At 37.9% G+C, this 1,153,433-nt stretch overlaps 6 protein-coding genes, 1 long non-coding RNA gene, 1 other non-coding gene and 5 pseudogenes across 26 annotated transcripts; 7 read left to right on the top strand and 6 right to left on the bottom strand.

Annotated features, from left to right (window-relative positions):
• Positions 1 to 5,019: 5,019 nt before the first annotated feature.
• On the bottom strand, positions 5,020 to 5,514 carry LOC119516741 (peptidyl-prolyl cis-trans isomerase A-like). Its single transcript, XM_037813186.1, has one exon. It carries the CDS (start codon positions 5,512 to 5,514, stop codon positions 5,020 to 5,022), a length of 495 nt encoding a protein of 164 aa, XP_037669114.1.
• Positions 5,515 to 9,687: 4,173 nt separating this feature from the next.
• LOC119516453 (D-3-phosphoglycerate dehydrogenase-like) lies at positions 9,688 to 10,248 on the top strand. The gene has a single exon (XM_037812781.1). The coding sequence runs from the start codon at positions 9,688 to 9,690 to the stop codon at positions 10,246 to 10,248; it is 561 nt and encodes a 186-aa protein (XP_037668709.1).
• Positions 10,249 to 131,274: 121,026 nt separating this feature from the next.
• On the top strand, positions 131,275 to 145,720 carry LOC119516942. 2 transcript variants are annotated; one of them, XR_005213412.1, is made up of 5 exons: positions 131,275 to 131,338; positions 131,728 to 131,776; positions 132,146 to 132,394; positions 143,721 to 143,838; positions 144,724 to 145,720. It is a non-coding gene; the product is annotated as an uncharacterized LOC119516942 (long non-coding RNA). The 2 variants fall into 2 exon arrangements; XR_005213413.1 differs by having other exon boundaries at positions 131,305 to 131,338; positions 132,152 to 132,394.
• Positions 145,721 to 165,557: 19,837 nt separating this feature from the next.
• On the top strand, positions 165,558 to 166,188 carry LOC119516750 (annotated as a pseudogene).
• Positions 166,189 to 174,031: 7,843 nt separating this feature from the next.
• Positions 174,032 to 174,230, bottom strand: LOC119517016. Its single transcript, XR_005213444.1, has one exon. It is a non-coding gene; the product is annotated as a U2 spliceosomal RNA (small nuclear RNA).
• Positions 174,231 to 228,932: 54,702 nt separating this feature from the next.
• On the top strand, positions 228,933 to 530,828 carry KIF13B (kinesin family member 13B). Of its 5 annotated transcripts, XM_037813373.1 has the most exons (41): positions 228,933 to 229,052; positions 257,699 to 257,792; positions 309,374 to 309,386; positions 314,225 to 314,285; positions 322,883 to 322,975; positions 323,951 to 324,131; positions 327,164 to 327,251; positions 329,914 to 330,048; positions 331,961 to 332,073; positions 333,249 to 333,360; positions 338,296 to 338,508; positions 341,003 to 341,113; positions 346,116 to 346,250; positions 359,201 to 359,331; positions 362,643 to 362,729; positions 364,325 to 364,512; positions 365,806 to 366,016; positions 366,899 to 367,061; positions 411,782 to 411,928; positions 414,080 to 414,229; positions 414,541 to 414,669; positions 419,327 to 419,497; positions 429,020 to 429,177; positions 429,767 to 429,899; positions 434,892 to 435,038; positions 435,612 to 435,641; positions 437,136 to 437,235; positions 437,830 to 437,956; positions 439,501 to 439,556; positions 441,152 to 441,276; positions 443,570 to 443,746; positions 446,213 to 446,305; positions 449,566 to 449,718; positions 450,533 to 450,610; positions 451,620 to 451,673; positions 470,216 to 470,236; positions 477,698 to 477,809; positions 498,568 to 498,701; positions 520,728 to 520,790; positions 523,745 to 524,768; positions 529,288 to 530,828. In XM_037813373.1, the coding sequence occupies exons 1-41, from the start codon at positions 228,998 to 229,000 to the stop codon at positions 529,572 to 529,574; spliced, it is 5,853 nt and encodes a 1,950-aa protein (XP_037669301.1). In that variant the 5' UTR covers positions 228,933 to 228,997; the 3' UTR covers positions 529,575 to 530,828. The 5 variants fall into 5 exon arrangements, 3 of the variants coding, with proteins under 3 accessions (XP_037669301.1, XP_037669302.1, XP_037669303.1); XR_005213386.1 differs by lacking the exons at positions 523,745 to 524,768; positions 529,288 to 530,828 and adding an exon at positions 479,382 to 479,608; XM_037813374.1 differs by lacking the exon at positions 470,216 to 470,236.
• Positions 456,021 to 458,788, top strand: LOC119516864 (annotated as a pseudogene).
• A 5,203-nt stretch (positions 530,829 to 536,031) lies between the features above and the next one.
• Positions 536,032 to 798,464, bottom strand: HMBOX1 (homeobox containing 1). 7 transcript variants are annotated; one of them, XM_037813411.1, is made up of 14 exons: positions 798,180 to 798,464; positions 763,459 to 763,589; positions 761,634 to 761,704; positions 696,579 to 696,658; positions 692,032 to 692,508; positions 684,053 to 684,138; positions 621,849 to 621,959; positions 610,554 to 610,707; positions 554,671 to 554,753; positions 552,992 to 553,087; positions 552,045 to 552,139; positions 551,737 to 551,808; positions 547,471 to 549,992; positions 536,032 to 544,078 (listed from the first exon to the last, which is right to left on the bottom strand). In XM_037813411.1, exons 4-13 carry the CDS (start codon positions 696,599 to 696,601, stop codon positions 549,855 to 549,857), a joined length of 1,335 nt encoding a protein of 444 aa, XP_037669339.1. In that variant the 5' UTR covers positions 696,602 to 696,658; positions 761,634 to 761,704; positions 763,459 to 763,589; positions 798,180 to 798,464; the 3' UTR covers positions 536,032 to 544,078; positions 547,471 to 549,854. The 7 variants fall into 7 exon arrangements, with proteins under 7 accessions (XP_037669339.1, XP_037669333.1, XP_037669334.1 ...); XM_037813405.1 differs by lacking the exon at positions 551,737 to 551,808; XM_037813406.1 differs by lacking the exon at positions 551,737 to 551,808 and having other exon boundaries at positions 552,045 to 552,136.
• Positions 798,465 to 798,708: 244 nt separating this feature from the next.
• INTS9 (integrator complex subunit 9) lies at positions 798,709 to 931,557 on the top strand. 4 transcript variants are annotated; one of them, XM_037813161.1, is made up of 18 exons: positions 798,709 to 798,994; positions 847,451 to 847,578; positions 860,174 to 860,234; positions 863,270 to 863,332; positions 871,398 to 871,537; positions 873,542 to 873,628; positions 887,812 to 887,932; positions 888,721 to 888,855; positions 901,753 to 901,864; positions 905,839 to 906,019; positions 908,866 to 908,926; positions 911,420 to 911,591; positions 913,599 to 913,723; positions 916,520 to 916,687; positions 922,498 to 922,596; positions 923,748 to 923,885; positions 925,807 to 925,938; positions 929,211 to 931,557. In XM_037813161.1, the coding sequence occupies exons 1-18, from the start codon at positions 798,986 to 798,988 to the stop codon at positions 929,214 to 929,216; spliced, it is 1,938 nt and encodes a 645-aa protein (XP_037669089.1). In that variant the 5' UTR covers positions 798,709 to 798,985; the 3' UTR covers positions 929,217 to 931,557. The 4 variants fall into 4 exon arrangements, with proteins under 4 accessions (XP_037669089.1, XP_037669090.1, XP_037669091.1 ...); XM_037813162.1 differs by having other exon boundaries at positions 927,835 to 931,557; XM_037813163.1 differs by lacking the exon at positions 925,807 to 925,938.
• LOC119516960 lies at positions 816,350 to 821,607 on the top strand (annotated as a pseudogene).
• On the bottom strand, positions 916,976 to 1,116,100 carry EXTL3 (exostosin like glycosyltransferase 3). Of its 5 annotated transcripts, XR_005213359.1 has the most exons (11): positions 1,022,985 to 1,023,208; positions 1,000,744 to 1,000,837; positions 996,507 to 999,133; positions 980,327 to 980,454; positions 965,369 to 965,513; positions 953,931 to 954,059; positions 944,865 to 945,080; positions 929,796 to 929,852; positions 929,109 to 929,268; positions 923,044 to 923,139; positions 916,976 to 917,970 (listed from the first exon to the last, which is right to left on the bottom strand). XR_005213359.1 is itself a non-coding variant. In XM_037813158.1 (8 exons), exons 3-7 carry the CDS (start codon positions 998,652 to 998,654, stop codon positions 944,871 to 944,873), a joined length of 2,760 nt encoding a protein of 919 aa, XP_037669086.1. In that variant the 5' UTR covers positions 998,655 to 999,133; positions 1,000,744 to 1,000,837; positions 1,022,985 to 1,023,208; the 3' UTR covers positions 937,579 to 941,772; positions 944,865 to 944,870. The 5 variants fall into 5 exon arrangements, 3 of the variants coding, with proteins under 3 accessions (XP_037669086.1, XP_037669087.1, XP_037669085.1); XR_005213358.1 differs by lacking the exon at positions 916,976 to 917,970 and having other exon boundaries at positions 922,137 to 923,139; XM_037813158.1 differs by lacking the exons at positions 916,976 to 917,970; positions 923,044 to 923,139; positions 929,109 to 929,268; positions 929,796 to 929,852 and adding an exon at positions 937,579 to 941,772.
• LOC119516723 lies at positions 1,063,134 to 1,064,198 on the bottom strand (annotated as a pseudogene).
• A 1,915-nt stretch (positions 1,116,101 to 1,118,015) lies between the features above and the next one.
• Positions 1,118,016 to 1,118,716, bottom strand: LOC119516452 (annotated as a pseudogene).
• Positions 1,118,717 to 1,153,433: the final 34,717 nt, after the last annotated feature.

Raw genomic sequence — 1,153,433 nt, 5'->3', positions numbered from 1 at the left:
TCTTGACCAATGCCTTATGAGAAACTGCTTAAGGAAATTAAACCATAAACAAGCTTTCAACATGACTTCTAAACCCACTGCCATGTGTGAGGGGATCACACTGTCATTCCGAAAACAATTCCCCATTATCTTGCTTACACTGTTCAGCATGTGTGGCAATAGTTCTAATGAATTCAGAGGCTAAAGACTACGTGAGGGGCAACATGGTAGGTTATTTGGCAAAATCTTTGATGGGCATCAACTCTTTCTTGAGAAGTAACAGCAAGATCTTGGTCAAATGCCCACAAGTATTCTGCAGTCTTATCCTAGAAGTCTTTCAAGATTATCATAGTCTTGTAATGATTGAAAGTGTTGCTGGGCTCATCTCAAACCTTTGAAGGAAGCAGTAGATCCTTCTCTGGCCATGGAAGAAGCACAAATGGACTCTTCTGGAATTTCTATATCCTGCACATGTGATAGCATGGTGATGGTCTCCAAAGGTGATAGTCCCTTGCTTATTAAATAGTCTTGCCTAAATAAAGGGAGAGGAGAGTACTGTATGGCAAGGGTCACTATTATTCCTTATGTGTGGTTTTGTTCTTTTTGATTTCCTGATTCACTTATTACCATGGTGATGTCTGTTTTCCAAAGCTAAATTAGCCCAGGGATGATCAGTGATCAATTCACATTAACATTATTTCTGCCTCTTAATCCTATCCTTTGCTATAAAACCTCCAATGCCTCTCAAACCTTCCCATTATTTCCAGAAATTGCCATGAGGTATCATATATGCTAATGAATGAATTCTCCCAATACCAATGCAATATCTACAATTTTCATGCTTTTTTGATCCAGCCCTGTAGCCATATCAGCTACCTAGACTCACTGCTCATAAACCTGTAGGAAGCTGATGTTTCTCTACTGCCTTTTCTCCCAGGGCACTAAGGGAGCATGAATGGCCTGATCATCAAGTTTACTGTCTGTCCCCTGAAGCTCTTAAATTCCTGTCCCATCTCTGCCACTGGTCTTACCATGTTCTGGAATGTAGTATTATGCCACAGAAGATACAAGGAAGACATTACTTTTGGTTTCTTGCTTCAGCCCCCTCTCTTCATAGGACTCAGAGTTCATAGGAGCTGAGCTAGAAGCTCACTCTGAAAAGTAGGTTCCACACTGTATTAAGAAGCACCCCCACACTCAGAAGACTAAAGTATTGATCTAAGGCCCAACCAGTGTGCCTGCTTCCCTCTTCTCTCAGGAAGAGCTCCTTCTCAAGAAGGTATGAGGAAATTACACACCTGGTCTTCTAACAGGCCCACTCCACCAGGCTTCTGGATATGCCCAGGTGTGTCTGCTTCCCGGGGTGGACTCAGTTTAGCCTCAGACCACATACTCCACAGCACCTTGATTCAGAGTGAGAGTAGCCACTCCTGTAGCTATAAAGAAGTATTTTACTGAAGGTCCACTGTCCCATGAAAGCCCATTGTCTCCTGCTAGTATTTCCATGCAGGAATCCCTTCCCAGCATTTCTTGTGTTTTTTTCCCCCAATCCTGAGAAAAATCAGTGAAGAAATCAAGAAAATGGGAAAACATAATTCTCCTGTGACAATTAATGCTTAACAATCAACATACAGATGGTAGTGATGCAAAGGAATCCACTGATACCAAGTTAATAGCCAGAATAGGAAATGCTAACAAGTGGAGTCCATGATAAAGTTGACATTTCCAGGAACAGGGACAGGAGCATGTGGGAGAGAAGGTGTCACACTCATCATCAGTCTTGCTTACTGCTTAAGTGCCCTGCTTAAGTGTGTGCTCCTGGGGCCAGTCTGCTGCTAATGGTAAATCATTCTTGCAAATAAAATAAATAGTACTAAGTTTGTTCACATACAATACAGTACACAAATCGTATGAGCGGTAGTCAAAGAAATAGCAAGTTTTACAAGCAAAATAAGCCCTTAAATTGGCAATGGCAAGACATGATTCTGTGTATTGCTGTTATTTAATAGGAGATCCAAATGTTACATTATTTGAATAACCAATACTGTTTACTGGCGATTTCCAGTGTTTGAATATTCTCTATAGACTATAGTTTGTTTTATTTTTAAATTGCATATTTTATTCAAAGAAATCCAATGTACTTCTGAAACATAAAACATATTTTAATGTATCCATGTGAATATAAATACTAATAGTTTAAAATTTAAATGAACTTGTTTTTCATATTCGTTTTTTAATGCAATTTTATTGAGATATATTCACACAGCATAGAAACCATCCAAAGTATACAATCACTAGTTCACAGTATCATCACATGGTTGTGCATACAGCCTCATGATCAAACTTACTCCAGAAAAGAAATAAAAGTGAAAAAGGAAACCCTAATCCTCCCATACTCCTTATTCTCCCATATGATTGACTGATGGTGCTGGTATAGTATATTTGTCACTGTTGATGAAAGAGTATTAAAATATTGCTGTTAACTATAGTCCATAGTTTCCATAGGTACATTTTTCCCATATACCCCTCTATTATTAACTCCTTATTAAACTATGGTTTTTTAAATAAATATTTTACCAGAAAAAAATGCAAGGTGAAGAAGATGTGAATCTTGTTGTAGAATGCTCCAACATGAGATTAGAAACTGAACTAGAATCTGAATTAGCAAAAACAACATTGATCTCAATAGCAAAATGAAAAGTGGGGAAAGCACACATTTTTTTATCATTAAAAAAGGAAATGAGTTTAAATGAAGCAACACAAACCCCAACATCCAACCTGAAGATGCTTGTGGATGCACTCTTAACAATTCTACCAATGTCAACATAAAATGAAAGAAATTTTTCTGCATCTGTAATATTTTTCATGAAATAGAAATCAAAACTATTGAATAGGACAATTAACATTTAGTGTGTTTCTAAATTTCCATTTTAAATTGGCAACTTTTAACTATTAAATATCTGTGGCATCTTTCAAACTTACAAATGATTTTTATTTGGCATTTATTTGGTGTTAATGTCCCCTTCTTTTAGTGTCTTATATTAGCAAATGTTTATATCAGATATCATTTTTACATGTTATTGAGAAAATATAACCTTTTCACAATAAATTAGCTAATAATCATAAACCAGGCATTTATAACATTTTGTTCTTTACAGAAAAACTTTGTATAACTGTATCACAGAAAAATGATTCATTATTCATTATTATGGTCATTCATTATTTTATTTTTAAACACAAATAAAGTATTATATAAAAAAAAAAAACAGGATAAGTTATAGTTTCAGCAATTCCTGGGAACTCCCAGGGATTTTAATTTCTCAGTTTTGATTCCTGAAGATTAATATGTCATGAATTTGGAAATACTATTTCCTGCCCATTTATTAATACCATGCAAAACATCGGAAAGCTTGCACAAAACTCTAACTCATATGGTTCAGGTAAACTGCATTTGCATGTGGGTAAATAAATAAATAGACCCTGGTCTTACTACACACTACATATCTGATGTATTCACTGGAATTGAGAAATTACTTTCTGAAAACTAGAATTTGCAGAAAATTCTTTCAAGTATTCAAATATTAGTGCTAGTTAGTAATTTAACAAATAATTAGTCAGACATTATATTTCAACATTTGAGACTTTGAAAGAGTTAAAGTTTTCTGATGACTTTTTTTTTAATAAGCAGTTTCATTCATGGATGTCCTCCATGATGTGAGGGTCTCACTGATAATAATGAAATCTGCAAGCAAGAGAGGACATATTCTTATCACAGATAAAGGTTATAGCTTAAGAAATAATCGTATTCAAACTTCTAAACATATTTGCTCATAAAAACAAAAAAATTTAATTTTTGGATTAAAATTAACTTAATGAACTCACATCACTCAGGATGGTACTACTGAGTCAGTATAGCTCAATGTTCACTGCAGCTTGTCGTGATTTTGCTGTGCCCCTCCCCCATTGGTAATAACTTGAGATAAATGATTAAATGCTCTATAACAAACATTGAAGAATAATATTTCTCTTATGCTGTTATTCAAATATATTGTTACCTCTCTAATTAGGGCAAAACTTCTACAATGGGTAAAATTTTGCTTTAGCCCAGTTTCCCTAGAAAATAGAGCCTGGGGCAAGGACTGAGTCCTAATCCTTCATTTGGCAGGTGCAATCCCAGAGCAATAAGAGTGAGAGAAAAGGAAAATGAGGTTGGAAGGGATAAGAAGCACTGCAAGATACTGTGTTATAATACTGGCTGCTGCTTTACAGGAAACTGTGAAGAAACAAAGCTGATGCCCCCACGTGGCCCCAGAGGACATCTCTAGACTGGTATACAGAGAAACTGCGGCTTGGGACTGGCTCTGGGAGGAAGGATGGAGAGGGAATTTATATATCCTACTCTTTGCCATCTCCTATTTCCATTGGTCAAAGTTTGCCCCAGTGGGGAGTTAACACCTCAGCATATCTGAGTTGCATCATCTGGCCTCTTTAGCTGCCACTCCAGAAGGCAGATCCCACGTCCCACTATGTGGCATTTCATCCAAGTCCTAAAGTAGTTGGAGAAGCCATAAACTCAGGGTTGATGACCAGGTGATCTGACTATGAAGAAGACCTCAGTGACCTGTGACCAACAGGCGGTGCAACAACGCTGGCCCAAGCAAAAGCAAAAGGTCAGAGCAGTGGTTGAAACAGAACAAGGAGCTAAGGATCTGGGAGGTGACAGCATCCAGAGAATCTTAGAAGGAATAAAAGATGTACCTGATACCAGTATTTCACATCAGAGTTTCAAATTTTGTTTTTGATAGGGACAGATCAGTAATCATCCGAACCAAATCACACCATGAATACCTTTTTTTATTTTTTTTTTTGGTTAAGCTTTTATTTCATAATAATAAACTTAACTCTGCAATCCAGCTAGACTTGGAATAGGGAGGATAATGTAGAACCCAAAGAACTGCAGCTGGAGCACAAAAATGATAGGATAATGTGAGCTACAGAAGGAATGGTCTGGTGGTTAAGACAAAACACAAATCAAATTTATTAGACTTGTCCACAGTCGACAATGGTGATCTTCTTGCTGGTCTTGCCATTCCTGGACCCAAAGTGCTCCATGGCTTCCACAATGTCCATGACCTCTTTCGCCTTGCCAAAGATCACGGGCCTGCCATCCAACCACTCAGTCTTAGTAGTGCAGATGGAAAACTGGGAACAGTTTGTATTGGGTCCAGCATTGGCCATGGACAACAGGCCAGGATCTGTATGCTTCAAGACGAACTTCTCATCACCAAACTTCTCCCTGTAGATGGACTTGTCACCAGTGTTGTTATGGAGTATGAAGTCACCACCCTGGCACATAAACCCAGGAATAATTCTGTGAAAACAGGAACCCTTATAACCAAATCCATTCTCCCCAGTGCTCAGAGCAGGAAGATTTTCTGCTGTCTTTGGAACTTTGTCTGCAAACAGCTCAAAGGAGACGCAGCCCAAGGGCTTGCTGTCAACGGCCATGTTGAAGAACATGGCGGGGTTGACCATGGCTGCAGGCAGAGAACTGCAAGGCCATGACTTCCTTTCTAGCTTGCCACTCATTCATGTCCCCTTGAGGTCAACTCCTATAGCAGCCAAATTATTAACTCTCTGAATCTTCTAAAATTAATGGGCTTTCTTAATTTTTTTAATCAAAATGATAGTCTCCAATAAAGCATTAGATGCATTTGCTAGTAGAAGGCAGCAATATATTCAAATAGGCACTATATGTTTTAATGAATAATTTATGTATTATACTGCTATTTGCTCTACAATTATCTTACTCTGACTTGCTGTGACATAGCAACAATGATTAATGCATTAGTTCACTGATTATTGAGATTGTGGAGCAACTTCAATCAAGTCAATAAAAGAAATGAAAAAAATAATAGAAATTATTAGAGTTCTTAGAATCCACAGTGAAGGCTAATGATACCAGAAAGGGGAAAAAAAGATACTAGAAAAGAAAAATGACTGAAATACCAAACACTTACATGGCTATGATTAATGTCAAGTTGTGTACAACTATTGGTTTCTTCCATTTCAATGCTGCTTTGGGGATAGGAAAAAATAATAATGTAAATTGAACAAAATACATTTAAAATGATCAAACATGGGAGACCAAAAAAAGCTACCATGTAGTAAATAAGAAAATAGCAAACCAAAGCACTGTTTTATTTTTATGTTTTGTTGGACCATTTAAAAATGTCCCACAGACACTACTTAATTGGATTCATTTACATCATAGCAAGATAAGTGTTGTTTTATGTTGATTTAAGTTATTTCTTCTTTCCTTTTCCCCTTCCTCTAGCCATCTCTTCTTTTGGGCAGTCCTGTACTATTTTTGTCATGTCTTATGTTTTACATCCTCTTAGTTCCATTTTATTATTTTTCCATTTGGAAAAGTTATTTTGAATCAAATCAACAATCATTTGAATGAGGGAAAAGATAAAGTCAATTCTTGCCCTCAAGGTATTTACTATCTAAAATGAATCAGCAACTAGAAGTTAGTGGCCAAATCTATTTAGCTCGCTTACAATTCCTTCTAATAGAGTACTCTGTGCAGGATATCAAATGTAAAGTAATGTTGACCCCTCCTCACAGCAACCCACCCCCTCACCTTGAAAAGCTGTCCTTCAACAGTAAAATGGATAAATAGATTGTGGTATATTCATGCAATGGGAAACTATAAAGCAATAAGAATGAACAACCTACAGCTACACTCAACAACATGGATGAATATCATAAACATAATGCTGAACCAAAGAAGCCAGACATTAAAAGGTCCATACTGTATAATTCCATCCGTACAATGCACAAAGCAGTCAGAACTAAGCTCTGCTGTTACACGCCAGGAAAGAGGAGGCCAGGAGAAGTATTGGGTGGTTAGGAGCATGTGGGGGGCTTCTGGGCTGCTGACAATATTGTGCCCCTCGGTCTGAGAGCTGGTTGAACCAGTGTGTTCAGTTTGCCAAACTTCATTGAGCCGTACACTTAGAACACGCGTGCTTTTCTCTACGTATATTATACTTCAACACAAAGTTTAAAATATATAATGAAAGCATGCCTGCCCACCAATACAAAGTTTTTCTAATATTGATAATAATTTAGTTCCCAGTTTTCCTGATTTTTAAAGAAATAGATTTAAAAAAAAAAAAATGCCTCTTCATGACAAACCTCAGAGAGGCATTACTTTGTTCAAAATGCTTAAACGGGACTCCATAGCTAAATCCTCTTCACATCTGGGCTGGAAGAGGAGATTGTGCACATAACTAATTTGATTTTGTATCCTTCGCATATTCCAAATGATGGACTAAAAGCCACAGGAAATTAGAGTAAAATAACAAAAACTGTTGAGTCAACTTTTAGAGGCAGCTAAGGGTGTGGAGCTACAAGAACTCCAATTAGGATACTAGCTGAATGAAGTAAATGTGTTTTTAAATGATTTCTATTTGATGGTGAAAAAAAATGTTCTTTAAAAAACACTCACGTAGTCTATTCATAAAGCAAAGAGATATCTAATATCTAATGGATGCACCACTAAGTGGGAAATGAACTTGTGAATACAAAAAGACAACTAGGTACCTTAACACATCTACACAAAAGAAATATACATGGAGTCAACTGCACCAATTTTTTTTTAAAAAAAAAAAGTCCCCTTAAGGAACAACACAAGCAAAGGGGAAATCAATTAGATTTTACAAAATAGAAGAGTGGTTCTATAATTTGATATCTGTATCTAACTGGTAGAATTGAAAGTCCTTTCACTTTCCTTCCACATCTATCTATAGCATATTGTATTTAAAAACAGTCCCACAGGTACAAAATAAAACAACACAATAATAATCATAATAACAATAATGGTGTATTATATCAACAAAAAACAAGCATCTTAAAACCTGGTTAGATACATATTAAATCATCGCATGACCCATATAAAATGAATCCATCTATCTTTGATTTCAAGAAAGGACTTATGAAAATGGTTCAGAGTATAAAATTATGGAAAACATTACAGCACATCAAAGCAAAGCAAGTTTAATTAGGCTTAGTTTGATAATTACTGAAAACAAAGAACCTGCCTCACAGCATGGCTGATGTAAAATCCAGCAGTTAAGTCCAGTTGATCCAAATTAAAACCGTCCTATCTACCATCCCACATGAATCCTTTTATCTGAAGGCTACAGAGAACAAAGAATTATAATTCAGAATTGCAGAGGGCCAGTCATTTTTCATCAAGGTTTGCTTTGGCTAAAGCCTAATTCTATACATTTCATTTCTCTGTTTTTAAAATGCAGTACAAAAGCACTTTGAGTTAAAACTCAAGAGACTAACCAATACCAGCAAAAGCCAATATTCCTTCAGCATATGTGGATCCATAGAATTAATTTCTTCTCTTTCCCATATGAGAGTCATAGGGGAACAAATTTGTAGTCCTGAAGCCAAATTCTTCTCTGAATCATTGATTCCTTAGATGGGAAATGTAGAAACTGACTTCTTAGGAGAATTACAAAATTTAAATAGATTAGGAACATGATGAGATTAATTGGGGCAAAGTGTTACTGTTATGCTAATTTTTCAGGATGGAAATCTATAACAGTGAATCAGGAAACTAGAAAGGAAGTCATAGATGGAGATGGAATGCTTTTCAAATCTACCTTCCTTCCTCCCATTCTGTGTCCACTGCCCAGTTCAAGCCCTCATCATCTCTCACCAGGACCCTCACACCTGGGTTCCTGACAACAGGCCCCTCTACCCACCCACTTTCAACACTCACCCGAATTACTGTTCTAACAAATATATATGATCATGTTGTCTGCCCGCATATAAAATTCCACGGAAATTTTTTCAATTCAATACTCACATGAAAAACATTCAACTTCACTAATAAAAAATTACTAATTAAAACAGCAATTAAATATCATTTTTGCTTATCAAATGGACCTAAAGGTAGAACAAAAAATGATTAGTACTGACAAGAGAGTTATGAAAGAGGCACTTTTATAAATACTTTCAATGAAAGCAACAATTAGTATAACTTTTTTGAAAATCATTTTGGCCAAACGATATCAGGAGCATAAAAACGTCATACACATTGACCCTACTTCTAAGAATTTATCCTAAAAAATAATCAAGGATAGGAGCACAGATTTACGCAGAACATTCATGGCATAAAATTGCTGCCCTTAACATAAATAATTTAAAGGTCAAACAACTAAAAAGAAAAAAAGGTGGCTGTAAGTCCATCCCAGGGCAGACTGGACACCCCAGGGCAAAGTTCTGAAGATAAGAAACTCTACAGCTAGCACCAGCTGTGCATGCATTGACTAGTCTCTAGAGGAAGAAAGGATGAAGCTTTTGGTTAAGGTCTTAGATATGGGAATAGATGAGGAAGGACCAAGTCATCCCAATATGCAACACCCTGCAAAGTTGATGATACTGCATTCAAAAAATATATTGACTTTTTAATGACACATATACATGATAAGGACTTCAAGTAATATAGAAAATACAAAAATAAAGTAAAAACTTAACCGAAATTCCACCACAGGAAATAAATGATTATTAATATTAAAGAAAATATGAGCTTTCCAGTTACACGGGCCCCCAGCCAGAACTGCAGTTCTTGGCTTAGGTGCTTCTGTCGAGCTAGAGCAGCAGATTCCAAGGTCGGCTCCAGCAATGGCCTTTGCAAATCTACAGAAAGTGCTTATCAGTGACAGCCTGGATCCTTGTTGCTGGAAGATCCTGCAAGATGGAGGGCTGCAGGTGGCGGAGAAGCAGAACCTGAGTGAAAAAGAGCTGACAGCCGAGCTGCAGGACTGCGAGGGCCTTATCATCTGCTCAGCCACCAAGACAACTGCTGATGTCATCAACATGGCAGAGAAGCTGCAGGTGGTCGGCAGGGCTGGCACAGGTGTGGACAACGTGGATCTGGAGGCTGCAACTAGGAAGGGAGTCCTGGTCATGAACACCTCCAATGGAAACAGCCTCAGCGCTGCTGAGCTCACCTGTGGGATGATCATGTGCCTGGCCACGCAGATCCCCCAGGCAACAGCTTCCAGGAAGGATGGCAGATGGGAGCAAAAAAAGTTCATGGGGACAGAGCTGAGCGGAAAGACCCTGGGAATTCTTGGGCTGGGCAGAATTGGGAGAGAAGTGGCCACCCTGATACAATCCTTTGGGATGAAGGGTCTTATCCTGTTCCCTGGGCTGTCACTCAGACTGTTCATCCATAATTAGGCTATTAACATCTGACCATTTCCAGGATATCATGGTTCCAGAGTGTATCAGTTTGTATATATTATGTTCCCCAGAAAAAGCCATGTTCTTTGACACAATCTTGTGGGGGCAGACATACTAGTGTTGATTAAATCGGAACGTTTGGATGGAACGTTTCCATGGAGATGTGCCCCACCCAACTGTGGGTGATAACTCTGATTGGATAATTTCCATGGAAGAAAGGTGGTCCTTGTTTTAAAGTGGCAGAGTTTGTCAAAATTGAGTCCTAGTGTTGGATGGAAGGAAGAATTTGAGAGCGACAAACTGGGAAACTTGACTCATGAGATTTCAAAACTAAAAGCTATGGATATAGCATGGCTTCTCCTTGTAGCTTATAGTAAAATGTGAGCAGAGAGAGATAAACTTAAAACTGAACTCTTGGGTTCAAATAAACCACCAGAAGCTGATTTGGAAAATTCCAGGCTTCCAGGGGGTGGAACCCCAGAAGCTATAGCCCAATGTGAGGATTTAACCAAACATGGAACCCGACCGCCATTTCAGTACAAGCCAAGATTGGAAAAGGAGTTATCCAGAAAAGATTTGTGGAAAGTCCTGTCATCTGATGGCTTTGACCCCTGTGTGCTTCATGCAAAGCCAACAAAATTTCTGTGAGATCTTTATAAACGGAGGAGACAGACAAGGAACAATTTGAAGGAAAAATTTCTTCAAAGACAAAGCCATGGAGGTTGAGGTCTGGAGTCAAGTGGTCTCGGGCTGGGAGCTCCTTTAGTTTTTTGGCCAAATCTTCCATCCATCTTATTTTCTTCCCCCATTTTCTGGGATTCTCAAAAAAGAAAAAGTAACTCACTTTCTTTCATCAGGTTCTAGTACATGATGAGAATCTCTTTCCCACCTATCATGACAGAATCAAATCTATGGTATTGATGGTAAGGGGGTTGGGGAGAGGAAAAGTGAGCTGGCTTAGACACGGGGATGGGATACTTCAATTAAAATGCCCCTTGTTTTAATTCACCCGTGTCTTCTGAAAACTAATTTCACTAAGAACCCTGTAACCAGTCAGAATAACTGCAGTTTTGAGCCAGACTTGGAGATTGCCCAGCAGATCTCCTGGGATTCCAGCTCCTCTCTCTACCAAGCTCAGCCTGCTAAATGTAAATGGCACAGGAAGAATCCCAACTTTCTTTGGGCCTCAGTTTCCCCTCCCCTCCATGAAATGGAAAGAATATTACTTTTTCTTGCTTGTCCAGCCCTTGCTGGACATGAAGTATAGTCATTGTTGTTGTATTGGGTGATGTGTGCAGAATTGCAGGAGCTCATGCCTACAAGAGAATAACGGAGAAAGTGGAGGAGAGGGTCAGAAGGAGCAATTATTTGGTGTAGATCCACCCCTCTATGCCTTCCTCTCCTCAACTCCCACGTTTCTGATTTGTTGAGTCCTTCATACCACCCATAATGCTTTGCATTGGTGCAGTCTGGGAAGAGAGTATATGGTCTCACAAGTTGCTGTTGTTGTTGTTGTTTGCATGCTTTCTTAATAAACAATAAAAAGGAATGCTACAGTTTAAAAAAAAAAAAGAACATGATTCCAGACAGCTCTCTACACATATATAAAGACAGGATAGAAGCAATACTTTGATTAAAATAAGATCACAAATATGGCTTCTGTTTTTATTAAAAATATTAATTTAATTTCACTTTAATTTAATGGAAGGAAAAGAAAATAAAGTGAAACTAAAGGAACTGATAAAGTCTAGATAAATTTTTTCACCACTAGAAATAATATTTCAGAAATGATCCCTCCAAGGTTAAGAAAAAAGAGGTCAGAGGCATTTCAAAAACATCAATTTACTTTATATCTTTAATGAAAGATAATGAGATTAGCACTCTGATATTTCCTCTCACTTCTTTTTGTTAGCTATATTATTCTATTTTCCATGGGAGGTATACATTATACCTAATATTTACATTCAGTTCAGTCACTGTAATTCTCAAAGTTGTTTGGTCTTACCTCTATATTTAAATTTATTGTTTGGGGAAACACAAATATGATAAAAACTATTTTTTAAAATTCAAGGAGGAGAGAACAGAAGAAAATGATGGCATACAGAGGAGTGGAAGTTACTTAGTCCCCCTGGAGCAACTAATAGATAACCAGGAACAACTAGTAAATGATCTGGAATAACTGCTGGGGGACAACAGTGACTGTCCACACATTGTACACCAACTTAGACTGAGAGGAATGCCTGAGATCACAGCGTGGAATCTGTGAGTAGAAACTGTGGAACTGAGCCAGGAGCCCCCTCCCTGCATGGCAGCCCAAACTGCAAAGCCTCACTGTGATAGAGAGCAGCACTCTCTGAAGAAGCAAATATACCTCAGTCCAGCTCCAAATGGAGTTTTAATTGGAAAATGTGGACTGCTCAATGCAAGCTACAAATCCCCAACAAGCAGACAGAGGCTTTTAGTGATGACTCACGTTGAAGAGCCAAGGGACTTCTCTGTCCCAGGAGGGGGAGCCCAAAGGACCGGGTGCTATCTCTATACAATGGGTGAAACTGGGAACCATGGACTGGCCCTGAAAGAAGCCTTTCTGTCCCTTTTTTTCTCTCTCAACCTGAGTAGCTCAGTGAAGAAAGCTTCAGGCATTTTCAGTTTCCAGCTCTCTGCAGGGGAGAAAGCTTCAGCCATTTTCAGTTCACAGCTCTCTGACCCAGACAAGGGTAGAGACAGCAGAATCAGAGAGATAAAAAACCTATTTAAATGCAAATGGTAATACCCTAGGGGAGTGTATCTTCCCTAAGAGGAAGGAGAATGGTGCCCAGCTCTACTACCGCCCTTCCATTCAGAACCAGACCCCAGAGCCTGGGGGAAAACAGCCAAAACAGAAACTAAGGAGGCCACGCCTCCTTACACTAATCAGGAGCTACAGGCTGACAGGAGCAACCTGCTGAGCAGTTTAGGAAAATCACAGCAGCTTGAGGCCTCACAGGGTGTATCAATCTTCTAAGACAAACCCTCAGGGAAACCTGATACTGAATATTGCCCTCTTCCAGGACCTGAGCCCGGTCTGGTCTGGGAAAACCTGAATGGGGTAAACAAGGAAACTAGATGCCTAGACAACAGAAAACAACCACCTACACTAAGAAAAATGAAGTTATGGCCCAGTCAAAGGAACAAACTTACACCTCAACTGAGATACAGGAATTTAAATAACTAATGCAAACTCAATTCAAAAAGTTTAGGGAAGATATGGCAAAAGAGATGAAGGCTAAAAGAAAACACTGGATGTATATAAGGTAGAAATCGAAACCTCTAAAAAACAACTGGCAGAATCTATGGAAATGAAAGGCACAACACAAGAGATGAAAGACACAATGGAGACATACAACAGCAGATTTCAAGAGGCAGAAGAAAACACTCAGGAACTGGAGAACAAGACACCTGAAAGCCTACATACAAAAGAACAGATAGGGAAAAGAATGGAAAAATATTAGCAAGGTTTCAGGGAATTCAATGACAACATGAAATGCATGACTGTACATGTCATGGGTGTCCCAGAAGGAGAAGAGAAGGGAAAGGGGGCAGAAGCAATACAACAGGAAATAATCAATGAAAATTTCCCATCTCTTATGAAAGACATAAAATTATGGATCCAAGAGTCACAGCATACCCCAAACAGAATAGATCTGAATAGGCCTATGCCAAGACACTCACTAGTCAGATTATCGAACATCAAACACAAAGAGAGAATCCTGAAAGCAACAAGAGAAAAGTGATCCATCACATACAAAGGAAGCTTGATAAGACTATTTGCGGATTTCTCAGCAGAAACCATGGAGGCAAAAAGGAAGTGGGGTGATACATTTAAGATACTGAAAGAGAAAAACCACCAACCAAGAATCCTATATCTAGCAAAACTGTCCTTCAAATATGAGAGAGAGTTTAAGATATTCTCTCACAACAGACAATGACAGAGTTTGTGAACAAGACACCTGCTCTACAGGAAATACTAAAGGGAGCACTACAGACAGATAGGAAAAGACAGGAGTGAGAGGTCTGGAACACAATTTTGGGTGATGGTAGCACAGCAATGTAAGTACACTGAACAAAGATGACTGTGAGTATGGTTGAAAGAGGAAGGTTAGGAGCATGTGGGACACCAGAAGGAAAGAGGAAAGATAAAGACTGGGACTGTATAACTCAGTGAAACCTAGAGTGCTCAACAATTATGATAAAATGTACAAATATGTTTTTTCATGAGGGAGAACAAATGAATGTCAACCTTGCAAAGTGTTAAAAATAGGGAGGTATTGGGGGAAAAGTACAATCAATGCAAAGTAGAAAAAAAATTCAAGGGAATGCTAAAAACAAAATTCAAGCATCCTTTCTTCTCTTTGAGGAAGGGATAAGGAGGGACAGATAAATAACCTCAATTATGTTGGGTAATGTGTTCACAGTTATTTGTGTATTTACCTCCAGTCTGTTTTCTATACACACATTTACAAAATTGGAATTATATCAAATTCAAAACTGGATACTTTTCATATCTTCAAAATGCTGAGAAAAAAAAACTGTCAACCTAGAACTACATACCAGCAAAACTATCTTTCAAGAATGAAAGTGAAATAAAAACATTTTCGTATAAACAAAACTGAGATACTTTATAGCAGCAGTTCTTCACTAAAGGGACTTCTAAAATAAGTATTTTGGGAAGAAGGAAAATAACCCTAAATTTCCCATCTTATTCTATGAAGGCTAGTATAACCTTGATACCTTCATTGGATTAGGACAAAATTAAAAAGAAAACTATAGGCCAATATGACTCATGACCATAGATGCAAACATCCTGAAGAAAATGTTAGCGAACCAAATTCAGTTTATAAAAAAGATCACAAATCATGACCAAGTTGGTTTATCCAAAGGAGGTAAACATGTTTAATAAAGGCAAATCAATAAACATAAACCTCCACAATAAGTAATTAAAAGATAAAAATCACAATCACCTCATGGATGCAGAAAAATAATTTGATAAAATTTAATATTCATATATCCAGCCACTTACTACCTCTCTAACTCTATCTCCTACTACTTTTTACCCTGATCATTCAGTTTCAGGTACACTGGTCTCCTTGCTGTTTCTTAAATCCGCTTACCTATTTCCACCTCAGACTTTGTACCTAATATTGCCTCTGCCTAGAATGCTTTCCCTACAAATACTTGCACAGCTTGCTCCCTTGCCTCCTTCAAGTATAAGCTCAAATATCATCTTTTCATTTCTACAGCAAAATGAGAAAAAAACAGAAGGCAAAGGTGATTGGATTAGAAGAACCAGTTTCCTTTTTTCAAAGATGATATGATTATCTACCTACAAAATCCCTCAAAGGTATAGATTACTAGAATTAATGAGAGTGATAGAATATAAGACTAATGTAAAAATCAATTGCATTTTGTATATCAACAGAGGAGATTTAAGAATACTGTTAACATCAGTAACAAAAAATAATGTGTTCTAGTTTGCTAATGCTGCCTGAATGCAAAACACCAGAAATGGATTGGCTTTTATAAAAGGGGGTTTATTTTGTTACACAGTTACAGTCTTAAGGCCATAAAATGTCCAAGGTAATGCCATTAACAATCGGGTACTTTCAACTGGAGGATGGCCAATGGTGTCCGGAAAACCTCTGTTAGCTGCGAAGACATGTGGCCGGCATCTGCTCCAAAACCTCAAAAAAGGTTTCAATATGGCTTTCTCCCAGGACATTCCTCTCTAGGCTTCAGCTCCTCAAAAATGTCACTCTTAGTTGCTCTTGGTGCGTTTACCCTGTCTTAGCTTCTCCAGAGCAAAAGTCTGCTTTCAAAGGTCATCTCCAAAATGTTTCTGTAAGTTGAAGCTCCTCTCTCAGTTCCATTGCATTCTTCAAAGTGTCCCTCTTAGCTGTAGCAAGTTTGCTCCTTCTGTCTGAGTTTATATAGTGCTCCAGTAATTTAATTCAGACCCACCATGAATGGGTGGGGCAACACTTCCATGGAAATTATCCAACCAAAAGTCTTGTCCGCGGTTGATTGAATCACATCTCCAGGGAAACACTCAAAGGATTCCAAAATCTAATCAACACTAATATGTCTGCCCAGACAAGATTGCATTAAAGATAATGGCATTTTGGGGGACATAATACATCGAACTGGCACATAATGTGTCTATGAAAATATCTATCAAAAGACGTATAAAAGTTTTATAGGGAAAAGAATAACTTAATGGAAATACATTAACTAGATACAAAGACATACCATATTTATAGTTAGGAAGATGCAATGTCTCAAAGCTGTGTATCAAATTTAAATACAGATTCGATGCAATGCCAATCAGAACCTCAAAAAAGCTTTTTGATATACTTGACAACCTGATTCCAAAATTTATATGGAAGAGCAGAGTCCTAAAAACTAAACAAGAGACACTCTTGAAGATGAGTAAAATAAAGCCCCGGCACCAATAATATTGTCAATAATAACAAAGCTATAGTAATTAAAAGTGTGATATTGACATGGTATAGAAATCTGAAAAACAATATTTTAAAACAAGGCCACTAACAAACCATTATTTTATATGGATATTTAAAATATGATGGAGTTGATATTATAGATCAACAGAAGAAAACACAGGACTCAACAATAATGGTGTGAATATGGAAAAAAAATATCATTGATTCTCTATCACACATACCATATGAACCATTCCTGATGGTTTAAGCACTTATATGAGAGATGTAAATAATGCTTTAGAGGAAAATATGGGAGACTATTTTTATCAACTTTGGGGTGGGAAAGACAAACAAAATGTAGAAGTGATATCATCAACTGTTGACATAAGACATCCCCTGAAAAAAAGCCTCCAGAGATTTAGTGAATAAAAGGACAAATCCCACATGGTTAGAACTCTGAAGAATGGTAGAGACAGGAGAAGGGCTCCACAAATGCTGAATTGAAGAAGCAGACAAATTCCAGGTAGAATTCCATCCTGGACCACCGGTCAGTTCCCATTCCCCTCCCCCCTCACTTGGTCCCACGCAGTTTGGGAGTCACGCAGAGGCAGCATGGCCCAGAACCCCGCCACTGCTGACAGAAACTGTAGAGTGACTCACTGCAGCAAGTTAGATCCCATGCATACCCAGGCAGGGCCACAGAGACCCAGGGTAGAAGACAAGCTGCTGACAAGTGCTGCATACAAAAGGGCCCCAAAGAGGGGGGGAGGGAGAGAAGGAAGGAAGGAAGGAAGGAAGGAAGGAAGGAAGGAAGGAAGGAATACAAAGAATGACAAGAACTGTTGTGCCTTCACTCAATCCAGTTTCAGTTGACTGGATATCTAAAGGGAAAACACCTTTTTCAGAAGTGAACCATCTTTCTGGATTGACTCTAACTGGCTCCCCAGGGCAGGATACCCTAACAGGGAAGAAGCAAGAGGGAGAAAATCCTCCCAGACAAAAAAGGGGGAAGGGAGTTTAAAATGAACTGCTATAAGATAGGATGGGTCCCAAAACTGAAAAGTGTAAGGAAAATGGTACACTGAGTGAGGGAGAAAATTTAAACAAACCATAGGACCTGGGGAGGAAATTCTGCACAAAACAAACAGAAAAGATCAAGATTCTCAGAGAAGGAACAGAGGAAAGGAAGCTCTCCCCTGGAAGTGAAACAATTGCATAAAAAATGCCATTGTAAAAATTTCCCTTCATATCCTTGGCAAGCATCAGATGAAGAGGAACTGAGAAAATCTGAAGTTAAATATGGGTTATTCTAAAGGTCTAGAATAAGTTAGACCAAACATCAAAGAAGAGCTTTAACACAAAGCCAACCAACAATGAAATCATAGAGAAGAGGCAGAAATGGGCCTTCATGGTTAACTCATCTAGAGAAACAGATGCCTAGACAACTAGCAAAAAATTATTAGCCATATTAAGAAACAGGAAGATATGGCTCAGTCAAGGGAACAAATTAAAACTTCAGAAGAGGACTCAGAAGAAGATGGTGGCATAGAGAGAAGTGGAAGCTAGTTAGTCCCCCTGGAACAACTAACAAACAACCAGGAACAACTAGTAAATAATCTGGAATAACTGCAGGGGGATAAACATGACTGTCAACTCATCATACACCAGCCTGAATTGGGAGGAATGCCTGATATCGCAGCATAAAATCTGTAAGTAACAACTGCGGACCCAAGCCGAGAGCCCCTTCCCCATGGCAGCCCAAACTGCAAAGCCTCGCTGTAATAAAGAGCAGCACTCTCTGAACAAGCAAATATACCTCAGCCCAGCTCCAACTGAGGTTTTAATTAACAGACATGGACTGCTCAATACAAGCTACAAATCCCCAACAAGCAGAGGTTTCTGGTGACAACTGACCTTGGAGAGACTGAGGACCTCTCCGAGAGGGAAGGGGAGCCCAGAGGAACAGGTGCTAACTCAGGGTGGCCACAGACTGGCCCCGAAGCCGGGCTTTCTGTCCCTTTTACAGCTCAGTGGAGAAAGCCTCAGCTATTTTCAATTCCTGGCTCTCTGACCCAGACAAGGGTGGAGATAGCAGAGTCAGAGAGACTATTCAAATGCAAATGATACCTCCCCAGGGGGTGTATCTTCCTTAAAACGAAAGAGGTGGGGCCCAGCTCTACTACCGGCCTTCCATTCAGAACCAGACCCCAGAGCCTGGGGGAAAACAGCCATGGGCCACACCTCCTTACCTCGGTCTGGAGCTACAGGCTGTCAGGCACCACCTGCTGGGCAGAAAAGCACAGTGACTTGAGGCCTCACAAGGTATATCAATCTTCTAAGATACCCTCAGGGAAACCAGATACTATTGCCTCCTTCCAAGACCTGAGACCATTCTGGTCTTGGAAAACCTGATTGGGGTAACCAAGGAAACCAGATGCCTAGACAATAGAAAACAACAAACTACACTAAGAAAAATAAAGTTATGGCCCAGTCAAAGGAACAAACTTACACCTCAACTGAGATACAGGAATTTAAACAATTAATGCAAACTCAATTCAAAAAGTTTAGGGAAGATATGGCAAAAGAGATGAAGGCTAAAAGAAAACACTGGATGTATATAAGGTAGAAATCGAAACCTCTAAAAAACAACTGGCAGAATCTATGGAAATGAAAGGCACAACACAAGAGATGAAAGACACAATGGAGACATACAACAGCAGATCTCAAGAGACAGAAGAAAATGCTCAGGAACTGGAGAACAAGACACCTGAAAGCCTATGCACAAAAGAACAGATAGGAAAAAGAATGGAAAAATATGAGCTACGTCTCCAGGAACTGAATGACAACACGAAACTCAGAAATGTATGTGTCATGGGTGCCCCAGAAGGAGAAGAGAAGGGAAAGGGGCAGAAGCAATAAAAGACAAAATAATCAATGAAAATTTCCCATCTTTTATGAAAGACATAAAATTATGGGTCCAAGAGTCACAGCGTACCCCAAACAGAATAGAGATGAATAGGCCTATGCCAAGACACTTACTAATCAGATTATCAAATGTCAAAGATAAAAAGAGAATCCTGAAAGCAGCAAGAGAAAAGTGATCCATCACATACAAAGGAAGTTTGATAAGACTATGTGTGGATTTCTCAGCAGAAACCATGGAGGCAAGAAAGAAGTGGGGTGATATATTTAAGATATTGAAAGAGAAAAACCACCAACCAAGAATCCCATATCCAGCAAAACTGTCTTTCAAATATGATGGAGAGTTTAAAATATTCTCTGGCAAAAGACAATGACAGAGTTTGTGAACAAGATACCTGCTCTACAGGAAATACTAAAGGGAGCACTACAGACAGAAAGGAAAAGACAGGAGTAAGAGGTCGGGAACACAATTTTGAGAGATAGTAGCACAGCAGTATAAGTACACTGAACAAAGATGACTGTGAGTATGGTTGAAAAAGGAAGGTTAGGAGCATGTGGGACACCAGAAGGAAAGAGGAAAGATAAAGACTGGGACTGTATAACTCAGCAAAACCTAGGGTGCTCAACAATTGTGATAAGAAGTACAAATATGTTTTTACATGACGTAGAACAAATGAATATCAAATTGCATGGTGTTAAAAATAGGGTGGGATTGGGGGGAAAATACAATCAATGCAAACTATAGACTATAATTAACAGAAACATTTATTATGCTTCCTTTAATATAACAAAATTAATACCAAAGCTAAATGCACATGGTGGGGCACGGGGGAAGGGTGTGGGGACTCTTGGCATTGTTGATGTTGTCTGACTCTTCATTCTACTTTACTTTAATGCTATCATTCCTTTTGTTGCTTCCTAGCTGTCATGTTTTGTTTTGTTTTTAACTCTTTCTTTTTCTTTTTCTTTTGTCTCTCTCCCTTCTTTGACTCTTCCTGCTTCTTTGTGGAAGAACTGGAGATATCCTTATATAGATAATGGTGATGGTGGTGAATACATAAATACGTGACTATACAGGGAACCATTCATTGTTTACTTATGACGGAATGTTTGGTGTGTGAACAAAACCATCTTTAAAAAAAGGGTTGATGAAGAAAACTTGAAGGCACTATACTGAGTGAAATAAGTCAAGACACATAAGGACAAATATTGCAGGCTCTCACTGATATGAACTAATTATAATATGTAAACTCATAGGCATGAAATATAAGTTACCAGGATATAGAATGAGGCTAAAGAATGCAGAGCGGTTGCTTAGTATGAGCAGAATGTTCAACTAGGGTGAACTTAAACATTTAGAAATGGACAGAGGTGATGGTAGCACATTGTGAGAATAACTAACAGTGCTGAATGGTATGTGAATGTGGTGGAAAGGGTAAGCTCAGAGTCATGTATGTCACCAGAAGGGAAGTTGGAGGTTAAAAGATGGGAATGTATAAAACAGTGAATCTCGTGATGGACAATGTCCATGATTGACTGTACAAATACCAGAAATCTCTCTCATGAACTAGAACAAATGTATGAAACTATAACTAGAAGTTAATAATAGGGGGGCACATAGGAAAAAAAATATGCCTATTGCAAACCATATACTACAGTTAGCAGTATTTTAATATTCTTTCATCAACAGTAACAAATGTATTATACCAATACTATGAATCAATAATGGAGGGGGGTGGTTAGGGGTATGGGAGGATTTGAGTTTCCTTTTTTTGTCTTTCTTTTCTGGAGTAATGAAAATGTTCTAAAAATTGAAAAAAAATTAATTGTGGTGATGGATGCACAGCTGCATGATGGTACCATGGGCAACTGATAATACACTTTGGATCTTTGGATATTTGTATGGTATGTGAACAATCTCAATAAAAAATAATAATAATAAATTTAAAAATTAAAACTTAAAAAAAAAACTTCAGATGAGACTCAGAAGTTGGCAAAACTCCTCAAAGATGTTCAAATAAATCTCCTAAATCAATTCAAGGAGATGAAGTCAAATGTGCATAAAGAGATAAGGATATTAAGAAGACTATGTGTGAGCATAAATAAGAATTTGAAAGTATAAAAATAAACAGAGTAGAAACTACAGGGATGAAAAACACAATAGTAGAGATTAAAAATACACTAGAGGGTGTGGGTTCTGGCTCCAGGGGGTGCGAATCTCCCTGGCAATGTGGGATGTGACTCCCCGGGGATGGATCTGGACCTGACATCGTGGACTTGGAATGTCTTCTTGGCCAAAAGGGTGATGAAATGTGAAGTGGAGTGGAGTTTCAGTGGCTGGGAGATTCCAGGTGGCATTGGGGGAGCCACTCTGGTGGGCATTCTTATGCACCGTATGGATGACCCTTTCTGGGTTTTGGTGCTTTGGAATAGCTGGAGGTAGGTGCCTGGAACCGTCAGGCTGCGGCCTGGTGGCCTTGACTCTTGAAGACAACTGTGTGGCAGTATGGCTTATAGAGGGTGGCAATGCCATTGTGGGAGCCTCATGGATCGCACTGCCTTAGTCCAGTGTATGGATGGATGAGTGGAGGGGTGGGGACAAAAGACTGGATGAGGGGTAGAGTGGGAGGGGGGGATGATCTGGGTGTTCCTTTTTACTTTTATTTTTGTTCTTGTTTTCACTTTTTCTGGTACAGGGAAGGTGTTCAGAGGATAGACTGGGGTGATTAATGCACAACTATGTGATGGTGCTGTGAGCAGCTGATTGGGCACTTTGGGTGATTGTATGGTGTGTGAGTGTATCTCAACGGAATTGAATTTTTAAAAAATACACTACAAGCATTCAACAAAAGATTTAAACAGGAAGAAGAAAAAATCAGTGAACTGGAAGACTGGACAATTGAAATCATACAGTCAAAAGAACAGACAGAGAACCTAAGATGGTGGCTAGGTGAGACAGGGCAAAAAAACACATATGTGAAAAATACTAGATAAAACCCAGACAATGACCCAGAACATCAGTTCCAGCGATGCACCAGACGGACAAGGTCTGCTAAATCCACAGGGACCACGCATTTGGTGAAACCAGGAGTCTGCGTTCTGAAATGAGTGAGTGAGCTGGCTGAAAGTTTGGTGGCCATGCTGCAGTGTGGGGAAACCCTGGGTTGGTGTTTGGAGATGTACTAATTCTTTAAAAAAACAAAACAAAAAAACCGGGAGCAGCTGAGAACCACACAGTAAAGCGCGGTGGGAGCAGGCCTTGCAAAACCCTCGGTATCTGGCATGGAGGATAGCCCTTCCTGCACCCGCTGCTGATTGTCTTGGAGCCAGGGGGGCAGAGGGGAGCCAAAAGAAGAAAGAAACCACTCCCCTTGCAGCCATCTTCTCGACGGGCTGGGGACACTCCTGCCCAGGGCCAGAGCCACAGCCCAGAGCCACGCCAAGGGTCTCAGTGTGACAGGGAGTGTTTCCCACAGCATGCACACACACCGCAGTATTGGCCGTGGACAGTGGCCTTTAGTGCACCCACAGCTGGTTGTCCCGGAGCTGGGAAGGCGGAGCTGTGTGAAGGTGGGGAAAGTAACACACCCCATTCAGCCATCTTTGCGGCAGGCTGGGAATGCCCCTGCATGGCCTGGCGGCCCAGGGCTTCCCTAGAGGGCCAGCGCACACTTGTGACGTGGCACAGCCTTCCCTCAGCAGAGGTCCTAGAAGAGCACGACTGGGAAGGGAGACCCGCTTGGAAATCCCAGGGATTATCTGGCGGAGACAATCTGTGGCGAGACTGAAATGAAGGTTTAGACTCTTACAGCAGCCTTGGATCTCCGGGAACACCTGGGAGGTTTGATTATTAAAGCTACCCTGCCTCCCTAACCACTCAGACACACGCCCCACATTCAGGGCAGACAGCACCAACAACACACCCAAACTTAGTGCACCAATTGAACCCCACAAGAATCAGACCCCCACACACCACAAAGACAAAGTTGGGAAGAACTGACTTGAGGGGAATAGGTGACTCACAGACGCCATCTGCTGGTTAATTAGAGAAAGTGTACATCTGACAAATTAGAGACTGGAGTTTTTCATATCCTGAAAGAACTCTATCAAGTAAAGCAAATGCCAAGAGGACAAAAACAACAGAAAATTTTAAAGCATATGATAAAACCAGATGATATGGAGAACCCAAACCCAAATACCCACATCAAAAGATCAGAGGAAACATAGTACTTGGAGCAATTAATCAAAGAACTAAAGACAAACAAGGAGAGCATGGCACAGGATATAAAGGACATGAAGAAGACCCTAGAAGAGCATAAAGAAGAAATTGCAAGAGTAAATAAAAAAATAGAAGATCTTTTGGAAATAAAAGAAACTGCTGACCAAATTAAAAAGACTCTGGATACTCATAACACAAGACTAGAGGAAGCTGAACAACAACTCAGCATCCTAGAGGACCACAGAATGGAAAATGAAGGAACAAAAGAAAGAATGGGGAAAAAATTGAAATGGATCTCAGGGATATGACAGATAAAATAAAACGTCCAAATTTAAGACTCATTGATCTCAGGGATATGACAGATAAAATAAAACGTCCAAATTTAAGACTCATTGATGTCCCAGAAGGGGAAGAGAAGGGTAAAGGTCTAGAAAGAGTATTCAAAGAAATTGTTGGGGAAAACTTCCCAAACCTTCTACACAACATAAATATACAAAGCACAAATGCCCAGCAAACTCCAAATAGAATAAATCCAAATAAACCCACTCCAAGACATATTCTGATCAGACTCTCAAATACTGAAGAGAAGGAGCAAGTTCTGAAAGCAGCAAGAGAAAAGCAATTCACCACATACAAAGGAAACAACATAAGACTAAGTAGTGACTACTCAGCGGCCACCATGGAGGCGAGAAGGCAGTGGCATGACATATTTAAAATTCTGAGAGAGAAAAATTTCCAACCAAGAATACTTTATCTAGCAAAACTCACCTTCAAATTTGAGGGAGAGATTAAATTTTTCACAGACAAACAAATGATGAGAGATTTTGCTGATAAAAGACCTGCCCTACTTCAGATACTAAAGGAGCCCCACCAACAGAGAAACAAAGAAAGGAGAAAGAGATATAGAGAAATGTAACAGACATATATAGAACATTACATTCCAAATCACCAGGACACACGTTCTTCTCTAGTGATCACAGATCTTTCTCCAGAATAGACCATATGCTGGGACATATAACATGCCTCAATAAATTTAAAAAAAAATTGAATTTATTCAAAGCACATTCTCTGACCACAATGGAATACAAATAGAAGTCAATAACCATCAGAGACTTAGAAAATTCACAAACACCTGGAGGTTAAAAACGAGGGGGAGATGAAAACATTCCCAGATAATCAAAAGCTGAGGGATTTCATCACCAGTAGATCAGTCCTATAAGAAATGCAAAAGGGAATTGTGCAAGCTGAAAGGAAGGGACACTAAACAACTGACTGAAACCACATGAAGAAATAAAGATTTACAGTAAAGATCACATGGTAAATACAAATACCAATACTACTGTATTTTTTATTTGTAACTCCACTATTTACTTCCTACAGGATCTAAAATACATAAACTGTAACCATTTTTTAAAAAAAGAAGAGAAAAGAATAGAAAAAAATTGAGCAGCGTCTCAGGGATTTGAGTGAAAGCACAAAGCACACAAACAAATGCATCATCGGTGTCCCAAAAGAAGAAGACAAGGAAAAGGGGGTAGGAAAAATATGGAAATAATGGCCAAAAACTTCCCAACTTTTAAGAAAGACATAAATATACATATCCAAGAAGCTCAATATACTCTAAACAAAATAAATCCAACTGTGGTGCCCAGCCCTCCACCAATGGCGCAGGCCAAGTGCCCCAGGCTGCGGAAATGGTGGCGGAATGCCCCTGCACAGCCCAGCGGCCCAGGGCTACCCTGGAGGCTGGCATGCAGTTGTGACGTGGCACAGCCTCCCCTCAGCAGAGGTCCTGGAAGAGCACAGCAGGGACAGGGGACCTGCTCGGAAAACCCAGGGATCCTACACCAATATCAAGGACTTGTGGGTCAGCAGCAGAGAAAATCTGTGGCAAGCCTGAAATGAAGACTTGGACTCTTGTAACAGCCTTAAATCTGTGGGAACACCTGGGAGGTTTGATTATTAAAGCTGCCCTGCCTCCCTAACCACCCAGACACACACCCCACATTCAGGGCAGACAGCACCAACAACATACCCAAACTAGGTGCACCAACTGAACCCCACAAGAATCAGATCCCCACACACCACAAAGACAAAGTCAGGGAGAACTGACTTGAGGGGAATAGGTGACTTGCGGATGCCTTCTGCTGGCTAGTTAGAGAAAGTTTAGAGATTGGTATTTTTCTATATCCAGAAAGAACCCTATCAAGTAAAGCAAATCCCTAGAGGCCAAAAACAACAGAAAATCTGAAAGCATATGATAAAACCAGACGATATGGAGAACCCAAACCCAAACACCCAAATCAAAAGATCAGAAGAGACACAGTACTTGGTGCAATTAATCAAAGACATAAAATCACACAATGAGAGCATGGCACAGGACATAAAGGACATGAAGAACAGCATGGCACAGGATATAAAGGACATAAAGAAGACCTTAGAAGAGCATAAAGAAGAAATTGCAAGAGTAAATAAAAAAACAGAAGATCTTATGCAAATAAAAGAAACTGTTGGCCAAACTAAAAAGACTCTGGATACTCATAATACAAGATTAGAGGAAGTTGAACAATGACCCAGAGTCCTTGGGACCACAGAACAGAAAATGAAAGAACAAAAGAAATAATGGGGAAAAAAAATCAAAAACATCGAAACAGATCTCAGGGATATGATAGATAAAATAAAACATCCAAACTTAAGACTCATTGGTGTCCCAGAAGGGGAAGAGAAAGGTAAAGGTCTAGAAAGAGTATTCAAAGAAATTGTTGGGGAAAACTTCCCAAACCTCCTACATAATATAAATGCACAAAGCATAAATGTCCAGTGAACTCCAAATAGAATAAATCCAAATAAACCCACTCCAAGACATATTCTGATCAGACTCTCAAATACTGAAGAGAAGGAGCAAGTTCTGAAAGCAGCAAGAGAAAAGCAATTCACCACATACAAAGGAAACAACATAAGACTAAGTAGTGACTACTCAGCAGCCACCATGGACGCAAGAAGGCAGTGGCATGACATATTCAAAATTCTGAGAGAGAAAAATTTCCAACCAAGAATACTTTATCCAGCAAAGCTCTCCCTCAAATTTGAGGGAGACCTTAAATTTTTCACAGACAAACAAATGCTGAGAGATTTTGCTGATAAAAGACCTGCCCTACTTCAGATACTAAAGGGAACCCTACCGACAGAGAAACAAAGAAAGGAGAGACAGATATGGAGAATTTTAACAGACATATATAGAACATTACATCCCGAATCACCAGGACACACATTTTTCTCTAGTGATCATGGATCTTTCTCCAGAATAGACCATATGCTGTGGCATAAAACAAGCCTCAATAAATTAAAAAAAAAAAGAAAAAGAAAACTGAATATATTCAAAGCACATTCTCTGACCACAATGGAATACAAATAGAAGTTAATAATTTTTGATTTGTAAATCCACTATTTACTTCCTACAGGATGTAAAATACATAAACTCTAATGACAAATCAGTGGTTTTGAACTCAGTGTAAAATATGTAAGTTTTGACAAGAACTATATAAAGGTGGGGGAATCGAGGAGTAGAGGAATATAGTTTACCTGTGCTATTGAAGTTAAGTTGGTATCAAAGAAAAACAAGATTGTTATGGATTTAAGAGGTTAAATTTAAGCCCCACAGTAAACACAAAGAAATTATCAGAGAATATGACCATAGAGATGAAAAGTCGAGTATGGGTTACCAGAAGTGGCGGAAGGGGCAATGGGGAGTTAAGAAATGAGTGTAGGGTTGCTGTTTGGGGTGAAGGGAAATTTCTAGTAATGGATGGTGGGAAGGTGATAGTATTACAACATTCTAAATGTGATTAATCCCACTAATGGAAGGCTAGGGAGGGGGTGGAATGGGAAGATTTAGGCAATATTATGTTTCCACAATTGAAAAAAAAAGAAAAAAGAAAAAGACAGTCTAAATAGGCAAGGACAATTAAATGCCAAGGATTAGCCTGGATGGGATCTGAGGATGGAGGAAAGGAGACTCAAAGGGCCATAGTGGGGACTCCTTTGTATCAATGTTGAATTTCTTGAACTTCTTAGCTGCGCTTAATGGGATGGCATAAAAGAACGTTCTTGTTCATAGGGATTATATAGGTGAATCATATTGTTCAAGGATGTGTGCAGCTTTCTCTCATACGTTCAGAAGACAGAGCAATAGATGATGGATGATAGATAAGGAGGGAGGGAGGGAAAGAAAGAAAGAAATGGTGTGACAGGATGTTAAAGTTGGTGGATTGGGGTATTGGGGGAGGGGGGGGGTCAGAATACGCTGGAGTTCTGTGTATGGGTTTTGTATTGTTTTTGCAACTGTTCCTGTAAGTTTGAATTTATTTCAAAATAAAATTTAAAAAAAAAAAGAAAATAAATAAATAAATCCTAATAGGCTTACACCAAGACACATACTAATCAGAATGGCCAATTGCCAAAGATAAAGAGAGAATTCTGAGAGCAGCAAGAGAAAAGAGATGCATCACATACAAGGGATCCCAATAAGACTAAATGCCAATTTCTCATCAAAGCCAGGGAGGTGAGAAGGCAGTGGTATGACATATTTAAGGTACTTAAAGAGAAAAAGTGCCAGCCAAAAATTCTTTATCCAGCAAAACTGTCCTTCAAAGTGAGGGAGAGTTTGAAATATTCACAGAAACTGAGAGAGTTCATCAATAAGAGACCTGCCATACAAGAATTATTAAGGTTATTTTGCAGGTTGAAAGAAAAAGACAGGAGACAGTGGCTTGGAGTAGTGTGAAAAAATGAAGATCATCAGTAAGGGTAATCAAAACGGTAAAAATAAAACCTAATAGTACTGTATCCTCAATATACAACTCTACTATTTAATTCATGTAAGAATAAGAATATAATTGAATGAGAAAAAGGCATATTTCCTGATAATGGATGTGCAAAATATAAAGTGGTAAAGTGGGACAAAAACAACATAAAGACAGGAAACAGAGGGATATGAGAGCAGAGATCATGTCTGCTATTGAAGCTAAGTTGATATCTTCGCAAATTAGTAGGCTGTGTAATAAAAAACCTAGGGTAACCAAAAAGAAAGTATTTTCAAAATATACAGAAACAGAAATGAGGAAAGGATCAGTCAGATGCATCACAAAAAATCAACTATACAGAAAAGAAGGTTTCAATAAAAGAAAAGAGAGACCAATTTCCTTTGATATATAACAACCAAAGGAAAAAATGGCTGATATAACTAAAGCTGTTCCAAGAGACAAAGGACACTGTGTATTAATAAAAGGGACAATATACCAAGGAGAAATAACAATCATAAACATTTTATTCACCTAACCAGGGTGCCCCAAAATACATGAGGTAAACACTGGCAAAACTGAAGGGAGAATTATAGACACCTCTATAATAATAGTTGGAGATTTCAATACACCACTGTTATCAATAGATAGAACATCTAGACAAAAGACCAATAAGGAAAAAGAGAACTTAAGTAATATGGTAAATGAACTAGACCTAACAGATATATACAGAACATCCCAGCAAAACAACAGGATATCCATTCTTCTCAAGCGCACATGGATCTTTCTCTAGGACAGACCACATGTTGGGTCACAAAACAAAGTCTCAACAAATTCAGAAGACTGAAATTATACAAAGCGTCTTATCTGACCATAATGCAATGAAGCTGGAAATCAATAATAGTCAGAAAACTGGAAAATCCACAAATACATGGAAGTTAAATAATACTCTCTTAAACAATCAGTGGGTCAAGAAGAAACTGCAAGGGAAATCAGTAAATATCTTGAGATGAATGAAAATGAGAACACAACATATCAAAACCTATGGGATGTAGCAAAGGCAGTGCTGACAAGGAAATTTATAGCCCTAAACACATTAAAAAAGAAGAAAGGCTAAAATCAAAGACCTAACTGCATACTTGGAGGAACTAGAAAAAGAACAGAAAACTAACCCCAAAACAAGCAGAAGAAAAGAAATATAAAAAGATTACAGCAGAAATAAGTGAAGTTGAGAATTTAAAAACAATAGAAAGAATTAACAAAAACAAAAGTTGGTTCTTTGAAAAGATTAATAAAATTGACAAACACTTAACTAGACTGACAAAGGAAAAAAGAGAGAAGATGCAAATAAATAAAATCAATAATGAGAAAAGAGACATTACTGCTGATGCTACAGAAATAAAAATAATCATAAGAGGACACTATAAGCTCATTCTATCAGGCCAACATCACCCTAATACCAAAGCCAGATTAAGACACTACAGAAAAGGAAATTAGACCAATTTCTCTTATGACTAGAGATGCAAAAATCCTCAAAAAATACTTGCAAATCAAATCCAACAGTACATCAAAAGAATTATACACCATGATCAAGTGGGTTTTATCACATGTATGCAAGGGAGGTTCAACATATGAAAATCAATTAACATAACACATCACATCAGCAAAACAAAGGGAAAAAACATGAGCATCTCAATTGATGCATAAAAGGCATTTGACAAAATCCAACACCATTTTTTCTTGATAAAAACACTTCAAAAGATAGGAATAGAAGGAAACTTCCTCAACATGATAAAGGGTATATATGAAAAACCCACTGCTAACATCATACTCAATAGTGAAAGATTGAAAGCTTTCCCTCCAAGATCTGGAACAAGACCAGGATTCCCACTATCAGCACTGTTACTCAATATTGTACTGGAAATTCTAGTTAAAGCAATTACGCAGAAAAAGAAATAAAAGGCATTCACATTGGAAAGGAAGAAGTAAAACTTTTACTATTTGTAGATGACATAATCCTATATAGAAATTCCCCCAAAAAATTGACAACAAAGCTTCTAGAGCTAATAAATGAATTCAGCAAAGCAGTGGAGTACAAATCAACATCCCCAAATCAGTAGTGTTTCTATAGACTGTAATGAGAAGTCTGAGGAGGAAATCAAGAAAAATATTCCATTCACAATAACAACTAAAAGAATCAAATATCTAGGAATAAATGTATCCAAGGAGGTAAAGGACTTATATGCAGAAAATGACAAAACTTTGCTAAAAGAAATTTTTAAAAGCCCTAAATAAATGGAAGGACATTCCATGTTCATGGATTGGAAGACTAAAAATCACTAAGATGTCAATTTGATGCAAAATAATTTACAGAATCAATGCAATCCCAATCAAAATTCCAATATCTTTCTTTGCAGAAATGGAAAAGCCAATTATTAAATTTATTTGGAAAGGTAAGGTACTCCGAATAGCCAAAAATATCTTGAAAAAGAAGAACAAAGTTGAAGGACTCACATTTCCTAACTTTAAAGCATATTACAAAGCTGCAGTGGTCCAACCAGCATGGTACCAACACAAGGATATACATATCAACCAATGGAATTGAATTGAGAGTTCAGAAATAGACCCTTACACCTATGGCCAACTGATTTTTGACAAGTCTGCCAAGTCCACTCAACTGGGAAAGAACAGTGTCTTCCACAATGGTACGAAGTCTTCTCAACAACTGGTGTTCAGAGAACTGGAAATCCATATGTGAAAGAATGAAAGAGGAACCCTAAATCACACCAAATACAAAAATTAACTTCAAATGGATCAAAGACCTAATATAAGAGCCAAGACTATAAAACTCCTAGGAATAAATGTAGGAAGCATATTCAGGATCTTGTTTAGGTAATGATTTCTTAGACTTTACAAAGCACAAGCAACAAAAGAAAATGGGACTTCCTCAAAATTAAAACTTTTGTGCATCAAAAGACTTTGTCACGAAAGTGAAAAGACAATCCAGTCAAATGGGAAAAAATATTTGAAAACCACATATCCAATAAGGGTGTAATATCCAGAATATATAAAGAAATTCTACAACTCAACAATAAAAAGACAAGCAACCCAGTTTAAAAATGGGCAAAAGACTTGAACAGATATTTCTCCAAAGAGTAAAAAGCACATGAAAAGATGCTCAACATCACTAGCTATTAGGGAAATGCATATCAAAACCACAATGAGCACCACCCCTCAACCCCCTCCACCCCAAGACTCTCTGCAGCAGGAGGAGCTGCTGCCAGAGCCAATGCAACCATGGCTGAGAACCCCGGCTTGGAGAACCATGGCATCAAGAATAAGGGCTACTATGTGGAGACAACGTGAAGACACAGAAATGAAGTGACAGTTGGAACTGTGGAAGCTTTCTGTTGACATATAACATGCATGCAAAAATATTTCACACATATTAAGTGAACTACTTGATAAGTTTTCACAAAGTGAACACATCTGTGTAACCAGCTCCTGGATCAAGAAAGAGAACATTATCTGTACCCCAGAGCCCCCTCTCAATTACCATTATCCTGACTTCTAACACCATAGATTAGTTCTGACTATTTTGAACTTTTCATAAATAGAATGTGGTGTGGGGAAAAAAAACTACAATGAGCTATCATTTCACATCCACTAGAATGGCTACTACTAAAAAAAAAAAAACAGAAAATGACAAGTGCTGAAGAGGATGTGAACAAATAGGAACCCTCATTCATTGCTGGTGGGGATATAAAATGATGCAGCTGCTGTGGAAAATGGTTTGGCAGTTCCTCAAGAAGCTAAATATGGAATTACCATATTACCCAGCAATCCCACTACTAGCTATATACTCAGAAGAAGTGAAAGCAGGGACTTGAACAGATATTTGCACACGATGTTCACAGCGGCATTGTTCACAATCTCCAAAAGATGGAACCACCCAAGTGTCCATCAACTGATGAAAGGATAAACAAAATGTGGTATATACATACCATGGAATATTATTCAGCTGTAAAAAGGAATGAAGTGGACAAGGCAAAGAGCCGTCACCCAGACCTGGCACCAGCCAGTACAGAGAGAAAGGCCTTTCCTACCCCAACATCCCTGGAGAGAGGCGCTCACAGGGGCTCCGTAGTGGGCGCCATGAGGTTCGTTTGGCCACCCACCCTCACAGGAAGGGAGTGGGATTCTCTGCTCAAACGCCTCAGGGCATAGACCGTGTGGCTCCACGGAGTTACCCGAGCCGCAGAACCACCCCATCTCGCCAGGTCGAGGCCCAGGACTCACCCGGGGCTGGACATCCGCCTCTGGGGACCCTCCGGCCGTGGGCCGCCCCACCTCCTTCGAGGACTTGTGGACGTGGGCGCTGAAGCACGGGGCCTCGTCCAAGGCGCTGCTCCAGCCCGGGCTGCAGCTTTACAGCTCTCCCGGCCCCGCCACAGGGACCACGGCCCTTCTCCGCCCCCGGCCACCAGGCCGCTCCCCCTAGGTCCTCTTGGGCTTGGACCCGGGTCGCTGCTTCGCTGCCGGCCTCGCCCGGCCACGGAAGGCGGCTTCTTCTCAGCTTTTATCGGTTTCTGAGGCTGAAATCCCACCTCAAAGTTACCCCGCGAGAGCTCGTCCGAGACCATGTCTGACTAGGACCTGGGCGAGCAGGGGATGTGTTGACGTGGGTGGCTGCTGGCTTCTCTTTCCCTTGAAAGAAAGGGACCTGGGTTACACGCGAGCCAGTGCAGTTTCTGTCTACTTGGGCAAACCCATCGTCAGTGTCCAAGGAGACGCTGCTCGCACCCACTGTGGGGACGCGGGGCTCTTGGCGACCCAGGATGGCCCAGAACGAGCCACTTCTGCTCGAGACAGGGCACCAAGGGTGCTCAGGGCTACCCCGGGCGCCTGCCGCCTGCAGGAGAAGTCCTTGGATCCCACTCCCAACCTGGGGTGTTACCTCTGGGCTGAGTTGAAAGTGGCATTAAGTGTCTATTTTTTTTTAATGTTTTCACCTTGCTGTAGTAGAAGAAAAAATGAAACCCTGCCTTGGAAAAATGATCAACGGAAGTGATGGGATTTTTTTTTTTTTTTTGTCTTTGAAATTTTCCTTTTGTTTGCTTGGTTTTTAAATTTTATTTATTTATTTTTAATTGTGGTAAAATAGGCATAAAATAAAAATCATGTTAACCAAAAAAAAAAAAAAGAATGAAGTCCTGATACATGAGACAACATGGATGACCCTTGAGGACATTCTGCTGAATGAAACAAGTCAGACACAAAAGGACAAATATTGTATGCTCTCACTGATATGAACTAATTCTAATAAGCAAATGCATAGAGTCAGAATCTAGAATATAGGTTACCAGGAGATAGATTGGGTAGAGAATGTGGAGTTGATGCTTAATTTGTACAGAATTTCTGTTTGGGTTGATTATTGATTCTGGTGGTGTATATTACTAGAATGAAAGAAGATAAAACATGGGACTATGTAACAGTGAACCTTGTTGTGGACGATGGACTGGGGTTAATAGGACAAGTATAAGAATGTTCCTTCATGAACTGTAACAAATGTACAACACTATTACAAGGTGTTAACAGTAGAGTGGTAAATGTGAAAAAAACACAGCAAACATAAGCTATGAAAAAAAAAGAATAGCTGAAAAAAAAAAGGAATAGCTTAATAGAAAAAAAAAGGGGGGGGGGGCATAGAGTGTTCACTGCTATATTCCCAGCACATAGACTAGTGCTTCACACATTAATTTGTTGAATAAATGATGTGCCCCAAAAGGGAACTGGTATGTTTTATTCGACATATATCCTTGAGATTTAACACACTGCTTGGCACAGAATATGCACATAATAAATATTTGTTTTTATTGTTTTCTCTAGCTGCTACAACTGTTAAAGAAACCAGACTCATCAGGCTCTAATCTTTTCATGGTTTCATTCTTTTTGATAAGTGGTTTGTGATAAACATAGGGACTAACTCCACCGTATTTGACCTCACATTCATTTTGATTTAAAAAAAAAAGGGACCTGATCAACACAGCACTTGCTTAAAGGAAGTCTCAGATTAGTTTCAGTGAGTTTATGAGTTTACACAGTCTACACAGTCAGTGATTGGGGGTGAAGCTCTGATGTTGAATCAAGCTAAGAAATACAATTGATCATCCTAGGCTACAAATTTCATTTGCAAATTCAATTGAAGCATAAGTGGAATGGGATCATGTCACTCGTTCTCCTAAAAGGGAAGATTTCTAGAATAGGAAAATGTGTGTGTGTTGGCCTGGTCAATGAGAGATGGGCTGTGAATGCAGGTTCCTAGGAACACTCCTTAAAGGGAGAGAGAAGACTTAGGAAGAGAGTATTTCTAAGCAAGATATTTTTATCTTTTGATCCATTTCTCCACCCCTCCTTTCCTACACCAATTCAACCAAATGGTTGTAGTATTGTTAACAAAGAAATAAATATAATTTTAATCCAGATTTCAACTATTCTTTCAGTCAGAATATTTCCTTTCTTCCTTTTGCAATTGTCATCTAAGTTTCTTTTCCCACTCCAAAATTGTGCCTTTTAGACTGGCAGGACTTCAAATGGTATTAATCATAATTTCTAATTATTTAAACTATTTCAGTGATTAATGAGAGATTCTTCTGTGTTATAGAATACTGTTGAACAATGGGGTCCTTTCACAATCTCACTGGCCAGTTTCAATTTAGTTAGGAAAAAAATCACAAAAGCAAAAATATAAATTTTGAGAAACTACCTTTTTTAATAGACAAATACTAGCTTCTGTTTCCTATCAGCAGTAGAGGAAAGATTTCGCTGTAAACCTGAAAGAATATTTCCTTATAAAATAATGAGAACTTTTCCTTTCTGAGCTTCAGAACTTTGGAATAATGAGATACTTTCACTTTTCCTTTCTAACTTGATTCTAGAACCAAGAGTTTCTTCCATGGATTTGTTAATTCCCAAACCCCATGATCACAGTCCATATTTATTTAAAATTATTATTCTTAATAAAAATAATAAAATTAATGACATTGGTACTCTATGAGTGAGATAAATCTGAATTAAGTTAAAGTCCACCTTGCTTGAGACCTGCTATTCAAATCAAAACCACCTTGGGCTGGAGGTGCTTCTGTTGGAACCAGGTGTCAGAGGAAACACATAAGGAGCTCCCTCAATGGAAGTTGAAAGTTGATTCTCAAACTCCATGTGCACATATAGGTGAGGAAATAGGTAACTATTCAAGAAGTCCAAACAAGTGTTCACTGTTGTTTTTCTAGTCAAACTTACATATTTTTATTGAATATCCAGATGGCAGCGTCAATTTTCCATTTTCATTTTGTGTCTGCTTCTTTTAATGTTGTTCTTGTGATGTGAAATCAAATAGAGTAATTGTGCTGGTTGGGAAAAACAAGAAAATACAAGTAATGATTGATTAATTTGACTATATTAAAATCAAAGAAAACCATAAAGTAAATGAAAAAGAGAAACCACAAACTAGGAGAAAATGTTTGCGATACAAATAATAGAGAAGGGATTGCTATCTAGAATAAAGAAATTCTACAAATCCAGGAAAAGACAAACAGCTCACTAGACAAAAGAACAGAATACATAAAATGGAATTTCACAAAAAAGGAAACAAAAGACCAATAAACACGAAAAGATGCTCAACTTCATTAATAATTGGGGAAATGCATATTAAAACCACAAGATATCATTTTCAGCTAGTAGAATGGCAAAAATTAAGAATCCAATATCTAGTGTTGATGAAAATGTGTGGAAAAAGAACTCTTATGCATTATCAATGTGAGGTGTAAATTGTTACAACCGTTTTGTAAAAAATTGGCATTGTCACATAAAGTTGAATATGTTCGTACCCTATGACCCAGCAATCTCACTCCTGGGTATATAACCTAGAGAAACTCTTTTCCATGGGCTTTTGCCCAGAACTATTTATAACAGCAATAATTAGAAACAGTTCAAATGCCCATCAATATTAAATAAATTATGATACAGTCATACAATGAAATATTCTCTCCTAAAAATTATGCTCTAAAACAGGCAAAACTAACCAATATATTTAAGTTTTTCTTGTATTATATCTTCAAGTATTTTTTCTGCTCCATTTGTTGGATTTTCTTCTTTAGAGTCATCAATCATGCTTACCAGGAGTGTCTGTTCATCCTCTAATCTATTAGCTTCTCTCTACTTGCCTCAACTTCTGCCTTTTTCTTCTGCGTGCACTATGATTAACTTGGGGGTTTTCCTCTGTATCAGTATTTCTGACTTATCAATTCGATTCTGTTTATTGATTTTATTTATTTACTTATTTTGTCATGATGATATTTTACTCTTCATTTTGTTTTCTCAGTTCCTATAACTCTCCATCTCATACTGTTGTTTTTAATCTTTCTTTGAGCTCTTCTTTTATTGAAGTCATATTCTTAAATTTGTCTATAATGTGAGGCATTCTTGTGAAATTTCTTTCTGTTCTTTGGGTTTTATGAGCTGTTTTCTTCATCTTTTTTTTGTTGTTGTTGTTATAATGCTACATTGTTTTCTTTTTAGTATATTTGCCATTTCTTTTTATCCTTCTCATGCTAACACAGACTTCTCCATACTCTCCAATTTCTTTAGAGAGCATTTTTCTTGACTCCTTTCCCAAGTGTCTCTACCTGAATGTGTTTGTTTATTTTCCCCTGCCAGCCACAGTCTGAGGGCTATTTTGTGATCTGCCTACATTTCTATAACTTGAGGGTGAGAGGCGTAGTGAATCTGTTCCTACTCTAACTAATTTAGAGGTGAATCTTTCCAACAATGTCGTTCCACTAGTGTAAAAGTTAGGCCTACTTGCCCACTTCCTTCTTATCTCCATTTTCCTGATCTCAGCAATAGAAAACATATAAGGCAAACTTCAATTAGATTCTCTCCAGATTTGGGGGTGTATTTCAGTTTATAGTACCACTTTCAAGAAGATGTATAGTGAGTCAGGGTTGCCAGAATCTTCTCCCTTCACAGCATTTTGACATTTGCAATATTGGCTGGTAGCCTTTTTCTTGTTTAAATGCTGCTTGTAATTTTTTAACTATTGCTTTGTTTTATTTTGATTGTACTTTTTTTATGTTGTGGTTCATTTCATTAGGTATCATGGGAAAGGGAAATCCTCTCATCCAGTTTCAATTTGCCTTCTTTACCTAGATGCTTTTCATAATTCCCAATATTAAAATTTTGATGCTGGGTTATGCATCTCTAAAACCTGCTATATTAATTAGTGTTTCTAGCCCAAGACACTCCTTTTATAAGGGACAAAGACAGGCATTTTTCTCCATCAAACATTGCCAGGATTGAGACCAAAATAAAATCAGAGATGAGAAAAGAGATGCCTATTTAAGTCCATTCTTAATACAACAAAATAAAATAAGCATGGGTATTGTAGGACTCCAAAGTAGTAAATGTTGCCTGCAAAGTTTTCTGAGGAGTCCACACAATCCACTTTATAATGGCTCTTAAGGATCATTATTTAGAGTTCTCTGTTAATCTGGCTCAATTTTAACAGTCCCTGAATTATAAATATCTGGAATTACAATTTGCAGAATCAGTCAATCAGTTGGTATGTACTGAGTACCTACTATGTGTTCAACTCTGTACCAAGTACTATGGGAGACAAATGAAAAGTATTAAATAGTCTCTACCCTCAAAGAACTTAACTGCTTGGGAGATAATAGGTTCACCCAAAACAGTGATAGAACACGTCAAAACAGAAATAAATGCTCTACTCTGGGCTCAGACTCAGTCTAAGGGTTTGATTAGACTGATTAAATCAACTGGGAAGGCCCCAAGAGGTCATTTTGTCCAACTTCTTGCACTGAAGCACTCATAATAAATGCCTATTTGTTGAGCTGCCATTAACTGATAACTGCAAATGACACTTTAAAAATGGGAAATTATCGAGCTCTTTGCGTGTAAAAGGTTTTTTGAACTACCTATTAGTCAACCAGTTTTCCCTCAGAAGCACATGAAACTGTCATTTTGAGTCACACAGGGTCAGTCAAGGGCTCATCGAGGCTACCCTGGCTCAGAGTGACAAGAGCCACTGGACATCGAGCAAGAGGTTGGGAGGCGCCCACCCCCGCCACTATTCTGGTTTCCCGAAAAGTTAATATGTACCTGTCATCCGTGAATCGAAGCCAATATTTTTCAATGTACACTTCAGCTTGGGTGGCAAGTTAATACAAAAGGAAGTACAAAATCTGCTCTGGGTTCAGAATCCAGTGCCACCATTTTGTAGCTCTGTGGCCTTGCCTGGGGGGGTTTCTCATCTGCAAAATAGAGATAAGCAGAGCTACCTAAGGGGGGGTTCTGAGAAACTCACATGGACAGTGGGCACGCAGCAGGGCTCAGAAACTGTTGGTGCCCTCCTCCTCTTTACCTAAGACGTTCTCGACATTTATGGCCTTAGCAGGGCCCCTAAAGTTTAGTGTGCTAGGATTTCATTTTTTCTCTGTTCACCAGAACTTTGATGTGTCCAGGATAGTGCAGCTGTTTAAAGAGTGGGAGAGACTAATGAGATTGATGAGGGCTGAAGAAAGAATATAAAAAACCTAAAGCTGAATCTTAACATATACGTAGGCTTTGGGAGGGTGGAGAAAAGTGGGAAGGGCATGGTGGAGGTGGAGCCACGTGAGTGAAGTCCTGGACGTGGGAATGATTAAGGCATTTCGTGTTTCTGGGAAACTACCAACCTGACCCTTGCAAAAAAGAAGATAAAGGAAGAAATATTTGTAGAGAACCTGCAATGAGCCAAGTACCTTTCTGGGCACTTTTAAACAAATCATTGCCTTTAATTCTCCTAATGACCTATTAAATAGATTCATTTATCCATTCCACAATTATTTATTGAGTTGTTGTTACTTTGTTTGGAAGGAGTTAGGAAAAGTTAAGAAACTTGCTAGATGTCATGCAGCCGACACCTGGTAGAGCTAGAATTTGCACCCAGAGCTGTATGCACCAAATTTGTGTTTTGCCCGCTACAGGCTGCTACCTCTAGGGGGATAAGCAGTTAATAGATAATTAGAGTGAAGGTATGTTATAGAGGCCTGAAAACTGGGATGAGTTTAAAATTGTTACTTTGGGCAGTTAGAAGACATTGAAATGTCCAGATAAATAAAAGTTGATTATTCTATTGCCCTGTTAATTGAATTCTGTATACATAGGCCAGGTATATCATTTGTCAGTGATTAAATAAATGGTAAAATATAGTTTTGTTAATCCAGATTAAATCCAACCAAAGGCAGTATGTGATCCTGCACTGGATCCTGGACTGGCAGGAAAAAAAAAGCCTCACAAAGGACATCATTGGATCAGTTGATGAAATTGGAATATGGATGGTACATTAGATAAAAAGATTCAATCAATTTTAAATTTACTGAGAATATCCTTATTCTTAGGAAATATACCAATATTAAAGGGTAAAGTTCTATGATATATGCTACTCACTCTCAAATGGTTCAGAAAAAAATTATAAATATACATATACATATACATATACATACATATATATATATATATATATATATATACACACATACATATATACACATGCTTGTGTGTGTGTGGAAAGAGAGAGAATGATAAAGACAATAAGGTAAAATGTTAACCATAAATATATCTGGATAAAATATATTCAGGTATTCTTTATACTATTCCTATTCTTTCAAGTGTTCTGTAAATTTGAAGTTATTTCCAAATATAAAGTTCAAAAAAATACGATATTTGTGGTCACTTTTATTTTTAAGATTTGAGAATTAGTGCCTTGGTCATATGGTTAAGGTCTAATGACAAATTAGTTTTTTAAATAAAAATATAGTATGATACTTTTTCTTTAAAAAAATAAATTTATCCAAATTGTAGGAAAAAGGGAATTTATTTAATGTGTTCTAGACCTCTTAACAAATTTTCTCATTTAATCCTCATACCAACCCTTCAAGGTGGACTTTATCCCCATTTTGCAAATGAGGGGAAACCAAGGCTCAAAAAACTCAAGCAAAGTTCCTAAGTTAAGTGGTAGAAGCAGGATTTGAATCCAGGTCTGAGTAATATTTATGGTGTCAAATCACATGTTCATCACTAAATATTTAAATGGTATGAAAATGTCACAATCATCTAATATAGATATGTAAAATAAGAATACATTCATATAAAACATATTACATTTGTTATTAAATAAATGCTGGTTAATGTCAGTCCTTTTGGGTGAGAACTGGCAAGTGGGAATCAGCATTCTAAAAGCAGAGTTTGGATTATGTTTCGCTAAATGCACTGCATTGCACATGTCCCTGTAGAGGCTTTGATGAATGGGGTAAATCATCAACTAAATAACCAAACTCAAAAGCAGAGAGGAGGAGACACAGCGCCTACTGGACAGGACTTCACCTGACCTCAACTCCAGTTAGATCCCTATCTTCACCCTACACATCCACACACACACCCCACACATGAGACTACACATAGTCCCTTACACCCTATCCATCCAAACACTCCCAACTTGGGACTCGGTCAATACCGGTTACCACAGAGGGACTGCAGCAGCTCAGCCGAGGGTGAGACAGGGCTACCAGTGTCCCAACTCTACAAGTTCATGCCTCCACAGGTAATTTTTCCCAACAATGCACTTCACTGATTTGATTTCCTTAGTCACGTCCTCTATTGTGATTCAAAACAGACTCAAATGAGATAAAACCAGGTAAGAACGTGTTCGGGGATCATATAGAACAGAACTGAATATAACAAGATGTGTCAATTATCCTAGACTTGTTCATCTTTTTCCTGCCATGGTGGCATTTGAAATTTTTCTCTTTTTCATTTAGATTCCAATCTCTGAGCTTCCCTTTACTTTCTTCCAGCTTCTAAATCAAACAGATTTTTCTCAGCAAAATAACCCTTCAGTTACTACCAGGAACAGCCTGGCATGTGGGCCACAACAGATGTACAAGACAAGCTCTACAGGCATTTTAAAGGGTTCAATGTCAAGATAAAATGTATCGAATGCAGCATTTTCTCTCAAGTGCAATTTATCATCCCTTAGATGTTGAAGTCCTTATAAATATTAGATTTCCCTTTTTCAAAGCCCTGTTTGTTATTTTACCCTTGGTTCAGGACAAGCTTTGAAATTAGATTGACTCATTTCATTTCTGCTTGTAAATTCACTTTCTTTACTTCCCATTCTAATTTTTTTTCCCTTTGCCTTGAAATTCAATTTATATTCTAACACTTTGAAAAACAATGTCAATTATAATTTGGCACTTTTGTGGAAGCTGTTTTCTCCAAAATGCCTTTTAGTACATCCACATCAATGAAGTGACTATTGGTGGACCCACATCCTAAGAAAACTGATAGTGACTACAAAGTCACCCAGGTGTGACAATATCTCTGATGTCATGAAGCCTTTGCTGTGACTGAGCACAGAGACCCAGTTGCTTCTAGAATTATTAAGTCCAATGATCATAGAACATTAGAGCTCAAAGCTGTCTGTGCCAGCCAACTGGATGGTGACAAGACTGGGGAAAGGAGTAGTCACAGAGCACGATTCCATAGAATGATTATTGGGTCCTGATCCACAGAGGATGCCAGGTCATGTCACAGTAGCATGTCTGAACAGGTTGACAAAGCCAGGTCCTCCTGGGGTAACAATTGGAAATACCAATACATAACCAATGGATATCAAAAATTAGGGGAAGATGCAGTGGATCAGAAAAGCAAGCTAGACTGTAGGTGAGGCAAATTCAGGAAGTGGGCCAACATCCTCTGCTGGTTCCATTGTGCTGGAAGGGGCAGAATTCAGAGACCCTCTGCCCAACACCTATGCTGAACAAGGACCAGAAACATGCAGCTTCTCTGTCGATCTTTCTGTATTTTCTCCAACAGAAATTAATCACTCACTTCCCAATACTGCCACAGCACTTTGTTGCCTTATTTACAGCACTTGAAATAATGGATGTGGAAGTGCTTTGTAAACTGAAAAGCCCTGTACAAATGTCAGATGTTCAGGGTTTAGCAGGGGAGCAATAGATAATACATCGATTCTATTCCTGAGTCAGGAACCAACTGACACAGGAGTCAGCCAGACGGAAATCAACATGTCAGCCTTATTACCGAAAACAGCTGGCTTAAATGCACAGATGAACTTCTTAGCACTTCACCCCAGAATTAAACTTATTCACTCAGTCAGGGCAGATTGCAGGCATGCTGGGGACAGGCTGGCTCCAAAGGTGCCCCAGCAAATCAGATGAGTCACTCCTCCTCCCCTGGCCTGAATGAGAGGAGCAGAGAGAGGTCAGAAGTATTACTCAAGGTCCCTCCACACTGACGCTCAAAGAGAGGAGAGCAGAAACCCTATACAAGATGAAGGACTTTCCATGCTTTATGTTTCAGCCAGTTATGTATATTTGGAAGGCTTTATGCCAGATGCTGGGAATATAAAAATAAATGAGATTTCAGGATGCTTGTAATCTAGTAGATAGTAATAACAATTTGATGTGATAGCCAAATAAGCATTAGCAAGGGTGGACGGAGTTCATTCTGCCTGGGAGAGTTAGAGAAGGTTTCATAGAGCAGGTGATAATTGAGTTGGCTCTTGGAGTATGTATAAGAGCCCACCAGATGGAGGAAAAAAGAAAGGGAATTATTTCCCAGCAAAGAAAGCAACAGAGAATAGACAGGAAAGCTCAAACCCCTTTACGGAATGAAATGAGATACAAATAAATGAACATACAAAGGAATTTGTGAGCACAGAGCTACATTCATATCTTACTTTTCTGAACACCAAGGTTGAAGGTAAAATTCAGATTAACATCCATGTTTTTTATCACAAGAAAAAACAGAATCCTTTTCATTTCTAATCCTATTGATCATGAGTAATTAAAGTTTTTGGAATTTCCTTTTCTTTCTTTTTTAAAAGGAAGTTTAAAACCTGTCTTGGAGAAGATACAGCCTTTATGAACCCATAGACAAAGATGGTTCAGTATTAGAGATCTTTACCAGAAGGCTCCGTTCAAAAGACAATAGAAAATAAAAAGGAATACCATTATTGACTCATGTCTCTTGGGACATTAAAGGGGAATGTAATCTATAGCAGCACAATAAAATCACCTTTCTTACTTCATTCATTTCCCTCATACATGAAATCTGTTCATAATTTCTCTCCTTAATAGGCCCTCTCCAAAACAAATAAAATCCTCCTCAGGTAGGGAAGGAAACACTTCCACCGTAATTGTTTATGTCCTAACGTATATATTTGCAATATATATACATACATATAAGATATATAGGTAAAAATATAAATACCTATTTAATTTATAGAGAATTTATTGGTCATTCAAGGATAAACTCCATATCTCCATATTTCCCACTGCTCCCCATGCAATGAAAAGCAAAACATGTTGGCTGGTTCCTTCATGTTTAAATCTTTAGTATCCTTTTACGTGCACTTGGCAGGATTTTGTTTTTGAGCAGCTTCTTCCATCTTAGAGAATGGAATTGCATTCTCTGAATTCTCTCAAATAAGCTTTCCCAAAGTCTGAGGACAGTCTTTGCCTATAAACTTTAAGATGTCAGAGTCACTTTCTCTACATGTTCCCATCACTTCTACTTCATCAGCCACTTTTCCCAATTCTGACGGCCCTCCGGGGCATGTGCCCTTCACCAGCCTTTCTGTCCTCTTCCCAGTCCCAGTCCCTATGTGACCTTGCTAATCTGTTCAGGGGTGAGCTGTGAAACCTAATGACTCAGCCGGCTTCACACCAGCATTCTCAACAACACACACCAATCAGAACTCTTGACCAGAATATTCCCAAATGTCTGCTTGTCCCTTCCCTCCACAGGGCTGTACTTCTTTGCCCTGGAGCCAATTGTTCTGGCATGGAGAACTGAAATGCTCAGGAAAAAAATATATCTGTAATAAAAGGCTGAGGAGTTATACTGAATATAGTCAAAGATAATACAAAAAATAATTAAGGGTCTGTGCTGGTTTGGATGTATTATGTCCCCCAAAATGCCATGTTCTTTGATGCAATCTTGTGGGGGCAGATGTATTAGTGTTGATTAGGTTGGAACCTTTGGATTGGGTTGTTTCCATGGAGATGTGACCCACCCAACTAAAGGTGATAACTCTGACTGGATTATTTCCATGGAGGTGTGCTCCCCCTCCCCCACAATTCAGTGTGGGTCTTAATTAAATTACTGGAGCCCTATAAGAGTACAGACAGAAGGAGCTCGGTGCTGCAGCCAAGAGAGACACTTTGAAGAACATACAGGAGCTGAGAGTGGAGCTGGAACACAACCTGGGATCAGCAGACACCAGCCACATGACTTCCCAGCTAACAGAGGTTTTCTGGATGCCATTGTCCTTCCTTCAGTGAAGGTATACTTGTGTTGATGCCTTCATTTGGATATTTTCATGGCCTTCAGGCTGTAGATTTGTAACCAAATAAATCCCCTTTATAAATGCCAATCCATTTCTGATATTTTGCATAATGGCAGCATTAGCAAACTGGAACAGGGTCTAAGTTGACAAGTGACTAAACAAACAATTCACCAAAATTAAATATAAATGATTAAATTCTCATCCTCAGGTAATCAAAGCAATACAAACTGAAACAATTATAAGATAAAACTTGATAACAAAGATATTTAAAAGGTAATACCCAATGTTTTTAAACATTTGGAGAACAGATATTCTCACACATTTCTGATAAATTGGCATAAGCTTTGTTGAAAGCAATTTCCAAGTATATGCTTACAATTTTAAGATTCTATCATAAGGAAAAAATTGGAATAAAAATTTAAACACAAGGATACTCCTCATTATTTGTATTACTCAACATTATTTGTATTAGAAAAAAAATTAGAAATATCCTTAATGTCCATTCACAGACAAATGGTTAAATAAATGATTGTGATACTGGTAAAGATTTTAATGCATTAAATAAAATATAGGTACACATGGAAATATAAGTAGATATGCATGGAGAAAAGCATGAAAAAGAATGAAAGAAAATACACTAAAATATTAACAGTGATTGCGTTTAAATGATGGGACTATGAGTAATTTTTATCTTACCTCAACTTTTCTGTTTTTCAGATTTTCTTGTTTTCAGGTTTTCTTGAATAAGAATGGGTTTTACCTATAGTGAGGGGAAAATTTTCTTTTAAGATATTTGATTTGAAAATCCAGGGTCCTGGTTTCTAGTTCAAGTTCTGCCATTGTGCTTTGGATAAATCATTTCATCTCTCTGAACCTATCTGCAGGTATAGTGGCTTTGTGATGTGTCAACTTGAGTAGACTGAACTGTTCCTAAAAAGTCCTTTCCCTGGAAGTTTCTAGTTGGGCTGGATCCCTGAGATATGGAGGGTGGAAGTAGAGCAGCAGCTGTATGGTTTCTGTGCTCAGGAGCTCAGTGCAGGAGCAGCAGGGAGCTCACACACATTGTCCCTTACCTGCTGGCTCACCTGGCTGGCATGGGACAGCAGTCAGTCCTGATGTTGTTCCATCTTCTCTCAGATTCTTGTTCAGCTTCCCCAAGTCCTGGACCAGGTAAAGGTTTAGATCTGTGATGAAGAGTGCCAGCCTCTCCTGCAGGGCACCCACATCATCAAAGTCACAGGCAACAAGAACTGACACAGGTTTCGGTTCATCTTCATAGGCTCCGGCTTGTGCTTCCAGATTCTTCCTTGTCCTGACTCTCCCTGCTTTACGTTTATCTTACCTGCCCACCCTGCAGAATTCAAACTCCAGGATCAAACCCATAGTCAACAGCCAGATAGAGACATTTTAATCACATCTCACAGTTGTGTAAGGTTAAATCATATATATCCACATACATACATTCACACATACATACATATATCTGAGTGTTCATGCTTCCCTGATTGAACCCTTAGTGATACGGGAAAGTAAGAGGTGGGAATTTATCTATTATAGTCCAAGGTTCCTTCCAGTCCTAAACTTAGATGATTCTAAAGAAAACCAATTGAGAATCCAAGGAGTTGTCTTCTCTACACAAAATTGACATCAGCATAAAGATGAACAGTCCAGGGTGATGAGGTACCAAGTACATGCAGGTATCTCCTCTCATCTAAAGGTCCCATGACAAAGACTGTAAAAGAATTTAAAATGTATAAATCCACCAGAACCAAGAGAATGGGAGGAGACCCATAGTAGGTAAGGAATTTTAATAAATTGCTAGAAGACAGAAATCAGATGGAAGAATGGTGACTAATGAAAGAAACAAAAGAAGCAAATGAAGGTGTCCTTGAGAACTGAAAAAGTTCTTGACTAGATTGAAATGGTAAATGCCACAGGGCACAGGTATGAGAGGTGCTGAAAACAAAGGACAAATTGAAGTCCTGCATGTTGAATATGGAGACAGACCAACCCCCAAACCTTCTCTACTATAATGAGTAGAACTGCCACAACCAGGCACTTCTCCCTGGCCAAAAATTGGGAGTTTTTCGCAATTTCTTAAAAAAAAAAAAAAAAGTTTCTCAACTTTAAAAGCTATCTGGGAGAAATTAGGGCACTAGTAAGCAGTATTGCCACAGAGTCCTCCATTTAATTCCGTGTAGATGCCTGTTTCAGTTTGCTAATGCTGCCTTTTCCTAAAACACCAGAAATGGATCGGCTTTTATAAAGGGGATTTATTTGGTTACAAAGTTACATTCTTAAGGCCATAATGTGTCCAAGGTAAGTCATCAACAATCGGATACCTTCACTGGAGGACAGCCATGGTGTCCAGAAATCCTCTGTTAGCTGGGAAGGCATGGGGCTGGCATCTGCTCCAGAGTTCTGGTTTCAAAATGGCTTTCTCCCAGGACGTTCTTCTCTAGGCTGCAGCTCCTCCAAATGTCACTCTTAGTTGCTCTTGGGGCGTTTGTCCTCTCCTCGCTTCTCAGGAGCAAAAGTGTGCTTTCAAAGGTCATCTCCAAAATGTGTCTGTCTCAGCTGCAGCTCCTCTCTCAGCTCCTGTGCATTATTCAAAGCGTCTCTCTTGGCTGTAGCATGCTCACTCCTTCTGTCTGAGCTTATACAGTGCTCTAGTAAACTAATCAAGGCCCATGCTGAATGGGCAGGGCCACACCTCCATGGAAATGATCTAATCAGAATTATCACCTACAGTTGGGTGGGTTGCATCTCCATAGAAACTCTCAATCAAAGAATTACAATCTAACCAACACTAATATGTCTGCCCACACAAGATTGCATCAAAGATAATGGAATTTTGGGAAACATAATACATTCAAAAAAGGAGACATGGCTCCAGGACACCAGCTCCAACTCCAACCCAGGAAAGCAAGGAGTAGAAATCTACATTAGACCAGAATGACAGAGAGTTCTGGTAATTAATAATAAAAATAACCAAATAAAAGTAGGATTAATAGTTTGAAAAAAATGAGGCTATGATAAAGTAGTGGAGATTAAAAAAAAAAGAACAATCTGAACTGTTAGGCACAAGCTCCACTGAGTAGCAAAGTAGCGATGTCGTCAGACCCGCAGAGTATAAATCCGAGTGTAGTACTTTGCACATCAGTGAACAATATTCACATGATCATGATAATGTAAACAATGTTTACTGATTTCAAGCTTATAGAATCAACATATAAAGAAATGATGGAAAAATCAACAATGGTGACAGAATACAATGTAGCTGCTGAACAATCACGAGGCTATGAATGAAAAGGCACAGCTGACAGATTGGGAAGTGGGAGGAAATGAGGAGAGGTAGAAGGAAAGATGAGAGCACAAGTGTCCTCATCTTACAAAGTAAAGAGTCAAGATACAGTTGATGGAATAAGAAATGAAGGATGTGTTATCTGGAGCTGCAGAAGTGACCCAGGGAAGAAGAAACCAAGAATGTTGTAACTCTATTGGGCCAGACAGGATATGAGTGAGCAGATCCTCCTCGATCAAGGATAAGAAGTGACGATGACGTAAGCCTGGAGATACCTTAAGAAGAGCTTACCTGAGAGTGAAACCAACATAGAGCAACCAGGATTAGGAGACAGAGAAAAGAACAATCTAGATCTGATGATATTGTTAAAGCACCTTAGTCAAGATGAATGTGGAACTGGATTTTTAACGTAAGCCAGTAAAGTCTGTTTTTGAGTGGGATTTCTGCCACTAGTCATTAAAAAATGTCCAATACCCATCAACTGTCCCTCTCTCCCAACTCCATCCCCACCCCCTGTTGAAGTCTTTGTTTTCCTGTCTTTATAACCCTGCATTGTCAGATGCCTTGTGTTGTGTATTACATAACAAGTTGAAAGTTCCTAGCTATGAGAATTGAGTAGAATTATTTTTAGTTGATAAGTGCATGTTTATCTAGCAATACTGTCTTTAAAAATAAGGAGGTACTATTGATTTGAAGAGACTGGATTGGGTGCCTAAGTTGAATATCTGGGTTTGGGACCTCTCAAGAATATTCTTGGTTGACCCCAAAGTTCTGCCTGATGAGTAGAATGCATGGCGGTCTTTTTTCATCCTCAATATCATAGAGTCATGGATTACCAAAATGGAAAGGATTTTAGGCATCATCTTCTCTAACATCCTAATTTCTACATGTGAGAAACTGGAACCCTGAGAGGTGAAATAGTTTAATCAGAGGACACACTGAGAGTTAATGGCAGAACCAGAATTGGAATCTGGGTTTTTCCAGGCTGGCAGTCCCCTTGATCTTTTGGTAGCAGTCTTTGAGGATTTGGGGGGACAGGGCAGGGAGGAGAACCATAGCAAAATGGTAACATCAAAACTGCAAAGTCAAGTAAGTAACATAACAGGATACAAAGGTACCTGGGAAGACACTGACTGGCCATGGGGCCTCCCTGCCCGATGTTTGCCCTGACTGGGGTCAGCTCTTTAGGGGATTCTGAGGCCCTTCTGAAGCTAAGATTCTGGACTTCGGAGACCAAGACATCTGAGACAGGAAAAGCTTTTCTGCCTCCTCTAGGTGTGTAGGGTATGTGCTGGGACGCTAGCAGCCTGCTTCACTGAGTGATAAAGGACACCCTTCTGGCCTGCAGGCTCCTGGCACAGGTTTTATTATCAAACCTAATAAATAGGAAATTATGGTCTTGTTATAAATGTTATATAATAGCATTAAAGAACCATGTAAAGGAGAAAAAAGAACTAACCTTCATCTCACTACCCTCACACAATAACTGATTTCCCTTTCGCTTATTCTCTTCTGGCTTTTGTCCATGTGCACATATAATTTTGCTTGGTGTAATCAGAAGGAGCATACAATTTTGTATTAAAGCAATAAAGTTTTAATGATATATAGATATACAAGGCAAATAGCTATAAAGCAAAATTTATTCAGGCTTGTAGGGGAAAAAAATCCATTTTAAAGGGGAGACTATAGGATAATAGCACATATTAGAGCAGTACATTTGGGAGAGTGCTTATAAAGATTTTAATAAAATTCCTCTCTTTCCTTTTTATATTGTTCCTTAACCAAGTCATGATGAAATAAATGTAATATATATTCAGCCTATATTTGTACCATTTGATTTTTAAAACAATCATGGTTGAAGAGGAAAAAAAATCTTAGATCTTAGCGATAAAAGATACCTTAAGAGATATTACTTCCAACCCTGTGAGAGGCAAATTGCCCATAGCTTTTGGAATTGTGTGAGGCCCAGTTTTTGTATCTCTCTGTCTTGCCATGCAGATTCAGCTAAGTGCAAGCAATATGCTAACAAGTCTTAATTTATTATTTACTATGAGTCTAGTGCTGGGCATTATTAGGTTCACAAAATGGTAAACCCTTTGCCCACAAGGTTCTTAACAATCTCCTTGAAAATTTGAGGCAAAAATACATTAAACTGTCAGTGAATGACTTGAGATATATATTTAATTGTTATTCTGCTATACATTCTTCCATAGAATATATACCCCATATCTTCATTTCCTAGGGCTTCCATAAAAATGTACCACATACTATGTGGCTTGCAACATTAGAAATGTATTGTCTCACAGTTCTGGGAGATAGCAGTCCAAAATCAAGGTGTTCCTAGGACCATGCTCCATCTGAACCCTGTAGGGGAGAATCCTTGCTTGCCTTTCTAACTTCTGGTGTTTGCCAGCCATCCTTGGGGTCTTTTGGCTTGTACATGCATCACCCCAATCTCTGCCTCCTTCATCTTCACATGGCCTTCTCCCAGTGTCTTTCTGTGTCTACTCTCCTTTAACACCAGTCATGTAGGATCAAGGGCCCACCCTGTTCTAGGATGACCTCATTTTAGCTGAATTAATTCCATCTGCAGTGACCCTGTTTCCAAATAAGATCATATTCACAAGCACCTAGGGTTAGGGCTTAATCATGGCTTTGGGGGATTTACAATTCAACCCATAACACCCTATGAGGCAGGACTTTGTTTCGCTTGCTCCCACATCATTTATCCCTCCAACAGTGCCTGAGCAGTGAGGTTTTCACCCTAGTAACTAATCCCGTTTCCTGTTCAGTCATCGTAAGGTTGCAACCCAGCATCCTGGCAGCTTTCCTGTCCACACCCTGGTTCTAGACTGCCTTTTTCATCTCTATATCTCAAATAATGTAAGTCAGATCTTACTATTTGGCAACATGGGCAATCTTTGTATTTCTCATAATTATTCCACATAGATACGGTAATGAGAAGGCTAATGGAATCACTTTGGCTCACCTCCTAATTCCATAAATTTTAGGCACCAATGGCTCCTGTCCTGGCAACAGCGTATCCATCAAGATAAGTCAATGCACTCTCACTGAAACAAACGGAAAGGTATTTGTTACAGGGAATTTCATGGTTCACAGTATCACTTGGAGATCATCAGAGAGGGATGCAAGCCACACTATCTTCTACATTGAAATAGGGAAATGCACCAAAATTAAGGTGTTTTTGTACTTATTTTAGTTAGAGCAATTAATTTTCTTAGTCAACAAACATTTATTGAGCCTCTGCTATGAATAAGGCACTGTGCTAGGGGCTGGGAATACCAAGATGATGAAGACCTTGGTGTTGCAACCCATCCTGGCAGCTTTCTGGTCCCCACCCCCAAGGAACTCCCAGTGTAGTGGATAAAACAAATTGATAGGCCAGTGGTAACAACATGGAGAAAGAGTTTCTAGTGGAGACTTGCACGAAGTGCTAGGGAATCCCAGATGGAGCTTTATGCACAGCCTCTGGATTCCTCTTCTCTGAGAGAATAAACCAGGGCTCCACTGCTTCTGTTCATGGAGTCCCTGTTTTCTCCAGTGTATTTTCTCTAAATGAGCTCTGCTATCAAGTTCTAGGCAATCGAACTTAGAAATTGCTTGAAACCTGGCTGAGTTTCTTCAAGTCTATTTGTTGTTATTTTAACAAGAATTGATGTGGCTTTCCTCAACCAAAACTCTTGTAAGCAAATATTAATACAGCTTTATCAAGCATGTATTTATGTGTATATTTATGGTTAGATCTGGGTATACATGTTCCTACATAAACCTATATTTGTTCCCCTGAAGGTTTTTGGAGAGACGACACTCCATAAATGTGTGCCTTTATGCATGATCCTTTAGTTTTCCTGACATTTGTAAAAATACATTAATGTGGATGAAATCTCAACGAACATGTCCTTATCTGTTAAATGATGCCCTGTGTGATCTCTGAAATTCGTTCCTGCCCCAGAATCCCATGATGCTGTGCAGCTACCTCTTGCCTTCCCTGACAGGCTGAGGCTCCAGCTTTTGTTACTGCCTGGAGGCCCTGGGAGCACAGCCCACAGTCTCTTCCCTTGGCTGGTCATCACAGCCCAAACCCAGGCTCACTTTCTGAGGAAAACAGCAACTACCTCCCCACGGGCAGAAAGGATCAATAAACAGGGCAACAGTATTATTTTAAGCTCAAGCAAGCGCTAACTCTCAGGCTAGATGCAGAATCCAGCTTTGGAGGCTGCTCCCGCCAGGCTTTGCATAACCCGATTAAATCCCTCCAATCCCAGGCTGGGTGCTTTCTCATCAGGGATGCTTCTGTCTCTGCACAGACACCAGCAAATCCTTGCTCAGAATTCTCTAGCTCCTCAGGAAGTCTGCTTCCTCCAAAGCCCTCTCCTCAACTCAACCCATTTTCTCTTCTCTGTCCTATTCCGCAGCACTGGTCCCTGGTTTCTCTTAATTCTTTGTACTAAGAACACGATTAGCAGAAGACCTCTCTTCAGGAAAGCAAAGAGACCTCTTGCATTTCTTCAAGGTTCACATGGACACATTAGCTACCAGTGATTAAAGGAAATTGTTGATTCACCCATATACTAAACACCCCAAGGACACAGGAGAATACAACAGAGGAGGTTTGCTGCTTCCTCTGAGATCAGCAGAGAGAAAATGGGTACAGATGAAGATATTTGCCCTGGTGAGGGAGGAGGGTAGGGATTGAATGGATATCATCAGTGTTCGGAGCACTGAGGTGGGTACCCAGAGAGGTCTCTGGGATGAATGTATCACATCCCTCTCCTGAAGAGCTTTTCTAAGTAGAGAGGGACACGGGTGCAGGAGCCTAAACTGTAATTTGCATAAAGCACCCTAGGAAAAAATGCCACATGCAGCATACCAGAGAAATTTCAAGAAAGTAGTCATTAATTCTGTCTTGGGGAGAATCAAGGTAGACATGCAAGGGGAAATAGAATTTGAAGACTTTTTATACTTTAAAGTTACATCAAATGTGGTAACGATCCTTTGCATTTTTGCTGTAGGTTATGGTTCACAGAGTGCCTTCTCTGCCTTTATTTCATTCAACTCATTCATGTATTTATTTGTACACTTACACACTGATGAGCCTACTGTGTGCTAGGCACCACTATGGCTATAAATATGGGAAAAACAGTCCTGGACTCAAAAAGTTCACCTTCTGTTAGGACAGCAAGGCAGGCAAACAAATAATTGGCAAAGTCTGAGTCCTAAAGTGGAAGTTCAGATTTTTAGAGTGGCAAAAGGGAGCATAGAGTGTACACTGGGGTGTGGGTGACAAAAAAATGGGGGACAGAATTAAGACTAGAAATGATGGGGGTGCTGGAGATGAGCTGAGTGAGCTGGGGTGTGACAAAAATGAGACGGGAAGGCGCATTCTTGTAAAGGCAGGGGCGGAGCAGAGTTAGGGGAAGTACTGGAGGAAGTAGGGGGACAGAAGAACTTAAGATACAAGCAGATTCCAGATCAGCCTTGTGAACCAACAGTCCTGGGGTATGTAGAGCAGGTTAGAAGGGGTATCAGAATTACTTGAAGAGCTTCTTCAAAATACACACATCCTATTTCCCCTTCCCCCAGATCCAAATATTTCTGAGAAGCAGGTGTCCTGCTCACAAACTTTTTTTTGGAATTAAGAAAGAAATTGAACTCTCTTCCCCCAGGCCATTCTGATTTCTTTTCCGCACTGCCCTTCCATTTACTCATCCCCTAGGTTAAGTTAACTGTTGAAATTAATTTCAGTATGTCTCCCTCTCTCCCTAAATTCTCTTAGTCTCTTCTGACTTACTTCTGGTTAGGGTTAACTTTCTTGGGCCCCGGGCTACCTACATGCAGCCTGAAGCTTTGGGGTCAGCTCTCTCTTTCGCATCTCCTGTTCAGCAGAGCAGTTAGCTTGGCCTTTTGTATGCCTCACCCTTGTTGGATCCTCTGGCCCTGATCCTTGGCCCGTCCAGATCCGTGATCTCCACCAAGCCCTGTTTATGCCCCAATAAATCAATCTCTTGACTACCTGACTCAAGAGCACGTGTTAGCTTATTCTCCCCACTGGTCCCAGCCAGGCCTATGTGTTGCTATGTCCGCCTGTCCCAATATGCCAGACGGATACACCCCTAGGCTCCCCTGCTACTCACAGAGCCAGTAGCCCTTTCCCAGGTGGAAAAGGGAAATCTTTCCAAACATAGGAAACAGCATGTGCAAAGGCACAGGTCATAAAAGAATATGCTGCTCAAGAAACTATAAGAAATGTGGTATGGCTGCAGCATGAGGTATATGGGCAAGGAGTAAAGAAAAAGAGGCTAGTAGACTCAAGTGGATCAAACTCGCAAAGGACCTTAGATACACAAGATTTTTCCATGGAATATAAAACACTTCACATATTTGATAGCTTTGGGGGTCATGGGTCAGCTTTTTAATCTCTAAAGTGTCAGACTTCTGCATTCTTAGAAAGTTTCTCGGTAATAAAAATGTTATTTCAAAAATTAAGTTGGGTCTGAATAATTGAGAGGTCAAACTAGTGACTATCTAGTGAACTAACAAATGACGCTCAGGAGTGTTAAGGAAGCTGGATTTGAAATATATTAAAGAAGCAAAATCAGTAGGATTATAGAATGAAGGGGGGCGTCGGTAGTATGTTAGCTAAGGATATTTCTGTTTGCCGAGGCATTCAACTGAAACTGGTGTAAATAATAAAGGAAACTGGTTGGCTCATGTAACTGTAAGAGTCCAGCAGTAATTGGGCTTCAGAAATGCTTCAATCAGAGAGACCCTGTTCCTCTAGATTTGTCCGGCTCCTCTCTCCTCAGTGAAAGGGATGTTTCCTCACACTGGAAGCAAAATGGGTTGAGCTTGTATAGACCGCATATATGCAAACCACCTCATTCAAAACATATAAGAGCTTTAGGTTTCCTTCCTCCAATCATCATACAAAAAGTTCTGCAATTTTTGCATCAACTTGAAGCAACCTATGGGCCAGGGAAATGCGACATGCTGAAGGGATTGAGCTTCTGAGCCAGTCTCTGTGGCAAAAGGGATGGAATTATGCTGGTTAACAGAACTAATCAGAGCTCATTGCTCGGGCTAGGGCCAGGGTAAATTCTGACCTAACGGGAGAAGAGTGATTTCCCTAAAGGAAAATCTGGGTGCTGTGGTCAATAGGAGAGGAAAGGAGTGAATGCTGGGCAAGAAACTAATTCTTGTCCATTAGAAAGGGTGAGGAAGAAGGAAGAACCAAGGACAAGCACAACAATATTTCTCACTTGCATGATTGTGAGGATGTTGACGCCCTTGACAGAGACTGGAAATACAAGAGAAGAAGCAAATTCGAGGGCAGAGCAGAGAGGTGAGGGGGACATAATGAATTTGCAGTTGAGTTTGAAGTGATTAAAAGACATACAGATGGAGATGTTTGATGGTCAATTCTGAATCTTTCCGGTAACCCCGCACAAGTGAAACCACAAATAAGTGGTCCCACTGTTTCTCGCCACACTATGCCCTGTCTCTTTAGAGTTTTTAAATAATCCACTGTTATTGATTAGGCATTAGTGATTCCCACTGACCCTACATAAGTATTTCCTCTTTCTCTTTGGTATTACAACCTACAAATAGCTGGAAATGGGGTTGAGCAGGTGCAGATCAGAAAACAGAACATTCCTCTTAATGTGAGAAATTAATTTGTGGCTCTAATTAACTGAAACTCTAAATGAAAAAAAAAAATCTACATTCTCCAGGCACTCAAAATAGAACACAGGCTTTATCTGAATAAAGAAAATAATCTGTCAGGGAAAAAAAAAGGACTTATGCTGGTAAAATGTCAATCTTACCACATTGTCAAGGAAAAGCAAGTTAATTACATTCAGATCTACACAGAGTCATTTTTGAGTGGTGTGCACATGAGCCTAAAGATCTAGGATTTCAGAATTGACAAGATACTTTAAACAAAGGCAATGGAGAAAGAGCAAAGTTAATGGAGGGGGGAAGCATGATTTGGGAGTCAGAGGTTTTAAGTCCTAGTCCCAGCTCTGCCGTGAAATTGCTCTACGATCTTGGTCAAGTCATATACCCTCTCTAGGCCGTAGTTCTGTCGTCTGTAACAGAGGGTATTGAAATGTAAATGTTCTCAAGTTGCCTCTCACATCTCTAAAAACGTCAGAAAAAATTGAATCTAGATCATTTCTCCCAAAATACTTGTTTTGTTTTATAGAACACACACTTATTGATTGTTTCTATATCCCTGTGAGGTATAGGAGGAGATGACCTGGAATTTTCCTATTCACAGATGTCAAAACCAAGGCTAAGGGAAAGGCCCCATCCAAAGTGATCCAGAAAACCAGTGGTGACTCAGAGCTTTATGGACTAGAACCATATTGCCTCCCAGAGGCTAGACCCCTGAGCCATCGACTGAGAATAAAAGGCAGTAAGCTCTAACACCATGGAAAATAAACCAACCTTTATCCACCTTCCCTTTGCCTGGCCCACCCACATCAAAGAAAAGAAAAGAAAAGAATTTGGAGAGAAGAGTAATTTTAAACCTCTCCATACATTGCCAGCTTCCGAGGGCAATAAACACAGAGGGGAACAGGCTATCACAAAGCATCCCTGCTGAAGGCACATGCTTCCCTAGCTGAGCACGAGCTCTGCACCCGGTCATGTAAACGAGGCATTGGGAGGGAAGATTTAGGCAACTCAAAAGACTAATTGCTTTAATAAGCTTTAAGGGTTGTACCTCAAGAGGCAGCTGCCAACCTGCAACAAGCTGCAGATATTCTTTGGCTGCTCTCCATTATAATTGCAAATGGCCCCTCCCCAGTTTCCAACGTTAGCCTGGTGATGACTAGCCTAGCTCCCTTTGGAAAAACATTTTCCTAAGTCTTCTCTCTTCTTGATTTTCTTTCTTTCTTCTGTCTTTATTCAGAGTGAAGCCATTTGAGGAACTCAGTCCTTAGTACAGTGTATGTCTCCCCACTCGTGTGTTTTATCTCCTGAGACCTTTAGGAACATCAAGAAAGAGCTGGGGAGGGGGAAACAGAAAAAGAATGGTAGAATGCAGAAATTTATCCAGGTAGTAAACTGAAAAGAAATTATCTTTTCCATAAACAATAGCGGAATAGTATGCAGCCCACTAGAGTGGAGCGGAGTCCGGAAAACTCTAGGCTAAGTCTGTTTTCCATAAGAGCAACACACAGGACCAGAATTTTGCCTTCAGAAGTCAGAAGGCTCCAGCTGGTTTCCGAATCAGTCTCCAAGGACACCTGAAGAGGTTCCCTAACACAGGGCATAATGAGACAACAAAAAGAAATGAATGGATCTATATTGTAGTATGAAAACGGCATACAGTTTATTATACAGTTAACTTAAACATAATTATGTAAACAACCTCAATAAGAAATATACAGCAGGGTTCTGATATGAGCTTCCAATCTCCCTTCATCAAGGTCCTGGTGAAAACCCTTAGTCAGCCATACCGGGGAACTGCCTTTGTTTGATCCTGTATGGATTTATTTTCTTCTCACATTTTATCCAGGTTCTGCAGATCCTCTTTGTCCCAAGCTGTTCTTGTTCTGTGCCATTTTGTGCTGGCATGGTTACTTCTTGATATCTGAGTTATTATTACTAATTTCAGAAAATATCTCTCCTTTGGCCTCAGATTTTAAAAAAGATTTTCACCTATTACAGTTAAAGAAGACTACTTGCCTGCTTGCTCGCTTTCAGGGCTCTTTGTGGAGAGAGGGGATTGGCTTTTTCTCCTGCACGACTGTGACTTTCTGTTTTTCTCTGCATACCTCTGCCTGAAATCTCTGTGTCTCCCAAAATTCTAGGGGAGGGGTGAGAACTTATAAACTTGCTCCTTTTGACAGGGATAGTAATTTGCAGATTCAATTCAAAATAGCAATTGTTTCCCTTCCCCACTACTGTAGAAACATGGATAACTTGCTTCCTCTAACACAGACTCCTTAGCTGCAGCAGCCCTACGTTTGATTATTTAACCATTTCACATCCTCTGTGGTTTTAGAACAAACTCAGAATATTCTGACATATTTTGCCAAATTTGTCTCTGACCAATGTGAGTTCTCCTTTCATTCTGACTTTGGTAAAACACTGCATAATTGCATTGAAGACTAAATTAAGACCCCAAAACTTTCAAAGATATATGATCCTAAATAGAATCGTATTTTTACCTTAATACACCTTTAACTCTCAGGGATTAGTTGACAGTCAATTACCATAGGCAAAATCTATACTTGGCAATCCAATGTATTTAAATGACAGAATCTGTGCCGCCAGGATATTTTGCACCTGACTCGGTTTAGATCTAGATCTAAGCAAACTGACTACAATCCTCTATGGAATGTTTGGACTCAGAAGCTATAAAACAATATTAATATGCAGTATACAAACTTAAAACAGTTGTCTCTACGAGTCAACACTCAATATTTGTTCTCAGCTAAAAAACAGTTTAAAATCCATTTCCAAGTAAGAATTTTTTATATTCCCAAAATGCTTGGCTCTGTGGTTGAAATGATTTCCAGATGAGCTGAATTAGTTGCAATATGCTCTTAACATTACATACATATATCCAGAATATCTAGGCATCATGATGTGATATCTAATCACAAAAGTGTCAAAGTTCTGAGCAACAAATAAATCACCAATGTGTTTTCTTGGCTTTCTGGACAAATGGCATGGAAAAGAGTACTCCACAACAAACCACACCTGAACACTGTTCTTTGATTTGTCCCTACAGCTAGTGACCTAGAAGCAGTGTTTTTCACCAGTCTGCCTCTCCGTCTACCAAATGCTCTCCAAACCCTCATCACAAGGTCCAGTTTGGTTATGTCCTGCTTAATGAACTGAATAGGAGTGAGGAAATGTTTTCCATCAGAGGCCAATAACTAAAACAAATAATATATCTATAATATTTTTTTCATTTCTAAAGACAGATCCTCTAAAGACTTTGTTTGACCTGTTTTATGAAAACCGTATGAAATAGCAACCTCAAATAAGGTAAAAATTCATCATCAAATAGGCATTGAAATTAAAATAAATCTTAAAAGGAAACAAATGAAATCCTAAATAAAAAATAAGTTTTTTTAGCAGTTTTATTCACACACCATACAACCCATCCAAAGTGTACAATCAATGGCTCTCAGTATAATCACAGAGTTATGCATTCACCACCACAATCAATGAGAGAACATTCTTATTTCTCCAGAAGAAAACAAAATGAAAATCCCATACCTCTTATAACCCCCTATTATTGATGCCTTTGTTACAATTGTTGAAAGAATATTACAATGTCACTGTTAACTATGTAGTCCTTAGTTTGTATTAATAGTATTTTTCCCATATACCACCCTATTAACATCTTGTACTATAAATTGTTCTAGTTCATGTAAGAACTTTCTTATATTTGTACAATTAACCACAGTCATCGTCCACTATAGGTTTCTCTACGTTATACAGTCCCATGTTTTATCCTCTAGCTTTCCTTCTAGTGACATACATGACACTAGCCTTCCCCTTTCAACCATACTCACACTCAGCATTCTTAATTACACTTACAATATTGTGCTACCATCACATAGTGTTGTGCTATCCAAAAAATAGATCTTTTAATAGCCCTTTGTTTCCCAGTAACTTTGCAGTGACTCTGAATTTGATTCCTTTTCTCGTATCTAACTCTGTCTCCAGAAGGCAGTGTGATATGGCAAAAAATAATGGGAATGAGGCCTTTAAAGCCTGAGAGATGGATCTGAATCATAGCCTGCCATATATAGACTATGTAGCTCTGGATCTCTCTGGAACCCAGCTGTCTATCTTCAAAATAGGGATGATAGTGCAGGCCCCTATACCGCAAGGTTGTGATAAACATTAGAAAATACATGTGAACAGCATTTGATGTAGTGTCTGGCATATAGTTGGTGCTCAATAAATTATGATAATAATCATGATGTCTGCATCCCAAACATCATGGCACATACCACACGCCGATGTCACCCAGCTCCAAGGTCATTGCACCTCCATTACTATTCTTCAATGAAAGGTGTTCTGCTCACAGTCACAGGTAAGTAGGATATAGAATTTTACCCAGATCCTTTCTCCATACACTATTTCAGATTTTATCACTGTGGAAAAGTAGGAAAATAACACAAACACAGTAAGAATTTCTTCGTCAGTGAACACCACATCAGGCGTCCACACTGAGGTTTAGATATGACATATGGTTACCTGTCTTGGGCTTATTGCATAACCATTATCCAGAGACAGAGCCCAGGCCAGAGGAGTGCTTGATGTTTTTCCTCAGTGCTGTGGTTCTCTTATTCCTATCCATTTTCTACTCTTCTCTTTCCTTTCATATAGAATGTTTTAACTGAAATATGAACATTAAAAGAACAGTTAAGTTTTTCTTTAATACAATTTATTCTTCTTCATAGGGGATGATTATGCCTAATCAGAGAGACTTTAACAAATACGATATGTTCTATTGTCCAGATTTGGCATCTTCATCCCTTAGTATTGGTACAAAGAGTAAGGGACACCAATGCATGCTTACAACAGACACCTTAGTTGAGTTCTCTTCCTGCCCTACCCTGTCCCTTCTCAGAGATTCTTCTTCTGAGATTCCCTTTGAGTAAGCAATGACAAGTGACCTCATCCCCTCAACCACAACTTATTGGACCAAAGATGAGCACTTGATCCAAGCTGGGCCAATCAGATTCTCCCTTCCAAGAAGTGGTCATTGAAACCCCAAAAATTCTAACCAGTAGATTTTGAGTTCCTAAACTGGGACATGGTCAAGAATGGGTAGACCATGTTGGGTCCATATAGAAATAGAACTGAGAATTGTAGTCTGCAGACGGGAAAAAAAAATGAAGTAGATACCCAGAGAGAAGCAGAATGAGACCATGCATGGGTGAGAAGGAGACAGAGAGGAGGGGAAAGAGAGAGAAAGGGAGAACTGGCCTTCCTAAGGGCTTTCCAATCGCTGGTCCGAGCTCTTCTTGAGACCCAGCTGTGCTCTCTGCCTTTGGATTCTTTGAGAGACACCTTATCCTTCTAGCAGCTTTCTCTTTTTGCTTAAGCTAACTTGAATGGGTTTTATGCCTTAAAAACAACTAGTCTCTGAGATAATGCTTCTCATCTTAGTCACTCACCTAATTGGGTGATGCCATCACCCTTGCTACCAGCAATCACAATGGAAGCCTCTCCCCCTGAATGCAGGGAATTGGGAAGAAGTACTCCATAGAGATCAGATCCAAATGCTAGAAGAATATCTTAATTATTTGTAGTAGTGTCTCTTAGCTCAGTGTTGAGCTCATAAACGTTTACCAACCAAATCACTGGAAAACAAACAAATACAACCTTGGTTTGAAGACTTTGATACTTTCTGTGGTATAACTACTTCTACCAGGGCTAATTCCAGGTGTTAAGAAACCTAGCCTAAGTTTTCTGACTTAGAAGCACTCCCTGGCTCCCTTTTATTATTTGGTTCTTGTTACCTTATTCTTGTTTTAATGGTTTAGAGTTTTATTAGCTCTATATCTTTTATTCTCAACCAATTTAATCTCTTTTGGAGAAGGCATGGTGAAATCATTTTAAAAATATTTCTTTATTTCTCTCCAAGACCAATGGTTTCATGCTCTCTCAAACACTAAGAGAAATATAATAATAATAATACTTCATACTTGCGCAGCAATTTAGAGTTTCTAAATTACCACAATGGCACGTAATAGCGGTAAGACCACATGAGCTTTGCCATCAGACTGACCTGCTTTTTTAATCAAAGCATAAAGGATGTGTTTGTAAATGTTAGGTTTGCTTTCACATATACTGAATCATGTGTTCCAAATATCCATCCAAGCTGAATGTTGGTTATATACATGACAATCAGAATCAGTAAAGGTCACAACTTTTCTGGAGCTCAGCCATCCCTTTTTTAAAAGGCAAAGTTGACCCCTAGCTGAGCTTGGGTAGCTTTTGGAAACCTCAAGAGCTCCATATCAGAGACCAGAAAGAAAGTTAGAGAACCAATGCCTCATTTCTTGTGTTCTGCTTTTAACTAACTGAGTTGTGGTCTTTAGTTGTGCTCATAACAACACAAATGAGACAAAAACTCAATAGAAGTCCTTCTATAGATGTCCACAAAAGTATATCACTCAATCAACAGCTGGAGAAGAAAAGAATGCTTTTTACCAGTTAGCAATGGAGGTTTCTAAATGATTCCCCTGTTAGATTTTAACTTCAGCTCAGTTTCCAGTTTTGCCTTTCCAACGATTTGATAAAAATCTGCTTTAGTTTGCTAAAGCTGACGAAATGCAATATACCAGAAGTGAGTTGGCTTTTACAATGAGGATTTATTAGCTTACAAGTTTACAGTTCTGAGACCATGAAAATGTCCAAATCAAGGCATCAACAGGTGATGCTTTCTCCCTGAAGACTGGCTATGCTGATCTGGGACTCCTCTGTCACATGGGAAGACACATGGCAACATCTGCTGGTTTTTCCCTTCTCTCCCAGGTTTCAATACTTCCAGTTTCTGGCTTCAGTGGCTTCCTTTCTGTTTCTGTGATTCCTCTCTGTTTTCTGCATGTCCTTCTTTCTTGCATTCTCTGGTTTTTCTCTCTCAGCTTCTTTGTGTGCTTCTCTGAATTTCATCTCTTAATCCCCCAGTAAGAGGATTAAGACCCACCTGGGGCAATCATCAACTGAAATAACCTAATCACAAGGTACCACCCACAATAGGTCTACTCCCACAGGAATGAATCAGCATTAAGAATATGACCGTTTCTGAGGTACATACAGCTTCAAACCATCACACAAACCTTAGAGCAACTGAATCAACTTGACCATCCTCCCCTCACCTCTCCTCACTCCCACTACCTCCATAATTCCCTCACCCCTGGTTTGTAAGAAACTCAAATATCCCCAGGCCTTAAGGAACCAAGGAGGTAACTTTAACATGAGTAAATAGCTCCTCAAATTCTACGTGGAGAGCTCTCCAATCTAGACTGATTCCGTCTTGCAGGTTCTTGAGTATACTAGGTCTTGCACTTTAGATAATAGGTTTTCAAATTTTTAGCAATAGATCTCTTTAAATGAAATCTCACATGAAACTTCTAAAACAGGTAAAAAGTAGAGCTTCTCCTCAACACCTTTTAAGTTTTTCATTTTTCAGATATCAAAAAATATATTTTAATTAGATATTGAAACTGTTTCAGTTGCAGTGAGGGCTCCCGGCAGACTCCCCGACTCCCTTACTTACTGAGAACACCTTGAAACATCTCTGGGAAACTGGGCTCCTTGGGGCACAGTTTGAAAACCATTAGGAAGCTCTCTCTTTGCTTGTGTGTAGGATCAGTCAAAGTGGATTGAGATCGGGGCAGGGGGGGGGCAGAAAAACCAGTTAGGAGTTTCCTGCAATTGCTCGAACAAGAGATAATAAAGACCTGAACAAGCCTAGGAGACATTTCAGGGATAAAGTCACCAGGACTGAGCAACCGATTGGATGTGAGAGTCACAAGAGAGGATAAAGATTGCTCTGATTTTTCAAGCTTCTGTGACTGAGAAAATTAAGGTGATATTAGTAGAAATGGCTCTCTGAAGGAGAGGGAAATACTTCATTTGGTTGGAGGCATGCTGTGTATATTGTTTGGAATAGTCCGGCTTCTTTAAAGCATCCCGGGAGCACTTACCTATCCCAGAGAGAGGAGGTCCCATAGCAAACCAGGAGCAAGCAATGACCCCATTACACTTCTGGGGCAAGAACCGACAAGACACAAAGCACAAGAATATAAGCCTGTTTCAAGGGAATGGGATTTCAGGCTGTAAGGTCTTACCCGAAAGCCAAAGACAAATGGTCAAGGTCACTCTTCCAAATTAAAATGTTTTCTCTCTCCAGGCTCTGCCCTTCCGAGGGCATGGGCTGGCAGCATTACCGTCATCCTGAATGCTGTCAGATCGGATAGGCAACAAATGTTTACTGAGGGCCTGCTCTGCTGGGGCTAGCCTGGAGAGTGAAATTACTGGCTCCCCTCAGGATTCAACCAGCTTAAGCGCACAGATGGGGCTACCCACCCACTGATTGTGCTCCAGAGTGAGTTCATTTGTTTATCTCTGTGGAGTGGTCCACAAATAGTGGCTGCATGCAGTTCTGACCAGGGACTCTGTACTCCATGACCCAGGCTAGATGCACTTGGCCATCACAGTTAGAAAGCTCTCATAGAAAGGCCTTCCAGTGCCAATCTTCTTTCTCCCTCTGTTTGCCACTGGATCACCAGAGAAGGCAGATGGCACACTGCAAACACATTCAGAAACAAGGCAAATGTGAATCATGTTGATAATGGAAATCCAACACTGGACACACCACCACGTGGAACTATCTCCTGCTGTGGGACCAGTGAGGGGAAATGGGAGACAAATCTTAGCTCAAGGCAAGAAAGAACTTCCTAAAAACTTAAGAGTGTAACCTAGAAAGGCTGCCTGTGTAGGTTTGAATCCCTCCTCCATCAGTTACTAGCTATGAAGCCTCTCTCTGCCTCAATTTCCACACTTCTAAAATGAGAATAGTGTAAGACCTTCGAAAGGTGAGTATAAGCATAAAGAGAGAATAAGCCCATAGAGAATTCAGCACAGTAGCTACCACGTAGTAAGCACCAAATAAATGTTAATTATTACTAAATCCCACCCACGAAGGAATAGGCTGCCTCAGGGTTAAGAGGTGCCCTCTCACAAGCTTTTTCACTCAGGCTTGGACACCATTGTCAAGAATACTGTAGAGGGGATTTCAGCATGGATAGGAAGAGGGATCAGTTTTGCTTGCTCTAAAGTCATTTTACTGCTGAGAGCCTGAAATACGGAGCCAGCAACATCACTTCTTCATGGGTGTCTATATCACCCCATGTTCACTTGGCCAACATTCATGGGACGTCTACTGTGCCCAAAGCATCATGCATTAAGTATCAAAAGTGGAGGCTTGTTTACATCCAGCCACTGTGGCCACAGCTGTAGCAAGGAGGACCGAGCCAGGCGGTGACAGCAGGGATGACCCCAGGGTGGGACACAGAACAGGTCACATGTAGTAATCAAACTAGGACGTGTTTTCTCTTTCTGCCTTTGGGATTATCTAAGGAATTGGAAGGTCTTTAAATCACTGCCAGCTGCTTATCATGACCCCAAACCTGCTACTGAAAAAGACTTGCCAAGCATGATGTTGCTTATCAAAACAAGGTAAAAAAAATTTTTTTATTTCAATTTTGACTCTATTTTCTAATCAAAAAATACAGAATCCCAGGAGAAAAATCAGCTCTCATTTTTCTCTTTCTGCCTGCCTCTCTCTCCCCTCTCCACCTCCCCATCCTGTCTCCCCCTGCCTCCTTCTGTCTCCCTCAGTCTCCCTCTGTCTCACTCTCTCCCTCCCTCTCTTTCCCTCTCTTTCCACCCCCTTCAGCTTTTATCATTTTAAACTGTGTGCATGCCATTCTTCAGGGGATTGAAGTCAAATTTAGTCTTCTGCAATTGTTATTACCTACCCCTTGGCTTATGAGATGCATTTGCCTGCATTTGTAATGCATCAATAACTTCCACTCTCCTCCACTTGTAAACAATGCATTACATTAAATAGCCTGTGTCTAGCCTTGTATTGAAACAGGCCATAAAGTAGGACTTTCAGTTCTTGGTTTTTACTGATTCCTAAACCTGCCAGTTACATGCCTGTCTGCCCCACTGAACATTCTCTCTGAAGCTGAGAATGCACAAAGCCCTCGTTCACCGTTCCTCCTGTCTCCATCACTGCTGCCGGCTGTCAGTTTCACACCACCAAGCAGATTGTAATTGGCAGTATAAGGTGCAGAAATAGGCAATGGTTTGAATATGTGGTTCTCAACACACACACACACACACACACACACACACACACACACACACACACAGTTTTTTTGGCTTACAACCTTCTGCAAATTTGGGGACTTGCTATGTGAAAGCTTCTAACCAGAATCCACAAGGGCTGCCCTCATTTTCTAGTACATGGACTGGAAGCAAAGAAAGGAAACACAATGCAATCAACACCTAGCACTGCTCTAAGCCAGTGCAGGGCCTGCTGGGTCCTGGATGGATGTTGCTTTGGGAACTTGCCTGCTGAGAGCTGGCCCTTGTTCTTTATTGGGAGGGCAGCATCCCTGGGATACCGGATCTGACAGCTTCCCAAGAGTCACGATTGCCCTGCTCAGCCTTGAGTGATCTCCAGGATCAAGGAACAGAACTTCCCCTGTAAAAGGAAACTAGATCACAGAACTGTGGGTAATCTTTGTGCACCTTTCCCTTCCATGAAATGAAAACTTAATATCGATTTCAGCACTCAGCATATTCCAACATCTACCATTTTTATACAAATTCACACCCAAGTTAATAAGATCACCTAGAGCAGGGTTTCTCAACCTTGGTAACTGTTGACATTTTAGACCAGATCATTCTTTGTGTGGGGAGCTGTCCTATGCCTTGCAGGATGTTTAGCAGATCCCTGGCCTCTACCTACTCAATGCCAGCAGCACCTCCCCCAGAATCGTGACAATCAAAAATGTCTCCAGACATTGCCAAATGGCCCCTGCAGGGCAAAATTGAAAACCACAATAACTTGGAGTTATATTTAGTCCTATGATGTTTGCCCATAGTTACAGGAGTTCAGATCTAATAAGAACCAGAGAGCTCCTCTACTCCAGTGGTTCTCAAAAATATGGCCCCTGGACCAGCTGCATCAGCATCACTTGGGAACTTGTTAGAAATGTAAATTACGCCAGCCCACCCCAGGTATACCGAATCAGAAACTCTGGGGGTGGGCCCCAGCAACCTGGTTTTTAATAAGCCCTTTAGGTGATTCTGATGCAAGTTAAAGTTTAAGAACTACTGTACTATCCCAATAATCACCTTTAATAGGTAGAAAATCTGAGATCCAGAGAGGTGAAGTGACTGCCCCAAAGTCACACAGCTATTTAGTGACACAGACCAAAGCACTAAGTCCCTCTCATGTAACCATCCTGGGCAGGTTCTCCCCTATATTCTTCAGCCTGCTGCTTGCTCTACCTCCCTAATTATTCCTCTTGCCACTTTTCTGAATGGCACTGTTCTTTGTGCTTGTTTTCCTGATTCTTTACTCCTTTCAAGATATTGACAGGATTGTCCACTAATAGGGTGACACTGAGTCTAACAATCTTTCTGCTTATGCTCCATGCCTGCTGGCGGTGGGACATGTCAGTGCATACAGTATTTTGTGTGGGTGGTATCTGTGTGTATCTACATGTGTGCATCTCTATGAATGCAGCTATGAGTACGTGTGTGGGGGGGGGGAGGGAACAAGGAGGAAGGGGCAGAGGTTGTTACCATAGAGAGGCCACGCTGCTGCTCTCTCAAGCTCACATCTCCTAACACAATACCAGTAAACTGTGACAGCCACTGGCAGCTAGTCCCTTAGTTTGAGGTCCAGTGGCAGATGCAAATTTTGTGATGCAGATTTCAGGCAGGCAGAAACTGATATGGTCCTTCTCTTAGATAGGGTGACTAGGAAAATGCAACTCTTGGGGCTTTCCAGAAACCCACATTAATCCAGGTTCGATAGAGTGACTATTTTGACTAAAATTCAAACAGCCTTTGTGATTACCCACCCCACCCCTAGCCAGGACTGATCAGTTATTAAATTAAAAACAGTTATTTTCACAGGCCCTGCTTTCTCCAAGTCTATAGTGCTCTAGTGATGGCGTGCCATAATCCTTGGGGCTCCTTTGCTTGTAGATGCATCTTGACTCCATCACGTAATGATATCTTTTTCTTCTTCTCTGGCTTATCCTCACCATCTGAATTTCTTCTCTTATAAGGACTTCAGCCATATTGGACTAAGGCCCACCTTGATTCAATCTGGCCTCATCCAAATAGGGTCTTCGAAGGTCCTATTTACAAACGAGTCCACACTCATAGGACTTGAGCATGTCTTTGTGGGGGACATTCAATCTACTGCAGGAAGCAAAATGACCTTGGCTGGAAGGTCACAACAGAGCTCAGGAAAGAACCCAGGAGTCCCAACTTTGGTCCACATGGTTATGTCCACACATAGGCAAAATAGGCTCTTCTTTGACAAATGCCTTGGAACGGGAGGAGGCCATTCCTTGGCTTTGGGTTCTAGTAGCAACTTTGAAAAGCCAGGAAGCAGAGGCCAGAGGAGAGCACAGGCCATACTTCCCAGCCCTCAGTCCAGCATCTGAGATGTCTGTGAACTCCTAGAACCTGGAGAATCCCAGCCCCAGGTGAGGATTACTCAGCAGATCTGAGGGGAGAGGCCAGTGCAGTCCCAGATTAAATGGCTCTTCTGAAACCTGAGAAATTGGACACTATGAAATTGCATTTTTTTTATTTAAAAATGGTAGCACTTTGACAAGTGCCTATGGTTCAACCTAACAGCATTCATCAATCTCCCAATAGGTGTCCTTTGAGCACCCACTACACCCACAGGCCTCAGTGCCCTCCTGGAGAGAGGTGAGGGAGCAGGAGAGAGAAGACTTCAAAGAACTTACCATCTAACCCAAGACTCAGAAAATTAGAAGTTGTTCTTGTCTTATTCCTTCCCAAATCAGAAATATCAGAATGCAGCTTTTCATTTCTTCTAGAGCTGATTGTCCTTATGAAGTTTCCTTATCATAAGAAATTATTTCTTGATTTATTAAAAAAAGCAGAAAACCGTGGTTCCTGTTGATAATCAGCATTTATCATGTTTTGTTTATTTTTAAATTATTTATATTTCTAAGAGTCGTAAAGCAGCTATAAGAAAAATATCCCAAGGATCATCTAGCAGTAGACTGCCAAATCTCACTTCCTCTGAAAGGAATGGGCCCCTTGCAGGATTAAAGGAAAACTAGTGGGAGTAAATCTGCAGCAGTGCAACTTGGAGTGTGGTCCATGAGCTAGTGGCAATCAGCAAACTGTGTTTCCCCATTCATGACAAGTACAGAAATTGAGAGTAATCATTTAAAAAACATTTATAGCAATTTGACATGGTAATTTTATTTCTGTTGACCCTAATACTAAAAAGGGAGGATGAATTTAGTATGTTTTTTATTTTATTTTTCTAATTATTCAATTTTATTATATTTTACAAAATTATTGGTCCTCAATGGATTGGAAATTAAAAAAAAAAAAAGTTTCTTCACCATAGATATTTGAGAGCTGATCTACAGGGAGGTAGACATCAGCTTAATGTAAACAATGATAATGAACATTTCATAATGTTTATTATGTGCCAGGTCCTGTTATAAATTCTTATAAACATAAATTCATTAACTTCTCACATCAACTATAAAGTAGGAACTATTATTTCCTGATTTTACACATGAGGAAACTGAGGCCCAGAGAAGTTAAATTACTCTCCCAGGGTTGCACCAATGGTAAATGGTAGGGCTGAGATGTCAGTCTATGCAGTTTGGCTCTTGAGTCCATGCTACTAACCTCCATCATGGGACTCCACAATAAAATATGAAGCAACTTGATTCATATGTAAGCAGTAAAATATACAGAAAATCAAGGAATGATTAACACCAAAACTCCAGAAAGGGGATGCCTTTGGGAGGAAGTAAGTCAGGGAATATAACTGGGAGGGGCACTCTCTGGGTTTCAAAGTTCTGATCAAGTTCTGTCTTAACCTGGTGAGAAATATACATGAGTGCTCATTCCATTATTATTCTTAAACTGTACACAACACAATTTATATGCTCCTTTGTGCATGTGACACGTTTCACAGTCTAAAAATAATTTTTAAAGGAGTAACTGGAGCTGTGAAACAATGACATCTGCGGTCTGTGGAGAGGTTAAGCAGCTCCCCCCAGCAGGGTAGACAAATACAGCCATTCTCCCCCGTCAGGCACATGGCAGGTGGGAGGTCAGAAAAGGACCTCTAAGTTTCCTTCTGCTCTTAAGATTCTAAGATACTTCATGAGGTCACATTCTAGATTCATGGGAGGGAGGAAGCCCACCTTTCCTGAGAATTTAAAACAAGACCTTAAAAATTGATGCAGAGAACCTAAGATGGCAGCTAGAAGAGAGAGGGCAACTGTGGTTGGCATTTGGAGTCAGACTAGTTCCTTTTTAAAAAAACCCAAAAGTGGCTGCAGATAGGGCAGCGAGAACCACACAGTGAAGCGCAGCAGGAACCGGCTGTGTGAACGCCACAATATCTGGCATGGAAGATAGCCTTTCGCGCACCTGCTGCTAATCCTCTCAGAACGAGGAAGGCAGAGGTGAACCAAAAGGGGAAAAAAACCACGCCCCTTGCAGCCACCTTCCCAGTGGGCTGGGAACACTCCTGCCTGGCGCTGGAGCCACAGCCCAGAGCCACACCAAAAAACCCAGTGTGACAGGAAGTGTTTCCAGCAACACACATACATGCCTCAATATCAGGCGTGGACAATAGCCTTTCATGCACCTGCAGCTAATTGTCCTGGAGCTGGGAAGGCAGAGCTGCGTGAAAACGGGGAAATTAACACACCCCATTCAGCCATCTTTACAGCAGGCTGGGAACGCCCCTACATGGCCGAGTGGCCCAGAACTTCCCCTTGAGGGACGGCGCACACTTGTGACATAGCACAACCTTCCCTCAGCAGAGGCCTTAGAACCATCATTATGTTGCATACAAGAGACTCATCTTAGACACAGGGACACAAAGAAATTGAAAGTGAAAGGATGGAAAAAATAGTTCATGCAAGCTACAGCCAAAAGAAAGCAGGTGTAGCAATATTAATCTCAGATAAAATAGACTTTAAATGCAAGGATGTTATGAGAGACGAAGAAGGCCACTACATACAAATGAAAGGGACAATTCAACAAGAAGAAATAACAGTCATAAATGTTTATGCACCCAATCATGGTGCCACAAAATACATGAGACAAACACTGGCAAAACTAAAGGATGCAATGGATGTTTCCACAATAATTGTGCGAGCCTTCAACACATCACTCTCTCCTATAGATAGATCAACCATACAGATGACCAGTAAGGTAATTGAAAACCTAAACAATCTGATAAATGAATTTGATTTAACGGTCATATATAAAACATCACAACCCAAATCACCAGGATACACATTCTTCTCTAGTGATCACGGAACTTTCTCCAGAATAGATCATATGCTGGGACATAAAACAAGCCTCAATAAATTTTAAAAAATTGAAATTATTCAAAGCACATTCTCTGACCACAATGGAATACAATTAGAAGTCAATAGCCATCAGAGACTTAGAAAATTCACAAACACCTGGAGGTTAAACAACACGCTCCTAAAATAAATGGTTTATAATATAGAATGTAGGGGAACTAGCAATAGAGAGCAATGAATGAAGAGGGAACGATAACCCGATAAGAACAGATAAGCTATCATGGGTAAATTTAACATTCTGGGAATGCCCAGGAATGACTAAGGTTTGTTAATTTCTGATGGGTATGGTAGGAACAAGTTCACAGAAATGTTGCTTTATTAGGTTATTTTCTTGGGGTAGAGTAGGACATGTTGGAAGTAAAGTAGTTATTTTAGGTTAGTTGTCTTTTTCTTACTCCCTTGTTATGGTTTGTTTGAAATGTTTTTTTATTGTATATCATTTAAAAAAAATTTTTTTACATAGTTAATTTAAAAAAAGAGTTAATTAAGAGTTAATGACAATCAATGCAATATATGATACTGGAGTGGATCTAAGAATGGAGGAGAAAAGCTCAAAGGGGGCATAAGGAAAAATTGGAATATAGAATTTAAGCTTTATATCCATATTAATTTTCTTGAATTAATGGCAGTTAAGTTAATGACATAAGTGAATATCCTTGTTTGTAGGAAATGTACATGGAAGTGTTATGAGTTCAAGGAGTATGATATATGCAACCTGCTCTCAAATGTTCAGAAGATGATAAATGGGTAGATAGATAATTGACAGAAAGATAATAGATAAAGTTGAAAGAAAGAAAGAGAGAGGAGGGAGGGAGGGAGAGAGGGAGAGAGGAAGGAAGGAAGGAAGAAGGGAGGGAAGGAGGGAAGGAGGAAGGAAGGAAGGAAAGAAAGAGAAAGAAAGGTACTGCAAAGGTAGCAAAACGTAAAATTGGTAGATACAGATGTCTGGGGATGGGGGCGTGTTGGAGTTCTCTGTATGGGGTTTGTATTGTATTTGCAACTGTCCTATATGTTTGAAATTATTTCAAAATTAAAATTAAAATTAAAATAGTAATAATAAAAATTGATGCAGAATTAACATTTAAGGCTTATGGAAACACCACACTTGAGAAAATATGCAAGAGTGCAATTCACAGTGAGTATTAAGGAACTCCTTGCTAAATTCTAAGAGCTTCCACTGTATGTGATTTATACATTAATACTGATGTGGAGAATGTGGGGCAGGGGTACTTCAGTACACAGGTGAAACTACTTGCCTCAGAAGAGACTGAGGTAAAATGTGTTTGCACTAAAAAAAAAGAATTCTTCTTTGACATGTGTAGGGCTGATGTTGCTAAAGAAAGTCTGGGCTTGGACATTTGGAACAATTTGGGGGTGTTCCAACAATGGCCGTATGAGATGAAGACATGGAGCCCTAATCACCAGGGAAGCGGGGTAGGTGTGCAAGGCAATTCAACAAACGTTTACTAAGAGGCTGAAGACTCCTCACACCAAAATGACTGAATCAGAATCTTCTGAGAGCAGAGCCCAGAAATCTGCATCTCAACACACTGCATCCTGCACCCTCTGATTCTGATACTGGTATTCCTGGGATAAAGAATAAAGCTTTTGTAAATCCAGAAACCTAGGTCAAATCTAGTATCTGCCACTTGCTAGTTGTATGACCCCAAGCAAGTTATTTAACCTCATGGTTTTCAATAGTCTCATCTGTAAAACTGGATGAAAATATTACTTACCTCACAGAATTACTGGGGGGATTTAATTACAGGTTATATATAAAATACTCGACACATAGTAAGTGCTCAAAAATGTGAGCTATGTTCATTTACTAATATGTATGAAGGTGAATAAATTATAAGGTAGTGAGGACAGGGCACAGGGAAAAATACAAAAAGAACAAAACAGCTTCCTGCCTTTGAGGAAATTATATCTCGAGGGGGTTGCATTTAAAGCTTTCCTGTAAACCTGGTAGTACCACTAGAAAATTCCCAATTTTTTTCTAGGGTAATGAAGGATTACTAGCCTGAATTAAACCACTTAAAAACCCTTGATCTTATTGAGAAGAGACCTTCACAAAGTGGAGGTGGGAAACTTGTTGGGAATGAGCATGAGCCAAAAATCCAACTTTCCTATGAACCAAAACTAGGGGCCATGACTTTAAACTATCAATTAACAAAAAGTTTAACAATGCTGTTAGCAACTGTCAATGGGTCTCCTTCAAATCCCCCTTTAGGGTGTGGAGGCTCCAAGGACCCGGCTGATCTATCTCCACTACATGAGGAGTGGGGACACCTTCCCAGACTCCTTCTGACACAGTTGGACCAGACCCTTGTGGAGCCCATCCCCTCTGAAGGGAAAATAGATGCCCTATAAAAAGCACCTCTGATTCCTCAAGGTTCTATGACAGTTTTGTAAGTACCATAGTCAATTCTCTGTGCTAAGGGAGGAATGTCAGTAGCAGCTTTATTTCAAAATAACTAATCCAGAAATCATATCTGCGTTCATAGACTGCACAATACTTCAAACAAATTCCTCCAAAAACTGACCCAAGGAAAGATAAAATATTCTACCTTTGCCCTGACCTGAACGTCCCTACACCTGTGTCCATTCTAGAGCTGAACAATGAACAACTTGGGGGTTGATATAAAGCAGTCCAAACCATATTTTGTCTCTCTCTGATTCAAACCTGGTTGAGGTTGACAAGCAAGGGCTATAATTCAAAAGGTCCTTAGTAAAATTTCAGACTGCAAAGAAACATAACTTTAAGGAGAGCTAGTGAATAAGTTCAAGCACTTGATCACCTTTGCCTATTATGTCAATAAGAAACTTAAAGCAAGATGTTTCCTAGGAGGAACAATAGTTGGGTAACCCACCATCAGATAACTGACAACTAATTATTAGGGGAGTTACGAGTGTGGGTTATGATGCATAACTTGGTACAGTGATTCTCAGTGAATGTCCTGGGTCGTTCTTTTAAAACATGAATATCAGGCCCCACACCAGACCAATTAAATCAGAATTCCTAGAGATAGGGCCTGGAAATCAGCATATTTTAAAGGTCTCAAAATTTTCCTAACAGGCAACTTGCATTGAGAAATCCTTCCTTAGAGAGTATAGTTACCTAAAGAAGTAAATTCTACTCTTAAGATAGTTTGACTTTTTCTCTTAAGCACCAGAAGAATCATGATGATTAATTAACATTTTCCAAACAACAGTGATGGATTAAGAGAGGCTAAAGTTTGGGCCATGGAATTGTGGATCAGACTCATATCCCCAGGTAGAAGATTGAAGATGGATTTTGGGAAGGAGGGCTTGGCAGGCAGCAATCAGAGACAGACTGGCCTTGGTTGCACAAACCCCATGGAATGAGCAAAAAGACAAAACTACAAGCTCATTTCTACATTCACTCAAATATTTACTGTGCAGACACAAGATTCTGGGATTAAGAGAACGTGGTTGATGCCCCACAGGAACTGACAGTCTGGTGGAGAGAAAGAAATGCAAACAGAAGTTTCCAGCAATATTACGATATGTAATTGAGATACAATAAGTAATTGAGGTATTTGGGAAGCACAAGGAGGCAGCACAGAGGCCTCAAGGTGACAAGTAAGGACTCCTGGGGAAGGTAATGTATGAGCTGAGTCTAGAAAATTGGGTGGGAGTCTTCTAAGTCAATGGGGACTATAACTATCCAAAGGTAAGGAAGAGTGTGACCTGTTCTGCACCTAGCACAAGTGACAGGTGTTGCTGGAAAGGTAGGCAAGAGGCTGATTATAAAAACTTAAAGACTATGGTATGCCATACTAAACCTTGGAGTTAACCTTAGAGGTTATGTGGGTTATTGATTTTAAATGGGAGAGTGACATGATCAGATTCACATTTAGAATGATCACTCAAGCAGTTGTATAAAGCCTTGCTACTCAAAGTGTGGGCCACAAACCGGCATCATGAGCATCACACAAGAATTTGTTAGAAATAAAAAAATTTCTCAGGCCCCATCACAAATGTACTAAATCAAAATCTGCATTTTAACAAGATCCCAGATGCTTCACATAAACATTAAAGTTTGAGATACAAGGTAAAGGAGGAGAAATTTTCATCAGAAAGAGAAGTGAGACTTTCGGAAGACAAGCTAGGAGGCTATGACAATAACTTGTTAAACCATTCCTTTACAAAGTTCTTTAACAACAACCCATGGATACATGACTCCATGTATGTACAGAATGCATCTACATGCCTCCAAAAGATCTAATTGATAAATGAAACATTCAAACAACACTTGAAGAAATAAGCTGAGCTTTCTTCTCAAATTAGCTTCACTTTCCACAAGCTTAGCCAGAATCCTAAAGACACAGCCACAGCATAATGAGAACCACAGGTCATGTGCACTGAAATATACAGTAATATCTACAGTGGAATTTCAGATACACTCTCAGCCAAAGAGAGGAGAGATCCTTCTGTCTGGTTTTGATGATGAGTACAAACATGAGACCATAGTCTTCCACTCTGTTTCCTAGAATACCACATGTGAAATGAGGGCTGCCTTGGAGGTAGGGACCCAGACTAAAATCAGTTATGAACTTTACAGTTGCTAGTTGTGTATATGAGAGAGAAGGAGAGGGAGAGAGAGAGAAAGAGAGAGAGAGAGGGAGAGAGAGATCTGGAAAGAGAGATGGAAGAGGCTGTGTGTCTTGGAGGGGGAGGTCTTTAGTGGAGAAAATCCCCTTTCTTTGATCATGGGCAGTGGTAACTTAATGTTAACTGATTATCTTAACTTTAAGTTCCAAAAGGAGAGATCCTTCTGGGATGGACTTCTTAGAACACCTTCACAGAAAAGATAGAGCTTGAATAAGAAAAAGAAAGTTGGGGAAATTCTGGTAATTTGGAAAGGGAGGTAGAAAAATGTGAACAGAGTTAAATCCAGAGGCATTTCCATTTAAGACTCTTTTTAAATTACCAAACCCAAGTCATGGGCTTGATAGGAAAACACAACCATAGTTAAATCCAGAGGCATGTTTATTTAAGACTTTCTCTTTATTTTTTTTATTCATTTTATTGAGATATATTCACATACCATGCAGTCATACAAAACAAAGCGTACACTCAATTGTTTACAGTACCATTATATAGTTGTGCATTCATCACCAAAATTAATCTTTGACATTTTCACCACCATACACACAAGAACAATAGGAATAAAAATTAAAGTGAAAAAGAACAATTAAAGCAAAAAAGAACACTGGGTGCCTTTTTTTTTTTGCCTCCATTTTTCTACTCATCCATCCATACACTGGACAAAGGGGAGTGTGGTCCATATGGCTTTCCCAGTCACATTGTCACCCCTCATAAGCTACATTTTTATAAAATCATCTTCAACATTCATGGGTTCTGGGTTGTAGTTTGATAGTTTCAGGTATCCACCACCAGCTACCCCAATTCTTTAGAACCTAAAAAGGGTTGTCTAAACTGTGCGTAAGAGTGCCCACCACAGTGACCTCTCGCCTCCTTCTGGAATCTCTCTGCCACTGAAGCTTATTTCATTTCCTTTCACTTCCCCCTTTTGGTCAAGAAGATGTTCTCCATCCCACAATGCCGGGTCTAGATTCCTCCCCGGGAGTCATATTCCACATTGCCAGGGAGATTCACTCCCCTGGTTGTCAGATCCCACGTAGTGGGGAGGGCAGTGATTTCACCTGCCAAGTTGGCTTAGCTATAGAGAGAGGGCGACAAAGAGGCATTCAGGAGATGGCTTTTAGGCACAATTACAGGGAGGCCTAGCCTCTCCTTTGCAGCAACAGTAAGACTTTCTCTTTAAATCACCAAGCCCAAGTCATGGACTGCCAAGCAAAGGTATACATGCACCCAAAATCATGGCATGGTATTCCAAGAAGGGACCCAGAGTGAGGAGATAAGAACCAAGTAAACTCTACTCCTCATAACCATCTAGGGCCATCACATCCTGCTCAGTACTCATTTGTTCCATAAAGTAGAATAGCCCCTTCCAAACTGGGGCCACCCTGAGGCACTTTTTTTTTTTTTTTTCAGAAAATGGCCCATCTCCAGAAGTGAATCTTGAAGAATTTGAAAGATGGAATGTGGTTTCCGAGGTAAGAAGTGAGGGTTTTAAAAAGACAAACAAGCAATTAGTCTATAAATATCCATAAATAAACACAAGTGCACCTCATCTTTAACAATCAATGTATTATTGAATTGTGTGTACAAATTGGACTGGGGTTAAATGAAACCTATTTTAAGCCGGTTCTGGGAATTTGCTATTTCAAGGAATCCTTTGTAAAGTGGATAATCACCCACTAATGAAGCTTTTGTTAAATATGAAGGTCTACAAAGCTGAAGTTCTCCAACAGGCTGTAATTGGACAATCAACCCCATAGATAACTAGCTAAATATAACTTGTCTGTGTGCCAGAGAACCAAGCTTTTCAGAGAGTGTCCCATGGTTAGGGACCCCACCCTAAATGGAAGAGAGTCCTACCCTTGGGAAAAGAGAATAGGCAGGAAAAAAAAAAAAAAAAAACATAGATTGGTGACTAGAAGAAAGTGTAGGGTGAAGGGGTTAAATGAAGCAGGTATGGGTTGGTAAGTAAAGAGCAGATTGATTAGTGGACAACACATAGGGGTGGACAGAAGAGAAGATGAATGATCACAAACTACTGGAAGGTTGTACTTAAATCATGACTAAATGCTTCATTGCTCATCTCTAATCTCAGAATTTTTAAAATACTGTTAATTCAATTGACTGTGGGGCATCTGTGAATTTTGAACTAGCTACAGAGACGTTTTGGTTGAAAGCAATGCAATATGCAAGTAATTTAGGGTTTAATTGAGTGATCTTGGTTAGCTTAACCCTGAGTGCCAAAAGGAGAGATTCTTCTGTGATGGACTTCTTAGAACACCTTCACAGAAAAGACAGAGCATGAATAAGACACAGAAAGATGGGGAAATTTTGGTAATTTGAAAAAGGAGTTAGAAAAATGTGACCAGAGTTAAACCCAGAGGTATGTCCATTTAAAACTCTCTTTTTAAATTACCAAGCCCAAGTCATAGATTTCCAAATAAATGTAGATAATGCAGCCATAAGCATAGCATGGTATTCCAAGAAGGGGCCTAGTGAGATGAGGGCCAAGCAAACTTTACTTACCAAAACCATCTAGGACTATCACATCCTTCTCAGGACCTCAATCTTTCCATAAAGTATAATACACCTTCCTACATCCCACAGCTGAAGTGAGAATGAAATTTTCATTCACTAAGCAAATATTTATTAAGGCACTAATAATATGGAAAGGTTTGAGACTTACTCTTTTGCCTTTAAAAGGCAAGCAAAGATTGGGAGAAATGCTAGAAACAGTTCTGCAGGTCAAAGAAAATCTAAACATCAGGAAGCAGATCTCAGTTTAAATAAGTTGGATGTGAGAAAAAAATCTATTTGATACGAGGACTACTAAACATTGCAGTGGGCTTCTCCTAAGGTTATGGAAATACGGGTATTTCCAAGGGGAGCATCCTCGGTGATGTGTGATTTAGAGAATGGGATAAACAGTGGGGAGCTTCCTTAGGGACAGGTGGACTCCACTGGAAGTCTTTAAGGCTGTCAGCCGCACAGCCCCAACCGCTACATCCGCCCCCTTTCCTTTCCCCAAATCCTATGGAGGAGAGAGCCTGGGAGACCTTAGTGTGGATGATGGAGGAGTACCGGACCAGAGAATAAAAAGGGAAATTAAGGGACAAAAAAAAGTCCAAGAGATGGGTCCATGAAAAGGTCAGAAAGGGGGGTAAGTAAGGTCAAAAGAAGCTACATTTAGATTTCAACCAAGATCAGTACCAGCTTTTTCTCAAAAGCTTTTAAGGCTTCATGTAACGTAGCAACCGACCTGTTTTTTTTCTTGTTTTTGTTTTTACCTGTGTCAGTTTCTCAGTAGTTACTGTCAGCAAAAATGCTTAGGATTGTGCACTTATTGAGGGATAGGAGGCACAGAATAAAATTTATGTGTTATGTCCTGTTTGGAAAGTCTGACAAGACAGGACAGGAAAAAAAATGAGCAAACAGTCCAATCCTCAAGGTCCTCAGAAGAAAAATCAAGGCCTGAAAGTTGCCCCTGAGATCCAGAAGTTCTCTCATGAGAGTATATAGTAGGAGAAGACCCCTTGTGAAGCATTTCCTTGAGATTCTTCAGGGAAAGAGCATACAATTACCTGCACTGAAAGGTTTTATTCTTCACTTGCCTGAAAATCAGAGCCAAACCAGGTGATTTGTCTTCACAGATTCCCACCACTGTGTCCCACATTTCTCAGCCCAGAACTAAAGGTGCTAAGAAACAATTCAGGATCTCTTAAAGCTGACTCGGGGCTCCCTTGAGAATCCTAACCCTCCATGCCCACCCACCAAGCTCTTCATAGGGAACTCCTGCTCTTTCCTCTTAGTGAATATTTTGAAAGGTCACACAGCCCATATGTTCTCCCAGTTGTCAGGAGTGACTCTCACTAGAGCGCCAGAGAGAATCGTATTCCATTCTGAGAATATATCTCTATCTCTATCTCTGTCTGTCTCTCTGTCTCTGTCTGTCTGTCTCTCTCTCTCTCATACACACACACACACACACACACACACAAACACACACACACACACGACTTGACCTCTCCTTGTGGCTACCATGGATATTAGTCAGCAGGAGTTTGTAGGGGCAGCTCCCAGGTTCCTCAATAGCTGGGTGGCATAACATACATATCAGCACCGCTAGGAGAACCACTCATTTCAGGACCTCCATGGAGCTTTTCCTAGAGATTTTTTCAAAACTCTTAGTCACGTGAGGAAAGCAAACTTCCTAATTGCCCGTTCCGCCATCTCCTGCACTCTGCCCTGAGACAGAGCAAAGAAGTTCTGTGATCCTTTCTTGCCTTAAAGAGGGCTCTCACAGCTCCTCCCATGGAGGAGGAATGAGCCATTTGGAGGCAGTGGTTATTTGTTCTGGTTTGGAGCCTCAATAATGCCACCAGGAATCCCAGGTTTTTCTCTTTCCATTCTGCCATCTTTAACTTGTTGGTTTTTTGTCACCTAATGGCCTCAGGCTGGCTGCCCTTGCTCCAGATATCACATCCACATTCAAGAAAGCTGGAAGGGAAAAGGAAAATAACTCCAGCATCATCTGTCATTTTATGAGGAAAACGAGATTTTCCTGAAACATCCAGAGATTTCCAATTAGGTCTCAAGGGAGCTATCTACACTCACTGGGATATCCAGAAGGAATGTATCTATCCTGGACTTCCCAGTGAGGAGAAAATGGTAGTTCTTGTCTTTGCAGAAATCCAGCTCCATGCTACCCTTCCATGCAGTGATACAAGTGTCCACAGGGCCCTTCCTAGGCAAAAAAGTGTTCTTAATGAAGACACGTATCTGAAAAACCTGTTTGCTATTATTTCAAAAAGAATGAACAGGGGAAAATGCAGAGGTGTTGGGCTTCCTCACCTGGATTGTTGCTGATGTTCTCACAAACATTGAGGACTGACAGTTTGATGTGCCAAGCCCTCTATCACAGGAGTTGCCCTTATGATGCTCATTACTGCAAAGGAGAGGCTAAATCTGCTTACAATTGTGCCTAAGAGTCTTCCCCGGGTACCTCTTTGTTGCTCAGATGTGGCCCTCTCTCTCTAGCTAAGCCACCTTGGCAGGTGAACTCACTGCCCTCCCCCTTACGTGGGACCTGACTCCCAGAGGTGTAAATCTTCCTGGCTAAGCAGGATATGACTCCCAGGGATGAATCTGGACCCAGCATCGTGGAATTGAGAACATCTTCTTGACCAAAAGAAGGAAGCAAAATGAAACAAAATAAAGTTTCAGTGGTTGAGAGATTTCAAATGGAGTCAAGAGGTCACTCTGGTGGACATTCTTACGCACTACATAGATAACACTTTTGAAGTTTTAATGTATTGGAATAGCTAGAAGTAAATACCCGAAACTACCAAACTCCAACCCAGTAGCCTTGACTCTTGAAGATAATTGTATAGCAATGCAGCTTACAAGGGGTTGATTGTGAAAGCCTTGTGGATCGCACTCCCTCTACCCAGTGTATGGATGGATGAGTAGAAAAATGGGGACAAAAACTAAATGAAAAATACGGTGGGGAGGGATGATTTGGGTGTTCTTTTTACTTTTATTTTTTATTCCTTTTATCACTTTTTCTGGTATAGGAAAATGTTCAAAAAATAGCTTAGGGTTATATATACACAACTATATGATGGTACTGTGAACAATTGATTGTACACTTCGGATGATTGTATGGTATGTGAATATATCTCAATAAAAATGAATTTTTAAAAAAAAGAACAAAGCTTTTAAACTCAGTATTGGACATTTATCCAGCGTCAACTTTTTACTAGGCACAGAGAAACTTAGAAGAAGAGAAAAGATAGAGAAGAAATTAACATTAGTTGAGCACCAACCTTGCATCAAGCCCATTGTAGGAGCTTTTTAATGGTTATCACAGTAGATAATGACGTGATAATGATCATAATAGCTAATATATTTTGAGTGCTTAGTAGGTGCCAGATACTGTTCTAAGCATTTTGCATGTATTGTCTCATTGAGATAATGTGCTGAGAGGTCTTTTAATTTTTATTTCTCCCTAATCACCCTAGGTTCTATTTCCTGAGTTTCCTACCTGCTGTGTGCACCTCAGAGCCTATCTTTGGTCTCTGTCCATAAAGGAAAGTGATTCTGGGAAACAGAAGAGTTTGGTGGAACTCCCAATAAGCTAAGAGCCCCCAGGGTGGTGTGGGTCAGTGCTTTGACCCGAATGGAGAGCAGGGAAGAACAGTTCCCCAGAGAATGAATGCATTAAGGAAGTGACATCTCTTAGGAAGTGATCCATCACCTGTGACATTTAAAATGGACCTGGGGAGAGTTGGAGGATAGGGACAGACACAAAGGACCTCCCTGACTAACGCCCAGAAAAGTGAAACTGGATGAGCTCCTTACAGTGCTTTTCTCTCTGACTCTCTGGCTTCCACCCTACAGACCCAGAGGCCCCTTCCAGAAACCAGGTGGTGAGCTCAGCCCAGCTCAAGGCAAAGACTCCAAGTTTTAAGCCCAATTAGATTCTCCATTTGCTTCTTGACCCTTGATCTCTTAAGTAGTGTCTACACAACCCCAAGACAACTTATCAATTGAATCAGAAAATTCAGCTAGTCATTTACCTAGAGGTTTGAGCTCCAAATCTTTGGACCAGTTTGAAAGGATGCTTTTATTGGATTGATTAAATTGACCAAATGTTTTCCCTTCATGTTGGCGTGACCCTGGGTCCATAGCTGGTTTCAGCACTGGAGCCTGAGGGCAGGGATGAATGAGGAATGAATGTGCATTTTTTAAACCCAGAATTCTTTTTACTGCACTTTGCTTTAATAAATTAAGGCGAGCACATTAGGTTACTATGAGCCAAATCTATGGAAAGAGACTCTTCTTTGTTGATCACTCTTCTTTAGTAACAACTATGGGCACTTTACAGTTTACAAGGCACTTCCACATGTATTGTTTCATCAAATTCAGGATCAGTGCAAAAGAAGATACTATTTTTCTTATTTCACAGTCATGAATCAGTTTTCCCTCTCCCTTAAGGATCCCCTCCCTCTGGTATAACCTAAATAAAACTCAGCCTTCTTGTGCCTACAATCAAAAGAAAACAAATCCAGCTGCATAAAAGACCTTACAAAAACTTGCAGTCAAGATGATGTACAAATTGGTGTACCTCTCTGCTCCAACACATAGCAATGATAGATAACATATTTTTGAAAAAACATTTAAACACGTACAGTTTTGCTCAAAAACCAGATAGATATTTCCATATACCAAAAATGGAACAAAAAAGCAAAGGGATGAGGGTGAGAAGGGTTGGCTGCATGGCCTGCCAGGCCCTGGGTCCAGAAGCAGGCGGTGTCAGCTGGGAATTCAGCTCCTGTAGACAGCAGGTACTAAATATGTTCTTAGTGAAACTGAAGACCACACCTGGATTTATCCTTGAAGCCACAAGCAGGGTGATCCCCCTCCACCTCTTTCCCATCCTCTGCCGCCTTGCCCTTAAAAAGAGGCTTTAAAAACTGGTGCTCGATGTGGCCCTGTCTCTCTAGCTAAGCCAACTTGAAAGGTGAAATCACTGCCCTCCCCGCTACGTGGGATCAGACATCCAGGGGAGTGAATCTCCCTGGCAACGTGGAATACGACTCCCGGGGAGGAATGTAGACCTGGCATCGTGGGACGGAAAACATCTTCTTGACCAAAAGGGGGATGTGAAAGGAAATGAAATAAGCTTCAGTGGCAGAGAGATTCCAAAAGGAGCCGAGAGTTCACTCTGGTGGGCACTCTTATGCACACTTTAGACAACCCTTTTTAGGTTCTAAAGAATTGGGGTAGCTGGTGGTGGATACCTGAAACTATCAAACTACAACCCAGAACCCATGAATCTCGAAGACAGTTGTATAAAAATGTAGCTTATGAGGGGTGACAATGGGATTGGGAAAGCCATAAGGACCACACTCCACTTTGTCTAGTTTATGGATGGATGAGTAGAAAAATAGGGGAAGGAAACAAACAGACAAAGGTACCCAGTGTTCTTTTTTACTTCAATTGCTCTTTTTCACTCTAATTATTATTCTTGTTATTTTTGTGTGTGTGCTAATGAAGGTGCCAGGGATTGATTTGGGTGATGAATGTACCACCATGTAATGGTACTGTAAACAATCGAAAGTACGATTTGTTTTGTATGACTGCGTGGTATGTGAATGTATCTCAATGAAATGAAGATAAAAAAAAAAAAAAAAAAAAGGAATAGGCAATACTAAGTGTTGGAAAGGAAGTGGAGATACTGGAACCCATATACATTGCTGGTGGGAGTCAAAATGATACAGCCTTTTTGGCAGCACAACTCAGTAAATCTACTAGAAATCATTATATTGTAATGTTATCACTCTGTCATCAGATTGTCTCAATGGGTGAATTTTTAGGTCTGTAAATTATACCTCAATAAAGCTGTTTTTTAAAAAAGTGTCCTTGCTCAGACAATGCTCACCCTAGCTGTGGCCAATTATTTAGATCTGACAAAAAACAACAATAGGTTATTAAATATACATGGGGGTACAAATAGGGTTGAGAGGACATTTTGGAGGTTATTCTTATGCATTATATAGATATCCCTTTTTAGTTTTTAGTGTATTGGAATAGCTAGAAGGAAATACCTAAAACTGTTGAACTACAACCCAGTAGCCTTTATTCTTGAAGACGGTTATATAACTATAGAGCTTACATGACATGACTGCGTGATTGTGAAAACTTCGTGGCTCCCATTCCCTTTACACAGTGTGTGGACAGAGATGAATAGAAAAATGAGGACAAAAAGTAAATGAATAATTGGAAGGGATGGGGAGTACGGGATGTTTTGGGTGTTTTGTTTTGTTTTGTTTGCTTTAACTTTTATTCTTATTCTTTTTTGTGTGTGGTAATGAGAATGTTCAAAAATAGATTGTGGTGATGAATGCACAACTCTATAATGGTACTGTGAACAACTGATTGTACACCGTGGATGATTGTATGGTATGTGAATGTATCTCAATAAAATTCAATTTAAAAAATAAAAAAATAAAAAAAATAAAAAACTGGTGCTCATCGTGGGATGGAGAACATCTTCTTGACCAAAAGGGGGATGTGAAAGGAAATGAAATAAGCTTCAGTGGCAGAGAGATTCCAAAACGAGCCGAGAGATCACTCTGGTGGGCACTCTTACGCACACTTTAGACAACCTTTTTTAGGTTCTAAAGAATTGGGGTAGCTGGTGGTGGATACCTGAAACTATTAAACTACAACCCAGAACCCATGAATCTCGAAGACAGTTGTATAAAAATGTAGCTTATGAGGGGTGACAGTGGGATTGGGAATGCCATAAGGACCAAACTCCACTTTGTCTAGTTTATGGATGGATGTGTAGAAAAGTAGGGGAAGCAAACAAACAGACAAAGGTACCCAGTGTTCTTTTTTACTTCAATTGCTCTTTTTCACTCTAAATATTATTCTTGTTATTTTTGTGTGTGTGCTAATGAAGGTGTCAGGGATTGATTTAGGTGATGAATGTACAACTATGTAATGGTACTGTAAACAATCGAAAGTACAATCTGTTTTGTATGACTGCGTGGTATGTGAATATATCTCAATAAAATGATGATTAAAAAAAAAAAAAAAAAAAAAAAAAAGCAGTCTGATGTTGCATAATTAGTCGTAATGTTGCCCAAAGGTCCTTTTTCAATGAATAAACAACCATTAGTAGAGTTTATAACTAAATGAACCTATGTTTTAGAACTGCCTTCATATTGTTATGAAGAGTCAATATGTTATCATTGACACAATACATGGCATATACACAAGAGGGATCAAATAAAGATTAACTTAAAAAAAAAAAAAAAAAAAAAAAAAAAAAAAAAAAAAAAAAAAACTGGTGCTCTCTGCTCCCTGAGGCTGTGGCTTATTCCAAGCTGAGGGTCCAGACTGGGGACCTGGGGCTGCAGGAAGATCCAGATGTGGACTCACGACCAGGAACTCACCAAGCCAACCACTGGCTGGGTCATATGTTGCTTAGAGACAAATAAGATAGGACTTCTCTGATGTCTTTGCCATCTCCTCCTCCTCTTCCCAATCACTAAATAATGCATGCTCTAGGGCTCTGTCCTCAGCCCCTTCTGGCTCTATCTACATGCACTCCCCGGTGACATTCCTATAGCCTGATGTTTCCTAAATTTATGCTTGTGGCCTTCATCTCTCCCCTTTTACTCTAGGCTCATATAAATAAATTCCATCGGGGCAGACACTCTTATCTTAATTCATCTGTCCCTCACAGTACCTAGGGCAAAACCATACACACTGCAGCGCTCAGTAACAGGTGCTACATTAAGTTCTCCTCTAGGTTATGCAACCTAGAAATTCAGTAAACATTCCTTAGGCCTGGAATTTCACTCTCAGGATACTCAAGGATGAATCGCCCTCATGCCATCCCAAGAGAGTCCATCCATCTTTGCTCCCACATGAATGGGAGACTATCTCCCTGCCACACTTCCTTCAACATTGACCAAAACCCCATCATTAACCTACAGTTGGGAAAATTGGGATTTTCAGATCCTTCACTGCGGGAAACCAAAACAGAAGAAGTTATTCAGCTCAATCAGAATGATATCTGGAATGGAAGCAAGGGGATCCTGGGATGAAATGTAAGGAGAGCTCTCCAATACTCTGCAGGGACAGTTAATATAAATTATAACTGACACAGGATACCAAAGTGGTAGGAAGCCTCTAAAATTAACCCCCAATAATCTTCCCAGTATTCACACACTTGCATAACCCCTCCATTGGGGTGAATTTATTGACTCATTTCTAACAAACAGAATATGGCAGAAGGGATGGGACGTCACTTTCATGATTTGGTTATAAAAAGACTATGGCTTCCTTTCCGGGGCTGTCTCTCACTCTCTCTACAGTAAGCTAGTTGTCATGTCATGACACAGCCTCATGGAGAGGTTCAGGTGGCAAGAACCTGAGGCCTGTAAAGAGCCACATGAGTGAGCTTGGAAGGGGCACCTCCCTGGCTGAGCCTTGAGGTCTAGCCAACTACCAACTTAGAAACTGTGAGATAATAAATGTTTGCTGTTTTAGCTGCTACATTTGGGAGTAATTTGTAATGTGGCAACAGATAACTAATACACCAGTTTTGACATCTATTGACCCCACAAGCTCTGAATCCCTATTTAGATGTCTTCCACATTTGCTTAGGTGTTACACACATTCAGTTCAATTGTTACACACATGTGGATATTTCAAATACATTTGGATGCTAAATACAGCTACTCATATACAAAATATTCATTTAGATGTGCACTCAAGATCTCAGATGCTGTTTTACCCCAGATTCCCTAGAAAACAGAGACTGAAGCAAATCTTATGTGCCAGTGCATTACTGGTAATACAATCCCAGGGCCGCAACAGTGAGTGGGGAAGGGAAGTGACACAGGGAAAGACAGAAACAAATACAAGGTGGTATGTTACTAAGCTGGCTACAGCTTCATGAAAAAACAGCCAATGGCTTAGTCACACAGGAAGACTCCAGAGAAGCCATATGGAACTACTGTGACTTGAACAGTCCAAGAGAAGGGGAAAAGATGAGTCACTTATTTGCTGGCTCTTCCCTGTTGCCTATCTCTCTTTGGTCAAAGTTTGTCCCACAGGACATTAAAACCCCTACGCTTTCAGGTTGTATCAATCATGTTGTGCCGGTTTGAATGTATTGTGTCCCCCAAATGCCATTATCTTTGTGGTCTTGTGGGACAGACGTTTTGGTGCTGGTTAGATTTGCTTGGAATGTGCCCCACCCAGCTGTGGGTGGTGACTTTGGTGGGATACTCCCATGGAGGTGTGACCCCACCCATTCAGGGTGGGCCTGGATCAGTGGAGCCATATAAAACATGCTGACTCAAAGAGACTGAACAGAGTGCAGCTGTGAGTGATGTTTTGAAGAAGAGCAAGCTTGCTAGAGAGGAATGTCCTGGGAGAAAGCCATTTTGAAACCAGAACTTTGGAGCAGATGCCAGCCACGTGCCTTCCCAGCTAACAGAGGTTTTCCGGACGCCATTGGCCATCCTCCAGTGAAGGTACTTGATTACTGATGTGTTACCTTGGACACTTTATGGCCTTAAGACTGTAACTGTATAGCCAAATAAACCCCCTTTTTATAAAAGCCAGTCCATCTCTGGTGTTTTGCATTCTGCAGCATTAGCAAACTAGGATACATGTCCCTCCAGACAACCACTGGGGAAACCAAGTCCCATGTCCCAGGGCCTGGAGCTTCCTCTGAGACCAGCCCTGAAGGGGTCAAAGCTTCTGGAGGATTGGTCAGGTCACTCCTAGGCACTGGAGCTGTTGTGGCTACCCCCAGAGCAGACGTTGTGGACACCCTGCCAAAGTTTCTGGCCCTCACCCCAGGGGATACCAAGACAGATGGCAGTATCAGGAGATGAGGTGACAGAAGAAGCAGATGGGTTCTTCATTGAGCAGGCAGCCAAGAACTAGAGGGTAGGTGAGGCTGAGCAAATCAGAGAGGAGTATAAACTCGGTCTGGAACAGATGTACACACAGATGAAAACCCACTCATTGGGACGCTACTTTTGTATGTAAATTACATATACATATACATATACGTATACACATACATATATGTATACATATACATTTAGGTGTTACATGTATCAACTAAGACTTTATTATTTGTCCCCTAAACACATGGATGAGCCACTCTATAGAGAAGGCTTATAAGAGGGATTTTGCAGCTCTTGACGGCTATATTTCACCGAGGCACCTGTATTCCTCAGGAGAAATTCACTTTCCTGGAACCTTAATATTGTTTAATTCCATTCCCTGATCTCATATCATGATGTCACCAATTTGTCTCCTCTTTCAGAAAATACAGAAAGATAGGCTGACTCAGGATGTGATTGTAATGGAAATCTGAATCAATCCTACAGGGGCTTCAGAGTGGAGATAGACCTTCAGAGTTGCCCCAAAATGAGGCAAGGGGATAAGCATTTGTCTTCCTGTATAACCCAGTCATTGGCAGGCCACCCCCTGAAAGGGATGTGACCTTGGATGAGGCAGTTTCTTGCTGCCGAGAGCATATCCCAGCAAGGGATGCAGCTCTGAGCTATTTCCAGCCAATATTCCCAGTAACTGGGAGCTGGATGTATAGGGGGTCTGGGTGGAACAAGACAGAATCCATTACAGTTGGCTACTGTCTTGACTAAACGTCTCATGTTAAGAGCTGCAACTTAATCTAACTCAGGTTTTCCTTCAAAATTGAATACGCTGATTAACCTTAGACCTTTCCCAGAGTAAAAATACTTCCAATCAGCCATCATCAAAGAATCCCAAGAGATGTTTAAAATGATGACATAATGTTTCTTTCTGGGCCCAAATGACTTCCTGATTCACCAGAGTTACAGGGAGAGGAGCCAGGCTACTGCTAAGCCCAAATTCCTGGAACTTTTCCTTTACAAATACTCTGAAATACAGATTTGACTTTCTTTTTTTTACACATATTTTTTCCTTATTAGAGATGCTGTGGGTTTACAGAACATTCAGTAAAATACAGAATCTCCATATACCACCCTATTATTAACAGCTTGCTTTGGTGTGGTACATTCGTTACAATTGATGAAAGCACATTTTTATAATTGTACTATTAAATATAGTCCGTGGTTTAACTTAGGATTCACTGTGTAGTGTAGTTCCACAGATTTTTTTATTCTGTTACCATATATACAATCTAACATACCCCCTTTTAATCATATTCAGGTATATATTTCAGTGCTGTTAATTATGGTCCAAATGTTCTGTGACCATCACCACCATCCGTTACCAAAACATTACCATCATTCCTGTACGTTTGAAGCCTTAACTTCTGTTCTGGTTTGCTAGACCTGCCATTATGCAAAATACCGGAAATGGATTGGCTTTTATAAAGGGGATTTATTAGGCTACAAATTTGCAGTTCTAAGGCCAAGTGTGCAAACTAAGGCATCAACAAGAGGATACCTTCACTGAAGAAAGGCCAATGGCGTCTGGAATACCTCTGTCAGCTGGGAAGGCACATGGCTGGCTTCTGCTTGTCCTTTGCTCCTGGGTTGCATTTCAAAATGACTTTCTCCAAAATGTCTCTGGGCATCTATCTCTCTTAGCTTCTCTCAGCTCTCTGCTTGGCTCTTGTTTCTCTCTAAGCATCTGGGAGTCCTCTCTTAGCTTCTCTGGGGCAAACTCTGGGCTTCATTTCTTAGCTTAGCATCTCCAAATGTCCTTCTGTCTGCATCTTAAGTGTCTGGATTTGTGTCAGCTCTTAGCTTCTCCTGGGGGCAAACTCTGGATTACATATCTTAGCTTCTCTCTAAAATGTCTCTCTCAGCTTCTCCGAGCTCCTTCTTTCTGTGAGCTCTCTTAAAGGACTCCAATGATCTAACCAAGACCCACCCTGAATGGGCAGGGTAACACCTCCATGGAAATGATCTAATCAAAAGGTCTCACCTACTGTTGAGGGTGGTCACATCTCCATGGAAATAACCTAATCAAAAGGTCCCAACCTAATCAAAAGACTGATAAGTCTGCCCCCACAAGATTACATTAAAGAACATGGCTTTTGTGGAGACATAACGGATTCAAACCAGCACAACTTCCCATTCCCTATCTCCACCCCATCCCCTGGTAACCTATATTCTAGATTCTGGCTCAATGAGTTTGCTTATGCCAAGTATTTCAAATCAGTGAGATCATACAATATTTGTCCTTTTGTGTCTGGCTTATTTCACTCAACCTAAAGTCTCCAAGTTTCATTCATGTTGTCACATGTATCAGAACTTCATTCCTTTTTACAATTGAATAATATTCCATTGTGTGTGTGTATTTATGTGTGTGTGTATATATATATACACACACACAATGTACTATTAAATATAGTCCATTGTCTAACTTAGGATTCACTGTTTATGTAGTGTAGTTCCACAGATTTTTTTTTTTCTGTTACCATATATACATTTTATTTATCCATTCATTGGTTGATGGACACTTGGGTAGCTAATCTTCTGGCGATTGTGAATAATGCTGCTATGAACATTTGTGGGCAAATATCTGTTCAAGTCCCTGCTTTCAATTCTTATGGGCATGTACCTAGTAGTAGGATTGCTGGGTCATGTGGTAGTTCTATACTTGGCTTCCTGAGGAACCGCCAAACTGTCTTCCACAGCAGCTACACCACTTTACACTGCCACCAGCAATGAATGAATGTACTTATTTCTCTGCCATCCTCTCCAACATGTGTTATTTTCCATTTTTCTAATAGTAGCCATTATAATGGGTATGAAATGGTGTCTCACTATAGTTTTTATTTGCATTTCCCTGATTGCTAATGATGTTGAGCATCTTTTCATGTACTTTCTAGCCGTTTGTATAGCTTCTTTGGAAAGACGTTTATTCAAGTCCTTTGCCCGTTTTTTATTGAGTTGTAGGATTTCTTTACATATTCCGGACATTAAACCCTTATCAGATACGTGGTTTCCAAATATTTTTTTCCCAATGACTGGGTTGTCTTTTCACTTTTGTGACAAAGTCCTTTGGTGAACAGAAGTTTCTAATTTTGAGGAGGTCCCATTTATCTAGTTTTTCTTTCATTGCTTGTGCTTTGGGATAAAGTCTAAGGAACCATTGTCTATCACAAGATCTTAAAGCTAGTTCCCTGCATTTTCTTCTAGGAGTTTTAGAATCCTGGCTCTTATATTTAGGTCTTTGATCCATTTGGAGTTAATTTTTGTGTATGTGAGATAGAGGTCCTCTTTCATTCTTTTGCATATGGATATCCAGTTCTTCCAGTACCATTTGCTGAAGAGACTCTTCTTTCCCAATTGATTGGACTTGGCAGCTTTGTCAAAAATCAATTGGCCAAAGATGTGAGGATCTATTTCTAAGCTCTCAATTCAATTCCTCTGATCTCTGTTTCTGTCCTTGTGCCAATACCATGCTGTTTTGATTACTGTGGCTTTGTACTAAGTTTTAACAACAAGCAGTGTGAGTCCTCTAACTTCATTCTTTTTTAAGATAGCTTTAGCTATTTGGGCTCCTTATCCTTCCTTATAAAATTGATGATTGGCTTTTCCATTCCTGCAAAGAAGGTTACTGGAATTTTTATTAGGATTGCATTGAAACAGATTCAGCTTTCTTAATCACCATGCCTGGGTTTAGTTGCCCCTCCTGAATCAAGGGAGCAAACCCAGCTATTTTCTCTAGGCCAAGAAACTCTGCTGTCTTAGTTTGCTACAGCTACCACAACAAAGTAACACAAATTGCATGGCTTAAAACAACAGGAATTTATTGCCTTGCAGTTCTGGAGACTGGAAGTCCAAACCAGGGTGTTGACAAGGTCATGCTTCCTCTGAAGTCTGGGGCTTGCCAGCAATCCATGGCACTATTGGCTTGTGGCATAACTCAATCTCTCCCACAGTCACATGACCATCTTCTCTCTCTGTGTCCAAATTTCCTCCCCTTACAAGGATACCAGTCATATTGGATTCGGGTGGGCCTCATCTTACCTAATAACATCTTCTAAGATCCTATTTCCAAGTAGGGTCACTTTCACAGGACCAACAATTAGGACTTGAACATATCATTTTGGAAGTCACAATTAATTCCATAATGCCTGCCTTGTTGCTGCCTAGATCTTAAGAAACTAGTAAGAGAAAATGCCCTCACTCCTGGGTCAGAAAATCCTAGAATGCACCACCTGCCCCACCCCCAAGTGTAGCCCAACTCCTCTATCCACTACTCCTCACCTCACTCTTCTGCTTGCTCCTCCAGTCCCTGCTGGCACGAAGGCTGCAGGTCCCTGTCACTGCACCCAGAGTACTCAAACCTGCTCACCTGCCTGGCCCCCAGGACTTCCCTGTTCCCCTAAGCCAGTGCTTGTCAAGGTGCAAATCTGCATGCTTGGGGTTGGGCACAGTGGGGAACAGGTCTCTATCCTGGCTTTGAGAGCAGCTGTTTTGTTTTTTTTTGTTTTGTCACTGCTGCTGCTGCTTTTAATCTATTTTATACGCCAAGTCTTTAACGTAAGATGTTTTCTGAAGAAAGGTCCAGAAAATAAATTTGAAAATCTCTCTTCTGGTTCAATAGTCAAGTGTTTAGCAAAGACCACATCAAATAGACCCCAGTTTTAGCAACTCTTTAATACTTGCTAATTTCCCATGTTAACTAGGAAAATGTGGGCTGTATGTAGCCTTTAACAGGATCTAGCTGGCATTACATAACAATTATTTCTGTTGGGTTCCCTTTAGAGTCACCTGCTATTGTGGCAAGCAAAATTTGCTTGCCATCTACATTTATAGTATAAACTTTTCATTTGAAATGAATAGGTTTCAGATCTTTAAGTGAATTAATTTTCTAAAATCTATTAAGTTAACAATAGAGCAGGCTCACATAGTCATGGCAGAAAACATGAAGGTGCAGGGATGGATGCCATCCTCTGCAGGGCAGTTATCTCTTGCTGGGCACTCCCTCTGTGACCCTGCAGCACGACCATCCAAATAAAGTGCAGCAACAGTGAGAGTTCTCTAACCTTATTGTGCATAAGAACCAGAGGACCTAATTCAATCTGTTGGAAATGGAGCCCAGGAATCTGCATTCTTAACAGGTGCCTTGGGTTTTTCTGATGCCTGAGTATCTCCTTTGAAGGATTCCCAATTCTCCAGGAGTTCTGTGAGTATGTCTTATGTTCTGGTTTGCTACAGCTGCCAGAATACAAAATACCAGAAATGGATTGGCTTTTACAATAGGAGTTTATTAGTTCACAAATTCACAGTTCTAAAGCCATGGAAAATGCCCCAACTAAGGCATCAACAGGATGATGCCTTCTCTGAAGAAAGGCTGTTGGCATCTGGGGTTCCTCTGTCACATGGGAAGGTACATCGCTGGCTCTGCTGAAACTTCTCTGTTGGGTTTAGCTTCTGGTTTCAGTGGCTTTCTCCAAAATATCTCTGGGCTTCTGTCTTAGCTTCTCTCTCTCAGCTCCTGTGTGCCCTTGCTTGTTTCTCCCAGGGCATTACCCTCTAAGTGTCTGGGGGTCCTCTCTTAACTTCTCCAGGGAAAACTCTGGATTTCATCTCTTAACTTCTTTCCTGGTTCTAGTTTCAATGGATGTCTCCCAAAACGTCTCTGAGCATTTTCTCTCTAAGTGTCTTGGTCTGTGTCAGCTCTGAGCTTTCTCTCTCTCTCTCCCTGAGCTCTCTTAAGGACTCCACTAAACTGAATTTAAGACCCACCTTGAATTGGTGGGGTCAAATCTCCATGGAAATAATTTAATCAAAATTTCCCACCCACAATAGATCTGCCTCCACAAGAGTGGATTAAAAGAACATAGTCTTTTATGGGGTACATCACAGATTCAAACCAGCACATCTTATTCAAAATTGTGACCCCAGTACTTAGCTGTGATTAGCACATAGTCAGCCCTCAAATATTTGCAGAATACAGTCTGGAGGAGAGGACAGAAATTACATGAAATCAGAAATGCCAAGCTGGGAGAGGCCTTTCCATTTTACAAAACAGAAAACTAAAGCTCAGAGAGGTTGAATTCCTTGTGTATGGCCCTTGGCTAGTGAAAGGCAGAGCCAGGACTGAGACCAAACATCTGGGCTCCAGCTTCTGAGTTCTTTCCCTTACAGCTCTAGCCCACTGCCTCCCACGGTTGGAGCAGGTATTGACAAGAACTTAGAAGACCATGGTCACATATTCAATTAGTTAGATTCACTATTCCACAGCCTAATTTAAGAGTAAAATTTTGCAAAAGCATAAGGGAGGTTAAGAAAGAGAGCCTAGGTGGGCCTGCACAGCTGGAGAAAAAAGAACAAGCATATCCCCTAGTTGAAGGAGTCAGTAGCAGCTTCTTCAAATGCAGGTGCCAGGGATTGAACACAGCCTGGAACCAAATGAATTGAATGCCTTGCTGACATAAAGAAGTTACACCTTCCCCCAAAATTTAGAGAATGTGAAGTTCTGTATAGCCATCTTTATGCAACCCTATAACCTACTGTTTTGCTGCAATACAGGATTCCATTAAACACATCCCTGGAAGACAGGTTAGTACCCTAGTTAGCTTGTGGGCTCTAGAGTAGACACCTAGGTTCAAATCCTGACTCTGCTTTTATCTCTATAATCTTAGTCAATTTACTCAACATTCTCTGTACCTTCACTATAAAATCAGGATAGTAGTTCCTATTTCATAGGGGTACTCCTTTGTCAAAGATTGGAACCGTGCTTAACATGTCATAAGCATTCAATAAGTGTAATCAGCTATTTCACATTTTGTCAATAATCACCAATCAAGCACCTTTGTTGGGTACCATGAGAGATACAGAGATGCCCTAGAGGTACACAGGTCCAAAAGAGGAGATGCAAAATATACAAAAAATAACTATAATTCAAGGAAAGATAGTAAGGGTCATCAGGGTTGTGCACCTAAATAGCTAGCTACCATTTAGGGAGCATCTAGCTCTGAAGTAGATAGTCATTCCCATTTGATGAGCAATAGAACTAAGGCATCAATAGGTTACTTCACTTGCCCATAATCGCATAGACAGTAACAGAGCCAAAGTCCAAAGTCAGGCTTCTCTTATCACAAAGCCTGCGCTCTTAACATACACATTACTGACAAAATGCCATATTGTGGGCACAATATGTGATGGATTTTAAAAAACTGTGTTAATAAACCAGCATTCTTTGGTGTTAACCTTACCAAACCCAATAAATTTCTACTATCAGTGCCAAACAGCATTCATTTAATTAATTACTTAATTAGTAATGGATTAATTAATGCATTAATAAGCATACCATTAGGCTGGAAATGCTCCACAGGCACAATCCTGTGCATAAGACACTGCCTGGATTATTATATGTATTTGATAAATATTTGTTAAATAAATAAATTTTGTAATGGTTTGTACTCATTTTTGTGTCCAAATGTTTTTCATATTTTTATTATTGCTGTTAGTATTTGGTGTAACCGGGTTCCTGGCCTCATAAAAACTATGATCTCCCTATATTAAAGGAAACCTGTCCCCCATCAGTTGAAAACCAGGGATCACGTGAGAAACTTTATCTGTTGTGCAACTCTAGAAGCTAGAAAACACCTAGTCCAGGGAGGAAATGATGGAAAGACTTTAAATGGGGCAGGAATGAGTGTGGGGAGGAGGCTGATGGACTCTGAAGAGACAAAAAAAATTCTACAGCAAGGAATACTCTGGTAGCCTAAATAAGAAAATTTGACTGGGAATTGGAGATGGAGTCACCTATTGGAAAATAAATTAGAAGAACATGTATGAAACCACCAACCCACTTTTCCTATTCTATGATCTTTAGTCAACACAGCATAATGCAGCTTATGTTCCTATCAGCTGGTACACTGACATGAGAAACTATAATAAACAGTTAATTCTAACAAATCCTACTCTGAAAGATGGCCTGGCTTCCCCTCACTTGCAAGGAAAGATACAGACTCTGCACAATGAGGGTTGGAATGGGCTGGAGGAGGCCACCCATGGCTGTGAGCATGAAACAAAGGGTTACTAAGGTTCCCATCCTCAACGAAGAAGGGTCTCCAGCAACAAAGCATGGGTGGTGGGGGCGAAGGGAAAAGCAGGCCTGAAGTGAAGTGCCCACAACAGTGGTCAGAGAAGTCAGAGCAATCAAGATCAGGAGGCAGAATTGGGGGAGTCCCTGATGTTCCAGTCAATGAAAGCGGAGACTTCGAGGCGTCCAGTGGTCTGCCAAGGTCGTCAAAGGGGGCAACCCTCCCAGACACAAGGCTAATCCACCCAGGTGCAATAAGTCACACGGCACATCAGGAGAGCTAAGTGGAATTTCTTGTATTTGACTTTTTATCACTCAGAGTGCTGACAGGAAATGGATGGCAACTCAAGTCAGTAAAAGAGGAGGGGTAAGAGACCACTTATAAAGGAGTGGGCAGGATTAGAAGAAACTAATGAGGGGTGGTGCAGCACCCCAGGGCTGGCAACCTCGGGGACCCATTCCTACACCTGAGCCAGAAGGAACAAGGGGTGGTGTTGGCTGCCCGAACTTGGAGAAAGTAGCTAAATGTGAGGCGCTTCCTGACAACAGCTCTGGCTTTTGGTAAAGGGTCATGGTCGGGCGGCAGCATGGGAAGGAGCCAGGGGAGTAAATACCCTCCACTCCTCCTGGTGGCACCTCCCGCTGACCAACTCTAATCGGAAGCCAGAGGCAAGGGTGACCTTGAGGCACAAAGCAAGTGAAGGATGGAGAGCACATTGGGAAGGGGGTGGGGTAGTGGATGTGACAGAAGCCCACACAGCCCCCAATATACTCCCTTCCCTTTCCATCCATCGTATGAATCATCTCAAAGGGTTTCCGTGATCTTTGACTTCCAATGGCAAGGGAGAATGTGGTCAAGGTATTCTTCTGTTTACCTGTAGCTCGCTGTGGCCCTCAACCAAAGGAGGCTGACTCTATACACCTCTTCATCCAGGTTCCAGTAACTGCTCTCTCCCTGTGTGCCATCAGATTATCATATTATCCCTGTGGCTGCCCTATAGTCACCCACCCCTTTGCACATAGTTCTTTTTTAAAAGTTCTCTTCGACGTATCACATTTTGGGTGTTCCACCTTTTTTTTTTTTTAACTCAGTTTTATTGAGATATATTCACATACCATACAAGCATCCATGGTGTACAATCAACTGTTGACAGTATCTTCATATAGTTTTGCTTTCATCACCCCAATCTATTTTTGAACATTTTCCTTACACCAGCAAGAATAAGAATAAGAATGACAAAAGTAAAAAAGAACTCCCAAATCATTCCCCCCCTCCCACCCTATTTTTCATTTAGTTTTTGTCCCCATTTTTCTACTCATCCATCCATACACTAGATAAAGGGTGTGTGATCCACAAGGTTTTCACAATCACACTATCACCCCTTGTAAGCTACACTGTTATACAATCATCTTCAAGAGTCCAGGCTACTGGGTTGGGGTTTGATAGTTTCAGGTATTTACTTCTGCTATTCCAATACATTAAAACCTAAGAAGAGTTATCTATACAGTGCGTAAGAATGTCCATCAGAGTGACCTCTTACTCCATTTGGAATCTCTCAGCCAGTGAAACTTTATTTCATTTCATTTCACATCCCCCTTTTCGTCAAGAAGATGTTCTCAATTCCACGATGCCGGGTTCAGATTCATCCCCAGGAGTCATATCCTATGTTGCCAGGGAGATTTACATTGGGTGTTCCATCTTTTACTTTTTGGGACCCTGATCAATTCACTGCATAAGAATGATTTTTATTATAATGCAATATTTTTCTACTGTAATGCATCTTTAATTTTTCAATGATTAATAAGAAACTATCATTTGTTTACCAGAAATCCATTTTGTATTTCACATACCCTGTTGGAATACATACATTTCATTACATAAGGAATACCTGGGCAAAAGACAGTCCAACATAATTATTTTAGTATACAAATGGGAAACCGTGAGCCAGAGAGAGGCTTCCTTCCTCCAAGATCTTGTGACTTGAACACTGGCCAGCTCCTAGTTTGGTTTAAATTCATATGCAAGTAATGAAAGGAAACTGATCATTTAGCTTAACTAGTCAGCAAAATATGCATTGAGGGGATGTTAATCTGAACAAGGCTAGAATTCTAATCGTGACTTTTCCTCCTTAAAAAAAAAAATGCCATGGCTCCTCATTGCATATAAAATAAAGCCTTAAGCACAAACTTCAAAGCCCTACAAGATCTGACTCCAACCTGAATTTGCAGTGTCAGCGCCTGCTCTCTCTCTCCCCTTACCTCTGAATGAATCTCCAGCCCAGCTACCTCAGACCACAACAACACTGTTTCTTTACGTAGCCTGGTCTTTGCCTCTTTATGCCCATGTACTCCCTCTGTCTGAAATATGCTTTCATCTCTAGCTGTCAAAATCCTACTCCACTTCCAAAGATGTGTTCTCAAATCTTCAGAGCAGCTCAATTTTTAATAGCCACAAACTGGAAAGAACCAAAAGGTCCATCCACAGGTGAATGGCTAAACAAATTGTGGTATACCCATACAAAGTAATTATACCTAGGCACAAAAAAGAACACACTATTAATCTATGCAACAACATGGATGAAGTCAAAATCATTATGCTGAGTAAAAGAAGCCAGACAAAAAGAAAGAGTACATACTGTATGATTCCATTTATATAAAATTCTAGAAAATGTAAACTAATTTATTGTGGCAGAAAGGAGATCAATGGTTGCCTGGGGATGAGGGTGGAAGGGAGGGATTCCCAAGGATCTCAGACTTTTGGGAATGATGAAAATGCATATTATTCTGATTGTGATGTTGATTTCACTGGTGTGTATGTATTTCAAAACTCATAAAACTGTACACTTTAAATATGTGCAGTTTATTGTATACCAATTGTATCCCAATAAAGTTGTAAAAAAATATATAAACGAAGTTAAATCACTAACTGGCAAAACCATTAGCAGCAAGCCAATAAAGGGATATTATACTATACTAAATGCCCCCAACAAATCAATAAAAATAGAAATAAAGCAATGGAAAATGGGTACAGAACACAAGGAGGTAACAGGAACAAATACGCTTGAATAGAATGTTCTATCTGAACAGAATGTAGAAATACACCCTATTGCTCTGTCCAACTGCTACCACACTGCCACCATGGACAGCCCATAAAGGGGGCCAGGGTCACCAAGGTGCTGGCAGGGCCGGCTGGCAGGGACAGGTGTGTCGAGTTCACGGATGAAGCCAGCCACTCTGTCATTCACAAGGTGAAAGGCCCCGTGTGCAAGTGTGACCTGCTCACTCTGTTGGAGTCTGAATGAGAAGCTGGAGGGGGTTTGCCCTGAGCCAACAGATCCTGGATATCAGGGTCGACCAGCTGGCCCTGGGGGTGATGTGCAACTGTAAAATAAAGTGTTATGGTTGTATGTAAAAAAATAACAAGAAAAGAAAGATCCCTACTCACTGAGGGGGGCCTGGAGGGAGTGCACCCTCTGTCATGGTCATGGATGAGGAGAGGGTCCTTTATGCGAGGGTGGGGCGGGTGTACCTCTCTCAAGCACCCAAACCACATCCTCAGCCCTCACCTTCCACCCTCTGGGCTCTGCATCCTGGGTACCACCTGGCACCTCAGGTCACCAGGTTCTATGTGTGAAACTGACACCACATCCTGCTTGGACACGTGTCCTGGCCCCATCACCTTTTCAGTCTCATGGTGAGTAGGAACACCAACACATCTCAATCTCAGTTGCCTTCAGATTCGCCCAACACGGAGAAGGGGTTGGCGCAATTCTCAGGTCACGGCTGCCTCCGTGACCGTGTTTATCACAGTCTCGTTCTGTTACAGTGAGGGACATACGGATCTCTCTCCCCCATAGGAAAGCACTAACTTCTTGAGGCCAAAGGGCCAGTTCTGTCCATTTCTACCCCTCACGCCCACCCTCGCCCCAGAACCGAGCACAGGGTCCCTGTCCTACCACCAGAATAACCTCTTGAGTTTTATCTTGGCGTTTACCAAAGCACTTTCACAGCCTTTTTTTTTTTTTTTTTTAATTCAACTCTCCCAAGAACCCTGAGATATTATCATTATTTGTATTGTCATCCTTATTCTTAATTTGATGACAGACACAGGAGCTTGGCGGGTGCCTTTCCTCAAGGTCGCCCGGTTAATCTGGGAGGGAACCTGAGGCGCCCGCCTTCTGCCTCCACACCCACGTTTCCCACGGTGCTCCGACCGCTCTGAAGCTGAGATCCGAACCCAATGGCTGCGGCGGATGGAGCCGAGACCCGAGAGGAACACGAAGGGGGCGCCAGCCGTGTGCGCTGCCTGCCTGAGGTTTTTTGTTGTTGCTTCTTCCTCCTCCTGCCTCCCTCTGCCACGCAGTTCCGCTCCGTTTGCCCGCAGCGGACTGAAACTGACAGGCGAGCGGGAGAAGCCGAGCAGAGCAGGCGAGGGAGGAGGGGCCCGGCGCCCAGCGCGGGAAGGGAGGAGGGTGACAGCCGAGAAGGAGCAGGGACGGGAAAATCCCAGGTGACCGTGGGAGACATCAGGGACGAAGCAGGAACGTAAGAAGAGGAAACAAAGAAGAGAGAAAAGTTGGAAAACCAAGGAGCCCCAAAACGTGCATAAGCCTGTATGAAAGAAAAAGAGTGAACAGATAATGATTCCGTTATTAATTATTAACAAATAAGTAGCACTAATGAATAGCATCGCTAAAAGACATTTCGTGAATATTAATATGTAGTTACATTCTAAATGAGGGCTCTGTTCTCCCCTTGGCCAAAGTCCTTCCAATCTTTGTTCAAAAGCCACCTATTTTCGTTAACAACCCCATCCCCATCAAAATCCCTGACTTCCCTTATCATGCTCGGTATCTCCCACAGTCCTTATCATCTAATAGGACACTATTAACAGAAGATTTTTACATTTATTTTATTGTCTGCCTCCCTGTACTTTATAAAAGCATGGATCTTTGTGTGTTTTACACATGATAAGAACAAATATCTAATACTTCCTAGGTGCTCAATAAATATTCATTGAAAAAATAAAATGATAATAAATATGAAAGGGAGAGAGGTTTCCTTCAATGCACCACTGCCCACTTTCGATAGAATTCCTCTCTCCAGCCAGCCCGTTCTCTGCTGAAACCTTGTTCAGCCATGAGTTATGCCTTTTGCTTTAAGCAAGCTTCTAGCAACAGAGGCTGAGACTGAGCATCCCCAGCACAGAGCTCCTGGCTGCTACCCCCTGGCATCTGAAATCCTGGGCTGCATCTTGCTACAGAAGCACAGAATCAGAGTTGAAAGAGTGAAGGAGTCCAACTGTCTCATTTTACAGAAGTGGGCTTTGGGACCCAGTAAGGTGGAGTGATTTTCCCAAACGTACAAAATGAGCTCCTACCTTCCACAGGGACTTTGTGGCCAGTGGTCCAGCCGTTGGCAAAATTCTGGGAAGTGGAAGATGTAATGGGGACCAGCAGCCTTCGTCTTCTATGCTCTTACCCTCCCTCACCCTGGTGTGGGTCTTTCCTTTCCCAGCCTTCCCAGAGCCATGAGGTCCTCAGTTATTCAGTCAATGGTTTGCATTTGGCCTAGCAGAGAAAAACCCTTATTTGGATTATTTAAGTAGAGGAAGCTCTAGCAATGGATTTTGGTCTTCTGGGAGCTGAGTGGGAAGACTTGTTGCAGAAGCAGGTAATCTTGTCTAAACGTGTCCCAGTTTGCCAGGGCTGCTATCACAAATACCTCAGACTGGTGGGCTTCAACTACAGGAATTTATTCTCTTGCAGTTTTAGAGGCTAGAAGTCCAAAATCAAGGTACTATCAGGACCATGCTTTCTCCTTCTGACTCCTACAGACTGTGTCCAAATTTCCTCTGCTTATAAAGGTTCCTTAATACAGACCAAGGCCTACCTGATTCAATTTGGCCTCACCCTAACTAACAGCATCTTCAAAGATCCTATTTACAAATGGGTTAGCATCCATGCCATGGCACCAGGAATTAGGATTGAGCATTTTTTTGTGGGGGACATGATTCAATCCATAACAAAACTTTTTTTTTTTTTCAAAAGAGCTTTCAACATTTTTTAACCCTCCTGACAAAGCAGATGTCCAAATCCAGTGAGAGGAGGAGATGACTGGTCCAGGGTCTGTCAGTAAGTAAGAGCTGTAGGAAACTGGGATTTCTGATTCTTGCCTCTCTGCTTGAAAATTTCTCTTCTCTGCAGGGAAGAGCCACATACACTAGGAAGGTTTCAGACAGGTGTTCCCTAGATCCTCCCAGATCTAAGTAAGCCCGAGATATGGAAGCTTGTTCTCAGGCCTACTCTTCCAAATGGATGAGAACTTGGAGCAAGCGATAAGAAACCCAATCCTTGAAACAGATTACAATGACTTCTATTTCTTGAGCTGCTATGTGCCAAGCACTTCCAATTTTTCATCCTCTGGTGTAATCCACACAACAATCCTGCAATGTAGGCTCAGAGAGGTTCAGTAACATGCCAAATGTCATACAGCTACTAACTATCAGAGCTGGGATTCAAATTGAGCATTGCCTGATGCTAAAAGCCCATGATATTTCCCTTTTCTTCCTGAAGTTCTAGCCCCGGTAGATAAGGTCAGGTTGGAGAGAAGAGCCAGCTTCCCGTTTGCCTTCAGGATGATGACTGCTATCGCCACAGGTAACTTTCCATCCCACATTTCAAAGTTAGGTTTTCCACAGCTGATGTTACCATGGCATTAAGGGCTCTTGTCACCATCTGAAAACCCAGAAGAGGAAAATAAGAGGATCTGGCCTTTGATTCAAGAGGTGACCAGTTCTTTTAAAAGATAAACTCAATATGGCCTTTGAATCAGGATTAGAAATTGGAGACAGATAATGGCACTTGTAGGTCTTACAGTTATTTAGCGCCTTGCTTCAAGATGTTCAGTTCACTTTGCAGACATGATCTCATTCCTCTTTCCAGGATCTTAGTGGGAGTCTGGAGGAGAGACGGAGACAGTTCTCTATAGGGGCAGACTAGGGGCGAGGTGCACCGCGGCCCCACCCAGAGGTCTAAACCTGCTCCCTCTTCTCTCCTCTGCTGATTGGCATGAAAGATAAGGATGTCACACTCCTGGAACCATTACATGGAAACGGAAATTTACGTGAATGCAATGATTTCTCCCACCGAGTTTTAAAGATCAAGAAAAATATATGCTGCAAGATTTGAGGCTCGGATTTGTCGCTAAGAGGGACATTACGTCCCAAGCTCTGTCCCCCCAACTCACCACCCAGCTGCTGTCTTCTAGAGGAGCAGCTCTCCTTCAAAATAACCCTTTCCTGCCACCCCGTGAGGAGCAATTCAATCCTACCTGTAGTATGCTTAGAGTATGCTTGGGTCTTTCATGGTTTTTTTTTTTTCCATGACTTGGCTTGCTCTTTGAATATTGGTATAGTAGAAAGAAAACATTCTTTAGAATCATACAGACTTGGGTTTAAAGGTCAGCTCCTCCTCCATTGAATACTATGTAATTTTAGGCAACCTACTTAATATTCCTTCAGTCTCAGGACTGAGAACAGGGCTGGACAGGCCCATTCAAAGTCCAACCCTCTGATTCCCTGCCTTAGTTTAATTAAAATAACATATTGTAATATTCCTAGTCCTTACTTTATGCTTCAGTATTCTAGTGTTTGCATTTCTAATGTCTTTAACATTCAGTTTTGAATTCTACATCTCAAATTCACCAAGCTTTTATAGTTAGAAACTGTGGTTTAAGTCTTATTGACCTGTTCTCAATACAGAAAGATCTGTTTGGAATTCTACGATAGGAGCACATACAATTTGCAACTCAGCTAAAGCTCTCACTGACAAGAGGAGAAGAGTCAAAGGTCTTGCTCTTGAGGCGTGCTCTTTAGAAACCAACTTTCCAGTGTGGAGATGAGCAAAGGATAAGTGTTGTTTATTTAGCAATCTCTGAATCAGTACTCCAAAGCTCTCAGTCCAAACTACAAAGGAAAATTTTTTTGAAATTTCTAACAGTCCTAACTCGGGTAGCATATAAACAGAGAAGAGAAAAATGGCATAGGAGTGCAATTCTAGAAGTTTCTAGCCCAGTCAATATATTCAGAAATTGAATGCAATATCTATTATTCAATAAGAATTCATCCAAGAATTTATCCACATATTTATCTACATATTTTAGATTAAACTCTCTACTTATCTGACTTGTCAGGATCATTCTCAAAGTCAGTGGGGCTTGGGGAGCTAAGTAATATTTAATAATTTGGACCTATAAGATTTCACACCCTACAAATCCTTCAGTTTCCAATATGCCTGAGTTAAAATCCTTAGGTAAAGTTCTGGAGGGCTTGGAGGAGAATGGGAAATGACTGCTAATGGGTTCCAGATTCTTTTTGTTGTTGTTGTTGTTATTTATTTTTATTAGAGCAGTTGTAGGTTTATAGAAACAGCATGCAGGAAATACAGAGACTCCCCGTCTCGCTCACACAAAGTTTCGAGTTTTCTTTTTGGAGTGATGAAGATGTTCTAAAATTGATTATGCTGATGGTTGCACAACTCTGAGTATACTGAAAAGCTATTGGATTATACACTTTAAATAGGTGGATTTTATGGTATTTATATCTTGATAAAGCTATTAAAAATTTCCAGGCAATCTCATTCTCAGTTTCATTATTACCAATTGGAGATAATATCATAAAATGCTTTTGTGAAGACTGAGCTACTGTAATAAAATGCCTAGAACTGGCTTATAGAAGATGCTCAAGTATTAGAATCTGTTATTGGCAGAGTAGCAGTAGTAATGGTAATTTTGACAGTGATGGTAGTTAAATTATCTCCAAATCTTCCATAAAGTTTCTTAATCCATCATAATCCCAAGTTTCCTTTCTTCTCTAGATTATCATACTTTATTAATAACTATATTAATTTGAAATTTTGAAAAGTTACCTACCTATTTGTGATAACTCTTCTATTGTTCAGAACAATTATTCATATCTTCTATTCACCTACTTTTATACTCAAAAGTAACTTTTTTACTTGTTTATATCATCTTTCAACTAGGCTATGAGCCACTCAAGGACAGAGAAACTATCTCAGGGCCCCCCTCACAAAAACTTCCACTTTGGAGGCTCTCAGTATAATTTCTTGACTGGATTTTTATTATTACAACTGTTGTGAGTGTGAAATTAATCTTCATACAGCTTCTTTTGTCCCTCAGTTCCCCATCTGCCCTTTCTTTTCTAATTCCCATCAAGTAGCCAATGAATCATCTATCTACAAGTGTGAAGAATCAAGCACTCTCTAAACATGGTTTCCTCTGCTTTCCTCTGCCTCTGTGAGTCAGATAACACACCAGAGCCTAGAGAAGGAAATTATTGTTCCAGCTTACAGGACATTAGTTGGAAAGCCCTGCATAGAAGAGTATTCACTATCCCCTCTCCATTTGTTCCTTTGAGGAAGATCAGTAAATATCAACCCCAGGGACCCTTTATATACAGAATTTTGGGCCCCAAAACTGGCTTCCAAGGGGTAAATGGTCTTCTTACTTGGCAAATATCTCCTTCCCTTGTAGAGCCCTTGTGCTTTGCAACTAAAGAACTTCCTTTCTACCAAAACAAAGAAAACTACACAAATCAAGCAATGAGGTTAGCAAATGAGACTTGGCACCTAAAGGAAATGAAACAAGTTATGATTAAGAATGAATCGAAATACCTAACAAAATAGAATCCACAAACTAGCAGAATATGTCTTCTAACTACTGCCACCTAATGTCATCTGGCATACATGGCTAAGCATGGAAGGAGTGATGAAAATGCTGTTGGTTTAAAAAGATCGGTAGATTAATTTGGGAGTACTATTTGTAGGGCCAAATAGCAGGTCAAATATGGATTGTATCTTTGATAAATGACTTAGACCCATCTTCTGACCAATGACTGAGTGAATTAGAATGAATGCTTTTAGCTGCAAGTAACAAAAACCCCTGTTCAATCAATAAAGAACTTTATTATCTCACATAACAGAAAGGCCAGACAAAATTCAGGTTTCAAAATTAATTGATTCAGTGGCTTGACACTGTCAACAAAGACCCAGATTTTTTTTTCCTCTCTCTGCCTTGTCATCCTCAGTGTTGGCTTTAATATTAGGTTGGTAGTAAATTGGAAGCAACAGTTCTAAGCATCTTATCCTGACACTCCATCATCTCTTAGGGGTAAGGAAGCCTTTCCCAGAGACCTCTCAGCACAAATCACTGGAAAAGGGAAGAGGAATGCCCTTTCCCCAATCAGACCCTCTGAGAGCTAGGGATAAGGTCAGCTTTCCACAAGGCACGTGGCTGCAATGGGTATGGACGATACAAGAACAAAACTGGGGATGTGTTAGGAAAGAAAAGAAAAATGGAGGCTATGCAGGCAACCAAGAATGTCCATTACACAAACCATCCTAGGCCATAACAGGGTGACTGGAGAGGGGCTAAATGCCTGTATGAGCATTTTGACAGGAATTGCATTATTCACAGACTTAGTGATGATAAGGCTTACAGGACCCCACCCCTCCCTTAGAGGAAATATAAAGCAGATTTCCTTAAGAATGCTAAAGGAAGGTCAAATCATCCAAAAGATGTGGCAGCAATGAGTGGAAGTGACATGAAGGTAACTGAGGGATGAAGGGAAGCATGTGGATAATTACTAATAAAAACCCATGGGCTTTGGCAAAGTTGTGAGCAGTCTAGGTGACCATGGGAAATGATGGTGGGGTGAAGATGTGTCACTAGCTATTCCCAACAGCACTAGACTGCCTGATAAATTAAGGGTGTCAGTATGAGTCTTCTCTGACTTATTAAGTTAATGGAAGAAAAAAATTTTTTCAGATATGGAAAAGACCAAAGAAAGCCAAGTTCATAGGTGTGCCAGTTTGAATGTATTATGTCCCCCAGAAAAAGCCATATTCTTTCATGCAATCTTGTGGGGCAGACAGAATAGTGGGGATTAAGTTGGAACGTTTGAATTAGGTTGTTTGCATGGAGATGTGCCCCACCCAACTGTAGATGATAGGATATTTCCATGGAGGCGTGGCCCCACCCATTCAGGGTGGGCCTTGATCAGTGGAGCCATATAAACATGCTGACTCAAAGAGATGGAAGTGAGTGCAGCTGGGAGTGATGTTTTGAAGAGGAGCAAGCTTGCTAGAGAGGAACGTCCTGGGAGAAAGCCGTTTTGAGGCCGGAGCTTTGGAGCAGATGCCAGCTGTCTTCCTAGCTAGCAGAGGTTTTCCGGACACCACTGGCCGTCCTCCAGTGAAGGTACCCGATTGCTGGTGTGTTACCTTGGATGCTTTGTGGCCTTAAGACTGTAACTGTGTAGCAAAATAAACCCCCATTTTATAAAAGCCAATCCATCTCTGGTGTTTTGCATTCTGCAGCATTAGCAAACTAAGACAATAGGCAACAGCCAACTCAAAGCAGGATCACAAGTTTTCCTTTGAATTGGCCTGCATCATGGTCTGCACACTCTATGATGGGCATAATTTGACACTTCCATAGCCCACAATGACTAGGAAACCAGAAATGCCAATTCCTTCTGATCAGAGATTATAGAATCTGTTACTACTGATTTTTGTTTGATACTCTGCAGTTAACAAAACAATTTCCTATAAATGATCTCATTAATTTTTACATAAGATAGATACTGTTATTATTATACCCATTTTGCAGTTGAAACTCAAAGTTAAGTGACGTGCTCAAAATTATACGGTTGGTGAAGAATTCAAACTACATATAACCTGGAGCAGACTCTCATAGAGGTAGAGTATCAATTCATCTTTTATAGCAAAATTTGTGACACTCCCAAGTCCCTGGAGATTCTCAGAGATTATCTTCCACCTTGGTTTGAAGTTGAGCCCGAAATTCCCACCAGTGAGATCATTCACATTGATCTAAGGCACCCTGACTCCAGAAGATCCCTGCCAAAAGGTCTGTGTACTGCCTGGGAAAGTGGAAATGAAATAGGTATCCAATTCTCTGACAATTATACTTCAGTATCTGTTCTAATATGCTAATGCTGCTGTTATGCAAAATACCAGAAATGGATTGGCTTTTATAAAGGGGATTTATTTGGTTACAAATTTACAGTCTGCCCTATAATTGTGCCTAAGAGCCTCCTCCTGAATGCCTCTTTGTTGCTCAGACGTGGCCCTCTCTCTCTAGCTAAGCCAACTTGGCAGGTGAAATCACTGCCCTCCCCACTACGTGGGATCAGACACCAAGGGAAGTGAATCTCCCTGGCAACATGGAATATGACTCCTGGGGAGGAATCTAGACCCAGCATCATGGGATGGAGAACATCTTCTTGACCAAAGGAAATGAAATGAGCTTCAGTGGCAGAGAGATTCCAAAAGGAACCGAGAGTCACTCTGGTGGGCACACTTACACACAATATAGACAACACCTTTTAGGTTCTAGTGAATTGGGGTAGCTGGCGGTAGATACCTGAAACTATCAAACTACAACCCAGAACCCATGTGTTTTAGTTTGCTAATGCTGCAGAATGCAGAACACCAGAGATGGATTGGCTTTTATAAAAAGGGGGTATATTTGGCTACACAATTACAGTCTTAAGGCCATAAAGTGTCCAAGGTAACACATCAGCAATTGGGTACCTTCACTGGAGGATGGCCAATGGCGTCCGGAAAACCTCTGTTAACTGGGAAGGCACGTAGCTGGTGTCTGCTCCAAAGTTCTGGTTTCAAAATGGCTTTCTCCCAGGATGTTCCTCTCTAGCAAGCTTGCTCCTCTTCAAAACATCACTCACAGCTGCACTGAGTTCCTTCTCTTTGAGTAGCTCATTTATATGGCTCCACTGATCAAGGCCCACCCTGAATGGGTGGGGCCACGCCTCCGTGGAAATATCCCATCAGTTATCATCTACAGTTGGGTGGGGCACATCTCCATGAAAACAACCTAATCCAAACGTTCCAACTTAATCCCCACTATTATGTCTGCCCCACAAAATTGCATCAAAGAATATGGCTTTTTCTGGGGGACATAATACATTCAAACTGGCACACCATGAATCTTGAAGACGATTGTATAAAAATGTAGCTTATGAGGGGTGACAATGTGATTGGGAAAGCCATATGGACCACACTCCCCTTTGTCTAGTTTATGGATGGATGAGTAGAAAAATGGGAGAAGGAAAAAAACAAACAAAGGCACCCAGTGTTCTTTTTTATTTTAATGCTCTTTTTTACTTTAATTATTGTTCTTGGTATTTGTGTGTGTGTGGTAATGAAGGTGTCAGGGATTGATTTTGGTGATGAATGCACAACTATGTAATGGTACTGTGAACAATCGAATGTACAATTTGTTTTGTATGACTGCTTGGTATGTGAATATATCTCAATAAAATGAGTTTTTAAAAAAAGTATGTGAAATCATAAACAAAAATAAATTTACAGTCTGAAGTCCATGAAAATGTCCAAATTAAGGCATCAACATGAGTATACATTCACCTAAGGAAGGCCAATGGTGTCCAGAAAACCTCTATTAGCTGGGAAGGCATGTGGCTGGCATCTGCTGATTCCAGGTTATATTCCAGCTCCTCTCTCAGATTCTGTGCATTCTTCAAAATGTTGCTCTTGGGGCATTTTGTCCTCTCTTAGCTTCTCCGGAGCAAACACTGAGCTAGCATCTCCAAAGTGTCAGCAAAAGTCTGCTTTCAGCAGCCATCTCCAAAATGTCTCTCTAAGCTGCTCTGAGGTCCTTCTGTTTGTGAGCTCTTTTATAGGACTCCAGTGATTAAGTCAAGACCCACCCTGAATGGGCGGGGTCCATATCTCCATGGAAATAATTTAATCAAACATTTCACCTGCAGTTGATTGAGTCACATCTCCACAGAAACACTCAATCAAAGGATTCCAACCTAATCAACACTAACACGTCTGCCCCCACAAGATTGCATTAAAGAATATGGCTTTTTCTGGGAGACATAATATATTATGCTTTCCCTGAAACCCAGGTCAATTTAGCCAACTCTTACATGGGAAACAGAGAGCCAGGAATCTAAAGAAAGAAAGATCATACCTAGGGGACTAAAAGGGATGAAATTAGTTGTGGGGAAAGGGGAAAGAGACGTCACAAGATTCAGTCCTCTTTCTGATAGAATGGGACAGACAAGTGCTTCTAGTAGCTGGAAAAAGAAAAGGGAACCTTGAAGTCCAAAGAATATACTTAAAGGGGAAATGATTCCTAGCCTGGAGTAAAACCCAATGGAATCTGAGTTACGCCCTGGAAACTGAGCCTTCCGTAAGACCCCAGGCTCCAATCTCCAGCACAACTTGCCAAGGACACTGAATCAAACATCCACGTCTCCCCCAGTGTAAACAACGACAGACAAGAGGCTCCAACTCAGTTTCAAAGGAGGAGCGGGAACACCCTCGAGTCGCTGTCTTAGGTGCTGAAGTAGCACAGCCTGGTGCCCTAAACGTGCAGGGGCGGCAAAGATGTTTCCAGGCTGCTCCAGCCTCTACTTCTAAGTTAGCTTCAAAGTCATGGCAGCTCTCAACCCTGCAATTCAGACGCTTATGGTTCAGAACTGGGACAAAGTGCCTTAAATCCCCACCTCTACTCCCATCACTCCCACCAGCTCCTTAAAGTCACAAGTTGTAAGGAGGGGACTTTTGAGGCTTCAAAACCTGCATACCAGCCAAGCTGCCAGATCAGTCATTTGCCACTAAGATCCCAAGAATCCACTTTTTGTGTCCCACTTCCCCTTTCTGTGGCTTTTCCTTCCCCTGTCTCAAGTGCAGCTTTCCTGTACTTGCCCACAACCCAAGTCTACTCCTGGAAGAGTATCTGGGAAAAGTCTTTTATAAACCAGTGTGAATTTAAGTCAGTGTGAGACTTCATCTGAAACTTTATGTTTCAAAGGTTATACTGCCATTTAAGAATCCAGGACATTATCAAACAGGTTGGGTGAGGTGTTTGGGAGGCATGGGAAGGGAGAAGATTTCTTGGGGCCTATAAAATCACACCCATAGGCAGCTTCCTATTGTATCCCCACATAACCAGTCCTACTATCATCACACAATGAGAAAGGTTTTAGTATTATAGGAAAAAACACACTGAACTTATTTACAAACTGAGAATATTTAGTCATTCAAGTGAAATACAAGGGTGATCAAGACCCAGGCTTTATTCTAAAGGCCTCCACAATCTAGTTGGGGAGGCAGATGACATACTTAAAATTAATATTTTATATACTAAGATATGAGGAGGGTCTAGGCATAGATATTGAAAAGGAGTTTATTAGGTTAATAAGCATTGAAAAGAAAAAAAGTACAGACTTTGAGATTAACAGACCTGGGTTCCATTCTTTATTCTGCCAATTATGGTGTGATCTTAGGAAAGTCATTTAATTTTTCTTTCCTCATTGATAAAATGAGGATAATAATAATATCTGCCTTACTGGGTTATCTTAAAGATTAATTGAGATAGTATGGAAACATATATTATACACTTAGCACACGTGTAAGTTCCATGAAGACAAGAGTTGGGTCCTTTCTAGCTAGTTACAGCATATGATGCTCCTAGAGATAACTGTTAAGAGCATTCTGATTCTAAAAGAGCTCTGACTTGAGGAAGAAAAAGCACAATCTTTATCCTCAGTGCCAGTGCTGCCCAAGCCACCCCTGGGGTGCAGGGCTGAGAGGTGCAATGGAAAAAAAGAGGGCTTTCACAGGAGGAGTTGGCCTAAAATGTTAGCTCCAGATGGAATTTCAGCTGGAAGCATACAGCAGCAGCTGAGCTCAAAGAAATTAGTGAGGTTTTCTGGACCTACTCTCTGGCTGGTGGATAGGATGTGTCAGAGAGGAATAGAGGACAGGTGGTGCAGGCAGAAGGGAAAGGAGATAGAATGAGTCAAAGCAAAAGACAGGTCATGATGTAGGGTCACATTCCAAATCATTTGCTTGGGTGGAAATTTTTAACTAATACAACTGCCACTCGTTATCACTCTATCTTCGTGAGGAGATACTTTTTAGAAAGAAGATACCATAGATTATTTAAATGAGAAAAGACCTTTTAAATTATCTAATACAAAATCTTCATTTTCCAGATAGGATTAGGGCCAAGAGAAGAGAAGTTTAAAGTAAAAAAAAGCTAGTTCCTAAAAAAAAAAAAAAAAATAGAACAAGGATTCAAGTCTTCTGATTGCCAGATCAAGTTTGCTTCTCATTACTTGATAATTGAAGTAAGGGGAAGTTTGAGGTGCTATGACAAATAAACCCAACACTGCAGAGACTCCGATAATAAAGAAACTTTCTCCCCATTCATTTTTTGGTCATGATATGAGTAACTTGAGTTGTATTCCCCAGGAAATAGATTGACAAGGACATTTGCATGCCAGAGGTTTACTGGGGAGTGCTTTCTGGCACAATATCTGTAAAGAAATGAGGAAAGCAGGACTCCGCAGAGGCATTGTTGCAATTGTAACAGAGGCTTTACCCAATACCATGGGGAGCTCTATAGCTGGGATAGCCTCCCATCAGAATAGTCCAAAACTGAGGCCTTGGAACTGGCCTTTTTGATTCATCATTGACCAGTCATTGGATATGGGTTGCCCTCAGAGAGAGAGAGAACTTCAGGTGAGGTGGCTCCCTTTGGCCTGGAGCAATTCCTGAAGAAAAATTCAAATGTGAACCATCACCAGACAAAACTGGGAGAATGAGTGTCTCAGGCCAAAGGGGGAGACCTAAATAGCCCCATACAGTCTCCACTATAGTAGTCCAGGTTTTGGGTGGGCCATCCCTTAAATAACTGTCCATCATCCACATGACCAAAACTGACTCACCATCATGTCTGGGTCCATTTATGTCATGGAAAGAAGAAAGAGTGCATGGTGGAGATGCACCAGTATCTTAAGTAAAGGACTTGGGAGTGGCTCACATTCCATTGCAAGAGCTCAGTAATATGGCCACACCTAATTGCAATGGAAGCTGGGAACTGTAATCTTGCTGTGCAGCCATATGCCCAGCTACAATTCTGTTACTGTGAGACAACAAAAATTTTAAGAAAGAAGGTACTAAACTGCCCTTCATTTTTTAATGAATATATGTTTTAAATTATCTCTTGGTGTTTTATCCCTCCCTTTGGTGCTGGATAATACATGCTCCTTTGGCTTCTTCTACCCTGTTATTCTTCCTAAAGCCAAACATTATTCCAGAGAAATTCACTTCCTCCAAGACAACAGTCAAGCCAGGCTGCCCAATGAATAGTAGTCTTTCTGACCTGCACCTGGAGTGACCCAGATAACTACTAAAGAGGCTTTCAGGGACTATCACTCTATTCTAGAAAAAACCTGAGTTCTAGAGTTCCTCCATACCCAATATAATCTGAAGGGCACAGTGACTTAGAGTCTTTGCCCCTCCCTATGTATATCATCCCATATAAGCTACAGAAATTTCCCCTATGCAGTTTTGCCTAAGTCATAACTTGCAATACCCCATTTCCCTCTCCCAAAGTCTGGCTGATCATAAGCAGTCCTCCCTTCTGGTCCAATGCCCAGTATGACACGACCCCAACTTGTTTCATATCAGAACTCTGTAATCTAAGTGGTCTTTAAGAACTGAAATTTTCAGGATCCATAGAAGGATTTCTAAGTATTCTGTGCAAAATCCTAGAACTGTACTGTGCCGGTTTGAATGTATTATGTCCCCCAGAAAAAGCCATATTCTTTGGTGCAATCTTGTGGGGCAGACAGAATAGTGGGGATTAAGTTGGAACGTTTGAATTAGGTTGTTTGCATGGAGATGTGCCCCACCCAGCTGTGGGTGGTGACTTCGGTGGGATACTCCTATGGAGGTGTGACCCCACCCATTCAGGGTGGGCCTTGATCAGTGGAGCCATATAAAACATGCTGACTCAAAGAGACTGATGGAGTACAGCTGTGAGTGATGTTATTTGAAGAGGAGCAAGCTTGCTAGAGAGGAATGTCCTGGGAGAAAGCCATTTTGAAACCAGAACTTTGGAGCAGACGCCAGCCATGTGCCTTCCCAGCTAACAGAGGTTTTCCGGGCACCATTTGCCATCCTCCAGTGAAGGTACCTGATTACTGATGTGTTACCTTGGACACTTTATGGCCTTAAGACTGTAACTGTATAGCCAAATAAACCCCCTTTTTATAAAAGCCTGTCCATCTCTGGTGTTTTGCATTCTGCAGCATTAGCAAACTGAAACATGTACTGATCATCCTAGTTCTCTACAATGCAACAAAGCCTTCTAAAGTTACAAGAGAGAAAACTTTCTCATTAGCACTATTTATAATCCTACAGCCACACTAAACCCACAAAGTCTTCCTTCTTATAGAGCATTCTCTTTGGCTTACAATTCAAAGACTGATGAATTGGGATCTTTGCTCAAGATGCTTCTTACAGTCATGCAGAGAGCATGGCTGGAAGTGAGAAAGGTCTAAGTGTGACCATAAAACTTGCCCAACCACAAAATAGGAATAATAGGTTTATTCTTATTGGGAGGACCAATTTATCCTCGTTGATAAAGTGTTCAGAATTCCTTAGACTTTTGCATGAGTATACCTCTGTTTTGAAGACATTCTCCTCTGAATAAGCATCATCACCACTGCTTTCATTTAGTCAGTTCTTTGCAGTTTACAAAACATATTTATATCCATTAGCTCAGGGGGTTCCAAAACTGGGCGCAGGAACAACTCTCAGGGGATATGCAGAACCATCCGTTGAAGCGCAAGAAGAAAATATTAGAGCCTCTATTTTATCTTAAAAACCAGAAAAAAGTTAAGCTTTATTAATATTTAATATATGGATTAGCACGATGTCTTCTTTTTGTCCATGTGTCAAAAGCCTAGGTGTCACTTACAGGAAACCTGTTATCTTGAGGGAAGAATGAGAGTTCCACAAAGTGAACAGGTTAAATGGAGCTCCCAATTACATTATCTAGTTTGAATTCAACCAACCCCTCACAAAGTGGATAGTTGGCTTAAAAAGATTCCTGCACCCCCAAATTGAAAATAATGCTAATAATACAAGCAACAACAAGAGATGGCAGAGCTGACACTTCTACTCCTAAAAAGGGTGCTTTGATTTAAGTTTTTGATCCTTTTTGAGTAATGATCCAACTTCTTCATTCTTTTGCATGTGACTAGTTAACCCAGCACTGCTTGTTGAAAGCTGTTCTTCCCCACTAAATGGTCATGGCATCCCTGTCAAAATCAGTCGATCAAAGACAATGGGTGTATTTCTTGATTCTTGGTTCTATTCCGTTGATCTGTGTGTCTGTCCTTGTGCCAGTATCATGTTGTCTTGATTACTGTTGCTTTGAAATTGTTTTGAAATTGGGAAATGTGAGTCTTCCAAATTTTTTCTTCTTTTTTTTCAGGATTGTTTTGGCTATTTTGGGGTCCACTGAAATTCCATGTGAATTTTAGAATCAACTTATCAGTTTCCACAAAGAAGCCAGCTGGCATTCTGGTAGGGATTGCATGGAAAATGTAGATCCATTTGGGGAGTATTGCTATCTTAGCAACATTAAGTGTTCTGATTCATCAACATGAGGTGTTCTTACATTTATTTAGATCTTTAATTTATTTCAACCATTTTTTGGAGTTTTCAGAGTATAAGTTTTACACTACTTTTGTTAAATTCATTCCTATGTAATTTATTCTTTTTGATGCTATTGTGAATAGAATTGTTTTCTTAATTTCATTTTTGGGCATGTATAGAAATTCATTGCTATGTATAGAAATACAATAGACTTTTGTGTATTGGTCATGTGTCCTAAAACCTTGTTTAACTCATTTATTGTTTCTATTAGTTTTTTAGTGGATTTTCTGCATGCAAGATAAACCCATCTGTGAATAAATACTTTTACTTCTTCCTTTCTAAAAAAAAAAAAAAAGAGTGCTTTGCAGCCACATTACAAGATCAAAATCATTGTGGCTTATTCAGATACCAGAAGATAGTGAAAAAAATTTTTGAAATTATGACAAATGTTTAAAATATGATTTAACATCCACTATCTTTAATAAAGCATCATCTTAAATTATGACTTGAAATATTATTTAATGATTTACTGTAATATATAATTTGTAAATATATGAATATACTTACATTGGGGGTGCATTGTCAGATAAGTTTTTACTGATGGGGAACATACTCAAAACATTTGGTGACCATTGTCATAAGTCATTTAAATGATTCTTCGTGATCACCAAGTGAGTTGTGTTATTTTGCAGATAAGAAAACCAAAACTCAGGGTGGGAAAAATCCAGAGACCATCAGCTATAAGAATTATGTGGAAGAAAAGACTGGCTAGCAATAACACCAGCACCCCAAAAGCCGAGTGAGCAATTCAGAGGACAATCGTGGAAATAAAAAAGTGAACTCCACCCTGCAGAGACGATGAGTCCCACACTCTGCTGTCTTCTATTCCCAAGAGGTTATGCCAGGAAAGCATAATATGCCACAAAGAACATCTCATTCCATCTGGCTGAATGATGTCTCCCCAAACCCTGTAAGCACTCAAAAATATTACCCCTTAAGGAAAATACCAGGCATTTGCTTCAAAGACTCTGTCACCATTGCCATCAGCAAACACTAACGTCACCTTAGTGTGTAGGTCCGGAGCGGGAAGCTACATCACAATCCTAGATGATTAAATCTGAGTGCATGAGAGGGGCCTGATATTGGCAAAAGCCAAGGTTTTTCAAAGCCATCCCTTTGGGGACTGTAATGCTTAAAAGAAATTTTCTCCTACCACTAATACTCACTGGGTGGAAATAGCCCTCGGAAGAATGGAAACCCATTTCCCTCTGCAGCAATCCAATGTGCCTCCAAAAACCCCGAAATGTGCTGTGCTCAGCATTTTTGTGCTGATGCAGCATCCATGGGAGAAAAGGCAAGGGCAGCCGCGGCAGCCGCGGCAGCAGTTGCTCGTGGGGTGGAGGGGTGGGGGTTGGGGGCTGGAATCAGATTGCACAATTTCTACCTCATTTGGCAGCAGGAGCACCTAATCACAAGGAGGATGAAGTTCTAGTCCAGAAGCAGCTGGGCTATGTCACTCTAAAGGTGGTGAGTAAAACAGCTATTCACTGGGACATTCAATTGTTGTGCTATTTCCGAGTGAAGGTTGTGGTTCTGGGAGGGTGTGTGTCTGTGTGTGTGTGTGTGTCTGTGTGTGTGTGTCTATGTGTGTGATTGTACACATGTATGGGCACTTATATTTTCATTAAGCAGAAATACTTGGAAAGCTGTGGGTAGAATAAATAGATAGAACATAGAGCTTTGAACCGGAAGACATCAGAGAAATCATGCATTCCAACACCCTCATTTCACAACTGAGGATCCTGAGGTCAGAGAAGTGAAGTCCTTGGCCTGAGGTTACAAAGCTAACAAGTGGCCAGGTCTAAAACCAGTGTCCTGATCTTCCTATTACTCTGTGCATGGACAAGATGACTGCCTTTCTGTCAAATGACCTGTATCCCAGGGAATTAGACTGAAACCACAGCACCAGCATCACTGGGACACATCTTGACGTTTCCAGTAAACACGGGATGCCATTTCTTACTAATTGCAACCTGGGGCACAGTAACAAAACAATAGCACGTGTTTGCTTTAAATTGCTCCAGTCCTAATGGCCACCTCCTCCCCCAAGGTTATGCTTCAGGTCACATTGAAAACAAAGTGCTACAGCACTAGCAAATCTTCCCAGCACAGTCGATTGGGCTGTTGATAGGACTGGAGATCGTGGTTCATCAATGAAATCCCCCATTTCTTGGAACAAATATTTGCTGAATGCCATCCTTATGCCAGGCATTGTGCAAGCCACCATCGCGTTCTTTACCTCACTTAACTCTCACACAGCTTCACAAGGTACTATTATCCACATCCAACAAGTAAGAAAACCAAAGCTAGATAAGGTGTTTTGGTTTTTTTAATGCAATTTTTGGTATTTTAAAAATTCCTAGTTTTCCCAAGAATCATACCTTTTAAAAGAGTTATTTTCTGTGATTCTCCTTACCATAATGCCCATTACCCCTGAAATAGTAGGAGATGTTGTTCTCTCATTTAAACAAAAAGCAATTATCTGTAACATTCTGGATCAAGTGCATAGTCAAGCAGGGAAAATGACATTGAACATTCACAGACCTTGACTTTAAATTAGGCATTGTTTGGATCTTTGAGGTTTTCTCAGGTTTTTCCTCCTACATTTTTAGGTTCTGTTTCCAGTTAAGATTGCACAACATGCTTAGGAACACTGACTTTTTAATTCAACTCTGCCCCTAATTGTGTGACCTTGAATAAGTTTATAAATGAGAAGATAGAAAGTGAGACTGAACTTTGCTTATTTCAGTCTCACTTTCTGTCTTCTCATTTATAAACTGACAAGTAAGACCGAATGATCTCTCTTCTCCCTTTTAGCATGGAAATGTTTATGTATATATTCATTTATCCAAGCATTTCTTGAGTTCTCAGGACATGCCAGAAGTAGTGCTGATGGTGGAAGGAATTTTAGAGATCATCTCCTCCCTGCCACATCTTGCAAGGCTGGAGAAGTTATTTGCCGACAGTTATAGTTCCAGCATCGCCCAGCCGTGACGCTGTCCAACATGCTTTCCATGAACTTTCCATCCCTTACTCTGCACCGCTCTCCAAATTCTAACCTATCTGAATTTTCTTTTTCCTTGCTCTTTTCTATAATAGCATGTATTGGTCACTTAATCCATAAAACACAGTGCCAGGCCCTGTGCTCAGCAGATTTCATGCATTACAATCATCTAATCCTGACAGTTCTCTGATTCAGTGCATTCAATTTATGTACGAAGAAACTGGGCAACTTAACCCAAAGTGCAATTAAAAAGTAGCGGAGAACTTAGGCCCCGGTACACCCAACTCCAAAACTCCTAACTGTTCTTCATCCATCGCTACCATAGATGGGATTCAGAAATAGAGGGGATGCCTTCACGTAACCTAGCGCTAATGGAACGTGCTCCTTCTGCTTTCTTCTCCATGGAGGGTTTAGGTGACCTTTTTCTGTGTTTTTAAGTTTTTTAGTCACAAAATCATGCCCAGACACCAGGAAAAGTCTTCTTTGTGTTGAAGGTCAGCAGTAGCCTATTCTAAATTACCCCCAGATTCCAGTGTCTGGAAGAGTCCAAAATCACTTCCGCCTTCTTTCTCCCATTTCTTTCCCTGCCTCGAAGTACCTATCTGTAAGCACCTCCTCTGTCCACACGTTCAATTCAAATATCAGGTACCCATTTTGCACAAGGTCCTAGTTTACCTGCTGTTGGGGAGCAGAGATAAGAAAGATATAGTTTCATTCTGCAAAGAATTTACAACCTAGCAAAAGGGGCAAAATGCACAAACAACGAAAGAAAAGAAAATCATTCAATGAAATTACCAAGCACGTATGCTAGCTGTGAAGGTGAGAGAAATGAACGAAACCCTGTTTCTGTCCAATACAAAGATAGCACAGATTCAGCAAGAATGGTCTTCAGAGGAGAGAGACTAGGTTCTGCTGAGAGAGAAAGATTTTTGCAGTGGAGAGATGTTTCCTTCATTAACAAAATAGCCATGGACCTATTCCAGGCGGTATTAGGGTCTAAATCTTGCCATCCCTCCCCCCTTTTCTTTCCTGTTTATTTTTCCCTTCTCCTTTAAGCTACTCTGTTTTTCTTTATTTAATGTCTTCAGTTGGATACTTTAATTATTAATCTCTGGACTTTCTTTGTTACTAATATAAGCCTTTAAGGCTATAAGTTCTCCTCTAAATATTACTATAGCTGCATGACACAAATTTTCATATGTATTATTTTAATTAATTAACAATTTACAATATTTCTTCTTGAACCAATGAGTTATTTAGAATTGCCTTTTTTTCCCCAATAATATGGGAGGAAGAAGGTGATATCATATAGTATTTATTGAAACTTCATTTTTGGGCTAGTACATGGTGAAGTTTTATAAATGTCCTTTGTATGCTCAAAAAGAATGTGATTTTTCTAATTATCAATAGAGTGTCTGAGCTTGTCCATTAGAGCAAGTATGATAGTTATGTTGTTCAAATCTACTATATGTTTTCCACTTATTTTAAATCCACTTGATTTAAATCTCTTACTATCAATGTCAACTTGTCATTTTCTCCCTAAATTGCTTTATTTTTTGCTTTTCTATTTTGAAACTATGTTTCCAGGGGCATACAAGATTCGATTTATTCTTCCACTTAATTGATCTTTTTTATATTGTCCTTTATGTAAAGACCATCTTTATCACCAGTAATGCCTTTTGTCTTCAAGTCTACTTTATCTGACATTAATATCCACATCACCTTTCGTTTGCTTGATATTTACGTCATTACTTTTCTCAAAATTTTCCTTTCAGCCTTTTTGTTTCCTCACATTTTTCATGTGTCTCTTGTAAGCAGAATATAGCTGGATTTTATTGCTGGCCCAGTTATACTTATTTCCATCAACTCCTACTATGCAAATTTAAAATGTATATATATAATTTTCAGGTATTTATTTCCAGGAGTTTTTCAGGTTTTTTATCAACTGAAATAGAGGATTTTGGACCCTATTTTTTTTAAGAAAATTTCTAAGAATGCTTTTTACATTCTGTCCCTTAAGATGTTAAAAATTGGCCCTTTCTCACATTCAGTCTGGGTTGTTCCATCACACGGAACTTTAAGACTCAGATCTACAAAAGAACGAGTTACTTAGGCCATTGGAGAACTTGATTACAATCTACTTCTTCTGCTAAACTGATACCCATAAAGAATTGGGAGCTTCTCTGTGGGCTTTCATCAAAAGGAAAGCCAATTATACTAACAACCTTTCTTTGCCAGTAGCAACATGGCTGGGCTTTTTTTTTTTTTTTTTTTTTTGGTAAAGAAAAGGTTTTCAGCTAATTTTTTAAAGCACTTACTTTACAAGGCATTATGTTAAGTGTTTTTATGCATTATTTCATTTAATCCTGGCAATAATTCTATGAGATAGATATCACTATTATCCCTCTAAAAGGGGACCTCTAAAAGCTTGGGGTTCTTTCAGGGTTGGGCTCAGGCCCCATGAGAAAGCAAGTCAACTGACTATACTTATATTATTCAAATTTCCCCAACATAAAATTCTACTTCTTCTCATCTGGACCCTCCCCTGATTTCCTACACAGTTGTGGAGCAGTTTGTCCTTTATTTCTAGCCACCTAATAACTAGTGACCTTGGGCAAATTACTTCACTTCTCTGAGCCTCAATTTCCTTGTCTCCTACCTCTAAGATTCTCTGGCATTTCTGAGCAATCAACACAGAATTGTCAGGGACCAAGACTGCTGTTTGGCTAGGGCAGGGAATATCCCCCCTTGCTCAAGCTCCATTTCTGTGGGAGCTTCTGAAAACCTCAGGACTCAAAACCTTTCCCCCAGAACTCTGGAGGAGTCCATTGTTTTATTGCTCCCTATTTCATCACGTGCTGTTTTTACAGTACTTGTTCAGTGAAGTTGTGAGTCAACTATGGGATGCAACATAAAATAATCCTTCCTCTGGGCTCCCCTTCTGCTCAGACTGGGGCCAGCCATGGCCCATACAGAGCCTGGGAGAACAGCACGAAGCACAGTTTACCTGCACTGCTTCCCTGCCCATCTTTGTCTGGGCCAGAGGAGGGAATGACAAGGAGCAGTGGTCCTCAGTGCTCATTCTGGCCCATCTTTTAGAGAGAAGGCAGAAAAGCAGGAAAATGCAAAACTGGCATTTACTGAGTGTTTTCTCAGTAAATGATAGCCCTCTCATATCCCCATATTACACATGGAAAACCAACCCAATGTCACCAAGTAAGTAGGTAGTGGAGCACAGGTCTGTCTTTGCTCCGAGACCCAGGGTTTTGCTCCTATACAGTGGATCTTCTATGGTGGAAGAGAACAAGGACCCATGCAAAATCAGCACAATTCAGATGGGCCAGGAAGGCATCTTCTGTCTTCCCAAACAACCATCCCTCGTCTGCTTAGGAGTCCCAAAATGTTGTTAATTGATATGCAAGTGTTTTTAAAATTTTCTTAAAAAAAATAAACATAGTGAGGTGCCAGTTACTGAGTTCCGATCTTTTCCTGCAAGCAGATTTGATGAGGTTTCAGGAGGAGCCTTATCAAGACAGAGCAGGTAACAGAACAAAGAAATGTTAGAGCTCTAAGTGGAAAGAATCGCCATGCCCTCCATTTACCAGCAAGGGAGGAGTAAAGCTCAGAGAAGAAAAATGACTTGTCCAAGATCATTGTTTGTAGCAAACCGAGAACTAGAACGCAGGCCCCCTGACTCCCAGACAGTAAGACAACATTTTGCAGGCATGTTTGTTCCTATATTAGACAGGGAACTCTCTTGGTAATATCATGGCTGTTGACATATGACTAGTAAAGAATTTGGAATGAAATGCCATCTTTTTCTGTCCCTAGAGCAGCTCAGTGATTTTTAAATATATGTTAAACAGAGAAACAAATCCCATAAAAACTAAATCTCCAGCATTCCTTTTTTATTCCCGCCTACCTCTTTTTCTATCACTTGCTTCAGTCCACTGTTTTCTTTTCTGTTGTTTAGTATCAGCTCTCAGGGTACCTGATCATCCACCAAAAACCGGGAGCATCTCTGCCAAGCAGGGATCCTGCCTCATCAGCCCTGCCTTAAGGGAGACCTGAAGCAGAGTATCATCCAGAACAAAATGGAGGTATCCTTACCTTGATTTACAGGCTGTCACCCCAAGAAGCATTCTGCTCCCAAATGGACTGCTAAGTCCTTCTCTCTTTCCCAATACCCCACCCCCATCCCACCCCAGGTGGTGAAACACTGGGACAGTTAAGATGCTGTTTAAATGCAAAATGTTATTATCACTATATATCATTCTAGGTCTACGAAGATGTCAGGATGATTGAAGCCAACATTTTTATTATTTAGGGTACAGTATACTAAGTTTATGTTGATTACTCTAAGTATCATCTTTGAAAGATAACTAGCATTAAAGTGTTGATAATGTTCCACTTTTGCAATCATATTTGCATAGTGTACAACAGAGTTTAGCAGAAAAAATTATCTTAAGTGGTGTTTTTCATCTGCTCTGTCAGTCTCACTGCTTGCTCCAACCCAGTACATGAGGCAGGACAAATGCTTATAATTTTCTTTACATCAGCTTTACATTCTGTAATGTTATTCTTGTTCCTTTCGGGAAGCCTGCATTTCTAATGGAAAAATCAGAGTCTTTGGAGAGGGTCATAACATAAGCTTACACGCTTGAGAAAGTCGTTTAACTGCTCAGCGAAGCAGTTACCTCTTCTGTAAAATGGGGTTAGAGTGGCTGTGAGATTGTTCGTAATATACGAAAAGTTCTTACCTAGCACATAGCTGGCATGCAGTGACCTCCTTTGTTTTAAATACGGTGTTTAAAATGGCTATTAAATACAGTTTGAAATTAAAGATTGAAAGTAAGCTAACATTCCCTGCACTGTATTTCTAGTTGATGATTCATCATCTCCCAGCAAAGTTATGTATGCAGATAATCTGTTTGAAGCTACTCAACACAGAAGGGACACTGATTTTATTTCACGAACAATAGTTAAATGTCTCCTGAGTGTCAGCTACTGGGAAATAAATATTCTAGATTTCATCTATTCATTCATTCATTACAAACAAGCTATCCTCCAAACGACCCCCTCGTTCTTCCCTTTTCCCCTTTGTTTTTTTTTTTTTTTTACACTCCCCCAGGCCTACTACACTCTTTTTGCCCAATTGGATGCTATTTTTCATTTCATCTTGTCACCACCTAATGCCCAAGTTTATTTAAATCATCCTCAGACATAATCCTACATGATATGAATCACATTTGGTTTTTTTCCCCCCTGACTTGTCAGCTGTCTCATTTATGATTGACAAGATTTTCATTTCAGCAATTTCTACTAATTCTGCTTCAAATCTGTATATTTAATGAACATACCAATTGGCACCTCATAATTAGTCAGGACAATTTTTTAAAGTGTAATGCACCGATTTTATAATTTATAGTACATGGTAGCGGCCTCTAAATGAAATTCAAAGGAAGCTTTTTCCTATTTGCATTAAAACACTATCTGGCATGTAAATACTAACATTATATCCTCTCCATAGTCTCATCCTTTACGCATATGGACACTGTTTTCACGCTCCCGTCAGACGCATAAACACAAACAAGGCTTTTCTCTTTGTAATGATATGTTGAATTGTATATCTCTGCGTAAAAAAGATGAAAAGAAAAATAGATAAGTTTGCCTGCACTTAAAAAAAAAAAAACAACAGCCCCAATTCTCCAGTGCAAACACAATCTGACACATGCTAAAAATTGCCTGAAGCAATGGTGAGTTATAGTTCTTCTCCCTGGGGCAGATAATTCATTAGGAAATAGCCTATGCCCTATGTAGCAATAGAACAAAAATATTTACTTGTGGTAATATCAGATTATAAGGGTAACAGGGTTTCTTTCTGAACCAGGGCGGCGGGGAATACTGCAGTAGATCCCCATCATAAGCATTGCAAATGAATCATTAGCCATTAGCCTTCCTGCTGTAATCTAGGTCAGGATGGAAGCTAAAAGAGAGGGCTTTTAAATCTGTTCTTGGGTTCAGGTTGACTCTGCTTATGTGAAGGCACACTGTGCAGACAGTATGTTATGGTGGAGCATTCTAAGGGAATAGAAAAATGCTTTCACCTGATATGGGGACCTTTTCCTGACCCAGAGAGTAATCAAGAATAAAGAGGATTGTACTTATAGATGAATGTCATTTAAATAAATCCACACACACACACACACATACATACATACACGTTCAACTTTTCTCTAATTTCTCTAAGCTTTCAGTGTTCAACTTTTCGGCCCCTGAACGGTGTCTGCCAGATAGATTTTTAAAGGGAGACAATATCTCCCAGACTCAGAAACGTGGATTTTTTTTTAAACAATAGACTTATACACTATTCATGTTGCAAGGGACGTTAGGAGTCATCTAATCCAAGAGATCTCACACTGAAGAGGATATGGAACAAGGAGAGTGACTGACTTGTCCAAGGTCATATAAGTCTCCTATACCATGCTACAGTCTAATTTTCTTTTGTTTTTTTATGATCCCTTTTCTGTACAATATGAATAATTTATTAAATAACACAGAAACAAAACAAATTGACTGCCACCTGATAAACTGAATTTGTCTAAGGGAGACACTTACTTCCCCTAAAATGATTACAAAAGGACACTATGTTTCCCTTAAAACCTCCTGGCCTGGTTTTAATGGGATTTTTTTTTTCTAGACATCTTATGGCATTTAATTTACTTGGCCAATGACTCTGAAACTTTTGTGTGGGTCTTCCTGTCCCACTGGGTCCACAAGAGGATGGCAGAGTAGGTTTTCCTAAATATGTTCTGAAATATTGCTAAAACTAGAGATATTTAAATAGAAAAAATTGAAGTTTAAAATTAAATCCAAAGTGATTAACATGGGAAATTTTATGTTACCAAATTTTTTTTTAAATCAAGCTAAGCACTAAATGAGCTTGTTAGGGTCAGTTGTTTATTTTTATTTATCAAAATCATAAGAAAAAAATCACAAAAAACTTAAAATTCAAATGATATGAGAAAAATATGCAGGCAAATGAAGAGAACTAAATTTTGTTCTTAACCTTCCCACTAAATTTGCTACAAACCATCCACCTGCCATCTAGAAGCAATTTTCCCATCTCTCCACACCTCATTTTCCTCTTTTATAGAATTAAGAGAGTGGACCAAATGACCTCCAGGGTTCAATCTTGCTTTGTTAGCTGTATCATTGAAATAGCATCTCCAAAATAGTTTTGCTTATTTTTTGACAGCCACAAGATCTGCTGAACTGTCTGTAGCTATTTCCAAAGATCTGAACTGACACTAAGGAAACACTGGGTATCTGCTAAATCTATGTAAAGCTTTCAAATGAGATAGTTTCACTATTGAAATAATTTCCCAAAATAATGTTGACTGACTTTGGACTAAGAACTTATGTATCGAACCATCTTACCAGTATTTTCCCCCATTTCACTTTCCAGATTGATTTGTGAGGTTTCTCTCTTGTTCAGGCCTGAGGAAGACTACAAGTATGCCAGAGTGTGTGTGTGCACGAACAGATAAGTAAGGATGAGGCTGGTTCTTATCTAGCATGTACATTTCACTAGGAACAGGGTTTTGTATTCCATTTTTCTGGCCACCACAACTGAAGGGTAATAGAATATTCTATTTCGGGACACCTTTTAAAACTAGGAGCCGGTTAAAAGTACTGCAGAGCGTTATTTTGATTGCTGCCACAGAATGAATCACTCCTCCTGAATGCAAACATGAGCAAAGAATGCGTTAGAGGATACGCCATCATATTAAAAATTAAATCTGACTGCATTTCATAATGGGCTTTCCTTTCTAAAGTACGGTTTCATCTTCTCACCATGGAAATTGCAGTCTGATGGCTGTTCTTTATGGTTCACGCTGAGACATCAGCTGAGGTCAGAACCCTAGTTTTTCTGAACAGGGAACCACAAATTTCACTGGCACACGGTACACATGACAAATAATATATTTCTTTCCAATCTCCTGTGTCTTCAGTTTGCCTAAGGTCATGCTTGTGGTAAGCTAAAGAGAGTTTATTTCTCCAGTCTTCCTACCTTCCTTTGGTGGGACCAGCAGGAGGCAAGCCGTTGATAAAGAATTCAAAAGTGCACCTCTTTTGATTTTTGTTGTTGTCTTTATTTTAACCTCCAAGAAGACAGAGATTTAACTCAGTCTTCACCCCAGGCTAAGCTAATACTTAGGTCATGTCTGAGCTCTCTGGGGATCCCCCGCTTTATACTATCCGAGGGGCAATGGTGTCTTTTCACGTGGAGCAGCACAGCTGTCCAGCCATATGGGCCCCAAACAGCCCAGTCAATCCGATTTGGGGAGATTTTACAATGTAATTTCTCAACGTGTTAGTATTGGGGGTGAGTTTGATCAGAAGCATAGACAGCTCTTAAGCCCAAGGGTTTAGGTTTTAAGAAGACATCACAAATGTCCCAGCATCTGATCAGACTGGTTAAAACAGATATGAGATCTGGACTGGGGGGAGGGGAAAGGACTCCTGACCCCCTTGACGGAGAAAGGCCCAGGGGTATGCTTCAACTATTAATTCAGTATCAGCTGCTCCCCTCACCCCCCACCCCCACCCCCATTTTTTTTTTTTTTAACCCGGGGCTCATCGTTTAAGGCGTTCCCACCCAGGCCAGCCGAGCCTGTTACTAAACCGTCGCCCAGCTCCCCTCCTCCGTGCCGCAAGATGAGAGAGCAAATATCCTGCATTGCAGCAACAGCGCAGGAAGACTGCATTGAAACCATCCTCAAGCTAAACAAAACCAGGCCTTTAAGGAAAGAAAGGAAAAAGAAAAAAAAAAGGAAAGGCAACCGCGGTTTGTCCTGCTGTCCTTCAGTTCAGTTAAGACAAACTGAAACTCTTGTCACCTCCCCTTCCATATCGAATGGGTTCGGGAACTAGGTGCTAAGTAAATTTTTAGTGATTAGAAAACAAATAGTCCTGAATCTAAAACCCTTATCAAAATGGTGGAAGTCGTGAACCAAGCCATTACCAATGTAGTTTTTCCATCAGAAAAGTATTTTAGTTTGAGGGAAACATTATCAGAATGGTAAGTTTTCCCCGGAAATGTATCCCCAAATGATGGTTTTCCCCAACTAGCTGCATCATCAGAACTTGAAATCAATTGCAGGGATTTTTTAATCTTCGTTTCTTTTCGTCCTTTCTCTCTCTCTTTCTCAGTTTGTTTGTTTAATTTAAACCAAAGCTTTCCGCTCCTTAGAATTTACAAAACCGCTTATTTTCTAAGCTTCTAGTGGTGCGTTGTTGGAGAGGGAAAGCCAGTGCGAGAGGTTTTTGAGATCGCTATTCTTCTTCTCTTGGGGCAAACATCCAATAATTTACAAGAACCGAAATGGTCTTGAACCGAGCAGGGCAGCGCCCGGGGTCAGCGCGGTCTCTGGGAATAAATTCATTCGGACAATTCCCGCTCCGTGTGCGCCGCATTGCCGCGATCCCGCAGGACCACTCGCTGCCGCCTTGCTCCGGCCGTTTGATTTTAGAAGGCTGCTTTTTAGCTGTCCAGAGCTTTTTCTCTCCATCTCTGAATCCAGAGCCGCCCAAGAAACACTTCGTGTGTGTGTGTGTGTGTGTGTGTGTGTGTGTGTGTGTGTGTGTGTGTGTTAAGTCATCAAAGAAGAAAAGCCGGAGTAGGAGAAGCAGATGGGCCCTGTGTGTGCGTAAAGGGCCCAGGTTGGGGCTGACTCCCACGGCTTCTGCACTGACCCTTCGGAAAGACTGAAGCTTTCTCATTCCAGGCGCTGGATTTTTGTTTGGGGAAGGGAGGTGGTCTTTGGGTTTTCTTGTGGGCAAATTCATTCTGAGTCCTTCCTTGAGGCCAAGTTAACCCGGTGCCCCGGAAAAACAAACAAACACGACCACAACCACCACAACAAAAGGCGCCTGCTAGAAGCGACTCTAAATGTACGCGGGAAGAGTGGCGGCGGGACGTGGAGACGCACTTCTGTGCCTCTGTAATCTCGCGCGTCCATCTGGCCCCAGGCGGGCGCGGGGGCGAGGGGCACGGGCGGGGCGCGCGCCCGTATCCAGAGGCGCGGGAACGCGCGCCCGCTCTCCTTCAGATTCACCTTGACTGTAGGGGGCCGGGGAATGGGTATATCGTCTCCCCCGAACTCTTCTCCCCACCCCCAGCCGCTATCTCCCCAGATTACAGCATGGGGCGGGGGATGGGGGGAGTGATGGCTGCAAATGAGCTCCGGGTCGCCGCAGCGACCGGGCAGCCGCGCGCTCTCTCCGCAGTGATGTCAACCGCATCCGCCGCAGCGCCCCCGCCCCCACCAGGGCCTGGGCTGCGCCCAGCTCGCGGAAATCTCAGCCCCGCGCCTCCGGCCGGGGTACGAGAAGCAGAGGGCGTGCCCCGTTCTCCCTGTGCCCCTCACTCCATTTGCAAATGCCGGAGAGAAAGGGAGTGGACAACCAGCGGTTCCATGGCAACTAGGGCGGAGGAAGGGGAGAAGGGAGGGAGCGGCCGGTGGATCCAGGTTTAGGTTTGAAGCCCAGGCCTGTGAAAGCAGCCTTCCGGGAACCGGTGGGGCCAGGGTTGCGTTAAGGGGCGAAAGGCATGGACCACTGCAGATGCCGCGTGTGTGGGCACGGTGAAAGCGCGCCCTGCTCCCAGGACAGAAATGGATAAACGGAAATGTGGGGGTGCGAATCACCTTTGCTTTGCCGCTCTTCCGAGCGCTCCCACTTCTCACTTTCCCCAAATCCGCATTTTCCTTGGCACTGCTCTTCCTGAGCAAGAAGGAGAGGGAGGTACCCGGGGGCAGTGAGAATGACGTGTGCTGGTGCAGAGAGGGGGTGGGGGGCTGCGGGCCGGGCTCTGTGGACAGGCTCCTAATCCTCTTGTTTTCGGTACAGTCAGCAGATGTGGCTTCTTTTAGCTGAATAATCCGTTAAAGGAATAATAATTTTTTTAAAAGGAGATCTACCTCACCTAAAGAGGACAGTGAACGAGATTAGGGCTTGGTAAGGATAAATTAAAAGGCTCCAAATTCCCTCTGTCCCTCTCTGCCTTCCTCTCCACCCACCCACCCCCCATCCCCCTCTCTCCCTCCTCCTTCTTCCCCATCCCCTGCAATCCGCACTCGACGCGAGTTCACGCTAAGGGTTGGATTTCCTGGCTGAACCGCAACTTGCGCTGCGCGTTATTATTATTCATCTGACGGTGCTGCCTCCACAACCTTTGCCTCCTGCGCTCCCTTCCTTTCCCCCGGCCGCCGCCGCCAGCAGTGCAGTCCCTCCTGCACGCATGCTCTGGTTCACCAAAGGGAGATGCTGAATTTTTTATCACGTTCATGACCATCATCATGATGCTGCTTATCATGGGTATCATTTCCTCCTGCCAGGTGGAGCGACCACCAGCGTTTTCTCGCCGCCCGCCCCTTACCCCAGCGAAGGAAGCAATTCGGGCTTGACCCTGACGGCCGCTCGCTAGATTCAGGTTTCCTTCGCCTCTCCACCTCCCATCCTTGTTCATCTGCATGTGTATTATCTTGATCGTTTTTATTCCAGCAGATCAATTGCCTTTCGTTGGTCTGGCTGAAACTCTGAGGACTGAGACCAGTCTCTAAAAAAAAGAACAAAACGATGAAGACCTTGTGTGGACACCCGGACTAAGCACCTTGGGCTGGGCGAGCAGGGAAGCAAGGGAGCGCAGGCTCCGGAACACAAGTCACTCCGCCTCCGAAGGGCACCCGCGCGGCGTGCTGACCTCTAAGGGTATTCGGGACTTAATTTTATTTATCCTTTTGGCATGCTTTATCAATGTCATTGTCGGGAGGGTTTATTTTTTTTTTCCGGGAAGGGAAGCTGCATCGTGGGAGATCCAGGTGGTTTTAACTTGGCGTTCCTGCTCCCCTGCCTCTCCTCCGAGGTGAGTGGGATGGGCCAGCTGGAGGGGATTGCGGTTGAGACGGTTGTTTTGGAGGGTTTGGTTTGGTTTGTTTGTTTGTTTAATGATTTTGTGGGATTTTTTTTTGTTTTTGTTTGTTTGTTTGCTCGGGTTGATAGGATGACAGGATGAGTTTTGCTGAGGATGAGAATATGGGTCCCTGTGGATCCGGAGAGTGGTCCCTGAGAAATTGAGGGGTCCATGTACATGCATAAGAAGGCGACAGAATTTGTGTGTAAACAGAGTGGAGAGAGAGAGGAGGATATGGAGGGAAGGGGCTTAAAATAATGTCTTATTGTCCGTTTGGCTTTGAGTACTCTAATCTTCTGTCCCTCTTCCCCTCCCTTTTTTTTTTTGACCCGGGGATCCAGCCACATTATACAAGAGTGACCTTTTAAATCTACGCCCACTCTTTACCAGGTAAAGCCCATTGACAGTGGGGTGGGGGGCGAGTAGAGAGTGGTAGGGGTGTTCCGAAGTCATATATATATTTTCTCTCTCTGTGTGTCTGTCTCTCTCTCTCTCCTCCCTCCTTCCTTCCCTCCCCCCAGTCTCCCCCGCTACCCCTCCCTCACTCTCCCCTTCTCTCTTTCTCTTCCTCCCTCCCACCTCCCTCCCTCCCTGCTGCATTTTGCATGAGCTATCTAGGTCATTAGCATTTTAGCGTATGCAAGACTTGACAAAGCTGGTGAGGGGCCAGATGGGCCTCGCTCTTATGTTGTTTTTTTTTTTCTTTTTTCCTTTTTTTTTTTTCCTTTCCTTTTTCCCCGTCACCACTTGGGACCTGAGCTAAAGGACTGCAGCAGGCGAGTTCCGGAAGGCTGATTCCCCAGATCCCGGGCCCGGACAGCCGCCGTTCGCCCCTTGCGGCACGCCCGGCCAGGCTGCGCCTGGACTCAGCTGTTTAGGTGAAGGCGGCGGCCGCGCGCCCTGCCCTGACAGCCGCCGCCAAGCCCCTGCTGCCCTCCTCGTTCCTTACCCTCTTCTTCCCCCTCCTTGCCCCCCTCCGTTTCCTGGGCTGAGCTGGGGGCGAAATGGGTGAGTAGGGTTTGCTGCGCTGGGGCGAGGTGGGGTTGGTGGTGTTTTTTCATTGTCTGGAGCTGCAGGGAAGGCAAGGCGCGGAGAGAGGGGCAAGGGTACTTCGGGTAATTAACACGCGGGAGGAACCCCTCCGTCCCCCACTTCCACCCACACCCCCCAACACTCCACCCCCTCCGCTTTGCAGGAAAAAGCCTGGATGCGAAAGGATGGGGGAGAACAAAGAGCCTTTGGAAGACGTTGCTGTTATCTCATTGTCTGTGTGATTGGGGGAGCTGCGGTAGGGAGGATGCTGTGGTCCTTTTCTCTCTGCACTCCTCCCACCCCCATCCCTCCCCCCGCTGTCAGTGCGCACGCACACGCAAGGCTTTTTATTTATTTTTCCCTTTTTCTCATTCCATCTTCTCCCCCCCTTCCTTTCTTTCCACTTTCCTTCCTTCCTCCTTTCCTCCCTCTTTTCCTTCCTCAGGAGACAGGCCTCTCTCTCCGTGTTCACAGCGGACCTTGATTTAAATGTCCATACAATTAAGGCACGCGGTGAATGCCAAGAATGGGGCTGGCTGAGCACCGTCTGTCCGCGAGGGCCCGCCAAGGAAGGAGCGACGGAGCCGAGGCGCCCTCCGCAGAGTTCAGCGCTGCGGCTCCGGGACGGGAGGGGTCTCGGGCTCCCGCTGGCCGGGCTGTACGGAATCTGAGCCCTTGGGGAGGGGAGGTGTGTAACTCATAAAAGACAGGGGCTCAGAGATGCAAACATGGAGACTTGGGGAGAAAAACAGAAGCTGATTCTGTGATGGAAGCACAGATCTGTGTATGCACAGATGCGTGGGGGGGGTTAGGGGGGTGTTGTCTGTGAGCACATGGAGGAGTGCTTCTGTGTGCACTCTGGGCTCGGGGTGCATCATATGTGGGTCGGTCCCTTCCTCCGTGGCTGTGTTTTTGTTCTGGGTTTAGCTTTTGGTTTGCCCTTTAAAAATAATCTGGCATTTAAAAGACTGGCCGACTGCGCCGGGGCCTGGACTGCGGATGTATTGTGTTGGACTTGAGGGCTGGGGATAGCCGATGGAAGGGAGAGGGTAGCTGTTTGCCACCCTTTGCAATAGAGCTGTAGGCACCTGATGGGCTTAAGGGAGTCATTGGGCTATGTGGGGAAGAAGGTACAAGCTCCTGGAGGGCTCACCAGCTCTTTCAAGGCTGAAGGCAAGGCCACGGCTCTAAGGAACGCCTCACTTCCTCATTGCGGCTGTTATTGCAGTTTCAGGCAGAGATCCAGGAGATGCAGAGGAAGGGAGAGGCGCAATAGCCTGTGTGTACTGGAGGGAGGGATGCACCCTCCCTTCAGAAGGAAAAACAGAATGTGCACAGGGCGGGGGGTCTGGTGAAAGCCTATTATGAAAGAGGCAGTCAGGGACTGGAAAGGATTAAACCTCCCTCATCTTGAACAACCTGTGCCCCAAATCATGCCTTCCCTCTCATCACCAGACCTAGCACAGCAGCTGGTCCTAGAAAACCCCCTCTTACTGCAGATCCTGTCCCATCTCCTGCTCTGTCACAACCCCCAAGCTGCAGTGGATGGTGGCAAGACCTAAACTCATTCATTTCCAGGTGGAAAAATGGAGGAGGGGCAGGTCCCTGAAGTAGATAGAGACGAAGCAGGAGAGAAAGGAGGCCAGGCACCAGATCTTCCTACCCAGGAAGGCTGTTGTATCCCTTCCCCCACCCAAACAGAGGCCTGTATTTGCAAGTCCAAGGCCATAGGTGTGTTTAGGAGTGTGTAGTGAAGGGTCTGTAGTCCCAGTTTAATTTGATTCCTGACACAATAATCAAGGGCCTAAAAAGTCTCAGTTGCAGCTTACTCAGGACCTCTTGCCTCTCCAAAGCCTCAGTCTAGCCCACTAAATAAGTATTCAGTGATACCATGAATCAATACCCTGTACCCACTCTCCTCTCTAACCTCATTTCCTCACAGATATTTATTGGGTACCTCCTATGTGCCAATTATTGTGAAATTATTATATTTTAGGTTCTTCATTTGCCCTCCTAAGAGGGTGTTTGAAGGCAGAAAGGCTGAGGTTACATGTGCTGCACCCCGCCTAGCCACTCCCAGAACCTCTTCTGGGTCTGCTGAAATATACCATGACTTGCTTACCCTTGCAGAAAAAAGGGTGCAGTATACATCATGCAAACTGCAGGCATTATGCTCCCCCTCAGGTCCAAGAAGGCATAACTGGCTGTAGAACAGAAAGGGAAAGCAGCTTCTCTCACTCCTGAGCCTTAGCAAAGGTTGTCCTAAGAGGCACCGGCAGTCATTGCCTCCAAAATATACCTCCCTTGAAAATAGGGTCCTCCTGATGTTCATAAAATGGAAAGCAGTCAAGGTACTGTGCCTCACTGGGATGTAAAACCCTTTACCTCTCCCCTCTCTCTTCAATTGAGAAGGGTTCTCTGAGGTTCTTTTAGGTATGGTTTAAGCCTCTGATGACCAAACCCATTGCCCCACATTGTCCACATTAGTGAGCCTCTTCTCAGTAATTGCTTTCCCTTAATTCCTTCAGACATTGATGTACCCTTTGCTGATGTGCCCTCCATGTGCCCTCCGGTGAAATTTCCAGATGCCTCCCGGAGTAATGCCCCTTTTAAGTGGAAACCTAGCACACTTCTCCCTGAGAGCTTAAACCACAGGCACCATAGACAAGGCCTGTAAGGAGAATTCATGATGGGAGGGGCGTTGTTTTTTTGTTTTTGTTTTTGTTTTGTTTTTTTTTTAATTACTTATGTAAACTCTTGTTCCAGAAAGCTTTACGTGTGGCAGTGTTCTGGGTTTGCGGGGTCTGTGTGCATCAGTGTGGGTATTTTCCTGTGTTCACAAGGTCTCATTACAAAATGTGTTTTCATGTGGGGCTTTAATAGCTGAAAATGGCAAAAAGATGTATGGCCCACGCCCCTTGTGAAATTTTGAGGCTCCTTCTTTGCTCACCAAGGTACATGGGGTGATGGTCAGCCCTAACTTTTCCCCTTCCTCTCTATTTGGGTCCTATATATGCTCAGCAGTATTTATGCAAGAAAACTTCTTACAGATTTCTGCTCCTTCAAAGCCTTTCCTTAACTCTCAACATCATCTGCTCCCCTATCCATCTATTTAATCCCCTGTAAATACATTCTACGGCTTAAATGAAGGAAAAATATTTTTAATGTTATTTGATTTTATCTCAATTTTATTATAATTGTTAATAAATATTTTGAAGGAAATATAAATAAAGTGAATGAGTTGAAGGAAGTGCTGACTGAATAGTTAAGAAGATTCCCATCGGTTTGCATACACCACCGTCGTTATAGTCATCATATTTCTTGAACTCCTACCAAGCTCATAAATTTTTAAGGTTATTGTACCTGATACTTTAAGATAGATTTAGAAATGTTTCAAAGGAAAAAATTGATAATATTCTTATTCCCCCTGCCAGAGATGGCCCAAATCTCTGTTTAAATGGAAAAGAAACTGATCCTTTAACAGAGGCAAAGGTAAACTCATTTTAAGTTCCTTCTATTACCAAAGTGGGGGAGGGGAGCTTTTGTTGATGCATGAAGAGCCTTAGCCTGAGAAATAAGTGTTTGGGGGAGGGGTATGATCTCAGCAGACATATGCCCATAAATACACATATATGCATACATTTTCTCACATAACCATATCCATGGCTAATATTTATAGGAAGACATTTAACCACAAAAAACATCCATCCATCCATCCATACTGTCTCCAAAGAGAAATGATTTTCTCTTTCCCTCTATTGAACTTACATAATACTCCTCCCCACCCCACCCCACCCCTTTTTTTTCTAACCTTAGAATAGAGTCCTCTGGGGGCAGCTGCAAAGCGTTCTCCCTGGGACAGATGGAGCCTCCCCTTCCTCATCGACTCTGTGGGTGGTTTTAGAGCCTCATGAGTCAACATGGGCTGACTGAGGGGTTGTGCTGGCTGTATGTGTTTGAGGTTTGACTGGCTGACTCACGGAGATGAGTATGTCAATAATAACAACGATGAGAATCGTGATATCTAATAAAGATTTTTTTTCTTCCAAATCCCATCTACAATTCTTTCATTGGGTTTTTTTTGCCAAACTCCTAGTCAATTTTAAATTTTACTTCAGTTAAAAAAAAAAAAGAAGAAAACATAATTGCATCTACGTAGAACTAGAATAAGGAAAAGCACTTCAAATGAGATATATTGGAGGCAATATGCACTGTTTTGTGCTACAGTTTGCGGGTCTGTGCCAGAGCCGGAGTGAAGATCTGCAAGCACCAAATTTAGATGACCTGAAAAAAAACAGGCCTTATTGAGCGAGAAATGTTCCAGGTCAAAAATGAAGTACCAGCAACTCTCAGTGGGTTCGTCTTCTCATTTTCTTATCCTTTCTCCCTTTAAATGGAAAGGTTCCCAAGAAATGAGGGCCTGGGTCACGACTACAGACACCCCCAAAATAAACTTCGAGAATAAATAGGTGCTTTCTCCTCTCAAAATCAAAGTGTGAAAGGGGGTTATTTTAAATTAAAATCCAATCTATGTGTTGCCTGAACATAGAAAATATTGTGACCTAGGGCCTAGGAGGCAATATTTTTGCTGGAAGTTCATTTTTCTACTTCGTGAAACGTTTTCAAGACAGTTCTTCACCAAGAGGCGGGCGAGTCTGTCCGTCTTTGCCCCGTGCGGCGGCTCTGCGAGGTCGGCCTCCGCGCGGTGGCCCCGCGCTTTCCCCGCTGCAGCGAACCCTCATCCACGGCTTCCTAGTGACCAGTTTTCCAATGCGAATGAAGATTTTTCTTTTATCTTTTCTTATAATGCACCCGAGACATCTCAATTGAGCAAGACGAGGATTAACAAGCGCTGGTTTTCTTTTTTCTTTTTGCTCCCGTTTCCCCGGCTTTTTTTTTTCCCCCCGAATCACGAAGATTTGGGGCCCCTAAAACTTGGGGTCGGAGGATGGATGGGGATTCCGCAATTCCCAGAGCTTTGGACTAATCCGAGGGGCCGGTAGAGACGAGATTAGTTTTCAGTCCAATTCCAGGATGCGCCACAGGCCGAGGTCCACAGGTGCTGCGTGTCCCCGGCGGGCGCGAGGCCCGGGAGGCGCAGGGCTCAGGCGCCGTGGCGGGACCACCAACCCGCGCTGGATGGTTCCACTTGCTTCCCTTTTCCGCCCACCTCCGTTCCCTCAGTTTCGCTCTAGCGTCTTGTGGACACTCGACGGCCAGAGTCAGAAATTATTACCGAAGCGGGGGTAGGAATGGGGGCCGAGTCAGGGCGGCGTCTTCAGCTCCGAAGGACAGGACTTGCCAAATCAAACGACTTCTCAGAAGGAAATGTCATCTCCCCTCACCATCCCCGCGCCCTCCGAGCCGCAGGCCTTGGGCCTAGACTCCCAGCCCTTCCCCGAGGGCTCACCGCGCGCTTCCTTTGCGTGAGGAGGGCCAGGAGCTCGGTTCACGTCGGTCCCTCGGTCCCCAGCATCCTCTCCCCTCATCCTCCTCCCGCCTTCTTTCCGTCCACTCCCAGACCCCCCGCCTAGACGACCTCGTCCCGCGCCCTGGAAACCCTGGGGCCTTAGAGTGTGCGGGAAAGAGAAGCAGGCGAGCGCAGCAGGAAGGAGAAGGACGGCTAGGTTGGGAGAGGAACCTGCCGTGGAAAAATCACTTCTCGGCCCCTCCCTTGGCTCTCCATCAGCAGAGAGCTGGTGAAAGAGCTTTAGGGGTGGGTTTTTTTGGGGGGGAAAGGGAGAATTTTCGCCTCAGTCCATCCTCGTGACTCTTTTTACGCCGGCCCAGCCAACCCAACTCAGTCCCCACCATGCCTGTTTCCAGGAGCGGGGCATCTCCCAGCAACTTCACTGACCCTCGGCGACAGGGCCTCACTATCCCCCAACGCCCTCCCTCCCCCACCCTCACAACACCCGCTGAAGAAGCCACACACACCCACAAAATCCTGAACCCAGAAGAAAAACAACACATTTCTCCTTCAGCCTTAGCGCTAGTCTCAGATCCTGCCAGAGGGAATGGAGCCGCTTGGAAACTGGTTTGAATGAGAGAGGCAGAGATGCTTTTCCTGTCTTCTTGAACCACCAAGCCTCAGTCCCTTCTAAGGCAGAAAGAGATGCAGCCATTCCCATCGACAGGGCATGCTCTCTTTTTAAAAATGATCTGAAATGTCTTCCTTTTCCTCCTGTTTTGGGCCCTCCTCATTCCAGCCCAGGGTGCGAAGAGAAGAAGACTCCTTTGGGTTAACAGGCATTGCCCGGAAATAACCTTCAGAGCCTGGGTCTCAAGGTCATGTGCCTGAGAACAGGAGGCCCAGTTAGCCTGCAAAGGCCCAGAAAGTGCCTGACAAAGATTGTACCCCCCAAAGCTTCTGACACACAGGCAGGGGCACCTAGACTTCATGGGGGATGGGGGGTGGGGGTGGGGGGTGGGGAAGGCGTAGCTTCATCCCCCTCCCACTCTTACACAGATTGATGTGGCAATATTTATCCCCATTTAATTGAGACACTGGTTTAATTTCAGATTGTTTCAGCTTAGGGCCCAGTGGGGTTTTCTGCAGTTCTTTTCCCCAATGCCTCTACAGAAACTAATTGCTGTTAATATCCAATTTTGGCTTTATTATTCGTTAGCCAATTATGTATCCCATAGCCCAGGCCCCTTGCTGCTCACTGCCTCTGCTGGAATCAGTGAACGCTATGCCTGGCTGTTGCTTTTTTTCCTTTGCCTATTCAAACTCTCTCCCCTACCCCAGATGATTTATTTGGCACATCAGTCATTTTGTTTGTTTCTTAGCCCAGCACTAGCCAAGTTGGGGGAGATTTCTTTAAGGCTTTTTCCCCTTTTGAAGGAAATGTCTTCTTTGCAGTTGAAGGAAATAATTTCCTTTTTTTAAAAAAAGAAAATTCGCGTTTTCTCACTCACTCTTTACTCCCTCTGAGCTTTCTTTTCCTGCAGCCGTTTTTGTAGTAGCATTTTTTCCGTCAAAAGAAAGGGCAGCATCGCGGGATCCGGGCTCCCCTCCCCCCTGCCCACTCTCCTCCTCACCTCCCTGGTATAATCCGAGCACACCACCTTAAACCCACTACACGGACGGAGCACCATGGACTCACACGGAGCACCTGACGGCATCATTCCACATTTCTAGGAGGGAAACTCGAAAAAAGCTATTTGGGAAAGGCACCATGTTCAGAGATCATGAGGGGAGGGAAGCTCTCACCTCCTCCCCCACAGATGCCCGGGAAACTGCTCCTGCCTCTCACCACATGCTCTTTCCTGCTTTTCCTTTCGGCCATGCAGAGCTGACGCAACTGGGGGCAAAAGCTTTTTTTTTTTTTTTTTAAAAAAAAAGATATTCTTTTGCTCGTCTTATTTGTGTGCTCTGGGTTCACTGATATATGGAAGCAAGAACTTCCCATTACTGGTCCACCGGAAACAGGAAAATAAAAGTAAAGATCATAACGACAGCAGGAAGATCCTTCTTTGAGTGCTTCCCCTCCTTCCCTCATTTTCGAAACAATCCTTTAGATGCTGTAATGTACCCTTACATCTATGTCTAGCAGTTCTATAGCAACCTGCACAGTGTCAGCATCAGAATCGAATGGAAAGAAAACAAAACAGAGCAGCTGGCTTCAGCTGAGGCCTCCCATTGCCGGCTGGAAGCTTGGGCCCATTCTGATGAAGCCAGGCTGGAGGCTTTCATGATGGCCTGGGAATCCTGTGGTCAGATTTTTCGTAGGGGGGAGTGGGTGGTGAGTGTTGGGTAAGTTGGGACATTGTTAAGAAGGTGCCTTACACATAAGGCTCAATAAATACCATCCAAATTGGATGTAATTAAATTAGCAGCAGCTGTTCTTCTGCTTTTCCTGCAGAAAAGCTACAATTATGCATTAAGGCCTCTTGGGCAACAGATGAGTGGCATCATAGGGAAGGAAGGAGCTTAAAAATGTTTCTGGTTCATCCCAACTCCTCTCCTCATCCGCTACTTAAATTATCCCAGACATGTGGAGTTTTATTTTCAAATAGGTCACTCGTGGTAAAGAGAGTACAAAACCATGCCCAGCCCTAGATGTAATTTCTAAGAATGAAAAACTCTTCTTTAGAACCCTGCCATCTTCCTTCCTTTTACTTTCTAGTGGCCCTTATTCTCAAATTTCCCCCTTCCCCACCTCCAATTTACATCTCATTCAAAGTCTTCCCCACTGGGGTATGTCCTAAATGTCATAATCATAATAATCATCAACTTCTGTTTCCTTCTACTCTTCCTCTCCCCAGCCCCTTAAAGACGTCTGTGTTCTCGGAAGTTCAAGAGGGGTTAAGAGAAAAACAGTAAGGCTAAACCATTTCACACTAATATGTGAATTGCTTTAAACAGACTCTTAACTTTCCCAGAGATATTTACATTTTAGAAGAATCATTTACATAACAAGTGAAATTCTGAAGGAGTTTCTTGTAAAGGCACCTAGAGGAGGGAAGTCAGAATGCATCAACTTCTCCACTTTTTATGTGAGGATAGCGTCATCACCCTTCCATTCCAAACACAACACTAGCTATCCTTTCAAGCACATACATATGACATAGTTTAAAAGGAAACACATTAACAGAATCCAAAATTAATTCTCTGCCTCTCCAAGCTCTTACATTATACAAGTACCAATTGAAGGCAAATAGAAGCATCCTGAGCCTTTAAAAGAGATACCTGTGATTTTTGCATGATAAATAAGTATCACTGTAGGTTAAAGCCACCATGTTTTAGCAAATTTGAAGGTAGCCCTTTCACGTTACTTTGCATAATTGTGAACTCTGATTTCATGGTTTCAACGAAGGATATTTAATTAATCCTTTGACTATATACTGGACTATGTGATACACAAAGTACCCAATTCACCGCAGCTACCCAAAGTAGACTCAGGTCTAGCCCCAGGCAAAAATAGGAATGGGACAAAGCTTGACTTTGGCACTTTCCAGGGTTGAATTTGTTCACACTTCTCTCTTCAGTCAGCTCTTCCATTGTCTAACCAGAACCCTCCCATCGTAACATTCCAATCAAAGTTTGCCTGTCCTGTGTCTCACCCCCACAGTCACCTATGTTTCAAACAATTGCAAAGCCAGGACTCGTGAGCAAGTTGTTGTAGGGCAAGAAGCAAAACATGTTATTAGGTTTTTAGTGCAAGTGCAGCAAATACAGAAACTGCCTGCACAGATCCCCACCAGCCTCTTGGAAAATTTTGACTTGGAAAATGTCAAATGTCCTCCTCTTCTTTCCATTCTCCCCCTTCTACCTCAGTATCTTGCCACCTCCATGTGGACAATTAATAGCAACAGCAGAAGATGAAAGGCTACTAGCGTGATCTTTCTCCAAGCCCAAAGTGCATCCCTATTGTGTTTAAGCCTGTCTTATCCAATTCCTGAGTCACTCATCATACTATTGACTAAAAACTATCCAAGACAGCATTTGAAACAGCTTGGAAAATTATTTAATGTGGTCCCAAGGCCTCTCAGAAGCCTGGAGGGACTTGGTCTCTTCCATTTTTTTTTTTTTTGAAGCTTCTAGAATATCAAAAATTAATAAATATCAAAGCAGGGTCACAAAAATTATAGTACATGTCTTTGTTTATATTTAATTAATATATATTTATTTGATTAATATCTTCTTTCAATTGTGTCAGTGTACCTATGCTGTATATATAGCATCCTCCCAAAATATTTTAAAAAGTCTAAATATGAGGCCCTTTGTGATTCTGACACCCAGGCAAAAGGCTCTGTGTGCTCAGGCCTCCAGCCCTGAAGAAAATCTAGCATGGTAGCTAAAACTGGAAGTGGGATTATCAGATTACCTCTGTTTGATTCTTGGCTCCATCACTAGACTATGTGACATTGGATAAGTTACTAAAATGCTCTGAGCATCCTCTATGGAAGGGTGATGATAATAATGGCATCTACTTCATAGAGTTGCTACCAGGATTACATGAAATAATACATGTAAAAATATTCAGCATAGCACAAGGCACTATTCAATAGAAATAGAATGCAAGCCATACATGGAATTTTTAATTTTCTAGTAGGCACATTTATAAAAGTAAAAAGAAACACGTGCAATTAATTTTAATAATACATTTTACTTTACCCACTATACCCAAAATATTTCAATTTCCACATGCAATCAATATAAAAATTATTGAGATATTTACCATTGTTTTAAGTCATACTAAATCCTCAAAATCTGATGTATATTCTACATTTACAGCACATCTCAATTCTGATACTAAGCTTTCATCAGCAATACTTGATTTGCATTTAGATTTCATAAAATTTATAGTCAAAAAAGTAAATTCACATACTCAAGTTACTTCCAACCATTCTTTAAAATTTCCAAATAACTGAATACAGTATCTGTTTTTACATTTAAATTAAGAATTAAAAAGTCAGTTCCAAAGCTCATCACTGCAAAGGAGAGGCTAAAACTGCTTATAATTGTGCCTAAGAGTCTCCCCCTGAGTGCCTCTCTGTTGCTCAGATGTGGCCCTCTCTCTCTAGCTAAGCCACCTCGGCAGGTGAACTCACTGCCCTCCCCCCTACGTGGAATCTGACTCCCAGGGGTGTAAATCTCCCTGGTAATGCAGGATATGACTTCAGGGGATGAATCTGGACCCGACATCGTGGGATTGAGAACATCTTCTTGACCAAAAAGGGGTGGGCATTCTTATGCACTATATAGATAGCCCTTTTTAGGTTTTAATGCACTGGAATAGCTAGAAGTAAATACCTGAAACTATCAATCTGCAACCCAGTAGCCTTGACTCTTGAAGACAATTGTATAGCAATGTAGCTTACAAGGGGTGACAGTGTGATTATGAAAACTTTATGGATCACACTCCCTTTATTCAGTGTATGGCTGGATGAGTAGAAAAATGGGGACAAAAACTAAATGAAAAATAAGGTGGGAGGGGGGTTGTTTTGGATGTTCTTTACTTTCATTTTTTATTCTTATTTTCACTTTTTCTGGTACAGGGGAAATGTTCAAAAAATAGATTGGGGTGATGAATGCACAACTATATGATGGTACTGTGAACAACTGATTGTACACTTTGGATGATTGTATGGTATGTGAATATATCTCAATAAAATTGAATTTTTAAAAAAAGTCAGTTCCTTGGTTGCAGTAGCTGCATTTCAATGCTCAGAGGTTACATGTGGTTGATGGTTACTGTACAGACAGCAGGTTTTAACCTGATACCTAGCATGGAGTAAGTGCTCAGTAAATGTTCACTGACCATTTCTCTCTCTGGGCTCCATCCCTCCTCAGACACAGGAACAACTCCTTCTCTTCCTTCGGATTCCAAATTGGAAGCCAGGGCTGTCATTTGCTCCGTGCACGGCCTGCAAGATGAGTCCTGGCTCAGCATCTCCAAGGCCTCCTCCAGGTACAATTTCACAATCACTGATGTGGCCATTTGCCAGGAGCATCTTCCTAACATTCCCCACTCTAATTCTAGGAAGTCTTTAGGAACCTCCAGGCTTATTTTGCTATGTGTATGTGTGTAAGGAGTGGGGATAACAAGGCTTTTGTGGAAAGTTATTCTTGGAAACAATAACATCTGTGCAGCAGAAATAACAGGATTGATATGGTCATAGTAGTGACTGTTGTTTGTTCCAATACAAAGACCAAATTGTGTATGAAAGAAACAGATTTGAGTGTGGGACATAGTATTTAATTTCATTCTGTGCTAATTTCTCTTACTGTTAATTACAAACCTTCTCAGCCACCCCTGTATTCACTTTTTCAACAAATATTTATTGAAACCTCATGTTTCAAATGCTTAGGTGGACCAAGAGAGATATGTGGCTAAATAAGACTCACTCCTGGCCCTCAATGAGCTCACAGTTCAGTAGAGAAGATAAGACAAATACATAAACAAGTATGACAAAGCAAAATATGACCAGTGCCATATAAGAGAGACAGTAAAAATGCAAAAGAGTTCCAGTGAAAGAGAAACATATTCCAACAAGAGGATGAGGGAGACTTCAAGAGGCAGGTGGGATTTGGAGTGGGGTGGGGTGGAAGATTAGCAGGATCACCATCACAGAGGTGAGAAAGTTTTGCTGAACTGAGAATAGGTATAATGACAACACAGCAGAAAAAAGTTTGGGGCCAGATCACATGCAGGAAAAGAGCTGCCCTAGATGAGCTGATCTTGTAAACTACTGTGGGGCCCCAGATTTCCACCCCAAGTTTCATTCTAGTGGATACAGACTTCATTTTCCCAGTGGAGTAGAACTCATAGCTATTGGACTTTCTATACTTCCAGGGCTTGGAAGACTTCTTGGAAACACTATTTACTTTGCTGGAATCATGGGAAACATGTTCAGTTTGCTCTCTGAGATGACTGTGCTTTGCCTTTGATGGGATCTCTGGAAGGAGGTACATGGAATGCCTTGAAACCAAAGCACTGTCCCCAAGAGTGAAACCTGTGAGCCTCCACCTTCCACAGCTTCACCTACCTGTGAACTCTGACATCACTTTTGCAGATTCTGATGCAATCTTGACATATGGAGGGGCACCAGGAGGCCCTTACCCACCAGTGGATGAAGACATGCTATCCTAAATTTATATCAGGTTGTGCCCTGGTCACCTGCATGTACACTGATTATCATGTATATCCCTATTACCTGGTTGTATTTGCTCATACCTTCAAACTCTTCTTCTTTGTTTGGGTCTCTGAAATTTTCCTCCATCTTGCATGCCTCCAGCTCCTGGGAACTAGGATTAACCTCCAGAAGACTCCTATTCCAAATCTGATGAACCGCTTGAAATAACAGTACTTTCACATACCTGATTCTAAGTTCTAACATATTATTCAGAACTCTTGTGATTGCAAATGACAGAAACCTTATCTGAACCAGCTTAAATGCTAAGAGGAATGTGTTGTCTCATGCAACTCTGTATTAGAATCTAGCTATGCATCAGAGACTCAGACATCTTTGTTTGATTCTCTTGTCTCTGCTCCCCTCTGCACACATTTAATTTTTCTCTCTTTCTGCAAACTGGCTTCTGCTTCTTATGTCCAACAGCAAGAAACATAGCCGTTGATATTTCCCAGGATTTATATTTTATAGCCCAGCTTAGGTCAGATGCTCAACCCTGGGAAAATCACTTTGATCAAAGGAATGAATACCCCAAATGATCAAGTTTGAGTTTGATGTTGTGATGGTTAAGTTCATGTGTCAACATGGCCATGTTATGGTGTCCAATTGTTTGATCAAGCAAACACTGGCCTGTTTGTTACTGTGAGGCTATTTCATAGATTTAAGTCACTAGTAAGTTGATTGCACCTATGGCTTATTACATCTACAACCAACTGAAGAGATTGTCTTCAACAATGAAAGAAGTCTCATCCAATCATTTGAAGACTTTAAAAGGAGAAGTGATGATTTCAGCAGTCAAAAGGGAGAATTTCCATCTCTACTTCACCCAGCCAGCTTCTCCCGGAGAATTCATAGAAAACCTTCATGGGAGTTCTGAGATTATGGCCTGTACTATGGAATTTGGACTTGCCCATCCCAACAGTTATGTGAGCCAATTCCTATAAAATATAATATTTACATTATATATATATATATACATACATATATATATATATATATATATATCACACAAACACACACACATACATAAATATATCTCCTGTCAGTTCTGTTTCCTAGAGAACCCTGATTAATACAGGTGTATGCATAGAGTGCCCATGGGAACTGTGGATAGGAGGGAGGGGCACTCATCCAGAAAAAGGTGCTGGCCAGGGAATACCTTCACAAACACCACTATCCTATGAATGGGACCCCTGGAGTTGTACAATGCATGAGCTGTGTGATGGAGGTCCTGGTAGAATATTTTATTTCTGGACTCAAACCCATGAGATTAGCATCTTTTTCCCACATCCTCCCTTCTCAGAAGACATCTACAACTGAGTCCTTCATGTCCTCTTGAATCCTGTGTCTTGAAAGGCCTGACCATTTCTCCTAAGGCTGTTGCCAACGTCCCAGCATGTTTTATAGTCCAACTTTTGTTTATGACAAAGGCTAGCTGTAGAGACCACAAATTGTTATACTACTTTTTACCAACTGTATAACATTTGGTGCTTTTCACCACCCCACACTGCTTCTGTCTTACCATACTGCTTCTTTCCCTAGTGAGTCACCAATGTTTCTTCTTTCATTCCTAGAAAAGAAAAAAGGGAAAAAAAAAAAAAAAAAAAAAAAAAAAGAATACCAGAAATGTCTATACTCTCCTCTCCAAGGAGTTCCTAGACAAAGAGCAATTTTGGACCTAAAAGAAATCCCTATGGGGGAAGACTGATCCCAAATCTCACTAATACCCTATTTAATTCTTCCTTGTGGGACAGTTATTGAATTACTGACACACACATGCCCAAATCGTCTGTTTTCCATTGTCTCATATTAATAAAGTTTCCAGATCTGAAAGTCTCCGAGACCCTAACCCTAATCCAATTAAACCCAGATAAAGCAACTCGACTTAAGAATGACGGAGAGGTGAAGAGGTTAATAGCAGACAGAAACTCCACTGACAAGCTAAATTAGCCTTGCCCACCTCAGGAGAAAAGTTAAAAGTAGATTACTAAGACTGCTCTTGGTGATTAACATTTGTTCAAAATTCTAAGTAGCTGATTTTTTTTTCTCCAAGTTAAATGTTAACCTGCAGAAAGAGGGACAGTAACTGTCAGGAGAGGAATGTGAAGAAGAAAACAGAAAGACCAACCAGTTGGGCTGATGTCTTCTTCCCAAGGCAGTCAGACCAAGAATGCTGAGGATCAATCCCCCATTCACCAACTCTGTCTCTCAGGTAGGAAAGATGGAAATTTTTTGTATCTCCATTCAGAGAGAAGCTGTGTTCTGGGGTAAGAATGGAAGGAGGGAGGCAGCAGCCAAAACCTGATCTTGGGGAGTGTTCTAGTTTGCTAATGCTGCCAGAATGTAAAACACCAGAAATGGATTGGCTTTTATAAAGAGGTATATTTGGTTACACAGTTACAGTCTTAATGCCATAAAGTGTCCAAGGTAAGGCATCAACAGTCAGGTACCTTCACTAGAGGATGGCCAATGGTGTCTGGAAACTTCTGTTAACTGGGAGGGCACATGGCTGGCATCTGCTCCAAAGTTCTGGTTTTAAAATGGCTTTCTCCCAGGACGTTCTTCTCTAGGCTGCAATTCCTCAAAAATGTCACTCTTAGTTGCTCTTGGGGTGTTTGTCTTCTCTTAGCTTCTCCAGAGCAAGAGTCTGCTTTCAACAGCCATCTTCAAACTGTCTCTCATCTGCAGCTACTCTCTCAGCTTCTGTGCGTTCTTCAAAGTGTCCATCTTGGCTGCAGTAAGCTCGCTCCTTCTGTCTGAGCTTACATAGTGCTCCAGTAATCGAGGCCCAAGCAGAATGGGTGTGGCCAGGCCTCCATGGAAATTATCTCATCAGAATTATCACCTACAGTTGGGTGGGTCACATCTCCATGGAAACACACAAAGGATTCCAATTTAATCAGCACTAAAATGTCTGCCCCACAACATTGCATCAAAGAATATGGCTTTTTCTGGGGGACATAATACATTCAAACTGGCACAGGGAGCCAGGTCAGGAATTACCTGGAGGCCCCCCAGGGTTGGGCCCTTTGTCAATCTGTCTATGGGGTAGATTTGTTCGGATGCAACAAGTACCTAACACTATGGAAAAATGCTATCTCTACCCAATGTTTTGTGGCACTTTGGGGCAAATAAACATCCTGGCTTTCTTTAATATCCTTTGGTAGAGGCTTCATTTACCACGATTTAGAGTAGAAAGATCATGTGAATGTATGAGAATGTGTGTGTGTGATTATTTGTAAGTTATGCTAATAGGGATGTCAGTGTGGACAGAAATCCGTTCCTTCAACACATAGTGAGGGCTTACAACATTAAGGCACTAATCTAGGCATTGGGGAGGAAACGATGAAAATTTTGACATGGATCACACCTTTTAGGAACTTATAATACAGGAAAGAAATGACTTATACAAATGACTTAAAACATAGTAGAGTGATAACTAGCATAGAGAGAGATGTTGAAAGGTCATGTGGTTTCAGATGAGACTTCAGAGAAGAAGCGGCAGTGAGCTGAGCTTTAAGGGAGAGATGAATTTCAATATGAAAAGAAGAGGGCGAAGGACATTAGAGACAGAAGGGAGAACATGAAAGGACCAAAGGCAGTGGCATTTCCATAGGTATGCACAGATTCCTGGAACAAAGGGTTCAGGAAGGAAAATAAGGTTAGAAAGCCGGTAAAGCCTTGACAATGGCAGACCTTAAATGCTGGACTAAAGAGTTTTTTATTTTATTTTCTAAGGCAGCATATCCAGCCTCTCCATAGTGTATTCCACAGCATACTAGTTCCATGAGATGCTCTGAAAAATGAGAGGAAGGGAGACATAGTCAAATAAGTTTGAGAAACAATACACAGTCTCTAAAGGCAGTTTACAGTGCACATCAACTTATCAATGGTAAGTCCTGACACAAAGAAACCTGCCTTTTTTTAACTTGGTGTCGCCCAAACTTGTTTGATCATGCTCCCCTTGGATTCTCATGCAACCTATTAATATTTTCCAAAAATGATGCTCCACACATTTTGAGAAACACCTCTGTAGGATGAGGGAGCTGCTGGAGATTTTTGAGCAGGAGTTCTTACATGATCAGTTTTGCTTTTGAAAGGTTTATCAGACAAGCAGGTTGATAAATGGATGGAAGGAGGTAGAGACAGATGAGTACAGCTGTAGATGGATACATCATTAAGGATGAGACACATGACCGATTACTATAAATTCATGTGCTGATCTCAGTTTGAAAAAGTATTAGAGACACCATACAGCCTTTTCAAGAAGAAGCCCCAGTACTGAGGTTAAATGCCAAAAATCTTCAGAATCCCTTCTCCCCCAGATTTTGACTCATCCTATTCTGAAGCACAACATGACCCTCCACAGGTCCATCCCACCTGTGTTAGTCAAGGGCTGTGCACCCTACAGAGGCAGATGAAGTGGTGTGTTGGAGCCAGCTTGCACCAGCTCGAGAGAGTGATACAGGAATGTTGCAAGAACCATTGATAGAAATCTGCCATGGTAGCTGCATATAAGGGAATCAGCAAATGCTACAAATCAGAGCTCTTGTTTTTGGAGATTTGTTTTATCAACACACCATTGAGCAGATGCCAAGACAGGACTGAACACATAAGGATTATATTAGGGGAAACACCTTGTGTGAGGAAAAAATGGGAAGGTCAGTCAGGAAAGCTAGGAGAGCCATGTCAAGCACCAAAGCAAGTCTGACCCCAACTGAGAGAAGGAGACAGAGAAGGGAAGTTGAGTGGAAGTGTCCTAGATGTTCATGCAGTCTAAGAAATGTTCAGCAAGGCTAATGGAATCCTCAAGCCAAAGTTAGCACTCAGTGGATGTCACCCAAGAACTGGCCTGTCTTAGCACACATGCAGTGCTCAGTCATTGACAGGGAGCAGCCTGTGGGAAGTTTGTGGCCTTGGTGCAAACGTGGTCATGGATTTTAGAGCACAGCAGCTGGGGCCTTTGGTCATTTACACCTCCTGTAGTCAGAAATCTGTGAGGCACATTCTTATTACCACCACCACAGTCCACCCCCTTGCACCATGCTGATCTACGTCTCTACACAGGTTCAGGAAGCCCTACTGAGGGGAAGCTCAGAAGAGGGATAAACCACAGCCCCCATCTGTGCTCTTGGTGCAACTTGTAGCATCTTCATCCCTCCATCACTATTCATTCTAAATTTCCCTTACTCAGCCTTTGCAGGGGTTGGCAGTTTACCTGATGGTTGACTTAATCCATAATCCTTAATTCCTGAAGGTTCTAAACGTTTGAGAAATACAACCTTCTCATTTTGGGGTGGCTGCACATGTCTATTCATAGTTACGATGGAGCCAGGGAATATCAGGAGACAAGCCAAGTGGATTACCCGAGTTCAACATGTGTTCCTCCTTGCTCCCATTATGTAAAAGCACTCCCACCTCCTAGTTAAGGGCAAATAACCCCTGTCAATATGATGACTCTTTTCTCCTACAGGATCCCTCTGCACAAGGAGTCCAAAGTGCCCCAACGACAACCTTAACTTGTAGTTCAGTGGGACTCTTGCTATGCCTCCTGACAAGGGTGTGCCCTCTTTGGGGATCAGAATCTCCAACCATGCACAGCCCAGAATTGCTGGAATAGGAAGGCCAAAACCCTCCATGGGTCATTGAGAGTGGTAAGTGGGGTCATTTCTGCTTCTACCCCTTGGTTTCCAGATTCAAGCATCCTTCCTTTAGGAGTCATGGTGCCATGTATAGGCCTCTGCACTCTGAAATATGGCAAGCCTTCCTTTCAATGTATTTCTTCTGAGCTGGCACTTCAGTTGCACCTTTAGAAGGCCATTCCAGCATTGGAATGAGTCCAGCTGCCTCAGGATGGTGTGATACATGATGCAAATAGTGAATCCCTTGGTCATGGGCCCACTCCTGAACCTCCTTAACTGTGAGATGGGTCCCTTAATTGAATGCTAAGGTATACGAGATTCCAGGCCTGTGGATCAAGCATTCCATAAGTTCCTAGATAGTGGTGCTGGCTGAGACTCTGTGGGCAGAAAAGGAAAACCCATATCCAGAACAAGTGTCTACCCTGTGAGGATGAACCACTGGCCCTCAGGGTGGAAAGGGTTCCAGGTGGTCAACTTGCTGCCTTGAGAAACAGTGCTGTATCAGGGGCTCTGTTGCTGATATTCAGAGACAGCAGTAGCTAGATTGGCCTTGGTCAATGAGAGTCCATGCCATTTTACCCATAGATAGCTTCCATATCTGCCACCTTAGCCACTCTATTAATATGCCTATTGTGCTGGTTCTGAGAAGACCTATGACAAAGGCTGCTAAAATCAATTGGTCAAGTCATTTTGTCCGGTTGATTGATCAGTACCTCTTCCATGATGAATGCTGTCTGGTGGACATTAGAGTGCGCTACAAAATTCTTCATACTTTGTTCCCATTCCCATATGTAAATCCACATGGTTAGATTCCAACTTCTGGCCCCTTCTTCTTCCACATAAAAGGATGGCCAGGTGCTGCTCACAGCTCTGTCCATTAGGAAGACTTTCTTTCTACAATGAGTTTCATGACCTTCCCTGAATATAACTGTAGTGAAACTACCATCCATTTTTGGTTTGCTCCTACAAATCAAGCTGATCTGCTTGTTAACCAAGCTTGGCATTTTTCCTCCTCTTTCAGCTGTATGGGATCCTGCATGCAGCCATAGATCTAAACTGGAGGAGGGGCCATGGTGCAACTGCAATGGGTAACATGGTAATCTGTGCTACCTGCTCATGTGGCTTACTCATCAGGCAATCTGGTCCAACTCAAATTCAATCTAGGATGTATCATTTCCATTTTATGATGACTGAAACTGTCCAACTTATAACCTTTCAGTTCTGAGAGTACCCAGCTCAATAGGCAGTTCTGAACACATGGTCACTGGGTATCTCACAGTCAAGTGTTCCATCCCTGGCAGAGCCCAGTAATATGCCAAAAGCCGATTCTCAAAGGGCGTATTAATCTCTGAGGAAGATTGCATGGCACGGCCTTGCTCCAAAATCCCAGGGGCGTGCATTGTGATTCCCCCACTGGTGCCTGCCATAAACTCCATAATGCCTCTTCCCACTACTGATACCTCCAACACCATAGGATCTGCCAGATTGTAAGTGACGGGGAAATTGCACAGTAACCTGGACTTTCTGGAACACCCTTTCCTGCTCTGAGCCCCATTCGAAGCTGACAGTGTTCCCCAGTATATGAGCCTGAGCAATATTCCTGGGTATGGAATATATTGTCTCCAGAATCCAAAGGAACCTAGCAGGTACTGTGCTTCCTTCTTTGTGGTAGGGGATGCACAATGCAACAATTTGCCTTTTACTTTGAAGGAATACCCCTGCTCCTTAGACTCCTAAAAACTTCACTGAAGTAACAGATCCCTGAATCTTCATAAGATTTACTTGCCACCCACTGGAGTGCATATCTTACCCAGGCCTCCAGCATACTGGCCACTCCTTGCTTGTCCTGACCAATCAGCAGGATGTCATCAATCTAATGATGTAATCCAGAGCTCTTTGGACTATATTATGACAGAGGACAGAAGAGTTACTATAGACCTAAGACAAACTGTAGATGAATATTTTTGCCCGCTCCACAAGAATGCAAACTGTTTCTCACCCTCTATTTTACTTGGAATGGAAAAGAATGCATTTGCCAAATCTGTGGTCACAGACATGTATTTGGGGCTTTATTAATATGATCTAATGATGATCCCATGTTTAAAATAGTAGCTGCAATTGCGACTCCTACTTGGTTTACATCTGCAGTAGTCAACAGTCATTCTCCAGGATCCAACCAGTTTTTGCAGAATCCAATTAGATGGACCACTACCCGTACTCCTTTAGGTACTTAATGGTGGTGAATTTTCTCCATCTCCCCCTCCCTCAGGATATGATATTGTTTTTTATTTACTCTCTTTGATTGGGTTTAGGGAGGGGGGGGGCAGTCAGTTTCAGAGGTTTCCATTTGGCCTTCCCCAGTACAGTAGCTTTATACCTCACAGACCATGACCTGAGGTGGAAGTTTCTCCCCATCCAAATATATCAGTTCCAATTGTACACTTAGGGACTAAGAAAAGGACCATTGGGTGGGTCTACAGACCTGGTATACCCACTGTGAGCTGCACTTTAGTCAGGAGTCCTTTTATTACCTGGTCCCCCAAAGCCCCCCGTTGCCCCTTAACAAGAAGATGTAATGACACCTTGGGTCTCCAGATATTCAATGTCATCACAGATCCCGGTCCAATGGTCCTTTTCCCAGTGTACAGTCACCCAAGCTAATGGCCTTAGATCCCTCTGGGGAAGTGCTTGGAGAATCATCAGAGTTATGCCATAATTTTTAAGTTCCCTCCCTCTAGTGATCCAGCCACCTCTTCAGTCAATGGATTCCTGATCTGATAATCGGATCAGATCTAAGAACTGAAAAAGGGATCTTGAACTTTTATTGGAGTGACTGCCCTTAGCCTACTGTACCTCTATTATTGCTTTATTTTTATTATAGATGTTAAGAAACCCTATTTTGCCCCTAGGGACACTAAGCTCTATTAACCATCTCCACAACTCCCAGGCAAGTCCCCTTGGCTGTCCCTCCAGTCTTGCTGGTCTTTACAGTAAGTGTGGCCTCCTGGCCTCAGGTGGTTAAGTGCCACTGGCCTGTATCACTTCAGGGCTCCATCATCCCCACGGAGGTTAATGAGCTCAGCTCTGTGACAACTTCTACTCCCGGCCCAGGCCTGTAGAGAAGAGCCACCACTGAACTTCTTAGTGCATTCTTGATCCTTTGTGAATGCCTATGGGTGCTCTTATGGAACATAATTCTCTGGTACTCTTCTTCTGGCCTTATGTAATATCTTCACTCCAGTATGTCCACTTCCCTCTTCTTCTTTATGCTACCTTCTACCATCTTCAGAGCAACTCAGGTATTTTCCACTTAGTTTGGTGCCTGTTATTGTTTTTTCCAGGTTTCTAAGAGCCAGTCCAGCAAGCAGAACATTTTCCCCCATCCTTTCCCCCAGCAAGCTAGGGTATTAAATATCACATTCTAAGAAAGTGCCCCAAGTCAACATATTCTAGCTTATCCAGCCTTATATTCGAGCTGTGCCCTAAAATCCAATCCTGGGAGTACTCCCCTAGCTCCTGTTAGTAAATGCCATCTACTTTTTGCAGTTCTTTAGGTGTAGGGTCTTCCCCTCACCTGGCTTAGCCCATCTCAAGCCAGGTTGTGCTGGGATTCAACCCTAGTTATCATCCTGGCAGCCAGGAGAGAAAGTAAGGGCAGTACTTAGGGGAGTACCTGGTTCCTAGTAGAGGAGAGGTTTCTGTAGCATCTTCTAACATGACATAAACACTGGCTTTTACTAGGGAAGGGTGTGCTGCCTCTGCAAGCTCATAGGGTCCAGGGGAAGTTGTAAAGTCAACATCTTCATGTGCATCCATCTAGATGCTCCTGTCCCATGTTTATGGTTACATATTTTCCCCACCAGGGCCCTGTCCTTTGCATATCAGACCTGCCTTAGCTAAGTAGTCAAACATCTCTGGAACTCTGTGACTCTCACAGTTGGATCTTCAGCCTGCCACTCAATTGTGTCTGTCTTTCCCTTACTGATGATAAGAGCTTCTTTGTGAACTTCCGCCAAGACTTCCTGGCTCTTGGGCTTAGTCATTAATTGTTAACAGCCCTCAGTCTCTCGTTATCCTTTTGCAGGGCATCAGTTTAGTTTAGCAGTAACCAGCCAACCCCACTGTCTTTTTAGATATTTTTCCTCCCTCCCTTTATCTTTCATATGCCTGCATCATCTCATCTGCCACAGCATTTCCCTCCACCAGGACATTTTCCCAGGTTGCTACTAGTGTGAAATCTTTAGCAAGTGAACCACCTCATGGTGCCAGGGACTATCGATGCCCCACTTATTGTTCAGTATGCCATCCTTTTCATAAATTGGGTGGTAGGTGATACAGTCTCAAATCCCCATCTTATCCTGTTTTGTCAGGCCACTCTTGGTACCACTTACGTTAGTCCATGTTCTCCAAGAAGCAAGTGCCAAAAAAGGATTGAGCATACAAGGATTTTATTAGGCATTAAATGCTTTTGTGAGATAAAATGGGGAGAGAACCAAAGAGGCTGGCAAAGCCAAGCCAGAATGCAAAGCAAGTCTGACCCCGAGTAAAGGAGAGAGGGAGGGGAGGTTGGATGGAAGAGTCCTAGACTGCCGGGAATTCTAAGGATTTTCAGCAAGACTGCTAGGGAGTCCTAGTGTCCTAGTGTCCTTGCCACCCATCATCATTGGCTGGGAGCAACAGGTGGGAAGCACAGCCTCAGAGCAAGTGCTACTGTGGGTTTCAGAGCAAAGCATCTGGTGCCCTTAGTCAATGATGACCCCTGTAGTCAGAGGTCTGCCAGGCACAGTCTCCTGCCACCACACCACCCTCCAACACTTCCAGGCCATCTCTTGACTCCAGTTGGGCAGAAGGAAAAAAAGTTACACTCAACAAAAAAATAAGCATATAGCATTTTTTAATCTTTGGGTGCTGACCTGAATGTCCACTTTTGCCCATAAATAGCAAAGAAAAACTTTCTTATCACTTCATAATATCTGGCATATTGTTTCATGTTTTTTGTGACTTTCTCCTACAAGTTAAAAATGACACTGATGGCAGCAAATGAGGTGTAGGATGCCAAAGGCCATCTTCACGTAAAGGCCTTTTTCACATTTTGTACAGTATCTCATCAATACTTTCCTTCTGGGAAGCTCATAACCAAGAAGTATTCACAAGGATTCACCATTGCTATGATGTTTTATTATGATCCTGATATGAGGCTAATCTCTGTGCGTGAAGGTTAAATGGTCAATAAAGGCTCATCCCTGCAATACCTCTAGAAGGAAAGGAGCAAGCAGGTGGATCATGTTACTTTAAGCAGAGAGCAGAAACTCTAGTCCACGGAAGCAGAGCCACCACTGTCCACGGACGATCTGCTGCAGGACAGAGTGCTCCTGACTCCCACAGGTACTACACAGCTACAGTGGCAAGTCCAGACCTGCGCCTTTGGCTGTTTATTTCTATACATGGATTTTCTTTTCTTTTATATCTTATCCCAGATACTCCTGACACTAGTCAAAATCAATTCCTAGTCATCAAGGGCAGAGCCCTATAAACAACTTTGGTCTAAACTCATATAAAATACAGGAAGAAAATTTACATATAATATATTCAAGATTGTCAGTTCAGCATTTATTGAGCTCCTTCTGCATGCCAAGCCTATGGCATTAAATCCTGGGTTACAGAGATAATAAGACACAAGCTCTACTTTCTAGAAGCTCACAATCCGTTCTTTCACAACCCTCACACTCCTCATTGCATTTGGAGTGCCAGTGTCTAAATTATTCACAGAGGATAAAATGGTCTATTTTTGTGTAATTCCTATAACACTTCATGGTGACTGCTTCCATTTTTAAAATAGCCTCCAGTGTGACTATTAATCAGAATATCATTTAAATATAATATCTGTCAGGATGACATTCGTTTCTATTCCACAATAATGTCACCACCGTTGAGTTCCTGAACAGTGGAACGCTTACAGTTATGGAAGAACTCTGGGTAATGAGCTTCCAGAGGGCAGGGCTGTGTCTTTTGCTTTTCCAACCCTGAGCAACCCTGGGATTGTTCCTGACACCTAATAGAGTCCAGCAAATGTTTGTTGAATTGATTTTCAAATTCATACATCCCATGCGTGACTCTGTTGTGGAGGTACATGGTTCTTCTTTGTGACGTCAAGTTTCAAGGTTAGAAAAACTTCCAAGATGTCTTAATATTTCTTAGCAACCCATTATGCCTAAAATATATTTATATCTTTGTCCTCTAGCATCTCTTGGGTTAATAAATTTCATAATTTTATTACTCAATATGTGAAAGAGCTACATAGCTTTATTAGTCTAAATCTACTTCTATTAAAGGTTGAGAGCGGCCCCCTTTTGGATTGAGTAAAACTCAATGTAAATGTTGCCTTGACCATTTCTACTTTTCTCTAGCACTAACATCCTGTGTTTTTTTAATTTTTTAACTTAAATTTTTAGTTAACTGTAGGTTCACGAGCAGTTATAAGAAATAACACAGAGTGATCCCACGTACCCTTCACCCAATCTCCCACTAGTGGTAACATTTTGCATAACTGTAGTATAAAATCACAACTGGGAAATTGGCATTGATACAATTCACAGACCTTATTCAGATTTCACCAGTTTTAGATACATGCATTTCATATAGTTCTGGTAGATTTGTGTAACCACCACCACCAATCAAGCTACAGGATAGCCATCACCAAAAGAACCCCTTGTACCACCTGTGAGCTTTTACAGCCACACCCACCTCTCTTCCCGCTCCTCTATAAGCCCTGGCAACAACTCGCCTGTTCTCTATCTCTAAAATTTTGTCATTTCAAGAATGTTATATAAATGGAATCATACAGTATATAACCTCTTGAGATTTGCTCTTTTTAATTAGCATAATTCCCTTGAGAGCCATCCAAATAGTTGCATGTATGAGCAGTCTCTTTCTCTTTATTACTGAGTAGTATTCCATTGAATGGACATACCACATTTGTTGAACCATTTACCCACTGTGCCAGTTTGGATGTATTATCTTCCCCAAAACACCACGTTCTTTGATGCAATCTTTGGGGGCAGACTATTAGTGTTGATTAGGTTGGAATCCTTTGACTGAGTGTTTCCAAGGAGATGTGACCCACCCAACTATGAATAATACATTTGATTAGATTATTTCCATGGAGGTGTGGCCCCGCCCATTCAGGTTGGGTCTTGATTAGTTAACTTAGCCCTGTAAAAGCTCACAAACAGAAGAACCTCAGAGCAGCATGAGTGACATTTTGAAGAGCAGCTGAGAGACACAGTTTGAAGATAAGATGGCCACTGAAAACTGATGCCAACATTTTGGAGAATGCCATTTTGAAATGTAACCTGGGAGCAAGAAGACGCCAGCCACGTGCTTTCCCAGCTAACAAAGGTTTTCCAGAGGCCAATGGCCTTTCTCCGGTGAAGGTACCCTATTGATGCCTTACTTTGGACACTTTTATGGCCTTAAGACTGTAATTTTGTAACCAAATAAACCCCCTTTTAAGAAGCCAATCTATTTCTGGTGTTTTGCAAAAGGCAGCATTAGCAAACCAAAACGCCCACTAAATGATATTTGGATTGTTTCCAGTTTGTGGCTAGGCCTATTTGATTTTATAAAAGAGAAAAATAAATAAGCATATCATCCAACAGCTTTACCATATTTAAAAACCTTACTACTTTTAGTTTCCTTCCCCATCCCCATCCTTGACTATTCCTTTAATTTTTGAAGTAGTCTTCTCCAGGCCTAGCATATTTTTCTGAGGTTTATTGACCAAAACTCCATATAGAATTCAGATTCAAAAAACACTAGTTTTATATGATAGTTGATAATGTTTTCTCTTATTTTTCTAATACCTTTCTTGATTGAGCTCAATATCTAGTCAACTTTTTTGGCTACTTTAAGCTGATGAGCTCAGGGAATAGTCTAATATTCAGTAAAGATAAATGTTTAGCCCTACAGGCTGTAAATAGAGTTGAATTTCTCAACACATCATCTTTCATGTACCCACACTGAAAATCAGCTGCCTCTTTTCTGCAGCCCACAGAATCTGGAAAGAGCTTCTTTTATCTTATGACTTTTAGTTTGAGTTTTCACTACCTGAAAAGTCCAATGCCATCTGCAAACTTGGAGACTACACCATGCTCCCCCTCCTCCCTACGCTTGTATACAGATCCAGGGCTGCAAGCCAGCTTTTCTCAATTTCCTGTCACTGTGTCTCTTGCAAATGAGAGTCTTATCTATAACTGCTTTCTGTTCATCAGAAGAAAGGGATTCATTTGGCTTTCCAAAACCCTGTACTCTAGGAAATTAGCATCTTTTCTGTCGTAGGCTGAAGAAGAAAAAGACCAATAAGCTACACCAGTGGTTCCCAAGCCTGACTGTACATCAAACCCTGGCCTCATCTCTGATGTCTTCTATTGGGGAAAATCCAGGGCATGAATGTGTTGTTTCTTTTTATGTCTGGGAAAGATTAATTCTCTAATACAAAATAAGAAACAATGCCCATTATTGTTAAACAGTCTTTAATGCGTCTTTAATTACATTTTTTACAGGTTTATACTATACAATAATTAATGTCTCCTCAAACAAGTTACTTTATGTACTAATACTCTGAAGCAAATGGTATAATTGACCAGGTGTCCAAAGAAATCACCCTAATACAGCAGTGTTTTAATTCACCATGTGACCTTGAGAAAATAGTACTCATTGTTTTCATCTATACATGAGTGTTTTTCAAAATGTCCCAGGACTTAACTAAATTATAGTAAACTCATACACTGGAATACTATGGAACCATTAAAAAAAAAAACTGAGGAAAGCTCTTTATGTGCTGATAAGGGAAAAACCCCAAGATAGAGTGTTACATGAATACAGCTGGTATAAGTCAGTATGCTACCATTTGTGTAAGGGATAATACTATATATTTGTGTTTGCTTATATATGAAGTATCTCTGGAAAGACTGACAAGGCACTGGCAAGAATGGCTGCCTCTGGGGGGGTTGAAGTTGAAGTCCCAGAGTTGGAGTGCAACTTTTCACTATGTACCTTTTAAAATCTATTGAGTACTAAACCAGGTTAATAGAACACCTATGTCAAAAAATTAAATTAAAAATAAAAATGAAACAAAGATTCTGATACACAAACCAGGATTTAGAACCATGTGCAACACAGTCATGTGTTGGTGTTGAAAACAGCAAGCCCAATTACACATTTACCTTTTTTCTCTTGGGAAAGGCTAGTGTTCCCTTTCAGGGAACATTTCTCACCCTCCAGAAGACTCCTGCATGCCTCCTTTCAATAAGTAACTCCTCTCCAGAGGTAACTAGTATTCTAACTTCTATCATTATTGCCTCTTCTGGAGCTTCATATAAATGGAATGCAATATGAGCCCTTTTGCATCGGCTTCTTTCATTCAACATTATGCCTGTGACATTTATCCATCTTGCTGCATGTGGCAGTAATTTTTTGTGTTTTGTTTGTTTGTTTGTTTGTTTTATTGCTGAGTACTATCACCTTGTATGAATACACTACAATTTACTTATCCATTCTCCTACTGAGGGACATTTTCTTTATTTGCAGTTTGGGGCTAATATGAATAAAGCGATTTGAACATTCTTGTACCTGTCTTTCAGACATATGCACTCCTATTTCTTGGATATTATTACATCTCCTTAACTGCATTCCTCCCTTGTGTGATTAATTGCTTAGTATGTCTCTTCCCTGTTGGATTGTAAGCTCCATAAGGGTAGGGCAGGATATGTGACTGCTCACTGGGACCTCTCCTGAATAAAAGAGCGAATCCTCTTTCTACGCTTTTCAACTTTTCCCTGTATTTTAGCCTGGATTAAGAAGCTGATGCCTGGAGGTATGGCAGCCATCTTCTGATAATGAGAACAAAAGCAAAAGAAAGGCGGAAAAGGAATCTCTGAGGAATGTAGGTCTTCAAGGATGTGGTGGAGCCCAGCACGGGCCCTGGACTGCCCTGGATTTGGGTTTGGGGTAAGGGTTGAGGTTACTGTTAGGTTTAGGGTTATAGATAGGGATAGCCACAGTTTTATGGATAGGGAGATGGTAATGTTATGGTTAAGGTAAGGGTTACGGAAAGGGATAGGTTTAGGGTTTAGTGTTATTGTTAGGCTTAGGGTTAAGGATAGGGAAAGGGATAAGGATAGGGATAGGGTTAGCGTTAGGTTAGAGTTAGGGATAGGAACGGGATAGGGATAGGGTTATAGATAGGGATAAGGTTAGGGTTAGGGTTAGGATTAGGGACAGGATTTGGGTTAGGGTTAGGTTTACGGTTAGGTTTAGGTTTACACATCCATATAACACATCCCAAGACTTATCCCTATCCCTAACCCTATCCCTAACCGTAATCCTTCAGGCAGGTATGAGGGAGAACAAGAATAATATGGAAAGAGAGGCCCAAGGTGGAGCAGATATGAGCGATGGAGAAGGTCCCGGTTCCTTTCTGAGATCCGGGTACACCCCTGCCCTCAGGTCTTGTAAGGCATCTTGTGTCATCTAATAAGTCTTTCTTTGCTTGAGCGAGCACTACTGCATTCCTGATATTGCAACCAGGGTTCAACTAACTCAGGACTTCAACACTATATTATCACTGATGTTCACAATTTTGTCTCTAACTCAACAAGAAAAGGTTAAAATGTGTTTGATAATTTCAAATTTTTAGAAGTAGGAGAGGCATTATACTGTAGCAGCAATAACATCAGCTTTGGAGTTGGACAAAATTGGATCCAAATCCCTATTCTGGCACTCACCCAACATGTGACTTTAGCCAAGTTATGTAAATTCTGAGCTTCCGTTTTCTCACTGGCTAAATGGTGATAATGTAACACCTACGTTGTGGGGTTGTTAAGGGCTAATGCAATAATGTAAGTAAAGGGCTGACAAATAATTTGTATTTAATAATACTAGGGATTTGTTGAGAGAAGGTGAAGAAGTATATTAGTATATATAATATATATATTCGTATATACTAGAAAGATTTAGCTTGAAAGTGGTTTTTCTATTTAATAAGATTAGATTATCATCTCCCTTTTTCTGAGGGAGGGAAAGGGAAATACTTTATTTCCTAATGATGCCAGATGGTAGACCATCTATGTACAGTAGTCCAAACTTGAGGTTCCATGAACACTATTTTTGAGTGTCAGTAAACCATCAGAAAAAAACTGTGCTAACTAAATGATTATTCCCAAAGTAAGATTTTTTAAATTTATGGGTGCTGTATAAAGAGACTGGCAGCCCAAGGCTGCTCAGAGTTTCACTTGCCAGAGTTTGGGCACTACTCGGCTGTCTCTGAACACCAGATGACTTCACAGACACACGCCGCCTGTGTGCGTTTAAGCCCCAGAGGCTTCGTGCACTCTCGGGGCTAGGAAACCGCATCCCTGGGTCTGGTCTTCATCATGGACGACCATAACGTAAAATACAAGGCAGCACTTGACAATCAAACAAATCCAGATGGACAGCTCTCCCAGAGCCAACTCTATACCCAGGACACAGATTTCTAGAGGAAAATCCAGCCAAGGCAGATACGAAAACAATCCAGGGAACAAAAAGTCTCAGTCACTATAAAGTCATTAATCACTGCTGCTCGGAATTGAGCAGCGCATGCGCGTGGTGAAGGCGGGCACGCGGGTGGGGGAGGGCCGTGAGCTAGCTGCCAGAGCCCAGGAATTGTGAGGGGTGAGTGGAGGTCAGCAGAAGACAGAGCCACGGCGAGAAGGGTGTGTTCCCCTAACAGCACACTCCAGTTTATCTCTATTCCTCTGCAAAGTGTGAGAGCCTGGCCTCACACATATCCAAGGCCCTACTATGTGCCCAGTCCTGTAGTGTGGGCCATTACTACATGTGCCAGACATGACACATCAAGGAAGTGGACCATCCCGGATGCTGCACTCTCCCCAGATACACTGCAGCTCTGGCGTCTCCTCTCAGCATTGCAGGCCAGGCCCTCAGCTTGGCCAGAGCCTCCAAAGTGGCCAAGCCCTAAGGGGGCCCCTCAGGGGCTGACCTGTGCTAACCAAACCTGTAAGAAACTCTTTGACAAACCATATGCCTGTTGATTGACTTTTATTAGAAGTGTTTTCGTTTTCTAGGGCTGCTGTAACAAAGTATCACAAAACTGAGTGATTTACAGTATCGCAAAGTTTTCTCTCACAGCTCTAGAGGCTGGACGTTAGAAACCAAGGTGTCAATGCAGAGCCCCCCTGAGGAGCTGGGGGAGAATGCAGGGTATTGGGCTTCTCCACCCTGATGGTTGCTGATGTGCTCACAGACATTGGGGACTGGCGGTTTGATGGGCTGAGCCCTCTATCACAGAACTTGCCCTCGGGAAGACTGTTACTGCAAAGGAGAGGCTAGGCCTGCTTATAATTGTGCCTAAATGTCTCCTCCTGAATGCCTCTTTGTTGTTCAGATGTGGCCCTCTCTCTCTAGCTAAGCCAACTTGGCAGGTGAAATCACTGCCCTCCCCCCTACGTGGGATCTGACGCCCGGGGAGTGAATCTCCCTGGCAACGTGGAATATGACTCCCGGGGAGGAATCTAGACCCGGCATTGTGGGATGGAGAACATCTTCTTGACCAAAAGGGGGATGTGAAAGGAAATGAAATAAGTTTCAGTGGCAGGGAAATTCCAAACAGAGCCGAGAGGTCACTCTGGTGGACATTCTTACACACAATATAGATAACCCTTTTTAGGTTCTAATGAATTGGAATAGCTAGCAGTAAATACCTGAAACTATCAAACTATAATCCAGAACCCTTAAATCTTGAAGACAGTGGTATAACAATGTAGCTTATGAGGGGTGACAATGTGATTGGGAAAGCCATGTGGCTCACACTCCCCTTTGTCCAATGTGTGGATGGATGAGTGGAAAAATGGGGGCAAAAAAAAAAAAAAAAAGAAACCAAGGTGTCAGTAGAGCCATGTTTTTTTCGAAGGCTCTGGAGTTGGAACCCTTCCTTGCCTCACCCCAGCTTCTGGTAAGGTAGCTGCATCACACCAGTCTCTGCTTCCATCTTTACATGGCCTCCTTCCCTGTGGGCCTCAGTCTGTCTCTTCTCCTTTTCTTAGAAGGACACCAGTCACATTGGATTAGGGCCCACCCTAATCCAGTGTGACCTCATTTTAACATCTGTGAAGACCCTACTTCCAAACAAGGTCACAGTCACTGATACCAGGGGTTAGGATTTCAACATATCTTTTTGGGAGACACAATTCAACCCACACCAAGTACGTACCCTCATTGAGGCTACCCTTGCTTGGTAACACCCCTTGCCCCAACTCTTCCTCATTCCTATCTTCCCCCAATGTATATTTACTCTATGTCCATGTCTTCCAGGGCCTTTCCTTTGAGGCTAAACAATCTGATAAACTGTTAACAAATGATAATGGGTAGTAAAGGGTAGGCTATTTCTTTCCTAATAACAATAATAAGAGTTAGCATTTATTGAGTAATTATTATGTGCCAGGCATTTTGGTAAGTGCTTTACATACACTGTCTCATATAATTCTCACACAACCCTATGCAGTGGGTACCAATATTATCCCAAGTTTTACAAATGAAGACATGGAGGCTCAGAGCGATTAAATGTCCCGGGTTGGTGTCCCTAGGAAGCAGAGTTTAGTGCTTAGTGCAGGAAGTTTATTAGGGTGTGCCCTTGGGATCAACACCTGCAGAAGAGAGGGGATGGAAACAGGAGTGGGCAGAGGGAGAAGGTGAGTGTGATGCAACCTGAGGAGAGCCTCAGCCAATCCCATGGAGAGCTCCGAACTAGAATGGCCTTTCAGGGTATATAAAATTGGGCCTGGATAGAAAGTGGGCCTTTATACTGCCTCTCCATCTGAAAGGTGCAACCTTGGGGTGGGGGGGTCAGCACTACAGCTGAGGCACCCTCTGAAGGGGATGACAGCTGGAGGCAGTCTGCTGGCCACACACCCACAGCTGGGGCAAGGAGTCCCTCATTGCTAGGGAGCTGGACAGAGCATCACCGTGGCCTCAATTTTAAGGTGGTCGCACAACTATTGAGAGGTGGGGACCTATTTAAGAACAGAAGTCTCTCTGATCCCAGATCCTTCCGATTAACCACCTTTCTATATGCCTCCCACAACCCTGTAAATTTAATGTTGAACATTCAAGTCTCAAAAGGTGATTTTCTTCTCTTGTGTACTTTGCCTGCAAATGGATATCGTCCCCCAAGGAGGTGGGCTCCTTGGTTACATTTATGATTCTTGCCTAGGGGAAGAGGACCTGGTGTCTGTCTACAGAAGAACGGTGGCTCCAGTGTTGCCAAAATCCTGAGCCCTCAGCCTGGAGTAAAATCAGCAGATATATGTGTCTGCTTGTAACATGCTTGGCACCACTTCAGCCTCACAACCAAACACACACACACACCAGAGCAGAACTAAACCAAGCATTTCAGCAGTCTCACTTCATCCTATGTCCCCAGAACAATACCTATCCATTTCCTTTTTTAAAAGTTAACTTTTGAGATCTTTTTTAATTTGCTCCTTCCTATCAGAGCCCTTAGAGTAAACAAGAATGAGTCAAACAATGAGGGAAAAGTCACATATCGATTTTGCAAAAATGACACATTATCTGTAAAAATTTCGAACCATGTATTTTCCTTAATTGCCCAAAATGACGCCACCCAGGAGCAACCATTGTGAACATTTTGAGCCTGCCTAGAAAGCTCTGTGCATAAAACAGACTGAGGCGCAGCCGCGCAGCTGGAGCTGGAGGCGCGTGGGCCGGAGACGCCGCAGACCCGGAACCGGAGCTGCTCGGAGGCGGTGAATAACAGCTCTTCGAGTCTGCGAGAGAAAATGGCCTCCAATAAAACTACACTGCAAAAAATGGGAAAGAAGCAGAATGGAAAAAGTAAAACAGCTGAAGAGGCAGAGCCTGAAGAATCTGTGGTGGAAAAAGTACTGGATCCACGTGTAGCGAATGGGAAAGCGGAGTATTCCCTGAAATGGAAGGGATTTACAGATTCCAATTCTTGGAAGCCTGAAGAAAATTTAGATAGCCCAGAGTTAATGGAAGCATTTCTTAATTCTCAAAAAGCTGGTAAAGAAAAAGACGGTACCAAAAAAAAAAAAAAAATCTTTATCTGACAGTGACTCTGATGACAGCAAATCAAAGAAGAAAAGAGATGCTGCTGACAAACCAAGAGACCTTGCTAGAGGTCTTGATCCTGAAGGCATAATTGGTGCCACAGACAGCAGTGGGGAATTAATGTTTCATGAAATGGAAAGATTCAGATGAGGCAGACTTGGCGCACTGGCAGAAGAGGCAAACATGAAGTGTTCTCAAATTTGTGATTACCTTGTATATTTAGAATGGAATGTATGGTGTGTGAATATATCTCAATAAAATTGCGTTTTAAAAATTGTAATTGTTTTTTATAAAGAGAAACTAACTTGGCATTCTTGTCCAGAAGATGAAGTTCAATAATTGTTTGCATTGATATATGTGTGTGTGTGTGTGTGTGTGTGTGTGTGTGTAATCTGGGTCTTGTTTTTTTTAATTTATTATGTGAAGAAAAAAATCAAGTTTGATATCTTTGTTTTGAAGTAGTAGCATGTTGGGGGTAGCTGTAAGGGTTTTTGTTTTTTGCATCAACATCACCGTTACTTTGAACAAATAAAAGCTTCCTGTAGTTGCTTCATTTATCCGAAAAGAACATTTGATGCCATGGTGTATTATTTCTTTTGCATTCAAGAACAGCTTTTCTAAATGTGGGGAAAATTTTCCATATTCATTACTGAATCAGAACTTGTGTTTAACCCGTAGATGTCTAAGGAGCATTCTGACAATTCTGGGGTTTTTCGTTTATTTGTTTGTGTATGTGTATATATAAATACATATATCATTTTTATTTTATTTTAAAATTATTATTACTTTTTACACTCACCAAAAATAAAAACATTCAAAACAAAAACGGCATTTCACAACCATGGATAAATCCGCAGTGCTTCTGGGATGCCACCATTCTGAGCAAACCAAAAAACCACTTCAAGTTAAACTGAAGATTTTCCTGAAGTCATGAGCTTTCAAATCAAATAGATGATTCAGTAATTAATTGGACAATTTAAAGCAGCCAGATCAAAACCCAGGTCTGTATCTATAGTCTTGTAAATGGAGAATATTTGCAAAACTCTGAAAGGAAAATCTACCACAACCAACAATCTCCCCACCCAGATGAGAAAACAAGGTAAATACTGTTGTGTTTTCATTAGCCAAGCAAGGCTTAGTTAAACAGGCATTTAAAGATTCCTTCTAGAGAGCCATTCCTTTATGGAAAGTTGAAATCCCTGTGCTGTATTGACTAAAAAGGTCACAATTCATGGAAACCTAACCAAATGGTTAGAGATGTTGCAGTTTAGGACATGTTGGCATAAATGGGTAAACAGACTTTTGTAATCTAAATTACTGAACTGCAGTTTTTTTCTTTACCCCCAATGCATTCCTTACATGGAGGCTGAAATCTTCAGTATTCGAGTTACTGGTTCAGCAGAAGCCAGGAAAAACAATGACTCCGTAATAATCAGAATGTTATCCAAATATTGTATACTTTATTGTAAATACTGGTGAACAGTGGTCTATAAATAGTTTTATATTCTTTTTAAAAAACAGACTGAAATATGTGTATTCAACTTTACATAAATGGGAATGTGCTATCCCGTGTGATCTCTTTGCATGCCTCCAGCTTTTCACACGTGACCATGTGAGTACATGCAGGTGATCCCAGAGATATGGACAGAATTGGGGAGGGGGGTGGGCTATTGTAAAGGTTTGGGATCTTATCCTAAATATAAGGAGAAGACATTGAAGGATTGCAAAATTCAATTTATTTTTTAAGTTTATTCTGACTATGGGTTGCGACATAAGTGTTCATTTCTTTTACTCAGTCAAAATTTGCATCTAAGTGATATTTCCATGGGGTTCAACCTCAATCATCGAGAGAGGCAAGTGTCAGCAGATTCCACTCAGTCCAAGCCTATACATAGGCTACTTCAATTAGAATCTATTAATCATCGGAGAAAGAGCCATCAAACATAAAGTATTTCCCATCTTTACAAAATGTATCTTTCTGATTTCCAGAAATAATAAATGATTATGATGGAAAGCACAAAAAAAAACTTTTAAAAAAGAAAATTGGAACTCACTTGTCATCACTTGTAATTCCACCCACAGATAATCACTAATATTACCATTTCCCCTTATATCCCACTCATTGTTTTTTCCAGGAATATTTTTTGTTGTTCTACAACAAGAACAATCAAATTGTACAAACTGTTTTGCATTTTAATATATTTCCAACATCTTTTTAGATCATTAAATATTCTCCTATGACCTCATTTGCCTAGTATCCCTCACGTGGTCCTGTCATTTTCTAAACTAGTCCCCAACTGGTGGCAATTTAGGTTGTTTCAAATGATTTGCTATTATAAACCATACTGTGATGGACATCCTTGTCAGCAAATACTTGCATGCATTACTATTCTAAGACTTTATAGGCCCATCTATTCTTGCTTTGGGAAACCCTATCTTACCTCATTTCAAACATTGTAAAATGCACCTTGAGCTCACTTTAAACATAATTTTTGCTGTTAAAAATGCAAAGGATTTTTATAATTTTGCTTTTGAAATTATTTAGCTCTGAGGCTCCATTTAATGTGGCTATGACTTCTCAGCAATCATTTAGGCATGTGCCAGAAGTCCTGTGAAGTGAGAAAATCAAACCAATAGATAATTTGCAAATATAATGAAATTTTATGAGCACTAAATTTAATAATTCATCGAATTCACATAAAAGTACACTTCATAAATATTTAACTAAACCTCTGTTAATTTAACTTTTTTTATTTTGGAGTTATATTTTTTTCCAGGTCTCACACAATTTTTTAAGGTTCCCTAGAAGCTCACAGCCTTCAGGCAGTGTAACCGTAGAGCCTAATCGATAAAGAGACCTTGCAAATATTCCTAAAAGGGATCATTCATATAGAAAGCATTTTAAAATAAAGCATGGCCACTACCAGTCTCTTAATAGACTGTAAAATGCTTCTCCCTCCCCTCTTTTGCCTCCCCTCCATGCCTATAAGTTTAGTATTGACTTCCTATAGGTCAATGGGTGTCACTGGGAGAAATGAGAGGAAGAAAGCCATATTGCTTCTCAGGGGTTGGTTCCACACAATAGTCTCTTTCTATTTTCTGGTGGAGAGGTCATCTGGGTCAGCCCACACATTGGCATATGAACTTGTTCTTGCTGAATGAGTTTGTTGAGATGGATGTGCTAATTTATGTGCATGGACACGTGTCAACAGGGCTCTGAAGATGTGACACTACATCTCTGACAGTGATGAAGGCACATGCCACCAGAAAAACCTTACTTCTGGGCTCTGTATCCTCACTGAGATTCCGCCCAGCATTGCCTTCTGCGTCCAGGGACGCTTGTTTTTCCACTCGTGTTCTTATGAGACTAAGGGACCTTCACTCAAAAAGCAACTGGCAGAGAAGACTGGAGGAAAGAAACCCGCCCCCCTTCCAGCCATCTGGGATTAGGCAGCCTTTAGCAGGCAGCCCCCAGATACACCACGGCAGGATTTCTCAAACCATCTCCAAATGTCAAGTGGAGGAATGAATTACAGATCATCAATAAGTGCTTTTTTTTTCTTTAAAGAGACATTTTAGGAAGAGGAAAAACTCTCCTTCCGAGTCACTGCTGGCCGTTATCATTCCCTTCTCACTCACATTTTTCAATCCCCTTCATTCCTTCTTTGGGATTTTTCTTTAAAAATCTTGAAACTATTTCCTCTTCCAGAAATACCTCTCCTTTCATTTCACACTGAATGCTCTTTTGACTTTAGCCCCTTATCTCCAGGGCTTCTTCCTTAGCTCTTCACTTCAGCTTTGTTTTCTCTATCAACAATTTCCCTCTGAGTTTATTAACAATGCATTCCCTTCTTATTTTATTTTATTTTATTAACATAAAAGTAATTACATGAATCCAGCATGGCTTGGTATTTAGCTATAATCAAGTGCTCCAACCACCCACCCCACTACCACTGTCACCATCAGTCATTCATTCCACACATTTACCAGATTCCCACTATGTACAAGGAACTATGATAGGAATTGCATAAGATAAGAAGAAATGGGTGTAAATTGGAGCAGATAGGATTTTATTAAATAAAATTAATGTAATAACAACTTATGACTTCGCCAGTGTTTTCACAAGCATCATCTCACTTACTTTATGACAACTCCAGGAAGTTGCTGCGGTATTATCCCCATTTTGAACTGACGCTCAGCGATTTACCCAGGACCACAGAGCCAAAAAGTAGGTGTGCTCTAAACATCTTCTGTTTGCCCCTCCAGACACACTCCCACCCTTCTCCACCCTGTTCTGTGTCACAGAAAGCCCACCTTCACGGACAACCAACGGGGTCCTGTCCCCTCTGGCTTTGGTTAATTTTCGCCAGTGGGAAGCCTGGCGAGGGATAAAACGGAGGGGAGACAGTGAGGTCAGGATGTTTTTATTCCGATTCTCTCCTTGTAATCCCCTCAGGTGGCTGCAGACCTCCACCAAAGGTCATCGCCCTTCTCAAGGCTGCCTGTTCTACATACTCTCCTTCCGGGTTCTGGTAACTTCTTTCCCTCAAGCTTAGGGGCGTTAATAGTCCCACCGCTGCTAGCCCCATGCTCCTCCACCAATCCTCGTGGCTCCCCTATACCTATCCACATTTTCAAAATCAGTCCCTTTGAAATAAATCCCTCTCAAGTTATCTTAATCTGAGAGAGAAAAGGAGAAAGAGAGCCAAAGTGGCAAATGCTAACTTTCTTTCACTTTTCTGAATTATCTTGGAGTGGTTATGTTGTTATCTGACCGATGCAGTAGCTGAGCCAATCCAAACCGAGATTGTGTGAACCTAGACTCACTCCTGCACCCTGGGAACCCTCAGTGCCAAGCACACTTTTCCATGACCCCATGCATTTCTCCATAAAAGAATGGGACTGCCTGTGGAGCAGGCAGGGTCCAGGCAAAATTCTGATCATCTCCCTAATTAGATAATGAGCCTCCAGCCTAAATTCCCAGCCCAGAACAGGATAATCATTGGTAATTACTTGTAAAATGCTTATGTTGTTTTGATCAATTGTATAATGACAGTAACTCAACTCTGAAGAGTATGTTTTGAACTCTTAGAGCCTTATGGCTTTAAATTTAACATTTCACATTATATACATATTTTTGTAGCAGAAAAGTATGATAAGGATAATCAATAAAGAATCTGCCAGCATAAAAAATGTGTTACATTAGGATAAAATTTTGTTCAGGAAGTAGAATGTAATTTTAAGTTTTAGGGAGAAACAGAATTACATGAAATTTCCAACTATTAAAGAAGCTTTGGTCACTTAATTTTTAAGTGAACTATGATGGATATTGAATCACTATGATATTTATATTCCAAAGGATATATTTTTAAAATTATGTAACAATGGAATATTATTCAGCCATAAAGAGGAGAGAAGTTCTGATACATTCAAGAACATGGATGAATCTCGAAGACATCATGTTGCATGAAAAAAGCCAGACACAAAAGGACAAATATTATATGATCTCACTGATATGAAATATTTAGAATAAGCAAATTCATAGAGTCACAAACTAGAATACAGGTTATCAGGCATGCCGGTTTGGATATATTACGTTGCCCCAAAAGCCATGTTTTAATCCAATCTTGTGGGATATTTGGATTAGGTTGTTTCCATGGAGATGTGATTCACCCAGTTGTAGGTGATACTTTTGATTAGATCATTTCCATGGAGGTGTGACCCTGTCCATTACAGGGTGGATCTTGATTAGTATACTGGGGTCCTTTTAAAGAGCCTCCCCAGACCCAGATGCTTGCTGACGCGTTGAGATGCTAACTCAGAGTTTACTCCAGAGAAGCTAAGAGAGGACCCCAATACACAGATGCGCAGAAGCTGAAGAAGCTAAGAGAGACTTTTGGAGAGACACTTACAGATACTTAGAGATGCTTGGAGATGCAGACAGAAGGATGCTTAGAGAGAATCGCCCTGGGAGAAAGTAGCAAAAACACACAGGAGCTGAGAGGAGCCCAGAGACATTTTGGAGAAAGACATTTTGAAACACAACCTGGGAGCGAAGGAACAGTAGATGCCAGCCACGTGCCTTCCCAGCTGACAGAGGTGTTCCGGACGCCAACGGCCATTCTTCAGTGAGGGTATCCTCTGGTTGATGCCTTACTTTGGACACTTCTATGGTTTTTAGGACTGTAAATTTATAACCAAATAAACCCTCTTTATAAAAGCCAATCCATTTCTGGTATTTTGCATAAAGGCAGCATTAGCAAACCGGAACATCAGGGGTTGGGGTGGGAGTAGGAAACGGGGAATTAATGCTTAATTGGGATAGAGTTTCTGATTGGATGGGAAAGTTTTGGTAATGGATGGTGGTGATGGTATTGGTGGGACCCTAACTGGCAGGTTTACCCATCCTTAGGAAACAGTGTCCTTCTACAGCTCAGGTTAAGGCTATCCTTAAGTAACTAAAGTCAGACCTGGCAGAGTCAGAAAGAAAGAAAGGATTCTGTCACCACATATTTTTTTCCTTTCTCTCTGTCCATTGGTTTACGCTCCTCCCTCCCACAGGCGATCCCAGAAGCGCTTAGGTTGGCCATTTAATAACACTATTTTCATTTGCGTGGATGACTTGCTATTTATGTCTAATTACCACGTGGCACAATAGCAACACATACTTTGCTAAGAGGATGGGCTGACTTTATGGTGGATTTTATTACCAAACCCTGCATGAGTGTATTTAGTCTTCACAGTCTGTGACTCAAGTAGCATTGCTGTCTACTCACAGCTTAAAATGCCTAGGAGGAGCTTGGCTTATATAAGGACCTGAATCCTTGAGTTATTGAGCACTTACTATGCGCCACTTGCTATGAGCAGTTTCACTGTGCTAAGCCTTCCACATGCCTTATGCCATTTAATTGTCATAAAAAGTTCTATGACACAGGTGCTACTGTCATCCCCATTTTACAGATAAGAAAAGTAAGGCATAGAGCAGTAATGTCACTTTCTCAAGATCATAAAGCCAGGCAGTGTGACCAGATTGGCAACAACAGGTGATAAAGGCATTGGATGGTGTTTTAATACATGACACTTAGGAAAGGTTAAGTAGTTATCAGTAAAAGGGCATGTTTTAGTGAAATTGAAGTGTCAGTTTAGACCAACGATAGGTGGAGGCTAAAATTATTTATCTCATCAACCAGACCATAAGCCACTCTGGAGGAAGGGACCCTGCCACACATTTCCTTTATCCTAGCACTTAGCATAATTCATATGCATAATGGTTTCTGCAGCTCTTGAAATTATGACAAATTCAATTGATATCCCTAATCCAGTCCACATGAAAATAATCCTCTCCTTCTCATCATACCACCATCCACCCACTACTCACTGGTCATCTAATTTAAGTGAATCCCACTGCTGAAACACCTCCAATCCATCACCTCTTCTCCATCCTCACTGCCACTGCCACACCAGGTCCTGACCCTCTCTTGCCTGGATGAAAGTAGCACACCCTTCTCTGCCTAGGAATCTCCTACAGAGTCTCCAAATCCAAGTCTTCTTTGACCCTCCAGACAGTCACTCTCTCTCAACAGGGTTTATTCATTGTTTAATAATTATCTATAAATATTTTATGGTCTCCAATTAGACTGCAATTTTTTTTCATATTTCCATCCCTTGTATCTAGCAGAGAATCTGAAGCACAACAAACATCAATAAGTGTTTGTTAAATTAATGAACTCATAAAAGCCTTTTTTGAAATATCTTAAAAATCAAATGTAAAAAAAGCAAAGTGTAAAATATTCAATCAATAGAGATAGTATAAAGTAAACAGAACTCTTCCTTCCTACCCCTGGTTCTCCCAAAGATGATATCTGTGTATATTTTTTAATTTACAAAAAACGGGTTTATCCTGTATATGCATCTGCAGCTTGCTTTTGTTGTGTGTGTCTGGGAGGCATACCCCATGGAATTTGTCCCATTCTTTTAAACAGCTGCATAGTATTCTACCACATGTATATATTTCACTAGATCCCCATCAATGGACATTTTGGTATTTTTCAGTTATTTGCTATAACAATGTTCCAGTAAACTTTTCTTGAAGTCCTTTGTAAAATTAAATTTTATTTATTTTTTAAAGAATGAATGTGTGTGTGTGTATGTGTGTGCGTGTGTATTTTTTTTTATGCCCCTGAGAGGGTGTAGCGTTCCTGGAGGCACTGCAATACCGGGTCGATGCGTGGATGCATGGAGTGGACGGAGCAAGCTCCTATCCCATCTCTCTGCTCAAAAAATCCATTTAATATATTGTCCTTGGATAGAGGACATATCAGATATTAAACTGATAAGAACAGATACTACACTTGTTCTTAGCCAAAAGGCTGAGAAGCAATTATATTTATTTTTTAACTAGTGAATGTAAATCATTCACATGATTCAAAATTCAAATGTACAAAAAGTTATCCAGTTTCAAAATCTCCCTTTCTTTTCCTATAAGTTCCACCCCACCCATCCCACACAGCCCCCAGTCATCCAATTTCCCTTGTGGAGACAACTCATGCCACCACTTTCTTATCTGTCTTTATATTGACATTCTTTTGAGAGAATGCCCCAGGATGAAATTTCTGGTACCTAAATTGTTGGATCAAAGGGTATGTGCTGTTTTTTCATTGGTATTGCTAACTTGCTCTCCAAAAAGACATACTGATATAATTAGTCATTAGTAAATATTAATTTACTAATTAGCGATACTAATTTACATTCCTACCAACAGCAAACAATATTTATTTCCCCACACCCTGGCCAACACTGACTATTTTCAAACATTTAAATATTTGCCAATCTGATAGGTAATAAAGAATAGCTTATTACTTTGATTTGAAGATGAATTGCTTTTCATATGCTTATTGTTGTTTGAATTTCTTTTTCTGTAAACTGCCCATTCAGGTCCTTTGCCCATTTTTCTATTGGGTTGTTCATATTTTTCTTATCAATTTGTAAAATTTTCTGGCATAACATTTACAAATATTTCCCTCCTAATACATTTGTAATTGAAACCACATAAATCGTCATTTAACTGTTTTATTCATGAGTGTCACTTCTGTCTTCCCAGCCAAATTGTAAATTCTTTGAAAACGGGAACAAAGCATCTACTCTGGTCCTAGGTTATGGCTGTGTTTGGCAAACACCGGTTGTTCAGCCTCGTCCTTCACCCTGGGCATCTGACACGGTCTGGGACCCTCTGGGGACAAATTGCATCTTCTGTAGCTACAGAAGAAGATGAGATTTTCCTTCCTGGGTCAGACCCTTGATCGATCCAGTCTAGCTTCCTATCTGACAGTGGCAACAAGAAACATGTTGAAGAGAATCCAATTACCCTCCTTGACATCTGTTCAAAAGTTTAGGAAGTTATCTTATGTATGGCTGTTTGAGATCTATCTTCCATTCGTTCATCTAAACCCTTCCTGAACCTACTAATATCTCAGCACAGAGTCCCACCGCAGGCACAACAGGTAATGCGTTCTTTTGTTTATAATGCAATATATCAACTTCTGGGTCAGAAGGGCAGCATTATAGGTGAGCACACGTAATGCTCCCTGCTTTTTTTTTTTTTTTTGGTTCATATTTATTGAGATATATTCACATACCATGCAGTCATACAAAACAAAGTGTATGTTTACAGTATCATTATATAGTTGTGCATTCATCATCAAAATTAATTTTTCACATTTTCATTACCACACACACAAAAATAAGAATAAAAATTAAAGTGCAAAAGAACAATTAAAGTAAAAAAGAACACTGGGTGCCTTTTTAAAAATTTTTTTTTTCTTCCCCCATTTTTTACTCATCCATCCATAAACGAGACAAAGGGGAGTGTGGTCCTTATGGCTTTCCCAATCCCATTGTCACCCCTCATAAGCTACATTTTTATACAATCGTCTTCAAGATTCATGGGTTCTGGGTTGTAGTTTGATAGTTTCAGGTATCTACCGCCAGTTACCTCAATTCATTACAACCTAAAAAGGATTGTCTATATTGTGCGTAAGAGTGCCCACCAGAGTGACCTCTCGGCTCATTTGGAATCTCTCTGCCACTGAAGCTTATTTCATTTCCTTTCACGTCCCCGTTTTGGTCAAGAAGATGTTCTCCATCCCACAATGCCGGGTCTAGATTCCTCCCCAGGAGTCATATTCCACGTTGCCAGGGAGATTCATTCCCCTGGGTGTCTGATCCCACGTAGTGGGGAGGGCAGTGATTTCACCTGCTGAGTTGGCTTAGCTAGAGAGAGAGGGCCACATCTGAGCAACCAAGAGGCATTCAGGAGGAGGCTCTTAGGCACAATTATAGGGAGGCCTAGCCTCTCTTTTGCAGCAACAGTCTTCCCAAGGGCAAGTCCTGTGGTAGAGGGTTCAGCCCATCAAACCACCGGACCCCTATGTCTGTGAGCACATCAGCAACCATCGAGGTGGGGAAGCCCAACACCCCTGCATTCGGCACCAGCTCCTCAAGGGGGCTCTGCACGCTTTTTTCATTGCCTGATTTGTTTGGCTTTATTTTTTTAATACAATTTTATTGAGATATATTCACACACATACAAACCATCCAAACTATACAATCACTGGCTCACAGTATCATCACATAGTTGTGCACACAATTCCATGATCAATTTTAGAACATTTTCATTACTCCAGAAGAGAAATAAAATTAAAAAGAAAATCCAAATCCTCCCATACCCCTGCTTTTTTAATATGTTGAAAACATTAACACAAAGTTTCTTTTATTATTTCCAAAAACTTTTTGAACTTTTCTTTGAAACATATCTACAGAAAAAGACAAAAATATAAATATACAGCTTAATAAATAATTTTCTAGGGAAAAGCTATGCAATCACACCAGGTCAAGGAAAAACACTGCCAGGCCCCAGAAACACTCTTTGTGTCCTTTTCCCACAAAGGAAGGGTAAATATATCCTGACTTTTCCAATAATCACGTTCTTGTTTTCTTTGTGTTCCATCATATATGGATACATCCCTAAATGCTGTGTTTTAGTTTGGCTGTTTTTGAACTTTATGTAAATGAACTAATACTGGGTATATTTTTTTATCTTGTTTCTTTCCCTCACCATTAAATTTGGGGGATTCATCCATGTTTATTGAGTATAGTTCTAGTTTGTTCATTTTCTTTCTTGACAGACTTCCATCATATCACCATACCACACTTCAATTATACATTCTATCAGTTATGTAAATTTGAGTTGTTTTTACTTTCAGGTATTATGATTAATGCTGCTATGAACATTTATATAAAAGTTTTTATGTGGATATATGTTTTCATTTGCCTTGGGTATACACCTTGGAGTGGAATTGCAGGGTCATATGGTAACTCTATGTCAAATCATTTAGGAACTTCCAGTCTGCTTTCTAAACAGCCTGCAGCATTTTGCATTGTCGTGGTGTATGAGGGTTTCAATTACACCAGCACTTGTTATAATCTGTCCTTTGGTTACAGCCATCCTAATGGGTAAGAAATGGTAGCTCCTTGTGGTTTTTTTCCCCTTTTGTTAGAGAAGTTGTGGGTTTACAAAACAATCATGCATGAAATACAGGATCCCCACATCTGACTCACCAGCGACAACTTGTATTGGTATGAAACATTTGTTGCAATTGATGATAGCACATTTTAATACTTGTACTATTAATTAAAGTCCAGGGTTTAACTTAGGGCTCACTGTTGGTGTAGTGCTGTTCCATGGATTTTTAAAAAAATTTTATTCTGTTACCATATACACAATTTAACATTTCCCTTTTTAATCATATTCAGATTTATATTTCAGTGCTGTTCATTGCATTCACGATGTGCTACTATCACCACCATCCATTTCCAAACATTTCCATCATTCCAAATAGGAATCTTGTACCTTTTAAGCCTTAACTTACCATTCCCTATCCCCACCTATATTCTAGATTCTGACTCTATGAGTTTGCTTATTCTAGTTGTTTCTGTAAGTGAGATCATACAGTATACGTCCTTTTGGGTTTGGCTTATTTCATTCAACATGATGTCTTCAATATTCTTCCATGTTGTGGTGTATACCAGGACTCCATTCCTTTTTGCAGCTGAATAGTATCCCATTGTATATATACACCATATTTTCTTTATCCATTCATTGGTTGATGGACACTTGGATTGCTTCCATCTTTTGGCAATTATGAATGCTTCTATGAAAACTGGTATGCTAATATCTATTTGAGTTCCTGCTTTCAATTATTTAGGATATACACCTAGTGGTGGGATTGCGGGTCATATGGTAGTTCTATAATTAGCTTTCTGAGGAAATGCCAAGCTGTCTTCCACAGCAGCTGCACCATTTTACATTGCCACCAGCAATTAACCCATTTTAAGTGTTCAGTTCAAAGATTCTTAGCACATTTACTGAGTTTTGCAACCATAACCACAATCCTGTTTTAGAACTCATATCCAGTTTTGGTAAGTTTTTTTTTTTTTTCGAGGAATTTGTCCATTTCAGCTAAATTTTTTGGCATAAAAGTTGTTCATAATACCTTACTATTATATTGTTAATTTTACAATATCAAATTTATGTCCCTTTTTCCAATCCTGAATTTTTTGTTACCGTCTTCCTTTCTTTCCTGATCAGTCCTACCAAAGGTTTGTCAGCTTTATTAATCTTTTTTTGAAGACTCAATTTCTGGCTGTATGGAAACCTCTCTTTTGTGGATCTGTTTTCTATTCTTAATTCTTGCTCTTATCATAATTTTCCTTCTTTTTACTTTCTATGGCTTATTTTTAATATTCTTTTCTAATTGGTTAAGATGGATGTTTAGCTAATTCCATTGTACCAAAATTTGCTTATCCTCTCTTCAGCTGAAGGTGGATACTTGGGTTCTTTCTAGTTTTTGGTGGATAGGGACAAAGCTGTTATCAACATTTGCCTTTGTTTTTGTTGTTTTTTTATTATTGAGCATTTAATATGTGCCAGGGGACTCTTCTAAGTATGTTATTTATTTATTTTAAAACAGCTTTATTGAGGAGACTCGGGCAAGATGGTGGCATAGAGAGGAGTGGAAGCTAAGTAGTCCCCCTGGAACAACTACAAAAAACCAGAAACAACTAGTAAATAATCCAGAATAACTGCGGGGGGACTAACGAGACCATCCATTCATCATACACCAGCCTGAATTGGGAGGAATGCCCGAGAACACAGCATAAAATCTATAAGTAAAACCTGCGGAACCAGGTCGGGAGACCCCCTCCCCCACAGCCCGAGCTGCAGAGCCGCGTGGTGCCACAGAGACGCTCTCTCCCAGCAAGCAAATACAGCTCAGCTGAGCTCCAACTGGGGTTTTAAGTAGCGAGTGTGAACTGCTCACTACAGGTACACAGCCCCAAAAAACAGACAGAGGCTTTGGGTGACGACTGACCTGGGAGAGCCGGAGGGTTGCCTTGGACTGGGTCTGAAGGGGACTATCTGTTTCTTTTCGGCTCAGTGGAGAAAGCCCCAGTCATTTTCAGTTTCCAGGGTTGTGACTCTGGGAAGGGTGGAGACACCACAAGCAGAGAGCGAGACCATTGAAATGCTAATGACCTCCACCTGAGGGGTCTGTCTTCTCTAGGAGGAAAGGGGTGGGGCCCTTTCCATTCAGAACCAGACCCCAGAGCCTGGGGGAACACAGCCATACCTCCTCACACCAGTCAAGAATTATAGGCTAACAGGCATCACCTGCTGGGCAGAAAAGCACAGTGACCCAAGGCATCAAAGGGTGGAGCAATTTTCTAAGACACACCCACAGGGAAACCAGATACTGAATATTTCTTCCCTCTGGGACCTGAGCCTGTTCTGGTCTGGGAAAACCTGATTTGGATAACCAAGGAAACCATGCCTAGACAACAGAAAATTACAACCTACACTAAGAAAAACAAAGTTATGGCCCAGTCAAAGGAACAAACGTACACTTCAACTGAGATACAGGAATTTAAACAACCAATGCTAAATCAATTCAAAAAGTTTAGAGAAGATATTGCAAAAGAGATAGAGGCTGTAAAGGAAGCACTGGGCATGTATACGGCAGAAATCAAAAGTTCAAAAAACCTACTAGCAGAATCTATGGAAATGAAAGGCACAACACAAGAGATGAAAGACACAATGGAAACATACAACAGCAGATCTCAAGAGGCAGAAAACACTCAGGAACTGGAGAACAAAACACCTGAAAGCCTACACACAAAGGAGCAGATGGAGAAAAGAATGAAAAAATATGAGCAAAATCTCCAGGAACTCAAGGATGAAACAAAGTACAATAAAGTATGTATCATTGGTGTCCCAGAAGGAGAAGAGAAGGGAAAGGGGGCAGAAGCAATAATAGAGGAAATAATTAATGAAAATTTCCCATCTCTTATGAAAGACATAAAATTACAGATCCAAGAAGCGCAGCGTACTCCAAACAGAAGAGATATGAAGAGGCCTACGCCAAGACACTTAATAATCAGATTATCAAATGTCAAAGACAAAGAGAGAATCCTGAAAGCAGCAAGAGAAAAGCAATCCATTACATACAAAGGAAGCTTAATAAGACTATGTGCGGATCTCTCAGCAGAAACCATGGAGGCAAGAAGGAAGTGGTGTGATATATTTAAGATGCTGAAAGAGAAAAACCAGCAACCAAGAATCCTGTATCCAGCAAAGCTGTCCTTCAAATATGAGGGAGAGCTCAAAATATTTTCTGACAAACAGACAATGAGAGACTTTGTGAACAAGACACCTGCCCTACAGGAAATACTAAAGGGAGCACTACAGGGTGATAGAAGACAGGAGTGTGTGGTTTGGAACACAATTTTGGGAGATGGTAGCACAACAATGTAAGTACACTGAACAAAGGTAACTATGAATACGGTTGAGAGAGGAAGATGGGGAGCATGTGAGACACCACAAGAAAGTAGGAAAGATAACAACTGGGACTGTGTAACTTGGTGAAATCTAGAGTATTCAACAATGGTGATAAAATATACAAATATGTTGTTTTACGAGGGAGAACAAGCAAATGTCAACCTTGCAAGGTGTTAAAAATGGGGAGGCACTGGGGGAGGGATGCAATCAGCATAAACTAGAGACTGTAACTAATAGAATCATTGTATTATGCTTCCTTTAATATAACAAAGGTGATATACCAAGGTGAATGCAGATAAGAGGGGGGGATAGGGGAGGCATGTTAGACACTTGACATTGGTGGTATTGTCTGATTCTTTATTCTACTTTGATTTAAGGTTATTTTTCCTTTTGCTGCTTCCTAGCTGTCATTTTTTTGTTTCCTCTTTCTTTTGCCTCTCTACCTTCTATGATTCTCCCTCCTGCCTTGTGGAAGAAATGTAGATGCTCTTGCTTAGTATGAGCAGAATGTTCAATTAGGATGAACTTAAATGTTTGGAAATGAACAGGGGTGTTGGTAGCAAGATGTGAGAATAACTAACAGTGCCAAATGGTGTGTGAATGAGGTGGAAAGGGGAAGCTCAGAGTCATATATGTCACCAGACGGAAAGTTGGAGGTCAAAAGATGGAAATGTATAAAACTGAATCCTGTGGTGGGCAATGTCCATGATCAACTGTACAAATACTAGAAATCACTTCATGAACCAGAACAAATGTATGACAATACAATTAGAAGTTAATAATAGAGGGGCATATAGGGAAGAACTATATACCTATTACAAACTACATACTACAGTTAGTAGTATTTCAACATTTTTTCATAAACTAACCAACGTACTATATCAATACTAGGAGTCAACAATTGAGGGGGGTTGGTTAGGGATAGGGGAGGTTTAGAGTTTCCTTTTCTTTTTTTCTCTTTTCATCTTTCACTTTATTTCTTGTCTGGAGTAATGAAAAGTTTCTAAAAATTGAACAAAAATTAAGTGTGATGGATGCACAGCTGTATGAGGGTACCCAGGGGCAAGTGATTGTACACTTTGGATCTTTGGATAATTGTATGGTATCTGAACAATCTCAATAAAAATGAAAAAAAAAAACAGCTTTATTGAGATATAAATTAAATACCATACAATTCACTCATTTAAAGCATACTATTCAATAGCTTTTTGGTATATTCACAAATATGTGCAACCATCAACACTATTAATTTTAGAATTTTTTCATCACCTCAAAAAGAAACCCTATACCTTCTAGATATCACTCCCTTGTCATTCTCCCCCTCCCCCCAGCCCTAAGCAACCACTCATCTACTTTTTGTTTCTCTAGATTTCCCTATTCTGGACTTTGATATGAATGGCATCACGTAGTATATGATCTTTTGTGATTGGCTTCTTTCACTTATCATACTGTTTTCAAGGCTTTTCCATGTTGCAACATGTATTAGTATCTCATTCCTTTTTTTATGCCTGAATAATACTGTATGGATATACAACATTTTGTTTATGCCATTTGTCAATTATGGACATTTATGCTGTTTCCACTTTGGACTATTATCAATAATGCTGCTTAAACATTCTATAAACTATAAACAAGTTTCCATGTGGGCATATGTTTTAATTTCTCTTGGGTATGCACCTAGAAGTACAATTGCGAGGTCATATGTTAACTCTATGTTTACTCGTTTGAGAAACTTCCAGGTTGTTTTCTACAGTAGCAGTACCATTTTACATTCCCACCAGCAGTGTATGAGGGTTTTCATTTCTCTGCATCCACCCCAACTCTTTTTGTTATCTGACTTTTTGATTCTAGCCATCTTTGTGGGTGTGAAGGGATATCACATGTTGGTTTTGATTTGCATTTCCCTGGTGACTAATTATGTGAAGCATCTTTTCATGTGCTTATTGGCCATTTGTATATCTTCTTTTAGAAATGTCTATTCAGAACAGCAGACAATCCAAGACTTCTATTTCTATTCAGAAATGCCTATTGTCAGAATGGCAGACAAGCAAGACTTCCAACCTAACCCTGAGTAACCTGTAGACATATTTGATGCACATGATGTTCACTCAGTGAGAGTCATAAAAAGACTAAGGGGAATTGTTTGCACTGCTAGAAAATTGTTAGTTTTCCAATGGCAACAACCCATTCATAAGAGTGTTTTAGCCCACCAGGCTAGACTGGGGCCAAATGCTGTGGGTGGTAGAGCTGATATCTGATGCACATCCCTTTAGAGCATAATAAAGCAGGTACCACAGGTGCTTTGCTTTATCCTCTGTGCCAGTTTGAATGTATTATGCCCCCTCAAACACCATTATCTTTGATGTAATCTTGTGTGGGCAGATCTATCAGTGTTAATTAGATTGTAATTCTTTGAGTGTTTCCATAGAGATGCGCCCCACCCAACTGTGGGTGATGACTCTGATTGGATAATTTCCATGGAGGTGTTGACACCGCCCATTCAGGGTGGGTCTGAATTAAATTTCTGGAGCACTATATAAGATCAAACAGAAGGAATTCAGTGCAGCCGAGAGTGGCATTTTGAAGAGGAGCTACAGCCAAAAAGGGACACTTTGAAGAATGCACAGAAGCTGAGAGAGTACCTGCAGCTGAGAGACAGTTTGAAGACCCATTGAAAGCAGACTCTTGCTCCAGAGAAGCTAAGAGAGGACAAATGCTCCAAGAGCAACTAAGAGTGACATTTTGAAGAGGAGCTGCAGCCTAGAGAGGAACGTCCTGGGAGAAAGCCATTTTGAAACCAGAACTTGGAGCAGACACCAGCCATTATCCTTCCCAGCTAACAGAGGTTTTCCAGACATCATTGGCCATCCTCCAGTGAAGGTACCCGATTGCTGATGTATTATCCTGGACAGTTTATGGCCTTCAGACTGTTACTTTGTAACCAAATAAACCCCCTTTTGTAAAAGCCAATCCATCTCTGATGTTTTGCATTCTGGCAGCACTAGCAAACTAGAACATCCTCCTAAAACAAAAGGTGAGCCAGGCAGCTCAGAGCAGCAGTGCGGTGCTGGCATATTGTCTTCAATAGACAAGGGTGAGCGTGCACTCTGCAGTCTTCCTTCACAGAGGCGTTAACTTAGAAGCAAGCTGACAGGTCACAGGAAAAGACTCAGTGACACTGTCCTTCCCTTTGGTGATAGTATACAATTTTCACATTTTATTTGCTCCTGAGATGCAGTCTCCATAAAATCAAGCTCTTCCAGGGTAGCCCTCTGCTAATGCAAAGGTGACTCTAGTTTATGTGAAGCACTAGAGCTTCCTCCTCCGATGTTCTGCACTCCAGTTACTTAGCTTTCCCTTCAGAATACATGTGGAAAGAAAGAAATAAAGAATAGCGAGCACTCGTTTTTCCCCTGTGGTACCTTGAACAAATTGTTTATTCCCAGATTGTACTATTTTTTCTAAGAAGGTAGAGAGGGTGGGGAGGAAAGCACTCAACTTTGTATGACTGTTGCCCTCTTTCTTTGCTGTGCGCTGGGAAGTTTGTAGTTGGTGGCCTTTTGTCTTTCTGTCTTTAGGACAGTAAGAATCTCACTCGCTCTCCTCTATTCAGTTGGCTTCTGCATCTGCACCACGGAGCCACTCCACAGGGCTGCCCAGGGGCAAGCAACTCCACCAGCTTTGCTGAGGTTTCCTCACCAGGCGTCTGCCTGAGGGGAAAGAAAGTTCTCTTGGGCATTACTGCTTTTGCTCAGACTTGGCAACTGACAGACATTTTCTTCTAAGAGTTTTATAGTTTTTACTATTACATTTAGAAATTTGATCAATTTTGAGTTAATTTTTGTACATGGTGTGAGGTAAGGGTCCAACTTTCAATTCTTTTGTGTATGGCTATTCAGTTGTCCCAGCACCAGTTGTTGCAAAGACTATTCTTTTCCCTGTTGAATGATCTTGGCACCTTTGTTGAAAATAAGTTGACCCACATACAGGTTTTTGTGTAAACAAAATTCTCATACCTCTTGGGAATGGGATTGCTGGGTCAGATGGTAAATGCATGTTCAACTTAAAAGAAACTGCCAGCTGTTTTCCAAATTGGTGGGATTTTGCATTGCCACCAGCAAGGGACAATTTGTTACAACAGAAATAAGAGACTAATATACTATACTTTTATGCATACTTTCCTTATTTTATGCTTTAGAAATGTCTCTTATAAATAGCATGCCAATTACTTTAGCTTTTTCTTAATACAGTCTGACAATCTTTGATTTTTAACTGAGGTAGTAATCCACTTAAATTTAATGCAATTGCTCATACATCTGGGTTTAAATCGACATATATTTTTGCATTTTCTAATTGTCCCGTCTGTTCTCTGTTTCTTTTTCTCCCTTTTATTCCTCTTTTGACTTCATTATGTTTTATCATTCTGTTTTTTCCCTGTCTGTCGATTTGTGTTATATATACTGATTTAATTCTTTTAATGGTAACCTAGAAATAAAATACCAAATTCTAAAGTTAGTCAATATTATATCCTTGTCCTGAACAATTAAAAGTCTTTACGGCACTTTAACTCTATTTATCCACCTCCAAGATATTTCCTATTATTGTTGTATATTTTAATTCTACTTTAGACCTCACTACTATTGTTTTATCTAATCTAAATTTCATTTAGATTTTATTAACATATTTGCCACTTTCCTTTTCTTTATTCTTTTTTTCCATTCGATTCACTTTATTTCTGTTTGAAATATAGCCTTTAGAATTTGTGTTTTTGAGTTTCTACACATACAAAACTCTGATTTTTTTGTCTGTCTGAAAAATATCTAGTTTACTCTCATTCATGAAATATTCTTTATTGTATATAATGGGCATTACTTTCTTTTAATGAATTGATTATTTTATTCCTTTGTCTTCTGACTTCCCATTGTTGTTTGTGAGAAGTCAGCTTTGGTCTTGCTGCCACACCTTTGAAGAACTGTTTTTTTCTTTGGTTGTTTTTAAGGTTTTCTTCATTTTCTTGGTGTTCTAAGCTTCACTGTGATCTCTGTATGGGCTTTTTTGTTTTTATCCAGTTTGTGGTTCTTGAATTTTGACATCTGTGGGTTGGTGTCTTTCATCTTTCTAGGAACTTTCTAGCCATTCTCTCTTCAATATTGCTGCTGCCCCATTTTCTCTCCTTTCCTTATGGAACTTTGATTAAACATATGTTAGACCTTTGCACTCTGTCTCTTAACCTTTTTTTACCTGTATATTCTATCCTTTTGTTTCTCTTTGGATAATTTTTCAGAACTATCTTCAAGTGATTAAGTCTCTCTTCAGCTGTATCTAACTTGGTGGTGGGCCTATCCATTGAGATTTTAATTTCAGTTATTATAGGTTTTACTTCAAGGACTTCTATTTGGCTCTGTTCCTATTAATTTGGTTGTTATTGTTTACTTCCATTTCCCTATAGACATGTTCAAGCTTACCTTTTATTTATTTAAAAATAGTAAGCATAGTTTTTGTTTTAATCAATGCCTGACAGTTCCAATATCTTAAGTCTTTGCAGCTTTGTCCTGTTGTTTCTTCTGATTTTCTGTTATGGTTTCATGCTTCTGGTGCATTTCTTACTTTGGTGTGCTGCTACTGTACTAAAAACAATTATTTATAGGAAGCACTTGGGGCATTAGGTGAAGCTTCTTTTTTCCAGGTAGGATTTACATTTGCTCCTGACTTGTGTTGAGACACTACTAGACCAGGGACTGCTTGAAGTTTCTGGACCACCCAGATAATGTAAACCTAGCTACAAATTCCATTGAGGACCAGTTCACCCTTACCTGAGGATATGGCCCTTTTGAGTTTCTGATAATAGCCATCATTCAACTACCCTTCCCTGGGAACTTTTCTTCTTGAAGTACCTGAAAGCATGTAGTCTTCCATGTGGATAAATACATAGCTTTCAAAAAAAGGATGACAATATCAGTGGCTGAGAGATTCCAAATGGAGTCGAGAGGTCACTCTGGTAGACATTCTTATGCACTATATAAATAACACCTCTTAGGCTTTAATGTATTGGAATAGCTAGAAGTAAATATCTGAAACTACCAAATTCCAACCCAGCAGTCTGGACTCCTGAAGACAATTATATAATAATGTAGATTACAAGGGGTGACAGTGTGATTGTGAAGTCCTTGTGGATCACACCCCCTTTATCTAGTGTACGGATGAATGGAGGAATGGGGATAAAAACTAAAGGACAAATGGGGTGGGATGGGGGGATGATTTGGGTGTTCTTTTTTCACTTTTATTTTTTATTCTTGTTCTGGTTCTTTCTGATGTAAGGAAAATGTTCAGAGATAGATTGTGGCAATGAACGCATAACTGTGTTATCATACTGTGGACAGTGGATTATATATCATGGATGATTGTATGGTGTGTGAATGTATTTCAATAAAACTGAATTTAATTAAAAAAAAAAAAAAAAAAAAGATTGACTGGGGGATCACCTCTTCCAGGAAGCTCTCTCTAACTGCTGCATCACTCTGCTTGTATCCTACTCTTGTTTCTCAAACTTAACACTTACCATGCTGTGTTGAAATGATACGTTTTTTATTTTCTCTCTATTTAGACAGAGTTTATTGACCATGTTTTGCTTGTGTGTGTGTAAAATATAATCTACATTGGACCTTGAAAAAAAAAAAAAAAAGGATGACAATAATGTCCAGGTTCTCTCTTTTTAATAATGTTCCCTATGACGTCAAGAAATTTGTAGCCCTTTTAAGTCAAAGCAACATATTATGTCATTTTTCTTGGGAAACAGTTTATAATACCAAAAAGTATATTATTCAAGAAATATTTAGTAAGTGTCTGTCTAATACATATCAGGCACTACATTTCCTGGAACACAATCATGAGAAATACAGAAACAACTCTCCAAAGATCACTTAATTTCTTTCCTGGATATAACTGGTGTCTGTCTCAGTTTGCTAAAGCTGCTGAAATGCAATATACCAGAAATGGGTTGGTTTTTACAAAGTGGGTTTGTTAGCTCACAATTTTGCAATTCTAAGTCTGTGAAAATGTCCAAATTAAGGCATCAACAAGAGGATACCATGCCAGTTCGATGTAATTATGTCCCCCAAAATGCCATTATCTTTGATGCAATCTTGTGTGGGCAGACATATTAGTGTTGATTAAATTTTGGAATCCTTTGGGTGTTTCCATGGAGATGTGATTCAACCAACTGTGGACAAGACCCTTGGTTGGATAATTTCCACGGAGGTGTTGCCCCACCAATTCAGGGTGGGTCTGAATTAAATTACTGGAGCACTATATAAGCTCAGACAGAAGGAGCAAGCTTGCTATAGCCAAGAGGGACACTTTGAAGAATGCATGGAAGCTGAGAGAGGAGCTGAAGCTTACAGAGACATTTTGGAGATGGCTTTGAAAGCAGACTTTTGCTCTGGAGAAGCTAAGAGAGGACAAATGCCCCAAGAGCAATAAAGAGTGGCATTTTTGAGGAACTGCAGCCTAGAGAGGAATGTCCTGGGAGAAAGCCATTTTGAAACCAGAACTTTGGAGCAGATGCCAGCCATGTGCCTTCCCAGCTAATAGACATTTTCTAGACACCATTGGCCATCTTCCACTGAAGGTACCTGATTGTTGATGTGTTTCCTTGGACACTTTATGGCCTTAAGACTGTAACTGTGTAACCAAATAAACCCTTTTTATAAAAGCCAATCCATCTCTGATGTTTTGCATCCTAGCAGCATTAGCAAATTAGAACAGATACCTTCTCTGAAGAAAGCCTGCTGGCATCTGCGGCACCTCTGTCACATGAGAAGGCATATGGCCAGTATCTGTTGATCCCTCTTTCCCAGGTTTCATTGCTTTCAGCTTCTGTCGTCAGTGGCTCTTTAGGTTTCTCTCTCTCTCTCTCTCTCTCTCTCTCTCTCTCTCCCCCCCCTCCCTCCCTCTCATCTTTCTGGCTTTTTTCTGGCCCTTATCTCTCATAAAAGACTCCAGTAAAGGATTAAGACCCACCTTGAATTGGTTGGGTCACATCTCAATTGAAACAGCCTAATCAAAAGGTCCCACCCACAATATATCTGCACCCACAAGAATGGATTAAAAGAACATGGTTCTTTTGTGGGGTACATAACAACTTCAAACTAGCACAGTGACTTAAGTTTATTTTATCATTTTGATTAATAACTTTTAAGGGTAAAAAAGTCATGTTTCTGTTACTTTCTATGGACTCTTATTCCTCAGAGAACTCAAAGTCTATCTGGGGAGAAAATATGGAATGACTTGGCTAATTCATTTCTGCAGTCTTTTATATGGAAGGCCTTCTACAGGAAATAAATGGTAACTAATAGTTATTGAGTTCTTAATCACTATGTGCCCAGTACTCTACAATTAATTCTAACCTCAAACCTATGACATAGGCATTACTAGCTCCACTTTACAACTGAAGAAACTGAGATACAAAGGGATTCCCTTTCCTGAAGTCAAAATATGATAGACAGCCTCAAAAATGGCTCCCAAGGATCCTGCCTCCTGATATCACACACTTGGATTACCCCTTCCCTTGAGTGGAGCTGAAACTACTGACTCACCTCTAATGAACAGAATACAGCCAAGTTGGTGGGATATCACTTCTGAGACTAGGTTACAAAAGATTGTAACTTTCATCTTGTGCTTTCTCATGTGCATGCGCTCACTCGTGCTCTCACTCTCGCTCTTCTCACTCGCTTGCAACCTACCATGTTCTGAGCTGCTCTATGAAGAGGTTCATGTGCCAAGGGTGAACTCCATCCAACATCCAGCAAGGAAACTGAAGCCTTCAGTCCAGAAGCCCAGGAGAAACTGAATTGTGCCAACCACCACGTGAGGGAGCATGGGGGCAGATCCTCCCCCAGCCAAGCCATCACGTGACCTCGGCTCCAGCTGACACCTCTTGAGAGACCGTGAGCTGGAAAACCCAGGTAAGTCAATGCCAGATTCCTGACCAACAGAAACTGAGATAATAAATGTTGTTTTAAGCCATTCAGTTTTGGAGTAATGTGTTACACAACAAAAGATAACTGAAGCACAGAGCTAATACAAGGCAACCTGATATTTGAAGGGCCCCTCTGAGCCTACAGTCTTCCTGGACATTGTTAGGTGCTAAAAAATAACCAAATCTACAGGGGAGGTAGCATTAAATGGAAATTTCATAAAGAGCCCACACGCTATAAATCATACAAAATTAGAGCCAAATTTGTTCTTAAAGTTCACGTAATCCAATGCTCTCACTTTACAGTTGAGGAAATTTAGGGATTGAGAGACTTCCCCAGGGTCATGTGGCCCTTTGTGATAGGGCCGGGTCTGGGAGCCGGTTTGTTTCCCCATTCTGCAGTCATGACACTGCTTTATCTTCTCTTCCCTTGCTCTTTAAGGTAGGGAAAAGGACTCTCTGGGGTTTTTCTCACTGATGTGTTTTATACAAATGGCATGCCTGTTTGTTTAGTTTGTAGCAATGAATTCTTGTTGTAAGGGTAGAGGACCAAGGATAGGTGGTCCTTGAGGGCCACGATGAAGAGAAATTGCTCAGTGTTCCATCATCCCCTTTGTTCTTTATCTCCTCCCCCAGCAGCAAGAAATGAACACGGAATGAATTACGTAGGCACCCTGGATAATGGGTTAACACGGTGCTTTATGAATAAGAATCAGAGGCACCAGGAAATTGTAATTAGGCCACACACAGGAAACAGGGAAGAAGCTAGATACAAAGGAACAAGAAAACTGCAGATATTTTGCAGCTCCTAGGATGTGGTAGGTGTTCCAAGTTAATAAAAAAGTCCAGGGTCCTGAGAAATCCTCAGAAGGAAAAACAGAGCACTCTTCACAGAATGCATTCAAAATCAACTTACCATGCAACTCCTCTGTTCTCCTCCAGCCTTGTCCATAGGCTGCAGTGTTACATACGTCCACTAGAGGTCAGCACCTACCACTCTCTAAAGCTGGGTTTCCACCCTTTTCATCTCAAGACTCTCCAGTTTGAGATATTTTGCCAAACAAACCGATTTTATTAAGAAATAACTTGGCTTAACAATGTTTATCTACACAAGACACAAGTAATAGCTACCATGATTTCTGATTACTCTGAAATAACCAATATTCTAAAACTCCAACAATATTTTAATTAGCTTTCTCACAAGAAAATGTATAATATCCACTGGAGTTTTAAAGTGCTGTAAATTAAAAAGAAAGAAAGAAGGAAAGAAAGGAGAGGGGAGGAAGGAAAAGAAGGAAGGAAAAAAAGAGAGAAAGAAAGCAAGTGCACACTTTAAAGTAAGACAGGCACGTGTTCAGAATGCTACGTCCTTCCTAAGATCTTCCTAATCCTTCCTTGGGAAGGGGGAGGACTAAATATGTGCTGAAGAAATTTTCTAGCTTGGGCAACCTCCTAATCACATTTCCTGGCAATTGGCGGTTGTTATTGATGTTGGTGTTGAATTTAGGGCTGCAAATGCAGGTCAATTTGGGAAGGAAACATTAGGTCAATTTGAGATAAGATGAACTTAATATCCTGGCCTTGACCAGGTTGTACTCTGCCTGAAGCCAAGGACTCTTTAGTTTACATCTTTTTTTTTTCCTTTTAAATTCAGTATCACTACAGAGATTGGCAAACAGTATAAATGGGTTTATAATAACGTGCTAAAAATCGGGACGTGCTGATAAGCCACCTAATGAAAAAAAAGAACAATTTTCCAGAATTTATGACTCTCGGGGTACATGTGGAAATGGCAATATACACCCATGGTTTAGATATATAGTACACATTTAATGCTCAGGTTAAGGCTTTAACAGTTGACAGAATTCAGGGGATGTGAAAAAGAAGACTGTGGGCTGCGGCTGTAGTAAAAACTATTGGTCACAAGGTGTCGCTGTTGCCTTGGCGTCCACCTTTCAGACCGCATCATTGTGAACTTCAGTCCTTGAGTTTATGTTTGCCTCAACTGTGAGACTAAAGGGCCCCAGATTCACTTTAATTAAGAAATCTGAGAAGGAAAAATTGGATGAACAGAAAGAAAACTCAGCCATACCCTCAACCACCTTTGTGTTCAACTGAGACTTGCTCTGATTTGATGGTGGGGTGGGGGGTGGATTTTTTTTACAGAAGCTTATTTCCTATTATTGGCAATATTATCCAGTTAGAATGCTAAGTATATTCTGTGCAGCCTCTATTCGGTGTCTGTCTCTATACTGTCAGGTCATCAGTAGACACCGGCCAAGCCCTCACCCCTTGTGGAAGAGACAGAGAAATGAGGGTTGAAGGTAGAATATGTAGTGGGGGGTGGGGGGGATGCCAAGACCACTCAGCCTCCAGGGAGAGTTACCAGAGGGGAGTTAAGGGTCTGTCTTTCATCCAGCCGCTACCCTGTTTTCAAGGAACTCAAAGCAGGGAAAGTTACCAGCTATAGCTCAAATGCAGCTGAATGGCATGACTCACCATCCTCTGGACACATGGTCCATTTCATTTCTACCCTGGGTCCTGTTGTGTTTAATCGTCCCAATAGCCCTGCAGCAGATTGAACCCCACATACACATGTTCTTAATCTTAATCTGTGTCCATGTGGGTGTGAGCCCATCATAAATAGGGACTCTTGAAGATGTTATTTTTAATTAAGGTGTGGCCCAACTGAATGAGGGTGGGTCTTAATCCAGATTATTAGAGACCTTATTAGGGGAACCCAGAAGTCACAGAAGTGAAAAAGGAGAGGACATCACCCTGTGATGGAAAGCAGACGTGCAAGCCAAGGAACCCCAAAGACTGCGGCACGCTGGCGCTAGAACGCTGCTGACCCGGGAGTAAGCGAGCCTTCTAAATTACAAAATCAGGAGACAATAAATTCCCATTGTTTAAGACAACCCATTGTGTGGTATTCATCACAGCAGCCTGGCCAACTAAGCTGAGCCTCAAGAAGAAGCTATTCATAGCTATTCATAGCTCCATTTTTACAGATGAGAAAAACTGACGTTAACTATCTTGACTAAGGAAACAGAGCTGGGAAGGGGTGTGCCTGGGATTTAAATGCAACCTCCTTACTCTAAAAGAATGTTCTTCAGCTCTACATCCTTTCCCACAAACTTCAGAGAAGGGAGGGTGGGGGGACCTTCACTGGAAGGGAGATTCTTGGTGAGTATCTGAGAGGCAGCGCCACAGTGATACGGTGGTAGTTGGAATTTTTTATTATAAGTTACTATGACTCTAAGGGGGTTAAAAACACAGTGGTTAAAAACACAGACTCTGGACCAGACTGTTTGAATCTCAGCTCTGTCACTTACTAATATATAAATGTGGGCAAGTTACCTAACCTCTGTCTGCCTCAGTTATTCATCTGTTGGGGATAATAATAGCAACTATCATAGGGTTGCTGTGAAAAGTGAAAGATGTATTGCTAAAGCACCTCATCCTGTGCTTAGCACACTGGGAGCACTGTATAGGTGTTTACTATTGTTACCGTTGGATGGGTCTAAATAATCACACTCCTAAGTAAAAATGAAGTCAGAGAAAGCTTTAAATCTGCCAAACATATATTTGAACTTACTTTCTATAGTTTCTCTGCATAAACCAAGACTTCTCTATCCTATGGACCTGTGGGCCTATGCTTTGATGTGGTTTTAATGAAAATTGTTCAGTTCAATTCAGCACATACATTGAATAATTCACAGACAAAGCCACTGGTCCCCACCCTGCAGAAGAGTATTTTTTTTTTTTTTAATGGAAGCATTTTCTGGGGTCTAGAATAAAAGGAAAACATTAAATAGTAGGGTAAAGGCCATTCCAATCAGTGGACTCATCCAGTGGCTACTGGATAAGCAAGTATATGTATAAGCAGAATCTGTAGCAAGAAATGAGGGATGACAAATGAAACACTTGTTTTGAACAGATATTGGGTAAAAGAAAGATGGTTCCAGACTCTGTGTGCCGGGCACCTCTGGGCCTGCTGTTTGTGGACAAAAGGACAATGATGAAACCCTATCAAATAAGAGGAGAAGCCAAGAGACTATCAAGGAAAGAGAGAAGAGCTCCTACACACTGAGCATCCCACCACCCAAAAAATGTTGACAGCCCCCTCCCAAAAATGCGCATGTGGTTAAAAAAAAAAACTTACAAAGTATAAAATAAAAGTACCAGTTTTTTTTTCCCTGCCAAGCTCTCTCCCTAAAATTACCTGCTATTAACAGATTTTTTTTTTTTGGTGTATCTTTTTAGAAAACAATATTTATGTGTAACCAGTTTATGTGTATTGTTTTAGCATTTGTATAAAAATATTACACATGTTGTTACTGCCTTAGAAAGTTTTTTTTATTGTTTGGGTTTGGTTTGGTTTGGTTTGGTTTGGTTTGGTTTGGTTTGATTTTAACCCAGAAGAGAAGAGAAAGTAGCAAGAAAAGAGCATGAGAAATTAATGTCAGGAAAGGGCAGAGAGTTCTATTAATATAAATGCTGTTCAAATGTTTCTACTAAATTTTTTTTACCCAGTATTTTCCAGAACATCCCTTGAGCAATTGAAGGTGTCAGCACCTGTAGTTGGAGCTGAAGATGGCAAAGATTAAGATCTCCAGGAACTTCAAAATTTTCATTAACACATCAGACAAAAAAGCATTCTCAGCAATATCAAGTCTCTCATCATTTACAGAGGATGAGAAAAGAAAAACTGCTCACTTTATTTGCTTCAGTGGGCCACTTGCCACGTTTCCCACTCTTCTTGTGACGATAATATGAGAGAAGGAATTATTTTGGACTGTTTTATTCATATCTGGATCATCAATGTTTTCAGAAGAAAATTTTCAAACGTGCTTTTACTTTTTCATCCTTTGAACGAAGCATTTTCTTTTCTGCAAGAAGTAGCAGCTATTTCAATAAGGTTTCCCTGATGCTCCTTATTTCATCTTGTCTGTTCACGGAGTAACTTTGCCACCATAAAAATCCTCTTCCAGTGCAAATGTAACCATTTCTAAAAGAAAATCCTATAGAAGATTTATAGCTAAAGTTGCCAGGCATCTGCCTGACGTGCATCACCAAGTTCCATTATTTGGGAATAATCACTAAATAGGTGAATGTATTCAATATACTATATTTGTTTTTCATGACTCCCGTACCTACATCAAGGAAATTTATTCCTCTCAAAAGTTATAATTCTATTTTTTTCTCCCTCATTTTTAGAACCACACATTCAGGATAATCTTTGTCTATTCAGTTATAAAGAACATTTCATTCAACATTCATTTCACGGAGCAGCTACTATGCCTCTAGCCCTGAAAATATAAGGATGAGAAGTCAGTCTCTGCCCTCAAGGGGGCGCTGTCAACTGAAAAAAAAAAAAAAAAAAAAAAAAAAAAAAGCCTGCTCCTCTGTATCCCCATCTCGGTATCTGGTACCTCCATGTTGCTCAAGCCAGAAACCTAGGAGTCACCTCTGAAGTCTCTCTTTCCCTTTATGCCACATCCAGCTCATCGCTAGGTCTTATTAGCTCTACTTTCAAAATATATCCCAGGTGTGACCAGCTCTCACCGGGGCTATCCCTGCCAGGTAGTCCGGGACACATCATCTCTCCGTGCGTTCCTGCGCTGGCTTCCTAACTGGGCTCCTCCACTCTTGGCTTTCAACAGTCTCTCTCCCACACAGCAGCTGCAGACCCCCTAAGAAACAAAAACGAGCCCATGTCCCAGCACTCCCTCACCCACAGTGGCCTCTTTGCTGAACACCTCAAGCACATTACCTCTCAGAGCCTTGCCACTTCCGGTATTCTAGTTCCCCTGGATTTGTACATGGCTTACTCCCTCACTTCACTCAGACTGTACTCCACTAATATTTCCAGGTGGCTTTCCCTGAAAATATCTCCTCAGAACTAGCATGTCCCACATCATTCTCTACCCCTGTGCCCTGCGTTATTTTTCTTCAAGCCTGACATTATGCTATATGTTTATTTGTTCCGGGTCTTTGTTCTTGGCCATAAGGTCAGCTCCAGGAGGGAGCTGACTGCTCTATCCCCAGCCTTTAAATGGTGCCTGGCACATAATAGACACATTCAATATATAATGGTTGTTTGATTGAATGAATTAATAAATGCAACAGACTTCTCAGCTTTCTATATATATATGAGCTCTTGGCTTTGAATGAGCAGCCCACGTCACAGTTAAGTCAAATTAGACAGCAGGGGGCTTTGTTTGACTCAAGCTACAGTCCAGCCAAGACACCGTCTCTGGTCCCAACTGCAGGAAATGAATGGACAGGTAAATCCTGTCAAGGCCTCACAGGTTGCCTCTCAAAGACAAAGAGATCAACCTTTAAAGAAGCCCTGCACCCTTTTCCAGTGCTACCAAATAACATCCTACTTTTTCTCCAAAAATGTATCCATATTTACACAGTTCCAATTACCACTACAAATGCTAAGATAAGAAGTTGGGAGTTCCCCTCATCCCTACCCCCTACAAAACTGGATTATCTGCCCTTCCAGCTTTAAAAAACTGTGGTAGATAAAACATTCTGGAGAGAAAATTGTTTGATCTCTTTAAGGAGTGTTGAAGACATTTTGACAATCATTTCAGTAAAGAAGGGGAGTCGTGGGTAAAGGGCTTTTAAAGGGTAAAGATGAGCCATTTCATCTAGAAGTGTTTGCTAATGGAGGGGTTCCATAGGAAACTGTTTCTGGAGCCAGGAGAGGTCAAGGAAGAGGTTAGCGCTAAGCTTTTGATTAAGGGAACATATGGTGCATTTGAGGAACACATGGTGCATTTGAGGAACACATGGTGCATTTGAGGCTGACATCACAGCTGAGGAAGGGAAGAGCCTGGGGATATTGCTGAAGAGCAGCTGAGTCCTGGGGCTCACTTCCACTGGGCTCTACAAGGTTCTGAGAACTGCCTGAGGCAAAAGTGCTCCCGGCAAAAAGGGACAAAATGATAGGGGCAGGGTTAATACCTCCCTTAGAGAGGGAGAGATTAGGAACAGAGAATCATCACTAAATGACCTCCAATCCTTTCCATCAAAGAATCTCCAAAGGGGGGATGCAATAAAATAAGAAGTAAGATAAGTAATATGAAAGAAAGTTTTGTTTTTGCTTTTTATTTTAACCTATGTTTATTTTGCATTTAAGCTACCCATCTAGAGCATTTCCTGGGTGGCTTTGTCCCAGGCAAAGGTGCAGAGACACAGGCCTATAGGGGCCACACCAACATATATATATATATACATATATATATATATATGTATATATATATATTTCCATTTGCCACCATATATATATATATATATATATATATATATATATATGTATGTATATATATTTCCATGTGCAATCAATTAAAAATACTATTATTACAAAAATAGTGTATGTGCATGGTAGAAAATTAGAAAATACAGGCGAACAAAAATAAAAAATAAAATCTTCACATTGCCACCACCAGAGACCCCGTAAGTTAATTCTGTAGTGCATTATGCTTAACTTTCTTTAGACATGCACATATACACATATGTGGGGAGATATATATATATATATTTTTTTTAACCAGTTTTTTTCACACACCATACAATCCATCCAAAGTGTATAATCAATGGCTCTCAGTAAAATCACAGGGTTGTGCATTCATCACCACAATTTGAGAACATTTTCATTGCTCCAAAAAGAAAAATCCCATGCCCCTTACACCCCCCTATTATTGAGCCTTAGCATTGGTCTGGTACCTTTCTTACAATTGGTTGAAAGAATATTACAGTATTACTGTTAACTATAGTCCATAGTTTGCATTGGTTGTATTTTTTCCCATATACCACCCTATCATTAACACCTTGTAATAGTAATGTACATTTGTTCTAGGTCATGGAAGAACAATAAAAAAACAGGGAGGTTTTGAACCTTAGCCTAAGGGCCACTGTGCAAGGTGCTCTACATGTGCTATCATAGTACATCCTCACACCAGTCCCATGAGGTTGGTATTTTTATTTCCATTTTGCAGGTGAAGAAACTAATGTTCAGTTTATTTAACTTGCCCAACGTCACCCAGCTAAAAGGGGTGGAAGTGGGACTCAAACCCAGGTCTGTCTGATTCCAAGGGAATGGTCCAACTTTTGGTAAAAGGAAAATAAATTATGGAATACCTTGGAGTTATGGTTCCTAGTCTTATTTTGAATCACAGACCTCTTTGAGGGCAGGAGTTTTTCTTTGTTGTTTTGGTTTTTTGGTTTGTTTTTTTTTTTTTTTTTTTTTTTTTTTTGGCTTAAAACAACCAACATTTATTGTCTTACAGCTCTGGAGGCCAGAAGTCTGAAATCAAGGTGTGGGCAGGACCATGCTCCCTCTTGAGGCTCTACAGGAGGATCCTTCCTTGCTCCTTCCAGCTTCTGGTGGTCTGGGTGCTCCTTGGCTGTGGCTGCATCACCCCAATCTTTGCCTTATTACATGGCCTCCTTCCCTCTTCTTTTTTTTTTTAAATTCAGTTTTGTTGAGATATATTCACATACCATACAGTCATCTATGGTGTACAATCAACTGTTTACAGTACCATCATATAGTCGTGCATTCATCATCCCAACCTATTTTTGAATATTTTCCTTACACCAGAAAGAATGAGAATAAGAATAAAAAATAAAAATAAAAAGAACATCCAAATCATCCCCCCCATCCTACCCTATTTTTCATTTAGTTTTTGTCCCCATTTGTCTACTCATCCATCTGTACACTGGATAGAGGGAGTGTGATCCACAAGGTTTTCACAATCACACTGTCACTCCTTATAAGCTACATTGTTATACAATCGTCTTCAAGAGTCAAGGCTACTGGGTTGGAGTTTGGTAGTTTCAGGTATTTACTTTTAGCTATTCGTAATACATTAAAACATAAAAAGTGTTAACCTATATAGTGCATAAGAATGTCCACCAGAGTGACCTCTTGACTCCATTTGAAATCTCTCAGCCACTGAAGCTTTATTTTGTTTCATTTTGCATCCCCCTTTTGGTCAAGAAGATGTTCTCAATCCCATGATGTCAGATCCAGATTCATCCCCAAGAGTCATATCCTGCATTGCCAGGGAGATTTACACTCCTGGGAGTCAGGTCCCATGTAGCAGGGAGGGCAGTGAATTCACTCACTGAGTTGGCTTAGCTAGAGAGAGAGGCCACAACTGAGCAACAAAGAGGCACCCAGGGGAGACTCTTAGGCACAATTATAAGCAGGTTTAGCCTCTCCTTTGCAGTAACAAGCTTCATAGGGGCAAGTCCCAAGAGAGAGGGCTCAGCATGTCAAGCCGTCAGTGAGGGCAGGAGTTTTTAACCTAGGAGTCCATGGATGGCTTCCGGGGCTGCTTCTCACATCACTACTGAAACTATATCCAAAATCTACTTTGCATATGCATTTTTCTGAAGAGAAAATCCATAGCTTTCATTCAATTACCTAAGGATCTCTGCCCCTCAAAAAATTATAAGCACTGTTCTAGGGGATCAAGAACCCATGCAGTAGGGAGCAGAGGGAGGGAAACAAGAGCTTTGTCTCAAGAAAAGGTTTAGATTACACAGAAGACAATTGGGAAATACAGATGCCAGTTGATAAGCCACTAAGATCTGAGAAGGTATATATCCAAATGGCATCAGCATCCTCTGGAGTGGACATTTGTCACATTTGTGGCCCTCCAGCCTCTTTTGCACAGCCTTCCTGTATTCTGGGAGTTTCTCATGTTGTGAGTCCACCTCCCTTTCCGAGTGTGTCTTCCTGCTAGGGCTCAGGCATATGACTCAGGCTCTGCAAATCAGATGCATCTTTACCAGACTGGGGCTGAGGAGGTACTGATCCAAGAAGGAAGGAAAGAGAACTTGCTTTCTTTTCTTGGGGGGTGGGAAGTGGGGGATACAGGAAGGATTGAGAGGGTAGTAGCAGTAACTACACTGTAGAACTTGAAGAGTGCAGAAGCGGCAGTTGTGTCAAGTGTAGACAATAGCCTGCAGTGATCACAGCAAAGGGGTTCTGCGGCATGGTTTGGACAGTGCTTCTGGAAGCTGAGCCACGAGCTGGGTTCTCTAGCTCTCCCAATGAAGCGACCCAATACCCTTTTAATAAACTTTTGTGCTTAGTTCGGCCCAAGTTGGCCTCTATATCTTGTAATTAAGACCCCTAAATGACGTACCCACATTTATTGAGTGTGGTGTAGAAATTAAAATTACAGAGTTTGGGGTTGGGCAAGATGGCGGCATAGAGAGGAATGGAAGCTAAGTAGACCCCTGGAACAACTACAAAAAACCAGAAACAACTAGTAAATAATCCAGAATAACTGTGGGGGGACAAACGAGACCATCCACTCATCATTCACCAACCTGAATTGGGAGGAATGCCCGAGAACACAGCATAAAATCTGTAAGTAAAACCTGCGGAACCAGGTTGGGAGACCCCCTCCCCCATAGCCTGAGCTGCGGAGCTGCGGAGCCACATGGTGCCACAGAGAAGCTCTCTCCCAGCAAGCGAATACAGCTCAGCTGAGCTCCAACTGGGGTTTTAAGTAGCGAATGTGAACTGCTCACTACAGGTACGCAGCCCCAAAAAACAGACAGAGGCTTTGGGTGACGACTGACTTGGGAGAGCTGGAGGGTCACCTTGGACTGGTCTGAAGGGGACTATCTGTTTCTTTTTTGGCTCAGTGGAGAAAGCCCCAGTCATTTTCAGTTTCCAGGGCTGTGACTCCAGGAAGGGTGGAGACAGCACAAGCAGAGAGCGAGACCATTGAAATGCTAATGACCTCCACCTGGGGGGTCTGTCTTCTTTAGGAGGAAAGGGGTAGGGCCCTTTCCATTCAGAACCAGACCCCAGAGCCTGGGGGAACACGGCCATACCTCCTCACACCAGTCAAGAATTATAGGCTAACAGGCGTCACCTGCTGGGCAGAAAAGCACAGTGACCCGAGGCATCAAAGGGTGGAGCAATTTTCTAAGACACACCCCCAGGGAAACCAGATACTGAATATTTCTTCCCTCTGGGACCTGAGCCTGTTCTGGTCTGAGAAAACCCGATTTGGATAACCAAGGAAACAATGCCTAGACAACAGAAAATTACAACCTACACTAAGAAAAACAAAGTTATGGCCCAGTCAAAGGAACAAACGTACATTTCAACTGAGATACAGGAATTTAAACAACTAATGCTAAATCAATTCAAAAAGTTTAGAGAAGATATTGCAAAAGAGATAGAGGCTGTAAAGGAAGAACTGGACATGTATACGGCAGAAATCAAAAGTTCAAAAAAACCTACTAGTAGAATCTATGGAAATGAAAGGCACAACACAAGAGATGAAAGACACAATGGAAACATACAACAGCAGATCTCAAGAGGCAGAAGAAAACACTCAGGAACTGGAGAACAAAACACCTGAAAGCCTACACACAAAGGAGCAGATGGAGAAAAGAATGAAAAAATATGAGCAACGTCTCCAGGAACTCAAGGATGAAACAAAGTACAATAATGTACGTATCATTGGTGTCCCAGAAGGAGAAGAGAAGGGAAAGGGGGCAGAAGCAATAATAGAGGAAATAATTAATGAAAATTTCCCATCTCTTATGAAAGACATAAAATTACAGATCCAAGAAGCGCAGCGTACTCCAAACAGAAGAGATATGAAGAGGCCTACGCCAAGACACTTAATAATCAGATTATCAAATGTCAAAGACAAAGAGAGAATCCTGAAAGCAGCAAGAGAAAAGCAATCCATTACATACAAAGGAAGCTTAATAAGACTATGTGCGGATCTCTCAGCAGAAACCATGGAGGCAAGAAGGAAGTGGTGTGATATATTTAAGATGCTGAAAGAGAAAAACCAGCAACCAAGAATCCTGTATCCAGCAAAGCTGTCCTTCAAATATGAGGGAGATCTCAAAATATTTTCTGACAAACAGACAATGAGAGACTTTGTGAACAAGACACCTGCCCTACAGGAAATACTAAAGGGAGCACTACAGGGTGATAGAAGACAGGAGTGTGTGGTTTGGAACACAATTTTGGGAGATGGGAGCACAACAATGTAAGTACACTGAACAAAGGTAACTATGAATACGGTTGAGAGAGAAAGATGGGGAGCATGTGAGACACCACAAGAAAGGAGGAAAGATAACGACTGGGACTGTGCAACTTGGTGAAATCTAGAGTATTCAACAATTGTGATAAAATGTACAAATATGTTCTTTTATGAGGGAGAACAAGCAAATGTCAACCTTGCAAGGTGTTAAAAATGGGGAGGCATTGGGGGAGGGATGCAATCAGCATAAACTAGAGACTGTAACTAATAGAATCATTGTATTATGCTTCCTTTAATGTAACAAAGGTGATATACCAAGGTGGATGCAGATAAGAGGGGTGATAGGGGAGGCATGTTAGACACTTGACATTGGTGGTATTGTCTGATTCTTTATTCTACTTTGATTTAAGGTTATTTTTCCTTTTGCTGCTTCCTAGCTGTCATTTTTTTTGTTTCCTCTTTCTTTTGCCTCTCTACCTTCTTTGACTCTCCCTCCTGCCTTGTGGAAGAAATGTAGATGCTCTTGCTTAGTATGAGCAGAATGTTCAATTAGGATGAACTTAAATGTTTGGAAATGAACAGGGGTGTTGGTAGCAAGATGTGAGAATAACTAACAGCGCCGAATGGTGTGTGAATGAGGTGGAAAGGGGAAGCTCAGAGTCATATATGTCACCAGACGGAAAGTTGGAAGTCAAAAGATGGAACTGTATAAAACTGAATCCTATGGTGGGCAATGTCCATGATCAACTGTACAAATACTAGAAATCACTTCATGAACCAGAACAAATGTATGACAATACAATTAGAAGTTAATAATAGAGGGGCATATAGGGAAGAACTATATACCTATTATAAACTATATACTACAGTTAGTAATATTTCAACATTTTTTCATAAACAGTAACAAATATACTATATCAATACTAGGAGTCAACAATTGAGGGGGGTTGGTTAGGGATAGGGGAGGTTTAGAGTTTCCTTTTCTTTTTTTCTTTTCTCATCTTTCACTTTATTTCTTGTCTGGAGTAATGCAAAGTTTCTAAAAATTGAACAAAAATTAAGTGTGATGGATGCACAGCTGTATTGAGGGTACCCAGGGGCAAGTGATTGTACACTTTGGATCTTTGGATAATTGTATGGTATCTGAACAATCTCAATAAAAATGGAAAAAAAAATTAAAAAAAAAAAAGCAAAAAAAAAAAAATTACAGAGTTTGAGGCATGGATTCACATATCTAATCCACAGGGAACCTGTTCATAAGAGATTTGAACCAGCTCTAGAAAGTGTGTCAAGAAGAAAAGAAATGCAGTCTAGATCTGCTCATTGCTTTTGCAGACAAGCTCATACGATGACTGATATTTTTTCATAGCTGTATATTTTTTAAAGGGCTGATGAAGAAGTAAAAGAAATAGATTGTAAAGTTACAAAATGAAAGGTAAAAGTAAAAGTCAGTCTAGCATTTAGTTTTTAATTAATGGTCTGAAGGGAATTGGATATTTAAAAACTTGAAAAATAAAGGAAGTAGAAACAATTCTGTGTTTGCAAGATGGCAGAGTGATAAAATCCAGGGTTCCTTCCCGCAAAGGCAAAATTGAAAAAAAAAAAAACAGCGGATCCTGGCAGAACTGACTTTCTCAGAGCTCTGGGAAAGAGTTAAAGGATTGCAGTAACTGGGCAAGTGCCAAATCAAGAAAAAGGCAACTTGAAAGTGGTAAGAAAACCTTGTGGCACCTTTACTGGCCCTTCCCCCAGCCCTTTCCTGACTGTGTGTGGTGCCAGATCACACTCTCAGTGTGGGCACCATGTCCTGGGTTCCAGAGCACACAGGGTAACCTTTATGTGCATATTGGGGCACATGTATGTCTGTATCAATATGTCGGGCAGCTGCCTGAAGGACTGATCCAGGACACTTTTTTGTGGTTTATGGGTCCCAGAACTTGCTTTTAGGTAGAAGTGGCTGACAAGACAGCTAAAACACCATAAGAAAACTATCAAACCACAATGGCCTGGAGCAAAGGATTAGCCCCTGAGACAATAGTACCTGGAAACAAGAGGAAAGGCTGCAGATTTCTTGGGAATTGGGTGCATTCAGAGTATCCATATTATAGGGAGATTTAATATGGCCACACATGCATGCCCAGTGCAAGATGTGCACTCAGAAAAGACCTGAGAGGATCCTATGCTTTTGCCTTGGGCTATTCTTTAGGTTTTCTATAAGGCAGGCTAAGTGCTGAACAAAAGCACCAGCACAAAGCCAATATGCAAAGACTGGGAAAGGTGTTTTCTTTCCTTGTATGTTGTTGTTGTCAGCTCCTAGAATTCAATGAAATCTCTGTCATAACCCTAGCTGAATACAAGCTTAAGGAACTGAGACTTCAGTAACTACACAGTCAGGGGATACAGTCTTCGCATGCATTTTAGCAGCCTTTTCACAAGAGCCAAAAGGGTAGAAGAAACCCAAGTATTCATCAACCAATGAACAGATAAACAAAATGTGGTATATATATACAATGGAATATTATTCAACCATAAAAAGGAATGAAGTTCTGATACATGGAACAACATGGATGAATCTTGAAGACATCGTGTTGAATGAAATAAGCCAGACACAAAAGGTCAAATATTGTATTTCACTTATATGAAATACCTAAAATAAGCAAATTTATAGAGACAGAAAGTAGATTACAAGTTACCAGGGGCTGGGGGTAGGGGGTAGGGAGGAGGAGAAGGAAATGGGAGAGTTACTGCTAAATGGCTACAGAGTTTCTGTTTGAGGTGGTGAAAATGTTTTAGGAATCATTGGTAGTTATGGTAGCACAAAATGGTGAATGTAATTAATATCATATAATTGTACACATTAAGTTAAGTATAATGGGAAATTTTGTATTGTTTACATTACCACAATAAGAATTAAAAATTTAAAAACTTATTCTGTGAAAAAATTGGAAATCATTATTAGAAAAACAATAAAATTGATAGTTGCTCCTGATACTTGTTTTTGTTGTTGTTGTTGTTATTGTTAGGCTATGCATAATTTCAGGCAATAATATGGATGGTTTTGCACAAAAAAACTTTTTTTAAGGCTATTTGGACTAACACCACCAACAAAAGTCTTTTATTTGAGGGTTGGCTTCATGCTTTTCAAAATGTGTCCACATATATCATCCCATTTCATTTTAACAACAGCCTCTAGGCTGACCTCCTAAAATAGCTCTGAAAATGCCACTGATAGTAGAGTGACTAGAAATGATAAAAGAGGTACCATTTTATACCTTAGATGTCTATTTTAGTCACAATAAAACAGAAGAAAATAAGACACAAGGCATTCTTATAAAATTCCACCTGCCTAGGTTACTGAAAATAAAATTTTCAGCAATCTGGAAGGGGCAACTTGTAAGAAAAGGTATCTGAAGAATGATTGGAAAATGCCAGAATGGATACTTTCACTGGAGGAAAGAAAGAAATAATATATGTTTAAAAAAAATCACAAGGAATGTACTAATTGACTAGTAATTAAGGACCTGATGAGAACTGCATAATTTAAATTGTTGTAGGAGATGTGAGAATGTGGGCAAAACTAAAATAGGATGCTTCAGCTATACACCTAGGTATTGGTCCAAGTCGTGGGCTAGGTTCTCCTCTGCTCTGGCCCAGGGGTGATTGATTCACAGAGACAAAGACTACAATGTTGAGTTGGGGTCTGGCCACCCCCAACCGGGTCCTTGAGAGTCATATAGACTGTCCTTGTCCCCCACCCCCAGTTGAGTCCCATTTTACCTGGAGAGAGGTCGCCTTGCCCTCAGCCAAATGCAGAAAGTACTTGGTTAGAGGATGAAGGTCAGGATCACCCAAGGAAGCTAGACTTCCTCTAACTAATCCTGCTTCTTTAGGACCTAAAGGATTCGGCTCTTTGGGCCAACTAAGCTCACCAGGATAAAAGACCTCTGTTAGCTGAAGTGCACAAAAGCAAGGATGAAGTTTTCCATCCTCTTCACACACTCTGTATGTCTTCCTTTCCTGGTGGGAAGGTGGTCTTTTAACATAAAACACATAATTCAAATTATTTCATGAAAGTTGGTTAATTTTAGCAAGGAAATGGTTTGTTTCTCTTGTAGATGTTCAACTTTGAAAAAGTTGAAAGTCAGAAACTGCCCACTATTGAGGGCTGTACAACAGCACCTCTGCATGACCCTAAACTTCAACAGTCCTTGGGATGGGACTCATAGCTGGGATGAAGTCGGGACCTGTGGGGAATGACAGAGGAGTAAAAAGTTTAGGGGAGTGTGGAGAACAGAAGCAGAGACAGACAAACAAGAAAAAATTTCAGACACCAGTCTAGAAGCCTGAAAGGTGATATGATGAGAAAAGAGCAGAAGTGTTTTGGCCTAATTTAGATATTCTGCTATTTGTGATCTGCTAATAATAATACTTCCTCCCTTTCAGCAGAATTGGACTGTATCTTTCATTCATTGCAGAGCTTCATGGGTGATTTGTAAACATTTCCTTGGTGTTCTCCTTGGTCTTTGGCCCTGACTTCCTGCAACTTTGTGGACCCTGGTTTATCCAGCGTCGGGACCCTCCTGCACTCAGTCTGCTGGGTGGTCTGACTGCTCTACCTGCCTGCAGAAGTGATGACTCTCACCTGCTGACTCTTTGTTCCCTGAGTCCTCTCCAGGCTGCCCTACCTGTGGCTCCTCCATCCTGGGCCAGCCCAAGATTGACCACCACCTAACACTCAACCACACTGGCCCTGACCAGGTCCATTTCATTTCGAATCCAGACCCTCTACCTAGTTTGGAGGATTCCTGGAATTACTTTGCTTTCAAATGAGAAATAGGTCAGGAGTTCCTGAGACCCAGTTGCAGAAGATTGGGGAGATCAGAAAGTTAAGAGTATAGAGAGGAAGTGGTTAGGAAATTATACGTGGAGGAAACCACTAATCCTGGCCTCCTCTTCAAAGAGGAGAGAGGTAATAAGTACCATAGCCCTAATGCCTATGGTAAAGGGAGAATGGTGACACATACGACAGCATGAAAGCGTCGTCAAGACTGCAGTCAGGACGGTGGAATATATAATAGGAATAAAGAACAAATAAACAACAGGCATAAAGAATGTCAGTTTGGAAAGGGAAACTGTTTACCCGGAAAGTAGGTTTTTGCTAAGGAATGTAGTATTTATGGCCGTTTTAATCCAAAAAGAAATCTGCTTTCAGAGATGGGAGATTTTGAATAGATATAGAGAATCAATATTTCCTATGAAAATAATTTATATAACTCAAAAAACATGTGGAATTTCCTTCCCAGGACAGTATACATATATACTAAAAAGAACTACACTGGAAAAAAAAGGGGGCGGGATAGTTTGTTTGGCAGTTCCTCAAAAAGTTAAATATAGAATTACCACATGAATTAGCAGTCGGCTCTTAGACAGATACCCCAAAGGATTGAAAACAAGGACTCAAACACGTACTTGTATGCAATGTTCACAGCAGCATTATTCACTATAGCCAAAAGGTGGAAACAATCCAAATGTCTACCAATTGATGAATGTATAAATAAAGTGCGGTATGTACACTCAGTGGAGTACTATTTGGCCATTAGAAAGAATGAAGTTCTGAGACACGCTATAACCCTGAAAGCATTATACTGAGTGAAAGAAGTCAGGCACAAAAGGACAAATATTGTATGATTCCATTGATATGAAATATCGAGAACAGGCAAATTCTTAGTGAGAGAAGGTAGATTAGAGGTTACCAGAGACTGGGGGGAGAGGCAAATGGTGATGATACTTGGGTACAGAGTTTCTGTTTGAAGTGATGAAAAATACTGGCAATAGTGGTGAAGGTTACACAACATTGTGAATGTAATTAATGCCAGTAAATAATGTGCTTTTAAAAACAACAACCTAGACACAGCTTCTCTTGAAAGTCCCTTTCCACAGCAGGACTTTTGGGTTGTAGAATGAATTTGAGCTCTCAAGAGCATCACTTCTGGAACTAGGCAGAACAGCAAGTGGTTAAGTCTCCTTATAGGCCAAGGTATAAAGTCCTATTAAAAAAAGAAAAAAAAAAAAAACTCTTTTTAAAGTAAAAATTACCCAAGAGAGCTCAGTCACAAGAGGTATAACTCAGTCAGTTGAATGGGAAGCCAGTTTTCAAGGCAGAAGTCATAAAATATTCATAGATGAGATGAATGCCTCTGAATTGTTGTACTTCAGAGCCAAATAGCAACATTAGCTTTTGGAAATGTGCTATTTTAAGAGTAATTTCTGTTCAGACACAGGCCCCTTTTGTAGAAGGAAGGTCTCATGTGAAGCTGGTGCTTTCCTGTCCTCTGACTTCCAAATCAGATGGTCAGTTAGCTGAGCCTGCAAGATCATCCACCTGCCAATTGATCCAGGGAGGAATTGTGAATGCAAGAGTTTTCTTGGATGACCAAGATCTCACAGCAAAGTCCATTTGTGGAGTTTCTGAGATTCCATTACTGCAACAGTTGTTCAACTGAGCCTGCAAAGGGGCTGGGGATTTCCACCCTGTTGGTGTTGATAATGACATAATTCTGGATCCAAGTAGTATTCTGCCTCTCGGCAGACACACACCAGGTTCTAGATTGTATCATTCTATCCCTCACTATTGTATGATGAAGCTTCTCAGTTGCAAAGCGAAACTTTATTCCCTGAAAGACTAAACCAGGATGCTGAAAACTCAGCCTCTTTCAGATGCTAGGTCCCTTGAAATTAACCTTCACCTTCCCAGGGATTGGTTTCTCCTCAATGAGTTCTAGCTTATAAACATTACCAAAGGTTAAAAAAATACTGATGGCTGTCATTAAACTAAATGAGATAAAGCAAGTGAAAATGCCTAGAATAGAGTCTGGTTCTGAATTGCTTTGGTGCTTAGGAAAATCTTTTCCATCTTTCATTTGCTCTATATGTAGCTTAGAAAATCAGATGAACTGCAAACTCTTTAAAGTTAGTTCTATACCTTGAGCTTAATTCAAGGTACTAAAAAATTGTCTATTTATAATTGTAAAGTGTTCAGCAGTGATTATGGGCGATACTCAGGTAACAGTATAAAAGGGTGCTAATTTGTGTTCCCTTTTTCAGCACTCACTTTTAGGCTTTATCGTGAGCATTACTGCCTGTCTCCTGAGAAAGCCATGCTTGAAGCTGTTGTGCTTTGAGCGAGCCTTAGCTTGCATATGTGAGATCCTCAGCCTTCCGTTCTTACCACTGATTATTCTATTGCTTGCCAAGTATCCAGTCACATGACTCTCAAGTCAACACCCCCGTTCTTGATCGGAGTCCTGAGCTCCACTTGTATTCTAAATATTAGTTCCATGTTTCCACATTGATGCCCTGCCATTATCTCAAACTCAAATTGCCTAAAAACAAATTGATCATCTTCTCAGAGCAATCTATCCCCCGTTGACTCACTCCTTATGCCAGTGTCATTCTCCTGATAAAGCAAAGTACCACTGATTTCCATTGATTTCTTCATCTCCCGGTGGCTAAATCCTTGAGAATCTTCCTCTCTAGTTGCTCTCTGTAGACCCTGAAGAACAGGACTAGGTGAGGCAAGCAAGCACCCGGCTGAAGCAAACCAGGCACCAAGAGCATAACATTTAAGGAGGCACTCATTCTCTCAGGGTCATACAAGTGCAGGGCCAGCCCAGAGAGTGGGCCCTCCTTGAATTTTGCATCCTACGCACCATCTTTCTTGCCTCACCTTAGGCCCACCCTATTGACCCTTACTTTCCATTCCCACAGCCACAATCCAGGCTCCTGACCTGATCGGTACAATGACTTAATAATCGGACTCCTCATTTCATACCTTTTTTTCTCTTTTAAGTCCAAGGGCCAACTCTACTGCTGCTATCTAATTCCATCATTTTTGGAATCCCTCCCCTCTAGGCAGAATTAACTGGCCTCCTTTGTGTTCCCATAACACTATTAAAGCACTTATCATCCAGAATTGTGGTTATTTCTTGACATGTCTATATCTTGAAGGCAAGAACTGGGACATCCATCTTTGCATTTTCCACATGTAATACAGTTATTAAGTGAAAGAAAGTGCAAAAGAAGGTTATGCATGGTGTTTTTGAAGTCAGACTGTGTGGGTTCAAATCCTGTCTGTCCTTTACTCACTTGTGACCTTGGGCAAGTCATTTAACCTCTCTCACCCTTAGATTCTCCATCTATAAAATGGAGAAAATAAAAATACCTACCTTATAGGACTGCTGGCAGGATTGAAAAAGACTGTCAAGGTACTTGCCTTGATAAATGCTAACTCTGTTTTTAATAAATGTTTGCTGAACTAAACTGACTCTATTCTATATGTTAGTGCCCAATTACTCTCCCTACGTTACCACTTTTATCGTATCACTTCCCTGATCAAAATCCTTCAGGGAGTAAGGTATTGCTTTGCCTCTACAGTATTTTAAAAACACCTATTCCCCACTTGACCTGTAACACTTTTGACCTTTAAGGAAACTACTCTTAATTGCTGCTTCTTTGCTCTTGATTTTTCCTAAGGAATATTGGGACAAAGAAAAAGAATGTATTTATTATAATTTGGGAAAAAATTTTCTTATTGTTTGAATAGTGAAAAAAACACATTATTTTTGTAAAGCTTGTTTTGTAATTACTAACTGTTTACAAGAAAATGAATCTATTAGAATTAACTTTTTAGGGAGCACTTCTGAAAATATACCTGTGTAACCCAGTGGTTTGAAGTCCTGGCTGCTCCTTAAAATCACTTGGGGACTTTTAAAAACATATCAAGGCCTGAGTCCAACCCCCATAAATTCCAAGTTAATTGGTCTGGGTGTGGCTGGATGCTGGAATTTCTCTTTTAGGTGCTCCCCAGGTGAGTCTAATGTGCAGGCAGTACTGAGAGGCAGTGTTGTCACTTCTGCTTGCTCATTCCCGGTAGAATTTTCTTGCCAGCTCACCTGCAACCACCAGTTGTTAGGTTCCTGCTCCTCAGCCAGCTGCTTTTGTTCCCAATTTGTCTGGTATAGGGCCAACTCACACTCATTTCTGTCCTGAAGAATTTATAAAAGAAGTACCTTCTGCTACAAACAAGTCTTGTCTCAAAATCAGGTCATAAACACGTTGACTCACCCTCATAACTTCCTGAATTCTTGCTTATGTTTTACTGATAACACGCTGGCCGGAGAACCAGTTTTTTATTTGCAGTGACTTAGCCACCCCTTGGCTAAGGTTGCAATTTCACGTTCTCTGGGCTTCCTGATGGTCCCAGACAGCAGTAAGTTGATTCCTTCTTTGGCTCTTGGTTCCTGTTACCTGCTTTTCACCTTACTAGATTTTAGCCTTCTGAGCTCTTACATCCTTTAGTTTCCATCTTGCAATTAGAACTGTAGCCCCTACCGTTGGTGCCTTGTAGGTCACCAGTTTCCACTTACTTTTCTGATAGAGCTGGGGGATAAATTGAACACTGAACAAAGAACAGAGAAATCTGGAATGTGAATTATGAGAAGGAGGGGGGGGGGATCTTTGGGGTAAGGGGGGTTCTTTGGGGTGATCTAACACAATTTACCTTTTCTTTTGTGTCTTAGCAACCAGAGGATCATGCATAGGACACCCCAGTAGACTGTGCAACCACCAAAATCTTTCCCATTTTAATATCATGGTTTCTGCTCCTTATTTATTCCCTCTTCCTGTCTTGCTTTTCTACTTTTTATCACATATGGCACCTGGGGCCCAAATAGGAAACTAGGATTACTTTCCAAAGTCAAACCAACAAATGTTGGATGATTCAATATTTATATAGGTCATTAAGGTAATGTTTCTGGTACACTCTGGGAGGGCCTTGCTCTTTAATTAAAGCCCCTACAATAGAATTGAGATTGGTTATTTTCTTCCCTTTTGCTTTGGGTCATGCTAGTTTAACTGGTGCAGGCAGGACTAAGACACAAGTCACATTTTAGGAGGAGTGACTGCTACTTATCATCTCAGCTCACTTCAGGCACCTGTGTTCCTTCTGTACTTCTCAGCTGAGATCCACCTAGTTTCACAACTCTAGCATGGCATCTGAAGAGTCTTTCAAAAATTTTTTTATTGTAGCAATATATATTAATTGTTATATATATAACAAAATTTGCCATTTCAACCATTTTTAAGTGTAAAATACAGTGGCATTAACACATTCACAATGTTATGCAACTATCAGTACCATCCATTAGAAAAGCTTTCTCATCACCCTAAAAAGAAACTCTGTGCCCACTGACCAATAACTCCCCGTTCTCCCCTTCCACCAGCCCCTGGTCATCTCTAATCCACTTTCTATATCAATGAATTTTTTCTATTCTAACTATTTTGTTTAAGTAGAATCATACAGTATATGTCCTTTTGTGTCTGGCTTATTTCACTTAGCATAATGTTTTCAAGGTTTGTGCCAGTTTGAATGCATTATGTCCCCCAAAACACCATTATCTTGATGCAATCTTGTGGGGCAGACATATTAGTGGGGATTAAGTTGGAACGTTTGGATTAGATTGTTTGCATGGAAATGTGCCCCACCCAACTGTGGGTGATAACTCTAATTGGATAATTTCCATGGAAGTGTTACTCCACCCATTGAGAGTGGGTCTAAATTAAATCACTGGAGCCATATAAATGAGCTGACAAACACAAGGAACTCAGTGCAGCAGAGTGACATTTTGAAGAGCTTGCTACAGCCAAGAGGGACACTTTGAAGAATGTGCAGGAGTTGAGAGAGGAGCTACAGATGAGAAACAGTTTGAAGACGGCCATTGAAAGCAGACTCTTGCTCTGGAGAAGCTACTAGAGGACAAATGCCCCAAGAGCAACTAAGAGTGACATTTTTGAGGAACTGCATGCAACCTAGAGAGGAACGTCCTGGGAGAAAGCCATTTTGAAACCAGAACTATGGAACAGACACCAGCCATGTGCCTTCCCAGCTAACAGAGGTTTTCTGGACGCCATTTGCCATCCTCCAGTGAAGGCACCCAATTGTCAATGCATTACCTTGGACACTTTATGACCTTAAGACTATATCTGTGTAGCCAAAGAAACCCACTTTTATAAAAGCCAATCCATCTCTGGTGGTTTGCATTCTGGCAGCATTAGCAAACTAGAACAAGGTTCATCTGTGAAACTAAGAATGGATGTTAGTATGTGTTCTAGTTTGCTAATGCTGCCAGAATGCAAAACACCAGAAATGGATAGGCTTTTATAAAAGGGTTTATTTGGTTACTAGGTTACAGTCTTAAGGCCATAAAGTATCCAAGGTAAGTCATCAACAATCTGGCACCTTCACTGGAGGATGGCCAATGGTGCCTGGAAAACCTCTCTTAGCTGGGAAGGCACGTGGCTGGTGTCTGCTCCAAATTTCTGGTTTCAAAATGGCTTTCTCCCAGGATGTTCCTCTCTAGGCTTCAGCTCCTCAAAATGTCACTCTTTGTTGCTCTTGGGGTGTTTGTCCTCTCTTAGCTTCTCCAGAGCACAAGTCTGCTTTCAAAGGCTGTCTCCAAAATGTCTCAGTAAGCTGAAGCTCCTCTCTCAGTTCCAGTGAATTCTTCAAAGTGTCCCTCTTGGCTGTAGTCCCTCTTCAAAATGTCACTCTCAGCTGCGCTCAGTTCCTTGTGTGTGTCAGCTCATTTATATGGCTCCAGTGATTTAATTTAGACCCACCCTTGAATGGGTAGGGTAACACCTCCATGGAAATTATCCAATCAGAGTCATCACCCACAGTTGGGTGGGGTGCATCTCCATGGAAACACTCAAAGAATTACAATCTAATCAACACTGGTACTTCTGCCCACCCAAGATTACATCAAAGATAATGGAGTTTTGGGAGACATAATACATTCAAACCTGCACAGAATTTTAGCATATAAACAGGGTTTATTACTCAAGACAACTAAAATAAACAGGGTTTATTACTCAAGACAACTAAAAGATTCATCAAGAATGTGACTTCATGCTATAAATGAAAATTTATACATTTATAAATGTAATTTACTCTATGGTTAAACAAAATTATATAAGTATAACTAATACAGAGTAGTGCTCTGATATTAAGACCTCCTTCCCTTTATCTCTGTATCTATATGAGTTTCTTTGCTGAGTCTCCCTTTTTTCCATGTATCAGCATCACATATTAGTCTGCTGTAGAAGAGTCATTTCCTCATATTATGGCCCTCATTACTAATTCCAGAAATTCATATTTATGGTTGGCAATTGTTCAACATTCATACAGTATTAAGATCATCATAAAAATGTGACAATTATGGAAAATTTAGAAGACAGGAAAAGTACAAGAAAAAATTAAAATTGACCATAATCTTCCCACTAAAATGCAATATTCTGGTATATTACTTTCCAGTTTCTCTTTTTTTTTATTGCATATATATGTAGGTGTGTATACATACATATATATGATAAAAGTGGGATCATTCTGTAAACTGCATATTTGTTAATATTAGATTGTATTTTCCATGCATTAAATATTCCTCAAAAACATGAATTTTAATGACTTCCTTTAATGACTGCATCCCATTTTAAAAAATACATGTCACAGTTTAACTATCTCCCTATTTTTGAAAGTTTAAACTATTTTCAAATTTTGAATATTTTAAATAAAACTCATTTGACGATCCATAACCAAAAATGTTTGTGATCTTCACTGATTACTTCCTTGAGATAAATTTCCTAAGACATGAAATTACTGGTTCAAAGATATAAACATGTTTAAGACTCTTGAAATTCATGCCCTAGTTCCTTGTTGGACCTTCTACTAACCTTCCAAAAATATTTGAAAGTGCCCCTTTCTCTGAGACTGCCTGGATTTGATTGTAGCTCTGAAAGTTCCACATTCCGGAAAACCCCTCCACTGGACACAAAAAGTCCCAGTTTTCAGCAAAGGGCATGGAAGATTGGGGAAAAAGTACCACCCTCATATGGTGGCCAAAAAATAAGGGTTGAGAGCAACACTGTTTTTAGGGTGACATGGATAAGGCATAATTATCTGCCTTTTGTGGCCACTGACCGCTCATGTTGCCTACCAAGATTTGTGGTCCAGATGACAGATCTTCCGTTGTTGCATCACTGCTGGTGATGCGATTTAAGTGTGTAATTTAAATGCATTGGAATCTTGAGCATTAACAGTCTGTCCTTGACTTTCCTGTGGATTAATTGTTGTACTTTGCATGGAGATAGCAGCAGCTTAATTTTTAACATTGTGAATATTGCAATCATGTTTTCTAAGAGTTCAGATAATGAATGTAAGGACAATTAGAATGCCCATGCAAGCATAAGCCAGACGTCACTGAAAGAAAAGGCCAAATGACCATATTATCTTAATGACAGATTACAAGGACACGTCACTGATTAGAGAGGTAAATAACCAAAACAGAGAAGGCTACACAATAGGCAGAAAAGAATTTGAAATTGGACATAATGGAGAAGGGGGTGTAAAAGCAGATATGAAGAATAAATCTCACAAGTCCAGAGTGGACAGGCAATTATTTCCAAATTGATCAAAAGTTTTTTTTTTGTCTCCCATAAAGACACCAGTGAAAAGTAGTTGCTGCTGACTTGCCTTGGGCATGCCACACTAACCACTGTGCATTATCATAGTGTTCCCTTTATGAAACTGAGTAAAGCTACATTTCCTGATGCAGGGGTTGAAAGTTAAATGTGCGACTGGAGAACAAAAGGGGCAATTGTGATAACAAATGTAGTGGTCCCTTAGAGTGTAGAGCTAATTCTGTCAGATCTTGCCAACGATCATGCTTTCTATAATATATATTTCAGAATATATAGTCTATAGCATAGAACAGAGTACAGCAACAATGACAAAAATGTTCCCTATAGCGCTTAGGTATTTGCTTTGAAAAATGGAGTTTCAAATCCTCCTCTAGATTTCTATGATTTTAATGCAACTGCAGAAAGCATAAAACAAAAGATTGTTGATATCCAAATAAAACTAGACTTTGTTCATCTAGCAGCACAGCCAGCAGATAGTACAACTGTCAATTTGGGGAAATTCCATTCACTTTATAAACTTCTTACCAAAGATGGTAACAAGATCTTTTTTGCTAAGTGTCCTGCATACCTTGGGCATCACATTGCTAAAAAAAAAGGGGGGTGTGTGTGTGTGTGACTTGCTCACCTGTGAGATCGCGGTTTTCATAATGAAAGTTTTAGTCACTTTTCTGTTTTGTCAAAATTGTCGAATCACTAAATGAGACTTTATAGATATGGAAGGAGACAGCATGTAGGGTTGCACCTACATGGTAGCTGCCATTGCTGCTGGCTGTAGAAACCATGTTAAATTGTTACTCTGTGTCCTTTTTTTGATAGGACTTCTCTGAAATGCCTGTGGAAAATGCTGTATGACTGGGACAAGAAGAGTATCCTTTTCTAATTTGAAAATACTTGGGGAATGAGAATGGAAAATAGGATTACAATAAAACAGAAATTTATATGCTGTTTCTCCACAACTGATGATTTTTGAAGACACCATTAGGAAGCTACAAAAGGATGAACTGACCTTCCTTGAGTTAAGTTGTTTGATGTTACGTGTAGGTTGTGACAAAAACTCATATAGCACTTTTGGAAATGACTGCTTCAGAACTCAAAAAATGTCACCAGAAAAGGGCAGCCAAGTTAAACAGGACTTTCTCATTTCTTTACTAAAACTGTAATTTATTTGGAATCCAACTTTAATTTTACGAGTTCAGATTACATTTGGGCTTTAAAACCATATTCCCTGAAAGAGATTGAATTTATGATGACATTCAGTGTCCTTGAGAATGTTTACAAATGGATACTTTAGACACGAACAGTCTATATAATGAATTTATAGATGTAAAGGACCTGGTTGACCATCAGCTAATCTCCCAAAAGAAGCCTGCAGATAGAAAGCGGATGGACATTTTTGGATGGCTGGAAACTAATTCCTACAAGTCGAAAAACCTGCTATTACTAGTAAGTAGAATCCTAAGTATTTCATGTTCAAGATATTTATCTTGATGTCACCATACTGAACTGACACCAGGCGTCCAGGCAATGATGCATTGGTAAGAGATCTGCCTGCATTGTTTTACTACTACATAAAAGAAAATAAGGATTGTCCAAAAGTCTGCAGGCTTTTCAGAGAAGTGTTATTGGAAGAGGACACAGAAAGAGTGAAAATGTCCTACTGCATCATAACAGAAATAGGCCATCGCTATTTTTTAAATTAAGTATCTGTTCAGTTAGCCTTAATATTTATGTTCTAAAAAAGTATTACATTTGTATGTTTTAAGAATATGCAACAATATAGCCTATTTAAATATCCAATAAAGAATTAAAAAGAAAGTTAAAATAAATTTCTTCATCAGAGAACCAAAAGAAATATTATAAGAATATTGTTAAAATTTTCTTACGCATTATTTTAATTTGTTCTGTTATTAACTACTACTAATTATACCTGTTATTTAATCTTATTGTTGTTTCATTTAAATAATAGCATTTATGTAACTGAAAGGTAAGTGATATAGAATAATATATAATTTGAAATAAACACCTATTTCACATATTTTTTTGTTAAAGTAATAACACATACATGTATAACTATTATATATTATATTATTTTCATGTTTTTTTGGTCTGATACGACTGAGTCCCAGGTTGGCTCTCTAAGAAGTTGGTCACCTCACTCCCAATAAAAATTCGGCATTAACTTTGTGTTAAGTATGGCAACTTGTTAAATGAGAAAATGTCTGTTAAATGTGCATGTCTTTAATTACTAGGGAGCCCAGACATTTTTCACATGTTCATTGGCCTCTATTTCTTTCTTTGGAAATAGCCTGTTTGTAACCTTTGTCAGAATTTCTATTGAACTCTTTTGGTCTTTTTCTTTTTGATTTGTAAGACTGCTTTAGGACTATACCATGTGTCTATCATATAGTGCAAAAATTTCCCAATTTGTTTCTTCCTCTTTTCATTTATGTTGGTTTTTTGGTTTTCGTTTTGTTTTGTTTTGAACATCCATTAGAAGTCTTTGTTTTCTGAACTACCTGCTTTTAATTGTTCTTTAAAGAGGCAGTTTTGAGAAGGGTTAAAGTTAAGGCTCTGGAGTCATACAGATCCAAATTTGAGACCTGGCTCCATTTATATGGATTTTGAGCAAGTTTTTCAAGGTCCTTAGTCTTGTTAGAATCTGTCATAGCCTGTTCCTATCACTGATGACTTCTTTCTTTACTTGAGACCGACCAGCTAAATATTCACCTATATTTTTTACAGTATTTCAAGTTTTTACTTATAACTCTTTAATTTGTCTAGAATGTATTTTGGTGAATGATGACTGTCGTGAAGGAGGTTTTGCTCCCCTCCCATCGATTATGCAAAAGTGTGAGACAGGCTGCAGCTGTCACCCCTGTTCCGGGTCTAGTTCAGCTGCTTCTGAGTCATGCTGTGGCACTGGGAGGGTTTTACAGCTTCTGGCTTTTTAGTAGGTAGAAATAGCTTCCAGATTGGGTCTCAGCTTCTTGGCATAGAAAAATGAACCCTGTGAGACTTCCTGGGTGTTGCTGTGAAAGAACCCCCTGGCTGCAGCTGGCTTGGTTGTCTGTTTAACCACTTCATGCCCGGTGTCCAGAATATTGTACCCACACATGGCATCCATCCGGGCCTGTGACATTTTCTCAGCCCATCTCTTCCCTCCACTATCAGGATTTTGGCAGCCCCACCCTCACCCTTCCTGCCTCAGTGACTGTGTCTAGATCTGAATTGGAGATGACTCAGAATTGTCCTCTCTCTCCTCCTAGTCTCAGGCCTGCACCTCCACCCACCTGCAGCTGCAGTGTGCAACCAGGTCTCTAGAAAAACACCTGCCCAGTGTCAAAGAAGGAATTCTAAGGATAGTTCCTTCCATTTTAGCAGCATAATTATCTTCGAACACATGCTAACCTTCAGGAAATGTAGAGAGTATTCCATATACTTTTCAATTCCTGATTAAGCAAGCACCTTGCATCAATTACATAGTCAGCAAAACATTGGTTAGATTAAATTATATTTGATGTCAAATACAAATAATTAAAAAAAGGAAGGAGAGTGTCTTTCACGGTAGGGATTCCTCCCTGGGCATATTTCTGCTAGGTTTCTTTTCTTCAATTCTAACTTGATCCAGTAATTCTCAGAGGTTTTTCCTCCTCAAGATAGCCTTCCTTGTGGAAAAAAGTGGTTGTTTTTCCTTAGGCTAGGAGCCCTGGGCAAAATAGTTTACCTTCAGTTTACCCCACCCTTTCTCCTGTGGTTTCAATAAATCTCTTTAAATTCTAAATCAGATTTGTTGAAGGACTAGAGAAACCTCTGAGCTTAAGGGAGTAGCCTACAACTGCAGGTTATTTTGACTAATATGATCCCTCAGGCGGTGGGTCCCCAGGCAGTCGAGGCAGTTTGTCCTACAGCCCATGAATATTTTATAGGTGTCCTTTTGTGTTCACTAATGGGGACTGAACTGTACAATCTGCCTTGAATATTACCAAAAGAATGCCCTCTGCAGCCCTCTGTCCCTGAATGATTTATGGAGATGAACTAGACCTATCGCAGATTCATTATTTATGTTGTTCTTTAGAGACACTTTTGAACAAAGGAGGAAATAAATTTCTGTTCAGTCAGATAGTGGACATTTGGGGGCAGTTTAGTGTGAAATCTGTGCACTTGTATCTATATTTCTGACTGAAATAGAGTTCTAGGTCTTCAAGGACCAGAAAGGGACTCAATTTTCTTCAGTAAAGAGGGCAAAGTGATAGTCTAAAGAACTTCTACCCTACTATCCAGGCCTATGTTATTCCTTAATTTCTTGTCACTCTTGATTATCGGCAAAAATAATTAACTACTAGCTCTTCTTTTGCCTCCGGACTCTTCCATATCTGTCTTTTTAATTTAAACATCACATTTCAGTCACCTAGCCTCTATTAAGTCTGCTGTGTGCTCTTCACTTGTGAGCAATACTGATGAAAAGACGTCATCACCTTTGCTATTGAGACATTCTCAATCTAATTAGAGAAGATCCTGCATGCATTATTCAAGTCAGCTTGTAATCGTAGGCTAGTATGAAACAGTGCTAGAAAAGTTTCCAGAAGCAAAACAATATGCATAGGTTTAGCAGAGTATGGCTTCCAGGAGAAAACAGGTCTTAAATGATTAGATTTTAATTGCCAGAATAGAAGGGAGAGCATTCTGGGGTAAGGCAGCAATTTGAACATGAGTAACCAGTATGATAGAGACTGTACCACAAGAGGGAAGAGAAAGGTGGTGAGGGGGGATGTAAGGAAATGTCCCCTTCCATACTAAAACCCAGGGCTGTAAGATGATTATGAGGAAATGACTCTCCTGGAACAGAACCCAGTGACCTCAGATCTACATTCTCATTTGAGTGTAGATGGTCTTTCCCCAATTTCCACAGCCTTTACCACACTGGCCTCAGAGGGAGACTTCTTCCCTTTTATTTATTTATTTGTTTTTTTTTAATGCATTTTTTATTGTGAACTTTAACATGTATACATAACAGTGATAACTTTCAAAGTATGATTTAACAAGTAGACAACAAATTTCAAAGAATGTTGTGGGTCACAGATCCACAACCTCAGCTATTTCCGTTATTGTAAAAATATGACGTACATACAGAAAGGTGTTAACTTGAGATGTACAGCTCAACAAGCAGTTGCATAGGCAATTTCAAAAATTGTTATGGGTTACAGTTCCACAGTTTCAGTTCTTTCCTTGTTATGCAATATAGGGTATATACAGAAAGGTGAAGACTTTGAAAGCACAATTCAACGAGTAGCTATAGAGCAAATTTCAAACGGTTATAGGTTACAGTTCCACCATGTCATTTACCTCCTTCTGGCTATTTCAATACCCCAACATCTAAATATATATATAAGTTTCAGTATTCATAGACCTTTGTTAAATCTTATCTTGTCTGGACTTATTCCCCTTTAAAGCCCTGTCCTAAGTATAAGCAAAAGTACCTTCCTTTGGTTCCTCTTGGAATAGGTCAAACAAAACATAATTTTAAGAAGAGTTTACTAAACATAAAGGGACAACAAAACTGAAACTAATACAGAAGTAATCTCGATTTCAAGGTACACCCTGCTCTGTGGGGCTTGTAAACCCTACTGCATTCCAAATACAATCCCAGGGAAAGAGGCATTGCCTAGCACATTTCAGGAAATGTCTTTAAATTTCCAACAACCAAGAGGACCCTTCTAAAACTTCTTAATCCCTTTGAAATACAAGCCAATACAATTCTGCTTCCTAAGCATTACCTTCTTCATGTTGAATGGCTTTTCCCTTCAGGTGATACTTGACCTCATACCTACAGGGGTGTGGCTTTATCCTTTCAGGAGAGACACAATCCGATAACCACAAAGTGAAACACACCTACAGAAAGGAGCAACGTCTTCAGCCCAGAGGTATCTTGTAGAGGGGCCTTGCTGAGGCTTAGAAAAGGAGAAGGATTGAAGACTTAGAAAAGGAGGTGGCAATGGGAATGCAACAAACGGATGCAAGAGATGTGAATTTGATGTAAAGAAACCCTTATGAGAGTTTGCAAGTTATGTCCCTGAGGTCACTCTCTGATGCAGACAAGTGTCTCTCCTGTCTTCTTTCTTTGATGCCTACTTACTCTATCATTTCTTAGCCGCCTACTCCATCTCTTGCCCCCACCCCCCTTCCAAGCTCTGCAATTGTAAGGAGTATCCCTAGCTTCCAAGTCATCTCCTAGGCAAACACTCTGAACCTCCTTCTTTTGTGAAGACATTCCCTTTAAAGGGGATTTCCACATAATACTGAGAAACAAAGATGCCAGGAAAACAACAACCTGAAGAAGTTATAAATTTTCCAAACCTCTTGGTCCCTAAGAACAATCTACTATGTCTTTTTTATCTTTGTATCCCAAGCACATGGTAGGGGCTCAATTTGTTGTTTAAAGCAATATATAAAAGAAGGGAAACAAAGTTATGTCATAGAAGCCAAGGGTATAAAAAACTTCAAGGAGGGCATAGTTAACACCACCAAATATCACAGAGAAGGCAAGTAAAATAAGAAAGGAAAAGCACCCTACTGGATTTGCAATTAGAAGGCTGATGGTACACTTTGCTAGGACAGTTTTATTGGAGGGGTAAGAGTGGGTGAAAGCATGATTGAATTAAGAGTGGGTTTGCTAATGACAGGTAACAGGTGAGGAAGGGAAGCTAGAAAGTGTAAACTATTATTAGGGGGAGCTTGGAGGAAGGTTGTCCTTGTTTTGTTTTGTTTCTCTGAGATTTCTTTTTTTTATCCTTGCTTTTCTGTGTGAGATTCTCCTGAGGAAAAGGGACTAGTGGAGAAGGAAAGGTCGAATTGGTTAGACAGGGAATGACCAACAGAACAATATTGCTGAGATGAGATGAAACAGTGTGGAAGAGAAGCCTTATCCTTGAGCTGAACATACACACCTACCTCTGCAACTGGAGAGGAGGAGAAGGTGCTAGATACCACCGTGGGAAAATTGTGGGTATGAGAAGTTTACAGGATTTTCACCTGCAAGCCTTGATATTTGCAGTGCTGTGGGAGCAGGATGATACGGGAGAGAGGGTGGCTGTGTTGGATTTGGGGCTTGAAGAGAGTGGTAAAGATGGTTTATAAAGGCCCTAGGAGGAAGGAACAGGAGAGGGAGCTGACCAGGAAAAAAGTTTCAAATGCTACTGAGAGCCACACTGAGAAGGAAAACCACAGATCCGTAAGGGCACCAATGTGCATGAATGTATAATTTCCTTCCACAGGGCTCCTTGCCCAGTATAGGAGCATGAGAGAAGGGAAACTGATTATCTAAGTTTAGGGGTTCATAGAGCATGAGTGATGTTGATGAAACTGTCAAGAGGGATGTTTAGGCTGCATATGTAAGAAAATGAACACCTGAGGGGTGCTCGAGTGGGAGAAAAGGGGGAAGTTGAGGACCTGGAAACCTAAGAAGAGCACACTGGGGCTTGGGAGTAGGCGAGTGAGTCAGCATGGATACCAGGTTGAGGTTATGAATGAGAGTTGTTGAATCTCATGGGTGGTAACAGTCTTAGATATTGGGAAGTCCAGGTGTGGCCCTTCAGTGGGTGGTGGATAAGAAGTATCAGTAAGGGCTGTGGGACTCCACACAGCACTAGACATTACATAAAGAGGCAGAGTGGGGTGGTGGTGATGCTTCTAACAGCCTGCCCTGCCCAAGATCCCACAGGGAGACCCAGGATTTGCATTCAGGTTCCTTTGACTCAGAACCAGTGTGCACATTAATTTGCCTCATTGAATCTCAGTTTCCTTATCTGTCAATGGCTATGACAATAGCACCAATCTTGTGGTGGTGTTGTAAGAATTAAATGAGATCAAATATGTGAAGTTGCTGAACATAATGCCTGCCATATAATAAATACTCAATAAATAATTGCTATGAAATGATGATTGCTATTATTTATATCTAGCCTTCTACTGGGAATTTACAATGTAGGACAGACAATGTTAACATGAAAAATATGTATGGCCTTTTTTGTGGAAAGAGCATATATTTTGGAGTCAAACAAATTTGAATTCCAACTCTACCACTTATTAGCTATGTGACTTGAGGCAAACCATTTAATCTGTCTGAGATTAATCACCACTTGGATTTATATCTTCATTCCCCAAAATATATTGCATGCCTACTAAGTATCAGGCACTGTGCTAAGTGCTAAGAGATAAAGAGATTTAAAAAGGACACTTTGTGCTCAAAGAGCTCATGGTATAGCTGGGGAAACAGATGAAGACAATTACAATTGGGAAAACTAAGAGATCTGGCAAGGTTAAGGCTAACCAGAAGTCTGCGGCAAGCAGGTAAATCCTGATTTAAACTAGCAAGAAGTAGCTTATTTTGACGAAGCACTTAGAACGTTTCCTTCATTTTTAAGGACAAAAAAAAAAAAAAAAATTTAGTGCACAGTTTCCACTTTTTGCAAGAATAGGGTTTTAGAAACTATTTTGAAAAGCAGAATGGTGAAAATGAGATCTTTAATTTCTATTTCCTGAACAATTTGCATATACACTCTTTCCATCGTGAGAGATTGTAGAGTAGGGTCAGATCACAGTAGCACAATTGCACCTTGAGGAAGCTGCTTGTGTGCTTGTGTGCTTGTGTGCTTGTAATGTTGGGATAACAATAGAAATGTAGAGTTAGTATGAGGATTAAAGGAGTTAATGAATGGAAAAAGTTTATGGCAATGCCTGGGGCATAGTAAGTGTTCAACGCATGTCAGCTATCCTTATTATATAAGTGATGATGATATAAAGATAGAGAAAATGTCTTCCTCAGCTGATGCAGGGAAAAGCAGGATCAAAGTTACAAAAGGTAAGCTAGAAATTAGTTTTAGAATGAGTAGAATTGTAAAATGTCAGGGAGAAACAGGAGAACCCTGTTATCAACACAGTTAAAATTGAACCTCGAACAGGCCTATCACAACGCCTTGAATTTAGCACCCACACAATAAATATTTGTTGCTTCTTGAATACTTGCTTTATGAAACGAAGGCACAGGTAAGTACCTTAAGTACTACGTCTTTTCGCTCTTTTTTTTTTTTCTTAAATAGTTGGAAAGAGAGAAACCCTTGACTTTTCCTCTCCCTTGTTGGAGCCTGTATCAAAACCCTCAACTTGTAGACGACACAGTTCTCCAGTTTCACTTGGTACAAAAGCCCCTGAAGCTCCTGGGCGGCAGGTTTAAACTTGTGTCGCACTCACTCCTTTCTCTCTCACCTATTTTAGGAAGATTTGCCATGGGAAGATAAGGACATTTATAATCTTAGGCTCTCTTCTCTAAGAATCCTCTTTCCCCACCTTCACAGCAGAAGTCAAGAGATTAGCATGAGTAAAAGTTGAAAGGGAGAAGAACCCACAGAAGTTTTTCCTTACAGTCCCTTGGGAAGCTACTATCATTTTTCTTCTCATTGGATGCTTCAAGGACAATATAAATGGTTTTGGAACTTTAGAGAAAGCCCTCACTTCTTCCCTACTATAACCTCCTTAGGAGTTTTCTCCTCTCTTAAACTGCAGCTTAAATTGAAATACAATGGTTCCCTTAGAAACTGCTGCAGCCTTTACTTTTTCTGCCTGCCTAGACTGTTTATAAAGCTAAATTCAAGCTATCATCAGCATATGCCTTTTAAAAACAAAATTTACCACGTTATGAAAGAGATAAAACCCAGGAACATTGTTATTTGTTGTAACTAGAGTGTGGTGAGGTGATTATTAGGAAATACGTTTCAGTACAGGATACCCAACTCTGGTAATCAGTCCTGGGGCCGCAACGGAAGTTTCTTCAATGCTAAATGAACGCAAAAGGGCAGTAATGAGATTTTTTCATCAAGACAAACTATTTCCCTGAAACAGGATGTGCTTTATGACCATTCTTCTTTTGAGGAATGATAGTGACAGTAGGTAGCCATCATGTGCATTTGCTATCTTTAAAGAATTTACCTGGTAAAATTCAAAAGCTGGGGACCCTAAGGTAGTTCTCCATTCTTTGTTTATTTTATTGGGCTATGGAAATCAAAAGATCTACTACATTAACCTACTGCTTCTCCTGCTGACAAGGCCCTCCTAAACCTCTGAAGAAATGACTCTAAGAAAGAAATTCCTTTTCTTTAATAGAAGGATTTATGAGGTAGCTTTTTGGGGGCTTTTGTTTTTAAACTTTTTGTCATAGTAACCGATATAGAGCACAAAATTTCCCTTTTAACTGCATCCAAGTGTACAATTCAGTAGTTGTAATTATTTCACAATATTGTTATCACCACCGACATCCATTATGCCTTTCTTCATGACCTCAAACAAAAACCATGTACCCATTCAGCCTCTTCCCACTATGCCCTGCCCCGATCCCCCAACCTATAAACCACAATCTGTCTCTATAAAGTGTGCTTCTTCTAAATATTTCATATAAGGGAGATCATACAATATTATCTTTTTGTATCTGGCTTATTTCACTAAATACGATGTCTTCAAAGTTCACCCATGTTGCAGCATGCATCAGAACTTGGTTCCTTTTCATGGCTGAATTCTATTGTAGGCATATACCACATTTTGTTTATCCATTTATCAGTTGATTGACACTTCGGCTGTTTCCCCTTTTTGGCTATTGTGAATAATGCCGCTACAAACGTTGGTGTACAAATAGCTGTTCAAGTACCTGCTTTCAATTCTTCAGGGTATGTACCAAGAAATAAGATTGCTGTGTCATATGGTAATTCCGTTTTTGATTTTTTAAGGAAATGCCAAACTGATTTACATAGTGTCTGCACCACTCTAAAGTGCCATCTGCAATCTATAAGGGTTCCTATTTCTCCATATCTTAATCAATACATTATTATTTTCTGTTTTTTAAACAATAGCCATCCTAATGGGTGTGAAGTATTATCTCATGGTTTTGATTTGCATTTCCCTGATTATGTATGATGTTGAACATCTTTTCATGTGCTTATTGGCCATTTGTATATCTTCTTTAGAGAAATGTCTCTTCCAGTCCTTTGCCCCCTTTTTGATTGGGTTTTCTTTTTGTTGTTCAGCTGTAGGAACTCTTCATATGTTTTGGATATTAAGCCCTTAAAAGATGTATGGTATGCAATTATTTTCTCCCATTTTGTTGGTTGTCTTTTTGCTTTCTTGGTAGTATCATTTGATGAACAAAAGATTTTAATTTCAACAAAGTCCATTTTATCTATTTTCTCTTTTGCTGCTTGTGCTTTTTGTGTCTTATGTAAGAAATCACTACCAAATCCAAGGTTATGAAGGTTCCCCTTATGTTTTCTTCTAGGAGTTTTATGGTATTAGCTCTTATATTTAGATCCTTGACACATTAGAGTTATGGTGCAAAGTAGGGTCTAACATCATTCATTTGCATGTGGATATCCTATCCAGTTTTCCCAACACCGTTTGTTGAAGAGATCATTCTTTCCCCAATTAATGTACTTGGCACAGCCTTGTCAAAAATCAGTTGGCTATAGAGGTGTGGGTTTATTTCTGAACTCTCAATTCTATTCCTTGGTTTATGTGTCTGTCTTTATGCCAGCACCACACTGTCTTGATTACTGTGGCTTTGTGTTAAGTTTTGAAATTAAGAAAGTGTGAGACTTCCAACTTTGTTCTTCTTTTTCAATACTGATTTGGCAACTTGAGCCCCCTTGTAATTTCATATGAATTTGAGGAATGGCTTTGCCATTTCTGCCAAAAGGCTGCTAGGATTTTGATAGGTAGTGCAATGAATCTGTAGATAGCTTTGAATAACAGTTATATCTTAATAATGGTAAGTCTTCCCTATCCATAAACACTGGATATCTTGTCATTCATTTAGATCTTCTTTTATTTTTTTCAGCAATGTTTTGAAGATTTCAGTGGACAAGTCCTTTACCTGCTTACTTAAATTTATGCCTAGGAATTTTATTCTTTTATAAGCTATTGGAATGGGGTTGTTTTTTTTTTTTAATTTCCATTTCAGAATATTCTCCAGTGGTATATAGAAACACAGCTGATTTTCACATGTTGATCTTAGAGTGTGCAACTTTGTTGAATTTGTTTATTAGTTCTAACAGTTTTCTTGTGGATTCTTTGGGGTCTTCTATATAAAGGACTATGCCATCTGTGAAAAGAGATAATTTTACTTCCAATTTGGATGCCTTTTATTTCTTTTTCTCACTTAATTATTCTGGCAAGGACTTCCAGAACAATGATGAATAGCAGTGGAGAAAATGGGTATCCTGTCTCATTCGTGATCTAAGGGGGGAAGCCTTTCAGTCTTTCACTGTTGAGTATAAGGTTAGCTGTGGATTTTGACCTTTTTGACCACTCTGCTTGTACTGAAGGTCTTTCAACAATAAGATGGTTGGTAAAAGGGAATGTCTTGCCAGCATTCCATATTTACTCATCTATACAATGGTTCTGAGTTCTAGACTGTCATTTAAACACATCTAAGAGGGGGTTACAAATTCATGAGTGTAAAGCAGATTGGATAGGGACTATGGCAAAATGGAGAGACTTCCCTCTTCTAAACGTGGCCACTACTACTCAGTTCCAATCCACTATTACCAATCTATAATGTCGGCCCAGCATTGCATGAATAAATCTGATGTTTGAGTGTTGGCCATATAGAATATGTTTGCAGGCCAGATCTCTTCCACGGGCACCAATTAGCGTCTTTACTAGGAATTAATAAAGAGCTATTTTCAGCGTGGCTTCATGTATACATTCATTAATCCATTCATTCATAAATAAATGTTTATTGGGTCTCTATTGCATGCTATGATATACATGTATATAAATCTTATAAATAAGTTATGGTTTAAAAAATACATGATAGGAGAGAAATGTAAATAGTTGTAGCATAAATGCTCTAACAGAGCAAAATTAATGAATGAATTTACTGATTATGCCCTATGTGCCACCAGGCAGTTTTTCAAAAACTTTCCATGCATCAACTCATTGAAGCCTCATAATAATCCTATAAAGTAGGTACTATTATTGCCTCTATTTTACATATGAGAAGAGCTTGCCAGCGGTCACACAGCTGGGAAGTGCTGGGTTGAGATTTTAACTTAGACTAGTTTTATTGCCCAAGGTAATGACTCAAAGGGGTAGCCATATAGTTAACCTGTGGGTTTAAGAAGACTTCCAGAAGAGGTGATTTTTAGACTTGTCTTGAAGGATGAGTTCGGTAAACAACGCTGGGAGGGGAATTAATTCAAAGGAAATTGTGCCTGGGATCAAACTCTAAGATTGGCAGGAAATGAGTATGAAGTGGTAGCAGGGTCTCCAATGCCATTTATTCAACTGTTTATAGATGAGATATCAGTTCAGTTTATATCTGAATACGAATTGCGAGAATTAAGAATGGTACGGAAAGGGAAAGGCATTTACAAAAGCCCCAACTTCTGATTACAAGTTACAGAGGCAAGAGGCTCCTTGAATTTTCCCGCCCAACCCCCTTCGCCCTGCCTACGACGACCCTCAGGCACTACAAGTCCCATGATGCAGCAGAGGCGCGGCCCCATGCGCCCCGCCCCGGGGAAGGCCCCACCCCCCGGACCGGGCCCCGCCTCTCTTGGCCCCTCCCGCCGGAGCCCCCTCCCGCCGGGTCAGCTCGGTAGAGTTGTCCCGGTGGCCGCGGCAGACGGAAGCCGAGCGAGAACTTCGGCGGCGGCGGGGATGGGGGACTCCAAAGTGAAAGTGGCGGTCCGGATCCGGCCCATGAACCGAAGAGGTGAGAGCCGAGCCTCCCGGGGCCGGCCGTGGCTGAGGCGGCAGGTGCCTGGTGCGCCCTTCCCCTGAGCCGCTGTGTGGGGTCCGGCTGGCCCCGCCCCTGGAGTCTGCGTTGGGGTGAGAGGGAGGCCTGGGTACCTCGAAACCTGGTCCCCCTTCCCTCCCCGGCCTGCGCGGGCCCCATCCTGGGACGCCCCTCCCCACTCCCTGCCACCCGGTCCGGCCGCCTCGGGCCCCACGTCCCGGGCCCGGCCGCCCTTCCCTCTGCCCCTTCCGCCGGCCCGCTCCGCCCCCGGCGCCCTTTCGCCCTCTCGGCTCCCCCTGCCCTTCTAGGAGGGCGCCCGTGTCCTTCGCCCTGTGATCGCTTCCTCTTTCCCCACCCTTCTGTCCCCTCGCCTTGTCCCTCTCTCGGTCCCCACTCCTCCCCACCCCCGTCTTTTTCCTCACCAGCTGTCAGAGCGGCCCCCGCCCCTTGGATCCTTGCACCTTCCTGCCTGCGAGGGGACCCCCAGGTCTGAGACTGAGTCTCCCCCAACAAATGCACTTTTGTGACCCGTGGCAGGAAAAATGGCAGAGAATTTCGTTTACTCTTTCTCAGAAAGTACTCAAGTGCAAGAATGTTTCAACTTGGTTTTCCATTTCATGTTCCTTTAACCTGGACAGTGAAAAAGAGTTGTAAATACTTTAATACTTTGGGGTTGGGGAAAGGATGCCTTTTTTTTGGCTAAGAAGTTTTTGTTTTTGCTTGAAGTCATATTCATCATCTCTCAACAATAAATAGTTTTAGTGCCAAGATTCTTGTGAAATTGTATCTTTCAAACATTCTCTTAATTCTGTAGGGAGGGTAGAGACAGTAGATAAATCAAGTACATTTTAAATCATCTTTAAACAGCCAAATGGAGTGGAAAGAACCCCAAGAAGTCAAAATGGGTGGGCTGGGTCTTGGCTTCCATGCTTATCTAGCAATGTGACTGGGCGTTACTTTAAATGAGGTAGTATACAAGGTATTATTGAGATCACTGTAATAGTTTCAGGAGATGATTTCACAATTGATGTCTTTAAACATTTTTAATTTTTATAGTGATAACATATGCAACGTGAAATTTCCCATTTTAATCACTTTCATACAATTGATAGAATTTTAATCAGAATCATTAAGTGCCAGGTTCATTTCCTAAGCTGCTTTTGCAGCTTCTTTATTCATAACCAAGTGTTGTTTTATGTCTATTTAGAAATTATAGGTTTTCCAGTTTTCCTTTTCTTAGCTGTCTTTTGTATATATTAAAATATACAGATCTACCAGTTGACATATGTGCTGAGTTAATCTTCTATTGGAGTTGGTTTTTGCTCCCGTCCTGCTGTTTCTGAAATGCTAGTTCTGCTTACCTCTGTCAGGTGATGTGGAAGAGCTTTTCCCTAAGCAAAATTACTAAGTTCTCAACCAGTACACGTTTTGAGTCTTCATTCTACCTCACTAGTTCCAGGCTTGCACTAAATTAAATAGCTTTGATGAACTCGGAAAGTTTTCAAAAGCTTCTTGTTTTAAATATTCAGCCATCTATATTTCATTTCAGTTCAAATTTATTACCATCACAGTGATTAAAAACAAACAAACCACAATTGTCTGGGAATTGATACTGAAATGTTGATTTCAGCACATCCTTATACTTCCCTTTTCAAAAAACAACTAGGAAATGTTGGGGCTAAAAGGAGGCAACTAACCAACCACCACAAAGATATATCAGATAATTAGAATCCTTCCCCCTTCCCTCTCCTCTTTCCCTATCTTGCTTTCATCTTTTTGAGGGGAATTAGTATCCTTATTTATACATTGCCATTGATAAGTTTGTAGTAATTGTCAGTATCAGAGTTTTGCAGAATGCATAAATTAATAATATTAGCTAGGGAGTGGATGTTAGCTGTTTCTGGGGGTGAAACTCATTTTAAAATTAATGTTTACACATTAAACCTGTAAGCAAGGTTTACAGATTTCCATTACCCCATAAGCAAGTGTATTATTTTCGGTAAAAACTGCTTCCTCATTTCATTTAGTGCCATCTCTTACCTAGTCTTTTTTTTTTTAATCTTCATTTTATTGAGATATATTCACATACCACGCAGTCATACAAAACAAATCGTACTTTCGATTGTTCCCAGTACCATTACATAGTTGTACATTCATCACCAAAAACAATCCCTGACACCTTCATTAGCACACACACAAAAATAACAAGAATAATAATTAGAGTGAAAAAGAGCAATTGAAGTAAAAAAGAACACTGGGTACCTTTGTCTGTTTGTTTGTTTCCTTCCCCTATTTTTCTACTCATCCATCCATAAACTAGACAAACTGGAGTGTGGTCCTTATGGCTTTCCCAATCCCATTGTCACCCCTCATAAGCTACATTTTTATACAATTGTCTTCGAGATTCATGGGTTCTGGGTTGTAGTTTGATAGTTTCAGGTATCCACCACCAGCTACCCCAATTCTTTAGAACCTAAAAAGGGTTGTCTAAAGTATGCGTAAGAGTGCCCACCAGAGTGACCTCTCGGCTCCTTTTGGAATCTCTCTGCTACTGAAGCTTATTTCATTTCCTTTCACATCCCCCTTTTGGTCAAGAAGTTGTTCTCCGTCCCACGATGCCGGGTCTGCATTCCTCCCTGGGAGTCATATTCCACGTTGCCAGGGAGATTCACTCCCCTGGGTGTCTGATCCCACGTAGGGGGGAGGGCAGTGATTTCACCTTTCAAGTTGGCTTAGCTAGAGAGACAGGGCCACATCTGAGCAACAAAGAGGCATTCAGGAGGAGGCTCTTAGGCACAACCATAGGGAGGCCTAGCCTTTCCTTTGCAGCAACCGTCTTCCCAAGAGTAAAACCTGTGGTAGAGGGCTCAACCCATCAAACCACCAGTCCCCTATGTCTGTGTCTTACCTAGTCTTGTATTTCCTGAGGTGCACATGGACTTCTTTGCTTAAAAAGATAATTTTAAGTGACTACCATAGGTTACTAAAATTAGTTCTGTTTCTGTTTTGTCATAAAGTAGTTTGTCTAGGGGTTATTTTGGAGTACAATAATGCTGGAATTCCAAAGTCAGTGTTTTTTTGACCTATCCAGATGTGTTAAAAAAGGCTGAAACAAAACCATATTCCTTTCCAGTAATTTTGGAAATAACCATATTACTTTTAACAGTTATTACTTCTGGGAAAATTAGTATATTAAGTAATAGTATATCATTATGACAAAGAGTAAGCTGTCAAGTCCTAATTGTGATCTTAGCATGTTAGTACAGGAACAACCTTGAACACTTCACAAATGCGAACGAAATGAGAATGGATTACTGTGACGTAGTTTTATTACAGACTTTGGTTTTCAGAATCACTTCAGCTATCTTTTGAGCAAAATCTCATATTTGGATATATCTTCTTTGTGAGAAGTGTGTGGTATACTATTAAATTCTTCATGTGATTCAGTGCCTAATTGTTCGTAGGTATTTTTAGTGTTAAGGTGGTTGATGGGTTTACTGCTTAACATTTATCATGTAAGTAAGAATGTTTCAGTACTTTTGCTAAATTATAAATGGGTTTGGAAACTTAGTTATTTGAATATTAAGTATTGAGTTCTAATTCAGCAAGAGCTATAATGGCTAATATATATGCTTTTGGTAGGAGTATTTTTCTGGTTAGATATTTTAACATTGTAATACCAGTAAAAAACAAACAAACAAACAAAAACCCCCACATCTTTCTATCCAAACAGATCAAACTTATTTTCATATTTCCATTCTAGTTTGCTTTCACATACATATGTAATTTTACTTAATTTTAATATTATACCTTTGTTTTTGCTTTTCTTCATCTGGAATATTAGTTTAAACAGCTAAAAAAGGGAAACTTGTTTTGTCATGAGATCTTGAAGTTCTCTTTGTAGATATTGTTTGTTTTTTGGTGTTATCTTTCAGACTCTTACAACAAATCAGGTAACTTTTGTTGTGTTCTTCCATATACTGGAAAGAATACCTATTCATGCATTATTAACCAACCTAATTATTAAATGAACTGAAAGTTTTGCAAGCATAATTGACAGTTCTAGTTAGATAGTGACACTGTCCTTTTCAGGAATTTGATGTTTTATAATTTTAGGTAGTTTGAAAAGTATTTAATAGATAAATGAACATTTATTGAGTGCCTATTAGGTATCTAGCTCATATTAGATAGTATGAGATCTTATTGCCTTTACTCAAGTTGCTTCCCATGTTTAAATATGTATAAGGTTATTTACCAAAATAAACAAATCTGTATAAAAAAATCTAGGGAAAATACCTTTTGCTACCTACCTAGCCTAAATAGTGGTGGAATCAGAATTTGTCAGAATTTAGCTAGGGGGAACAGTGAACTGGATTATTGCAGGTGTTGGGAGCATGGAAGGGAAATTTACTTCAATAGGTATTTATCAAGAACTTTGTGCATTTTACAGTACTTGATGCAGTGAAAGACACAAAGAAGTATGTGACAATGTCTAGTAGATTAAGAAAATCATGTTTTAGTATCTCAGTGGAAAGATATTATGTAGACATTAAAAATGATGATCAAGACTAACGATAAGAGTTTTTAATGTTTGTAGAAAAAGCAGAATGTAAAACTGTGTGTAACTGTGTGATTGAATGTACCATTATACTATTACTAAGTGAAAATGTATACAGAAATGGGCAAGAGCTAGAAAGTAATGTGAAAAAATGAAAATGATTGTTCTTAGCGAATTTTATTTCTTAAACAATTTCTCTTCCTGTTGTGTAGTATGATATTTAATTTTTTTAAAGGATATTTTATGGGTCATGCACATGAGGAAATGACTGTGAGAAGATAAGATTAAATGGTAAACAATGATAGCAGAATGCTAGTTGTTAAGTGCCAGATAAGTGATATGGAAATATAGGAATTTAGAGGAATCAAAGATCCTTAGAAGTCTGGTGATTAGGAAAGTCTTTACTGAGGAGGGAGAACTTTGGCTAGACTTTGGGGGAGGAAGCTTATGATTTGATTGGGTGATGGTGAGGGAAAGAGAGAACTTGATTATTGGAGGAGGAAGTATGGCCAGAGAGCAAAGGCAGAGAGAAGGATGAGCAAGGCAAGTTTTAGGGCAGAGACAAGATTAGCCTGCCAGAAAGGAGTATTCTGTGAGGTTGACTGGAGAAGGATGAAATTAGAAAGGTAGGACCAAATTGCAGGGAGCCCTGAACTCTAGTTGGGCCCAGAAGTCTGGGTTTTGGGTGGTTGCTACAAGTGGTCTGTTTAACTCTTTAGAACTTTGTGTGGGTGTTAGACACGATCATGAAGGAAAAAGATCGCCTGATCTCAAGGTAAGAATGAAAGCCTAGGTGGATGATTGATTTGGGGCATAGGTGGGCAGTATTTAAAAGTGCATGGCGAAAATGAAACCATGTGAATTGGACAGCATAAGGAGGCCAGTCAAAACCAAGTAAGCAGTCCTGAATCAAAAGGCAAGGTAAAACCCAGGACATGGTGGCTTAGGAGACCCTGGCAGTCTGTGAAGAAATAGGTGATCCTTAGGAAATGAAGGGGTAGGATAAGACAGGAGAATAGGTTGCAAAGAGGAAGTTGTTTTTGACACTGAGGTCATTGGTGGTTCTTAGCCTTCTCAACGATATAACTGAGAGATGTTGGAGCAATGGATGATTGTGGATGGAAATTTCTGACAGTATTTTCTAAAACAGAAGATGCTTGTTTTACTAGCATCTGCCTAATATGCTAATGGTGAATGAGACAAACATTTCTCACACAACATTCTTTTGTTTCTTCTGTCAACCCAGTGACTGAAATTTTGGTTTATATACCTCGAGCCAGAGGCTTTTGGAGAACAGGTTACAAGTTTATGAATATAAAATAAACACTTGTTCAAATTGGCATGAACTCTAACCCCCTCATCCCCATAAAACCATGACTAATGTCTAACTTTTCCAATTCTTAAGTTCTGAGGATAGAAGCAACCACTGAAAAACTGTTAGTTAAGTAGATGAATTGAGGCATTTTATTCCATGGAAATGGATTTATTATTGATTGCTCTGTGCTGCTAATCAGATTCACCTTGTGTCTAACAGAGTGTGTTCTTAAAAAATTTTGGCAAAGATTAGTGGTGTAATCTATGGCTGTGGAAGTATGCAAAACTAACTGTTTCATGGGACACAAACCCATAACTTAATTAATATTGAGCTTTTACTTTTGGAAGCTGTAGATATCTTGAAAACATGATATTAATTAGTTCATTCAGTTCAACAATTGTTTATTGAAAAAAAAACAGCCACTTTTTGAGAGCTTTCTATTTGTGAGCTAGAATTCAGTGCTTTTTTGTACATTATCTAAATTTATTCTTCAGACAGAACTTTGAAAGGTAGTTGTAGAATTTCTACTTAACAGAATCTTAGGTTAAATAACTTTCTCAGAGTTACAAAACCAGTAATTTGGATCCTGGATTTCACTTAGTTTTGTCTGATTTTGAAGCCTGTGCTTTACTACTGTATTGGACATGATGATTTTTTTTTTTTTTTCACCACAATCACATGATCATCTCTCTTTTTTTTTTAATTCAGTTTTAATGAAACATATTCACATACCATACAATCATCCATGGTATACAATCAACTGGTCACACTACGATCTTATAGTTATGCATTCATCACCACAATCTTATTTCTGAACATTTTCCTTACATCAGAAAGAATCAGAATAAGAATAAAAAATAAAAGTAACAAAAGAACACCCAAACCATCCCCCCATCCCACCCTATTTGTCATTTAGTTTTTATCCCCATTTTTCTACTCATCCATCCATACACTAGATAAAGAGAGTGTGATCCACAAGGTTTTCACAATCACACTGTCACCCCTTGTAACCTACATTATTATATAATCGTCTTCAGGAGTCCAGACTACTGGGTTGGAGTTTGGAAGTCTCAGGTATTTACTTCTAGCTATTCCAATTGATTAAAACCTAAGAGGTGTTATTTATATAGCACATAAGAATGTCCATCAGAATGACCTCTTGACTCCATTTGAGATCTCTCAGCCGCTGAAACTATGTTGTCTCATTCTCCATGCCCCTTTTGGTCAAGAAGATATTCTCAATCCCATGATGCCAGGTCCAGATTCATCCCCGGGAGTCATATCCTGCTTTGCCAGGGAGATTTACACCCCGGGAGTTGGGTCCCACGTAGTGGGGAGGGCAGTGAGTTCACCTGCCAAGGTGGTTCAGTTAGAGAGAGAGAGGGCCACATCTGAGCAACAAAGGGGTACTCAGAGGGAGACTCTTAGGCACAATTATATGCAAATTTAGCTTCTCCTTTGCAGTAATGAGCTTCATAAGGGCAAGTCCCACGATCGAGGCTCGACACATCAAACCTCCAGTCCCAATGTTTGTGACAACATCAACACCAGTCCAGGTGAGGAAGTCCAATACTTCTGCACCTTCCCCCAGCTCCTCCGGGTGGGGTGGGGGGAGAGGCTGTAAATATATTTTTTATTATCTGCCCAAATTACTTTGGGATGTGTCACTATTTCACTCTAACCTATACTAACCTACCATATCTCACTTCCTATTCAAAGTTCCATGTAATTGTGGTGTTTGAACAACCTGACTGTAGAGTTATACTATTTGGAAAATATGGATCCTGCAACAAATAGACATCTCTTCCTTTGGTCTCACATGGAAGTTGAAGTTTTAAAACACAGTCAGTTTCGACCTTTACCCTTTGGCCCAGTTTGCCCTAGTCTTAACCAGATCTGCTTCATTCATGTCACTAATTGAAGTCTGGGCTCTTTTTCAGCTTTTTTTTAACAGATGCTGTATGCACTAATACTGACATTCATATCTGCTGAGCTCTAGCTCTGAGTTTCAGGTGTCTCAGAGATACGCACTGTTCCAGAGACCAATGAGGTTGTACACTAAGGGATCAGCATCTCAGAGTTTAGAGATAGGCATTACAATTCAGGAATAGAGTTGACAGCTGTAAAAGCTTACAATCTAGGGCTTATTACAATAATCATGTCCACATTAGGCTATGTTCTAAGATTAAATTCTGAGTTTGCACATTGTAGTTAGTCCATATTGGTGAGGCATTATAGTGTTTGCCTTTATTTCTGGTGTACTTCACTCAAATACTGTGTACAGGATCCATTCACCTCATTGTGTGTCTCACAGCTTCACTCCTTCTCGTAGTTGCTCAATATTCCATTGTATGCATATGCCACAGTTCACCATTCTGTTCCTCAGTGTATGTACCCTTAGGTCACCTCCACCCATTGCAAATCATGATTACTGTCTCCATGAACAACAGTTTGCAAATGTCCATTCATGTCTCTGCTCTCTGATCTTCAAATGACATACCCCATAATGAGGTTGCAGGACCTTATGGTCCCCACATACTTAACTTTTTTGTGGAACCACCACACTGACCTTCAGAAAGGCTACACCATTCTACCCGCTCATCAACAGTAGATAGGTACATCCCTCTCACCATGTTTTCTCCAACACTTTTACTCCTATATATAGATTTTCCTACAATTTTATAGAGTTATATTCACTTACCATATATTTATCCACAGTGTACAATCAGTTGTTCATGGAATCATCATAAAGTTGTGCATTTATCCCCACAACACATGATGATTTTTTAAAGGGACCTTGCAATCTTGAGATTACATAGTTTTCAAAGATTTGAAACTATACACTTAAAACACAGTTCAAGATCTTTGACCAAAGGAGCTTATAGTCTTGTTGGTAATAAGAGATACACAGATGAGTTAATTGTAATAATGTGTACACAATGCAGTGAAGACAGGTGCGTTATGAATTTAGGGAGTCAGACATCATATTGAGTGAAACAAGCCAGACACAAAATGACAAATATTGTATGATCTCATGAAATACTTAGAAGAAGTAAATTTCTGGAGACATAGTAGATTATAGGTAATCAGGGGCCTAGGGGAAGGAGAGGATGAAACGGATTTATGGGTGCAGAGTTTCTCTTTGAGGGGATGAAAAACTAGCATTAATGCATATTGGTGATTGTAGCACAAAATTGTGAATATAATTGATACAACTGAATCATACACTTGAAAATGGTTAGAATGGGAACTTCTGAGTTGTATAGGTGTTACTACAATAAAATTTTAAAAAAATGAAGGAATAGAACAGCTTGGGTTAGTATTCAGAGGATGTTTTAAAAAGTGGGTGGGACTTGAGAATGATGAGGAATGAATTGAAAACATGGCAGATGGGGTGCACAACACAAATTGTGGGAACTAGCAAAACATGGATGAGGGAATTAGCAAGACATTTTCAAAGAACAGTAAGGATGTTACCTATAAAAATTCAGACTGCAGAAAGGAGACATTGTCCTTATTGCTAACAGTTATTGAGAGGTTACTGTGTGCTGACATGTTCCCAAGCGCTGAAATGGATAATTTTGATTAATCCTCACAGCAACTCTAGGAAGCATTTATGTGATAGCTATATCTTACAAATGAGCAAACTGAAACTTAGACAAGCTGAACAACTTGCCCAAGGTCCATAACTAGCAAGTGAAGAAATTGGGGTTTGTAGCTTAGGGAGTTCAACTCCAGAGCCTGAGCCCTTAATCAAATTCGGTGTTTTATTGGAAAAGGTAGAAGAGTAAATGGAGTGAGGGATGAGATGTGTGATGAAAGTTGGCCTTACTGAAGTGGGGAGGTTTGTGGGGAAGAGGGATAGGAAGTTAGATAGGTGAGGTGCAGGTAGACTCAGAAGGGTCTTGAACACTGTTTGAGGAACGCAGTGATGAAAAGTTTTTGAATAGAGTAGTGGCTCTGTTAAAGTGATGTTTTAGGAAGATAAATTCATCTTCTGTATGTCTTTGCACTACTTATAAGCTAATAAGTTAACCTGTTACTACTTCATGGATGGTGGCAGAAGACATGGGACTTTTGGGTCAGAGAATTTTGTTACTCATTGTATGGCAAGCTGCATGAGCATTCGTTCAGCTCCCTTGCCCTCCAAGTCTCACAGGGGTGATGTGTAGGAGTCCAGATGAATGCTATGCCTGTAGTAAGTTAGTGTTGCATCTGAGGAAAACAGTACTTAGGGGATCTATCACTTTTATGTTAAGCAGTAAGCAAGTCGGCTCTTTCTCCCCTCAAGGTTGCTGACTGCAAACACATTCCAGAGAAATGGGTTGGGTAAAGAGACCGCATTTAGGGCCTTGCGTTTTGGATATACCCAACAAGAATATGTCAAGTTAGTATGAAAATAATAGAATTTTAGGAAATATAGGAAGACTACAAAGTTTCTGATATAGATGACTAGGCAAAAGCTGGTGCCATAAGCTGAGATCAGAAGTCCAGGAGAAGGAAGTTTTGGGGTGGAGGTGTGGGAAATGAATTCCACTCTTAGATACTCATTTAGAAAATACTTGATCTAAAATGGACATTCTTGGACAGTGTTTAGGGAGTGCTAGTTATGTGCCACATTCCATGCTAGTTGTTGCTCTTACAACTATGAATATGATATAGTGTGTGCCCGTAAGAAACTGAAGTTGAGTTTGAGGTGTCTGGAATGCAGTCACGTGGCTGGATCCAGAAGGCTGTTGTGTATATGTGTCTACATAAATATATGTAGATTTGGCAGTCATTAATATAGGTAGAAGATAGCTAAAACTGTAAGAATTGAGCAATGAGAAAAGCAGAGGGCCAAGAACTGAATCCTGGAGTACACTAAATTAAGGGGAGTGTGAATGTGAAGGAAGAGGTATCAGAGACTAAGATGGGAGATGTAAGGAGAATCAAATCAAAGTAACGTTATGGAAGCCCAGGGAGTAAAAAGTGTCAAAGAATGAATGGTCAGTAGTCAGCTATCACACAAATGGCTAGTGTGATAATACTGAGTTGTATCTAGTAGATTTGGCATCATGGTGGTCAGTGGTAATTTTCAGAATAATAATTTCAGTTGAATGAATGAGTTAGTGTTAGGGTGTGGATATGGAGGCAGTGAGTATACATGAAGACTCAAGAAGCTCCATGTAGAGAGGAAGGGTAAAGAATGGTATTTAGAGGTGTAGCTAAGACCAAGCGACCAAGCTATTAAAAAAATATCTTGAGATATTTGAACCTAGTGGAGAGAAAGAGTCAACAGAGAGGGAAATTGTTGCAATCTGGAAAGAAGAGGATAATTATATAATGGGAAAGTTCTGGAGGAGATTGGGTGAGATAAGATCATGAGACATTTGGAGGGGTTGACCTTTAACAGGTGAAAGGTCTTAAAGATGTTAAACAAGTAGTGGATAGGAGGAGGTGAGGAAGGTTAAATAGTTCATACCAGATGGGCTTCATTTTCTTGATGAAGTAGAATATGAGGTTTTTAATTGAGAGTAAGGAGAATGGGCTGAGCTGTGATCTTCAGAGTAGTGAGTGTTTAGAAATATGGTTGAAAAGACTATATTTCTTACCTATTGACAGCAGTGGGGTCATTTCTTATAAGTTTTCTTTCTGTTTTTTAATTGAGATGTAATTCACATAGCAAAAGTATACAATTAAGTGGCTTTTAATATAACCACATAGTTGTTCAACCATCCCCACTCTAATTCCAGAACATTTTGATCACCCTGAAGAGAAACCCTATACCCATTAGCACACTCCATTCTTCCCTCACCCCAGCCGGACAACCAGTAATCTACTTTTTGTTTCTATGGATTTGCCTGTTCTAGACATTTCATATAAATGGAATCATGCAATGTATTGGCCATTTGTGTCTGGCTTCTTTCCCTTAGCATAATGTTTTCAAGGTTAATCCACCTTGTGTTATGTATTAGTACTTTTTATAGCTGAATAATATTTCATTAAATGGGTATGCCACATTTGGTTTATTCATTCATCAGTTGGTGGACATTTGGGTTCTTTCCACTTTCGGGCTATTATGAATAATGCTGTTATGAACATTCATGTCCATGTGTTTTCTTGGATATATGTTTTCATTTCTATTTGGTGTATACCTGGGAGTGGAATTGCTGGGTAATATAATAACTCTATGTTTAACTTTTGAGGAACTGCCAGTGTTTTCTAAACTGCTGCCCCATATTACATTTCCACCAGCAATATATGAGGTTTTTCCACATCTTTGCCAACCCTTGTTGTTGTCCATCTTGTACATCTCCATTTGTATTTCCCTGATGACTAATGAGACTGAGGATCTTTTCATGTGCTTAATGACCATTTATATATCTTTGGAGAAATAAATATTCAAATTTTTTGCCTATTTTTACAATTGGGATATTTGTCCGTTTATCTTCAAATTTTAAGAGTTCTTGATGTATTCTGGATACTAGTCCCTTATGGGATAAATGATTTGCAAATATTTTCTCCCATTCTGTGGTTTTTTTGCCTTCTTGATGGTGTCCTTCGAAGTGCATATGTTTTTTTAATTTTGATGAAATCCATTGTTTTAATTTCCTAGGCTGCTCCAGAAAATACCATGAAATGTGTTGGCTTAACAATGGGAATTTATTAGCTTATCGTTTTTCTTAATACAATTTTATTGAGTTTTATTCACATACCATACAGTCATCCAAAGTGTACAGTCAGTTGTTGACAGTATCATCACATAGTTGTGCATTCATCACCACAATTTTTTGAACATTTTCATTACTACAAAAAATAGGAATAAAAATAAAAATAAAAGTAAAAAAGAACACCCAAAACATCTCATACTCCTTTCCCCCCGCTATTAATCATTTACTTTATGTCCCCCTTTTATCTACTCATTTGTCCATTCAGTGGATAAAGGGAGTGTGAGTCACAAGGTTTTCACAATCACACAGTCACACTGTACAAACTATATAGTTAAACGATCATCTTCAAGAATCAAAGATACTGGATTGCAGTTCAACAGTTTCAGGTATTTCCTTCTAGCTATTCTAGTATACTAAAAACTAAAAAAGGATATCTATATAATGCATAAGAATAACCTCCAGAATGATTTCTCGACTCCATTTGAGTTCTCTTAGCCACTAAAACTTTATTTTGTTTAATTTCTCTTCCCTCTTTTGGTCAGGAAGACTGTCTCAATCCCACGATGCCGGGTCTAGGCCCATCCCCAGAAGTCATGTCCTATGTTGCTAGGGAGATTTATACCCCTGGCATGTCCCATGTAGGGGGGAGGGCAGTGAGTTTACCAGCCTAGTGGGTTTAGAGAGAGACAGGCCACATCAGAGCAAAAAAAAGAGAGTCTCTGGGGGTGACTCTTAGGCACCATTATAAGTAGGCTTAGCCTCTCCTTTGCAGTAACAGGCTTCATAAGGGTAAGCCCCAAGATCAAGGACTTGGCCTACTACAATGGTATTCCACAATGCTTGCAAAAATATCAGGAATTCCCCAGGTGGGGAAGTTTAATGCTTCCACATTTTTTTCCCTAGGCCCTCAAGGGGGCTTTGCAAATACTTTTTTTCTCTGCCCAAATTACTCTGGGAGGTATTGCAGTTTCACGCTACCTGTACAAACCAACCAGATCTTGCCCCCTATTCAAGGTTCCATGTCATTATGGTGTTTGAATAGACTGACCATACAAGTTAAATTATATAGTGTGCTACAGAAAGTATAGATTTTGCATGTAATAAACATCTCTTCCTTTGGTCTCCCATAGAAGCTGAGGTTCTGAAACACAGTCAATTTCATCCTTTCCCTTTAGTCTGGTTTACCTTAGTTCTAATCAAGTCCGTTTCTTTCGTATCTCTCATTGAAGTCTGATCTCTTTTTCAGCTTTTTTGACATTTACTGAATGGGGTGATGCTAACATTCATAGCTGCTGAACTCTGGCTCAGAGTCTCAGATGTCACAGATACCTGAAGTTATAGGGACTGACCAGGTTATACACAAACAGCTTAGCATCTCAGAATTTAGAGATAACTATTACAACTCATGAATAGATGTGACTGCTGTAAGAGCTTACAATCTAGGAACCTTTACCACAAGACTTCTCCTGATAACCTGTGCTCTCAGCCTCAATTCTCAGAGTTTGCACATGATAGTTAGTCCATATTATTGAAGTGTTGTAATGTTTGTCTTTTCGATTCTGGCTTGTTTCACTCAACATACTGTCCTAGGTGCATACCTCAAAACTTCATTTCTTCTTGTCACCACTTGGTATTCCATCATATTTTTATACCACAGTTCATCATTCTGTTTATCAGTCATTGTACCCATAGGCCATTTCCATCCATTGTGAATTGTGGATATGGCTGCCATGAACACTCATGTCCCTGCTCTCAGATCTTCCAAGTATATATCCGATAATGTGGTTGCAGGACCATATGGCAACCCCATAGTTAGCTTCCTGTGGAACCACCATACTGCCCTCTAGCTGGGCTGCACCATTCTACATCCTTACCAACAGGGAATAGGTACATCCCTCTCTCCATGTTTTCTCCAATACTTGTATCCTTCTGTTTATTTTTTTAACAGTTTTATTCACACATCATAGAATCTGCCCTAAGTAAACAATCAGTGATTCCCAGTATAATCAGATAATTATGCATTCACCACCACAATCTATATGAGGACATTTCCATCTCTTCCCCAAAGAAAGAGGAAAAGGAGACAAAAAAATGAAGGATAAAAATACGAAAGATACAATAAAAATAAAAATAAAATGCAGTGCAAAGGTCAGACAATATCAATACCATCAAGAATCCCACATCACTCCCTTATATCCCCCTCTTACAGACATTTAACTTTGGTATATTGCCTTTGTTACAATTAATGGAAACATCTATCAATGTTACCATTAACTATAGACTCTAGTTTGCATTGATTATATTTTTTCCCCTCTACCATCCCATTTTCAACACCTCTATGGAAATTATCCAATCAGAATCATTACCCACAGTTGGGTGGGGTGCATCTGCATGGAAACACTCAAAGAATTACAATCTAATTAACACTGATCGGTCTGCCCACACAAGATTACATTAAAGATAATGGTGTTTAGGGGGACATAAATACATTCAGCCTGTCGCAATGTTAAAAAAAAAAAGTCCAAGGAACCCCAAAGATTACCAGCCAGCCAGAAGTTACTGACCCTGGGAAGAAGCAAGTCTTCTAGCCTCTGAAACTGCAAGCCAATAAATTCCTGTAGATATGCCATTCCACTGAATGCTATTTGTTTTAGCAGTTGGGAAAGTAAAACAGCCATATTCCTTGTTCTGTGAATAAGAATGTTACTTTCCAATTGGGAAAACAAGTCCTTCATACATGAAATGTTAGTGATGAATATGTTATTTATGTGAGCATGCATAGACATTTAAAAATATTGGCCATGTGATGGCAAATTAGTTGAAAATAGGACCATACATACATGCAATGTTTGTAATTTAACTTGAAAGTGAATCTTACACATTATTTATTATCTTCTTTTTAAAAATGGACTCTAGTAAATTTAAGAGTAAGTTATAAAAAAAAGAGTAAGCTATAAGTAACTTTTTAGGGATGTGACTAATAGGTAAAATGAGGTACATCTATATTTCTGAGTAGTACATTCAGTTTGAAAATAATTATTTGCTTTCTTGAGGATTTGAAAAGCAGATTACTTAATGGGCAATTCAGAATAATGTCATTCACTGTGAGACTGATGCATTTCCCCAGATGAGCGTGAGTTATGTGTAGGGAGTCTCGCAGGCCCTGCCCAATTATACTATGTTGTCATCAGGGAGAGAGCTATAGCTGATCTGTACATTGCAGAAAGACTTGTCACTTTTACAGGGTGACTAATTTGCTCACTGAATAAATTGAGTTGTCAGCTATTGATATTTTAGTATTTATCTTGAGGAAATTTGACCTGGAAAGGATGCTATTTGGCAAATATTATGGGATCTTTATTGTTACTGGAGAACATTTCTTTTTTTCTTTTTAGGATTGATGGATACATCAAAACCAAGGTTGTGGGTGATGCACTTCTACACTTAACATTCATGGTTCTGAGTACTGTAAAGCTTGATTAGTCATGACAGACTGACATTTCTTCTTTGATTACTCTGGTGTTTTACTGGTTTTCAGACATAATACTAATTAAATCCCAATCTCATTATTTTAGGCTCTACTGTCAGTAAGCTATTGTCCATATGCTACTTACTATAATAATGATGAGCATATAGTACTATTTTTATAGAGGTAGTGCATAGCAGCTCGGTTCAAATCTTTTTAATCTGAGTATTGTAACGAACCAAGAGAAAAGTGTTTATCTTTTGGGCTTTTTGATAGGTGTTTCTTTTCCAGGTTAAATTTAAGGCTTAAATTTGTTACCGCTATTTAATCACTGCTTTGCTTTCTGAGCATTATAGAGCAGGAGTTTTCCAGTGGAGAGTGTGTCAGTTTTAGAATTTTGTGACAACATAATTACTTCTATAAACTAGTAACATTTGATGGTACACTAACTATAGAATTTTAAACTAAAATACTTCTCATACACATAAGAGAGAGATTGCTCTATGTATTAGTTAGGGTTCTCTAGGGAAACAGAACCAACAAGAGCTGTCTATTAATATAAGATTTTATAAAAGTGTCCCAGGCAACTGTGGGGATGCATGAGTCCAAATTCTGTAGGGCAGCCAGTGAACTGGCAATTCTGATGTAGGTGTTCAATGAACTCCTCAGGAGAGGCTGGCTAGCCAAAGAAGAAGTGAAGGTCCTCTCTTTTCTCCCTTAAATCTTCAACTGATTGGATTAAATCCAGCTGATTGAATTCTCTCATTGCAGAAGACATGCCCTTCATTGATGTAATCAACCACAGACACAGTCAATTGACTGATGATTTAATAAATCAGCCTTCTGGTTTATTAACCAGCCACAAATGTCCTTGCAGTGATGATTAGGCCAGTGCTTGTTTGACCAGACACCTGAGCACCATCATCTGGCCAAGCTGGCACATAAACCTAACCATCACACCCTGTGAGGGAGGCAGAGATGCAAACCAAATAACTCCAAGGGCTGGGACAAGCCAGCAGAACTCTACTGACCAGGGAGAAGGAATGGTCTTGCCAGTGCCTTGATTTTGAACTTCTAGCCTCTGAAACTTCGAGATAATAAATGCTTTTTATATATCTGACTCTTAAATTCTCTTCAAATCTCACTACTTTTATTTGTTTGGCTGTACTTCATAGATGTGCCTCCCATAGTCTAAATAGTCTTGTGAACAGCTTTCTCTTTTTCCCCACCCTGAAATTTTATTGAGATATATTCACCTACCATACAGCCATTGACAGTGTACAGTTGTTCACAGTATCATCATATAGTTGTGCATTCATCACCACAATCAGCCCTTGAACACATTCGTTACTCAAAAAAAAAAATAAATAAATAAAAATAAGAATAAAAATAAAAGTAAAAAAGAATACCCAAAACATCCCATATCCCCCATCCCCTCCTATTATTCATTTACTTTTTGTCTTCCATTTTTCTACTCATCTGTCCATACAGTGGATAAAGGGAGTGGGAGCCACAAGGTTTTCACAATCACATGGTCACACTGAATAAGCTATATAGTTATATGTGTGTCAAGAATCAAGGGTACTAGATTGCAGTTCCACTTTTTCAGGTATTTCCCTCTAGCTATTCTAATACACTAAAAACTACAAAGGGATATCTATATAATGCATAAGAATAACCTCCAGAATGACCTCTTGACTCCATTTGAAATCTCCCAGCCACTGAAACTTTATTTTGTTTAATTTCTCTTCTCCTTTTTGGTCCAGAAGTCTTTCTCGATTCCACATTTCCAGGTCCAGGATCATCCCTGGGAGTCATGACCCACACTACCAGGGAGATTTACACCCCTGGGAGTCATGTCCCACATAGAGGGGAAGGCAGCAAGTCTACCTGCCAAGTTGGCTTAGAGAGACAGGCCACATCTGAGCAACCAAACAGTTTCTCTGGGGGTGACTGTTAGGCACAGTTATAAGCCAGTTTAACCTCTCCTTTGCAACAACAAGCTTCATATGAGTAAGACCCAAGATGGAGGGCTCAGCCTACTAAATTCATAGTCACCAATGCTTGCGAAAATATCAGGAATTCCCCAGATGGTTAAGTGTAATATTTCCACATTTTTTCCCCAGTTCCTCAAGGAGGCTTTGCAAATACTTTTTTATTCTCTGCCCAAATTACTCCGGTATGTTTCAGGGCTTCACACTGACCTGTACAAATCAACCAGGTCTCACTCCCTGTTCAAGGTTCCATGTAGTTATGGTAGTTGAATAAACTGACCATTTAAGTTAAATTATATAGTGTGGTAACAGAAATACAGATTTTCCACCAAATATCTCTTCATTGGGTCTTACACAGAAGTTGAAGTTTTAAAACACAGTCAATATCATGCTTTAGTCTTATTTACCTTAGTCCTAACCAAGTCCATTTCGTTCATATTTCTAATAGGTCTGATCTCTTTTAGCTTCTTTGACATTTGCTGTATGGGTTAATGCTGACATTCATAGCTGCTGAACTCTGGCTCTGAGTCTCAGGTGTCGCACAGATACCCAAAGCTACAGGGACCGACCAGGTTATACACAAACAGCTCAGCATCTCAGAATTTAGAAATAACCGTTACAACTCAGAAATAGATTTAACTGCTGTAAGAGTTTACAGTCTAGGAACCTTTACTATAAGCCTTCCACTGATACCCTATGCTCTCAGATTCAATTCTCAGAGTTTGCACATTATAGTTAGTCCATTATTAGTGAGCCATATAATGTTTGTTTCATTTCTGGTTTATTTCATTCAACATATTGTCTTCGAGGTCCATTCACCTAGCTGCATGCCTCACAACTTCATTCCTTTTTGTAGCAGCTCAGTATTCCATTGTATGTACACACCACGGTTTGCCATTCTGTTCATCAGTTGTTGTACCCTTAGGCCACCTCTATATATTGCAAATATGAATACTTCTGCCATAAACACCAGTATGCAAATGTCTATTCTTGTTCCTGCTCTCAGTTCTTGCAGGTATACCCAATAACGGGGTTACGGGAACATATGACAACCCCATGCTAGCTTCCTGTGGAACCACCACATTGCCCTCCAGATGGGCTACACCATTCTACTTCTCCACCAACAATGATTAGGTACTTCCCTCTCTCCATTTTATTTTCTCCAGCACTTGTATCCCTCTGTTGATTTTTAAAAAGGTTTTATTCACACACCATACATTCCATCCTAAGTAAACAATCAATGGTTCCTGGTATAATCACATGGTTATTGTTCACCACCACTATCTATATGAGAACATTTCCATTTCTTCCGCAAAGAAAGAGGAAGGGGAGAAAAAGAAAACAGAGAAAAAGAAAAAGAAAAAAAAGTGCCCTTATATCCCTGTCTTAGTGACATTTAGCTTTGGTATATTGCCTTTGTTACGATTAATGGAAGCATATTACAATGCTACTATTAACCGTAGACTCTTGTTTGCATTGATTGTGTTTTCCCCCCAATACCATCCCATTTTCAACACCTTGCAAAGTTGACATTCATTTATTCTCCCTCATGTAAAAACATTCTTATATTGGTACACTTAATATCATTGAACACTCGAGGCTTCAGTAAGTTATACAGTCTCAGCCTTTATCTTCTTTCTTTCCTTCTGGTGTCATACATGCCCCTGGCTTCCCTCTTTCAACTGTCCTCACAGTCATCTTTGTTGAAGGTACTTACAATATTGTGCTACCATCACACAATATTGTGCTATCCATTTTGGATCCGTACACTCAATCCTTTTGAACATTCTATACTCCTTCAGCATCAAATGCCCAATCTCTATCCTCTTTTGCCTCCTGGTTACCTGTGTTCTCAGATTTAAGGCTCAAAGTTTGCTCATTAATGTTAGTTCATGTTCGTGAGACCATACAGTTTTTGTTCTTTGTTTCTGGCTAATTTCTCTCAACATAATGTCCTCAGGGTTCATCCATGTTGTTTTTTGCTCCATTACTTTATCCTGTCTTCCAGCTGTATAATATCCCATCGTATGTAGATACCACAGTTTGTTTATCCACTTGTCCATTGATGGACATTTGGGCTGTTTCCTTCTCTTGGCAATCATGAATAATGCTCCTATAAACTTTGGTTTACAAATGTCCATTTGTGTCCCTTCTTTCAGTTCCTCCGAGTATATACCTAGTAATGGGATTGCTAGATCATATGGCAATTCTATACTAAGCTTCCCAAGGAACCACCACACTGCCTTAAAGAGCGGCTGCATCATTCTACATTCCGCTAACAGTAAATAAGTGTGCCTCTTTCTCCACATCCTCTCCAGCACTTGTAATTTTCTGTTTCTTTGATAATGGCCATTCTGGTAGATGTGAGATGATATCTCATTGTGGTTTTGATTTGCCTTTCCCTAATAGCTAGTGAAGTTGAGCATCTTTTCATATGTTTTTGAGCCATTTGCAATTTCTCCTCAGAAAAGTGTCTGTGTCTGTCCTTTTTTAAAATTGTGTTGTCTTTTTGTTGTTAAGTTGTAGGATCTCTTTATATATTTTGGTATTAAGCCCTTATCTGATATGTGGTTTCCAAATATTGTCTCTGATTGTGTAGCCTGCCTTTTTTACTTTTCTGACAAAGTCCTTTGATGCACAAAAGTGTTCAATTTTGAGGAGATCCCATTTATCTATTTCTTCTTTCATGGCTCATGCCTTGGGTGTAAGGTCTAGGAAACCACCTCCTGTTACAGTATCTTTAAAATATTTCCCTACATTTTCTTCTAAAAGTTTTATGGTCTTAGCTCTAATGATTAGGTCTTTGATCCATTTCGAGTTAATTTTTTATTAAGCTATGAGATAGGAGGCCTCTTTCAGTCTTTTGGATATAGATATCCAGTTCTCCAAACACCATTTATGGAAGAGCTTAATATCTATCCACCAATCAAGAGGGCGGTGAGGGTAGTAGGAATTTTGTTTGATAATGTAAACTGAGCTAATGAAATTGCGAATATAGATGTTTATATTTTAAAGGCTGCTTTTAATGGCTGTTACACATAAGGAACAGTTGTAAGAGTTACAGGCTTTAGGACAAAATGAGTTTAGTTTAGATGCATTGGTTATTAGGTGATCTTTTGTTTTATCCAGGGGTTTGCAGGGATTGGTTCTTTAATCATGCTGTTTAATGTTTCCAAGTTGTTAGTTGCATCTGACAAGTCATAAGGGAGGTGGGTGGAGGCTGCCAAGAGGACAGGGAAAAAGCAAACAAATATTGAAGGAAATGTTTGGATCTTTTCCCAATTCAAAACCGTTTGAAATGAAGGTAAAGCACTATTGTGAGGAAAACACATTCTAGGCATGCATTCTAGGTATGTATTTCTGCATATAGAACTACACATGCAGTTCCTCTGCCTAGAGCAAATTTTCTATCAAGAAACTAAAGAGTTTTCCAGAGAGTTTTAATGCATTTGTGCATAATATAGATTTGACTGTAAGAGTGCAGTCAATATAATATGGTCAGATACCAGTAAGCGTAGTGTTACCAAAGTATGATTGTGAAGTTTCTTTGAGCTTTAGGCTTAAGGAAGGGAGGAAGTAAAATTCCATGTTTGAAAAGCTTCTGCAGTGTGACTGGTATTTTTTTGCAGCATTTCTGTGATACTCTAAAGTGGATTTAAATGCAAAGCATTAGAAATGGACTTTAAAACTTGTTGATCACAGAACATTTGTCTTTTTGGAGTTAGTCTTACACAATTAGATAAAACAGCTGTAAAGTTTTCTTTTTGATTTTCTTTGCCTGAAAAACGTATTGACTAAGGAAAGACCAGTAACTTCAGTAACTTGTACTTCTAGAATATCTTTAAGAATAAACACAGAATAACTAAAATAATAAAAATTAAGTTGTAGCAGGCACAGGGAGGGTAGTTTGGTTTCTGGGTTATTGTTTTCCTTTTTGCATTTGTCTTCATTATATAAGTTAAACTGAGAAAAGTTTTTACTTTTCCTGTGATGAAAATGGCATTTGACCAAGGTTCTTTCAGATACAAATAGCTTAAGCATACTGCAGCTCCTTTCCTTAGAGGTTATCTTTTGTTCATGGAGATATGGCAAACAGAAACAGTTTCATACTTTTGGTCACAAAAAAATGAAAATACGGGAACATAAACATAACATGATGTGTACTGTCTTATTTTAACAGCTTTATTAAGATGTAATTCATATACGAAACAATTCATCCAGTTCAGTGTTTTTTATTATGCTCACAGAGTTGTGCAATTGTCGGTACAGTCAATTATAGAACATTTTCATCATCCCAAAAGTAACCCCATATCCATTAACAGTCACATCCTATTTCAACTCACCAGCCTTGGGCAACCATTATTTACTTTCTGTATCTATAGATTTGCCTAATCTGGACATTTCAAATAAATAGAAAAATTCAATATGTGACCTTTTCTGACTGGCTTCTTTCCTTAGTTTCACATGTTTTCAAGGTTCATCCATGTTGTAATATGTATCAGTACTTCATTTATATTTATTGCCAAATAACACATATCATTTTATTACTGAGTCTAAGAGTTCTCTCTATATTTTTGCATATGGTATAGGAAGAGATTCAATTTCATTCTTCTGTATGTGGCTATCCAGTTATCCCAGTACCATTTGTTGAAAAGACTGTTCTTTCCCCATTGAATTGTATTGGCATCCTTGACTAATATCAATTGACTGTAAGTGTCATAATTTATTTCTAAACTCTTAAAATTGATTCTATTGATCTATATATCTATTCTTTTATCAGAATGAACAGTCTTGATTAACGTAGCTTTGTAGTAAGTGTTCCAATTGGGATGTGTGATTCCTGTGACTTTGGTCCTTTTATTCCAGATTGTTATGGCCATTCTGGGTGCCTTGCATCTCCATATGAATTTTATGATTAGCTTATTACTTTTTTTTGCAATAACAGTAACAACAACAATAAAACCCAGCTGGGATTTTGACAGAGATTGTGTTGAATCTGTAGATCAATTTGGGGGAGGATTGTTATCTTTACAGAATTAAGTCTTTCAATTCATGAATATAAGATGTCCATTTTCACAAGGTCTTTAATTTTTCAACAGTCTTGTAAGTTTCAGTACATGTATTGCGCTTCTTTTGTTAAATTTATCCCTAAGTATTTTATTAACTTTTATGCTATTGTAAATGGAATTGCTTTTTAATTTCATTTTTGGATTGTTCATTGCAAGTATATAGAAATGCAATTGTTTTTTATATAAGGAGTTTGTATCCTGCATCCTTGTTGAACTTGTTTATTTTAGTGGTTTTTTAGTGGTTTCCTTAGGATTTTCTGTATACAAGATTATGTCATTTGTAATTAGAGATAGTTTTATTTTCCTTTCCAATCTGGATGCCTTTATTTTCTTTTTCTTGCCTGATTGCCCTGACTAGAACCTCCAGTACCATGTTGAATAGAAGTGTTGAGAGTGGGCATCCTTGTGTTATTCCTGATCTTAGGAAGAAAGCTTCTATTCTTTCACTACTAAGCATGATGTTAGTTGTGGGTTTTTGTATGATCTTCATCTGGGTAGGTAGTTTCCTTCTATTAATAGTTTGTTAAGTGTTTTTATCATGAATGTGTGTTGGAGTTTTTCAAATGCTTTTTCTGAAATAAATTACTTTTTTTCTTTTAACTTTTTCTTTTGAAATAATTTTAAACTTGCAGGACAGTTGTAAAAATAACACAAACACTGTACAGAGAACTCCAATATATCCTCTACACTGATAACCAGACCTACCAATTTTAGTATTTTGCCACCTTTGCCATATCATTCTATTTGTTATAATCTGTATCTATCTATCCATCCTTCCATCCATTTCTGAACATTTGAGAGCAGGTGTCACATGTAATACTCCTTCAACACATAATGCTTCCGTGAACATTTCCTATGAAAAAGGATATTCACTTATGTATTAGTTAGGGTTCTCTAGGGAAACAGAATCAATGAGAGGTGTCTCTGACTATCAGATTTGTAAAAGTGACTCACGTAACTGTGAGTATGCATGAGTCCAAATTCTGTAGAGCAGTCAGCAAACTGTCAACTCCAAGGAGATGTCTAATGAACTCCTCAGGAAACGAACTTGCAAGTTCGACAAACTCCTCAGGAAACGCTTCACTGGGCAACCGAAGAAGAAGGGAAGGTCCTCTATCTTGCTTAGAAGTCTTCAAATGATTAACTGGATTAAATCCAGCCAATTGCATTCTCTCATTGTGGAAGACACCGTTTGGTAAGTCATCAGTCACAGCTGCAGTCAATTGACTGATGATTTAATAAACCAGCCTGTTGGTTTATTAACCAGCCACAAACATCCTTGCAGCAATTGTTAGGCCAGTGTTTGACCAGGCAGCTGGGTACTATCACCTGGCCAAGTTGACACATGAACCTAACCATCACAACTTATATAATCACTTTATGTGCAGTTTTCAAGTTCAAGAAATTTAGCATTGATATAAAGCTTACATTCTATATTCCATTTTTTCTTACGTCCCAGTGATGTCTTTTCTATTTTTAAAATGGATTTATTATTTTTTAATATACATACATATATATATATTTAATGTGATTTTGTTGAGATATAGTCACACACCATACAATCCATCCAAAGTATATAATCAGTGGCTCACAGTATCATCACATAGTGTTGCATTTATCACCACAATCAATTTTAGAACATTTTCATTACTTCCCCCCCAAAAAAACCAATAAAAATATATATGCAAACCCAAAACATCCCACCCCCCATCCCATCCCACCCCCCACCCACCCCATTGTTGACCCTTAGTATCGGTGTGGTACATTTGTTACTGCTGATGAAAGAATATTAAGATATTACTGTTAATTACAGTTCATAATCTGCAATAGGTACATTTTCCCCATATACCATTCCATTATTAATTCCTTGTAATAGTGTTATATATTTGTTCTGGTTCATGAAATAAGTTTATTATATTTGTACTGTTAATCACAGTCATCATCCACCACAAGATTCACTGTGTTATACATTCCCATGTTTTTAGCCTCAGCTTTCCTTCTGGTGACATAGATGACTCTAAACTGACCCCTTTCAACCACATTCACACACAGTTCAGCACTATTTATTGTATTCACAGTAATGTGCTACTATCACCTCCAAACATTTAAGTTCAACTTAGTTAAAAATTCTGCACATATTAAGTAATCACTCCCCATTCTCTGGCCTCATTCTATATCCTGGTAACCTGTATTCTAGATTTTATGTCTTTGAGTTTACATATTATAATTAGTTCACAGTATTTGTCATTTTGTGTCTGACATATTTCACTCAACATAATATCCTCAAGGTTCATGCATATTGTCATGTGCTTCAGGACTTCATGCCTTCTTACTGCTGAATAATATTCCATTGCATGTATGTACCACAGTTTGTTTATCCATTCGTCAATTGATGGACATTTAGTTTGTTTCCATCTTTTGGCAATTGTGAATGATGCTGCTATGAACACTGGTGTGCATATGTGTGTTTGTGTCCTTGCTTTCAGATATTCTGGGTTTATAAATTACTTTTTAAAAAAACTTTATTTTGAAATATGTTCAAATATACAGGACAATTGCAAAAATAATGCAAACCCCATACAGAGAACTACAACCCTTCCCACTAAATACCTAGATCTACCAATTTTAACTTTTTAACACATTTGCCATTTCTTTCTTTCTTTCTTTCTTTCTTTCTTTATCTGTCTGTCAGTCCATTTTCTGGACACTTGAGTGTAGGTTGTATACATGATGTTCTCTGAACACTTAATATTGCCATGTACATTTCCTAAGAGCAACGATATTCACTCTGTAACCACCTTAAGTGCAGTTATCAAGTTCAAGAACTTTAACATTGATATAAAGCTTACAGTCTAAATTCCAATTTTTTCATATGTACCCATAATGTTCCTTTGAGCCTTTTCTCCTCCCTTGCTAGATCCCATCTAGGATCATGTATTGCATTTAACGGTCATTGTCTCTAGTTGTTCTTTTTTTTTTAATTGTGGGAACATGTATACAATATAAGCTTCCTGTCTTTACTACTCCCAAGCATAGAATGCTGTTGGATTAATCACATTAACAATATTGCAGTCTCCCCCGGCAGAAATCCCACACCCTAAATTATGCATAACTGCCCATTCCCCCTGGCCCCAGCAACTCTAATTTCTATCTTTATGAGCTTGCATATTCTCTGATATTTTCTTTGTAGTTATCATGGGACTTAAATTTAATATCCCAGCTCTATAACAGTCTCATATGCTTTGATAAGCAACTTCAATAGTGTGCACAAAGTATGGTCTTTACCCCTCTGTTCCCTCACCTTTATGTAGTTCTTGTCACAGACGGAATGTTTATATATTGAGTCCAAAACCATTGATTTATCATTACATTCTATGCACTTGCCTTTTAGATCCTGTAGGAAGAAACAAGTGGAGTTATAAACCAGAAATAGACATAGTACTGGTATTTATATTTACTCATGTCATTACCCTCACTGGAGATCTTTATTTCTTCAAGTGGCTTCCATGTGTTGTCTATTGTCCTTTCCTTTCAATTGCAGAGCTCTCTTTAGCATCTCTTATAGGACTTGTTTAGTGGTGACACATTCCCTCAGCTTTTGTTTATCTGGGAATGTCTTGATCCCTTCCTCATTTTTGAAAGACAGTTTTGCCAAATGTAGAATTCTTGGTTGGCAATTTTTTGCTTTCAGCACTTTAAATATGTCATCCCACTGTCTTTTTATTATTATTAATTTAATTTTAATTTTTAAAAATTCATTATTTATGTTTATTTTATTACTAATTTTATTTTTTAATTTATTATTTTTGTATTAAAGAATTTGTAGGTTTACAAAACAATCATGCATAAAATACAGAGTTCCCACATACCACCCTATCCCACTGCCTTTATGCCTCCATGGTTTCCGAAGAGAAATTGGCATTTAATCTTACTGAGGCTCCCTTTTATGTGACACCTTGCTTCTCTCTTGAGGCTTTCAGAATTCTCTTCTTATCTTGGCATTCAACAATTTGACTATAATGTGCTGTGATGTGGGCCTATTTGGATTTATCCTGTTTGGAGTTTATTGAGCATGTTGGATGTGTATATTCATGTCTTTTGTTAAATTTGGGAAGTTTTCAGCCATTATTTCTTTGAATATTCTCTCTGCCTCTTTCTCTCTTTCTTCTCTTTCTGGGACTCCCACAATGCATATATTAGTATGCTTGTGGAGTCCTATAGATTCCTCAGGCTCTGTTCACTTTTCTTCATTCTTCTTTCTGCTCCTCCAACTGAATGATTTCATTGTCTTATCTTCAAGTTCCCTGATTTTTTCTCTTCAGTTCTAACCTGTTGTTGACTCCTCTAGGCAATTTTTGTTACTGCGGTCTGCAGCTTTGTTGGGGTCCTTTCATAATTTCCATTTCTCTATTGATAATCTTTTTGTATTCATCTGTCATTTTCCTGATTCCTTTAGTTCTTTTTCCATGTTTTCCTTTAGCCCTTTCAGCATATTTAGGGCCATTTTTAACAAGTCTTTGCTGGTATGTCCAGATCTAGTCTCATTGTTGATGGTTTCTAATACTTTAACTTTCTCCTTTGCTTGTGCCATTGCTTCCTGTTTCTTTGTATGTTTTGTAACCTTTTGTTGGAATCTGGACGTTTTGATATTTTGTGTTACTGCTGATATTTAAGATTTTCTCCATGTATTCTTTAAGCTTGTATCCAGCTAGTTTTGTGATCTTGAGTTTTCCTTGAATTCCTGGAGCTAGCAAACGAGAGGGAAAAAAGAGAACACCTTTCTCAGGCTTTGCAGTTTGACCTGTGGGAGTTTTCTCCTTCGGGGCTTATTCACACAATGGGTTTTATGCGAATAGCTCAAGCCCAAAGCTGTAGAGACCTCTCTGATCCTTTCTGTGCATGTGTTCTTGTCTGGGGCATGTGCATGTAGCCCCAGGAATTCCTCCTATAATTACTGGGTTACAGATGTCCCCTCTTCCCTGGGAAACAGTTTCCTCACAGTTCCTGGCACTGCATTGCATGTCCTACAGCCAGAAATCTCTTGCCCCAGGCAGTCAAGACCAGGCAGCATGCCTTGACTGCTCTCCCACAGCGTTTTGTAGGAGAGCTTTCTGAGTTGCCTTCCACAGAGAGGATAAGTTGTGGGATGGCGAGTCCTTCAGGCCACCTCCAGACAGATTGGGCTAGACATACATGGTCTCAGCATGTGCATGAGACTACCGTGCTCCCTTTGGAACTGGGGCCTGGCATCCATACTGGGAGTGTGGGCTGCTCAGGGCTGAACTGGTGATGGATGGTGAGGGGCCAGCCAGGGTGCCACAAGATTCTACCACTTTTGAGAAGCCTTTGTCTTGATTTGGTGCTTACCCTGTTACTGCAGGCCTTTAACTGTTTTCTGGAGCCCTGAGAACTGTTTCTCCCAGTTCCTGCTGGTTGTTCAAAGTTTTTTTGGGGGGGTTTCAGTAGGGGGAAGGACAGAGCTCTGAAGCATTTCACTCTGCCATCTTGATTGCTGAAATAAATTACTTTTAAAAATGACTGTATTTTCTTGTTTTTTTAATCCACAGAAATTGATTTGCATACCAAATGTGTGGTGGATGTAGATGCAAACAAGGTTATTCTTTATCCGGTAAATGCTAATCTTTCCAAAGGAGATGCCAGGTAAGATAAGAAACAATATTGTGATTAATGTATTTTTAAATGACTGAAAGCTGCATTGGTTGCTCAGTTGAGTTCTACTTAACAAATGCTAATCGAATGCTTACTATGTGATTGAGAGAATAACCAGGAAGTGGAGACATATTGCTGTCTTTGTATCTGTACTTAAATTGTAGAGATGAGCTCTATAACATGGAATAATGAAGCGCCAGAATGAGCATTATAGATAGCAATTGCATTAGAAGCTCAGAGGAGAGAGTGAAGTGATTGAGGAAGGCTTCTTGAAGGCATTGGCTAGAGGATTAGGTAAGATGTAAGTTAGGGTGAAGTAGAACAGAAGTTCTCCTTATGGCAATGGGAATGTTTATCCTATGAATGTCCCTCCTTTGTATATTGGGAGCACATAACTTGTTCTAAGTTCACAGATCCACAGCTAAAGGAAAATTATGCCTTAGGACTGGCCACGCCTATAATTGATTTTGATGGGATCTTGTACTTAACTATTGTTACTGAAATGATTTAAGTTTTTGTGATATTGTGATGAAATGAATGTATTTTGTACTTGGAAAGATAATGTCATTTTGGGGTCCAGGGGGTGGAATGTGCCAGTTTGAATGTATTGTGTCCCCCAAATGCCATTATCTTTGATGTAGTCTTGTGGGGCAGACGGTTTGGTGCTGATTAGATTTGCTTGGAATGTGCCCCACCCAGCTGTGGGTGATGACTCTGATGAGATATTTCCATGGAGGCATGGCCCCACCCATTCAGGGTGGGACTTGATCAGTGGAGCCATATAAATAAGCTGACTCAAAGAGAAGGAACTCAGTGCAGCTGTGAGTGACATTTTGAAGGGGAGCAAGCTTGCTGGAGAGGAACGTTGTGGGAGAAAGCCATTTTGAAACCAGAACTTTGGAGAAGACGCCAGCCATGTGCCTTCCCAGCTGACAGAGGTTTTCCGGATGCCATTGGCCATCCTCCAGTGAAGGTACCCGATTACTGATGTGTTATCTTGGACACTTTATGGCCTTAAGACTGTAACTGTGTAGCCAAATAAACACCCTTTTTATAAAAGCCAGTCTGTCTCTGGTGTTTTGCATTCCGCAGCATTAGCAAACTAGAACAGATTATTCCTTGGTTGTGTGGCTTTTCCTTCTGCCAATTTAAATCCTGTCAATCAGAGCCTTTTTCAAGTATTAACTGCAGCCCCCATGATTCATATCCTTGGCTTGTTAATTGTAGCTTTGCAGTAGATTTTCAGGTTCTTGAGGGTAGGGACTCTGTCAGGGACCGAGGTGGAATACTTGTTCATCATTTCTAAAGATAACTTCTGAGTGACAGTATGAACAATAAGGGAAGAGAAGAAATTGTAAAGAAAGTGGACTTGGGGGGTAGTAAAGAGATTAATTTGGTTGGGTTTGTTTTTCTCGGTAAGTAGAAGGAAATTAATTTGATCAAAGTGGAATTTGGTTAAAGATTATAGAAGTCCAATGATATAATATGTTGACTTCGTTGGAAAATGAGGGAAAATATGAAGGAAAGCACAAACTAAAAACTATTTTATATAATGAAAGCAGACAAGGATATTTGGCCTATATTTTTTGTGGCTAGGATATAATCCTTGACAGTTTTGAGTATTCTGATTAAAGAAGTTGATTAGGAAAAGTTATCAGTTGGCATTGTAGGGAATGGATCAAAGTGGAGAAAGAATGGTGTTTTATAGGTTAGAGAGACAGTGCCTGGCATGATGCTTTTCAAAGTAGATACTTCATAAATATTTATAGAGACAATGTTGTACATGGAAATATACACAGAAAGTAATCCATAAGTTTGTTTTGAGTTGAGTTGAAAAGAGCACTCGATTTGCAGTTAGAAAATCTGATACTGAATCCTTACTTAACTGTGTGATCATAGTTATTTTTAACTTCTTTGAGTTTCATCTATATGATGCCTTCCTTATTTATCTCACAAAGGTTTTTTCAAATATCAAGTTGTGAAAGTGCTTTGTAAAGTGTTCTTACAAAGTTTGGAGATATTTCTTAAGCATCTCTAGGATATGGGGACTATTGGATATGCTCTTAGTTCATCTTTAAGTTATAGATGTGTCAAAAATGATGCTGGGGTTTTGAGCCTGGCTAATGTAATGAATTATTTTCCTGAGTATTGATTGAAAACATTAATTTGGGGGGCTGTTTATTGCTTTTAGAATGTTCAGTCTGGAGATTATTGCTCTGTCTGACAATGCAGACAACTCTGAACAAAGTTGGAAGCAATATCTTATGGTTGAAAGAGTGGCTTTAAATGGTGATTGACTTGTATTTAAATTCTGACTTTGCTGCTTGCAAGCAGGGGTACCTATCTGTTTTCCTTATTTATAAAGTGTTTTAGTTTTCTATTGCTGCATAACAAATTACCCCTCAAACTTAGTGGCTTAAAACAGTAGTCATTTATTATGTCATGGTTTCTGTGGGTGAGGAATTCAGACAGGGTACAGTGGAGATGGCTTGTTTGTGCCCCATGATGTCTAGGGTCTAGCTGGAAGACTTGAAGGTAGTGGGCTGGGGTTATCTGAAGACTCATTCACCCACATCGGATAGTTGATGCTGGCTGTTGGCTGGAGGCTTTGCTGGGGCTGTGAGAAGAACACCCATTCAAAATCTGGTGGCTGGATTTCTAGGGAAAGCATCCTGAGTGAGAGAGAAAGGTAGGCAGAAGTAGTATTGCTTTTTATGACCTAACCTTGGAAGCATGTAGCATCACTGCCATTGCATGTTTTGGTCAATGCTGGTGTAAAGCAATACAGAATTTCTATAGGAGGAAGTATAGACTCATTGCTCAATGGAGGAACATTGGTGTTGTATTATAAGAAAAGCACTTGGTATGAGACATGTATTGTTGTGATCATTTTTGGAAAATACAGTCTACCACAAGTGGATATCTGTAATAAGATTCGTCTGAGAATAAAATGAAGACATAGAAGCTTAAAAAAAAATGTTCTTTCCCTTTGAGATCTTCAAGTCTCAGAGATTTGTGAAAGATTAAATAGCACTGTTTGGTTCCACTGAATATCTTGGCTGGCTCTTTTTTCCCATATGCTGAAAATAAAAATTAATTTGTAAAAAACAAATTGTAATGTCTGATATAAAATTTTTGAAAAATGACAATTTCCAATAAGGGCAATATGTGATTTTTTTTCTTGATGAAGTAAAGTTAACAAGCATAGTTTTTAAAAAACCTACCTTTTTAATTGAGGTATGTAACTTGCATACAGAGATTTGTATAGCTTGATGGATTTTCATAAATGCCTGTAACTGATTATGAGATAAAGAAACAGAACATTACTAGCACCCCAGAAGACTATTTCATAAGAAGCACATTTTCTTTTAATGTAAAATGAAGGTGGAAAGAGAAAATAGAAATTTGGGAATGTAGAAGTCCAATGGTAGAATATGGTGACTTTGTTAAATCTGAGGAAAAACAGAAAAGAAGCACAAATGAAAAACTATTTTATAAAATATTAAGTAAATTACCTTCTAGTTTGTAGAATAAACTAATCCAGAAATAAATTATGGTTTTAGAGGATCTGTGTTTGTAACTAGAGTGCAGGGATTTGAAATTAACATGAAAGTAACTTGAGTCAGTTTAAATCACTAGTTAAAAAGACTCAATCTAATTTTTTTTCCATTAAAAGCCACAATATATTTGCTTTTTATAACATCCAATCTAGTCATCTGAAAATGTAAGTAATTTTATGTATGTAATGCAAAACCCAAGTTACTATGCTTTGAAAATGAACATTATACAATTTTAAACAATAGGTTGTATATTTTTCTGATTAATTTTGCATTAACTTCATAATGATTTGTTTTATATATTTATTAAAATGAATTAAAGCCATAGTTGAATAGGTAAACCATTTCCAACTTAACACCTTAAAAAATTTGCGAAACATTTTGCCGGGCTGTATATATATATTTCCAAAACTTTTTTTGGAAAATAAGACATTAAAAATTTTAAAAATCGTAAGTACAAGGCCAACAAGAGGTAAAGAACCACTGACTTTGGAGCCAGACTACCTGGAAAGGATTATCAGTTCCACCACTCTAAGTATGTGACTTTGGGCAAATTACTTAATTTTCCTCTGCTTCAGTTTCCTCATCTGTAAAGTGGAGATAATAATAAAGTAGTACCTGCCTTATGGGTTGTTACAAGGATTACGTTAGTTAAGATATGTAAAATGGTAGTCTCTGGTGAAAATAAACACTATATAAATGCTAGCTGTTTTTTTTAATGCAGTTTTATTGAGATATATTCATATAGCATACAAACCATCCAAAGTGTACAATCACTGGCTCACAGTATCATCACATAGTTGTGCATTCATCACCACTATCAATTTTAGAACATTTTCATTGCTCCAGAAAATAAATAAAAGTATTACTGTTATTGTCATTTTTATAGTTTGCTAATGCTTCCAGAATGCAAAACACCAGAAATGGATTGGCTTTTATAAAAGGGGGTTTATTTGGTTACACAGTTACAGTCTTAAGGCCATAAAGTGTCCAAGGTAACGCATCAACAATCGGGTACCTTCACTGGAAGATGGCCAGTGGCGTCTGGAAAACCTCTATTAGCTGGGAAGGCACGTGGCTGGCTTCTGCTCCAAGTTCTGGTTTCAAAATGGCTTTCTCCCAGGATGTTACTCTCTAGGCTTTCAGCTCCTCAAAAATGTCACTCTTAGTTGCTCTTGGGGCATTTGTCCTCTCTGAGCTTCTCCGGAGCAAAAGTCTGCTTTCAAAGGCCATCTCCAATATGACTCTGTAAGCTGAAGCTCCTCTCTCAGTTCCAGTGCATTCTTCAAAGTGTCCCTTTTGGCTGTAACTCCTCTTCAAAATGTCACTCTCAGCTGCACTGAGTTCCTTCTGTTTGTCAGCTCATTTATATGGCTCCAGTGATTTAATTTAGACCCCCCTGAATGGGTGGGGTAATACCTCCACGGAAATTATCCAGTCAGAGTTGTCACCCACAGTTGGGTGGGGCGCATCTCCATGGAAACATTCAAAGAATTACAGTCTAATCACACTGACACATTTGCCCACACAAGATTACATCAAAGAAAATGACGTTTTGGGGGACATAATACATTCAAACCAGCACAGTCATTATGGCCTATTCTTTTTTTTTTTTATATTGATTTTATTGATACATATTCACATACCACGCAGTCATACAAAACAAATCATATGTTCAGTTGTTCACAGTACCATTATATATTGTACATTCATCACCAAAATCAATCCCTGACACCTTCATTTCCACACACGCAAAAATAACAAGAATAATAATTAAAGTGAAAAAGAGCAATTAAAGTAAAAAAGAACACTGGGTGTATGGCCTATTCTTAAATATAGTCCATGGCGTCTTTAGTGATCTATATTGTAACTCAAAAAGATAGTAGGTGCTTTTTTTAAAACCAAATCATAATAATATCAATACCCGATTATACATACCTATCAAGAAATTGCCTACCTCTATAAAAATTTCAGCTTTTGTAAGGTCAGAAACTTTAATTTTATCCAGTTTGCCCAAAGGTGATCAGTCTCTCTTAGGGAATAACAAAATCCATCAACCAAATGTATGAGAGATCACACTGCTAATTTCATTAGTTTACAATGAACAAAATATTAATCTGTGCAATCTGGGCCTCTATTTCTTAATATCAAGTAACTGGGGAAACCAAATGAAAACATTGCTTGTATAATAGGGTAAGAATAAAAGGAAATTTTATCAAATGTGGAAGTTTAATGATGAACTCTTCCTGTTCCACAGTACTCTACTCTGGTGACTGAAATACTTGTTATCTAACAGGGAAGTATTTTTCTTATATGTATCGTATTGGAGACCCACTGACAGATTTTACCTATTTATTTTCCATGCAGAGACACACTGGTTTTAGTACTAGTACAATTAAGTATACAACTAAGTTTTTTTTTTTTTTTTTTTTGGAATTACTTCTTACTCTGAATCAATTTAGTTTTTTAGATTGGTCCTTGGGGTTTTCTAAGTCTTCATCAGTAACATATTTACAAATCAAATAGTAGGTGATTAAATTTCATAATCTGTTCTTAGTGTGGCTTTTAATGCAATATGGAACACCTTACAAGTCTATTATGCAAGCAGTTACTATAAAACCATGATGGAGAACAGACTAACATCTTTAGGCTGTATTTTATTTGACTTATAACTTAAAACTTATTAAAATTTTATCCTATCATAAAATGTTAATGCTAGTGCTTATTACTGTGGGAGGGCAAAAATAGTTTCTAGGCTAAGTTTTATCTTCTACTTTTTGCCTCTTTTCTTTACCCACCAAAAAAACTTAACTCCAGCTAAAAAGTTGATACACCTGAAATGCTATTTTAAAAGAGATTAAGTTCTCTTGTACTTCTTAGCTGCGCTTAATGGAATTACATAAAAGAATGTTCTTGTTCATGGGAAGTGTATACGTGAATTATAGTGTATATTCAAGGATGTGTGCAGCTAACTCTCATATGTTCAGAAGACAGAGCGATAGATGATAGATAGGGAGGGAGGGAAAAAATTAGCAATGTGACAGTATGTTAAAGTTGGTGGATTGAGCTATCGGGGGAGGGGGGTCAGGGTATGATGGAATTCTGTGTATGGGGCTAGTATTGCTTTTGCAACTGTTCATATAACTTTGAATTTATATCAAAATAAAAAAAGAGATTAAGGTGTTTTCTCATGGAGAGTGATAGTCTCTAATTTATGAGTCAGTTGTGTTCTAACAGTTGTATTGGTTAGTTTGGAAATTAGAAAGCATTTTTCTTTTGGAACTATTGTTCTTTTGAGTAAAAATGATGTTTCATGAAAAAAAGTGACTGTGTTAGTTTATAACCCAAACAACTGCACAAGTGTTTTTCCTTAAGAAAAGCACTTTTGGTTATATGTTAGTATGCAGCAGAAGCACCTCATACTTGCCATTTCATCACGCAGAGTTTTACTGACTTATGTGCATTAATCTTGTATCCCGCTACTTTGCTAAATTGGTTTATTAGCTCTAGTAGCTGTATCGTCGATTTCTCAGGGTTTTCTAGATATAAGATCATATCATCTGCAAACAATGACAGTTTTAAACTTCTTCTTTTCCAATTTGGATGCCTTTTATTTCTTTGTCTTGCCGGATTGCCCTGGCTAGCACTTCCAGCACAATGTTGAATAACAGTGGTGACAGCGGGCATCCTTGTCTTGTTCCTGATCTTAGAGGGAAGGCTTTCAGTCTCTCACCGTTGAGTACTACGCTGGCTGTGGGTTTTTCATATATGCTCTTTATCATGTTGAGGAAGTTTCCTTCAATTCCTACCTTTTGAAGTGTTTTTATCAAAAACGGATGTTGGATTTTGTCAAATGCTTTTTCAGCATCTCTTGAGATGATCAGTTGATTTTTCCCTTTTGACTTGTTAATGTGTTGTAATACATTGATTGATTTTCTTATGTTGAACCATCCTTGCATGCCTGGAATGAACCCCACTTGGTCATGGTGTATGATTTTTTTAATGTGTCTTTGGATTCGATTTGCAAGTATTTTGTTGAGGATTTTTGCATCTATATTCATTAGGGAGATTGGCCGGTAGTTTTCCTTTTTTGTAGCATCTTTGCCTGGTTTTGGTATTAGATTGATGTTAGCTTCATAGAATGAGTTAGGTAGTGTTCCATTTTTTTCAATGTTTTGAAAGAGTTTGAGTAAGATTGGTGTCAGTTCTTTCTGGAAAGTTTGGTAGAATTCCCCTGTGAAGCCATCTGGCCCTGGGCATTTATTTGTGGTAAGATTTTTGATGACTGATTGGATCTCTTTGCTTGTGATGGTTTGGTTGAGGTCTTCTATTTCTTCTTTGGTCAGTCTAGGTTGTTCATATGTTTCCAGGAAATTGTCCATTTCCTCCACATTATCCAGTTTGTTGCCATACAGTTGTTCATAGTATCCTCTTATAATTTTTTAAATTTCTTCAGGATCTGCAGTTCTGTCACCTTTTTCATTCATTGTTTTGTTTATATGGGTCTTCTCTCTTTTTGATTTTGTCAGTCTATCTAGGGGCTTGTCAATCTTGTTGATCTTCTCAAAGAACCAACTTTTGGTGATATTTATCCTCTCTATTGTTTTTTTGTTCTCTATGTCATTTATTTCTGCTTTAATCCTTGTTATTTCTTTTCTTGTACTTGGTTTAGGATTGGTTTGCTGTTCATTTTCTAGCTTCTTCAGTTGATCCATTAGTTCTTTGATTTTGGCTCTTTCTTCCTTTTTAATATATGCGTTTAGTGCTATAAATTTCCCCCTTAGCACTGCTTTTGCTGCATCCCATAGGTTTTGGTATGTTGTGTTCTCATTTTCATTCGTCTCTATATATTTAGCAATTTCTCTTGCTATTTCTTCTTTAACCCACTGATTGGTTAGGAGTGTGTTGTTTAACCTCCAGGTATTTGTGAATTTTCTAAGTCTCTGATGGTTATTGACTTCTAATTGTATTCCATTGTGGTCAGAGAATGTGCTTTGAATAATTTCAATCTTTTTAAATTTATTGAGGCTTGTTTTATGTCCCAGCATATGATCTATTCTGGAGAAAGTTCCATGAGCACTAGAAAAGTATGTGTATCCTGGTGATTTGGGGTGTAATGTCCTGTATATGTCTGTTAAATCTAATTCATTTATCAGATTGTTTAGGTTTTCAATTTCCTTATTGGTCTTCTGTCTGGTTGATCTATCTATAGGAGAGAGTGATGTGTTGAAGTCTCCCACAATTATTGTGGAAACATCAATTGCTTCCTTTAGTTTTGCCAGTGTTTCTCTCATGTATTTTGTGGCACCTTGATTGGGTGCATAGACATTTACGATTGTTATTTCTTCTTGTTGAATTTCCCCTTTTATTAGTATGTAGTGGCCTTCTTTGTCTCTCAAAACATCCCTGCATTTGAAGTCTATTTTATCTGAGATTAATATTGCTACACCTACTTTCTTTTGGCTGTAGCTTGCATGAAATATTTTTTTCCATCCTTTCACTTTCAGTTTCTTTGTGTCCCTGTGTCTAAGATGAGTCTCTTGTATGCAACATATTGATGGTTCATTTTTTTTGATCCATTCTGCGAATCTATATCTTTTAATTGGGGAGTTTAATCCATTTACAGTCAGCGTTATAACCGTGAAGGCATTTCTTGAATCAGCCATCTTATCCTTTGGTTTATGTTTGTCATATTTTTCCCCTCTGTCTATTAATATCCTTTATTGTACCCATACCGAATCTCTTTAGTACTGAACCTTTCTCCAAGTCTCTCTGTCCTTTCTTTGTTTTTCTGTCTGTAGGGCTCCCTTGAGTATCTCCAGTAGGGCAGGTCTCTTGTTAGCAAATTCTCTCAGCATTTGTTTGTCTGTGAGAAATTTAAGCTCTCCCTCAAATTTGAAGGAGAGCTTTGCTGGATAAAGTATTCTTGGCTGGAAATTTTTCTCACTCAGAATTTTAAATATATCGTGCCACTGCCTTCTCTCCTCCATGGTGGCTGCTGAGTAGTCACTACTTAGTCTTATGCTGTTTCCTTTGTATGTGGTGAATTGCTTTTCTCTTGCTGCTTTCAGAACTTGCTCCTTCTCTTCTGTGTTTGACAGTGTGATCAGAATATGTCTCGGAGTGGGTTTATTTGGATTTATTCTATTTGGTGTTCGCTGAGCATTTATGATTTGTGTATTTATGTTGTTTAGAAGATTTGGGAAGTTTTCCCCAACAATTTCTTTGAATACTCTTCCTAGACCTTTACCCTTTTCTTCCCCTTTTGGAACACTAATGAGTCTTATATTCAGACGTTTCATATTATCTATCATATCCCTGAGGTCCGTTTCGATTTTTTCAATTTTTTTCCCCATTCTTTCTTTTATGCTTTCATTTTCCATTCTGTCATCTTCGAGGTCACTGATTCATTGTTCAACTTCCTCTAGTCTTGTACTATGAGTGTCCAGAATCTTTTTAATTTGGTCAACAGTTTCTTTAATTTCCATAAGATCATCCATTTTTTTATTTAGTCTTGCAATGTCTTCTTTATTCTCTTCTAGGGTCTTCTTGATCTCCTTTGTATCCCGTACTATGGTCTCATTGTTCTTCTTTAGTTCTTTGAGTAGCTGCTCTAGGTGCTGTGTCTCTTCTGATCTTTTGATTTGGGTGCTTGGGCTTGGGTTGTCCATATCGTCTGGTTTTTTCATATGCTTTAGAATTTTCTGTTGTTTTTGGCCTCTTGGCATTTGCTGAACTTGATAGGGTTCTTTTAGGATTTGTAGACCAATTGAAGTCCTTATCTCTAATTTTTCAGATCTACAGCTTCGTGGAGTACACTTTCTCTAACTAACCAGCGGGTGGCGTCCACGAGCCACCTGTTCTCCACAAGCCAGTTCTCCCCTGCTTAGCCTTTTTGGTGAGTGGGGGAGTGAGTCTTGTGGGGTCCAATTGGTGTACCAAGCTTGCGTGTGTAGTTGGTGTTGCCTGCCCTGTATATGGGGCGTGTTTCTGGGCAGTCAGGGAGGGGGGGTGGCTCTAACAATCAAATCTCCCTGGTGATCCTAGAGTTTTAAAGCTGCTGCAATAGTCTAATCCTTCAGTTCAGTCCTGTCAGAGTTTGTCTCTGCCACTGACCCACAAGTCCTTGGTATTGGCGTATGGCTCCTGAGACTTGCAAGTGGGCCCCTCTTCCAGGCTGTGCACCCCGGGTCCTCTGTTGAGGGATGACTGTTATATGTCACAGGTGAGTGTTGTCCCCCCAGGGAAGTTCTGGGCTGCTGGGCTGTGTAGGGAGGCTCCCAGTCTGCTGAAATGATGGCTGAATGGGGCTTTGTTAATTCACACTGCTCCACCTTCCCAACTCTGGGACAATCAGCTGAGGTTGCAGGGAAGACTAATGTCCACACCCAGTTTTGTGGTGTGTGCCTGTTATTTGAAGCGCTTCCGTCACACTGGGTTGTCTGGGGCAGCTCTGGGCTGTGGGGCTGGGGACGAGCAGGAGTGTTTCCTGTCCACCAGGATGATGGCTGTGAGCAGACACCCCCCTTTTCTTGGGAAGTTGTGGTGTTTAGTGAATTTTCTCAGCCACTGGATTATTGCCTTTTGTCTCAGAGCTCTCTTAGTTCTGCTCTTGTCTTGACTTGCCCAAATTGCAAGTCTTTGAAGCTTTCTGTATTGGACTTCTTAGAGTAGTTGTTTTAGAAAAAGAAAAAAGGATTAAAAAAAAGGGCCCTTCTCAGAGATCTAATGGGTTATTGAAATGCTAAGAGACAAAGCAATTAGGGCCATTAAGGAAAGGTCCACAGGGCAGAGAGATCAGCTTTTCTTCAGGATTTGCATATGAGCCTCAGGGCCTGAGCTCTGCCCTTCCCCTTTCTATGTTCACCAGAACTCCAAAAATCCTCCGCTTTTATTTTGGAGTTTTTCGTGTTGTTTTTTTCTATGCCTGTCTCCTCTCTGCTGGGCTGGCTGCTCTCAGATTCTCTGGTGTCTGGTCACAGTCTATCTGTGGTTGGAGTTTGGATCAGTAGAATGAGTTTCCGATAAGGGCTGCCACTGCAGTTCTCCCTTCTCCTTCCCGGAGCTGACAGCCCCTCCTCCCACAGGACTGAGCCTGGCAGGGAGGGGCGCGGGTCCCCAGGCCACAAAAACTTACAGATTTCGCTGATCTCAGCAGTTCCACGCTTTCATGAGTGTTATATGAAGTATGCCCAAAGTCAGATTGCTCTGTGGTGTCCAGTCCACGCAGTTCCTGGCTTTCTACCTACTTTCCTGGAGGAGTAACTAAAGCATACAGCTCACCAGTCCGCCATCTTGCCCCGCCTCCAGAGTTTTAAAAAGATATGTACTCAGGGGCTGAAATTTAATAAAATAAATAACCCTTACTGCTTCATTGAAGACATTAAGTGGAAAAAAGCTTTTTTTCTTTTCTTTTTCTTTCTGCAAGAGTGGTGCTGAAGAATACAATGACTATTAGTATATTTTGGTGTCATTATGCTAAGGTGCCAGCAGTTTTTTTAATTCATCATTGCTTTTGCACCTTGGCACAAATGTCAACCAAGTAAAAAAAGGCAAATAATGTCTTAGTATTATTATGAAAATGGTTTTGACTTCTTCTAAGACCTCCCTGAAAAACTGTTGGGTACCTCCTGAGGTCTTCAGACCACAATTTGAGAACTGCTGCTTTAGGGATTTAATCTAATTCACAAGTTCTTAGAAGCAAATGGATGTCTCAGGTTTTTTTTTTGTTTGTTTTAATGGAATATAATATACATATCATGAAATTTATCTCTTTAAGGTGTACAATTTAATGGTTTTTAGTATATTTATAGAGTTGTGCAAATGCATCACCGTTATTAATTTTAGAACATTTTCTGTGAATATAGATTTGAGATTTGCCTATTTTGGACTTTTTGTGTAAATGATATTATACAATATTGGTCTTCTGTACCTGATTTCTTTCACTTAGTGTAGTGTTTTCAAGTTCATCCATTTTGTTGCATTTATCAGTATTTCATTCATTTTTATGGCTGAATATTATTCCATTTTTTTATCCATTGATCAGTTGATGCACCTTTGAGTTGTTCCCATTTGCTGGCTATTTTGAATAATGTTTGCTGTGAACATTTGTATACAGTCTTTGTTTGGACATATGCTTTCATTTCACTGAGATAGATACCTAGGAGTGGAATTGTTGAGTTATATGGTAACGCTACTTAACATTTTGAGGAACTGCGCAACTGTTTTCCAAAGTGGCTGCACCATTTTACATTCCTACCAGCAGTGCAAGAGGGTTCCAACTTCTTTGGCGTATTTTTAAAGAACTCTTATTTACTGTAAGGAAAATGGTGGTGATTCTGGCTAATTGGAGAGTACGTACCCTGCCTGAAGGCATTCACATTACAAAAAAAAAGGAAAACAAAGCAAAACACTATGCTATCCAAACAAAATGCATCCTTGCCAGATTCAGCTCTTGGCTACTGATTTGGAACTTCAGGTTCTAGTACCCTAGATTCTAGTGTACTCTTCCATTGAGCAATACTTCCTTGTAAAACAGGTTTTAAAAAATTGAGCAAATTAAAAAAAAATATAATGCACAAAAAGGTTTAAAGAGTAATAAACATTTTTTTTCTTTCACTTAGTTTAAGGAATCAATTACTAGTACAGTTTACAGTGAACCTCCTTGTAATTTTAGCCACTTCTCTTTCCACTAGTTAACCACTTTCCTGAATTTGGTTTTTAACTTTCCCTTGTATTTCTTTAAATTTTTGCTGTATATGTTTGTACATTTTACCATGCTATATGTACATAAATATCTTTTTCTAGTAAGAGATTAGATGACTGTGTGACTCAGAAAATGTTGACTACTCATCAAGTATAGTGCATGTTTTTTAAAGGCAAGGGAAAAAAATGTTAAAAAGAGCCAGAGTTAATGTAAGAAGATTACCTTGGGAAGAAGAGTTAAAAGTTGTACTTTAATCCGCTCCTCTTTTTTACCTCTTCAAAAACAAAGCCAAAAGTTTTTTGTTTTTTCCCTCAACTAAAGTTTGTGGTGAATTCCAAGAGTAATTGGCAGTGAAAACAGTTTTAGTGTACCTCTCTCTTTTTGAAGACTGAAACGTTGAGCAATGCCTTTTCAGAGGTGCTGCTTTAAACCCAAACGGATACCTGAAAAGGAAAGAAACTCTAAATGTAAATTCCACTTCTCAGTCCCTTTTTCAGTTAATCCATTTTCTTCTTTAGCTCTCTGTTTTATATATTTCAAGCAATACACACACACACACACACACACACACACACACACACACACACACAACACCTGGAGTGTTAATAATACGTTACCTTGTAGTGTTCATAGTTCACAGAAACTTGGAATTTCTGTTATAATTCTTTCTTTATCACCCTTCTCCCCAGATGTAAGTTTTCAAGGCCATAGCGAATTTTCTGAAGTAGAACGCATTTGGAGATTTAGACTTCAAGATCTTTATTAATTAACCTGAACACTGATTTCTGTGGTATCTTGTGAGATGACCTGTTCTTTAGTACATTTGGGGGAGACTTTCTAATATGTATGGAAATAACTGTAGTTGGCATAGATAAGCAAAATTTTTTCTTGTTTCACAGTAAAAATATCAGGCTTCTCTTCCTTTCCCCATTTGGTTATGCTTAATCTAATGATTAGTTGATAGTGATAGTTCTGATGCTGGTCTAATGAGAAGAATGTTTAAGATGTTGATTTAAATAAGCAGCAAAGTCATTAAAAATCTTTTTGTTTCTTCTGATTTTTTTTAATAGACATCAGTTAATCAAGATCATTAGATAATTAATGAGTACCTAGTATGAGCAATGAGCACCGACACCTTTTTTGGGAGGGGGGACAGAGTACTCTGATCCCAGTAGATGTACAAATTGGAGCACTTAAAATACACAATATAAACAGACTTAAGTGTGATTGATCCACATACATGCATTTCTCTTGCAAAATGTACTATTGAGCAGAGCTACTGAGGGAAGGATCTTATGGCAATAACTGCTTTGAAATAACTGAAGTCATTTTCAGACTAATTTCTGGTTAGTGAAAGGCATCATTAGTTTATATTAAATAATGACTTTAAAAATTTCTGTGCTGGTATGTGGATGCTAATTTAAATAAAGATTTTAATTGAAGGAAGTCATACAAAATGTAATTATGGTATACACAATAGACCTGTTTGTTCTCTCTGCTGTGAAATGACTTGAGTGAGGCAGTACTTCTGCCCAAATGGAATCTACTTCTCTGGAGAATAGTATATTGGATATTTTAATTTCATAAAGAGGCTATTTCTAGGGGAGCCTGTCAACCCTGATTATGTCAAAGTAAGGTAGAGAGAGCTTTGTTCTATATACTCAGAAGTTGCTCCCCCCGCCCCACCTTTTTAAAAAACTTCCATGACCATTGAGTACAAAGCATTTACTACTTTTGAATATATTTGTGGATACGAATCAGGAGACTTTTAAAAACTAAAAAGATAATAAGATTTGTATGGTTGGATACATAAGAGTGCATATCATCACTTAATTAATGCTAACAGATAATAAATGTCAATAAATACAGAACTTTGCAGAGTTTACTGTCAAAAACTAGTAGGTTGTTAAAATGAACTGTTTGGCAGCTTATTAGTAAACCTGTCTGAACAAAAATTACAATAGAATGCTATTATAGAACTTAAGATATTTTAGCTTTTATCACTGGATATATAACTGTTACTTTGTAAATGCTTTTATAGGTGCAGCAATAAGGAGGAATATACATTTTTTTTTTTAATACAGGGAAAGAGAATCTTTACCACAAGTCTTGAAATACTGCTTAGATTTCAAAATAATGTTTGATATAATGAAGACTCAGGCTTATGCATTTATGGTTAGTTACTAGGTCAAGTAAGTTATAGGTAATAGGAATGAAATGTTTGAATTTCCCAGAATTCAGGATTCCATATAAAATTATCGGATAGTGTTATGATTTACTATTTTAGGATATCTAATTGTGATAACGTTTTGACAACTACCAAGTCACCTTATTGAAACATTTTTATTTTGCTTCATTCTTTATTTGTTTGGCAATATATATATTTTTAGGGCTCTTTGTCTCAATTTTCAGGGTTGTAGTTATTGCTAATATATACCAGATACTGTATAAAAATCTAGATTTCTGTTTTGGAGATGGAAGTGGCAGTATTCAATGAGGAAATGTGACATGAGGAACCAATTCAACCCCCAAAAGTTGCCTTATCACAATACCTTAGGTCTTTTATAATCCATTCAACAGTTATTGATTGAACATCAATTATGTGCCATGTATCAAGCTAAGAGTTAGAATAATTGTTGTTACTCCTTAGATCCATTAAGTTGTTGTGTTAATCATTTTTAGCAGTGTCTCTCTCTCTATATAAAACAACCAAAAGAAGCAAAAAAACCTGAAAAGTAGAAAGATAAGTTCAATTATTCTCTTGTTACCTTTGAAAGGTTAGATTTTGCAAACTAAATTTGTAATGATTCTGTTGTTTAATTTTGAGCATTGTGTATTTTGTTATGACAGTGGTATTTTCTTCCATTCTGTAGGTTTTCTTTTCATTTTTGTCATAATGTTCTTTGATGTAGAAAAGTTTTAAAATTTGATGAGGTCCAATTTATTTTTCCTTTTGTTGCTTGTGCTTTTTGTGTAAAGTCTAAGAATTCGTTGCCTAATACAAGGTCCTGAAGATAATCCCTTATGTTTTCTTCTAGGAGTTTTATAGTTTTAGTTCTTATATTTAGGTCTTTGATCCATTTTGAGTTAATTTTTGCATGTGGTGTGAGTTAGGGGTTCACTTTCATTATTTTGCATGTGGATATCCAGTTTTCCCAGCACCATTTGTTGAAGAGTCTATTCTTATCCCATTAAGTCGACTTAACACCCTTGTGAAAAATCTGTTGCCATAGATGTGAGAGTTTAGTTCTGAACTCTCTCAATTTGATTCCATTGGTCTGTATATCTGTCCTGTGCCAGCATCATACTGTTTTGATTATTGTGGCTTTGTAATAAGTTTTAAGATAGGAAAGTGTCAGTCCTTCAGTGTTGTTCTTTGTTTTCAAGGTGATTTTGTCTATTTGGGCCCCTTGCCCTCTCGTAAATTTGATGATTGGCTTTTCCATTTCTTTGAAGGAGGTTGTTGGAATTTTGATTGAGATTGCTTTGAATCTGTAAATTGTTTTGGGGAGTATTGACATCTGAACAATGTTAAGTCTTCCAATCCATGAACATGGGATATCTTTCCATTTACTTAGGTCTTTAGTTTCTTTCAGCAGTGATTTGTAGTTTTCTTCTACATCTCTGGTTAAGTTTATTCCCAGCTATTTTATTCTTTTAGTTGCTATTGTAAAGGGCATTGTTTTCTTGATTTTCTTTTTGGATTGTTCATTGATAGTGTGTAGAAACACGAAAGGATTTTTTTTGTGTTGATCTCGTACTCTGCCGCTTTGCTGAATTCATTTATTTGTTCTATTAGCTTTCTTATAGATTCTTCTGGATTTTCTTAAATATTGGATCTTTTCATCTGCAAATAGTGATAGTTTTACTTCTTCTTTTCCAATTTGGATGCCTTTTATTTGTTTTTCTTACCTAAACATTCTGACAAGATCTTCCAGTTCAATGTTTAATAGCAGAGATGAAAGCAGGCATCCTTGTCTTGTTCCTGATCTTAGGGGAAAAACTTTAGTCTTTCACCATTTTGTATGATGTTAACTGTAGATTTTTATTATTTTCAAGCAAATCCCATTTTAGCAATAATATTTCAATAGTCTTTATTATTTTTAGTGTAAGCACAAGACCACTATCACAATTTAAAAATTAATAATAGTTATATAATAGCATCTCACATTTTAACCAGTGTTCAAATGTCCAATTGTCTCATAATTTTTCCCCCAAAGGTTGTTTTGACTTAGGATCCAAAAATAGTATACTCACCAAAATTTTAGAACATAATCATTTCCTCCCTTATAAGCAATATCATATAAAGGGATAGATTTTCTCTAGGTACCTGGAAAAGCCTATTTAAAACATGATATTCCTGAACTGTATAGCACTACTGACCTACAACATTTTGAGCAAATCATTCTGTGAATTCACAGTTCCAACTTAGAAATTTAACCATCTTCTGTACTTGTGGGAAGGTTGGACAGAGATTTCCCAGTTCTGATTGTTCTCTTGTTAGAGAAACTTTGTGGGGTAAGCAGTGGGAAGAAGATGTGAACAACTGAGATGGTATGGCTCTCTAGAATTTTGGTGCAATGTGGGATTTTTTAGGGGGCTTTCAAATGTGGTTCAAGTGCTGGAGGGGTGAGAAAATGGGTAGTTGTAGAGAAGAGTGGAGTTTCTTGGAAACCGAAACTTTGAGGGACAGACAGCCTGGAAAAGAGGGTGCTGTGCCACAGGTTCCTGAAGCCTTTTCTTCTCCATTGCTTGTTTTCAATAGAGGAGCAAGGAGGGATTTTTTCCCTTCCTTTCTCCATTTTGATTTACTCTACCTTTTATTATTGGACTACTGGGAGGATAGTTAAAGGTATGGGTGGAAAAGAGGTAAGAGTCTGGACTTTGGAATTTTTGCTGTGGTGAGGTAGAAAGAGAGGTAGGCATTATAGAGAGAAACTCCCAGCAGCACTTACAAGGGAAGGGGGGTTCCTGGGCCAGTTTCTTAACCTTTCAAATGTGCAGCTGTATAATCAGGATGCCCTTATCTTTTATTCTCTAGTAGCAACTTGTCTCCCCAGTTAGTTTTTAGATCTCTGTGGTTTATGGATTGAATTCTGTCTTTCAAATTAATTATCCTTATACTTTACAAAAGAATTGACAAGCAGTTTGTCTTTTGTAACCCCAGTTAGTATCTTAGCATAGGGATAAGCAAACAGGTGCTCAAGAAATACTTTTAGATCGAAAAACATCATGTATATTGTTCTGTTACCTAAGAGGAGAGTAGAATGTCCTCAGCATACACCTCATAAAATTTCTTTATGATCTTAACTGGGATACGCTATAAAAGTCTGGAAGAGTATATTGGAAGAATACAAGATTAGATGTAATTTTAACTATAGTACTGATTGTTGGAGGGACTTTATCCTACATTTACAGCGCTTAAGGGTGAACTAGAGTTGATGGCTCTCTTTTGATTCCTGCTGTACCTTTCAGAAATGAGCTTCTCTGGTGTGAGACCCCCAGCCCTATCACAGGAGGAATTCACCATGTTTACCAGGATATTAGAGAGGACTGAAAAGATAGGAAAGGGGTATATATTGAAATTGATTCTGAAAAGAGTGAGAAACCCTTTGTCCAATAAAAATTCTGCCTAAGTCAACAAGATGGAATTATTTGATTATAAATTTGTATGTCAAAAGATTTACAGTAATTTTAGAAACTTTTAAAAATATCCCTAAGTAAAAAGATAAATACTTGTTTTAGATATCATTAGAATATAGTCACTGTAAAGGGAAAAAGGATGGCAAGTCTAACTTTTATTTGTGCTGAAAAGTTGAGTAATTCAAATCTCTTTGAATTTGTTCTGTATAAAAAGTTTTGAGTGGAGTTCTTTGTTTTGTAAGCTAGACTGTTTATAGCAATTTTATGCAATAATACATATATGTCTAAGTCTTAATTAAGGCAAACCTGCTTTTTCTGTTTGTTTTTTAGTTGACATAAGCATCTACAGAATTATCAAGGATTGTGAAAATAAATTTACTCCATGAAATGACAACCATTATAAGAATCTGTACATAGTAGCTGCAATTTTTTTTTTCTTTTTCAGCTTTTTTTTTTTTTTTTAACAGTGGCTGTATGCACTAATACTGACATTCATATCTGCCGAGCTCTAGCTCTGAGTTTCAGGTGTCTCAGAGATATGCATTGTTCCAGAGACCAATCAGGTTATACGCTAGGGGATCAGCATCTCAAAGTTTAGAGATAGGCATTACAATTCAGGGATAGAGTTAATTGCTCTTCATTATTTTATTATTTTATTAGATTTTCATGTTTCTCTGCATAGAGTATTGGATGACTTGGTGTTTTGGTCACATGGACAAATTAACTTCCTTGTTCGACTTTGCTCTTGTCAGATATTACCACAACAGAAACCCTTGTGTGTAAACAAAATATTTACCTGCTCAGTTATTACTCCTACTTAGTCATCAGGACAGTCGTGGCTAACCTTGTAGTTGGCTGTCTTCTTTGGGAGGGTTGGAAGCTGCATATGATGGGAGGAGCCAAACATATACACATTTGGTACTATTTCCTCTTAGTCACTTTAATTAAGTTATGTATGTAGTTCAGGAAAACCCTATTGTTTGAAAATCTCTTCTGTGAAAATTAATTAGGATTGAACCCATATACTAGCCTTTATCCACTCACATCAGGAAAGATGCTTAAAAGTAGTTCACTGGGGAATATGACTCCTGGGGAGGAATGTAGACCCGGCATCATGGGATGGAGAACATCTTCTTGACCAAAAGGGGGATGTGAAAGGAAATGAAATAAGCTTCAGTGGCAGAGAGATTCCAAAAGGAGCCGAGAGGTCACTCTGGTGGGCACTCTTATGCACAATTTAGACAACCCTTTTTAGGTTCTAAAGAATTGGGGTAGCTGGTGGTAGATACCTGAAACTATCAAACTACAACCCAGAACCCATGAATCTCGAAGACAATTGTATAAAAATGTAGCTTATGAGGGGTGACAATGGGATTGGGAAAGCCATAAGGACCACACTCCCCTTTGTCTAGTTTATGGATGGATGAGTAGAAAAATAGGGGAAGGAAACAAACAGACAAAGGTACCCAGTGTTCTTTTTTACTTCAATTGCTCTTTTTCACTCTAATTATTATTCTTGTTATTTTTGTGTGTGTGCTAATGAAGGTGTCAGGGATTGATTTAGGTGATGAATGTACAACTATGTAATGGTACTGTGAACAATCGAATGTACGATTTGTTTTGTATGACTGCATGGTGTGTGAATATATCTCAATAAAATGAAGATTAAAAAAAAAAAAGTAGTTCACTGGGACAGATACTGGTCCGAGATTAAATCATACCCTGGCATTGAACTAGACTTTGTGCCTTGCCATTTACATAAGCTTCACTTAACTTTGCAGACTGTGATTTTATCTTTATCTCTTTTATCAGACACCTCTTATGTGCCGTTTCAGATCCGCTTGGCATCACCTCTTTATAGAGCCTTTGATCACTTTCCAACTCTGGCTGCTACCATAGTGACCTATTCAGTTTGAACTCCAACTTCATGTGGACATAATCTGACACTTTTTTCATGCCTCACTCCCCCTTTCCCTCCTCCCTTGTATTTTATTTCCTAATAAGCTTTAGACTTTGCTTTCTGAGGAATGCACACTTAAACATCCTTTTTGTGATCTCTTGGTCTGTATACTGATGAATTCTCTTGCTCATGTGTTAAACTAGCTCTCAGTTGATCCGACTTGTGCACTGATAATAAAGACCTGAAATTACAAATTTGGGAGGGGATAGGTCTGTTCTTTATAGAGTGGGTTAATTTTTTTTAAATCAGTCTCATAAGCATTAGAAAGGATCTATATTGAGGTGCTACAATTAGAAATTAACCATTAACCTTGCTTGTGGGCATAGGAAAAATTAGAGAGTGCTTGAAGGGTATTAGACAGACATGGGTTTGAATTCTGGGTCTTCCATTTATCAACTGTGTGAATCTGGAAAATTACATAACTTCCCTGAGCTTCAGTTTTCTTTTCTGTAACATGGTGGTAATAACATGAATCTTACAAGATTGTTTTTGGCATCAATGAGTTATTTATGTAAAATGCCTGGCATATGGTAGGTATTTAGTAGATGGAGGCTGCCATTATTCCTTTTTTTTTTCTGATCAACTTCCTTTACAAATAATTCAAATATGTCTCAGTGTTCAAACAACACTGGCATGTGCTAGTACCCAGTAAATTGACTGGATTAGACATGCAGTAAACTATAATATGTTTCTATTAACAAATGATATTTTTGCTATTAATTGGCAATAATTACAACTGACTTAAGCTGTAGATGTAAGTATAGTTTCTTAACCCTGGGAAGAGCAACTGCAAGATGTTTATTTCAGGAATTGTGGGTTTCCTTTGAAGAGCATCAATTTGCATAATATTGCCCTGAGTTTGCTCATTTTGAGCAAAGAAGTATTATTGTAGAAAAGGGAGCTCAGTGCTCATGGTTTTTGAACACTTAGAAAGATGTAAATAATGTAGGGGCAGGCGGTACAGAGTTCTTGAAAATACCAGAGTGAATAGAGAATTTTGTTTGAATTCTTTGTAAGGGCTTTACCTACAAGTTCTCATGAAATCCTCACAATAGATAGAGGCACCACTATTATCTCATGATTCAAGAGGGCAATGAGGTACAAAGACATTTCATGATTTCCCAAGATCACACAGTGGTAGAGCAGGAATTTGAACTCCGATCTGTCTGTACTCATCTGTCCAAATTCACGTGAGCTCACTGGTTTTCATTGCCTTCTAAGATTTTACGGAAGAGATTCTCCTTGATCTTTAATGATTTGGAAAAATGCAATTGGTTTAATTCAGATTAGGACAAAACTAAAGCCATTCACCATTTACTGGTTGGTTATCGAATACATGTGACCCTGGCAAGGTGCCTGGTATGGGAAGGAGAAATATGATACACATGCTCTTTCTTTTTAAGGAATTCATTTTCTGGAGTTAGGGTGACCCATACACAGCTAAGTTTATTACATTCATGATTCATTCAACAACTATTTATTGAGTGCCTTCTCTGTAAGTTAGGATGGTATTGACACTAAGAAAACAGTGATGAACAAAAGTCAATTTAGTCCCAACCTTCATGGAGCATATTAGGCCAGCAGGGCTGTTATGACCTGATCTAAGCCATTTTGTTCTTTTTTAACTTACTGGGTTCTTTTAGGTCAGATATTAGTAACCTATTACAATTAGAGTTGAGGGCTTTTAGGCCCTTCCCCACAACCACGCTACCAAGGGGTGTGTTACAATGAAAGCTAGTCTTAGACTGAATTCTGCCACATATTTATTAGCAAGCAGATATGATATTAGTCATACAAGCTGTTTTGTAAGCTCAAGGAAGTCACAGCTCTCTGGCAAGCACCTTACTGGAAGGTTTCACTTGAGACAAGTATGACCGGGTTCAAGTACTCTTCCAGTCAAAATTATGTGACAGAATCTGAATTAAGCCCTGCCCAAGAACACAAGTCCCAAGACTATAGGATGCTAGGTTTGCTAGAGTGTTATACTTTGTTCTCTCAAGAATCGAGGTACCTGTGTTATATTTCTAGCTGGTCTATATATTTTAACACTGCTCATTTCACCAGTGAAAATTCTTTTCTAACATTCCCTGTGCTGATCAACAAACTCTCTAGTATAGAAACTACTTCTAGAGCAGGAATTCTTAACCTGTTGAACACTTTGGCAGTTGGGTAAAGTCAGGGAACCCTGTCTCAGAATAATATTTTAAAGCATAAATTGCACAGGATTATAAATGAAACCAAATACATTGAAGTATAGTTATCAAGATATTAAAAAAAATTGTGGTGGAGTAATATATGCTTCTTTATTATTGTATTAAGACTCAGTGTTGGGAATAATTGCTTTAATTTCAAAGTCATGGTAACTAAGAAGTTAGGATTTAACAAATGGTTATGATTACTGAATCATTATATAAATATTTCTTTTTACTTTCTAGTATATTAGAATAGCCGGAGGGAAATACCTGAAATTTCTGAACTGTAATCCAGCTGCCTTGCTCTCTGATAATGATTGTATAACTAAAAAGCCTTTATCTTGTGATTGTAAAAACCTTGTGACTGATCCCCACTTCTACCACCTTATCCTGTTTTTCATATTTAGTCTTATGATTACTAATGGCCGCCCCTAATGTTTATTAATGAAGGGCCACGAGTAAGTCCAGAACTATATCGCCCCAATTCCAAAGCTATCTTGCTAGAGGGTGCTGAATCTGACCAAAACTGACCTGCCTGACATGTGCAGTAGTTTAAACTTTAACCTGTACCTCATTATAATACTATAAATCACTCCTGTCATCATATTAAGGCTGCCATTTTCTTACATATGTTCTGTGGCTAACCATGTAATCAGTCTGTGCACACTTGATAATTAGAGCACCTCTAACCTTGTCATCTCAAAGCCATTGTGCTCTTTATTCTAAAACCTGCCCATCTTTTGATACTATAAAACTATTAGAGTTACTGTAATTTGGGGAGACAGATTTTTAGGTCGATAGGCTGTCTGATCTTCTGATTTCTCTCTTTGAAACCCTGGTATCTTAGGAATTGGTTATTTGGGTGTATTGGGCAGAGAACCCCACCACTTTTGTTTCGATATTATAGTAACGAATGTAATGATATTTTAAGATATTTGCAACAATTGTAATGTGATATGAAGGTATCCATGATTTCTATTGATGACAAAGTCACAGGTACTGCTAATATTGTGTTTTATTACCTACATTCATAATTGAAGGAATCGCGAAATTTCAGTTAGAGGTTAGTGAAAAATAAAGGTGTAATTTTTTTTCCCTACCTAGGTTCACAGAACCCGCATGAATTCTAAGAACCCCTAGAGTGTGTATTCCTGATTAGAGTCTTTCATATGCTATCTAATCAACCTTGTAAAGTGTATTTGTGATTAGGGTATTAACTGCTAACTGCTTATTCCTAGGTATATATTAAAACTAATGCCTGCATTTATATTACAGTTTGTAGAGTTATAATTTAGTGGGGATGATGAGAAGACTACAAATAATGAATACAAACAGTGTGCAAAAAGTTCAATAGGAGAGCTACAAAGTGCTATGGGATTATGTTTAAGTATTTTAAAATAAAAACATTATGATATTCTGGGGATATGGACTAACATGGGTACAATGATGTATGCTATAGCTGTTAGAAAAAGTAGGGGGAAAATGAAAATTGTAAATTCTGTAATCCTTTCTTTAAGGTTGAGAAATACATCTCAGGAAAATAAATGATTAGGATTTTGTTTTCTGTAGCTCAGAAATAAGGTTATTTCAGATCTAGAGAATAGTATGGCAGTGGGGGTGGGAGTGGTGGGAGTGGTGGAAGGTAGAAAAGCAGAATGGAGCCATGCATGAAGTATGTGAAGATTTGGAAGGTTTTTCAGCATGTGAGTGACATATTAATTCAGCCATTGTCACAAGCACTTTACACATACAAATTTGTTTAGTCTTCACAACCACCCTATTATTTGTATTTTGCAGATAGAGAACAAGTATAGAGAGGTACTTGCCCAGAGTCAGAACTAGGTCTTTCTGGCTTCCCTGGATTCAAAGCTGCTCAATACAGGATTACAGAGATGACAGTATGGAGGATAGATTAGGTGGGAGAAGAATGGAGAGGAAAATCAGGTTAGAGACTGTTAAAATGATACTCGCAAGAGATGGTAAAGGTAGCCTGAACTTTGAGCATTAGGAATAGGTAAATTGCTTCTATTTTCAATTCTGGAAATCTAAATTTGATAACTGTACTTAACAAGCTAAACTGAAACAGAAGCTATTTATTAAGAAACCATAGTTTAAATCAGACCATTAATTTATCAATATGAAAGTGAAAAATAAAAATATGAAAGTGGAAAATGGGGCCACAGAGGAGAACATATTTGAGAGACTATGGAGGATGAAAATTTTAACATTTAATCTTGACTAACCTAAAAATCCTTATTGCTTTATGGTAGATTAAAAAACAAACAAAAATTCTGACCAGATGTATCAGGGAGATTGAAATCAAGAGGCTTATCCCTGGGTCCTGTGAAAGTGGTTAAAAGAGCCAGAATGATTATGTAGGTGAAACTAAAGGAAAGGACATAGAGCCTTTCTAAGACCTACTAGTCCATAGACTCTTAGTTTGTCAAATGAATGAACTCCGGTGATGTGACTACAGGCCAGGAGCTGAGTCTGGACTCTGTCAATAAAAAGCTTTGTGACCTTGGGCTAAGTGGACTTAACTTCTCTGTAAATGCTGAATTTGGGTTAGGTACGTTTTATGAGCTCGCAGTTAGCTCCAGCAATCTAAAATTCCATCCATAATGTAGAGAACTGTGGGCCCTCATTATTTTTCTGACAGGCAGAAGTGTAAATTCAAATGATTTTTAAGTTCTCTTGAATCTGGTTGTTAGAGAGCTCCTCACTATACTGTCAGAAGAGCCTCTTTTCCTGGGCCTAGAATACAGGATTTACTGGGGCGTAGGCTGTATTTTATGTCAAAGATGAATCAATCCTGCTGTAGATCCTGAATGCATTGTTAGTTTGTCCTTGACCTAAAACTTTTCCTCCCTTGTCTCATTTCAGTTCTCTCAAATTAATTGCTAGAAAATGAGCAAGATTTTGAATTCATTTGCTGAGATACCACATAAATATCTTTTAAGCCTGTAAGTAAGCTTAGCCACTATACAGTGCAACATTTGGAAACCATGCCGTTGGGGTTACTATCTAGTTAAGTGACTAAGGTAGTGCTTAGTGTAAACATTAACTGGTGATTACAGTGAAATACTGCCCCTGATGAATATACTTCAGTCAGGGAGAGGTATTTATTTGTAACACAGATATTGATTCAGCCAAGTACATGATATTTAAAACTGGCTGGTAAAAATTTTTACTCAGAAATGTTGGACTTAATGCTATTTTGTGGATGTTGTCTAGTTTGAGAAAATAAACAAGGTGGTTGTCATATTAACAGACAAATGTTATGATTTAGACTGTGGTTTTCATATTGTAGATTTCCAGGTTGGAAAATGGAAGCAATTTTTTTCTTCTGTTATTAATACTCATCTCTAGGATAATTCATTAATTGGAAGGAAAAGTACTTTCAAACAGCCAAAGCAGGAGAACTGGAGTTGGCTTTTAGGATTCAGTAGCTAAATGCACAGATAAAATTGTCATTTCTTTCAGATTTTTGTTGTACCTTATTCAGTAAAGATTCAATAATGTGGTTAAAACCTATTTAATGAAATCGTATTATTAAATATTTATTTCAATTACAGTCAATCCTTACTTTATTTCAATCTATAAAATATATAATATTTTCTATCACCTATTAATAAAAAGTAAAATTATATACCAACTGCTAGGCTTCTTTAGAGTTTTGTACATTTTCCTCTGTCATTAGCTATATAGGAAAATCTATTTTTGCTGTTTAACGAAATTAGTGGAGTTATTTCTTATTTAATTATTCTCAAAACTCCGTATACTAGTGTTAAATACATATAACATATTAACCGAAGGACACCATATCTTTATCATATTCCTTGCTTTGTAAATAGTTTTTAGTTTTAGCTACACATTAAATTTTATTATTGTAAATTAATGGGTAGTAGAATAATGATTTATCTTGTCTTTTAGTTGTTTTAAATTAATTATATATTCAGAATTTAGAGATATAGAATTTAAATCCTCACCTAGCTACTTTTAGTAACCTGACTTAAAAAATATATCCCATAATATATTTATCCTTGAAATGGGACTTAAAACATGTATTTGAATATAATAAATGAGAGGTCAGGTGGTTTTGTGCAGAAAATAAATTTGATTTGGCTTATTTCTTTAATAAGAACTGGCTTTTCTAGTTACAGTATATGGGAAACTTTTCCACAAATTTAGTCACCTAATCTGCAGCTTCAAGGTTTTGAGGAAAATATATTTACAGCATGTCATAATTTGAAATTATTTTGTCAAATAATTTTTTTCATCAAAGGTATGATGAAATTAACAAGATTTGATTTTCCTAGTCCTTTCTGAGAATAACAAGTTAAACAAAATGCTACTAAGTAAAATAGTAGCAGGTGTAATTCATTTGAAAAGTTATGATTAAGTCTTTGGTATATGTCTGAGAAATTGAGAAAATGAATGACTCTTATGACCTGGGTCACAATGCCTTTCCAACTCAGGTAATTTCCAATTCTTTCCTTTCAGGAGACCTATTTGATTTATTAGCTGTTAGATCATAGATTTGTACGCATATTTTTACAGAGAAGGTGAGTAATAAAATGGTTTTATATTAGGATAAAATTCTGTGGGGAAAGTGAAATGGAAGTATGAGTTTATGGAAGAAAAATAAAGGTGAATTTATTATTAAAAAAAATTTTTTTTTTTCATTCATTTTGAGTATCAAAAATAAAATCCTGCAAAATACCCAAATTTTATGGCATTTGGATACCAGTGGATATATTTAAAAGAATTTTATTTTAAAATGCCATATTCCAGGTTGTCCCTCTGTCTCAAGATGGAAAAATGAGAGGCTTCAGGGCTCCAGCCCCCCTCCCCCCAATGGAAGCTTTGAAAAACCAGCAAGAACTGACAAAAATATCTTTCTTAAAGCTCCAGAAAACAGTTTAAGGCTTACAGTAACAGGGTGAATGCAAACTCAAGAAAAAGATTACTTAACAATGGTATGATTCTGTGGTGTCCTGGCTAGGCCCTCTGCCTCTTCACTAGCTCGGCTTGGAGCCAGTCTGTGCTCCCAGTGTGGATCCCTGGCCCTGGTTTTTTCAGGAGCAGAGTGTAAACCTCATGCATATTTGAGAGCATGTATATCTTGCACAGTCTGACTTGAGGGACTGAACAGGCTCATCATACCAGAATTTGTCCTGTTTGTGTAGAAGACAGATCACAGAGGTCTCCCACAGAACCCTGTGAGAGAGCAGTCAAGTCATGACTGCCTGTAGGATTTACAGTGCAGTGTCCAGGACCGCGAGGAAAGGAAAGAGGGAACATTTGTAACGGGTAAATGGGGAAATTCTTAGGGCCACATGTGCATGCCCAAGACAAGGTTCATTTGCAGGAAGGATCTGGGGAACCACTGTGCTTTGACTTGAAGCTATTCTCTAAACTCATTTTTGATAAACCTGAAGGAGAACACTCATGCAGGTCAACCTGCAAAAAGGCTGGGAAAAAGGTTTTCTTTCTTTCTTTCTATTCATTCATTCATTCATTCGGTTATTTATTTATTTATTTATTTATTTTTAATTATTATTATTTTTTAGCTCCTATCCTTCAAGGAAAGCTCTGTCATAACACTAGCTGGATACAGGCTTAAGGAAAAGATACCTCAGGGACTGAATTCTAGTGATAACACATTAAAATATCAAAATGTCCAGGTTTCAACAAAGATTACGAAACATACAAAGAAATGGGAAGTGATGGCCCAGGCAAAGGAGAATATTAAAGTATTAAAGATCATCATCAAGGAGGACCAGACCTGGGACATACCAGACAAACACTTAAAAAAATGGTCCTAAATATGCTTATTTTAGTTTCCTAGGCTGCTTAGCAAATACCATGCAAAAGAATGGCTTAAACAATGGGAATTTATATTCGCTCAGCTTTTGAGGCTAAGAGAAATCCAAATCAAGTTATCATTAAAGCGATGCTTTTTCTCCCAAGACTAGCTTTCGGGGGCTGGCTGCTGCTGATCTTGGTCCTTAGCTTGTCACGTGTTAAGGCACATGGCGGTGCCTCCTGGTCTTTCCTTCTCTTCTGGGTTCGATGTTCAGTTTCTGGCTGCTTCTTCTGTGGCTTTTTCTCTTCACATCTGACTTTCATTCCACTTATAAAGGACTAAAGTAATAGGATTAAGACAATCCTGGTTGAGGTGGGCCACATCTTTTTTTTTTTTTTCCCCTATGAAGGTTTAGTCTCTCTGGGAAAACACCAAGAAAACTGGTACCAGATTGGTAATAAAATGAAAGCTGAGCTGCAATGGTATTATTCAGACTGTAGATTGCATTCCATTAATGGACTGTGATACTATTATTTTTTTATCATTTTTTATTGTAGAATATAACATATCTACATAGAAGTGATAACTTTCCAAGTGAAGTTTAACAAGTAGAGAGCAAATTTCAAAGAATATTATAGGTTACAATTCCATAGTTTCACTTATTTCCTTATTGTGAAATATATATACAAAAGAGATAGTATCTTTCAAAGTATGCTTTAGCAAGTAGTTATATAGGAAATTTCCAAAGTTGTTATGAGTTATAGTACCATAGTTTCAGTTATTTCCTGATTGTGAAATATAACGTATATACAAAAAGGTTATAGCTTTCTAATTACAATTTAACAAGTAACTATAGAACAAATTTCAAAGGATGCTATGTGTTACAGTTCCACCATTTCAGTTATTTCCTTCTAACTATTCTAATACTGCAGCAACTAATAAAAAGAAAATGATATAAAGATTCAATATTCGAGATTCTGGGAAGATGGTGGCATAGAAAGAAGTGGAAGACTTAGTCTCCCCAGAACAATTCATAAATGAAGAAAAAAACAGTAAACAACCTGGAATAACAGTGGGGAGACAAACGTGACTGTACACTCAACATCCACTGACATGAATTGGGAGGAATGCCCGAGATCACAGCATAAAATCTGTGAGTAAAACTGCGGACCCGTGCTGAGAGCCGAGAACCTAGAGCCAAGAGCCCCTCCCTCACAGAAGCTGCGCCGTGCACTTTCTCAGCCCAGCTCCAAGTGAGGTTTTAATATTAACTGCTCAATACAGACAGCAAATCCTCAACAAGCAGACAGAAGCTTTTGGTGAGAATCGGGGGACATATTTGTCTCAGGATAGGGAGCCCAGAGGATCGGGTGCTATATCTGGCTGATGGGTGAACCTGGGAGTTTTTCTGTCTCTTGTTCTCTCTCTGGGGAGAAAACCTCAGCTGTTCTCAGGCCACAAGGCGTTGCAATAAAGACAGCCTCAGACATTCTGCATTCTGAAATTAGCTGAGAGCCCCGCGGCACAGCCCAGCGGCCCAGGGCTTCCCTTGAGGGACGGCGCACACTGATGACATAGCATGGCATTCCCTTGGCTGAGGGAGGATCGCGGCTGGGAGGGGGGATCCGCTCGGAGAACCCAGGGGCGCTACGTCAAGTCCGGTGGTTTGTGGGTCAGCGAGAGAGAAGGTCTGGGGCTAAACTGAAATGAAGGCTTAGACTCTTGTGGCGGCCTTGAATCTCCTGGAACCTGGGAGATTTGAACAGTAGAACTGCCCTTCCTCCCTGGCCACCCATACACACGCCCCACATTCAGGGTGGACGTCTCCAGCAACACACCCAAACTGAGTTCTCCAACTGAACACACAAGAATCATTTCCCCACACATTGTGGAAAAAAGTTTGAGAACTGACTTGAGGGATATAGGTGACTCACAGATGCCATCTGCTGGTTAGTTAGAGAAAGTGTACGTCACCAAACTGTGTCTCTGAAAAATTAGATTGATATCCTTTTTTTTTTGATACAACTTGAAAGAACCCTATCAAGCAAAACAAATGCCAAGAGGCCAAAAACAACAGAAAATCTTAATGCATATGATAAAACCAGACGATATGGAGAATCCAACTCCAAACACACAAATCAAGATTTCGGAAGAAACATTATATCTCGCACAATTAATCAAAGAACTACAATCGAAGAATGCAAACATGGCAAAGGATTTAAAGGACATCAAGAGGACCATGGCCCAGGATATAAGTGCCATAAAGAAGACTCTAGAAGAGCATAAAGAAGACATTGCAAGAGTAAATAAAAAAATAGAAGGTCTTATGGAAATAAAAGAAACTGTTGGCCAAATTAAAAAGACTCTGGATATTCACAATACAAGACTAGAGGAAGCTGAACAACATCTCAGTGTCCTAGAAATCCACAGAAAAGAAAATGAAAGAACAAAAGAAAGAATGGAGAAAAAAATTAAAAAAATTGCAATGGATCTCAGGGATACGATAGATAAAATAAAACGTCCAAACTTAAGACTCATTGGTGTCCCAGAAGGGGGAGAGAAGGATAAAGGTCTAGAAAGAGTATTCAAAGAAATTGTTGGGGAAAACTTCCCCAACATTATACACAATATAAATACACAAAGCATAAATGCCCAGCGAACTCCAAATAGAATAAATCCAAATAAACCCACCCCAAGACATATTCTGATCAGACTGTCAAATACTGAAGAGAAGGAGCAAGTTCTGAAAGCAGCAAGAGAAAAGCAATTCACCACATACAAAGGAAACAACATAAGACTAAGTAGTGACTACTCAGTGGCCACTATGGAGGTGAGAACACAGTGGCATGGCATATTCAAAATTCCAAGAGAGAAAAATTTCCAGCCAAGAATACTTTATCCAGCAAAACTCTCCTTCAAATGTGAGGGAGGGCTTAAATTTTTCACAGACAAACAAATGCTGAGAGACTTTGCCAATAAAAGACCTGCCCTACTTCAGATTCTAAAGGAAGCCCTACCAACAGAGAGACAAAGAAAGGAGAAAGAGATATAGAGAATTTTAACAGACATACATAGTAACTTACATCCCAAATCACCAAGACACTCATTTTTCTCTAGTGATCACGGATCTTTCTCCAGAAGGGACCATAAGCTGGGACATAAAACAAGCCTCCAGAAATTAAAAAAAAAAAAATTTTTGAATATACTCAAAGAACATTCTCCAAACACAATGGAATACAAATAGAAGTCAATAATTTTTGAACTGTAACTCCATTATTTACTTCCTACATGATAAAAAATGCACAAACTCTAAGGACAAATCAGTGGTTTTGAAGTCAATGTAAAATATGTAATTTTTGACACCTCTATAAAGGTGGGGGACTGAAGGAGTATAGGAACATAGTTTATGTGCCCTATTGAAGTGAAAGTGGTATCAAAGGAAAATAAGATTGATAGGGATTTAAGAGGTTAATTTTAAGCCCCACAGTAAACACAAAGAAATTATCAGAGAATATAACCATAGAGATGAAAAGTAGAGTTTGGGTTAAGAGAAATGGGGGAAGGGGCAATGGGGAGTCAAGAAAGGAGTGTAGGGTTGCTGTTTGAGGTGAAGGGAAATTTCTAGTAATGGATGGTGGGAAAGAGCATAACATCATTCTAAATGTGATTAATCCCACTAATGGAAGGCTAGGGAGGGGGTGGAATGGGAAGATTTAGGCTGTATATATGTTTCCACAATTGAGAAAAGAAAAAACAAAAAAGACAGTCTAACTAGACAACAACTGAATGCTAAGGATGAATTTGGATGGGATTGGAGGGTGGAGGACAGGTGGCTCGAAGGGACACAGTTGAGACATAAGGAAAAGGAAATATAGAATGTAAGCATTGTATCATTGTTGAATCTCTTATACTTCTTAGCTGCGCTTAATGAAATTACGTAAAAGAATGTTCTTGTTCATGGGAAGTACATATGTGAATTATAGTGTATGTTCAAGGATGTGTGCAGCTAACTCTCATATGTTCAGAAGACAGAGCAATAGATGATGGATGATAGATAGGGAGGGAGGGAGGGAGGGAAAGAAATAGTGATGTGACAGCATGTTAAAGTTGGATTGAGCTATTGGGGAAGGGGGGTCAGGGTATGATGGAATTCTGTGTATGGGGCTAGTATTGTTTTTGCAACTATTCATGTAACTTTGAACTTATTTCAAAATAAAAAAATATTAAATGAAAAAAAAGATTCAATATTCATATTCTTTGTTAATTTCCATCTTGTCTGTTGCTACTCTTTCCTCTAGTTTAATCACTTTCCCTATCTTAAGGGATGTCTAGGCAGTGGCCACCCTAAGTCGTTCATGTTAAAAAAGGGTGTCAACTTTATGAGAAGAGGGGACACATCTTACTTGAAGAGACTATTGCCTCTGGGTTTTGGAACTTAGCTGGCATAGGAGTTCTCTGAAGAATTTAACTTTAAATTCTTAAGAATAAACTTAGTGAGTGAAAGAATAAACTTAGTAAAACCTTTATAGAGTCTCAGATAGGGATCTGGGTATTCTTTAAGATTTTTGGGACTACTGTTGGCTTGGACTTATCACACTGTGGTCATTTGACATATCTAGGTGAAGCTTGCATAGGAGTAACCTCCAGGACAGCCTCTTGACTCTATTTGAAGTCTCTTAGCCACTGAAACCTTATTTTGTTGCCTTTCTTTGCTCCATTTTGGTAAAAAGGCATTCTCAATCCCTCGACGCCAGGGTCAGGCTCATTTGCAGAATCTGTGTCCCACGTCACCAGGAAGGCTCATTCATCTGGGGGGTCCTGTTCCGTGTTGGGGGGAGGGTGATTAATTTATTTGCAGAGTTAGGCTTAGAGAGAGAAAGTCCACATTTGAGCAACAAAAGAGGTTCTCTGGAGGTGACTCCCAGGCATAATTATGAGAGGACATAGCTTCCCCTTTATAACCATAAGTTTCACCTGAGCAAGCCTCAGGATTGCGTGCTTGACTTATAAAGTAGGGAGTTTCTGAGTTTACAAAGCATATGTTATGTCCGCAATCCATCCATATCTCACATTAGCATCACTTAGTTGTACAATCCTCATCATTCACTGTTGTAAACAATTCTCATGACCCAGAACATCTTGTAGCTCTTGTCAGCCCTCAATTATTTATCCTCAGTATTTGTGTAGTGCTGGCATGGTATTCCTATTAATTATAGTCCCTAGTATGCAATATGTCGATTTTTCCATATACTCTTCTGTTGTCAACTCTCTGTGCTTGAGTCATGCCTTAGAAGTATATCATGCAAGCCCCTGTCTATATTTGTGGTGCTCATCTGTGGGAAACATGCCTTTAAACAACCCCTTTCAATCCTATTTGCCTTCAGTACAGCTCTGATACTTATAATGCCATTGACAAACAATAGTCACCCCTATCCATTGCCTTACTTTTGAATTCACCATCCTTAACATATCTGAACATATTAACCTATCAATCCCCCTCACTAGCCACTGTTTATCACTAGGTCCCCAATATTGTATATTATAAGACATTGATTTTACATTGTTCAGAGTTCATGGAAGTGGTAACATACAAATATCTTTCCTTTTGTGTCTGACTTAATTCACTCAGAATTATATCTTCAGGGTTCATCCATGTTGCCATATGTTTCAGGACCTTATTCCTTCTTATTGCTGCATAGTATTCCATTATATGTGTATACAACATTTTGTTTATCCACTCTCTCTGCTGAAGGACACTTGGATTGTTTCCTCTCTTGGCAGTTGTGAACAACGCTGCTATGAACATTGGTGTGGGTGGACCACATCTTAACTGAAGTAACCCGAATCAAAAGGTCCTACTTACAATGGGTTCACACTCACAAGGATTAAGTTTATGAGCATGATTTTTCTGGGGTAAATACAGCTCCAAACCACTACAATCCTCAAAGAGGTAAAGGAAAATGTGGACAGAGAACTAAAGGAAAGTAAGAAAATGATATATGAACTCAAATAGAATATCTATAGAGAGATGGAAATTATGGAAAGGAACCAAACAGAGCTGAAGTAAAAATAAGAAAAAATTGCCTAGAGGGGTTCAACAGCAGATTGGAGTTGGCAAAAGAAAGATTCATTGAACTTGATGATAAGACATTGAACTTATTCAGTCTGAGAAGCAGAAAGAAGAAATGATGAAGAGACGTGAACAGAGCCTAAGGAAACTGTGGGACACCATTGTGCATACCAATAATATACATGCTGTGCGAGCCAAAGGGTGATGAAAGAGAGAAAGGGACAGACAGAATATTCAAAGAAAATGGCTGAAAACTTCCCAAGCTTAACGAAAGACGTGAAGATATATATATCCAGGATGCTCAATGAACTCTAAACAGGATAAATTCAAATAGGTTCACACTACGACATATTATAATCAGACTGTCAAATGCCAAGATAAGGAGACCATTCTGAAATATATAAGAGAGAAGCAATGTGTATGTACAAAGGAGTCTCAATGAGATTAAGTGCTATTTTTTTTTGGAAATTATGGAGGCAGAAAGGCAATGGGGTGACATATTTAAAGCGCTGAATGCAAAAAATTGCCAACCAAGAATTCTATATTTGGCAAAATTGTCTTTCAAAAATGAGGGAGTTCATCACCATTAGACCAGCCCTGCAAGAGATGCTAAAGAGAGATCTGGAGGTTGAAAGCAAAGGATAATAGATCAAAGCCGCATGAAGAAATAAAGATCTCCAGTGAGGGTAATGACATTTGTAAATATAAAAGCCAGTACTATTGTGTTTTTGCTGGGTAACTCTAACTTTTTACTTCCTATAGAAACTAAAAGGCAAAACAGATAAAGTGTAATGATAAATCAATGATTTTGAACTCATAATGTATTAATATGTAATTTGTGTCAAGTACTACATAAAAGTGGGCTGATTGAAGGGTGTAAAGGAACATAGTTTGTATATGTTGTTGAAGTGAAGTTAGTATCAAAGTAAATGAAATTGTTGTAGATTTAGGATATTAAATTTAAGCTCCGTGGTAACTACAAAGAAAATATTAAAGAATATTCAAGCTCACAGAGATAGGAGTTAGAGTACAAGTGCCAAGAGCAGGAGGTATGGGGGGTAAATTCATAATGGGCATAACTTTTCTGTTTGGGGAGATGGGAAAGTAATGGGAGGTGGTGAGAATACCATAGCATTAAGAATGAGTTTAATTACATTGAATTGTATGTTTGGGAGTGGTTGAGATGGGAAACTTTAAGATCTATATATATGTTTCCATAATTAAAAAAAAAAACAAAACTAAAGAGACAGATATATGATCCTGGATGGGATCAAATAAGGGAGGAGAAAAGGCTCATAATGTCAAAGGACATTATTTTTATGACATATGAGAAAATTGTAGTATAGACTGTGAGCTTTTTAACAATGCTAAATTTCTTGAATGATAACTGTACTTAAGAGTACATAAGTGAATTTGGTCGTAGGAAATGTACCTGGCATGAAGTGTTCAAGGAGTATCATGTGTATAAGCTATACTCAAGTGTTTTGGAAATGGATTAATAGGATTAATAGAATAGCCATTAGGAAATGGATTAATAGATAGCCAGGCAGATAGATGGCTAGAAAGAATGATATGGCAAATGTGACAAAATGTTAAAATTGGTGGATCTGGGTATCTATGTGTGTGTGTGTGTGGGGGGGGGGGGCAGTGATAGGGGAATGTTGGAGTTCTCTATATGGTTTGTATTATTATTATTATTTTTGATTTTTTAAAATTTTTATTCATTTTTTTAAATTGTGAATTTTAACTTATATACATAACAGTGATAACTTTCAAAGTACAATTTAACAAGTAGTTAGAAAATTTCAAAGAATGTCATGGGTCATAGTTCCACAACTTCAGCTACTTCCGTTATTGTAAAATATAATATACACACAGAAAGGTGCTTTCGATGTACAGCTCAATAAGCAGTTATACAGGTAATTTCAAATATTGTTATGGGGTACAGTTCTAGTTTCACTTCTTTCCTTATGCAATATAATATATACAGAAAGGTAAAGACTTTCAAAGCACAATCCAACAAGTAGCTAAAGAGCAAACTTCAAAAGATGTTATAGGTTACAGTTCCACCATGTTATTTATCTCCTTCCAGTTATTCCAAAACCCCATATCTAAAAAAAAAATATATATATATATATATTTATATGAAGTTTCAGTTTTCATAGACCTTTGTTGAATCTTATCTTGTCTGTTGCTACCCCTTCCTGTCAGTTAATCCCTTACTCCATCTTCAGGGGTGTCTAGGCCATGAGCACCCTAACTTACTCATACTGAAAGATGGGGCTGCATCTGATTGTTGTTCTTCAAAAGGCTGTTGCCTCTGGGTTTTAGGAGGTTTGTATTATTTTTATTTCAAAATAAAAGGTAATAAAACTGCAGTATTCCAGAAATTCTATCCTTTTGTAGGTATCTAAATCTTTGTTTTGAAAAATTTCAAATGTCAACTTAAAAATCTGAAGAGGGTTACAAGGTTTTAAAAAATTCTTTTGGGAACACATGAGCAAAAAATTTTGAAGACTATTTTAGGTAATATGCTTATATATATATTTTAAATTTTATTTTGAAATAAATTCAAACTTACAGGAAAAGTTGCAAAAACAATACAAACCCCATACGCAGAACTCCAGCATACCCCGACCCCCCTCCCCCGATACCCCGATCCACCAACTTTAACATCCTGTCACACCACCATTTCTTTCTTTCCCTCCCTCTCTCCCTCCCTCCCTCCGTATCATCCATCATCTATTGCTCTGTCTTCTGAACTTACAAGAGCAAGCTGAACACATCCTTGAACAAACAATATAATTCACATATACATTTCCCATGAACAAGAACATTCTTTTATGCAATCCCATTAAGCACAGCTAAGAAGTTCAAGAAATTCAACATTGATACAACGCTTACATTCTATATTTCCTTTTTCTTTTCTTATGTCCCATTTTTGTCCCTTTGAGCCTCCTGTCCTCCATCCTCAGATCCCATCCAGGATCATCCTTGGCATTTAATTGTCATCTATTTCGACTTTTTTTTTCCTCAATTGTGGAAACATACATACAGCTGAAATCTTCCCATTCCATCCCCTCCCTAGCATTCCATTAGTGGGATTAATCACATTTAGAATGTTGCCATGCTATCACCTTCCTACCATCCATTTCTAGAAATTTCCCTTCACCCCAAACAGAAACCCTACACTCATTTCTTAACTCCTCATTGCCCCTACCCCCACTTCTCATAACTCATACTCTACTTTTCATCTCTATGGTCATATTCTCTGATACTTTCTTTGTGTTTACCATGGGGCTTAAATTTAACCTCTTAAATCTATAATGATCTTGTTTTTCTTTGATACCAACTTAACTTCAGTAGGACACATAAACTATGTTCCTATACTCCTCCATTCCCCCACCTTGATGTAGTTCTTGTCAAAAATTACATATTTTACATTGAGTCCAAAACCACTGATTTATCATTACAGTTTATGTATTTTAGATCCTGTAGGAAGTAAATAGTGGAGTTACAAATCAAAAATACAGTAGTATTGGTGTTTATATTTACCATGTGATCTTTAGTGGTACCCTTTATTTCTTCATGTAGTTTCAGTCAGTTGTTTAGTGTCCCTTCCTTTCAGCCTGCTCAACTCCCTTTAGCATTTCTTATAGGACTGTTCTACTGGTGGTGAAGTCCCTCAGCTTTTGATTATCCGGGAATGTTTTCATCTCCCCCTCATTTTTACCCTCCAGGTGTTTGTGAATTCTCCTAGTCTCTGATGGTTATTGTCTTCTATTTGTATTCCACTGTGGTCAGAGATTTTAAAATTTATTGAGGCTTGTTTTATGTCCCAGCATATGGTCTATTCTGGAGAAAGATCTGTGATCACTAGAGAAGAATGTATGTCCCAGTGACCTAGGATGTAATATTTTATATATGTCTGTTAAATTTCTCTCTCTCTCTCTCTCCTTTCTTTGTTTCTCTGTCAGTAGGGCTCCCTTTAGTATCTGAAGTAGGGCAGGTCTTTCATTAGCAAAATCTCTCAGCATTTGTTTGTCTGTGAAAAATTTAAGCTCTCCCTAAAATTTGAAGGAGAGTTTTGCTGGATAAAGTATTCTTGGTTGGAATTTTTCTCTCTCAGAATTTTGAATACATCATGCCACTGCCTTCTCGCCTCCGTGGTGGCTGCTGAGTAGTCGCTACTTAGTCTTATGTTGTTTCCTTTGTGTGTGGTGAATTGCTTTTCTCTTGCTGCTTTCAGAACTTGCTCCTTCTCTTCAGTATTTGACAGTCTGATCAGAATTTGTCTTGGAGTGGGTTTATTTGGATTTACTCTATTTGGAGTTCGCTGGACATTTATTCTTTGTGTATTTATATTGTGTAGAAGGTTTGGAAAGTTTTCCCCAACAGTTTCTTTGAATACTCTTTCTAGACCTTTACCCTTCTCTTCCCCTTCTGGGGCACCAATGAGTCTTAAATTTGGATGTTTTATTTTATCTATCATATTCCTGAGATCCGTATCGATTTTTTTGATTTTTTTCCCCATTCTTTCTTTTGTTCTTTCATTTTCCTTTCTGTGGTCCTTGAGGACACAGAGTTGTTGTTCAGCTTCCTCTAATCTTGTATTATGAGTATCCAGAGTCTTTTTAATTTGGCCAACAGTTTCTTCTATTTTTTTATTTACTCTTGCAATTTCTTCTTTATGCTCTTCTAGGGTCTTCTTTATGTCTTTTATATCCTGTGCTATGCTCTTCTTCATGTCCTTTATATCCTGTGCCATGTTCTCGTTGTCTGTCTTTAGTTCTTTGATTAATTGTGCCAAGTACTGTGTCTCTTCTGATCTTTTGATTTGGATGTTTGGAATTGGGTTCCCATATCATCTGGTTTCATCACATGCTTTAAGATTTTCTGTTGTTTTTGGCCTCTTGGCATTTGCTTTACTTGATAGGGTTCTTTGAGGTTATAAAAAATACCAGTTTCTAATTTGTCAGATCTACAGATTGGTGGCGTACACTTTGTTTAATGAGCAGATGGCGTCCGTGAGTCACCTATTCCCCTCAAGTCAGTTCTCCCCAACTTTGTCTTTGTGGTGTGTGGGGATATGATTCTTGTGGGGTTCAATTGGTGCACTAAGTTTGGGTGTGTTGTTGGTGCTGTCCACCCTGAATGTGGGGTGTGTGTCTGGGTGGTTAGGGAGGCAGGGCAGCTTTAATAATCAGACCTCCCAGATGTTCCTGGAGATTTAAGGGTGTTGCAAGAGTCTAAGCCTTCATTTCAGTCTTGCCACAGATTGTCTCTGCCGCTGACCCACAAGTCCTTGGTATTGGCGTAGGGTCCCTGGGATTTCCGAGCGGGTCCTCCTTCTCGGCTGTGCTCTTCCAGGACCTCTGCTGAGGGAAGGTTGTGCCACGTCACAAGTGCATGCTGGCCCTCCAGGGAAGTCCTGGGCCGCTGGGCCATGCAGGGGCGTTCTCAGCCTGATGTAAAGATGGTTGAATGGGGCATGTTAATTTCCCCCTTTTCGCACAGCTCTGCCTTCCCAGCTCTGGGACAGTTAGCTGTGGGTGCACTAAAGGCCACTGTCCATGGCCGATATTGTGGCGTGTGCGTGGTGCTGTGGGAAATACTCCCTGTCACCCTGGGTTTCTTGGCGCGGCTCTGGCTGTGGGTCTGGCCCCGGGCAGAAGGGCCCGCAACCCACCAGGGAGATGGCTGCAAGGGGGGCAGTTTCTTTCTCCTTTTGGCTCCCCTCTGCGTCTCTGGCCCTGAGACAATCAGCAGCGGGTGTGGGAAGGGCTATCCTCCACGCCAGACACCGAGGGGTTGGTACAGCCCGCTCCTGCCGTGCTTCACTGCAGTTCTCCCTGTTGTATCTGTAGCCGCTCCCGGGTTTTTTTTTTTTTAAAGAACTAGTCCATCTCCAAATGCCAACCCACAGTTTCCCCACACCGCAGCACAGCCGCTGGACTTTCAGCTGGCTCACTCACTCATTTCAGAATGCAGACTCCTGGTTTCACCAAATGCACGGCTCCTGTGAATTTAGCAGACCTTGTCCGGCTGGTGCATCGCTGGAACTGGTGTTCTGGGTCACTTTCTGGTTTTTATCTAATATTTTTCACAGAGGTGATGTTTTGCCCTGTCTCACCTAGCCGCCATCTTAGGTTCCTCGATATATTTTGATATATTAAGCTTAAACACATTCATTGAGTCCCTGAAGATTTAGTCCTGAAGATTTAACTCATGTATACTCTAGCTTTTACCTCTTCTATTATTTGATTTTTCTAATATTTTTAGTCCTTTTTTGATCATTTCTGTGGTTCTTTTACTTAACATATTTAAACTTTTTCTTGTTAAATCAATGTTAGAGATTATCTCCTGATGCCTTTCTTACTTATCAAGATGAGGACTCTTACCCTTTCCTTCCTTTTTCACAGCCCACCTTGCTTTATTCATAATTTTACATGATTTTGTTTCTGTCTGTCTATCTCAGTGCTAGACCAAACAGTGTGGTAGAATTGTGAGTTCATTATTACAGCCCGTGGGCTATTTGCTGGAGAGTGTTCAGGTGTAGTGTTTTTTAGAAATTCTCTTTTCTTAAATCCCTTCAATTGTATCAGATTGTGTCACATTTTTGTTTTCTTTATATTTGGACCATGACACTCTTGAATTGTTTTTTGGTTTTGTTGCAGTTTTGTTTATTTTTCTTCTTCTGTCTTTAGCATATTCTTAATTTTTTCCTCTCAAATTCTTAGCCATACCATGCTATTAATTTCCTCCAAAGACCTCTGGGCTTGGAGCCTTCTATCTTCTGGTAGCTCTCTAGATCTGCTAATTGTTGTCTGGGATTCAAGGAAGAATACATTTACATTAACGTTTTCTGGCCCTTCTACAATTTTTAGATTATGGTTTTTTAAGGAAACTGGTAGTACAGGTGTTGACAAAGAATATATGTAGGAAAAATGTCTAGAGATTTGAGGAGAGGTTTATACTAAAAGATATTTTTAGAACAGGATGTAGTCATGGTTAACGTAATTCCTAGTTTCTCTTGAGTAAACATTCACTGAATGCGTCCAATTTGGCAGACTCTGGGCTAAGTTTAGGTTCTGAGGATCTCAAGATGAAGAGCTGGTATGGAGGGAGGGAGGCAGCAGAAGCACCTGTAAGCAGTTGATGCAGTGTAATACATGTTACAAGGTATTCTGGGAACCATAGATTGTCTCCTTAATTGCTCTAATTCTCTTATCCCATCCAATTAGCATGGTGTACCTGTGGTTCATAATGTTCCCAGACACATAGTATTTCAGATAGGAAACAGGTGTGAGAAGTTCAAGGGAAAATCAGTTGATATCCAGAATAAGTAAGGAGACGGGGAGGTGGTATTAGGAAGTGCTATCAAACTCTAGTATTTATTATTAGTGAGCAATAGATCTGATTAACATAGTATATTATAATGAACTATCTTGGGGGTGTTCCTAAAGACTCTCCTACCTCAAAAAAAGCATTCTAATGCAAATGTATTTCCAGCTGATGGAATATGATGGGTAAGATTTTTAAAGATTTTTAAACTGGTTGTCTTAGTGCTTTGTTTGCTCTGGACTGGCTCTTATTCTGGCTTTTTCTCCAAACTAATTTACCAGACAGTAAAACAACAAATTTGCATCATCTTGTCACTAGAGCCATAAGGCTGTTGGGATTTTAGGAAGCCCATACACAATACCCCTTTCTTCTCCACCTCATTTCTGAATTGAGATAGTCACAGGGATCAGTTAGACAGAGAGAGGAAACAAAAATAAAAACACTAATACCTAGTGCTTATTATGTGCCAGTCACTGCACTAATCTTCAGAGCATTCCTTTGAAATAGGCTCTCTTATTATCTACATTTTAGAGATAAGGAGAGCCAAAGCATGGAGAGGTTAGTTGTCCAAGATCACATAGTAAGCATTGGAGCTAGGATTGAAAACCAAGCAATTTGATTCCGGAGCCCAATCTTTTTGCCACTTCGTATTCCTGTGTCTCATTTTACCTGTCTTACTGATAAAGCTGTTTGGAGAAAATGGCTCTAGGTCTCTGGCCAAGTTGGTTTGCTGATACTTCATCCCTGAAATCATTACAGACTTGCACAGTCACAGGCAAGCTGGACAATTGCAGGCCTCCCTTATGGTATGGAAGAGGAGAGCCTGTGTATTCAGTTCCTTCTCTTGAGCATCGCTAAGTTGATAATTCACTCTTCCTTCTCTGAAGACGATAGAGTGAGGAAGCCTAGAGATATCAGTGATATTAAATTAGGTTCTGCCATGTGAAATCATGGGAATAAGGAATAAATATTCCATCTCCAATATTTTTGTTAGGGAGACAAAGTCCTTTTTGGGTGTGAGCAATTATTGGTACACACAGAGGGAAGAGATGGAGAAAGGACTGTCTTCTCCAAAACAAGATTTAAACTAAGAATCTGAAGCTCATATAGCTTCAGTTCTGTGCCACTGCATATACTTATCCACATAGGTTTCCCTAGTATATTGTCCACTTTCTTTTGTTGCCTACTTTATTTGAAATCCAAGGGAAAAAAAAAAAGTTAAATATACACTTACCAACTGACCAAATGGTTCTACTCTTAGGTATCTATCCAAGAGAAATAAAAACAAAGATGTGTTGGTGAATGTTCATACAGCACTATTCATAATAGCCCCAAACTGGAAACAGTCCAGATGCTCAATAACTGATTAATGGATAAATAAAAGGTGGTATGTCCATACAATGGAACACTATTCAGCAGTAAAAAAGGAACAGAGTACTGACAACATGCTGCAATATGGGTGAACCTCAAAAAGGTTGTGTTAAATGAAATAGGTCAGATACAAAAACCCCACATATTATGATTCTGTTTATATGTAATGTCTAGAATAGGTAGAGGACAGAAAGGAGATCAATGGTTGCCTGGGGTTGGGAGCTGGGATTGAATGCAGTTGGGCATGAGGATGCTTTTTGGGATGATGGACAGTTTTATAACTAGAATATTGTGATTGTTGCACAACTGTATACATTTACTAAAAATCACTGAATTTTATACTTAGAATGGGTTGATTTTATGGTAGATAAATTATGCCCCAATAAAGCTGTCATACAAAACAACACAAACATTTATTTAGACTAAGTTAAAACTATTTATACCTTTAAAATCATTGTATTTGTATAGGACCTGGAGGTACTACTCTTAACAAAATGCTAAGGTTGTAACTGGACTCTGCTCCTCAGTGATTTGGTATTTAACTGTACCATCTCAGTAGCCAGTCATGGCCTAATTCACACAAAGTGTAAGAAAACCTGGGGTGCAATTTGAAGACCAACATAGTTCAAAGAATCTTTTTTGCCTAATATAGGGATTTCCTTGGTTTGGGATTCTCTCTGGCTTTTCCTAGTCCAGCTTTTTTTGTTCCCCCAAACAGGAGTTCCCCCAGAGCAGTTTCTCAAAGCTTTGTTCTTAGGCTTTAAAATTTTGCCACTTTTGCTTACTGGCCATACATTAATCCGTAATCCTTTTTCCTTTCTCTACCTTGGCTCGTTTCTTTCTCCTATAAAATGATCAAGGCTTTTATTTATTTTGTTTTTTCTGTTATTCCTTTGCCTATTAAAATAATTACTTACAAGCATGGAAATAAATATATTATGAGAGGGGTTTTGTTTTTTGGAAATAATTTCATGTTTCACTTAGTAGAATAATGATAGACTAACTATATTTGACTCTGTGGGATGTAGCACATAAATCCAAGTAAGTCTTTGGGAGAAGAGAGTGCTATTAATAGACTAATTAACACTGATTTTAAAGAATACAAATTCAAGTTTGATATGGAAGTTTAAGTAAAAATATTTGGTTCATCTGGTCATATTTATCTTTGTGAAGATTTCTAAGTGTTTTCCAAATACCTTGTTTCTAATTGCTTTGTTCTCTGATAAACATTTAGCATCGTTTTAATATTTTATGATTTTTCTTAGCACATTGTCTCCAAGGTGCACAAATTTATGCTTGGGATTATGAAATTTCTTTTAATGAAGAATAAGAGTGTTGTGATTCATTACTGATATACATAATGACTTTGAAATGGAGAGATGACTATATTTGTTCCTTGTATTTTTTGCCCTTTTAGTAGCACCCAGCAGTTTGAATGCAGGCTTTAGAGTCAGGCAAATCCCAGTTTGAATCCTAATTCTACCCCAACTAACTGTGTTAATTTTTAAGCACTAACTAACTCAGGTGTAAAATGAGGATAGTACTTACCTTTAGAGTTACTATGTTAGATATGAGTATAAAGCACTTAATAAGATAGTGCTTGGTGCTCAGTTACTATTCCAAAAATACAATTCTATGTGAAGTCTATATCTAAGTAATTCTGAGTTAGAATAGTCCAAATCTAATGAGAAACTGCCCCACCATTTATTGGTGTGAATGAGACATTGGAAATTCCTCTGGGAAATTTACTTGTGGATCAGTTTGATCTTTTCGAGACTTTTTTTTTTTTAATTCAGTTTTGTTGAGATATATTCACATACCATACAGTCATCCATGGTGTACAATCTGCTGTTCACAGTACCATAGTATAGTTGTGCATTCATCACCCCAATCTATTTTTGAACATTTTCCTTACACCAGAAAGAATCAGAATAAGAATAAAAACTAAAAGTAAAAAAGAACATCCAAGTCATCCCCCCATCCCACCCTATTTTTCATTTAGTTTTTGTACCCATTTTTCTACTCATCCATCCATATACTGGATAAAGGGAGTGATCCACAAGATTTTCACAGTCACACTGTCACCCCTTGTAATCTACATTATTATACAATCGTCTTCAAGAGTCAAGGTTGGAGTTTGGTAGTTTCAGGTATTTACTTCTAGCTATTCCAGTACATTAAAACCTAAAAGTGTTACCTATATAGTAAGAATGTCCACCAGAGTGACCTCTTGACTCCATTTGAAATCTCTCAGCCACTGAAGCTTTATTTAGCTTCATTTCGCATCCCCCCTTTTGGTCAAGAAGATGTTCTCAATCCCACAATGCTGGATCTAGATTCATCCCCAGGATTCATATCCTGCGTTGCCAGGGATACTTACACCCCTGGGAGTCAGGTCCCAAGTAGGGGGGAGGGCAGTGAGATCACCTGCTGAGGTGGCTTAGAGAGAGAGGGCCACATCTGAGCAACAAAAAGGCACCCAGGGGAGATTCTTAGGCACAATTATAAACAGGTTTAGCCTCTCCTTTGCAGTAACAAGTTTCATAGAAGCAAGCCCCAAGACAGAGGGCTCAGCATATCAAGCCATCAGATCCCAATGTTTGTGAGAACATCAGCAACAATCCAGTTGAGGAAGTCCAACACCTCTGCATTCTTCCCCAGCTCCTCGGGGGGCCCTGAATATATATTTTTATTCTCTGCCAAAATTACTTTGAAATGTGTTACTGTTTCACTCTAACCTATACAGACCTACCATATCTTACTTCCTATTCAAAGTTCCATGTAATTGTGGTGTTTGAACAAACTGACTGTAGAAGTTATATTGTTTAGAAAACATAGATCCTACACTAAATAAACATCTGAGACTTGTTTTTAAGCTTTGGTAGGCTGGGGCTAGAGTACCCTTTATTTGAGGGCTACTTTAGACCCTACTCCTTAGGTGTGGCCTTTCTGGATTCTTTACTAAATCTCAGGAGTGTGTTAAGTAGATCTTTTCACTGTGGATGGTTGGTACTCAGGTACTTGAACTCTGGGAATTGGTCAGCAAATACCTACTTCTCCAGAAGTTGTTTTTTTCCCTGGTAATTTTTCCAGCCTCTTGGAGTCTCATCCTTTGCATGTGCAATTTAATATTCAGCCAGTCAGATATTCTAAGTCCTTACATTAAAAAAAATAGTTAATGCACATACAAAATGGTGGACTACCAGTTTGGAAAGAGTTACACATGTTACCATTGCAATTTCTAATTCTGTCTGCAACATTCCCATCATTCTCTCCCTAAATAATTCCACTGATGAGGAGCTGGCTATGTCTTAAGATAGTACTAATACTAATTATTTAAAAAAATTCTTATATTAAAGAGAGATCTCCCTTCCTGTATCATTCACTGGTAGGGTCTACTAATTTTAGCCCTCTGAAGTGATCTAGAAGCTTTTTTCCCCGTAACACATGTGAGTTCTCTCAACTCTGAAGAAGTCAACCATGTTTTCCTTTAGTCTTTCTTGTTTCAGGCTACTTATTTCCAGTTCTCTGGTTTATTCTTTCAGTGGTAGAGTTTTCAAATTCCTATTCCTCCTGAATGCTGTTCTCCAAAAAATACTCCACTTTATCAATGATACTGTTAAAATTTATTCTTTAAAATTGAGTAGACTATTCCAGATGTCAAGGAAACAATGAATGGGGTTTTTAGTGATATTTGTACTTCTTACAGAGAGTTGGTTAGGTGAGCAAAGATTGATCAGCTTCTATTGTGACTCTAGTCAGTGTATAAATTTTTAGCCGGGTCCACTTTATTCCTGATATGGAAGCAAATGGGGAAGCAGATGACAAAGGGTAAATAATGATCATTATACAAATCATTGGTTGTTGGTACTGCCAGCTAAGTCGGAAAAAACAACATCATTATGTAGTATGGCTATATCAGAATAAACTCTTTGTGATTTATACATCCTTTATAAAGAAGGTTGGAGTGGGGTCCTGTTAAAACAGAGACTCCAAACAATATTTCTAATTGTGAAGATTTCAGAAACTTGGTTGTTGACAGCAATAATTGATTTATAATAATTCATTCTACTAGCATTGTTTTTTTGTTTTAAACATACATGATACTGTGTGGACTCAATATTTATTTTTGAACCCTATGTAGATTTTATTTTCATCAGAAGTATTAATGGTCAGAAGTATTAATAAAATGTTGCAAAGATCACCAACTTATATAAAATCATCACTAAATTTCTTCATATCCTGGCATTCTAGAGATTAGGAATATAATTCAACTGATTTTTATGCTGTGATTTATTACTTAATGGGAAGTAAGCACAAGCCCCTAAGTCAAGTCAGTACGTAGGACGAAGAAATTAGCTTGTTCATAGACAACAGGGTTTTATTCAATAATATGCAAACCATATCATTCATTATTTCCCAAGCTCTCTTCTTCCTATAAAGCTCATCTAATTTCTTTGATGATCCTCCTGGGTGATTAACATTTTCAGAAGCTAGAAAAAAATCACCATTTAGGAAACAATTGTAATTGTTGCAGGGAAGAATCATGAATGGATGCCACACTTAGTGTGTGACTGCATAATGAGAAAGTGGGATTTACAGAGTCTCCAACTCCTCCCTCCTGAAATTTACTAATTACAAAGGGAACGATAGTATTTTTACAGTGGAGGAACCTAGTAGACACTACTTTAATCACATGACCAGAATGAATATCGTCAATAATGGATGGACATCATATGCCTCCTGATAATGATGCCCTCAGAAAGGCACAACTTTACATATATTATGCTTGCCGAAAAGGTATAACCTTAATTTAGCCATGAGGAAATATGAGACAAACCCAAATTGAGGGTCATTCTACAAAATAACTGCCATTATTCTTCAAAAGTGTCAATGTCATAAGAGACAAAGAAAAGACTGAAGAGGTGCCCCAGATTGGAGGAGACATGCAACTACAGGCAATGTGTGATCCAGGGTTGGATCCTAGTCCAGAAAAAGGACATTAGTAGGACAATTGATGAAATTTGAATAAAATCATCTGTAACTTATTTAGTAAGTTTTATGTTGGTGTTCATTTCTTGGTTTTGATCATTCTAAATATGGTTATATATGATATAAACATTTGGGGAAGCTGGGTGAAGGGTACTGTTTTTGGAACATTTTTTGTGAGTCCGAAAGTATTTTGAAATGAAAAATTAAACAACTAAAGAGTAATTAAACTTTTAGCTGAGAAACTAAGACTTTAGTACTTGCACTTTGTGACATCTCTTGATTGATCAGGAGCTGATTTTCTTTGCTTCCTGAATCTCTACTGTCATCTGGATAGTGGATGCTTCTAAATAAGGGATCTTTGGATAAGTGAGGCACTGCCATATTCAATTCCAACTACACTTTGAAAAGGTTTTACGTAATTAATTAATTTACTTACTTATTTTTGTATAGAGCTATAATTACATCTTTGGGTTTCCCAAGGCTCATCTGGTTATTTGAGCTTTATGTTTGTAGCCACCAGACTCTTTGACTGGAAACTTAGCTCTGTAATTAATTTACTGATTTGTTTTGGCTTTTATTACTATGATCTAAATTCAGGATTGTCCTATGGATTCTTCTGCTGTGTCATGTATTATTGAATTTCATTTTTGGTGGTTTTTCTCTTAGGAAGAGCTATTTTGTTTGTTTGTTTTTTAATTAGAGAAGTTGTAGGTAAAGAAAAACTATGCATAAAACACGTAGTTCCCATATATCACCCTATCATTAACACCTTGCATTGGTGTGGTACATTTGTTATAATTCATGAAAGAATATTTTCATAGCTGTACTATTTAGTCCATCATTTATGTTAGAGTTCATATTGTAGTCCTATGTTTTTTTTTTAAATTTATTCCAGTAACATGTATACAACCTAAAATTTCTTCTTTTCACCACATTCAAATAGGTAATTCAGTGCTCTTAATTGCATTTACAATGTTGTCCTACCATCACCACCGTCCATTACCAAAACTTTTCCATCAACCCAAGTAGAAGCTCTGTGCAGTTTAAGCATTAACTCCCCATTTATACTTCATATAAAATGTTTTATTTTAACATGAAATAATCTAAACATCTTATTTTTCTCTCAAAAGACAATCTGGAATTTTGTAAATACAGTGAATTAGTAAACTTGAGTGGAACAAACATCCAAATGGAAACCTTTTATGGGGTAATAACATTAGGAAATGTTTCTTTTAGCAAAAGCAGTTGTTAATGTATGACTCATAGATTCTTAAGTCTAGAAGAAACTTGAAGAGATTGTTTTGACCAGTGTGGGTTAAGGAAAGGGCATGGACTTTGGTGTCAGAAGACCTAATTTTCAATTCCAGATCCATTACTGCTTAGCCTTGTGTCTTGGAGAGGTCACTTAACTTTTCTGAGCCATGTTTCGCATCTCTAAAACTAGAATAACAGTATAAAAAGGCAGAGAGCTTTGGGAAATAACTTGGAAACACTTTAGGTTAAAGGTGATAGAATGACATTTTGCAAAGTTATTTTGAGAATTAAGTAACATGCCATCTACCTGGCCTATTATGGGCATTTCATGCATACTGTTTCTTTTCTTACCTCCCGCTAGATTTAAGTCATGTGAAATTGACAAGAATCTGTTTTGCTTATAAAACCTTATAAAAAGATGTTCTCCTACATCGGTAACCTCTACCAGTATTTCACAACCCTTTTTTGTCAGGAAGCTTTTCTATATCACTTATTCCTAAGAAAATATTTTCTTTTTATTAGCCATGCTGAATATTACCCCAGAATCTATTAGTGCCACTCATTTGTGAGACTTTCCTTGGAGTTTTGGTGGTCTAATCTGAATTTGAAACAAATAAATTTATTGAATTTATTTTAGAAGAAAATATTACGAGAAAAAGGAATAAGATGTGTGAATGATTAGAAGAAAGCATTTCAGTTTGCAGTTTTCTTTCAAGTTTCGGGCTTGCTTTGGAACATTCATCCTTTAAAAAGGAACAAGTTAGTGTTCCTATTTTACTCTAGTTTCAAAAGTACTTTCCTTTATTGTTAAATTTCCTGATTTTGATATTGTACTGTGGTCATTAAAGTGAATATCTTTGTTTTTAGGAAATATACACTGAAATATTTTGGATAAGAGGGGCATGAGGTCTGTAGCTTATTCTCATGGTTCAGAAAAATAATTTAAAAGTTATGTGTATATATATACATATATATACACATATATAGAGAGAGAATATGATAAAGCAGTTGTGGTAATATTAATGATTAATTTGAGTTGAGGGTCTATGGGAGTTCTTTGTGCTTTTCTTTCAATTTTTCTCTATGTTTGAAACTATCTTAAAATAATATTGATATACACTGAGTTATATTCTTGTGCCCTCAGGTAAGATGATGGGAGGATGGAGGCAGAAGCAGCTAGATAAGTTAGAAGAATAAGTAATAATTCACTGGCAAGAAATATGTAGTTGTTCCTTTAATTTAACCTTTTCGCTGCAAGGACAGAATTCATTTTTTATAGAGGGGCCTGAATAGATAGAGTAAGCTGCTGCTTACTTGAAATCACAATAAATAGTAAAGTTTTTTTGATATTTATACGACATATTCAAGGATAAGAAAAATACCTAAAGCAGAAAATAATAGGACTTCAAAAATGATCCAGTGCTCAGATAGCCTTCTACCTGAGTAACACAAATTAATTTTCTGTAAGTTAGTACTTTAGCATACTATTAATAGACATGAATTTATCCTTCATTTTAAATTACTTTTTGGTCTCAAAGGGAATATTTTGTATTCTTATTGAAAACTTACATAAGATTTATTATCATTTTACCCTTTCAAAAGTGTTCTAAATTAAAAATTTTCCCCCTCCTCTCTTTTCTTTCATGTCAATGATAACATCTCTTGGGAATTCAGGGGCCAGCCAAAGGTAAGAGATCTGGATTTTTATCTGATGTTTGTAAGAATTTTATGTGCGTGGTTTTGGAGTACCTGTATTTTTCTTCTCTAAGATGAAAATATTTTTGTCAGTTTTATAAAATTAATGCAAGCTGTCAGCCTACTCAAAAATGCAAGCCATTTATTGGCATATGAGAGAGAGGAGATTTTTGGAAAAGCTGTATTTGTACTTTGACCAATGTTGGCCAATGTCTTAGCAACTGCAACAGATTCCTTTTGTGCTCTGCTGTTCAGCGTTGATTGGTCAAAACTGGTAGTTCCAAACAGTGGTTAAAACTGTGCCAGGCAGACTCATCCACATTGCTCCCAAGACAGCTGGGAATGCCTTTTCAGGCCAAAAGAAACCTGCTCTGGCCCACAGCTTCCTCAAGGGAATATGTTCTTAAAATTTGAGCCCAGATTCTAAAGAAACTTATGTGGGGTGGGTCAGCTCCTGTATTTCTTAGCGAATTTATAGGTGTGCTGAAGAGGGCACAAGGACTTGATTTTTGAATTGATCATCCTCTGAAGGACTTGGAAATTTGAAATTTTTCTTAACAGTCTTGAGGTTTTATGTTTTGTTCTTTTGTTTGTTTTTGTTTTAGTGTCTGTGGTTGATTTCTAAATCCAGTCTCTATTTGGGACTCTGGATATTTTTTTCTTAATAGTTGAATATGGCACTGATTTCTTTATATAGATACAACTAATTTTATTAGTTTCACTTAAGCATTTCTATGAAAAGATGCTGTATTTTTGTTTCCTTATTTTTTTTGATGGAGCGGAGGTCGTAGATTGAAGTAAAGGTGTGAGGAAACAATTATATGACTATTTAAAACTATCCATGCTTTATTTAATTTAACTGTGTCTTAATGTTTAAAGAAAATGTTGTGTTGACATAAAAAATACGGAAGGATAAATACCACATTGTTAACATACTGATTACCTACAGAGAGAGGTATGCTTGGTGTATTGGAAGACTTCCATTTTTTTTTACTTTATGCTTCTGTGCTATTTGAATTGTTACAGTGAATATGCAGTATTCCTCTGTTAATCAAAAAGGTTTTAAACATTTTACATTTTATTTTAAAGAAAAAATATTTATTCAAAAATAAAAGACTTGTCTGCTTTAGGAAACCTTTGGCTGGAAGATAGTCATAGTAATTTACAAAATTGCCAAAACTTGAAAAGGTTCTTTCAGTGTTTAAGAAATAAGAGCTAAATATTCATTAATTCCCCACTTTGTGCCAGTCTGTAGCACTTGCAAAGAATTAGGGTATAAAGCTAATATGGCAAAATGTGAGGATCATGGTTCAAGTTCCAGCTCTTCCTTCTCCTAGCTACAAGTTTCCTAACTTTTTAATGCCTCAGTTTCCTTAAACAGTGCTTTGCACATAGTTGTAGCTATTGTTATGGTTCTTTGGGTGATAGTTTCTCCACTGGAATTAAGAATACAAAATGTGGTTGTTAAGGAAATCTCTAATTTAAAAAAAGTGAAAAGAAAAGCATAATACTAACGGAAAGAGAAATGCAAGTCAGAGTTTGCTCTCTGAGAAGTGTACACATATGGTGATGGAACTTTTTTTTTTTTTAATTCAGTTTTATTGAAATATATTCACAAACCATACAGTCATCCATGGTATACAATCAACTGTTCACAGTATGATCATATAGTTATGCGTTCATCACCACAATCTATTTCTGAACATTTTCCTTACATCAGAAAAAATCAGAATAAGAATAAAAAATAAAAGTGAAAAGAGAATACCCAAACCATCCCCCCATCCCACCCTATTTGTCATTTAGTTTTTACTCCCATTTTTCTAATGATTTTTTTTCAATTTTTTAACTTTGTTTATCAAAAAATTAAAAACAAACAGGCAAACAACAACCAAAAAAACCCCACAACATTTCAAACAAAGCAATGGATTAAGGAAAACAAATAACCTAAAATAACTACTTTGCTTCCAATATGTTCCTACCATACCCCAAGAAAATTAATAAACCATGTCCAAACAGAGGAGTAAGAAAAACACATAATCTAAAATAACTACATTGCTTCCAACATGTTCCTACGATACCCCAAGAAAATTAACAACCCCTAAGAAAACAAAGGAATAAGAGAAAAAAAAAACCTAAAATAACTCTCTTGCTTCCAACATGATCTTACTATATCCAAGAAAGTTTACAAACCATAATCATTCCTGAGCATTCCCATAACATTGAGATTACCCTCCATAGTTTATCTGTTCTTATTAGATTATCATTCCCCCTCCACTAATTGGTATCTCTAGGTCCCCTACATTCTACAGTATAAAACATTGTACATTTTTCACAGAATTCACATTAGTGGTAACATACAATATCTCTCTTTTTGTGCCTGGCTTATTTTGCTCAGCATTATGTCTTTTTTTTTTTTTTTTTTTTTTTTAATCTTCATTTTATTGAGATATATTCATATACCACGCAGTCATACAAAACAAATCGTACTTTCGATTGTTCACAGTACCATTACATAGTTGTACATTCAGGTGATGGAACTTTTGAAGTGCGAACTAGGCTTATAAGAAAAGAATCAGAATGATTTCTCCTTAGCCTTGTTAAGAACAGAATTAAATGAAATTTTAAGACATGAGAATTGAAAATTTATTATAAGAGATGAGAGTTGGAAGCTAAAGCAGAGGAAACTTAATTTGAGCTTTACGTTTTATTTCATTTTATCCTGCTGCACATGGTTAGTGTCTTCAGGGCTCATCCACGTTGTAGCATGTGTCAGCACTTCATTTCTTTTTATGGTTGAATACTATTCCATTACACACACATACACACACACACACACCCCACATTTTGTTTATCCATTCATCTGCTAGTGGACGATTGGGTTGATTCCACCTTTTGGCTATTGTGAATAATGTGCTGAGAATATCGGTATGCAAATATCTGTTCAAGTCTTTAAATGTATTTTTAACCAGTCTCTCTGTTGATTGCCCCCAGGATCCACTCCAGCTCTTTGAGTTGTCCTTCTGATATATGCTTACCAGCAATCTCCTGCAGTGTTTTGGCCTGTAGTTCCCCCCAATCCCATCTATCCCATCCTTCTACCCATCTGTCTCATCACAACTATTTTTCAGGGATTTCTCAGTTTCTGATCCAATTACAAGCAAGCAATCTTGCTTTCCCAAACTTGCTCTCCCTTCCCCTCTTCATCTCTCCACTCTCTGCCTTTCCTCCTCCCCTATCATTTTGAATTAATTCCAGGTGAGAGGGAGAGATAATTTACCATCTTAATCTGATTTGTCTTCTTAAAAAATTAACTTTTAGACTTCCGGTCCAGATGACTTTGCAAGTTCATATGGAAACATTCTCGTGGCAACTCCAAACTTACAAAAGGGATAGAGAAAACAGTTTAAAATATTAAAATCCTGCCATCATACTAAAAACAAAACAAAACAAAATATTCAACTTCAAGGACCATCAGAATGCTGGGACTGAAGCAGCATGCTTACTAGGCTTTGGGAGTAGGCATGGGTTCTCTGAGGTGATTGGAAGTTCAGCTCTTGTAGATAAATGAGGGCATTTATGTATGGTTGGGGACTGTAGCTAAGCTTGCTTTGTGAAAATGGTTTTGGGTGGAACTCCTCCATAAATGAAGGCTTAGTAAAAGGGTATTAACTGCCAACATTGTCCTAATATCTGTGTTAACAGGAGGGGGCAGAAACATTGGCCTTGGGAAGACCAAAATCTGGGCAACATACTAATCATGTAAAGGTGTCCATAGGGAGAGGTGGGTGGGGGGGAAGCAGTTACATAAACCATAAAATACAAACTTTCAATTAAGATGAACTTGCAAACTGACATATAAGGGCACAGGGAGAAAACCAATATCAGAAATCACAGCAAAAAAATCCCAAGTGTGGGAGAGGGTGATAAAATGTAAACTGAAATGAATTATTAAAAATTGCATTTAAAACCCTAAAGAGACAAAAGAAATAGAACCATGCATAGCAAAAATAAGAAATTATGAACTTGTAAAACAAACAGGTGGTTATAACTAATAGAAAGCCAGCAAATTAAAGACAGTTAATGAAAAAAACTTTAAAATTACAAAAGAAATAAGTGTGTTTTAGAAAGTAGTGATAAGGCAAAGAACAAAACAGAAATCATCTGTAATATCCCCCCAGGTTATTGGTAGCATTAACCAATATCAGTATTTTTAAGGTATAATCTTCCTACTTTTTATGCATTTATATTTTTTGGTACAAATAAGGGATTGTACTTCCAGATTTTCATAACTTTTTCATTAACATATATGAACATTTTCTTGTCAGTAGTTCTTCAACACTAAATCTATTCAGTATTGTACACATAGGTGTGTTATTATTTATTTAAGCAATTTTCAACATTGCTGTAGTAACCAATTGAAATTTTTTTCTTTTAAAAAAATCTGTTTTTTTTTAAATTATAAAAGTAAATCATAAATGTAAAAATACAGAAAACACACTAACGCAAAAAGAAGAAAACAATGATCACTAATATTACCATGGAAAAATAAACACTTTATAACCTTTTTGTCATTTGACATTGTGGTTAGTTTTCGAACATAAATCTGTAACATAAATATCTAAACATAAATCTGTACCATTGAAAGTGTGCTTCATTGTCCATTGTAAAACTAGGTAATTAATTTTCATAATCAATAATTTAATCCCTATTATAAGAGTAAGTTTTAATTTCTTTGTCATGAACACTGTTATCTATGTTTTGATATTGTTATAACATTATAAATAATGTTATGCCTTTGTTCTTAATACAGTTATTTTCATTTTTCAACAGGTGTTTGCTTATGATCATTGTTTTTGGTCTATGGATGAATCTGTCAGAGAAAAGTATGCAGGTAACAGAGAACAGCACTCTATTAACTACTGATAATATAGAAAAATGTTTTAATTTTTTTCATGAACTATCATAGTATTATTTTGTGTAACTTTAAAAACTATACAACTTCCCCCAATCTTTGCTTTAGAATTTTGACATTGACTGGGAAATGGGGGAGTCACAATATGCTGTTCTCAGTATAATATGATAAAGTTATATTAATAGGGTACATGGTTGAGGTGACCTTACACACATACATTCCAAGATCTTACATGAAACCAGTAGCACACAATAGCTGCTTTGATTCCCTTAGCTGTATGTGATGTGGTCTAGAGAAGCAGACATTTTATTTAGTAAAACTGAAAATAAAACTAAGACATAAATTCATATGAGACCTTCAGAGTTGTCCAAAACAATTCCTCCAGCTTTCAACCCAAAAGAATTAATCCAGCAGTATCATTTATAGATGCATTAATATACAAGAATAATTTCCCAATTATAAAGGGAGTCATTAAGCCCTTGGTGTTCTTTGAAAGTGGAATTAGTTTGGCTGTTCAGTCACAAGCCTACAGAAAAGCAGAAACAAAAAGGAACGGAAATACAAACATAAAGTGATTGGTTATTACTTTTTTTAAAAAACTTTATCAAGAAATAAAAAAAAAAACAATAAAAAAGCAACATTTCAAACAAAACCAAAACAAAAGAATAAGAAAAAACAAATAACCTAAAATAACTACATTGCTTCCGACATATTCCTACCCTACCCCAAGAAAATAACCAAACTATAACCAAACCAAGGAATAAGATATTACCTCTTTTTAAAGGAATTAATATAAACTGGCTAGAAACCCCCTACTAGATAGAACTAAAGTAGTGGTTAATAGACATAGCATAGCCACTAACCAAGATGCAGTTTATCATAAATCAATCTTAAATGAAGAAGTCAATAAATATGGATGACAATAAATATGACCACTTTACTTTTCACTATTTAGTTTCTTTAAATTGTAAAGTTATCAATGTTGAAAGGTACATAGACCCATAGATTTATACATCTACTTTTTTTTTTGAGCAACATATTGCTAAGATTCTTTCAGTAATTTTTTTTCCTCCTCATCTTAATATGATCACAGGATCCCTCTGAATGTATTTTATTTAATGTAAAAATTATTAATAAACTCTGGCTTCCTTGAAAACATTCTGTCCTTGCTTAAAAAAAGTGATTAAAAACAGTACTGGATATGAATCACTTCTGAAAAATGTAGTGAGTGAGAAACAAACATTCAACCAAGGTGACTTTTCCTTGGAAAGTCCTGCGAAAACAAATTTTATCAACAGCTACTTATTTCGATAGAAGTTTCATTTATAAATAGCAACCATGACTTTGCCTACAAAACTACAGACTGTCACATTTACATGTTTAGAACTCAAATATTTTAAGATCATTTGAGGAGATCATTTAAGGAGAAAAGGGAATATTAGAGTTTAATCTCAGCTCTACTCGTGACTTGGAGAAAATCACATAACCTTTCAGAATCAGATTTCTCTCTTTAATGGAGAGGAATATGCAATATTCTCTTTAAATTTTCTTTTTGCTCTGGAACTCTATTCTGTTATTCCCCTAAGTGATGACTGTCTCAAGCCCCCTTTTACCACAAGTTTTAGACTACAATGTCAGTCTTTTATTTCCTTTCTTCCTGACTACTTATGACACCTGTTTCTAAGCAATGCCTCTTAAATATTGAGTGTCATATTGTTTTGGTTTCTATCATGAGGAAGAATAGTACTACAGCTGTTTCAAAAAGTTAAGGTTCATATGCATGATATTTCTGTAAACCTATAACTTCTCTAACAATAAAAATTAATAAAAATAATGTTAACTATTGATGAATCTAGAGAAATGGTATATAGTAGTTTCTTGTTATATTCTTACAAATTTACTGTAAGTTTGAAATCATTTTAAAACAAAAGAATAAAAATATATGTGGGGGAATGGGGATTAGATGGGGATTTAGGTGACATTGACCATGAGGTGATCATTACTGAAGCTGGTAATGTGTTCATGGAGATACATTATTTAGTCTTTTTTGAATATGTTTGAATTTGCCATAATAAAAAGCTTCTAAAAAAAAAAAAGGTAAACGTTCACGTGGCCTAGCTGGCCCTGTTACGAGTTTAAGGACTGCCCAATATCAGAAGTACGATTGGTAGTTCTGGTAAATTAGCTAGGAAGTGAGACATAATTGAATAATAGTATCCAGTTCTTTATGTTATATTTGAGACACAAGGAGGTTGAATAACTTGCCAATGTCACATTTGATTATTGTCATTTCTAATTTGGTTTGTGGAGGAGTATTTAGCCCTGTTATTTATGTCCATATTTGGAAGTGAAAAGAAACGCGCAAGTTCTTCCTCCCTTCCCTAGCTGGAATGAATTGTAGACCCCTTAAGTAGAAAAAATCTTTGAGGAGAAGGAGGGGTGGGGATTGGTATATATGATTGTTTTCAACTTTAGTACCCTCAGAATAAAAGCATTAGCTAAGTGGTTTATAGTTAAATTCAGATCCACTTAGGTCTCAAGTATAAATTTCAGATATTTATAACCATTGATTGTAAGTAAGTAGCTCATTAGCTTTCCTCATTGTAGGAGATTCTTGATCAGTGTTTCATTGAAGTTGATATTATAAAGAAATTTTTACTCATTTCCCATCCTATGATAACTAGAAATAACCTGAAGAATGGAAGCTATCATGAAGTTTAAAAGTTTTGCTTGGAGATAAAGGAGGTGATTGTATATGTTTTTAAAGCAGTTTTATTGAGGCATATTCACATACCATATAACCCATCCAAAGTGTACAATCAGTGGCTTTTTATTTTTATAGAGTTGTGCATTTGTCACCACATTCAATTTTAGAACATTTTCATTACTCCAAAAGCAAAAATTCCATACCATCCATTCATCACTGCTCAATCTATTACTCCCCATCCCTACATAACTACTAATGTATTTCTGTCTCTGTAGATTTATTTATATTTACATTTCATATAAATGGAATCATACAATAAGTAGTTCTTTGTGTCTGGTTTCTTTCACTTAGCATAATTTTTTTAAAATTATTATTATTATTTTAATTAGAGAAATTGTAGCTTTACAGAAAAGTCATGTAAAAACTGCAGCATTCCCTTATGATCCCCTGTTGTTGCCACTTTGCATTAGTGTGGTACCTTTGTTACAATTGATGAAAGAATATTAAAATAGTACTGTTACTTATAGTCCATAGTTTACATTAGGTGTATTTTTCCCCATATACTATCCTATTATTAACATTTTGTATTAGTCGTTTGTTTGTTATAGTTCATGAAAGAACATTCCTACACTTGTGCTATTAACCTCAGTCCATCATCCAGAACGGGAGTCACTGTGTTATACAGTCCTATGTTTTATCTTCTAACTTTCATTCTAGTAAAATACACTACCCAGAACTTCCTCTTTCAACCAACCGTATTGACATGCAAAATTTTGTGTTGTTAATTACACTCACAATAATGTGCTATACCATCACCATCATTCTTCTCCAAACCTTTACAATCAACCTAAATACAAATTCTGTACAAATTGAGCATCAGCTCTCCATTCTCTACCCCTAATCTAACGCTTGGTAACATATATTCTAGATTCTAACACTATGGGTTTGCTTATTACAATTAGTTCATGTCAGTGAGATCATACAATATTTGTCCTTTATGCCTGTCTTATTTCACTCAGCATTTCATCCTCATTATTGCATTTATCAGGACTTCACTCATTTTTACATTGAATAATATTCAATTGTATGTATGTACTACATTTTATTTATCAGTTCATCAGTTCATGCACACTTGGGTTGCTTCCATCTTTTGGCAGTTGTGAACAAAGCCGCTGTGAACATTGGTGTGCAAATATCTGTTGGAGTCCCTGCTTTCAATTCTTTTGGATATATACTTAGTAGCAAGATTGCTGGGCCATATGATAATTCTATATTTAACTTCCTGAGGAACTGCCAAACTGTCTTCTACAGTGACTGCACCATTTTACATTTCCACCAGCAAAGAATGATGTTCCTATTTCTCCACATCCTCTCCAACACTTGTAATTTTCTGTTTTTTTTTTTTTTGTTTTTTTTTTTTTAAAGTAACCAGTCCAGTTGGTGTGAAATGATGTCTCATTGTGGTTTTTACTTGCATTTCCCTAATGGCTAGTGATATTGAGCTTTTTAGTCATTTGTATATCCTCTTTGGAGAAATGTCAACTCAAGTCTTTTGCCCGTTTTTAAATTGGGTTGCTTGTCTTTTTTTTTTTTTTTAATCTTCATTTTATTGAGATATATTCACATACCACGCAGTCATACAAAACAAATCGTACTTTCGATTGTTTACAGTACCATTACGTAGTTGTACATTCATCACCTAAATCAATCCCTGACACCTTCATTAGCACACACACAAAAATAACAAGAATAATAATTAGAGTGAAAAAGAGCAATTGAAGTAAAAAAGAACACTGGGTACCTTTGTCTGTTTGTTTCCTTCCCCTATTTTTCTACTCATCCATCCATAAACTAGACAAAGTGGAGTGTGGTCCTTATGGCTTTCCCAATCCCATCGTCACCCCTCATAAGCTACATTTTTATACAACTGTCTTCGAGATTCATGGGTTCTGGGTTGTAGTTTGATAGTTTCAGGTATCCACCACCAGCTACCCCAATTCTTTGGAACCTAAAAAGGGTTGTCTAAAGTGTGCATAAGAGTGCCCACCAGAGTGACCTCTCAGCTCGTTTTGGAATCTCTCTGCCACTGAAGCTTATTTCATTTCCTTTCACATCCCCCTTTTGGTCAAGAAGATGTTCTCCGTCCCACGATGCCGGGTCTACATTCTTCCCCGGGAGTCATATTCCACGTTGCCAGGGAGATTCACTCCCCTGGGTGTCTGATCCCACGTAGAGGGGAGGGCAGTGATTTCACCTTTCAAGTTGGCTTAGCCAGAGAGAGAGGGCCACATCTGAGCAACAAAAAGGCATTCGGGAGGAGGCTCTTAGGCACAACCATAGGGAGGCCTAGCCTCTCCTTTGCAGCAACCGTCTTCCCAAGGGTAAAACTTATGGTAGAGGGCTCAACCCATCAAACCACCAGTCCCCTATGTCTGTGGTCATGTTAGCAACCATCGAGGTGGGGTAGGCCAATACCCCTGCATTCTCCACAGGCTCCTCAAGGGGGCACTACATCTTTTTTTTTTTTTTTTTTTGGTTGTCTTTTTATTGTAGAGTTCTAGGATTTCTTTTTGTATTCTGGATATTAAACCTGTATTGGATATGTAGTTTCCAAATATTGTCTCCTATTGAGTAGATTGTTTTTTTTCTTTTGTGACAAAGTTCTTTGATGCACAAAGTTTTTACTTTTGAGGAGGTCCCATTTATCTATTTTTTCTTTTGTTGTTTGTGCTAAGAAACCATTTCTTAACACAAGATCTGAATGCATCCCTACATTTTCTTCTAGCAGTTTAATAGTCCTGGCTCTTATATTTAGGTCTTTGATCTATTTGGAGTTAATTTTTGTATATGGTGTGAGATAGAGGTCCTCTTTCATTCTTTTGCACATGGATATCTTGTTCTCCCAGCACCATATCTTGAAGAGACTATTCTTTCCCAGTCGAGTGGACTTGTCAGCCTTGTCAAAACTCAATTGGCCATAGGTTTGAGGGTCTATTTCTGACCTCTCAATTCAATTCCATTTGTTGATATAGCTATTCTTATGCCAGTACCATGCTCTGTTGACCACTATAACTTTGTAAAATGCTTTAAAGTCAGGAAGTGTGAGTTCTCCAACTTGGTTGTTCTTTTTCAAGTTGTTTTTGGCTATTTGGGACCCCTTACCTTCAAAATAAATTTGATAATTGGCTTTTCCATTTCTACAAAGCAGGCTGTTGGAATTTTGATTGGAATTGCATTGAATCTGTGTATTATTTTGGGTAGTATTGATACCTTAATAATATTTAGTCTTCCAATCCATGAACATGGAATGTCCTTCCATTTATTTAGCTCTTGTTTGATTACTTTTAGCAATGTTTTGTAGTTTTCTGTGTACAAATCCTTCAAATCCTTTGTGAAATTTATTCCTAGATATTTGATTCTTTTAGTTGCTATTGTAAATGGAATTTTTTTCTTGATTTCCTCATCACCTTGCTCATTACTAGTGTGTAGAAACACTACTGATTTTTTTTTTTAAACTTTTTGTTTTGAAATAATTTCAAACTTACAGGGACATCCAAACATAATATACAAATAATACAGAGAATTCCAGTATACCCTCTCCCAGATACCTAGATTTTCCACCTTTTAACATTTTACCACATTTGTTGTATCTTTCTGTCTGTCTGTCAATTTAATCTATCATCTATTTTTTTAAAATTCAGTTTTATTGAGAAATATTTGCATACCATACAGTCATCCATGGTGTACAATCAGCTGTTCACAGTACCATCTTATAGTTGTGCATTCATCACTCCAATGTATTTTTTTGAACATTTTCCTTTCACCAGAAAGAATCAGAATCAGAATAAAAAACAAACAAAAAAAACAAAAACATCCAGACCTTCCCCCATCCCAGCCTATTTTTCATTTAGGTTTTGCCCCCATTTTTCTGCTCATCTACACACTGGATAAAGGGAGTGCGATCCACAGGGTTTTCACAGTCACACGGTCACCCATTGTAAGCTACATTGTTATACAATCGTCTTTAAGAGTCAAGGCTACTGGGTTGGAGTTTAGTAGTTTCAGGTATTTACTTCTAGCTATTCCAATATATTAAAACCTAAAGACTGCTATGTATATAGTACGTAAGAATGTCCACCAGAGTAACCTCTCGACTCTATTTGAAATCTCTCAGCCACTGAAGCTCCATTTCGTTTCATTTCACATCCCCCTTTTGGTCAAGAAGATGTTCTCAATCCCATGATGCCAGGTCCAGATTCATCCCCAGGAGTCATATCCTGCATTGCCAGGGAGATTTACACCCCTGGAAGTCAGGTCCCACATAGGGGGGAGGGCAGTAAGGTCACCCACCAAGGTGGCTTAGTTAGATAGAGAGGGCCACATCTGAGCAACAAAGAGGCAATCGGGGGAGACTCTTAGGCACAATTATAAGCAGGTTTAGGCTCTCCTTGCAGCAACAAGCTTCATAGGGGCCAGTCCCAAGACAGAGGGCTCAGCACATCAAGCTGTCAGTCCCCAATGTTTGGAAACACTACTGATTTTTGCATGTTGGTCTTATACCCCACCACTTTGCTGAATTCTTTTATTAGCTGGAATAGCTTTGTTGTTGATTTTTCACAACTTTTTCTATATAGAATCATGTCACCTGCAAATAGTGAAAGTGTTACTTGTTCCTTTTGAAAAAATTTGTTCCAAATTCTGTCTCTCCTCTGAAGTTTTACTTTGTCTTCTTGACTGAGCCATATTTTCCTGTTTCATAGTATGACTTGTAATTTTTTGCTGATGTCTAGGCATCTGATTATCTTGATGAGTTTACTCTGAAGGTCAGTTTCTCTCTCTTGCTTAGTATTTTATAGTTGATTGACTTTGTGTTAAGGCTCTTCTTTGACACTTGGTCTTATTCTAGACCTTTAGAATAGCCTGTGTTTAACTGTAAGATTTTCTCAGCTCTTCTTCAACTGATTTTTGCCCTGGATATGCAGTGCAGTTTTTAAGGTTACACTTTTTGTTGCAATGTTTCACCTGCAGGAGAGAACTTCCTTTCTTCCTGTTCCTTGTCTGGGAATCTTGATCTGTTCAGTTTATTTTTATGTAGACTTTTCTCCTCAGCTCCTGTGATTTTTTTACATTCTCTCTCTTACTCAGTGCCCCATTTTCTTTATACTTCAGTTCTTGGACCTAACCTGTCTTAGAGCAGTTAGGTTTTTTTTTTTTCTGTGAGTCTTTTCTGCCTCTGGTTTCTTCCCTGTTAGGGTATCTCAGTCTGAGGGTCAGCTGGGGTGAATCCAGAAGGATGGGTCACTTCAGAAAAGTCTGATTTGCATCTAGGTGTCCAGCCGTCCGAACTGGTTTGAGTGAGGGCACATCAATTCTTACCCACCCTTCCATCGTTGTCTCTTTTTTCCCTCCTTTGGGGGACCTTTTGTATGCCGCTCTCTGTAGCGACTTGTCTTCACACTTGGTCCCTGTAGATTTAGGTCCCTGTGCCTGAATATTGCTACTGTGAGTCTTCTGTCTTCAGTGTGTGGTGGGAGGAGCTGGGCCGTGCTGCCTCTTTGTGACTCCCAAGCTGGCTGGATGGAGTGAGGCGGGGGGAGTGGGCACTGACCTGTGTCTGGGATGGAATTCTCCTGAGATTTTTCTGTTTTTTTTTTGTTCAGTATTTGTGAAATCCTTCTCTGGTCTTTGCCATTTTCCAGAGTTCAAAGCAAGTGGAGTTTGTCCTTTTATTCGCTAAATCTCTAGGGCAGCTTTTTCAGGGGATGTCTTACGTCTCTACATTGATGGTGATTGTACACTTTGAGTTTTTTCTTTTTTTCCCTCCATTGTTCATGTGGCATTTTGGTTTAAAACATCCTTTCTCTTTCAGGTCAAGATGATATTTTCAAGTGCCTTGGGGAGAATATCCTTCAGAATGCTTTTGATGGCTACAATGCATGTATCTTTGCCTATGGACAGACTGGTAATACTAAAATTATATGAAAAAAATGTAAAAATATCATTCAATGAATCATGTAGTAGTTATAAGAACATGAACCCTGGAGCCAGCATATTCCAATTCCAGTCCTGGTCCTACCACTTATTACTTTTGAAACTTGGGGAAATTGCTTAACTTCTCTGCACCTCAGTTTCTATATCTTTAAAATATGGAGAATAGTAGACATTCCTTAATATTGTTGTCTTAATGAGTTAACGTGAAAACTTCTAGAAAAGTTTATAGGAAGTATTATCAATTTTAGATAATATGATAATCATATAGTATTAAGTGGCCAAAGCTGGAATTTGTATTAATTATTAAAAGCATGTTTGCAAAATGACTGCTACTAAAAAGGGGAAAATGAATTGTGTCTAAGTGTGTGGTTATTGTCTCTGTGTTATAGGATTATGGGAGATTCAGTTTTTTTTTTTTTTTTTTCCCTTGTATTTTCTGAATTTTCTTTAATGAATATGTGTTTCTGCTACAATGAGGAAAGTAATTTTATATCAGAAAAAGAAGATTATTCTCTGGTTTCTCCAGTATGGTCAAAGGATTTTAAGCTAATTTGCTCTGGGGCCTATAGGACTAACTGACATTTTTTGAGCTATGGTTAGTGGTTGTATGCGAGCAAAATGATATTGATCATGTGGATTTAACCAGTTAATTTTTGGAAACTTCTTAAAACTCATTATTTTTCAGTTGTTTTAGGGCAAGTTTTTAAAAAAGTATGAATATCAGTAAAGAAGATTTTTCCCCCTTTCTAGAGGGATGTGTATTTTTTATTTTCATATGTCCAATAGGAAAATTTCTGTATTATTCTCAATATTATATTTGGGTATATTTCTTATTCTATTTTGGACATTTTGCTAAGTGCTAGCAATTTATTATGAGCAATGAAAGGAGGATTATGTATTTAACTCTCCAAAGAGACAACAGTAACTATGAATATCCATTTTTTAGGATCTGGAAAATCTTATACCATGATGGGCACAGCTGATCAGCCTGGATTAATCCCAAGACTTTGCAGTGGCCTCTTTGAACGAACTCAGAAAGAAGAAAATGAAGAGCAGAGTTTTAAAGTAGAAGTTTCCTATATGGAAATTTATAATGAAAAAGTTAGAGACCTTCTTGATCCCAAAGGGTAAAAGACTTTGAGACTTGAGACTTTAGTATTACAATATTATGGACTAAAGCAGACTTGGTTAATTGGCTTAAGTGACATTTTTTATTGTGCTCTAATAGGGAATCATCTAGTTATAGTCTTTGGGATTTAATTATAGTTACATCGAATGGCTTCTTTCAGTCAATTCTGCGCTTTTTAAATTAGAGCTGAGATGTAATTCGAACTTTACCATCTGCAATTTGTTGACAGTCTTTAGTAATTTCTTACATGTTTCTCTTGTGTATAATTTAGTTATTAACAGCAAGAGCTTTGGATTCACATAGCTCTGGATCAGGTCCTCTACTTGTTACCTGTTGAGCAAGTTCCCCACACTTTCTAGGCTTAAGTTGTACAAAGGAGAATGGATAATATTATATAATATTTCAGAGGGTTGTTGTGAAGATAGATGAGATGATATATTTGAGAAGTTAGAACTTGTTACTGGCATATAATAAGTGCTCAGTAAGGATTAGCTGTTGTTGTTGTATCCTCTATTAAGGTTCTTGAGAATTTTTGTAGTGTTTCTGAAGAGTCAAAGTAAATTGATTATAAACTGTAAAGGATATCTCCTTCAGCCAAGGTCGATTTGAATGAACTTCATTTTTAAAATTTAATTACTATTTTTATTAATTTCACATCTACTTTGTGTAGAAATGTAATTAAGTTTTGTTACTCAGGAGATAACGTAACATATATTATCTGTAGGAAAAAGGGAAAAAATGAAAGGGAAAAAAGTTAGAATATATCCTTGGGTCAGAATTAATTAAAATATTTTTGTTTTACATCTACTTGACCTACAATTACATGGTAGTAAGTGAAGTTTTTAGTGGTTGATCCTATGGTACCATGAGATTCTAAATCCTTAGAAAATATTAAGTTATGGTCTTTATGCTGGAGGACAGCAAACATATTTTTAAAAATTAAGTTTTATTAAGATGTAGTCACATATTGTACAGTCATCTGTGGTGTACAGTCAGCTGTTCATAGTACCATCATATAGTTGTGCATTCATCACCGCAGTCTTTTTTTTTTAACCAGAAAAAGTAAAAATAAGAATAAAAAATAAAAGTAAAAAAGAACACCCAAATCATCCCCCCCCCCCCATTTTTCATTTAGTTTTTGTCCCCATTTTTCTATTCATCCATCCATACACTAGATAAAGGGAGTGTGATCCACAGGGCTTTCACAATCACACTGTCAGCTCTTGTAAGCTACATTGTTAGACAATCGTCTTCAAGAGTCAAGTCAACCAGGTTGCAGTTTGATAGTTTCAGGTATTTACTTCTAGCTATTCCAGAACATTAAAACCTAAAAAGGATTATCTATATAGTGCATAAGAGTGCCCACCCGAGTGCCATTTGGAGTTTCTCAGCCACTGAAACTTAATTTTGTTTCATTTCACATCCCCCATTTGGTTAAGAAGATGTTCTCAGTCCCACGATGTCAGGTTCAGCTTCATTCTTGGGATTCATATTCTGAGTTGCCAGGGAGATTTATACCCCTGGGAGCCAAGTCCCATGTGGGGGCAGGGAGGGCAGTGAGTTCTGCTGAATTGGGTTAGCTGGAGAGAGAGGGCCACATGTGAGCAACAGAGGTACTCAGGGGGAGACTCTTAGGCACAGTTATAAGCAGGTTTAGCCTCACCTTTGCAGTAACAAGCTCCATGAGGGCAAGGACAGTAAACATTTTAGATTTAAGAATCATTCCCTCACTCCCTAACTTTGCTGGTTACATGAAAGGTTATTCCTTAACTATTCTTTATTATCTTATTATCAGTGTCTCTGTTTTCTTTATTGTGAATAATAGCTATTGGGTCTGAAGTCATTTTCTGTGTTAGTTGCTTATTTCACATATTTTTCACCACCATTTCTTCCTTTATCCTTCTGACTTTTTTTTTTTAATAGCACTCTTTCTCCAGATGACACAGGCCAACATGTTAGAGTTCAGAATCACCTAATTCTCCTTTGTTTTAACTTAGTAGGCGAGTCTTGCATTCATTGGTTCTTACATGACAGTAATTATGCTAGGAACTGCAAAGCCCAAACTTAATAAGACACTGGTTCTGCTCTTATGGAACCCAAAGTCGAGGATTAGGAGAACTTGAGACAAGAGAGGTGGGCAAGAACATATCATAAAGGAACATGTATTTCAAGCTGAGAAGTTTGGACCTGATTTTATAGGTAATAGAGAATCATCAAAGAATTTTAAGCATTATATTTCATTTTATTTTCTATTTATTTAAAAATAAGATTTTCTGGAGTTCAAAATTAATGGTAGAAAATATGGATTAGCAAAAGAGCAAAAATAAAAATCACCCCTGATCTCCCCTTCAACAAATGTTGTTTGATTTCTATCGTTAAATATGCTATATGCTCTAGGTTTTGGACAGATGCCCTTTATTGGGTTTATCAGTTTGCTAGAGGTTTGTTGTTGTTGTTGTTTTTTTAATCATGGATGAATATTGAATTTTATTGAATCTTTTTTTTGCATTTGTTGGAATGATCGTGTATTTTGCTTTTTTCCTTTAGTCTGTCAGGGTGGTAAAATGCATAAATCTTTTTTCCAAAATTAACCTTGCAGCCTTGAAATAAGTCCAACTTTGTGTTTTGTTTTTAAATTGTCAGTAGATTCAATTGTCTTTTGTTTAGGATTTTGCATCTTTATTCATGATTGAGATTGCTCTGTAATTTTCCTTTCTTGCACAATTAACATTTATTGGCTTTCTGCTCCCTGTACCACATTCTGTGATATGACATTTAGATTGTTTGTATTTATTTGACTCTGAATTCCTTGTGGTAGTAAATATTCATCCCACAGTGTACCCTTTTGAGTGATGTGGTATTTTACCACATGGTAAATTTTTTATTTTTTTTACCAGTCAAGACTTTAAATTTTGGAATCAAGTTGGTTGGTTTTATGTATTTAAGATATTTGTTTAATTCAGTGTATATATTTATGGAGCATGTTTGAGCCCTTTTAAAAATAGGTTATTGTTTGTTTTTAATGAGCAGAAGTCGGCAAACTTTAAAAGTCAGGGAGCATAATGTGCTGGGACCATATGTGGATGGACTTTCTAAACTGGCTGTCACAAGCTACAAGGTAAAAACATCCTTTATGTGAAGTACTTAAATTTACTATAACAAATATTTTGTTGTTTAATTTGTGAGTTTTTTAAATTAAAAAATTTATAAGAGTACCACTTAATATATCACTTTTAAAATATCTTTAACTTAAAAAGTTGTGAATTCCTGTTAGGATATTTTGAGAGAAGATGTACTGATTTTCTAGGCATACTTATTTTCCAGTATAAGGCACATTTTTTTTCCTTCATGTTTTCTGATCTCTAAAAGTGTTATATGCCTTATAATTGCATGTTGCAATTATAAAGTGGCAGCATTATTGTTCCCTTTTTTGGTCACTGATTTAATGAAATGCAATATATGAGTTGAGTATTTGGAACTCAAAGCTTGTTTGTAATTTGACAGGATCACTCAATGGCCTTTGTTTAGTTCTCTTCATTTTCACACTTCACAGTTTTGATTTGTGTGCATCCTTCAGGCTTTGCATATTGGGAAATGGGGGGTAGGGTGAAACACTGTGTTATGATATGCATTGAATTAAGAGTCAGAGAATGTTAATCCTCTCGTTATGTGTATGACTCTGGATGATTTATTCTACCTTACCAAGCATCTTTGTCCTAAATTTTAAAATGGACATGAATTTTATTGTCTTGACTGACTCATGACATAGATTCATTTGTTCCTTTGTTCATTAATTAATTCTGTCATTTGATCAATGACTCCTTCATTCTGTAAACATTTATTGAATGTCTGCCATGTGCAAGGCACTGTACATGGGCTATAAAATCTGAATGAGATGGTCCATTTTCTCAGGATGCTTACAGATATTATAAAACAACATGGCAAGTGCAGTGATAGATGTATGTTCAATTTCCATGGTAGCTGAGAGGAATGGTAACTGGATAAAAGAGGCAACTAACTTAAATGGATATGTAGTTGCCTGGGAATGATGGTATCCAGGAAGGCTTCCTGGAGGAGATTGAATGAGATAATGCACATGAAAATTCTTTGAAAACTCTAGAGTACTGATATAAATATCAGGTATTTTTATTTTAATGATGGTTATTTGAGAGCTTATTTCTGCAACATTGGAGAGAGTTCAAGATTTTGAGGTCTCAGAGACATTGGAAAGCATAAAAAGGCATTTTACTTGTTTAAAAACTTAAAAAGGTTCAACATAGAATTTATAGATGAGAGTAGATTAGAGACTAATGTATAAATGTAGGCAAAACAGGATGAAGCTTTTAGTTAAACCTCGGGATTATCAGATTTAATGGATCTAAACTGGATTTGGAATGGATCTAGAAAATTGTGAATTTAACTTTTGTTGTTTTTCCTTTAATGGTATTCTTTCCCATTTATACAGCAAAATAGAAGTCAGTGATTTTTCAGTGTTTTCACATATTTGTGTCAGTTAGGATTATCTTTGGTTACAAATAACAGAAAAAATATAACAGGATGTGAATTCTTTGAAACATGGATTAATGCCTGTTTTGTTTATAGTAAGTCCTCAGTGCCTAGAAAGTACTTGGCATGTAGTAGGTGTTCTCAATATATATTGAGATATATATTAAATACATATCCATACACACACACAACATACACCCCTATATATCAGGACCAGTATGTTGTCTCCAGAAAAGTTATTAGGGACCTAGATTACTTGTAACTCTCCACTTAGCCAGTCCTGGGGTAATGTCCTTATTCTCAAAGTTCAAGATGGCTCTTGGAGTCAAAGTGTGATAGCATGCCTACCCTGTTTTAAGAATTCCTAGGTGGAGTGCATTATACTTTACATCTCATTGGCTGAAACTTAGTCACATGGCCAGACTGAGCTGCAAGAAAATCGAGGAAATGTAGTCTTCTAGCTCTGCAGCAATGGGCTCAGCTAAAGATTGGAGTTCTTTTACTGGAAAGAACAGGAGACTGGTTAAAAGGAGACAACTAATAGTCTTTCACCTTGAACGATGTGAACAAGTCATCTTTCTTGTTCTTCATTAAAAATCTTTGTGAGGTAGATGATGTTATAGTTCTATATTTTATGTATGAAGCTAAATTTCAGATTGGTTAAAAGTACCTGTTTTAGAGCTTGCAACATGTTTTTTTAAAGTAGAAGTCCTATGATCTTTCCATTGTATAAGCTATCTCTTTTTTGGCAGTAATAGAAACCAAGCAGTAAATGTATGCATACAATTAGTCTTTTTACTATTCTTATTAAAAAAATAAGGTCTGATAAAATATATACCAAAATGGTAGTTGGTGATTGGTCTGGATTATGGTATTACGTTATGATTTTTGTATTTTTTCATCTAACTTTTTAAACAAATTTGTATTGCTTCTGTAATTAAAAGTAGTATTTTAAGTTTTTTTTTCAAATATCTAAATTAGGTAAGAATTGGTGTGGCATATTTGTCCATCTTGTATGACTGAAAGTGTAGCTTTTAAATTTTTTTTTTGTTGATTCTGAGTCAAAGCTGATGGACACTACTTTCTTCAGCACCTTCAGAAAATATTGCATTTCATCTGAGTTCTCAGAGGCAGTATTGGTATTGTACTCTGTGAGACTTAATGTTCATTGAAAAACAAAATGTAAACTGCAAATGTGTTTGATTAAACAGTGAAACTTTTAATGTTTATTAAACAAATAATGAAATGTGTGTCTATGAATTGTTTCCACTTAGGATATAGAATCTTTGATGTCTGAGGGTAATAAATCTCGTACAGTTGCTGCAACCAACATGAATGAGGAGAGTAGTCGATCCCATGCAGTCTTCAAAATCACTCTCACACATACTTTATATGATGTGCAGTCAGGGGTAAGTGTTCAGATGACCTTATTTTAATTCCTAATTATCTTTTTTCTCTTCAGTTATTAGATGAATTAAAGTCCTATCCAGACGTGCATAAATTAGGACTTTAAGAGATAGAAGCCACTACAGGTAAATAGAAAAGGATTTAATGTAGGGATTTAGCTGATTACAAAGTTGTTGGGAATACCAGAGGAAGAGTGGGTTCTAAACTGAATCTCTAAGAATAATTCCCAGAACAACACAGATCTGATTCATGAGGACTGTTTCTTCTTCTGGAGTCCCCACTAGAGCGGTGAATTCAAGGCACACCACATAGCTGTAATCCAGGAATCAGAGATCAAGAAGGTGCTGCTGCTGCTGCGGCTGTGCTTAGTAACTCATGGGAAGCTGGAGAATGTATGCTGGAACACTCTTAAAGTAAAATCTTGTATTTCCATGATCCTATATGCCAGCATTGAAAAAAAAAAGGTATAAGGGAATGGCCTTTGTTTTACTTCTATTTTCCAAATCTTAAGCAAGTGCATCTGATTAGCAAAGCCTAAGTCACATCTTCAACACTAGCTGGATGGGGGTCTGAGATATGTAGATTTAATTCTCTAACTTCTCCAGCTAAAGGAAGATGCAACAGGAGTTAAGCAAGCTGATGATCCATGGTCTCTACTACAGCATTTTTTCAGCTTTAAAATGTGAAGGCTAACTGCATAAACTAATGTTTGTATTCTAGCAGATTTAGTGGAGATTTTTTTGGAATGTTACCTCTCCTAAATAGTTAAGTATTAGGAGGAATAAATGGCACTAGGAAAATTGTACTATAAAATTGCTGGATTTGTGGAATACTATAGGGAGTATTTGGTTTTGAATGTTGTGAAGGATAAACAGAGGAAGAGAGATATCTGCTTCTACCACAACAAAAACTTCTCCATTGACTCATACATTTGTATTTTCTCTCATAATTTTTATGTGGATTTTTATAAATTTTATTTTGAGGCATTCCCCTCAGTGAATCAGTTTTACTCTGACAAAAGTGTTATATTTTTGCATAAGATTTTCATTTGTTAAAAGCTTATTTATTCTCCTTTTACCATCACAGCAAGATTGTTGTTACAATATGTCCTTTGTTTCCTATTTCCTTTTCAGCATAAAACAAAAAACATATTGAAGACTTTTTTTTTTTAAACCAAAAGTAACTTTTGATTTGGGAGACTGACTGACTCTCTTTTTGTTAGCAACATGTTGATGTCATATATTTTACAGGGAAGCTTTAAAGAATGATCCAGTCTACAGTTTTTAGCATTGGTTTATCCATTTCCTGGATTGTTACTGAAGTATATAAAATATCTGTTTTGTGTCTATGATTTGATAATAGTACATTTTTGATAAAGGAAAATATTAGCATTTTCCAGATTTTGTGTGTATGTGTGCCTTACCTAGGAAAACGGTATAAATCTAGTATCTGAAATTATGAAGCAATATGACATAATTATGAAATAAAGGACGATATGAATAATTGCATATGAGTAATATGAAAAAGTTTAGAAAGTGTCTTTTGATTTATTGAAGGATTCTCCTATTGTATAAAAGTCAGATTAGTTTGTTTACATCATTAAAAATTGTATTTTACCTCAGGGTTATTGTTAAACATTCATGAAATTCTTAAAAGCATAGTTGAAATCATTAAAATTTATATCTTTAAGTACTTTTGTATACTTCTCTATGAAAATTTTTTTGGGTTCCCTTCAAATTGTCCTATTTTGGGGACACTTTTTCTGAGACTAATTACTTCCAGTCTGTTTCAATTAGTAAATAACAGTAAGTAACTCTTTAATAAAGGATATAGATAATAAACTCATTTGGTAGAGATGGTATCGCTTTCTGTATTCTTTAGCTGTGTTTGAGTACTTATGAATTTGCTTTCTAGACATCTGGAGAGAAAGTGGGCAAACTGAGCTTGGTTGACTTAGCTGGCAGTGAAAGAGCAACAAAAACTGGGGCTGCAGGCGACAGGCTGAAGGAAGGGAGCAACATCAACAAGTAAGCTTTTCAGAAGCTTAGTTTTATTGCTTTATTGATTTAAAAAACATATTAGGGGACTTCTGTTATTTTAAAAATGATAAGATTCTAGAAAATATTAAGGCTGTAATAAATAAATAGTTTAGAATTTTTCTCTAGTATTTTTTAAGGACCAGAGCCCATTTTCTCTTTTGCTGAGATGTCTGATGGGGCAGAAGACCATAGCCTTAGTCGAGTCAGAGTTTCTAAAACAGTGGCACTGTTAGGTTTGGGATGGGATACATGCTTTGTCATTAGCGGCTGTCCCGTGCATTGTAAGGTGTTTAGCATCATCCCTTGCTTCTAACCACTAGATGCTGGTAGTACTCCCCACCTCTGCCTCCCAGTTGTGACAACCAAAACTATCTCTGGACATTGCCAACTGTTCTCTTTGGGGCACAGTCACCCTCCAGTTGAGAACCACTGGTTTAAATTATCAGAATCTACCTATTGATTTTGACCTGTGTGTCATTGTCTGAACAAACAACAGCATGCCTACTAGACTCATCATTGGGCTTTCCCTTTTATAACTGTTATTGTTCTTATCTATTACCCAGTAGAACTTGATGAAGTAATATTTTTTTTCACCAATTCTTCTGTAATTATATTTTCTCCCTCTTGGCAAATTGTTCGCTCCTCGTGGGAAGGAATCTTTCTATCCTTGAGCCCCCAGAAGGACACATAACAAGTCATCAGTGACTAACTGGAGATTATAGAACACAGTTATCCAGATGCCAGTATTGAATGGTTGTTGTCTGTATATCCATCCATCCATCCACCCATCCATCCGTCCATCCATTCCATCCATCCATCCATCCATCCATCCATCCATCCTTTACTATATTTTAATTAATTGTATTGTGTTTGTGGCTTCCTTTCTGAAAGATATATAGTGTTGTGTAATTATCTTTACCTGAAGATTTACAGCTTGTATTTTTATCTATAAAAAAAAATTGGGCTAAACAATTTTATTGCCTAAAGTAGTAGCAGGCTAACAGGTATTTAGAGTTTATGGGTTTTTAAACTGAGCAGCATCACAGTGACAACACTGCTGCTCACATGCAGTTACAAAAGAAATCTTGTTCAGTCTTTGGGCTAAAATGTGATGTTTGAGATATTCAGTTTTTATGATTCTTACAATTTGTTTTACCATTCAGGTCCCTCACAACTCTCGGTCTGGTTATCTCAGCCCTAGCAGATCAGGGTGCTGGCAAAAACAAGAATAAATTTGTTCCATATCGTGACTCAGTTCTCACTTGGCTGCTCAAAGTAAGTTTTATTTTTCCTGGCATATTTTTGGTGGATGGTAAATGGGAAGAATAAAAGAATGAACTATTAATCCCTCCAAATTATCATTTCCTCCATCAGTGTCCAGATTTATAATCACTAAATTCTTCCATGGTAGTCAGAATTCTTATGGCCTTTAGTCCTGATAAGGCAGTGTGTTATATTGGACATTGAAATGGGAATTAGAGGATATATGTTCTATTGACAGTTTAACTCCCTATAGAAATATCAACCTAGAACAAAATATTTTACTTGTCTAATTCTTTTCCATTCTAATTTTTAAGATGGTGAAATAGTTTTATGTGCCATGTGTATGTCATAAGGTGGTTTAAACTTGTGCTGGCTTATTTTCTCATTTGTCAAGAATTTATTGCACACTCGTTATTCACTGTGCTAAGGGTTGTGAATATAAAGATGAGTTAAACACAGGCTCTGGAGTAGCTTAGTAGAGGACACAACTTTTGATAGTCCAGGACATGTTTAGAGAATAGTGCTTGCAAACGGAAGTAGGGTTTTTTGCTAGTTTCTATACCTGCTCAATGGATAACTAGTATGCAGCTGTGTTTTCTAAAACTCTGCACACCGTTTGAGCATGCTTTGTTAAGTGAAAACATTCTTTATATAAATGTCAGCAAGGTCTGAGAAAAGGTAGTATTAAAATTGCATAAATTTCCCACAGTAGAAAATCAGTTAGATTACTTTCTTTGGGCAAAATGCAATAAAATTAGAAATTTAAAACAAAAGGCGAAACAAGCAACTGTTGGTAATTAAAAACCACCTGTTAATAATCCTTGAATTAAGAGGTATTACAAAACATTTTACTACCAAGGAAATAATTGTACTGATTTGTTCATGTGTCAATAATTAACCTCAAAATTCAATTGTTTAATTTCCAAAAGAAATCTGTTTAGGTACTTCTTCTTCAAACTTTCCACTGAAACATTTCCTGATCATATGTGATTATGCCCTTATTGTGCCTGGTTTAATACTTAGAATATTCCTTTTCCTTATTGTTTCAATGCTGCTACTTCAGTCCATGTAAACTAACAATAGGAAATAACTTTTATTACTTTAATTGATAATAGTTAAAATGGCCTAGGTAATTATTGAGTGGCCCTTCTGTGGGTTAGAGGCCAGGAGAAACCTGTTTGAAGAAAATCAGGTACCACTCTAAGTGCTTCAGTATTTTATCTCATTAAATCCTCAGAAGATAAGTGGTGATATCTCCATTTTACAGATGAGGCAACAGGCTACAGAAGTAGTAAATGGCAGACTCAAGATTGAAATTCAGGGCAGACTTCACTGCCCATCTTCCTTTGCTTGGGCTATGCTGTTCTTATCAAAAGTTACTTTTTATTAGAAGGAGAATCACTTGTCTTTTACCAAAATTTGATAAAAATAAAGAAAAAAAAAAACCTGTTGATAATACTTGAACGTGAAGAACAAAGCTAAAAACTTTAAAAAAGCTTATTTTATCTTCTGTTTAGTTAAATTAGTTTATAATTGTAACTTCTATGTGTTAATTTTTAGGTTAAAAATGAATCAAGTATTTGTTGGGTTTTTGTCATTTTTTCCTTAAAAACTTGTATAAATTTGTTTACATTATTTTTTACTTTTGCCGCAAGATCATAAGTAAAGGCATTTTTGCAAAACATATTCCAGCTTTGAACAGATTTCCCAATGGCTTCTCTGAATCCATTGATCATTCTCCTTTGAAAGTGGCTTGGATGTCCTTGCTCCTTTTTCCTTTCTTAATTCTTAGTTAGTCCAACGCTCTCTGAACCTCATTTGTCTTTGGTATGATTCTAGCATTCTTCAAGGTAACTTTCATTGAATTCATGAAATTGCTTATCTTATGTAGGGTTTGCCATTTCTTTCTACAGTTATTTTGCAGTGTATTTGCATTATAATTCTGTTGTGCTCTTAATGTTTACAAAATCTGATAATCAGAGAAAGTTTGACTACTGTTGTTTATTTGGTCAGGGATAGATGCGAGTGCTTTCCTCTTAGCATTGTTGTTACTCATTTGGTATGTGGTCAGTGTAGAACCATTTCATATTAATGATGCCTTTTGCTTCTCTGTGTAACCTTCTAAATGTGGACCTCTTTATTTATATCAAGTAACTGCTGGTAACAGATGCCCAGAGAATAATTTTTTTTTTTTTTTTTTTAAAATTCATCCACTTCTTTGAATTCTTACTGCTACTTTTATGATACCCACTGTAACTGTGTTTTGGATGACTGGATCAACATCTCCCTCTAGCCTCTCTCAGTATAATCCATTCTCCACAGTTTGGTTGCAGCATCTTTCTAAATGAAAACTTTTAAGCTTAAATCTTTTCATAAATCTGCATAGGCTCTCAGATAAAGTCCAAATTCTTTAATGGCTTGTGACTTGCAAGGTCCTTATTAATCTGATCCCTCCTTACTTCTCATCGTTTATCTTTTCCTTCTCGGCATTATAAATTCTAGCTAAATGATGAGTGCTGTCTTCTAAGACTTTACTCTTATTCTGTTTAGAACATTCATCCCCCTCTTGTCAGTCTCTCCTGCCTCCCTCCCCTCATCCCTATACTTGGGTGAGGCTTATTCTTATTCGTCTTAAGGTCTCAAATGACACTTTTTCTGGGCATCTTACCTAACCTTCCAAGACTTGGCTTTCTGCCCTTTTGTGTTTTCCCTAATCATATTGTAATTATTCCTATTTTAGTTCTTATATATTATATAGTGTTCCAATTTCCTATTGGCTCACTAGCATAGATGGTAAACTCGATGAAAAGGTGAATGAATGAATAATTTCAGCTCTCCTCTGAACTTGTGTTATAACCTTTGGTAAGTCTGTTAGTCATCCTGAGTCTCAATTTCTTGTCTATAAAATGAAATAATTTGATTAGATGACTTCAAAGTGTTCTTTCAGTTTTAAAAATTCCTGACTTCCAAAATTTAATTTCTTTCCTATGTCCAATTAATTTGCTGTTGCTACATTAGAAACAAAGCTTGTCTAATTTGCTTAATTACACAACTAAAGAATAAACAAGACGCTTTATACTTTCTCCTTGAATGAGTGCCGGTTCTTTTGTTGCTATTTCCTTTTTGCTAATGGCATGAGGCCATTTTTGAATATAAGCATGTTGTTACTCCATGAATAAGGGCTTTTAAAATATCAAGTATTTGTTGTTTGCCAGCTTTCCTCTTCTCAGCATAAATTGAAGCACAGTATTCACACTTTTCTCCTTTGGTCATTATTGTTAGAGATCCACTGTCACCCAATAACATTTGCTGTTAATGTGGGCTAACAGAATGCAGCAGTTTTTTAAACAGCAGCACTCCACCACGGTGCTGCTAGTGAGTCGAACTGTAGTCTGAGTTGATTTAATTCTCACAATCTTTATAAATAACATTTAAATTTCTTAATGTGTTTGGGACTCTTTGACAATTTTCTGTATGTTGCTAAAAGCCAGGGCAATGTGAGGTCAGAGATGAGAGAAGCAAGCAATCATAAAAGCTTCTCAGAAATGGCTTTTGCTTCCTAAAGCTCCAATTAGTTTTATTTCCTTTCTTTTTATGCATTAAACTGTTTTCTCTTCAAAGATATAATTAAATTAACTATAGTCTCTGTGGAAAACCAAGTTTTTAGTAATATTTAAATAAGCGGATGTATTACTACCTTACAGTTTCTGTAGGTATGGATTCTTGGTGCAGCTTAACTGGGAGATGCTGGCCAGGGCTGCAGATCCATATCAAGGGTGGATCAGCTCAATCATGTATACTGGCCTCAGAAAATCCTTCCAGGCTCACTCATGTGGCTCTTCATAGGCTTCAGAATATCTGCTACCAGTCTCACTCATGTGGGTCTCTTCATAGGGCCACCTAACCTCATGGTAGCCTGTTTCTTCTAAAAGTGATGTACCATTGTATCTGTTGTATTCTGTTTGTTAGAAGGGAATCAGTAGATCCTGCCCACACTCAAGGGAAGGGAGTGATGCATGGGTGTGAACACCCAGAGGTAGGGATTGTTGGGGGCCATCTTAGTGACTGCCTACCATAGAGGGATTATATATAGTCTTGCCTTATATGATGGGGTAGAGTGGGATAGATTTGATTTTCCAAGGCTTCTGTAAGTCTAGTTTTGTACTTCTGAGTTATGTTTTTTTTTTTTTTTTGATATTCCAAAGTGAAAGTATTTTTTCCAGTTTGTTCTAAAGAGCCCATTTCACTGTACTTAATCAGTTTTAGTATAATGAAGATGGGTATCTTTTTTCAATACCAGTTTCTGAAATGTAGAAGTTGTAGAGAACATGAAACCTCCAATTTAGTAGTTTTTAAAGTGCTATCAGAGGGAATAAAATAAAATACTTTCAACATGTCTTTTGTTTCATAAGATTATAATTTGTACTTCAGGTTTTAGAAATTTCCAAGGTATTTGATACTTTTAGCAGTAGCACTTTCTGTGCCATTGCTTAGGGGTCACAGAGACTCCAGGTACAGAAACTGTGTAGTAGAGGAAATTGTAGGTAATCACTACTCAACTAGATATTAAAAAATATCACATTTATTCAATTTTTCTAAGGAAGATTTTTTAGGAACTTAAGAAATCATCCTTCTTTATTCTGAGTAGTGTGCTTATTACTTATGATATCATGTTGCCTGTTAAAAGAGGACAGATTGACTTAGAATTAATTTTATTAAACTGAAATAAATGTAGGCCCCGTCCTTTCTCAAAAACCCAGAGTTCCCATTTTTAAAAAAGTAGCTTAACAAAGAGGAAACGGCATGGACCAGGAGTCAGTATAATCTGCATTTTTGTCATAAAATATGTGTTTGAGCTTGCTAAATTATTTCACTGTTTCTGGCAAACTTTCTCATGAGTTTATCTTCTAACTCTAAAATGCTACTCAACTTTTTTTTCTCCTATAGGATAGTCTTGGGGGTAACAGCAAGACAGCTATGGTAGCTACTGTGAGTCCAGCAGCTGATAACTATGATGAAACCCTTTCAACTCTGCGGTATGCAGATCGAGCCAAGAACATTGTTAATCATGCTGTGGTAAATGAGGATCCTAATGCACGGATTATCCGGGATCTCCGGGAAGAAGTAGAAAAACTCCGAGATCAACTAACCAAAGCTGAGGTATAACACACAGCAGAGTAATGATTATAGGAAAATCTAGTAAAGCTTGAACTTGAATTTTTTTCTTCTTTGCCTCAAGTAATGAGTATGCCACTTAGAATTTTTGAATTTTCTGTAGGAAGAGAAATTTGAGATGAGTAATAATAAGGGAAGATAGAGGGATTGTCATCTTTAAAATTTAGAGAGCTTATACAAGTGTTAAAGGAGTGACTAGGAGGAGAGAATAAAGGGGATTGAGAAAAACATTTCTGTGTACAATATAGGCAGCAAGAGAGGAGAGTAATAATAGAAAGAGAGAGGAGCTCAAAACAAAGTGTGTATAATTTAATTTTAATGCAGAAAATGGTGGAGAGTAGTCACAGAAAAGATGGAAGAGGAAGCAAAGAGATTTTTGTCCTGTTTTTTAGTTGTTAATATGTAGAAGTCAGAAGGAAAATCTTGCAGACCTCAATAATCTAGCTTTCCCCTGTTGTGTGTTAATTATGCTTGTAGAAAAAAATATTTTATAGAAGTGCTTGTCTATTTAGTGGTATTCTATTTCAGCTATGTTTCTTTTAATCTATATTGTTTATTTTCTGTTACTGAATTTGAAAACTTACATAATTCTAATCTACAACAAGTGATCATCTTGTCAGAAGCAGAAACGAAGTACCAGATTCAGGATTCCTCCATTCATTAGCAATTCTGCTACCACAATTACCCAGCACTATGGGACTTTTCCTGGGGCTGGGACTATAGTCCCATTAAAATTTCATGAATACATGGTCAAGACAGTTACCTTGATTGTGTTATCAGATTTTTTGCTAAAAATGAGAGAACTTATGAATTTATAGACCACTCAATTAACAGATATTTAGAAAGCACTCTCTGTGTGCCATACATTTGGCTTGTAGTTTAGTACAAGACTATTGGGCAGTTTCTGATTCAAAAGAAAGATTTACTTGCAGATGCCTTATTTAGGAAAAAACAACTTTATTATTATAGAAATATTCAACCACGTACAAAAGTAGAGAAACTAATATGATGAATGTCTGTGATGAACCCCATTACTCAAGCTTTCACAATTATCAACATTAGGCAAACTCTTGCTTCATCTCTACCATTCTACTCCATTTCTGTGCAGCCTCTCCTCCCAACCCACAGATACTTTTCAAGTAAATTTCAGACATCTTGAGATGCCTTATTTCTAAATATCATTTTTCCTGGTCACACAAGTGTTTTCTGCAGCCAGATCTATTTCTCTTTGGTTATTTAAGAAGTCTTTATTTCCTTAGCAGGGTGGGTAAAAGCACAGGCTTTGAATCACAGACTGAGGTTTAAATCCTAGCTCTACCTCTTAATGAGAGCAGGCTTCTTAATCTCCATAAGCCTCATTTGAGAATAGTAACTATTTATCTAACAGGTTAAAGAATATATGGGATAATATGTGTCTAGCACATATCGAATGCTTGATAAAACAGACATGACTCATCAATGATGTGTTAATAATTTACTGTGTCTTTTCTCCATCTAAAATCTTTGTATTTTAGGAGACATGTTTAATCTCATCTCCTCTGTGAAACTTTTCCTATTCATTTATTCCATTCACTTAGTCCATACTAAGTGAATTCCTGTTCACTTAGCCTGTAGCAATTATCAATAGTTTAGCTTTCTTCTACTTAAAATCAGTACCATAATTAGGCATATATATTCTTATATTTCCTATTTTAAACAATTTCAGATATACAATTCAGTGGCATTAATAACATTCACAGTGTGCTACCATCACTGCCATTCACTACCAAAACTTTTCCGTCATCCCAAGTGGAGACTCTGTACTCATTAAGCAGTAACTCCTCCTCTCCCCTCCCCCCACCCCTGGTAACCTGTACTCTTCTTTCTATCTCTATGATTTGCATATTCCAGTTATTTCATATAAGTGAGTTCATGTAATATTTGTCCTTTTGTGTCTGGCTCATTATACTCAACATGTTATATTCAGAGTTCACCCATGGTGTAGCAAGAATCAGAACTTCATTCCTTTTTTATACCTGAATAGTATTTTATTGTACATATACACCACATTTTGTTTATGCATTCCTCCATTGAGGAAATCATGAATTTCTTGGATTTCTTCCACTTTTTGGCTATTGTGTATAATGCTGCTATGAACATTGGTGAACAAATATTTGTCCTAAGCCCTGCTTTCAGTTCTTTTAGGAATGTACCTAGAAGTGAGACTGCCAGATCATATAGTAATTCTATACTTAACTTTCCGTGGAACTGCCAAATTGTATTCTACACTGGATAAATGTAATGAGTTTGTGGTACTCGCAACAGTCTAAGTGCCATAAAGCAATGAGAGTCTATTTTTATGTCTTAGGTCTATTAAAAATTTCAGTGTGCTATAGAGCTGAGATGAGATAGATTATTACTTTTGTCCTTTTAGGTTAAGCTAATTCTTTTTTCAGGGTATCACACAGACATTTCATTGAAGTAAACATTTTGCTTGCAGGCAATGAAGTCTCCAGAGCTAAAAGAGCGGCTGGAAGAATCAGAGAAGCTAATCCAGGAAATGACTGTGACCTGGGAAGAGAAATTAAGAAAAACTGAGGAGATTGCACAGGTTTGCATTTCCTGATTTAAGAGATATAAACCTCATGGCAGTTTGTGCAACTGGACTCAGAGGATGTTTCTCGTTCCTTTTTGATTTTTAACTTTGCAGATAACAAATCTAACACTATTAATAGGAATCCAGAGTCCTCAAAGTCTATGCTTTACAAAATTTATTTGAAGGATAATGAAGATATGAATATAATTACTGTACAGTTGATTTTTCAGTATGTAAGAAATACTTAAGTTTTTAGTGTCAGAGTAATCTTAATCTTTTTTTGCTTTAATGAAATAGCTAGTTTGTAGCCTCTGGAATTGAATACCCAATTCTCTGCTTTACAGATACTTAAGAGTTTGGGTAAAGAACTTACCCAAACTTCAAAATTATTATTAGTAGATATTAGACTATGGGTTCCTTGCTTCTTTTAAGTAGTTAGATTTTCTTCCTTATGACAACTCAGGAAAACTAATATAAAATATCTACATTTTCACTTTATGCCTTTAGCAGCTGTTAATGATCATTTTCTAGATTCAGTATTTCTTTCATATTCATTATTTCATTATTCATTAAATTTTATAGCAGATTTATCTTAATGTCCCAAGTTACGCTGATGCTCAAGTAAAATCAGTAGTTATTTTTCATATGAACTATTCTCGAAATTGTACATTTCAATACCCTATCCTTCCCAGACCCCTCATTCAATATTCTGTCCCTCCCAGCCCTCAGGCTTAGGTGTGTCTGAGCTTTTTTCCTTCTCTCATTGAAACAGACCTGGTCTGTTGATCTTTCACCTCTTGTTAATACCCAGAAAAACCCTTTGTCTTCCAGTGTGTGAAAAGTGAAAGCTGTCTTTAGAGCAGCGTTTCTTAAAATGTATTTCTTGTAGTACAACCACAAAATGTTTTCTGGTGGGAGTGTAGTTCTGTGGTCAGAGAAGTTTGGGAAATTCTGAGTAAACTGTTACATGAATTTCTCTTTTGAAGGACTTTTCACACCCTTTTGGGGAGTCTGTTCCAGGTCAGTCAGACTCTCTATAAGTCCTTCATACTTCACAGCATCTCCCTCTAGTATGGCAACCTGCAGAGATCCCTCCTGCCAGTGAATTCCTGGGGGATGTGTCTGCACCTTTCTGACCCTTAAATCATGTAATAATCGATATTGTTTATGTTTGGGTTTATATTTTAATTCCCTAGTAGGTTTGAAGGTTCTCAGGAAAAGCCCATAATTTACAGTTTTTTAAAGTATGTGCTCAGCAGTATTTTTGAATAAATGACAAGTTGACTAATTTCTAAATCTAGAGCCATATCTACTATACCAAGTTGTCTCTTATTCTTACCTTACGTTCTCTTTAAGAAGTACACACTTAAGGGAAATCAAAACCTTGAGATAGATCAGAGGTTGGCTATGCTTTGGGCCAAACCCAAATTCATTGTTTTTATAAATAAAGTTTTATTGGAACATTGCTGTGCTCATTTGTTTATTGTCTAAGGCTGCTTTTGCACTGCAACAGCAGGGTTGAATAGCTTTGAAAGAGACCGCATGACCCACAGTCTCCTGTGTTTACCATCTGATCTTTTATGGAAAAAGTTAATGGACTCTTGACAACAGAAACAATATTTGGTGAAATCAATAAACATAACAAAATTTTATCATATAATTTTTATTTTGTGAACTGATCCCTTTTTATTCCTAAATATTGTAAATGTGTAGATTTGTAGACAGTTTAACAGGTTCAGAGTTTTTGGTGGCGAATGTAACAATGATAGTTTTCCACTATTATGCCTTTTTTGATTTAAACAAAAATTTCATCGTGTTTTTACCATTACAAAATCTCAAATGACAGAAACACACATGGGGAAGTAGAGTAAAATAATAGTTTATTAACAGTACTAATTTAGAGAACTATTCACTTATATTCCTGCTTCTGGTAGAGATTTGCTTAATGATCTTGGACAAATCTATTTTCAGTAATATTCATGCCACATTCAATAATTATTATTGGTTAAGAGTCAGAAAGTCATTATTGTGGTTTGGGGGTAGTTGGAAGTAAGATTAATAAGATTGGGCATCCTATAAAGGGCTTTGAACATCTAATCAATATGTTTAGGTTTTACTGGTTTGTGCAAGAAAGATTTTAGTTTATTAATTTATCATTTAATACATTTGTTGAGCACTTACTATATGCCAGATATGATTTAAGTATTTTATATACATTATCTTATTATAATCCTGTCCTTTCCCTTACTCTGTCTTTACCAGAATGGTTTTAACATGTTTTAGTCATATTCTGTTTTTAGGCTTGCTTTTGCCTTTATACAATTAAAATTTTGCCTCTAGATGACAATAACCAAATTTCTTAATCTTTTAATTAAGAATTAATTCTTAATAATTAATTCTTCATAGTAGGAATTAGTTAAGTCATATTAAGACTAGGTAGAAAAATATTTTATTACTAATGTAGGAAGTGTTTTCTTATAGAAAATGTAGAAAGATTATTATGAAGAAAATTTAAATTAACTGTTATCTCATTGTGTTGAAATCCTTGTTGTTTCTTCCAGATTTTCAGTACACAAATTATCATACTAATTTATGCCCTGCCTTTTTCATTGAGTATTATTTTATGAGCATCTTCCCATGCCATTTGTAGTCTATAGAAATAGGATGTTGTAGCAAATGTTACTTGTCATTATGGGAATAATTCTTTAATTAGTTACCAAAAATCCTTATGTAAAAGGACCTGTGTCTCGGAAGGGATTAGAATTGCTTTCCTCATTTTATGAACATGGTTTATGTATCAAAGAACAATCATTTCTTAGGATTGAGTGCTGAAAATTCTAACATCTAGTGTTAAACTATTCAAAACATCTGAAAGACCCTGTAGTTCTTTCATTAAAAGAGAGACTTGATTGAAAGACCCAGGACCAGAATATCTCTTTCCTTGCTTTTGTAGTTGTGTACTTCTAGGTGGTATGTATTGATTAAGTTGCAGTGGACACATAAATTAGGATGGTATGCTTAGACGTAGCAAAATTCTGAGGCTTTATTTATTTATTTTTTAATCTGCAGATTTTATTGAGATATATCCGCATACCATATATTCCATCCAGAGTATACAATCAGTGTCTCACAGTACCATTACCTAGCTGTGCAATCATCATCACACTCAATTTTAGACAATTTTCATTGCTCCAAAAAGAAAAATATCAGATAGCCACAAAAAAAGAAAACCTAAACATCCCATATCCTTTATCCCCCTCTATTATTGACCCCTAGTATTGGTGTGGTATACCTGTTACTGATGATGAAAGGCTGTTAAGATTTTACTGTTAACTATAGCTCATAGCTTTCAATAGGTAATTTTCCCCCATATACACTCTGTTATTAACTCTTTGTACAAGTGTTGTACATTTGTACTAGATCATGCAAGAACTTACATTTATAGTGTTAATCGGTAACATACATGACTCTAAACAATCCCTTTCAACCAAATTCACCTGCAGTACAGCACTATTACTTATAATGGCATTGATGAGCCACCCTCACCTCTATCCATTTAAGTTCAACCTTGTTAAAAATTCTGTACATGTTAGGTAACCGCTCCCTCTTCTCTAGCTTTTGACTATCTCTAGGTACCTTATATTCTGTGTTTTTATACTCTGAGTTTACATATTCTATTTATTTCATATTAGTGAAATCATACAATATCTGTCCTTTTGTGTCTGACTTATTTCACTCAGCATTTTGTCCTCAAAGTTCATCTATGTTGTTGTATGCTTCAGGACCTCATTCCTTCTTATTGCTGTATAATATTCCATTGTATGTATATCCCACATTTTGTTTATCCACTCATCTGTTGATGGACACTTGGATTGTTTCCATCTTTTGGCAATTGTGAATAATACCGCTATGAACATTGGTGTGCAAATGTCTGTTTGTATCCCTGCTTTCGGATTTTCTGGGTATATACCTAGTAGTGAAATTGACAGGTCATAGGGTAACTCAGTATTTAGTTTTACATGGGCTAGCAGGACCCATGCTGGTGTGTACCTGTGGGTGAGGCTTTATTTTAATTATATTGCAAACTTGATGTGACCCTATTTGAATGACTTAATTAACTACAGTAATCTATCTGTCTTGCCTTTCTCCAGAATCAAAGGTCCTTGGTGACTGACGCATTACTACTTGCTCTTTATATATAGTCAAAGCACCCTGCACTCCCCTGATTTATATACCTTAATCATTGAACATTGAATTGCTCCATGTATTCTCTTAATACATGCATTCATATGTCTATGAGGCACATAGGCATAAAAAAGAAAGGCTTATATTCATATAGAAATATTGCTTGGATGCAAATGTAAGTTTTATTTTGATTAATTCAGAACACCAATTTATTTTGGTGCTCATTGTGTTTGGTGATGAAATATGACAGTGAATAAGATGGAATCCATGCCCTCAAATTGTTTCTAGTCTGGTGTGATGGAAAATGGTCAAACAAACCAAGTGTGATAACAAATATGCTTCAGATAGGAGGAATAGATGTGTAAAATCCCTTAATCTAACAGGGCATTCTTGGCACTTTTAGGGACTTTGGAAGATGTTCCATATGACTGCATTTCAGATTTGAAAGTAGGAGGGCAGAAATTGACAATGGAGTTATATGGGCCAGATCGAAGGGTCTCACAAACTTTGTTAAGGAATTGGACTTTGATCCTGACTCAGGGAGTCACTGAATTCAAGATGTTAAATTTTTTTCAAGAATGAAACTCCAGAACTCAATAGTATACTTGGTTGCTTTTTGTAATGTCCTTTATTTTTCAAAATATAAAAGTTTTGATTATAAAGAAATAATTATATAGTTTGGAAAAGAGAAAAATGTAATAATCTATAATGCAATATCTAAGGGTAATGTATTTGAATTGTAAAGTTATTTAATAATTATTCTAATGTAAGGTGTTTTACATCTTGCTGCCTCAATAGCCATGGCATTAATCCTTCTCTAATATATTTACAGGAGCGACAGAAACAGCTCGAGAGCCTTGGAATATCTCTTCAGTCTTCTGGAATCAAAGTTGGGGATAATAAATGTTTCCTGGTTAATCTGAATGCTGATCCTGCTCTCAATGAACTTCTTGTTTACTATTTAAAGGTGAAGTAATATACTTTGCTAATAGTTTCCTGCCATAAAATAGAATAGTACTTTGTGGTATTTTTTTAAACTTGGGGAACCATACTTATTCACAAAACAGAGTTAGCAAGTTGTTTTTGTTTGAATAAGCTAGACTATAGAAAATCTTGAATTTCTGGGGTAAGTTTTCTGTTTTTAGTTTTTGAGTCATGTCATTAAACCTAGTTTATAAAAATGATAAATTCTCATATTATTTCCAAAATGTAATTAACTTAGCTACCATTATTTAATGATATTTATACCAGAGAATCAAATAGATAACTTCAAAGCTTAATGGACGACTCATAAAAACTAAATGATTCATTTAGTCTGTAGACTGAAGTGTTTGTGGTTTACATGAAGCATATATGTTTATGGGAGGAAATATTTAAAGAAAGTAAAGTTCCTAGGATGACCTGATTTGAAATTTGTGTTTCCAGTGACCCTTAGGAAAACAGAAAAGTCTGGATCATCAACCACCAACAAAAGGGAAAGTAGGGCAGTTAGAGATTGAGAGGGTCACTGTATGGAATGGAAATAAGACAAATACTGGTGTACTTGGAACTCTGTAAATTATGAGACATATCAGGAAGTCAGGAGACAACTGTAGAATGAGCATGAAGTCATGCCATAAATTATGAGTAGTGCTCCAAAGTTGCCTCTGCCAAGCACAGAACATGAATTCATTATGTAATGGACTATTATATAATTAAAATATTTATAATTATATTATTAACCCAACATCAGTGGGTTAATAACTATTGGGAGGCAGTGTTTTCCCTCATAATAGGAGCTATATATGTGAGTTTAACTAAGGTGACTTAGGAATGTAAAGATAATAAGCCAATGAAATTGGAAACATATAAGATTAGAGAATTATATGATTTCATTTCTAAAAAGATTGAAGCATTCATCACACACTGGTCAGTTTCCCAGTTTTTTGGAAGATATCCTGGATTAATTGTTTTGTGTTATTTTGATAAGGTCCCTTTATTAATCAGTTTCTTTTACCATGTTTGCTTACATTGTGAGTTACATTTACTTTTGATACATTCCATCGTGTGTGTGTATAAGGTATTGTGGTATAGTGGGAGCAACACTGGAAAAGTGTTTCTAGTTTAGTATCACTACTTGACAGATGTTCAATCTTGGTCAAGTTCTTTGCCTCCTTTAATCTATAGTTTCTTCCTCTCTAAATAGGAGTTATTTTTGTCTGGCTACCTCACAGGATTCCTGTGAAGATTAAATGAGATTAGATATATGAAAGCACTTTATAAACAGAAGCACTATACAAACATAATATTCCACATACCCCTTTCTCATTTGATACTTTGCAGTACCTTGTATGTGTACCATCCTTGTCTATTAAAAAAATGATGTATTATAACATCGTTTAGTGTGCTTCAAAATAATGTTGGCAGCATTTCATGTTAGAATATCAGCTGTAGATATCCATATGTGTAGGACAGATGTACTATTAGAATAGGACTCAAATATTTTGCTCTTTTTATTTCTCAGAAGTATGAATTCTTTTTCTTCCTGATGTCATGTAGTTCAAATTGGAACACACAAAAGAATTAAAAACTCTGATTCATATTTGTTCCTTCACTAAAAAATTAAACAAAGAAACTGTTTATAAGCACTTTGGAGAGTAGTCAAAATATTTCTGGTCATCTTGGTGGAGGTGCTTGGATTCTGTTTCAGACTGTGTGGTCAACCCTGTTTTGGCAGAGTCTGAGGCAGTGTGTTGATTTCTTGACGGCTCAGACTAACCCCAAGTGTAGATATTCATGACAAAGCACATTCAAAAGGGTGATCTCAGTCCAAGAACAGTTTTTGCTTTAGTAAAGTGATACCATGATGTGGGATGGAGGAATTTAGAGGCAGAGCATTTTTTTTATTTCTTTGCCTTTACATTCTCAAATCAATTCAGATGCTAGGCAGATGACTAACCATCTTTGGTTGACCTTAGCAACCCCGTCTGCAAAATCAGGGGACTGGATTAAATATCTCTAAAGTTCTTCTAACTCTAGATTGTATGGTTCTATGTTCTTCCAGAATAGAATCCTCCATTTATTTTTTCTGTCTAAAACTGTCAGAAGCAAGGTATTGTGGCCAAGTCATAGAATATAACTTACAAGATAACTTTGGATCTAGTTTACAAATACAGGTAGTTCTTGCTTTACAGGTTTCTGATAAGCACAAATTTCAGTTAGTCAGAAAACCCATGTCCTGCAACACAATTCAAATTTCCGAGATCTTTTATTGTGAGTGATGTAAGCTTTGCTGCTAGTTCTTCAGTCCACTACTCAATGCATAATTAACAAATGCTCATCAACATTAGTGTCTAGTCACGTGACTTCTTTCAAAATCTATCATGATTGGTCATTGTACATCTGTTATTCAGTTCACCTGCAGACAAACAAAGCATATAGTTGTAATGCCTTCTTATCTGTCTTCCAGTAATAAAGTCACGTAACATTTTGCAAAAATGACTATTGAAAGTGGTAACTGACCAACAAAAATGGAAGTACAGAAAAGGAATGAAAAGTGATAACACCAGTAGTGAAATTTGAATAGAAAACGATAGAGTTAGGGTTCATTGACCATGGAAATGGTGACACTGCTGGTAAGATTCCAGATATGTAGCCAGAGGCACTTAGTGAAGGTGAACTTAAATTGACACAAATAAGGAAAGTGGTTGAAGATGTCTCATAAGAAGTGACACCAGAAAAAACTTCTCATTAAGGCATCAAATGGAGATATTTCACAACATTGGAAGCACAAGGATAAAATGCTGGAAACTTAGAAAGAAGCCTGACTATTCACCAAGGCATGGAAAAGATGCTCAACCCATATTGTAAATTATATGTTGAGAAGAAAGCAGGCATTATTCACACTACTCTGGAGATTTTATAAAGAAATAAAAGACTTTAATTTTCAGTGATTCTAATGTTTTAAATTATTATTATTAATTTACTATTATAGTACTATTAGTTTTATTATTTTTTCATTGCCCTCTACATATGTAACAGTAGGAGAGTTCTTCATGTGTTGACAAACATTTTTAAAGTTCTTTGAATAATCATCATTTTTTCCATTGATTATTAAAAAATACCTTCAACTTGCATGGTCATTTTTATAGTCCTGTACTATCATGCAAAGTGAGGAGGTGTTCCTGTAGATTTATACCAGCAAGAGCCAACCTTATAGCCACCTTGAAAGCATTATGCTAGTGATGTACTTTTCTTGTAAAAAAAAGAAAATTGTATAAAAATAGGTTAAAAAAAAAGAGAGAGGGATTAGCCCCCAAATTCTAACACTCAGAGATGTCCACAATTAATATTTTTATCTGTTTTCTCTGACTTTATTCCTATATGAATGTGTTTGGATATTTACAGATACATATATGTTTTTTATTTATGAGCTCATAGCATGATAGATTCTAATGACACCTTTGAATTATCCACCAGATCTTTCAGGAGAGCCATCTGGCTTCTGCAGTTCTGGATCAGTCATTTTTCACAGATCAGCTCCTAATGGCTGAGAAAGCATGGGTGATCCTCAAGGATGTGGAGGAAATTATACATATTGTTCCAGTTTGCTAATGCTGCTGTGCAAAATACCAGAAATGGATTGGCTTTTATAAAGAGGGTTTATTTGGTTACAAATTTGCAGTCCTAAGGTCATAAAAGTGGCCAAACTAAGGCATCAATAAGAGGATACCTTCACTGGTGAAACGCCAGTAGTGTCTGGAACAACTCTGTTAGCTGGGAAGGCATGTGGCTAGTGTCTGCTGGTCCTGTGCTCCTAGGTTGTGTTTCAAAATGGCTTTCTCCAAAATGTCTCTGGGCTTCTGTCTTTGCTCCCCTCTTTCAGCTCCTGTACGCCCTTGCTTTTTTCTCCCAAGTCATTTCTTCAAGCATCTGGGGTTCCTCTCTTAGCTTCTCCAGGGCAAATTCTTTGCTTCATCTCTTAGCTTAGCATCTCCAAATGTCCTTCTGTCCACATCTCCAAGCATCTCCAAGTGTAAACAAGCATCTGTGTTAGCTCTTGAGCTCTCTTAAAGACTCCAGCAAACTAATCAAGACCTACCCTGAATGGGTGGGGTCCACACCTCCATGGAAATGATCTAATCAAAGGTCTCCCACAGTTGAGTGGGTCATGTCTCCATGGAAACATTCAATCAAAAGGTTCCAACCCAATCAGAAGACTAAGTCTGCCCCACAAGATTGCCTTAAAGAACATGGCTTTTGTGGGGGGCATAATAGATTCAAACTAGCATTCATATAAACATGTGATAAGAATTGAAGCACATATCTATCTTGTAGCATGGCTCCAACTGAAAGTAAATTTCTTTGCCAGTATTTACAGTTACTGACTGAGGTAGACATGAATGGCATGGATAGCAGCTATTTAGTGTTTCTGGATTATTGGGCTAGTGTTCAGGGAACCAAGATGAATAAGACCATAGTATTGGCACTGCAGAAGTTCTTGATGAGCAGCAATTTGGCTCATCTAGTATAGTATTCAAAAATTTAAAAGAAAGTTTCTTTTCCTTCATTCCTCACCTCCATTTAGAAAGGTATCTTCAGAGTCTTGATTCTGTGATTATTTAGATATGTAAAGAGGTAATTGCCCCTGGAACTTTGCTTACCTTTTCCCTCTTTTCCCGAAGAAATTAAGTGTCTGAAAATACTGATAGGCAGACCCACATAGGCTGTACTGATGTGCTACTTTTCCTGCTTTTAGGATAGGAGAAGAGCCACCCTGTGAAATATGTGACTTGTAAATGCGCACTGTTTCTGCCTTTGTCTCTTTCTCTCCCTCTTTCTTTTAGGGCTTAGCTGATCAAAGTATTCTCAAAAGAGCCACATAAATAGTTGATTTAGAAAGGAGAGAAGTCACGATAAATTCCTAGAGTGGTTAACTAATCGCTGGCAATGAAATGAAATCTAAATGGATGAAGAAAGGTGATAAAGCTATTCCTATCCTTTATTTCTGAGATTTTTATATATTTATATTTGCTAAAATTTTCCCTAAAAGTAATACACTTTAGAATCATTATACTCATCTATCACCAAAATAAACTGAGAAACCGTCCCTAATTAACCTTGTCTTATTTTGATTACCTTGTACTTTCACAGCATTTAGGTACTCATTCGGTAGATAATCTTCTGCTGACCCATTATAAGTTTTTTTCTCCCTTTTCTTTTTTTTAATAATTCAATTTTATTGAGATATATTCACATACCATACAGTCATACAAAGCATACGATCAAATTATTCACAGTACAACCATATAGTTGTGTCCATTACCAAAATTAATTTTTGAACTTTTTCATTACTACACATGAAAGTAATAAGAACAAAAATTAAAGTGAAAAAGAACAATTAAAAAAGAACACTGGGTGCTTTTTTTTTTTTTCCCCCGTTTTTCTTTTCTTTTTTTTTTCAAGATATCCAAATTACGTTTTATTAATAAAACAAGTAAAAACTGATTTATCAGTCTTCACACAGAACTGCAGAAGAGGCTGAAAAACAAGGCCTTGTTTTCAAAACAAAATGCATCAAATGCAAGGGCTTCGGGGCTATTGTTTAATTAACTAGGACTGTCGTTATTTCTTTCCCATATACAAAATCCAAAGCCTGCAAATCAAGGCTTTGACATTCCTAGAGATCACTTGTAATGATCCTGTTTTAGAAATATCCACCTGCAAACATTTACAGTGGATGACAGTTGACTTTACCTCCTAACTTTTGCTGCAAGTCAGCACTTCCCTTAGCCCCATTCTAAGCACTGATAATTTCATAATTCTGTCTTTTTAAATGAATACTGTTTTTTCTTTTCCTTGATTTCCTTTAGTTATATACATTCCTGATCATCTGAATATTTATTTTCCTTATAAAAATGTATCATCACAATAAAGAGATGTTTGAGGTTGCTTCAGTGTTCCTTTGCTTGTTTTTCTTTTTTCCAGCTTTTCTTCAGTTGTCCTAAATATGACTAACCTTGTTTTATGAATACATTTGACACTGCCACCAAGTCAGGTTTAGAAACTGCCCATACAGTAAAGCATTTATAAACTTCTCTCCAAAATAAAAAAAAAGGGGTGGGTGGGGTGAGGTGGGGGCTCTAGGTACTGGTGCTGCTGCTGGTTTTAAACTGTACCTCCCCAATAATAATCTCTTGTGAAAGTTCTGCAGGACACCAGGCAGATGAAGCAAGCTTAACCTTGTTGTTCCGTTGGTGGACGGAAAATTTCTTGTTTCAGGCTTCCTTGTGGAAGACAAAACACTGTGTTGTCACCCACCACTAAAATCTGTATATAGTATAGTGTGACCTACAGACGTAATTCTTGTCACCTTTCCTGCAATCCGTTGTGCAGCATCTGCATGTCTTCACAGAGGAGGGCGATGTTCAGAATAAGTAGAGGAAAGTTATTCTGTGCATAGTTTCATTTCATTAATGCTTTTTTGTTATAAGGCACTGCTTCTCTCAGGTAAGGCTTAAAAAGGGTCATGATTGTGCTTAATCATTAAAGGGAAAAAGAAAATTAGTTAACAAAAGACTATTGCACTATACGTATAGAAATACAAGAAAATAATAAGAGAAGAAATCACTTAAAAGTGGACTTGAGAGATCTGTACAGTAAGAAAAGCTTTGGGGTATTTCACTGCATGTTTGTACAGACAATGCATGCTGCTTTCTTTTTCATCTTGAGACTCTACTGGCTTCATAGAGTGGAGATGTCTTCAGGGAAGACAAAGACAAGGCCAAGAGTACCCCAGATTTGTGAAGTTCTTCCCCTGTTCATGGGCACTATGTGGCAGCAAGCTGTTTAATTACACCTTGTTCCTTTTCTTTGTGTATGTAGTGTTTCACTGAAAGCTTTAAAAATAAAAAAAAAACCTGTTGCTCTCTTCCTTCCTCCTGCCAAAATCCAGTAGTGACACGAGGGGTGAAAGGTACTGGGAGCCCCCAAGCACTAGGCTGTTGAGAATGATCCAAGGCAGGACACTAGTAACACTGTACATGGCCAGGCAGCAGGTGCTGAGCCCTTCAGCTGATGGCCTTTCATGTGATGGATCTCAATGCCTATGACAGGATCCTGAGGTATTCTGAGCTCTGGGTTGCCCCCGTTCTACTCCTCCATCCATACACTGGACAAAAGGGAGTGTGATCCACATGGCTTTTCCAATTCCATTGTCACCCCTCATAAGCTACATTTTTATGCAATCCTCTTCAAGATTGAAGGGTTTTGGGTTGTAGTTTGATGGTTTCAGGTATTTACTGCTAGCTATTCCAATTCATTAAAACCTAAAAGGGGTTGTCTATATTGTGTGTAAGAGTGCCCACCAGAGTGATCTCTCGGCTCTTTTTGGAATCTCTCAGCCACTGAAGCTTGTTTCATTTCCTTTCACATCCCCCTTTTGGTCAAGAAGATGTTCTCCATCCCACGATGCTGGGTCCAGATTCCTCCCCGGGAGTCATATTCCACATTGCCAGGGGGATTTACACCCCTGGGTGTCAGATCCCACGTAGAGGGGAGGGCAGTAACACTAAGTTTTTGTTTTGTTTTTTTTTTTTCTTTCATTTTTATTGAGATTGTTCAGATACCATACAATTATCCAAAGATCCAAAGTGTACAGTCACTTGCCCCTGGGTACCCTCATACAGCTGTGCATCCATCACACTTAATTTTTGTTCAATTTTTAGAAACTTTTCATTACTCCAGACAAGAAATAAAGTGAAAGATGAAAAAAGAAAAAAAAGGAAAGGAAACTCTAATCTTCCCCTATCCCTAACCAACCCCTCTCAATTGTTGACTTGTAGTGTTGGTATAGTACATTTGTTACTGTTTATGAAAAAAATGTTGAAATACTATTAACTGTAGTATATAGTTTGTAATAGGTATATAGTTCTTCCCTATATGCCCCTCTGTTATTAACTTCTAATTGTATTGTCATACATTTGTTCTGGTTCATGGAAGCAATTTCTAGTATTTGTACAGTTGATCATGGACATTGCCCACCATAGGACTCAGTTTTACACATTCCCATCTTTCGACCTCCAGATTTCCTTCTGGTGACATATATGACTCTGAGCTTCCCCTTTCCACCTCATTCACACACCATTCGGCGCTGTTAGTTATTCTCACATCTTGCTACCAACACCCCTGTTCATTTCCAAACATTTAAGTTCATCCTAATTGATACTCATACTAAGCAACCACTCCCTATTCTTAAGCCTTGTCCTATATCTTGGTACCTTATATTTCATGTCTATGAGTTTACGTATTATAATTAGTTCCTATTAGTGAGACCCTGCAATAATTGTCCTTATGTGTCTGGCTTATTTCACTCAGTATATTGCCCTCGAAGTTTTGTCATCAACCCATTTTTTTTTAAATATGGTTTTGTTCACTCACCATACATTCCATCCCAAATAAATAATCGATGGTTCTCTGCATGGTCATACATTTATGTGTTCACCACCTTCACCACTATCTATATAAGGGCATCTACATTTCTTCCACAAGGCAGGAGGGAGAGTCAAAGAAGGTAGAGAAGCAAAAGAAAGAGTCAAAAAAAATGACAGCTAGGAAGCAGCAAAAGGAAAAATAACCTTAAATCAAAGTAGAATAAAGAATCAGACAGTACCACCAATGTCAAGTGTCTAACATGCCTCCCCTATCCCCCCTTGTTATCTGCATTTGCCTTGGTATATCACCTTTGTTACATTAAAGGAAGCATAATACAATGATTCTATTAGTTACAGTCTCTAGTTTATGCTGATTGCATCCCTCCCCCAATGCCTCCCCATTTTTAACACCTTGCAAGGTTGACATTTGCTTGTTCTCCCTTGTAAAAGAACATGTTTGTACATTTCATCACAATTGTTGAATACTCTAGATTTCAGCAAGTTACACAGTCCCAGTCTTTATCTTTCCTCCTTTCTTGTGGTGTCTCACATGCTCCCCACCTTCCTCTCTCAACCGTATTCATAGTTACCTTTGTTCAGTGTACTTACATTGTTGTGCTACCATCTCCCCAAATTGTGTTCCAAACCACGCACTCCTGTCTTCTATCACCCGGTAGTGCTCCCTTTAGTATTTCCTGTAGGGCAGGTGTCTTGTTCACAAAGTCTCTCATTGTCTGTTTGTCAGAAAATATTTTGAGCTCTCCCTCATATTTGAAGGACAGCTTTGCTGGATATAGGATTCTTGGTTGGCAGTTTTTCTCTTTCAGTATCTTAAATATATCACACCACTTCTTCTTGCCTCCATGGTTTCTGCTGAGAGATCTGCACATAGTCTTAAGCTTCCTTTGTATGTAATGGATTGCTTTTCTCTTGCTGCTTTCAGGATTCTCTCTTTGTCTTTGACATTTGATAATCTGATTATTAAGTGTCTTGGCATAGGCCTATTCATATCTCTTCTGTTTGGAGTACACTGTGCTTCTTGGATCTGTAATTTTATGTCTTTCATAAGAGATAGGAAATTTTCATTAATTATTTCCTCTATTATTGCTTCTGCCCCCTTTCCCTTCCCTTCTCCTTCTGGGACAGCAATGATATGTACATTGTAATGTCTTGTCTCTCTGATGTTTTTTTTAAAATTCAGTTTTATTGAGATATATTCACATACCATACGGTCATCCATGGTGTACAGTCAGCTGTTCACAGCACCATCATATAGTTGTACATTCATCACCCCCAACTCTGATGATTTTTAAGTGAGTCTGTCAACAGACTTTTAGCATCCCTTATGTATTGTGTACTTGTCTTGTTGCTTAAAAAGGTGTAAAAGTACTGTATAAGTTGCTACCTAAGGGAGGGGGGATAACATTTGTTAAATAGCATATTGTGGTACTGACTCTTAAGTGTGATCAGGGTTCAGAAGAGGGAATTAGTGTTGGTTAACTGTGAGAAAGAGCTTCATATAGAAGATGAAGAAGTTTAGGAACAGGTCTTGAACGATATTGTAGAATTCAGATGAAGGAAAGAGAGCATTCAGGCAAAGAGGACAAGAGCGTGGACAAAGATGTGGGAATGAATTTGTATGCAATCTAGGAGTGTGGTAGTAAGAGTTGGTTCTACACTGAAATTCCAGTCTGGGGTATACTTCAAGGCTTTTCTCTGCCTCCATTCCCCAAAGACAAAAAGGATTCCAAAGGGACAATTAGTATTCCCTGCTAGGATTTCTCATGGGAAGAAGAAAGGGATTATATGCAGAACGGGCCTAGAGCAAATGCTTCTGAGATTTTTTTCTTCTTTTGGTGATCTTAGACCTTTTTTCTTTTTGAACTCCTTTGGACCCTCTTGGAACTTCTCTCCATCTTGCTGTTGGTATTATAAGACAGAGGAGGAAGATTCTAGATTGGAATGGAGGCAGGCATAGAATAGATTCTTTAGCCCTGCTTGTGAACTTCACAAAATGATTGATTGCAGTTTATACCAGCTTAGCCCTGTTCTCAGGTTAGGAAGCTATGATATTAGCCAGGAAGTTTCAGCTAATAGGGAGGAATAGATATTTGCCTGGAATGTTCTGGGTTATATATACCCTTTGAGGATCTAGCAGGATATCATGAGGCAGTTGTGGATCCCAGCTCTTGTCTTCCTTGGAAATATCACTGCAGTATAGTTGAGATATATATATATATTATATTTGAGGGTGGAAGACAGTAAACCTTCAGAAAAGGGGAAATAAAAGTTCTAGAGAGGAAGAGGCTTTCTTTATGGCATTGAGATCCCAGAAGAGGTGGGAAGAATTGGAACCCAGAATACCTTAAGAATAGTTACCGACAAAGACCAGGAAAGAATTGTGTCCATTTGGGTCTGAAGGGAATGATTGTTCATTTCTTTTTCCTTCATATTTATTTGCTACCTTCAGTGTGCCAGGCCTGTGCTGGGAATACAGTGGGGAACAAGGCAGGGTAGTTTTCTACTTTTGTGGAGATTCTATTCTAGTTGTAGAGGTGGACAGTAAACCTACACTTAGTGTTATATAAGAAATCAAAATAGGAGATTATGACATTGAGTGGGTGGCTATTTCAGATTATGAATTCTGGAAAGCAGAGATAAAAATGATAAATAACTACCAATATCAAGATAAGAGAAATAACATTTCAGACAGAGGAAATAGTAAAAGGCACTGTTATAGAAAAAAAGCTCTTTGTGGCCAAAGAACAGATAAAAAGCTGATGTGGATGAGCATGCTCCATGAATAGGAGAGTGGTAGGAGCTAGAATAAGAGAAGTAGGTGAGAGCCAGATCACAGTTGTTTTTGTAAGCCTGAGTACAAATTTGAACTTATTAGAAGTTCAAAGGGAAGACACTAGAGGGTTTAAAATAGGGAAAAATCACCTGATCTGTTTCTTATTTTATAAAGATACCTGAGTGCTATGGTGGGGATGAATTGTAGTCTTGGGGAAATGGAAGTGGAAAAATAGGAGGAGGCTCCTCATTCACCTAACTAAGAGACAATGATAGGTGATATTTGGCTGTTGTAGTGGAGGTGGGGAAAAATGAACCAATTCTTGATATGTTTTGGAAGTAGAATCTAAAAAATTTATTGATTGATATGTGAGTGGAAGGAGCCGATGAGGGAAAGAGAGAGGACTTTTATTGAGTAACTGGATGGTGGTGGTGCTATTATTATGTAGCAGGGAATAGAACTTTTTTGAAGGATGAGGGTCCACTGCAAAAGTTCTGATTTGGCTTTGTTGTGAAATGTTTTTAGATACCCAAAGAGTGCCATGTAGGCTAAATAGGCAAGAAATAATGGTAACTGAGACTAGGGTGGTGTAGTAGAGGTAGGAAAAAGTAGAACTCAAGCCTGTAGTTCCCAGCTGGTGAGAGACCTTTAGTTTATACAGAGATAGTATTTAAAACCATAGGATGGGATAAGATCATCTAGGTTTGGTGTTGGCACATTAGGCTGCACAGGCCAAATCTAGCTCCCTGCCTGTTTCTGTATGAAAAATCCAAAGAAGAATATTATTTTGGACATGTGAAAATTATATGAAATTCAAATTTCAGAGTTCATAATAAAGTTTCATTAGAATGTAGCCACATTCATTCATTTATATTTTGTCTTGCTGCTTCTGCACTACAGTGGTGGCAGAATTGAGTAGTTGTGTATAGCCCTGAGAGCCTAAAATACTTACTATCCGACCCTTGATCTAGGTCTGTTAAAAGAGAAGGTAGCCTAGGAACACCTCCCAGGGCATTTCAGCATTTAAAAAATCATGTCTGGGCAGTCAAATACTGAAGGTACACAAGAGTGAGCTCAATTTTTATGGTCTCAGCTTCTCTATTAAGGGTGGGTGAGTTACCTGTTAAGTGTGAGGGTGGTGACTGGGGCTTTGGGAATAGAGTAGTTGGGAACATAAAGAAAAAAGAACATATCTGTTTTATCTTTTATGACTTGTTTTAGGAAGACCATGAGATTCATAAAATAATTTTAGTCTTTTTAAAACTCTCATTTTTATATAACTAGCCCTTATCTTTGCAATTGACTCATCTTGATTGAGACCAGGTAAGTGGTAAATACTTCAGTAACTAACTTTAATATTCATGCCAGTATATTCTTACATCATTGATACATGACTCGTGCACTGAGGGTGGTATAAAATATTTGGAATCAAGGTTGCCATGGAAAATAATGAATGTAGTATAGACATGAATATAAAATTATAATCTAAATTTATAAGACATAACTCAATTCAGTGGATTATTCCTCATAAGGAAGCATAACTTGCAGAATGAATTTCAGACAAAGTCCATGGGAGTCCCTCTACACTCCAATTTGCTTTAAAAATATTTTGGCTAAGCTGATGGATCAATGTAAAAGGGCTCAGAGTAGATGATTTCAGTTTGGGTACATGTAAGACTACAATATTAACCAATGAATTTGATTCTTTCTTAGGAACATACATTGATAGGGTCAGCAAATTCCCAAGATATCCAACTATGTGGAATGGGAATTCTTCCTGAACATTGTATTATAGATATCACATCAGAAGGCCAGGTTGTGCTGACTCCTCAGAAGAACACCAGGTAATGTACTTTAATTAGTGTTAATGACACTAATGTTTAAGAGTAAGGAAGTACAGTAGTGGCAGGTGGTATAAGAGACATTAGCCCTTCATTTGCTTTTATTTTTAAGTTCATTTAATTAATACATCCATTTAGTTACCAAGCCCTTTATATCTAACTTTTTAGTATCTCCTAAACCTGTCCTTTACTCTCTATACCTACTACCATGGATCTCATCAAATCTTGATTGGAACTCCTATCAGCACCCTGGTCTTCCTCCTGGTTCATTTAACACACAGCCAGATGTCTTTTTCCTGGCTCAGAATCCCTAAATGATCTTTGTAAAAAATGATCAACTGATATCCCTTCCTCCACTACTAGACCTTTTTTAAAGGATTAAATCCACATCTTTTAGTAAGGCACACAGGCTCTCTCATTTATTTTACCTCTATTTACTTCTCCAACCTTGTCTCTCACCACTCCCTTACATCCCTCTTTGTATCTCCTGTTTCTTTGCATCTCCCATTCCTTTGGCCTGCTTACTTCTGTTTGACCTTCAAAGTTAAATTCTGGCATTATCTACCGTGTGGTCTACATTAAGTGCTCCTGGTGTATATTCTCAGTGCTCCTTAGGCTTCTCATTGTTTTAACACTTCATATTGCATTCTTATAGGCTCTTACCCTTTGTTACTCCACTATGAACTCCTTGAGGGCAAGGACCTTTTTTTTTTTCTACCTTTCTATCCCTAGCTTGTCCATGAGCACTTGAGGAGTATGTATATCCTGATGTTTTGGGGTACAGTGATCTTACCTATGTCTGTTAGGTCTATGTCATTTATCATATTATTTGGTTTCTCTATTTCCTTATTGATCTGGAATGGGTCTATTCGGATTTATTCTATTTGGAGTACATTGGGCTTCTCTGATTTGCATATTTATGTCTTCTGTGAGGGTTGGGAAATTTTCCACAATTATCAACTCAAATATTCTTATAGATATAACATCTATTTCCTAGATGTTCTATCTATTGAAGAGAGTGGTGTGTTGAAGTTCCCACTATTATTGTTGTGACAACTATTATTTTCTTCAGTTTTGCCAGTGCTTGCCTCATATACTTTGGGGTGCCTTGATTTAAACAAGTGATATTTGTCCTTTTATTTACTAAATCTCTGGGGAGGCTTTTTTAGTGGATGTCTTATGTCACCATGTTGATGACATCACTATGTACTCATTTTGTACATGAAATTTTTGTATCTTTATTTTATCATGTTATTTTTTTAAATGCATTTTTTATTGTGAGCTTTAACATACATACATAACAGTGACAAATTTCAAAGTACAATTTAACAAGTGGTTAGAGGGCAAATTTCAAAGAATGTCATGGGTCACGGTTCCACAATTTCAGCTATTTCCATCATTGTAAAATATAACATACATACAGAAAGGTGTTAACTTTCGATGTACAGCTTAACAAGCAATTATATAGGTAATTAAAAAAATTATGGGTTACAGTTCCACAGTTTCAGTTCTTTCCTTATTATACAATATAGGGTATATACAGAAAGGTAAGACGACTTTCAAAGCACAATTTAACGAGTAGCTATAGAGCAAATTTCAAAGGATGTTAAAGGTTACAGTGTTACATGAAATTTTTAAAATGCGGTTAATTCAATAATTTTTACTAGTACATCAAATATATTCTTCATTGAGACTATTTTTTTTTCCCTGCTTTTTATAGAGTGAGTACATGGCGGTAAATAATCCAATGACCACTAGTAATGTTTGGTGCCATGCATTGATTTGTTCTAAGCACCTGCAGTTTTAGACACCATTGCTTTTGCACCATCAGTACAAATGCCAATCTAGTGGAAAGGGGCAGGTGACCTGTTAGTGTTATTATGAAAATGTTTTTGATCTTGGGGATCTTAACTTGGACAGCATTTTGAGAAATGTTTTAATGTACTAATTGCAGCTTAGTTCCTATGGCTTCGGAAATAAACATTTATATGTGTTTTTACCTTTACTAAACTCATTGTATTTAAGGAATTTGTGATCATAAAGGCTAAAATCTGCTAATTTTAGTTATCTTTTATCAACAAATTAATCATTACCATATATTTTGAGCATATTCTTAGAATAATCAGATTATAGGAATGTTAAGATCATTTAACTTTAGTATTTAAAAACCCACCTGATGAATGAATTCTAGATAGGGTGTGAGATATTGTGTGTATGCATATATATAAACAATAATGAACCATAAGAAAGCCAGGTAAGTACATGTAAGTTTAAAGAAAGTAAGATGCTATAGGCTGCAGTGATCAGCATGCTTTACAGAGGAAACTTCTCCAACTGGGTTTTGAGAAGTGAGTGAGATTGAAAGGATAGAGAGGAGGGAGAACCTTATTCCAGGTTGCAGGACTGGTATGAGCCTGGGTTTGGAGAAATAGTCCATCATACTTAGTGTACAGAAAAGAAACCATTTTTTTTGCTGGAGTTGAGAGTTGGCTAGAGTTGGGAAGGGAGATAAAGAAGGATTCCATGTGTAAGGCCTTTAACATCAAGTTAAGGAGTTTGAACTTTATCCTTTATCTTAGTGAATGAGTCATTTATCAGGAGAAAGGCATGTTGACAGTGATATTCCAGGAATATTATTTGTATAGTGGTATGCATAATTTTCTATTTATTTCCTTTCCCTTCAAATTCTTCCCTTTCTTAATGCCATTCTACCTATCATTTCTACAATTATATTCAAGATGAGCAGTCAAGTAGAACTGATAAATCTTCTATATTGATAGGTTCTGGATGTTGTGTTGTATAGGAAGCTATAGGAAGAATTTAATATAGACCTCTTTTTTCATTGCTGATAATCTGTAGATATTTCTAGAGTTTTGTTGGTTGATTGGCTATTTTTATTCATTTAGGTTGGGAACATTTGTTTTACTTGCGACATGTACTGCGTCCTGCTTTTTATTGTTGTCTATAATGGTTCCATAACTCTTTAATATGCTATGTAACAAATTTAGAACTTTGAAAAATGGAGTATATTGATGTTTAACACTTATTACCATAAACATGTTATGTTATGTTATATAATATTTGGAACTTTGAAAAACGGAGGATACTAATTTATTATATTTAATACTATAAGCATTTTAAGTAAGTCAGCAAAGAAGTAAATGCAAATTATAAAATTCACCAAGGACAGCTTTTAATTTGGGGAGTTGTTCACTTCTGTTTATCTTTGTAACATAATTTCAGTAGTATTGGATAATTAAAGCTAAAGGCATGATAATCATTATTCATATGTATTTCATCTTTTCTCCCTACAGAACATTTGTAAATGGCTCTTCTGTCTCCAGTTCTATACAGCTACACCATGGGGACAGGATTTTATGGGGGAATAACCACTTCTTCAGGTATGACATTGTTCATGGCTCCCAAGAAAGGGGATTATTTAAGATTATAATCTGAAATAGAAGAACGATATTTTATAAACTAACCCTAAATCCACATAAAAATTATGTATTATTTTTCATATATACATTTATTCACTATATGTATATTTATGTACTATATTTATATTTATTTGATATATATAATATTTGTAAATAAAAGGTTTGAGCTCTCAAGATATATGAACAGTACATTCATAAAAAACACTGAGTTCACCTACATGTTTTCTATTTCCCCATGGAAGGTACTTGTCTTGGCAACTGAAAAAGCATCTTTCATTGATTTTTGTTCTGAGATGCTAATCTCTTATTTGTTTAATTTTACTGAAAAATAGTAGTGATTTTAGTTTCTTTATCCATAGAGTAAGGTTGGTGTTACATTTAGGAATGCTTTCAGCTTAAATGAGTGGCAAACTTGACTGTAATGGCTTAAACAGTTAGTTTTTCTTACAAAAAAAGAAATCAGAAAAAAGACAGTTGTTGGCATTGGTTAAGCCTCTCAGAAATATCCTATTCTGATGTTTTGTGATGGCCATGGCTTTTTCCTTTTGGTCTAAAATGGCCACTCTGGTCTAGCTGTCAAAGCCAAATTTAGGCAGATAAGTTAAAAAAAAAAAAAAAAAAAAAAGAGGGAGAAATGTGATAGTACTAGCCCTGACTGTCCTTTTGATCAGAAATGGCAGAATTTTTTCCAGAGTCCCCACCAGACTCATTTGTCTCATTTGCAAATGCTTAATTTGCCTCTTAAGCTTCAAGGGAGGATAAAGAAGAATATATTACCTGGGGCTGCACACTTTGTTTCCCAAACAAAATGGGTATGTTGGCAAGGAATGGGAGCTGGATATTGTATAAAATTAAAATCTTGGTCTGTTCCTCTTCCTGTCACTGGACATTGTGATTCAGATATCTAATTGATTCTTCTTACAGCTAACGGATAGCTTTTGCTTGTAGGCCAGTTGATATTTTGACTATTGATAAAAGGATAGAGGGATACAAAGTATGTGGGAAATTTTGTTTCCTTTTTCTCTTTCTCAAACTTAATTAATTGCTTGACTTTTTATTCAAAACATTTGTAGTTTGGGTTAAGTTTACCTTTCCAGGTTTTGATGTTCAAATTTTGCATACTCACCATTTGTTCCATTCATAATTTCTCCAGACAGACACTTTGAGCTTTTCCATTTCTCTGTCTTTTCTCATGCTGTTCCCTCTCTCCTAATGCCCTAATTTATGCTATTTTTTTTTTTTTTTTTAAGGTCGGCTCAAATACTTTCCTACTCTATCATACCCTCCTTTATTACTCTGGTCAGAAGTGGATCCCAACTTTTCTTTAGCATCTAGCTTGTAAGAGTCATGTGTCCTTATATTATACTTTCGGTTGTGTGTGTGTATGTGTTTTATTTCTACTACTAGAATATAAACTTTCTCAGTTCAATAATTGCCTTGTATTTGCATGGTATCCCCCTTGACATCTAGCAAATACCAATATTTTGCTAATGGAATGAATAAATGCAAATCTTCATTTTAAAAATAATATTTTTTCTTTTTTTTTTTCCTCTAAGACTCAATTTGCCAAAAAAGAAAAAGAAGATAGAAAGAGATGAGGAACAAGACAACTCCATGAAGAATGATAACAGTTCAGAGCAGCTGGATGTAGATGGAGATTCCTCCAGTGAGGTATCCAGTGAAATTAACTTCAATTACGAATATGCACAGATGGAAGTTACTATGAAGGCTCTTGGGAATAATGGTGAGCATATCTGTTGTGAGTTTCAGAATCTTCTCAAATTGGTGGAGTGTTAGAAATGTTTGATAAAGAGACCTTTTAAATGTTCAAAAGAAAGAAAGTCTTATCTTGCTGTTTTCTATATTCTATTTTTTTTTTTTTACCTTTGGCTTTAATAATTTATTATATTTATAAAATCTCTCTGCCTTGATATATGCTCAAATCACTGCAAACCTTGTTCTGTTGATACAATTTCACAAGTTTGAAACTTAATGGCCACCAGCTTACTATTATTGTAATGTAGTTCTGGAGCATCAGCCATATCTTAGATTATGTTTAGAGCATTAAATAGACCTGCTTTTTCTGTATTTTAGTTTGAAATATATCCAACTGAGAATAGATAACAAACATAAGAAATTGAGAGTATGGAAAGCTCAAAAGTTTATTCCAAATTGTTTTTAAGAATCTTGTGATATTAAGATGATGCTTTAATAGGAAAATCTGTGTTTAACACTATTTGACCTATTTTCACAGATTTCATAGGATTTTAACTAGATATTCTGTTTTGTACTCTTATATGAATTCCGCCCCCCTTTTTTTCCCGAGATGTGGGTAGGACAACATTTTTATATTTTTATCTCTTGGTATTTGAGAAAATTCAGATTTACCAATGTAAAATATTTAGAAATCAGATATAGACAACACGACAAAAGCTTGCATCCATGTTCACTCTGATTTTGGAGATATTTCATAATGTGTATTTTTAAATAGCCAAATAATTCTCTTGAAAGTGAACTGGTAAGGCTGACTTAAATTTTTCTTTACTACATTGAACTCCTTTGATGTATTGAGTTGTTCTCTAATTTATTCTAATTTTAATATGAAAAATTTTAGAAATACAGACACATAAATACCTAGATGCTTGTTGCCACCTAGATTCAATAATTGTCAACACTTCTCTATATTTCTTTTATTTCTTTACCTGAATCTTTATGCTCATTTAATTTATTTGCTGATTGATTTAAAAATAGATTACATATGTAATACACTTCCCTTCTAAATGCTTCAACATTTATCTATTAAGGTAAGGCCATAAGCATAATAGCATTATCACATCTATTCAAATTAATAATTTCATAAAATTATCTAATAGTCTCTATTTAAATTTCCTCAATTCCATATTAAAGTTTCAGAATTCAGAAATATTTTTCCAGTTTTTAACTAACTTAACAATATAGAATAACCTTTGACATATATTGTGTTTAGTGTTTACCTTTTGTTCACTATTTCCCTTCTTGAAAAAAAAAACTTGTTTAGATCCAATGCAGTCAATATTGAACAGCCTAGAACAGCAGCATGAAGAGGAAAAACGGTCTGCATTAGAGCGCCAGAGGCTTATGTACGAACATGAATTGGAGCAGCTACGAAGAAGGCTGTCTCCTGAGAAACAAAACTACCGTAGCATGGACAGGTTTTCTTTCCACTCACCCAGTGCTCAACAACGTTTAAGACAGTGGGCTGAGGAAAGGTAGGTGGTACATAGGAGTTTTATTACATTTATAGGATGTCTTCATCATCTTCAGTCCACCTAGGTAAGATACAGATTAGAAACATTTAGATACCATTTTGAAAAGGAATTATTTTTAAATGGAGTGTTTATAGCCATGAACCACTTGGCATTATCCTGCCCCCTCCTCCCATTTTTTGAAAAAATGGTTAGTGGCCAATTTATATTGATTTATTCAAAATTTCATATGTTAGGAGCTGTGCAATTTTCAGTTTATTTTAGCTTTTCAATTTGAATAAACAAGTATTTGACCTTAGATGTTATATTTTATCATATTATACCTTAGGTTCTGAAGCTTGGGTAGATGCTTTTTTAAAAAGGATAAAAAAGAAAGTTTGTTTTCTGGACTGATTAGCTGAGGTAGGTAAAAGAATGGTGCTGTTGAGCTTCAAGTTTGATCTCTGTATAGGGTAATTAGCACTGCACTAAATGTCTTACACCATAGTTACAGACTCTACTTAACTAACTTCTTGCTAGTTTGGTGTGCAGATAGGCAGCATCTGTATCACCCGGATATAGATAGAAATGCAGAATCTCAGGTACCACCCCAGATCTACTAAGTCAAAATCTTTAGTTTAACAAGATCCCTGTATGATTTGTATGCACAGTCAGATTAAGCACTGTCCTAATCTAAGGCCATCTTGTTATGGAAATGTACATCAGTGCTTATTAATGTAACCCAGGTACTTGTGCATACATAGATCATTGTTAGTAATACATTTCTCTGTGTACAAAAAACAATTTTAAATATTGGTTTGCATTTTGGCACTGACATATTACATACTATAGTAATATTCTCATATTCTGCTTTGCATGTTATCTATCCCTACCTCTCTTAAAAAGAGAAGCAACACTGAATAACAGCTTGATGAGGCTGAGGGAACAAATTGTTAAAGCCAATTTGTTGGTGAGAGAAGCTAGTTACATTGCAGAAGAACTGGATAAACGAACAGAATATAAAGTTACGCTACAGATTCCGGCCTCCAGCCTTGATGCCAACAGGAAGGTGAGGTTGCATTAATTAAAAAAAAAAAAAAAAATCATTGGATAAAATTGCTTCATATTGTGGTGGTGTTATTTAAACACCAGTGGTTGCCTAATATCCCTATCTATACCTTCCTCTTTCTAGGCTCTTCTGTGCTTGTCCTCCTCTCTCGAGTAGAATTTACTTCATTTTTATTCTCTGCCTTTGTGTGTATATATTCTTTATCAAATAGGAACATGCTGCTCACCTCCCTTCCATTCTCCTGCTCTGCCATTTCATTTCATTCAACTCTCTTTGCTCAATTCTGTTTAAATTATTTCCGAGAAGTCTTTCTTGATTAATCTCAATGTGGATTTTTTCCTCTTTATTCTGTTACCACTTTGTAACTCTGCCCCACTCCCAATACACAGACCTTTAGGTGCTCATTTTATTTATATCTGTTGTTTTCTACTTGATAATAGATTGCTTTGTAAAACTGTTCATCATTTGTTTCATGTGGATTTTCAAGAGCACAGCTCTCTTTTTATATAATGCAGTAAGCATAATAAAATGTAAGGGGAAAGCCTCATCAGAATTTTACTATGCTTACCATTCAGTTTTTTTTTTTTTTTTTAAATTGAACAGTTATGAGCAAATTGGGATAAATTTCCACCTAACTTTTTTTTTTTTAAATTAAATTCAGTTTTATTGAAATACATTCACACACCATGCAGTCATCCATGGTATACAATCAACTGTCCACAGTATGATAACATAGTTATGCGTTCATCACCACAATCTATCTCTGAACATTTTCCTTACATCAGAAAGAACCAGAACAAGAATAAAAAATAAAAGTGAAAAAAGAACACCCAAATCACCCCATTTGTCCTTTAGTTTTTTTTTTTTTTTTGATTTTTTTTTTTTTCATTTTTATTGAGATTGTTCAGATACCATACAATTATCCAAAGATCCAAAGTGTACAATCACTTGCCCCTGGGTACCCTCATACAGCTGTGCATCTATCACAATTAATTTTTGTTCAATTTTTAGAAACTTTTCATTACCCCAGACAAGAAATAAAGTGAAAGATGAAAAAAGAAAAAAAGAAAAGGAAACTCTAATCCTCCCCTATCCCTAACCAACCCCCCTCAATTGTTGACTCCTAGTATTCATATAGTACATTTGTTACTGTTTATGAAAAAATGTTGAAATACTACTAACTATAGTATATAGTTTGTAATAGGTATACAGTTCTTCCCTATATGCCCCTCTATTATTAACTTCTAATTGTATTGTCATACATTTGTTCTGGTTCATGAAGTGATTTCTAGTATTTGTACGGTTGATCATGGACATTGCCCACCATAGGATTCAGTTTTATACATTCCCATCTTTTGACCTCCAACTTTCCTTCTGGTGACATATATGACTCTGAGCTTCCCCTTTCCACCTCATTCACACACCATTCGGCGCTGTTAGTTATTCTCACATCTTGCTACCAACACCCCAGTTCATTTCCAAACATTTAAGTTCATCCTAATTGAACATTCTGCTCATACTTAGCAACCACTCCCCATTCTTAAGCCTCGTCCTATATCTTGGTACCTTATATTTCATGTCTATGAGTTTACATATTGTAATTAGTTCCTATCAGTGAGACCCTGCAATAATTGTCCTAATGTGTCTGGCTTATTTCACTCAGTATATTGCCCTCGAGGTTTTGTCATCAACCCATTTTTTTTAATATGGTTTTGTTCACTCACCATACATTCCATCCCAAGTAAATAATCGATGGTTTTCTGCATGGTCATACACTTATGTGTTCACCACTTTCACCACTATCTATGTAAGAGCATCTACATTTCTTCCACAAGGCAGGAGGGAGAGTCAAAGAAGGTAGAGAGGCAAAAGAAAGAGGAAAAAAAAATGACAGCTAGGAAGCAGCAAAAGGAAAAATAACCTTAAATCAAAGTAGAATAAAGAATCAGACAGTACCACCAATGTCAAGTGTCTAACATGCCTCCCCTATCCCCCCCTCTTATCTGCATTCACCTTGGTATATCACCTTTGTTATATTAAAGGAAGCATAATACAATGATTCTATTAGTTACAGTCTCTAGTTTATGCTGATTGCATCCCTCCCCCAATGCCTCCCCATTTTTAACACCTTGCAAGGTTGACATTTGCTTGTTCTCCCTCGTAAAAGAATGTATTTGTACATTTTATCACAATTGTTGAACACTCTAGATTTCACCAAGTTACACAGTCCCAGTTGTTATCTTTCCTCCTTTCTTGTGGTGTCTCACATGCTCCCCATCTTCCTCTCTCAACCGTATTCATAGTTACCTTTGTTCAGTGTACTTCCATTGTTGTGCTACCATCTCCCAAAATTGTGTTCCAAACCACACTCTCCTGTCTTTTATCACCCTGTAGTGCTCCCTTTAGTATTTCCTGTAGGGCAGGTGTCTTGTTCACAAAGTCTCTCATTGTCTGTTTGTCAGAAAATATTTTGAGCTCTCCCTCATATTTGAAGGACAGCTTTGCTGGATACAGGATTCTTGGTTGGTGGTTTTTCTCTTTCAGTATCTTAAATATATCACACCACTTCCTTCTTGCCTCCATGGTTTCTGCTGAGAGATCCGCACATAGTCTTATGAAGCTTCCTTTGTATGTAATGGATTGCTTTTCTCTTGCTGCTTTCAGGATTCTCTCTGTCTATGACATTTGATAATCTGATTATTAAGTGTCTTGGCATAGGCCTATTCATATCTCTTCTGTTCGGAGTACGCTGCGCTTCTTGGATCTGTAATTTTATGTCTTTCATAAGAGATGGGAAATTTTCATTAATTATTTCCTCTATTATTGCTTCTGCCCCCTTTCCCTTCTCTTCTCCTTCTGGGACACCAATGATAAGTACATTATTGTACTTTGTTTCATCCTTGAGTTCCCGGAGACGTTGCTCATATTTTTTCATTCTTTTCTCCATCTGCTCCTTTGCGTGTAGGCTTTCAGGTGTTTTGTTCTCCAGTTCCTGAGTGTTTTCTTCTGCCTCTTGAGATCTGCTGTTGTATGTTTCTATTGTGTCTTTCATCTCTTCTGTTGTGCCTTTCATTTCCATAGATTCCACTAGTTGTTTTTTTGAACTTTTGATTTCTGCCGTATATATGCCCAGTGTTTCCTTTACAGCCTCTATCTCTTTTGCAATATCTTCTCTAAACTTTTTGAATTGATTTAGCATTAGTTGTTTAAATTCCTGTATCTCAGTTGAAGTGTACGTTTGTTCCTTTGGGCCATAACTTTGTTTTTCTTAGTGTAGGTTGTAATTTTCTGTTGTCTAGGCATGGTTTCCTTGGTTATCCAAATCAGGTTTTCCCAGACCAGAACAGGCTCAGGTCCCAGAGGGAAGAAATATTCAGTATCTGGTTTCCCTGAGGGTGTGTCTTAGAAAATTGCTCCACCCTTTGATGCCTCAGGTCACTGTGCTTTTCTGCCCAGCAGGTGATGCCTGTTAGCCTATAATTCTTGACTGGTGTGAGGAGGTATGGCCGTGTTCCCCCAGGCTCTGGGGTCTGGTTCTGAATGGAAAGAGCCCCACCCCTTTCCTCCTAGAGAAGACAGACCCCTCAGGTGGAGGTCGTTAGCATTTCAATGGTCTCTCTCTCTCTGCTTGTGCTGTCTCCACCCTTCCCGGAGTCACAGCCCTGGAAACTGAAAATGACTGGGGCTTTCTCCACTGAGCCAAAAAAGAAACAGATAGTCCTGTTCAGACATAGTCCAAGGTGACCCTCCAGCTCTCCCAGGTCAGTTGTCACCCAAAGCCTCTGTCTGTTTTTGGGGCTGCATACCTGTAGTGAGCAGTTCACACTTGCTACTTAAAACCCCAGTTGGAGCTCAGCTGAGCTGTATTCACTTGCTGGGAGAGAGCTTCTCTCTGGCACCATGTGGCTCCGCAGCTGGGGCTATGGGGGAGAGGGGCTGTCCTTTAGTTTTTATCCCCATTTTTCTACTCATCCATACACTAGATAAAGGGGGTGTGATCCACAAGGTCTTCACAATTACACTGTCACCCCTTGTAATCTACATTATTCTATAATTGTCTTCAGGAGTCCAGACTGCTGGGTTGGAGTTTGGTAGTTTCAGGTATTTACTTCTAGCTATTCCAATACATTAAAACCTAAGAGGTGTTATCTATATAGTGCATAAGAATGTCCACCAGAGTGACCTCTCGACTCTATTTGAAATCTCTCAGCGACTGAAACTATTTCGTGTCATTTTGCATACCCCTTTTGGTCAAGAAGATACTCTCAGTCCCACGATGCCGGGTCCACATTCATTCCTGGGAGTCATATTCTGCATTGCCAGGGAGATTTACAACCCTGGGAGTCAGGTCCCACATAGGGGGGAGGGCAGCGAGTTCACCTGTCGAGGTGGCTCAGTTAGAGAGAGAGAGGGTCACATCTGAGCAACAAAGAGGTACTCAGGGGGAGACTCTTAGGCACAATTATATGCAAGTTTAGCTTCCCCTTTGCAGTAACAAGCTTCATAAGGGCATGTCCCATGCTCGAGGGCTCAGCACATCAAACCTCCAGTCCCAATGTTTGTGACAACATCAACACCAGTCCAGGTGAAGAAGTCCAATACTTCCGCACCTTCCCCCAGATCCTCAGGGCTGGGGAGGGGAGGCTGTAAATATATTTTTTATTATCTGCCCAAATTACTCTGGTATGTGTCACTATTTCACTCCAGCCTATACTAACTTACTGTATCTCACTTCCTATTCAAAGTTCCATGCAATTGTGGTATTTGAACAAATCGACTGTAGAGTTGTACCATTTAGAAAATTTAGATCCTGTACCAAATAGGTATCTATTCCCTTGGTCTCATATGGAAGTTGAAGTTTTAAAACACAGTCAGTTTCAACCTTTACCCTTTGGCCTGGCTTGCCCTGGTCTTAACCAGACCTGCTTCATTCATATCACTAATTGAAGTCTGGGCTCTTTTTCAGCTTTTTTTTTTTTTTAAACAGTGGCTGTATGCACTAATACTGACATTCATATCTGCCGAGCTCTAGCTCTGAGTTTCAGGTGTCTCAGAGATATGCATTGTTCCAGAGACCAATCAGGTTATACGCCAAGGTTTCAGCATCTTGAAGTTTAGAAATAGGCATTACAATTCAGGGATAGAGTTAACTGCTGTAAGAGCTTACAATCTAGGGACTATTACAGTAATTATGTCCACGTTAGGCTATGTTCTAAGATTCAAGTCTGAGTTTACACATTGTAGTTAGTCCATATTGGTGAGGCATTAAAGTGTTTGCCTTTATTTCTGGTGTACTTCACTCAAATACTGTGTACAGGATCCATTCACCTCGTTGTGTGTCTCACAGCTTCACTCCTTGTAGTTGCTCAATGTTCCACTGTCTGCGTACACCAAAGTACACCATTCCATTCTTCAGTCAATGTACCCTTAGGTCATCTGCACCCTTTGCAAATCATGATTACTGCCTCCATGAATACCAGTTTGCAAATGTCCATTCATGTCTCTCCTCTCAGATCTTCAAATGACATACCTCATAATGAGGTTGCAGGACCTTTTGGTCCCCACATACTTAACTTTTTGTGGAACAACCACACTGACCTTCAGAAAGGCTACACCATTCTACCTGCTCATCAACAGTAGGTAGGTACATACCTCTCACCATGTTTTCTCCAACACTTTTACTCCTCTATATATATTTCCTACAATTTTATAGAGTTATATTCACATGCCATACATTTATCTACAGTGTACAATCAGTTGTTCATGGTATCATCATAAAGTTGTACATTTATCACCACAATCAGCACTTGAACATATTGATTACTACAAGAAAATTTTTTTTTTTTTAGCAATAAGAAAAAAAAATGATAAAAAGAAAAATAACATGTCATACAATACAATGTAATAGTAAGGACAGCAAATAATACCACTACCAAGAATCTCATATTCCTCCCCTATAGCCCCCTCTCATATATATTTAGCATTGGCATATTGCCTTTGTTACATTTAATGGAGGTTTATTACAATGTTACTGTTGACCATAGACTCCAGTTTGCTTTGATTATGTTTTTTCTTGAATACCATCCCTCTTTCAACTCGCTACATGGTTGACATTTATTTGCTTTCCCACATGCAAAAACATTTTTATATTTGTATATTTAGTAACAGTCATTGGCCACTCCAGTTTTTGCCACGTTATGCAGTCCCAGTCTTTATCATCTAACTTTACCTCTGGTGTCATACATTCTCCTATCCCACCTCTTTCAGCTTTACTCACAGACATCTTTGTTCAGTGTACTTACAATACTGTGCTACCATGACACAGTATTATGCTATCTATTTCTGGATCTATGCAATCAATCCTAAACATTCTGTAGTCCTTCAGCATCAAATGGCTGATCTCTGCCCTTTTTCTATCTCCTGGTCGCCTGTGTTGTCAGCTTTTAACTCCCAAAGTTTGTTCATTAATGTCTGTTCATATTAGTGAGACCATACAGAGTTTGTCCTTTTGTTTCTGGCTAATTTTACTCAACATAATGTCCTCAAGGTTCATCCACATTATTACATGATCCATTTCTTCTTTCTGTCTTACAGCTGCATAATATTCCATCATGTGTATATACCACAGTTTGTTTATCCACTCATCCATTGATGGACATTTGGGCTGTTTCCATCTCTTGGCAATTGTAAATAATGCTGCAATAAACATTGGTTTACAAGTGTCTGTTTGTGTCTTAAGTTTCAGTTCCTTTGAATATATACCTAGCAATGGAATAGCTGGGTCATATGGCAAATCTATATTTAGCTTCCTGAGGAACCTCCACACTGTCTTCCAGAGTGGTTGCACCATTCTACATTCCCACCAACAATGAATAAGTGTGCCTCTTTCTCCACATCCTCTCCAGCACTTGTCATTTTCTGTTTTTTGGATAATGGTCATTCTGGTAGGTGTGAGATGATATCCCATTGTGGTTTTGATTTGCATTTCCTTAATAGCCAGTGAAGTTGAACATTTTTTCATATGTTTTTGAGCCATTTGTATTTCCTCTTCAGAGAAATGTCTGTTCATGTCTTTTGCCCATTTTTTAATTGGGTTGTTTGTCTTTCTGTTATTGAGATGCAGGATTCCTTTATATATTCAGGATATTTAACCCTTATCTGATAGGTGGTTTCCAAATAATCATCTCCCATTGTGTAGGTTGCCTTTTTACTTTTCTGACAAAGTCCTTTGATGTACAAAAGTGTTTAATTTTGAGGAGATCCCATTTGTCTGTTCGTTCTTTGGTTGCTCACGCCTTGGGTGTGAGGTCTAAGAAACCACCTCCTATCACAAGATCTTTAAGATATTGCCCTACATTTTCATCTAAGAGTTTTATGGTCTTGGTGCTAATGTTTAGGTCTTTGATCCACTTTGAGTTAATTTTTGTATAAGGTGTGAGATGGGCATCCTCTTTCATTCTTTTGGAAATGGATATCCAGTTCTCCAAACACCATTTATTGAACAGGCTGTTCTGTCCCAGTTGCTTTGGCTTCACTGCCTTATCAAAGATCAGTTGTCCATAGATGCGAGGGTCTACTTCTGAACACTCAGTTCGATTCCATTGGTCAGTATATCTGTCCTTATACCAGTACCATGCTGTTTTGAGCACTGTAGCTTTGTAATATGCTTCAAAGTCAGGTAATGTGAGACCTCCCACTTCATTCCTCTGTCTCAAGATATTTTTGGCTATTCGGGGCACCTTACCCTTCCAAATAAATTTAGTTATTGGTTTTTCTATTTCTGTAAAGTAAGTTGTTGGGATTTGAATTGGTATTGCATTGAATCTGTAAATCAGTTTAGGTAAAATTGCCATCTTAACTATATTTAGTCTTCCAATCCATGAACATGGTATGTTCTTCCATTTTTTCAGGTCTTGTTCAATTTCTTTTAGCAGTTTCTTATAGTTTTCTATGTAAAGGTCTTTTGTGTCCTTGGTTAAGTTTATTCCTAAATACTTGATTCTTTTGGTTGCTATTGTAAATGGGATTTTTTTCTTGATTTCCTCCTCTTGTTGCACATTACTTGTGTATAGGAACACTACAGATTTTTGCATGTTGATCTTGTAGCCTGCTACTTCGCTGTATTCATTGACTAGTTCTAGTAGCTTTGCTGTAGATTTTTCTGGATTTCCTGCATATAGAATCATGTCATCTGCAAATAGTGAAAGTTTTACTTCTTCCTCTCCAATTTGGATGCCTTTTATTTCTTTTTCTTGTCTAATTGCTCTAGCTAGAACTTCCAGCACAATGTTGAATAACAGTGGTGATAGTGGGCATCCCTGTCTTGTTCCTGATCTTAGAGGAAAAGCTTTCAGTCTCTTCCCATTGAGTGTGATGTTAGCTGTGGGTTTTTCATATATTACCTTTATCATATTGAAAAAGTTCCCTTCTATTCCTATCCTTTGAAGTGTTTTCATCAGGAAGGGTTGTTGAATTTTGTCAAATGCGTTTTCTGCATCAATCGAGATGATCATGTGGTTCATCTGCTTTGATTTATTGATGTGGTGTATTACATTAATTGATTTTCTTGTGTTGAACCAGCCTTGCATACCTGGAATAAATCCCATCTGGTCGTGGTGTATAATTCTTTTAATGCGCTGCTGGATTCGATTTGCGAGTATTTTGTTGAGGATTTTTGCGTCTATATTCATTAAAGAAATTAGTCTATAATTTTCTTTTTTTGTAGTATCTTTGTCTGGTTTTGGTATTAGGGTGATGTTGGCTTCATAGAAAGAGTTAGGTAGCTTTCTCTCTTCTTCAGTGTTTTTGAAGAGTTTGAGCAGGATTGGTACTAATTCTTTCTTGAATGCTTGGTAGAATTCACATGTGAAACCATCTGGTCCTGGGCTTTTCCTTTTTGGGAGCTTTTTGATGACTGACTCAATCTCTTTACTTGTGATTGGTTTGTTGAGGTCATCTATTTCTTCTTGAGTTAATGTTGGTCATTTATGCTTTTCTAAGAAGTTGTCCATTTCATCTAAGTTGTCTAGTTTATTAGCATATAGTTGCTCATAGTATCTTCTCATTATCTCCTTAATTTCTGCAGGGTCGGTAGTTATATTTCCTTTCCCATTTCTGATTGCATTTATTTGCAGCTGCTCTCTCTTTTTTTTTTTGTTAGCCTAGCCAGTGGCCCATCAATTTTATTGATTTTCTCAGAGAACCAAGTTCTGGTTTTGTTGGTTCTCTCTATTGTTTTCCTGTTCTCAGTTGCATTTATTTCTGCTCTAATCTTTGTTATTTCTTCCCTTCTGCTTGCTTTGGGGTTAGTTTGCTGTTCTTTCTGTAATTCCTCCGGATGAACAGTTAACTCTTCAATTTTTGCTCTCTCTTCTCTTTTAATATAGGGATTTAGGGCAATAAATTTCCCTCTCAGCACCGCCTTTGCTGCATCCCATAAGTTTTGATAAGTTGTGTTTTCATTGTCATTTGCCTCAAGGTATTTACTAATTTCTCTTGTAATTTCTTCCTTTACCCACTGGTTTTCTAAGAGGGTGTTGTTTAGCCTCCATATGTTTGTGAATTTTACAACCTTCTGCCTTTTATTTATTTCTAACTTCATTCCATTGTGGTCTGAGAAAGTGTTTTGTATAACATCAATATTTTTAAATTTGTTGAGACTTGCTTTGTGACCCAACATGTGGTGTATCCTAGAGAATGTTCCATGAGCTCTTGAGAAAAAAGTGTATCCTGCTGTTGTTGGATGTAGTGTTCTATAAATATCTTTCAAGTCTAGTTCATTTATGATACAATTCAACATCTCTGTTTCTTTAGTGATCCTCTGTCTAGATGTTCTATCCATTGATGAGAGTGGTGTATTGAAGTCTCCAACTATTATTGTAGAGGTATCTATTTCTCCTTTCAGTTATCGCAGTGTTTGCCTCATGAATTTTGGGGCATTCTGTCTTGGTCTATAAATATTTATGATTGTTATGTTTTCTTGATGAATTGACCCTTTTATTAATATATAGTGTCCTTCTTTGTCTCTTTTAATTGTTATACTTTTGAAGTCTAGCTTGTCTGATATTAATATAGCTACTCCCGCTTTTTTCTGGTTGTTGTTTGCATGAAATATCTTTTTCCAACCTTTCACTTTCAGTCTATTTTTGTCCTTGTGTCTAAAGTGAGTTTCTTGTAGACAGCATATAGATGGGTCCTGTTTTTTAATCCATTCTGCCAGTCTGTGTCTTTTTATTGGGGAGTCTAATCCATTTATGTTTAGTGTTATTACTGTAAGGGCAGTACTTTCTACTACCATTTTGTTTTTTGGAATTTGTATGTCATATCTTATTTTTTCCTCTCTCTCCTTTTACCTTTCCTGATAATCTTCATTTCTGCACTCTTCTCCAACTCTCTCTCTCCTGTCTTTTCCTATCAGCCTGTAGCACTCCCTTTAGTATTTATTTCTTGTAGTGCCGGTCTCTTATTCACAAACTCTCTCAGTGTCTGTTTGTCTGAAAATGTTTTAATCTCTCCCTCATTTTTGGAGGAAAGTTTTGCCGGATATAGAATTCTTGGTTGGCAGTTTTTCTCTTTCAGTATCTTAAATATATCATGCCACTGTCTTCTTGCCTCCATGGTTTCTGCGGAGAAATCTGTACATGGTCTTATCGACTTTCCCTTGTATGTGATGAATCGCTTTTCTCTTGCTGCTTTCAGAATCCTCTCTTTGTCTTTGACATTGGGCAATCTGATCAGTAAGTGTCTTGGAGTAGGTTTATTGGGATCTATTCTATTTGGGGTACGTTGTACTTCTTGAATCTCTAATTTTCTGTCTTTTATAAGAGTTGGGAAATTTTCAGTGAATATGTCTTCTATTACTCTTTCTGCCCACTTTCCCCTCTCTTCTCCTTCTGGGATACCCATAACACGTATATTTGTGCGTTTCATGTTGTCACTCATCTCTCTAAGACCCTGCTCATGTTTTTCCATTTTTTTTCACCATCTGTTCTTTTGTGTGTATGAATTCGAATGACCTGTCTTCCAGTTCACTGATCCTTTCTTCTGCCTGTTCAGATCTACCGTTGTGCCCCTCCATTGTGTTTTTCATCTCCTCCATTGTGGCCTTCATTCCCATGAGTTCTGCCATTTGTTTTTTTAAGTTTATGAATTCTTCTTTATGGTCATCTAGTGTCTTCTTTATATCTTTCAGCTGTTTTGTTATATCTTCCTTCATTTCATCGAATTTATTTAGGATTAGTTGCCTCCAGCCCTGTATCTCAGCTGAGCTATTAGTTTGTTCCTTTGGCTGTTCCATGTTCTTGTGTTTCCTGGTATGGCTTGTTATCTTAAGTTGTGTAGGCATCTGATTTTCTTGATTAGTTTATTTTGGAGCTTGTTTTCTCTCTTTTACCTAGTGATTTTCTTGTTGGTTGGCTTTGTTCTCTGGTCTCCGTTATTCAGTTCAACTTATTCTAGACCTCTAACTTAGGTTCTATTTAGTTGATAAGAATTTTTCCCCTCTTGTTTTTTCTGCTTCTTGCTCTGCCTCTATGTAACCTTTTTGTGAGTGGGTCTCCTCAGATATGGTTGACCCTAGTCAGATTTTCCCAGTCTAGTGAGGCCCAGGTCTCATTGGGAGGGTATGGAGTTTTCCTGAGAATGAGACCCTCCTGTGAGTCCTTTAGAATTGGTGCTTTTCCTCTCCTGTCCAGCAGGTGGTGCTTGCCAGCTCCCCCACCAGTGTAAGGAGGTATGTAGACTTTAGTTTTCCTGGTGACTCTGATCCTGTCGGGGGCGTGGCTGACTGAAGCCGGAATCTGAATTCCAGCTCCTGGGGTCTGAGTTCCCAAAAGGAGGACTGCCAGTTGAGCTGGACCTCCTTGCACTCTCCCAGTCCTCAGAACTCCAGTTGTCTCTTGGGCACTATTCCCTTCTCCCCTCTCATCTTTGGGGCATCTCCAGGTAGATTCCTTGGTCAGCCTGAGTTGCCAATTAAAGACCGGGGTGGAGACCTTCAATAGTAAATACGAAACTGAAAGACACTGTGGGTACTCTGTCTCCCCCCAAGCCCAGCCTAGTCCCTCAACCTGGGCTTTCCAATAGAAAATAACCACATATGTTACTTTTAGATTGAAAAAAAAAAAAAAAAACAGAAAAGAAAAACAAGAAAAAGAAAAAGAAAAAAAAAAAAAGAGTCCCTTTTAGAAGTCTTTCCCCAGCCTGGAAGTTTTGTCAGTGTCAGAATAGAGCATTTAAAGATATGCTTTGGGCTATAGTCTGATAATTACTCTCCAACAGCTTCAGTTCCACCCCTGCCGGGGGTTATTGAAATGCAAAAAGATAAGGGATCAGTGAGAAGCCAGAAGGGACAAAATGTAGGGGGAAAAAAAATGGCTTTTTTGGAGTCTGGGAATGGGTGCCCGCTTTTACGTGCCCCCACTTCTCAGAGCCCAGCCCTTCTTTAGCACCCCAGCTCCCAAAATTAATTAATTCTGCAGTTGAGGCTGGGTTGAGCCCCCCTTCTTGCCCTCAGCAGACTGCTGTTTTTTGTGTTTTTTTTTTCTCCCTTTTGGGAAGCCAGCAGCAAGACAGTCTTTGAGATCTGGGTGGGGAGGGGCGCCAGACCCGTGGTCCGGGGAACTTACAGTGTTCACTGCTATCTCAGCTTTTCCTCCAATTCCAAACTTGCGTCCAATGTGTGACTGGTTACTGGAGACCCCGAAAACACTGTTTCATATAGTTCTTGGGTAATTGCCAGCTGCTCTAGGCGAGAGACGAAATTCTGCACCTCACCACTCCGCCATCTTGCCCCGCCCCGCCCACCATTCAGTTTTAATTTTTGAGATTCATTTTTAGTTGTCGTTCACATTCTTGTGTAAGTTTTTGATGTATTAGGTAGACTTTTGTATTCAAATGACAGGTTTTTTTGAGGATCCTTGTATTTTGTTTCTCCTGCAGTATTGGACAGAGCAGTGTTATATTTTAGTCTGAGAGCAGGGATCACATTTTTCTTTCTCCTATGACATTATATTATCTAGCTCAAAGTTTGTATAGGGTATATATATGGCAAATATGATGAGTAATAAAGATATTGTGAACATGATATGATCATTACTTTAAGGAAAATTATATTTTGATATATACTCCATGTACACTTTGAAAGATTTTTACCCACTTACAACTTTATTTTTTTGGCTTGTTGGTGTTTGTAGGACAAATCCTGGGTGCACTGGGACTTGTAGGTGAAAAACAGTGGAGGAAATTCAATTGTGGGCAGAAGGTGCAGGGCTCAGCTTCTTTTAGGAAACTGAGAAGAGCTAAGTCTTCTTTCATTCTTAGAGAGTTTGAGGTAGAAAAAAAAAACCCAGAAACTTGAGCATTTTTACCCATAAAACAGAATGAAATCCTTTTCTCAATATCCTCTTTGGACTTTGTTGGGAAGGAGTGGCTCTGACTCAGTACAGCCATGCCAACACTTGGAAGCTAACACTAGCCATAACTCAAGTCACTTTGGACATGCCTTTCCTCTCATGCACCTAATAAATATTTTATTGTTTATTGGGGACTGTCCCTATTTCTGCTAGGGATGACTAACATTTGCTGGAACTGAAGCAGCCATTTTTACCAGACAGCTTTTAATTCACTTTACTTTTGTTGCTTTAAATGGATTCAAATTTTCAGATTTCTGCCAGAGAGAGGATCTGGACAATGAAATATTTCCTAATCGAACTTACTAATTTTCTTTCATAGATCATGCTTTTGGTGTTTATCTTAGTTTCCCAGCTGTTAAACAAATACCATATTATGGTTTGGCTTAAACAAAGGGAATTTTTCGATCACAGTTTTGAGTCTAGGGAAGTCCAAAAAGAAAGAATCAACAATGCAATGCTTTCTTCCTGAAGACTCCCTGAAGACTGTGGCATTCTGGGGCTGACTGCCAACAGTCTTTGGTCCTTGGCTTTTCTGTCATATGATAATGTGCATGGCAGTGCCTTCTCCTTTCTCTTCCAGGTCCCACTGACTTCTGGCTTGCTTTCTGTGGCATTCTTTATAAGACCTCCTGTGATAGGATTAAGAAGCATCCTGATTCAGTTGGCCACACCTTAACTAAAAATAATACCTCCAGCTGGTCCTGTTTACAGTCCAAATAGATGGATTATGATTCAGAATATGTTTTTTTCCAGTTTACTACAGTATTATTTCTAAAAAGTCATTGCCAAACCTAAGATCACTTAGATTTTCTCCTGTGATACATTTTATAAGTTTTATAGTTACATGTTTTACTTTTAGGTCTGTGATCCATTTTGAGTTAATTTTTGTGCAAGGTGTAAAGTCTGTGTCCAGATGCTGCTGCTGCTCCTTCTTTTCATGTTCATTGAGTTTTTGGATATATGGTATTCTGGCATCATTTGTAGAAAAGACTATTAACCTTTCTTCATTGAATTGCCTTTGTTCCCTTGTCAAAGATCAGTTAACTGTATTTGTGTGGGTCTATTTTTGGGCTCTCTCTTCTGTTCCTTGATCTATTTGTATGTTCTTTTGCCAATATCATACTGCCTTGACCACTGTAGCTTTATAGTACATAATGAAGTAGGGTAGTGTCAGCCCTCTGATTTTATTCTTCAGTATTGTACCGGCTATTCTGGCTCTTTTGCCTTTCTAAATAAACTTTAGAATCCAATTGTCAGTTTCCACAAAATAACTTGCTGGGATTTTCATTGGGGTAGCATTGCATCTATAGAACTAGTTTTGAACCCATGACATTTTTATAACATTGAGTCTTCCTATCTAAGACCATAAAGTATCTCTATTTTGTTAGATCTCCTTTGATTTCTTTCATAATTTTATAATTTTCCTCATATAAATATTAAGCATATTTTGTTAGATTTATACCTAAGCATTTCATTTTTTTTTTTTAGAAACTAATATGTTTCTGATATAAAATTCTAGTTGATTGTTGGTGGTATGAACAATTAGGGAGCAAATAGGGAAGCAATTTTTTTTTTTTTTTAAGTTTAGTTTTATTAAAATATATTCACATACCATACAGTCATCCATGGTATACAATCAGCTGTTCATAGTATGATCATATAGTTATCCATTCATCACCACACTCTATTTCTGAACATTTTCCTTACATCACAAAGAATCAGAATAAGAATAAAAAATTAAAGTAAAAAAAGAACACCCAAACCATCCCCCCATCCCACCCTATCTGTCATTTAGTTTTTTTTTGTTTTTTTTTTATCTTCATTTTATTGAGATATATTCACATACCACGCAGTCATACAAAACAAATCGTACTTTCGATTGTTTACAGTACCATTACATAGTTGTACATTCATCACCTAAATCAATCCCTGACACCTTCATTAGCACACACACAAAAATAACAAGAATAATAATTAGAGTGAAAAAGAGCAATTGAAGTAAAAAAGAACACTGGGTACCTTTGTCTGTTTGTTTCCTTCCCCTATTTTTCTACTCATCCATCCATAAACTAGACAAAGTGGAGTGTGGTCCTTATGGTTTTCCCAATCCCATTGTCACCCCTCATAAGCTACATTTTTATACAACTGTCTTCGAGATTCATGGGTTCTGGGTTGTAGTTTGATAGTTTCAGGTATCCACCACCAGCTACCCCAATTCTTTAGAACCTAAAAAGGGTTGTCTAAAGTGTGCGTAAGAGTGCCCACCAGAGTGACCTCTCGGCTCCTTTTGGAATCTCTCTGCCACTGAAGCTTATTTCATTTCCTTTCACATCCCCCTTTTGGTCAAGAAGATGTTCTCCGTCCCACGATGCCAGGTCTACATTCCTCCCCGGGAGTCATATTCCACGTTGCCAGGGAGATTCACTCCCCTGGGTGTCTGATCCCACGTAGGGGGGAGGGCAGTGATTTCACCTTTCAGGTTGGCTTAGCCAGAGAGAGAGGGCCACATCTGAGCAACAAAGAGGCATTCGGGAGGACGCTCTTAGGCACAATTATAGGGAGGCCTAGCCTCTCCTTTGCAGCAACCGTCTTCCCAAGGGTAAAACCTATGGTAGAGGGCTCAACCCATCAAACCACCAGTCCCCTATGTCTGTGGTCATGTTAGCAACCATGGAGGTGGGGTAGGCAAATACCCCTGCATTCTCCACAGGCTCCTCAAGGGGGCACTACATCTTTTTTTTTCCTTGTTTTTCTTTTTTTTTTTTTTAACTTTCCCCTCTTTTTTAAATCAACTGTATGAAAAAAAAGTTAAAAAGAAAACAGACATACAATAAAAGAACATTTCAAAGAGACCATAACAAGGGAGTAAGAAAAAGACAACTAACCTAAGATAACTGCTTAACTTCCAACATGTTCCTACTTTACCCCAAAAAAGTTACATAATATAGCAACATTTCTGTGAACTTGTTCCTACTATATCCATCAGAAATTAACAGACCATAGTCATTCCTGGGCATCCCCAGAACGTTAAATAGCTTATCTGTTCTTCTTGGATTATTGTTCCCCCTTCCTTAATTGTTCTCTATTGCTAGTTCCCCTACATTCTACATTATAAACCATTTGTTTTACATTTTTCAAAGATCACATTAGTGGTAGCATATAATATTTCTCTTTTTGTGCCTGGCTTATTTCGCTCAGCATTATGTCTTCAAGGTTCATCCATGTTGTCATATGTTTCACGAGATCGTTCCTTCTTACTGCCGCGTAGTATTCCATCGTGTGTATATACCACATTTTATTTATCTACTCATCTGTTGAAGGACATTTGGGTTGTTTCCATCTCTTGGCAATTGTGAATAATGCTGCTACGAACATTGGCGTGCAGATATCTGTTCATGTCACTGCTTTCCGATCTTCCGGGTATATACCGAGAAGTGCAATCGCTGGATCGAATGGTAACTCTATATCTAGTTTTCTAAGGAACTGCCAGACTGACTTCCAGAGTGGCTGAACCATTATACAGTCCCACCAACAATGAATAAGCGTTCCAATTTCTCCACATCCCCTCCAGCATTTGTAGTTTCCTGTTTGTTTAATGGCAGCCATTCTAATCGGTGTTAGATGGTATCTCATTGTGGTCTTAATTTGCATCTCTCTAATAGCTAGTGAAGCTGAACATTTTTTCATGTGTTTCTTGGCCATTTGTATTTCCTCTTCAGAGAACTGTCTTTTCATATCTTTTGCCCATTTTATAATTGGGCCGACTGTACTATTGTCATTGAGTTGTAGGATTTCTTTATATATGCAAGATATCAGTCTTTTGTCAGATACATGGTTTCCAAAAAATTTTTCCCATTGAGTTGGCTGCCTCTTTACCTTTTTGAGAAATTCCTTTGAGGTGCAGAAACTTCTAAGCTTGAGGAGTTCCCATTTATCTATTTTTTCTTTTGTTGCTTGTGATTTGGGTGTAAAGTCTAGGAAGTGGCCGCCTAATACAAGGTCTTGAAGATGTTTTCCTACATTATCTTCTAGGAGTTTTATGGTACTTTCTTTTATATTGAGATCTTTGGTCCATTTTGAGTTAATTTTTGTGTAGGGGGTGAGGTAGGGGTCCTCTTTCATTCTTTTGGATATGGATATCCAACTCTCCCAGCCTCATTTGTTGAGAAGACCATTATGACTCAGTTCAGTGACTTTGGGGGCCTTATCAAAGATCAGTCGGCCATAGATCTGAGGGTCTATCTCCGAATTCTCAATTCGATTCCATTGATCTATATGTCTATCTTTGTGCCAGTACTATGCTGTTTTGGCAACTGTGGCTTTATAGTAAGCTTCAAAGTCTGGGAGTGTAAGTCCTCCCACTTCGTTTTTCTTTTTTAGAGTGTCTTTAGCAATTTGAGGCATCTTCCCTTTCCAAATAAATTTGATAACTAGCTTTTCCAAGTCTGCAAAGTAGGTTGTTGGAATTTTGATTGGGATTGCATTGAATCTGTAGATGAGTTTGGGTAGAATTGACATCTTAATGACATTTAGTCTTCCTATCCATGAACATGGAATATTTTTCCATCTTTTAAGGTCCCCTTCTATTTCTTTTAGTAGAGTTATGTAGTTTTCTTTGTATAGGTCTTTTACATCTTTGGTTAAGTTGATTCCTAGGTACTTGATTTTTTTAGTTGCTGTTGAAAATGGTATCTTTTTCTTGAGTGTCTCTTCAGTTTGTTCATTTCTAGCATATAGAAACATTACTGACTTATGTGCATTAATCTTGTATCCCGCTACTTTGCTAAATTTGTTTATTAGCTCTAGTAGCTGTATCGTCGATTTCTCAGGGTTTTCTAGATATAAGATCATATCATCTGCAAACAATGACAGTTTTACTTCTTCTTTTCCAATTTGGATGCCTTTTATTTCTTTGTCTTGCCGGATTGCCCTGGCTAGCACTTCCAGCACAATGTTGAATAACAGTGGTGACAGCGGGCATCCTTGTCTTGTTCCTGATCTTAGAGGGAAGGCTTTCAGTCTCTCACCGTTGAGTACTACGCTGGCTGTGGGTTTTTCATATATGCTCTTTATCATGTTGAGGAAGTTTCCTTCAAATCCTACCTTTTGAAGTGTTTTTATCAAAAACGGATGTTGGATTTTGTCAAATGCTTTTTCAGCATCTCTTGAGATGATCAGTTGATTTTTCCCTTTTGACTTGTTAATGTGTTGTAATACATTGATTGATTTTCTTATGTTGAACCATCCTTGCATGCCTGGAATGAACCCCACTTGGTCATGGTGTATGATTTTTTTAATGTGTCTTTGGATTCGATTTGCAAGTATTTTGTTGAGGATTTTTGCATCTATATTCATTAGGGAGATTGGCCGGTAGTTTTCCTTTTTTGTAGCATCTTTGCCTGGTTTTGGTATTAGATTGATGTTAGCTTCATAAAATGAGTTAGGTAGCGTTCCATTTTTTTCAATGTTTTGAAAGAGTTTGAGTAAGATTGGTGTCAGTTCTTTCTGGAAAGTTTGGTAGAATTCCCCTGTGAAGCCATCTGGCCCTGGGCATTTATTTGTGGGAAGATTTTTGATGACTGATTGGATCTCTTTGCTTGTGATGGGTTGGTTGAGGTCTTCTGTTTCTTCTCTGGTCAGTCTAGGTTGTTCATATGTTTCCAGGAAATTGTCCATTTCCTCTACATTATGCAGTTTGTTGCCATACAGTTGTTCATAGTATCCTCTTATAATTTTTTTAATTTCTTCAGAATCTGCAATTATGTCACCTTTTCCATTCATTATTTTGTTTATATGGGTCTTCTCTCTTTTTGGTTTTGTCAGTCTAGCTAGGGGCTTGTCAATCTTGTTGATCTTCTCAAAGAACCAACTTTTGGTGATATTTATCCTCTCTATTGTTTTTTTGTTCTCTATGTCATTAATTTCTGCTTTAATCCTTGTTATTTCTTTTCTTGTACTTGGTTTAGGATTGGTTTGCTGTTCATTTTCTAGCTTCTTCAGTTGATCCATTAGTTCTTTGATTTTGGCTCTTTCTTCCTTTTTAATATATGCGTTTAGTGCTATAAATTTCCCCCTTAGCACTGCTTTTGCTGCATCCCATAGGTTTTGGTATGTTGTGTTCTCATTTTCATTCGTCTCTATATATTTAGCAATTTCTCTTGCTATTTCTTCTTTAACCCACTGATTGTTTAGGAGTGTGTTGTTTAACCTCCAGGTATTTGTGAATTTTCTAAGTGTCTGATGGTTATTGACTACTAATTGTATTCCATTGTGGTCAGAGAATGTGCTTTGAATAATTTCAATCTTTTTAAATTTATTGAGGCTTGTTTTATGTCCCAGCATATGATCTATTCTGGAGAAAGTTCCATGAGCACTAGAAAAGTATGTGTATCCTGGTGATTTGGGATGTATTGTCCTGTATATGTCTGGTAAATCTAATTCATTTATCAGATTGTTTAGGTTTTCAATTTCCTTATTGGTCTTCTGTCTGGTTGATCTATCTATAGGAGAGAGTGATGTATTGAAGTCTCCCACAATTATTGTGGAAACATCCATTGCTTCTTTTAGTTTTGCCAGTGTTTCTCTCATGTATTTTGTGGCACCTTGATTGGGTGCATAGTTATTGTTATTTCTTCTTGCTGAATTGCCCCTTTTATTAGTATGTAGTGGCCTTCTTTGTCTCTCAAAACATCCCTGCATTTGAAGTCTATTTTATCTGAGATTAATATTGCTACACCTGCTTTCTTTTGGCTGTAGCTTGCATGAAATATTTTTTTCCATCCTTTCACTTTCAGTTTCTTTGTGTCCCTGTGTCTAAGATGAGTCTCTTGTATGCAACATATTGATGGTTCATTTTTTTTTGATCCATTCTGTGAATCTATATCTTTTAATTGGGGAGTTTAATCCATTTACATTCAACGTTATAACCGTGAAGGCATTTCTTGAACCAGCCTTCTTATCCTTTGGTTTATGTTTGTCATATTTTTCCCCTCTGTCTATTAATATCCTTTATTGTACCCATACCAAATCTCTTTAGTACTGAACCTTTCTCCAAGTCTCTCTGTCTTTCTTTGTTTCTCTGTGTGTAGGGCTCCCTTTAGTATCTCCAGTAGGGCAGGTCTCTTTTTAGCAAATTCTCTCAGCATTTGTTTGTCTGTGAAAAATTTAAGCTCTCCCTCAAATTTGAAGGAGAGCTTTGCTGGATAAAGTATTCTTGGCTGGAAATTTTTCTCACTCTGAATTTTAAATATATCGTGCCACTGCCTTCTCGCCTCCATGGTGGCTGCTGAGTAGTCACTACTTAGTCTTATGCTGTTTCCTTTGTATGTGGTGAATTGCTTTTCTCTTGCTGCTTTCAGAACTTGCTCCTTCTCTTCTGTGTTTGACAGTGTGATCAGAATATGTCTCGGAGTGGGTTTATTTGGATTTATTCTATTTGGAGTTCGCTGAGCATTTATGATTTGTGTATTTATGTTGTTTAGAAGATTTGGGAAGTTTTCCCCAACAATTTCTTTGAATACTGTTCCTAGACCTTTACCCTTTTCTTCTCCTTCTGGAACACCAATGAGTCTTATATTTGGACGTTTCATATCATCTATCATATCCCTGAGGTCCCTTTCGATTTTTTCAATTTTTTTCCCCATTCTTTCTTTTATGCTTTCATTTTCCATTCTATCATCTTCCAGGTCACTGATTCGTTGTTCAACTTCCTCTAGTCTTGTACTATGAGTGTCCAGAATCTTTTTAATTTGGTCAACAGTTTCTTTAATTTCCATAAAATCATCCATTTTTTTATTTAGTCTTGCAATGTCTTCTTTATGCTCTTCTAGGGTCTTCTTGATCTCCTTTGTATCCAGTACTATGGTGTCATTGTTCATCTTTAGTTCTTTGAGTAGCTGCTCTAGGTGCTGTGTCTCTTTTGGTCTTTTGATTTGGGTGCTTGGGCTTGGGTTATCCATATCGTCTGGTTTTTTCATATGCTTTATAATTTTCTGTTGTTTTTGGCCTCGTGGCATTTGCTGAACTTGATAGGGTTCTTTGAGGATTTGTAGACCAATTGAAGTCCTTATGTCTAATTTATCAGATCTACAGGTTCGTGGAGTACACTTTAACTAACCAGCAGGTGGCGTCCACGAGCCACCTGTTCTCCACAAGCCAGTTCTCCCCTGCTTAGCCTTTTTGGTGAGTGGGGGAGTGAGTCTTGTGGCGTCCAATTGGTGTACCAAGCTTGCGTGTGTAGTTGGTGTTGCCCACCCTGTATATGGGGCGTGTTTCTGGGCAGTCAGGGAGGGGGGGTGGCCCTAACAATCAAATCTCCCTGGTGATCCTAGAGTTTTAAAGCTGCTGCAATAGTCTAATCCTTCAGTTCAGTCCTGCCACAGTTTGTCTCTGCCACTGACCCACAAGTCCTTGGTATTGGTGTATGGCTCCTGAGACTTGCAAGTGGGCCCCTCTTCCAGGCTGTGCACCCCGGGTCCTCTGTTGAGGGATGACTGTGCTATGTCACAGGTGAGTGCCACCCCAGGGCAGTTCTGGGCTGCTGGGCTGTGTAGGGAGGCTCCCAGTCTGCTGAAATGATGGCTTAATGGGGCTTTGTTAATTCACACTGCTCCACCTTCCCAACTCTGGGACAATCAGCTGAGGTTGCAGGGAAGCCTAATGTCCATGTCCAGTTTTGTGGTGTGTGCCTGTTATTTTAAGCACTTCCGTCACACTGGGTTGTGTGGGGCAGCTCTGGGCTATGGGGCTAGCGATGGGCAGGAGTGTTTCCTGTCCACCAGGATGATGGCTGTGAGCGGACACCCCCCTTTTCTTGGGAAGTTGTGGTGTTTAGTGAATTTTCTCAGCCACTGGATTATTGCCGTTTGTCTCAGAGCTCTCTTAGTTCTGCTCTTGACTTGACGTGCCCAAATTGCAATTCTTTGAAGCTTTCTGTATTGGGCTTCTTAGAGTAATTGTTTTAGAAAAAGAAAAAAGGATTAAAAAAAAAAGGTCCCTCCTCAGAGATCTAATGGGTTATTGAAATGGTAAGAGACAAAGCAACCAGGGCCATTAAGGAAAGGTCCACAGGGCAGAGAGATCAGCTTTTCTTCGGGATTTGCATATGTGCCTCAGGGCCTGAGCTCTGCCCTTCCCCTTTCTATGTTCACCAGAACTCCAAAAATCCTCTGCTTTTATTTTGGAGTTTTTCGTGTTGTTTTTTTTTTCTATGCCTGTCTCCTCTCTGCTCGCTGGCTGCTCTCAGATTCACTGGTGTCTGGTCTCAGTCTATCTATGGTTGGAGTTTGAATCAGTAGAATGAGTTTCCGATAAGGGCTGCCACTGCAGTTCTCCCTTCTCCTTCCCGGAGCTGACAACCCCTCCTCCCACGGGACTGAGCCTGGCAGGGTGGGGCGCGGGTCCCCTGGCCGCAAAAACTTACAGATTTCGCTGATCTCAGCAGTTCCACGTTTTCGTGAGTGTTGTATGAATTATGCCCAAAGTCAGATTGCTCTGTGGTGTCCAGTCCACTCAGTTCCTGGCTTTCTACCTACTTTCCTGGAGGAGTAACTAAAACATCTTTTTGTATATTAACCTTGTATCTTGCAACCTTGTTATAATTATTTAGTAGTTCTAGGAGTTTTTTTGTTGATTCTCTGGGATTTTCTATATAGACATTCATCATCTGCGAATAAAAATACTTTTATTTCTTCCTTCTTATACTTCTTTTATACCTTTCTTGTTTTATTGCATTAGCTAGGACTTCTAGTACAATGTGGAGTAGGAGTGGTGAGAGGGAGCATTACTTTCTTGTTCCTGATCTTAGGAAGGACAGCATCGAGTTTCTCACCATTAAGTATGATGTTGGCATAAATTTTTTTAGATGTTCATTATCAAGTTGAGGAAATTCCCCTCTATTCTTAGTTTGCTGAGATAGGAGGAGCATTTTTGTTTTCTACTTTGTGGTTTGAAATTTAAAAATTTTTTTCTACATTAAATACACATTGATTTTATAAGCTGGAAAAATGTCAGTGAATACCTGTTTTTTTTTTTTTTTTCTTTTCTGTTTATACAGGGGATACTTTATTCCATATGTCTCAAAATGCAACCAAGTAGTAAATTTACAGGAAGCATTTCATGGTTGCTAAATATAGAACAGGATTTCATTTTTGCAGATAGATTAATATGCTGATTTTATCTAAAATAATATCTAAATGGCTGTAATTTTACAATTTCTCTTCCTTCTTCACCTGCATCAATAGCCCTTTCTTCCCTTTTCTGGAATTTGTAGGCCCTTCATGTTCACGGCTGTAGGCTGAATTCTATTTGTATGAACTGAATCAGAAAGCACAGGGCCAAAAAAATCTATTTGTAAGAATTGGAAGGGGAAGTGCAAGGGCTATATAAATATATGGTATAATTGATTTTTTTTTTGAAACAAAGTTGTTTTTTATTTTTGGTATCTGGCCACAATGTAAACTATAAATAGCACATTTTTTGCTGTCTATGAAATAGATGCATTGGTCATCACAGTCCAAATCAAAAGCATAAATAATTCTAGCTCATGGCATCTGTTGTGCTCTGAAATGGTTTTGATGAAGACTTTTTTTTTTTTTAAATGCCGTTTTATTAAGGTATATTCACACTCCATATAATCCATCCAAAGTATACAGTCAGTAGTTCACAGTATCATCATATAGTTGTGCATTCATTGCCACTATCAAATTTAGAACATTTTCATTATTCCAAAAAAAGGAAAAAATAAAAATAAAAAAGAACAAACCATCCCATACCCCTTATCCCTTCCTATTATTTATATATTTTTGGTAATTATTTTATTACTCATCTGCCTTTACACTGGGTAAAGGGAGAGTCAGTCACAAGGTTTTCACAATCACATGGTCATATGGTAAAAGCTGTATAGTTATATAGTTATCATCAAGAATCAAGTCTACTGGATTACAGTTCAACAGATTCAGGTATTTCCTTCTAGCTATTCTAGAAACTAAAAAGGAATATGTATATAATATGTAAGAATAAACTTGAGAATGACCTCTCAACTCTATTTGTAATTTCTCAGCCACTGAAACTTCATTTTGTTTCATTTCTTTTCCCCCTTTTGGTCATGAAGGCATTTTCAGTCCCACAATGCCAGGGCCAGGCTCATCCCTGAGAGACATGTCACACATTGCCAGGGAGACCCACCCCCCGGGAGTTGTGTCCCACGTTGCCAGGGAGGCTTACACTCCTGGGAGTTATGTCCTCCGTAAGGGGGAGGGTAGTGAGTTTATTTGCAGAGCTGGCTGAGAGAAAGAGGCCACATCTGAATGACAAAAGAGGTTCTCTGGGGGTGACTCTTAGGCATAATTGTAAGTAGATTTAGCTTCTCCTTTGCAGGAGTGAGTTTCATAAGTATAAGCCCCAAGATCAAGGGCTTGACTTATTAAGTTGGGAGTCCCTAATGCTTGTGAGAATATCAGGAATACCCCAGGTGACATGTAATATTTTGACATTTTCCCACATTTCCTCAGGGGGACTTTGCAAATACTTTTTTTTGTTTTTTTTTAATGCGATAGCTTTTTTTTTTTTTTGCTTTATCAAAAAAAAAAAAAAAAAGCACAATTCAAACAAAACAAAGGAATAAGAAAAACAAATAACCTAAAATAACTATATTTTTATTTTCTGCCCAAAATACTGTGGGGTGCATCAGGGTGTCACATTGACCTGTACAGAATAACGAGATCTCATTCCCAATTCCAGGTTACATGTAACCATGTTGTTTAAGTAAACTGACCAAACAGGTTATATTAGAAAGTGCTGCAGAGAGTATAAATTTTATACCAAATAAATATCTCTTAAATAACAGTCAAAACTCAGGAATAGCTGTGACTGCTGTAAGAGCTTACAATCTATTCACCTTTACAACAAGCCTTATTGAACACTCTGCACTTCTGCATTGTCGATTACCCAATCTCTGTCCACGTTCTCTCCCTTGACACCTATGCTCTGGAATTCAATTCTCAGCATTTACTCATTATAGTTAGTTTATATTAGTAAGGCCTTACAAAATTTATCCTTTTCTTTTTGGCTTATTTCATGCAACATAATGTCCTCAAGGTTCATTCACTTAGTTGCATGCCTCTCGACTTCATTCCTTCCTGCAGCCATTCTATATTCTGATAAATGTTTATACCACAGTTCGCCTTTTTGTTCACCCATTGATGTACCCTTAGGCTGCCTCCGTTCATTGTAAATTGTACATACTGCTGCCATAAACACCAGTGTGCAAATGCCTATTCATGTCCCTGCTTTCAGTTCTTCCAAGTACACACCACATAATGGGGTTGCAGGATCTTATGGCAGCCCCATACTTTGCCTTCTGTGGAACCACCACACTGCCCTCCAGGGGGGCTGCACCATTCTGCTTCCCTACCCAAAGTTAATAGGTATATCTCTCTTTCCACATCTTCTCCATCACTTGTATTTTTCTGTTTATTTTTCAAGCATTTTTATTCACACATCATGTAGTACATCCTAGGTGAATAATCCATAGCCCCCAGTATAATCACAGTTATGCTTTCACCACCACAATTTGTATGAGAACATTTACATTTCTTCTGCAAAAAAAAGAAGAGGAGGAAAAAAAATAAAAATAAAATGAAATAAAGGACAAACAACAAAAGAAAACAAGAATTCCATACCTTTCCATTATCTACCCCACTGTTGTCATTTAGCTTTGGTGTGTTGCCTTTGTTACAGTTAATGGAAGAATATTACAATGTTATTGTTAATTGTAGACCCTAGTTTGCATTGATTGTATTTTTTCCCATATGCCATCCCATTTTCAACACTTTGCAATGCTCATATTCACTTGTTCTCCCTTGTGTGAAATCTTTCTTATATTTGTACATTTAATCACCATTATTGTCCACTCTAGTTTTTGCTAAGTTATATAGTCCCAATTTCATCCTCTATCTTTTCTTCTGGTGTCATACATGCCTCTAGCCTTCCTCTTTCAACTATGCTCAGAGTCACCTTTGTTCATTATACTTACCATATTGCGCTGCCATCACGTAATATTGTGGTATCCATTTCTGGATCTTTACAGTCAATCCTATTGAGCATTCTGTTACTCCTTCAGTATCAAGTGCCCAGTCTGTACCCTCTTTCTATCTCCTGATAACCTGTGTTCTTAACTTGATCTGTTAGGGTTTCCTCATTATAGTTAGTTCATATAAGTGACATCATATAATATGTCTTTTTTTGTTTCTGGCTAATTTCACTCAACATAATGTCTTCAAGGTTCGACCACGTTGTTGCATGTGTTGTGACTTTATTCTGTCTTAGAGCTGCTTAATATTCCATTGTATATATATATATATATGCCACAGTTTGTTTATCCACTCGTCCCTTGATGGACATTTGGGCTGTTTCCTTCTCTTGGCAATTGTGAATAATGCTGCTATAAACATTGGTTTACAAATGTCCATTTGTGTCCTTGACTTCAGTTCCTCTGAGTATATACTTAGTAATGGGATTTCTGAATCATATGGCAATTCTATATTTGGCATCCTGAGCAACTGCCAAACTGCTTTTCAGAGTGGTTGTACCACTCTACATTTCCACCAACAGTGAATAAGTGTGCCTCTTTCTCCACATCCTCTCCAGCACTTGTAATTTTCTGGGTTTTTTTTTGATAATGGCCGTTCTAGTAGGCGTGAGATGACATCTCATTGTGGTTTTGATTTGCATTTCCCTAATAACTAGTGAATTTGAGCATCCTTTCATATGTTTTTGAGCCATTTGTATTTCCTCTTTGGGAAAGTATCTGTCTGTGTCTTTTGTCCATTTTTAAATTGTGTTTGTCTTTTTGTTGTTGAGTTGTAGGATTTCCTTGTATATTCTGGATATTAAATGCTTATCTGATATGTGGTTTCCAAATTTGTCTCCCATTGCATAGGCTGCCATTTTACTTTCCTGACAAAGTTCTTTGATGTGCAAAAGTTTTCAATTTTGGGGAGATCTCATTTATCTATTTCTTCTTTCATTGCTTGCGCTTTGGGTGTAAGGTCTAGGAGACTGCCTACTATCACAATATCTTTAAAATATTTCCCTACATTTTCTTCTATTAATTTTACAGTCTTAGCTCTAATGTTTAGGTCTTTGACCCATTTTGAGTTAATTTTTGTATAAGGTATCAGATAGTGGTCCTCTTTCATTCTTTTGGATATGGAAAACCAATTCTCAAAGCACCATTTGTTGAAGAGACTACTCTGTCCCCGTTGAGTCAATTTGACCATCTTATCAAAGATCTATTGTCCATAGATGAGAGGGTCTATTTTTGAACACTCAATTCCATTCCATTGGTAAATATACCTGTCTTTATGCTAGTACCACGCTGTTTTGACCACTATGGCTTTGTAATATGCTTTAAAGTCAGGTAGTGTGAGACATCTCACTTCATTTTTCTTTCTTAGGGTATTTTTAGCTATTTGAGGCACCCTGCCCTTCCAAATAAATTTGACTTATTGGTTTTTCTGTTTCTGCAAAGCAATTTGTTGGGATTTTAATTGGTACTGCACTGAATCTGTAAATCGATTTGGGTAGAATTGATATGTTAACTATATTTAGTCTTCTAATCCATGAACATGGTATGTTCTTCCATTTATTTAAGTCTTCTTTGATTTCTTTTAGCAATTTTTTGTAGTTTTCTGTATATAGGCCTTTTATGTCCATGGGTAAATTTATTCCTAAATATTTTATTCTTTTGGTTCCTATTGTAAATGGAATTATTTTTCTTGATCTCCTCAGATTGTTCCTTACGAGTGTATAGAACCATTACTGATTTTGCACACTGATTTTGTATCCTGCCACTTTGCTGTAGTCATTTATTAGCTCTAGTAGCTTTACTGTAGATTTTTTCAGAATTTTCTACATATAGGATCATGTTACGTGCAAACAGTGAAAGTTTTACTTGTTCTTTTCCAATTTCAATGCCTTTTATTTCTTTTTCTTGCCTAATTACTCTAGCTTGAACTTCCAAAACAATATTGAAAAATAGTGTTGACAGTGGACATCCTTGTCTTGTTTTTGATCCCAGAAGGAAGGCTTTCAGTCTTTCCCCGTTGAGTATGATGTTAGCTATGGGTTTTTCGTATATTCTCTTTATCATGTTAAGGAAATTTCCTTCTATTCCTATCCTTTGAAGTATTTTCATCAAGAAAAGATGCTGAATTTTGTCTAATGCCTTTTCTGAATCAATTAATATGAACATGTTGTTTTTCCTCTTTAATTTGAATTGATGTGGTGTATTACATTAATTGATTTTCTTCTGTTGAACCACCACCCTTGCATACCAGGAATAAAACCCACTTGGTCATGGTGTATAATTCTTTTAATGTGCTGCTGGATTAAATTTACAAGTATTTTGTTGAGCACTTTTATATCTATATTCATTAAAGAGATTGGTTTGTAATTTTCTTTTACTGTAGTAGCTTTGGTTTTGGTATTAGGGTCATGTTGGATTCATAGAATGAATTAGGTAGCTTTCCCTCATCTTCCATGTTTTTGAAGAGTTTGAGCAGAATTGATACTGACTCTTTCTTCAATGCTTGGTAGAATACACATGTGAAGCCTTCTGGTCCTGGACTTTTCTTTTTTGGGAATTTTTTGATGACTGATTCAATCTCTTGTGATTAGTTTGAGGTCTTCTATTTCTTCTTGAGTCAATGTTGGTTGTTCATGCTTTTCTAGGAAGTTGTCCATTTTGTCTAAGTTGTGTAGTTTGTTAGCATATAGGTGTATATAGTATCTTCTCATTATCTCCTTTATTTGTGCGGGGTCAATAGTTTTGTCCCCCTTTTCATTTCTGATTTTATTTATTTGCATCCTCTCTTTTTTCTTTGTCATCCTAGCTATGGGTATATTGATTTTGTTGATTTTCTCGAAGAACCAACTTCTGGTTTTGTTGATTTTCTCTGTTGTTTTCATGTTCTCAATTTCATTTCTTTCTGCCCTAATTTTGGTGATTTCTTTCCTTCTATTTGCATTGTGGTTAGTTTGTTGTACTTGCTCTAGTTCCTGCAGCTGAGCAACTAATTCCTTGATTTTTGCTCTTTCTTCTTTGTTAAGATAGACATTTAAGGCAATAAATTTCCCTTTCAGCACTGCTTTTGCTGTATCCCATAAATTTTTTTATGTTGTGCTCTCATTTTCATTTGCCTTGAGATATTCTTGATTTCTCTTGTCATTTCTTCCTTGACCCACTGGTTAAGAGTTTGTTGTTTAGCCTCCATGTATTTGTGAATTTTCCAGCATTCCACCTGTTATTGATTTCTAACTTCATACCACTATGATCTGAAAAAATATTTTGTATAATTTAGATCTTTTTAAATTTATTGAGACCTGCTTTGTCACCTCCCATGTGGTCTGTCCTGGAGAATGATCCATGACCACTTGAGAAAAAATGTATATCCTGTTCTTGTTGGATGCAATATTCTGTAAATGTCTGTTAAGTCTGGTTCATGTCTCATATTATTCAAAAATCTATTTCCTTATTGATCTCTGTCTAGATGTTCTAACTATGATGAGAGTGGCGTATTGAAATCTATTGTGGTATTGTTTCCTTCTGCCTTCAATTTTGTCAGGGTTTGCCCCATGTGCGTAGATATTTATGATTGTTGTTTTCTTGATGGATTGTCCCTTTTATTAATACATAGTGTCCTTCTTTGTCTTTTTTGATATGTTTTACATTCGAAGTCAATTCATCTGATATTGGTTTAGCTACCCCTGCTCTTTTCTGGTTGTTGTTTGTGTGAAATATCTTTTTCTGACCTTTCACTTTCAACCTGTTTTTGTCCTTGAATTTTTTTTGTTCATTTTTTTTTATTGAGGTTATTCACATACCATACAATTATTCAAAGATCCAAAGTGTACAATCATATAGCCCACAGTACCATCATACAGCTGTGCATCCATCACCACAGTTTTTAGAACATTTTCATTACTGCAGAAAAGAAACAAAGACAAAAAAAGGAAACTCAAATCCTCCCATACCCCTAACTACCCCCCTCCATTATTGATTAATGGTATTGGTATAGTACATTTGTTATTGTTGATGAAAGAATATTAAAATACTACTAACTGTAGTATATAGTTTGCAATAAGTATATTTTTTTCCTATATGCCTCTCTATGATTAGCTTCTAGTTATAGTGTCATACACTTGTTCTGGTTCATGAAAGAGATTTCTAATGTTTGTACAGTTTATCGTGGACATTGCCCCCACAAGATTCACTGTTTTTTACATTCCCATCTTTTAACCTCCAGCTTCCCTTCTGGTGACATACATGACTCTGAGCTTCCCCTTTCCACTACATTCACACAGCATTCAGCACTGTTAGTTATTCTCACAATGTGCTACAGTCATCTCTATCCATTTCCAAACATTTAAATTCAACCTACTCATAATAAGCTACAGCTCCCCACTCTTTAGCCTTGTTCTGTATCCTGGTAACCTATATTTCACGTCTTTGAGTTTACATATTATAATTAGTTCATATCAGTGAGACCCTGCAATATTAGTTCTTATGTGTCTGTCTTATTTCACTCAATATAGTGCCCTCAAGGTTTCTTCATCAACCCGTTTTTTTTAAGACAGTTTTGTTCACACACCATACATTCCATCTGTAATAAACAATTGATGGTTCTCTGTGTAGTCACATATTTAAGTATTCACCACCATCACCACTATCTATATAAGGGCATCTCCATTTCTTCTACAAAGAAGGAGGAAGAGTCAAAGAAGGTAGAGAGACAAAAGAAAGAGAAAAAAGAAAGAAAAAAAGAAAAAAAAATGACATCTAGGAAGCAACAAAAGGAAAGATAGCATTAAAGTAGAATAAAGAGTCAGACAACATCACCAATGCCAAGAGTCCCATACCCCTCCTTTATGTCTGCCTCTTATATGCATTTAGCTTTGGTATATTGCCTTTGTTACATTAAAGGAAGCATAATACAATGTTTCTGTTAATTGTAGTCTCTAGTTTGCATGGATTGTATTTTTCCCCCAATCCTACCCTATTTTTAACACCTTGCAAGGTTGACATTCATTTGTTCTCCCTCATGAAAAAACATATTTTTACATTTTATCACAATTGTTGGGAATTCTAGGTTTCACTGAGTTATACAGTCCCAGTCTTTATCTTTCTTCTCTCCTTCTGGTGTCCCACATAATCCTAACCTTCCTCTTTCAACTATACTCACAGTCATCTTTGTTCAGTGTACTTACATTGCTGTGCTTCCATCACCCAAAATTGTGTTCCAAACCTCTCACTCATGTCTTTAACTATAGTGCTCCCTTTAGTATTTCCTGTAAAGCAGTATCTTGTTCACAAACTCTGTCATTGTCTGTTTGTCAAAGAGTATTTTAAACTCTCCCTCATATTTGAAGGACAGTTTTGCCAGATACAGGATTCTTGGTTGGCAGTTTTCTCTCTTTTTTATATGTATCACACCACTTCCTTCTTACCCACATGGTTTCTACTGAGAAATCAGCACATCGTCTTATCAAGCTTCCTTTGTAGGTGATGGATTGCTTTTCTTTTGCTGCTTTCAGGATTCTCTCTTTATCTTCGACATTTGATAATCTGATTATTAAGTATCTTGGCATAGGCCTATACAGATCTTTTCTGTTTGGGATGTGCTGTGCTTCTTGGATCTGTAATTTTATGTCTTTCCTAAGAGATGGGAAATTTTCATTGATTATTTCCTCTATTATTTCTTCTGCCCCCTTTCCCTTCTCCTTCTGGGACACTTGTGACACGTACATTCCTGCATTTCATGTTGTCATTCGGTTCCCTGAGAGGTTGTTCATATTTTTCCATTCTTTTCCCTATCTTTTCTTTTGTATGTAGGCTTTCAGGTATCTTGTTCTCCAGTTTCTGAGTGTTTTATTCTGCCTCTTGAGATCTGCTGTTGTATGTCTCCATTGTGTCTTTCATCTCTTGTGTTGTGCCTTTCATATCCATTGATTCTGCCAGTTGTTTTTGCAAACTTTTGATTTCTACCTTATGTACGCCGTGTTTTCATAATACGCTTCATCTCTTTTGCCATATCTTCCCTAAACTTTTGAATCGGTTTACATTAGTTGTTTCAAAATTCCTGTATCTCAGTTGAAGTGTAAGTTTGTTCTTTTGACTGGGCCATAATTTTGTTTTTCTTAGTGTAGGTTGTAGTTTTCTGTCATCTAGGTGTCTGGTTTCCTTGGTTATCCCAATAAGGTTTTCCCAGATCAGAACAGGCTCAGGTTCCAGAAGGGGACAATATTCAATATCAGGTTTCTCTGAGGGTGTGTCTTAGAAGGTTAACACATCCTGTGAGGCCTTAAGCCACTGTGCTTTTCCTAACCTGCCCAGCAAGTGGTGCCTGTCAGCCTGTCCTCCTGATTGGTGTAAGGAGGTGTGGCCTGCTTAGTTTCTCTTTTGGCTGTTTTCCCTCAGGCTCTGGGGTCTGGTTCTGAATGGAAGGTGGGTAGTGGAGCTGGACAATATCTCCTTCCTCTTAGAGAAGATACACCCCCTAGGGAGATATTGTCTGCATTTAAATAGGTTCTTTGTCTCTCTGACTCTGCTATCTCCATCCTTCTCTGGGTCAGAGCACTGAGAACTGAAAATGGCCGAGGCCTTCTCCACCGAGTCACTCAGGTTGAGAGAGAGAAAAAGGGCCAGAAAGCCCCTTTCAGGCCAGTCCCAGCCCCCCCAGTTTCACCTGTCAGCCAGAGATAGCACACCTGGTCCTCTGGACTGCCCCTCCTGGGACAGAGAAGTCTTCTTGCTCTTCAAGGTCAGTCATCACTAAAAGCCTCTGTTTGTTTATTGGGGATTTGTGGCTTGTATTGAGCAGTTTGTTAATTAAACCCCAGTTGGAGCTGGACTGAGGTATATTCGCTTGTTCAGAGAGTGCTTTTTCTATCACAGCCATGTTTTGCAGTTTGGGCTTCCATGGGGGGAGGGGACTCCCAGCTCAGGTCAGCAGTTTTTATGCTGTGATCTCAGGCATTCCTCCCAATCTAGGTTGGTATAAGATGTGTGGACAGTCACGGTTGTCCCCCAGCAGTTATTCCAGATTATTTACTAGCTCTTCCTGGTTGTTTATTATTTGTTCCAGGGGTACTAACTAACTTGCACTCCTCTCTATGCCACCATCTTCTTCATATAGCTTTCATTTTAGAAAGAATTTATTCCTGGGTGTAGTTATCAGCTCCTGCAGAAGAGTGTGGAATATTGAGGTAGCAAACGCTTGCCCGCCAGCAACAAGTCAGGAAGCATCCTGCAGCTGGGGCAGCAGCTCCCCTGAGTGGGCGAAGACTGGAAGATGCGCGAGTCCAGGCTGAATTTTAAGTTTCAAATCCATCTGCATCTTGGAGAGCCGGAGGGTTGCCTTGGACTAGGTCTGAAGGGGACTGTCTGTTTCCCTTTCAGCTCAGTGGAGAAAACCCCAGCCATTTTCAGTTCCCAGTGCTGTGAGTCCTGTCCTTGCATCTTTTTTTTAAATTTTTTTAAATTTTTTTTTATTTTGAAAAAAATTCAAAGTTATAGGAACAGTTGCAAAAACAATACAAACCCATACACAGAACTCCAGCATACCCTGACCCCCCTCCCCTGAGACCCCAGTCCACCAACTTTAACATGCTGTCACACTGGTATTTCTTTCCCTTCCTCCTTCCCTCCCTCCCTATCATCCGTTATCTATTGCTCTGTCTTCTGAACGTATGCGAGCTAGCTGCACCCATCCTTGAACAAACATTATAATTCACGTATACAATTCCCATGAACAAGAACCTTCTTTTATGCAATCCCATTAAATGCAGCTAAGAAGTACTAGAGATTCAACATTGATACAAAGCATACATTCTATATTTCCTTTTTTTTTTTTTCCCCTGTGTCTCAACTGTGTCCCTTTGAGCCTCCTGTTCTCCATCCTCAGATCCCATCCAGGGTCATCCTTGGCATTCAATTGTCATCTTAGACTGTCCTTTTTTTTTTTTTTTTTTTCCTCAATTGTGGAAACGTATATACAGCCTAAATCTTCCCATTCTACCCCCTCCCTAGCCTTCCGTTAGTGGAATTAATCACATTTAGAATGTTGTAATGCTATCTCTTTCCCACCATCCATTACTCAAAATTTCACTTTGCCTCAAACAGCAACCCTACACTCATTTCTTAACTCCCCATTGCCCCTTCCCCCATTTCTCTTAACCCGTACTCTACTTTTCATCTCTGTGGTCATATTCTCTGATAATTTCTTTGTGTTTACTGTGGGGCTTAAAATTAAACTCTTAAATCCATAACAATCTTGTTTTTCTTTGATACCAACTTAACTTCAATAGGACACGTAAACTATGCTCCTATACTCCTCCATTCCCCCATCTTTATATAGTATTTGTCAAAACTTACATATTTTACATTGAGTTCAAAACCACTGATTTGTCATTAGAGTTTGTGTATTTTATATCATGTAGGAAGTAAATAGTGGAGTTACAATTCACAAATTATTGACTTCTATTTGTATTCCATTGTGGTCTCAGAATGTGCTTTGAGTATATCCAATTTTTTTTTTTAATTTATTGAGGCTTGTTTTATGTACCAGCATATTAGTCCATTCTGGAGAAAGATCCATGATTACTAGAGAAAAATGAGTTTCTTGGTAATTTGGGATGTAAGGTTCTATATATGTCTGTTAAAATTCTCTATATTTCTTTCTCCTTTCTTTGTTTCTCTGTCGGTAGGGCTCCCTTTAGTATCTGAAGTAGCAAAATCTCTCACCATTTGTTTGTGAAAAATTTAAGCTCTCCCTCAAATTTTTTTTTTTCATTTTTATTGAGATTGTTCAGATACCATACAATTATCCAAAGATCCAAAGTATACAATCACTTGCCCCTGGGTACCCTCATACAGCTGTGCATCCATCACACTTAATTTTTGTTCAATTTTTAGTAACGTTTCATTACTCCAGACAAGAAATAAAGTGAAAGATGAAAAAAGAAAAAAAGAAAACTCTAATCCTCCCCTATCCCTAACCAAACCCCCTCAATTGTTGACTCGTAGTATTGATATAGTACATTTGTTACTGTTTATGGAAAAATGTTGAAATACTACTAACTGTAGTATATAGTTTGTAATAGGTATATAGTTCTTCCCTATATGCCCCTCTATTATTAACTTCTAATTGTATTGTCATACATTTGTTCTGGTTCATGGAAGCAATTTCTAGTATTTGTACAGTTGATCATGGACATTGCCCACCATAGGATTCAGTTTTACACATTCCCATCTTTCGACCTCCGGATTTCCTTCTGGTGACATATATGACTCTGAGCTTCCCCTTTCCACCTCATTCACATACCATTCGGCGCTGTTAGTTATTCTCACATCTTGCTACCAACACCCCTGTTCATTTCCAAACATTTAAGTTCATCCTAATTGATACTCATACTAAGCAACCACTCCCCATTCTTAAGCCTCATCCTATATCTTGGTACCTTATATTTCATGTCTGTGAGTTTACGTATTATAATTAGTTCCTATTAGTGAGACCCTGCAATAATTGTCCTTATGTGTCTGGCTTATTTCACTCAGTATATTGCCCTCGAGGTTTTGTCATCAACCCATTTTTTTTTAAATATGGTTTTGTTCACTCACTGTACATTCCATCCCAAATAAATAATCGATGGTTCTCTGCATGGTCGTACATTTATGTGTTCACCACCTTCACCACTATCTGTATAAGGGCATCTACATTTCTTCCACAAGGCAGGAGGGAGAGTCAAAGGAGGCAGAGAGGCAAAAGAAAGAGGAAAAAAAAAGATGACAGCTAGGAAGCAGCAAAAGGAAAAATAACCGTAAATCAAAGTAGAATAAAGAATCAGACAGTACCACTAATGTCAAGTGTCTAATATGCCTCCCCTATCCCCCCTCTTATCTGCTTTAACTTGGTATATCACCTTTGTTACATTAAAGGAAGCATAATACAGTGATTCTATTAGTTACAGTCTCTAGTTTATGCTGATTGCATCCCTCCCCCAATGCCTCCCCATTTTTAACACCTTGCAAGGTTGACATTTGCTTGTTCACCCTCGTAAAAGAACATATTTGTACATTTCATCACAATTGTTGAATACTCTAGATTTCAGCAAGTTACACAGTCCCAGTCTTTATCTTTCCTCCTTTCTTGTGGTGTCTCACATGCTCCCCACCTTCCTCTCTCAACCGTATTCATAGTTACCTTTGTTCAGTGTACTTACATTGTTGTGCTACCATCTCCCAAAATTGTGTTCCAAACCATGCACTCCTGTCTTCTATCACCCGGTAGTGCTCCCTTTAGTATTTCCTGTAGGACGGGTGTCTTGTTCATGAAGTCTCTCATTGTCTGTTTGTCAGAAAATATTTTGAGCTCTCCCTCGTATTTGAAGGACAGCTTTGCTGGATATAGGATTCTTGGTTGGCAGTTTTTCTCTTTCAGTATCTTAAATATATCACACCACTTCCTTCTTGCCTCCATGGTTTCTGCTGAGAGATCTGCACATAGTCTTATTAAGCTTCCTTTGTATGTAATGGATTGGTTTTCTCTTGCTGCTTTCAGGATTCTCTCTTTGTCTTTGACATTTGATAATCTGATTATTAAGTGTCTTGGCGTAGGCCTATTCATATCTCTTCTGTTTGGAGTATGCTGCGCTTCTTGGATCTGTAATTTTATGTCTTTCATAAGAGATGGGAAATATTCATTAATTATTTCCTCTATTATTGTTTCCGCCCCCTTTCCCTTCTCTTCTCCTTCTGGGACACCAATGATACGTACATTATTGTACTTTGTTTCATCCTTGAGTTCCTGGAGACGTTGCTCATATTTTTTCATTCTTTTCTCCATCTGCTCCTTTGCGTTAGGCTTTCAGATGTTTTGTTCTCCAGTTCCTGAGTGTTTTCTTCTGCCTCTTGAGATCTGCTGTTGTGTGTTTCCACTGTGTCTTTCATCTCTTGTGTTGTGCCCTTTATTTCCATAGATTCTGCTAGTTGTTTTTTTGAACTTTTGATTTCTGCCGTATATATGCCCAGTGTTTCCTTTACAGCCTCTATCTCTTTTGCAATATCTTCTCTAAACTTTTTGAATTGATTTCGCATTAGTTGTTTAAATTTCTGTATCTCAGTTGAAGTGTACGTTTGTTCCTTTGACTGGGCCATAACTGTTTTTCTTAGTGTAGGTTGTAATTTTCTGTTGTCTAGGCATGGTTTCCTTCGTTATCCCAATCAGGTTTTCCCAGACCAGAACAGGCTCAGGTCCCAGAGGGAAGAAATATTCAGTATCTGGTTTCCCTGCGGGTGTGTCTTAGAAAATTGCTCCACCCTGTAGATGCCTCAGGTCACTGTGCTTTTCTGCCTAGCTGGTGATGCCTGTTAGCCTATAATTCTTGACTGGTGTGAGGAGGTATGGCTGTGTTCCCCCACCCCTTTCCTCCTAGAGAAGACAGACCCCCCAGGTGGAGGTCATTAGCATTTCAGTTGTCTCGCTCTCTGCTTGTGCTGTCTCCACCCTTCCCCGAGTCACAGCCCTGGAAACTGAAAATCACTGGGGCCTTCTCCACTGAGCCGAAAAAGAAACAGATAGCCCCCTTCAGACCCAGTCCAAGGCGACCCTCTGGCTCTCCAAGGTCAGTCGTTACCCAAAGCCTCTGTCTGTTTTTTGGGGATGCGTACCTGTAGTGAGCAGTTCATACTCGCTACTTAAAACCCCAGTTGGAGCTCAGCTGAGCTATATTCGCTTGCTGGGAGAGAGCTTCTCTCTGGCACCACGAGGCTTTGCAGCTAGGGCTATGGGGGAGGGGGTCTCACGACTTGGATCTTCAGGTTTTACTTACAGATTTTATGCTGTGTTCTCAGGCATTCCTCCCAATTCAGGTTGGTGTATGATGAGTGGATGGTCTCGTTTGTCCCCCCGCAGTTATTCTGGATTATTTCCTAGTTGTTTCTGGTTTTTTGTAGTTGTTGCAGGGGGCTACTTAGCTTCCACGCCTCTCTATGCCGCCATCTTGCCCCGCCTCCTCTCCCTCAAATTTGAAGGAGAGTTTTGCTGGGTAAAGTATTCTTGGCTGGAAATTTTTCTCTCTCAGTATTTTAAATATGTCATGCCACTGCCTTGTCACCTCCATGGTGGCCTCTGAGTAGTCACAACTTAGTCTTATGTTGTTTCCTTTGTATGTGGTGAATTGCTTTTCTCTTGCTGCTTTCAGAACTTGCTCCTTCTCTTCAGTATTTGAGAGTCTGATCAGAATATGTCTCACAGTGGGTTTATTTGGATGTATTCTATTTGGAGTTCGCTGGGCATTTCTGCTTTGTGTATTTATATTGTGTACAATGTTGGGGAAGTTTTCCCCAACAATTTCTTTGAATACTCTTTCCAGACCTTTACCCTTCTCTTCCCCTTCTGGGACACCAGTGAGTCTTAAGTTTGGATGTTTTATTTTATCTGTCATATCCCTGAGATCCATTTTGATTTTTCCTATTTTTTTCTCCATTCTTTCTTTTGTTCTTTCATTTTCTGTTTTGTGGACTTCTAGGACACTGAGTCATTGTTCAACTTCCTCTAATCTTGCATTGTAAGTATCCAGAGTCTTTTTAATTTGGCCAACAGTTTCTTTTATTTCCATAAGTTCTTCTGTTTTTTTATTTACTCTTGTAATGTCTGCTTTATGCTCTTCTAGGGTCTTCTTTATGTCCCTTATATCCTGTTCCATGGTCTTCTTTGTGTCCTTTATATCCTTTGCCATGTTTTCGTTCCTCGATTGTAGTTCTTCAATTAATTGTGCCAAGTACTGTGTCTCTTCTGATATTTTGATTTGGGTCTTTGGGATTGTGTTCTCCATATCAACTTGTTTTATCATACGCATTAGGATTTTCTGTTGTTTTTGGCCTCTTGGCATTTGTTTTGCTTGATAAGTTTCTTTCAAGTTTGTAAAAAAAATACCAATCTGATTTTTCAGAAATACAAGTTGGTGGCGTACACTTTCTCTAACTAACCAGCAGATGGCGTCTGCAAGTCACCTATACCCCTCAAGTCAGTTCTCAACTTTATTCTTGTGGTGTGTGGGGAAATGATTCTTGTGGGGTTCAGTTGGTGAACTCAGTTTGGGTGTGTTGCTGGAGCTGTCCGTTCTGAATGTGGGGTGTGTGTCCCAGTGGCTAGGGAGGCAGGGCAACTTTAATATTCAAACCTCCCAGGTGTTCCTGGAGATTCAAGGCTGTTGTAAGAGTTTAAGCCTTCATGTCAGTTCTGCTCCCGATCCTCTCTGATGCTGACTCACAAACCACTGGCCTTGACGTAGCGTCCCTGGGTTTTCTGAGCGGGCCCCCCTTCTCAGCTGTGATCTTCCAGGACCTCTGCTGAGGGAATGCTATGCTACATCAAAAGTGCGTGCCATCCCTCAAGGGAAGCCCCAGGCTGCCGGGCCGTGCAGGGGCGCTCTCAGCCTGATGCAAAGATGGCTGAACGGGGCATCTCCACCCCTCCCCTCTCCTCTCACAGTTCCTCCTTCCCAGCTCAGGGACAACTGGCGGTGCTCTGGGCCGTGGCCACGGCCCCTGGCAGGAGTGTCTCCAGCCTGCCGTGGAGCAGCTGCAGGCAGCGGGGTTTCTTTCTCCTTCCGGCTCCCCCCTCCGCTCCCCTGGCCTTGAGGGAATCTGCAGCGGTCTATCCTCCACGCCAGACACCGAGAGGCCAGCTTAGACTGCTTCTGCCGTGCTTCCACTGCGTGGTTTTCACCGTTGCAAATGCAGTCACTCCTGGGTTTTTCCCTTTTTTTCCTTTTTTTTTTTTTGAAAGAACCAGTCCATCTCCAAATGCCAACCCCTGGCTTCTCCACACTGCAGCGTGGCTGTGGGTCTTTAGCTGGCTTACTCACTCGTTTCAGAATGCAGACTCCCGTTTTCACCAAATGTACAGCCCCTGTGGTTCTAGCAGACGTTGTTTAGCTGGTGCATCACTGAAACCTGTATTCTGGGTCACCTTCTGGTTTTTATCTAGTATTTTTCACAGAGGTGTTATTTTGCCCTGTCTCACCTAGCTGCCATCTTAGGTTCTCCCTGTCCTTGCATCGTAAGTTTGTCTCTTGTAGACAGCATATAGATGGATTGTGTTTTGTTTTTTTTTTTTCCATTCTGCCAATCTTTGTCTTTTGATTGGTAGTTTAATCCGTTAACATTTAATAGTAAAGGGAGTACTTTCTTCAACCATTTTTTCTTTTGGATTTTGTATGTCATATATTATTTTTTTTCTTTTCTTTTCTGTTTTTTTTCCTTTTAGTTACCGTTACTGCAATCTTCATTTCTACAGTCTTCTCCAAACCTCGCTCTCCTGTCTTTTCCTGTTTGCCTTTAGTATTCCCTTTAGTATTTCTTATAGAAATACTAAAAAAAAAAAAGGTCTCCTTTTCACAAACTGTGTCTGTGTATATGTGTAAGTATTTTAAACTCTCCCATCTTTTCAAAGGACTGTTTTGCCAGATATAGAATTATTGATTGGCAGTTTTTTTCTTTTAGTGTCTTATATATATATATATATATATATATATATATCAATCACTGTCTTCTCACCTCCATGGTTTCTGCTGAAAGATCTGAACTTCTTCTTTTTTTTTTTTTAATTTGGAGGGTTTTTTTTTAAATTCAATTTTATTGAGATATATTCACAGAGCATACATATGACACAGTCATACAAAAGCATATAGTCAGTTGTTCATAGTACCATTATATAGTTGTGCCTTCATCACCAAAATTAATTTTGAACATTTTCATTACCACACACACACAAAAATAATAAGAATAAAAATTAAAGTGAAAAAGAACAATTAAAGTAAAAAGGAACACTGGGTGCTGTTTTTTTTTTTTGCCCCCATTTTTCTACTCATCCATCCATACACTGGACAAAGAGGAGTGTGGTCCATATGGCTTTCCCAATCACATTGTCACCCCTCATAGGCTATATTTTTATGCAATCATCTTCAAGATTCAAGGGTTCTGGGTTATAGTTTGATAGGTTCAGGCATTTACTGCTAGCTATTCGAATTCATTAGAACCTAAAAATGTTATCTATATTGTGCGTAAGATTGCCCACCAGAGTGACCTCTCAGCTCCTTTTGGAATCTCTCTGCCACTGAAGCTTATTTCATTTCCTTTCACATCCCCCTTTTGGTCAAGAAGATGTTCTCCATCCCACGATGCTTGTTCTAGATTCCTCCCAGGTAGTCGTATTCCACATTGCCAGGGAGATTTATATCCCTGGCAGATCCCACATAGAGGGGAGAGCAGTGATTTGACCTGCCAAGTTGGCTTAGCTAGAGAGAGAGGGCCATATCTGAGCAACAAGGAAGCACTTATTATTATCAGGCTTCCCTTGTATGTGATGGATAGCTTTTGTCTTGCTGCTTTCAGAATTCTGTCTTTGTGTTTGACATTTACAATCTGATTGTTAAGCATCTTGGAGTATGTTTATTTGGATCAATTGTGTTTGGGAAGTGCTGCGCTTTTGGACCTGTAATTTCTTGTCTTTCATAAGAGTTGGGATATTTTCAATGATTGTTTTCTCCATTATTCTTTCTGCTCCTTTTCCCTTCTCTACTCATTCTGGGACACCCGTAACATGCATATTCATGTGCTTTATGTTGTCATTCAGTTCCCTGACACTCTGCTCATATTTTTCCATTGTTTTCCCTATCTATTCTTTTGTGTGTAGGATTTCAGATGTTCTGTCTTCTAGTTCACTGATCCTTTTTTCTGTGTCTTCAAATCTGCTGTTGTATGTCTCACTGTGTTTTTCATTCCTTTTATTGTGCCTTTCATTCCCATAAGTTCTGCTATTTATTTTTTCAAGCTTTTGTGTTCTTTTGTATGGATAGTCTGTATCTTTTTTATATCCTTCCTCTCTTTTGCCACATTTTCTTTCAGCTCGTTGAATTGGTTTAATATATTGATTTGAATGTATTTAGTTAGTTGTTTCAACTCCTTTATCTCCACTGAGGTGTTTGTTTGTTCCTTTGACTGGACCATATCTTTGTGCTTCCTAATGTGACTTGTGATTTTTTGCTGTCTAGGCATCTGATTTCTTTGATTACTTTATTCTGGAGGTCATTTCCTGTCTTTTTACTAGGATTTTCTTGTTAGTTTTCTTTGTTCTCTATCTGTTCTTTGTCTCTCTTGCCTGCCAGTTGCCACATTGGCTCTGTTCCCCACTCTCCCCCCAAAAAAATCAGGTGCCTACAGTGGGCTGCCTCAAAGATAGGGGTAGACACTGGGCACCCCATCAAGGTCACTATGTGTAGTAAAAGAAATCTGCTGGTTCCCAGCTGTGCTCTGTTTTTCACCGTCCAGCAAGATCTGGGTTTGTTTTAGAGCCTTGTTTTAACAGTTGGGTAGTTCACATTTCTCAGCCGATACAGGGCCAGGTTTCTGTGCAGACGAAGTAGATCAGCTCCAGTGGTCCTGAGATGTAGTCTGGAGAGTCTTTTAAAAGCTCTTCTATTCCCTTGCACTTTCCAGTCTTTTCAATAGATGGCATCGTTCAGTAACTTAATCGTCCTCAGAAGCTGTTTTGTGTTTGAGCACAGATTGGGTCTACAGAGGTGGAGCTGAAACTGTGGGTTTCTGGTGTCCTCACTTTTCCAGTCAAAATCTGGCTTGATGTGGGGCTGTGCCCCCCACTTTACTTGTGGCAGAGGACTCCCCCAGCTTACCCAGTTTTTTGGCTGTCCCCCAGGCAAGGAAATGGCCGCTTGCTGCCGTTTCCCTTGTGTGGGGGTAGGACTTTCAGACCCAGAGCTGGAAACATAGCCTCTGTCCACATTTTTTCAGAGTCTTTGTCCCTCCTCACCTGGGCCTTGAAATATCCTCCCTTGTCTCCCAGATCTTCAAACAGTGAGGGCCTGTCTCACTTGTTTGAGAGATTTTTATGGTCTGTGTGTCCCTTGTGTGAGGGGTCCTGGCTTCTGGTTTTTGCTTTTCCCATGCTGAGGGGGAGGGAAGAGGACCAGCTCGTCCAGGATGGAAGATTCCGCTGTGATATTTTGACATTTGTGGGGTCCTTCTCCAGTTTATATCTTCCTCCAGAGTTCTTCACAATCCTGAATATTCCTTTTTTTTTAATTGAATCTCTGGAGAGAAGTTTTCAGTAGCTATTTATGTCTTCATGTTGATAACTTCACCCCTAGTGAATACCATTTTAATTATAAGTCCAGACTATGTGTCTGTATAAACTACCTGTGGAAACTGGTATCATTGGTTGCCTCCAGATGGGTTAGTGGGAGCGTTTCCGTGGTTCATTCTTTTAAACATTTTGTATTTTGTACAATATTAATACTACCCATTAAAAAAACAGTTAAAAATTCAAAATTTGTAAGGTAAAAGATAATTTCTTAATCATCTATATTAGTTTCCTAGGGCTACCATAATAAATTACCACAAGCTGGGTGGCTTAAAACAAAAGAGATTTATTTTCTCACACTTCTGGAGGCTGCAAGTCTGAAATTAAGTGTTGGCTGGGCCATGCTTCCTCCTAAACATGTAGTGGAGGATCCTTCCTTGCTTCTTCCAGCTTCTGGAAGCCTATGAGTTCTTTGACTGGTGGCACCATAACTCTAATCTCTGCTTCTGTCCTCATATGACCTTTCTTCTCTGTCTCTTCTTTTCATAAAGACACCAGTCGTATTGAATTAAAACCCACCCTAATTCAGTATGACTCCATCTTAACTTGATTACATCTCCAAAGGCCCTCTTTCCAAGTAAGATCACATTCACAGTTATAGAGGTTAGGACTTCAGCACATGTTTTGGAGGGATACAATTCAACCCATAACCCCATCCAACACAGTCAATTTACCCTTGCCATCCAATGCTAATGACTCACTCTTTCTGTCCATTGATATTCTATTCATATGGGGCCCCAAATAAAACATTTTCATTTTGACTTCCCATTAAACATTGTCTGGTCTTTTGTATTTTCAATTTACGTTTGTATCCAACAGGAATTAAAATTTAAATTTAAGCTTATACTTAACTTTATACCTAAACTTAAGTTCATACTTAAATTTAGATTTTGATTGTAGTTGAATATAAAGGCTTTATATTTAATTTGTAAGAATTTTGGTAAGGTTTGTAATGAACAAATTAAGAAATGTTGGCAGTTTCACTCTTCTTTTGATGACATATGATTAGCAGATTTAAGAATGTTCAGGTTTGATTTCCATGATGGATTTCTTTGCTGTTTCACTCAGTCATTCTTACTGTTTGCAGAGAGCCTCTCTTCTTAGTGAACCTGCAATCCAGGTGAGAAGAAAAGGAAAAGGCAAGCAGATTTGGTCTTTGGAAAAACTGGACAACAGGTTGTTGGATATGAGGGACCTTTATCAGGAGTGGAAGGAATGTGAAGAAGATACCCCAGTAAGTTGAGAAAAGTTGTTTACGTGATGATAATAGAAGGAACCAAGCAGGAATGAGCCTACTTATTTCAGGAAAAAGATGTTATTTCAAACCTCTAAATTTTAATAACTTATTTTTCTGGCTTCTTATTTTTTCTTCTCCTAATTTTGAGTTGTTTACATTTCTAGAAGAATTTTCCACTTTAAGATATTTAGGTGAACTTACTTCTTTCCCCATTCTGACTTAGATTGGTGTGCATATCTGTCTCCTCTACAGGACTATGAATTTCTTTAGGATAAAGACCATGCCTTATTATCTTCCCCTTTCTTAATACATTTAACCTTTAAAATATTAAACCTACAGTCTGCGTTTTTTTGAATTTGATCTCAAAGTTAGTGGTACCTTAATATTTACCCTATTGGGAGCATTTTTTTGAAGACCTTTTGATCCTACTTATGCAGGTATTCCTTCCTCAAGGAGCAGGTTTCCTCATTTAGGTCAGACATGTACTTGTACATTTTAAAAACAGAAATGTGTTTGATGTGTCCTTTTACATATTTTCAGTGCTGCTGGTCCTACTGCCACATTGTTGTTTACTTCCTTAACTCTTGTTTTGTAAAAATGTTTATTTTTCCAGATTGTCATGAATAAAAATGTCTTCTTATGGTCAGATAACATTTTTCCTGAATTTTTTTCCATTCTCTTCTGTATTTCTGTCCTACTTCATTTTTTTTTTTTTTTGGTGAGAAGTTGAGTTTATTGTAAATGCATCAACAAGGAACTAGAGGAAAGAGAAACCTCTCAAGCCCAGTTCAAAGTGAGAATTATTTGAGATTTTATAACCTCACACAAAGAAATGGCTAGCAGCCAGAAGAAAGCAGAAAGGAAAAAAATGGAAGACAGAAAGCTGTTTGGTCAACATCTTGTTATCTTCAGGTCCTCCCCTCATTCAGGCTTGTTTTTCAAGGTCCTGATTATGAGACCATATGGTAACATTCCTCATATCTTTTTTTGTTTTAAATCTTCATTTTATTGAGATATATTCACATACCACGCAGTCATACAAAACAAATTGTACATGCGATTGTTCACAGTACCGTTACATAGTTGTACATTCATCACCTAAATCAATCCCTGACACCTTCATTAGCACACACAAAAATAACAAGAATAATAATTAAAGTGAAAAAGAGCAATTGAAGTAAAAAAGAACACTGGGTACCTTTGTCTGTTTGTTTGTTTGTTTCCTTCCCCTATTTTTCTACTCATCCATCCATAAACTAGACAAAGTGGAGTGTGGTCCTTATGGCTTTCCCAATCCAATTGTCACCCCTCATAAGCTACATTTTTATACAATTGTCTTCGAGATTCATGGGTTCTGGGTTGTAGTTTGATAGTTTCAGGTATCCACCACCAGCTACCCCAATTCTTTAGAACCTAAAAAGGGTTGTCTAAATTGTGCGTAAGAGCGCCCACCAGAGTGACCTCTCGGCTCCTTTTGGAATCTCTCTGCCACTGAAGCTTATTTCATTTCCTTTCACATCCCTATTTCATTTTATAAATGTAGTTTATAAATATTGTAGTTTATTTTATAAGTAAAATAAATAAATAAAATAAAGTTTATTTTATAAATAAACTACAATAAAAGCAAATGCACAAAAAGCAAACAGACCACTCCCCCAAAAGGGGTCTCCTTTTATTAACAGCAGCATATCTAATGGTTTGGTAAGAATAAATGGCATAGATATGAACAATTTTCTTTCCTTATAGGAAAATGAAGAGTATATGTACACTCTACTTCTTTCTGTAGTTAATATATATTGTTTCTCTAATTTCTTGGCAAGATTTCCATTTAAAGGGAAACAAATGATAAAAGTAAATGACATATTATTGGGATTGGTCTTGCATAGGCTGAAGATGCTCACCACCATTCTAAATGGGAACGAAGGAGAGAGAGAGAGAGAGTGTGTGTGTGTGTGTGTGTGTGTGTGTGTGTGTTTGGATAGAATAGTGCTATGCTTCAGCAAGAACTTTATTTTAAAGAATACAAAGATCATGATATGGTTATAAAAAATTAAGTTTAGTGCTTTAAAATTAGAGTAAATAAAAAATGGTTGAGTCTGTTTCTTTTAAGTGATTTTCTGAATTTGTACCTTTCAAATTTTGTTAAAGGTAATACGGTCTTACTTCAAGCGTGCTGATCCATTCTATGATGAACAGGAAAATCACAGTCTCATTGGGGTTGCCAATGTCTTCCTTGAGTCCCTTTTCTATGATGTGAAGTTACAGTATGCTGTCCCGATCATCAACCAGAAAGGAGAGGTTGGTTTTCTCTTTATCCCTTGTTTTGTGTAGAGAAGAGTCCAGAAACAGTAGGGTGTGATGGTATTGTTATTGTTAGTAGCAGTAATGATGAATGATATTCATGTGTACTATTAATACCTTGTGTTTACATAGTTCTTTAGGGTGGTTATTCCAAGGAATTTGAGGGAAAGTAAGTGTTAGAACCTAGCCTTCCAAATTCTCATATACCATAAATCTAGTCAGTTGGCTTTAAAACAGAAGGGAGATAATCTCTTGGCAGAAAGAACAAAACTTTGGAAAAAAGTTTCTGCTTTCCCCCATTGTTATAGGTGGCAGGTCGGCTGCATGTAGAAGTGATACGGATCAGTGGTGAAATTGGGGAAAGAATTGCAGGAGGTGATGATGCCACAGATATCTCCTTTGATAAGGAAACCCAGGAGAACAAACTTGTATGCATGGTAAGTCCAGCTTCATTTTAAAGAATCCTATCATACCCACATTTATATTCCCAGCAGCAGGCAGAGTATCTGACAGAAAACACTCAACAAATATCTGATGAATAGAATGCATCGGAAGAGTAGCGGAAAGAAAAGCATTTTGTGTTGGGGAACACAGAAGTAAAGACATATGGATGAAGAGTAACATAGAACATGTGAAAAAACAGTATAAAACGTGGCAGGAGCCCAGGAACAGGGCTGTGATAAAGATCCATTGTCACCAGCTATTAAGAGCCCCAATAAGAGAAGGATGAAACTTATGTGAAAAAAACGTGTTTTTTTTTTTTTTAGAGAAGCCCAGAGAAATAAAGATTCAAAGAATTTTGGAGCCAGATTGCTCAGAGAAGACAGATGGCTTATCCAAGGCTCTGCAGTATACGTCACTGGAAGTGCTAGGAAAAGACCTAATTAATCCATACCTCAGATTTTATGGTGAAATATGGTCTTTAAAATACTAAATATTTATTTAGAGAGAGAGATTTTCAAAATTCAAAAAAGAACACAGTATTTGTTATCTAAATACTCACCATCTTCAACAGCTGTTTCTCTAAGGAACTCTGGTTGCTTTTGTGGGAAATGGCATTTAGAGACCACACCAGAACATGCAAAAGCCGTTTGAGTAAAAAAGAGAGAGGTAAATAAACTGTATGACAATAGGCAAAATATTTGTGGAAAAACAAAATTAACCAATCTATAGACAGTTAAGATATCATTAGTGTTGAATATCAGGGCCATAAAAGAGGCTTAGATTTGCTTTTCTGTAATGAAATAATATGTTTATTAAGATTAATAGTTTAAATTATATTAAGTATAGATAGTATATTTTTAAATCCCAAATAACATCATTGTCTACTGATGCTTCTATGCTCTTCTGTCTTGAGCACCGCTAAGTTGAAGTTCTGTGATATTCTGACATCTTGTGGTGATTTTAGTTTCTGTATGCAAAAACTTCAAAACAAAACCCTATGTCCTCGGTGTCTCCCTGTGTTCTATATATCTAAATATTTCTCTTTCCTGATATTCTTCATTCCTGGCAGACTCATTACTGAGGAGTTGCCTGTTGTGGAGGGTTCAGCATACTAAATCTTGCTTCCTTTTAGGATTTCAACTTTAAAATTGATGTTAGTTTCTACAGAAATATTTTGGCTTTCAGGTGGAAAGTATGTATTGAACATCAACTGGATGCCTGGTACTGTTTTCATTCATTCAGTTTCATTGGTGGGCTCAGTCCTCACACCAACTATCATGAGGTAGCTATTAATATTCCCAGTTCGCATAGGAGGAAGTAGGCCTCCCAGAATTTATTTAAGTAATTTGCTTGAAAACACAAGCTAATAAGTGACAGAGATTTTTTTTAATTAAATTCACTTTTATTGAAATATATTCACGTATCACACAATCATCCATGGTGCACAATCAACTGTTCACACCCCAAGTAGCAGGTGGTTTACAGCTTTTGTCTAGTGCTGCCTGGTATAAGATAAAGATATGGATTAATGGGATACTGTAAGAAGCATACATAGGTTTGTTTTTTAAACAGGAGTTTTAATCGTTCCAGTGGCTGGCAGTCATAGGATTTCCTCTGAAATCAGTCAGGATTTTCCACCACCACACAGCTATGCATTCGTCACCCCAATCCACCCTCGAACATCTTCTCTACACCAGAAAGAATCAGAACAAGAACAAAAAATAAGAGTAAAAAAGAACACCCAAATCATCCCCCCCCACCCTATTTTTCATTTAGTTTTTTGTCTTCATTTTTCTACCCATCCATCCGCACACCAGACAAAGGAAGTGCGACTCACAAGGTTTCCACAATCACACTGTCACCCCCTGCAAGCTACATTGTTATACAATTGTCCCCAAGAGTCCAGGCCACTGGGTTGGAGTTTGATAGTTTCAGGTATTTACTTCCATCCACTCCAACACATCAAAACCTGAGAAGTGCATAAGAATATATAAGAATATATAAGAGTGTCTACCCGAGTGACCTCTCGACTCTATCTGAGATCTCCCAGCCACTGAAACTTCACTTCATTTCACCTCGCATCCCCCTCCTGGTCAAGAAGATGTTCTCAATCCCACGATGCCAGGTCCAGATTCATCCCTGGGAGTCATATCCTATGTTGCCAGGGAGACTTACACCCCTGGGAGTCAGGTCCCACGTAAGGGGGAGGGCAGTGAGTCTACCCGCTGAGGTGGCTTAGCTGGAGAGAGAAGGCCACATTTGAGCAACAAAGAGGCACTCAGGGGGGAGACTCTTAGGCAGAATTACATGCAGGTTTAGCCTCTCCTTTGCAGTAACAAGCCTCATAAGGGCAAGCACCATGATAGAGGGCTCAGCGCGTCAAACTGCCAGTCTTCAGTGTTTGTGAGAACATCAGCCACAATCTAGGGGAGGAAGTCCACCACCTCTGCACTTCCCCCCAGCTCCCCAGGGGGGCTCTGCAGATACATTTTCATTCTCAAGTGGCAGAGATTTAATTTAGATCTATCTAATGCCAAGATCTTCTTATCTCCCCAAATACCACATTGTCTCACCTTAAAGAACACAATAAACACTTTCAACACTTAATGAAAAATTTTAAAATACTGATTGCTCTGTTTGGTTTGTAGGAATAAAATGGGCATTCAGTCCATCTTTCATAGCCTGTCTGGGAATTGCTTATCTTGATGCTTCAAATTCTTGTTGGCGTTGAAGGAAAAAAGGAATAATAATGGGAGTTCCATTTGTTATTTATCCATTATGTGCTTGGTATGAAGGAAAATAAAGTCATCTGCCTTGCATGGTTTTCTATGTCATTAATGCTTTCTGAAACTTTAAGGCTATCATATTTATCAATATATTTCTTATCAGTGAGGATCTGTAAACCTCTCTCAATATAGTAAGGCTTCTGGTGGTTACTTGTGGTTGCTGAGCTACATTAAATTCTGCCATATATTCAAATTTACTTCTGTTAAATGTATTCATTGGAAGTGGTGTAAATCATACAACATGCAGGGAGTGACCAGACGAAGAATATAATAAATAGTTAAAACTTGTTAATTTAAGTCTGCTTTATCATTTATAAATCAGAATTGAGTTTAACTTAAGTTATAATTTAGTTTCCTTCATAGTTGGAGGAGTTTTAGAACATTACCACAGCAAAAGCTCTAACTTAAAAAATCAGCCTGATGCTCCCTGCCAAAAGAATTGTTAAGGATATCTGGCTTCTTTAAAACCTGTTCTTCTGGAGATATCTGTGTCTGATCACTTCATCACAAAAACCCTACAGTCCTCAAGTCCAGAAGACATTTCCTTTAATATGCATCTCTCTAAATCTGCATAGAGAAAGCAGCCACTACATGTTAGTGCACAGAATGTTAAACATTCATCATCTTTATTTAAATTATTCCTCTCTCTGGTCCAGTCTTGCAGATAGCCATAAGCATAAGCCAGATATTCAAATTAAACAAAACTGATGCCTTTAAAGTTCTCCCCCAAATGCACTATTAGCACACAACATTTCTACTTGAAAACTTTTCTCCCCTTTAAATTTCAAATTGCCAAATAAATGTTTTGCCCTTTTCTGAGTATTTGTTCTTTATTGGCACATTCATTGCTTTCATTCTTTATTCAGTGTACTAAACAATCTTGCTCTGTTTTTATGACATATCTATGGTTAGCCAAATTAGTATCATCTAATGGTGTTGATGTTTAGAATTTTATTCTTCTGCCTGTCTTGGTCATTGTATTATTATTTTACCAAGAAACTGTAATTTTTTTTTTTCTTTTGGAAGGCTTGGGTTTTTGGTCTGAGTGATCTGAGAAGCCATTTGAGGAATTTGAGCGGAGGAGTGGCATGATCTGACCTATGTTTTAAAAGAGCCCTCGACTTTTTTTTTTAATTCAATTTTATTGAGATATATTCACATACCATGCAGTCATACAAAGCGTACATTCAGTTAACAGTACCATTATATAGTTGTGCGTTCATCACCAAAATTAATTTTTGAACATTTTCATTACCACACACAAAAATAATAAGAATAAAAATTAAAGTGATAAAGAACAATTAAAGTAAAAAAGAACACTGGGTGCCTTTTTTTTTTTTTGCCCCGTTTTTCTACTCATCCATCCATACACTGGACAAAGGGGAGTGTGGTCCATAGGGCTTTCCCATTTACATTGTCACCCCTCATAAAGCTGCATTTTTATACAATCGTCTTCAAGATTCAGGGGCTCTGTGTTGTAGTTTGATAGTTTCAGGTATTTACTGCTAGCTATTCTAATTCATTAGAACCTAAAAAGGGTTGTCTATGTAGTACGTACGAGTGCCCACCAGAGTGACCTCTTGGCTCCTTTTGGAATCTCTGCCACTGAAGCTTATTTCGTTTCCTTTCACAGCTTCTAAATGCTTTAAAACATCCAACTTTACAGCCAAGGTAGTTGTTACCCTGTGTAAATATGACAGTTCTTACGTCATGTAACAAATGAAGAAATACAGTTCCAGAGTATATGTGATTTCCCCAACATAAACTGTTCACACAGTCAGGATTGCAAAACATCTTTGAGTTAAAGTACTTCTTAGGATTTTCTGATTAAAAAAGTAATAATCAAGCCTTCTTTTGCCTTCAGGTTAAAATACTGCAAGCTACTGGGTTGCCCCAGCATCTCTCCCACTTTGTATTCTGCAAATACAACTTCTGGGATCAACAGGAGCCAGTAACTGTTGCACCTGAAGTAGATACCTCATCTTCCCCTGTCAGCAAGGAGCCCCAGTGCATGGTTGTCTTTGATCATTGCAATGTAAGTTTGTTTTTCAGATTTGGTCAAATTTTAAATTACTCATATAGAAACAAAGCAAAAAATATATATCTTGTTTTTTTGAATAATTTGATATCAACGTATATTTCGGAGCAGAGTTTCTCAAGGTGGGGTTAGTGTCAGTAACTTAAGTGTCAATGCATTTAACTCCTTCAAAATTAAAAGTGAACTTTTGGGTGAATAGATATATATAGTTACTTTTCTTAAAGAGAATCCATATTTTGTATTAGATTCCTGGAGAAACTGTCATCTAAAAATGTTAAGAAACTAGTGTTTTAGAGAAATTAAAGATATAAAACAGAGAAGAACTAACTTTCTTGAGCACCTAATGCTCTGTTAAGCACTGTTAGTCTTTCATTTGCTCTTTACCACTACAGTTGTATCTGATGATAGTGCTTTTTTCAGCTGAAGACAGCAGTTCAAAGAGGGCAGTTTGCCCAAGGTTATATGGCTTGTTACTAGCAAAGCCAGGACTGTCATGTTCTAAAATCTTTTTTTTCTTATTACACTACACTTGATCCATCTCATTTTTTTTCCAAGAGAGAGGACCCTTTCTAATTAGTTTCAAATAGGGAAATACCTTTAGTGTGTTGAAGTTCCTCTGAGGGAGATTCCATGATTTTCTTTCATAAGCTGTTTTAGAGCTTAACTTTTATTATTGCAAAATGCTGTTTTAGATCCCGTTTAAATACATTAGTGCCAGCTCATTTCTCCTAATTTTTTTCTTGTTAAAGATGGACAGTTTTGGAGAATTATTTATAATTAGGTGATTTTTTTTGCAGTGATGATTATTATTTCCTTTCTCTCCTATTATTGGAGATAGTCTCCTAATAGTTGGAAAACATTGTTTTTCCAATACCATGCTAGTTTATTGCATCTAACAACTTTTATATCAAGACATTGTAGATCATTGTTTAATTAATATGATTATTTATACTCTTACAAATCGGTCCCCAAATATTGCTAACAAAATAGAATATGACATTGTCTTTATGTAATAGACTTTCAAGTGAAAAGTTTTAAAAATTCAGAGTTATAATATAATTAGTTTTGGGTTTTATTTCTTTTAAATGCAATTTTATTGAGATATGTTCACACATCATATAGTCCATCCAGAGTATGCAGTGGCTCACAGTACCATCATATAGGGATGCATTCATCACCATAGTCAATTTTAGAACATTTTCATTACTCCAAAAAATAATAATACAAATTAAAAAAATAAAAAAGAACACCCCAAACATCCCATATCTCCTATCTCTCCTAGTATTTATATACATTTTTTGTGGTTATTTTATTGCTCATCTGCTCAAACACTGGATCCAGGGAGTGTCCATTACACAGTCACATGATAAAAGCTATCTAGTTGTCAGTCATCATCAGGAATCAAGGCTATTGTATTATAGTTCAACAGTTTCAGATATTTCCTTATAGCTATTCTAATATACTGGAAAATTATAGAAAGATCTGTATAATGTGTGAAGAATAACGTCCAGAATGACCTCTAGACTCTCTTTGAAATCTTTCAGCCACTGAAACTGTATTTAGTTTCATTTCTTTTACCCCCTTTGGTCAAGAAGGCATTCTTAATCTCACAATGCCAGGGCCGGGCTCATCCCTGGGAGTCATGTCCCACATTGCCAATGAGACTTACACCTGTGGGAGTCACATCCCACATAGCGGGGAGGGTAGTGAGTTAATTTGCAGTGTTGACTTAAAGATACAGGCCACATCTGAGCAACAAAAGAGGTTCTCTGTGTGTTATTCTTAGGCACAGTTATAAGTAGGTGCAGCTTCGCCATTGGAGAGAGAAGTTTCCTAAGGGCAAGATTCTAGATCAAGGGCTTGGCTTATTAAATTGCAAGCCCCTATTGCTTAAGAGAATAGCAGGAATTCCCCAGATGGGGAAGTTTAATTGTTCCACATTTTCCCCCAGTTCCTCAAGGGGACTTTGCAATTACTTTTTTATTTTGTGCCCAAAATATTCTGAGATGTATTGGGTTACTACATTAGCCTGTACAAAATAACAAGATCTCATTCCCTATTCTAGGTTCCATTTAATTATGTTGTTTAAATAAACTGACAGACAGGTTAAATTAGATAGTGTGCGACAGAAAATATAAATTTTGTACCAAATAAACATCTCTTACTTTGGTCTCACACAGAAGTTTGAATTTTAAAATACAGTCCATATCATCCTTTACCCTGTATTCTAATTTACCTTAGTCCTAACCAAGACCATTTCATTCATATTTCTAATTATAGTCTGACCCCTTTTTCAGCTTCTTTAATAGCTGCTGTATGGAGTCATACTGACTTTCAGAGTTGCAGAACTCTAATTCTGAGTCTCAGGTGCCACACAGATAGCCAAACTTCCCGGGAACTACCAGGTTATATACAAAGAGCCCAGTATCTCAGAATTTAGAAATGACAGTTAAAACTCAGGAATACATGTGACTGCTGTAAGAGCTTCCAATCTAGGAACCATTACAGTAAGCCTTATTGAACATTCTGTATTCCTTAGTCATTGATTGCCCAATCTCTACCCCCATTCTATCCCCAGATAACCTATGCTCTTAAATTTAACTCTCAGCATTTGCTCATTATAGTTAGTTTATATTAGTGAGGTCTTACAATGTTTTTCCCTTCATTTTTGGCTTATTTCACTCAACATAATGTCCTCAAGATTCAGTCATCTAGTTGCATGCCTCATGACTTTAGTCCTTCTTGCAGCCGTTCAATATTCCGTTGTATGTATACCCCAGAGTTTGCCCTTCCATTCCATTATGTACATTCCATTAATGTACCCTTAGACCACCTCTATCTGTTTCAAATCGTGAATAATGCTGCCATAAACATCAGTGTGCAAATATCTATTTGTATCCCTGCTTTCAGTTCTTCCAAGTATACATCACATAACAGGGTTGCAGAATCATATGGAAGCCCTACACCCAGCCTCCTGTTGAACTGCCACACTGCCCTCCAGAGGGGCTACACCATTCCACTTCCCAACCAACGGTGAATATGTATATCTGTCTCTCCACAACTTCTCCAGCACTTGTATCTTTATGTTTATTTTTTTATGTTTTTTTATTGAGATTGTTCACATATCATACAATTATCCAAAGATCCAAAGTGTATGATCAATTGCCCATGGTACCATCATACAGCTGTGCATCCATCACCACAATTAGTTTTTTTTTTTTCAATTTTTAGAACATTTTCGTTACTCCAGAAAAGAAATAAAGACAAAAAAAGGAAACTCAAATCCTCTCATACCCCTAATCCATTATTGATCCATAGTTTTGGTATAGTACATTTGTTACTGTTGATGAAAGAATGTTAAAATACTACTAACGGTAGTATATAGTTTGTAATAGGTATATTTTTTTCCTATATGCCCCTCTATTATTAACTTCTAGTTATAATGTCATCTACTTGTTCTGTTTCATGAGAGGGATTTCTAATATTTGTGCAGTTAATCACGGACATTGTCCACTATAAGATTCACTGTTTTATACATTTCCATCTTTTAACCTCCAGCTTTCCTTCTGGTGACATATGTGACTGTGAGCTTTCCCTTTCCACTATGTTCACACACCGTTCAGCACTGTTGTTCTCGCAATATGCTATGATCACCTCTTTCTATTTCCGAACGTTTAAGTTCACCCTAGATGAACATTCTGCTCATAATAAGCAAGTGCTCCATGTTCTTTTGCCTCATTCTATATCCTGGTAACTTATATTTCATGTCTATGAGTCTATATATCATAATTAGGTCATATCAGTGACACCCTTCAATATTTGTCCTTATTTGTCTGTCTTATTTCCCTCAAGATAGTGTATATGTACACTCTACTTCTTTCTGTAGTAAGTGTTAGAACTACAGAAAGTGTTAGAACTACAGAAAGTTAGAACTACAGAAAGTGTTAGAACTACAGAAAGAACATTCTCCAAACACAATGGAATACAAATAGAAGTCAATAATTTTTGAACTATAACTCCACTATTTGCTTCCTATATGATAAAAATACACAAACTCTAAGGACAAATCAGTGGTTTTGAACTCAATGTAAAATATGTAATTTTAGATAACTATATAAAGGTGGGGGAATGAAGGAGTATAGGAACATAGTTTATGTGCTCTATTGAAGTGAAGGTGGTATCAAAGAAAAACAAGATTGATAGGGATTTAAGAGGTTAATTTTAAGCCCCACAGTAAACACAAAGAAATTATCAGAGAATATAACCATAGAGATGAAATTAGAGTTTGGTTTAAGAGAAATGGGGGAAGGGGCAATGGGAAATTAAGAAAGGAGTGTAGGGTTGCTGTTTGAGGTGAAGGGAAATTTCTAGCAATGGATGGTGGGAAAGAGCATAACTTCATTCTAAATGTGATTAATCCCACTAATGGAAGGCTAGGGAGGGAGTGGAATGGGAAGATTTAGGCTGTATATATGTTTCCACAATTGAAAAAAAGAAAAAAAAAAAAAGACAGTCTAACTAGACGACAATAGAATGCTAAGGATGAACTTGGATGGTATTGGAGGGTGGAGGACAGGTGGCTCGAAGGGACACAGTTGAGATATAAGGAAAAGGAAATATAGAATGTAAGCATTGTATCATTGTTGAATCTCATACTTCTTAGCAGTGCTTAATGGAATTACATAAAAGAATGTTCTTGTTCATGGGAAGTACATACATGAATTATAGTGTATGTTCAAGGATGTGTGCAGCTAACTCTCATATGTTCAGAAGACAGAGAAATATATGATGGATGATAGATAGGGAGGAAGGGAGGGAGGGAGGGAAAGAAATAGTGATGTGACAGCATGTTAAAGTTGGTGGATTGAGCTATCGGGGGAGGGGGTCAGGGTATGATGGAATTCTGTGTATGGGTCTAGTATTGTTTTTGCAACTATTCATGTAACTTTGAATTTATTTCAAAATAAAATTAAAAAAATAAAGAATAATAAAAAAAGTAAAAAGGAGAGACAATCAAAACAACAACAAGAATCCCATATCCCTTCCTTATATCCCCCTCTTATTGACATGTAGCTTTGGTATATTTCCTGTTATAAGTAATGGAAGAATATTACACTGCTATTGTTAAGTATAGACCCTGGTTTGCATTGATTGTATTTTTCTTTTCCTATCTGCTTGTACTGCTCCCTTTAGTGTTTTTTGTAGAGTAGATCTCTTGTTCACAAACTCTCTGTCTGTCTAAAAATATTTAAAACTCTCCCTCATTTTTTTTTCTGAATTTTTTTATTAAAGAAGTTTTAGCTTTACAGAAAAATCATGAATAAAATACAGAGTTCTGATAAACCACCCTGTTTTTAACATGTTGCAGTTATTGAAACAACGTTGTTATATTTATACTGTTAACTGTAGTGGATGGTTCACTTTAGTGTTCATTTATGTGGTACGGTCCTATGGATTTGTTTTTATTCTAGTAACATATATTCAATCCATGACTTCCCCTTTTAATCACATTCAAATATATATTTCAGTGCTGATAATTATGTTCACAATGATACACTGCCATCACTACCATCCATTACCACAACTTTTCCGTCATCTGAAATAGAAGCTCTGTAACATTAAAGCATTAACTCCCCATTCCCTACTCCCATCCCAGGTTCTGATAACGTATATTCTAGGTTCTAACTCTATGAATTTGTTTATTCTGTTAATTTCATGTCAATGAGATAATATTTATCCTTTTGTCTCTGGCATATTTCACTCAACATGATGTCTTTGGGGTTCATCCATGTTGTCATAGTACCAGGACTTCATTCCTTCTTTCAGCTGAATAATATTCCATTGTCTGTACATACCACATTTCATTTATCCTTTCATTGGTTGGTGAACATTTGGGCTGCTTCCATCTTTCGGTAATTGTGAATAATGCTAATATGAACATTGGTCTGCAAATATCTGTTCGAATCCCTGCTTTCAGTTCTTTTGGGTATATACCTGGAAGTGGAATTGCCAAATCATATGGTAATTTGTATTTAACTTCCTGAATAACTGCCAAAGTATTTCCCACAGCAGCTGCATCATTTTACATATCTACCATCAATGAATGAATGTTCCTATTTCTCCACATCCTCTCCAACATTTGTTGTTTTCTGGTTTTTAAATCGTAACCATTCTAGTGGTTGTGAAAGGGTATCTCTTTGGTTTTGTTTTGCAGTTCCATAATGGTTAATGATGGTGAGCAACTTTTCATGTGCTTTTTGGCCATTTTATATCTTCTTTGAAGAAAAGTCTATTGGAGACTTTTGCCCATTTTTAAAATTGGGTTGTTGGTCTTTTTGTTATTGAGAAGTAGGATTTCTTTATATATTCTGGATATTAAACCTTTATCAAATATGTGATTTCCAAATATTTTCTCCTATATAGGCTGTCATTTTACTTTTATGACAAAGTCCTGTGATGTGCAAAAGTTTTTAAGTTTGATGAGGTCCCACTTATCTATTTTTTTCTTTTGTTCCTTATGCTTTGGGTGTAAAGTCTAGGAAACCATTGCCTAACACAAGGTCCTGAAGATGTTTCTTGTGTTTTCTTCTAGTTTTATAGTTCTGCTTTTTATATGTAGGTCTCTGATACATTTTGAATTGATTTTTGTGTATGGAAAGGTAAGGGTCCACCTTCATTCTTTTCATATGGGCATCCAGTTTTCCCAGCACCATTTGTTAGAGAGACTGTTCTTTCCCAATTGAGTGGACTTGGCTCCTTGTCAAAAATCAGTTAGCTGTTCGGTACAACTCTACAGTCGATTGGTTCAAACACCACAATTGCATGGAACTTTGAATAGGAAGTGAGATACGGTAGGTTAATATAGGCTGGAGTGAAATAGTGACACATACTAGAGTAATTTGGGCAGATAATAAAAAATATATTTACAGCCTCCCCCTCCCCAGCCCTGAGGATCTGGGGGAAGGTGCAGATGTGTTGGACATCCTCACCTGGACTGGTGTTGATGTTGTCACAAACATTGGGACTGGTGGTTTGATGTGCTGAGCCCTCGATCATGGGACTTGCCCTTATGAAGCTCATTACTGCAAAGGAGAGCCTAAGCTTACATATAATTGTGCCAAAGAGTCTCCCCCTGAGTACCTCTTTGTTGCTCAGATGTGGCCCTCTCTCTCTCTAACTGAGCCACCTCGACAGGTGAACTCGCTGCCCTCCCCGCTACGTGGGACCCAATTCCCAGGGTTGTAAATCTCCCTGGCAATGCAGAATATGACTCCCGGGGATGAATGTGGACCCAGCATCGTGGGACTGAGAGTATCTTCTTGACCAAAAGGGGGATGCAAAATGAGACGAAATAGTTTCAGTGGCTGAGAGATTTCAAATGGAGTCGAGAGGTCACTCTGGTGGACATTCTTATGCGCTATATAGATAACACCTCTTAGGTTTTAATGTATTGGAATAGCTAGAAGTAAATACCTGAAACTACCAAACTCCAACCCAGCAGTCTGGACTCCTGAAGACAGTTATAGAATAATGTAGATTACAAGGGGTGACAGTGTGATTGTGAAGACCTTGTGGGTCACACTCCCTTTATCCAGTGTGTGGATTGATGAGTAGAAAAGTGGGGACAAAAACTAAATGAAAAATATGGTGGGGGGATGATTTGGGTGTTCTTTTTTACTTAAATTTTTTATTCTTATTTTTACCTTTTCTGATATGAAGAAAATGTTCAAAAAAATAGATTGGGGTGATGAATGCACAACTATATGTTGGTAATATGAACAGTTGATTGTGCACCACGGATGATTGTATGATATGTGAATATATCTCAGTAAAACTGAATTTAAAAAAATCAGCTGTAAACGTGCAGGTTGATTTTTGAACTCTCAATTCGATTCCATTGGTCTAAATGTCTGTTGTTGTGCCGGTACCATGCTGTTTTGATTCCTGTGTCCATATAATAAGTTTTAAGATATGGCAAGTGTGAGTCCTCCAACTTCGTTCTTCTTTTTCAAGATCACTTGGCTTTTCAGAGCTGTTTACCCTTCCTTATAAATTTGGTGATTGGCTTATTTTGTCCTTTTCTGTGTACGAGTCCTTTACTGATGTTGTTGGTTACATTTATTCCTAGATATTTGATTCTTTCAGTTGCTATTGTAAATGGTAGTTTTTTCTTCATTTTCCCTTCAGATTGTTTCATTACCAGGGTATAGAAACAGTACTGATTTTTGCATGTTGGCCTTGTATCCCACCACTTTGCTGAATTCATTTATTATCTCTAGTCGCTTTGTTTTGGATTTCTCAGGTTTTCTGTATACAGTATCATGTCATATACAAATAGGGAAAGTTTTAATTCTTCCTTTCCCATTTGTATGTGTTTTATTTCTTTCTCTTGCCTGATGGTTCCAGATAGAATTTCCAGTATAATAATAGTGGTGAAAGTGGGCATGTTTGTTTTCTTTCCCTCATTTTTAAAGGACAGTTTGGCTGAATATAGAAATTTTGGTTTGCAGTTTTTCTCTTTCAGTATCTTAAATATATTATACTACTGCCTTCTTGCCTCCATGATTTCTGTTGAGAAATCTGCACATAGTCTTATTGAGCTTCCCTTATATGTGATGGATTGCTTTTCTCTTGCTGCTTTCAGAATTCTTGCTTTGTTTCTGACATTTGACAATCTGATTAGTGAGTGTCTTGGAGTAGATCTATTCAGATCTATTCTGTTTGGGGTATGCTGTACTTCTTGGACCTGTAATTTTATGTATTTCATAAAAGTTGGGGAATCTTCAATGATTATTTCCTCCATTATTCTTTCTATCCTTTTCCAGTATTCTGAGCTCACCAAACTCCAAAAGACTGTTTTCTTTCTTTCTTTCTGTTTTTTCCCATCAGCCCTCCCTCTTCTCTGTGGAGGAGCTACCTCTGGGTTCCTTTCTTGCTTGCTCTGGATTTATCTGTATCTAGAGCTTGAATTCAGCAGTCTGAATTTGTTAATTAAATCCACAATTGGAGCTTGCTTTAGCTCTCCTTCAATGGAGACTCCTTATCCTGTCCCCTCCCCCACCAATGCCCCAGGGAAGTGACTCCAAAACAGCCTGCTGTGCCAGTGGGGGAGAGGTACCATCCTCCAAGCTTGGGAGACTGACTGACAGTCCTGCACTGTGATCTTGGCCTTCCACCCATTGCAGACTGGTATACGATGTATGTCTGGTCACAGAAGTCCCCCAAACAGGTGTTCCAGAGAGTTTTTGGTTATTTACTAGCTGCCCTAGAGAACAAAGTAAATTCCACACCTCCCTACACCACCATTTTGCCCTGTCTTACATAGTTATTTTTAAAATTAAGAACCTTAGGCCATCTGAATGTTTATAGAGTGTTAAATAGGAGTCCTGTTGTATAACTAAAACATTCTGTTTTCTACTGCTTTTATCCATGGGTAAGTATGTACCTGATGTCAGATATAAGTAGTCATAAGGTTTCCAAAAAGTGTCTTCTCTTCTCTAATTAACTGTTTTCTTTCAGGAGTTTTCTGTTAACGTCACTGAAGACTTTATGGAGCATCTTTCAGAAGGGGCATTGGCAATTGAAGTGTATGGCCATAGGATGAATGACCCTCGGAAAAACCCAACCCTGTGGGATTTGGGAATTATCCAAGCAAAAACACGTAGTCTTAGAGACAGGTGAATTTTAGATATCTATCTGATTCTATTTATAATTAATACAATCTTTAGATATGAAAACTGCCATTTATAAAGTTGACCATTTCCTGAGGACCAATATTCCATAGATAGTTTCCAGTGTATTAATGGCTTGGTTAAGCTTCCTCAGGGGAGTGAACTTTGAAGTGTGATGGAAGGATAATCATTGTAGTTGCTGCTGTACATCTGATTAAAATGTTTAAATTTTTGAGTAATTGCTTTGAAATAGGTTTGTAATTGTTGTATCTTTTTGAAAAAAATGAAGGAGCCATTCCTAGTTATGATGTTAAGCTTTTGTAACTTTGCTTTTAATTAAATATACCTGTAAGTACTTGTATGCTATTCATTGATCATTCTACTGAGTTACTCTGTTTGGAAGTCATTATCATTGTTAATTGTCACATGTAGGGTCCTAAGCTGCCTGTATTGTTTTGTTTAGAGAAATTTTATTCTCTTAGCTATGGTTATTTGCATATATGGTGTTCTAGTAATTGGTTGCCTAAATATAGCACATTATGAAACAGGAATGTATGATATATATGATTTTCCAAGAACTTCACCTGTTTCCTAGATGGAGTGAGGTCACCAGGAAAGTAGAATTCTGGGTTCAAATCCTGGAACAGAATGAGAATGGTGACTACTGCCCTGTAGAAGTGATTTCTGCAAAGGATGTACCAACAGGAGGTATCTTCCAACTCCGCCAGGTAACAAAGTTGCAAATGCTATCGTTATAAATGTTAATATTAAATTCTTTAGCACCATAAAGCTTAATATTGTATTCCTTTTAGCAGAAATGCCAATGATAATGAAATCTAGACTGACCATGTCCATTTTTCTATTAGAATTGTCTCCTATTTCAGGTGTGTTTTCTTTCATTTTCACAAATCTTGCTATTTATAATATTTTAAAACCAGCTCTTATAAGAGTTAAGAAAAAAGATAGGCTTAAAAAAAACAAAACAGAACTGAATTGTAGGGAATAAGAGACACGTATCAAACACTTATAAAGACCGGATGAAGCAATGTGACATGTTAGAAAGAATAGCACTTCAGAATCCAACATGCTTGGGTTCAGTCTGGCTTTGCCTCTGCCCAGCTGTATATCAATGAGTAAGTTAAATAACCCCTCGGAACCTTCACCTATAAAGTGGAGATGATGAGAATACCTATTTCTTAGGATTAGTGTGAAGACTGTGAGATACTGTATGTAAAGCACAGTGTTTGATACACTTTGAAGTGTTAAATGAACAAGTTAAATGTGAATGCATGCCAGAGGTTATGGCAGAAAGAAGATCTGTGAATCATAACTTACCAGTGGCAGGTTGTGATTTATCAGTATCTGCATTGCCAGTTAACAATGAAGGGATGAATCTTGCTTAATACTGTTAAAAGGAATTTGCATATAATATTTGGAAACACACTTTAAGCTATACTTTGCATAAATCTTTTGATTGTTTTCCTATAATAGTAAAATAATAAATCTAGAAAAGGAATGTTGAAAGCATTAAAAGCAAAATATGAGGGTTAAGGCAAGAGAAAGTTTGCTAATTAAGTTTCTGAATGTTTTAGGAGGAGGATAATAAGTACTTGTTCACTGACCACAGAAAATGAAAATCATTTTTTAACAAATTTGTTCTTGTATGTTGGCAAGGAACTAAAAGCTGAAATAGGAACTTAAGGTGGAAAGAATATCTTTTTCTGAACCATTTTAGAGTGAAGTAGGCATCTTTTTTGGACATCTGTTAGAATATATATATATGTAAATATATCTTCTTTGGATGACTCAGAAATTTATCTACTGGAAGGCAAGTCCAGATGATCTATGGTGTAATGTAATTTGAGTTTGTAAGTATATGTCATACTTCTTACAGCCTTTATTGAAAGTGTTCAAATATATGTTGGGCTTATCAGGAAAGGCTTTCTTGAAGATGTGTGTCTTGACGTGGATACTGAAAGAATTATTGCAGGGGCTGGAAGGGTATTTCATATGTAAATGGTAAGAATTAGGAATTAGATTAGTTTGGGTAGAAATTAATGTGTGAAGATCTGGAAAGCAGAAAGAGAAGAACTTGGAGAAGCATGGAATAACTAGTTAATAGAGGGTCTTGAATGCTAGGCTTATTTGGATTTGATATGTTTCAAAATTTGGGGCCTGTTCTTGAACAGCAAAGTAGAAGAAGAAACCTGATTTATTTATTCTACAAGTACTTAATGAGTCATGTTTAATATGATAGGCACTGGATTAAGGGTTAGACCTACAATGGAAGGACATACATGGTTTGTTTGTTTATCTCAGACTTTAGAATCTAGTGGGAAATACTGACTTTAAATAATCCCATAAATAAATGGTAAACATGCAGCTATGATTACTTCTACCAAGTATATTAGATAATGAGCATTTCAATAGGAGATTTGGCTGATCCAAGGGTAAGCTGGAGAGCTTTCCTGAGGGAGTGACAGTGAGCTGACAGATCTGAGCTCTTCTCTCAGATGAATAGGAGTTAACTGGGCAAATTGGGGAGTGACAAGCAAGCCATGCAGAGAGAAGAGCATGTGCAAAGACTCTTGTGGGGAATTTATTAAAGAAGACCTTTGGGGCCTGACTGAGAGAGCACAAGTAAAGGGTAAGGTTTGAGACAAAGCTGATGAGACTGATAAATCATGCAGGCCCTGCATTTCTCTGCTTCTATAGTAGGGAACTCTACTTCTGTTGTGTCTTGCTGGGCCAGCAGCAGGACTCACCCTACAAGAAGAAATAGGAAGAGACCCAGCTGGGACTGCCCCAAACCACCCTACATTGGGCTGGCTGAGATTGTGAAGAAAGAAGCAATAATCATCAGGGTGATCAGTCCAAAGGCATTTATTAGGGTTACTTCATAAAGACAGTTGCAGCTACCTTGTGTTGGACAGCAAGATGGCAAAAAGTTTACTCGACTATGTCTGCATCTGTCACAAATTATATACAGTTGAGGAACAAAGGTAGCTAAGTGCCAGAGGCTTGCATGCAAATATTGGGAGAACATTTTGGTATGCTCTCTTTTCTTAAAACAAGATGTGCTTGGGGTGAGCTGTGCTCAATGTTATAGGAGCCAAAGCTTCCAGGGTGTTATGGAAAAAGATGTTATGGAGGAAGGCAGGAGTGAGGTCAATCCTTGGTCAGGTAGGAGATGCTATATGTATCACACAACTTCTACAGTAGGGAACATATTAGATGGGAACAAAAATGGATATGGGTGAAACAGTAAGAGACTATTATGGCAGAGTAATGATAGTTTGGACTATAGTGGTGGTAGAAGAAGAGATGGAGGAAAATAAATGTTGCAAGATATTTAAGAAGAAGAGCCCATGGGATTAATGATGGATTGGAAATGTGGGAGTGGGGGAAGAGGTATTATGACTCCACAGCTGGGATACCATTCATTGAGATAGCATCACAGGGAGAAGACCAGATTTGAGAAGAATATGAGTTCCATTTTGATCACATTGAATTTTAGGACTAAGTAGAGATAGCTGAGCCTGCAAAACATGTTTGATAATAAGCAGCTAGACAGGAAAGAGGAAAGCCAGGAATGACCTTATGTCAAGGAAGCCTAAGTAATTTTTTTTAAATCTGAAAAGCTGTAAATTTTTAGAAATGCCAGACATACTGTGATATGATACTTCAGAGAGCTGCAGGGTACATTTAGATTTCATCTAGACTTATGACTTGGAAATGGTAATTATGGTTTAAATAATTTGCCAAAGGTTACACAGGTGGTCAGTGACAAAACTGGGATTAGAATTCATGGCCCATGGTGATTAACTGCTATTTGGTTTAGTAATATGAAATTGCTATATCTGTATATTAAAAATGGTCAAATATCAGCAGTTACTAGAGGTTCAATCTAATAGTTTCAGTATACTTTTCAAAACTTTTTTGTGGACCGATAAGCCAGCCCAGGATCCTTTTTCTCCTTTTCTTCCCTCTCCTTCTCTTGAATCCTCCCCTCCAAATCCATACTTGTTACACATTCAAAATAAGAGGACACATTCAAAATAAGAGGTCACTTTTGTCTTAAGCAAAATAAGCAAACAAAAGGTAGCTAATTGAAATGACTAAACTATTGTAGACAATTAAAATGCTTTCTGAGGAACTTTCTGCCCAACCCCCTCCCCCCAAATATCTCATGCATAGTTATTGGAAAAAATAAAAAGACATCTGTATTCCATCTATTCAAATCTAGCTTAATAAGATCAATCTTTGCCTAAGTAATTTTCCTGATATTGCAAAGCTCTTGGGAACTGAAGAGCCAATGGAAGAGGGGAAGAAATTGTAGATTACATTTTATTTTTCAAATTCTATTTTAGGTTCCTACAATTTATGAACCACTTTTGAAGTCAGTAATTTGGGAATACTGGGAACTTTTTAAAAAATATTATTTCATAGTAAATACATAAAAGCCACATAATATTTATTCTGAAAATCTGCTTAAGAAGGGACAGATTCTCTCTGATAAGTTCTTTAATTTGCATTTTTGGCTTAAAAATATTTTTATTTGGCAATAGGAGAGTGATTCCAAGATAGTAGACTTTCTTATTTCTAATTTTGATAGCTTATTTTTTAAAATAGATCATACTATGTATTTTGCATTTGGCAATATCTTTAACTTACATATATTTCTTTCTACAGCAGTATTTTAATAGCTACACAGTATTTCATTATATGTTCCTTAGTTTATTTAAACAGTTGTCAATATAATGCATTTAATTCGTGTCTAATTTTTTTATTCTTTTTATCCAACACAGTTTTATTCACACGCCATAATTTTTTGTTATTCTTAACAGTATTTTAAGATTTCTTAAAGCTGTATCTTTATGGATATGTATGATTATTTATCTAGAACAGATTTTCTAGCAGTTGAATTGCTGGGTGAAAGGATACTTATTTACATTTTTAAGACAAATTGCCCTGTGGGAAAGTTGTACCAACTTATATTTCTACCACAGTGTATATTATGGCCTCTTTCCTAAAGTTCTGACAATATCAGAAATTGCCTTTTTAAAAGATAATTGCTAGTTTAATAAGTGGAAATTAAGTTGTAGCACTACTTTTAATTTGTATTTATTTGGTTACAAGTAAGTTGAACATTTTTTATTGACTGCTTTTTGTATTTCCTTTGTTAGTTAGAATGTTTTCTTTTAATATTTCCTTTTATTGAAAAAATATATAAACTATGTATTTGTTCTGTGTCTTGACAGCTTGCTTAAAAGGTAAATTTTTTTTTGAATAATTTTTCAATTGATATTTTAGCTATGGTGAGTCTCTGAAGTTAAATGTTTTCTCAGCATTAGCCTGTAGGGGTCTCTCTTGACTAAATTTTGGAAATCAAGAAACTGATTTTAGAAAAGCTCTTAAAATGTCCACAAAAGGACAGATATTATATGATTTCACTTGCATGTACTAACTAGATTATGCACATTCATAGAAACAAAGTAGATTATAGATTAACTGGGGGCAGGGATTAGGGTGAGGGAATGGGGAGTTAATGCTTAATGGGCTCAGTTTCTGTTCGAGGTCATTTTGGTAATTGTTGGTGGAAAGGGTAGCACAACACTGTAAATATAATTAATGCCACGGAATTGTATATTTAAAAGTGATTAAAATGGAAAATTTTATGTTGTATATATGTTACCACAATTAACAATATTGTAATACAGGGGCAATCTCGGCGAATTCAAGTTGAAGTGAAGTCTGTACAGGAATCTGGGACTTTACCATTAATGGAAGAATGTATATTGTCTGTTGGCGTTGGATGTATAAAAATTAGGCCTCTCAGATCTCCCAAAACTCATGAGACTTTCCAGGTAAATTTCCATGTCTTGTTGAAAGACAAAACCAGATTAGAGAGTCTTTTGGAACCTTTAGGAAAACTGCCTTCCATGAACAATTCTTTCAATATATCTGTTTTGTTTTCCTTTGATGTCTTTTTAAAGTGTTTTTCGGTTGCATGAAATCACTGTGCCAGACGTGTACATGGCAAGCTAAGAGTTAAAACATCTCGGCCTCCAGGAATTCTACAGTGCCTAATAGTGATTAACCTCCTCAGTATTACCCCACCCCCCTGCGTAAACCCCCTGCTGTCTTGTAAAGACTATTTGTCAGCAGGTGTTTGATTTTCCCTGGTGAGTAGGATTATAAACCCGGCAGGGAAAGTATTGTACAGGTTCCTGAAAAGGTCAAATGAATGTTCTTCACTTTCTATGAGAAGCTCAAGGTTTTACTTCAAGTTCCTGAAAACTATAGAGCCTAGATTGATGGTAGGTGGGAGATGAAATAGTATATTAATTAAATTTGAAAATAGGAAGTAATGGGCAAGACTCAAATTGTATAGTATTGCCTGATTATTTTGGTTCTACATAGTATGTTTTTTCTTTTAGGAGGAAGGGGAGGACATGGATAGCTACCAGGTAATTTAGCACTGTTTGCCTTATAAAATAAGCCTGACTAAAGTATAGATTATTAACATACCTGGATCTTGCTATATACTGTTACTTAATAATTATACAATTAATTTTGATTCAATTATTATTGCTTTTTCTTATATTAAAACAGGGTACAGGACAATAAATATTTCTTCGTAAGGCTATCAACTAAAATCTGTTAGGCGTCAGAAGTTTAGTGTGTCTATCTCCAAAAAGTCATTTGTGACTGTTACCCTTTTCCAAACCTGGAGCTCCCCTATCCAAGTTCCCTTAAGGATCCATTTCTCCAGATCCTCTTCCTTGTAGTTTTTCTCTCCTTTAAGTGGAATCACTCACCTCTTTCCCCTGTTACATTTGGCTCACACTGACCTTAAGTCTAGCCAAGCCCCCTAGGTATTTCCCATATTTTAAGCCAGATCTCCCTTTCCAACTTTCTGGAGTCATACAGTTTCCCCCTCCCCTGTTTCCCTCTTCCATCTGCTGCAAGATTTTATTTCTGTGGAATCTTATCTTGTAAGTATTGGCTCATCCTTTAGGAATCTTTGAATCCTGAAGGTGGTCATCCTGTGTAGTCATTCTTCTGGTTTTGTATCATTCTAATGCAATAAAAATGTCTGCCTTCTTGTAAGTCACTGATAAAAATATTATATCAGGATTAAATATAGAGTCCTGTGGCATAACTATAAAGACTGTTTTTTTGAAATCTTTAAGTTAGAGACTTCTTTTTAAGTTGATATTATTCTATTAATCACTGTTTGGATGTGGTTTTTCAGTCATCTTTGATATCACTTAAGTAAATTCATTGCACATTTATCCATCTTGTACACAAGAATGTCATAAGCAATTTGGTCAAGTACCTTGGTGAAATCCAGATACACTGTATCTGCAGCATTCCACTGATCTACCCAGTCTTATAACTCTATTAAGGAAAGTGAGGTAAGATTGGCATGTGTTCAGATGTTGACAGGTAGAGTTATTGGTTTGTCAGTAATTGTCTTTGTGTCCCCTCCACCCCCAAATAAAAGAAAACAAACAGACAAACAAAAAAAAGGGAGAAAACCATGTACTTTACATTTGGAGACACTAATGAAACATGTTGAAGGCAGTAGGAATGCTTATGATGGTCCTAAGGATGTAATTGAAAGATTATTACTATTTTGATTTTTATCCAGCAGAGAGATCTCTTAGAAGGGCTTAGTTGCAAGTGCTTAGAGTTCTACCTTTTGAGCCATTAGAAATAAAACTGGTCTGGGTAGTAGAGGATACCCTTTTAGAAATAGTCTACCTTAGAAAATAATGCTTCACATTCTGAGAATTTCTGTTCTGAATTATGATTGGAGTCAACTTGTGGTGTTGTTGAAGAAATTATTGTGTAATATGTCATATTTTCATAGCATATTACAGCAAGGTAAGATACAGCATCAATTTGAGATATATAGTTTTGACATTATGTTTATGATTTACCTTTTTTCCTTGCAGGATCGTGATTTAGAGAGACTACGGAGAAAATGGCTGAATGCATTAACAAAACGCCAGGAATATTTGGATCAACAACTACAAAAGCTTGTCAATAAACATGGTAGGAAATATAAGTTGAATCTTCCCTCTCTCTAAATCTGAATAATTAGTTCCCCTTTGGAGCCAAATAAGTTGAGTCAGTTATGTCATTAATGGGGGTGGCAAGAGCATATGAGTGTTAGCCACTCTTTTCTTCATGTCATATTCTTTCCAAAGAACATTTATCCTGCTGTTAAAGTATCTTTGTGTAGGTATCTCCCTCCTCAAATAAAGAAAGAGAAAATAAGTATATCTAGCAAACTTCGTTCTTCAAAAATAACTTAAGGAGGGTGCTAGCATTTCTTGTCCAAAGTGCTTGAGTCTTCTGACTCTGGAACCGATCATTCTTGTACTGTTCCATTTTAGGCCTTCCATGATCTGAAGATGACCTCCCTGAAAGAGTAAACCTCACTTCTCTAGCTTATAGTTAGCTGGAACTTTTTCTTAGAGATTGCGAATAATTTCTGTTATTACTGAAGAGAGTAGTAATGTTTCCAGTGAATCATCATCAATCAACTACTGTATTGCAATATAGGCAAACCCAATCTTTACTTGGGACTAAAGTATAACTAGCAAGTGAGATTTCTGTGTTCTTTTCTCATTCTTGACTTTTTAGATAAAACAGAGGATGATGCTGACCGTGAAGCTCAACTTCTGGAGATGAGGTTGACTCTAACTGAGGAAAGGAATGCAGTAATGGTCCCCTCTGCTGGCAGTGGGATTCCAGGGGCCCCAGCAGAATGGTATGAAAACTTTACTGTGTCTTTTGATTCTAAATGCTAGTAAACTGCCTGCTTTCAATATGTATTTTTTCTGTGGCCTAATTAATGGAAGATATGATATACAATAGCATATGGGTAAAACAGTTGTTTGAATGAGAGGAACTGTCAAATTATTTTCAGGCATTGAATAACTGTGACCCAAAATTGCATCTTATTATATAATATTGTTATGGCCAAAGTAATTAAGATTTCTGAGACTCTAAATCAATATTTAGTACCACTGTACTTAGCATTAAAAAAAGTAGTTAATATGTTAATTACTTCAGTCATTCCCTTAAAAGACTGCTCTGTCATAATAAAATTGCATCTCCAGGAGTTTTTGATTTTGGTACTGGTTTAAATTGTACTGTCAGCAAGTGTTCTGTGCCAGTTTATGGAATGTAAAAAAATGGTAAATTAAGCCCATAGGGTCCTCAAGTATATAATTTTATAAGAAAATAAGTTTAAACAAGGGAACTTCAATTATTATTATTATTATTTTTTAATCTTCATTTTATTGAGATATATTCACATACCACGCAGTCATACAAAACAAATCGTACTTTCGATTGTTTACAGTACCATTACATAGTGGTACATTCATCACCCAAATCAATCCCTGACACCTTCATTAGCACACACACAAAAATAACAAGAATAATAATTAGAGTGAAAAAGAGCAATTGAAGTAAAAAAGAACACTGGGTACCTTTGTCTGTTTGTTTCCTTCCCCTATTTTTCTACTCATCCATCCCTAAACTAGACAAAGTGGAGTGTGGTCCTTATGGCTTTCCCAATCCCATTGTCACCCCTCATAAGCTACATTTTTATACAACTGTCTTCGAGATTCATGGGTTCTGGGTTGTAGTTTGATAGTTTCAGGTATCCACCACCAGCTACCCCAATTCTTTAGAACCTAAAAAGGGTTGTCTAAAGTGTGCATAAGAGTGCCCACCAGAGTGACCTCTCGGCTCCTTTTGGATTCTCTCTGCCACTGAAGCTTATTTCATTTCCTTTCACATCCCCCTTTTGGTCAAGAAGATGTTCTCCGTCCCACGATGCCAGGTCTACATTCCTCCCCGGGAGTCGTATTCCACGTTGCCAGGGAGATTCACTCCCCTGGGTGTCTGATCCCACGTAGGGGGGAGGGCAGTGATTTCACCTTTCAAGTTGGCTTAGCTAGAGAGACAGGGCCACATCTGAGCAACAAAGAGGCACTCGGGAGGAGGCTCTTAGGCACAACCATAAGGGGAACTTCAATTAAAAACAAGTATATGTTTCTTATAAGAATAAGTCCTACTATTAGAGGATATGATAATTAAATATGAAAGCATTGGTAAAAAGAAGAAGCAGTAACAGGTAAGACTTTGTTTCATCTCTAATGTTAAATTATAGTAAAACTAATACCTAGAGTTATTATTGGCTTGACCTGTGATCACTCTGAATACTTTTCAGGGTTGGGTCCTGAAGTACATTTTGCTGTGACATCTGCTTTATTAGAGATGCAATTGTTCTTTATGTTTTAGGACTCCAGTGCCTGGGATGGAAACACACATTCCTGTTATATTCCTTGATTTAAATGGTAAGTTAGGAAGTGTTTTCTGAGAGTTTAACACCTCTGACAAATTTAGTGTCCAAATAATATATAATAATATGTTTTAGTATCCAAATATTATATATGCTTCGGCAATTCTGTAATCCTAAGGTTTGAGTTAATGTTATTTGTGCTCAAGTACTCTGATGCTTCAAAAAGAATGAATTTTTTTGAGTAATATTTTTATAATAATAATAGATATGTTTTAATCATGATGCTTTCTCACTTTTCATTGCTATAACCCACAGTGCTATATGTATGCTTTACATTTAGGATGGTAGTAACAGATGGTATATATTTGGTATGGTATTTAGGATGGTAGTGATGTTTTTGTATACTTAGAATTATCTAATAAATTTTTCATGTTTTCTGTGAGTTCTTGTGACATTCATCCCTGTATTGTCTCTTTTTAAATAACTGTCATTTTTCTGACACTCCCCTACCCTACCCTCCCAGTAAAATGCTTTGGGTCTGGCTGCATTTCACTTATACTCTATCTGGAGGAGAGTAGAATGAGAATCAAAGATAAGTTAAAAGCCAGAGATTAAATTCTTAACACTTCTAAAGGAAAACTTTGTATTGATGTTTTAAAATTTAGTATCCTAAATAGACAAGTGTGGATATGCTAAATATTTTTTTTCTAATGGGTTATGATAACTGAGGTGGTTAGCATCTTATGCTGTTTAGCTTCTTTAGACATGGAAGATTTTTTTATACACCTACAGAGTTAGAGAATAATATTAGCTATTTCCACTGTCCATTTGATGGGGTTGGAGGTTTTTTGTTTGTTTGTTTGTTTTCATGTATTTCAAGTCTACCTTGTTCTCTTGGACCTTGGAGACTGAAGTTGAGTGTCTCTTCTTGTGTTAGGATTCCTAGATGGTGAGGTGCTTCTAAGGGAGATGGGTAAGAAAGTGGAAAAGAATAAACTTGAGGAAGCCCTGGTAGTATGTATATTTGAAGTGATGATCAGGACATTGTACAATTTTGTGCACATTCTTGGTTTACCCAAGTCTGCCTACTAGGAAAGGTACTACTGATACTTACTCACAAGCTTAAGATAGACAAGGAGTTAGGATGTCTAAGGTTGGCTCTGAAAAACCAGAGGCCCATGGGACATCCTTCCAGTTTCTAGCTCGTGTAGCCAATTGATACTTTTGTTGAAGTTAACCTGTCAGATAACAGGAATCGTTCTCTCTTATTTCTCATTTCTTCCCTTACATTTTAAATGGAATAACTAAGAGCAATGCACTAAAGGTAGGGAATTTGGGTTATAATCATATCGTTAACATTTAAGAGCTGTGACCGTGGGTAAACTCTTGAGTATCTTGGCTTTAGTTGCCTTTCATGCAAAATAAGGCATAAAAGCAGGCAATGGGATAAGATAATTTCGTGAGTCACTTTTTATTTCTAACATATGGGAGCTATTTAATGGTTATCATAATTGTCACATAAGATTTCATAGCAAAAAGCAAAGGAAATATGAAGCAAAAGATTTTTAATAATAAGTACATTGAAATTGAGCTGGTCAGGGTTATCTTTTAAAATGATCTTGGTATTTAATGGAGCTTCTTTGCTTTTAGCTGATGATTTCAGCTCTCAGGATAATCTTGATGACCCAGAAGCTGGTGGATGGGATGCTACTCTCACTGGGGAAGAAGAAGAAGAGTTCTTTGAACTGCAAATTGTGAAACAACATGATGGAGAGGTGAGAAAGCATAACTGTGAAAGATCAGATAGAAAGTAGTTTCATTAACCTTTCCATGAACCTTTTGAAACAATCAGCAAGATAATTTCAGTGTTTACATTTCTAAAAAGATACAGAAGAAAGCCTTTCATTGTTACTTCTAGAAAGAATAGAACTTTAACATCAAGTTATATCCATTTAACCTTTTACTTCCTCTTCCCGGTAAAGGATCTGTATTAGTGTTCATAGTTCAAGTCAGCAGTAGTCCATTCCCTAGGACATATGCTTGATTCTGTTACTTAACCGGTGATAAATGGAAGTAAATCTTACCAAAGCACATGGAGGTAAAGTGACTTGAAGTTTGGATTTGCTTTGAAATTTTCTGGTAAATAAATTTTAAAAAGGAAAAAAAAAAAAAGATGAAGGGAGAAAGTATTTACGAGTCACATATCTGATCAGGTTTTAATATGCAGAATATATAAAGAATTGGTACAACTCAACGACAAAAAGACAAACAACCTAATGAAAAAATGGGCAAAGGGCTTGAATAGATAGCTCTCCAAAGAAGACATACAAGAGGCAAATGAGCATATGAAAAGATGCTCAGCATCATTAGGGAAATACAAAACCACAGTGATATATTCCCTTTCTACCTACTAGGATGACTGTAACCCCATAAATGGAAAATAACAAGTGTTGATGAGAATGTGGAGAATTTGGGACTCTCATGTATTGCTGGTGGGAAGGCAAAATGGTGCAGTTGCTATGGAAAACAGTTTGGCGGTTCCCTCAAAAAGTTAAAAAGATAGAATTGCCATATAACCTAACAATTCTGTTATGTATGTACCCCAAAGAATTGAAAGCAAGGACTCAGACAGTTAACTGTATGCCAATATTCATAGCAGCATTATTTCCAGTAGCCAAAATGTGGAAACTACCCAAGTTTCCATCAACAGATGAATGGATAAACAAAATGTGGTATATACTTACAATGGAATGTTATCCATCCATAAAATGGAATGAAATTCTGATGTGCTACAATATGGATGAACCTTGAAAGCATTATACTAAGAAAAACAAGCCAGACACAAAAGGACAAATATTATGTGATTCCACTTATATGAAATATGGAGAATAGGCAAATTCATAGAGTCAGAGAGTAGATTAGAGAGTAGATTATAGGGGAGAGGAAATGGGGAGTTATTTCTTAATTGGTACAGAGTTTCTGTTTGGAGTGATAAAAAAGTTTTGGAAGTAGATGGTGGTGGTTGTACAACACTGTGAATATAGCTAATGCCTCTGACTTGTATACTTACAAATGTCAAAATTTATTATATGTATAATAAATATATACCACAATTAAAAAAATGACTAGATGAAACAAATATGGTAAAATCTTGATAATGGTTGAGTTGGAATAATGGGTATACAGTGAGGGAGGAGTTCATTCTCTCTAGTTTTGAGTATATTTGAAAAATTATTATCAAGATTTTTAAGTAAGGGAAACTAATATAATGCACTGAGGATGTATCCTCACTTAGTGGTATTCCTGACTAAAATACAAAACTTGAATCTAACTATGAGGAAATAACCAAGAAACCCAAATTGAGGTACAGTCTATAAAACAGCAAGTCAATACCCTTTCAATAAATCAGTGTTGAATGATTTAAAAAAATTGGCTGAGGACTATTTTAGATAAAAATAGCTTAAAGGGGCATAGCAATCAATGCAATTTGTGATCATGGGTTAAGATAATTGAAAATATTTTTATATAGATTCTATATTAGATAATAAAATGTATTAATGTTAAATTTCCCAAATATGGTAATTTTTCTATATTGAAGTAAGATGATGTCCTTGCTCTTGGATGATACTTGCTGAACTATTTAGAGATGAAGAGTTAAATGTCTGCAACTTACTCTAAAGTGGTTCAGCAATAATAATAATGTGTGTGTGTATGCGTAGTGGGAAAGAGAGAAGGAAGCAAATGTGGCAAAATGTGAATAATTGGCGAATCCAGCTGAAAGATATGCAGGAGTTTATGTAAATTTGCAACCTTTCTTTATGTTTGAAAAATTTTCAAAATAAAAATAAAGTAAGCAAAGCAAGTAAGGAACATTATTATGTACTTACCAGACTAAGGTGATTGAGGATACATCCTCCTATGATATAGTTTCCTCAGGGCAGTTTTCATGGTTTACTATGTTGCTTGTGACTGGCATCTACCACCTCACCCCAATTTGAGACAGTTTCCTTGAGAGCGTTTTTGATTTTTAAGAGAAGAGGGGAAGTGTACTATTTGTTTTCTCTGTAGGTGAAAGCAGAAGCCTCCTGGGACTATGCAGTACATAATTGCCCTCAGCTAAGTAAAGGCACACCAGCAGATGAGCGCGTGTTTCTCATTGTGCGGGTGACAGTCCAACTCAGCCATCCAGCTGACATGCAGTTGGTGTTACGCAAACGGATTTGTGTCAGTGTTCATGGCCGACAGGTGAGTCATTAATCCTAGTTAAAGCAATAACTTTGATCACAAGTTCAACATGAGGGCAGGGCCATGGAATGAGTGCTCTGGCCTTCTATTCAAATAAGGTCTATGAAGCATTGGTTTTTCTTCTCAAGGTAACCATGCTTGCTTCAGTCTAACATGCCATCTAGACTTCCTCCTATGTGGTATTGTTAGATTGAATCTCTTATGGCAGATTCACAAATTATGGTAGTTCTTTGGGGTGCATAGCCCTGTCAAGGGGAAGTTCACTGTTTTTATTTTTGCCTTTTCTTCTGGATCATACAAGATGAGAAAGTTCATTTACAAATCAGCTGTTTCTCCATTGGTGGTGTGTTTGTTATATCCTTTTCTTTTTATACGTCTCTTTTCTTTTAGAAATTATGGTGAGATTTCAGGTTAGAAAATGATGAACTCAGCCTAAGGAAATCAGCGATAACATCATAGAGGAGAGTAGCATTTGCGCTGGTACTTCAAAGATGAGTGGAGTTTGACAGGCAGAGAAGGATGAGATGGATATTACATGAGAGGAGGAAATAGCATGTGCAGACATAATGAGGAAGGAAAGGAAGGATGTGGCAGGCTTGGGGAACATTGAGAAGCATAGTGTGACAAGGGTGTACTGCATATACCAAGGGACATGGCTGTAAGTATAATTGCAGCTAGATAATATGAAGAAGTTTAGTGGAAAACTTCTAGGTAAGAATTTAAACTATTTCTGTAATTGGTTTTGCAAATATAAGGGTTTGGGAGGTTGATTCTTTTTTACTGTCTTACCTCACTTTTTTGAGACATTCTCAATACACTGACTAAAACCAGTACAGATGAAAATAAATCTCTTTATTGAAAAGAGCAGAGTCATGGTTGATAGAGTCCTAGATGTAATCTCCACACTTAGGAATTAATCTTTAGTTCTAAATGTTACTCTGATATCAATCTTTGAAATGAAGACTGGCAGTAATGCTGTTAAAATTGCAGCTCTTTAGCTTGGCAATCCAACATCAATAAAATCCAGGTCATTGGGTTAGCTATAGATGTATATGGTCTGTCTCCCCTTCACTTTCTCTGTCTCCCCTTTCTCGTAAGTCTGTAAGAGATTGAAGAATACACGCTGCTCATGGGGAGCTTTTTAAGAGTTGTTTTCCATTTTAGAATTAGAGATCTTGGTTGCCCGGCACTGGGAGTTAATCTGGCCCAAATGCTGCTGCAAAAGAAAGTTACCAAGTCCCTACTCTTTTTTTTTTTCTACTTCTTCCATTGCAGGACAAAGGAGTTGCCAAATTTTGCTCCTTGTAGAAATGATTTGGAAGTGTTTTAGGGCATGCCGTTTTCCCACCCATTTCAGATATTTCAGTCCTCAAATTGCTCTTTATGGCAAGAAAAGGAACTCCTTTATGTCTCTTCACTAATTCCTTGCAGATAGAAAACAAGAAAAATAAGATAACAATAGCTTACACACCTCTCCTCACCAGCCGTTAAAAAAAAAAAAAAAAAAAAGAAGCTGTAGCTATGCTTCTGCCCATGTAACTGACAGTGGCTCAGCATTGCAATGCTCAAGTCAAGAGAGGAAAGGGATGAAATAAATGGTATCTTTGTGTTCTGTGAGTCAAAAATCTTTTAAAATATTAACTAAATATAACTAAATAGGATAGAAATTATTGTTAAGTAGGTTTGTGAAATTACGTATTTGTAAGACCGAAGACCTTGAGTTTTCTTTTTTTCTTTGGGTTTTTTCACATACTTCTAACTCCTCTTTTGCATGGAGAAAAAGGTTCAGTGTCATTTTAATATTCTTTCTTCTTATCTGTATTCACCAACTGTATTCTTCCCTCATCTCTGCTCTCTTCAACCTCTACAGGATGTTCAGTCTTAGCAGCATCTTCAAATGACTCATCTATGCATTAATTCAACAGTTCAATTCTTAACTGTGCAAAGAGCGCAGTCAGCATAAACAATGACCATGCACTCTTAAATCATTTGTCATAACGATCCTGCTTTGGTCGAGAATTTAATGCCTGAACTTGTCAATATTCATAGTACAAGATGTCCATCGTGCTGCAAAAAAAAAAAAAAAAAAAAAAAAAAAGTGGAAGAGTCACCAGTCCTTGCTTATATCTTACTTTAGTGTAGAAGGTCATTTTATTGTGTAGACATCAACAGTCTTATTTCTGTAATATTTAAGCGGAGTTTAACTTGATGACTAGTGCCAGTTTTCAGAATTTGGAGGCTGTACTTTTGTATTGGGTATAGGAGCTATCATATACTGCACGCATCTACTAAATTGGTTTTGTGCACTCAGATGAGCTTGCGGAAGCTGTATTTTGTGATTTGGATTTCTCTTATAGTGAAAAGATGCTCTTGCTTTCTGTTGAGTAGAAGGAATGCAACATCTTTTGTGCTCTCTCTTTGTGAATGAGCTGGGAAATCATATCTCCTATTATGTGTTTTTCCTAGGGTTTCGCTCAGAGTCTCCTAAAAAAGATGTCTCATCGAAGTTCTATTCCTGGCTGTGGAGTCACTTTTGAAATTGTCTCCAATATTCCAGAGGTGAAGGATCACATGAAATTTGAGTCTACTAAAAAGAACACTTAAAAAGAGCTAACTCTCAAGAAATATTTATTAAGTGAAAATGTATATTTAGAAATTTACTGTAGATTTTCAGAGTAATTTCTTCCTAATCCCATAATTCATTGATAGTAAAATGTACTGTGGCTTTTAAGTTCTGGTTTTAGTATTTTGTTAAAGAAAAGCTTTTTTTTAAAAAGCAAATCACCACTTTTCATAAAAGAAGAAATAAGATGACAGTGTTGTAACCCGAGAAGTGAGGCAACATAGCACAAAGATTAAGTGCTTCATTATGGAGTCAAATAGATTCTTGGTTTCTGTCACTTATTAGCGAAGCAAACTTGGGTAAGTTACTTTGAGCCTAAATTTTTTCCTTTTTCAAAGGGGGTTTATGATACCTTCCACACAGAGTTGTTTTTAAGGATTAAATGAATGCAGTATGTATGAATTGTTGTACACATACAAAACAATGAATTGTAATTGCTGTTGTTACTATCGTTGTTGCTATTATTTGAGTTTTGAGGGCTTAGTAACTAACATTCCTTTCCTGCTGAGCTAATTGTGATATTCACAAATGTCAAACTGAGCTCAAAATATCCCTCATAGAAGCTTCACGAAGGATATGTCTTAGATGTGCCTCCTGTTATTTAACCCCTGGATTAGATACTTATCCACCAGTCACTGGCACAGCTGGGAAATAGAGGCTTCCTTTGCATGGGGATGCTGCTTCTGCATGGTAAGGGAGAGGTAAAGGTCCTAAGGAGAGGGCTTTGAAAAGAAAAGAACAACAGTTCCTTCTTTCATGCTCACTATATAAAAAAAAAAAGACAAACAAACAAACGAAAAAAGGAGGAGTGAGTGAGAAGTAGAAACTGTACTTTCCTGGGGGAGGGGAAAAGTGGAAATGTGAGACATGGGTGTGAACACTCCTAATCCCAACACCAACACCACCATTGATTCTCTTAGTTTGTGAGCTTGGTGTTTGTTGACTGATTCAGTTGAACATTTGAACAATAGGTGGATAATATATATTTTAATAGAGATCAGTTTTTGGAAAGGTAAAAAGTAAACTATATAATACTTAGTTTTTGTTTCAGTTCTCTTGCATTTTAAAACACTTTTTCCTCTCAAATAATTTCCAATTATAACTAGTTCTTTCCTGAATCCTCAAAGTGTTAGACTTGATATAATAAAAATTAACTATTTAACTATTTGGTTTGGAGCCTGCTGAACATTTAAAATATTAAGCTTGTTTTCAAAATTAGACTAGCTGCAAAATATTGGGTCTGTAATAGATTACTCTGTATTGTTCATTCACTCTTGTTCCTAAGATTTAAAACAAGAATACTTCTCTGTTTAGCCAGAATTACTGTTTATTCTGTGTATCTAAATGTTCTGTATGTTTTCCTACTTTTTAAGGATGGTAACTCTGTAGAATAAATTGTTTAAGTTGCAATTGAAAAACAGTGACAGCTATAATAAACGCTCATCATTTTTTTCTTTTCTCTCTTCTTCCCTTCAGCTCCCTCCCTTCCTTCCTATTTATAGTTTTCTTATCCTCTTTAAAAGTCTTTTTATTCTCCAGGTGATATTCTTTCAAAGGGAAGAAATGTGGGGAAAACATATAGCATCATGTGATTGGATCACCTGTTAATAATTAGCTAAGCAGCCAAGTTGACAAATAGTATTTTCACATGGTTAAGTCCCGCTGATAGACAAAAGGAAAAGTGAAACTTAAAGCCAATAGTGTAAGGACTACACTTGGTAATTTTCTAGTTTATTTTTTATCTAAAAAAAAAAGATCCCTTGACGTATAAGCTAGGTTTTTTCTTATGAGAAAGCCCCAGAAGCTTCTTTATATTCCATTTTACAGAAGTTACTTAGAGAATAATGGCAAAAAGAAGTGGTTGTAAGCCAGAGAGCATCAAGACACAGATTATTTCCTTCTTGTTGTAAAATAAGGATAATGCCCGTTTGTTCCCTTCTGACACCAAAAGTATTTTGGGTTGGGTAGTGAAAAGAACACTGTACTAGGAGTCAGGAGACCTAAGTTCTACTCTTGATTCTTGCTGATTATGTGGCCATCTTCCTTTGCATTCATAAGATGAGGATGATTTCTTCTTTTCAGGGTCCTTACAAGGTTCAAATAAGTTATTGTAGGTGATAACAGTTTTCTGAACTTTAATCCATTTTATGAATTCTTCCATATTTGACCCAAGACTCATTAACATTTTCATTAATATCTTTGAAGTTGGGATGTCTTCTAAATGACGGTATCTTAAGATTAAATTGACAGTTTTTTTTTTTTTTAAATCTTAGTGGTATATAATGTTTTGTCTTGGGACTAATGGCATCTTAAAATACAGTGGAATATGAAAGTATGTTGTTTTTGATATTATTAAAACAAATTTACTAGTAAATAAATTATTTGATTTTCTCTGAGAAAGGTAATTTGTTATGAACTAAGTTTGCTTGAAGTAATCAAATGCATAAATAAAGAACCTCCCTGATATGTGAATATCCTGTTTATACACATGGCCAACCCATGCCAGAGGAGAAGGGATGGGTTCTACCTGAAAGCATAGAGATTTTGCCTAGATACATCTCTTTTTTGTTTATGCTATGGGCCTTTGGTGATACCACTCAGGAGTTGATGGCAGTTTTAGAAACTGCCACATTTTTAGTACGTAGTCCAGGATAGGTTACTTATTAACAGGGATTAGAAGCTAGCCTCTATTATCACTACTATTCTCCATACCTGTACCTACTTCATACTTGGAAGGGGCTAGGGTTGTTTGGATCTCATCTTTATCTAGCTAGCTCTTCTCCCTCTTTTTTGCCCATTCAGAGTTCCAGAGAGGAAATATGTTCCTGAGGCATTGTTATTATGGTGGTTATATTTCTGGTTAGTCTACAAAAGCCTTTCTAACCAATGTTTTTGTTTGCAGTGGAAATATAGTAGAAAACAGTCTTGTTGAGAATGTGTTGTGGTTCACTTATGCTATGCTTAACTAACCTTTTTAAGTAAACCTAGGAACCTAACCACCATTTATACAGTTATTTCTGTGGGAAAATGAATATGGATTCCAAAGAGCTGACTTTAAAATGGTATTTTGGAATACATTCCATTTGTTAGCTCAGAACTATGTGTTTGCGTGTGTGTTCTTGTATAACCAAGAAGCTTTTATAATGATTTCTGCTATAAACTTCTTAATTTCAATGTACAACATTCTATTCTACAGGATGCCCAGGGAGTAGAGGAACGAGAAGCATTAGCAAGAATGGCAGCTAATGTTGAAAACCCAGCTTCTGCTGACTCAGAGGCTTATATCGAAAAATATCTCAGAAGTGTGCTGGCTGTAGAAAACCTTCTTACTTTAGACCGTCTTCGACAGGTCAGCCAATAGAACTGGTGGCAGTAACACTAACCCTACCAAATTCTTTCTTTGGTGTTCTATAATTGCAGTATTGTTACAACTAAGCCTTAAAGAATTTAAGTGGAACACATTAATTTAGATTAAACTTCTTGCCTATAAAATCTTCAAATATACCAAAGCTACAATCGGAAAGTTACTTTTCCCAAGACACTAAATTGTATCTAGTTGCCTTGAGTTAATGGAAGAAAATATTTAATTCTTGCTGGTTAAAGAATTATTTAAAAAATTCCTTGTTATTGGGCAATAACGTTCTGAAAAAATATGCAGAAATGAGGCAGAATAGGTCCTTCTTTGCCTAACCAAACATGCCTGCTACATCCTTAACTTGCATTTCTAGAAGGAGATAATAGGAATGTCAACAGTTAACCAAAGCCTTAGAGAAAACATAAACCTCATCCTCATTTTTCTAGCAGCATTGAGACTTTTTTTCTTTTTAAACCAATGGTACTAATAAAAGTTCTAAGTGAATGGTCTGATTTTCTCTGTCTTTGTGGGATTCCTGAGATTAACTTCCAGCTTCAAGGGGCAGGCAGTGGACAACACAAAATAAGAAAAAAATTATCTAGATAACCTGTCAATACGTAACTAACTTTGAATAATCAAGAGTGTGTATAATTAGTTTATTCTGTCATGTGAAGTAACAGTCATTATTTAAATAATGAGGAAAATATATGCATAGATAGTAGATCAAAGCCTGCTTTACTTAAATAGTATTGCTTTTGGGGTGTGTCTCTAATATTTATTTTTCTTCTGTATATTGTCTTCTTCACAGGAAGTTTCAGTGAAGGAGCAGTTAACAGGAAAAGGGAAGTTAAGTAGGAGAAGTATTAGCTCTCCAAATGTGAACAGAGTGAGTACATAGAATCACACTTCTTTGCACTGCCTGGTGTCTCCTCTCTATCTCCTCTTGTATAACTCTTCCCCATCCTTTAAATTTAATCTTAGATATCATTTCCTTCTCTAAACTGATTTAAGTGTCCCTATTCTCTACCCCTGTAGCATTCTGTGCATACCTCTATCACTGTTCTTACTAATATTTTAGGGAAAGTATCCATTTAGGTATCTTGAAAATGTTTGTTATTTATCTTTATATCTCTTGTGCCTATCAGAGAAGACTGTAGGTGTACAATGAATGCTTGTTGAACTAAAGCATGACTAGCCAAGTGCCTAGGGCAAACCATTTACATGGTCTGGTCTTAATTTAATCATCGAGGAATCTGGGCTAGGAATCACCTGGCCAGGCAGTAGTGTAAGTGAATAAAATCGGTTAGGTTTGTTTCATAATGGTGTCTTAAGTTTGTTATCTTTAAACATTGATACATTTTACATACATATTAAACATATAGAAATAATTCTTTACCAAGAAATTTATTTGTGGCCCTATTAATTTCACTCTCCTTTCTTCACTATCGATAAGGATGTAGAATGAGAAATATCACTCCTTTGTCTTAACTTTACACCAAGAAAAACTGCAGTGCAAGCATTTTAATAAAGAGTAGCTGACCCATAGCCTTAGTGTTGGAGAGATAATAATGAGTGACAGGAAACATATCAAACTGGAGAGTACTTACAGCCTCTGTGTTACCTAGTTCCAGGCAATTGCTGCCAGGCTGGTTATCTTGATTTTACATAAATCTCCATTTAAAAATTGTTGGTAACTTACTCAAATTAAAAAAAAAAAGTGCCCGACAGTGTCCCAAAAACCACTAGTTTGCAACCTTGGTCTAGATAGCCTCTCTGCTACCATCTAACTTTAACATTCTTTTGATTTTGTTTTTCAGAGCCTTGCATTTCCTGGACCATGGATTTATGTGCTTTTACACATAAATGACTAATCCCCCTTTTTATTTCTTCTTTAGTTATCTGGAAGCCGACAAGATCTTACTCCATCATACACTCTAGGCAGCAATAAGGTAAGTGTTTATGTAACTGTTGTATACCAGTTTGAGACCTATGTCACTTTCACTTTTCCTCCTTTCAGATATCACACTTTATTTCTGTATATCAAAATTTCTCTTTTCTGTACTTTGTAAAATTTATAGGAAAGTGTTTATATCTTTTTATCTGCCATTAATTTAAGATATTCCTATCCTTTTTTACCAGAGTTTCTTATGATTGGGACTGAAAAACAGTTTTGTTGCTAAAGTTTGTATTTTTGTCTAAAATATTTTTCGTATTTGTAACAGAAAAGGAACTTCAGATCAGATTTTTAATAGTAAAATATTGATAAAAGATTGAAAACGTACAAAGCTAAGATTGTGCCTAAAAGAATATTACTTGTCAGAAGAAAGAAAAAATAAGGAACAAAAATTTTATTAGCTGGAATTTGTTTGCTTGTTAATATAGTTTTCCCCACTTAACATAGTTTTATGCATAGATAATTCCTTGTTACTTACTTAGCGAGTACTCCTTTAAAGTGTAACTGATGTCACATGCCACAGCTTTGTGCCTGTCATTTTTTGAGTGACCTAGTTACCCTAATATATGTGATAGAGGTTCATATTCTCAGCTGTGTGCAAAATACTCTCTGAATTGCTGTCTTAACCCTTGAGAAGCTTAATAGTGAACAGTGTCAGATGAAATGGTGTGATGTCAGGGATTTGTTTCAAAATAATCTGGGGTTGGGTGGTGGTAGGTGTAAATATAAAACAAGATTGGCTATTTAATGATAATTATAAAAGCTGAATGAGGTTCATTAAACTACTTTCTATTTTTATTATTCTATTCTCTGTTTTTATGTATGTTTGAAATTTTCCATAATAATAACTGATAACAAAAAGAAAAGTGAAGTTGATGAATCAGACTTACTTTTAAGATCTAGACTACTGGTAATTTGCCTGAAAATAATATACTGTTTTTATTTATTTATAAATATGTTTGCAGACCTAGTTTACAGCTCATGAATTCATTGATCACCTACTGTGTCTCTAGAATTTTGTTATGCTTCATTACTTACTCCTGTATACTAGTTCAGTGATAAGTTTGGTTAGCTCTTGATAAGCATACTGTAGGTTCAGTTATCTCTTGCAGCAGTCAAATCTATTCCTGAATTGTAATTGCTATCTCCAAACTCTGAGATGTTGATCCCTTTAGTATATAACCTTATTGGTCTCTGGAACATTGGGTATCTGTGTGACACCTGAAACTCAGAGCTAGAGCTTGGCAGCTCTGAATGTCAGTATTAGCACATATAGCAACTGTTAAAAAATAAAAAGCTGAAAAACAGCCCAAACTTCAATTATAGATATGAATGAAGCAGATCTGGTTAAGACTAGGGCAAATCAGGCCAAAAGGTAAAGGCTGAAACTTGACTGTGTGTTAAAACTTCAACTTCCATGTGAGACCAAGGGAAGAGATGTTTGTTTGTAGGATCCATATTTTCTAAACGATATAACTTCTACAGTCAGTTTGTTCAAATACCACAGTTACATGGAATTTGGAATAGGAGGTGAGATATGGTAGGTCTGTATAGGTTGGAGTGAAATACCAACACATCCCAAAGTAATTTGGGCAGGGAATAAAAATATATATGCGGGGTCCCCCTGAGGAGCTAGGGGAGGATGCAGAGGTGTTGGACTTCCTAACCTGGATAGTTGCTGATGTTCTCACAAACATTGGGGACTGACGGCTTGATATGCTGAGCTCTCTGTCTTGGAGCTTGCCCTTATGAAGCTTGTTACTGCAAAGGAGAGGCTAAACCTGCTTATAATTGTGCCTAAGAGTCTCTTCCTGAGTGCCTCTTTGTTGCTCAGATGTGGCCCTCTCTCTCTAACTAAGCCACCTCAGCAGGTGATCTCACTGCCCTCCCCCTCTACGTGAGCCTTGACTCCCAGGAGTGTAAATCTCCCTGGCAATGCAGAATATGACTCCCGGGGATGAATCTGGATCTGGCATTGTGGGATTGAGAACATCTTCTTGACCAAAAGGGGGATGCGGAATGAAATGAAATAAAGCTTCAGTGGCTGAGAGATTTCAAATGGAGTTGAGAGGTCACTCTGGCGGACATTCTTACGTACTATATAGATAACACTTTTTAGGTTTTAATGTATTGGAATAACTAGAAGTAAATACCTGAAACTACCAAACTCCAACCCAGTAGCCTTGGCTCTTGAAGACGATTGTATAACAATGTAGGTTACAAGGGGTGATAGTGTGATTGTGAAAACCCTGTGGATCGCACTCCCTTTATCTAGTGTATGGATGGATGAGTAGAAAAATGGGGACAAAAACTAAATGAAAAATGGGTTGGGATGGGGGGGGATGATTTGGGTATTCTTTTTTGCTTTTATTTTTTATTCTTATTCTGATTATCTCTGGTGTAAGGAAAGTGTTCAAAAATAGATTGGGGTAATGAATGCACAACTACATGATGATACCATGAACAGTTGATTGTACACCATAGATGATAGTATGGTATGTGAATATATCTCAATAAAACTGAATTTAAAAAAAAATCTAACCCAAATCCTCAATTAAATTACAAGTTCCTTGAAAGAAGAGGCCCAAGTTTCTTCTGCTTTTCTACCTTATCCCAGTTTCCTCATCTTTAAATTGAGAAAATAATACAAAGAAAATTACTGTGTTTCATCCACACCAATTAAATAGGACAAAGGAACATGGATGCTATAATAGAAGTATGTATAGATAGAGTAAGAGCACAAAAGAGGGAGTGGACCCTTTTAGAGGCATTATATGAGTATCCAGACAGACTCCAGAGAGGAGATAATCCTTAATTAAGTTTGATGCTGAAAGATTATTAGTCTACACAAGGCAGGAAGGGAGTAAACGGAACATTTCAGGCAGAAGGAGCAGCGTGAACATTAGGTATGGAGGGGTGAAGAGGGATGGTGTGGCCAATGAGACTACATGCAATATTAGTGAAGTAAAAGGTGCATTTTGGGGGATAGAGCCAAGAGTTAAGGAGTCTTGTTTTTTAAGTCCTACAGTGTACCAAGGAGTAATGAGGAGCTAGGCAGACTCTAAAGAGCTTTAAAACATGTGTGTAACATGGTTAAATTGGAATTCAGATTTTTTTTTTTTTTAACAGTCTACCTAAAACTCAGTCCCTAGCCAGGTATATTGTGTAAAATTACATTAGTATAGTAAAGATATGAATAGTTATCCGTGGAAGAGGTTATTTAATGAATCTAAAAATGTAAAAGTATGATTTTTTTTTTCTTTTTGAATTGGTGGATGGAGGGTGAAGAGACCAGGTAAGAAAAAAGGTTCAGCAGGAGAGGATGGAGAGGAAGAGAGACACAAATATATTAAGGAAATAAAATCTGTAGAATTTAGTGGGCATGAAGAATGAGGTAAGGGAGGGGGCACACTAGTACGATATCTGGGTTTCTGGATGAAAATATAGCTCACTGAGAGATAAACTATAGGAGGAGCAGGATTAAAGAAGAAAATGATGAATTTAAGATATCTGTGCTAGTTCAGTGGTCTTGTGTGCCAAGGTTGAAGCCCGTGATGAAGAAAGATTTGGAGAGCCAGAGGTGATGGTTGAAACAGTGCAAGGGGATTAGATCACAAAGGCAAAGCTGTGATGGAATCATAATATTTAAGGGGAAGTGCAGGAGGAGTAACTGGTAAAAGAGACTGAGAAGGAGTAATCATAGAAGAAAGAAGACCCAGGAGAACAAGTGTTTTATAAAGTGGGGGAGAAGAATATTTTAAGAAGGATATCCTCTAGATTCTTCAGAGTAAGGTGATGACTGAAAAGACTGTTTTGAATGTGACAGTGAATAAGTCAGATTGAAAATTTACCCAGAGATGTAATATTAAAGGAGTTAAGAAAACATTACCAAAAAAAATGTCTGCCTGAGGAGACCTACAAGTTCTATTCAGGGGGCCTGCTGGCCCACCCTGGGAGGGAGGGGCAGTCTCGCTGGGGCAAAGTCAACCAAGGTACCGGGCAGTGCAAAGGGGAAGCCAGAGCCCGCACTCCCAGCCAAAGTGAACTTTAATCAGGGTGGTTGGATGCAGAGCTGGGGCGGCAGGACCTGCTAGAAGTGACCGAAGATGAATCCCCAGCAGCAGCGCATGGCCTCTATAGGGACCGACAAGGAGCTGAGCAACCTGCTGGACTTTAGTGTGATGTTTTCCTCACCTATTAATAGTGGGAAAACCAGACCAACGACACTGCGAAGTAGTCAGTTCAGTGGCTTAGGTATGGATGAATGAGGAGGTACAACATTCTGGGCAGCAAGTAGTCAACCAAGCCCCTCTTATGACGCATCTAGAGTACAAAACACGAGATGAAGCAGTTAAATAACAAAGCAGGACAGGAGGGACAGAGAATTAAAGCTTTTACAGATAGCCCTCATTACAGTGATCACTTGAATGACAGTTGATTAGGGCTCATGAAGGCTTGTCCCCAACACCTTTCAAGAACTCAAATCTGATGAGAAAAACATCAGAGAGAGGCTCATTTTCCCTTTGCAGCAGAGATATGGGATTACTGGGCTGTCAGTCTAGTCTCTTGAAACAAGATCTAGGTTTTGAGAGCCCAGCACAGCTGTCTTCTTCAGGAAAACCTGGGACACCATACAACTCATTCTCTTACACAAGTTCCAGGAGGAGACCCCCCATGACTCTGCAGCACTTGATCGTTTGCAAGCAAAGAAAGTCAGAAAGGTGCCTCTTGGTTTGCCTTCTTCTGTATATGCACCATACCCAAATTCAGGTGACTTCAACTGTGAATCTCCTAGTTACCCATCTTCCAAACCACCAACCAGTATGTTTATTAACACTTTCTTCATACAAGGTGGGACCCACAATTATTCTTACCTTTGGAGTTCATCAAATAGGATGAGCCAGCCTGGTTTTGGTGGAATTCTAGGGACTTCCACTTCCCACATGTCTTAGTCCAATAGTTATGGCAGCCTTCATTCACATGACTGCTTGGGTTATCCTTAACACTCAGTTTTGCCCTCAGACATAAACACAAGTCTTCCACCGATGTCCAGCTTCAGTCGTGGCAGTACCAGCAGTTCAAATTACATGGCTGCCTCACACACTCCTTCCATCAATGGCTCAGACGGCATTCTGGGAACAAGAGGAAATGCTACTGGAAGCTCACAGACATGTGATGCACTTAGAAAGGCGTCAGCATCTATTTATTCTCCTGACCATACCAGCAGTGGTTTTCCTTCAGTTCCATCAACACCAGTTGGATCCCCCGCACCTCTCACAGGTGCTGGTCAGTGGCCTAGACATGGAGGGTTAGCTCCTGCGTCACCAAGCTATGAAAACTCCCTCCACTCCCTGAAAAATTGAGTTGAGCAGCAACTTCACAAGTATTGTAAAATGCAATGTCCTTCTTAAAGGATGTCTGTGAGCAGTCTCAAATGGAGGATCATTTTTAGAGTGGATGATGCTATCCATGTGCTACGAAACCATGCTATGGGTCCTTCTACCAGTTTGCCTGCTGGTCACAGGGATATACACAGTTTATTAGGACCAAAATACACCAATTGGAAGCCTCAATTCAAACTCTGGAGAATACAGGCTTGTTACAAGCAATAGATCAGCTTCAATGGTTGGAACTCATTGGGAAGTCTCTGTCACTCTCAGCGGCAGTCATTCAGTCTTCTTCAGTGCAGTCACTGCTTCAAGTACAGACCTGAATCATAAAACTCAAGAAAATTATGGAGGTGGCTTGCTGAGTCAGTCTGGAACTGTTGTTCCAATGGAAATCAAGACCAAAAACAAAGAGAAGGATGAAAACCTTCATGAACCTCCTTCATCAGATGACGACTTCTCCCAAAAAGATATCACGGTTTCATCTAGAGGCAGAACAAGCAGTACTAATGAAGATGAGGATTTGAACCCAGAACAGAAGATAGAAAGGGAGAAGGAAAGGCAGATGGCTACTAATGCCAGAGAATGCTTGTGCGTGAGAGATATTAATTTGGCATTCAAAGAGCTTGGCTGAATGTGTCACCTTCATTTAAAGAGTGAAAAACCCCAAATGAAACTCCTTATTCTTCATCAGGCCATGGTATTCATCCTTAGTTTAGAACAGCAAGTCAGAGAGAGGAACCTTAACCCCAAAGCAGTCTGCCTTAAGAGAAGGGAAGAAGAAAAAGTTATAGGCAGAGCCATCAATCACACTGCCAGGAACCCTTCCTGTGCTTAGTAAAACCACCAACCCTATGGGTCATATGTGAACATCAGCGAGTTCCTGAGTTATCGGTAGGCTAGACAGAAGAAGATGATCTCTCCTCATGAGGACTTGGACAACTCAGATTGCCTGAAGACACAAACCTGACAGGAGAGAGAAGGAAAAACAAAACACTTGAAGCGAGAAACTCAAAGTGTAATCCTATGATCAAAGCAACTAGTCAACACTTCCATCAGAGGTGAAGATAGGAAGTTCATCCGATAGAACTGCTTGTTACAAGCAGTGTGTTGCTTCTGCACAATTGGAGACTGTCTTGATCTCTTCATTCACCATGGAAGTTGCCTTGTGCCTAAACTGAATTGACAAATGCATTGTAACTACAAATTTAATTTATTGTTATGGAACTGTAAGGTCTGCATATAAAGGGAAAAAGTTAATTTGGAAATCTGATCTATGCAGCTGATGCCAGCATTCGTTAAAGCTGTTCTCTTGCGGAGAACAAAGCAGTGAAAACCATTGGCTCTTAGCATCCCTGGCATGCCTGTTAGTGTCTTAAAAGGGAAAGGAAAAGTCATTTGTTGCCCTCTCTTATCCTTTTCCATATGAATAGTGTTTTCCATGAAACAGGAAAATATTACCTGGTATAGCATTTGTCTTGCTCTCATTTTTTTTCATTCGTTCTTGTTTTTCTCTTTGTGAATGTTATATTTTGTCTTGGAATCTGTATAGTTTATGGTCACAGTCCAGAATCCTCCATGCAACCCTGTGTGCTTTGCACATTTAGCATGCTAATGCTGCCATTACGTAAAATACCAGAAATGGATTGGCTTTTATAAAGGAGGTTTATTTGGTTACAAGTTTACAGTCGAAAGGCCATGAAAATGTCCAAATTAAGGCATCAACACGAGTATACCTTCACTGAAGGAAGGCCAATGGCATCTGGAAAACCTCTGTTTGCTGGGAAGGCATGTGGCTGTTGTCTGCTGATCCCGGATTGTGTTTCAAAATGACATTCTCCAAAATGTTACTCTTGGGGTGTTTTGTCCTCTCGTAGATTCTCCGGAGCAAACTCTGTGCTAGCATCTCCAAAGTGTCAGCAAAAGTCTGCTTTCAACGGCCATCTCCAAAATGTCTGTCTCAGCTGCAGCACTGAGCTCTTTCTGTTTGAGCTCTTATAGGGCTCCAGTGAACTAATCAAGACCCACACTGAATGAGTGGGGCCACACCTCCTTGGAAATAATACAGAGTTATCATCTGCAGTTGGGTGGATCATATCTCCATGGAAACAACCTAATCCAAAGGTTCCAACCTAATCAAGACTAAATACATCTGTCCCCACAATATTGCATTAAATAACTTGGCTTTTTCTAGGGGACATAATATATCCAAACTGGCACAGATTGATAAACAGAGACCATTTGTGACCATAGCCTACTAAGATTTTAGAAGTGGAAATTTTGTCCCCCAGGTTTTCCCCAAAATAAGTATTACTTAATTTTTAATGATAACTAAGTCTTTTCATGCTTCCAGGTGTCATAGTAAAGCTTGTAATAGTGAGAAATGTAAATCACAAGGGAAGAAACTACTTTTTTTTTTTAATCTTCATTTTATTGAGATATATTCACATACCACACAGTCATACAAAACAAATTGTACATTTGATTGTTCACAGTACCATTACATAGTTGTACATTCATCACCTAAATGAATCCCTGACACCTTCATTAGCACACACAAAAATAACAAGAATAATAATTAAAGTGAAAAAGAGCAATTGAAGTAAAAAGGAACACTGGGTACCTTTGTCTGTTTGTTTGTTTGTTTCCTTCCCCTATTTTTCTACTCATCCATCCATAAACTAGACAAAGTGGAGTGTGGTCCTTATGGCTTTCCCAATCCAATTGTCACCCCTCATAAGCTACATTTTTATACAATTGTCTTCGAGATTCATGGGTTCTGGGTTGTAGTTTGATAGTTTCAGGTATCCACCACCAGCTACCCCAATTCTTTGGAACCTAAAAAGGGTTGTCTAAATTGTGCGTAAGAGTGCCCACCAGAGTGCCCTCTCAGCTCCTTTTGGAATCTCTCTGCCACTGAAGCTTATTTCATATCCCTTCACATCCCCCTTTTTTTTTTTTTTAATATTCATTTTATTGAGATATATTCACATACCACGCAGTCATACAAAACAAATCGTACTTTCGATTGTTTACAGTACCATTACATAGTTGTACATTCATCACCTAAATAAATCCCTGACACCTTCATTAGCACACACACAAAAATAACAAGAATAATAATTAGAGTGAAAAAGAGCAATTGAAGGAAAAAAGAACACTGGGTACCTTTGTCTGTTTGTTTCCTTCCCCTATTTTTCTACTCATCCATCCATAAACTAGACAAAGTGGAGTGTGGTCCTTATGGCTTTCCCAATCCAATTGTCACCCCTCATAAGCTACATTTTTATACAACTGTCTTCGAGATTCATGGGTTCTGGGTTGTAGTTTGATAGTTTCAGGTATCCACCACCAGCTACCCCAATTCTTTGTAACCTAAAAAGGGTTGTCTAAAGTGTGCGTAAGAGTACCCACCAAAGTGACCTCTCGGCTCCTTTTGGAATCTCTCTGCCACTGAAGCTTATTTCATTTCCTTTCACATCCCCCTTTTGGTCAAGAAGATGTTCTCCGTCCCACGATGCCGGGTCTACATTCCTCCCCAGGAGTCATATTCCACGTTGCCAGGGAGATTGACTCCCCTGGGTGTCTGATCCCATGTAGCGGGGAGGGCAGTGATTTCACCTTTCAAGTTGGGTTAGGTAGAGTGAGAGGGCCACATGTGAGCAACAAAGAGGCATTCAGGAGGACGCTCTTAGGCACAATTATAGGGAGGCCTAGCCTCTTCTTTGCAGCAACTGTCTTCCCAACGGTAAAACCTATGGTAGAGGGCTCAGCCCATCAAACCACCAGTCCCCTTTGTCTGTGGTCATGTTAACAACCATCGAGGTGGGGTAGGCCAATACCCCTGCATTCTCCACAGGCTCCTCAAGGGGGCTCTGCATATTTTTTTCCTTGTTTTTTTTTTTTTTTTTTTTTCTTAAACTTTCCTTTGTTTTAAAATCAACTGTATGAAAAAAAAATTAAAAAAAAAAAACACAACACATACAATAAAAGAACATTTCAAAGAGACCATAACAAGGGAGTAAGAAAAAGACAACTAACCTAAGATAACTGCTTTACTTCCAACCTGTTCCTACTTTACCCCAAGAAAGTTACATAATATAGCAACGTTTCTGTGAACTTGTTCCTACTATAGCCATCAGAAATTAACAGGCCATAGTCATTCCTGGGCATCCCCAGAACGTTAAATAGCTTATCTGTTCTTCTTGGATTATTGTTCCCCCTTCCTTAATTGCTCTCTATTGCTAGTTCCCCTACATTCTACATTATAAACTATTTGTTTTACATTTTTCAAAGTTAACGTTAGTGGTAGCATATAATATTTCTCTTTTTGTGCCTGGCTTATTTCGCTCAGCATTATGTCTTCAAGGTTCATCCATGTTGTCATATGTTTCACGAGATTGTTCCTTCTTACTGCCGTGTAGTATTCCATCGTGTGTATATACCACATTTTCTTTATCCACTCATCTGTTGAAGGACATTTGGGTTGCTTCCATCTCTTGGCAATTGTGAATAATGCTGCTATGAACATTGGCATGCAGATATCTGTTCGTGTCACTGCTTTCCGTTCTTCCGGATATATACCGAGAAGTGCAATCGCTGGATCGAATGGTAACTCTATATCTAGTTTTCTAAGGAACTGCCAGACTGACTTCCAGAGTGGCTGAACCATTATACAGTCCCACCAACAATGAATAAGAGTTCCAATTTCTCCACAACCCCTCCAGCATTTGTAGTTTCCTGTTTGTTTAATGGCAGCCATTCTAATCGGTGTTAGATGGTATCTCATTGTGGTCTTAATTTGCATCTCTCTAATAGCTAGTGAAGCTGAACATTTTTTCATGTGTTTCTTGGCCATTTGTATTTCCTCTTCAGAGAACTGTCTTTTCATATCTTTTGCCCATTTTATAATTGGGCTGTCTGTACTATTGTCATTGAGTTGTAGGATTTCGTTACATATGCAAGATATCAGTCTTTTGTCAGATACATGGTTTCCAAAAAATTTTTCCCATTGAGTTGGCTGCCTCTTTACCTTTTTGAGAAATTCCTTTGAGGTGCAGAAACTTCTAAGCTTGAGGAGTTCCCATTTATCTATTTTTTCTTTTGTTGCTTGTGCTTTGGGTGTAAAGTCTAGGAAGTGGCCGCCTAATACAAGGTCTTGAAGATGTTTTCCTACATTATCTTCTAGGAGTTTTATGGTGCTTTTTTATTTTTTTTTTAAATCTTCATTTTATTGAGATATATTCACATACCACGCAGTCATACAAAACAATTCGTACATTCGATTGTTCACAGTAGCATCACATAGTTGTACATTCATCACCTAAATCAATCCCTGACACCTTCATTAGCACACACACACAAATAACAAGAATAATAATTAAAGTGAAAAAGAGCAACTGAAGTAAAAAAGAACACTGGGTACCTTTGTCTGTTTGTTTGTTTGTTTGTTTCCTTCCCCTATTTTGTTGTTCCGTTTTGTAGTCCATGGTGCTTTCTTTTATATTGAGATCTTTTGTCCATTTTGAGTTAATTTTTGTGTAGGGTGTGAGATAGGGGTCCTCTTTCATTCTTTTGGATATGGATATCCACCTCTCCCAGCCCCATTTGTTGAAAAGACCATTATGACTCAGTACAGTGACTTTGGGGGCCTCATCAAAGATCAGTCGGATAGATCTGGGGCTCTATCTCCGAATTATCAATTCGATTCCATTGATCTATATGTCTATCTTTGTGCCAGTACCATGCTGTTTTGACAACTGTGGCTTTATAATAAGCTTCAAAGTCAGGGAGTGTAAGTCCTCCCACTTCGTTTTTCATTTTTAGAGTGTCTTTAGCAATTCGAGGCATCTTCCCTTTCCAAATAAATTTGATAACTAGCTTTTCCAAGTCTGCAAAGTAGGTTGTTGGAATTTTGATTGGGATTGCATTGAATCTGTAGATGAGTTTGGGTAGAATTGACATCTTAATGACATTTAGCCTTCCTATCCATGAACATGGAATATTTTTCCATCTTTTAAGGTCCCCTTCTATTTCTTTTAGTAGAGTTATGTAGTTTTCTTTGTATAGGTCTTTTACATCTTTGGTTAAGTTGATTCCTAGGTACTTGATTTTTTTAGTTGCTGTTGAAAATAGTATCTTTTTCTTGAGTGTCTCTTCAGTTTGTTCATTTCTAGCATATAGAAACATTACTGACTTACATGCATTAATCTTGTATCCCGCTACTTTGCTAAATTTGTTTGTTAGCTCTAGTAGCTGTATCATCGATTTCTCAGGGTTTTCCAGATATAAGATCATATCATCTGCAAACAATGACAGTTTTACTTCTTCTTTTCCAGTTTGGATGCCTTTTATTTCTTTGTCTTGCTGGATTGCCCTGGCTAGCACTTCCAGCACAATGTTGAATAACAGTGGTGACAGCGGGCATCCTTGTCTTGTTCCTGATCTTAGAGGGAAGGCTTTCAGTCTCTCACCATTGAGTACTGTGCTGGCTGTGGGTTTTTCATATATGCTCTTTATCATGTTGAGGAAGTTTCCTTCAATTCCTACCTTTTGAAGTGTTTTTATCAAAAAGGGATGTTGGATTTTGTCAAATGCTTTTTCAGCATCTATTGAGATGATCAATTGATTTTTCCCTTTTGACTTGTTAATGTGTTGTAATACATTGATTGTTTTTCTTATGTTGAACCATCCTTGCATGCCTGGAATGAACCCCACTTGGTCATGGTGTATGATTTTTTTAATGTGTCTTTGGATTCGATTTGCAAGTATTTTGTTGAGGATTTTTGCATCTATATTCATTAGGGAGATTGGCCGGTAGTTTTCCTTTTTTGTAACATCTTTGCCTGGTTTTGGTGTTAGATTGATGTTAGCTTCATAAAATGAGTTAGGTAGTGTTCCATTTTCTTCAATGTTTTGAAAGAGTTTGAGTAAGATTGGTGTCAGTTCTTTCTGGAAAGTTTGGTAGAATTCCCCTGTGAAGCCATCTAGCCCTGGGCATTTATTTGTGGGAAGATTTTTGATGACTGATTGGATCTCTTTGCTTGTGATGGGCTGCTTGAGGTCTTCTATTTCTTCTCTGGTCAGTCTAGGTTGTTCATATGTTTCCAGGAAATTGTCCATTTCCTCTACATTATCCAGTTTGTTGCCATACAGTTGTTAATAGTATCCTCTTATAATTTTTTAAATTTCTTCAGGATCTGCAGTTATGTCACCTTTTTCATTCGTTGTTTTGTTTATATGGGTCTTCTCTTTTTGATTTTGTCAGTCTAGCTAGGGGCTTGTCAATCTTGTTGATCTTCTCAAAGAACCAACTTTTGGTGATATTTATCCTCTCTATTGTTTTTTTGTTCTCTATGTCATTTATTTCTGCTTTAATCCTTGTTATTTCTTTTCTTGTACTTGGTTTAGGATTGGTTTGCTGTTCATTTTCTAGCTTCTTCAGTTGATCCATTAGTTCTTTGATTTTGGCTCTTTCTTCCTTTTTAATATATGCGTTTAGTGCTATAAATTTCCCCCTTAGCACTGCTTTTGCTGCATCCCATAGGTTTTGGTATGTTGTGTTCTCATTTTCATTCGTCTCTATATATTTAGCAATTTCTCTTGCTATTTCTTCTTTAACCCACTGATTGTTTAGGAGTGTGTTGTTTAACCTCCAGGTATTTGTGAATTTTCTAAGTCTCTGATGGTTATTGACTTCTAATTGTATTCCATTGTGGTCAGAGAATGTGCTTTGAATAATTTCAATCTTTTTAAATTTATTGAGGCTTGTTTTATGTCCCAGCATATGATCTATTCTGGAGAAAGTTCCATGAGCACTAGAAAAGTATGTGTATCCTGGTGATTTGGGATGTATTGTCCTGTATATGTCTGGTAAATCTAATTCATTTATCAGATTGTTTAGGTTTTCAATTTCCTTATTGGTCTTCTGTCTGGTTGATCTATCTATAGGAGAGAGTGATGTATTGAAGTCTCCCACAATTATTGTGGAAACATCCATTGCTTCTTTTAGTTTTGCCAGTGTTTCTCTCATGTATTTTGTGGCACCTTGATTGGGTGCATAGTTATTGTTATTTCTTCTTGCTGAATTGCCCCTTTTATTAGTATGTAGTGGCCTTCTTTGTCTCTCAAAACATCCCTGCATTTGAAGTCTATTTTATCTGAGATTAATATTGCTACACCTGCTTTCTTTTGGCTGTAGCTTGCATGAAATATTTTTTTCCATCCTTTCACTTTCAGTTTCTTTGTGTCCCTGTGTCTAAGATGAGTCTCTTGTATGCAACATATTGATGGTTCATTTTTTTTGATCCATTCTGCGAATCTATATCTTTTAATTGGGGAGTTTAATCCATTTACATTCAACGTTATAACCGTGAAGGCATTTCTTGAATCAGCCATCTTATCCTTTGGTTTATGTTTGTCATATTTTTCCCCTCTGTCTATTAATATCCTTTATTGTACCCATACCGAATCCCTTTAGTACTGAACCTTTCTCCAAGTCTCTCTGTCCTTTCTTTGTTTCTCTGTCTGTAGGGCTCCCTTGAGTATCTCCAGTAGGGCAGGTCTCTTGTTAGCAAATTCTCTCAGCATTTGTTTGTCTGTGAGAAATTTAAGCTCTCCCTCAAATTTGAAGGAGAGCTCTGCTGGATAAAGTATTCTTGGCTGGAATTTTTTCTCACTCAGAATTTTAAATATATCGTGCCACTGCCTTCTCGCCTCCATGGTGGCTGCTGAGTAGTCACTACTTAGTCTTATGCTGTTTCCTTTGTATGTGGTGAATTGCTTTTCTCTTGCTGCTTTCAGAACTTGCTCCTTCTCTTCTGTGTTTGACAGTGTGATCAGTATATGTCTCGGAGTGGGTTTATTTAGATTTATTCTATTTGGGGTTCGCTGAGCATTTATGATTTGTGTATTTATGTTGTTTAGAAGATTTGGGAAGTTTTCCCCAACAATTTCTTTGAATACTCTTCCTAGACCTTTACCCTTTTCTTCCCCTTCTGGAACACCAATGAGTCTTATATTTGGACGTTTCATATCATCTATCATATCCCTGAGGTCCCTTTCGATTTTTTCAATTTTTTTCCTCATTCTTTCTTTTATGCTTTCATTTTCCATTCTGTCATCTTCCAGGTCACTGATTCGTTGTTCAACTTCCTCTAGTCTTGTACTATGAGTGTCCAGAATCTTTTTAATTTGGTCAACAGTTTCTTTAATTTCCATAAGATCATCCATTTTTTTATTTAGTCTTGCAATGTCTTCTTTATGCTCTTCTAGGGTCTTCTTGATTTCCTTTATCTCCCGTACTATGGTCTCATTGTTCATCTTTAGTTCTTTGAGTAGCTGCTCTGGGTGCTGTGTCTCTTCTGGTATTTTGATTTGGGTGCTTGGGCTTGGGTTATCCATATCGTCTGGTTTTTTCATATGCGTTATAATTTTCTGTTGTTTTTGGCCTCTTGGCATTTGCTTAAGTTGATAGGTTTCTTTTAGGATTTGTAGACCAATTGAAGTCCTTATCTCTAATTTTTCAGATCTACAGCTTCGTGGAGTACACTCTCTCTAACTAACCAGCAGGTGGCGTCCACGAGCCACCTGTTCTCCACAAGCCAGTTCTCCCCTGCTTTGCCTCTGTGGTGAGTGGGGGAGTGAGTCTTGTGGGGTCCAATTGGTGTACCAAGCTTGCGTGTGTAGTTGGTGTTGCCCACCCTGTATATGGGGCGTGTTTCTGGGCGGTCAGGGAGGGGAGGTGGCTCTAACAATCAAATCTCCCTGGTGATCCTGGAGTTTTAAAGCTGCTGCAATAGTCTAATCCTTCAGTTCAGTCCTGCCACAATTTGTCTCTGCCACTGACCCACAAGTCCTTGGTATTGACGTATGGCTCCTGAGACTTGCGAGTAGGTCCCTCTTCCAGGCCGTGCACCCCCTGGTCCTCTCTTGAAGGATGACTGTGCTATTTCACAGATGAGTGCCCCCCCCCAGGGCAGTTCTGGGCTGTTGGGCTGTGTAGGGAGGCTCCCAGTCTGCTGAAATGATGGCTGAATGGGGCTTTGTTAATTCACACTGCTCCACCTTCCCAACTCTGGGACAGTCAGCTGAGGTTGCAGGGAAGGCCAATGTCCACACCCAGTATTATGATGTGTGCCTGTTATTTGAAGCACTTCTGTCACACTGGGTTGTCTGGGGCAGCTCTGGACTATGGGGCTGGCGATGGGCAGGAGTGTTTCCTGTCCACCAGCATGATGGCTGTGAGCAGACACCCCCGTTTTCTTGGGAAGTTGTGGTGTTTAGTGAATTTTATCAGCCACTGGTTTATTGCCTTTTGTCTCAGAGCTCTCTTAGTTCTGCTCTTATCTTGACCTGCCGAAATTGCAAGTCTTTGAGGCTTTCTGTATTGGGCTTCTTAGAGTAATTGTTTTAGAAAAAGAAAAAAGGATTAAAAAAAAAAAAAAAAGAGCCCTCCTCACAGATCTAATGGGTTATTGAAATGCTAAGTGACAAAGCAATTAGGGCCATTAAGGAAAGGTCCACAGGGCTGAGAGATCAGCTTTTCTTCGGGATTTGCATATGAGCCTCAGGGCCTGAGCTCTGCCCTTCCCCTTTCTATGTTCACCAGAACTCCAAAAATCCTCTGCTTTTATTTTGGAGTTTTTCGTGCTGTTTTTTTCTATGCCTGTCTCCTCTCTGCTGGGCTGGCTGCTCTCAGATTCTCTGGTGTCTGGTCTCCGTCTATCTATGGTTGGAGTTTGGATCAGTAGAATGAGTTTCCGATAAGGGCTGCCACTGCAGTTCTCCCTTCTCCTTCCTGGAGCTGAGAGCCCCTCCTCCCACGGGATTGAGCCTGGCAGGGAGGGGTGTGGGTCCCCTGGCCACAAAAACTTACAGATTTCACTGATCTCAGCAGTTCCACGTTTTCATGAGTGTTTTATGAAGTATGCCCAAAGTCAGATTGGTCTGTGGTGTGCAGTCCATGCAGTTCCTGGCTTTCTACCTACTTTCCTGGAGGAGTAACTAAAACATACAGCTCACCAGTCCGCCATCTTGCCCTGCCCAGAAACTGCTTTTTAGAATTTGCTTTGTTTTCCAAGGAGTAAGAACTGCATATAGTACTTGTGACATGTTAGCTGTAAGCAAGCACAAAATACATTTAAAATACAAAGATTTTCAGGCTGTACTTATGGTGGATGGAACAAAACCCAGTAGTCACCAAGGCAGGTAGTGTGATAAATGAACACACCACTTGTAGCTAATTACCTAATGGAATACAAGAGCAATGGTCACTGGTGTTTCCTTGTCTTACCCTTTATTTCTCTGTTATTTGGATGGCTGGTCAGTGAGGAGACATTCAGTGGCTGATTCAGTCAACTGCAAACCATCTGCCCCTGTCCCAGGAAGATGAGCCAGATTAGCATTAAACCGGTACTTGCCAGTCCATCTTAATACTGTATATTAAGGCACCCCTCTGCCTCTAATCCTTAGGAGTTGTTTTGCAAGACATGATAATCACTTTTAACTTCCATGAAATGCCTTCCACGACAACAACCCTGGGAGGGAAAAACCTGCTAAATAAGGTTGTTGTGGCTTAATAATGCTTCACAGCCAGTATCAATAATGGCAGTCAGCACACAGAAGGAAGGACCTAAATCACTTTGTGACTTAAAGGTTTCAGTTAATTTGAAAGAACAAAAATAATTAAGACAGAACTTCAGATCGTCTAAACAGGATGATTCCTAACAGATCAGTTGTTTGTGAACTTAGTGGCTTTTTGGTTACTTAAATTTGCATATATTCTCCAATTACATTGGACTCTATCCATGGTCTTGTTTTTCATTTCAGTGTTAATCGGCTAAACAGAAGTTGTTGCTTACATGATGTGTGAGTGAACATAAGCAGGCCTTTTTTTTTCGGAGCTTGTTGTCTTTTTCAGTATGTCAGACTCTGCAGTTTGCCCAGAAGCTTTCCTTCATAAAATAGAAAGAAAAAAACATTTGGCTTATTTTTCACTGTAGCTAGTCTTTTATACAATAATCTTGTAAGAAGATTTCTTGAATTCTAAATATTACTCTTTCTAGATTTTTGAAATTGAAAAGTTTTCAGTAAAAAGTTTCTTACTTTATTTTATTATATTAGTAGTAATATAATAGTACTTTTATCCCACTCATTAGGAAATATAATAGTACTTTTATCCCACTTATTAGGAAAACCTAATGGCTTAATTACTTCTCCCTGGATCTTTGAACACTGAAGAATGCAGGAAGTCCCCAAAAGAAAAGAAAAAAACAGAACATAAGTCTTTTTGAGATTTCCAAAAATATATTGTACTAAAAATGTAGGGTTATTTACCATAACCTGTTAATTAATATCAGAAATTTACAATAACATTTCAAGACCATATAGGATTCTAGCATACCGTGTAGTACCTATGGAGTATTGTAAGAGCTAATTGTCTGAGTTAAATTGCTTCTCATCTTATTCTCCAGTTTCCATTGTTGGTTCATTGCAGATTTGTATCCTGTATCAAATTCAAGGTATTATTGATAAGACTTTTCAACCAGCAGCAAGAAGTTCAAAATTTTTTCTGACACTGTAACAGAAAACACAATATGTATGTAACATTTAGTAGCATTCCATGTACCATGAAAGAATTCCAGGATATAGTTAGTGATTTAAAACAAGGTACAGAACAGTGTGCTACCATTTGTATTATGGAGTTGGACAAGAGAAAAATGTGTGTAGTTGTATATGGATTTTCCTGTATATACATAAGAGACTCTGTAAGGTTATACAAGGAACTGTTAACATTAGTTATCTGCTGGTGTGAGTGGTAGAAGTATGCTGGAAACTGAGCAGGAAGGATAGAAGTAGGAGGGAGACTTCTCACCATTTTATATTATTTGATTTTTCGACTGTGTGAAAGAAATACCTATTTAAAAAATAAACTAAAATGTAAAAATCCTATTTTCTTCCCTTTTAAGTAATGGTAAAGTCCTTCTCATATGTCGAGTGAGTTGAGAAGATTCCTAGTTGTTTTATCCATGACAGATTGTGTAGAAAATCCTAAAGGAGTGATTACTGAAGAAACTGTGCTTTTGGAAATCTCAAAAAGACTTATGTTCTGTTTTTTTCTTTTCTTTTGGGGACTTCCTGCATTCTTCAGTGTTCAAAGATCCAGGGAGAAGTAAGTAAGCCGTTAGGTTTTCCTAATGAGCGGGATAAAAGTACTATCTTACTACTTAAGACTTCTCATTCTTGTTCTTACCTTGAGAATAAGGTACGTTTTAAAATGTAATTTAAAAATAAGATTACTAAAGGTTACACTGTACTTTCTGGCTCTTACCCTTTTTAAAAAATATTATAGTTTGTTCCATGATAAAATAACTTTTGGTAGTTAGAATATATGATTCCTTTCAAACGTTCCTTGTTATCTGGAGCCAAGACTGTGAAAGTATTAATCTTTCAAAAGGGACCAGGAAGGAAAGCATCTTGCTGAATTTAGAAGGCTCTGAAATGTGAAGAGTAGGAGTTAATTCATATTAAACAGATAATACAAATAATAATTAGGGGCTTATAAGATATCCTTTTCTCATGCATAAGGAAGGGTGAGGGGAAAATACAGCAAAACCACTCTGGACATTCCGTTGACACCACAGATTTGTTGGTCAATAGTCGTGTCTCCGTTTATTTGCATGAAAGTGTTTAATGTACATGAGAGTTGAGTCAGAAATAGAGTTTTAACCTGGACTTAATGATGCTGAAAATGCTGGAAATTTTGTTTTGAAGTAACTAAAAATTATAATTACATTAATTTCAATATACCTTACAAACTTAAAATTATGATGGAATTTTTCTGGGGAAGATGGTTTTTATTTTACAGGTAACAGTTGAAATCAGGGTCTTTCTTCATTTAATTACACTCTTTTAGATGGATGGAAAGGCCACCTGAATATCTGGAAAGTTTTTTAACCAGCATTCTCTCTCAATTCTTCTGAAAATATAGCAGCAATATTGAGATAAAATTCATATACTATACAATTCATCCCATGTAAAGTGTTCAGTGGTTTTTAGTATATTCACAGAGTTGTGCAGCTATCACCACAATCAATTTTAGAACATTTTCATCAAAAACTCTAATATCCATTAGCACTCATTCTCCTTCTCCCCTACTCCCCTCCCTTCCCAGGGCAACAACCACTAATCTACTTTCTGTCTCTATAGATTTGCCTGTTCTCAACATTTCATAGAAATGGAATCACACTACACCTGGTCTTTTGTGATTAGATTCTTTAACTTAGCATAATGTTTTCAAGGTCCATCTATGTTGTATTATGTGTCAGTACTTATTCCTTTTTATTCTTGAATAATATTTCATTGTATGGTTATATCACATTTTATTTATCCATTCATCAGTTGATGGACATTTGGGTTGTTTCCACTTTTTGGCTATTATGAATAAAGCTGCCATGACCATTTGTGTACAAGTTTTGGTGTGGACCTGTGTTTTCACTTCTTGGGTGTATACCTAGGAGTGGAATTGTAGGGTAGCAGTATTGATTTTAAGTTTTAATCTATGTCAGTGGGTTGAAACTTGGCAAATCATCCTTTTTTAACTGGTATGAGTTCATGTATTAGGAGATGAGATATGTGTGTGTGTGTTCATTGTTACACCAAAAAATAAGAACTTTTGCTAAGGATTTAGGCATCTTTGCTTTGTGATTTCAATAACTGGAGACAAATATCTATTTGGTTACAACAGTAAGATTTAATTTAATCTCAGGATGAATTCTGCATCTTAAGAATTTTTTTGGATTTGACCTTTCCTCTTGCTTAACCCCCTTAAACATTCTAAGAATTTAGACTAATTATCCCCAAATACTGAATAATTAGCTTTTTAAAAACTTGTTATTTTAAGATGATTGTAGATTCACAAGAAGTTGCAAAGAGAATCCAGAGAGGTCCCCTGTACCCTTCACTTAGTTTTCCCCATTGGTTACATCTTACATAATTATAGTACAAGGTCAAAACCAAGAATTTGGCATTTATACAATATGTGTGTGTAGCTTTATATCATTTTATCACATGTGCACCTTTGTGTAACTACCACCACAATCAAGACACAGAACTGTTCAATCACTACAAAAATTTCCCTCATACTACCACTTTATAGTCACACACAGCCTCCTTCTGCTCACCATTCCTGATCCCTGTCAACCACTGTTTTCCATCTGTATAATTTGGTCATTTTGACAGTGTTATTATATAAATAGAGTTATATAGCATGTCACTTTTTAAGATTGGCTTTTTAAATTCAGTATAACACCCTCAAGAGCCATTTAAGTTGTGTGCATCAATAATTTGTTCCTTTTTTTGCTGAGTGGTATTCCATCATATGGATACTACAGTTTGTTTAACCGTTCACCCATTGGAGGATATGTGGTTTTTTCCTAGTTTGTGGCTATTACTAATAAAGATGCTATAAACATTTTTGTACAGGTTTTTGCATGATCATAGGCTTTCATTTCTTTGTGGTAAATGCCCCAGGAGTGCCATTGCTGGGTTGTGTGGTAGTTGGATATTTAGTTTTAAAATAAACTACCAAACTGCTTTCCAGAGTGCTGTAGCATTTTACATTCCTACCAGTAATGTTTGAGAGATTTAGTTTCTCCATGTCCTCACCATCATTTGTTTTTGTCACCATTTTTAATTTGAGATATTCTTATAGGTGTGAATCACTTTCTCATTGTAATCATAATTTTCATTTCCCTAATGGCTGGTGATGTTGAACATCTCTTCATGTGCTTATTTGTCATTCATATACCCTCTTTAGTTAAATGTCTCTTCATGTCTTTTGCCTATTTGCTAATTGATTTTTTTAATGTTGAAGTTTAAAAGTTCTTTATATATTCTAGATAGGAGTCCTTTGTTAGATATGTGGTTTGCAGATATTTTCTCCCAGTCTATAGCTTGTCTTTTCATGATCTTAACAGAGTATTTTGCACAATAAAGTTTTTAATTTTGATGAAGGATAATTTATTTATTTCTTTTATGGATTGTGGTTTTGATGTTCTAAGAAACTCTTCACCGAATCCAAGGTCACCTAGATTTTCTCCTATGTTATCTTCTAAAAGTTTTGTAGTTTTATATTTGACATTTAAATCTGTGATCCATTTTGACTTAATTTTTGTTTAGGTCAGGATTCATTTTTTTTGCTAGTGGAAATTTAATTGCTCCAGCAGCATTTGTTGAAAAGGCTACTCTTCCTCCATTGAATTGCATTTGCGCCTTTGTCAAAAATCAGTTGGCCATACTTGTTTGGGCTATGTTTGGGTTCTCTCTTCTTTTCCATTAGTTATATGTCTATTTCTCTGCTACTACTACACAGTCTTGATTACAGAATCAGAATTACAGAATTTGATGTGCTGTGTCTTCCCCAGTGTAATGTTGGAACATTTAAGGCCATTGAAACAATATTTAGAAGCAGGGAGAAGTTACAGGGTTATAGTCTCCCTTTCCCAGATTAATTAGTTGGGAGCAAGAATGACATTTCAAGGTATGGTTTGGGGATAAGGGGGAAGGCAGGATGAAGAATTTGGTAGGATTAGGGCTAATGAGGACAATAAGAGGCGATGGTAAGGGACTTAAAACAAAATCACTGCTTAACCTAATACTACTTTGAATTAGGCCAGCTGTATTTTACATACCCAGATTTATGATGCTTTATATTAAAATTGGAATTGTTTTACTGAGCTCCACCAAGATAGAACTGATGAGCTGATTAATCCTAAAAAAAAAATAAAGAGAATGTGATTATTATTCTAGCTGACTAAATTTGCCTTGGGATTCAAAAGAAATCACTGTGGCAATAAGCCTTTCCATTAAGACTGCAAAATATCCATAATAGCAATGATATTGCTATTTACTGTTACTGTTGTTTCATCATTATTGTAAGCATATTTTTATAGGTATAATGAAAACTTAGTAAGCTTTTCATGACCAGTCTAACAAGATGGACTAATGTTTAGATTCAAGTTCAGAGTTAATTTCTGTGGCTGTGCATTGAGATATTTTGCAATATGAGGAACATAGTCAACATAAAAATATGGTGTTTTTAAAGCTATTTTAGAGGGAATTATAATTTTAATAACAAGTTAGTAATGTAACAGGTTTGCCATCCTCTGATTAAAGAGGAGTTTTTTTTTTAAATTCAGTTTTATTGAGATATAGTCACATACCATACAGTCCAGTCATCCATGGTGTGTAATCAGCTGTTCCCAATACCATCCTATAGTTGTGTATTCATCACCCCAATCAATTTTTGAACATTTTCCTTACACAATAAAGAATAAAAATAAGAATAAAAAATAAAAGTAAAATAAAACACCCAAATCATTCCCCCATCCCACCCTATTTTTGATTTAGTTTTTGTCTCCATTTTTCTACTAATCCATCCATATACTGGATAAAGGGAGTGTGAGCCACAAGGCTTTCACAATTAAAGAGGAGTTTTTGATGAAATTAAAATTAGTCAAAAATATAAACAAATATTCAGTTTCTGTATTCTGTAGTTTGGCTTCATGACTTTCCTGAAAACTGTAATTATTTAATGTACACTGGTACAGGTTGATGTCAAACCTGAGTCATTTCTTCTTTAGCTGGATTAGAAGCCACCAGCCCTCCTCTTTATTTACTTCTTTGTCACTTTCCTGATCAAAAATCAAACTCCTTTTTAGAAAAATCCAACAATTTGTGTCTGGTGGAAGAGGAGTTACAGGAAAACTATAGGTGTGCAAGTGGGACCATATCATGTAATTAAGACTGTTGACAGCCTCATGTGGTTTTGGCTTTTTGACTTTGCCTTTAAGCATGCTGCTAACTACAAAAAATTGTTATATTGAATATGATTTTATTTTTTTAATTAGCCTATTAGAACAAGTAACACCTAAGAATTATTAAGCTAGTTTAGAGATCTAAAACAAAGCCAGAGTTTTCTTTGTCTTCTCCATTGTATCTCCTTGTCATGGCTGATTCTTAAGTGTGATGGACATGCAGAATGTTAGAAGCAGATCAGGGATTTGTCTTTTTAGATTCCAGGTGGTGGTATTTAAATTACTGTGGTAGCAGTAAAAAATAAATAAATAAATAAATAAATAATAATAAATAAATAAAAATGCCATGCTCTTCCACTTTTAAAACTGAGCTCATAAGAGAGCAAAAAGGACCAGTCTCTTGTGAAGTCCTTTTTATTCATAGGCCTGAGTTCGTCTCCCTCCAAAACCCCAGTAATGTTTTACTGGGATGCTTCCTCCCGCCACCCCCAACATTCTGTAAAGGGAGGATAATTCTAGAAGAGCCAAGCATATAAACGTTCCAAGAAAAAGAGTAATTCCTTGATCCTGGAGAAAAGTGTGTACAACCAGACCCTGGTCCATTTCTGGCAAGAGAAAGCACATAGTGCAGGAGGAAAAAAAAGAGTATGGTGAATGAGTTCAGTACAGCCTTTTTCTAGAGATCTGTGGGTGTCAGCTAGACAGAGCAGGGAAGACTGTTGTGCCCAATTTATCATCCACATTTGTTGCTCCCTCTGAAGCAGGTAACGTTTTATCCCAGACAGATCTGAGAAGCTGTGTCTCTCTGTCTCTCAGCAGTGAGAGCTGCAGAGTGTGAATTCCTCATGATTAAGATGATTGTTAAGGTAGATGGATGGAATTGAGATGATTTCTCCATTTTTCATTATCCAAGAGGGCTAGCAATATGGCTAAGGCTAGACTGAAGTATGAAATAAATTCTCTCAAATGTTCTTACTTGAGAAGTTGGAATATATGAGACAGTAAGAGTTATGCTCCTATTGTTATGTGGTAGAAGCATTGTGTGGGAGTGCCTGCGGGGTGGGGGTGGTGGATTACCTGTGAAGTTAGCAAATCCTGGAGTGTGCCTTGGGGAAGAAGTGACACCTACATTACTTGTCACTGGACCATTTTACTCCACATAGCTGAGGTCCTGTCTCCAAATCAGCTACTCAGTTTTCTTCCTAAGGGACGGAGTGCTGTGTCAGCTGCCAAACAAGGAAGAACAGTCTAAAATAGGAGAATAAGTTTATTCTTGAGTTAAGTAAATTGTCTTCAAAACAGCCTTGTTTGAGTTTGACCTTATAAACAAAACTTGGGGCTTTTCTCCTCAGAGCTGTTGTAAAGATTATTGACCTTTGTATTTAGTCACCTGATTGTGATATCCCAGACTATACAAAGCTGCAGCTTCCTAGACAGAACATTGAAACATTAATGAAACGTTAAAGTATGTAAATCAATGTGTGATTCATTGTGACACAACTGATCCTACAGTGAAGCATTTCACAGTTCATTGTTTCCTGTCATCTGTTCACGTCTGTTTTGTTTTCCTTATGCTAAACATCTTACCATTTAAAAAAATGATTATCAAGTGCTGAGAGAGTTCCTAGGGAAAAGTGGCATTCTCTGAGGTAAACAGGATTCAGATCACTTAGGGCTTTTTGATTTTATGATTAGTACTTAGGTTGCTGCTAAAAACAGATAGGTTTCCAGTACATATCTGAAACCTAAGAGACCTTTCCACCTCGATCTGTCTTCAAGAGCAGTGAAGAACTTTCTGTTTCCCATACTGCTTTTAAGGCTATTAGTAACGGAAACTCAAGTTAACAGTTAATGGTCATTCATCTGTGGAACACTTGCTTAAACTAACATTAAATTCTGTTATTTAACTCTAGTGCAAAAGAAGTCAGAGTGAATATTAGAGGATGAAAAGGGAACTTAAAGTATTTAAAAGATTTCCATCTCAACTCTGTTAACAGTTTTTGTTCTTGTAATATTTAGTTGGGGTTTATTTCTTTCCTAGATAGGCCTCATATTAAAAATGCTTTGACAGCATCACTACTTTTATGATTCACCATGAATCTTAGAATGGTGATTTAATCCATTAACTGGAACTGTTCTTGTATTATGCAATGAAATCTTTTAATGTGAATTTACAAAATAAATTGAGAGTACAGTGAAACTTGTTATTTCAGCAATTTCTATGATTATTTGATTTGGCTTTAACTGGAATTTATCTTTAATATCTATTAAACATAAGAGAGATTTCTTAATTTACTATTCACTAGAAATTTTATTTTCTTGAATGTGTTTGAAAATAACCTTACAACAATAGAGTTCCTCTTGGGTTTCAGTTTAGAAGCTTAAGAGGAAAGGGATATCTTGAGGCAAAACAGCAGAAACAGCCTAAGAAGCAGAATATTAGGGAGGATTTCAAAATGGATGTCCTCATTTATATATGTATATATACATATATATATGCATTTTATAGGAGAGGCAACATAATATAGTATAGAGAATGTTAGACTGAACCTCAGGAGACTGTACATTGTCAACTGGAGGGAATATTAAACGTAAAGGATTATTATTATTAGGGAAATTAAAACTATAAACAAGATTGAGTATATGAGGAAGGAAAGGAATTTGAGTAAATCAAACTTAACACATTCTGTAAAGGGAATAAAGTTTTAGTAATATATATAATAGTTTTTAAAAAATAATTAAAAAATAAGATGAAGAAATATAATTTTTTTAAATTGATTAATTTGAAACAGAAATACTCATCTTGTCTTTAATAGTGCCGATGGGAAAGTCAGCAGGATGTATCCCAAACAGGACTTTCCGGAGGGATAGCTTCAGTGCCCCCAACCCTTTCTGGTTGTCTCCAGAATGATCAGTCTCCTGATCCAGGTAAGTTATAATTTCATGTGCCAATCACTCTTCTGAAATTTGAGCATATTTCTGAAATGATTTAATTCAAGATTTCTTGCCAGGTAACCACTATTCTACTAAAGTCCATCTGAATTTTCCTCTTTATTCTCTTAACATATTGAATTACATTTGATTTTTGAATGTTGAGCTTACCTTGCATTGCTGCATCTGTAATTTTTTTTCTTTTCCTCATAATAATATCTTTGTTAGGTTTTGGTGTCATGGTTATGTTGGTGTCACAAAATGACTTGGGAAGTGTTTCCTCATCATTGTTTTTTTCTAAAAGATTGGTATTGCTTTTTCTTTAAAGGTGTGTTAGAATTCACCAGTGTTACTGTGTGGGCATGGAATTTCTTTGTGGGAAGATTTTTAGTTTTGACTTCACTTTTTTTAATATAGGGTGATTCAGATTTTGCATATCTTTCTGAGTCAGTTTGTTTTGTTTTGTTTTGTTTTTTAGGTTTGTTTTTTGCAACTTATGTTTTTCAAGGAATTTTCTTTTTCATTTAAATGAATTTTCATAAACTTCACAGTGTTCTCTTACTATCCTTTTAGTGCTTGTAGATCTGTAGTGATGTGCCCTCTTTTTATTCTAATATGGATAATTTTTGTTTTCCTGTTTTTCTTGGATAGTTTTGTGATGGGTTTATCACTTCTATAATGGACAGAATCAACTATTGGCTTTGTTAATTTTCTTTATTTTCTAATTCTTATATTTCTGTTCTTATTTCTTTCTGCATTTCACAAATTTTGATATGTTTTTCTTTAATTATCTACCTATTTAAAATATTTTCTAGTTGTTCTTTGATTTCTTCTTTTGACCCTTTTGGTTATTGAATAGCGTATTAATTAATTTTCAAACATTTTGGAATTTTTCTAGATGTTATTTTTGATTTCTTATTTAATTTCATGACCAGAGAACAAACTTTCTCTGAAACAAAAATTTCAGTTATTTGAATTTACTTGAGACTTAATTTATGTCCTAGATTGTATTCTATTTTGGTGAACATTCCATGTGTATTTGTAAAGATGGTTTGTCCTGTTTGTGAGCCCAGTGTTCTGTCCTGTCACTTAGGTCAAGATTGTTGCTAGTCTTGTCCAAATCAGCAACATACTGACTGACTGACTTTTTTTTTTTTCTGCCTATTTTATCAATTTTTGAGAGAGGGTGTTAAAATCTCCAAATATATTTTGAAATTTTTATATTTTTTTCCTTTAGTTATTTAAGTTTTTTCCTTCATTTATTTAGAAACTCTTTCATTAGGTATGTATACACATTTAGGATTGTTATGTCTTCCTGATGAAGTAGCCTTCCTATTGTTATGAAATGTCCCTTTTTATCTCTGGTAATACTCTTCTCCTGAAATCTGTGTTGCCAAGTATTAATAGTACTGTGGCAGTTTGAAGCTGTATGCACCACAGAAAAACATGTTCTTAAATTTAATCCATTCCAGTGGGTGAGAACCCATTGTAAATAGGACCTTTTTTTTGAGGCCACTTCAGGTAAGGTGTGACCCACGTCAATAAGGATGGGTCTTAATCCTATTGCAGGAGTCCTTTGTAAGTCGAATGTATTCAGACATGAGAGAGAGAATGTCAGAGGAAGCATCCAGAAGCTGAAATCAGTGGAATCCAGAAGAGAAGGGAGAGACCAGCAGATGCTGCCATGTGGCAGAGGAGCCAAGAATCACCAGCAGGCAGCCCAAGAATGCTGGTCTTTGTGGGAAAAGCTTCACCTTGATGCCACCTTAATTTGGACTTTTTCCCAGCCTCAAGCTGTGAGCAAATAAATTCTCATTGTTTAAGCTGAACCATTTCATGATATTTGCTTAGGCAGCCCGGGGAACTAAAACATCAGCTTTATGAACTTTTATTTGCTTATTGTTTGTGTGGTGTATCTTTTTCTCAGTCTTTTTAATTTTAGCCTATATTTGCCCTTAAATTATAGCTGGTTTCAACTGTGCCGCTATTAACATCACTGTGCTAATGTCTATTTTAATCCCTGTTTTCAATTCCTTTGGGTATATACCTAGTAGATGGATTGCTGGGTCATATGATAATTATATACTTAGCTTCCTTAGAAAGTACCAAAGTGACAATGCTGTGTTACTGTTGCCACCATCCATTACCAAAACTTTTCTATCACCCCAAATAGAAACTGTGTACAATTTAAACATCAACTCTCCAATCCCTACCCCAACCGTGGCCTGTGATAACCTATATATTCCAGTTTTTTATTCTATGAATTTGTTCTAATTATTTTGTATTAGTGAGATCATACAATATTTGTCTTTCTATGTCTGGCTTATTTCACTCAACATGATGTCTTAAAAGTTCATCCATGTTGCTGCATGTATCAGAACTTCATTCCTTTTTATAGCTAAATAATATTGCATTGCAAGTATATATCCAATTTTTTTTTTTTTTTTTTTTTTTTGTCTATTCATCAGTTGATGGACACTTGGATTACTTCCATCCTTTGACAATTGTCAGTAATGCCACTATGGACATCAGTGTGCAAAATCTTTTTGAGTACCTGCTTTCAGTTCTTTTGGGTATATACCTGTATGGGGGATTGTCAGGTCATATGGTAGTTCTATCTTGAGCTTTCTGAGGAACTGCCAAACTGTCTTCCACAGTGGCAGCACCATTTTACATTCCTACCAGCAATGAATGAGTGTTCCTGTTTCTCCACATCCTCTCTAACACTTGTAATTTTCTGTTTTTTTAATAATAACCATTCTAGTGGATGTGAAATGGTATATCATTGTGGTTGTGATTCGCATTTCCCCAATAGCTAATGATGTTGAGCATTTTTCATGTGCTTTTTAGCCATTTTTATATCCTCTTTTGAGAAATGCCATTCAAGTCTGTATTAGTCAGGGTTCTCTAGGGAAACAGAATTGACCATTTTTATAAAATTTTCTCACAATGTGGAGATGCACAAGTCCGAATTCCATAGGGCAGGCTGCAAGCTGGGAACTCAGATGCAGGTTTTCCATGAATTCCCCAGGAGAAGCTGGCTGACTGAAGTAGAGCTGAAAATTCTCTCCTCTGACTGCTGAAATCATCACTTCTCCATTTAAAGCCTTCAGCTCTTTAGATGAGACATCTCTTATTGCTGAAGGCAATCTCCTCAGTTGATTGAGGATGTCATCAGCATAGATGCAATCAAATTAATGATGATTTAAGCCCATGAAATGTCCTCACAGTAAGAATTAGGTCATTGTTTGCTTGACCGTACAGCTGGGCACCATTACCTGGCCAAGGTGACACATGAACTTCTCCATCACGAAATCTTCTGCCCATTTTTTAATTGGGTTGTTTGTCTTTTTGTTGAGTTGTAATATTCTTGATATTAAACTCTTACTGGATATGTGGTTTCCAAATATTTTCTCCCATTAAGTAGGTTGTCTTTTCACTGTTGTGATAAAGTCCTTTGATGTGCAAAGTCCTGTTTATCAATTGTTTTCTTTTGTGGCTTGTGCTTTGGGTGTAAAGACTAAGAAATCATTGCCTAACACAGGATGCTGCAGATGCTTCCCTGTATTTTCTTTTAGGAACTTTATAGTGCTGGTTCTTATAATTAGATCTTTGATCCATTTTGAAGTAATTTTTGTGTATGCTATGAGAGAGATGGTCCCTTTCACTCTTTTGCAAATGGATGTCCAGTTCTCCAGCACCATTTGTTGAAGAGACTATTCTTTTCCAATTGAGTGGTCTTGACAGCCTTGTCAAAAATCAATTGGCCATAGATGGGACCATATTTCTGCACTCTCAGTTTGATTCCACTGGTTTATATGTGTGTCGATGTGCCAGTGCCACACTGTTTTGACCACTGTTGCTTGGCAATAAGCTTTAAGGTATCACGTGTGAGTCCTCCAACTTCATTCTTCTTTTTCAAAATACATTTAGCTATTTGGTGGCCCTTACCCTTCCAAATAAATTTGATAATTGGCTTTTCCATTTCTGAAAAGTAGGCTGTTGGAATTTTGATTGGATTGCATTGAATCTGTAAATCATTTTGGGTAGAATTGATATCATAACAATATTTATTCTCCCAAACCATGAGCATGGGATGTCCTTCCATTTATTTAGATCTTTGATTTCTTATAGCAAAGTTTTATAGTTTTCCATGTATGAGTCCTTTACATCTTTGGTTAAATTTATTCCTAGATATTTGATTCTTTTAGTTGCTATTGTCAATGGAATTTTTTTTTTCTTGGTTTCTTCCTCAGGTTGCACATTGCTAGTGTATAGAAACACTACTGATTTTTGCACATTGATCTTGTACCCCGCCACTTTGCTGAATTTGTTTATTAGCTTTAGAAGCTTTGTTGTGGATTTATTTTGGACTTCCTATATATAGGATCATGTCATCTGTAAATAATGAAAGTTTTACTTCTTCCTTTCCAATTTGGATGCCTTTTATTTCTTTTTCTTGCGTACCTGCTCTGGTTAGAACTTTTCAGAACCAATGTTAAATAACAGTGGTGACAGTGGGCATCCTTTTGTTCCATATCGTAGGGGGAAAGCTTTCAGTCTTTCACCACTGAGTATGATGCTAGCTGTGAGTTCTTCATATATGCCCATTCTCATGGTGAGGAAGTTTCCTTCTATTCCTGTGTTTCTAAGTGTTTTTCTCAAGAAAAGATGCTGGATTTTATCAGATGCCTTTTTGACATCAATTGAGATGATCATGTGTTTTTTCCCTTCATTTTGTTAATGTGGTGTATTATATTAATTGATTTTCCTATGTTGAATCACCCTCACATACCTAAGGCGAGTCTCTTATAAACAACATATAGTTGGATCATGCTTTTTTATCCATTCCACCAATCTCATTCTTTTGATTGGGTAGGTTAATCCACTAATATTCAGTGTTATTACTGTATAGGCAGTACTTACTTCAGCCATTTTGTTCTTTGGTTTTTATACATCGTATCTTTTTTTGTCTCTCTTTTCCTTTATTGCAACCCCCTTTTCTGTATTGTTGATCTTTTGTGATGTGTCTGACTGATTCCTTTCTCATTTTTGTTTCTGTATATTTTTAAAATACTTTCTCTGTAGTTACACTGGAGCTTGTGTTATACAACCTACGTCTATAACCTACTAATTTGGAAAGATACCAACTTAGCTTCAATAGCACACATGATCTCTGCTCCCATATACCTCTGTATTCTACTCTTTATGTTTTCTTTGTCCCATATTACCTTTTTATATATTTGTGTTCATTATCATGCAGTAGGCCTTTTTCTTGTTCAATTGTATTGATTCTTATTTGAATTTAAGATTTGAGTTGGATAGTGAGGTTACAGTATTATAGGGGTTTGCACTTAACCTTTTCATTTCCTTTACTGAAGATCTTCAACTCTTCACAGTACTCCAAGCCACTCTCCTGTCTTTTCCTTTCATCCTGCAGAACTCCCTTTAGTATTTCTTGTAGGGCAGCTCTTTTGTTGGAAAACTCTCTAATTTTTAAAAAATCTGTGAATATTTTAAATTCTCCCTCATTTTTCAAGGACAGTTTTGTTAGGTAAAGAATTTTTGCCTAGCAGGTTTTTTCTTTCAGTACGTTAAATATATCATACAACTGCCTTTTTGCCTCCATGCTTTCTGATGAGAAATAGGGATTTAGTCTTATTGAGGATCCTTTGTTTATGACAAATCACTTTTCTCTTGCTGCTTTCAGAATTTGCTCTTTATCTTTGGGATTTGACATTCTGATTGGTATGTCTTTCAAACTGGGTCTATTAGAATTTATTGTTTTGAGTATGTGAGCTTTTTTTTTTTTTAGGTTTTTAAAGTTTTTTTTTTTTAAATGGAATTCTATTGAGATATAGTCACATACCAAACAGCCATCCAAAGTGTACAATCAGATGTTCACAGTATCATCATATAGTTGTGCATTCATCATCACAATCAATATTTTGAACATTTTCATTAGTCCCCCCAAAATAAAAATAAAAGTAAAAAAGAACACCCAAAACATTTCTTACTCCTCTTTCCCTCTATTATTCATTTACTTTTTGTCCCCTTTTTTTCTACTCATCTGTCCATACATTGGGTAAAGGGAGTGTGAGCCACAAGGTTACAATCACACAGTCACACTGTATAAGCTATATATAGTTAAATGATTGTCTTCAAGAATCAAGGATACTGGATTGCAGTTCAGCAGTTTCAGGTATTTCCTTCTAGCTGTTCTAATACACTAAAAACTAAAAACAGGTATCTATATAATACATAAGAATAACTTCCAGAATGACCTCTGAACTCCATTTGAGATCTCTGAGCCACTGAAACTTTATTTTGCCTAATTTCTCTTCCCCTTTTTGGTCAGGAAGGCTTACTCAATCTCACAATGCCGGGTCATGTCCCATGTTGCCAGGGAGATTTACACCCCTGAGAGTCATGTCCCAAGTATTGGGGAAGGCAGTGAGTTTACCTGCTGAGTGGGCTTAAAGACAGGCTACATCTGAACAACAAAAGAGGCTTCTGGGGATGACTTGTATGCACAATTGTAAGTAGGCTTAGCCTCTCCTTTGTAGTAGCAAGCTTCATAAGGGCAAGCCCCAAGATAGAGGACTTGGCCTACTACAATGGTATTCCGAAATGCTTGTGAAAATATCAGCATTTCCCCAGTGGGAAAGTTTCATGTTTCTGCATTTTCCCCCAGGCCCTCAAGGGGGCTTTGCAAATACCTTTTATTCTCTGCCCAAATTACTAGGGGATGTATCGGGTTTTCTTATTAACCTGTACAGACCAACCAGATCTCACCCCCTATTCAAAGTTCCATGTGATTATGGTATTTGAATAAACTGACCATAGAAGTTAAATTGTATGGCATGCTACAGAAAATGTGGATTTTGTACCAAATAAATATATCTTCCTTTGGTCTCACACAGAATTCGAGGCTTTAAAACACAGTTGATATCATCCATTTCCCTTTAGTCTGGTTTATCTTAGTTCTAATCAAGTCCATTTCGTTCTTATCTCTAATTGAAGTCTGATCTCTTTTTCATCTTCTTTAACATTTGCTGTATGGGGTAATGCTGACATACATAGCTGCTGAAATCTGGCTCTGAGTCTCAGGTGTCACTCAGGTACCCGAAGTTACAGGGACTGACCAGGTTATACACAAACAGCTCATCATCTCAGAATTTAGAGACAACCATTACAACTCATGAATAGATGTGATTGCTGTAAGAGCTTACAATCTAGGACCTTTACCATAAGCCTTTCCCTGAAAACTTGTGCTCTCAGATTAAATTCTCTGAGTTTGTACATTATACCTGGTCCATATTAGTGATAGGTTATGTTTGTCTTTTTGATTCTGGCTTATTTCACTCAACATACTGTCCTCAAGGTCCATTCACCTAGTTGCATACCTCACAACTTCATTTCTTTTTGCCACTGCTCAGTATTCCATTGTATGTATACACCACAGTTCACCATTCTGTTTATCAGTCAATGTACCCTTAGGCCACCCCCATCCATTGCAAATTGTGAATACTGCTGCCATTAACACCAGTGTGCAATGTCCACTCATGTCCCTGCTCTCAGTTCTTCCAAGTATATATCCATATGGACCATATGGTAACCACATAGTTAGCTTCCCATGGAACCAATATACTGTCCTCCAGCTAGGCTGCGCCATTCTACTTCCATACCAATAGGGAATAGGTACATTTCTCTCTCCACATTTTCTCCTGCACTTGTATCTCTCCGTTTATTTTTCTAACAGTTTTATTCACACACCATACAATCCATCTTAAGTAACAATCAGTGATTCTCAGTGTAATCACGAAACTATGCATTCACCACCACAATCTATATGAGGACATTTCCATTTCTTCCCCAAATAAAGAGGAAAAGGAGAAAAAAAAAATGAAGAATAGAAATATGAAAGAGCAGAAAAATAGAAATAAAATACAGTGAAAAGGTCAGAATCCCGTACTCCCCTCTTGTAAACAGTTAGCTTTGGTATGTTGCCTTTGTCACAATTAATGGAAGCATCTTAAAATGTTACTGTTAACTATAAATTCTAGTTTGTGTTGCTTGGGTTTTTCCCCTATACCATGCAATTTTCAGCACCTTGCAATGTTGACATTCATTTATTCTTTCTCATTTAAAAACATTCTTATATTTGTACATTTAACCATCACCATTGACCACTGTAGGTTTCGCTAAGTTATACAATCCCAGTCTTTCTCTTCTTGCTTTCCAGTGTCATATATGCCTTTATCCTTCCTCTTTCAACTGTAGTCACACTCATCTTTGTTCAGAGTATTTAAAATATTGTGTTACTATCACACACTATTATGTTATACATTCTATTTCTGGATCTGTCCAATCAATTCTCTTGAACCTTCTATACTCTTTCAGCATCAAATGCCCGATCTCTGCCTTCTTTTTATCTCCTGATGACCTGTTTTCTCAACTCCCAAATTTTGCTCATCAATGTTAGTCCATTTTAGTGAGACCATGCAGTATCCGTCCTTTTGTATCTGGCTAATTTCACTCAATGTAATGTCTACTGTCTGCCATTTTGTCTTTTGGATTTTATATGTCATATCTTGTTTTATTTTTATTTTTCTCTCTCTCTCTCTCTTTTTACCCTTTCTGATAGTCTTCATTTCTACACTCTTCTCCAAACCTCTCTCTCCTGTTTTTCATCTTTGCCTGTAGTGCTCCCTTTAGTATTTCTTATAGAGCATGTATCTTGTTCAAAGACTCTCTCAGTGTCTGTCTGAAAATGTTTTAAACTCTCCCTCATTTTTTTTTATTGAGATTGTTCACATACCATATAATTATCCAAAGATCCAAAGTGTACAATCAATTTCCCCTGGTACCATCATACAGCTGTGCATCCATCACCACAATTAATTTTTTTTCAATTTTTAGAATATTTTCATTACTCCAGAAAAGAAATAAAGACAAAAAAAGGAAACTCAAATCCGCCTATATCCCAAACCAACCCCCCCTCCATTATTGACTCATAGTACTGGTATAGTACATTTGTTACTGTTGATGAAAGAATGTTAAAATACTACTAACTGTAGTATATAGTTTGCAATAGGTATATATTTTTTCCCTCTATGCCCCTCTATTGTTAATTTCTAGTTATAGTGTCATACATTTGTTCTGGTTCATGAAAGAGATTTCTAATATTTGTACAGTTAATCACGGACATTGCTCATCACAAGGTTCACTGTTGTATACATTCCCATGTTTAAACCTCCAGCTTTCCTTCTGGTGACATATGTCACTCTGAGCATCCCCGTTCCACCACATTCACACACGATTCAACACTGTTATTTATTCTCACAGTATGCTACCATCATCTCTGTCCACTTCCAAACATTTAAGTTCAACCTACTTGAACATTCTGCTCATAATAAGCAACCGCTCCCCATTCTTTAGCCTCGTTATATATCCTGGTAACTTATATTTCATGTCTTGGAGCTTACATATTATAATTAGTTCATATCAGTGAGACCCTGCAATATTTGTCCTTATGTGTCTGACTTATTTCACTCAATATAGTGCCCTCAGGGTTTCTTCATCAACCCATTTTTTTTAAGATGGTTTTCTTCACCAAGCATACATTCCGTCCTAAGTAAACAATTGATGGTTCCCTGTATAGTCACATATTTATGTATTCACCGCCATCATCACTATCTATATAAGGACATCTCCATTTCTTCCACAAAGAAGCAGGAAGAGTCAAAGAATGTAGAAAGACGAAAGAAAAAGAAAAAAGAGAGAGAGAGAAAAAAAATCACAGCTAGGAAACAACAAAAGGAAAGATAGCATTAAACTAAAGTAGAATAAAGAGTAAGACAACATTACCAATGCCAAGAGTCCCATACCCCTCCCTTTTGTCCCCCTCTTATATGCATTTAGCTTTGTTATTGTCTTTGTTACATTAAGGGAAGCATAATACAATGTTACTGTTAACTATAGTCTCTAGTTTGCATTGTTGTATTTTTCCCCCAATCCCACCCTATTTTTAACACCTTGCAAGGTTGACATTCATTTGTTTTCCCTCATGGAAAAACATATTTGTACATTTTATCACAATTATTGGGCCCTCTAGGTTTCACTGAGTTCTACAGTCCTGGTCTTTATCTTTCCTCTTTCTTTCTGGTGTCCCACGTGATCCTAACCTTCCTGTTTCAACCATACTCACAGTCATCTTTGTTCAGTGTACCTACATTGCTGTACTACCATCACCCAAAATTGAGTACCAGCCCTCTCACTCCTGTATTTTCCTGTCTGTCTGTATTGCTCCCTTTAATATTTCCTGTAGAGCAGGTATCTTGTTCACAAACTCCATCATTATCTGTTTGTCAGAGAATATTTTAAACTCTCCCTCATATTTGAAGGACAGTTTTGCTGGATATAGGATTCTTGGTTGTGGTTTTCTCTTTCAGTTTCTTAAATATATCATCTTACTTCCTTCTTGCCTCCATAGTTTCTGCTGAGAAATCCGCACAGTCTTATCAAGCTTCCTGTGTATATGATGGATCGTTTTTCTCTTGCTACTTTCAGGATTCTTTCTTTGTCTTTGACATTTGATAATCTGATTAGTAAGTGTCTTGGCATAGACGTATTGAGATCTATTCTGTTTGGGGTATGCTGTGCTTCTTGGATCTGTAATTTTATGTCTTTTGTAAGAGATGGGAAATTTTTATTGGTTATTTCCTCTATTATTGCTTCTGCCCCTTTTTCCTTCTCTTCTCCTTCTGGGACACCCATGACACATGCATTCATGCATTTCAGATTGTCATTCAGTTCCCTGAGATGTTCCTCATATTTTTCCATTCTTTTCCCTATCTGTTCTTTTGTGTGTAGGATTTCAGGTATCTTGTTCTCCATTTCCTGAGTGTTTTCTTTTGCCTCTTGAGGTCTGCTGTTGTATGTCTCCATTGTGTCTTTTGTCTCTTGTGTTGTGCCTTTCATTTCCATAGATTCTGCCAGTTGTTTTTTTGAACTTTCGATTTCTACCTAATGTATGCCCTGTGTTTTCATTATGCACTTTGTCTCTTTTGCCATATCTTCCCTAATCATTTTGAATTGATTTAGAATTAGTTGTTTCAATTCCTGTATCTCCTTTGAAGTGTAAGTTTGTTCCTTTGACTGGGCCATAACTTCATTTTTCTTAGTGTAGGTTGTAGTTTTCTGTTGTCTAGGCATCTGGTTTCCTTGGTTACCCCAGTCATGTTTTCCCAGACCAGAACAGGCTCAGGGAGCAGAAGGGGAAATATTCATTACCAGGTTTCCCTGAGCGTGTGTCTTAGAAGATCAAAATACCCTGTGAGGCCTTAAGCCACTGTGCTTTTCCTAACCTGCCCAGCAGGTAGCATCTGTTAGCTTGTAGCTCCTGACTGGTGTAAGGTGGTGTGGCCTCCTTAGTTTCTGTTTTGGCTGTTTTCCCCAGGCTCTTGGGTCTGGTTCTGAATGGAAGGCGGGTAGTACAGCTAGGCACTACCTTCTTCCTCTTAGGGAAGATACACCCCCTAGGGAGTTATCATCTGCATTTAAATAGGTTCTTTGTTTCTCTGACTCCGCTCTCTCCACCCTTGTCTGGGTCAGATCCCTGTGAACTGAAAATGGCTGAGGCTTTCTCCACTGAGCTGCTCAGGTTGAGAGAGAGAAAAGGGGGCAGAAAGCCCCCTTTTCAGGGCCAGTCCACAGCCCCCAGTTTCACCTGTTGGCCAGAGATAGCACCCAGTCCTCTGGGCTCCCTGTCCTGGGACAGAGAAGTCCCTTGGCTCTTCAAGGTCAGTTGTCACTAAAAGCCTCTGTCTGCTTTTTGGGGATTTGTAGCTTGCATTGAGTGGTCCATGTTTGCCCATTAAAACCCCAGTTGGAGCTGGACTGAGGTATATTCACTTGTTCAGAGAGTGCTGCTCTCTATCACAGCGAGGCTTTGCAGTTTGTGCTGCCATGGGAGAGGGTGTTCCTGGCTCGGGTCTGCAGTTTCTACTCACAGATTCCATGTGCGATCTCAACCATTTCTCCCAATCTGGGTTGGTGCACGATGTGTGGATTGTCATGGTTGTCCCTCAACAGTTATTCCTGATTGTTTATTAGTTGCTCCAGGGGGATTCTCTCCCTCATTTTTGAAGGACTATTTTGCAGGATGTAGAATTCTTGGTTGACAGTTTTTCTCTTTCAGTATCTTAAATAGATCATACCATTGCCTTCTCACCTCCGTGGTTTCTGCTGAGAAATCTGCACATAGTCCCTTGTATGTGATGGAACATTTTTCTCTTGCTGCTTTCAGAATTTTCTCTTTGTCTTTGACATTTCATAATCTGATTATTAAGTATCTTTGAGTCAGTCTACTGGGATCTGTTCTGTTTGGTGTATGCTATGCTTCTTGGATCTATAATTTTTCATCTTTCATAGGAGATGGGAAATTTTCAGTGATTATTTCTTCCGTTATTGTTTCTGTCCCTTTTCCCCTCTCCTTCTGGGATACCCTTGACACATATATTCATGTGCTTTATGTTGCCATTCAGTTTCCTGAGCCCCTGCTCATATTTTCCATTCTTTTCCCTATCTGTTCTTTTGTGTGTAGCATTTCAGATGCCCTGGTTCTCCAGTTCATGAATCCTTTCTTCTTCCTCTTCGAATCTGTTGTTGTATGTCTCCATTGTGTTTTTTCATCTCTTCTTTTGTGTCTTTCATTTCCATAAGTTCTGCCAGTTGTTTTTTCAAACTTTTGAGTTCTTCTTTATGTTTGTCTAGTGCCATCTTTTTTCCCTAGTGTGATTCATAATTTTTTTGCCATATCTTCCCTCAATTTGTTGATTTGATTTTTCAATTGATTTAGGAGATTTGTTTGATTAGTAATTAGCAGTTTCAATTCCTGTATCTCATTTGAAGTGCAAGTTTGTTCCTTTGGGCCAAATCTTCACTCTTCCTAGTGTGATCTGTTATTTTCTGTTGTCTAGGCATCTGGTTTCCTTCATTACCCAGTCAGGTTTTCCCAGACCAGATGGGCCCTAGACTTTGGAGGAGGCTGTATTCAGTATCAGGTTTCCCTGGGAGTGAGACCCAGATGATTGTAAGACTTTCCTGTGCAGCATCTAGACTTTGTGCTTTTCTTATCCTGCCTAGCAGGAGTCACTTATCAGCCTATGGCTCCCCACTGGCATAAAGAGGTGCATTGTATTTAATTCTCAGTGGAACTTGTCCTGGCCAGAGACCAAGGATGTCTGAAACCAAGTTTAAGGTGTTTCTGTTTTTTTTTTTTTTTTTCCCTTGACCCTAGTCCCTGGGGTCTGAGTTCTCTGAGGGAGGGATGCCACTTGTGCTGGACCCCCCCCCCTCCCTTTTTCTTCTGGAAGATAACCCCTTTAGGAAATTGTCTTCTACTCTTTAGTTTTTCCTTGGACTCTCTAACTTAACTCCACCCTTGCCTGGATCAATGCTGGCAATTGAAAATGCCTGAGGCTTTCCCTAATGAGCTACTTAGAATGAGAGAGAGAAAAAAACAGAATAAAGCAAAAGGTCCCCTTTTCAGGGCCAGTCCCCAGCCCTCCAGTTCAGCAGGTGGGAACCGCACTTGGCACCCAGTTCTGTGTGCCCCTTTTCTTGGGACACAGCCTTTTTCCAGTATTCTAAGTTCAGCAGACTCCAGAAGCTTTTGTTTTTATTTATTTATGTATTTTTTTCCCCCGTCAACCCTGCCTCCTCTCTGCCAGGATAAACCTTTGGCCTTTCCTGCTTCCTCTGGGTTTATCTGTGCTCTTAGCATGTATTCAATAGTCCACATTTGTAAATTAGACTGCAGTTAGAGCTTGGTTGAGCTACATTCCCTTGCTCCTGGTTTCTTTTTCCTGCAGCAAAGTTTTGTAACTCAGCCTGCTGTGCCATTGTGGGAGGGGCACCAGCTCCTTAGTTTGGTAAGCTTTAGTTACAATTCTATGCTGCAATCTTAGCAGTTCCACCCATTCTTGACCGGTGTCGAATGTTGTCCGGTCACCGATGTCCCCCCATCAGTTGTTTCAGACTATTTTCTAGTTGTTCTTGGCTATTTACTAGTTTCTCTAGGGGACTAACTAAATTTCACACCTCCCTATGCTGCCATCTTGCCCTGCCTCCTTTTGTAATAATTTTAAGATTGGGAATTGTGAGTCTTCCAATTTCATTCTTCTTTTTCAAGATGGCTTTGGCTCTTTGGGGACCCTAACTTTCCCATATAAATTTGATGGTTGATTTTTTCATTTTTGCAAAGAAGATTTTTGGAAGTTTGATTGACTGCAGTGAATCTGTAAGTCACTTTTTGGTAGAATTGACATCTTAAGAATATTTAATCATCTAGTCTGAAAACATGGAATGTCCTTCCATTTATTTAGGCCTTCCTTGATTTCTTTAGCAATTTTTGTAGTTTTCTGTGTACAAGTCTTTTACATCCTTAGATTTATTCCTAGATATTTGGTTCATTTGCTTGCTATTGGAAATGGAATTGTTTTCCTTGATTTCTTCTTCTGCTTGTTTATTACTAGTGTGTAGAAACACTAGTGATTTTTGCATGTTGATCTTGTTCTTTGCCACTTTGGTAATCCGTTTACTAGCTCTCATAGCTTTGTTGTAAATTGTTCAGAATTTTCTGTACGTATGATCATGTCATCTGCAAGTAGGGAAAATTTTATTTCTTCCATTCCCATTTGGATACCTTTTATGTTTTCCCCTGCCTGATTGTTCCAGCTAGAATTCTAGTACAGTTTTGAATAACGTTGATTTCTTCTTTGACCCATTAGATTGTTTAAGAGTATATTGTTTAATTGCCACTATTTGTGAAATTTTCATTTCTCCTTTGATTGATTACTAGCTTCATCCCATTGTGATCTGAGAAGATACATTGTATGATCTCAGTATTTTTGAGTTTATTAAGTCTTGTTTTTTGACCTAGCATATAGTCTGTCCTGAACAGTGATCCGAGCACACTAGAGAAGAATGTGTTTTGTGCTGTTGTTGGGTGAAGTATTCTGTATATTTGGGTTAGGTGTAGTTGGTTTAGAGTATTATTCAGGTCCTCCATTTCTTTATTGATCTTCTGTCTAGATTTTATCTATTATTGAAAGTGGTGTATTGAAGCCTACTATTGTTAATTTAGAGTCCTCTGTTTCTCCCTTCAAATCTGTCAGTATTTGCTTCATGTATTTTTTTGGCCCTGCTGTTAGGTGCATATATATTTATAATGTTAATGTTTTCTTGCTTGTGGAATTGACCCCTTTATCAGTATTAATGACCATCTTTTTCCCTTGCAACAGTTTTTGACTTAAAGTCTATTCTCTTATATAGGTATAACCCGGCTCTCTTTTGGTTACTATTTGCATGGTATATTTTTTTCCATCCTTTAACTTTCAGTTTTTTTTATATCTTTGAATTTAAGGTGAATCTTCTGTAAACAGCATATGGTTGTGTCGTAGTTTTTATCCATTCTGCCAATCTCTGCCTTTTGACTGAAGAGTTCAATCCATTTACATTTATAGTAACTACTGATAATGCAGGATTTTCTTTTGCCATTTTGTTATTTAGCCTTTGTACATTTTAAACTTTTTTTGCCCCTTAGTTCTTCCCTTAATATGCCTACTTTCATATTTATTTGTATTTTTGATTTGTACCATATTGAGTCCCTTCTCATTTCCTTCTGAACTTATTTTTCATATATTTTCTTTGTGTTTACCATGAAGTTAAAATGTAACATTCTGAATCTATAACAATCAAATTTGATTTGATAACCAACTGAACTTGACTATATACCCTTCTGACCCCACCCTCCCACTTTTTTGTACTTGTTAAAATTGTTTATTTGTTTTCCTCATATCCTTTAGTTTTTTTCTTGTTTTCCTTTATCACCTTGAACATTTTGAGGATCATTTTTTGAAGTTTTCAGTTGTCTGGGAAGTCCAAACTCTGTTCCTCTTCACTGATTGTATCTGAATTTTTATCTTGTTCCTTTGGATGGACCATCATTTCCTGTTGCTTTGTTTGTCTTGTAATCTTCTTTTTCACACTGTAAACTTTAATAATTTGAAGTGTTAATTCTGTGACTTAGTCCTTGAGGGTGCTGTTCCTTATGTTTGTATTCAGCTAGTGATGAGACAGAGATTTTCTTGAATGCCAGGAACTAATCAAAATAAACCCAAACAAAAAGCATCTTTCATAGTCTTTGCAAATTGGCTCTGTTTTGGCTGGTGGTCTCCTTCAGAGCTTAACCCTCCTATCGAGAAGATTCAGCCTGAGTCAAATGCAAAGTGCTAGTCCTCTCTCTGTTTTCTCTGATCCTGTCAGGAGCTGCGGAGCCCACTTCTTTTCCTGGGTTTGTGCTTGCTAGTGGCCTTAGGACTTCTCTCTGTTTACACTTTACATGAGTTTGAAAGAATGCTCCCCTCTACTCCCTCTGAAATAGATTTTCACCCTCTTCTGGGTGCTCTCCTGTTTAACTTAATGCAGATATCTTTGCCCCATGCTTCTTTGACTGTAATAGCATAAAAGAGATTATATTTGGTGCCTTGTGCATTTCCCTTTGACTGACCACCTCATTTAACCCTGCCCTGGGCATAACCGCAACTAGCAGGCCTACATCTCTGCACAGTTTGGATAATACTCTCTGAATGGGCCTTGGCCGTTGCTGCTGCTTCTGCATACAGTTACTTGCTGCTTTGGCCATGTAATTTACCACCAAGGCCTGGATCTCCATATGGCTTGGGTCATAAGAAGCTGGCCTCAACTTTTCCAAATACCCTTTCCCCTTCTGCCTTTTTGTGCCATGTAGTTTGAAACTTCCAAACCCTAGTATCTGTGTGTGAGAAAGCCCCACCCCTTCTCTGCATCACAGTAAAGGCAAGAGTCTGGGACCCACATGTACCTCTTACCCACACTCCTCCACAGACCCTTACAGGAGCCTATGGCCCCTCTGCTGCCCTTATTCTCCTCTCTCCTCCTTCAGGCTCTTTGGTCTAATAAATCTATCCTTTTATGCATTCTTGGCTGGCTGGCAATCTGTTTGTGCCTTATCACCCAAAAAGCTTTCACATAACATCCAAGACATTGACTTAATCATTTCTTATACTGTCTGCAATGTGCTTGTCTGTCTTTTGTCTTGAAGACAGATTCTGGGAGGGTGAGCCCCTGACAGGTTTCCTTGTTTTTCAGACTTCCTCTCCATAGATTGGCACTGATATACAGACACCCCAGTATGCACCCGTGGGCCACTGTTCCCTCTGTAACAGGGCTAGAGACCCACATTGGGAGTGCAAGGTCGCTCCATCCTTTGCTGTGAAGCAGGCAGGTGATGGGCCAGTAAGGGTTCCAGGAACAGCTTCTTTGAGTTTTGAAGCAGTGTTTTCGTGATTCAGCACTTGCCCAGTTAAAGCAGCCCTTTAACTGTTTTCTGTAGTTTTGAAGATTACTGTCTTTAAGACTCCTCTGCTGCCTGAGGAGGGTTGGAACAGTGGTCTCCCTCAGAGGCGGCCCCTAGCAATCTGAAGTAGCAGATCTAAAGCAGTGATCAGAGATTAGAATTTGAAGGACTAGATCTTTCTTTCCCACCCTGGCACCAAGAAGCTGTGCCAGGAGCCCAGACTACAGTCTCCATTGCTGCCTGCCATGTAACTGGGGGATGGTGAGTGGCAGCTGCAGCAGAGAGAGTGAAATTCACAATAGCAATGTAGGAGCCTCTTCCTGCCACTCTTCCTTGGATGCTGCACAGTTTTCTCTATGCCCCAGAGTTTCAAAATGGTTGATTCAGATAGTTCCTGCTAGTTCAATAGTTGTTTGGGTGGAAGGACTGATTCCTGGAGCTTCCTACTGTGCTATCTTCCACAGTCCCTTCCCTCTAAAATTCACTTTCTTTGTTCACTCTCCAAAGCCTTCAGGTTATTTATTTATTTATTTTTTAACTTGTTCAGAGTTTTATAGTTGTTCTCTCTGGGAGGATTTGTATGTCATGAATTTACTCTGCTGTACCAAAAATGGAATTCTTTAAACTTATCTTAATACTATTCAGCTTGTATTATTTCCTTCAGTTCTTTGGGTATCCTTTATTTGTTAGGTCTCATGGTTTTCCCTCATTATGGATCATTTTCTTGATATGGTTTGCAATTTTTTTCTTTTTAAACTGCCACCATTTCTCCCTGTTTTCCCCCCATTGGAATCCCATCTGTCCCGTAATGTGGCGTATGCCACGGAATACTTTTGTGTTTGCTTCTTCCAGGGCCCAGGAGTTCATTGTTCTGGATCCATTTTCACAGTAATTTCTTGGTTTATAGATTCTCATTCCTTGTGGGTATTTATGGTTTTGATTCCACACACCTAAGCAAAGAGCATGCCTGGGTCTTTAAATTTGCTGGAAAAGATTCTTGCCTCCTTACTCTGCTCATCCTTATCCACTTACATAGAATCCTGGGCTAGTGGGAAGAAGTTTTCTTGGCCCCCTTACCAGTGAGTGATCACACTTTTCAGGGTTCTGGCTTATTGCAAGTGTCTCAGGTCCAGCAGCTAACCTGATGCTAGCCTAAGATTATGTACCCTGCTGTGTCCACCAGAATTTTTTTAGGGTAAACATGGGAACTTACTACTTTTATGTTAAATTTCCTCTTCTTTTATGGCTCTAGAGGATTTTCCTTTCTATCAAACTCAGCTGAATTTGTTTCTTTTCCTTCTTTTGTTATTTTTTATGATAAATTCTATTTTTAGAGCAGTTTCCAGTTGCAGAAAAATTGCGGAGAAAGTTCAGAGTTCTGTATTTTCCCCTCTTGCCCTCTCCCCAAATTTCCCCAAATATTAGCATCTTAAATTAGTGTGGTATACTTGTTACAATTGATGTTACTGTTTCACCTTCTTATATGGTTCTAGGAAATTTTCTTTCTATCAAGCTCAGCTGCTTATTTACTTTTCTCTGTTTGTTGCAGTGGGAGAGAACCCTACTTTAGTTCAGCTTACTGTGTTGCCATGGCTAGAAGTTATGCATTTTATTCAGAGTTTAGAAGCTTTTCCAATTTTTGCCCTTTCTTTCTTTAATACCTCTGCTCCTGCTTTGTTCATATCTGTAGATAGAAAACAACTGATTAGCATTGTACAGTTGTGAAGGTCATGCTCAGTTGTACATTTATTATGTTGTAGCTTATTCTTCTGACTACTGTGTTATTATAATTATTTAATAATGTTAAACTCTGTAAATTTACATATTATCTGGAAATATTTTTAATATATATTTCATGAGGATTTGTTTAAAGCCAAGCTCTTTTTTAATATTCTAATCCCCTCCCTTCTGCCCTTCAGACTTCAAGTTGACTGATATTTATAAAAGCATAGAGAAAACTAAGGTATTTATTTTCTGGAAGAAAGAAAACATCAAATCAGCATCACAATAATCATATTGTAATATTGAAAAGATGACTATTATTATTATTATTATTATTTTGGTTAGAATTCCAGGATTTATACTTATGATGGATCCACAATAGGGGGTTATAGATTCTTAAAGGTTCAGAGGGAAGTGGACTAATATTTATTGAGTGCTTAGTATGTACTTAGGGGTAGGCATGTAATATTTATTTTTACTTGACCTTGATCACATTGTAAACTAAAGCTACTGTTTTGCTAATAAATTTGGGTGACGGTGGGTAGAGGTATGGAGTAGTTGTGTACTTATTCCTTAAGTTGACTTGCTTGTTCTTTTTAAGTGCTATGGGATACAGCGTTTTATCAGTTTTGGCCTAGATTAGATTTTCCTAATGAGTAAATTAGATTTATTCTGGAAGGGGAAACAAATGTCACTATATCATACACATTGTCTGCACCTCTAATCTCAGGCTTTGGTAATTAAGAGTAGGTAAGAACGTAGTTGATATCAGGCATCGTTTTAGTTTCCTAGCTGCCAAAACAAATACCATGCAGTGGGTTGGCTTGAACGATGGGAATTTATTGGCTTGCACTTTTGAGGCTAGGATAAGTCCAAAATCAAGGCATCATCAAGGTTATGCTTTCTCCTAGAAGACTGTGGCATTCTGGGGCTGGCTGCCAGATCCAGTAGTGTCCTTTACTTTTATTTCACATGACAGTGTATGTGGTGGCCTCTCCTAGCTGTACCCTTTTCTTCCAGGTTTCATTGACTTTCAGCTTCTGGTTGCCCCCTTTTGCCTTCTCTTTGTCTCTAGCCTTCCCTATAATGCCTTTAGTAATAGGATTAAGACCCATCCTGACTTAGTTGGGCCACACGCTAACTGAAGTAACTTCATCAAAAGGTCCTAGTTACAAGTGTTCACAGCCACAGAATGTATTAAGATTAAGGAATTAAGGGATACATAGCTCTAAGCCATCACAGGCATCTATCCCTCTCTTGTAAAAACAACTCAAAACTACCCTCTTCGTGAAAGGTCAGTCTTATCATATTCATTCAGTAAATAGTTATGAAAAATTATTGCTGAATATACGTAGTCCCTGATTTCAAAAAGTGTAAAAGTCTAGCTGGAGAGCTGTTCATGTTTGTCATTGGCTATATGATTTAAAGATTAAAATCCAATTTTTACATTATGTTTGAGAATGACTACAATAATACTATGTTTTTCCAATATTATTTTTTTTAGGGATACTTTTTGATTTATAGTGTTAGAGTTGCTTACAAATGGTACTTGGCAAATTTACAAAAAAGACAATGTTTATTTAATTGTTTTTGTTTTATCTTTTTTTTTTTTCCTTTTAACGTTGACAGGACTTAGTAGCTTAGCAGCATCCTACTTGAATCCTGTAAAATCCTTTGTGCCGCAGATGCCAAAGCTGCTTAAGTCACTTTTTCCTATCCGAGATGATAGAAGAGGCAAACAGCCATCTCCTCTTGCACATCAGGTAAAAAAGAATGGAGAGCAACAATGAACATTTTTCTAATATATTGCTGGCAAAATGATGCTCTGTATTGTGCTGAAGCTACAGGGAGAGAGAGCTCAAAAATTGGGGGCCTTAGAACTGGGCTTTTAGATGTAGTAAAAGCTTGTGATAATTTCTCCTCCACTCTTTTTCAGAGATAACAGAGCTGTTTAAACTTATTGACACTCTCAATCTTTTCTGCTTTTAAAGATGCCATGTATGCTACGAATGTGATTTATGGTAATATCACTTAGAGCAACAATAGTAAAATTTATGAAGTGCACTTAGTGTTGTTTGTGTATTGCCAAATAGAAAATGTAATTCTATTTTTAATTCTTGATTTCATTTCTCATCAAAAAACAAATTCATATTGCCACTATCTTCCCCTCTCAACCTCATTTTCCTCTTCCGTGGATTGCTTGTTCTTTCACTTAAGATATTAAAAGTGATCACTTGTCTTATTTCTCTTTTTTTATTAAAAATCTCTACTCAGCCATAGAATAAGTGTTAGGGAAAATGTTAGAGTTTCCCAAACAATCAGTAAGCTGCTCCTATGCAGTAGTGAATGGAACCCTGTTGGAAATGCAATTTCTAGTCCTATATAGGTGTGAACACAGCAGAAAATGATAAATGAGGATTTATTTATACTCATTCAAGAACACAGAGTGCAAGTTCGGCTGTTGAAATAGGTCTTTTGACATCAGCTTCTTTACATTGTCTTAACATTAGAGATGTAGAAATGCAGGTGAGTAGTTGTCTGAGATCTGAACTGTTAGTTTAAATGAATTTTCTTTAAGTTTATGAATGTGTATTTAGAGATGACAGTATTAGTTTGTCAGACTGCTGTGCAGATATATATATAACTTTTCAATCTGGCATTATATAAGCATATACTTAAGCATACATATACACATTAGATAAAAAAAATTAACGATGTAGATTTAGGAAGTGTTTATATTATGTTTAACACAAGAATTATGCCCATAATAGGTACTTGATAATTCAGGGAAAAGAATTCATGGCTCTAAGAGCAAGTCAGATACTTCGTGGGGGCAGGGCAAAAGTGTTTTTTTCCAAATGCTTTATTATTGCATATATTATTCTGTTATAAACTTGTACTGTATCCATTGTTCATGGACTGTTTGTTTTAGAATTATCCATGCAGCTTTTTAAAGCAATATATTCAGTCTGATCTCTTAACCCATACCCAATTTGGGGGTCCTTATAATCTGCATTTGTAAGCACCCAGGGTAGTTCTGATTCATATTAAATTTTGATAACTACTATTGTTCAGTTGCTATTCAGTGAAGGGAGAGTTATCCAGGTTAAAGTAAATTGCAATTTCAATAAAAGTCACTGAATCAGCCTAGTATAGTTACAGTTTTTTTTTTTTAAGCAATTTAGTTTTGATGTAACAGGTCAAATTGCCTGCTGCATGTAAATTATATATACTTTTATTGTTTTGGGAATGAGTGGTTCTTTCTGGTTATGAGAAAAAATAATGAGTTGGAAACAAATTTATTGGTTGAAGAATAACTTTGCAATGTTCATATTAAGAGAGATTATCTTCAAATATTTTGAAGATATTTTAAATGATATTTCCTTATTCACTCAATTTATTTATTTTTTAAAAAATTGAGCATATATGAACAATGGTGGTGGGGAATGTGGCCCATACAAATATGAAAAAATAAATAAGTGAAAATAGAAATATAAAACTGGTCCCTACCTCAACAAACTTGTCTAATGGTCTGCTAGTGGAGCTAAGACATTCTAATTGGTTCTGCAGCCATCACTCCTTTGAAGAACCTTTTTTTTTTTTTTTCAGGGAAGCCAGGGAGCTGTGTCTTGCCTACATTGTCTCTGTCCTTATCATTCTTGACCTTTCAACAACATAATGCTTGAAACACTTTTATTTTTAAGCTTCAGTGTCACTATATTTGTGTGTCTTCCCTTCTACTCATTGCTCATTCCTTCTCAGTTGCCTTTGCTGGACCATTTATTTTATTAAGCCTCTAATATTCATGTGCCTTAAATTTCAATCCTAGGCCCTCTTTTTTCCTACCTAATTCTTTCCATGATTAATCTCTTTCACTTCCATGGTTTTAACTATTTATACATTGTACTGCTCAAATTAATCTCTACAGTCCAGACCTTGTCCCTGAGCTCTGGCCTCAAGTATCTAAATACCCATTCATCTTTTCCATCTAGATGTCTAATAGGCATTCATTCCCACTGCACAAGGCTAAACCATTACTACTGGTTTTTGCTCACAGGTCTGTTTTCCCCCAAAAGACATACAAACATACATGCCTTCCTCATCTCAGCACAAATATCCACCCAGTAGCTTACACTTCATAAACGGTTCATAAGTGAACCATAAATGGTTCGTAAGTAGGTACCACTTCAGTCCATCTCCTTTTTCTTATCTCTGATCCATGCCACCATCATCTCTTGCTTTGACCATTGCAATAGACTACCAGTTGATCTATACGATGCTGTTTTTGTCCATCATTCAAAGTAGCCAAAGTGATCTTTCAAAACTTTACATTAGTCCATGGCTTAAAACCTTTGAATGCTTACCATTGAACTAAAAAAAAAAAAAAAAAAAAAAAAATCTAAATTATTTACCATGGTTTATGGGGTCCTGTGTGATCTGATCCCCTGTCTTTTTTTTTTTTTTTAATTAAATTCAGTTTTATTGAAATACATTCACACACCATACAATCATCCATGGTATACAATCCGCTGTCCACAGTATGATAACATAGTTATGCGTTCATCACCACAATCTATCTCTGAACATTTACCTTACATCAGAAAGAACCAGAACAAGAATAAAAAATAAAAGTGAAAAAAGAACACCCAAATCATCCCCCCATCCCACTCCCTTTGTCCTTTAGTTTTTATCCCCATATTTCTACTCATCCATACACTAGATAAAGGGGGTGTGATCCACAAGGTCTTCACAATCACACTGTCACCCCTTGTAATCTACATTATTCTATAATTGTCTTCAGGAGTCCAGACTGCTGGGTTGGAGTTTGGTAGTTTCAGGTATTTACTTCTAGCTATTCCAATACATTAAAACCTAAGAGGTGTTATCTATATAGTGCATAAGAATGTCCACCAGAGTGACCTCTCGACTCCATTTGAAATCTCTCAGCCACTGAAACTATTTCGTCTCATTTTGCATCCCCCTTTTGGTCAAGAAGAGACTCTCAGTCCCACGATGCCGGGTCCACATTCATCCCCGGGAGTCATATTCTGCATTGCCAGGGAGATTTACACCCCTAGGAGTCGGGTCCCACGTAGGGGGGAGGGCAGCGAGTTCACCTGTCGAGATGGCTCAGTTAGAGAGAGAGAGGGCCACATCTGAGCAACAAAAAGGTACTCAGGGGGAGACTCTTAGGCACCATTACATGCAAGTTTAGACACTCCTTTGTGCTAATGAGCTTCATAAGGTCAAGTTCCATGCTTGAGGGCTCAGCACATCAAACCGCCAGTCCCAATGTTTGTGACAACATCAACACCAGTCCACGTGAGGATGTCCAGCACATCCGCACCTTCCCCCAGATCCTTGGGGCTGGGGAGGGGGAGGCTGTAAATATATTTTTTATTATCTACCCAAATTACTCTGGGGTGTGTCACTATTTCACTCCAGCCTATACTAACCTACCGTATCTCACTTCCTATTCAAAGTTCCATGCAATTGTGGTGTTTGAACAAATCAACTGTAGAGTTGTACCGTTTAGAAAATTTAGATCCTGTACCAAATAGGTATCTATTCCCTTGGTCTCATATGGAAGTTGAAGTTTTAAAACACAATCAGTTTCAACCTTTACCCTTTGGCCTGGCTTGCCCTGGTCTTAACCAGACCTGCTTCATTCATATCACTAATTGAAGTTTGGCCTCTTTTTCAGCTTTTTTTTTTTTTTTTGACAGTGGCCGTATGCACTAATACTGACATTCATATCTGCCGAGCTCTAGCTCTGAGTTTCAGGTGTCTCAGAGATATGCATTGTTCCAGAGACCAATCAGGTTATACGCTAGGGTGATCCCCTGTCTTTTAATCTCTTCTTTGTTCATCATGGAAAGCCATATTGGCCCTCTTTTTATTTCATGAACACAAATGCTCATTTCTGTCTCAAGAATGTTTGCACTTATTCCAAAATCTTTGCATGGCTACTATGTCTCAACTCAATTGTGCTTCCTGAGAGGTCTTTCTTGACCATCTAAACTATAAACAACAGCCGCCACCATACACATATATACCATATTACCATATTTAATCTTTCTGTTGGGAGTTATTATGTTTTTGTGTTTATTGTTTATCTCCTCTGCCAGAATGTAATTCTTCTGGGAAGAAATTCATAGTGCCTGTAACAGTGCTTGGTACATATTAGATACAAAATGTAAATTGGTCAGTTGACCATTAGTGTATGTACAAAGTAAAATATTACATAGTTTGTATATACCAAGTGTCATCCAAATGGTATAAAGGACTATGTTTATAGTTTACAGGTAAGAGAATCACATCTGAATGGGGATTTGAGGTATCAAGACCTATTTATGAACTTCATTTCCCAAGTCTTCTAAAGAACTATTCGTAAAAGAAAGGAAAAACTTTAGCTTATCATTTTGGATTTGGTGGATCAAAGATGCATATGTTCATCTCATTTTTACTGACTTTCTCTGCTAATGCTCTAGGAGAAGTAAACTGTAATATTAAATAACAGTATCAACATAAAGATTTCCCTTACTTGAATCACTTTACATATACTTTAAGTTGTTAAAACAAATGATATTTCATCCTTGAAAGTGGAGCTCTTTAAGCATGCCAGTGGAATTTCAAAATAACAGGAACAAGAAAAAATGCTTTATTGTCTAGACTCCTTTAGTGTTCCAAAAGTTTTTATAGTAAACTTTGCTATAATGGAGTTCCATTCACTTGAAAATCAGATTTGGTACTGTGTCATGAGTCTTCAAGACCTCCCTCAGTATCAATGATTAGCTAGAAGGACTCAGAGAACTCAGAAAAACTGTTATATTCATGATTGTGGTTAGTTACAGGGAAGGAACACAGATTGAAATCAGCAAAGTTGAGAGGCACATAGGGGTGGAGAACAGGAGAGACTGGTGCAAGCTTCTGTCTTTCCTCTCCCAGTGGGGTCATATTGGACAGCACTTACATTGGCTTGCCAACAGTGTGTGACAATACATAGGAAATATTGCTAGCCTGGGAAGCTCACCCAAACCTTGGTGTTCAAATTTTTTTACTGGGGGGTCATTCATGTAGGCATGGAGGGCCTTAGTGACTGACCTTAGTTACTTAATCTCCAGTTTTTTCAGAGATCAAACTGATAAAGTATGGCCCAAAGCTTCTTCCATAGTCACATTGTTTGCATAAACTATCTGGCGTGGCCCAAGGCTATTCCCAGGGTCTTAGGGGTTATCTCCCAGGGAGCCATTTCCAGAGCCAGTACTCTTTTTGGAGTGCAGGATTTGAGCATCCCAAGTCTGCTGAATTAACCCCTTATAGCATGGGTACCTAAAATGTGAGGTTTTTGCTTCTTTTGGTTATCTTTACTATCCCTCTTTGTAAACCCTCCAGTTCCTTTGGGAAAAAGGCCATCTTTTTTCTAACCAATGTTTGCCTCCTATTGTTTTCTTTGCTATTGCTGAGGAGTTAAAGGGGGCAAGGTTTCTTTGTTCTCTTAGAAGTGGTCTTCATCAGACTTAACAGTTATAGATTATTCAACTGTATCTCATATAATAGATGCTTTACCATTCTTCAGTCATCTTGCCGGGGTCCTGCTTATTAAAGCCAGGAGCCCAGAAGTGGCACAGCAGTCCCCAACCCTGAAAGCAGTAGAACCTATTACCTTCCTCACCTAAATAACATACACCTAGCAAAGTGGCGTATGATTGCTTTTTTTTAAAAGGAAGTGGTAGTTCATTGTGTGTCTGGTCAATTAGCATTCTCAGATTATTTTCTTCATTTGTTTGTATTCTTGTTAATGCAGTTCTCTTTTATTGTTATGTTGTCTAATTGATGTTTAAAAATACTTCAACAACTTTAGAGTCATTTCTAAAAATTTTCATCTTGATTTTGTTTTTAGCAGTCCTAAGACATCGAAATAATTTTGAGTATTTTAAAAAAACATGCCTTCGTTTTAGCTGTCACCTTTTTGTATCATTCTTGCTATCATACTTTTTATGGGTATAGTCTCTCTGCACTTGAGGTATAAACAAAATATTGAATGTTACAGGGCCTAAGGCAGAATTCTGTCTTCAAGTCACAGGTGTTGATTAGCATATTTTAGCTATATGTATTTTTCTCTCTTATTACCAAAGAAATTATGGGAGACTTTGTTAGATACATTATAGAAATAAAGTAATACTGTGTCCATGTCTTCCTCCCTATTGCCAATCTACTAAACCTAAAACAAAAATAAATGCTGATCTACATTTCTAGACTACGCTGTTACACTGATGGGCTTTGCCATAGAACTGTGTGAGGTATCTAATGATATGGCTTATTAATAGCTCAAAGAAATAAAAGAATACCCCGAATTTTCCTCTCTGTTTGACTCTGGTTTTATTTGTTGCCTTAGCCTGTAGGTGCAATAATTTCTGTGTCCTAGCCAGATAATCAGTAGAGATACTATAAGCACCATCAGACTAGAAAATTTGTAGGTTTTGAAATGATATCAAAGATGCAACCCAGAAAAATGCAAATCAGTGCATATGCCTGAAAGTAATCTGGATGAACTCTACAGCACAGGAAGGAATGAATATTGACGTTAATTTTACATAGGACTTACAGATAATGAATAGATAGTAATGTTGCTCAAGGTTTATAATGTGAAACAGCTCAAACAAAACAAAACAAAAACCCCAAAATGATTTGGTGACCAGCAGAGGTAGTACAGAATAACCTAACAGAACATAGCACACTCTATTTCCATCCCACTTCCTGTTTTCTCTTTTCATCATTTTTAAAGCTGTTTCTTGCTCTGTTTCCTACCTAACATGATGAACAATATTACAATTACTTCCTTCTTATCTTTCTTTACCAGTTTACTTTGGAAACTTAAACATCCTTGTCTGAAACTAAGTCACAATAATGAAGAAATTCACTCTGATATACCTAAACACATATACACACACACACACCATTCCCCCACCCCCGTCCCTGTTTGGGTCTCTGACATTATTAGATTACATTTAGATTACTGCACTTGGTTCTGGATATAGTACTACTGGAAGTACATTGGCCAATTGGAATTATTTTAGAGAATAGCATCAAAAATGATTTATGAGTAAGGATTACAGGAGTTATTTATAGCTTAAACAAACAATGGCTAAGAGAGCTGACTGTATAAGCATTCAAGGGTTATAAACACCAAAGAAGGTGAAGAAATGTTTAAGTATGGCTTCACTAAAGCAGTGGGATGAAAGCCATAGAATGATAGAAATGAAATCAACCAAAGAGAATGTTAACCACTGTGAATAAGTCAAATGATTTACAGATAGCAGAGTACTGTCTAAAAAAGAAATAGTGGATTTTCTGTCACTTCTGTTTTTAAAAAATAGTAAGTTCTTGAGAATGTAAAAATAACCCATGTATGAACACAGTAGGTCCTATCTCTACTAGCCATTCCTCATATTTTTGTTGTTAGATTAGGTGGAAAAGAGGCAGAAGTTGTGTAATAAAGGAGTGGTTATTATTAAAAGATACTTTTAATCAGTGTCTTTGACATTTTCAAAAGGAATGTTTAATTTCCTCTCTCATGCAAAGATACATGAATATATATATAACCATAGTTAAAGTCCAGTGAAAAGATTAATGTGTATTAACTTGTGCTTTGGAGTTAGCAAGTTCTCAGATCAAGAAGCTATTTATTATTTTCTTGGTATTATATTTTAATACTGTATATCAAATGGACCTGAAAAGATTCAGGGATCTTTTCTTGTAAGATAGAAGTTATTAGTTTATTTTAAAGGCTAAGAAACTAAGATTCTTATTTTTTATGAAACCTTTTGGTTTGAACATGTTCATAAAGACTTGTTTCTAATTTTTATGGTTACTTGATTTTGTTTGTAATTAATTTCTGTCTGAGTTCCAGGAATGCAAAGATACTGCACTGAAGGAGGTGGCAGCTGACAAAATTGCTGTCTTTGACCTTCTGATGCAAGTTTAGTAACTACTCTGGAAAATAATGAACTGCAATTAATGAAGTCTGTACTCATATTCAAGTGTGTTCACAGACAGCACATAAAATAATTGAAAGAACTTCCTGCTTTCTAATTAGTTAGATTGAATTAATTTGGCATAATAGCTTCTTTCATGTGTCTAGAAGTTTGTCTTCAGATGAAGCTATTTATATACTTCAAATTTAGGATCTCTAAATGGCCTCTTTGATTAATCTGGGACTTAAAGAGTTAATAGTCAAATGTCATTGTCACCATCAAAAGCACAGTCACAGTTTCTGGCCTATCTTCATTTTAATGTTTGCCCCTTTTCAGGGTCCTGCATTTTGGTTAGGACTGCCTTATAAACCATATGGGCATTTGTTTCCTATTTCAACATGGCTTCAAGTGAGGTAGGTAGATAAAACCCTGAGTAGCAAGAGCAATACCCTGCACATCTCTGCTACTGATTGAAAAGATGTCACATAGTTATTCCACCCTTCCTTCATATATAAAATGGGGGAAAAAAGACCCATAATTGCTAGTTCTTCTCTTGTATGCAAGGATGCTATTTAGATTAGTCATACTTGGGCTTCCTTGATGAAACAAACCATATACATGCTTATCCTTGTCCTTTGAATAAGTTCTCACCATCTTAACTGACTAAAATAAGAAAGAGGATCTATGCATTCTAGCCTTCAGTTTCCCTTAATCATTCAGATTATTTAAAAAATAATGTGCACAAGCATTTCTTCCTGAAAATTATACCACACATAATAAATATATTTGGATATGGTATGCTACATTCACTTGTACTTGAGTTATGAAAAGAAGTTTGCCCAAGCCTTTTGGTGTACGGACTTTTGTTTTATTTTAATTCAAGGCAAATGATTTTTATTACAGTGCTTTAGTGATAAATTCTTAGGCATTCTTACTATCTGTAGAAGATTCTTATCTCTATTTTAGTTTTCCAAAATTATATAACATTTTGCTGTGTAGCTTTGGCCCAGATATATAGAGATATTTTATTGACATACTTAAAGGGATTAAGTTGACAAAGTTATCTTCAGAATCAAGTATAGTAGTTGACATGGAAAATAATTACTTGAAATTCACTCTGGCAAATAAGAGTTTCTGAGGCAGTACAGAAGTCGACTGAAGAGACTTCAGTCTGCTGATCAGTTTTCAGACTGGCATTGTATTCTTTTAAATGATTTTCTAGACCAGGGGTTTGCTAATTTTTTCTGTAAAGGGCCAGATAGTAAATATTTTAGGCTTTGTGGGCCATCTGATATCTGTCAAAACTATTCAGCTCTACTCTTGTAGCACAGAAGCAACCGTAGATAATACATAAATAAATGAGTGTGGCTGTGTTCCAGTAAAACTTTACTTATGGACCTTGAAATTTGGTTTTCTGTACTTTTTACATCACAAAATTAATTATTTTGATTTTTTTTAAACCATTAAAAATGTAAAAATATTCTTAGCTCTCAGGCCATACTAAATGGGTGACAGGCCAACTTTGGACCTTATTTTAAAAGTTTTTAGATTAACAAATAGTGTATGTTTTAACTAAACTATTTCATTCTTCCTGGACAATTGAAAAAAATAAGGACCATCCTTTTGGGTGAAATGTATATATATATTTTTTTAAAGAATTTTTTTCATATAAACGTTTAAATAAGGTTTAACAATGATCACATGGAAACTTTAAAGTTTTAAATGTTAACTAGCTAGATTCTAAAAATCAGAAACTATCTTTTCTGGCAACTCAGGAAATATTAATGTTTAAAAATTTCTATATATAATAGCTAGAATGTTAGCCTAACATATATATAGTATAGTAAAACAAAGTCTACTTTGATTGTCTTATTCACTTATATCTGATAATACAGTATAGATTCCTTGTTGATAGAAAAAAATGTGTTTTAGTTTTTATGAGATTTACAGTTAAATACAGTTAAATAGGAATATCAACTATTAGACCTTGAGTGCATATTTTTTGGTGAGCATAGGGATTACGTTTGGTTTTGCTCATGCTGTATTCCCATCTTCTGGCACAGTCCTTAGACTACTGTAAGCATCTGATACATATGTGTTGAATGAGTAAATTGATAAAATCTTAGGTTCTTTGTTTGAAAGAAAATAGAATTAAGGTTGCATTTTGGATGGGTTTGGGTCTAATAAGCATGATTAGAAACTTTCCGTTTTCAGATCAGATATAATTATTAACTGTTTAAAAAAAATGTACTTTTATTAAGCCATCCTAGGAATCTTGGAAGACAACATACAAAATTCCAATAATCATGATAACTGTGATGCTTTACAAATTTATGTGTGCTGACTGTGTGCCAGGCACTATATAAGGAATTTTATATGCATTGTCTCAACAACAGTGCCCAGCAGAAATATAATGCAATCCACGTGTATATTTTAAACCTTTCTAATAGCCTTATTCACAAAAGTAAAATGAAACAGGTAGAATTAATTTTAATAACATATTTTATTAACCCAGTATATCCAAAATACTGTCATTTCAATCTCTAATCAACATAAAATATTGTTAATGAGATGCTTTACCTTCTTTTTTCCTTAGTAAGTCTTTGAAATCAGATGTTTACTTTATATTTCTAGCAGATTTTAATTCAGATGCTAAATTTTCATTGGAAATACTTGATCTTTATTTAGATTGTATAAAATTTACAGTTGAAAAAGTAGATCTCCATACTTAAGTTGTTCCAAACACACTTAAAAGTATGCCAGTTTTAAAATTTTCATTTTAATTAATTAAAATTAAGTAAACTAAAAAAAATTCTGTTCCCCAGTCACACCAGCAACATTTTTTTAACTTTATCAAAAAATTAAAAAACAAACAATAAAAAAGACAACACTACAAATAGAACAAAACAAAGGAATAAGAAAAACAAATAACCTAAAATAACTACATTACTTCCAACATGTCCCTACCCTACCCCAAGAAAATTAACAAACCATAACCAAACAAAGAATAAGAAAAACAAATAACCTAAAATAACTACACTGCTTCCAACATGTTCCCCCCAAATTAAGAAACCGTTGTCATTCCTGAGCATTCCTATAACATTAAGATTACCCTCCATAACTTATCTGTTCTTATTAGCTTATCATTCCCCCTTCACTAGTTGCTGTCAATTGACTAGCAATATTTTAAGTGTACAGCAGTCACATGTGGCTATTGGCTTCTGTGTTGGACAGCACAAAGTTGCGATGCTACATGAGACTCAGGTAGACTAAGTATCTTGTTTAAGTCTCAGAACTGAGATTATATTCAGAAAGCAAAATTTAATGCACAAATGTGATCTTAAGAGATTTCAGCTGGATTTGATTAAAAATAAACAAGTGATTATATTTGTAGAATGAACTAATCAGTAAAGAATATGGCAGATGGATTTATTGGCCATATTGTGGTAATACAGTGTGTAGTACTTATGTGTGTTTCCTTTTCCTGCCCATTGCCTTTTTTAAAAATCTATGGGGAATCATTAAAAACTTTAAAGCAGAGGAGTGATATGGTCAGATTTATATTTTGGAAGGCTCATTTTGCCTGCAGTTTGGATGATGGATTTAAGGAAGATAAAACTGGGAATATCTATTCAAGTGGGCATAGAAACCCCATGGAAGATTTTACTATTGGTCAGAAATAGGAATTCACCTTGCCATTTTTGATACGTTAATGTTACTGATTGAAAGGAGCATGTTCAATTGTAAGGGAAGGGTTCAATTGTATGTAGGTAACACAAATATAGGTAACCACAAAAGTTTCTCTGACAGGGACCAGTTGGTAACCAACAACTTCACCAATAAGTTCTCTCCTGTGACTCTCCATTTTCTATTCTTCCAGGCTAATCAATGATATAAAAATATGTTTATATCATTGACTAAGATATTGTTGGGTCTTGATCTTTAGTTAATTGTACATATCTGATTTTATCTATGTGTGTTACTTTTATGAGAATATTTTTAAAGTATAGGAAATACTGTGTCATATATATTACCTCTGCTTATTTTTTTAACTTTTTATTTGAAATAATTTCAAACTTATAGAATAGTTACAAACAAAAAAATACAAATGCCATAAACTCCAGTATACTCCTCCCTCCCAGATACCCAGACCCACCAACTTTAGCGTTTTGCCACATTTGCCATCTCATTCTATTTATCTATCAGTCTGTGAGTCCATCTACCTTTCTATCTGTCTGCCTATCAATCAGTTTTCTGAACACTTGAGTGTAGGTTGTATGTATACATCATATTCCTTAAGCACTTTAATACTGCCATGTATATTTCCAAAAAATAAAGATATTCACTTGTATATGTACCTTAAGTGCAGTTATCAAGTGCAAGTAATTTACTATTGATATAATGCTTACAGTCTCTACTCCAGTCCCAATAATGTCCTTTTGAGCTTTTTCTCCTCCCTTGTTAGATCCTGTCCTGGATCATATATTGCCTTTAACTGTAATTTTCCTTTTAGCTTTCCAACTCAGTCTTTCCCCTCTGGAACAAGGTCAGGGGCCCAGAGGGAGCAATGAGATGTCCTTGGGAGAGGATGAGGGAGGAGCCAGGAAGGGCACCAGGAGCTTCATAAGGGCTCCCTAAAGCTGTGCTTTCTTGACTCAGCATCTGCCCATCAAAAGCAGCTCTTCACCTGTTCTCCGCAGCATTCAGGAAGCCTGTGGTCTTTAAGTCTCCTATACCACTTTTGTCTGGGAGGAGTTGAAACAAGGGCCGCCCTCAGGGCCAGGCCCCTAGCAATCTAAATTAGCTAATCAAAAGCAGTTATCAGTGATGGGGCCAGACACCCCTGAGTCTTGAGGAGCTAGCTAGGTCTTTATGTCCCTCCTTGTCACCAGCATGCTGTACTGGAGGCCAGGTTTGAACCTCACTGCTGCCAGCCATGAAACTGGGAGATGGGCATTGGCAGCCACTGTGTGGAGAGTGCAGTTCACTGTTACGTACCACAGTTTACCAGCTTCTTCCTTCTGTTCTTCCCTAGATGTTACACAGTGTTCTTCTAGACTCTGAAGTTTTGAAATGGTTCTGACTGCTCCTACCCGTCTAATGGTTGTTCTGGTGAAGAAACTGATTCCTGGAGCCCCTACTCCACCATCTTCCCACAGTCCTCTCCTCTAATTACATTTTATGCATTTGCCTTTGGGATCCTGTAGGAAGTAAAAATTGGAGTTACAAACCAAAAATACAATAGTACTGGCATTTACATTTATCCCGTCAGTTACCCTTACAGGAGATCATTATTTCATGCAGCTGTTGTCCTGTCCTTTCAACCTCTTTATCACCTTTGTAGGGCTAGTCTAGTGGTAATGAACAAACTCAGCTTTTGTTTATCTGGGAATGTCTTAATTTCTTCCTTATTTTTTGAAACACAGTTTTTCTGGATATAGAATTCTTGGTGACAGATTTTTGCTGTCAGCACTTTAAATATGTCATCCCATTGCCTTCTTGCTTCCTTGGTTTCTGATGAGCAATCTGTACTTAATCTTTTTGAGGCTCTCTTGAATGTGACACATTATTTCTCTGTTGCAGCTTTCAGAATTCTCTCTTTTTCTTTGACATTTGACAGTTTGATTATAATATGCTATGGCATGGATCTTTTGGGGCTTATCCTGTTTAGAGTTTGTTCAGTGTCTTGGATGTGTATATTTATGACTTTCATTAAATTGGGGAAGTTTTCAGTCATTATTTCTTTGAATATTCTCTATGCCCCTTTCTCTTTTTCTTCTCCTTCTGAGACTCCCACAGTGCGTTTATTGGTGGGCTTGGTGGTGTCCCACGGGTTTTGCAGGCTCCATTCACTCTTTTCATTCTTTCTTCCTTCTCCTCCTCAGAATGGATGATTTCAGACAATTTTCACTGATTGTTTCTTCTGTCAGCTCCAATCTGCTGTTGAATCCCTTAGACAATTTTTAATTTCTGTTACTGTTTGGTTCCTTTTCATAATTTCTGTCTCTATATTGATAGTCTGTGTTGATCTGTCATTTTCTTGATTTCCTTTGGTTTTTTTGTCGATGTTTTCCTTCAGCTCTTTGAGCATATTTAGGACCATTTTTTTGAGTCTTCATTTGATAAGACCCAAGTCTGGTCCTCCTCAATGGTTTCTAATGCTCTAACCTTCTTTTTGGCCTGGGCCATCACTTCCTGTTTCTTTGTATATTCTTTGATCTTTTGTTGAAACTTGGACATGTTGATAATTTAATGTGTTAGCACTAGAATTTAGACTCTGAAGTATCTATTCATTAAGCTTGTATCCAGCTAGTGTTTTGACAGAGCTTTCCTTGAATTCCAGGAGCTAACCAAAAAAAAAAAAAAGGAAAAAAGAAAACACCTTTCCCAGTCTTTGCAGTCAGTTAACCTATGTGAATGCTTTCCTTCAGTGCTTATCCATACACCAAGTTTAACGAATAGCTCGAGGCCAAAGAGTAGAAGCTGCCTGAACTTTTCTATACATGTGTCTTATCTTGGGTGTACATATGTGGCCCTGGGAATGCCCCTGTTTACTTGGAAGCAAATGTACTCTTTTCCCTAGGATACAGTTTCCTCACCATCCTAGGCACCGTCTTGTATATCTTACAGCCAGCAATCCCTTTCTCCAGGCAGCAACTTGAATGCTCTCCCACATCATTCTATGGGAGAGCTCAGTGAGCTGCCTTCTATGCGCATGGCAAGTTCTGGGATGGTGAGACCCTCCAGTCAACCACAGACAGATTAGGCCAGGAATATATGCTCCCATTATGTACATGAGGGTTACACCGTTCCATCTGGAACTGGGATTGGGATTCTATACTGGCAGCACAAACCAACTCTGTGCCGAGCTGATGAGAGGTGAGAGAGGCTAGTCAGGCTCCATGAGATCCTATTGCTTTTAAGTAGTCTTTTTCTTGACTTGGTGCTCTCCTGGTTTCTGCAGTCCTTTAATTGTTTTCTGGAGCGTCAGAAAGATGTTTCTGCTAGTTCTTACTGGTTGTACATAGCTTCTGTGGGGGACAGAGACCTGAAGCAACTCACTGCACTATCTTGATTTTTTTTTTATTCTGGTAAAATATATATAACATAAATAAAATTTGTCATTTTAACCATTCTTAAGTGTGTAATTCAGTGGCATTAATTACAGTCACAATGCTGTACACCCATCACCACTACTGTTTTTGTTTCTTATATTTTTCCCACCTTAGCAGCATGAAAATTAAAGATTGTCTACTGCTTATTTTAAGCAAAAAAAATAAATCTTACGTCTCTTTTTTTAAATTCCTTTAAAAATAATTTCCTATGCATGGATTTAAACCATTGATCAGCATTAAAAAAAAAGGAGAGCGAGAGGATCGTACTAATTTAGGCTATTTTAGAAAATGACATTGAAGAAATTAACAAATTCAGGGTCAGGGCTAATTATTAGGAGAGGTTTATTTTCAAACAAGAAAATGCATCTGAAAATTCAATGTTGGGGAACTTTTTGAACAAAATGATTATTAATTTTTTCCTTCGAACTGTATTCTTCTCCCTATATATCCCTATGCCCAAATTTTGGAATATCTCTTCTTTTCTGAATTTTACATAACTGTGTAGAAGTCAACCTTCTTTGTATCACAATTTAAGTAATTCATTCATTGGCTTATCATATCACTTCTTTAATTCAACCAACATTAAGTTATTATTTTGTGTATACAAATACAGAGACGAATAAAGCATTCCCTTCCAAGACCTTGAAGTTAAGAGACGCTCCCTTTAAACTCATAATGAGGTAAATAGGCTAGTACAGTGTGATGTTTAGATGCTGTAATATATGTATGTCTGGTGTGACACAGTGGAGGGAGTGGGAATTCTACCTGCAATTTCAGGAATATTAGATTGTTCTTAGCTAAGACTGGTATTTGTCAGGTGGAGTATGATTCTCTAGTGAGGAGGAACAGCCTTCCAGAAGAAAGGGTCTGGTGGAAAACAGTGTGTTCAGGGTGTTTTGAGTGGTTTCCTATGACAAACAAGGGAAGGGTGCAAACTCATGGAGAGGTGAGGGTCTAATATGTCAGTCCAAAGAGTTAAAACTTTATTTTTATAGGCAAAAGGCACACCAAAATAACTTTTTTGCAAAGTTATAAAATTTTGAGCTATTAATGTCCTGTACTCCTGGGGCATGTAGAAGCCAGAGTTAAAAAATTACTAGATATGATATGAGAACTGACCATCCCCCTTTCCCTGAAGTATTTCTAAGCAGTTCTCTTGCCTGTAACCTACTTATCTATCAGATTTTGGCAATGCTTAGTAGATAGCATGATTGAGAAGACTGCAGGTTCAGCTGGCACTTGAGAACTTGGTCCTTTTTCTTTTCTGTCCCTAACTCTCTGGGCAACCTGGATGCATTTAACCATTAGGTAAGTGCTCTCTAAGCCTTGGTTTCTCTAGTGTGAAGTGTAGATAATTATACTTATTTTCATTTGTCTCATGGGACGTCTCCTTAATATTTATAGCTGCAAAATACTTGGCAGTCTTTTTTATTAATAGTTACCAGATGTGTCGTAAGGATTAATGAACTTATGATCTGAAATGTTTTGAGCTCTTGAAATAGGAGACAACTGCCTGCATGGGGGATATGTAAAAGAGCATTAAAATGCAAACAATAAACATTGGAAAATGTGAGTTATTATGTGTGAAGGACAAATGGCACATTTAAAAGTTAAGTATACCTTGTAGGTATTTTTGGTATCCTTAATAAGGTTGCTGAATTCATCATAGACCTTTTCCCAATGTAGAAAGCCAGGTACTCCTCACCCCTGCTCACTGCACATGCATATACACAGATAAGCATGAATACACTCGCACTGTTTTTCCTAGGACCATCATCTGCCTTTCTCCTTTTCATTCTTGCTACCTAGGAGTCACCTTTGACTTTCTGTTTTCCCAGCCTGCATAGCCAATTGTTTCCAAGTGTTGAACTCCCTCATATTTCTCAGTTTTAATTTCTATATCCTTTTCCTCTTACCGTCTAAATTCAGGCTCTTATTAGCTCTCCACCGCACCACTGAAGTAACTTTTTAATTGATCTCCCCAAGTTTAGTATCATCCCTTAGTATCTGAGAGCATAGTTCTTATTGCAGCTTCATTCAGTAACTTTTTTTTTAATATTCATTTTATTGAGATATATTCACATACCATGCAGTCATACAAAACAAATCGTACATTCGATTGTTCACAGTACCATTACATAGTTGTACATTCATCATCAAAATCAATCCCCAACACCCTCGTACCCTTGTTACCACACACACAAAAATAACCAGAATAATAATTAAAGTGCAAAAGAGCAACTAAAGTAAAAAAGAACACTGGGCTCCTCTGTCTGTTTGTTTGTTTGTTTGTTTCCTTCCCCACCTTTCCACCTTTCCACTCATTCAGTAACTTTTGATAGCTCTTTATTGCCTGTGAAAATCAACCATAACTTAATAGGGCCTCTTCCACGCGGCCTTAACCTTTCTTCCCTCTACCCACTGTTGGTCAGGCTAGATCACTTTCTCTTCCCCCAGATCTGGAAGACTGACTATAGCTTTTCATGGTTTAGAGATGCAAATAGAGGGAAAACTTCAAATATAAAGAATGGTTCCCCTGCCATTTTACCTTTGTCATGCTACTCTGTATATTTGAAGTCTTCACTTTACTTGCTTCTCTACCCTGTGAAAAGCTACTCACTCGGCAAGGCCCATCTCAAAATAAAATCATCCTCTTACAGATTTTCTAGATATATTCTCTTTATGAGCCTTTCCTCCTCTGAATCCTCTTTGCTTTTGAAACTTCCGTTCTGATATCTGTTATATTCCTTTATGTTTTACAGGTTTATGTCCCTCCCCCAAACTGGATTATTAATCTGTTGAGAGCAAAGCCCATGTCTTCCTAATGTTTGTGTTTCCCACAGAGCTTAGTGCAATGCCCTGTACATGGTGAAGCTTGATAAATCTGTGTTGAACTGAATTTGTACATTGTTTCAGTCAGCCCTCACTTATTGTCTTCACATATGGTATTTATTTTGATGGGTGATTGGATTTTTCCTGTCAATATGTGGAAAAACATCATCTGAACTGATACTTTATCTTTTCTTTTGTAATAGTTTTTATTCTTACCAGATATTAAAAGTTTAGAAATTCCAGCCAGAAAAGATCTTCTACTTGAATGGCATGTACTTAGAATTTTTTTTTTTTATGGAAAAATTGGAAATGTACAAAAGTAGAGACAAAAGTGTAATAAGCCCCTATATACTTGTTCCCTACTTTCAATAAGAATTCACAGTAGATCTTGTATCATCTATACCTCTACTTTCTTTAGCATGTACTTTTTTTTTTTTAACAAGCCAGAATAGTCAATATTTTATTCAGACAAGGCAGATCAGATGATTCTCTGTCATTGTGAATAGCACGCTATATAGCAGTGGAAAATATGAAATATAATGTTTCCAAATATAGTACTCAATGCAAACATATTATGCCATGTAATATGGTATAATTTTAATTAAATAATTATTGATCTCTTGATCAGTGTTTGTCAATGTATACTCCTAGATATATATACAATATAGTGCACAAACAAAATAAAATGGATGGAATTTAGCTAGGACAAATAAGGAAGAAATTAAGCAGCCAAATAATTGGAAATTAGTTATTTCCTTGAACATTCAGCTTATTGTTAACATTAGATAGCTGACAAATTACAAATATCTTCTTCTGTGCTATTGGTAAATAACAGATGAGTAGCTGCTTTACTTTTTTTTTTGTTTTTTAAATTCAGTTTTATTGAAATATATTCACATACCATACAATCATCCATGGTATACAATCAACTGTTCACAGTATGATCATATAGTTATGCGTTCATCACCACAATCTATTTCTGAACGTTTTTCTTACATCAGAAAGAATCAGAAGAAGAATAAAAAATAAAAGTGAAAAAAGAACACCCAAACCATCCCCCCATCCCACCCTATTTGTCATTTAGTTTTTATCCCCATTTTTCTACTCATCCATCCATACACTAGATAAAGGGGGTGTGATCCACAAGATTTTCACAATCACACTGTCACCCCTTGTAATCTACATTATTATATAATTATCTTCAGGAGTCCAGACTGTTGGGTTGGAGTTTGGTAGTTTCAGGTATTTACTTCTAGCTATTCCAATACATTAAAACCTAAGAGGTGTTATCTATATAGTGCATAAGAATGTCCACCGGAGTGACCTCTCAACTCCATTTGAAATCTCTCAGCCACTGAAACTATTTCGTCTCATTTTTTTAGCATGTACTTTTAAAAATGTCCTCTGGAGAAGTATCCACCTCTGATCCTATTAATAGTAACCTCACTTAACCAGAGCTTTGTGTCTGTGAGGCGGCAGTACCGGGCATCCAATGGAGACAGGCACCACAGAAGTTACTAATGCTCGAACATAGCAGTTGATGTGGTGAAAATACTTGAGGTTGTACTCAGGTCCTGTTCAGAACTGATCTAATCTTATTGTAGAGACAATTTTTAGCAATATCAGACATGTTTACTCATCCAGTTTCAATCTGTTCCCTTTTAATTCATTTCAGCAAATATTTATTAAGGAGCTACTGATTTTTTCTACTTATTCTGAGCCATAAAGAAAGTGTAAATTGTGTTTCTATGCTCTATTTAGTGGGGTAGAAATCACATCATTTTAGAAAAGTTTTCATTCTAAGTAGTTACATTTCCATCTGTGGTGAGATTTTTACATTTTTATGCTTTAAAAGGACAAGCATCACCTTAGTGGAAATAATTATTTCCCAGTCTTGTCTGTTTTAAATGTGATTTAACTGAAGAATTTACGTATTTTGGAGTTTGTGCTTTAAAAACATATTTTTCACCTTTCCTAAGAAATAAACTCTGAACACCTTCCCATATATGTGGGGCACTTTAGATACTGTGGGAAAAGAATAAAAATAAAGGTCAGTATCCCCTAATTCAAGGACTGTGTGGTACAACGGGAGAAAGAGGTCTGAAAATAACTCTATCCTCAAGGAATTTACAGTGCAGTAGGGAAACAGAGAACGTAGGTGAGGGAGAATGGGCTAAGTGCTGTAAAAGAGGTAAAAGGAGTAATGGACCATGGGAGTTGAGGGGAGAGAATCTTTTCTGGCTGAGGGATTCAGATAGAGGCTGGAGTGTCTTTTAGTTCAGTTGGCAGTTGGGGGCCTTACTCACTTCCCTTCTCCTTATGACCATTTGCTTTGTCTTTTTTAAAAACCTGTGATCCTAGCTCTCCCTCACCTTAACAACCTCCAGTTATCCCCAGTGTTGCAGGGTCAAGTGTATATTCCCTTAGTTTATTCCCTCGGTCCTTCTATCCTTTTAGCCCAATATTGCATTTCCTATATAATCAACTCTCCTACACTACAATCCTATCATCGTTCCCTTACCATCAGCAGAATTAATCACCTCTAGTACTTTTCTCTCAAAAGCACTCTCAAGCATAGTCGGTTATAACAGTACCATTTACTGGAATGAGAATAGCAGATGTTTGTGAACTCTGGTTAAGTGAGCCATCTTGTTCTGAATGAGCTCCTCTCCCTTAAATTAAAATTTTGATCTTCCCTTTAGGAAGCAAGACTTTGGTAGCCCAGCCTTAGTGCTGGTATAGACGCCTCAGGCATCCAGATGTGGCACAGCCACTGGAACGAACTGGGAGTGTGCAGGGCCAGAAGAAGGGAATGTGAAGGATATGGAATCTAAATCTCTAGGAAATAAAAATTAGATAACAGAGCAGTGACTAGCTGATTCCTTCTCCTTCATAGTTATAAGCCAGCTTCTTTCTCTGACTTCCCTTTTCCTTATTCTGGCTCTAATTAATTTTTCTTCTCCTTTTTTAAAAACATGTTCCTTGAACCATGTGTCCATGAGTAACAACCTTCTCTCTGTTCTTTCTTGTAATGATGTTTGCATCTATTAATTAAGGCTTTTATCACCTCACACCTGCTCTGTTGCTGTACTCTTCTTACTGATTTGTCTGCCTTAGCCTTTAACTATTTCTCTAATCAATTTGCATTCCACTGCCAGATCAGTCTTTCTGCTCTTCTGCTTTCTTTGCCCAGGAACCTTTTGTGACCCCTCATCATTTCCCAAATAGATTAGTTTCAGATACCCAAGACCTCCCATACATTCTTGTATGTTCTCCCTTGTGTTCCAGAATTGTGTGCCAGCCCGGCTGGCTTACTTACTACTCACTTCCTATGACTACACTTCACTAGTCTTCCTTTTGCTTCATTGGTTCTCCCTGGCCATATAAGCCTGTTTGATTCCACCTCCTGCCTGCCTGGAGTCTTTCCTGATCCTTCCTATCTCAATCACTGCTCCCTGTAAAGTCCTGTAACACTTGTGTGTACACCCCTTGATTAATACGCATGTCTGTGAACGGAGAGAGAGCATGAGAGTACATGAAAGTGCACCATATATGTTACTGGTTTTAGCATGTGGTTTCTTTCCCTTGCTAGGGTTGGGCTGGGGAGAGGGTGCATATGTAAGTCCCTTGCTGTGTCCTTATTTCATCTGTTTCCCCATATATTATGGTGCCCCTAGCTTTTCACGTCAAATTGGCAGTAATTTAGCATTCCTGAAAGTTGTAAAAATTTACCTCTGGGTGGGTCTTCCTGATTGTTTCTCTCTCCAGTCTGTTCAGTGAAAATATTCTGTCTTTGCTCTGCTGCTCTCTGTCCCTTACTTTAACTTTGCCATTGTTTTACCTGTTTGCTCACTTGTTTTCTCAGCCAGTGCCCCAAATCATGGTGCAATCGGCCCTCCCGGATGTTGGGGTGACCAGGATGGAGCAGGTAAGTCAGTCTGCCCACTAGTGGTGCCTTTTCTGGTGGCTGCCCCACATACAGTGGGGACCCTGATGCTATTATTGCTTAGTCCACACCTGCAGTTTTTTTATTTTAACATTCTCGTTTTGATAATTAACTATAATGTAGGTCACTGTCTTCTTCCTCTATATTTTCCTTGTTATGCTTTTCTATTTTCAACTTGTTAATCATATGATTGCTAAACTTTTAGGTGCTTGATTGTTAATGTAGTCTGCTGCTTTAATAGCCCACTGCTAGGCAAAGGAGATTTCTATAAACAGAACAATCTCCTTATTTAAATGTTTTGCTTAATTCTCAGTTTTACATTTCATTCTGATTCATGATATCAGTGTGAAAAGACTAATGCTAAGCTGGGGAGAAAATAGTCTCTTATGATCTCCCACAGATCAACAGCACTTCTCATCTTATGAATAGCAAATCTATTTTCTCCCACTGTGCTTTCATTCTCTTAGAAAATGCTATATCTTGATAGGAAAATTTTATTTATTAAAACAACAGCAGAAAAAGGCCAAATAATTTGAAAGAAAATGCAGACTTCTGTGAATTGTACTCATTCCTAAAAGGCCCCTTTCAACCCAGTACATCCTTGGTATTCCCCAGTTTAACTGTACATGGTACACTTGGCACTTGGCTTATCAATCCCCTTCCTTCCCCCCATTAGTGTTTGTTATTTTGCCAAGGTGGCACTTTCATCCTTGAGCCCCAAGGCCAGAGGGACAGAGTAAGTGAAGTCCCTTACTGGTGAGGCTACCCCTAACCCGCCACAGCATCTGCAGCTTGGGCGGCTCTGCTGCGCACTGTGGTGGTGTCCTCAAGTCTGGGCTTTCCCAGAAGACTCTAGAAATGTCTCTCTCAATGATAAGGGTATAATCTAAAGATGGCAAATAGGTTTCAACTCACATACCAACTCCAGTCAAGTGGGAGAGGCTGCCTAGAGTGCTGTGGTGGGAAAGAGTCCAGAGGCTGCACTTGGGCTCAGCAGGAAAGAATGCTGCAGTCAGCTATCGCTTTCTGCTGTCTTTGGTCTGCCCTTTGTTGTCACTGTATATCTGACCTCTAATCCCTGCCCCCCCCCCTCTTACTGGGAGCCATGAATAAATCCTTAACCTCTCTAGGCCACTTTATAAAATGAATATGGTAATCGATACCCCCCACTTCCACCCCCCCACCCCACCCCACATCAAAGGATACATGTGGAAGTAAATGGGACAATACCATGTAAATATAAGGCATTATCACGAGACTGTTAACTCTTCAGGACAAGATCTACTTTGACAATGACTGGGCTTTACCCAGTTTAGGAATATAGAATTTCTGCTGTTTCAGGACCCTATTTATTGCTCAGATTCTGTACTCTTACAGTTTTGCTTATGTATTCTTCCCTGTGGGGTCAGTGATATTAAAAAGAAAACAGAAAAGAATAAATAAAATGTGTACAAGTTGCAAAAGAAAAATGATTGAAGTATCACCTAATCTTTTAGAGTGTATATGCTTGGTGACAGTAATCTATTGGATTTAGTAAATTTTGTAGCCTAGAGATCCATCACAAAAATGGGCTGTTAATCTCAAGAGTTGCAGTAAATTTCATACCCTGAAAGTGTGTCTTGTGGGAAAAGGAGGGCCTCTGGAAACAGGAATATAAATGACAATTCACGTGAAAATGCATGATATATCAAACTGCTGAGTTAGGCCAAGTAACTGTAAGGGACTTATAGATCACAGCTGTTTCCCCGTTCAAATAAATCCTGTATTTCAAATGGAAAATGACCATTCCTGTAATATAAATAATCTTTCCGTAAATATTGGAAAATATTTGTTTTTCTGAACAGCACTCTTTCCACCCTACCTGCCCTTTCTTTTTACCCTGTCATTGTGAATAGTGAAAGGAAAGATCATCTGTCAGCTTCTTAAAATGGCTTAAGTTATAACTGAACGGACACCTTACCAGTACCTCAGACACAGTGGAATTTGGATAAGCTGTGGCTGTCATCATTGCACTGAAATATGGGCTTTGTGTGTATGTCTTCTGCCAGAGTGACTCACAGACTGAGTGATGTCAGAGTGAGAGGCCACCCCAGGCCACTGGGTTCCTTTCCTTACTCACAGTGTCTGCTTCATGGCCTCTGCCTCCCAGGCATCAGAGGTACCCCTGACCTGGGAAATGGAACCAGCCTTAAAAGCATCCTAAATAAAAACGTCTCGCAGAAAGTGCCATGGGCTGCAGGGAGGAGGAACGTGGGAGCCTCTTTCCTTCCCTTTCTACCTGACCTGTAGCCAGGGACATCCCATTCATCAGCCAGCCCGTAGGTCATTTTTTTTTTTTTAAATGTGAGCTGGTAAAGCTATTCTAAAGCATTTTCGAATCCTCCAATGAGGTCATCATTTCAGTTTTGCAGGAGAAAAGTGCTTTTCTGACCCTTTTAAACGATTTTCACAGTCTCCTTGTGAAGATTGTGGTGGGCAGGGGATCTGTGTTTGTTTCCAAGGAGCAAAGTTATTAGCTTGCATGAAGGAAGGCAAGGGGGATAGTGGTGGGTGATGAAGGAATTATGATTTACTGTGCACCTACTATGTGCCACACTCTGTAGATAGGGGCTTTACATTGTCATACCACACCAACCCTATGTGGAAGGTATTAAAATCCCTATTTTATGTAAAGGTGATGAAATGGAAGGGGCAGGGACTATGTCCATTTTGCTCAGCATTTAGGCACTAGGTGTTTATTACATGAAAAGCCAAGGTTACTTAGAAGGAAGTGGTGGCACTGATCCTGGAACCAGATCTGTCTTACCCAAATGCCTTGCTCTTTTCACTGTCAAATCCATGATGTTTCATCTAGCAGCCACAAAGTTTCGGTTCTTTTGGAATGAACACCTAACTTTAAATTCTAAACAGTTATGCTTCCTGTCTTTCCTGCTCAGGTTCATCGAGAGAATGTGGGAATTAGAGAGACATCTGAGGTGACCGTGCAGATTCCCTCTGTGGTGAAAATCTGTGACAAACCAACCAAAGTGCCTACCCAGCAGTCACTTCCTGCAACTATGCAGGCCCAGGAAGTTCAGGAAGGGCTTCCTAGCCCCCTGAGTGAGGCTTCCAGTGGTTACTTTTCCCACAGCGTCTCCACAGCAACTCTCTCTGATGCCCTGATCACTGGCCTTGATACTGCTGCCCAAGCTGGCAGCCAGACCCCCAGCTCCCCTCCTACTCTGCTCTATCAGGCCATCCCTGAGACTGATCTTCCATTTCTAGCTACTGTTTTGTGTGCAGAGAATCATCTTTCTGCCCAGCTGGAGAATCAGACCAGCCTCCCATCACTGTCAGTGCAACCAGTGCAAACTGTTCAGTGCAACAGCATCGGTGTATTAAAGGCCAAGGATTCAGTTTCCTCTGAGAAGCAGAATAAAGATCCGGCAAGTGCTTCCCTTGCCTCTGATACACCAACTTATTTTCCCACTTCTGCCCCCCAAAAGGAATCATCCAGCCAGCAGACTATAGAAGTTTTTTCGACCACTAAGCAGCTCGGAAGACCAAAGGATCAAACGAAGCCAGCCACCAGTGTGGAGCTAGATGTCCCCAAACCGCAGTTGCCTCCTGACCTCCCATCTCAGTTACCTGCTCCAGCATCTCCATTCAGGATCCAGAAGGTGCGAACTTCTGAGCTAAAGTCATTCACTCGCATGCTTGGCGGAGACTCCAGCTGCTCATCTGGTACTGAAGAGGACCAGCTGGGCTCGGGAGGGTCAGGTGACAGCTGCTCCCGGGGACAGGCCCTGGAAAAGCTGGAAGTTGCCTCGGACTCTGAAGAAGCTAGTGAAGTCCCAGAGTGGCTCAAAGAGGGAGAATACGTTAATGTTGGCATGAACAAATTGGGTATTGTGAGATACATTGGGCCAACTGACTTTCAGGAGGGGATGTGGATTGGAGTAGAGCTTGATCTACCATCAGGTAAGTGGTACTTGTTTGGAACAGATGCTTGATATTGGAGCAGACTTAACATTCTACATGTGATCTGTTGGGAAATGTGCTAGACTGGGATTCTAGAGAGCTGCCTTTGTGCCTGACTGCCAATAACTTGCTGTGGGCCCGCGGGCATCACATTTGACCTCTGTGAGCCTCAGTGTCCCTACTTTTCAAAATTAGGAATTTCCACTAGATAAAGAGTTTCCTAAGCTTTTGAAGAGTAAGTTCCCCCTTTTTAACTTCCAGAAAATTTTTCATAAACTGAAGATGATAGTAATTAAAAGCTCTACTATAAATTCGGCAGTGATTTTAAATGCTTATGTTTTTTAGTCAGAGAAGCATCTGCATTTGAAATATAATAGCTATATTTAATGTGTTTGCTCAGCTTACAAACTCTGATGCACATAGGGATGCTCAAATTTCTCAGTTGTTCTGAAGACTTCCCAAGGCTCCTTGGCCCAAAGGTTGGGAACCTCTGGACTAGACAACTTAAGATCCATGGCAGGCTTGTGAGTGTCCCAAGTCTTACTATAGCGTGGCAGATTTTAAAAGCTAATAGGTCATCATATTTAGAAAAATGGAGGGGCCAGGACTTAAGGAAATACTGTCTTTCAGAAGTTTTGTTCATTTGTTTGTTTTAAACAGCTTTACTGAAATATAATTTATAGACTATATCATACACACATACAATTGACTGATTTTTAGTGTATTTATAAAGTTGTGCAACCATCACCATAATCTAATTTTAGAATATTTTCATCACCCTAAAAAAGAAATCTCTTGCCCCTTATCAGGCATTCCCCCTTCCCCTGCCCAACCATTAATCGACTTTCTGTCTCCATAAATTTGCCTATTCTATACATTTCACATAAATGAAATCATATAATACGTCGTCCTTTGTGACTAACTGCTTTGACTAACATAATGGTTTTGAGATTTCATCCAATTTGGAGCATCTATCAGTACTTCATTCCTTTTTTTTTTTTTTAATTTTATTTTGAAATAAATTCAAAGTTATAGTAACAGTTGCAAAAACAATGCAAACCCATACACTGAACTCCAGCGTACCCTGACGCCCCTCCTCCAATACCCCAATCCACCAACTTTAACATGCTGTCATACTGCTATTTCTTTCCCTCCCTCCCTCTCTCCCTCCCTATCTGTCATCCATCATCTATTGCTCTGTCTTCTGAACATACTTCATTCCTTTTTATTGCTAAATAGTTTTACATTGTATGGATATACTACATTTTGTTTATCCATTCTGATGGACATTTGGGTTGTTTCTGCTCTTTGGCTATTTTGAATAATGCTACTGTGAACATTCATGTACAAATTTTTGTGTGGACCCCTGTTTTAATTTCTCTTGAGCATATATCTAAGAGTTACAATTCTATGTTTAACATTTTGAGGAACTGTCACACTGTTTTCCACAGCAGTTGTACAATTTTACATTCCTACCAACAGTGTATGAGGGTTCTGCTTTCTCCACATCCTCACCAATACTTGTTATTGTCCCATCTTTCTTTATGATATCCATCTTAGTAGGTGTGAATTGGTATCCTATAGTGCATGTGTTTTTTTATTAGAGATATTGTAATTTACAGAAAGATCATGCACAAAATACAGAGTTCCTATATACCCACCCCCCTTTTAATGTTTTGCATTAGTTGTTGCCTTTGTTACAATTCATGAGAAAATATTATAATGTACTACTAGCCATAGTCCATACCTTGCATTAGGGTTCACTGTGTTGTACAGTTCTATGGTTGTTCCTTATGAAAGAGGAGCTGTGAAGGAAGATGAAGTTTTACCAGTCATTGTGTAACTAGAACACTTAAGTAATAATCTCAGCCATCTTGTGGACTCAGTGCAGAAGAAGCATCTCTGTAGAAGAGGGTTGGAAGCTGAAGAGATGGACTTATAAGAGGGGTTTGAGTGTGGCCTGGTAATGTTGGTATTGATGAGTGAAGAGATGGAGGTGTATAGTGAGAATGTGGTGAGGAGTTTTCTTGGTCAGAACAGAAAGTGAGTCGGGGGCAAAGCTCTATGAATCTGTACTGTAGTTAGGAGGGAATTGCCTTGATGTGTTGGGAAATCAAGGTCATTGATGACTCCTGAGGCATGTAGCCTAGCTGGATGATACAGTGTGCCAGGCAAGAAGCACCTCAGGTTGAAACTCCATTATCTGAGAGGAAAAACTCATTCAGTAACTGTCTCTTGATATTCAGAAAGATTAAGTTGCTTTTTGGTTGGAATAGGTAGGGCCGAGCATATTGGAATGAGTTTCTCTTCTAGCCCAGAAAAAGGCCTGAGCCTTGAAACTATCAGCAATCCTAAGGGAGGCTGAATGTTCAGATCCATTGCTGCAGACACTTGATCATGAGATACTCTTTTGTCTCTGGGCCGATAAGCTTAGCTATGAAGTCACTCACCGACTTTAAAAATAATTTTGGCAGCAAATATCTTGGATTGCAAGTGGCTCTAGAAGATTAATGTAGCACAGGCTGGAATATTTTTAAAAATCTATTGCTAAGGGGAATTGGGAAAAAAGTTTATAGCTGCAATTGAGCTCAAGAATTAGAGGGGAATAAATAAATTATTGCATCCAACAAATAATTATTAAGCACTTGCGATGTTCCAGTGACTTCTGTAGATTCTGAGGAAACCTTGTTGAGCAAAGCAACATCCCTGACTTCACTGGAATTTTGTTTTAGAGGGGAGAAAATTAAAAAGTAAACAAAAACCAATCAAATAAATACATAAAATTCAGGTAGAAATAAGTGTTATGAAGAAAATAAATTGGGATAAAGGAATAGAGAGGGATGGATATAGGGGATATTTTAAATAATACTCAGGGAAGCACAGACACGTGGTGTAAAGGAGAGAGCCACAGGCATTTGGGGCCAGGGTGGTATCACGCAGAGCAGTGTTCTGGCAAAGTCAGCTTGGGTTTTTGAGGAACAGCAGGAAGGCCCGGCCATGAGGTTGAAGAGGTGAGCAGTGGCCAGATTGCGAACGGTTTTGTGGCAGTGATAAGGAGTTAGACTTTTTTTGTGGAATGTGATAGGAAACCACTTGAGGGTTTTGAGCAGATGAGTGAAGTGATCTGATTTATGTTTAGAAATTTTCACTTCAAAAAAAATATTTTTCACAATAGATTTAGGCAGAAGAATGGAAACAGGAAGTCTTTACAGTGTCCAGGTAAGAGATGATAGTGGTGTAGACTGGGTGATAGCCATGGACATGGTCAGTAGTGGTTAGATTCAGGAAGGAAAAACCACCAGGACTGGTGGGTGGGATGTGGAATGTTAAGAGATAGGGAAGAGTCAAGGATGACACCTAAATTTTGCCTTGAACAGCAGCATAGGTGATGTCATTTACTGGATTGGAAAAGCCTGAAAGAGTAGCAGGTTATGAGGGGCAGGGAATGGGGAAGGATCACGCGTTCTCTTCAGGACAGGAAGAATTTGAGGTGCAGATGAGATATTCAGGTGGAGGTGTTAGAAATACGTAGAGAAGGCAAAGCTGTGGCTTGAGAGGCTTTAGGCTGCACGTAGTGTGTGATGCTGGGTGGGTGAGGCTTGCGCTCTGGGGTGCGTAAGGAGGAGCCCACAGGAGAGTCAAGGAGCAGGGGAGGTGGGTGAGAACCAGGAGCCTGTCCAGGAGTGAAGTCATGAAACTTTGTCAAGGAAGACCGAGAGAGATCATCTGTCAAACATTGCTGAGAGGTGGACCAAGAAGAGGGTAGAAAATAGAATTGGCTTCAACAAATGGAGGTTGATGTTGACCTTGAGAGCAGTGTTGGAGCAACTGGGTCAAAAGCCTTTTTGGAGTGGTTTTAAGAGAAAAGGGCAGGTGAGGAAGTGGAGACAGTAAGTATAGAAAACTCCTGATTATTTTTTTGCCATAAAGATCATGTTCCTCACCTTCCCTCCGCCATGGGAAGTTGACATTTCTGGATCCAGAGGTGGTCTCTTTGTTTTGTCTCCCCTCACATCCCAACCCTCCATACTACCTGAGCCCTTTTTTTTCCATCCTTCAGCTTAAAGCATTTTCTGTTTGGTTTTGCAAAGGAAATTCTTTTTTACCCTGTCTTGACACATCATGAATAATATCTGACTAAGCTTAAAATTTGGCAGTTTTGCCGGTATCTATCTAATAAACTTTGGAGAAATAATCATTCTTCCAACACCGTTCATCCTATGTTTACATTTCAGTTATCTAGATGGAAAATTATCAGTGCTCCCTGTTGACCACTGCTTGCTGCCCCCAGAGAGGGCTCCCCATTGTCCCACCCCGGGTTTACTTGAGGCCAGGGAGCGTGGTCTCTGAGGCACCTGTCCCACGTGCCCCACCTTGCGAGCACCCCGCGGTCAGGCCCGGGGGTGGGTGGGTGATGGCCCCGGAGGGCTGGAATTCGGGGGTGGGGGTAGTGGTTCCTGGAGTGAGGCGGGACCTCAGGGAGCCACCCCTAAGTCGACTTCTTCTCCTTCCCCTCAAGGTAAGAATGACGGCTCCATCGGCGGAAAGCAGTACTTCAAGTGCAACCCCGGCTACGGGCTCCTGGTGAGGCCGGGCCGGGTGCGGAGAGCGGCGGGCGCGGGGCGGCGGCGCAGCGCGGGGCTCCGGCTGCAGGGCGCCGCCGAGGCCCGCAGGAGCGGCACCTTCTCGGGCTCTGCCACCAACCTGGCCTCGCTGACGGCACTGGCCAAGGCCGAGGGCGGAGCAGCTCTGCGGGCTGAGAGGACCCAGAAGAACCCCGAGAACCGGAAATCCTGGGCCAGCTGAGCGGGCCCGCGGGGCCCTGCTGGGGTCGCCGCGCCCTGGCCGCCGGCCTGCTCCCCCGGGCTTCCTCGGCAGACACTAACCAAGAAGGGAAGCCGGGGGCCGCTGCTCAGAACCTTTCCAGTGACGCCCCGGGGAGTTGGCCACAGAGTGGCGGAGTTCCTGGGAGGCGGGGGGCTCCCTTCCCTCTGGGGTGGGAGCGGGGGCGGTGAATGCTTGCTGTAGGCTGCGGGTCTGGGGGTGCCCCGTTTCTCCCAGGACTCCTGACGCGTTTCGTTTCTCTGTTCAGGGAAAGAGGCTTCTCAGCTGCCGCCTCAGGGTAGCAGGGTTGAAGGTCCTCAGAGTCCAGAGAGTTCCCACCCGGGCGGAGCCAGGCTCTGGGGTGCCACGGAGTTCCTTGTCTCCTTCCCGGCCCCTTCATGCTTGTCTGGGAGCTTTCCCCACCTGGGCCTTTTGTTGCTCTGTCCTTTTTTCTATTCTGGTGATCCCGTTAATCTCTTAATTTAAAAATAATCATAACTAGTGTCTCCTTCCTTCCCCCAAAGGCGGGGCCTCCTGCCCTGCCTCTAAGGCTCCCCACCACCCCACCTTCCTTACAGGCCTGGTTGTGGAGCTCCTCCTCATTCCCCGCCCCACACTCGCAATACAGTTCCCATAACTGCCTCTGGCTTCCCTCCTGAGGCTCCTTGCAAACAGAATAATGGCCCTGTGTCCTGAGGCCTGCTGGGCCTGAGCCACCTCCTCTTTACCCATTTCCTTTCAACAGGTTTCTTTGTGGGTGTTTTAACGTCTTTAAACCTGGAAAGTGCACCCCCCCCCCCCCCCGCCATTTATACCCTTAACAGAGTGCTTGGAATTTATTTATTTATATTTATTTTTCAAAATCCAAAATCATTTGCGATCCACAATCGATCCCCGCCTCTGCCTGGGCATGGGTGTCCAGGGCATCCCTTTAGCCAGTTGGGAGCCACCCAGCCTCCTGCTGGAGTTGGAGAGCCCGGGCTGTGGCCAGAGCTGAACAGGGCAAGGGATTTATTTAAGCCCCTCCTTTATTGTTCCTGTAATGCAGATACTCAAGTGGCCTTAAGATGAAAGCAAAAACTTGTAGAATTATGTTGTTTTGTTTCTTTAGTCAGTAACAAAGTAAGTTAGGAGTATCAGTACTTTATTTGGTGCAATTTTGGTTTCTGGGAAGGTCTTGGAGACCATTTTAGCTTCTTGGCAATTCATATCCCCTGACTCCTTTAGCTGATCCTACGGGCCAGAGGGTGGGTGGGTGGGTCTTTGTGGGGCAGAGCTTTTCCACTGTCCCTGTGGCCTTAGTCTTTATCTCTTGGGTTCTTGGAGAACCACACAGCCAGGCCCAACCCTGAGTGGTGCAGGCGAAAGCCTCAAGACACCCCTGGGCATTTGCTTCTCGGCTGGTCTTCTAGTGCTGCTTTCAGTGGGGCAGCGGAAGATCAGCTTCTCAGGAAGGTTGGAAGGGGGTTGATCCCTTTGGAAACGGGAGTGGTTTAGAGCTTGGCATAATGCACAGTTAGGAAAGCAGAGAGCAGCAGGCCTGCAGGGGCTGAAAGAGTCTCCTTTGTAGAAACATAACTTCTGTTTTCAAAAGCAACTGAGGTGCCCAGTGTCCCTGGTGCTGGGTGTCCTGATGCCATGCTGGCTGCCTTCCCTGCCCATTGCCCTGCAAGCCTCTCTGGCCTGCCCAGTGAGCAAGTCCCCCAGAACAAGCCCCCTAGCTGAGACCTGCCTCTGTAGCTCCTGCTTTCCCCAGTGCAGCCAGGACCCAAGGTCACTGGGCCATGGGATCCAAACCTGGGACTCTTGGCAGCCTGTTTATAGTTTGAATAAGATAGGTTCTCATGTTGAAAAGAACACTCTAAACAGCTTTAGTTGGAAAATCTGTGGTTCTTCTAGGGATCTGAAGCGTCTCACAAGTACTCCCAGGTTTTCTGCCTCTCATGGAACTGTGTGGGTCCTGCCAGGATGCTGGTGGAAGAGGAGACGGGTCCTGTGTGTGGCATAGCCTGAGGAGGCCGAGCTGACTGGTCACCTCCTGGGGGCCGCTTGCAGCTCAGATCCAGGAGCTGTCCCCGGTGAAGAAGTTTAAGATTCCTGAATTTCTAGTGGTGCTTGCATGAAAAACTGCCTCCTCCTAACTGCCTTAACAGTCAGCTCTTCGCCAAGTGATTTGCTGCTTCTCTCCTGACCCGTCCGCAGTTTGGTCACAAGTGCTTGAATGTTCTGTACCGATTTTATGTGAATGGTTCATACTGACGCTGGGCCAGGCCATTCCAACTAATCCTCGAGTTTACTGACTTTTGACAAGTTCTCATCCCTGAGAGAGCTGGCCTGCCCCCGGGAGCTCCTGGGGGGAGCATTTGCATGGGATCTGGGGTCAGTTTGGTTTGGGAGAGACAGGCCAACATTTTAACAGCACCGCCTTCTTTATCTTAGCAATATTCATAGTTTTAGAGCTGGAAGAGATTTTCTCACAGTGAAGACGAACCAAGGGAAGCTCATCCGTTTGTCCCAGATTGGGAAGCGCCTGCCTGCCCCACTCAGATGCTCCTGAGAACACTGTGCTCCTCTCCCAGCCTACCTTTCAGACAGCGCCTGGAGGCTCGGGGAAATCAGCTTGGTTTTAGTCACTTAACTCCATGCTCGTGAGCTAGGAGCTGTGGTCCCCAGCCCCAGCCAGGATGGGCCTCAGTGAGGCGGTGTGACCTGTCAGGATGGGGCTGTCCTCAAATGCCTGGACGATGGCCCCAGGGCTCCTCTGCTAGGGGTCCTGTCAGTCCCTGCCTGCTGTGACAGCTCCTTTCTGTTTCCTGCCCTTTGCCTGCAGAGCATTTCTACTTGAGGAGGCCAGTGTCCTTCTGTTTCCTCTAGCCCCATGGGGCAGACAGGAGGGCCCCTTCCTGGTAGTTGACACGGGGTTGGCGAGGGCAAACCCCAGGCCTGTGCGGGTGCCCTTTGGAGGCAGCTTTCATTTTTCCTCCTTCCTGGCCTCAGCTGGCATTTTGGGAACACCTGCTGGGTGTGTGTCACTGAATTAAAGGCTGTCAGTTCTGCTGTGTTTTTCTACTTAACCTTCTTCCCATCAGTTTGCTTTTTAAAATCTGTTTTCAGTTAGAGATTTTCTTCTTGTGTACACCATCTTTAATTTGGCCAATTGAAATAGGTATCAGCACAATCCATTTAACACAACAGCTTTTAATGTCCAGATCCTCAAGCGACCTGCCCTTGGTCTGGAGGTTAGACACCAAGATGTTTGGAGAGAAAATTAAAGTCATTTTAGTATTTATGATTCTTGTTTGTCTATTTAGTGATATGCTTCTTGGAGCCCATCTGCCCAGTAATAAGGTTTAAAAAATAAGTTAATTGGGATGTGGGGTGCCATGTTCTCTTTTTATCATTCAGTTTAATTAAAATTGAATAGAATATAATGGAACTATTGACCTGAACAGATTCTTGTTAGCTGGAGTTCTCAGGAGCAGTGGGAAGGTCCTGAATCATTTTGTTCCAGCCAACCTTTTGTTATCTGAAGCAGTTTTGGGGACCACCTTCTTCCCCCCCCCCCCGCCCACCTTCTCAGGCAGCCCAATCCATGCTTTCCTTTCTCCCTTTGACCTGACTTTTAAAACATTCCCAGTTTCCTCTGCCTGAGATTCTCCCTCATCCTTTCTCCACCGCTTGGACCTTTCTAGCATCTCTACCCCACCTGGTGGGGCACTGTGTCCTTACAGTCTTGTGATGTTCCCTTGGCCTTGGGCTCCAGTTCGCCAATACTCACAAGCAGCCATCCAGGGCTGCTGGGGCCCAGGGCAACTTTGTTCTTAGCTTTCAGCTGTTCCTACAGGGCAAGGCGTTCATGCTCATTGTGTGGAAAAAGTAGTGGTCACCCCCTTTCTGCCTCTATGGGGGCTTCCTTAGAATGAAGTGCCTTTGGGCCTTGTCCTGGTGCTGTGTTGGGAGGAAGCTGCCCTTGTCCGTTTGGTGTTTTTGGTGAGCTGTTACCACAACTAAGGAGGGCCCATGTAGATCCACCCTGTGCTGGGAGGGGCCAGTTATGCCTCCCCACCCCTCCGTTCCTCAGTAGTTGTCAGACGCAGTGCAGTCAAGACTTGCGGACACCCCGGGACATCTGTTAGCCCGTGACCCACGTGGGCCTCGCCTCGCCTCACAGAACTGGGTGGGGTGGGAAGTCAGTCTTGAAGAGATGGAGTAATGCTAGATCTTTGGAGGGGGTACGGTGTTTTTGCTGTCCTGAGCCACCTGTCTTCTTGCACTACAACCTGCACATCCTTCAAGTACCTTAGCCTAAGGCCAGTGTGGAGAGGGCTGCAGTGGGTTGACTGTGATGCACTGCAAGGCTTTCACAGCTTCACTCATGCTACATTCCAGTGTCTTACTGGGGCAATGCAGATGGAGCCCCCTTCTGTCTGATTGGTGATGAGCAATACGTGTTAGAATGAAGCCTGCTCTAGTTTACCTTCTTTTTATCTCTTGCTTTTGGGTGCAGAGTAATGTTACCTTGCAACTGGAAAAGCAGTGACATGCAGTAGACATGGTCACTAAAGCAGTGAGACCAGACACTTTCCAGGATCCCGAATGATTTGGGCAGAAGACAGTCTTGCTGTGAGGGCAGCACAGCCGGGTGGAGATTAGAAGGAGCGAGCTGACAAGTGGGTGTGGCTGGAGCCCAGGGCTTCTGGACAGATGCTGGACTTTGAGTATTTAATGAGAGAACTGAGCTGTTAGGGGCTTGTGATTGTTGAAGACCTTGAAAGGTTTAGAAGGTGTTTGGATACCCCTCTTACTTCATTTTCTCCTTTTGGCTTCAAGTTCCCTGTATGTGAAACAGATGCAGCAGTCCATGGATTTTTAATTCCCTTGCAAAGATTAAGCCTGCTCGCCACTGAGGACTGCCTGCCGCACGCCATGGGGACCAGAATCCCTGGTTCAGTCGGTTCCCAGTGCCTTCTCCTCCAGCAGGCAGTGCCTTAGCCTCCATCCATCTGGCGGTGGTGCCTTACCTGCAGGGGATCTGGGTGTGCAACCCTGGGTTTTCGTCTAAAGACACTGACTTGCTCAATTGTACCCCAAAGCATCCTTCTCTGAGGAAGGTCCATGGTGCCTTCCTGCTGGGCTGAACTGACCTTGCTGGGAGAGTCTTGTGACGTCTTTCCCTGTGTGGATTTTTGTAAAGCTGATGGGTTTCTATTTAAGTAATGATTTTGATTTGGGGTTTATATTGATTTGGTACACATTGAGACTTATAGAAAAAAAATCCAAAGACTTTGTAACAATTGTAAAGATCTTAATTTTATCGTATAATGAACTAAACTGCTGTAATTTTGTATCTCATATGCCTTTCCATCATATAACCAACAGCTTATCAATAAAACCAGATGATTTTCTTGCCCGTGCTTGAGGTTACTCGTTTCTCCTCCCCTACCCCTGTTCTGGCCCAGGGATTTTGGGGCTTCGATGGCTGGGAAGAGGCTGGACAGGTAGGCAGGGCACAAAGGGCACTAGAAATAGCATTGTTGGCCCAAACAATCCAGTATTCCCCCCACGTCCTGCCTGTCCATTTCCTTGGCAGCTTAGACAGGATGTGGGGGTGGCTTAGTTTTGCGTAGTCTTTTCTAATTACGTATAAGAAGAAGAGAAAGAAGGGCCCTTTCCACCTTAGGTTTTCTCTGAAAAGGGGGAAAGCAAATGTATTCCAAAGACTGTTGGTGTGAAGGAAGCTTGGGCACTGTGTTCTTGAGCCCTGTTAAGAATTTGCTCCCAGCCATGGGAAGCCTTTAAAGAAAAAACAAATACCAAAATTGTAGCTTTTTTTGTTTTACTGCCAAAGGTGAAGTGAAGACCAGGATAGATGGCTTTTTTTTGTTTTTCCTATTCTTTTTTAAGAAAATGAGGCTTGGGGTGTGGGCTGGGATGGGAAAGTTAAGATGGATGAAATTTAGCTGTTCAGCATAGTAAAGAAGTAAAAGGACGTTTTCTCAGTGGCTGGAGAAACTGTTAATGATCCTAATGGTTTGAGGATGCAGCCATCTCTTCATGCCCTAGCGTAGAGCGAAGGAAAGCTGGGTAGGCTCCCATCCCTAGTGAGGGACGATACAGTTTGAGGGGCTGGGAAGCTACTGACAGGCTCAGCCTCACCTCTGGTGTAAGAAAGATAACTCAGGATAGGTACATTTAATAGAGCACACATTTGAAAGGAAATAAATGAATGGATTCTGGTGGGTGGGGGATTTTCCTGTGCTCAGGCATTCTGTCTCTTCAGCAGTATTTGACAATTTTCCAATGCCCATGGGTCTGCAGGCTTGCTGATCCTTTTCTAAAGCATAAAAAGTTCAAAACTGAGAATCCTTTCACCTTTTGTTAGTTGCATGGCACCTCCCAAATGACTGTTCTTATTGAAAAAAATTCCAGCCAGTCTTTGTTCAGTTATACATTTTATTCTCTAATAGGTACAATACTAAAATAAACACAAATTAAAAAAAAGTTTTATTAAAACAAAACTGTACAAAAAAGCAGTATACTACATTTTAATTACAGAACAGTCTACTGTCCAAAAGGCACTAATCCAGAATAGGAGATACAATGATACAGGACTCATTTGAACTATTTTAATCGATACAATAGAGCACCTTGTTTCTTTGACCATTTACATCTAGAAACAAGGGCTTTTTGCTACAGTCATAACACATTGTTATAAATATGAGTCCAACAGGTGAAGGTGCAGTATCACTCTCCCTAGAGAAGATTAACATCAGGAGGGACCACATGGGGCTGAGAAGTGGGTGGGAAGCAGCGGGGAGGGGCCTGGGGCTCAGGGCAGCTGGATGCCTTCATCGTGGAAGGGCCTGTGAAGCTTGTCTTTCAGCCTGGCCTCTTGGTGGGTCGGCTGGTTTCTGGCATTATTGGCAGCCACTTTAACCCCCTCTTGTGTTTTAGCACCAGGAAAGTGGGCTCTGAGGTGCTCCAGGTAACTGGGGCTGGAGGTCTGGGTGATGAAGCATCAGCAGCTCAGCAGAGGGGAGGCATTTTGGTAACCTGACCTGAAAAAAGGCAGCAACTACTCTGGTGAGGGAAATGGAGCCCATGGATGGCCAATACGCTGCACACTATGGCCAGAGCAGCGCTACCTGCTGCTTTTGTCCAAACATCTGGCACAGAAATAAGAGGTCCTGTTCCTAAGTTCAGAGATACCCTATGTCCCCATTCTGGTGGACCCAATGGAGACTCATGTAACAGGGATCTGACCATTGACTGTCTTTGTTTTCTTAGAAGTGTTGATTTCTACAAGTGGAATCTGGCTTCCCAGAGGCAAGTCAAAGTGCAGTGGCTGGCTCAAAGTGGGTAAGCCATCTCCTTCCCCCAATCCTACCCCAGGACGGCGAGCAGCTCCTAGCTCAAACACACGCACTACAGGAACTGATCTTGTTCAAATGGTTCTGCTCACTTATCCATGTTCTGTGACCAAGACAACTCTCTAATCCCCATTTCTCATTCTCTAAAGGACTCTGGACATAAGGAAGGGAGATACTGCAGCTTTCAAAACAGTGTCATACACATATAAGACGAAGACAGGCATCTGGATGTTAACAAAAATAAGTAACCAAGAAATATGATTAAACCAAATCTCTTCTCACAGCATCCTATACTACATCCTCCTTCTGCTTAGCAGAAAATTGTACGTACACAAAAATACAAATACACAATTTTGTAGAACAGTCTGATTTTAATATATTTATATATATTTATATTTATATGAGTGGCAGGTTAGTTCATTATATAGAGCTTTTTGCACTTTTGGCTCATATGCAACAAGGCTTATAAATTCAGCTTTAGCTTTCATTCAGGTTTTATAGCTTTTGAACAATTGTTTTCACATTTAAAGCAGCATCCAATTTGCACTAGGAGTCTGTGGTGATTACAGGAAAGGGGGTCAGGAGGTTATTAAGGGACAGGGGAGGTAAGGGCAGGGGAAGATATACATTCCAGTGTGTGTGGCAATGTAAAAAAGATTGTTATGTGGACGAGCGTATACCATGATGACCCCTTGAGGTAGACTGAACACCTTACAGCAGACTCAGACACAGGTGTGACTCGCCCTCAGGGACACATGGTGCACAAGATGGGAGGACAGAGACCAGAGGAGACTCTGAATGGAAACTCAAAGACAAGACACACAAGGCCAAGGTAGGGAGGGATGATGTGTGCCCCCCAAACACATCTGACAGAGATCCCACACAGCCCATCTTAGATACTTGAGTATTTGGTGGATGCTAAATACTTTTAGGCAATCCCAAGGCATCTGGTCCATGGTATCTGATCAAATTATAACTGTTAAACTTGCTTTCCATCTTATAACTTGCACCAGCTAGTTCCCATCACTACAATGAACGGTAAAACCAAAGCTGCACATCGTTGAAACGGAAATAATTCCCCAGCACTCTGTCCTGCTGGAGTGTTCAAGTACATTTAAGTGAAAAGAAACTGGCTTCTTTTCCTGCTTCTAATTGCATTTCCTTGTTGTTTTCCCTAGTTTGCTGCAATCCCACATTCATCTCTTTTCAATTACTACCAGGGTAACTGACAAGCACTGGGTAGAACCTGTACAAAAAATAGCAGCTGGAGAACTGAATGACAATGCACTGCCAAATTGTCTGGTTGATTTACATGCTCCAGAAAAGCCTTATTTTCATTATTACCACAGCAGTATTTCTCCCATTTGATCAACAACCTCTTCTCTTTTAAATCCAAGTCAGAAGAATTCTGCTCACAAATTTGCCCATTTGTGTTAAGTGTGAATGCCCAGAGTTTGGGTTATACATTGTCTCAACAAAAATGCTGGATTATTAATGAAAATAAAGTGCCTGGATATGGATTGTTCCATTTTGCAAAACCTTTTAATGTACCAATAAATCATCTGAGTACTGCTTAGTTACGTGATATGGATAGAGTGCAGTCACAAAATCTGTCACACACCCACTATATAATAAAGGCCCCATATTTAGATCAGACTTAATTACTTTAAAAAAGAAGGAAACAATCTCACACTCACTTTCAAAGATGCACTTTTGATCTTGCTTAACACCCTACCAATGACAGCCTTTCTGGGCCCTCATGAACAGACAGACACCTGATCCCTCAAATCCAGGAAAAGAGGATGAGGGAAGGTAGTCAGGATTCCAGTGATGAACAACTGTAAATGAATCATCATGTTTACTAATTATGATCATTTGACTCTGCCCTCTTGGATCGCGATGCCTTTTCTGAATTCTGCTCTGAGGCTATCTTGCTCTCCTGCCTTCTTCATGCACTAGCTACTGAGATTTAGCTAAGAAATACAAGTCTCCTTCCAAGTTCTCCATGAACCAGGACCATAACCATATGAACAGAAACACCCTTAGAAAGAAACACAGGAAAACAGTGATAACGCCAGCCTGCTGTAGCAATGATGAGATCTCTCCCCTGGCTTGCCCTTGCAGTTGTTCTGCCCGCAGAATGCCAGGAACACTGGAAAGGGGCAGCCACCCTATGTCAGCCGTAAGGGCTAAGGGCAGAATTGAGGAAAGAAGAGGGGACAGGGCACAGGCCAACTCTCTGGCAGGTTCCAGAGGTCTGTAACTTGCTTAGGCACTTAAAAAACAAACAGAAATTTATCCTTGAAAAGTACTGCATACCCAGTGTGACCATGGCCATGGAAGGGAGTCAGCCCATGGGGAATCAGAGAAGGCTGTGGGCTCTTCCAGAGGAGGCAACTATGATATTCTTAGCATCTTCTGACAGAGATAGCTTCCTACCTTGCAGCCTAAGTGAATGTGAAGAAACCGTGACATGATGGCTCAGGGGCCAGGGACGTGAGCCAGCAGAGGCCTTTCTTTTTCCATGTTCTGCAAACTGTTGAAGAAGCTGAATGAGGCAAAAAGTGGGTCTGCCTGCTCTAGACTCACTGTCACAGGGCGCTGGCATGGACTGGTTTTCTAATATCAATGTGAGAGAAACTACTAGGAAAAGAAGGCCCCTTCAAAGAGGAGTGTTCTGGCAAAACCAAAGAGCAATTAGGGAAGTCTTGCCAGAGCTTCCAATGCTTGAAAAAGAAGAGCTCCACCCGCTGCCTCCAAGAACTTTGGTTTTGGTTTAGTAGCGCTCATTTTCAGAGAGGCATGATTAAGGGGTTCACTGACTCTGATATACTGAAATGTGGTTTCTCAAGGTAAATTACAACGAACACTAATGCTTCTCAAAAGAAGCCCACAGCTGAGCTCTCTCTCACCTTCACTCAGTCCAGTCTACTAATGTATGTACTTGCTCCCCTTCCCCTGAATTTGGCATAAAACCAAGAGTTTAATGTAATATTATTGGAGTGGCTGCTGTTTACATTAATATAGCACTAATGTAGTTTTTGTTTTTCAGTTTAATAGCTTCAGTGAATGATGAAATGGAAAAATGACCCTCACAAGTTTATGCTGGGCTCTTAGTTCGAATAAAACAGAAAAGTGAGAGATTTTTGTTCTCAAAGAAAGTCACAAAGCTGAAATTTAGACTTGACCTGGAAGTGATAGGAAGTTGAAAAAGCCATAAAGGGAGGAATAAACCTTGAAACAAAAGTGTCATGTCTTCTTGTATCATGAATATTAGGTTGTGGAATGCATCTGGTTCTTCCTATAGAGGAGCTAGTGTCCCCATTCTAAAATTTCAACGGCAGTCTAACCACCACAAGGATGCAACATCTGAACCAATACCAAAATGGAAGCCATATATGTCTTCTTCCCTTCAAGTTAAGGTGTTTTTTTTTGGGGGGGGGGGAGGGGTGTGTGATAGATAATAAAAAAACTCCATTAGCTGGCTAATGAAAAGAAATGTATTAATTATGGGACCATCAGTGCTAACTAGTCAACATGGTAGATTTTCCAAAGCTGTGGCATAGCTCTTGAAATGGTTTTCACTCTCCTGAGTTTCAAGGATGTCTATGACATAACATAGCAGATCAGAAAAGAGAAACAATGAAAGAACCAACTACAGGATAGCTACTTATTTTCGAGAGGAAAAGAGCCAGAAAGTGGGGAAAGGAGGAAAAAAAGAATTTTAAGTTGGTCAAGTCCATGCCCCTTGCCCAGGGTCACTAAGTCACTAACCCAAATAATGACTATGGAGGGGAAAGCATCAGAAGTTGGAGTGGCTTAGCAAAACACTTCTAAACACTAGCAGATGCCCAAAACTAACAGGCACTAAGAAAATGCCAGAAGAGCTTTCTAGAGAGCGAAAAAAGGAAATGTGAGAGATTTTAACTTTCTCTGCCTTCACCAACTGGTACTGCACCCAGAGTGTTGCTAAAATACTAGTTCCCCTCAGTATATGGACCGTAAGACAGCTATGTATGTTTCTTCCCAGTGAAAGGCAAGGCTTTCACATTTGCCTCCCTGACAGGAGGGGACTGAAGTGCCTCAGGTCGCAGCTGAACAGCCTCACTGAATTCCTGCATCTGTCACCAACACTAACCAAGGAGAAAGACTAACCAGTAGCTTGTTTATTGGATGAGGAAAGTAGATGAGGATATGGAATCTAAGATGACACCGGTCCAGTGTTGGAGGGAACTGGCTGCACGGGAAGACGACAGCAATGCTCAGAAACTGGGGGACCACCCAAGGCTGTCATGGGGAAATGGAACATGCTCACTCAGTGACTTCATTCAGAGAAGTGACAAACAACTTTCGCTGTGTCATCACTCTCCGATCAGTGCCCGGAACCTAGCTGTTGCTCAGTAAATACCAGTCATGATTATTAAGAGCCGTGAATGCTCAGGGAGGTCTGCAGGCCTTTCTCTTTTAGTATTATGATTTAGAATCACAGTGTCTTCATCTAGTTTCTGATAGGAATAATTATGTTTGGTGTTTTCTTCCAAAAAATACATATTTCATGGGTAAATGTTACCTAAATTTTCACTGATTGTGGTGAACTGAGTTGCTTTTTTGTTAGGGGAAGCAATGGGGGCTGCCGGTGGTAAAGAAGTATATAAAGGAGGGTTTTTTGAATCATCAGAGTGGTCTCTGGGAATATTTGGGAAGCTAAATGTCCTTCCAACTCCAGTTATTTTCAAGTAGCATCACCCTTAAGCGGCTGATCATGTTACATTTTAACTGAAGTGATAATTCTATTTTCTTTCAATGTAAGCAGATAATCAATTTTCTATGAAATGTTTTAATGTATGGCTCACAAATCACAGAATTATACTCATCTAGTCAGATCCCAGAATCTCTAATATTAACACATAATCCAAATTCTAATGGAGATATTTTGTTATGTTTTTAGCAGCTGGGAAAATAAGGGATGCCATACTCTTTGGGGTCATAAATCCATAATCATTCTAATTGCCACAAAGACTGGTAGGATCCCAAAGGGAACAGTCTCAGTGACTGCACATATATTAGGAATGCAGGTGTGCAGGGGCCTAAAGTGACTTTTATACCTTAAAGGAAGAGAAGTGCTCAGTAAAAAACCTTTTACAGGTTCATCTTCTTAATCTAGTCTAACTATTACACATTTGAGTAATAACTCAGTTTGGGATTTTGTTATTGCAAGTATTTTGGGAGGAAGAAAATTAAAAAAAAAAAGAAGAAGAAGAAGAAAGAATTTCATGGTGTAAGGACCTTTTCCCAAATTCTATATGTATTTGTGTGTTTGAGGGCAGGTTTGGGGGAGGATAATTATAAAAAGCAGCTTACCTCAGCATTCTCGTAAGACTGAATTTTAACTAGGCATTGAAGCTAGGCTAGGATTCCTCCTAATACGTGGAGGGGGTAAAGGTTTGTAGAAAGGGAAACAGCAAAATACGAAAAAAAGCAAGAGCCGTATTTTGTTTAGTGGCAACTAACCAATCCTGGAGTGTCCGATCCTAGAAAAGAAAAGGGCTCATGGACCCAGGCCCAGCTGGCATAGCCGTGAGCTTCCTGGGAACAGCATGGCTTACGAAGGCCACTGGGCACTGGGATGGGTGCTGATCTTCTGGCAGACTCATTCCTGATCACGTAATTGAATAAGAACTTCCGCAAGTGATGGAAACAAAAATCCCAACATACTCTAGAGGAAGGTGAGGTGGTGAATCAGCAGCTCCCATCCAGTGTGACCCCTCAGGGTGAGAAGAGCAGGCACCGTGGTCGAGGGACCATGTAGGGCATCCATACCACACGAGACCCAATGGGACAGGTAGACGGAAGGAGGAAGGAGCAAAGTGGGAAGGGAGAGAGCATGGATTTCAAAGTGCCAAGGAACCAATCACACTGACATAGTGGAATACGGGGGAAAACTCAGGATAAAAACAGAAGGCGCTAGACATGAGAAAGTTGGTAATTGCTATACAAGAGTGAAGGGAGAAAAGCTGGAGAAAATTCATGTCTTTTCCCATGACTTTAGGACACTGCAAATACCAGCATTCCATTGTGCCATATAGTTGTTTAAAGCTGGTATGCATTGGTTTATTTATGTGTTCACGTCATGTTGTCTGTTCTACATCACAATTCAATGAGGAAAAAACCTATTTAACTTATGTGTAAACTGCCATTTGATAAACACTTTCTTACCATAATATCAAATAATCAAGAAAAAAATCTGAAAATTCTAGGAAGCTCATTAAGTAGTAAATGTTCTTAAGCCAGGGTAACATGATATCTCCTAGCTGGTTAGCAAGTGGGAAGGAGTAATCTGGAAGGCCTTGTCAGTTAGTAGTTGTCCAGTAATAACTCAGTTTGGGATTTTGTCTATGGTTTCTGTCCAAAGATGGAACAGGTTGAAATTGGATGTGAGAGAGGTTTCAAATAATTTAGAAGTCAAATGGGGAACAATAAGCAAAGGCTTCTATTTTGAAGCTGAAATAAATCCAAATCCTTCTCTTTCACTTGGGAGAGAACATGAACACCATGTCATTATTTTAGTTTACTGAGTCGCTGTTCCAAATGTTCTTGGGAGTATTTGTGCTAAAAGGGAACACAGAATGGGAGAGCTGCCATTTTCAGTCACAGAAAGGACAGAAATCCTTTTAATTATGACCATGCCAATCTACATCTTGCTAAAACAGCTAATTATATGTCAGGAGGACACTTGGTCATTCAGAACAATTGTCGTTACTATATTTTTCTATATTCATTCTATGCCACCCCCCTCAATTACCATGGTTACAATTTCAAAAGATTCAGTCAAACCTTCATTTGATCACAGCACATCAATGTGAATTTGAGAGTTAATTATGGCTGTACAGAGCCACTTTTATTAAAAAGAGAGAGAAAATGAAGATGGCATTAAGGGAGCCAGTATCCAAAGAGCTTTTAAGTGGGACCTGCTCAGGGCCATCCTGCCGGCAGTGGGGACAGCACACACCAACCAGCCCACAAACCCACCATACCTGGGGGCTCAGACGCTAACTGTGAGGTTCCAGGGCACATCTGAATGTTGCTCTCCAGACCAGGGCAAATAAATCCAAAAACCTGACAAGTAAAAGGGATGTCAGGGGAGGAAAAAGGCAAAGATTCTTCCTTGTATCCTGTTTGCTGTTAAGGAACTGGCTAATTCGATAAAGGGTTTGAAATGTGTCTGATAAACTGTCAAGTGGTGTACAAATGCTAGTTAGGTGTCACTTGAATCAACTATATTTAGTTCTGCCCCTTGTCTGGCTCAAGTGTCAGAGTCGTTCAGGGACCTGCATACTTTAATCCATAGTCATCAACGACGTCTGTGAGACCCTTGGGTGGTAAGAAGGTGGTGTGACATGCTCGGGTTCACCCAAATTTCCCCTCACTCCAGTCTCTCCTGTATTATTTTCCTTCTTGATTGTGAAAGAAAACCAGTGTTATAGGAAATTGGATTTCTTAGCTTTCTTGTTGCTAATATTTCTCATCCCTACCAAGAAAGAATAATGAAGCTACCATGGAGACTTCTCAATTGACAAACTTTTGAATGTACATCAATATGAACAACATTGCGCTTCAGACCAAAGTGAGTCAACCACTGGCCATCTAGGATGCAAAGAGCAGCTGTGTACCACTTTAAGCTTATAAATAAAGAGAATTAAGAACAGCCTTTCGGAACATAACCTGTTCATGAGAGAGGAATTTCTGTAATCTGAAAACTGACTTTCTGGCTTGATGTATTTAAAGTCTTTCCTATCACCTTAGTATTGGTGATTTTCCTGAGAGTGTTAAGGAAACCTTTCTTCTTAATGATAGTCATCTTCTGAAACAGAGAGTATATGATGAAGGAGATCACAAATTACAGAAAAAAAGAAAGGGCCTACGTTTTGTCCAGCCTGCTACCATGAAATCCTTCTAGTAACAAAGAAGTGTCCATTCATAGTTGCCTCCTCTGGAAAACCTTCCATTCTCATTTTGTGCAATATTTTTAAACTGCATAACTTAGGTATTACTAGGTAATATAAATCAGACAATATGGAAATTAAGAGACAGTAAGAGGGTTTTCAGGGCATGCAGCTCAGTTTGCCAAATTCAATATGGCTGATAACTGATCCCCAAATCCTGAGTAAACATCTTTGCTATTTAAAGAGCACAGAAAAAAGGAATGCTTTATATGTATAATTCCCACCCTTGCCCCACTGCACCTCCCACCCTTCCACCCCCAAAAACATACCACCAGCAGGAGCTGGCCAATGTATCCAACTTTCACTTGGGAAAACTTGACTAATAAATCCGGCTCAGTAAAGCTATAAATGGATTTGGCTGGTCTCAATGTGCCCCCAATGAATACAGTAGTAAAACATTACTAATAACCAGTACAAAATGACATAAACTATCACTACTCTAACACAAGATTTAAATCACAAACAGAGATTAACAGAGAAACCCAACATACAACGTACAGAGTCAGGACTATTCAATGTAGAGTGTTACTGAGAACAAAACCATCAACAACAAGAAAAATTATTGCCTAAGAATTGGTAGAGACTCATTGGGGGAAAAATACTCTGGTTGTTCTATGAACTATGAACAACAAAAAACAATTTTAAAAGGCAGAGTCACAAGTTAAGTGGGAAGACTGCTTTGAACGAAACCTTTCTTAAAACCAAAGAGAGTAAGGACTTGAATTTCACATTTTGAAGACAGGGGTGGGGGACCACTGATAAAAAAGGGATTATATCCACTGTTGTGGGCAGAGATATTGTAGCTGGCTGCAAGACATGACAGAGTGTTTGTGTGAAGAGACGGACTACACCCACCTACTCTGGCTACTATCAAAGATAAAAAATGCCAGCAAAGTCAGTTCAAGATGAGGACTCTGTGCTGAAGCACAGAGGAAATGAAAGGAAGAGCTGTTTCCAGACTGAGGGAATGTGAGTAGAGATTCCTGATTAAATGACAGTCTATTTTTTCTTGGTGCCTGATGGTTGGAATACAAGAGGGAAGTTTCTAAAACCAGTGTTTCCTAAAGACAAAGGCCAAATGGAAAAACAAGTGTATTGGTGAAATCTTCCTGAGTTTTTCCCTCTGAGGTGAAAACCCAGCATAGGCAAATCGATTCTGTAACTATCTGGGCTGCCAGCCATCATACTCCTTCTTGGGAATTTGAGGATAGGATTTGCATACTTCAATATTAGTGAGTTTCTTCCTCACCTAGGTCTTCTTATATGGTCACCCTTACTGAGCTGGGGTGAAAGGTGCCCTAGGTTCTTTCTTCCTGTGAAGGGTCATGGGAATGTGTGGGGGCTGTCCCACTGAATGACAGTGTGTGGGAACTGCACAGAACCCATGGGGAGGTGGAAAGCACTTACACTTAAAGGACTGAGATTGTGAAGGAAAAACCTGCCTTAAGGGGTACTCCAACATTATACGCTTGGCTGAAATAAACCAAGATATCTATTTGGTACTAAATGGCGCCATATGGTCTCAGATAGGTGTGTACTGTATTGCCCTCCTCTGGCCTTCTTCTGATGTTAGGTTTACCAACAGAGATAAACAGAAATCTCACTAGGATAGTCTATCTTTAAAGGCTGGTTTTTTAAAAAGGTGGAAAATCTACCCATCTGACCACAGTAATTCAATTGAAGTATACTTAAAAAAATAAAACCAGATAAATGAATAACTGTTGGCAAGGTTATTCATTTATCAACCTCGCACTTTCACAAATATTCTTCAAACAGGACGAACAACCCCGGGAAAGTCCTTTGAAGTCTGATGAAGTACAGAATGAAGTGAGAGAAGGATAGAGCAAACAAAAAGCATGAAACAGGAATTTTTAAGACCCTGGAAATTTCCTCTTTAGTAATAGAGGAGTTCAGGGTTTCCATTTTAATACACCTCTAAAACATGAAAAAGCTTAAAAAAAAGTCTACCATCTAAAGACATTACAAGTTAGGCAATGATAAGAACTAAGGTGGCCTGTACAAGATGGCAAAATTGAACCTGATGACAAACAGAAAACCAATGGTAGACTTAAATCTAGGTTCAAAAGAAGTAATCCTTAATCTTGGTGAAAATGCAAAAGTTCTATGTAAGGCAGAGGGTTTTAGGAGCAGGTAGCAGTCTTCTCTAATTAAAAGAATTATGGGTGAAATATTCCTTCCTCCTATTCCTACTAACTGAATATGATGCTATTTTATATTGGTAGAACTATTCTTTTGGTTTTACCACAAAATAGGGCCTGGTCCTGCGTTCAGATACTAACTCCCCTTTATTCTGAAGCTTTTTTTCTTCCTTACTGGTCTTTAAAACAATGAAACCTTTTAGCTCTTCTGTGGCAATCACTGTATTTCTTTGAAAACTGCAGCTGTCTTAACAGTTTGAGTCTATTCCTTTAAAAAGACCAGCAAGAACAAATGAGAGTTGCAATCCCATCATAAAGAAGCTATCAATTATAATAAACTACTTACAATAAATCATGGATGTGGCTTGTCTGAGAGTGTTTTCTTTCTCTCTCCCCTTTTCTTTCTGATTCCACCAAGAGTAAGCAGACAAAATTCCACCAAAATGAAGGATACAATATGCCATATTTCTTCTAAGTAAAATAAAATGAAAGAAGGATAATACAATATCCTAATTGAACCAAGAAAGAATATGAGTGGGGGATTCATTCCTGAGAATAACAAATTGCTACTCTTGAATCGAATGGTTCAAGTAATACTGTAAAACAGAAAAGACTGCTCTGTTTTACTTTAATTCTTGGAAGCTGAAAAAGTACATACATTTTCCCCCTGAAATCCATGGACAAGAGCAGGACAAAGCCTTGCCTATAGGTCTTTAATGTCACAGACACATACGAGGTGGCATTTTCACGCCCTCTCAAAGATTCTTCCTCACACTTACGTACGCAAGATCAACAGAAAAGGAGATGATCTAGTTAGTGTGTGCCTTAAGTGGAGTTAGACCAGTTAAAAACTGGCAGATATTCATTATCCACTAATGAGAAAGGGACAAATAAGGAAGGTCAGTAACTCGCTCTCAATGGTTTTAAGTCTAATACACTTGGGGGGAGGGGGAAAAGAGGTGAAGTGGTGAGGAAATGGCACCTTCTTTCTATCTTAAAAACTGTTTTCAGATAATGGGCAAAAAGACAGAGGCTCTGCTTAATAGCCAGCCTCACATTCCCCTTTAAACAAGTTTTTGTTATATACAGAAAGGAGAGATGGAATGAAGCAGAAAATAGACAGCAGTTGTGCCTCTTTTAGATGCACCCTATGCTGCTACATTGAATGCTGTTTCCTCTTACCCGTAGTGACAGTGTGTCATTTAATCGGGATGCCAAGAGATCATTTTCATAAAGGCCAGCAGATGTAATTTTCTTTGATGCATGAATAGTTCATCATTTTGCTACTAGATGACAAGGTGATCACAGGGTGACTTTATAACACAAGTTCACTGTTTGGTATTTTGAGTTCTAAAAATGAAAAAAGGATTTATCAAATATAAATATCTTTAAAAAGTAACAAAAGTGCTACATATGTGATCAAGGAAAAAAATTCCATTAGTTACTGTCACTTAAAGTAGATTAAACTTTACAAATATTACCACATCCATTATCAATATGGCTTCCAATTATTAAATAAATTGCCTGTAGCAATATAGCTTTTCACACCTCTAAGAGGACAGAGTAAAGAGAACACCAAAGCAGTCACATCCCATTGTATACCCACAATGTAAGTGGTAAATGTCCCCTGCTTTTTTCTGCTCCTATTTAGGCATTTGTGATAGTCAAGTCAGCATAATCCCACAATAAAGTCCTCTACCAACCTCTCAGATTGAGGGGGCTGCAGTAATGGATACAGAGACTCTTAAGTTCATTTACTCATTTTTTTACCTTAGTTCTATCCTTGAAAGACTTTTTTTGGTAGTAAAGAAAGGGAACACACACAGGAGGCAAAGCAACTTCTGTGATGACTTCTGGAACTTTTCCAGGCAGGCACTGACACTGTGCCACAAGCAAATAGTGGTTCTGAGAACTGAACTTAGCATCCATTAGACATTCGGCCCGTACTTTTTCCAATGCTCTCAAGCTGTCGTTTTTTTAAAATAACTTGTTTTTTCTTTTCTTTTTTTTTTTTTTAAATCATGGTCCCAAAGGCAGAAGGCAGTATTTTATCTATTAAGTCACACAGCTTACGAGAGGAAAGGATGTCTGGTCAGGCCATGTTAACATCAACCAGAATCTGAGACTGAGTTGTCCCATTGACATTCTTAGCACAGCACCCAAAGAAGTATAATCTAGCCACAGTGTGACTATAATGAGGCACGGCTTATTGCAGCTGAAAATCAATTATTCTTACGCTGAGGTGGGGATTCTAGTGTTCCTTTTACTCTGTAGATACCCCCCAAATGGTGTCTGTCAATCCTGTGCCACGCTACCTCAGCTTGCATCCTATCAATCTTGGGGAAGGAAAAAGGGTTATAGACTAGTGTTACATGAATCTAAAGGTACCCAAGATTTTACACATAGCCTAATATTTGAGAACTGAGGGCTATCTAAATACCTGGAAGCACTTTCTTGGAATGCTAAGACGGAGCAGCAAGATTTTCTAGCCTCAGGGGCTGGGAGAGGAAAGTTTGGTTGGTTGGTTAATTACTGGGAATTAATACTGAGAGAGTATATGCAAAGGCTGAGGGCACCATGCCATCTTCACAGAACAAGACCCTAACGGCTAACTGACATACAAGAAACTGCAAAGTTATACTGTAAGAACACATGTTAAGGACCGAGGAAAAGTCTGCTAAGGTGCTACGTCTAAAACTAAGTTAACGTCTTGTGTTTAACCCTCCCTGATCAGTCATCATCCAGGGCCTCTGTCTTGATTTCGTTGGCTCCTTGTCGGGCCAATGCCAAGATTGTGTGGTTGACTGCTGCCATTTCCACAGCTAATGAGATGGGATCTTGGTGGTCACTATGGCTAGTGCTGTCATCCTAGATGTGCAGAGATAAGAAACAAAACATTATTAATGGATTGGTAAAATTTTCTAGCTCAAAGAAAGGCATGCTGGGGCAAAGGGAGCATAACATTCAAGGGAGGGAACAGTGGGAGAAGCTCTCATGATAGAGCAAAGGTGAACTGTATTTAAGTAGACACTGAATGGATATAGGTCCAGAGACTTACAGTTGACATTCTCATGATTCAGCAAATAAAAAGCAATAATTTGTTTTCTTACCGGGAATTTTACTCATTCTGTCAGAAAGATAAATAATTAAATTGGGAGTGATCAATATAAGCCAACAGTTTGGCTCTTTCAGTTTGAAACAAATGTAGAACTAATCCTTGAAGGCCTTACTAGTGAGCTATTAACTTCTGGATTGGTATAACCAGGTTATTAATGGTATCTCTCTATTGAACCAAGAAAACTAAGCAAAACATAAAATTACAGACCATCTTGCAGACCAAATGGTCACCATCTTACAGACAAAAATGTCTTTTTGCCCCCCTCCCCACCTCAAATTCTCAATTACAACAGGACAAAAGTATAACTACTTGAAGTGAATATAGAAGAACATGTGTAGAATTCTCCTTTGTAAGGCAGCTGTGTAATAAAAGTGACAAATTTTATTTAGCAGGGAGTGTGAAGCTCAATGTGTTAAAAAGTAACACTGTGAAAGGAAACTGGCGTCTCAGGATGTGTCAGGCACTGAAGATGGTGTTACAAATAAGGGGTTAGTTTCTCACCTGTCACATCTTCAGGGGAACTCTACCAAAGAGCATTGAAAAGGGTAACTCCCTTAGGAAAAAAGCATGGGAGGTATTGCCCTTAGGGCATCTGTAAAAAAAAAAAGAGATGGAAATGATCCATCTATGTATGCAGGTTGAAAAATAATAGGAATGTTTCCAATTAGAAAGACTTACAGAACATTCTCTTAAGTGAGAGGTTTGAGCTATACTTTTGAGGGATAAAATTCTGGAAAAAAGGTAACCCTTGGGAAGTACTACCGGTTGATCCTAAAAATTACGTAAATAATTGTAAACTAATGAAGTGAAAGGTATTGGTGTTTCATTATCACTTTCATGGATTAGTCTTCAGAGTTTAAAAAGGGACATAGAACTGCATGCATTCTTGCAGTGCCTGTGGTTCAAGGTGATAAACAGAGGTTATAAAATGGTAGAAGGAAGAAACAGGATAAACTACAGACTGGAACATAGAGGACTATATTTAAGGGCTGGCTGAGGGGTAAGGAAAAGGTATATCTACCATAAGAAGAGCGAAAGTTTTCTGGCTGGGATTTAGGGGAGGAGAACATACATTCTTTTCATATTCCAAATAGAAATGAATTTTAAATCCTATAAAAATTTTATGGGGAAAAAGTTCCCACATTCTTACTTAACTGAAGTATTCCATCCAGTGGCTACAATTAAATACATTTTTTTTCCCCAAGCAATGATGAATAAATCAGGGGGAGATGAGAAGACATGCAGGTATTGCACTCATGAGAGGATGGGTGTGTCAACGTGCCAGACTCTGGAAGAACCACTCATTGTGGCATGAGGGTTCACACTGCAATGGGGCCATAGTGGGTGGGACTTTCCATTGTGTCCTGTATTGGTACATGTTTAGGCATGGATTACAGCTACCCAGTGGCCCTTAAGATTTCTCAAACATTGAGTGTTTGTGTGGTAAATGGTGTAACTTGCTTGTTTGGATCAGTTCCTCCTCTCTTCTTCTACCTTCTCTGCTTCTCTGCCTCCCTCTGAACTTCTTCCCTCCTCCTCCTCCCCATTGCGTACTTGCCAAGTATCCTGTTGTATGACAACAAATCCATGTGGGTGAATAATGATTTCTCACAAATTAAACAGGACAACTGAATCTTATCATATTCCTTTCAAATTACATGAAAATCTAACTAGACACATGAGCAGAGTGGAGGGAAAATAGACTGCTTTCCCTCCCCCACCCATACCAAGCACACCCACAGGGTGAGTTGTCACACCATCCCACCCACTCTGTACCCAAGAACCTCTGCTCAGTTGCTCACCTGCTCTGAGTAGTCATTTCCATCAACGTCATCACTGTTGGAATGGCCTCCTGGACTCTGTACATCTATCCCATGACTCTCCAGGATTGCTGCTTCTTCGAAAAAAGCAAATAGATCCCTAAATTATCTGTTGCATTATTATAATGGCTTAAACACTGAACTGATTTTTCTATTGAGGACATCAGAATGTAATTAAACAGGAATCTAGATTCCTCTACATCATATTCCTTTTAAATTGCAGATGGATGAAATTCAACTGCACATGGGTTAGGGGAGATACACATTTGCCATTTTGGAACCCCTGTTGCTATGTATATTTGAGAAATGGACTGTTAGGTGTTTAATAAATACTGTTAGGCTCTCCTGTCTTGGCCATCTATAAAACATTTGAGAAGTGTAATGATGAACAAGAAGTATGTGTATAAATGAAATGCAATTATAGAAGCTCAAAATCAATCCCCTACCCCAATCTCATCAATTCAGATTTCTTAAATGCTCTTTTTCTACAGCCTTTTACTGTATTCCTTGTCTATTAAGTCTCTTTCATTCCAATTCTATTAATCAGATGATTCCTAATCTCTAACTTGTAACCCAGTAATCATACAGAAGCTTAGGGTATCCTGTTCCCTCTCTTCAAGACTCTCCAAGTACCTGGAATATATACCACAGAAAAATTTGTCAGAGGCTATATCTAATTCTATATTCTGGACATTAAAAACAATGAATTTTATAAATGACAATAATTGTCATTATAATACAAAGAGTGTAAATAATTACTTTGAGTTATTAAAAATAAAGTGAAGAAAAACATAAGAATAATTCTTGTTGGGCTTAAAAGTTAGGGACCATTTAGACCTGCAGTTTCTAAAACTGAAGCCACTCTTAAAAATAAACATGATGTTTGTAACTGCCTCAAAAGGAGAAAGCAACCTATCTTGAAACATTACCGATATTGGCTCTCCTCTTGATCTCCTTCCGTCTGTTAGCAAACCAATTATACACTTTCAGGGAGGTAACTCGTTCCAGATCTGACAGCTTTTTGCCTGTGAACACACAATATCTGGGACTAGTTTTAAGGATAACACTAGAATGAACTAGTTTTAAGGGATAACACATTTTTTAAAAAGTTGCTTTTGATTGCATTTATTGTTAGAGTAACAGTTGAGATGTGGTTGGGGAGGAAGGTGGGATTTTTTTTTTTTTTTTAACATTACCTACTACCATGAACACACTCAAATAATTACTGAATGAATAAACACATAAACGAATACACGAGTAGTAGCTAATAACATAATACGCTTCAATTTAGAAAGCCATACACAATATTAAAGAATCCATTAGGCTAGTCTGCTAGGATGTCAGATCAAAGTCCATGTTATAGTATCATGGAGGCTTCATTTAATCAGCAACATTCTGGATGAATACGGTATTCTATGTCAACTTTCCTCATAACTGAAGTTAACTCACATCTTTAGGGCCTTATGTTAAATAGTTCCCTGCTGTCTTAAATAGAGGATATTACACATGTTTTCTTAAAGACTACAAGTGACTATGGCCATCCATTATCACAACTATGCTGAAATGCACAGCACAATTCAGTTTGCATTTTAAATCTATTATCTCCCTTGCTGTCAAATGTTACTTCTCATTGATAGCACTAAGCTTTCCAATAAATGACCCACTTGTATAATTCTCCTTGCCTCGTCCTTTTCTATTTTCAGCTTTTAATCCACAGTGGGCTGGAAACCAGAAAACAGCATTGTTAGGGGGATGATGATATAGGGCTAAAGTACTTTCCAGGGAGAGTCCAAGTTCCTGGATGGCTGGAGGCCTGGGGCTTCTGGCTCGTGTGAAATAGGCGTACATACTCCTCTCACTTACGTTTATTTGAAGCTGAGTTTGTAGGGTCCAGATTGCTAAAGGTCTAGCTTCTAATTAAGGGAAACCAGTTACTGTTTGTCATAAAAATCTATACTTTTAGTATATAGCTTTTAAGCCAATCAAAATTTAACTGACCAAATGGAGCTGAACTGTATCATCTTAACCGAGAATGGTTTCTAGTAATAAAAACTGGAAAATGCGGAAGACTATTTTAGTACAAGGAAGAAAATACATTTGAATTGTTTAAGTGGCTCTGTTGATTTACATAGGAACAGTAAGGAAAGACTGTGAATTGGAATTGCCCTAAGCTTTTCCTAGATAAGTAAAGTCATCCCAGTGTGGGAAGGAGATAGAAGCCAACTCCAAAAAGAATTCCTTCCCCCAAAACCAATGCAGAATTATACAATTTACAACAAATATAAAACTGTCTCAACCTTTTCATTAACAAACCTTGCTAGAAAAAGAAGTCTACGCATTGCTTGAAAAAATAATTTCTAGGTCTCATATCTTAACGCAGGGTCACTTCCTGGAAGCTTTCCAATGTAAGCAGCACTTGATTTTGTATACCATAACATCCTGGAGAAGTGCTGTTGAGAAGAATGGGGCAATAACCACCTGCAGAAGGATGGCACAGACTGAGCTGAGAGCACCAAGTTGGGAAGAGTAAGACAAGAAATAGGTGTCGTAAATGCTGAACTGTAACTCAGGGCTCCAACACAAAGCAAAGCTGTGCTTGCTGCCTTACCTGGCTTCTGTATAACTGCATTGCAAGCATTTGCAATTTCTTCTCTCTTTGCTTCATCTGGGTATTGATTCTCATTGAAGTAACTGCAGAGGCAACCAATAAAGACACAAAGCTTTTACTTTTTATTTAATGTGCTCTCACTGAATGTGTTCTTTAAGATATAACATTAGAGTGTCTACACTAGTGCTGTACAAAATGGTAGCTACTACTCAGATGTGGCTATTAAATATTTGAAATGTAGCTACTGTAATTTTTAATTTTATTTAATTTTAATTAATTTAAATTTAAATAACTACATACAACGACTGGCTACTGTATTGGATGGCACAGGTCTAGACATTGCTGTGCTTTATTAGAAGATGTCATCGATACAAAAGATACTTTTAATATGTATGTATGACTGAATTCAACACAAGGTTGTGGTATCTGAGGCACCGGTAACAATAGGACCTTTTTTCTTTTTAGTCGTATTGTTTATAGTGGCAAAAAACTAGAAATAACCCAATTGTCCCTCAACGGAATGACAGAACAAATTATGGGACACCTATATTTATACACAGCTATTTAAAAGTGGCTAGGAAAAAAATAAATTAGGGTTCTGTTCATTGACCTGGAGGGATGCTTATGACATATTTCTGAGTGAGAAAAGCGAACTTCAGAAAAATGTGCATGTGAAAATACCATATTGGAATTTAAAATATTCCTATGTGTACATAAGTGTGCACAGATAAAAGCTGAAAGAGTACATATCTGGCTGTTAATTATGGTGAAAGGGGCTTAGTGGAAGGAGATTTAAAACATTTTCTTTATCTTTGTATTTTTTCATATATTAAAAATGCATGTATTACTTTTGCACAATAACACTTCAAAAAAATTAGGTTTACTGAACCTATCCTTAGCATTATCAGACCTGTGAAACTTTATCTGGGAAAAGATTACTTATTAGTGCTACTTTTTCTGTCATCTCTGAGTTTAAACAAAGAAAAGAGACTTTATGCTCTGAACCTGGAAAACTAAGATCAGGAAATGAGCACTTGCCAAATTCTAGCACCAACCATTTCTTCAGGTGCTTCCTTTCCCCTACTATGTCAGGTGGGATATATTATGTCCCCCAAAAGCCATATTCTTTAATGCAGTCTTGTGGGGAAGATGTATTAGTGTTGATTAGGTTAGAATCCTTTGATTGGGTGTTTCCATGGAGGTATGACTCAATCAACTGTGGGCGAAGCATTTGATTAAATTATTTCCATGGAGAGATGGACCCCACCCATTCAGGGTCGGTCTTGATTTATTCAGTGGAGTCCTATAAAAGAGCTCACAAACAGAAAGACCTCAGAGCAGCTGAGAGGGACATTTTGGAGGGAAGCTAAGAGCTGACACTGACACTGACTCTTGGAGATGCTTGGAGATGTTTGAAGATGCTAGCCCAGAGTTTGCTCTGGAGTAGCTAAGAGAGGATCCTGATGCTTAGATACACAGGAGCTGAAGAAGCTAAGTGAGACCCAGAGACATTTGGAGAAAGCCATTTTGAAACGCAACCTGGGAGCAAAGGACTAGCAGATGCCAGCCACATGCCTTTCCATCTGACAGGTGTTCCAGATGCCATCGTCCATTCCTCAGTGAAGGTATCATCTTGTTGATGCCTTAGTTTGGACACTTTTATGGCCTCAGAACTGTAAATTTGTAACTTAATGAATCTCCTTTATAAAAGCCAATCCATTTCTGGTATTTTGCATAATGGCAGCATTAGCAAGCCCGAACGCCTACAATCCTGCCTTTTCTATTCCTTCACCACTCCCATCTGCACTGGTGGAAATGCCACTCAATTGTGAATAAACACTGGAGGCCGACAGCCCTTCTCATGAACCACCTTGACATCTTTGGATACCACCACTCAACTTTCTCACAATCTTTCCATGGAGGGTATTCCCTCATTGTAGCTCCAACTCAAAGCATGGGCCAACACTGAACAGCCTTTCCTTTTCTAAAATGTAAGTCCTATAACTGTATCGTCCTGGATCTACCAACTACCATCTTTAACAATGGTCTCCTATTTTACTCTGTGATTTAAGCAGGTGGATTCTCTTCCACCACTATTTTCTGCTATCATTTTTTGGGTTTCAGTGTTCATACTGAGGATCTTTCCAATCACTGTTTTCATAACTGCTCCACATCCACATTTCTATTGACCTTCATCTTTACTCCACTTCCACTATATATTTGGGCAAAGGCACTTGTAAAATGCAGTAAGATGCATTAACAGAGTACTTGTGGGAGCACACATGAAGGTATGTTCAATGCTGTTTGCAGGAGCCTGGAAAGCCTTCTCAGAGGAAGCGACATCTGAGTTAGCTCTTGAAGATGGGTAAGGGGGTATAAGGCAGAGAAGAAGAAAAGTGTATCAGGCAAAGTGAAAAGCATGCACAAAGGTATAAAGGTAAATATATCATTCTTGAGGATTCTGGGAATAGAGAAGAGCTCAGTGTGGTTAAAACAAAAGGTTCATAAGAAAAAAAAAAGATGAGATATTATTAGCCTGGAAAGTGGGGTGGGGCCAGCTTGTCTGTTCTGTAAGGAGCAAAGACTTCATCCTGAAAGAAATGGGAAGCTGTAGCGGTTTTCAGCCATGCAGAGATATACTCCCACCTGTGCTTTAGATAGACAGCAGCTCTTCATCTTTTAAGTCTTAACCTCTAGAATTCTCCCTCTATGATCTTAAATTCTGAAATAACTCAATCAACTTTCTACTTACCTACTCTTCCTCTTCAAGAGAATTTGTTCTTTACCTTCTTTATAACCTGTAATCCCTTAACCTGCCCCTCAACTTTTTTTTTTAGTCTCAGTTTATCTGTCACTCCTATTCTGACCTCACCAATCATTTCCTTAGCCTGAACTCCAGAGCAAGTCAAATCAACAATATACTTTAGGAGAAACTTAGGTTAGTTTTTCTGTCCTTCCACCAGACCTGTCCAGCCAATCTCATAACCTGTAGAAAGCACCCTCCGTTGTTTTCTTCCATCCCTCATAAAATAGGGCCAATTGATTTCTTGATAAATCCAATGGTTTTCAGCCTTAACTGGGCCCTTATTTCTGCTGGGAATTCTTTAATTTCATTCTAACCAACTGTCTTTCATACTCCCTCTTTTACACTCCATTTACCTGAAACCTCTTCCACTCTCAAGTTCTGAGCCCTCAAAACCCACCAGTTCATTATTTGCAGAGGGCCTTGCCTTCTCTTTCACCAAGATGGAGGCTATGTCATACGAGTTTGCTTAATTTTTAGCTTCTCAACTTCTAAATGTCTCTGAATCATTGCTCATTCATTCCTTCTTCTTATTGCAGAGGAGGAAGCATACTCTTCCTCTTTTTTTAAAAAAATTACATTAAAAAAGGCAATGGTCTGACAATAAAAAAGCTGCTTATGGAATACTGTTAAAACTCTACTTACAGGTGTTAAATCCTTAGAACAAAGGTTTTCCCCAGAAAAAGATTAATGGAAACATCAATTGCTTTTCAGACTTGATATCTGCTGCTTTGAAAGGTAGTTTTACACAAACACTAAATTAAAAACAAACAAACAAACACAACTTTAGGACACAATGAATTGCTTTTATTTTGATATGTATCCACATTTTAGCATTTAGTGGTCCTCAACAGAAAAGTGGGAAAACAAAGCAATTTGTCAGGAAGTCAAGCCCACCAATTTCAGGGGATCTGCCATGCACACCGGGTTCTTAATTCCTGCTGAGGGTCATGAGATGCAGCAGCAGAACAACCAAAGTATGCACCCAATTCAAGGTCCTTTTTGTTCCAGTTGTCAGACTTGAAACCAGACCCAAATGGATCACAAGGATGACCAAATGAAAGCTCTGTTTATTTAAAACTTCTTCAAGTTTTAAAAGCAAAAGAAATTACAAGAAAAGAAAACAATTCATTCAGAGGGATTGTGTGTATCTTCATGTGGCCTTTCTCCAAGTTTAACCACCAAGAACTTTGGGAGGTGGCAGGGCTGAGTAACTCTGGTGACTGTTCTTTTCACCATATCAAAACCAGAGCTAAAAAAATGCAATAGCTGATGATGGCAGCAGAGGGTGGCAGAACTGAGAACCCAATTTTCAGTTCCCATGCTGGTGGAGAATAAAGAAATGTGGTTCCAAAACTAATGAGGGGGGCCAGAGATGCTTTCCAACCTTACCTGATGGCTTCTGGCCAAAAAAGTGTCACAGAAAGTGTTGGGTGGTGATGGCTCAGGAAGGGACTTCAGGAGGAAGAAGGAAAAAGCAGCACCCCTTGATAAAGGTAGTGGGTGAGGATGGGGCAAGATATGGGTAAATCCATGAAAAAATTCCTCACCAAAGGCCAATTTCAGAGAGGAGCAGAGGGGGTTACAACCTACTGCTTGGCCAAAGGTGGTAGTGCAGAGTGGGGAAAGGATGATGGTTTTGAAGGGGATAGTCAATTAAAACTTAAAAAGAAACCAGGGGGTACAGATGAAGCACCCCCACACATACCCAGGAGTGGTCCCATAGGCTGTTATCCTAATAAGCCACCCCAATCTGGATGGCTTTTGCAAGGAGAGAAGGCAGGAGGAAGGCGGGGTGGGGGGTGGGGGTGCAAAGGCAGAGACTCCTGGCCATGTAATGAACAGCATGGTGATTGCATGCTATGTCTTTTCTCAGTTGAGTTAGATGTGCCCCACTGGTTATGATGGGAACCAATTTGTACATACTTTCTTGATCCCAGAAGTTCAACTACGTGGACAGTGGTTACACTTGACAGTATGATTTGTTACAACGCAACTTATATATTTCAAATGAACAAAAATTAGTATCATTTATAGTATCTTAAGATAAAATGCCTTTGAATGGGGGCTTCCTTTCCAGGACTTTTGAGGTCTACAAGACATCTAGAAAATTGACTAAGGTGGAAAATGAAGATTGCTTAAACCGAATGGGGGTGAGGGGAGGGTGTATTGTTTTTCTTTTTAATTCATTGCTATAACACTGTCCCTTAGGTGGCTGAGGGAGTTTCACAAGTTTCTTGAGACATCATTAGGTGCTGAAGCTCTTGCAGGATAACTTTGATGTTATATGAATACGGCCATTTTGCTAGCACTGATATGGCTCTTGGGTCCACCTCTCCATTAGAACTATAACTCCAATAAAATTAATTTTTGTTACAAATCTTACAAGGGGGTGTGTTTCTGGGATTTAGATCCACATTCTATTTCAAGGCTATTTTCATATATTGTTCTTGGAGGCACAATTATCATCCCTGTCCATCTTGTGAGTATCATGTCTTCATCATGTTCTAGACCCCAGTTAACTGTGCCATCTCCTCCTACTCCTTCCTAGTCTTCTTTGAGTTCTTTCAAAAGTCAGAAATTGTGAGGGACTTTTATTACTGAGCCTGTGGTGGCTGACATCTTGAGTCTGCTCTTCCTATTCAAAGTCAACTTCTCCACTTGCGTCTTTGAGCTCATCCCCACTTCCTTCATTACCTCCACTTCCTCTTTTCTCTCTTGTATATCCTTTTCTTTCCCTGTGCCTCACATGCAATTACTCTATAGAATTTATGTTGGATATTTCTTCATTATTAACATCTCTGAAATTAGGATACTTCTTTCAACTGGTGGCACCTTACAATTAAGTAACAGAGATTTTTCTCCCCCACTGGTATGTAAAATAAAGGTATGTTTTACAACCAAGGTCTTCTTAGATTTGATGGAATATGGTAGTTGCCAAGACCTACATGTTTTATTTTAGCAACAGTTCTATGGCTACTGTAACTGACTATGATAAATTTCTACCCAAATTACTGTAATAGTCTTGTGAATGACACTCTCTACCCTCCAATGCCTGACAGTTATCCCTAAGCACATCCAATGCCATTATACTGTTCAGTATCTTCAAAGGTTCATTACATAGGTTTATTATATAGGGGTGTTGAGAGTCCTTCCCCCAAATACCTTTGTACCTTTATTTCCTGCTACTCTTGTATATACATGCTATAGTCTAGGAAAATGAAATAACTTTGTAAACTTCCTGCATCTCTATGTCTTTCTCCTGCCAGTGTATCTTTTTGGCCATGCCCCAACCCAAATCTCCTCTATTTTATAAGGGTATAGCTCAAATACCACCTCTTGGCCAGCTAAATTTTCTTCATCCCACAGCACTTGCTCTGTTCCTCTCTCTTTTTCTTTTTTATTCACTTTAGTATTATTTATTACAGAGAAAACTTGGAAACAACTCAAATGTTACAATAGTAATTATAGAACATCCATATGATAGATTATTACTCAGGTATAAATAACATCATAAAAGAATATTTAATAGGTGAGAAACTTATCCATGAATATCATTAAGCCAAAAAATAAAAAGTATAACAATATGTAAAACATAGTCCCAATTTTATAAAAATAATGTCTTATATGGGAACTCTGTATTTTCTGCATGCTTTTCTGTAAACCTTCAACTACTCTAATAATAAAATAAGCATAACAGCCAGAGAGTGGAAAACATGATATAGTATGTCATATGCACAGTAAAAACCAGGAAAAATAGACATCAAAATTTTAATAATTGCTAATTCTTAGTAATTTTTGGTAAATTTCTGTATTTTTCAAATTTTTAAAAGCAAACATTCATTACTTTTGCCATCGGTAAAAAACACTTAGACAAACAAAACAACATACTGATGTGGATGCCTCTGCCCATCAGTGAACAAAGTTTCTGGAAAACTGTTCTACACACCAGGGATATGCAGTGGCAAAACAAAGTCCCATAGGTTAAAAATTGGGAAAATATACATTAAATACTAACTAAGAAGGAGAACTTCAGGCATATAATGAGGTTTCTCCAACCCTGACACTCTGACCTCACACACGCTACCCTATTGATATATGAGCCCCTCTTTCTTTTTTTTTTTTAGATCTTCATTTTATTGAGACATGTTCACATACCACGCAGTCATACAAAACAAATCGTACATTCAATTGTTCACAGTACCATTACATAGTTGTACATTCATCACCTAAATCAATCCCTGACACCTTCATTAGCACACACACAAAAATAACAATAATAATAATTAAAGTGAAAAAGAGCAATTAAAGTAAAAAAGAACACTGGGTACCTTTGTCTGTTTGTTTGTTTGTTTGTTTGTTTCCTTCCCCTATTTTTCCACTCATCCATCCATAAACTAGACAAAGGGGAGTGCGGTCCTTATGGCTTTCCCAATCCCATTGTCACCCCTCATAAGCTACATTTTTATACAACTGTCTTTGAGATTCATGGGTTCTAGGTTGTAGTTTGATAGTTTCAGGTATCTACCACCAGCTACCCCAATTCTTTAGAAACTAAAAAGGGTTGTCTAAATTGTGTGTAAGAGTGCCCACCAGAGTGACCTCTTGGCTCCTTTTGAAATCTCTCTGCCACTGAAACTTATTTCATTTCCTTTCATTGCTCCCTTTTGGTCAAGATGTTCTGTTCTCCATCCACGATGCCGGGTCTACATTCTTCCCTGGGAGTCATATTCCACGTTGCCAGGGAGATTCACTCCCTTGGGTGTCTGATCCCACGTAGGGGGGAGGGCAGTGATTTCACCTTTCAAGTTGGCTTAGCTAGAGAGAGAGGGCCACATCTGAGCAACAAAGAGGCATTCGGGAGGAGGCTCTTAGGCACAATTATAGGGAGGCCTAGCCTCTCCTTTGCAGCAACCGTCTTCCCAAGGGCAAGTCCTGTGGTAGAGGGCTCAACCCATCAAACCACCAGTCCCCTATGTCTGTGGTCATGTTAGCAACCATCGAGGTGGGGTAGGTCAATATCCCTGCATTCTCCACAGGCTCCTCAAAGGGGCTCTACATATTTTTTTCCTTGTTTTTTTTAAAAAATTTTTTTTTAAATCAACTGTATGAAAAATAAAAAAATAATTTAAACAAATACAATAAAAGAACATTTCAAAGAGACCATAACAAGGGAGTAAGAAAAAGACAATTAACTTAAGATAACTACTTTACTTCCAACATGTTCCTACCCTACCCCAAGAAAGTTATCTAATACAGCAACATTTCTGTGAACTTGTTCCTACTATACCCGTCAGAAATTAACAGATCATAGTCATTCCTGGGCATTCCCAGAACGTTAAATTTACCCATGATAGCTTATCTGTTCTTCTTGGATTATTGTTCCCCCTTCCATAATTGCTCTCTATCGCTAGTTCCCCTACATTCTACATTATAAACCATTTGTTTTACATTTTTCAAAGTTCACATTAGTGGTAGCATATAATATTTCTCTTTTTGTGCCTGGCTTATTTCGCTCAGCATTATGTCTTCAAGGTTCATCCATGCTGTCATATGTTTCATGAGATCGTTCCTTCTTACTGCCGTGTAGTATTCCATCATGTGTATATACCACATTTTATTTAACCACTCATTTGCTGAAGGACATTTGGGTTGTTTCCATCTCTTGGCAGTTGTGAATAATGCTGCTATGAACATTGGCGTGCAGATATCTGTTCGTGTCACTGCTTTCCCATCTTCCGGGTATATACCAAGAAGTGCAATCACTGGATCGAACGGTAACTCTGTATCTAGTTTTCTAAGGAACTGCCAGACTGACTTCCACAGTGGCTGAACCATTATAAAGTCCCACCAACAATGAACAAGATCTCCAATTTCTCCACATCCCCTCCAACATTTGTAGTTTCCTGTTTGTTTAATGGCAGCCATTCTAATTGGTGTGAGATGGTATCTCATTGTGGTCTTAATTTGCATCTCTCTAATAGCTAGTGAAGCTCAACATTTTTTCATGTGTTTCTTGACCATTTGTATTTCCTCTTCAGAGAACTGTCTTTTCATATCTTTTGCCCATTTTATAATTGGGCTGTCTGTACTACTGTCATTGAGTTGTAGGATTTCTTTATATATGCAAGATATCAGTCTTTTGTCAGATACATGGTTTCCAAAAATTTTTTCCCATTGAGTTGGCTGCCTCTTTACCTTTTTGAGAAATTCCTTTGAGGTGCAGAAACTTCTAAGCTTGAGGAGTTCCCGTTTATCTATTTTTGATTTTGCTGCTTGTGCTTTGGGTGTAAAGTCTAGGAAGTGGCCGCCTAATACAAGGTCTTGAAAATGTTTTCCTACATTATCTTCTAGGAGTTTTATGGTACTTTCTTTTATATTGAGATCTTTCATCCATTTGGAGTTAATTTTTGTGTAGGGTGTGAGGTAGGGGTCCTCTTTCATTCTTTTCGATATGGATATCCAACTCTCCCAGCCCCATTTGTTGAAAAGACCATTATGACCCAGTTCAGTGACTTTGGGGGACTTAATCAAAGATCAGTTGGCCATAGATCTGGGGGTCTATCTCCGAATTATCAATTCGATTCCATTGATCTATATGTCTATCTTTGTGCCAGTACCATGCTGTTTTGACAACTGTGGCTTTATAATAAGCTTCAAAGTCAGGGAGTGTAAGTCCTCCCACTTCGTTTTTCTTTTTTAGAGTGTCTTCAGCAATTCGAGGCATCTTCGCTTTCCAAATAAATTTGATAACTAGCTTTCCCAAGTCTGCGAAGTAGGTTGTTGGAATTTTGATTGGGATTGCATTGAATCTGTAGATGAGTTTGGGTAGAATTGACATCTTAATGACATTTAGCCTTCCTATCTACGAACATGGAATATTTTTCCATCTTTTAAGGTCCCCTTCTATTGCTTTTAGTAGAGTTATGTAGTTTTCTTTGTATAGGTCTTTTACATCTTTGGTTACCTTTATTCCTAGGTACTTGATTCTTTTAGTTGCTATTGAAAATGGTATCTTTTTCTTGAGTGTCTCTTCAGTTTGTTCATTTCTAGCATATAGAAACATTACTGACTTATGTGCATTAATCTTGTATCCTGCTACTTTGCTAAATTTGTTTATTAGCTCTAGTAGCTGTATCGTCGATTTCTCAGCGTTTTCCAGATATAAGATCATATCATCTGCAAACAATGACAGTTTTACTTCTTCTTTTGCAATTTGGATGCCTTTTATTTCTTTGTCTTGCCGGATTGCCCTGGCTAGCACTTCCAGCACAATGTTGAATAACAGTGGTGATACCGGACATCCTTGTCTTGTTCCTGATCTTAGAGGGAAGGCTTTCAGTCTCTCACCATTGAGTACTATGCTGGCTGTGGGTTTTTCATATATGCTCTTTATCATATTGAGGAAGTTCCTTCAATTCCTACCTTTTGAAGTGTTTTTATCAAAAAGGGATGTTGGATTTTGTCAAATGCTTTTTCAGCATCTATTGAGATGATCATTTGATTTTTCCCTTTCGAATTGTTAATGTGTTGTAATACATTGATTTTCTTATGTTGAACCATCCTTGCATGCCTGGAATAAACCCCACTTGGTCATGGTGTATGATTTTTTTAATGTGTCTTTGGATTCGATTTGCAAGTATTTTGTTGAGGATTTTTGCATCTATATTCATTAGGGAGATTGGCCGGTAGTTTTCCTTTTTTGTAGCATCTTTGCCTGGTTTTGGTATTAGATTGATGTTAGCTTCATAAAATGAGTTAGGTAGTGTTCCATTTTCTTCAATGTTTTGAAAGAGTTTGAGTAAGACTGGTGTCAGTTCTTTCTGGAAAGTTTGGTAGAATTCCCCTGTGAAGCCATCTGGCCCTGGGCATTTATTTGTGGGGGCTTTTTGATGACTGACTGGATCTCTTTGCTTGTGATGGGTTGGTTGAGGTCTTCTATTTCTTCTCTGGTCAGTCTAGGTTGTTCATATGTTTCCAGGAAATTGTCCGTTTCCACTACATTATCCAGTTTGTTGCCATACAGTTGTTCATAGTATCCTCTTATAATTTTTTTAATTTCTTCGGGATCTGCAGTTATGTCACCTTTTTCATTCGTTATTTTCTTTATATGGGTCTTCTCTCTTTTTGATTTTGTCAGTCTAGCTAGGGGCTTGTCAATCTTGTTGATCTTCTCAAAGAACCAACTTTTGGTGATATTTATCCTCTCTATTGTTTTTTTGTTCTCCATGTCATTTATTTCTGCTTTAATCCTTGTTATTTCTTTTCTTCTACTTGGTTTAGGATTGGTTTGCTGTTCATTTTCTAGCTTCTTCAGTTGATCCATTAGTTCTTTGATTTTGGCTCTTTCTTCCTTTTTAATACATGCGTTTACTGCTATAAATTTCCCCCTCAGTACTGCTTTTGCTGCATCCCATAGGTTTTGGTATGTTGTGTTCTCATTTTCATTCGTCTCTATATATTTAGCAATTTCTCTTGCTATTTCTTTTTTAACCCACTGATTGTTTATGAGTGTGTTGTTTAACCTCCAGGTATTTGTGAATTTTCTAAGTCTCTGATTGTTATTAACTTCTAATTGTATTCCATTGTGGTCAGAGAATGTGCTTTGAATAATTTCAATCTTTTTAAATTTATTGAGGCTTGTTTTATGTCCCAGCATATGATCTATTCTGGAGAAAGTTCCGTGAGCACTAGAGAAGTATGTGTATCCTGGTGATTTGGGATGTAATGTTCTATATATGTCTGTTAAATCTAATTCATTTATCAGATTCTTTAGGTTTTCAATTTCCTTATTGGTTTTCTGTCTGGTTGATCTATCTATAGGAGAGAGTGATGTGTTGAAGTTTCCCATGATTATTGTGGAAACATCAATTGCTTACTTTAGTTTTGCCAGTGTTTGTCTCATGTATTTTGTGGCACCTTGATTGGGTGCATAGACATTAATGATTGTTATTTCTTCTTGTTGAATTGCCCCTTTTATTAGTATGTAGTGGCCTTCTTTGTCTCTCAAAACATCCCTGCATTTGAAGTCTATTTTATCTGAGATTAATATTGCTACACCTGCTTTCTTTTGGCTGTAGCTTGCATGAAATATTTTTTTCCATCCTTTCACTTTCAACTTCTTTGTGTCCCTGTGTCTAAGATGAGTCTCTTGTATGCAACATATTGACGGTTCATTTTTTTTAATCTGTTCTGCAAATCTATATCTTTTAATTGGGGAGTTTAATCCATTTACATTCAACGTTATAACCGTGAAGGCATTTCTTCAATCAGCCATCTTATCCTTTGGTTTATGTTTGTCATATATATTTCCCCCCTCTCTCTATTAATATCCTTTAATGTACCCATACTGAATCTCTTTAGTACTGAACCTTTCTCCATTGAAGAAAATGGAACACTCTCCTTTCTTTGTTTCTCTGTCTGTACGGCTCCCTTTAGTATCACCAGTAGGGTATGTCTTTTGTTAGCAAATTCTCTCAGCATTTGTTTGTCTGTGAAAAATTTAAGCTCTCCCTTAAATCTGAAGGAGAGCTTTGCTGGATAAAGTATTCTTGGTTGGAAATTTTTCTCACTCAGAATTTTAAATATATCATGCCACTGCCTTCTCACCTCCATGGTGGCTGCTGAGTAGTCACTACTTAGTCTTGTGCTGTTTCCTTTGTATGTGGTGAATTGCTTTTCTCTTGCTGCTTTCAGAACTTGCTCCTTCTCTTCCGTGTTTGACAGTGTGATCAGAATATGTCTCAGAGTGGGTTTATTTGGATTTGTCCTATTTGGAGTTCGCTGGGCATTTATGATTTGTGTATTTATGGTGTTCAGAAGATTTGGGAAGTTTCCCCCAACAATTTCTTTGAATACTCTTTCTAGATCTTTACCCTTTTCTTCCCCTTCTGGAACACCAATAAGTCTTATATTCGGACGTTTTATATTTTCTATCATATCCCTGAGGTCCGTTTCGATTTTTTCAATTTTTTTCCCCATTCTTTCTTTTGTGCTTTCATTTTCCATTCTGTCATCTTCCAGGTCACTGATTCGTTGTTCAACTTCCTCTAGTCTTGTACTATGAGTATCCAGAATCTTTTTAATTTGGTCAACAGTTTCTTTAATTTCCATAAGATCATCTATTTATTTAGTCTTGTAATGTCTTCTTTATGCTCTTCTAGGGTCTTCTTGATATCCTTTGCATACCGTACTCTGGTCTCATTGTTCATCTTTAGTTCTTTGATTAGTTGCTCTAGGGACTGTGTCTCTTCTGGTCTTTTGATTTTGGTGCTTGGGCTTGGGCTATCCATATCGTCTGGTTTTTTCATATGCTTTAGAATTTTCCGTTGTTTTTGGCCTCTTGGCATTTGCTGAACTTGACAGGGTTCTTTTAGGATTTGTAGACCAATTGAAGTCCTTATCTCTAATTTATCAGATCTACAGCTTCGTGGAGTACACTTTCTCTAACTAACCAGCAGGTGGCGTCCACGAGCCACCTGTTCTACACAAGCCAGTTCTCCCCTGCTTTGCCTTTGTGGTGAGTGGGGGAGTGAGTCTTGTGGGGTCCAATTGGTGTACCAAGCTTGTGTGTGTAGTTGGTGTTGCCTGCCCTGTATACGGGGCGTGTGTCTGGGCGGTCAGGGAATGGGGGGTGGCTCTAACAATCAAATCTCCCTGGTGTTCCTGGAGTTTTAAAGCTGCTGCAATAGTCTATTCCTTCAGTTCAGTCCTGCCACAGTTTGTCTCTGCCACTGACCCACAAGTCCTTGGTATTGGTGTATGGCTCCTGAGACTTGCGAGTGGGTCCCTCTTCCAGGCCGTGCACCCCCTGGTCCTCTGTTGAGGGATGACTGTGCTACGTCACAGGTGAGTGGCGTCCCCCCAGGGTGGTTCTGGGCTGCTGGGCTGTGTAGGGAGGCTCCCAGTCTGCTGAAATGATGGCTGAATGGGGCTTTCTTAATTCACACTGCTCCACCTTCCCAACTCTGGGACAACCAGCTGAGGGTGCAGGGAAGGCTAATGTCCACACCGAGTTTTGTGGTGTGTGCGCGTTATTTGAAGCACTTCCGTCACACTGGGTTGTCTGGGGCAGTTCTGGGCTATGGGGCTGGCGATGGGCAGGAGTGTTTCCTGTCCACCAGGATGATGGCTGTGAGTGGACACCCCCCTTTTCTTGGGAAGTTGTGGTGTTTAGTGAATTTTCTCAGCCACTGGATTATTGCCTTTTGTCTCAGAGCTCTCTTAGTTCCGCTCTTGTCTTGACCTGCGCAAATTGCAAGTCTTTGAGGCTCTCTGTATTGGGCTTCTTAGAGTAATTGTTTTAGAAAAAGAAAAAAAAAAAGATATATATAAAAAAAAGCCCTCCTCGCAGATCTAATGGGTTATTGAAATGCTAAGAGACAAAGCAATTAGGGCCATTAAGGAAAGATCCAGGGGGCAGAGAGATCAGTTTTTCTTCGGGATTTGCATATGAGCCTCAGGGCCTGAGCTCTGCCCTTCCCCTTTCTATGTTCACCAGAACTCCAAAAATCCTCCACTTTTATTTTGGAGTTTTTCTTGCTGTTTTTTGCTATGCCTGTCTCCTCTCTGCTGGGCTGGCTGCTCTCAGATTCTCTGGTGTCTGGTCTCAGTCTATCTATGGTTGGAGTTTGGATCAGTAGAATGAGTTTCCGATAAGAGCTGCCACTGTAGTTCTCCCTTCTCCTTCCCAGCGCTGATGGCCCCTTCTCCCACGGGACTGAGCCTGGCAGGGAGGGGCGCGGGTCCCCTGGCCGCAAAAACTTACAGATTTTGCTGATCTCAGCAGTTCAACGTGTTCATGAGTGTTGTATGAAGTATGCCCAAAGTCAAATTGCTCTGCGGTGTCCAGTCCACGCAGTTCTTGGCTTTCTACCTACTTTCCTGGAGGAGTAACTAAAACATACAGCTCACCAATCCGCCATCTTGCCCCGCTTCCTCCTCTGTTCCTCTCTTACATCTCTTTCATCTTGTATACTAGTTTATCTATCTATCCATCCATCACCTACTACATTCAAAGCCACTTGAGGGAATAGTGCAAGTCTGCCTCAACCTCGTATACACTCTTCACCGATGAAAGTATTGGTAAGTCAATAATGATGGACAAAGTCACCACCAACTCAGTATATAGACCTCCAAAATAAATGAATTTCACAGTAAATGTATTGTTGACAACTGGGGATATAGTTATTTGCAACAGATTGGGTTTCAAAGGATACATATGAACGTGCAAGAAATGATAACTTCTGGGGAGTGAGAATCCTGGGGGTGGGGGGAAAGACAGGAAATACTGGTGGCAATTAAGATTGGTTTTCAGAATTTAAGACTGATTTTCACATTCTGCTTTCTTTATCTCTCTGTTGAATTTTGAAATGAACATATGCTATTTTTATAAATTTCTTTTCAATAAAAGAATTTTGGGAAAACACTGAAACAGTAAAGAACTAATCTAATGATGCTAATAAATTCCATAAACAATTTTTGTTAGAAAGTATATTTGGAGTAACTAGAAAATATTAGGATGTGATTGTTGTTCTAGTGATTTACACAATAAAGCCAAGCTATTTTTGGAATCTAAATTAGAATTTGCAATTATTCTTGGTATATATGAATTTTTTTATTGAGTTAAAAAGTTTTAAATATTATTTTAATCTATATATTTTTTAGGATCTAACTATATAAGATAAAGACCAGAGTTGAAAAAAAATCAGTAACTTTTTCCAAATCAAAGGATCAAGAAATTAAGAATTCATTGAATATAGTTTTAAATCTTTAAGTTTGGCAATTGAGCCTTTCTTCTTTAGCAAAGACTTATTATTTTTATAATTAAGAAATAAAGACTTATTGAAAATATTGAGTCTCATTAAAATGGGCTTTCACAGCTGGAAGTATGTACACTGGACTTTTTACTGTCATAACATATATACAACATTAAATTTGCTATTTCAACCATTTTTAAGTGTACATTGGACTGTGAGCACTGAAGACATTGAAGTGGAGTCACGGGACTATGTGAGTGTCACTTTCATCTTTTTCTATTTTTGTCATGTTTCAATGTTTAAAAAATATTCAAGATATTTAGTATAATCTAAACTGATAAAATGACATTTAAGATGCCTGATGGTAAATCTTTAAGTTTAAAATGTTATAATTAGGCTTCAAAATTTTTCATTGTAAAGGTCTTAAAGCTTTGTGGGGGAGATAAGACACCCAATATTGATGTAAAAGGATAGAGTTTTTACAAAAGATAAAGGCAGGCCAGGAAACAAAATATTTAACAAACATGTATTTAAGTGATATGTATAAGATAGCGTACTTAAGGAATATATTTAAGTTCAAAATATGGGCCCTGGTCTTAAGAACATATGGTTTAGCTGAGGAGAAAGACATGAAAAAGTTAAAAGGAGTCAATACAACAGTCAAAACAGTAACATAACTGTAGAAAACCAGAATGCATCTAGCTGCTAATTACGCGTTTGGACAATATGTTCACCAAATTCAGAGTAGAGAGGCACCTGTGTGGGCTGGGCTGCTCTGGGAAAGCTCAGTCAATTGGGCAGGGTTCTGAGGCATGGGGAGGGAAGGGCAAAGGAAACCATAAAGACAAAGGTACAAAGGCATAAAAACGTAAGATGTACTTGGAAAAAGGAAAACAAAATGATTAGCCTATAGGGATTATATATAAGGTGATCATACATTCTGGTTTGCCTGGGATAGTGCTGTTATCTTGGATTATTAATCAACCTCCTTTTACTCCCCCAAAGTAATCCATATTGGACAATAAATTACATGGTCATTCTAAGCAAGTGAGCAAGTCCTAAGGAAGTCCATCTCACTTAGTATCTGTTTGATCGATAGATGGCTAAATAAATGAATGCATGAAGGAAACAAAGGTGAAAACACAGAACATGGTGTTTTTTACTGAAACCTAGAATATCTTTTTCAGGAGAAAGACAGTTGGGATCTCACCATATTGTATAATATCTTGTCCAACTATCTTCAATAGTCTTCTAGACTAAGATCCAGCTGAATATAATTACATTAGTATTGTCTTTATGAACTACATATAATTAAAATGGACTATCAATGAAGTTGGAAAACAAGTCTAACAACTTTAATTTTGGACATATTTAATTAATCATTCATTCAGCTGCTAAAAAAAACGTTGACTGAGTTCTAGTTTATACCAGGCAATTGGCTAAATGGTGGCAAAAATAAGCCAGACAAAGTTTCCAATGTAATCACTGGGGGATAAAGATACGTAAACAACACAGTATAAAATATTATAAAATGGACTATATTAGTGGTATGAATACAGTGCAATGGGAGCAGAGAGGAAGAGATATTTGTGAAGAGGGTTGAAGAAAGAGCAAGGAAGGCTGGGAAGGTGGGTAAACTGAAATAATGTGAGGAAAAGAAAACAATGTAAACAATGACAGGAAATCATGAAAGAACTTCAAGTGTTCTGAGAATGGAAGAAGTTCAGTGTGGCTGGAATATATGGTGTATGGGATGGAGTAATAGGGATCAAACTGAAGAAAAAGGCTGGGTCCAGAATTTAAAGGGTATGGTAGAGTTTGGAGTTAATTTTTAGGCAACTGGGAGCAAACATGTTTAAGCAGGGTATTATGTGATCAAACTTGTTTTTGTGGGCCATTACCCTGTTGATACTAGAGGCAGAAGTCAGTTAGACACTCTAGCAATAGCTAAGGAGAGGGAATGAACTAGAATGAGACATGGAGTTAGAGAGGGAAGGTGAGATCAAGAAATATTTTGGAATGGTATAAAACTCATTCAATACAGTCCAACAATAGTACACATTAGTTTTTATTCATTTTCAAGCATTTTAACCATCAGATTAATTAGAAGAAATAGATACTTCTATCATTAGATGGTGGATAAACTGTAGGAGAACTTAACTCTAAAACTCTAAAAGGGACCAATTTCTGAAATGGAACTCTGAAGCTCAACTCTTACTTCTGTCCCATAGAGGAAAGTTTAAAGTCCTAGACATTTTCTAAGACAAAAGAAAGAAACATAAACAGAAATCTACAGGTAGCAATAAAAAAGTGATAAAATAAATCCTAAGGGCACTACAATTTTGTAGACAAAGGACATTGCCATTTGAGTGATCAATGAATATATTCAGAGAGAAATCAAATGATTGTTTTACCAGACAATGACAGCAAAAAATTAAAATGAGAAGTGGCAAAATAATTTACATGAGATGAGAAACCATAAACTAGTAACAAATGGAAATGTCCTTGAAGCACTTTCATTTAAAAAACTGAGTCTATAAAAACTGCAGCCAGAGAATTTCTCCTTTTTTGTCTTGGTGAGCATATAGAAAAGGTACTGACTCACTCTCTCTTCTGTGCCTTTATGTGAACTATCTCTGCTGAAGATATTTTTTTAAACCTCACCATTTTAGTTATCCAAAATAAGGTTTCAGGATTGTCAGACACTGCCCACTACCTACAATTGAGCGTGCAATTCCTCACCACCAAGTAAAATCACTGGGCAGTGGGCAAAAGAGGTCCACTTTTAGAAGACTACTCTTTCAGAAGAAGGAGAGAGGATGACATTAACTAACATACTTTAGAACCTAATTGTCCCATCCTGTATTTGAGAGAATCCATGTCTTAAATGATCCTCAGGAACAAACAAAACAATTAAAATATTTCCTTTCTTTTCTTTTCTTTTTTTTTCTGAAACACAGGGTAAAGACAGAAAATCTTCCCCAAGTAGAGCAATTCTCTTGGTAATCTATAATGGCCTAAAGAACACCTTCAATTCACTTAAAGGCCGAAATAATGATAATCCATATTTAATCCAAAAATGTCAAAGCCCTTCCTAATACTAATCAGACCTTGCAATACCCTCCAAACACTCAGGGCCACAGAGAAACAAGAGAGGCAGAGGCAGAGCCAGATAGCAATTCTGCATATGACTTATCATTCAATGTGGACTCTGGAACAACTAGGGACTTTGAAGATCACTGATGAACATCTTCACTAGAGAAATGGAGACAGTAAGTTAGTATCAGAGCCAAGCCTCCTGACTTTCAGTTCCATTGTCTTTCCACTATCACTTGCTAAGGAAGTCACTGGATAAGCAGAATCACTACAAAAGAATGGGGTGGTCTTAAGAGACAATGTGATTAAATGATCATAGCTTGATAGAGTTTATTTCACTATAGAAATACACCTGCCAAGCAGACTGAAGTCAGGAGATACTTCTGTAAGTAGTCTGTCAGCTGAATCAGGCATTCTCTTCTCTGTAAAGTCTGATCAAACACTATTTGTTTCCAGGCTGATAAAACACATAACATAAAATGGGTTGGTTTAAACCTCAGTAATTCATTGGACCACAGTTTTGAGGCTAGGAGAAGTTCAAAATTGAGGAGTCAGCAAGGTGTTGCTTTCTCTCTGAAGACTGGTATTCTGGGACTGGCTGAAGGCTATCCTTGATCTGTGACTTTTCTATCACATGCCTATATATATACGTGGCAATGTCTTCTTCCTCTTCCATGTTCCACTGACTTCTAGCTTCTGGCTGCTCCCTGTGGCTTTCTCCTTCTGTATCCAATTTCCTTTGCTTATAAGGATTTCAGATAATGGATTGAGGCCCAATCTCATTCGGTTTGGGCACACCTTAACTAATAACATCTCCAAAGGTGTTATTTACAGTTGTAAATCCTATTTACACCCATAGGACCAGTGGTTGATAACTAAACATGCCTTTTTGGGAGGGAAATGATTCAATATCCAACAGCTTGCCCGGTGATCCCAAAAAGACATGTTCTTCCCACATGCAAAATATATTCATTCCATCACAACATCCCAAAGGCGTAATGTCATTTCAGTAACAATGCTAAGTACAAAGTTCCGTCAAAATCAATTATGGGTATGGTCCAACCTGGGGCAAAATTCCCCTCCTTCCACGGACCTATGGAACCTAGAAAACTAGTTATATGTTTCCAAAATACAACAGTGGGACAGGGAAAGGATAAACATTCCCATTCCAGAAGGGAGAAATTGGCAGGAAAACAGGAGTCACGGTTCTCAAACAAGCCCGAAATTCAGCAGGGCAAACTCTATTAGATTTCAAGGTCTGAGGGTCATCTGTGGGTAAATGCTTTGTCTTCTAGACCTGATGGAGAGGAAGGCTCACACTTTTCAAGTGCTAGGGTAGCTGCTATGCTCTCCCTATATGCAAGGGCTTAGACCTCTCCCTCTCCAAGCACAGTAGTGGTAGCCCTGCTCTCCCTGGGAACTGTGGTGTAAGCCCCACCCTCTCCAACCACTGGGGTGACTGAAATCTCCCTGAATGTGGGGGAAAAAGTCTTGACCCCTCCAAGCACTGGGGCAGAAGTCCCATCCCCTCAAAAAACAGAGGTGGGCCCTCTCTTCTGGCCTGAGGAGATCCTTTTGGTGTAGACCTCTGCTTCCATGGTTCTGCCCTTCATGTCATTGTTCCTTCATCTGTCGCTCTGAGTCCAAGTTAGCAATAGTTCTACTCAACACAAATTTTGCAAAAACCTAGTCAACTTTGCTTGCAGTTCAAGCAGGTCCAAACCATCAGATAATATAACTTTCTACAGATCCTTCCCCAAAACTGCATTTCTGATCTTGACTTCTACTGAAATGGTTGACTGGTTCCATGTTCAGGCACAACCTCTTTAACAAAAGGTTCTTCAGTTAAATTCTCACATGGAGCCCTGTTCTGTGGAGACGTACTTCCTGGAACCTCAGGGAAGTCCCTGAAAGAGCCACTCCTGGCCTTAGTCTCAGAGCATGCTATCTGGATAGGCAAAGAATTTTCCAAATTATTAAGTGCCGGTTTCCTCATGCTTAACAGTTCAATCCTCAGTTTATCTCCTTCCTCTCTCATTTCACTATTACATAGCAAGGAGAAACCAGGCTGCACCTTCCCACTGAGCTTGGAAATCTCCTCAGCTAAATCTCCAAGTTCATCGCTGCCAACTTCTGCTTTCCATCCAATATCAGAACTCAATTTGCAAAGTTCTGTTCTACTTTAAAACAAGGATCACCTTTCTTCCAATTTCCAATGACATACTCATCATTTCATTCCAAGGCTTTGCTGGAAGTACTTTTAAGATCCATATTTCTACCAACATTATGTTCATGACAAATTATGTATTCTCTAAGATGATACAAACTTTCCTACAGCTCTCACTCATTTTTGAACCCTCATAATTCTTCCAACCTTTGTTTATTACTAAATTGCAAAGTTATTTCCATATTTTTAGATATTTATAATAGAAGAACCCCACTTTCTAGTACTAAAAACTATTTTAGTTTCCTAGTTGCCAAAATAAATACCATAAAATGGGTTGGCTTCAATAATGGGAATTCATTGGTTCACAATTTTGAGGTCGGAAGAAGTCGAAAATCAAGGTGCCAGCAAGGCGAAGCTTTCTCCCTGAAGACTGTTGTGTCCCGGGACTGGCTGCAGGTGATTCTTGGTCTGTATTCCATTGACTTCCAGTTTCTGGCTGCTCCGCACAGCTTTCTCCTTCTTTGCTTATAAGGACTTTAGTCATATTGGATTAAGGCCCAGCCTCATTCAGTTTGGGCACACCTTACTAACAACATCTTCAAAGTTCCTATTTACAAATGTGTTCACACCCACAGGACCAGGGGTTGGTAACTAAACATACCTTTTGTGGGGGACATGATTCAACACCCAAACACTGAAGAATTTCTAACTTCAAGTCTTTTTCCTTCCATAATCCAAATTGGAATGCTATCTTTTGGGGGGATGCTTTATATTGTCTTTCATTTAACTAATTTTCATAGTATGTTTTCAGTTCAAAGTTGGGCCAGTTTGGATATATTATGTCCGCCAAAAGCCATGTTCTTCAATGCAGTCTTGTGAGGGCAGACATTAAACATCATGGAGATGTGACTAAACCAACTGTGGGTGATACTTTTGATTAAGATTATTTCCATAAGATGTGGACCCCGCCCATTTAGGGTAGGTCTTAATTAAATCACTGGAGTCTTATAAGAGAGCTCACAGACAGAACAGGCTCAGAGCAGCTGAGAGAGACATTTTGCAGAAAGCCATTTTGAAATCAGAACCCAGGGGCAAAGGATCAGCAGACACCAGCCACATGCCTTCTCAGCTAACAGGTTTTCCAGACGCCATCAGTTTTTCTTCAGTGAAGATATCCTTTTGTTGCTGCCTAGTTTGGACACTTTCATGGCCTCAGAACTGTTAAATTTGTGACCTAATGAATCCTCTTTATAAAAGTCAATCCATTTCTGGTATTTTGTATAACGGCAGCATTAACAAACCGGAACAAATGTTTTACTGAAATTTTTAGATGGGCTACTGATTGACAACAAATGGGGCTATGACAACAAATGTGGCTATGAGATTGTCTTATTCATCTGTATCTCCAGCAACCAGTGGAATGTAGGGTTGATTTTTAAAACTCCTAGGAAACTAAGTATTTCTCTTAATACAAAAAGGATTATGGCTATTAAAATATATGCTAAAAGATATGTGATAAAACAATTATGGTAGAGGAATTGTGAGAAGACAGCAGAGTAGGAAGCTCCAGAAATCTATCCGTCCACCAATACAATTACTAAACTGGCAATAACTGTCTGAATTAACTACTTTGTAACTCTGGAATCTAGTAGAATACTTGCAGCATTCAGGAAAGCGCTAGATGAAGAGGCTGACGAATTTTGGTAAATAGGAGTGAATTTCACATTTCTGTAGCGGCTACCATCCTCCACCCCACAAACCTGTGGCAAGCAGCTGGCGAAATGCAGTCCAAGTTCCTGGTGCAGCTTGCTGGTGCCAGGGTAGGTAATATCAACCTTGTGCTACAAAAACCAGAGGTATGTGGTCTGATTGCTCATCATTACATTTGATCACTAGGGGGGTGGGTGGGGAGGTGGGGGTGGGGGCTGCATGGAGGGTGGCCATTGTTTCAACACCATACAGGCAGAAGGGGCAGAGGAGTCCTAAAGACTTGTGCTTCAAGGGACAACAACATGAACATGAAAAGACGAGCCACAGAATGGAAGAAAATCTTTGGAAATCATATACCTTACAAGGATTTAATATCCAGAATATATAAAGTCCTCCTACAGCTCAACAACAAAAGATAAATAACCCAATTAAAAATGGGCAAAATATTTGAACAGACATTTCTCCAAAGAAGATATACAAATGACCAATAAGCACAGATGTTCAACACAATCAGCCATAATGAAAATCAAAACCATGATGAGATACCACTTCCCACTCACTGGGATGGCTATTATTAAAAAAACAGAAAAGAACAAGTGTTGGTGAGGATGTGGAGAAAGACAAGCCCTCATTGATTGCTGGTGGCAATGTAAAATGGTGCCGCTGCTGTGGAAAATAGTTTGATGGTTCTTCAGAAAGTTAAATATATAGTTACTATATGACCCAGCAATTCCACTTTTAGGTATATATGCCAAAGAATTGAAAACAAGGACTCAACAAGTTATCTTTAGGCCAATGTTCATGGCAGCATTGTTCAAAATAGCCAACTGTGGAAGCACAGATAGATGGATAAACAAAATATGGTATATCCATGGAATGGAATACGATTCAGCCATTAAAAGGAATGAGGTTCTGATACATGCTACAACGTCGATGAACTTTGAAGACATGCTGAGTGAAATAAGCTAGATATAAATTGACAAATATTATATGATTCCTCTTATATGAAATATTTAGAATAAGCAAAGTCATAGAAATAGAGAGCAGAATTGTGGTTACCAAGGGCTGGGGGTAGGGAGAAATAGGGAGTTATTGCTTAAGGGTACAAGTTTCTTTTTGGGATGTTAAATTATTCTCTCACAGTTTTGTAGGCTGGAAGTCTGAAATCAAGGTGCTCTTGGGGCCATGCTTCCTCTGAAACCTGTAAGGGAGAATCCTGCCTTGCCTCTTCTAGCTTCTGGTGTTTGCCTGCAATACTTGGCGTTCCTTGGTGTGTAGATGCATCACTGTAATCTCTGCCTCCATCGTGACGTGACTTTCTCTGTGTCTCTAGTCTTCTAGAGAACAATTATAAATTGTGAAAATCACACAACATTATCACTGTCTTAACTGAGCTCTTGCATGATTTATCTTGTGTTGCCATCCTAAATAAACATTTTATTAAACATAGAAAAAAATTGAGTTGAACACTTAAAATGGTCAAAATGATTTTCATATTATGTATATTTTGCCACAATAAAAAAGTAAAAAGAACTATTATAGTAAAATGTTAATGGTAGAACCTTGGTGGTTGGCATATACACATTAATTCTTTCACCTTAGCTGTATATTTACAATCTTTCATAATAAAATGTTGAGGAAAAAATAACTGGCAACATTAATAATAAAATGATAAAATGCTAGCAGTACCTCTATGAAATAATAATCTACATAATAGAGCCCACTATTCCCATTACAATATTTTTAATTTTATAATTTAACATTTTTCTGGAAGTCCTGGTTAGGACAATGAGATATGAAACAGAAATAAGAAACAAATGGAAAAGAGGGCCACAAAATTATCATTTGCATACTATACTACAACAAAATAACCAAAAAATAAATAGAAAATGCCTCAGAAATAATTAGATGGTTGGGCACTACGTAAACAACCCCCAAAATAAAAACTTTCCATGTATGAGTAATAAGCAGTTAGACAATTCAATAGAAAAAAGGCTTCTATTCATGACAGCAACAAAAATAAGAACTAAAAAGGCCCTTATCCTGGCAGGTGTTATGAAATTATAAAGTTCTAATAATCACAACTGTGGTTCAAGAATTGATAAGATAAACAGAAACAGTAAATATAATAACTTTATATGTGTCATGGGTTGAATCATCTTCTCCCAAAAAGATATATTGAAGTCCTAACATCCAGTACTTCAGAATGTAACTTTATTTGGAAATATTGTCATTGCAGATGTAATTAGTTAAGGTAAGGTCATACTGGAGTACGATGGGCGCTTCACCCAACATGACTGGTGCACTATTAAGAAGAAAGAAGACTACAGACACAGAGAAAGTCACGTCACGATGGAGGCAGAGATTATAGTGATGCATCTACACACCAAGGAATGCCAAGTATTGCAGGCAAACACCAGAAGCTAGAAGAGGCAAGGCAAGATTCTCCCTTACAGGTTTCAGAGGAAGCATGGTCCCAAGAGCACCTTGATTTCAGACTTCCAGCCTACAAAACTGTGAGAGAATAAATTTATGCTGCTTCAAATCATCCAAATTGTGGTAGTTGATTACAACAGTCCTAGGAAATTAATACAGATTTTTGTACCAGGAAGTGGGGTGCAGTTATAAGAAATATCTAAAACTGAGGAAGTAGCTTTCAAATTGATAATGGGTAAAGGACGGAAGAATTTTAAGGTGCATGATAGAAAAAGCCTAGACTGACTTGAAGACTGTTTGTAGAAATATGGACTTTAAAGGTGCTGCTGGTGAGGACTTAGATGGAAATGAGGAACATATCACTGGACAGTGGAGAAAAAGCATCCCTTGTTATAAAGTAACAGAGATGGCTTTTTTGTGGAAGGTAGAACTTTAAGTGATGAACTTGATATTTAGTTAAGGAGATTTCCAAGTAAAGAGTGGCAGGTGTGGCCTTGTTCCTCTTTGCTGCCAGAGGAAAGAGAAAAACTGAGGAATTAATTGTTAAGCACCAATGAACCAATACCTGATGATGTGGAAAATTCTCAGCCTATCCAGATAGCATGCTCTGGAAATGGGGTCAAGGGTTTGCCTGGACAATTATTTGCTATAGAGATTAGTCATGTGACTTACTGTGCTGGTTTGGAACCGTTATGTGCCCCAGAAAAGACTATGTTCTTTTAATCCATTCTTGTGGGGCCAGACCTATTGTGGGTGGGACCTTTTGATTAGGCTGTTTCCATGGAGATGTGACCCTGCCCATTCAAGGTGGGTGTTAACCCCCTTGCTGGAGAACTCTATGAAAGGATAAAAGGCAGAGACATTTTGGAGAGAGTTTAGAGAAGCTAAGAGATAAACACTCAGAAACATTTTGGAGAGAGAGAGCCATTTTGAATCCAGAACCCAGAAGAGAAGGGCGAGCAGACGTCACCATGTGCCTTCCCATGTGGATGCCAGCAATGTTTCTCAGAGAAGGTATCCTCCTCTTGATGCCTTAATTTGGACATTTTTATGGCCTTAGAACTGTACATTTATAACCAAATAAATCCCCATTGAAAGAGCCAACCCATTTCTGGTATATTGCATTCTGGCAGCCTTAGCAAACGAAACACTCATGGATCCAATCAACCATCCTGGCAAAAACAATTCCATTTTAGATTGAAGGGAAAGGTGACAGGACTTAATGAAGGAAGGCTATCAGACATCTGGGATTCTACAGGGAGGAAACGGTCCCACAAAATTACTTGGCTATCAACATGTGTTATCTTTCAAGAAAAGGGAAGAATGTCTCTGAGGGTGGCTCAGAGGCCAGCAGAGCTGTGGCTGGCAGCACAGACTTTCAGGGTACAGGCCCAGAGGCTGGAGCCACCAGCAACACATGAGAGTTCCTGTTGCTCCACATCTTTGCCAGCATTTGATGTTGTCAGTGTTTGGGATTTCTGCCATTCTAATAGGTGTGTAGTGGTATCTTATTGTTTTAATTTGCAATTCCCTAATGAAATAGGATGCTGAATTTCTTATCAGAAGCTTATTTGCCATCTTTTCTACATGCTTATTTGCAAATCTTCTTTGGTGAGAAGTCTGTTTGGGTCTTTTGCCCATTTCCTAATTGAGTTTTTGTTTTCTTATTGTTGAGTATTAACAGTTCTTTCTATATTTTAGATACCAGTCCTTTAACAGATATAAGTATTTTGCAAACATTCTCTTCCAGTCTGTGGCTTCTCTTTTCATTCTCTTAACAATGTCTCTCACAGAGCAGAAGTTTTTAATTTTAACGAAGTCCAACTTACCAATTTTTTCTTTCATGGATTGTGCTTTAGGTGTATATTAAAAGTAATCACCAAACCCAAGGTTGCTTAGATTTTCTCCTATGTTATCTTCTAGAAGTTTTATAGTTCTGCATATTACATTTATGTCTATGATCCAATTTGAGTCAGTATTTGTGAAAGACGTAAGTCAATGCTTAGATTCATTTTCTGCACATGGATATCCACTTGTCACAGCACCATTTGTTGAAAAGACTATCCTTTCTCCAATGAATTGCCTTTGCTCTCTCGTCAAAGATAAGTTGACTATATTTGTGTGGATCTATGTCTGGGCTCTCTTCTGTTTCATTGACCTATCTGTCTATTTTTTCACTAATAATACACTGTCTTGATTACTATAGTTTTATACTAAATCTTAAAGTCAGGTAGTGTCAGTTCTCTGACTTTTTCTTCAACATTTTATTGGTTATTGTTGGGGATTTAATCATGTACTCCAGAAAGAAATGTTCAGGTCTTAACCCCTGGTCCTGTGGGGGTGAACCTATTTGTAAATAGGACCTTTGAAGATGTTATTACTAGTTAAGGTGGAGCCAAACTAAGTAAGGGCGTATCTTAATCCAATATGGCTGAAGTTCTTACACGCAAATGAAACTGGACACAGAAGTAGAAGCCAGAAGTCAGTAAAAGCCAGGAATCAGAAGCAGCTAGATGGCAGAAAAAGACAGAGAATGAGGTAGACTATCATATGATGGAGGCTCAGATGCAAGCCAAGGAACAGCAAGGATCATTGGCAAGCCTCCACCAGAACCCTCCAGACTCCAGGAGAAAGCAAAACCTGCCAATACCTTGATGTTGGACTTCTAGTCTCCAAAACTGTAAGACAATAAATGCCTATTGTTTAAGCCAATCCACTGTGCCTTTTATGACACAGCAGCCCAGGAAAATTAAGATAGTTATTTTGGAACTTTGTCTTTCCACATAAATTTTAAAATCTGTTTGTTGATATCCACAAAGTAACTTGCTGGGATTTTGATTGGGACAGTGTTGCATCTATAGATCAAATTGGGAGGAAATGACATTTAAACAGTATTGAGTCTTCCTATACATGAATATAGAATATCTTTCTGTTTACTTGTATGTTCTTTGATTTCTTTCATCAGTTTTGTAGTTTTCCTCATATAGATCTTGTACATATTTTGTTAGATTTATACCAAAGTATTTCATTTCTTTCATTTGTTGCTAATGTAAATGATGTTGTCATTGCTATTTAAAAGGGCAAATTGGGAAGAATTAAAATGTCTAATAAAGTAGTAATGGTTAAACAAAGTATGGTATAGCCAACTGATAAAAAAGAAAGAAGGCACCATTAAAACATCGTGTTCCAAAGGGTATTTAATGCAATGGGACAATATCAGTGAAAAAAAAATCAGGCTGCACATCCATATCTAAGTGTAATTCTAATTATGTTTCATATATATGGGAAGCAGGGGAAGAGAGGTGTGTGGGGGGAGAGAGAGAGGCTAAATGTAAATGTATATTTTTCAGTGGTTATTTATGAATGCAAAGACTGTTTTCTTTATACCCTGTGTTTTCTAGTTTACAATATGCCAATATTAATTTTCTAATAAAAATATTACCCCAAATTAAAATAAATTGGGTTATATAATATTACAAAACAAAACTCTGAATGATTTTAAAGTGCTTTTCAAAACACTTTTTTCTCTTTCGCCATCTCTGTATCAGTCTACAAACTAGCAGCATAACTGGTATGAAGCTAGGCCCTGAACTAGAAATACAGTTGTCAATGTAAACGTCCAATGACAGGGGACTAGGAAATAAATTATAGAATATTCCTAAGACGGATTTAATCATTAAAAATTCTACTTTCAAAGATCATATAAATGATATTAAGTTTAAAACTACATATATAGTACCACTGTGTTTTTTAAAAAATACAGATAGATATATAAACACTCAGAAAAATGACTGAAAAGAAATACACCAACATGTTATCAATGATTATCCCTGGATGGTGGCATTAAGGGTTATTTAAAATTTTTTCTTCATATTTTCTCTTGCATGTCCTCATATTTTCTATAATAAGCATGTCTTAATTTTACAATTTTAAAAAAGCATTAATTGAAAAGTAAGTTTGCTGTCTCAAAGAATGAGCAAAATGGAATTTCAAAAATTATTTGTAGAATGCAAATCTTGGTTTATCTTAATGCCTATTAGGCAATAAACAAATTTCCACTTTAAAAGTTTATATTGCAAATACACTTTAGTAAAACAAACAGAAGATATTCCATATTTCCTATGGTCTGATCTTGTGTACTATGTTCAGATGGTGACTTTCTGTATAATAATTAATATCTTACTATGACTTCCCCTTCTTGAACCTCCAGTTAATTGACATGTTATGTGAACTTTAGAGGGGAGAAAAATCTTATCTCCCGTATTCTAACTACACAGGGAAAAAGCATTTTGGTAGATTTATCCACAAGATGGCAAAGAGACTATTCAATAATTGAGGGGGGGTGTAGGTAGGGAATAGAGTGGAAGAATGGTGATTTGTTGTTAGGATACTTATCTGTGTAGGTGATCTTTAATGTATTTTTTGCAAATAAGAGTTCATTTTTAATTCTACACTTAATAAAAGAAATAATGTCTCTCTACAAATTAGCCTTTTAGAAGGTCTGATTATTAGGAAAATATTAATGAGTTCCATTGCTGAAGAAGCTGTGAGTTCTTATGGCGCTGCAACCTCTAAAAGATATAGAATGGAAAATTCTATGAAAAGAGGAGAGTTTTAAGTGAAAAAAATTATTGACCTCTGAACAGATTAAAGCATTTGGATATAAGTTGAATTTTTTTAATACTAATTCATAAATGTAATGGGATTCCATAACATAGCTCAGTACACATGGCTTTAGATACACTACACAGTAGATCAAAGAATGAAACTTCAAGCTAGAAAGAAACATTGCCGTGTCAGCCTCCTCCTTTTATAGGCAAGGACTTGGACTTTACAGATGAGGAGCCAGAAAGGAGAACAGACTTGCTCACGGTCACATGACCTAGAACTCAGGTTTCCTGACTCAGTTCACTGACCCAAATTCACAGGAACGGTCATTATTCTGCTAGGACACGATATTATTTCAGACTTCATTTAAGAAAATACACAATGAAAATTTCTGTGCCAGTGAATCAAGCAAACAGAGCTCCTGTAAATGTCACAACAGTCCCTGGAATCAACGATATGGCAGCATTAATAAGCCCCAGGACCACAGACTGAAATCTATGGTGGAAGAGTTAGTACCTCCTCAGACACTAGCACAGTACAAAGCTTCCAAACTATTACAGGATGGCAAAATGCCTTTCTTCACTTGCTTAAAAAGAAAAAAACTCATACATGAGAATTATGGATAATATACATGTGCCCTAACAAAATTTTCTTCTCCCAAGGTCCTCTACTGTAAAGATTCTATGTTTAAATGTTTTATTTATTTGCAACATGCTGATTTCTACTAAATCCTAATCGTTATTTGATAAAGACGTTTCAAGAATAACATAGAATTTAGGAGCTGAGTTTTTAGCATATTTTATACTACCACTAAGCCTTAGAAAGAACACAGGCTATTATTTCTCAAGTAACATAAAGCCCTAAATGAATTATTATCAAATTAGAGATTTGGTGTGAATTTTATTACTATCTGACAATTGTGGGGCAAGTTTTCCTTCTAAGATGTATTATCTTTTAGTTATAAGTCTTTTTTATGAAGACCATGAACAGCAGAATGCAGGCAATGTTCTGAAGTTGTCAGACAACAACAGTAAAACTCACAACAAACTCTAACCACCTTAAAAAAAAACAAAAACGAGAAACAAAATTTCACATGAAATATCTCTCTTGACTGAATATTCATTGAAGTCATCAAATATTTGCTCAATCCTTCATTTTATTTTAATAAGGAAGCAAAACATGCATAAGAGGGCAGTGTTTGGTTTTGCTGGTCCATTGATTTACTAGTTTTTTAATGAAACTACCAAATGTGAGAGGAAATTATGTGAAGTTCATATCAGTGGAACAGTGGAAATAGTGGTCTCTTGGAAAGTGAACTGTATCTACCAGTTCACAAATCATTAAGGTATAAATGTTGGTGTGTTCCTTGCTACATCTGCTTCACTCCTGGGGGTAGCAACTGCATCTTCTTCCTGTTTTGTCAGCCTTCACTGGTAGGATGTAGGTTTACGAAAGACACTTGTTAGATGATGTAGAAATAAGTTGCTTACACTTGGTATGTAAGTTGTCCCAAGGCAGAAAGTCAATTTTTAAATATAAAGTTCTGAATTATAAACTGACCACTTACAAACCTAAAACTACTGACTAATGATTTAGTAAAATGTGAAGATCAATGGAACAGGGTTGATAAGGATCAATTTATTGTATCCTGTTTAGTTTTTCTTATGACCAATACATAGTCTGGATCCAAAATGAGACTTGGTCATCCCAGGGATTCAAATAGCAAAATAAGCACAGACAACAGCATAGAATCAGAGGTGCACTGGTCTGGGATGATCCTGATATTTCCCTTAAGGCAGAAGGAGAAACACAGTACCTTGAACGTAGGGGTACTTACTACTTTCTCTAAACCTAGCTTTCTTTTTCCTGTGTTTTAGGTTTTCTACCATTATTAACAGGAGTCAAACTACCCAGGATATAGACAAATGACTCTTCAACTTTCCTTTAAAAAAGCCAAATTAATTCTGATAAAACTTGACAAAACACATGCTATTATGTTAATATTATCACAGGTGAAAAGTTATCTTACCCATCACCTACAAGTTACATAAATTTTTTCAAAGTGTACCAAATAGCAAGTCTGGGGTGTAACTGTTCCAAGGAAGGTATTTTGATGAAAAATCAATGCTACTATTCCCAGTAAATAGATGAAGAGTAAATGATAGTCTCAAATGGTTAGAATGATAGGTTATTCTCATCTTTCAATAGATGAAATGTGGAGGTGAGAACCAATGAAAAACAAAATTTGGATGAGACACTATTATGACTGGGATTTTCTCTGGTACATGTTTTCAAAGGATAGTCTAAAAACCACTCTTAGATGCTTTATACCACTGAAATTACACAGTCCACTCAAGCTTCCTTGATTAAAAGGCATCTGAAAAAGGATATTCTTCCACAGGTTCATATTCTACCATTTTGAGATCTTCAAACATGGAACACATACGTAGATCTTTGTACATGCTATGAATGTTTAGTTTAACAATAATGATTTCTTAATACACTATTAAGAGGGCAAGGACCACTCTGCCTTGTTAATTACTGTATCCCCCAGTGTCTATCACAGCGATTGGTACAAAGTAGTTCAGTAAGTATTTGTTGAATTTTAAAAACAAACAAAAATCAGTAGTTTTCCATGAAAATTTTCAAGTTAGTTTACAAGTTGGTCTCTCTCAGTATTAATGTTGGTAATATGATGACTATAATTCTGCTCCTGAATTATATGTATCATATACATATATGTATCCTATCATATTCATATTATATGAATTATATACTTCCATGGTGACTTGATATATATATAACACCAATATTTACATAATTACCCTTCATTTCCTTATAAACTGCAGTCACAGGAAAGTATGAGGAACATGGGGTCTTCTGTCCTGTTTAAGTGGCTCAGGGACTAGAGAAATGAGAAGAGTGTACCAAATGAAACTGCTGGCAAAGCATCTATATAAGGATGGGGAGAATTTTTTATCTACCTCAAAAACATAATGGTAATTTCTCTTTTGGCTATTTCTGCTTGACCAAAAAGGAATCAGGAAGTATAATTTGCCAATTTTAAAATGCATTTAAGGACAGTTCATCTCCTTACTGGCTATGAGAAATGGATTGGGAAACTTTACCTGTCAATAAGTGGGGAAGTTTTGTTGTTTTTTTCCTCAAATAGTCTAATGGATTGAAATGAGGTCATGTCCAGGCTTCTGCTGTCTTATATAAATGTTAAGAATGTCCTTCTGTTTGAAGAGAGAAAGGAGGTTGTTCATTATGTTCCACCCAAGACATTCCATAAGGAGTATGAACAAGGATAAACTCTTTAAAATTCAACTTCCAGCATCCATTAATTCCAAAATTTATAGTACGTGGTTCCAGAATTTTCTGTCCTAGAGCAGCAATGACATCAGAAGAGAGGGAAAGGAAGATCAGCTAACGGAGGGCTATAGTGATGACAGGACAACCTAAGGGAGGGCAGAGTACATATATTTTAGGTCCTCATTCATGACAAACATTAGATTTTTAAAGGACTCAAATCTGCTCCCATGAAGTGGTTCTGGGGAAGTAAAAACTGGTACAATGGTCAGTCTAAGGAAAAACAACATTGAGGCAGTTGGAAATAATTTTTATGCAGTGTTTGAGTGATTCTGATTGGATCCCTTTTATCATTTAATTAATGAATTACATAATTATTTATCATTGAATTGAACTGAAGGCCTTACAACTTTAACAAAATTACAAAATACTGTATTGCTCTAACACCCTACTCTGGAACCCTATCTAATATGTCTGGTGGGGTGAGGCAGGGATGAAGGGGGATGTAATATTTACTAACTTTGTTAAAATAGTAGGATCATCTTAAATATTCAATTCATTCAAATTCAGGCAACACTTATGAATGTCAGACTGTATGTACAGCACTGTGCTAGCCTATGGACCAGCTGGGTACAACCAAATCCTAGTCTGCAGCATAAAATAACACCAGTGAAATTTTACCAGGTAAAATTTACTTAACAGATGGTGAAATAATTCACTCTGACAAAGACTATTGCTCAAATTTTCTTCCTAATGATGCATCTCTATAATAGAAGTCAGTAGGAAAACCGGATTTTATAACTTTCTAACAATGCACCTTTATAAGAGAAGACAGCAGGGAAAAAATGGATCAAAAGTTTTGTTTTTTTCTAAATGGTAAATTCTTGGAATTTTCAAGATATTTCCTTGAACACACAGAAAAGGGAATTATTATTTAGGTTCTTGTTTTAAAAAGGAAGGCTGGGAAGATTTTTCAAAACATTTTTGATTTTTAAATTCCCAGATGTTTCACAAATATTAACACAAAATCCACCCCTACCCCCTACATAATTTGAGTCAATGGCATAAAAGAACTATTATTATCTCTGTTTCACAGATATAAGGAGAGTAGAACAAGTAATGTAGAAAACTGATTAAGAAAAAAATTTTATTAGACCCACCACACTCGGGTATGAATGCTAATAAAAATGCTGTGCGAAAGACAAATACTGCAGCTGTACCAATCCAAAGTCTTTCTACAGTCTGGTTGCAAGCCACTTATTCAGCTTTATCTCCTGCCTGACTGACCACACAGTCAAGTTATCTAATTTTTCATGCATTGTGCCTTTGCCCATACTGCACCCAGTGCCTTTCTTCTTTGCAACCTATCAAAATCCTACTGCCCTACAAGACCCAGTTCAAATGTCACCTTCTCAGTGTTACCTTTCTGCACTTCACTCTCCCTTATGTTCTTACTGTACTTGGTACCCATCACTTGTGACTTTTTAAACCCATCTCCTCCACTAGACTGAGTTGTACAGGGCTAGAACCTTCTCTCTAAATATGCTTCAGTATTGAGTATAATGCTTGTCACAAAGGTGATGAATGACCTCTTTTGAATAAAGAAACGCTAAGCAGACTTTCTCTGAGGCTTATGAATACACAAAAATGATAACACTTCAGAAAATTCCATTTGAAGAAACCCAGAATTCCTTTTGCAAGTTCTTATTTAATATCTTTGTACTAACTATTTAGTTGTAGCAGGAATATTATCAAACAACCACTAATGTTTGTTATATACCATGCTTAGAACTTTATGAGCCTTGTCTTTTAGTATTAAATTACAACAATCCTACAAGATAAGTATGATTATGATAGCCATTTTATAGCAAACAGTTTGCATGAGGACATATAGTTGGTGAGTAAGTCAGGACTGGAACCACAGTCTTTCTCACTCCAGACTGTATTCTAACCACTTACTGTCATCAGAAACAAACAAATAAAAAGGCAAAAAAGTAACAAAAACATACAAACTATTCAACAATTAAGGCAAACAATTTATTTAAAAGTTTTATCACCTCTTCCAATCTGTAACTACATATATATGGCTTTCTATATTATAATAATGTAATTATTTTCTTTTGTTTAACATTATTTCATTCACAATTTTCCTTGAGAAGCCCTTATCCATCATTTTACCATAGCCTTCCACTTAACAGAGTCATCATCACTGACTTAGTCACTTGCTAAAGAGTTATCATACTTAAATGTAAAGAGGCTGAAAAAAAATTTCATCGAATTTCCTATCCGAACAAAATCACTACCTTGGTCAGAGTATACATGATCTCTTTGATTCTAAATTTGAAGAGCACATTTTCTTCAGCTAGTTTACATAATAGAGAAGAAAATGAAATGTAGGTTTCTTTGTAATTGAGAGGAAAGTTTTAATCTTAGAGATAAACTGAAAAATAAGAGAAGCCAATTTCTTCTAGGCAGTGAGAACATGAATTTTTATTTTTCTCATTTTTTAAGAAAGAAGGAAGTAGTTCTAACTACCTAGACTGATCAATGGTAGAACAATTTCTTTGCATTTTCAGATCACAATGCCCTCAAGATATTTCATTATTATAATATTTAAATACAGATATAGATGACACTAGAATACAAGTTGATTGCTAAACACAAGATACTGAGAAAGATTATGTGGATATACATTAAATATGGTCCTAGAGAACTGCTCTTCTAACAGAACTTAGTTATCATGGAGGTGATTTTGTTCTTTGACATTAGCCTATTGATGCTGTCATGCTAAGCACTGATTATTTCCCAAAGATTTAATTCTAGGGTGGGGAAGATTTTCTTATTGAAGGTGAATGAGCCAAAGGAACACAGAAATTATTTATCTGGGGGTGGGATGGGATAGGGAGGGATATGTTGGAGTTCTCTATATGGAGCTTGTATTAATTTTGTAACTGTCCTGGAAGTCTGAAAGTATTTCAAAATAAAAAGTTAAAAAAGCAAATAAAAAAAGTCTGCTACTGACAACTCTCCATCCAGAGCAGCATGTTTTCAAAAACTTTAACTGATCCCCTGCAATGACTGGGACAGAAATGTAGCGGGGGCATGTAGGTGAATTTGGATAAATCTGAGAATCTTGAACTTATATTCACCTAAAACCTTCCCTTGCTTGAAGACCAGCTATTTTGTACAAGGAAAGTGGGCGGTGATTAACTTGATGGTTTTTAGGTACAGACTATCCCAGGACTGTGGGTGAAATATAAGAGGAATAAACATCACGTAAAATTGAATACAGTGACTGATGAGATTTTATGTTTTCCATATTAGGGAAGAGGATGATAACATAAAGAAGGAGAGTTGCCTATGTTAGACAGAGGGGTGATTTTGTTGTCATTGTTGTTCAGAAAGTTAAATAAAGGTATTTACTGAAAACTACTAAGCATTTTCTTGAAGAATTCAAAAAAATATTTTGAGAGCTTGAAGGACCCTTAAAATTATATAATATTTAATACTGCTTTGAAAATTATAAATTGACCAATTTTCTTTTTAAATGAAATAGAAGCATAATACTTTATTCAATAAGCACAGCAAATACTAAAGCACACACTTCATTTTTACATTATGATCAACTAGGAGGCAACTAACAACAGAAGTGGGCAGGTAGAGGATGGTGCTTAAAAGAAAGGTATGCGAGGGAAGAAAGAAATGGTGCTTAAAAGAAAAGAAAGTGTGAGAGGGAAGAAGATATGGATACAAGTTTTTCTGGCAAAATAGTTTATGGTAGATGAAGAAAAGAAAGAGAGAAAGGAGTTGAGGAAAGAAAAGAAAGATTAATGAGATTTGAGAGAAATGAAAGAGATGAAGAAACACGAAAAGGAGAAATTCAGAGTTAAATTAAATGCAATAAGGACTCTTGTTTTACTCATCTTGGTATCCTAATGCTTAGAATAAAGCTTCACACATAGCAGACATTCAATAAATGTTTATCAAATAAAAATTAAGGAATATAATGATTGAGAAGTTCAACGAGTATACTTTTTAATCATGTTCCATAGGTTCAAATGGCTATGGATTCTAAATAAGCAACTTAGTCTCATTTCTTCTGTAAACTTAACCACATTAATTAACCTCTTTGAACTACAAGTCCTTCATCTGAAAAATGGGTTGAACTAGATGATCTTTAGTGTCTCTTTTATTCTCTGTTGTAATGGTGACCAAATATAGGTAAATGAAATTAAAGCGAGGTTCTTGGCTTAAACCTGGGCTACTCAAACTGAATCAGTGGTCAGTAAATGCAATTTATATATTTTTGTACAAGAGAGGTAAACCAGTCATTTTACTGTTCGCATAATACAAGTTGTCTTCCAAAGGAACATCAGATAGGTGTCAATCTCTAAGAAGAGCACTATTAGGAAAGCATCATAAACATTTCTACTCTAAATGTTTTTCTGGTTAAGTGCAATCTTACTGAAATTAGTAGGGTCTCTTACTCCACAATTTCTGTATGGTATGAATGACACCAAACAAAATAATAGGATATTATGCTAATACAAAAGAATGAAACTGTTAAGGAAAAATGTGATGATTTTCGCATTTTACAAAGTAAAAGGATTTTCTTCAAGACAGAAAATGTTTTTTCAAAAGCAAAAATCCAACTAGGAGTACAAACAGTTATTTCTCCATTTTTTATGGTAATCAAGAAAGTCTCAAACTACATAATCTAAAATAAGAAGAAAAAACATTAAAAGAAAATGTGGGGGGGGCAGAGCAAGATGGAGGTATAGGGAGGTATGGAATTTAGTTAGTCATCTGGAACAACTAGCATATCACCAGGAACAACTAGTAAATAGTCTCGAACAAATGTTGGGGACATCTATGTCTGGTCATACATTGTATACCAGATGAGGTGGAATAGCTGAGATCGCAGGATAAGAACTGTAAGTAAAGTTCCCCACACTGCGGAGCTGGCACCCCTCCCCCACCAGCATGGCAGGCTGAGTTGAAACACTTCCCTGTGGGAAAAAGAAGTGGTCTGCTAGGAGGAAGGGAAGGTAGGTCAGCCAAGCTCCAAGTGCAGTTTTTGTTAATGAATTTGGACTACTGAATACAAGCTTTGGGCACAGATAAAGCTGGAGCAAGCAGAGGTTTCTCCTGGTAGAGAGGAGGTGGGGCTGATGAGAAAAAATACATAAATAAATAAAAACAAAGGCTTTTGGAGTCAGCTAAGCTCAGAATATTGAAAAAGGGCTGTGTACCAAGAAAAGGGGCTCTTAGAACCGGGCACCAACTCTAATTTTTGACTGGTAATGGGGGGGATGGGGATTGGCTCTGAAAAGGGGATTTCTTTCTTGTTTCCTTTTTTTCCTCTCATTCTAAGTAGCTCACTAGAGAAAGCCTCAGGCAGTTTCAGTTGTCAGCACTGACCCAGGCAAGGGTGGGGTTAAGATAGAGAGACAAAGAAGTCAAATGTAGGAGATAAATCCCTAATCGGCCTATTTTCCCTAAGAAGAGGTAGCAGGGCCCAACTCAAGTGCCTGCCCCCCTCAGAGAATTCACACCCTAGGGCCTGGGAAAAAGAAAAAACAAAAAACAAAAAAACAGAAACAGCTTAAGCTTGGCTTCTGACACTCCCAGCCCCTGGCAGACACAGGGTCTAACTGAAAATTAAAGGCACCGCACCTCTTTATGCCGGTGGGGAACTCCAGGTTGACAAGTGTCACCTGCTGGGAAGGATAGGAAAAGTACAGCATCTAGCTAGGGGCCTCACAACCTGCTAGGTCTCATCCTCAGAGAAACCTGACACAGATTACACCCTCCTGAGACCAAGGCCCACCTGGACTGGGAAAATCTGATGGGGGAAATCAAGGAAACCAGATGCCTAGACAACAAAAATTATGAATCAGAGTAGAAAAAATGAAGATATGGCTCAGTCAAAAGAACAAACTCACACTTCAAATGAGATACAGGACTTGAAACAACTAATTAAAGATATTCAAACAAATATGCTAAATCAATTCAAAAATCAAATTAACGAGTTGAGGGAAGATATAGCAGAGAGATGAAGGACACAAAGAAGACATTGGGTGAACATAAGGAAGAACTCGAAAGTTTGAAAAAATAATTGGCAGAACTTAAGGGAATGAAAGGCACCATACAAGAGATGAAAAACACAATGGACACATACAACAGCAGATCTGAAGAGGCAGAAGAAAGAATTCAGGAACTAGAGAACAAGACATCTGAAATCCTACACACAAAAGAACAGATAGAGAAAAGAATGGAAAAATTAGAGCTGGGTCTCAGGGAACTGAATGACAACATGAAGCACATGACTATAGGTGTCATGGGTGTCCCAGAAGGAGATGGGAAGGGAAAAGGGGCAGAAAGAATAATGGAAGAAATAATCACTGAAAATTTCTCATCTCTTATGAAAGATATAAAATTGCAGATCTAAGAAGTGCAGGGCACCCCAAACAGAATAAATCTGAATAGACTTACTCCAAGACATTTAATAATCAGATTTTCAAATATCCAAGACAAAGAGAGAATTCTAAAAGCAGCAAGAGAAAAGCAATCCATCACATACAAAGGAAGCTCAATATGACTATATGCAGATTTCTCAGGAGAAACCATGGAGGCAAGAAAGCAGTGGCAGTATATATTTAAAATATTGAAAGAGAAAAACTGCCACTCAAGAATTCTATATCCAGCAAAACTGTACTTCAAAAATGAAGGAGAGTTTAAAATATTTTCAGACAAACAGAGAGTGAGAGAGTTTGAGAACAAGAGACATGCTCTACAAGAAATAGTAAAGGGAGTACTATCGGCAGATAGGAAAAGAGAAGAGAGAGATGTTTGGAGAAGAGAGTAGAAATGAAGACTATCAGTGACAGTAAAAAGAGAGAGAGAGGGAAAATAAAATAAAGTAAGATAAGCCATAAATTCCAAAAGTCAAAATGGTAGACAGTAGAGATTACACTGAGTGAAATTAGCCAGAAACAAAAGGACAGGTACTCTATGGACTCATTAATATGAACTAACATTGCTGAGCAAAATTTGAGAGTTAAAGTTGAGAACACAAGTTATCAGGAGATAGAAAAAGCTTAGAAATTGGGCATTTGATGCTGAAGGAGTACATAAGGGTAAACAGGATTTGTTGTATTGACCCAGAAATGGATAGCATAATACTGTGTGATGGCAGCACAACACTGTAAGTACTCTAAACAAAGAAGAGTGTGAGTATGGTTGAAAGAGGAAGGCTAGGGGAATGTATGACACCAGAAGGAAAGAGAGAAGATAAAGACTGGGATTGTATAACTTAGTGAAACCTAGAGTAGTCAAAGATGGTGATTAAATGTACAAGTATAAGAATTTTTTAAAAAAGGGAGAACAAATGAATGTCAACATTGCAAGATGTTGTAAATTTGGATGGTACAAGGGAAAAAAATACAATCAATGCAAACTAGAGTCTACAGTTAATGGTAACATTGTAAGATGCTTCCATTAATTATAAAAAAGGCAATATAACAAAGCTAAATGTCTATAAGGGAGTGATCTGGGATGGTGGTGGTGGTGGTGTCTGACCTTTTCATTGTATTTTACTTTATTTTAATTTTTCTTCAATCTTTTATATTTTTAGTCTTCATTCTTCCCTCTTTCTTTGCTGAAGAAATGGAAAATGTCCTCATATAGGTTGTGGAGGTGAATGCATAACTATGTGACTATACTGAGAATCATTGATTGTTTACTTAAAATGGATTGTATGGTGTGAGAACAAAACTGTTTAAAAAATAAAGGGACATAAGTGCTGGAGAAAATGTGGAGACAGGGATGTACCTATTCACTGTTGGTAGGGAAGCAGAATGGTGCAGCCCATCTGGGAGGCAGTGTGGTGGTTCCACAGGAAGCTAACTATGGGGTTGCCATATGGTCCTGCAACCCCATTCTTGGGTATCTATGTGGAAGAACTGAAAGCAAGGACAAGAATGGACATTGCACACTGGTGTTTATGGCAGCACTATTCACAATTCGCAATGGATGGAGGTGACCTAAGGGAAGATCGACCAATGAACAGAATGGTGAACTGTGGAGTATGCATTCAATGGAATACCAAGCAACAGCAAGAAGAAATCAATTTGTGAGGTACGCAACTAGGTGAATGGAACTTGAGGACAATATGTTGAGTGAAATAAGCCAGAATCAAAAAGGTAAACATTTTAACGCCTTACTAATAAGGACTAACTATAATGTGCAAACTCTGAGAACTGAATCTGAGAGCATAGGCTATCAGGGGACATCTTATGGTAAAGTTTCCTAGATTGTAAGATGTTAGAGTAGTCACATCTATTCATGAGTTGTAATGGTTATTTTTAAATTCTGAGATGCTGAGCTGTTTTTTGTATAAACTGGTCAGTCCCTGGAAATTCGGTATCTGCATGACACCTGAGACTCATAGCCAGAGTCTGGCAGCTATGAATGTCAGCATTATCCCAAAAGCAAATGTTACAGACTCTGAAAAAGATATCAGACTTTAACTAGAGATATGAACAAAATGGACTTGATTAGGTCTAAGGCAAACTAGACTAAAGGAAAAAGGATGATTCTGACTGTGTTCTAAAACTTTAACCAAAGGAATTGGTGTTTATTTGGTGGAATAACTATATTTTCTGTAGCATGCTATATAATTTAGCTTGTATGGTCAGTTTATTCAAACACCATAATTACCTGGAACCTTGAATAGGGGGTGAGATCTGGTTGGTTTGTACAGGTTAGCATGAAGCTCTGATGCATCCCAGAGTAATTTGGGCAGAGAATAAAAAGTATTTGCAAAGCTCCCTTGAGGGTTGGGGGAAAAACTGGAAACATTAAACTCCCCACCTGGGGAATTCTTGCAAGCACTGGGGTCTACCTTTGCAATAGGCCAAGCCCTCAATCTTGGGGCTTGCCCTTATGAAGCTTGTTACTGCAAAAGAGAGGCTAAGCACACTTATAATTGTGCCTAAGAGTCACCCCCAGAGAGCCTCTTTTCTTGCTCAGATGTAGCCTCTTTCTAAGCCAACACTGCAGGTAAATTCACTGTCCTCCTCCTTATGTGGGGCATGACTCCCAAGCATGTAAATCTCCCTGGCAATGTGGGACATGACTTCCAGGGATGAGCCGGGACTCAGCATTGTGGGATTGAAAAAGTCTTCTTGACCAAAAGGGGGATGAGAAATGAAACAAAATAAAGTTTCAGTGGCTGAGAGATTTCAAAAGGAGTCAAGAGGTCCTTCTGGAGGTTATTCTTATGCATTTTATAGATATCCCTTTTTAGTTATTAGTGTATTAGAATAGCTTTAAGGAAATATCTGAAACTGTTGAACTGCAATCCAGTATTCTTGATTCTTGAAGATGATTATATAACTATATAGCTTATATGGTGTGACTGTGTGACTGTGAAAACATCGTGGCTCACACTCCCTTTATCCAGTGTATGGACACATGAGTAGAAAAAAGGGGGACAAAAAGTAAATGAATACTAGGTGGGAAAAGGAGCATAGATGTTTTTGGGTGTTCTTTCATACTTTTAAAAAAAATTTTATTCTTATTTTCATATTTATTTCTTGGAGTAATGAAACTGTCAAACAATTCTGGTGATGAATGCGTAACTATACGATGACATTGTGAACAAATAATTGTAGATTTTGGATGATTGTATGGGATGTGAATATATCTCAATAAAATTGCATTAAAAATGTGGCTTCCACCTCGGGAGGTGAACTCACTGCCCCCCTACCTGGGACCTGACTCCCAGGGGTGTACATCTCCCTGGCAATGCAGGATATGACTCTTGGGGATGAATCTGGACGTGGCATCGTGGGATTGAGAACATCTTCTTGACCAAACGGGGGACGTAAAATGAAACGAAATAAAGCTTCAGTGGCTGAGAGATTTTAAATGGAGAAGAGAGGTCACTCTGGTGGACATTCTTACACACTATATAGATAACACTTTTTGGGTTTTAGTATATTGGAATAGCTAGAAGTAAATACCTGAATCTACCAAACTCCAACCCAGTAGCCTTGACTCTTGAAGAAGATTGTAAAACAATGTACCTTACAAGGGGTAACAGTGTGATTGTGAAAACCCTGTGGATCCTACTCCCTTTATCCAGTGTATGGATGGATGAGTAGAAAAATGGGGACAAAACCCAAATGAAAAATAGGGTGGGATGGGGGAGAGGGTGATTTGGGAGTTCTTTTTTTATTTTTATTTTTTATTCTGATTTTGATTCTTTCTGGTGTATGGAAAATGTTCAAAAATAGACTGGGGTGATGAATGCACAACTATAAGATGGCACTGTGAACAGCTGATTGTACACCATGGATGATTGTATCGTATGTGAATATATCTCAATGAAACTGAATAAAAAAATGTGTGGCTTCATGAAATGGGAGCTGATGTGGAGCAGAGTTCCTGGGTTATTTTGTAAACATTTCAAAGTGGTAATTAAAGATAATAAAAGAATAACTGGATGCTGCATCTGAAAACAGGGCAGGGTAATATCATTAGGAGATTGCTATAAAACAACAGAAGAAACAGATCTTCCAGAGCCACTCGAAGCTTGAATTCATGTGACTCTTTGTCTTTATTTTATTTACACAAACAAAAGTATGTACTATTATAATTCAGCATATTTCAGAGTCAGAAGACTAGGAAAAGGGATGTTTCCTGCAGGTCAAGGTTTTGATGACTGGAGAAACAGATGAGGCAAGCTTGCATTGCAATTGTCTGGATCACACCCAGTCTGCAGTTAAATTTAGAATTTAGTTTCTGGAACTATTGGTCTTCTTAACCTTCACAGTTCAAGTATACAATGAAAAAATTAAAAGTAAAAAGGAGAAAGGAAAGAGAATGAAACCAAAGTCCATGTACGGAAAAACTGTCCTGGGAAGAATTCCAAAATACAGTAAAGACCAAGAGAATTAAATTACAGAACCTCAAGCAACTAGAAACACATTTACAAACTGACCTGTGTCTCTCAAGCTAATCTTCCCAGTTTGAATAAACACACTTTTATCAAATGCATTTGTGTACTAGACCCATGTATCTAATTTAGATTACATACATGTCAACAGCAGTGACACAAAATTTAGAGCTATAATTTAATTTTGGTTTGTTATAGTACTGTGGTTGTGATGCTATTTTTGTTCATGAAGAAGCACTTTTACCCTAAAACCGATTTTTAGATGCTTAAAATTTCTGAGAAGAGACACTCTCAAACTGAATTTTTCAATGCTGGTTCCTTGCCAGTTGTGGAGAACATTCCGGGTTAATCTTTTTAAGTTGTTTTGGAAATTGACGAAGGTTAAAACAACAAGAAAAAATGTCTTCCTCATAATTTCTGATAGTTCTGGGCTTTATTAATGATTTTAAGTATTGAGATACTGTTGTTCACTGAAGATGAACATGAAAAGAATCTAAGAGGGACAAAAATGTATTACAAGTATATAATTTCCATAAAAAAATAAAACCTGCAATAGTTTTAATTATACATGCACACAGAGGAATTCATTTTGCCTTCACTTGTCTGGACACACAAAGATATAAAGTCATCATGCAGCCAATTTTATTAAAAATAACAATAAGTAACTTATATACACAAATTTAGGTCCAAAGCTGGTACTCTTAAACATTAAATCCTATTGCTTCTACCTGTCATAGCCAGGTATTCTCACGTTTATTTCTGTATCTAGTGAAAGCTTTTTCTATGTTTTTGCCTCTTTTTCTATCCTGCCTAATGTGGCTAAATGATTTGTAAGGAGATCTGAAGGTTTCTGTCTTACCTTTTCCCCTTGAGACCAGAATAGGAGCAACAGCCAGGTCTCACTCTTTTGTGTCCCAGTCATACAACCCAACACTCAGAGTCAAACTTGTTTCCAAAGCTAAAGGCCCAAATCATTGAAAGATAAATGAGGAGAGAATGTATTAGAAGCCTCGCTCCCAGGCTATAAAGCCTCCTAAACTTCTGACCATAGGGTCTAAAGACTTTTCAGGCCTATTAGATTTATAATCCTTTATTCCTTTATCTTAAAATAGTATCTGTTCTATCCCTAGCACTTTGCCTCAATCCTAGTATCTTCCTGAAAGAATGGACAGAGGGACAGTTAGGTTTGCTGAATAAAAATCACATTTGAGTCTTACATTATTTGAATATGCAGATTTTCAGACCTATATAGCTACAACATAATGACTTTCTCCCCTTGCTAATATGTTAACTATTGGAGTTAAGTCTAGCTCTGTGTGAGCATACAGCAGATGCTTGATAAATAAATGATTGAATTAACAAATATTTGTCAACTGTCTAACTATTTTGTCCATTAAAATCTAGTCAAGTCCTCTTCAAACAACCACAAAAATTTTTTATTATGGAAAATTTCAAACCAACACAAGTATTATAAACCCAAAACCTGTAATATCTATTATCCAGCTTCAATAATTATCAATTGTTTTGCCATTCTTCTTTCATCTTTCCTCAGTTAAAATCTCTATATGCTCTTAGACAAAAAGAAGGTTATAACATGTTAATCTAGTGGCATCACACTCTAGAGTTAACAAAGGGCAAGTCCATATATTAAAACTTTTTGTGTACACTCAAATGAAAGATATAACATACTTCTTATTTAATAAGGAGTACACTAATCTATGATAAGCCTTGTCTAAAGTTCTATATGTGGTGGGGACACTTACTAGGTTTGTGTGGGAAGTTATCCCACTTCTTTCAGCCTTCATTAGAAAAAGGGGAAACTAGTAGCTATTGCTTAGGACTACAGTGAGGATTGAATGATATCATATATGTGAAACTTTTAACAGTGTACTGAATAAATTTTTTTTTAAAAACCACTTTATTGAGATATAGTTCACATATTATAAAATTCACTCATTTAAAGAGTACAATTCAATAGCATTTAGTATATTCACAGAGTTGTGCAACCATCACCGCCATCAATTTAGAACATTCTCGTCACCCCAAAAAGAAACATTTGTTAGCTATCACCATCCAATATCCCCAACCCTCACAGCTCTAGGTAATCACTAATCTACTTTCCGTCTCAATAGATTTGCCTTTTCTGGATATTTCATATAAATGGAATCATACAATATATGGTCCTTTGTAACAATAAATGCTTCTTAAACTGAGTATTTTAAAAGTCAAGTATGAGGTATAGACAATTCAATGAGTTCAGAGAAAGGGAAAAGGGAAAGAAATATATGAGTCTCTTAATTTGTAATAGTTCTTTCCATATGCACACATGCATGCACACACACATATACACCAATATATATGCCAGGGAATATACCTTAATATATCTTAATGAAGTGTTTTGGATATAATAAGAGGCAGGAAAACAAGAGTACATATGTTAAATGCTAGCAGGTGCTAAGGTGGTTTGTGGACATTCTCTTCTGAATTTCTACTTAAAATAGGATCATCATGAGGGGATAAGAATGGGAGAATTGAGAAGACAGAAGAAAGTATGAAATAATCATTTAGGAGAGTGGGAAAGTGAATGAACCAGGGAGTTATAGTATGATTGACAGAATGAACGACCCACTTGAGGGTCATGGTCATGAATTTAAAACGCGATCAGTCAGCAGGGTTTTTAGCTTTTCTCCAGCCATATTTAGCTGAACAAATGTAGGAACAATATAAGCAGAGAGATAAATTTAACCAGGGTTCATAGTGCCTTTACCTGTACCTAATATGGTAATGACTCCTGTATCTCCATTTCTAGAGCCACTGAAATCTCCTAGTAAAGAAATCATGAAATAACTTCACCATCAAGTCTCTAATTAGAAGGAAATTAGATGGAAAAAGATCCAACATTTGATCAATACTGGTTTTGAGGCAGGCATTCTAACAGATGCTTTACATATATTATCTCAAACACTTCTAACTCTTCTCATAATAACCATCCCCATTTTACAGAAAATTGAAATTCTCAAAGGTTAGCATAACGTGAAGCTGAAACTAAATCCAAGCCTTAGGACTCTGAAGACCATTCTCTTTTTACTATATCATGATACTTAATTCTTTTTAGAGAAGTTGAATGCTTTGCCCAAGATCAAACCATTTCTAATGGCATAGACAGAATACTCTTTGACCATCACCATGATAAGCTGTTTTTTACACCTCCTGCTCTGTCTTCCCTACATCCAATCTTTAATTAAGTTAGGTTGTTTTCTACTAAACATTTTTCTGGTATCTATTACCTTCTATCCATTTTCTGCCCTTCTGCTATCACACTATACATTAGGCCCTCATCATTCATACATAGATTATTCTTAACAGCTTCCTAGCTGATATCCATCTATCCTTTCTTCCAGTCCCATTTGCAAAAGGGCTGGTCACTTCCTTTCCCTGAGGCTCTTATAAAACTTTAAAGGATAAAATATGTATAGTACAGAATTATGAAGATTAAATAAGATCATTAAATATGAAGACATTTTACAAACTGTAAAATCCTACTGACATGTTAGCTATCATTACCATATCATACCTTATAAGGGTAGACATTATGACTTACATTTATTTCCCCTTGGTTCTAGGCATCTACTATGTATTCAAATGCATACTTTATTGACTGATTTCTCATCTATCTTCCCTATTCCTACAAATATTATCTAATAGACTAATCTAATCAGGCACAATTGCCTATATAATGCTACATGTTTGATTATAGCATGCATAGTATAACTAAGTCCTGCATAATCAAAACAGAGTTGCTCCTAATGAGAAACCTTATGTTTTATTATGAAAAGAAGTTCTTGATAATCTTCTAAAATTATAATGTCCTTTCTCTGATTCTCTAACTGGTGAACTCTATCCATCTTTGTCAAGATGCATCTTAACTGTCACCACTTTGGTAAAATCATCTTGACTCTTATCTCTATTGTTTGCATCTCATGCTCCCATAATCTTAGTTAACTATTTTCATTGTAGCATTTACTACTCAGTTGCATAATTATTTATGTGTTAGTCTCTCCACAAGTCTGTTAGGGAGCATATTTCAGGTTAACTCAAGAGTTGGTCAGGGAAAGTTTATATAGAAGAACTCCAACTGATTAATGTAGTAGCAATTTAAAAACTGGAATATAACCACTTTACAACAACTTCCAAAAAAACTGATCTACTGAACAATCATTAATGGATAACAGAACAGTGGGTTCTTAATCCTGGCTGAATATTAGAATCCTTGGGAACTTTTCAAATATACCTCTGACTGGACCCATTCCCAGAGATTATGACTCAATTGGTCAGGAGTGAAGCCCTGAAATGGTATTTTTTAAAGCTCCCTAGGAGATACTAATATGCAGCTTGGATTAGGAACCAACGTCCTAGAACTATTAGGTAGATGGTTCATGGGGAACTTTCTAATGAATGGATCAGGATGATAGCACTGAATACACTGCAATTTTTTGTAATTTTACAATTACTAAAAATGGGAACCAGACATTTTGTGCTTCCTTATGTGATGTTACAGGAAGAACAAAACACTACTTGTAGGATATCTCTGCCAAAAGAACTGAACTGGAATCTAATTGATATTCTGCATTTATTAGTCTACAGAAATTGGAAAGGGGATTATGTTAAGAGACACTAGGAGGATGTGACCAATAAAATCCAAAAACAGGAAATACAATGGGAGAAATAACTTGGTCTATTGAATGAAAAAAGTGTATATGTGTGTGTATGCATGTGTGTATATGGAAAGAACTATTACAAATTAAGAGACTCATTATACATACCAACCAAATGCCGTGCACAAATACAATGTTTGATGAATAGGTAAATGAATGAATCAATGAGTGAATGAAAAGTTGCTAACTGGAAGAAAAAAACAATCATTTTTAACAATGATCTAGTAAATTCTTGTTTGAAGAGCAGGGATAGATGTGGAAAAGGATTCAGAAGCATAATTCTGACATGTGAAATCAGTGACATATTTATCTGTTTCTGTTATGGTCTTACAGAAAAGTTTTTAAAGTATTTAATGGCTTAAAGTTTGGTTTATGATTCATATTTCTATTTGCCTGAAGATTTTGCCTGAAGAGAAAAAAAACAACTCATTGTGGGGCAAAATACATCCTTTTTTCTGTTTTTTATGGTTGAGGATGAGATACAGTTGTTCTATATCAGTGCTGTCCAGTAGAATTTTGTTATGATAGAAATGTTCCATATCTGTACTATTCAAAACTATAGTCACTAGCCATGTATGACTACAGGGCACTTGAAATGTGGCCAGTATGAACGAGGAAGTAAATTTTACATTTTATTTAATTTTAGATCATTTACATTTAAATAGTGACATGAGGCTACTGGCTACCACACTGGACAGTGGAGTTCTAAATAATTACGGCTCTTTTCTCTACCTGCAATGTTTCTCTCTCCCCTAGTGACCTACATTTCTCTCCCACCAGGTGACCTAATTAACTCTCACCACACCCTGTATTATAAGATCTCATAATATGAGGTACCTTTCCTTTCATACTTCTTTCACAGTTGCAATTTAACCTTTATTTATGTGAATATTTGATTAACGGTGTCTCTCCAACTTGATTATAAACTAAGTGGGCAGGAATTTTTTAGGCTTTTGCTCACCATTGTATTCCTGGGGTCTACTACAGTTACACTCAAATATTAGTTAGTAAATGTTATTGTTAGATAACAATGTGTAGCTGAGTTTTAGACTTTCATTCTCATGGTTCCAGGTGATTCTGATTCAAAATTTGGATCCTCTTTTAGCACAAAGTTAATATACATAAAAAAGAAAGGAGAATCATACCATGAACCCTCAGGTAAACATCAACAAACAGCAATCATCAATTCATTGATACTGCTCTTGTTTATCCACACTCTGGGCTCTGCCTTTCCATCCTGTGTTATTTTAAAGCAAATTCCAGACATCCTATCATTTCATCATATCATTACCTATTTCAGTCTATATTTTTAGAAGATTAAGAATTCTAATTTTTACAAATGCATCAAAAATATCATAATCATAACTGAAACAAGTATCATCATTTCTCCAGTCAATTGGCTAAAAGATTTTCTAAAGAAAAACTTGGACAGAATGAATTAGGTTCCTAATAAGGTCCACATTGCAACTGGTTGACACGTTTCTTAAAGTCTCTTTTAATCTTTAAGTCCCCTCTCCCTCTTTTTAACTGTTAGCAATTTGTTTACTAAAAAAACTGAGTTATTTGTCCTTTAGAGTCTCTCACATTATGTTTTTTGTTGATTGCATCCCCCTGGTGTTATTTAACAGAACTTAGTTCCATGTATCCTGTAAATCTGTAGTTAGATAAAATGGCTTGATCTGATTCAGCTTCAATTTTGTTCATAAAAATACTCCATTAATGGTGGTATGTATGTCCTTTCAAGAAGCATATCATATCTGGATGTCTGTCTTTGTGGGATGTTAGCAGTTATTAATGATCATTGCCAGATCTATTATTTCATTAAGGGTTTGCAAAATGATGCTATTCTAATTAAATTATTCCTTTTTCATTTAAAAGCTGGAATCCTTTCTTAGAGAGAAACTTTTTGATTACCCTGAAGTAAAGTTCATATATTAAAGGCAGATTAATTCTCAGTTCTTTCCTTGAATCCCTTTTCAAAATACTAGGTCGGTTCTCCAACATTCTCCAGATGAGTCTAATGATTTGTATGTTTGTTTGTTTTTTAAATCATCATATATGCATGGATTTTTAACATAGTCAGTATGCTTGCATCTATTAATATTGGTATTATTATTGATGCTCAAACTGTCACATTCTTTGGACTGTGGGAGTTTCTTCAAGTTAGCTCCTGAGTCCTTTTGTTACCACCCCAGTTACGTGTAATAGTTTTCTTGCTTTCTGGAACAAGACAACCAATCTCATCTGTTTATTTCCTGCCCTGGACCTGGAATCAAACGTTTCTTCAAGGAGCACTGGTTCCTTTTGGAGGGAAATGGTACATATGTCTACAAATTGGGCCTCAGGGATGCTAATATCTATTTGGCTGATCATTGTCTATATGTCTTTTCAGTAGACAGAGCCAGGAAATTCCCCACTCCCAAGGAAAAATAGTGCATGAATTCAGCTTATTTTTATAATTCAAATGTAAGATTCCAGAGTTTCCCCACAAAACTCCAACTGCCTCTTTTCTGGAGAAATTGACAAGCTAATCCTAAAATTCATATGGAAATACAAGATATACTGAATAGCCAAAACAAACCTGAAAAAGAACAACAAAATAGAAGACTTAAACTTCTCAATTTCAAAACTTAAACAATGTTAGTATTTTCAAAACAGTGTGCTACTGTCCTAAGGACAGACATATAAAACAATGGATTAGAATTGAGAGTCCAGGAATAAATGCTCACATTTACATTTGATTTTCACAAGGGTACCAAGACTAATCAATGAGAAAGGAATAGTTTTTTCAACAAGTGGTGCTGTGACAAATGGATAGTAACATGAAAAAAGAGAATGTGGATCCCTACCTCACACCATATAAAAATATTAACTCAAAATGGATCAAAGACCTAAATGTAAGAGCTAAAAGTATAAAACTCTTAGAGGAAAACATAGGAGTAAATCCTGGTGACCTTGGGTTAGGAAAAGGCTTCTTAGATATGACACCAAAAGCACAAAGAAAAAATAAAAAAATTGGACTTCATCAAAATTAAAGAATTTTCTGCTTCAAAGGATACTATCAAGAAAGTAGAAAGACAACACACAGAATGGAAGAAAATATTGCAAATCATGTATCAAATAAGGAACCTGTATCTAGAATATATAAAGATCTCATAGAACTCAATAACAAAAAACCCCACATCATCAATTAAAAAACGGGCAAAGGATCTGAGTCAATATTTTGCTAAAGAATATATACAAACAGCCAATTGGCTTATGAAAAGATGTTCAACATCAGTAGTCATCAGAAAAATGCAAGACAAAATGACAATGAACACAAAAATCAGCTGTGTTTCTATACAACATCAAAAAATATTCTGATACCGAAATTAAAAAAAAAAACTGCATTCACACAATCACTCCTAAAAGAATACAATACCTAGGAATAAATTTAACCAAAGAGCTGAAAGTCTCATACACTGAAAACCATAAAACACTGCTGAAAGAAATTAAAGACCTTAGTAAATAGCAAGATATCCCATGTTATTATGGATAGGAAGGCAATATTATTAAGATTCATTACCACCCAAAGTGATTTACAGCTTTGATGTAATATCTATCAAAATCCCAGTAGCCTTTTTTGCAGAAATAGAAAAGTCAATCCTCAAATTCATATGAAATTGCAAGGAGCCCCAAATAGCCAAATCAATACTGCCAATGAAGAACAATGTTGGAGGTCTCACACTTCTTGATTTCAAAACTTACTACAAAGCCACAGTAATCAAAGCAGTGTGGTACTGTCATAGACATATGGAACAATGGAACAGAATTGAGAGTGCAGAAAGAACTCAGACATCTTTGACCAGCTGATTTTTGACAAGAGTGCCAAGTACATAAATTGGGGAAAGAACAGTCTCTTCAACAGAAGTGCTGTGAAAACTGAATAGCCACATGCAAAAAAAATGAAGTTAGACCCCTACCTCCCACCATATAAAAATTATCTCTAAATGGATCAAGAACTAACAACTAAAACCATAAAATTCCTAGAAGAAAAGATCCAAAATATCCATAAAAGATCCATTATCTCTAAATGGATCAAGAACTAACAACTAAAACCATAAAATTCCTAGAACAAAGTAGGAGAGAACCTCATAACCTTGGATTTTATCAACATTAAAACTTGTGTACATCAAAAGACTAACAAGAAAGTAAAAAGACAACCTACAGAATGGGAAAGAAGAATTGCTAACCATTTATCTGATAAGGGTTTCATATTTAGAATATATAAAGAACTGCTACAACTCAACAACAAAAAGACTAACTCAATTAAAATATGGGCTAAGATCTTGAGTAGACATTTCTCTAAAGAAGATATACAAATGGCCAAAACAGCAAGGGCAAAGATGTTCAACATCATTGATCATCATGGAAATGCAAATCAAAAGCACAATGAGATACCATTTCATACCTACTAGGATGGCTATTCTTAAAAAAAAAGATAGAGAGAAAAAAAAAAAAAAACAACCCGGAAAATAGTAAGTGTTGAAAGAGGACGCAGAGAAATAAGAACACTTACACATTGTTGGTGGCTATATAAAATGGTACAGCCCCTATGGAAAACAGTTTGGCAGATCTTCAGCAAGTTGAAAATAGAATTATTGTATGAACCGGCAATCCTACTTCTTGGCCTATACCCCAAAGAAATGAAAGCATGACTTGAACAGATATTTGTACACCAATGTTTATAGCAGCATTATCCACAATAGCCAAAAGGTGGAAGCAGCACAAGTGGCAATCAACAGATAAATGGATAAATAAAATGTGGTATGTACACAAAACAGAATATTCTGTTGTAAAAAGGATTGAAGTTTCGACGTATGCTACAACATGGATTGACATTAAAGACATTACGCTGAGTGAAATAAGCTAGTCATAAAAAGACAGCTATCGAATGATCTTGCTTATATGAAATGCCTAGAAGAAGTAAATTTTATAGAGACAAATGGTAGATTATAGGTTACCAGGTGCTAGGGTGGGTGGAGGAGAGGAGGGAGTTACTGCTTAATGTTTACAGAGTTTCTGCTTGAGATGATGAAAAATTTGGGGTAATGGATATTGGTGATAGTAGTATAAATACTGTGAATGTAATTAATACTTCTGAATTATACACTTGAAAGTGATTAAAATGGGAAATTCTGAGTTGTATACATGTTACTACAATAAAAAGTTAAAAAAAAAAACATGAGATACAACTTCATATTCACTAGGATTGCTATAAATAAAAGGACAGATAATCTCAAGTGCTGGCAAGAAACTGGAAGCCTTATACACTTCTGGAGGAAATGTAAAATGGTGCAGCTAATTTAGAAAACAGTCTTGGAGTTCCACAAAAGATAAAACATAGTGTTTCCATATGATCCAGTAATTCCATTCCTAAATACTCAAGAGAAATGAAAACATACATCGTCACAAAAACTTGTACACAAATAGCCAAAAAGTGGAAAGACCCCACATGTCCATCAACTAATGAATGGATAAATAAAACATGGAATATCCATGCAATGGTTTATTATTTAGCAACAAAAAGGAATTAAAGGAATGAAGTGCCAATACATGCTACAATGTAGATTGACCTAGAAAACACCATGCTAAGTTAAAGAAGTGAGTTACAAAGACCACATGTTGTATGACTCCATTTATATGAAATGTCCAGAAGAAGTAAATCTATAGTGATAGAAAGTAGATTAGTGGTTACCTAGGTATGGGGTGGGAGTGTGGGAAAGGCGAGTGACTGCTGACGGGCACAAGGGTTTTTGTTGTTTTTCCTGTTCTTAACCTTACTTTATTCACCCATCAAATCTTTTACTTCTTATTGTGGCAACATATATACAACATAAAATTTCCAATTTTAACTACTTTCAAGCATGCAATTTGTTGGCATTAACCACATTTACAATGTTGTGCTACCATCACCAGCATCCGTTATCAAAACTTTTTCATCACCCCAAACAGAAACTCTGCACTCATTAAGCATTGACACCCCCCATAACCTGTAATCTACTTTCTGTCTCCATGAATTTGCATATTCTAGTCATCCCATATAAGTGAAGTTATACAGTATCCGTCATTTTGTGTCTGGCTTAATTCATTCAACAAGATGTCTTCAAGGTTCATACATGTTGTACCACGTTTCAGGACTTCATTCCTTGTTATGGCTGAACAATATTACACCACATGTATATATCACATTTGTTTATCTATTTGTGACTGCTGATGGTCACTTGTGTTGTTTCTACGTTTTGGCCTCTGTGAATAACGCTGCTATGAACATTGGTGAACAACTATCTGTTTGAGTCCCTGCTTTCAATTCTTTTGAGTATACACCTAGAAGTGGTATTGCAGGGTCATAAGGCAAATCTAAAGTTCAACTTTTTGAGGAACTGCCAAACTGTTTCCTACAGAGGCTGCACCATTTTATCTTCCTACCAAGAATGTACGAGGCTAAGGATTTTTTGGGGGTGATAAAAATGTTCTAAAATTGATTGTGGCGATGGGTACACAAGTATGTGAATATACTAAGAATGAGTGAATTTTAAAACTTTAAATAGGTGGACTCAGGTTTCAAGTCTTCTGACTCTGAATGAAATGCTCTGTCCAGTATGCCATTCTACTGGTCAGATCAGATAACTGGAATAATGTAAAGTTGGCTCAATGTAAATATGCATTATGTGTCAGCTTAGAGGTTAAACCTGGTTTTGACATTCTATTTCATATTCTTAATGTATTGAGGAATCTCACTGTGAAAATTCAACTGTTTTTCACCTCTGGGTAATAAAACTGTGAAACACCATTTATGGGTAAAAGATTAAAAGGCTAATTATACTACAGGATCCACAATAAATACATTGAGCATTTCACAATTACAGTTGATTTTTATCATTTCAGATAAGAAAACTGAAGCAAAGGTCAAATCAAGTTAAAAAAGTACTGAATATCTACTATGGATTGGGTATTGGTGCTAGAGTCAGAAGATGAATAGCTTTTCTAAAACATAACAGGAGATCTAAAGTCAACAAATATTTCTCCTAAACTCTCATAAATTACTTAAGCTCTACTAAATTATAAGTAAAATAAATTGATATGCTAACTATAGCTTTACGAATTCTCAATGCTCACTTTTATTTCAATAATATAGCATTTATAATACACCAAAAATACTTTGAGAGATGGGACCTAGATCTGAAACTATTTGTTTGAAAGGAAAACTGTCTAAATCTATCCAAAGTTTACCTCTAAGTTTGGGAGATTCCTCACAGGAAAAGGAGAAACGTACCTTTCCATGACAGCCAGGCATTCCTTTCTCCAGGTAAATCGACTACCCCGTCTTAGTCGGAAGGTGCCAGATGTGGCAGAGACTGGAGGAGGCGTCTGTCTCCATTCCGGGTCTTCTATAGGAATTGGAGCAGGTCTCATACTTAGTGTAGCCCCTGAAATAAGCAAGAAATTTTTAGCAAGTATCTTGCAATTTATTAAAACCAATATGAAAAATTTATCATGAAATCATGCAGTATATCTGAGGTTTATCTTATAACTATTTTTAATCAAAATAAAAATTTAATCCAAATAAAATTTTTAGGCAAAACCTCTTCCTTAAAACACCCATCATTAATAAAATATTTTTAAACATTAGTTTTTCCAGTTTTTTATTTGTCTTTTATCTTTATGTCATTTTTCAAAACAAAGCACTAAATCTATCTCCTTACAGGAATGGGGACGTATGGTCTTTGGCCTAACGACAACCTAATCTCTGAGAAACCTCTCAAAAAATTCCTATATTTGAGTTTTAATGTTTTTGAACAATATATTATATATGTTCCAAACCTTTCAATACCATGCAGAGGACTTTTTGTTCTTGATAAAATGGAGCCCTTAAAGAATGTATACAGGCTTATTAAAATAAGCTTAATTGTTGTAAACTCTTTTACAAAAAATCAAATGCAGCATCAAAATAATATTTGATATGCTTTTAGTCTACTAACTAAATCAGGTCTCCAAGGTCTACTACCTGTTGATTGTATACTATTTTCTATTATCTCTTGAGTATAATAAAATTTCAAAATATATCCAGAATCAGACCAATATTTACTGCTACCACTTTAAAACAGGCAACTCTCAAATCTCACTATTATAACTTCCTGTGGTAGGTTCAAAAAATGGCTCTTCCCAATAAGTCATATCTCCTTGTAATCACGCCCTTGTGTAGTCCCCATTGCCCTTGCATCTTGTCTGGCTTTGTTTTTACACTGACAAAATAACATGAGAAAAGTAATGTGTGACTTTTGAGGACAGGTCATAAAAGCTATGCAGTTTCTGCATAGGTCTCCTGGAATGCTGGCTCTGGAGGAAGCCAGTTGACAAATATGAATTCTGACTAACCTGAGGCCACAATGTTGTAAAGAATTCCAAATAAACCATGGAGTGAAAGATGACCAGCCAGCCCCAGATGCTCCTGCCAACCCAGCCCAGGAACCTGACATTTGAGTAAAAAACCCATCTTGGACATTCCAGCCCCAGCAGATGCCATGTGGAGAACTGCAGAACCCAAATGACAGAGAAACAGGGCCCAGACATACAGTCCTAGTAGACCCATGTGGTAGCCCGTCTCCAAGGAGTCCCTAATGATCCCACATCCTGTATTCACAACCTTGTGTGTCTCTTCCCATATTGTACCGGATTACACACAGAGTGACCAATAGCATACAACAGAAGTGGATGGCATGTCACTTCTGGGATTAGACTATAAAAGACACTATGGCATCTGCCTTCATTGCTCTCTCTCTCAGACCACTCACTCAGAAAACCAGCTGTCATATTGTGAGGACACTCAGACAGCTTATGGCAAGGTGAGGAACTGAGGGCTACCAACATCCATATGAGTGAGCTTGAAGAGGATCGTCCAGCTCTATGACTGCAGCTCTGTGAGACTGAGCCAGAAACCTCCAGCTAAGCCACAGCTGGTTTCCTGAGTGATGAACGTGTTAAGTTGCTAAATTGTGGAGAAACCTGTTACAAAGATTAATACAAACCATCACAACTATTTGCAACTGTTTATTTTCTCCTATTCGCCAACACTAAGTATTGTATTATTCATTATTCATTTTTATATATTTGGCAGGCAAAACATCTTCCTTTTTCATAGGGATTTCACTATAAGAATGAACATCCTTTCCTGTTTATTGATCATTATATATCTTTTCTGTGGATTCATACCTTTTGTTCTTTTTTCTATTGGGTTATTCACCTTACTCTTATTGGTATGTAGAAACCACACCAATTGCTAATCATATAGATTGTAATTTTTTTCCAGTTTGTCATTTGTCTTTTATTGTTTTTTATGGCACACTTTGCAATCTTAATTTTTATGTAGTCATATCTGTCAATCTTTTATGATCTATACGGGTTTTGTATCACTCAGAATATTTTTATAGCTTTCATTTTTGTGTTTAAATTTTAATACATATGTAATTTCTTGATGTGTGTGATGTAAATATTTAATGTTTTCTCAAATGGAACACCAAGAGTATCACCATAAAAAACTTCAGAGATTCATGCCTTAAAACAGGGTAGGCAAAATACAGTCCACTGCCTATTTTTTGTAAATAAAGTTTTACTGGAATACAATCTTGCACATTCATTTACGTTTTGTCTATGGCTGCTTTTACACTATAACAGCAGAGCTGAGTAGTTGTGATAGACACCACATAATCCACAAAGTCTAAAATATTTACGGTGTGGTCCTTTATAGGAAAAGCTTGCTGACCTCTGGCTTAAAAACATTCTTAGAACTCTGAATAGAGAGTGAGATCTGGTGGGTTTGTACTGGTTAGTGTGAAGCGCCGATACATCCCAGAGTAATTTGGGCAGAGAATAAAAGTGCATTAGCAAAGCCCCCTTGAGGGATAGGGGAAAAATGTGGAAATATCAAACTTCCCCACCTGGGGAATTACTGATATTCTCACAAGCACTGAGGACTACCAATTTAGAAGGCTGAGCCCTCGATCTTGGGGCTTGCCCTTATGATGCTTGTTACTGCAAAAGAGAGGCTAAGCCTACTTACAATTATGCCTGAGAGTCACCCCCAGAGAACCTTTGCTGTTACTCAGATGTGGCCTCTCTTTCTAAGCCCACTGAGCAGGTAAACTCACTGCCCTCTCCCCTATGTGGGCCATGACTCCCAGGGGTGTAAATCTCCCTGGCAATGTGGGAGGATGAGCCTGGACCCAGCATCGTGGGATTGAGAAAGTCTTCTTGACCAAAAGGGGGAAGAGAAATGAAAATAAAGTTTCTTGGGTGAGAGAATTCAAATGGAGTTGAGAGATCATTTCTGGAGGTTATTCTTATGCATTATATATTTCTTCTTCATTTTTAGTATACTGGAATAGCCACAAGGAAATACCTGAAACTGTTGAACTGTAACCCAGTAGCTGCCTTCTTTTTTTTAATATGTGAAATTTAACATATATACAGGACAGTGATAATTTTCAAAGTACAATCCAAGAAGTTTAGAGAGCAAATTACAAAGAATATTATGGGTTACGGTTCCACCATTTCCTTCTAGCTATTCTAACACCCTAGCATCTAAATATATATACATATATATACTTTATATTTATATAAAGAATCAGTATTCGTAATCCTTTGTTAAATCCTATCCTGTCTGTCGCTACCCCCACCTTTCGTTTAATCACTTTCTTGATCTTCAGGGGTGTCTAAGTAGTGATTCTTTGAAGAATTGATTCTTGAAGACAATTGTATAATTGTATAGCTTACAGGGTGTGACTGTGTGATTCTGAAAAACCTTGTGGCTCACACTCCCTTTATCCAGTGGATGGCAGATGAGTAGAAAAATGGAGATAAAAATTAAATGAATAACAGGGATGTTTTGGGTGTTCTTTTCTCCTTTTTTAAAAAAATTTTGGAGTAATGAAAATGTTAAAAAATTGATTATGGTGATGAATGCACAACTATATGATGGTAATGTGATTGTGCACGTCATATGACTGTATGATATGTGAAGATATCTCAATAAAAGTCAATAAAAAATCAATTAAAAAAACATTCCTGACCTACTCACTATGAAACAAAACTTAAACCCCTCTTTTGATAGCTCAATAAAGAGGGTTCCATTCTGCCAAAATAATTTGGGAATTAGTTATGGGCCTATTCAAAGTTAACAAGTTCAGACAAATTTAGTAGGAATTAGGGGGCTATAGAGTTTCAAATCTTTGTTTTGGTACTTCTCTGAAAGCAAGCAGGGATTATAGTACCGAAGTAAAATCCTATAAATATTGTTCTACAGTTGGGATCAAAATAGAGCCAAGCTACTATCATGGATGATCAAAACAGAGGTGCAATGGACTGCGTAAGGCTAGATCCTCTCATTCAAGGCCTAGCTCTAGTAAAGGGATAAAGAGTTTCAAGGCTTGAGTCAGTGGAGGGAGGGGAATAAGTCAGTGAATTCCAACTAGAAGGCCACATCTACAAACATGGCATGCATTTGTAGGTAAGTAGGGTGATATATACGTACGAACAGAACAGAGAATACAGAAAATCTTAATTAAGGCAAGTGGTGGAAGGAAATAAGCCAATTGGTAATAACAGTCCTTCCTTGGTATTAAAGGTTATGGGTAATATTATTATGCTTTGCAATATTTTGTATTTTCCAGATTTTCTAAAAGAAGTAAAATTAGATGATATAAAATTGGACATGGAGGAAAAGAGAGAGAGGGAAGGAGGGAAGCAAAGAAGAGAGAAAAGTAAGCGGTGGCCTGGTCACTTTGAAAGAAATCAAGATACTATGCACAGAAGGTAGACACTCAATAATTTCAAACTTGTAAACATACTTAATTTAAAAATAATATCACTTTACTTTTAGAGATTTTTTTTTCTTGCTCCTTTTTCTTCTTCAATGTAGGAGTGGCTAAAAATAGCAAAAGAAGCACTCTGGAAATACTCCAACAAACACAGATTTGTTCTAGAAACTTTAATTCATCTTTCATTAAATAAAGGGGCTTTTGATGTCCATGCTTAATTTACTGCTTACTTCTTTTAAAAAATAGGCATTTTCTTGGTAATGAATTCATAAGAAACAAGACAAAATGTATCTGATTAGTTTCCATCAGCCTTTTTATTAATACACCTTGGCAAGCTTTGGGTTATACTGGAGAATTCTGATGATGGGCCTGTTTATCAGAGAACTACATTATATAAATATCTAATGGGTTATTAGTCAAAGTAATCTAAGTATCTACTCTTGCTTGGTCACTTAAAGAGACCAGAGTGAAGAGGTTGAAAAAGAGAATTTCAATCAAGGCATACAGAGAGAAATGCTTTGAGGCCCAGGAATAGAGGTATAGAATATACAAAAACATTGTTTTGTTTTCTAAATGCTTAAATTTAGAGTACGTTTTTACATTTTTTCTTATTTTGCATATATGTAAAATGATGATACTATTTACATTTCTTCTAAAAAGTTTTCTGTTCAGAAGAGAGAAAAATTTGTGAAATAAAAGAACGACCTACCAATGAAAATCACTGGCATCTCATTTTCTATTTAACTGCTCTCAATAGTAGCAGGTCTGGACTATATCAACCTAGGTTCCGGTTTTTTAAATCTTGAATGCTGTTAACAAAGCAGTTTTTGTAATTCTTTCCTCCCTTTAATTACACTCATATGTATTTTTTAATACATAATACAAATACATTGCACAAAATTTGGAAAGACACAAGTTCTATAAGCAACAGTCTCCCTCCTACTCCTCTACCCCCAGTCACTCAGTTCCCCTCCACAGAGCCATCTACCAGTTCCTAATACAGTCTTCTAGAGATGTTCTATGCATATATAAGCATTTGTATGTGTTATTCCCCCTATAAATTGGTAATATACTATAAAAACCATTTTGTACCTTATGTAATCTAGTTTATATAATTCATTTATAATTCACATAAAGCTGCCTTAAAATGAAAAGCTATACAGCTTCATACTATTCTGTTGTACAAATATACCTTAATTTATTTAACCAATTCTATTCTTATGGACATTTAATCAGGTCTCTACTGGATTTTAATTATTTCTGCAATGAATACTGCAAAGAAGATTCTGATGTACTATAAGCAACTAGTGGTTAGAAAGTGGGTAAGCCATTCTTAAATGCCAATGTAATTTTGGTCTATCTTTTCCAAACATAGTAGCAGACCCAAACTGTCCATGGAATAAGAACAAACAATATCATTCTTGAACTAAAAATCAAGATTTTTTTCGAAGTCAACAAAATGAAAGTACGTTTTATATAGAACAAACTTTATGCCATATTAGCTCTTATAATAAAGGGAGAAATGCAAGGAAACAGTTAAAAAAATTAAATTTCAGGTTTACGAAAAACCATGCAGAAAATACAGAGTTTTCATACCGCCTCTCCATTATTAACAACTTGCATTAGCTTGGTACACTTGTTACAAGTGATGAAAGATTATTATGATTGTACTATTAAGTATAGTACATGATTTACATTAGGGTTCCATGTTTGTGTCATATGGTCCTACTTTTGAAGAAAATTCTACTCTAATAACATATATACAATATAAAACTTTCCCTTTTAACCACTTTCAGATATATAATCCAATGCTATTAATTACATTCACAATGTTGTCCTACCATCACCACCAACCATTACAAAAACTTTTCCATTACCTCAAATAGAAACTGTACTATTTAAGCATTAACTCCCCATTTCCTATCCCCACCTTGGACCCTGCTAACACATACTCTAGTTTCTTACCCTATGTATTTGCATATTCTAATATTTCATATTAGTGTGGTCATAACAGTTTTTGTCCCTTTGTGCTGGCTTATTTCATTCAACATGTCTTCAAGGTTCACCCATGTTGTTGCATGTATCAAAACTTCATTCTTTTTTATGACTGAATAATATTCCATCGTAAGTCTATGCCACATTTTCTTTGTCCATTCCAATTATTCTTGATGCAACAGAAATAATCAACTGACAATTATGGACTTTCCCTCTTATCTTCAGCTATCTTTATATTATGTCCTACATAAAACTCGACTCTAGGAACTCAAAACTATTTTCAAATAAAACATAGGAAGTCTTTTTAAAATAGGACAATTAGTAATGCAAATTCATTGAAAAGCAAATGTATATATTAGGGGAACTTATTCTTGCTATTTTTTGTTACTTCTCTAAATATAATTTTTTTCTTAGGGAATAACTTCTTAAAAAAAGGCAATATCTCCCTAAAGAAAGTAGTTCCTATTTAACAGCTGGATGGAGGCTGTTAGTCTTTTACCATTTTTCCTGTTCTGATGGCCTAGTTCCATCTTTCTCAATCTTACTAATGATGGGTAAACCAAGCTCTGGTTCCAAGATAGACTCAAGTGGGAAATAAGATTAAAAACTAAAATAAAAATGACAACAATGTTTTTTTTCAGCTTTGGAAGAACACCACTACCCCAGTGCTAAAAACTAGATTCCCACAGTATTCTGCAGTCATCAGTGCTGGTCCCCAGCAGCAGTAAAGATACTGGGCCTGAGAGTTGTTACCTTAGTCTTTCCTCTTATTTCTAGTGAATTAATTTTCCTGGTATCCTAGTCTCTGCCTGGGACTGGAGTGCAGCCTGTTGAGACCCTAGTGTGGAAATTTAGCCTCACCAACCATGATTAGATTATGTGCAGGCAACTAGTTCAAATCCAAGAGACAAAAATCTTTCTCCTTATGGAGCTCATGGCTGCCTCCTATATGAAGGCTAATTTGCCTAACATAGTTAAGTAGTGCCTGCTCTCCAAATTCTTCATTATTCTGCCCTGCATATGTTGGAACAAGCAGATTATCTCCCTGGAGGCTCTCTGGTAGCCAACTGTTTATCTTGAATGCGACCAAACTTAAGAAACCCCCGGGCATAGTTCCTTGTTACCTGACTGAAACCTTGCTATCAGCCTAGGCTGTTCTTTTAAGCAGATCAAGTACCAGGTTTTTGTCTCTCTCCATCTGATTTGCTCTGTAGTGAATCATGGGAGAAATGATGTCTTTGGGGAAAACTGCTTAGAGCTGAATTTGAAGTGTTGCTTTAACTATGATGTTTCTTCAAACTGTGCTGTCTCAAACAGCAGCCATTAGCCATATTTGGTTTTTGGGCACTTGAAATGTGGCCGATCTGAAATGAAACGCGGGTTTTAATTGACAACAGACATCAGATTTCCAACATTCTGTACAAAACAGAGAAAAGCATCTCAAAAATGTTTAAAATACTGATTAAATGTTGAAGTGATAATACATATTTGTTAAAATATTAAAATTAATTTCAGAATTTTTTTCTACTTTTGAAAATGTGAGTACTAGAAAATTTTAATTAAATAAGTTGTTTGCATTATATTTCAATAGGACTGTGCCACCTTAGAGTATTTAACTAATAAAAGCACAATGGAGTCATTATTTTACGAGGTTTGCTTGTGTATCTAGATATCATCAGAAAAATAGCTAAAAAATGGAAGCTCCTCTTTGCAGAAAACTGCAAGCATTTAATAAATATTGAAGGAATGATACATTTAGAAAATCACCATTTTGCAATTCCCATTGGAATAACTGACACAGGTAAGGATCATCAATGAATACAAAGATCATTGGTGAAAGCTTGTTGGGTAAGAGGATACTCAACAAGTGTGAAAGTATAGTCTATAGCTTATTTACAAACTGTGAAGATCTGATATTACCACGTTAACAAAATGATCAAACTTAGCATACGATAGTGCTACAGCCTGACATTATGTTCTTCATGATATGTGATAATATAAGGTAAACAATACCTACAAAATATATTTTTCCCAATATTTTGTTATGAAAAATTTCAAAAATGCAGCAAGTTGAAAGAATGTGACAGTGAAAAATAAGTACTCTCCTACCACCTAACATTTTGCTATACTTAATCTATCATGTATCTATTCATCAAGCCATTTTATTTTTTGATGTATTTAAAAGTAAATTACAGTCATTGGTACAGGCCCCCCTGTGCTGGTTTGAATGTTATGTGCCCCAAAAAAGACTATGTTTTTTTAATTCATTCTTGTAGGGGCAGAGTTAATTGTGTGTGGGAACTTTTGGTTAGGCTATTCCAATTGAGATGGACCTAGCCCATTCAAGGTAGGTCTTAATCCTTCAGTGGAGTCCTTTATCAGAGGATAAAAGGTAGGGACATTTTGGAGAAGGCTTAGAAATGCCAAGCAACATTTGGAGACAGCCATTGAAACAAGAACCATGAGAGAAGGACCGGCAGACATTGCCATGTGCCTTCCCCTATGACAGAGAAACCCTGGATGCCAGCAGCCTTTCCTCAGAGAAGTTATCATCCTCTTGTTGATACCTTAATTTGGACATTTGCATGGCCTCAGAATTGTAACTTGTAACTTAATAAATGCCATTGTTAAAAGCCAACCCATTTCTGGTATACTGCATTCTGGGGCAGCTTTAGCAAACTGAAACACTCTTCTAAATAACCCACAAAAAATTCTTGCCTAACTTTCAGTTTAAAGGAAATACAGGGGATAGAGGAATAAGTTAACTGACATTAAAGAGAAATAGTCATGTAAATCCAGAATGTGAAATACTCTGTAAGACATTTGTTGATCAGATGCTTAAAAAAGTTTTGTCATGAAAAAAAAGTTTGAGTGACTATTCTAGATTTAAGAGTCTAAACAGACAATGACAAATTATAATCTGTCAATCTACAAAAGACATTCTTGTAGAGAAATGTGAATATGAACTGGATATTATGGAATCGTTAATTTTCATAGGTGTGATTATGGGACCACAGTTATGTAGGAGAGATTATCTTACTCTTAGGAGATGAATGCTGAAGTATACAGGGGTAAAGTACTAGGGTGTTTATAACTTATTTTCAAATGGCACAGCAAAACAAAAACAAAAATACACAACTAAACATATTTTTAAATTAATCCATTTAATTATTTCATAGAGAAACTAAATATAACAAAATGTTAACAATCATATCTAAGAAAAGGGTAAACAGGCGCTCATTGTACTAGTCTTTTAACTTTTTTGTACATTTGAAAAACCTCAAAATAAAAAGTTGGGGTGTGGGGTAGACTAAAAAACATTTCACTGCAGAGAAGTTGATAAAGTCTGCTCTGTTTTGTCCTGCCTGGATCTTTCAGATTGAAAACATGATCTTTGAAAAAAATTCTTATCACAACAAAAAAGTTTCTATAAACATTCTTTTATTTCCACCTCAGAGGTAATGTTATTATCACATGAAAGTATGCAAAATGCACTATTCCAACTGAGACTTTAGTCTGTAAGCAAAGGCTTTAATGCTGTAGCATTACAGAGGAGAGTTCTATCATAAGTTTAAATTTGAGAGCAGGTTCACTACCACCAGACTGTGTAATGCATAGTTTTAGACAGGCAGTCACTTACTTAAGATTTTATTTTATAAATCACTTTTTAAAAGTATCTTGCAATAGATCTTGCCTATTCCTGGCAACTTCAGACCCAAATGTTTTTGTGATCTTTTTCCTTAAGATTTCATTTTTGCTTTCCAATCTACTATTGCTCTTGAAGTCATAGTGGCATCATGGTACCCTAACAACCAAGGATGCATTACATGGAAATAAAAAGAAAACCATTTGAAGAGATCACTGGATATGGTGCAGACTGAATTAAATAAAAACATTAAATTTATATTACTAATTAAACAAGATTTACAAAAAAGAATTGATATGGAATATGTGTGGACCTATAGTTGATGAAAAGGAAATCAGTCATTGACAAGCTGTCTCTTTCAAACTATGGTTAGAATATCATATAACCTAGAAGCAAAGAGGCACTTTGGAGGAAGGAATGAAAATGACTAGATAATCTTAGACACCAAACTAAAAGTCATTACAATTAAGAATAACTGTAATAACTATAATTATTACAGTTATGAGTACTATGGTGTTTGGAGCTGTATGTACCCCCGAAAAAGATGTTCTTAAACTTAATCCATTCCTGTGACTGTGAACCCATTGTAAGTGGAACCTTCTGATGAGATTACTTCAGTTATAATGTGTGCCCCAATTGAATCACGATGAGTCTTAATCTTATTACTGGAGTCCTTTATAAGCAAAATGAAATTCAGACAGAGAGAAAAAAGATGCAGGAAGCAAGAAGCTGAAGGTCAAGGAAACCTGGAATAGAGGCCAGGAAAGGCTGCCAGGTGCACTGTCATGTGACAGTGAGGCCCAGGACTAACGATCACAAGCAGCCAGCCCCAGAGTGCCATAGTCTTTGGGCAGAAGGCACGGCCTTGATGATGCTTTGATTTGGACTTTTCTTCTAGCCTCAAAACAGTAAGCTAATAAATTCCCATTAATTAGGCCAATCCATTGCATGGTATTTCCTTGAGGAGCCAAGGAAATTCAAACAAGTATTCTCTTGCATAAAGCAACAACAGTAAAGCACATGAAAGTACCCTAGTGAAGCACATGGATTCAATGAAATAATTAATTATATTCAAGTTGTTTCAGATGCAATAAAGTAAGGAAATGATATTTACCAGGATTTGTCTTCTCAAGTTGATACCATCGGTAAAATGCCCTTTTCTTCTGTTCACTCAGGTCTGATCCCTGCTGCAACAGCCAATGAGAGATCCGGCTCTGACTGATACCTATACAGAAAGAGAAATAGCTTTGTGGGGTATTGAAATTAAGGTAAATTTAATCAAGGTTCTGTTGGTTCTAGGTTACTGGGCACTTTATTTTCTGTAAAGAAGCTGCAGCTTGAGTAGACTCCTTAATATTGGGCTTTTTTGTAAAGACTAACTGTACTGGCTAAGATATACTCAAAATATATTAGAAGTCAAAGAATTTCATTAAGCAAGACTTGACTGTGTTCTCAAAAGTTAATCTCAAAATCAGGTCTATGAATATAAAATAAATGAAAAGATTCCTAAATAACAGTTATTTGTCAGAAGTTGATTTATTCTCCTTCAATATCACTCTCGTCCACTATCTCTGCCATTTTAGAAAATTAGAACTTTTACCAGAGACTTAGAAGCAAAAAACCAAGTCAGAAACATTTAGTACTCATTATTTATACTGATAAAATTATTTAAGGGTTGGGAATGAAAAGATCACTGAAAACAATGACTTCAATAAGGTTTTCTGGCTTATTTGTTAATTAATTTAGGCATTTTTTAACCTTGTTACCATTAGTACAGATAATTAAAAATTGGGAAACTTTTAGAGTTTTGCTGCAAAATGATCACTTAAGAAATCTCAAGAGTTAAAGATGTTCTTCCAAAACATATGCTTCCCAGAAAACTGAATAGAATAGAAAGCAATAGTTTTCTGCTGTCACTAAGAAGTTCTTGACAGCAACTCACTAGAACTTCATACCTCAAAGTAAAAAAGCATGTCTCAAACTTACTAGTTTGAGAAATAAACGTTCAGTGTGGTCATTATATCTATTCCAAAAATGAATAATTCAACATGTAACTGGGCAAAGCAAAGAATAACAGGAAAGACATATGTCTTGTATGTCCAAAAGGCACACTGAAAAAGACCATTCAGCCACCATAGAGGGTTAAAAATATCTAAACCCTCCTGAGGAATTACATAAGGCAACTGGATAGTATTGAATACCCCCTGTGCCAACACCTGTTTAAACTGTAATGCACAACAGGAAGAGTGGTTATCATGAAGTAATCATACCCCCTAACAGGAGAAGCAGTAAGAGGTCTGGAGATCACATATAACTCATTAAAAGCAAGCTCCTAGAGCCTCATACACTTTAACAAACCCATTAAAGTCAAATTTGAGGAAATCAGGGAGGGGAACATTAAAAGAAAGGTTGGACTGTGAAGTGAGATTCTCTGACTGGAAACATGTTTCACTTTCAACGGCTGAAATTAAAACAGTTTTCTAAAACTTAAGCAATTATATTCTCAAGCAATTCACACAGTTTTCCAATAGACTGAAGATCTATGTGCTGCAGGTGCTGACAGTTAGCATTGTATGTATGTTCTAAATTATTTGGGAGTAATTAATTCAGCTGGGTTTAGCAATGCTTCCACCAAAAGTCTAGTTTCAAACATTATAGGATTTTTTTGCTATCTCTGAAATAGTGCTTTTAAACCATTTACCACCATGAAATCAAAACTGATTTTCATTTAAGTAAACAAACAATTTTATATGGAGTCTTCATGATGGTACCATACTACCGAAAAACAAAGGACATTTGAGGAAAATCTGTAAAGACAAAAAAAAAAAAAAAATCAGTTCTGCTACTTTCAATATTAAACCTTTCTCACACAGTCAGATCACACAAAGAACAATCCAGAGTCCACTAAATACTACAGCTGTCCAGGCTCTTGCTGTACTATAAAGGAAGAAGGCGGAAAAAGTTAAATGCCTATCAAAAGGAGACATAGTTGAGGAACAACTAGTAAATAGTCTGGAATAACTGTTGGGGGGACATTCACGACTGGACACACATCGTACACCACAATGGACTGAATGGCTGAGATCACAGCATAGAACTGTAAGTAAAGCTCACCAAACTGAGGAGCTGGCGCCCCTCCCCAAATGGCAAGGCAGGCTGAATTGGAAAAGTCCCCTGTGGGGACAAAAGAGGCAGTCTACTAGGTGCAAGGGAAGGTAACTCAATCAAGCTCCAAATGTGGTTGTTTTTTTTTTTTTTTTTTTTTTAATCATCATTTTATTGAGATATATTCATATACCATGCAGTCATACAAAACAAATCGTACTTTCGATTGTTTACAGTACCATTACATAGTTGTACATTCATCACCTAAATCAATCCCTGACACCTTCATCAGCACACACACAAAAATAACAAGAATAATAATTACAGTGAAAAAGAGCAATTGAAGTAAAAAAGAACACTGGGTACCTTTGTCTGTTTGTTTGCTTCCCCTACTTTTCTACACATCCATCCATAAACTAGACAAAGTGGAGTTTGGTCCTTATGGCATTCCCAATCCCATTGTCACCCCTCATAAGCTACATTTTTATACAACTGTCTTCGAGATTCATGGGTTCTGGGTTGTAGTTTAATAGTTTCAGGTATCCACCACCAGCTACCCCAATTCTTTAGAACCTAAAAAAGGTTGTCTAAAGTGTGCGTAAGAGTGCCCACCAGAGTGATCTCTTGGCTCGTTTTGGAATCTCTCTGCCACTGAAGCTTATTTCATTTCCTTTCACATCCCCCTTTTGGTCAAGAAGATGTTCTCCATCCCACGATGCCGGGTCTACATTCCTCCCCGGGAGTCATATTCCACATTGCCAGGGAGATTCACTTCCCTGGGTGTCTGATCCCACGTAGGGGGGAGGGCAGTGATTTCACCTTTCAAGTTGGCTTAGCCAGAGAGAGAGGGCCACATCTGAGCAACAAAGAGGCATTCAGGAGGAGACTCTTAGGCACAAATACAGGGAGGCCTAGCCTCTCCTTTGCAGCAACCATCTTCCCAAGGGTACAACTTATGGTAGAGGGCTCAACCCATCGAACCACCAGTCCCCTATGTCTGTGGTCATGTTAGCAACCATGGAGGTGGGGTAGGCGAATACACCTGCATTCTCCACAGGCTCCTCAAGGGGACACTACATCTTTTTTTTTTTTTTCCTTGTTTGTCATTTTTCTTTCTTTTTTTTTTTTTTTTAACTTTCCCTTCTTTTTTCAATCAACTGTATGAAAAAAAAAGTTAAAAAGAAAACAGACATACAATAAAAGAACATTTCAAAGAGACCATAACAAGGGAGTAAGAAAAAGACAACTAACCTAAGATAACTGCTTAACTTCCAACATGTTCCTACTTTACCCCAAGAAAGTTACATAATATAGCAACATTTCAGTGAACTTGTTCCTACTACATCCATCAGAAATTAACAGACCATAGTCATTTCTGGGCATCCCCAGTACTTTAAATAGCTTATCTGTTCTTCTTGGATTATTGTTCCCCCTTCCTTAATTGCTCTCTACTGCTAGTTCCCCTACATTCTACATTATAAACCATTTGTTTTACATTTTTCAAAGTTCACATTAGTGGTAGCATATAATATTTCTCTTTTTGTGCCTGGCTTATTTCGCTCAGCATTATGTCTTCAAGGTTCATCCATGTTGTCATATGTTTCACCAGATCGTTCCTTCTTACTGCCGCGTAGTATTCCATCGTGTGTATATACCACATTTTATTTATCCACTCATCTGTTGAAGGACATTTGGGTTGTTTCCATCTCTTGGCAATTGTGAATAATGCTGCTATGAACATTGGCGTGCAGATATCTGTTCGTGTCACTGCTTTCCGATCTTCCGGGTACATACCGAGAAGTGCAATCGCTGGATCGAATGGTAGCTCTATATCTAGTTTTCTAAGGAACTGCCAGACTGACTTCCAGAGTGGCTGAACCATTATACAGTCCCACCAACAGTGAATAAGAGTCCCAATTTCTCCACATCCCCTCCAGCATTTGTAGTTTCCTGCTTGTTTAATGGAAGCCATTCTAACCGGTGTTAGATGGTATCTCATTGTGGTCTTAATTTGCATCTCTCTAATAGCTAGTGAAGCTGAACATTTTTTCATGTGTTTCTTGGCCATTTGTATTTCCTCTTCAGAGAACTGTCTTTTCATATCTTTTGCCCATTTTATAATTGGGCTGTCTGTACTATTGTCATTGAGTTGTAGGATTTCTTTGTATATGCAAGATATCAGTCTTTTGTCAGATACATGGTTTCCAAAAATTTTTTCCCATTGAGTTGGCTGCCTCTTTACCTTTTTGAGAAATTCCTTTGAGGTGCAGAAACTTCTAAGCTTGAGGAGTTCCCATTTATCTATTTTCTCTTTTGTTGCTTGTGCTTTGGGTGTAAAGTCTAGGAAGTGGCCTCCTAATACAAGGTCTTGAAGATGTTTTCCTACATTATCTTCTAGGAGTTTTATGGTACTTTCTTTTATATTGAGATCTTTGGTCCATTTTCAGTTAATTTTTGTGTAGGGGGTGAGGTAGGGGTCCTCTTTCATTCTTTTGGATATGGATATCCAACTCTCCCAGCCCCATTTGTTGAAAAGACCATTATGGCTCAGTTTGGTGACTTTGGGGGCCTTATCAAAGATCAGTCGGCCATAGATCTGAGGGTCTATCTCTGAATTCTCAATTCGATTCCATTGATCAATATGTCTATCTTTGTGCCAGTACCATGCTGTTTTCGCAACTGTGGCTTTATAATAAGCTTCAAAGTCAGGGAGTGTAAGTCCTCCCACTTCGTTGTTCTTTTTTAGAGTGTCTTTAGCAATTCGAGGCATCTTCCCTTTCCAAATAAATTTGATAACTAGCTTTTCCAAGTCTGCAAAGTAGGTGTTGGAATTTTGATTGGGATTGCATTGAATCTGTAGATGAGTTTGGGTAGAATTGACATCTTAATGACATTTAGCCTTCCTATCCATGAACATGGAATATTTTTCCATCTTTTAAGGTCCCCTTCTATTTCTTTTAGTAGAGTTATGTAGTTTTCTTTGTATAGGTCTTTTACATCTTTGGTTAAGTTTATTCCTAGGTACTTGATTTTTTTAGTTGCTATTGAAAATGGTATCTTTTTCTTGAGTGTCTCTTCAGTTTGTTCATTTCTAGCATATAGAAACATTACTGACTTATGTGCATTAATCTTGTATCCCACTACTTTGCTAAATTTGTTTATTAGCTCTAGTAGGTGTATCGTTGATTTCTCAGGGTTTTCTAGATATAAGATCATATCATCTGTAAACAATGACAGTTTTACTTCTTCTTTTCCAATTTGGATGCCTTTTATTTCTTTGCCTTGCCGGATTGCCCTGGCTAGCACTTCCAGCACAATGTTGAATAACAGTGGTGACAGCGGGCATCCTTGTCTTGTTCCTGATCTTAGAGGGAAGGCTTTCAGTCTCTCACCATTGAGTACTATGCTGGCTGTGGGTTTTTCATATATGCTCTTTATCATGTTGAGGAAGTTTCCTTCAATTCCTACCTTTTGAAGTGTTTTTATCAAAAAGGGATGTTGGATTTTGTCAAATGCTTTTTCAGCATCTATTGAGATGATCAATTGATTTTTCCCTTTCGAGTTTTTAATGTGTTGTAATACATTGATTGTTTTTCTTATGTTGAACCATCCTTGCATGCCTGGAATGAACCCCACTTGGTCATGGTGTATGATTTTTTTAATGTGTCTTTGGATTCGATTTGCAAGTATTTTGTTGAGGATTTTTGCATCTATATTCATTAGGGAGATTGACCGGTAGTTTTCCTTTTTTGTAGCATCTTTGCCTGGTTTTGGTATTAGATTGATGTTAGCTTCATAAAATGAGTTAGGTAGTGTTCCATTTTCTTCAATGTTTTGAAAGAGTTTGAGTAAGATTGGTGTCATAAGATTGTCATAAGATTGAGTAAGATTGGTGTCATAAGATTGGTGCATCCTATGGGATGCAGCAAAAGCAGTGCTAAGGGGGAAATTTATAGCACTAAACGCATATATTAAAAAGGAAGAAAGAGCCAAAATCAAAGAACTAATGGATCAACTGAAGAAGCTAGAAAATGAACAGCAAACCAATCCTAAACCAAGTACAAGAAAAGAAATAACAAGGATTAAAGCAGAAATAAATGACATAGAGAACAAAAAAAACAATAGAGAGGATAAATATCACCAAAAGTTGGTTCTTTGAGAAGATCAACAAGATTGACAAGCCCCTAGCTAGACTGACAAAATCAAAAAGAGAGAAGACCCATATAAACAAAATAATGAATGGAAAAGGTGACATAACTGCAGATCCTGAAGAAATTAAAAAAATTATAAGAGGATACTATGAACAACTGTATGGCAACAAACTGGATAATGTAAAGGAAATGGACAATTTCCTGGAAACATATGAACAACCTAGACTGACCAGAGAAGAAATAGAAGACCTCAACCAACCCATCACAAGCAAAGAAATCCAATCAGTCATCAAAAACCTTCCCACAAATAAATGCCCAGGGCCAGATGGCTTCACAGGGGAATTCTACCAAACTTTCCAGAAAGAACTGACACCAATCTTACTCAAACTCTTTCAAAACATTGAAGAAAATGGAACACTACCTAACTCATTTTATGAAGCTAACATCAATCTAATACCAAAACCAGGCAAAGATGCTACAAAAAAGGAAAACTACCGGCCAATCTCCCTAATGAATATAGATGCAAAAATCCTCAACAAAATACTTGCAAATCGAATCCAAAGACACATTAAAAAAATCATACACCATGACCAAGTGGGGTTCATTCCAGGCATGCAAGGATGGTTCAACATAAGAAAAACAATCAATGTATTACAACACATTAAAAACTCGAAAGGGAAAAATCAATTGATCATCTCAATAGATGCTGAAAAAGCATTTGACAAAATCCAACATCCCTTTTTGATAAAAACACTTCAAAAGGTAGGAATTGAAGGAAACTTCCTCAACATGATAAAGAGCATATATGAAAAACCCACAGCCAGCATAGTACTCAATGGGTACTGAAAGCCTTCCTCCTAAGATCAGGAACAAGACAAGGATGCCCGCTGTCACCACTGTTACTCAACATTGTGCTGGAAGTGCTAGCCAGGGCAATCCGGCAAGACAAAGAAATAAAAGGCATCCAAATTGGAAAAGAAGAAGTAAAACTGTCATTGTTTGCAGATGATATGATCTTATATCTAGAAAACCCTGAGAAATCGACGACACAGCTACTAGAGCTAATAAACAAATTTAGCAAAGTAGCGGGATACAAGGTTAATGCACATAAGTCAGTAATGTTTCTATATGCTAGAAATGAACAAACTGAAGAGACACTGAAGAAAAAGATACCATTTTCAACAGCAACAAAAAAAATCAAGTACCTAGGAATCAACTTAACCAAAGATGTAAAAGACCTATACAAAGAAAACTACATAACTCTACTAAAAGAAATAGAAGGGGACCTTAAAAGATGGAAAAATATTCCATGTTCATGGATAGGAAGACTAAATGTCATTAAGATGTCAATTCTACCCAAACTCATCTACAGATTCAATGCAATCCCAATCAAAATTCCAACAACCTACTTTGCAGACTTGGAAAAGCTAGTTATCAAATTTCTTTGGAAAGGGAAGATGCCTCAAATTGCTAAAGACACTCTAAAAAAGAAAAACGAAGTGGGAGGACTTACACTCCCTGACTTTGAAGCTTATTATAAAGCCACAGTTGCCAAAACAGCATGGTACTGGCACAAACATAGACATATAGATCAATGGAATCGAATTGAGAAGTCAGAGATAGACCCTCAGATCTATGGCCGACTGATCTTTGATAAGGCCCCCAAAGTCACTGAACTGAGCCATAATGGTCTTTTCAACAAATGGGGCTGGGAGAGTTGGATATCCATATCCAAAAGAATGAAAGAGGACCCCTACCTCACCCCCTACACAAAAATTAACTGAAAATGGACCAAAGATCTCAATATAAAAGAAAGTACCATAAAACTCCTAGAAGATAATGTAGGAAAACATCTTCAAGACCTTGTATTAGGCGGCCACTTCCTAGACTTTACACCCAAAGCACAAGCAACAAAAGAGAAAATAGATAAATGGGAACTCCTCAAGCTTAGAAGTTTCTGCACCTCAAAGGAATTTCTCAAAAAGGTAAAGAGGCAGCCAACTCAATGGGAAAAAATTTTTGGAAACCATGTATCTGACAAAAGACTGATATCTTGCATATATAAAGAAATCCTACAACTCAATGACAATAGTACAGTCGGCCCAATTATAAAATGGGCAAAAGATATGAAAAGACAGTTCTCTGAAGAGGAAATACAAATGGCCAAGAAACACATGAAAAAATGTTCAGCTTCACTAGCTATTAGAGAGATGCAAATTAAGACCACAATGAGATACCATCTAACACCGGTTAGAATGGCTGCCATTAAACAAACAGGAAACTACAAATGCTGGAGGGGATGTGGAGAAATTGGAACTCTTATTCATTGTTGGTGGGACTGTATAATGGTTCAGCCACTCTGGAAGTCAGTCTGGCACTTCCTTAGAAAACTAGATATAGAGTTACCATTCGATCCAGCGATTGCACTTCTCGGTATATACCCGGAAGATCGGAAAGCAGTGACACGAACAGATATCTGCACGCCAATGTTCATAGCAGCATTATTCACAATTGCCAAGAGATGGAAACAACCCAAATGTCCTTCAACAGATGAGTGGATAAATAAAATGTGGTATATACACACGATGGAATACTACGCGGCAGTAAGAAGGAACGATCTGGTGAAACATATGACAACATGGATGAACCTTGAAGATATAATGCTGAGCGAAATAAGCCAGGCACTAAAAGAGAAATATTATATGCTACCACTAATGTGAACTTTGAAGAATGTAAAAAAAATGGTTTATAATGTAGAATGTAGCGGAACTAGCAATAGAGAGCAATTAAGGAAGGGGGAACAATAATCCAAGAAGAACAGATAAGCTATTTAACGTTCTGGGGATGCCCAGGAATGACTATGGTCTGTTAATATCTGATGGATATAGTAGGAACAAGTTCCCAGAAATTTGCTATAGTAGGTAACTTTCTTGGGGTAAAGTAGGAACATGTTGGAAGTTAAGCAGTTATCTTAGGTTAGTTGTCTTTTTCTTACTCCCGTGTTATGGTCTCTTTGAAATGTTCTTTTATTGTATGTTTGTTTTCTTTTTAACTTTTTTTTTCATACAGTTGATTTAAAAAAGAAGGGAAAGGTAAAAAAAAAAAAAAAAAAAGAAAAAGTAAAACAAGGGAAAAAAAAGATGTAGTGCCCCCTTGAGGAGCCTGTGGAGAATGCAGGGGTATTCGCCTACTGCACCTCCATGGTTGCTAACATGACCACAGACATAGGGGACTGGTGGTTTGATGGGTTGAGCCCTCTACCACAGGTTTTACCCTTGGGAAGACGGTTGCTGCAAAGGAGAGGCTAGGCCTCCCTATGGTTGTGCCTAAGAGCCTCCTCCCGAATGCCTCTTTGTTGCTCAGATGTGGCCCTCTCTCTCTGGCTTAGCCAACTTGAAAGGTGAAATCACTGCCCTCCCCCCTACGTGGGATCAGACACCCAGGGGAGTGAATCTCCCTGGCAATGTGGAATATGACTCCCGGGGAGGAATGTAGACCCGGCATCGTGGGACGGAGAACATCTTCTTGACCAAAAGGGGGATGTGAAAGGAAATGAAATAAGCTTCAGTGGCAGAGAGATTCCAAAAGGAGCCGAGAGGTCACTCTGGTGGGCACTCTTACGCACACTTTAGACAACCCTTTTTAGGTTCTAAAGAATTGGGGTAGCTGGTGGTGGATACCTGAAACTATCAAACTACAACCCAGAACCCATGAATCTCGAAGACAGTTGTATAAAAATGTAGCTTATGAGGGGTGACGATGGGATTGGGAAAGCCATAAGGACCACACTCCCCTTTGTCTAGTTTATGGATGGATTAGTAGAAAAATAGGGGAAGGAAACAAACAGACAAAGGTACCCAGTGTTCTTTTTTACTTCAATTGCTCTTTTTCACTCTAATTATTATTCTTGTTATTTTTGTGTGTGTGCTAATGATGGTGTCAGGGATTGATTTGGGTGATGAGTGTACCACTATGTAATGGTACTGTAAACAATCGAAAGTACGATTTGTTTTGTATGACTGCGTGGTATGTGAATATATCTCAATAAAATGAAGATTAAAAAAAAAAAAAGTGAGGGAGAGTTTAAAATATTTGCAGACAAACAGACACTGAGAGAGTTTGTGAACAAGAGACCTGCTTTACAAGAAATACTAAGAGAGCACTACAGGCATATAGGAAAAGACAGGAGAGAGAGGTTTGGAGAAGAGTGTAAATACGAAGATTATTAGTAAGGATAAAAAAACAGAGATAAAGGAAAAATAATAAAATATGACATTTAAAATCCAAAAGACAAAATGGTAGCAGTAGACGTTACATTGAGTGAAATTAGCCAGAAACAAAAGTCTCATTAATATGAACTAACAATAATGTGTGAACCTTGAAAGTTAAAGTTGAGAATAAAGGTTATCAGGAAATAGAAAGAGGGTAGAGATCAGGAATCTGATGCTGAAGGAGTACAGAATACTTAACAGGATTGACTGTATACATCCAGAAACAGCACAATACTGTGTGACGGTAGAACAATATTTTACGTACTCTGAACAAAGATGAGTGTGAGTACAGGTGAAAGAGGAAGGCTAGGGGCATGGATGATACCAGAAAGACAGACAGGATAAAGATTGGGACTGTATAACTTAGTGAAGCCTCGAGTGGTCAATGATAGTGATTAAGTATATTAATAAAAGAATGTTTTTACATGAAGTAGAACAAATGACTGACAACATTGGAAGGTGCTGAAAACCAGATAGTGTAGGGGAAAAAATACAATCAATACAAACTAGAGTCTATAGTTAACAGTAACACTGTAATATGCCTCTATTAATTGTAACAAAGGTAATACATGAAAGCTAAATGTCTATAAGAGGGGGATTAAGGGAGTGGTACAGGATTCTTGGTGGTGGTGGTGGTGGTGTTGCATGACCTTTTCATTGCATTTTTATTTCATTTTTTTCCTCTTTTTTTCTCTTCTTCCTCTTTCAATGCAGAAGAAATGGAAATGTCCTCATACAGATTGTGATGGTAAATGCATAATATTATACCAGGAATCACTGATTGTTTACTTAGAATGGATTGTACAGTGTGTGAACAAAACTGTTTAAAAAATAAGCAGAGATACAAGTGCTGGAGAAAATGTGGAGAGAGGGATGTACCTATTCACTGTTGGTGGGGAAGTAGAATGGTATAGCCCATCTGGAGGGCAGTATTGTAGTTCCACAGGAAACTAAGTATGGGGTTGCCACGTATGGTACTGCCACCCTATTATTTGTTGTATACTGGGAGGAACCGAGAGTGGGGACACAAGTGGATTTTGCACACCGGTGTTTGTGGTGGTAGTATTCATGATTTGCAATGCATGGAGGTGGACTACTGACTGATAAACTGAATGATGAACTGTGGTGTACACATACAATGGAATATTGAGTGGCAGCAAGAAGGAATGAAGTTACGAGGTATGAAATTAGGTGACTGGATCTTGAGGACAGTAGGTTGAGTGAAATAAGCCAGAAATGAAAAGACAAACATTATAATGTCTCACTAATATGGACTAATAATAATGTGAAAACTCTGAGAAGTGAATCTGGGAGCCTGGGTTATCAGGTTAAGGCTTATATAAAGGTTCCTAGATTATAAGCTCTTACAGCAGTCACATCTACTCATGAGTTGTAAGTTATTTCTGAATTCTGAGATGCTGAGCTGTTGATGTGTGACCTCGTCAGTCCCAGGAGCTTCGGGTGTCTGTGTGGCGCCTGGGACTCAGAGCCAGAGTTTGTCAGCTGTGAGTGTCGGCACTGTCCCATGCAGCAACTGTTAACAGGGCTGAAAAGGATATCAGACTTCAATCGGAGATATGAACGAAATGGACTTGGTTGAGATTGGGGTAGATAAGACTAAAGGGTACTGGAAGATATTAAAACTTTGGCTTCTGTGTGGGACCAAAGGTAGAGATGTTTATTTGGTACAAAATCTATATTTTCTGTAGCACACTATATATAATTTAACTTGTATATTCAGTTTACTCTAACACCATAATTACATGGAACCTTGACTAGGGAGCGAGATCTGGTTGGTTTGTACAGGTAGAGTAATCTGGGCAGAGAATATAAAGTATCTGCAAAGCCCCCTTGAGGGCCTGCGGAAAAATGTGAAAATATAAAACTTCCCCAGATGGGGACTTCCTGTTGTTCTTGCAAGCATTAGGGACTACCAGTTTAGTAGGTCAAGCCCTTGATCTTGGGGCTTGCCTTTATGAGGTTTGTTACTGCAAAGGAAAGGCTAAGCCTATTTATATTTATGCCTGTCACCCCCAGAGAACCTCTTTTGTTGCTCAGATGGGGCCTCTCTCTCTAAGCCAATTTGGCAGGTAAACTCACTGCCCTTCTCCCTACTTGGGACATGACTCCCAGGGGTGTGGATCTCCCTGGCAAATGGCACGTGATTCCTGGGGATGAGCTTGGACCCGGAATCATGGGACTGTAGTCTTCTTGACCAAAAGGGGGAAAAGAAATGAAACAAAATAAAATTTCTGGCTGAGAGATTTCAAATGGAGTTGAAAGGTCATTCTGGAGGTAACTCTTATGCATTATATAGATATCCCTTTTTATTTTTTAGTTTATTAGAATAGCTAGAAGGAAACACCTGAAACTGTTGAACTAAATCTAGTATCCTTGATTCTTGAAGACAAATGTATAACTATATAGCTTATATGGTGTGACCGTGTGATTGTGAAAACCCTGTGGTTCACATTGGGAATAATAGGGAAGGAGGAAGAGTATGGGATGTTTTTGGTGTTCTTTTTTAATTTTATTTTTATTCTTATTTTTATTTTTATTTTTTGGAGTAATGAAAATGTTCAAAAATTGTGATGATGAATGCACAACTAAATGATGATACTATGAACTATTGTACACTTTGGGTGATTATATGGTATGTGAATATATTTCAATAAAATTGAATTAAAAATAAATAAATTTTAAAAAGAAAGCAAAAAAATAAAAATAAAAAGGAGATAAGTTAAATTATCACATATTCAAATGACAAAAGTTGGCAGACTGGTGTGTAAATCTTTGCCCCTGATGTTTTTCTGTACCTTCATGACTTGATTCACTAACCCTATTCAAATTATTTTTGAAAATATTTCTCCATTAAAAAGATAGTGACATCTCTTATCTATAAAGTCAAAGCAGAATATAATGGTTACACCGTATTTTATCACATGGCTATATTAAGTTACCAAATGTCTGTCGTATATAGTTATTTACATATTAAAGATATAAACGTATACTCTTAAATATATATAAGCTTACAATTCATCTGTTACTTTAAAAAAGGAGAACGTAATTCTTCACATAAACATAATCTTTTAAAATATTATGGTGTAGTCACAAAATAAAATACTGGAAAGACTTTTTAAATTAATGATTTTAAAAGCCATAGATACCAAATGTTGGCATAGAGGTGGGGTATGTGGAACTCTCTTACTGTTGCTGATGGAAAGGCAACATGGCAGGACCACTTTGGCAAACAAATGCACTGGGTAGTATCTACGAAAGCTGGACATTTGAACACTCTATTATCTAGCATTTCCTTTCCCAGGTATATGGCCAAAAGAAATCTGTACACACTTAATAGAAAGATATTCACAAGACATGTAGCAGAAAGTTCTTATCAATGTTATTCTTAATAGTCCCTAATCTGAAACAACTCAAACTGTGATTATGCATGCTACTATAGAAAATTATACCATAAATAAACTGTTACACAAAACCATATGAATGAATCTCACAAAAATGTTATCCAAAAAGAACTAGACACAAATGGGTGCCACTGTTTGATTCAATTTATATAAAGTTAAAACAGGCACAACTAATCTATATGGATGGAAATCCGAATAGTGTTTATCTATGGGTTGGGGAGAAGAGGTTACTGATTTAAGAGGCAGCATGAGGAAGGCTCATGGGGTGACCAGCATTGCTCTTTACCTTGATCTGGATGGTGGTTATATGGGTGTGTTCACTTTATAGAAACTCATTCAGTTGGGCACTTTTCTGCGTGTATGTTATACTTCAATACAAAAGCCTCCAAAACAAGTTCCAAAAAATTATGTAGTCAAAAAAAAAAAAAAAAGTAAATGGAGATCTATTAATATGGAAAGATGTCCATGATGTAAATGAAAAATATTTCTTATGAATATATATATTTTTGCATAATATGCATTGTTCTGTGTAGTATATAAAAAGTTGATACATAACCAAAGCTACACAACGAATATAGAGTGGAAGACTCTTTCTACATTGTATAGTTCTATCTTGCTTGCAATCTTTCTACAAATATGTATTAATTTAATTTATTTTACTTTTAGCCCCCCCAACACTACATAATTTATCAGCTGCTTTATAAACAACTATATCATTGTAATAAGTTAAATAACATAGAAGTGCAAAAAGAAGTTAAATAACATAGAAGTGCAAAAAGAAGTTAATTTCTGCCTTCCCACTCCAATTCTGTTCCCTGAGGTAAGTAATGTTAACTGTTTATATATGTTCCTCAATTTTCTGTGTTCAGTTATTAACTTAATAAAACAAAGGGAGAAAAAGGTGATAAAACATCTTCCTGTCTAGTGTTTTTGTACGAGGAGGACATAAACCATAAGAGCCTCTCTTCCCTATAAATTTAATCTCAGTTTCCATACAATAAATGTAGAAAACAAAGTAATAAAGCAGGTAATTGTCCCAGAAGTGGCACTATAAAAAAAATAAGTATAATAACATACTTTATAATGATTTTTCTAAGCAGCTGGTTGATAGATAAGATTCCTTTAACTTATCCTGTATTCCCAGATTGCAGAACCAGTTCTGGTTGGTACATGCCTTTAGAATTTTAGTTGAGCTTGGTGTCAAAGCCCCTGCTGCTTCAGCTTCTCTTTACTGTTGGCTTTGGTACTTCTGTACAGAAAACGTCCCTAACCCCTACTCCTTCTACTTCCCACAAGTAATGTGGGAACAAGTAATGTGGGAACTCCTTCTACTTCCCACAAAATGCTCTTCTCCACAAATTTTAGTTTCTCAAAACCTCCTCTTGTCTATTTTTCAGAAGGCAGAAGAGAAGTTTACATATAACCTGCATACATTATAGACTAAAACTAACTAATGATTAATTGCTTTCCAATATGAAAGTAATCACATTTTATTCAAAGAATGAAAAAACCCCATTCACATCATTTTCTGAGCTTCAGCCACATTAGGCTCCTTGTAGTTTTTCAAATGCCTTGCTCCCTTCCACTAGAGGGCTCTCCGCAATAACTCATTCTTGTTAAAGTCCCTCCCTGATGCACAAATTTAAATGTTTCATCTTCTTTAAACTCATCATGGAGTGTGATACTACTGTCTCCACATCATCTCCATCCTTTTTCACACAGCTTCTGGGGCTGTGTGGTCAGGACCTTACATGTTCTTATTTGCCACAGGTCTATCTTTAAGCATCTTCTCTCACATTCTCTCAAAAGAAGACCATATACTTTTCCTTTGGTCATCTCGATAATCAACAATCTTGATTTAAAATATATAAATGCCAATGACTTCCAGAACACCAGTCTGTTCTTTCAAACCATCTACTAGATAGCTTCATGAGAATTTCTCACAGGTGCCGAACACAACATAATAAATTTAATTCATTATCCACTCCTCAAATCTGCTCTTCTTCCTATGCCCCCATCTCAAGTTTATCTTCCACTCTACTGTTTCCCTCAAGTACTTATGCTTACCAAATCAAATTTCTCTTCCTAAAAATCACTTCTTATTCTCTCCAACCCTCACCCCTGCAGTTCAGATTCTCAGCCTCTCTTGCCTGGCCTTTAGCAGTAGCTTTGATGAAAGGAACAAGCCATCTGAGATACACAAAGTACAAAACAACTCATGATTAGGTCTTTTAAAATTAGAGATCATTTTGTATTTGAAAAAGTTACACATCCTTCCTTCAATTTTTACTTGAGAACTGCTCTCATTTCTATAATCTATCTTCCACAGTATGACCAGAGTTATGCTTAAAAATTTTAAGTTAAAACACATGCATGTATTCTCTATAAAAATGTAAGTAATTTACAAATATGGAAAGAAAAAAACCCTTCTTGCATCCCTACCTCTTTTCTTATTTCACCTTATCGAGGTTGTCTATTTGGTAAGAATCCTTCCAGACTCGTTCCTATGCATTTAATACAGAAACGTGTGTGTGTGTGTGTGTGTGTGTGTGTGTGTGTGTGTGTGTATAGTTTTTCAAAATACATCTTTGGGGTTATTCTATACATAATAACTAACTTACTTTTTCACGTAAGATCTTGGAATTTTGTCATGTAGTACATTATAAATATCTTTTTCATTTTAATGGCTACATTTTAATGGCTATACCATAAATACACCATAATTCATTAAAAAATTTATGGTGTTAGAAATTTCAGTTTTACTAATGGTTTACTATTATAAATGATGATGCAATGAACACTCTACGCAGATCTTTGAACACATGAATAAATACTTCATCAGGGAAGATTCACAGGAATGGAAATCTTGATTCATAGAATATGAGCAGCATTTAAATTTGTGATAACACTGCCAAATACCACTGAAGACTATTCAATTTTATACTCTAACCAGTAGTGATGAGAATGTTTCCCTACATTCTCATAATATTATGAAAATTTTTTGAAAGTCTAACTTTTTTTTTGCAAACATAATACATGCTTATTATAAAAAAAATTCTAAGTAATTCAGAGGAAAGAGGAAAAATTAAGAAGCAAAAAAAATACAAATTCTTAGCACTAGAAATATACTCATTCCAATATCAATCCAAGCATATATAAACACAGAATAGACAGAAATAATTATTAAAATGGCATTATACTATAGACAGAATTTAAAAAATTAAAACATTAAATTTAGTTTGACCATAACACAATAAAAAAAAAAAACCTACAATGAAACTGTCAGATCTACTGAAGTTCAGATAAATGTTTCTGTAAGAAGAGCCCTCTAAAGCAAAGAGAAACATGACGAGATTAGGAACATTATTACTTAACTTGTAGGTAGCATCTAATGGCTCTGGGCTAGGAAAGCTGAGGAAATGAGCATAGTGGTAGCTCCAGCCTCCAAGATGGTCATAACTATCTCTACCTCTTGGTATTCCTACTTTTACATATTCCCCTCCTACACTGAATCAGGGTTAGTTTGCACAACCAACTGAATATGGCAGAAATGATGGTATGTGACTTCTGAGGCTAGGTCATAAAACACATTACGGCTTCTGCCATTTGGAATTGGCTTTGGAGAAATTTAGTTACCATGTTGTGAAGACACTCAAGCAGCCCTATAGAGAGATCCCCTAGCAAGAAAATGAAGCCTCCTGCCAAAAACCTTTGACTAACGGTCATGCAAGTAAGTCATGGTGGAAGTGGATTCTATTATTTGAGGAAGTCTTCAGATGACAGCAACCTCATGAGAGACCCTGAACCAGAACCACATAACTAAGCTGCTCCTGGATTCCCGACTCTAGAAACTGAGTGAGATACTAAACATTTATGTTTCAGTTGGTAATGTCTGATAATTTTGAATATAGCAATAGATAATTAATCCATACATACACTAAAGTTTTCTTGTCTCCCATTCTAATTCTAGCCTTTACACCCAACTACTAATGTTTGCAAGGTATTTTTACATAGTCAACATTACATATTGTTCTGGATTCATAAGTCCCAAAGTTGTTTATGCATGGTTCCATACTTAAATGGATTTAAGTTTCACCATAGAGCTTCCCCGTTTTTCCATTCTTAAGATCTGTGTTTATTTTGTTTTGTTAATTGAGGTACATTTGATATTGAGTAAAATGCACCGCTCCTTAATAGCACTTCAATGAATTGTGACAAATGTATACGCCCATATGAACATCACTTAAATCAAGATATAGATTATTCTCAGAACCCTTAAAACACCCCTCCTACCCTTCTGGTCAATACCTAAGTTCTGTATTTTCAATTTAACATGGTTGGCTAGATTTCTTCATCAATCAGCTTTTTCCATAAAGGTTTATTGGTGCTATATTACCCACATCATGTAAGTTTGTATGTTTGTCTCCCATGTTATTGTTTGAGAACAACTCTGCAGGGAAAAAAATTGGGGTCACACTTTCCTTCAATATCTGCTAAACTGGATGGGTATCAGTAGGAATGGCAGAGCCTCTGAAAAGCCACTCGTCTTTAAAAACAATGAGAACACTGTCAAAAATGATCAAAATCAATTTTTTTCAGAACTCAAGAAATTAACCAAAGGACTACAACAATATAAGGAGTGTTTATTCAAGGAAAAAGGCTGAATTTTGTTAAAATCAGCTTTGAGATATTTTAACTTATGCTAGTCCCATACCCATTTTCCCAGCTCCACAGCACACTTGAGATCAACATCCTTACAATTACAGTGAAAAGAAGCAGCCACTGGAGAGTGCAGACTGGGTTTCCAAAAATACCATTCTGGGAGAACTTTCATTATTTGACTTGCCTAGAAATTTCCTGGAAAACCCCATTTGAAAGACTTGTCTTTATTTGACTTGACTCAGATCTCATTCAGTCTGAACAACCTTTTTCCTCGGAGGGCAGAGGGAAGGAGGGGCATAGTTTGTCAAAAATAATCAGTGGCAGATGTTCAACCATGCACTGCCTGTGATGATAACACCTGGGGCAAAAGAAAAGAAGCTGACCAAAAAATTTAAAAGGAAAAGCTGGGGAATATGACATCCATAAGGACATATTCCGTGGACATATCCCTGGGATTCTAGAAGGCCATGCACATATGTAGAGTTGTGTGCTTGCCTAGAGTTACATGCATGCTCAGGAAAGAACTATGAAGGCCCTAAGCTCTCATGTCTGGCTCACCTGGCGACTCTTGCAAATAGAGAGTAAAGACTAAGGAAGTTCCACACTGTGAGCCTGAGCATTGAAGGTGTGTCCCAGTACACACACAGAGATCTTTGGCAAAAGCTGGGAGACTTATTGCTTCAAGGCATTTCAGGAATTTGTTTGATCATTAAGCAAACAATGAAGACAATTCAGTGGCTCCACACAATAAAGAATAATGATTTTTGTGGAGTTAGTTCATGAAAGTCATCGGACAAACAAAAAGCAGCAGCAACAACAACAAACAACATCAACAAATTCAGGAGTGAAGAGGAATCTGATTTCCAAGTTGTCACATTCCACGCTTTAAAAAAAGTCAGTTTTCAAAACAAACAAACATACCACATGAGACCTGTAAAGAAACAAGAAAGTATGGCCCAGTCTTGGGAAAATAAGCAGTCAACAGAAAAGTGTCCCTGAAGAAGAAACTCAAATGTTGAACTAACTAGACCAAGATTTATGTTAGCTATTTTAAAGATATTCAAAGAACTAAAGGAAACCATGTCTAAAGAAATAAAGGAAACCATGTCTAAAAAACTCAAGTTATGAGAACAATGCCTCACCAAACAGGGAATAAAAATACTAAATATAAATTATAAAAAGGAATCAAAGAGAAAACCTGGAGGTGTAAAATCCAATAATAGATAAGGAAAATTCACCTGCAGGCACTTCACAGAGATTTGGGCTGTCATAAGAAACAAAAAGCAACCCTGAAAATAAGGCAATTGAGAGTATCTATTCTGAAGAGAAATTAAAAAGAACAAAGAAAAATGAACAGAGCCTCAGAAACCTTTGAGACACAATCAAGGGAATCCCAGAAGACAGAGAGGGGAAGAAAGAATATTTGAAGAAATAATAGCCGAAAACTTCCCAAATTTGATGAAAAATATCAAACTACACATCCAAGAAAGTAAAAAAAGTTCAAGAAGGGTAAACTCAAAGAAATATTATTAGTGAAGTAATGTTGACAACTAAAGACAAATTTGATGGAAAAATACCATATGATCACCTCAACTGATGCAGAAAAGCCATATAACAGAATCCAGCACTTCTTTTGACAAATACATGTAGAAAATTAGGAATAGAAAGAAATTTCCTAAGGCATCTATCAACCCCTCCCCAGTTAGCATCATATTTGATGATGAAAGATGGAAAGCTTCCTCTCAAAGATCAGATGACCACTGTCACCACTGCCTTTCAAATACTGTATTGTAAGTTCTAGCCAGAGCAATGAAGCAAGAAAAAGAAAACAAGACAAGGATGCCCACTGTCACCACTATTATTTAACTTTCTGCTGGAAGTTCTAGCTAGAGCAATTAGGCAAGAAAAAGAGATAAAAGGCATCCCAACTGGAAAGGGTGGTAGTTTGAAGCTGTTATGTACCCCAGAAAAGTACATATTTTTTCAATCCATTCCTGTGGGTATACACCCATTGTGGGTAGGACCTTTTGATTAGGTTATTTCAATTGAAATGTGACCCACTTCATTCAAGGTGGGTCTTAACCCCCTAACTGGAGTCCTTTATAAAAGGATAAAAGACAGAAAGAGATACAGAAGCTAAGAGATGAAATTAAGAGAAGCTCAAAGAGAAAAGCCCTAGAAAAGCTAAGAGACAAGGACACACCCAGAGAATCTGAGAAAGGAAGCCATTGAAGTCAGAAGCTGAAAGCAATGAAACCCAGGAGAGAAGGATCAGCAAACACTGGCCATGTGCCTTCCCATGTGACAGAGGTGTCTCAGATGCCCGCAAGCCTTTCTTCAGAGAAGCCATCGTCCTGCTGATACCTTAATTTGGACATTTTCACAGCCTTAGATCTGTAAATTTGTAAGCTAATAAATCCCCATTGTAAAAGCCAATCCATTTCTGGGGTATTGCATTCTGGCAGCTTTAGCAAATCGAAACAGAAAGGAAGAAGTAAAACCTTCACTGTTTGCAGATGACATGATCCTATATTAGTCTAGATAGTAACACCATGAGCTTGCTAGTTACACATAGTTCATCTTTTGGCAATTGTGAATAATGCCACTATGAACACTGGTGTGCAAATGTCTGTGCTTCTTTTGAGTATATACCTAGTAGCAGAATTGCCAAATCGTATGGCAGATCCATATTTAGCTTCTTGAGGAACTGCCAAACTGTATTCTACAGTGGCTGTACCACTCTACATTCCCACCAACAGTGAATAAATTGTTCCTATTTTTCCACATCATCTTCAATGCTTGTGAGTTTCTGTTTTTTTTTCTTTCAATAGTGGCCATTCTAGTAGGTGTGAATTGATATCTCACGGTAGTTTTGATGTGCATTCCCTAATAGCTAGTGGAGTTGAACATCTTTTTATGTGCTTTTTAGCCATTTGTATATCTGCTTTGGAAAAATGTCTATACAAGTCTTTTGCCCATTTTTTAAAAAAGCAGTTTTACTGAGATATATTCATATACCATACAATCCATTGTTCATAGTATCATCACATAGTTGTGCATTCATCACCACCATCTATTTTAGAACATTTTCATTACTCCAAAAAAACCCCCCAAAATCTGATACCCTTTTATCCCCACCCCCCACCCCCATTATTGATCCTCGGCATTAGTGTGGTACATATTTTACTGTTGATAAAAAAATTAAAATTTTACTGTTAACTATCATCCACAGTTTGCAGTAGGTGCATTTTCCCCATATACCATTCTATTATTAATTCTTTATAATAGTGACATATATTTGTTCTAGTTCATGAAAGAACATTTTTTATATTTGTACTATTAGTTGCTTTCTTTCTAGTGGCATAGAACTATTAACTATGGCCCATAGCTTGCATTAGGTATATATTTTTCCATATACCACTCTATTATTAACATCTTGAATTAGTGTCATATATTTGTCATAATTTGAACATTCATTCTTGTACTACTAGCCCAGTCCATTATCCATAAAGCGTTCACTGTTATACAGTCCCATGTTTTATCTTCCAACTTTCATTCAAGAAATATACACTATCCAAAACTTCCCCTTTCAACCACAATCACATTCTTAATTCAGTGCTATTAATTACACTAACCATAATGTGCTACCATCATCTCTAGCCAAACATTTAAATTCAACCTAGTTAAAAATTCTGTACACATTAAGCATACACTCACCATTCTCTACCCTCATTCTATCTCCAGCTAACCTATATTCCAGATTTTAACTCTATGGAGTTTACTTATTATAATTAGCTCATCCATTACCAAAACTTTACAATCAACTACATAGAAATTCTGTACAAGGTAAGCATTAACTACTCAGTCCCTACCTGTTACCCAGCCCTTAGTAATCTTTATATTAGATTCTGACTCAATGAGTTTGTTTATTGTAATTATTTCAAATCAGTGAAATTATATAGTTGTCCTTTTATGTCTGGTTTATTTCACTCTACATGAAGTTTTCAAGGTTCATCCATGGTGCATACAGAACTTCATTCCCTTTTAAGACTGAATAATATACCACATTTTGTTTATCCATTCATCTGTTGATGGACACTTGGATTGCTTCCATTTTTTGGCAATTGTGAATAATGCCGCTATGCACATCATTGTACAAGTTATCTGTTTGAATCCTGCTTTCAAAGTTTTGGGTATGTACCAAGAACTGGGATTGATGGGCATACAATAATTCTACACTTAGCTTTTTAAGGAATTGCCAAACTAGCTTCCATAGTGGTTGCACCCTTTTACATTCCCACCGGAAATGAAGGAGACATCCCAATTCTTCACATCCTCTCTATCACTTGTAATTTTCTGTTTTTTTTTTTTTTTTAATAGTAGGCATTCTAGTGGATGTGAAATGGAATCTCATTGTGGTATTGATTTGCATGTCCCTAGGAGCTAATGATGTTGAGAATCTTTCCATGCGCTTTTTAGCCATGTGTATATACTCACTGGAGAAATGTCTATTCAAGTTTTTTGCCCATTTTTATCTGAATTGTTTGTCTTTTCATTCCTCAGTTGTAAGATTTCTTTACATATTCTCCATTTTAATTAAACTATTATCAGATATGTAGTGTCCAAATATTTCCCCCCATAGAGTAGGCTGTCTTTTCACATTCATGATAATATCCTGGGCACAAAACTTTTTAATTTTCATGAGGACCCATATATCCATTTTTTCTTTTGTTGCTTGTGCTTTGGGTGTAAAGTCTAAGAAACCACTGTCTAACACAAGATCCTGAAGATGCTTCCCTTCACATTCTAAGAATTTTATAGTCCTAGCTCTTTTATTTAGGTGTTTGGTCCATGTTGAGTTAATTTTTGTATATGGTGTGAGATAGGGGACCTCCTTCATTCTCTTTCATCCAGTTTCCCCAGCACCATTTGTTGAGATTATTTCCCAGCTGAGTGCACTTGTCAGCCTTGTCAAAAATTAATTGGCCATATATATGAGGGTCTATTTTTGAACTCTCAATCCAATTCCATTGGTCTATGTATCTATCCTTATGCCAGTATCATGCTGTTTTGTCCACTGATGTTTTGCAATGTTTTTTTTTAATGCAGTTTTATTGAGATATATTCACACACCATAAAATCCAACATGGATGAACCTTGAGGACACTATGAGACATTAAGTCTCATCCAATCATATGAAGGAATTAAAGAGAAAAGTGAAAGCAGCCAGAAAGAAGAGCTTCTATCTTTACTTCAGCCAGCCAGCTTCCCCTGGGGAATTCATTGAAACCTTAACGGGAGTTCCCAACTTGAGGCCTGGCCCTACGGAACTCAGACTGGACCATATCCAGAGTTGTGTGAGCCAATTCCTATTGTGTGTGTGTGTGTGTGTGTGTGTGTGTGTGTGTGTGTGTGTGAAGTCATTTCTGTTTCCTTGGGGGGCCCAAATACACCCACTAAATGATTAACTTGAAAATGGTTGAGATGGGAAAGTTTACATTGTAAATATGTTTCCACAATTTCAAAAAAACAGCAACTAAATGGCAAATGAAAATTAAATGCAATACATAATCCTGGATTGGTTCTCATAATGGAGGAGAAAAGGCCCAAAAGGATATTATTGGTACATAAGAAAATATTTGAATTGAATTTTTTATTTTATTGAAAATTTGACTGAATGTAGACGACAGCTTTATATCAATGTTAAAGTTGTTTACAGTTAAAGAACTTCACATATGTAAATATCCTTGTTCTTAGGAAATGTACCTAGAAGTCTTATGTGTTCTAGTAGCATTTTTTTTTTTTTTCACTAATGAAAGATAAAATTTATTGGGACCTTAATGGATTTTTAGGAATTCAAAGATATTAGTAAAGAATGGGTGTCACCAAAAGACCATCAGTTGGCTGCTGCAGGATCACCTCACAGGCATTATTTGCTCTGGTGAATTCACCTTGACCCAGGTTATGGTCTTCAGTCATACAGTTCTACAATTTGATCTTGCCAATGTCTTAGAATTCATCCAACTTCATTAAGTGGAATTATCTTGACTACATCATAAGACTTAAAAATCACAACTTCTGGGTGCAGGAAATCAGAAAAAGCAGGGTGGCATTGTCAATAATATTCATCGTCTTCACTGGGTGAATCATTTCACAAATGCACCAAGGAAATGGAGTCATACTGCAATCTCTCAAAGACTCCGTTGGGAGTTCCTTCTGGATAATTCCACCGTGGAGCGAGAAGGCAGCGCTTTTTTGGAGGCTTGGTTTCCCGCGTGTTTCCAGATGGGAGCGTAGATCTCCCGGAGGCACAAGGTTGGTCCCCCATAAGGATTATAGAACCCGGTGAGCCCTTGCAAGGCCAAGAGACCTGAGCCCAGTAGCATTTTATACACAATCTTCTCTCATTTGATAAAAAAAAAACAAAACAAAACAGACTGATAGATGGACAGATAGATAGACTAGATAGATGGATAGATACAATGATACAGAAAATGTGGCAAAATGCTAAAACTGGTGGATCTGGGTATCTGTGGAGGGGTATATTGGCATCCTCTGTATGGGTTTTAATATTATTTTTTTAATTGTCCCATAAGTTTGAAATTATTTCAAAATAAAAAAGTTTGAGAAGAAGAAATGGATCAAAAACCTATCAGAGATGAGACCATAAAACTCCAAGAAGAAAATGAAAGGAAGCAACTTCAAGATCTTGTGGTAGGTGGGGGTTTCTTGGACTTGACACCCAAAGCACAAACAATGAAACAAAAAACAGACAAATGGAATCTCCTCAAAACTGAATACTTTTGTGCATCAAAGGACTTTGTCAAAAAGGTGAAAAGGTAACCTACTCAATGGGAAAATGTATTTGGAAACCATAAATCCAATAAGGGTTAACATTCAGGATATATGAAGAAATCCTACCAGCCAAAAACAAAAAGATGAATAACCAAATTAAAAAATGGACAAAATACTTGAATAGACATTTTTCCTAAGAGAAAATACAAATGGCTAAAAATCACATAATAAATATGCTCTACATTACTAGGTATCAGGGAAATGCAAATCAAACCCACAATTAGATATCACGTCATATCTACTAAAATGGCCACTATTAAACAAATAGAAAACTACAAGTGTTGGAAAAGATGTGGAGAAATAGGAACACTTATTCACTGTTGGTGGGAATGTAAAATAGTACAGCTACTTTGGAAGACAGTTTGGCAGTTCCTCAGGAAGCTGAGTATAAAACTGCCATATGATCAGGAAATCCCACTGTTAAGTATATACTCAGAAGAACTGAAAGCAGGGACGCAAACAGACTTTTGCCCAATTTACAATTGGCTTGAGTGAGATAGGCATTTCTTTCTTTTGGATATGAATATCCAATTTTCCCAGCACCAATTTGTTGAAAAGACTGCTATGTTCCAGTTGGGTGGACTTGGCAATCTTATCAGAAATCAATTGACCATTGATATGAGAGTCTATTTCTAACTTTCAGTTCATTTCCGTGGTCTATATGTCTATCTTTATGCCAACACCATGCTGTGTTTACCACAGTAGCTTTGTAATATGCTTTAAAGTCAGGAAGTGAGTCCTCCAACTTCATTTTTTTTATTTCTTTTTCTTGCCTAATTGCTCTAGCTAGAACTTGTAGCACAACATTGAATAGCAGCGGTGTTTTAGTTTGCTAAAGTTGCTGAAATGAAGTATACCAGAAATAGGCTGGCTTTTAACAATGGGGATTTATTAGTGTACAAGCTTATGGTTCTGAGGCCATGAATACGTTCAAATCAAGGCATCAACCGGCAATCAGCAAACCTGGGAAACTCTGTCACATAATAAAGCACATGGTGGAGTCTGCTGCTCCTTCTCTCCTGGGTTTCATGGCTTTCAGCTTCTGGCTGCTCTGTGTGTGGATCTCTTTCTGAGCTTCTGTGTCTCTCTGTTTTTCATCCTCTTATAAAGACTTCAGTAAGAGGATTAAGAGCCACCTGTGGCACACCTCAACTCAAATAACCTAATGAAAAGGTCCCACATACAATAGGTTTACACCAGCCAGAACAGATTAGCTTTAAGAACATGATCTTTCGGGGTCCATAAAGCCTCCAAACCATCACAATTGTTGACAGTGGGTATCCTTGTCTTGTTCCTGATTTCAATATGAAGGCTTTCAGTATTTCACCATTGAGTATGATGTTAGCTGTAGCCCCTTTATCGCGTTGAGAAAGTTTCCTCCTTTTCATATCTTTTGAAGCATTTTTATGAAGGATGCAGAATTTTGTCAAATATCTTTTCTGCATCAGTCAAGATGATCACGTGGTTCTTCTTTGCTGTGTTAATGTGCTATATTACATTAATTGATTTTCTCATGTTGAACCACCCTTGCGTAGTTGGGATAAAATCCACTTGATCATGGTGTATAGTTCTTTTAATCTGCAGTTGGATTCGATGTGCAAGTATTTAGTTGAGGATTTCTGCATCTATTTCCTTGAGATAGATTGGTCTGTAATTTTCCTTTCTTGGTGTATCCTCATTTAGCTTTGGTATTAGGGTGATGTTGGCTTCATAGAATGAATTAGGTAGCACTCCCTCCTCTTCAATTTTTTGGAAGAGTTGAGCAGGATTGGTATTAATTCTTCTTGAATGATAGGCAAAATTCCCCTATGAAGCCATCTGTACTGGGCTTTTCTTTATTGGGAGGTTTTTGATGACTATTCCAATCTCTTTACTTGTGATTGGTTTGTTGAGGTCTTCTATTTCTTCTGGTGTCAGAATAGGTTCTTTATGTGTTTCTAGAAAAGTGTCCATTTCATCTAAGTTGTCTAGTTTATTGGTATACAGTTTTTCATAGTATCCTCTTATGATCTTTTGTATTTCATTGGGGTCAGTAGTAATGTCACTTCTTTCCTTTTGGATTTTATTTATTTGCACCTTCTCTCTTTTTGTCTCCGTCAGTATTTTGGTTTGTTAAAGCTGGCAGAATGCAGTATACCAGAAATGGATTGGCTTTTACAATGGGAATTTATTAGCTTACAAGTTACAGTTCTTAAGGCATGAAAATGTCCATCTCAAGGCATCAACAGAATGATACCTGGACTCTGAAGACAGGCCACTGGCATCTGGGGTTCCTCTGTCAAATGGCAAGGCACATGGTGATGTCTTCTGGTCCTTTTCATTGCTTTCAATTTCCGGCTTCAGTGGCTCCCTCTCTCAGCTTCTCTGTGGCTTTTTCTGAGAGCTTCACTTACATATTTTAGCTTCTCTGGGGCTTCTTTGTGCTCTCTGGGCTTTTTCTGTGTGACCTTTATTCTATTATAAAGGACTCCAGGAAGGGGATAAGACCCACCTTGAATGTAGCGGGTCACATCTAATTGAAATAGTCTAATGTAAAGGTCTTACCTACAATAGGCCTACACCCACAGAAATGGATTAAAAGAACATGGATTTTTCTGGGATACATAACAGACTGTAACATAGCTAGCACAGTCAGTCTTATAAAGGGTTAGTCACTTTTATTGATTTTCTCAAAGAATCAACTTTTGGTTTTGTTGATTCTCTCCTGTTTTTTGTTCTCTGTGTTTCATTTTTTTCTGCTCTAATCTTTGTTATTTCTTTCCTTCTGCTTGCTTTGTGATTAGTTTGCCATTCTCAAGGTTCATCCATGTTGTTGCATGCATCAAGACTTCATTCCTTCTTATAGCTGCATAATGTTCTATTATTTGTATATATAACAGTTTGTTTATCCACTCATCAGTTGATGGATACTTGGGCTATTTCCATCTTTTGGCAATTGTGAATAATGCTCCTATGAACATTGGTGTGTGAACGTCTGTTCCCATTCCTGCTTTTAGTTCTTCTGAGTATATACCCAGTAATAGGATTACCAGATCATATGGCAGGTCTATATTAACTTCCCGAGGAACTGCCAAACTGCCTTTCAAAGTGGTTACACTATTCTATGTTCCCAGTATCTTCTTAATATCTCTTTAAGCCATCTCCGTGAATTGATTTAGGAGATTTGTTTGAACATCTTTGATTAGTTGTTCCGAATTCTGTATCTCCTCCAACTTTTTAATTTGCTTCTTTGGGACATATCTTGCTATTTCTTAGTATGGCTTGTAATTTTTGCTGATGTCTGGTCATCAGATTATCTCAGTGAGTTTACTCTGAAGGTTGGATTCTCTTGTCTCTCTCTCTTGTCTTTTTTATTGTTTTTTGGCTTTGTGCTAATGCTTTTCTTTGACACTTTGTTCATCAGTATTACCTAACAAGGGCAGAAAGAACCCATGAAGGGGGTGCACACCAGTTCCACAGGGCCCTGGGGAGAGGGTCAGTAAAGATGCCAAAAAGCCTTTAATTCTGCTCCCCAAGGATGCACTTTCCTTGCCTGCCCAACATATGGCCCTCTTCACCCAAAAGCCTTTTAGATGTTTTCCCAGAGATGTGCTTTCCTCACCTTCCAACAGATGGCACTCTTCTGCAATCTATTTCTCTCAACCCCCAGAAGACAAGTTACTGCTGGGTCTAGACGTGTAGCAGCACCAGGCTGGGTTGGTTGAAACTGCAAGTCCCAGGAGTCCAAATTCACTAGCCAAAAGCTGGAACAGTGCTAGACCGCATCCCGCCCTGTACCTGGGAAAATGGCCCCCTGCCTCCCACCTACCAGGGACTGGACACCCTGAAACTTTCTGCCCTGATAGTGGGGGATGGGAGCCAGGAACTGAAACGGAGAGGAGTTACTCATGATCTTTCATCACAGCTTCTCTGTCTCTACATCCTGCACTTTCCTGGGTGTTTCACAGCACTCCCTCCATCTCCAGAGCCCCAGAACTGTTGTTTCCAATAGTTGCTGCCTGTCCCCTAATGCTTTTCTGGGAGAGAAATGAGCCCAGCCTCTCCCTAATCAACCAGCTTGTTGTCTAACTGGCCAATTGATTTTTGACAAGGGTGTCATGTATAATAATGGGAGAAAGAAGTCTTTTCAACTAATGGTGCATGTAAAACTGGATAATCCATATGCAAAAGTATGAAGGTGGACCCCTACCTCACACCATATAAAAATATCAACTCAAAATGGATCAAAGACCTAAATACAATAACCAAACACTGAAATTCTTAGAAGAAAACATATGGAAGCATCTTTAGGATCTTGTATTAGGAAATGGTTTATTAGACTTTGCCCCAAATCATGAGTAACAAAAGAAAAAACAGATATTTGGGACTTCATCAAAATGAAAAACTTCTGTGCATCATAGGACTTGATCAGGGACATAAAAAGACAATCAAATATCTCCCCTTAAGATTTTTCTTCTAATAATCTTTTAAGTTCTACATTTTAGATTATAGAAAGAGCTGCAATATCTTCAACATGAGAAGCAAAGTTCCTCAGATATGACTACTTTATTTAGTCAGCACATCTCCAACAAAATACATTACCACGCTTTAAAGCTTATAAAAAAAACTCAAAAGTTCCTGATGGTTTCTAAGTACCAAGACTACAAATAGATTTGAATAGCTGAGATAAAAAATAAAGTAAGTAAATTAAAAATTGTTTCATTAATCAATATGTATGTTAGCACCTATTATAGGTACATCATGTGAAATACAGGAAAAATTCAAAAGAACAAAAAGGACTTTACACTGGAATGTAATAATTGTTTGGGGACAAGAATAACATTTTTGAAAATCAGAAAAGAATAGCAAATATTATAATGACAAATGCCATCAGTGATAAAAGGTTCCAAGATGGGAATAACAGTATAGACTGCAGGCAAAGAAGTCTTCACAGAAGAAGTAGGGCTAGATTTGAGACAAATAAGGTAGTAGTATAATAGAGTAGTAAAATACACAGCAGAAACAAAATGAAAGTGATTGATTTACTTCTATGAGGATGCAGTGGGGCAAGCTTTCCCTCATATCTTAACTGTATTGCCAAGATACTATCAGCATTTCATCTACTCTAAAAAGTCAGATTTACATTTGAGATCTCGCTCATCCTTGCCAACTTAGCCACCAGATTTGGTAAACAGTTTGTAATGCTTCTCCCATGTGTCTTTTTCTTTCCATCCTCATACTCATATGCATACAATCATATTCATAGCCCTTATCAAAATAATCCTTAGTCTGTGTAATAGACTCTTAACTGGCCTTTCCAAATCCACCTTTTCTCCACTAAAATTAGACCCCTCATGGATTAATTTTACTAAACAATAGATTAAATAATTTATTTGCTCTGTATACTTTTAATTGCTCTCCCCTGCCTAAAGGCTTTCAAACTCAAACAGTTATGATATTTAAAGTGCTGAAAATCTAGTGCTTACTAAGCTTGTAATATTTACATTCTTTTAATGTTCTACAAAAATCTTCTGCTTCAGGCCAACTAGTCCATTCAAGACTGTATCATACTATTGCCATACTCCCATCTCCGTGTTTTTGATAATCACCATTTCCTCTTGCCCAACCATTTTTCTAGGTCCACCTTGTCAACCAGTGTTCCTTAACTATTCTACACATATTAACCTGTCTTTTCTGGCAATTAGCACTCTATCTGCAATACTTTGTGCTAACTAAACATCATGTTTTCTGTGAATATAACTTGTATCCCTCTTACACACCCAAAAAGCAGTATAGCTTTAAAAATATGTACAGTACATTATAATTACAGGCTATTTTAGGTGAGCATTTATTTCCTGATAACTGTGATTGCATTTAGTCGACTAGCAGGTTTGCTGGACTGAGGTCCTTGATTATTAGATGAAAGGATTTATAATTGCTGAGCTGGACTATATCGGATAACTAAATTTTGGTAAAGTAGGGACAAGATGAACCTATCTGCACCTACGCAGATAGGTCCAGAATAAATAGGATAAATATATTGGTGGCGAGAATCAGTAAAGAGACAAATAGAATATTGTGGAAGTAATATGTGGAAAAAAAAAGTTGGTGCAGTGGGGATGGAAAAAAAGGCAAAAATTCTAGCTTGTTCTTATTTATTAAATTTATTAAGACAAGTATTAAGTTTGTAATGTGTGTGTGATAAAGGCAAAAACTCATTTAAATTAGCAAAAATAACATTTGCGTAATGTTAAAGTTGATTGAAAGCTACATTATCTAGAAAACGGAACACTATGCACCCTTTAAAAACAATGATAATACTTGTTACGTACTGATATGGCTTAATTTCCAAATTTAAAAAGCTAGTTGTAGAACAGGTATATAGCATCCTATCTAACTGGTATAAAAGGAGAAGAGGATTTTGGATATAATTATTTGTTATAAATGCATAACATTGGTCTCTGAAGGAGGATTATGGAGAAAGGACAGAGATAAGAGATTTAGCATACCCTCATGTACTTAAGAAGCTTGAACCATATGAACATATTTTCTACTATAAAAAGAAAATTCATGTCTAAAAACTTGACTATTAAGTGGTCCACAGCTAAAAAAATTAAGGTCAATATTTTTAGTCCCAGGAAGTTTAGCCTCAGAAAAGTTAACTTGGAGAGAAATGAATGGGAAACAACCGCTGGCCAAAAATTAAGCAGCATAATTTAATGATGGTAACAGGAGAAAAACTTCTATGGCACTTACTATGTACCAGAAACTTTATATCAACCAAATCATTCAATATACTCAAGAGCTCTTTTAATTAGGTATTATTATCATCCCCATTTTCCAAAAGAGGAAACTGAGACTTGGGAGGTTCAGTAACTTGCCAAAGTTACATAATTAATAGTGATGGAAATGAGATCATGAGCCCAGTCAGTCCACCCTCAAAGCTATGCTCTTGACAACTGCACATACTGCCTCTACACTGAATTGTGATGCTAAGAACACTTAATATGCAGCCAGACAAAATAGTAATTAGCTGCATGACTATGAGGAAATGACTGATTCTCCTTTAGCCTCAGTTTTCTCATCTGAAACTGAGAAGTTAACACCTGTCTCTCAAACATATAAAACAGTTAGCACAGTATCTAGCACTTAGTAAGTGTTAAATAAATTACAGCTAAAAATAAATACTATCCCAAAAGAGAGGTTTAGCTAACAATGTGCACACTACTGAAAAGCAGAGCCATTAAACATCTATAACTCACTTAGATGGCTATATGCTGTCCTGGAGACATTTAACACAATGGCAAAGTTGGGCTAACGACTGAAAAAAAGGTGGCCAAATTATGGTTTAAGAGATATTGCTCTTAAAATACATTATTACATGTGATAATAATTATTTTAACACATAGCACTTAAACATTTCAAAGATATCCTCTATTTCCTAGAAAAGTCAAGACAGACTGCAATAAATGTCCTTCACGAACTATTTAGCAATGGAAGGGCTTGGATGCAATGACAATCTTTATGTTAAAAACTGCCAAAGGAAGTAAAAAACTCCTATTAAGAGAATGGCATATTCTAGTTCTTAAAATGGCTCAAAACATTAAATGAATGATAAGAATGTTTCTAGAATCTCTCTCCTAAGTTTCTTATCAAGGGCAATGACAATAAGCCAGGAGTAATGTCATATTGGACATGTACTTTAAAATCAATGCAAAACCAAGACGGTGTCCATGCATCTGCTTGGGAGTAGATCTAGATAGGTCAATCTTTCAAAAACTACCACAGAAAGCAAAATCTCACAGCTTAAACAAGTAAAAACTATGTTCTTTACTTGGGACATCATGAGGTCACAGGGGAAGGGCTATTGCTGAATTCAAAATGAATTCTATTTGGTTTGTGGTTTATGATTTTCCTATTTCACGCAATTAGCAAGAGAAAATATTCCTGCCAATGGTAAAATCACGGAGCACAGTGCTGGCATCCTTTGATATATTAAGGACCCAATAATCTTGACACCCTATATTCTATTCTGCTAATATTCAGTACAGGATATAAACCCAGTGGGATTAGATCCAGGCAGTATGTCATGACCAGTATAAGATACTTGTGATACTTAAAAAGTCAGTCTCAAAATAAAGATATATAAGAAAGAAATAACACTAATTCTATACCAACTCTTTCAGCAAATAGAGAAGGGAATACTACCCAATTCATTTTATGAGGCCCCAGAATTTTCAGAATAACAAAACTAGACAAGGACATTACAAGAATAGAAAGGAAAATCAAACAAAACAGACTGCTATCCCTCAGGTACACAGATGCAAAAATTCTTAAACAAATATAAAAAAATGCAATCAAACAACATAGAAAGGTTATTACACATTCTTACTGAATGGATGGGATTTTCCTCAGGAATGCAAAGTTGGTTTAGCATTTGAAAATCAATCAGTCTAACTTACTATATTAATAAGACTAAAAGAAAGAAAAAAACATGATCGTCTCAATAGGTGCAGAAAAGCATTGGACAGAACACTATATCTATTCATGACAAAAACTCTCAGAAATAAAAAATGCAAGGGAACTTCCCTTATAGGCCATTATGATAAAGGGCGTCTTTATGAACAAAACTGCAGCTAAGATCATACTTAATGGGTGAAGACTGAAACCTTGCCCCGTAAGATTGGGAACAGGGCAATAATACGAGAAAAAGAAACAAAAGAATACAGATTAAAAAGGAATAGTAAAGACCATTTTCATTCAAGGATAACATGATTGTCTATGTAGCAAATTCTATGTAAAAACTTACAAAAAAGCTATTAGAAAAAAATGAGTTTAACAAGGCTACAGAATTCAAGGCCAATACACCAAAATCAATTCTATTTTTATATACTAAAAACAAACAATTGAAATAGATATTAAAACTACAATACCATTATAATAAAAAAATTAACATATCTAGAGATGAATTTAAGAATATATCGGAAAGATCTGTACACTGAAAACTACAAACGTGGTTGAAAGGAATTAAAGACAATCTAAACAAATGGAAAGATATACCATGTTAAGGGACTGGAAAACTCAATAGTTAAAATGTCAATTCTCTCCAGACTGACTCATATATTTAACACAATCCCAATTATAAACCCACTACACATATGCCACTTTGAAGAAAGTGACAAGCTGATTATAAAATGTACATGGATATGCAAAAGACCTGGAATGTCAAAAGTGAACTTGAAAAAGTTCAACAAAGTTGGGAGGAATTACACTTTTTTATTTCAAGACTTCCTATAAATCTATAGTAATGTACACAATTTTGTACTGATAGAAGGACAGATATAAAATCAATGGGACTGAATGGAAAACTCAGAAATAGATGCTCGATGGATTTTTGACAATGGTGACAAGGTAAATGTACAGGGAAGACTCGGCTTTTCAACAAATGGTGTTTAATTAGATATTCATAGAAAAAAACCTCAATTCTTATCTCATACATACAAAAATTGATTCTAAATATTAGAGTTGAAACTGTAAAACTCTTAGAAAAAAATGTAGGAGAACATCTTTGAAACTTCAGTCAGATTTTCTTAGGACAAAAAATAGCATGAGCTATAAAGGAAAAAATGATAAATATGATTTCATCAAAAATTAAAAACATTTGTTCTTTAAAAGACAATATTGAGAAAATTAAATGGCAAGCCACAGGCTAGGAGAAAATATCAGCAAAACATATTTAACAACTTGTACCCAGAATATACAATGAACTCTTATAACTCAACAGTAAGACAACCAACCTGATTAAAAAACAATGAGCAAAAGATCTGAACAGACACCTCACCTAAAAAGATACATGACTGCCCAATAAGTACATGAAAAGATGCTCGGCATAATTAGTCTTTACAAAAATTCAAAATAAAACCAGAGTAAGATATCATTATATACGCACTAAATTTGCTAAACTTAAAAAGAATGACAACACCAAGTGCTGAAAAGGACTAAATACCTGAGTACCTCTGCTGAAGAGTAACTGGAAATCTCATGTATTGCTGATGGGAATGCAAAACGGTACAACAACTGGAAAATAGTTTCCAGTTTCTTAAGAAGTTAAACATATACTCCCACCCCAAGGTAATTATCCTTGGGAAAGGAAAACATGTCCATACAAAAACCTGTCGATAAATGTTTATAGTAGCTTAATTCATAATACTCCAAACCAGGAAACCACCTAAAGTATGTTTATCTACTAATTAATGGATAAACTCATTTTGTTATATTCATTCAGTAGTACAGTATTCGACATTTAAAAGTTATGAACTGCTGATACATGTAACAACACTGATCAATCCCAAAGGCATCATGCCAAGTAAAAAAAGCTAGACACAAAAGGCATATATTATGTAATTCCATTTACATGAAATTCAAGAAAAGGCAAAACTATAGTGATAGAACACAGATCAGTGATTGTCAGGGATGGGGGGTGGAGAAAGTGTTTTGACTACAAAGAGGGTTGAGAGAAATTTTTTGAATAATGAAAATGTTCTGTTATCTTGACTGTGGTAATGGTTATAAAACTGCATAAATTTTGTGAAAGTCTGCACTCAAGATGGGTGAATTTTATTTTATGCAAACTATATCTCAATAAAGATGAACAGAAACAAACGAAAAGCCTCACATTTCCCCTGCATACCTCAGATTTTTTTAATTTTTTTAATATTCATTTTATTGAGATATATTCACATTCCATGCAGTCATACAAAACAAATCGTACATTCGATTGTTCACAGTACTATTACATAGTTGTGCATTCACCACCAAAATCAATCCCTGACACCTTCTTACCACACACACAAAAAAAACAAGAATAATAATTAAAGTGAATAAGAGCAATTAAAGTAAAAAAGAACACTGGGTGCCTTTCTTTGTTTGTTTTTTTCCTTCCCCCATTTTTCTACTCATCCATCCATAAACTAAACAAAGGGGAGTGTGGTCCTTATGGCTTTCCCAATCCCATTGTCACCCATTACAAGCTACATTTTTTTTTTTATCTTCATTTTATTGAGATATATTCACATACCACGCAGTCATAAAAAACAAAACGTACTTTCGATTGTTTACAGTACCATTACATAGTTGTACATTCATCACCTAAATCAATCCCTGACACCTTCATTAGCACACACACAAAAATAACAAGAATAATAATCAGAGTGAAAAAGAGCAACTGAAGTAAAAAAGAACACTGAGTACCTTTGTCTGTTTGTTTCCTTCCCTTATTTTTCTACTCATCCATCCATAAACTAGACAAAGTGGAGTGTGGTCCTTATGGCTTTCCCAATCCCCTTGTCACCCCTCATAAGCTACATTTTTATACAACTGTCTTTGAGATTCATGGGTTCTGGGTTGTAGTTTGATAGTTTCAGGTATCCACCACCAGCTACCCCAATTCTTTAGAACCTAAAAAGGGTTGTCTAAAGTGTGCATAAGAGTGCCCACCAGAGTGACCTCTCGGCTCCTTTTGGAATCTCTCTGCCACTGAAGCTTATTTCATTTCCTTTCACATCCCCCTTTTGGTCAAGAAGATGTTCTCCGTCCCACAATGCCGGGTCTACATTCCTACCCGGGAGTCATATTCCACGTTGCCAGGGAGATTCACTCCCCTGGGTGTCTGATCCCACGTAGTGGGGAGGGCAGTGATTTCACCTTTCAAGTTGGCTTAGCCAGAGAGAGAGGGCCACATCTGAGCAACAAAGAGGCATTCGGGAGGAGGCTCTTAGGCATAACCTTAGGGAGGCCTAGCCTCTCCTTTGCAGCAACCGTCTTCCCAAGGGTAAAACCTATGGTAGAGGGCTCAACCCATCAAACCACCAGTCCCCTATGTCTGTGGTCATGTTAGCAACCATGGAGGTGGGGTAGAAGAATACCCCTGCATTCTCCACAGGCTCCTCAAGGGGGCTCTACATCTTTTTTTTTTCCTTGTTTTCCCTTTTTTTTTTTTTACTTTCCCTTCTTTTTTAAATCAACTGTATGAAAAAAAAGTTAAAAAGAAAACAAACATACAATAAAAGAACATTTCAAAGAGACCATAACAAGGGAGTAAGAAAAAGACAACTAACCTAACATAACTGCTTAACTTCCAACATGTTCCTACTTTACCCGAAGAAAGTTACACAATATAGCAACATTTCTGTGAACTTGTTCCTACTATATCCATCAGAAATTAACAGACCATAGTCATTCCTGGGCATCCCCAGAACATTAAATAGCTTATCTGTTCTTCCTGGACCACTGTTCCCCCTTCCTTAATTGCTCTCTATTGCTAGTTCCCCTACATTCTACATTATAAACCATTTGTTTTACATTTTTCAAAGTTCACATTAGTGGTAGCATATAATATTTCTCTTTTTGGGCCTGGCTTATTTCGCTCAGCATTATGTCTTCAAGGTTCATCCATGCTGTCATATGTTTCACGAGATCGTTCCTTCTTACTGCCGCATAGTATTCCATCGTGTGTATATACCACATTTTATTTATCCACTCATCTGTTGAAGGACATTTGGGTTGTTTCCATCTCTTGGCAATTGTGAATAATGCTGCTATAAACATTGGCGTGCAGATATCTGTTCGTGTCTCTGCTTTCCGATCTTCCGGGTATATACCGAGAAGTGCAATCGCTGGATCGAATGGTAACTCTGTATCTAGTTTTCTAAGGAACTGCCAGACTGACTTCCAGAGTGACTGAACCATTATACAGTCCCACCAACAGTGAATAAGAGTTCCAATTTCTCCACATCCCCTCCAGCATTTGTAGTTTCCTGTTTGTTTAATGGCAGCCATTCTAACCGGTGTTAGATGGTATCTCATTGTGGTCTTAATTTGCATCTCTCTAATAGCTAGTGAAGCTGAACATTTTTTCATGTGTTTCTTGGCCATTTGTATTTCCTCTTCAGAGAACTGTCTTTTCATATCTTTTGCCCATTTTATAACTGGGCTGTCTGTACTATTGTCATTGAGTTGTAGGATTTCTTTATATATGCAAGATATCAGTCTTTTGTCAGATACATGGTTTCCAAAAATTTTTTCCCATTGAGTTGGCTGCCTCTTTACCTTTTTGAGAAATTCCTTTGAGGTGCAGAAACTTCTAAGCTTGAGGAGTTCCCATTTATCTATTTTCTCTTTTGTTGCTTGTGCTTTGGGTGTAAAGTCTAGGAAGTGGCCTCCTAATACAAGGTCTTGAAGATGTTTTCCTACATTATCTTCTAGGAGTTTTATGGTACTTTCTTTTATATTGAGATCTTTGGTCCATTTTGAGTTAATTTTTGTGTAGGGGGTGAGGTAGGGGTCCTCTTTCATTCTTTTGGATATGGATATCCAACTCTCCCAGCCCCATTTGTTGAAAAGACCACTATGACTCAGTTCAGTGACTTTGGGGGCCTTATCAAAGATCAGTCGGCCATAGATCTGAGGGTCTATCTCTGAATTCTCAATTCGATTCCATTGATCTATATGTCTATCTTTGTGCCAGTACCATGCTGTTTTGGCAACTGTGGCTTTATAATAAGCTTCAAAGTCAGGGAGTGTAAGTCCTCCCACTTCGTTTTTCTTTTTTAGAGTGTCTTTAGCAATTCGAGGCATCTTCCCTTTCCAAAGAAATTTGATAACTAGCTTTTCCAAGTCTGCAAAGTAGGTTGTTGGAATTTTGATTGGGATTGCATTGAATCTGTAGATGAGTTTGGGTAGAATTGACATCCTAATGACATTTAGTCTTCCTATCCATGAACATGGAATATTTTTCCATCTTTTAATTTCCCCTTCTATTTCTTTTAGTAGAGTTATGTAATTTTCTTTGTATAGGTCTTTTACATCTTTGGTTAAGTTTATTCCTAGGTACTTGATTTTTTTAGTTGCTATTGAAAATGGTATCTTTTTCTTGAGTGTCTCTTCAGTTTGTTCATTTCTAGCATATAGAAACATTACTGACTTATGTGCATTAATCTTGTATCCCACTACTTTGCTAAATTTGTTTATTAGCTCTAGCAGCTGTATCGTTGATTTCTCAGGGCTTTCTAGATATAAGATCATATCATCTGCAAACAATGACAGTTTTACTTCTTCTTTTCCAATTTGGATGCCTTTTATCTCTGTCTTGCCGGATTGCCCTGGCTAGCACTTCCAGCACAATGTTGAATAACAGTGGTGACAGCGGGCATCCTTGTCTTGTTCCTGATCTTAGGCGGAAGGCTTTCAGTCTCTACCCATTGAGTACTATGCTGGCTGTGGGTTTTTCATATATGCTCTTTATCATGTTGAGGAAGTTTCCTTCAATTCCTACCTTTTGAAGTGTTTTTATCAAAAAGGGATGTTGGATTTTGTCAAATGCTTTTTCAGCATCTATTGAGATGATCAATTGATTTTTCCCTTTTGACTTGTTAATGTGTTGTAATACATTGATTGATTTTCTTATGTTGAACCATCCTTGCATGCCTGGAATGAACCCCACTTGGACATGGTGTATGATTTTTTTAATGTGTCTTTGGATTCGATTTGCAAGTATTTTGTTGAGGATTTTTGCATCTATATTCATTAGGGAGATTGACCGGTAGTTTTCCTTTTTTGTAGCATCTTTGCCTGGTTTTGGTATTAGATTGATGTTAGCTTCATAAAATGAGTTAGGTAGTGTTCCATTTTCTTCAATGTTTTGAAAGAGTTTGAGTAAGATTGGTGTCAGTTCTTTCTGGAAAGTTTGGTAGAATTCCCCTGTGAAGCCATCTGGCCCTGGGCATTTATTTGTGGGAAGATTTTTGATGACTGATTGGATCTCTTTGCTTGTGATGGGTTGGTTGAGGTCTTCTATTTCTTCTCTGGTCAGTCTAGGTTGTTCATATGTTTCCAGGAGATTGTCCATTTCCTTTACATTATCCAGTTTGTTGCCATACAGTTGTTCATAGTATCCTCTTATAATTTTTTTAATTTCTTCAGGATCTGCAGTTATGTCACCTTTTCCATTCATTATTTTGTTTATATGGGTCTTCTCTCTTTTTGATTTTGTCAGTCTAGCTACGGGCTTGTCAATCTTGTTGATCTTCTCAAAGAACCAACTTTTGGTGATATTTATCCTCTCTATTGTTTTTTTGTTCTCTATGTCATTTATTTCTGCTTTAATCCTTGTTATTTCTTTTCTTCTACTTGGTTTAGGATTGGTTTGCTGTTCATTTTCTAGCTTCTTCAGTTGATCCATTAGTTCTTTGAGTTTGGCTCTTTCTTCCTTTTTAATATATGCGTTTAGTGCTATAAATTTCCCCCTTAGCACTGCTTTTGCTGCATCCCATAGGTTTTGGTATGTTGTATTCTCATTTTCATTCGTCTCTATATATTTAGCAATTTCTCTTGCTATTTCTTCTTTAACCCACTGATTGCTTAGGAGTGTGTTGTTTAACCTCCAGGTATTTGTGAATTTTCTAAGTCTCTGATGGTTATTGACTTCTAATTGTATTCCATTGTGGTCAGAGAATGTGCTTTGAATAATTTCAATCTTTTTAAATTTATTGAGGCTTGTTTTATGTCCCAGCATATGATCTATTCTGGAGAAAGTTCCATGAGCACTAGAAAAGTAGGTGTATCCTGGTGATTTGGGATGTAATGTCCTGTATATGTCTGTGAAATCTAATTCATTTATCAGATTGTTTAGGTTTTCAATTTCCTTATTGGTCTTCTGTCTGGTTGATCTATCTATAGGAGAGAGTGATGTGTTGAAGTCTCCCACAATTATTGTGGAAACATCAATTGCTTCCTTTAGTTTTGCCAGTGTTTCTCTCATGTATTTTGTGGCACCTTGATTGGGTGCATAGACATTTAGGATTGTTATTTCTTCTTGTTGAATTGCCTCTTTTATTAGTATGTAGTGGCGTTCTTTGTCTCTCAAAACATCCCTGCATTTAAAGTCTATTTTATCTGAGATTAATATTGCTACACCTGCTTTCTTTTGGCTGTAGCTTGCATGAAATATTTTTATCCATCCTTTCACTTTCAATTTCTTTGTGTCCCTGTGTCTAAGATGAGTCTCTTGTATGCAACATATTGATGGTTCATTTTTTTTGATCCATTCTGCGAATCTATATCTTTTAATTGGGGAGTTTAATACATTTACATTCAACATTGTAACCGTGAAGGCATTTCTTGAATCAGCCATCTTATCCTTTGGTTTATGTTTGTCATATTTTTCCCCTCTGTCTATTAATATCCTTTATTGTACCCATACCGAATCTCTTTAGTACTGAACCTTTCTCCAAGTCTCTCTGTCCTTTCTTTGTTTCTCTGTGTGTAGGGCTCCCTTTAGTATCTCCAGTAGGGCAGGTCTCTTGTTAGCAAATTCTCTCAGCATTTGTCTGTGAAAAATTTAAGCTCTCCCTCAAATTTGAAGGAGAGCTTTGCTGGATAAAGTATTCTTGGCTGGAAATTTTTCTCACTCAGAATTTTAAATATATCGTGCCACTGCCTTCTCGCCTCCATGGTGGCTGCTGAGTAGTCACTACTTAGTCTTATGCTGTTTCCTTTGTATGTGGTGAATTGCTTTTCTCTTGCTGCTTTCAGACCTTGCTCCTTCTCTTCTGTGTTTGACAGTGTGATCAGAATATGTCTCGGAGTGGGTTTATTTGGATTTATTCTATTTGGAGTTCGCTGAGCATTTATGATTTGTGTATTTATGTTGTTTAGAAGATTTGGGAAGTTTTCCCCAACAATTTCTTTGAATACTCTTCCTAGACTTTTACCCTTTTCTTCCCCTTCTGGAACACCAATGAGTCTTATATTCGGACGTTTCATATTATCTATCATATCCCTGAGGTCCGTTTCGATTTTTTCAATTTTTTTCCCCATTCTTTCTTTTATGCTTTCATTTTCCATTCTGTCATCTTCTGCATCTCCGCAGTAATATCACCTTTCTCATTCATTATTTTGTTTATATGGGTCTTCTGTCTTTTTGATTTTGTCAGTCTAGCTAGGGGCTTGTCAATCTTGTTGATCTTTTCAAAGAACCAACTTTTGGTGTTATTTATCCTGTTATTGTTTTGTTCTTTATGTCATTTATTTCTGCTTTAATCCTTGTTATTTCTTTTCTTCTACTTGGTTTAAGATTGATTTGCTGTTCATTTTCTAGCTTCTTTAGCTGATCCATTAGTTCTCTGATTTTGGCTCTATCCTCCTTTTGAATATATGTGTTTAGTGCTATAAATTTCCCCCTCACTACTGCTTTTGCTGCATCCTATGGGTTTTGGTATGTTGTGTTCTCATTTTCATTCGTCTCTATATATTTAGCAATTTCTCTTGCTATTTCTTCTTTAACTCACTGATTGTTTAGGAGCGTGTTGTTTAACTTCCAGGTATTTGTGAATTTTCTAAGTCTCTGATGGTTATTGACTTCTAATTACATTCCATTGTGCTTTGAATAATTTCAATTTTTTTATATTTATTGAGGCTTGTTTTACATCCCAGCATATGATCTATTCTGGAGAAAGTTCCATGAGCGCTAAAGAAGAATGTATATCCTGGTGATTTGGGATGTAATGTTCTATATATGTCTGTTAAATCCAATTCATTTATCAGTTTGTTTAGGTTTTCAGTTTCCTTATTGGTCTTCTGTCTGGTTGATCTATCTATAGGAGAGAATGATGTGTTGAAGTTTCCCACAATTATTATGGAAACATCCATTGCTTCCTTTAGTTTTGCCAGTGTTTCTCTCATGTATTTTGTGGCACCTTGATTGGGTGCATAGACATTTACGATTGTTATTTCTACTTGTTGAATTGCCCCTTTTATTAGTATGTAGTGGCCTTGTTTGTCTCTCGTAACATCCTTGCATTTAAAATCTATTTTATCTGAGATTAATATTGCTACACCTGCTTTCTTTTGGCTGTAGCTTGCATGAAATATTTTTTTCCATCCTTTCATTTTCAATTTCTTTGTGTCCCTGTGTCTAAGATGAGTCTCTTGTATGCAACATATTGTCAGTTCATTTTTTTTATCCATTCTGCAAATCTATATCTTTTAATTGGGGAGTTTAATCCATTTACATTCAATGTTATAATCGTGAAGGCATTTCTTGAATCAGCCATTTTATCCTTTGGTTTATGTTTGTCATATATATTTTTTCCCTCTCTCTATTAATATCCTTTAATGTACCCATACTGAATCTCTTTAGTACTGAACCTTTCTCCAAGTCTCTCTCTCCTTTCTTTGTTTTTCTGTCTGTAGGGCTCCCTTTAGTATCTCTAGTAGGGCAGGTCTCTTGTTAGCATATTCTCTAAGCATTTGTTTGTCTGTGAAAAATTTAAACTCTCCCTTAAATTTGAAGGAGAGCTTTGCTGGATAAAGTATCCTTGGTTGGAAATTTTTCTCACTCAGAATTTTAAATATGTCATTTTAAATATGTCATGCCACCACCGTCTCGCCTCCATGGTGGCTGCTGAGTAGTCACTACTTAGTCTTATGCTGTTTCCTTTGTATGTGGTGAATTGCTTTTCTCTTGCTGCTCTCTGAACTTGCTCCTTCTCTTCCGTATTTGACAGTGTGATCAGAATATGTCTTGGAGTGGGTTTATTTGGATTTATTCTATTTGGAGTTCGCTGGGCATTTATAATTTGTGTATTTATGGTGTTTAGAAGATTTGGGAAGTTTTCCCCAACAATTTCTTTGAATACTCTTCCTAGACCTTTACCCTTCTCTTCCCCTTCTGGAACACCAATGAGTCTTATATTTGGACATTTTATATTATCTATCATATACCTGAGGTCCATTTCGATTTTTTTTATTTTTTCCCCCACTCTTTCTTTTGTTCTTTCATTTTCCATTCTGTCATCTTAGAGGTCACTGATTTGTTGTTCAGCTTCCTCCAGTCTCATACTATGAGTATCCGGAATCTTTTTAATTTGGTCAACAGTTTCTTTAATTTCCATAAGATCGTCTATTTTTTTATTTACTTTTGCAATTTCTTCTTTATGCTCTTCTAGGGTCTTCTTGATGTCCTTTATATCCTGTGCCATGCTCTTCTTTATGTCCTTTATATCCTGTGCCATGGTCTCACCATTCATCTTTAGTTCTTCGATTAATTACTCCAGGTGCTGTGTCTCCTCTGATCTTTTGATTTGGGTGCTTGGGCTTGGGTTATCCATATCGTCTGGTTTTGTCATATGCTTTAAAATTTTCTGTAGTTTTTGGCCTCTTGGCATTTGCTTAACTTGATAGTGTTCTTTTAGGATTTGTAGACCATCTGAAATCCTCATCTCTGATTTGTCAGATCTACAGCTTCGTGGAGTACACTTTCTCTAACCAGCAAGTGGCGTCCATGAGCCACCTATTCCCCTCAAGCCAGTTCTCCCCCACTTTGTCTTTATGGTGAGTGGGGGAGTGAATCTTGTGGGGTCCAACTGGTGTACCAAGCTTGCGTGTGTTGTTGGTTTTGCCCACCCTGTAATGGTGGGTGTATCTGGGCGGTCAGGGAGGGGAGGTGGCGCTAACAATCAATTCTCCCTGGTGTTCCTGGAGATTTAAAGTTGTTGCAATAGTCTAATCCTTCAGTTCAGTCCTGCCAGTTTGTCTCTGCCATTGACTCACAAGTCCTTGGTATTGGCGTATGGCCCCTGAGACTTGCGAGTGGGTCCCTATTCCAGGCTGTGCACCCCCAGGTCCTCCTCAGATTTTATTTTATGAGAATCAGATGTTACAACAAAATTTAGCTGAAGTTGACACATGCTGATACTAACAGTTTTCTTACAAACCATAAGAATTTGAAAATTGCTTCAAATTTTTTAGGTATCTCAGATATCAAAGCGTTCAATTGTAGCTGAGTTAACGGAAGCTTCAAGAACTTTATCTAACTAGATCTATTAGTAATTATATATTGTATATACTGGTATAACTTAGTAAAACTAGTACATATTCCTGACAGAACAAATTACATGTAGAAACTGATGTTGAATTTTTGAATTAAGGTCTTTCATTGAGGAAAACTTTAAGAATTAATAGGAAGATTCCCTAATTCATAAAGGACCATATTATAGCTTACAAAAAGTGGTATTTATTCCCTTTAGTCTTCTTCTGCAGGAACTTATTTATAATATGGCCTGAAGACTCTCATGGACTACCACTGACTTTTTAGATTTTGCCCTTTGAATCAGATGTTACAACAAAATTTAGCTGAAGTTGACACATGCTGATACTAACAGTTTTCTTACAAACCATAAGAATTTGAAAATTGCTTCAAATTTTTTAGGTATCTCAGATATCAAAGCGTTCAATTGTAGCTGAGTTAACGGAAGCTTCAAGAACTTTATCTAACTAGATCTATTAGTAATTATATATTGTATATACTGGTATAACTTAGTAAAACTAGTACATATTCCTGACAGAACAAATTACATGTAGAAACTGATGTTGAATTTTTGAATTAAGGTCTTTCATTGAGGAAAACTTTAAGAATTAATAGGAAGATTCCCTAATTCATAAAGGACCATATTATAGCTTACAAAAAGTGGTATTTATTCCCTTTAGTCTTCTTCTGCAGGAACTTATTTATAATATGGCCTGAAGACTCTCATGGACTACCACTGACTTTTTAGATTTTGCCCTTTTACCAGACACAGATACCTCCTGATTTTGTTACTAGGGTATTGACAGCTGAAAAATATGCTTACCCTAGCTGAGCTTAGCAACCTACTCTTTACACTTAGTTCCAGAAGACATTAACCAGACCTTCTCAGTTTTGCTTACAAAAATAAGATACCACAATAGCATTAAGAACACCCTGTGGCCCAGTGAATCAATGACTCTCTTCTCAAAAGACAAGTTTGACATTCTTGAGAATTAATCAAGAAAAAGTGATGAAGACCCTGCACATAAAAGCATGCACTAATCACTGAAACTAAAACAAGACATGTTTGAAACAACACAGAATGAGAAATTGCTCGTGCCCTCCTCACAAAAATCCAGTATCAGCACTGACGTAATGTGCTAACATCTCTAACCCCACCGCCCTTTGTTTAATAAAAACTCATGTGCCAAACAGCCTGGCGCGATCTCCCTTGAGCAAACCAGTGCTTACCCCTTAAGTGTGTACTCTTTTTCTCTTCAATAAACTTACCTCATTTGCTTATACCTGCTTGTCTCATCCTTAAATTCCTCCTCCGGACAAGACATCAAGCCTAAAACAGGGGCTCCCATAACAAAGGAGCTCCAGTAATACTCTCTCATGCGTACCTAACATATCTTCTGCCTGCTTACTCTATGCTGTGCTGTGCCATTAAATTGTTTCTTGAGGCATGGCCAAGAACCTGGAAGCTAAATCTGGTAACAGTATGACCTCTTTTTGTCATCTATCCCTATGTTGTTTTGTTTAATAAAAGGAAAATTAAGTTATGTAGTTAAGAAATATTTCACATAACAGGTATATTATACCTTACGAACAGTTTTTTGTTTTTCTCCACTACCTTAGAAACAAGAATTGGGGAGAAACAAAAATGAAAATCAATGAAGAGGGAAGAACTACATCTGTGTTGAACCTTTGTATGTCACTGTCGAGACTTATGGTTATACAAAATTTTATACTTGAAAACCAACTTTTATAACACAGTAAAAAGGTACATCCTATACATTGCATTTGAGATGATGAAAGCTCTAGGACAACGAATTTCAAGAATCATTGTTTACTAACATAAAAAGTAACCCCTGAAATTATTTTTATTCCAATTTCTCATTTAGTCATCACCAAAGTGGTGAAAATATGGGTATTCAGGTAAAGAGGAGACTGGTTTTTTCCCTATGGGGGAAAAAAGTAATCACATATGTTGTGTTTAAAGAAAATAGTTCACCAACAAATTGAAGAGGAAGATGGAAGCAAAATGAGATAAGAAGTAAGAGTTTTTTGAACCATAGAGTAATATCTGTTCTTATTCTCTAGAGAATATAAGACAAAAGAAAATATCATAATGTACTTTGCAAAAACATTTATAATGTTGGTAAATTAAGTCCATTACAGAGATTTGAAAAGGAACTTTCTCCAAATAGAAACAAAACCACAACTATTTAAATTTGGAAACAATTACATCTCACATGTAGAAACCTGTCCATTTTGTAGATAGATGATAGTCTTCAAATTGGATACCTACATAAAAGCAGTAAAAAGGACTGGGTAGGAATTCTGCTAAATCTTGTTAAGTGAACATGATAATTATACCTGATTTTATTATTATAGGACAATTCCATAGTCAGTGATTTAGATCCTATGAACATTGCTTTTCTAGAGCAGATAAAAACTATATTTGAAAAATCCTGCTAATAAGGGCAGTCATAAGTTTTTGCCCAAAAAGCTATCAATATAAAGAAGATTTTTACATGGTATTTGAACATTAAAGTGTTAAAATTTGGCATATTTAATAATCATGTTGGTTTAAGGACACAAGAAATAACTGTTATTTTCTGTAAAAATACACTTCTTTCTTAAAAACAAAGATCTTCAGTGAGGTTTTTGCCCTAAACCTGACCTTAGAGATGACATCAAAACCTGCCAGTTCAGAGGCAGGGCAAGATGGTGGCATAGAGAGGTGTGGAATTTAGTTACTCCTCTAGAGCAAATAGTAAATAGCCCAGAACAACTAATAAATAGTCTGGAACAACTGTTGGGGGACATCTGTGACTGCCCCCACATCGTATATCAGACTGGAATGGGTGGAATGGCTGAGATCACAGCATAAAAACTGTAAGTAAAATGGTGCTGTTGGTGCCCCTCCCTGACCGGCATGGCAGGCTGAGTTGCAAAACTTCGCTGTAGGTGAAAGCAGCAGTCTCAACGAAGCTCCAATTGCAGTTTTAATTAACAAATTTGGACTACTGAATACAAGTTACAAGCACAGATAAACCCGGAGCAAATAGGAAAGGACACTGAGGTTCCTCCCAGCAGAGAGGAGACAGGGCGGATGGAAAAAAAAATACATAAATAGATGAAAACAGAGGCTTTTGGAGATGGCTGAGCTGAGAATACTGGAAAACGGATGTGTCACCAGAAATGGTGCACAGAGAACCTGACACCAACACCAGCTGACCAGCAAAACTGGGGGGACGGGGACTGGCTCTGAAAAGGGGTTTTTGCTCTTTGTCCTTTTTTTGTGCTCTCATTCTAAGCCACTCATTAGAAAAAGTCTCTAGGCACTTTCAACTGTCAGCGCTGATCCAGGCAAGGGTGGAATTAACAGAGTCAGAGAGACAAAGGAGGAATTCAAAAGTAGAAGATAACTCCCTAAAGGATGTCCTAAGAAAAGGGAAATGGGGCCTAGCTCAAATGGCTTCCCTCTCTCAGATAATTCAGACACCAGGGCCTGGGGGGTGGGAGGTTGGGAAACAGAAACAACTTAAGCTTGGCTTCTGACACCCTCGGGCCCTGGCCAGGACAGGGTCCACTGAGAATCAGAGGGACTGCACCACTTTACACCAATGGGGAGCTGCAGGCTGACAAGTGCCACCTGCGGGACAGGATGGGAAAAGCACTGAGTTTAGAGGCCTCACAGGAAAGTTCGACAACCTGCTCCTAAGGGAAACTTGATACTGCTTACATCTTCATCCTGAAACCTAGGCCCTTCTGGTCCGGGAAAATCTAATTGGGGTAATCATTGAAACCAGATGCCTAGACAAAAAACAATTTATGAGTCACATTAGGAAAAACGAAGATATGGCTCAGTCAAAGGAACAAACTTTCCCTTCAACTGAGATAAAGGAATTGAAACAACTAATTATTAATCAAACAACTGTCTTAAATCAATCCAAAAATCAAATAAGCAAGTTGAGGGAAGATATGCCACAAAAGATGAAGGATATATAGAAGACACTGGGTGAACATAAGGAAGAACTTGAAAGTCTGAAAAAACAATTGGCAGAACTTATGGGAATGAAAGGCACAATACAAGAGATGAAAAACACAATGGAGACATACAACAGCAGATTTCAAGATGCAGAAGAAAAGATTCATGAGCTGGAGGACAGGACATCTGAAATCCTTCACACAATGGAACAGAAAGGGAAAAGAATGGAAAAATATGAGCAGCATCTCAGGGAACTGAATGACAACATGAAGCGCATGAATGTACATATCATAGGTGTCCCAGAAGGACAAGAGGAGGGAAAAGGGGGGGGGAGGGGGGAGTAATGGAGGAAATAATCACTGAAAATTTCCAATCTCTTAAGACATAAAATTACAGCTCTAAGAAGCGCAGCGTACCCCAAACAGAATGGACCAAAATAGACCTGCGCCAAGACACTTAATAACCAGATTATCAAATGTCAAAGACAAAGAGAGAATTCTGAAAGCAATAAGAGAAAAGCGATCCATCACATACAAGGGAAGCTTGATAAGATTATGTGCAGAGTTCTCAGTAGAAACCAAGGAAGCAAGAAGGCAGTGGTATGATATATTTAAGATACTGAAGGAGAAAAACTGCCAACCAAGAATTCTATATATGGCAAAACTGTCCTTCAAAAATGAGGGAGCGTTTAAAATATTTTCAGACAAACAGATACTGAATTTGTGAACAAGATACCTGCTCTACAGGAAATACTAAAGGAAGCACTAATAGGCAGATATGAACAGACAGGAGAGATAAGTTTGGAGTACAATATTGGGAGATGGTAGCACAATATTTTAAGTGAACTGAACAAAGATGACTGTGAGTATGGTTGAAAGAGGAAGATTAGGGGCATGAGGACACCAGAAGGAAAGACAGAAGATAAAGACTGGGACTGTATAACTTAGTGAAAACTAGAGTGGTCCATGATTGTGATTAAATGTACAAATACGTGTTTACATAAGGAGAACAAATGAATGTCAAATCTGCAAGGTGTTAAAAATGCTGGTATTGGGGAAAAAATACAATCAATGCAAACTAGAGTCTACAGTTAACAGTAACATTGTAGTGTACTTCCAGTAAGTGTAACAAAGGTGATATACCAATGCTAAATGTCTATAAGAGGGGAATATAAGGGAGGGATATGGGATTCTTGGCATTGGTGTTATTTTCTGACTTCTTAATTGTATTTTATTTTAATTTTATCTTTTGTTCGTTGCTTTTTAGTTGTCATTTTTTTTCCCTTTCTTTTTCTTTTCTCTTTTTACTTTTTTCGCCTCTTCCTTTCTTTGTGGAAGAAATGGAAAAGTCCTTATATAGCTAGTGCTGGTGAATGCATAACTATGTGATTATACAGGGAAATACTGTTTGTTTACTTAGGATGGAATGTATAGTGTGTGAAATAAACTATCTTAAAAATAAACAGAGGGATACGAATGCTGGAGAAAATGTGGAGAAAGGGATGTACCTAATAACTGTTAGTGGGGAAGCAGAATGGTGCAGCCTATCTGGAGGGCAGTGTGGTGGTTCCACAGAAAGCTAAGCATGCAGTTGCCATATGGTCCTGCAACTTGGTTATTGGGTATATAGTTGGAAGGACTTAAAAGAGGGACTCGAATGGACATTTGTACAGTGGGGTTTATGGTGTCAGTATTCACAATCTGCAGTGGATGGAGGTGGCCAAAGGGTACACCAGCTGATGAACGGAATGGCAAACTGTGGTGTATATATACAATGGAATATTGAGCTACTAAAGAAGGAGTGAAGTTGTGAGGTGAATGGACATTGAGGACAGTATGTTGACTGAAATGAAAAGAAAAACATTGTAATGCCTCACTAATATGGACTAAGTATAATGTGCAAACTCCAAGAATTGAGTCTGAGAGCATAAGTTATCAGAGGAAGGCTTACTATAAAGGTTCTAGATTGTAAGCTCTTACAGCAATTACATCTACTTCTGACCTATAACGGTTATTTCTAAATTCTGAGATGCTGAGTTCTTCATGTATATTCTGGTCAGTCCAACTTTGGGTATCTGTGTGACAACTGAGATTCAGAGCAGAATCTGGCAGCTATGAATGTCAAGCATTACTCCATACAGCAAATGTCAAGGAGTCTGAAAAAAAGAGATCAGACTTCAATTAGAGATATTAACAAAACAGACTTCCTTAGGACTAAAGTAAATCAGGCTAAAGGGTAAAGGATAATATTGACTGTGTTTTAAAATTTCAGCTTCTGTATGAGACCAAAGAAAGCCATTTTATTAGGTGCAAAATCTTTATTTTTTGTAACACACTATATAATTTAACTTGTATGGTCAGTTTATTCAAACATTATTACATGGAATGTTGAGTAGGGAGTGAAATCTGGTTGGTTTCCACAGATTAGGATGAAGCCCCAATACATCCCAGAGTAATTTGGGCAATGAATAAAGATGTATTTGCAAAGCCCTCTTGAGGGACTGGGGGAAAATGTGGGAATATTAAATTTCCCCACCTTGGGAATTAATGAGACTCTCACAAGCACTGGAGACTACTAATTTAGAAAGCTGAGCCCTTCATCTCAGGGCTTGCCCTTAAGAAGCTTGTTACTGCAAAGAAGAGGTTAAGCCTACTTAAAATTGTGCCTAAGAGTCGCCCCAAGAGAACCTCTTGTGTTGCTCAGATGTGGCCTCTCTCTCTAAGCCAACTCTGCAGGTAAACTCACTCCCTTCCCCCCTACAAGGGACATGACTACCAGGGGTATAAATATCCCTGGCAACATGGGATATGACTCCTGGGGATGAGCTTGGCCCTGGCATCATAGGATTGAGAAAGCCTTCTTGGACCAAATTGGGAAAGAGAAAGGAAACAAAATAAAGTTTCAGTGCCTGAGAGATATCAAATAGAGTTGAGAGTTCATTCTGGAGGTTATCCTTATGCATTATATAAATATCCCTTTTTAGTTTTTAGTGTATTGGAATAGCTAGAAGGAAACACCTGAAACTGTTGAACTGCAACCCAGTAGCCTTGACTCTTGAAGACAACTGTATAACTATGTAGCTTACACTGTGTGACCATGTGATTGTGAAAACTTTGTAGCTCCCACTCCCTTTATATAGTGTATGGATAGATGAATAGAAAAATGAGGACAAAAAATAACTAATAATAGGAAGAGATGGAGGTACAGGATGTTTTGGGTGGTTTTTTTTTTTTACTTTACCTTTTATTCTTATTTTTTTTGGGGTGTGGTAATGAAAATATTCAAAAATTGATTGTGGTGATGAATGCACTATATAACGGTACTGCGAACAACTGATTGTACACCATTTTGTACATCATGATTTTATGATACGTGAATATCTCACAAAAACATGAAGTTAAAAAAAACCCTACCAATTCAATAAAATGATAGCTTAGTATATAGTAAATATTAAAGGCAGCTGAAAAGACTAAGTGCCTAGGAGACAAAGGTACGTTCCCAAGAGATGTGTGGAGATTTTAGCATTTAGAAAGGAGAGAGGTGACAGGAACGTGGTCTGCCTCCAAATTAATGTGACAGCAATGTGGTCTGCCTTCTCAAGCAGGCAAGGTTACAGATTCTTCTCAGTTGGTTTGCAAGAGAAAAATGGGGGTCAAGACCAGAACTATATACCAAGTCCATACATCTTATCTTCAGCCAATCTCCTTTTTCCTTCCTCCTCTCTTATATCCCAATACATTGCTGTCCTCTCCTCAAAAATGCCCAGGTTAGAATTATTTAAATGATACACAAAACTCCCTATCTAGTCAGAGTCTCAACCAAATTCCCAAATTCTCCCTTCCTGAATTAAAATATTCATTCCGTTGAGCAGGATTGGCACTAATTCTTTCTTGAATGCTTGGTAGTATTCACATGTGAAGCCATCTGGTCTGGGACTTTTCTTTCTTGGGAACTGAAAGAGACTGACTGATTCAATCTCTTTACTTGTGCTTGGTTTGTTGAGGTCTTCTATTTCTTCTCAAGTCAATAGTGGTTGTCCATGCTTTTCCAGGAAGTTGTCCATTTTGTCTAAGTTGTCTAGTTTGTTGGCATATAGTTGCTCATAGCATCCACTCAGTATCTCTTTTATTTCTGTGGGTTCAGTACTCATGGCCTCCCTCTCATTTCTGATTTTATTTATTGCATCTTCTCTCTTTTTTTCTTTTTCAGCCAAGCTAAGGGTCCATCAATTTTGATTTTCCCAAAGAGCCAACTTTTGGTTTTGCTGATTCTATTGTTTTCATGTTCTCAATTTCATTTATTTCTGCTCTAATCATTGTTATTTATTTTCTTCTGTTTGCTCTGGGGTTAGTTGGCTGTTCTGGGTAGTTAAGTCCTTGATTTTTGCTCTTTCTTCTTTTTTAATAAAGGTATTTAAGGCAATAAATTTCCCTCTCAGCACTGCCTTTGCTGTATCCCATAAGTGTTGATATGTTGTGCTCTCATTTTCATTTGCATCGAGATATTTACTGATTTTTCTTATAATTTCTTCCTTTATCCTCTGGTTGTTTAAGTGTATGTTGTAACTTCCACACATTTGTGAATTTTCCAGCCTTCTGCCTGTTACTGATTTCCAACTCCATTCCATTATGATCAGAGAGAATGCTCTGTATAATTTCAATCTTTTTAAGTTCATTGAGAGCTGCTTTATGACCCAGCATGTTATCTATCCTGGAGAATGATGCATATGCACTTGAGGAAAAAAATGTATATCCTGCTGTTGCAGGTTGAAATGTTCTGTAAATGTCTGTTAAGTCTAGTTCCTTTACCATATTATTCAAGATCTCTGTTAGGTTAGGTTAGGTTCATGTGTTAACATGGCCAGATGATAGTGTCCAGGTGTCTGGTCAACGAAGCATTGGCCTAATCTTTACTGCAAGGAATTTGTGGCTGATTTATTAAATCATCAGTCAATTGACCGCACCTGTGACTGATTACATCAATGAAGGGTGTGACTTCCACAATGAGAGAATTCAATTAGCTGGATTTAATACAATCAGCTGAAGAGTTTTAAGGGAGAAAGAGAGAAAACCTTCATTTCTTTGGCTAGCCAGCGTCTCCTGAAGATTTCATCAAAAACCTTCAGCAGAGTTGCCAGTTCACTCCCTGCCCTACAGAATTTGTACTCGTGCATCCTGCCCTACGGAATTTGGACTCATGCATCCACACAGTTGCATGAGACACTTATAAATCTTATATTTACAGATATCTCATGTTGGCTCTGTTTCCCTAGAGAACTCTAATCCAATTCATCAGGTAGAAAATTCCTTTGTGCATAAGTTAAAAATCGGAGGAAACATTGAGTGGTGGAAGTAGATAAGCAGGGAGGTGGGTTTCAGACTTGGTGATTTATAATGTTCAAATTATAATGTTCAAACTACTTAAACCAAGTTGGTATGAGTCTGAACTTATATTCAATATGCTTCTCAAGTGTTTGAATACTTGAGAGTTTGGGGGAAGTATAACAAAAGCCTGGAGTCTCAAATATTAATTTTATATACCCTTTAAATCCACGCACATCTAGCATACCTGTACCTTTCACTTATGGTCACTTTAGATTTGACATGTACTTAATGGAAAGGAGCTACCTTCCTCTGCCTTATCTTCCAGTGGCAGTGGGGTTATTTTCAGAGCCACATGGAAAGAACAAAGGAATAGAAAAAGGGAGATTGACGAGGAGAGACAGCATCTTAATTAAATTAGATTGTTCTGCATTCATTACCTTTTTCTATTCCAAGAAAAAAATAAGGCACTTACATTACAGTCCCTAAATGTGAATAATTTTTTAAATTTAACTTTAAAAATAAAATAAAAAATTTAAAATTACTTACCATGTCACTACACTAAAAAATAGACTATTAAAATTTTCCAATGTTCTTTCTCAATTCATGTCCATACATATATGTAATTTTTAAAAACATAATTGCCATAAGAACATAGCACAATACCTATCAGAGAGTATCAGGAATTGAAGAAATGTTTATTGAATAAACTGTCACCAAGTTTATCCATTTATCAAATGGCCCCTGTTTTTCTTATCAATTTTCAGGCCAGCTCTTTGGGACTCATACAATTTTCTTTTTTAAATTTCTCTTCTAAAGACAACTTAGCAGGTAGATAGTTAAGAAAAATAAGCCTAAAAGTCTTAAGTATCTTCCAGGTTTTTTGTTTTGAATAAACAAATCAGAAGTAATCTAACAGTTACATTGCCAAAAGCTTTTAAAAAGTATAATGACTCTTTGGTTGGCTTTTATTATCTGAAGTTCTCTGAATGGAGGAGGATCAATATATATGCACCCTTATTATTAAAATTGATATGCAGTGTTTTTACTCTTCACTTTAAAGGTAAATAAGAAAAAAGAAATGATCTGAGTACCTTTGGAACATTTCTAAAACCAGTTCTGAACTTCTCTTTACACAAATTCTGAATTCTGTGAATGAGAATTAGTAGATGTACATATAAGGTATACATCTGTTAAACACACTTAACATTTACAAAGAGAATAGAATTTTACAAGTAGAAAGATACTTAGAAAACATTTTACAACTAGAAAGATAGTAAGAAAACATTTGGTCAAAGCCCTCATTTTATAAACAAGGAAACTGAGGCTCTGGGAACCCAAATGACTTGCCTCATGTCACAAGGCTACTTTTTAGTGGTAGGAGAACTAGAACCTTGGTATTGTGTTGTTTTTCCATTATACTTTTATGATTCACAAAAACATTAAAATTGTGATAAATTCCTTAAATTCAGATATGCTAATTTTCTTCTTCTTCTGTAATTTATAATTTAAGAAGGCATGGATCCAACTAGTTTAGTTCTTTGGCTGATAAGCACTCATTCAAGCACTGCCTATTAACTCATTTATTTTGCTTGCTTGATTTTTTCCCAGAGGTCATTTTTAAAAAAAATATGTTTAGGAATTCTAAAACAGCATAAGAAAATGTTTCACCTTGAAAGTGAATACAGAACATTTGTGTTTAATACCAAAGCAAAGGGTTATGCTCACCACTCCCACCACTGTTAGTGAGAATTCAGAATCTTGGTTGACCCTTTAGAAGTAAAAATCCACTCTTGGTGGGAGCCGCTGTGACTCTGTAAAAGAGGCTACAAATAACATGCTGGGAAATTCAGCAGGCACTATTATAATATCCTGTTTATACTGTCATTTTTCCTATCAATAGGATATTATTTATATAGACCCTACCCATGAAATTCTTGTTTATCTTTTTATAGAAATTCCTCCATATCTATAAAAAGAAAGCTCTGTGTTTGTTTCTGGAGCAAGCACGTTGTTAAAATTTTGCACCCCACTACACTTTTTATTTGGCATTTTCCTTTGTTACATAACACTTGCTCACATTTTTATCTCAAGGATGATTTCTTTTATTATTTGACGTATTAGAGTTGAACTTAATTGACTTAAAAGAATCCATTACAGGACAAGATTCTGAAGCACCACATCACAGACCTTATTTTTGTGTCAGTTTCATCAGACATATATTCCTCTAAGACACACTTGACTAATTTGTTTAAGGATAGAAAAATATGCATATATACTTATCAGGTACCCTAGCAAATGACTTCTAGACACCAAGAAGGCTTCCCTACCAAGGCTCACTCTACTCCAGGTGTGTCAATTATGAGCACCAATACTTATTTTAGTCCCCATTGACTCATCGTTCTCTAGCTAGATTTCTTCTTTAAAATGAGAAGCCCAGGCCCTGAATTTAGCACGATGACTTCAGTAAGTTGAGCAAAAGAACAGCTAAAGCAATCTGGTTATCAATCATCCTCATTCCTCTTCTTTCTTCCCCTGCCTTATATAAATAATTGAATTAAAGAACATAAAATTCATGAAGTGTTTGATGAACAAATGAGTATTTCTGGAGAGGAAGCACAACTGGAAAAATTCACACTGTACAATTTTTCACGTGTATATCTTGGTGTTGGCATCATCAAAAGTTCCTTTAGTTTTTAAGATAGGTAGGTAAACATACAATGTTCACAGTACATACACCATGCTAGACTCTGGGGATGTGTAAGAAAAGGTCACTGACTTTGAAGAACATTACTCTAACATGCATAACTGATATGAACACTGTATCTCTGGGTGTTGAACTAAGTATGACTAATTTCAGAAAAAAAGGGTGCTACGTGTGCTAAAGTGGTCACTGAAGTCCCAGTGACTATAACAATTGAGATAATCTTGATAAACAGGAATTAATAAGGCTGAGAGGAGGAGGACAAAGGCATGCTAGGCACAATCAAAGATTTGGAAGCATCCCAGTGAGCAGAATTCTAGAAATGGAGATTAGTTGAAATCAGCTGAGAATATACTGAATAGAAGATGACAATAAAAAGGAGGCTGGAGTCAGATTATAAGCTTCCCTTTGTAGACCATGGAGAGCCATCAAAAATTTCTGAACAACAACAAGAAAAAAGCTTCTGACAAAGGAATGATAAACTCAAACTTTTGGTTGAGAAATGAATAAGAAGAACAAGTTGGCATGAAGCTGAAGTGGGGGAAGAAGTTTTTAACAGCACCAAATCCTGTGGTTAGGGTAGTAAGTGAGGCCATATTGGCTTTCAAATACCACACACAAAAAATCCCCTGTTTTCTTTAAATGACATGCTCTAAGTAAGAACTTTCACTTTAAAGCCCAATATAAAACTCATTTTGATTAAAGAAATGTAAACATATATAAGGATCATAATTTATTGGGCCTTATATTTTCTGTACTTATCACCTATATTGAATATTATTTTTTAAATCCCCCCAAATTCAATCTAAAATGAATAATGTAATATGTTGATCATATTGCTGATACAAGGTATATTTTAAGTCACTTAAAGAAATTATGTGACAGAATTAACTTACTTCAATTTAAAATACTGAAATTATTTGATATATCATTGAAACTCAAATAACTTGCTTCAGTTATTTATAATTATTAAAATAGAAAAAATATTGAAGCAATGCTGATATTTTATGTATCATCAAATATTTATGTATTGGTTTTATAATTTGCAGTATAGTAGAAAGAATACTAGATTGGAAACCAGCAGAAGTGTCTTGTATCCCCACTTTACCATTAACTACTGGGATCAGAGTTTCTTTTTCTTTTTTAAATACCATGCACTTTTTTTATTTGTAATTTTTTTTTTTTTGTTGGAGAAGTTACAGGATTACAGAAATATCATGCATAAAATATATACAATACAGAGTTCCCATGTACCACCCTATTATTAATACCTTGCATTAGTGAGGTACATTTACATATGCATACATTTCTTTATGTATAAAATGAAAAGAGTTACGTTCAAAGCACTTTTCCTGACTTAAAGCTTACAGGTGGTTAGTTTTATAAGAGAACATAGATGAGCTTTGAGAAAGCAGTTTCAAAAGAGTGGTAGGGCTTGTAGAAGTCAAATTATAACAGTCTTAAGTCAATGCAGGATGAGAGAGGAGAAAATAAAAGAAAGCAGTAGCATACATTACTTTCTCAGGAATTTTTGATGAAAAGGTTAATTTTAAGTAAGGAGAATAGCTCTAGGAGAAGGAGAGTGAATAAAAGGGATGTCCAGGCTGGGAAAACATGAGCATGTCTACAGGCTAAGGAAAATGAGCCTGTGAAGTGGAAAAATTTAAAACACAAAGGGTATAGAGCTAAGTGAGTAGCCTATTAGAAATAAAAGGTAATAATCTTAAACTAAATCTTGAAATGTAAGAAGAGAACTTGGAAGGTGGTAAGTAGAAGATGTAAACTTGAAGGGAAAGAAGTTAGACTTCACAACAGATGAAGAAGAAGACAGGTTGTCTGCTTAGAGTTAGGAAAGTTGGTTCAAAACTCAAAGTGATTAGGGAAAGCTATTCTAGAGAATAGGGGAATAGGAATAAAGATGAATAAAAGGCAGTTCTAAAGAGAGAGAGCATTAATCTGTTTCTAAGCAAAGAGGCTAGAAAAATATCTATACCATTGACAAAAACAACACAGTTGGGAAGGAAAACCAGTTTGGGGAACAAGATATACGTTCAGTTTTAAATACACAGTGTTTGAAATGGTAAGTAGCCTAAGTAAAAGTGTCCTAAAAGAGAACTGGAAGGAAATGTAACACTAGAATACAAGAGTAGTCAGGCTCAGATATGTGACTTTGAGAGTTGTCAAATAGAAGGAACAGCTGGAAGTTTTAATGACGATGATGAAAAATTTCTATAGCCCTAACAGAGTTTATAAAGTGTTTTCACAGGGGAGCTGGGACCATTTCAAGATGAAAGTCAAGGAACTCTCCTCTATAAGGAACAAGCAAATGACTGAGGGCACAGATTTACGAGGCACTTATAAAGTAAATCAGAAGCAGACATAGAATGAGTGGCTAGAGAATAAAAAAGAAGAGAATCAGGAAAAATCAATATGCAGCAGGTACTGGGTAGAAGAGTGGGGAGGTAGGGGTGCTATGTAGTGATAAAAAACAGTAGACATTCAAGTGAAAACGATGGAACAAAAGTGTAAGAAGATCTTCCAAGACCATGATTAAAAATAAAGAAACAGATAAGTTTCAGTGGAGATAAACTCAAAGAAATTCAGGGAAAGATCATCAAAACTATTTTAAAAATTGTAATACTATATTTAATGGTTTAAAAAAAGGTTTTAAAAACTATTACATGTATCCTGGAAAAATCATCACAAACTGTTACCAAAGTCAAAATGGTAAGAATCATGGAAAAGGAGATTAAAACCTATTATGTGTGTGTGTACACATAAATATGTACACACACACACACAAACACTACTGAAAAAAATAGTAGACTCACACCTGAAAAACAAAGTTATGTTCTTTTCTATATTCCAGGAAGATAAAACAAAGAAGGAAATAGACACTAAAATGATAAAGAAGATTGCCATATAAAGATGTCCAAAAACCGGGTAAATGGGTTTAAATACTTCATTCCAAAATACTAGGATAGAATTAACTTTATGGTAGCAAAGGAAGGTCCATGTAATACAACAGATAATAAATGTATCAATATATTTTCAACTCTTGCTTTCAAAAACAGGAAGAAAACATCATGATGACCATTACTGAATGAGTAATATTCCTTTGAAGTTAATATAAGGAAAGCTTAACTACAGTCTCCTAGAATCTCCTGGGCATCTGGTTAAAATGAAAATTCAATTCAGTAGGTTTAGGGTAGTACTCTCTATTTTTACATTTCTAAGAAGTTCTCAGGTGATGCAAATATAGCTGTTCCATGGACATTTTTAGTAACAAAAAGCTATAACATAATTCTCAGTTTCCTTTTTCAAGGCAATGTTTGGTATACCATGCTAACCCATTAGAATATATACAATATATCTAATGCTTTTAGATGTGCCTAAGAAATGCCTTTTTAAGGCATTTTATTATGATTCACATCAATGTTTGATGACTTTCAAAAGCTACTATTTTAAAAGTCATGATTCAAAATTAAGTATATTCAAGATATTCAGAAACACCCCACTCCCCCATTCCAATAAAAAATCAACTTTGTTTTGCTGTTCTGAAACTCTACATTTTTGTCATTTTTTTAAGGCCAGCAATCTATTGCTTCTAATCTCAGGGCTGTAGTAAGAACCTTAAAAAAAATAACACTATATCTTTTTACAGTAGGTTTCAGTAAAACTCGCTTACTTGTCCTTACAGTGCAGTTAGCACTGTAACTTAGTCCTTGAAGATAAAGGTAACAATTTGTTTAAAAATATCCTGCTGAAAAACAACTAAAGATTATAACAATAACAATGAAATTCATACACGGTCCTTATGTTTAAAACTTCTATACAGAAAGATATGCACTTAATTAAAATCTTTTAACAGTTAACAAAGATGTCATAAAAATATACTACTAGTGTGTGTGTGTGTGTGTGTGTACACAAGAACACTTTATTATAAACAACTGGCTGACCTTAGGTTCTTGTGATGAAATTTAAGACTTTTGAAATCTCAAGTTTCAGTTTTAACTAAATTAATGGTCAGCAGCATCCTTTTAGTAAATCAATATGTATTAATGTCTAGAAGACAGAAGTAATGTCTTAAACCTGGCAGGTACTACCAAAGATCAGATCCAACTATTTCATTATAGAGGGGAGAAAATTGAGGCACAGAGGTTAAGCCCAAAGTCACATGGCTTGCTAGTGGCATGTTAAAAAAAAGAAGGGGGTGAGGGGTAAATCAGTTTTTATATCTAACAATGCATCTTAGTCTACAAAATGTAATTGAGAGAGTTTCTGATCTCTCTAATGACCAAGGCATAATTAATTTTTTTTTTAAGGATTCAACAAGTCGTTGAGGTACCAGAAAGGAAAACTACATAGCAAAAAAGACAAATTGAAGAATTTCATAAAAAATGAAATCAGAATAGAGAATGACACATATATCTATCACATAATAGGGATGGGGCTGGAGTGGGGGCTGGGGTGGCAAAGGAATGTGATGGGAAATAAAGAACAAAGAAAAGACAATGCTAATAGCCATTTAACTAATCTTCTCAAAGGTTTGAGGAAAGCTTTCACATACATCAAAGTGGTTAAAAAAACACAACTTCATTTACCTTTATGAATCACCTTTTTACTTGGCAAAATCAGGGATTTTATTTAGAGGACTCCGAAGCTTTTAAAAATATGGTATGTAGATAGCAGTTGGATATGCATGTGTCATAAACAAAGTTACAATTAAAAGAAAATCAGAGAAACCCTTTTTAGGCATAAAATAGGGATTTTTGTGCTTATTACAAATGCTATAAAATTTACTAGTGCAAGTAAAAAAAAAAAAACAAAACAGTCACTGGAGAAGTTCCGTATCAGAGGCAACAGGCATTAAATCACAGGCATACATTATGCCTAAACTGACAGATCTGCACTGCAATGCAGAAATGCAAACAATATTCCAGTCTCTGCACCAGGAGGCAGAGACCAGACATGATTCCAGAATAAAGGGCTCTTCAGCTCTTACCTGTTACCTGTGCAACAACTGCTTGGGAAATCCTCCGATTGGCAAGAAAGGCTTTGATTTCCTCTTTTATCACACTGCTGTCCCTCCTAACAAAAACAGAAGACAAGACCAACAATGTATGTTGAAGACAGAAATCTTCATCTTGGTTAAGAAAGGTGAAACAGAGAAGTTGGAAGAACACAAAGAACTGACATAAAAATCAAAGGTAAACAGACCAAATTTGTGTGACAATAAGATATTAAAACAAATCAAGAAACACCAAATATCCAAATCCTAAAACATCACACCATCAGATGGACGCTTTAGTGAATGCCACAGTAGATGTAAGTCTCATACCAGAAGGATGTTTTAATTGCATGCTGTGTATAATTCACATTAGGAACAAGGCTGCCATATGGTACATACAAAGTTTCATTACTGCGGAATGAATCTATGCTAACACAGACAGAAATCCTAGAAAAATAGAAAGCAACAACAACAAAAATCAGATGTGAGTTGACTGGGTGCACATGTTAACTATGCAACCGCTTAAATAATGTTCATTTTAAAACCTTTGATAAGGGAATAAATAGAAATCATCACTATCATTTTTACAACTGCTAAAATACTACCCATCTTAAGAAAGGCTTTGCCCTTTAACTTGCTTTTTCTATGTAAATAACAAGAAATTAAAACGGGAAGGGTTAAATATAACATTTTAATATTTATTAATTTCTTATTTATAATAAACATAATACTTAACACTTAAAACTGTATTATATTCTGGGCTCCTGGGATTATACATTACAGACCTAATTTTTCCTCCACTAAGATGCCTTCTATAAAACTTTATTTATTTAATAACTCATTAAATTCTCAAAAGACTAGAAATGACACTGAACGGCAAAATTTCTGTTTCTTTACCAGAACAGTGTGAATAAAAAGAGATTACTTAAAATAAATTTTTAAATTATACATAAACCTTTAAAATTGACCAATTTCTTTCTGAAGACTTTATTTTCTAAAAGATTACATAAATAGAGCACTGATTTTTGTTCAAGCTGAAAAGTAATGCAGAATGTACATCTAATTAAGGGGTCAGCAAACTATGGCCAAGCGGCTAATCTGGCCTGCTGGCTGGTTTTGTACAATCTATGAGCTAAGAATGATTTTCACAGATGAACATTTGCAATAGATTTGATGACAGGTGAATCACAATTAAACAAAATATCACCCATCCAAAAATAGATTCCAATCATCTCATTAGCAGCCTTGTTTTACAAAAAATTGTGCTAATTATTAATATGGTATTTTGTCAATAAAAAACTGTGGAAATTTGTTTTCTCTCTTGCATAATATTGTCAATTTCTTGGCCACTCAGCCTAAAATGTTTACTATTTGGTCCTTTACAGAAAAAATCTGCTGCCCCTGATCTAATATATGAAATAAAGGGATCATGAAACTTTTACACAATTTGTAACGAGTCTGTGAATGAATCAGAAAACTCTCTATGATTTCAAGTCTCTTTGGAGATTATCTGGAGAACTAAAGAAAAGTACTCTAGCCAAAAATAATCAGCTGTGATATACCCTAGAATAAGTCTTTAAATCCCTTGGTGAGGAAGTACATTCTGCTGGAGGATTCCATACTCCCTTTTGGGAATTCTGGAAAAAAGCAGAGTGGTGACAGTGGTGACAATTTCCAATTGGAGCTCTATCATATATTCCTAATCTACTGGTTTGAAATTCTATTTAAGAAGAAACCTAAAGGAAGAAAATAAAGTCAGATGCTAATTCAGTATTAAAATTTTCTCATAATGATCTAGATTCTGATCAAGATACTAGCTATATCCCCCTCAAAATGCATGTTTATTTTTGACATAATGCTTTGAAAAATACGCGTCTCATTTTATTTTAAAATTGTATATCTGGAAGAAAAAGGGACAAAAAATACATTTTTAAGTCAAACCAAATAACTAATTATTGCTTAAAATACAGGTAAAGTAGAATAAACAGCTCTCAAATTTCTATCAATAATTAACTAAGCAGGAAATAATCTCAGCTTATCTATTTCAATTGGCTATGGAAATAGAACAATCAGATTATCTGGTTTCTGATACAGCTGCAAAATTAATCTGGAAAAAAATTTTAATAAAGCACTGCATTTGACACCCAGGGAAGTGAATCTCCCTGGCAACGTGGAATATGACTCCCGGGGAGGAATGTAGACCCGGCATCGTGGGATGGAGAACATCTTCTTGACCAAAAGGGGGATGTGAAAGGAAATGAAATAAGCTTCAGTGGCAGAGAGATTCCAAAACGAGCCAAGAGATCACTCTGGTGGGCACTCTTACGCACACTTTAGACAACCTTTTTTAGGTTCTAAAGAATTGGGGTAGCTGGTGGTGGATACCTGAAACTATTAAACTACAACCCAGAACCCATGAATCTCGAAGACAGTTGTATAAAAATGTAGCTTATGAGGGGTGACAGTGGGATTGGGAATGCCATAAGGACCAAACTCCACTTTGTCTAGTTTATGGATGGATGTGTAGAAAAGTAGGGGAAGCAAACAAACAGACAAAGGTACCCAGTGTTCTTTTTTACTTCAATTGCTCTTTTTCACTCTAATTATTATTCTTGTTATTTTTGTGTGTGTGCTAATGAAGGTGTCAGGGATTGATTTAGGTGATGAATGTACAACTATGTAATGGTACTGTAAACAATCGAAAGTACAATTTGTTTTGTATGACTGCGTGGTATGTGAATATATCTCAATAAAATGATGATTAAAAAAAAAAAAATAAAATAAAGCACTGCATTTCAATGTAAGGAATGTTCCAGGAAAACAAAAACTGAGTTTAAGAGAATATTTACTAAGGTTAAATCAGAAATGTGCATTTGTGGTTTTAAAAAAAAAAAAAAAGGATTAAATAGTATTTTGTTGACTACTGACTTAAATTGGAACTTAAACCAATGTATTTTAAAATAAATTCACCTGGAGTAGACAATAAATCATATAGAAGAGATAACACTTAATTATTCCAACAGGGAATTTAGTTTGTGTATTATTCACAGCCTTGCAGTATATTATCAAAGACTGCAGTAAGATAGAAGAAAGCCCAAAAAATCTAGGAAGTCAGCAGCAACTCACTTAACCTCTCATAGACTATATTTTCAGATACTTGGCAAGTTTCTAAGTACCCACAATGAGTTTAACAACAACAACAAAAAAGGCACACTCTTTACTCAACTGCTTTGCCAGAGAGGTTTTTTCAAGCTGAAGAAAAAATGTAAGACTTAAAAAAGGGTGCACCTGGGCAAGTCATTTAGTAAAGTTCAACTTTGGTTTCATCACCCAGTACAATGAGAACACTAAAATCTCATTCACACAGCTTATAAAAATTTTCTCTAAGGACTGAAATTAACTAATAGTATGTGTATGTATGTGTAAATAATATTGTGTATGTATGTGTGTATAATATGGAAAATTTTTCAATGCAGAAGAAATTATTGAAACTGCAAAAGCACTACATAAACATAGACTATTATTTTTATAAAACCTTACAAAAATCCCAGGTAAAGAAAAAACAAATGATTGCTATAACCATGTAAGAGTGAAGTAAATATGTGTTATCAGGTACTAGGAGGCACTGTGGAAAGATTTCAAAGATTTCTATAAAGTCAATTTAGACACAAGTAGTGATGTGTCATTTACTTGGTTTTAGCAGATATTTTCAAAATAAAAACAGCATGCAACTTTCATTGTAACCAATTCTCATGTATTTCAGAGTTGCAATCTGCTGGGTTACTGCTATTATTGAACTTTCATATATGCCTCCTCATTCTCAATCTATTCAGCCCTCTTGTATGACCTGCGTCTCCTACTGTCCACATACCCTGTGAAATCACCAGTTTCTTAGTGCTAAAACTCCTTCCTTTATTCCAGATCTAATTGTCTCATCTTTTCCTACCCCCTATTACTTCCTTCTCTTCATCTGAAATGTGACATCCCCCTTAAAGAGAATGAATCTATGATCTTTCCCTTCTCTTATATAAATCTCACACTCATGATTTCTACTCCTCTCAAATCATATGGAATTAAAGTAGGCAGATCTTTTCTTTGATAGCAAACTTCTAATATAAGCTACAATCCTCTGTTTGCATTTAACCACTAGAAGTCCTTGTCATCTCTTCCTGCTACCTTTTGCAAATCACCATCACAGCTAGAGCCATTTATCTAGGTGATTTCCACCTAGGATTGAAGGTGGAAATTCTTCCTTTCCACCCTTCCCTACCATTATTTTTATAACTTGCTAAACTTTCCATTGTTACATACACACCTTTTTAAAATATCTGGATGAATTAATCAGCAATGCCCCCTTTTTAAGACACAATTTGAATGTCATTTATTCAGAGAAGTTCCTCCTCATCTTTCCAGCTAAAACGGATGTCTTCCATCAATGGATTATTTACACTAGCTCAAAAAGACATTGTTTCCTTTTCTGCAATGGAGGATATTAAGGACTATATTGTGTAAAAGTGGTATGCTACAAGAACTTCCATATATTCTTAGTTATCATCTATACTACACTTTCCTTAGGATCCCTTAAAAGTAGTCATCTGACTCAGACTTCTAGGATAGAGCAATTTCTACCAAGGTAGACTATTTCACAGTTGGAATAATATTATTGCTTATAAATTCTTTCATATTTGAATAAAAATATACTTCCTTTAATTTCTACCCATGGAGATCAAGAATTTTAAAAGATAACTCTAAATGAAAAGCTACCCTATACATATAAAACGACACAGTAACTAGATATTATGACCATATTATCTTATTACCTACAAAACTTAAATATCCTGCCTATGCATGTAAATAACCTATCATTAGGCCTACATATAACCAACGTGGGAGAAAGTCTTGGAACTGTGTACAAAATACTGATACACTCAAAATTTAGTACATGGGTAGTTAAGAATAACATCTTTAATGTTTAGACTGTTATCAATATATATAGTTACAATAAATATATTGTATATATATCTATATATGCAATAGAATAGATACAGATTAGTAGATGTGGACATATTAGCAGACGTATATGCACACATCTCTGTATATACATATATGAAGATGTATTTTATAAAATATATTTAAATGTGATATGGGTCTTCATTTTAGCTCTTAGCTTTAAAGTCCTTCCTAAAATGTTATATTCAACAATTTATGAGTTAAGTTTGTGAATTCAATGGCTTATAAGATTTGAAATAAATGTGTCTTATTGTTGAATGCCCTATAGATTGGGAAATGTGAGCAGCAAGAAGTGACTTATATGTGTGCAAAAGAAGTCAGGAAGGCCACTCAGGTACCCATTCTCCCCATCTACACACCACCAAATCCAATTCTCTATGATATTGCCATAATGCTGAGTGATCAGCAAGAGCAGTATGGCCCCTGAAGTGGGCACAGGATACTCAGAAAGAGGCTCTGCTCAAAAATTTCTCTAAAATTCGACCAAATAAAATTTATTTGGTTAGGAAGTGATTGATTTGAAGTAGCAAATATAATCTGGGAGGGTAAGCCAATTAAGTTATTTAAATTGTGTTTTGAGTTATATTAACTACCTGGCTTAAAATCTTACTTAAATCTATAGACATCAAAAATTTACAGAGGCAGCAGATGCCAGTGACACATCAGTAACAAAGACAGGGGTTAGAATTCATGCAAATCACCTCCATTCTAATACTTAAATTTTCTTGGGGGAAATTATTTAAGTAAATCTTAATTTCTCTGATCAATTTCACAGGATGGTTATGATGATTAAAAGTGAGAAGAAACATTCAATAAACATTCCTCTTCAACCTGGGAAGGACAGGGACATCTGCAATGGTGTGAAAACTGAGAGCTAGGACACAAGGGAGGAGTGAAGGTGTGGGTGAGGGTAAAAAGACAGAAGAACAAAGAGAACCAAAAGGTCCAGTGAGACTCCTAGATGTTTGCAGAACAGTAAGGCAACAATTCTAAAACAGAAGCAGAAAAACGGAAGATAAAGTTTCCTAATTATTAAGTGGCAGGTTGAATGCAAACTGAAATACTGATAATGTATAAAGCAAGTATAGTTTAACACTGAGACTTAAATGTGTGTAACTGTAGGATTTAACTACAAATCCTAGTAGTTGCTAAATGGGTTTTCTGTTTATTTCAAGTACATAGTTGAATAAAAACATTATGCCAACCTATGTGTTAATAGTCAAGTTTATAGACCCTTATTAGACTGGCCAATGTTCTAGAACCTTTTGTTAAAGTTTTTCAAACTTCTTGTTACTCTAACACACATTTGGGAATTAACTGTTATGTCGAAAGTTATTGATTAATAACAAAACAGGTTAGCACCCTAAAAAATAAATTTTGCTGTTGGTATCATCTCTACTCAGCATAATTAAAAACTAATCTTTGTATATTTCAATGACAGAAGTAACTTTATTCTGCCTAAGCGGTTCTCCCTTTTAATCTTGACAATGATATATATGTTACATAACATGTGAAAAGCAACATCTAAACTTTGGCCAGCTGCTTTAACAAGTAAAAAAGAATTGAAAGCCAAATTGGTCTCTCATATTTTTAAGTTTTCAAGGTTGCTTTATGAAAACATTCATTATACGAATTATAATGGAATCTAGATAAAATAGTCCATTTAGCCCAGAATTCCATAAAAGGCAGTTCCACCCTAAAATCAATTTTTCTTTAAAGGATAGCTCACCTTGGTGGTAATATAGAATGGATCTTTCATGTGGCAATATGAAGTCACCAATATACTATCTTCAAGTATTAAAATGTTTAGGAAGAACTAAAACTCAGAATATTATAGGTTTTAATTTTATTTCTGACAAATTCTTTCTATAGCTTCTTTCATCATCTATTGTTAACTAATCTACCTGGAGGCTCTCACTTTTATTATAGTGATAAGCTTCTAAAAACAATGTTTTATCTTCTCTATTCCTAAAGACATATAAAAACTCCCCAATTCCAACCAAATTAAACATAAAATAGTATGGAACTCAAACCTTCCAAAATCTGTATCATCCTTTAATATACTAATCTTATTGCCATAGTCTAGTCCATCTAAAATCATCAGAATAAGTATGACTTGCCTTTTCTCACTTCTACTCTTCTCTTATCTTTAAATACCTTTAAGTAAAGGTATTTCAAAACTGAGGCTATTCGTTAAGGTTTAGGTTAAATTAATCCATTCACTGAACATCTTAATCCCTATCCTGTGTCAAGGATAGTTCTGGATCCCAGAGATACAACAATAAAAAACAGAGATGGTTCCCACCCTCAAAGTGTTCCAGATCAAGTGTGCAACATTTCCTAATGACCTCTGCTTAAAGTAGATTTCTCCTTTCCTAAGTGCTTAAAACTCTAAGTGTTTAGCACTTTTCTTATAAATTACATTAAAATATATGTGATATTTATTGCTAAAATTAGAACTTTAACTTCTGAGGGGCAGAAACTATACCTGTTTTTCACTCTAAGAACAATACTTTTATATAACTGGTGCTCAAAATTATTTTGTTGATTGGAATGCTGGAGAGAAAAATTAAAGGCATACATTTTCTATATCATGATTAAATTATCTTATTTCTCAGAAAAAATACAAATAATTGGATTTAAGGATTAGAATATGACTGCTGGCCAGAAGACAGCAATTACAGCCACAAAGTAAAGGATAACCTTTGATAAACAGAATGGAAAAGACTTATCAAGGAGTAAAGAGGAAGGGCTGAAATTAGAGGAGAGAAAAATCTGAATAAAAACAAAGTTTGAAATTGTTCTCTTTCACCTCCAAAGGGTGGCAGTCGGGGGTAGGATCACAGTTCTTATAGGTAAGTAGCTGAAATACAGCTTATGACTCCAAGCAAAACAAAACAAAATAAAACAAAACCAAGGACATACATATTTTGGGGGACTCTGAAAAAGCAAAGTTAACTGACCTCATTAATTCCTCCACTTTATCATCTACATCTAGGTCCTCTTCTGAGGCTTCAAAACTGTATGATCTCTGACCCATGCTGTTTGCATGATAGCGAGTTGGTGACATCTTTCCATTGGATGTGGATAATCGCTCGTTACTCTCCCTCCCATTTTGATTGGTAGTACAAGGCTGTGGGGAAGTATCATAACTGTTGCTGGGTGATGGGGACATTCCTGAATGCTGGGTCTGTGTGGAGGCTGTTGCGGTAGAGGAAGATGCTGGAACATTGTTGGAACTATTCCCATATGAACTTCCTCCATAGCTGGACCTTCTTCCAAACTTGTCACTATGCTCTTGATCAAGACGGTCCAAAGTTTCCAAGGCATGGAGAATTTCATGTTTAGTCATTCCAGTACGTCGAAGGCGCTGAAGCAGATCTATCTGCTCTATGGTAAATCTGGGTTCATCTGTATAGTGAGACATGGTTTCCAGCAAACTAAGGAAAGAAAAATGATTAAAAAAAAAAAAAAAAAAAAAGAAGTCCCATTATTTACAACAGTTTACATGTCCCATGCTATAATGTCTTTAGCCATGACAAATGGATTGGAACAGATACTGGATTTTTAAACAAGATGGATGTTAGGCATAACATAAAATCCAATTTTACTTTTTCCTCAATTTTGGTAAATATCTGAACCAAAGTTTCAGTGACACCAATAACAAAAACAAACTAGGTAAGTACAGCGCATTAAGCCCAGGCTATGATATTTTCTCCATTTCAAGTTTATTATTCTACATTAGAGCATTAATGGAAAATTGCTTAAAGAAATAGTTTATTTTGCTTTACTAAGTATCAGCAAAGCTTGACCAAGGAACTTTATAATTTCATTTGGTGAAAAAAACATATGCTAAGCTAATAAGCCCAAGCACACACTAATAACCAGCAAAAACACTTATATGGAAAAGTTAAGAAAGATACATAAAAACTTATTAAGCATCATTTTATCTACGAGTTAGCAATTTTATGAGTATTTCATCTGTATAATGCATTCTCTCATAGTTTCCTAAGCAATGGATCTTTCATAGTTGTAGCCAAACTGAGCTATTCATTTTTCTTAGGAAACTTTTCCTACAACATGCTTTCTTTAACTGGCACACAGAAAATGTCTTTATAGATTGAATAACTAAATTAACTTTAAGAGACCTATCACTCATAATTCTCCACCTTCTAGCCAACAGGAATGGCACATGAAGAAGCCAAGCCTTGATTTTGTCAAAATTTTCTAGTTAGATTAAGGGAAGATAGACAGTCACAATTCGTGTTCAGTTGGGGGGAGTTGTTAGTGTGGTATGCTTCTCTTTAGGGGGAAAAAGCTAGTTTGCAGGAGAATAAAGCAGACATACTAAGAGATGTAGAATAATGGGGAAAGCCCTGCAGTGTTCATATCCTTTGGTCTGGTAATTTCTAAGTCCCTTCTACATCCCTGCCTTTTTTTGCTGTCTTGTAATGTGAGAGAATAAACTTCCCTTTATGCTTAAGCTTGTTCAATTTAGATGTTCATTCCATTCACCAAGAGAGGCCCCTAATGTACAGATACAATACCTTAAATAGAAACCACAATTGCTAGAATGGAATATGTGATCACTATAGAGGACCAAATCATGTATGTGACACTGAAGACACAATGTTTTACTGAGAAAATACCATGATTAGAAGCTTTCTTGGATATTGAGAACAATATTCCAGTGTACAATAACATAAACAAAGGCATATATTTTGTCACGCCCAAATTTTATTTCCAATAATTTACCTAGTTCAAGCTCATAACCATGAATTATGGCAATAAATGACCTGGGAAGGTCAACTAAGTCCATGATATCAGTCATTCTTTTATAATAGAAAAAGATAACATGTGATTAGGAACTGAATTAATTTTCTGATGTAGCACAAGGATTGTTCATAGGATAAGGAACTTTTTCACTTTAAATTACTAATCTGAATGCAAACTCAGGCCAACAATAATTGGAAATGATATGAGAAGAAATTCTACACTGCAGTAGCACAGACAATGTTTAAAGCCTAAGGACAATTAACTTTAGGAATTATAGCTTAGTACATAAACTGATGTTCTTAAAAGACCATGCTATGAGACTGTCATAAGTAAACATATCTACAATAAATGTTACTACTACTTTAATATATACCTAAACCCTTCCTGGGTTAGGCATAAAATCTAGGACATTCTTTCTTAAACCAAATTCCACAAACACATAAATGAAAGAAGGTTAGAGCATTCATAAATGATTAACCTTGAAATGAGATGGGCAAAAAATATATTACTACCTTACATGTAAAGAATCAACAGTTAATAAAATTTTACTGAACAGCAAAGCTTTTTCTTCATCTTCACTATTATGCTTTACTTTTTTATCTACAGTGACTAGGCAAAGTAAGTTATTTTAATTTTGCATACATTGTATTACTACATGCTAATTGTGGCAACCTGTGGTGCAGATCTTTGGTGCACAGCAGTCTGCATGACCTAGGCAGCTAAATGTTTAACCTATTGTCTTTCTAAGCCAGTAAAGAAAAAAAAGGGTAAACTGACATTAAAATGAAACTTTATGCAAGCAGGCAGGAAGTGAGAGGCTCTTAGTCTCACAAAAAGAGCAAAATGTAATTAAGTGTTATTCCAGTCCTTCCTGCACCATCCCCCAGGTCAGAGTGACCTGTTCCTGCATCTATGCTCCCCCCCCACCCTTAGGAAGGCCTTTATCTTAAACCCTCATAAAAGGCTTTCTGTCCTTTTTGCATCGCTAGGTCGTCTTCCCTGTGAACGCGATGCCTGCCCGGCCTGAGAGAGCTGCCATGATCTCTCCGTGACTTCTCACCCTGTAAGTAAGCCCTGAATAAAAAGTTCATGTGTCAGAAAATGCTTGTTGTCTTCTTTGGCCTCTGGACTGGCACGGCCCTCTTGGGCTGTGACACTAATACAACACATTCAGAGTTAATCCCCAGAGACTGCTCTTGGGGATTAACAAAAGCCTGTTGGGGTAAGCGTGGGGTAATAGATTACAACAGGGTCCTAAATTGTTTAATTAATGTAAAATAACAAAAAGAGACTAAGCTAAACAATACAGGCCATTAGGAACTGACAGTCTGGCTGGGGCAATATATATGGTTATAGGTTATAGTAGAGTTGTAAATAGTTCAATCCACATAAAATAGTAAGTAAGGAGGCTAAGCTAAAGGGCTGTAAATAGCTTAATTAACATGAGGTAACAAGTAAAAAGCCTAAGCTAAACAAAGGGGACATTAAGGGCTATTAAGAACTGACAAATCGTGCTGGGGCATGTATGATAAAATAAGGGAATGCAAGCGGGGCCAGCCATGAGTTAACACCTGACTGTCCGATTACAAGGTAACGATTATGCAGTTACAAAACAGAACATCAGCATCAAAGAAATTTAAGTGAGTTTCAACCGTTACAGGTGTTCACCTCTAGCTACTTCAAAAGGCTAACATATCATGGCTGTCAGTTATTTGCTAGTTCTCAATAGTTGGTTTCATTTGGAGTAGCCATTACTAACTAAATTATTAATAAGGCAGGAGGACTAAGGACCAAAGAGATGAAGTGCCTTCCCAAGGTTACAGAGCTACTTAGCAGATATTCAGACTATCACTTACATCTTCTCAGATTATTTAAGAGACTTTTCACTACATCATAGTCAAAGAGGAAAAAAAAAACTTTAATGGAAAACCTAAATAATAAGGAAAATCTATATTAATGTCTACTGTCAACAAAATGGAAAAAAAATTTGATAAAAAGTAGACTGAACCAAATTTTAGAAATTGTTATGCTAAAGGCACTCTGCATTAGGCCTAAGGATACACTGAATGATCTAATAGATACTTTATCTTTTTTAATATCTGAAATTCCCGGAATAATTTTATTCAGAGGCTTACTTAATATGCACTGGTGGTTAGAGTTCATATCCTAGCAGGCAAACATTCTCAACATAATACCACAAACTTAACTGGTATTTTTTGCCTGACTCCCAAGAAGGACAGCAACTACAAGTCCAGTTAAGCTAAATTTACATTGTTATCCTCTGTAGGTAAAGGGAAATAGGTAAAGTGTTAGGAGTTGGCACACAAAAGGCAGTATTACGGTAACATGTTTCCAATATTCCACTTTTTACAAGGAATCTATTACTAGCTCTCTTGAATGCTCAGCCATCTATTTCACAAGCTTCTAAGCTATTTAGCAGTTTAAATAATATGTAGAGTAACTTTATGTTCAACTGAAAATTAATATCAGACTTTAAAGCTGAAAACAGAAATGGAAAGAGAAAAGGTTGACAGATTTGAAAATTCACGTCTCACCACATGATTATGACACCTGTTCACCTTAATGTCAAATAGGTACACTATTTGACTCTTTTTCTAAAATTTTTTCAACTCAACAAATGTCTGTTGTCAAAGTTGGATCACAGTCATAATAATTCCTTAATGTTATGAAAATAATTGAGAAGACAAAATTAAGAGAAGAACTAGATACTTACACCACTGGAAAGGAACTCAGCATACTTTACATGAGGTGAATCAATAACTTTTCCAGAGATGATCAGTGTTATTTATCATTCTGTAGAATAAAGACAGAAAATTTAGAAAAACTTATGTGAATCAAGTATTAAAATTTTTAATTATCTAACAAAGATATTGCAGGTAACAATGGTTAATTATTTTGTAATTTTGAAATGAAACATTTGTTTGAATGAAATATTAAAAGATAGAAAAAAAAAAACACTGATAGTTTTCCAACTATTCACTTGGAAAAGTAATTAAAATCATGCACTTGAAGTTTAAAATTTTTTACCAGGCATCCCCATAGGGAAAGAGATTAAACCTGAAATGCAATATATACTACAGTGACTTTTACGATAATTTTTTGATAACATCTATGCATTTACTTAGAACACTATAAACAAAGCACAACCCCCAGGATGACTGTAGCTAAAGGTCTTAACTATGGGGTAAATTCCGGGGTCTAGTTCCAAGTATAATTCTTATTTTATGGCAAGCATGATTTTGGGTAAGCTAACTTTCCTAAGCCTCAATTTCTTCATCTATGAAACAGGTACAAGGGATAATGACTTTAAAGAACTACTAGAGATGTCAAAAAAAATTTTTTAACAAGGATGATGAAGCATTTTGCTACCAAAGTAATAGGGGCTAAATTTTAAAAAGATGAATACCCGTGCTGCATTTAGATTACTAAACACAGTATAACTTACAATGACGTGATTCTAGAGCCTCCATCATCTGATTTGCATTCTACTACTTTATGCATCTCAGGCACTTTGACCCCTTTGAATTCAGACATAGATCTTAAAAAATAAGATCTACTACTATTCACATTTTAGGAGCTAAAGATCATGTATTACTGACTGAACTTGGTTTCAGACCATAATCTATAGAGTCAACTAACTCCATTAACTCTAAGTTAATATTACAAATTAGACAAAAGTTTAAAATGTTGAGTAAAAACATTTTCATATTAAAATATACATTCAGATCTGAATTATATTAAGCTAGACCAAAGTATCTAACACTGACTAGATATATGCGAAATGTAAAAGATAAGGTTAGAAACCTTTCACATTTGCATAACCTAAACTGTAGCTTTAATGAATTTCCTGTTGTAGTTAATTGTCTTGCTGACTTAATGAAATAACTGTCCTAAAAGAGTAGATGTAAGGTACCAAAAAAATATACTGAAAATGTTGCTAATTGCATTTCTTGGCCAAAAAAGCAACACCAAGCTATGAAAATGATTACTGGGCAATACACATTTTTCACTCTACACTCATTCAGTTAACACAGACTGAATACCTACTTGGTCAAGTCTAAGCACAAGCCCATAATATGAGTAAGATATAGTCAAGCATTAAAAAAGCTTATGATATTAAACTGTGGGGGGAGGGTGCAAACAAAACACACACACACACAAACACACACTTTTAATTAAAAGCATAACTGATAAAATACAAAAAGGTCTATGAAAGTAGCAATTTAGAAATTAATTTAGGTTAGCGAGAGCTGGGAAGACTCCTTAGAGTAAGATTTGCGTATAAGATTTGAGTTTTATTAAAGTGACATCAGATCAGATCTAACCTGAAAATTAGAATACGACTTCCACCAAACCATGGTGTAGAGTGAGGAGAGAATCAATGGAGGAAAGATTCCAGGGAGAGAGAACAGTTCAAGGAGATTATGAGGCATGTTTAGAGAATAACAAGTAGATGTGCATTGCTGACCTTTAACCTACTGTGTTTGATAAGTAGAAAGGCCAGAAAGGAAGGCTTCTACAATTAATAGAAGGCCTGCAACTACCTGGCAGTGGATCCTCACCTTTATTCTGGAAAGCATGAATATCAGTGTGCCGGTTTGAATGTATTATGTCCCCCAGAAAAAGCCATATTCTTTGATGCAATCTTGTGGGGGCAGACATATTAGTGGGGATTAAGTTGGAAACTTTGGATTAGGTTGTTTGCATGGAAATGCACCCCACCCAACTGTAGGTGATAACTCTGATGAGATATTTCCATGGAGGTATGGCCCCACCCATTCAGGGTGGGCCTTGATCAGTGGAGCCATATAAATGAGCTGACGGGCAGAGGGAACTCAGTGCAGCTGTGAGTGACATTTTAAAGAGGAGCTACAGCCAAGGGGGACACTTTGAAGAAAGCACAGGAGCTGCAGATGAGAGACAGTTTGAAGAAGGCCATTGAAAGCAGACTCTTGCTCCGGAGAAGCTAAGAGAGGACAAATATCCCAAGTGCAACTAAGAGTGACATTTTTGAGGATCTGCAGCCTAGAGAGGAATGTCCTGGGAGAAAGCCATTTTGAAACCAGAACTTTGGAGCAGACGCCAGCCACGTGCCCTCCCAGCTAACAGAGGTTTTCCAGACACCATTGGCCATCCTCCAGGGAAGGTACCCGATTGTTGATGACTTACACTGGACGCTTTATGGCCTTAAGACTGTAACTTTGTAACCAAATAAATCCCCTTTATAAAATCCAATCCATTTCTGGTGTTTTGCATTCCAGCAGCAGTAGCAAACTAGAGCAATCAGGTTACAATTGAATCAAAGAAACTAAAAGTAATCATCAAAAATCCTCATTTTACAGATGAGGAAACTGAGATTAAGTCATTGATAAAGACCTGTGTAACTTTAAGCCACTGAATTTATGTCAATTATATTTTTTATATAAATTGGCTTAAAATAGTATATGGAAAAAAAATGTTCTAAGAAAAAAGACCAAGAAAGTTAGTTATTTGCTATGCATTCTCTACACTCAGGCTCAATATCACGGGGCTCTCAAAGTTGCGGGTTTTTAAAAATTATTTTTAAAAAGTTTAATAAATAAATAAAAGCGTACATTAAAAGTGTTAGGGATGTATAAGTCCATTTATATGAAATATCCAGAATAGAAAAAGTCACAGAACACAGAGTTGTGGTTGCCAGGGGTTAGGAAAGGGGAAGAGGAAAACTACTTAATGGTAAGTCATCTTTTGAGTGATGGAAATGTTTTGGATCTAGGAACAGCTGGAGGTTGCACAGCATTGTAAATATACTAAATGCCACTGAACTGTTGACTTTAAAACGGTTGCTTTTATGTTATGTGAATTTCACTTCAATAAACTATTTTTAAAAATATCAGGGATCAAATTTTATGGATATTGGATTGCATTTGAGAACACAGCCATAAAAAAATAAGATGCACTTAAAAAAAAAACAAAAGTTGAATGACATGTACAGATGACCGAGAGAAAATAATTCTGTACCATCAAAGATTATAGATACCTGTTCCTGGTTTCTCAGGTAACCAAACTGAGAAAAGTAATTGAGAAAGGGCTCTAAATAATGAAAAAAATAAATCAGAACAAAGACTCAGTGACAAGGAAGAAGAACAGAAAAGGTAAAAAGGTAAGCAATGAAACTTAGAGATTAAATCATATAACATATATTCAGATGATGGACTATCTAGGAATATATAAAGGGTAAATAAGGATGCTTGAAAGAGAAAGAATACATCACAGAGAAATTTTAACAAATTTTTATGTAAGATAGGCTCAACTATCTGATAAAAGTATAAGACACAAAAGGAGATATTGTATGTTATCACTAATGTGAACTCCATGAAAAATGTAAAATAAGTGTCTTTTAAAGTAGAATATAGGGTACCTAGAGATAGAGAGAACCTAGTGAAGGGGGAATGATAATCTAATATGTACAGATATGATAATGAGGGTGAATTTAATGGTATGGAAATGGTCAGGTGTGACTATGGCTTGTTAATGGGATTATAAGTATCAGTGACATATTGAAGGCAAACATGCTCGTAAATGGTCGTTTAAAGGTATGTAACCCACAGAGCAGCACCACAAACCTAAATAACTCTTAGCATTATATACTTATAAGGTACAAAGAGAGTAAACAACAGAGTGGTTGGTATATGGAAGAACTGCACATTACATATTAAAGACTATGTTTACTAGAAATATCTTATCAATACTGCACTAATACTAGGAATGAATAATAAGCAGCTGATAAGAACTCTGAGATGTGTTATGTTATAATAATTGTTTAAAGTTGAGAGTGATGAGGATGTACAACTAAGTGAAGATAATGTAAGAAACTGATCATTTATCTTGGGATAGAATACATATTAAGTGAAATTAGGAACACACTACTTAATAAATCAAGCCCTCATTTTGAGGCTTACTCTTGTGAATCTTACAGCTGTAAATGAAGGCTGAGCCTTGCTATAATTATGCCTAAGAGGCACCTCCAAGGAACCTCTTTTGTTGCTCAGATGTGGCCTTTGTCTCTCTAAGACCAACTCAGCAAATAAATTCATTAACTTTCTTCCCCTCCACCCCCACCCCCCTGAGGGACATGACTTCCAGGGGAGTGAATCTCCCTGGTTACATGGGATATGATGCCCAGGAATGAGCCAAGTCCTGGCAGTGAGGTACTGAAAATGCCTACTTGACCAAAAAGGAGGGGGGGGCGGGGAAGAGAAGAAAAGTAACAAGCTGAGGTCACAGTGGCTGACAGATCCCAAATAGAGTTGAGAGGCTATCCTGGAGGTTTCTCTTATGCAAGCTCCAGCTAGACATCTCAAATACCCACAGTATGCCATGCCCTTACCAAAAGTAGTCCCCAAATACCTAGGTCCCTGAGATTCTATAAAAGATTCACTCATTAAGTTTTATCTCTCAGAAACTTAAATCCACCAGAGTGTTTCTATACCAGACAAGTCCTAAAACCCAGAGGAACCTCTCTTTAAGAACAACAATCAGATGCAGTCCCCTTCCCCAATAATGAGTTTTAACTGATTTTAGAGATACATAATCCAAAAAAATTAGAATCATGCAAAAAATTTCATAACTACTTATAAACTATGAATATTTCCAGGCAATGCTTGGATCAAAGAAAAAATAAAAAGGGAAAATATGTTCTACATAGATAATAAAGACAAAAAAGAGAATCGTTCTTCATAATTAAAAGACATGTAATGCAGCAAAAGGTTGTATTCAAAGATGTATTTATGGCCTAAACAGTTTCAATGTTTATAAAAGACAAGGAAAAAAAATTAGTACTCAAGAAATTAGAAGAAGAACAAAATATACTAAAATATCTATGAAAAAGGAACTAGGAATAATATTTGAAATTAATATATAAAAAGATATTCTAAAAGCACAAATAAGTCCAAAATGACTATTAAATATCACCCAGCCGTCTCTAGTAAAGGAAAGAAAGAAAGGGAGAGTAAGAAAACTCACAAGATTCCAAATGAAAAGTAAAGGAGAGAATTAAAAAAAAAAAAAACAACAACACATTTATAAAATATAAATGTAGCTTACTGGCAATTTGTTTGAAAGCCTAAAACTGGAAAACGATTTTCCAGTAAAACATGACTTCTCAAAATTGCCTAAGAAGAAGAGAAAAATTTGAGTAAAACCAAATACCATGAACTAGAGGTAATAAAAGATCTATTGTAGAAAAAGGGATCAACACCAGATGGGTATTCAGAAGAGAATAATTTAATCTTTAAAAAAAAAAAATAATAATGCTGGCCTTCCAGTCAACCAAGATGGCAGAGTAAGATACTCAGTGTGCAGTTTCCCTACAGATCTTTAAACAAAGCAAAAACTAGCTGAGCCATCTTCCTCAAAACTTAGGAAAACAGTTAAAGGGTTTCAGCAACTGGGCAAATGCCAAATCAAGAAACGGCAGACTTTACAATGGTAGGAGAAGCTTATGGTATGCTTGCCACCATCCTCTAACAGATCCCCAGCAGGGTATGAACTCAGTCTGAGCTGCCACTGTGGGTCTCTGGCCCTGTTCCTGAGTAACTGCTATGCATACATCCTGGGATGCTTCCATGTCCATGACAATCTATCAGGTGGCAGCCTGAAAGGCTGAAGGAGGAAACTCTTTTCCTCCAAAAACTTGTCCTGCAGGCAGAAGCAGTTGCAAATAGTTAAAGCAGTATAAGAAATAATTAAGTCAAAGCAAACTGGGGCAATCACTTGTTTTAAGACATACAATAAGGCACCATGGAGGATGGAAAAGTCTATTTCACAGAGAGTAGAGGGGACATTTGGAACATGCAATTAGGGAAATTCCTAAAGCCATGAGCATCAACTCTGGACAAGAAACAGGCTCAGAAAAGAGGGAGAAGACCCGAACTTTTGTCTCAGGGCTGACTGTCTTGACAGGAGGGATAAACTCTGAAGAAGAGCAACAGCCATGTAGAGCCAATTTGCAAAGACTGAGAAAGGTGTCTTTTGTATTGGTTTGTTTGCTGTTTGTTAGCTTCTGGCACTCAAGAAAATCCATGTCATATCATTACTGGACAGAAACTTAAGGAACCAAGAGCTCAGAGACTAAATATCAGAGTTAACACTTTAAAAATTTTTAAATGTGCAGTGGGCAACAAAATATTACAAGACTAAAAGAGAAACAAGAAGTGATGGCCCATACAAAGAAACAAGTTAAAGATCTAGAAAACATCAATGAAGAAAACAAGACTTGAAAATACTGGAAAAAAAACTAAAAAAAAAAAAAAAAAAGACCTTCAAAACTGTGAAGGAGATAAAGGCAAACAGGAAGGAAAAACTAAACGATATCAGGAAAACAATGAAAGAACAATATGAGAATCTCAAAAAGAGATCTAAATTTTAAAAAGGACCCAAACAGAAATAATGGAATAGAAGACCATTACAACTGAAATGAAAAACTCCCTGAAAAGTTTTAGAAAAAGAAAGAAATCAGTGAACTCAAAGACAAAACAATTGAAACGATCCAAGCTGAGGAATAAATGGAGGGGGGGGGAGGGGTGCACTGAGGAAAATAAGTGAAATGTGAAAAGGGATCCATGGAACAACATCAAGTGTATCAATTTACACAAAACAGGAGTACCAGAAGCAGAAGAAAATGTGAAAATCTGAAGAAATAATGGCATAAAATTCACCGAATTTAATGAAAAACATGAAGACACACATCCAAGAAATCCAAGAAATACTACTTAAGATAAATTTGAACACATCCCCATCAAGATTTGTTATAATCAACCTACTGAATACCAAAGACAAAGAAAAAATTCTGAAAGCTGCAAGAAAGAACCAGCATGTCATATACAAGAGAGTCTCAATGTGACTAAGTGCCAATTCCTCTTTGGAAACTATGGAGGCAAGAAAGAAGGATGAAATATTTGATGTGCTGAAGAAAAACAACTGCCAACCAAGAATTTTATATCCAGCAAGAATGTCTTTCAAAAAATGAGGTAGAGATTAAGACATTAATCCCAGACTGGCATTGTTTCCTAATTTGTCATTAACTGGATTAATTTATTCCAGATGTGCTTGTCAATATTTCCATTACAAAGTGGTTTCCCAAATTCAATACAAGACTCCTATGGAGAAGCCTAACCAGAACATGATACAGGAAAACGGTTAGTTCCCTTGTCCTAGAATTAAAATTCTCCCATTGTCAAATAATTTTTTGCACATATTAAATTGACAGATAACATTTAAGCCTCTTACACATTAAATCAAGAAGTATCAGTTTAACAGCTATGACACAATTGAGTCAGACTTCAGTTAAACTCAGGTTTTTTATTCCCCAGCAAAAGTTTCATTTTTGCTTTTTCTTCTAAGCATGTATTATTATTTGATATATTATATTTATTGTATTTGTCTATTATCTGTGTCCCTATTGTCTATTATTTGTACCTGCTCTTAAAGTATTATCTGTAATATAAAAGGGACTATGGCATTTGTTAAACAAATAGATTGAAAAAGTTAGAACATTCAATATTCTTTATGGCTTCTGGAAAGGAATCTCTAGACTATTATAACTTGTTGCTATATCATATTAGAACTCTATCAAGAAAAGCAATTAATCAGAAGAGTCACATGGCTAGCACATACCCTCTAGAATCTACAATGACAGTCTAATACAGGAATTATAAGTTTGTTTACTTTAACATATGTGGTTTTATGTTCCCCTCAATATGTACCCTTTCTAAAATAATTATATAACTTGATAATAAAAGTACAGATTTCTCTATCATTAATAGTGGATCACTGGCAACCTCTTCTGAACTATGCTATGAAATGTTAGGGAATACCTATCCCTAGATCAGAGCTGAGCCACATATCTGTCTCTATATGTTGCCTCAAATGTACTGACTCCAACCATGAGCACATTCACACCATCATCAGTTTAGATGCTACTTCTGTCATGGCTTTATTATTTCCAAAAGATGTGTTACTAGATAATCTGTGGTTTGATTTGAGATTTTAAAATTCATTTAAATTCAAATCACACCTACAAAGCAGCTACTAATTATAACATACTATTTAGCTATCCATTCTATGAAAGTCTCAGGGTGCTCCACTCCCATGGTGCTGTTACTGTTAAGTTACAACGAACCTACCCCATTCTTATTGGATTAAAGCACAAATATAGCAGGAAGAACTTCTTTCAACATCGAAGTCAGTTTAGGGCAGCTGTTCCCAAACAGAGATGTACATCAGAATTACAATGAAATATTTTAAAAACACAGAATTTCCAGTAAACTCTGGACCTACTGAATCAGATTAACTGGAGGTAGTAGTCCAAAATATTTTTAAGCAGCTCCTGAGTTGATTCTACTTAGAAATTATAGGTTTAGAGGTCAAGAAAATTCTAGCAATGCAATACCATTACTCCCTTTAAACTACATTCAAATATATTTTTGAATGTTGTTAAAAGGTGAAATATAATACCTTGGTATAAAGACAATTCTGAGCACATCTCTAACATCAAAATTATCTCCTACTGTTTCATAATACCAACAATTCCAGTTGAATACTTAAGATAAAAATGAATTTAATTAAACATTTGCAATTGAAAGTAGATTCAACATTGTACTGGAAGTTCTTGCCAGAACAATAGGCAAGAAAAAGAAATAAAAGGCATCCAAATTGGAAAAGAAGAAGTGAAATTTTCCTTATTTGCATATGACATGATCCTATATACAGAAAAGAAAACTAAAAAAATCCACTAGAGTGAAGAAATCAATTCAGCCAAGTGTTGGGGTAGAATATCAACACACCTAAATCAGTAGTGTTTATATACACATGTAATGAACAATCTGAAGAAGAAATCAAGAAAAAAATTCCAATTACAATCACATCTAAAGATAAACAAGGATGTAAAGGATTCATACACAAAAAAACTACAAAATATTGCTAAAGTTACTTAAAAAACGAAATAAATGGAAGGACATTCCGTGTTCATGGATTAGAAGTCTAAATATTGTTAAGATGTCAATTCTACCCAGAGTGTTTTAAAATTCAATGGAATCTCAACCAAAATTCCAAGCCAATCATGAAATTTATATGGAAGGGTAAGGACCCGAATAGCCCAAGGTGTCTTGAAAAAGGTGACTGAAGTTGGAGTATTCACACGTCCCAATCTTAAAACTTATTGGAAAGCCACAGTAATCAAAACAGTGTGATACTGCCACAAGAACAGACATATAGGTCATTGGAATCAAACTGAGAGTTCAGAAATCAACCCTCACATTTATCTGCAAGTATTTTTGACAAGGGGGGCAAAGACCACTCAACTGGGAAAAGAACAGTCCCTTCAACAAACAGTACCAGGAAAACTGGAATTTCATTTGCAAAAGAATGAAGATGAACCCTTACCACATACCATATATAAAAATCCAATCAAAATGGATCAAAGAACTAAATATAAGACCCCAAACTATAAAGCTCCTAGAAAAAAAAAAGGACGGAAGCAACTTCAGGAGCCTTGTTAGGAAATGATTTCTTAGATTTTACAACCAAAGCACAGACAACAACAAAAACATAGATAAATAGGACTGCAACAAAATGTAAAACTTCTGTACATCAAAGGACTTTATCATGAAAATAAAATAACAACTTTATCACCATGGGAGATAACAATTGGAAACCATATATCCAATAACGGTTTAATGAAATACTCCAACTCAACAACAAAAAGACAAATAACCCAATTTATAAATGGGCAAGACTTGAAAAGATTTTCTCCAAAGAAGATATGTAAATGGTCAATAAGTACATGAAAAGATGTTCAACATCATCAGCCAGTAGGGAAATGCAAATCAAAACCTTGACATTCAATTTAACACCCACTAGAAATGCTATTATTTAAAAAATGGAAAATTACAAGTGTTGGAGAGGAGGTAGAGAAATAGGAACACTCATTCACTGCTGATGGGAATGTAAAATGGTGCAGCCACTGTGGCAAACAGTTTGGCCGTTTCTCAGAAAGTTAAGTATAGAATTACTTTATGACCTGGTAATCCCTTTAGTAGGTATATACCCAAAAGAATTGAAAGCAGGGACTCAGATATTTGCACACAATGTTCATAGCAGCATTATTCACAATGCCAAAAGATGGAAGCAATCCAAATGTTCATCAACAAATAAATGGATAAACAAGTGTGATATATATACACAATGGACTATTTTTCAGATGTAAAAAAGGAATGAAGTTCCTGATACCAGACAAATGCATGAACCCTGAGAACATCATGTTGCGTGAAATAAACCAGACTGCAAAAGGACAAATATTATATGACTTCATTCTTATGAAATAATCAGAATAAGCAAATTCATAGAGTCAGAAACTAGAATACAGGTTACCAGGGGCCATGGTGGGGCTAGGGAATGGGGAGTTAATCCTTAAATTTTATAGTTTCTACTTGAGGTGTTGGAAAAGTTTTGGTAATGAATGGTAGTGATGGTAAATGTAACATTGTGAAAATAATTAACAACCTTGAAAAATATATTTAAATGTGGTTAAAAGGGGAAATTTTAGGTTACATGTATGTTACAAAAATAAAAATAAAAATCCATAGCACTTTACAACACAGAGAACCCAATGGTGAATCATGGACTACAGTTAATAGTGCAATTATAAAAATGTTCTTTAACCAATTGCAGCAAATGTGGCACACTAATGCAAGATGTTAATAATAGAGTGATATATGAGAACCCTATTTTATGCATGATTTTTCTATAAACATATAATTTTTCTAAGTAAAAAATCTCGAGAGCAAAAATTTATAATCCTATATTTTGGGAAGCTTCAATATCTATCACCTCCTTTTCCATTTCTCAACCCCAGGAGTTTCTCAGTGCTTAAGAAAGGAAACAATCAAAGATTTGAAGATTTTACAGACAAGATTAGGTAAATCAAAAATCTTATATTAAGCTAGAATTGATGACAACAAGCATGTTTTCCAATCACCTCAGTTGACAGATGAAAATATTTAAATACCAGGAGCCAGAAACCCAGGCTCCCAGGTTAGAGCTCCTATAGCTTCACCATAAATAAAAGTAAACATTTCAGTCAGCTATTGAGAAGCTTGCAGATTATAAATGCACTTAATTAAAATTATTGTTCAAAGTTCAAAATTGTTATAATCCTACCAACAGAATCCCTTCATAAATGGCCCTATATGGGTATTTCTTGAAGAGGGGGAAGAAAGGCACAATGTTTGTTAACATATTTTGGAAAATACCATCTTGAGAAAAACTGTACAATGGGATGATTGTTTGGTATTCCCTTTCCCTACAGAGGTGTCTTTTTATCTTCAATCTTGCAGGACCTGGTATCCATTAGTTTATGCATTCAATACATACTTACTGAGCACCTATTACAAGCTGGGCACTGAAAAATAAAACAACGAATGAACCAAAATCCCAGTCACATGAAGATTACATTCTCGTGGTGAAAGAGGCAAGTTAAAAAAAAAAAACAACAACAGTGAAACATATAGTATTCAGATCATAAGTAAAATAGAGAAAAATAAAGTTGGGAAAGAAGATAGGGGTTGTGAGGTGGGGTTACAATTTTAAATAGGGTGCTCAGAGAAAGTAAAATCTGAATAAAGACTTGAATGAAGTTAGGAAGCAAGCCATGTAGATATGGGGGAGAGAGCATTCACGAGTAAGATCCTAGGGCAGAAATGGCCTATCATGTTCAAAGAATAGCACTGAGGACAATGTGGCTAAAGTTACCTGAACAAGCGGGGAAGTATATGAACATGAGATCAGAGCAGGAAGGACGGAGGGTCATATCAAAGAGGAATCTACATAGGAACATTTCTTTAAACTAGTACAAAATACTTTAGCTAAATAGGGATTAAATAGATAGCCATGCTAGGGACTACCCAACTACATAGAAAATAGCATAAATTGCTAATGGTAGAATTTCTAATATCAGACAAGTCGGTAGAAAAGTTATTTTTGGACAATAACAGCATCCACTAAATTGTACTTCAGAGAGTTATCATCAACTTACTCTTATGACTAGTTTTGAGGTGCCCTCTGTAACTTTATTAGGAGGTTGAGTGCTGAAAAGAGCATAATAAGGCAGTGGACAAGGCAATTCATATGATCTCCATTGCCAAGAAATGGAGAACTTTTACTCCCACATCTCAGGAGGATACGCTAATGACCAATCAGATAACGTTTCACAACCAATAGTCAAAGTCAAACAAATTCCAAAGACCCAATTTATGCTCTACCCAATACTCTAAAGTACTGTAACCATCCTATGGACAACAACAATTTCTTTTATATGTCTGCAGTCCTTACAGTCTACCATGGAAAGAGATTTTAGAGCCTCAAATTTTATATTGCATAACTGAACAGACATAAAAAGGACCTTAAGTCATGAGAAAAGACTCTCTACCTGAGGTGGGGAGAACACAGGTTTCTTACCCTCTTGTCTTTAAAAATCTGGGCAACAGATAACGATACATTTTCATTTTTTATGTTTCTCTAATGTTTCCATGACCTGGCCTTTGATTACATATTCTATTCCACAATCATAAGGATTTATCCTAATTATATCTGTTGAAGTCTCCTTATATTTCAGAACTTGTATTCTGAATTTTTTCCCTCTGATATCTAATGGTAAGCTTCTCCAACTGTAATGACAATTATAAACTATAATGCAACATACAATTATAAATAAATTCTTTATTATAGCTCCCAAAATATAACCAGCTTTCAAGAAGCACCCTATGTACTGTGGACTTATATCTAATTATAGGCGGCAGGCTTCCTTTAATCTTTGGAATAATTTCCAAATTTAAATTAGTTTTGAATTCTTTTATATTTTTGAACAGCATAAAGGACATGCTAAATCTGTACCCATGCTCTTCATTACTTCTACTTTTATCTGAGCTAATCCGCAAATTAAAAATATATATTTAAAAAACTGTCATATATGCTCTTAGGGTGTTTGTCCTCTCTTAGCTTCTCAGGAGCAAGAGTCTGCTTTCAAGGGCCGTCTTCAAACTGTCTCTCATCTGCAGCTACTTGCTCAGCTCCTGTGCATTCTTCGAAGTGTCCCTCTTGGCTGTAGCAAGCTTGCTCCTTCTGTCTGAGCTTATATAGTGCTCTAGTAAACTAATCAAGGCCCATGCTGAATGGGCAGGGCCACATCTCCACAGAAACTATCCAACCAGAGTTATCACCCACAGTTGGGTGGAGCACATCTCCATGGAAACACTCAAAGAATTACAATCTAATCAACACCGATAGGTCTGCCCACACAAGATTACATCAAAGATAATGGTGTTTTGGGGGACATAATACATTCAAACCGGCACAGTATTATTATGTAAAAATAAGAATTCCCAACTCAGTAATATAGGTAATTTTTAAAAACTAAGTATATATTTCACTCTATAAAAATGTTTTGCTAATTTATTGTATTCAGTCATTCAACAATATGAGCACCTATTATGTACCAGACACTAGGATATAGCAGTGAACAAAAGAGACAAAAACTCCTACACTCAAAGCAATTTATTTTATAGGAACACATAAAAAATAAACAAGTAAATATATAATAAGTCAGATGACAAAAGCTGCTACAAAAAACGATAAAGTAGGAGGTAGTTGGGAGGATAAGGATTGTGTTTCCATGGAAGCACAGAATTAAATTCAGTGAAGGCATCACAGAGAAGGTGATACTGTCAAGCTAACAAATGATAAAATCTAAAGAAGGATACTCCAGTTCATGAGATTAAGAGAGTATTTTAAAATGCTTCAGTGAATAAAGGTCATAAATTCAAGTTTCCTAAAATGATCTGTGAGTCGAATTGGTAGTTTGAAATGAAACTTTTTCAGGAAAATCTTATGAAAGGGCAAACTATGCAAAGTTTCTTAGAATTGTATAATCTTTCCTTCTGAATTTACCAGTATGAAACTGTGGAAATGAATTTTAAGTAATAAGATATTTAATCTCAAATGCATGTAAAAAATATAACAAAACTAAGCTGTTCTTTTTGACCCATGCAGGCACTTGCAGATGGATCTCAGAAGGTGAAATGCCGAAGCCTCTCTTGAAGGGGCATGTCAAGGGAAAGTTGGCAAATATAGTCACTTTTATTTCTCATTTTAAGCCTAAACAGAGTAATCTGCTGAATATACTAAAGAAGATTTTTCTGGTGGGTAGAAGATCTATATACCTGAAAATGTTGATTCAGTACCCCTAACCATCTAGATCATAGATTAATTTATACCAAAGAAATTGATAGTTGCACATTGTTGATAATATGGTCCAGACTTCTAAAGACTTTCCAGAGTTAGAAGTTAGACAACAGATAGTGTGAGTTCCTCAGAACAATATAATCACATTCATATAATCCTGTATTAGTGGTATGTAAATCTGAATTACCTGGAAGAGCAAGTCTGCAAGTACTCAACTGTGATCTGAAAGCCAGAGAATTCTCTAGTTGTTGGTTTTAGTTTACCATATAGAGTATAAACTTTTCCAGTTTTGAATTTCAGTTTAAAATGACAACCTTTCAATTTTATATGTTGATGTTATCTAGCAATTAACATTAGTGGCATGAAGTATAAACTCAGAATTTTAATAATGAAATATTCCCTGCCTTTCATACTTGCAAACTGGAACAAATACTAACTTCCTTAATTAACCACTAGAGAATCCTGGCAGTATTATAAAATTCTGAATGGTGCTATTCTCTCAGAAATGTGTTATTTCTGACCTAGTAATATTATCTATTATCTAATATATATCTATATTGGTATTCTGTTTGCTATGTGTTCTCATTTGCTAATGCAGCCAGGATGCAAAACACCAGAAATGGATTGGCTTTTATAAAAGGGAGTTTGTTTGGTTACACAGTTACAGTCTTAAGGCCAATAAGTGTCCAAGGTAATGCATCAACAATCAGGTACCTTCACTGAAGGATGAGTGATAGCATCTGGAAAACCTCTGTTAGTTGAGAAGGCACATGGCTGGTGTCTGCTCCAAGTTCTGGTTTCAAAATGGCTTTCTCCCAGGACATTCCTCCTTAGGCTTTAGCTCCTCAAAAATGTCACTCTCAGTTACTCTTGGGGCATTTATCCTCTCTTAGCTTCTCCAGAGCAAAAGTCTGCTTTCAAAGGCCGTCTCCAAAATGTCTCTGTAAGCTGAAGCTCCTCTCTCTGCTTCTGTGCATCCTTCAAAGTGTCCCTCTTGGCTGTAGCAAGCCCACTCCTTCTGTCTGAGCTTTTATAGGGCTCCAGTGAACTAATCAAGGCCCATGCTGAATGGGTGGGGTAACACCTCCACGGAAACTATCCAATTAGATTCATCACCCACAGTTGGGTGGGGCACATCTCCATGGAAACACTCTAAGAATTACAATCTAATCAACACTGATACATCTGCCCACATAAGATTACATCAAAGATAATGGCATTTTGGGGGACATAATGCATTCAAACCAGCACACTATGTATGCTTCTTTATATTCGTAAATTAAAAATACACTCTAAGAGCCTACAAATGAGCTAAGCAGGCAACTCTCCTAAAAAGTTTTCTCTAAACTGCCTGACTTTACCTCTGTTTCTCATGTCTCACATAGTTCCTTACAGACTGGCTTCTCTGCTGCAAAATGCAAGTATATGATGAGCTAAGTGATGCCAAATATTTCTCCTTAGCAAGTTCTTTTATCTGCAGCCTTCTCTACAGCTAAGCTGCTCCTATCTTACTTTAAGACCTTCTCTTTCTATTGTACTAATGGGATGGTTTCCTAAGTGCCCTCCCTACTTTCACTCATACTTCTTACATATAGTTAACAAAATAACCTCTCTAAAATACAAGACTGGGAACAGGATGGAATAATACAAAGAATAAGAGACTGTTTTGTGTTTGAAAGTACTTGTCAGCTCTTTGATCTTGAATAGATTCTTAATCTTGTTAAGCCTTGGTTTCCTATTCTGTGAATTGTGGACAATGATTCCTATCTCAAAGGGTCATCGTGAAGACTAACTAAGACATGGTAAATAAAGGCTCCTCAACTAGGCACCCAAAAATGCTAGCTCCCTTGTGCCCTTGCAAGTTTTGAACTGTCAATTTTGGAGTATCCCATCCTAGGGCAAAACTTGACTTAAGGAGCATAAAATCACAGAAAACAGTATTTGTATTAGAAAACCAATGTAATGGCCTATATTGAGAAGAACTGTTTTCCAAATAAACTCCCCCACTGGCTAATTGGTGACTATGCAGAAATCCAGAGATGGGTAGGTAGTTCTCAGCCAAGAATTACTTGGACAAGGCATACCTTCCCCCAGAAAGTGCGAGGACATGTTGTTCAAGTTTCTTTCCAAAATTCCATTTTTTATAGTGCCTCTAATCAACCTTTTACTTACTCTAATTATGAATAAATAAACTTGTTATTTGAGAAAAAGCATTAAAGGCAGTAGTTTCCAACCATCTTGTTAGGAATTATTTTTTATCTCCACAAAGCTCTGTGAATCACCTTTGATGGATTTGGGCAGGGAAGACAATGGAAGTCTCTGATAAGAGGGAGGGAAGAGGTGATACTGGCAACTATACACCACTCTACCATGGGAATTTCCATAAAATGGAATAAAGGGAGATACAGTAGTGAAGATCTGCTAGGGAAGAGTTTTCAATCCAATGGGAATCATAATTCAATACTTGAAGACATTGGATCAAGCTATTAATTCCTCTTTCAATACCTCATGGAACAAACCATATTCGAAGATTACCATGACTGAATTCAGACTGAAAAGAACTTTTTTTGCTAAGCTCTATGTTAATATTTATAGACATTCATGATCATGTTCTTCTTGTCCCCTCAAATAACGACCAAAATTGGAAGAAATCTTGGTAGAGATCATGGAGAGGATCATAAAGAATATTAGCAGTTTCTGCTCTGAGTTACTAAAAATCTAATATTTTACCCCACCAAAATAAAAAAAAAAAATGCTTGAATCATAGGATATGGTGAATAAATGAACAGAAATATCATATTATAATCTCATGATTCTGTACATTATGATTGGAAAACATCAAGGATGAAAGAATTCCAAATAAAAGTTTAAGAAGTGAGACAATGATGATATGCAGAACTGAATATTTTTAAATCAGTGGAATATCTAGAGGCAACATCCTGCCAACAGTAGATACGGAAGTGGAGTACATAGGGTGTCAGAGCTAGAGACCAAGGAGCTGCCTCAGTATGTGAAATAGCGGAGGGTATTAACTGGCAGCTTAAAGGGTTGGATCTATCCTGGGGATATATTTTGTTTCCTTCCACAGTATTTAAAAGTTGGAGAACTGCGTATAAATATCCAAACTTTTGTTTTTCTAGAAAAAAAAAATTGCAGGATCAGTCACCACTAAGCTTGTAACCCCTCTAATGCCAACGATTTTTTTTTATGAGACATGCTCTCTCCACCACAGTCACTACCATCTCTAGATACTCAGCTGCCATTTATCACTGTGCTTATTCTATAAGTCTGACCTACTGCAGAGAAATAATTCTTTATACTTACATTTCCATCAAAAGTATGCCGATAAAAACTAAATCTATTTTTTTTTCTTTACATGTGGCCCACTTCCCTTATTTATGTTGTGTGGGAAATGCCTGGGCAAACAACAACAAAAAAATGAGGTGATGACGCTAATTCACTAAAAGGAGAATCTAAAGCATACAAAAGCTAGGAACCAACAAATAAATAAATAAACAAATAAAAATATATTTAAAAGTCCCAGAGTTCAGTAAATGAAAACATAACAGGATTCAAATTACAATGCATATAACCTTTAACCTAGCAATTCCAGTTCTGGGGATTTATCCTACTAATATAGTCACACAAACAAGATAATGTATTGTTCACTGCTATTCTTTGCAACATTATTTGCTACAGCAAAAGATTTAAAAAACCTAAATGTCCACCATTAGGGTACCAGATAAATAAGTTATGGTATAATCATAAACTGCAGCCACCAAAAATCAGAAAATTCTTTATGTGCTAACATGAAACACTCTCCTAGTGAGAAGAATAAGGAACAGTATAGTGTACATATTGTAGCATTTCCAAGGAGGAGAGAGAGAGTGGGGAAAAATATATAAATGGTTATACAGAGATATGTTTATACATGCATAAAATATAGGTAACTGGTACCTATGCAAAAATTATTTTTTTTTAAATATAACAAGTTGGCACAGCTGAGTCCAAATACGAATAAAAATTCAACAACTGTTAGAACTGTTCCATCAGTAATCCCACTAAATTCAACAACTGTTAAAACTGTTGCATCAGTAATCCCACTACATAAATGGTATTTCATCTCGTAGCTCAAGGATGCTGGACATTTCACGGGGAACCCAGCAGGAGTGAGAGGGTGGGTAGAAGGAGAGTGAGATGAAATAAGGACAACGGAAGAAATAACTTGATGTCTTTTTTCATCTGGCTCTTTGAACTGGGTTTGAGCCCAGAAGGAATAAAAGGATAGATTCAAAAGACAAGAAACTTTTTCACAAAGACTGTGAAACTGAGAAAAAACTCTGCTGCTCTGGGACCTGGAGACATAGAGTGTCACAAAGATGGGGAAAAAGGCACTCTAATTGAGCCCTTCATCTTCTGTTATCTTGTAGACTGGCAGTGCTGCAAGCCCAAAACGCTGCACTCCTTGCACTGCCACTAGCCTTCACAGAGGTCCCAGGAGCCATGGCTATGATAGGCACACATTCCAGTGGCTTGAGGGGGATGATCTGCCCCAAGAGGCTTCTGATCCTGAATACATGTTACATCACATTCAAGAACTCCAAGAAATATATACGGGGGCTCTGAAGAGGGCTAAGGGTTTGACTGAGAAGGAAGGAACTAAATTATACTCCATCTCCATCTATAGATGATGTAACCTAGAAACAATTATGCTACAAAAATATAAAGGTAGTAAATAGAGAAGTAAAAGGACAGGAAACAGTATTGTGGCAAGAGCCAGAAGGAAAAGTCGTAGTGAATTTTTTTTTTTTTAACTTGGGCAATTGCTCACTGAACAGGAAGTAGGAGAGAAAAATCCTAAGGATAGCCCAGTAAGAGGTTACTTAAGGCTCTGCTGGGAACCAAAACACTCAGTTATGCAGTACCTACTTTCCAAAGTGAAATCTTTCAACTGTTTTAAAATGATTCTTTTCTGAACCACTGAAAGCAATGAGATCATGTTCTTGACTAAGTGCCAGGATTTTTTCCCCTGCAACCCAGACTGTTGAAGCTAAAAAGAAAAATTAGAGGTATGAAAAAGGTTGAGGGTAGGAAAAATAGGGAACAGAAAACAGAGGCGAAAATATAGATCTATTTTAATAAGTTAGTAGTAGGAAATTATGGAATGAGCAAATAAAGTGCTTTAAAAATCTGAGGACATTTTGGCCTGTTCCAAAAATGCAACAAAATATCTATTCAACCTGTTTCATTGAGGTTTTCATATTCCATTTTATCTAGAGTTAAAGTAACATATACAACCCCTCTATGCTCCACAGCCCAAAAGTAATAGTCATAAGTATATAGATAAGTCATTTGTAAAAGATGGGGATTTTACTAATCCCTTAGAGATTTGCTGGACCATAAAAAGAAAGGAATTTGAAGGCTAGCTTTATGTAATTTTGGTTCATGCTGTCCATACATAGAAAATAAATGGTGTTCACTACCCTAAGCAATGGATAGTGAGATTGATACTCAACAAAAGTGTGGGGTTCTCTACCCTATGGGCTCAAATGACCAATTCCTGAGACAGCACGGTTTCAAAGACGAAGTTTATTGCTAAGTGTGAAGATCAGATGGCCTAGCAGCCTAAAAATCTGTCTCCCTGAGCCTGAGTCTGAGTTCTACGTTTTAATAGATTCAAACAAGGGGAGATGTAGTTGTTACTATTTCAATAACGAGTATAAGTAGAAACAATTTACAAATGTAAAGAAGTGGAGCTATGCTAGAACTAAGCTAACCATTGCAAGAACAAGGCAGTGGTTAGTTCTGAGCTGACTCAAGTTCCTTCATTAACATTAGGGGGTTGCCTTTGTGATTATAAGACTATAAGGAGTACAAGGTGGGGCCAGTCCCCAGGTTTTTACAATTTGCAATTCAAAGGATTTCAGTAATTTCAGGTATTTCCTTTTGGCTGTTCTACAACATACTAGAAAGTAAGAAAAAGGCATCCATATAATGATCTGGTTATCATAATTATTTGTAAAATCTTAATTTCTCACTTACAAAATATAGTTTCTAAGATAAGCAAGCATTCAAATATATAAGAACAAGATATCAAACCCCATCTCAAAATGTAACTCCTATGGTTTATAGAATACATTAACAATAACATGGTCCATGTATTTATTATACTTTGTATCTACACCTTTATCACAGAATTGCAATGAATATAGATAACAAACACTTATAATTTATTACCACAATCCAAAGGATTTATGGTATCCATTTTAAAACAGACACCCAGTTCAAAACCACCAGAAGCAGTTTATACATCTCTTTTTCCATCTCAGCTATACCTCCCTCACTCCCAATCTTACATCCTTCCTCTTGTCTTCTCTCACCCTATCCCAGTGAGATAGTCTGGGTGTAAAAGTTGGCACACCAACAATTAAAATTATGAATACTGTAGGAAGAAGAGAATCTATTTTTCTTTTGAACTCTTCAATACTATTTTCTTATTTCCTATCTTATCTACCTCAATATAAAATGAAGAACACATTTTACTTCAATTGTATTAATTGAATGTAAGTTTGTGATCTATTTTTATATTAAAAGTAGAATGAAGGTAACGTTTTCTATTTTTCTTGCCCTCCAAATCCCTTAATTTGTCTTGTTGAAAGTGGCCATGTTGCTCTTATTTTTTAGCCCTCTCATTCACTGGTACTTTAAAGGAAAAAATTTCTTAACTTCTGCAATAAAGAAAATTCAAATTTATAATGCGTGAATCATAAATGAGTCTCTAGAATCTAACTTTCTGATATTTAAAAACTCACTTTCTCTGTGCCAAAGACAAGGGGATTTGTAAAGCAACAAAGTTTGCCTCATTTGACATGAAATCATTCTCTTTCAAGTTCAAAGTGCCCAATATGTTCCTGGGAACCTCTTAGCTATCTTTCATTACTCACAGTATATAATTACATGTTTTAGAGTACAGGTGATTCCTGCCATGACTACAAAAAGACAGGGAAGAAGTTTCCAGACAAATAGTACACTAGTGACCAATTAACTTTATTATTATTATTATATCTTTTATATTATGCAACGTATAATATGTATTTATAATGCTATCCTATCCAGTAATATAATACTAAATGATATGATTATTCTTTATTATCTCTAGATCTCTACAGAATGCTTTTTTTCAATTGCTCATTAAAGTATGCTGGTAAAAGGAATTGGCCTAGCATACAACTACAAGGCATATACAACGGTAGCATGAGCAGTTCTTTCCTTAAGAGAATATGAAAAAAAAAAAATGTGACTACAGCCGCTTTTGATTTCCTCAGTCAACAAGGATCAGAAGGGCAAACTGTTAAAATGGAATTTATACATCTGTTGAAACATTTAAACATTTTCTCTCCTTAAGAGATAATTAGAGGTGGGTTATGTGAAAAAGAGAGGTCCTTTTTTACTTACATTTTTCAAGGAAGGAAATATTAAGGATCAACTGTATATAATAATAATAATTGACTAAGAATAATAGCACTTTATATTTTAATTTGTTTCACATCTATTTTTTTATTCAATCCTCACTATAATCCTGTAGAGTAGGCACAATTATTACCATTTTACAAAAAAGACAACTGAGATTCAGAGAACATAAAACACTTACAAAGTAACTTAGCAAAAAAGGATCCTTGATTTCAAATGGAGTAGAGAGGTCACTCTGGTGGACATTCTTATGCACTATATAGATAACAACTTTTAGAATTTTAATGTATTGGGATAGCTAGAAGTAAATACCTGAAACTACCAAACTCCAACGCAGCAGTCTGGACTCCTGAAGACGATTATATAATAATGTAGATTACAAGGGGTGACAGTGTGATTGTGAAAACCTTGTGGATCACACCCCCTTTATCTAGTGTATGGATGGATGAGTAGAAAAATGGGGATAAAAAATAAACGACAAATAGGGTGGGATGGGGGGATGGTTTGGGTGTTCTTTTTTCACTTTTATTTTTTATTCTTGTTCTGATTCTCTCTGATGTAAGGAAAATGTTCAGAAATAGACTGCAGTGATGAATGCATAACTATATGATCATACTGTGAACAGTTGATTGTAGACCATGGATGATTGTTTGGTATGTGAATATATTTCAATAGAACTGAACTAAAAAAAAAAAAAAAAGTATTAGAACTTAGAAATGTAAACCTTAATCATTTAAAATAACTCTAGTTATGTGGAGCACTTCATCTTTGAATAAAATACAATGCTTTAAAGTAAAAAATTAAAAAAAAAATAGATTGGGGTGATGAATGCACAACTATATGATGGTACTGTGAACAGTTGATTGTACACCATGGATGACTGTATGGTATGTGAATATATTCAATAAAACTGAATTTAAAATTAAAAAAAATACAGTGAAACAAAAATTGAAAAAAAAAAGACAATCAGTTACTGAGAACAATTGATTGTACACTTTGGATGATTGTATGGTATATGTATATATCTCAATAAAATTGCATTTTAAAAAAAAAAAGGATCCTTGACAAGTGCCAGAGTTAGGATTACACACCAGAGGTTCTCAACTCTAAGCTCATGACTCTCTCTTCTATACTATACTGGAGTGATGAATTGTAAAATAAGGCCTCAAATGCACCCATCTCAGGAAGAATCTCATTTCTTGCTCTTAATAATGTCTTTCAAAGAAGAGAAGTTTTTGATTTTGAAGAAGTGAAATTTATCAATATTCTCTTACGGTTCACGCTATTTTTCCTAGGAAACTTTCTTTTAGCGAAGTCACAAAAATTTTCTTCTAGGTTTCTTCTAAAAGTTTGATAGTCTTAGCTCTCAGGTTTGAGCTATAATCCAAGGAAGTTAATTTCTGCACATGGTATGAGGTAAGGGTCAAGGTTTTCTCCACCCAAATTTGGATATCCAATCCCTCCTTTGATCAATGAACTGCCTTGGCATCTTTGTCTAAAACCAATTGACTGATACAACTGTAGGAAGATGGTAGAATAGAGAACTCCAAGACTCAATTCTTCCACAAGAACAACTATTAAACAGGAAGTGTCTAAGATAAGTATTTTGAAACTTGGGAGGCAAGAACATCACATCCAGGGTAGAACGGGAGGAAGAAGCTGATACATTACGGTAAAGAATACTAAATTGCTCTCTCCTTGCAGCTAGGCTACCTGGGCCCCTCCCCAACCCTCGCTGCTGGCACTATGGGGTCCAATTGCTGGCTAGCTCGCAGATGACAGTGGGGACATAAAAATCCTCTTCCCAAAACCAAGGGTGGGCACAGCTGATCACTGATCGCAGCTTTTGACTAGTGAATTCGTATCACTGGAGATACAGCTCTGAGGGCAGCCACTGTTTCAAACTGCCCAGACGAAGGCTACGGCAGAGGAGACCTGAAGATGGTATGCTTCCTCAGGGTTGCAGGAGACAGTTAAGTTGATGAGCTCCATTTGCTGGGCAGGCCAAGAAGCTCTTGGCACCCTTTGGCTCCAAAGTGCCCTAGGGAGGTAATCAGGATCTGCACCCCTTCTTGGATCCCTGGCCCTGTTTCGGCTGAAAAGATTGGCTTAGGAAGGTCCTTTCCAGCATGCCTCTCCTCCCAGAATTTGCCCTTCAGGCTTAAAGCACCTTAAGCAACCATAAAGGCAGATAATCTGCGACAAGGGCTTGCCTGCTTCAAACACCCAGGAGAGAGAGGTCCAGAAAACACCAACAAAGGAGATTAAGATGTGGACATACTGAACAAAGCCTTTAAAAAAATCATCCTAAAAATGCTCAGAGAAATGAAGGGAAATAAAAAGAAAAAAGTAAAAGATATTGGGAAAACAATGAATGAGCAATATGAGAATCTCAATAAACAGATAGAAATTTTTAAAAAGAACCAAACAGAACTACCGGAGTTGAAGACCACAATAACTGAAATGAAAAATTCCCAGGAGGGTTTCAAGAGCAGATGGGAGGTGGCAGAAGGAACAATCAGTGAAGCAGAAGATAAAACACTTGAAATAAGTCAGGCTCAGAAGCAAAAAGAAAAAGAATTACAAAATGTGAAAACAGCCTAAGAGATCTAGTAAGCCAATAAGAGACACACAATGGAATGAGAAAAATTACTGAGTCTTTCCAAAAGAAATCAGGAATAAAAGGAACAAAGAAGGAATGGGCCAAATTAAAAGGAAAAAAAAAAAAAAAAGGATGCCGGTAGATTTCAACCCAACTGTATCAGTAATTACACTAAAGGTAAATGTTTTAATCCCTTCAGTTAAAGGCAAACATTTTTAGATTAGACGATAAAGTAAGATCCAACTATATGCTGTCTATCAGAAACCCACTTTAAATGTAAAAACACAGGCTAAATGTAAAAAGATGGAAAAGACATACCATGCAAGCACCAATGAAAAGAAAACTGAAGTGAAATTATTAATATCAGAGAAAGTATGCAGAACAAAGAATATTATTTTATGTTGTTTTAGTGGTTGTTATAGGGTTTCCAATATACATTTTAATTTATCATAATCTATTGTCAATTAAAACATCACTTCATACATAATGCAAAAACCTTCCATTTTTCCCTCCCATTATTTTTGCTAACTTTTTCATATGTTTTACTTCTATAAACCCCACAATATACTGTTAATATTTTTGCTTTAAAATGACAATTATATTTTAAGGACATTACAATTATAAAAAAAAAATACTTGTATTTCCCACATAATTAGAATTTCTGGAACTCTTCATTTCTTTGTGTATATACAAATTTCTACCTGTAGTTTTTCTTCTGCCCATATAGCTTCTTTTAACATTTCGTTAAAGTGTAAGTTTGCTAGCAACAAATTATTTCAAGGTTTTTTGTCTGAGTTAGGTTTCACAAACACTTTTAAAAGATATTTTCACTGGGTATAGAATTTCACACCCCACCCCATTCCCCACAAGCACACACTTTGAAGGGGTTGTTCCAATACCTGACATTTACATAGTTTCTGACAGGAAGTGTGCTGTAATTCTTATTTGTATTCCTCAGAATGGAGAATATCATTTTTCCTCACGCTGCTTTTAATTTTTATATCACTGAGTTTCAGCAATTCAATTAGATGTGCCTTGGTGCAATTTTATTTAATTTATACTTTATTCTGTTAGGGGTTCATTTCATGTCTTTGATCTATGGGTTTTTCATGAACTTAAAAAATTTTTGGCCATTATTCTTCATATATATTTTCCATTCCCTACATTTCTCTCCTGAACATATATCAAACTTGTTGAATCTGTGAGTTTACAGTTTTCATCAACATAGAAAATTTTTGCCATTATTTCTCCTAACATTTTTTTCTGTTTTCCCTACCTCCTTTCTTTCTAGGGTTCAATTACACATGTAAGACCTCTTGATGCTGTCTACAGGTAACTGAGGCTTTGTTCATTTTCTTCCAGTCTTTTCTCTTTCTGTGTTTCACTGTGTATAGATATTATGGCTACATTTTCAAATTCACTGATTTTTTTTTTCTGTAGTGTCTTTTTCATTTAGCATATTGAATTGTTCTTCTGGGAAGATTTATGGGGGAAAAAAGGAAAAAAAAAAAACAGAAGAAAGTTCTACATGGGTCTTTTTTCATACCTTTCCATTTCTCTATTCATTAGGTTAATCTGTATTTACCCTCGAGCATATGGAGCATATTTTCAAATAGGGTTAACAATCTTGTCTGCTAAGTACAGCATCTTTGTCATTTCCTATTCTGCTTTTATTTACTACTTTCTTCCCTGGTTACAGATCACATTTTCATGTGTCTTCATATTTTCAGTAATTTTTAATTATATTTCATATCTTATAGCTAACATTGTTGATTACTGGATTTTGTCATGTTCTTTTAAAGGGTATTGGACTTTTTTGAACAGGCAAGTTACTTGTGGATTACTCTGATCCTTTTGAAGCTTGTTTTTAAGATGTTTTAGGGAAACTTTAGAGTTGTGTGCCAGTTTGAATGTATCATGTCCCCCAAAACATCATTATCTTGGATGTAATCTTGTGTGGGCAGACATATCAGTATTGATTAGACTGTAATTCTTTGAGTGTTTCTGTGGAGATGCGCCCCACTCAGCTGTGGGTGATGACTCTGATTGGATAATTTCCATGGAGGTGTTACCCCACCCATTCAGGGTGGGTCTAAATTAAATCACTGGAGCCATATAAATGAGCTGACAAACAGAAGGAACTCAGTGCAGCTGAGAGTGACATTCTGAAGAGGAGCTATAGCTAAGAAGGACACTTTGAAGGATGCACAGAAGATGAGAGAGTAGCTGCAGATGAGAGACAGTTTGAAGATGGCTGTTGAAAGCACACTTTTGCTTTGGAGAAGCTAAGAGAGGACAAATGCCCCAAGGGCAACTAAGAGTGACATTTTTGAGGAGCTGAAGCCTAGAGAGGAACGTCCTAGGAGAAAGCCATTTTGAAACCAGAACTTGGAGCAGACGCAGGCCACATGCCTTCCCAGCTAACAGAGGTTTTCTGGACACCACTGGCCATCTTCCAGTGAAGGTACCTGATTGTTGATGTATTACCTTGGACACTTTGTGGCCTTAAGACTGTAACTGTGTAACCAAATGAACCCCCTTTTATAAAAGCCAATCCATTTCTGGTGTTTTGCATTCCAGCAGCATTAGCAAACTAGAATAAGTTGCCTCTATTTAGGGCTAATTTATCCTTCCTAAGACATGGCCCTTCTGGCATTTCTACCAAATGCCTTTTTATTCAATGAGTCTCCACTTGGGCTGAAGGTAACTAAAACGATTTCCAGCTCTGCCCAGGCTGTGGGGATTATTTGTCTTCAGTTCCCTAGCAGTTGTTCTTTCCTCAGAAGTTGTTGTTAGCCTTGTGGAGTTTACTATGCTTGTACAGACTCGTGTTCAGCAAACCCCCATGCAGATTTCTCAAATTCCTTCTCTGCTTGCCTCCCTTCTTTCCAATACTCTGCCCCACAAATTCTAGCTCTCTCAGCCTCCTTGAATTCTGATCTATTTCCTCTCATGGAGATTGCTGGGCTCTGTTCCCCTCTGTACAGATAGTAACCTGGAAACATTACTATCTCAGGTAGTACGCCGACCATCAGGGCTAAACTGGGTTGTTTCCCTTCTTTCAGGCATCACAATTCTCCTCTACCTGTTGTCAATGTCTGTTCTAGTTTGCTAATGCTGGAGAATGCAAAACACCAGAGATGGACAGGCTTTTATAAAACGGGGGGTTATTTCACTACACAGTTACAGTCTTAAGGCCACAAAGCACCCAAGGTAACACCTCAGCAATCGGGTACCTTCACCGGAGGACAGCCAGTGGTGTCCGGAAAACCTCTGTTAGCTAGGAAGGCAGCTGGCGTCTGCTCCAAAGCTCCAGTCTCAAAACGGCTTTCTCCCAGGACGTTCCTTTCTAGCAAGCTTGCTTCTCTTCAAAACATCACTCCCAGCTGCACTCTCTTTTCTCCCCCCAAGTTAGCTCATTTATATAGCTCCACCGATCAAGGCCCACCCCAAATGGGCAGGGCCATGCATCCATGGGAACATCTCATCAGAATCATCTCCCACAGCTGGGTGGGGCACATTCCAAGCAAATCCAACCAGCAGCAAAAACGTTTGCCCCACACAAGACCACAAAGATAATGGCATTTGGGGAATACAATACACTCAAACCGGCACATTCCACCCCCCTGGACCCCAAAATAACATTATCTTTCCAAATACAAGATATATTCATTCCATCACAATATCACAAAAACTAAATCATTTCAGTAACAAAAGTTAAGTACAAAATCCCATCAAAATCAATTTAGGCTTGGTTAGTCCTAAGGCATAATTCCCCTCTAGCTGTGGATCTGTGAACCTAGAACAAGTTATGTGCTTCCAATATACAAAGGAGAGACATTCATAGGATGAACATTTCCATTGCCATAAGGAGAAACAGTAAGGAAAACAGGGTTAACAGGAGCAAAACAGTTCCTAAAACCCGCAGGACAAACTCCATTAGATTTCGAAGTCTGAGAGTCATTTACCCTTGGGGCTTGAGAGAGCGGGAGCCTAACCCTTCCCAAGGATCCTTTTGGCAGCTGTTTCCTCTCCAAATGCTTGGGTGAGTGCTCCAACATATCCACACATTGGGGAGACCACCTTCTTGGCCCCACCCTCCTCAAACTCCGGGGCAGCTCCCGGATTCCCTTCCATCTCCGGGGCACACGCTCAACCCCTTCAGAACAGTGTGGTGGCAGCCAGGCTCTCCCCAATTCCCTGGGAATGTGCTCCAACCTCTTTGGGACCTGAGGTGGCAAAACTCTTCCAGAACATCGAGGCGGAAGGCCCGCCCTCGACCTCCAGGGCAAACTCACCCTTTCCATGCATGTGGGCTGCTCCGCTCTCCCAGCCCGAGACCTCTTGACTCCAGACCTCAACCTCCATGGCTCTGTCTTTGAAGAAATTTTTCCTTCAGTTTGTTCCTTGTCTGTCTCCTCCAGCCCAGACCGGCAATGGCTCCGTCTATAAAGATCTCGCAAAAATTCTGCTGGCTTTGCATGAAGCATGCAGGGGTCAAAGCCATCAGACAACAGGACTTTCCACAAATCCTTTCTGCTTAACTCCTTATCCAATCTTGGCTTGCACTGAAATGGTGGCTGGCTTCCATGTTTGGTTACATCCTCATGTTGGGCTGTAGCTTCAGGGATTCCACCCCCTGGAAGCTCGTAATTTTCCAAGCAATCAACTTCTGGTTTCTTTGAACCCAAGAGTTCAGTTCAAAGTTTATCTCTCTCTGCTCGCATTTTACTATAAGCTGCAAGGAGAAGCCAGGATATGTCCTCCACACGTAGTCTGGAGATCTCCTCAGCTAAGTATTCCAGGTTGTTGCTTCCAGATTCTTCCTTCCATCTGACACCAGGACTCAATTTTGCCAAATTTTGTGCCACTTTAAAACAAGGATCACCTTTCTTCCAGTTTGCAACAACACATTCATCATTTCTGCTCAAGTCCTCATCAGAAGTATCTTTAGAGTCCATATTTCCACAAACAGTCTCTTTAAAGCAGTTTTGGCCTTTTCTGTCAAGCTCCTCACAACTCTTCCAGAAACTCCCCCTTATCCATTTAAAAAGCCATTCCAACATGTTTGGTATTTGCAAACTCAGCAGCAAAAGCACCCCACTTCTCTCGGTACCAAAATGTGTCTTAGTTTGCTAATGCAGGAGAATGCAAAACACCAGAGATGGACAGGCTTTTATAAAACGGGGGGTTATTTCACTACACAGTTACAGTCTTAAGGCCACAAAGCATCCAAGGTAACACCTCAGTAATCGGGTACCTCCACCGGAGGACAGCCAGTGGTGTCCGGAAAACCTCTGTTAGCTAGGAAGGCAGCTGGCGTCTGCTCCAAAGCTCCAGTCTCAAAACGGCTTTCTCCCAGGACGTTCCTCTCTTGCAAGCTTGCTTCTCTTCAAAACATCACTCCCAGCTGCACTCTCTTTTCTCCCCCCAAGTTAGCTCATTTATATAGCTCCACCGATCAAGGCCCACCCCAAATGGGCGGGGCCACGCCTCCATGGGAACATCTCATCAGAATCATCTCCCACAGCTGGGTGGGGCACATTCCAAGCAAATCCAACCAGCACCAAAAACGTTTGCCCCACACAAGACCACAAAGATAATGGCATTTGGGGAACACAATACACTCAAACCGGCACAATGTCAAAAATCAATTTTCTATATTGCTTGGTTCTTAACTTTTTTTTTTAAGGGGATGAAAATTCCTGTCATTAATTCTTCATAGGTAGAAGGAGAATTTATTTGTTGAATGTGCTCTAAGCTACTAAGTTTTGGGGTGGTCTATTACACAGGAAAGACTAAATGAAACAGCCCTCTTATGGAAATGGGTGCTATGTTGTTTCAAAAACCTAAAACATGTGGCACTGATTTGGGGACGGGGCAGCAGACAAAGGCTGGAAAAGTGGTGAGGGAAATTTTAGAGAATCTTGGAAGACCAGTGAGGCTATAACAGGAGGCTAGAGAAAAGGCAACCCATGTAATGTAGTAATGAACAATTGGCAAAAGTATTATCTACAATAACTTAGATAATAGTTAGAAGACAAAAAAAAAAAAGCACCTAATGAACTGTGGAACTGACTAAAGAGATTGTTGTGTAGAACGCTGAAGGTGTCAATTAGGTCTTTTTTTTTTAACATGTGTATGATAAAATACAAGAAGAATGAAATGAACTAAAGAGAGAACTCTTCATATTCAAGTAGAAATCAGAGCAATTATAAAGGAGTTAGAACTTACTGGTTGCAAAATAAAACTGTTTCTCATTGGCAGTCTCTCCAACCAGCAAGATTCTCAAAGTGAATTAAAACCTGAGAACAAAAATCAAATCCAGGTTGCTACCAATATAAGATGGCCTCAGCATCAAGATCTAACCAATGTGTACCTTATCAACAACTATGATAAGACCTCAAAAAGATTTAAAATACTATCTAAAGGTCCCTTTCAGTTAGACAAAAGAGCTTTTCTAAGAATCTTGAGGGCCTTTTCTTGCAAAAGCCTGACACACAGCTCAAAGATATGGGTTTGGGGAGGCGGGGCAAGATGGCAGACTGGTGAGCTGTATGTTTTAGTTACTCCTCCAGGAAGGTAGGTAGAAATCCAAGAACTGCGTGGACTGGACACCACAGAGCAATCTGACTTTGGGCATACTTCATACAACACTCATGAAAACGTGGAACTGCTGAGATCAGCGAAATCTGTAAGTTTTTGCGGCCAGGGGACCCGCGCCCCTCCCTGCCAGGCTCAGTCCCGGGGGAGGAGGGGCTGTCAGCTCCGGGAAGGAGAAGGCAGCACTGCAGTGGCAGCCCTTATTGGAAACTCATTCTACTGATTCAAACTCCAACCATAGATAGACTGAGACCAGACACCAGAGAATCTGAGAGCAGCCAGCCCAGCAGAGAGGAGACAGGCATAGAAAAAAAACAACACGAAAAACTCCAAAATAAAAGCGGAGGATTTTTGGAGTTCTGGTGAACATAGAAAGGGGAAGGGCCCTGAGGCGCATATGTAAATCCTGAAGAAAAGCTGATCTCTCTGCCCTGTGGACCTTTCCTTAATGGCCCTTGTTGCTTTGTCTCTCAGCATTTCAATAACCCATTAGATCTCTGAGGAGGGCCCATTTTTTTTTTTGTTTTTTTTTTTTTTAATCCTTTTTTCTTTTTCTAAAACAATTACTCTAAGAAGCCCAATACAGAAAGCTTCAAAGACTTTCAATTTGGGCACGTCAAGTCAAGAGCAGAACTAGGAGACCTCTGAGACCAAACGCAATAATCCAGTGGCTGAGAAAATTGACTAAACACCACAACTTCCCAAGAAAAGGGGGGTGTCCGCTCACAGCCACCATCCTGGTGGACAGGAAACACTCCTGCCCATCGCCAGCCCCATAGCCCAGAACTGCCCCAGACAACCCAGTGTGACGGAAGTGCTTCAAATAACAGGCACACACCACAAAACTGGGCGTGGACATTAGCCTTCCCGGCAACCTCACCTGATTGTCCCAGAGTTGGGAAGGTAGAGCAGTGTGAATTAACAAAGCCCCATTCAGCCATCATTTCAGCAGACTGGGAGCCTCCCTACACAGCAGAGCAGCCCAGAACTGCCCTGGGGGGATGGCACTCACCTGTGACATAGCACAGTCATCCCTCAACAGAGGACCAGGGGGTGCACAGCCTGGAACAGGGGCCCACTTGCAAGTCTCAGGAGCCATACGCCAATACCAAAGACTTGTGGGTCAGTGGCAGAGACAAAATGTGGCAGAACTGAACTGAAGGATTAGACTATTGCAACAGCTTTAAAACTCTAGGATCACCAGGGAGATTTGATTGTTAGAGCCACCCCCCCCTCCCTGACTGCCCAGAAACACGCCCCATATACAGGGCAGGCAACACCACCTACACACGCAAGCTTGGTACACCAATTGGACCCCACAAGACTCACTCCCCCACTCACCAAAAAGGCTAAGCAGGGGAGAACTGGCTTGTGGAGAACAGGTGGCTCGTGGACGCCACCTGCTGGTTAGTTAGAGAAAGTGTACTCCACGAAGCTGTAGATCTGATAAATTAGAGATAAGGACTTCAATTGGTCTACAAATCCTAAAAGAACCCTATCAAGTTCAGCAAATGCCACGAGGCCAAAAACAACAGAAAATTATAAAGCATATGAAAAAAACCAGACGATATGGATAACCCAAGCCCAAGCACCCAAATCAAAAGAACAGAAGAGACACAGCACCTAGAGCAGCTACTCAAAGAACTAAAGATGAACAATGAGACCATAGTACGGGAGATAAAGGAAATCAAGAAGACCCTAGAAGAGCATAAAGAAGACATTGCAAGACTGAATAAAAAATGGATGATCTTATGGAAATTAAAGAAACTGTTGACCAAATTAAAAAGATTCTGGACACTCATAGTACAAGACTAGAGGAAGTTGAACAACGAATCAGTGACCTCGAAGATGACAGAATGGAAAATGAAAGCATAAAAGAAAGAATGGGGAAAAAAATTGAAAAAATCGAAATGGACCTCAGGGATATGATAGATAATATGAAATGTCCAAATATAAGACTCATTGGTGTCCCAGAAGGGGAAGAAAAGGGTAAAGGTCTAGGAAGAGTATTCAAAGAAATTGTTGGGGAAAACTTCCCAAATCTTCTAAACAACATAAATACACAAATCATAAATGCTCAGCGAACTCCAAATAGAATAAATCCAAATAAACCCACTCCGAGACATATACTGATCACACTATCAAACACAGAAGAGGAGGAACAAGTTCTCAAAGCAGCAAGAGAAAAGCAATTCACCACATACAAAGGAAACAGCATAAGACTAAGTAGTGACTACTCAGCAGCCACCATGGAGGCTAGAAGGCAGTGGCATGATATATTTAAAATTCTGAGTGAGAAAAATTTCCAGCCAAGAATACTTTATCCAGCAAAGCTCTCCTTCAAATTTGAGGGAGAGCTTAAATTTCTCACAGACAAACAAATGCTGAGAGAATTTGCTAACAAGAGACCTGCCCTACTGGAGATACTCAAGGGAGCCCTACAGACAGAGAAACAAAGAAAGGACAGAGAGACTTGGAGAAAGGTTCAGTACTAAAGAGATTCGGTATGGGTACAATAAAGGATATTAATAGACAGAGGGGAAAAATATGACAAACATAAACCAAAGGATAAGATGGCCGATTCAAGAAATGCCTTCACGGTTATAACGTTGAATGTAAATGGATTAAACTCCCCAATTAAAAGATATAGATTCGCAGAATGGATCAAAAAAAATGAACCATCAATATGTTGCATACAAGAGACTCATCTTAGACACAGTGACACAAAGAAACTGAAAGTGAAAGGATGGAAAAAAATATTTCATGCAAGCTACAGCCAAAAGAAAGCAGGTGTAGCAATATTAATCTCACATAAAATAGACTTCAAATGCAGGGATGTTTTGAGAGACAAAGAAGAGCAATACATACTAATAAAAGGGGCAATTCAGCAAGAAGAAATAACAATCGTAAATGTCTATTCACCCAACCAAGGTGCCACAAAATACATGAGAGAAACACTGGCAAAACTAAAGGAAGCAATTGATGTTTCCACAATAATTGTGGGAGACTTCAACACATCACTCTCTCCTATAGATAGATCAACCAGACAGAAGACCAATAAGGAAATTGAAAACCTAAACAATCTGATAAATGAATTAGATTTAACAGACATATACAGGACATTACATCCCAAATCACCAGGATACACATACTTTTCTAGTTCTCATGGAACTTTCTCCAGAATAGATCATATGCTGGGACATAAAACAAGCCTCAATAAATTTAAAAAGATTGAAATTATTCAAAGCACATTCTCTGATCACAATGGAATACAATTAGAAGTCAATAACCATCAGAGACTTAGAAAATTCACAAATACCTGGAGGTTAAACAACACACTCCTAAACAATCAGTGGGTTAACGAAGAAATAGCAAGAGAAATTGCTAAATATATAGAGACGAATGAAAATGAGAACACAACATACCAAAACCTATGGGATGCAGCAAAAGCAGTGCTAAGGGGGAAATTTATAGCACTAAACGCATACATTAAAAAGGAAGAAAGAACCAAAATCAAAGAACTAATGGATCAACTGAAGAAGCTAGAAAATGAACAGCAAACCAATCCTAAACCAAGTACAAGAAAAGAAATAACAAGGATTAAAGCAGAAATAAATGACATAGAGAACAAAAAAACAATAGAGAGGATAAATATCACCAAAAGTTGGTTCTTTGAGAAGATCAACAAGATTGACAAGCCCCTAGCTAGACTGACAAAATCAAAAAGAGAGAAGACCCATATAAACAAAATAATGAATGAAAAAGGTGACATAACTGCAGATCCTGAAGAAATTAAAAAAATTATAAGAGGATACTATGAACAACTGTATGGCAAGAAACTGGATAATGTAGAGGAAATGGACAATTTCCTGGAAACATATGAACAACCTAGACTGACCAGAGAAGAAATAGAAGACCTCAACCAACCCATCACAAGCAAAGAGATCCAATCAGTCATCAAAAATCTTCCCACAAATAAATGCCCAGGGCCAGATGGCTTCACAGGGGAATTCTACCAAACTTTCCAGAAAGAACTGACACCAATCTTACTCAAACTCTTTCAAAACATTGAAGAAAATGGAACACTACCTAACTCATTTTATGAAGCTAACATCAATCTAATAGCAAAACCAGGCAAAGATGCTACAAAAAAGGAAAACTACCGGCCAATCTCCCTAATGAATATAGATGCAAAAATCCTCAAAAAACTACTTGCAAATCGAATCCAAAGACACATTAAAAAAATCATACACCATGACCAAGTGGGGTTCATTCCAGGCATGCAAGGATGGTTCAACATAAGAAAAACAATCAATGTATTACAACACATTAAAAACTCGAAAGGGAAAAATCAATTGATCATCTCAATAGATGCTGAAAAAGCATTTGACAAAATCCAACATCCCTTTTTGATAAAAACACTTCAAAAGGTAGGAATTGAAGGAAACTTCCTCGACATGATAAAGAGCATATATGAAAAACCCACAGCCAGCATAGTACTCAATGGTGAGAGACTAAAAGCCTTCCCTCTAAGATCAGGAACAAGACAAGGATGCCCGCTGTCACCACTGTTATTCAACATTGTGCTGGAAGTGCTAGCCAGGGTAATCCGGCAAGACAAAGAAATAAAAGGCATCCAAATTGGAAAAGAAGAAGTAAAACTGTCATTGTTTGCAGATGATATGATCTTATATCTAGAAAACCCTGAGAAATCGACGATACAGCTACTAGAGCTAATAAACAAATTTAGCAAAGTAGCGGGATACAAGGTTAATGCACATAAGTCAGTAATGTTTCTATATGCTAGAAATGAACAAACTGAAGAGACACTCAAGAAAAAGATACCATTTTCAATAGCAACTAAAAAAATCAAGTACCTAGGAATAAACTTAAACAAAGATGTAAAAGACCTATACAAAGAAAACTACATAACTCTACTAAAAGAAATAGAAGAGGACCTTAAAAGATGGAAAAATATTCCATGTTCATGGATAGGAAGACTAAATGTCATTAAGATGTCAATTCTACCCAAACTCATCTACAGATTCAATGCAATCCCAATCAAAATTCCAACAACCTACTTTGCAGACTTGGAAAAGCTAGTTATCAAATTTATTTGGAAAGGGAAGATGCCTCGAATTGCTAAAGACACTCTAAAAAAGAAAAACGAAGTGGGAAGACTTACACTCCCTGACTTTGAAGCTTATTAGAAAGCCACAGTTGCCAAAACAGCATGGTACTGGCACAAAGATAGACACATAGATCAATGGAATCGAATTGAGAATTCGGAGACAGACCCTCAGATCTATGGCCGACTGATCTTTGATAAGGCCCCCAAAGTCACTGAACTGAGTCATAATGGTCTTTTCAACAAATGGGGCTGGGAGAGTTGGATATCCATATCCAAAAGAATGAAAGAGGACCCCTACCTCACCCCCTACACAAAAATTAACTCAAAATGGACCAAAGATCTCAATATAAAAGAAAGTACCATAAAACTCCTAGAAGATAATGTAGGAAAACACCTTCAAGACCTTGTATTAGGCGGCCACTTCCTAGACTTTACACCCAAAGCACAAGCAACAAAAGAGAAAATAGATAAATGGGAACTCCTCAAGCTTAGAAGTTTCTGTACCTCAAAGGAATTTCTCAAAAAGGTAAAGAGGCAGCCAACTCAATGGGAAAAAATTTTTGGAAAACATGTATCTGACAAAAGACTGATATCTTGCATATATAAAGAAATCCTACAACTCAATGACAATAGTACAGTCGGCCCAATTATAAAATGGGCAAAAGATATGAAAAGACAGTTCTCTGAAGAGGAAATACAAATGGCCAAGAAACACATGAAAAAATGTTCAGCTTCACTAGCTATTAGAGAGATGCAAATTAAGACCACAATGAGATACCATCTAACACCGGTTAGAATGGCTGCCATTAAACAAACAGGAAACTACAAATGCTGGAGGGGATGTGGAGAAATTGGAACTCTTATTCATTGTTGGTGGGACTGTATAATGGTTCAGCCACTCTGGAAGTCAGTCTGGCAGTTCCTTAGAAAACTAGATATAGAGTTACCATTCGATCCAGCGATCGCACTTCTCGGTATATACCCGGAAGATCGGAAAGCAGTGACACGAACAGATATCTGCACGCCAATGTTCATAGCAGCATTATTCAGAATTGCCAAAAGATGGAAACAACCCAAATGTCCTTCAACAGATGAGTGCATAAATAAAATGTGGTATATACACACGATGGAATACTACGCGGCAGTAAGAAGGAACGATCTCGTGAAACATATGACAACATGGATGAACCTTGAGGACATAATGCTAAGTGAAATAAGCCAGGCACAAAAAGAGAAATATTATATGCTACCACTAATGTGAACTTTGAAAAATGTAAAACAAATGGCTTATAATGTAGAATGTAGGGGAACTAGCAATAGAGAGCAATTAAGGAAGGGGGAACAATAATCCAAGAACAGATAAGCTATTTAACGTTCTGGGGATGCCCAGGAATGACTATGGTGTGTTAATTTCTGATGGATATCGTAGGAGCAAGTTCACAGAAATGTTGCTATATTAGGTAACTTTCTTGGGGTAAAGTAGGAACATGTTGGAAGTTAAGCAGTTATCTTAGGTTAGTTGTCTTTTTCTTACTCCCTTGTTATGGTCTCTTTGAAATGTTCTTTTATTGTATGTTTGTTTTCTTTTTAACTTTTTTTCATACAGTTGATTTAAAAAAGAAGGGAAAGTTAAAAAAAAAAAAAAAAAAAGGAAAAAAAAAAAGATGTAGTGCCCCCTTGAGGAGCCTGTGGAGAATGCAGGGGTATTCGCCTACCCCACCTCCATGGTTGCTAACATGACCACAGACATAGGGGACTGGTGGTTTGATGGGTTGAGCCCTCTACCACAGGTTTTACCCTTGGGAAGACGGTTGCTGCAAAGGAGAGGCTAGGCCTCCCTATGGTTGTGCCTAAGAGCCTCCTCCCGAATGCCTCTTTGTTGCTCAGATGTGGCCCTGTCTCTCTAGCTAAGCCAACTTGAAAGGTGAAATCACTGCCCTCCCCCCTACGTGGGATCAGACACCCAGGGGAGTGAATCTCCCTGGCAACGTGGAATATGACTCCCGGGGAGGAATGTAGACCCGGCATCGTGGGACGGAGAACATCTTTTTGACCAAAAGGGGGATGTGAAAGGAAATTAAATAAGCTTCAGTGGCAGAGAGAATCCAAAAGGAGCCGAGAGGTCACTCTGGTGGGCACTCTTACGCACACTTTAGACAACCCTTTTTAGGTTCTAAAGAATTGGGGTAGCTGGTGGTGGATACCTGAAACTATCAAACTACAACCCAGAACCCATGAATCTCGAAGACAGTTGTATAAAAATGTAGCTTATGAGGTGTGACAATGGGATTGGGAAAGCCATAAGGACCAACTCCACTTTGTCTAGTTTATGGATGGATGAGTAGAAAAATAGGGGAAGGAAAGAAACAGACAAAGGTACCCAGTGTTCTTTTTTACTTCAATTGCTCTTTTTCACTCTAATTATTATTCTTGTTATTCTTGTGTGTGTGCTAATGAAGGTGTCAGGGATTGATTTGGGTGATGAATGTACAACTATGTAATGGTACTGTGAACAATCGAAAGTACGATTTGTTTTGTATGACTGCGTGGTATATGAATATATCTCAATAAAATGAAGATTAAAAAAAAAAAAAAAGACATAATGCTGAGCAAAATAAGCCAGGCACAAAAAGAGAGATATTGTATGTTACCACTAATGTGAATTCTGTGAAAAATGTACAATGTTTTATACTGTAGAATGTAGGGGACCTAGAGATACCAATTAGTGGAGGGGGAATGATAATCTAATAAGAACAGATAAACTATGGAGGGTAATCTCAATGTTATGGGAATGCTCAGGAATGATTATGGTTTGTAAACTTTCTTGGATATAGTAAGATCATGTTGGAAGCAATAGAGTTATTTTAGGTTTTTTTTTTCTCTTATTCCTTTGTTTTCTTAGGGGTTGTTAATTTTCTTGGGGTATGGTAGGAACATGTTGGAAGCAATGTAGTTATTTTAGATTATTTGTTTTTCTTACTCCTGTGTTTGGACATGGTTTATTAATTTTCTTGGGGTATGGTAGGAACATATTGGAAGCAAAGTAGTTATTTTAGGTTATTTGTTTTCCTTAATCCATTGGTTTGTTTGAAATGTGGGGTTTTTTTGGTTGTTGTTTGCCTGTTTGTTTTTAATGTTTTGATAAACAAAGTTAAAAAATTGAAAAAAAATCAGTAGAAAAATGGGAGTAAAAACTAAATGACAAATAGGGTGGGATGGGGGGATGGTTTGGGTAGTCTCTTTTCACTTTTATTTTTTATTCTTATTCTGATTCTTTCTGATGTAAGGAAAATGTTCAGAAATAGATTGTGGTGATGAACGCATAACTATATGATCATACTGTGAACAGTTGATTGTATACCATGGATGACTGTATGGTTTGTGATTATATTTAAATAAAAATTAATTAAAAAAAAAAAAAAAAAACTAAAAAAAAAAAAAAAAAAGATATGGGTTTGGTTTTTGCCTACTAGAATAGACTAAAATATGATACATAGGAATTGCACAAATTATTTAAAGGAGTTGTACCAGCTTGATCAAAAAGAGAAAAAGAGAATTAAAATGCAAAGAGATCTCTTGATCTCCAATGTTCTCTGAGTAGAAAGGAAGTAAGAAACTATCAACTGTAATTATCTCTTAGGGAAAAGGGAGGGTAACTCAGAAGGCAGGGCCACAAAAAAAAAAAAAAAAAAAGCTTAGAGGGCAAAGCCAAGAGCAAGGAAGAATAATGAATTAGGGAACAGGGCCCTAATCAAGACTTTCCTTTCTCCTGGAATAGAGACAACATATAATTGCTATAGACCAGGGATTCCTACATGCCTCCTGCTCCTCTACTTTTAGAATGGGAGTGTCTACTGCAGCTATCCTAAACCTATATCACTATTGTATGTTGGGTGTGTGGGTAAGTAGGGAATGGTAGTCATTTTAGTTCACAGATCTTGGAATTAAGAAGTGTTGCACCAGAGAGACTGAATTCAGTAGCATTATTCACATCTGGACCTAAGGAAGACCATGAGATTTTGGACTTGGAGATTAAGGGTGATAGGGAAGATTTTTGGGAATTTGGGCAGAGGATGAGTGTATTTTGCATGTGGGAGGAATATGAATTGTAGTGCCCAAAGAGTAGACTGTGGTAATTAGTTTTCAAAGATGGTCACAACAATTGCTCCTTTTCAATGTAATCTGGCCCCTCTTGCCATTGAAAGAGAGGACTTGAATATAGCTAGGCTTGTACTTGCCTTTACCAACAGAACACGATGGAAGTGAGGTTAAACAACTTCCAAACCTAAGCCTTGAGCCTCTACTAGCTTTGTTTGCTGCTTTCTTGGAGGGATGTCCTGTGATGACCATGTAAAGAAGACAGTCAAGTTTATTGGAAGTTGATAGGCCATGCAGAGGAGAACCAAGGCACACAAGCCAACAGCTACTACCAACTGTCAGACATGTAGAGGAGGCCATCTTGGATCCTCCAATCCAGCCAATCCTCCACCTACATGGAGCCACATGAGTTAAGACCAGGTAAAACCAACAGAGGAGCAGTCTAGCCAACTCTCAAAATCGTGAGAAAGAATAAAATGTCATTGTTTTAAGCCACTAAGTTTTGGGGTTGCTAGTTATTCGGCAATTAACTCCAACTGCTGAGTACTGATAGGAAAACAGACAAAAAAGTTTTTCTCTTTAAGGAGTTAATGACGGGAAAACATAAAGAGGATTAAAATCAACTGAAATTTTACTAGCCCTATTTTACAAATCCGCAAATTTAAGAAAAGGAGGTGTGGTGGACTGAATGGTGTACACCCCAGTTTGGACATGTTTTTGGTCTTGCTAGCATTCTAGTGGGTGTGAAGCCGTCGTAAATAGGACCTTTTGAAGATGTTATTTTTAGTTAAGGTGTGGCCATGTGAATCAGTATGCCTTTAATTCAGATAACTAGTGTCCTTTATAATCAAAATACAGACATAAAAAGAGGAAGACATGGGAAGCAGCCAGAAGCTGGAAGTCAATGGAACCCGGAAAAGAAAGAGAAAACACTGCCATGTACATTGCCATGGACAGAAAAGCCAAGGACCAAGGATCAGTGGCTGCCAGTCCAAGAATGCCACAAAAAACATCGCCTTGCTGACTCCTCAATTTTGGACTTCTAGCCTGAAATCCATGAGCTAATAAATTCCCACTGTTTGAGCCAACCCATTGTACTGTACTTGTTGTAGCAGCTGGGAAACTAATATACAGGGAAGAAGGTAAAACAACCTAACATAACAGCTTGCTAAAATTTACACTTTCGCTCTACATTTGACATGTCAATCAACGTATGGTAATCTCTGTTCTCTTCAGAAAACAGATTCCAATACATTCTCAGTGGCAGCTAAAGTGATCTTTTAAAACTATAATTCAAATAATGTTATTACTTTGTTCAAAACCCTACAGTGGCTTCCCACGGTATGCAGAATAAAATTTAAATCCCAGATCACGATCTGTATTGCCTTACAAGATTTGGCCTTTGCCTTTCATTCACCATACCCTAGGCATACTGTCTTCTTTTTGATTCTTGAATACCTCAAGTTCAGTCCTATTTTAGAGAATTAAGCTATTCACTCTGCCTAAAACATTCTTTTCACAGCTGGTTTCTTATCATTCAGATGCTAATTCAAATGTCACCTCAGAAAGAGACAGAGAGACAGAGTAACCTTTCTTGACTACACAATTTAAAATACTATAAACTATCATAACCTAACCCTGGCTTATATTCTTCTAGCACTTACCTTCTAGCACTTTACCATGATCTAAAATTATTTACTCATTTATTTGTGTATCTGCTCTCCTAGCTCTATCAAAGTAGGGAGTATCTGAGGCTGTTTCACTATTACATCCCCAGGACCTGAACAGTACGTGGCACATGTTAGTTATGTAAATACTTATTTTCTTAATGAGTGAATTATATATGAAGATAGTATTAGTTTTAGAATCCTATCCTACCCCTGTCCCTGGGAGGGAGATGAGAAAAATCAAGCTCTCATTAATAGAAAACTGTATTTTGAAAGGTATAAGGTTGCTCGATTGTCTAACAATTGTCACACAACTTTAGTATGTGCTAGCACAACTCCCACACTTAAAATTATAGAATAGGGCTGCGTGTAAGCACATAAAACTAGTGATTCCTATGGACAGAGTTCAGACTATGACTTTTCTTCATAGGGAAACTAGAAACAGAATCTAAACCTGAAAGGCAAGTTTTAAGCCTGCCTGGGTAAAATGAGTTAAGACACCCGCAGAGGTCCCTAAGAGTACTACACGACTCCTTAACACTGAGACATAACTTTTGTTGAATGCAGATCGAGTCTGATAATGGCAGCTCTCTTATTTTTAGAGAAGAGAAACTTACGTATGCCCATCAGTCTGGCTAACCCCTGAATACATTCTGACCATTGTTTATAGGATTTCTCCACTGCAGGATTTTTCACCTTTTCAAAAAACATGCTCTCAGGAGCAAGTGAAAGAAAACACAGTTCAAAATGACAAACTACAAGGATATTTATTTATTTCATTTAACAAGAAGTCTGGAAGTAAGGGAGTTTTGGAGTAAGTTAAACTGAGAACACAGATGAGCTCATCAAAGACCTTAATCCTTTTTTTTTCCAGCTCTGCAACTCCCATTGAGAAATGGTGGCTTAAGTGTTTCTAAGCTACAGGTAAGATCATGTGTAGGTTTAACAAACTACACACCAACAAAATGAAGGTTTTGCCAGAAGGAAAAAAAGACAACCACTGGTTAGGCAATCAAACTACTGATATTTTTAAAAATGTTTTCCTGACTACTCCAGCCTTCAGTGACATTGCATGTAAGGCTTACATAATTATGTGGTACTTTAAAATTTTCTCCTGATATAATCAATTATTTTTACTGAACTCTACACTGCATAAATATACCAAAGCAGGTTTACTTACACATATATGAAAATACCACATAAGCAAACATTAAACTAAGATTCGATATTTATATAAAAGGAGATTTTCAAATTTGGTATATATCTTTGTCTATACAGTTGTATGCAAATATTAACCTAAAAGAATGCTTAGAACAATGAAATACTGGAAACAAGCCACATGTCTAAGAGTAGATGACTATTAAACAATCAACAATAGATCACTGTTAAATATACTATTATAAAGTTAGAGAATTCATTAACATATACTCTTAAGAAAAGATGTAAATGCAAAATGATATGAAAAATGCTCACAATGTAATGTTAAATGAAAAGGATACTACAAAACTGTATGTAGCTTCTTGTTTCTTAGAGCATTTGAATGAAGCAACAGAATAATTATGTCACATTTGGTAGCATAATCATTCAAGCATTCAGGTATAACATGTCTTAATTTGACATAAAGGAGGCATCTATAAATCAAGTTCAGATAAAGGTTTGCCTGCTGTAAGTTGATTAATAAATATCAGCAGGAAGAAAAGCTAGAAGGCTACTGTGGCTTCCTGGTTTAGTGCTTGAATGGCAATTTACATTTCGGACCCCTCTGTTTCAACTCTGGTTGGCAATATGAATCCCAAGTAATTTGGAATTATTGAAAAAGTACATATGTGTAATAAACAAAAGACAAAAATCGATTTAGTTAAAGGTCAGTTTTCAGTCAGAGTCATAGTTTTCAGTCAGAGTAACAGATTAAACTTTTTTACATTTACAAATCACTGCTATAATGCTAGATACAAGACTATTAGGAAACTAATCTACACACTTATGTGTAAACTGATTTGGGAATGGGCATATACTTTTTAATTGTGAATGGTCCTTCCAACAATGTGTAAGCCCATTTCACATGAAAATAACACTGCTAATAATAAATTTATCTTTAAAAAAATCCATTAAATTCTGAATGTTTCTTTAAATAATGTCAAATCTTTCAAACAAAAATAGTGAAGAAAGATGGTTCATACCAATCAGAGAGATCACAATTGTACACCACATACTGTGTCTATAGGAAAGATGTGCCTTCATCCATTAATACCAACTAGCTTAGCTAGTTCTTTAAAAAAAAAAAAAAAAATTCCTGATATATTTCTTATTTAAAAACCAGAGTCCAAAACCCTGAAACATTAGAAGTGAAATAAGCTAGACACAGAAAGTCAAATATCACATGATTTCACTTATATGAATTATCTAGAATAAGCAAATTCAGAGACAGAAAGTAGATTACTGGTTACCAGGGGGGAGTTACTGCTTAAAAGGTAAAGAATTTTTCTTTGGGTGATGAAAAAGTGATGAAAAAGTTTGGTAATGGATAGTAGTGATGGTAGCACAACATTTTAAATGTAATCAATGCCACTGAATTGTACACTTAAAAAAGGTTAAAATGGCAAATTTTAAGTGTTAACCATAACAAAAAAAAAAAAAAAAAAAAAAAAAAAAAAAACAGAGTCCAAATGACCAGTGAGTGTGTCTCAAAAGCAAAGCAAAAATTTCAACTTTTTAAGATAGCCTTAAAAGAAAGCTTCGCGGAATAGATTAAATCAGTGGGTCACCTATGAATCCATCTGGTTAAAAACACCTTTTTGTTTATTAAAGTTAGGTGATGGGTACATAAAGGAAAGGTACTTTTCTCCAAAGAAAGCCAGAAACAAGAATCAGAATGAATTCTGTGGGAGGTTTACAATATTACTGGAAAGAAAAGGATCCATTTCATTCCCTCAGGCTCAGCACAGTATGAGCAGGTCAAAGTAACTTTTGTTCCTGTGGAAGGATTTCCACCTGCGCCCAAGCAAACACCAGGAGCATTTATAATCTATGATGGAAAGAGAGGCAGACAGGCTCTGTAATGGTAAGATGCTCTATCTTTTGAGAACATACTGAATATAAGAACACTGTAGAGACAGAAAATTAATTTAAAAACTCTGCTATAAAGACTGGTACATTTCAAAAGTTTTACTTTTTAAGTTTTATAACACTATGTAATATGTTAACTTTTCCATGGGTGAAGGGTCTCCTTTGGGGGTGATGAAAATATTTTGGAACTAGATAGAAGTAATGGTTGCACAACATTGTGAATGTATGAAATGCCACAGAATTTTTAAATGTCCATTTAATTTTACGGGAATTTTACCTCAGTTGAAAAAAAGGCTGTGGAAATTAAGACAACAATGCCTTTAATCCTTTAATTAAAGGTCTGTTCCCAGAATGAAGTTACCTTCGTGCCAATTCACTCTTCCAATGTCTCTCCACCTTCCCAACTATTCTTTGAATAGTCTTCAAAGACTGACACAGTCTTCAAATATTTTGAATATTCTTTATTAATAGTCTTCCACATCTTCCCAATAAGAAATGCAAGACTGCACTCCCACTAACCTTTCTTCCTGGGAAAAATCACTGAATGATCCTTCTTCCTATCTTAAGCTAATACCTATACTCCCTGTCTCACCCCCCTTCATTTGTGCAACACTATTTACTGAAGACCTACTAAGTGCCAAGCACAGCTCTCCATATGGGATACAGAGTGAACAGACAAAATCCCTGTTCCTCTGAAGCTTACCTGTTGGGACTTGGAAGAGGATATAAACAATAAACATACTCAACAAGTAAATGGCATGCAATTTGCTAGAAAACAAGTGCTGTGGGACCAAAAAAAAAAAAAAAAAAAAAAAGACATAGTAAGAAGTTTGTGGGACAGGAGACAACAATGGGTAGCCAAGGTGGGCCTCACAAATTTAATTCTCCAATTCAGATCTCTCTTCTGAGCTCAAGACAAGTATACCCAACTACTCAAACATGTCCAAAAGGAATGCATGAATGGTTCCCCCTCCCCAAATAAATACACCAAACAAAAACTGTCTTTTCAGTTTTCCCTACCTCAGTAAATAGCAGTACCCTCCATCAAAACTGTAAAAACCTGAATCTTGATGTTATCCTTGATATAAGTGATAGTTAATTTAATTTGCCAACCTGGCTAGGTTACAGTGTCCATTTAATTGTCAATCACTGGCCAGCTTGTTACTGTGAGGGTATTTTGTAGATGGGATTTGGATCTATAATTGAGTGCATCTAGAATGAACAAAGGAGATTGCCCTCAGTGATGTGGGTGGTCTCAACTAATCAATAGGAGACTTAAAAGCCTAAAACTGAGGATTTCAGGGATCAGAAGAATTTCTGCCTCAACTTCAGCACTGGCTCTTGCTAGAATTTCCAGATATCCAGTTTCCTCTGGGGATTAAGGACATTAATGCAAGTTTCCAGCCTGAATCCTGCCCTATGACGTTTGGACTTGCTAGCTCACAGGGTTGTGTGAGTCAACTGCTTATAATAATCTCTTTTTATATATGTATGTGGATGCACGTACATGTGTATGTATGTGGATGCATGTACATGTGTATATACTCACACAATCATATATATATGAGATTCTGTTTCTCTGGAGAATCCTTACTAATACAATACCCTACATTCTCACTCCCCATATCCAATTCAAAATTCAGACAATGTAACTTTCTAAATATTTTTGGAATCTGTCCCTTGTCTCTATCAATCAATAGCCATCACCACCACCATCACCACCATCCAAGTGCAGGTTACCATCACCTTTATTTGATCAAACCATATTCACTTTAGCTTCTTCATTTCCCTTCCCACAATCATTCTTTACAGAGCAACCAGAGGGAGATTTTCAAAACGTACCCTTCAACATTCTTAAAATAATTCATACGATTTTACTGTTCTTAGGATAATAATTTCCTTAAATGAGTTGACAAAAGGCCATGGGTGATCTGACTCCATTCAGTATTTCCAGCCTCATTTTGTACCACACACCTCATATTTCTTGACTAATCATACTGGTGGTCTTCTTTTAGATCCTTGTATAGACCATTCTCATTATTTGTAGATTCCATATGTGCAAATTCATCTACTCACTAAAATTCATTTGTAGCTCCAAAATCAATACTCGTGGTGCTTTCACATCCTTTCACAGACACGTGCAGAGGGGCTGACACGCATGTTTTCAGCTGAGATTGAACAAGGCCATGTTTTGCCTTCTTGTTTGCAGCTCTCATATAGTAAACAAGTGTCTTTTTTTGTGTATACTCGGGGTTGTGTTTTTTCACATTATTGTGCTTTTGGTTGGTGTTTTTGCTGCTTAAAATGGCTCCCATGCATAGTGTTCAAGGGTTGGCCAGTGTTCCCAAGCACAAGAAGACTGCGATGTGCCTTTCCAAAAAGATGCATGTGTTAGATAAGCTTCATTCAGGCATGAGTTACAGTACTGTTGGCTGTGAGTTCAATGTTAATGAATCAACAGTATACATTAAGTGAGCAATAGTTCATTATTCACTAATACAGCATTTGCAGAGATTTTCTCTGGAAATTCTTCATTGGACTAGGTCAAACTGCCCTGTTACTGGCATGCATGGCACATGCATTTCTTCTTTATAGTAGTTGTTCCAGCAGGAATTTTATACCTTTTCTGTGTAATGTCTGATTGGAGACTGTCTCTGCCTCATAAATATTGCTACTGAAAAAATTAAAATAGACTGCTGAATTCACAGTAATAAAACCTTATCTTATAATGCCTACTCTAGTCAATTAAGAGTTAAACTGAACTGTTTGTTAAACTAGACCGTAGTAAGTCATAATATGGTTGCTAAAAACACTATAATTTTCCTGCAGAAGTATTCTATCAGACCCAAATTAAAATCCAAATATTAGAAAGGCATTCAATATATTAATCAATTAACCTTCCAAATGACTATGTACATGTGTGTCTCTGTGTGCATATCCCCAACAAGGTCATAAAATTCTTTCATATTTAAAGATAAATTGTTTCACCACATTTTTTAGAATGCAAGTGAAATTAAATTCAGAATCATTTTATTGTAAACGACTAAATCATTATTTTAAAAAGGTTGATGAAATGTTTGGTTTCATTTGAGTAAATAAACTTCATTTTACCCCCAGCAAATAGAGCTTTAACTGTTTCTAACCTTTCATTTATCCTGTCTAAAACTATTAAAATGAAGGTGATCAAAAATAATCATTGAGAAAAGCTATGTTGTTTATTTTTTAAATTATATTTATTTTTGAAATAAAGATTGATGTTTAAGGACCAAATAAAAAAGACTTCCTTGAAATGAAAGATGCCTCTCATCAAAAAGACAAAAAAAGAGGCAACAATGGGGAACAGAATAGAGGATTATAAATAATGAGATTTTCAGAAATAATTGTTAGGGTCACAGGTACTCATTACTTTCACATTCTCAAGGCTGAGTCAATTATTTCTGATAGGGTCAATCTGCTTTACATGTAGTACTGTACTAAGATACATCACATTTTATTTTTACCTATAGACCTCCATTTGCTTTCAAAACATTTTTCTCATTACAGCTAGATAACTGAGAGTAGGTAATAATAAATATACCGTTTGCCAATAAAGGAAAAAAAAAGGATTAAACAGTAACTATATGACTTTCATTTAAAAAGAACAAAACCAGAAGACTAAGAACACCCTGAAAAAAAATGAGTCTTATGTGAAAATCAGTCTGATCAGATAAAAAGCTTAGCTTATTCTTCTACTTTCAGGGTATAATCATTCAGGGACTAAGTTTTTTAGTCACTGATGGAAAGCACCTGAGATAGACCTAGAAAATATGTAAACAAATGGGAAAGGCTGTGTTCCTTTAATACTTTATGTTCAGTGAAATCTGAACTTCATATAATCTTCATGTCACAAAATATTCTTTTGTTGATTTTCATAACTATTTAAAAACATAAAATCATTTTTGGCTTCTGGGCTGTATAAAAACAAGTGGTGAACAAGATCTGGTCATCAGCCACAGTTTATTAACTCCTGGTCTAGGAAAAAAATCACAAATAGGACAGAAGAAATATTCTGCCTCTTAATAATATGGAGTTAATGACTTCATTGAGCTTCACATTCTTCAACTATTAGAAAGAAGAAACAACATATAGTAAAATTAACTCACACTGGATCAATGACCTAAATATAGGAGCTAAAAGCATAAAATGTTTAGAAAAAACCTTGGGAAAATCTTCAGGCCCTTCAACTTGACAATGGACTCTTAGATACGACATCAAAAGCACAAGCACAAAAGAAAAAACAGATAAGATGGACTTCATCATCAAAATTAAAACGTTTTGTTGATCAAAAGACATTAGCAAGAGAATGAAAATGTAACTTACAGAACAGGAAAAAATTTTACAAATCATATATCTGATAAAGGTCTAGTACTCAGAATACATAAAGAACTGTTAAAACTCAATAATAAAAACACCCCAATTTAAATATGGACAAAGGACTTGAGACATTTCACGAAGAATATATACAAATGGTCAACAAGTACGTGAAAAGATGCTCAACATCATTTAGTCATTACGGAAATGCAAATCAAAACAAGATACTACTACACACCCAATATGATGGCTATGTTAAAGAAAAAAAAACCACACAAATAATGTTAGAAGTGCTGGGGATGATGTGGAGAAATTGGAACTCTCGTATAATGTCAAGGGCTCATACTGTGTGATTCCATTTGGACAGAACAGACAAATCCATAGAGACAGAAAGTACATAGTGATTGCAAGGAGGAGGGGAGAATGGAAAATAACAACTTAATGGGTATGGCGTTCCATTCTGGTTAATAAAAATGTTCTGCAAATAGTGGTGATGGTTGCACAACATTGTGAATATATCTAATGCTACCAAATAGTACACTTTAAAGTGGTTAAAATGGTCAATTTTATGTTATGTGCATTTTACCACAATTAATTATTTTTAAGCAAAACCAAAAACACAAAACAAAACAAACAAAAAGAAGATAATGCCTAACTATCTGCAGCCTTTATACATTATTATTCCATGTGTAAAATGAGATCAGATATATAGCATTATTTTATAAACTATAAATCGTAACTATTCTAGGAAATACTTATTACTCCAGAAAAGTGATGTTCCTAACAAAACACACTCTGGATAAATGACGTAAAATAGCTGTAGTTCATAGAATATATTGCAACTCATCTTCAAACCCAAATTTATGGGCTCAAATCCTCCATTATAGATTAATAACAACTTAAGGAAACAACCATGGGAATAATGCCTGGTGAATTATTTTCTTTTGTTTAAATTCAATTTTATTGAGATATATTCACAAACCATACAATCATCAACAGTGTACAATTGTTCACAGTACAATTCATCACAACAATCAATTTTTTAATTTTCATTTCCACATACAAAAAAGGATAAGAATTAAAGTAAAAAAGAACACCCAAAACATACCAGACCACACATCTCTCCCTACTATTCATTTATTTTTGTCCTCATTTTTCTATTCATCTGTCCATACACTGTATAAAGGGAGGGGGAGCCACAAAGTTTTCACAATCACACAATCACACAGTGAAAGCTGTATAATTATACAATCATCTTCAAAAATAAAGGCTACTGGGTTGCATTTCAACAGTTTCAGGTATTTCCCTCCAGCTATTCCAATACACTAAAAAAAAAAAAAAAAAAGGGAGGGGATATCTATATAATACATAAGAATAACCTCCATAATGACCTCTCAATTCTATTTGAGATTTCTCAGCCACTGAAACTGTACTTAATTTCATTTGTTTTCCCCCTTTTAGTCCAAGTAGGCTTTCTCAATCCCACGATGGCCAGGGTCAAGTTCATCCTTCCCCGAGTCATACTGCATGTTGCCAGGGAGACCTACACTCTTGGGAGTCATGTCCCTCGTGGGGGGGGGGGGTAGGGGGCAGTGAGTTTACCTGCAGAGCTGGCATGGAGAGAGGGGCCACATCTGAGCAACAAAAGAGGTTCTCTGAGGGTGACTCTTAAGCACCATTTTAAGTAGGCTTAGCTTCTCCTTTGCAGCAAAAAACTTCATAAGGGCAAGTCCCAAGATTTGAGGGCTTGCCTTCCAAATAGGTAGTCCACAATGCTTGTGAGAATATCATCAATTCTCCAGGTAGGGAAATTTAGTATCTCCACATTTTCCCCAAGTCCCTCAATGGGGCTTGGCAAATACATTTTTATTCTCTGCCCAAATTACTTTGGGATTTATTGGGGCTTCACACTAGCCTGTACAAACCAACCAGATTTCACTCACTATACAATGTTCCATGTAATTATGTTGTTTGAATAAACTGACCATACAAGTTAAATCATACAGTGTGTTACAAACAATATAGATTTTGCACCTAATAAACATCTCTTCCTTTGGTCTCAAATAGAAGTTGAAGTTTTAAAACCACCATCAATATCGTCCTTGATGGTTTAGTTTTATTTACCTTAGTCCTATGCAAGTACATTTCATTCTTACCTCTATTTGAAGTCTGATTTCCTTTTTCAGACTCCTTAACATTGGCTGTATGGGGTAATGCTGATATCCATAGCTGCTGGACTCTGGCTCTGAGTCTCAGGTGTCACACAGATACCCAAAGTTACAGGGATTGATCAGGTTATACACAAAGAGATAACCATTACATTTCAGGAATAGACCTAAGTGCTATAAGAGATTACAATCTAGAAACCTTTACAATAAGCCTTCCCCCGATAACCTATGTATGCTCTCAGGCTCAGGTCTCAGAGTTTGCACATTATAGTTTGTCCATATTAGTGAGGCATTATAATGTTTTTCTTTTCATTTCTGGTTTATTTCACTCAACATACTGTCTTCAATGTCCATTCACCTCACAACTTCACTGCTTCTTGTAGCAGCTCAATACTCCACTTTATGTATACCAAACAGTTCGCCCTTCTGTTCATCAGTCGATGAACCCTTAGGCCACCTCCATCCACTGCAAATCGTTAATATTGACACCATAAACCCCACTATGCAAATGTCCATTCATGTCCCTCTTTTCAGTTTTTCCAAGTATATACCCAATAACTAGGTTGCAGGACCATATGGCAACTCCATGCTTAGCTTCCGTGGAACCACCACACTGCCCTCCCAATAGGCTGCACCATTCAACTTCCCCACCAACAGTTATTAGGTATATCCCTTTCACCACATTTTCTCCAGCACTTGTAACACTGTTTATTTTTTAGATGGTTTTATTCATACACCATACATTCCATCCTAAGTAAACAATCAATGGTTCCCTGTATAATCACGTAGTTATGTATCCAGTACCACTATCTATGTAAGGATATTTCCAGTTCTTCCACAAAGAAAAAGGAAGAGGTGAAAAAAGTAAAAAGACAAAAGAAAAATAAAGAGAAAGGAAAAAAAATGACAACAAAAAAGTAATGAAACAAAAGATAAAATTAAAATAAAATACAACTCAAAAGTCAGACAACAAAACCAATGCCAAGGATCTCATACCCTCCCTTATACTTCCCCCTTATAGGCATTTAGCTTTGGCATATAGCCTTTGTTATAATTAAAGGAAGTATATTACAGTGTTACTGTTAGCTACAGACTCTAGTTTTCATTGATTGTATTTTTATTCCAATACCACCCCCTTTTTAACACCTTGCGAAGTTGACATTCATTTGTTCTCCCTGAAGCAAAAACATATTTCGACTTTTTATCACAATCATTGACTGCTCTAAGTTCCACTAAGTTATAGAGTTCCATTCCATTATCTTCTATCTTTCCTTCCTGGTGTCCTAACCTTCCTTTTTCAACTGTACTCACAGACATCTTTGTTCAGCATACTTACATTATTGTGCTACCATCACCCAAAACTGTGCTCCAAACCTCTCTGTCTTTTCCTATATGTCTGTAGTGCTTCCTTTAGTTTTTCCTTTAGAGTAGGTATCTTGTTCACAAACTATCTCTGTGGCTTTCTGAGAATATTTTAAACTCTCTCTTACATTCGAAGGACAGTTTTGCCAGATATAAAACTCTTGGTTGGCAGTTTTTTCTCTCAGTATCTTAAATATATCATACCACTGCCTTCTCGCCTCCATGGTTTCTACTGAGAAATCTGCACAGTCTTATCGAGCTTTCCTTGTATATGATGAATCACTTTTCCCCATTTCCAGAATTCTCTTTGTCTTTTTGACATTTGATAATCTGATTATTAAGTGTCTTGGCATAAATCTATTCAGATCTATTCTTTTTGGGGTATTCTGCACTTCTTGGATTTGTAATTTTATGTCTTTCATAAGAGATGGGAAATTTTCAGTGATTATTTCCTCCATTATTGCTTCTGCCCCTTTGTTCATCTCTTCTCTGAGACACCCATGATATGTCTATTCATGTGCTTCATGTTGTCATTAAATTCATTGATATGTTGCTCATATTTTCCATTCTTTTCCCTATCTGTTCTTTTGTGTATAGGATTTCAGATGTTCTGTTTTCCAGTTCATGAATCTTTTTTTTCTGCCTCTTCAAATCTGCTGTTGTATGTCTCCACTGTTTTTTATCTCTTGTATTGTGCCTTTCATTCCCATAAGTTCTGCCAATTGTTTGTTCAAACTTTTCAGTTCTTCATTACGTTCACCCAATGTCTTCTTTACATCCTTCATCTCCTTTGTCATATCTTCCTTCAACTCTTTGATTTGATTTGATTTGATTTGTGGATTTAGCATGTTTGCTTGAAGATCTTTAATTGGTTGTTTTAATTCCTGTATCTCAGTTAAGAGTAAGCTTGTTCCTTTGACTGGGCCATATACTCATTTTTGCTAGTGTGATTTGTAATTTTTTGTTATCTAGGCATCTGGTTTCTTTGATTACCCCAATCAGATTTTCCGAGACCACATGGACTCAGGTCTCAGAAGGAATCTATGTTCAGTATCACGTTGCCCTAAGGGTGAGCCCTAGAAGATTGACAGACTTCCTATGAGGCCTCTCAACTCTTGTGCTTTTCCTATCCTGACCAGCAGGTGGTGCTTTTCAGCCCACAGCTCCCCACTGGTGTAAAGAGGTACAGTGTCTTTAGTTCTCAGTGGACCCTGTCCTGGTCAGGTGCCGATGGTGTCAGAAGCCAACCTTACTTTGTTTCTGGCTTTTGTCCCTCCACCCTCCACAGGCCCTGGGGTCTCAATTCTCTGTGGGAGGGCCGCCACTTAAGAAGAGGGGCGGGGCCCTGGAGCTGGGCCCCACTTCTCTTTTCTTAGGGAAGATACACCCTTTAAGGAGTTAACTTCTCCACTTAAAATCCACTTTGTCTCTCCGAATCTGTTAACTTCACCCTTGCCTGGGGTGGGGCTGATGGTTCAAAGTGCCTGAGCTTTCTCTAATGAGCTATTTAGAGAAAAAAAAGTGAAAAGAGAGAAAGTCCTTTTTCAGAGCCAGTCAATCCCCAGTCCCCCAGTTTCACTAGTCAACCGGTGTTGATACCTGGTTCTCTGTGCCCCCTTCCTTGGGATACAGCTGTTTTCCAGTATTCTGAGCTCAGCCATCTCCAAAAGCCTCTGTTTTTATGTATTTACATATTTTTTTTCTGTCAGCCCTGCCTCCTCTCTGCCAGGAGGAACCTCAGGTTTCCTTCCCACTTCATCCAGGTTTATCAGTGCTACGCTTTGCCTTTAGTAGTCCAAATTTGTTAATTAAAACTGCAATTGGAGCTTTGTTACTTCCCTTGTAACCTGTTTCTTTTTTCCACAGGGAAGTGTTTCAGCTCAGCCTGCTGTGCCTTTGGGGGGGAGGCACCAGCTCCACAGTTTGGGGAGCTTTACTTATAATTGTGTGCTGCGTTCTCAGCCATTCCACCCATTCCAGGCTGGTGTACGATATGTGTCCAGTCACAAACATCTCCCAACAGTTTTTCCAGATTATTTACTAGTTGTTCCTGGTTATTTACTAGTTGTTCTAGAGGACTAAATTCCACATCTCTCTATGCCACCATCTTGTCTCCTCCCTGATGATTTCTTAATCAGAGGTCTGAGAACTGCCTGAAATCATATGGAAATTTATGTGTGTGTGTGTGGGGGGGGGTAACTATTACTATGGGCAGGGAATTCATAATTTTTAATTTCAGTGGTACCTAGGTTAACAAAAAATAGTATGTCATGAAAATTCCATTAAAAAAAAGAATGCTATCATTTCTCAAAGCATGGATTTGTCCTTGTCAAGATAAATTTGTTGACAAAAGTAGAACTCAGAAATAAAAGCCCAACAAATAATACTCTATTATTTCAAGGCCAAGCCTAGTCAGGTGAAGAAATATGTGTGAAAAAAATATGTGAGTATATATGTATATACAAATAACTAAGGTTCAGTTTGAACTAACACAAAAAAAGTTCTCATAATAATGAAATTGATAGTATATTCAAGCTCTATACAGATACCACCTAGGATTTTAATTTACAAGTAAATATGACAGGCTTATTAATTTGATGTGACTAATTCTGCCTTATTGATGAATATATTCCAAGCCCCTACCACAGTGCTTGGTGTATAATAGGAACTCCTTAGAGATTAAAGAGCCAAATAAAGGAATTAAGGGATTTTAAAAAGTTAAATTTGATGCAGAGAGGTACAAATTAGTAAAAAGTATCTGGGGCCTGTAAACGATGAACACAAATAAAACATTTAACATATATACATATATTAGATTTGAAACTAGGGCTGCTATATTTATCTGGCCAATGTTACATCCTGGAAGAAATAAAGGAAAAATGCTATATTAGTAACAATAAACAACTGCTCATTCATAATTCAATTTTGTATCAATTTATCTCTAGGTCTAGCTATTGGAAAAACACATGACTGGTTTTGTTTTGTTTTGTTTTACAATATTTAATATTTAAAAGGTCTTTCTGACTAAGGCTTTCTTCCATTTTTACATTCAGGTAATATTAACTTTCTCTTAAACAAAATTCATATTTACAGTTACCTCTGAAATTTTAAAAGGATAAACAAAGCCTAAAATTTTTTACACAGATCTGTGAGTATTTGTTTAACAAAAGAATTTAAAACAGGATTGTTTTATCTTTGCCTGTTCTATCTTAGGGAATTTGCAGCAAAATCTGATTTATGAAAATTCAAATCATATACTACCTTTCAAGGATATGGTTTTTGCTGAAATAAACCTAAAAAGGTGTGTATGTGTGTTACTTTGACATTCAAAATTATAAACCGGGAATACAAATTATGGACATCTTACATCTTTCTTCACCTGTATTTACTACCTGGGTTAATCCTTCACTATAAAAGAACAGTTGGCCATGACATAAACATTGAACAACCAATATTTTCCTAAACTTTCCTCAGCAAAAGAAAAATAACTTATTTCTTTAAAATTTCCTAAGTTTTCAAAATAGAATTGATAATATATAATAATGCTTTAGAACATGCTACAGCGTTTAGATGCCTGCAGAAGAAGCTCCTGCTATTTAAAACTGGATATGACTTTATTATTCTTCATTGAATCCAGGTGCTTAATGACTGATATGTCATAAATGTCATCAGCAGACCTTTTCTTAAAGTATGTTCACTGATGCGCCAAAAAAAAAAAAAAAAAAAAAAGACTATGCTTCTGAATGACCTTGATTGTACTACTTTTAGAAACTTGTGCTCAATGAAAAGTAAGAAGCATTTAAATTTGGTGTGCTGGTGGTAAAATGATGTTTATGTCTCAAATGATGTACAAACATTTCATCGTTTTTTTTGTTTCTTTTTTTTAATAATGAAAGTGGGGCCATCACTAAGAGCTCCCTAGAGACATCATTAGAGATTAAAAAGAAAAGGCAGAAGAGGATTGTGGGAAGTTGGCAGAGTAGGAAGCACCAGAAATCAGACCATTTACCAAAACAACTATTGAACTGGCAGGAGCTGTCTGAATCAACTATTTTGAAACTCTGGAACATAGTAGAACACTGTGCAGCATCCAAGGAAAAGCTGGATGAAGAAGCTGGTAAACTACAGTAAATATCCATGAATTTCCCCCTCCATACAGTGGCTATAACATCAAAACCTAGCAATCCTAGTGGGGAGCAAGAACTAAATTTCCAGAGTTATAGCAATATAATACTCAGAATGTCGAGAAATCAAGAAAAATTTACAAAACACATCAAGAAACAGGAAAGTATGGTTCCTTCACCAAAAAAAAAAAAAAAAAAACAAACAAAAAAAAACTTGCCAGGAACCTTCTCTGAGGAAGCTCATACATTGGAACTCTTGGTCAAGCACTTTAAACCAACAGTCTTAAATTATGTTCAGTGTTATGTCTTAAAACGTAGAATACGGGGTACCTATATAGACAGAACAGACAGAAAGAAGCTAAAGTGGGGGGAGTGGCTACTCAGGGTACAGAACTGTTAACAAGGTTGAACTTAAATGTTCGATAGAGGTAAGGGTAGCTTGTTATTGGAATTATAATAGTGCTGTACTGTAAGTCAATTTGGTTGAAAGGGGTTGTTTAGAGTCATGTATGCCACCAATTAACATTACAGATACAAACAAGTTCTTGCATGAACTAGTACAAATGTATGACACTTGTACAAAGAATTAATAATAGAGTGGCATATGGGGACAAATTACCTATTGCAAGCTACAGACTACAGTTAAAAGTAATATTCTTTCATCAATAATGGGTGGGGAAAGGAATATGGGGTGTTTTCAGTTTTCTTTTTTCTAACTTTCTGATATTTTTCTTTTTGGAGCAATGGTCTAAAATTGAGTGTGACAATGACTGCACAACCAGGTGATGATACTGTGAGACATTAATTGTATACTTTGGTGAGGAATATATGGTATGTGTAGATGTCTCAATAAAATCTACAGATTAAAAAAAAAATGCTATGAAAGTAGCCAAATGAGTGTAAGGGGGAAAAGAAGAAAGTAGAATCACTAACCTCAGAAAATCTGAGAGAAGCTGTTGTTGCTATATAAACCTTTAGTGATATTAGGGATGGTTTTCTTTATTTCTATACCATGTAGAAAAGTAACACACACATAAAAAACTTAAAAAATCAAGTCCTTGAGTATACCGCTATGAGTAGTCTTTTATATTTTGTAAAGAACATGTAAGAACATGCTATACTTTAGTTCTCTTCCTCCACAATTAAAAAGCTAACAGTCTTAAATCCAAAGAACATTCACATAAATTAGATTTGCTTCTATTGACATATTTTTATCTGCTGCAACTATACTAAGGTTAATAGACCTCTTCCTATTATAGTATCTAAACTTTTATTTTTCACTATTTTATAAAGTATAATATACTACAAAATAGTGGAACAACTGCACATTGATATTAAGATAGCAACCATGCTTAAGCAAAATTCTGTTAGCTAAGAAAAGTAGTAATATTGCTCACTAGTTTGTGTTAAAAAATCTAGCATATATAAACCTACTTATAATTGTGCATAAGAGTCACACCCAGAGAACCTCTTTTGTTGCTCAGATGTGGCCTCTCTCTCTAAGCCAACTCTGCAAATAAACTCACTGCCCTTCCCCTTACATGGAACATGACTCCCAGGGGGTGTAAATCTCCCTGGCAACGTGGGATATGACTGCCAGGGATGAGCCTGGATGCAGCATCATGGGATGGAGAAAGCCTTCTTAACCAAAAGGAGACCGAGAAATGAAACAAAATTTCAGTAACAGAGAGATTTCAAATGGAGCTGAGAGGTCATTCTGGAGGTTATTCTTATGCATTATATAGATATCCCTTTTCAGTTTTTAGTGTATTGGAGTAGCTAGAAGGAAATACCTGAAACTGTTAAACTTCAACCCAGTAGTCCTGATTCTTAAAGATGACTGTATAACTATGTAGTTTACACAGTGTGACTCTGTGATTCTGAAAACTTCGTGGCTCACACTCCCCTTATCCAGTATACAGACAGATGAGTAGAAAAATGGGAACAAAAATTAAATGAATAATGGGGGGATGGGAAGTTTTGGGTGTTCTTTTTTACTTTTTTATTCTTGTTTTAATTTTTTTTGGAGCAATAAAATGTTCAAAAATTAATTGTGATGAATACACAACTATATGATGGTACTGTGAACTGATTGTTCAGTTTGGATGACTGTATGGTATGTGAATATATCTCAATAAAACTGAATTTAAAAAATTAAGCAAATAAATGGCAGACTGGCATGTCTCTCAAATTAATGGATCAAATTGTGAAGTATGCAAAAGTCAAATATGTGAAAATCAGGAACTATCTACTGAGCCACAGCACTGAGCAACTGAGTGAGACCACTGATCTATACTGAGTTATTGAGTTTTGAAAAATCAACAAAATGAATGCCTAGTCTTCGGGATTCTAGATAGGAACTGTTCCCAATTTTTGTGAGATTATGTTCTTGCTATTCACCAAACAAGACAAGATTAGTCCCCAGAACTAAAAAAGGATCCAAAAATTTCAAATGTATAGGTAAACCACAGTTGTGTGCCTATAAGCAGAATTCTGAACATACCTAAATTAACACTAAATTATCATACACAAACATAAATCACCACCCTAACCCCAGCGCCCCCAATCAATCAGTGTCTACTAAATGAAAGGCACGGACTTGACAGTATGAGAGATAATCAAACACAAGTCCCTTACCCTAAAGTTAATATAATGTAGTATTTTTTTACTAAAGCATATTCTGAAATTAAACTTAGGACATTCCCAAAATTTCTGAGTATATGTGATTTGCATTATAACTTGAAATTTTTAATTCAGTTCAAACATGTTATAGAGCTAGAAAAGAGGGGGAAGACTCCAACTTCTCAAACATGTTGTGATGGGGATGGTCCTCAACCACCAAACGTCAAAATAAAAATAAAATGAAAGACAGCAGTCTTTCCTAATGAATAGCTTCTATCTCTAGAAAGCCAAAGAAAGAATCTTTACTGAAGTAGTTTGTAATATTACTATTTCTTTGGTGGAATTTCTAATATATACAATAGATTTTACAAAAATGAGGGTGAGTTCATTTACACAAAGTTCTAAGGCCTCTAAGAATAAAAGAAAAAGCAGTTAGCAGGCTCAATGACTGGACTTAGTTAAGTTTTGTGAATTGGGTTTTTCTTTAATTAATGATTTTAAAAGCGAACGATATTGAAGTGTTTTTCAACACCATATTACACTGGTTTTTCTCTTATTTTGACATGTCATGCATGCTCCAAGAGTTGGATAGTTACTTGATTTGCTATGTCCTCTCTCAGGATATCTGATGAAAAAAGCTCAAGCAACAGTCGTTTTTGTTTTGTTTCCTCCTCCTCCTTCACACTGAATCCACTGGGTAAGACAGAACTCTTCAAAGGAACTCTTTCCATCCATGTTGCAAGCAAATAATAAGGACATGTTATAGAGCTACAGAATAATCCTTCCCTGCTATTGCATTGCCTGGATAGCCTAGGAATAAGACTTTCTCTAAGAGTTGCATATCCGGTATAAAATTATCTTAGAGATAACTGATAATGCTTAAGAATTTCATAACTGCAGAGGAAAGAAATAAAAGAAAAATTAAGATGAATTTTAAAAGATTGAAAATGTTCCAGTTGTACGAACTTACTGGTAAAATGTAACTGCTTTATAAAATGATAATTAGCATCTATTGGGGGGCTTCAAGCAGGAATTGTTTCCTTTCTAGACTCGTCTGATTATTGCACCGGAAGCAATTTGTGATAACTTTATCGTTAATGAAATTATTCTTCCACATATCTAACTCATGTAAGTTATTTTTTATTCCCTCATTATCATTTACCATCAATTTTTCCAATGGCTAAAAGTAGGTATTCATGATAATCATAATGTCCATTGAAAAGACAGATCAAAGAGAGAGATATTTCATACAAATCTGAATCACAGCTGCTGAACTGGAGAAGCAAAAATATATCCTTCTCCAATTCAGTCATGCTGATACTCCTAGCTATCCTGTACAAATGCAAAGGCCACAAAAACAGAGGAAAGTTTAACAAACCCTTTCTAAGTGTCAAGAGCTCACCAAAAACTCTTTGTTCTTTTTGTTGGGACATAATAAAATGTGGATTGATAAGAGTATCCTTTTTGCTAATCTTATCCAGAAATCTTTAAAGAATCCCTGTAAAGCTCAATTGTTGAATGTTCCTATTAGGAATCAGTTGCAACCCTCCTCACAAGCACTCCCTAGTCTCCCTTTTACACTAATCAGCTCTAACATAATACATTTCTTAATGATTTCTTTTGTTTATTGCCAGGTCTTCCCCCGAAAGAATGTAAGCTCCATGAGGTCAGAGATTTTTGTCTGTTTCAGTCACTGATATGCTCATTAATGCCTAGCAAACAGTAGGCAATCAATGAATATTTGCTGTCAAATCAATAAACCTTTTTCCTTTGTGTTCATTTAACAGTGATTTGACAAAATGGATGAGCACATTTTCTGTGCTCTGCCTATGCTTTCATTTTTATGCATTTTAAATGAAACGAAGTAATAGCTGCTCCTTCCTCACAGTGTTTTTTTCTGCAGGCAATCTTCGAACCATGACTTTAACTATATATATACAAATAATTAGAATATATAAGCAAGTTAACATTTCTGAATCAGATAAAATCAATGGGCTCTAAACCTGCAAAGCCATCCACTTGATATTGTCTTCTTAGATCTCTCAAAAGCACCTCTCACAATGTTTAAACCTAATGCAGGTTTTCCCTGTTCTATCTCACCTCCAGACAAGCCTGGCCCTCTTTCTGTGTTTTCTAACTCATAAATACCACCACCAACCCAAAGCACAAAGCAGACATTTAAAAGTCAAGGGTGAATCTTGAAGACAATTGTGTGATGGTACAGCTTATGAGGGGTGACAGTGTGATTGGGAAGGCCATGTGGATCATACTCCCCTTTGTCCAGTGTATGGATGGATGAGTGGAAAAGCAGGGGCAAAAAAAAAAAAAACTAAGGGAAGAATGGGGGGACAGTTTGGGTGTTCTGCTTTTACTCTTGTTTTTTTTTAATTCCTGCTTACACTTTTTATGGTACAAGGGAAATGTTGGGAAAAGTTGATTGGGGTGATGAATGAACAGCTATGTGATGGTAGTGTGATCAATGGATTATGTACTTTGGATGATTGTATGGTGTGTGAGTAAATCTTAATAATAATAAAAAAAAAGGTCAAGGGTGACACTTCCCTCTTCTTCACCTTCAAGAACCATTCTACCAAGACAACTCATTGGGGAAAGAATAGTCTCTTCAACAAATAGTGCTGGGTAAAATGACATCCACCTGCAAAAGAATGAATATGGACTCCTACATCACACCATAAACAAAAATTAACTCAAAATGGATCAATGACCTAAATATAAGAGCTAAAGTTATAAAACTCTTAGGAGAAATCAAGAAATTTCTTCAGGATATTGTATTAGGCAATGGATTTTTAGAGTACACTAAAGTATGAGCAACAAGAGAAAAGATAGATAAATTGAACTTTAAAACATTCATGCCTCAAAACACATTATCAAGAGTGGGAAGTCAGCTTACAGAATGGGAGAAAATATTTGGAAACCATATATCTGATACAGGTTTAATATCCAGATTATATAAAGAACTCCTAAAAAACAACAACAAAAAGACAAACAATTCAATTTAAAAATGGCCAAAGGGCTTGGAGACATTTATCCAAGGAAGATACACAAAAGGCAAATAAGGCCAAAAAGATGCTTAGCATTGGGGAAATGCAAATCAAAACCACAATGAGATAACACTTTAAAAACATCCACTAGAAGGGCCATGATTTTTAAAAATGGAAAATAACAAGTGCTGGTGAGAACACAGAGAAATAGAAACCTTAGTACATTGTTGGTGAGAATGTAAAAGGGTGCAGCTGCTTTGGAAAATAGTTTGGTGGTTCCTCAGAAAGTTAACTATAGAATTGCCACATGATCTGGCAATCCCACTTTTAGGTATAATTGAAAGCAGGGATTCAAACAGATATTTGTACACCAATGTGTACAGTCTGTCACCTTGTTTCCACCTTTCCATCTTTCCACCCCTACCATCATTCTAATCCAATCTACTGATACATCTAGCCTGTACTATTGCAATAATTACTTAATGGATCTATGATTCTATTTTGCCCTATCCCCTCCAATTTATTTCTTCCCACTGCAGCGAAAGTGATCTTTTGATTTAAGATCTCATCAGGACAATCTTTACACATGGTTTCCTATTGTAAAATTTAGGATAAGGAAAAAGAAACCTTCATAAAAGAGCCTATAAAGTCTTGAATGATTGATCTAGCGCCTATCTCCCTCTCAAGTCTAATATCATAATTTCCATCATGTTTAATTTCCAGTTTCACCTCCTTTTTTCAATTCCTAGTCCTCAGTATGCTCCCCCAGCTACAGACTTTTTCATTTAGTCTTACTTACCCTCCTTACCTTTCCCATTTTTATGTTACTATTTTTGAGAAACCTTCCCTGACCACACCAAATAGATTAAATTCCTAATTATAGTGCACTATTTACCTTTCTCCATTTTTTAAACAACTTTGAGATATAACTTATACCAGAAATGACCCACTTTAAGAATACAATTCAATGCTTTTATAGTAAATTTACTGAGTTGTGAAAATATCTCCACTAAAAGTAAACATTTCCAACATCCCCAGTAAGACTCCTCTCTGATAGCACATTTACAGTTCCAATTTTATATTTGTTCCTGAGGTTATTTGACTAAAGTCCGTCTCTCCCACTAAACTAGACCACATACTCTATAAGGACAGGGACCATATCTAGGTTTGCTTACCATTTTATCCAGTAAACAGCTGGCACTAAACTATTTGCTAAATGACTGAGGCAACACTTTTACAAATCTACTGAATTCTTTCCCAATTGACAAAAAAAAAAGAGAATAAACTATGCCATTTGTGAACTAAAGATCCAAATAGAGAGACGTAAAAACCAATTTCTAGGTAAATGTCTCAAAATAAACTCTATAACTGTATATTTCATTAATAATATTTAATATTATTTGCACTATTGTTTAGTTAATTCAATTTCCTTTTGCTAATAGAAGGCAAAATATTTTACTAAAGTCCCAGCCAATTCACAAAAAGCAATTAATTATATATAGAATGCTGGTTTCTATAATCAGATACAGTCAATTAACTGGTATTTGAGAGACTATTCAATCATGAATATGTATGAATTTCTCTGCTGATCAAAAAACAGCTTTTATCAATGACTGAAAAGCCAACAGGGTTCAAAGTTTCCTTTTCAAACAAAGAACAGTGAGAGAAACTCTTATATTTGAATCAATAAAATGAAAATTTGCATATTTATGTTGACAAATCCACCATGTTCTAAAATAATCCCAACTTGTGACACTGCAATAAAAACTATGAAGGCCATAAAGACAAAAATAAAATAAAATAAAATAAAGCAGTAGTGCATGAAAACAACCAAAACCACAAACTTTAATAGTAAAAGAATAAAGAAAAACTAAAACACAATTAAACTGTTTACATTTTAATGATCAAATGCAATCAGAAAGTCGAAATACTCAGTATTATAACGTAAACATGCTTTCAACAGTTTATAGACTAGAATCAATGATCATAGCATAGTACTGAAAATTCGATACAAATTTAACTGTAAACTTCAAGATACAGTTTGACTTAAATTATCAAATATTTATGTAAATGACATCCTTTTCCCAGAATGATTTCCAATAAATTTTAATTTTCCAACATTTTCATCACTATTTTTGAATTTGTTGGCAATTATTCAGCATCCATTGTTGCTTTACAGTTTCCTAACAGGTTCTCAGGTCTCCAGCCATGGGATTTGAGCCATACCTCCAGGGGTTGGTCCTTATTAGTTTATGCCAATCAGCTTATCTCATCTTCCTGTTCACAATGACTGGATCCTGGATGGGTACAAAACCCAAAACAAACAATAAACTCATGGAGATATCTGCCAAGGGATTCTGGGAAAGAAGTTTCTCCTTATGTATAAGGGAGCAACAGAAAAGACACTTTCTTCTCTCCTGTTGATATGAACTGGTAAACATAATCTGCCGGACTGCAGGTGGCCAACTTGAGCAAATGGGGAGAGCCAGACTTAAGAGGAAGCAGAAACTCTAAAACTGTGCTGTCTGATATAATAACCACCAGCCATGTGTGGTTACTGAACACTTGAAATGCATCTGGCCCAAATCAAGAAGTGTTGAAAAAATTTTAAAGACTTATCATGAAAAAGAATGTAAATTATCACATTAGTAATTCTCATACTTATTACATGTGAAAATGGCAATATTTTTTACATTCTGGGTTAAGTAAAAGATATTATTAAAATTTCAAGGGAAAATGGTGGAATAAGGAGAAGCAGAACTCACTCCTCCAACAAAACACCTAGGGAACAGGCAGTAACTGTTCAAAGGAGCAGTTCTGAAGCTTGGGAGACCAGGGAAGGACCATTGCAATATACAAGGAAGAGCTGGACAAAGAAACAGAGAAACTGAGGCAAAAAAAAATGTAGAAACTGCAGCAGCAAAAAAATGGAGAAACTGTGGCGGAGAAACCGGGATGCAGTCCCCAGCTCCCGGCACCCATCCTCCGCTCTTAGGCAGGCAGCCTCCGGTTAGCATGGTTTTTGCCCAGCTGGCTTCTGCAGACTAAGAAAGTCAGGGAACTCCTTCCTCCAGGGATAGAGGGAGAAGTAACACAGTTTTGATCCAACTGTTGGCCAGCGAAGTTGACAGATTAGATCCCACAGCCTCAGTCCTTTTCAGGCAGGAGTCTGGAGCACCTGGAGCGCTGTTTTCACCCACAGAAAAACTGGTGAGTTACTCAACTCTGCCATGGCTCCTGGTGCACATCCCCAATCCTCGAGGCCAACAACTTCTGGTCAGCCTGGTTCTCACCCGGATGACTGCTGTGGGCTGGGAGAGTCAGGGAAACCCTTCCCCTGGGAACAGAGAGGGATGCAGCACAGTTCAGATCCCTCTGTTGGCTGGTGGGATTGATCCTCTGGGACCCGCAGCCTTGGTCCTTTCCAGGCAGAAGCCCAGCCAATTGTGGAGCCTCTGATTCCACAGACGGAGAAATCATGGTGAGTGACTCAACATGGTCACTGCTCCCGATGCACCTCCCCCACCCACAAGGTTGGCAGGTTCTGACTGGTCCAAATCTTGCCTGGCTGGCTGCTGCCGGTGGGAAAGTCAGGGAAGCCCTCCCCACAAGATCATAGAGGGACACAGCATAGCTGTGATCCAACTGTTGGCCAGTGAAACTGATCCTCTCAGTCACACAGACCTGGTCCTTTCCAGACAGAAGCCCAGGATGCTTGCAGAGCCATTGTTTCCAAACACAGAGAAATGGTGGTGAGTGACTCAACCCTGCCACAGCTACCAGCACACATCCCCTACACTTGAGGCTGGCAGCTTCTGGTCTGCTCAGTTCTCACCAGAACGGCTGCTGCAGACTGGAAGAGTTGGGGCAGGCATCCCCCCAGGGAACAGAGGTGGAGGTGGCACAGTTCTGAACCAATAGTTGGTCAGAGAAATTAGACCACGGAATCCCACAGCTTTGGGCCTTTCCAGACAGGCACCTGCAGCACCAGGATGCCATTATTTCAACCCACCTCAGAAGCAGAGGGGAACAGGGCTAACAAACAACTTACCTTTGTAGGGTCATGGGAAATAGGTTGTCAAGAGCACCATCTGCTGGGAAGGCTGGGAAAGTGCAGTCTTGGGAAGCTGCTTTCATGACGCTCTCCCCAGGGCTCTGAGTGGGACCCTGACCCTGTTTTGGCTGGGAAATACAAACGAATCAAGTACCAAAGAAGACCTTTAACACAAACCCAAACAACAACAAAATCTTAGACAAGAAAGGGATACCAACTTTCAAAATAATTTTACCAAGATATCACATGCCCAGATAACAGCAAAAAATTATAAGATGCACTAAGAAACAAGAAGATATGGCCAAGACAAATAATCATATTAAAAAGTCAGAAGAGATGCAGAATTTAGAACAACTAATCAAGGATGTTCAAACAAACATCCTAAAATTCAATGAGATGGCTAAAGAGATAAAGGATATTAAGAAGACAGTAGAAGAGCATAAAGAATTTGAAAGAATACACAGAAAAATAACAGATCTTATGGAAATGAAAGACAATGTACATGAAATAAAAAATAAACTAGAGAAATAAAAAGGCAGATTTGAAGAAGCAGAAGAAGGAATCACTGAATTAAAACAGAGCAACCAAACAAAAGAACAAATGGAGAAAAAAAAATGGAAAAATTTGAACAGGGTATCAGAGAAATAACTGATAACACAAGGCACACAAACACACACCAACATAGGTGTCACAGTGGCAGAAGAGTAGGGAATAGGGCCAAGAAAAGTATTTTAGGAAATAATAGCTGAAAATTTACTAACTCTTATAAAAAACATAAATATGCACATCCAAGCAGCTCAATATACTCCAAATAGAATAAATCCAAATAGACCCACTCCAAGACATATGCTAATCAGAGAGTAAAATGCCAAAGAGGAGAGAATTCTGAAAGCAGCAAGAGAAAACCAATTCACCACATACAAGGGAAGCCATATATTACTAAGTGCTGATTTCTCATCAGATAGCATGGAAGGGAGAAGGCAGTGGATGATGTATTTAAGATTCTGAAAGAGGGAACAGTCAGCCAAGAATTCTTTTTCAGGCAGAACTGTCCTTCAAAAATGAGGGAGAGTTTAAAATATTCACAGATAAACAGAAGCTGAAAGAGTTCACAATCAAGAGAACTGCCTACAAGAAATACTAAAGGGAGTTCTGCTGGCTGAAAAATGAAAAAAGACAGGAAAGACGGAGGCTTTGAGGAATGTATGGAAATGAAGATTAGCAATAAGGATAGCTCAAAGGATAAAGAGAAAAAAACTGATCTGACAAATAAAAGCAAAGGATAAAATGGAAGAAGTAAGGACTGCTTTTACAGTACTAACATAGAAAGTTAATGAAATAAACACCCCAAACAAAAGACAGAGATTGGCAGAATGGATTAAAAAAAAAAATATGATCAATCTATATGCTGTTTATAAGAGATTCATTTTAGACCAAAAGACAAAAATAGGTTGAAAGTGAAATGATGGAAAAAGATATTCTATGCAAGCAGTAACCAAAAAACAAAAACAGAAACCTGGGGTAGCTATCAGACAAGATAGACTTTAAATGCCAAAATGTTATAAGAAACAAAGAAGGACACTATATATTAAGAAAAGGGGCAATTCACAAAGAAGAACTGACAATCATAAATATTTATGCACCTAATATTTATGAGGCAAATACTGGCAAAACTAAAGGAAGTAATAGATGCAGCTATAGTAATAGAGGGAGACTTCAACAAACCACTCCCTTCAATAGAAAGAACATATAAACCAAGAATTAATAAGGAAATAGAGAACCTAATAATATAATAAATGAACTAGACCTAGCAAACATATATAAAACACTGCACCTCAAAACAGCATGATATACTTTCTTTTCAAGTGCCCATAGAACATTCTCTAGGACTGACAACATGCTGGGGCACAAACAGATCTTAATAAATTTTAAAAGACTGAATCAATACAAAACAGCTTTTCTGATTATAATGGAATGAAGCTGGAACTAATAATAGCTGTAAAACTGGAAAATTAAAAAATATATGGAGGTTAAAGAACATGCTCTTAAACAATCAGTGTGTTACAGAAGAAACTGCAAGAGAAATCAGTAAATACCTCAAAACAAATGAAAACAAGAACAAAACATATCCAAGCTTACGAGACATAGTGAAGGCAGTGCTGAGAGGGAATTTTATAGCATTGAATGCCTATTTTAAAAAGGAAAAAAGAGATAAAATCAAAGACCTAAACTGAACATCTGGAGAAATTAGAGAAAGAACAGCAAACTAATCCTAAAGCAAGGAGAAGGACAGAAATAACAAAGATTAAAGCAGAACTGAATAGAACAGAAAAAAAAAAGAGAGAGAGAGAGAGAATCAACAAAACCAAAAGTTGGTTCTCTGAGAGGACCAATAAAATCAACAAAACCTTAGCTAGACTGACAAAGAAGAATAGAGAATATGCAAATAAATAAAATCAGAAATGAGAGAGGGGTCATTACCACAGAACCAGAAGAAATAAAAAAGATCATAAGAGGATATTTTGAACAACTGTATGCCAAAAACTAGACAACTTAGATGAAACGGACAATTTTTTAGAAAGACACAAACAACCTACACTAACTACAAGAAATAGAAGATCTCAACAAACGAATCACAAGTAAAGAGACTGAATCAGTTATCAAAATTCTCCCAACAAAGAAAACCCCAGGACCCAATGGCTTCATAGGGGAATTTCACCAAGCATTCCAAGAAGAATTAATATCAATTCTGCTCAAACTCTTCAAGAAATTGAAGAAAAGGGAACACTACCTAACCCATTCTATAAGGCCACCAATCATCCTACTATGAAAGCCAGATCAAGACACAAGAATATAAAACTACAGACTGATCTCTCTAATGAATATAGGAAAAGGCTGTGCTCCCAAGAAAAGAGGACCATAGAGCCAGGTACCAACTCCAGCTCTTGACTGGTGTTCCAGGGAGGCTGGTGACCAGCTCTGAAAACAGGCTATCCCCACCCCCAAACAGCCCGTTAAAGAAAGCAGCAGGCATTCTCTGGTTTCAGCCTTGCCCCAGGCAAGGGTGGAAGTATGGCTGACTGAGAGACAAAGTAATTAATCAGGTGGAGATAGCTCCCCAAAGGGTATACCTTCTCCAAGAAAAGTGAAGGGCAGAGTCCAGCTCAAGTTTGTAGCAGCTCCCATTCAGAGAATTTAGACCCCAGGGGCTGGAATATCAGCAACAATTTCAACCAACAAAAAGCAGAGTCCAGCCTGTCTCAAACCACAACAGTTTCAACATACAAAAAGCAGAACCCAGCCTGTCTCAAATATGTTCCCAACAGGGGTGGAGAGGGGGCTGCTTGACAATCCTGTAACTTTTACACCTAGCACGGAACAGTGGAATGAAGAGCTGCTCCCTGCTACCCGCCCCCAAAAAACAGGGGGTGCAAAGACCAACACAAATGGTGTTATTTAGAGAATTCAGATGCCAGGAGATGAAAACAGAAACAGTTTAAGCCTACCTTCAGAATCAGCCTCTGTCTCAACCACACCCCAGGCAGGGACGAGAGCTGCTGAGAAAATTAAAGGCATAGTACCACTTTACACCTGTGGGGCGCAGAGGACTGAAAAGTGCTATCTTCTGGTTAGGACAGAAAAAGCACAGAATCAAGAGGCTTCACAAGTAAAACTAGCACCCTGCTGGATCTCAGCCCCAAGGAACATTGATAAAGATCTACATTCCTTTGGGAGTTCTGGGCCTCTCTTATCTGGGAAAATCTGACTGTGGTCAATCCTATCTGGGGGAACACTCCACCCAGAGAAAGCGCTTCAGATAAAACCTGCTAGAAGTACCAAATGACTGTTAAAAACATATAGAGGCAAAAAGCAAAACAAAATAAACAGGAGAACAATGTTCCCTGAGGAAGAGGGAAGAGGAAACTTTCTCCTGGGGACAAAACAATTACACAAAAAGAAGGCAATCAAAAAACTTCCATAAAGGCAGGGCAAGATTCAGAAAAGAAAGAGCTTAAAAATTCTGATCAGTTAAACAGAAGCTATGCTAGAGGTCTAGAATTAAGTGGAACTGAATGTCAAAGAACAGTTAGAAAACAAAGCAATCAACAAGAAAACCTTAGATAAAACAGAGAAAACAACCTCCAGAATAAACTAATCAAGAAAACTACATGCCTAGACACCAGAAAAAAAAAAATCACAAGTCATGCTACAAAGCATGAAGATATGGCCCAGTCAAAGGAAAAAACTAAATCTTCAGAAGAGATAAAGGTGTTGAAACAACTAATTAAAGATGTTCAAATAAATCTGCTAAATAAATTCAATGAGTTGAAGGAACATACGGAAGAAGAGTTGAAGATTATAAAGAAGACACTGACACTGGGTGACCATAAAGAAGAACTCAGAAGCTTGGGAAGAAAAAAAAAAAAAAAAAAAAAACTGACGGAACTTATGGGAATGAAAGACTAGAAGAAATGAAAAACACAATGGAGACATACAACAGCAGATTTGAGGAGGCAGATTAAAGAATTAGTGAACTAGAGGACAGACCATCTGAAATACTACACACATAAGAAGAGCTAGAAAAGAATGAAAAAATATGAGGAGGGTCTCAGCCAATTGAATGACAACATGAACTGCATGAATATATGTGTTATGGGTACTTACAAAGGAGAAGAGAAGGGAAAGGGGGCAGAAAGAATAATGGAGGAAATAATCACTGAAAATTTCCCAACTCTTACGAAAGACATCAAATTACAGGTCCAAGAAGCACAGCATACCCCAAACCAGAACAGACCCAAAGAGACCTACTCCAAGACACTTACTAATCAGAATGCCACAATGCCAAAGACAAAGAGAGAATTCTGAAAACAGGAAGGAAATAGCAATTCATCACAAATAAAGGAAGCTCAATAAGATTAACTGCGGATTTCTCAGCAGAAACCATAGAGGAGAGAAGGCAGGGATATGATATATTTAAGATACGGAAACAGAAAATTGCCAACCAAGAATTCTATAGCCAGCAAAACTGTCCTTTAAAAATAAGGGAGACTTTAAAAAATTTACAGATAAACAGACACTGAGAGGGTTCTTGAACAAGAGACCTGCTCGACAGGAAATACCGAAGGGAGTGCTACAGGCTGATAGGAAAAGACAGGAAGAGAGGTTTGGAAGGGAGGGTAGAAATGAAGATTATCAGTAAGGGTAACTAAAAGGGTAAAAGGAGAATAAAATAATAAGATATGACATATAAAATCCAAAAGACAAAATGGTTGAAGAAAGTACTGCCTTTACAGTAATAGCATTAAATTTTAATGGATTAAACTCCCCAATAAAAAGACATAGACTGGCAGAATGGATTAAAAACAGGATACATCTATATGCTGTCTACAAGAGACTCATCTTAGAACAACAGATACAAATAGGTTGAAAGTGAATGGCTGAAAAAAGATACTCCATGTAAATAACCAAAAAACTGCTAGGGCTGCTATACTTACATCAGATAAAATAGACTTTAAATGCAAAATAGTTCTAGGAGACAAAGAAGGACATCATATATTAATAAAATAGGCAATTCACCAAGAAGAAAAAACAATCATAAATATTTATGCACCTAGTCAGAGTGCCCCAAAATATGTAAGGCAAAGATTGGCAAAACTGAAAGGAGAAATAGACATTTTTACAATAATAGGAGACTTCAATACAACACTCTCATTAATAAACAGAACATCTAGACAGAGGAGAAATAAGGAGACAGAGAACGTGCATAATATGATAAATGAGCTATGTCTAACAAATATATATATAGAAGATTGCACCAAAACACAGCAGGAAATACTTCATTATTCTCAAGTGCTCACGGATCATTCTCCAGGACCACATGCTGGGTCACAGAAAAAGGTCTCAAGAAGTTTTAAAAGACTGAAATTATACATACCACATTCTCTGATCATAACGGAATGAAGCTGGAAATCAGTAACACGCACAAAACTGGAAAATTCACAAATATATGGAGGACAAATACACTCTACATCAGTGTGTCAAAGAAGTTACAAATGAAATCAGTAAATATCTGGAGACAAATGAAAATGAGAACACAATATACCAAGACTTATGGGATGCAGTGAAGACAGTGCTGAAAGGGAAATTCATAGCCCTAAATGCCTAAATTAAAAAGGAAGAAAGAGATAAAATCAAAGACCTAACCACACACCTGGAGGAACTAGAACTAGAACAGCAAACTATCACCAAATGAAGCTAGAAAGAAACAAACAGTAGAGCAGAAACAAATGAAATTGAAAATAAAACAAAAAAAAAAATTGAGAAAATAAACAGAAGCAAAAATTGATTCTTTGGGAGCATGAATAAAATTGTCAAACCCTTAGCTAGAATAACAAATAAATAAAGACAGACAATGCAAATAAAATCAGAAATGAGAGGGGGGACATTACTACCGACCCCATGGAAATAAAAAGAATCATAAGAGGACACTATGAACAACTGTATGCCAAGATAACAGACAACCTAGATGAAATGGACAAATTCCTAGAAACACAAGAACAAAGTACACTGATTCTACAAGAAACAGAAGACCCCAACAGACCAATTACAAGCAAAGAGATTGAATCAATCATCAAAAACCTCCCAAGAAAGAAAAGTCAAGGACCAGATAGCTTCACATATGAATTTTACCAAGTATTCAAAAAGGATTAGTACCAATCCTGCTCAAACTCTTCAAAAAAAAATTGAGGAGGTGAAGCTACCTAACTCATTTGATGAAGCAACATCACCCTAATACCAAAGTCAGACAAAGATATTACAAGGAAAGAAAATTACAGACCTATTATCTCTTTAGTGCATATAGATGCAGAATTCAAATCCAGCAGCACATTAAAAGAATTATACACCATGACCAAGTGGGTTTCATTCCAGGTATGCAAATGGCTTAACACAAGAAAATCAATTAATGCAATATACCACATTAAAAAATTGAAAGGCAAAAACCACATAATCATCTCAATTGATGCAGACAAGGCATCTAACAAAATCCAGCATGCTTTCTTAATAAAAACACTTCAAAAGGTAGGAATCAAAGGAAACTTCCTCAACATGATAAAGGACATATATGAGAAACCCACAGCTAACATCATACTCAACTGTGAGAGACTGAAATCTTTCCCTCTAAGATCAAAAACAAGACAAGGATGTCCACTGGCATCACTGTTACACAACACTGTGCTAGATGTTCTAGCTAGAACAATTAGGTAAGAAAAAGAAATAAAAGGCATCCTACACAATAAAACGAGGTATGCCTATATATATCAGGTCAAAAGGACCAAGTTTCTTATCCCTAAAAACAGAGAGTAGTTGAGATGTGTATAGTATACTAAATTTTAGTATACTACAATTTTCCCTTAATAAAATGCATCATATTCTAATTAGGGTGAGAGAAAAGCAGTTTGTATAGCAGACATGGATGTAGGTTTGCTTTATAATACTGGACCTTCAAAGGGCATTTATAAAAATAAAAATTATATAATGAACTCTAAAAAAAAAAAAAAAGGCATCCTAATTGGAAAGGAAGGAGTATAACTTTCACTATTTGCAGAGGACATGATCCTATATTTAGAAAGCCCTCAAAAAAATACAACAAAGTTAATTGAGCTAATACACAAGGTCAGCAAAGTGGCGGGATACAAAATCAACACACAAAAATCAGCAATGTCTATACACATTATGAAGAGTTAATCAAGAAAAAAATTCCATTCAGAATAGCAACTAAAAAAATAAAATATCTAGGAATAAACTTAACTAAGGATGTAAAAGACCTATTCACAGAAAACTACAAAACGTTGCTACAAGAAATCAAAGAAGACCTAAATAAATGGAAAGACATTCCATGTTCATGGACTGAAAGGCTAAAATATCATTAAAATGTTAATTCTGCCCAAGTTTTCTACAGATTCAATGCAATACCAATCAAAATTCCAACGGCCTACTTTGCAGAAATGGAAAAGCTGATTATCAAATTTATTTTGATGGGAAAGAGGCCTCAAATAGCCAAAGACATCTTGAAAAAAGAAGCTATACTGTGGGAAGGCTCACAGTTCCTGACTTTAAAGTACATTATAAAGCCGTAATGTTCAAAAAAACATGGTACTGGCTTAAAGACAGACTATCAATCGATCAATCAATCAATCAGTTGATCAGAAACAGACTCAGATTTATGATCAATTGATTTTTGACAAGGCTCCCAAATTACTCAACTGTGTAAGAACAGTCTCTTCGATAAATGATGCTGGGAGAACTGGATGTCTAAATCCAAAAGAATGAAAGACAACCTCTATCTCACTCCCTATAGAAGAATTAACTCAAAATGGATCAAAGATCTAAGAGCCAGTACCATAAGACTCCTAGAAAAAAAACATAGGAAACATCTTCAAGACCTAGTGACAGGCGGAAGTTTCCTAGACCTTACTCCCAAAGCATGAGCAACAAAAGAAAAAATAAGGTAAATGGGACTTCCTCAAAATTGAATACTTTTGTGCTTTAAAGGACTTTGTCAAAAGGATGGAAAGTCAGCTGACTCAAGGGGAGAAAATATTTGGAAACTTCTACCTGATACGGTTTGATATCTAGAATACATAAAGAAACCCTACAACTCTACAATAAAAAGACAAACAACCCAATTAAAAAATGGGCAAAACACACAAATAGACATTTTTCCAAAGAGGAAATACAAATGGCTAAAAAGCACATGAAAACATGCTCAGCTTCACTAGCTATTAGGGAAATGCAAATAAAAACCACAATGAAATATCATTTCACACTTATCAGAATGGACACTATTAGGAAATTACAAGTATTGGAGAGGATGTGGAGAAAATAGGAACACTTTAGTCAGTGCTGATGGGAATGTAAAATGGTACAGTCACTGTGGAAGACAGTTTGGTGGTTCCTCAGATAGCTAAGTATACAGTTGCCCTACAATCTGGCAATCCCACTACTCGGTATATACCCAGAAGAACTGAAAGCAGGGACGCGATTTGCACACTGATGTTCACAGTGGCATTAGTCACAACTGCCAAAAGGGGGAAACAACCCAAGTGTCCATCAACAGATGAATGAATAAACAAAATGTGGTCTATACATACGATGGAATATTATTCAGCAGTAAGAAGGAATGAAGTCCTGAGGCATGTGACAACATGGATGAACACTGAGGACATGATGTTGAGTGAAATAAGTCAGAACCAAAAAGACAAACATTGTTATGATCTCACTAATATGAGCTAATTATAATATGTAAACTCATAGACACAGAATTTAGAGTATAGGTTACAAGGAGACAGAATGAGGCTAGAGAATGGGGAGCAGTTGCTTAAGATATGCAGAATTTTTAACTAGGTTGAATTTAAACGTGTGGAAATGGATAGAGGTGATGGTAGCACATTATTGTGAGTATAATTAACAGTGCTGAATTGTGTTTGAATGTGGTTGAGAGAAGTTTAGAGTCATATATGTCACCAGAGGGAAAGCCAAAGGTTATAACACAGGACTGTATAATACAGTAAATTTTGTGGTGGACAATGACTGTGATTAAGAGTACAAATATAAAAAAACTGTACAAAACTATTACAAGGAGGTAGTAACAGTAGTATATAGGGAAACATGTACCTATTGCAAACTATGGACTATAGTTAACAGTAATATCTTAATATTCTTCCATCAACAGTAACAAATGTACCACACCAATGTTAGGGGTCAATGATAGGGATGATAAGGGGTATGGGATGTTTGGGGCATTCTTTTTTTTTTTTTTTTGGAGTAATAAAAATGTTCTAAAATTGATTGTGGTGATGAATGAAAAACTATGTGATGACACTGTGAGCCACTGTATAGTTTGGACAGATTGTATGCTGTGTGAATATATCACAATAAAATTGCATTAAAATTAATTTCACCTGGTTCTTTCAACTTTCTCAGTGTGGCTACTAGAATACTTAAATTTAATACCTGACTGACATTATTTTCTATGTAATAGTGCTGCTCTAGCAAGTTGAGAATGCAAAGTAAAACAAAACAAAATGAAATAAATAAAAAATAAAAAGCATTACTGATGATATCTTAGAGTCTCTGGATCAAGTTTTGCCTGAAGCCTGCCGTACGTTTGGATTTTTCAGCTATACAAACCAATGAATGACTTTTATAGTTTGTTTCTGTAGATTTAGTTTGCAGTATTTCTTCTATTGTCATGATTGAAGAAATAAAAATATGTTCCACAGAATTTTCATTTGTAGTTCTTTCACTGTTATTCATATGCACTTATAATATACTCATTGGTTTTTATAAAGCACTTCATTTCTGTTACAGGTATTACGTTTCTAAGTATAAGACAGTTTTTAAACAAAGTAGAATAAATTCTAAGCAATTAATTAAGTTCTCACTGAAGAAAGAGAGAAAAAAGAAATTCTCACTCAATTTAAGACTACATATTCACTTATTAATTCACATGTTTCCTGAGCCCCTTCTTAGGCTAGAGATGTCAGAGATTTAACTGCCACATCAACTGTCATGGTTGCCTATTGGGCTGTGATTCAAGAGATGCTAAGCTACATTAGATAAAAATGTTTGTCAAGATCAAGGAGAAGAGTGAAGGTATGTACCCTGATAATTTGCCTCTCCTGCAAAATAGTGCCTTTTCATAGTTAAAACTGGAAAAAGATTATTTTGATGACTTAATTTTAAAGTTTTAATTAAGTTAAATTTCATACTAACTGCTCATTAACGGATGGGTTATATATTTGGTCCCCAATTACAAGTTCACCTCTAAGTTCCCAAACACAGGTTTTACTGTGTAAGTCCCAACCATTTTCTACTATGCAATTTGATAATTTAGGTATATAAAATTCTAGATCTTTCTAAACAGATTAATTCAGGTATAAGACACTTAGCTCACCTATCTCAAGTGGTCCTGATTTACAAGCAGGCCATATCTCTTAAGAACAGATCAAAGAGCCTCCTATCATTCATTTAGCAAATAGTTACTGAGCATTTACAATATGTCAGGCACTATGCTGGGTGCTCTGGATTATATATATATGTATACACATAATTTTTTAAAAATTTCTGAGCAGGGTTCTTGCAGTTATGGAATTTACAGTTCTAGTGGGAAGAAAAACAAATAATTACAATAAATTGTGATGACCATTATTATAGGGGAACTACAGTGTAATCCAGAAGCATGTAAGAGAGAGAGCTAATTTAGTCTAGGGGATTATATTTAAATTGAGATATGAAAAATTAAAGTTTGAGAATTAGGGAATGGGATTGTGAAGTAAAAGTTGGAGGGAAAAGAATCTTACTTACTTAGGAAGAACAGTATGTGGGATAACTGAGGCAGGAAGTCTGCCCAACCAAGGAACTGAAAGAAGTTCAGTATAGCTGGAATACCAAGGGCAAGAAGTTAAGTAGAAGTAATTGGGTGCAAATATCTTATAAGAGTCTTATAAGCCATATTAAATAGTTTGGACTTTATCCTAAAGGGCAGTGGTTTACCACTGAAAAATTTAGGGAGTAATATTATTCATCTGGCTATCCTGTGGGGAAAGAGGGTAAGACCAGCATCAAAAAGTGCTATTAGGAGGTTTTGCAGTAATCAGTCTAGGCCATCTTTGAAGGCTTAGACCAGGGTGATTGCAAGAAGAAAGAGAGATGGTGAAACTCAAGAAAAAACTTAGAAAACAGAATTCAAGCAGATGTTGCCTGAAGGAGATAAAAGAGTCAAAGATAAACCCCAGGTTTTCAGCTTGAAGAGATGTTTGATTGGTGGTATCATTTCCTGCAATAAGCAACTCTGGAAGAAGAGAAAATCTAAGTGCGGTTTTTTAGAAATGATTTTGAGTTGACTTTGAGACACCCAAGAAGAAATGTGTGATTATATGTAAAACTCTCTGGCACTCAACAGATAGGTCTGGGAGTGAACTGAGGCTATAGAAGAAGATGAGCTTGCCTACGGAGGAAGCACAGATAAGAAGAAAATAGGGCTTGGTGCAGAGCTTTGAAAACACTGATATTTAACGGAGGGCAAGAAGACGACTATGGAAGAAGCTAAGCGAAGGAAATGTTTTAAAAAGGAGGGCTGATCATGATAAAAATTGCATGTGCTTATTGGCCATTCACGTATCTTCTTCGGTGAAATGTCTATTGAAATGTTTGCCCTCTTATTATTGAGTAGTTAGAATTCTTTATATATTCTGGATACAAGTCCTTTATCAGATACATGACATGCAACTCAGCATGATAAAAACTGCTGAGATATAAAACTGTAAGACTGAAATTTGTCTACGGATTTCACCAACATTGTAAAAGCAGTTTTGGAGATCAGTGAAGGTGTATGCCAGATTCTAGTGGGTTGAGGAGTTCAGGAAAGGTCAGGAAACGGAGGTGAGAGTCATCAATATTGTCTGTAGAGGAAAGAGAAATGTGGCAGAATCTGAATGGGAAAGTGAGTTTGAGGGAACTTTTGTTTTCTTTTCATTTTCTTTTTAAGATTGGAAACACGTGAGCTTCTTTAAACACTAATAAGAGATAGTATCTACCTCTCTTTAAAGAGCTTGAAAATACCAGATAATCATTTCCCATTTCCTTTAGAAATAGGAGTAGTGATAGATGCACCTGCCTCAGATTTTAAGTTAGGAATTTGGATTGCAAACAACCAGAAAGAATCCTCTTAAGGAGAGAGAGCAGTCACAGCCAGATTAAATTTCAGGGGCAGCAGCAATAAGAGTCAACTAGCAGCAGCATCTCTCCAGGGCCAACATTATCAAGGAAACAAAAGTAACAGTGTCCTAACCAGACTGTTCCTGTGATATAACCCTGGCTGTGGTTCTAACCAGGGAATAGCCTCCCACACTCTTATCCACTGTCCAAGCCTGGTTCTCTAGTCTTCCAGAAATTCTAGGAGTTTCCTAATATCCATTCAATGAATTTATTTGTTGCCTAGAAAAGCCAACTAAGAAGCCTGACTGCTTGCAGAATTACAATAAATGATAGCTTTTATGTCAATGGCAAAGTGGAAAAACAGCTCCCCCAACACACAACAGGATATCTGGTTTGAAATAGGGACTCGGTCATTTAGCATCACTCACTCAACAAGCAAACTCTAGTATATAAGCAGCTGTCTAAAGTAGAGGCTAAAGAACAGAGTAAGGTACCTGCCACTGACCTCCCATTTCATTAGTCTTGGTGATTCTTTAAAGTGAACACCAATTTTAACAAGAGTTAAAAGGCTTTCACTTCAAAAGAAATAAGAATAAGAAAAGACATGCTGGATTAGGAGAAAATAGTTGCATATCATGTATCTGATAAAGGACTTGTATACAGAATATATAAAGAATTCTAACTACTTAATTAAAAGAGGACAAACAATCCAATAGACATTTCACCAAAGAAGATATGTGAATGGCCAATAAGCACATGCAAAGATTCTCAATGTCACTAGTTATCAGGGTAATGCAAATTAATACCAGAATGCTATTCCACTTCACTCCCATTTAAATGGCTATAATCTAAAAGATAGACAATAACAAGTGTTGAAAAAGATGTGGAGAATGGCAACTCTCTGGCCATCTCATACTTAGCTGGTGGGAATGTAAAACAGTTTGGTAGTTTCTTAAAAAGTTAAACATAAATTTACCATATGGGTGAACAATTTCATTCCTAGGTATCTACCCAAGAGAAGTGAAAACAAGTTCACACACAAACTTGTGTGCACATGTTCACAGCAGCATTACTCATAATATTCCCCCCAAAGTGGAAACAACCCAAATGCCCATCAGCTGGTGAATGGATTACAAAATGTAGTTTGCCATATAACTGAATACTATTCAGCAATAAAAAGGAACAAAATAGTGATATCTGATACAACATGGATGGAACTCAAAAATACTATGCTAAGTCAAAGAAGTCAGACACAAAAGCCCAATTATTAGTAAATGACTCCATTTATATAAAATGTCCAGAAAAGGCAAATCTATAGAGATAGAAAGGGTAAGAGTGGTTGTCTGGGATTGGAGAGTGAGAATAGGAATTAAATGTTAAAGAGCATGAGGGAGATTACAGAGGTGATAAAAAAAATGTTCTAAAACTGGATTGTGGTGATGTCTGCACAAATTAGTAAATTTACTAAAAATCAGTGAACTGTGCAGTTAAAACAGGTGATTTTTATGGTATGTAAATTATGCCTCAATAAAATCGTTTTTTAAAAAAAGCTCCCATGCCTCATTTTTTGGTCTTCATAGGAAGGCAACTCACCACTTTTACAAGTCAGGTACTTGAGTATTGTTTGTAGGAGCAGTGCTTGTTGTGGGTACCAGTGAAACAAGCTTTCCCAGCATAGAAATTATTCCTAATAGACAGCATTTTTAGCATTTACATGTTCTAAGACACTACTTCTCAAAGCGTGATCTGCAGACCAGGGCCTATCCATGGTCTGTTTGTATCTGGTCCAAGACTAGGTGTTCCAGTTTGCTAATGCTGCCGTTTGCAATACTCCAGGATATGGACTGGCTTTTATAAAGCAGGTTTATTTGGTTACAAAGTTACAGTGTTAAGGTCATAAAGTGTCCAAGGTAAGGCATCAATAATCAGGTACCTTCACTGAATGATGGCCATTGGTGTCTGGAAAACCTCTGTTAGCTGGGAAGGCATGTGACTGGTGTCTGCTTGCTCCCAGGTTGTGTTTCAAAATGGCATTCACCAGTGTTGCTCTTGGGGCATTTTGTCCTTTCTTAGCTGCAGGTGCTCTTCAAAATATCACTCTCAGTTGCTCTCCAAATTGTCACTCACAGTTGCTCCAAGTTCCTTCTGTTTGTCAGTTCTTTATATGGTTCCAGTAATTTAATTCAGACCTATCCTGAATAGGTGGGGTAACACCTCCACAGAAATTATCCAATCAAAGGTCTTGTCCACAGTTGATTGAGTCACATCTCCATGAAACAATCAAAGGATTCCAACTTAATCAACCCTAATATGTCTGCCCACACAAGATTGCATCAAAGAACATGCCCTGTGGAGGGGCATAATATATCCACACTGGCACACTAGGTAATTACAAAAATTGAGAATAAATGTTTAGAAACTTTTAATGGCATTTTGACATACTAATTATATCTGTTGAATCTGATAATAAAAAATTGGGGCTGTATCTTATATTTCTTTGGTTATTTTTTTTCCATTTAATTTTCCTAGCACTTCGTATTTATTGCAAATCACAGAAAAATCAGTCAATGATCAGAAATTTTAAAAACAATGTGGTACACCACAGATAATTTGAGAAAACTGTTAGAGAAGGCTTTTCTGCCATCCTACAACTGGCCATCATATAGACTGGCAAGTCAACTATCTTGTCAAGCTGATTGTTTTAAAGCATGCTTTCTAATTACCCAGCTACTCTAAGGCCTTCTGTATAACTGAGATTTTAGTAAATGCTCATCTCTCTGTTTTTGTAACAGATTTTCATGTTTATAATTTAAAAACAAAAATTTGAACTATATATACTCATTAACATCAATTTTCTTCTCCCTTCTTTAATTCAAAAAGTAGGTCTAGGACAGGGCAAGATGATGGCATAGAAAGGTGTGGAATTTAGTTAGTCCCTCAGAACAACAAATAAACAACCAGGAACAAAGAGTAAATAATTTGGAATTACTGCTGGGAACAACCATAACTGTCCACACATTGTACCCCAACCTGGATTGGAAGGAATGGCTGAGATAGCAGGATAAAAATCTGTAAGTAAAAACTGCGGAACCCCACTGGGAATCTCCTCCCTCCACAGCAGGCTGAGTTGCAAAGCCTGGCTGTGGTAGAAAGCAGCAGTCTCCAAGAGAATATAGCTCAGTTGAGCTCCAAATGGGGTTTGAATTAACAAAGGTGGACAGCTGAATACATGCTACAAACCCCCAATGAGCAGACAGAGGCTTTTAGTGACGACTTACCTCAAAGAACCAGAAGAGTCATCCATCCCGGGAGGGGGAGCCCAGGAAAACAGGTGTTACCTCTGGCTGATGAGTGAAACTGAGGGGCCATGTACTGGCTCTAAAAGGGGGTTTTCTGTCCCCTTTTCTCTATCTCAACCTGAGGAGCACAGTGGAGACAACCTCAGCCATTTTCAGTTTGCAGCCTTCTGACCCAGATGGGTGGAGCCCAGAGGGGTGGAGATAACAGAGTCAAAGAGACAATTCATATGCAGATGGTAACTCCCTAGGGGGTGTATCTTCCCTAAGAGTAAGGAGGTGGGGCCCAGCTTTCCCTTCAGAACCAGACCCCAGACCCTGGGGGGAAACAACCAAAACAGAAAGTAAAGAGGCCACACCTCTTTACACCAGTTGGGAACCAAAGGCTCACAGACACCTCCTGCTGGGCAGGTTAGGAAAAGCACAGTGACTAGAGACCTCACAGGAAAGTCTCATTCTTCTAAGATTCACTCTGAATATAACCCCATTCTGAGACCTGAACCCATTCTAGTCTGGCAAAATCTGATTGAGGTAACCAAGGAAACCAGAAGCCTAGACAACAGAAATCTAAAATCTACACCAGGAAAAACGAAGATATAGCCCAGTCAAAGGAACAAACTTACACCTTAATCAAGATACAGCTGAGATATTGTTTCACTTTAATGAAACAATTTATTAAAGATTTTCAAAGAGATATGCCAAATCAAATCAAAACCCAAATCAACAAGTTCAGGGAAGATACAGGAAAAGAGATGAAGGCTATAAAGAAAACACTGGGCATACATAAGGTAGAAATCAAAAGTTTGAAAAAACAACTGGCAGAATCTATGGAAATCAAAGGTACAACACAAGAAATGAAAAACACAATGGAGACATACAACAGCAGATCTCAAGAGGCAGAAGAAAACACTCAGGAATTGGAGAACAAGGCACCTGAAATCCTACACACAAAAGAACAGACAGGGAGAAGAATGGAATAATATGAGCAACGTCTCAGGGAACTGAATGACAACACAAAGCACATGATATACATGTCATGGGTGTCCCAGAAGGAGAAGAGAAGGGAAAAGGGGCAAAAGTAATAACAGAGGAAATAATCAACGAAAATTTCCCATCTCTTATGAAAGATATAAAATTACAAATCCAAGAAGCACAGCATATGCCAAAGAGAATAGATCTGAATATACCTACGCCAAGACACTTAATAATCAGATTTATCAAACATTGAAGACAAAGAGAGAATCCTTAAAGCAGCAAGAGAAAAGTGATCCATCACATACAAAGGAAGCTTGATAAGACTATGTGCGGATTTCTCAGTAGAAACCATGGGGGTAAGAAGGAAGTGGTGTGATATATTTAAGACACTGGAAGAGAAAAACCACCAACCAAGAATCCCATATCCGACAAAACTGTCCTTCAAATATGAGGGAGAGCTTAAAATATTCTCTGACAGACAATGAGAGAGTTTGCGAACAAGATACCTGCACTACAGGAAATAATTAAGGGAGCACTACACACACAGGAAAAGACAGGAGTGAGAGGTCTGGAACACAATTTTGGGTGATAGTAGCATAGCAATGTAAGTACACTGAACAAAGATGACTGTGAGTATTGTTGAAGAGGAAGGTTAGGAGCATGTGGGACACCCCAGGAAGGAAAGAAGAAAGATAAAGACTGGGACTGTATAACTCAGTGAAACCTAGAGTCCTCAACAATTGACAAAATGTACAAATATCTTTTTACATGAGGGATAACGAATGTCAATCTTGCAAGGTGTTAAAAATAGGGTGGTATTGGGGAAAAAAATACAATCAATACAAACTAGAGACTATAGTTAACAGAAACATTGTATTATTATCCCTTTAATGTAATGAAGGCAATATAGTAAAGCTAAATGCCATAAGAGAGGGTTATGGGACTCTTGGCATTGGTGATGTTGTCTGACTCTTTCATTCCACTTTAGTTTAATTCTATTTTTCCTTTTGTTACTTTCAGCTGTCATGTTTTATTTCTTTTTCTTTTGCCTCTCTACCTTCTTTGACTCTTCCTCCTACTTTGTGGAAGAAATGGAGATGTCCTTATATAGATGGTGGTGAATACATAAATATGTGACTATATAGGGAATTTCTGATTGTTTACTTAGTATAGAAAGTATGGTGGGTGAACAAAACCATCTTTTAAAAAAAGGGGGTTGATGAAGAAACCTTGAGGGCACTACACTGAGTGAAATAAGTCAGACACATGAGGACAAATATTGCATGGTCTCACTGACATGAACTAATTATAATATGTAAACACACAGACATGAAATATAACAGGTTATAGAACGAGGCTAAAGAATGGGGAGCAGTTGCTTATTATGAGCAGAATGCTCAACTGGGTTGAACTTAAGTGTTCGGAAATGGACAGAGGTGACGGTAGCACATTATTTTGAGAATAACTAACAGTGCTGAATGGTATGTGAATGTGGTGGAAAGGGAAAGATTAGAGTCACATATGTCAATAAAAGGAAAGTTGGAGGTTAAAAGATGGGAATGTATAAAACAGTGAATCCTGTGGTCGACAATCTCCCTGATTAACTGTACAAATATTACAAATCTCTTTCATGAACTAGAACAAATGTATGACACTATAACTAGATGTTAATAACAGAGGGGTATATGGGGAAAAAAATATACCTATTGCAAACTATGTACTACAGTTAATAGTATTTTAACATTATTTCATCAACAGTAACAAATGTACTATACCAACACTACGAGTCAATAATGGAGTGGGGGTAGTTAGGGGTATGGGAGGAACTGAGTTTTCTTTTTTTGTCCTTTCTTTCCTGGAGTAATCAAAATGTTCTAAAAATTGAGAAAAAAAATTAATTGTGGTGATGGATGTACAGCTGCATGATGCATGGGCAACTGATTGTGCACTTTGGATCTTTGGATAATTTGGATAATTGTATGGTATGCGAACAATCTCAATAAAATTAAATTTTTTAAAAAAAGGAGGTCCGATATTGAATAGAAGTAAACATAGTCTTTGAATTCTGGTAAGTTATGGTCCTAGGGAAGAGCCTGTAAATTGAAACAAGGCACACTAAATTATACCTCCTTTAAAAATAAAAGTAACATAACAAATCAAACAAAATGCTATGTTCATTCTGAAATTAATGCAAAACATTTAAATCAGTACAAACCAGCTATCTACACATTACTCAAAATGATGCTCCAAATGTATGTCAATGAATCAGGCAATCTGATAACCAAGCATTCATATGTTACTTTAGAAATCCCTAGGAAAAGGGCTTTATAATTTAAGGGTTAAAGAACCTTAAGCAAATGGTTGGGAGACCAAGGACAAAAGTAAAATGATAAACAGTTTAAAGATTCCAGAGATGTTGAGCAGCCTGCAGGCCTCATAAGACATTATAAGTACAGAGGTATGCAACAAATCAGTGACTGCGCAAATATTTTTTAAACAACCTGGATGAGATTGATAAAACTGTTTGGATAATGTATTCTTATTAATGAAATAATAATGAAAACGAAGGTGAGTGAACTGAATTACTATTAAAAATCAAGACCTACTTACAAAGGAAGTTATTTTGACAACTCAAATTTCCTAAATGTCCATCACCAATTTGCGGAATTTGAGCAGAATAAATTAGAAAGTTTCAATTGCCTTTGGTAATAGCAAAATGGAGAGAGTACAAAACTAGGAGATAAATAACCTGGGTTCTATCCTGAAAATGGACCTTAGGCAAGAACTTCTTTCTCCTGTCATTTTGCTACTGGACACAAGTGATAAACCAGGTTATTTCTGATCCCTGCTTTTCAAGGATTCTATGTTACAGTTTTTTGATATAAATACTAACAATGCAAAACATCACCACCAAACATGCAATAAGCTGCCTTAAAATATTTGCTGTGCCTCTTCTAAATTGAATCTGTCATATATAGTTCATTTGGAAAATAAACTTTCATTTACCTTTAAAAGAAATTATTTTTTCCAAAAAAAATTATCTTTCTAATAATTCTGATAACATTTTAAATATATTTGACTTAAAATTTACTATCTTGACCAGTTTGGAATTATTAGTTTCATAATCCATTCAAAACCATTATTTTCAAAAAGCTTTTACTAAGAATCTCTACACATTTCTTGCTTGAAAAGATAGAACTGGATAAAGTAAAAAATGTTCATATACTGAGTAGTATACAAATGTAATTGGGAGGTATCACACCTATAATACACACATTTTTTTTGTATTGTGAATTTCATAAATGTAAGCCTGAAGGGAAGGAATGATTAAAAATCAGCATTAACTGAGAGTTAACTCAGTCATGCTGCTCTAAGTAATCTCTTATCTTCCTTTCATCTTACAGTTTTTAAGATAAGGAAATCACCATTAGCAAAAAGCAAAGGGATGAACAGCCAACCTTTTCCCCAACAACTACAGAAATAGTAATTAACAATTTTAACAATCCTTAATCCTCTGTTCTGAGAAAGATTAACCATTTATTCAGGTTAGATTTTCCACTGGTGTTGGTCACTAGATAATTCATTAGGGTATCTATAATGCCAGTTTCTGGACCTCTCTAATTAATCTCTAATTAAGTTCTAAATAATACTGCTTTTATTAGGCAACGAGTCAGCCTACACAAATTCACGTAGTCAAAATTATGCATCTATTCTCAAAACACATATATTCACCAAACTGAAAAAAATGTGCTAGTAATACACAGATTGGAAATGTGTTAGAATCAAGTCTTTCATTAACTACTGAAAATTGAGATGCTAGGTTTAGGTACTTTAAAGAAGTGTAATGCTTTGGTTAAAGGCAGGAGACTGTCTGATGGGGTTTAATACGCATAGGTCCACATAAAGACAATCCAGAAATAAAGGAGACACCATGGAAGTTTGCCTGCTTAAAATACAGAGTTGTTAAATAGGATAAGGCCAGCTGGTAATAACCTCTAAAGCACAAATAAATATGAATACATACATTTCGTGAAATGGTCTAAAACCCATTGAAATAATTTAATAATTTCTAGATAGAAAGGACTTCCTGATTATCCCAAATACCTAAAGATCTCTAAATTTCCTATACCACAGCATGTAAACCTGGAGCAAAATACATTGTTCATGTCAAAGGCCACCGATGGCATCATCTTTCTCTCCTCCCCGATGCCCTCATCAATCCTACTACTTGGGGGCAACACAAAATTCAATTGTAATCTAAAATTATGTTATGTTTTTAGTTTGGTTTTTTTTTTTTGACTTGTTCATTTAAGAAGGTGAACTTACTTTGAGAACAATTCTTTCAACAGCAAAAAAATCCTTCAGTTCCTTGTAACTCAAAGAAGCTCTTAGCCAATCTCCACTTCACTAACTCATCATAATCAACCAATGCTCTCTAGATTCCCCTTTGACTGAAATAAGATGCTAATTAGGCTACTCTCGCATACACTCTACTCTGTGCCAAAGTAAGTAGGTTGGCTTCTTCCCACACTTTATATCAGTTTTTCTTGCTACTGGAATTTAATTACATATTTTCCAATTCTATTTGAAAATGAATGTGAAGAATTGTTCTATGAAAATTAAGTTGAAAATAACAGGTTGAATGTTTTGGTACAATTTTAAATGATTACTTAAAAAGAAAATGCTATTGAACTAGGTGTGGGTGAAACTACTGTGAAAGACTTGGGGAAAATCATATTAATATTTGACTCAGACTGTATTGTAAGTGTCTTTAAGGTCTCCCTCCATTTTGAAGAAACCAAAACTTGAATTCATAAATGAGAAGTATGGATATTGTTTATGCATGAAAATGTGATGTAGGGTGCCCATCTATAGATACATACACCAAGAAAAACACCTTGGCCCTAGATCAGTTTTTCAACTCTAGCACTACTGACATTTAGTACCTGATAATTCTTTGTGTGTATATAGGGAGGGGGCATAGACACAACACAACATTATCCTGTGAACTGAAGGATGTTTAGTATGCTTAGCAGAATCCGTGGCTTTTCTTCTACTTCCTAGATGACAGTGACACCCCACCCCAGTAATGACAATCAAAATTTCTCCAAATGTTGTCACATGTCCCCTGGAGGATAAAATTATCCTGGTAGGGAACCACTGCCCTTAATCAAAATATTGATGAATGCATGTATATTTCTATGTTTTGATTAAAGTAAAATGTTTAAGTAATCAGTTTCCTTAATGATTCATTACTATGGCCAACTTCTTTGGTTGATTAACTGATCAACTACTAGTACAAATTAAGTATTTACGTATATGGCTTTTCTATAGTTGACAGGAAGAAAGGCAAGAAACAATCCCTGAACTGGTAAAATGCCAAATAATATAGCTTTTCTTTATATATGACATATATTTCTTTATATATGACAACTTAAATGTTCATTGTAGGCAAATGGTTAAAGCATATTATGGTTCATTTCATGTATGATATTCAAAAAATTAGGTAGGTCTTTACGTACTGACATGGATGAATGTCCATTGCATATTGCTAAATAAAAAATATAAGTTGCAATATGATACCATTATATGAATATGCATTTGGGAATATGATTTGTGCATGCAAGGAAAAAGATGTGAAAGTAAGCCAAATTGGTAATCGTATTTATCCTTGGCATGGCAGACTGTATTTTCCATATTGGCACAATAGTTCCAACATACATACTATTCTAGAACCACTCCTCCCATCAAGAGGTAGAGTTTGTGTTCCCTACTCTTGAACTTGGGCAGGTCTATGTGACACCTTGACAAATAGAATGCGGAGGAAATAACACTGCCTGACTTACAAGACAGGGTCATTAAAAACAGAAAAGGAAAAAAAAAAAAAAAGATATGCCTGGCTTTCTATCTTGGGACACATGACTTGAGAGCTTTGAGGTACCATATAAAAAGTCTAACTACCTTGAAGCCTCCACATTGGAGAGACCACACAGATACAAAGATACCTAAGGAGCTGTATCTGTTTCAGCCCTCAGTTGTTTGACTCCTCCCAACCCAGGCATCAGACACTTGAGTGAGCTAGCCTTTAGGTGACTCCAGCCCCCAGCATAGTCAGATGGTAACTATATGAGAGATTGCAAGCGAGAACCACCTAGCTGACACTAGTCAACCTCCAGAATCATAAGACATAATGACAAAATGATTATTTTTGCTTTAAGACACTAAATTTTAGGGTGATTTGCTATGATCAGAACACCAGGTAGACTTTTTTTTGAGGGCATGGGGAGTGAGGCAGGAGAGGAGAAGGGACTACTACACTTGTTTTTTTTAATATACATCTTTATTGCTTGGATTCCTGCCAATGTTATAATTTTATAAATACAGTTCTTTAAGTCCCTAGATCTTCTGCTGTCCTGAGAAACAGGGGAAAACCATGAGCTTACTTAGAAGATAATGAACCCCAAATTCCTACCTTATCACTACTTACCTAACATGACCATTCCTCACCATTGTCATTGGTACCAGCATTCCACAGCCAAAAGCATTTGTCAGGAACTTAGGCTTAGCAGTCTATGTAGTACTAATTACTATTTCTGAGGGTATTGGACAGGAGAAATTACTGAAGCAAGAATAACCCATGTACAGTATTGAGAGCAGCAACTCACAGTTGAGTTCTTTTTCTGATCCTATCAAAATCAAACTGTAAGCTTCCTAAAGGTTAGGACCCTTTCTTACTTACATAATATGCATCAAATATGGGTTGGAGGAATGACAATAAATGAACCATGAAAATTAAAACGGAAAAGAATGCAGAGGGTTGCAAGCCAACAGGAGACTCAAGACCCTGAGATTTCAGATAGTAATCCAATTCATACACATGAGATGAAAACTAAAATATTTAAAATGTGACATATCTTAAAAGTAAATACAAAAAAACACAGTAATAACTGAGTATATAAGTGCATACCATATATACAGAGTAAATGACTGGTCCAAATATAATAGGGTTCATTGGAAATTTTTTTTTCAAAGAGAGAATGTTTTAACTGGGCTTTAATAAGAAGGTTTTAACTGGCCAGATAAGGATATCCAAACATATTAAGTGGGAAAGTACCAAGAAATAAAGGCTGAAAACATACAACAGGAACAAAGGAAATTTGCTTGAATGTAAAAGAAAAAACATTTAAGGAATAAGAAAATAAAATGGTAGTAAATGAAGAAAGAAAATGGTAAAAAATCTAAAAGAAGCACAGGGATTAAAAACTGGGATATAGCACAAGTTGAACTAGGGTACTATTAACTTCTTGAATGACTTGATGAAAGATGTTTGATAAAAATTAATCTAACAGTACTGTGCACCATGGAATACAGTAGAGAAGAGGCAGGAAGCCCAGTTTTACTGTTGCAAAGAGCTCAGCAAGAGTGATGAGGATGCTACCAGAGATATAAAAAGGAAGATAATGATCTAAGAGATGTGATGGCGAAAGAATTGGCACAAAATTGATGAATAACATGGGAAGAGGAGAGAAGTACAAAAAGGAATGTACAGAAAGGGTGATTTACAGTTTTTAAAATCTAGGAACTTCAAGACCAGAGGTAATTTTAACAAGAATGAGAAAGGATGATGGAAGGGAGACCTGGACAGAAAGAATTATTTATAGTTAAGAGGAAACAGGTATTTGCATAAAATGCAACTAAAGCCTACAAAAGGAAAACTGAGAAGAAAATAAATAAACAAAAATAAATTAGCGTGAATATATCGCAATAAAAATGAATTTTAAAAAATAAACTAAAAATAAATAAATAAATAGATAGATAGATAAATAAATAAATTAGCCAATAAGGGATTACTTGCAATATATGTGAATTCTAAGGATTAAGAAGTGGAGTAAATACCTTGGAAAAGCAGCCCTGAACAACTAACAATAAGATAATAATTAAGGTGTGCCATCATCTGTGCCAACTGCTACTCTAAGCACTTTATAAATATTGTCTCATATACTGACAACAATCCTATGTTATAGGTACTATTATGTATCCCATATTACAGATGAGAAACAGAGACACAAGGTTTACACAAAATTACAGGGAAAATAGTAGAAGTCAGATTTGCACCTAGATAGTCTGACTCCAAAGTCCATGTTCTCACCCAGCATAATATTCTACGACTAATTAAGACTACAAGAAGAAACATGAGAGATCTAAAAACAAACGGGGGGGGGGGGGAGGATGTTAGGGAGAGTATCGGTTTGTGAGGGCAAAGGTTTAAGGGTTGGCTGACATACCAAAGTGCAAAAGATGAAAAGAAATCTTACTTAAGAGATTCAGAAAACTAGAATAAAGAAAACTTATTAACAAATGGAAAACAAAAGATTGCCTTAAGATTTGGTATGTGAAAACATCAAGTTTAAGAAAATGAACTGACGATATACCTTAAAGGACTAGCTGTTTGGGATATAATACTAACTTTGAAGTATAATATCCAGAAAAATATTCATGTTTATCCAAAAAATATTCATGTTTATCCAAAATATATTCCAGGTCATGATTTAAGCAATCAGAACAATTAGGGCATAAGCAAGTAGAAAGGATAGACATGCAGTATTTAATAGTAGGCAGATACATATCAGGGAGGAAACACTCCAAGTTATAATCAGGTATTTGAGACTACCAAGCATTCTACCTAGAACCACATACATAGTAGGTTCTCAGTAGGTATTTGCTATATCTGTGCACTTTCCAAATCTTCTGTGGACCACATCAACTAGAACTACCTGGGATGCTTATGAAGGATCCACATTCCTGGGCCCCATCTCAGATTTCAGGAATCTGAAGATGGAGCTCAGGAAACAAAAATTTTAATATTTTTTCCAGGTAATTCTTCTTTACAAAAGTTGAGATCCACTGCCTTTCACTGTTGCAGCTTAAGTGCTTAGAACTCTGTGACTATCCAACTGTTTATTGTAATCTGACACAATCTCTTCTAGGTTCTATGGTTGCCTATGCTTAACCTGTGCTTATTTCTAAAACCTCAGTCCTGGTTTGGTAACATAATCAAGACTTAACTTCGGAGTTTTTAGTCCCGAAATCCTATCAACTCCAATAGTGACAGAAAAAAAAAAAGGTTCTAGTTCCTTTCCCCAACATCATGGAGCTTCTGTTAGCCATAACATGGTGCTGACTGGAAAATGGACTGACCCAATGTGTAAATTCTTGTCTCTGTGTCTGTTGAGAAGACCCTCACTATTGGAGTCACTATTGGAATTCCTGTTTACTGCCTCTAGAGTAAAACGGGCACAAATGTACTAACTTTATCTTGACCTAACACAAAGGCTTATCAGGAATGAAAGATATTTTCTAAGGGAATAATTGTCCATATAAAGAATGTTCCAGTCCCTGCAATAGTGAAAGAGTGAGTTCTCAGAAGATGTCTCTTGACCCTGATGATGGGGCAAGTGGTGGTCAAAAGTCTGTCTACTAGATATGAGGGAGAATTGAAAAAGATCTTCTTTATTCAAAAAGGGATGCTCCTTGAGAGCAGCAACTAGAATCCTTAAAGAATGATTTGTAGGTACTTTCCTGCTTTAGAGCTGTGATTCAAATTATACAGATAGCAGTACATCCATGCTTCAAGTGTTACCTCTGATTCTGTTTCCTCAATCCTGGCTAGTTCTGAAGTCCTGTTTTGTCTTCTTTCTGATTTCCCTGTGGTGACTAGCATAAGAAGCCAATGTTAAGTTATACTGGGAGACTTTTGCCACTTCCAAAAATTGTCTGGCCCTTGAAGAAAAGGGTTAAATCCAATTCATATTTGCTTATCCCAGAGTACCTCAACACACTGCTAGAACTGACATGTTTAACTGACTGCTCTATTCAATTCCTACAAGAGAACCCTCCTCAATCTAGAGCACCTAAAAGCATTAGCCTTACATAACAGGTGACTCCCCCTGTGTCCCATCCCCCGAGGGCATGGAATAGGGATAGACATCTAACTCAAGATCATGCAATGCATTCAGATTTCTCCCCAACCAACTGAACTAAAAGAAATACACTGTCACCACAAAAAGGTAAGCTTTAGTTGAAAAGAAAGAACAGTTCAAGTCAGTGCCATGGCAAACCTAATCTACCTGTAAGTCAAAGTTATGGAGAAGCAGAAATTAAGGAAAATTAGGGCAAAGCAAATGGAAGTGGATAGGAGAAGGTGAAAGGGAGATGTAGCAGACGTGGAAGAAGAAGCTAAGACAAGAAATCATACATCCCCAGAATGAGAGGCAGAGAAACTAGCATCGCAGATTCCTAATAGTTCTCCCATTCACACAAGTCTAGTTGTTCTTCATCTCCCCCAAACAGCTGGATCCCTACAACAAATTCTCCCTGTACCCAAACAATACCTGATTAAAGCACTATTTTTTTTAACAATGTATGCCAAGATAAACTTGCAACAGATAAACCCAAGGAGAAAAATGAAATGACAGGTAGCCAAAAAACTAAATATGATCTGACTTATCAGGAAATACCAAGTATTTATCATATTCTTGTCAATGAAACAAAACTTAATTTTTCTTTTCAAAGCAAATCATAGCAGTGCCAACAAATAAGAAATTGTCTCAAACCTGAAATAAGACAAAAATTACATGACCTAATTTTTCTGATCATATATTTGAATAATATTTTCTTAGCCAGTTGGAAGAAAATCTTTGTTGTTTCATGTTTGTAATAATTGTAGTATACTGGATTAACAGCCTCATCTTTGAAGATAGGCATTATAACTTACACAATTGAGAAAGGGGCAACAAAGTATAATCAGACTTGTATCTGGTCTTTAATTTGATGGTTCTTTCTTGTACCTAGACTAACAACAGTATCTAGAACCACTTTTTTTTCTCTAAAGACCCTTTCCCTGAAAACAACATTTGAATTGGCTTTCTTTAAAGCTAGTTCCCTTGCAACAAATCCTAAATAAAACTATTGAGCTCATTATGAGTCGAAAAAGGTGGTTTTAATACTATGTTAGACTAAACTAATTCCAGAATAGCTATAATTTTAGTCAAGTCATACAGATTCCAGCATACTTTCTCTCTCACAAGAAATATATCACTAAGCCTTGAATTTGTTTAAATCTCACACATTTTATTTGCAGAAATTATCAACATTATTAACTTTTGGTAGAAAAGTTTAATGTGAATTCATATTATAATTTATTGAAATAAAGCTTGCCAATTTTAAAATTGTCATAACAAAGTTTAATTGGAACTTTTCATAAAACTTTCAAAGTGTGCCAAAAGAATTTCTGCATTACTACATACAGCAAAAAAGTGAAACTATTGATCTAGCAATTGGTGTCCTTCTCAGTTATACTGACAAAACAACAAAACTTATGAACAAGAGGGGAATTAGTTTATTTTTGTGGTGATGGAATAGTTTTAAAACATTGCAGTGGAGGTTACACAATCTACACATGTGATCAAATGGCACAGAATTACATACACACACATTGTACCAATGTCAATTTACTGGTTTTAATATTGTACTATAGTGACGTAAGATGTAACCATCGGGGAAAACCGAGTGAAAGGTAAAGGGCCCCCTCTACTATATTTGCAACTTCCTGTAAATCTATAATTATTTAAAATAAAGACAAAAACAACTCTTGAGTTAACTTAATGATAAAATATAAATTCCCTGTGTTAAGCAGATTAAGAAACTAAGATATAACTAGATGATAACACAAACTTATAGTCAGTAACAGAGTGAAGACACTTGTTCAGAAAGCTGTCAATAAAACATTCTATTTCAGAAAATGAACTTTATATTGGAAGTAACCAATTAACATGTGGCCATTAAATAATTCCTTTCTCCAGGGAAGAAGAACAAGTCAGTTAATGCCTTTGCTTGAGTTCAAAAGCAAGTGGTAATTTTTTAAAAAATTATTCTACTTTATTTAAAGAAAACCACTTTTTTTTGAGGGAAAAAAAATACCAAAGAAATTTATATTTAACCTTAGATCTATTATCTTTGGAGAAAAATTACATTTTACTGAAAAAACAATGATATAATACTCTAAAAAAATAAGATCATGCTATCTTTTCAAGGAGGCCTTACTCAGACAACAGAGCATGCAGCAAATATTCCTGTCCTGAATGGTTCTAAACTGCTACTATGCAAAACTAAACATCATTTTAGTTTTGGCTCCAGAAAGTCAACTTTCAACCAAATAAGATACTATTCAGAATAACTACTTTCAAGTCCTTCAAAATGAATAATTATGTTCCATCAAGGCAAACCCTAGCAAAACAGGTAGTTGCAACTACAGTCATAGTACAACCTCCTACAAAAATTACATTCTAAAGGTCTGGAATAATTCCTTAGCTACCTTCCTGTTACCTGTGTCCAGTAGTTTTGGATAACATTTATCCTTGTGAGGCTCAGTTTGGTAAAGACAGGACACACTTATCTCCTCCTTTCCTGCATGAGAGCAATGAAAAATAGATTCTTCACTTTTGAAGTCACTAACAAATGCAACCCTCAAATAAATAAGCCTAAAAAGATCAACACTCAACTCTTCTATCCATGCCAAGAGTGTTTGTTTGGCCTACCAGCAGTTTGGCTAAAGCACATGGTATGCGACAGGTAATGGTAAAATATGAGCCAGGAACAGAACATAAAATATATGTATGACATGATAATTATAATAGTAAACACTTATGATATGCCAAAAGCATTCTAAGGACTAAAGCATTCCAAGGGCTCACAATAATCCTATGATGTAGATACTATCTTTTTCCCTATTCAGCACATAAAGAAACTGAGGCACAGACATAACAAATGACTTGCCCAAGATCTCAAAGCCAGTAAGTGGTAGAGCCAGATTTGGACACAGGTGATATGACTCTAAAGTTTGGATTTACCTGAAAATCTGAGGAGCCACTGAGGGTTATAGGCAAAGCAGTATTTTTGCATTTTTATTTTAGCAAAATCCCTCATGTAAGGAGTGTAGAATGACTAAGGAAAAACTCCAAAAGCAAGATTAGTTAAGAGACTAATGTAGTTAAGCCAGAAATGATGGAAGGCCTGAGTTAAAGGAATAGGAATAGAATGAAAAGAAGGGAACCGATACAAAGGATGTAAAATCAACTTGACTTCATGACTGGACAGGGAGAGTGAGAACGATTCCAAGACTTGACTGATTAGGCTCAACCAAACGTCTTCATATTTTAACAATTCTACTACTTTATCAAAATCTTAAAGCAGAGAGTTTCAGTCTTAAGTTATTACCCACAGCACTTGACTTTTCCTCTATGAAAATGTGACTATAAATATTCTTATTCAATCAGCACTCTTGGTTTAAGAAAAACCTAAATGCCCTTTGAATGGATTAGAATTATTTTATCACTTATAGGAGGGGGTTCTCAGGTCATCTGTTTAAGATTAAAAAAGCTAAAATAACTGATCACTTCAAAGCTAAAACTAGACTATTGTTCTTTTTTCTCCTTTGTTTGAAAATGTAAAGAAAAAAAAAAAAAAGACTATAGTTAAAGCCCAAGTCAAGGATCTGAAAACTTCTGCATTAAGATTATAATAACCGTTGAAGGAACATACTGTAACTTCAACCTTAGTACTACTGTGAGGGTGAAACTTTCCTAAAGCCAGGGCCTTCCAGTAACCAGATGCTCTTGGAAAGTGTCCAAGATCATGTTATAGTAAATTTCCAACTTGTTTCATCTAAAAATAAAGGAAAATCAAGTTATCTGAAGCACAGGATTATGTTTAAATAGATTCTAACTATAGTTTTACATCAAATAATTACTCAGAAAAATCTTTATACCTATGATACACACTAAGTCCAATGAGGACTATCTGGGAATAGTTGCACCTAGGTAACTATGTCATATATTTTGAAGAATACTATTTAAAAAAAAATTTCAAGACCCACAGCTTCCACAGTTTTGAGAGAACTACATTTTGGAGAATCTGTTAATACAATGGTTAGAAATGACACTGAAAATCTCCAGTTTTTATAATGTGGAAGCAAGCGATGGTAGTTATCCTTTAGTTTCTAGATTGAGCCACTGTTCAGAGTCTCCAGCTATTTGTGGCACAGATTGTTTTTTATGGGCTGTATGTTTGATAGATATATATCAATTTCATATATAAACAAACATTAAAATGTTTTATATACTATGAGTGCATCTATGAAGTACGTATATGACATTATAGACAAGCTAGCTTTCACTCACAACAATTTTTTTACATATCAAAGATCTACTAAACTGAGAAATAAAAGCCAATAGTTATAGAAAAATCCAGCCAATGGCTAGAATTGCAAAGTGAGCTATAAAACTAATTTTGGAAGCCAAAAACAACCAAGTGAAATAGGTTCACAAAACTAAACCAATGCATTTTCACTCAGCACTTCTAAGAATATTTATAAATTGTCACATTTTAAAATGTTGACTGGTACACCAAAAATGAATTTATGAAAAATGACATCAAAGGAAAAATTTCTAATTCTCAAGAGAAATAATTCAAATTTAAATATCTGCATACAAAAATAATGGAGCAAGAGCTGCAACGAAATAGAAAAAGCAAAGATATTACAAGATACCTGGTAACTCTATGAACATTAAAAAATAAGACGGACTGAATATAACATACAGGATGAATATTCCCAATGTTTTCAACAATTAATGAAACAAGCATTGCCATTCCAATCAATATCTGCCACAAAAATTGTCATACGCTGGTGACTTCTTTTTTATGATGAAACCATGAAAGATTTATTGCAATATATTTTATAACCTAACAATACGGAGGTATTAAGTCTTATTAGCGATGTTTTAACTAAGGGTTTGGCTAATAAAGACAAATTTGTTCATACAGCAATGAAAATGAAGCCTCAATGAAGATATTCAACATAAAGCTGACTCCCAAAGGCAGCCTGATGCACACCTGCAACCACAAATCGTGTTCACTATATGCAGTACACGAACTAGCAACGGATTGGGTTAAAAACTGTTTGGATTTTCAAATTTGCCGTAATACAAACATTTTTAGAAATGATCACATGAAAATAGATGTGCTTTTCACAGTTACAGGATGAAATTTTAAGCTGCCCAGGCACCAATGCCCTGATTTCCAATTTTTTTGTAAACCATATGACTTCCACATGCTGAGCATGTTTTTTGCTTTAACCTACAGTAAAGGCTTTTCATCATTTTAATGCCTTGTGCTTAAAATGCAACAGAATCCCCCCTCAACAAATGTAAGGAATATATGTGGTTTACACAAAATGATTTTATCCAGACTACTCATCAGAATAAGTTTAATGAAAGCTTTTCCCAGCAAGTAACTTTGCATTTCCATAGAATAAAACAAAACAAAACAAAATGAGATAAGGGCAGGTAGAAGAGAACACATTCTGATATTTTTCCAACTCTAACAAACATTTTAGGTTTGTTCCTTAAAATAACTGTTAAACATTTTAAAACTCTGTGGTTATAATATCTTTCAGCAAAAAAACACTCAATTTACGTTGTTACATAGGATTTTTCTCCAGCTTTTGCAAAATAATGTTTCAGATTAAGATAAAAACTTAAAATAAATAATTCTAGAAATCCAAGGTATAAGAAACTAATGACTTGGCTTTGAACCAACATATGCTATATTCAAAATTTGAGATTTAGAAAACATTGATTTTTTTTTTTATTCAGGTCAATCTAAATATATATGCTATCTTGCGATTACAATCAGTTTATCTATGTGAATGAGCAAAAAAAGAAATTTCAAATGAAAGATTATAAAATACACCATAAAATCACATACTAAATCTATGTGATTTCCAGTTTTTTTAGACTGTAAGGTCCCTTACTGATAGATGGTGGTTTCAAGAATTGATAAGTTTGGGCAAAATAGGTAAATTCATTAAATTCCCAACAGTCTAAATAGAAATTATGCCAATTCTCTTAGTTACTTAAAAGTCCATTACACTAAAAAACTGTCACTAAGAGGGGTTACTAATGAACTTACACTTCAGATTTAAGGAAGTACAAAACACATAATCTTAAATCCTCCTGGTATAATGTTATTAAATATTAAAGACTTTGAGAAACAAGTGATGTTGTGATCCTCTTCCCTTTATGAATAGGATTGAAACCAGAAAAAATCAGAATTCAAATTTTCATAATTACTTACTTATACAATTTAAAAATAAGTTCAATACAAAGCACTGCATCCTAATATGATAATTACCTGTGGCATAAATACAAAATAAAAACAAATGCAGAACCTTTTCACCTATAATTTATATTATAATAACCCCCACAAAAAGAACAACCATATTAGCACAAACTAAATAAAAAGGCACAGGAGGCATCATGTCCATCCAGGAAGAGAAATGATGTACCATGCCAAGGAAACAAGGAAAGACAAACAGCCAGATGGAAGGATGGATGGAAGGAAGGAAGGAAGGAAAAGATCTCTACCAGCAAGATTCCACAGAAATGAACTAGTCATATCAGTCTAGTGATAAATGAGGGTTTTTTAAGCTTCAGAGAAAATAAAAACAGCACTTTATACTATCCAACTTTATAAAGGATAGTATCTTTAATACCAACTGCCTTCTCTTCACTCACCCAATGCTTCCTCACTCTTCCATATCAGCTTTCAGGCAAATGCCCGGCAGAACAGGGTGGGGTAAAAAAAAAAATAGAAGCAGCGCCTTTCAGCTGCCCCCCAAATAATTTCCGCCAGTTTTTCCAACCACGAAAATAAGTCGTCTTATCTCAAGATACGCAACAGTCATCCTGTATTTTCAGTAGACACGCTGACACATACAGAATTCAGCACTTCCGACTCCCACCCCACACCCCAAAATCTTAAGTAATTGTTAATCTATTTAACACGAAGACTATGAGATACCTCTACCTACTGTTTCAGGGTGAGGGTGGGTGGAGGACTGCTTTCAAAGTAGCCCCAATAGTGTAACCAGAACACGGTTCCGGAATAAAATATCAACACTTTTGCTTTGCCACCTATTTACCGACTTAAGGATGCAAAAATCCATCTCCAAACCGCATCATCTCTATAGTTCTCCTACCCTGAGTTTGGGGTGGAGATTTGTTTAGGAGAGCGGGTAGAGGCAGGGAGGAGTAATGTGAGTGGGCAATGGGACACAAACGAGTTGCTACCCCGCAACACGTCGCCAGCCCAAACGCCCAGGATCAGGACCTCACGCACGCTTCTGAGTCCAGGCCCAGTAAAAAAACTATGTTTCTAGCTATCTAACTTCTTATCTATAGACATTTATTCAATATAAACATATCACACAAGTACACGTCACACAGTTTAAAACTGTTATACACGCACCAAACAATTCAACATACCTCAAAATCACCTCAGTTTCCCAAACTCCAAACAAGCAGACCCCACCTCCAGGATTCAAACCTTCCGCCCATAGTGTTGGAAACAAGGAGAAAGAGTTGGGGAGCAGCCGACGCCTTTCAGTTACTGCCCCCCACAAAGTGCCCCACCCCACACCCTGCGTCCGGGTAACCCACTCGGAAGCCCCTGCTTCCTTCCTCCTCTCAATCGGGCCCCTTAAGAGATCCTTTAAGCCCATTCACTTTGTCTCCAAAGCCCTTCAAAAAAAAAAAAAAAAAAAAAAAAGTGAAGAGTAAGAAGTGAGGGAAAAGACTTGAGGTAGTCTGGCTTCAAAACCGATCGACTCACCTCAGAATCCTTGCTGACTTCTCTTCGCCCGGCACAGCCCCCTCCCCAACGTCCCAGTACGAAGGGCTGAGGTAGGGAGGAGGGGAAATCAGGAGGAGGAGGGGTGTCTTCCGCGAGGGGCGCCAGTCGGAAGGGGACTGGGGAGGGGTTGAAGCTGGCGCAGGAAGAGGAGAAGGGGGAGGGGAGGCCCCTATCTCTCAGTCTACCCCTGAAAACCTTCCTTGTCTCAGTCACATCAGACTGACTGTCTTTGTCTGGCTGACAACCGCCATATTGATATCAACAGCCCCGCTCCCACCTGCTGCAGCCCCGCGGACCTGGGAGTTGTAGTTCCTGTCTCCCTTGAGTAAAGGCGCAAGACTTGGCAACTAGATGCCCCAGGGAACTACAGCTCCCGGCAAGTACCGCGCCCATCCGCCTTCCCACAGGGAGGAGGGAAAAGGGGGGCCCAGAGTCGTGGAGACTACACATCCCAGAATACCTTGGACCCCAAACCCATATTGGGGACGTGATATCACGCTGGGATGGAGAGAAAGAGAGAGCGAGAAGGTGAAGAGGCAACGGGGATGAATTTGAGCTAAGAGAAGGAGGAGTTTAGAGAGGAAAGGGAAGAAAAGGAAAGATGACCACAGTTCCCGTGATGCTTCTAGGAGTGACTACATTTCCCATGACTCCCTGGGAGAGGGGAGCGTAGGGAAGAAAGACTGCATGTTCCGAGATTCTCCTTGCGGGTCGGTGTTGGGAATTGAACCGGAAGCTGCTTTCTGGGTTTGAGGAGTCGAATATTGAACAACCAGAAGTCCGATATGAAACTGGTGAGTCTCCGCTCCTGGGTCAGATGGCAAAGCTGATGCCATATCATGTTGGACTTCGTCGTTTCCATCTTGGGAAGAGATTCTTCGGGGAGGAGGAGTGGCTTTGAGGGAACTAGAAAGTGGGTTGGACTAAGGAAAGCTGCTTTTTGTTGAGGATGGTTGAATTCCCCTCCACCTCCCTCCACCCCCTTTGCTCCCTCAACTCTCCTTAGAACCCTGAAGAGCTGTCAGATAAGAGGTTGACTCTGTCGCGCGTTTATTCACTTATGAATTAGGATTGGGTTTTACTTAACTTCCACGTGAGTGTTATGATGAGCGCACTGTGACTGCTCAACCCTCACCACATGATTAGTACTTATTTAGCGCTTCTTCCTGCCCTTCTTGAAAAGAAAATATTAGGCAGAACTTACTAAATTTCCTGTCATAGACTTCCAACTGCCCTTATAATTCAGATAAGGACGAGATCAGCGTGTGATCTTGGAGGATTTGAATCTTAAACCCTACATAGAATTTGGATGGGCAAAGAGAAAGTGGGAAGGCATTCATTCCATTCTAGGGCTGTAGGAACTGCACAAGCAAAGGCTACATGGAGCATGCCGGTATACCAGAGGTCCTTGCATCAGAAGCTCAAACACTTGACCTGCAGAAAAGTTTCTCAGACCTTTATTTTGAGCCATTTTAGTCTCATTGTGCATACAAATCTAACAGGTTTGTTTAATTCCAGTTCTACTGGATTAGGAATTGTATAAAAATTAGGAGAGTAGGAAAACAGCTGTGAAATGCTGTTTCTCAACCGCTTAAGAGCCATATTCCAGCACCCAAGTTAATGTCCAGCCTTTCTATAATTTTTATACAAAAACAAAAAGTTTATTTTCTTTTTCCATTAATATAATTATTTGAATATGCTTTTCCAAAGTATCTCTATCCCCCTCCCACCCATGTGATAATCACCATGATACAGGCCTTACTCTGCAAAGTGTCAGCTCTTTGCAGAAAACTCCAATAAAGTATTAAAAGATTCAATTCCGAAACAGTCTTCTCTTAAAACTGTTTATGTGAGGGGAAGAATGCAAGTCAGTAAACCTTGAGAATATCAGCTTTTTTCTGAGTCAGTGTGCTAAATGTTTAAGAATGCAAAATTGAAAGACATAGCCTGTGCCCTAAAGAAGCATGCAGTCTAATAAGAAGATAGAAACTTAAGCCAAAGTTAATAATTCACAGTGTTAATAGTAAAAATAGGGGCATGCTCAAGGTTTGGGGAATTAAGGGGACAAGGACAGTTGACTGGTGAGGTCAGGGGCAGCTTCCTGTAAGGTTATTGGTTCTACTTCCCAAAATGAATTGTTTTTCATTAGTTCCGTTTCTCTTCAATCCCACTACTACTGCCTCTTCTCACTTGACACCTAATTCAACAAGAACTGAACTGATCTCCCTGCATTCATTCTTAACCCTTTGAAATCATTATTTACTCCACATCCTAGTTGTTTTAAAATGCAGAGTTCCATAAAACCCCCCAGTAGCTTCTTTTGCTCATAAGATAAAGTCTTATAATTCTTAATTTAGTTGGTCATGCAGAATACCTCTCCAGGCTCATTCTTGGCCCTCTTCTGTCTTGTTCTCTGTTCCAATTAATTTGCATGTCTTCCAGTTACTTGAACTCATCCTGCTCTTTTTCACTTCTGGGGCTTTAAATATCTTCCATTGCCTGCAACACTTTTTTTTCCTGGCTAATTTCTTCATACATTTCAGGTCTCTTTAAAAAGTACTTCTTCAAGGCTTCCTTGAATTACGTACCCTTGTTGTATACTTCCATGGCATACTTCCTGTTTGTACCACTTATAATTATTAGTCTTATGTCTGTCCTCTATCATGTAGACTGTTAGTATTCCCAGAGTCTGATATAGACTGTGAACCCACTAAATAGTGGTTGAATAAATAATTTCTGAAGGATTATTGAGGTCTGTGACTACTGCTCAGAAAAAGTTAAGGGTGAAGGTAAAAGATTACAGGAAGTAATAACCATTGGAGTAAGTATAATAATAATTGCTACTGTTTTAAAGCAGTTACTGTTTGCCAGGCACTGTGCTAGGTACTTGGTGTATAGCATCCCATTTAATCCTTTGATCTAGGTGGTAGTACTCCCATTTTGCAGATAAAAATATGAGCCTCAGGGAGCTGAAATAAGTGACTCAAAATTATACAGATTATAAGTGATAGAACCAAGATCTGAGCCCACATCTCACTGACTCCAGAATGTTGCTTTATTAGGGTGCGGACTCTAGCACCTTATGCAGTGCTTGGCACAGTGCTAATTATCTCTTAAAGAAATTTTATTCTTGGGTATTTTTTTTTTTAAATCTAACTTTTCATATCACCCTCTTGGTGGCTTTCCATACACTCATACAAAGACAATGGGTTTCATTATAATGTAATCTTTGAATATCTGCTTTTTAGAAAGATACCAACTCAAAGGATTTTAATTCTTATATTTATAATATAATATTTAACTGGAGAAAGTTCATTGGCATTTTCAATTAACCAGCACCATTTTGGAAAGAAGAAAATTAGGAATACATCCTCTAAATTAGCATATTTTAGAGCATGTTCTATTATTCATATAGATTGAGCCTAATATGGTACATCCTTGTGGCCAGTTCAATTCTGGGATAAAAACTAGAATCACCAGAGTCCTTAACAAAAGACCAGTATTTTTTTGTTTCATATTTGAGTAATGATTATTGTGTATACTTAGTGTATCTTTATGCTCTGTAATATAATATATGTAAATTGTCCATTTTTGTGACTATCAAAATTATTTTGTGTTAACTATAAAATAATTCAGCCTGAATTAAAGACCTCTTCAAACTCATTTGAAACTTGGTAATTTGGAGGAGTTAGGAATTGAAATTAAGTATTAACACGTTTTAATATAAACCCCCTTTAAGTCCTAAAATTTGTTTCATTAGCAATGGTTTACTAAATATCTAGGGGTATATCTTTTTTTAAAAAAAATAAAACTCTGTTGCGCTATAAATCACATACCATACAATCGTTTATTTAGTGTGTGCAATTCAGTCGTTTTTAGTATATCACAGAGTTGTGCAAACATCACCATAATCAATTTTAGAACACTTTCGTCAACCCCAGAAGAAACCTTGTACCCTTTGGTTATCACTCGTCCATCACTCTATCCCCCTCAGTCCTAGGCAATCACCAGTCTTTCTATCGCCATAGATTTGCCTGGATATTTCATATATATGGAATTATACAATATGTGGGTTTTTTGTGACTGGCTTTTTCACTTAGCATAATGTTTTCAGGGTTCATCCATGTTATAGCAGATATATTCTTTTAAATTCATGAATAGAATGGAGAAGTTGGCCATATTTTAAAGTTGAACAGCTAGAGCAATTATCCTTTCCTTTAGAAATTGAGTCTGAAAAATCATAGCCAAGAATCTAGTCATTCAAGTAGATGAAGGGTAAAGTACATAAAATAGTAAGAAGCAGTTCAAGAGAACAACATGTGTACCCACTTGCTGTAGATAGCTTCAGAAATGGAGAGACTCCTCTAATTTAATCAGTCCACAAAAATTTGTTATGCAACCACAGTGGACAATTGGCATCCAAAATTTTAAACACTTTACTTTTTAACTATTACAGTTGATCCTGAAGATCTGTGACTTGGGATTATTTGTAATTTTGCTGATGCACAAATTTGAATGTGACTTTAAGTCTAATGGTAATCCTTAGTGAATGAGCCCAATTTATTGCCTCAGAATCCATGGCTCTGTAGTTATTGTTTCTCTCTTCTTAGAAGTCTGAAAGAAAAAACTGTTGTTTAATTTGATGAAATTATATGTTGTAGTTGGATTTACAAATTTTAAAACTCAAGAAGACCATGAGATACAGTCTTCAGTGGTATATGCTCTTTTGTGCATATTGCTGTTTCATTCCTACTGGCTGATGGGGAAGGCTCAAACTTTTAACTCACCATTTCTTTTGGGAAAACAATGGAACAAAGAAATGGATTTATGAACTACTCCCAGTGGAGGACAAATAAAACACCAAGTGAAATTGTAGATTATACAGAATACATTTGCTTAAAAAGGGCAAATCCTGACCCAAGGTCAGTTTAACAAATCATTAGAAAGAAGTGTGGGTAATCCTCACCTGGTATCTGAGTGTGGTGGATTCCTTCTCTTCATTTTATATAATTGCAGAATCCTTTTGGCTTCCTAGAATTTGGATTAAGAAAAGAAAATCTTCTTTGCATGAAGTACAAAATTCACAATTTTAACAGCACTTAATTTACCTATTGCAGTGCAATTGTTAAAATAACCTAATTTCATGATCTTTCTGTTTCTCTTTGCTGGCTAATTAGAGTACCCTCATCTGTCTTTAATATGTAATATCATTTCAGGACTTTGAAAGGTCATGTTTTTATTACAACCTCAACATGATAGGTTTTTTACTTGCATGATTTCCTCAAACTCTGGAAAGTTGTGTGTGACATAAGACCGGGTTATGTAACTATCCAGTAGTACTCTGCAATAAAAAATCAATATTTTACTCTTGGGTGTTCTAAAGTCCTAAATTACTACTTTGAAAACTAAGTCTCTTATATTTACCAAATCAAAAAAAAAAAACAATTTTTTGATAATGATAATTGAATTGAAAGGAAAAAAAATCTGACTTAATCAGCAAAGCATTACTGTTGCCGTAAAAGAACTTGCACATTTATTTTGCAGTTGTTTTGCTCTGAATAGTCAAATCCCTCTGCCATCCATATACTCTTGATCACCAGCAGCATGTATTTGACAGACAGTTGATGCAAGCTGAAAGTGCACCATGGCCAGGAACTCAGTAAAATCTAGCCATTCCAAATGGAAAATTAGCTCCTAGCTTGCTAAACACAACTGAGGTCCAGGCATAAACTGACCTTAGATCTCCCATTATCAGTCATTTAATCAATCATCAAATCTAACCGAACACCTTAGGTCTCTGTGCTTGGTGATGCTCTAGGTATGGAGTATATTGCAGTGAACAAAACAGACTTATTCCTTGTTTTGTGGAATATAAAGGCTAGTGGGTTTGGTTGTCCAATTCCAACAGTATCACAGTGAACATCCTTATATTGAGACATCATTGGGCACTGGCTCAAGTATTCTTTTGAAATGTAATGGTCTAAAATGTATTTAACTGTTTCAAAGAATATGCCGTCTTAAAATTTTAACAGATATGGCCAAATTGCCCACTAGTTTACCATTGTACCAGCAGTGTATGAGGGTACATGTCATTACCCCACCTTTGCCAGGAATGTCATGTATTTCTTTTATTGTTAGTCTTATTAATGTAACTTTCTTCTTTCCTCTGTCCTCCATCCTGTCTTCTACTCCAGGCTTCAACTATATTTAGTAAAACATCCCTACAATAGTGATTATGGATGTGGAGGTTGTACCAGAAAGGGTGGCAAAATTCTTCTGTCAAAAATTTGGTGTCATATGAATCTTTAAAAGGAATTAAAAAAAAAAAAATCTACGGGTGTTGCTTTGAAAATGCTGATGGATGGGGTATAGTAATTAAGATGACAGTATGGTGGAATCAAGCAGAGTGGATAGGCACATGGGCTGAGTGTGGGTAAATGGCAGAGGATATCACCTCCTCCATTCCCTCTATCCTACCCCCCAAAAAGGGGGTAGCTAGTGAAGAATGAAGTTAGAAGTTGACATAGCAGGCAGGGCTAAGAAAGGGGTAGATGACAGAATTTGCAGAGATCATGAGAAAAGGCAAGAATGTGAACAGAAAGGAAATAAAGACTAGTAGAAAACAGTCAGCCCTAAGACACACAGTACAAGACTCAGAACAGTCTGGTGGGAGCTTTTTTGTGAGAAAAACAAAAAGTTTAAATTGTCCCTGATTGGCTTTATATCTGAAGGAAATGCTTTGTAGGACTAAAATATTTAAATTTATTGACAACACAACTGAATGAGCTTTAGCTCTCTCAAAGATAGATAAAATCAGATAGATGATGTTCAAGAAAGGGGTTCTTTGGTAGAATTATTGAACTAACACCTTTTTTGCCCTTAAATTACAGTTTATTTTTCATAACTCGTGTTTATGAAGGGTGGGAGGAGGTGGACAAAATGTCCTGCATAATCCAGAAAATTACTTTGCCTGTAATGTGTCTTTATACATGTTGTATATAAACATGTGATGTTAATTCCCAGCACTTCAAATAAAAGCTGTCTTGTAGATACCTAACCCAAGAGGTACTTGCACAACTCCCTGCTGTCTTTTCCATTCTTAGCTGGGTGGCATCGTTTCTCAGATTTATGACCTACGCAGAAATGCTCTTTTCCTAAATAATGTATTTCTGTCTTACATCGTTCATTAGAATAGAAGACGACGTAATTAAATGTTCTAGTTTGATTGTCTTCCTACGTATATTTTTTTAACACTTTGAAAATATGGGGTAAAAAGCAGTAGTATTAATAATGTAAAGGATAATATTCTAATCATTACCATTTTTGAACGCCCACTCTATATCAGACACTGTGCTAGACACATTACTTACATTATCTTATTTAATCTTCACCAATACTCTGATACTGGACAAAAGTGGTGGATTCTCTGCCTGATGCATATAACAGCCAACCATGACACCAGGGTTTCAAAGAGAGAAAGAGTTTAATGCTAGACACAAAGCAGGAGATCAGACAGCCTATGGGCCTAAAAATCTGTCTCTCTGAGTCTAAGGAATTCAAGGTTTTTATGGATTCAAATAAGGGAAGATGGAGTTGTTGCTATTTCAATAACAAGTATAAGTAGAAACAATTTACAAATGTAAAGTAGTGAAGCTATGCTGGAACTAAGCTAACCATAAGAACAAGTCAATGCTAGTTGTGAGCTGACTCAAGTTCCTTCAAGGGGGTTGCCTTTGTGATTTTAAGACTCTAAAGGTAAAAAAAAACACATATAAAAGGGGTATAAGTGGCAAGATTTTTACAATCACAAATTCACAAGATAAAGGCTATATAATTATACAATCACTGTCCAAGATCAAGGCAACTAGATTACAGTTCAGCAGTTTCAAGCATTTCCTTCTGGCTATTCTAATACACTAGAAAGTAAAAAGAAATATCTATATATTGATTCAGTAATCATAATCATTTCTTAAATTCTAACTTCTTGGTTACAACTCCAGAGAAAAGGTTTTATTATTAAGTCACTTTTATACCTGAGAAACTGAAATGTAGAGAAATTAAGGAATTTGCCCAATGCCACATAGCTAATAAGTCATAGAGTCAAGATGTGAACAGGATGGCCTGAATCCAGAATCCATGCCCTCAACTCAGATGTTACCCATAAATTGAGACCAAGAGTTTCTGTTGATGATACCTTTGCAAAATAGAATGCACAGAAGAAATTTAAGACATTATTACAATATTGTTATGATTGGAGGTTTTTCCAAACATCTTAGCCAGAAATTTTGTACCTTTCCAACAAGTCTCTGTGCGTATGTGTGTGTGTATCTGGATCACATTATTTTACTAAAGTGAATTCCCTAGATGCCTATACTCCTTCAAATGTTACATATATCACTGTGTTATATGACTGTCAGAGCTTTTTTTGTGCTTTTCATAGAGGTAGTGCATATACATTTTTTTTGTTTGTTTAAGCAGTCTGTACATCAAGTTTAAAAAAAAAAAAACACAGTGGAAAAGATTTCCTCCCACTCCTTATCCTGCTCTCTAGGACGACTCTCAGCATATTTTTGTGTATCCTTTAGAGATAAATTCTATGTATTCACACACATGTATACAGTTTTAACCCCTTTTTTATTGTTTACATAATGGTGAGATTCTATCTACACTGGTTTTATAGATTCCTTTTTTTTTTTAACTTAGAAATGTATAGATCATTTCATATCAGCATATCTAGAACTGGTCTCATTTTATAAACAGCTGCATATCCACACCTAATAAAGCAGAATCTGCATTTAACAAGATCCCAGGTCATTTATTTTTGAGTTACTTAATTAATTTAAAACAATGAAATATTTACAGTGCTCCTTTCAAATAATTTAAGAAGTATTTCAGCAGACACTTTCTAGTTTCATTGCGTAAAGGAAGGCTGAAGTTGTTAGGCCTGGAGATAGATTTCCACCTCCCCCACCTACACACAACACACACACACACACACACCCTGATCTTTTGAAAATTGTTACCTAAAGTTTAGGGCACAGTTTTTGTTGCTAATATAAAACATAATCTATGAGATTAATGGCAGTATATCTCAATAAATATGCTAGAAAGAAATCAGCTGCATTGTGTGTTGTTTAGATATACCATAATTTATCTAATCAAGCCTATATTAATGAACAATAGGTTGTTTCCAATCTTTTGCAATTACAAATCATATTTCACAGATATTCTCCTGTGTGAGCATTTGAGGGAGTATATCTGTAGGATAAATTTCTAGTGGTAAAATTGATTGTTCAAAGGATATGTGCATTTTAAATTTGGTTTTATTGCCAAAAATGCTCCCCATAGATGTTTATCAGATTACACTATTGCCAGCAGTGTATTCAAATGCTCACCATTACAGTGTTGTCATCACGCTTGCAGTTTTTTCCCTCACTGGAAAGTGAAAAATATTTCTTTTTTTAATGCAAATTTATTGATATATATTCACATAACATACCATCCTTCAGAGTGTACAATCAATTGTTCATAGTTGTGCATTGATCACCACAATCAATCTTTAAACATTTTCATTACTCCCAAAAAATAAAAATAAAACTAGAATAAAAAAGAACATCCAAAACATTTCATTCCCCTTCTCCCCGCATTGTTCATTTAGTTTTTTTCCCACTCATTCATTGTTTTCTTTAATTTTATCAAAAAATTAAAAAAAAACAAAAAATTTTCAAACAAGACCAAACAGAGGATTAAGAAAAAACAAGTAACCTAAGATAACTGCATTTCTGCAAACTTGTTCCTGCCATATCCCCCAGAAATTAACAAATCATAGTGATTCCTTAGCATTCCCAGAACATTAAGTTTACCCTCCGTAACTTATCTGTTCTTATTAGATTATCGTTTCTCCTTCACTATTTGCTGTCTTTCTCTAGGTCCCCTACATTCTACAGTATAAACCATTTATTTTACATTTTTCACAGTGTTCACATTAATGGTAACATACAAGATTTCTCTTTTTTGTGCCTGGCTTATTTCGCTCAACATTATGTCTTCAAGGTTCATGTTGTCATATATTTAATGACATTGTTCCTTCTTACTGTGGCATAGTATTCCATCATGGGTATATACCACATTTTGTTGATCCACTCATCTGTTGAAGGACATTTGGGTTGTTTCCATCTCTTGGCAATTGTGAATATTGCTACTATGACATTGGTGTGCAGATATCTGTTCATATCACTGCTTTCATCTCTTGCGGGTATATACCGAGAAGTGCAATTGCTGGATCGAAGGGTAACGCTATATCTAGTTTTCTAAGGAACCTCTAGACTGTCTTCCAGAGTGGCTGTACCATTATACAGTCCCACCAACAATGAATAAGAGTTCCAATTTCTCCACATCCTCTCCAGCATTCCTAGTTTCCTGTTTGTTTAATGGCAGCCAATCTAATTGGTGTGAGATGTTATCTCATTGTGGTCTTAATTTGCATCTCCCTAATAGGTAGTGAAGCTGAACATTTTTTCATGTGGTTTTTTTTGGCCATTTGTATTTCCTCTTCAGAGAACTGCCTTTTCATATCTTTTGCCCATTTTATCATTGGGTGGTCTGTACTGTTGTTACTGAGTTGTAGGATTTCTTTATATATGTACGATATCAGTCTTCTGTCAGATACATGGTTTCCAAATATTTTTTCCCACTAAGTTGGCTGCCTCTTCACCTTTCTGACAAATTCCTTAAGGTACAGAAGCTTTTAAGTTTGAGGAGTTCCCTTTTATCTGTTTTTTCTTTTGTTACTTGTGCTTTGGGTGTGAGATCTAGCAAGTCACCTACTAATACAAGATTTTGAAGATGGTTCTCTACATTATCTTCTAGGAGTTTTATGGTACTGTCCCTTATATTGAGGTATTTAATCCATTTTGAGTTAATTTTTGTGTAGGATGTGAGGTAGGGGTCCTCTTTCATTCTTTTGCATATGGATATCCAGGTCTCTCAGCCCCATTTGTCGAGTAGACTGTTATGTCCCAGATCAGGGCCTTATCAAAGATCAGTTGACTGTAGATCTGGGGTCTATCTTCGAATTCTCAATTCGATTCCATTGATCAGTATGTCTGTCTTTGTGCCAGTACCATGCTGTTTTGACTACTGTAGCTTTATAATAAGCTTCAGAGTGTAAATCCTTCCGCTTCGTTTTTCGTTTTTTAGAATGTTTTTAGCAATTCAAGGCAACTTCCCCTTCCATATAAATTTGATAACTGTCTTTTCCAAGTCTGCAATGTAGGTTGTTAGAATTTTGATAGGAATTGCATTGAATCCGTAGATGAGTTTGGGTAGAATTGACATCTTAATGACATCTAGCCTTCCTATCATGAACAACGAATATTTTTCCATCTTTTTAGGTCCCCTTCTATGTCTTTTAGTAAACTTATGTAGTTTTCTATGTATAGGTCTTTTACATCTTTGGTTAAGTTTATTCCCAGGTATTTGATGTTTTTAATTGCTATTGAGGATGGTATCTTTTTCTTGTGTGTCTCTTCAGTTAGGTCATTTCTAGTGTATGGGAACATTACTGACTTATGTGCATTAATCTTGTATCCTGCTACTTGGCTAAATTTGTTTATTACCTCAGGTAGCTGTGTCATGGATTTCTCAGGGTTTTCCAGATATAAGATCATATCTTCTGCAAATAATAACAATTTTCTTCTTCCTTTCCAATTTGAATGCCTTTTATTTCTTTGTCTTGTCGGATTGCTCTGGCTAACACTTCTAGCACAATGTTGAATAACAGTGGTGACAGTGAGCATCCTTGTCTCATTCCTGATCTTAGAGGGAAGGCTTTCAGTCTCTCTCCATTGAGTACTATGCTGGCTGTGGGTTTTTCATATATTCCCTTTATCATATTGAGGAAGTTTCCTTCAATTCCTACCTTTTGAAGTGTTTTTATCAAAAAAGGATGCTGGATTTTGTTGAATGCTTTTTCAGCATCTATTGAGATAGTCGTTTGATTTTTCCCTTTTGATTTGTTAATGTGTTGTAGTACATTGATTGATTTTCTTATGCTGAGCCATCCTTGCATGCCTGGAATGAACCCCACTTGGTCATGGTGTATGATTTTTTTGATGTGTCTTTGGATTCGATTTGCAAGTATTTTGTTGAGAATTTTTACATCTGTATTCATTAGGGAGATTGGCCTGTAGTTTTCCTTTCTTGTAACATTTTTACCTGGTTTTGGTATTAGAGTAATGTTAGCTTCATATGATGAGTTAGGTAGTGTTCCATTTTCTTCAGTGTTTTGAAAGAGTTTAAGTAAGATTGGTGTCAGTTTTTTGGAAAGTTTGGTAGAATTCCCCTGTGAAGCCATCTGGCCCTGGGCATTTATTTGCGGGAAGCTTTTTGATGACTGATTGGATCTCTTTGCTTGTGATTGGTTGGTTGAGGTCTATTTCTTCTGTGGTCAGTCTAGGCTGTTTATGTGTTTCCAAGAAATTGTCCATTTGCTCACATTATCTAGTTTGTTGTTAATATAATTGTTCATAGTATCCTCTTACGATTTTTTAAATTTCTTCAGGATCTCCAGTAATGTCGCCTTTCTCACTTATTATTTTGCTTATTTGGGTCTTTTCTCTTTTAGATTTTGTCAGTCTAGCTAGGGGCTTGTCAACCTTGTTGACCTTCTCAAAGAACCAACTTTTGGTGGTGTTTATTCTCTCTATTGTCTTTTGTTCTCTATATCATTTATTTCTGCTTTAATCTTTTGTTATTTCTTTTCTTCTGCTTGGTTTAGGATTAGTTTGTTCATTTTCTAGCTTCTTCAGTTGTTCCATTAGTTCTTTGATTTCAGCTCTTTCTTCCTTTCTAATTATTCTAGTTTGCTAATGCTGTGGAATGCAAAACACCAGAGATGGATTGGCTTTTATAAAAAGGGGGTTTATTTGGCTACACAGTTACAGTCTTAAGGCCATAAAGTGTCCAAAGTAACACATCAGTAATCGGGTACCTTCACTGGAGGATGGCCAATGGCAGCTGGAAAACCTCTGTTAGCTGGGAAGGCACATGGCTGGCGTCTGCTCCAAAGTTCTGGTTTCAAAATGGCTTTCTCCCTGGATGTTCCTCTGTAGCAAGCTTGCTCCTCTTCAAAACATCACTCACAGCTGCACTGAGTTCATTCTCTTTGAGTCAGCTCATTATATGGCTCCACTGATCAAGGCCCACCCTGAATGGGTGGGGCCATGCCTCCATGGGAATATCTCATCAGAGTCATCACCCGCAGCTGGGTGGGGCACATTCCAAGCAAATCTAATCAGCACCAAAACGTCTGCCCCACAAGACCACATCAAAGACAGTGGCGTTTGGGGGACACAACACATTCAGACCGGCACACTAATGTATGCATTTAAAGCTGTAAATTTCCCCCTCAATACCACCTTTGTTGCATCCCATGAGTTTTGATATGCTGTGTTCTCATTTTCATTCGTCTCTATATTTAGCAGTTTCTCTTGCTATTTCTTCTTTAACCCACTGATTGTTTAGGAGTGTGTTGTTTAACCTCCAGATATTTGTGAATTTTCTAAGTCTCTTACGGTTATTGACTTCTAATTGTATTCCATTGTGATCAGAGAATGTGTTTGAATAATTTCAGTCTTTTTAAATTTATTGAGGCTTGTTTTATGGCCCAGCAAATGGTCTGTTTTGGAGAAAGTTCCATGACCACTAGAGATGAATGTGTAACCTGGTGATTTGGGATGTAGTGTTCTATAAATGTCTGTTAATTCAAACTCATTTATCAGATTGTTTAGGTTTTCAGTTTCCTTATTGTTCCTCTGTCTGGTTGATCTATCTATAGGAGAGAGTGATATGTTGAAGTCTCCCACAATTAGTGTGGAAACATCTATCACTTCCTTCAGTTTTGCCAGTGTTTGTCTCATGTATTTTGGGGCACCTTGATTGGGTACAGAAATATTTATAATTGTTATTTCTTCTTGTTGAATTGTCCCTTTCATTAGTATATAGTGACCTTCTTTGTCTTTTATAACATCTTTGCATTTAAGGTCTCTTTTAGCTGAGATTAATATTGCTACTCCTGCTTTTTTTGGCTATAGCTTGCGTGGAATATTCTTTTCCATCCTTTCACTTTCAGTTTCTTTGTGTCCCTGTGTCTATGATGAGTCTCCTGTAAGCAACATATTGATGGTTCATATTTTTTAATCCATTCTGCCAATCTGTATCTTTTAATTGGGAAGTTTAATCCATTCACATTCAATGTTATTAGTATGAAGGCATTTCTTGAATCAGCCATCCTATCCTTTGGTTTATGTTTGTCAGATATTTTTCCCCCACTCTGTCTTTATTTCCTTTAACATACCCTTACTAAATCTCTTTAGTTCTGAACTCTTCTCCATCTCTCTCTCTTTTCTTTGTTTCTCTGCCATTCGGTCTCCCTTTAGTATCTCAAATAGGGCAGGTCTCTTGTTAGCAAATTCTCTCAGCATTTGTTTGTCTGTGAAGATTTTAAGCTCCTTCTCAAATTTGAAGGAAAGCTTTTCTGGATAAAGAATTCTTGGTTGGCAGTTTTTCCCATTCATAATTTTAAATATGTCATACCACTGCCTTCTTACCTCCATGGTGGCCACTGAGTAGTCACTGCTTAGTCTTATGTTGTTTCCCTTGTATGTGGTGAATTGCTTCTCTCTTGCTGCTTTTAGAACTTGCTCCTTCTCTTTAGCATTTGACAATCTGATCAAAATATGTCTCAGAGTGGGTTTATTTGGATTTATTCTGTTTGGAGTTCGTTGGGCATCAGTGATTTACATATTTATGTTGTTTAGAAGGTTTGGGAAGTTTTCCCCAACAGTTTGTTTGAATACTCTTCCTAGACCTTTACCCTTCTCTTCCTCTTCTGGAACACCAATGATTCTTATTTTTGAGTGCTTTATTTTGTCTGTCATATCCCTGAGATCCATTTCAATTTTTTTTTATTTTTTCTCCATTCTTTCTTTTCTACTTTCACTTTCCATTCTGCATTCTTCAAGTTGGCTCATTCTTTCCTCAGCTTCCTCTAATTGAGTACTGTATGTATCCAGAATCTTTTTAATTTGATCAAGTTTCTTTTATTTCTATAAGATCATCTATTTTTTTTTATTTACTCTTTCAAATTCTTCTTTATGCTCTTCTAAGGTCTTCATGTTCTTTATATCCTGTGCCATGATGTTGTTTGTGATTACTTCTTTGATTAATTGCTCCAAATACTGTATCTCCTCTAATGTTTTGACTTGGGTGTTTGGGTTTGGGTTATCCATCTCTTCTGTTTTTTTCCCTATGCTTTAAAATTTTCTGTTGTTTTTGGCCTCTTGGCATTTGCTTATCTTGCTAAGGTTCTTTTAGGATATGCAGGTTTATTTGAACAATTATGTATAATTTGTCAGAGCGATAGCTTGGTGGAGCGCATTTTCTCTGACTTACCAGCACATGGCACCCCCCCAAGCCACCTATTATCCTCTAGCCAGTTCTCCCCAACTTCGTGTTTGTAATGAGTAGGGGTCTAGATCTTGTGGGGGAGTAATCAGTGCACCAAATTTCTGTGTGTAGTTGGTGCAGCCAGCCCTGAAGGTGGTGGTGGGGGGGTGGGTTCCCTGTGTACTTAGGAAGGGAAGGCGGCTTTAAAACTCAAATCTCCTAGCAGTTCCTAGAGACTTAAAGCTGTTGCACAAGCCCAACCCTTTGGCTTAGACTCCCCACAGTCTCTGTCTGCTGCTGGCCCACAAGTCCCTGGGATTGGTGCATGGTCTTGGGACTTCTGTGTGGGACCCCGCCTCCAATCCACAACATCACAGGCAAGCGGAATCCCCAAAGGAAGCTCTGGGTCACTGCACTATGCAGGGGCGTTCCCAGCCTGCTGAAAAGATGGATGTACGTGGCATGGTCATTTCCCCCTTTTGCAGACCTCCACCTTCCTAGCTCCGGGACAGTTAGCTACGGGTGTGTGAAAGGCTATTGTCCACGCCAGCTACTGAGGCAGGTGCCCAGGGTGTGGAAGGCACACCCCACCGTGCTTGACTGCGCAGCTGTCACTGCTGGAGCTGCAGCTGCTTTGGGGATTTTTTAAATGATCCGTCTCCAAAGACAGACCCCCGGTTTCTCCTGACTGCAGCATGGCTGCCGTCCCCAGTAGCCTCACTCACTCATTTCTGAGCGCAGACTCTTGGTTTCAACAGGTGCACAGTCCCTGTGGATTTAGCTGACCTTGTCCAGCTGGTGTAACTCTGTAACTGGTATTCTGGAGCACTTTCTGTCTTTTATCTAATGTTTTTCATGAAGAAGTTTTTTGCTCTGCCTCTCCTAATCTGCCATTTTGGATCCTCTTTCGAAAAATCATATTTCATTGTAGCTTTAATTTGTTCTCTTATTATGTGTGAGATGTGTGTTCTAGTTTGCTGATGCTGCCATTAAGCAAATACCAGAAATGGGTTGGCTTTTATAAAGGGGGTTTATTTGGTTACACAGTTACACTCTTAAGGCCTTGAAGTGTCCAAGGTAATGCATCAACAATTGGGTACCTTCACTGGAGGATGGCCATTGGTGTCCGGAAAACCTTTGTTAGCTGGGAAGGCACATGGCTGGTGTCTGCTCCAGAGTTCTGGTTTGAAAATGGCTTTCTCCCAGGATGTTCTTCTCTAGGCTGCAGCTTCTCTCCAAAATGTCATTCTCCGTTGCTCTTCGGGCGTTTGTCCTCTCTTAGCTTCTCCAGAGCAAAAGTCGGCTTCCAAAGGCCATCTCCAAAATGTCTCTGTAAACTGCTGCTCCTCTCTCACCTCCTGTGCATTCTTCAAAGTGTCCCTCTTGGCTGTAGCAAGCTCGCTCCTTCTGTCTGAGCTTATATAGTGCTCTAGAAAAGTAATCAAGGCCCATGCTGAATGGGCGGGGCCACACCTCCATGGAAATTATCTAATCAGAGTTATCACCTACAGTTGGGTGGGTCACATCTCCATGGACACACTCAGTCAAAGAATTACAATCTAATCAACACTAATATGTCTGCCTACACAAGATTGCATCAAATATAATGCCATTTTGTGGGGCATAATACAGTCAAACTGGCACAATGTGTAACATCATGTCGTATTATTAAGAGCATTTGTATTTCCATTTCCTTCTCAACTCTCTTCTGTTCCACTTCATCTATTAATATTGCAGTACTAAACTGTTTTACCTTATGTAGCTTTATATTATGTTTTAATATCTGGTAGTACTAGTTCTTACTCATTACCCTTTACCTCCATATTTTCCAGACTGCTCTTAAACATTTATTTTTTCTTATGAATTTTAGAATCAGTTTGTCTGGTTCTCAGTAAAATCCTATTCATATTTTTATTGCTATCAAGTTAAATTTACAAAATTTAAGGAGAGAATTTTTTTCAGTGTATCATTGAGTCTATCCAAGGACAAAGAATGTTTTTACCTTTATTTAAACCTTCTTTTATATCCTTCGGTAGCACCGTAAAACTTTTTCTTTGTATAGCTCTTGACTATATCTGGTTAATTCTTTATCTAAGTATTTTATCATTTTAATTGTTACTGTAATTGGAATATTTTACTCCATAGCTTACAAATAATGAGACTATTTATGTTTTGTATTCTTTATTCAGTCCCTTGTTGAATTCTCTTATTACAATTTTTAACAGTTTTTCCAGTTAATTCTCTTACTTTTTACAGGTGTATAATTTTGCAAATTTTTTTTAACCTCACTTCTCTCTGTGGTGTAATTTCATTGGCTCATACCTCCAGAATAGTTTGCAATAGGGGTGGTGGTAGGCATCTTTGTTCTATTTCTGACACTGGTGGACATACTTCTTTAATTCAACCTGTCACTGTAAAGTTGGCTTTTGAGTTGAAATTTTTGTATATTTTAACTTGCATACTATAGCTAGTTGCTTTCTTGCTCCAAAATCTTCTAGTCATTAGTAAAGTGAGATTCTTTTACATAGACCAACAATAAGTCATTTTCTAAAGGAAAGCTCTATATGTGTTTTATTGTTTGTCTTAGGCTATTAATTATATCTTGTAAGCCATTTTCAGACTTGTGAGATAACAATGGCTTTTATAACTTAAAGTAAATTCTTAGGTGGTACATAACAGAGTCATAGAAGTAAAAGACTTCTATGACCTTAAAAGAAAATTGCAAGGTTTCCTTGGAAAACAGAACAGCCAGGAATAGTTTCTCTGTGCTTCAGAGACAGGCCTGACAAATCCAAGTGTAAACAGATCAGTCTGTTAAAATAAACAAAATTACCACACAAACAAAAAAATCTCCTTAGAAAGGAAAAGGGATTCAGAGCCCTAGGCAGTGGTTTATTTATTTTAAATGGTATTTGATTCAAGCTGTGTAGCTTGAATAGGAAGTAACTTGCTGAACAGAATCTGTAATAGTTCTAGCTAACAGAAGACAAGTAATAACAAAAATCCATTCTTTATCTATACATTTCAACCAGTGTTATCAAATGCCTGTCTTATACAAAACCTGCTTGGTGCTGTGGGACATATTGAAGAGTAATAAAACATAAACCCTACCTATCAATAACTCTGTATTCTGCATATACTCTTTATGTGTATTATTTAACGTATGTAGTTTGGGTGATAGACTTGATAAATTTAATAGTGAGCTATGTAAGAGTAGGATTATAAAAGATGAACTTCCTACAGAAGTAAAATTGGAGCTGGCCTTGAAAAGTACTGTGATTGACAAATGTGTGTAGGAGAAGGAGAGTTGTGTCTATTCCAGAGAGGAGGCTCAGTTAAAGTAAAAGGATTTGGAGAGATGAGGTGTTCACTTTCCGCAATAATATGCATATACGATTTGTTGTGTATTTTTTGCTTTTTAGTGCTTTGTAGCAGTATATGTAAAATGGATACATTGTTGCCCTCTAACATCCTTCTAATTCATTACTTTACAATATCAACCTTTTCCATGTATGTACATTTTATTGCTACAGTAAAACCCTGTAGATGAGGTCAAGAGCAGAGTTGTTTAATGTTTTAAGAGGGACAGCTAGAAAGGTATATTGAAGCCACATCATGGTGGACTTTGATTACAAGACTTACTGCTTTGAACAGTAATAGAATAAGGGTATATTTTTAGAAAAAGTTTCGAGGAAGTTTAAATGCTTGAAGTGAGAATTTTTAAACATCTGGAGCCTTTAAATTCATCCCTTTGGAAATCTAGAATGAAGGAGTTGGGAAAACTGAGTATTAACACACTTAAGAAAAACTTTGGAATTGAAAATCAAAAAATATGACTTTGTTGCAATTATAGAAAATAATTTGAAAAGGGAGGTATAATCAAAACATGAAGAATAAAGAGCTTAGCAATTGTGTCAAAGCAAATGTGAAGCTGTAATTGTCTACCTAGGACAGAATTTCTCTAAGCACTTTACAAAGGAGTTCATAAGCAGTAAAAGAATTCAGAAATACATCAGAAGGTAAAAGGCATCCAGAGAATTAGTGGGGCCATTTGATGAGCACACAATGAGAAAGAAGACTCAAGATAGGAAAAAGGAGAGAACAGAGACCCTCAATTCCTTCATTTTCAACTGTGTTGGAAAGCATTAGGGGAGTCCCATTCCTCCAGCATTGATAAATGCGTAGAATATTTTACGTCACATCACCAGGTCAAATCTAGACCTATTAGAAGATATGATGCTGTCCTCAGAGTTTTTTGTCTTTGTTTTTTGATATAATTTTCATACAGTGAAACTAGCACATATTTCAAGTTTACATACAGCTTGATGAATTTTTACCTATAAATGCCTCCATGTATTCACTATTCAAATTAAAACATAGACCATTGCCATCAACCTTGTTCCTTTCCCAATCAATAACTCCCATCCACCCTATTCTGACTTCTGTCACGATGTATTAGATTTGCTTATTCTTAAACTTCATTTAAATAGAACCATACTGTCTGTTCTCATTAGTATCTGGCTTCTTTAACTCAACATAATGCTGACTTCAAAGTTTTGAAGGATGAAATTGTTGAATTGTTGGCTAAATTATGTCACCCATCTACAAATAGCAACTTGGTAGAGGACTGGCAGACTGTTTGGAATTACCATATATATGTAATTCAACCTGATGAAACCTATTTCTGTGTTGGGCAAGCTGCTGAAATTCAGTGGAATACTGTCAGGCAAAAGCAATATGGTTTCTTTTTAAAGTAAATCAATCTGACTAAAACTTGGTTCTTTAATTCACTTAAATTTTCAGAATTCTTTTCTCAAAATAAGGATAGCATTGTAGTCCAATTGAAACAGACTCAAAAAATTTTTCAGAACATAATTGAAAGGTAAAAAGAAGAAAAAAATTGCCTGTAATTTTACCATCTAGAATAACCATTGTCTAACATTTTGGTGTGCATTAAAAACCTGAAAATTAATTACAAATACAACACTGTTGTGCTGGTTTGGTTATATTCTGTCCCCTAGAAAAGCCATATTCTTTAATGCAATCTTGTGGGGGCAAACTGATTAGTCTGTTGATTAGAGTGGAACCTCTGATTAAATTATTTCCATGGAGATGTGGACCTCACCATTCAGGGTGGGTCTTGATTCACTGGATTACTTAAGAGAGCTCTAGAGCTAGAGCTGACAGAGAGGCTTAGAGATGCTTCAGATGTGGACAGAAGGATGTTTGGAGATGCTAAGCTAAGAGATGAAGCCCAGAGTTTGCCCCAGAGAAGCTAAGGGAAGACAACCAGACACTTAAGAGGGAAACACCCTGGGAGAAAGAACCAAGGGTGCACAGGAGCTGAGAGAGAGGAGGTGAAACACAGTCCAGGACCAGCAGACGCTTTCCACATGCCTTCGCAGCTGACAGAGGTGTTCCGGATGCCTTCGGCGATTCTTCAGTGAAGGTATCCTCTTGTTGATGACTTAGTTTGGAAACTCTTATGGCCTCAGAACTGTAAATTTGTAACTAATAAATCCCCTTTTATTAAAGCCAATCCATTTCTGATATTTTGCATAATAGCAGCATTAGCAAACCAGAACAATTGTAGACCAAAGTACAGTGTATAGGTCAATCATGTATAACCTTTAATGTGATTTCTTTTGGTGGTAATGGAATTTTTGATTTGGAGCATAGATGTATTCCTAATTGCTATGAAAGTTTAGAGCATTACTTATGATTTTAATTTATTATTGTTATTTATACCCTTATTTCTATTTCCCATATTCCTCATTTCCTTTCCTCCTAATGCTGTTACCTTTTTCCTCTCCACTGCCTTTAAAACTTTGTTGCCTATAGAAACCTCCATGGTAATTATCCTTTTTGCCAAAAATGGAAAAATTATTTTCTTGATCATAAAAGAAAATATGGTTAATGTGAAGAAGACAAAAAAAAAGACACGAATAGTACAGAAGTATCTAAAGTAGAAAGTGTAAGTTCCAATATGATCAGCTACCCCTCTCCCCACAGTAAGCACTTTTACCAGTTTGGTGTGTGTGCTTCCAGTCTTTTTTTCCCCTTCAAGTGTGTGTGTGTGTGTGTGTGTGTGTGTGTGTGTGTGTGTGTGTGTGTGTGTGTGTGTAAATGGGGTCATATACATGGATATGTGAACTTTTTTTTCATCATTTATTAAGTGCAGGTGCCAGACAACCAACACTTTTGGCTCCCAGTCCAACCCATACCTATTTTCCCTCCATCACCCTTTACTGTTTGTTATCAGCATTCTCACCCTTCCTGAGCTTCTGTTGGGAAAATTTTGCTTTTTATGACCTCTCTCTGCTTCTTTACTCATTTCCGTAGAAAACCAAGGTAGAGAACAGGATAAGTAGATGATCTTAGCCGTAAGTGTCAGTTACTCAGCTGTGTGTGATATCTAGCTGCTCTCCAACCAGAAAGTGGCTTTTTTGTGTTCACCATGCATGCTACAAATTTTCTGCCCACTTAGAAAATTATCCCTCTATCCAGCTGTGTATCCAGTTTGACAGTGAGTATGACTGGCATATTTAACAGCTCTCCTGCAAGACAGAATCAAGGTAGAAAATGGAAGGAAGTGAAAGATTACCAAATAAAATTGAAATATATTTATAGACTTGTCAGAATGTTGCGGGGCCTGACCCAAAATTCTTAGCAGGAGTAATAGTTCCAAATTAGGCAAATTTAGCTCAAAAGAAGCCAGTAAGTCAGGATGGCATGGTAGAAGGCAAGGATTCTCCACAGATTATACCTCCCCTTCTTCCACACTAAGAATCTTACAGAATTGTTAGGACATCCAGTATCTCCTAATGAGCCACAGTTACTGACGGCAGTGAATATTTATACCTCTCAGTTGTGCTGGGACAGAGAAAAGTTCACAAGCCGTGGAAGAACTAGGTTTCTCATTTTTAAAAGAGATGTTTGGGGGTCAGGGGAGCGGCCTTCAAGTGACAGCAACACACGATGGCAACCACCACAGGCTCGGACAATTAATGAAAACTGAATATACAGCCTTAAAATAGAATGTGGACCTAAATACCCAGAAGCACCCCCCTTTGTAAGATTTGTAACAAAAATTAATATGAATGGAGTTAATAGTTCTAATGGAGTGGTGTACCAGTGTGTATATATTATGTCACCAGAAAAAGCCATGTTCTTTGATGCAATCTTGTGAGGGCAGACATATTAGTGAGGATTAATTTGGAACCTTTGGATTAGGTTGTTTCCATGGAAATGTGCCCTACCTAACTGTGGGTGATAACTCTGATTGGATAGTTTCCATGGAAGTGTGGCCCCGCCCATTCAGTATGGGCCTTGAATTAGTTTACTAGAGCACTAGATAAGCTGAAACAGAAGGAGTGGGCTTGCTACAGCCAAGAGGGACACTTTGAAGAACACACAGAAGCTGAGAGAGTAGGTGCAGTTGAGAGACAGTTTGAAGACTGCCATTGAAAGCAGAATCTTGCTCCAGAGAAGCTAAGAGGGGACAAATGCCCCAAGAGCAACTGAGAGTGACATTTTGAAGAGTAGCTATGGCCTAGAGAGGAACGTCCTAAGAGAAAGCCATTTTGAAACCAGAACTTGGAGCAGATGCCAGCCACGTGCCTTCCCAGCTAACAGAAGTTTTCTGGATGCCATTGGCCATCCCCCAGTGAAGGTACCCGATTGTTGATGCGTTACCTTGGTCACTTTATGGCCTTAAGACTATAGCTGTGTAACCAAATAAACTCTCTTTTATAAAAGCCAATCCGTTTCTGGTGTTTTGCAAAAAGGCAGCATTAGCAAATTAGAACAGATGGTATGCCCAAGAGCCATATCAGTGCTAGCAAAATGGCAGAATTCATATAGCATGAAAGTTGTCCTGCAAGAATTTTGGCACCTAATGATGTCTAAAGAAAATATGAAACTCCCTCAACCGCCTGAAGGACAGTGTTACAGCAGTTGATCAAAAAGAAAAACCACAGGCCCTTCCCCCTGACCCCTGTTCAATTTAAGCAGTCTTCATTTTCCACAGTAGTAAATTTTCTAGATACATCGTGTAGACCTCAAAGTACTGGAAAGGGAGCTCCCATTCAGAGGCATTCTATCTTAAGATACTGTAAATGATACTAATTTTTTGTCCATTTGAAATATGTAAGTTATGCTATAACAAAAAAATAATTAAAAAGGAGAGAGAGAGAAAGATGTTTGGACTAGTTTATCTTAGAATACCTTCCAGCTTATAATTCTTACATTAAATTCAGAAAGTCATTTGTTGTACAGTGCAATGGCACAGACATTCCTTGATGACAGGTTATATAAAAGAGAAGGAGTTTTGGATAACCTAGTGAAATGATGGAAAAATGAGAAACAGCATTTTAGCATTAAAAGAGAGCTTAGACCACCTCGGCAAGTGAACTCACTGCCCTCCCCCCTACATGGGACCTGACTCCCAGGGGTGTAAATCTCCCTGACAATGCAGGATATGACTCCTGGGAATGAATCTGGACCCAGCATCATGGGATTGAGAACATCTTCTTGACCAAAAGGGGGATGTGAAATGAAACGAAATAAAGCTTCAGTGGCTGAGAAATTTCAAATGGAGTCGAGAGGTGACTCTGGTGGACATTCTTACGCCCTATATAGCTAACACTTTTTAGGTTTTAATGTATTGGAATAGCTAGAAGTAAATACCTGAAACTACCAAACTCCAACCCAGTAGCCTTGACTCTTGAAGACGATTGTATAGCAATGTAGATTACAAGGGGTGACAGTATGATTGTGAAAACCTTGTGAATCACACTCCCTTTATCCAGTGTATGGATGGATGAGTAGAAAAAAGGGGACAAAAACTAAATGAAAAATAGGGTGGGATGGGGGGTATGATTTAGGTGTTCTTTTTTATTTTTATTTTTTATTCTTATTCTGATTCTTTCTGGTATAAGGAAAATGTTCAAAAATAGATTGGGGTGATAAATGCACAACTATATGATGGTACTGTGAACAGTTGATTGTACACCATGGATGATTGTATGGTATGTGAATATATCTCGATAAAACTGAATTTTTAAAAAAAAGAGCTTAGAAGTGATCTAATTAAATCTCCTCATTTGGCAGATGGAGAAATTTTAGGCCCAACGAATTTAGGGATTCATTTGAGTTAATACCAACTTAGAAGCAAAGTTTAAACTAAAACTCAGTCTCCTAATTCCTCCTTCAAGTGCTTAAATTATGCATAGGTCAAATGAGCTGTTGGGTGTTGCTGTACGCAGCCCAGATTCCTCTTCAAGACCAAGGCACTCATTTTCCCATCTGCAGTGAGTATAGTTTCATCCTTTTCCAGGAGTTGTCCTTGGCCTACTGAAGGGAGCTCCTTTCTCCAACATTAGGCCTTTAATATCTTAAGACACAGGGGAAGGGGCTTAAAGATCCTTGCCTCAAGAAACCTCCTTCACCAAATATCAGAAGTTTAAATCTGTTTCCCAGGGAACCCAACCTGGTACACACACTGTTTTTCTCAGTAGTCTGTACTAGGCCAAAACTTCTCCTCAGATTTATTATGTTTCTAGATGGAAAGGTGTCTGGAAGCCACTGTCATGTGAAAAATGGATCAAGTACTGGAAAAAAATTGACCTAAAACAGAATGATTAATGAGAGAAACATGATAGCTGTCTTGAGATATTTGAAAAGCTGTCAACGGTATAGATTTATTCTATTTTCTCCAAAGGACAGGGCAGTGACTAGCGGCATTCAACAGGAATAGGTTTAGGCTCATTGTAAAAGAGAGAAACTAGAGCTAAATAACGCCTTTTTAATTTTTGTTATCAGTTGTTAAGTGGCAGCTGTGTTCTAATATTTGTGTTGGTGCTTTGTGTACTTTATTTTATTTAATCTTTACAAAGAAACTTGCAAAGAAATGGTATTACCCCATTGGTGAACTTTTGTTAATTTTTGGTCTTTGGCTGTCTAGCATCTGAATCCCCATCTTATACTGGGTATTTCTCACCTTATTAATCTTGGTCACCATTAGAGAAAATGAAAACGCTGATTATTTAATTTTCCATCCTCCCTTGCAGCTAGGTAGGAGCATGTGACTCAGAGCTGGCCAAAGGACAATAGAATAATGGAGTTGGAACCATCTCATTTATCTGATTCTTCTTCTTACTACCCTACCAATGATAGATTTCTATCTGTAAATGAAATAATTCCACCAATTAAATGATATACTCCTTTGTGCTCATTTGAATGTGCTATGTCCCCCAGAAAAAGCCATATTCTTTGATGCAATCTTGTGGGGGCAGACATATTAGTGGGGATTAAGTTGGAACGTTTGGATTAGGTTGTTTGCTTGGAAATGTGCCCTACCCAACAGTAGGTGATAACTCTGATGAGATATTTCCATGGAAGCATGGCCCCACCCATTCAGGGTGGGCCTTGATCAGTGGAACCATATAAATGAGCTGACAAACAGAAGGAACTCAGTGCAGTGCAGCTGTGAGTGACATTTTGAAGAGGAGCTACAGCCAAGAGGGACACTTTGAAGAAAGCACAGGAGCTGCAGATGAGAGACATTTTGAAGATGGCCATTGAAAGCAGACTCTTGCTCCAGAGAAGCTAAGAGAGGACAAATATCCCAAGTGCAACTAAGAGTGACATTTTTGAGGAACTGCAGCCTAGAGAGGAATGTCCTGGGAGACAGCCATTTTGAAACCAGAACTTTGGAGCAGATGCCAGCCACGTGCCTTCCCAGCTAACGGAAGTTTTCCGGACACCATTGGCCATCCTCCAGTGAAGATACCCGATTGTTGATGACTTACCTTGGACACTTTATGGCCATAAGACTGTAACTGTGTAACCAAATGAACCCCCTTTTATAAAAGCCAATCCGTCTCTTGTGTTTTGCATTCTGGCAGCATTAGCAAACTAGAACATCCTTCCATAGAAAATTCTCAAAGACTAGAGGATTATCTATATCAGGAATATTGTAGAGCAGATTTGCAATAAATTCTAGAAGGCTTGGCTGAGAGATTCCACATGGAATTGAGAGATCACTCTGGTGGGCACTCTTACGCACTATAGGTTTTGATGTGTTGAAGTGGCTAGAAATAGATGCCTGGAGCTGTCAGGCTGCAGCCCAGTGGCCTTGACTCTCAAAGACGTATGTATAACAATGTAGCTTACAAGGGGTGACTGTGATTGTGAAAGCCTTGTAGATTACACTCCCCTTTATCCAGTGAATGGATGGATGAGTAGAAAAATGGGGACAAAAAAACTAAAGGAAAAATAGGGCAGGAGGGGTGGGATGATTTGGGTGTTCTGTTTTTACTGTTAATTTTTATTCTTATTTTCACTTTTTCTAGTACAAGGAAAATGTTAAAAAAAATAGATTGGGGTGATGAACAACTATATGATGGTAATGTGAATAATTGATTGCACACTTTGGATGATTGTGTGGTATGTGAATATATCTCAATAAAATTGAATAAAAAAAATTCTAGAAGCCTTCAAAGCCCTCTTCCTCTTTTAAAGTCAGTTTTATTGAGGTGTAATTTGCAGTTCATTGTGTTTTGACAAACAAATGCAGTCATGTAACTACTACCACAATCAAGATACAGAATGATTTCACTGCCCCTAAAAGTTCCCCTGGACCCATTTGTAATCAATCAGCTTCCCCTACTGCAGTCCCTAGCTACCACCAATCTGATTCCTGTCCCTATAGTTTTGTCTTTTCCAGAATGTGATACAAATGGAATCATACATTATGTAGCCTTTTGTGTCTGGTTTCTTTCACTTGGCATATGCTTTTGATTTTCATTCTTGTTTCTGCATGTCAGTAGTGCATTCTTTTGTATTGTTACCTTGGGCAATGCTTAACCTGCCTTTACAGTTGAGTTGGTCTAAGAGTCTACTTTTATTTTTAGAATTTTCTTTCAAGTGTCAACACTGATGTGTTTAATATAATCATGTTTATATAGCATATCTAGTAGTAATATTTTTATATTATTTGAAAAAATTCTCATAAAATTATAAAGGTTAGCTGAATCTTGTTAAAGAAGTAAAGTGTTTTGTCAGAATTTCATAAGACAAGAAAGCATCCAAGGGTTCATTAGGGATACCCATGTAATTTCAGTAATTTAGTCTAAAAATCTGGGAGTTATCTTTGTTTCTTTCCTTTCCCCCAAGGCCGTGTTTTATTGATTCATCCTTCTTATGAGGTAGTGTTCTCACTTTATTTCCATTTGCATTGCCATGTCAGTTGTTGAAATCTTGTTCATTTTACTTGAAGACAAGCATAATGTCAAAATGAAAATCATTGAAAATCATGGGCCATTATTACTACTAAGCATAGTTCCTTGAAAAGTAACAAATATACCTAGCAAAACATGTAATAACACTAGAAGAATCATCCATTACTATCACTTAGCTTTTATTTGTACCATGAGACTTTTGTAAGATAAGGAAAAGCAGCACTACCAATTTTCACAGTAATAATAAAGATAAAGTTACATAATTCTGATGTTTACGAAAGAAAAGTCTGATAATAAAACAGATGAGACACTCTTGCACTCATTGCCTGCATTAAACATGTTAACATTACATGTTTTTTTTTCCATCTGACCCCACTACCCCATTTTTAAAGGTGTAAGTTATATCTAAAGCGAAGGTCACCAGTCTTTGCTCTTCTGCCCTCTCCAAAGGTCACTGCTACTTTCCCTATGTTGGTGTCTATCATGCTCATGTATATTTTTATGATTTTGGTATATGTTAACGTATGTATATCTTCAGCTTTATTATGTATTGCTGAGTTCTTCTCCAGAGTGGCTATATCAATTTACACTCCATTTTTTACTACGTTCTTTCCAATACTTAGTATCATCAGTCTGTTTAATTTTAGGCAATCTAAGGTTCCTCTATTGTCTTATTTGTTTTTTTCTCTGATTCCAGTGATATTGAGCTTCTTTTCATATGTTTATTGGCCATTCTTGTTTCCTTATTTCTTTTGGGTTTTTAATCTTTTTATTGATGTTGATTTGTATGCATTCTTTATATTGAATTGGTTACCAATTTTATTTTTAATAACATGCATGGAAATATCCCAGTCTACTGGGTTGTGTTTTCATTCTGTTTATAGTTTCTTTTAAAGGTTTACATTTTAAGGCACAGCTGTCAGATTTGTTAATCCTTCTTTTTATGGTTTGTGCTTTTTAGTTGAGGCAGGTTAGACGTAGGAAAAACGTCTTACAGGCCCTGAGGTGCCTTCAGACCCAGTGCAAGGGTGGCATCTGGTGAAAACAGTCAGGTTCCTGAAACCCTAAGCAGTCGAGCAAACCAGGACACCTTGTTCAACTACAGGGCATGGACCAATCACAATAACCCATTTACAGTCCTTAATTTGAATGTCTAAATAGCCAATCGCAATAGTTTACTTACAATCCTTAATTTGAATGTTTACTAACCAATCACAATGTACCAATATCTCTAACCCCACCTCCCTTTGTTTGATCTACTAAAAGCCCATGTGCCATACAACCTAGCGCTGGCCTTTCCCATGAGCACACCCTCACTCATCCCTTGTGTCTATTTTCTTTCTCTCTTCAATAAACTTTTCTCACTTGCTTATACCTGTTTGTCTCGCTTATACCTGTTTGTCTTATCCTTGAATTCCTTCTTGAGACAAGATGGTAAGGCTGAAAGGGAGCTCCAGTAACATCTTCGTTGGTGAAAAGGGAACTCCAGTACCAGATTTGTTAATCTTTCTCTTTATGTTTCTCTTTGTGTTTTTTGTCTCTTGCTTAAGAAATTCTCTTCTATCCCGGAGTGATAAGGTATCACTAAAAGTTTTAAAGTTTTTATATCTAAATATCTTAAGTGTTTAAATTCCCTGGAATTAATTTTCATGTATGGTCTGAAGTAATCTTTTTCCAAATGGGTTGCAAAATTTCCCAGCACCATAATTGACTAATCCATCCTTTGTAATGCAGTCTTTGCCGTATGTCAAGCTCCTAGATATGTGTGTGCCCCTTTTCTGAACTGTTTATTCCTATGCCATTGGTCCATTAGCTCTCAGAGCAACCGTCACACTATTACATCATAGCACATCATAATATGAGATAATGTAAATTGTCTCTAGTTATTTTTCTTCAGTATTTTCTTAGCTGATCTTAGCCTTTGACTCCTCCATGTGATATTTAGAGTGTGCTTAAGTGCATGAAAAATTAGTTTGAAGAGAATTGCTATTTTTTTTGCAACATTTTATTTTCCCTTCCAACGAACATATCTTTAAGTAGTTTTATAATATCTAGGTAAAGATTTTACACATCTTTTCTTATTTTTATCCTTCAAAACTTTTTTTTTTTCCATATAAATGGTCTCATAATTCAATTCCTATTACTTTTCTAATTGTTCATTACCGGTATATAAAAACTCAGTTCATTTTAGTATATTGATTTCTATATCCAGCAACTTCATTTAACTCTCATTAGTTGTAATATTTTGTGTTCAGAATTTCTTTTGATCATCTCATCTGTAAACAATGACTTTTATTTCTCCATTTCTAATCATTTTATCTTTTATTTTTTCTTGTCTTATTGCATTATGTAGACTCTCCAGTATAGTGTTGAATTTAAGCAGTCAGTAGACATCCTTATCTTTTTCTTTCTTTAGAGAAACTGTTTCTCATGTTTCACAATTAATTATGATGTAGGATTTATTTAGAAACTCTGCATTAAATTACAGAAAGATCATTCCATTTCTAGTTTGGTACGAGTTTTTGCCTTGAATGGGTATTGAATTTTTTTCAAATGTATTTTCTGAGGCTTTTGAGCTTTGTTTTCCCCTATATTTATTTATGTGTAAATTATACTAATAGATTTTCTGATGTTGTACCAGGAAGCAAAACCATTAGACGAAAATCAATTTGCTAAAAATATTTTTTTAATTGTATTTGACCCAGAAACAACCAAACTCACTTCTTTGTTCTATTGCTGAAAAGAAATGCAAACAGAACCCCATTTCTCTTTATTCATAGATCTTCAGAGTATATATTTACATATATACATATGTATATATAGAGAAACAGTATTGGGCAAATAGAGAAAGGAAAGGAAGAGGAAAAAAATGATGATGTCATCTACAACTTACTTCATTAACACTATTGCCTATTAAAAAATTTCCTTATGATTCTGTATAATTCTTCCAAACAAGATTGAAGAGCTTTTGGCAGTAACTGAACTTAGAGGTCAGAGGTTACATCACAGATTTAAAGGCAGTTTCAGCAGTAGTTTACCGTGAGAATATCTTAACATTTCTTTTGAATGTAAGGAAAAACCCAACAGAAGAAAACTATTGCTTATGGTGGATTACAGAGCAATTTAATTAATTTAATCTACTTGGGATCATTGCTTTATCTTCCATTAGTCAACTAAGTATCTTTGTTCAGACTAGATTACAAATTCATTCAGCATTTTTGTCAACTCAAGAGTAAGGTCTTTTGGAGTACACCATGTGTTCAAACTTTTTTTTTTAGATCTTTGGCAATTCCTTTCTCGATTTGTGTTGCAATATGTCATGGTAGTTAAGTGTACTGATTCTGGAGCTTACTGCCAGAGTTCAATTCCTGGAACATCCACTTAAAGCGTTGGGACCATGTGTTAGTTTTATAATCACTGCACCTCATTTTCTTCATTAGTATGGGGATAATAGGTTCTTGTGAGGATAAAGCATTAAATATAATGTTCTTATCTAGTACATGGCACCTAATAAACATCATATCATAATACCAATAAAAGTCTGATTTGTATGCTCTCCTATATAGTACAAAATATTCAAGCTGAATAATCACATAAAAAATGATCTCAAGATGAGGACATTTCTTGGGACCTATCCCAACCCTTTCTGCATAGAATTCTCACCGATGACACCCCACAAAAGATGGTCTCACCATCCAGAATTATAAAACAACAGTAACAAAATCCACCATGAGTTAATATCAGGAGGCACAATACACAGAAACTTCCGACTCCCAAGAAATTCAGATAATTGTACAATGTGATAGAGACTCTAAAATTAATATGTTAAAGTGATTGAAGATTATGAAGGGATCAAACCCATAAATAATACAAGATACTATTTTTTTAAAAAGAAAGAGACAACTTTTAGAGATGAAAAACAGACATTGAAAAGAAAATTTCAGTAGATGGTTAAAAGCACATTTGACATCACTAAAGAAAGAATCAGCCATCTGTAAAAGAATTCTGAGGAAAGTACCCAAATGCAATATGCACAACCAGTCAACCAACCAAATAAACAAAAACATGGATATGTGAAGTTTTTGGAAAATTGAGTCACAGGGGATAAAATGAAACAGTACAACATACATTTAGTAGGCGTTCCAGAAATAGAATGGGGGAGAAGCAATATTCAGAGTGATAATGGCTGACTGGTTTTTTTACAGCTGTTTAAAACATGAGCCCTCATCATAGACACTAGGCCAAAAAAATTGAGAGAGAGAAAATGATAGGAAAGGAAAGTCATACCTATGCCCATCTTGGTGAAAGATCAGAACACCAAGGGCAAAGAGAAGATTTTTAAATGAAATCTTTAATGGAACATCAGTTAGACTGCAGCAGATTTTCCATCAGCAATAGTAGACAACAGAAGACAGTGGGATTAATATCTTTAGAATTCTGAGGAAAAGTAATTTGCTACCTTATAATTCCACAGCTATCACTATGAAGTAAAATCAAAGTTAGGAAATTTACAGACCAGTAATTACCAAGAGCTTACCATTAAGTACAATCCCTGTAGAAGGTATACTAAAGTATATACCTGTAGGAGGTATACTAAAGGATATATTAGGGGAAAAACAAGTTAAACCCAAAAAGAAGTTTTACAGGATTGGTGAACAAAGACATTGGTTAAAATATTGGTTAATAATCATTCATTGTAAAAAATAGTGCAACGTAAGTCTTTGACTGTAAGATATGATTGTAAGACATCATTCTTTTATTTACCTAGCATTAAGGGAGAGAAACAACACTGAGAATTAAGCTGTGACACAGTGCTTTAATGATGCCACTGAACAGTGTATTAATCTGTCATACTAGTTTATCTTTCCTTTGAAGTTTCCTTTATCTAGTCCAAAGAATGTGACAGTTGCCTTCATGTGCATTGCTTCAAATGTGATAGGAAATCCTTTTGTACATATCTTGGTTACAAAACATTGCTTCATCAACTGGTGGACAGCTTCCATAATAGTGAACATCAATAAATAACTAAAACTTAAAAATTGAGAAATAACAGTATAACCGTGTATTTAGAAATACAGAGATAACTAGAAGAAACAGCTAGAAGGGAGAGGTTTCTTATAAGCCATTGTGTTTTTTGTTATGAATATATATTAATTTCAGTTGAAATAGGAAGATATGAGACAATTATCACCAAAGAAAAATTGGCTTAGCTGTGTTATTATATAGAATACATTATAAGACGAAGATGGCATAATGATAAAATAAAGTTTACTAGTAGAATTTAATAATTCTGACCTTACATACCTAGCATTATAGCCTCAACATTTATGAGGCAAAGTTTGACAGAATTACAAAGAGAAATTGACACATTTACATAGTGGGATTTGTTCACCTACTTCTCTCCCTGGGCTCAAGTAAGTAAGAATATAGGAGATTTAAATAACATAATAAATTTAATCTATCCTGTACACAACAATTAGAATATATTTTTTCAATTTGCATGCACACCAGACCATTTGTAAAAATTGACTATTTACTTGTACAAGGATACAAAGCTAGCTTCAATAAATACCAAAAAAATTTATGTACAGATTTTGTTCTCTGACTGCAATAAAATTAAAATTTAAGAACCAAAAGATAACTATTATACATTACATAATTTTCATGTTTGGAAACTAAAACACATGCATAAGCACATTTCTGAGTAATTTGTGGCCCAGAGAATAGTTGTATAGTTATTAATATATTATTAACAAAATAAAAATAGTGTATCTAAACTTGTGAAATGCATGCAGACCATCACTTAGAGGGCAATCTGTATACCCTGAATGCATATCTTAATCAGTTGCACATTCAATTGGGGAAGTTAGAGAAATACAGCAGATAAAACTTAAAGAAAACAATAAGAAAATTGAGAGCAGAGATTAAATAGAAATTGAAAAGTAAAACTATACATTTATATTAATGATAATTAAATATTTGGTTATTAACTAAAGTAATAAAACATTTCAAACCATAAAGGAAGACAAAAACAATTAATAGAATAGAAAGCAATATATTGTTCCTGGTTCAGAGGAATGTTTTTATACAGTAAAGATGTCAGTATTAACTAAAGATTAATTAATCTATATATTAATTTAGCATTCCCTAAGTTAATATATGGATTAAACGTAGACTCCATTGTATCCCTGTAGAAATTGATATTTTAGAATTGAAGGCTAGTCGCTAACATATTTGAAAATATTGCAAGTCATTAACTTACAGCATGAGAAGTAAAAATGGAAAAGCAAAATAAAAAGACAATTGGAACAAAAGACAGACTTAAGAAATATATTCAGACTGTTTTAGGACTTTGAGGTGTTAAAAACCAGGAATAACTAAACAAAGGTGAAAGGAATCACCTTTAATGAATTTTACTAGGACACATTTAGGAAAATGGACTTGTGTTTTTGTCCCAATTGTGAATAAGAGATCAATTTAAAAAAAATTCTTATGAAAACAGTATTTTCAGAAATGAGTTTGTTAGCATACATTCTGCAGAAGTGTATCAGTATCAAAAGGATTGCAGCAAGATAGGCAGAACTTGGGTATTTGTTAAAGCTGAGTACTGAATGCATAAAAGTTCATTACAGAAGAAACAACACAGGGGCGGGGCAAGATGGCGGAGTGGTGAGGAGCAGAATTTCGTCTCTCCCCTAGAGCAGCTGGCAGTTACCCAAGAACTATATTAAACAGTGTTTTCGGGGTCTCCGGTGACCAGTCGCACATTGGACTCAAGTTTGGAATTGGAGGAAAAGCTGAGATCGCAGCGAACATTGTAAGTTCCCCGGACCAGGGGTCTGGCGCCCCTCCCCACCCAGACCTCACAGACTGTCTTGCTGCCGGCTCCCTGAAAGGGGGGGAAAAAAAACCAAAAAACAGCAATCTGCTGAGGGCAAGAAGGGAGGCTCAACCCAGCCTCAACTGCAAAACTAATTAACAAATTAATTAACTAACTTTGGGAGCTGGGGTGCTAAAGAAGGGCTGGGCTCCGAGAAGTGGGGGCACGTAAAAGCCGGCACCCATTCCCAGACTCCAAAAAAGCCATTTTTTTTTCCCTTACATTTTGTCCCTTCTGGCTTCTCACTGATCCCTTATCTTTTTGCATTTCAGTAACCCCCGGCAAGGGTGGAACTGAAGCCGTTGGAGAGTAATTATCAGACAATAGCCCAAAGCATATCTTTAAATCCTCTATTCTGACACTGACAAAACTTCCAGGCTGGGGAAAGACATTTAAAAGAGACTTTTTTTTTTTCTTTTTTCTTTTTTCTTTTTTCTTTTTCTTGATTTCTTTTCTATTTTTTTTTTTTTTTAATCTAAAAGTAATATATGTGGTTATTTTCTATCAGAAAGCCCAGGTTGAGGGACTAGGCTGGGCTTGGGGGAGACAGAGTACCCACAGAGTCTTTGAATTCCGTATTCACTACTGAAGGCCTCCAGCCCCGTCTTTAATTGGCAACTCAGGCTGACCAAGGAATCTACCTGGAGAGACCCCAAAGAGGAGAGAGGAGAAGGGAATAGTGCCCCTGAGAAACAACTGGAGGTCTGAGGATTCGGAGAGTGGAGGGAGGCCCAGCTCAACTGGCAGTCCTCCTTCTGGGAATTCAGACCCCAGCGGCTGGAATTCAGATTCCAGCTTCAGTCAGCCACGCCCCCGACAGGATCAGAGTCACCAGGAGAACTAAAGTCTCCACACCTCCTTACACTGGTGGGGGAGCTGCGGGCTGGCCAGCGCCACCTGCTGGACAGGAGAGGAAAAGCACCAATTCTAAAGGCCTCATAGGAGGCTCTCATTCTCAGGAAAACTCCATACCCTCCCAATGAGACCTGGGCTTCACTAGACTGGGAAAATCTGACCAGGGTCGACCATATCTGAGGAGACCCACTCACAAAAAGGTTACATAGAGGCAGAGCAAGAAACAGAAAAAACAAGAGGGGAAAAATTCTGATCAACTAAATAGAACCTAAGTTAGAGGTCTAGAATAAGTTGAACTGAATAACAGAGGCCAGGAAACAAAGCCAACCAACAAGAAAACCACTAGGTAAAAGACAGAAAACAAGCTCCTAAATAAACTAATCAAGACAATCAGATGCCTAGACAACTTAAGATAACAAGCCATACCAGGAAACACGAAAACATGGACCAGCCAAAGGAACAAACTAATAGCTCAGCTGAGACACAGGAGTGGAGGCAACTAATGCTAAATAAATTTGATGAAATGAAGGAAGATATAGCAAAAGAGCTGAAGGATATAAAGAAGACACTGGCTGACCATAAAGAAGAATTCATAAACTTAAAAAAACAAATGGCAGAACTCATGGGAATGAAGGCCACAATGGAGGAGATGAAAAACACAATGGAGGGACACAACAGTAGATTTGAACAGGCAGAAGAAAGGATCAGTGAACTAGAAGACAGGTCATTCGAATTCATACACACAAAAGAACAGATGGTGAAAAAAATGGAAAAATATGAGCAGGGTCTTAGGGAGCTGAGTGACAACATGAAACGCACAAATATACGTGTTATGGGTATCCCAGAAGGAGAAGAGAAGGGAAAAGGGGCAGAAAGAGTAATAGAAGATATATTCACTGAAAATTTCCCAACTCTTATAAAAGACAGAAAATTAGAGATTCAAGAAGTACAACGTACCCCAAATAGAATAGATCCCAATAGACCTACTCCAAGACACTTACTGGTCAGATTGTCCAATGTCAAAGACAAAGAGAGGATTCTGAAAGCAGCAAGAGAAAAGCAATCCATCACATACAAGGGAAAGTCAATAAGACTATGTACAGATTTCTCTGCAGAAACCATGGAGGCAAGAAGACAGTGGCATGATATATTTAAGATACTGAAAGAGAAAAACTGCCAACCAAGAATTCTATATCCAGCAAAACTTTCCTTCAAAAATGAGGGAGAGATTAAAACATTTTCAGACAAACAGACACTGAGAGAGTTTGTGAATAAGAGACCGGCACTACAAGAAATACTAAAGGGAGTGCTACAGGCTGATAGGAAAAGACAGGAGAGAGAGAGTTGGAGAAGAGTGCAGAAATGAAGATTATCAGGAAAGGTAAAAGGAGAGGGAAAAAATAAGATATGACATATAAATTCCAAAAACAAAATGGTAGTAGAAAGTACTGCCCTTACAGTAATAACACTAAATGTAAATGGATTAAACTCCCCAATAAAAAGACACAGACTGGCAGAATGGATTAAAAAACAGGATCCATCTATATGCTGTCTACAAGAAACTCACTTTAGACACAAGGACAAACATAGACTGAAAGTGAAAGGTTGGAAAAAGATATTTCATGCAAACAACAACCAGAAAAAAGCGGGAGTAGCTATATTAATATCAGACAAGTTAGACTTCAAAAGGGAAACAATTAAAAGAGACAAAGAAGGACACTATATATTAATAAAAGGGTCAATTCATCAAGAAAACATAACAGTCATAAATATTTATGCACCGAACCAGAATGCCCCAAAATTCATGACGCAAACACTGTGATCACTGAAAGGAGAAATAGATACCTCTACAATAATAGTTGGAGACTTCAATACACCACTCTCATCAATGGATAGAACATCTAGACAGAGGATCACTAAAGAAACAGAGATGTTGAATTGTATGATAAATGAAATAGACTTGACAGACATTTATAGAACACTACATCCAACAACAGCAGGATACACTTTTTTCTCAAGTGCTCATGGAACATTCTCTAGGATAGACCACATGTTGGGTCACAAAGCAAGTCTCAACAAATTTAAAAATATTGATATTATGCAAAACACTTTCTCAGACCACAATGGAATGAAGTTGGAAATAAATAAAAGGCAGAAGGTCATAAAATTCACAAACATATGGAGGCTAAACAACACCCTCTTAGAAAACCAGTGGGTAAAGGAAGAAATTACAAGAGAAATTAGTAAATACCTCGAAGCAAATGACAATGAAAACACAACTTATCAAAACTTATGGGATGCAGCAAAGGTGGTGCTGAGAGGGAAATTTATTGCCCTAAATGCCTATATTAGAAGAGAGGGCAAAAATTGAAGAGTTAACTACTCACCTGGAGGAATTAGAGAAAGAACAGCAAACTAACCCCAAAGCAAGCAGAAGGGAAGAAATAACAAAGATTAGAGCAGAAATAAATGCAGTTGAGAACAGGAAAACAATAGAGAGAATCAACAAAACCAGAAGTTGGTTCTTTGAGAAAATCAATAAAATCGATGGACCACTGGCTAGGCTAACAAAAAAAAGAGAGAGCAGATGCAAATAAATGCAATCAGAAATGGGAAAGGAAATATAACTACCGACCCTGCAGAAATTAAGGAGATAATGAGAAGATACTATGAGCAACTATATGCTAATAAACTAGACAACTTAGATGAAATGGACAACTTCCTAGAAAAGCATAAACAACCAACATTAACTCAAGAAGAAATAGATGACATCAACAAACCAATCACAAGTAAAGAGATTGAGTTAGTCATCAAGAAGCTCCCAAAAAGGAAAAGCCCAGGACCAGATGGTTTCACATGTGAATTCTACCAAGCATTCAAGAACGAATTAGCACCAATCCTGCTCAATCTCTTCAAAAAAATTGAAGAAGAGGGAAAGCTACATAACTCTTTCTATGAAGCCAACATCACCCTAATACCAAAACCAGGCAAAGATACTACAAAAAAAGAAAATTATAGACCAATTTCTTTAATGAATATAGACGCAAAAATCCTCAACAAAATACTCGCAAATCGAATCCAGCAGCACATTAAAAGAATTATACACCACGACCAGGTAGGATTTATTCCAGGTATGCAAGGCTGGTTCAACACAAGAAAATCAATTAATGTAATACACCACATCAATAAATCAAAGCAGAAGAACCACATGATCATCTCGATTGATGCAGAAAAGGCATTTGACAAAATTCAACATCCTTTCCTGATGAAAACACTTCAAAGGATAGGAATAGAAGGGAACTTTTTCAATATGATAAAGGCAATATATGAAAAACCCACAGCTAACATCACACTCAATGGGGAGAGACTGAAAGCTTTTCCTCTAAGATCAGGAACAAGACAGGGATGCCCACTATCACCATTGCTATTCAACATTGTGCTGGAAGTTCTAGCTAGAGCAATTAGGCAAGAAAAAGAAATAAAAGGCATCCAAATTGGAGAGGAAGAAGTAAAACTTTCACTATTTGCAGATGACATGATTCTGTATGTAGGAAATCCAGAAAAATCTACAGCAAAGCTACTAGAACTAGTCAGTGAATACAGCAAAGTAGCAGGCTACAAGATCAACACGCAAAAATCTGTAGTGTTCCTATACACAAGTAATGTGCAACAAGAGGAGGAAATCAAGAAAAAAATCCCATTTACAATAGCAACCAAAAGAATCAAGTATTTAGGAATAAACTTAACCAAGGACACAAAAGACCTTTACATAGAAAACTATAAGAAACTGCTAAAAGAAATTGAACAAGACCTGAAAAAATGGAAGAACATACCATGTTCATGGATTGGAAGACTAAATATAGTTAAGATGGCAATTTTACCTAAACTGATTTACAGATTCAATGCAATACCAATTCAAATCCCAACAACTTACTTTACAGAAATAGAAAAACCAATAACTAAATTTATTTGGAAGGGTAAGTTGCCCCGAATAGCCAAAAATGTCTTGAGAAAGAGGAGTGAAGTAGGAGGTCTCACACTACCTGACTTTGAAGCATATTACAAAGCTACAGTGCTCAAAACAGCATGGTACTGGCATAAGGACAGATATACTGATCAATGGAATCGAATTGAGTGTTCAGAAGTAGACCCTCACATCTATGGACAACTGATCTTTGATAAGGCAGTGAAGCCGAAGCAACTGGGAAAGAGCAGCCTGTTCAATAAATGGTGTTTGGAGAACTGGATATCCATTTCCAAAAGAATGAAAGAGCATGTCCATCTCACACCTTATTCCAAAATTAACTCAAAGTGGATCAAAGATCTAAACATTAGCACCAAGACCATAAAACTCTTAGAAGAAAATGTAGGGCAGTATCTTAGAGATCTTGTGAAAGGATGTGGTTTCTTAGACTTCACACCCAAGGCACGAGCAACCAAAGAACAAATAGACAAATGGGATCTCCTCAAAATTAAACACTTTTGTACATCAAAGGACTTTGTCAGAAAAGTCAAAAGGCAACCTACACAATGGGAGATGATATTTGGAAACCACATATCAGATAAGGGTTTAATATCCCGAATATATAAAGCAATCCTGCATCTCAATAACAGAAAGACAAACAATCCAATTAAAAAATGGGCAAAAGACATGAACAGACATTTTTCTGAAGAGGAAATACAAATGGCTCAAAAGCATATGAAAAAATGCTCAACTTCACTGGCTATTAAGGAAATGCAAATCAAAACCACAATGAGATACCATCTCACACCTACCAGAATGGCCATTATCCAAAAAACAGAAAATGACAAGTGCTGGAGAGGATGTGGAGAAAGAGGCACACTTATTCATTGTTGGTGGGAATGTAGACTGGTGCAACCACTCTGGAAGACAGTGTGGAGGTTCCTCAGGAAGCTAAATATAGATTTGCCATATGACCCAGCTATTCCATTGCTGGGTATATACTCAGAGGAACTGAAACTCAAGACACAAACAGACATTTGTATACCAATGTTTATTGCAGCATTATTCACAATTGCAAAGAGATGGAAACAGCCCAAATGTCCATCAAAGGACGAGTGGATAAACAAACTGTGGTATATACACATGGTGGAATATTATGCAGCTGTAAGACAGAACAAAGACATGGATCATGTAATAATGTGGATGAACCTTGAGGACATTATGTTGAGTGAAGTTAGCCAGAAACAAAAGGACAGATTCTGTATGGTCTCACTAATATGAACAGACATTAATGAACAAACTTTGGGAGTTAAAAGCTGACAAACAGGCGACCAGGAGATAGAAAGAGGGCAGAGATCAGCCATTTGATGCTGAAGGACTACAGAATGTTTAGGATTGATTGCATAGATCCAGAAATAGATAGCATAATACTGTGTGATGGTAGCACGGTATTGTAAGTACACTGAACAAAGATGTCTGTGAGTAAAGCTGAAAGAGGTGGGATAGGAGAATGTATGACACCAGAGGTAAAGATAGATGATAAAGACCGGGACTGTATAACGTGGCAAAAACTGGAGTGGCCAATGACTGTTACTAAATATACAAATATAAAAATGTTTTTGCATGTGGGAAAGCAAATGAATGTCAACCATGTAGAAATTTGAATAAGGGATGGTATTCAGGAAAAAACATAATCAAAGCAAACTGGAGTCTATGGTCAACAGTAACATTGTAATATACCTCCATTAAATGTAACAAAGGCAATATGCCAATGCTAAATGTATATGAGAGGGGGATATAGGGGAGTAATGTGGGATTCTTGGTAGTGGTGTTGTTTGCTGTCCTTGATAGTGTATTGTATTGTATGACATGTTGTTTTTCTTTTTAACATTTTTTCTTATTGCTGAAAAGAAAGAAAACAATTTTTCTTGTAGTAATCAGTATGTTCAGATGCTGATTGTGGTGATAAATGTACAACTTTATGATGATACCATGAACAACTGATTGTACACTGTGGATAAATGTATGGTATGTGAATATAACTCTATAAAATTGTAGGAAAAAATATATATAGGAGTAAAAGTGTTGGAGAAAGCATGGTGAGAAGGATGATGCCTCACCAGTATGGACTAACTACAATGTGTAAACTCAGAATTGAATCTTAGAACACAGCCTGACGTGGACACAATAATTGTAATAGTCCCTAGATTGTAAGCTCTTACAGCAGTTAACTCTATCCCTGAATTGTAAGGCCTATCTCTAAACTTTGAGATGCTGATCCCCTAGCATATGTTGTTACAAACATTGGGACTGGTGGTTTGATGTGCTGAGCCCTTGAGTATGGGACTTGCCCTTATGAAGCTCATTACCACAAAGGAGAGTCTAAAGTTGTATCTAATGGTGCCTAAGAGTCTCCCCCTGAGTGCCTCTTTGTTGCTCAGATGTGGCCCTCTCTCTCTCTAACTGAGCCATCTCGGCAGGTGAACTCGCTGCCCTCCCCCCTACGTGGGACCTGACTCCCAGGGGTGTAAATCTCCCTGGCAACGCAGATTATGACTCCCGGGGATGAATGCGGACCCGGCATCGTGGGACTGAGAGTATCTTCTTGACCAAAAGGGGGATGCAAAATGACACGAAATAGTTTCAGTGGCTGAGAGATTCCAAATGGAGTCGAGAGGTCACTCTGGTGGACATTCTTATGCACTATATAGATAACACCTCTTAGGCTTTAATGTATTGGAATAGCTAGAAGTAAATACCTGAAACTACCAAACTCCAACCCAGCAGTCTGGACTCCTGAAGACAATTATATAATAATGTAGAGTACAAGGGGTGACAGTGTGATTGTGAAGACCTTGTGGATCACACCCCCTTTATCTAGTGTATGGATGAGTGGAGGAATGGGGACAAAAACTAAAGGACAAATGGGGTGGGATGGGGGGATGATTTGGGTGTTTTTTTTTTCACTTTTATTTTTTATTCTTGTTCTGGTTCTTTCTGATGTAAGGAAAATGTTCAGAGATAGATTGTGGTGATGAACGCATAACTATGTTATCATACTGTGGACAGTGGATTGTATATCATGGATGATTGTATGGTGTGTGAATGTATTTCAATAAAACTGAATTTAATTAAAAAAATAAAAAAGAAAAAAAAGAAACAACAACAACAAAAAAAAGTTCATTACACTGTTTTGCTTATTTTGTATATGTTTAAAATTTTCCATAATTAACTGTAAGACAAAGAAGATTGCGTAATGATAAAGTAAGGTTTTTTTAATGAAAGAATGGGCAAGATATGTGGTGCTAAGTATAATTGATAAAAGTTAATAGAAACACTGCTTATAAATGTTAAACATATATGAGTTCCAAAACCAGATTCCACTCAGTCAGTGGGAAAAAGAGATCAACAGGCACACAAGGAAATCTAGATAGATAGTAAATTGTCACATAGCAAAGCCTGCAGTTACGTTAAGTAGAAATGAAATTAACATAAAAACATTACTCTGTGATTGTTAAGCTAGAAAAAAATAAAAATTATAAAACCTTTGTTGGCTAGAATCTTCACTTCTGCACTCACTAGTGGTGACACTTTCAATTGGGTCTATCTTCCCGGAGGGCAAACTAACAACAGTATTTGTAAAATTGTTCATTCACTTTACCTAGTTTTGTGGGACACACAAACATTTCAGGCATTATTAGTAAATGCCACTGTATAATAGAATTTATTCTATAAAATGCTGTAAATTATCCCCCCTTAATTATTCTGTAACTATAGCAACAGTGAGAACATACTATGTGTTATGAAATTAATTCATTTAATTCACATGGAATTAATTCATTTAGTCCTCACAACAACTCTACGAGGGTTGTAGGTCTATTATTGTATCTTACAGATGAGAGAACTGAGTTTTTACAAGATTAAGTAACTTTCCCTAAGTCACACCTTAATAGCTAACATGACCAGCTTTGAGCCCAGGCAGTCTTATTCCAAACCCTCCCCACCCCCCACCCCCTTGCTTTAAATAATTTCACATGCTACCTCTCAAAACTAAAGCCATTTATCAAGTAGTTGATTTTCCTGTTTAAGGTCATTTAATTACTTCTAGAAAGCTACTATTATGGTTAAAACTGCATTTTGGTCTAGATTCTAGATGGTTTTGACCATAATATTGTGGGAATAAGCAGTGAAACTCATCTGATATATTACTGATGACATTGTAAATAGGTGCAGCCTTTTTTTGGAAAGCATTTTGGCAGCATATTTCAGGAGTCATAGAATGTTCATATTTTCTGACCTAGTTAATGCCACTTCTGGGAATACTCTAAAGAAATAGTCCAATCTGGAAAAAGCCATAAGCACTAAGGTGATGATCACAGCCATGTTTGTAATAGAGCAACTGGAAGCAACCCTCAACGTTCAGCAATGAGTGAAAGATTAAACAAATGATGATGGTAAATATTTACTTAGGCAGCCAATAAAAATAAAGTGCTATGCAACATAGACAAAGAAAACACAGTCATAATGAGTTTTAAAAGCAGGTCATAGAAGGGTATATACACTAGAAGTACAGCTTTTATACATAGCAAAAAGACAGGGATATAAAGATGATAATGAGATTGGTGTGATTGTGGCTAATATTTTTCTTCCCATTTTTCTAACTTTCTTTATAATATAATTATTTCTGATTTTAAAATTAAAATCACATGATTAACATTTTCATGCATTTGTCTCATAACCCTGACTAAATTATAAGTTGCTTTGTGATTGGAGCAGCGTATTGGGAATGTACAGAAAGCATCATTGGAGACAGGCTTCTTTGGGTACTTTGCAGGTTCCTCATTAACTGGTTTTGTGAACCTCAGCAGTCACTCTTTCTGCCTCAATGGAATCTTTGGAGTCGGGGGACCTCGCTGTGTATCTTTGGCACTTCTCAGACAAGACACTTAAACTGTGTAAAGCTCAGCTGTAAAAGTTGGGCTAATGATATCAGGGTCTGGCACTCCTTTAGCAGGTGCCCTGAAAAGGTTTCTTCCATTTGGTTATGGCCTTTACAAAGTGTTCCTCCCTCCCTTTGTCTTTTGATGATAGTGACAAATGTTAAGTCTTTCAGCCAACTTTTCTTTTCCCTGACATCTTTCGAGCAACACCTTTTACAAATTGATCTTCTATCTTCTGGTATACCTTGTTGCCTATAATTTAGAGTTAAGGATGAAGATAAAGAAAATATCTTGTCATTCAGTGTAGCAGGCTAAATTTTTAGTTTTGTTTCTGTCATACTTTTTTCTGATTATAGAGATGTGATTTTATTGTCAAACATGTGGAAAACACAGAAAGCTGAAAGAAAAAAAATGTACCATAATCTCCTCATCCAGAAATAACCATTATGTACATTTCATTTTACCTTCTTCCAGATTTTTCTGAATTCTGATCTTTTTTTTTTAAAGAAATATTGGAGAGCACTTATTAGAACATTTGCTATATTTGGGTCAAGTTTAACATGCTTTGCATTTTGAAATAGTTTATTTTATATATATATATTTTTTTTTAATTGAGATTGTTCACATACCATACAACTATCCAAAGATCCAAAGTGTACAATCAGTTGCCCATGGTACCATCATAGCTGTGCATCCATCACCACAATTAAATTTTTTTCAATTTTTAGAACATTTTCATTCCTCCAGAAAAGAAATAAAGACAAAAAAAGAAAACTCAAATCCTCCCATACCCCTAACCAACCCCTCCTCCATTATTGATTCATAGTTTTGGTATAATGTATTTGTTACTGTTGATGAAAGAACATTAAAATACTACTAACTGTAGCATACAGTTTGCAATAGGTATATATTTTTCCCTATATGCGTCTTTATTATTAACTCCTGGTTATAGTATCATACATATGTTATAGTTCGTGAGAGAGATTTCTCATATTTGTATAGTTAATCATGGACATTGTCCACCACAAGAATCTTTGTTCTATACATTCCCATCTTTTAACCTCCAACTTTCCTTCTGGTGACATACATGATTCTGAGCTTTCCCTTTCCATCACCTTCACACACCTTTCAGCACTGTTAGTTATTCTCACAACTTGCTACCTTCACCCCTGTCTGTTTCCAAATGTTTAAGTTCACCCTGGTTGAACATTCTGCTCATAATAAGCAATCGCTTCCCATTCTTTAGCCTTATTCTGTATCCTGGTAACTTATATTTCGTGTCTATGAGTTTACATATTATAATTAAGTCATATCAGTGAGACCCTGTGTGCCAGTTTGAATGTATTGTGTCCCCCAAACGCCATTATCTTTGATGTAGTCTTGTGGGGCACACGTTTTGGTGCTGATTAGATTTGCCTGGAATGTGCCCCACCCAACTGTGGGTGATGAATCTGATGGGATATTCCCGTGGAGGCATGGCCCCACCCATTCAGGGTGGGTCTTGATCAGTGGAGCCATATAAATGAGCTGGCTCAAACAGAAGGAACTCAGTGCAGCTGTGAGTGACGTTTTGAAGAGGAGCAAGCTTGCTAGAGAGGAACATCCTGGGAGAGAGCCATTTTGAGGCCAGAACTTTGGAGCAGACGCCAGCCACGTGCCTTCCCAGCTAACAGAAGTTTCCCGGACGCCATTGGCCATCCTCCAGTGAAGGTACCCGATTACTGATGTGTTACCTTGGACACTTTATGGCCTTAAGACTGTAACTGTGTAGCCAAATAAACCCCCTTTTTATAAAAGCCAATCCGTCTCTGGTGTTTTGCATTCCGCAGCATTAGCAAACTAGAACACCCTGCAATATTTGTCTTTATGTCTGTCTTATTTCACTCAGTATAGTGCCCTCAAGATTTCTTCATCAGCCCATTTCTTTTAAGATGGTTTTGTTCACACACCATACATTCCATCCTAAGTAAACAATCATTGGTTCCCTGTGTGGTCACATATTTATGTATTCAGCACCATTGCCACTATCTATATAAGGACACCTTCATATCTTCCACAAAGGAGGAAGAGTCAAAGAAGGCATAGAGACAAAAGAAAAAGAAAAGAGGAGAGAGGAAAAACAAAAAACAACAACACAAAACATGACAGCTAGAAAGCCACAAAAGGAGAGATAGCATTAACCTAAAGTAGAGTAAAGAGACAACATCACCAATGCCAGGAATCCCATACCTTTCCCCAACCCACCCCCCACACAGGCATTTAGCTTTGGTATATTGCCGTTGTTACGTTAAAGGAAGCATAATACAGTGTTTCAGTTAATTATAATCTCTAATTTGCATTGATTGTATTTTCCCCCCCGATCCCACCCTATTTTTAACACCTTGCAATGTTGACATTCATTTGTTCTACCTCATGTAAAAACATATTTGTATCTTTTATTACAGTTGTTGAGCACCCTAGGTTTCCCTGAGTTACACAGTCCCAGTCTTTATCCTTTGTCTTTTGTTGCAGTGTCTCACATGGTCCCGACCTTCCTCTTTCAACCATACTCACAGTAATCTTTGTTCAGTGTACTTACATTGCTGTGCTACTATCTCCCAAAATTGTATTCCAAACCTCTCACTCCTGTCTTTTCCTTTCGGTCTGCAGTGCTTCCTTTAGTGTTTCCTATAGAGCAGGTATCTTGTTCACAAACTCTGTCATTGTCTGTTGGTCAGAGAATATTTTAAGCTCTCCCTCATATTTCAAGGATAGTTTTGCTGGATGTAGGATTCTTGGTTGGTGGTTTTTCTCTTTCAGTATCTTAGGTATATCACCCCACTTCCTTCTTGTTTCCATGGTTTCTATTGAGAAATCCACATATAGTCTTTTATCAAGCTTCCTATGTACATGATGGATCGCTTTTCTCTTGCTGCTTTCAGGATTCTCTCTTTATTTTTGACGTTTGATAATCTGATTATTAAGTGTCATGGCATAGTCCTATTCAGATCTATTCTGTTTGGGGTACACTGCGCTTCTTGGATCTGTAATTTTATGTCTTTTATAAGAGATGGGAAATTTTCATTGATAATTTCCTCTTTTATTGCTTCTGCCCCTTTTCCCTTCTCTTCTCCTTCTGGGACACCAATGACACGTACATTCTTGCTTTACATTTTGTCCTTAAGTTCCCCATTCTTTTCTCTGTCTGTTCTTTTGTGTGTAGGCTTTCAGGTGCCTTGTTCTCCAGTTCCTGAGTGCTTTTTTCTGCCTCTTGAGATCTGCTGTTATATGTTTCCATTGTGTCTTTCATCTCTTGTGTTGTGCCTTTCATTTCCATAGATTCTGCCAGTTGGCTTTTTGAATTTTCAATTTCTACCTTATGTACGCCCAGTGTTTTCATTATATGCTTCATCTCCTTTGCCGTATCTTCCTTAAACTTTTTGAATTGACTGAAATAGTTGATTTTCAACAGATTGTTCTTAGAGAGGGATAAAGACCAAGCTAGCAATAGAGAACCAAATGGAGGTTGGAGGTAGGGATATCTGTCTTATTTAATAGGGAAAATTTGCTGTAATTCTGATACCTATTAAGGAATGAATTTATGTAAAGTATAATTACCCAAATCGTGTCTGTTGAACTTTTTTGAAACAGTTAAAATTTTAAATAATTTGTATCATTTATCATTAGTAACCTAACCTGGTGCCTTTTCAGAACATCAATTTTGATTTGGAAAATATAATCATCATACATAAACTTGTAATACAGGAAAATCTTGCAGAATTCCATGATTTCTTGTTTCTTGACCTTATATATTTTTAGGACATGCAGTTTAAAAAAATCATAGGTTCCTGTAATGTCCTCTAGAGAAAAGTGGAAAATTTACCCAGTGGTGGAACCAACTGAGTAACAAAGACCTGGGAAGATTTAGCCTAAGCTGCTGTGGCCTTGTGGGGCCAGGCATTGATGTAGCATTACTCTGACTTGTGCTGTACTGGTACTTAAATCAGAAAGAAAGGATGTATTTGTCGAGGGATTAAGAACATTGATCCCTCCATTTTCTGGGCTTTGCTGTTCAAGGGAGGCCTCTACTGAGTAACTTTAAAAGTGAGGGAAAAGGTGCTTCCCTCTTCATTTCTTTTCTTCAGAGCAACAGAATTATTAAAGGTGACAGGGTACCTGCCATATAAATAATTTTCACTCTGGCCTATCTGTCTTCACCACTACATTGAGGAGAATGTGAGAAATGTTTCAGATCAGTATGCTGTCTTGGCTCATTACACTCCTTTTAATACACTATTATGACTTGTGCCCCCTTTGACTTCTGAGCTCTGCTGCCAGTGGCAAGAGACTTTTGATTGCTCAGTAGATGTCCCACACTCCTGCTTAGTATCTTGACATCACAGAAGTCACTTGTCCTTTTGAGTCATTTCTTCTAACAAGAATGAGCATAAACCTTTACTGGCATTTGTTAATTAACCTCCCCATCCATTTCCAAAGAAAGCATTTGACCTATTTAAAGGAGGAGAAATACAAACCTAGAGTATAATTTGAGGATCCAGCTTAGAATTTAGTTGACTTGCACAGCTTTAAGCAGTACTTGGGTACAGATGGGATACTAGAAATTTGGAGGTATCATGGGAGTAGAGCAGATAATACAGCCTTGAAACCTTCAAATGTCAATAACTGCAGCCCCTCAAAAACTCTACTTTGCTTAAGATATAACTAGGTAGGTACCTTATGAAAAATTAGTATGATCTGAGTTTTTTTAGTATATTGAACTACTAGGGGAAGTGGTACCCTGATCAGTAAAAGAAGAAAGCCCTAGAAAGTTAGCTGTTCTTATGGGAGAAGATTATCAGTTTTACTTAATACATTTTACTTTTTAGGTTGTTTTCTCTAGTCGATTATTGATAAAAGTGGTTTTATTATTTTTCTTTTTTCAGTATTGCCTGACAGGGCATCCAACCTTACCATGCAATGTGCTCAAATTCAAATCAACCACCATCATGTTGGACTGTGGACTGGACATGACTTCCACTCTCAATTTCCTTCCTTTGCCACTTGTTCAAAGGTATGTGGTGTTGCATCCCAAAACAAAATGAGTTGAGTTTGCTGAAAATGGTGCCCATTAGTATGAAGATTATTAGTACCTTGTGTTTTATCATAAATTTATTTTGTTCTCTTAAAAATGTTCTTTATCAAAATAATGTCCTTTGGCTGGGTTAATGGAAAGTGTTCTATTGATTTATTGATTGACTGCTTTATTATAACTTATTCTGAGCTTCTATAAAATGTTCCTGCAACTGCTCAGTGCAAGTGAGGTCATGTATTTTTCATCTCTCTTGCTAATTTATATAAGAGCTGATAAACGGTCAACTGATGAGCCCAAGAATTGAATTTTAGAATCATTTAACTGCTTTTTTCAGGGACTTGACATCATAGAGTCTGACATTTCTTTTTGATAGGTATCTGCATTATTTTCATACTAGTCAATTTTAGATATCATAGAATCATATATGCAGCCAAAGTCCATGTCTTAAAGCAGATACATTACCTCAGGCCTACAACTATTGTTTACTCTTACTAAAACATCATCTTAAGAAATTGGTTTCCCAGCTTGCTGCTTTTAGAAGCAACAATTTATAAGAGAAGTGGTTAACTTTTAGAAGCTAAATATACTCCCAGTAGCAAAAAGGTGATATTCCATATAAAAAGGGACATAGAAAAGCTACCTAAAACAGATTTCAGAGCATAAAAGCATTCCAAGGGTGTAAACCTCTAATGTATCTCAGACACTCCTGAAGACATCACTTTGTGCAGGGATTGTTCATAAAGATAATCCTGTGAACCATCTAGAAAAATTATTATAAAGATCAACTATTGATTTTTCAGAGATAAGGTAAACAATAAGGTGACGGGGATAAGGTCAGAGATAATTCCAGATTACATTTTATGCAAAGCTTGTGGAATTCATTTAAAATTATACCCAGCACTTAGAAATACATTTACCATTGTACAGATAATATCCAAAAGAGTTAAAATAATACATTTATAATAGTTCAGAAATTTTAGGCATCAAATATATTGCTTTACAAAAATAGCTAAGGGTTATTTCTTATTGAAGTAGCCTGTTATTACTGTCTGTTTCCCCCAGAACATTAAAGTATTTGTTCATGTGGTGTTTTTTAAGAATCTACACTGTGCTAGGATCAGGGTTTCAGACGTGAACAAGACAATTTCCTTCCCTCATGGAACTTATAGTCTATCAGAGGAGAAAGACATTACAGAGTTGGAAATTTAATTATACTTGTGATAAGAATATAACCGTATAGTTGTCGAAAATTACTAGAAAAGTAAAATAAAGGATACTGTGAGGGCATACAAAAGGGCCCTAACCTTCTTTGTGGGGGCATGGAGGATTTTCTAGATGATCAAAACCTGAATTGGGCAGACAATCCCAGCTACATATTTTCCCTTACTGTTTATTCTCTTTTTTATCTAATAATTCTATTCTCACAGCCCTGGCTAAGCATTGGAAACCTCTTCCACTCTCTCAATTCTTTTACTCTTGAGAGGGAGGTTCTACTAGTAAGATGATAGCAACCCTCCTAGTTCCATACAAAAAGTCATCTTTTGCTCAGGCTAGAAACCTTGGAGACATACTAGGCTTCTCTCTTTTACACCCTACACCCAATCCATCAGCAAATCCTTTTGGCTCTATATTCACCTGCACTGCTGCCACACGAGTCTAAGCCACCATGATCTGTATTATTACACTAGCCTCGTGAATGGTTTCCCCGTGTCTACTCGTAGCTTTCCATAGACTGTTTTCTGCACAGCAGCAAGATGATCCTTTTGGGACATAAATTCAAATCACTCCCCTAGTCTCAGCCCTCCATTACTTTCCCGTTACACTTCCTAAATTCCAACATTTTACTTCAAGGCCCTACTTAAACTGGCTCCTGACTATTTCTGTCTCATTTCTAATTGTTCCTTTTCTTGTTCATTCCTCTGCATTCACATTAGTCTTCTTGTTATTTCCAAAACTAAATGCCTCAAGGCCTTGTTTCTTCTGCCTCAAAGATTATTTCTCCAGATAGCCTCATGGCTCCTAATTCTGTGCTCTAGTGGCATCTGATCAGCAAGGTCTTCTGTGACCTCCCTTGCCAGAATAATATCCCCTGTCCCTCTAAGTCCCCCTGTCTGCTTAATTTTTTCTTCATAGCACTTAATCATTACCTGACTTTTTTTTAATAAGAAGTTGTAGGTTTACAGAAAAACCATGCATAAATAGAGTTCCCATATACCACCTTGCATTAGTATGGTACATTTGTTACAAGTGATGAAAGAACATTTTTCTAACTGTGCTGTTAACTATAGTTCACGATTTACATTTTGGGTTCCCTGTTTGTGTTGTACAGTCCTATGAGGGTTTTTTAATACACATTTTTTATTGTGAAATTTAACATATATACATAACAGTGATAACTTTAAAAGTATGGTATAACAAGTTGTTAGAGATACAACAAGTAGTTAGAAGCAAACTTCAAAGAATGTTATGGGTTATAGTTCCAGTTTCAGTTCTTTCCTTTTTGTGAAATATAAGATATATACAGAAAGGTGATAACTTTCAAAGTACAATTTAACAAGTAGCTATAGAGCAAATTTCAAAGAATATTGTGGGTTATAGTTCCACCTTTTCAGTTATTTCTTTCTAGCTATTCTAATACCCTAGCATCTAAAAAAAAATCATATAAAGATTCAGTATTCATAATCTTTTGTTTAATCCTTTGTTAAATCGTAGCTTGTCTGTTGCTGCCCTTTCCTCTAATTCAGTCACTTTCTCAATCTTCAGTGGTGTCTAAGCAGAGACCACCCTAACTTGTTCATATTAAAAAGGGGTGTCAACATTATGGGGAAGGGAGCTGCATCTGATTGTTGTTAAAGAGGCTCTTGCCTCTGGGTTTCAGACCTTGTCTGGCGTAGGAACATTCCGGTGGATTTAAGTTTCTGAAAGATAAACTTAATGAGTGAAACTTTTATAGAATCTCAGATAGGGATCTAGGTATTTTGGGACTACTGTTGGTTAGGGCATGGCATAATGTAGTCATTTGGGATATCTAGCTGGAACTCGCATGAGAGAAACCTCCAGGATAGCCTCTTGACTCTATTGAAATCTCTTAGCCACTGTAATCTTTCTTTTCCCCCTTTTGGTCAAGAAGGTATTTTCAATCCCTGGATGCCAGGGTCAGGCTCATTCCTGGGAGTTGGGTCCCACATCACCAGGCAGATTCACTCCCCTGGGAGTCATGTCCCACGTAGTGGGGAGGTCAAAGAATATATTTGTCAATTTGGGCTTAGATAGACAAAGGCCACATATGAACAACAAAAGACATTCTCTGGAGGTGCCTCTTAGGCATAATTAAAGGAAGGCTTAGCCTCCCTTTTACAGCCATAAGTTTCACAAGAGCAAGCTTCAAGAAGTAGGGCTAGACTTATTAAGCATGGGGTTCCTAATTTCGCGTAGCATATATTCTGCCGAAGATAAAGAAGCAGTATCTCACGTTATCTTCACTTAGTTGTATGATCGTCATCACTCTCAATATGTAATGGTAGTTTTTCCATATACCAGTCTGTTGTTAGCTTTTTGTACCAGTGTCATACCTTAGAAGTATTTGATGCAAACACTTATTTATATTTGTAGTGCTACGTTGTAGGTTACATGCCTTTAAACAACCACTTTCGATCGTGTTCGTCTTCAGTGCGGCACTGATGCTTATAATCCCATTAACAAACCATAATCACCCCTGTCCATTCTCACACCTATAAGTTCACCCTCATTATCAAGTCTGTGCATATTAGGTTATCATTTCCTCTTCATTAGCTTCTGTCTGTCTCTAGGTCCCCTATATTCTACATTATAAGACACTGATTTTACATTGTTCAGGGAGTTCATGTTAGTGGTAACGTACAATATCTCTCCTTTTGTGTCTGGATTATTTCACTCAGCATTATGTCTTCAAGGTTCATCCATGTGTCATATGTTACACGACCTCATTCCTTCTTACTGCTGCATAGTATTCCACTGTGTATATATACCACATTTTGTTTATACATTCATCTGTTGAAGGACACTTGGATTGTTTCCATCTCTTGGCAATTGTGAACAGTGCCACTATGAACATCAGTGTGCAAATATCTGTTTGTGTACTGCTTTCATATCTTCTGGGTGTACGTCAAGAAGTGAAATTGTCGGATCATAGGGTAGCTCAGTATTTAGTTTTCTGAGGAACCACCAAACTGTCTTCCACAGTGGCTGTACCATTATACATTCCCACCAGCAATGAATGAGTCCTAGTTTCTCCACATCCTCTCCAGGATTTGTGCTCCCTGTTTATATAACTGCAGCCATTCTGATGTGTGTGAGATGATATCTCGTTGTGGGCTTGATTTGTATTTCCCTAATAGCTAGTGAGTATGAACATTTTGTGTGAGTGTTTTTTAACCATTTGTATTTCCTCTTCAGGGAATTGTCTTTTCATATCTTTTGCGTATTTGGGCTGTTTGTACTATTGCTGTTGAGTTGTAGGATTTCTTTATATATGCAGGATATCAGTCTCTTATCAGATATATGGTTTCCATATATTTTCAACCATTGTGTTGGCTGCTTCTTCACCTTTTTGACAAATTCCTTTGAGGTACAGAAGCTTTTGATTTTGAGGAGCCCCCATTTTTCTATTTTTTCTTTCATTGCTTGTGCTTTGGGTGAAAGATCTAAGACGTGACCTCCTAATACTAGGTCTTGAAGATGTTTCCCTACATTATCTTCTAGGAGTTTTATGGTACTATCTCTTATATTGAGGTCTTTGGTCCACTTTGAGTAAATTTTTCTGTAGGGTGTGAAGTAGGGGTCCTCTTTCATTCTTTTGGATATGAAAATCCAGTTCTCTCAGTCCCATTTATTAAAGAGACTGTTCTGTCCCTTCTCAGTGGATTTGGGGGCCTTATAAAAAATCAGTCGACAGTAGATCTGGGGGTCTATTTCCGAACTCTCGATTCAGTTCCGTTGAATAATATGTGTGTCTTTGTTTCAGTACTACGCTGTTTTGACTATTGTGGCTTTATAGTAAACTTCAAAGTGAGAAAGTGTAAGTCCTCCCACTTTGTTGTTCTTTTATAAAATGCTTTTTAGCAATTCAAGGCACCTGTCTCTTCCAAATAAATTTGATAGCTAGCTTTTCCGAGTCTGCAAAGTATGTTGTTGGAATTTTGATTGGAATTGCATTGAATCTGTAGATCAGTTTGGGTAGAATTGACATCTTAACAGCATTTAGCCTTCCTATCTATGAACACAGAATATTTTTCCACCTCTTTAGGTCCCCTTTTATTTCTTCTAGTAAAGTTATATAGTTTTCTCTGTAGAGGTCTTTTACATCCTTGGTTAAGTTCATTCCTAGGTACTTGGTTTTTTTTAGTTGCTACGAGAATGGAATGTTTTTCTTGAGTGTCTCTTCAGTCAGTTCAGTTCTAGTGTCAAGGAACATTACTGACTTGCACATTAATTTTCTATCCTGCCACTTTGCTGAATTTTTTATTAGCTCAAGTAGCTGTGTAGTTGGTTTCTCAGAATTTTCCAAATACACAATCATATCATCTGCAAATAATGACAGTTTTACTTCTTCCTTTCCAATTATGATGCCTTTTATTTCTTTGTCTTTCCAGATTGCTCTGGCTAGAACTTCTAGCACAATGTTGAACAATAGTTGTGACAGTGGGCGTTCTATTCTTGTTCCCAATCTCAGGGGGAAGGCTTTCAGTCTCTCACTGTTGAGTACTATGCTGGCTGTGGGTTTTTTGTATATGCCCTTTATCATATTGAGAAAATTTCCTTCAATTCCTACCTTTAAAGTGATTTTATTAAAAAAGGATGCTGAATTTTGTCAAATGCTTTTTCAGCATCTATTGAGATGATCATTTGATTTTTCCCTTTCCATTTGTTAATGAGTTATATTACATTGATTGATTTTCTTATGTTGAACCATGCTTGCATGCCTGGGATGAACCCCACTTGGTCGTGGTGTATGATTCTTTTAATGTGTCTTTGGATTCAATTTGCAAGTATTTTGTTGAGAATTTTTGCATCTGTATTCATTAGGGAGATTGGCCTGTGGTTTTCCTTTGTTGTAGCATCTTTATCTGGTTTTGGTATTAGAGTAATATTAGCTTCATAAAATGAGTTAGGTAGTGTACCATTTTGTTCAATTTTTTGAAAGAGTTTGAGCAGGAACGGTGTCAGTTCTTTTGGAAGGTTTGGTAAATTGCCCTTTGAGGCCATCTGGCCCTGGGCTTTTATTTGTAGGAAGCTTTTTGATGACTGATTGGATCTCTTTACTTGTAATTGCTTTGTTGAAGTCTTCTATTTCTTCTTGGGTCAGTCTAGGCTGTTTATGTGTTTCCAAGAAATTATCCACTTCCATTAAATTGTCTAGTTTGTTGGCCTACACTTATTCATAGTATCCTCTTATGATTTTTTGGATTTCTTCGGGATCCACAGTAATGTCCCCCGTCTCATTTATGATTTTTTTTTTTATTTGGGTCTTTTCTCTTTTTGACTTTGTCAGTCTAGCTAAGGGTTTGTCAATCTTGATGATCTCAAAGAACCAACTTTTGGTGTTATTTATTCTCTCTATTGTTTTTTTTGGTCTCCATATCATTTATTTCTGCTTTAATCCTTGTTATTTCTTTTCTTCTACTTGTTTTAGAGTTAGTTTGCTGATCATTCTCTAGCTTCTTCAGGTGTTCCATTAGTTATTTGATTTTAGCTCTTTTTTCCTTTTTAATGTATGCATTTAGAGCTATAAATTTCTTCCTCAGCACTGCCTTTGCTGAGCCTCATAGGTTTTTTTCTTTTTAAATGCAATTTTATTGAGATATATTCACATACCCTAATTATCCAAAGTGTATAATCAGTTGTTCACAGTATCATGATATAGTTGTGGTCCCATAAGTTTTGATATTTTGGTTCTCATTTTCATTTGTCTATAGATATTTACCAATTTCTCTTGTAATTTCTTCTTTGACCCCCTGATTGTTTTTAAGAGTTTATTGTTTAACCTCCATATATATGTGAATGTTCTGTTTCTTTGATAGTTATTGACTTCTAGTTGCATTCCATTTTGGTCAGAGAATTTGGTTTGAATAATTTCAATCTTTTTAGGTTTATTGAGGCTTGTTTTATGCCCCAGCATATGATCTATCCTGGAGAATGTTCTGTGAGTGCTGAAGAATGCATATCCTGGTAATTTGGGATGTAATGCTCTATTTATGTCTATTAAGTCTAAATCATTTACCTTTGCTCCTTTGTATATATGAATATGATTTTTTTTCTGAACCATTTGAAATTAAGATGCAGACGTGATGCTCCTTAACCCCTTGTTTTGGTTTACTAAAAGTCCCGGCATGCAATATACCAGAAATGGGTTGGGTGTTACAATGGGAATTTATTAGCTTACAAATTTACAATTCTAAGGCAATGAAAATGTCCAACTCAAGGCATCAACAGGATGATACCTGTACTCTGAAGACAGGTTGCTGGCAGCTGGAACACTTCTGTCACATGGGAAGCCATATGGCTGGCATCTGCTGGTTCTTGGCTCCTGGTTTTTGTTGCTTTCAGCTTCTGGTTCCAGTGGCTTCCTCTCTGACCTTCTGTGGGTCCTCTCTTAGCTTCTCTGGGGCTTTTCTATGAACTTCTCTTAAATTCATCTCTTCACTTCTGTATGTGTTTTATCCTCTCATAAAGTACTCCAGTAGAAGGATTAAGACTCACCTTGAATGGGATGGGTCATATCTCAGTTGAAATAACCTAAGCAAAAGGCCCCACCCACAACAGGTCTGCACCCACAGGAAAGCATTAAAAGAACATGGGCCTTCCAGATTGATCCTGTGCCAGATAAGCCCTGAAACCTAGAGGTACCAGTCTCTCCAAGAACATCAACCAGTTCATTCTTCTACCCCATAAGGCTAACACCCCTTTCCAGCACAAATATGTTAAAATGGTCATTGCCCAGATGTCCCTGAAGATTGAGAAGGTGTGACTGAGAAATTAGGATTTTACAAATGACTGTGACTACAGTCTCATTACATAGATATTTCTTCTTAGTGCCTAGTGTTTTAGAATAACCAGAAGGAAATACCTGAAGTTGTTAAACTGTAATCCAGTAGTCCTAATCTTTGTTTGAATGGATCTACTTCTGGATGTTTTGTTTTGTTCCACTGATCTATATATCGATCTCTGACAATACTACACTGTCTTAGTTAACGTGCCTTTATTGTAAGTCTTAAAATTGGGTGGAGTGCAATACTAGTGGTGAATAAGAGGGAGGAGTGAGGGGAATGAATGTTTGGGGTCTTTTTTTTTTCTCATTTCTTTTCCTGGATTAATGCAAATGTTCTAAAAATGATCATGGTGATGAAAACACAAATATGTGATGATACTGTGAAATATTGTTTACTTTGGATGGATTGTATGGTATGTGAATATATCTCAATAAAATTACATTAAAAAAAAGAAAGAACATAGCCTTTTCCAGGGTACATAACAGCTTCAAACCACCATACCCCCTAAATACTTGAGTGCATATTTCCTAAGATCAAGGACATTCTTTTACATGACTACATTATAATTAACAAAATACTGTACCAGTATCTAATCTGCATATCCTATTCATCAATTGCCCCTATAAAGCTCTTTATAACAATAAAAACATTATGATGATTTCTAGTCTAGGATGCAATCCAGATCACACATTGCATTTAAGTTGTCATATCTTTAGTCTCTAATCTGGAAGAGTTCCTCAGTCTCTTTTATGACCTACGCATTTTAATAGTACAGGCCAGTTATTGGATAGGTCTTATATTTCCTCATGGTAAGGCTGAGGTTATTATTTTTGGTAGGAATTGGCATAAATGATTTTATATAATATCAGAAGGCATATGATGTCCGTTTTCCCCAGAATCATCTTTCTGAATTGCAGATCTAATCTTGTGTCTCACCTGTTTAAAACTTTCAGTGGTTTTTCATCACTCTTAGGATACATACCATACTCTCACTTTGCCTTCTCTCCAGTATCTTCTTTATACTATGCCTCTTGCTCTTTGTTTTCTTCCAGAGTCTTAGAGAAATCATATTACCCCCTGCTTCAGAGCCATGACTTGTTCCTTCACAGGAGCTTGTGTCTCAAATTCATTTCTGTACAAGACAAACATAAGTGACAGTCAAGTTGAATTGCAGGAGGGGAAGATGGAAGTCTTTGGGACTCTTCTTGAAGTTTTATCTGAATAACCTTTATGTAAGATGTCTTTGTCAAGGAATGATGAGAATAACTGGAAGAAATTATTGCGATTTAAAGCTTTCTTCTTTCTTTATTCTCTCCAAACCCTGTCCCTTGACCTGAATTTTCCCTTGACTCTATTACTATCCACATCTCACCTCAATCATCATATTTCAGGAAAGTCTTTTGCTGCTGAATAGACTAGTCCCTTATTATGTGATGTTTGTCACACTGTCCTATACTGTTTCATCATCTATAATAGCCTGTTCTGTTTATTTGTGTGATTATTTGATTTGTCTATCTTCCCTACCTTCTTGGGAGGGCAAGTGTGTTTTGTTTACAATCTTATCACCAGCCCCTAGCTGAGTGCTTGTTACATAAATAATTATTCATAAACAGATTGAGTGGAGATGAACACCTCATTCCCTTGCAGTACTACACAAATGATGGCACTGTTCCCTCTTTTTGGAAAGACCTCCTCCATCTTCACTTCCTTACTCCTAGTCCCTGTTCTCCCACCCAACCTGTCATAAGTGTACTTTCTGTGTGAACCCATAATGTCTTCTGGTTACCCCTGTCATAGCTCCTATTTTACTCTATTGTAGTTTGCTGTTTACTATCTCCCTATCCTAGATTGCAGACTCCTAAAAGGCAGGAATTGTTTTATTTACTGTCATATCCCAGCACTTTGCACATTTTGCAGTTTAAGCTTTTGATAAATATTGTTTGAATGAATATATGTAGTCATGAGTTTTTCATCATTTTCTGATTATAAAAGTAATACATTTTAAAGTAGGAAATAAGAAAAATTAAAAGTATGAAAAAATCAGTTACATATCATCTTGTTCTTTCTACATTCAGTGTGTTTCTAGGTGCTAGATTCATTTAAAATGCCCTGAATTGCTTATTTCTTTGTTTTTTTGGTTTTGAACCATGGGAATACTGTCTTATCTATTAAAAAAAAATTACCAAAAAATGAGGTCACATATAGATATGTTTTTTAACTGTAAAATATGGCCTTTTTTCACTAAGATATTAAGTAGTGAATACAAAGATATGTTCATCTTTAATCATAATTTTCTAATATCTTCACCTCCAAGATTTTATTAAAATAGCTTTCTGTGAAGAGACCTTTCTGTTTCCTTGTTTATAAAATTTACAGTTTTTGTAGTCAATAAAAGCAAAGTAATAATAGCTTAAAGTTTACTAACTCTTTATGGTTTAATCATTAACTCAGTGGAACTCATTAACCATATATTTTCATCTGTATAGTCAACATCCCTTTGCCATATGGTGGCAGATTTGTATGGCTCGTCATCTTGAGCACTGTTGTTAAAACATGGTATCCTCCTTTGAGTATTCAGCCCCATCTACTAGCAATTTCTCAAATCCAGAATAAGTATGGGTGTTTAATAGAAGGCTTCAGTATTATAGGGTATTTGTCAAGAGTTCAAACCCTACAATACCTAAAATTATTGCTTTTTTAAAAATTATTTTTTGATGAGCAGTGTACCATTTCTAATCATTTTTCGAGGACAAATGAATGAATCAGTCATCTATATTTTGAAGGCTAATTTATGTGTGTCTGATGGGAAACAGAGAGAATGAATATTCTTTGATCCAGTTCTCTTTGTAAATGAAATGAGATATTTATAACCTTGTTTTAGAGAGTTAACATGCAGGAAATGAAAGCAGTAACCACATTGACTTGACATTACACTTTTATTAGAATGCTTGGTTTTTGAAACCAATCTGATAATAAATACATTTTTCAAGAAGTAAGAAGTCTACAAGTGATTAAGAAATGAGATGGGAATTAAAACATCTAGTGGTTATAGGATTTTTTCTCTGAGAAGTTAAAGCAGAAAACTCCCAGAGTAAAAATAAATGCTTACCAGATATAATTTATACCAACCAAATTTGATTCTCCCAGTAGTGATTTTCATTCTCAAATATGAAATTCAAAAATCTCACTTTTTGATTAATAAAGGCAAAATGGAAACAGTTCGTGAATCTTGGTAAAGGTATATAGTTCATTGTACTGTTTTTGCAGCTCTTCTGTGAGTTTGGGATTATTTTAAAATTAAGTTACCTCGCAAATTCTCACTTTTTTTTCCTAAAAAAAGTTACTCAGGTTAACCTTCAATAGAAGATGGACAGTTATTAACATATATATGTTTATTTTTTACTTTTATACCTGCTGCTTAATTACAAAGTCAGAATTTGATAAAATTGCTTTGGGGAGTAGATGAGGCCATACTAATATTTGGTTTCTGGTTATAGAGTCCGTTTAGTCTCATGCACTTTTTTTTTTTTCAATTTTCATAGTGGTTTTATTCACAATTGGCAAAAGATGGAAGCAACTCAAGTGTCCACCAACCAATAAATGGATGAACAAAATATGGCATGCACATACAATGAAACACCACCCAGCCATAAATAGGAATGTCACACCCTTCTTCTGCCCTTTATTTTTACTTTACGTACTTTAATTTTGTAGGGAAGCTCTGAAATCCTTTTGCCATTTCAAGTTGTGTTTCTTCTTACCAACAAATTTTTTTTCTTTATTGAATTATGTGCATTTTCTCTCCATTAGAATTTTTCTGGTCAATTAATAGTGCTGAGGTAAATCCAGAGATTACCAGAAGTGAATGATTTCTGAATCTAGACTTTTTTAATGTAAAGTATATGTACATGAAATTAACTTCACCTTCTAGATACACTCAGGTATTATGGTGTCATTTTGTAACATTTGGGAAATCTGGCTTCAATTTCAGAATTGGAAACTCAGGCCACCAGTGATCAGCTGACTAATATAACCTGTGAATACAGAATATGGATTTCACTAGAATTCAAGTATTTTTAGTCTCAGTGAATTTTGGCCTGCAGATAGTGAGCCTCTTTTATATGGGTGTTCTTGTGAGCACCTAACCTCTCTGAGTCTTGTTTACTAGTTCTACTTTTTGATGATTCTCATTCTGCTCACTCCTCAGAGTCGTTCTCAAATGTAAACACAGAGAAGTTGGAAGCAATGATTGGAAAACTATAAAATGCTCGAGTGTCTCATCTTTCCTTTTTCTTTACTACTGTGAATATAATTCTATTAGTTTTTCCAATTCAGTGCTCAACTATTTGACCTCTTAATATTCCATTGCCACATAATTCTTAAGCTTGATACTACATGGTTATTTTTTATCTTTTTGATTTGTATTTTCGGTGAGCGTTGCTGCCAGTAATTTCAAACTGTTTTTAACTTTATGGAGACAGTACAGTCACCATGAAATCACTGAGAATTATAATTTATTTAGGATAATTTAATCTTTTGTTTTTCAGTCCCAGGCTGTCTAATCTTCCTGGCTGGTCTCTAAAGGATGGAAATGCTTTCTTGGACAAGGTAATGATTAACTGAAGCATATATCTATCTGTACCCAGTGGAAAGCTATCTTGTCATATTGGAGCCACTCTGTAATAAAGTGACTGATGGGCTCATTTTTTTTCACATGTATTCTTCCTGAAAAATCCAAAGATCCATGCTGAAGTCTTTATTGCTTGGTGATCATTGTTTTTAAGATCCTTTTAAGGAATCTCATTGTTCAGATTCATATCCAATTTAGTCATGTATAAAAATCTAGTACTTCTGCAGTAAATACATTTTATCAGCACAGAAAGAAATTGCAGTGAGAGTTTGAAAGGTAATGCTTATTCAGTAGTTCACTCTCATTTTGAGACTGTATGGATTCAATGACTGGAAGGATTAAAGCTTTAAAAAAAAGTTAAAGACTCAAGTATATGAGTTTTAAACTGTTTCTGTCAGGAGTCAGAGCAGGTAGGGCTTTATAAGAAGTTTGGGTTTTATTCTAAGGGTGATGAGAGGCCATAGCCAGTTGAGGGGAGGACATTGTCATCATCTGAGTGGATCACTCTGGCTGCTATATGGAGAACAGACTAAGGAGTGGGATATTTAAGTTTTAAGGCAGTATGCTCTTTGCGGGATGGGGTGGGGTGGGGGGGCAGTGGCACACATGTTCTTATGTACAGTAGAGGGCTTTCCAACTATGATTGATGATTCTATTCCAGCCCTTTTCTGATAACCTAGAATGGGCAATCTTATAGTTTGTGGGAAAAGAACACCATTTTAGGAATTCAGGGTTTGGGATCCTATTATGACTTTCACCACTGTCTAACTAGACCTAAGTAAATGACTTAAATTACATTTCTTTTTTTCAAGGCTGTTAAATTTTTAGCAATAGGTTATCCTCATAGTAATTCCTTCCTCAGATCACTATTTAGATAGTTAACTTATAAATGAAGGATCAAAAATACAAAAAAAAAAATTAAAAGCTATAATCTAGTCAAATTTTATACTAAAAAACTCAGAGGTAAAGGAAGTTTAAACACTGTAAAGCTCATCAGGCTGCTTCTTAGTCCTCTAAATCACTCTTCCTCTCATAAGTTTCACAACTGAAAAAACTGAATAAAGAGTTTAAGATTTATAAAATGATTCGTCTGAACAGGCATTTCCTTCTTGTAAAAGATACTGTTAAATAAAGAGATGCTCTTTTTACAGAATTAATTCCTGTAACTACACCCCAATCTAATGTGCAAGCCAAATGCAATTTGAAACCAGATTTCCCTCATAGCTAACTGCAAAATTATGTGACATTCAGGAACCTGTGCACCTGATTTCAGCCTAACTCTCCTGCTGGCTATAAATCATTGTTCCCTGAGAAGGGCTCAGAAGCATCCCATTACCAGTGTATTGTGAGTGAAATGACTTGCATGTGTATGTGGGAGTATTTCATAAGAAGGGGGTGGTGAATAAAATACAGTGACATTGTAAGTGTTTGGAATGGCAAATATGTTTCTCCAGGCATGAAGGATGAGAGTCTAGAGAAGAGACTATCATATAAGGTAGATATACCCTGATGAAGCGTTATGGGGAAGAAAATTGCATAGCCAGTTTAAGACTAGACAAAGCTTTGAAATTTCCCATGATTTGCCTATATATAATCATTTTTAATCTCATCCTAAGGAAGTTGGGAGTATTCTATTAAACATAATTGCTTACTTGTTTTTAGCTGGCAGGTAAATTATAATGTAAAAGCTATTTTCAGCATTTTTTTGTCTCAGCCTGTCACTGGTTAACAGTACTAATATAAGGAGAGGAATCAGTCGTCAGTGTAAGGCAAGAAGAAATGTTCTATTAAGGTTTGATATGAGACTTGTTAAGAATAGTTAAATTCGAAAGGAAAAGAACTTATAGATAACATCCTATTTTCAGGTAAAAATTGAGAGTAAAATCATTCAGGTTCTGGTTTCATTGTAAAGTCATAGATAGCATTGACTTTGATGGCTCAAAAAAATTCTGAGACTGGTGTTTAAAATGTTAGGGAAGAAAACTCTAGGGGCCTTCTGTAGGCGTTGTAGCAGACAGAACCTGTTGATGGCCCACCCTTATCTCTCAAGCCTTACCACTTCAGTTTTTTCTGTCAGAATTCCAGATAGCCGTATCCTTTTGCCTGAGAGTTTTTCCCTGAAGCTGCACAAAGTATAGGAGTTGATATATAAACATCCAGATTCCTTGTCCCTTGGTAGGACAATTCTGAGGTATATATTTTGTATCATTTCTCGAAGTTTCCCCCTGAGAATAAGTACCAGTTGCCCATAGTGATCCATTATCAGCCATCTTCCTTTCCCTGTATCACTTTCCCATTCTCCTGCTGTTTTTTCAGCACCTCCCATATAAACTACTTGCACTCAAACCCTTTTCTCAGGGGCTGCTTCTGAGGGAACCCAAACTAAGAGATGACTATTCAATATGGCAAGCCATGGGTAGGGTAGGGAGATTATATTCATGGTGGTGCCTACTCTTCACCTCCCTCCATATTTGTCCATTTCTCTCCATTTCTTGGTAGGAGGAAAAGGAGGCTCTTAAGTATTTTTCTGGGGCTATGACTTCTAACCTGACTGCATAATAGAATCAGTGGAGATGCTTGTTACAAATACAGATTCCATGGCCTTATCCCCAGAGATTCTGATCCCTTCAGTCTTACATAGAGCCCAGAACTCTTTACTTTAATCATTGTCCCCAGATAACTCTGATGTTGCTGATGTGGTCTGTATAAATATTTGGAAACCATTTGCTCATGTGTTATGGAAGCAGCATGTGTCCATTCATGACTTTTTCAAAAAGGCAGCAAGAAATGTGGATTCTAGTCCTGAGTCTGCACCAGCTATCATTTTTACCTTCAATAAGACACACAGTCTCCTGAGCATAGACAGGGAACTGTCGGCCTGTTAAATAACTTTTCAGCTTCCCTCTACTCTAACCGTCTGTGATTCTTCATGAAAAGTTTGGTTTTTGGATTAAATTTCTTGGGTGTTATATCTGTTGGATATCTCCTCCTGGTATTTTTCCTTTTCTTTTAGGAGCTAAAGGAGTGCTCGGGTCATGTATTTGTGGATTCTGTTCCTGAATTCTGCTTACCAGAGGTAAGATTAAAGTTAATCTTATTGTAGAAAAAAAGCATATCCTGTAATCTCTCAAAATGAAATCTAGAAATAATTTTAAGGGATTTAGCTTCCTGTGTTCAAATTGAAATGTATCTATTATTCCAGGTACATAGTTATACAGCTAAAATATTATCATTTCAGGGCTTTTATAGTTTCTAAATCATTTAAGTCACTCTTCTTCCTTAGGGCTCCTTGCTTTTTCTATAAATCCCCACTAAAACTTCTACTGAGGTATGGTTTTGAGCTAGGTAAGGATGTAACTCAAGCCTTTTTTTTTTTTTCCCATTATAATGTCAGGGTGCCTAGATCAGACATATCTTTCATAATGTTACTTATAATAGGTAACTGAGAATTCATACTATCAGTGAATGTTAGTAAAGTGTAAAAATTCTTGCTGACTTGACATATATTGAATATTGCTTGAAATTCATGAATTCTGAACTGAGTCATGTATATCTGTCATATACATATTACCATCACAGTAAAACTTGTAAGAGTTTGGAGCCAAGTTCATAGTTTTGAAGAAACTAAAATTAGTTTCCATTAGTTTTAAAGAAAACTAATCTCAGCCTATAAGCCTAATCCCCAAAGTGGTCTACATGGGATTTTCATCAGACAGATGAAGCATGAGGAAGCCAGTGGCCATTCTAGGGCTCGGAGAAAATCAATGAGAAGCTGCCATCCTATTCTTTCCATGTGCCCAGTGGATTACAATGCCTTAGAAAATACTTTCACAATTCAGTGTCAAAGAGAAAAGAAAATTTGAAGTACAGTGTTCTGGTTTGCTAATGCTGCCGGGATGCAAAATACCAGAAATGGATTGGCATTTATAAAATGGAGTTTATTTGGTTGCAAAATTACAGTCTTAAAGCCATAAAGTGTCCAAGGTAGGGGGGTACCTTCACTGAAGGAGGGCCGTTGGTGTCCAGAAAACCTCTATTAGCTTGGAAGGCTCATGGCTGGCATCCACTTGCTCCCAGGTTATGTTTCACAATGGCATTCTCTAAAATGTTGCTCTTGGGGCATTTGTCCTTTCTTAGCTTCTCCAGAGCAAAAGTCTGCTTTCGAAGGCCATCTCCAAAACGTCTCTGTAAGCTGCAGCTCCTCTCTTAGCTCCTGTGCATTCTTCAAAGTGTCCCTCTTGGCTGTAGCAAGCTCGCTCCTTCTGTCTGAGCTTATATAGTGCTCTAGTAAACTAATCAAGGCCCACGTTGAATGGTCAGGGCCACACCTCCATGGAAATTATCCAATCAGAGTTATCACCCACAGTTGGGTGGGTCACATCTCCATGGAAACACTCAAAGACTTACAATCTAATCAACACTAATACCTCTGCCCACACAAGATTACATCAAAGAATATGGCATTTGGGGGGACATAATACATGCAAACTGGCACATATGGTTTCCCTTATTTCTCTCTTCTGCCCTTCCTGTTTCTCTACTTTTTTTGATGCCCTATAGATAAAATTTTTTTAAAGTGTGTATATGTGCCTTTTTGAGGTACCAGAGAGAAGGAGTGAAGGTGGCAGATAAGGGAGGAAGTTTACAGTATAGTAGTAAGAATAAGGATGAAGGTAGAGCTCTCCCTCAATGCTACTAAATTCTTTTTGTCATCCTCATTTGTCCTGTAGGTATTGTGGGACAGTTGCCATCTGTTCAGAGATTCCTAATCCCATGTGCTACATTCATTTTCAGTTTACCACATATGGCATGAACTATTGCAACCTTGAGTTTATGGGCAACAATGTAGAATTTATGAATGGGTGTTCTGACGACTTTCTGACTTGATCCATAGAATACTAAGCTCTTTTTTTTTTTAATTTTATTTTATTTTGAAATAAATTCAAAGTTATAGGAACAGTTGCAAAAACAATACAAACCCCATACACAGAACTCCAGCATACCCTGACCCCCCTCCCCTGATACCCCAATCCACCAACTTTAACATCCTGTCACACTGGTATTTCTTTCTCTCTCTCCCTCCCTCCCTGTCTATCATCCATCATCTATTGCTCTGTCTTCTGAACGTATGAGAGCTAGCTGCACCCATCCTTGAACAAACACTATAATTCACATATACAATTCCCATGAACAAGAACATTCTTTTATGCAATCCCATTAAATGCAGCTAAGAAGTACTAGAGATTCAACATTGATACAAAGCATGCATTCTATATTTCCTTTTTTTGTTTTTCCCCTATGTCTCAACTGTGTCCCTTTGAGCCTCCTGTCCTCCATCCTCAGAACCCATCCAGGGTCATCCTTGGCATTCAATTGTCATCTATTTAGACTGTGGTTTTTTTTTTTTCCCCTCAATTGTGGAAACATATATACAGCCTAAATCTTCCCATTCTACCCCCTCCCTAGCATTCCATTAGTGGGATTAATCACATTTAGAATGTTGTAATGCTGTCTCTTTCCCTCCATCCATTACTAGAAATTTCCCTTTACCTCAAACAGCAACCCTACACTCATTTCTTAACTCCCCATTGCCCCTTCCCCCATTTCTCTTAACCCATACTCTACTTTTCATCTCTGTGGTCATATTCTCTGATAATTGCTTTGTGTTTACTGTGGGGCTTAAAATTAAACTCTTAAATCCATAACAATCTTGTTTTTCTTTGATACCAACTTAACTTCAATAGGACACATAAACTATGCTCATCTACTCCTCCATTCCCCCACCTTTCTATAGTTCTTGTCAAAACTTACATATTTTACATTGAGTTCAAAACCACTGATTTGTCATTAGAGTTTGTGTATTTTAGATCATGTAGGAAGTAAATAGTGGAGTTACAATCCACAAATTATTGACTTCTATTTGTTTTCCATTGTGGTCAGAGAATGTGCTTTGAGTATATCCAATCTTTTTTTTTTTTTTTTTTTAATTTATTGAGGCTTGTTTTATGTACCAGCATATTAGTCCATTCTGGAGAAAAATCCATGATCACTAAAAAAATGAGTTTCTTGGTAATTTGGGATGTAAGGTTCTATATATGTCTGTTAAAATTCTCTATATCTCTTTCTCCTTTCTTTGTTTCTCTGTCAGTGGAGCTTCCTTTAGTATCTGAAGTAGGGCAGGTCTTTTATTAGCAAAATCTCTCAGCATTTGTTTGTGAAAAATTTAAGCTCTCCCTCAAATTTGAAGGAGAGTTTTGCTGGATAAAGTATTCTTGGTTGGAAATTTTTCTCTCTCAGTATTTTAAATATGTCATGCCACTGCCTTCTCGCCTCCATTGTGGCCGCTGAGTAGTCACTACTTAGTCTTATGTTGTTTCCTTTGTATGTGGTGAATTGCTTTTCTCTTGCTGCTGTCAGAACTTGCTCCTTCTCTTCAGTATTTGAGAGTCTGATCAGAATATGTCTCGGAGTGGGTTTATTTGGTTTTATTCTATTTGGAGTTCGCTGGGCATTTATGCTTTGTGTATTTATATTGTGTAGAAGGTTGGGGAATTTTTCCCCAACAATTTCTTTGAATTCTTTTTGTAGACCTTTACCCTTCTGTTCCCTTTCTGGGACACCAGTGAGTCTTAAGTTTGGACGTTTTATTTTATCTATCATATCCCTGAGATCCATTTTGATTTTTTCAATTTTTTTCTCCCTTCTTTCTTTTGTTCTTTTATTTTCTGTTCTGTGGATTTCTAGGACACTGAGTCGTCGTTCAGCTTCCTCTAATCTTGTATTATGAGTATCCAGAGTCTTTTTAATTTGGCCAACAGTTTCTTTTATTTCCATAAGATCTTCTATTTTTTTATTTACTCTTGTAATGTCTTCTTTATGCTCTTCTAGTGTCTTCTTTATGTCCCTTATATCCTGTTCCATGGTCTTCTTCATGTCCTTTATATCCTTTGCCATGTTTTCATTCGTCGATTGTAGTTCTTTGATTAATTGTGCCAAGTACTGTGTCTCTTCTGATATTTTGATTTGGGTCTTTGGGATTGCATTCTCCATATCATCTGGTTTTATCATATGCATTAAGATTTTCTGTTGTTTTTGGCCTCTTGGCATTTGCTTTGCTTGATAGGGTTCTTTCACGTTGTAAAAAAAAAAAAGAATACCAATCTAATTTTTCAGAAATACAAGTTGGTGGTGTATACTTTCTCTGCCTAACCAGCAGATGACGTCTGCGAGTCACCTGTACCCCTCAAGTCAGTTCTCAACTTTGTTCTTGTGGTGTGTGGGGAAATGATTCTTGTGGGGTTCAGTTGGTGAACTCAATTTGGATGTGTTGCTGGAGCCGTCTGCTCTGAATGTGGGGCGTGTGTCCGGGTGGCTAGGGAGGCAGGGCAGCTTTAATATTCAAACCTCCCAGGTGTTTCCGGAGATTCAAGGCTGTTGCAAGAGTCTAAGCCTTCATTTCAGTTCTGCCCCCGATCCTCTCTGATGCTGACCAACAAATCACTGGCCTTGACGTAGCGTCCCTGGGTTTTCCGAGCAGGCCCCCCTTCTCAGCTGTGATCTTCCAGGACCTCTGCTGAGGGAAGGCTATGCTACGTCACAAGTGCACGCCATCCCTGAAGGGAAGCCCCGGGCCACCAGGCCATGCAGGGACGCTCTCAGCCTTATGCAAAGATGGCTGAATGGGGCATCTCCACCCCTCCCCTCTCCTCGCACAGTTCCTCCTTCCCAGCTCCGGGACAACTGGCACTGCTCTGGGCTGTGGGCACAGCCCCGGGCAGGAGTGTCTCCAGCCCGCCAGGGAGCAGCTGCAAGCAGCAGGGTTTCTTTCTCCTTCCGGCTCTCCCCTCCGCTCCCCTGGCCTTGAGGGAATCTGCAGCAGGCTATCCTCCACACCAGACACCGAGAGGCCGGCTCAGACTGCTTCTGCCATGCTTCACTGCACGGTTTTCACCATCGCAAATGCTGCCACTCCTGGGTTTTTTCTTTCTTTTTTTTTTTTTTTTAAAAGAACCAGTCTGTCTCCAAATGCCAACCCCTGGTTTCCCCCTCACTGCAGCGTGGCTGCGGGTCTTTCAGCTGGCTTACTCACTCGTTTCAGAATGCAGACTCCCATTTCCACCAAGTGTACAGCCCCTGTGGTTCTAGCAGACCTTGTCCAGCTGGTGCATCGCTGAAACCGGTATTCTGGGTCACCTTCTGGTTTTTATCTAGTATTTTTCACAGAGGTGTTATTTTGCCCTGTCTCTCCTAGCCACCATCTTAGATTCTCTCGAATACTAAGTTTTTAAACTAGATAGTTATCATTTCACAAGTTCATCTTTTGCTGACAGCTAAAGCTTACTGATGTATTTGGGGTTCTAAAGCCATATATAAGAGTTTTCAAACCACATTTTATGACACCAATTAGTAATAGTCACTGATTTAAGGAAGAGCCCGGTCATTATAGGATTGGGAGAAAATAGGAGAGCAGTAGAAGCAGGAGAGAAGTGACTACAGTCCAGTCACTTAACTGACTTGTGGGTGAGCTAGGCAGACCCAGGACCAGGGTGAAAGAACCAGAACTAATCTCAGTCCTCATGGAATTTATAATCTAGTGTAATTACTTTAAATATCTTTGTATCCCTGTTTTAGTTTCCTTGTTGCTAAAGCAAATACCATGCAATGGGTTGGCTTAAATATCAAGAATTTATTGGCTCATGATTTTGAGGCTAGAAGTCCAAAATCAAGCCATCATCAAGGCAGTGCTTTCTCTTAGAAGGAAGACTGTGGTATTCTGGGGCTGGCTGCCAACAATCCTTAGTCTTGGCTTTTCTGTCACATGGCAATGCACATGACAGCCTCTACCAGCCTCTCCCTTCTCTCCCAGGTTCCGTTGACTTTCAACTGCTGGCTGCTCCCTCTGTGGCTTTTTTTTTTCTCTCTCTCTGACCTTGCCTATAAGGCCTCCAGTAATAAGATTAAGATCCATCTTTGTCCACATCTTATCTGAAGTAACCTCATCAGAAGGTCCTCTTTATAAGGGTTCACATGCACAGGAATGGATTGAGGTTAAGAACATGATTTTCTGGGGATACATAGCTCCAAACCACCGTAATTCCCCACAGGGTTTAGCAGAGTGTCATAAGCACCCATCTATTGTAGTTGTTTTGACCAAATTCAAGGTATATATAGAACCCAAGTATTTTATATAACAGTTTCAGAGTTAAATTTTCTTTATTGGACTCAATTGCATGATAGTTTGTGAGGAAATACATAAATGTATGTAAACATGGTTTGGATGTTAAATTTATTGCTTGAGGGGGGAATGTTTGAGTAGATACTCTTGATATATATCCAGACAGAATGAATGTGTGTGTGTGTGTGTGTGTGTGTGTGTGTGTGTATTTTTTTTTTCCTTTCCATCTGTTCTTACCAAATTTCTCATAATTCTACTCTCTGGACTGGTTCTTCTATATTGAAGAGAAATTTAAAATTTTAAAATACCCAGATACTATATATTTGAGGAAAGGTGGTGATGATTTTCAGATTTATTCTTGCTTAGATTATCATTCCCTTTTTTTTTCTTCTGGATCTATCACTGCTACTCTGTCTTAATTTCCTTATTTGTTTAAAAACAGTTCTAGAGAGGTAGTGGAGAGTAGGACCAGCAGAATATTACATGATTTTTCATCATGATGGTAAGTAAGGATCTTGTCTTGGAAGTGCTGTGTACAATATGGAATTAAGGATGGTATAAATTAGCTATTATTGTCATTAGATATTTTATTCACACAGATTGTTATTGCCCTGGTAGTGAGTATCTTATGACCTCTAATCTACATGCGGTCCTAAGAAGCTGATAATGTCTTGGCAGCTTTATTAAATTATTTTATAGGTGAAGTCATTCAACCAGAAATTACCCACAGCCAAATGGCATACTGCCTCTTACCATTTGCTTATGTCACAGACTTCTTTTTTACTTCTTCTTTGTGAGGGAAATATTAGTTCTCCTACCCATTCTACAATCTAAAACACTTCCTTAACTTTACCTAATGCTTATCCCTTAGTGCACTTTGTAGTTTCTCACAGTTAACTCTTTCATGAGGGAGAACTCAAGTGAATGACATGATGTCTCTGAGCCATAGTGTCTCGCTTTTTCCCACAGAGGGTGCTGCTTATAAAGCTGCATTCCTTCAACACGATGCACTGAGCGGAGATGAGTCACCCAGGAATCATGACCTCAAAGAGATTCAGTTATTGAGGGACAGGTGATACTTTGAGGTGTAATTGTATAAAGGGATAACTGTCATAAAAGGGATATACATAAAGTGATTTTGGAGTTCTGAAGAGGAAGTAGTCTTTCATCTGGGCAAATGAAAAAGGCTTAGTGAAAGTAAAAGAAGTAATATTTGAATTGAGCCTTAAAATACGGGTAGGACTTAACTAAATGGGGAACACATTCTATTCTTATTATTAACTCAGCAGCAAAAGAGTTTTCATAAAATTTACCAAACGTGTAACACTGTTCCTCAACTACTAATATTTTTCCCTTTTTTATATTACTCTATCTTTTCCCTTTTTATATTACCATAATAATGAGATTAAATGGTGGATTTGAGGTTAAACTTAGAATAAAATATAAGAATTTACTTTCAAGACTCCGTGGCAACTTTTTTTTTCTTTCTTTGGCTCTATATCTAGTAGTAATAGTTAAAAGTGGCCTCCCACATTTGACTTTTGAAGAGCTAGTTTGTGCTCTTTCCCATTTCTCATTACACTGAAGCAACGGTGTATTACATTCTAGTATACCTTTATGGCTTATATTGTCTTCTCTTTGCTTCAAGTTACCTGGATGCAGCTGCTAAAGTACTGTTGTCATTTATCCTCTTATGTCTGATTCAGAAGAACTGTGTTCTAGTAAAATCAGGGTACTGCTGGTGGACTGGCTACATTCTCATTGTTAGCAATCCTGTCCTGCAGCTTAATGTCAAATATTTAGGAACTATCCTAAAATGAGAAAATAGAAGTGTTGCAGCAAGTAATCATTATTCTGTAGTACAAAAAATACTTCTCTGCATTCTGACAACATCATTTTTCAGTCACATCATGTTGATCTATGTGTCCTGAACAGATATGTATCATTCCCTCCACTTTCTTTTCAGACCGAGCTAATAGATTTGTCTACAGTAGATGTGATTCTCATCTCTAACTATCACTGCATGATGGCACTGCCCTATATCACTGAGCACACCGGTTTCACAGGCACAGTATATGCTACAGAACCCACCGTTCAGATTGGCAGGTGAGAGTATTTATTCTTAACCTATTAAAATGTGACTGGAAAGCTCCTTTCCTTCAGCGAGGTTAATAGATGTTATGCCAGGAGTGATTATTTCCTTCTGAGCAACTAACTCAAAGATTAGGCATGAGTCTGTTTTGATAAAGAAATGCCCAGTAGGAATTAATGCTGTGAGTAGTCTTTGTTAATCTTTTGTTTTACATAAACTGCAAGAAAGAGCTCTCAGAGATGGCTTCCCTGTGCAGATGATACTAATTAGGGGAGGTAAGGTTTAGGAAGAGGACACAAGATACACAGAAAAGAGCTTCAGGAAAATGAACATGGCATATTTTTAAAAAGAAGAAGAAATTATATTACTTTCCTGCAAAATTCCCCCTCTTTTCATGGTTTATTGGAGACAGCTTGTAGAAAACAGGGCATAAATAATCAGATGGATAAGTCATCTCTACTGTTGTCTGAGTGAAATTCAGGACTCTAAGTAATAAAAACTACAAACTCTTCCTTTCTCTGTTCATACCAAACCTTCATATTACAGCTGGAGAAAAAAAATTATACAAAGAAAATTATGCCACAAAAAAGAATTATTTTAAAGTAAATTAACATGTATGGTACAAGTTAAAACTATCAGGACTCAAAATATGGGATCTAGGAGTTGATATAGTCTCCTAGATTTGGGTTCTATGGTCTTATAGATATGCAATATGATGGAATTAACTAGAAATGAAGCAAAATATTTTCTTGTTTTTATGCCAACCACATGACCTGCAGTGTGTACAGAAAAAGATAAGGGATATAAGGAAGGGCCATTATAGAAATGTGAAACAATTAAGGTGATCAGTTTCAATGAGAGGATAAGCTAAAAACATTAGACTGTTGTCTGAAAAAGTTAAAGCATGAGGATGGTCACATCAGACTGTTCTAATGAAAGTATAGTCAGAATGATAATGAGTTGGATCCCACATCTTAGAATGCTAGAACTAGTATTGATCCTTCATAATTGAAGTAGGAAATGGTATTAGGGCTGAATAAATAAATGGAAAGAAAATTTGTTGTTCAGCGTTCAAATGATATTGAACTAATGGTGTGCCATATCTGTATGTTGATTCTGAGAGTATTTAAGTCAATATGGATTATCTATACTAGATTAAGACAGGGAATTCAAGATATTGAGATTCTGTTTCTAGCTTTTTGGCCGTCATTTAACCCTCATGAATTATAGCAGTTCTCTGTCCCTTGTATCCCCTTATCATGTGTACCATTGATCTGATATAGTGAGGCATTTCTTATATTCTCTCAACTGCTTCTGTGATTAATCTATCTTATGATCTTTGGAGCCTATCTTTTTGCAGGTCCTTCATTTAAGTGTTGTTGTTTTTATTAGAACAAGTGTAAATTCACAGAAAAATCATGCAGAAAGCACAGAGTTCCCATAAACAGCCCCCCCTCCAATTTTCCCTGTTACTAACATTTTGTTACAATTGAGGAAACAATATTATTATATCATTATTCAGTTAAGTATTTAGGATTAGGCCTTAGAGTAATCTTCAACATAGAATTTTGCTAATTTGAAACACCTGTCAAGAACATTTATCAGTGTAAAATGTCCGCTTAATATTTTCCTTAAGAAAACAGCCCCTATCCCTGCTGCCACCAGAAAGAATTAAGTACTTCACAGCCATTTCACCTTTTCTCCTTTTATATTTTCAGTAACATAAAAGCAGAAATTTAGGATGACTGTTAAACCTTAGGTTTATACATTTCAGTGTTTAGAGACAAGAAACATGCCAGGCTTGTTTTAAAGGTGAATTAAATCAGAAATTCAATGAGATGGCTGTTTTTTGCTAAACTTTGTACGAGGCGGTATTCAAGTTTATATGCAGCAGAGAGGAAGATGATGGGGGTGGGGTGGGGCTTATTTCTACTGGCTGCAGTGTTAGAGCATCTTGTTTTTCTAATTTTTTTTTTTTTTTTAATGGATGTTCATTACTTAATTTTGTTTAAACTCAGGCTTCTCATGGAAGAGCTGGTGAATTTCATTGAAAGAGTGCCGAAGGCTCAGTCTGCCTCCTTGTGGAAGAATAAGGATGTGCAGCGGTGAGGAATAGCCCTATCTCTTTCTGTTGACGGTATTATCTTTAGTGGTTTGCAAAACAGCCTAATTTATTTTCTTATTTTATTCTTAAAGACTTATACTGATAGAACTAAATATTTTCTGTTCCCTATTGTATGAAAGGTTTACATTTGATTTAACCAGCATTTGTTGAGAAGCAACTATGTGCTAAGCACTGTGCTGGGTACAGAGGTTTTTAAAACTTAGTAAAGCAATTGGCTTCACCTCTGAGGTGCTTGGGATTTCATGGAAATTCCTATATGGCGTGTATAATAATTCACAGTGCTGGAGGCACTCAGAAAAAGAATAACTTTCTGCTTAAGGAAGCTGAGAAGGACATTCCTTAGGAGATAGCAATTAAGGCGGATATTGGAGAAAGAAAAAGACTTTTCCAGACAAAAAAAAGCGAGGAAGAAGGATTCAGACAGGCATCATAGAACATAGTGTATACAGGGAACAGAGAAGTTCAGTGAAGACTAAGGTGTATGGAATAGAGAGATGAAAGATAAAACTAGAGAAGTAAGTTGGAGTGCGATCATGAAGAATCTTCTCTGTGAAGTTTTTGGAGAGAGTAGGGAATCTGTCAGTGGATTTTTAGAAGGAAGAATGACTTGATCGTATTTATTTTGGGAAAAGTAGCTCTGGAAGAAGCGTGGAGAATGGATGGGAATGCAGAGACTGGTGGGCAAGACCAGCAGTGAGACTGTTTCAGAAGCCCAGTGTAAACAGCAGAGACCTGAACTAAAACAGCAGCAGTCAGCACGAGGAGAAGTCTAGCTTAAAAGAAATTTCTGAGATACAATTGAAAAGAGTTGATAAGAACTATAAAAAGGGCTGAGAAGAAGTATTTAGGAAGGTAAGAAGAGAGCTGAGAGTGTAGTAGCCTGGTAGTCAAGAGAAAAGGAAGTTTCTCAAAAATATGGGATAGTTAGTGGTATCTAATGCTACAGAAATATCGAGTAAGTTGGAGAGGAGACCCTTGGCCATGGAAGTTAAAAAGTCATTAACTATCCCAGAGAGATTAGTTTCAGTTGAGTGCTAGGGTCAAAAGCCATATTGTAAGAGGTGAAGTAAATAGAACTAGAACAGAGGAGGTAAGGAGGTAGCTTGATTCTACTTCCATGCTCTCTTATGTAAATTGGTAACTAAGGACACTGGTCATTCTTAATATACTGGAGTTTCTATAACCCTAGCTGCTGCCGCCTTTACCTCCCAGGCACCACAGTCCTAATCCTCAGGTCCCATCATTGAGAGTCTGAATTAAAAACCAGCCTTCTGACTTCCTAGCTAGAGGATTTTCCATATACTCATACCCAACTGCACTTTTCCCTGGCTATCTTGCCACTGACTCCTTTCCCACCAGATCAGTGATCTGTTAGTCCTCTGGTTATCTAAAGTTTAGAATGTCTCAACTTTTATGGCTCTTTTTTTTCTGCGAGAATATGTATATGTAGCTAGAATATGCTTTGTTTTTATATTATGAATGTTTCAGAGTTGTGAACATATGAGTCTCCTCTATGCATTCCTTTTATATATGTTAGTTACTTTAATTTATGTTGCACCCACTGTGCGCCAGGCACTATTCTGAATGTTTTATTCATTTAATTTATTTAGTACTTTAACAACTCTGTGAGGTATGTAGTGTTATTAATACCATTTTACAGAAGAGAAAATTGGCACAGAGAGGGTAAGTAACTTGCCCAGGGTCACCCAACTAGTAAGTGGCAGGATCTAGATTCAAATGTATACATTTTGGCTAGTCTGCAGAATCCGTGTTCTTAACCCCTATCTATGCTGGGCCTCCTCTTGTGTACATGTCTCTTCAAGCAAGTATGTGAGCCTCCTGCATGTGAGGGGAGGAACAAATATGTTTGTGCACATTTCCTCCTGTGTTTTACAGATCTTCTTCTCTCTGTTTCTTTGTTTGGAAAATGGTATATGTATGGCTTCATATTAGGAAACATTTTCTGGATGTGCATATATCTGGGTCTCATGTGTATATGAATGGCTTTCTTGATCTGCCTGCCCTACTGGCTATAGTACGTGGTCCCTTCCAGTCCTTATTTTGCATTCTTATTTTCAGCTCCCTTTTCTCGAACAGTTTGTTATGCCACCTTCCCCCTTATCTTTTTCTCTCTCATGTGCCCAATGAACTGCATGTGACCCCTGTTCTCTGTGGCTCTCTCCTTAGAAGTCTTCAGACTTTGTTTTCTGTGCCTGTGGAACCATTTTCTGTACCCATGGAACCACGTATGCTTTGGTTTCCCTTGCTTCCTCCTTTTACATTTATAGCCTTTATAGTATTCTGCCACTAATAATTTTGGCACTCCAGAAATAGTGTTCAAAGGTCAGCATTTCCTGACTTCCAAACCCTGGACCAAGTCTCAGGAAGTTCCAAATCCTTATTTTGCTGTTCTGTGACCTCAGGCAAAGTCCTTGGTAGTTTTCCTTTGCCTTCCATTCTTTATAAAATGCAACAAAATTACTAACTCAAAAAAAAAAAAAAACCACGTCATAATGTATTGGGGCAAGGTTGAATAAAACGTGAGGGAAGAGAGGGCTATGGAGGGGGGCCTAAAAGTTATTTCATAAGATGCTAAGGAAATCTCCATTTAAAAGAGGTACTAGTTGAAATAAAGCTTTGAATTTGCTATCTCACCACCTTATGGGCAAAAATTGGAAGCTATTGAAAGCTAGCTTGGTAAAGGAGCAAGGAGAATAACTTGCAGAGTTGGAGAAGAACATATTTCATTCTGATGCCTGGTGAAATATTATGTTTTGGTTTTTGAGACTGAGATGAGCCATAGATATTGTCAGTGAAAGAGGAGAGTCTCATTAAATTAAATTAAAGGAAATACGCTAAACTGTTAGACAAACCAGGAAACTCTGTCCTCTTTTCCTCGTGGATAAGCTCAGCATAAATATATTAGAAATAGTAGAATAATAAGTGGAATGAAATTTCAGAGAGAGAAAGCTACAGCATGAGTTGCCAGAAGCTGAACATCAGTGAAATTACAAAGAGAAAGAAGAGAGTAGGAGACGCCACCACATGCTTTGCCATGTGGCAAGCTAAGGACCAAAGATCGCCAGCAGCCAGCCCCAGAACGCCACAATCTTCAGAGAGAAGGTATAGCCTTAATGATGCCTTGATTTGGACTTTTTCCCAACCTCAAATCATGAGCGAATAAATTTCCATTGTTTAACCTGACCTGTTTCATGGTATTTGCTTGAGCAGCCTAGGAAACTAAAACATTATATGAAAGAATTGAAATTACCTTTAAATTCCGCTCTGTCACAAGTCATTTGATACTTGATGTCCCAAACCTGATGTCCCAAAGTACATGACACACTATATTGAGAAACATTGTTTTTTGCCATCTAGTTCATTGAAATTTTTGCCAAGTGATATTTGCTGTGTGTGATGGTTAAGTTCATGTGTCAATTTGGCTAGGTTATAGTGTCTAGTTGTTTGGTCAAGGAAGCACTGGCCTGATTGTTAATGTGAGGGTATTTCATGGATTGAAATAATCAACAAGTTGATTGCATCTATGACTGATTACATCTACAATCAACTGAGGAGAGAGCCTTCAACAGTGGGAGAAGTCTCATCCAATCAGTTGAAGGCCTTAAAGGGAGATTTTAGTCGTCAGAATGAAGAATTTCCATCTCTACTTCAGCCGGCCAGCTTCTCCTGGGTAATTCATCATTTCCTTCAAAGTCCTCATCAGAAATACCTTGATTGTCTGTATTTCTACTTACAGCCTCTTCAAAGCGATCTAGACTTTCCCTATCAAGCACTTCACAATTCTTCCAGCCTCTACCCGTTACCCAAAGCCATTTCCACATTTTTCGTTATTTATAATAGCAGCACGCCACTTTCTGGTCCAAAAATTGTTTTAGTTTTGTGGCTGCTAAAGCAAATAACATGGGTTGGCTTAAATAACACAAAATTATTGGCTCACAGTTTTGAGGCTAAAAGTCCAAAATCAAGGCCTCATCAAGGCAGTGCTTTTTCCCAGAAGACTGTGGCGTTCTGGGACTGGCTGCTGGCCATCTTTGGTCCTTGGCTTTTCTGTCACATGGCAATGCACATGTTGATGTCTTCTCCTGGTTTCTCTGGGTTCTGCTGATTCCAGCTTCTGTCTGCTCCATAGCTTTCTCTCTGTCCTTGACCTTCCCTATAAGAACTTCAGTAGTAGGATTAAGACCCATCCTGATTCAGCTGTGCTACACCTTGACTGAAATGACCTCATCAAAAGGTCCTATTTATTTTTAAGAGTTCACAACTACAGGAATGGATTAAGTTTAAGAGCATGTTTTTGTTTTTGTTCTTTTTTGGTGGGGGTGGGGGTAGGACATAGCTCCAAACCACCACACTGTGTCTTCCCTTTATTTTTTCTTCGTCCTCCTACCTCTTCCTCCTTCTCTTCCTTTTTCCCCTTCTTTGGTCTTTTGTCTTTGTTCTTTCTTCTTCTTTTCTGTAATTCCTGCATTCTCCTTGTTTAGTTCTTCTGAGGTAGGTGTAAAATATGCAGATGCCTACAGGAATAAAAGAATGAAGTGGGCTTGTGAAAACTGGACTTGTGAGTGCACACACCCCCTAAAGGGGCAGCTGACCTGCAGCTCCAGCGCATTATAGCCATATGGGAGTGTAAGGCCATCATTGCCAAATTTTTCCTTTGTTTTGTTTTTGTTTTTGTCTTTGTTTTTTAGGAAGTTCAGAATCTGGATATTTTAAATATCTTTTTTTCTTGATTTTTAAAAATTGTTCACAAATCAAAAAAAAAAAAAATCCTGTGTGATCCAAGCAAAGCACTATGTAGGCTACATTTGAGGTTTGAGTCCCCAGTTTTGGGTTTATGCTTAGAACTTACACAGGATGTTGATTAATGCCTAGAAGTAGATGTTGATTAATGCCTAGAAATAATACATCCAAGTAGCTTAAAGTTACTAATAAGACCATCAACTAAAAAAATAATAAATTTGTCAAAGTTATCTAACAAAGTCCCTTAAATCATTTGAAGTTAGTTTGAATTAGCATTTGATTTAGTATTAATATGAATACCAAAAAGAAAAAAAAAATATTATCCTTGCTTTTTGGCAGCTGTATCACTTCCTGCTCCAAATGACACTACTCCTTGAGATTTATTTAGAAGTTAGCCATCCTTCTTCCTAATTTTGACATTATAGTTTACTTGTCTTTAAAAAGAGATAGATTTTGAAGAATAGGTAAAGGAGAATCCCTGGCAATATAATTTTTGCATCTCTGACTTTCCCACACTGACTTCAAAATTTTGGTTTTTTAAGGGAAAATATATTAAGAAACTAACTCAGCCTCTAAGTATTTTTTGGTATTGTTAGGTCGGAGTCGTTCAGCAATCCACACAACGCAGCGAGTCATGGTTTAAGTAGAGTTTAAGGTTTATTAGAGGAAGAAAGCAGAAGAAAGCAGGTGGGAGCCAGCAGAAAAGAAAGAAAGAAAAAATGGCTCCAGCTCTCTATCAAAGAGCAGCATTTTTTAAAGGAAAAAAGAAACACATGGGGAGAGAAGGGTGTCCTGTGCTTTGAGTGGGTGAGGGCTTGTCAACTTTTGAGCTGACTGGTTACTAGGGGTTTAACACACTACTCTTCTTTGATGTGCACTGTATCATCTATGTGGAGGAAGCAGGCCTTTTGTCTTGTTTGTAGTCGTTCTTCTTATGGACATATCTGACCTTGCCTTACCCGCCTTTGACACGCCACTGTGGCTGGGACAGCCTTGAACAGCCTTCATTCTTTAGTTTATGGGGCACCTATTTTCTGTGAGATAGGCAGCAGGGCCCCTGGATCAGACATTCCTTCTATATGTTAGACTTTTTTTCTGGGGTCTGACAGGTATGAAGTTGGCATGTTTTTGGTGTAAGGTTAGAAAGCTACAGTCATAATTAGGGATGAATTATTACAGGACAATGTAGTAATCCTCTCACAAGCATTAAGAAATTATAGATTATGGGTGAGTTGTGTCAGTTTTTAGTACTCAGAGCTTAAAATGTGGGTGCATACCTTATAGAAGACATGCAAGAAAACATAAGCATATTGTGGTAGGGCTTTCTCTGTTCTTATACTCCTAGGATATTCATAGAGGAATTTGTCAGGTTTACCTATATGGTAGAAAGCAAATTTATAAAGTAGGGCGTTAGAGGTCATATCGATTGATGTTTGAATTTTGGATCTGCTTCTTAGCAGCTGTGGCATTTTATTTCTTCTGGCCTCAGTTTCCTCATTTATAAAATAGGAATAGTATTAGCAACTGTTGTTGTGAGGATCAGATGAGTAATATGGGTATACAGTATTTAAAACAGTGGCAGGCATGTAGTAGGTGCTCATCAAATGCCAGCATCCTTTCCTCCTTTAATGATATACTTGTTTTACATTACCCCTTTTCACTAACTAGAATGCATCTGCCTTCCACAACCTAATTTATCTTCAGATACTTCATTTCCTGATAAAGGCAAGGCTAAATAATTGACAGAAGAAAAAAGTGTTTCTAATCCCCACTGTTGCTTCTAGTTAGCTCTGCCATTCAGACTCTTTGAGACTCAATTTCCTTTTCTGTAAAATAAGAAAATTGAATTAATTATCTCTAATTTCACTTATGCTACAGTTTTAAAAGATAAGGCAGGTCCTCTATAAAGTGGCAGTACTTTGATGGAGTCATCACAATTTGTTCTTCAGCTTTGCAATTCCAGAAACTTAATTGTTTCATTTTACTCTGAATTGATTAGCTAGCTCCTGAGACACTAAATCATGCTAACCAGGATATTGACTGACAAAAAAAAATTCATTTAATTAATTTTTACTGAGATATCTGCCTGGCTCCAGAACTGGAATGGTTCATCTATCTAAGGCACTCTCTTCTAGTGGGCTAGTCCACTTAAGAGATCAAATTATAGATAAGAGATTTTTTTTTATGCGTATAGAATTAGAGCAAAGACAGATACTCTCAAGAGATGTCTTTGTCATGTTTTGGTAGCATAAGCAATTGCCTTTATCATTTCTAGAGGTAATTTGATCTAAAACAAAAATCAGGGATTATAATCTCGTTTCAGATTAATATTGAAAAATACCTGATTTAGAGGCTTGATTTTTGGTAAATTCCATGTAGATCATCATTCTACTAACACATCCCCACTCTACCCCCTGTGTCTTAAACTCCCTTTGTTGTAATGAGATGAAAAGTACTTTTCTGCTTCTTATTTCTTTGTATTCTGCTCTATAGCCATTTTATTTGTTCATTCATCAAACACTTGGCAAAGAGCCAATCCATTGTTTTATTTATCCACTTTTAAAGTGGTCCTTGTCAACTTAGAAATCTTACTCTTTAACGAAAATACATGATCTTGAGTTGCTTGTTCTACTAGATGGATGGAGGAAGAGGCTACAGCGCTCTGGCATAATGTCAAAGCTCTGTGAAAGAAGTTTATTAGGCACTCACATGTGCTAAGAACAAAACAAAACAATGAAAGTTTTTAGAATGTATTTATAGAACATTTAGGCTCTGAGAACTTGACTTTGATAAACTAGAAAGCCAGAAAAAGCAGACCTAGACCGTGGCTTTCCTTATCCAACTTATCCTAAATCAGTTAGTAATCCTAATGACTTTAATGGCTTTATAAATGTCTCTCTATAATTATGGCCTCAGGTAAGCATATGGAGAGTTTTAGGGGAAGCTGGGTTAGATGGGATGTTAGGATATGGAAGGAAGTAATGACAAAGTTACTAAATATCTAGAAAGAGTGAAAAGGGGTGTTACCAAAAGGACTATGTGGGTATAATTAAGGAATTCAAACTTATTTGTTGGGTAACTATTAAGTGCCTGACACTATGACAGGTTTGTAGAAAAATGACCAAAGATATTTGACACAGTCTCTTTATTGGAGGAGCATATCAAGTAAATATTATGTACTAAGCGGCAAGACTTTTGCTGGGCTTGGCAGATTAGTAGGATTTGAATGGGGAAAGCAGGCCATTCAAGATAAGAATCAGTATGAGCAAAAACATGGCAACGTGGCATGATTGAGAGGGGCCTGACTTGGTTAAATCATCCAGTGTGCCCTGGGGAAGAGAGAAAACAATCGAAAGATAAGTCTTAATGTGGTGCAAAAGAATAATGAAACTTTATTCTTTTGGAAAAGCAGGTAATATATTTGACCAGTCCCTATGTTAAATATTCTGTCTGATAGAAAATTTACCCAAATTACTTGTGTGGAAAATTGTATTCACCAGACATATATAAAAAAGGACACATCTAGGCATTTCTGAATAGAGAAATGACAAATAGGTAGTTTTAGATCTGAAAGGTGTAGTCAATATATAAGGTACCACAATAAGATACTCCAAGAACATGAGTATAAGGGTAAGAAGGGGACTAATATTCACTGAGTATCATATACATTTTTTATTTATATTTATATATTTTATTCATTTGCTGTAGTCCTCACAACAATTTTTGAGGGAGGTATTTTACCCTCAGTTTAGAAGTATGGAAAAAAAGGCTAAGAGGTTAAGTAAATTGTTCAATGTTGCCGCTAAAGCAAGCAAAATCAACATTGGATCTGAATAATAGCTTAGTACAAAATTTCCATACAGTTAGTTAGAGTTTGTAAAAAAAAAATGTCATTGAGAAAAACTGAGAAAAGCCCAAAGTTAGTCAAGGTATTACAACACTGACTCTGTACTAGAACACCACCCCCCAAAATTTATTATTTAATAATAACGCTGGTTCCTCTGGCTCTGGGCACGTCACAAGGCTGTAGTTGTCTCAAGGCTCAGCTGGGAGGTATCCCCTTCTTAACTCACGTGGTTGTTGACAGGTTTCTGTTCTTCATGGGCTGTTGGACTGAAGCCTCCCTCAGGTCCTTGCCCTGTGGACCTCTCCATAGAGCACCTCAAAACATGGCAGCTGGCTTCATCAGAGCAAGCAAACCAAAGGACGAGAGCCCACCAGCAAGAGATAGCAAGATTGTAACCTAATCTCAGAAGGGACAGCATTCCTTCTGTCCTATTCTCTTCATTAGAAGTGTGCTACTAGGTTCAGCCACACCCAAGGGGAGGGGATTATGTGAGGCAGGGATCAGTGGGAGCCATGTCAGAAGCTGTCTACCACAAAACCCTAAACTGAGAAGGTCAGACTCAAAACCAGAGTTGGGAACCTTCTTGGCTTTCCTCTTCTGGCTCTTTGTTCAGTTCCGTCCTAATTGTTTTTCTATACCACATCCCTGTGCTCAGGGGCAGGCAGTCTTCCCAAAGAGTACAATAGGTGTGCACCTGGCCCAGACTGGTGTCAAAAGACCTGAGAAAAAGTAGCAAATGGTCTAGGTTTCAAAGCATTATGAGTGTTTTCCACACAAAATGTGGAAGAAGATGGAGGAGGTAAGTAGATAAGTTATAGACCTTTTAGGCATGAGGGAGCCTGGCACTGGAAAAACTATGTATCTCAATTTGTAGGATATAGGCTGAAGCAAGAGAACCCAGATAAAGAAGGGCCTTACAAAGCCTTACAGCTTTAGATTTTATTCTGAAGAGGGAAAGATGAGGGTGTGTGTGCATGATGAGGTTTACATTTTTAATAGATCATTTAGATTGTTCTATTAAGGCAGGCAAGACTTTAGGTAAAGAAGACTCATGGCTTTTGACATCTCTTTTATTGTCTTCAACCTGTTAAGTTTTTCTTAAATTCAATTTAAGCTCCTTAGGGGCAGAGGCCCTATATTCGGCCTGTTATATGCTATGAACATAGTCAGTGCTAAGTAAATATCTATTGAATAAATATTGAAACATCTAAAACAATTTAATATACATAGGACAGATAGTTGAAATAAGGAAATCTTGTTTCTATTTATACTATTTGGTAAAGAAAAGGTTTATTGCTGTTTGGTAAAGAGAATTGGAACAACTTGATCTATTTGGTATTTTGGCTAAATCTGGATTTGGTGTTTACATTATTATGACTGCATAAATGCAATTCACTGGCATTATTTTTTCTTTCATGTTCAATTTTTTCATTTCTCTTGAGTTAATAATCATCTTGTTTTCTTATTTGCTTAGTTGTCTGTATAGTTACTACTAATTTATCTCTGAACTCTCCCCTGTTTAAGTCTCTCAGTGTGTTCAAGCTCAGTAGGTATTTTGACAACTTCATCTTCTTGAAAAATCCCCTCCAGTCTTTTCTTCCTCCAGTCTGATTTCAGCTGCTCTGTGGGCCTGCTGCACAACTGTCAGCTTAGGATTTTTCTTTGTTATTTTCCTGAAGATTTGTCTGTTTCTTTTGTCGGGTCCTGTGTTTTCTGGATCTTCCTTTTTCTTGTTGTTCATTTTGTAAGACATGTCCTCCCATAATTTCCTGAGAAAGATTGCATGGAAGATAAATTTTCTGAGATCTTGCATTTGCTTTTGTTCTATCATCACATTCTACTAATTGATAGAATTCCAGGTTAGATATAATTGTCTCTTAGAATTTTGAAAGCATTGCTCTATTTTTTTCTAGCTTCCAGAGATATTGTTGAAAATGTCTAGCTCCTTGGTTATGTATCCTTTTTACTCCTTTTGGGGGATTTTTAGAACCTTCTCAGTACAGGACAGTTTTCATTCATTCATGTGCTGAGTACTTAGTGGGCCCTTTCAGTTTAGAACAGGGGTGGCAAACTATAGCCACCTTAGTTTTGTGGGCCAAATCCAATTACCATTGTTTTTGTAAGTAAAGTTTCATTGGAACACAGCCATGCTCATTCATTTACATATTGTTTATGGCATTACAACAATGGAGTTGAATAGTTGTGACAAGGATTGTATATGGCCCTCAAAGTCTAAAATATCTGTGGCCCTTTATAGAAATTATTTGCAGACCCATATGTACAGAATTCTTTTACTTTTTTTTTAATTTTAATTATTATTTTCTCCCCTTATTTTCTGTGTTCTCTCTTTTTGGAACTTTTGTTATTTGAATGTTGACCCCGCCCCAGATTGGTGCTCAGATTTTTTCTTTCGTCTTTTCCAGCTCTTTGTTTTTGTTTGTTCTTTCTTCTCAGAAATTCTCTCAACTCTAGCTCCCAATCTTTCTATTGAGTTTTTCATTTCTGCTATCATATTTCTTATTTTGGCATACATTTTTCTATTTTTTTAAATTAGCCTTTATATTATAATGTAAAACACAGGTAGCAAAAACCACACAAAACTAACATATAGCTTAATTTATTATTATAAAGCAAACACTCTTAGAACCACCATCCAGGTCAAGAAAGAAAAACTCAGAAGCGCCTCCCTGTACCGCAGTCTAATCACAATCCCTTCTGAAATGTATTTCATGGGTTTCAACCCATTACATAATTGTCTTTTTTGCAGTTCAAATTGTCTTATCTTTGAAGAGTAAAAGCCTCTTCATGTAGTCAGCTGAGTCCTTTTATTATCACCTTAGTAGTCTGTGATAGTGTCCTTACAATCCAGTATGGTGAGATGTTTAAGACTCCTGGTATGTTCCCAACCCTAACTGTGAAATCGCACATTTCTCCAAAAAATCCTGGGGAATAGAATTTTAAGATCCTATTCTGGTTTCTAGCAATGCTTATTGCTACTGGATTAGTCCTTGCTTCTAGGCCTTTTCGGAAGACAGAGAATATAATACATTAATTATGATATGTTAATATAATATATATTTTCCCCCATTTTCAAAATAGTTTTACCATATATATAACATAATGCTCTTCCTTTTTAACTTTCATCTAGTCTTACTGCTGCAAGTAACCTAAATACATAATGCATACCGCCAGTCCGTATATTGATGATGCTGTAGTCATTCGGGTAGCCTGAAACTCATTCTTCAATAGATTTCTCAAGAAGGGATTATGAGAACAATATTTCCTGATTTCTTACATGTTGTAACTGTTTGTCTGCTCTTTATCCTTGAAAATCAATTTTGCTAGATGCCAGATACTCACCTTGCATCTTCTTTGAGTATTTTTAGGCATGTTACTTCTCTTTCTTCTAGTATAAAGCCTTGCTGTTGAAAACTCTTTATCTAATTTTCTTTGCCTTGTGATTCATTTCCTTTTTTTGCCTAGACACCCAAAAGTCTGTTTGGTTGTTTTCCATGTAGTCTAGATATTTTCCAAGAACATGTCTGGTGCTAGTTGTTCTGGGTCAGTATTCTCAGGTGTGCAGTGTGTTCTTTCTATATGTAGTTTCTAGTCTCTCTTTCAGTTTAGCAAAGTTTGCTTTTGTTCTCTTCCCTTTTGGGGGTTTCTGTTAGGGAATTCTGTTATCTGTTTGTTGGCTCATCCCTGCCTGTCTTCAATATTTGCCACTTTCTTTCAAATTCTTTTTATCTCTTCTTTTCTTTTTGGTTTTTAATTTGTCCTCCTATTTTTTCTTATGATATTATCTGTTAATGTTTATTCACACTTGTAATTCTGTTAGTTTGGTCTTCATTTATAAAATGTTTTATTTCTAATTATTGAGTTCTGTCACCTCATTTTTTAGCTTCTCTAATTTTTCATTTTTGTTCTTTCATGTCTTGTATAATTAATGTTTTAAGCTTATTTTGTGATTTTGATATCTAAGTTGGCGTTCTTTCATTGTCTATAAGCTGTTATACTTTTAATTTCCAAGAGCTCTTTTTATTCTCTTAATGCCCCCCCCCCCTTTAGTAGCAGTCTCTTCTCATTTCTTAGACATACAGCTTATTTTATCTCTCTAAGGATAGGTAATGATGGTTTGTTTTTAAGTTTTCTTCTACTTGACTAATTTATTTCCTCTCATTTCTCTACTCCCCATTTGTTTTGGCCTTTAATTTTAGAGACTTCTCTCAAATATCTGGTAATCCTTGGGTGTTGGCTCATATTTAAGAGTTGGACAATAAAAAAGATGATTGGAAGCTGTGTGTTTCATGAGTAAGGCTTGTTGAATTCTAGACTTAACTATAAGATAATCTGGTTGGACCACTTCATTGTGGAATCCCCAGTGTCAGTATCTTTTAGTTTTGTTTAGTTTTGTTTTTTTTCTTGAGGCTGATCAAATACTCCAGAGAAAGTTCTTCCAGTCTCCTACCCTGGAAGGGTATAAGCTTGGCTGGCAGTGTTCTGGGAGACATATGAGGAGAAGAAAATGATTGCTTTCAGTATGTAAACTTTTGCTTAAAAAAACTGCCTCCAGTTTATGATTTTCCTAGTGTAGACTCTTACATTTATCTTCTCCAGAGAATAACTTCTCTTTGCATGCCTGGGAAGGGTAGGGGCAATTGCCAAGCTATATCGAATGGCTGAAGAGATCTGGAAAGTTCTGTTTCTTAATCAGTTTGTCAACAAATCATCTTCTTTTCCAGCCCACATTCAACCTCATTTTAGACATAACTGTTGTTTCCAATCCCTGAGTGTTTTGTGGGTTCTTCATAAATTGTTACTTGAACTGAACTTCCTTGGGTCAGCTAAGTTGGTTATCATTTGTCTTTCTATTTTCTAAAATGTTTTTCCTATTGTCTTTTCTCTTGTTCTTTATGTCTCAAGGGTATGTGTGTGTGTGTGTACATGTGTGCATGCACATGTGTGTGAGAATCCCTTTACTGCATTTTGTACAGTGGTTTTTCAGAAAAGGGAACAGAGGCTAATGCATGCATTTAATTCACCAGAAATGGCTTTCCAGGTCTATTCCTGATTCTGTTGGAGCAAATGATAAAATGTTTTTTGATGACACGTTTGTTTATTGTTTGTTTTAAAGGTGCAATAACCTAACTTTTCACCTTAGGACACTGGAGAGAGAAGAGTAAGCTAAACCTAAACTAAGCTGAAGGGAGGATATAATAAAGACTAGAATGGAAATTAATGAAATAGAGAATAGACAAACAGTAGAGAAAATCAATGAAAACAACAGCTGGTTCTTTGAAAAGATCAACAAAAGTGATAAATCTTTACCTAGACTGACCAAGAAAAAGAGAGAATACTCAAATTACTAGAATCAGAAATGAAAGTGGGGACATTACTACCAATCTTACAAAAATTAAAAGGATTATAAAAGAATATTATGAATAAATATGCAGCAAGTTAGGTAAGTTAGATGAAACTGACAAATTTCTAGAAAGAAATGCTCTATAGCATAAAGAAATGTTTACCTACTAATTGACATTGTGATGTATTCACAGGCTACTGCCTTCGCCCCTCAAGGATGCAGTGGAAGTGTCAACCTGGAGAAGATGCTATTCAATGCAAGAGGTGAACTCTGCTCTTAGTAAAATCCAGCTGGTTGGATATTCTCAGAAAATTGTGAGTATTAATATGACTTTAAGTGATTCATGAACGTTTTAAATTCATATTGGTGTTCTTTGGAAGGATCCTATAGTTTCCCTTTTTTATGCCATTCAGTCCCCAAGGTTCTTGTATCTGTAATATGGTAAACAGAGCACTGGCACACTTGCCAGCCAGTAAATTTTGTCATTTTCCTCCATCCCTCTAGGGCTGTGCTCAAAATTTTTTTTCTTAGTGCTCTTTCCCTAACCCTCATTCCCCATCACCAGCTAGCATTCAGCTGGATAGCATGTAATGAATTAGGAGAAAAGCATCTCATCCTATTCACATTAGACCATGGACAAGTAAAGTAGGAGATGGAGAACATAAAAGAGATCAAGAAGCAATCTGGCATGTATAACTTTTGAGGTCTTACTGAGATGCTAAGGATTCCCATTTCTGTTAACTTGTGCTCAGAGCCACTCAGACAGAAAGACCAAGAGCCAAATACCGAACCTGAAATGAAAAAGGAAAATGTAAGCATTTGTCTCTTTGGTCTGTTGGATAAGATATCATCCCTGCCTTTATTGAGTCAGTTCTGATTGCTTGGTGAAATGTGAATGGGCTGAAACTCTCAGATGGTGATAAGTGAAGATTATAGAATTGCTTTCTGTGTCTGCCACATGGTCTTCATCATCTTTGTTTGGCTTATTTTAAAATAATTTCTCTTTCTAAACTGAGAATGATAGTTCTGTTGTTTTTTCCTGCAAATGTATCTGGTATGACTGCTTTGATGAAAGTTCATTCTTTCTTTGGTTCTTTTTTAGGAGCTTTTTGGTGCAGTCCAGGTGACTCCTCTCAGCTCTGGGTATGCCCTTGGTAGCTCCAACTGGATTATTCAGTCCCATTATGAGAAAGTGTCATACGTCTCTGGATCCTCTTTGCTTACCACACATCCCCAGGTAACTATAAATTCTCTTTTAATAGCTGAACTTTTTGGTTATTTAAGCCAAACTCAGAATTTCCAGAGTACAATCAGCTGCTTAAATCTTCCTAATTTTGGTTTCTATAGATACTCTTTATGAAAGACTCTTTATTTAGGATTGCAAGTTCCTCTGTAAGAATGCTGCTGCCTTTAGGGTCACCTCTAGGATTCTTTTTTATCATCTTTTCCAAACACCATAGCTTTATGTGAAATAGAGATGAGCACTCATTTACTCAGTAAATATTTATTATTATTACTAAGAGCCTACTATGTGTCAAGCTATTCTAATTGTTGGGGATTCAGTGTTGACCAATAGGCAAGGCCTTTGCTCCTGGATTTTATGTTCAGTTGGTGTATGGAGAGAGGGTGGTGTACAGAAAATATGCAAATAAATAAATTGAGCAAGGTAATTTCAGATTATGATGTAAGAACTGAAAACACAACAGGGTTATTTATAGAGTGATGGAGACTAGATCAGATGGTCAGGGAAGGCCTCTGAGAAAGTCTCATTTGAACTGAGACCTGAAGAAATGAACCCTATGAAGATGTGAAAGCAAGGCATTTCAAGAGAGAATAGCAGATGAAAGGTTCCTAAAGCAAGAACAAGTTTGGCATGTCTGAAGCGCAGAGAGGGCCATTATGATTGCTACATACGAAATATAGCCAGTAGTGATATCCAAGAGATGAACAGAGGCCAGATCATTTAGAACTTTGTAGACCATGATGAGGAATTTGGATTATATTTTAATGTCTAGAGAGAAGCTATTGGAAAGTTTTTGTTAATTGTTCGTTAAGCAGTCATATTTGGAAAGAAGCTAAGCACTTAAACAGTATTATGAATGTTATAGTTGTTTGTACATTCTTTTACAACTTGTGAAGAATTTATTGTCCATTTCACAAATTCTGGTTCTTTCCATGTTTGTAAAAGGGAGTGGGGGAGATTAGGTAATTAGCTGATGGATTGACGCATGGATCCATAGGTACTTTGGGAAAGTCCATATCCCTTTTTAATATAGGAAAATGAATGACTGCTGTAAGTCTAGAACAATAGAATACTTCTGAGCTGCCACTCTGCATTGTTTTCATACCTTCTTTTATAATTAAGTTTCATCTCAAGGTCTAGAAGGGACAAGCTGCTATTTTTTTCCTATAGTTAGCAGAATTCTGGACCCTTCCCGCTTATTGAAATCAAAAGCCCATCAGTGTCATCTTAATCTACTTCATTGAATCAAACTTTTTTATTGGCAGCTTCTATCATTCCTGATATACTCTTCTGTAAGAGACAGAAAGATTACTTGGCTGCCAGCTCGTTTAATTTGTCCTGCTTAGATCAAAGCCTTTACCGTACTACTGATGTAGCTTCCTGTAAATTATTCTTACAAGCTCCATAAATTTAAAGGGAAAATAAGGTCTTAGAAGTAATGAGCAACATACCTAAATAATTAATTTTAATATCTAGCTGAAAAACTGTGTTTTATATAAAAAAGAAGAAAATTGGATTTTTCTTTACCCAAATAATTGGATTCTATATTTAATTAGCAGAGATAAGAAAAGTTTTCATTTGAGAAAACATTATAGTCTACTTCAGGGGTCATCAAACTGTGAACTATGGCCCAAGTTTGGCCTGCCACCTGTTTTTGTAAATAACACTTTGTTGCAGTACAGTCACACCCAATCGTTTATGACTGCTTTCCTTCGAAAATGGCAGAGATGAGCAGCTTTTTTACAGAAAACGTTTTCCTGACCCTTGATCTACTTGAATGGAGCCCTCACTAGCCAGGAACAATATAGACCTAACAATGTTTACTTATACTTGTCTCTCCATTCTCACTGCTTTGAACTTAATCCAAGCCTTATTATTAGATCACTACATGAAGCTGTCTAGGCCTGGGGTTACCATTTAAATTTTTATCATGGCCATTAAACTATATTGTCTGGGTCTTTTTGTGCCAATTTTGGCAGAAATTTTTCCATTTCAAAATCATGGGCATTGAATTGTTTTATTTGTTTAACTGTCTTGTATCTGTAGTTGTTTTCTATCTTCATTCTAAATTTTATTTTTGTTCTCTCTTTTTTCTTGATCAGATTTACCAGAGAATTTCGTATATTACTGGTTTTCTTCAAAGAACAAGTTTTGCTTTAATTGTTTCTTTATTGTATTTTTATTCTCTATTCTACCCTTCACTTTTTCCTTCCTTACGTCTTTGAGTTTGCTCTCTTGCTCGTCTAATACTTAGCTCATTAGTTTCAGTCTTACTTTGCTTTCCAATAAATGTACTTAAATATGTCAACCCATTGCCTTGCCTCCATGGTTTCCAATGAGAAATCAGCACTTAATCTTATTGAGGCTGTCTTGTTCATGACATGTTTCTTCTTTCTGTGGCTTTCAGAATTCTCTCTTTTTCTTTGGCATTCAACATTTTGATTATAATATGCCACGGTGTTGATATCTTTGGTTTTATCCTGTTTGGAGTTTGTTGAGTATCTTGGATCTGTACATTCATGCCTCTTTCTTTTTTCTCCTTCAGGGACTCCCACAATGCATATACTAGTACACTTGGTTGTGCCCCACAGGTTCCTCAGACTCGGTTTAATTTTCGTCATTATTTCTTCTTTCTGCTCCTCAGACAGATGATTTCAACTGTATTATCTTCAGGTTCACTGATTCTTTTTATTGCCAGCTCCAATCTGCTATTGAACACCTCTAGGGAATTTTAAATTCCTGTTACTGTGGTGTTCAATTCCATTTGGTTCCTCTTCATAATCTCCACCTCTCCATTGATACTCTGTGTTCATCTGTCGTTTCCCTGCTTTCCTTAAGTTCTTGGTCTATGTCTTCCTTTAGCTCCTTGAGCATAGTTCAGACCATTTTTTAAAAGTCTCTGTCTGTTATGTCCCGGGTCTAGTCCTCCTCATCGATGGTTTAGAATGCTTTAATCTGCTTTGCGTAAGCCATCACTTCCTATTTCTTTGTATATTTTGTAATATTTTGTTGAAACCTGGGCATTTTGATATTATAAAGTGTTATTGCTGGAATTAGGCTCTGAGATGTCTGTTCCTTAAGCTTGTATCCAGCTCACTTTATGACAGACTTTTTTTGAATACCAGGATCTAACAACGATAACAACAGGGAAAAAAAAAAAAAGGAAAAAAACAAAACACTTTTCCCAGTCTTTTCAGATTTGCCTGAGTGAGTCCTCTTTTTCAGAGCTTATCCATATAATGACTATAGAGAATAGCTCAAGGCCAAAGCATGGGGGCCTTCCTGATCCTTCCTGTGCATGCTTCTTATCTTGGACCTGCTCATGTGGCCCTAGGAATTTTCCTGTTTACACTGATACAAATGTCCTCTTCTCGAGAAAACAATTTCCTCACAGTCCCCTGCACCGCACTGTATGCCCTACAACCAGCAATCCTTTGCCACAGGTAGCTATGACTTGACTGATTTCTGTGAACTGCCTTCTACACCCAAGGCTAGTTCTGGGGTAGTGAGCCGATGAGAAGTGTCCTGTTTCAGTTCCTCAGGCTGGCACCAGAGAGACTGGGCCAGACATACATGTTCCCAGTATGTATACAAGGGTTACTTTCCAGAACTGGGACTAGGGACCCACACTGGGAGCATGGCCAGCTATGCACTGAGCCAGGGATGGGATGGGGGAGGGGCCAGCAAGGGCACATGAGAGCCTACCACTTTTTTTTCCAAAGTTTGCTTTAGCAAGTGGCCATATAGGAAATTACCAAAGTTGTTATGAGTTATAGCACCATAGTTTCAGTTATTTCTTTATTGTGAAATATAGCATATATACAAAAAGGTGATAGCTTTCAAATTACAATTTAACAACTAGTTATAGAACAAATTTCAAAGGATGCTGTGTATTACAGTTCCACCTTTCAATTCTTTCCTTCTATCTATTCTAATACCCCAGCAACTAAGAAAAAGAAAATTATATAAAGATTCAGTATTCATAATCTTTTGTTAAAATTCCATCTTGTCTGTTGCTCCCCCTTCCTCTAGTTTAATCACTTTCCTGATCTTCAGGGATGTCTAGGCAGTGACCACCCTAAGTTGTTATGTTAAGAAGGGGTGTCAACTTTATGAGAAAGGGGACACATCTGGTTGATGTTCTTGGAGAGGCTATTGCCTCTGGGTTTTGGGACTTAGCTGGCATAGGAGTTCTCTGAAGAATTTAAGTTTCTGAAGAATAAACTTAGTGAGTGAAACCTTTATAAAGTCTCAGATAGGGATCCAGATATCCTTCAAGGTTTTCAGGACTACTGTTGACTTGGGCTTATCGTACTGTGGTCATTTGGTATACTAGGTGAAGCTTGCATAGGAGTAACCTCCAAGACAGCCTCTTGACTCTATTTGAATTCTCTTAGCCACTGAAACCTTATTTTGTTGCCTTTCTTTTCCCTTTTTTGGTCAAAAAGGCATTCTCAGTTTTAATTTAATTTCTCAGATTTGTCATTGCCTTTACTTCCGTGCTATCTTTCAGTTTAGATTCTGGGAGAGAGCCAGCAGCTTGTGTTAATTCGCTAATGTGTCAGGAACTGCAATGGAGTTTTTATTTTGAAATAATATTTGTTTATCTAATTATGTTTCTGGTTAGAAAATTAATTCATGCTCATTGTAATAATTTGGAAAATGTAAAAAATCTCAGAGAAAAAATTTAAATTGTAATAACCTTAACATGAAGACATAACTGTTTACAGCCTGTCTTTCTACTCTTGCTGATGAACTTTCCTTTAGGTCATTAAATATTCTACCACATGAAGCTTCATGTTTGCCTCGTATTCCATCATCATATGGCTATATCATGGCGTTATTTGACTGTTTTCTCACTGTCAAGACACTTAAATTATTTTAAATTTGAAAAAAAATTTTCATGAAACATACCACTCCCAATAGTTGTGAACTCTGCCCAGAAAGAGGGCGTAGAACACAGTATAAAAACAATGACAAAAATAGAACAGAACAAAACAAATAGTAATTGTTGTAAAGAACCCATTAATATATTGGCAATAACTAATCAGTTATTAGAGCCAAAGCTTTTCTGGTCATGGAAATCAAGTTAAAGGATTTGCTTGTGTATCTATATTCTAACTCACTAATTTACTATATTCTAATGTACTAATTTTTATATTACGATGGTTTGAAAAAGCAACCTGATACATTATTTCAAAACTTCCTGGCTATTCTGCCTGACTTCAGGGGTAGGTTTTGAATTTTAGATGTGAAAATCACCAAAAGCTACATATACCTTAACATGGCTATTGCACCAAAAAAAATTTTGATCATTTTTAGAAACTGATCTAGACTGTGACACTGATATCCTAACAAGGATAGGATTTGAAGTTAGAAAATTATCATGTGTGATAGGTATTTTTTATTGTTCCTGTTGGTGGTGGGAGTTTGGTTGGCTTTGGGTTTGATTTGCTTATTGTTTGGATCTGTTCCCTTCCTTCTCCTGACCATGAAACAGACCTGGAGAAGTGTCCTTCCCACCCCTTCAGGCCTCACCACCTGGTTTTGTGGACTCTCCTACACCTTGACCCTGTCCTTTGACAAATTGATAGACCAAGCTCAGCCAATCAACGGGTTATTTCCTTCCCTCTAAATTTTTAGCCATTTAGCAAAGATAGGTGGTTCTCTGATTGGTGAGGCCTGTGGTGGCTGTTAGGGAGAATGAGAGGAGTGATACTTCAAAAACAAGGATTCTATATAGGAACTTCTGCCTTAGAGCAATGGTCTTAAAAAATTTGTGGGTCATAGACCCAGACACCTAATTAAGAGTCTAATGGAATGACTCCAAAATGTATAGCGATAGATAGGTAGGTAGATGCACACTTACACAACATTTTGCATTTATTTGCTGGGACAATGAGTTTATAGAGTCTCCAAAAGTTCATTTTTATTTATCAGATTAAGAATCTGCGGTGTAGAACTCTGGAAAGAATTTTTTTTTAAGAAATAAAATTAAACTTTTTAATTAACTGGAAATTTCTACTCAGTTAAGTCCCTAAAGATCGTGATGTTTTATTCACTTAGACTTACTACAGGAATTCTTTTTTTCACAGAGGGTTGGAAGGGGTTGATAGCGGCTTAAGAGAAAATCTCCTAATATTGACACATTTACTCTGCCTCCCTTCTTCATCCTTATCCCTTTGGAGCACAGGGGAATGCTCCTATTGGTTTGTTTTCCTGAAGTCTTAAAGACTATGGCAGTAATAAATGTATAGTCTTCTCTTAAATCTAAGTAAAATACCTTAAATTTGGATTCCTTGAATCAGGTTTTTAGAACTAAGACAGTTGCTGAGTAGGTTGGTGTTGGTTGGTTCTGTTTTGTTTTTTACATTCCCCTTCTCCCCCCAAATTTCTCTGAATGTTTTATTGTTGCTTATGTAGTGCTTTGCCCTGATCTGGATGCTCTGAGGGGATGGGGTGGCGCGTAGGTGGAGCTGAGCTATAAATGGTTAATTATCAGTTTGGAGAATTGAGCTCAGTAAGCAGGTTTCATGAAGCAAGGAAAAGAGAGATCGGGTGACTTGTCTATTTCCATACTTTCTGTTTTGTCTCTCTTATCTGTTTATACAGCTTTTCTCCTCAGAATATTTCCTACTCTCAAAAATTATGTACACTACTTCATGCATTCATTATTTGTTCACTCATTCACTCCCTCATTTAGTCAGTGATACTTTTTGAGTCCTCCTTTATGCATTGGGGTACACCCGGCTGTAAAGGAAACATAGAATAGTAGATGACATTTACAGAGTTTATAATGGGAGAAAGTCTGTACATATAGAACAAGTGATGAGTGCAGTAAAATTAGAAATTCCCTGAAGTGCTGTGGGATTCAGAAGGTACGTGAGTCCCTTCACCTGGGGAATCAGGGAAGCCCTCGTGGAGGAGAAGAGTTGGAATTGGTCCTTGAAGGCTGGATATAATGTTGTACTGCATAATCCCAGATTTATGTTTTCCTTTCTCTCGTAAAAGAATTATAGATCATTTATTGTTAATTTTTCACTGATTCCTCCTTTTCTGCCTTTAAGCAAATCCAATGGTTTTTAATATGGAAAAAGGTATTCAGATGACTCTGCCTTAATCCTAGACCTGCTATTCTTTTCTCACATTATACAAACTGACATTTCTATCCACTGCTTTTATGAATGTAACCAGCAAATGTACATAGACATTATACTCCATTGTTTTATCTATTACATTTAGAATAAATCCTTTTAGTTATACCAAAATACTTGCAACTTGCTAACACTGGACTTATTATTGCCTCCTTATTCTTTTAAATCATTGCATTTTCCAAATTTCTCTTTGACTACCTCTCTGACTTCAAATTTTGGAGTCATCTTAAAGCCTTGCTTTTGCTTTCTCCATTGTCCTATACATATCCAATCCATTCCCAAAGCCTTTTCATTGTTTTCTATGGTGTTATGTAAATCCACTTCTTCCATCTCTTCAACTGCCATGAAATTATAATTTTTTCTTCATTTATATCTGGGCTTCTATAGAAGTCTTCAGGATGTTATCAGAACCTCTTTCTAATCTCATCCCCCTCCTTCAGCTATCTTGTATAATTATTCTTACCAAAGTGTCAACCTCTGGTTTAGACCCTACCAGTCTGCATAATTCTGATCCCTTTGTTTCTTTACCAATTATACTTTTTCTATTTTTACTGATCTCTTTTCTCAGCTCCCAAATAGACTCTCCATTCTAGCCAAATAAATTCATTTGGTGTCTACAGATTGCCTTCCCCTATCCTTCCCCACCCCCCTGGCCTCCTCCCACACTTGACATGGTTATTCCCGCCTTCCTGACTTATAGTGTACAACTTCCCACTGTGTAATGCTCTCATGTTTCCAGCCAGACTTTGTTCTCTTCGTGCTTTCATTTATTTAGGAAATGATTATTTGTTTAGCAGGCATTTGGCTAGGCAATAGAGATATAAAGTCATTGCTCTCAGGGAGGTTAGAAGTCCTGTGTGGGGTGAAACACAAGTAAATAGGCAATTACAACTCAGTGTGGTTAGTGCTAGGATAGAAAGTATTGAAATCCATGGGTTTCCAAGTAAGAGGGACATTTGCTGTGTTATAGGGGGGTTGGGGTGTGGAAAGTTGTCATAGAGACTTTCCAAAGATAGTGATAACCTGGGCTATCTTAAATTGAGCCTTAAGTTCCTTAGCCAAAAAAGGAAAGAAAACTAACTGAATATCATCTCCCGAAATACTATATATTATTTACCTCACCTGACCACATGCAGGTCTCTAGTCTGCATTCTTCTTGGCATTTCTATACTTAATGTGAATTCCTAAAATTTGCATTATATTTTCTGTGACTTTTTGAAAAATTCTCTTTTTGAGTATACATATATGCTTTCTGTGCAACTAGATTGTAAGCTTTTGGGGCCTAGAGACTGGGTCTTCTATTTCTTATGCCCTGTGGAAAGTATTCAATAAAAGTTAACCATTAGAGAAGCAATACAGTGTCCACAGCATACTTAGGCTTAGGATTTTTCGAAATTTTATTCTACAAGCTTGTGATTGTCAACTTTGTAAAGTATTTGTTAATTCTTGGACAAGATGGATTTTTCTTTTTTGTGTGTTCGAACAGATGGTTCCTACTTGAAACACTGAGTGGTCACTGATACCAGTAATACATACATTTGCCCTTTGATGGTGAAATTGAGATTATGGAGGGATCAGCCTGGTTTGGAGAGTGTCACTAAAAACCTTTTAAGTTTGTTTCTTTACAGTAGTACTAGGGAATCAATGAGAAATGTCTCAGTTATAGGGCTAAAATTACAAATATCTAATAAGACCTAATCCTGATTCCTTGTAACTGTTCTAACTTAGTTTTATTCATATTTTAGTAGTGCCTTTTTTTTGTTTGTTTATGGGAATTTAATTTCAAAGGAAGGCAGTGGTGATGGCCGAGGTTCAGAAATAATGTTTTCATCTAGATTAGTGATTCTTAATACCTTTTTTTTTTAAATTTTATTTTGAAATAAATTCAAACTTACAGGAACAGTTGCAAAAACAGTACAAACCCCATACACAGAACTCCAGCATACCCCGACCCCCCTCCCCCAATACCCCGATCCAGCAACTTTAACATCCTGTCACACCACCATTTCTTTCTTTCCCTCCTTCCCTCCCTCCCTATCATCCATCATCTATTGCTCTGTCTTCTGAACATATGAGAGCAAGCTGTACACATCCTTGAACAAACAATATAATTCACATATACATTTCCCATGAATAAGAACATTCTTTTACGTAATCCCATTAAGCACAGCTAAGAAGTTCAAGAAATTCAACATTGATACGAAGCTTTCATTCTATACTTCCTTTTTTTTCTTTCTTTTGTCCCAATTGTGTCCCTTTGAGCCTCCTGTCCTCCATCCTCAGATCCCATCCAGGATCATCCTTAACATTTAATTGTCATTATCTATTTAGACTGTTTTTTTCCTCAATTGTGGAAATATATATACAGCCTAAATCTTCCCATTCCAACCCCTCCCTAGCATTCCATTAGTGGGATTAATCACATTTAGAATGTTGCAATGCCATCACCTTCCCACCATCCATTACTAGAAATTTCCCTTCACCCTAAACAGAAACCCTACATTCATTTCTTATTAACTCCCCATTGCCCCTTCCCCCACTTCCCGTATCCCATACTCTACTTTTCATCTCTATGGTTATATTCTCTGATACTTTCTTTGTGTGTTTACCATGGGGCTTAAATTTAACCTCTTAAATCTGTAACAATCTTGTTTTTCTTTGATACCAATTTAACTTCAATAGGACACATAAACTATGTTCCTATACTCCTCCATTCCTCCACCTTGATGTAGTTCTTGTCAAAAATTACATATTTTACATTGAGTCCAAAACCACTGATTTATCATTAGTTTGTGTATTTTAGATCCTGTAGAAAGTAAATAGTGGGGTTACAAATCAAAAATACAGTACTATTGGTATTTATATTTAGCATGTGATCTTTACTGGAAATCTTTATTTCTTCATGTGGTTTCAGTCAATTGTTTAGTGTCCCTTCCTTTCAGCCTGCTCAGTTCCCTTTAGCATTTCTTATAGGACTGATCTACTGGTGATGAAGTCACTCAGCTTTGATTATCCAGGAATGTTTTCATCTCCCCCTCATTTTTACTCTCCAGATGTTTGTGAATTTTCTAAGTGTCTGATGGTTATTGACTTCTATTTGTATTCCATTGTGGTCAGAGAATGTGCTTTGAATAAACTCAATTTTTTTTTAAATTTATTGAGGCTTGTTTTATGTCCCAGCATATGGTCTATTCTGGAGAAAGATCCGTGATCAGTAGAGAAAAATGTGTGTCCTGGTGATTTGGGATGTAAGGTTCTATATATGTCTGTTAAATTTCTCTGTATCTCTCTCTCCTTTCTATGTTTCTCTGTCGGTAGGGCTCCCTTTAGTATGTGAAGTAGAGCAGGTCTTTTATTAGCAAAATCTCTCAGCATTTGTTTGTCTGTGAAAAATTTAAGCTCTCCCTCAAATTTGAAGGAGAGTTTTGCTGGATAAAGTATTCTTGGTTGGAAATTTTTCTCTCTCAGAATTTTAAATACATCATGCCACTGCCTTCTCATCTCCATGGTGGCCGCTGAGTAGTCACTACTTAGTCTTATGTTGTTTCCTTTGTATGTGGTGAATTGCTTTTCTTTTGCTGCTTTCAGAACTTGCTCCTTCTTGTCAGTATTTGACAATCTGATCAGAATATGTCTTGGAGTGAGTTTGTTTGGATTTATTCTATTTGGAGTTTGCTGGGCATTTACGCTTTGTGTATTTATATTGTGTAGAAGGTTTGGGAATTTTTCCCCAACAATTTCTTTGAATACTCATTCTAGACCTTTATCCTTCTCTTCCCCTTCTGGGACACGAATGATTCTTAAATTTGGATATTTTATTTTATCACATCCCTGAGATCCAGGTTATTTTAAAAATGATGAAACATATTGCGGGACACTGATTACGTGCTTCAACTTGGCGGGCCTGGGCTGGGGGACCTGATCAGCCCCTGGGGAGGGTGGTGGGCACGGGCGACAGTGCCCTCCGCAGCCCCCCGGGCCTGGGAAAGTGAGGCCGGAGGCAGGCCCCATTTCCTCACCCAAAATAACACTGTTAGGGGAGGCTTGCCGGAGGGAACCGCCCTTTCCCCACCCCCTTATCTTGCCCGGTCACTCCCCGTTGCCAGTGCAACTCCCATTACCACCAGTGCGCATACATTGTTGCCAGACACCGTTACCGGAGCAACTCTCGCCCCTTTTCAATCAACCTCCGCGCCCTCTCAGAACCAATCCAAGCCTTTAACCTCTACAGCTACCCCGCCCTCTAAACACCCGATATAAGCTTGTACTCTCCCCTAATAAAGCTCTTTCTCTCTTGGCTTCTTTACCCTAAAAGAACCGTGTCCCGCCTGTTCCTTTCTCGCCGCCCTCCATACTTTGCACGCCACCCCGCCAGGGACCTGGCCAAGTCCGCCGCCTCGCCCTCGCCTCCAGGAAAGAGCCCCCGCCGCCGGTACCCTCCAAGCAATCCTGAGAGCCTAAGATTTAGCAACCGGCCGCCACCCCCCCCCCCCCGACAAATCAACTGCGACCGCAACATATATATCCATGCTTATGTAAAATGCTAAAGAAAAATACATCAACATGCACATATTCTCAGAGATAACAATCCAGATTGTGAGACTTTACTATACAACTATTTGGAATTTTATTTCTTTATTGTGAAATCAGGATGAAACAGAGAAAACAGGGACAAGGCTTTTAGTAAACTTTATTTCTGGCTTTTTTGTTCTAACATTCCAGTGAGGTTTGTAAATGGAAGTTAGTAAAGAGATGCGTTATCATCTGTAGGCTTTCATTTTTGTTTCATTTAGTTGAATCCTGATTTGTTTCAGAGAAGGTGATTAGTATTTTTTTAAATGCTCTGAAAAAATCAAAATTAAATTCAAATTGTGCCAAGTAAAAATTAAAACAGATTTCTAAGATTAAATAATAGTATAGCATAGGACTTTTATATAGTTCACAAGAACAGAAATCATCCAAGAAAGTTAAGAAATACCCTTATTTTAAAGGAAACTCAGCTGTGAGACTTGACTGAGGTCACACAGCTGGGAATGGAATTGGAACTAGGTTTGCATTTTCTAATTCCTAATCCAGTATTCTTCCTGGCTCCTCTGCCATGAAGACTTAGGGTAATCGCCTAATCTCTTTGACTCTAAATTTCCATATTCTCATAATGCACACTTATTTCATTTACTTCAGAGTTGTTTTGACAATCAAATTATAAAATGCAGTGATTCTCAACATGAGCATCTCCTGGGAACTTGACTAAAATACAAACTGTCTATCTCCACTCCAGAGCTGAATCAGAAACTCTGGCAGTGGGGCCCAACAATGTTTTTTATCAAAACTCCTGGTGATTGTGATACACACTGAAGCCTGAGAACCACTGATTCCATGTGTGAGATAGCATTTAGGAAAAAACAAAGCTTTTTCTTTTCATTGAGGTCAAATTTAGATACAGTGAAACACACAGATCTTAAGTGTACAATTCTATGAATTTTGATATCATGTAATCACTGCCCCAGTCAAGATATAGACTATTTTCTTCACCCCATTAAATTCCCTCATGCCTCCTTCCAGTCAGTTCCCACCCTCCTTAGGCAACTTCTATTAAATAGTATACATTTATTTGAGGAAGAAAGAGGACTTGATGATGGGTTGGTCGTAGAAAAAACAGTATGTATTTTCATTTTCCTTTACTATTTGTAGATAACATATTCTTTTTAAAATTACTAAGCATAGCTGTTTTTTTCAGCCCATGGACCAAGCTTCTCTCAAAAATAGCGATGTTCTCATTCTGACCGGGCTTACCCAGATTCCAACTGCAAACCCAGATGGTATGGTGGGAGAGTTCTGCAGCAACCTGGGTGTGTATCTGTGTCAAATCACAAATTGTATGATACCTTTTGAAGTTATTTCTAGATAACTTGCCCTTACAGTATTTTTGCCCCTTTCCTCCACATTCATACCCTCTGGTACCCCCCCCCCTTTTTTTTAATTTTAAATTCAGGTTTACTGAGATATGTTCATATACGTAGAGTCATCCATGGTGTACAATCAGCTGTTCACAGTACCATCTTATAGTTGTGCATTCATCACCCCAATCTATTTTTGAACATTTTCCTTACACCAGAAAGAATCAGAATCAGAATAAAAAAATAAAAATAAAAAAAGAACACCCAAATCACCCCCCCCCCATCCCACCCTGTTTTTCATTTAGGTTTTATCCCTACTTTTCTACTCATCCATCCATACACTGGATAAAGGGAGTAAGATCCACAAGGTTTTCACAGTCACACTGTCACCCCTGGTAAGCTACATTGTTAAACAATCGTCTTCAAGAGTCAAGGCTACTGGATTGGAGTTTGGTAGTTTCAGGTATTTACTTCTAGCTATTCCAATATATTAAAACCTAAAAAGCGTTATCTATATAGTGCATAAGAATGTCCACCAGAGAGACCTCTCAACTCCATTTGAAATCTCTCAGCCACTGAAACTTTATGTCATTTCATTTCGCATCCCCCTTTTGGTCAAGAAGATGTTCTCAATCCCACGATGCTGGGTCCAGATTCACCCTCAAGAGTCATATTCTGCATTGCCACGGAGATTTATACCCCTAGGAGTCAGGTCCCACGTAGTGGGGGAAGGCAGCGAGATCACCCGCAAGGGTGGCTTAGCTAGAGAGAGAGGGCCACATCTGAGCAACAAAGAGGCACTTAGGGGGAGATTCTTAGGCACAATTATAAGCAGGTTTAGCCTCTCCTTTGCAGTAACAAGCTTCATAGGGGCAAGCCCCAAGACAGAGGGCTCAGCATGTCAAGCCATCAGTCCCCAGTATTTGTGAGAACATCAACAACAATCCAGGTGAGGAAGTCGAACACCTCCACATCCTCCCCCAGCTCTTCAGGGGGACCTCAAATATATATTTTTATTCTCCACCCAAATTATTTTAGGATGTGTTGCTATTTCATTCTAATCTATACAGACCTACCATAGCTCATTTCTATTCAAAGTTCCATGTAATTGTAGTGTTTGAACAAACTGTAGAAGTTATATTGCTTAGAAAATATAGATCCTACACCAAATAAACATCTCTTCCCTTGGTCTCACATGGAAGTTGAAGTTTTAACATACAGTCAGTTTCAGCCTTTACTCTTTGGCCCAGTTTGCCCTGTTCTTAACCAGATCTGCTTTGTTCATGTCTCTAATTGAAGTCTGGGCTCTATTTCAGCTTTTTTTTTTTTTTTTTTTAACAGTTGCTGTATGCATTAATACTGATATTCATATCTGCCGAGCTCTAGCTCTGAATTTCAGGTGTCACACAGATACCCAGTGTTCCAGAGATCAGTCAAGTTATACACTAAGGGATCAACATCTCTGCGTTTGGAGATAGCCATTACAATTCAGGAATAGATTTGACTGCTGTAAGAGCTTGCAATCTAGGGACCATTACAAGAATCATTTCCCTGTTAGGCTGTGCTCTAAGATTCAATTCTGAGTTTACACACTGTAATTAGTCCGTATTGGTGAGACATTATTGTGTTTGCCTTTATTTCTGGTGTACTGCACTCAACACGCTGTCTACAGGATCCATTCACCTCATTGCGTGTCTCACAGCTTCACTCCTCATAGTTGCTCAGTATTCCATTGTATGCATACACCACAGTTCACCATTCTGTTCCTCAGTCAGTGTACTCTTAGGCCACCTCCACCCATTGCAAATCATGAATACTTCCTCCATAAACACTGTGTGCAAGTGTCCATTCATATCTCTGCTCTGGGATCTTCCAAATACATACCCCATAATGAGGTTGTAGGACCTTATGGCCCCACATACTTAGCTTCTTGTGGAGCTACCACAGTGACCTCCAGAAAGGCTACTCCATTCTTCCTCCTCATCAACAGTAAATATGGTACCCCCTTTTAAGGCTTTCTTTTTTTCTATTTACTCCCACTCTTTCCTGCCCATCCTTCAAAGCCTGCTGTCATCAACAAAAGCAAATCTCAAGCAACTTAAGTCAGAAGGTGTAGTAAGAATGATTGTTACAGTGAATTAGAATTTTTAACAATAGATACAACAGATATTCAACATTTTCCCACTTAATTTATATAGAGAATTTTTATTTAAATCCCTTGCTTTTTGATAAGATTTGGTAAGGAGATGGGTGGCCATTGTCAAAGAAAAGGATCACATCTTGATTTGCAAATAATAGCACAGAAAAAATTATGTTTTGAATTCATAATGATACACTGTATAGGTATATTTTATTTTCCCTACTAATATTTTGTTGGTGTAATTTTTAGTTTTTTTAAAGGAAGGCTAAATTGAGAGACTTCTGCTAGCTGGAAGAAATTTATTTTTCTGTGAATACAATTACCAATAAAATCTAGAAATCCTGCCTTTCTTTTAGAAAAGTATAGGTTGGTTACCAAAGAGGAGGTAATGAGCTCAGTGCCTTCACCCTTAGAAGCTTTAACTCTGTTTTCTTAACTCTAGGAAAAAGAAATAGTCATTTTTTTATATTTACATGGAAGGCACTGTCCTTTGAAATTTCACTTAGCTAATTTCTCTTACTCATGCTAATCTTTGCTGATATTACACCAAAGGGAATAGATTCTTACCTTGGGAAAATTGTTGGACTAGTCTCCAGTTGAGTCTTTGGTTTGTTTGTTTGTAATATAGAATCATGGACTCAGAGAACTTTAGGTCTGAAAAGGGACCTTACATCTAACCCACTGTTTCTCAAAGTGGGGTCTATAAACCACCTGCCTTAGGATTAAGTAGTCCACTTACTAAAAATTCAAATTTGGGTCACCACCACAGATCTGGTAAGTCAGAATCTCGGGGCGGGGGCAGGGGGGAGCGGGCAACCCAGAAGAAAAGTTACATTTTCAACAAGTTCCCAAGCAATTTCCAAGCAAACAAAAGCTTGAAAATCAGTGATCTCATTCATTCCTCTCATTTAGCTGCTGAAGAAACTGAGGCCCAACAGGGTTATAGTAGGTTACCTGAGGTCCTGTGGTTTGTGACAAAGCCAGGGCTAGAGCCCAGGCCTCTTGAGCCCTGGCCAGTAATTTCCTTTTTTCCACTGTACCCTCCTCTGGTAATAGCAAGTCAACCAGTATTCAAGTGCATCTGCATGAACCTGTATGTCAGAACTGGGAACTAAGGAGGACATGAGGCATCAAAGACTTCAAGTTCTATACCCAAAACGTCTTTGTATCAGTTTGTTGTGGGAACCAAACAGAAAACAAACCTGAGTAGGCACTTCAGGTTGTTGTTTTTTTAACCAGTCATACATAATTCCTAATAGACTATAACCCATAAATTACAATTCCTTTTTTTGATAAATTATTTTAAGTTTTTAAAGTTTGGAGGATTTTCTTACAGACAAAATATTAGTAAAAGAAAATGCCTCTAAAAAGAGTCAAATGGAAAAACTTGGCCCATTTCCTTATATGTCATTCACCAGTGGTCAGATACTGAGCAGAGACAAATCCAGCCAATGTTTAAGCCTGGAGCTAAACGAAGAGGAGCTTGGAGGTTCTGTTCTGCGATTCAGCTGCCATTGGTAACCTTTAAAACCCAAACTCTTAATTATGTATGCTATTCCCAGGGACTTAGCCATTGATTAAGAAATCAGCTAATTATCAACCTGGATTCCCCCACTTTAGTGCTACTCTTCATAAGAAGCAGATTGTTACACGTGAGAAGTGAATTGTTAAGAACAGAAGTAGGAAAATGAAAGAAATGCTGGTATTATTTTAAAGGTTGTACTCTACCTTTATAAAACTGTTCTTTTGTTTTTTGTCTTTTTCCTTTTGGCTTCAATTTTTCTAGCACTGACAGTTCGAAATGGAGGTAACGTGTTGGTTCCCTGTTACCCTTCTGGAGTGATCTATGACCTCCTGGAATGCCTGTATCAATACATTGACTCAGCCGGCCTCTCCAGTGTCCCTTTCTACTTCATCTCTCCAGTGGCTAACAGTTCACTTGAGTTTTCACAGATTTTTGCTGAGTGGTATGTCACTGTTCCCTATGAGTTCTATTTGATTCAGAGTTCATACATTCAAGCAGTAAGAATAAAAATAGTCCTGTTTTCTCTCATAGTACTATGAAACCTTCATTCTATTGTTTTTCCCTATCTGTGATCTGAAGAGCTTCAATAATGAAAACTGAATCTGTTATATTGTTAAGAGTTTAGAAGGATAGTTATCAAGGAATAAGGTATAATAAAAGGCAAAGGCTTAATTTACCCAGCACCATCAAAATCAATAACAAAAATGTTTTATATTTATCTTCTCAAATGCTGCCCTCTGCCTCTTAGAAAATGAAGTTACATTCTGAACAGTTTTAAAAAATATGTAAGCCCATGCTCACTCATATTGTCCAAAACTTTAAACTTATAAACTAGATTTTTTTCCTCACTTCAGTAGCATATTTATCAAAATCAAATTTTATTGTAGCAGGAAATTGACTAAATCCCAGGATGGGTAAATTATTGAACCATATGATGTCTATTATCATTTTTAGGGTTATCATTATTTAGAAGCATGTTTAAATCTTACTCTCTCCTAGCCAAAAGAAGGGAGAGAAATAACTTTTACAAGTGTGGTAGCCAGAATGGACACAATATTCTGTTTCTAATTAACACAAAGGAATTTGTACATCTTTCTATTTTAACTCCAACATTATGCTGCCCTCCCTCCACCCTCCTTTTTATGGGTTGTGTGTTTTTCATTTTTTTTGGGGGGGGGGGGCGTTGGGAGTACATTTGTTCTTCCCTTCTAACTATGGTCAAGGACTTTTTTCTGTATTTAGACCCAGACAGGCTTCTCCATCCCACATGCATATTATTCATGTTTGTCTGCAGGACTATAGCTTTTTATTGGTACCCACTGGATTTTATCCTTTGCATAGGGCTTTTCCCCCTGGCCACCCCCCCAAATATATAGAAAGGTCATCATGAATAATTAGTAGTCCACCCTAACTATCCTGTGCAGATTAACTAGTATGTTCTAAATTTCTTAATCCAGATCCTCAGTAAAGATATTGGGGGGAAAAAAAAAATTCTAGGACCCTGCCCTGTTGGTACCTGTGGGTGATGTCCTGGCTCTGGATGTGCTCTTCAAATCTGCTGTTCACCCATTACATACTTGCCTTATTGTCAGAGTATCTTATTAGAATTCAAGGACTACTAAAGTAAGAGTAGATTGTTTTTATGTTTCAGTTATTTTAGTTATTTGTTAGTTTCTAATATACAATTAATAGATATTTACTGTAGAAGAAAATAAAATTTACAGAAAACTATTTAAAACCACATAATTCCACTATACAGAAATAAAGTCTCACTGTTGGCATTGTGATATATTTCTTTTTTCTATGTAGAGATCTTGCCAAATATTTTATTTTGAATCCTGCTTCTTAAAAATTTAATATTAGATTAAAGCATTACAAAATCTTCAAGAACATGATTTTTGTATGGCTACATTATGACATCATTTGTACATGGTAAAATTTATTGTTTTATTATTGGACAGATAGGCTCCTCCCAATTTTTTTGCTTTTATGACTAAATCTTCAATAAATGTCATTCTATATATATACGACTACATTTGTTGCTTTAGGTAAATTGCTAAAAGTGGAATTACTGGAACAAAGAGTATAAATATTTTTCATGTTCACTATGTAAATCTAAATTGCTTTCCAGAAAGATTTTTATGTCTTCTGTAAAACATTTATGTCTTCTGTATTCTTTTTTTGCCCATTTCGTTGTTACTTTTCCTTTCTATTTAGATGAACTCTTTATATTTGTGTTAAAGATACTAACCCTTTGTTATATTTCTGCAGGTGTTTTTCCCCATTGGAAACATTTTTGAATTGTCTTTGATTTTTTGTTGTTTTTATTAAATTGACTTGTTATTTTAGAATAGCCATTGATGTACAGAAAAGTAGCAAAGATAGTAGAGAACTCCTATATACCTTTCACTAAATTTTCCCTAATGTTAAACCTTAGAGACCACTGTACAGTAGTCAAAACTAAGGAATTAATATTAGCACCTTACTATTAATTAAACTCCAGTCTTTACTTAGATCTCATCAGTTTTTCTGTTATAGGGTCCAATCTAAGATACTACATTGAATTGAGGTCTTTGATCTTTTTGACAGAAGTCTTTTTTGTTTTCATATATCAAACGTTTTATAGCTCCTTTTGCTGTTCTTTCCCTATTTTGAAACAAATTTTCCACCCTTAAACTGCGTTGAGGGAAACAAAGAGGAGTTGACATCTATTTCTGTTCCCTACACTCTGTTGCCAGTTTACTTTCCTTTTCCTCCATATTATCTCTTATAATTCCTCCAGTCTCCCCTAGGTAAAAAGCTTCAGAACTGTTGGCCTTGTCCATATATTAGTATGTACAATACTGTGGGTACACAAGCTGAGCTACTGACAGCTTCCTGACCTTTCTTGCTTTGGTTTACTAGCAGACCATATATATATATTGGTGGAAAAACTGATAAATTCTGAATGAAGTCTGGGGTTAGTTCATTTTAATATACTAATGTTAATTTCTTCGTTCTGACAATGGAGCCATCGTCATGTAAGATGTTAACATTAGAGGAAACTGGGTGAAGGGTATATGGGAAGAACCTGTACTATATTTATAAATTCTCTGTACATTTAAAATTCTTTCAAAATAAGATTTTTATATCCTGAATACTCTGCAGAAGAAGGCTTTCATTCATAGTGAGATTGGCAGGAAAATTTTAAATGAACAATGTTAAGTATTTGCACTGCTACCACTAGGTGGCAACAGATACTACAGTGAGCCCTACCTAATATCTGATCTTTTTTTTCCTCTTTAAAAGGCTTTGTCACAACAAACAGTCTAAGGTGTATCTCCCAGAACCTCCTTTTCCTCATGCAGAGGTAAGATATTACAGGAGATTATTGGGTCAGATTAGGACAGAACTCAGTAAGTTGATGTGGATGGGGACTTAAGTACATTCAGAAAAATATCCCTAGATAAACTGATACATCCTGTTTCCCATGCAAGATAAAAGTGAAATACTCTAACTCAGAAGTTAGTTGTCATATTATAAAGATTTATTAGTATTTCTTATTATTAACACTTTATATTTACTAATATGTTTATACAGTTCATAGCCTACCTCTATTCTGTTGACTGGGTCAGGAATTTAATTCTACTTTCTACTAACTTTTTTGGTTAACAGATTTAGTTTTTTCCAGTTGTGTCAATCACATATGTAAATTTTTAATAATGAAAATAACATTTAAATTTAAAAAATAGAAAAATTCCCCCTTCCCTCACAGAACTGAGTGTTTTTACATAGCTGTGTACTCAGCTCTGTTTCCATTGCTTTTTACCAAATGATGTATCATTAACATTTCTCTGTGTACTTCATACCACTATTACTTTTGATGGTTAATATTCTAAAGCATATCATATGAACAATGTTTTATGTACTTAACCATTCTCCCACTGTTGGAAGTAGAGTTACTACCAATTTGGGGTATTTAAAAAAAAAGATGTTTAAATTAGTACAGCCACTTTAGAAAACTGTTTGGTGTTATCTGCGAAAGCTGAATGTGTACATACTCTATGCCTCAGCAGTTTTATTCCTAAAGTATATACACAATAGAAATGTATATGTATGTCACAAAAGACATGCACAGAAATGTTCATAGCACTCCTGGTAATAGTGCTGAAATATACCCAAATGCCCATCAACAGTAGAATGGATAAATAAATTGTGGTATATAATAGAATACCATACATCAGCAAGAATGCATGAACTCCAATTATGAATAACATTGTAGATAAATTTCACAAAGATAATGTTGAGTAAAATAAGCCAGATATAAAAGAGTAAGAATGGTGTGGTTTCATTTATATAAAAATTCAAAAACACACAAAAGTAATCTGTGGTATTAAAAGCCAGTTTAGTGTAAGGTTTGGGCCTTAAATCAGAGCAAAGGAAATTCTGTATGGTCAAATATAGTAAGTCAGCTGGAAAGTAGATCTAGTTGGCAAAAAATGAGAAATTTATCATTTCTATGCATTAATTAGTAAAATGATGGGAACTGCAGATAATGCCTAAACAGTGATATATGTGCTATACTTAGAATCCTATTCATCTCCTTTATGTCCATACATACAACAAACTTAGTCCTTTAAGACAGTTGCTCACCCTCTTAACTGGAACGAGAACAGATTGGGCGAGATTGGTAATAAAAAGAATGTTAGTTTTATTTGTGTATGACCTGGAAGGAAAGTGGGAATTAGATGTTTTCTCCATGTTTATCATTCATGTCCCACTCAAGCATATGAGACCTCATTAAGATCTCTAGACTAGTACTGCTGTCTTGCTTATAAAAGCAAGTCTCTCTAGATTAAAGGTTAAATCTTCAAAGGGAAAACAGTTTGGCTTATCTTTGATGACTGTCCCATTCTGGGCACATCCTTACCATTGGGGTGACTTCATTTGGAATTGGAGGAGTTGACTGGGCTTCCTTCTTAAGCATTATGGAATGCTAAAGGATTAAATAGTATGGACCACTTCTTTGTACATTAAACAGCATCTCAAGGCAATGCTCCCTATGTCCTACTTAATGCTTAAGGCTGTGAATTGCCATCTGACCTTTAGATGCTGGGGTTAGGAGGTGGGGGCAGGAACCCAGGCAGAGTTTCTAAGCAGTGTTGTAAGATGCCATCTGTGGTTGTAACAGTGTATGGTGTTTCATTGGGAAAGGCCCAAAGTTGGAAGAATACTGTCAAGTATTGTGCTGGAATGGGGCTTTTTTTTTTTTTTTTTTTTTTTTTTTTCGGTTCCAAACATAACACCTTTGATACAGGTTTGGAGCTGTGCATGGTGTGCTTATTAACATGGCTCTTTGGTCATGAGGACATCAAATCTCCCACATTTCCGAAAGCCAGTTTGGTCTTTGTCTTTAAGTTACCTCAGTAACCCAATAAAGCTATAACTTCTCAAGAGGAGTTCCTGTACAGGTAAACAGCTTTTCTTGTGTGAGGTGTGTATTGTTGCCAGAACTTGGTGATGCACAAGTTATGAAAAATTTCCTTGTAATTCAAACAGTAACTGTTATTGAGGACTTCTGGGACAAGGGCGCTGAATGTCAAGAAGCTATAAAGGAAGAGTCAGGCTAAATCAGCCTATAATGACTTGAATAAAGGTTTCTACTAAGTATGTTAATCTTACCAAAAGGACTTGACTCTCCTATCTGTTCAGAAAGACATTGTTGGTAAAAAAATTTTGTTCTTTGGCAAATTTTAAAGATTCATTTTTTTTTTTAATTCAGCTCTGCTTACCCTCTCATGCTTTGATTCTTCCTTCAGCATAGGCAGGCTAATGTCTCTTCATATATATATATGTATTCTAGCTCATTCAGACCAATAAGCTGAAGCACTATCCCAGCATCCATGGAGACTTCAGCAACGATTTCAGACAGCCGTGTGTGGTGTTCACTGGGCACCCTTCCCTCCGGTTTGGGGATGTGGTGCACTTCATGGAGCTCTGGGGAAAATCTAGTCTCAACACTGTCATATTCACAGGTAATTTAAAACCCTTTTTTTTTTAAATCTTCATTTTATTGAGATATATTCACATACCACGCAGTCATACAAAACAAATCGTACATTCGATTGTTCACAGTACCATTACATAGTTGTACATTCATCACCTAAATCAATCCCTGACACCTTCATTAGCACACACACAAAAATAACAAGAATAATAATTAAAGTGAAAAAGAGCAATTGAAGTAAAAAAGAACACTCGGTACCTTTGTCTGTTTGTTTGTTTCCTTCCCCTTAAAACCCTCTCTTTTACATTGGGGTCATCAGCAAATGCATCTACAAGATTAGAGACACAGGGAAGAATTTTACTGTGAGGCATGAATGTGGATATCATACTGTCATAAATAAGGATAAAGAAACCATAAGGAAAAGAGTAAGAGTAAAGCAAAAGGTGCAGTTAAATAACTGTGTACCAAACAAAGCTCTTATATGTGTGTTTTAAAGATTTTTCCCCTGAGACAGAATTCTACTGAACTGCTTTTTGATAAGATTTTGCAAATTATTTCAAGAACTGCAATAATTCTAGTTAACCAGTCTGGTTTTCTTTTTAGAAGTTATTTACTGAGATGTGTTTTTCTCTGGCTTGTAATTTTTCTTTTGAAGATAATCTCCTCAGGAATAAACAAATCCTTTATAAAATCAAGTAGGGGTTTTACTTAGATAATCACTGTATTATTTTATCAATTTCCAGCCTTCATCAGCCTTGGGTTTTTGAAATCTTATGGCTATGGAGTAAAAAAAAAAAACTTGATTTAAAATCTGGCCCAACTTACTGGCTATAGAACTTAAGCCTAGTTATCTCACCTCTGAGCCTCTCTATACTCATTGTAAAATGGAATTTTTGGTAACTGTATCCTTGAGCTGATTAGTGAACTTAGTGAAATGCAGAATGAAAGCACTTAGATCAGTGCCTGGCACATAAAGGCTGTTGAAAAAGTATTCTTCCCCTTCTCCTTTCTTGTAGTTTTCTGATGACTACTGAGACTTGCATGATGGAAACAGAGAGTCTAGTTATGCCAAAAGCATGAGGGCCACGGACCCTTAGGACCTTCCCTGTGTTCAGCCTAGTTTGTGAGGACTGTCCGTTTATTGACTTGTTGCAGCAAGAGAGATCTCTGAGTGCAGAGCATCTCAGAGGGTGGTAAAAACAACTTCTCATAGGATTTGTGCTTGTGCTTGGTGATTTGGGGGTGGGTTCAAGGAAGTGGGACATTGGTTTGGATTGCGTGCTGTCAGGAAGCAGGAGTATGATTGGGCATCTTAATGATTGTTGTCTGGAAGGCAAGAATGGAACAAGGATAAGATAATGTGTAGCCATTTTGTGGTTTGGACACATGATTATGGAGTGATCTAGTTTTTGTCTTGATCCATCATAGTCACAAGGTGGCCTTGTCTGCTATTCTGTGAAATTGTTTCTTTTTCACAGGAGAACACTATGACCTAGCCACGTGTGCCAGGCCAGGTCATACCAACACCAAGGCCTAGCAGAAGTGCCAAGAGAGCTCCCAGCTGTCAGGACGCTTTTCTCTTTCTCAGACCCCCTATTTACAAAAGCAGATGAAGTCAAGCTGCAAGATGTTTATTAGCTGCCATTCTGTTGTAAAGAAAATCTTTTCCTTCCCCTCCATTTACTTATTTATTCCCTCATTCATCTCATCTCATCCTATCTACTTATGTTGAAAACTTTACATTGATAACCTCTAATTCCAGTTTCGTCCTACAGAGTTCATTCTAGTTCTCCTTTTATTTGTAACTCCGTTTCTCAGACAGTCAGAAATCTGGCTCCTGTTGTCCTCAATATACTTACTTACTTGCTCCATCTTCCTGTATATAACCATCCTCCCAACTTCGCTAACCACCTGTCTGCTTGGCCCTGAGCACTCTGGCCACTTCCTCACTTGGCCTTGACCACATTGGCCACCTCCTTATTTAACAGTTCCTCCATTGCCTGCATTTCAAAATTCATGTTTTGTGCTTTCCTAGAACCTGATTTCTCATACCTGGAAGCACTGGCTCCCTACCAGCCTTTGGCCATGAAATGCATTTACTGCCCCATTGATACACGACTGAATTTCATCCAAGTGTCAAAGCTGCTTAAAGAAGTACAGGTAATGAAAGAAACTATGCTCATGTCTTCACTAAGTCATGTTATCTTTGTGGAGCTTGTATATCTGGTATAAGGCAGAGAGAGGGAATTATAGCTGCATTTGAATTCTTGTCTTTCTCACTTCTCAAATGGCTACAGAATGCTCATTACCCTGAAAACTAAGTAATGATCATTACACTCTGAATGAAGTTTCCATACTAAATAAATCAAAACTGGAAGGAAAGGGAAGCATAAACAGTTTTACTTCTTTTGTGAAGGCCCATCTATATCCAGCAAAAAACAAATTGCTTCACACCCCACTCCCCCTAAAAATTCTAGAAACATGTTCACCAAGCTGAAAGCAGTTTGCTTCAAACATGTACTGGTCCCTTGTTGCATATGTGGGTTAGTACCACAGTGTTGTTTTGCATTTTGTTAGAGGTTCATTTGGGCTTTTTGTTTGTTGTCTTCATTTTCTGCCATAGAAAAAGGGAAGAAGTCACTGGGATAAAGTGATAGATAAAAGGAAGAATACTGTGCACAGGAGAATCTAGAAAGAAAGCAGGGAATAAAAATTTACTTACCAGGTCAAATACTGTATGTGTGGTAGGTTTTTGGTAAATAGTGGGATTGGAATTGTCAAGTGAGACAGTTTAGAAGAGATGAAACTAACCTTTATAGAGAGGAAAATCTCTGATTGTGTTTTCAGGAGCTTAAGTAAGTTCCCTGGTACATCTCTTCACTTAGTGGTTTGGCTAGATATAATTATCTGCATTTCTTGGCCTAGGTAAAAAGTCCTTTTCCCCCTCTTCACAGAATCTTTGAGTTCAGGATGGAGGGTCTATCACAAAACTCAAAGGAAGGGTAACAAAGAAAAAGAGAAAACCAAAGAACCTCAGGACTGCAGGGATAATAGATGATGGTGATCCCTAACCTGCTTGACCAAGAAAAGAATATGGGTCTTCCCTTGGCGTGACTAGAGCAGTTAACCAGTTTTTGGCCTACATAGAATGATTTGATACCCCACTGTGTACTCATCAGCACGCTGGAAGAAACAGTTAAGAGCCTGTTGTTTTTCATTACCCAGTAACTACAAATCCCAATCCCTAAACAAACTTTGTAACTCTTGACACCCTGCTTAATGTACTAATATTTGACACTTGAGGTGTCTGTCTCTACTTTAAGAAAGGAGAATCTAGGGAAAGATCTCAGGCTGTGATTGTGGGGTCAGTGGCTTCAAGACAAGGCTGTAAACTTACTAATTAGGTCGGAAGAAAAGAAGTTTGAGGGAGAGGGAAAGATTCACCCTTAACAGAATGGGTGCTGTTTTAAAGCCAACCAGGTCTGTCTGCTGGAGAAACCCTTATTCTTCAAGGAACTTGAGGCTTGGCCCAAAAACTCTTAAGTAAAATCAGTGACTACACAATGATTCTGTGGTCTGCCAAGATTAATTTTCAGTTGGGTGGTATTTGTCTCAAGTTTACATTGGTTTACTAAATATTTTTTTTTTCTCTCCAGTTAACAAAAAAAGAGACATTTTATTTAAAAGTTCTATCTCTGATTCATTCCATGCTAATGACTGAATAGGGCCCTGCCATTGCCCACTGCTTCAAACCCATTGACATGCAGTCACCAAAAGAATCTCCAAAACCAGAATACCAAACTCACTATACTCGTCAGCCAACAGCTTCTAACAGTACACATATGGTATGTGTTGCAAGAAGACTGTGCCCTCAAGGAACTTAGGACAGGGAGCTTGCATACCTGTTGTGTGCCAATCAGTATACTGTGAAAGGTAAACAGACAAATTATACATGGTCCCTTGTCCTCCCAAAAGTTACAGACAAGGAAAGGATAAAGGAAGTAAACTGACCATTAAAATACATTGAGAAAAGTGAAAACATGAGCTTGCCTAGGATTCTAAGTTATCAGTCGAGCCATCACATACAATTTAGTTCCCACTAATCTGTGAAAGCTCCTCTTTCAAAAGTCACCAAGACCCTCCACATTGCCAAATCCTATAGTAAACTCTTCTCTGTCCTCATCCTTCTTGACCTCTCAGGAGCTTTTGACAGGATTGGGTATTCAAGCCTCAAGATATCTTCGCTTTTCTTCTATGATACTTCACCAGATCTTTTTTTTTAATCCCCTTGCTATCTGTTCCTCTTTTCCCCAACTCGTCAAGTTGGAATTCCCCAGGATAATAGTTGTTCTACTCTAACACTGCCTTGCAGATTTCCTCATGTCTTTTAAATAGCTATACTTTCAACTTAAATTTAATTTTTAACATTAATTAAAATGTAAGTTATAATAATAAAATTATAGCTCTAGATCCAATCTCATTCCCAAATACCACATCTGTATATCCTCCTGCCTATTTGTTATCTCCTCATGGAAATGTAAGAGACATCTCAAATTCAACATGCCTAACACTAGCTTCCTGTTATTTCCCTGACTTTCAGAGAAGACACACGAACATAAAAGCAACTTAAAAATAAATGGAAAAAAAAAAAAAAATGCAAGCTAGGACAGTAATTCCCTCATTCATCAACATGGCTGGCAGTTTAGGGTTTTTCCCTGAAATTTTTATTCAACTTTACCCACACTATACTCAACTCTCCTCTTAACAATTAGTTAGACTTGAGAGGATGAGAGTTCAAAATGGCCTGACAGTTGTAAGCCTGGGCATCTGAAAAGTTAGAATCAGGATAATGAATGGGCCTAGCAAATGCTGACCTTATTCTGCATAGGTTGCTTTACTTCACAGCTTCCTCTTGTTTCTTTTCTTCTCCCTTAACTTCTCCCATTGGTTTCCCAGCCCCTCCATGTGGTGTGTCCTGAGCAGTATACCCAGCCACCCCCAGCCCAGTCACACAGGATGGATCTGATGATTGATTGCCAGCCACCTGCCATGTCCTATCGACGGGCAGAGGTCCTTGCCCTGCCCTTCAAACGCCGGTATGAGAAAATTGAAATCATGCCTGAGGTGAGCTGTTTTCTTTCTCATGGTTAAACTCAGCCTTTACCAGAGGTGGTTTTCTTTTGGGTTTGTGTCAAATACAAATGTACCAAAGAACATGGACCCTTAAGCAAGTAACTAGGAAGAGTGATGGGTTTTCAGGTCCTTTTTTCATTTGCTAGCTCTGTCATTAACTTGCTTGAGGATTGTGGTTTTTCTTGTCCTTCCCAGACCTCATTTATGAGTGAGAATTAAGTTTCACTGAACATCAGAGATAGAAGGAGGAGATAAGAGTAACCAGAAAATAAGGAATGTAAGCTTGTTATAATTTGTACCCTTTTTAGCGTTACTTACAGGTTTTGATCTTTTAAAGTCTACTTTACAGTTGGATAAAACCTTAAGCAGTGTTTCAATAAGGAAAAAAGGAAAAAACATATTGTACTTGTGAACAATTAGGTATATTGTGCTTAAGTGACTGATCTGAAGAGGAAGGCAGCAAGAGAGCCAAATGGCCCATCTCCCACAATTACAGTGTATAAAAATGTAGGAAGCTATTTCTGGCTTCCTTTTGACCCTGAGACAGCTTGAACATGTTTTTAACAATCAGTAAAAAAAAGAGGCAGGAAAACTTATTATTAAAACTGGTCTTCCCAGAATTCTTTTTGAAGTTTGAGGCTCAGAAATATTCAGATCTTGGGTTTGAAGTTTAAATTTCCTGAATGTTGCTCATTTCCATGAACCCTGAGAAGGGTTGGTGGTGGGCTGGTGGACCAAGGCCAGGGACCAGGTTTTTACTCTCCATACAGTGGGGATCCAGTTTCCAGTATATGTAGTCCTTTCCAGAATTAACCTAATTGCATTTTTTTTAATTAAAAGCAGTAGATTAAGGAGATCCAAACCAATCTCAATAATTAGTTTACATAAAATGTATTTACAAACACAAAATAACAAGATTTTTAAAATGCAACCAGTCCAGTTTTTCAAGACACATAAGTCAACAGTCATTCACATTTTATGTTCATTTTTGTTTCACTGGTTCCTTTGGTGGTCGTAACAATATGCATGCTCCCAGCAACCTGTGTGTAACAAGATTGAGTGGAAGCAGAGGTCCCGTATTCACCCAAACCAGAGGGAGGGCAAATGTGGAGATGATGGTACCAGGGTGAGGTATACTTGGCCTCACGGGGGCCTCCCTGAGGAGTTAGAATGATCCACTCTCAGCCATTTGCAGAACTCAAAATCCATTCTTCTGAATATAGTCACTGGTGGCAAATCTTCATCCTTTATGCGCTTCCTTTTTAGGCAGTATCCTATCAAGACCCAAGAGATTCTTTGCACTCTTATTTCAGGTTATCCTTTCTCCATATTTCACTGGTCCAGCCCCTTAGCTTCCCTATTTAATTATAATGAAATTAACCTAATATTTATTGAACCCTTACTATGGGCCATTATCTATAGTAAGCTTTTTACATGGATTATCTCACAATAATCCCTGTGAGATCGGTACTATTATTAGATTTTACATGGTCTCAACTGGCAGTGAAGAGTACAGTCCACCTTTGAAGAACCACCAGTGCATTTCTTCCCCAGAGGTTATTGCTAACAAATGCTACAGATTTTCTTGTTTAACCTAAGTGAGGGTAAAGCCCAAAATTTGATTCATGTTATTGCAGGCTGTAGGCCCCACTGCTTAAAGCCTTCCTATTAAAATCAATCTTTTGGCTCTCAGTGGCAAAAGACAGTGATTCTCAAAGTGTGGTCCCCAGCCAGCAGCATCAACATCACCTGGGAAATTGTTAGTAATGCAAATTCTCAGGCCCAACCTCAGTCCTACTGAATCAGAAACACTCTGGTTGGGGCCCAGCAATTAGTGTGCAGATACACACTAAAATTTGAGAACCACTAATGTAAAATTCCAATGTCATAAATGCCAGTTTTCAAATAGTAGAGGCAAAAGGAAGCCAGAAGATCTGTGTTATCAAAGAAAAAAAAACAAAAATACCTGGCAAATATGGAGAAATAATCTTACTAATAAATTCCTGGGCTTTCCCAGCCCCAGCTTTACCTTAGCTGATACAAGTTAGCTTGTCTTTTTCTGTTTTCACTCTCCAAAACAAAAGAGTAATAAATCTGCCAAGGTGTCAGAGAGGAGATTGACATTTGGGGGAAACACAAGGACACTGTTCTGTCTTGGTTTAAGCCACTCACTCAAATCCAGAATGAGCAGACTAGCAGCTTTGACCCAAGACCCATCAGGCCTCCTCCAGCTTTGGGCACTGCAGGTCTGGGTAACCAGTTCAGTCTTCCTTCGTCTCAGCAGAGGCTCCTTTTGACCACATCTCCCCCCTGAAGCCTTCTGCTGGAAATGTGAAATAATGGCTTATTGCTTTAGTCTTCTAGTTGCCCAAGCCATAAGGCTAATTTTGCCTACAGTTGGAATTTTGTTTTGTTTCAATAACCTGCCATTCATGATGATTTTTTTTTTTTAATTGGGAGAGATGGGAGCAGGTTCCCCACTCCAAGAAGGGCCCAGGTTTTTATTTTGTTGTTTTTAACATAGAAGTGGAGTAACTAGTTATCCCAGCTTCTAGTTGTTAGGAATGTTTAATGTGGTTTTTATGATTCTGCTTTTCATTTTCTATTTTTCTCATCTTTAAAGTGAAAGAGGCTGGCCCAGTTTCTGGATTTTTTTTTTTTTTTTTTTTTTTTTTTTTTGTCTGGTATTCACATTCTAGCTTAGTATTTGATAATGGCTGAGGTGAAGGCCTAGGTTAAATTTCAAAACTTTTTAAGGCAGCAGTTCTTAAAGTTTTTGGCCTCAAGTCTCCTTAAAAATTGAGACTCCCCCTCCCCAAAATTCAGAAACCCAAAGAGCTTTCATTTATGTGAGTTATATCTATTGATATTTTCCATAGTATAAATGAAAGCTAAGGCATTTAAAAATGTTCATTTGTTTAAATAAACCCAACACATGTTAACATAACTGAAGTATCCTTTATGACCCCCCCCCAAAAAAAAAGCGAGAAGGGTGCTGTTTCACATTTGCAAAACTATTTAATGTCTGACTGTAGAAGACAGCTGGATTCTCCTAGCTCCTTCTTCATTCAGTCTGTTGCAATAATACATGTTATGTAGCCTCTGGAAAATTCTACTCTATGCTCATGAGAGAGTGAAATTGAAAAAGGCAAATAACATCATAATATTATTATGACAAGCATACTGACCTCACAGGGCCTCTGAAGGAGTTTTGGGAGCCCCTGTGTCCCTGGACCACACTTGAGCACCACTGCTCTTAAACATCTTTTATTTTTAATGTTCCTCAGTCTTGCTTTTACTTTTACGAAAAAGCACTTTTATATAATATATGGTATACTATGTATATGATACTGTGTACTGTAGCATTTTAAATTGGCCTAAGAGCTGGAAGAAGTCTTTGGGGCCCTTGTATCTAGTTCTGTGACCTAGAAACACAAGTATTTACTCTCTGATGTCTGCTGTTGGCCACAGATTTGTATAACCGCCCAGTAATTCAAAAAAGAAACTGAGACCCTCTCTTGCTGCAGTTTAAATCCAGTTGTTTATACCTCTCTCAGTAAACAATGAAAACGGCTGTTTACCATCTCCCATGTTAATGATGAGTCATAAATGCCCTGGTCACAGAAACAACCCCAAGTAAAAGCCTTTTCTCCAAGGCTCATAAAGCCCAAAATGCTACTGAGCTTCATGGGTCTTTGTTTAATAGTTTGTCCCTTTTGTCCCCAGGAAAAGCCCTTTTTCTCCAGTGGGGTGCCAGAGGGAAGATTTCCTAAAAGGAAGGACCTTAGACATGAAGTTGAAAAGGGAAAGCATAACTCTAAAGGGTTAGAAACAATGTGATCATTCTTGTAGGTCAAGAACACTATTGGAGGACAACACTGTCTGTGGTCCCTTTAGCCCTAGTTTAGACTCCAGGGTATACGGGAGGCACAGTGAAGGGACAGGGGAAGGAATGTCAGTGAGAGCCTTGCCCAGAAAGGGAGATATGGAAATAGTAGGAATCAGCCTAGAACCTGAGCCCACATCTGTGTTCTCAGGGCCCAGCCCTTTGGTGGAGGCTGCTGCCCAGGGTCTTTAAACAGTGGGTGGTGCCGCATAAGCTTTTCTAGCAGCTTTTCACATGCATGTGAATATTTTTCTGGATTTGATTAAATGGGTTTTCCCTCAGGGAAAATGATCAGTTCCAGGAAATAGCATATGGAAGTTTTCATTTTCATCTATCAATAATATTAGTTTATGTATCATCACCTTCCCTTCCTCCTCTCATCCTCCTACAAATGCCAGGCTGAAAACATTGAAACTAAGTTCAACAGCTCTGTCCCTCAGCTTTCTAGATTATTCTGATAGTTTTTTATTGATTCCACTTTGTATGAAGGTAGAGATTTTCATTATTCCAAAGAACAATGTAAAAGAACTAAAAGTATCGGTTTTTGCCTAGAAAATGCATGTAAGATCTTATGACTGCTTTTTATGTTTTGCTACTACTAAAGGATGTTTGTTTGTTTCTCCCCCAAATGGAAAGTGCATCCTCTGCAGCTTCCTTAATTAATGGCATTTTGCATATTAACTATCTTTGTTTTTAAATAAAGATGGCTTGGATAGGTAGGGAGTCTCTATATCTGCTAAACAGAGTGTTTATATGCAGCTAAACCACAGTGTTAGGGCTTCTAATAAGATCATACATTACTACCAATATCTGGGGTAAAGGGAGCCACTGATGTTGCTTAGGAGAAAGGGTACACATCAAACTCAATTTTAGGGGAAGAGTGGCTCCACAGATAAAAGCTATGTACTTTACCCTTAAGAGAATTCAGATTTCTAGGAATTAGAGAACTTAATCCAAATACTGCTGTCCCTCCCTCTCCTGACACAAGACACCTGAGAGGTGACAAGGCTGGAGGAGGAAGCTAGATTATGGAGGGTCTTAAAGGCCAGAATGAAAAGTTTGTAATTCATATATATTCCAAGTAAGGAGGAATCCGTTACAGGTTTTTGAAAGACGCTATAAGAGTTTTAAGAGTTTTCTGGAAGCCACATGAAAAATTTATGTAAGGAACAGAGACTAGAGACAGGTGGACCACTTTAAGGCTGTTGCAGGAGTTCAGATGATGACACGGTGTTGGGATTATTTGTGGGTTAACTAATAAAAAGGAGAAACCAAGTGGGGTCCCAGCATGCAATGACAGTTGGTTGCCCCAGTGACTTCTGCTGCATAACTTTAGGAGTTCTCCATGAAAAGTACCCCAGAAGATACTTTATCACCAGGAAAATTTGAATATGGTTATTTCTCTCTTCCTATTTTCAGTTCAGTTTATCCAATACCACCACCCTCCTTTTCCATGCCTTCTCTTACCTCCTTTTTTTATTGTAATTGATATCTTTTTTCATGTATGTGTGATTTTATTTAAAAAAATATTTTTCCACTTTTCTTATTTAAAGTTATCTGGTCATCTTTAGAGTACATGATATAAAAGTTAAATAGAAAATTAAATCAATAATCATACTCATTAAAGGCTCAGCTTTATGCCACTGCACTTGATAATTACAACAGATTATGTCCTGACCCCAATACGAAGCAGCTGCTGTTTTGCACCAGCCTGGACAGTGGCACGTGCTGTGAGCTTGGTAAATGTGATATGCTGACCTGTGGGTGTCACCTTCTATCCTTGAACTCCACATGCAAGGGTAGAACTGAAACCCAGAGTGGCCTCATAACTCCTGACCTGGATAGCACAGCTGCAGCACCCCTTGGCCCTCAAATGTAGAGGGAGCCTCAATGAAACCCCTCCATTTTCTTTCAGCTTGCAGATTCCCTGGTGCCCATGGAAATTAAGCCTGGCATTTCCTTGGCAACCGTTTCGGCTGTGCTGCATACTAAAGATAACAAGCACGTTCTTCAGGTATCATCTGAGAGGGTGGGCTGGGATTGAATCCATGATGAACCCCCAGGCCTTTGCAAACCAGAATCCCCAAATCCCGAGAAGGGTCATGGCCTTCCAACAAGCTCCCAGGACATTTACTTCCCAGCCTAGCAAAAATTGGATACCAAGCTACTTAACGGACAATGTTTGAAACAAGGAGGGCACTGCATATAAATTCTTGGTACTTATTTCTCTGGACACATGCCTCAAAAAGATGAGAGACTGCTCCTAGAGAGGCAGCCACACATCCTCCTAAGCGCTGTTCACAGCCCTGAAGGAATCAGCATCACTCAAAGCTTTCCCATGCACATTCATTAGACGAGTGTTTATCGAGCAGCCACCCTGAGCACTGGGTATGATAAGGAAGACTTAAAGAGTAGAAAATGCAGTCCCTTCCCTTAAGATACTTACAAATACAAAACCTACCTTGTGAAGCAGGAAAGGCCTTCAAGGTCCTGGTGACCTGGTGAGTAAACGCTGCACACAGGGGGATCCACAGTACTTTGACTTCGCTTCCGTCTCCTTTGGAAAAATTCCATTCAGATTTGCATTGTGTTGCCTTTGTACCCCGTATAACATACTAAGAGCTGCCACTTAAAAACAACTTAGACATGCATTATCTTATTTCATTCACATAAAATTCTATTATAATCACCATTTTTTAGGCCATTTCTCTGACCCTCAGTTTCTTGAAAAACGTTCCACAGCCAGAAAGTAGCAGAGCTAGGATTTTAACCCATATCAGATATGTCTGACCTTATAGCCAGTATCCTTAGCCACTATGCTGTTATTATCCCTGCAGTTGCCAACACAGTTTATTAAGAATTTATTCAGCAAATTGGAATTGACTAGAAATTAAAGGATCTTGATAAAAGGCAGATCTTAGCCAAATAAGATACTGGTCCATGTGATAGAGTTTGCATTAGCTTGTTTGTGTGGCAAAGAACTCCAGATGGAACCCCTAACTAAGGGTGAACCTGAACTCAAGTGCCTGCTGAATTTTCACACCACAGATGACTCAAAGCCAGGCCAGGGCCCATGAGATAGGATAGATGTACTCAGGTACCACCCAACTCAAGTTCTAAATGTGGCCTGCCCTTCATGAGATTCATGTTTTCATTCTGCTCCAGCTTCCTCCAAGGCCCACCCAGCCCACAAGCAGTAAGAAGAGAAAGCGGGTGAGCGATGACATGCCAGACTGCAAGGTTTTGAAGCCTTTGTTGAGTGGCTCCATCCCTGTAGAGCAGTTTGTGCAGACCCTGGAGAAGGTGAGCAAATTTAAGTTTACACTGTCTAAACTGAATATGAGCCATCCTTTCTGTTGTTCAACGTTAACATCCTTGCTTTGAGGAATGATGTTGCTGCTTTTTACTTAGCCTCTGCTTTCGAGTACTGCCCCCACAGCATTTGTTTGGTCCCAGGTCATGCCAGGGAATAGAAGCAGAGAAGAGAGTTATGAAGAGTTGAAAGAGAATGCCCTCCTTCTCCTCATGTCCTCTAATTTCTTCTCTTTACCACCCTTTCCTTCCATCAAGTCCTAAGTAGCTAGCTCCATTTCTTATGGGAAGTAGACTAAGGAAAAGCCTTTCCTGAAAAACATAGAAATAAAGGTTTCTGGGCAGGGATGGGAGAATAAGGATGAAGGACCCATCTCCTCTAGAGCCTTGCTTTTCTACAACAAAACCCCTTCCTGTCAGAGAGCCAGCCTGGCAGTGTCAAAAGAGTACAAGTATCTGGTTTGAAAGTCATTGTTGCTGGATCCCTGGCAGTTTGGGAAATGGGCCCAACAATTCCCGGACATAGTATAAAGAAAGATGAGAAGCAGGCAGTCATCTAGGAGAACACCAGTTTCTCCTTCCTCTCCTTGGCCCTGATGCCTGCTTCTCCCAAAGAAGTAATTTCTCAACAACAATTTTTTTGGAAAAAATCTTTTATTAATGGTCTTTGCAATTTTGGCTTCAGAAACCACTGTTTTAGTATTGGATTATAGAATCCTTGATATGAAGGATTGGCTAAAGATATTATTCATGCTGCTTCTTGCAAGAACTGCAACTTAAGTAATTACAAGAAAGGAGATTTTCCTGTGCAACTATTAGTAACTGCATTTTGTCCAAACTAGGTATCTCAATTACTGTGTTCTTTCAAATCTTAAAAGTAAATGCTTTCTTTTTACTAGGATTTGTTTTTTCTCTTAGTCTTTTTTTTTTCCTCATACAGTATTTCTCCATCAGTTTTTAAATTTTACTTGAAGGTCTTCAACCAAGTTGTTCAACTCTTAGATATTCATACCATGTAATACAGGCATGAACATATTGGCAGCTACCTTCCTTGGGACCTTGTCGTGCTTCTCATCCCTATCAGCAGGTCTCAAGCTTTGCTTATTTTTTAAGAACTTGAGAAAACTTGTTTGCTCATCTAGAAATTGGCCCATGGGACTTGACCTTGAATATTGTCTTCACCATTTCTGCCTGCTCTCCTTACTGCAGGAGTATCAGTAACTGTCAAAAACTACAATTGTGCTTCCTATAACTAAATGTGAAGAATTTCCATAAGGCCAATGTTCTTCACCCATTTTGTGTCCTTTCCAGGCAAATCAGTCTTCATTCTACTTTTTCTCTACATCATGTCTGATTTGTAAGAAACTTCCATAATTAGCATTAGAGATAAATAAAGAAGTATTTGTTCTGCTACTTTATCTCCTTCCGCCTTGAGAGGTATTTGCCAAATCCCAAGGTCAGTGGTATCTTGCTGTGAGGAATGACATTTTCCTGGAGCTCAGAATAGCTGAGACATAGGATGGAACAGGGGTGTGGTACTGAGGCTGATCACAGAAACAAGCTTAGGGTTCCAGACTCCTGAACACAGGTGCTTGGATGTGCTCCTCAACGAACACAAAAGCTTAAGCAGAATGTGGAAATCCTGTCATGTTTTACATGAGATTTTGCATGTTTGAGGGCCTCTATTAAAACTATATAAAACTGGTTGAATCCTGTTGCTGTAGTAGACCCTATTACTAAGTCTGAATACACTGAAGACTTTCAAAAATTCCACTTTCTAGAATGTTCAGTTTAGCCATGCCTCGGAAGTGTTATTTTCAGAACCCTTAGGTGGTAAAATATCATCCTGCCTTCTCAGTCACACCTTGGTTTTCAGAGTACTCATCCTCCGCTTTCTCTTCTGTTGGAGCAGCACGGCTTCAGTGATATTAAGGTGGAAGACACAGCCAAGGGCCATATTGTCCTGCTCCAGGAAGCTGAGACACTCATCCAGATTGAGGACGATTCAACCCACATCATTTGTGACAATGATGAGATGCTCAGGGTACGACTGCGAGACCTTGTCCTCAAATTCTTACAGAAGTTCTAAATGGAATGTCTCCACTTCCCTGAAATCCTACAGCCCTTCACTATGGCTGCCCTACTGAAGCAAGTCAGCTGAAGAAAGGGATAAAAAGCTGTTGGATACATCTTTGTAATGTTCTTTGGCATACATAATGAAGAAGTAGTTCTTAAGGGAAATAATCAGGAGATATGGACAGAATTTCCTGGCACTGTTTCAGGCAAGAACTTTCCCTTTAACTTTAGATTCATTTTCTTTCCAATTCTGGGTCTCCTGAGAAGCCAGGGTGGTAGGACAACAAGCTGAGGACTACCATAAGAGTGACTGACAGAAGCAGCTTTCCAAGAGCTTAATAGTGGAAGGGAAGGTAAAAAGATGACTGACTCATTATCTTATGTAGTGTATATTTGGTTTTCACAGTTTCACAGGCCTGGGGCAAAGGAATGAGTCTTAGTTTTACTTACTTGCCTACAGTGCTACACCTAAAAATAAAAGATGATCCCCCAAAATAGTAAAATTAACTGATCTATCCATATTTTATATTGTGAGCCCACTTTGTTAATAAAACTTATTTTAATATAGGAGTATCTGTGCTCTGTTGATCCTACAATTTTTATAGATCTGGAAAAATACATACAGTACAATATATACTTAGAAAACACCAAAGCAGCAAATTTTAGTTTGGTGTATCAAATCATATGACACAGCATTGTTTGCAAAAAGTCAGATTTAATTCTTCTTAAATAGTATGAAAAGGAGTTTAACTTTATCTGAACTATGTCTGTATGAAAAACTGGCATAGATTAATCAGCCACAACCTTATGGGGGAGGGTCCTGGACAGGTAGCTCAGGCTCTACTAGTTGAGCGTTGCCTGTCATTGCCTTTTCCACAGGCATCTGCAGACCCACTAGTAACCATAGGTTTTAGAGAAAAGTATTTGTTGACAAAAGATTACTGCATTTGAAATAATGCTGCTTCTGAATTATTAAAGCAGATATTTACCAGATTACATCTAATCTAAGATACCATCAATTGTAACATACCAATTTTGCAAGAATTAAAATATGGGGGAGAAAAAAGCACAAGTCTTAGAGTTAGTGAACTGCGGCAGTGGGTCTAGCTCAGCCTACTCTTCTCACAGTATTTTTAGACAGGTTGCATTCAGTCTGTAGTCAGCCCTCCAACTCTGCTAACAATTAACCATCACAAGATGATTTAGTTGTTCAAGAACTATATAAAACTTCAATAGAACTAACTGCTCAAGTTTTTTGAGAGCTGTCAGCTCTCTCTTGGAATGAACATATCAATAGGAATGAGTTCTTTATACTAAAGGAGAAAAAAGGAAACTTCATTTTTGCCATTTCCAAATTCAGATTTAGACACAAGAATGTTTAAACTAGTCTCTTTTTTTTTCCCCAAGATACAGCTCATTCCAATAAAGGGGCCTAGCCTATATCTATGGAATATGTCACTAAAAAAGCCAACTACTGTGGCTCTTGTATTGCCATTACAAGAAATTGATGCCATCACTATGAAAATTCAGTTTTGTTTTTAGGAGAATTATAAATATGCATCAGACATTGGATACTTCCAAATAAAACTTTTGAGAGAATCAAGTTAAATTAGAGCTCAAAAGAAATCAAATGGTTATTTTATTTAAATGCCCTTCCAATTATAAGTAAAGGAATGACTTGGATTTGTCAAAGTTTGATTTATTTTAAAGGACTTGATCAAAGAACCCAAGGTATTTGTCCCTTCAGGCATGGTTACTAAAGGAGCAAAAAGGAGATTACTATAAATTAATCAGTAAACACCTGATAGGCAGGGAATAATTCAGAAATGTTGAAGGTTTTAATCAAGTCATCATTTCCCACTAGTGACAGAAGCAGGAAGAAGCAAAGAATCATTTGAGCAGAGAGAAATTCTAGAGCTGACCTTTCCAAGCATTAGGAGAAGGCAGATACAAATCACTACTTGGAGTTCAGATATTTGGATATCAAACCAGGCTGGTTAGTGGAAGAACCAGAAGAAACGACAGGCTCTGCCCTTTGCCTGCTGTAATACTCCACTGATGGATGGATCCAATTCCAGAACTGCAGCCCAGGACTACTGATAGCATCCTGGTGAAAAGTCTGACATCTTGAAAACTTTCTACTTGAGACAAACAAAATCCTAATGCTTAAACAGTAATTGAAAAACCATTAAGATTAATGCGGAACCTGATTTTGTTTCTATTATTTCTTTAAATCTTTCTATGCAGCAGTATATTAGGATCTATTGTTGTGCAACAATTACCCCAAAACTTCGTGGCTTAGAAAAACAAACATTTGTTAGCTCACAGTTTCTGTGATCCAGGAATCTGGTGTGGCTTGGCTGGGTGCTACTGGTTCAAGGTTGTCTTTCCACAAGGATGCCATCGAGGGGTTGAAAGGAAACTAATGTACAGAATTTAAGCAGCTTTCCCAAAGATAGTGTGGAAGTTAAGTACAGCCTGCCACCTCTCCCTGGGACCCACAGATAAATGCTGTGCTCAGGACTAGATGTGTTAGTTTAGCTCCTAGGATGGGTAAGAATGTGGGCTTACTCCCTTCTTGAGTCACCTTGACATACCACAGCAGACAGTAATCTGCCCACACATTCCTCCCTCTTTTTGCCCTGAGCACATGTAAACATGTCCAGACTAGGGGTGTAAGTTTTATGGCACCTACCACCCCCACTTCTATATCTCTTCCTGGTGGGGAGAGAGTAGTGTCCTTTGTTTTGTGGCAGAAGAAGGGTGTGCACATGACATCCCCCTACCTCTGCTGTAGATTGAATCCCACTGGCCAGGGAGACCAACGCCCACTATTGAAGCTGAACTTGCTGTCTCTTCTCCATGTGAGTGAACACTGATCCGAACACTGATCCAAACACTGATCCATCCAGTGCCTGTATAAGTTGTGCTTTGCTGGCAACCCCAAAATGTGCATACCATGGAGTGGGTTGAGACCCTAGGACTACTGTTCTGGTGGCAGGCACTGGTATGCTCTTGCTACCCCCCACACTGTGAGATTCCTCCCCTGGAGATGGTAATAGATGTCTCTTTCTGACTGATAGTTTGGCACAACGAGCAGGACGCTGACACATAGCCCCTAAGTGGCTTCTGCCTTACCATAAATGTCATATGTGAGTATCTGGGATCAGGAGCTGGCTATTAATGCATTTCTTTTCTTGTAAAGGTATCGACTACTTTGTTTCTCCTTGATCCTTCCAGAGTTGAAGCTTTCTGACCCTTACAGCTGTCGCATAAAGCAGGATTCAGTTGTTTCAAACTGCAATAAAGTAGCAACAGAAATAAGAGTGAAAAAAACTCTAAAAGTATATGATGATATATTAATAACAGCCAAGCAAATTGGTGAGTAGAATGGGGGAGGCTTCTTTTTTCTGGCCCTGAGTCTATTTTTCCCCTACAGCAGCAAGGAGACTTGAGGCTGTCTTACTGTTTCATGCCACACGATGGGAAGGTAGATAACACTTGATGTTTTCAAATTCACTACAGTGGGATTATGGGTAAATAACATTACTCTTCTTTGAACAGGGTATAAATGACCAGCTCTTATTCTGAGGAAGTCTCTACCAAGTCCTGGAAACAGGCAGCACAGAACTAAGCTAAAAATGTCTAATCTTGCTGGAGACTGGAACCAGCATCAGTCATGAGTTTATTCTCTAAATATGAAGCACCACAGTCTCCACTGCTCCTTAGTAGCCCATTAAGGCTTTAAATAACTCATTAAATATTATTTTACATATGTTAAACTTAAGCACATGTTGAATCATAGGACAAAATTGTCTTACTCACATCTTGTTATTGGGCATGTAAAATGTTTCCTGTTTCTCTTCTTTTATTATGAGGCAACTGAAAAAAATGGAGATCAAGCCCCTTGGATAACAAGTCTTGTGTTTGCAGGATTTACCCTTTATCCTTCTCTGGGATAACCCATTTATAAGTCTTCTTGACATAAAACTATGAAATCAATCACAAGTAAAAAGTAACTTTAATTTGTATAACATACAATAAGATCTATTAAACACATTATCAACTGAAATAAAGTTTGGTAACATTTTTTAGGTTTTATAATATAAATCTTTAGTAACTAATTGCAATCTTCACATACTTGAAAAATAATGAACTTTGATTTTACAAAGAAAAGTCTTTTCAATCAGCAATAGGCATTTATTAAGCCCTTGCTATATTCTGTGCCTTGTGCTGTCTCTGATGATTTTAGCTCATCAGAATAACAGACAAAAAAGTTTCTCCCCAACTTCTCACAATTGTAAGAAAGCAACTTTGCTCCAGGACCACGAGCACTCCAAGGACAGGATCTGTGTCCCCCATGAGGCTTGGCACATAGTTAGCACGATGGGGAGTGGGGGTCGAAAATTTCATGAATATATAAGATTAACAGGCCTAATCGACATTTCCTGGGGGTTAACATTTTAACTTAAGTTTTCTAAACATGAGAACCTATACTTAAGTGTAGCACACCCTATGCAAATGAAATAGCTGCCATTCAGCCCCGCTCTAAAATGACTACTTGACTCAGTTAAGGGCTTACTGATGATACGGATCAAGGGTTAGCAAACTGGCCAACAGGCTAAATCTGGCCCACAGACTAAGAAAAGTTTAAAAAAAAATACATGAGTCAGAAATCATGTATTTGACCCACAAAGCTATCTGGCCCTTTACCAAAATAGTTTGTCAATTCTGCTCAAGTGTGTAAATTTTATTAAACACTTTAATGATACTTAATTCAAATAAAGGTTAAATAGCTGTATGGCTGTGTAAGCTCTCCCTTGCAGATAAACTGAACTATGCAAAAAGACAAAAATTAAAAAACTAATAATTTTTTTTTAAGCCTGATGGCACTAGAGACAGTAAAGAAAAAAGCAGCCAAATTCTAAGTAAGATTCAACACTTGAAAGAAAGGAATAGAAGATGGGTTTCCATCTTTATGGCTTTTACCCTGAGGGCAGACCAAAGTCAGCACTGTGTGATGCATCTAAAACTTGGATAAAAATCTGCATTTTCTGAATAACCAGAGAACGTAGTGCAGGGTAACCACAGCTGCTATGAAGTGAGAGAAATATCCCAGAAGAGAGGGGCAGAGAGCCAAAGCCCCAAATTATATAAACTGCCCAGATCCCTGACAGCTCCCTGAAATATTCATGCATGGAGCAGAATATAATGAAAAGGCAGAGACCGTCAGAATGGATAAAATTTATCAAAAAAAAAATGAACTATATGCTGCCTACAAGAGATGCACATTAAATATAAGGACACAAATAGGTTGAAAGTAAATGGATGCAAAAAGATATACCATGTGAAAAGCATATATAGGAGAGCTGGCATGGCCGTATTAATATCTGATGATAAACTAGAGAAAGATTACTAGGTGTGCTGATTTGTATATATTACATACCCCAGAAGAAGCTATATTCCTTAATGCAGTCTTGTGGGGGGCAGATGTATTAAGAATTGATTAGGTTGGAACCTTTTAATTGTTTCCATGGAGATGTAACCCACCCAACTGTGAATGACACCTTTGGTTAGGGTGTGACCTCTGATTGAATGTTTCCATGGAGGTGGCCCCGCCCATTCAGCATTGATTAGTTCACTGAAGCCCTATAAAAGCTCAGACAGAATTTGAAGGCGGCTGTTGGAAGCTGACACTGACATTTTGGAGAACACCTTTCTGAAATGCAACCTGGGAGCCAGCAGACACCAGCCACGTGCCTTCCCAGCTAACAGAGGTTTATGGACACCATCAGCCATCTTTCAATGAAGGTATCCTGTTGCCTTGGACACTTTATGGCCTTAAGGCTGCAACTTTGTAACCAAATAAACCCTCTTTATAAAAGTCAATCCATTTCTGGTGTTTTGCATTCCAGCAGCATTAGCAAACCGGAACACTAGGGATAAGGAATAACATTTTATAATGATAAAAAAGGATGCATTCATGAAGAAGACAATGCAACCATAATTGTGTATATGTATCTAATAAGAGCTTCAAAATAAATGAAAAACTGAGGGAATGAAAGGAAGAAATAATTTTATAAATGTCAGATTTTATCATCCTACTCTTAGAAATTATCAAAACTAGCTAAAAAAAATCAATAAATTCATAGATGATCTAAACATGATCTATCAGCTACCTTAACCTACTTGACACTTTGAGAGCAATATATCCTACAACTGTAGAATATACATTTTTTTCTAATGCACATGATATATTTTATATGAAAGCTGTGTGCTAGGTGATAAAACAAGCCTCAAATATCAATATATTTAAAGGCACTGAAATCATATAGAAGATGTTCTCTCACCACAATGGAATTAATTAAATTAGAACCCAATAACAATAAGATGTTTAAGAAAACACCTAATATTTGGAAATTAACCAACACACTTTAAAAATAACTCATGAATTAAAAGAAATCAAAAGAGAAATTATAAAATATTTTGAATTGAGTGATAAAAATGTAACTCAAGATTTGTGGATTCTTCTAAAACATTGCTAAAAAAGGGATTTTATAGTTTTTAAATGCTTATATTAGAAAAGAAGAAAGGTCTAAGTTCAATGACCTAAGTTTTCACCTTAAGAAACTATAAAAAGAGCAAAGCAAACCCAAATAAAGTAAAAGGAAAAAAACAATAAGAATAATAGCAGAAATGAACAAAACAGAAAACAAATAATAGGGGAAATTAGCAAAGCCAAAAGCTGATTCTTTGAAAAGATCAACAAAATTGATACACACCTCAGGAGATGGATATTAAAAAAAGAACACAGATTACCCACATCAAGAATGAAAAAGCAGTTATCACTACAGAGCCTACAGATATTGAAAACATAAAAAGAAAATACTGCAAACAGCTTTATGCCAACAAAGCATTTCCTTAAACACAATGGATAATTTCCTCTAAACACAGAAAACTGTCAAAGCTCATGGAAGAAGAAAGTTATAACCTGAATAACCCAAATTCAAAACTCTTCCCACAGGAAAACTCCAAGCCCAAGTGGTTTCCCTGGGGAATTCTATCAACCATTTAAAGAAGAACTAACACTAATCTTACCTAATATTCATCAAGAAATAGAGGAGGAAGGAGTACTTTCCAACTCCTTTTATGAGACCAGCATAACCCTAATACCAAAGACAATATTAAAAACAAAAAAAGGTAAATATCCCTTGTAAACCAGATGCAAAAACACTTAAAATACTAGCAAAGTGAAACCAGTTAATACACAGAAAAGATAATATATCAAAACCAAGTAGGGGAGGAGGAGGAGCTAAGATGGCGGCATAGAGAGGTGTGGAATTTAGTTAGTCCCCTGGAACAACTAATAAGCAACCAGGAACAACTAGTAAATAATCTGGAACAACTGCTGGGGAACAACCATGACTGTCCACTCATCATACACCAACCTGGACTGGGTGGAAAGGTGAGGTCGCAGCATAAAATCTAGTAAAAACTGCAGAACCGCACCAAGAGCCCCCTCCCCCCACAGCAGGCTGAGCTGCAGGACCTCACTGTGGGAGAAGGCACCAGTCCCTGTCAGTAGCAAGCAAATACAGCTCAACCTAGCTACAATGGGGGTTTTAATTAACTAATGTGGACTGCTGAATACAAGCTACAAACACAGACAAGCAGCAAAGTACCTTGAGGTTGCTCCCAGTGGAGAGGAGGTGGGGCTGATGGAGAGGAAAAAAATTAATTAAAAACCAGAAAAAAAAATAGAGACTTTTAGAGACTGACCTTAGAGAGCTGGAAAGCACCTGTGCCCCAGGAAGGGAAGCCCAGAAGACCAGGTGCTCTATCTAACCGAAAGGGCAAAATTGGGGGGCCATGGACTGGCTCTGAAGAGGAGCTTTCTTTCCCTTTTTCTTTCTCTCAGCCATTTTCAGTTCACAGGGCCCTGACCCAGACAGGGGTGGAGTTGGCAGAGTCAAAGAGACAAAGATATTATTGAAATGCAGAAGATAGCTCCCTAGGGGGTGTATCTTCCCTAAGAGTCAAGAGGTGGGCCCAGCTCAAGGGCCTGCCCTCCCCTCAGAACTCAGACCCTAGGGCCTGGGGGAAAACAGTCAAAACAAAAACAACCTAAGTTAAGAATTAAAGAGGCCAACCTCCTTACACTAGTCAGCAGCGACAAGCCAACAGGCACCAACCTGCTGGGCAGGTTAGGAAAACCACAGCTACTAGAGACCTCATAGGAAAGTCTGTCAATTTCTAAGACACACCCTCAGGGAGACCTGAAACTGAATATAACCCCATTCTGAGACATGAACCCATTCTGGTCTGGGAAAATCTGATTGGGATAACTGGGTAAGCCAGATGCCTTGACAACAGAGGACTACAAACGACAGTAGGAAGAGTGGATCAAGATACAGTTGAGATATTGTTTCACTTCAATGAAACAGTCAATTAAAGATTTCCAAAGAAACATGTTAAATCAGAAATGAAATCAATGAGTTCAGGGAAGATATGGAAAAAGAGATAAAGGATATAAAGAGAACACTGGGCGAACATAAGGTAGAAATAGAAAGTTTGAAAAAACTACAGGCAGAATCTATGGAAATGAAAGGCACAACACAAGAGATGAAAAACACAGTGGAGACAAACAACAGCAGAGTTCAAGAGGCAGAAGAAAACACTCAGGAACTGGAGAACAAGACACCTGAAATCCTACACACAAAAGAACAGATAGGAAAAAGAATGGAAAAATATGAGCAACGGCTCAGGAAACTGAATAACAACATGAAGCATATGAATGTACACCATTCGTGGGTATCCCAGAAGGAGAAGAGAAGGGAAAGGGGACAGAAGCAATAATAAAGGAAATAATCAATGAAAATTTCCCATCTCTTATTAAGGACATAAAATTACAGACCCAAGAAGCACAGCACAGCATACCCCAAACAGGATATGAATAGACCTACACCAAGACACTTAATAATCAGATTATCAAATTTCAAAGACAAAGAGAGAATCCTGAAAACAGCAAGAGAAAAACTATCCATCACATACAAAGGAAGCTTGATAAGACTATGTGCAGATTTCTCAATAGAAACCACAGAGGCAAGAAGGAAGTGGTGTGATATTTTTAAGATACTGAAAGAGAAAAAAAACCACCAACCAAGAATCCTATATCCAGCAAAACTGCCTTCAAATATGAGGGAGAGCTTAAAATACTCTCTGACAAAGAGACAATGACAGAGTTTGTGAACAAGATACCTGCTCTACAGGAAATACTAAAGGGAGCACTACAAACAGAAAGGAAAAGACAGGTGAGAGGCTTGGAACACAATTTTGGGTCATGGTAGCAAAGCAATGTGGGTACACTGAACAAAGATGACTGTGAGTATGGTTGAAAGAGGAAGGTTAGGAGCATGTGGGACACCAGAAGGAAAGAGGAAAGATAAAGACTGGGACTGTCTGTATAACTCAGTGAAACCTAGGGTGCTCAACTATTGTGATAAAATGTACAAACATGTTTTTACAAGAGGGAGAACAAATGAGTGTCAATCTTGCAAGGTGTTAAAAATAGGGTGGTATTGGGGGAAAAATACAATCAATGCAAACTAGAGACTAGAGTTAATAGAAACATTGTACTGTGCTTCCCTCACTGTAACAAAGGCAATATACCAAAGCTAAATGCCTATAAGAGAGGGGTATGGGACTCTTGGCATTGGTGATATTGTGTCTTTTATTGTGCTTTAGTTTAATTCTATCTTTCCTTTTGTTGCTTTTTAGCCATCATTTTTTTATCTTTTTCTTTTTGTTTTGTGGCTCTACCTTCTTTGACTCTTCCTCCTCCTTTGTGGAAGAAACGGAGATGTCCTTATATAGACAGTGGTGATGGCAGTGAATGCATAAATACGTGATTATACAGGGAACCATCGATGGTTTACTAATGACAGAATGTATGATGGGTGAACAAAAACATCTTAAAAACAAAAAACAAACCAAAAAAATGGGATGATGATGAAACCCTGAGGGCCCTATATTGAGTGAAATAAGTCAGACACAAAATGACAAATACTGTGTGGTCTCACTGATACGACCTAATTATAATATGTAGACTCATAGACATGAAATTTTAAGTTACCAGGATATAGAATGAGGATAAAGAAAGGGGGGGCAGTTGCATATAATGAACAGAATGTTTAACTAGGTTGAACTTAAGTGTTTGGAAATGGACAGAGGTGACAGTAGCATGTTATTGTGAGAATAACAGTGCTGAATGGTATGTGAATGTGGTGGAAAGGGGAAGCTTAGAGTCATGTACATCACTAGAAGGAAAGTTGAAGGTTAAATATAGGAATGTATAAAACACTGAATCTTGTGGTGGACAATGTGATTAATTGTACAAATATTAGAAATCTATTTCATGAACTAGGACAAATGTATAACACTATAACTAGAAGTTAATAATAGAGGGGTATATAGGGAAAAATATACCTATTGCAAACTATGTACTACAGTTAGTAGTATTTTACCATTCTTTCATCAACAGTAACAGATGTACTATACCAATACCATGAGTCTGTAATGGAGGGGGTGGGGTTAGGGTATGGGAGGATTTGCATTTTCTTTATTGTTTTTATTTCTTTTCTGTTTGATTGTACCATGGGCAATTGATTGTGCACATTGGATGATTGTATGGTATGTGAATAATCTCAATAAAATTGGATTAAAAAAAAAACAAAACCAAGTAGGGTTTATTCCCAGAATGTACAGATAATTAAACATTTGAAAAACCAACCAATAATTCAATATAATAGCAAAATAAAGGAGGAAAACCATATGATCATTTCAATAGATACAGAAAAAGCATTTGACAAAATTCAACATCCAATTGTCTAAAAATTCAGCAGGGTAGGAACAGAAGGGAACTTCCTTAATCTAATAAAGGGCATCTACAAAAAACCTACAGCTATGTGAAATAGTAAAGCTTTTCCTCAAAGAGCAAGAACAAGGCAAGGATGCTTCTCCACACTTCTATTCAACATTGTACCAGAAGTCCTAGTCACTGCAATAAGGTAAGAAAAAAGGAAAAAAGCATAAAGCTGGGAAAGAAATAAAACCTTCTATCTGCAGATGGCAAGACTGTTTATAGAAAAATCCTAAGAAATATACAAAACAACTACTAGTGTAAGTGAAATTAGCAAGATTGCAAAATACAAGGTTAATTACAAATATCAACTCTTGTTTTATATTCTAGCAATAAGTAATTGGAAAATAAAATTTTTTAAAAAGCAATTCCATTCACATCAAAACACATAAAATATTTAGGAATAATTTTATCAAAAGATGCGTAAGGTTTCTACACTAAAAATTTCAGAACACTGTTGATAGAAATTAAAGAACACCTAAATAAATGTAAAGCTATATTATGCCCATGGATTAGAAGACTCAATATTGTGAACATGTTGACTTTCCCAATGAGCTACAGATTCAATGCAATCCCAGTAAGAATCCCAGTAGGTGTTTTAAAAATAAACTGAAAAACTGATTCTGAAGTTTAGATAGAAATACAAAGCAATGATGATTCCCAAAGCAATCTTGAAAAAGATGAACAGAGTTAGTGGACTTACACTACTTTATTTCAAGACTAACTATAAAACTACATTTAATCTTAACAATATGGTACTGGCACAAGGATTGACAAATCAGTATAACAGAGCTCAGAAACAGAATCACACTTACACAGTCATTAGATTGTCAACAAAAGCTTCAAAGCAAATAGGGAAAGGAGTCTTTTAACAAGTGGTGCTAAAATTACTAGTTATCCATATGGGGAGAAAAAAAAAAAAGAACCCTGACCCCTATCACACACCATACACAAATATTGAGATGGATCACAGACCTACATGTAAAACTAAACACCACAAATCCTTTCATGGAAAACAGGAAAATATCTTCATGACTTGGGACAGGCACAGGTTTCTTAGGTTACAGAAAGTAATAACCCAAAGAAAATTATAAATTAGACCTTATCAAAATTAAAAGCTTGCATTCATCAGAAGATTCCATAAAGAAAATAGATATGCAAGCCATAAAGTTGGGGGGGAAATACTCACAAAACATGTATCTGACAAAGGACTAATATCCAGAATTAAGAATTCTGTAACTCAACAACAAAAAGACAACCCAGGATTTTAAAAGCAGCCAAAAGATTTGTACAAACACTTCACAAAGGAAATAGTCAATCCTCATTATTCACAGACTACGCATTTGTGAATTTGCCTACTCACTAAAGTTTATTTGTAACCTCCAAATCCATACTCATAATACTTGCATGGTCATTCATGGACATATGCAGTGGACAAAAATGTGAGCCACTAAACACATTTCCAGCTGAAGTTGAACAAGATGACACTCTGCCTTGTTTCAGTGAGCTCATTACTATAAACAAGTGTCTATCATGGTACATTTAGGTCTTTATATTTTTTGTTTTGTGTTGGTGATTTAAAATGGCCCCCAAGCAGAGAGCTGAAGTGCTGCATCCCTTAGCACAAGAAGGCTAAAATATATATATATTTTAAATAAGGTGTCTTTAAACAGAAACACACATAAAACAAGATTGTATACTGATCAGTTGATGAAAATGTGACCAAAGGCTTGCAGAAACCTAACCCTCTATTTCCCCTAGGAACAGTGATTTGGTATTCACTAATTCAGTGTTCGCAGCAACTTTATAGAACATAACTACCACAAATAATGAGAATCGACTGTATATATAAATTGCATAAGCATATGGAAAAGCACTTAACATCATTAGTCATCAGGGAAATGCAAATTAAAACCACAAGATACCATTACACATCCACCAGAATGGCTAAAATGAAAAAGACTGACCCCACCATACATTTGTGAGGATGTGGAACAACAGAACATTTATATTATTGGTGGGAGTACAAAACAGTACAATCACTTTGGAGAAATGTCTGGCATTTTCTTATAAAACTAAACATAGATATATACCTATCATATCACCTAACAATTCCTCTCCTGTGTGGAAATAAGAAATAAAAATTTATGTCCACAAAGACTTGAAAAAGAATATCTATAGCAGCTTTATGCATAAAAACCCAAAACTGTGACAAAGCCCAGGTGCCTATCAATAGACTGGACAAATTTTGTTATATACATACAAGGGAATACTATTCAGCAATAAAAAGGAACAATTACTAATACATGCTACAACAATGTATGAATTTCAAAAACATTATGCTGAGTTTCTAGAAGCTTTACACAAAAGAGTAAAAATTGTATTATACCATTTATATGAAATTCTAGACCAAGGAAAACTAATCCAAAGTAGAAAAAAATTAAAAGTTATCTCTGAAGGGTGGAAGTGGGGATTAGTGAAGGAGTGTAAGGGAACTTTCTGGGTTGGCGGTAATGGGCCATATCTTGATAGAGGTTTGGGTTATACAGGTGTATGCATGTCAAAAGTCAAGAATGTACAGTTAAATTTTACATTAAAAAATACAGAAATAAATTTTGACTTCTACTTAATGATATGCATGCTTATGCATGCTTATGTATTTAGAAGGAGGTTTATTCATGTAATTTACTTTGAAATGCACCCAAAATAGGGTGGATAAAAGGATAGATAGAGGGATGAATAGATGGAGAGCTATAATGAAAGTATAGTAAAATGTTAATGGTTACCAGCGATAGGTATACTGGTTTATATTATAAAAATTCTTTCAACTTTGCTGTATGTTTGACAATTTCCACAAGAAAATGTTGGGGAAAAACAGATAAATAGAATTTAAATTCTAACTTGGCAACCCTACCATATGGCCAGGATGTGCACCCTTTTACAAATCTAAAGACAAATGGAGAAAGGTAAAATATTAAAACAGGTCAAGAAACAAATTAAATTGAATAGCAAACCAAACCTGGCCCTAGAGCAAAGTCTCCTACCCTACTTTAATGGCCTCTCCTAGAATCCATTCTGTGACTTTAATTCTTCTTGGCACTCTTATTCCTCTTTGTCAACAAAGTTATAAATATAAAGCATGGCGGGTATAAGACTTCTTATCCATTGTTTGCCAGGATTCCTTTAAATATCTATTAATATCACAATAGCTATATTTTGAGAGCATTACAGTACCAACTACTATTCAGTTTGTTAGCAGCTATGATTTCTATGTGGCCTTCTTTAGTATTTTTGTCAAATCATTCATTCATCAAAAAACTACTAAACAACTGTTATTCTCTAGTCTCACAGGCTTACAATCTCACATGGGAAGCAGAGTGCAATAAACCAGTATGTTGCATGGTGTGGTAAAAGAAAGAGGTAAAGGACAGCTATAATACGAGATGGGGCAGGGGGCAAGCAGTGACTTCAGAGAAAGGAAGGTTTCCAGAAGGTGATTCTTCATCTGAGTCTTAAAACAATGAGGTGGCATTTAAAACAAACGGAATGCAGAGAGAGCCAAAAATAGGTTTACAGTATTTGTAAATACCCAATAACTTTGCTGAGTTAATTTTTATTGTGTGCCAAACAGTGGGCTTAAATTCTTTACATTTCCTATGTTATTTAACTTTCAACCTATCTTTTAAGAGATAGGCGCTATTTTTGCCATTTTATAGATGAGATTAAAGCTTAAAATAGATACCTTGCTCCCAACCTCAGTTTAATGGAAGACCCAGGATTTCAGCCCACTTACTAACTCTAGAGCCCACATCCTTAACCAAGGCACTGCCCTTCTTAACCACAGTTTTGTAAATATTGTGGAACCTTCAACTTAAGTAACAATACTATCAACAGCTAACATTTCCCTTGTTGGCTTACCTTGTTAAGTCCAAACTGGAACTAGACAGGAGTAGAATCTAAGTAGATGTGTTAAATCTGTGTATAGAAGGATGCTTATTTACTACAGCCTCATACAACTGAAGTCTCTCTGATCCCAGCACACACTGGGAGATGGAAAAAATAGGAGGCTGGCAACCAAAACCTCCATACAAAGTAGGAATTTCCTCTCTATTTAACATTTATCTGCAAACTTAGCAACACAGGAACCTGATCAACTGTCAACCCTAACTTAGGAGTAACACTTGACCATTAGGTCCCACTGCATTCGTAGGACTGTCAGTGAGAACCTAACTCTCAACTGCAGAGCCCAGAAGAGCCACTCCAATTCAGCTTTTCTCTTGCTTTCCATCCTCTTTTCCCATCTCCATACATTTCCTCTAAAGCTCATGACTCAGTGCTCTCTCCCTTAGGATGTCTCAGATCTTATAGCCAATCAGAAGTCCTAGGACCAAGGACACCAAAAAGATAGAGCTCAGACAGTTTTGAAGCATCAACTAGATGCAAGGGCTTTTAGAGAGCTGCATGAAATAACCTACAGACCAAATAGGACCAGTACAGACCTCTTCTCTGACTGGAAACACATGCATACTCTAGCTCCCCACCACCGCACCACCCACACCCACACACATATTTTTAAAGTTACCATAAAAAATAGTTTGCATCTTATGTGTCATATGCCATCCCACATTCCATTTAAATCCATTAAATGACACCTAAGTTCTTCTCTATCTAGTCAAAATAACTAGTCCCAGAAATGGATGCAGGTAAGGCTGCTTGTGTCCAGTTCATGCACATTCACAGCATCACCTAGGGTCAAGTACACAGGCTGCTCCAAGGACCAAATCATACAGCCAACAGTCTCATGCCGCAAGTGGTCCCAGTCTGGCCAGGCAATGGTGGGTACCTAGGATCAGGCAGGTACCTTCTCTCACATCACTCTCTGCTCTGCTGAGAAAAATCAAAAAAATATTCCAAGCTGCTTGAGTTAAAGTCTCCATTTATTTTATTTTTTTACAAAAATCCAACACAAGACCATTGTGCTCATGATTGAAAAAAGTGTGGGTGGATGAATATGGCATAGATATCAAAGAACTTCCCCCTTCAAAATACTATCATTTCAAACTAAGAACTCCCTGAACACACACTCCAGGCAGCTATTGGATAGGCATTACTCCAGTCCTCCTGGACAGGACCCCACGACTCACTGAGCAGGCCATGGCTTAAGGTACAGTCCAGACCAGACTCAGAACCACTGCCAGGGGCATAAGAGCTCAGCATGGCATGATGAGCACCTTGGGGAGGTTATCACTTAGGCAGATGATTCTCATGGTAAAAAGCAAACCAGTGAACTAGAGAACAAGAACGTGCCTGGGCCCTGGAAGCAAAGATTAGGGAACAAGTTTTCTTCTCCCCAGTGTACAGCCAACAAAATCCATGTGGGTCTACAGAGCTTAGTTACATTTAGGTGTAGGTGATGTCTACATTTCCAATGTTTATCCACATCAAAGGCATTCTAAGATGGTACTGGGCTTCTCCCTAGTCAACCTTGCAAAAAGTGGCAGTCACAGCAGTCATTCTTCAGAAGCACCTATCTAACAAGCAACATGCAAAGTCTGACTGACCACTCTGGAGTTTCCTTTAAGAGTATCAATGGCCACTAGAACCTGCTATTACAAATCCTTCGTGACGGTGTTCCTTTCAGGCACAAATAGGGTTATCCTTATTGGAAGCTCTGTCCTCATAACCCTCTCTGCAGCACACCTTTATGTTACCCATAATCTCAAACCATTTGCTATTTATGGATTTACCCATAATATCCAGGGACCCAACAATCTGGCTGTACATAAGGGAGACCTAACATACAGACTGATCCTTTCTCACCAGATACCACTGAAAGAAAATTTATGAGCTCATTACATTAAAATAAAATAGCAGCCACATATATAGCTCAAGACACCACACTCTTTGGCTTCCCAGAGGGAAAGTGGCTACTGCCAAAAAGAAGAAAGTCAGAAGTCAAGGAAAAAGTAACTAGAAAGTTAGGATGCAGGGAGTTTGGACCCCTCTGCATAAACAAATGTCTAGGTTGTTGCCTCAAGGCAGAAGGGCCACAAGAAAATGCCAGTGGGAATCTTTGAAGAGACGTTAAGTACTAGAAGCAGCCTTGTTCCTATATGCTGATGAGGAAAATTTCCTTAAGTCAAGCTAGCCCTACAGTTGGGTAGCAGCTACAGAAAAAGAGCCTGGCTTCAAAATGATGCTTCAAGAGTTCCTATTTGGTACAGTAAGTTAAATGTACCCTCAAGAAATAGAAGCACAGGGTGTCAAGGTCTAGGGAAGACAGAACTGGCTTAAGGCATGTGCATGACCAGGACAGACCTGAGCTTTCTGTTCAGCTGCTGGAAATCTTGTATACTCAACTTCACTTAAAGAAGGGGAGGTATGAAAAAATGCTAGAAGTTATGGGCTAAATCCCTAACAAATGCCATTAACTCCTTCCTCATTCCCCTGCCATCAGCAACACCAAAAAAAAAAAAAAAAAAGCCTTACTTCAGTTTCAGCCCAGAGAAGAGATATTTAATTGGGAAGTGGAACGTTTGTGGGGTGTTAATACCTATTAAGTTAAAAGACTGATTTCAACTTATATAGCAAATCATATCCTCCCACATTTTTCTAGCATGTAACAAACCTCAGGGGGCCCTGGAGACAACCTGACATTAGGAGTCCAAAAAATATATAGGTAACATACATTGTAGATCTAGACAAAGGTGGAGGAGAAGGTGAATTTCACCAAGGTATTAATCCCAAGGCAGGTACCTTGCTGTAAAGATTTCCCGGCCAGCCGGGTGAAGATCCTCTGTTCTAGCCCAGAGAGTAGACCAACCCTCAAACCACTTCAGACTACACCTGGAAGAGCAACCTGCCAGATTTCCTGTCTTATCTAAGAAAGAACACTTCAGGAAAGCCTGAAGCCAAAGCACGTTTTTAAACAAGAGGGCAAGACCAAAATAAAAGCTATCTGGGAGTGCTGGCTTCAAGCTTTACTCCTTCCTCATTCTTTTCCTCCTCATTCTTTCCCTCCGAATAAGAAAGCAAGTAGGAGAGCAGAAGTACCCAGACAAGAATAACCTAAAGATGAATCCTTAAAAACCACCAAATACAGCAAAAGGACACTCAGCTGCTCCCAAAGGTGCAAGTCCTCCCCGCAGATTCCGATGAAAGGAGGTTATGAGTTACAGATTGCTAAATGGCAACAGAAACGGGAAAGGAACATAACAGCTCTTAAACTGTCCAATACACTCTAAGAGAGCCAAGTCCATCCCTTTCTTGTTTCTGCACATAGACACCCCTGGGGAGGATGGGAGAGACTCTTTAAAGATAAGCCAGGTAACATTAGGCCAGGATCCATCTCTGCAGAAATATAAAACATAAGGAACCTGGTGGGTCCCTCACTTAGCAACTTACTGAGATAGGCAAAATTTCAAACTCTACCCTCACCCCTCCATATATATGTGTGTGTATATATATATATATATGTATGTATATGTACGTGTGTGTATACACATATGCATTTATATACACACATATACAAATATATGTATACCTACACACAGACACACACACATATATATAAATAAGCTTTGAATGGCAAATCTGAAACATTTTCTTTTTTTAAATAATAATAATAGTTGAATTGTTGTTATTGAATTTAAGAATCACAAACCAGCTGTCCTGGGCATATGAACTAAGTAACTATCCAGAGTCGCCATGGTCCTCAGTGTAAGCTATCAGTCAGTGCCCTGTATAGGGAACCACAGCATCTCCAGACCAGGATTCCAGTGGGAGCAGTTCAGAATCTGCGTAAGCCCAGTGTGGCTGACTTCAAGATAAAGGCAGCTACTTCCTTCCCACTCTTCCTGCCGCCTCTCCTAGCTAGGGTCTGGGCCACATACCCAATGGATACTCCCAAGGTCCTTCAATGCCTAGAACCTTAGGAGCCATTCCCTCACTCTGCCCATCCTCTCCCCAGAACTCACAATACACTAGATGAACTTGAAGCACTTGGTCTTGTCGTGGGGGAGGCGGGTCTTGAAGAGCACAGAGTCCACCCTGAATTGAGTGTACAGTAGGGGCATATAGCCATACACCTTGACAAAAAAGTTTATACATTTGTGCCGCTCATGAAAGTGGGAGTCATCATGGGACAGGGCCTGAGGGCATCCTGGGCATCGAAAAGTCCACCGTGAGGTCACCTGGGAATAAAGAAAGATTACAGCGTGAGAATCGCAGGTACTAATACTGGCAGAAACTGCAGCTTAACCAAGTGAATTCTCCCACTTCCACAGTGAGGACAGAGAGACCAAGTGACTACATTCACACGCAGAGTGAGTATGGGCAGAAACAGATCTTCAGCCCAGGGATTTACCTCTTCCAGGCATACAGCTAAAACATTAACAGTATTCTTTCAAAAGGGCCTGTGGTGTCTCGGAGTTATTTACCCCTGAAAAACATGTTCTTAAATTTACTCCATTTTTAAGGGTGTGAATCCATTGTAAGTAGGACCTTTTGATGAGGTTACTCCAGTTAAGGTGTGGCCCAATACAATCAGGATGGGTCTTAATCCTACTACTGGACTCCTTTATAAGCAGAACCAAGTTCAGACAGATAGAAAAAAAGCCACAGAAAGCAAAAAGCTGAAGGTCAACAGAACCTGGAAGAGAAGGGTGAGGCCAGGAGAGGCAGCTAGGGACACTGCCATGTGACAGAGGTGGCCAGGACCAAGATCAGCAGCCAGCCCCAGATGCCAGTCTTCAGGAAGAAAGCATTGCCTTGATTACTTGATTTCAATTCTTTCCTAGCCTCAAAATCATGAGCTAATAAATTCCCATTGCTTAAGCCAACCCACTGCATGGAATTTGCTTGAGCAGCCAAGGAAACCAAAACATGGCTATACTTAATACCAACAGCCTTAAAATGTTTTTTGTTGTTTGTCTCAGTAATTCTACATCTACATTTGTCTTGGTTGTACACCAAGATGGAGGTACAAAGTTGTATAACAGCAGTGTTTTTAACAGCAAAACATTGGAAAAGTATCCATCAGAAGGGGACTAAATAATTATAAAATACTATACATCCATTAAAAAAGCTGTCAACTTTATTATTAGGAAATTTCAAGCAATTAGAAAAGTATGAAGAATAATATAACATTCAAACAATGTGGCAAACCAAATAGCATTTTTAAAAAAACCTTCAGTACAGAACAAATGAAAATGCAGGATAAAATATGTAAAACATCTCTTTAACTTTGTGGCTGAGCTTGCAATAGAGTGAAGGAAATCCAAAGAGGTCAAAATAATGAAAAAGCCTGAATTCAGTTAGATGGCCAGGAGCTTTGGTTTTTAACAGGGTTGAGGAAGGCAACAGGTGTGGATGTATGGGAAGTCAGACTGGATACTTTTTGAAACCCTGGGACCCCGAAAAGTGATCTAGTCAACAAAAGGCTGCATGGGTTGGAAGAAGCCCTACAAAGACAAGATGGTAAAGAAATGTTTCCTTCTCAGTGTTAGCTTTAGGCGAAGGTGGAAAAGCCACCTCTGAGAATTTCTGACCACAAGCTGGTTGTGCCTGGAGCTGGAATTTGTTACTCGCGTGTCCTGAAAAGGCCCAAGACACCTGGAGAAGAGATACTGTACAATTCCATTTATATAAAATTCAAGATTGACCTTGGAACAGAAAAAGGACACTGGGTAAAAAATCTGAATAAAGTATGGACTTTGGTAATAATAATGTATCAATACTGGTTCATTAATTGTGATAAATGTACTATACAGACATACTACCTTGGAGATATTGCAGGTGCGATTCCAGACCAATTCAATAAGACAAATATCACAAGAAAGCAAGTCACACTAATTTTGGGGGGGTTCCTAGTGCCTATAAAAGTTATGTTTATAGTATACAGTAGTCTGTTAAATGTGCAACAGCATTATGTCTAAAAAAAATGTACATACCTTAATTAAAATGTAACACAGACACAAAGTAAGCACATGCTGTTGGAAAAACGGCACTAATAAACTTGCTCTATGCCACAAACCTTCAATTTGTAAAACACGCAAAATCTGCGACGTGCAGTAAAGTGAAGTACAATAAAATGAGGTATGCCTGTTAACATAAGATGTTAATAAAAGGGGAAACTTGTTGAGCTGTGCATCAAAAGATGACACCTTTCTATACGTAAATCATATTTTACAAAAAAGGAAATGGCTGAAGTTGTAGAACTGTGACCCATGATATTCTTTGAGATTTGCTTTGTAACTACTTGTGATATCATACATTGAAAATTATCACTGTTATGTATATATGCTAAAGTTCACAATAATAAAAAAAAAAGGAAAAAAATAATAAATAAAAGGGGAAACTGAATGTGAGGTACACGGCACATGGCTTATGGACAAACAAATGGGCCTACAGAACAAAATAAAGAATGGATGTACACATGCCTAATTACTGACAGAATACCACAGCTCACTAAAGCATGGATGAACAAAGTGGTGCAATGAAAACTGGTTATCCATGTAAGAAAAAAACTGGAATCAGATCGTTATCTCATGCCATACACAAAATCACTTCCAGAAAGATTAATGATTTAAATAAAAAAGGGCAAAACCTAAAATTAGAAGACTATGCAGGAGAGTATTTATGACAGTGGGCTATGGCGCATTGAAAACTTTTTTTTTTAAAGGGGGATGGGGAAGGGAATTTTTATAACAAAAATCAGATTAATGGTTACCTACTGAGAGAAGGAGCGGAACAGGATTATGGAAGTGCATACACAATGTGGTGGGTACCGATAATGTTATACTTGCTTATTCTGAGTATTGAGTATATGGACATGTGTTTAAAGAATTATATATGTGTATTAAATGTACTAACATATATTCCATATATTCATATATGTATGAAATATTTGCTACTGCTGGTTTGAAATATATAAATGAAATGCTATGTTAAAAAATGAAGAAAATAACAAATATATACCAAGTTTTGTCAAATAACATTTTGCCTTTTTTCCAGAGTATATATTTTTCTCCCTTTTTTTAAATAAAGAAATAAAATATTACAAATAGAACTGATACTTTGTGTACCTCCTACCTCCTATGCCTCTCCTGCTATGTCATGGAGTATGATTCATTTTCAATTACACTTGATAATACCAAATTTTCTTCAAAATAGAGATGTACATCAATGTACAACCACCAGGACTATATAACAGTTTCAATTTCTACCCTTCCTTACTAACAATTGGTACTATCAGACTTTCATTTTTGCCCATCTGATGGGTGTAAAATCGTATCCCGTTGTTTTAACTTACATTTCCTTGATTATTACTGAAGTTGAGCAACTTTTCCATATGTTTATTAGTCATTTAGATCCCCTAAAACTGCTTTTTTATATACTTTATTAATTTGTCTGTTGAGTTTTGTTTCTTATTTATTTGCAAATCTTTATTCTAGGTATTAATTTTTGTCATTTGTAGGCATTGTAACTATCCTAGTCTGTGGCTTGTTTTTTCAAATATGGAATATGGGAATACATTTTTTAATTTTATTTGTGTTCCAACCAATTAATCTTTTCCTCTATATTTTGAACTTTTTGTTTCTTATATTTCTCTTTGGCTATGGTCACAAAGATATTCCCTACACTTCTAGTTTTGTTTGAGGTTTTAAAGTTTTTAATTCACATTTAGTTCATTAAAATACCTGCAATTTATTTTGTGTATCCATATGGATATCCAACTGTCCCAGCACAAATGTGTAAATGTCACCTCCATCATATATCAGGTTTCCATATATGCATGGGTCTAGTATGTGACTCTACTTTGCTCGAATGGCCTATTTGTTTATCTCTTTGCCAATATCACATGGTCTAAATAATGTAGTTTTAGTATATGTCATGATTTCTGATAAGGTAAGTCCACATACTACTAATACTACTACTTCACCAGTGTATTGGCTATTCTTGCCTTGTGCAATATATATTTTAGAATCTGCTTCTCAAGTTCCATACAAAACCAACTTAAACCAAACAAAATATCCTAATAGGATTTTGATCAAAGTTACATTAAATTTTTAGATTTGGGGAGCACTACAATCCTAATCATACATTCTTCCCATCCATGAATATGTATATGGTCTCATATGTCCATTTATTCAGTGGATAACACTGTCTTGTTAAACAGTTGAATGGGAATTTTCAAAAGTTTCATCATTAAGTATAATCTTTGCTGTGGTATTAATGTCTTTAATCAATTCTGAAATATTCTCACATCATATTTTTCAAAATTGCCTCTCCTCCACTATTTCGATTCTCCCCGTCTTGTACTGTCATGATTTTATGTTGAACCTTCTCCTTATACCCTCCATGTTTCTTAACTTCTCTCTTACTATCTCTTTATATCTCTGATATTTTCTCAGGTAATTTCTTCACATTTATCTTCTAGTTCATTAATCTTCTCTTTAGCTATGTCTGATCTTTTCATCCTATTTACTGAGATTGTAATTGCTATAATTTTCATTTCCAGTGATTCTATTTAGGTCTTCCAAATCTGCTTGTTCTTTTTTCTTAGTGAATTACTGCTTTTTTCTGTTTTCAATTCTGTAGTTTATTATTTTAGTCCCTTTAAACCTACTTATTTTGCAGTCTATCCAGTGATTTTTATTTCCTGAAATTCTTGGAAAATTATTAACCTTACTGTTTGCCACATCTGCTGATTCTTGCTCATGATCAACTGTGTCCTCATGTGACTGGTAATTTGGGATTGGAAGCTCATCTTCAATGAGGCTTATCCATTGGTATTCTATGTGGCCTAAGGTGAAGGAATGTCTGCCAGCTAGCCAAAGGATATCATTAGCTAGGTCTAAGTTTCATATAGCATAAGAGACTGCAAACTCATGGAGGCTCAAGCTCAAGTTTAAAAATCCTCAATTTGTACACTTTCCTTCCTACTTTCCAGAACTCAGATTTAAATACATAAGTTACTGGTCATCTTCCTGGAGCAGTGAGTAGATACAAGATCTCAGTTCCAATTCCCTGCCTTTAATAGGCCCAAAGGCTCCTCATTCTTTTTCACATGGGTGATAAAAACTAAGCCTCTAGATGACTAAGTGATAGCACTCCCACTCGGGGTGGCCAGAATGACAGCTCATATGCTCACCACACTGATTTTTAGTTCCTCCTTTCTTTCTGGCTCCTGGCAATTCTCTTATTTTTTTATAAGCCTAACTACACATTGGTGGAGGGAGGGGGGCGTTTGTTATATGCTATCCAGCACTTCTAGCTATTTATAGTGAATAGATTTTTAGGTTACCTGGTCCATCATACTGCCAGAATCATACAAAAAGCAATCACCACAGACAGGAATCCAGAGACCCAAAGGAAATACACCAAAAGGTTTTTCTTTCAGAATACATCTCTGTCTTTCCCAACTATTTTTTAAATTATAAATTGAGAAAAAAAATTTTAATTTAGTAGTTCGTATCATAATTTACAGCTAAAGAGTATTCACTTCATATGGCCAACGTTAGCCATCAAAATCAGGGTCTCCAGACTTTGAACTGAGAGGTGAACAAAGGTTAGTGTTCCAAGTTGCAGTGCACCTCAGAACCAAAACTATGGGGAAGTCATAACTTCTACAGGTTCTTTCTCAAGAATTTCACCAGTCTCTTCATTTCTCCCTCTCACCCACTGGCAGCACTCATAGAACCCTTCAGGTTTACAGTCAACAATGAGTTATTACCATTCCCACCAGCTCTCACTAACATAGGAAATGTAAGCCAATAATTTAGATAAGAATATTATTAAACAGCATCTACATCCAGCATCTTACTTTGTCCCCCTCTACCTAAAAATCTTCCTCCTTATCCCAGATATCAGCATCTAACCTCAGGAGTAAAGCCCTTAACTTGCAAAAGACTCTAGATGGCAGAAAAAGTTATTGGTTTCCAAATATTTTAAATCCTGTAACCCATCAGTAATTATTGAGGCTGAATCCCCAATACATTTCTAAAGTATATATAGTACTGTAATACCTTCTAAAAGATACAAAAAAAATGAAAAAAGAAATGAAAAAGAATGAAGTAACAACTAAATATAAATGAACAATTTGAACATTTACTTAGCCATTACTGTGAATCATCTTCACATGGAAACATTACAGGTGACTCATCTGACTAAGAGAATATTAGTGTTATGCTTAGTTAACAGCACAGACAATCTTTGGTCCATGTTCAGTACTTATACTACAACAGAGAATATAGATGTTTACCTACATTTCTTCTCTTTACTTCCTTACCACCCAAGCCATTTATGTTCTCAATGCTTTCTATGGGAGCTTTAATCATTTATCCTGAATAAAGCCTATACTTTCTAGATCTTTCTCCTTTCAAAAATAGCAATACCTCATTCAAGGAAATAATACATTAATTCCTTGTTCTTTATTTAATCAATAATGTTACAATATCAAGATATCAACTGCTAATCGTATAAAAGAGTCAAACCTTCCTAATTGTAGCAAGGAAGAGAAGAGTCTGACAGTGAAAATTTAAGATATTTAATACAGAAAAATTTTTTTTGCTATTTTTGAATATATTTTTAACATAAACTATATATACCTGATACTATTAAAATTAAGTTTAAAAAATATTTAGTTCAAACTGGTCCTATACTATGAAGTAAATAATAAGACACAGCATTTGAAGGAATTAACTCAATTTGAAGACATTCTTAATTTATTGAGCCTTTGATTTTAAAAAGTATCCCAATTTAAATCGAAGTCTTACTGTATGCCAATAAGACTGAGAAAATTCACAGAGAATACTTATTTTTGATGTTTTCACTTGTTAAGAACCATGCATACAATGGCCAAATTATTTCCACCTCTCTCTCTACACTGAAGAGATGGTTTAGTTAACAAAACACTGGCCAAATAATATAGTAGGCAAATACATTGTAATGAAGAAGAAAAATTCATCATATCTGTGTTTTCCAGTGACTAATGCTATTATTAGATACTTAATCACTTAGACACTTTAAATTTTCATGCAGTAATATTTTCTGATCTACCAGGGAGGCATAAAAAGAGGCATACATCTTGACTAAAGTCCAGTATCTGACTATGTAATAAAGGACAAAGTAAGAAAAGAAAATTTCACCCATTTCTAAAACCTCTGCCTCCCTACCTTAAAATTTACAAAGAAATACACTTTTCATTATTCAATATCAGATCTACCACTATCCCTGAAAATGAACTATTTTATATATAAATAATTGTTACTATTACCATTCCCAATGAGAAAAGAAAAAAGTCTGATGCAATAATTTGTTAATTATTCTTCTTTTGTGAGGCTTTAGCAGAAATCTCAGTAATAAAAAAAAAACTATGGGGTAATCAGGAGTTAAGTTGTAACCCTACACCATACTTGGGAAAAGGTTTGAGGAGATGTAAATAGATGCATAAGACCCCCAAATGCTTTTCTATATCTCTCTGTTATGCATTGTTGCACAGAAACAGTGTCCTCTAGTTACCACTCTGTTTACCACTAAAGACATGATTTTAGTTATTATACATACGAGTGGTTAATCACTCAGTCTAGATCTTACATTCAAAATGTAAGAAAAATGAGCCATGTACCCAAGTATTATTTATATATGGCACTAATGACATCCCTGAATATAAACATTGTTTTATAAAATTAAATAATATGCCTTTTTTACACTAATGAAAATAAGGCTTTAATTAGTTTGCTGACCTTTCTAAGGAAAACAGATGTGAATCCATGACATAAACACTAACAGAGCACATTCACAAATAATATTATTTTGAAGTGACAAGTAGATTATCTAGTATTAAATGTTGCAAGGCCTTACCAGGCCTAACAATCTCTGCTTCAGCAAAGGCTAATGCTATCTTTTTTTTAATGCAATTGTACTGAAATATTCACACACCATATAATCCATCCAAAGTATACAATTAATCACTCACAGCATCATCATATAGTTGTGCATTCATTGCCACAGTTTTAGAATATTTTCATTACTCCAGAATAAAGAAAAAAAAATAAAAATAAAAAAGAACACCAAAAACATCCCATACCTCTTATTGCCTTCTATTATTTATATATTTTTGGCTTTATTTAATTACTCATATACACTGGATAAAGGGAATGTCAGTCACATGGTTTTCACAATTACACGGTCACACGATAAAAACTATATAGTTATACAATCAAGGATACTATCTTAACCCTTATCAGGGCACTTTAACTTTTTGCCTGAACCTATATGGATGACAAACAGGTGGTGGAATTGGTCTTTCTGTATGCTGTGAAAGAGGTACATTCTGCCCAAACCTATTCAGGAAATACAGATTTCTAGAACTCTGAGGGCATTGGGCAAAAACCTTATACAGCACTTATTTATGTGTTCTTAGAGCTTTATACTCATTAATTCACGAATTCTTAATTTTTGTACAGTGGACACTCCCCTACCCCACTACTCCAGCTTGGCAATCTGGGGAAGCTTGTGGACGCTTTCTCAGAATAAGGTTTTTAAATGCATAAAATACATGCATTTGCAAAGGAAACAAGTCATATAAAAATATAGCAATATATGTGTTCTAGAAGAAGGTATAATAACTACCATAATTTCAGAGCAGTGATGAACATAATACTTCGAGTTACTTGCAACAAATGTATCTGATATGAAAACATCGTGATTTCTACTAGTGACAAATCAGTTACTGCAAATGTTATTATGAAGGAAATAATAAATTTCAGTTAGAGATTAGTGAAAATAAAGATGTAATTTTTTCCCATCCAAATTCCAAACTTTCTCATTTATATCCATTGATACCTTGGTGGTAAAAAAGCCACTGTTTGAATAACTCATTTAACCCTAGTAACAATCCTGTTAGGTTGATATTATCATCATTCCACTTTTACACATGAGGACTCTGAAATATAAAATGGTTACATACTGCACTACTGCAAAGTAAGTGAAATTAAGTACACGTGCATCCAGAGTGCCATTACTAGGAGGACCCTCACCTTGATAGGGGGTTTCCGAGTGATGTGGGAGACAAGGAAGTTCATGGCAATGTCCTCACAGTTGATGTATTCATCTACCATATCTCGGATGGCCTGGGGCATCACGTAAGAATACAGGTAGGCATAATACTGTCAGGAGAAGAAAAAGAATCACATATTCTGTTAAAGACCACAGTTCTTTGGCTTTCAGCCAAAACAGCATGGATCTAGAGACTGGAAATGTATGGGGAAGTGCTACTGGCATTTAAGGAGTAGGGGCTGGGATGTTAAACATTCTTCAGTGCAGATCTTCTCTGTAGATCCTCTACAAATAAGAATTATCCCATTCAGATAGCCATTATTATTCCCTTTGACAAACAGAACTTCATTTAGTCTCCTTTGTGCTTCAGCCATCTTGCAATCAATATAAAGATTTCTCAACTTAGGTCAGATACTGGTTGAGGTGAGCAATATTCCATCTCTGACAATGGCAATAAAGGATAAGTAAGGGGAAAAAGCACAGTCATCTTCCCAGACCTTAATAAATAATGGTACTATAAAATATCAATTCCCTTAGTGGCTTACTTTTGGATTCAGAAGAATAAACACTTCTTATCACCTCCACTGGCTACTTACTCCCTGCTTCATGCCACAGTTATATTTCCCTTAGATTATTAATATAGTCTTCTAAATTATCTCTCTGCTGCCATACCTTCTTCCCTACAATCTACTCTTAGCACAGCAAAGTGATCAAGTTAAAAACAGAAGTCCAACAGAATGTCACTCCTTTAAGCCCTCCAATAGCTTCCAATCTCTAACAGTAAAAGTACAGTGGAGCCACTTCACACCCGCTAATGAATACCAATTGCTAAATTCTCAGGAATTTTGTGAAATGGTTATCAAACATAGCTGTCATTAAAATTTTCACTATGTAAATATAAAATTAAATGTTATATTAAAAACAAAAGGGGTGATGCAATCAACATGGCAATGTAAGACATCCCCTGGAAAAGTCTCCCCTCAGTATCAGCTAATAAAAGGACAAATTGCACTTGCATGGAACTCTGGAGGAGAAGAGTCTGGAGAGGGGCTCCACAGATGCTGAATCGAAGAAAAAGAAAAGTAATCCCCAAGATCAGGTAGGAGATGTTCTTCCTGAACATGCCAGTTCAGACTCCACCCCCTCACTTTGTCCCACGCAGGTTGAGACTCACGCAGAGGCAACATGGCCTGGGTCCCTCTGCCACTCACACACATCCAGGCACAGGTTCCCAAGTCCACAGAGACCCAGGGAGGAACACAGGCTACTGAGGGTGCTGCATACCAAAGGACACCCAGGGAGAAAAAAAAACAGAGACAGAGAGAGAAAAAAAAGACCGTGACAAAACTGCTGGCAAGAAATACACAAAGTCAATCCAGTCTTTGTTTGCTGAACCACCTAAAATCAAAACAGACTTTTCTGGATTGACCCTCCTTTCTGGATTGACCCCATTTGGTTTCCCGGGATGGGATGGATACCTTAACAGGGAAGAAACCAAAGGCAGAAAAGTCTCACAGGAAAAAAAAACATGGGGGCAGGGGGTCTGAACTGTTATACGATAGGACAGGCCCCAGAATTGAAAAGTGTATGAAAACGGGGGCACTGAATGAGGGAAAGAATATAAACAAATCACAGGAACTGGGGAGAAAATTCTGCACAAAACCAAACAGAACAAGATTCCCAGAAAAGGAACAAAGGAAAGACAGCATTCTTCTGGAGGTGAAAAAAATTGTACAAAAAGTGCAATCGTAAAAATGGTACTGCATATCTAAGGCAAGAAACAGATGAAGAAGAGCTGAGAAAATCTGAACAGTTAAACAGGGATTGCTCTAAAGGTCCAGTATAAGTTAGACCAGGCATCAAAGAAGAGCCTTACCACAAAGCCAATTGACAATAAAACCCTAGACAAGAGAGAGAAACTGACCTTCAGGGTTAACTCCTCAAAATAATCTGATTATGTAGATAATTAGATGCCCAGACATCAGCAGAAAATTACAAGCCATAATTTAAAAAGGGGAAGCTATGGCTCACTCAATGGAACAAATTAAAACTTGGGAGGTGTGCTGGTTTGAATGTATTATGTCCCCCAGAGAAAGCCATATTCTTTGATGCAATCTTGTGGGGCCGACATAATAGTGGGGATTAAGTTGGAAAGTTTGGATTAGGTTGTTTGCATGGAGATGCGCCCCACCCAACTGTAGAGGATAACTGATGGGATATTTCCATGGAGGCATGGCCCCACCCATTCAGGTGGGCCTTGATCAGTGGAGCCATATAAACGTGCTGACTCAGGGAGATGGAACGGAGTACAGCTGTGAGTGACGTTTTGAAGAGGAGCAAGCTTGCTAGAGAGGAACGTCCTGGGAGAAAGCCATTTTGAAACCAGAACTTTGGAGCAGACGCCAGCCACATGCCTTCCCAGCTAACAGAGGTTTTCCGGACGTCATTTGCCATCCTCCAGTGAAGGTACCCGATTACTGATGTGTTACCTTGGACACTTTATGGCCTTAAGACTGTAACTGTGTAACCAAATAAACCCCCTTTTTATAAAAGCCAATCCATCTCTGGTGTTTTGCATTCTGCAGCATTAGCAAACTAAAACAGGAGGGAACACAGAATTTGGAACAAATAATTTAAAAAGTTCAACTAAATCTCCTGAATCAATTCAAGGAGAAGAAGGAAAATATGGATCTAGAGCTAAAGGATATTAAGAAGACATTGTGTGAGCTATAAAGAAGAATTTGACAGTATAAAAGAAATGTAACAGAAATTATGGGGACAAAAGGCACAATAATGGAGATTAAAAATAGTCTAGAGGCATACAATAGCGGATTTGAACAGGCAGAAGAAAGAATGAGCGAACTTCAAGACAACCAAAATCAGAGTCAGAACAGACAGACAAAGAGAAAAAAATAGAAAAGAATAGAAAATTGAGCAATGTCTCAGAGATTTGAGTGACAGCAGGAAGCGTCCCAACATACGCATCATGAGTTGTATAATACAAACCCCAGAGTAACCACGAAGACAGCATTTTAAAAATGTATAGAAAGAGAAATGAGAAAGGTATCAGTCAGATACATTACAAATGATCAACTACACAGAAAAGGAAGTTGCAATAAAGGAAAAGAGACACCAAAAAAAGATATCACATATATAAACCAAAGGACAAAATGACTAAAATAAGTACTGCCTTTACAGTAATGACATTGAATATTAACAGATTAATCTTCCCAGTCAAAAGACTCAGGTTGGCAGAATGGATTAAAAAAAACATGATCCAACTATACACTGTTCACAAGAGATTCACCTTAGATCTAAAGACAAAAATAGGTTGAAAACGGAAAAGACGTAAAAAGTTATTCCACACAAACAGTAACCAGAAAAGAGCTGGGGTAGCTATATTAATATCAGACAAAATAGACTTTAAATTAAAACTATTAAAAGAGACAAAGAAGGACAAATGGGGGGCAATAAACTAAGAAGAAATAACAATCATAAATATTATGTACCTAATCAAGGCGCCCTACAATATATGAGGCAAACACTGACAACATTGAAGGAAGAAACAGATGTGTCCTCAATAGCAGTTGAAGACTTCAGTATACCACGCTCATCAAAAGACAGAACATCTAGGCAGAGGATCAATAAGGAAACAGAGAACTTGAATAATATGATAAATGAACTAGACCTAACAGACATATACAGAATACTACATCCCAAAACAGCAGGATATACATTCTTCTCAAATACACATGGATCATTCTCCAGGACAGACCACATTTTGGGTCACAAAACAAGTCTCAATAAATTTTAAGAGACTGAAATTATACAGAGCATCTTCTCTGACAATAATGTAATGAATCTGGAAACCAGTAACAGGCAGAGAACTAGAAAATCCACAAATATATGTAAGTTAAATAACATACTCTTAATCAGTGAACAAAAGAGGAACTTACAAGGGATCAGTAAATATCTTGAGATGAATGAAAATGATAACACAACATAGCAAAACTTATGGGATGCAGCAAAGGCAGAGCTAAGAGGGAAATTTATAACCATAGACACTTAGGTTAAAAAAGAAAAGCTAAAATCAAAGACTCTTTAACTGCACACCCGGAACAGCAAACTAAACCCAAAGGAAGCAGAAGGAAAGAAATAATTAAGATTAGGACAGAAATAAATAAAATTGAGAATGAAAAAACAACAGAGAGCATTAACAAAACCAAACGTTGATCCTTTGAAAAGATGAATAGAATTGACAAATCCTTAAAAAAGAGAGAAGCTACAAATAAATAAAATCAGAAATGAGGGGAGCTGTTACTACTGACCCCACAGTAATAAAAAGGATCATAAAAGGATACTATGAACAACTGTATGCCAACAAATTAGACAACCTAGAGAAAATGGACAAATTCCTAGAAACATCCCAACAACTTGCAATGACTCTAGAAGAAACAGATCTCAACAGAACAAATGGAAGTTAAAGATTAAATCAGTCATCAAAAACCTCCTAACAAAGAAAAGCCCAGGACCAGATGGTTTCACAGGTGAATTCTACCAATCAATCCAAGAATAAATAACATTCCTACTCAAACTCTTCCAAAAAACTGAACAGGAGAGAACACAATCTAACTCATTCTGTGAGGCCAACATCACCCAAATACCAAAGCCAGATAAAGATACTACAAGAGAAGAAAATTAGACTAAATTTCTCTAATGAATATAGATGCAAATAATGTGCTGCATCTTTTTGCAAACTGAATACTTGCAACATTCAATACTTGCAAATCGAATCCAACAGCACGTTAAAAGAATAATGCAAAATGATCAAGTAGAAAATCAATTAATACACCACATAACAAGAAGAGCAATTAATACACCACATAAATAAAACGAAAGGGAAAAAAAGACATGATCATCTCAACTGATGCAGAAAAGGCATTTAACAAAATCCAGCATCCTTTCTCATTAAAAACACTTTGAAAGATAGGAATAGAAGGAAACTTCCTTCAATGTGATAAAAGGCATTTATGAAACACCCAGAGCTAATGGTTAAAGACTGAATACTTTCCAAGAACTGAATAAGACAAGGATGCACACTGTCACCACTGTTATTCAACATTGTATTGGAACTTCTAGCCAGAGCACATAGGAAGAAAAAGAAATAAAAGGCATCCAAATTGGAAGGGAAGAAGTAGAACTTTCACTATTTGCAGATGACATGATCCTATATAAAGTCCTGAAAAATCTACAATCAAGCTACTAAAGCTAATAAAATAATTCAGCAAACTGCAGGGTACAGTATCAACACGCAAAAAACAGCAGTGTTTCCATTCATTAGTAAGGAGCAATCTGAGGAGGAAATCAGGAAAAAAAATCCATTTACAATAAATAGCCACTAAAAGAATTAATAAATATCGAGGAATAAATTTAACCAGAGATGTAAAGTTCTTATACATGGAAAACTCTAAAATTTTGCTAAAAGAAATCAAAAATCTAAATAAATGGAAGGACATTCCACACTCATGGACTAGAAGACTAAATACGGTTGTCAATTCTACCAAAAATGATTTACATATTCAAAGCAATCCCAATCAAAATTCCAATAGCCTACTTTGCAGAAATGGAAAAGCTAACTATAAAATTTAATTGGAAGGGAAAGGGGCCTCAAACAGCCAAAAACATTTTTTGGTTCTTACGGTTTTCAAGAACTATAATTTGCTCTTGAAAAAGAAGACCACACTTCCTGACTTTAAAACATATTACAAAGTCATTGTGGTCAAAATAGCTTGGTACTGGCACGAGGACAGATTTATAGACCAATGGAATTGAATTGAGGGTTCTGAAATAGACCCTCACATCTATAGCCAATTGATTTTTGACAAGGCTACCAAGTCCACTCAATTGGGAAAGAACAGTCTATTCAACAAATGACGCTGGGGGAACTAGATATGCAAAAGAATTAAGGAGGACCCCTATTCACACCAAATAAAAAAATTAACTCAAAATTGATCAAAGACCTAAATATAAGAACCAGTAATACAAAACTCACAGAAGAAAATGTAAGGAAGCATCTTCAGGATTCTGTTAGGCAATGATTTCTCAGACTTTATACCAAAAGCAGAAGGAACAAAAGAAAAAATAGATAAATGGGACCTCATTAAAATTTAAAACTTTTGTGCATCAAAGGACTTTATCATGAAAGTGAAAAGACAACCTATTCAGTGGGAGAAAATATTTGGAAATCACATATCCGATAAGCTTTAATATTCAGAATATATATAGAAATCCTACAACTCAACAATAAAAAAACAAACAACCCAATTCTAAAAATAGGCAAAAGACTTTAAGAGACATTTCCCAAAGAGGATATACAAATGGCTAAAAAGCACATGAAAAGATGATCAATACCAATAGCTATTGGGCAAATGCAAATCAAAACCACAGTAAGATATCATTTCACACTCACTAGAATAGCTACTTGAAAACAACAGAAAATTTGAAGTCCTGGAGAGGATATGGAGAAACAGAAACCCTCTCATTCATTGCTGGTGGGAATGTAAAATGGTGCAGCCATTGTGGAATTCAGTTTGGCAGTTTCTCAGAAAGCTAAATACAGAATTACCATAGGACTCAGCAATCCCTCTACTAGATAGATACCCAAAAGAATTGAAAGCAGGGACTCGAACAGATTATTTGCACACCAATATTCATAGCAGCATTATTCACAACTGCCAAAAGATGGAAGCAACTCAAGTGTCCATCAACCACTGAATGGATAAACAAAATGTGGCATATACATACAATAGAATATTTATTCATCCATATAAAGGAATGAAGTCCTGATACCTGCAACCACATGGATGAACTCTGAAGACATTATGCTGAGGGAAATAAGCCAGACACAAAAGGACAAATATTGTATGATCTCACTGATATGTAATAATTAGAATAAGCAAACTCTGAGAGAGTTTGAATCTAGAATAGAGGTTTGAATCTAGAACAGAGGTTATATTCCCCACTCCAAACCAATCTAGGTTTGGGGTGGGGAATATAATTCTGTACAAATTAAATGCCTGATTTGTACAGAATTTCTATTTAGGTTGATTGTAAAGTTTTAGAAATGGATGATGGTAATGATACTGGAATATTGTGAGCATAATTAATAGCACTGAATTACATATGTGAATGTGGTTAAAGGGGGAAATTTTAGGTGTATATATGTTACTAAAATAACAATTAAAAGAAAAACATAGGTCTGTACAATACAGTGAACCCTTTTGTAAACAATGGACTATAGTTAATAGCACAATTATTAAAATGTTCTTTCATTAATTATAACAAATGTATCACACTAATGCAAGGTGTTAATAATAGGGTGGTATATGGAGAAAAAAAACACCCTAATGTAAATTATGGACTATCACTAATAGCAATTTTAATATCCTTTCATCAGTTTTAACAAAGGTACCACATTAATGCAAACTGTTAACAATGGGGGGGGGTTGTGGTAACTCTGTATTTTGTACATGATTTTTCAGTAAACCTAGAACTTCTCTAATTAAAAAAAATTTTTAATAAAATAGGAATAAATATCTAAAATTCATCACTTCCTAATTAATTTACTACCATGCTCTTAAGGTTATTTATATCTATTGTATCTGTATGGCAGAAATACTATATAATGATGTGTTACTGCATATCTCACCACAACTCTATGTTGATAATTTGAAATTAGCCATGGTAGAATTATTTACACTAGAGATATAAAAATACTTCACAACAGGGCATATGTTAACTGTGATGTGGTACAATATGCTGATGATGAACAAATAGGTGAAGTACACAGTTAAACTCATTTCTATATTTTATTAACTTAAATAGTAGAATCTATGTAGTGAAATGATGAATTACCATAAAATTTTTTGTCCCACACAGGGGTATTTTGCTGGTTATCCTATAGCAAAATACTCAAAAATCAGTGAACTTAAAAGGTGAGTTATGCATTTTTCTTTTACAAAAAGACATGTGATCCAAATTTGCAGAACCTCTCTAAAATAGTAACTATTATTACTATGCTAATGTATAGTAATTATATAGTAATGTATAGGTTTTTTTTAATTAAACACAATCCATATCTTCAAGAGAAAGGTGACATTTTAATAATAAGGAAGAACTACCTTGAAAAAAAAACCTATAGAAAAACATTTTGAAAACAAATGTTTAGAAATATTTCCATCATTATGAGATTTTCATGCCAAAAATCATGTATGTCAATCTATAAGCTTTATTGTGCTTCACAGATACTGTGGGTGTTTTTGTTTGTTTGTTTGTTTGTTTACAAATTGAAGGTTTGTGACAACTCTGCATTGGCACAATATATCAGAGGTATACTTGTAAGTAACTTAAAACATATATATCTGTGAGATTCATGTTCAAAAACCTTTATTGATTAGGCTCTCAAGATCAAAAATGACTGCTCTACATTAGTGATTACCAACTTAACTGCTTTCAAGCACCGAGGCATATAAATGACAATTTTAAGAAATGGATGCAAGAAAAATAAAGCTGGTGGGGCAAATCAGAGCATATATTCCCCATCTAAAGGGAGTAGTGGCCACACATTTCCAGCCAGTTGGTACCGCAGGAACACTGGCCCAGTATCACCTGATCTTCAAAAAATTTTTTTCAGGTTCAGATCTTCTTGTAAATCTTCACATTTTTAAAAGTTGGCAGTGTATGGCATGTCACTGTGGGGTCAAACAAACATGTCTGTAAGCTACATGGGGCTCAAGGGCTGCTAGTTTGTAACCTCTGCCCTAGGAATAGAAAAATTACCAAGTTTTACTAAATAAATTATTATTTTCAAGTAAAGGAACCTGTTGTAAATTTTAAAGCGCAATCAGAGAATTCAAGAAGGTAGACCTCTCAGAAGACAGGTAAATTCTCAAGGTATGAGTAGACACTGATAAAATCAGTGGCTCTTTCTAAGATGAGCAAGTATGAAAATAAAGATCTCCCAGTTAGAGATGGTTTCTCAGCTAGATGCTAACACCCTAGCCCTCTCACTTTATTTGCAATCCCCAATCCAATCAAAGCCCACTCCAAATTCGGAAAGTAAGTACTAGGTTCAATCAGGTGTGTATGTTAGTTTCACAAATTAATTTTTAAAATGAAAAATTAAAAAAGTTAATGCTTGGGTCAAAATGTCTCTCATATCAAAATGACTACTTCAAAGTGCTTGCATCAAAATGTCCATACCTGGTGATAGTGCCCAAACTAAAACAGAGAAGAATGGATCTAAGGAATTTTTAGGTGGTAAAATAATAGGAATATGATGATGGAGTCAGTATGTGGTGATCAAGGGTGTTGAAGATTGAATCATGCCCCCCAAAAAAGGCATGTTCAATTCCCAACCCCTAGTCCTGTGGTGTGAACCCATTTGTAAATAGGACCTCTGAAGATATTATTAGTTAAGGTGTGCCCAAACTGAATGAGGGTGGGCCTTAATCAAATATGGCTTAAGTCCTTATAAGGAAAGAAAATCAGACAAACAAAAAAAAAGCCATGGGGAGCAGCCAGAAGCTGGAAGTCAATGGAACACAGAGGAAAAAGGAGAAGATGCTGCCACATGCACCTCAATGTGACACAAAAGCCAAAGATCAAGGACTGTTGGGAGCCAGCCCCAGAATGCCACACAGTCTTTGGGGAGAAAGCATCACCTTGCTGATACCTCAATTTTGGACATCTCCTATCCTCAAAACTGTCAGCCAATAAATTCCCATTGTTTAAACAAACCCACTGCATGCTATTTGTCTTTGCAGACGGGAAACTAAAACAGAGGATAAGGGGAGAAAAAGGGAAAGGTCAAAGAAGACTTTCAAGGTTTTATTTGAGGTGACCTAGAAGATGCCACCGAGATATGAAATATATGACAGAGAAAAGATTTGAAGGAGCTGAGGGAAATATGATGAGGTTTTGGGGGGAAACATAAATTTGAAGTACAGGACATACAGGAGATGTCCTGAAAACAAATATATACAAGAACAGATCTCAGAAAAAAGGTCACAGTTGAAATCTAAATATGGGAATTTTCAACTTATAGGTGTTAATAAGTCATAAAAACTTGACAGTATGAGAGAATGCTTAGGGAAAATACACAGTAAGAAGAGCAACAGATACAGGCTAGAACCCTGGAACACTTCGACATTTATGGGGAATACAGTGTGGTAGATGGGTCTTCCATGAGAACAATGAAGTTACCCAGAAGGATAAAGGGTGTGGAATGGAGAGAGAGGTGAAGAGTCAGTCAGGCACCGTCACTGATGGTGAGGAAATGATTAAGATGTTAGCTAATGTTAGCAACAAGGCAGATGGCATGAGCCTCAAATGAGTTTTTATATGACAGCCAAGAAGTAATTGTCTAGAAGTGTCGATGATAAGCAATGAAAATGGTTCTCTACACTTTTCCTGCTCCAAAGTATGAAGCTGTTGAAATGAGTAGTCTGAGTCTACAGGAATGGGATAAAGAGAAGCACTGTTCTCAGAGAAAAGTTAGGTTTCAGTTAGATCAATGAGATAGGCGAGGTATTCTGTGAAGTAGACGGTGTGTAGGTGATTTGGTTATCTCAGAATAAGGATTCTTCAGAGTGGAAGGACTTGGGAAGAAAGATATAGAGCAGCACTATCCAATAGAAATACAATGCAAGCCACATATATCATTCTAAATTTTCTAGTAGCCACGTTAAATAAAGGTAAAAGCAGCAGTGAAATTAATAATATACCCAAAATTTTAGCATTTCAATATGTAAACAATACAAAAAATTACCAATGAAATATTTTAATTCTTTCTTTCATACTACGTTTTCAAACTTAGGAGTAAGGACAGCAGAGGTTGGCGTTTTTGGATATTCAGTGAAAACTGGAATGCAAGGCAGAGTGAAACTAATAAGTTCTAAGGATTCAAACAGAACTGTCAGAGCCACATAGTCAGAAGTCCATAGTGATGCTTGGAATAATGGTGGTTAGTCCAGTAGCCGCGTTAAATAAAGGTAAAAGAATGCCAGGTTCAGCCTCTTGTTGGCCAGGCTGCATCTGGGGTAGCAATGTTGAAACCAAAAAGTATTTTAGAGGTCTTTGAACCCAGTGCCCTCAACTTTACAGAAGGAGAGCCAATGCCCAGAAATATAAACTGATTTTCCTAAGTGCCTTCAATGCATTTATAAAAGTAATCCTCTCATCCGACATTTTACTCCAGAGTTACTCTAAAGCATTTGATCACTGTCTTTCAAAACAGAAATAACTTATTCTAGAATAAAACAGACTTTTAAGAAGCATTTGGAGAGTCAACTTTAGAGCAGTATTTGACCACCATGTGAAGGCTCAGCTCTTACCAAGCTGATACCAAGCTTTTTCTTACCTTGTGGAAGAAGGCAGCACCTGTCAGCACCATGGACAGCTCACAGGAGTAGTTGGAGTTGTAGAGCCAGGACTGATGAGGGATGTCCCACGCATGATAACGGCCAGGGAAACCCACGATACGGTCCCGTGCTTCTCTCCACACCCTCAAAAAAAATGCAAATATATACACACACCTTAGTACAAGGTTCTAATACTATCAGAAACTTTTAAAATTATTGCCTCTATTCTGTAGGCTCTGACCTTTAGGCTTTTACTTCTATTTTCCTTTTTATTATTATTTTTTAAAACAAAATAAATCATAAGCCAAATAGGATTTTAAAAAAAAAAAGTCATACTCAGCTTCCTTAATAAGCACCTACTTATTACCCCTCTAATTTTGGCAGCCAGAATCTCTCCAGCCCTTACAGGAAGAACATGCTGAAATAAACAGGAAGGAGTCAATGGTCTTCAGAGTAGGATATGTACAACAATCTAAGAAGCAGGAAGAAGACAGCAATTTCTGTTACTATTTATTTTTATCTCATTTAATTTATTTTGAAGTTTTGTTTTTAATGAGCATGATATATTAGCACAGTACAACATGTGTATAATGTATGTATTTGCCTGCTTAATTTTTCTTTCACTGAGAGGGTGTGCAGTCAAAAATGTTTGGAGACCACTGGTCTAAACCAAGCGAACACTTCCTGGAGTCAAGTACCACCAGTCCTAAAATCTGATTTGAGCAGCACTGAGGGAGACACCTGTACCGTGAGAAGAAACAGTCTACAGGAGCATACAAATGAAAAAAATTCATTAAATACAAGAAACAAACTGGAGAATTAAATATGTTTCCAGCAGAGACTTTCATATCATCCCCAAATTTATCTGTAAAGTAGAACAATAAAATCAGTCCCCCAGTTTCACAAGCTAAAATCTTAGCACTTATTCTCCACAGAACCCTTCAGCCTTGTAGAAATGCTTTAGGAGTTCCTTAAACGATGAGGTATCACTGCAAATGAAGATTTAAACTGCCTGAGAAACTCCCTCATTTCTCAGTGGAAATTCAGTTCCTAAAAGATATGAGATTTCATTTCAAAGAGTTCCACTCCTAATTGGTTTGAAAGCAACTAATCTAGTCCAATAGATGAGAAGCCATAACTTCTATCACAATAATAAATAGCCTTCTGGAAGGGCTTTCTGCCACCTCCTATAAAACTCCCTATCTCTATCCTAATTTATCTCAACTAACTCCAAATCCCTAATCTAAAAATCTACAAGAAGTTTTCAGAATATTTTTTGACATTTACAGAATGTAAGGAGTATTCATAAACAGCACTGGTATATCTAAATGTTACATCAACAGTCCTAAAAATACTGATCTCCTCAAATGCCTATTGCTCCTACTAGTCCTGATATATCAGCAGAAGAATAGGAAACTTAATTTTTCAGTCATTTGGTTTAGTTGATTTAAGTCAACATAATGTAGAGTTCTTAATAAGGTAGAATTTCATTTGCTAAATGTTATTTAAAATGTAGCAAACTGTTAAAGGCTGTCAACTATGAGATGGCCCTCTGGATATTATCTATCAAATAATAAGAAAGGAATCAAAGGTAGAAGCATTGGTAAGAGATAAATTCAACTTGAATAAAATTATGAATAAAGTCTCAAAAAGATGCATCAAGAGTTTTAGAAAGTATGATTCAAGTAAAGATTTGAAAGTTAAGCATTCAAAAATATCAATTATAAATAATGGTACCAATTTATGTATAAAATTGTTGCATGCAATTAGTTCCTTTACATTATACTCAAACCTATAATGCACTAAATATTTTAACACATGTGCCATATCAAATATCATCCTTTATTCTTGATCATAGATTTACAGATCATGAATTATTCTTCAAATATATTAATGTTCTAATTACACATTATGTTAGCAAAAAAGTTTCAAAGGTAATTTTATAACTAAAACTCAAAAGCAAAGAAAATTGGTTGGATCAATTAAAATGTGCCAAATAACTGAAGAGAAATTTAAAAATAAAAAAATCAATATACTATTCCCCTTCTGGAGTAATGAAAATGTTCAAACATTGATTGTGGTGATGAATGCAAAACTATATGAAGATACTATGAACAACTGTACACTTTGAAGGATTGTATGTTATGTAAATATATCTCAATAAAATTGCATTTAAAAAAAAAAAGATACTGTTCCCCTAAAGAATCTGAATCATGAGTAGTTCATGTTCTTTGGCTAACATTTTAAATTTAAATACTAGCACATTTGAAATAAGTGTATAAATTCCAACTTCCTCATAGCATGAACTTTGGCACATTATTTACCATATCATTTCCAAATTACTATAGTCAGCTAAGTAAAATAAAAATAAAAATAAAAAAAAGAAACTACCAAGAGCCCAAAATGCTACAGATTTCAAATAAGGATGATAGATTTCTATGCATGTCTGTGTGACTCAAGACAGTTTTTGTTGGTTTTTTTTTAATTTCTGAGTTAACTGAATGGAGCAAAAAAGAACATCTTACTATTATTGTTTTATTTAAAACTGATTTTCTATTCTTCAAAACATAGGCAAAAATAGTTTTGAATAAAGATCAGTAAATAGGATATCATAGTACATGAGAAAGTCATAGGGACTTTATTATACAAGGAAACATTCTTATCATTTGTCTGCTTTAATTCCATGCCCCCCCAACCCAGTTCATTAAGAACTAAATGATTTGAAACTCAATAAAAAAATTAGATGTAAAATCAACTAATAATCGAAGAATACATAAAAAATGTAAAGTGAGATCTTACTTCTTACCTATCTAAAACAACAGTCTCTTTTCCAAACCCCATGTTTCTCACATTATCTGAAGTTTACAAATGTTTCACTTATCCAAGGTTCCACTGCAGTGAAAAGCAATTTACAATTCATACCAAACAATTACGTCTCTTATTGTATTTATGCAATCAGTCAAACATAGCAACAACTATATATAATTAATCCATTTTCTGAAGATTAAGAAAAGTTGATTAAATTTAATAATCAATTATCACACTTCATTATATATGCTGTAACTATACCGTGTATATTTACATTCTCACTGCAACATTATATAATACTTGGTTTTACAGGTAAAATAAAGATTATTTATCACAGTAATTTTTTTGAACCGTCCATGTGTTCTTTTAAAGGAAGTAAGAGATACCTATTAAATCTACCTTGTATTAAGGTGGGGGGGGAGGATATGGGTGCAGAACTTTACATACATATATATACTTACATACCCACAGAATATTTCTACAAAGATAGTCAAAAAGCTATGAAGGGAAAACAAACTTATTTTTCATTGAAAACCCTTTTGTAGTATCTGAATTTTTTTAAAACTATGTATGGTTATTACTTTTTTAGTTACAAAAAACAAATTTTCACTAAAATATACACCAAAACAATTGTTACATAAACAGTTCAGATTAATGTAGATGGATGGCTATTCCAGGACACATACCACTGTAAAATTAGCATGTTCAAAGAAGGCTTTTCCTCCTTTCCAAAATAAAATGTTAAGGAACCTACACTTGCAACCATGGCAAAGAAAAAAACATTTAGTACCTCCCTCTAGAAAAGAAAAATCATAAAGCAGGGCCGTGATGGTATAGAGAAAAAGACTAGCATGACATTCAGTCATGGAATTCAAAAATTCTGGGTCCAAGATAACAGTGATACTTGGAACTAGGAAGAGAACCCTATCTCCCAATCCACAATCTCCCACCTCTCCTAAGCTGACCGTCTTCTTCTTTTTATTTATTTATTTTTTTGGACTAAGTTTATTAAGATAAAATTCACACTTCATAAAATTTAAACTTTTAAAGTATACAATTCAGTGGTTTTTAGTATATTCACAGAGTTATGCAAGCATCACCACTATCCAGTTTCAGAACTTCTTTGCTGCCTCAAAAGAAATTCCCTACCCATCAGCAGTCACTCTCTATTCCATCCTCCTCTCAGCCCCTTGCAACCACTTATCTACTTTCTATTTCAATGGATTTGCCTCTTCTGAACATTTCATATAAAAGGAAGCATACAGTACATGGCCTTTTGTGTCTGGCTTCTTTCACTTAGTTTTGTTTCAAGGTTCAGCCATTTGAAAAATGTTTCAGAACTTCATTCCTTTTTATGGCAGAATAATATCCCATTTAATGGCTATACCACATTTTGTTCACATATTCATCAGCAGATGGCCATTTGGGTTGTTAACACTTTTTGACTATTATAAATAATGCTGCTATGAACATTCCTTTACCAGTTTTTGTGTAGATACATATTTTCAATTCTCTTGGGTGCCTCCTTTCTTTTATCTGCCCCTAAAGAACGTATCTGCTTCCTTCCTAGCTACAGAAGTTGAAGTTAGGCAAGATCCATATTATCTTTTAAAAGGAGGGAAGATGTCTTGATATATTGGTCCTTTCCTTTTGAACCTAGAACTATTTCCCATTGGGCGAAATATGCAAATTGGAAAGATTATGAAAGAAAATTTTTAGATCAGAGGCTGCCCAGACCAATGAGTGATAAAAGGTTAGGATGTACAGCCAGTTATAACTCACCACTTCCAAAACCAGAGGTTAGACCTTAAATTCCCAATGATTGTTGAGAGATATTAAAAGGCTTCCCATTATTCTCTCTTTACCTGGAAATCTATTGACCAGTGACATGGAAAAGGTCAAGTCTTGCTAAACCAGGAGCCACAGAAGATAGCAAATGCCAAAAATTTTATTAAGCTTCAAAGTTCTCAAAACAAGAGCCCCTTATCTAAATCATTCTTTAGGATCTAGGAGTGACTGGCATTTCTCCTGTTAACACCACATGACTCTGTTCCCAGCTCCCAGTCCTTCAGCACCTATGTCTAAACTATGTCGTGCTGAATCAGAAATACAGCACCACCTCCACAACTGCAAGACCATTTCTGGAATCAATGCATGGTTTTCTTCCTTTCATAAAAACAAATGGAGAGAGCTGGCTATTTATTATCATGGTACAAAGAAATATCCTCCTCCAGTTTAGCAGAATTGTTTTTATCACAGCTAGCAACAGAAACTTAATTCAATAATATATTCAGAGGAGGTCAAAGGAAATGTGAGAGGTTGGGTGGGAGGAGAGAAGGAACAGATACTTTAATTTGTCAAAAATATGCCAAATCCTTCTTTATAGATGAACTTAAGACAGATACAGAAATAAAGCTGTTGCTCCTTTCATCTAAGCATCTCCACTTATAAACCTAAGTCAAAGGAAGTCTGAGATCTAGGTAGGTCAGATTAGGCTTTCAGCGAATGAAATGAAAGCACAGAAAAAAGAGCTTCCTATCCTGGATCTATACTTAATTCATTAAGACCTCCAAGGAAATCTATTCCAGTGCTTCTCAAACTATCTGTGGTGAAGAACTGGTTCCTCACCCTCCATCCCCATCAATTTATTGCAGATTAAAACTTTTGTAAAACACAATAAAAATGAATTATATACATTTTTTTTGTATTTTTAATTAGAGGAATTTTGGGTTTACAGAACAATCATGCATAAACTACAGGACTCCCATATACCACCCTATTATTAACAACTTGCATTGGTGTGGTACATTTGTTACAACTGATGAAAGCACATTTTTATAATTGTACTATTATATAGTCCATGGTTTAACTTAGGGTTCACTGTTTGTGTAGTGCAGTTCCATGGATTTTTAAAATTTTTGTTCTAGTAACATATAAACAATCTCAAATTTCTACTTTTAACCACATTCAAAATATAATTCAGTCCTGTTAATTACATTCACAATGTTGTGCTACCATCACTACCATCCATTACCAAAACTTTTCCATCATCCCAAATAGAAACTCTGTACATTTTAAGCCTTAACTCCCTATTCCTTATCCCCACCACTTCCTGTTAACCTATATTCTAGATTCTGACTGAGTTTGCTTATTATAGTTTCCTAAATATGACAACAAAAGCACAAACCACCAAAGAAAACATAGATGAATTGTTCTTCATCAAAATTTAAAAATGTTTTTTGTGCTTCAAAGGATACCATCAAGAAAAGTTAACTCAGCAGAATGGGAAAAAATATTTGCAAATTATGTATCTGCTAAGAGTCTGGTATCTAGAATATATAAGGAACTCTTACAACTCAATAATAAAAAGATTAATAACCCAATTAAAAGTTCTGAATGGGCATTTCTCCAAAGAAGATACACATGAAGATATACAAATAGCCTATAAACACATGAAAAGATGCTCAACATCATTAGTCATCAGGTAAATGCAAATCAAAACGACAATGAGATACCACTTCATACTCACCATAATGGTTATAATCACAAAGTTAAAAAATTATTGACAAGGATGTGGAGAAACTGGAACTCTCTGCTGATGGAAATGTTAAATGATACAGCCACTTTGGAAAACAGCCTGGCAATGCCTCAAATGATTAAACATGGAGTTACCATATGACTCAGCAATTCCATTCGTAGGTATACATCCAAGAATATATACCTGACATATGTCCATACAGAAGCTTGTACCTGAATATTCATAGCAACATTATTCATACAGCCAAAAAGTAGAAACAATCCAAATGTTCAACAACTAGTGAATAGATAAAAAAAAAGTATGATGTAACCATACAATGGGATATTATTCTGCAATAAAAATTAAAAAAATAAAAAATAAAAGTACTGATATTATGATATGGATGAATCTTGAAAACATTATGCATAGTAGAAGAGGCTGAACACAAAACACCACTTGTTATCACTCTATTTACATGAACTGTCCAGAACAGGCAAATCTATAGAGCAGAAAGTACAGGAGTGGTTGCTCAGGCATGGAGGGGGGCGGGGAGGGAGCATTTTTGGGAGAAATGGGGAGTGACTGTTAATGAGTACAGGCTTTCTTTTGAGGGTGACGAAAATGTTCTAAACTTAACTGTGGTGATGGTTACTAAACTCTGTGAATATACTAAAAACTACTGGGTTGTATACCTAAATGGGTGAATTATTATATGGTATATGAATTATATCTCAATAAAGCTGTTATTTAAAAAAATGCATTGCAAGAAAAATGGCACTTAACGTCAAAGTAAATGTCAAAGTGCTTGAAAAGTTTTTAAATGCTTACTCTCAATTTCTGTATTTACCTAATTGTGGACAGGTAACAAAAACTGTCCATAGACCAACAAACCAATCCATGACACACTTGGAGTAGCCCTAATCTACTCCATTCTCTCATGGTAAAGTGTTCTCAGTTGTATATTTAAGCCCTGTGATGGTTGGGTTCATGTGTCAACTTGGCTAGGTGGCCTAGCTGTCTGGTCAAGCGGGCACTGGCCTGACGATTCCTGTGAGGCTATTTGAGGCTGGTTGGTTTGTCGGATCATCAGTCAATTGACTGCAGCTGACTGATGACTCATCAAGGGGTGTGCTTCCACAGTGAGAGAATGCAATTGGCTGGATTTGGTCCGGGTGATCAGTTGGAGGCTTATAAGCCGGACGGTTAGAGAACCTTCACTTCTTCTTCAGCTGCTTCAGTGAAGCTTTTCCTGGGGAGCTTCGTCGACAGTTGCCAGTTCGTTTCCTGAGGAGTTCGTCAAAGTTGTCGGTTCGTTTCCTGAGGAGTTCTTCAAAGTTGCCGGTTCGTTTCCTGAGGAGTTCATCAAAGTTGTCGGTTCGTTTCCCGAGGAGTTCGTCGGACGTCTTCCTTGGAGTTGACAGCTTGTTGACGGCTCTGCAGAATTTGGACTCGTGCGCTCCCGCAGTTGCGTGAGTCACTTTTACAATTTGATAATAAGAGACAGCTCTCATTGATTCTGTTTCCAAGGAAAACCCTAACTAATACAACTTGGTACCGAGAGTGGTTCTTGAGAAACGGAATCTTAAAATGGGCTTTTACAACTTGTTTTCTACTCTGATTAGATTCAGAGGCACTAATGACTCTATTTCCAATAATCAAGAGGGTACTAAGAGTCCATGGCAGGAGTTGGCAAAGGAAATACGCAAAATAGCACCATTTGATTCTCCTAATTGTGCTCTAGTACGAAGCAAGGCTCTGGGTGACAGCATTTTCAACACTTTCACGGAGTTTTGCAGTATTAAGAAGTATAATGATGTTGGCTGGCTGCTCTTAGATACTTTGGATACAGTTGTAAGAGAAAGGGATTAGCTAAAGGCTTCAAATTCAAAACTTGAATGCTGTATGACAGATGTAAAGGGTTCCATCTGTGCCCTGAAAGAAAATCTTATTTCCTGTGCCCGCAGACTGGAGGTTTCTGAAAATCAGACGCAGTCTCTTATTGTGCGAGTAGCACATTTACAGCGTAAACTAAAATCTCAACCTCTCAGGGTGTCTGCTGTTAAAGTAAAGGCATTGATTGGAAAAGAATGGGACCCAGAAACTTGGGATGGAGACATATGGATTGATAATAATGACAGTGAGGACATTGGAACCCTGGATTCTGCTGGGTCATTGTTAGATTTACCTGTAGAGGGCTGTCCTGGGGAAACAGCTTCTCTGCCTCCAGTCTGCCCTAAGGAGCCTGCCACGCAACTCCCACCTAAGGAGATTGACCCTTCAATGCCTGCTAATCTTGTAATCACCTCCCCTGAGGAAGCAGCCCTCACTCTTTTGCTGGAGAGACTAATCCTGTTTTAAGAGAAGAAAATGCAACAGAGTGCCCTGAGATGAATGGCATGAGAGATAATTCTAACTCTTTTCATGACCCACCCCCACCACCAGTTTTTGCTTCAAGACCTATAACTAGGCTCAAGTCCCAACAAGCCCCAAAGGGTGAGGTACAAAGTGTGACCCATGAGGAAGTACGCTATACTCCAAAAGAACTGTATGAGTTTTCCAACTTATACAGACAGAAACCAGGGGAATATGTGTGGGAATGGATATTGAGAGTGTGGGATAATGGTGGAAGGAATATAAGGTTGGATCAGGCTGAATTTACTGATATGGGCCCACTAAGCAGAGATTCTGCATTCAATGTTGTAGCTCGAGGGGTTAGAAAGGGTGTTAACAGTTTGTTTGGGTGGCTGGCTGAAACATGGATCAAAAGGTGGCCAGCATTACCAGAAGTTGAAATGCCAGAACTGCCCTGGTATAATGTGGAGGAGGGGATTCAAAGGCTTAGAGAGATTGGAATGTTAGAGTGGATTTATCATGGAAAACCTGCTCACACAGCCCTGGAATGTCCAGAGGACACACCTTTTACCAGGACTGTAAGGAATAAATTTGTGAAACTAGCTCCATCATCCCTGAAGAGCTCTGTAGTCGCCCTTCTCTGTAGGTCAGATATTACTGTAGGAACTGCTGTCACTGAACTGGAATCCTTAAACACAATGGGGATAATCGGGTCCCGAGTCAGCAGAAGCCAAGTGGCTGCAGTTAATCACCACAGACAAGGTGGACAGGGCTACCATAATGGAAAACAGGCTCAAAGCAGCAATCAAAATAATATGACTCGCAGAGACTTATGGCGTTGGCTAGTGGATCATGGAGTACCAAGTAGTAAAATAGATGGGCAATCGACTAAATTCTTGTTTGAACTATATAAGCAGAAGAATTCTAGGCCACGTGAACAAAAATCTCCCTTGAATTACAAAAACAGAGAGTCACGGCCCGTTAATCAATTCCCAGACTTGAGACAGTTTACAGATCCAGAGCCTCTTGAATGAAGGGAAGGCCGGGTACCCTTGGAGAAGGACCCTGTCACACTGCCAAAAATTTACACTGTTAATCTTCCTCCCAGCCTTCCCCAGGGGGACCTACGGCCTTTTACCAGGGTGACTGTGCATTGGGGAAAAGGAAATGATCAGATATTTCGTGGATTATTAGACACTGGGTCAGAAGTGACATTAATTCCCAGAGACCCAAAACGTCACTCTGGTCCACCAGTCAGAGTTGGGGCTTATGGAGGTCAGATGATTGATGGAGTTTTAGCCCAGGTCCGTCTCACAGTGGGTCCAGTGGGTCCCCGGACCCATTCTGTGGTTATTTCCCCAGTGCCGGAATGCATAATTGGAATAGACATACTCAGCAACTAGCAGAATCCTCACATTGGTTCTCTGACTCCTGGAGTGAGGGCTATTATGGTGGGAAAGGCCAAGTGGAAGCCACTAGAGCTGCCTCTGCCTAGCAAAGTAGTGAACCAGAAGCAATACCGGATTCCTGGAGGGATTGCAGAGATTAATGCCACTCTTAAGGACTTGAAGGATGCAGGGGTGGTGATTCCCACCACATCACCATTCAACTCTCCTATTTGGCCTGTGCAGAAAACAGATGGGTCTTGGAGGATGACTGTGGATTATTGTAAGCTTAACCAGGTGGTGACTCCAATTGCAGCTGCTGTCCCAGATGTGGTATCATTGCTTGAGCAAATCAACACATCCCCTGGTACCTGGTATGCAGCTATTGATCTGGCAAATGCTTTTTTCTCAATTGCTGTCAGCAAGGACCACCAGAAACAGTTTGCATTTAGCTGGCAAGGCCAGCAGTTTACATTCACTGTGCTACCTCAGGGTTATATCAACTCTCCAGCCCTATGTCATAATATTGTCCGCAGGGATCTTGATCATTTCTCCCTCCCACAAGACATCACACTGGTCCATTATATTGATGATATCATGTTGATTGGACCTAGTGAGCAAGAAGTAGCAACTACTCTAGATTTGTTGGTAAGGTATTTGCGTGGCAGAGGATGGGAGATAAATCCAACAAAAATACAAGGCCCTTCCACCTCACTAAAATTTCTAGGTGTTCAGTGGTGTGGGGCCTGTCGAGATATTCCTTCTAAGGTGAAGGATAAGCTGCTGCATCTGGCCCCTCCTACAACCAAAAAAGAGGCACAACGTTTAGTTGGCCTTTTTGGGTTTTGGAGACAACATATTCCTCATTTAGGTGTGCTACTCTGGCCCATTTACCAAGTGACGAGAAAAGCTTCTAGTTTTGAGTGGGGACCGGAGCAAGATGAGGCTCTGCAACAGGTCCAGGCTGCTGTGCAAGCTGCTCTGCCGCTTGGACCATATGATCCAGCTGATCCAATGGTGCTGGAAGTGTCAGTGGCAAATAGAGATGCTGTTTGGAGCCTTTGGCAGGCTCCTATAGGAGAATCACAACGCAGGCCCTTAGGATTTTGGAGTAAAGCTTTACCATCTTCTGCAGATAACTACTCTCCATTTGAGAAACAACTGTTGGCCTGCTACTGGGCCTTAGTAGAGACAGAACGCTTAACCATGGGCCACCAAGTTACCATGAGACCTGAGTTACCTATCATGAGCTGGGTGTTATCTGACCCACCAAGCCATAAAGTTGGGCGTGCACAGCAGCACTCCATCATCAAATGGAAATGGTATATACGAGATAGAGCTCGAGCAGGTCCTGAAGGTACAAGTAAGTTACATGAGGAAGTGGCCCAAATGCCCATGGCCCCCACTCCTTCCACCTTACCTTCTCTTGCCCAGCCCACAGCTATGGCATCTTGGGGAGTTCCTTACAGTCAGTTGACTGAGGAAGAGAAGACTCGGGCCTGGTTTACAGATGGTTCTGCACGATATGCAGGTACCACCCGAAAGTGGACAGCTGCAGCACTGCAGCCCCTTTCTGGGATATCCCTGAAGGACAGTGGTGAGGGGAAATCCTCCCAGTGGGCAGAACTTCGAGCAGTGCACCTGGTTGTTCACTTTGCTTGGATGGAGAACTGGCCAGAGGTGCGTCTGTATACTGATTCCTGGGCTGTTGCTAATGGTTTGGCTGGATGGTCAGGGACTTGGAAGGAACATGATTGGAAGATTGGTGACAAAGAAGTCTGGGGAAGGGGTATGTGGATAGACCTTTCTGAGTGGGCAAACAACATGAAGATATTTGTGTCCCATGTGAATGCTCACCAGAGGGTGACTTCAGCAGAAGGTTTTAATAACCAAGTGGATAAAATGACCCGTTTGGTGGATACCAATCAGCCTCTTTCCCCAGCAACTCCTGTCATTGCCCAATGGGCTCATGAACAAAGTGGTCATGGTGGTAGGGATGGAGGTTATGCATGGGCTCAGCAACATGGACTTCCACTCACCAAGGCTGACCTGGCCACAGCCACTGCTGAGTGTCCAATCTGCCAGCAGCAGAGACCCACACTCAGTCCCCGATATGGCACCATTCCTTGAGGTGATCAGCCTGCTACCTGGTGGCAGGTTGATTACATCGGACCACTTCCATCATGGAAAGGGCAGCGATTTGTTCTTACTGGAATAGACACATACTCCGGATATGGGTTTGCCTTCCCTGCACGACATGCTTCTGCCAAAACTACGATACGTGGACTTACAGAATGCCTCATCCACCGTCATGGTATTCCACACAGCATTGCTTCGGACCAAGGAACCCACTTCACAGCAAATGAAGTGAGGGGATGGGCACATGCTCATGGAATTCTGTGGTCTTACCATGTTCCCCATCATCCAGAAGCAGCTGGGTTGACAGAACAGTGGAATGGCCTATTGAAGACTCAATTACGGCGCCAACTAGGTGGCAATACCTTGCAGGGCTGGGGCAGTGTTCTCCAGGAGGCTGTGTATGCTCTGAATCAGCATCCACTCTATGGTGCTGTTTCTCCCATAGCCAGGATTCATGGGTCCAGGAATCAAGGGGTGGAAACAGGAGTAGCACCACTCACCATCACTCCTAGTGATCCACTAGGGAAATTTTTGCTTCCTGTCCCTGCAAGTTTAAGCTCTGCTGGTCTACAAGTCTTGGTTCCAAAAGGAGGAGTGCTTCCACCAGGAAACACAACAATAATCCCATTGAACTGGAAGTTAAGGCTGCCACCTGGCCACTTTGGGCTTCTTATGCCTCTGAATCAACAGGCAAGTAAGGGGATTACTGTACTGGCTGGGGTGATTGATCCTGACTATCAAGGGGAAATAGCACGGCAACTACACAATGGAAGTAAAGAAGAGTTTTCCTGGCATACAGGAGATCCCCTGGGGCGTCTCTTAGTACTACCATGCCTGGTGATTCAAGTCAATGGAAAACTGCAACAACCCAATCCAGGCAGGACTACCAATGGCCAAGAAACTTCAGGAATGAAGGTTTGGGTCACCCCACCAGGCAAAGAACCACGGCCAGCTGAAGTGCTTGCTGAGGGTAAAGGGAACATGGAATGGGTAGTGGAAGAAGGTCATGATAAATATGAACTACAGCCACGTGACCAGTTACAGAAACGAGGACTATGATGATATGAATATTTCCTCCTCGTTTTGTGATGATTATGTTTGTATTTGTCTGTGAAGAAAATATTTTTGCTTTCTTCTCTGTCTTATCCCCTTATCATATGGCATAAGCTGTAACGTTCATTTTGAAGATACGGTTTTAGGTGATGTGTACGACTGCCAAGTTGACAAGGGGTGGACTGTGATGGTTGGGTTCATGTGTCAACTTGGCTAGGTGGCCTAGCTGTCTGGTCAAGCGGGCACTGTTCTGACGATTCCTGTGAGGCTATTTGAGGCTGGTTGGTTTGTCGGATCATCAGTCAATTGACTGCAGCTGACTGATGACTCATCAAGGGGCGTGCTTCCACAGTGAGAGAATGCAATTGGCTGGATTTGGTCCGGGTGATCAGTTGGAGGCTTATAAGCCGGACGGTTAGAGAACCTTCACTTCTTCTTCAGCTGCTCAGTGAAGCTTTTCCTGGGGAGCTCGTCGAAGTTGCCAGTTCGTTTCCTGAGGAGTTCGTCAAAGTTGTCGGTTCGTTTCCTGAGGAGTTCTTCAAAGTTGCCGGTTCGTTTCCTGAGGAGTTCGTCAAAGTTGTCTGTTCGTTTCCCGAGGAGTTCGTCAGACGTCTTCCTTGGAGTTGACAGCTTGTTGACGGCTCTGCAGAATTTGGACTCGTGCGCTCCCGCAGTTGCGTGAGTCACTTTTACAATTTGATAATAAGAGACATCTCTCATTGATTCTGTTTCCAAGGAGAACCCTAACTAATACAAGCCCTAATAAGAATTACTAGGATTAAAAAAAAATTTTTTTAACTTTTTTTAAAAACATACTTTAGTGGTTGAGTGAAAACTCTGGAGTTAGACAAATCTGCATCTAAACCCCAGCTCTGCCACTTACTTTCTAGCTTTGTGACTTTATCCTCTTGGATCTTAATTTACTCCTACATAAAATGGACACAACGACTACTTACATCATCAAGTTTTATAAGAATTAAATAAGATAAACCAGGCAGAAATCCTCAGCTGGTAACTGGCATAGTATGGGCTCAAAAAATGTTAAACTTTATCATCATCATAACCACCACCAGTGCTTCCTCTTCCTCTTTTTACTCATGGAGCTTTACTTCCAAACCCACCTTTCCCCCAAAATTTTAGGCCCTTGGATTCTGGCAATGTTCTACTGCCCCAACAAATAGAAATATTATTTCTTCCTGCCTAGAAATTACTCCTCCTTCCTCTAATAATAAAATCCTCAAATTTCCTTAATGGAACAACCCTTTTCCCCATATTCTCAGTCCAATGGTTTGAGGATAACCTACCCCCAGCTCCAGGAGCACACAGGTAACCTGGTCTAGCCAATCAAAGAATTCCATCTCAAATAAAGTCAACAATACCTTCACTCAAAGAGAGCTACTTTAGTTCTCCTTATGGCTTCCATTCAATTTTTTAAAAAAAGAATTCCATCTCCCTGGCATCACAGGGAGAGCCAAATGAGATCAATGGCAATACACAAGAAAGCCAAACCAAGAGATGAGGAGAAACAGAGTGCTTCATCTGCAATCCTGGATCCAGCTGTGTCCTAAGTTAGTCCTCACTACTATTACAGGTTTCTCAGTTACTATTAGTGAAAAATTGATTTTACTAGCCAATCCAGGTTTGAGATAGTTTTCTGTCACTTGCAAACTACAGTGTTTCTTGATTGAAAATCAGCCCCTCACCGAAACCCAAACATGATTTCGTCATGGCGGAGGTGAGCATCATCATCAATAGACAGGATGGCCTCTGTCTCAATTTCATTCCAGGGCAAGAATCGATTGTTCAAACTGTTCTTCTCAGTACGGACCACCTGTAACAAGGAAAAAGGCAAAGAAAAAACACTAAAAATCCATGCTACTTTATACAATGCAGAACTAAAATTACCTTAGTATCAAAGGAAACTGTGGCTAATTTACTGAATAATTCTGCCTGATATACCTACCACTTGTAAAATCTAGCATGTCTTTCAGGAATAAAAACTGACCTTATAATTCCACAAATATATAAGGATTTCAATTTTAACCTTTGCTCATTCATTAAATAATTTTCTTGTGAAAAAAGCTAAAGCTAAGGGTTATCTCACATATGCAGTAAACACAGTTCAAGGAAATTTTTAAAACTTTCCCAGAAGAACACAAGGTGGCAGAATTGAACTGAGATTAGAATTCCCAGCTCCAGAATCCCCAAGCTAACAGTGCTTGGTCATAAACTTTAAAACCAAATTCAGAAATCCTTTGAGACTATGTCATTTCTGATTCCCAATTTTAAAGACTTTTTGGTCAAAACAAAAAGCGTAAGCCATCCATTTGAGGTTAATTTCTTCACCTTTGCAATAACTACCTACAACGCTGACTATATATACAAAAACTCTTTCTTCTTTTCAAGGTGTACCTACTCAAGAAAACAGCTTCTGTAGCCACAGCAAATTCCAATTTAAAGAACCTCTATTCAAAGGGATCTATATATGAAGAGCAATATTTTCAATTATAAAACAAAGATTAGTGCCTCAAACAGAACTACATTGTAACAACAACAACAACAAAGTATTTAAACCATATCTCAGATAAGCATAATTTACCTATAATGTGAGTGGCAGCTTTGTTATTCACTTTGCCCCCTAATACTCAAATAAATGGATATAACCATAGTCAGTACTTTTTATTGCCCATTTTATTTTTTGGTATTTACATCTAATTAATCCAACTCATGAAGAACAATCATTTTGTGCTCAAAAAACAAAAAGCAAAGAGAACCTCTTGAGGAATCATCTTTTAGAAAGCCAGGAAGGGTCATCTTACTTTCAACAGAACATTTTACTTGTATTAAAGATAACCTCTACCTAGCAAGATGAATGTACTTATATCAGGGGTGTTACCATTTCTGAATAGTTTCAAAGGCATTCTACATCCTCACTAGTATTGTCTTCTTAAAACACCCTTTCCTCCATATTTTTCTTTTTAATATATGATTTTTATTAGAGAAGTTTTTATTAGAGAAGTTAGAAAAATCATGCAGAAACTACAGTTCCCATATACCCACCCTATTATTAACATTTTGCATTAGTGTGGTACCTTTGTTAAAACTGATGATAGAATACTACTATAACTGTGCTATTAACTATAGTCCATCATTTACATTAGGGTTCACTGTGTTGTGGACTGTGTTTTTCTTTTTTAAATTTTTATTCTAGTATCTTATATACAATCTAAAATTTCCCTTTTCCCACATTCAAATATATAATGCAGTGCTGTTAATTACATTCACGATACTGTGCTACCATCACTATCATCAATTACCAAAACTTTTCTATCATCCCAAACAGAAATTCTATGCCAATTAATCATTAACTCCCCATTCCCTACCCCCATCCCAACTCCTGGTAACCTGTATTCTAGTTTCTGACTCCATGAATTTGCTTATTCCAATTATTTCATATCAGTGAGATCATATAATATCTGTCCTTTGGTGCCTGGCATATTTCCCTCAACATGATTTCTATCCTTTCCCATCAAGCCACAGCTCAGAGGCCTCCTTTTGCATCCCACTGTGTCAGAATTAATCACTTCTATATTCTTAAAGCATAGTTCCCATACTTCAATTAAGCACTCAGAATCCAATTAATTTATAGCTAGAAGGGACTTGGCGAGCATGTGGTCCAACTCTCTTCTTATATATGGACAAACTGAGGACCAGAATGATTATATCACACATCTGGCAAGTGGCAGAGTCAGAACTCTTATACCTTCGGACTCCAAATCCAGTCCTTTTTCTGCTAAACTTATGTTAACTTGGTAAATCTTGTTAAACCAGAGCCACCATTCGATTGGAAAATACAATATTAATTTATGTACCATCAAGAGAGAAAACTGCCAATTAAGAAAATACATAAAATAGTTTATCATTTACAATGTTAACTTTTAAAAAGAGCTCTTTTAGACTTTGCCTCAGCCCCAGAGGAGTTCCTGCCTAATTCAAAACAAAGAAGGATCTGTAATAGATACATTACTATAGATGACAGATATCAGAGCCAAGTAATAGATGAAAGAAATTCATCTTGCTCTGCAGCATGTCTGACCAGTGTAAAAATCCCCAGGTTGTTAGCCTAGGGTCTCCGAGACTCAGATTTAGCAGTAAAAGAACAAAGGAACTATGAGTAAAAACAGAAAAGATGTTTAAAAGAAAAGAATTAGAGCAGCAGGGAGAGGGTATTGTCAAGTACTCACCTTAGCTGCTGCTGGGTTCTGTTCCCCATGGAGTGGGAGGGTAGCCAGAAGTAGCAGGACCAAATGCCAAGTTCAGCGATGGTAAAATGCCATCAATTGTAAGATGTATCCCAAATTCAGAGATGTTAAAACATAAAATAACGTGTCCCTTAGAATCAATGGGACATGGTAGCTGTTCATGCAATCTCCCCACCAAACTACCCTCAGGATCATTAATTTTCTTTCCTAGAGTTCCTAGCATTCACTTAATACAGAACTGCAATTCTGCCAGTTCAATTGAATAAAGTTCTTTCTCAACTCTAGCTTGAAATTAATGAAAAATTAGCTAAAAATTCAATTCTTGAATATTCACTTGTAGATTATCAATTCTATGGGTTAATCACCAAGAAGATAATCTACACAAAATTAGTAATTCAGGAACACAGCATCGAGTCTTAGTATTCCAAGTATGATTCAAAGAGAAGCATCACCTGGATGTTTGTTAGAAATGCAGAATTCCAGGCCCATCTAAACCTTACTGATTAAGAATCTGTATTTTAACAAGATTCCCAGGTGATTCCTATGCACATTAAACTTTGAGGACTGGTACACAGGAAATAGCATGGTCTTTGGAGTCAATCAGAAAAGCTTGGGTTCAAATTCCAATTCCTCTACTTAACAGTTATGTGAACCTAAGTAACCTCTCTGCTAAATCAACACAGCACCATACTGTCTGCAAAAATCAAAGCTATTTATCAGGCAAACTGACTGAAAACCCTATTTAATCTAAAAACAACAAAAAACTAAAATGATCATGATTTGATACTTAGAACATATCCAAAATTACTTGTCCAATTCAAAGTGAATCAAGATGACCTGCTTGTTCTTTGTAAGACTTAGATGGGGTCCCAGAGCTGAAAGTCTAATATCAAATGTGTTTGACCTAGATTTCACATTCAATTTTTTTAATAAGTTTATTAAGGTCCATTACTTGAATACCAAAAGGCAAGAAGAGAACAACTATGGTTTCCAGGAATATAATATACCTCCTGCCTCTGCTTATCCTGGCACAACTCCTCTGGGTTGGATGACAGCAAGATTTTCAGGTATAGGAAACTGAAGTAACAGTAATCAGAAAAAAAGAAAAGTTTTAAGGAGTCACAGTAATACAACATTGAATACTGCAGCTTAACTGTAATTACCTGATAAATAACTGAGGTCAATAAATCTGCTTTAAGAATTTAGGGCAGTGGTTCTCAAGTAGGAGTGATTTTGTCCTCTCAGGGACATTTAGCAGTATCTGGAAACATTTCTGACTGCCACAATTGAGGGGGGCAGGGTGAGATGCTATTGGCATCTAGTGGGTAGAACCCAGGGGTGCTCCTAAAATCCTACAATGGACAGGACAGCCCCCACAACAAAGAATTATCCAACCCAAAATGTCATTGGTGCCACTAATGAGACAGTCTGACTTAAGAGTCAACCACAGTAAAGCAAACAGTACTCTGAAGAATAACTGTAGTTTGTTATCTAAGGACAATCACCTTTTCTCTATAGCCACAAAGAGATTTCAGCCCTTAAAAATGTTACAAGTAAAAACTAAAACTAAGGGGGGAAAAAAGAGTTAAAACTTTCTTCCAACAGTTCTGCTTCAAAGCTGTAATGCTTAATAGCTAAACAAAAACTCAGCAAATCAACCATTAGCCATTCTAAATCAGAAGGACAAAAAGGCTCAAACATTTCTAAATGCATATATGCAAATCAGCACTGGCCTCTAGGAGTCTGAGAAATGGCAGGTCAAACTTGAAAGAAATGAGTCAACCAGAAATAGTATGTCATGTTTACGAAAGAGTCTCATTTTTTGATAATGTTGTTTTGTTTTAAATTAAAACGCCCCACCCCCAGCACTGGCTATTTCTTCACGTTACTATAGCGTAACACTCTTAGATGCCTTGTAATTGATTATACCTTAGAAACTTATGAACATGTTATATCAAGTTTTTTTATTTTATTACTGGTATGACACTGAACAGAATGTGCAGAGTCAAGTGCCTGGCTTATAGAGGTAAGTGTTCATCAAATGTGTTATGAATAAATGAATGGGAAATAGGACTTCATTTAGCCCTGCCCTTTCTGTTTTCAGAAAATCAAATAAAGACTTGAGAAGTTTATGTATTAAATCTATAAATACTCAATATATTTAATATAAAAGAATGATAACTGGAGAGGAATTAACAAACTGCTTAGTACTTAATCTAGTTTCCTATAGCAAAAAGTTCATCAATCTACAATCAAGGCAGGAGGAATGCTCACTAACATTACTTTTTCATGTTTCCCATATAAAGCTCCCTGATGATTCCTCACTAGCTTTTCTTTTTATCATCATTCATAAAAGCCTTGACTTTTTAACTCATCACTCCTTTCTTCCCATCCTAATTAGACAAGACAGTCATAGCCTAGAACCCAGCCACCTGCAAGTATATTCAAATGTATGCATGACCAAAAAATAATCAATAATTTCAGTTAATAGTCACCCCAGCTGATTGGGAAGTCTGTAATTCATGAATGATTAAAGAACTACTACTTTAATAGGTAGTTTCTCCTAGTAGTTAACAAGGCATCTGGCTTCTAAATCCAGACAGGATTGAAAATCCAAATTAATTAGCAAAGTATGGATTAATATTATTATTAGCTACCATGTTAAGTCTGATTACCAATCAACAGTCAGCAAGTATTTCTTAATATTTAACACATGGAAATGTAGGTAGTTCCTTATTAACAAGGAACAATGGAACATTTCAACATTTTAGTACGTGATAGTTGCTCAAATGAAGAATAATTAACTTGTATTCAAAGGGAAGAAGACCTACCTAAAAATGGTATATTTTAAGAAAGCAACTCATTTCTAGCCATAGGTAGGACTTTGATGTTGATAGGCAGGAAAAACAAGACATTTAGCGAATTAATCCAAGTCATAGAGCAGACCACAACAAAGAGCACAAAAAGGCAGAGTATACCCCAGAAGCAATAAAATTAGAAAACGTATATGGAAAATATAAAGCACCATACAAATACATAATGCCACCAACTAAATTTAGCAATTTTTCTAGAATACACCAGAAATATTGTCCTTTTTAAGATCAATTTTGGCTCAGTCAAGCCCAACAATCTCAATAAAGACATACACATAATACACTTCTGTAATGAAACCATTTCTGAGAATTAGCTTTATGTCAAACCATCATATAGGTAAGAAAGGTAAACAGTAACTAACTTTAGTAGTCTATCCTCCCTTTTCCTATAACTTCAATAGTAACCTATCAAAGAACTCAAGAATGAAGGAAAGGAGGTACAAGAACAGGATACAGTCATGTAGCTACTTGTGAGGACCCAAGTGGAGCAGATTGAGTGGAGAGGTGGTCAACAGAGAGAGAAGATAACTGAAAAAGAATATGCATTAAAATCTCTTGATTATTCAAGGTACCCATTCATTCAATAAACATTAAGTGGTGGTGGCAAAAATTTAAGAAATGCAAAAAAAGAGAGGGAAAGGAAAAAGGTGACATAGTGAACTGGTTTTCCATTTATAACTTGAAATATGGGTCTTATGCAGCATAGTTTTAACTCATGAGACATATTATGTTTTAACTTATAAGAGAAAAAGTTGCCAATAACCCTTGTGGAATTGTAGATAAAATAACATACGTTAAAGGCTCAACATCAAATGAAAGAATGCATGTAAAGACCATGATGAGGTGCCAGGTACATAGTAAATGCTCGTAAATTGTTAGCAATTATTATAACTTGAAAGTAGCTTCTCTTCCTATTTTAATTTTCACACCAAAATTATAAAAAGCTTGCACTTTCCCAAGAAAATGAGATTTGAAGAAAAAGAAAAAATATGCAATGAACTAGTCTTGAGGCCTAGTTCTAATTCAAGCATTAGTCTAGTGACCTGAAATTTTCTGCCTCAGAATTCCTACTTTGAATTAGCAAAAAGAGAACATATAAACTAAGAAGGGGAGAGAACAGCTAAATAATTTTTGCTGCAATTAGTAAATCATTTGTGTAACATGACATTTCAGCAATCTTTAAACTTCTATTATTTTTGCTATTAATATCTGATTTTTTTGGTAGCTTTCATTTGTATGATTTTCCTTTGCAGCTGTTCAGCCCATTCTCAGAGAAAGAGAGCCATAGCCATAGCCACCAAGTTACTGAGTAAAAGTACTGTCAAAGAAAAATACCCAGATACCACAATATCTTTGCCCAGGAGAAACTGGTCAAGATATTTCCAGTTAGCTTCAACCTAGAAATCACAATTACTGGAAATTATTATCTGATTCATTCAATTAATACTTTTTAAAGGTAGAATGCACACAGATTAAAAAGCAGAATTTATCAACTTTCTAAAGAATAAGCCAAAAGTAGAGTAGAGATCTAGCCAAAAGCATTAAGGCTTTTAACATCCTATTTGGCAGACATTTCCCAGCTTGGATATTAATGATGCTAAGTGTTTACTATCTACATGGCTTCTCATTCTAGTCTTCCTTCTTTTTCCCGAGTAGACTCTTGAGGAAATAGTATTAAAAAAACTTCCCTGGCATGCTATTTAAGCTCCCAAAGCATAGCGCACTCCTTGTTTAATTCTAATATCAAGGGGGCTAGAAGAGGGAGAAAAGGGCAGTGAAAAATAATCTCACATCACTATATTTCTCATTTGGAAAAAAATGGTGTATTCTGGCCTTACAACTTACACAGAGCCCTTGGATTCTACTAGTGACATGTGGTATTGCTTATTCTCTGAACTCATCAACTCCACTACTACTTACCTTAGCCCAAGCCACAAAGACCACTCACCTCAACTGCTACAAAAACTACACTGCTTTTTTCCCTATGGTCCCATACAAATCATGTTTCTCCCCTGCTCAAACCTTCCAATGGTTTCCTAACATTTAGAATAAAATCTAGACTTTTAACCATGGCCTATATGGTCCTACATGTACCGAACCCTACAATCTTCATCCTCTTTTCAAACTCTTCCCCCTCAATCACTGCCCCCACCCGATATACTAGATACTCTTGTCATTTCTTGAACATACAAACGTCTTACACTTGCCATTCTCTTATGGAGAAGAGAAGTAAAAAATTTTTAAGTTGAGGGACTGGCTATCAAAAGATTGTCTTAAAAATGAGTGAGTATATGGTATGAAGATATGCAAAGTCTTGAGTGGACTAGACTACAATGTTAATAACTGAAAGACAAGTTTTAAAACTCTAAAAAGGCAGATTTTGAGGTTATCGTTACCACAGAATGCTCCAATAAAGCCAAGTTACTTATTATTTTTTAGGATATAAAGCAGAGTGAGGAAAATGTGCTAACTGGTGAGAATGAAATAGCAACTCTAACCCAAAATTATTGGTGGGACTATGTATCAAAAAGGGACTAAATACGTGTTTGCTTCCAGTATGGCTGATTAAGCTCTTACCAGATTCAGTCCTCCTGCAGATAACTAAAAACTCTGGACAAAAATACCAAAAAGGCAGTTACCTGAAGGTACAGACAAGTGAACAAAAGAAGGCCTATTATGGAGGGGAACTGAAACTTAAAAGGAGGAAATGGCAAGAGCAGAGTTACTGTTACTTTCATCCTGAGAGACAATGGTACTATGCAGGGCAGCTAAAACTCCCATACAAAACCCAGTCTTTGGGGCCAAAAGAACCAGAGAACATAGTTTAGAGCAACCACAGCTCCTGGAAAATAATGAGGAAATTCTGGAAAGAAGAGAGCCAGGGAAGGAGCTCCAAGTTCTGTGCGTAAACTGTCCAGTCTCTGGCTTACTCCTAAATCGTGCAGGGCTGAGGTAGTTTACAAGCTGGCAGTTTACCAGTTAATGATAAAAGAGCTGAATTAACATTTGAGTTGCCCCTCAAGAAACAAAATTTGCAGTCTAAGTACATCAAATTACTTGCCTGCTAAAACAAAAATATCAGCACACTTCAGAGAAATAAAATAAAAATCCAGAGTATTCACAACATAAAATTCACAATGTGTAGGATTTAACATTAAATCACTGATATAAAAACAATCAGTAATATGTAACCCAGTCCTCAAGAAAAAAGAAAATGAATCAGGACAAATCTCCAAATGACCAACACGGTGGAATGCTAATAGCAACCAAAGATTTTAAAGTAGCTGTCATAATTATGCTCAATACAATAAAGAAAAATACTCCCAAAATAAATTCTAAAGACAGAAAATCTCAGCAGAGAAATAGAAATTATTAAACACACACACACCCCAAAAGGAAATTCCAAAACTGGAAAATACAGTAATGGCAATTTAAAACTCACAGTAGAATGGAAATGACACAAAAACCAGTGAACTTGATGATAGATCAATAGAAATAATACAACTGAAGAAAAAAGGAGGAAAAAATGATTTTAAAAAAGGAAACAATCTGAGAAAATCGTAAGATAATATCAAAATATCTAACATGCAAATGATGGAGTCCCCAACAGAAAGGAGGAAAAAAATGGTGCGGAAAAAAAAACTAAAGAAATAGTGGCCAAAATTTCTCAAAGTTGATAAAAGACAAAACTTACATATTCAAAAAACTTAAAAAACAAAACAAAACCAAAAAAAACAAGTAGAAGAAAAACCAAAGAAAACCAAACCTACACATATCATAGTCAGACTGCTATTTTGAAAGTAGCCAGAGAAGAAGAACCTAAGATGGTGGCTAGATGAGACAGGGCAAAAAAACACCTCCATGAGAAATATGAGATAAAAGCCAGAAAGTGACCCAGAACACCAGTTCCAGTGATGCCCCAGCTGGACAAGGTCTGCTAAATCCACAGGGACCATGCATTTGGTGAAACCGGGAGTCTGCATTCTGAAACGAGTGAGTGAGCCGGCTGAAAGTCCAGCGGCCGTGCTGCAGTGTGGGGAAACTGTGGATTGGCGTTTGGAGACAGACTAATTCTTTAAAAAAAAAAAAAAAAAAAAAAAACCAGGAGCCGCTGCAGTTACGATGGTGAGAACCGCACAGTGAACCACGGCAGGAGCAGGCTATGCCAACCTCTCAGTGTCTGGCGTGGAGGATAGCCCTTCCCATACCCACTGCTGATTGCCTCAGGGCCAGCGGGGCAGAGGGGAGCCAAAAGGAGAAAGAAACCACGCCCCTTGCAGCCATCACCCCAGCAGGCTGGGAACGCTCCAGCCCAGCGCCGGAGCTATAGCCCAGAGCCACGCCAAGAAACCCAGTGTGACAGGGAGTGTCTCCCACAGCACTGCGCTCATGTCACAATATCAGCCGTGGACAGTGGCCATCAGTGCATCCATAGCTAATTGTCCTGGAGCTGGGAAGGCAGAGCTTTAAGAAAAGGGGGAAATTAACACAACCCCATTCAACCATCTTTATGTCAGGCTGAGAACGCCCCTGCACAGCCTGGTGGCCCAGGACTTCCCTGGAGAGCCGGCCTGCACTTGGACATGGCACAACCTTCCCTCAGCAGAGGTTCTGAAAGAGCATGGCTGAGAAGGGGGACCCGCTTGGAAATCCCAGGGACCCTACGCCAATACCAAGGACTCGTGGGTCAGCGGCAGAGACAATCTGTGGCAAGACTGAAATGAAGGCTTAGACTCTTGCAATACCCTTAAATCTCCGGGAACACCTGGGAGGTTTGATTATTAAAGCTGCCCTGCCTCCCTAACCACCCAGACACACGCCCCACATTCAGCAGACAGCACCAACAACACACCCAAACTTAGTGCACCAATTGAACCCCACAAGAACCAGATCCCCACACACTACAAAGACAAAGTTGGGAAGAACTGACTTGAGGGGAATAGGTGACTCGCAGATGCCATCTGCTAATTAGTTAGAGAAAGTGTATGCCACCAAGCTGCAGATCTGACAAATTAGAGATCGGTATTTTTTATATGCAGAAAGAACGCTATCAAGTAAAGCAAATGCCAAGAGGCCAAAAACAACAGAAAATCTTAAAGCATATGATAAAACCAGATGATATGGAGAACCCAAACCCAAACACCCAAATCAAAAGATCAGATGAGAGAGAGTACTTGGCGCAATTAATCAAAGAACTAAAGTCAAACAACGAGAGCATGGCACAGAATATAAAGGATATGAAGAAGAGCATGGCACAGGATATAAAGGACAAAAAGAAGACCCTAGAAGAGCATAAAGAAGACACTGCAAGAGTAAATAAAAAAGTAGAAGATCTTATGGAAATAAAAGAAACCACTGGCCAACAAAAAGACACTGGATACTCATAATACAAGATTAGAGGACGCTGAACAATGACTCGGCGTCCTCGAGGACCACAGAATGGAAAATGAAAGAACAAAAGAAAGAATGGGTAAAAAACTGAAAAAATTGAAACAGATCTCAGGGATACAATAGATAAAATAAAACGTCCAAATTTAATACTCATTGGTGTCCCAGAAGGGGAAGAGAAGAGTAAAGGTCTAGAAAGAGTATTCAAAGAAACTGTTGGGGAAAAATTCCCAAACCTGCTACACAATATAAATACACAAAGCATAAATGCCCAGCGAACTCCAAATAGAATAAATCCAAATAAACCCACTCCAAGACATATTCTGATCAGACTGTCAAATACTGATGAGAAGGAGCAAGTTCTGAAAGCAGCAAGAGAAAAGTAATTCACCACATACAAAGGAAACAACATTAAGACTAAGTAGTGACTACTCAGCGGACACCATGGAGATGAGAAGGCAGTGGCATGACATATTTAAAATACTGAAAGAGAAAAATTTTCAACCAAGAATACTTTATCCAGCAAAATTCTCCTTCAAATTTGAGGGAGAGCTTAAATTTTTCACAGACAAATAAATGCTGAGAGATTTTGCTAATAAAAGACCTGCCCTACTTCAGATACTAAAGAGAGCCCTACCGACAGAGAAACAAAGAAAAGAGAGAGAGATACAGAGAAATTTAACAGACATATATAGAACATTACATCCCAAATCACCAGGACACACATTCTTCTCTAGTGATCATGGATCTTTCTCCAGAATAGACCATAGGCTGGGACATAAAACAAGCTTCAATAAATTAAAAAAAAAAAATTTGAATATATTCAAAGCACAGTCTCTGACCACAATGGAATACAAATAGAAGTCAATAACCATCAGACACTTAGAAAATTCACAAACAACTGGAGGTTAAAAATGAGGGGGAGATGAAAACATTCCCGGATAATCAAAAGCTGAGGGACTTCATTACCAGTAGATCAGTCCTATAAGAAATGCTAAAGGGAATTGTGCAGGCTGAAAGGAAGGGACACTAAACAATTGTCTGAAACCACATGAAGAAATAAAGATTTCCAGTAAAGATCACATGGTAAATATGAATACCAATACTACTGTATTTTTGACTTGTAACTCCACTATTTACTTCCTACAGGATCTAAAATACATAAACTGTACTGATAAATCAGTGGTTTTGGACTCAATGTAAAATATGTAATTTTTGACAAGAACTACATCAAGGTGGGGGAATGGAGGAGTACAGGAACATAGTTTATGTGTCCTACTGAAGTTAAGTTGGTATCAAAGACAAACAAGACTGTTATAGATTTAAGAGATTAAACTTAAGCCCCATGGTCAACACAAAGAAAGTATCAGAGAATATGACCATAGAGATGAAAAGTAGAGTACGGGTTATGAGAAGTGGGGGAAGGGGCAATGGGGAGTTAAGAAATGAGTGTAGGGTTTCTGTTTGGGGTGAAGGGAAATTTCTAGTAATGGATGGTGGGAAGGGATAGCATTGCAACATTCTAAATATGAATAATCCCACTAATGGAATGCTAGGGAGGGTTTGGAATGGGAAGATTTAGGCTGTATATATGTTTCCACAATTGGAAAAAAAAAAAGACAGTCTAAATAGATAATGCCAATTAAATGCCAAGAATGATCCTGGATGGGATCTGAGGATGGAGGACAGGAGGCTCAAGGGGACACAATTGGGACATAAGAAAAAAAAAAAAGGAAATACAGAATGTAAACTTTGTATCAATGTTGAATTTCTTGAACTTCTTAGCTGTGCTTAATGGGATTGCATAAAAGAATGTTCTTGTTCATGGGAAATGTGTATGTGAATTATATTGTTTGTTCAAGGATGTGTACAGCTTGCTCTCATATGTTCAGAAGACAGCAATAGATGATGGATGATAGGGAAGGAGGGAGGGAGGGAGGAAAGAAAGATGGTGGTGTGACAGGATGTTAAAGTTGCTGGATTGGGGTATCGGGGGAGGGGGTTGGGGTAGGCTGGAGTTCTGTGTATGGGGTTTGTATTGTTTTTGCAACTGTTCCTGTAAGTTTGAATTTATTTCAAAATAAAATTAAAAAAAAAATGTTTGAGAGACTGAGAAATCAAAAAAAAAAAAAAAAAAAGTAGAGAAAAACAACACATTACATATAGGGAAACACAATTTGAATGACCATTCACATATCACCAGAAATAGTAAAGGCCAGAAAATAATGGAACAGCATCTTTAAAGTGCTGGTCTCCAATCCTAGCGGGCAGTTTTTCCAAAAGATTAGACTTCAAATCCCTTAGTACAGTGCTCTTCTCTAGTAGACTTCCTTTAGATATTCTTTGCTGTCATACTCCAGGATCTACAGAATCTGATTGAATTGTTTATGAAATATGCAAGAGACAGGAGGAGAGCAGTTGCCCACCATCACATTCTCTGTTCAGGCATCCTATACCATTCAGATGAGAGACCCACTTCAACTGGTGGCAGTTCCCCACCTCTCTGGGCACCCTACTACCTGTCCAGGCACTATCCCATTTGAGCTGGAACCCTCTTTACCTACAGCATTAGGGGCAGGAGTGCCCAAGGACAGTAGCAATAAAGGTCATCTTCCCTTTAAACCAAATTCATTGCAGTTTCCCTTTACTTGCGTAAATAATTAATAGAAAGGAATGAGGAATTTTCCTATGTAAATCCTATTAGATACCCCTAAGAACCATTCTCTACTTAAACATCTGTGGCTCAATAGATTTCACAAGTCAAAAATGTCTATCATTTATGCCTATTGCTTAGGTGGAATCCTGAGCATAAGAGAAATACAAATTATCCAGCATTTTCTGACATGGTATCTAGATTCCTTGGTTGATTCATTTTGTGAATATGCTGATTTCAAATCAATTCCCCTGTAGGAATGGAACCTGAGAGATTGCCTGGGAACTGCTCTGGGGCTAAACTGTATAAAGACCTGTGAACTATAACCCAATGGACAGGTTATGTCTGCATCTGGGTTGGAGAGCCACTCTGAGATGTATCATAATAGTAAACACCATTTTACTACAGGGGAGAGAACTATCAATCTCTCCATCCCTACACTTCAAGGGTGGTACTGGCTCTATGTCCAAGAGTTCAGCCCAGAACACCTGCATCTCTTAAGCAGAAAGTATAGTCAAAATATTTAGAGAATAGAATAAAGTTCTCCAGCTTGAAATTATTTCCTCTTTTTTGGAAGAGCCAGAAAAAAAAAAGAAAAAAAAAAAAAACTTGTATTCCTAATATAATAAAGTTATTCAGAATGGCCTCCTATTTGGAAAGTTTCTGGCATTTTCCAGCACAGTATTATACTACTGCAATGGGCTGCACAGTAATCAAAGAAGAATACTTATTTCACAACAACTTGTATTCCTAATATAATAAAGTTATTCAGAATGGCTTCCTATTTGGAGAGTTACTGGCATTTTCCAGCACAGTATTATACTATTGCAATGGGTTGCACAGTAATCAAAGAATACTTATTCCACAACAAAGTTAAAACAAAGTATTAATTCTGATAAGTTCTCTGATGAATTTCAGTCTTTAATCTGTATGGCACCAGCTTCTCTATATCCCTATTAAACTAAAACAAACAAACAAAAAACTCAAGAAAAATGGAAAACAAATGCTGCTTTTTTATTTTACTATTTGAGCAGCATCTACCTTTCACAGAACAAATGCTTTTTTATTATAATGACATTCATAAAATTGTAATTAAGAGAGAAAAAAGTGTAATTTGTTAGGGAAGAAGTGTATAAAAGCAATCTCCCCATTTATAAAATTTTTCCTAACACACCAAATAAATTCTGGGATCAAAAGTTTTTAGAACCCTACACAGTCTTTGACTAGACTTACTTTGTAAATTCAATTAAGTAATAAAATCAAGAAGAAATTAACAGCAGTAGTAAGAAAGAAAACTTAAAACAAAAATTGCTAGTTGTTTTGTACAGGAGAAAGTAAGTAGTAACAGCCGTGACACAAAGAGAAACTATCTTTGTAGAGGATACAAGAAGACTTTATAAATATCCGTGAAGTTAGTTAAGGCTATCTATAACTGACAGAGGGATGGGGCAGGACAGCAGTCCTCAGTCATAATCTTTTCCCATTAAATGCATATATTATTTTTATTTTGAGATAAAACCGGCTTCCACATCCTTTGACATAAGGGATAAGTAGGAATCAAATAATTATTGAACACCTCTCCAGATTCCTTCCACATATTATCTTAGATTCCTTTTTGATCCTGAGATTAAAGAATTCAAACTTACCAAAGATCACAAAATGACTATTTAAGCCCAGTGATTTAAATTGTTTAACTCCAAAACTTATGCTTTTTCCATTATAAAATGCTACTTAGAAAATATTTCACATCAGTTTCTGACGCAACAATTTTTTTTTTAATTGGGCCAAACATTTGCCTTCCAGACAAATCCTCCCTAAAACTGTACTAATTTTCTTAAGCCAGTTTTTAGAAATCGGACCTGTTGCCCTTCTTCACTACTATTTTCTGGAAAGTATTACAAGGTAAACAGATACAATTTGCTTAAGACTTGCTTTAGGGCATTGCTTCCCCCCCCCCCCCAATTCAGCTAGCATTTATTTTTCCACATTGTGTCAGGTACTGTGCCAGACACAGAAAAATACAAAGATGAATATGACATGGCTTTCAGCCTTTAGGAACTCTCTTGTAAGGAAGACAGATATATAAGCGTCCAGTTACAATATGAAAGAAGCGTAACATGCATCAGCAAAGCATTATGCTTTGTAAATTATGTAGGGCCTCACATTTAAGATGGGCAAAGGGTCTCCTTTCAGATTGTGAAGTTTAATTCAGCAGGTAGATAAACAAAGTACTCAGGACTAAAGCCCTGTACTACATATTTGGCTATTAATTTTCCTGTAAAATACATCATGGTAACTATGTCAGATGGAGTAATGAATGAGATACAATGCCCAAGAGACTCTAGAAAAGAAGGTTCAGGATCTCCAAACCCCAAATAATCAAACCCTGACCTTAAGTCTTCCAAAAGAATTCTATATCTGGTAAATGACAGAGGTCTTCTTCCTAAATCCTTTGGGAAGTAGTTAAAACTGCAGCTTCTAGAATCAGACATACTAAAGTTCATTTTCTTCCATTTCTAGCCATGACCCTGAATAAATTGAGTAACCTCTCCAAGCCTCAGTTTCATAGGAAAAGAAATCTATACGGATACAAAATTCCTCACTACTTGAAGTTAGGACAGCTAAAATCAAGTCAGAAAGATGGAAAAGCAATTAAGAATGAAGTACTATTTCAGGCAGCAAAACAAACTGTTCATTTTTCTATTACCATGATGGGGACACCAATGTCAGGCCACAGAAGATCCTCTGAAGGTAGCTTGGGAGAATTCCATACCACCACTACCTTGTTCAGGTAAGGGAGGCCATTCAATCTCTCTAAAGAGTTCATAAGCACTTCCTCCCGCTCGTAAGTCAACATCACTACTGTGAATTGCTCTCGTGGAACATTGCCGCCAAGTGCTGCTTGAAACTCCTTGCCAGAACCCCCAGCTCCACCACCAATAGGCCGAAATCCAGTACCTGAGCCCAAAAATTTGGCCTCTGAGGGCAACACAGGGTCAAACGGCGTATGGGGGAAAAGATGAAAAGGCCCTGGAGCAGAGTTCCAGCTGCGGTAGAAGTCAGTGACAGTCAAAGTAAAGTTGCGGAGGTATTTGGGTGAGGCATACGGTGGCTCTGTTTCTACTGGCCCCAGATCCAGGTCCCCGTTGTCAGCCATATTGGGGTCAGTTCCAGCTGCCTTGCCTGAACGATGAGGGATCTCAGCTGCTGCCTCTTCCCGGATGGGTGCAGCTGGGATCTGTATGCGAGTCCTAATCATAGCCAGCACAGTATTAAAAATACTGCCAGCAGTTGAGAAGTAAGTCTCCCAAAGAAAACGGCCCTGACGCCTCATAGCCAGTAGATCACTATCTGAGAGACTTCGTAATAGGAAGTGAACCTCGGTAACACGTGGCTTGGGCACCACGAGGGCTGCCTCATTCCACTGTAACATGTCCTGATAAGGAAGCTGTACTTGATCCCCCAGCACAACTGGGACAGCACCAACCTCCAGAGCTTCAAAGAGCCGTGTTGCACACCCAGACGATATAACCAAGTGAGGATCCCCAGGAGTGATAATGAGGGCAAAGGTGGAAAGCTTCAGTAATTCTAAGCGGTCTTCACGCTCCCCACACAGTGCCCACTCAGTAGGCAGACTGGGTTTAGGCTGGTTTTTGCAGGTAAATTCTACCAGGACCTGATCTAGCTTGCTGTCCTGTACTGCCTTTAGGGTAGCAATGATACGATCATCATAGTCGGCTGGAGGGTCACCCTCCATTTCTTCTTCAAAGGAGCGGGCCTCCTGAAGGCTGGATCTCAATGATTCAATCTTCTCACCCTGGAAGGTGAACAGATACTTCCGCTTAACTGGCACCTGTGGTGGAATTTCCATGAAGTTGGGCTCCGACATGGCATGGACTAATGGTGATACCACCAAATCAAAACCAGGTCTGTACTGAGCAACATAGAAAGTGGACTGGGCCACCATGGCACGACCTGTACTGACATTATAGAGTAAATTCTGTGTATCTGACTTCCTTGACAGATTGATGATGACATGGTTGTGTCCATCTGTCCGCCAATGGGATAGAGAATACAACTGCTTCTCAAGTTCAGCAGGCCGCAGCCCTACTGGCTCCTGCATTTCTCCCACTAGTATCACATAAAGGCAAGCAATGTCAGCATTTTCTGTAACATAAACATTAGCTCGTGCTGTAGCCTGAAAAGCCTGCTTGACCAAGGGATCCAGGTAGCTGCCAAAGGCAAACTGGTCACTGTCATAAACATAGACTGGAAAACCAGAGGTGAGAGGGCAACGAGAATAATCAAAACAATTGTGCAGCCGACAACCCCGTATGAGCTTTGGGGGAGGAAGGCCACCATCATCCTTCTCTGGGAGTAATCGGATGGGCAGAGAAAGTTTGGGCTGATTTTGGGCCATCAGCTCTTTGTAAGAATGCTCTGTCTGGCTAATGACATTCTTGAGCTGTAGCAGGTCCTGCTTGGCATTCTCAATACTCTTCTTACAGGCTTCAATCTTCAGATTCAGCTTGGCAATTTCACTGTTCAGCTCTTGCCGCTTGGCTTCCAGCTGTAAGAGCTCTTCACTTACAGACTCACGAATGCGGCAGAGATCCAGCACATGCTTTACCTCACACAGCTCATTACCAGCCCGTGGGCCAAAAATCCGTTTGCCTGCCTCATCAGCCTCATCTAGAGTGGTAAGATAATAGTGAGCAATGAGAGGGAAGAAAACCAGAATGATGAAAAGCGTAAAACTGAGCCATGTGAGTCGGATACGGTTGGACCACCGTAACATACAGGTTTGACCTCCATTCCCCACTCCCCCATTCCGCAACATGGTATAGCCAGTCATGAGTTCCTTTGTGGCTTTTGCCCCCACTTATCACGTTGGGTCCCTTGCCATAACCATGAGTTTCTACTAGACAAAACTCATCTTCTTTTTAATCACACATTTCTTTAAGAGTTAGTATGTTCTCTGTACAAGGCATCAATAAAATGGAAATTTCATTTTCTTCAATTGTAATTGAAATGGTCTCTGCCCCTATTCCAGCAGATTTTAAGTTCTGGTTGTTGACCAAGGAACATGTCCTTAATGTATCAATCAGTACAAGGTACCACATTGTTGCTGAGATAAAAGGGTGCAAGTCCCTGATGATGAAAAACAGGAAAAATACCCTGGAATCAGACAGACTTTTTCAACCGCCATAGCTCTTGTTCCTTGGTTTTGCTGACCAACAAATATGCATAGTTAATATTCACAGGTATAAAACAGCTGGTTAGAAAAGAAATAAATATTCAGCCTCTTATCGACGTCATTGCCACCAATCAGGCCTGCAAAAGAAAAAGAACTTTGTCAGTCTTTAAGAGATTGCCCAGAAAAAAAAAAAAAAAAAAAAAAAAGAGATTGCCCAGGACATTTCTAGAAAATGTTTAAATCTAATACAAATGGAATCTAATACAACTGGTGTATGTTTCATAGAACATAAGTTCAACATGGATTTTGTTTGGTATGGGTATTTTACTTGCGGTTGAAAAGAAATGGATGAGGTTAAGTGTCCAAAAATAGCTTCAGTTTATACACAAACACACACACAATCCTCATCCTCCTCCTCCTATTTAATTGGATCTAGAGCATTCGAGACCTTTAAAATGATGATCAACTAAATTCACAGAAGGCAGAAATGTGTGCAACAATTTGTTATTTTATACCTGGGCATCATCTTTGCTATCATCTTTGGTAGCTATATTAATTCCTAACATGAAAGTCTCCTTTTGAGCTATTTAAAAAACCACAATGACCAAACAGCTGCAGCAATCCAAAGACAAAATGGAGTTCCCAATTTGTTTCTGGCCTTACACAAGTAAAAAATATGAAAAAAAATATTTATAGTGTTGTTTTACTCTAAGTAGATACATAGTAAATGCTTACTGACTGACATCCTCATTTATCTTTCATTAGCAGAGAGCAGCTCTTTCTTAAAATATAGATAGGAACTTGGTCTTTTAGAAAGGACACTAAGAAAGAAAAGGCATTATTTCTTATCCTTTGGAACAGATTTGCTATCAGGTCTTGTGCCTTAGTTTCCTAATCTGCAAAAATGGAGATAAGTACATGGAGATAACAATATACTGTATAACTATGAAAAGAAAGGACAGAGGAAGGGAAGGTAAATTTTGAAACAACATTCCTAGCCCTGTTCTCTGACCAAACGTTACTATCATAGGCTACAGAAACTTACCACTTGATTTCACCTCAAACTCAAACATTATCTTGACTTAAATTCATCATATTCAGTACTAAAGCATATTCTCAATTTCTTTCATTCACGTCTTCCAAAAAGTATTCACCATACCCTTAACAAGTCTAAGAAAAGCTAAATATGACTGTAGGAGAATCTAGAATGTGTAACAATCCTTGGTATGGATATTTTTACTCTCATGGAATGTCATTTAGCATAAGAGATAGGATACATAAACAAGTGTACTATTAGGTAATATAAAATAAATAGGACTTCACAGATGCTCATCCCTATCTCTAGCTTCTTCCTTTGCTAAAGATATGTAACTATTAAAGGTCTGGTAGATTCTCTCACCCTTTAAATCAAAATAAAACAGTTTATGGCAATGTAATAAAAGGTGTGAATAAGTAAAGCAAGCAATAAGGACAACAAAATTTTAAAGTAATATTTAACATGGAAAAGCCTAAATGTGCATAATCTACCCTTGGATAATAAACAGCTAGTCAAATATCCCAAAAAATGTAAGTCAATATTTCTAAAACATTAGCATTGTCCTTTTGACTAATATGCTCAAATCTTTATGTTTTCAAAAGAATATTCTCTGCACTTAATTATGGTCAAATAATAACAAAGAAAGAAGGGAATGGAGTTAAAAAAAAAAAAAAGACATAAGGTAATACAGCTTATCATTCAGTTCCTTACCATATGCTTCAAGATTCTTTCTTTCTCTGACTTCTGTAAATTATATGTACTTCAGTATATAATTTCTTGAAATAGTGAACTTGAGTTTGCTCTCCTGATGAAAATAGAAAAGTGACACACTTTTAGAAAAATACTCAATACTGAAGGTACTACTTAAGAATTTCTTTACCGTACACTATGAAAAGGCTTTCTTCATATATATTAGGGGACCATACAATTGATCACCCAAACGGAAACACCTTTCTAAGTGAATAAGGGTTCTAGTAATAAAACACTAGGACTACAGGCATAAATTGGGATTCTCACTGACAAACCAGATATATGGTTATCTATTATGTGCTCTAAGAGAGAATAAAATAAAACACTAAAATGTGCAAAACTCCTTACCTTTTAGAAATACATACTGAGATATTTATAGATGAAACGACATGTCTGGAATTTGCTTCCAAATAAAGAGGAAGAGGGTGGTGAGGAGTGTTTGGAAGTAAAGATGAAACAAGATTAGCCACAAGTTAACTGTTGTTGATACTGAAACATGGTTATACATGGGGGTTTATTATACAGTGCTCTCAGCTTTTGCATGTTTGAAATTTTTCATGCTAAAAACAAAAACATTACAGAGCTTAAAAAGTTTAAGCAAAAGTCACTTGGAGGCTGACTACACTTGGTCTAATACTGCTAGTACCAACTTAAAAACAAGCAGAACTGGGAATAGAAACAAATGTTCTAATAGAAGTCAAAATTCAAAAATGATATAAAAGAATCTGTCCCATTAAGTTCTGTTACTTTTACTGGAATAAGGCAAAAATGCCATAAACAGCCAAGAGCATGAACTTTTCTTCCTAAACAGCTTAATTATTTTAAGCACAAAAGGGTAGAAAAAGACAAAAATCAAAAAAAAAATTAAATTCTGAATCTGTCCCTTCATTCTCTGAAAAATGACAATGAAGGTTCTAAGATCTAAAATAACCTCACTGAAGTTTTAGTAAGAAGCAACCTGCAGAGATTTTTACTCCAAATATAATATACATGCCTTATTAATTCTCCAGTCATCTGTCACAGTATATAATGCCTAACTTGTCAACCTCCAATCCTGCCCCCTACAATGCTTTCTCCACACAGCAACCAGAATTATCTTCTTAAAACAAGAACTAGACCATCTCTCTCCCCTCAAAAATATTCAATGGCTTCCCCATGTACTACCAGGCCTTCATAAATTGCTCCTGCCAAACTCGCTCATCTCATCTGTCGTTAGTCTTCCCGCTCATTCAACTTTAGCTACATTGGCTTCTTTTGATTCCTCAAATATACCAAGTTCTTTACTATCTAAGAACTTCGTGTTTGCTTTTCTTTTTATCTGAAAATGCTCTTCCCCAGGCTTTTTCTGTTGACTCTTTATTTGTCCTTTGGATCTTAACTTTCTTGATATTCCCATTTAGTCTTTCTTACTTTTTGATATTTTCTGGCAATGACTTATTGATTTCCTTCGAAATATATTTTCCTTTACTTATTTATTATCTGCCTTCCCAAACAAAATATAATCCAGGAGAGCAGGAGACTTGTCTGCTTTGATTGCTACTATATTACTAGCACCTAGTACAGTGTCTGGCACAATATAAGTTCTCTTATATTGAAAGATATAAATGAATTATATCATAGATCACTTCTCATTCTACAAACTCTCAGCTCTTCCCTTAATTTCCACAAAGCCTTACTTTTTGTTGTCCCATCTATTTCCCTGATTAATTCTCCTCTACAGGCACCCAGTCTTTCTATTACTTCAAACTTGAATTTGTTCCCCAAGCTTTCAACACATCCCTTAACAAATCTATCCACTTCTAAATGACTTCAACCATAATCTATAATCATATCACTCCCAAAGCTACAATTCCAACCATAGCTTTTCTGCTTCACACTAGTAGTTTAGTATTCCCAGTTCTCAAAAGGATACCTCTAATAGGATAGTTCATGATCATGTCATGCTTCCAAATTCTTCCTCTTTCCAATACTTTTAGTTGTGTGTCCATGATACTATATTCTCCCAGTCTCACAAGCTGGAAATGATATAATATATAGGAAAGAGTATAGACCTCAGAGACGGCCAGATCTGGATCAAATCCCAGCTCTGTAAACTATTATATGTCACTTAACCTTTGGCAAGTCACTTAAACATTATGAGTACCAGGTTTCTAGCGATAAAAAAAAAACACATGTTGAATGATTGTTATAAGAATTAGTGATAGTAAATAAAAAATACACTGCAAGGTATCTGGCACATAGGAGGCTATGTATTAGCTAGCTACAAGACTTGGACTTTCCTTTAATTCCCCCAACTCTTTATATCCACTTCTGCTCTTCTGTCAATTGCTATCAAATCTTTTTATTTATTTATGTTAACTTTTTATTTTGAAATAATTTCAAATTTACAGAACAGGTGCAAAAATAACATAAACCTCTTATAGAGAACTCCAACATATCCCCACACCTCCAGATACCCAAATCTGCCAATTTTAACATTTTGCCACCTTTGCTGTATCATTCTATCTATCTATCATCTCCTATTCATCGATCTGCCTCTATCTATTTTGTGAATATCTGAGAGCAGGCTTCACATATCATACTCCTTGAGCACATAATACTTCCATGCACTTCTTACGAACAAGAATATTCACTTATGTAATGACCTTAAGTGCAGCTATCAAGTTCAAGAAATCTAACACTGATATAAAGTTTATAGCCTATATTCCAATTTTTCTTACATCCCAATAATGTCCTTCTGAGCCTTTTCTCCTCCATTTCTTAGATCCCACCCACTATAATATATTGCATTTAATTGTTATTACCTCTTTAGTTTCTCTTTACTTTTTTTTTTAATTGTGGAAACATATATGCAACATAAATCTTCCCATCCCAACCCCCACCCCCAAGTATACCATTCAGTGGGATTAATCACATTCACACTGCTGCAGAACCGTCAACAGCATCCATTAATATAACTTTCCTTTCACCCCAAAAAGAAACACAACACTCATTTTGCAGTAATTCCCATTGCCCCTGCCCCCAACCCCTGGTAATCTGCACTCCACTTTCTGCCTCTAGGAGTTTACATATTCTATGATTCTCTCTCTGTGGTTACCATGGGGCTTATATTTAACATCCTAAATCTATGAAAATCTTGCTTGGTTTGATACCATCTTAATTTCAACAGCATATACAAATTATGTTCCTATGCCCTTCCAAACCCCACCTTTATGTAGTTCATGTCACAAGTTACCTATTTATACATTGAGTCCAAAGCTACTGATTTATCATTACAATTTATGCATTTGCCTTTTACATCCTATAGGAAGAAAAAGTGGAGTTTAATAATAAAAATACAATAGCATTAGCATTTTTATTTATCCATGTTGTTACCTTTACCAGAGATCTTTATTTCTTCATGTGGCTTTACTCTACTGTCTAATGTCCTTTCCTTTCAACCTGCAGAACTCCCTTTAGCATCTCTTATAGGGCTAGTCAGTGGTAACAAACTCCCTCAGCTTTTGTTTACCTGGGAATGTCTTCTATCTCCCTTATTTTTTTTTTTTAATTCAGTTTTATTGTGATCTATTCACATACCATACACTCATTCATGGTGTACAATCAACTATTCATGGTACCATCATATAGCTGTGCATTCATCACTCCAATCTATTTTTGAACATTTTCCTTACACCAGAAAGAATCAGAATAAGAATAAAAAAGAAAAAGAAAAAAGAACACCCAAATTACCCTCCCCCATCCCACCCTATTTTTCATTTAGGTTTTGTCCCCATTTTTCTACTCATCCATTCACACACTGGATACAGGGAGTGCGATCCACAAGGTTTTCACAATCGTACTGTCACCCCTTGCTGCATTGTTTTACAATCGTCTTCAAGAGTCAAGGCTACTGGGTTGGAGTTTGGTAATTTCAGGTATTTACTTCTAGCTATTCCAATATATTAAAACCTAAAAAGTGTTATCTATGTAGTGCATAAGAATGTCCACCAGAGTGACCTCTCGACTTCATTTGAAATCTCTCAGCCACTGAAGCTTTATTTTGTTTCATTTCGCATCCCACTTTTGGTCAAGAAGATGTTCTTAATCCCACGATGCCGGGTCCAGATTCATCCCCAGGAGTCATATCCTGCGTTGCTAGGGAGATTTACAACCCTGGGAGTCAGGTCCCATGTAAGGTTTCCCTCATCTTTGAAAGACAGTTTTGCCAGATGTAGATTTCCAGGTTGGTAATTTTTTCCTTTCAGCACTTTAACTATGTCATCCCCCTCTTTTTGCCTCTATAGTTTCTAATGAAAAATCAGCACTTACTCTTACTGAGACTTCCTTGTATGTAGCGTGTTGCACGTCTCTTGCAGATTTCAGAATTCTCTCTCTTTGGCATTTGACAGTTGGTTTATAACAGCAAGGTGTGGGCCAACTTGAGTTTATCCTGTTTGGAGTTTGCTGAGCATCTTGAATGTGTATATTCATGTCTTTTGTTAAATTTAAGAAGTTTTCAGCCATTATTTCTTTGAATAGTCTCTCTGACCCTTTCTCTTTTTCTTCTCCTTCTGGGATTCCCACAATGTATATATATTGGTACACTTGCCAGTGCCCCACAGGTTTCTCAGGCTCTGTTCAGACTGAATGCTCCTTATGCTCTTCAGACTGGATGATCTCAAAGTTCTGATTTTTAATATCACTGATACCTTCTTCCGGTAGCTCCAATCTGCTGCTGAACCCCTCTGGTAACTTTTTATTGCTGTTATTGTGGTCTTCAGCTATGTTTGGTTCTTTTCATAATTTCCATCTCACTATTGATATTCTCTTTGTGTTCACCTCATTTTCCTGATTTCCTTAAGTTCTTTGTCTGGGTTTTCCTTTAGCTTGAACATATTTAGAAACATTTTTTAAAAGTCTTTGGAATGTCCAGGTCTGAGCCGCCTCAATACAGCATTCTAATGCTTTAATTATCTCCTTTTCCTGGGTCACCACTTCTTGTTTCTTTGTATGTTTTCTAATCTTTTGTTGAGATTTGGGCATTTTGATATTTTAACGTGTTATCACTAGAATTTAGATTCTGGGGTGTCTGTTCCTTAAGCCTGAATTCACCTAGTGTTATGAGAGAGCTTTCCTTGAATGTCAGGTGCTAACAAAAAAGAAAAAGAAAAAGAACAGGAGGAGGAGAAGGAAAAAACAAACAGAAAATGCTTTTCCCAGTCTCTGAAGTTTGACCTCTTTGAGTGTTCTCCTTCAGGGCTTATCCAGACAATTACACTGGAGAATAGCTCTGGGCTAAAACAAGGGGGCTCCCTGATCCTTTTTGTGTACAGTCTTGTCTTGGGGATGTGCATGCAGCCCTAGGAACTTCCCTGTTTAAATGGATATGAATGTCATCTCTTCTCTAGGAAACAGTTTCCTGACAATCCCAGGTACTGCACTGTATGTCCTACAACCAGCAATCCCTACAAGGCAGCATGACTTGACTGCTCTTCCACAGCATTCTCTAGGGGAGCTCGGTGAGCCACCTTCTACATGCAGGGCAACTTCTGGGATGGAAAGGCTCTCAGGCCACCACCAGACAGACTGGGCCAGATATCCATGCTTCCAGTAGGTGCACAAGGGTAACTCTGTTCTGTCTGGAACTGGAATCAGGGTTCCGCACCAGAGAGAGGCCAGCCAGGGCACCACAAGATCCCACCACTTACAAATTGCCTTTTCTTGATTTGGCATTTGCCGTTATTGCAATTCTTTAACTATTTTTGGGAGCTTTTAGAAAGATGTTTCTGTCATTTCCTGCTGGCTGTTCAAAGCTTCTGTGGGGAGACAGAGCCCCCAGCTTCTCAATTCTTTTTTATAATAAAAACTATTACAATAATCATAAATTTGTAATATTTTTGCATTTATCCTTTCCTTTTATTCCACTGCCTTCACCTTAGTCCTGGCCCATAATAAATCCTAACACCTAATTTCATATTCCCCATCAATTTATCCTGTGTATTACCCTAAATCAATAATTTTTATTTAAATTAATATTGCTTCAGCTGGAATAATTTCAGTTGGCCTTGTCTTTGAGTTTACCAATCCAATCTGCTGTATCCAGTCTGCTGTTATTTCCATTCAATAAATTTTTATGCAATTTTACTGATATATAATCACATAGCATACATTCAAAGTGTCAATCAATTGTTCACAGTATCATCATACAGTTGTACATTCACCACCACAAACTTTGAACATTTTCATTAGTCAAAAAAAAAAATTTTAATTTTAATTAAAAAGAACATCCACAACATCCTATTCCCCTCCCCCCATTGTTCATTTACTTTTTTTAAATACAGTTTAATTGAGATACACTCACACACACCCCAGTCATCCACAGTGCACAATCAACTATTCACAGCACCACCAAACACCTGCACACCCATCACCAGAATCAATCCCTGAACCCTTTCCTCACTCCAAACAAAATCAAAAGCAAAAATGAACACCCAAAACTTTCCATCCCCTCCATCCCATCCTATTTCTCACCCAATCTTTGTCCCCATTCCTCCACCCAACCGTCCACACACTGGATGAAGGGAGTGCGAGCCACAAGGCCTCCATAACCACACAGTCACACCATGCAAGCCACAAAGCCACACAATCGTCCTCAAGAATCAAGGTCACTGGATTGCAGTTTGACACCTTCAGGTATTTCCCTCTAGCCATTCCAACACACCAAGAACTAAAAAGTGATATCTATATCGCACGTAAGAATACCCTCCAGAGTGACCTCTCAGCTCCATTTGAAATCTCTCAGCCACTGGAACCTTATTCTGCCCCATCTCTCTTCCCCGCCTTGGTCAAGAAGATCCTCTCAATCCCACAGTGCTAGGTCCAGGATCATCCCCAGGAGCCATCTCCCACATCGCCAGGGAGGTCCACACCCCTGGGTGTCATATTCGACACAGGGGGGAGGGCAGCGAGTTCACCTGCCAAGTGATCACAGAGAGAAAGGGGACCACATCCAAGCACCACAGAAGCTCTCTGGGGGAGACTCCCAGGCATAACCATAAGCAAGCTCAGTCTCTCCCCTGCAGCAACCAGCCCCACAAGGGAAAGCACCAAGATCAAGGGCTCAGCCACCAAATTGGCAGTCCTCAATGTTTGTGGCAAAATCAGCATTAACCCAGGTGGGGAAGTCCAACATTTCCGCAGTTCTCCCCAGTTCCTCAGAGGGTCCTGCACATACACTTTTACTCTCTGCCCATATCACTCTGGGATGTATCAGGATCTCACTCCAGCTTGTATAAACAAACTGAATCCCACTTCCCATTCACCACTCCATGCACCTATGGTGTTCAAACAAACTGATCGTACAAGTCAAATTATCTAGTGCACCACAAAAAATACAGATCCTACAAACAAACATCTCCTCCCTTGGTCTCACACAAAAGCTGTAGCTTCAAAACACAGTCAGTATCATCCTCCACCCCTGGGCCCAACCTGTCCAGTCCCAACCAGTTCCTCTTCACCCACATCTCCAACTGAAGTCTGAACTCCCTCTCTTTTAACAGTTGCTGTACGGGGCAATACTGAAACCCACAGCCAACAAGCTCTAGCTCCATGTCTCAGGTGTCACACAGACATCCAAAGCTCCAGAGACTCACCAGGCTACACACAAGGAGCTCAGCATCCCAGGATTCAGAGACAACCACCACAACTCAGGAACAGATGTGACTTCTCTAAGAGCCCATAATTCAGGGACTACCACAATAAGCATTCCCCTGACAAGTTGTGCCCTAAGATTCAGTTCTCAGAGTTTACACACCATAGTTAGTCCATACCAGTGAGGTGTTACAATGCCTGTCCTCTTGCCTCTGGTGTGCCTCACCCAAAATGCTATACTCAACATCCATCCACCCAGCTGCACATCTCACAGCTTCATTGCTTCTTGTAGTCGCTCAACATTCAACCTCCTGCAGTGTCAGTGAAGAGCACATGGGGAGTATGGTCTTCCACCTCGACCTGGCAGTAACGAAGCACCCTTTCTCCTTCCCAATGTGGTAGTGTCTGAGGAGGCGTAGTAGTCTTTCATCATTGGAGGTGGGGGGGATTTTCACCATTACCCAGATAGGAGAAAAGGCCACCCCCACCATGATGACAGTATAGATCATCTGAGGAGCTGGGACTCCTATTCCTGCCCAGGAGTAACAAAGAGCCCCCCTTCAGTTGTCAACAGAGGCTCAGCGAGGAACCTGGACTTCTACCTCCACCTGGTAGTACTGAGGCAGCATGCCAGTCAGAGTGGTATCAGAAAAGTCAGCTAAAACAAAACGTTCAAATAACATCCAAAGTCTCATAATATAAAAATTTCCAGGCTTGCACAGAAAAATCACTAGTCTTACCAAGAACCAAGAAGATAAAAAAAAAGAATGAAAAAAGACAATAAACAGATGCCAATACCAAAATGTCAGAGATGCTAAGAGTTATCTGAAAAAGATTTTAAGGCAGCCATGATAAAAATAATTTAATGAATAATAATGAATATGCTTGAAACAAATGCAAAACAGAAAGCCTCAGAAAGGAAATATCAAGTCTCAGCAAAGAAACAGAAGATATAAAGAAGAACCAAATGGAAATTTTAGAAATGAAAAATCTAGAAAATTAAAAGCTCAACAGCAGAATAGAAGAACAAAGAAAAGAATTAGTAAAGACAGAGCAGTGAAAATTACATCTGAACAAAAAGAAAATAGGCTTTAAAATGAAATGAACAGAGCCTCAAGAACTTGTAAGACTATAACAAAAGATCTAACATTGGTGTCACCGGTGTCTAGAAGCAAAGGATAAAGAGGGTAGGACTAACAAAATACTCAAAAAAATAAAGACTGAAAACTTCCCAAATTTGGCAAGCAAGTTAAACCAAGAAGCGGAACAAATGTCAAACAGTATAAACTCACAGAAAATGATGACAAGACATATCAAAATTAAACTTCAGAAAACTAAACACAAAGAAAAACTCTTGAAAGCACTCAGAGAAAAATGACGTCTTCTTACAAGGAGAAAACAATTCAAATGACAGCAGATTTATTGTCAGAAATCATGTAGGTCAAAATAAAGGGGCCAAAATTTTTCACGTGCTGAAAGAAAAGAACTGTCAATACCAAATCCTATACCCAGCAAAAATATATTTCAGGAAAGAAGGGGAAATCAAGACATTCTCAGATGAAAGAAAACAAAGAGAATTTGTGACCAGCAGAACAGCCCTAAAAGAATAGCTAAAGGAAGTTCTTGAAATCAAAAGAAAACTGTTTTAAAAAGAACCTTGGAACATCAAGAAGAAAGAACACAGTTAACAAAAATACTGGTAAGTAAAACAGCCTAGACTTGTTCTCTTGAGTTTTCAAAATTATTTTTAATGGTGGAAGCAAAAATGCTAACACTGTCGAATGTGGCTCTATCTGTATGTAAAGGAAATATTTAAAGACAATTATATTATAAATGGGGAATATATACAGAGAGTGAGGTTTCTATACTTCACTCAAACTGATAAAATGACACCAGTAGTGTGTGATAAGTTATATATAATATACAACGTATATACAATGCAATACCCAGAGCAAACACTAGACAAGCTATACAAAAAGATAAGCCCAAAACACTAGAGATAAAAATCAAAATAGAATTCTAAAAGAAAAGTTCAAATAACCCACAGGAAGGCAAGAAAAAGAAAACAGAGAAAAAACAAACGAACAAATAGAAAAAAAAGATGGCAGATTTAAGCCCCAACATATTAATTATTACATGTAATATAAATGGCCTAAATATATCAATTTAAAGACAGAGATTGGCACAGTAGATTTAAAAACATATGCTGCCTACAAGAAACTTACTTAAAATACGATACAGGCTGCCTAGAAGAAACTCACCTCAAATATAATGATATAGGCAGAATGAAGAAAAAAGGATGAAAAAAGATATAATGCAAACATTAATTAAAGGAAAGCAGGAGCAGTTATATTAATATAACTGTATTATTAAAGTAGACTTCAGAGCAAAGAAAATTACCAGGAAAAGAAAGGGACATTATATAGGAAATCTACCAGACAGATGTAGGAATCCTAAATGTGAATGGACCAAAATGACAGAGCTGCAAAATATCTGCAGCAAAAACTGAAATAACTAAAAAGAAAAATAGACAAATCCATAATTATAGTTGAAGACTTCAACACTCCTCTCTCAATGATGAATATAACGACTATACAGAAAATCGGCAAGAATATAGAACTCAACAACACCAACAATCAACAGGATATACTTGACATTTCTAGAATACACCACTCAACAATGGCAGAATACACATTCTTTTCAAGTGCCCACAAAACACATATCAAGTTAGATCATTTACTAGGCCATAAACAGAACCTCAACATTTAAAATACTGAAATCAAACAGTATATTCTCCAATGCTCAGGAAAATTTCCAAGCGCTTGGAAACTAAACAACATACTTCTAAGTAATCCAAGAGACAAAGAGGAAGTCTCAGGGGAAATAAAAAAAAATACACTCAACTGAATGAGAATGTAAATATAATAAAATCTGTGGGACACAGTGAAAGCAGTGTTGAAAGGAAAATTTATGCAGGATGTTCTTACTGTAAAAAAGAGGAAAAGTCTCAAATCAACAACCTAAACTCCCACTTCTAGAACATGGAAAACGATCAAAATAAACCAAAAGTAAGAAGAAGGAAGGAAATAATAAAAAGCAGAAATCAATGAAACTGAAAACAGGAAAACAACAGAGAAAAGAAATCAATGAGACAAAGAAACTTATCGAGTCTTTGCAATACTGACAAAGAAAAAAAGAGAAAAGGTACAAATTATCACTGTCTGGAATGAAACGGGATATCACTACATTCCCTGAAGACATCAGAAAAATAATAAGGAAGACTATGAACAACTCTGCACACATAAATTTGACAATTTAGATGAAAGGACCAATTTCTTAAAAAAACACAAACTATGAGAACTCACCTAATAATAGATAATTTCAGAAGTCCTATATCTATTAAATAATTTGATTCCGTAATTTTAAAAAATCCCAAAAAAAGACATCTCCAGCCCCAGATGGCTTCACTGGAGAATTCTACCAAACATTTAAAGAAGAACAATCTCTTCCAGAAAACAGAGGGAACATTTTCCAGTACATTTTATAAAGCCAGCATTGTCCTGATACCAAAACCAGACAAAGAGTACCAAAAACAGGAAAACCCCAGACAAATACTTCTCATGAATACAGGCTAAAAAATATTTAACAAAATATTAGGAAACAGAATTCAGCAATATATAAAAATAATTATATTAAGAAATATTTAAGTAGGGAAGTGATATTTTTATATAATCTTATCCAGAAACAAAGATTTTATTTATCCAAATCTTCCTTTATTTCTATCAGTTTTACCATCTCCCTCATATTAAATTAATCCATGACTGTTTTATATTTTTTAATAATCCACTCTCTTGGTTTCCCATCCTGACTGCTCTTTCTCTTCTTTTCACCACTCCTTAAATATAACTGTTTCCCAAGAGTTTGTTCATGGTCATCTGCTCTCTGTCTCTCTCTTCATTTCCTTGGCAAGCTCTTAGCGTCAGTTAGCCCCTTGACTTGGATGACTGTCAAATTTACCACTCCAATCTTGACCTCCTGATATGCCTTTTTCAATGACCAGCTACACAGACATCTACATCTCAATGTTCGAACGGCAAGGGACTCATCACCAATGAATCTAAGGAGACTACAGTAGTAAGTGTCTTCTCTAAGCAAAGAACAAATAAAAATTCAAAATCCTTGTAAAAAGTTAAAGATTCATCACTCAGATCATGGAGGATGCCCTATTTTTCACTCTCTCCCTTATTCAAAATTTTTTGCTGATAAATGGAAAGTGGGATTCTCACCTGCTGGCCATTCACTTAAGTGCTGAAACAGCTGTGTTCCTGGAAAGCTGAATACCTCAATTCAAAAGTTCAAGAGATCGGCTGAGAAGTCAGAGATTAGAGTTTCTAATTCATAATTCTCTATGTACTGGTATTCTCCCTTCATCTTCTCGCCCCCTACACCTCAGTCCACCAAAGTCCTCTATAACATCCTCTTTTTTTGTGGCTGCCTTCTCTACTAACATTACTTATCAAAAAGGCAAACTCTTAGTTTTCAGAAGGAACATTAGCTGTATTATATCAGGACCTTGCTTTCAACAGTTTGTTTATATAATTACCATTCCTATGACTCAAGTTTCCTTTTTAAGCTAAAACACTCCATGGGAGAGAGAAAGAAAACATAGGGAGGAAGAAGGGAGTACCTGGTTCCAATTGCACTACTATTATCCATTACATCTGAAAGGTATGCAGAGAGAATGGGGCAAGAAACAGATGGGGAACCTAGCCACTTTCATATCTTTCCAAATGAAACCCTCAAGTAACTTTCATATTTTAAGTAATAATGACAACCACTATATATTCATTAAATGCTTGCTGTGCTCCAGGTTAAATCTGTTACACACCGCAAATGCTTAATCTTCACACCAATTCCCCATTATGCACATGAGGAAATTAAGCACAGAGGATAAGTAATTTGCTCAAGATCACACATATTAAGTGGTAGAACTGGGAATTGAAACCAAAGGACCACTTCTTAATGTCTTAACCATTAGATTAAACTGCCTGTGATATTAATTTCAAGAACACAGTGCACATGCACACGCTTATACACACATCATGCAAAAATTATTTTTAATTATTGACTTTAAATTACTTCTGCTACAATGTAACGTGGATAATAATTTATCATAATTAAAACACACACAGTACTCCAGAACCTAAAGCCACCCTTTATTCATATTTAAAGTATGTATCTGCTAAACAAAACAAGAAAACAATACACTCACAGCAAAGTAACTCTGTCTGTGTTCCTATGACCTATCTGTATATCTGGGCATTTAGTATTGTTTTCTCTTTTTCTTTTAAGTCAAAATTGGCCTGTCAAGCAGGCAGAATTCCATTATAATCCAAGTGCGGTTCGAGAGAACTGTTCGCACATTCTTGCTATTATTGCCTTTGGCAAAAGTACTTCAAATTAGGTATGGATAGTCCTGCACAGGAAATCATTTCAATAAGGCTACTGAGAGCAATATTTCAGAGGTTTTATTTGGTCTTTAAATACAAAAAGGAACATCACTTCCTGATTTCCTTACCTAGCAGAGACACGATAAACAGCCTGCCCCAGTAAAGTAGTACCTAGTCCAAAAATTAGGAAGTATATTCATAAAGCACTAAAACAAATCTTCCCAGTACTATGACTATTGTTAAGATTCTGACTTCTCTCTTCTATTGTTTAAAAAAAAAAAAGGCATTTTCCAGGGAAGCTAAGTGTAGACAAAGTCTGACTTGTAAGAACTGCATGTAGGCAATTCACAAGTTACAGGAAAAGAAGGAGTGAGTGTTTTTCACAACACAAGTCATAGCAGTTCATTTACTGGATAAACAATCTGGGTATAAAATAAGGGAAATAGAAAGTTGCCAGCAATTTTTTTTTAAGTCAGGTATTAAAAGCTGGTTGTGTCCTGGCATAATGAGTCTAGAGCTTCTGATTATGATACATCATAGAGGACCACAGCAATTGGCCACACTTATCACAGGGCATTTAGAAAGGGAAAAACAAGCATTCTGGGAGCTCAAGAGAAGATTAAGAAAAATCCAGAGATGTTCTACAAATGCAACTAGCAGATAAATCACAAAATACACAACAGAAATTCATCAAGTAATATGAGCAGTCCTTCTAATACACAACTGTAAATAGGCATTAACAAGTTGTGATGGTTAGGTTCATGTGTCAACTTGGCCAGGTGATAGTACCTAGCTGTGTGGGCAAGCAAACACTGGCCTAACAATTGCTGCGAGGACGTTTGTGGCTGGTTTATTAAATCATCGGTCAATTGACTGCAGTTGTGACTGATGATTCACCAAAAGGTGTGTCTTCCACAATGAGAGAATGCAATTGGCTGGATTTAATCCAATTAATCAGTTGAAGACTTACAGGTGAGACAGACAGAAGACCTTCACTTCTTCGGCTGCCCAGTGAAGCGTTTCCTGAAGAGTTCGTCAAAGTTGCCAGTTCCTTTCCTGAGGAGTTCATCGAACACGTTCGTTGAAGATCCCAGTTCATTTCCTGAGGAGTTCGTCGAAGTTGTCGGTTTGTTTCCTGAGGAGTTCATTGGACATCTTCCTTGGAGTTGACAGTTTGCTGACTGCCCTACAGAATCTGGACTCGTGCATACTCACAGTTGCATGAGTCACTTTTATAAATTTTATAGTCATAGATATCTCTCATTGATTCTGTTTCCCTAGAGAACCCTAACTAATACACCAGTGTTCTAGTTTGCTAATGCTGCGGAATGCAAAACACCAAAGATGGATTGGCTTTTATAAAAAGGGGGTTTATTCAGCTACACAGTTACAGTCTTAAGGCCATAAAGTGTCCAAGGTAACACATCAGTAACCGGGTACCTTCACTGGAGGATGGCCAATGGTGTCCAGAAAACCTCTGTTAGCTGGGAAAGCACGTGGCTCACATCTGCTGCAAAGTTCTGGTTTCAAAATGGATTTCTCCCAGAACATTCCTCTCTAGCAAGCTTGCTCCTCTTCAAAACGTCACTCACAGCTGCACTGAGTTCCTTCTCTTTGAGTCAGCTCCTTTATATGGCTCCACTGATCAAGGCCCACGCTGAATGGGTGGGGCCATACCTCCATGGAAATATCCCATCAGTTATCATCTACAGTTGGGTGGGGTGCATCTCCATGCAAACAACCTAATCCAAACGTTCCAACTTAATCCCCACTATTATGTCTGCCCCACAGGATTGCACCAAAGAATATGGCTTTTTCTGGGGAACATAATACATTCAAACCAGCACAACCAGTAAACTGAAATTATTGATTAACCCATGTCATATGGGTTATCAGCAATAAACCTGAACCCAGAAATTTCAACTCCCAGAGTAGGTCCTCAATTTGAAATTATGCCATTGCCTATAGGTTTTCCTTCCTACCAGTTTGATAATGTCCCACATATCAAAATTGTATTGTCTTACCAGTCAGTTTTTAACTAGGAGTACAAATCAGATTCACAATTCACTTTAGAGTTTTTTCAAATAATAAACCCAGGCCCATCCGAGATTCACTAAGTCAGAATTTCCAAGTGCTGGACCCACACACCTGAATTTTGAAAAAGTTCCCAGGTGATTTTAACTCAGAACATGCTTAACTCAAAACCACTGGTCTAACTAAGAATTGATGAAAATCCCAATTTAGATTGATGATATCCAAATCAATGTATTACAGACAAAGAAGACAAACAGTGATATACTTCATTCATGTAGAAAGTCTACAGACTACTATTGAAAGAAAGAAGGAATTATTTTTAAATTTAAATGTGTTTATCTCTGGGGAGAAGGCATTCTGTATGGGGTAGGGGGAGTCTTTTCACTTCTCATAACTACTATTTATTTGTATCTACAATGTGCCAGGTACAGTATACTCTAGATAATACACTTTACACATATTATCTCATTTCATCTTCATATTAACCATATGGGGGTAGGATTGTTATTTCTCGTTTTCTGTTGAAGAAGTGGTGAATAACTGACAGTAAGTAATTTGTTCAAGGCAATACAGCCTTGTGGGCAATATAGCAAGCTTCTTCTCATTTACTTATTATTTACTTAAGACCAATTTTTGTTTTAATTCCTTTTACAGTAAGTATATATTGCTTTTGTAATAAAGAAAAACATTTTTAATTATCTTGTTGCAGTTACTTTAAAAATAAAGTACACCACACTAGATTTTTTCAATAATGTGACAATTAGCTATCTGGAAAAAAATAAAGCCAGATTCCTATATGATAAATGAAACCCAAAAATAAATCCCAGATGGATTCAAGAGTTGAATGTATTAAATGAAACCATAAGCAAGAACAAAAGGAAAACATACAAGTAATTTCATCTCAAGATAAATATAGCCACTTTTCTAAGCATCTAAGCAAAAGCAGGGTCCATAGGAAAAGATTCAATACATTTGACTACATATGAATTAAAGGTTTCTATGCATTTATAAAGAAAAGAAAAGCTTAGATTAGATTAAGACTGAAGAAAACATCTGCAATGTATGGCAAGGTTAACAGAATTAAGGGCAATACAAAACTAATCAAAGGCTATAAGCAGGAAATCACCCAAAAAGGTGTGAATTTTCAAATGTTTAATCTTCCTAGCAACCAAAGAAATGTGCATTTAAAACAAGATACAGTGACATTTTCTACCTATATATCAGCAAAGAATTGTAAAATTATAATATTCTGTGCTAACCAGGATACAGGGCAACATTCCCATTTTCTGCTGGTAGAAGTGAAAATAATCTCTCTGGAGCACAATTTGGCAGCGAGTAATAAAAGCCCTAAAACTGTGCCTATCTTTGACCCTGCAATTTCATTTCCAGAAATTATTTTTAAGAAAGAATCATGAATGAGGTAAGATTTAACTTCAAGAATGTTCATACTAAAACTTTATAAAAGTATATAACTTCATAAATAACAATACATCTCTGTAGTATGCTGGCCAGAGTACAACACAAGGACTCTTATACCTTACTAAAGAAAGGTCAACCAAAAAGTAATTTGGCCATTTACAACAAGTCTTTAAAAAAGTTCACACCTTTGACTCAGCAATTTCACTTTCTAGGAATGTATGAATGCATTCTACGTGAACAAAGATTTATATATAAAAATGTGATCACCAAAGAATTATTTATAAGAGCAGAAAAAAGTTATGTTAAATGTCTAAGAATAGGAGCAATGTTAATATCAAAAATCCACATCATCAATATAACAAGTATATGTTAGTAAGCTTTTTGGTAATTTTAAATAAAATGGGAAAATGTTAAATAGAAAACCACAGATTCAAAACTATATATTCAGTATAATACTAATGTTAAAAATGCTAAACAGAAATGTTAAATAGAAAAACACAGATTCAAAACTATATATTCAGTATAATACAAATGTTAAAAATGCATATGTATGCATTTCTGAATAGAAAAAAAAAGCAAAAACAGCAACAGTGGCACTTCTAGATTGCAGAATTATGGGTGACTTTTGTATTTTCTTATTTTTCTCTTTTTTTCATGCCTCCTAAAAATGAATGCATATGAGTGAGACTGTGGAGTGAGCCTGTGGAGAAAAGAAACAAGTTTTTCAATAAGGTCTTCAAATGGATTTTGATAAAATATCTCCACAGAAAGATCAAGTTGATGTGCAGTTGTCTGTAGCATGAACTAATTTCTCTAGGTGTCCATTTCTCAAGAAAACATGATTTTTATTTTGTGCTGACTGTGGAGGCATACAACTGATATCATCAATCCCCCAGGTCTCCCTAAATGAGATAGTGAAACTGAAGTAAAAGTTTGCTGAGGCCATGCATAAATTGGCAGTATGATTCAGGCATCCTACTTCAACCTTAATGGGTGAATCGACTTGGAACTCAAGTTTTACTTCCCTTTATAATCACCAATCTTTCTGATTCATCAGACTCCCTAACTTTACAATTCCCTGTCCTTTACACATAAGCTCCTTGTCCTTTTTTAACTCATAAATTAAAAAGTTACACTAGATGATCTCAGAGATCCTTTTAAAAAGATTCTAGGAACCACTGACTTAAAATTGCCTTGCATACAGAAAGCACATACATAGTCATTTTATTAAGGAGTAGGGGCGGATTTCGACAACATATGAACTCAAGGCAGCAAAGATCTCATTTCATCTCTAAGATTTCAAGCATAATGCTTTCCTTTAAGGTACTCCTTAAGTTTCCATTAAGTTCATTAACAATGGTTTGGGTCCTCATCAACAATTTTCTCCATTGTAAGCCACAGTGCTTTCATATTTTACAGCTCTACTTCAGAAATAAGGAAGGAAAGTCATGCTGGGAGAAGTAAGTTAATGCTGGAGGAAAACCTAGGATCCAAAAAGATTTTATCAGTCTGGAATAACATATATGTAGCAGATGAAATTTAACAGCGATAAAGGCAAAGATGAGCACTTAGATCCAGTGATTTAGTTCAACACACACACAAAGAGTTGTGATTTCAGTTAAATAATTTCAGTGAACCAAGAGTATATGATTGCTTAGGAAAAAAAAAAAAAAACTACCCCTTCTCTTGTTGCTTTTTTTTTTTTTTTAAACAAAGTGTAGTGTTGAAAACAAGAGTAAAGGTTACCCTACTCTATACTCTGTCAGTCAACACTTTATAGCTTACTCCCTGCTGAGTATCACACTTTAAGAGGGGTGGTAACAAAGTAAATGGAGTAGAGGTCTAAGAAGTTGATGAGGGGATTTGAAACTGTCAAATAAAAAACACCTGAAGGAACTGAGGTTATTTAGCCTATGGAATAGCTGACCTACAAAAAGGATGGCAGTCTCAATGCCTACAGAGGCCCTGGAGGTGAAGTAAATAAGCAAAACTGGCAGGTACAGACTTTAGGAAAATGGAGAGTATATTTAGCATCCAAAGGAGCAGAGCTCAGAAATGTGAGCTCTGGATCACCAAATCCTTGACTTTTTTTTCCAAAGAAGCCAGAAGAGAGATTTTTATGTGAAATCCCCCCATTTCTAAAAGTTGACTACCAATTTAAGTTTTTGCGAAGTTGGGCAGGTCAAATGCATAATATGTATGCAGGCCTTATTTGATCCATGCACACCAGTTCGCAACTTGTGACTTGGGGAAACATGATGGGTATCTTCAAACATCTGGAGAACTGACATAGGGAACAGAAAGAGACTTGCCCTATATGGCCTCAGGGTATGGCCATCACAGGAAGCCAAACTGCAGTTCAATTTAATGAAAAGCTTCCTAAAAACCACCCTACACTTTGGAAAGGGCTGCCCAGGGAGGTTTACTGTCACTGTATATATTCAATTGGGGGCAGGTCCGTAAATATTACTGACCAGTTCAAGAGTTCTGCCACTTACTACCTGTGGTCTTGGTCAAATAACTTACCCTCCCAAGCCTCAGTTTTCTTTCCCACCTTCTATTCCTTCCAAAAAAAAAAAAGCAATATTGTAATATTTAGCCTCCTATCTCTCATACTTACAGTAAAGATGACAATCTATGTGAGAAAAAACATAGAAAATGCTACATGATGGCAAAGAACTACAGTTATTTAAGATATTTTAATCTATTATCATAATGTATTTATGCCTTATCTCCCTTGTTCTACATGCTAAGAGCATTTTCCCAATCGAAATTCATTTTTATATTCTTCCCTCAGAGTACTCAAATATTTGTGGAAGGAATGTTAAAAAGGAATGTTAAAAAGATGATAGTGTAAGAGGATAATAGAAAATAGTCAACAAAGCAAACATCCAGGATGTTAATCATTAATATCACAAATCAGTCTAAAAGGTACTGGGCACATTCAAATGGAGGGATAAAGAAAACTAATGGCATTTGCGAGTGGGCAGTACTCTATAGCAGGCATGGGCAACTATAACCCACTGCCTGTTTTTGTAAATAAAGTTTCAAGGAAACACAGCCTGGCTCAATCAATTACATATTGTCTATGGCTGGTTTTACACTACAATGGCAGAGTTGAATAACTGCAAAGCCTAAAATATTTACTATCTTGGCACTTCACAGAAAAAGTTTGCTGCTCCCTACACCCAAGTTACAAACCGTAAAGGTTGGTTGAATGGTAAGATTTTCTTGGGGCATTTTGGTGCATGTGAGTAATATCCTTACACTGAAAAGGACTATCCTACACATCGTACATTGTAGTCTAAGTGTAGGAGAGTTACTAAATGGAATCTCCATATTCCTCTTATTTTTTCAAGACTACAAATTCTTCAAATCCCACTTCTCCTCTTAGTAACATCACCAAAGATATCTGAAAGATTCAAAGTGTGAAAGGAGTGAGGGACCAGTTAAGGCAGGAAAAGATCAATACCTACAGGTAGGTAAGGCTACCTCTGTCCCTCTTGAGTTGTTAAACCTCATCTGCCTTCATTATTTTCATTGACCCTACATGAAGAATCCTTTTTTCCTCTTATATAGTTGAGCTTCCCTATCATTAACAGCTTTGTAAAAGAAAGTTTCCAAAAATTAAGAGGTAAAAAAAACTAAAACAGAAATTAATTAGGAATTCTCTGAGCTAAACTCCATATCCAGCAAAAATTAGTTGCCAGTTTTAAGACCTGAGGAAAGTCCATGCTTCGCATGCCTTGCTTCACTCTGAAGTAAATGTTATACAAAGTCACTCAAACACCTACCAATAGTAGATCTGGTGGAATCTATCTTCATTTTCCCCCTAAAACCTGACTCTACTTCAGGCAGTACCTCCAACCACTCTCCAGAAGACTACTTAGCAGTCTCACTTCAGATAGGGACCCCACTACATATGGCTGTCACCGCCTCACCCCTGCACTACCCTTCACTGACTTTTCATTCTACAGCTAACCTAGTGCCCTGAGGAATAGGACACATCTTATTTAGTCCATACATTCTTCCAGATGGTTTCAAACCATCCTTTGAACCTTTCCCTCTCTCTAAGGTTTCACCTTGCCCCTGACTCATTTCTCTCTAACCTGTTTCCTTAAAGTCTTTTTACTCATAGGTTAAAACTGTAAAGCCTTAACATTAAGGGATTCTAGCCACACACAAACATTTAGATGCAAGATTCTAATTCTTTCCCAAAAGCATTTAAGCTAGCATCTCTCATGCTTATGACTCCTCAGGCTCCCCACTGGCAGAAGATGAGGAAATTCCCACAGGATAAGGTATTTTTAACACACCAAATAAGAGTTTAAGAAAATGGCCTTTCTTTCATCACAAATAGGTCTCCCTGCAAAGTAAGTTGTTGAGAGTCCTCAGCTTCACTCAAGACTATCAAGTACCACATTTTACCATCCCATTGGCTCTGGATTACAATTATAGTAAATGTACCAGGGTGAAAGAGTAACTGTTGAGTAAAATACAGAAAACTGCAGACAGTCTTTATGACTGCAACACAAAATGATAAAACACAAAACATGGGGAGCGCAGTCTTCAAAAGTGAAGCAACCTAAATTGGAGGAAGAATAGGACAAAGTTGGGAAAAGAAATGCTAAAGATACCTCTTAAGTAATCACATATGGAGGAAAAAAAATAGACGTGCAATTCTGCATTTCCTCCTCCTCCAAAGGAGTCGAATCAACCCAGTTTGTTGAAGCTCTTAGAATTTTTTAGAAAGAAACCAAAAAAGACCAGGTTGGAGGTGAGGGAAGATCCACCAAATTCGAATCTTGAGAGCCATAGATATCTTAAAAAGTACTGAACCACTGGCTCAATGTGGGAAAGAAATAAAGAAACACAGTCTGCAGCTCGGCTTGATCTGCAAACGGCTATGGATCCCTACTGTCCCCGGCAGGGCAGGTTCGATCACACTGCTAAGATTCCAGTAGCATAGACACGAAGTCCGCAGCCCCTCTTCCTGCCCAAGCTGCGCTAGGTCCATTGCCACAGCCCCACATCCTCAGTACAGCAGCACCTGGATCTCTACAGAGGAAGTGGTTCTTCTGTCTATTGGCTCATCTTCAGAGAAGGTGAGAGGTAGGGCTGGACTTCCAGTTTTCCCAGTAAAAAGAGCCAGTGGAAGAACAACAGCAGGAAGCTGTGTCTGAATGCAGTGCAAGGCAGATGTGGGGGTGTGTGCAAGGGGAAAATGGGGGGGGGGGGGTTTCCAGTACTGCACCTTCGTCCATAGAAGATGCTCCACACAAGCAGTTGGACAAACACCGGGGGCAAAGGAGGGATGGAGGGTTTCAGGGAGCAGAAGAGGCTGGACAGAGGAACCGAGCTTCCAGAAAAGGGGGTGGAGGTGGGTCCGAAGCAACCCAAACTGGGGCTTAAGGGGGAGTGTGGGGGTGGGGAGGTCGTGTTTATGGCTACAAGGAGACCCGTTAACCCCTCATCGCTAGTAGCTAACACCTTCATGGTCTTTTTCCTAAGCCCACGGGACGTCTGGGAAGGCCTACTCCGAGGCTGCACGCCTCCCGCCGCGCTGGGCAGCAGCTTCCCCCCGGACTCAGACGGCCCCCGACTCCGCCAGACCGGAGCTGCCGGTCCAAGTCCCCAAGCCCTCCGGGCAAGCCCCTGGATCCATACCACAAGCCCCTCTCGAGCCGCTGCCTGAGCCCGGGCCGCTGCCCTGGCTCCTCCGGGTTCCTGCCGCCGCTGGGAGTCCTACCGGCTTCCAGTACAGGGGCGAGCCGCTACCGCCTGCGCGAAACTCGGGATCCCAAAAGCCGCTCTCGCCGCCTGCCGCTTGCCTTCCAGGCCGCGCCGGATCTTTTGCTCCCCCTGCCGGCCCGCAGCCATTTCCGAAAAACGACTGCGGAACTTGCCGAAGTGCGCCGAGCCGGAAATGGCCGAACCCGGGCGTTCGCAAGACTGGGAGGCGACGGGGGCGGGGGGAGAAACGGAGGCGCGTTCGAGACTTTCCGGAACGCGCCCAAAGGGACGCCTAGGCCTCCCGGCTCTGCCGTGGAGATTGCTACCGTCCAAACCCCGGCAGCTGTGGGAAAAGTACGGCTGAGGGTAGGAGAGCGAGCTCTGCCAGGTGGGGCCAGCAGGTAGAAAAGACAAACCGGCAACTTTCTTAACAGACTTCAAACCTGCTTTCTAAAAATACCACCCCCCCCCCGCCCTTTCAAAATAATTTGTATATGGAGTACGGAAAAAAATGCTCCCGGAAGTTCTGGAATTAGGTCCGACTCCAGAGGCTCTGCGGTCTCAACACTGGGTCCCGTGAAATTAAAATCAGCCTTTTTGATTCTAAAAATAAAGCTATCTACATAGAAAAAGCCTTTCTAAATAAGGTCCCGTCTCCAGCCATGGTCTGGAGTTTTAAAACACTGAACAAAGAAAGGGCGGCTGACATTGATGCTTATGAAAAAAACGTGGAGGCTTTGCAAAAACAGCAGTTAATCCAAGCCGTGTGGGATGATCAACCAAAACTAAGAGGAAAAAAAGGATACAGTTTTAAATATTTAATAAATGAGCCAGCCCCTATGAACGAAAACTACACATATTCTACACCCCCAAGAAACACGTGACTATTTATTTCCACATTTGCAAAATCAGGTCAAGACTTTTTGGATATGTGTTGGCGGGCAGGGAGGGAAGACACCTGGTCACTACTGTTAACTCGGGTATTTATTTAAACGTCTGTAACTGCAGTGCTAATCTGAGATCAAGTTTGCTTCACGTATAATTTTTTTTTTAATCCCTAAGGGTTAAGGCTCCTACTGCTTCTACACAACCAGGCCAAACTCACCAGAGCCCGGAAAACTGGAGAGAGCTAAGGCCATGGGCCCGCTTCTATTCCTGTACTTGGGTGGTCTGTTATTTTAGACAAACTGCACCCCTACAGACAGAGCTCCACAGCTGCCCTATCCCATTCACAGGCTTCATGGTGGAGCCCAAGCCCAGCGCTAGGAGGCTGAGAAAACACTGAAGACTGATTAGTTTCCCACAGGAGACAGTTTACGCTAATGATTTGGTTTGCAAAACTAAACTAGAAAAAAACAAACAAACAAACAAAAAACCCTAGCAATCTATTTTCCAGAGCACACTCTTCACCTCACCATATCCAAATCAGCTCCTCCTCTATTTGTTTCTCCTTTTCCTTTCCTCTTTCCTGGTCTTTTCTTACTCTCCTCTTTCCTCTTTTCCTTTTTCCTCACACTTCACTCTTTTCCTCTACTTTCCCCTTCATTACTATAAGCAAACAAACATAAACTTCTGAAGTCGTACCACCATAATATATGAAGAAAAACAATGCCTTATGGAAATCCTGTATTTTGTCATGATTGTTCTGTAAACCCACAATTTCTCTAACAAAGAAGAAGAAAAAAATACCCTAACTTGTACCAGTTTTGTTGAGGAAAATCAGAGAGGACGAAGCAAATTTTAAAAACCAGAAACATTCCAGGAAATGAAACACAGGAAAAACCATTCTCCAAGTTTCATGAATAGCCTAAGATCCTTTTTTTAAAACTTCATCTACTTGGCTCTCCTCCAACGGTCTGCCACAGCAGGCAGAGTCTAGCAGTGTGGGAGGAGACACAAGAGAAGACACTGCAAGAATTACCAGGTGTTGGTTCATCTTCACATGGACAAGAGTGGACATGCATCTAGATATCTGCTACCTGGAGGACTCAGCCTAAATGTCTTCTTATACATCTGAGTAACTTAACACATTGCAACCCCTAAAGTCAATTAATTTGAACTTAATAATAACCAAGCTTTAGGAAGGAAAAGGATACTCAACCAAAATTTGGCATACTCTTTACTTCACGGAGCCCTGGTTGCTGACCACCTCTCCTCCTTTGGATTTTGTGAGCCTGTACTCTCCTGCTTCTCCTTCTTCTTCTCAAATGGTCCTATCTATGGGTCCTTGTGTGGATCCTGTTCCTTCCCCTAACTCCTAAAAGGCATTCTCTACTTGGGCTACTTTCTTTTTCCCTCTCTCCACTCTTTTGCTTGCCAATTTCAATTACTTTGCATTATCTCCACCACTAAGCAAGTCATTTGCTGCAGTGCTCCAGCAATTGCACTCTGGTCATCACATCATCATCATCCTATTAAAACATATTTTATAAATACTTAATTACTAGGCAAAGGCTAAACCCTTTATATATATAGTTTCATTTTAATCCTTACAGAGAGGTATCAGTGTATAGATGAGGGAACTGAGATTTAAAGAGGCTAAACAGATAACATGCCTGTTCTAGTTTGCTAATGCTGCTGGAATGCAAAACACCAGAGATGGATTGGCTTTTATAAAAGGGAGTTTATTTGGTTACACAGTTACAGTCTTAAGGCCATAAAGTGTCCAAGGTAACACATCAGCAATTGGGTACCTTCACTGGAGGACAGCCAGTGGTGTCCTGAAAACCTCTGTTAGCTGGGAAGGCATGTGGCTGGCGTCTGCTCCAAAGTTCTGGTTTCAAAAAGGCTTTCTCCCAGGACATTCCTCTCTTAGCTGCAGTTCCTCAAAAATGTCACTCTTAGTTACACTTGGGGTATTTGTCCTCTCTTAGCTTCTCTGGAGCAAGAGTCTGCTTTCAACAGCCATCTTCAAACTGTCTCTCATCTGCAGCTCCGGTATTTCTTCAAAGTGTCCCTCTTGGCTATAGCTCCTCTTCAGAATGTCACTCACAGCTGCACTGAGTTCCTTCTGTTTGTCAGCTCATTTATATGGCTCCACTGATCAAGGCCCACCCTGAATGGGTGGGGCCATACCTCCATGGAAATATCTCATCAGAGTTATCACCTACAGTTGGTGGGGCACATTTCCATGCAAACAACCTAATCCAAACGTTCCAACTTAATCCCCATTAATATGTCTGCCCCACAAGATTGCATCAAAGATTATGGCTTTTTCTGGGGGACATAATACATTCAAACCAGCACAGTGCCCCAGATCACAGATGTAACTATAAATCTTCCTAACTCTGAAGTCAATATTCTTGATCAGTATACTCTGGTTGTCTCACTTGGACCTTAAATTTAATTTATTGCATTCTAAACTTATCTTTATCTCTAACTCCTTTGCTCTCCTCTAATGTCGTTATTTATAATTATGTTAAGCATTATCTTTCCTAACACAGAAACTCAAAACCTAGCATAACCTTTGTCTCTTCTCTTTCCCCCAACATTCAATCAACTTCCATGACTTAAAGCCTTTACCTGTAGGATTTCTACCATCCCTCCCCTGCAATACCATACCCACTTCCCTGGTTCACATCTTCATTACTCCTCTCCTAGACTGTTGCCTTAATAGCCCCAATTTTTGGCTCAGAAAATACAACCATAGTAACTCTCCTTACAGAAGAAAAGCCAAGGTAACAAGACACACAACAAATCTAGTCTTCATTGACCTCTCCCATATTCTGATGTTTTACAACATTCACTGTCCCTACTTTGAATTTTGGGCCATAACCCAAAATAGTTTTGCATTATTAACATTCATGTATGTAGATCTTTATCTGCTGTAAACAATCAGGGCTGACCCACCAAATCTAGGGAAGGGCAGGAAAAATTGTGGTACCCAACAGCAGGAGTCTGTCGGCCTTCTCTCTGGAGCACACATCACAGGGATCCAACATTAACAGTGTCCTGTCTCTGTCTTTCAGTTCCGAATTTTAAATTCCCAGAAGAGAGACACAATTGGCCCAGTTTGGATCACCTGTCCATCCCTCAATCAATCATATTTGACTAAGCACCAGGACAACCTGGTCTAAACATAGGTTCTGGGGGCCTCTCCTGTATATAGGGCCTATTCCCAGAAAAGAGGGAAGCACCCACCATTCTTCATTCATTAATTTAATCAACAAATAGTTGAGCACCAATCAAAATATATACAAGGTTCTTTCATGTATGCAAAATGTTTAAGACATACCCTACCCTCACACTGTGAAAGTCACCAGATAAAAAGATAAAAGGTTACCAGATAAAAAGCATAATGATATTTACTCATAAGAGACCATCAATTCAATTACATGTGATGTAAGATAACTCACCACACCCCATGTAAGCCTCTGGTGATAAAAATAATCAACAGTAATGTGTACATGTTCAACCAAAGTCATAGCAGCACCACTAGGAATAGACAAAAATTGAAAACTAAATACCCATGAGTGGCAGACTACATAAATTAACCACGGTGTATTCACACATGGAAAACTTTACAGCAATGAGAATGAATGCTCTACAAATATGCACAACAATACTGATGAATCTTAACAATGTTCAGCAAAAGAAACCAGATGCAAAAAAAAAGGATATAGTGTATGATTCCATTTACATAAATTATTAAAACAGGCAAAATTAATCTACCCATAAGTAGTAGTAACTAGAAGGAAGCAAAAGGGGCTACATGGACACTTCTAATACTCTGTTTCTTGATCTGGACACTGGTTACAAGGGTGTGTGTCAAAATTCATCAAGCTGTATACTTAGCATTTGTGCCCTTTTCTATATGTATATTGTATTTCCATACATTAAGTTTTTAAAAAAGAAGTAATCAGTGGTGAAAGCAAAAAGCCTTTAATCACCCTTGGACATCTTCACCATGATTATCCTAGAGTTGCCAGATATTGCCGCCACCACCCTCCCCCACTACACCACCTTAGAGAGCTTAGCTACTGTCAGCCTTTTGAAAGAGCCACCATACTTAACACCTGTTGGGGACAGAATCATGTATCCCCCAAAAGGGTATGAATGCATGGTAAACAGAACCTTTGAAGATGTTATTAGTTAAGGTATGGACTCATTTGCAAATAGGATCTTCAAAGAGCCAATTTAGATGAGGCCAAATTGAATCAGGGTGGGCTTTAATCCATATGACTGGAGTCCTTATAAATAAGCAAAGGAAATTGGACACAGAAGTCAGTAGAAGCCAGAAGTCAGCAGGAGCCAGAAGCAGAAGAAGCCAGAGAGAAAGACTGACATGTGATGGAAGCCTATCATCAGCAGAACGCTACAAACTCCAGAAGAAAGCAAGTCCTGCCAATACCTTGATGTTGGACTTCTAGCCTCCAAAACCATGAGACAATAAATTCCTGTTGTTTAAGCCAACCCATTGTGTGTTATTTGTCCTGGCAGCCCTGGCAAACTAAGATACCACGTGACCTCATTCCTGCTGGGCCCAGTTGATTAGATTTCCCCTCACCTGGAAAATTGGAGTAGGAAACTGTGAAACTGAGTCAGTGATGGAGAATGTTTGATCTAAAAAGTTATATAGATTTGGGAAGGGGGAAAGAATATCTGGACGTATGCATAGTGAAAGCCAAGAAAGCAAGTATGCAAAAAATAGAGGAACATAGAGCCAATGCACAGAGAGAAGCAAATTAACCCATGAGAGCTACAGGGAGAAGCCTCAGATGCTGATGACTTACCATTTCTGGTTCCTATGTGATCCAGCTGTCTCTGAGCATCCATGTGACTGCTTATGTAGCCTTATGATAAAAACTCCTTTTAAGATTCCTCTTCCTTACAACCAAACATGCCCTGGCTAAAGTTATTATATTCTTCTCTGAAAATAATTTACTATTTCTTCTCCAAAAATATTTACTATGTTCCAGACACTGCTCTAAGCACTTTTCATGTATTGTCTCATTTAGTACTTAAAACAACCCTACACGGTAAGTACTATTATTATTTCCATTTTACAAATGAGGAAACTGAAGCCCAGAGAATTTAAGTAACATTCTCAAATCACATACATGATAAGTTGTGGTGCCAGGATTTAGACCCAAGAAGTCTGACTCCAGAGCCTGAAATCTTAACACCTGTGCTTCGCTACAATGAAAGAGAAATGCTGAAAATGGCAATGTGAATTATATATTGTAATAATGGATTTAACTAAGGCTTTTGATTCTGCTAAATAAGTTCAAATGTAGAAATGATACAACAGACTGGCTGTCTAGAGAAGTTGGTTAGAATTTATTTCTTTCACAAGGAAATTAAGAGTTTAAACTGTAGATGTTAGAGAAAAAAAAATGCAGATAGTGTGACAAATATGCTAAACAAAACTGGGTTCTTATTCCAGAAAGTTGTTTATTTTACAGATCTCAGCAAAATGTTGTTAGGGGGTGCCCACTGATACACTGATAATTTTTTCTAAAATGTTTAATGTCCAGGAGATAGGGGTTTGGTCCTATAGACAGGAAACCAATGATAGGAATTACTTCAAGTCTTAGGGCGGGAGGTGCCAATGGTCACTTTCCATGATGATGGTTGCCAGACCCAAAATCCATTCAGCAAGTCTTCTAGAGCAATCAAAACCAAGTCATTGATGACCCCCAGCAACCTTCAAAAGGTATGATTCAGGAATTATCAGTGAGTTTGAATCAGATTAGAACTTGTACCATCTGAAATGTTTTGAATGTAAAAGAAAGTACTGACAGCCAGTTTTCAAGATCTTTTCTACATATAATGACTTAGCAATTTTGTGGCTTATAATTAGAACAATGCATGACCATTTCTAGATTGAGGTTCCAAGGTTACTCTTCTTTTTGGACTATCAATGCCAAAAAAACAAAAGGGCTTCTTGAATAGCACTCATTATCCCACTGAATAATGTCAAAGTCCAAGCTTTGACTTTACTTTTTAAAAGTAGTTGTTTTTTGGTCTCACAGGTGGGGCAATTTAATTGGTTCACAAATAATTTGTATAAAGAACACAAAGTTAACATCAGCTCCAAAATAAAGCACATATTATTGTCAAAAAAGTATTTGCTGGTTCATTACCTCATGTCACAGTATTCATTATCTTGCCATGTGGCTGTGAAAAATAAATTTTCTACTAGTTTCACAATAGGAAGCTTAGCCTGGGTCAAACAGCCACATAAAACACCCAATCTGAAATGACCAATTAAGATTCAAATTAAGCATTGTTCCTATAATATAGCATAATGTATCCATCTCTTTTAAGATCCCTTCTTCTTTGAAGATTGCAGCATCCTCACCCAAAGAGTTTTTTATTCTGTGCCCACCATGTCAGTACAACTTTGCAGGGGCAGTCATGTTTAAGGAACAGTGGATATCCAAATGCCATCAAAATGTTCTAAGCTTACTCCTGGAAGTTCAATTAATGATACAAATGTTCCCTAAGGCAAACGCAAAGGCACCTAACATTTACCCTAAATTATGCCACTGAATAGGAAAAATGTGCTCAGTTTGACACAACATGCCACAACACGGTCTGACTGTTTGAAGAACTTAGCATAACGAAAGCTATAACTGAAGAAAAGAAGTAAAATTAGGCTGAGCATAATGGCTAAATTCCAGTATCACATTTGTATGCAGTTCTCTGACTCCAGAATTGTTCTTACACCCAAAAAGTTGTCCATAGATTCAAAAAATTGACTGCTATTTTCGCTTAAAAATACCTCATATAAACAAGTATTTCTATTTTTTTAAAAAAAGGCAAAATGTCATAGAGGTTCTTAAGTAACATTGGTTTACCTCTTGATTGACCAAGTTGTCTGTAAAATCAAAATTGAAAGAATAATTTCCAAAAGTAGTGATTCTAAAAACTTTTAAAAAACATATAATTTGTTAATAACATTTGGAATTTATGTATTAAAAAGTAGATTTTCAAAAGAGAAGTGTGTAGGTTTCAAACCAGTTCATGAAGATTTGCAACAAGAGTTTATTGAAGGAAAACTTATTCTTAATTTTCCTAAAGATTGCTCAAACATTAATTCTCACTGTAAATGGGGAAACTATGATTCTAAAGGGATCCAATCAGCTACCAAGCATAATAATCACTGATCCCTCCTCCAATTCAAGCCTTCAGTATTGAAAATACTATGCCATAGTTCAAAAAGTGGAACCAAATAAAAATATGACCACATACCTACAAAGTCATCAATTCTGGGTACAAAAACTAAAAATCCAAAGCCCATCTCTAATGGATAGAGTGTCAGATATTTTGTCCTCATGTAAAAAAGGGGCATACATAATTACATCATGAACGTTACTAAGAAAAGCATATTAGGTGAGGATGTGATTTAGAAAAAGGATACTTGACATAAATGATGCAAATAATCAAAAAGTATATTAACTAGATGTGAAATATGAAAACTAAATATGACCAACAGAACACAACAAAAGTGATAGGGTGTCACTTCTGAGATTAAGTTATAAAAGGCATTTCAGCTTCTTTGTTGGTTGCTCTCTCCCTCTTTGGAGATGCCAGGTGCTGTACCACGAGCAACAGAAAGAGTCCCATGTGGCGAGGAACTGAGGTTTCCTGCCAATAGCAGTGTGAGTGAGACTGGGAGCAGATCCTCTAGCCCCAGTCAAGACTTCAGATGGCTGCAGTTTCAGGAAAGACCCTGAACCAGAACCACCTAGCTAAGCCACTCCTGAATTCCTGACCGACAGAAACTGAGATAATAGATATCCGTGTTTTAAACCACTAAGTTCAGGATAATTTATTATGGAGTAATACATGACTAATATAACTCCTTTCTCCTTTTTCAACTGTAAGACAAATAACTCTCCAGCCCCAGTAGTGCAATGCAGAAACTGCTTTCATATATTTATACCTATGTTGGAAGAGAGAAGATTAGCAAGGATGCAATCTCAATCACACTGGTTTTACTTTATTTACTCCAACTTTTTAGTTCTCCATTGCTTTTTCTACTTTTCTCATATTAACTAGGATACTCAGTAATTTCTGGCAAGGGAATCACCTCTACAAGTTCACAGACTTAATTATTCTAGGTAAATATGGTATTTTATGAAATTTTAGAAGACTGGTAAATTTCTATTTACAGAATCCCTAGCCCCAGCTGTCCAAATCTTTACCATACCCATCTCTACCACATATTTCACTGAGAAAATAGAAGACAACAGACGTGATCTCGTTCAGATTTCCTTCTCCCTGTCTTTAAACCTACCTACAAGTACTAGAGTGAAAAACATTACTATTTTAGCAGCTAATCTTAGGGATGGAGAATGCCTTATTTAGGAAACTACCTTGATAAGCCACTTGAGGTTGGAAGAAGAAAGCATACCTTAGGATAAAGTCACGAAACAAAGAGATAATTAAACAGATTTACACTTTTTTAAATGACCAAAAATTGGGGGACTGAAAGAGCACAAAGAGGAGGGGAAGTGAGAGGGACGTAAGAAGGGATGGGGCTCAAAGAGCAGCACAAGAGGCTGGAGGCTGTTTTCCAAACTGCCCCAGAGTTATTTTTCTAGAATATAAATCTGGTAATATTTCCTTGCTTACAAATCTTCAGCATTTCCGTTTCTCCTATGGCACAAAGCCTAAGTTCCTTAATGAGATAAGCTCCAACTACCTTCCTGGTCCCTTCTCCCCTAACCCAATTACTCCAAAACACTGTCTTTTCACCAGCTACTTTATGTACATACTGGTTTATATCTCTGCATCTGCCGATCCCTCTCATTGTAATTCCCTTCCCCACTCCCAAATTCTTTTGTCCAACTGGTAAGCTCTACTTTAAAAGCTCTTCCATAAGCTGTGACACCTATTCTTAATTGGTTCAAAAAAAAAAAAACTATTTTATATATACATGAATATATAAAAGGAGAGAGAGAGAGAAACGAAAATATGTGGAAGGGCAAAAAATTAAAAAGTGGCTCATCTGGGTAAGAATAATTTAAGCTTAGAAAAAAAGTTTCAAGAACTCCATATAATTCTGGCAACTTTGCTATAAATCTGAAATTATTTCAAAAGAAAAAGAAAAAGAGAAAAAGAATGAGGCAATCTAACCATGAGAAAACAATCAAACAAACCCAAATTGAGAAAACATTTTATAAACAACCAGTCTACATTCTAAAAATATCAATGTCATTAAAGAAGAAAGGAATGAAGGAAGGAAGGGAAGATGGGAGGAAAGGAGGGAGGGAGGGACTGAGGAAATGTTCGAAATCAAGAAAACTAAAGAAACATGAAGACTAAATGCAATGTATGATCCTGGACTGGATGTTAGAGTGAAAAAAAAAACTGCTATAAAAAACATTATTGGAACAAGTGGTGAAATTTGAATAGGGACTCTTTACTATATAATTACATTATATCAGTATTAAATATCCTGAATTTCAAAATTGCACTGTGTTATGTAAGAGAATGTCCTTGTGTTTCAGAGTTACATGCTGAAGTATTCAGGGGCAAAAGATCATGATGTTGCAACTTTTAAATGTTTCAACACTAACAATGTGTGTGTTGTGCATGTGTGTGTGTGTCTAGAGAGATAAGTACATCCAAATACAGCATAATGTTAATAATTGGCAAACCTGGATTAATGTTATCATTGGAACTCTTCAGAAAGTTTGAAATTTTTTCAAAATAAAAAGTTCAAATAAAAAAGCCATCTCTTATGTGAAACCTTTTTTCACTGTCTCAGATAGAAGTAACGCTGTCTCCTCTAAGTCGCTGGAAATGTTTTTATCTTTACTATAAAATGCTCATATTGGATTGTAATTATTTGTTTAACGCATTTGTCTTTTTCTGTTAGATTGAGAGCTTCTTAAAGCAGGTACTTAGATTGCCTTTTGGAATCTGATAATAGGAGGATTATTTTAATTTGGGGCAATTTTATGTTGCTGGCATGGTATTAATGGAATGCTTTTATGCTACAGTCTGGGCTCATAGCAAAACGTGGCAAGGCATTCTTGAGATGGGAACTAGACCAGAAAATGAATCTTAGGTGTGGCACATCGCATAGCACTGGTTGGAGTTAATTTAATCAATCTACTGTCCTGTCCTTTTAGGAAGTCTCCTGCAGGCAAAGATTGAAGGGCCACCACTGGTTCCCAGCAGATATACAAATGAGCTCTAGTTGGTATGGGGGAGGGGGTCTCATGCCTGGGACACTACTCCTGATATTTCTATCATATTACTCCCAACACACATGCTGGAGGAGGGCAGCACCATCCTTGGTTGCTCAGAGATTTGATTATAAAATCCAATGGGTTAAATGGCCATAGTACGCCATGCCCTTACCAAAATTAATCCCCAAATACCTAGGTCCCTAACTGAGATTCTATAAAATATTCACTCTCAAAGTTTCATCTCTCAGAAACTTAAATTTACCAGAGTGTTCCACGCTTTACTCTTCCTTATGAGCTCTCCTCTTACAGATGTACCGAAAATATAATGAGGACAGAGACAAGGAATAGTATTGTTAGTAAAAAGGCAGATTTCCACCAAGGATAAAAGGTTTTTGAAATATGGTGAGATAATCAAAAGGATTCCTAAAATGTGTTCCTTATTCCTAGGATACCAAAAACAAACTCAACATTTGGGAGTGTAATAAAAAGAAACAGAGTTTGACCCAATGTGAGATTCACAAATACCAAAGTTATGGTTAGAGAGCTTCAAATGGGATGCTCATGGGAGGCTCTCCCAAACAGCATGCTGTTTCTTAGTCAAAGGTCCTGAGATGTGTGGAGAAGAGGTATTGACTGAATGTTGCTGGGGCCTCCCATACTGTAAAATGCTTACTCTTCCAAACATCACCAGAACAACCTGTTGGTCAAAGTTACATTTTCTGCTTACAGCAATACGAGAGAGCACCACCTAAACAGAGAGATGGAAAGGCAAAACTGAGATATTTATGGAAATTTTGAAATCTGGGTTAAGGAGGCTTGGTTCCGAATATGTAAGGGCATTTTATAATAGTTTTGAACTGGAGCACAAAGCAAGGAGAGAGTTTTGAAGTAAGAGATTCAAAGAGTAAATTGCCATTTAACGCTCTCTATTGTTTTCCATCAAGTTGATGGGTCTGTTAGGAAATTCCTGAAATGAACAATAAAGTTATTGGCAAATTTTATCTCCCCACACAAGAGTTTCCTGGAATAGTAAAATCATTTTTATGTGGACTAATAAAACCATGTTAAGGTAGACAGCGAGCTAAAAAAAACAAAAAACAAAAAGCCTAATGAATTAAGAGATCAAACAATTGGAAAGTATAAGAGAAACCAAGCTCTTCCTGTCTCCCCATGCTTGCTTTGATTGAGAAAATGGAAACTTTCTCTTCTCCAAAGTATTAAGAAACCAGGTTTCCCCCTCTCTGCCCACTCCCCTTACTTACATACTCCTCCTCATGGAAGAAAAATTACTTATATGATTGATGAGACCAGGTATACAGTCAGTGCACATGTATTACCCAGGCTTCCTTGGACTTTCTCTTTTACAGATGTCTGCCCCGCAGGCCATATGCATTTTTCTCTCCTCCACACAGTAAGCTGGTACTGCAGTTTCCAGCTACACTGCCTATGTCTAAGGGGAAAGTGCAGTTCAGGAGGAAAGAAATTAGAAGCCTGTTTTGGCCTCAGGTCCAAACCACATTCTCCAGACCAGCTTCAGCAACAATAAAGCTGATACTTCAATCCCAATCTGACTCATCTGACTGTATCATCTGGTTCAGAACTCAGAAAAGAAAGGGATATGAAGGGCTCCACTCAGAATCCTAATAGCACTTTACTAATATTTGGATCCCAGGACTTCTCGTGGTACTTGGTCTCTTACAAGCCCTCAAAAAACTGTTTATCTTGAACTCAAAGTGTGGCACATAGGCATATAGCTGTGCATGACTATTAAAGTTTTTTTTTTTTAATCATACACAATGATATCAGAAGCTTTCCCGTGTCTGAGGACTCTGAGACAAAAGGAAGCAGGCTTTAGTTAGTAGAGGAGAGAGAGCTGTATCTTTGTGCTTCACTGTGCTTGCAATACCAGGGAGTGATATTCCAAGGGAGCTGTCAAACAGCTTGACAGCAATTCCAGCAAGAAGCAGTAGAAACACAATTTTAGCAATAATGATCAAACATTTTTTTGAAGTTCTTTATCCTTCAAATGGCTTGTGTTGCTGAAAATCTATTCATTTCTGTTCATTCATCTGTAGAAAGTCCTCTCTTTATGTATCTATACACGGAAGTTAGAGCACTGGGAGGATTTTGGCAGCAAAACAAAGGCTCCTAGGCACAGTGGGAAAGTAAAAAAGGTAAAAGTAAACAGCAACTCAAAGGAGTAAGGAGATTTAAAAAAAAAAAAAAAAACAACTTTAAAAAGAAGGGAAAGCTCAAGAAAATCAACTTCAAAGAGACTTTTAAAAAGTGAACACAATAGCCTTTTAATAGTTTTACTGTGACCACTTCAATTTTTTTTTTGCACCATTCCTCTCATCTCTTCCATGAATTTGTTCCAATAATTATCCCCTTTCTCTCCAGGATGCTCAACTTATCCCTGTCTATACTGCCTCCGCCACCTCAGCCTATAAACATGTGCAAGTTTCTCATAGCCCCAGAAACTTGTAATTACTTCAAACTCCCACCCTCTCTCCTTCTCTTCACAGCCAACCAAATAGCCTATTCCAACGCTTCCCAAAGTGTGGTCTATGGACTAGGAGCGTCCGCATCTTGTGCAGCTTATTCGAAATGCAATTCTCAGGCCCATCCCAGACCAACTGAAACAGGCTCTCTGGGGGTGGGGACCAGGAATCGTCTCTCCAGGTGATTTTTAGGCACAGTTTGAAAAGGACAGGCTGTACTTCATGTCTCCACTCGCTCAGATCTTCGGAGTCTCTTTGCCTGTCCCCTAAACATTTAGATCCCCCAAGATTCTGTCCTGGGCTGCTTCTTTTCTTGCACTATATTCTTTCTCAGTGATCTCATCCACCCAAAGGTTTATTTGTTTGTTTGGTTGGTTGGTATATGTGGGTAAATACCAGTGATTTTCAAGTTTATATCTCCATCCCTGGCCTCTTCTCTGAGACCTCAGAATGTGTGTGTTCCTTTTGAGACCTTTCTACCAAATTGCTGCACAATTTTCTAAACTCGGTATATCTAAAATGACCTCAATATCTCCTCCTAAACTACTGTGTATCTATTATTGGAAACCTGGGTCGTGGGGTGGCATTGCCATTCATTTAGTCATCCTCAGCTTCCTTCTTGCTCTCATCGCACTTCTAGTCAACCTCCAAGAATGACAGTGCTATCTCCACCACTGCCCTGGGGTGGGCCCTGTCAACTCTCATCCTATCACTCTAATTGCTTTTAACTATCACCCTATCTTTTCACCAGTGACTGATGTGTTAATGTGGGGTAAGTTTAAATAAAGGTTCTAACCAACATTTAGAAGTACATTTAAAGCAGGAGCTGAGGTGCTGTCAGGAAAGGAATTCAGGATTTGCTTTCATTCTATTCTTGACTCCTTTAAGATTCCTAACATTGAGGGACTATCCAAATATGAAAATAATATCAAAGAGGCACTGAACAAAAATGTCCTTCTAAACCACCTATTTTCTACTTTAATTTCTACTTTGCTAAAAATCAGCGTTCTTCCTGGCAACCTTTACCAAAGTGACTCAGTGATGATTTCAGACCTGGAAATGAAGTCAGTGTTGAGACTTGCTGGAAGGGGAACACATGCCCACTTAGACACCCATTGTAATATCCTGAGCAATATCCGATTTTTCTGTTTTTAACTGAAAATAGAGAAGTTAGAGAAGATATTAAAAAGCAGAAACATTTGCAAGTCTCCATGATTTGCAAGGATCCCATTTCATTTCTGATCTTTGCCTTGAATCTTCCATGTGTGCTACTACAAAAATGACAAGGTTTCCTTCTGTTTTCTCCTTACTTTGCACAACCCAAATGCACACAACATACATCCCTTCTCTTAAGCTTCTGAAAACTTTCAGACATACTTTTGGGGAAAAAAAAAAAAAAAAAAAAAAAGGCTATGGAGGACAAAATCAATTAACCTAACAAGGGTAAGAGCATTGCGCAGCACACTGTAACTTGGAGAGAAACATTTGATAGGCATGAGAGAGCAGATAAGCTGTATAATATTAACACTCCACTTTAAGCACTGATGTAGGTAACTACTTAAATAATTATGCCATAAAAAGAATTCCAATGGCCTTGATGCACACCAATATTGGAATACAGTTAGGACATGTCCTTATAGTTAGTGCAACGCAAACTGAAGGAACCTCAGAAAGCTCTTCAGAGTTACAGAGGTATCACAGGAGGCCACAGGGATTCTGCTTCTACTGAAGGAAACAGGGCCATACCGTAGGTTACTGATACTAGTCAGATGTTTGCAAATCTGACAGTCCCAGGTAAATCTGTATATTGGTCATGATATGGGGAGTACTGTTCGGGCTGGCTTTAGGAGATCCAGAGGGTTGTGAGAATGAGCTGATATAATGCTAATATTAATGATAGCTTCCATTTAGTGCACAAAAATAATTTATAGTTAACAACTCTGGTAAGAAGTTTTGTTTTGTTGTGTTTTTTTTTTTCCAGTTTTGTTTTGTTTTGTTTTAATGTGTCAATTGTTTTATCCACCTCCCTTTTTTTTTTTTAATTAAATGGTCTGCTGAAGTCATATAGCTAATAAGTAGCAGAACTGGGATCTGACCCCAAATACCTCTGATTCCAAAGCCAGTGCTCCTAACCACAATTGAATTCTGCCTTCTGAAGTGTTAGAAATGACTAATTTTTAAGGAAAGGTCACCAATCAGAACTATGCAAGATAAGAAGATTACACCTTTGGCCTGGGATATCAGCCCAGTTGGGATGGCAGCCATTGGGCCAGGAGCCCAGGAATCCCAGTACTGAGCAGAAGTATTCACAGTGCCTAGTACTGCCTTGCATGCAGAATGAAGGAGGGGCACAGGTAAACACTGGAAAAGTTCTGTTAGTACAGCCATGTTCTCTCATCCTTGCAGTCTAACAGTATCTGGGACTGGGTCAAACCTAACATTATAGGGAGCTCCCAGGTCTTCAATTACAGCTTGCCAGCCGAATTGTCCAGGATGTTAGATTATGGGAAGCTTTATGTAAGTTAAGAAGATAAGCCAGGAGAGGGAGTGGGGTGGAGTGGACTAGAATACAATTTAAAGAAAGAAAACAGCCTTCCAATTTAAACTGGTGAGCTGGATACAAGAATCTCTCTCCTCTACCATCCAAGGGCCCATTGAAATGATGAAAAAATATTTTGAAAAAGAATAAAATAATAAAAGCAATACAAAATAAGAAAGGCTGCCATCAGCAGACCAAAAAGCTTGAGAACTCCTAGAGGGCAGAAAGCATTAGGAATGAGATTAGCAAGAAACAAGCCAAGGAAACCACAGCCTGAACACCACAGGGAAGCACAGGTCTTGAAAAGAAATTCCACGAAAGCTTCAAACAGGGACAACAGAGAAAAAACACAGAAGTGCACCACAGTCATTAGGGTATTTTGTGAAAGAACAGCATTCTGAGCAGCCAGGAAAGTTGGGACCACTTATGTGCTCCACCCAAACAAATTAGGCTTTTGCTCTCCATCTAAAGATGGGAAGCAGATCTACAAAAACACAAAAATGAAAAAGACTGTTTGGTGATTAATATATGGATACAATTTTTTTAAAATCCAATAGAAAGATTAAATTTATTAGAATATAGACAGGTAAAGACTAGTTTGTGATTAGGAAGTAAAGGAAAACTTTCACAACAAAAAGCAAAGAAAAGAAAACATGGAAATATGATAGAAAAGATAAGACTCATGGATGATGGATTCACGTAGTTCAATATTCCTTCAATAGTGATTCTAAGAGGAGAAAAATAATGAAGGGGAGTGTGATGGCTAGGTTTATGTGTCAACTTGGCCAGGTGATGGTGTCCAGGTGTCTGGTCAAGCAAGCACTGGCCTAACCATTACTGCAAGGACATTTATGGCTGGTTAATAAACCAGAAGTCTGGTTTATTAAATCATCAGTCAACTGACTGCATCTGTGACTGATTACATCAATGAAGGGCGTGTCTTCTGTAACGAGAGAATTCAATCTGCTGGATTTAATCCAATCATTTGAAGAATTTTAAGGGAGAAAGAGAGACAATCTTCACTTCTTCTTTGGCTACCCAGTGTCTCCTGGGAGGTTCATCGGAGTTGCCAGTTCACTGCCTGCCCTACGGAATCCGGACTCGTGCATCCCCACAGTTGCGTGAGACACTTCTATAAAATCTTATATTTACAGATATTTCCTGTTGGTTCTGTTTCCCTAGAGAACCCTAACTAATACAGGGAGGAAATCATCAAACAAAAAGAGAAAATGCCCATAAGCTGAACAGAGACCCTAGATTAAAAGGGCTCCTGACCACTGCGCAGGGTGAATGAAAAAAGACCCACACTTAATGACATCCTTGTGAAATTTAACTCCAAGGAAAAAAGGTAAATTTTGAAAGTTTCCAGTGAGGGGGGAAATGTGTATAAAAATGAAACAGAAGTGAAGTGACATTAAACTTTATCAACAATTCTGGTTGCTAGAAGACAACAGAACAATGTCTTCAAACTCCTGAGAGAAAGACTACTTGGGACTCTGAATTCTATAGTTAAGTAATCATACAAAATACAATTTTGAGACCTGTAAAAATGCAAGTGTATACCACCATACATCCTTTATGAAAAATTATTTTGGGTGTCTATTTCATCAAAATGAAAAAGATGCAAGAAAGAGAATGACATGGGTTACATTAAACCATGGCAGGTGATTTTATAAATAATGAGTTTACTTATTAATTCTTCTATTCTTCTGTTCATCATCTGCCTCTTTTTCAACCCTGGTGCTGGCTGAGAAATCAGTCACTAAACTCTAACTCAGAATTTAGGCTTATTCCTTTAATCACTCCAGTCCTATAAAGATTTCATCCTTTTTTTTTTTTAATTCTTTTCATACTTTTGGTACTGGTATACCATAAAATCCTCTCTGCAATATTTTTCTTGCTTATGGCCTTGAAATCCCTGATTCTCTTTAAATGTTTATTATTTTAAAAATCTTTCTGAATATGTTATTCTTCTATTTTGCCACAGTAAATAACTCACTGAGCAAAATGCAATTTGTTCCTCAACTCAAGATTACTATGGGGTCATTATTTCCCCATAAGCACAGATGTTTACCCTGAAAACTAAAACAATCAAGCAATGTGTCCATCAGGACCACACCCACTTAATGGCAAGATCAGAATTAGAATCTTCATATCCTGATTCCCAGCCAAATGCTACTTCATTTCTCTGCTGATTCTCAAATCAACTGTTCATCACATGCATCTTCACCAATGATCCGTCTGTCACAGATGAAGAAGGGGTAGAATATCTGAATTGAATTTGTAAAGGCCTTTATACAAAGTAAACATATATTTTGGTATTAAAGCCCCATCAAGCCCCACCCTGATCAAGAACAAAAATTAATATGAATGGAGTTAATAGTTCTAATGGAGTGGTGGACCCAAAAGCCATATCCATGCTAGCAAAATGGCAAATATTGGAGAATATGCAAACTCATACAGACAGAAAGGGGGGAATGGGGAGTTAATGCATAACGGGTGTAGGATTTCTGTTGGGGGTGATGGGAAAGTTCTAGTAATAGATGGTGGTACAGGTACCATAACACTGTGAATGTGATTAATCCCTTTGAATTAATCAGTGGGATTGTGTGAATTATATGCTTGGGAATGGGTTAGATGGGAAAGTTTTTGTCATATATATGTTTCCACAATCAAGAAAAAAAAGAAAGACCAATTAAAGAGACAATGATAATTAAATGTAACAGGTGACCTAGGCGGGGATTAGTAAGGGAGAGAAAAGGCTCAAAAGACATTATTGGGGGACTGTGGGAAGGTGGCAGAGTAGGAAGCTCCAGAAATCATTTGCTCCACCAAACAACTATTAAACAGACTGGAACCATCTGAATCAACTATCTCAAAACTCGAGAGTCCAGGAGAACACTGTACAACATCCAGGGAAGAGCAGGAGGAAGAGGCTGATAAATTACAGTAAATAAAAGTAAACTCTCTCTGTGCAGTGGTCACTGGTGCCCATCCCCCACTCTCCCCACAGGCCACAGTGGGCTCCAGCCCCTGGTATAGTTTGCTGGTACCAGAAAGGAACATAAACATGTACTTCCCCAAGATCCAGGGTGGACTTCTGATTCATTCCTTTGGATCGCTATTGATTGACTCTGAGGGAGGCCACTATTCCAACCTGTCCCAGACAAAGGCAGCAGAGGAGACTTAAAGATGGTCATTCCCAGGGTTGTGATAGACAATTGAAGGGCTTCATTTGCTAGGCAGGTCAAGAAAGCACAGCTTTGGGGAGCTGTGAAAGAAGATCCCAGTGCCCTTCCTGGCCCCTTCCTCATCTCTTCTCCAGGGCAGTCTGAAGCCAGCTGGAGCTCCATTTTTTGGTCCCTGGTCTTGTTCTGGCCAGGGAAGGACTGCTTCGGAAAACTCCTCTCCAGCATCCCCACCCCCACCCCACTAGAATTTGCCCTCCAGGTAAAAGCACCTTAAGACAATGAAAGCAGTATGAGAAACAATTAAGGCAGACAGCTTAGGGCAAAGACTTACCTGCTTTAACTCTGAAGTGGAACACCCGGTGTGTGTGTGTGGGGGGGGGGGGGGGGGTGTACCAGCTCTCTCCCAAGAAGGAGAGGGAACATTCAAAGTCCTGTAAACAGGGGAATTCCTAAGGCCACTAGCAAGCACAAGCCCAGGACAAAACACAGGCCCAGAAAAGACTGGAAGGAACTTGCACTTTGCATTTGTCTTGGACAGACCTTCCTGATAGGTGGGTTGACACTCAATAAAATGATACAAACTCAAGAAAAACATATCTCAGGAAATAAATCCCAAAGTTAACATTTAAAAGTTTAAAATGTACAGTGTGAAACAAAAGATTATAGGACAAAATATTTTTGATGGCCCATCCAAAAAAAGAGAATAAAAATCCAAAAAACATCAACAAAGACGACTACACTTTAGACATTCCAGACAAAGACTTTTAAAAAAAATGATCTTCAGTATGCCCAAGGAGATAAAGGAAAATGCAGAGAAATAATTAAAGGATATCAGGTAAAGAATGAATGAACAATATGAAAATCTCAAAAAAGAGACAAATTTTTAAAAGGAACCAAACAGAACTACTGGAGTGAAAGACCAAAGTAACTGAAATGAAAAATTCCCAGGAGGGTTTCAAGAGCAGATTGGAGCTGGCAGAAGTAAGAATCAGTGAATTAGAAGACAAGACACTTGAAATGAGTCAGGCTGAAGGGCAGAAATAAAAAGAATTATAAAAACCAAAAATAGCCTAAGACACCTCTCAGACATCATCAAGCATACCAATATATGTCTATGAGAGTCCCAGAAGAAGAAAGAGAGAAAGGGACAGAAGGAATAGTCAAAGAAATAATGACAGAAAACTTCCCAAACTTAGCAAAAGGTATGAATACGCACATCCAAGAAGCCTAGAGAACACCAAACAGGATAAACTTTAAAAAAATATACCCCATTACATACTGACTAAACTGTCAAATGTAAAACATAAGGAGAGAGTTCTAAAAGCTGTAAGAGAAAAGCAATGTGTTATGTACAAGAGAGTCTCAATGTAGATTAAGTGCCAATTTCTCATCAGAAACCATGGAGGCAAGGAGGCCAATGGTTGAAATACTTAAAGTGCTGAAAGAAAACAATTCTAACCAAGAAGTTTATAACCAGCAAGACTTTCTTTCAAAAATGAGGCAGTGAGTAAGACATTGCCAGATAAACAAAAGCTGAAGGAGTTCATCAGCACAAGACCTGCCCTATGCCCTACAAGCAATGCTGAAGGGAGTTCTTCAGACTGAAAGGAAAGGACGCTAGACAGTGGTTCCAAGTGGCATAAAGAAATAAAGCTTTCCAGTAAAGGTAACCATTTGGGTAACAGAAATGCTAGTGCTATTATAATGAACTTTCTTATACGTAACTCCAATTTTTCCTTCCCACAGGTGCTAAAATGCAAATGCATAAATGGTAATGATAAACCTATGGTTGGGATATACAATGTACAAAGATATAATTGAAAACAAGTACAAAAACAGGTAGAGGTGATGGATGGGTATAAGAACAATGTATGTGTATGCTTTTTTTTTCAATTGAGATTGTTCACATACCATACAATTATCCAAAGATCCAAACTGTACAATCAATAGCCCACAGTACCATCATACAGCTGTGCATCCATCATCACAATTCTTTTTTGAATTTTTAGAACATTTTCATTACTCCAGAAAAGAAATAGAAAAAAGAAACTCAAATCCTCCTATACTCCCTAACCACCACCCCCCTCCATTGTTGACTCATAGTATAGTACATTTGTTAATGCTGATGAAAGAATGTTAAAATACTAACTGTAGTATATAGTTTGCAATAGGTATATTTTTTTTCCTATATGCCCCTCTATTATTAACTTCTAGTTACAGTGTCATACATTTGTTCTAGTTCATGAAAGAGATTTCTAATATTTGTACAGTTAATCACAGACATTGCCCACAACAAGATTTACTGTTTTATACATTCCCATCTTTTAACCTCCAACTTTCCTTCTGGTGATATATGTGACTCTGAACTGAGTTTCCCCCTTCTACCACGTTCACACACCATTCAGCACTGTTAGTTATTCTCACAACATGCTACCATCACCTCTGTCCATTTCCAAACATTTAAGTTCAACCTAGTTGAACATTCTGCTCATAATAAGCAACTGCTCCCCATTCTTTAGCCTCGTTCTATATCCTGGTAACTTATATTTCATGTCTGTGAGTTTACATATTATAATTAGTTTATTTCTGTGAGACCCTGTAATATTTGTCCTTATGTGTCTGACTTATTTCACTCAATATAATGCCCTCAAGGTTTCTTCATCTACCCATTTTTTTTAAGACGGTTTTGTTCACACATCATACATTACATCTTAAGTAAACAATTGATGGTTCTCCGTATAGCCATGTGTTTATGTATTCACCACCATCACCACTATCTATATAAGGACATCTCCATTTCCTCCATAAAGAAGGAGGAAGAGTCAAAAAAGGTAGAGAAACAAAAGAAAAAGAAAAAAGAGATTAAAAAAAATACATGACAGCTAAGAAGCAATGAAAGGAAAGATAGCATTAAACTAAAGTAGAATAGTCAGACATCACCAATGCCATGAGCCGCATACCCCTCCCTTATGTCCACCTCTTATATGCATTTAGCTTTGGTATACTGCCTTTGTTACATTAAAGGAAGCATAATACAATGTTGCTGTTATAGTCTCTAGTTTGCATTGATTGTATTTTTCCCCCAATACCACCCTATTTTTAACACCTTGTAAGGTTGACATTCATTTGTTCTCCCTCTCGTAAAAACATATTTGTACATTTTATCACAATTGTTGAGCACTCTAGGTTTCACTGAGCTATATTATCCCAGCCTTTATCTTACCTCTTTCCTTCTGGTGTCCCACATGCTCCTAATCTTCCTCTTTCAACCATACTCACAGTCATCTTTGTTCAGTGTACTTACATTGCTGTGCTACCATCACCCAAAAATGTGCTCCAAACCTCTCACTCCTATCTTTTCCTGTCTGTCTGTAGTGCTTCCTTTAGTATTTCCTGTAGAGCAGGTATTTTGTTCACAAACTCTCTCATTGTCTGTGATCAGAGAATATTTTAAACTCTCCCTCATATTTGAATGACAGTTTTGCCACATATAGGATTCCTGGTTGGCGATTTTTCTCTTTTAGTATCTTTAATATATATCACACCACTTCCTTCTTGCTCCCATGATTTCTACTGAGAAATCCGCACATAGTCTTATCAAGCTTCCTTTGTATGTGATGGATCACTTTTCTCTTACTGCTTTCAGGATTCTCTTTTTGTCTTTGACATTTGATAATCTGATTATTAAGTGTCTTGGCGTAGGCCTATTCAGGTCTATTCTGTTTGAGGTACACTGCGCTTCTTGGATCTGTAATTTTATGTCTTTCATAAGAGATGGGAAATTTTCATTGATTATTTCCTCTATTATTGCTTCTGCCCCTTTTCCCTTCTCATCTCCTTCTGGGACACCCATGACATGTACATTCATACATTTCACTTGTCATTTAATTCCCTGAGACATTGCTCATATTTTTCCATTCTTTTCCCTATCTGTTCTTTTGTGTGTAGGATTTCAGGTGTCTTGTTCTCCAGTTCCTGAGTGTTTTCTTCTGCCTCTTGAGATCTGCTGTTGGATGTCTCCATTGTCTTTCATCTCTTGTGTTGTGCCTTTCATTTCCATAGATTCTGCCAGTTGTTTTTTTTTGAACTTTCGATTTCTACCCTATGTTTGTCCAGTTTTTTCTTTATATTCTTCATCTCTTTTGTCATATCTTCCCTAAACTTTTTGAATTGATTTAGCATTAGTCGTTTCAAATTCCTGTATCTCAGTTAAAGTGTAAGTCTGTTCCTTTGGCTGGGCCATAACTTCATTTTTCTTAGTGTAGTTTGTAGTTTTCTGTTGTCTAGGCATCTGGTTTCCTCGATTACCCCAATCTGGTTTTCCCAGACCAGAACGGGCTCAGGTCTCAGAAAGCGGCAATATTCAGTATCAGATTTCCCTGAGGGTGTGTCTTAGAAGACTGAAATGCCCTGTGAGGCCTCTAGCTGCTGTGCTTTTCCTAACCTGCCCAGTAGGTAGCACCTGTCAGCCTGTCGCTTCTGACTGATGTAAGGAGGTATGGCCTGCTTAGTTTCTCTTTTGGCTGTTTTCCCCCAGACTCTGGGGTCTGCTTCTGAAAGGGAAGCTGGTAGTAGAGCTGGGCACCATCTCCTTCCTCTTAGGGAAGATACACCCCCTAGGGAGTTATCATCTGCATTTAAATAGGTTCTTTGTCTCTCTGAATCTGCTATCTCCACCCCTGTCTGTGTCAGAGCACTGTGAACTGAAAATGGCTGCAGCTTTCTCCACTGAGCCCCCCAGGTTGAGAGACAGAAAAAGGGACAGAAAGCCCCCCTTCAGGGCCAGTTCACGCAGCTCCCCAGCTTCACCTGCCGGCCAGAGATAGCACCTGTTCATCTGGGCTCCCGCTCCCATGACAGAAGTCCTCCGGCTCTTTAAGGTCTTTAAAGAGGCTTTTTAAGCCTCTGTCTGCTTGTTGGGGATTTGTAGTTTGTATTGAGCAGTCCACATTTGTTAAATAAAACTCCAGTTGGAGCTGGACTGAGGTACATTCGCTTGTTCAGAGAGTGCTGCCTTCTACTACAGTGAGGTTTTCCAGTTCGGGCTGCTGTGGAGGGAAGGGGCTCCTGGCTTGGGTCTGCAATTTTTACTTACAGATTTTATGCTGCAGTCTCAGTATTCCTCCAAATTCAGGTTGATGTATGATGAGTGGACAGTCACGGTTTTCCCCCAGGAGTTATTCCAGATTATTTACTAGTTGTTCCTGATTGTTTATTAGTTGTTCCAAGGGGACTAACTAACTTCCACTCCTGTCTATGCCGCCATCTTCTTGGTCTCCCCTGTATGTGTATGCTTTTGAAGAAAAGTTGGTATCAAATCAAATGTGATTGCTATTTATTTAGGATGTTAAATTTATCCCCATGGTAACCACAGAAAAGTAAATGAAAAATATATCCAAATAGAAATGAGAAGGGATTCAATATGGTACAATACAAAAATTCAAATAAATATGAAAGTGAGCACAACAGAAGAAATGATGGACAAAAGGTATAAGACTAACAAAGATTAATTAGCAAAATGGCAGAAGAAAGACTTGTGTTATCAGTAGTTACTTTCAATGTAAATGAATTAAACACACTAGTCAAAAGGCAGAGATTGGCAAAATGGATAAAAAAGCATGACCCAACCATAAGCTCTTTACAACAGACTCACCTTATATTCAAAGACACAAATAGGTTGAAAGTGAAAGGATGGAAAAAATATCATGTAAGTAGTAACCAAAAGAGAGCTGGGGTAGCTATGTCAGATTTTGGGTTTATGTCAAAAACAGTTACAAGGGACAAAGACTGTCATTATATTCTGATAAGGGGGCCAATTCAACAAGAAGGCATAACAATTATAAATATATATATGCACCTAATAGCAGAGCTCCACAGTATATGAAGCAGATATTGACATATTAGAAGGGAGAAATTAGATGGTTGGACATTAATAGTAACAGATTCCAATACAGCACATTCAATAATGGACTTAACATCTAGACAGAGGGTCAATAAGGAAATATAAGACTTGAATGATACTCTAAACCAACAAGACCTAACAGACATATATAAAACACTTCACCAAACAGCAACAGAATACAGATTCTGTATGTTAGGTCACAACATACAGAATATATTAGGTCACAAAAAAAGTCTCAATAAATTCAAAAATATTAAAATCATATAATGTATCTTCTCCAACCACAATGGAATGAAGCTAGAAATCAATAACAGAGGAAGAAATAGAAAATACACTAATACGTAGAAGTTAAACACATGTACCTAAGACAACCACTGGGTTAAAAAGGAAATCATAACGGAAATTAAGAAATAACTTGAGGCAAATAAAAATGAAAATACAACATATTAAACTTTATGGGATACAGCAAAAGCAGTGCTGAGAGGGAAATTTATAGCTCTAAATGTTACCTTAAAAAAGAAGAAAGATTTCAAACCAGAGATCTAACCACAAAACTGGAAGAACCAGAAAAAGAAGAGCAAACTAAACTCAAAGAGAACAAATGGAAGGAAATAACAAAGATTAGAGGAGATATGAATGAAGTAAAGAATAAAAAAAAATAGTGTATTCGTTAGGGTTCTCTAGGGAAACAGAATCAATGAGAGGTGTCTCTGACTACCAGATTTGTAAAAGTGACTCACACAACTGTAGGTATGCATGAGTCCAAATTCTGTAGAGCAGTCAGCAAACTGTCAACTCCAAGGAAGATGTCCGATGAACTCCTCAGGAAACGAACCAGCAACTTCGACGAACTCCTCAGGAAATGCTTCACTGGGTAGCCGAAGAAGAAGTGAGGGTCCTCTATCTGTCTTGCTTACAAGTCTTCAACTGATTAATTGGATTAAATCCAGCCAATTGCATTCTCTCATTGTGGAAGGCACACCCTTTGGTGAGTCATCAGTCACAGCTGCAGTCAACTGACCGATGATTTAATAAACCAGCCTGTTGGTTTATTAACCAGCCTCAAACGTCCTCACAGCAATTGTTAGGCCAGTGTTTGCTTGACCAGACAGCTGGGTACTATCACCTGGCCAAGTTGACACATGAACCTAACCATTACAAATAGCAAGAAACAACAAAATCAAAAGTTGGTTTTCGAAACCATCAATAAATTTGACAAAACCTTTAGTGAGACTGACAAAAAAGAGAGAAGACACAAATGACTGATACCAGAAATCAAAGGGGAGATACTACTACCAACCCCACTGAAATAAAAAGGATTATAAGTGAATACTGTGAACAAATGTATGCCCACAAATTAGATAACCTAGATGAAATGGGCAAATTACCAGAAACACACAACCAACCTACACACCTCAAAAAAGAAACAGAAGATCTCAACAAACCAGTAACTAATAAAAGATTGAATCAGTAATCAAAAACCTCCTCACAAAGAAAAATCCAACACCAGATGGCTTCACAGGGGAATTTTACCAAACATTCCAAGAATTAACACCAATCCTGCTCAAACTCGGACAAAAAATTGAATAAGATGAAACACTTCCAAATATGTTCCACATGGCTAACATCACCCTCAAACAAAAGCCTGATAAAGATACCAAAAAAAAGAAAATTACAGAACAGTATCTCTTATTAATATAGATGTAAAAATCATCAACAAAATACCAGCAAACAGAATCCAACAGCACATTAAAAGAATTAAGCAATATGATCCACTGGGATTTATCCCAGGTATGCAAGAGTGGTTCAACATAAGAAAAGCAATTACCGTAATACACCACATTACCCAATGAAGGGGGGGGGGGGCGAAGCACATCATTGCCTCAACTGATTCAGAAAAAAAGGCATTTGACAAAATTCAGCACTCTTTCTTAATAAAAACACTTAGGAGGGGAGAAATTAAGATGGCAGCTAGGTGAGACAGGGCAAAAAAAAAACACCTCTGTGAAAAACACTAGATAAAAACCAGAAAGTGACCCAGAATACCAGTTACAGCGATGCGCCAGCTGGACGAGGTCTGCTAGTATCACAGGAGCCGTATACTTGGTGAAACTGGGAGTCTGCATTCTGAAACAAGTGAGTAAGCTGGCTGAAAGACCCACAGCCGCGCGGTGTTGTGCAGAAGCCAGGGTTTGGCGTTTGGAGACTTACTGGCTCTTTTAAAAAAAAAAAAAAAGGGAAAAACCCAGGAGCGGCTGCAGTTGCAGGAGTGGGAACCACGCAGTAAAACACAGCAAGAGGGGCTGGGCCAGCCTCTAGGTGTCTGGCCTGGAGGATAGTCCACTGCAGATACCCTCAGGGCCGGGGGAACAGAGCAGAGAGCCCGAAGCTGAAAGAAACCCCGCGGCTCGCAGCTGGCTCCCCGGAGGGCTGGATAAACTCCTGCCCGGGGCCATGCCCACAGCCCAGAGCCCCACCACTTGTCCCAGAGCTGGGAAGGAAGAACTGTGCAAGGAGGGGAGGGTGGTTGAGACGCCCTGTTCGGCCATCTTTGCATCAGGCTGAGAGCGCCCCTGCACGGCCCGGCAGTCCGGGGCTTCCCTTGAGGGACGGCGTGCACTTGTGACATAGCACAGCATTCCCTCGGCAGAGCTCCTGGAGGATTGTGGCTGGGAGGGGGGACCTGCTCGGAGAACCCAAGGACACTACACCAAGTCCAGTGGTTTATGGGACAGCAAGAGAAAGGGTCTGGGGCTGAAATGAAATGAAGGCTTAGACTCTTGCAGTGGCCTTGAATCTCTGGGAACCTGGGGGATTTGAATATTAAAGCTGCCCTTCCTCCCTGGCCACCCGGACACACGCCCCACATTCAGGGCAGATGGCTCCAGCAACACACCCAAACTGAGTTCTCCAACTGAACCCCACAAGAATCATTTCCCTACACACCATGGAACAACGTTGAGAACTGATTTGAGGGGTATAGGTGACTCACAGACACCATCTGCTGGGTAGTTAGAGACAGTGTATGTCACCAAACTGTGTTTCTGAAAAATTAGATTGGTATCTTTTTTTTTTTACAACGTGAAAGAACCCTATCAAGCAAAACAAATGCCAAGAGGCCAAAAACAACAGAAAATCTTAATGCATATGATAAAACCAGATGATATGGAGAATCCAACTCCAAACACACAAATCAAGATATTAGAAGAGACTCAGTACTTGGCACAATTAATCAAAGAACTACAATCGAGGAATGAAAACATGGCAAAGGATTTAAAGGTCATCAAGAAGACCATGGCCCAGGATATAAGCAACATAAAGAAGACCCTAGAAGAGCATAACGAAGACATTGCAAGAGTAAATAAAAAAATAGAACATCTTATGGAAATAAAAGAAACTGCTGGCCAAATTAAAAAGACTCTGGATATTCACAATACAAGACTAGAGGAAGCTGAACAACATCTCAGTGTCCTAGAAGCCCACAGAACAGAAAATGAAAGAACAAAAGAAAGAATGGAGAAAAAAATCAAAAAAATCAAAATGGGTCTCAGGGATACAATAGATAAAATAAAACATCCAGACTTAAGACTCATTGGTGTCCCAGAAGGGGAAGAGACGGGTAAAGGTCTAGAAAGAGTATTCAAAGAAATTGTTGGGGAAAACTTCCCCAACCTTCTACACAATATAAATACACAAAGCATAAATGCCCAGCAAACTCCAAATAGAATAAATCCAAATAAACCCACTCCAAGACATATTCGATCACACTCTCAAATACTGAAGAGAAGGAGCAAGTTCTGAAAGCAGCAAGAGGAAAGCAATTCACCACATACAAAGGAAACAACATAAGACTAAGTTGTGACTATTCAGCGGCCACCATGGAGGCGAGAAGGCAGTGGCATGACATATTTAAAATTCTGAGATAGAAAAATTTCCAATCAAGAATACTTTATCCAGTAAAACTCTCCTTCAAATTTGAGGGAGAGCTTAAATTTTTCACAGACAAATGCTGAGGCTTTGCCAATAAAAGACCTGCCCTATTTCAGATTCTAAAGGGAGCCCTACCAACAGAGAAACAAAGAAAGGAGAAAGAGATATAGAGAATTTTAACAGACATATATAGTACCTTACATCCCAAATCACCAGGACACTCATTTTTCTCTAGTGATCACGGATCTTTCTCCAGAAGGGACTATAAGCTGGGACATAAAACAAGCCTCAATAAATTAAAAAAAAAAAAATTTTAATATACTCAAAGTACATTCTCCAACCACAATGGAATACAAAGAGAAGTCAATAATTTTTGAATTGTAACTCCACTATTTACTTCCTACATGATATAAAATATAAAAACTCTAATGACAAATCAGTGGTTTTGAACTCAACATAAAATATGTAATTTTAGACAACTATATAAAGGTGGGGGAATGGAGGAGTATAGGAACATAGTTTATGTGTCCTATTGAAGTGAAGGTGGTATCAAAGAAAAACAAGATTGTTATGGATTTAAGAGGTTAATTTTAAGCCCCACAGTAAACACAAAGAAATTATCAGAGAATATAACCATAGAGATGAAAAGTAGAGTATGGGTTAAGAGAAATGGGGGAAGGGGCAATGGGGAGTTAAGAAATGAGTGTAGGCCCAGGGTAGTGAATCTCCCTGGCAACATGGAATATGACTCCCGGGGAGGAATGCAGACCCGGCATCGTGGGATGGAGTACATCTTCTTGACCAAAAGGGGGATGTGAAAGGAAATGAAATAAGCTTCAGTGGCAGAGAGATTCCAAAAGGAGCCGAGAGGTCACTTTGGTGGGCACTCTTATGCACAATACAGACAATCCTTTTTAGGTTCTAATGAATTGGGGTAGCTGGTGGTGGATACCTGAAACTATCAAACTACAATCCAGAACCCATCAATCTTGAAGACAATTGTATAAAAATGTGGCTTATGAGGGAGGACAGTGGGATTGGGGGGGCCATGGGGATCACACTCCCGTTTGTCTAGTTTGTGGATGGAAGAGTGGAAAGGTGGGGGAAGGAAACAAACAAACATACAAGGGCGCCCAGTGTTCTTTTTTACTTTAGTTGCTCTTTTTCACTTTAATTGTTATTCTGGTTATTTTTGTGTGTTTGGTAATGAGGGTGTCGGGGATTGATTTTGGTAATGAATGTACAACTATGTACTGTGAACAATCAAATGTACGATTTGTTTTGTATGACTGCATGGTATGTGACTATATCTAAATAAAATGAATTAAAAAAAGAAATGAGTGTAGGGTTGCTGTTTGAGGTGAAGGGAAATTTCTAGTAATGGATGGTGAGACAGAGCATTACAACATTCTAAATGTGATTAATCCCATTAATGGAAGGCTAGGGAGGGGGTGGAATGGGAAGATTTAGGCTGTATATATGTTTCCACAATTGGAAAAAAAAAAAAAGACAGTTTAAATAGATGACAATTGAATGCCAAGGATGAGCCTGGATGGGATTGGAGGATGGAGGACAGGAGGCTCAAAGGGACACAGTTGAGACATAAGGAAAAAGAAATACAGAATGTAAGCTTTGTATCATTGTTGAATCTCTTGTACTTCTTAGCTGCGCTTAATGGAATTGCATAAAAGTGTTCTCATTCATGGGAAGTGTATATGTGAATTATAGTGTTTGTTCAAGGGTGTGTGCAGCTAGCTCTCATATGTTCAGAAGACAGAGCAATAGATGATGGATGATAGATAGGGAGGGAGGGAGGGAGGGACAGAAATAGTGATGTGACAGCATGTTAAAGTTGGTGGATTGGCTATTGGGGGAGGGGGGTCAGGGTATGATGGAGTTCTGTGGATGGGGTTAGTATTGTTTTTGCAACTCTTTCTATAACTTTGAATTTATTTCAAAATAAAAAAAAATAAAAAAAGAGCCACAGCTGAGAGACACATTTTGAAGATGGCCATTGAAAGCTGACATTTTGGACAATGCCAAATGCAACGTGGGAGCAAGCAGATGGCAGCCACTTGCCTTCCAAGCTAACAGAGGTTTTCTGGATGCCAATGGCCTTTCTCCAGTGAAGGTACCCTACTGTTGATGCCTTACCTTGGACACTTCACGGCCTTAAGACTGTAATTCTGTAACCAAATAAACTCCCTTTATAAATGCCAAAAATAAATAAATAAATAAATAAAAACACTTAGGAAACCAGGAATAGAAGGAAACATCCTCAACATGGCAAACAGCATGTATGAAAAAACCCACAGTTAACACTGTACTTGATGAAAGGCTGAAAGCTTTCCCTCTAAGATCTGGAACAAGACAAGGATGCCCACTGTTACCACTGTTACTCAACATTGTAATGGAAGTTCTAGTTAGAGCATTTAGGCAAGAAAAAGAAATAAAAGGCAACCAAATTGAATACACAATCCTGTATACATACAATCCTGAAAAAATCCACAACAAAGCTACTGGAACTAATAAATAAATTCAGTAAAGTGGCAGGGTACAAGAACAACACCCAAAAATTTGCAGCATATCTAGACACTAGCAAGGAGCAATATGGGGAGGAAATCAAGAAAAAAAAATCCATTTACAATAGCAACTAAAAGAACCAAATGTCTAGGAATAAATTCAACCAAGGATGTAAAGGACTTGTCAACAGAAAATTACAAAACATTGCTAAAAAAAATCAAAGGACACCTAAACAAATGGAAGGATATTCCATGTTCATTGACTGGAAGACTAAATAATGTTAAGATGTCAGTCAATTCTATCCAAAGCAATTTACAGATTCAACACAATCACAATAAAAATTCCAACAACCCTCTTCGCAAAAACGGAAAACTCAATCATCAAATTTATATGGAAGGGCCCTGGAGGCTGGCTGCCACAGCTTGTCACTCACACATTCTGGTAGGGGCTCAAGAACCAAGGGAAAGTAATGGAAAAGGGGAGGTGCCTCCTGCAGAGCTGTGAGGTGTCTGCAGGGATGGAGAGTAATCCAGACTCTGGGCCAGGAAACCACCCGTACTCTTAATCCCCCACCTGCGGAAGAAGAGAAAACAGAATCTAATCAGGATACTGTTGAAGACTTTTGGGCTTTGTACAACCATATCCAATTGTCTAGTAAGTTAATGCCTGGCTGTAACAACTCGCTTTTTAAGGATGGTATTGAGCCTATGAGGGAAGACGAAAAATCAAACGAGAAGGATGAGGTCTAATTACAATGAACAAACTGCAGAGAGGAAGTGACCTCCATAGTTTTTGGCTAGAGACACTGCTGTGCCTTATCAGAGAATCTTTCTGTAACTACAGTCATCAAATGATGCATGTGGAGTCAGTTGTTAAAGTCAGAATTAAAGGTGATAACAATATGGACTACTTACTGAATGTGAAAACAGAGAAGCTATTACACATATAGGGAGAATATACAAGGAAGAGTTAGGACTTCCTCCAAAGACAGTGGTTGATTATCACTCCCATGCAGACAAACTACTAAGAGCAGCTCTACCACTAAACATAGTTTCGTTGTTTAAGAAGACACCTCCTGAGAATATTCTCATAGGAGACTGCATCAAACAATCAAGATTTGGGAGTTGAACCAAAGCTCCTTGAAAAGCAGAGGGGACTGCATTTAAATTTGGTTTCCATATAAATGTTGCTAAGATATAAGAGAAGTCTCTTTCACCTTTGTCTTATACTTCTGTGTTCATATATTATTATTATTATTTTAATTTTGGCTAGTGTATCTACTATCCCAATCAAAGAATTACAGTACACATCATCCCCAGAATCCACAAATGTGTTCCTGGCCCACTCTGTAACAGCTTAGTAGAACGACCATTACAAACACATTTACCCATCCACAATACTCAGAAAAGAACTTGCATTTCTATACCTTAAAGGAAAATAAAATATGTTTCTATTCCATTGTATGCAACAGAATATTTGCTGGTCTGAAAGAATATGATGTACAGTTTACTAGCAATTTTCTTTGTTTTTGTTTTGTTGTTTTTTTTTAACAGCATTGTCTTGGCTGTACTCTTGCTGATGGCTACTAGATTTTAATTTATTTGTTTCCCTACTTGACAATATTGGTGACTCTGATGTCAGTCATTCATTTTGTTTTGCTTTTGTTTTTTTCTACATGTAACATTTTGGTGAGGGATCCAGGCATATTACATAAAGGTGGAATAAACATTAATTTTGGGCATTCTTTGGTAATTTATTTGTTTTTCTGTAACTACAAAGCTTTGCTACAAATTTATGCATTTCATTCAAATCAGTGATCTATGTCTGTGTGATTTCCTAAACATGTTTGTGGATTTTTAAAACTATAACATTGTAGTTATATTCCTAACTAGAATTAGATTGTCTGTTTCTGTATCTTTATCCATTGAACTGGGACAGAACAGATTCTTCAACAAATGGGACGGGGAGAACTGGATTTTCATATCCAAAAGAATTAAAGAGGACCCCTACCTCATGCATTATACAAAAATTAACTAAAAGTGGATCAAAGACCTCAATATAAGAGGCAGTACCATAAAACTCCTAGCAGATAATGTAGGGAAACATCTTCAAGACCTAGTATCAGGAGGTCGCTTCTCAGACCTTACACCCAAAATGGGCAAAAGACTTGAATAGACACTTTTCCAAAGAAGATATACAATTGGCCAAAAGCACATGAAAAGATACTCAATATCAGTAGCTATTAGGGAAATACAAATAAAAACCACACTGAGATACCACTTCACACCCACTAGATTGGCTACTATTAAAAACACAGAAAATTACAAGCATTGGAGAGGATGCAGAGAAATAGGAAGATTCATTAATTGCTGGTGGGAATGTAAAATGGTATAACCGCTGTGGAAGACAGTTTGGCAGTTCTTTTGAAAGTTGAGTATAGAACTATCATATGACCCATAGAAGTGAAAACTGAAACTTGAACAGATATTTGCATGCCAGTGTTCATAGCAGCATTATCCACAATTGCCATAAGATGGAAGCAACCCAAATCTCCATCAACCAATGAATGGATAAGCAAAATGTGGTGTTTATACACAGAATGGAATATTATTCAGCAGTGAAGAGAAATGCAGTTCTGATTCACGCCACAACATGGGATCTAAGGCCCCACCAAAGCTGGAGTTGACATTCATCTTCCCTCCTGGGAGAGTGTGGATCTAAACAATGCCAAGTCAGGCCCTTCTTGCTCTCCTTCTTGCAGCTGAAGGTTACATACTACATGTGACCCAAACCACTGCCAGCCCACCTTGTTTGCCTCTCCTCCCTGGGCCAGATGGCTGGGGGGAAGAGGGGGCTTCCAGTTAAAGAGCCTGCTTTATATCCCCCTCCTCTCTGACCTGCAATCCCAGACCCTGCAGGCTAATGGTATGCCTTCCTCATCTGTAAAATGGTGATAACATGTCTACCTCTTAGGGTTCTTATGAGGATTAAATGCTAATTTGAACAGTGCCTGATAACATGCTAAGTGCTTTATTATTGTTGATATTATTACTGATATTCTTTCTATACTGTCTCCTCCCAGTTTGGAAAGAGAGAAGTTGCTTCTTATTTTGTCACCGAGAAGAGGGAAAATATCAGGGTCCTTCCTCCAAGAATATTTGCACATTGTCATTGGTGTCCTTCCATATCCTTTCTACATCCCTCTCCTGGCTTCTTACAACCCCATTTTCTTGTTTTCCCACGCAGTGCCCCCGTGCTGCCCCTAGCTTTCCAAAAATCCCCATGTCTTCCGCAAGCAGCCAGAATGCCAACATTTCCTCTCTCAACATTTCCTCTCTCACTTCCCCTCCTTTCAACACTTGTAACAAAAACTCCTACCTACTAGAATGGCTATTATTTAAAAAACAGAAAGGAATGAGTGTGGAGAAGATGTGGAGAAATAGAACCGCTCATTCATTGTTGGTAGGCATGTAAAATGATGCAGCCGCTATGGAAAACAGTTTGTTGATTCCTCAGAAAGTTAAATATAGAATTACCATATGACCTGGCAAACCCACGCCTAGGTATTTATCCTAAAGAATTGAAAGCAGGGACTGAAACAGATATTTGCACACTGACGTTCACAGAGGCATTATTCACTATTGCCAAAAGATGGAAGCAGCCCAAGTGTCCATCACCCGATGAATGGATAAACAAAATGTGGTAAATACACACAGTGGAATATTCTTCAGCCATATAAAGGAATGAAGGTCTGATACATGCTATAACGTGAATGAACCTTGAAGACATCATGGTGAGTGCAGTAAACCAGACACAAAAGCATAAATATTGTATGATCTCACTGATATGAAATAATTAGAATAAGCAAATTCCTTGAGTCAGAATCTAGAATACAGTTTACCAAAGGACAAGGTAAGGGTAGGGAATAGGAAGTTAAGGCTTAAAATGTACAGAGTTTCTATTTGGCATGACGGAAAAGTTTTGGTAATGAATGGTGGTGATGGTAGCACAACACTGAGAATGTAATTAACAATACTAAATTATATATTTGAATGTGGTAAAAAGAGGAAATTTAAGTTAAATATATGTTACTAGAATAAAATTTTTAAAAATCCATGGAACTGCACAGAGCAAACAGTCATCCCTAAGGTAAATCATGAACTATAATTAATACTACAATTATAAAAATGTGCTTTCATCAGTTGTAACAAATGCACCACACCAATGCAAGGTGTTAATAATAGGATGCTATATGGGAAGCCTGTATTTATGCATGATTGTTCTGTAAACCCACAATTTCTCTAATAAAAAAGAGAGAGAGATGAACAATGTAAAAAAAAAAAGTTTAGCTCAAAGCTGGGGGATCAGGTATAAAAAAAATAGAATTAGGAATTGATGTATGAGTCAGAACTGGAGTCTTCTTTCCCTCAACCATCAAACCAAGAATCTGATAAGCATAAAGCTGCAGCCCAGCAAGCCACCAGGCAGAGAAGGCCAGAGGAAAAAGGACATTACTGGGACACAGGAAAAAATTAGAATTTAGATTGTGAGTTTTACATTAACCTTAAATTTCTTGAACTTGATAACTGCTCTTAAGGTGGTTACATAAGTGAATATCCTTGTTTTTAGGATGTCCATGGAAGTATTACATGTTCAAATATATAACCTACTCTCAAATGTTTAGGAAACAGACAAACAGACAAGACATATAGATGATGGATGGACGGATAGATGAATGAATGAAAGGAAGGAAGGAAGGAAGGAAGGGCAATGGTAGCAAATGTTAAAATTGGTGGATCTGGGTATCTGAGTGGGGGTATGTTGAAGTTCTCTGTGTAGGGTTTGTTGTTTTATTTTTGAAACTGTCCTATACATTTGAAATTATTTCAAAATTAAAAATTTAAAGGAAAAAAAGCCCATCAGCTTGCTTATTTGGCTTCTGCCTCTTTTTCTTTCTTTTCTTTCTTTCTTTCTTTCTGTCTCTCTCTCTCTGTTGTTTTTTTTAGTAACTATTCACCACCAAATTTCACCAAACTGTTCTTTAGCTTCATGATGAGGTGATTGTTTTTCCACCACTCACATGAACATCTGTTCTAATTTTAAATGCCAAACTCACCCTTCTGAAAATATTCATGGCTAAAAGAAGTACATATGCTAGCTAGCAAGTAAAATTTCACTTTTTACTAAGTGTATCAGTTCTGAGAATCTGTTTAAATGGACAAGCAAGCACACTTATCTTATTGATAGCGCTAAGATAGTGCTAGCATCAGGTCAGGGCCTACTCATATCTTACAAGGGTAAGGAACAAGCAATATTTTCTCACTAATTTTCTTCCTCTTTTCCCAGGACTCTATTCTCTTCCTATCACCTGTTCACTGAGCAAGTCAAATTCTTGAGTCTGCATTTTAGGTTTTGGGAGGATCTAGAGATTAAGTGTCTGCAATCCTGTGACCAGCCAAGTTATTAACAGCAGTTTCCTCTGCCTGTTACAAAAAGGAAAAAGGAGATAACCACAGCCTCTATCTGAAACAAGTTCATTCAAAGGGAGGTTTTCAAAAGCAGTTGTGTGAAAGGGAAAAGATTAGGAGCTGCAAAGAATAGCGGTCTTCAAACTGGGATATATGAACACTTTCTAAATGTAAGGGCACCAACAGTTTTAGGGGAATGTATTTCCAGATACTCAACTTCCACATACATGCTTTCTTATAACTGCTGTGCCTGAGATCTTGCTTATGATGGAAGGGCAGGTTCTTCCTTTCCCCAATAGCCCTTCTTCCACTTTATAGAAGAACCTCTCTCCCATCCTTATCTTACTAGCTATGGCACATTTCCCTGGGAACTAAACAGAGAGAGAACTGAAAATATCAGTGTTGGTGCTGGGAAGATGAATGACTGAGTAAAACATGCTTTTGCAAGTCTGGTGGCTTCATTTCTTTGCTTTGAACAAAATTGAAGGATGACCTGGAAGAGCTGAGAACTGATAGTGCATTAGAAATACTTTCTGATGATAGATCAATACATGATTTTTGGCTCAGATTAAGTTCAACAAATTGATTAACAGTGCTGTAACAAAATTCTTTCAATTCCTATCTACGTTTTTATATGAACAATATTCTTCTGCACTTACATCAAGAAACAGAATTGATGCTGAACTCTGACCCATTCAAGCAGTAGATTATTACCTACTAATCAAACCCAGATACATCCATCAACTGGGATAAAAAGGCCCATTTGTCCCTTTAAGGGATGTATTTCCATTAAAATGTCAATAATAAATTATGAAATTTAATTGCTAAGTTTATTATTAAATTTAATTATTAAAATTAATTCAATAGTTATACAATTATTTTAATAATTTATAACTTTTTAAAACAAAATCCTATTTAATATCATGAATTTAAATTCTAATAATTATGTATATAACAGTAACACTAAATTATTTAAATGTTAATATTATTTAAATGTTAATATTAAGTGTTTCCATTAAAATGTTAAATTTTATATTTAATAATTTCTTAATTTGAAATATGTATATTGTTATTTTGACCACCAATATATTGTGTACTACTAATAATTACAATAACGCCATCAAAAGAAATTAATAATTGGACACGATGGTCACAGGAAAGAAAAATTATCAGTATCAATGGAAATTTGGTTGTAGAGTAATAGGGTGATTAATAAAAGACTTTTAAGCATAAAAACATATATGAGAAAAGTCTGTGTGGGAAGTGGAATGGAAATTCAAATTCAGAAAGAAGAAAGGAAAGACATAAAATTTCTGATGTTTACAGAGCTTATTCATGTACTGTTTTAATGGATGATGTTGAGTATCAAACATTACATTCTTTTGTATAGATTTAAAAGAACAATTTAACAGTTTTGAGCATGTGTGTGTGTGTGTGCACACATACACATATATATGTATATATGCGCATATCTATATATATGCCTGTTAAGCCTCTATAGTTTATATAATTATATTTTATATTGTACTACATATAATGAATAATGTACTATTTTACATATAACATATGTAAATACATAGACATATTGCACATATACATAATAAAGTTTATATATAAAATAAAGCCTCAACATTCATGTGTAATAATAATGGTAGTTATACATTATATACAATTACTAAAATTCATCAAGCTCTATACTTATACTTTAAACTGTTGAATTTCATTGTATGTAGGTAATACCTTAATAAACAAAAAAAAAAAAAAGAGAAAACTCCTCCCATTAAAATAGGAATAGAAAAAAAGCACAAAAAGAAAGGAATAAAGAGATTTCTGGGGTATGGCAAATAAGTAAACAAATAAGTACATAGTAAATACTGTGGTATAAGATCTTAACATGTATACATACATTGGGGTACATATATATTCGATAGCTTTATTTTTTAAAGTTAATATTATTTAAAATAAAGTGCAAAATATATCCTTTGCAACTATTAAACTTACAATAAAACTATAGACACAGACTGTAGATGTGTGAAGGAGCATGCAATTTTAGAAAATTCTCTTAGGAGGTATGCAAACCAAAAAGTCTTAAGACCACTGGCATAAAGGACAATACATAGTAGTGAATTCAATAGAGTAGAAATTGAGACAACAAAGAAACAATTAGTACCTTTTTGCTACCAGGATATAGGCAAACTAAATTACAGTGATGTCATGTTTACATATGTGGTAGATACAAAAAGTTTTAGAAGCAGCTCTTTGTTCTCTTGCTTTCTTTGGGGCAGGTGCTGGCACATGCTGAGGAAAATAAATGATGGGACAAGCATGCAATTAGACTGCTGCTGAGCTGAACCTTCTCAGGATTGAGTATGGTAAAACAACCCTCAAATCCTGCGATAGCAGCTCACACATAAGTAAATGAATCTGCTGTAAGCCCATGTCAAGACACCTTATCTCAGGTTTCATTCCATAATTATTTGAAATAAGGCCTCATTATAATTTTACTTTGGGAAAAGAAATCAGTTCAGCTGACCTCTAACCAAGTATAAGAATCTTCTCTTTTATTAAGTTAAAAATTCCTTAATTTTTTATTCCTGGTACCACTACCACAATTTACAGGAATGTACATCTAATTGACACTACATGGCATTAATCAATAGCTGCACGTTTTGCAACCTGTGGCTATGACAGTCCTGAACAAGAAGGGTTTCCTGTTTAAGCTGCAGTAACTTTTCTGAGTATGGATCATCGTTCCTTCTGTGGCAGATTTTTACAGTTCCTCTAATGCATTTGGGACGACTGTCTCAAAGTAACCTGCAGCGTTCCTGACAACTCCTCATTCACTCTCCTGCTAAGAACTGTAGCCATTTTCTGTTGAGTTTTTAGAACCTTCTGCCTCCCTATCTACCACTTCCACCACCAGATCCACAATCACCACCATAGGGACTGCCCAAGCTTCTTCCACCAAAACTGCCCCTTTTCACGGGTCCATAATTTGATTCCTGTTGTCTACTATAATTTCCAAAATCATTATAGTTCCACCACCACCATAGTTAACAATGACAAAATTTCCTCCTTCATTGTAACCATCATATCTTCCACCACCACCACCATATCCACCACCTTGGTTTCCATATCCTGGTCCACGACCACCATAGCCCCCCCTACTACTACAATCAGGACTACCACCATAGTTGTCACCATCACCTTCAAATCCATTATAACCACGATCACCTCCTCCGTAACTACCTCTGCTGCCACCTCCACCACCATGGCTCCTCTTCCACCAAGATTTCCACCACGGCCAAAGTTCCCTCCACCACCTCCAAAGTTCTCCTCATAGCCCATAAGGTTGCCAGATCTACCTCCACAACCTCTTTGTGATCCAGCAGACTGCACCTCTTGTTTAGAAAGGGCCTTTTTCACTTCATAATTATTCCCGTTAATAGTGTGGTATTTCTGAACAATTTTATCAACTGTATCATGATCATCGAAAGTTACAAAAGCAAATCCTCTCTTTTTTCCACTCTGCCTGTCTTCTATAACTTCTATGTTTTCAAACTTGTCATACTTTTCAAAGCAGTCTCTCAAATTATATTCTTCCATATCTTCTTTAATACCACCAACGAAAATTTTCTTCACTGTTAGATGGGCACCAGGCTTTACAGAATCCTCTCTAGAAAGTGCTCTCTTTGGTTCCACTGCATGCCCATCAACCTCGTGTGGTCATGCATACACTGCTGCATCCACCTCTTCAACACAAGAGTAAGTCACAAAACCAAAGCCTCTGGGACATTTTGTTTGGGGGTCTCTCATCACCACATGATCTGTGAGTGTGCCCCATTTATCAAAATGTTCTCTTGAACTATCATCCGCAGTTTCAAAGGTCAACCACCAATGAACAGTTTTCTCAACTATTCTGGATCCTTTGGATCTTGGCCCTCCATTCTGAGACCGGACTCACCTCGTTCAACTCAGGTTCAATATCAGAATCTTCTAATCATTAAGGTTTAATCAGTTTACTCTGTCAGATTACACTGAAAAGAACGGTATTTATTGTAGACTTGGGTGACTTATTATATTGTTTATAAATGAAGACAATATAAAAGTAGCAAGATGCTTGGCCCTTGCTCACAATAAACTTACTATCTAATTAGGAAGACAACATCCAAATTAAAACAACTGAAGAATAATTCAACGCAACATATAAGTATGTAATAATCCCCCAACAGGAACAAGCACTCTTGTGCTGTAAGAAAGGAATAAGTTTCGTTTTCACATAGAGACAGCATGGAATAAGGGAAATGGAGGCAAAACCAGTTTAAACAAGCCCCAGACAAAGAGAAGAGAGAATCTGCCTGATGTAAAGAGACATGAGGTAGTATCAGAGGCGGGAACTCACAGCAAAAAAATAAAAATTTGGGGGGGGGATTGGCTAATCAGTTCAAAATCTCAATAATGAGCTAGTTGGCTCTCTGGGATTGGCTGTACAAATTAAAATCTCAAAAGATGAATTAGTTAGTGTTCTCGGATAGGCTGTAACCTCTGTAGTACCCAGTCAATGGGGAAACAGGGGAGGGACTTGCGAATTAGGAGTAGGAGATTTAAAGATCGCCATTCTCTTCCTCTGGCGCGCCAGCCTTCCGCGTGTTTGGCTGGACGCCCCATCTTGCAAGATAGTAAATAAATTCTTTTCTCCTCCAGAACCGAGAGAGCGTTTATTCCCTTACAGGTACCACTTTATTTCCGACAACTTGGGGGGTCGTCCGGGATCCGAAGCTTCAGAGGGGGACCCCCGAGGTGGACAAAGGGAAGGCACACCCCGCTGATTGAGCAGTCTCGGACTCCGCCATTGGGGGCCCATCTCTGGCAGCTAAAGGGCCCGAGACCAGACGCTTGGATCTGCCGGTTGTAGATGAGAAAAGGGGGAAAGGGCTTGCCTCTGTTTGACCAGGCAACTCCGTGCACGGACCAAGGTAAGGAAAGTAATATATTGCCTTGGTGGTCGGGAATTCCTGATGAGTCTGGAGCTGCTTGTGTGTGACTGAGACATGCGACATACTGCACGAAGCGAGTGTGGAGTCTCAATCTGCGGTTCCCTTCTCCTGCGAGGGAAAGGGCCAGAGACAGACGAAGCGAAAGGAACTGAGAGAAAGAAGCCCAGACAAGACTCAGGATGGGAAATAGAGGCAGTTGGCCGGCCGGGGAAGAAGAAAAGGGGGCACCTATAGAGTCCCTCAGGGACATCCCTCCAGATAGCCCACTAGGTAGGATGTTAAAATATTGGACCGATAGCGATCGGACCAAGGGAAAGGACAAAAAGAAAATGATTAAATATTGTTGTTACATTTGGACTGAAGAAAGCATTTCACCGCCAGACGTATTCTGGCCAAAGTATGGGTCAGAGGAGGACTGGCTCTGTGCCAACCTTGTAATTTATGTTAATCAGAAGAAACCCTTTTCTAAGGAGGAGTCTGATTATGCCACGTGCTGGCTAAAGAACAAAAAAACTCCCCTTTACCCTGTGAAAGATAAAAACCCAAACTTGGAAGATGAGTTGGTAGAATCTAAACCCTGGGACCCCTTATTAAGCCTTCCTCCTCCCTACTATTCCCCTCCTCCCCCAGGGCAGAGATTGTTAGAGTCTGAGGACCTAATAAGGTCCGCACAGGTTCCAGGGGAATCAGGAGGCCCATCAGAGCCAACTGCCCCACCAGATATGACCCATCAATGGTTGAGGAAAGAATTAACACAGTGCAAAAAGGATGTACAGAATTTTCCATTTCCAAAAACTCTTGAAGGAAAGAGAGTAAGGGAACATCACCCGTTAAATCCCTTTACCCCTTGAGGGAGGTGCCTATGGGGCCAAAGGAAGTCGGGTATGTAAATGCCCCATTAACGAGTGCAGAAGTAAGAAATTTTAAGAAGGAGATGAAATCTCTAATAGAGGACCCAATGGGGCTGGCTGAGCAAATAGATCAGTTCCTAGGCTCTAGCCTATACACGTGGTCTGAACTTATGTCCATATTAAACATCCTCTTTACAAAAGAGGAGAGAGGAATGATAAGAGGGGCTGCTATGAAAGAATGGGAAAGGCAACACCCGCCAGGGCAAGGGGTGATGGCAGCAGAGCAAAAATTTCCAAATACTGACCCTGATTGGGATAATAATGATAAAGAGGATAGGGCACAAATGAAGGATCTCAGAGACCTCATTGTAGAGGGAATAAAATTGGCGGTACCCAAATCTCAAAATTTGGATAAGGCCTTTGAGGTAAATCAAGAGAAAGATGAGTCTCCCTCTGCTTATCTACAAAGATTGAGAGAACAAGTAAGGAAATATTCAGGTATGGATCCTGAAGACCCTGTAGCCCAGGGAATGTTAAAGGTCAGCTATGTGAAGGGATCTTGGCCTGATATTCAGAAAAAGATTCAGAAAATAGATGGATGGATGAATAAGCCATTGGAGGAGTTATTAAGGGAAGCACAGAAAGTATTTGTAAGAAGAGAGGATGAAAAACAAAAGCAGGAGGCTAAAGTCATGATAGCCACTGTTGACCACTTGGTCAAGAAAAGATTAGAAACAGGAAATGGGGGATGCAGACAGAGGCGAGATAGGGGAGGGGGCTGGGCTGATTTAAAAAAAGGAGCAAGGAAAATGCAGAACTCTGCAGGGTGTTATCATTGTGAAAAGCCTGGCCATTTCAAAAGGGAGTGCCCAGACTTACAGAAGGAGGGTCGAGTTATACCGCTAATGAATTTTGAAGACTAGGAGAGTCAGAGGCTCCTCATCTCAGAAGCCCACCGGGAGCCTTTAGTAAATTTAAAGGTGGGCCCATATCAAGAGGAAATTACATTCTTGGTAGACACTGGAGCAGCTTGCTCCTCTGTAAATCATCTTCCAAAGGGAGCCAGGCTCTCTGGCAGTTCCCTCACCGTCACAGGGGTAAAAGGGGAGGGATTTAAAGTTCCCATTCTTGAACCTACTAACATCTGTTGGGAAAATAATCAAATCATAGCTCCCTTGTTGCACATCCCAGAAGCTGGGAGTAATTTATTAGGAAGAGACCTAATAATACCTATGGGACTGGATTTAGAGGTAAGGAATGGACGGATTGAGGTTTTGGCCCTGCTCACTGAAGAAGATGAAAAAGACATTAAGGAGGAGGTATGGGTAAAAGAAGGAAACGGGAGGGTTGCAAATTCCCCCAATTAAAATCAAGTTAAAAAAGGAAGGGGAGGTCGTGTGCCAGAAACAATATCCTATTCCTCTTAAAGGAAGACAGGGACTCCAACCCATCATTGAGGGTCTCCTTCGAGATGGACTCTTGGAAACCTGTATGTCCTCTTTTAATACTCCCATTCTCCCCATTCAGAAACCAGATGGTAGCTGGAGAATGGTGCAGGATCTAAGGGCCATTAATAAAATCGTCCAGGTTCGACACCCTGTAGTTCCTAATCCTTACACTCTCCTGAGTAAAATTACCTTCCATCATAAGTGGTTTAGTGTAGTAGATTTAAAGGATGCCTTCTGGGCCTGTCCCCTTGATCCAGAAAGTAGAGACCTGTTTGCCTTTGAGTGGGAAGATCCCTTCAATGGGCGAAAGCAGCAATACAGATGGACGGTCTTACCTCAGGGTTTCACGGAATCCCCCAATCTCTTTGGGCAAGAGTTAGAGAGGGTACTGGAAAAATTTCCAGTCCCACCTGAAATCACCCTTCTGCAATATGTAGATGATCTATTAATATCAGGTAAAGAAAGGCAAGTGGTGGCTCAAGCTACGAAAAATCTACTGAACTTTTTAGGGGAACAAGGATTAAGGGTATCTAAAAGTAAACTGCAATTTGTAGCAAGGGAAGTTAAGTACCTAGGCCACCTCATAAGTGAAGGAAAAAGAAAAATCCATCCAGAAAGAATCCAGGCCATAGTAGAGTTGCCTCTTCCTCAAACAAAAAGAGAGCTAAGAAAATTCCTGGGATTGGTAGGGTACTGTAGATTGTGGATAGATTCTTTCGCATCTCGAACTAAAGAGCTATACCAAAAATTACTAGAGGAAGAGCCTGACAAGATAGAATGGGAGGAAGCGGAAATAAAGGAATTAAATAAACTCAAGCAGGCATTGGTGCAAGCTCCTATTCTAGCACTTCCTTCCCTCGAAAAACCCTTTCACCTGTTTGTTACAGTAGATAAGGGAACAGCTTTGGGGGTCCTAACCCAAATCTGGGGAGACCAAAGAAAGCCGGTGGCTTTCCTTTCGAAGGTTTTAGATCCAGTCTCTAGGGGGTGGCCTGGGTGTGTTCAAGCCATTGCAGCAACTGCCCTTTTAGTAGAAGAAAGCAGGAAATTAACCTTTGGAGGGGCATTAGTAGTTAGTACTCCTCATCAAGTGAGAACTATTCTGTCTCAAAGGGCAGGGAAATGGTTAACTGATTCTCAAATCTTAAAATATGAAGCAATCCTAATGGAAAAAGATGATTTGGTCTTAACAACAGATCATAGCCTAAACCCGGCCTCCTTCCTCTGGAAGGGGACTGAGCAAGTAGAGACCCCTGAGCATGACTGTTTAGACCTAATTGAATACCAAACTCGAGTCCGACCTGACCTAAGGGATCTTCCCCTGCACTCGGGGGAAAGACTGTTCATAGATGGATCCTCCAAAGTCCTAGAAGGAGAAAGGCACAATGGCTATGCAGTTGTAGATGGGATAACTTGTGAAGTAAAAGAAGCTAGCCGATTGCCCAATAAGTGGTCAGCTCAAACTTGTGAGTTGTATGCACTAAATCAAGCCCTCAAATTATTAGAAGGAAAGGATGGTACAATATACACTGACTCTAAGTATGCCTTTGGGGTAGTCCACACCTTTGGAAAGATCTGGGAAGAAAGGCGATTAATCAATAGCAAAGGAAAAGAACTGGTTCATGGGGAATTGGTGAAACAAGTATTAACCAATCTACTCTTACCTAGAGAAATATCAGTGGTGCATATAAATGGACACCAGAAGGGACCTACTTTTGAGGCAAAAGGCAATAGGTTGGCTGATGAAAAGGCTAAGGAGGCCTCTCTCTACCCCCCTTTAAAAATAATGATCCTAATACCCTCTAACCCTAAGGAATTTGGGGTCCCTACATTCTCTGCCAAAGAAGTAAAAGAGTTGAAACAGTTAGGAGCAACCTTAAATGATCAGGGGAAATGGTTTCTCCCAGATGGCAGACAAATGTTAAATAAACAAATAATGAGAGAGATATTAGCAGTCCTACACCAGGGGAGTCATTGGGGGGTACAAGCCATGTGTGATGTAGTACTTAAACAATTTGGATGTGTAGGCCTTTATACAGTTGCTAAACAAATCTGTGAGCGGTGCATAATTTGTCAAAAAATTAATAAAAAGGTTTTAAGAAAACAGGTACAAGGGGGAAGAGAGCCGGGCCTGAGACCATTCCAGAGCATTCAAGTTGATTATACTGAAATGCCACCAATCGGTCGTTTAAAATATATTTTGGTAATTGTCGACCACCTCACTGGATGGGTGGAAGCCTACCCTCTATCCTCAGCTACAGCATTGGGAACTTCTAAAGTTATCCTTGAACAAATCATTCCCCGTTATGGGTTAGTGGAAAATATAGACTCTGATAATGGCAGTCACTTTACCTCCCGTGTATTGCAGAATGTCATGAGAAGCCTGGGTGTCACTTGGGACTTCCACACTCCCTGGCATCCACCATCCTCTGGGAGAGTGGAAAGAATGAATCAAACCATAAAGAAACATCTTTCTAAATTAGTTTTGGAAACAAAGTTACCTTGGATCAAGTGCTTACCTATAGCTCTACTAAGAATCAGGACTGCCCCTAGAAAAGAACTGGGAATTTCCCCTTATGAAATGCTTTTTGGTTTGCCTTTCCCCAGGAGGACTGGAGAGCTCCCCTCCCTAGACACAAAGGATCTTTTTCTTAAGAATTATATACTGGCCTTGTCTTCTACTTTATCATCTCTCAGGCACCGTGGACTGCTGGCTCAGACCCCGCCTCTTGAATTTGCTGCCCATCGACATCAGCCTGGCAGCTGGGTTCTGATCCAGTCGTGGAAAGAATCCAAACTTCAACCGATCTGGGAAGGACCCTATCAAGTCTTGCTGACAACTGAGACGGCAGTCCGAACGGCAGAAAGAGGCTGGACTCATTACACACAAGTGAAGGGACCGGTGCCTGAACCAGACGATAAGTATCCAGCAACTCAACCTGAATCCTGGAAAGTGACTCCTACCTCAGATCCCCTAAGGATCACTTTAAATAGGCAACAGTTGAAAGAACATACTAGGAGGGAGGAAGGGCTGGATTAAACCCTATGTTTGCATTGTGCTCTGTGTATAGCTTAATGATGAAATTGCTTATACTGATCATAATGTTCTATATTCAAGGAGTAACAGGTTCTGCTAAGCTGGTTATAAGTGTAGTCAAAGGCTTAAAGTCTCAAACTGTACAATTTGATGTTTGTCAAGTAATGAGCTGTAAAAATCTAAAACATCAGCAACAACTGAGGGAGGAATATAAGCATTTATGTAAGCAGACTGTTCAAATAGAAAGCAAGATTGTTGGGGGGCGAACATTTGAGAGTATAACTTATGAGACACCTAACCCCTGTTATTCTTGGAACACTGCTTGGTGGACCACACAGTATGAGGGATGGGTCTTACCCAGGTTGGAGGAAAAACCATTAAGGGAAACTTGGCTGGAATTTAACTCTCCAGTTCAAATTGACCCCAAGGTCATTAGAATACTTAAGGCCAAAGACTTAAAGCAAACCACAGAAATAGAGACAGGTTATGGAAATACAAATGCCTGGGTAGAATGGGGCAAACATACCATCCAGAGTCTAAACAGAAGTGACTGTTATGCTTGTACAACCAAACAACCCACTGTTCAGATTATGCCCTTCCCCTTGGGGATGAAAAAGCATGAAAGGGAGTTTAAATGTATAATACTCCTCTTTCAAAATGCTACTCCTGGTGAAAGTTGTAGTACGTTGTCCTCCCTTTTCCCTCCAGTCCAGGAGGGAAGTGTCAAAGCCATACCAGCGTCTCACCTTGGTCCCGGAAACCACTCTGCCTGTCTCTCCAGATGGGAAGAAGGGCTCCAGGATCTTGGTACCATGGCTTTGTATACACAGGTGTGGAATGTGAGCAAGGATAGTACTGGCAACTTTTCCAGCCTAACTATACCCCGAGCAGACCTCTGGTGGTACTGTGGGAAGGGCATCCTCTGGCCAACACTACCTGAAAGGTGGGGAGGAACCTGTGCTCTGGTTCAACTGGCTATCTCATTTACCCTGGCATTTGAAAGTAATAAAAAGGTACCAACCCAAGGCAAAGGAGAAAAGAAAAATGTACAAAGTGTACCTAGTTCCTTCAATAAAAAAATGTTTGTAGATAGTATAGGGGTTCCCCAGAAAGTTCCTAATGAGTTTAAAGCTAAAAATCAATTAGCTGCAGAATTTAAATCGTCCTTATTCTGGTGGGCCACCATCAATAAAAATGTCAATCATTAGCTAAAATTTATCAACTATACCAGGAATGTCATTAAAGAAATAGCAGAACAGTTAGATGCCACTAGCCGAATGGCATGGGAAAACAGAATGGCCCTAGACATGATGCTAGCTGAAAAAGGAGGCGTCTGTGCTATAGTTGGGGGAAATTGTCACACATTCATCCCCAATAATACCGAACCTAATGGAACTATCACCAAAGCCCTACAAGGCTTAACAGCCTTATTTCAGAAACTAGAAAAGAATTCTAGCATTAACAACCCACTCATAGAATGGTTGGAAAATTGGTTCGAGAAATGGAAAGGAATTGCAACATCTACTTTAATTTTCCTTATCATTCCAGACAAAATGTTTATAACAGCTGGGTGCTACATAATCCCGTGTGCTCAAAGGCTAGTTCAAAAACCCATCAAAACCACTAGAATCAAAAATAAGAAAGATCCCTATGATGAGGAATGTGAAAAAGCCCTTAGCAAATTTGAGAATCTAAAATGTGAAAACTAAAAGTGTTTAAAAAGAAAGAGGAGGGAATCTGTAAGAAAGGAATAAGTTTTGTTTTCACATAGAGACAGCATGGAATAAGGGAAATGGAGGCAAAACCAGTTTAAACAAGCCCCAGACAAAGAGAAGAGAGAATCTGCCTGATGTAAAGAGACATGAGGTAGTATCAGAGGCGGGAACTCACAGCAAAAAAATAAAAATTTGGGGGGGGGATTGGCTAATCAGTTCAAAATCTCAATAATGAGCTAGTTGGCTCTCTGGGATTGGCTGTACAAATTAAAATCTCAAAAGATGAATTAGTTAGTGTTCTCGGATAGGCTGTAACCTCTGTAGTACCCAGTCAATGGGGAAACAGGGGAGGGACTTGCGAATTAGGAGTAGGAGATTTAAAGATCGCCATTCTCTTCCTCTGGTGCGCCAGCCTTCCGCGTGTTTGGCTGGACGCCCCATCTTGCAAGATCGTAAATAAACTCTTTTCTCCTCCAGAACCGAGAGAGCGTTTATTCCCTTACAGGTACCACTTTATTTCCGACAGTGCTTTCTTGGTGGGAGTATAAATTGGCACAATCCCCTCATGCAAGAATCCAGCCACAGAGATCAAAATTACAAATGAAAATCTCCCTTCATCTTAAGTATGGCTATACTTAAGACATAGCATACATACAAAGTCATTTGTTGCAGAATTATTCATAACAGCAAAAGATTAGGAAAAACTCAAATATCCTTGAACAGGGAACTGGTTAAATAAATCATGCCACATATATACAACAGAATATTCTGAAGGTATAAAAATGAAGAAACTTTCAGTGCATGGATATAAAAAATCTCTAAGACATATGGATAAGTGAAAAAAAAAAGCAAAGGTACAAAAAACATATATAAGACATCTCCTTTTGTTTAAAAGGAGGAAAAAGCAATAATACACAATTTATTTTTGTTTACTTTAATATTCATAAATAACTCTAGATGAATACACTAAAAGCTGGTTGCCCGGAATTGGGTAAGAAAAGGTGAAAGCAGAATTGATGGGGGACAGAGCAAGGGAAAGACTTTTTGCTGTATAAAAACAAAGATATATTTTAGACAATATGAATGCATTCCTATTCAAAATGATTAAATTAAAAAGAGAATAATGAAAATATGCCCCCCTAGGGGGCCAAGAATAATGAGGAGGTGCTAGCTGGTTTCTGTGGGACTCCTACTCGCCCTGTGTCATATACTTAAAGCATATGCTTAACGCTTTGGCCAGTTCTGTAAATAGCAGGGAAAAAGAAAGAGCACACAGTCTCTGCACTGGAATCACTGAGCTATTTCTACCAATGCAATTATGTCTAAGGGCTTCCTGAGTCTACTCAGATCTTGCTTGCCTCCTGTATCCAGTCCACTGCCCAGCTGGCATGCATTCCTGCCAGATGCCTTGTCCTGAGCCCTGTTCCTCCCAGCCTGCCCTCTTACCATGAGGCTCATGACCGGCTCTCCTCACCCATTACCAGAATTCTCAAGCAGCTGGCTTTAATTTCTACAATTGCCGGGCAGAAGGGGGAGAGCAAGGTCAATTAAGAAAACTTCTATTAAAGGAGGAGTGAGGCCCAGGAGGTCAAAGAGATGGGACAGATGCATGGCCTGCTGCCAAGTCAAGCTTGGAAAACACTCCCTACAGATACCACAGAGAAATGTGCCAGAATGGCAATGCTACTTACTTTAAGTTGCATAACGATTGATTATTTTCCTGGTCTTTACACTCTGATGCGCTTTCCAATTTTTTTTTAGGGAGTATGGATTACCTTTACAAACCAAAAAGTAGAGAGTAAAATGTGAAAGATACATACATTAAAAACAAAACAAAACAAAACCACTGTTCTGGTAGTCCAGAGACCCTGAAGGATAAAGAAAGCTCAGATGGGCCACATAAGAATTTTACAGCTGAAGACAATGAAGATTAAAAACAAGATTATTTCCTATAGTGCTGAAGACGTCATCTGTCTGTAGGTTGGTGAGATCAGCCCTGGTCAGGCTTGCCTACTCCCAACTGGCCAAAGAGAGTGGAACTGTCCAAGGTTCCTGCACAAGAAAGGGTACTCAATACAGCAATGACTGCATTACTTGGTACACCCTGAAGACAGTCACCTCCTCCCCACTGTCTCCCCTTCACTGAGGCTGAAACTTGATAGTTAGTGCTTCAAATCACTTTTCTCCCTCCAGTCTCCAAACCCAAATGATAACTATGGTCATATTCTTTGTAGAGACTTAACAAATACATTTCGAAACTTGGCCAATTTTTTTTCTCAGCTTCTTAGTGATGGTGGAAAAAGTAAGATAATATTTAAATGACTTGAGCAGGTTTGGAGGTAGTTGAGATTAGCAAAGTTTCTCACCAGTTAACATCTTTATTTCAAGCCAATAAAATGAGATGTAAAATTAAGCCCCTCAAAGTTTGAAAAAATACACAGAGCTTGCTTTTCACAAGGGATCTATCCTAAAACTTTCCTGAATCCCCAGCTTGTAAACAGCACTATAGTACAAAATTCCCCCTTTTATTAATCAGGACTCTTTTGATTGCAAATAACAGAAACTCAAATGATAGAAAGGGGAATGGATTGGAGGAGAGAATTCAAGGAATGGTTGAACAACCAAACAGGAAACAACAGGGTGTACAGTAAAGCCTCTGCAAAACCTAGAACCAGGGACATCCACACAACCAAGGTGCTCTCCAGCTCTCCAGCTCTCACATTAATGTCTCTCTGCAAGATACTTTTATAGCCCTCTCCACATGACAGGAAATATGGCCTATGGAAATTGAGAGAACAAGAGTTAACACTGGCAAGGAGTTTGTCAAGTTTTTTTCTAGTTTTAAGCTCAAAATTCCTGGGAAGAGTCTTTGGCCAGCTTAGGTCAGGTGTCCACCCTGGACCAAGCAGCTGTAAGAAAATGACAGTTCCTTCCAGAATCACGTGGTTGGAATGAAGGAGAAACAGTGCCCAGTACACGAGATGGTGGACACACGTATATACAAAGAAAGAGATCTACCACACTCTAGTAAAAAGGAATGACATAAGACTGAAAATATAAATGGCATTTTGGACCTTCACTGGAAGTCACTTTCTATGCAACAAAGCTGCAGTGAGATGCAGGGACTGGGCCTTTCCCTAAGCTCTCTCACTAGCCAACAGCTTTTCTGCTATACCCTCGCTTCACAGTAGACACCGTTCAAAATCATTCAACCTTAGCAAAATTCCAAGCTCTTACGTGTCATGGACTTTCCAATTGCTCACAGATGGTAAATTACAAATGACAAAGGTCTTGCACACCTCAGAGAAAAGTATTTTTAATGGCAAGTGTTTTTCTGAAATAAACAGCTATACCGTTAAAAAAAAAAAAAAAAAGAAAGAAGGAAAGGGGAAAAAGAGAAAGAAAGAAAGAGAAAAAGAAAAGGCACCATGGTGCTCCTGCAGAAAAGGCAGCATGGGACTCATCTTGACACCACCTGCTCCTTCACAGCCACTCAATCACCAACTAACTCCTATTGTCTCTACCTCAGTAGCAACTCTCCAATTAGTTCATTTCTCTCTATCTACCACTCTCCTTGTTTAGGCTTCTCATCAAGACCAAGTCAAATTATTTTCTCTATATAGTAGAGACAGAAATATGATGCCTAGGCCCTTGTTAGCTAAATATATATTGAGAATGAAAGATTTTTGGTCCCAAAGTATATGATTAATGAAACCAAGACTAGGAAAATCACAAAAGCATGGGTTTGGGTATCAGATTGTTCTGTTTTGAATTCAGCCATTTCAAGTTCTGGATGACCATGGCAAATCATTCAATCTGAGTCTGAATTTCTTATAAAACAGGCATAATAATATTTGTCTTGTACAGTTATTGTGAAAATTAAATCAGGTTACAGATTTTAAAGTGCCTAGAAACTTGAAGGAATATTCAATGCATGCTGCTAATATTACAAGTCTTCGTGCTAATCTCACAAAGGTCAATAATCAAGCACAAGTAGAGTGCACAGGGTCAGAAAACTAAATCTGTCCCCCTCTTCCCATATTGCTTTAGCTCACAATTAAGATCTGCCATTTTCTTCTAAGCCTAAAAGGTTTGACTAAATAATAGTTCTCCTCTCTTTAACTGTCAAGCACTTTTTTGATAAGAAACCATGGTCTGAAGGGAAAAATCTGGAATCATTCTTTCTTAAGACTGTGTATAGCTAGCCTCTGTATTTAAGGAGATAGAAAAGGAAACATTTGAGAATGTCAGTGTCACCAATATTTTAGCAAAATTTGGGTAACTTGAGATGTTCACAGCCTATTTTGAACTTAATGACTGGTGTATGGATATGGTATATGCCAATAAATCTAAATGTTTGGAGGACTATGACTAAATTGGAGTATGAGAAAGAAGACAGTTTTCTAGAGACATGCAATGAAGGTCTCATCATGGACAGCATCAGGAAAAACCCAATTTAAAATGTAATCAGTGAAAACTGACCTGTGAACACAGGCATTAGAAGCCGCTATGAAAGTTTATTGAGAACAATGATGTCATAACGCCTAGTGCAAACAAATGCATGGCGGTTTAGAGGAAGCCTAGGAAAGCACTCAAGATCCAAAGTATCCATTAGTGTTTTTTAAGGAACTAAATAAGCTGATTCTAAAATCCTTATGGAAGAACAAAGAACTAAGAACAATAAAATAGTTTTGAAAAAAAATAAAAACAAGGTAGGCCTACTCTACTTACAAGATATCAAGAATTAAAGTAAGTTATAACGTTCATACAGTGTGATATTAGCCCAGAGATAACAAGAAGACACAACAGAATTAAAGGTCCCTCAAAAAAAACCCTGCCTCTATGGAAACTTATATCAGACAGACTTACCAAATCAGTGAAGAAAAAACAGACTATACAATAAAGGAGCTGGACCAACTGTTTATCCAAATGGAAAAAAAATTAATCACACCAATCACAAAATAAATTCCCTACCTTACACCCATCACAAAATAAATTCAAGATGGATTACATGCTTAAAATGAAAAGCAAAACTTCTAAAAATTTTAGAAATAAATATAGGAAAACATTTATGATTTGGGAGGAGGGGGACAAATTTTAAAAATAAGACTCAGAAGCACAAATAATAAAGAAATAATTGTGAAAGAGTAACCTACATTAAAATCAAACTTGTCTGTACACTGAAATACACCATAAACAAAGTAGAAAGACAAGAAAGACTTAGAGAAGGCATCTGTATTTTATATAACTGGTAAAGGATCAATAACCAGAATATACAAAGAACTACTACAACCAGTAAGAAAAACAACAAACCATCCTATAGTCAAAAAAAAAAAAAAAAAACACACAAACAAAACAAAGAAAATGCCTAGGTAATTCAACAGAGAGGAAACACAAATGGCCAATAAACATATGAAAAGATGCACAATCTTATTAGTAATCAGGAAAATTCAAACAATTATGAGACAGAATTTCATATGCATCAGATTGGCAAAAAGCTGACAATATTAAGTATTAGTGAGATTTTGGAGAAGCAGAAGCTTCATACACACCATCAATTGGTATAATCACTGTGGAGAAAAACTTGGCAGTATCAAATAAGGCTGCAATGTGCATGTACTATAACTCAGCAATTCCAGCTCTACGTAAACATCCAAGAAACTCTTGCACAGATATACAAGGAAATGGGTACAAGAATCGACCTGTACATGCATTTGTAAATTTGTCTGTACATACATATATAGTAACAGGATGAAAGCATGCACTGTAATAATAAATACTTAATTCAAGATAATGGCTGCCTCTGGAAGGGAGGGAGGAGAGTGGGATTGGGGAGAAGTACAAGGGACTTCAGCTACATCTACATTTTTTAATGAAAAAAAAAAAAAAAGGGAATCTGGCGCCAAATAGCAAAATGTTAACATTTGCCAAGTGAGGTAGTGGGTACATGGTAATGATAGTATTCTTTATACTTTTCTGAGTATTTGAAATATTTCATAATAATTTTTTAAAGTCTAGCAGTATTTATTCACTATGCATGAATATTACCTCTGGAAGACAAAAGCATTCCAGATAGTTAGGCAACTGCAGAACAGCAGAAGAAAAGGGATATTTGGAGTTGGAGAAGCCACATCTTTCCTAAAGACTCAGAGGCAGGAAATGAAGATGATTCAACACTGTGAAGTGTATACAGGAGGCATCAACTCTTTGTTTCTTTCACCTCGGTCTGTAGGATGACCAGCTTCAAGGGAATTCCACTGTCTCCCCTATACCCCATCTACATGTCTCTCTCAAAGCTGCAACCTGGTTTCTCCCTCTAACTGGGAATTCCTCTTATTTGCTTACTGAGGAGAGTCAGCTGCAATTCCTAATTGATTCAAAGAAGAATTCTAAGCAGATCTGTCATTTATTTCTTCTCTGATTGTTTTCTGCAGAGATAATTAAGTATTTTAATATAAAATTAGGAAAATTCATATTTCTTTCCCTCACAGTTCCTGCTACATAGCAAAAAAGTGGTAGCAAGAATGCCAAGAGAGAGCTATATGCAAAACTGACAAACTCACACAGCAGCTGAAAGCAAAATTCACCAAGTGAAAATAGTAATGTGTAGTGGTTAAGTGTGAGCTTTAGAGTCAGACAGTTCTAAGTTTGAATACCAGTTTCTCCATTTATTTACCTACTTAACTTATATAACCTTTCTGATGCTCAGTTTCCATATTATCAAATAGCAACGATAACCCCTACCTCACAGGGTTAAAGAGAAAATAAGATTTCATGTGAAAATCACATGTGATTAGCACAGTGAATGGCACATGACTATTAAATTAATAGCAATATTTATTATCAATTGCCATGAATTAGACTACATTTTATTTAATCTTTTGAATTTTTAAGTACCACAAAAACAGAGACTTTTTTTGGTCTGTTTTACTTACTGATGTAACCCAGGTACCTAAAACAATGCCTGGCACATAGTAGGCACTCAATAAATGTTTGTTGAATGAATGAATTTGAACCTCAGTACGTGGCACGTATTGGGCACTTAAGAATTTCTATTTATTGAGGGTTTTCTACGTGCTGGGTGTTATATTTTTTTTTTATTTTTAAATGCAATTTTATTGAGATATATTCACATGGCATAGAAACCATCCAAAGTATACAATCACTATATCATCACATAGTTGTGCATACAGTCCCATGATGAAATTGAGAACATTTTCATTACTCCAGAAAAGAAATCAAAACAAAAAAGAAAACCCTAAGCCCCATACTCTTTATCCCCCTATATTACTGACCCATAGTATTGGTGTGGTACATTTGTTTCTATTGATGAAAGAGTATTAAAATATTATCATTAACTATAGTCCATACTTTGCAATAGGTACATGTTTCCCATATACCCCTCTATTATTAATGCCTTATAATAGCATCATACATCTGCTCTAGTTCATGAAAGAACTTTTTAATATTTGTACAGTTAATCACAGACATTGTCCACCACAAGTTTCAGTGTGTTATACATTCCCATGTTTTAACCTCCAACTTTCCTTCCGGTGATATACATGACTTTAAACTTCCCCTCTGCACCACACTCACACACCATCCAGCACTGTTATTATTTTCAAAATAATGTGCTACTGTCACCTCTGTCCATTTCCAAACATTTAAGTTCACCCTAGTTAAACATCCTGCACATCCTCCTTCTTTAGCCTCATTCTACATCCTGGTAACCTATATTCTATATTTTATACCTATGAGTTTACATATTATCAATAGTTCATATCAGTGAGATCATAAGATATCTGTCCTTTTGTGTCTGACTTATTTCACTTAATATAATGTCCTCAAGATTCATCCATGTTGTCACATGCATCAGGACGTCATTCCTTCTTACTGCTGAATAATATTCTATCATACGTTTATACCACATTTTGTTTATCCATTCATCTGTTTATGGACACTTGGATTGTTTCCATCTTTGGCAACTGCAAATAATGCCTCGATGAACACCAGTGTGAAAATGTCTGTTAGCACCCCGCTTTCAAATCTTCCACGTATATCCCAAGTAGCGGGATTGCTGGGTCATAAGGTAACTCTATACTTAGCTTCCTAAGGAACCACCAAACCATCCTCCGTAGAGGCTGTACCATTTTACATTCCCACCAGCAGGGAATAAGTGCTCCAATTTCTCCACACCTTCTCTGTTCTAGTTTGCTAATGCTGCTGGAATGCAAAACACCAGAAATGGATTGGCTTTTATAAAAGGGGGTTTATTTGGTTACACAGTTACAGTCTTAAGGCCATAAAGTGTCCAAAGTAACACATCAACAATCGGGTACCTTCACTGGAGGATGGCCAATGGCGTCTGGAAAACCTCTGTTAGCTGGGAAGGCACATGGCTGGTGTCTGCTCCAGAGTTCTGGTTTCAAAATGTCTTTCTCCCAGGATGTTCCTCTCTAGGCTTCAGCTTCTCTCCAAAATATCACTCTCAGTTACTATTGGGGTGTTTGTTCTCTCTTAGCTTCTCCAGAGCAAAAGTTGGCTTTTGAAGGCCGTCCCCAAAATGTCTCTGTAAGCTGAAGCTCCTCTCTCAGTTCCAGTGCGTTCTTCAAAGTGTCCCTCTTGGCTGCAGCAGCTTGTTCCTTCTGTCTGATCTTATATGCACTCCAGAAATTTAATTCAGACCCACCCTGAATGGGCGGGCCAACACCTCCATGGAAATTATCCAGTCACAGTCATCACCCACAGTTGGGTGGGGCGCATCTCCATGGAAACACTCAAAGTATTACAATCTAATCAACACTGATAGGTCTGTCCACACAAGATTACATCAAAGATAATGGCATTTGGGGGACATAATACATTCAAACTGGCACATTCCATCCCCTGGACTCCAAAATGACATTATCTTTCCATACACAAAATACATTCATCCCACGACAATAACACAGAAACTTAAATTATTTCAGTAACAATAGTTAAGTACAAGATTCAATCAAAATCAGTTATAGGCATGGTCAGTCCTAAGGCATAATTTTCCTTTAGCTACGGATCTATGAACTTAGAACAAGTTATGTGCTTCCAATATACAAAGGAGGGACATTCATAGGATAAACATTCCCATTGTCATAAGGAGAAAGAGTAAGGAAAACAGGGTTCACAGGACCAAAACAGTTCCTAAAACCTGCAGGACAAACTCCATTAGATTTCAAAGTCTGAGAGTCATTTACAGGATGACGTTGCATCCTTGGGGTTTGGGAGACCCGGAGTCTAACCCTTCCTAAGGACCTTTTTGGCAGACCTTTCCTCTCCAAATGCTGGGGTGAGTTCTCCAACATATCCACACATTGGGGAGACCAACTTCTCAGCCCCACCCTCTTCAAACATCGGGGCAGCACCCAGATTCCCTTCCATCTCCGGGGGACATGCTCAACCCTTCAGAACAGTGGAGTGGCAGCCAGGATCTCCCCAATTCCTTGGGAATGTGCTCCACGCTCTTTGGGACCTGGGGTGGCAAAACTCTTCCTGAGCATCCAGGCAGAAAGCCCACCCTGGACCTCTGGGACAAACTCACCCTTTTCATGTGTGTGGGTCACTCCACTCTCCCAGCCCAAGGCCTCTTGACTCCAGACCTCAACCTCCGTGGCTCTGTCTTTGAAAATATTTTCCCTTCAATTTGTTCCTTGTCTGTCTCCTCCAGTCCAGACCAGCAATGGCTCTGTCTATAAAGATCTCGCAAAAATTCTGTTGGCTTCGCATGAAGCACACAGGGGTCAAAGCTGGCAGACAATAAGACTTTCCACAAATCCTTTCTGCTTAACTCCTTTTCCAATCTTGGCTTGTACTGAAATGGCGGCTGGGTTCCATGTTTGGTTACATCCTCACGTTGGGCTGTAGCTTCTGGGATTCCACCCCATGGAAGCTCATCATTTCCCAATCCATCAGCTTCTGGTTTCTTTGAACCCAAGAGTTCAGTTCTAAGTTTATCTCTCTCCACCTGCGTTTTACTATAAGCTGCAAGGAGAAGACAGGGTACATCCTCCACATGTAGTCTGGAGATCTCCTCAGCTAAGTATTTCAGGTTGTCACTTTCAAATTCTTCCTTCCATCTAACACCAGGACTCAATTTTGCCAAACTCTCTGCCACTTTAAAACAAGGATCACCTTTCTTCCAGTTCGCAACAACATATTCATCATCATTCTGTTCAAGGCCTCGTCAGAAGTATCTTTAGAGTCCATATTTCCACAAACAGTCTCTTCAAAGCAGTTTAGGCCTTTTCTATCAAGTTCCTCACAATTCTTCCAGAATCTTCCCCGTATCCATTTAAAAAGCCACTCCAACATGTTTGGTATTTGCAAACACAGCAGCAAAAGCATCCCACTTCTCTGATACCAAAATCTGTTCTAGTTTGCTAATGCTGCTGGAATGCAAAACACCAGAAATGGATTGGCTTTTATAAAAGGGAGTTTATTTGGTTACACGGTTACAGTCTTAAGGCCATAAAGTGTCCAAAGTAACACATCAACAATCGGGTACCTTCACTGGAGGATGGCCAATGGTGTCCGGAAAACCTCTGTTAGCTGGGAAGGCACGTGGCTGGTGTCTGCTCCAGAGTTCTGGTTTCAAAATGTCTTTCTCCCAGGATGTTCCTCTCTAGGCTTCAGCTTCTCTCCAAAATATCGCTCTCAGTTACTCTTGGGGTGTTTGTCCTCTCTTAGCTTCTCTTAGCTTCAAAAGTTGGCTTTTGAAGGCCGTCCCCAAAATGTCTCTGTAAGCTGAAGCTCCTCTCTCAGTTCCAGTGCGTTCTTCAAAGTGTCCCTCTTGGCTGCAGCAGCTTGTTCCTTCTGTCTGATCTTATATGCACTCCAGAAATTTAATTCAGACCCACCCTGAATGGGCGGGCCAACACCTCCATGGAAATTATCCAATCACAGTCATCACCCACAGTTGGGTGGGGCGCATCTCCATGGAAACACTCAAAAAATTACAATCTAATTAACACTGAAAGGTCTACCCACACAAGATCACATCAAAGATAATGGTGTTTGGGGGGACATAATACATTCAAACTGGCATACTCTCCAACACTTGTAGTTGCCTCTTTGATTAACAACAGCCATTCTAGAAGGTTGAAATTATATCTCATTGTGGTTTTGATTTGCATTTCCCTGATAGCTAGGAGAGCTGAGCATCTTTTCATGTGCCTCTTAGCCACCTGTATTTTCCTCTTTGGAGAAATGTCTCTTCATGTCTCTTGCCCATTTTTTAAATTGGGTTGTTTATCTTTTTATTGTTGAATTGTAGGATTTCTTTACATATACTGGATATCATACCTTATCAGATATGTGGTTTCCAAATATTTTCTCCCATTCTGTTGGTTTTCTTCTCATCGTTTTGACAAAGTCCTTTGAAGCAGTGATGTATTCAATTTTGAGGAGTTTCCATTTATCTATTTTTTCTTTCGCTGCTTGTGCTTTGGGTGTAAAGTCTAAGAAACTACCACCTATCACTTGATCTTGAAGATGTTTCCCTAATTTTCTTCTGGGAGCTTTATGGCACTGGTTCTTATATTTAGGTCTTTGATACATTTTAAGTTAATTTCTGAATAGGGTGTGAGATAGGGGTCCTCTATTATTCTTTTGGTTATGGATATCCAGTTCTCCCAACACCATTTATTGAAGAGATTGCTGTGTCCCAGTTGAGTAGGCTTGGAAGCCTTATCAAAAATCAACTGACCAGGAGGAGCTAAGATGGCAGCATAGAGAGGAATGGAAGACTGTTAATCCCCCCCGGAACAATTCATAAATGACCAAAAAACTAGTAAATAACCTGGAATAACTGCAGGGAGACAAACATGACTGTCCACTCATCATCCACCAACCTGAATTGGGAGGAATGCCCAAGATCACAGCATAAAATCTGTAAGTAAAACTGTGGACCTGCGCTGAGAGCCAAGAGCCCCTCCCTCACAGAAGCCACGCGGTGCACTCTCTCAGCCCAGCTCCAAGTGGGGTTTTAATGTTAACTGCTCAATACCGACAGCAAATCCTCAAGAAGGAGACAGAGGCTTTTGGTGACAACTGACCTTGGGAGTGTCAGGGGACATATCTGTCTCAGGACAGGGAGCCCAGAGGATTGGGTGCTATCTCTGGCTGATGGGTGAACCTGGGAGCTTTTCTGTCCCCTTCTCTCTCTGTGGAGAAAACCTCAGCTGTTTTCAGCCCGCAGCACTTTGCAGTAAAGACAGCCTCAGCCATTTTAAAATCAAAACACTTTGATCAGCAGAGTCAGAGAAACAAAGAACTTACTGATACACAGATGACCTCTCTGGAGGGGGCATAGCTTCCCAAGAGGAAAGGGAGGGGCCCAGCTCTACTGCCCGTCTTTCCAGAACCAGACCCCAAAGCCTGGGGAAGGAGAGCCACAGGCCACACCCTCCTACACAGGCGGTGACAGGCTGACAGGTGCATCTGCCGGGCAGAAAAGCAAAGATGTATCAATCCTCTAAGAAAAACCATCAGGGAAACCAGATACTGAATATTACCTCCTTCTGTGACCTGAACCTGTTCTCGTCTGGGAAAACCTGATTGGAGTGGCCTAGGAGGTCACATGCCGAGACAACAGAAAACTACAACCTACACTAAGAAAAATGAAGCTATGGCCCAGTCAAAGGAACAAACATACACTTCAACTGAGATACAGGAATTTAAACAACTAATGCTAAATCAATTCAAAAAGTTTAGAGAATATTTCACAAACGAGATAGAGGCTGTAAAGAAAACACTGGCCATACATAAGGCAGAAATCAAAAGTTCAAAAAAAACAACTAGTAGAATCTATGGAAATGAAAGGCACAACATAAGAGATGAAAGACACAATGGAAACATACAACAGCAGATCTCAAGAGGCAGAAGAAAACACTCAAGAACTGGAGAACAAAACACCTGAAAGCCTACACGCAAAGGAGCAGATGGAGAAAAGAATGAAAAAATATGAGCAACATCTCCAGGAACTTAAAGATGAAACAAAGTACAAGAATAGTACATACCATTGGTGTCCCAGAAGGAGAAGAGGAGGGAAAAGGGGCAGAGGCAATAATAGAGGAAACAATCAATGAAAATTTCCCATCTCTTATGAAAGACATAAAATTACAGATCCAAGAAGTGCAGTGTACTCCAAACAGAATAGATCTGAATAGGCCTACACCAAGACACTTAATAATCAGATTATCAAATGTCAAAGACAAAGAGAGAATCCTGAAAGCAGCAAGAGAAAAGCAATCTATTACATACAAAGGAAGCTTAATAGGACTATGTGCAGATCTCTCAGCAGAAACCATGGAGGCAAGAGGAAGTGGTGTGATATATTTAAGATACTGAAAGAAAAACTGCCAACCAAGAATCCTATATCCAGCAAACCTGTCCTTCAAATATGAGGGAGAGCTCAAAATATTTTCTGACAAACAGACAATGAGAGACTTTGTGAACAAGGCACCCACCCTACAGAAAATACTAAAGGGAGCACTACAGGGTGATAGGAGAAGACAGGAGTGTGTGGTTTGGAACACAATTTTGAGAGATGGTAGCACAGCAATGTAAGTACACTGAACAAAGATAACTATGAATACAGTTCAGAGAGGAAGGTTGGGAGCATGTGAGACACCAGAAGAAAGAAGGAAAGATAAAGAATGGGACTGTGTAACTTGGTGAAATCTAGAGTGTTCAACAATTGTGATAAAATGTACAAATATGTTCTTTCATGAGGGAAAACAAGCAAATGTCAACCTTGCAAGGTATTAAAAATGGGGAGGCACTAGGGGAGGGATGTAATCAGCATAAACTAGAGACTGTAACTAACAGAATCATTGCATTATGCTTCCTTTAACGTAACAAAGGTGATATACCAAGATAAATGCAGATAAGAGGGGGGGATAGGGGAGGCATGTTAGACACTTGACATTGGTGGTGTTGTCTGACTCTTTACTCTACTTTGATTTAAGGTTACTTTTCCTTTTGCTACTTCCTAGCTGTCATTTTTTTTCTTTTTCTTTTGCCTCTCTACCTTCTTTGACTCTCCCTCCTGCCTTGTGGAAGAAATGTAGATGCCCATACATAGATAGTGGTGAAGGTGGTGAACACATAAATATGTGACCATACAGAGAACCATCGATTGTTTACTTAGGATGGAATGTATGGTGTGTGAACAAAACCATCTTAAAAAAAAAAAAATGGGTTGATGACAAAACCTCAAGGGCAGTATACTGAGCGAAATAAGCCAGACACATAAGGACAGGTAACGTAGCGTCTCACTGATAAGAACTAGTTATAATATGTAAACTCAGAGACATGAAATTTAAGGTACCAAAATATAGGATGAGGCTTAAGAATGGGGAGTGGTTGCTTAGTATGAGCAGAATGTTCAACTAGAATGAACTTAAATGTTTGGAAATGAACAGAGGTGTCGGTAGCAAGACGTGAGAATAACTAACAGTGCCAAATGGTGCATGAATGAGGTGGAAAGGGGAAGCTCAGAGTTATATATGTCACCAGAAGGAAAGTTGGAGATCAAAAGATGGGAATGTATAAAACTGAATCCTATGGTGGGCAATGTCCATGATTAACTGTACAAATATTAGAAAACTCTTCCATGAACCAGAACAAATGTGTGACAATACAACTAGAAGTTAATAATAGAGGGGCATATAGGGAAGAACTATATACCTATTGCAAACTATATACTACAGTTAGTAGTATTTCAACATTCTTTCATAAACAGTAACAAATGTACTATACCAACACTACGAGTCAACAATTGAATGGAGTTGGTTAGGGATATGGGAGGTTTCGAGTTTCCTTTTCTTTTCTTTTTTTTCTTTTTCTTTTTACACCTTTCCCTTTATTTCTTGTCTGGAGTAATGAAAAGGTTCTAAAAATTGAACAAAAATTAAGTGCGGTGATGGATGCACAGCTGTATGAGGGTACCAGGGGCAAGTGATTGTACACTTTGGATCTTTGGATAATTGTATGGTATCTGAACAATCCCGATAAAAATTTAAAAAAAAAAAATCAACTGACCAGAGATCTGAGGGTATGTTTCTGAGCTCTCAATTCAAGTCCATCAATCAATATGTTTATCTTTATGCCAGTACCATGTTGTTTTGACCACTGTGGCTTTATAATATGCATTAAAGTCAGTAAGCATGATACCTCCCAGTTCATTCTTCTTTTTAAAGACATTTTTGGCTATTCAAGGCCCCTTACCCTTCCAAATAGAACTGATAATTAGCTTCTCCATTTCTGCAAAGGAGTCTTTTGGAATTTTGATTGGTATTGCATTGAATCTATAGATCAATTTGGGTAGAACTGACCTCTTAACAACATTTAGCCTTCTAATCCATAAACATGGGATGTCTTTCCATTTATTCAGGTCTTATTTGATTTCTTTTAGCAATGTTTTGTAGTTTTCTGTGTACAAGTCCTTTACTTTACCTCCTTGGTTAGGTTTATTCCTAGATATTTGATTCTTTTAGGTGTTATTGAAAATGGAATCTTTTTCTTAATTACCTCCTCAGATAGCTCATTACTTGTGTATAGAAACACCACTGACTTTTGCATGTTGATCTTGTGTACTGGCACTTGGCTGAACTCACTTATTAGCTCAAGTAGCTTTGCTGTCATTTTTTCTGGACTTTCTAAGTATAGGATTATGTCATCTACAAATAGCAACAGTTTAACTTCTTCCTTTCCAATTTGGATGGGTTTTATTTCTTTTTCTTGCCTAACCACTCTAGCTAAAACTTCTAGCACAATGCTGAATAGCAGTGGTGACAGTGGGCAGCCTTGTCTTGCTCCTGATCTTAGAGGAAAAGCTTTCAGTCTCTCATCATTGAGTAAGATGTTAGCTGAGGGATTTTCACCTACGCCCTTTATCATGTTGAGAAAGTTTCCTTCGATTCCTACCATTTGAAGTGTTTTTATCATGAAAGGATGCTGAATTTTGCCAAATGTCTTTTCTGCATCAATCAAGATGATCATGTGGTTTTTTCCCTTTTAATTTGTATATTACATTAATTAATTTTCTTGTGTTGAACCATCCTTGCATACCTGGAATAAAACCCACTTGGTCATGGTGCATAATTCTTTTAATATGCTGTTGGATTCTATTTGCAAGTATTTTGTTGAGGATTTTTGCATCTATATTCATTAGAGAAATTGGTCTGAAGTTTTATTTTCCTATAATATCTTTGCCTGGCTTTGGTACTGTGGTAATGCTGGCTTCATATAATTAGGTAGTGTACCCTCTTCTTCAGTTTTTTGGAAGAGTTTGAGAAGGAATGATATTAATTCTTCTTGGAATGCTTGTAAAAACTTGCCTGTGAAGCCATCTGATCCCAGGCTTTTCTTTGTTAGTAGGTTTTTGAAGACTGATTTGATCTCTTTACTTGTGATTGGTTTGTTGAGGTCTTCTATTTCTTCTCAAGTCAGTATAGGTTGTTTGTGTGTTTGCAGAAAGTTGTCCATTTCATCTAAGTTGTCTAGCTTGTTGGCATACAGTTGTTCACAGTAACCATTTATGATCTTTCTTATTTCTTCATGGCTGTGGTACTGCTCCCCTCTCATTTCTGATTTTATTTACTTGCATCTTCTTTCTTTTTATCTTCGTCAGTCTAGCTAAGGATTTGTCGATTTTATTGATTTTCTCAAAGAACAAACTTTTGGTTTTATTGATTCTATTGTTTTTTATTCTCTATTTCATTAATTTCTGCTCTTATCTTTAGTTCTTTCCTTCTGCTTGCTTTGGGATTAGTTTGCTGTTCTTTCTCCAGTTTTTCCAGTTGTTCAGTTAGGTCATTGATTTTAGCTCTTTCCTCCTTATTAATACAGGCATTTGGGGCTATAAATTTCCCTCTCAGCACTGCCTTCACTGCATCCCATAAGTTTTGATATGTTGTATTCTTGTTTTCATTCATCTCAAGATATTACTGAATTCTCTTGCAATTTCTTCTTTGACACACTCATTGTTCAAGAGCATGTTGTTTAACCTCCATATATCTGTGTATTTTCTGGTTCTCTGTTTGTTATTGACTTCCAGCTTTATCCATTATGATCACAGAAAGTACTTTGTATAATTTCAATCTTTTTAAATTTATTAAGACCTGTTTTGTGTGCCAGCATATGCTCTATCCTTGAGAATGTTCCATGAGCAGTTGAGAAGAATGTGTATCCTGCTGTTTGGGGATGCAGAGTTCTACATATGTCTGTTAGATCTAGTTCATTTATCATATTATTTAGCTTCACTGTTTACTGATCCTCTGTGTAGTTGTTCTATCTGTTGGAGAGAGTGGTGTGTTGAAGTCTCCCACTAACATGGTAGAGTCATCTATTACCCCTTCAATTTTAACAGTATTTACCTCATGTACTTTGGGACAGCTTGATTAGGAACATAGATATTTATGACTGTTATTTTCTCTTGTTGAATTGTCCCTTGCATTACTACAGTGCCCTTCTACATCTCTTATAACATTTTTGCATTTAGAGTCTATCTAATCTGATATTGGTATAGCTACCCCAACTTCCTTTTGATTACTGTTTGTGTGGAATATCTTTTGCCATCCTTTCACTTCCAAACTATTTGCATGTTTGGGTCTAAGATGGGTCTCTTGTAAAAAGCATATAGATGGATCATATTTTTTAATCTGTTCTACCAATCTATGTGTTTTGATTGGGGAGTTTAATCCATTAACATTGAAAGTTATTACTTTAAAGGCAGTTCTTGATTCAACCATCTTATCCTTCAGCTTTTATTTATCAGATCTATTTTTTCTCTCTCTTTTTATCCTTTAAGTTACCCTTACAAATGTTCTTCAACTCTTTACCCTCCTCCAGACCTCTCTCTTCTGTCTTTTATTGTCATCTGGCAGGACTCCCTTTAGTCGTTCTCATAGGACCAGTCTCTTAGTAATCAACTCTCTCAGCTTCTGTTTATCTGTGAATATTTTAAACTCTCCCTAATTTCTGAAGGACAGCTTTGCTGGATACAGAATTCTTGGCTGGCAATATTTCTCTTTCAGTTCGTAAATACATTGTACCACTGACTTCTCACCTCCACTGTGTCTGATGAAAAATCAGCACTTCATCTTATTTGGCTTCCCTTGTATATGGTGAATCACTTTTCTCTTGCTGCTTTCAGAATTTTCTCTTTCTCTTCAGCATATGACAATCTGATTACTATGTGTCTTGAAGTGGATCTATTTGTATTTACTCTGTTTGGAGTACACTGGGCTTCCTGGATTTTCATATTTATGTCTTTAGGGGTTGGGTAATTTTCAGCCATTATTTCTTCAAAAATTCCTCCTGGCCCTTTTTCCTTCTCTTCTCTTTCTAGGACACCCATGATCCCTATATTTGTGCACTTTGTGTTGTCAATCATTTCTCTGAGACGCTGCTCAAACTTTTCCATTTTTTTCTCCATTTGTTCTTTTATTTCTTCAAATTTGGTTGATCTGTCTTCTAGCCCACTGATTCTTCTTTCTGCCTCTTCAAATCTGTTGTGTCTCCAGTATATTTTTTACTTCATCTACAGTCTGTTATTTTTCTATGTATTCCTTCAAATTCTTCTTTATGCTTTCTAATGTTTTCTTAATATCCTTTATTTCTTTATACACATTTTCCTTCATTTCTTTGAATTGATTCAGGAGATTTGTTTGCAGATCTTTGTTTAGTTATTCCAGATTCTGTATCTCCTCTAACTTTTTGATCTGTTCCTTCAGCTGGGCCATTTATTATTCTTTTTTCCCCCATCTTCTCTATTGCTACCCCTTCCTCTAGTTTAATCACTTTCCCGATCTTCAGGGATGTCTAGGCAGTGATGACCCTAACTTGTTCATGATGAAAAGGGTGTCAACATTATGGGAAAAGGGGATGCATCTGGTTGATGTTCTTGAAGAGGCTATTGTCGCTGGGTTTGGGGACTTAGCTGGCATAGGAGCTCTCTGCAGGATTTAAGTTTCTGAAGAATAAACTTAGTGAGTAAAACTTTTATAGAGTCTCAGATAGGGATCCAAGTATTCTTCAGGGTTTTCCGAACTGCTGTTGACTTGGGCTTACCATATTGTGGCCATTTGGCATATCTAGCTGAAGCTTGCATAGGAGTAACCTCCAGGACAGCCTCTAGACTCTATTTGATATCTCTTAGCCACTGAAACCTTATTTTGTTGCCCTTCTTTTCCCCTTTTTGGTCAAAAAGGCATTCTCAACCCCCTAATGCCCAGGTCAGGCTCATTCACAGAATCCATGTCCCATGTTGCCAGGGAGACTCATTCATGTGGGGGGTCCTGTCCCATGTCAGGGAGAGGGTGATTAATTTATTTGCCAAGTTAGGCTTAAAGAGAGAAAGTCCACATTTGAGCAACAAAAGAGGTTCTCTGGAGGTGACTCTTAGGCACAATTATAGGTGGGTTTAGCCTCCCCTTTATAATCATAAGTTTCACAAGAGCAAGACTCAAGATCAAGGGCTTGACTTGTAAAGTAGGTGGTTCCTAAGTTCACACAACATATGTTATGTCCATGATAATCCATCCATATCTCGCATTATCATCACTGAGTTGTACAACCCTCATCACTCTCCATTTTAAACAATGCTCATGACCCAAAACACCTCACTGCCCTTAATTATATTTGTCCCTAGTATTTTTGTGGTACTAGTAAGGTATTCCTACTATTTCTATTTCTTCTTGAGTTTTAGTGTGCCTTGTGATTTTTGCCAGTCATCTGATTATCCTGATGGATCTATTCTGAAGGTTGATTTCTTTCTCTTGTTTAGGCCTTAGTTGTTGCCTGGGATTGAATCAGGGCACTGCTTTGAAAGCTGGGTCATCTGTACTTCTCAGCCAAAACAGAGCGGGGTACCCATGCAAGGGGTGTAGACCAGCTCCAGTGGGCCTGGGGCAGGGTCTGGAGAGACTCCAAAAAGCCCTGCAGTTCCTGTGCGCTTTCCGGCCTGCCCAACAGATGGTGCTGTTCCATAACTAAGCTATTTGCTTCCTGGAACCCCAGCAGCATCTGACTGGATGGGGCTGAATCTGTGGGGTTCCTGTGCCCTCATTTTGCCAGCCAAAATCTGGTTCAATGGGGGTCTCTGCTCTCACTTTACTTGTGGTGGAACATTCCCCTAGCTGCCTCAGTCTGCAGCTGTCCCCCAGGCAAGGTTGTTTTCCTCAAGGGCTGGGATGGGCACCAGAATCCAGGGCTGGAAACACAGTCTCTGTCCACGTTTTCTCAGACTCTTAGTCCCTCACTGAACTGGGACTTGAAATGTCCTCCCTGTCCTTGGGGTCCCCAAACAGTTGATGTGGGTAGTTTCTGCCTGGCTACTTGTTGCTTTTAGGGAAGATTTTGTGGTTCCTTCCCTGATACTCCATTTTGGAAGCTCTTCTTTACTGCCCTTTTGTATTCCACCCTCCTCTGTGGCTTAAGTCCTGCTGCCGGTCCCTGTGGGCTTAGGTCTCTGTGTCTGGATATAGGTGGGGATTTGTCTCACTGCTGTAAGAGATTTTATAGTCTGAGTCCTGGTAGGAGATGGGAGGGATCCCAGCTGCTTCCTCTGAGACCGAGTTCTTTGGGACCTTGTAACGGGGAGGGGAGAGACCAGCCAGTCTGCGACAGAAGTTTCCTACCTGATATTTTTCTCTTTCTTTGATTCAGCATTTGTGGGATCCTTTTCCAGTCTATACCTTTGTCCAGAGTTCTGAACAAGTGAGAATGTCCTTCTTCCGCTGAATCTCTGGAGAGAGGTTTTCAGTAGCTGTTTATAGCACTATGTTGATGATGTCACCCCGGGTGTTATACTTTTACATTCTGCATACCATTTAATCCTTATAACAATGTACTATCATCTTCATTTTATAAATAAGGAAACTGAAGCCCACAGAAACTAACTTATTTCCCCAAGATCACACAGCTAAATTGTAGAGCTAGGATTTGAACCCAGATCATCAGTCTTCATATATTTGTTGACTTAATAAATTAAGTAATGGCTTAGCATTAACTTGACAATTTAAGAGAATTAGTTAATAGACTAAAAATAAAACCCAAGTCACCTGTTCTCTGCTCACAAGACTCCAATTAATGTAGATATTGATTTGGAATCAAAAGCATCTGTGAAAACAAGTGCTATCAAGAATAAAAGTAAAGGAAACATCTTCTTATAAGATCTCACCTATTAACATAGCTATTTATTTAGAATCAATTACTTTTGAGGAAAAAAAGTCATAAAAATAATAATAGAAACTATTACATTTGGAATGGTTAATTAATTTAAAATAACTTTAGGAAAGTTTACTATAGAAGAGTTTAAAACACAGATAAGCTTAAAAAATTTTTTATCTCACCACCCTTGTATAATCTTTGTGTATATTCTCCTAGTCATTTTTGTATATTTTTATTTGACAAAAATGGGATGAAACTGTACACACTTTATAGCTTGTTTTCCAATAATAAATCATAAAATATACTTCTATGTCAATAAATACATTTTTAAATTGAAGAATAACAGTTTATTAAATATATATAAGTTCCCATGGTTTAAAATTAAGTTTCTAATCACTGCCCTCCCCCCTACGTGGGATCAGACACCCAGGGGAGTGAATCTCCCTGGCAACGTGGAATATGACTCCCGGGGAGGAATGTAGACCTGGCATCGTGGGACGGAGAACATCTTCTTGACCAAAAGGGGGATGTGAAAGGAAATGAAATAAGCTTCAGTGGCAGAGAGATTCCAAAAGGAGCCGAGAGGTCACTCTGGTGGGCACTCTTACGCACACTTTAGACAACCCTTTTTAGGTTCTAAAGAATTGGGGTAGCTGGTGGTGGATACCTGAAACTATCAAACTACAACCCAGAACCCATGAATCTCGAAGACAGTTGTATAAAAATGTAGCTTATGAGGGGTGACAAGGGGATTGGGAAAGCCATAAGGACCACACTCCACTTTGTCTAGTTTATGGATGGATAAGTAGAAAAATAGGGGAAGGAAACAAACAGACAAAGGTACCCAGTGTTCTTTTTTACTTCAATTGCTCTTTTTCACTCTAATTATTATTCTTGTTATTCTTGTGTGTGTGCTAATGAAGGTGTCAGGGATTGATTTGGGTGATGAATGTACAACTATGTAATGGTACTGTGAACAATCGAAAGTACGAAAAAAAAAAATTAAGTTTCTAATATTTCCCCATTAAAAATAATTTTGAATTGAATATTCTTAGAGTTGAATTTTTTTGCATGTGTTTAATTATTTCCATAGGATACATTTTCAGAAGTAGACTTGTGTCAAAAGATTGTGTTTGGAATTTTTTAATTTAAGGACAGACATCTGTTTTAAATATATTTTTAACTTATCTTCCCTTTCATTTTTCAAGTTTCTTTTTTAGCATCAAGTACTAAGACAAATACATGGCAAGTCCCCAACAGAGATTGGTTGATTGAACGTCTCCTTCCATTTCCCTTTCTCTCTCTTCTTTTCAGAAGAAACAATGTTCCCAAGTTAAGAAGAAAGATAGGAAGGGAAGGAGGGAAATGACAATAAAACAATAATTTTGACCCAGAGTGAGAAAGGCTAGTTTGCCCCACTAATACCGAGGGAAATAAAACTCCATCATTAGCGGCATATGCAGAATACTGCATTCGGTACTAAGGTAAGGTTAAGAAGAATCGAACTATGTAAGTCAGTCTCAGCCCTTGAGAAGCTTAAAATTAAGTTCAAAAGCAAAATTACAACTACATGAAAAATTAACAGGCATATAACAAGTCTACATATATACTGAAGAAGAATAAGTAGTTCAGTTAACTGAAATCATCAGTTAAAGCAAGGAATCAGAATGAAAAGATACGTGGAACACTTTATTTTAACTTAAAATGCTTGCAGAACAGTCATGCACAATCTTTGAATGCACAACACAGGAATTTTCTTTTGGAATAAGTCCATTAATTGGAGTTTCATAATGTATTGGACAACAGTTCCACTTTTGGTATCCTTAAAAAACTAATTTAAATTTTTTTTTAATTGAAAAAAAATTTAATTCAAAAAAATGTTCCTTAATATTTTATTTTCCTTTCCCATATCCAATTCTATTATAATTGCTTTTAGAAAGTTATTCTTACTCAGTGTTTTCCAAACCTCAACTTGGTTTTTATAAAAACAGCTCTCTTTCAAGCTCATATTTCATAATGGACATCAGGCAGTAAGTTTCACAGAGGGAACAGGAAAAAGCAGTTAATACAGAGAGATAAACAGAGGTCTGTTACTTCTTTTACACAACATGCCTGTTCCTTAGATGGTCAAATCCAGACTGCATCTACTCAGTAATTACCCTTCTGAGTGAATCTGCAGAACTGAATAAAATGTGTAACTTCTAGTTACGTATTAGCAACACATTTAGAGGGCTAACGGCACACAAAATAAACCCCATCTGTGAGGAAGGAACTCTAGAGGATACTTAGGCATCTATAGACCAAGGAGTGATTTTCATCCCGAAAATCTGTTAGAATCTATTGAGCTCTATAAGACTGAAGCAGCTTAGATGTAGAAAAAACATCTTGCAGGCCCTGGGGCACCTTTTGACTCTGTGCTGGAGGCAGGGGGTGGCATCTGGAGAGAACAGTCAGGCTTCTGAAACCCTAAGAGGTTCAGCGAAACAGGATACATGGTTCAACCACAGGGCATGGACAATCACAATTACCCATTCAGTCCTTATTTTGAATGTGTATTCAGCCTATTGCAATAGCTTACTTACAAACCTTAATTTACATGTTTACTAACCAATCACAAGAATGTACAGACAATCAATTGCAATGGCCTACTTACAAAACTTAATTTGAATGCTTACTAACCAATCACAATGTACCAACATCTCAAACTCCACCTCCCTTTGTCCGTTCTGTTAAAAACCCTTGTGCCAAACAACCTGCACTCATCTCTCTCTTGAGCATGCCCAGGCTAAACCCTCGAGATGTACTTACTTTTCAATAACCTTTATTACTCACTTCTATCTTCTTATCTCATCCTTGAATTCTTTCGTGCAACAAGACAGTGAGCCTGGAACGGAACACCAGTAACAACTTCCTCAACGAGAATGGAGCTCCAGTAACAGGATCAGTATGTATATTTTAATAAGCAAAAGATATGAGGCTGTAGATAATAATGCTCCTTTGTATTAATAATCCCTTGTATTAATATTAAAATCATACTACATTAATCTGTTAAAACTGCTAATAGCAAGGTGAAGAGGAAGAAGTCCTAGATTGAAAGTCAAGAGTTCTGAGTTCTAGAGAACTCAGGCGACCATAAATAGCTTAGTGATTTGTGCAAGTCACTGAATAGGGATTCTGCTCTTCCTAATCTGTCAAAGGATATGTATTAATGCTAGATGATTATTAAAATCCTTCTCAATTCTAAAATTCTATTTTAAGGAAGATCAATAAAGATATAAATAAAAAGAAGCAGTAGACAATATATTTCAAAATTTTCTAGTAGCTTATGGAATCAAAGATTCTAAAATCTAGAAGAAAATTAGGAAATCACCTGGCATAATCCCATCTTAGTCTATTTTACAATTCAACAAATATTTATTAAGTATCTAATCTGTGATGCTTGGGATATACTCTTTCATAAAAAGAGAAAATATCTGCCTTCATGGACCCTCTAGTCCACTGAGGGAACACACAATTTAACAAATAATTATAATAAAGTATGCTAAGTGCTAAAATGGAGCAAACAGAATGTTCTAACAGGAGAAGTAAATACATAAGACAGCATTGAAGGCTCTCCTCAATGAAGTCATGTCTAAGTTGAGACCAGAAAGGAAAAGCAGAAATTCATCAGGAGAGGGCTCAGGAGGGAAACGGTCCAGATGGAGGGAGCAATATGAGAACAGGTGCAGAGTAGGGAGAGAGTGGGCTAATATGACATCTGTGGCTGGACTGCAGAGAACCAGGGATGAAATGAAAAGAGATGAGGCCAGAAGAGCAAGCAAGAGCCACATCATGCAAGGCCTTACACAACCTTACGGGAGTTATACCTTTAGCTTCCTACCAATGAGGGTCATCAAAGGTTTGCATAGGCAATCTTTATTTTCTGTAGCACACTATATAATTTAACTTGCATGGTCAGTTTATTTGAACACCATAATTACATGGAACTTTGAATAGGGGGTGAGATCTGGTTGGTTTGCACAGGTTAGAGTGAAGCCCCAATACATCATAGGGTAATTTGAGCAGAGAATAAAAATTATTCACAAAGCTCCCTTGAGGGACTGGGGGAAAATGTGGTAATATTAAACTTCCTTACCTGGGGAATTCCTGATATTCTGGCAAGCATTGGGGATGACCAGTTCAGTAGGCTAAGCCCTTCATCTTGGGGCTTGCCCTTATGAAGTTGGTTACTGCAAAGAAGCAGCTAAGCCTATTTATAATTGTGACTACAAGTCACCCCCAGAGAACCTCTTTTGTTGCTCAGGTGTGATCTCTCTCTTTAAGCCAATTTGGCAGGTAAACTCACTGCCTCCCCCACCCCCCCAACTACATGGGGACATGACTCCTATGGATGTATATCTGCCTGGCAATGTGGGACATGACTCCCGGGGATGAGCCCAGATCCGGCATTGTAGAATTGAGAAAGGCTTCTAGACCAAAAGGGGGAAGTGAAATGAAGCAAAAAAATAAAAGTTTCAGTGCCTGAGAGATTTCAAATGGAGTTGAGGGGTCATTCTGGAGGTTATTCTTATGCATTATATAGATATCCCATTCTAGTTTTTAGTGTATTAGAGTAGCTAGAAGGAAACACACCTGAAACTGTTGAACTGCAACCCAGTATCCTTGATTCTGAAGATGATTGTATAACTACATAGCTTACATGGTATGACTATATGATTGCAAAAACCTTGTGGCTCACACTCCTTTATCCAATTTATGGACAGATGAGTAGAAAAAAAGAGGACAAAAAGCAAATGAATAGAGGGGAGGAGGGGTATGAAATGTTTTGGGTGTTCCTTTTTACTTCTGTTTTTATTTTTATTCTTATTTTTATTTTTTGCAGTAAAGAAAATGTTCAAAAATTGATTGTGGAGATGAATACACAACTATATGATGATACTGTGGTCAACTGATTGTATACCTCAGATGATTACATGGTATGTGAAAATATCTCAATAAAATTGCAAACAAAAAAAAGGTTTGCATAGGGAATTGATGAGACCAGATTAACATTTTCAAAATGTCACCCTGGCTGTAATGTGAAAAATGGACCAGAGAGCAGCAAAATGTGAGGCAGAAAATCACTGGAAGACTGTTGCAGGAATCTAGACCAAAGATGGTGACCTGAATTAGAATACTGGCAGTGGTAATGGAGAGATTATTTCAAAGTTGGGACAAGACTTGGTAATTAAATATATGTGGGTGGGTAGAAGCCAAGAACAATTCCTAGACCTTCAGCTTGAGAAACTGGGTAGAAATTTTTCCATTGTGTTTGCTAAGAGAATTGGGTATAAGCCTGGAGCTGCTGGCAGGCATCTAGCCATCACTTAAAAAAAAAAAAAAAAAGGCTGTCAGAGAATGGAGCCAATACAGAAGAAAACCAAGCTAAGAGGCAGAGCATGAGGTTGTTTGTGACGATCTTATTTCAAGCCTCTAATCCAAATACGTTAATGGACTTTTCAGGTACAAGGCTCAACATATTTCATTTGTCATTGTTTTTGTTATTGGTGGTGATTTGTTTGGTTGTTTGGTTAATACATTTGAGTTGAGGTTCTGTCACTTGGAACCGAAAGAATCCTGGAAAGAATGAGTACAATGAGAGTAAAGAATCGAAAAGAGAACTACCGATGAAGAAGTGATGCAGGAAGATCAGCCCAGAAGGAGACCAAGAAGCAGAAAGCAAGAGGAAATGGAGGAAACCAGTAAAGTACAGTGCCAACAGAAGGGTGTTTCCAAGAGAAGGATGTGGTCAGGAAAGTCAAATGCTGTTGAAAAAGAAGAAAGATAAGGGCTGAAACATATTCACTGGACTGGCCGGCAAAGAGGTAGCTGGTGACCTTTGTGAAAACAGTTTCAGTGGAGTGATGGGGAATAGAAAGCAAATTGAAGTGAGCTGAGGAATGTGTCGAAGGTGAGGAAGTAGATTCAGTGAATATGAACAATTCTAAATCAAGAAGTTGGTCTGTGAAGGGGAGGGTTGCTGGACAGAGATGTGAGGAGAATATTATTTTAGATGGATGAGAAGAATGTAGGAGAGGGGATAATCAACTAAGAGGTCCCTGAAAAATAAGAAGGGAGAAGGTCTAGAGCACAAGCCAATTTACAGATTTAAAGACTGGCCCTAAATCAGGTGATAGACACCACTTCAGTTCAAATGGGACAAATAGAGGGAAAAATGTACACAGAGGTAACTGTGTTAGTGAGGCAACAGGAGCTCCATGTTACTGTCTGACAGCCTCTGTCCTCTCCATGAAGTAGCAGGCAGGGTCCTTTGCTGATAGTGAGGGAAACCTGGGAAGGTGAGAGGTCTAAGGAGGGTGAAGAACATTTGAAAATCTGTTGTGGAGAATGGGAATGAGAAAGCAAACTAGGAAAATACAGGGGGACTGACTGGAAGCTATGAGGACCCAGCTGATGATGGAAATCATTCCACAGTTTTACTGACATCTGGCAAATCAATAAAAGGATGGAGTCTGAAAGTAAACGTTTGATTTTAGTGAGAGAGCTGATTTATAAAATGTATCTTTTATAAATGAAGAAATGTTAATACTGAAATATTTTTCAATAATGATCTGAAAGAGGAAATTTTAAGTTTGCTTATATGACACTAAGCTTTTCTATAAAGTAAACTACAAAGCTGATGGAGACAAACCACACAAAGATTTCACAAAATGGTATGACAGAGCCCAAAGTGGCTGATAAGATTCAGTAGGCTAGAACAAGATAATGAATCTAGAATTAAAAAAAAAAAACAAAAACTTAAACTGTGCTTATAAAATAAAGGTCTTGAACTGTCAGTGATCACCCAATTATGAGAACAAAGTTACTGGCAACAATTCTCTTAATCACAGATATAACCTGACTAAATATAACCCTTGGATTGAACAAGTACAAGAGACTTACTAGATAAGGTCCCTTCCAATTTGGAGAACTCAGCTGAGAGAGATAATGATTCAGCAGAGAGTGATAAGAGCTCATGAGACACATCAGTATTTGAAAGACCTATTTTTAATGGCCACATTAACCATCTACACTTTTCAAATTCTGTCCTTATATTTAGTTTCATCAGCAGCAAAGTTTGGGGACCATATTGTCTCAGCCCTTCCTGGAATGTCTTCTCTGAATGATAATGTAGTCTTGTGATATCTGTCTTTATAGAGGTTCGATACAATTACCCCATTTGAATAGTTCTTTGTCTTATAAAAGCTATAGCTGAAGGTTATTTCCTAAGTTATCAGATATCCTTCATAAAGGAAAACAAATAAAAACAAAAAAACCTAGGCATGAACTCTGCCAACCTAGGCCTTTCTCTCCTCAGTTTTCATTGATCTGTTCCAGTTTTTACCTATTATTCCCAGGTTCTAGAGCTACAAAGCCCATTCTTTCTGGCCCATCAGAGTGTTCTGATCCTTCTCCTCAGCCTTCACACATTCTAGGTAACCATGTTCCCAGGAGCAATGGGAGGTGCTAAGATTATGACATCATCCCTAATCTTAAAGAATTCATAGACTAGTAAACAACTGTCAATGCAGAGTGAGGGGTGAAATGTCAGGAGGAAGGGTGGGGGCAAAAAGGCAGAAGGGATCATCTCACCTAGAGTGGACTGAAACGAGTCAGAGCATGAGAGACTTCAGTGGATTCTTGTAGGATAAAGATTTCTCAAGGCAAGGGAGGTGGGGAAGGATGAGAAGCAGAGGAAGCAGCAGAGTATATAAAAGTATGAGAGCAACTAAAATAATAAAATAGTTAAGAATAAATTTAACCAAGGATGTAAAGGATTTGTATGTGGAAAACTACAAACAATTACGGGAAGAAATCAAAATAAATGGAAAGACATTCCATGCTCATGGATGGGTAAACTTAATATCATTACGGTATCAATACTACCCAAAGCAATTCACAGATTTAATGTAATCTCAAACAAATTTCCAACAGCATTCTTCACAGAAATGGCAAAGCTAATCATCAGATTCGTACAGAAGAGCAAGGGACCCTGGATAGCCAAAAAAATCTTGCAAAAGAAGAACGAAGTTGGAGGACTCACACTTCCTGATTTCAAAACATTTTACAGAGAACCTAAGATGGTGGCAAGGTGAGACAGGGCAAAAAAAACACCTCTGTGAAAAATACTAGATAAAAACCAGAAAGGGACCCAGAACACCAGTTTCAGCAATGCACCAGCTGGACAAGGTCTGCTAAAACCACAGGGACCATGCACTTGGTGAAACTGGGAGCCTGCATTCTGAAATGAGTAAGTAAGCCAGCTGAAAGTCCTGTGGCCATGCTGTGGTGTGGGGAAACTGCAGGTTGGCATTTGGAGACAGACTAGTTCTTTTTTTAAAAAAACAAAACAAAACAAAACAAAACAAAACCCAGGAGCGGCTGCAGATATGGCAGTGAGAACCATGCAGTGAAGCACTGCAGGAGCGGGCTGTAGCCAACGCCTTGGTGTCTGGCGTGGAGGATAGCCCTCCCCACACCTGCTGCTGATTGTCCTAGGGCCAGAGGAACAGAGGGGAGAGCCAGAAGGAGAAAGAAACCGCGCCCCTTGCAGCCAGCTTCCCAGCGTGCTGGCGACACTCCTGCCCGTACCCACAGCCCAGAGCTGCGCCAGGAAACCCAGTCTGATGGGGAGTGTACCCCATGGTACCGCGCACACACCAGAATATCGGCCATGGACAGTGGCCCTGGGTGCACCCACAGCTAGTTGTCCTGGAGCTGGGAAGGTGGAGCTGTGTGAAAAGGGGGCGGTTGAGATGCCCCATTCAGCCATTTTTGCATCGGGCTGGGAGTGCCACTGCACGGCCTGGCGGCCCGGGGCTTCCCTTGAGGGAAGGCGCGCACTTGTGACACAGCCTTCCCTCAGCAGAGGTCCTGGAAGATCACAGCTATCAAGCAAAGCAAATGCCAAGAGGCCAAAAACAACAGAAAATCTTAAAGTATTTGATAAAACCAGATGATATGGAGAACCCAACCCCAAACACCCAAAGCAAACGATCAGAAGAGACACAGTACTTGGCGCAATTAATCAAAGGACTACAGTCAAAGAATGAGAGCATGGCACAGGATATAAAGGACATGAAGAAGAACATGGCACAGGATATAAAGGACATAAAAAAGACCCTAGAAGAGCATAAAGAAGAAACTGCAAGAGTAAATAAAAAAATAGAAGATCTTATGGAAATAAAAGAAACTGCTGGCCAAATTAAAAAGACTCTGGATACTCATAATACAAGATTAGAGGAAGCTGAATAACAACTCAGTGTCCTAGAAGACCACAGAACAGAAAATGAAAGAACAAAAGAAAGAATGGAGAAAAAAATCAAAACGGATCTCCGGGATATGATAGATAAAATAAAACGTCCAAATTTAAGACTCAGTGGTGTCCCAGAAGGGGAAGAGAAGGGTAAAGGTCTAGAAAGAGTATTCAAAGAAATTGTTGGGGAAAACTTCCCAAACCTTCTACACAATATAAATACACAAAGCATAAATGCCCAGTGAACTCCAAATAGAATAAATCCAAATAAACCCACTCTAAGTCATATTCTGATTAGACTCTCAAATACTGAAGAGAAGGAGCAAGTTCTGAAAGCAGCAAGAGAAAAGCAATTCACCACATGAGGAAACAACATAAGACTAAGTAGTGACTACTCAGCGGCCACCATGGAGGCGAGAAGGCAGTGGCATGACATATTTAAAATTCTGAAAGAGAAAAAGTTCCAACAAATAATACTTTATCAGCAAAACTCTCCTTCAAATTTGAGGGAGAGCTTAAATTTTTCACAGACAAACAAATGCTGAGAGAGTTCGCCAATAAAAGACCTGCCCTACTTCAGATACTAAAGGGAGCCCTACCGACAGAGAAACAAAGAAAGGAGAGATAGATATAGAGAATTTTAACAGACATATATAAAATCTTACATCTCAAATCATCAGGACACACATTTTTCTCTAGTGCTCATGGATCTTTCTCCAGAATAGACCATATGCTGGGACATAAAACAAGCCTCAATAAGTTTAAAAAAAAATTGAATATATTCAAAGCACATTCTCTGACCACAATGGAATACAAATAGAAGTCAATAATTTTTTATTTGTACCTCCACTATTTCTTCCTACAGGATATAAAATACATAAACTCTAATGACAAATCAGTGGTTTTGGACTCAATGTAAAATATGTAATTTTTAAAAAGAACTATATAAAGGCGGGGGAATGGAGGAGTATAAGAACATAGTTTATGGGTCCTATTGAAGTTAAGTTGGTATCAAAGAAAATCAAGATTGTTATGGATTTAAGAGGTTAAATTTAAGCCCCACAATAAACACAAAGAAATTATCAGAGAATATGACCATAGAGATGAAAAGTAGAGTATGGGTTATGAGAAGTGGGGGAAGGGGCAATGGGGAGTTAAGAAATGAGTGTAGGGTTGCTGTTTGAGGTGAAGGGAAATTTCTAGTAATGGATGGTGGAAAGGAGACAGCATTACAACATTCTAAATGTGATTAATTCCACTAATGGAATGCTATGGAGGGGGTTGAACGGGAAGATTTAGGCTATATATGTTTCCACAATAGAAAAAAAAAAAAAAGACAGTTTAAATAGATGACAACTGAATGCCAAGGATGATCCTGGATGGGATCTGAGGTTGGAGGACAGGAGCCTCAAAGGGACACAGTTGGGACATAAGGAAAAAAAAAAAAAAAGAAATACAGAATGTAAGCTTTGTATCAATGTTGAATTTCTTGAACTTCTTAGCTGCGCTTAATGGGATTGCATAAAAGAATGTTCTTGTTCATGGGAATTGTATATGTGAATTATAGTGTTTGTTCAAGAATGTGTGCAGCTTGCTCTCATATGTTCAGAAGACAGAGCAATCGATGATGGATGATAGATAGGAAGGAAGGAAGGGAGGGAGGGAGGGAAAGAAAGAAACGGTGGTGTGACAGCAGGTTAAAGTTGATGGCTCGGGGTATCGGGGGAGGGGGTTCAGGGTATGCTGTGTATGGGGTTTGTATTGTTTTTGCAACTGTTTCTGTAACTTTGAATTTATTTCAAAATAAAATTTAAAAAAAAACTTACTACAAAGCTACAGTAATCAAAATAGTATGGTCCTGGCATAAAGATAGACATGTAGACCAATGGAACAGAATTGAGAGTTCAGAAGCAAACCCAGACATCTATGGCCAATTGATTTTTCACAAGGGTGTCACGTCAACTCCGTAGGGGAAAGAATAGTTCCTTCAGCAAATGGTGCTAGAAAACTAGATATCCACCTACAATCACATACCATATACAAAAATTAACTCAAAATAGATTACCTAAATAACAGGGCTAAAACCATAAAACTCTTACAAGAAAACATTGATAAATACCTTCAGGATCTTGTTTTAAGCAATAGATTCTTAGACTTTATACCAAATTGGGTATAAGCCTGGAGCTCCTGGAGGGCATCTAGCCATCACTTGGGGAAGAAAAAAAAAAAAAAAAAAAGGGCTTTCAGAGAATGGAGCCAATACAGAAGAAAACAGCTAAGAGGCAGAGCATGAGGCTGTTTGTGATGATCAATAAAAGAAAAAAAGATAAACTGGAATTCATCAAAATTAAACCTTTTGTGCATCAAAGGACATTATCAAGAAAGTGAAAATACAACCTACAGAATGGAACAAAATACTTGGAAACCATATATTGGATAAAGATATTAATATATGGAATATATAAAGAACTCCTACAATTCAACAACAAAAAAAGACAATTCAATTAAAAAGAGGGCAAAGGACTTGAATAGACAGTTCTACAAAGATGTACAAATGGACCATGCGCACCTGAAAAGACACTAAACATCATTAACCATTAGGAAAATACAAATCAAAACCATAATGAGATACCGCTTCACACCCAACTGAATGGTTATTATTTTTTTAAAAAAAAAAGTAATAACAAGAGCTGGTAAAGATGCAGAGAAATAGGAACTCCTGCTCATTGTTGATGGGAATGTAAAATGGTTCAGCCACTGTGGAAAACCGTTTTGCAGTTCCTCAAAAAATTAAACAAAGAATTATCATATGGCCTGGCAATCCCACCTCTCGGTATATACCCAAAAGAATTGAAAGCAAGGACTCAAACAGATGTCTGTACACCAATGTTCATAGCAGCATTATTCATAAGAACCAAATGGTGAAAACAACCCAAGTGCCCATCAACAGATGAGTAGAAAAACAAAATGTGGTATGCCCTTACAATGAAACATTATTTAGCCCTAAAAAGGAATGAAGTGCTGGTATATGCTACAACATGGATGAACCTTGAAGACATCATGTTGAACAAAAAAAGTCAGATACAAAGGGACACATGTATGATTCCACTTACACAAAATAGCTAGAATATGCAAATTCATACAGACAGAAAATAGAGTACAGGTTACCAGGGGTGGAAGGGAGGGGGAAGGGGGAGTTAACGCATAATAGGTACAAGATTTCTGTTCGGGTAATGGGAAAGTTTTCATAACAGATAGACATGAGGGTAGCCCAATACTGTAAATGTGATTAATCCCACTGAATTGTATGCTCAGGAAATTTTATGTTATATATATGCTCCACAATTAAAAAGAGAGAGAGAGAGAGACTAAGGATGCAATCACAGTTAAATGCAATACACGATATGGGCTGGATCTAATAATGGAGAAAATGCTAAAAGGACATTATTAGGACATACGAAAAAACTGGAATGTAGGTTACAAGTTTAATATCAATGTTAAATTTCTTGAACTTGGTTACTGTACTTTAAGTGGTTACATAAGTAAACACCCTTGTTTTTAGGAAATATACCTGGACATATTTATGTTCAAAGAGCATGATCTGTGCAACCTTTTACTTTAAAATGTTTAGAAAAGAAATAGACACAGACAGACAGATGGATGGATAGAAAGACGGACTGATGATAAGACAGATTGATACAGTCAAATATGGTAAAATGTTAAAAGGTGGTAGATCCAGGTATCTTGCTGGGGAGTACATTGGAGTTCTCTGACTGGGTTTTGCAATATTTTTGCCAATGTCCTGTAAGTTTGAAATTATTCCAAAATTAAAAGTGAAAAAAAAAAGCATGAAGTGTGAAGCAGGCTTACTTCAGGATGCTGTAAGTTGCACAGAGTGTATGAAGCATAGGTACAGGGAGGGGTCAGGAGGTAAGTCTAGGCAAGTGACAAAGGGCCAGACCAAACACCATATGGCCTAAGAATAGTTAAGAAGTTTGGACTTTATCCTAACCCAGGTGTGAATTAATCATTTTTTTCCCTTGGCTCAGCTGAGATAAGATTAGAATTTTTAAAAGAGAATTTTAACTAAAACACAAAGGGAAAAGAAAACAAAATACTAAAGCCTAAAAACAAACACCTCACAGATCTCAAATTTTTTAGCCTACTTAACTAAATTCTAACTCCAGATTGGCTTAGCTAGTCGAGTTTGCAGATGGTCCAGCCCAAGTCTTCCTCTCCTCAATCCTGTCCATGTTTGGAACCAGAACAACCAACCACACCCTTTGTCCACTGGCCCAAACATGAGAGCACATGGGATTTTTGCTCTTTCTAGATCCCATCATCTAATATTCACCCCTGGTTAGTCTTGCTTACACTGAGCCTGGCTGAGTTTCTACTCTGTGGCTGCATTGGCCCCTGGAAGCTTTGTTTTAGGCCAGGAGTCAGCAAACATTTTCTTAAAGCGCCAGATAGTAAATATTTTAGGCTTTGTAGGCTATATGACCTCTGTTACAACTATCTAACTCTGCCTTTATCACACAAAAGCAGCCAAGGATAATATGCCAACATGAAGGCATGGGTGTGTTCTTAGCTCACCAGGCTATACAAAAATAGACAATGGGCCAGATTTGGCCTGTGGGCTATAGTTTGCCAACCCCTGTTCTAAGCACTACTTCCAAGGGTAAAGAAGGCCTCTCACTTTTGTCTAACTGGTTTATTATTTTAACTAATACTAACAATACTAATGTATTCCATTTGGTGGGCACCTACTAGGTGCCAGGTATTATGTACCATATAGAGTTGCTTTGAAGAATGAAATAACACATATAAAGCACTTGGAATTGTGCCTGATATGAAATAAGCCTCAACAATTATTAGCTATTATTATTTATATTTATATGTATAAACGATAATATATGCTTGTGTGTGTATATATATGTATAAATAACAATAGTTTATACACCTTATCTCTAATCTGGTCAATTCATGCAAGGTAAATATTAATATTACATTGAAGATCAGAAAAATAAATGTGAAATCATATAGCTGGTAAGTAGCAGAGCTAGAACTGGAATCAAATTTCTTTGACTTCAAATTCCATACCCTTTCCACCACATTACTCTACCTCCTGTTCAGTTCATCTGAAGTATATTCACTGGCTGGTTGATCCACCCCAGTGGTAGGCATTATCAACCCTGGAGGCTCTGTCTTGTGTTAAAATTAGATGACTTATTCCATTATTGTTTCAAAGGTTAAATACCTGTTGAACCACTTAGCTCGTTTCCTGCCAAGGATCCTGTGCTCCGTGAGTACAGTAAAAATGACTGCACTCAGTGGACAGTTAGCTCTACTGCCACTCAAGTTTCCAGTTCTATTCCCTTCTCCAGGTTTTCTCTGATGGCTCATCCTTAGGCAATTTCTTGAAAGTGACTCTCCTAGAATCCTACCACTACAGTATTCTAACAGAAAAAACTTTTACGTATTCAGTGATACTCCAGATCGTTTCCACCAAAGGTAAGAAGAATGTTTTTGCATAAAAACCATGTATCTGTGTGATTTTCAGAGGTGTCCATAAAAGTTACCAAAGATAGTGTACATAGTTTCAAAGTTGTATTCAATGAAACCCAAATAATAAATCTTTCCTTGAGACTAGTTCCAGAAAAAAAATGCCTTCTCTATGTTGAATCTGCATATTGCAGATTGCCAGAATAAGAAATTGATGTAAATTAACCTGTTTCCTTTTACATCATGGCTTGCAAGAAACTTAAAGCCAAATTACATGCCAAATCGCCTCATCTCAGATGCCTAATGGGAATTATTTCTGCTTCACTGCTATGATCACTTTTGTTTATAACATAAACAAATTTCCAGTTTAGCCCTTTGTACACCTTACTACACTTGTTTGTCCACACGTGAGTCTCCCTCCACCCCACAGACCATCAGCCTTTCCAAGACGAGAACCATCCATTATTCATTTTTTCCTTTTCCTGCTCCCAATACAGTGCCTGGCACTTAGTTGACACATAGAGGTTGTTGGATGAATACATTAATGGATTTCTAAGTCTCACAACAATTAGGTAAGGCTGTTGTTCTTTGCATTTTGCAGATAAGGAAATGTAACACTCTGGTAGGATAAGTAACTTGCTCAAGGTCACAGAGCTTGATAAGTGATCTCAAATCTGATGCTTGTTTTACTAAACTGCCTGTATTGGGCTGAATCGTGTCTCCCCAAATTCATGTCCACCCAGAATGGGAACTTATTTGGAAACAGGATCTTTGCAGAGGCAATTAATTAAATTAAGATAAGGTCATACTAGATTAGGGTGGGTACTAAATCCATTATGACTGGTGTCCTTATAAGAGGTGAGGACACACGAAGGAGACACACAGAGGGAAGAAGGCCATGTGAAGCGGAGGCAGAAACTGGAATGATACAGCTATAAGCCAAGGAAGTCAAGGACCAGCAGCAGCCACCAAAAACTAGGAGAAAGGCAGGCAACAGATTCTCCCTCGAAGGTCCTGAAGGAACCAACCCTGCTAACACCTTGATTTTGGACCTCTGGCCTCTGTGGTTTTAAGCCTTTGAGTTTGTCGTACTTTGTTAGGGTAGCCCTAGGACACTAATATACTACTCTAGTGCCTTATTTTTAAATTGTTTTACCTTGCATCCTATACCTCCAGTCTTCCAGAAGCACGCAGTTTCCAAAGATTGGATTAAAAAGAGAGGCTATATCCATATCTATGTACATAATCGTGTAGAGCCAACCTGGCTTTATCTGGAAAGGCCACAAGATGGGGCTGTCATTCCATGTAAATCTGTTTTTTTCCAGATTCCATTCTCTTCCACATCCCTCTCTCTTTCCTTGGGATTCTCTTTGTGACTCTGCTAGTCTCTGTGTATGACTCTTTTTGCCTGTCTTCTGGGATCTCTGCTGCATGTATTGCTCTGATCCTCCATACAGGAAATCTCCCCACCTGGTCTATGCCAAGGGCAAGTTCGATAAGCAGGACTCCAATCCTTCTATCTGCAAGCCACTAGACACATGCCCTAATTACAATCCTTTAGCACTAGGTGGCTTCCTCCTTGGAATCACAACTCTCCCTGGCATTTGGCACCCTCTCCTTCACCTCGTGTTACCAACCTTCCAACTCTACCTGTTCCCCTATCGGCCCTTTCCAGCAGTAAATGAAGGTTTATATAACTTAGGAGTTTATTTCCAAGGGTAGCTGGCAGAGCATCTAGAAGGAAGCTGGCAGACAGTTGTTTACAGATAGAAAAATTGGAAACTGGAGGATATTTGGCACCTCATAGGCCCTCAGATCTTTGATAATGAATGAATGAATGGACTAATTAACTTATCACCACTTTCCCACCTAGACAAACCAGCAACTGGACACCAAATTCTAAGCACCCAAGTTTCTGCAGTAATCTTGTTCATTTGCTGCAAGCAAGGCAAAATGGAAACTTGGTTTCTCTTTCTTCTTAAAAGGAAAGTCAGAGCACATCTCGTTATGTCAGCCCAAAGAGATTCCATGTCAGTACGAGGCACTAGGTATTTGGCAGTGAGGACTGGTTTTAGCTTAACATTCTCCCTTTGCCTCAATTTGCTCAGTGACCCTTGCCAAGTCACTTGATACTTCTGGGCCTCGTTATTCTTACCTGTAAAAAAGACGGGGTTGAACTGAATGATATCACTGGCACCTTTCAGCTTTACATTTTTGTGATCTGTCATCTAGGAATCCAGTCAGCATTCTTCTCTTGGGTTGTATTCTCCGAGACGTCTGTTTTAATTTTTAAACTACACATCTTAGTCTTCCTTATCACAAATTTGTCATAAGCTCCTGGGCCTTGGTAATCTGATCATAATGTGATAGTCAATTAGACTTTTAAATTTATAGACAAAACTGCATAAGAAGCTGGGCATCATGGTCTTACTACCATGGTGCCTCCTGAGAGGTGTTTCCAGAAGGGTAGATTTGCACAGAATGTTGCCTTGCCTCATTCTCCACAGAAGAAGGACCCATGTGATGTTCAGAGTGAGCCCTGCACTAAGCACTGGAACTGGAGCTGGTTCTGCCCCTTCCCTTCACACATGCCTCGGTTTCAACTTCTGTAAAATGGGCTAATAATACTTACTTTGTAGGGGTTTTATAAGGATTAGAGAAGATGTACACAAAGCACCTAACTAAGCACTCACATAATGAAGCTATTAATCTTACTCTACCCTCTGCAAAGACTGGTTATGAAAACCAAACAAAATAATGCATGAGAAAGCTGAAAATGGTAAGGCATTCCACAAATATAAACCCTCACCGTTTCTCTCCTAATCATAGCCACAGCCTCCTAACTGTTCTTCCTGCCTCCCAGCCTTTTTAAAGTATTTTTAAATTGATGTGAAACTCATATAACATAAAATTAGCCAGTTTAAAGAATACAATTTGGTGGCATTCAGTACATTCACAGTGTTATGCAACCACCAGCTCTATCTAGTTCCAGGACATTTTGATCATTCCAAAAGAAAACCCCAAACCCATTAGGTAACCACTCCATATTTCCCCCCTTCTCTCAACCCATAGTAACCACCAATCAATCTCCTGTTTCTATGGATTTACTTATTTTTTGATATTTCATATAAATAGAATCATACAGTACGTAACATTAGCATAATGTTTTCCAGGTTCATCCACGTTGTAGCATGTATCAGTACTTCATTCTTTTTATAGCTGAGTAATACTCCCTTCTATGTATGTACCACATTTTGTTTATCCATTCATCAGCTGATGCACCTTTGGGTTGTTTCTACTTTTTGGCTATTCTGAGTGGTGCTGCTATGAACATTCATTTATTTGAGCACTTGTTTTCAATTTTGGGTACATAGCTGGAGTGGAATTGATAGTTCACTCATTAAACACACAATTCTATGTTTAACTTTTTGAGGAAGCACAAAGCTGTTATCCATAGCAGCTGCAACATTTTACATTCCCACCAGCAATACACAAAAGCCATTTTCTACACATACTTGCCAATACTTGTTGCTTTCATATATATATATATGCATGTATGTATGAAATAGTTATCCTAGTGGTTGTGAAGTGGTATCTCAGTGTGGGTTTTGATTTACATTTCCCTAAGGACTAATGATGTTGGACATCTTTTCATGTAGTTTTTTGGCCATTTATATATCTTCTTTGGAGAAATGCTTACTCAGGTTCTTTGCCCATGTTTTAATAGGGTGGTTTATCTTTCCATTGCTGAGCTGTAAGAGTTGTTTATATATATATGTTCTGGATACTATAGAGCTATATCAAGTATATGATCTGCAAATATTTTCTCCCATTATGTAATCTTCACTTTCTTGATAATGTCATTTGATGCAAAAAGTTTTTAATTTTGCTGAAGTCCAATTTATCTATTTTGTTCTTATTTTTGCTTTTGCTTTTGATTCTAGAAATCCATTGCCAAACCCAATGTCATGAAGATTTACCTTATGTTTGCTTCTTAGAGTTTATAACATTAGCTCTTATGTTTTAGGTCTTTGATGAATTTTGAGTTAATTTTTATATATTGTGTGGAGTAGGGGTCCAACTTCATTTTTTTTTTTTTTTTTTTGCATGCAGATATCCAGAGGTCCCAACACCTTTTGCTAAAGAGACTGTTCTTTCCCATTGAGTGATTTTGCACCCTAGTCAAAAGTCAATTGGCCATCCATGTATGGGTTTATTTCTATAATCTCAATTCTATTCCATTGATCTATGTGTGCATCCTTAGGCCAATACTACACTGTTCCGATTACTACCGTTTTTGAGGTAAGTCTTGAAATCAGAAGTGTGAGACCTCCACCTTTGTTCTTCTTTTTCAATGTAAGAGTTTTGACTATTTGGGATCCCTTGCAATTCCACATGAATTTGAGTATTGGCTTTTCCATTTCTTCTCAGAAGAAAGGCTGCTGGCATCCTGGTTCCTTCCTGAGTCACATGGGAAGGCACATGGTGACGTCTGCTACTTCTCTCCTGGATTAGTTTCAGTGGCTCTCTCTCCTCAGGAAGCTTTTCTCTGGATTCCATCTCTTAGCTTTTCTCCCCTCCTAGCCACTTAAATCTATTCTTTACTCTGGCTTCAGAGTGAGCTATTTTTAAACGCAGATCTGATCCTGTCATTCTCCTGGTAAGTCTTCTGTGGCTCCCCTCTGCCCTTACAAGGCCTTCCATGATGACCTCTACCACTCCCTTCAGTCTTATTTCTTATCTATCTGGGCTTTGTATTTTGCTTTCTGCCACCACCAACCTGCTGTTTTACCTCCATGATTCTGATCATGCTTTTCTCTCTAACCTGGGGCACTCTCCCCCAACCTCTGGCTTAAAGCCAGTCATCCTTTAAGACAAAATTTCAGGCACTGACTTTTCCAGAATGCCTTACCTGACCTGACCAGACTGAAGTAAGAGCCTATAGCACCATGAGCAGATATTTGTCAGTGTACTAAGCACATACAATATTATAATTATCTGTAGGTTGATTTCCCCAACTAGAGCTGCTTCTTAAAGTCAGGAGCTAAATTATTCATCTTGGTATTCCCAATCCTAGCACGGTGCTAGGATGTTTACTGAACAAATACATGGATATGAATAAATAGGGTGGTATTTTTATTAGAAATTTGGGATAGTTCCTCCAGAATGACTGCCTCGTATTACATGACTCTTTAATAGGAATAATTGGTATTACTTACTGAAGAAGTTGGGATTTTTTTTTTTTTTTTTTGGATTGGCACCACAAAGATGGAAGCCAAAGGAGCTACCTTTTCTTTCCAGTTCCTCCCTTCAAATTAAATGGTGTGTTTTTAAATTGAGCTACTCAGATCTTTATAGTCCTTGGAGAGATGCTTGTGCTTCCCCAATGTCTGAGAAGAATCCTGATCCCCTACATACAAGGTATTGACTACATAGCCACCACTGGTAGATCATATATGAAGTTATTTTTCACTAGGAGTGGGCTAACATAATGAGCCCACACTTCGTAGGTACTTGATCTGCTGAAGAAATGAATCAATGAGGAGTCACCTGTTTGTGATAATTGCTGTAAACTCTAGTCTCTCACTAGAGGTCAGTTTTTTATTTACCTCCATCAGAAGCAAGAACTATGTTGACTGTACCTATTTGGAGGTAATAAGGCACTGGAAGGTCATAAAAGCAATGGAACAACTGTTTAAATTAACCCAAAATGCATGCATTTACAGATGATGTGGGAAATATTTGATCTGCTTAATTTTAGCGAGCCTATGAATTTCTAGTTAAATTTCTTTATAAGGGTGTCAGTGTTTTTCGCATATCAATCTCTTGAGGCTAAGATGCTTGCAATGTGCTGTAAAAGTTATCTTATGTTAACACGTCCTTTAACTGTTAAGTTCAAAGGCTTATGAGAGCTGGTGATTATTAATGACTTAATAGATTTTGGTTATATCTTTTGGGTGTATTAACGAGGGACCCCATGATGGGAATCACTAATGTATACTACTGATGATTTTTACCTTGTTTTTAATCTTTTAAAGATCTGTATAATTTTTATTCACAAAACACAATGCTTTTAAATAGATATTAATATTAGATGTGGAAAACACACATATTTTCCAAATAGAAAATATTATGTATAATGAGTGAGTCATAATTTCATGATTTCTTATTTTGATGGAGAACCGACACTTCTGGAGGAAAGTAATTACCCAGAGACAGGATTAAGGACCATTAAGAATTTATGCTTAAGAAAAGACAGAATCCTAGATTCCTCCTAGACTTACTTTCTTTTCATGGACAGAGGTAAGGTGACAACAGTTTGAAATTATTTTCTTATTTTTGATTATTACCTCAAGTCTAGAGGTGTATGTATCTAACTAAAAAAGGAATCAGTGTGTTCATTTTAGGTTTGGAAGAAACAATAAAGATAATGTAATAGTTCAACCTTCTTTTTTAGTGGCAGAGATGTTCTTGAACTAAGCTTGCCTGATTTCCTATCTATTGCCTTTTTTTATCAGCTACTTAGGATCATGTTCACTTTAAGAATATTTTGATAGCCTTTATTGATACACAATAAAGGAAACTTGGATTTCACATATACAATCAATTGATCGATATTTATTGGAATGGACATAGTAGAGGGTGAGGATTTAAAGAAAAATGTACCTTTAAAATATATACTTTATTTTACATTGGGGACAGAGATCAAAAGACTGAAGTGCTTTTTGAGCCTTTAGTAGTGGCAGAAGCAGACAGGAGTCACTTAGAATTGCAGCCTGGAGCTTTTTCAGGTTGGGGCTTAGCATTATTACCAGCACTAGAGCAACAGGAAGTGAGACTGAATGGATGGAGCTTTGCAGTGTGACCCAGAAAAAGGCTAAGGAGGACAGACACCAACAAGCTTTAAGCCTCGCATACTCCAAGGCTCACCTACCAAACTTTACTTTTTGAAAGCTCACCTTGCAGGATCCCAAACTAAGGGCAGCTGTGCTGAGTGGTTCTAGAACTGTGGCAGCAGAGACTCTTCGGAAGCAAGCAGTGTCCTGGTGTATGTGTTGGGGGGTGGGGAAAGGTCTGGGTCTATCCGGACTTGAGAGCTTCACTGGCTTGGACTACAGGAATAAGCTACCTTCTGATGTGGTGACAGCGGCAGATACGTAGCAAATGCTACTCAGTGTGTAATTGAAATTGCAGTGGGTCAGGACCCCCAGCCACATTGTAAAATGATCCCATGCAGCTAATTTTTCATAATTTTGCACACATTCCCACATCTGAAGAAACCCAACCCAGACAAACGCACACAACTTCTCACACGTTCTAACCCCATCCCAGACTTTACAACCACATACAAGGCACGGTACGAACCAGGAGCTTGAAATTACCCTGGCGCCAACACCCAAACCAGGCTGCTCAAAGCCCCGCAGAGATTAGAGCCAGGGGAGAATGGGAAGCAGACAAGAGTTTTAAAAAGCAACCCGGTACTTCAGGGAGAAGTAAGAAATCATCTGTAAATTTTAGGAGCCTAGGAGTTCTCCTATTCACACAACTAAGAAAAGGTCTTACATCCGCCCAAAAGGATGTCGCTGAAGAGCCCCCTACCTTGCTAAAGCGTCAGGTGGAGAGGTCTTCGAGGCTGAGGGGGGAGCAGACCTGAGCCAGGGAGGCTGCCAGTAGAGGGGGCGCAGCAGGTGGACGACAGCAGCCGCAGAAGCCGCGGCAACTCGGTCCCGGCCGTCTCCCCGGCCGCCGCCCCCCGGCCCTCTGCAAAGCCTCGAGTCCTCTGCCGCGGCCGCCGCAGCTCGCTTAAACCCCGGCGTGCGGAGCCTGGTGCATTGTGGGAAATCAGAGCTCAACACTGAGGCTGCTCTGACCCCTGGCGGGCACCGTTCCAAACCAACCAGGAGCGTCGAGATGCGATGGCCTTGAGGAATCTTCCAAATTTTCAGCTAGGAGGAAAGTCAGACAGTTTAGGACTACTGCAGAGAGCTAGTGTTTGCTGCATATCGCTCATGTCTCAGTAAAATATAAAAATAAACCGGATGCTTTAAAAGTTCCTGGGGCCATCTCCCTAGTATTGGCAGAAGTCAAAACTAATGCAACTTTAAAATTAGTATACATTTATAAAACCAAGGGAAATGTTGAAAGATAAAATTAAATAATGTCAAGAATATGGGAAAACCAGTACACTTAGTTTTTATTTCTGGCGAAACCACATATCAAACTCAATCTGTCTAGAGAATAATCCAGTAATATGTAATAAACTACAAAACTGTAATCCAGAACTTTCTCTTGTGGGTGTATGTCTCAAGGAAATAGTTCAAATGGAATAAAAATAGTAAATTATACAAAGACATTCATCGTAAAAAAAGTTAGAAAAAAAAAATGACAGATGAAAAGCACAAAAATGGTATGTAACTATTTAAAGTAAGAACATGAAAGCTGTCACTATGTAGAAATAGTTCCCTTAAATGTTAAATGAAAAACAGAACACAAGAAAGCACATGGCCAATGATTTCAGTTATGTGAAAATATATGCAATGATAAATATAAGGAAAACTTCGGAGCAGTGTAAATGGACTTAATGTGTCTTAAGGTCCTTATAGCTTTATGAAGTAATTTTTTAAGGTTTCTAAGTTGTTTGGGACTAGTTATAAGTTTGGGTATAACTGCAGTATTTTAGTTTCCTCTCACTCTAATAATAATAATAAAGTTATGTAAAAAGAAAAAATTCTGAGACTTTAGAGAACCATGACAGTTTTGCTTGTCTGCAAACCCGGTGTGGCACAAAAGGAAAAGTATATTTATTTGGGGGTAAAAGGTTGGGATTCAAAGTGTAATCTTGTGAAAACTAAACCCACTGTATGAAAAGAAATAAAAATTAATAATAATGCATTAAATCTTTTTTTACTATTAAAATAATTTAATATATCATTTAACAAAATTTGTTCACCTTAGAACTTCTGATGTCAGTAAATGTACACAATCTCACCCTTACATTTTGACATTCAGGGATTTGGAACTATCATGGTAAGTGTTAGAAGTCTAGGAGATGTGCTTAGGCATTTTATTTCAATTTCATGCCACCACAATTTCAGAGTAATTATCTGTTTAGTACTATGAATGTACAATAGATCTTAATGGAAAAATAAAGTAGAATTTAAGATAAGAATGTGATCTTTGGGCAAGCTGTTAGGGCTCAAGTTATTTAGTGATGTCTCTTCCACTTTGAGCTTTTAAGATAGTTGTCTCTTCACACTGAAGGAAAGTAGCAATTATCTGTCTTAAGAGATAATAATAAACATGGTCAGAAGTTCTGGCCTGTAGCCTAAAGTTAAATAACCCTGAGTATAAATTTCTTAAAAATTCTCAGATTCACTGCTCCAAGTATGAAAGGCCAATAATTGGGAAGCAAACTGCTGAATCAGCTGTACCATAAAGTCCATATCTGCATATATAAGAAACTGTTTCAATCTTAAGCATGGTATTGAACAGTCACACATTCTAAACAGGCATTGTGGGTTCCTTAAGATAAAAGTGGAATATGCTCATAATTTTAAGTGGGATAAATTGGTTGGAAGGGGGAAAAAAAGAACCATCATTACATATTTAAAATAGGCTTCATATTATAGTAGAGTATTTCTCCTTTGAGAAGGCAAGAAACATGATTTTTCAAAAATCACAAATTCGAAGCCAAACTTAGCTGCTGACTTCAATTATAACCTGGAACTGGCAAGTTGTGCCCTTCCTTTGCTTCAAAAAAAGTATAAGAAAGAGTGATGAGATCAACATTCACCATTTTTGGATCTTCAGCAAATTCAGGATCAATGTAGAAAAACACTGGCATATCTACTTCCTCTTGTGGATTAAGCCTTTGTTCTTCAAAACAGAAGCACTGTATTTTATTGAAATACTGTCCAGCTTTAAATGGCACAACATTGTATGCAGAAATCCCGATTATTGGTTTGTCAGTGGGATTCTTAGCTTTATAAAATGCCAATGCAGTCTCTCCTGGCACTACATATATGTCTATTTGCTGAGGTCTGAAGATCCACTGGAGACTTGCATGCACATCTGCATTAAAGGTAACTTTAATAATGCGATCCTTAACAGGCACCATGGCTTCAATCTGGTCGGAACCCTGGCCTGCCACTGCAGATCCTCCAAGTCCAGTAGTGTGAGAAGCATCTTACTCCGCTGCCTCCAGTCCTCCTCCTGAGCGCGCGTGAAAGGGTTTGTGCTCTTCTGCACCACCAGATCCCAGGCCAGGCTCGATCGCCCCCACGTCCAGAGCTGCCTAAGACCCTTTTCAGCACCTCCTGTCCCACGCCATCTCGGCCTGAGAAGTGGCTCTACCCTGTTTGGGTACCTAGGGGGCTCCACCGCCAGCCACATAAAGTGACCCGCCTCCATCCCAGACGGCAAAACCCCTGCATAAAATCTTAAATGTATCAAAATCCTAACAGCATAAACACAGTAAAACTGTAAAACTTTTTCTTTTCTTTTTTTTACAACTTTTTCTTTCTGTGATTTAACACCTTTCAGGCATTTCCAGTGAACCTAGGGATGTTAATAAGATAAGATAGCTTAGAGGTTATGAAACCTGGAGAGTATATTTGATGTACCTGGTTGCCTATGGGAAACGCTTGGAGAAAACATGCCTGAAGTGCCCAAGGGAAGAGTGGCCTCCCTTACATCTAAACCATGGAAACATGAGCAGAGAGGAAGACTGGTTGAGAATCATAGGAAACAGGATCTCCGTTACTGGAAACCACACACAAATAATTTCCCTCCCCTAAAGAACGCAACACTTTAGTGGGAGAGGCTTATATGAGCCCTAGCAGCTTGGGCAGGACCCCTAGAAGAGTGGAATGTCTTCCTGAACTAAGCCACTCTCTCCCAATTACCCCTACCACATGGGTGGGATGAGGGTTTAAAACTTCACTGAGCACTGCACCCTGCCTCCTGAGGTGATAGAGACCTAGAAGATTTCTGAGAGAAATGAAGCCCTGCCTAATCCTTTGGTATCAACTTTTTTCTTGCCTGAGTCTGCAAGAACCAGAAGTGCAAGTTAGTGGCATGCTGATAAATGTTTAACAACCAGCTCCCTGGAAAAAAAAAGTTCTGATATGAAGGGTTTGCAGATCTCTGTGGTGTAAACACTCCCACCATGGCTGATTTTAAGCTACCAACATGAGGTCACTGCCCACATCCAAGTAGGGGCTCTGATAGACCAATGAGCCTAGGTAATTGGCTTAACAGATTCTCAAAGGGAGGAGGTTGGGGCTGCCAACAGAAGCCATATCTGGTGGAGCATGCTGGTGAAACACAGAGAGGTGGCAGCTCTTATAGGTTAGAAGAGCCTCCAATTGGGTAGCTGTGCTAGTGGGGAGCCACAGGCAGTGGGATGGCCAGTGACAAGCAGAGTCCATGCACAGCCTCCCGGGGTGATAGGGATGGGATACTGGCAGGAGACCAGACATAACAGGAGGAAGTGTATTCTTTCTGAGCTAAGAGAGGCTCACACAGCCTGTAAGAGGAGCAGGATCTGGCACTAGGCTGCTTTTACAAAACTTAGGGCAAAGTGAGGCAGTCAGAATTTTCCACTGACTAGAAGGAAACACCATTTCCATTTCCATTATTAGGGAATTCTTCCTGAAAGGTCACTGCCAAGAAGGTAGGCATTGAGATTAAAGCATCCAGGGCTCAAATAGATGACTGCTGTCACTAGATTTAACCCCACATAGGCTTTCTCTCCAATTTAGGGACTTGGTACCAAGCTAAGCCCAGTTGAGGACGCAAGTGGGCTCCTATTACAGTAGTTAATCCTTCTGCTAAGCAGGTAACAAAACCAAGAAAACAAAAGGCAGATCTCTTATTACTTAAACTGGATCTCAGGAGCCTTATATGATGCTGATGCATGAGTCTGGGCTTGAACTTATTAACACTGGTCTAGACTAACCCAGTAGTGTTCTAACTGGTCACTTTGCTTTCAATATTTATCTTGTACATTATGTCCCCTACATTGGCTGCAGTGATTTTTCTACCAGGCAAACTTGATCATATGTCCTTCCTGCTTAAAAACACTTTCCTGGGTTGCATTCACACTCTTCCATTGCACACAAGACCTTTCCTGATCTAATATCTACTCATCGCTTCAACTTTTTTTGCTGCCTGTCCTTGGAAACTTCACTTAATCTTGGCTGCCTTTCCCAAACAATGTTTGCCTGTGATTCTAGGCCTTCACATGTATTTTTCTCTCAACATGGTAAGATCTTATTTCCATTGTTGACCTGGTCAACTCCTATTTATCTTCAGAATCCTTTTTAAGTAGAAAATGGGGAAACAAGAGCCCCAACCCAAACCTCCTACATCCAGTGATGTTTCCACTTTGCTACACTGAATTATAGGCTTTCCCAGATGGGCTGTCCTAATGACTGTGGGATTACACTCTCTGGCAGCAGTGAACAGGGAGGATTGAAGGTAGGAGAGCCTGAAGATGCTAGGTAGGAGGCTCAAGGAATCCCAAAATTAGGGATAGAGGCTGGCCCAAGGGAGAAAAAATTGGGTCTGCATTTGATACTCATAAATATCCACACATGGCCATTCACAAATGGTTACAGTGAGCATAGATTGCTGTGGGGTGTGTGTTTATGAACTGGTCAATGGAAAAAAGAGTAGAAAAGAGTGGGAGATAGATGGTGTGATGGCTTGGAGTTATGTACCCAAGGAAAACATGTTCTTAACTTTAATTCATTCCTGTGAGTGTGAAACCATTGTAAAAAGAAACTTTTGATGAGGTTTTTTTTTTTTAATTCATTTTTACTGACATTTATTCACATACCATGCAGTCACACAAAACAAAGCATACATTTAATTGTTTATAGTACCATTATATAGTTGTGCATTCATCACCAAAATTAATTTTTGACATTTTCATTACCACACACAAAAATAATAAGAATAAAAATTAAAGTGAAAAAGAACAATTAAAGTAAAAAACAGCACTGGGTGCCTTTTTTTTTTTTCTTCTCCCGTTTTTCTACTCATCCATCCATAAACTAGACAAAGGGGAGTGTGGTCCATATGGCTTTCCCAATCACACTGTTACCCCTCATAAGCTACATTTTTATACAATCGTCTTCAAGATTCATGGGTTCTGCACAGTTGTTTGATAGTTTCAGGTATTTACTGCTAGCTATTCCAATTCACTACAATTGATGAGGTTATTTTTAACTAAGATATGACCACCTGGATCAGGATGGGTCAATCTTATTCCTATTACTGGAGATCTTATAGAGAAGGCCACAGAGAGAAGCCACAGGGAGAAGCAAGAAGCTAGAAGTCAATGGAACCCAGAATAGAAAGGCGACGACAGCGCCATGTGCCTTGTCATGTGACAGAAAAGCCAAGGACAAGGACCACTGGCAGCTAGTCCCAGAATGCCACAGCCTTCAGGGAGAAAGTATTACCTTGCCGATGCCTCGATTTTGGACTTCTCTAGTCTCAAACCATGTGCCAATAATTCCCACTGTTAGCCAACCCACTGTATGGATTTGTTTTAGCAGCCGGGAAACTAAAACAGATAGTTAAAAGAGAGATTAGAGTAAATGATGAGGAAGGGACAGACAAAAGCTTGCTAATTATCATTTGAATACTCAGCAGAATTTTAAGGAAGCTACAAAATCACTATGACAGTAATAAATCTGGTCCGATAAAGACAAAGTGGAAAAATGGGATGCCAGCATGAAATGTTATGTTTTTACATGAAGATAATATAGCACACTGAATAGAAATAAGAATGTTCAAATGAGCACATATTAAATGCCATGCTCTAGCCTGGATTTGTCAAACCAGTTCAGTGCTGTTACTCTGCCCACTAAAAAAAAAAAAAAAAAAATCACCGAAAGCTTCTTTGATCTTCTCTCCCCTGCTGACATTGTAAGACGTTCCAATTTTCAGATTTAGAAGTCTCTCTATGACCCTAGCCATGGACCATCCCCAAGCAAAATGAGGAAGAAAACTGCCAGCATCTTCTTTCTGTGTCCTTTTCTTCCAGGTACAGTGTGTTAGCAACAAGTATGAATCAGTAGTGGTAGGATTTTAGACACGGGTGGAAAATCATTTTTTGGACATGGCAACCTTGATGGCACTCCTGAGATCATACCACAGACATACACCACATGTACTCAGAACAGACTTTGCCTTGACAGATCTTCTCAAGACTGAGACACTCTACAAGGAAGTGGGCTTTGAAAGAATGTCCTGCTTCCTGGAGATGAGTATAAGGAGGCATACTGTGCTACCCTGTTGCAGCTTAAGAAAAGAGGGTATGAGATCATAAAAGAGGATGTGGCTCTAAGAAGAGAGCAAAAAGGAACCTTGGGGAATAAGCCTGAAATAAATTTGTCTTCCTCTCAATTTCCTAAGCCCAGTGAGAGAAACCACAGCAAGTCTTAAAGCAGACCTTGAGGGGCCATTAGATATTGTGGTTACTTACTGGGTGGTTCCTGGGAGCCCTCAGGCATACCTGGTTCACTCTCCACCTCCAAGTCCACTTTCAGTGCTAATTGGATTCTATTAGGGAGGAAAACTCTTAGGCATTCAGGCAAGCTCAGACCTGGTAAAAAGTCTTGAAAAGCACCAGATTTGTTTTTTTATATCTGACTACTTCTCCTTTCTCTTTTTCTGTGAGGCTATCATTTCCCTGCCTCAGTTATTGACTCTTAATCTCTCTCAACTCCTCCATTTCCCCCCACATGAAATCATCATTGCCTGTTTATAGAAGGTATCTTCTATTCTAATTCATACTATGGTATAAATGACTGAGACTAGCTTACTATATGCCTCTCCCAAGAGTACTTACATTTTCTGAGAGAATAATTTCACCAGTGATAGATTTGATGTAACATGAAAAAGAAAAAATTAATGTGGGATATTTTATAAAATGTAGTATGACAATAGTAAATTGGTCAAGAACACTAAGAGAGAGGAGACTCACATTGCTAGTTTTAAAACATGTTTTAAATGGATGACCATCAAAAGAGTATAATATGAGATTAATACTCCCCAAAAAATTTTGTAATGAAGATAGGTTTTTATCAAACATCACACACTAAACTGGTGCTGCTTTTCCTCTCTGCCATCAGAATGCTCTTCTGATCCAGGCAGGCAAATGCAACTAAGAAAGAGCCCCTGGGTCATAGGGCTTTGCCCCTTGTTCTTTGCTGTTAGCAAAGTCCAAAGGAAATGATGATCTTGGAATTCCAAGCCTCTGCTTTCATAATGGAGTCAAGATGACGAGGTCTGGGGTTACAGTGCCAAGCTCCTGCAGCTATAAGTGAACAGACTCAGTTCTGTATTTTACCCTGTGTCCCCTTTGACATTCTCCTGACAAACTCATTCTTCAAAGCACAAGGATTTAGAAAATGAGAAGTATTTTCCAGAGATAATGAAAAGAGGAAATAAAGACCAATAAACAAGGGGAACAAAGAAGACAAGACAGTATCCTTTATACTTCTAAGGGGCCTTTCACCCCAGTCAGGCAACAGATCCCTTTGTGCCAGACACTCAAAATGCCAGATCATTCTTCTCTCTTACCATGATGGGGTGGAAATCATAGTCCAGTTAAGGCATTTCCATTACAGTAGTATTCAAAACTCTTGCTTAGGAAACTTGAAAAATTAACTATGTAATGGTACTGTAAACAATCAAAAATACGATTTGTTTTGTATGACTGCGTGGCATGTGAATATATCTCAATAAAATGAAGATTAAAAAAAATTAACTAAATACACTTAAATGCATTTAGAATCCAGAATATTAGAGCAAGATGAGAGCATAGAAATCATTTATTTTAACAACCCTTTTAATAAATGAAGAAACCCCAGCCCAGAGAGTTTAAAAGACTTGCCCTAGGTCACACAGCAAAGAGGCAATATAGGACAATAGGATCAAACAGATCTAGGTTTGACCCCCAGATCTGAAGAAGTCATTTCACCAATCTGAGCTCCTGTTTCTTCATCTGTAAAATGTGAATATTAAGAATCATTTCACCAGATTGGTGTGGAAATTAAGATATATAACATGTAAGTGATTAATATAGTGCCAGCCATGTGCAAGTGTTCAATAACTGTGTTTTTTTCCTCTCTTGGCTCTGAATATCAGAGCCAGCACTCAATTCCTGCTCTCTGGATTCTTAGTTCATCCTTCTTTTCTCTGCTCCAAATGACAACAGTAGAAAGTGTATTTGCAGGAAGCAGGTCAAGTTGGAAATGAAAGGGTTACTAACTGGGTCTGCTATAGTGGCTATGTGGGTTTTGCTGTCCAGGGTATGAGATACTGAACAGGAGGACTTAGTTTCTGCCTCTGCCACTGAGGAGCTATGCAGGAAAACCAAGATCCACCTAATACTTCAATTCTCCTATCTGAGAAATAGGGCAAAGTTCATTGAAAATTGATATTAGCTGGTATTTTGGAAGAATTCTCAACTTTTAAATTCAGCAAAATTTTCTTAATCTGTATTTGGTCTCCAATTTGCTGCAAAAAAACAGAAGTATGTGTGTGTGTGTGTATATGTGTGTACATATATATGTCTCACACAGGGGATAAGGTAAAAGTGTAATGAAAATAGATGGGCAGGATGTAAAAATGTTCAGGGTCCATGAGGACTGTGGTCATCTCAGGTCCTCATATTTGCAGAGAAAGAACCAGTAGTCATAGAACAGATAGCTACATGATCTTAGGAAAGTGAGCTTCTAAGGGATTTGGAAAGAGAAGATTGGAGGCAGAGGAAGACAGAGGCAATAGCAGTTTAACAACAAACATTAGGGAATTCACCATATTTCCCTGTGGCTCTCCAAATCCATATTTTTGCCCCTGACCTGAACCGAGAAGTTCCGGCAAACACTTGCATGGTTTCACAGATGAACTTGCTCAAAAGAGAACTCTTGATTCTACCCTCCCCACCCATCCGCATCTATCCCTCTTCCAAGTCTCCTCATCTCAGGAAAAGGCATCTAGATCCACTCAGTTGCTTAAGCCAAAAATCTAAGAACTTTCTGTGGTATCTTGCTTTCATCTTCCTTTTCTCTTGTAGAATGTCCCTCCAAAATGCAACCCAAAAGCATCTCTTCTTCTTGTCTCTCTGATACCACACTAGTCCAAGCCAACCATCATTTTTGTTTTACTATTGCAGCATCAACCTAACTGGTCTCTGTGATCAAGTCTTGTCCCTTCTTCACAATTCCACCAGAGTGACCTTTTAGAAATATATAGCACATCAAAGTATCCCTCTGCTTAAAGATTTCCAGTGATTTCCCACTGCACTTAGAAAAAGTTCCAAACTCTTTCCACTGAGTCACAAAGTCCTCTGTGGTCTGGTCCCTGGCTCTCTAACTCATCTCTCACCCACTCACTTTGCTCCAGACAAATTGGCCTTGCTTCTGTTCCTCAAATATGCCAAGCTCAAGCCTGCCTTAGGGCCTTTGCACTAGCCATACTTCTGCCTGCAGTACTCTTCCCTCTCACCTTTGCATGTTTGACTCAGGACTCAGCTGAAATGTCACCTCCATAGATCACCCAGTATAAGAAGCCGCCCATTCACTCACTATTATGTCACCTTATTTTAATTCTCTGGGTAACTCTTAGCACATGCTGATAATTTTCATGTTTGTTTTTGTTGTTGTTGTCTATCTCACTCTACTAGAATGGAATCAACTAATACATGTTGATTGAATCGATGAAGGAATGACCTCCAAACCACAAAAGTAATCTAGAGGGCAACAAAGGTAAGCTAGAGTGTCTGTCTTAACTGAATTCCCAGATTGTCTAACAAAAAGCTGACTCAGTAATTCCACTCCTACAGAAATGAGTATTGATGTCCACAAAAAAATGTTTAAGCTTGTTCACAGCAGCGTTATTCATAATAACCAAAAGCCAGAAACAACCTAAATGTGCATCAATGATACAATAGATAAATTGTTATATATTCACACAAAGGAATGCTACACAGCAATGAAAAAGAATGAATTACTGCTATATACATATTTGGATGACTCTCAAAGACAATGATTTAGCGAAACAAGTCAAACACAAATATATTTTTATTTTTGTATATACAATGTATGATTCAACATACATAAGTCACATAGGTAAAACTAATCTATAGTGCTAGAGATTGGAGAACTGGTTACCTCTGGGGAGATACTAATTGAAAGGGTACATTAAAAAGCCTGCTGGAGTCTGGAAACTTCCTATATCTTGAATCTGGCTGGTGATTACATGGACCTATATATAAATATATATATACATATTTAAAATTGTCACAGTGTGTGCATTATACCATATGTAATTATACCTCAATTAAAAAGAAAAAAAGTATTAAAATTAAAAAAGATAAAGTAACCCCTATATCACCATGAATTCCAAAACAGAAAACAAACTTTATTCTGTTTCTCTCAATCACCATTCTGATTTAGCTGCTTCTGCTTGTATTTGTGCCAGGATGGCATATGATGGGTGCTGTTAGCATATGACAAGGGGAAATGTGCAAAGCAAGCAGACAGCATGGCAGATAGAAGCATACCTTGCTACAGGAATAAATGTGGGTCTTCCTATTGTAATTTCCTCAGCTATGGATACAGAAGATAAGTGTGTGCCCCAAGAAAAATGGCAGAAAAAACAATTTCTCTACGATTATTTCTCCTCCTGTTTTTTCCCTGATTTCACTCCCACTTTCTAACTCATAGTTAAGGAAAAACTCTCTAAAAGCATCAGAAACACCTTGGCCTAATTTCTAACCATTTAATTCACTATAGGCATGTGGTACACACCTAGGAGCCTCTTCCATTCTCCTCACATTATTCTTCTTGCCCTATACCCGCTGTATCCTTCTTAATCTTCCCACTTCTTTTTCTGTCCCCATCTCTCCCTGTGAATCCCTCTGTCTTCTCAATCTTCCCACGCATTTCTTTCTTCTAGGATACGGAAGAAAGATCTCAGGATTTTCTACACCATTCTGAATTATTTGATTTATAAACAGAATCTGGAAAAACCTAGATCATGCTTTCAAAAAACAACTTTCCCATTAATATACGCCCCGATGTATCATACACATAATCGTCACTCTAATAGTTAACAGCAAAGACTGTTGGAATTGTAGCATGGCGGGCTTGCTGTTTTCTCCACAGGAAAACAAGCAATTTATTTAACACTGTTTTTAAGTACTGAAAAGCTTTACTGAAAGTGAAAGTTACATAAAAATTTTAAATGACCTCAATTTATACACACAATAACTTACTAAATGACTAATGATTGAAAAGCAGTTATGGGAGATTTGTTCCATTTATATTTTATGGCCCACAAGGGGACAAGAGTGGGAGGGGATTTTGGGAGGAGGGAGGAGGGAAACTTTCCTGGAGAAATGACTGCTGCCCTGACGTAGGAAGGGATGCATGTGGAGACTCAGGCAGGTGAGAGATGCAAATGGAGTCAGGGCTGGAGTGTAGGTGCCTCAGGAGCCAAATGATTTGCCTCACCTTCAAACCTGTTAATAGTCTCTGTTTGTTCAACATTTATTTGGAAGGGAGGCTAAGTGCTGCGTGTCATGGAATGGTAGGGTTGCGGGGAGAAAAAAAGAGAGGAACCTCTGGTGCCAGCTGCTCAGGCTTTCCTCTGTTGTCCTGAAGAATTCAGCTCTGTCTTTAACCTCAGACATCAACACAGCAAACCAAAACCCTGCATTAACCAGACCCTCTTACACACTCCAGGAAGGTGGTCTAGTAACCAGAGGTTATCACTCTATATCATCCCAAGAAGCTCATTAACTATTTCTCATAGCTAACTACACCACTTTCCCCAAGAGAAGAGCTAGGAATAAAACATTGTCCACCTCATTACATTTCCAAGGAGGTATTGGCACTCTCTAGAGATTGATATCTGGGAAACAGCAGCTGGCCCAGCCCTTAATTCAGCTCTGCAGGACATTTTTTAAAAACCAGTCATAAAATCCAGTTAGATCTCATTTAACCTGAGTCTCCAATTCCAAATCTTCAGAATTAGGGATGATAACACTTACCACACAGGGTTGTTTTGAAGGTTAAATGAGACACAATGTCTGGCATAAAATAGGTGTTCAGGAAATGTTGGTTTCTTCCCACTCCCATCCCATTCCACCCCATCCCACTCCCTTCACAAAATATGGATTGATATGTTTATTTTCTCCAGACTGCTTGGGCTGAAATTTAAACATATTGCCCCCATGTAATCAGAGACAACTTGGTTGTGAACTGATGGCCTCTCTGTGACTCCATATTCCATTTGGTTTGTGACAATTTGATGCAGTTGCTTTGTTATGGGAGCATTTTGATATGCATAAAAGCCATCATTGCTTTTATTTTTTAATATAAGAAATGTTACCAAATAATGTGAAAATCAGACATCCTCACTCCTTAATTGAGACTCACCCTATGGAAGAACCCCATCTCTGGATTATTGCATATTATATGTTATAGTAGCAAAACAAACAAATAAGCAAACAACAATAATCTTAGATTTAGGAACTGCAGAACTAAACAATTCTGTTACAAAGTCTCTGAGTCAAACAGCCACATCAAATTAATTACAAAAATAAGTAATACCAAAATGTTCTGCTTTATTACAATCATATTCAGAAACTGGCAGAGTGATCACTAGATCAGAAAACAGAATCCTATGCTGGGTATATTTTTTAATTGCACCACAAACAGCCTTTAGAAAGAGTGGATCAGAGCATGGAGATGTAAGACATCTCCTGAAAAGGCTGCCCCAGAGGTTTAGCAAATAAAAGGACAAAACTCATTTGCTAAGAACTCTGGAGGATGGTAGAGACTGGAGAACTCCACAAATGCTGAATCAAAGAAAAAGAAAACTCTCAGGTAGAAAATTCTGTCCCATTCCCCTCACCCTCACTCAGTTCCAGACAGCTTGGGAGTTGCCCAGAGGCAGCACAGCCTGGGTCTCTCCCACCCTATAGAGAGAGACTATAGAGAAATTCATAGCAGTAAGTTAGAACTCCAAGCACATCCAGGCACAAGGACCTAAGGCTGCAGAGACCCAGGATGGAACACAAGCCACTGAGAAGTGCTGCATACAAAAGAGCCCTGGGGGTGGGGTGGGGCTGCAGTAGAACTGCTGGCAAGAACTGTTGTGCCTTCACTTAATCAAGTTTCAATTGACTGGACCACCTAATTGCAAAATGGACTTTTCTGAAGCGACACACCTTTCTGGATTGTCCCATCTGGCTCCCTGGAGTGGGATAGCCTAGTGGGGAAAATACTGGAGGCAGAAAAACCTCACAGAAAAAAAGGGGGTGGTGGTGGTGGTGTTAAACTGAACTGCTGTAAGAAAGGACAGGTCCCAGAACTGAAAAGTGTAAGGAAAACAGGGCATTGAGTGAGGGAGAGAATTTAATCAAATCATAGGAGCTGGGGAGAAAATTCTGCACAAAAACAAATGGAACAGATCAAGATTCTGGAGAAGGAACATTCCTAGAGGTAAAACAATTGCACAAAAAGTGCAATCTTAAAAATTGCACCACATATCCAGGGCAAGAATCAGATGAAGAAGAGCTGAGGCAATTGGAACAGATAAACATGGGCTACTCTAAAGGTGTGGAATATTTTGGACCAAGTGTCAAAGAAGAGCCTTAAAATAAGACCAATGAACAATAAAACCCTAAATAATAGGAGGAAATGACTTTTAGAGTTAACTCATCAAGATAATCAGATGCCTAGATAGCAGAAAAACATTGCAAGCCATACTAAGAAACAGGAAGATATAGCTCTGTCAAGGGTTCAAAATAAAACTTCAGAGGGGACTCAGAAGTTGAATACCTAATCAAAGATGTTCAAACACATCTCCTAAATCAATTCAAAGAGATGAAGGAAAGCAAGGATAAAGAGCTAATGGACATTAAGAAGACAATGTGTGAGCATAAAGAATAATTTGAAAGTATAAAAAGAAAGATAATAGAAATTATGAGGATGAAAGGCACAAGAGTAGAGATTAAAAATACACTTGAGGCATATAACAGCAGATTTGAACAAGCAGAACAAAGAATCAGTGTACTAGAAGACAGGATAATTGAAGTCATACAGTCAGAAGAACAGATAGAGAAGAGTGGAAAAAATTGAGTAGTGTCTTGCAGATTTGAGTGACAATATGAAGCACACAAATATACATTACATGGGTGTCCCAGAAGGAGAAGAGAAGGGAAAGGGGCAGGAAGAATATTTGAGGAAATAATGGCTAAAAATTTCCCAACTCTTATGAAAGATATAATATATATGTCCAAGAAGCACAATGTGCTCCAAACAGAATAAATCCTAAACCTACTATGAGACACACACTAATCAGAATTTCAAATACCAAATATGAAGAGAGAATTCTGAAAGCAGCAAGAGAAAAGTGATTTGACACATACAAGGGGCCCTGAATAAGACTTAGTGCCAATTTCTCATCAGAAACCATGGGGGTGAGAAGGGACTGGTATGACATATTTTTGGTACTGAAAGAGAAAAATTGCAAGCCAAAAATTCTTTTTCTGGCAAAACTGGCCTTCAAAAATGAGGGGGAGTTTAAAATATTCACAGAGAAACAGAAATTGGGAGAGCCTGTCAACAAAAGATCTGCCCTACAAGAATTACGAAAGGGAGTTCTGTAGGCTGAAAGGAAAAGGCAGGAGAGAGTGGCTTGGAACAGTGAGAAGAAATCAAGATCTTCAGTAAAGGTAATTAATAGGTTAAATGCAAAACCCAAAACTACTGTATCCATCAATATACAACTCTGCTCTTTAAACCTAATAACAGTCAGAATACAATTGAACAAGAAAATGACACATTTCCTGAAAATGGCACACTAAACCTAACAGACATATACAGAACATTGCACCCCAAAACAGTAGGATATACATTCTTCTCAAGTGCACATGGCTCAATTCCAGAATAGACCATATGTTGGGTCACAAAACAAGTCTCAACAAATTTAAATGATTGAAATTATACAAAGCATCTTCTCTGACCATAATGGAGTGAAGCTGGAAATCAGTAACAGGTGGAGAATTGGAAAATCCATAAATACATAGAAGTCTGAAAACACTCTCTTAAACAATCAATGGGTCAAAGAAGAAATTGCAAGGGAAATCTTTAAATATCTTGAGATATTTAAAACATATCAAAACTTATGGGATGTAGTGAAGGCAATTCTGACAGAAAACTTATAGCCCTAAACACTTACAATATAAAAGAAAAAAGAGCTAAAACCAAAGACCTAACTGCACACCTGGAGGAACTAGAAAAAGAACAGCAACTAACCCTAAAGAAAGCAGAAGGAAAGAATAACAAAGATTATAACAGAAATAAATGAAATTGAGAATAGAAAAACAATAGAGTTAACAAAAGTAAAAGTTGGTTATTTGAAAAGATGAATAAAATTGACAAACCCCCAGCTAGACTGACAGAAAAGAGAGAAGCTGCAAATAAATAAAATCAGAAATGAGAGGGGGGACATTACTACTGACCCCACAGAAATAAAAAGGATCGTAAGAGGATAAAATGAACAACTGTATGACAACAAATTAGACCACCTAGATGAAATGGGCAAATTCCTAGAAACACACAAACAACCTACACTCACTCCAGAAGTAGAAGACCTTAACAGACAAATTAAAAGTAAAGAGATTGAATCAGTCATCAAAAAACCTCCCAACATGAACAGGAGGGAACACTATCTAATTCACCTCTATGAGGCCAACATCACCCTCATATAAATACCAGATAAAGATACTACAAGAAAAGAAAATTATAGACCAATTTCTCTCATGAATAGAGTTGCAAAAATCTGCAACAAAATACTTGCGAATCAAATCCAACAGCACATCCAAAGAATTATACACCATGATCAAATGGGTTTTATCCCAGTTATGCAAGGATGACTTAACATAAGAAAAGCAATTAATGTAATACACCACATTAACAAAATGAAGGGGGAAAAAAAAGCACATAAATCCTCTCAGTTTGACACAGAAGAGGCATTTGATAAAACCTACCGTCCTTTCTTGATAAAAACACTTTTAAAAAGTAGGAATAAAAGGAAACTTCCTCAACATGACAAATGTCAGATATGAAAAACCCATAGAAAACATCATACTCAATCGTGAAAGGCTAAAATCTTTCCCTCAAAGATTTGGACAAGGATGCCCACTGTCACCACTGTTATTCAACATTGCACTGGAAGTTCTAGGCAATGCAATTAGGGAAGAAAAAGAAACAATTGCATCCAAATTGGAAAAAAAGAAGTAAAACTTTCACTATTTGCAGATGACATGATAATATATATAGAAAGTTCCAAAAAATATACAACAAAGCTACTAGAGCTAATAATGAATTCAGCAAAGTGGCTGAATCAACACACAAAAATCAGTAATGTTTCTGTACGCTAGTAATGAGCAATCTGAGGAAGAAATAAAGAAAAAATTCCCCGTTACAATAGCAACTAAAAGAATCAAATAGCTAGGAACAACTTTAACTGAGGATGTAAAGGACTTGTACACAGAAAACTGCAAAACACTGCTAAAAAAATCAAAGAAGATTTAAAGAAATGGAAGGACATTTCATGCTAATAGATTAGAAGATTAAATATTGTTAAGATGTCAATTCTACCAAAAAATAATTTACAGATTCAAAGCAATCCCAATCAAAATTCCAACAGCTTACTTGGCAGAAATGGAAAAACCAATTATCAAACTTATTTGGAAGGGTAAGAGGCCTCACATAGCTGAAAACACCTTGAAAAGGAAGAATGAAGTTGGAGGACTCACACTTCCTAGCTTTAATACAGATTACAAAGCTACAGTGGTCAAAACAGCATGGTACTGGCAGAAGGACAGATATATCAACCAATGGAATTAAACTGAGAGTTCAGAAAAGACCCTCACATCTATGACCAACTGATTTTTTACAAAATGGCCAAGTCCATGCAATTTGGAAAAACAGTCTATTCAACAAATGGTGCTTGGAGGATTGGATCTACATATGTAAAAGAATGAAAGAGGACCCCTATCTCATATCATACACAAAAATTAACTCAAAATGGATTGAAGTCCTAAATATGAGAACCAGGACTATAAAACTCCTAGAAGAAAACTTAGAGAAGCATCTTCAGGACCTTGTGTTAGGCAATGATTTCTTAGATTTTATACCCAATGCACAAGTAGCAAAAGACCTCCTCAAAATAAAAAACTTCTGCACCTCAAAGGACTTTTTTTTAAAATATTCATTTTATTGAGATATATTCACATACCACACAGTCAGACAAAACAAATCGTACATTCGATTGTTCACAGTACCATTACGTAGTTGTACATTCATCACCTAAATCAATCCCTGACACCCTCATTACCACACACACGAAAATAACCAGAATAATAATTAAAGTGAAAAAGAGCAACTAAAGTAAAAAAGAACACTGGGCGCCCTTGTCTGTTTGTTTGTTTGTTTCCTTCCCCCACCTTTTCACTCATCCATCCACAAACTAGACAAACGGGAGTGTGATCCCCATGGCCCCCTCAATCCCACTGTCCCCCCTCATAAGCCACATTTTTATACAATTGTCTTCAAGATTCATGGGTTCTGGGTTGTAGTTTGATAGTTTCAGGTATCTACCACCAGCTACCCCAATTCATTAGAACCTAAAAAGGGTTGTCTATATTGTGCGTAAGAGTGCCCACCAGAGTGACCTCTCAGCTCCTTTTGGATTCTCTCTGCCACTGAAGCTTATTTCATTTCCTTTCACATCCCCTTTTTGGTCAAGAAGATGTTCTCCATCCCATGATGCCGGGTCTACATTCCTCCCCAGGAGTCATATTCCATGTTGCCATCAAAGGACTTTGTTACGAAAGTGAAAAGACAATCTACTCTATGGGAGAAAATATTTGGAAACCACATATCCAATAAGGGTTTAATATCCAGAACATATAAAGAAATACTACAACTCAATAATAAAAGACAAACAACCCAGTTAAAACATGGGCAAAAGACTTGAATAGACATTTCTCCAAAGAAGATATAAAAATGTCCAAAAACAAAAAACAAAAACCCACATGAAAAGATACTCAACCTCACTAGCTATTAGGGAAATACAAACAAAACCACAGTGAGATATCATTTCACACCCACTAGAATGGCCACTATTAAAAAAACAAAACAAAACAAAACAGAAACTACAGGTATTGGGTAGGATATGGAGAAATAGAAACACTCATTCGTTGCTGGGGGGAATGTAAAATGGTGCAACTGCTGTAGAGGACAGTTTGGCAGTTTCTCAGAAAGCTAAGTATAGAATTACCATATGACCTGGCAATCCCACTACTGGGTATATACCCAGAAGAACTGAAAGCAGGAACTCAAACAGACATGGGCACATTGATGTTCATTGCAGCATTATTCACAATTGCCAACTGAAGTATTCATCAGCCAATGAATGGCAAAATGTATATACACGTGTGCTGGTTTGAATGTACTATGTCCCCCAAAACACCATTATCTTTGATGTAGTCTTGTGTGGGCAGATGTATCAGTGTTGATTAGATTGTAATTCTTTGAATGTTTCCATGGAGATGCACCCCAGCAAACTGTGGGTGATGACTCTGATTGGATAATTTCTATGGATGTGTTACCCACCCATTCAGGGTGGGTCTAAATTAAATCACTGGAGCCATATAAATGAGCTGACAAACAGAAGGAACTCAGTGCAGCTGAGAGTGACATTTTGAAGAGGAGCTACAGCCAAGAGGGACACTTTGAAGAATGCACAGAAACTGAGAGTAGCTGCAGATGAGAGACAGTTTGAAGACGGCCATTGAAAGCAGACTCTAGCTCCAGAGAAGCTAAGGGAGGACAAACACCCCAAGAGCAACTAAGAGTGACATTTTTGAGGAACTGCAGCCTAGAGAGGAACATCCTGGGAGAAAGCCATTTTGAAACCAGAACTTTGGAGCAGACTCCAGTCACGTGCATTTCCACTAACAGAGATTTTCCAGACACCACTGGCTATCCTCCAGTGAAGGTGCCTGATTGTTGATAACTTACCTTGGATACTTTATGGCCTTAAGACTGTAACTTTGTAACCAAATAAACCTCCTTTATAAAAGCCAATCCAATTGTGGTGTTTTGCATTCCTGCAGCATTAGCAAACTAGAACAACAGGCAATGGAATATTATTCAGCCATAAAAAGGAGTGAAGTCCTGATGCATATGAGGACATGGATGAAACTTGAGGACATTATGCTGAGCGAAATAAGCCAAATGCAAAAAGACAAAATTGTATAATCTCACTGATATGAAATAATTAAAATAAGCAAACTCAGAGTTAGAATCTAGAATATAGGTGTGATGGTTTGAAGCTGCTAAGTACCTCAGAGAAGTATGTTCTTAAAGTTAATCCATTCTTACAGGTGTGGACACATTGTAAGTAGGATCTTTTGGTGAGAAGGATCCTAAGTTAAGATGTGACCCACCTAATTCAATGTGGGTCTTAATTCTCTTGCTGGAGTCCTTTATAAGAGAATGAAATTCAGACAAAAAGAGAAAAAGCCTGAGAAGCAAGAAGCAGAAAGCTACAAAACCCAGGAGAAAAGGGAGAGACCAGTAGATGCCACCATGTGCCTTGCAACGTGACAGAGGAGTACAGGACTGCTAGGAGCCATCTTCAGGAAGAGGGTATTGTCTTGATGATGCCTCAATTTGGACATTTTCACAGCCTCAGAACTGTAAACTCCTAAGCTAATAAATTCCTATTACTAAAAGCCAACCTATTTTATGGTATCTGCTTTTGGCAGCTTGGAAAACTAGAATAATATGTTACCAGGGGATAGACTGGAGATAGAGAATGGGGAGCTGATGTTTAATTCATAGAGAATTTCTATTTAGGTTGATTGCAAAGGTTTGGAAATGGATGGTGGTGATGATAGTACATTATTGTGAGGGTAATTAACAGCACTGAATTATGTATGTGAATGTGATTGAAAGGGGAAGTTTTGAGTCATGTTTATTACTAGAATGAAAGTTAGAAGATAAAACATGGAACTATATAACATGTTGTGGATGATGGACTGGGGTTAATAGCACAAGTATAAGAATGTTCTTTCATGAATAATAACAAATGTCAGACACTAATACAAGGTGTTAAAAATAGGGTGGTATGTAGGAAAAATACATCTAATGTAAACTATGGACTACAGTTAATTATGAGATTTTAATATTCTTTTATCAATTGTAACAAAGGTGCCACATTAATGCAAAGTGTCAACAATGGGGGGTATATTTGCTGGATTTTTTACATGACTCTTCTATAAACTTACAACTTCTCTAATTAAAAAAATAATAATTTAAAAGTAGAGGTTTAAAGAAACCATAAAAAAGGAAAAATATTGTATGGTTTCATTTATATGAAATACCTTAAATAAGCAAATTCAGTGAGAGAAAATGAGAGAGTGGATTACAGGTTACTAGGGGTTGGGGCGCAGGGGGAATGAAGAGTTATTGCTTAGTGGATACCAAGTTTCTGTATGGGGTGAGGAAAAAGTTTTGTAATGGATAGTAGCACAATTTTATGAAGATAATTAATATCATTAAATGGTATATGTGAAAGTGGTTAAAATGGGAAATGTGTATATGTTATCACAATGAGAATTAAAGAAAGAAAAACTAGAAGAGTGATCATGTTCAAAGGAAGGTAGCTGCTGAGTTCTCTGATAGATATGGCCATGGAAGGGTGGGCTTGGAGCTAGTTCACCCATACGGGCTGTGCCAGTTTGAATGTATTATGTCCCCCAAACGCCATTATCTTTGATGTAATCTTGTGTGGGCACATGTTCTCAGTGTTGATTAGATTGAGACTTCATCAGTGTTGACTAGATTGAGTGTTTCTGTGGAGATGTGCCCCACCCAACTGTAGGTGATAACTCTGATTAGATATTTCCATGGAGGCGTAGACCCACCCATTCAGGATGGGCCTTGATCAGCGAGCGGAGCTATATAAATGAGCCAGCAGGCAGAGGGAACTCAGTGCAGCTGAGAGTGAACTTTTGAAGAGGAGCTACAGCCAAGAGGGACACACAGAAACTGACAGACTAGCTGCAGATAAGAGACAGTTTGAAGACGACCGTTGAAAGCAGACTCTTGCTCTGGAGAAGCTAAGGGAGGACAAATACCCCAAGTGCAAATAAGGGTGACATTTTTGAGGAACTGCAGCTTAGAGAGGAACGTCCTGCGAGAAAGCCATTTTGAAACCAGAACCAGACGCCAGCCATGTGCCTTCCCAGCTAACAGAGGTTTTCCGGACACCACTGGCCATCCTCCAGTGAAGGTACTCGATTGCTGATGTGTTACCTTGGACACTTTATGGCCTTAAGACTGTAACTGTGTAACCAAATAAACCCCCTTTAAAAAAGCCAATCCTTCTCTGGTGTTTTGCATTCTGGCAGCATTAGCAAACTAGAACAGGGGCTAACCAGTGTTTTACAGACTATTTTTTTTTACTACACCCGTAGTAAAACACTGTTCCAGTTTGTTAGAGCTGCCATTACGCAAAATACCAGAAATGGATTGGCTTTTACAAAGGGGATTTATTAGGTTACAAATTTACAGTTCTAAGGCCATAAAATTGTCCATACTAAGGCATCAACAAGAGGATACCTTCACTGAAGGAAGGCCAATGGCATCTAGAACTCCTCTGTCAGCTGGGAAGGCACATATCTGGGATCTGCTGGTCCTTTGCTCCCATGTTGTGTTTCAAAATGGCTTTCTCCAAAATGTCTCTGGGCTTTGGTCTTTGCTTCTGTCTTTCAGCTCCCGTCTTTCAGCTCCCGTGTGTCCTTGCTTCTTTCTCCCAGGGCGTTTCTTTCCAAGCATCTGGGGATCCTCTCTTAGCTTCTCCAGGGCAAATTCTGAGCTTCATCTCTTAGCTTAGCATCTCCAAACGTCCTTCTGTCTGCATCTCCAAGTGTCTAAAAGCATCAGCGTCTGTGTCGGCTCTTGAGTTCTTTTAAGTAGTCCAGTGAACTAATCAAGACCCACCCAGAATGGGCAGAGTCTACACCTCCATGGAGATAATTTAATCAAAGATCTCACCTACAGTTGAGTGGGTCACATCTCCATGGAAACATTCAATCAAAAGATTGCACCCAATAAGATTGGGTTAAAAGATCATGGCTCTTCTGGAGTCCATAACAGTTTCAAACTGCACAGTTATTATACCTTATGGCTGAAACTTGTTTCACAATACAGTACTTATTCTTACCATGCAGGCATTCATATTTTCTATTTAATTTAAAAGAGAATCTCTTTGTCTCCAACCCAGTAGTCTGGACTCCTGAAGATGAGTGTATAATAATGTAGATTACAAGGGGTGACAGTGTGATTGTGAAAAGCTTGGGGATCATACTCCCTTTATCTAGTGTATGGATGGATGAGTAGAAAAATGGGGACAAAAACTAAATGACAAATAGCATGGGATGGGGGGGTGGTTTGGGTGTTCTTTTTTTACTTTTATTTTTTATTCTTATTCTGATTCTTTCTGATGTAAGGAAAATGTTCAGAAATAGATTGTGGTGATGAATGCATAACTATATGATTGTACTGTGAACAGTTGATTGTATACCATGGATGATTGTATGGTATGTGAATATATTTCAATAAAACTGAATTAAAAAAAAAAAAAAGACAGATGCTGGCCCAGGTGATGCTGGGGTGGTACCGGTTAAAAAAAAAAAAAAAAAAAAGAGAATCTGTGATCCACTGCTCAGCATGGATTATGACACAGTTTGAAAAGTAGTGGGTTAGAATGCTGCATTACTCTGCATAACAGAAAAAAATAAATGTCTAGTTCCCAAAGGATACCTTGGGAAAAAAGCATGCTAGGAGGAAAGATAGGAAGGGAAGGTGGAGAGAAGAGCCATCAAGATGTCATGAGGACATGGGCCACATTTTACTGACCCTGGGCTGGATCTTGACTTGTCCCTGTCTGATATTTAATCCACTCAGATCTGTTATTGAAAGGAGCAAAAGCTTCAATCTTGCACAAAAGTTTCCCTTTATATTAACAACTGAAGGTATCATTTATTATTGGAAGATAAAAACCAAAAGAAGACAACAGTTGCAACTTTCATTGGAAATGTAGCCTGTTGTTAAGGAAAAGATAATCCATTCTACATGTTCTCCCATTTACATCAGGAATAGAAGGATGTAAACCGAAGAGAAAAATAAACTCTATAATGAATCCTAAAGGCCATTTTTGACCCTGTATATAATAAGGTTTGTTTTCTTTCTTTGCTTTTGTAATTTAATGTTTTAAGTTGCAGATTGACAAAAAATCCTGTAAAAATTATTAACACTTTGCATTAGTGTGGTACCTTTATTACAATTGATGAAAGAATATTATAATTGTACTATTAACTATAATCCATAGTTTGTATTACAGTGTATTTTTTTGTGTGATATACCAGCTTATTAACACTGTGCCTTAGTGTGTTATATTCACTATAATTCATGAAAGAACATTCTTATATTTTACTATTAGATATAACTGATCCTTTACAATAGGGGGAGAAAAAGATGTCATGAGGACAGAACAATATGTGAACGAAATGACCAACAACCATTGGAAACACGGCTGAGGAACTTTTAGGAACAGAAATGTCTGATTTCATGTTGAAGCTGTTTGCCTTGAAGCACTGTGACCCTCCTCTCCACCCTGTTCCTGATAATTTGGTTGTTTATTCCTCACACAAATGCCTCCTGTAAATAGGTTTATGGCAGAATGGAGAGAGAAGCTGAATCTCATTTCTGAGTTGATATAGTGCAGAACATAGTACTTAAACAGAATAGTGGTAAGATCCAAAAGCTAAATAATGGTGGAAGCAAGGGTTCCAAGTCAGGAAATCACAAAAATGAGGGCAAACAGCTAGAATTCCACAAAGCATGCAATAGGTATTCAAACCAATCTTATTTGGATTTTAAGGGCAAGATTATACCAGGTTTTTTAGACTGAGGATTCCCAAATTCAAACTTCTCAGGGACAGTTTCATACCTCAAATAGAATTTCTACCAAAGAAGAGAAATGTGAGAGAAAGAGGAAAAAAGAGAAAGGTATGTGAGGAGGAAGAGTTCCATTATAAGAGAAGGAAGGACTAGATTAGGGAGCTCTGGAAAACTGGGAAAAGGGGTGAAGAGTTGAAAGACTGGTTGAAGACATATGAGGGGGTGAAGAGAGATGTGGAGATTTGTGTGGGATAGAGAGGGTAAGAGAGATGCAGAAACAGGGGAGGGTTAAGAGAAAACATAAGGAGGCCTGGATATGGGGCTTAGAGTGGAAGAAAGAGGAGAAAGTTTGAGGAGAGAGAATTGAAGGGAAAATGTGATAATCATGGGAAACCCTATCTATGCCCCTGCCCCCAAATGTCCTTAGGCATATTAGAGACATCTCAATTTGGGTTATCAGGTAATCTCTGGATGTCAAGGTAACATTTTGCTATTACCTAAAGGTAAAAATAAGGAAAATGCTTCATTAGAGACCACAGCCCTGGGGCAGGCTTTTCCCCTCTGTTTCATTTCTGTACCTTTTTCTCTTACCATATTCATTGAGCACAGACATAATGTGAATACACAACTACCAGTTGGGTGAAAGATTATCACTTTCAGATTATACATCACACAAGTGACATTCTCAATTTTAACATCTTTGACTCTGTTAGTGGCCAGTAGGAATGACAGTTGACGGGAATAACAACCCCTACATCACAGAGTTGTGAGCAGTAAATGTATACACTCTTACTCACTTGCCTGTGAAATTTGAAAGCAAATATCTTGGTAAGTATTGAATGATCCTGGCTAATGATCTATAAACTGTATCTCAAATGAATTTGTCAGTTGGGAATTTGTGAAACTCTTGGAATATATTTCTTTTGAATTAGTGATCACAATCTTGGTGCAAAGCAAAAATACTGATATTTATTTCATGTGATATTGAAATACTAATATTTTGGGTTTTGGAGAGGCAGGATAGCATAGTGTTTAAGGGCATAGATTTTAGAGTCAGATTGCATATTTCAAATCCCAGCTGTAATATATGCTAGCTGTAATAAACTTGGAAAATTTACTTAATTTTTCTATACTTTCCCCATCTGTTACATGGAGATAACAGAATTGTGAAGATTAAAGGAGTCAATTTGTGCCAAGCATTTAGAACAGTGCTTAGCACACATTATGTATTTCATTTTTTTAAATTCAGAATTCATGAAATTAAATACGAGTGAAATAAAAGTGTAATACGTTTCCCAAATTCAAAAATTATTAACACAGAACTGTCAAGTAAAAATATATTTTAGATGATATTTTATTATTTAAAATAATAAAAATGAAAATAATCAGGAAAATTTTAAATATGAGATGATATAATTTCAGTTTTTAAAAAAGTGAAATGTTAAAAAACAAAATGTTCCACTGGTATCAGCATTCAGTTATAAGTGTATTTCGTACAAATTTTCCCAGTTATACAAAAGCCTTTTCTGACTCTGTACTAGTTGGGAGAAATTGAGAAAACAATAGTCATAAGCTATCTCTAAATATGTTCCTGTGAATCTATCTGCAAAAAATACAATTTTTGTTTTTGTTCTATTACTATGAAAAAAAATATTCTTAGAACAACTGTTTTGTGTGTTTTTTTATTTCAGGAACTGTAATCATTTTATTGACTCTGAGTTATAGTTTTTGTCCGGATGGTTTTTATCTTTTAGTTGGAGAATCTAACATAGAGTTACTGGTATCTATTTCAATACTGTCAAATTCACATTCTATTTGTTTAAAAATCATTCTCACAAGAGATTCTTTGTCAATTATCATTTTCTTTCTTTTCTTGAGTATTATAGATGCATAAAAAACATTTTCCAGATAAGTATACCTTTACTTCCTTTGAAAATTGAATGTAGTATCTAACTCTCTAAATACATCTCAAGATATAAATGTTTCTGATTTTTAAAAATATCACATGGCAGCATTGTGCCAACAAAAATTCTAGTAGTTTAGCACTGAAAATATTGACACAGAACACTGGAATACTGATATACCAAAATATCTGAACACCAAAAAGTGGGATAGCAATCAGTACTCTTGAACATCAGAGATCTGCTCTATATAATCATTCAGATTAAGTCATGAATGGTCTCATATTACTCCGATGGCACAGTGTCAGATCCTTCCTTGTTTCCTTTGCCTTTTGTCACCACCTGTCCTAACAGCACAGCAACCTGCTGAAAACGATCCTGTTCATCTGCTCAAATTCCATCAGGTTCCTTGCCTTTTTACTTCCTTTCTCAGCCAAGCAACATGCAATTGAAAAATGTGACAGAAGAGGGAGCCATAAGGCTCCAGAAAGCAAACTGGATCAAGATCAGGACACTTCTCATTCACAGCTGTGGATTCATAGGAGGGGGCAAGTCAATTGAGTTACAGGCAAATAAAAAGTAGCCTACAACTACTCCTCATGAAAAATTTTTAGAGAAAAATATAAAATATCAAATTTAGCCATTTTTAAAAATTGGTACATAATTAGGAAACCTAAATCTTTATTACTAAATATGGTTCAACAAATAACAATTCATATTCAGTTTAATATTATGGCCAGTTTACAGAAAGAAAAAGAAAATAGCATGGGGCAGGGAGCCAAAAAATGGAAGGAGAAACAGAGAGGGCATGAGAGAAAAGAAGGGGAAAGACATAGGCTGGTGGAAGAAGAGTGATAATAAAGTGAGTGGTGATGGTACAACAGTCAGATGCTTAAGGGGGCTGAGAGAAGGTCAGAAAGGAGGAAAATAGAAGCAAAGTCTAGACTAATGACTCTTATTCTTTTTCTCATCACAGGCCATTTTGAGAATATGAGAAACTATGGACAATTTTCCATAAAATAGACATATTTTTATATACTCAAGGGGTCCATGAACTCCTGGTCTAAAAAGTGCTCTAGAGAAGCAAAAGCAAAGAGAAAGAGGCAAAAAAGAGAGATGGATAGAAAGCAACACAAGGAAAGAGAGAAAGAAACAGAGAGAAGGCTCAACATCGGTTTCTATTCCCCTCACACCTACACCCCATTCCAAGATTAATACTGAACTGTGATGACTGGCATTCCTCAGTTCTTAATTTCCCCATCCCACCTTCATTCTCCTTAGTAAATCTCCCTCCCCACATTAAAAGGGAGCCCTGTGGTCTTAAATCTATTGATAAGGGCAATTCTAGAACAACAGCAAAAGGAGTATACACACACTCCTGGAGTCTATATATTGCATTGTTACTGTGGTGAGTTATTTATGTTTTAAGGCCCCTGTTTCCTCATTTGTATAAAGACAGGATTTGAAGAGATGAAACAGGAAATTTTCAATCAATACAGCATCAGCTCAGAAACTGTCCAGTGTCCACGAGGAGTCCTAGGTGCCATGGATAGACAGCAGGAGCCAAGGCTGCCAGAAAGGCCAGCTGAAGCTTCTCTCCCTTCCGGGACCCATGGGCTACATACACAGTAGGGCAGGAATAAAGGGAAATTCTTTGTACTATTATGTTTATGGCTAAAGAAGGTGGCTACCTATAAAGTATCTAAATCTGACCTTTGCTCTAGGCCTCTTCCCTTTCCTTGGGTGTCAGCTGGGAATGGCCCAGGAAGGCATTTTGGAGTTAAGTTCCATAAATTCCAACTTCTCCTCCAACTTAACATTTAACTGCAAATTTGTGGCCTTGGCTCTGGGGTTTTCATTGTAGAATTCTTACCAAGAGATGAGCTACAAGAAAAGAGTGCTATAGGGTGGTAAGGAGTTTGAAGCAGGCATAATATAAGAAATAAAATTCCTGGATTAGGTCAGCCCCTTTATAGGAATAGGGACTCCTGACATAATATTCTTAACCTCCTGTTATTTTCTTAGGGGTTATATTTCCTAAGCATGGAGGGTGCGGGGTTGGGAGGCCAGGTATTTCTCAAAAGAATAGAGGCATTGTTTTGGATGACTTGGAGCCGACAATGTACCCATTCAAAGGATCAAGGTGGGCTGGGCAGGGGTAATGGGTTGAGGAAGAAAGGAACAGATCAAGTGTGAAAATTGTGCCAAACAGCCTCAAAAGCTTCCTACCAACTAATCTGATCCCCTTCGAGGAGACATGTGAACTAAGCTGTTGATCTGATGATCTTTCCACTTTTTTTCCACTGAGGTGAACATGGAAGCCATATGGCATCCATTCATTTACAATTCTCCAAGAGAAGGCTTTGGGCCAAAAGCGCATAATAAGCTCCTCCTTCTAGTCAGTCAACAAGTGATGTTTTTTAAGAAAGCTGTCTCAAAACTGTCCTGTTACCTTCCCAGAGTTGTACCCTGCCTACTAGGCCTGCTGGCAGGTTTCTGCATATTCTCCACTTCCCCACCCCATGGCAAAGGCAATGTCATGCCATACAATGTGCAGAGCAAGGGATTCTGGGGCAAAGGGGTAAGGAAAAAATCTAGGGAAGCATTTAAAACAACTCACCATCCCCTGCTTATTTGTCTGTGTTACACAGAATTTACTTGTTGCCTAGGGGATTCAAGAATCCATGATGTGAGTGAATGTTTTTCAATGTGTGGTCCTTGGATCATATGCATCAGAATCACTTGTGCTTTTAAAAAGTGAAACTTGAGAACCTCTTTTCACTAGACATCCAGAGGCCCTCTGCAAAACTGCTAGTCAGAAGAGATGGTTGGGCACTAAAATGATGAGTACCACTAGCAATAAAAATATATTAATATGCTTAAATTTAGCACTTTAGAAATTAGTAGATTTAATCTGTGGAAAACAAATTCTACAGAAGAATGGATAAACAAATGTGGTAGTATACATGCAGGGGAATATTATTCAGCTCTAAAAAGGAATGAAGTTCTGGTACATGTAACAACATGGATGAACCTTGAAGATATCATGTCAAGTGAAATAAGCCAGACACAAAAGGACAAATATTGAATGCTCTCACTTATATGAAATAATTAGAATATTAAATTCATAGTCAGAAATTAGAATACAGGGCTGAGGGGGAGGAATGGGGAACTAATGCTCAATTGCTACAGAGTTTCCCTATGGGGTGTATGCTGTTTTGAATCTGCTTTTACTCTGTAAAAGACTATGTTCTGGAGAACCTAAGATGGTGGCTAGGTGAGACAGGGCAAAAAAACACCTCCAAGAAAAATACTAGATAAAAGCCAGAAAGTGACCCAGAACACAAGTTCCAGCGATGCACCAGCCGGACAAGGTCTGCTAAATTCTCAGGGACCGTGCATTTGGTGAAACTGGGAGTCTGCGTTCTGAAATGAGTGAGTGAGCTGGCTGAAAGTCCAGTGGCTGCGCTGTGGTGTGGGGAAACTGTGGGTTGGCATTTTGAGACAGACTAGTTCTTTTTTTAAAAAAAAAACAAAAAACCTGGGAGTGGCTGCGGATTCGGTGGTGAAAACCGTGCAGTGAAGCAGCAGGAGCGGGCCTTGCGAACACCTCAATATCTGGTGTGGAAGATAGCCCTTCCCGCACCTGCTGCTAATTGTCTCAGAGCTAGGAGAGCAGAGGGGAGCCAAAAGGAGAAAGAAACCGCACCCCTTGCAGCCATCTTCCCAGTGGGCTGGGGACACTCCTGTCCAGGGCCAGAGCCACAGCCCAGTGCTGCACCAAGGGTCCCAGTGTGATGGGAAGTGTTTCCCGCAACACCGCGCACATGCCACAATATTGCCATGGACAGTGGCCTTTAGTGCACCCACAGCTAATTGTCCTGGAGCTGGGAAGGCAGAGCTGTGCAAAAAGGGGGAAATTAACACGCCCCTTTCAGCCATCTTTACAGCAGGCTGGGAATGCCCCTGTATGGCCTGGCAGCCCAGGGCTTCCCTGGTGGACTGGCGCACACTTGTGAAGTGGCACAGCCTTCCCTCAGCAGAGGTCCTGGAAGAGCACGGCTGGGAAGGGGGACCCACTTGGAAATCCCAGGGACCCTACGCCAATACCAAGGACTTGTGGGTCAGTGGCAGAAACAATCTGTGGCAAGACTGAAATGAAGGTTTAGACTCTTGCAACACCCTTAAATCTCCAGGAACACCTGGGAGGTTTGATTATTAAAGCTGCCCTGCCTCCCTAACTACTCAGACACATGCCCCACATTCAGGGTGGACAGTACCAACAGCACACCCAAACTTGGTGCACAAATTGAACCCCACAAGAATCAGACTCCCACACACACACCACAAAGACAAAGTTGGGGAGAAGTGACTTGAGGGGAATATGTGACTCACAGACGCCATCTGCTGGTTAGTTAGAGAAAGTGTATGCCACCAAGCTGTAGAACTGACAAATTAGAGACTGGTGTTTTTCATATCCTGAAAGAAACCTATCAAGTAAAGCAAATGCCAAGAGGCCAAAAGCAACAGAAAATTTTAAAGCATATGACAAAACCAGACGATATGGAGAACCCAAACCCAAACACTCAAATCAAAAGATCAGAGGAGACACAGTCCTTGGTGCAATTAATCAAAGAACTAAAGATAAACAATGAGAGCATGGCACAGGATATAAAGAACATGAAGAAGAGCATGGCATAGGATATAAAGGACATGAAGAAGACCCTAGTAGAGCATAAAGAAGACATTGCAAGAGTAAATAAAAAAATAGATGATCTTATGGAAATAAAAGAAACTGTTGACCAAATTAAAAAGATTCTGGATACTTATAGTACAAGACTAGAGGAAGCTGAATAACGACTCAGTGTCCTCAAGGACCACAGAACAGAAAATGAAAGAACAAAAGAAAGAATGGGGAAAAAAAATTGAAAAATCAAAATGGATCTCAGGGATATGATAGATAAAATAAAATGTACAAATTTAAGACTCATTGGTGTCCCAGACAGGGGGGAGAAGGGTAAAAGTCTAGAAAGAGAAATCAAAGAAATTGTTGGAGAAAACTTCCCAAATCTTCTACACAATATAAATACACAAAGCATAAATGCCCAGGGAACTCCAAATAGAATAAATCCATATAAACCCACTCCAAGACATATTCTGATCAGACTCTCAAATACTGAAGAGAAGGAGCAAGTTCTGAAAGCAGCAAGAGAAAAGCAATTCACCACATACAAAGAAAACAACATAAGACTAAGTAGTGATTACTCAGCGGCCACCATGGAGGCAAGAAGGCAGTGGCATGACATATTTAAAATTCTGAGAGAGAAAAACTTCCAACCAAGAACACTTTATCCAGCAAAACTCTCCTTCAAATTTGAGGGAGAGCTTAAATTTTTCACAGACAAACAAATGCTGAGAGATTTTGCTAATAAAAGACCTGCCCTACTTCAGATACTAAAGGGATCCCTACCTACAGAGTAACAAAGAAAGGAGAGAGAGGTATAGAGAAATTTAACAGACAAATATAGAACGTTACATCCCAAATCACCAGGACACACATTCTTCTCTAGTGATCACAGATCTTTCTCCAGAATACACCATATGCTGGAACATAAAAGCAAGCCTCAATAAGTTTAAAAAGATTGAATTTATTCAAAGCACATTCTCTGAGCAGAATGGAATACAAATAGAAGTCAATAACCATCAGAGACTTAGAAAATTCACAAATACCTGGAGGTTAAAAATGAGGGGAGAGGAAATATTCCCAGATAATCAAAAGCTGAGGTACTGGGAAAAACTAAGATGGCAGCTAGGTGAGACAGGGCAAAAATACAACTCCGTGAAAAACACTAGATAAAAACTAGAAAGTGACCCAGAATACTGGTTACAGCAATGTGCCAGCTGGACGAGGTCTTCTAGTTCCACAGAGGCCATATACTTGGTGAAACCAGGAGTCTGCATTCTGAAACGAGTGAGTAAGCTGGCTGGAAGACCTGCAGCTGTACGGTGGTCTGGGAAAGCCAGGGTTTGGTGTTTGGAGACCAACAGGCTCTTTAAAAAAAAAAAAGGGAAAAACCCAGGAGCGGCTGCAGCTGCGATAGTGGGAACCACGCAGTAAAACACAGCAAGAGTGGGCTGGGCCGGCCTCTCAGTGTCTGGCCTGGAAGATAGCCCGCTGCAGATACCCTTGGGGCCGGGGGAATGGAGGGGAGAGCCGGAAGCAGAAAGAAATCCTGTGGCTAGCAGCTGGCTCCCCGGAAGGCTGGATAAACTCCTGCCCGGGGCTGTGTCTACAGCCCCGAGCCCCGCCAGTTGTCCCAGAGCTGGGAAGGAGAAACTGTGCGAGGAGGGGGTGTGGAGACGCTCCATTCGGCCATCTTTGCATCAGGCTGAAAGCGCCCTGGCACGGCCCGGTGGCCCAGGGCTTCCCTTGAGGGATGGCGCACACTGGTGACATAGCATGGCATTCCCTTGGCAGAGATCCTGGAGGATCGTGGCTGGGCGGGGGGACCCACTCGGAGAACCCAGGGACACTACGCCAAGTCTGGTGGTTTGTGGGACAGCGAGAGAGAGGGTCTGGGGCTGAAATGAAATGAAGGCTTAGACTCTTGTGGTGGCCTTGAATCCCCAGGAACCTGGGGGATTTGAATATTAAAACTGTCCTTCCTCCCTGGCCACCTGTACACACGTCCCACATTCAGGGCGGATGGCTCCAGCAACACACCCAAACTGAGTTCTCCAACTGAACCCTACAAGAATCATTTCCCCACACACTGCAGGGACAAGGTGGAGAACTGACTTGAGGGGTATAGGTGACTCACAGACACCATCTGCTGGGTAGTTAGAGAAAGTGTACCCCACCAAACTGTGTTTCTGAAAAATTAGATAGGTATTTTTTTTTACAACTTGACAGAATTCTGTCAAGCAAAGCAAATGCCAAGAGGCCAAAAACAACAGAAAATCTTAATGCATATGATACAACCAGATGATATGGAAAATCCAACTCCAAATACACAAATCAAGATACCGGAAGAGACAGAGTACCTCACACAATTAATCAAAGAACTACAATCAAGGAATGAAAACATGACAAAGGATTTAAAGGACATCAAGAAGACCATGGCCCACGATATAAGCAACGTAAAGAAGACCCTAGAAGAGCATAAAGAAGACATTGCAAGAGTAAATAAAAAAATAGAAGATCTTATGGGAATAAAAGAAACTGTTGGCCAAATTAAAAAGACTCTGGATATTCACAATACAAAACTAGAGGAAGCTGAATAACATCTCAGTGTCCTGGAAGTCCACAGAACAGAAAATGAAAGAACAAAAGAAAGAATGGAGAAAAAAATCGAAAAAATCAAAATGGATCTCAGGGATATGATAGATAAAACAAAACATCCAAACTTAAGACTCATTGGTGTCCCAGAAGGGGAAGAGAAGGGTAAAGGTCTAGAAAGAGTATTCAAAGAAATTGTTGGGGAAAACTTCCCCAACCTTATACACAATATAAATACACAAAGCATAAATGCCCAGAGAGCTCCAAATAGAATAAATCCAAATAAACCCACTCCAGGACATATTCTGATCAGACTCTCAAATATGGAAGAGAAGGAGCAAGTTCTGAAAGCAGCAAGAGAAAAGCAATTCACCACATACAAAGGAAACAACATAAGACTAAGTAGTAAAACTACTCAGCGGCCACCATGGAGGCGAGAAGGCAGTGGCATGACATATTTAAAATTCTGAGAGAGAAAAATCTCCAACCAAGAACACTTTATCCAGCAAAACTCTCCTTCAAATTTGAGGAAGAGCTTAAATTTTTCACAGACAAACAAATGCTGAGAGATTTTGCTAATAAAAGACCTGCCCTACTTCAGATTCTAAAGGGAGCCCTACCAACAGAGAAACAAAGAAAGGAGAAAGAGATATAGAGAATTTTAACAGAAATATATAGTACCTTACATCCCAAATCACCAGGACACTCATTTTTCTCCAGTGATCACAGATCTTTCTCCAGAAGGGACCATAAGCTGAGACATAAAACAAACCTCAAGAAATTAAAAAAAAAAAATTGAATATACTCAAAGCACATTCTCCAACCACAATGGAATACAAAGAGAAGTCAATAATTTTTGAATTGTAACTCCACTATTTACTTCCTACATGATACAAAATACACAAACTCTAATGACAAATCAGTGGTTTTGAACTCAATGTAAAATATGTAATTTTAGACAACTATATAAAGGTGGGGGAATGGAGGAGTATAGGAACATAGTTTATGAGTCCTATTGAAGTGAAGGTGGTATCAAAGAAAAACAAGACTGATAGGGATTTAAGAGGTTAATTTTAAGCCCCACAGTAAACACAAAGAAATTATCAGAGAATATGACCATAGAGATGAAAAGTCAAGTTTGGGTTAAGAGAAATGGGGGAACGGGCAATGGGGAGTTAAGAAATGAGTGTAGGGTTGATGTTTGAGGTGAAGGGAAATTTCTAGTAATGGATGGTAGGAAGGTGATGGCATTGCAACATTCTGAATGTGATTAATCCTGCTAATGGAATGCTAGGGAGGGGTTGGAATGGGAAGATTTAGGCTGTATATATGTTTCCACAATTGAAAAAAAAAAAAAGAGACAGTCTAAATAGATAATGACAAATACATGCCAAGGATGATCCTGGATGGGATCTGAGAATGGAGGGGAGGAGGCTCAAAGGGACACAGTTGGGAAAGAAGAAAAAAAAGGAAATATAGAATGTAAGCTTTGTATCAATGTAGAATTTCTTGAACTTCTTACTGCACTTAATGTGATCGCATAAGAGAATATTCTTGTTCATGGGAAATGTATATGTCAATTATATTGTTTGTTCAAGGATGTGTGCAGCTTGCTCTCATATGTTCAGAAGACAGAGCAATAGATGATGGATGATAGATAGGGAGGGAAAGAAAGAAATGTGGTGTGACAGGATGTTAAAGTTGGTGGATCGAGGTATCAGGGGAGGGGGATGGGGTATGCTGGAGTTCTGTGTATGGGGTTTGTATTGTTTTTGCAACTGTTCCTGTAAGTTTGAGTTTATTTCAAAATAAAATTGAAAAAAAAAAAGACCATGTTCTTTTAATCCAGTCTTATGGAGGCAGACCTATTGTGGGTGGGACCTTTTGATTAGATTATTTCTATGGAGACGTGATCCTGCCCATTCAAGTTGGGTCTTAAGTAGTTTACTGGAGTCCTTAAGAGAGCTCAGGGAGAGAGAGAGAGATCTCAGAGCTGACACAGACTGAGACACCTAGAGAGAAAAGCCCAGAGACATTTTGGAGACAGCTGTTGAAACCAGAACCAGGAGAGAAGCTAAGAGATGAAATCCAGAGTTTGCCCTGGAGAAGCTAAGAGAGGACCCACAGATACTTAGAGAGAAAAGCCCAGGGAGAAACAAGCAAGGATGCACAGGAGTTGAGAGAAGCTAAGACAGAAGCCCAACATATAGTAGAAAGCAACAGAAATCAGAAGCTAACTCCAGGAGAGGCCCAGGAGATTCTAGCCACACGCCTTCCCATGTGAGAGAGGAACCCCAGATGCCATCAGCCTTTCTTCAGAGAAGGTAACATCCTATAAATGCCTTGTGTCATTTTCATGGCCTTAGAACTGTAAATTTGTGAACTAATAAACCCCCATTGAAAAAGCCAATCCATTTCTGGTATTTTGCATTCCAGGAGCTTTAGCGAACTGAACCAGATTTTGGTACCAGAAAAGTGGGATGCTGCTGAGTTTGCAAATACCAAAAATGTTGGAACAGCTTTTTAAATGGATAAGGGGAAGATTCTGGAAGAATCGTGAAGAGCTTGATAGAAAAGGCCTGGATTGCTTTAAAGAGACTGTTGGTAGATATATGGACTCTAAAGATATTTCTGATGAGGACTTAGACAGAAATGATGAATGTGTAATTGCCAACTGGAAGAAAGGTGATCCTTGTTTTAAAGTGGTAGAGAATTTGGCAAAATTGAGTCCTGGTATCAGATGGAAGGCAGAATTTGAAAGCAACAAGCTGGGACACTTAGCTGAAGAGATATCCAAACTAAATATGGAAAATGCATCCTGGCTTCTCCTTGCAGCTTATGGTAAAATGTGAGAGGAAAGAAACAGGCTGAGAACTGAACTTTTGGGTACAAAGAAACCAGAAATTGATGGTCTGGAAAATTCTCGGCTTCCAGAAAGTGAGACCCCGGAGGATAGTGTCCCATGTGAGGATTTAACCAAACATGGAATCTGACAGCCATTTCAATACAAGCCAGGATTGAAAAGTTACCCAGAAAAGATTTGTGGGAAGTCCTATTGTCTGATGGTTGGGATCCCTGTATGCTGCATGGGAAACCAACAATGTTTTTGCAGGATCTGTATAAACAGAACCACTGCCAGTCTGAAGGGACAGAGTGAAGGAAAGATTACTTCAAAGACAGAATTATGGAAGCTGAGTTCTGGAATCAAGAAACTTTGGGCCAGGAGAGCAGACCCACCTTTGCACATGGAAAGAGTGTTGCTGCCCCAGGCTCTAGAGAGTGAAGCACATTCCCTGGGGATTGAGGAGAGCCTGGGCACCACACCACTGCCCCACTGTGCTAAAGGGGTTGAGCATGTGCCCAGAGACAGCAGAAAGTCTGGGTTCCACCAAGATGCTTGAGGAGGATGGGGCCAAGAACAAGGTGGTCTCCCCAATTCTTGGATATGTTGGAGCAATCACCCCAGTGTTTGGAGAGAAAAGGGCCACTGCATAAACCTTTGGAAGGGGTGGGACTGCCACTGTTTCAAGTCCCAAGAATAAACCATCATTCTACAAATGACTCTCAGACTTTGAAATCTAATGAAGTATGCCCTGCAGGTTTTAGGAACTGTTTGGATCCCATGACCCCTGTTTTCCTTTCAATTTCTCCCTATTGTAATGGGAATGTTTATCATATGACTGTCCTTCCTTTGTATATTGGAAGCACATAACTTGTTCTAAGTTTCACAGGTCCACAGCTGGAGGGGAATTTTGCTTTAGGGTAAACCATGCCTGTAACTTATTTTGATAAGACTTTGTACTTATCTATTGTTGCTGAAATGATTTAAGCTTTTGTGATATTATGATGGAATGAATGTTTTACATATGGAAAGA

Source organism: Choloepus didactylus, chromosome 20 (genome assembly GCF_015220235.1).
Source record: "Choloepus didactylus isolate mChoDid1 chromosome 20, mChoDid1.pri, whole genome shotgun sequence".
Taxonomy (NCBI): Eukaryota; Metazoa; Chordata; class Mammalia; order Pilosa; family Megalonychidae; genus Choloepus; species Choloepus didactylus.
Note: the sequence above shows the minus strand (reverse complement) of the source record. Positions and strands in the feature narration are given on the sequence as shown.

Excerpts from the sequence above, each read along its gene's own strand:
- KIF13B (XM_037813373.1), top strand. The coding sequence starts at position 228,998 with ATGGGGGACTCCAAAGTGAAAGTGGCGGTCCGGATCCGGCCCATGAAC. Across the intron at positions 435,039-435,611 it reads AAACTCATGAGACTTTCCAG|GAGGAAGGGGAGGACATGGA; the intron begins GTAAATTTCCAT and ends TTTTTCTTTTAG. Across the intron at positions 437,957-439,500 it reads CCAGGGGCCCCAGCAGAATG|GACTCCAGTGCCTGGGATGG; the intron begins GTATGAAAACTT and ends TTTATGTTTTAG.
- HMBOX1 (XM_037813411.1), bottom strand. The coding sequence starts at position 696,601 with ATGCTGAGTTCCTTTCCAGTGGT. Across the intron at positions 554,754-610,553 it reads TGCCTGGCTGTCATGGAAAG|TTACTTCAATGAGAATCAAT; the intron begins GTACGTTTCTCC and ends TTGCCTCTGCAG. Across the intron at positions 549,993-551,736 it reads GAGGCAGAGAAGCAGAGAAG|GATGACAGCACTAGCCATAG; the intron begins GTAGAAGAAGAG and ends CTGCACATCTAG.
- INTS9 (XM_037813160.1), top strand. Across the intron at positions 860,235-863,269 it reads GAAATGCTTTCTTGGACAAG|GAGCTAAAGGAGTGCTCGGG; the intron begins GTAATGATTAAC and ends CTTTTCTTTTAG. Across the intron at positions 922,597-923,747 it reads ATAACAAGCACGTTCTTCAG|CTTCCTCCAAGGCCCACCCA; the intron begins GTATCATCTGAG and ends ATTCTGCTCCAG.
- EXTL3 (XM_037813159.1), bottom strand. The coding sequence starts at position 998,654 with ATGACTGGCTATACCATGTTGCGGAATGGGGGAGTGGGGAATGGAGGT. Across the intron at positions 980,455-996,506 it reads ACATTGGTGTCCCCATCATG|GTGGTCCGTACTGAGAAGAA; the intron begins GTAATAGAAAAA and ends TCCTTGTTACAG. Across the intron at positions 945,081-953,930 it reads CTCGGAAACCCCCTATCAAG|GTGACCTCACGGTGGACTTT; the intron begins GTGAGGGTCCTC and ends CTTTATTCCCAG.
- LOC119516453 (XM_037812781.1), top strand. The coding sequence starts at position 9,688 with ATGGCCTTTGCAAATCTACAGAAAGTGCTTATCAGTGACAGCCTGGAT.
- LOC119516741 (XM_037813186.1), bottom strand. The coding sequence starts at position 5,514 with ATGGTCAACCCCGCCATGTTCTTCAACATGGCCGTTGACAGCAAGCCC.